At 39.7% G+C, this 1153433-nt stretch overlaps 7 protein-coding genes and 2 long non-coding RNA genes across 17 annotated transcripts; 6 read left to right on the forward strand and 3 right to left on the reverse strand.

Moving 5' to 3' along the window:
- The first annotated feature begins 1848 nt into the window (after nucleotides 1–1848).
- Nucleotides 1849–102824, forward strand: TMEM163 (transmembrane protein 163). 3 transcript variants are annotated; one of them, XM_065671327.1, is made up of 9 exons: nucleotides 1849–2393; nucleotides 7559–7678; nucleotides 61478–61521; nucleotides 62689–62780; nucleotides 81728–81829; nucleotides 82281–82329; nucleotides 96052–96163; nucleotides 100126–100267; nucleotides 101666–102824. In XM_065671327.1, the coding sequence occupies exons 1-9, from the start codon at nucleotides 2237–2239 to the stop codon at nucleotides 101724–101726; spliced, it is 879 nt and encodes a 292-aa protein (XP_065527399.1). In that variant the 5' UTR covers nucleotides 1849–2236; the 3' UTR covers nucleotides 101727–102824. The 3 variants fall into 3 exon arrangements, with proteins under 3 accessions (XP_065527399.1, XP_065527401.1, XP_065527400.1); XM_065671329.1 differs by lacking the exon at nucleotides 7559–7678 and having other exon boundaries at nucleotides 1851–2393; XM_065671328.1 differs by lacking the exon at nucleotides 82281–82329 and having other exon boundaries at nucleotides 1852–2393; nucleotides 81728–81824.
- Nucleotides 102825–109293: 6469 nt separating this feature from the next.
- MGAT5 (alpha-1,6-mannosylglycoprotein 6-beta-N-acetylglucosaminyltransferase) lies at nucleotides 109294–245110 on the reverse strand. Of its 3 annotated transcripts, XM_065671331.1 has the most exons (18): nucleotides 244939–245110; nucleotides 243941–244066; nucleotides 193301–193681; nucleotides 189763–189930; nucleotides 172204–172280; nucleotides 170577–170666; nucleotides 160417–160488; nucleotides 159011–159172; nucleotides 156612–156781; nucleotides 155586–155720; nucleotides 149205–149338; nucleotides 145336–145469; nucleotides 134796–134945; nucleotides 126943–127089; nucleotides 122899–123015; nucleotides 121986–122060; nucleotides 118381–118538; nucleotides 109294–116658 (listed from the first exon to the last, which is right to left on the reverse strand). In XM_065671331.1, exons 3-18 carry the CDS (start codon nucleotides 193536–193538, stop codon nucleotides 116460–116462), a joined length of 2226 nt encoding a protein of 741 aa, XP_065527403.1. In that variant the 5' UTR covers nucleotides 193539–193681; nucleotides 243941–244066; nucleotides 244939–245110; the 3' UTR covers nucleotides 109294–116459. The 3 variants fall into 3 exon arrangements, with proteins under 3 accessions (XP_065527403.1, XP_065527402.1, XP_065527404.1); XM_065671330.1 differs by lacking the exon at nucleotides 243941–244066; XM_065671332.1 differs by lacking the exons at nucleotides 243941–244066; nucleotides 244939–245110 and adding an exon at nucleotides 244346–244665.
- A 118890-nt stretch (nucleotides 245111–364000) lies between these two features.
- Nucleotides 364001–769798, forward strand: NCKAP5 (NCK associated protein 5). 2 transcript variants are annotated; one of them, XM_065671334.1, is made up of 20 exons: nucleotides 364001–364180; nucleotides 383615–383743; nucleotides 489506–489583; nucleotides 533235–533294; nucleotides 557135–557268; nucleotides 612063–612153; nucleotides 635926–636075; nucleotides 661130–661198; nucleotides 667220–667258; nucleotides 673454–673573; nucleotides 699153–699257; nucleotides 702676–702867; nucleotides 703369–707225; nucleotides 707928–708105; nucleotides 712329–712407; nucleotides 735164–735478; nucleotides 737626–737762; nucleotides 739587–739716; nucleotides 742369–742556; nucleotides 768190–769798. In XM_065671334.1, exons 2-20 carry the CDS (start codon nucleotides 383675–383677, stop codon nucleotides 768466–768468), a joined length of 6270 nt encoding a protein of 2089 aa, XP_065527406.1. In that variant the 5' UTR covers nucleotides 364001–364180; nucleotides 383615–383674; the 3' UTR covers nucleotides 768469–769798. The 2 variants fall into 2 exon arrangements, with proteins under 2 accessions (XP_065527406.1, XP_065527405.1); XM_065671333.1 differs by lacking the exons at nucleotides 364001–364180; nucleotides 383615–383743; nucleotides 489506–489583 and having other exon boundaries at nucleotides 707985–708105.
- Nucleotides 769799–770814: 1016 nt separating this feature from the next.
- On the forward strand, nucleotides 770815–791611 carry LYPD1 (LY6/PLAUR domain containing 1). 2 transcript variants are annotated; one of them, XR_010610840.1, is made up of 4 exons: nucleotides 770815–771167; nucleotides 772229–772366; nucleotides 788898–790099; nucleotides 790804–791611. XR_010610840.1 is itself a non-coding variant. In XM_065671337.1 (3 exons), the coding sequence occupies exons 1-3, from the start codon at nucleotides 771116–771118 to the stop codon at nucleotides 789131–789133; spliced, it is 426 nt and encodes a 141-aa protein (XP_065527409.1). In that variant the 5' UTR covers nucleotides 770815–771115; the 3' UTR covers nucleotides 789134–791611. The 2 variants fall into 2 exon arrangements, 1 of the variants encoding a protein (XP_065527409.1); XM_065671337.1 differs by having other exon boundaries at nucleotides 788898–791611.
- On the reverse strand, nucleotides 788191–876263 carry GPR39 (G protein-coupled receptor 39). 2 transcript variants are annotated; one of them, XM_065671335.1, is made up of 4 exons: nucleotides 876088–876263; nucleotides 874997–875964; nucleotides 842322–842378; nucleotides 788191–790007 (listed from the first exon to the last, which is right to left on the reverse strand). In XM_065671335.1, the coding sequence occupies exons 2-4, from the start codon at nucleotides 875862–875864 to the stop codon at nucleotides 789484–789486; spliced, it is 1449 nt and encodes a 482-aa protein (XP_065527407.1). In that variant the 5' UTR covers nucleotides 875865–875964; nucleotides 876088–876263; the 3' UTR covers nucleotides 788191–789483. The 2 variants fall into 2 exon arrangements, with proteins under 2 accessions (XP_065527407.1, XP_065527408.1); XM_065671336.1 differs by lacking the exon at nucleotides 842322–842378.
- Nucleotides 876264–915372: 39109 nt separating this feature from the next.
- SLC35F5 (solute carrier family 35 member F5) lies at nucleotides 915373–948285 on the reverse strand. Of its 2 annotated transcripts, XM_065671338.1 has the most exons (17): nucleotides 948158–948283; nucleotides 945313–945383; nucleotides 942988–943062; nucleotides 940312–940453; nucleotides 939050–939193; nucleotides 936496–936558; nucleotides 934377–934458; nucleotides 932782–932972; nucleotides 931110–931191; nucleotides 930237–930324; nucleotides 929593–929657; nucleotides 929119–929223; nucleotides 928472–928631; nucleotides 921989–922079; nucleotides 917872–918026; nucleotides 917311–917399; nucleotides 915373–916364 (listed from the first exon to the last, which is right to left on the reverse strand). In XM_065671338.1, the coding sequence occupies exons 4-16, from the start codon at nucleotides 940444–940446 to the stop codon at nucleotides 917318–917320; spliced, it is 1443 nt and encodes a 480-aa protein (XP_065527410.1). In that variant the 5' UTR covers nucleotides 940447–940453; nucleotides 942988–943062; nucleotides 945313–945383; nucleotides 948158–948283; the 3' UTR covers nucleotides 915373–916364; nucleotides 917311–917317. The 2 variants fall into 2 exon arrangements, 1 of the variants encoding a protein (XP_065527410.1); XR_010610841.1 differs by lacking the exons at nucleotides 915373–916364; nucleotides 917311–917399 and adding an exon at nucleotides 921702–921795 and having other exon boundaries at nucleotides 917944–918026; nucleotides 948158–948285.
- Nucleotides 948286–948408: 123 nt separating this feature from the next.
- LOC136010321 (uncharacterized) lies at nucleotides 948409–958646 on the forward strand. The gene is made up of 3 exons (XR_010610842.1): nucleotides 948409–948792; nucleotides 953433–953498; nucleotides 955065–958646. It is a non-coding gene; the product is annotated as an uncharacterized LOC136010321 (long non-coding RNA).
- Nucleotides 958647–961413: 2767 nt separating this feature from the next.
- On the forward strand, nucleotides 961414–995233 carry ACTR3 (actin related protein 3). Its single transcript, XM_065671339.1, has 12 exons — nucleotides 961414–961623; nucleotides 979398–979453; nucleotides 983698–983822; nucleotides 984374–984484; nucleotides 986008–986103; nucleotides 986678–986785; nucleotides 988911–989054; nucleotides 989774–989947; nucleotides 990664–990756; nucleotides 991236–991361; nucleotides 993851–993934; nucleotides 994313–995233. The coding sequence occupies exons 1-12, from the start codon at nucleotides 961580–961582 to the stop codon at nucleotides 994406–994408; spliced, it is 1257 nt and encodes a 418-aa protein (XP_065527411.1). The 5' UTR covers nucleotides 961414–961579; the 3' UTR covers nucleotides 994409–995233.
- A 134812-nt stretch (nucleotides 995234–1130045) lies between these two features.
- LOC136011208 (uncharacterized) lies at nucleotides 1130046–1151152 on the forward strand. The gene is made up of 4 exons (XR_010611286.1): nucleotides 1130046–1130084; nucleotides 1144429–1144572; nucleotides 1145381–1145506; nucleotides 1148003–1151152. It is a non-coding gene; the product is annotated as an uncharacterized LOC136011208 (long non-coding RNA).
- Nucleotides 1151153–1153433: the final 2281 nt, after the last annotated feature.

Here is a 1153433-nt window from a genome sequence, read left to right on the forward strand (position 1 = left end):
AGTCCCTTGTCTCTGACCAGGTTACAGAACTGGTTCTACTTATTTAAGGGTTTTCACTTCACAGACACATTTTATGTCATAGACATGGCAATCTATTACTTATGGCAAGCAACGAAGAGTATTTGCTACTTTTTACTTGTCTCTCACATGCATACACACACAGATCTTCTCTCATATCTTGCAGGTTCAAGTTCACAAGAGCTTAATAAACAGCCCATAAAGAAAATAACCATATCTGTTTTATGGAGTTACTAGTTTCCAACCCCTCCTAACTCAGCCCAAACCCCAAAACCCCAAGTGAATTCTCAAAAGAACTCACTTGTGTTAGTTTATGCACATAAGAACCTCTTTTGACATTAACATCAAATAGGCATGTTGGAATTTACTATCCATTTCATGAGGGAAAAAGAAAATACTTTTGGTGTTGCTTGTACTCATACTAATGCCAATCCAACCAGAAGAGCAAGAGCTCTGGGATCATTCAGCAGGGTAAGCTAGCTAAGGGTGAAGATGAAATTTAGGCGAGAGGCATGAAGACTTCAAAACCATTTCATATAGTATGTATGGCAGACTATACTCAAAGAAATCACTGGATTAGGTAAAGAGAAAATACGAATCCCTCAGGCCACAACAGCATCTCCATTCCACAGGGCTGCCAGAATGCAAATCAGTTTCTAAACTGATATTTTATGTCACTTATGTCAACATTTACTTATATTTAATTTTTCAAATAGTTAATGCCTTAAAATACAGCTAAAAGATTTTGAAGATTAGCATACAACATTAAGAAGCATAAATTAACATTTTGGTAGTAATGTTTCACTAATCATTCCCAAATAGGCATTACTAAAATACTGAAAAACTTTTAAGGCTGACATCAGCAAGATTCTGACAGTTTATATACTGGCATAAATATTAATTTCCTCCTGGCACACCCATACTCCCTAGATTTGCCAATTTCTCAAAAGAGAAATAGAACACGATCTTCATATAAGTTAAATGGGGATCATATCCATACATATCAGCTGAGGAGCTGGGCTACAAAATCTAATCGTCTTCTGTAATTTTCCTAGATTCAAGTCAGAATAAAATTTATTTGCACGCTAGTAAACAAGCAAATGGGAGACTGTGCTAGCACAGAAAATGCTTTCGTTTATTTGCACCTCTCTAGTCATTAGAAATCAGTGTAGAAGAAGAAAGCAGCTCTAGCACAGATCTATCTACAAAATTACTCATTTTTTTTTTCACATTTCTGTTCTCCTAACATTTTAATTGTTTCCTTGCTCTCTTCTGCAGCCCTAGGAGCAGCAGGTGAGCGAATCAAGAATAGCCCTGAACACCAGCAAGTCTCCAGCTCTAATCCTACGCTTCAGCTTGAGATGGCTGTATGTTGTAGGCCATTTTTAAAGGTAAACCCAACTGTCAGCATAACAAAAGGTCAGTGCTGGGGATTCTGAGGTGCATATGTGTGGCAGTTCAGCTCTGATCCTGAAAAGGGGCTACAGTGAATGGAGAACAAGCAAATCCCACAGCCCAGGGGAGCGCTGGGTCTTTACCTGTGAGCGGGGAGGTGAGGCTGACAGGGCCTTGTCCCACAGTGCCAGCACCCACAGCCCTTAGGAGCAGCGTTTACTTCTCACTCTGCTGCGCTGGGGCTCCATGTTTAGACAGTCACTGGACATCTCTTCCCCCTGAGGTACTTGGTGCGGGGAGGAGGGAGAGGAAGAAGCCAAAGCTCGCCATGGCGAACGAAGGCCTCCTGCTCCCTCGACCTACCCCGGCACGTACCTTAAAGCCCAAGGTCCTGCCGCGCCTTTGGCAGGTGACTGCGGGCTCTCGAGGGCGAGAAGCCCCTGAGAGCGCTTCGCCAGAGCCCTTCCCGCCCCCTCTCCCGCCCCACCGTTTCCTCGCACGCCGCCCCACACGGAGACAAACTGCCACCCGGCCCCCGCCCCACTGCGGAGCCGGCCGCCGCTCCCTGGGGCGGGGAGGGGACGGGCAGTACGGGGAGGCGGCACCGCTCTCCCACCTGCCCTCCCTCCGCCGCCGCCGAGGTTAGTGATGAGGCGGCTGGCGGGGAGCAGCCGGAGGAGTTTGTTTGCTGCCTGTCCTCGTCTCCCTGATGCTCTGAGGCGGAGCCTCCTCCTCTCCCCGGGCTCGCACCCGGGCTGGATGCTCCGCTCGCTCCCCGCTTCGCTGCCACAGTCGCCAGCCGCTTCCAGCCGCCCCGCAAAACATGGAGCCGTCCGCTGCGCCTCTAGACACCACTCCGGACCCCGCCATCGTGCAGCCCCCCGGGGTCAGCCCGCCAGTGCCCCCCAGGGAGCAGCACCAGCAGGAACAGCTGCGGATCGGGGACAGCGGGCAGTTTAGTGAGGGGCTAGAGGACAGAGGTGAGCACCTGCCTTCCTGCACGCTGCCCTCCGTGGCGTTACCTCCCCTCCCACCCGAGACGCCCAACACCCGACAGCTTTTCCTTCAGCCCTCTCCGCAGAACCCTGGCGCCTCGCTCCCCTAGAGGCGTACCCTCCTCCCCGTTCCCCCCCAGCAGCCGGTTTTGCCCCCTCTTCCTCAGCCCTGGCAGCTGCACACCGGCTCCTGCCCTCCTAACTGCTCCAGCTAGCCGCTCTGCGCTCGCAGCCCCCCGCCGTGCTCCTCAGCGCCCCGGTCTCCTCCAGACTCCCTTGCTGTTCCCCTCGACCCCAGCAGCCCCCTCCTCCCGCATCGTGAGGGCCTGCAGGCTCCGCTCTTGCCCTGACCTGCCGCCGGCTCAGCATCCCCCCGGCCGCCTCTCCCTCAGCCCGCAACGGGCGCTCGCTTAACATCCTCTCCCTCGCCGCCCTCGAAGCTTTCCCCCTTTTTAGCTCTGGTGAGAGAGAAGCCACCCCACGGTAGCTTTACAGTATTTTTATAAACTCTATTCGTGGCTGCTCCCACCTCGCCCGAAAACTTGGCTGCCTGGCGGGGAGCGGGTGCCGGCGGTGGCACATGGCGCCGCTCTCGCCCCACCTGCGATAGGAGAGCCTGGGCCGAGGGCGCAGGCAGCGGCGGGGGCCCGGGGAACGCCGGTGGGGGGGCAGGTAGTGCCCGCCAGCGTCAGGCGGTGCCGGAGGTCTGCTCGCCGCTGAGGTTACTTGCCCGCTGGGCTCGTGGCAGCCAGCTGCCGAGCTGGGGCATAACGGGGTGTTTCTGTGGTGGCCGCCGCAGCCAGGCTGGGTAGCAAAGTAAGGGTGCTTACCTTACTGCTTGTCTTCCTTCCGCTACAGTGTAATGCACTTCCACATAACTCATGGTTTTTTTGTTGTTTTTTTTTTTGTTTTATTTATTATTTGCCCAAATATCTGGCGAGGAATGGAAAGCTGCCCGCTTCCAAGCCGTGATACTCTTTAATGTGAAGCACACCTATTTCGGATATTTGTTAATAGCATGTGAGGTACTCACCTGCTGCCCATAAAGACAGCTGCCATTTTAACCCTCCCCATTGCCTTGTCCTCCACAACGCCTCCAGGCTTCTTTTCCATATAATTTGTCTCCATTTTTTTTTCACATACAGGCTTTGCTTAATCTCTCTGTTGCCTTTTATTTCTTTTTTTGTTTGCTTTCAGCATTCCTGAGTCTCTTGTGTTCTTGGTTTTCATCCCATCCTACATAATCTCTGTATTTCTTTTTCTTTCTGTGGTTTTCCAAATGCTTGTGCCTGCTCACAGATCTTAGACATTAAGTAGAGAAGTAAATGGGAAGAGCAGTCACTGTCTTCCCTGATAGCTTTCAGTCATGCCTGGGCTGGGGACAGCCCTTTCTCTGGGGGTAGCCTTGTTGTCACTGCTAATGGCAGAGGACAGACATTGTGACTGAGGGCAGTTCGAGTCTTCAATTCTGTTTAAATAATGGGAATCGGGAATTTCGATTATGGTTTAAACATGAGAGTTTGACTACAGAAATTTATAATTTGTGCTCAGTATAACAGAGCTAAAGATGAAAGCTAGCCCATGAGGTATTAAGGGTAATTCCAAAAGGAGACTGTGTCTGTCATACCTAACCTTATATCTCTTTCTAGGAGGGAATTGACACTAAAGCTGCTGACTTTATTTCCTTCTCTAACTTCGTGGTATTTCTATGGCCCTTGGAGTAGCTTTCTTTTAGCCTTTCCTATAGTCACCGATTCCACCTACCAGGATAATTCCCAGTCATTGTAAGGGAAAATCTGGTATGCTTTTTTGCAGGTTTTCCCTGTTGAAATTATTACAGTCTGTCCTTTTAGATTGTACTTTTCCTTATGATCCTTTCCAATGAATCATAGCAGATTCAATTATAGAGCTGATACTTCCGTGTTTGCTGAAAATAAAAACTAACCCTAAATTTTGGACCAAGATGTTTGCTCTTTAAGAGTCAGATTCAAAACCAGTGATAATTTTGTGAATGGGGTCCTTAAATTAACATCTTAGGTGAACAGTTTTTCTGTTAGCCTTATCCTTTCACAAATTATAACTTGACATTTTAAAATGATCCCTTAGTTAAATAGAAAAGTACTTCTGGTAAGTCAGCATATGGTAAAGAATATCCTAGAATCACTTCACAAATATGCCAAGCTTGTGTTCTGCAACTGTTAGGCAGGTTTTTTCTCCCTTCTGATTTTTTTATGGAAAGAAAATCTGTTAATATGTGGAGGTATTGAAAGATAAAGTAAAAATCCAGTGGCTTTAACCAGCTCATCATCTTTTCTTTACCTTAAGGATATCTATGTGTTAAATAAATTAATGGCAATAAAATTTCTCATTTGTTAGTTTCAGGGTGGAAAAATTTTATCAGTAAATACTACCTTTTTATTTTTGTAGCAACACAGGTCATACTGACAGATTATCTTTCAGTCTCCTGTGGGTGCTTAGAACTTGATTTCTTATGGTCAGTGGAAAAAATATGGAGGTTTACTTTGTGAATTGTGTTGTTGTGTGTAAATTAATGAGCTGTTGTTGCTTCTAAATAATTTTCATGCTATGGGCTTGGTAGTCATGTTAATGAGTTTGTGTTTTTGTGTGCCGTCCCCTAGGACACTCGTAAGAATAATATGGTCTTTCTCAGGGGTGAAACTTGGAATTACAGAAAAATTATTTGAATTATTCTAGGAAGGAAGGGATCACATCTCTGACAGCTAGAATATGCCAGCCATTTTGGGAGAGAAACACACATATCAGAAGTGGTTCAGTTTTATAAGGATTGCGGTCTGTGTCATACTGGACACGTGCTTGACATGTGAATAGTAATCAGCAGTGCTTCGCTAGCTGTGGGACTTATTATTCATTTCCCAATTTAATTAGGATATTATTTGATTTATAAGTGTCAACTGTGTATGTTGGACTTCCAAGATAATAGTGAGCTGTAGTCATGAATTACAGGATTTCTTTAAAGAAAGAAACAGGTGAGGATATCTGTCATTCTGATGTGTGTTTATTTGAGATTTGAAATACTGGGAACCAAAATTGGCTAAGAATACCTATTTCGTTTTACATTCCAACAAGATTTCAACTGTAATTTAAAATCCTTGATTTGGGGAGGGGGCAAGAGGGGTGAGGACACAAAATGTAAGATGTGTATTCTCTATGCTTATATGAGTAGAAGTATCTCCTATATTTCAAGATGTATTGTTAATTTCCTTATATCAGACAGCAATTAAACTTTGCGTCATTATGTGTAGTAGCAGAATTTAGGCCAGATATTGGGTAGAGAGAAAAAAAATATTCACACAAATGAAAGCGGGCTATGGGAGAAATAGCTGTGCAGTAGTATCAGTGAAAGACTCAAACCTTTCAGAATTGTCATCTGGTAGTTTTCATGCATTAAATAGGCAGAGAACGCACATAATAAGAAACGGACATTACTTCAGTATAGGGCCTAGTGCATGCAAGTTTGCAAATTCTTTTTCCATTCTTAAGGAGGGGAGTATGTAGTGCAAAAGTGAGGTAATACTTTAATTTTTCTAAAAACACAGTATAAGCGTGAAACTCCCACAGAAGTTTTCTGATCAGTCATAAAGAAACTTTCTCTGCTTTATTGTATTTGAGGTGAAAAAAGCATCAAGAATCTTTCCAAGTCAGTGTGAATCCCACCAATTATCCTAGGATCAAAATCTGTGGCAGAATAAAATCCAGTGGTTTGAATTGTTACCACCCCTGGATGCCTGCCCCTCTGCTGACACATTGCTGTCCCTGAGGCAGGGATGTCCAATTCCCTTCTGTATTGATTCCAAAACCATTGCACTTTTCAGCCAGTATATTGCAGTCAGTTGAAATTAATATCTATGAATATTAATGACCTTGGTTAAACATGTTGTAGGTTCAGAATTATACCAATAACTAGATCAGGTGTCCCTTCCTGAAAGTGGCAACAGCCCTCAGAGAGAAAACTGGGGAAGGTAAGGATGGTAACAGCTTCAGCTGTGTTTTAATCTGCTTCTGAGTCTGCCGGAGACCCTGTTCTCAACCCTTTGTGTGAGACCTTATACCAGCTGCTGAAAGGTTCTATTAAACCAGTGCCCTAGTTCTATGCATTCAGTGCAGACAAGTGCCTCTGAAAAGTGACCATCCTCTAAGAGGGATCACCCATGTTTTCTGAAGTAGTTCATTAAGAAAGTTAAAAGCCACCTTAAGTTAAAAGGTGTTCTCTTCAGTTAAGCAGATTTGAGCTGGAACTTGCTGATGAAAAAGAATGTATGTTTTAAATTAGATGAATATGTTAAGCACAAAAGAATCTGCATAGGATATATAGAGATCAACTGTAGTAAATTCTGGACGCATTTTAAAAGTGGCTTAAGACCTAGACTGAGGGGATGAAAACCAAACAGTGTTGTATTTTCTTTATTTTTAACCTGAATTCTTCTCTGTGGTTTAAGATGAGTGGACAAAAGACTTCCACAAATTGAAGGCATCAAAAATGAGAGAAAGCCATCCCATTCACTTGTGTTCAACAGATTGTAATAAGGGCAGAATTCGTTCTTCAGTTAGTTTTAGATGAGGATGTATTCCTACCTCACATGAAGGACGTTATGCTTCAAGAGGTTTTTTTTTGGCTGCGATAGCTTTGATTCTAAAGTATGCCCCTTTATACTTTGATGCTCAATATCTGCGGTATATTCCTTTAATTGGTAGGTTATTTTGCAGAGACTAGTGACCACAAGTTTTCCTTTTGTTAACTGTGTTCAGGATCCTGAAGTCCTGAAATGCATTTTGATCTGACTGTAGGACTGAGCCCTTTCTTGTGTAGATGTACAGATGGAAAAGTAAGCTGCGTGAATTTCTGTAACTGCCCTACAATTGTAGACTCTTTTCAAGTTGCTGATGTGTGGGTCTTCCTGTGTGAAATCAAAACACCTTGTGTGTGCTCTCCTTGCTTACTTGAATGTTTCTGGTAGTTTCATTCATTAATCTTCATAATGTGAGCAGAATTTGATTCTGTATTGATTTTATATGTAATATAAATATGTGATCTAGGTCTGAACTAACACAGCTGTGTTTTTAAAAGGAGCAATGTATTGTTCATACCCTCTTTGCTTATTGCTTATCAGGTTTACTAGAAAGCAGTACAAGGCTAAAACCTCATGAAGCTCAAAGCTACAGAAAGAAGGCATTGTGGGTTTCCTGGGTCTCCATTATTGTCACACTGGCTCTTGCAGTGGCTGCTTTCAGTGAGTATTGGGAATATTTTAAATATTCACACCTCTTCCTTTTTGTTTTTCTTTTGAGCTCTCAAAATTTCTCTTTGTGGAAGCTTTCTCATGTTTTTTCTTCACAACTGCTAAGGAGGTTTCTCTCTAGACTGCCTGTGCCTGTATGGTGCTTATAAATTAATAAAACTGTTATTTTTTTCTGCGGAGAGTAGGGTTGTTGAAGGTCGGAGAAAGAAACAGGAGATGTCTATTCCTGCTAGTATTTATGCATGTGGAACTGTTCATTTTAGAGTAGTGTAAAAAAATCATTCTACAGTGGATTGCTTTTAACCAAAGAGGTCAAATGTGACAAACTTCACTCTACCTGGGATTTGTAGTTGGAAAGCTATAATAAAGAATAGTGCATTGTAAGGGAGAAATATATAATTTAGCTGTATTGCATTGACAGATACCCTAATATAATGCTACTCTGGAGGAAAAATACCAGTTTCTTTTTAAGCCAGTGTTTGTCTTTAAGTTTCAAGACACTTACCTACTTTACCTTTACACAAAGAATTTGGGAAAAAACCCCAACCAAAAACCAACCAAAAAACCAAACAAACCCCAAACCTAAAACCAAACCACTTTTATATGGGAAAAATTACATATTTTTTATTTCAAAACAGGAAAAAATGCTGCACTGTGTAAATAAAGATATATTTCAGTTTCATACAAATTTGTAAAATACAGGCTTTCTATTTTGGTCAATTAAGTAACACTGTGTTACTGTAAGGACAAAAAGAAATGTGAAATCTGAAACAAAATCTTTGCAATGGCACATTTTTGGTTTAAAAGAATTAAACCCAGAAGTGACTGGATTTATGTCTTTAAATAACATGAAAGCTCTGTCTAGAAGACATCTGAGATGTTTCAAAACCTCATTTTTCAGCTTGATAAAGGCAGACTTACATAATTTTCTTTTTTTTTTGAAGCTGCAGCAGCATGTGTTTTATTATTCTAATCTGCAGTATATGACCTGCTGCTGGAAGTTGGTGTCAGCTCCCAGGAGACATTATTAGAATTTGACCAAATGGTCTCTGAAAACTAAATATATATTGCTCAGAGCAATTTATATATAAAGACAGGTACAATAACTTGATTCAAAAAGAGGAAAAAAGAGAAGGAACACTTAAAAGAAGAATCTAACACTGTAAAGAATTTGAATGTTAATGAGAAAGCTGGATGTCTTAAGTTTCCATTTTGATCTGCTTCATGAAAATAAAATAGTCTGCTACTGAAGCAATATAAAAGTAAATAATGTGTTACAAAATAACTTTATTACCTATTATAATTTTAGGGAATATTGAGAAATGGCAAGGCATATGTATAACATAGATAACTAAAACACTCCATTTTTGTAAAAAGAGTCTTTTAAAAGGTTTTGTAAGGTTAGGCTATCTGAAAACTTCTATTTTCTGTTTTCCTTATTTGTGGCACTGTGGTAGCGTTTAGAAACCCTGCCAAAACCCCCTGCTGATAAGGTAGTCCCTGCCTAGATACACTGTGACTGCATACTCAACTGGAGAGCATAGGTATTGAACTGCTGAAGTAACCTGTTAGTAGTAGACAATTACATGTTTTTGTAATATATCTTGTGGTTTGAAGAAGCTAAATTTATGAAGAATAAAAGAGGAATCAGCACATAGATACATATTAAATCTGTATGGAATCTCTTAATGGACAGTTGACAGTTAACTTGCATGCCACAAAAGTATTGCCAGGGCTTTTGATATACTAAGTATTAAAACTTTTTAATCTTTGAGGAAAATGCAGTGATTCTTCTAGAACCACTTTACTCCCCCATGCAATTTCAGCAGTTCTGCTCAGTTTATTGTCTTACATTGGCTGTTCTTTTCCTTTGTGCTGTACTCTTAGCAGTTTCCTCTAGCCAATCTATGAACTGGGAGTCATACCAGGTGACAAGATTTAACTGTATGTTTGGTAAAAATGACTAGTTGTCACTTTGGGGTGTTTGACGCTGCCAGTTCTTTGCAAACACCTGCTATTTAAAGAATCCTGTTTCAGTTTTACCTCTTGTCTGTAATGGTAAAGTGTTAGCAATACAGCCCTGCTGTGCTAATTGTTAAGCTGCTCTGGCTGTGTTCTCATTACTCTTTGAGATTCCCCTATAACTCTTCCTGTAAAATTCTGTTTTAGCCTGTTACAATACTTCCTTGCAAGTGTATCCTATGGTGCTGCTTTTGCAGGAGCACGTGATACAGTAAAGATACTAGGCTAGGAAACTGGCATTACTTCATAACTGTAGTTGAAGAAATGGAGGACATGGAAAGTAAGAAAAATACTAAGGGGAGTGACACCTGTGGTATGGTCTCTGTGGATAATGGGGAAGTGATTCATAACCCTCCTTTTCTAACCAAGTGTTTGTAACTAGTGTTTGTTTATTATGATCTGCCCAGTTCCTTGAGTGATGCAGCTTGAGCACCATCCTTCCTTTCAGTCTAGGTGCTGCCAATGCTGTATTTTTCCATCATTGGAGTAAATTTGAAGGGTTTACCTTGACTGGTATGAGATGTTTTCTTTTGGTGGGATTATAAGGATGCGCCAGCTGAACTCTTACGTTCTTTCACTTGGTAATTTTGAGAGAGATGGAAAAATCTTATGTTGATCTAAATATATAAAGCTTATCTTATTAGATAATGAGCTATGGCACATGAGGTGTGAGATCCATTGATCTGAACTCTATGTCTTAGACTTATTATTAAACCCCCCTGTGTATAGTGTATTATAAAGCTGTGTAAATCCAAATTATGGTAATACCCATACACATGTCATATATTAGTTCTGTAACAGGTGCATGGTATGTATTCTGTTTGGGTTGTTTTGTGGTCTGAAATACTGGAACACAGAAAATGAAATGCTGCTGAATGCATGCATCAAAAGATGTTTGGTCCCTTGGTTTGGAAAGCTAAACTAGGCTAGGCTGGATATGGAGGACTGGCTGCTTAAGGGAAAATGAAATTGTTAGCTTTCATTCACTAATATTGAGAAGCAGGACTTACACAGATCATAAAGTCAGGTTTTTCTTTTAGCTGAAAGAACAGATCTTAATTTTACAGAAATGCTGTAATTGTAAAAGACTGTTTGGGAGTTTCAGCTGCTGTCTTCAAATACAGATCCTGCACTGTGCGATAATCGTCGTGTTCATGTAGACTTTGACTGCTCTTGAAAATGTTGCTCCCCAGCATATAGTTGCACAAGGCATCAGTAAAATTCTTACAGGCTTAAATTTGTAAAATCACTGAGGTCAGTAGAGCCCTACAGTATTGTCTTTAGTGGCTGAAAGTTAAGTCTCTCTTAGAATCAGTTATATGTGTTCTGACATTTGTGGTTTTGTGCAATACTTTCATGGTCAGATACTGAACAATGCCTGATGAAGCTGCCCCATCCTTGGCAGTGTTCAAGGCCAGGTTGGATGGGACTTTGAGGAACTTGGTCTAGTGGAAGGTGTCCCTGCCCATGGCAGGGGGGCTGGAACCACATGATCTTTAAGGTCCCTTCCAACCCAAACTGTTCTATGAATAAGTTAATTTCCCTTTTTGTTTTGATGCTGCCTGAAATATGCATGCTTGTAGAATTTTCATCAGAAGTGGATTTCTATTTTTATAAGTATATAGTCATAAATGGAGACTGGATATGATAAAAATTACTAAAATGAACATTAATTTATTCCTTAGCACCCCAAGTAAGTACAATTGGTTCTTCTTTACAATAATATGTATGTGTATGTGTTGTATAAAGCTACAGTCTAAATCATTTCATAATAACTTTAACTTCCTTCTGTAGCTGCAGTATTGTAGGTTAATACTCAGCCTAATTTCAGAATCTTAATAGAGGACAAGGGCGTATTACAGGTGGAATAGAACTTTTGTGTTTTGAAACTCATTATTGTTAGTTTCTTGACATTTATGTTACCAAACATAACTTTGAAAAATATACAAATACAGCTTTTGTTGTGATAGTTTAATTTTTCCTCAAGCAGCTAGCCTCTGATAATATATTGTCAAAGCAGAAAACAAACTCTCATTCTATCTGGTATTTCTTGTCCAGTATAGACTTATGATTCACAGAAAGTAGCCTGTTCATTCATCTTCCTGATTTGATTAGCTAAAATTGTTTCACAGTGAATGGAGTAGTCATATCAATATATCAAAACAATCTATAGACCGAATTCTGCCCTAAAAGCTCCCTTTGTAGTTGGAGATTGAGTAAAGATTTAGAATGTATGCCTTTGTAAATGTAAGCTTTGTAAAGGGCTTTCATGAGGCAGCCATCGAGACAGGACTTGCAGACAGCCTGTCCCAGTGTGGTCAGAGCATGCCTGAATAGACCCTGCGTGCAAATGCATCACTGAAAGAATTGATGCTGGACTATTTGCGAAATGCTGGGGAAATTGTAGGCAGATTGTTAAATCCGTCCTCATGGTTGCTTTAGAGATCAGTTCTTTTAGATAATCACAGACGTATTTAATGGTTTATAGAAATAACTGAAACCTGGAGTGCAACAATAGGTGTGTGATTTGAGGTCCTGTCCTGGTAAGTGTTCAGTTTGGTGTACTAAATAGGCACTGTTATTTTGAGAAGGTGAATTCTATTAATCTATGTTGTATCTTATATGGAAACTTGATTGATACAATTCTGTAAATGGGAGTCTTTTACAGGATTAGCTGTTGGCCTAAGGATAACATAGTACAAGTAAATGCAAAGCCACTGATATTCTGATATTCTATACAAAATAATTTGTATTTCAGAATGAATTACTGAAAAATGGTTTATTAAAGTGAGCTTCCACATACTGGAATTAGAGAGGCATTTTGCATTGCAAATGGAGTTACATGGGACAAACATAGAGCAGTTGGAGGTGTTACCCTGTGGATGCTTGGATGTAGATGTTTTAATCTGTCAGTCCTTGTCTCAGGAATACTACTCAGACAACTGATTTGCATACTGATTATATTAATTTATTGATGAATATGTCATTTTCCCAGTGACCCATTCTTCTTTTTCTTGAAAAATTAAATATATGTGGACGTTCCCTTTTGTTTGAGCAGTTCTTAGTAGACCCTGAGCACAGCTGTGAATAATAATACTAATAAAAACCAGAGGTGAAGGTTCATAGTTCTGAGGCGCTTTAGTTTGGATATCCAATTCAGCATTTTTTAAAGGTCACTGAATTTCAGATAAATGATGGTCATTCAGAACTCAGGCTGGGTTTAGAGTGTCTCAGCTGGATACCTAACCAGAGTTCTCCAAGATCACCGACCACATGAAAAGTCCTGGTATTTGTGTTTCCTCTTCCAGGAGCTGTAGAGAATTGTGTTTCTCGCTCCTGAAGACCAGAGACGTGTTTTTTTGTTGGTTTTTTTTTTTTTTCCCAGTGGAGCACATTTATTCAAAAAGTTACATTTCAAACCACAGTACCATTCAGACACTTAAAACCAAGTAAAGGCTAAATGCAGAATAAAACTGCTGTGTGATAGTATGCAGATCCCTCATTTTGCATATTTCTCAGGGCATTTAATTACATCAGTTACATAAAGACAGATGCTTCAGGGCTGTAGTCTGACAGAAGTGCTAATGAAATATAGAACTTAAATTCCCAAGGTAGAGTTCTGATATTGGTGACACTTTTGCAATCCTATTGTTCTCCTTATAGTTGAATCACTACAGTCAAAACCAGAGTAGGATGCTAACCATCTTATACATTAAGACCTAAAGGACAAAAAATCCACTGCCTGTGCAAAAGAGCCTTTTGATTAGGTCAGCCTGTACTTAGTGACAGCAAAATGTAATTTCTATTCACTAAGTATGAAATGAGAGGCCAGTAAGGGCCTGTCTTTTTTTAGGAATACAAAACTCTTAAGTGACTTTCTTGGGGAGAAAATAGCATATGGATGTCAAGTTCAAGACTGATAGCTGTTGAACAGAAGTATAGGTCTAAAATCTGCAATGCTTCACACATCATGAAATCTTTTTTTTAGTTGGCAGGCAAAATGATGATGGAAGTCTGAGATCTAGAACAGGGTATATAATGATCTCTGTCTATATATTTGTCTATATAATTTGTTGCTGTGGTGGAAGTATATTAAAACAACGGTGTGTTTGCTTAAATGCTAACCTTTAAAACATACAAACCTGTTGTATTTTTGCATTGAAAAAATGCAGTTTAATTATTCTGTGTGCTAAGTACTGACTTGTTTCTCATGAGAGAAGATCATCATAAAGAATTTTGAAATTAAAACAGAATGCTGCTATTGATGTAAAACTAGCACTATAGCATCATTTCTTGAAGAACAGGGAACACACAAGAATGTTAAGTCTAGGCTGTTTAGTGTAAAAAGCATGATCTCAGTTCTTTCTTTTATTTTTATTTCTGAGATTGCGGGGTTCTTTTGTGCAGAAGTCTGAAATAAGCCTGTGTGATATCTAGACCAGTAAGAACAATAACATCTTTTTAATGACTTAACATTTATATTATGTAATTTATACAATATAAACATATTTATTTTATAGCAGGAGATTTTAGATACTCAAAATTTGGTCTTCAGTTTTACCATCAGATCTCTGCTAGGATTCCATTAAAGGCAACTTTGTGTTTGGTGATTCAGAGGTTCCGACTATGAGAATATGGGTATGTAGCAAAGTATGATAAACAAATAAGAAAGGTAAATAACCAGGCAGTGTGAAGTAATTGTGCAGGTGGTGTGGTGCTACTCATATCCCAGAGAGAATTATACTGTATTAGAGATAGAATGGGTAGAGGGTGAAATTTGCATATGGAAAAAGAAGAACTGAACACTTAATGGGGAGAGTTTTAGGCACACAACTTGGCGGTAAGTGGGAGGTGTGGTAATGATGTTTCCTACAGTCATCCCTAGCCTTTGGTGGATGCAAAATGTGTATGTTGGCTAAAAATAGCCAAAAATAGTTAGGAAATTGAGTAATAATTAGGTTTATTGCATGTCATCGGTATTAACTGTTGTCCATAAAAACGTATGTAGCTTTTTCATATGAAATTGAATTTAAATGATCCTCTAGTACAAGTCTCAATTGCTGCTCTTGCTTTTTCTGGTATATCACATAGGTAAGAGTTTCTACCTCTGCCCTTTGAAGGATCATCACTGCAGGCTTATAAGTAAAATGTATTTTCAATCAATAAGTAAAATGTATTTTCAATCAATCGCTGTTGTATCACTTCCACAGAATAGTACCTTAGCAGTTGCAGGCTTACTTCTTGTGCAAAGGCATGAATGTTAACAGATTTCTTTATGAAAGCCTGGTATACTAGTAGAATTTGTTTTTCATAGCTCATGAGATAATTTCTCTTCTCTCCCAATTTAAAAATGTGTTTCTTTGCTTACCAGCAAAGATTTACTTGTAATTCTTTGTATCTGGAGTTGAAAATCAAGATTAGTGGAAGAAAATGGATGTTTAGTATTAATTGTACAGTATCACTTTATTGTATGAAGTTTATAAGGTTGTAAAGCACTACTGAATTAAAATAAACTTCTTGGGCAGCAGTGAAAGTATTGAAAATTGAAACAGTTTTACTTTTCTTAGATTTTCTTTACTTCTGCCAGAATTTTTGTTTTAACTTAGTACACAATGAAATATGAGCAACAAAATGTAAACTTGTACCTGATTTAAGTTTGTTTTAATAACCTTTATAACTTTTGCTTTACTGAGGAGGTTGGTAATGATTAGTGTTTACTTCTTAGCATTTATTCTCCCTGATTTTTCAGCAAGTATTTCACTGAAAATCAAAGCTAGTTAGATTTTAATATTTTTTCAGTACATAATTTATTATTTGTGGATGACTCATCTTTTATTGGTATGCCTGCACTGTAGGAGACTTAGTAAAATAATCACATAAATAATACCTGCTTCTTTACAGAGCAATATAGCTCCCAGCGGTCAAACATATTGTTGGTTGGCTGACACATGTGCTTCCTTGATGCCCACTCTGTTGAAGCAATGGTAGTGCTAGGTGAGAAATGAGAGCATCTGAGAGACTGGGGGTATGTACAGAGTGACAGTGGAGGAAATTTGTTATAACTAAGGGTGATGTTGTTTGAATGGGTGGCACTGCCCCTTCTGAGTTTAATAACCCATTATTAAAAGAAAGATAGTTTTGTTGCTGAAAATACCACATGTGAGAACAAAAAACTCCTTTGTCTTTCATGCTGTGACACTTTTTGAGACAAGGTAGCTTAATAATGAACTTGTGAAAAATACAGTTGCATAAATTTATATACTACTACATTTGAAAAAATTAACATTTATCATTGTAGGTGATAAACTGCACTAGAACCCCATAATGCTCTGTTAAACAGCTGTGCTTGCCTGCTGCAGTGGTGCTGATGTGTGTGTTGTTTGATCAGTCTGTTATTGTACCTTACTGAAAATATTACATAAATATTATAAAATAAAAAGAGTAAAAATACTGTTGGGTGGTTCAGTGCTGTATTTTTTGTTGTGTGAAGGGACAATACTTGGATGGTAAGGGTCTACAGTTGTTTTGATTTCTTTTGCATTCGTAGATTTTGATACCCTGTCAAGCAACTATAGTGTCAGTTGTTCAAGTCTTTCAGGTTGAAAGATTAGTAAAATTTGATACATTGTATTAAGAGAGTAGTACAATCTGGTCAAATTAGTTTTGTTCAAATAAGGATAATTTTAAGTCTTTGTTAAAGATTGAAATAACAAGTTTGGAGATTGGGGAATCCAAGGTAACTTCTAATAGGTGTTAACCTTAATTGGCAAAACAGCTTTCTCTAGTAAAGCCATTAAGAGCTCCACAGTATCTCTTCTGATTTTTATGCAGGACTCATTACCATTCTTTTTTCTCTGGATGTGCAGAAAAAGGGACAAATAAATTTAGCTTCAGAATTAGAAGAATGAGATTAGTCAGTGCTTAGTCAAAGAAGAGTGACCAGAAATAACCAGCTGGTATTTTTGCTAGACAGAGAAACTGCAGAGGAAGGGGGGTAGTCTGACAAATACTGTAAAAATAGTTAGACAAGAGGCATCTGCCTTTCAGGAACTGCTGCAGACTTGCACTGCAAACTCTATCTTTCCGGAGAGATCTCTGGTCCATTTTCATGCTAGGTGTGATGCTGAGAACATGAGTAAGATCTACTGCAGAACAGAATCCTAAGCTGAATCCTAAATGAAGATTTCTCGTCAGATATGAAGACTATTTATCTTCTGCTAGTAAAGATTCTGCATCGAGGAGCCATTAAGTATAATGTATCTTTTCAATGTGTCAGGGTGAAGAAAATGCGCCTCTAAGTGCATTGTCTTCAGATCATGTTTTTTAATGAAAAATTTCAATGGCCAAAGAGTGACAGTTATTTCCTCAGGCTCTGAAAAGAAAAATCTAAAGTTTTAGAAGAAAGATTTATTATTGTTCAGTGGGAGATTTAATAGAATGGAAATGCAGCCTGCAGTGTCAGCTAGGATGTATAGCTGGGGAAAGAAAAGTATCTGCATGCATTCCCATTCTGGTAGGCCTGATAGATAACTTGATAGACAGGTTAAGGTGTACCTGAAATACCAAAGTCCAAATTAGAAAGGAGTTCCTTAAAAATAGTATTTTGTGGAAGCCACCTAACTTTGCCTCCATGAAAAGAATTATTTGTGATCCTTCCATGATAAGAACACTCCTTCAAAGCTACAAATGACTTCACATATTTAACAACAGGTTTGTGATGTTTGGAACAGTTAAATTCATGTTTAGTGTGAGTTGAGTTAATCCTGGAAAAACATTTCCCACAGTTCCTATGGAAAACATAGAGCAGAGCCAAGTCAGCAGTGTCAGACCTGGCTAGCATCATGGAAGCTAGTGATGAAACTGATAGTGATTGCAGTGGTGGAAGATCACTTCCTAACTACATGGCTAAGGACTTACGAGAACACTGCTAAACAGGGCAAGAAAAAGTAAGACAGCCGAAGCTATCTTTCTTTAGACTGATCAGTTTGTATGTGTGTGTGTGATGCTACAGATACAGAAAGTCAGATGAGAGCCATCAGTCTTAGCTTGTTTTGTAAAAGAGTGAATGAGGACTGTATGTATGCCTGAAGGATTATTGTCTATCTCCTGACTTGGTAGGCATCACTATTCTCTGACTTGCTTCAGCTAATGTATATCAGACTATAATGTCTAACTATGTGGAACTAATAGTACCCAAAAGAGCCAATTTGTTTGCTTGTCTTTGTGGCACATTAGAAACTAATAATAAACTCCGTCTCCTTTTTATTTAGCATGACTTGGTATTTCTGTGTGTAATTAGCTGTAACAAGAAAATGAGAGATTGCTTAACAGTTCTCTCTCTAGCCATGAAAAAATAGGTCAGCAAATTAATTTGTACAGATTGTTAGTTAAGAAGGTAAAATTCATAGCTATGTGCCTTTTACCATATGAGTTCTGATTGTGGGGAAACCTGTAGTTACTGCTTGTGCATGTGTTAAAAAAGAAACCAAACCCAAAACAACCCAACCAAGCCAAACCCCAAAACCAACAAACCCCAAACAAACAAAAAACTCAGTGCAAACCAAAACAACAACAACAACAAAATCTGACATTGATATGCGAGCAGCAAAATGATCTGATTTTGTTATTTTGAATTCTGCTGAACACTTGAGCAAACCCTACTTGAATGGAGATTTCCTGTTACACTCCCACTGAGAGATACTCGTTGCATTATTGTGTGTGCATCTCCCCGCTGAGAAGCATCTGGTGGATTAAAACAAACTTGTATTTAAGGGACAGTATTGCAAGTAATGTTTAATGGCTTATGGAATCTTTAGGCTTGAAATCTTCTAAATTCACTTGAAATTATTTATAGAGACAGATCTGCAGTTGGAGTACATAGATTTGTAGACTTGTGTGGTTTTATTTCAATTTGAAACAGATCAACATCTGGTCCTAAAGCTTATGACAGGGTGAACTTACACTAGGTGAAGTGTTTTCAGACTTAAATTTTCTTTTCAACATTTTCTTGAGTGGGGTTTTTTTGCTTGTTTGTTTTGTTTTTATATAGTAATTCTTGTTTTGTCTCTCATTTTTGTGAGCTATTTGCTCAAGGCAGCCTGTTTAAACTTTCACAAGTGTCCTTAAATGCTAAGGAAAAAAGGTGAATTAATGTTAACTCAGATCCTGGTAGGTTCACAGAGGCCAGGCCAAGAATTTGCTCCAGGGACTATTCTAATTCTAGGCATAGGCCAAGCTTTCTCTGTAGCCTTGGGAAAATTAATTTACTGCTGTAAGCTTGTTCTTCATCTGTACACATGAGGTTTTGATACCTGAAAAAATAACTCAATTTTCTGTCCCACAAAATGGAGTGTTTTGTTGTATAGTAAGTGTCATATTTATGTGTATACTAAGTCTTCTGTAGTGACAACATGCTCTGAATTTTCCTATGTACAGTTCTAGTCAGGTGTTGGAGGTTGCTTTGTCTTGGCACTAGACCTACTGATTTGTGGGATAATGTCTATGTCATTGCGGTTTACCTTGTGAAAACTATTTCAAAGGCACAGAATTTTTAAGGCTATAATGCTTGTGATTGAATGTATTTACATGTATTGACTTGTTGTCTAGGTAGTAGTAACTTTACAGTTGAGTGAGATGTTTTGGATTGGAGGGTTTTGAGGAACGTGGTGTTATTCTTTTTTGTACTTTGGTGATGCAGTTAGCCTACTGCTGCTGACCTAGAACAGAGTAAAGGTCCTGCTAAACAATTAGGGGGACAGGATTGTGCAGCTGTGTGTGGCCGTGGCTGTTGGTGGAATAGCTTCAAGTTGTGTTGTGCCTCTCAAGGTTCATGAAGTATTTATGGACTTGGATCTTTTTTTATTTTTTTTTATTCCCCTACCCCCACCCCCTTCATAGATGGTTAAAGTAAATACTATTAGCATTTTTTTTTTTTCAATACTGGGAAACTTGTGTTTCTTACAGGTTTTTTTTTGAGTAATCATTTTCATTGGTCAGACAGATGTTGGAAGGAACTTTTACTGCTTAAACCTGCTGTCAAATGAGTACCACTGAGAAATAAAAAAGACAGCATGCTAGGAAATAGTCTGCCTCAAATTCTAAGTGCATGAAGTTTTTGAGATCAAGGAAGAGATCCTTATGGAGAATGGAAGTTTAAAGAATTTTAAAGTATCTTTGAGCAGCAAGTAAGATGGTTTTAGCCACTGACAGTTGTCAGGAGCACATTAGGGAGGCCTTCAAGAAGGAACCTGTTTTTTAGCTGTATGTTTGACCTGATGTTCAGTGCAAATTTTCATGTCAGCGCAAGTCTGATGTTATTTTTGCAGGGCTATTCTAGGTTTGTTGCACATATTTTACTCTTTTTTGTGAAACACTGAGCCTGAGGTTTTGAAAATAGAAGGTTTTTGTAACAAAGCTCAGCAGTCTACAGTGCAAAAGTAAGGTTTAAAGCTGCATCAAAAGTGCAGTTGGATTCTATGAGGCTACCAAATGTTTTATGTTTTCTCTGTTATTCTTTTCAACTTTATTTTTTCTCTCCAGGAGATGAACAGGCATTTGGGGTTTGGCTGGTTCAGGTCAAAACTAGGCAAAACTAAGTAAAGTTAAAAAAAACCCAGGTGAGTTACGTCTTTCACAGAATACATATAGACATTAATCACAGCATTTGCTACTCTGTAAGAATCTGTTGGTAATTTGCAACTGAGCTGTGAATATTTTTCAGGGTGTGACACATGGAAGTGAAATGGAAGTCTAATGAGTCAGCTACAGCATGTATGTCCCTAAAGATTGCCATGGTGTTAGAGGATGTCTCCCTAATCCTTGTAGCTGAAAAACTAAGCAAAAATCCATTTATGAAGGCTAATGAAATCTACCAATGTGAACATTGATACTGTCAGCCAGAATGGTGTCCCTGACAGTTTTCTTAAGTGGCTGAAAGTTTGTATCCACCCATTTTAGTGTGGAGAAGACAGTCTTGCCAAGTTGTCTTAGAACCATGATAAGCAACTTTCTGCATATAAAGTTTTATTTTACATCTTTTCCTGGTGTGCTTTGAGTTCACTATGAAATAAGTGCTGCTTTGCAGTACCTGTTAGGCCTACTGGAGTTTAGTGAAGTTGGTAATTTGTTGCTCTTGCTGTGTACTATATGCATTTTCTGCACAGACTTCCTGCTGCAGTGCAGTTTCCTGGTGAGCAGAAAAAACCTTGCTGAATTTTGAGCTTGAAAAAAGCAAGCCAAAATAATATGCAGACTTCCATAGTGCAGGAAAAAAGGTTTGCTAACTATGGCACTGATTTAAACAAAACAATACCGTGTTAAGTTTGTTTAGTGATAAGCACTGTCTTAATTTCTAATGACATCAATTTTTTTGTGATCGAATTTTAATCCTTTATTGAGTGTACAGGGTACATGTTTCTGTGCTGATGTATTCTTTTTTGAGCCTGTTATGCTTGTTATTTCAATGCTTGGCATGGAGAGGTAGATGATTTCAGGAAGAGTTACAAAAGAACTGTTGTCTTGCTTAATCTTTACAGCTATTGCCGCCTCATATGGCATAGTCACCATTGGAGGATGTGAATGGGAGTTAGGGAAGACATACACAGGAGTTTTTAGGGATGGAAGCTTATGTGCTAACAGTGAATCTGCTGGGTCTATAGGTCAGTCGTGAGAAGGTTTCGGTGTTCTGTGTGTCACAAGTAGCAATTGTCAAGTCTTTGAAACAAACTTTGTTTACAGAGCTGCTTTCAGTCCTGGTATCTTCATTGTTCTCAAGTACACTGGCAATGGCTGGTGTCCCTGGCATGAGGAAGAGCCAAAGGCTTGCCTACTTTTCATATGGGCAGATGACTTCAGTGGTTTTAACTTGAGGTTTGGGTGTTTTTTTGTGTTGCTTTCCCCTTGTGTAGTCTTGCTTTTACTGTGATATCGTAGAGAGGTGAGTACAATCAGCCTTTCTCTAATGACAGTCTTAAGACATTAGAAAACCTGAGGATTTCCATGACTTCCACATAAGTCAAGAAAGCAGATATACTTCCAGTTGGAAAGGAGGGATGAAATACAGTAATGTCAGTGCTAAACACAGGTGGAAATGGATCATCCAGAGTAAAAAAAATCGAATTTGGTAGCACACCGCTTTATAAACAGGGAGGTGATATCCAGTAGAGGACACACAGGAAAACAGATTGCACATTTGTGTTGCAAGGAAGCTGCAGGACTAAGTAAATTGGTTTGGAAATCTAATATGAATGTATAAACATAAGCATGCAGATACTGTGATTTAAAGCAAGACAACAAACTGTAGTGTCTTGCTAAGTACTATGTAATAAGGAGTTACTTTGTGTGGATGTAGTGTTTCTAAAAAAACATTCTCAGTTTCAGATGAAGTAAGCTCTCGGGAGAGTTGGGGCAGCTAGGGAACAAGGGTTATAAAACGAAGCTTGCACTCTTGAGCAGTACACTCAATTCCCTTGCTGCTTGGCACAGTGAGCAAAGTTGCTTATGGCAGGTGATGGTATGAAACTGATTTAATTCAGAAGGAGAGTGTCCCAGATTGTCAGTTTTTGAAACAGTCAGAAATCTGCAGAGAAAATGTACTTTTGAAGGTAAAGAGCTGCTTTTGCTGATGCTCGTGTTCAGCTGTGTTTTTTGGTGTTTTTTTTTTTTGTTTTGTTTTTTAGAACTTCTAATGGAAACATAAGTACGTTATTCATCAAAAGTAGGACCTGACCTTTGCTTGTAATGAATCTATTTAACTGTCATTCAAATTATAGATTTTACAGTTAACTGTAGTTTGAGAAGTGATATTGCTTCTACAACACACAGGCAACTTCTTTACAGACAGTTTCTCTTACACAGCTGTTTTATTCCAAAAAGCAGCAGATTTATCTTCAGTTTGAATGTGTCCATCTCAGGGGTCCAATTAAAAGAGAATGCAAATGGTGTGCTTTTCCTTTCTGGTGGTTTAGGCTTCATGTTTACAGTGAGCTGGAACTGCAAAAAGTATTAGTTGCTACATGGTGCAAGAATACCTTTTAGACCTAAACATTTACAATCTTTTCTACATTACAACTTCTTGTATGTGTATACAATGATTTCACTGGAAGGTTAGGTGAGGTGCAGGAAAATTAATGAAATGTATCCCCTTAATGATGATGTATAGCTCTTCTATTCACAGTAATGTATCTGCCTTGATTTCACTTGTGTAACTTTAGTTAGAATTGATTTTTACATTCATGTGCTATAGTATGTGTCTTGCGATAGTGAAAAAAATTAGATAAGGAAGGTCAACATCCTGGGTCAGCAGAAGATGTTGATGAAAGAGTTCTGTTTGGGAGACAGTTGGTATTCATTATCGTCACTGCAATCAGTGGAAAATCCTTTGACATAGGGTGACATCCATAGCTGGGAAGATATGACTTTGCAAAAAAATTCAAAGAATACAAAGAATAAAATATATAAAAGAGTGAATTAGATTCTTTTCCAATTCACTGTTTCATAGTTCCAAAAAATAAAATGAAACCAATAAGCATGCAGGGTAAACTAAGCACTATGCCCACAGCACTGTAGCTGTTCGGAAACACCAGATGAATAAACCTGATAATCAGACTACTTTAAAGACAGACATTCCCATTATGAAGATACTTCCAGTGTACACTTGTTCATGCTTTAGAAGTGGGGTTTTCACTGAAGCAATCAAGGTCTATTAATTTTGCTACTGTGGTTTAAGAAGTTACCAGTAAATTGTCTTCAAATGTCTCCTCAGTCCCTTTGCCTCTAGATACTGTCCCTGTAACAGAGTTACATCTTGGAGGAGGTATACATGTAGTTGCATATGCTTTTGTTGAATTTCCTCATTTTAGCTTGCAATAGCATGTATTTAGCATGTATTAAAAAGTAATCAAGGTTGTTTAGAATTCTAATTCTGTAATTTTAGATCATCTTCAGACCTCCTACTGAGGTTGAGTGGGATGGGAGCAAAACTTCATGCTTCCGTATCACCCATAGGTATAACACTGTAGAATGCAATGTGAGGATGAGAACCCTGGCCCCAGGGAAGCTTTTATAGGATGTTTCCTCTTTCTGCAATACTTCCAGAATGTAATTTGCTAACAGTATTAAGAGCTGCAAGGAGTATTTGTTTTTCCCCACTAAAAACATTCTACTTAGCTTGTATGGTCTTTTTGGAATGTTTCCTGCCTTTGGTTGCTATGATGAAATCTATAATTTGAATATGGTTTTCTGTTCATGAATGATAGGTTACTTTTGCTGCATTCAGATTCAGTGTTCAACTCGAAGTGGAAGAACGAAACCTAACCCTTCATGTCCTACAATTGTATTTAACAGTATTTTATGTCTATGATGCCTCATCTGTTCCCATTCTAATTTTAGGAGAAATCTAATGGCTACTTAGAAAAACATTGCTTTTTTTGTTTCTTGCTGTGTCTGGAAGGACAAAACGTTAGAGCAGAGAAGGACTGTACATTAGTACAGTAATTTTGTTGTGTTACAGAGTCCGAAAGCTTTTTCAGGTTTTATAAAACTGAAAAAAAACCAAATTCAGATGCTGAAATTCAAGCGAATTTCTGTGGTTTATAATGGGTTGTGAATTTTGTGGAATATCTAAAAGTTAATATTTTTTTTCATGGAAATGCTAATGAACAGGCATGGAAGTGGCATGCTCCCTGTGAGGCATTGGGACTGGTAAAAAAAGTGATGACAAGAACAACCTTTGGTTTTAGGTTCTGGGATTTTAAGTGCAATTTTAGGTCTATTTTGAAAAGTTTGTTATCTTTTGAGATGTGATGATATTTGTTGAGATCCAGACAGGAAGCAGTAGCCACTGTTGAAATTTTAGCTCTTCAGTTTTCACTTTTTTTACATAGAGAATAATAAAACCAGGCCCCTTTTCTTTTTTTGTGAATAGTACAATTCACTTTCTTACTTACAGGAAGAAGCAACATGTTTCAGTTCTGTGTTGTGCAGTGGCATGCTATACTTTCTGGCCAAATTTTTACACCTTCTGTTGTCTTTTTCCAGTAGTAGATGGGAATAATAATAATGTTTTGTTTCTTTCAGAAGAGTGACTCACTAAACCCCATCAGCACTGCACAGTAAGAGAAATGCTTCAGATCACAGGTTAAGGGAGAAGGCTAAATTGCTCATTTCATCTTTGCTCCTGCGCCCATCACTACAGTCATTCGAGCAAATTACCTATAAAATAGTGTAAGGTGTTGTGGATCAGTGCATGTAAAATGCTGGAAGAAGAGCTAGCACAACCTAGACTGAAGTTACTGTTCAGATGACGTGTCTGAAACATTAGCTTTCTCTGAGGACTGTTCTGGGGGTCTGTGCTGAGAATTAAGCAGGTGGCCTCTTTTGCTGTGTATGCCTTAGTGTGTGGTACACGACTTTCCCTATCACAAATAATTTCCTTTTCCTGAGCAATAAAAGTTAAGACCCGTGTTTTCAAAGGTATCTCCATTCTGGAAAAAGTATGCCATCCTGAAATTCAGCTTCTTTTAAAAAGAAGTTAAATATAATATTATGGTTATTCTGATTAATCATAATAATAATAATACTGTCCTGATTATAGAGCATTCAGTATTTGCTAGTGACTTTCAGAGCTTTATTGGTTTGTGGTAGTACAAAATCTGACATATTAATACTATTTATTCTGTTTCCCATATGAAGATAGCTAGTTCAGAGTACAAGGGGTTTAAACATTCACATGAAGAAAATTGAAATGCTTTGCATTTACTAGTATGCAGTCTTACTTGCAGTACTCAGGAAGTATGCTGAACTTTATCGTCCCTGGATCAGTTTACATAGGCTGTTTGAAAATACTGCTGGATGCTGTGTTCAGTAGCTAACAACAATACAGAGGTGTGGCAAGCCTGATTTCCTTCTCTATGAGAGAGGCAAACTTTTATCTACTTGGCATATATAGACTACAAAGTTTTATCACTGACAGTTATTAATCTTCTCAATTTTTTGTTCACCTTGTTGGCAGTGGCAACTCTACTCTGTATTTTATTTCCTACAGGCTATGATCCTGAATCACACTTCAAAGCTCGTATATTGTGTCTGCCTCTAGTGCCCTGCCCACTTCCACAGATATCTGTGAAGGATCCAGAACATCATGTTACTTTTCTGTTTTGTGAAAGGATGATTAAATCTGGGCTGGTTTAGAAAATAACATAGTGATTCATAATGCTGCATGTAACGCATGCTGAATTTTGATGTTAGTAAAAATAGCAGGGGGTAGCTGCGTTGAACAGCTGTTAAGTTTGCGAGTCCAAAATTAATTGACAATTTCTTTTCTTTTTCCCCTGATTTGCTTGGATTATAGAAAGGCAGAATTTAGCTTTAAGGGACAGTGTGAAAGCAGCAGAACCTGAAGACACAAATTATGCATTTCCACTTTCATCTATCAGATGAAACCCTTTTTCAAATCAGAGGAGTTTCTTCACATTTTTTTTTAATGGAAATATTGATGATTTATCTAGCAGATGAAGAATATTAAACAACCTCCTCTCTTCTGTGCTCACTGTACAAGTAATGTGATATTTCTGATATTTCATGATACAATTCTGTTTTGCTGATGTAGTTCACACAGTTAATTGCCTTTATCTGAAGTGAGGTCAGCCTAGTAAATAATGGACTTCAAAGCAGTTGACATATATTTGGGTGGGTTTTAGCCTCTAACAACTGAATAGCTTGTCATCTTGAAAAATTAAATTAGGTTTTCAAAAAGTACTTGAGAAAGCAATTGTTCTGTAATTAAGGTTTAAAATTGAAAGGAAAGGTTGGAGAAGGAGAAGCAATCTTATTCTGGAAAAGAATGTTACCCTAAATACAGGTGTTTGAGCAAGATATTTGTTTGAGAGTCTTAAGAAAGACAGGAATTGCGTTTGCCTGTATTTCAACCTCTGGAGGAGTAAAAAAGTAGTGTGCTTCTGCTCTTCTCTCCCCAGCGGAGAGAATGAGAAAACAGATGAGGTCCAAATTCCAGTTTTCTGTTGTGGTGAGACTTATTTTTAAAGGAAGATGAATGCAAATTTGGTCAGGTGGTGTGCCCTGTTCGGATACAAATCAATGGATAATTTGTCTCCTCTGATCATTATTCTCTATTTATTTTTTCCGTGGGTATAAATCTTCTGAAAAATAGGGAAAAATCTTTCTTTCTCTTCTGAAGAAATAGCCTTAGAATAAAAATTCCACTAGGATTAAATTACAATCTTAATAATTTAAGATACTACTTTAGAAGTTATAAAACTTGAAAGGCAATATGCGGTTCTTTTTCTTCCACTCCCTTCCATATATTCCCTATCCTTGTTCTGTTGTTTCTCTTTTTCGTTTGTTTGTTTGGTTTTGTTTTTTTTTTTTCCCCAAGTGCCCATTGTTTTGGATTTCAAACTATGCTTTGTGCAAGTTCTTAAACAACACATTTTAAACCATTCTGGTCACTGAACACTGTATTTTTTTTATTGCATTTTTATCATTGTTAGGTCTGCTGTCTAGGTTATATATAAAGTGATCGCTGACTTCAGGGGTAAGGACCTTCTTATGCTGTTACCTGGCTTTAACGAAGGTTAGCATTGATAATCTTGCTGTGTGGGTTCAAGGACCTTTTAAGCAGGTCCTCTTTTCTTCTGTGGTTTCCCTGGACCTAATTCTGCTGTCTTCTTGATCTTGTCTCAAAGCTACACTTTCAGAATCTGAATCCATACTATGTTGCAGTGTGTGAATCGGATTGTATTTACTGTTCCATGCCACTGGGAAGGTTACATTGAATAAGAATCATTTGAATACTGATTTCAGAAGTCTAATTTGGACTCTTAGTATCTCAGATAATCTCTTTGGATGTTCTCCCAGTGGATAGTTTTGCATAACATGATATTTTTCTTAAGCTGTTTAAAAAGAGCTGCTATAGAAATATTGCAGCTTTTTTCCATACCTTCTTAATTTTAAGGTATTATTTTCTGTAGTATTTTCAAAATCATATTTATGTTTATTAATTCCAGAGGACTCATAGGCTAGAACACTGGTATTCTATTATGTTTGTTGTTTTCAAAATCTGACCCATTACATGCTGGGGATTAGTGACTCAGTATTTCAAAACAGTGAAGTTTAACATTGTCTTTGTCATGGAATGTCCTGTATTAACAGGAAGTCTTGGAAATTTATGAAGTCAGGTTTTGAAGTTTATGAAGTTTTGAAGTTTGAGTCACTGCTCAGTAAGTACTCAGAATCTGAGTAGGAAGCCTGTGAATGTTAATGAAAAGTTTGTTTGGTTTGTTTTTTTGTGAGGTATGTTTTACAGTAAGTATCTTGGGGAAACACAAAATGTTAGTTGAAGCACATTTCAGTCAAATCAAAACCGGAAAGCTTATTGTGTATCTGAGAAGTATATTAATGTGTTACTAGCAAATATATGTGTATAGTCAGCATCTGACTTGCACTTTGATTTGGGCATGTGTTGATTTTCCATGCGTAACAACGCAATAATTATTGGAAAGAAAGCAGAGGATGGTAATAGCCCTCATGGGTACTTACAATAATAAATGTAATTGAGTTCATTGAATAGTAGTTCTAAATGTGCATTGATTTTTGAAAAGAGGAAGAAATAACAAAATTATTTCCAGTGAAATATTTATCTTATTAGCACAAGGGTTCAGCAGAAGGAATCTTATAAATCTACAGCTCTGTTTTGAAGCAATCTACTGGGGGAAATTGTAATTTTAAAAATTGCACCATGAGTTAAATTTACACCAACTCAAAACACCAAGCTATTTTAACAAGCTGTGTGCTGTATAAATGAATAGATTAAAGCTACCACTGTGGAGTTCTACACCATCAGCTTTCACACGTGACATGTCAGCTGGGTAGGATGCATTGATATGAAACCAGCAAGACTATCAAAGGAAGTGCTTTTGAGGTGTCTGATCTTTTTAATCTGATAATTAAATGATAATTATGCAGTGAACCATTCATGTGAAAAGGTTTATTCAAGCCAGTGTTGGAAATGAAGAGCTTTTGTAGAAATAGAGACTTCTTTGGGGTCACTGTGTACTTCCTTGGGCCCTAAAATTGTGTAAGTTATTCATGGACCTAGAATAAGAAAGACCATGGAAAGAAATTGTGTAGAAATTTCCAAAGTGACATAAACCTCCAAGAGAAGATTACAGAGAAAGTTAAAACTGCTGTGCTGTCATCAGTGGTTCAAAAGTCTGACGTGGAACTTTCTGCTAGAAAAAATTTAAAAGACCTGTTCTTTAAAATATCTCATTGCATTAGGGAGGAAATGTTGTGGGTTTGGTTTTTTTTTTTGTTGTTGTTGTTGTTTAACTAAATCAGAAGCTTACTGTGGAGTTTTATACCACGTAAAGTGTGTGAAACATCTTTCCTGCAGAAATACCAGGCTTGGAGGATATAATGTGCAAGGGCTGAAAATCCTCCACATTGAAGAATATTTTATAATCTTGATACTGGCTGAATACTTCGTAAAAATCTGTGTATCCATGAATAGACCCTATTTCCTCTACTGCAATGTTTCTTTCTGTGAAGAATTCTGTTTTGTCTCCTAGGTGCCATATTTTTACTGGAAAATTTTAAGGTAGCCAAGTTTTTCATACAGTTGTTTCCCAATACTGACTTTTATTATCATATGTATAGTCTTTCAAGTCCAATTAAATACTTGTACCTGAAGGGAATGACTGGACTGTGTGCTTAGCTGCACTAGTGACTCCGTAATATGGGCTTTTCTAGTCTGATTTTGAAAGTCCCAAACATTTGGAGGAGCTTGAAAATCTCACTTTTATTTTTGGTAGCTAATATTTTGCCTAAGGGGAACAGTTCCTTCCAAGTTATGCAGTGATTATTTCTTATCCTGGAATAGTGCCTTCTGATGTCTTAGCATTTGGAAGTACAAGTGATACTTCATATAAATTATTCAGTGCTCTTGAAATATCATTTATAACATAGTACAGTATAGTCTTACTGCTAGCTGCAACATATACTTGGCCTGTGAGCTTTGTGCAGACCTGGACCAAAAGTACTAAAGAGGGCAATGAGACAGCATATGGCAATGTAAGTGGTGCTTCCTTGTGGCTCAGCTGCCTTGTAGTGATTCTCTGGTTTCCTGCTTATTTTGTCCCTTTGGATGTTCACCATTCACTCGTCTTATTAAAATAGTGGCCCTTCTCTCAGGTTAGTGGCTGCTGTAAGGTGCAGCAGCTGGACCAATCACCTTACCTGCAAAGGTCTGAAGCTTCATTGGAAAAAGAAACTTTCTCAGTGGATCTGTTTAGTTGATGACATGTTTTATTTAGGTTTATGAGCAAATGCATTTCAACTCTTTGACATGTTGTCCTGGGTTCAGCAGTAGCAGTCATTTTTTCTCCTTCTTAATAGCTAGTGCAGCGCTGTGTTTTTGACTTTTGGCCTGGGAATAAAGCTGGTAACACTGATGTTTTTAGTTGCCGCTCAAATGTTTTAGTCTGGCCAAGGACTTTGTGGGTCTCATGCTCTGCCAGGGAGGAGGGGAAGCCGGGAGGAAGCAGAGACAGGACACCTGACCCAAAATGACCAAAGAAGTATTCCATACCAAAGCACGTCATGCCCAGGATGTAACTGAGAGTTCCCCGGTGGGCTGGTGGGCTGCGGGGTTGGACTAGGTATCAGTGGGTGCTTAGTCAGGTGGGGTGGGGTGAGTTATCAGTCGGCTGGTGGTGAGGTGTTATATTCTCTTCTCTTGTTATTTCCTTCATTATTATTATTATTGGCGGTAGCAATATTGGTTTGTGTTATACCTTAGTTACTAAACTGTTCTTATCTCAACCTGTGGGAGTTGCATTCTTTTGATTCTCCTTCCCATCCCTCCAGGAGCAGGGGGAGGGCAAGAAGCGGGGGGAGTGAGTGAACAAGTTGCATGGCTGGGTTTTAACCATGACACATGTGCAGGTCTCTGTATACATACTCAGAAATAGGTGTTTGACTCATTTTGTGTAGTTTAGTTACAATCTCTGACTGTAGTTTAATTACAAGGGCCTGTTAGGACAACATTGGTTCTCCAGACCAGTGGACCAAACCCCAGAAATTAGTAAGTGAAAATATTTAAACTTCTTGTCTTTTATAGAATAATGTTCTGCTTTGAAGAAAGAAACTTATGTAAGATGTTGATCAGTGTGTGCACGATTTCTGGAGTAGTTATAAATTTAAACTTAGCCTGCGGACTTAGATATTCAATATCAATCAATCTGGCACGAAGAACCAGAGTACTTTTAATATTTACTCTTCTAATGCATTTAAATCCTTAAAAATCCAATAGAGTTGCATAGGCAGCCCTTAGATTGTCGTTACACTGTTTAAGAATCACAATCATCAGACATTTTTTGATAGCTGGGCTTTATATTTTTGCTAATGGGACAGTACTGGCTAATGCATGTATATCGAATTGCCCCATTACCATTAGTGGGCTCTGCAGAGGAACACAAAAGCCACAAATACAAAACACAAATACGTCAATGGAATCGTTTTAGTGAGGCTCATTTAACCTTATTTTGTATTAGAGGATCGCTTATAAAAGGTTATGGGGTATTTAATTTATGGTTAGGTGCTTTGACTGCTTTTCTTGGAAGAGGCTGCTCTTTGGATCATAAACTTTTTTTTTTTTTCTTTTAAAAATGTTTAAAGCTAAACAACAACCAGGTATTACCCTTAGCTAACATGGAATTGACAGAATATAGTAGAATATAGTAGAGAATTTTGCAGGGCTTTGCTGGTGCCTACTTGAACTGCATGCAACATGATTAACCATACTTAGGACCCCACAAAAATAGTAGCCTAGAGAATTTTCTCTTTCTTGTTTCCCTTCCCATCCTAATTTCAGCATCCTTGCAATAACTGAGTTTCCTGCCATAATTAAAATTCACTGGAGGACTTGCTAATGTACACCATCTACTGCTGTCTCCAAAGGGCAGAGAGTTTGAATGTCTTTCCTTGGTAGAAGATGGCTATTGTAGGACCCACTGCCTGTCCTCCCTTCTGCTAAGGATTTTCTTTTGCATCAGGGTGAGTCCCTGAGAACCATGTAGTATATACCTCATTTGCTCAGATTCATCAATGGTATAGCACAAAATGGCACATGGTTGACAGATTTCATGCTGCTTATTTGAAGCTTCCTTTTAGTTTTCGAATAGAAAGCTGTTTACGCTAACAGTATTTTAAAGGGTACACTTTTTAATGTGACACACCTGAGCATACAGTATCATTAAATTGCATTTTAGCGAAAAGCTGTTGAATGATTTATTCACAAGATGCAAAGCGTGGACAGGAGGTAATTGTCCTTCGCCTGTATAAAACTCACGTTCTAACCATTTAATCTAATGACAGTAAGAAATACCAAAATTTGCTGTTGTTGCTATTAATCTTTCTTAATGAATGCAAGGGGGTTTATACCTTAGTTATGTAAAAAACATTTTCTGATAGGAAGATTCTGAATTATTCATGTTGCAGTCATGCATCAACATGTATATGTGTCCCCTGAGAAACCAGTGCTGTGTATTCTACTGTTTGTTATTTTTGGTTTGCTTTGTCCACATTTTGTGGAGAGATTGCCAATTAGCAAACCAGATTAACTGAAAACTACTCTCATAATGGTAGACATGGAAAAGGGAAATATTGCGACCCATTGGAAAGGATTACGCTTAAAGTGTATGTGGAGTTTATTTTATTCTACAATTTCAATCTCCCTGCTAATTTAATTCTTTAAAATCAGTTTTAATAGGCTTATGGAGATACTGGAATACATTTCTGCAGACTGTGCGCATAATGGCTGTTGCTGTGCAAAGCAAGCTGTCTCAGACTTAAGAGATCCCAAAGATTCTTGGTGATACATTCTACTTAAAAAGCACTTTTCCCACTGTTGACTGCAACAAAGTTTAGTTTTCATTTATTAGGGTATGGGCACTCTCCCAACCACTGCAAAGCAGTCTATGAATAGAGCACAGAAATACAAAAGCCTTTAATAGTTTGCATGCATAATAACATAAAGCAATACAATGGTAGCCTGGATCTATGTGTGTAGTGTATCTAGAGAGCACTGCTATTCTGACTGGAAATGCTGTTTGCCACAGAGCTCTCCATGCATGTTGTGGCCCACCAAGGAATTTTTTATTTGGGGTCATCCAGGTAATTATCTAGGCAATAGTGACTTTTAGGTTTCTTCCTGCAGTGGCACTTGAATTCTGATTACAGGGACAAACTGCACAGTTAGCACAGATTAAATCAAAGAAGAATCAGAGTGGTTTACTGGTATATTAACAACATAATTAACTGGCAATCAATAAATTGTACATCAAGGAACAACAGCAGCAATGCAGTTGATAAACCATGATAGTAGACACCTAGACAATATTGATATGCAACAGCATATTTCTAAATGTTCTTTTATAACTAGCCCTAATCCCCACAAGGGTATATGTTCCCTCATTCCTGAAAGAAAGGGCTATGAGAACACGCCTTTTCTGGGCATGTGCTGGACCTGTCACACGCTCTTCTAGTGGGAGATGTGAATGTTCTTACTTTATGTATCCACTAACACACATCCTTGGGCACCCTGCAGGGTCATACACATGCAGGATGCCTACCTGTTGTACCCCACATTGTTGCCCCACAGCTTAGAGTGCTGGCTTCTGATGGGATCTGATGGGGAGGCTGCTCTGTAGCTCCTAGGCAGAGGAATGATTCTGGTGGGGTGACTTCTGGTAACGCCAGATCTGGTTTTGATTATGTTTCCCTGCTATTATAAGTAATGTTTTGTTGTTTCAAAAGTTTCTTCATACTTCCCCTTATATAATCTTCTTTGGCACAGTCAGATTTGGGCAGACACACTGTTTCTATCTATGGCCTCACCAAGCTGAGCCTGTAGCAGTGACTTGAATCCTGACATTTTGTTCTCTCAGACAAGGAGCGCTGAAGGTTTTTCCCCTTTCAAGCAGGTGTATCAAAGACAAATGCACGTTTCTTGTTCTGTTACGAATTCATAAAGGCAGGCCAAAACTTACTGAGCAGATTGGGTCCCACAGTGTTTGTTACATTTTGTACCATACTCTGAAGTCACAGAATTGGGCAAGAGCTGTAAATGGGACATCAGAGATCAGACTGCCAACTCCTGGCCTAAGCGATCGAGGCATCTTCACCTTCTTGCTTTGGGCTTCCTACCTACTTCAGTCTGCTTAAGTTTTTATGAAGTTCAAGCCATGCTAAGTCTTGATGTTCTGAATGTAATTGATACCACGTATGCATACATGTTTCTTATGTGCATTAAAGTTTCCAAGCAGTTTTTTCCTTTCAGTAATAGCATGATGTTTAATAGATTTCATGTGGATATCTATAGGATGAGGAACCTACAAAAATATGATCGTAAAAAGAGAATTGTTCTTGGGCTTTGGTTCTTTGTGTTGAAGAGTAAGAATTGCAGCCTTCAGCATTTCTGGGAGGTGTAAGCATTGGCCTAGCTAAATAGCTGAGTAATTCACTCAGAAAACAGTGAACAATCTGCATAGTGGTGGTTTGTTGGTTTGTTTTTTTTTTCTTTTTTCTTTTTTCTCCCCTTTGGGCTCTGCTTATGTATGTTACAGAAAAATGGCTAAATGAGGAAATTCATGCAGACATTTCCTCAATTCACACCTCCCACTCAACTGACAGTTCAAAAACTGAGTCACAAGGGCTAGGAATTGCTCAAAAGCACTGTTGGAATTTGGCATGGACTTCTGACCCGGGATTTCATCTTCAGTTTGTGGTATAATACCTATTGCTGTCATCAGCTGCCATAAGTCTTGACCAGTAAAGGATCTTCACTGAAGATTAATGGTTCTGAGTAATATATTTTTTTTCCCCTTCACTTCTTACTCAGATTTTTGATACTGGGAATCCTTTGAGGCTTTGTTTTGGCAGAGGAGTGGCAAACTGCTGTTGTGTTAAATTCAACTTCCTATGCTTGTTACATATTTTAATGGATTGTGTTTAACTGTACTGTCCATGGTGTCCTGGATTCATCTGTAACAGTTATTTTTTCTCCTTCCTTGTAATTGGTGAAGGGCTGACTTTAATCTGAGAGCAATGCTGATAACACACTGATGTTTAACTTGTTGCTAAGTAGCACTTATTCCAGTCAAGGACCTTTCAGTTTCTTAAGCTCTGACAGTGAGGAGGGGCACAGGAACCTGGGAGGAAGCAGAGACAGGACACCTGGCCCAACCTAGCCAAAGGGGTATTCCATACCACATCATGCCCCCAGTATATAAACTGGGGGGAATTACCTGGAAGAGCAGATCACTGCTTGGGTCTGGCTATGTATCGGTCAGCAGGTAGTGAGCAATTGTACTGTGCATCAATTGTGTTTATTGTTTTTTTTTTTTCTGTTCCCTTTTTAGTTTTATATTCTCTCCCCTTATTTCCCTTATTATTTTTTTTGTATTATACTTTAGTTATTAGTCTGTTCTTATCTCACCCTATGGGGTTTACATTCTTTCAATTCTCCTCCCCATCCTGCACAGAAGGAGGGTGGAAAGGTGGGGAGTGGATGAACAGTTGTGTGGTGCTGAGTAACTGGATGGGCTTAAACCACAACACCTGCCTATAGCCGTATAAAGAATTGAAATACTAGTGAATGGCCCAAGTAATAATAAAAACTTAATGCTACTACTGTGAGCACCAGGAGACAGTTTAAGTCTGGGGTTCAGGAGTTTTGTAGGCTGATGTTTGTATAACACCCCATTCTGGAGAATAAGATGCAAACGCTACCTGCTTGTCAAATTCAGAATTTCAGTAGCTGAAAATCAGACATAGAAGATCCTGAACTTTGAAGCACTCCAGGCAACTTTGGTTTACTGTAAAATTGAGAAATTGATACTTAGTTCTCATCTTAGGAATGGTTCTTTATTATGGCAGTTGTCAGTCCTGTAATTCATTAGACTGGTATGTCATAAAGGAGGTGCATATAAAAACCAAGTAAAGAAGAATACAGTTCATCAGATTCATATGGTGACCCTGAAAATTAGGTATAGTGGGGAGAAGAAAGGGAACCTTACTCATAACAGCCTTGGTGGTTATGGTTGATTTTTTTTTTTTTTTTGTGTTTTGTTTGTTTTTTTGACTACTCCACTGGTAAAGCCAAGATTTACTAGACTAGATTCTTAGTATATCAGAAAGATGGGATGAAGGGGAGGGATTGGGAGAAATGGAAATGTCAGAATAATTTTTATCTATATTATTTATTTACATTTATTTATTTGAATTTGTTTAAATTTGGAAACCATTTGGCATAAATGAGACTGCCTCATTGCATGTGCTGGAACTTGAAGTTGCTGTATGATTGAAATGTATTCTTATTTTCAGGTAATTGTGTTAGTGATCTTCAGAATGACTTTAGATTGCAAGTTGTTAATTGTATAAAGGTTTGCATGTGACTACTCAATAAAAAGTTGAAAAAGTAACTTTCTAGGAGCTTGGTGTGTGCAGAAACATTTTCAGCAGGAAAAGCGATATTACACTATACCAGAGCAGTATGATTTTTGTTCTAATATGGAAATTTTACTCTGGTCTTCTGTGAGTGTTTTCTGTTTTTTGGTTTTTTAATTTTTTAAATATAAAATAAAGTCTGATGTGTCTGAACATACATGGTAGGCTCTTCCTGCTTGCTGGCATCATGTGAGTGTAGAATTCAAAACTCTCTGTAACTTAGCTCTAATTTGAGCAGCCTCTTCCCATATATTGCAGTTGTCTTTTTTTTTTTTTTTTTTTTGGTGGGGAGGTGAGGGGGAGAACTGAATGATACTGTGCTTCTAAAACCAATAGAGTATCCAATATTTGTTGGGGAGATTGTAATGAGTCTTCCAAAAAAACCTTATTTATAGGATATTTGATATATTTTAGAAAATTACATGTTATAGTAGACTATAGTGGCATGGTTGGTGTCATTAAGTGCCTCTTTTGCCCACAGATAGTTATAAATACAAATTATGTTTGTTGTTGACCTTAATACTTGTGTTTTAAGGTCTGCATTTGCAGTAGAAAGTTTGCTGGGGAAAATGAAGAAGTCTGTTCCAGGGCTGCCTATTATACACATGAAAATTTGTACCTGTTGTTTTATTCTAGTTATTTTAAAAATAGAAATCAAATGGTGTGTGAGGATGAATATGCATATTTGGTCTGATGCAAGGCCTTTTAGACTGCAGGACAGACAATTGGAAAGAGAAAATAAAAATGCAAATGCTTCTGCTCTTTAAGTTTTAGCTCACTCTTTGTGTGGTAGAGCTAAGGAACTCAAAATGTTGTTAGTTTCATGCCAGTAGAAAGGCAATAGTTATATTTAGTTACACACTAGATGCAGTCCTTTACACTGTCCTGAAGTGAGTCTGGAGCATCACTAAATTTTTACTCTCAGCGAACAAGTATAAGTAGAACCAATTTTAGCAGCAAATATATATACTAGAGAATTTAAATTAAAACTGATTCTTATAATGGTAATCATAGAATAGTTAGTTAGGGTTGGAAAGGACCTCAAGATCATCTAGTTCCAACCCCCCTGCCATGGAGAGATTAGTAATGTATTCTCCTCCCCAGCCTTACCTCTACTAAAAGACAAGAATAGCTGAACCCTTAGTTGCACATTCATTAATGTGGGACATTGTTTTGCTTAAATATACTGTCCAGATGGCTTTATTTTGAATATCCTTTTTCCCAGTCACTTTGCTTGTTCTGGGAACTCTGTGAATATGACTGTCTGCTAACCACATCTGTAGCATCTGTAGAATACTCACCATATTTACTCACAGACCTTTCACGTATATGCCACAGACTGTAACAATTTCATATTATGGAGTATATTTTATCTTTTCATTTTCTGAACAAATGTGTCTTCCTTTGGAGGCATTAGATGAGTTGGACAAATAAGTTTGTGTTAGTGCCCTGCTTTCAGATTATATGCATGACAACATGGTTAGGTAAGTGTAAAATCATATACTGAAGAAGGAACAGTTGCCAAATTTTGAAGTAATATTAAATATAATAAAATATATGTGGTGGTGATTATTTTTCCTTTTTCAAAGACTGGACTTCTTACTATTTGGTGCATGTGAGTAATAGTATCTGTGATCAGAAGTCTTCAGTGCAGTATACTGACGATAATGGATTTAGAGTATCTTTCTGGCCACAAAATTGTAACAGTAACAAAGTATCCCTTAGATTTCTAAACATTATCACAAGGATTGACATGCTGAAAAAGCATTGATGAGTCTTTGGTGGTGGGTTTGGAAATAGTAGGTAATTTTAAAAACAAGACTTTGAAACACAACACGTTTTGACATATAACACATACTTCCTACATAATTTAAAGAACATAATACTGGAGTATCTTCCATTTAGTTATTTTAACTTTAGAACTTAGGTGCTTTCCTTTTTTACAAAAGCAGTCCCTCAGAGAAGTGTAGACAGTGCTGCTAGGTGCACATTTAATCCAGGTGTTCCTAAAGTGCTAAGCCATCTGAAGTGGTAAACCATCAGCTGTTGTTGAGCAGGTCATATATTTCCTTCTTTCCTTTCTGTCAAACTAAAAAATGCAGGAGAATGCTATATACAAGTCTTACAGGACAGTAACATTTATCTTTTTGAGTATACTCAATCTATATTAACTCAAGACATCAGACGTTGCACCAGAAATTTAGCATAAGAAGTATTTATGAATTTATTATAGGTAAAGATTCTTATCTTTCCTTTAAATCATCAAAAGAGGTAGATGTTTTTTCCCAGTATAGGCATATGTACACAACATTTTTGGTTTTGTTCTGATTTCTGATGTATATCCAAGGCACCCAGGTTATACAGCTGCATGAATAATGTTTGACTTTCTCTGAATAGCTGTCTTGACTTCAGTGACCAAATTTCACATTGTGTAAGTGCTAATGTGGAGGCTAATGAACTTAGATGATGTCTTTGTTAGGAATTTTGCAGCTCTAGAGTTGCTGACAGGATGCTTCCACACTGCTGGATCTTAAACACACTTGGCTGTGGCTGCTGCTGTCAAACATGCTGCAAATGCTTGACTCAGCAGGAAACAAGACTGTGAGCTGGAGCTGCCAGCATTGGTCCGTCATTTTTCTGGATTGGTGGATAGTTGTCTGAAGTGTCATTCTGTTTATCTCAGTTCCGTTAAGTCATGTGACTGCACATTGCTGCTCAGATTTTTGATGTGGGAGATTCTGGAACAAAACTGGTTTTGCTATGCCTTGAAAATTATGGAGAAGGATATGGCAGCAGTGAGTCAGAACAGTTAAGGCAGCAGCAGCCAAAACTCTGTGCCATGTTTTGGTTAGCTGGAAGGGGGTGAAGGAATATACTCAGCTACTGCTAGGATATGTCTGACAGTTCTCTCTTCCTGTTTCATCCTTTTTGGTTACAGATGTCTGATTTGTCAACTGAGTAGCAGTTTTGGGAGAGACTTACTGGTTACAGATGCAGTCTCTGTAGCATTTGTTGGCCATGTAGTAAATCAAACTGCAGAACTAGACAGTTTTTATGTCAGCAGGTTGCATGGATATCAGGCAACTATAGTTTAACTTTGTGAAGAGAAGTGAAGAACTGTGAAAGAGTCTGTGAAGTATGGATAGTTATAATTGCAAGGCTGAAAAGAAGGTTTCTTCAAGCACATGCTGTCTGATAGTTCTTGTTTATATCATGAGTTCAGCTCTAATGGAAGCAGCAGTTCAACATTTCTTGTTTAGGCCATTTGACCAGTATACTGAGTTGTCTTAATACCATTATTTACATGGTAATGCAAAAACCATGTAGGCAGCAAGAGCGTATAGCAACTCATGCCCTCCAAATGCTAGAAACTGTGTAAAGTTGTAACCGTGCCCAAAGGTATCAGAATCCTCACATTTGAATTCATCTGTCACAGATTCATCATAAGCAAATAGTAAGGTGCACTTCTTAGTGCCACTGATACTGTTGTGTAAGTAGTGATTCTCAAAATACATATTATGCACCAGAACATAAGCTGTTCTGGCAGAATTAATCATGTTTGTAGAATATGAATGTATTATTAGTAAACCACATGTTAATACTTTTTAGGTCTGGCAGAAAGGGCTGTATGTTTCAAAAGCACCATTGTATAGCTTAAAGTAAGACTACCACAAATAGCATTTCGTTATTAAGGAAGTTGCAAGTATTTCTTGATTGAATTTGCTGTCAGAATTAAACATGACAGGAAAAACAGAAATTAAGGAGTTTTTGCTAGGGAGGCTTAGAAGGAAAGATTCCTATCCAGGCAAGAATTTCTATCTGGGAAGAGACTGCTTGGAAAACTGTCTTCATGCAAGACTTGGTCCTTGGTCATTACTAGTACAAAAATCTCCCATCAGTCTTCAGCTCTGCTAGCAGCATGAAAAAGGAAATTCCCATAGCTAATAAATGGCATATAGCTATTAGATACCACACTTATTTTTGTATCTGTTCCCAAATCTGTCAGGTAGTTGCTTACACATGCTTTTTAGTAAAATAATCTCATTTTGAAGTCCTGTCTCATGTTGGATGATTTTGAAATGTAAGAAATCCTGAGTGCTGTGTTGCCCAGGAACAGTTAATATAACTAAGTTGTTCTATCTGCAGTGTTATGGTTGAAGGATCCCTGAGCATCTGTGGGTTATTTCCATACTGTGCTCTATATAATATGCCAAGTTTCTTAGAGAAGTCTCTCTTTGTGGGGTTGCCCCCTCCCTGCTGTTATTTTTTCATATGCTGAAATCCTACTGAGGATAATTAGCAAATAATCCTCTGAAAGATTATCTAATTAAGGGGAAATTGGAGTCATACAACTTGGTTCTAAAGATGAAAGGAACACAAGATGTTGTGTCTGTGTGCAACAATGGCCCTGTGTTATCTTTACTTAATGGATTTCAGGAATGTAAAGTGATAAGTCAGGAAGGCTCTAGATAATTTCATAGTTAACCTATAATCTACTAAAATATTGAGAGAGAGAGTTACGTATGAGAATTTGGGTAATCTTACAAGTTTAAATGAGATATTAAACATGGCTGAAATTGCCTGTTTCTGTGGGGGTTTACAGAATCAGGATTACTATTTGATACTTGATGATGACATTCATAAGGATCCTTTCTTTAATACATGTTATGCCTAAATGACTTACCTATCATTATTACTTTTTAAAGCAGCATGTCATTTCATGCCAGCAAATGCTATGCTCATGAGCTTGCTACTTTCAATTAAAATTAACTTAATCACAAAAAAGACTAATATTGTGAATCACCATTTTATTAATTTCTTAATGTCATTATTCCAGTGATAATAATTAACATGCTTATATAGAATAAGAGTTCTAGCAGAGTGAATTTCTGTTTGCTTCCCAATACCTGCTCCAGCCCTGCACATGCCTTCTTCTGTAATTTGCATGTTTGCATTAGGTACAGGTTTTCAGATGTAAATTAGATAATCCTCATTAGATGAAAATTGGGCATTGCAGTGCAGTTTTAGAATAACCCTATGACCTTTTCCCCTCAATCCAAATCATGTTATGGCGTAGAGAGAGACTGCCACACTATTCAAACAGTAGACAAGGGATAAATCTGATGCAGAGGCACATCCTTTTAATTCCAGAAGGGGCAAGTGTTGATTGAACACGTTTGCTGAATATCCCTTAAGCCATGTGTGTAGTACTTGCTTTTTCTTTAGAGAGAACTGATTAACTCTATTTAAATGCTACAGCAGCCATGAAAAGTGAGTCTAAAAGAAAAATGAGATGAAATATCTATCTTTGTGCCTGCCTCCTGAAAGAAAACATAAAAAAAATTATAGAGAACGATTAAAGATGAGTCTAAACTTATTTAATGCATTTCCTTATAGGCCTTTACAGCGTTGCTGTGTATTTGCAAAAAAAAAATACTCTGCTCCCCAGTGGCATCTTATTCTGGAGTATCCGTATATAAGTAATAGAATATCTGCATCTGTTATGGAGGTATTAGTAGAAGCCCCATATTCTCTGTATGGAAAGAAAGAATATAGGATAAAGGGCTTACATAAGAAGTTGATTTCTGTTGTGGGTAAAGGAATGGAAGGATATGGATTTACTAGGGTAGTTGAAACACACTGTCTCTAATGTTAACAGTTATCAGTGCCTGGTGCAGTATGTGCACTCCCAATCCCATGAGCTACGTTTAGTCCTAAATAAACTCATCCTTGTTTTGTGCCAATGCAGATGGAAATTATGAGCTCTGTCTGCAAAGACGTAAGTCCACCCCGTAGAAGATGAACCTCTTAAAACAACCAATCAGTATGAAAATCAGTGATGTAAAGCGATATCAGCATATGAATTGGGTGCCAAATTTACACTGTAAGACCTACGTAAATGTCTTCATAGGCCTTTGCAGTGGAAAAGTACTGGAGTTTTTTGTTTTTTTTTTTTTGTTTTTTTTTTTTAAGAGTTGACTTTTTTTTTTGTTCTCTTTGTTTATTTGTTCTTAAATGTCTTAAATCAAAAAGAAACCTATTATTCCTAGGTTTATCTGAAACACTTCTATGAATGTAGAATTGAAAATAATGGAATTGCTATTGCAGGTTTACATGTACATGGTAGTAGAAGCTGTACCCTGTCCATAAGGGGTTTTACTAATTCTCAGGTGCAGATATGCCTTGAAGCATGGCATTCTGTTTGTGCTTTGAAACTCAGCTAGAGAAAGGTGGGAATGTTGTTATCCTAAGAAATTTTTCAGTGTTTATGAATAATAGAAAAAAGTACAAAAAATTAAATAGCAAAAACTATTAATTGAAAATCCCTACAAATATTCACTTAAAATATTGAAGCATTATAAATTCTTTTACTTGAGCTTCATGGACAGTAAGTTTGTGGAAGTCTCATTTTTAACATGCATGAATTCTAGCAAATTTTCTATCCTGAAAAACTGTTCTTTCCTGTGCTGAGATGCTGAGAGCCTTTCTATGCTGCTTTTCATTAAAAATATTAACATTTTGCTGGGTTGGGCTGTTGAAATATTTCAGTGTTCAGTGAATAACAATATGACTGATCTGTGTAATATTTCTTCCTCTAATAAAACTGAGAAGGGGAATACTGCGCCCATTCCACAAACACTAACTGCATGAAAGATTTACGTTCATTTATACAATATTTAAACAAAGAGCACTTCCCAGCATGGGGAGATATCAGTGTTGTCATGGTAACAGATGAAGATGTGTCATAAATGGACGAAGCAAAAGTCTTAGGTTTACCCAAGCTGAGGCCAACACCTCGGCTATTGTTTTGAAGTAACCTAACCAGCTGAATGTTGCTTCTCTTGTTTTGCTTTGGCAGCATGTAGTAGATTAGATAGGAAGATTAGCTGGCTTCAGGTAGTTGAGTTTGAGGACTTTAAATCTGTATACAATTCCCTTTACTTTCCCCCATTTGAAGCGTTTCCTGATGATGACAGAAGGGTGGGACCTAAGGATCTGCTGGTGATGGATGTTGACAAGTGTGACTGTTCTTTTTTGATCTTTGACAGTCCAGGACAACTCTACTTCCTCTGTCTTATCCTACAGACAAGCTCAGTATTAGTGCCATTTTGTGTTTCTGCAAATAGAGTACATTGCCACATCTGTCAGCTCAGTTTTGTCTGCTTTCCCTCTTCCCAGTGTATTTGTGCCTACATATACATAGAAAAGACATGGAAGCATATTTCACTTTGCTAAACTGGTCCAATTCTTTAGTTGGAGGATGCGTACAAATGAATAATTTGCATTTGTTTTAATCTTACTTGAGTTATGCTTGTACTTGATTGCAGTATTTAGTATTCAGGAAAATGTAGGGGCTGAGGGATTGGTTTGGGTTGCTTTTGCTGGTTTTCATTACCTGAGCAACTTTGGGAATAGTGCTTGTTCTGCAGGAGTTACACATGCATGTATTCTTATTTTTGCTTCGATGTTTTTGGAAGTTTCATATTCTAATAATATATTTGTGTGTCACAAAAATGTGTGTCACATTGCAATAAAATCTATAATAAAGACAGGGTCTGCATCTTTAAGGTAACATAAAAAATATATAATTAATTGATCAAATTCTTCAGGAAATCACCCTGGAGAAGAGAAGGCTGCGTGGAGACCTCATAGCAGCCTTCCAGTACCTGAAGGGGGCCTATAAGGATGCTGGGGAGGGACTCTTTGTCAGGGGTAACGGGTTAAAACTTAAACAGGGGAAGTTTAGACTGGAGATAAGGAGGAAATTCTTTCCTGTTAGGGTGGTGAGGCACTGGAATAGGTTGCCCAGGGAGGTTATGGGTGCTCCATCCCTGGCAGTGTTCCAGGCCAGGTTGGATGAAGCCTTGTGTGGGATGGTTTAGTGTGAGGTGTCCCTGCCCGTGGCAGGGGGGTTGGAACTAGATGATCTTGAGGTCCTTTCCAACCCTAACTATTCTATGATTCTATCTTCTCTGCAGGACTTGCTATGCAGATATTTCTTTTGCTTTATAATATTTTTCATAATCTATACAAATCTGTAATAGCACTATATGGGGTTTTCATTTGATGCTGTTTCTACTTATTTTTATTTAGCAATATACCTGTTTGGTTGTAAAATAAAAGGTAGCTACATATTGTTCTTCAAGGTACATAGTGTTTCTGTAAGAAGGAAAGGACATTTTTATTATCCTTGCTGTCAGAAACTTTTAGGTGGATTCTGGAGTATTTCTTTCGGAGTTTAAGGGTGAACCAGTACCTTACTGATATGCTTTAGTTTGACAATTTTTTTTTGCCTATGGATCGGAATTTTTCTGGATTTAATTTTATAAGGAATTGAAAATATTCTCAAGTTTTCAAGTTGTGGAAAAACTAACAAAACATTGGTATTCAGACATAGGACTTAATCGACATTGAAAGAGTTTAAGTGCTTTCATTTTGTTAGATTAGATTAGCTTCAAAAATAAGACATTTTCTTTGAAGATCTTTAGAGCTTTGTAGTGAGCTGCCTTCAAGAGTGAATTAGGCCATTGATTCAATTTTAGTAGGTTTTAGTGCATTTTTAGAAAAGGTTAAGAAATCCACTTATGTAGGTATGCACAGTTATTATGTAGAAAATTGCCCCAAGATCCTTCTTGGATCTTTCATACAGTCTTGTGGCTAATACCTCAATATATGGTGTAGTACTGTGTGCCACAGCAAAGAAAGTGGACTGCTTGTAGTCTGCCTGGTGACTGATTTTGAACCATGACTCTTCTTTTTCTGTCATATAGTTATAAAAGATGCTAAGGAGGCCAGAAATAAATAATGATTTTCTTCAAAAATATGTACCTATAAACATATATATAGCATAAAAATTAGCTTCTGTGTCATAAGGGCTTTCTGGTATTAGGAGATTTTATTTGCCTTAACTTATTGCAAATTCATATTACAAATATAATTAGGGCTGACTGTCTATATGTACAGAATGATCACCTCTTGTGTACAGAGATTCATTCCTTGCTGCACAATGGATTTCAGAATTGTGCTAAAGCCCTTTTAAGACTTTGTGTGGCAGTGACTAATCTCATGGTTTCCATCTGAAGCAGAGGTGTCATTCCTACATCCTACCCCAGAGGAGCCTCATCTCTAGCTCTGAATCTTTTCTCCCTAACTGTCCCTTTCAATCGCTTTTTTCTTTATTTTATTGTTTAGTAGGATGCAGAAGTGTATGGTAGGCTAGTTTTTTAAAAAATAGTATGCAAAGGGAGTTACTTTAGTAAGATACTTGAGAAGCTTTTACAAATTCTTATTTGAAGGGTATTGTCTTTCCAGTGTTTAAATAATATATTTACAAAATAATGTTTTCAATTGTAAGTATTCTTTTATCCAGAAATATCATTGTTCATGTTATCTTGGTACTTATCATGGACAATTTTAGACTTCTTTATCACACTCTGTTCAAAATGGGAAATTTTTAAATTTAGGCTGTTACGAACACAGTCAATTGTATGAAGTCTTCAAGTGGTATAAATAAAGAAGCACATCTTAAGAGTCTAGTACACTGCAGTTTCAGATTGTGTAAATTTACAATATATTCTTATCTCCTATGTATGTAATCAAATTACCATGAAATGTACTGCCAGGTGAGTTTATAATATTCTAGAACTCACAGGAATTTGCTTTGCATAGTCAATAAAAAATAGCTTGTTCTTTCCACTTCCCAGAATTAAGCTACTTTTCTCATATGACATTATGTAGTAATATAGTCTACTTGTTTGAATGTCGCAGTAATATTTCCTGGTTTGACAGTTGACCTTCTTGGGGGTAGAGGAAAAAATATTTGTTAGACTCTTCTGTAACTCCACTACAAAGATAGCTAAATTCTATCCTTGTACTTATTAACTTCAGATAGTTTACATTAGTTTTACACTGCCAACTTGCGTCTCAATTTTCTCTTAAAGTGTCTGAGTAAACTTGCTGCAATTTCTTTTCTGTTTGCTGCATCTGAAGGGGGCCTATAGGGATGCTGGGGAGGGACTCTTCATCAGGGACTGTAGTGACAGGACAAGGGGTAATGGGTTAAAACTTAAACAGGGGAAGTTTAGACTGGATATAAGGAGGAAATTCTTTCCTGTTAGGGTGGTGAGGCACTGGAATGGGTTGCCCAGGGAGGCTGTGAGTGCTCCATCCCTGGCGGTGTTCAAGGCCAGGTTGGATGAAGCCTTGTGTGGGATGGTTTAGTGTGAGGTGTCCCTGCCCATGGCAAGGGAGTTGGAACTAGATGATCTTGAGGTCCTTTCCAACCCTAACTATTCTATGATTCTAAAACATACTTAACGTTGCAAATGACTCCGACCACTAGGCAGCTGGGAAGAAAAGTTGAGTAAGAGCAACACAGGGAAAACACTGCAATAACTTGTGAACTTAAAAGGGTGTCTTACATCTGAGTGAGGCTGAGAGGTCAGCAAAAGCAGTGAATAAGTTAACATAATTAGAGCTGTAATTGAATACAAATGCCTATTTTGGCTTGGAAGGTTTTGCAGCAGGAAATTCTTCAACAGGCAGCAGGCAACTGAAATCACTCACGGCAGGGTTGTTGTGTCATTAAGGTACATCAGGCCAAGAAAGTTCAAAGCTAAGGAAGGAAAGCAGTAAGGCTGGCATAGTGGGAACAGTGAGCAAGACATCTTTGGCCAATATGAAATGTTACCACAGTGTTAAAATTCTCAACCATTGCAAAACCTACCAGTTCTGGTAAGTTAATCTCATATTCAAGGATCAGGATTGGTGACTGCAAATTCAGACCACTGGATTCTTTTAAATACATGTCCAGTATTCTGGTGTTTGGAATTCCAGGTATCTGCTTTTACAAATAAATAAGTATTCTCAATGTGATTTACAAATGAAAAAAAAAAGATGCATCATTTCTTTATGCATGGAGCCAGAGAATAACTAGATGCTGGCTGAACTCTAAAAGCAGAGCAGATGAGGGTCTGAAAATGATGAAAATGTGTGCGGTTTTTTTTTTTTTGTTTTTTTTTGTTTTTTTTACTTTCAATAATTTGAAGCAATCTTTTCAAAAATACACCGTTGACATCAAAAATCTTTAAAACTCTCGGTGTCATGGTTGTAAAAGACATGTTAACCCTTTTAAATTTAGCTCCATTTTCAGAAGTGCTACTGGCAGAAAACATGAGACTGTATTTTTATGTTTATCATTTCAGAAAAATTAAGTCAGGATATTTTAGATGGCTCTAAGGATTGTTGGTACTTAGGGTCTTCTACTGACAAGTCATTTTGATTTGTAAGTCAGGTAAATGTTAGCTCTGCTGTAAACATTCCCTGTATATGGTAACATAGGCATTTTCTTAGATTTGAAGCTGTTTCATACTAATAATAAGTCTTTATAACAGAAGAAAACAAAAAATAAGCAACAGCAAAAGCCCTTTGTACATTGAAAGAACAGGTGTATTCTGCCTGACATAAAGGCTTTTATCCTGGGAATACATTTCTAACACTTGTCAAGAGTTTACTCCTTGGGGTAGTTGTGCATGGAACACAAACATAATTGATGTTAGTTTGAGTTTTATTGACATAGTTGCATGTTGTAAATAGCAATATACAGCTTAGTAATATCCTCCTGTCTTATCATCATATTGTTTGTGATGCTACCTGCACTATTTTTTGTCCAAATAAATAAAGCTCATTTCATAGAGAAAGGATTGCGAATTTTACTGTTGCTTTGATCAGAATTAGCAATAGATTTGTCAAGCCAATTACTCCAAAATTGGATAGAGGCAAAGTGGTGTGGTATGTCAATCATTTACTGTTTTTTCTTTCAGTTTTACAACTTGGTGTCCTTCAGGGAAGCTGTTACAGTCTTCATAGTCTTGTGAATTGCTGAGTATGATTTCCTATTGCTACCTGTTGCCAAGACAGTGGAACTGGAAGAAAAGTTTTAACAGTTTTAAAAAACAGAGCAAAGGAAATTTGCATTTCAGACTCACATTTCATTGTAATTTTGACTTAATGACTTGATAGCACACAGCTATCTTAATATATTGGGTTTGCTCTCAAATTGCTTTCTAAGCCTGACTGCAGTGCTGTTTTGTGTATACAGTGTGTCAGTGTCATCCTTGCCAGAACATCTCCGTATTACAGCACTGAAGTAGGACTGATGACAGGCTTCTTCATTGCGGCCTTTAGCAATAGATTAAGATTAGCACATTGTCCGAGGAAGCGATTTGTCTGAAGGGCTTGCAGTTCCTTCCTACAGTTAAATTTATCAGAGAGCTCTCAGGCAGTTGCTTCTCTCCCTGGAAGGTTTGTTTATATTTCAGCATCTTCTTGATGTTAAGAACTCAATGGTCAGTTAAATTTGTGTAAGAAGGGTGAATTTCCATTGTTTGGTTTTAAACGAGCATTAATAATCCAGCTCAGACTTTTAAGATTTTTTAAATTCCAGCAGTTGCGTGAGAAATAAAGTAAGAGTCTGCTATCTTTTAGGTTTGAGCTGAAATCCTAACAACAAAACATACAAAATACCGTTTTTGTTAAAGCATGGATAAAGCATGGCCAGCAAAGAAAGAATCTTTTGGACTTGCACACCTGAAAGTGTGTTTGAGAATAGGGAATAGTGAAATTGTTATACAAGAGTTAACCAACATGCCTTCCATTGAAGACAATGCTAAAATAAAACCAAGTGGATAGCTTTTGCAGAATAAGAGCTGTGCGGGTGCCTGTTTTAAATATTTATGCTTGTATGACTTCCTGTCTTCTCTTTTGGGCTTGCAAAATGGCCTTAATTTAGAAGCAGTCACCAAATGTCATTTGTTTTGTGCTTAGAGAACTCAAATAAATGGTCTTATACATATTAGATCGTAGTTTCATTATTTATTTTGTGAGCAAATGTCTTTTGTCCCTCAGAGCTCTGATTTGGGTGGAAGTCAGTATATTCATCAGTTTGCTTACACACAGTGAATAGCAATATACAAGCTTGCAATTTCCTTCCTCCTTTATCAATACTTGCAGTTACCTGGATTATTAGACTACTTTGTGCAAATAAAATAACCTTTCCTAACAGAGATAGGAATGTTAGTTAAATGTTGCTTTGATCAGAACCCGTCATACCTGTTTAACATCTTCACTGGTGACATGAACATTGAGATTGAGTGCACCTGCAGCAAGTTTGCTAATGACAAGCTGTATGGTGTGATCAACATGTTGGATGGAAGGGATGCCATAAGGAGTGACCTTGACAGACTTAAGAGGTGGGCCTTTGTGAACCTCAAGTTCAACAAGGCCAAGTGCAAGGTACTGCACATGGGTCAGGGCAATCCCATGCACAGATACAGGCTGAGTGGAGACTGGATGGAGAGCAGACCTAGGAAGGTGACTTGGAGGTGTTGATTGATGAGAAGCTCAACATGGCGCAGCAGTGTGTGCTTGCAGCCCAGAAAACAGCCATATGCTGGTGCTGGACGGCATCAAAAGAAGTGTGACCAGCTGGTCAAGGGAAGTGATTCTCCCCTTCCACTCTGCTTTTATTAGACATCGCTTGGAGTAGTGGTTCAGCTGCGGGATCCCCAACATAAGAACAAGGATCTGTTGGGGTGATTCCAGAGGAGACCATGAAGATGATCAGAGGGCTGAAGTACCTTCCTGTGAAGACAGGCTGAGAGAGCTGGGGTTGTTCAGCCTGGAGAAGAGAAGGCTCTGGGGAGACCGAACAGCCTTCCAGTGCCTAAAGGGGCCTACAAGAAAGCTGTAAAGGGAGAGCACATGTAGTGATAGGTCAATGGGTAGTGTCTTGAAACTGGAATAAGGAAGATTTAGATTAGATATTAGGAAGAAATTCTTTACTGTGAGGGTGGTGAGGCACTGGGATGGGTTGCCCAGAGAAACTGTAGCTGCCCCATCCCTGTCGGTGTTGGACGGGGCTTTGAGCAACCTGGTCTAGTGGAAGGTGTCCCTGCCTGTGGCAGGGGGGGTTGGAACTGGATAATCTTGAAGGTCTCTTCCAACCCAAACCATTCTATGATGCAACATGCTGAAATAGGCGATAAAATCTGCCAGTTGGTCTAATTGAATAAACAAGGTAACATTTTCAGTCCTGTCTTGCTTTCCAGTTATCTGACCATAGAAATGAGTTTATAGTTTAATTATATAGGTGATAAACTGCCAGAAACTGTCTGACAATAACATAAATGCAAATAAGTGTTGATAGTACTGAAAAAAAATTAAAGTACTTGCTGATTCAGAACTGCCATTGTTGTTTGGGCTTCTTTTAGGTTTATTAGCAAAATTAACCAGTAGAATTTGTTGTGTAAAATTGTGACAATTTTCCTAATTTACCCTTAGTTCCAGTATAATTCTTCCATGTTTGAATTTTTTTTAGTGCTTTTCAGATATATTACATACAGGAATTCTTGAACATGCAGACCAGTAATGGGTCTGCAAGTAATTTTGCGTTTTTAAAACTCCAGAATCTTAAGAGTGTGGAAGTGCTCCTGTGAGAATTTTGTAAGTTTAAGATGTTAAATTACAGGATTTGAACTCTTCACTCATTAAAATTGAAGATTAAATGGGAGGATTTAATGGGGTATGGAATAGCTTAATACCTGTCTGGTGTCCTTAGCATGATGCCATTTACTGAGGCCAGTTACCTCTGGCCTCCTTTGCATTCACCTTCAGGCTCCTACATACTAAAACAGGCTGCATGTATACAGCTGGACATGCCCTCTTCCATAGTCATTCAGGATAGCAAAAATTTTTCAAACCAAAAAGCAGCTTGAAATTGGAATTTGTTGGGTTTTTTTAAATGTGTATGTAAAGCCGTGTTTTAAAGTTTCTCCACTAAATTCACTAAGGTATCTGTTATGGTTTGCATTCTTTATCTCACTTTGTAAAAAGAAAGTCTCTGTAATATTGTGTTATATTCTGTCAGCCTGCTTAACTGTATTTGGCAGTTTGTTTTGGTTCTGGTGCAGCTCACTAGCTGTCTAATTAAAATAGGGAGTACTGTGATATGTGTCTTGTCTCTGAAACTGATAGGGATGATGAAAAAGGCTGCGAAGATGACTAATTATTTTTCAACGACCAAAGCTTGTCAGTTGAAATATTCTTTGGTTTTCATATTTCTGAAGTCATTAAAATGCTCAGAGAACAAACATTTAATATGAGACTAAATGTCATGCGTGTGAATTTCTTCTGGTCTAGTCTTTATGTACCATGTTCTGTTCTTTGCATATTGAGGAGAGCCATGCATAGAGAAATTAATATAATTCTCTAATTTTCTTTTTATTATTTTTTTATTATGATAAGGTGTCGTGGTTTAAACCCAACCACAAACCTCTTTTGCTCACTCCCCCCCCTTCTTGCCCTCCCCCTGCTTCTGGAGGGACGGAGAGGAGAATCAAAAAGAATGCAACTCCCACGGGTTGAGATAAGAACAGCCCAGTAACTAAGGTATAACACAAATCACTACTGCTGCCACTAATAATAATAGTGCTAAAGGAAATAACAAGAGGAAAGAATACAACACCTCAACACCAGCTGACCAATAACTCGCCCCACTCCCCCCAGCAGAGCACCGACCGATACGTCCTCCAACCCTGCAGTCCCTCTACCCCTTCCGGGTCACTCCAAGTTACATCCTGGGCATGACGTGCTGTGGTATGGAATACCTCTTTGGCTAGCTTGGGTCAGGTGTCCTGTCTCTCCTTCCTCCTGGCCTCCCCTCCTCCCTGGCAGAGCATGAGGCTCAGAAAGTCCTTGGCCAGACCAAACATTCGAGCAGCAACTGAAAACATCGGCGTTATCACCACTGTTCCAAGGCCAAAAGATCAAAACACAGCACTACTAGCTCCTAAGAAGGAGAAAAATGACTGCTGCTGCTCAAAACCAGGACATAAGGAAAGCCTGTCAAATCTTTAAACTATTATGCTCCTCTCTTGTGTTGTTCCCACTGATTATAGAGGGACTCAGTTGTGCCATTAGTCATTGGCTATTGTGGAAAGTTCTGGGGAAAGCATTGGTCCTTGTACACAGAAGAGTGGGCTCCAGAGAAGCAACTTGTGTTCTGCTGTGTGGGGCAGATCCTCATTGGATTATGGTCTCTGGCTTCCAGGTTAGAGTGGTCATTCCTTGTCCCAGGAGCCACTGAACCAGGCTCAGGTGTGGATGGGCCCCAGCTAAGGTAGAAGTCTTAGATTTCTAAATCATAAATGTGTATGTGCAGAGAATTTATTCTAATTTCGTGTATCCTTCTTAAGAACAGCACTGCAGGACTTAACCACCTGTTAGTTGAGGGAGGAACCAGACAAAAATACCCAGGGAAGAGCAAAGCAAGTATCTTATTTACTTTCATTACTTGTGACAGATTTCCTGTTGCTTTTGTGTGGGTTTTTTTTTTTGGGGGGGGGGGGGGGGGGAATAAAAAAGGTTATAAATTGTTACACTAGATTTTTGTTTGTTTGTTTGTTTGTTTTTTGTTAAGGCAGGTATCAGCCTGTCTGTATGTTTTCCTTTACATGATTTTGTAGTTTTTAATAGATCTTTCTTGTAATTATCTTGGGTGTCTTCATTATTGGGCATCTGACAGGTTTTGGTGGACTCAGTTTTAGAGGCTTCCAGATTCAGAGCCTTTCAAAGGTATCTAAAACAAAGGATGCTTAAAATAGTCTCCTTTGCATTCATGGGTCTCACTGCATTTGTGTTCTGGAGGTTTCAGCAGGACAAAAATGATCTTATAATAACCCATTGATGGGGGTGCACTGGTCATATCAGTTTCAATAATTATAATTATTTTATACTAATAACAAGTTAAAGGGCAATACAAAATTATTTTCAATATGAATGTTGGTTCTTTTTCAGCACTTGATGCACTTTTGGAGAACTGCTGTATTTCTGTATGAAAGGAAATCTGCTTTGATTTTCAGAAGTCTGTTGAAATACTTCTAGTATAAAAATAGAGTATCCTACAACTGTTAAGCTGTGGAATTGCCATAAATATCACGCAGATCATTTCTAATTGGGTTAACCGTTTTCTGTAAAGTTTGCATTTCTAAAAGTTAAGGCAGGGCTTTGAGAAAGTGAAATATCATAGAAGGCAGATCATAATACTAAACAGTTTATTCAAACAGATTTTCATGGTGCCTGCTGTCACTCTTTGCAGAATTACTGTGAAGATGCTTCCGTATGGTATAATGGTTTTCCCTGTGTAATAACATCCTGAAGAGTGGAAGTACTTACCTCACATTTTATAGATAGAAATCCTGAAAAAGGAAGGTTTAAGGGTTTTATTGAAGGTTACTTAGAAAGTATGTTGTGTGATACTGTGCAAGTCACCCAGACCTAGGTGGCATTTCAAACAGTTATACTCTCTCTCCAGAGTCCAGTTTTTCTGGCTATTAAACTTATTCTGGATCTCTGATTTTCGGATATCTCCTAAGATCCCTTATCAAGTTCTGTTTCCTTACCTGTTAAACAGGGAGACTACTGTAACTGTTTCATTTGATTTATTTTTTGGGATACTTGTAAATATAGTTGTATGTCTATAATGTCCTCAAAAGATACAACTCTCTCCACAGACATACTGAATGAAAGAGTTAAAATCCATCAAATCCAATAAAATAGATTCTAATTTATTTGGAAAAACTTTTAATTTGGTAAATAAAAAATTTTGCAATTCATTGCTACATCCATTGAGCTGCTTAAAATTTTGCTGAAATTCTAAGAAGAAAAAATACTTTGGGTCAAAATCTATATATTGAAGTTCAGCTCCAGTGAAAATATTATGTGGCAAATCTGTATTTGTTTATAACTAGAAAATTCATCTGTGTTGTATTGTGGATAGTAGATACTAAGTAAGGGTTCTTATAGGTAATGTGGAAAAATGAGAACTTAGCCAGTGCTTTTTGTGGAATTTTGTGGTTTTAAATGCTTACCGTGGCTAAAATGTGTTTCTTTTCTTGAAATCTAGAGAACATCATGAAGAATCCAACTTGAATAAGACTTAAATTACATTTTTTTTCTTATTATAGAACTATATTTAAGGTACAGGATAGATGGAATACTTCTAGAAAAACGTACAATATGTGGCAAAGCTAACTAAATCCTCTCTTGATCCAAATCCTCCATGTTGTACTTCCATCAGCCAATTTGTATGGAACAGAGGTTATACTGTGGTATGATTCAAGGTATTTAAAGCTGTGTTATATTTATCTTGAACCTGAAATATCAACCAATGAAATAGTGTTTTTATGCACCGTAAAGGCCTGTGGTTTGAATCTTTGTAGCATGCTGAGAAATAGGTTTTATGATGCTGGAGAATTATTTATGTTTCTTAGAAGTACTTTCAATCTGGACTTGCTTGTTTTTTTTTTTTAACAGCAGCATTGATGTTTTGTTTTAACCCCCTAGATACACCACAACTGTTGAAAACACAATTCACAATCAAGTTCATCTTGAAATAGTAGCATAAAAGTAGGGGGAAAATAACTTAAAAAAATGATCCTGAATTTGGAGGTTTGGCCTCTGGACTTTTCTGATGTGCTTCATTTAGTCTGAGTTTGGCAAACTTCAAGTTTAGCATCTTTTAAAAATGAAACCAATAGGCTTTGTATCCACAGTAATGGAGACAGCCTTGTGCTGGGCGGGGTGATGCACATCTCACTGGTTATGTTTTTTCATACGTGCTTAGGTTCTAAATAAAAGCTTATTAACAATACTTTTTTCACATAGATATCAATACCTAGCACAACCAATGCTATTCATGTATTTATTTTCGGTTGTGCTGCAGTTAGCCTGAATCCTTGCATGTAAATTCTATGTCATCTGTGTCATCTGAGCTTGTGTATGAGATCATTCTTTCTTTCTGTTTTTGAAAGGATCTCTCCATCTTTCTAACATGACTACTGGACAGGAATTTGCCAAAACTGAAAATAATTGCAGCATTTCAGCTCTTTTATTAACAATTCAAAACCTTCAGTGAGAGATAAAAGTGCTTAGTCAATGTCCAAGCTGTTACATGTTTGGGGATACATGTATAAAATAAGAAGCTTCCAAGAATCCTTTTAAGTCAGATAAGTATTTACAAACCTTCACCTCAGTCTTCTGACTTACTCTGTTAACTTCAGTAAAACCTTCTTTAAAGCAACTGGCTGAACTCCCAAGAATAAATTCTTTATGCTGTGTAGAACCTGAATACTTCTGTGGTAACTTTGCCTCTAGTCAGTAAAACACAGAAGATGAGAGAAATTTTGCCTTTTCAGAGTCTCCTGGGTCATTAAATCCAGATAATCTTCACTTGGATAGAATGAGTTAGAAATCTTTGCCACTGGGCTTTAGAAACAGCTGTTAAGTATGTGTGGTATCACTCAACATTTCTGGTCATTGGTGGCTTTTTTAGCCAAGGTGCTACTTATTCCTTGTCTATGTCCAGGGCCAAATGGCTTCCTTTGGTTTTGGAAACTAATTTCAGGCTCAAAATTGCGAAGCCTGTGGACTGTAGGTATATATAAGCTGCAAAATCTTCCCTGGTTAAGTGTGCAGTTACGGGTATTTGCAACATTCTGGACCCTTTCAGTTGTTATATTTGGAGTTGGGGCATTGATAATACATAGTTTCATTAAAAGACAGTGTCCTTTAATGTCATTGCACTGAGTTATTTGGGTGATTCAAGTTGACCCCATTTGAAATATAACAGATTAAGCTATGCACTGTGTTCAGTTACAGAGAGTTTGCATTGTGTACCTAGAAGGAAAACTAGTATGTTTTGTATAGACCTTCAAGTTTTATTATTCCTATTCTTAAATGCTAATGTATGCATTTAGTATCCTGATAAAGCTCAACTGCAGCTATGACATATGGGCCTTATTTTAGTTCCTGCCCCCAGGGAAGCCAAAACTCAACAAAAATACCACTTCTTCTTTATTTGGATTCATTTCCACTCTTTTTTTGAGATGATCTTGTTTGAAAACAGAAGGTTGGCACTTGAGGAAGGAAGCATGGTAGTGTGTGAAACAGTGGGATGCCGGACAGGAGTGGTCCTGCTTTCTCCCAGCACTGGCACTGCAGTGCACTGCTCTGTCTGTATGTGTCTATCATTCAGTGTTTGCTTGAGGTATTTCATATTACTAGTACATTACTGGAGACATGGTTTAGTGTGAGGTGTCCCTGCCCACGGCAGGGAGGTTGGAACTTGATGATCTTAAAGTCCTTTCCAACCCTAACTATTCTATGATTCTGTGATATGTACATTGTTATTAAATAATAGAGTCACTTGTTTATGTCAAAGATCTCAGTCCTTAAAAAAAAAAGTGAAGGGAAAGATGAAGTTGTTTAATGGTTTTGGTGGGGTTGCACTTCCTTTTTGAAGGAAGCGAGTTGTAAATCCTAGGCTCCTTAGCTGTGTTGCTTTTAGAAATCATTTACATTTAGCAATTAGAGGTTCCAGCCCTGCCTGTAGTCCAGGGGATATTAGAGACAGACTGGAAAATACAGTAACTGTTCTTTACACGTTGATGCAATTACAAACTGGGAAATGAGCTGAAGATTTTGTGTAGATAAGGTTGGTCCAATTTTGCCAATGACTTTGGGATAGAAATATGGAAATATGGCACTGATGGATAGCACTGGGTCTCCCCACGTAGATTAGGTGCCTGGCAGACTTGTGTCTGAGGCATTGGATATTGAGCAGCCATTTGTAGCTGCTGTGCTGAATGCAGAAGTTTTGAACATGTTTGTAAAAATCCTTAAATTTTGCTCTCCTAAATTTTTGGGGCAGGGAGGAGGTGCCTGGGGAAGTGCATGTGTACCTCTTGGTCCTGTTCAGTAGCTTTTTTAACAAGTATAAATGGTATTGGAGTCATGTCTGTTCTTTGCCTTCAGGAATTTTAGAAAGTATTACTCATTTGGTTTTCTCTTCTTGGAATGGATTTATTTTGAAATATTTGTTGTAACATTAAGTTTTGATGTTTTGTCAACACTGGGCAATGAAAACAGACTGTATTTCAGTTTCCCTTCTGATTCAGCACAATTTCCAGTTTCTCTTTCTTGTCATTCTGTAAAACCTGCAAGATATGCATGGTAATTTATGTAGAAATAAACACAACACTTTCACTGGTGTTCAGATTGCCTGCCTGATTTCTGCTAAATGCAGGTCATGTACTTTGAAGGTATGACATTTTATGTCCTGACATCCAGACGTGTCTTTCAAAAAGACTAGTTTCAAAGCAAACATGATGGAGTGATTGTCCCATCAAGCGGAGCTCCCTAAAAATAGTTCTCTCCTCTCTGAGTAGGTACAAGATTTTCATGACAGGTGGGGGAGCTGTTTGTATGTACCGTCTCTTGTTTATAGCCACACTTATCGCAAACAAATGGGAGACATGGAGGCAGAGTTTATTTCCTGTCCTGTTTCTTGCCTGCTATGTTTGTGCAGAAAGGTACCAGGGTGTTCTCTGAATCTCATCTCTGAAAGAGATGAGAGGCTCACAGTCACTGCAGGGTCTGTCTCTCCAGGAACACATTTTAGATGGATCAAAGCTGTTGCAGGCTGGTGGGAGGCTAGATGGCTGAAGAGTTAAACTGAAATGATTTTTTAGGGTTAGGGCCCTAGTTAAATGATTTTTTCTGAGGCATATGGAAACGAATAAAACCCTTAGTTTGTTGAGGGTAGAATGTTTGGAAAATGAGGTATTTTTCTTCATTTGGATTCAGTTTCAAAGGGGTGTAGGAATTATAGCAAAATCTGACCTATGGGTTGGCAGACTTCGCAGATTGATATTGCTGTGCTGGTTGAGGCAGTGGTAGATTTGCAGCTTACTGTGCTGGCTCTATTTTTAGTATTTGCTTGCAAGTTCCATTTACAAATGTCAGGAAAATGCATTAGGATTATCTGCTTCATTGTAGAGGTAATAAATGCTGTCCAATTTAGCCAATAAAATAGCTAAAAGCAGGCTCCCACTGTCATGGCAGTGTAACTGCTGAATGTGTACAGTGGCTCCACAGGATTTTCAAGGCGCCTGTTCTGTTCTTTACTCATTGCTTGTTTTCCGCCATTGTACTTAACTGTACTAATTCAATATGAAGATTAATGAAGATTAGTTTTTATTTGTGGGGTGGTTTTTTTTTGGTTTTGTATCTTTTTTTGTTGTGGGGTTTTTGTTTTTTGTTTTTTTTTTTTTTTGTTCTCGGGGCTCTTTTATTTTACATCAGAGGTTCGTCTGGGAATAACTGAAAATATGTGCTGAGAATAAGGAGGATGAGGGTTCGGCAAAAGCTCTGTGATCCATTTCCTGCAGTGCCATATATTGATATGTTGATCCTGGAGCACAGCAGTGGTTCTGGAGGCATAAGGACCACTGGTTATTCCTTTGCCCAGGGATCTCAAATGCTTGGATGCTAAGAAGGCCTTCCCTAAAAGTCCCTTCAGCTTCAGTGTCTAGAATGGAAGGCGGTCATCATCATTAGAGGATACAGTCAGTTGGTGTCAACCTGTATTGAGTGATACACCCTGTAAGCCAATAGAATCATAGAATGGTTTGGGTTGGAAGAGGCCTTGAAGATCATCTAGTTTCAACTTCCCTGCCATGGACAGGGACACCTTTCACTAAATCAGGTTGCTTAAAGCCCCATCCAACTTGTTGTTAACCACTGCCAGGGATAGGGCAGCCACAGCTTCTCAGGGCAACCTGTTCCAGTGTCTCATCTCACTACCTTCAGTGAAGAATTCCCAATACCTGGTCTAAATCACTCCTCTTCCAGTTTCAAGCCTTTTCTCCTTTCCCTAAAACTAATTGCCCTTGTAAAAAGTCCCTCTCCAGCTTTCTTCTAGGTCCTTTTAGGCACTGGAAGGCTGTTCTGAGGTCTCCCTGGAACCTTCTTCACCAGGCTGTCAGAAACAACCACATTCTTCATAGGAGGGGTGCTCCAACCCTCTGATCATCTTCATGGCCTCCTCTGGAATCAATCCAACGGGTCCATGTCCTTCTTATGTTGGGGGCCCTGCATTTTTACACAGAACTTCAGGGAGGATCTCATGAGAGCAGAGTGGAGGGGCAGGATCACGTCCCTTGACCTGATGGTCACGCTTCTTTTGATGCTGCCCAGTATACGTTTGGTTTCTGGGCTGCAAATGCACATTGCTCGGTCATGTTGAGATTCTCATCAACCAACACCCCCAAGTCAGTCTCCTCAGGGTATGTAAATAAATAATATAAAAATACTATTTTTCCAGTGCTAAAATGGTCATTACTATTTTTATTATGGCCTTATACCACTACAAGTTATTATTGTAGGGTACCAGGCCTTGGAAAGTCTTTCTTCCAGTTGTATTCACTAGCTAGCAAAAAGGTTTAAGCAGACTTGCAACACTGTTAGTTAATACTTCATTACTGTTTTAGATAGCTGAGGTGAAAGAGATTGTGTGTTAATGCTATGGATATTCACTGTGTCAGAATACATAAGAATAAAGACTGTTCTCTCATGTTAAAACCTTATGCTATAAAGTATGCCACTAGAGCACTCTTAAGGTGTGGCTGGCTGGCTGTACTTCATCACCCTTAGAAATTATATATTCATTTTTAAGGGAACCATAGAGTTAATTTGATTTAAGTTTAGATTAGAGTGGGGAGAAAAGCTGACAATTTAGTAAAATCTGAGGAGCTAATTCTGCTGCAGAGGCAGGCTAGAAGTAGGAGTATAAATGTGGCTTTGAACTGCAACATATGAAAGCAGTAATGACAGGAATATTGCAAGCATGTGTGTACCTGTGAATGCCCATACCTTTTTTTTTGATGCAGCTTCTGTAGGTTTTGAAACTGTATGGCTCTAAGGGGGCATGCAGTTTGGTAGGTAATATATTATTATGCAGTGAAGTGTTCAAATTTGTAGCTGGATCACTGGAAGCTAGTATCAGCTTGTCAAGTGTAGCTCTTGCCAGGCAAGTCTGGCCAAGAAATATAACTTCATTTTTCACCTAGGAGATGAAGTGTGGGAAATCGTGATTTAACAATGAGAGGGAGATGTAAATCCATACTGTTTCAGTACTCTTCAGCATTAAGCAAATGGGAATCTAGAAATGATCTTGACTTCCCTATGTGATTTTGCCAACTGTATTAATGAAGTCCAAATATTTGTGATGTCCAGCATACTTGTGGCCACAGTTAGGTCTTAGATCGGTAAGAAAAGGGTTATTTTTTCCAAGATTTAATTTCTGTTTATACAGATAAGTGCCACAGAACTGCAGCTTTCTGTTACCGAAAAGAACAATCAAACCATAGCAGCTCTGTTCTGCCAAGCTGTTCTAATGAATACTGGAATACTGAAAATTAGATATTGTGTTTGTCAGTCTGAGATTGACAAAGTCCTTAATGAGTATGGTCCTTTTTTTTAGTTCAAGTATTTTTCTTTTTACAAAAATGTATTTTTCTTAGTAAGTTAGTTAATATCTGTTCATAAAAGAGTAGTAAAATTAATCCTTTTGGGTTTATCCCAAGCCCTCTTAATGCTGGAACTGGAGTGCTGTGTGTTTTATTCAGGGAGCACAGGTTCAGTTAGTCCTGTTCTCACTGCACAGTCTGCAAAACACAGAAGGCTGGAGCTGCTCAGTGCTTGAGAGCTTGACACAGCCACAATGTTGCTTGTAGCCTGTGAGAGTTCCAGTTTGATGAAGTCCAGCAAGTGGTCTGTTCTGTTGCTGTCGGCTTCTCACCTGGTATTCCACTGGGCTACTGAAAGGTACCTGCCACAATACCTCCTAGACTTTGGAACTGTGAGATAGTAGAATTAGGTTGCATTGAGTAAAAGTGATGTTAGACCATTTTTAAAGTTTTTTTGCTTTTTTTTTTTTTTTTTTTTTTTGAGGCAGTATGCAGTCAAAATCAGAGCTGGGCAAATTGCTTTCCTGCTAATGATTTTGCCATTGGAAGTAATTACTCTGATGGGTTTTGAAGCAGTTTCTTGGGTCTGTGTGTATTGCCCTTGGGGTTTTTGTCAAAAAGGTGGCAGTCAGAAAGTCTGGATAGGCCTTCATACTTTTCTGTCAGCCTGCTCAGGTGGACTTTTGTGCTTAGCCGGAGCAGAGGGCACTTTGATAAATGTTTTCTGAGAGTTTGGAGTTATGGTTAGGTGATCCTGATGGGAACTGGGTGACACTAAGCCCATATGTTGAAAATAGTTTTGTAACTCGGATGAGAGAAGAAGAAGAAAGGGTACAAAAAAGATTTAAAGTGTTTCTAAATAATATTTCCTTTCCTTTAGCTGTCTCCGTAATGAGATACAGTGCTTCATCATTTGGATTTGCTGTAAGTAAAGATACAATTTAAATACCTTCTATCTTTCTTTCTTCCCCATCCACCCTCCCCCACTCACCACCCCCAACATAGAATACTATATTTTTCTTGTTAAAAGTTCACTACAAGTTGTGTGAAGTCAGTGATGGATTAGATAAAATATTGTTGAATTCACACCTTGTAAATGATAGTAAAGATGCTTTGGTTACACTTTTTCAGTTTCTGACTACTAAGTCTTATGTTGAAGTTAATACCAATGCTTACATCCTGTCATTGATAGATATTATTCACCAGATACATTTTTTATTTTTTTGTTCTACAAAATGAGCTTATTCAGTTCTGTTATTTAAGCTGAGCCCAGTTCTAAAGTTCCCTTCTGAACTCTGTGTATCCCTTTTCCGACTGAAGTCTACAGTAAAACTCTACTTGACTTTGGGATGACAGCTTTTATCTCCAGTAGCTGTCCTGACTTTCTTGATCAGTGATAAAGAATTCCTAATGTGAAGTAAAATGACTGGTGTAAAATAATTTGTCTTTTGCTTTCAAATTTGAAGGTTATGTTGACTCTGTAGAAAGTTTGACTTCAGAGCAAAAATTCTTACAATGGACAAGCCTGGTTTTTGGTGATACCTGCCATCATGTGTTCATTAATACAAACATGGCAATTTTTCCGGTGAACCAGAATAATACAAAATCTGGATACAGTGAGATTTTGAAAAAAAGTTAATATTTGCTTGGTTTGAAACAAAACCTTCTACTGCAGAAAGTTAATGACTTTGCCAGAAAAAAGAAATGCTTGCCAGGCATTTTCAAGCACTTGTTCTTTTTATTTTTAAAGAGTCTTTGCATAAGAATCATAGTAGCTTTATAACTCTCATGGTGTCACAATGGCAGACTGGTGGGGTTTTCTTTTTTTTTCTTAATTCCTCTGGAAGTGATGGATTACAAATAAAAATTTTTTTAATCCCTTGATTGACTTCCTGAGCTCTGAGGTGTATAATTGGGCAATAAAACATAGTGAAGCTGTGAAGATTAATTTAATAAATGTAAATTCTGCTTTCATTAGAATTGTTTATTTGAAGCCGCTTTCTGCCCGTGCAACAGGATAGTAAATGCATTACTACTAGTACAAGGCACATTTAATGGTCCACGAAACAATTGACTCTGTATCTCTTTCAGTTCGATGCTACACTGGATGTGTTGTCTTCAGCGATAGTTTTGTGGCGTTACAGCAACGCAGCTGCTGTGCATTCTGCGCACAGAGAGTACATGTAAGTACACTTAATTACATTTGGCTTTGGTAGAGGCCTGCAGAGCTTTTGCTGTCAAGCTGTGATGCTACATATTCCAGAGCTTTGACAAAAAACATTTTGTCATGTCAGCAAGTATTCGTTCCTTCTGCCAACTTACTGTTTGGTCCCAAGCATGCAGGCTTTCCTTAGGCAAACCCCCCTGTGACTGTGATTTTCAGGGTTTTTTGTTAGCCAAGATAGTAATTGCTAGGGATTCACAATTATTTTTTCCTTGCAGCATCTGTATCAATGAAATGTATTTACAATCTGTAATGGATTTTAATTTTTTTTTTCATCTTACTCCATTATTCTTACTAGGTTATGTTTTTAAAATTTATGCCTGTATATTTGTGCTTCCCTTAACAAGATTGGAATATGAACCCCTCCTTTTCTGAATGTAAATTGCTTCAATTGCTAGTGATATCAGAACTTGAGATTACAGAACATCTGTGAGGACTGAACCTGTATTAGTGGTAAGATAGTAGGGTAATGCAGTTTATTTTAACTGATGTACAGTGAGACACACCCTTTTTGTTACAGAAGTATCACTGTTTTGGTGTAAGAGTTTATCAGCATTTGTATATCTTATTTATGGAACAAAGTATATGCTTGCAAAATAAGCAAATTTAATGCTTGCTGTAGAGCTCCTATGCAAAAAAGTCTTTTAATTTGCAGTGCAGTATTGATCACGTTGGAAATTATATTCTGCTCCAGTGTTCATTGTGAAGCATTTCTATAGGCAGTGCATGTTGTAGCTTAGAAGATCAGGTGGAGACTGGCTCAAGAATTATTCAAGCTAGTGCACAGAGAAGATTCTGATCTCCTACTCAAATTTTGGGTACATCTAGGTGGAGAATTGCAGTACATTTATCTGCTTTGGTTTTGTTCTCTGCTGCCATTGCTAGCAGTATCCATCTGGCTTGTTTAAAGATAGTTCATCTGTCTCCTGGAATGGACTACTGTTTTGCAATAAAGAAGTCCCTTCTACAGGAAGGGAAGCCTGATGAAACTGAGCTACATAACGTGTAGGATCAAGTTAAAAAAAACCCCAAAACCGAAAACAACAACAAAAAAACCAAAAACAACAACAACAAAAAAACAACCAAAAGAAACCAACCAAAACAAAAATACCTCACAACAAAAAACCACACAAACCAAAAAAGAAAAACCCAAAGAAAAAAAAAAGCCACACAGAGTGTGTGAGATTATGTCTTCATAATCCTTCCCTAAAAACCAAGAAAACAGTTAGCAGTATTTTTACATGCATCATACATTAACTCAGGCTCATGAAGCAGCTTGTCAGTGCTGTGTATGCCTTTCTGGCAGGGCTCCATACATAACAGTTTGGAATAAAAGGCCAAAGAAGATTGATGTGACATTGATTCATAAAAATAAATCCAGAAATGTGTGATTAAAATTAGTCTTCGTGCACAATTTTGGAGATTTTAACAGATATTTCCTGAGTATTTTGCTTTTGTGGGCGTCCACAGAGATTCCTGTCAACATTCAATTAACATATTTTTGAAATCTCCTTCTGTTGAGCTTTTTCAAGTGAACCTTGTAAGGTACTTTATAGAGCAAATAAATCCCAATACAAAAGAAGCAGCACCATATCCCTACGGCTAAGCCAGTAAAGTGAACAAGCAAAGCAGCAGACATATTTTTCTGCTTTTTATGCTCATTTTTAATTTGCTTTCATATAAATCCCTCTGCTTTACATAAGGCTAAATTAAGTCAGTGAAGTAATTGCCATGCCCTCTAATTGAAGACATCTAAGGTTGCTCAATGAGATCAGTACTGCGTGAAAGTGTTACCATATGCTAGGAATATGAATCACTGGATAAGCAGTCTGGTTATCCCTCCGTTTCTAGAATCGACAGGAAAATCATCATAGTACCGACAAGTAAAGAGATGGTTGTGTCTCTTAAGGCAGTTCTTACTATGTCAGATTTTTTGAGAGAGGCACACTTCTAATTTCCTGTTGTGTTTAATCAACGTCTTGCTTGAAGGACTGAATGTAATTATTTTTCCTCTACGCTGGGAAAATGTTGCATGACTCCTCTTGGCTGCTTGCTTACCTTGAAATCTTTGTGCCTATAGCCACACCTCATCTTTCACATTCCTTGTTTTGTGCCAGTGCTTCAGTGGGGAACTCTGCTCTCAGACTCCTGGATGGTTTGGTGAAATTCGTGTACGTACTTAGGTCATGCTGTGCGTTATTCCCATTTCTGTGTGCCTAGCCATACTTTGCCTTAGTGCTGGAGCCTTAGTGCAAACCTTTAGGTTTCTGCAAAAGCATTACTACTGTTTACCAGAATAAGGTGTGCCAGAGTGACTTCAGTTTAGTTGTTTGCTTATAGGGCTATCTTTTATTGGTTTAAATATTACATTTGTCTGTGTATCCTAACATGTTTGCAAATAACGTGAGCTTCTTACAAAGGCCAAGTGGAATTGCCAGTTATGTATTGCAAGTTTATAAAACTTCCTGTTTCATAAACTTGACAACAAGAGATTGAGCCAAAATCTGTTGAAATTTGTGGGAAGCCTGTCATGGAGGGGCATCATTAGATCAAATCCTAACTGTTGGACATCGTTGAGAGAGAACGTAAATATAGAATGAAAAACAAAATGCCAGAAAAAGACATGGATAGTACAGTCTGACTCAGATTGTGCCATGAATTAAATACTTTCAATAAAATGCTAAGATGCAAAAGAACTGTGTAATCTTACTTAAGATGTAGCCATATGGAAGCTAGAGATGCAGTGTTTCATGGGCTGGTACTCAGAATGAACAGTACAAAACTGTTTGCTGTGCCAAGTCCTGCTAAGCTGAACCAATGCATTTCCATTTGACTTCAGGGGAATTGTAATGCTGAACCTATCATGAAAATTTGTTCTGCTGAATTTGACTGAGTTGAATGGGTTTCATTTTTACTAGATCATTTGATTTTTCCTTTTCGGGGGCAAGATGAGAAGGTACTCCTTTAGTGTAAATATGACCAGACTTGCACAGTGTACATCTTTGTTGATTCTCAAGTGGTTCATATGTAGTAATTGGGAAATATGTTTTAACTCTGCAATTTGCTCTTGAAAATTCTTTGCTACTGATGGCCTGAGAAGCTAAAGCTGGTAGGCTTTTCTTTTATTGTTGGGAATTTCTCTTAAGTCATCATGGAAAGATATATCTGGTTATGTTAAAGGTATGTCTTAAATTATGATAAAATTATGTCATTTTTTTGTGTTTTTTTAAATATATATATATACTTTGAAAATATAATGATTTTCAGCAGGATCAGGTATAAACCACTGTAAGATTGTAGGCCATGTGAGACTTTGCTTTATTCTGCCTAGCTGGCTCATTAATGAAAGGGTATGTAGGAGTAGGATGAATATTTGATGTGTTTTGGTACTTTTCAGATAGTTTTGCACTTCACCATCTTTTTATTTTGGCTGTCAAATAAAGAGGATAAAACCAGGTTAATACATACATTTTAATGTATTTTTAGTAGAGCTGTTGAAAGAATTGTAGGCCTTGAGGCAAGGCAAGAATTGGGAAGGACTACTGGTATCTAGGAAGGGAATCAAGAGTACATGGTTCACGAGCGCTTGATTTGCTCAGTGTGATCTGCCGCATTGCAAGTTAACATGCAGAAAGCTTTGAGGTGTTCAATTAATCTTCAACAAAGCAATGATCAAGAAATCCAAGAAAGGAGTGCTGAAATAACTTGAAAAATAATTTTGAATCTCCACAAAAGATGAAAACTTACAACAGAAATAAAATTTTTGCAATTCCCTTTTTTTCTTCATACGAGCAGAAACTAAGAGGAAGGAACATACTCTGATGTAACTGATAAACTAGAGAGTGTAAAAATGCAGTAGACATACTAGTTGTGCACTTCAGGCCAGGTACATTCTATTAGTTCACTGTAAGAGTTTTGTGCAGTGCTGTGCCATAGAACGGCTGGGCTTGGCAGGCACCTGTGGAGGTCACCAGTCCAATCCATGCTCAAAGCAGGATCGATTAAAGCAGGTTACCAGGTTAAAAGTGTGAATCCAGTCTTCTATTTTGTTTTGAACATTGATTTGTTCATTGAACAATGATTTGAACATTGAACAAACACTGAATCATTCAAGATGTGCAGAGAAATCTGAATGCTCCCCATAATCAGAGTACAAATACTCTTGAGTATTCTGTCATTTAGTAAATCTTTAGCAACATAATAGTTTATTGGACTGCTGAAGCAAATCTAAATTCTGTTGTAGAAAGAAATTTATTAAAACTGATGTGGTAACTGTCATATGTATAGATAAACCCAATAAATAGCAGTAGAAGTAATTTTTTAGTAGAAGACTGAAGCAATAGGGACCTGGAAAAACACCTCTCACAAGAGGTTGAACTAGTAACTAGCTGTACAAAGGGCAGCTCTTTGATCTGAGAAATTGAGGAGTGGAGGAATTAGATTGGAGTTCTGGAACTGTGTGTGAAGACAAAGTGAGAAATACCACTAAAAAAGGAAAGATTGAGAAAACAGAGTACAAGCTTCAGACACACAACCTTGTGAAAAATCTGGAAAAGACGGAGCTTTTTATAGGTGGTTGGAAGGATCTCAAAGCTGTGAATTTGATTCCTTCTGCTCAGGAAAGCAGGATTTTGCTCAGGTTAAGTTAATAGAATTAGTTGGCAGCCTTCTCAGGTAGATGAAGTAAGTGCACTGCTGCTACTTCCCAGGCTATAAAGCAGTATCACTCTTGCTACATTACAGAGCTACAGTCTTGTGTTTCTGTATCATGTAGCGCAGGACTAGTGCGCCACTGAGTTATTTACTTTTGCCTATAGGATCCCTTGGACCTAGGGTTTTTTTGGCAACTGGGATTGGTCTGAGCTTGTATGTTCAGTATTGCAAAAACGTAACTTTGTATGTCATATTTAACATAGTGATTCTTGGCAATTGATATTATTTTGTTGATGGTACCAGATTCCTAAGAACCAGTCTGCCAACATCTTTCTTTCCAGTCAACATTTTTCTTTCCAGTGCCAGCGTAAATGGGAAACCTTACTCACACTCTTAAGCCAAGACCAGAAAGCTCACATTTCTTTCAATCTTTGTTGGTTTTGGTGGTTTTGTTGTTGTTTTGTTTGTTTGTTTGGTGGTTATTGTTGTTGTTTTTATTGTCTATGTCAGGCTCCAGCTAGTCTTTCTTTTATTACTGTAATAAGAAAATTAAATTGTATCATGGGCAAATAATTTCTCATGAGCTCATAGTGCTCTATGTTGCCATGACATAATACATCATGAACGCAGATGTATTTTTTCCTTGTATTGGTGAAGCTGTCATCCAAAACTTTGGCAGCAATATTAAAACAAGAAGAACTAGATAGAATCTTCTGTGTGGCAGACAAAGGTGTGTGTATCTGTCATACCTCCACCTGCTGCTGAGAAAGCTTTTTGCTAGGAAAAAATAGTCATTCCTATCCTAAAATAGGAGAAAATAGCCATTCCAAATCCTAAAGGGGGCCTACAAGAACACTGGAGAGGGACTTTTTCTAAAAGCGTGTGATGGTAGGACAAGGGGAAATAGCTTTAAACTGAAAGAGGGTAGATTTAGATTAAAGGAAGAAGTTGTTTACTGTGAGGGTGGTGAGACACTGGAACAGGTTGCCCTCACAAACTGAGACTGCCCCATCCCTGAAGTGTTCAAGGCTAGGTTGGACAGGGCTTTGAGCAACCTGGTGCCCCTGCCCATGGTAGGGGGTTTGGAACTAGATGGTCTTCAAGGTCCTTTCTAACCCAAACCATTCTATGATTCCGTGACCCTTAGTAGGGCAGTGTCTGAATCTGGTATGCTGTTTCTTTGTAGGTAAGGTGACACTTTACCTGGAACAGTAGCTGGCTTCAGTTATTTCTGCTCACCTATTTGTTTTGCGTATCTTTTCTCACCTTATGCTAGGTTTAAGAACAGCAGGTTAAGAACTGGGAATGTCTTGCAGTCTTTGCAGCTTTGTAATTAGCCATTATCTAAAAGCTTCCTATGTGTCTATAACTTACTTTCATCTTCATACATTATACCTCTGCTGTGGCAGCTGGATTTGGTAGTCAGAATGATGAACCCATTGGCCAAGTGAAAAATGCCTTCCCTGAAGTTTTAATTCTTGAGAAATTCTTAAATTATGAGGAGAATGAACTGATATCAGTTTTGACATCCAAAGGAGCACAACTCTGAGAGCTTAATCCAAGAATTTCTAATTTAGTTTGAGCTAAAAGCAATCTCTAAAGAAGGTATTACTCTTGAGGGATGGAGTAAATCAGAAACCTGTCTTATAATTAGCATGTTGGATACAACAATTAGAAAATCTCTTGTCTCCTTTACTACCCTAACCTGATGTTTAATTAAGCTCAATGCTAAAGATGTACATCTTATTTCTAATCTATGTATGTATATATATATAGAGAGAGAGAGAGTATATAAGCACTCAGCATTATTGTGCCTTTTTTCTGTCTGATGAAAGAACCAGGCTGTGGTTCATTGGGGTTCTCAGTTGTTGAACAGCTCTAGGAATATACTATGTGGATATCTCTATATAAGGATTACCCATTACATAAGGATATGTAATGAAGAAAGAAAGGAAAGGAGGAAACAAGTGTATTCTGACCCTTTCCTAGGACTTCATGCACCAGTGAAGCTTTCAGCTATTTAACAGTATGACATGGGAATTAGGCTATTTAAAAACATTTTAGAAACCATATTAATGATATCATTATACAACTATATATATATATTATAATTTTATAGTACTCAATGACTATGACATTACCAGTGTACCAATACCTTTCCTTGGTTGCTTGATAGCCTCCTGGCTACATCTCTCAGTTATCTTTTCACAGACTATGCCCTGCTTTGAGTTTTTGATTGTAAGTAGTCCCTTCAGGTAAATGGGCAGTGCAGTAAACAGGCATATTACTGTTTCAAGTGCTGCCACATGGACATTTATCAAGAAGGGTACAGCTTTGAACAGTTTTTCTTTTATAACCTTACATCTTAGGCATGTGACCTTTGAAGAAGCCTAGACAGATGATTAGAAACCCTCACCAGTTGCTTAGTTACCTTCTTTCTGGAAGTTAGACTGAAGTAAACAGCAATAATAAAATCATCTGTACAACTCTGTGTATGGTAAGTACACACCATGCTGAATTGAATATGCCTGAAGGAACTGCCCTTTGCTGTGGTATTCCTGTTGTCTTGTGGATAAATATTCCTTTGACACCTTGTTCTTTCTTTACTTAGTGGCACGATTCATTTTTAGAAGACAGGGGAAATTGTTACGTACATGGTATCCTTCTTCAGTTGCTAGGGAAAAGTGCTGCACTGCTTCATGAATGATACCTTACTGCTTTGCAATATATTATCTCTTCAACCTGCAAATCTACTTTTGCTCTATAGTCTCTTGTCCAGTTACTTATGGTCTAATACATTGCACTCCAGGGGCTTTCATCTTGCCAGTGATTTTTGTTTCGAGTGTGTTGTGGTTTAAGCCCAGCCAGTAACTGAGAACCATGCAGGCGCTCACTCAATCCCCTCCTTTCTCCCCCCAATCCCGCAGGAATGGGGAGGAGAATCGAAAGAATGTAACTCCCACGGGCTGAGATAAGAACAGTCCAGCAACTAAGGTATAACACAAAAACACTATTGCTATCACCAATAATAATAATGATAAGGGGGATAACAAGGAAAGAGAATACAACTGCTCACATCCCGCCAATGGATACCCAGCTCAACCCGAGCAGTGATCTGGGCCTTCTGGGTAACTGCCTCCAGCTTATGTACTGGGCATGACATGGAATACCACTTTGGTTAGTTTGGGTCAGGTGTCCTGTCTCTGCTTCCTCCTGGCTTCCTGTGCCCCTCCTCACTGACAGAGCATGAGACTGAGAAGCCCTTGATCAGAGTAACCGTTACTTAGCAAGAACTGGAAACACTGGTGTGTTATCAGTGTTGTTCCCAGGCTGAAGGTCAAAACCACAGCACTGCACCAGCTACTCCGGAGAAAAAATGACTGCTATGCTGAACCCAGGACAGAAGCTAACCATTTGAACTGCCCTGTTACTGCCCTGTGTGAATTCTGTAAGGAGCCATCACCATTGCCACATCCTGCAGAGCCATGTCAGTGTGTCTACTGGACAAATGTGGGGAGTTAGTGGCTGCTGAGTTTGTGTAAGGGCTTTCTTCTTACTGAGAAAATGTGATGACAGGTGTGACCCTAGACAGAGTGAGCCCCTCCTTCCAAAGTAATAGTAACCCTTTTTTCTGTTTTGCTTATGTTCAGGTGACACCACTTGAGAATATTTACACCAGGGTTTAGTCATGGGCAGCCTCATGGAAGTTATATTGAATATATGTGTATTATATTTAGGCATACAATATGGGGATTGTGACATATCCTACTCTTGCACCCAAAGATTAAAAGAATTAGAAACCACCATTTACAGGAGGGAATGGCTGGCACACTACCAGATTGGGTCTGGCTCTTCTTTCTTTTACTCTGATTCAAATTAAGAGAGTGTACTGATCTGTATGGTTATGCAGAGTATATTCTCTCTTGGTTCGCAGTGTTAACCCTTCTCCCCAGATTTTCAGTATTAGTACTGTATTTAAATTTTCATCTGCAGATTGACTCTGCTGTACTGATTAGCCTGACTAAATGAGCATTGTCTGTTCAGGTAGGGTTGAATGAAAATAATCCTCTCAATTCAGACCCAACGTACCAGTTACATTGAAAAAACTGAATAATTTCATCTGTGCCATATGTAGGAAAGACACTTGAAGCACAGATGGCAAAATCCACGCCTACCCACAGTTCAGGGCAAACCTCTGTGGCTGGAGGAAAAACTCTTTTGTGATGAGTGAATGGAATAGCTAAGTGATCTGGAAAAATGTCAAATGCATGGAGTTAGCCTACAAACGGCAAATAGCTGAGAAATTAACTCTGCAGGTCTTGTTTAGTTCTCAGCTACCTGGAGTTGGTCTTCACGTGGCACATGCATGTCTCTCCTACCCAGTGGAGCACAGTGCAGAGTCTGCAAAATAAGTGTTCACCTGTGCTTGGATATCTGCTTTATAGAAGGAGAAATACAGTTTATTTTTAACCACACTGAAAATTTCATAGTCATTATTTCTTCTGAAGTATTTAGCTGAAATACTACATCCAAGTACAGAGCTGGATAGACATTTTAGTGGTGCTTTGTTAGGCTGGCTTACTAAAACTGCATCATTTCTCCATAAATCCATTATCCTGTATTCAGGCAAAAGTGAAGCAGTCATAAACTTTGCTCTTATTCAGGCAGACATGCATGTATGCGTATATTTATGCATGCACACACACAATATCCTCACACATAGAATTTATATTAAATATTAAATGTATATATTTATACATTCTAAAATCTGTTTCTAAATGTGTGGCATCTGTAGACTTGGCAATGATTTTACTGAAGCTAGGTCCAAAATCTATTTAATTTATGAAATCCTTTTCCTTCACTGATTATTGATTAGGCAGTATTTGTGTATATTGCATAGCATTTACACAACATGTCTATAAAAAAACAGGGTTATGGTGTTCTGTACTGGAATTTTATAATTGCCATAAAAATTAATATTACAGAAACTCTCAAAAGCCTTTAATTTCAAGCTTCAGGGGAATGATAGAATTTCTGATTACCTTCACAAGCCAGGAGGGTACTTAGATGTCAGGTGTACCATAAGTGAAACTGTACAGTCTATGCAGACCTGAAACTAGAAAACAGGATGTAAGAGTTTTCAAAATCTCCAAGTTGTAGAGATGTCTATTAGCTTTTATTGGCAGGTACTTAATACCTGGAGAATCAAATTATTTATGGAACTATTGCCCCAGTTCAGCTTCATGATTTGAAAGGATGTAAATACCCTGTTCTGCACTGACTAGTTGAACTCCTGAGGATAATACAAATTTTAGAAGGCCTGTAATGCTTTCAACACGAAGTGGATCCCTAGCATAGCTAGTGTGAGTCTCATATATAAATGGCATTTCCCATCCATGTCCTTTAGGAAGAGGTTAGACCATGTGATAACATAGAATATTTAATTTGGCCTGTTACTTTATTGCATAATCCGGTTGGGTTTTTCTTTTTGTTTTTATGGTGAGAAATAGGAGTAGCTCTAAAAGTGCTGATCTAGATTCTGGCAGTTGGAGGAGGATTATGGAACATGTACAATGAACAGTGAGCCCACTTCCTTCCTTTCAAATTGCATCTTAAAGTGACTCTTGCCTCTTCACCCAACAGCAAGCTGGTGCAAATACTCTGAACAACTGTGACTCTGTACAGTTTGGTTTCCAATACCTCTTCAGTAGCTAAACTTGATAACACATAAGCTATACTACAAACATAAACAAGCAATTTATCTGTCTAATTGGACACAAAGAAGTTTAAGATTAGCAGTAGAGCATGACAAAGGAGTAGGAATCTAAAGACTAAGGCTGGTGTGTATTTTTCCTGTGTATGACAGTAAAATGCCACAGTGGCTAGTAATTGTTCTTTTTAGAGTAGGCCCTTTGATGGGTTTAAGTGGCAAATTTTAGAGTCTTTATTTCTAAGAGTCTTCATTTTTAGAGTCTTTGTTTTCAGATTCTTTATTTTTAGAGTCTTCAATGTTTTAGAGTTTTTAGGAAAAGCTGTGCATCTTGGAAGGGCATGGATTGACTTGAGATGACGGGAAGAGAAAGCAAAGAGAGGCCCATATCTGCAGCATCCCTGGCTGTCCCTTGGTTGCCCAAACTGCAAACCAGAACCCAAACTGCAAACTGGTGACTGCAAACCAGAACTAACACTTTCAGCCACTCCTCTCCAAAACGTCCTCCAAGTTTTTCCTTTTCCATATTATTTGACCATTGACTTAATTTTTGATCCTCTTCTGTTTTCTCTACCATGTTCCACTTCATCCCCATAAGCCAGAACCCACTGGTTTGCCACCAGAAAATCATTTGTTGGTGACCAAAACCTGAGCTTTTTCATCCCAAGTTCTCAACCTTTGAGTATCAGCATTTTACAGTTGAGAAATCTTTGGCTGTCTCTGACTTTGGCTACTGTAATCAGACTAGAAGAGTTGCCATGATACAAATATTAAATAACAGTAGGCCTAGCTTTGTTTAAACAGGCTGACTGCCTTTCATCTAGAAGGAATGTGGTGCAGATTATTGCAAGCTCCAAGTTACTAATGAAGGAACATTCACAGAATGTAATTTGTATTTGGTTATGGGAAGAAAGAATGAAAACAGAGTACCAGCAAAGTGAAGAGATATAAAAGGATTCCTGTCATGTGGCTAGACACAGAAGACAATTGAGAGAAATGTATATAGAGAAACAGAATTAGAAAGTGAATGCCTACTGTGTGCTCGAAAATATTTTCCTAACTCCTGACACAGCAAAAAATTCTTGGGTGTTTGCCTTGCATTCTATGTGACTTTCCCTGAATGATTCCATACATGATACTCACTTTGTCATCCACTAATACCACTAAAATCCTTTCAGATCATATTGAAACAGGAATTAGCACATTAATAGTTTTTATTGATTAATATTATAATTAATTATTTTTCTTACTTCATCTCCAGAGGTTTCATTAGTGGATTTATTCAGAGATTAAATCTTGTATCCATCATAAACCCAATTTGCTCAGCTTTGCTGAAAAAGCTCACTTTACTTCTGGGCTTAGAGCTCATATTGCTCTTACTGGCCTGCAGCTGATTTTAATGCTAAGCTACAATTCCTTGCAAAGTAATAGTTTTAACACTACCTTTTCACTGCAACGGTGAAAACAGCTTGGAGAGTTTTTACCATCTCCTTTTCTGTGGGCTATTACGAGACATTAGTTCTGAAAGATCTTGACAGTCTCCAGAGAAAGATTTTGTGAATAAAATCCATAGGATCATAGGATGATTCAGGAATGGAAGGGGCCTCAGGAGGTCACCTGCCCAGGTTCTTGCCCAAAGCAGAGTCAGCTGTAGGATAAGAATAGGTTGCTCAGAAATTTATCCAGTCAGGTGTTGAAAAATTCCAAGGATGGAGACTCCGCAACCTCTCTGGGCAAATGTTTCGATTTTCTCATGATGGAAAACCTGTTTGTCTTAGAAAAATATATCGTGATAAGATTCTTAACAATCAAGAAAATACAGAATTAAAACGAAATAGAGTAAACCAGCTCTTGTAAGTTAACAGAATTGCATGTAGAAATTAGGAGTAGTATCTTTTATTTATAGTATCATAGCTGCCAGAGAATTGAGACAAAGATGAGGAACTGAAGTTTGTTTTGATGGCAGCTTTGCAAATATGAGAGAATGTAAGACTCTAGTTTCTGCCTTGAGAATATCTATATAAACTGTAATGGTTTATAATGACTTTTCTCACAGATCTCTTTATCACACTTATATCTGTAACCAACGAAATTATTAAAATGTTTTCCATGAAAAAGATAAATGGTGTTTTCAATGAATAAGGTAAGTGATCTTCATACAAGAAGTTTCTCACAATGAGAACAACCAACCACTGGAACAGCTTCCCCAGGGACATGGTAGAGTCCTCATCATGGGAGGTTTTCAAAAAAGCGAATGGACAGGGTACTAGATCATCTTATCAAGGCTCCCTTTCCCATGAAAGGTTGGACTAGGTGATTTTTTTGAGGTCCCTTCCAACCTGGGCTGTTCTATGGTTCTGTGAGGTTCTTTACACTGGTAAAAGTAGTGAGAAACCACAAATAACCCATGTAATCGAAAACGATCAAGTAATCTGAGATAACAGAAATGAATAAATAAGGTGGGAAACTAGTGCAGTATTTGACAAGAAGGTTAGTTTTTTAATATTGCCTTTTAGTCGTATCATATGTTAACAGAACTGGGAAGTAATTAGACTGCTTCTGACAATGCTGTTTTATTCCACATGGTTTCATCACATTTCAGGAACTATTTTAATGAACTTGAAGTGTTGTGGTAAAATAGGTTCCAGGATGTAACAGACATACTACCAAGTACATGAGATCTCTCTCTCTCTCCAGTGCCCCAAAACAACTGTCTCTGTGAGCTGCCAAAAGGAAGTTAACACATTTTTGCAGACTGTGTTCATATGCATGACTAATTTTTTCTGAATCCCTAATTCTGTTGCACCACCTTTGATGCACATGAGAGCAGATTGACTTGAGAGGAGTAATTACCATGAGCTTCATTACAAACCCTCATTGGTAGTGTGTTACTGAGTTCCATTTGCCAGAAAGATAGTAGGATGATAATTAAAAAGGGAAGCCTCTTGCAGTGGCTGTTTTATAGCAATCAGTTGATATAAGAAAAACTGTCATCACTCACCCTTGTGCAGTTTCTCCCAGATCTCTTTTGAGGTAGCATATAGCAGAGCTTGTCACTGGGGGTATATTTGTAACTTTATATCAATTATTTTTTACAAATGTTACAAAACAAGCAACCAGGGGTCTAAATCTGCAGTTTTAGTTGAGGCTGACTGCTGCTTACATCAAGAGCAGTCCCTTTGACTGGAATGGGTTGACTAATGTAAAGAGTATTCAGTGTGGCAAGAACTGTGCTAAAGCCGAAATTGCTTTATTACCTTGAAGGTTAATCAACGTAGAGATCTGAGTGAGGTTGATTGTTAGTTCTGTAGTGGAACTACGACAGAATTGAACTCTTATCACTATCTATAGGGAATTGTAACAAATAATTACAAATATAATATAGAATTACAGATAAATCCACAAATTAGAAAGCTGTTTTGCTATGTCTGCTAGATGCAAGTGAATTGAATACTTGGACTTTTTCTCCCTAGGAAATTTTGTGATAAGAAGTGGAAAAAAATGTTAACTTACTAATGGCATCTTGAAAATTGGCAGTTTGTGGAAATGGAGCCTTCTGAATCTCAGTACTTTTCATAGCTACTTGCTTAAAAACCATTAACTTATGCAAAGTAACAATATTTTGATTAAGGGAAAGACTATCGTCTGCTTACAGTGATAGATTTCATTTTCTGGTTTACTTACGAGTTGTGAGAATTTGTCATCTACATGAAGAATTGTGTCTATTGGAGCTCCATAGAGGGGATGTGTTACAGAAAAGATGAGGTGGCAGCTGTATGTCATGTAATAGAGTTGCATTCATTTTATTTTGATGAGTGCGAGTACAAATATCCAGGACTGGTGTAATACAAAATGGATATTTATAGGGTTGTCTAAATAGGTTGTATAAAGGTTGTAGTATTGCTTTTAGAAGATTGTCTTTTGGAGATTGTCAGGTTGTAGCACATCCAGAACCAACTTTCTGGCTGGTGACATGACTTAGTTCTTAGGATTTAGACATAATCATGTTTATGGATTCCACTAGAAGTGAACTAGCAGTAACTGAAGCTCAAAAGCTTAAGTCTTTGTCAGTTTCGAAACTCCAAATAATTTCATTCTCAGTGCTTGAGGCTGTGGTACAACTGATTTGAAGTATGTTTCATCTGGGACAAAGTTATTTTAAAAAGCTGACAAAATTGATGAGTTCATTTTTTAAGACAATGAATTATTCTTTAGATTAGCTTCTGGATTCTCAGATAGAAATACGGCATCAAAAATAGATAAAAAATATCTTTGGCAGATCGTGGTCAGCTATCAAGGCCTACAGCAAACTAAAGAAGACTTGGTGGTTTTACTGTTATAATACTAAACTCTCTGTACTGTCAACTTAGTGATATAGTTTTAATTACTCTTGCATTCCAAGTGCCATTGCTCTAAGGGAAAAAAAAAAAAAAAACAACCATGAAAAAACCAACCAACTTTCAAAGTTTGAGCTTTAGTTTGCCTAAAAGTTGGTTATTGCCTGAATATCAGAGAGATGTTCTTACCTTGTCCTTTCTGAATTTGTTTATTATTCTTTAAACTGTACTGCATTCTGAGAGATTCCAGAAAGTGTATTGTTTCTGAAACTCAAATAATGGTTTTCCATTACCTTTTAAAATGTTTCACTAAATTGTTTCTGTTCCACTTTCTTTTTAGAAGCAACACATTGCATGGAACTGAGGGAGGTTTCAGATCTATACATTCTTCATTAGGTCTTTTCTGTTGCCTGTCAAACCCGTAGTGACCAATGATTTTGCATTATAGATCTATTATACCTCTAATGATGTAGTAGATATATAGCGGGAAGCTCTTATACTAACTTGTGTAGAAATGGCTGTAAAAGAAGTACATGATCTTCAGTAGGTGCTGGAAGAGTAAGTAAGTGGTGCTTGTGGCATAAGATACGTGGAGGTCTATTCATCCTGGATGTCATTGGACAGAGTATCCTCATGTCTTAGCAGGAAGATACAAATGTTCCAGAATATGAGGACATAGGTGGACCACTAGTTACTCCAGAGTGTCTGAATCGTTGATCATGGGGGACCTGGATATTGAGGACCATTTATAACACTATCATGATTCCAAGTCAGAGGTATCTGTGAAATCTACACTAGGTTGTCTGTCAAACCTGACTTGTGTATTAACTCCTCTTTCATTCAATTTTATGGGCATTTCTGAGTTGACTTGAACTTCTTTAGAAATGGCAGTCTGATTTAATTGAATGTTATTAATGAAATTGCATTTGCCAACAACCTTGGCACTGGCATCCTTCATGTGAAGTTGGAAATACTATTTAGTTGCAAAGCGGTAACTGTTGGCAGATGGAAGTTAGCAGGCTTGTATGAAAGTTTTTGTTGTCTACTGGTTTGAAAATAAAGCAAGCTTACAATAGCCGATTACAATTTCTTTATTATGTACTGCAGTTAAAATTTCAGGTTAATATTTGTAGGTTTTTTTTGTAGTTGAATTTCATTTCTAGTTGAAGTTTGCATGATTTGCTTGCTAGATAGAAATTATTTTTCTGGCAAATGAGATTGAAAATAGTCACTATGCAGTATTTTGTTCTAGTGGTTTTGCAGATAAATTGGTACACCCAAGAAGACAAGAAACCTGTATTTTTGCACTGAAAGTGCTGTGCCAGTACTCATGAATTTTGCATGGCTATGGATTCCAAAGCCATCATATAAAGGAGAAACTAGGCTTGCTAAATATAATCACTGAATACTGATCAAGCCTCAGACTACATTTCTGTCTGCTGTTAATATCCTTGTCACTGACCTCTTCCTTTTTTCTTTCTACTTTTAACCATTTCTGGTTAAGTAGATGTATAGCAATTTTTCTGTAAAGAGAATTTCTTTTGGTAAATCTAATCTGGGGAATAAAAGAAACAACTCAGTATTGCTAAAGTCATTATTTACATGCTAGCTTAGGCAAAGATGCAAAATGTTTGCTGTTAAGCTTGGGTGATTGGGAAAATCACAGAGAGAACCCGAAACTCCCCAGCATACATGGGAACTGAATTCAGCCAGCAGTCAGGGCAAGCACTGGTTCCCTGGACAAATTAGACATGTGCCAGCAAGGCTCCTGTCAAGCCCTTAGGGAATGATTCTTTTTATTCCTCAGGAGATACGTGCAGGGAATAGAAGGTATGCTAAGAGGAAGTGATGATGGTGCGTTGTCTTCTCTTTCCCATATCCTTGGCATTCAAAAATATGTATTGTTACAAGGAAGTTTAATCTGTTTCCAGCTCACAGATTTGGGGCTGTGTTAATTTGAGCCTGCTGGGAATCATAGAAAAGCTTCTCTTTCAGTGTTGCTTTCAGATGAAATGTCATCATGTTGTTGCATGACATGTATGTATCTTATGTAAACCTGTCACTGGGTCAGCAAAAGCTATTAGGCAAGTCAGCTAAGTTTTGTGGGCCAATTCTGTGTTCAAGTTACCTAATGCCTGCATGTATCTTAGGTAAATGAGAAGAGCATTTAGTATATGTTTCTGTACATAAAAAAAAATGAAAATAATCATTGCAGCAGAAGATATTATGAAGGATTGTGCAGTATAAACTTCCTAGATTATGGCAGCACTAAATATTACAGAAGTAATACATAAAGGCGGTACTGAAAAATTTTGAGTTTGCCAAAAGAAGGTCAAGGAGCTCTGGACAGATCTCTGAGCAGCGATCCATTCAGATAGTGTGAAACTGCAAATCTCTAAAAATTTAATCTGTTGCAGAACAGGATGTTGCTTGCAAATATGCAATGAAAAACAGAACCCCCTCTTAATTTTTCAGTTTTACTCATTGCTGTTGGAAGATGAACTTGTCTCCCATCCATATTACCATTTAATGATCACCTCTTGCTGCAGGATTGTATAGAATCCTCTAAACTTCTTCCTCTATCACAGATTATGGACCAGATTTTTGTTCTTGTGTTTGAGTCTAGGAGAAGGACTCTAGGGCAATCAGACTATCTCAAGCCTTTTCTGCCTATCTTTTAAAATGGGTTATGTTTAACAAGATGAGGCCTGTGTTGCAATTTACTACAAAGGAGTTCAGCATCTGTCTTAAAATAGGTGTAGCAGAGTTTTGCCTGCCTGAGACGCGTACCTCATCTACAATGCCACTCTGTTGCTAGGGAGGATGCTAGCCTCTACATTGTCTGTTCTCCTCTGTAGAACAGCAGCCCCTTTACTGAGAACTTGTTTGTAGGATTATAAGGATTGTCCACAGCGTGGTTTAGTGTCGCTTGTGTTGGGAATAAAATGACCAGCTACTCACCTGTGCCACTGCTGCAGCTGCATCTTCAGACCTAGAAAGAGAAGTGCCAGTTCAGCCGCAGTCTCTAGATGGAGTTTGATGTGAACATTACATGTGCTGCCAACCACCAGATGGCCTGATGTCTGAGTTATTGAAAATAGTAGCATGCCACTGGAATAATTATAGCATCCATAAACTGAGCTAACAAATAGGTACCAAATGATGAATAGCAAACAATGGAAATACAACTTTTGAAGAAAGAAAGTTGTACATAGAGATATAAATTCTTAACTATTTCATGCTTTAAACATTAAAATGATTCTTACTGTACATCTCTCTAGAGTAGTAGTATTTTATATGAAGACATATTAGTGAAATATGGATAAAGAATGGGTATATCATTACTGTAACAGATGGACTATTAAAGTTTGTGGAGGAAATCAAAGTCTTATATCCTGTAGTATTTTGTGGCAAAAGGAACTCCATCTCAGGGTAGGATCAGTCTGTGTGTTTGAACAAAAGCAAGAGTTTTCTTTTTTACTGTGTAGCTTGTGTATGCATTATGTGCTTTTTGAGCCTCCTTGTGCCTGTGTCCTATACAAAACTTAATTATTTTCTGTTAGTTATTCTCTGTTACTTTATCTTCTGTTCATTAAGCCATTTGTTTGCTTTTTACAAGGCTGGGTTGTAAACTGTGCAGAGCAGGAATAGAGTCTAATTCTGCACAGCACCTAATCTGATGAGACTGATCCTTATGTAAGTATTGAGACCCTTTTGAACAGTCTACAATGTGATGCACCTAATGTGCTGATTTTTTTACTGTCCGCAGTTAAAATCTTTTTTCTTGGAGGTTTGGGGCAGAAACATGTTTTGGGTCCTATTATGCTACTGACCAGATTTAGCAAGCATCTGTCCTGCTTTGGTAAAGAGAGCTAAGTTCCCTTGATTATTTCAAATGCAAGATCCTAGCCAAACCAACAAAAAGACCTCTAGAGGACTCTATGATAAATCATCAAGAGCTGAAGAGGCATGTCTTTATCATCTGGTTTGCCCTGTCTTCTCACATATAATCCAGGTTTTAAGAACCGGAGAGGAACCGGACATTTCATTCTCCTCTTTAATTCAAGTCTCTGACTTTAGCTTCTAAATTTATTCTTTTTATTATCAGTATTCTGTTGTGTGTTACCCTTTAGCAGTGGGAAAGTTGACAACTCCAAATATGTTCTTAACGTTTCTTTTTATTCTTCTCTATTTTTTTTTTCCCAGAGCTTGTGTTATCTTGGGTGTCATATTCCTCCTGTCATCTATATGTATTGTGATCAAAGCCATCCACGATCTTGCGAAGAAAGTGCTTCCAGAAGTGGTAAGGTGATTCATGTTCTTTAAAATGTTCTCTTTATTCCCTACAGTCAGTGGCACTGAGAAAGGCCAGCAGCTCCTTTCAACAAGCCCCATTGAACTCAGCAAAGCTGTAGCAGGTGCATTTCTTGCCTGGCTGCACACTCTGGTCCTAGTCTTCGAACAGTATTTTGTCCTTATGTGTTGGAGTATAGTTGTTAATGGGTTTTTACAGACTTGATCCCATCTCTTCTTCTCCATGGTTATCTTTATGGACCAAATCTTTCTCAACATAATGACTTAAAGCTTTCATATGGAACTGTAGGAGTTAACTTACAGAGAGGAGGTCTCTCTGGGCTTAATGAAAGTAGTAGAATTTTATGAGGAGAATCTTTTCACAGTTCACTGCTCCAATGGCTTCAGTATTTTATTTTTAATGTACAAAAAAAGTATTTTTGGATTGTATTTTTTTGTTTTCCAGCTCTTGCCTCCAATTCCAGAGCCATGTACGAGTAGCAGGAATGAAACAGGTGAGGGGAGCATGCTGGGTGAAAGAGCTGGCTTTTTGACTGGCTCACCATGGAGCATCACAAAGGGCTTTTCTCCTCCTCTCTGCTTACTTTTGGTTATGAAAGCCAGCCCCTACCTGGCCTATAGAGCAGCTCTCCCTAGCAGCCTTTCTCTCAGCTCTTCTCTGTCCTGTCCTGCGTGCTTCCTTTCAGTGCTGGGTATTAACTTCTCTAAGCTCCCTAATCTCTACTCATCCAGAACAGCTACTCACTGGGAGAGCCATTTGGCAGTGGTTCTACTCCCAGAAAATTCTTCCGAATGTGCTCAAATAAAATGGGACTTCAGTTCATATGCAACCCGACTTGTACCTTTTAAATTCAGCCTTCATGAAGTTGAGTTTATTTGTAACCATGTGCAGGCTTTTGCATCTGGGCTTCACCCTGCCAAGTACCATTCTCAACACATCACTAGAGGGAAACATAAACTCCTCACTTTCAAGCATGAGATGGAGGCAGAGCTGGAAAAAAAAAAAAAAAGAAGCTAATTTGGAATTTCAACTTGTTACCCACTGTTAGCAGTGCAGATGACCCACTGGGTCCTGTGCTCTCATGGAAAATTCCAAGAAGCTGTGTCACTAAAGAAACTTTTTTTTCAGTAGCTTAGGGAAATTTGGGCAAAAATGCATAGCATATCAAAAGCCCATGAACTAAGGCACTACTGAATTGCAGCCAGGTGCATTGTTTAAGTGCAGCTGATTCATGTTCTCTTTGCACTTTTCCCTTTTTCCAGTCTTCATACTTTACTGCCCCCTCAGCTTTGCCAGCATAAGAGCACAAGTAGTTATTCACCAGCCTGGTTCTGTCAAAATGATCTAGGTTATCTTAAACACTTTTAACAGTCAGTTCTTAAACTCAACCAAAACATTTTGACAGAACTGGGTTAGTGAATGAGCATGGATGCTATTGCACCAGTAAGGCTGAAGGAGATCCTGAAAAGGATAAGGGGAGACCCTACAGTGATGGCCAGCTAAAGGACAGCCTTCTAACTTGGCTGCACCCAAACAGTGCATCTGGCTACAGTTTGACTCTTGTTTAGTAAGAAAATAAATATATAGTCTTGACTCTGTGGAGCAGAAAGAAGGGAGGCTGCAGAGATAATTAAAACACGTTTGGTGAATTTATGGCAGTGTAGGTCAGACTCATTTGATGTCTCAGTCTCACGCATTGTGGGCAAATGCCCTGGTAATTCCGGTAGTAAGAGCAAAGGTTTAAAAGGTGTGTCATCTATATTTTATTCTTCCATCATTACAGGTACTGTCTACAATTGAGGGCTCTGTTTCTTACACAGGAAGAAATGTCTCCTGTTTGCATTGTCAGAGTTATGTATGACTTCAGACATGTTGTACTTCTTAACTTCTAAATTTTGAAATGCATTTAGAGAAGGTAAAAAAAAAAAAAAAGTGAAATCAGACCTACAGGAAAGTATCCCTGATGGGAAGTCCCATTACATTTCAAGTGCCCTGTACGAATAATTTGTACAGATCTCTTTTGTCACAGACTGCCTCAGATTCAGACTTTCCTGGACTGAAACTGTGTCAAGTAGGTAAAAGTTAGGGTGGATACTGCATACATTGGACACAGTACCAGGATAAACAGATAATTTTGTTTCTGACATATGGTCCTCTGTTCTCACTCATTTAGGCAGGCAGGTACTCCCAGCACTTTGAAAGATATATCTGGCAGGGTATGGACTGTGGCTGACTAGTAGCAGGGTAAAAGCCTTATTGCGTACACATAAGAATTTTCATACCTTGCAATTCTGCCTGGGAAATAGGTTAGAACAAGGGACGAGAAAAGATGGTACTGTTCATTGTCTCTTAAATGACATGACAAGGATTCTTATTTCAAAGTCTTTCAGTACATCTCACTGTGGGAAACTGACTCAGTAAGGGTTGCATGACAGGTGAAATATCTGTGATTAAACTAAGAATAACACTGAAAAATGGGGAGACTGAGAGAACAACATTACTGCTGCAAGTCATGGCCAGTGAGGTATTATGCCTGACAGTTGGTACATTAAAAATAGATGGGGGGGAAAGGTTGTTTTTTAATAGAAACCTTTTCAGTGTCTCTAGCCATGCCTGGATCTGATGCTGGTTTTCTGTTTGCTTTAGCTGCTCTGTGTTGCAGCAGAAATAGTAATTCTTCTCAGTTGCTTGGGTCTTTGCTGATTATGTTCTCAGCTGATCTGCAGCTGCCCAGGCGATATTAGCAACTTAGCAGAGTTGAAATCTGCTCAAATTAAATCAGGAAGCAAGGAGAAGAAGTTTCTGCTCTACTCTTTTATATAGGGTGCTGTCTTCTACTTTGGACCACAACTGAACTAATCGCTAATGGTACTAATTTCTGTAATACCTTATCATGTAATTTAGCTATAATGTATAGACGTAAGGACATGGAGCTGTTGGAGCAAGTCCGGAGGAGGGCCACGAGGATGATAAGGGGGCTGGAGCACCTCCATATGCACAGGCTGAGAAAATTGGAGCTGTTCAGCCTGGAGAAGAGAAGGCTGCATGGAGACCTCATAGCAGCATTCCAGTATCTGAAGGGGGCCTACAAGGATGCCAGCAAGGGACTCTTCGTCAGAAACTAGCGATAGAACAAGGGGTAATGGGTTTAAACTTAAACAGGGGAAGTTCAGGTTAGATAAAAGGAAGAAGTTCTTTACTTTAAGGGTGATGAGACAATGGAATGGGTTGCCCAAAAAAGTGGTGAATGCTGCATCCATGAAGTGTTCAAGGTCAGGTTGGACAGAGCCTTGGGTGACATGGTTTAGTGTGAGGTGTCCCTGCCCATGGCAGGGGTGCTGGAACTAGATCATCTTAAGGTCCTTTCCAGCCCTAACTATTCTATGATTCTATGACATATATGGAAAAATAGTTAGAACAGCGGTTTCTGCAAATGTGAAGTAGCCAGTTCTGTGTCAAAACAGTGACTTGAATATGTTTTTATGGAGATTTTATTGGCTGTGTGGTTGCACTCAATGGCTTGAATGTCCAAATGGAGATCAGTGATGAGTGGTGTTCCTTAGGAGTCGGTATTTGGACCAGCACTGTTCAACACCTTTGTCAGCAATGTGGACAGTGGGATTGAGTGCACTCACAGCAAACTTGCCAACACCACCAAGCTGCATGATGTGGTTGACATGCTGGAGGGAAGGGATGCCATCTAGAGGGACCTTGGCAGGCTTGAGAAGTTCTCCGAGTTTGTTTTGAGTAAATTTTGGAGAAAATAGTATGATATGGACAAGTTTGAGAAATTAAGCAGATAAAGGAGTTAAGTATCTACTTGCTAATTGAAAAGTGCTGTGATTAAAACCATAGTCACTTCTAAATAATTCTGGATCATTTATACAAGTTACATTGGTTACATATGTGTCAGTTCTCACTATGCATGTAGCAAGAAAGATACTTCCTTGGAAAAAATGTGAGAACTTGAACACAGAGATTCTGCTGTCCTTGAAGGGCATCTCAGAAGAGTTGCTTTCATGAAAATACTACCATTAAGAAAGGATATAAAATTCACATGAGAAATAGTTTGAAAACCTTTATCAAATGTTTTGAACATAGATTTTCTTATGTGGACTTTCATCAACAGGAGTCTTTAGACTTGCCATCATGTGATGATTTCAGCCACAGGTCTGAAACCATCAGGTTTTGGAGGACCAAAAGGAGGGTGACAGGTTTACACGTTAAACCTGTCGAGCTGGCATTTCCAGCTGGACTACCCTGTCCTGTAAGGTACTTAAATGTTCATAGTTTCTTGTCAGACTGCAGAGAGCAGCTACTTAATTTACAGGACAGCTCAGGTTTAGCTCAGTCAGGCATTTTTCAGTCACCTGTTTGAATTCTCTTTTACTCCATGCTGAATGTAATTTTGTTGAAACACTGTGAATGACAGCACTCCTGATCTGCACTTGCATAGAAGAGAGGACAATCAGAGCTCCTGACTTTTTGCATTTCTTAATACTGCCTCTGCCTTTCTTTCTGCTTTTTGTTTGTTTTCTCTGTGTGAAGTAAAAATAAATAATAGGTAGTGTATGTCGCTACACATGCTTTCAGCACAGGCAGTGTTTTTTTCTGTTTCTTTTGAATGCTTCAAAACCTTGGGAAACGCAGCAATGGTGTATTTCCTCTTTTGGTTCCCTTGCTTGATATGCCAAGGAAAGTAGTTAACTTTGAAATAGCCTATAAGGCAGGATATGAATGACTAGGTAGATTAATTAGTTTAAAATGCAGACAAGGTTAATAAGTGTCTGGAATTTTGTTTCCTGGTAATGTGCGTTTTGTATATGGAACAGCAACTGTGGCCATACTGGCTCGGGTTAAAGGCCCGTCTTTGGTCATAACAGACTCTATTTGTACTTTTCTATTTAGTTTTTCCTCCATTTTCAGACGAGGAAGTCTGAAGAGCCCACAGAATTCAAGGTATAGCTCTCACCAGGGATTTATACAATATGCTAATTTCTGCAAATTACTGTTGAGCACTGAATTGATATTTTTACAGAATGTTCACTGTAGATTCCATCTCCTGCAGCTAACAGCAAGCTCAGGAATTGTCACTATTAGGTAAACTGAGGGTTTTCCCTGTGCACAGTACTTCATATTTATATTATAATTAACAAGAAGCCTGCCCTGAAAAATGACGTTCGTTGTTAGGAGAGTTGGCCAGTGAGTTAATTATACAGTTATTATATAATTCTGCATCTGTGTTAATTATACACTTCTTACTAACATGGGGAAAAGTTTCTTTTCAAGTAATTGATATATGTATTAATCCTCAGGGTACAAAATACAATCCCTTGTGTTAGCGTTTTCAGTATTTGCCATGTAGAGCAGTGTTTTCCATCAACTGATCCATAGAATTATATTGCTTATTGTGTTTTTAAATTAATTAATTGAGTTGTGAATTATAGGGATGATAATGAGGTAGATACAGGAGAAATATTGCAACTGAAGGGGTCTGTTTGTCCCCTAAGTCTGGAAACTGCCTATACTGAATATATGCAGCGTGAAGTGTAATGGATTTTATTTCTCCCACATTTTTGAGGCTTTGGACATTAGTTTTAATGAGCATCAGAAAATGTGTTATGGGTCTCTGATTTTTGGACAGAGGGGTGAGAATACAGCTTTCATGTCCATTCCAGAGAGGATCTGTCTGTTGCAACCTTTCCTTGAATTTGCAGGGATGCTTCATTTTCCTTTGGAGGCAGTTTTGTGTGGGGATGTGTGTGTAGACAGTTGTAAAAGTGTAAACACATTTGCACAAATCACTGCTTTTGTCAAGTTGTGACCTCCATTCTCATTTGCCTGAAAATAGTTTTAATTTAATCTTTCTTGGTTTATGGATTTAGAGATGTGATGATATTTTCCACTTGTCTTGGAGCATGTTGGTTTTGAAGGAAATCTTACTGTTTCTCTACTATTCTTATCATATAGCTAGGATGCTTAGATATTTGGGGAAGATGACCTGTAAAATGTAGGTGTACTTGTACTGTAGAGAGCCCATACAGTGCCTGAGCCCTTCCAGAATTTTTAAGTGACACTGGCTTACACTTTCTATGCATATGCTGCACAGTGGATCTGCCCAAACAATATGCATGTGTTTGCAGTGAGGAGTAGCTGTGAACATGGTATCGTACACTTGGAAATCTTGGGAAAAATATGGAAAGGTCACTAAATCCAAAGAATCTTTTTTTCTTTTATTTTAGCAGGAAAGAGAGATGTGGCATTAATGTGTGGGAACCTTACATCTACAAATTCCACTTCTTCCTGTGCTCTTCTCCTATTTATACAGTTATATAGCTGTGAATTTCTTATATAGCTGCGAATCGTTTTTCTTTGAGGGTCTGCTTCAGCATGACATGTTGCAGTTATTTCAGTCTCATGTCATTGACCCCTAAAGAAATAATTTTCACTGATCAGATCTTTCTCTTCCCTCCCCCCTTTTATTTTTCTTTGTTCCTAATGCACTTACTGGAAGTGTTAGAAGTAGGCCAGCTGGGGTGTTTGGAGTTAAGGTTTCTAATAATTTTAGCTGTTGTTCAATACCCCTGACTTAGAAAACTAAACAGTATTTGACATTTGAAATATAAAACCTTCATTCTGTTTACCCTTCCACTGAATATTAAATGAGTATTTCTCTGATCGTGTAATTTAAGGTTGTTGTTTTGTTTTTTCTCCCTACAGTGTTGAGTGTTGAACCTAAAGTAGAATCACTTCTTGTTGGCTCAAAAATGATTTACTGTTTTTCCCCCCCCTAGCTGTCAGATTCAGAATATTTCCCTATTGTTACTTGCAGCATTTGTTCTCCAACCTATGTTAGCTGTAATAAGATAATTCCCACCAGGAAAAGGAATTAGCATTTCTTTATTGATGTTTCAGAGAGCTATACCCATAGCCAGTACTGACCCTGTGGATTTGGTATGCATGCATTTCCTTACAAATAAGGAGGAATAGTGATATCGCACATTGTTGATGACATCGTGCTTGTATTTCTGCATAAATTTTACTGGGTTTGTGGTTTTTTTTTTTTAATGTTCTGTTAATATATGGAGAAAGGAGTTTGAAACTCAAGCATAGGTTTCAAGCATTGTTTTGTGTTTGCATTTCCTAGTGTTAATATTTGCCATGTTCATGGTAAAAATAATCTTTCATTTACCCTTTTACCTCCTTCATGTCAATTACTATATATTCTTGGATAGTATAAATAAAATTTAAGTGCAAATGATGTGTTTTATTTTGACTGTTGCCACAAGGCATTTTGCAAACTTTTTATTGTTTACTAAAGAAGGCTTAAAAGAGCCTGACCCAGCACACTGAGAATGACTGTTTTAATTTCACCTGGGGTTGTAAATCAATATCCATTTACTATTCAGTTGCTGCTTGCATTTCCCTGGGTAATAGTATAACACATGTAATATCAATGCAGTTTGGCATTTGTCCTCATTAGTATGGCAAAGGACACATTTTTGCAAGAGTAAGCAAGCATCATGCTGTATTTCTGACATTTCCTGCAGAACAAAGGAGAAAAAACGTAATCAGTTCATGTACAGAAGACATGCAGGACATCTGATGTGGCGCCTCCAATGCTCTTAGAAATTAAATCACTTGAAAGATTAGGCCACATGTAATTCTATCATATACTACTGATTGCAGTTGAAATTGGAAGCTAGGGGTGGCACAGTGTAGCTTTATGATTTCTAATTTATTTTCTAATTTAATAATTTATAATAATAGATCCTAAATATATTTAACAATGTCAGCAGTTGAATTATAGGTCAATCGCAATATAGCAAATAATACTTGTGACTATATACATGTAATACATGGCTAATATCTTTTATATATATATATATGTAATTTATTGCTCACAATTTCAAATCAAAGTGCCAGATACATTAATTATACATTAGAATCCTGTTTAATGATTGTTACCTATTATGTATGGTATGGTGGCTTGGTGTTTGGCCTTAAATAATTAATTTAACCCTCAAATACATGTGTTTCCTACGGGTTGGTGAGAATGTTGTGTATACTTGGGCTAGCTAGTAAGCCAGGATTAGGAAAAATTTATCAAGTAAACTTCACTCTTTGTTCAAGTGACTGGTGGAAAGTCTTGTCTTCAGACTTTACCACAGAGTGATAAGAAATAAAAATTGGCAACTACTAGCCACATGTTAGGTTCCGTGAAATGTACTGCTGATCTTAGAGTTGTGATCTTAAGAGTTTCAAACACACACTTTGCAGGAGTCCTAACATCACCTAAGATAGTTTTATAGAGTATATAGCTCGTTGGTTCCCAGCCCCAGTGCCTCTGCTGCGGCATTCGGTGCGCTGCTTGTTACCTGTTTCTTGAAGAAGTGTTCTGTGCTGTGGAATTGCTTTGTCACAGCACTTCAGCATCAAAGATACGAGTTTAAACATTCATAAGTTTGGGGATTTTATTTTTTTTTTTGGAACTAATAATAGCTCTTTATATCTCCATGTGAAGAGACTGCCTCCTGCTTGAGTCAGACACTGGGCTGTTGGGTTGTTTTCAGAAGTGCAATTAAAATTCTTATCCTTTTTGAAGTTCACTGGTGAGAGAGACCCTCCGGCTTCCCAGAAGCTCCCTGTAGACAGATTACATAAACTATTTATTATGTGGGAGAAAGTGGGAGAGATTTGGACTTTTTTTTTCCCTTTTTGTATTAAAAACATCTCTGTCATCTCTGTTACCATCTGTCTAAGCGGAATCCTTTACGGGAAGAGGAAGGAAGTTAGTCCTTTTTGGTTAAGTAACATGCTTTTAGGGATGCCATAGCTGGTGTGTGTGCAGATGATGTGAGAGCTGTTGGAGGACCCGGAGGAGTGGGAGGCTGTAGAAAGCATGTGAAGGTAGGGATGGGGAACAGGGTGGTAGCAGGCCCTGATGGCAGTGGGAAGGACTGTGAGTGACCAGTCATCTGGACTGGGGAAGGGTCGTCAGGAGACATTGTGTGAGACAGATGGTGAGTTGCTGAGATGGGTAAATGAATATTTAACAACACAGACTCAGCTCAGTCTAGGCTGGTTATGATACCGCTCTTGCCAACAGCATCTGTAGCATTCCAGAAATGTGTCCCTAACTTCTCAGCCAAGATGAGCAAGGCTCAGCAAAGAGGTGCAACACTATGAGACACTAGCTTCACTGGGAAGGGAAAAATGGCATGAAAAAGGCAGTACCAGCAATTCCCAGCTCATGTGGGAGTGGAAGGAGCCAGGCCCTTGGCTGGTTCACAGGGGAAGAAGGAGAAGGCAGAAGAGTGGAAAGAAACCTGCAGTTGTTGGGGATGGGAGAAGCAGCTTGTTTTGGTGTTGCACTAGAATGATCTACCAAGGAGGGCCAGAGGGGAAGATCACACATGGATTTTAATCATAACAGGGTGTGTGTTCTGACTGCTGTGGAGGAACACTGAAGATGCCTTCTTCCTCCTGCACAGTGAATATATTTTTATTCAGTACTGTACACTTCACATGAACCAAGAATACTTTTACATCCTACAAGTGGAATTTAGAGGAAGTGACTGTAATTAAAGGTTGAAGAGGAGTTGGCAGAAATAAGATATGAAATCAGGCCAAAGTTTTCACTTTGGCCTGATTTCATATCAGAATTAACGAGATGCATTCTAGGAAATGATTAGGCGCTCAAATCAGCTGAAATGTAGTTACTTGGCTTGAAATTGGGTTAAAATATCTCTTCCTAATAAGCCAAGCACTGAAGCGTTCCCTGTGGTTTTTGTTATTCATTTTTTTTTAGTTTCTACAGTAGATTGAGATTGAGATCAAAGTCACATCAGCATCAACAAATTTTCCTTAAGCCATAAGATTAGTGCTGCTTTTGGTGAAATCCTTGAAAGCAGGGACAGAACTGTTGCTGTGTTTTTGCAGATCCCTCTTCTCAGCTGCACTGGTGGGGTAAAGCAGAGGGAAGCTGCCTGCTGACTTGTATTACTCCTTTTTATTACTTTTCTAGGACTGAAAAAAGAACATCGTAGGAAAGCTTTTGGGAAACTGTCACATCTTAAAATCTTAAATAGGGATATTGTAGCTATTAGAGTGCTATGTAATGAGATGGCAGTCCAGGGTGGGCATCTCACTTTATGTACAGTACTATTTTATCGATGAAGTAATCTAATAAGATACATGTGTGTCCTTTAATTAAGGTCTAATGTACAGCGTAGTAGCAAGGACAGAATATGACGAAAAGGAATGGAAAAGGCAAGAGCTTAATTTACCACACTGAGAAGCCTTTATCGTATGGAAATGATCAGAATGTAAATTTTTAGCATCTGTCACAATTTGCTGCCGCTTTAATTGAAATAACAGCAAGGACGCATGCAGTGGGTCTGACTGGATGTGCTTCGTGCTCTTAATGACTGTCAGATGGGAAGGCAAGGGGTATGGAGAGGGCAGGACTGCGGGAAGATCTGGAGGGATATAGTGCCAGATGGCCAGGCTTATTTTATTAATTTAGATCTCCGTTATGGCTTCTTTTTTCTTCACTTCTCCAAAGGATGAGTTAGTATAATGGGAATCATTTCACAGCCACGGTATGATGTGTTTAACTCTTCAGAGCCCATGGCACTGTAGTGAAGGGCCTGCATCAGTCGTGGGTCCTGTCAGCTGGCCATCTCCGAGGCCCCAGCTCCAGCCCAGGCGCTAGGCCCTCGGCAGCCCTCCCTTAGGTAATTTGTTGAGTCCTGCTGTTCTGAACCAGCGCCAGCTTTTATCATTGCAACACAGTAACACCAAGGCAGCCTTTCCGGCTGCTTCTCTCGTCTTAACCACCTCACCGGCTCAGGCAGCGTGCTGCAGGGACTGCCCATGCTGCTGGCTTCGCCACGTGTTTTTGGCCAATCTCTTACATCTACAAAACCTTCTTCGCTCTTCTTCCAGCCCTTGGGTGCCTGGACACACAGGAAGCATAGCAAAGTACTGAGAAGTCCGATTTTGTTTTCTTGCATCTGGTGCTCAGTTACTGCGGTATCTGCTGCCTCCCCGTGGCTTTTGATAGAAGCTGCACACAACTGGAGGTGGTGATTTTAATTATTTAGGTTTGGAGATTAAAAAGAGAATATAGTCTTCTAAAAATCTGTTTGGCACAGTCTAAAGCAAGAAACTGCCCACGTGTTTGCATTAAGAGCAGGAGTTTTAAATTCCTTTCTGTGTCCACTGTGATAACAAAGGAGTTTTAATTTGTCAGGCCTTCTGCATCCTCAGTAGTTATTTGGTTAGTATTAGCAACAAACTGAACTTGGTTTCTGTGATTCAATGAACAAAGCAACCAGACTTATGAAGAATGTCTAGTTCCCAAAGCCTCTATAAAAAGCCTGTTTTTAAATTCATTTTGGGTTGATTCAGAAATCTGTATCACACTTCAGTCATTCTTGGATTCCAGTAAAGCGGCTAGGCTCATTTTGATCCCAGCTGTATCGCCAGAACCAATGACAAGATGCATTTCTATGTACTGTGAGTTTAGCAACACATGCAGGGGAAAAAAGTTTTGCCCCCAAAATCTGTGGTGCATACCATGAAAAGAAAAAACCAAACCAGCTCAAAATAATGATGAAGCCTCGTACTACAACACTCGGACTAAGGTATAACATTTTCAAGATTTTGACTTTGTAATTGCACTTTTGAACATCTGTTCCGATAATTTTGAAAATCTCTTGTATTGGAATTGTCAGGTTTTTTCTGTGTATTTGTAATTGCTTGCAAGTCCATCCCAAAGAATTTCATAGGTGTAGGAAAACTGCATTTGTCAGTCCAAGGCTGACAGTAACATAACTTTTGATAGCAAAGTAATTCATGCTGTCACCTGCACTGGTATACAACATTCAGTTCTGTGCTAATGACAAAGCTTGTGCTTTGCTGAGGATGATGATGAAGACAAGAGGTAGGGATGCCTGGGAGCCATCAGTAAGTATCTGGGGAGTCTGTGGTGATGAAGTAAGAGATCTCATATAGTCATTGACCATTAGCAAGTGAGACGCCAGTGAAACACAGTGTTGATTACTCCTTGAGCACTCGCCCAGCACGTCATCTGTGAAAAAGCTGGAGCTAGCCACTGGCTGAGAGCACACCATATCTGCACGCCCCTTTGCATTGCTCTTTTCCTCTGCTTCTCACCACCCTTTAGTGAGTTAGGGGCCTTCATGCTCTTGAGAGCATCACAAGCAGGTTTGCTTTCCATGCATACTATTACAAATGATTAAAGGAAAAAACAAACTTGTGCATCTGAGGGAAGCTCACATTCTGTATGGTAATATGGGAAGGGCACTCTGACTGCTAATGTGGCAGGTGGGGATAGAGATGACTAGGTTGATGGAACATGTCATTCTGCTTCATATTATTCTTGTAAGTCTTATACATATGCTGTATGTTAAATATTATATAAAACATCTAATAAAATATTTGGTGAGATTAGATTAAAATCTCAAGACCACTCAGAGTTTTTGAGGCTGTCAGAATTAAGTCTTTGGGCCTGGTAAATATACATTTTTGAAAAAGATGCATGAAATTTAGAGGCATGAATTTGGCAAGGATTTCAAATTTCAGGTGCTTTTTGTGGAGATTACTCAGGCTTTTGGAGCTTTGTTGTCATTTCAGGTCTTCTGAAAGCTCCCAACTCCCTTTGCTAGGCGGACAGCAACCAAATATTAGCAGTCCTTCTTTAGTCTTTCCCTAGCACTCCAAAATCGACGGACTGTATTTTCCAGTCATTTTCTAATAACAATTTTACAAATGCTTTTTATCCTACCTTTACCCTGCTTGAGTTTTGTGTTCTTATTGCTTCTATTTTATTCTCTTTCCCCTCAGTGCGTAATGTTCAGTGTCATACCAGGACTAGAGAGAACGAGCTCATGACTGAGAGTGAATGAAGTAGACCTCAAAAATTGTATGACATAAAAAATTGTATAAGAACATGCTGAATGATTTATTTAGGGATGTGAGTATGTTATACCAGTGATCGAATTCCCAGTATCTTCCTAAGCAGCTTTCAAAACCATTTTTTTTTTATTTCTTTGGGTTTTGAATTGCTGTTAAAATAATGAAAATGGATGAGGCTGATGATGAATCACCATGACAATGTTTACTAGCACCAGGGATTTTTGCCAGAGTGTTTTAATCACTAACAAGGTCCCAGTGGCACTGGCCCACTTAAGCCTGCAGATAAAAATAATATTCTTGCTATTTCTTTTATTTGTACTGGTGTTGTAACATCTTAAATTAAAGCTTCTCGTAAGAGCAATAAATTAATCTCTTTCAAAGCTCTGTGGTTAGATGGCAGGCAAGGATGCTAAGAGCTCGCTTGGGTTTTTCCATGTAGCTCATGGGCTGATGTACCTCGGGGGGGAGAAGGCACAGGGACTCACTTCATTTAGGCACCTTATTGCAATGCCAGTGCCCAGGAGTGCTTCCCAACCAAACAGAAAATAGTCAACAGAAACAGGTAGGTGCCTCCAGATGAGTTTTAGAGAATGCACTTTAAAGGATCTTTAGTTACTCTCAGTTGCCCTGCACAGACGTGCAGCTTTCTGGAGAGGGAGCCTGGAGAGAGCTGATGTGGTATGTTCAAATTAAGCAATGTGGATACTTCTGTAGTTGTGAAATGATAGTCCATGGAAAATTAGTTTTCTAGTGCTAAACCTTACTTTGCATGTCAGTATCAAAAGTCTTGTGGGTGTAGCTTGGACCAGACTTTACCTTAGAAGAAGCAAACTAAACAAAACCAAAGCAAGCACAGAATCAGAAACAACATTAAAGGATTATTTCGCATGCCAAAAATCAAAGGCCTGGTAAGTAGAATTATACTCTCAAGCATTTATCCTTCATGTGGGGACTTCACTACTGATTGAATTGGGGATTTGATTACTTGAATTAGTCAGCCCTGCAGGTATATAACCTCCTGATTCTGAGGAGTTTGGGTCAGTTCAAAATTTGTTAGTTTGGGACTGGCATTAACTCTGTTAGCAAAAGCAACTACAGATGGCGATATAAGCAAAATAAACACCAGCTGTCATGGAAGTCATAACTCAGGAAATCTTTTTCACAGGTTGTATACTTAAGTGGCAATCATAATTGCACAGTAACTAGTGCTATTTATCATTTACTATATGGGGCATGAAGACATACTAATATCTGACATCTTTTCTTTCAGGATGATTTTCTGTATAGTGTCTCTGTTTTAAGTGGAATCCTTTGCACTGTCTTGGCAGTAATCAAATTTATGCTGGGAAAGGTCCTTACAAGCAGAGCTCTGATAACCGATGGTGAGTGTTAAGTTGATGCTGCTGCATGTATAGACTCTTCCAGGTAATGTAGATGCAGAGGATCTGAGTGACCGCTGCATGATGACAGCTGTGAAACAGTATTGAAATAATTTCCACTGGGAAATGAAAATGCCCTGCAAAACCCTAGATAAGCCTGTGGTACCACTAGCCTCTTGCACACATACCTCAGCTGAAATGGGTACGTCTGGTGGAAGTCAAACAGTTACTGTGTGGATAGCTAGCAATAACAGCAAGTTAGAGGTAGAGTATATAACAAAAAGTGTGTATTAGAGGTTAGACTACAGAGGGGGGATATGACATAAGCTTATATAGCTTTGGTTAAGTCACATCTTTCCTCATGCCTATGCCTAGTAAACAATTTCATCCCTAGAATTAAAATGAAGCAAGTCTGTTGCAGAAAACGCCCACCCTGCCTTGAGCAGGAATCACAAACATCATTCGTACATATCCCCTGCATACATTATTTGCCACTGTAGTGCTTTTCTTTCCACTCAGTGGAGCTGGTGGAGCATGTGTAAAACAAAGCCTACTGCCCTACACTACTCTGGCCTGGCTGGAGTTTGGCACAAGGGGAGCCTTGTCCGCTGCATCCTTAGAAGACCTCCCTGCCACTACTCTGTTGAATCATGTGCATAGCACCTGACTGTTTCTGGCTTTAAAAGTATGTTTAAAGGCATGTTTTAAACATAGGTCCTGATACACCTCTTACTGGTAAGGCTTAAGGTTGTGAATCTTCAAAAAGCCGTGGGGCTCCATTCTGTTACCATCTATACACACAAGTGAGGCCACAGTGATGGTGCAGATTTCTCAGTGCCCTACAAACCCCTGCCAGTTTTTACCTGCAAGCACAGGATAGTTTGGAATACTCTGTAAACATACATGGTAAGGTGTTAACAATTCATGGATTGTGGTACATAAATTATTTTACTCTGCTAAAGGTTTCACTGTAAGGAAATAGAACTTTCAGCTTACTCTAGGGATACATACAATTGCTTTATTTTAAGTAACTTAAACATACTTAACATTTTTTTGGTGATGTGTGATAACACAAATTATGACTATTTATATTTTATGTTGTCCCATTTATATAAACCTTTCATGAGTATTCATATTTGAAATGCAAAATGAGCAAAAAAGGAATTGAACAGCAGTGCGGGGGTTACAGCTAAGCTGCTGCTTCCTTGCATTTGTGATTCTCTGTTCAGTGATCTTATTCTTTACTATGGACTCTGCCAGCCTAGGTGTTTTAAAACAAAAAGATCTCCAACCTGCAAAAAGGATTCTGGAAAGGATCCCGGGAATTACAGACCACTGAGTCTGACTTCCTTTGCTGTGTAAGTGGGACATGTTGACCATTTCAGATCTGTGTCTAGGTGGGCAAATGATTAACCCTCCCTTTAAAAAAGCAGCAGCTTGTTTTTGAAACAGAGCAGGGTTTTTTGCAGACAAAATATTAGGTGAAAAATTCCTGAATAGGTCTGAATGGGTCCCCTGTATGACACAGAAATCTCTTCCCCCATAATTACATCCTCATGCTAATTACATTGCTTATTCTTTGATTAAAAAAATGAGAGAGTAAAGTATACAATTACCTCAGTCTGTTTTTTATCTCCCTTTCCTCTACTTCAGAACTACTTTAGAAAATGTAGGGGGCTGATCTTACCATTTGTGGTTAAATATCTTCTTTCACAAGATATATTTACATATATACTTGATTTATTAACAATCAGGAGGAGACAATGTGATTCAGCAGCAGAGACAGATTTAGCACTCCCTTGCATATCTTTTTTTAGTGTTTTCTGTTTCCTGCTAATTTACCTCCTGCAATCACTGGCTGTAGACCAACAAATTATTTTGAGTAACACGAGCATACATTTTTCTTCCTGAAAACCAGCTTTATTTTCAAAACAGCAAATTCTCTCTGATACAGGTCAACCTCTGCAACACTTTTTTAAATGAATAATTTTTTTAGAGCAGACCTTGACAACAGTAGCTCTTTAAAACCCGAATGTATGAATCCTAATGAGGCAAAATGTTATTTGTACAATTTGTTCATGGCAAAAGCTCATGGGCTTTTGGATAATAAACCCCGCTAATTCCTATCTTGAATTTTGTAACATCTAGGAGGTGAAAGGCAGGTATGTGACAGGTGATGTCAGCTGGCTTTCATGTAGGTGTTAGGTACCTGTTTCCTTCCCACATTTAGCCACCTGCTTATTCCTGTGCAAGCCTTATGCACAGAACATGGTCTCTGGATTAATACCTGCAGCCATTATGTGCTTCCTGTCCCACCAGGAATGAAAGGTTCGACTGACAATTTCCTTTGTAAGCAGCTTGTAAATCATTTGGAACCATCAGCCAATGGTGGGAAAAAAATGTATTATTCCTGCCTTTTGCATATCATACTGATGGATTCTGACTTAAGCTGGAACATGGGAAGTAAATTTCATTTAAGTTTATAGTTATTTAATATTTAATAATTTATATTTAATATTCTTTATATATATACACTCAATATATATTTCATTGACATGTATTAGTAATGTAAGTTATATTTCCCAGGAATAAAAAAAAAAATCAGAGTACTTCTAGACTAGAGTGTTGGCAGAATAATTGTGTCTGTATTGGTTTAAGTTTACTGGTATAATTAATCCAATAACCAGGCATTTACATGCAATGCCTGGGATACCACTTGTAGAATGCACTGCAACAGTTCAGAAAAACCCCACCCCCCTTCTCTTTGCATGGCTCGAAACTTTAAACCTTTGTATGCCCTGTTCTGCCACAGACTTAGTAACATGTGCTTTTCTGTGCCAGGGTTTCCTTTGCTTTTAAGTACCTACTGAGAGGGACCTGGTGAATCTTAAGCAAAATACTAATGGTTTATACAAGCATTTCAGCTGTAGGGATACCTAGGAAAGGTCAATTTTCAGCTACGTCTTTCAGAAGGTCTTAATATGATTTAGCTAAGGCATGTAAGTAAATATATGGAATGGGCTAAGAAGCTCCAAGAAAAGGTCTTTGAAATATTACTGTACAAAACCATTTTCCTTTTCATGAGCTGGCATACTGGACTTGTTTGTTTGCCCCTTTTCAGAGAAAGTGTGAGCATTTGGGTACTTTACCAAGTGGCCTTTGGAGGTCTAACTGGGGATATTTGCCCATGCAGCAATAGTAATCAGTTAATTATGAAAATGTTCTTTGGAGGATGACATGGCTACAGCAGGCATACTCAGGGCTGCAGTCAGCCAGTCCCTCTGTCACAGCTCAAAGAGACGTCATTCATTACGATAAGTGAGATGTCTCTACAAGAGAGGTAAGCGCTTGACTGTCAGAGTCAACATGGAACAGGTCCAAAGTATTTTGAAGGAATATTGCTGTTTGGAAAATTAGCATCAAGAGGAGAAAGCATCTTGAAATAAACAGCAGCTAGAAATGAGATCTGTAACTAAACAGAGAATGAAGAAATTGGGACTAATGAAATCAAGATGGGCACTAACAGGTTTAACAGAATCAGAGAGGGGTTTAGGTTGGAAGGGTCCTTCTCGATCATCTAGTTCTAAGCCACTGCCGTGGGCAGGGACAGCTCCCACTAGATCAGGTTGCTCGAAGCCCCATCCAATTAATGTAAAGGTATTTATATCCACCAGAATAAGTGGTCTTAAACACTGGTCTGACACTGACTATTCTGTGTTTGATTTGTTGAAATGAAGGTGGCAGCAGAGACCTCTGGGTAACTGCATGTGAACGAATTGCACTGCTACCTTAATGTGGTGCAGAAGGTGCCACTGTGTAACCTCTCCCAAGGGTCTGTGCCCTTCTCTGGTGGCATGGGTATAATAATGCCTTGTCTCCCTACAGACTACTTTCACTTAGGTGAGATGGTTAAAGCAAATTTCTTGAGATTCGGTTCTTTAATTGTTTGTTTTTTCCCCTTCTAGGTTTCAACTCTCTTGTAGGTGGAATAATGGGATTTTCCATCCTTCTTAGTGCAGAAGTTTTTAAACATAATTCTTCTGTCTGGTATCTGGATGGCAGTATAGGAGTTTTAATTGGACTCACAATATTTGCCTATGGAATCAAGTGAGTATCTCCTGATAGCAGGTATTTCAGTATGTACAGCAGATGGGCTGTCTCTTTAGGGTGATTAGGCCATAGCTCTTAAAGGCTTATATAACTCCAGTAAAATCAGTTGCTGGAATTTGTTAGACTTGTGGCCAGTGCTGAAGCAAAGTGTATGAAAAGAGATGAAAGATTGTGTCTCACATTGGTTGGAAAAAAGCCAGGACTTAAAAAGGAATCTGAGTCATTTTAGAAGACTTTTGTATACCTGGATTTGGAAATACAAGGTTTGAAATATTTGAAAAATAACCATGAATCTTGGATTAAATCAATCCCTGTTGCTTTTATGGCACATTTCTAAGTGCTGTTTTTTTCCAGATACAGTTTAGATTAGAAGGAAGGTGCCCAAGTTTAAAGAATGATGTTGCTAGTGGTTTCCATCCTAGCCTTACCCTATAGTAACTTCTGAAGTGACTGTTAGCCAGTCGTGTTTCAAATGTTGTTTCCATTGAATTTTAAGGTGTTTTTTCTGATTCATGACACCAGAAATAGAATAAAATCAAATTAAACTCTGCTGTGTGCTTCATTGCTGCCACAATTGCCCTTGGCTGCACAGAATCTAACAAAGGGTTTTTTGCATTTTAACTCCCTTTCTGCCATAAGAAAAAGAGGGAGATGTAGCATCTTAGTTAATCGGAATTGTGCCTGTTGAGAAGCAGACCTTGGCCAGGCTGCAGGAAGCCGTCACCTGGAAGCTGTGTGGGCTTTTTTTAAATTTGGAAAATTAAATTAACATTTAATGGGGAATACCATTCTTGGAAAAATCCCTCGAATTACTATTTCCATTATAAAATTAACTGTACTGAAAAAATGTAGAGGCAAATCCAATATATATTTAAATATACCAAACAGCATCAGAAACATTGAAAGTCATGCTACACACATGCCATCAGTCTGCATGACAGCACACTCAGGCAGTGTGTCACCAAGACACAATGAATGCTGATGAAGGACTAAAGTGAATTCTGTTTATGAAACTACTGCAACTCTCCTCTTCTGTTAGACACCTTCCTCCCACAGCCTAGTGTGGTACAGGTTGCTATAACAGTCCCTGGCCCACTAATCCCGCCATGGCTTCTCCAGCCCCAAGTGACTGTAACAGTGCTTCCCATTTTTCAGGGCAACTCTGCAGCCAGGCTTCCCGAAGGAGAGCCCTGCTCCACACAGTTTGTTTTACACACCCTTTTGTGCAGAATTAATTGCAGAGTGGGATTAATTCTGATCAGGAGAAAGCAAGAGAAGGCTGTTAGAACATCTTTTAACTCATAACAGAAATTAGTATTTATAAGTAAAGAGAACACCTGTGTTCCAGGGCTTTCCCATGTCTCTGCATCAACACTCTTGTGCTTTCCTCTGCAGGCTGCTTATCGATATGGTACCCCGTGTAAGGCAAACACGCCATTATGAAATGTTTGAGTGAAGATGACACCCTCTCCTCTGTAAGGACTGTAGAACTACAGCATCATACATTTTGGCAAGTGGTGCCAATAGCATTTTACTAAATATGCAGTTTGTTTCCCGTGGTCTGGTTTTGTTGGAGTTTGTTTTAATGGGAAATCTCTCTGTAAAACTGGCGTATGTGCACACTGCTTGCAATTCAGCAAAACAGCAGCAGCATTATTTTTTTTTCAAGTATGCTCTTGATTCCTGTGACAATAGAAAACATTCTGTTTGCAGTTTTAACCCAGCTGCCATGTTGTATATTCTGGAGTGAAAGTGTTCTTAATGGTGTGATAAGCCTGTGGGTAAAGAAGTGCCAGTTTCAGATCTTGTTTTTTTGGGTTGTTCCCCGCCTCCCTCTGGCCTGTATTTTCCCAAACACATGCTGTAACAGAAGTACAATCCTTGCTAACCTCTTCAGCTAACAGAGTATCCTACATAGAGTCTGGACATCGAGAGCTGTGTTGCTTTAAACACTTAAGTAGCTACTTCCTCCCTCCCTTTCCAACAGATGCTCAGAAAGAGCAGGTACAAACCTTTCTGTGACCAGAGAGATACTACCGCATTTTAATCCTAAGTTAAGTGAAACTATACCTCTACAACTTAAATTGTTTTTTTTTCTTAACAAGACACTGTTCATAGCTTTGCATGGACCAAACAAGCACACACAGTATTACTGTACAGACCAAAGCCAAAAAGTCATGCAAAGAAGAGGAACTGCTTGAGAAATGGGATTTTTCACCTTCTATTACACTATATGCAGATGTACCAGCGTGTGTGACTTTGTGGTTGCTCTGTAGTCTGACGATGGCACACCAGTGGCTCAATCTTGTGGTGAGATACAGATCTACTTAATAGATTTAGATTATCCTGTAAAGTGTTGCTCACCTTCCATCACACATCTTATATATTACTTAATAGCAGGTTAAATTATTAAAGAATCTTGATGTATAATCAATAATACTGGTATCTATTTTATACAGTATCTGCAACTAACATTTGAAAACTATTTCCAGAATGTATCATAGAACAAAGTCTTCCTGTATAGCAGCCTATTAAAGTGGATTCTCTGGCTATATCTCTTTTCTCTTCATTTTGTGTATTCCAGGTTGGTTTTCACAACACAGAACCAGTATTGTTGCTTCTGTTTAGCACAGGTGGATAGAAAATAGTTTGAAAAGGACCATGGTAAGTAGCCAAGTAAGTAGCTAGAAATGAGCATTTCTAGCTACACAACAATGGACTACACAAACTAGAGTAAATGTACAATTAGAAGGTTCAGTGTCTGAAATACAGTGGGGACACTCATTACAATGCTGTTTTCACTGGTGCCTTGTGCTGCTTAATACGGTATTTCCCGTCATATGTCACTTAGTAAGTTCTCAGCCTGATACTTAAGGCTCTCTAGTAACAGCCAACTCTAAATGATGTGTGTAGGAAGGGACCACCCAAAGGTTTCCCTGACCTGGCAGCACCTCTGTGAGGTGCACAATATTGAAAGATGAGGCTCAGTTTCACTTGAAACAGAAAATTCCCAACAAAAGGGATTTTTTCTGCTGCTACAGTTTGTTTATACATATTTTAGATCAATTAAGTTTGTATAACTATTTGTATGCAAACTTTATAATGTTATCGCTGTCAGTACTGATGCTGCTTGCGCCTTGCTGTCGCAGGATGATGTTAGAGGTCATCAGGTCACTCAACAGTAAGATGAACATAAGCACGCCTGACAACACAAAGGAGCTACTTCATAAATGCATTCAGTGAGGCCTTCAGGAGGACTGTAAAGTATAGGAGTCATCGCTGTACAAATCACAGGTGGATTTTTAAAAGTAAAATACCACCCCGAGACCCTTTCTTCCTACACATGTTCCTAACTTGTTATGCTTTTGCTTAGTCCCGGTATTTTCCCGTTACACTTCCTCTCTAACTCATAGTTCCATGAAGTGAACTGTGGAGCAGGTATTTCCACACTGACTATCTAGCTTTTGTCAGGCATCATGTAGGGATAGCACAAAGGGGAAGCAACAGCTTCAAACTGAGAGCGTAGATTTAGATTAGGTATTAGGAAGAAATTATTTACTGTGAGGTAAACTGGCACAGGTTGCCCAGAGAAGTTGTGGCTGCCCCAACCCTGGAAGTGTTCAAGGTCAGATTTGATGTGGCCTGGAGCAACCTGGTCTAGTAGGTGTCCCTGCCCATGGCAGGTGGGTCGGAGCTAGATGATCTTGAATGTCCCTTCCAACCCAAACTATTCTATGATTCTATAACCTTCAGCCACAGAATCATAGAACCAGAGCCTGAATGTAGATGTATTAGACATGTTATGGTTTTGTTAGTACCATTTACCCTCTTCCACTGCTCCAGGGGCTTTACTACTTCCCCCGCCCCTTTGCTGGTTTGTGAGAATGACACTCGGGATCTACTAAAAGTGCTGCTTTGCAGGTACATGCACACCAGCAACCTGTTTGTGGCTGAGACTTCTGAAGGGAAGTGAGGAGGTGCACTTGGACATCACAAGATCCTTAACTCCTCATACAACCTTTGCCACACAGAAGTCCTAGGCCATTGGAAGTATGTATGACATTCAAACCAACACACAGCTCTAGCATTAAATAATTCCGTTAAAATGCTGAGTGTAAATAGGAGCACAGGACTTTGCAGATGTGTTCATACATGAAACAAAGCTAGGCACTGAGTAAATGACACTTTTTCCTGGAACTCTGGAATGCTCTTAGAGGCTGTAAGTACAAACACCAGCTGTGTAGCCTTTGAAAAGGAGATGTGGTTAAACAAGTTAATCATACTTTTTCTTGTCAGATAAATTTAAACCAATTGCAGAAGCTTTTCAGTTACCACAGGTGCCTCAAAGCATTTCTGATATTGGCAGGTAAATACAAGAAAATAACCAAAATACTTGTAAATACTTTAAAAAAAAAAAGACCCAGGAAATAATGGTACTCAGAAATGAAAGCAAATACATGCTGATAAAGCCAGCTGGCATCAAGGAGCTTTGTATGGGCCGTGACAATAGAAGAGAAAATAACTGCTCACCCGATTTACTGAGAGACTCTGCTCTAGCCAACCACCCTCAGTTTCTATATTAGTTTCCTTTATTAAACGTCTGAGCCAGTCAGTTTTTCTTATGGTGCTATAACAAGTGTGCTTCCAGCTAAGCTAAACAAGGGTGGACTTTTCAAAGGCTGGACTCCCTCAAAGCAGTCTGACTAATCACCTGAAACTTGCCACTGGCCCACATAATACTTTGTTTGGTGATCACAGGCCACCTGAGCTTGTCAGCACTGCCAGGCCCTCTTTGTTGTGCACAGGATACATGGAAGGAGCCCCAGTGTTCCTACAAGGACCAGCTCTGGCCAGGATAGAGCCTGCAAACTGACACTGTATTAAAGTCTGGCCAAACTCAGAATTGCAAATTAATCCCTGAAAGTGACTATAAATCTGAGCAGATGTTTTAAATTTGGCCATATTGTTCAGCAGAGGAAGCTATCAAAACCTCTCACAGTAAGGATTACACCAGCTGCAGTCTCGAATCCCAAGCCCTGCCCCACATGCAGGTTTTATTTTAGTAATGGCAAATGATAATATTCCACTTACAGCTAAAAGACCGATACTTTTGAACCCAGATTGTCATCCTGAAATCACCAGACTTAACATCCCTTGCAGATTTAGCCTCATTTTACCTGTAGCAGTAGTAGGCAAAATATTAAATAAGTATTATTCAACCATCCTGGAAAAATGGAGCCTCCAAAGTAGCTCCTTGCAGCAAATAGTCCATAAATTGATGTGAAGCAAAGACCCCAGATCAGAAGCTCCTCAGACGTGGGCAGATTCAGCTCTAGGTATACCTGCATCAGGGAGTATGCCCTAGGGAGCTCATCACTAGTAATGCCATCTGCATTTCTGCAACCCCAGCTGCCCAGGAATAAAGGGTCAACATTTCTGGTACTCTTATTTGTGGGCCAGCTCATGGAGATGCAGAGTCACTAGACTATTCTATTAATAGAATAGTTTGGGTTGGAAGGGACCTTTAAAGGTCATCTAGTCCGTCTATGAAGCCTTAATAATACACAAAGAAAGAATGTTTGTTCCTAACAAGGCATTTTTTCTCAAACTTATACTCAAGAAATAAATGTCTTTTCTACCAATTTTCTTTTGAAGTCTCTGAGTGTGGCGTATTACACAGAAAGCCACGATAGCAGCAAGCTGCCTCTGCAGCACCAGAGATAAGGAACCACTGAAGCAGCTTGACCAGAGATTATCCCTGGGGTGCAGGGACTTGTGTTGATGCTTCAGTCAGAGTCTGCACGTAGGAAAGTGTTCTGTTGTGCTCGCAGCACCCGTCATTTCTCACCACCGCTCCCAGGAGTCAGCTGTAGCCTGCTCTAGGTGCCTTGCCACCAAGTGGTGCTGTAACAAAGCCCATCACTGAGCCTGGGCTGTGTTTACAGTAACTAGGTAGGAGTAGCCCACAAAAACACATTCCTGTGGCCTGGCGTCGGGGTCCAGGTTACGCAATCGGAGAGCGTAATTAAATCAAATAGCAGACAACCCAGGGATATTTCCCTCTCCTGTTCCTCCCACGTTTGGGAGCTGATGTTTTCCTTTCAGCCACAAGACCAGTATTAGAGGCAGCCCTGAACAGTTCCTGAATGTCACCCGTTTACTGTGCAGTTACCCACCGCAGTGAGCTCGCCTAGAGTAGCTCAGGAGAAAACCCATGTGTGAGTCCTGTGCGGTCTGACACTGGCACCAACACAACCAACCATTTGGGTGCAGTGAGGCTGACAGCACGGTCCATCCAAAGCCTCTAAAGAAGGGATGCTCTTCCAAGTTACTGTGGCAAGTAAGTAGGAAGCATCCCATTTTGTCACCCAACACCACTGCCACCAACCCCAGTGTCCTGAACATGCCCCTTAATGACAAAGGTCTTACTGGATTGTTACCTGTCACCTCCCCGCACAGCAATGAGTGAAGGCAACAGCTTCACTGTCTGAGTGACAAGGAATGCCAATTTCCTTTTACATCAATCAGAATCCAGCCCTGCAGCGCAGCCTTGGCCAAATCACATTGATTCCTCCCTCCTGTGGAGGTGGGGAGGAAAGGAAAGCCAGTGGGGGTCTTTGGGGAGTTGGCAGCTTTCACTTCAAAGATCTACTGTGCTGTTACTTACACAGCCGTTGCTGAAACACTGGAGGCTCAAGCCTTGGTACCCATGCTTCTGAGGTAGTGTTACTGTTTCAGAGTGTTTGTCCAGTCCCTTTCTTGCTTTGAAGTTTCCCTTCTCATGGACACACACGAGGCCAGGGCTCCTCTGAGGGCTGCAGCGAGTCTCTTGGGAGGAAAGGCTGCCGAGCCAAGGGTCCACATGACAAAGCAGGACATACGCTGAAATTTAACAGCTGGTGTCTGTTGGGTGCAAACAACATGCCATTTCTTTGGCAACAACGATTTACCACCAGGATTTTAGTTAATGGGAATCTCCATAATCAGTAAAATAAAATGTGCAAGTCCTGACAAGCACAAATATCAATATGGGGCATCGCAGGGTGGTAAATGGGGCCGTGCCATCCCTTACACACTGACAAGGAAGCGTCAGTGCGAGGAGAGGCTTCTTAGAGCCACAGAAGCCAAGTCCCAGCAAAATGTTTCCATCTGTGGACTCTCTCCCAGATGGTGTTTGACTAAACCCAGTCGAAGTGTGTGAGAGTTGAAGTATTCAGTATTGAAGCTCTCCCAATGATCTTTCCAATACAGCTGCATGGTGTGTGTGGCTTTTTATTCCAAGTTCCAGTTTTTATACATTCTTTTTCCATTATGTGACTGCAGCACAGCCCACATCTGACTCTAGCTACTCACCATTTTACAGATGTTCATTGCTGACATTATAAGGAGACAACAATTAGGGAATGAAACAGGAAGGAAAACATTTCCAAAAATAACCAGAACGGGGGGCTGAAGGAGCAGTGTCCTGTAGGAAACATTTGGGAATTGGGGTGTGCTGAAGAGCAACACAGGACAACAAAACTTTCACCCATTTCAATCTGAGGTGAGGTATGCCACGGAAATACCCACAAAAAGGGGCGACTGGTGAAGGATATTCAGGTACTTTACCTCACTGAAACACCAGTACAAGGCTCTTGTAGAAGCAATATAGCAGAAAGCCACTGTGTGTAGCTACAGTGCTCTAAACTCCTGAATTCTGGCCAATGACCAGACCAGGCAGCTGAGTAGCCAAAGCCAAGTCAAAAACATCCTCCCAGCCTGCAGACACTTCGCCTTCCCGCTTCAGTCTGACCCTGTTATTTACACTATTACCTTACCAGTGTTGGGGTGTCATCCACTAGGGCAGGGAAAATAAAAAAGATCCCAAGTCGACAGTTACCAGCTTCTGTTCCCTTCGGATTTTACATGACTCAGTTATGTGGGGCCACACTTCAAAGAACAAACCTCCACACAACAGACTTGGGAAGAGGCATTGTAGGAAGCGAGCAGTCGCTTCTCTCCAGTGTAGTTTTAGAAGTACATAGTAACTGTGCTACAAATTGACATTTTGCAAACAGGCAAAAAAGAGCCAGTCTTCATTCTGGTTTTTGGCTGGTTTGGTTATTTTACTACTGCATACTGCTCCCACGTTAATTGTTCTGTTACCCCTCAAACCTCTGACCATTGCTAGCAGAAACTGACAACAGCAAACCCTTCCCTCAGGCTCAGCTGGGCTAGCAAAAACTAAGGCAGGAGAGCGAGCCTTTTGGCAGAATTGGCACGGTGAAGTAACCTGGCAGCGCCCTGTAAGGAGCTTCACTGGACGTTTCTATTGTACGTCTTTTCTGATAGTTGTGCTTGCAACCTCCAAGGTGATTTAAGGCAGCACTTTTCAAGTGCACTGAACACCCGCTCCACTCCCCCAGGCACAAGTTACCATCTCTCAGATGATGTTGGTGGACAGACCTTCCAGGGCCCCTCTCAGGTGGTGGCTCCAGCTGCCGAAACCTCAACCTGCCGCAGGAATGATGCCGACTGAAGGAAGGCAGGCACGGAGTCCCAAGTTTCATGCTTGAACTCGTGTCCCATATGCAAGTATTTCATAAGCCATCCAAGCCTTTTGCTTTTAAACTTGGATCTTGAAAGACAACACCCTCTAAAGATGTTGTTTTACCACAACATAGCTTTTATTTTTGAACTCCATGGTGTATCGTACCAGTTAATCTTGTATATCTGTGCGCCAATGGGTAATTCCACAGTTTTCCTTGGGTGCTGGAAATCTCTAGAAAACCAAGAATTGCTGTCTACTGCTGTGACAAATCTGCCCCCTACAAGGAAGGTTGAATAATATCCATTATCCCACGTGGGTTTAAAGCAAAAAGACAGTTACTTACCTGTAGTCCTTATGGCCAAGGTCACAAGCGTCAGCCACCAACACAGACGCCCGGCTGCAGAATTGAAAGGACAAGCCACACGAATGCAATTTTGGATCAACAGCAGCTAACGGACTTCCCATTTAAGCACAAAGCAATCATCAATCCAAATCACACAAGAAAAAGGTTTATTGAAAAATAAAGTTCTCCCTAGTTTTTTTTCTACAACAGTGAAAACAAAGCATTTTTCTATGCCATTAAAGTACAGACATTTACTCTTCTAGAAAAAAAAAGTAAATGAAAACCTTCCCATCCTATTGAACCCCGGGAACATGATGGTCTCTGAACCACTGTGTTCTGTTCTTTCTGAGTTAAACTGCTTGAACGTAATATACTGGAACACCACCATTTAAATAAAACACAGAATCAACCGTTCAGGAGAGAACTCAAACCAAACACACATAGCACCGGCCTGACCCTGAAGTTCTCATGTACGTATAAAAACTCTGTCTCCAGATCATCATGTGCAAAAAAGCAGCAATCTTTTATTTTTTACAGATTTCAGTAGTTTGGTTTTTTCCCTAATTTACAGTGCTGCAGAGATTACTCAGATTCTGACCCCTTCACCCATGGAGAAAGAAAGTTTCCTCCAGGGAATGATCCAGACCAGAAAGAGCTGCCCCAAACTGTCCTCTGCTGTCCTCTTTCCCTCTGCAGCCCTCAGCTGAGCAACCTCAGGGGGATCAACTTCTCCAGGCTCAAGTTAGCTTTGTAAATATTCCCTTCTATTTTTCTTTTAGCTCTCTTAGCATCTTCAGGGTAACTTTTCTGATTAAATTCACTCATTGTTTCCTTTGGTAAAACCTGCCACTTCCTCCTCCTCTGCCGTATTCCTTTGCAAAAAAGAAACAAACCCACAGCCTCTTGAAAATGGTCTTCACTGTCACTCTACTGCAACAGACTCATTAATGAATGTGACAAATTAGTTCTGGGTATAACCCTATTAAAATTAACTGCCTTCACACAGCAATTTAACTTGATGTATATTGTGTTCCTATTTGATACCTTGAACTACTTTGCAGCTGCTGGAATCCAAGCCAGGATGTGTTGCATGCCTTTTGCCAAATGCACGGATGGCTCCATAAACGCCATAGCCTTATTTACACGCTCTCCTTAAAGCCAAAGATTTTGCTGGCTCCTGCAAGACCAAGCTGGCCCTGACTGGAGCAGCACTGGCCAAGGGCTGGTATTTGCAGGCATGACAGCACGGTGCAATACAGATGGATTTTCCCATACAGAAGAGGCGCCGCATGTTATCATGCTGTAAAATGCGAGAACAGCAAGGTCTGCGGTGCTTCAGCTCTGTGAGTCCCTACACAAGATGACAAATTCTGCTCCCATACACTGTCCATGGAAGTTCAACGGCACCTGCCCCAGACCCCCCAGAGAGAAGGGTGTTACTTGAATTTTCCTAAAGCAGTTTCTGTGTGTGGAAGGTGGAGTTACTACTCATCTTACTGAAACTTTGAGGACCTGATTTTATTGACCCATTGACAATGGCTCAGTGCTGTTGAGAGAGGTCTGCTGAACTAGAACATGCTACCGTGTGGTCAGAACAATATGAATATGCGCAGGATTACACCTACAAGATACGTTGGCAACAATTGCACTTTGTTGTTTTTCCCTGGAAGAAAGATCATGAATGATGCTTCCCACCTGAGGCATTCTGGGGTTCAGCTGCTAGTCTTTTCAACACATTCCCACAGCAAACATTTCACACTGGATACATGGAGTCTGGTCTTTACACATTCCATTTAAATATAATTGGAAATTACAAACTCATTTTAAAAAACCCTCTACATCTGCTTAAAAATATGAAGATGGGATTTAAGTCACTGCCCATAAACTGGCATGTTTCGATGTTACATTTACACCAATATTATTAAAGCATATCTCAATGCAATCATGTCTGTCCCTTGCCTTTTCAGCCTGAACAAAAGCATATGCCTGTCAGGGGGTTACTCCCCTCGACTTTACAGCAATCTCAGAAACTGGGACCACAGGAAAACTACAAATAGAAAGAGATCACAATCAAAAAGTTGAAGGCATAGCAGCTGTAGCATGATCGTCCCAAAGAAATAGCCATGCCAAAATGTTTGCACCCCCAGAAAACAGCCTATGAAATTGGAAAGGCTCTTTAAAAATAAACGAATAACAAACCAACAAATACCACAAACAAACAGCAAACACCCACCCCCCAACTCCGAACTGCGCACTGAACAGCTATTTCACCAGGTTTTCACCTGATACTTTAACAATAAGTAACATCAACTTAGTCAGAAATGACACATGCTGCAACAGCAAACAAAGCTGGCTGCTGATATGCGCACAACAGAAACTGCAAGTATTTGGTCTTGTAAGATACACTGCTTTGTATTAAAAAGGGAGAGATGCTTTTTTAATTTGAAGAAAAATGAATGGAGGAGTTCTGCTCTCACTGAAGCCACCAGTGGGAGTCATGAAGTTAATTAGACCTGGATGAGATTCTATCCAGCCTGATCCATGCCATTTAATTTATTTTACTAGCAAAGTCTGGTCCTGAAATGCACCATGAGCAGAACAAACACCTGAGAAAGCAATTTGGATTTTGTTTACATGAGAAGCACTGCACACTCATAAATCATCTTTGTAATTTAGATGGGCCACTCACTTTTGCGAGGGAAGGGCATGTCTTTCCTGTGAAGGATAAACCAAGGACTCGACTAGCATTATAAAGGACGGTAGTACAGTGTTATTAAGTGAGGAGAGAAGCCATCAGCTAACAACATGATTTGTGGCTGATGCCAACAGAAACTCTCAGCAATTCTGAATGCTTGTCACTAAGCAAGATACAAAAGCTGGCACAGGCAGTTGAGAGCAAAGCTCGGTATGGAAGACACTGAGACCTGGGTCTCTCCACAGCCTCCTCAACTGAAACCTGAGCAGCAATTACTGTACAAAACACTCTTCTTGCAGAAAAGTAGTACTGTTAAAAAGAAAACCATCTGCAACAAGCGGAATATCCAGAGTTCCCTCTGCCCTAAGAGCTGTATCACAAAGCGACTGTATTCTGGTAGCACCAGGAATCACCCCATGCACTTCCATGTCTTTATCCAAAAACCCAATACCTCGAGCACTTTAATGCAGATCTTCAATTTTCCTTCTGATCAAATCAGATATGGCTGTTTCTAGATGTTTTCTGTTAGCAGTGTCTCCTCGGGGAATGTAATAGCTTTAGCTTGCTCTCTGGTCATTAAACAGACAACCCATCCCAGCAGGAGCTCTCATGTCAAATTACGTAGTAAAGGGACTTCTGCTTGCTGAAGCGACGTTTAGCAAGAATTAATAAAGTTATGCTATCTTTTATCTTATTCACCCTTACCTTATGCTTCTAGAACAGATTTCTCCACTACTTAAAAACATTCTGAATTCATACCATTAAGTTGTAAAGTCATCAAGCACTATTTTTACCTGTCATTAGTGTTCCATTATACTTGTTCAGACAGCATCCATATTCCAAACACTCATCCAAACCCCAAAGAAAGTAAAAGGCACATAAACATTAAATATTTGTAGGAGAAACATAATCTGACATAAACAAGCAAACGCACTGCAGCAACTATAAATTATAAAAAGAAACATAGAAACTAAGCAAAAAAATGCAAAAAGCAACTCTATTTATACATGTGCAAATCAACTTGCATATATGAAATAAATGAGGTTTTTATTGGCATTTTCAAACAGTGTGTATTTACCAACTTTACCTTTCAAAGGCAAGCCTTTTCTGTTAACTTTAATAAATATGTAAATGCTTCTCTCAAGTTTTCTAATCTCATAGGAACAAGATTTTTGAGAACAACTCAGGTCACATACAAAAATACAAAATTTTAAAACAAAGAATGTCTTGATATGAGAGATATGTTTAAAAGCTTGGAAAATGGTTTTAGATTCAACTTCTGACATTTTTTCCCCCTTAATCACTGATCAATATACTCAAATGCAAGTCATGCAAGAACCTGATTTCTGAGGAAAGGAAGCTGCAAGCTTTTCTGTCCAACTGAAAAACAGCAGCACAGTCCCATCTCTAATATCCTTAAGTACAAGAATTGGACTACACCTAATTCTTTAACTAGGAAGGAAAATAGTTACGGAACTCAGACAGGAGGCTGCCCTCTATCCCGAAATGTGGATATATATTATACAGTTTAGTAAATCATTCAAACTTTTATATAGTCTGACATGGATACGCCTGAGTGCTTATCAATGTGTGAACAAACACTGCGGTGTGTGATGGGGGAGTGCTGTATCAGGCTTAGCCAGTGCTGTTTACAAAGTTTATGTGCTTACACTTCTCATAGGATAGTCTCCTCTTACAGAAATTTAGACTGAAGCTGTCTTCAGAAAACTATCACTTTTTCTGAGAAGAGTTTAAAATTATTAATAGAGCCCTATCAAATTACAGGTCTTGATTCTTTTTTTTTAAGATTAATGAGTCTTCTCTATAGATTCCAATGGAAATAGGGTGAGACCCAACTGATTCTGAAACCAGTTTAGATACTCTGTCCATAGCTGAAATGCAAGAGGCGTTGATGCTTGCCATTTCCTTTTTGCCAGTACACAGTACTTCACTTTAGTAGACTAGAAACAGTGCTACAGCATGAAAAAACTAGCTTACAACAGACTCTCCCTGCTGTGGTAAAGGCAAATGTAGCACTGAGCAAAGCACTAGACCAGAAAATCTTAAAAACACACAAACCCTTTCATCTTTAAAGGTTTAGAGGCAGAACAAAATGCAGTAGGCCACATGGACCATACAGTGTATGTGTGTGGGAAACAAGCATATATGTATTTACAGCAAAGAATCACACTATAGCAAAAACTAAGGGCCTTGCATTCTGTAAGTGTGCACCTACAGCTCTTTGTTCCCGACGTACTTTGGTGCTCTCTCATTCCAAACTAAATTCCTGCCTGAAGAACCTCAGGCTGAACTGGTAAAGGCAAGTTCTGCTGTTGCCTTTACTTTCAGCACCAAGTATATATATACTGTGATACTCCGGATGTTCCAGTTGAGCAAATATGCACAGGTATGTGGGGAGTATTTTTTACAAACACAAACTGAATTGTTGCATGTGTTCAGACTGCTTTCCAATTCTCCTCCCCCAGCTTTACCAGGGTATTAAAACTGGTCCATATGACATTTGTGCTGACTGAAGCAAATGCCGAGCTATGGTAACAGTAAGGATTTCCGTACTTGTTTGTTTTCTTTTCATACAAAAAGTTTGCCGCCCATTATAGAACCAGCTGTTCTGTTTCTGGAAAATGACTCTAAAATACAGCAGATTTTATCATCATCACAACCCAGTCACAGGTGACCCTGCGCTTCACCGGCTCCCATGTATCTTTTTTGGACCCTCGACAGTCTCTCAGGATTAAGATACTGCGTAGTCCACAGCAATGTTACGGGGTGTAACAGGGAAATTGAGTGCTGACACACGAGAGAAAAAGCTTGGAAAGCTAATACGATGCTTTTAAATTGAAAATTTAAATACATATACTGTTCTGTTCTCTTGTCTGGAGAATTTATCCACAATGAACGAGCATTTCCCTTGCTTGGTCTTTGGTAGGTCAAGAGATACATTGATATTCACACACGGGTAATGAATGCTGGTTACAAGAAAAATCTGAACCAACCAGATACATCCAAGAAAGGAAAATTCAAAGTATCCATGCTTGTCATTATTACCTGGTTATGCTTGTTGATCTTTATGGAAAACCCCTCCACACTGATATGAAGATTTTTCCTGCATGGTCAAAGCATGTCCAAATTGTAAACCTGCAGACTATGACTGCTTTCAAAATACAAAGCAGGTTTGTTTCTAATCTTAGCATATAATTTCCTGACTACAAATGGTGCTGTTAAGCATGCCACCTTCTGCTGAAAGTAACAAAAATTACCTCTATGAACCATGACAGTTCAGAAGAGTTAACTTGCTGCTCTAAAACAAATGAAGTTTGATTTGAATTCCAAACTCTTGAATTGCTTTATTCTAAATTTGTAACTGGTGTGCCTGCTTAAAAAAAAAAAAAAAAAAAAAAAAAGGAAAAAAAACCCCAACAAACCAGAAACACCCCCCAAACCAGGAAAACAAAGAACCCATGAGACTGATCAATGCTTTTCTTAGCAGTTGTTTGTCTCCTCTTACTTGATCTTCAGAAAAGATTTCTCTTTAAAACCTAGCTAGTTATGAAGACATTTTACATTTCTACCGTACAATAATTATAGTTAGCTTAGTTTAACCTTTCTATGTCATTCAGCAACACTTTAACTACTGGAAGCCATAGCAGACTGAGGCTCTAACGATAATATTGTTCCAATGATGCTGAATACTTTTTGCTTCACACAGTATTTCTAGTAGACAGACTATAACAGAAGCATGGGCAAATTCCAAGGATTACTCTCTAAATGGGACCAGTAAACTGTGATGAGTCCATTCCCAAAATGGCAATATGTTTGTGTAGCTTTTCCACACTGAGGAATGCCACAACTGTAGTCAGTTGTCAAGTCACTGAGATGTGTCAGACGCTGGCAACTGCTTGTTTGCTCATTCATGATACTCTCGGGTTAGACTGCTCTGATGCAGCAGCTCTGATGTAGACAATGCCTTGTTGTGTACAAAGATTAAAACAAAGAAAAGGAAAAAAAAAAGAACTGGGCCCAGCTAACCCAAGAATAGGGTACAGAGTTATGAGTCTGAGTTCTTGTGAAGTAAACAACTTCACAGCTGTTCACACTAAAGCAGTACCCAAACCAGTGCACCTAGAATAAAACATCAGTCCTCCTGCCCCTGCACCCCTGCCGTCAAGCACACTTTTCTCAATTTTCTACTGGAATGAAGTTGAGATCCTTTAGCTAACCATGATGGGGGATGGCCTAACTCATTACAAAAATAGAAAACACTTCACCCGAACAACAACAACAAAAAAGAAGTTTGATGGGTCTGGGAATTTTCTACAAACTATTCTGTGCAGTCATCTTCAAATCACTGCAGAACATGAAACTCCTTTCTCTTCGCAGCCACATGAAGGAATCTGAAGAGTTGCACTGCAAATGTTCTTATAGGAAAAAAAGATCAGTTAGCTGTTTGTTATGAATCCCTCCTCTCTTAGTAGATGATTCTGCCCAGCAATGATAGCTCTGCCTGCAGTGAAAAACCTGGACAAAAGTGCAGGAAGTAATAAGTAGCTCCTCTCAAAACTACTTACATTTTGTCCTCAACTCAAAAGAAGCTCTGCTGCTGCTATAGGCAGTCTTTACAAAGCGCAACCTGCCCCTTAATATAGTCTCTGCATGGGCAGATTCTTCTGTGGGTGGGGTGGGATCCGGCACAGCTGAACAATAAGAGATCACCCTGGAAAACACAGTGCTTCCTTCTTCCATCAAAAGAGGGGACCAGAATATCATTTGCGGACTCCATGGTGAGACATTCGATATTATGCCTAAAAAGCAAAGCAAATGATCTAAATCACTGTGGAGTTTACAGGAGTTCAGTACAGTTTTCATCCTTCATTGCTAAAACAAAAATAAAATGCTATATTAAATCCTAAATCAAGTACACTTAGGAGTTGCAGATTTCCAGAACACAACTCATTTTTTTCTGCTTGCACGGATTCTCTCTGCAGAGGGCAGTACAGCCTTTGCTGCTTTTCTGAAGACTAATGAAACACATTAAAAAGGAAAAAAATGCTTTTGACTATTCCCCAGAGCACAGTACTTAAAATACACCGTGGATTTCTAGTAAGACAAAACCAAAGAGTATGAAATTAGGAGATACCCTCATTGATTTCAGCAGGGAAGTCCCGCAGGCGAGCCCCACCATGCTAGGCCGCCCTGGACAGCTGGAGGTGAGGTAGCTCAGCCAAACTATGAAGATGAGGCGATGCGGCTGTGCAGCAGAAGCTGGTCAGTGCGGGACCTGCTGCTCCAGGGAGCCAGCTAGTGCACGGCAGCTGAAAACCTTAAAATTCCAGTTGCTGTTTCTGACCACAAAGCTTAAGCACGAGGGTAGCACTTCCAGTGGGGGCTTGTTTTTCACTTATTCTTGAAACACTGGTAGCTTTCAGCATTTAACAGGGTTTTTTTCCACAGAATTGTAACGTTGTCTAGACAGCTAGAAAGGAAGCCTGACAAAACTTCTCTATGAGCTGCTTCTGAATTCCACTGGGAATTCCACTTTTTCATATAAAATACAAAAATAAAAACATTCTAGAGTTTAATTTAGCAAAAAAGTGGAGATAGAAAACTTAGAAAGCAGATTCCCTAACAGCCATTGGTTGGAGCCCAGCTTTGAGTGCTTTGTTTTCATTCTGAAAGGAACACAGGCATATTCCTAAAGAGGCAGCACCTGAAAGCAACATTAATTTCCTTAATGCACAGCTGGTAAGCTTCAGAAATTGACGCTACCTTTCATGTACAAGGGTTTACAATTCTTTATGTAGGACAATACCGACAAAAGGTTTTCAGAAACAGTAACTGCTAACTGCCAGTGAACATAGATGCTTCAATATGGATGTTAATCATGACCAAAGAGGAAGCTCAATAAAGAAAAGCAATGCTTTATAAGTGCTATATTTAAAATCATGTAAACCACTGACAAATCACACACTACGTACTGAGTTCTATTTACTGCAACAAAATGCATTTCACTTCTGACCCAGCTGACTGAGCACAACTAGGATTAGCGTTCAGAGTCATGCAAGTTCACAAACACTTAGAAGGATATGGCAAAAGCTGTAGCATAGTGCACCTGCTCAGCCAGGGCTGCACCAGGCCCACCCAAACCCAATTACAATCCTGGCATCTGGGATCCCCGCAGCACAAGCATCTTTACTCAGTGCAGAAAACCCAACATCAAAGGACACCACACAGTGCGCACACACAGAGATAAGGGAGAAGGAAGACATGTAAATTTTTGGCCTTGGTACTGTCTCACAGCAAAAACACATGTTGCGTGGAATGGCACTCGCAGCACAGCAGTAGCTTCTACCATCCGCTGCTATGAAGGACTGAGAGCTAACCTCACAGCTTGCTGTTGCCAGCCAGCCAGCACGCCTCTCCCCACATTCCCTTCTCACAGAATTTGTACACCAAACTTCATGTGTGGCAAAATCCAGTGCAATAAAACAAGACCAAGTAGTATGTTTGTGCTTTTCAGTACTTACCTAAGTAGAGCTTTGTCCTTGTTGAGATGCTGAAAGAAGGAAGGCTCACAGATGAGCTGGCTTTCCTGACAAACTTGTTTACAGGATTTTCCAGGTTCAGCAATTTTTACTTGAAGGGCACTTAATGGGGGCCACATCACTTGCCCATGACAAAAATCCTGCAGTGACAGATCATATTTTATTATGATGCATCCACCAGTCCCTTGCAAGTAATTTTTCCCATTAGTAAAATAAGTAGTTATTATCACCCAAACACTCCTTTTGCAGCTCTTGTGGTTGTATCAAAATCATTAATTTAAGCACATTTAAAAAGAACATTTTTTTTTAGCACGAGGGAATTGTCACCTTTTAAAGCTACTTGAAACGTGGCACTATCATTCTTACCAAAGAAGCTTCTTCCCTAGTCTCACCATTTTTAATTTATCATAAACAACTCTAGCTGGTCTCTATTTCCACACACCGAACCCAGTTTGGCTTTCTCAGTGATTCCTGTTTCACTAACTTGGTGCTAGCAGAACTATTTTCTTAGTTATATATTTTCTAGGTGATACTTAGCACAGGGATCAGGAGGAAGTTCGGGTAGGAGAATTCCAGAGGCCTGTTAGCTGCTAGGTGAGAAATGTCTCAAGTGGCCCATGTGGACAGCCATGCAGAAAGGATCAGTGGCCAAATCTGGAATCCACACAGGGCAATCTAAAAGTTATACCATATATCTAAAAGCACTGTTCGACCACTTCTTGAACACTGACAGGCCTGGGGCCACGACCACTTTCCTGGGGAGTTTGTTCCAGTGCTTGACCACCCTGTCAATAACAAACTTCTGAAGTCCCCCTAATGCAGCCCTAAGCCATTTCCTCATGCCATATTTAGGGAAAAAACCAAAATCATTTTAGGGTATATTTATGGCAGAATAATTTTAACAGCATCTGAAAAAACAGGTTAGTAATGGATAGCTGGAGGCACTTTTTAACGAGGTTGTTTCAAAAGGTCATTTTGCTGTTTGAACTTGAGTGCCCTGCTTATTCTGTCCTTTCATAAATCAGTATTAAAAATACTAGATGCAGGAAAGAATCTATATACTTTCAAAATCCAGTCCAGTACTGTAATATATATATAATACTGTAATATATAGTAATGTAATACGAACACTATAACACTGTACTATTGGATTGGATTCAGAGCTAATGCAGGCAGAAGACAAAGCTTTTCAAAGTGAATCACTTGTGAGGCTTCACCATTTGCTGAGGGTTTCAGCTTTAAACATCTCTTAGCTGAAAATTCTTCCCCCAAACTGGGCACAGGCTCCCCTTGCCAATCCTTAGCTTGGTGGGAAGCCTTCCCCTCAGCTTACACCACCTTGAAGCACATCTCACAGTGCATCACCTTCACAGGTACTAGCACACAGGGCTGTGCTTCAGTTTGCTGTCTCTGGTTAGTTTTGCTATCAGCCACCAAAACCAACCTGAGTTTGGTATCTTCACTCCAGTCCATCCTGCCACACAACCCCACATGCATAAGGATGAAATAAAGAAAAGATGGTATTTAAACCAGAAGGCTAAGCTTCACAAGAGACTGCGTTCATGCTTATTTTACCCATCACCACAACTTCAAGGTAAGACAGGCTTAGCACTGCCTTCAAAGGAGGTATTCTCCCTTTGACTTTTCTTGCTCTTGGAGTAATGTCCTTGCTCCACTCCCTCCGCCATGCTCCAGTGCTCAGCTGACCCTCTGCTGAGCCAAATCAATTTGCTAACCTAGTAGAGCCCTGCCAAAACCATTTTCTGCTGGGTTAACTAATACTCCACTTGACCACATCTTTCAAAGTCACCGTATCTGTTGCATCAGTCCAGCTTGCCTCATCAAGCAGCTCTCAGGTTTGCAACAAGTAATTCCACAGCTGCTTTGGCTGCAGTTGCTTGGCTGCTCCTTTGATGGCAGGGCCGACTTCAGCAGTCCCACCCTTTGGCTCCTACTCTATGCTGCCGCTTCGAAGAGCTGACACAACTGTTTGTACAGCCACAGGATCAAGGGATGGATTCAGCAGATAGCACAGATGCGCTTAACAACCACGCAGGGCCGCTGCCAAGGGCAGTGCACTGTCAGGAAGGAGTGGTGGCACTGCTAAACATGAAGCCACAGCTCATAGTAGTTCTCTTGCTTCAGACCCTAAAGACCTTCCGCTCAGCTGTCTGAAGACTTGGGGAATTCACTAAACCTTTCTTGTGAACACTGTCCTCCCTCCTGATCCTGAGCCAGGGCCCCAAAAGGGGAACTCCAGACAACTCCTTTGAATCCTAGAGTTTTATTGGCCCATATGGTGACTTGTGGGTGACTGTATCTGGCCCTGTCGTCTTCACATTCAAACATCCCAGAAGACCACAATCTTGTAGTTAATGTACTCCAGAATCTCTGAATTAGACCAATTCCATGCACCTTTGTTCTTGTTCCAAGCTTGTGCTGCTTCCTCTGTCCTGCCTCCTTCCCACCAAAAGCTCTTCAAAATAAGTTCTCAACCTTTGTTTTTGCTTCATGTGACATTGGTAATCAGGCACAGTGCTAACCACATGCAGCTAATGATGATGCTTGAGCATGCTGGGGGCTGTGAAACAGTAATGGCTTTTGACAATCAGTCAAAGCAATGAACAAAATTACAATGCTCTATTTATTTCTGAGAAGCACGCAGTACAGGCCAGGGCTCAGCCCTTGGAAGAGGTCCAGAAAGGAGAAACGGGTTTGCCCCACAAACACTATCTCTAGATTGTCTCCTTTTCTCCTTTACACTGAGCTCCACTTCTTCCTGTATTGACGAAACCTCTCAATTATAGCTAACTCGAGTAGAAGAATCAAAAGAATCAGAGACGCTTTTCAAGCTATGTCACCAATACAGCAGCGAAAAGCTTAAAGTGCTTATTATAAGGAAACTGGAAATAGCTATGTCATGTTAACTAAATTTCTGACCTGAATTCTTTATTACTGTATTTAATACCATCCGTTTTCAGAAATACAGATACAGAAGCATGTCCAGTGATTTCATTTTAAAGAAATCCTGGCAATTAATTGGCATATTAGAGATAAAGCTTGTTCCTATCTCTCTTCTGCAGCAGCCAGAACAAAAGGCAGAGCCAGCGCTGCAGCAGATATGGCCTTGGGCAGAAGTCCAAGCAAACACACAGTTTCTAGAAATCAGGATCCCATAGAAATCTATGCAGTTTATTACTATAACTCAGTGTCTTCTGCCGCTCTCAGCTGGTGGTAATGCACGGGGACCAAAAGTCCTTTAAGTAACTGGCTTCCAAACCATTTAAAACTTTATCAATTGAAACTAAATACTTGAAAAATCTGCCCAGAGGCTTTAGCCTAAGTGCAATTCTGCGACAAATGTATCTCTATAATTATGTGATATCTCATGATCGAAGATTTTTTCTGTGTGTACACAGTTAAAGAAGTCACATATACACTGCAAAATTAGTTTGCCTTTCTGCTTTGATTTAATGCCAAGGACTGCACAGCTACTATTTCTACTTGAATGGCACGAATGCTTTAAAATTGAGAGGGTTCTCCCTTTCCAACATAAAACGAAAGTCATCCACAATAAAAGTTCATACCTGTCTTTCAATAAATGCATTCATCCTCTGAAGCATTCCCTCACACGTAAATTCATAGGGCAAATAAGGGTCAATCTGTGGAAATACAGTGTGTTAAGGTTAGAGGTTTTTTCTTTAAATGAGCTTTGTGGTGCACCGTGTGGTAGCAGCTTGTATTCCAAATGCGACACTACAGCCTAAGCAGCAACAATAACACCAAATAAACTCATTAAAAAAAAATCACAATTCTGCAAAACCATCAGCAGTTTAAGCGGATCTTTTCTTGTTGTAAAGGCAATAAAAGTTGCTCAGTGATTATTTTAAGGAAACTCAAGGTATACTGCAAAGTAATACATACAAAACCAGCCTGAGACCCTAAGGGATTTCAGAGCTCCTGTTTTAACTAAGTTTCAGTTCTGGAGTTGAAGCAAAAAATGAAACATTAAGACAAAAAAAGGAATGTGATACCTTTGAAAATTACTTCAAACTTCCCCCTACACACACCCTGCCCTTGAAGCACCCTCATCGCAATTCCACACTGTAAGTGCACAAGTGCCTCAGTGGCAGCTATGTCAAGGCTACAAAATCAGCCAAAAGAGTTGAGCATGTATTTGGACAGCCTACAATGCCCTAAGAATCAGCAAGGAAACTTTCTCAATGAATGGACAGAAAACACAGATTGCTATATCATTTACATATGAAATTCACATTGCTATAAAATCCACTCGTACTCATTTTTTCAGGTAAAAACCTGACACACCCACTACTAAATCAAACCGTGATAATCACATACCACAGATACATAATAACATTTTTCCCTGCCCAATATCCTACCAAATTGCAGCACTCTGCTTTAATTAGACTAAGGAGCACTCTACATGCTATACACAATCACCCTTAAGTGGTGATGACAAACCGAGGATACATTTCTCACCTTTTGATTCAAAATTGATTTCACAGCTTTCTCAACTTCAGAGAGATCGTTGATGTCTACAGTCCACACATGGGGCTTCCCAATGTAAACTTCAGCATAGGGGTGCTGAGATGTCAACTGAAAGGAAGAAATGATACTGGTAAAAATCAGTGTGCCAAGATGACCTTCCCTCTCACTCTCTTCATCACACCTTTTGGATGAAATCTGCTAGGATAACACAAGTATTCAGCCAGAATCTAACAGCGCCATTCCTTCTGAGTTATCTTTCAGATTTTCTGCATTTAAATTTAGAGAGTGAATTTAGCTGGAAAACTGAAGATAACAAAGATCACAAGTAACATTTGTGCCCCTCTAATTTGTGGCTTTGATCCTCATAATGACCCGCATCACAGAAGAATTGATGCTTACTGAAATTACGCTTACAATGTGATCCTTTCTCCCCAGAGCTCATTCACAGAGCAACTGTTTTCATAACCCGTAATTGCTAGCAGTCCTAGTTAGACCTGCCTGACTGGCTTCAAGAGATGTCATCCTCACCCTGCCTCACCTTCAGACGATGTCCTCACCCTATCTCTTCTTCAAATTTCAACCATTTCTAAGATTCTGTGAGTAGCAGAGAATAAAGGATTCATTTCTATCACTTAGGATGAATTCTGACTTGTGCTGATGATAGTGCAAGAGTACTTTGACCTCAGTAAGAGTGTTAACTTGTAAATATTTTACTCACAACTCTGTGAGAAATCAAATTCATCAAATACCCAAGTAGATAACCAAGAAAAGTATCAGAGCTTGCTTTCAGAACTCGCAGGGTGGCACCAAATTTTTTGTGACAGGAGTGAGAACATGCAAATGAACACACTGAGAGGAAGCAAAAGCTGGAGACGAGAGGGGAGTATCACACAAGCCTCAGCAGGCAATTGCTCCCTAAAAAAAAAATAAACCCCTCACACCCTACGGGACAGATTATTCGTAGACAAGTTTTATACAGTTGCATCTTTATGCATGATATGAAGAAAAATCTAGACAGTGCAAAAGATCTGAAGTAGGAGACAGCCTTTTGGAAAGAACCCTCTCCTGCACTGGGCAGAGACAGTACTTGATCTCTTCCTCGAGTGAAGGTAAGGAAGAACTTTAAAAAAAATGTTGCCTATTGCAGTTTGCTTGCGGACAAGAGAAGCCAGTCTTAGAGTTCGATACGGGATCAGCTAGAAGAATTCTGTGCTCTGAGACCAATGCTCCGGGGGGCTCTGTGCAGGTTACACCTTTGGCTGCAGGGCAGTGTCATGGTGAGAGTCCATGGACTGGCTGGAAGACTGCAGGTACTGGGCAGGATGCTGCTGCACACAGACAGCTTCCATAGCTGCCCACATTCACTCGCAGCCCACTGCACCATGCTCCCATCGGCATATTTTAAATTCCTCCAGACAGTCCAAAGACCCAAAGCGTTTGGGTTACCAAGAGTTCCCAGGGCATTTATGTCTGGACTTCAGACGGCTGAAGCTACAGTCATATTGCTCTCAATAACAATAAAAACCTTCTACTGCACCTTCAAAAATATGAACATAAACCACTGTTTCAAATTCCACAAAGCTTTAGGAATTATGCCTTAGACCACTCTTTCTCTACCATTTCATACAAAGAGAGAGCAAAATTCAAGCCAGATCTGATCTGGAAGACAAACAACTGAGCTTCTCAGACTAGTAGCTGTTTTAAGTACTAAGAGTAACTAGTAACATTTTTATTGCACCAGTTATTCTGCATCTATACTTACAAAAAATATTATTTCCTAATGCTGAAATGCTTTAATTAGCCAAGGCTTAATGATTTAGATATTCCATAGATACTCCCTCTCTAACTAAAATCTCTAAGAATTCTTATAAAATAGATTTGGAATTAATTTCTAATTTCAGAATTTCAGATTTTTTTTTTCCTTCCTTCCTTCCTCAAAGCAGGAAATGAAAGAAATGACACCCACCAAGAACACATTTCAACTAGATTTATCATGTCTTTCATCAATGTTGTCTTTCTTTTGAGGAGAGTGAGTTGGAATGGAGAAGAAATACTGGTACAAATACTGGTACAAAAGAAGCTGCTTGAAGGTGACTTTTTCTTCTTTTTTCCCTGCCTTTTTCTTTCAGCAAAATCATGTCCTAAGACAAAACAACTCCTGATCTAAAATGCAAATTGCAATTTCCAGTTTTTGTACAGAGTCTTCACTACAGGACCTCATCTTGGGGGGAGAGGGGAAACAATTAACTCCCCAATGCCCAATAAAGTCTACCTAGAACAAGATGGAGGTAGTGACTTGCAGTGGTTACTTTATGAAAGTGCTAAACACAGACTTTATCTTCAAATTCATCTGGATAACCAACCTGCAGAACTACACATGCTTTTTTTTGTTCTCTTTTAACATTTGAAAAAAAAAATTGAGAGAAGGATTTAAGAACTTTCTTAATCCCCAAGAACCAGCAGATGGATTATTGGCAATCAGATCTAAATGCAGTTGTGAAAACCAGTTAAGAGAAAAGGTTACTCATAGCATAGGTCAGCAGACCATGTGAACGCAGCAGTATTTGTGATAAGTGTTCATTATACTATTTTCTACTTAAGCAGTCAATAGGGATTATTTTTCTGTGCAAGTCAGGTGCACAGCATTTCTGTTAGTGCTGACACATGCCAGAGGCATTTAGCACAGCATTCCAAGCACCAAAGCTCCTACTAAAGAGTTAGGTGGGTCCAGATTATTTACTGAGCCTCACATTATAGTGTCTGGGCACAGAACAACTGGAACTGAGACAAACAGTCAACCAACCATAGAAGAAAAGCTTTGAAAGGTGCCGTGCCCAAGGAGAAAATTTAAAGAGATATTTCCTCCCTTACTATTACTGCCTTTGTCAGTGATGCAAGCTGTGAGAATGAGTTTGAACTCATGTCCTGAACAAATAAGCTGAAAGACAATTACAGGTCTGGATCACAAAATCCTAAGAACCTTATGTTCCTATTTTAAAATATGAACTGTCTTTTGCTGATCAACTTTGGCACTGCTCAGTAAACAATTTATATAGCCCAAGTGTAACTAACTTGAATTGGGAAATATGGCTCTGTAAGGTTCTCACATAATCTAAGTGTTAACCTGAGAGCTTTCCCTTCAGATAATTATGTAAGGAAAATAAGCATATACATGTAGGTTGGACCAGATGATCCTTGAGGTCCCTTCCAACCTGGTATTCTATAATTCGACGGTATTCTGTGATACACCTATGAAGAAGCCATGGTCACAGACAAAAGTGCTGTCAGAACTGGCTACATGACTGTTAAATGCTTGCAAGTGGAAGAGGTTGAATTTTACCTACACTGAAGAAAAATATTCCAAAGTCAGTACCAGGATGACAGGCTCATTTACTTAGCCTCATTTTTTCTCTTGCTTGAGTCTAAACACACTTGCTGATTTGAACCTCAGAGGTTTGGTTTTCCTGTTCTCTTGAACAGTCAGTTCTCCAAATGTCTTCAGTGTTTAATCACAAACATGGTGGGGTGTGATCATTAATAGCTTAGCTCAACAGTGCCTTGAACAGGTCCTTTCTGAGAAAAAACATAATATCCCAAAACACACCACCACCCACAAATTTCATTTTTATAATTTTCTTAAACGCCTATTTACTTCCTGCACAGTACATGGTAATGTTTGTTTCTTCAACAAAATAAAACCACTTTCAAATGATACGTCATGTATCAGATGACACGACCTCTTCCTGGGCAGAAGATCAGGTTTTCAAGTGAAACTTCAGTTTATGAGCTATCAGTAATAAGAAGCAGAATGTATATATAGGCAAATCTAGAGATAAAATTTAACAGTATGTTAATGAAAAATTTTGATTATCTCATAAAAATAAGGACTGACAATCCCACTGATGGCAAAAGAAAACAACAGTTGCACACCTTTTGCCATAAACTGTGAACATTGATTTTTTCCTGCATTGTGTTACTAGAAAGAAATCCACAATCATTGTCAATATAGAAATTACCAAGATTGACAAAGCTTACCTCACGGAGTGTAGGTTTGCCTTTGAAAAATTCTGTGTTTTTGCTACTTTTTGGTGGGTTAAATCTTAAATTTAGAAAAGCACATCCGTTAGCAATAGCCTCCAAAGGAGCTGGCCCTTCATATGGAAACCCGAGACCAACGAACAGCTGAAAAATAGAAAACAAGAGCTGCCTTAATTTTTGTTCTTTACAAAACCTGACAGTTAAGAGCCAACTTAAAACAAACAACAATGCACTCTAAATGGACCAGCCTAAAAAAAAAAGTAACATTAAGAAGAAAATGGGAGGAATTCAGCAGCTCACCACCCACCTACCCAAGCAGTTACAGAATGTCCTGCAAAACACATTTGACAACAATCTTCTGTAGTGAGCTGAGGCGGTTTTTCGTGGAGCTGAGACAACAACAGACCCTTTCAGTTACTTTTGGGAAAAAACAGTCGTTTGGTGGTTTGACTGGTGTTGAAATGGAACTGCTGCGGCTCTCTTGCACGTCCAGGTTTTACTGCAGCAACCTCATGGAACAGCTACACTACTGTTTTCCCCCTCTCTCCCACATCAGTCAACCTGCTGGTTTTGCCAACATGAACATACTCCTGGCAAACTCATTAAGCCTTATAATTAAAACGGTAGATGGCAGCAAACATCAGTTGAAGACACTGTACCTCGGCAAGAGCTTGCATAGGATTAAGAGGGTTCAATGCCACCTCCAAGGTATCGAAGAAGGAAAAAGGCATCAATCACAAAGCTATTCTTGTATCAGTTGAGATTGCAGGTGCTCTAGACAAGGCAGTGCTTTACTCCAACCTAAAGAAATTTAGTATTTTTTCAGAATTGTCTGGCTTTTAGTTGGATCTTGACCCCTTTCCTGACCCAACATAATTAAACCCCCTGAATCAAATATAGGATTCATCATCTCTATTTCTATGTCTGTGTATAATGGGAGAATTACAAGCTCTGATTTATAACAGTGATTTCTCAGCACCACTACATGATTATACATATATATATATATATACACACTGCCTTTTTCTTTTCAAGAAAATAAACAGCAATCTTCATAACTATTAGGATCATGTATTTGGGATGCACGTATTCCAAGAGGTCAAATTATACTATTCTGCATTCAATTTTCTGCAATACAGAAGTGAATCCTAGTAACAAAAGATTCAAAACTGAAGGCCCTTTCTAAGAGCTGATCTTAACTTTGATGTATAAAACTGTAGTCAGTATTGTCGTGCACAGGCATTGCAGTATCAATCCTCTCTGACCCATGACAGCAACAGTACGAATTGTGAGTTGGCTCATTATAAAAGAAAGTTAATACTTTTTGGCATAGTTGAGGTCATACAATTTTCATGGTATGGAGCTGCATATTGTTAGTTTTCAACTGTCAGGTTAAAAAGGTCACCTACTTTCAAAAAGTTTCTCAGCTACCTCATGGATTTAAATCTTACAGTGGCTGACTGAAAAAGAGGCCTGGAAGACTATCTCCATCAAAGTCAGATTATCTAAATTTGGGTTTCATCTATAGCATAAGATATATTACCTTCCAATCAGCAAAGCCACATCTTAAATCTCACCTCAAAAGAGGCTTAAAGAAAAGTAATCTCTTGAAAATAATGAATTACAGACATCAAACCATTTCATGCAATCTGCACACATACTGTTTTTTATTTAAACTATGCCTTAGCCCAGGCAGAAAACCAGCTGAGAACCAGCAATTAAAACCATCTGAAGTATCAATTCTCCTATGATCCTGTGTTTGCCTGTTATGTGGAGAATGCTGGTTTGTTTGCTTAGTTTTTCACTTTTTTAACAAACCGCTGCTGTGCATTGCTGAACAGTTCTGTGTCTGACTGGTCTATTTATTTAGGAGGAAGCTCCATGGGGAAAGAAACATGGGCTTATGTTTTGTCAGCACAGAGCACACTGTCAGCACTTAATCTATAATAAATAGCTTACCACCTGTTTCACATTCATTTTCCAGCCTTACCTCTAAGCAGCACCATACCTTTGAAGAAAGAAAGATGCGTCTGATAGCTAGAATTGTGTATGTGTATGCGCTGCCTGTTGGCTTGAGGTTGCAGCCTGGCCCGCAGCGCCCACTTCTTTCAACCCTCCAAAACCTTCTATCACTCTCCATCATTCCATTGTCATCAGGTCAGCTGAAATTCCCCAACTGAATCTAGTCCCTGCTCCTGAAAATTCCCCTTGATTAACAGTCCTTGGTTAGGGAGCTAGTATTTTTGTACGGTACAAAGATCAAAACTGAGGAATATCTTAATTGCCTGAAGAAAGTCACATTCATTATGTTCAAAAAAACCCAAGCATTAGAGAACACAGGTCACTTCTGTAACTCATTCTTATGATGCTCTAATTTACTAATCCTTTGAATTACACACAGGTTGTTATTTCCAGAAAGGCTAAAACAATCTGTCAAGATACTTCCTGAAAGCATGCAACATAATGCTGTAAGGCACTAATTGAAAAAGAACTGGGAGAAAATAAAATAAAAGAAAAAAAAAAAAAGGAAAAAAAAAAAAAAAGAAGAAATAACAGGCAACAATTTTCAGGTGCCAGGGAAGCAAGCATCCATGTAGAGCTGAGGCTGTGTGGAAGGCAAATCTCTCTCCCACAAACTGGTAAAGATTTAGAACAGACTGTGTTTCCACGATTTTGTGATCTAAAATGTTGCCCCCACTACACAAGGTGCTGACTATGGTTTTTAGGGTACTCTCTTACTGGACACTATGTCTGGTAACACAGTCCACCATGGAGAGGCACCTTCCCCTCTGAAGGCTGAAGCTCTATAATGCAAAACCTACAACACAAAACTCCAAACTTGACAATGTTGGCAATATAACTGTGGGTACATATGGTTCAAAAATTTTAGCCCTGATCTTGCTTTGTTAGCTGCAGCAGAATTGCTATGCAGAGCAGAACTCCTTTACGCTTTAATGGTTGATTAGTGCTTTAAACCATTTCATTTTCTCTCTGTGAGCATTTTTCTCACTTTTCAAATGTTTCTGAAAACTAAAACCATTATTTTTCATACAGTGCTTTAAGTGGGCACATGACACAAATGGGCTCTGTATTGCTAATGCCCCATATAACAAGGTGATTACCAGGAGGAGTTTACGGTATAAAAGTCTGTCTAAAGCAGATAACAAATAAGTAGAGATGTAAAATCATCAAGGTAATGGCAACATGTTTTGTTTCTATTTGTTTAAACCATTTCCTTGTTTGCAAGGTCACTACCCAGGTGTGCCGATGCCTGTAGGTCTACATCAATCAGAAAATGGGTTTCACATCTGCAGTCTCACTTGCCCAACTTGAGCAAAGCAGGTGTTGAAACCCTTAAGCAGCAATTCTTTGGTTTTCATACAAAAGGCTCCTCAGGAACCTTTTCTGCCCTTGCAGAGAACCGAACCCCTGGTTTGGAATTTCAGGCTTTTGAGTTGGCCACCCAGCATCAGACCTGCCAAGACACCGCTCTTTCCCGATCATAATGTAAACAGTCCTTTCATGGTGTAGGAGCCAAGTGGAGACTTCTCTGACACAAAAAAGTGCTTCACAATAACTCCCATTAAAAAACAGTATAGTTTTATTTTTTGGAAACCACTTAGTTGACACTAAGCAATTAACTTGTGGAGTTTACGGCACCAGATCAGACTATTATTAAAAAGAGAATTTGAACAAACAGCCTTTCTAAATTATAGCCAAAAGGATAAAATAAGGAGTGAATGTTTTACTTCGCTGACTGTAATTCTGAGTAGCTGAATATTTAAAAGAACAATTTCATATTCCAGAGACTAAATGCTACAGATCCAGAAAGAAGGGTGTTTATCATCTCCACTCCAGTTTCTAACATTACTGCACTTTAGCTAATTTATTCTACTGGGTTGGTAGGTTTATCACCACTTTTGCATGCCTCCTGACTGAACTACATATTCTCTTCTGAACTACAGAAAGGGATGTGTAGCAAAGGTTAACTATCTTGATATATTTTTCTCGTTAATATAAAATAATTTCTGGAAAAGTCCTTTTGTGATTGAAACAATTTAGAAAAGAATTACTAGTTAAATGTCTTTTCAGATGATCTTGTGAAGTGTGTGGAAGTGAAAAATGCATTATTTCATAAAAGACAATATGAACCCAACCCTGCAATGGGGTTTTTCCCAAACTGTCTAAAGAGGGTTTTGCTTCCACTTAGTAAAAGAATTTGGATCCCCTCAAAAATTCACAGTGACTAGAAGTACAAAGTTGCATCTGAAACTGTCTCAAAAGGAGGAATATTCTCAAGAATTCAGCAGTGGTTCTTCCAAGAGAGTCTGGTCCAACTCTTCCAGCTGCCCACTTGGCAAGAAGCCACATAAGTTGGCAGGAAGGCTGCCAGCTCGCCTACCCTATTTTCCTCTGACGTGATGAATGGCTTTACATCTTCTTATTAGGAACTGTTGACATGTCGCAGTTTTGCCATGCACTACACAGCTGAACTAGTCATGATGAATCTCAAACAGCCCCCTCCTGCTTGGAAAACACACTTGGAAATGTGCTGCTTTATAATACACACCAAAACGAAATGGCAGCTGCATGCTTTTGAGAGTAACTGCATCCTATACTGCAGAGAGACCAAACACGTTCTGGGAATGCAAAGCTCTGATCAAGAATCATGACAGAGCCGTCACCTATGAGTATATCCCTGTCTAAGGGCAAAATGAAGCAGTGCAACTGACACTTCTGAGAACAACGAACTATGTAATTTTTAAAATCACTTTAAAATTATTCTGAAAACTAGATCATGTCAGCTGACCTAACAAACACTTGCTAACACAATGGCGAAATCACAAGCAATGAAAGACAATCCTTGCCCTTGCATCTCAAAACTTATGTTTAGATTAAGAAAAATCTGAAAGTTTCTGGAAGCTTAAAGACAAAGGCTGCTGCTTGGAGACAGCACACAGCAGGCCTAGATGGTTCAAATGAGCACTGTACCCACAGATGTTACCATCCTGGAGTTACGGCTCTGATTATTCGTGTACTTTCAGCACACTGATTGTCTAGTGACAAAACCCCATAACTAAATTCATTATGGGGTTCTGGTCACGTTGCCTAGCGATTAAAGTGATTATGATTAAAAAACGTCCTTAACCATCACTAGACACATGTGCACACATACATTAGGCTCCTCAGGGCACAAAGCTCCCATTCAAGTCAGCTTGATTTTTGTGAAAAACCTGCACTTCTTTTAGCAATTCAATCCATGATCCATTTGATATAAACACGACTGACCCACACAGGCAGCAGATGGCCAGTAGAGACAGGTGAGTGGTATTTTATGCTAATCTACATTAAGGTGTTGTCTCAGGATATCAAGATCTGCAACTTAAATGTACAGGCAACAAGAAGACTTAGAACAAGTGTGTCTGTTGATCAATACTGAGAGGCAACCATATGCTAAGGCAGAACAGCTGGTGTACCTAAGAGATACCAAGCATCAGCTAGCAAATAAAAACACCAACCCAAAAATCCACCTTCAATTGACAAAATCCAAACAAATTAGATGGTAAATTTCAGTTTCCACTTTCAATCTCAGGATGCTGCTGTTTTACTTCTTCTGTTAAACCAGATATATCAGAACAGTATTAGACAGAATAATTGAGGTTAATGCTGCAGTAGACCATATTAAATTTTATTTTGTTGCAACATCAGAAATACACTGTACTCCCATTTGCCTGACAATAGTCAGTATTAGGAGAAGCAGATGGACACTTAACTGCTTGTCATCAGGTCAAAGTTGTGCTAGCCTGGCTGTATCACAAATAAATTATTTCCTTAAAAGGAAAACAGCTTTTGTCATTTGCAAATCTGCTACCAAAGTTCTGAAAAGCCACCTGAAAATACTATTTGTGGACTTAATTAAAGAAAAAAGTTTATTACGAATTATTCTACCAAAAAGATAATGTGATAAAAACACCGGCTTCCTGATACAAGGGTCTGAAACACATTGATGTGTTTCTCAGTGCCATCTACTAGGAAATGCAACAAATTCTCAAAGGATTTCCCCCAGTGTTAGGAATCAAAAAAACAACACAACCCCAAAACGATGCACAAGAGCACAGAAAATCATTAAAATCTAAAGTGCTTGTAGGACTCTGGAAACAGCACAGTGTAAATCCAGGCTTTTCACAAAAACATAATTTGTGAAAAATAAGAACTCACTGAGCTCAGGAGAACTTCAAAATCACAAGACAGTATCTTCTATCTGATACTGCAATTAGAAGATGAAAACTGAGTGAAATTAGTCTGGCTACTTCCTATGTCACAAACCCCATATATCTGCACTGTGCTGATCTGCATAGTTTGTATGTATTGGCTGGAATCTGTCCTAAAATGACAGTGTTTTTATACTGCATCTTAGACCACAGAAAATATGACCAATAACAACTAGATATGCTACCTATTTGATATCGAAAATCAAGCTCTTTAGTGTAATTCATGTAAGATGACTGATAAAGAATTAGAGGAAGGCTCAGTCAAGTGTAACTGTTATAATGAACTTTATAAATTGTAAGGACTTCAGTAATTCTATAGGAAGTTCAGGAGCTTATTTTACTCTTCAGTGAATCAAACACTTTTTTTCTTTTTCTTTCCTCCAGAAGGAAGTCACTGTTTGTGCTTGGGGTTATTAAAATGTCAATATTCTTCCCACGTTAGTCCTATGATTAATACTGTGATTTCATGCTCTGCACAGGCAAGAGCTGTGTAATCTCAGTAGTATCTGTGACGAAAGTAAATGTTGACTTTTTAATCTGCAACAATGTGTATCTGTATGCATCAAGTACACACACACAGTGGTTGCCTTTAAAAAGTCATAATTCGCCAACAGCTGTCACTGTTGGCGAATTTGCCAAAAGAGATGTCAAATTACCATCATTTTCCCAAACATTTCAAAACGGAGATCTCTGCAGTCATGTGGGAAGACTGGGAGGTGCTGACTTTTTCCTTTTTTAATAGATTCTTCTGCAGAAGTGCACAGCAAGGAACTATCAACAATGGGGAGTAAGTGCTGCAGTTCCACACATTTTGCTAATTGTAAACACACAAATGAGTTCTTTCACCAACTGAAAGTTAAGCATCCTATTTAAATGTTATCTGCTAAAGTGTTTTAATGTTGTAAAGTGCCACAAAGATTATGGGAATGGCACAGAAAAACTCCACAAAGCATTCTAACTATGGGTACAAAAGTTGATTTATTTCAGTATATATAGTGTCCCTTATCTTGAATTCCCTTGACGATGGGGTCACGTGCAAAGTACACCACAAAAAGCACACTCTTTTGCTCGCTCTCTCTGCACCACTGCAGCAGAGGAAGGAACTGAATGACAAATGAAGTGCTTAGTTTTCTTCTTTTCTCCCCCAGAGAGTAGGGTCGCTCCAGGTTAAAGTCATTGGTAGGGCAGAGCAAGCATGCTTACTGTACAGCTGTCAGATATTACCTACTTTTCACATCAGGGATTGCAAAACAAAGCACATTCTCAGCTGATAATCTCCTTGAGCTGAATATCACATTTAAGAAAATGAAACACACATTTTCCAAGCTGGTTGTTAAATGTGTCTGTGACTGTATGTTGTCATCAAAATTTTCTAATAACAGCTGTCAATCCACAAGACATGGACACAAGGAAAAACATATTCTTAGAAGAAGACAACTTAAGCTCCTTTCCATTTGATAATTTATTTTTCTAATACTTTTAAATTAGGAGCTCAGTTGTAGGAGGTGAAAAGCATGCACTTCAGATACTGTCTGTCTGTAGCTATTTTTGCCACTACTCCCTCTTGACAAAACTTACTTTGGTTTCTCTCAGCAGAAACTGCAAATCCCGCCCACTGAGTATGCCATGGTTTTTTACATAGCCAGGAATATAAATGGTGCTTGTCCCATGAACAGTTCCATGGACTTCCATATAGGTGTGGATGATGTCCAAGTAAGCCTTCTTATCCTGTAAGAGCAACAATAAAATATGTTCAGTCTAATTTACGCTTTTCAAGCAGTACTGTTCAAACACAGCTGTCTTTTCATCTCCTGTACCACAAAAGCCAGAAAGAGAAGTTCAGCCATTCTTATATGATTTCTATCTTTCATTACATCATTAATTTTGTTTTATACTAGACAGGAAGAAAACCACATCTTTTTTATTCATAGTATAGGTATAAATAAGTACCAAGGTCCTATTAATTTCTCAGCGGACAAAGAGCAGGTCACCATTGAACGGCTGTAATCACAGCATGCCTAAACAATACTTGGCCTAAAAATACAAAAAACCTCATTCTGAGATATTAAATTTTCACTCTGTTTTTTCAGAGATGCAAAATAATTATTATCTTCTTTGTGAAGAAAAGGGTGAATCTCACCTTAGTAAGATACAGTCTTGCCAACTGAGTAACTGAATACACATCTTTATCTGAATACCTATCTTTATCTGAATACCTAGCAACTGAGTCCAATGAGACAAATATTCCATTTACCTGAAGTTTTAAAGGCATTTTGGAAAAGAACCAGAAAAAGGTTGCATTAAAAAAAAAAAAATCCAAACCAACAAAATCCATCCTAGTTTGCAAACAAGAATTACTTTAATTTTCAATGCCATATGTTTTTTTTTAGTTTTGAAGACTACTGGCATTCCAAAAACAATTAGCCGTAGTTTGTATTTACAGGCAGTATGCAACACAGATCAGAAAGTTTTTCCCTCAATATTTGCACATACTCTTAGTAATAGCTCTAAAATCAGGCAACAAGTTCCTGTACTTCTTGGAAGCAAGTGAGTTTTTGATAATTCTACTTTCAGTATTTTTTTGTCATGTAAATTCTGTACACTGTTCCTCCACAGCCCTGTATGAAAGCCGGCCAACAATTCTACTGAAGTTCATTCACAGGGCAAGCAGACCGGTGAAAATCCTGTCTTTTCAAACCTTGGAGGTACATTAAGGTACCAGCCCTAGATGAATGAACACTACCACTTCTTAAACTTCCTTGCTAAGTTAATTACCAGTCTGCATTCAAATACACAAGGTATTTAATGTCACATAACAACTGGCTTCTAGCTTTATCTTGCTCTACTGGTGATACAGTGTTTGTGATGAGGTAGACTGCCTGCCTCATTATTTAATCGCCCTTTTCTGGTAGCTATGCCAAGACTGCACCAGTTAGACAATGTCCGGGACTAAGTATTACATAAAACTGCCAACAAATGGAGACAAATGTGCTTTCTTATTTTGATGAAAGGCTGCTTTTATTGTTAATTAGCACAATCTATTAAAAAACAAAAACCAAAACCCTAAAAGCTTGCTACATTTTTTATTTTTCCTTTTACTTCAAATTTTAATAACCACAAAAGGTATGTTCCTCCCACTAAGTAGCATAAATAGAAACTGTTGAGAACCTCATATACTTTATTAAGAGAAATTCCATTGTAAAACCTTTTCTTTGCAAACGTGCAGGAGAAACTGTAGATTCTAGGTAGATTTAGATGAGATATAAGGAAGAAGTGCTTCCCTGTGAGGGTGGTAAGGCACTGGAACAGGTTGCCCATTCAAAGTATTCAAGGCCAGGTTGGATGGGTCTTTGAGCAACATGGCCTAGTGGAAGGTGTCCCTGCCTGTGGCAGGGGGGTTGGAATTAGATGGTCTTTAAAGGTCCCTTCAATCCAAAATATTCTATTATTCTATGAAAAATAAATGGAGTAGCCATTTATTTTTGTCTTGTTTTCAGAATTCAGCAGTAGTCTGTTACTAGAGGCATACCTTAAACCCGCCTGCCTGGCTTTTAATAGACACAGAGCCTATGAGATAGGTTTTAGCGCCTGAATGGGAAGAGAAGGCAATAAAGCACATGTACTGCTGACAGAATCTGCCTATAGGAAGAACACTAATGCACTTGTCTCAGATTTTACTGGCTGATGACACACAAACTGATGACATGAAAGCACTCCAACTCAAGAAAAATACAAGAAGCAAGCAGCTAGAAAGAACAAAACCAGGATCACCTAACACTGCACTTACTATAATGAGTTCAATGATAATTTCACAAATTTTTATTTACCTACTCTGAAATAAAATATTTGGCATGAAAATTATTCAGTCTTTACAATTCTAAGAGAATGAGAATGTACAATTCTACATTTCTGAGAAATGGCATTATTGGTTATAGGACTGTTGAAGATTTTATATAGGTTCAAAAAGCAGTTATGGAAGAAAAATCCATGAATCATTACTGAACAGAGACATACATTTTGGCCTAAGAAATCCATGAGCCACTTGTCTCTGGTGGCTGTGAAACACAACTGTGTTCACATTATCCCTTACATATCAAGTTTTGCCTATCTTTGGAATCAGAACACTGGACTACATAAGTATTTGATCTGAACTGACCTTGCTGCCATCTTATTTTTATTAGCTTATTTTCAAAGATGAATATATAATGGACCAAAAGGAATGTAACATTTTGACAGGGCTTCTGTTTACATGCGATGCCAATAAAAATCTAGTGGGATTCTGAGAAGCATCTGTGTTATTGTGAAGTTCATTGCCTAAATTCTGCTGAACACACTCTTTCATAAATACAACAGTCCTTGAATTAGCCCAAAGTATTCCCCAAATCATCTTGTAAATAACTGAATCTTCCTACTTTATCCATGTGTCCTCTATACAAATACCAGCAGTTGGGTGCTACAAAATTGGGAATACAGGATTTAAAAAAAGAAAAGGAGTACAAATAAAGACAGGATGAAAAGAACAGGCTTTCATGCTGTATTTACAGCAGTATTTTTCAGGGGCAGAAGGAGGGCTTTTGCTTAAACTCTTACAGTTACAAAAGTATGTTAGAAATATTACTATTAAATTAAAATTAATATAAATTAAATTTTATATTTAACATTAATATACAACTGATCAATACGATTTAGGAAAACAAAGCAAAAGCACGGATAAATTCGGCATGTTTTAAGCATCTCTGAAAGTGCAACCAAAACATTGAAATAACAATCCATAATCTTAATTGGGAACATTACTTAAGCATAAGACTGACTGCTTTCCTGATTCAGAGTCTAAAACCAGAGATAAAACATTCAGTATGCCAAAGAGCATCAATTTGTCCATCTATTAAGAAAATAATGGGCTTCTAAATGGTATTGCTAGGTTTCCACCTCAACAAGACTGGGTAACTACTATAGACTCTGTTATAGAGCATGTAGAAACAATTTTTTTCTCACAAACGAAACCTTACAGATAGATAGGCACAAGTACAGGGATCAATATGTTAAAAAAATAAAAAAAAAAATAAGTTTTCAAACCACAACAGTAAAAAGATGGAAAAAAAAAAGCCCACTGCACAAAAACTGAGAGAAATCTTTCATCCCAAAAAGGGCAACCCTCTTTCTTTTAATCAAATGAGATTTTTAAAGAATTGGAACTGAGAGCAGTATCTCCCCTTTGTTCCCTGTACATAAATTGTTCTAAAATTCTTTCTTACTGAAGGAAACCAGAAAAAGCATAACCAAAAATTCAGAAAGCACAATCCACAACACTCCTTTGTTCCCTTATACACCTTGAGTCAAAAGTAACTGGTTTTATAAAATATAAAGTACCGTAAAAATACCATTAGCAAAATACCTTATACCTTACACAAATCTCAGTAACATTTGCCTACTTTTGCATTTAAGAAGTCCTGAATTTCCACATTCCTTGTAGAAAACCGTTATTTGTGATCATGAAAGTATGTCTTGTAATAACCTACTTCACAAAAGTAACCAGGACACATAATTCAATTCTAAACATTAAAACTATTGAATTAGAAAATGAGAAAGCATAAATATGGCATTTATAAATAGAACGGCTACAAGTAAATAAATCAAGAAATGTGATTTGCAAAATACCAATGTTCCTTCAACTGTTAATCCACTTCCTTACCTGCTGGGGTGCAGATACAACTTTTATCTCAAATCATTGGATGTAAACTCCAGATTTTTACTTTCTCCAAAATGAATTCAAAAGAAAAAAGACCATGGGCTGCTGGCTAGTAATGCAAAATCCGCTTTCTCTGCAGAGTTTGTATCAGACTGTACTCTCCACCTCTATCTGTCTGCTACCCATGCTACAAATCTAGACTTCAAGTATGAATGACAACATAAAAAAACAATTTCTCCTCAGAATCAAAAAGGAAATGTAACAGTAACAGTTATACAAACCTTTTCTGAAACAATTTTTCAGTGGCTACAATAAACGTGCCACTCAGGAAAGTACTTTTTGTTGATCACTGACTGCAGAACTGTTATTACTCTTCGTCAGTTATTTCCACCTACTTTTAAAAGCATCGTGATAAGGTCTTTCTCATCAAAGAAATCAAATGACAACTGTCTGATAAGTCTTCCACTAGGACAATATTGACAAGATGACAACCTGAAGTGTTGAAATTTTTAAGTCTGGTGGGTGAAAAATTTAAGTATAAAAGCTACAAAAAAATACACTGTAGAAACATGATGCATTAAGATCTAAACTTTGTGTATATCCTAAATGCACACTGTTAAGTCTAGAAATCCTAACATCTTGGTGATTATTTGCTAAAGCGTCAAGTCCATGGTAAGCCAAAATCCAGTGTATATGCAATGTATGACAGCTGACATTGTCACACAAATCAGAAGATTGGAAAACCTCTTTTTCTCTTTCCAAGAACTGTCATACTCTCAAAGACTTTTCAAGACATCCTTGAATAATGAAAATCCCGTCCCACTGGGGAACTGGAAGAAAGCACAAATGCTGCAGAATTCAAGGTACAATATTAAGACACTTAAACAGGTACAGTGTTTAACTGTACCAGTTTTACAATGGTAAATCACAAGGAGTAGATGATTTTGGAGCTCAAATATGAAACTTTCAAACTGCTAACTGCAGAGTACTTAATGCAGAGTACTGAATTTATAAATGGATTTGGAAAAGATGCAGTGACTCGTGACTAGCAAGTATGAATTCCACACTGAAATTCTCTGAAACTTAAATAAAGTGTTAACTATATAAACATGTAGACCCAACAAAATTGCAATAGTCAATTCTTTCTGTACAAGAAAATCTTCTCTCACCAAATTGGTAGTGTTCTCTGAGGAAGCCAATCAACATGTAGAAACTATTCAAGTGTTCTTAAAGGAACTAAATCTCTTTGGGATAGAAGGGTATTACTCTTGTGAATTCATAGTGATAATGAGAAAGAGAACAGAGAAGCGATAAAGCATGTGGTCAATATATACTATTCACAATAGCAAACCTGAAACTAATTTTAAAATGTTGCAGAAAAACACAGCAACACCTGGGGTTGTAAAGCTTTCGAAAAAGCTGTCTCACTAATCTTAAGGGATGGAGTGACTAGGAAATACGACTGACAAAGTCAATACAAAGGGATGCACATGTTGAAAACCAGTCCTAGCTTCATGTTTGAATAATGGACCTCAGCTAACTGACATCACTCAGGAATGAAGACTTCGAATTAGGATAATATATGATTCTGGTCCATGAAAAAAATCAGTCTGAATGACAAGTGCTTTCAGTGAAGTCACCTCTTACTGAGATCTCAAAAGTGTGTCAAAAGTCAGTTTACCAATAGACAAACAGATTCAGAAAATACCCCGAGCTGAAAAAAGCTGGAAAGAGAGAATATGCAAAAGAAGTATTGAGTAACTTTGCCATGCTTTAGCTCTTCCCTGAATGTCCATTTATGGCTTCTCTGTTAAGCACCTACCACATATATCATTAAATACACACGACCACATACGTATATGTTATTTATTACAGATATAATCCTTGCACAAAGAATGAATAAAACATCTCAGTAAAGAACTGAGTCTTCAAGATCTGCCAGAAATTCTGCTTGTCATCTTTATCTATTTCATTCATAATTTCTTGCAGTTCTTAATCTGTTTGTTTGTTTGTTTGCTTACTTTTTACACTGAGGTTTTTTAAAGATTTGACAACTTCATTGCCATGTAATGGACATTAATGCCTAACAAGGAATTTCTTGTCCTTTGAGTAGAATTTGCCAGAACTAACAATAAGACACTCTCCTCTCCTTACCTTTCTTTCTTCATAATAAATTAAATTCTGATTTTCATAATAAATGTTGAAGAATAAGCCTACAAAATGTACATACATGTATACTTATTTACTGCACCTATAGCTTCTCGTTTGCTTTAATTTACTTGTTTTTATGATCCATACTTCTTTCAGAAGCAAATATTGCATTTCAGATATGCTGCTGAACTAAAGTGTCTGGCTGATTTCAATTTCTTATGTGGCATATAGCAAGACAGCGCTCCCAAAGCTTGGTGACAGCAGCTAGGGTAGGTTATGATCAGTAGGAAAGATTATGGTGCTGCTGCTAATTTGGAGTAAGACAAAACCACAAACTACCACAAGGCAAGTTCATAAGTGCACTGAGCACGTTGAAGAGAAAAGGTGAGAAGGATCTTTCCTCCCTTTCCTTATGTATCTTTTAGCTTAAAAAATTAAATTAAATGCTTAGCCAAAGTATGCTGCTAAATATGAAGCACAAAAAGCACTCAGAAGGAAGGTAAAAGGCAACACTACCAGCAACAAGACACTGATCTTTGCGTGTAAGAGAACTATTCCTAGAAGTGTAATTTCTCCTTTCTGACTTCTCTTCAGTTTCTTCCTCCTACTTCATGCAAGAGGGCATACGATGGGGAAATTACATATGTCATATGGAGCTACAAAGGGGAGATATTAAGAACAGCCTTAGTTATGTACTTTCCCGTTGAGAACAAGCTAAATTTCTTCATAGCTTGTTTTACAGACAGTGTACATTTAAGAAGAATGCCCATCTTGTCAAGGGCATTAGCAACAAACTCGCACATTATTTTCCCTTTAAATATATAAATATTTTAAAGACAACTCAAAGCAGTGATCATACAACTGTATGCTATGCACTGATGGCTATTTTCTGAAACAAGCAAAATTCTGACTTCCGCCACAGCACCCCACAAAAAAAAAAAAAAGCAAATACTATGAATCTTGACTCTTTTTATTTCAAGGCTTAAGGGTAGAAGTACTGGAATGGTATGACAGGAAGTTGCAGGGAGAAGAACAAAGAAAAAACTTAGACCACAACAGGAGCTAGAGATGACATGAAAGGCTTCAAACATTCCCTTTTAATTGAACTGTTCTCTAATTAAAGCCAATTTTGATAATGGAGAGCATTGTGGGTTTCACTCACATTTTATTCATTCCTTCTTTTTCACTTAGACAGAGATAAGACTCTCTTTATGCCTTAGTACTGCCAGAAATCCCAGACAAACCCCCAAACTTTTGATTACAACAAACACATCCACAACTTGGCAAATGTTACCCTTCGTAGGTTACCTTTAAGCATTACCTTTAGAAATATTGCTAAATTCTTTAGAGCCTCCTAATTGTAATCTTTAACCCACTTAAGACAGATTTAGTTATCAGAAGGAAGTAAACGAGATGTATCTTACAGTCTCAGCAGCTTACATGCTTCCTGACCTCCTGCAAGATGTACCCAGACTTGCCCACTGTAACAAGGAATGAATGGTGTCTCAGGCCACAGGCCGACATTTTTCGTGTGTCCAGAAATGCCAACAGAAGTCATCACTGTATTCCTCCTCCTGTTACTCATCACGTTCACATCAGACTTCAGCCCCACTGAGTGATGTAGGAAGACAGAGCATTGTCTCTAATCCATAATTCTCTAGCTACAATAACCTGGTTAGCGTATGCAGATTAGGCTGGTGGGCTGAGCTAGCATCACCAACTCTGCCTAGCCAGGCAGCAGAGCTGCAAACATGGGGATTTCTAGCAAAGATGAAATGGCAAGTAACTTAGATGGCAGTTAGCTATTCTAGTCCCACCTCCAGGGGGAAAAGAGGCTCCATGCAATTCCTTAGTTCCATTTCAACCTCCTCGGTTTAAAATTAAACAATTTCTTTGCAACTGCTATTCCCCAAAAGCATCTTAGCCTGGGGACAGGGACACGCTCCCACCCACACCGTGCTTCACTAATGACTGATCAGCTCCAGCAGTGACATGTGTATTCTGTGGAGATTACACTTTTCATTAATTAGCCATGTTCAATATAAGGAAAAGGAGCAAGATAAATAGATTAGTCTAGTTCTGTACAAGCCATGGTGGCAGATAAAAAGAGCTTTGTACAGGAAAAATGGAGGAGACACGAAATAAGCAAATTACACAGACAGAAGATTAGTTCAGGCTTTCTGTTGATCACAAGAATTGGATTTTATCACTCCAAGACATCCCACTCTGTCACTGATTCAAAGCCTGTCTATGGTGATTGCATGTTATGTACCAGTGCATATGGGTATGACTGCAGTTACAATCTGCAAGTTACAGTTTAAACATGCCTGATGTTACAAGCATACAGTGCGCATTTTAATACAGGCAGGTCATACATCTTGGAAGAAACAAGACAGGCAATACTGATAGAAACAGAGCAGTGACTTGATAAGCACCAGCTCTTTAAAAAGTTGAGAAGCTGTCCAAACACAATTCCTAATGGTGAAAAGGGGATATGCCTAACAATACATACATAATATTTCCTGTTTGATTTTGATGCTGATACGGCCCACATTCCCTTTGCTAGCATTCACATTTCCAGGGGAATGTGAATAATCTTTCGAAGGTTCAGACACATGAGAACACTTAAAGATGAGAAAGCACAAAGTTCTCAGTGGTTCAGCCTATACAGGCTTTTCAGGAGACAACTATGGGTTACTTTGAACTTAACCTATATATTCCTATAGGGAAACAGAACAGATACATCATAAATACAGCAGACAAAATCTACTGGATTTTGTCCAGTGACTGGAAATTACCATTTGGAAATCTGTACCAGACAAAAAACAAAGTCTTACGGGAGAAGGCAATTATTTGAGGATGTTATCAGAGGAAATAATGGGGTTTCCATTGTGTGCTATAAAACCAAGATTGGATGTTCTTTTCAAAAAAGCCATGTTTTTGTCTTAATCAGCCCATGAATATTCTGTGTGTCATACAGGATCTCAGACTAGGCAATCAAAAATCTCCCCTTTGGGCATACAGTTCTGAATTCATGCAGAAAGAATAAACTGAGAAAGACATATACGTCAGTAAAAAAACCCCTGGTGACTAAGGAACTATCTTGTTCCTTAAATCCAACTAGTATTCAACAGGTTGTTCTGCTGACATGCACTGCAAATCAGGTCAGGAAGTACAGATAATTATTACATGCAACTGTTCCTAAGAGACTGATAGGAGATCAGCAACTCCAAGTGTAACAGCTTCTGCCAGGAAAGACTTGAATGAAAGGACCTCAGCTCTGCTCCACCACTTTGCAGACAGAATAATCCAGATGGGGGCATACTATACCATAAGCCAAATAGAGTAACTGTCACATATTTACTATGATGCAAAGCAAAATACCCTTTCAAGACACAGATTACATGGCCTAGCGCAGTAAGCCCAAATACAAACCTGAGAGCTAATATACCTATTTTTCTCGGCACAGTGGTCAAAAAAGCATTCAGATCTATCTTTTTGCCATCAATGGCAACATTCCCCATTTCTTTTCAGTTTTTATTTTGTTTTGTCTCACAGATGGACCATTTACTTGTAGCTAACAGATTTCAAGAATTTATTCTGTATAATCACAGTAATCAGACTAAATGTTCTTTGGTTCAGAAAACTGTAAGATTTATAGTCTCATGCCAATGAAGAGAAAAGGAAAGAAAATGTGAGACATGGATGCTCTCACACTGTCATATTGCTTGGTCCTACGTATGGCACAGCATGTACTGATCAGCTCATTTTTCAGTTGACAAGCGGCTTAGAATAGAGTCTTAGGCTGAAGGGAAGGCATACAATGCATGTGGGCACACAGAGCTAGCAGTTACTTGGAAGAAAACCCATTATAAGTAAATAATCTCTTTTCTTTGGAAACTGCATGAGACACACACTTCTAGGTGTGGCAGCCTGGAAGAAGGAGATCCAGAAAAGGACAGTGGACAAAACCCAGAGGCCGCTGTGAGCTTAACAACACAATATACTTTAACTTGGTGAAAATATGATCAAACCTCATAGTTGTTATTCTGCAGCACTCTTCTGCGATGGGAGACAATACAGAAATTGCAATATTTAAGAAATAAAACTCCAATATTATTATGGGGAGATAAAATAAGATTGGACACTTCTAGTGTCTTTAGTGAAACACAATTTTCAGTTCAAAACGCAGCACATATTTAGTTCTAGAGTTATTAAGTTGCTTTATGATTTTGATCAAAATAAATTTGCTCAAGTATATGAGCATAGAAAACTCACCTTCCAGAAATTATCTACTTTGCCATAAACAAGAGATTGATTCTGCCTTTTGATGTCATTAATGTGTTTGATGTCACTGGAATTCAGATGCTGCTCCACCACAAATCCAAGGAAGCTGTTATCTGGAGTATGAGCTGTAAGAAACAGAGCGTATTCAAAACCTTTTAAAGTATCAGTTAATGTTACAAAACTGTGAATATTGTTAGAATATTGTTAGGTATAAGGAATATATTATTTAACAGATCACTTCGCATTCATAGAGAGAGATAAGTTTGCTTGCTTTATTATCAATAAAGTCCTTATTAAATCCTGCTACATATGTCTACTGAAGTAAGCAGTTACTTTCTGGCTCATTTCTGACAATAAAAATTCTGTATCTGGACTGAGGCCAATGACAACGATTTTTTGTACGCTGAGCTTTATTTTATTATTAGAGATAAGAGAACCAGAAGAAGTTCAGTTTAATAATCTCAGAGATTCAATACCAACAACTCAAAAAAACCCTGGGTTTATGCTTCTTAACAAAGCTGTATGTTGCTCACTGTCATAAATTATAATTCTAGTAAATTTCTTGGGTTTACCTCCCATATTGGAAGAGCTAACGCTGACCATCCCACTCACTGCATATTACCTATCCATGCTCATTACTAGCCTACAAATCACATTATGATGATAACAACACAAATTTCACTGCCTAATTCACTCAGCTCTATCTTGGCAAAACAGTTGTTAATCCAGCGCCCAGACAAAAAGTTCATAAAAAGCATAGACAACTTAGTCTTAAGTTTTCTATATTATTTGTAGCCTCTGTTAGCCTTTTTCCAGCAGTGACATCCAGCAATACTAGCCACTGTTCTCCTCTTATAAAGACACAGATCTATAGGCCCATTAAAACTAAGGTTTTTTTTGTTTTGTTTAAGCCTCTCTTTTAAATTCTGGCACACAAGCTGACAACTTCTTACTAAGCATATTTTGCAAAGTTATTAAAAAAGAACAAAAAAATCCAACAAACCCCAAACAAACAAAAAGAAAAAAAAAAACCCACCACAAAACCCATAAAATATATAAACCTCAACCCAAAGACAGGGCCCCAGGCACTCACGATACATGTAGTGCTAAACCTATAGCCAAGGTTATATATAAAATAAATTCTATTGCAATTATAGGGCTTTGCTTTTTGATTCCTGAAATTAGCCAGCTTGATAATGCTGAGAAAAAAAACAGAGAAACCATCCACAGTGTACGCTTCCTTCTGCCATTACATTTAGTCTTACAAATGACAATTACTCTTTTTCATAAGAAAATGCCTCAGCAACAGCTAAGCACTCAGACCCAAGGACTTTTTAGGATTTAGCATAGCAAATAGCACACTGCAAATATGCCTAACAAGGGGCATTTTTCTATCCTTTCATATTTTGCATAAGAGACTGCATTCAAAGGACAGGCAAGGCAGTTCACTCAGAAGAAAAATCAATTTTTGTTAAAGTTAGCACTTAGAACTGGTGGAATTCAGCACCTCAAACATCACTGACAGGAAGCACTCAAATTTTTAAGCAATATCATGTAGTTTTAAAAGTACCAGTGCTCTTAGTTTGCATAAAAGAAGTTAAAAACATACAAAGGGGTAAAATCCCCCCAAACCCTCATGCTTCTGGAAAGCTCAGAGAATAGTCAAGCATTTGGTAATATGCCACAGGTTTGAGTATGGCTTTCTTGTTGCTCAGTTATAATTTTCTGCCCTTAGAATCGGAGTTCTCAAAACATTGTAAGAGTCTGGGGATTTTGGGAAGCTGTCCAGGGTTCAAATCTGTCATAAAATCTTTACTGATGCGTAACATGCACTTTTAATCACAACCCCATAAAAATGGTGCTACCTCTGCAGCAGAGAAAAAACAAAACAAAAATAAACTTTAAACATCACAAAACATGCTGAATCTTCTACAGCAGTACAAAAAGCAGCAAAACCCTTCAATAATCTACAGCACTGGAATCACTCATGGCTTCAGAATGCATTCGCCTGCAATCCATTTACCACTTCTGTAAAGGAAAAGCTGCAGTCATTTCCAGTCGTAAAAATTGGAAATGGTTATTTACTGAAATTCTGATACAGTCGTACACTTCTGAAAATCCATTATATGAAGTGATTTGCTCTGAACAAGAGACTGTAACAGTAGTCTATGCTGTCATGACAGAGATCTCTATAGAGGAGATTTAGTTTCTTCTGCATTTCAAGAAGTGGGATTGAGGAGTGCCCACACACAGCTGTACCACAAGTATTCATTTAACTATTTTCCTCAAATGCCTCATCACCCTTACTGCTATCTTGACCAGGACCTCACATACAAATTTCCCAGCAGCTGGATCACTTAAATATTGAGCTTTCAGATCCTTTTCCATTTAGAACATAAACCAATAAATATAGCAAATCACATGGATAAGGCACAAGTTCTGCTTACTATGTCCAGACACAGATTCTGCAACCACTTCTAAGTCACATTTCCCCAATACACATTTTATTACTTGTTTCCAAACAACTGTGAATGCAGTCTTTTATCTTTTGAACAACCTTCACTTATATTTCTCTGGAAAAACTTGCACAGCAAATGCTGACGGACAAAATATCCCTCTCTCAAGAATTTTACAGGGCAACTGAAATCAAAAGCATGTCAACAAGACAGCAGCATGTATATTTCTGCTATGAAAAGCAGAAAAGTTTGAAAGACTTGACTATGAAGTCTGATGAGAGAGAATAGTGCATGCTCTGGCCTTAGTCTCAGACAGGGATCATCACCACACTTTGGCAGTCAAGCTGGTTACTGCCAAGTGTTTCCTTACAGACCTGGGCCGAGAAGTTCCTGCACACAAAAGCATAACCTTTCCTCTTTCCTAAGCTTCACTTAACATCAAGCTATCTGGCAGTAGTAAATCTTTCTACATATTGCAGAGATTACAAACTTGAACCACTTCCACAACATGCAAGAGAAAGATCCTTTGATTCTAGAACCCAGTGCCATAAAGTCAAAGAAATTAAGGATTGGGACTAGAGCAGGCCAGTATGGTTTAACAGTAATGATTTAATCTGATCCAATATATACAGGATTTACATAATTTTTTGTGTTCTTTTAAGATATTTAACAATGCTTCAAAGAGCTAAAGCAGTGCAGAAATCTACTACTTGTTTTCCAATAGCTTTGTACACTGCCAGCAAATAAAGGTGAATCAGTTCACCTCAGGATGAATGACCAGGATGAAAACAACCTATGTGAAAATTTTTGATAAATCCATGAAAACATAGAGACAAAAATATTTTTGATGAGTATTAGTCTATTAATCTAGAGTAAAAAGAAACAGCAAAGGAATTGTGCTGCTCAGTTGTTCAGAGGGAAAAAGCAGAAAGAAAGAAACATAGTTAACATAGTTACAAACTTCAGCTACAAACTTCAGTTTAACATCGTGAAATGTGAGATTTTTAGTTTATAAATGTAGAATTTTTTAGTTTATAAAAATGCAATCTAGCAAGTCTGTCAAAACCCTATTGCTCCACAGACAGGATTTGAGAAGGCAAAATTAACAAAAGCTAACTCACTGACACTTGAATATAAAGACAATCACCACTTCCCACAGGTACCCTGAGAATAAAGTTCTGTACCATTATTTATCTTAAGTTGATATTGTTTTTTTCCAACTGCTGCATGGAAGCACAACAGAGCTTCTGCATAGTCTACATACACTTACTGACACGATTCTGTCCATTTAGTAAGCTGCATTTTATTAAACCATGAACTTATCTTTCATAATACAGAAGTTCTTCTCGATGACAGTATTCCCTTTAAAAGCCCCAAATTATTTATAAACACAGGGATACTTACGGAACATTGTATAAAACTGCTGTGGATTAAGGTTCCACTTTCCCCATGGTGTCTTGTGGCCTTTAGACTGGGCATAATGGGCATGGTTAAACTCTGGTTCTGTTCCAAAGGAATCCAAAACTCTTAGCATACACCTAAAAGAGAACAATAATTTACTGTAGGTAAACATGTATATGTATATGAAAGCATATGTGTGTGTACAGTTATGATAATTAAAATGTGTTTTGTTTGCATTTTCAACTGTGGATGATGTATAAACTAAAGGTACATTTTAATTTCAAACATTTTTGTTCATATTACCTTCACAAAGACATTATGATCAGCAAATTCAAGGACATATCAGACATTCAAATAACAACCCTGAAGCTTGTTTTGGGATTCTTTGTTTTTACAGAACAAAGTTACGCTTTAACATCCAAGTAGAGCTTATGGGAATGCTACTGTGGTCACCTACATTCCTGGGGCTCTGAAGCAGAATTTAGGCAGAAGAAGAGAGGATTCTTCATCTATTTTCTAATATTCTCACCCATTACCACAAAATCAAATGCAACAGCTAAGGGCCGCATGCCAAGAAGATCAGAGTAGAACATTACTTTGTGTTTAGACAATTGTATTCAGCCTCCAGGTTCTGACTGACTTTTGGGTCAATTAGACCCACTAGAGAAGCACTGAAGACAGTTTAATTTGCTGAATATTTACAGTCAGACAGACTATTTGTTTATGAAACACTTTGTCACAGACTTCTGAAGAAACGATATTGAAAAATGTCCGCAAGAAACAGTACACAACTGAGAGAAACCTTGGCGCTGGACTACAAAGGGTCTGTAGTGAAAAGAATCACACCCAGTCCTTCATTTCACTCCTATGAATTCCTTGACAAAAAAAAGTATTACTTCACTTATGAGCAGCTCCTTTCAAAAAAGGGCCCATATTACATGAAAGGCAGAAAAAGTCTCAGTATGAAAAGGGCAGCACACATTCCAGCATATGGATTCTAGAAACTGTGTTTCTAAAATGCAGCCTGCCAAACCTTTATGCCAAACCTTATGGCCATCATACTGACCACTGGCTATACTGGAAATTAATTGGATTATATAGCTACAAAGCTGCTGACCCTACCATTCTTCAGCCCTCCTTAACAATTTTTGGAAAAAACCTGTATAGGATTTGTTCTTACACTATGTGCCACGATGTTATAAAGATATGAATTCTTATCACTGAACATTTTATCACTGGGCTTGTATGCGCCAAGGAAGAGACACAGCCTCATGGTGGCAGAGAACAGAGGAAGCTACAAAAGTTACTATTAAAAATGGCTATGCTTCCCAGTCTTCAACACTTCCCATGCTCCAAATCTATATATATTAAGTTCAGTAAAACTCCAGGATTTTGGCTTTAAAATGAGAAAAGATTTAGCCTCCAAAAGGTGAAAGGATTAGCTCCAGCCATCTTTCAGCTTTAAAAGATGAAAGAATGTAGTGCCTACAACACATGCACATATTTCTTATATGATTTCTTTTCTCCAAAGTGTCTATTAAAAAAGGAAGAAAAGCAAACTACCAACCAGCAACCTTTAAACTCTCATATGAAAATGACACCTTTGTCTTTGAAAGTACAAATAGAGAAAATTTACTTTTTTTTTTTAATCTTCACAGAGATCTTTCAAGTGGAAAGAAAGTCAAAATATACAATGCATTATGATTCACCAAACAACAAAGCTGACAGATCAGTTTCTGTGCAGTGTTTCATGTCAACTGATCTCAATGAAAATATTTTACAACAGTGGCAATTATCCCTGCATAGTACAAAATACTTCAGCAGGACCAAAACAACGTCTGCACTGATGAATCATTCAGTAATAAAAACCCTCTTATTTCTTGGCAGGCCTTAAAACAAAATTTTTATCAAGCATACAGCTTTCGGCCAGGTACTTGAGTAAGGGAGAATGAAAAAAGGGTGAAAGCTACTGAAAAATTGCTACATTATTGGAGTTTGTCAAATTCTGTATGTAAGGAGCAATACATCACATGTGATCATCTCAGAGTGCTTTGTTTTCTCTCTTTTTCCTGTATTCAGATGTAAGCTGCATAGTACTAATTGCTCACAAGGGTATGTGTAACTATGTCCAACACACACAGGATTTCTGAAACAGGGCAGGAAATGTGATGCAACAGAAACTAAGCTAAACCAGAAAACAGGGAAACCAAAAAAATATTTATATGATTCAGGCATAAAGTAAGTTGGAAAAGCGAAAAAGCTTACAGCAGAAAGTGCAAGTATGTGCAGAAATGGTACGAAATATCAAACGTTCAAGTAGTTAATCTAATCCCTGAAATGCATCAGAAAAGAACTAGTAAAGATTTTAAATTTAGAAATGAAGGCAATTAATGCCAGTTATGCTGAACTGGTATTTAAACATATGTAGGCACACCTCAATTGTCTACGCAAGTACCGTATTCTCCATTTGTGTCACTTAGTGGTTTAAACCTCTTTCAATTGAACTATTTTAAAACAAAAAGATTGTTTTTACATACAATGTGTTAGCACTTTTAAAGTGAAATATTTCATTTTGTAAATGGCAAAACATCATTTAAAAAAAAATCATGCATACATTTTGAATAATGTTAATTTAGCATGATTTTAACTTCAGTTTTCACCCACTTCACTCTTTCCTTCCTAAGATGTCAACTAGCTTTAGCAGTGAGGTTGCAGAGAATTATAGCATGGAACTGGTGTCAGACTGATTAGTCTATTCACTGACTAATTAAACAGAGGATTGGTGGGTATCAAACTCGTTACAGAAACATCCATATTAAAGTCATCTTTCTTGTTCTAGCATATTAGAAGTGATCATTTCAGGGCCTAATACAAAAAAAAACAAAAAGTGTAACTAGACAAAAGTAACTCAGAATTATCACCATTTTTGAAGTGAGTGTTTTTCAGAAATACTGGACGTAAGCACAGTCTTAATAGGGCTGTCTTCATGGAAACACATATCTTTCTCCCACCTGAGGTTATAATTTTTCTCTACTTACATATACTTCATCTTTGTTTACACAAGCAATGCTGTCCAGCAGCACCCATTGCTGTCAGCAACTAGTGCTTATGCCTGCACAAAGAGTTACAGCAAGGGGTACATACACGGCAGTGGATGCAGACATCTTCCTGGGAGCAAGCTGGTCAAAATCCACCCAGTTCTAGTTTGGAAGCTTGACAGGTGCATTGAGCTCAGGCACAGCAATGTGCCAGCACAGATACATGGACTCCAGACTCTGTCCAGCCAGCTCAGATCATGAGCAGCTCATATCTGCCTATACAAATCCTTGCAGACACACACATTCACTTTCAGGGCACTCAGTACTTGCATTTAAAACGTAAAAACTGAGTCAGAAAATAAGCCTCCTAAACTAAATGCATTCTAGAGAACATGCAAAAAGCAGGAATGTTGCTCTTTTTTTTAGGATAGCTGTCATGTTAATTTATTCCAAGAATAAAGCCAGTTGGATTTTTGGCTTTTGGGAATGAGTCATTGCTAGAGAGACTAGAAAAACGTGAAAAATAGAAAAAAATCTGACTTTTATGAGCTGTATGGAGGATGATGGTGCTAAGAAAGGCAATGTGCTGTACTCCTCAAACTATATTATGCTACTATATTTTTGTTGCTTCATTGCCCAGAAATTGCTCTCAAATATCCAGACTTCAGAAGTGAAAAACACAGCATGTCCAGGCATTTGTCTGCTTGAAAATAGTGACCTCAAAAATGAGATCTGTTTTGCTAGATTCATACTATTTACGGCACTAATTATAACTCAGATAAAGCGTGTACTAAAGAGAATCACTGGTGCTACCGATCTCAGATGTACAAAACAGCGTTTCAGTTGTTCAGAAATTCTCACCCCTCAGAACTGGAGGGTCATTCTTTTGAGCTAGCGATTCTAGAAACCTGATTTGCAATTACCAAGAAAATCCCCAGGGCTCTAGTTCACTCACAAAGATTGTATATAGCACTCTTATCAAGACACTGTTCTGCAGGCAGGGGTTTATTCTACCACTCTATTCCAATCTGAGAGTGAATAAACAAGTTTTAATTTATCTGTATTTGAGTCTGGTCTGCATAAATTAAACTGAGCTGATGCACACATTTCTCCTGAAAAACCATATGGCACAAAGCAAAACACTTCTTTCAAGACAAAGAATTATTCCTATTGACATTAAACACAATTGAGTGAGAAATCAAAGTTTGTAAAGAACAAAGGCTATAAGCCAGCTTTATTTGTGATCATGTTTATTTTACTGGAATGAATTAAACAAAATCATATAATTATGCTTTTATACTGTACTTACTAGTTTTAACTTATTATTTTGATGACAAAATTTATGAGGTAATTCAAGATGCTGAGAAAGAGAAAAATAATTGCAAGTGGATCCTCAAACAGGAGATAGCATGCATGAAGCTATGAATTAATTCTGCTCTAATCAATCCTTGGTCCCTGCTAAACTCTGGACCCTGTTTTGTACACTGAACTTGAGAAAAAGTATCAATTAATTAGAGAGATTTCTCTACTGAGAATTAGAGATGCAAAAAGTTTGATCAAAGGTCTGAAAAACCTGAACTGTAATTAATGATCAACCCCCCTAAATTTATTTTGAAGAAAAGCAAACTGAAGGAACAACAGCATAAAAGATAGTCTAGAGGTTGTGAGAGAGGGGACGGAAGCAATTTATTCCCCAGAACCACATCAGAATAAGCAGTTATGGGCACTTTACAAGAAACCAGACCAAGAAAAAACACTTCAAACAAAAGCTTAACAATATAAACAGTGTCTGGGACATCTTTTGCATTCAAGTCTCTTAAGAAGGAGAAACACATCCAACCTACTTTTCAGCAAGACTACGGACTAGACGAGGTCTTCCTCCACTTCAAGAAACCCAAGATTGCAGAAGAGAGGCATTAAGAATTTATTTTCTTCTTCAAAAGCGTAACAAAAACTCCTATACTACCAAAGGCATTTATTTAGTGTTAAATTTAATTCTACTCTCCTAAATGAGAAAGTGTCAGTCATTACCACAAATTAGGAACCGATGAAAACCAGACTGACAACTTGAGATTTAATGATTCATGAAATAAGCAAGAAAAATTGAAAAGTTAATCTAATATTCTCAGTATCATGGTGTATTTCCATATGTTCGTTACAGAACATACCAAATAGGAAATTCAAAACAAAAGGAGAGAAACATTTCAAATTTGTACGTATGGGTTTATATTCTGACCATAATGCTGTATATGATCACCTAGTGACAATTACATCTCGCAGACAACCAACTGTAGCTCAGTGGAAAACGGGATTATCTTTATTAGCAGGATCCTATAAAACAGAATAACCATTTACTCTTTTGCTTAAAAAAAAAAAAAAAAAAAAAAAAGAGATTAAGAGTAACCTAATCAGTAACACTGATCACAGGGCTCTCACTTAAAAATATGCTGAAAAGAACCAAAGCTCTAGAAAATCCTGAAGTTGAAAGAAAACAATTTTTCTGCCTGCAATGAACGCCTTTCAATACCTTCCTTCAAGTAGGATTTACTGGACTTTACAGATCATGAAACACAGCTAATTCAACTGCGTATAGAAAAATCAAAGTCAGTAATTTAGATTTGGTTTTATTTCATGCTGATATGTATTGGTACAGCACATGGGAGCTTACTGATTTAAAGTTATTGACAAAAAGAAATGTGGTTCTAAAACTTCAGAAGCTAAGAAGGCTGCACAAAGTAATTTCTTGTGACCACCATCTTCCATTTCTAATGGAAAAATGTTCACAGATTACAGAAACATAACTGCAGTTTATTATTTGGACCTATCCCTGAAGACAACTCTCTGCCCAGCATCTCAAGGGATGGAACAGAAAAAATTGCATTGCAGTTGGTGCCCAATACAACTAGCAAAGATAGATCTCCACAATCATCAATCCAGTACAGCTACAAACATGGACAAGCAAAACATGTCTTTGGTATTCCAAATGAACAACAGGAGCCAATAATCTCTCAGCTCATCTACTAATTTACAGAACAAAGTGGGTGGGGTGTAAAGAAGGGAGAGAAAGAAAGGCAAAGGTAATGCCTCAAAAAGATAATACAATTCATTCAGATTAAAAACGCTTGAATCCAAGAACCCCAAACTTGCTGGAGGGCATAAAGATGGTATGCAACAAACAGGTCCTAGCCCCTTTATTCCTAAGAATGAAAGTCAACAGAGAACCACATTTTCACTTTTAAATAAATTCAAATTTATGTGAATGTACTCACCTCAATATTTTGACATGTGTTACTCAAAAAAACTCTTTAACAAAGCAGTTAAGAGGTCAAATAAGTGTTATACTTACTGGTAATGTACCCATGATGGACCAAGTGTTTTCTTAAACTGTGTGAGTCCCACTATATCAATGTAAATGAGTTCTACAATTTTATCCCCCTGGGTAGGGCAGCCAGATCTGTTACCTACAACCTTCTTCATAATCCTAAACAAAGAAAGAAGGAATATGGAAAAGTATTACTTTCCAAATATGTTGAATAGATGCTGTAATACTGTTTATACCAATAATTTCCCTTTCTGAAAAAGCTTTACTCTTATTTTTTCCAAACCAGAAAACATGTAAGAACATTCAAATTGTAAAGATGTTCATCATTTATTAAGAAACATTTATACATCAGTAAAGCGCTAATTTGCACTAAAAACCCCATCTAGTTTAAACTAGAGTAATGTGGCTGTAATGTTTAAATAGTGTGCTTTGAAATTATTTTAAATAATTTCAGATTTCTATTGACAGCTTCATAGTGCAAGTGCTCTCTATAAAATGATGCTGTCATGTTTGTCATAAAAAAAACGAAGAGCTACGGAAAAAGTGTATGTGCTCAAGCTTAAAACAGATGTTTAATGCCTAATGCTGAACTAGTATGCAGAACAAGACAAAGATGAGCAACGTAGCAATTTGACCTAATATTAGCAATTAAATACACCAAAAGTAACGTGTTTAAAGGCTCTACACTTTTATTTTAAAATGAGATACTGCATGAAGAATAGCAGAAACTGAAGAAAAGGACACAGAATTAGGCTAGTCTGTAACTTTTCCTATTGCAGCTGGTTAAAGCACCTGCAATGTTAAAGATAAGCTGCTTAGTCTGAATTTTACAACATTCATTTATTAAGTCTTAGGAGCCTGAAGCCACAAAGGAACACATTATCCTTTAATAGTACATATATTCAGCTCATGAGAATAATCTATCATATGTTTAGTGAATTACCACTTTCATTTTATGCTTCAAGAAATTATATACTGTTAATAGAAGCTTTCAGAGTTTACAATTCCTTTTTTGTATTCCAGTTTCAAAAGTGAAAGTAATCTCCTTACTCCTTGAGCTCTGCCAGTGAAGCTGAAATCCTGATATCATGGCCCAGTAAGTAGAGAGATGTAATTAAATCACTCCACTGGACTAATTCACCAAGTGGGCCACCGCTAAACGCATTTTCTGCAATCTTGAATCCAGATTCTTTTGTCAAGAGCCCCAGATGAACAAGAATCTGGAAAGGAAAGTCATATGTTAAGAGTTATCAACATTGAATATGCAACCATTATACCTCACGGCATATTTTCTTCCTATTAAATTCCAGCTGTGGCCAAGATATCAACTCGAAAAAATCAAATACTCCCACCCTAATGACTTAATTCTGTAATGGATCTCCAAAACAATAATTATAAGAATGTTACCACATTGCTTTGCACTATTATCTGCCACCAGATCAGCAATTAAAAACATCCATCAGAATGGCATTATTCACAAAATAATCTATAATTCTGCACAGAAAGTTGTGGATCACATTATAGAATCATAGAATGGTTTAGGTTGGAAAGAACCTTAAGATCATCTTGTATCTACCCCCTCCGCCATGGGTAAGGACACCTCATACTGGGACCAGATTGGTCACGGCTCTCTCCAACCTGGATTTGAACACTGCCAGGGATGGAGCATTCACAACTTCCTTGGGCAACCCATTCCAGGGCCTCACCACTCTCAAAGTAAAGAATTTCTTCTTTACATCCAACCTAAATCTCCACTGTTTAAGACTGAACCCATTACCCCTTGTCCCTACAAGTCCACTACAGTCCCTGGTGAACAGTGCCTCTCAGGCAACATTGTAGGCCCCCTTCAGATACTGGAAGGCTGCTATGGGGTCTCCATGAACCATCTCTTCTCCAGGCTGAACAATTCTGATTTTCTTTGTCTTTGTGTGCGAGGTGCTCTAGCCCCCTTATCATCCTCATGGCCCTCTTCAGACTTGTTCCAACAGCTCCATGTCCTTCTTATGTTGGGGATACCAGAACTGCAAGTAGTACTCCAAATGGGGTCCCACAGAAGCAGAGGGGCAGCATCACCTCTTTTGACCTGCTGGTCACACTTCTTTTGATGTATCCCAGGATATGGTTGGCAAATTACTTTGATTTAATAACCACTTAGATTCCCAAGGAGGATACACTTGTTTAGGTAAGACAGTATAGCCAAGGATGGGACAAGCCAACAAGAACTTGAAAAGACTGCATAACAGTAGCAGGATGCTTTCCAAACCTCTCCTCTCCATTGCCACCAGAGGAGTTTTCTCTGTATTTCTCTGAAATTCCTGCCTGCGTTTCCAGCAAAGCACAGAAACTGAGTTCCAAACACTTTGCTAAATAGCTGGTTGTTGAGTGTGGGTACATACAGTGGCAAGCCTAAAACCTCATGAACACCACAAACCTTTGTAAAGATTTTATAAAGATCTGTCACTCTTTATAAAGAAGTACCATTCAAAAGACCATTTTATTCTAATCTCTTGCAGCTCCCAGAACTGAGCTGGACATATTAAAATGAAATCACCATTATTTTTTTAAAGCTCAACCTCAAAGGACTTTTAAAAGCAAAGAATAAACATTAACTAGAGCATCCCATCAAAACTGCCTGTGCAGGACAATACTGTTTCTGTTTATTCTTGAGTTTAGTATTCTCAGACGTTAGATGTCTTTAACAAAACAGGCTGGAGGACTGCTTGAAATAGATGGGCTGCTCCTTTACAAAGGGTGAGCCTATTCCAGGACTGTAGTAGGTGACAAATATTAAAGCTGCAACATGGTGCACAGACGTCATGCAAAGACTGAGACTCTCAAGCAAGGAGCTGCGCTGCAGCCAGTCAGGCCTAAAGAGAGGGTAGAAACATGACTATGCATGGCTTGCTGTCACTTAGGACTGGCTCCATTAAGAACAAAGCAGGAAGGGAAACACATTGTGTTTACGACTTTGAGCTCTATTTAACTAGTTGAGGTAATCAAACTTATCCAATCTAAAGCTGTTATCAACTTTAAGTCTATTCAAATCCAAAACAGAATTATGCTATTTAAAGTCTCAATTTTGGACAAAGAAGATGCACAATTGTTTTGCACCATTACATAAAACACTCAATTTTCAATAGCCTGCTGCAAATTCACAGTTTTTCCTTTTAGAATCTTCTACATAGTCTCTATTTTATCCAAAATCAAAGAGGTTAAAAACTTACTCAAAGAGTGACTCATGGAAAGTGTGTGAAACTATTTGTTAAAGCAAATACCCATTGTAACAGTAACTTCAAACAGCAAAATACTTCTTGAAAAGAGGCACACATATAAACATGAATCTTTCGGACATATTTTGTATTTCCACTCTGAAGTTACTTCTGGAATAAGAACCTTAAAAAGAGCCTATACAACTGAAAGTGGCAGGAATGAAAAATCTTTTTATTTACCTTTTTTCGTTTTCTCTTTTCCAAACTCTGTTTTTCTGCAAGTGATTTAATCGCTTCAATCCAGGTATCAGCCATTCGTCTGATGCGTAACATCATCCACCTGAATTCCTCATGCCTTGACATCATTTTGTAGAGATTATCAAAGTTGATACGAATTTCAGCCTTCAATTAAAACATTAAGAAAACCCCAAAACATTTGTTAGTCTTCAAACAGTGTAATTTCCAGAAGTGAAAAAACTTGCCAAATGTGAACTGCGTGCTCTCCATCTCTCATTCAAAAAGAAGATGGAAAAGAAGGAAAGTAAGATACACTCCTAACACTAAAGTCGAGATTTTAGTTCAAACACTAAGATAGCTTTAAACAGACATTTCTAAACCACATAAATTACTGTTATTTTTATTAGTAGTATTTGGTAGCCCAAGAGTATCATAGAATAGTTTGGGTTGGAAAGGACCTTAAAGATCATCTGGTTCCAGAGATTCTTCTGCTAGATCACATTGCCTAAAACCTCATTTAATCTGGCCTTAAATGAACTATGTTTGTAATGTTTCACAATGTATTTATTTCTGAAATATAAGATTTGGTTTTGTTCATGTCCTTCAAAATGAGGTTAAAGGATCTCTAAAACATAAAATCAGAACAGTATGCTGAAGATTCAGTAAAATGAAGATTGGTGTATATCTTGAATCATTTAAAAACTACGAGGAAGTGTCCTACTATACCATAAAGGAAGAAACTTTACTACATTACAAGTTTTAAAGGAAATACTCCTTTTATAGCTAGACTGATCTAAGAACAATTGGTTTTACAAAATGAGACAGCCTATATCTAAATTATGTAAGCAACATTCAAATGTAGCCCAGCAATTATCTTAAAATATCTATGTGCTACATAATTAGGCTATAGCATTCAGAAACAACCTGCATCCTGTAGAGTTTTTAAAGGAGAAAAAAAAAAAGGAGTAATGAAAATGTTACTACAGAAATGAAATGCATATATACCTCTTCCATTAAGGCATTTTTATATGTATTCTATATTATATTATATATATTCATAGGACCATAAAATTGGGCAGTTTCACACATGGTCACTTAACACTGTGAAGGGATTTGTTCATTTTTTGGAATTTTTCTCAGTATCTCAGATACATTATTTCACAAATTTAAACACTAAATTGTTTTTAATGGAAATCTACCACCAAGACTGCAGTGTGACACAATGACTGGAGAAAACACATGATGAGCTACATATATATAGCCAAAGATGTTCCCTTCAGTTTTGAGGAGCTGAGGAATAAAAATGGTAAATTTTAGTATCATCAGCATTTATGTTGCACAGGATTCCAGGATCTTTTGCATTAATCTCAATAACTGAATTATTTTCCATATTTTAACATTATCCTTACCACTGTTTTTTGATCAGTTTCTTCATTAGGATTTTTTGCTCTCCAAGGTAAACGAGGACACCAATTTTCAACCTGTAAAACAGTCACATGAAAATAAATAATTCTGTTCTGTTCCATTCCATTCCAGCTGGTCTACCAAAGCCTCTTACTGCCTTTATATTACATCTTTCTATGGCTTAAATAAGGTATCAGCTGATTAGTAAGTCCCTGCAAGTTAAAATTGCTTTTTGCAAGAAAAGCTTAAGATTTTTGCAATTCATTACCATTTTAACCTTGCAAATTTGCAACCAAAAGTCACGTTTAGATATTCATTCATGATAATGAATACAGGAGATAAAATGATTTCAAGACAGAGGTCAGCCATTAAATGCTCTAAATACACTTTCTCTGAGCAGTTACTAAATGTTTTTAAAAAGCACTAAGTTTTTTATACTTCTAGACCTTAAAAAACCCCTATGTAGTTTGGAACACATCCCACCTCCCCAGAATAGCTTTATGGAAAGCAAAGCCTGATGAAAACCAACGATCAAAGTTCTGCCTTGTAGAAATCTAGACAAAAAGTTGAAAGAAGAATAAAACCTAAACTACCTTATTTGAAAGGTATAAGTAACATAATTATAACTTACGTAACAATATCCACAAGTACTAATAGCTGTAATTATTAGAGAAACACAATCAGTGCAAAAGCAATACTTCTACTATTGTCTACTAGGAAAAAAAAAGAAAGTACAACAGCTAGTAGTTAGGGAAGAAACAGCAATGGGTGCGAGTCACTGAAAGCTCCCTAGGGATCTTGCTTGTCCTGTATAATCTTTATTATTCATGTAACCTAAGAAATTAGACTATTTCCTTTGGGGAAGAAGGAATCACACTCTTAGAGGCAAACCCACAAAAACAGAAACATAACTGGACTGCAAAAAGGGAGAAATGCAAAAATATTTAAAGGCCACCTAAGATTCATCACTACCAATTAAGTTTACAACTCCCAAAGAATTACAAGTCGAGTTGCCCTTTTGGCCCCTCCAGTCACAGACCTGTCAAAACGTAATTTTAGTTTAATCACGCTGCAGTAAGCCTGAAGTATTAGAGGTTAAAAGCTTAAGATCATACCATACAATTTCCTAGAAGACCAATCACGTGAAAATAAATTAATAAGCATCATAATCTCATTAAGAGAAGAAATGCATCAAGCTCAGGTTCCTCAGACAAATTATATAAAGTGTTAATTTGAATACTATGACTTATTCTACCCAATGTATTCAACATACCAGTTGAAAGCAGCAGCTTATCAAACTTATTTGAAATTATCTGATTCTTTGGTGGTCTCCACCCCTGGGAACATACTAGAAATTACAGTGATTAGCAAACATAGAATCATAGAATAGTTAGGGTTGGAAAGGACCTTAGGATCATCTAGTTCCAACTCCCCTAACTTTCTAATGTAAGCTGTGGAATCACTGGCAGAAGGTTGCAAGACCCATATTACAAATCACTCACAGTCCCAATCTCTCTCCCCTTTGTTTATTTATTTAACAGCACAAATAGTTTAGAATTATTTCTAGCATTAAAACAGATTTAAAGTAAGATATGACATTTCAAGGACTACTGTATGTGCCCCTTTTCTGGCTTCATGTATTTCACATTGCACCAGCACGCACCCTAAAGGAACTGAAGATTTTGCAGAGCTGACAAGGACAGTTAGTTGCATGCCTTACTAACTGAAAAACAAATACACTTCTTTTGTGGTTTTAGAAATATTCCCTCTAGTCTAAATTAAATTACAGTAATTCCTATCACATAAACACTTAAGGAGTAGACTCAAAGTAGTATCAGTGTACACAGTTGGTCTAGCACTCATTTTTCCTTACTTTTCCTCTTTTCATTGGAAAGACCAGCTTAACTCACCAGAGGATTTTTTAAATGCATATTCTTCAAAATTTGGCACTTCAGGACTGAAAAATACACTGGGAAGAATGCATAGGCATTCTCTTATGGAGAGAATTAGAAAGAGCACAAAGAAAGCAAAGATGAAGCAAACAAGCCTGACACAGCAGGCGAAGGGCAAAGAAATTAAAAAAACTCATTAATTTACTGCATTGACACAAGGGAAACTGAGGATGGAGAGGCAAAATACTTACTAACAAACTAGCCAAACTAGGATTACTTTAATAGCAAATTTCAGGTATTCTTGGGCAAAAAAGATCAGGCATATATGCCTCCAAGATGGAAACATTATGATAGGATAACCAGCTAAAATGCTAATACAATTTCTGCTGTTCAGAACATGAGTTAATTTTTCAGGCAAGTAAAGAACCAACTGGAATTAATGAGTCACAGTTCCAAAAGAAACTGAGAGGAGAATCAGAATATCACTTGATTGTTGGCAGAGGGCAGAACATGCAAGCACGTAACATTGAAGCTTATGCACCAGAAGACACTTTTAGATCATAGTAGATATTACCAGGTAGATAGAATCATAGAATGGTTAGGGTTGGAAAGGACCTTAAGGTCATTTGGTTCCAACCCCCCTGCCAATGGCAGGGACACCTCACACTAGACCATGTCACCCAAGGCTCTGTCCAATCTGGCCTTGAACACTGCCAGGCATGGAGTATTTACTACTTTGGGCAACTTGTTCCAGTGCCTCACCACCTTCATAGTAAAGATACAGAGTGAAGAAAGCAGAAGTGAAAAACTGCAGCAGAGAAGTCTACACAAGTCATTGCATCTGTGTTTAGAGGTGCCCAGTACTCAAGAAATATCACACTTCCAGTGAAAACAAGGTTTTCAAAGGGAATAGAGATTCACACTTCATCTCCAGTTCTTCCTTCCCTGTTCAGTAAAAGCACAGATAATCAACAGTCTACATACACTTGGTGAAAGGGAGAGCGGCGTCAACCTATGCAACTACACAGGCTACTGAAGACTTCAGAGACAGCCTTTCTAGAACTACTGGAAATGATAGCATTGATAGGCTTCTACTACAGGATTAAAAACCTGCTGATTTGATGTTACTTACACAAGATATCTAGCAGGTTCCTAAGTTTTATTGCAGCTTTCCCCAAAAACCACAGCAGTTACATTTTGATATGTATTAAAAGTAAAAAGATTCCAGTTAACTGTGCTTTTCCATTGCATTATGTAAAATTAAAGTCTACAGCAGTACAAAGCCTCAGTAAAGATGACTTAAAAATCCTGTACAGAAATAGTGATTAATATTTTGTGTCAGAATTAAAAGGAACAGTTTGCACTAACACAGATGAGTAGCAAAATGAACTTTGTGTTCCTCAATTTAGCGCCATGTAATGATACACAGTAGAACAGAATACATACTACTTCTGTTGCAAGTAATTCAAACAACCATGATATTGGCTTTTTTCAAGACAACCATTTTCTGCTCCTTCCTTGCTTTCATTCCTTGCCTTTTCTTTCCTCTCTTCCCCTGCCCAGCGGACCAGTATTCAATTCAAACTGAGCACTCAAACATTTCCTGTCCAGAACATGGAATTGCTCACTTTCAAGCCTAGGAACTACTTCTAACTACAGCTCTCGGCAGGACTTACATTTTCATGAGACCTCCATATGGTCTAGAAAGTGGGTGAGTGGGTTTTTTGGTTGGTTGGTTTTTAAAGAACCAAGTATTGCCACTTCAGCTAAAAGCTTCAGGATTTCAGGGGAGGGAAGCCTGCTTTGGTTGATAACTCATAACAAAAAAGTTTGCAGAAAATGCAACAGCATTAAAGCATAACTTGTTCCAGGTCAGAGATATTTGTCATAGTAAATAACATGTAGAATAGGGAAAAATGCATGTGTCTGCGTATATATATGTGTGTGTATAGATGTGATACATCTGATTATAAAGAAGATGATACAGCATGTGCTAAGGCTGCAGTATGCAGCTACAAATCTGGTATTGTTCCATTATTACACACCTTTTCTCTGTCACTGGCAATGATGACAGAAAGGATTATGATATCACCAAAGTGAGTCTAGATGAAATCTCCATCAGAAATACACAAATACCTCAGCTTTTGTGTTTTGGTACAGAATATCCATGTGCAATCAGCCCTAAGTCTGAGCAAGGTGAAGGAGGGCAGCAGTGTTCATTTGGATCCTGCTCTTCAACTTGTTTATATATTTCTTTTGATCACTGAAGACAAAACACAGAAGTTGTCTCCAGAGAAGGAACCAGGACTCCTTTTCTCCCTTTCCAGGGCCAACCTTCCTCTCACTGGGCTAGCATCAGTTCTTTCTCTAGCTTAATCTCTCCATAGCAACCAACTGTTACACAGTCACATGCATGATTTAATAGGAAGGATGTGAGATCAGACTACAGATTAGTAGTTAAGAAAGGCTGTTGGGAAGCAGTAACTGCAGATTTAAAGACTGACCATTTTTTGGATGAGTGATGTAAATGCTAAACCATTATTCAGAACACACTATATTTATCTCTGCTGTCATATTTTGAACAAGACCGGCTGTGCCTCCTGTACCTAATGTTGCATTCATTGCCAATCAAATTCATTAGGTAGTCTTTGATCATGCTCAAGAAATGAGGTCCTCCTGAGAAATTAAAAGTTCTCTGCTTGTTTTTTAATTGCAGTAGACAGAGTCCTGTCTAGAGTCCATAAGTTTAGGTTGCACGGTACTTTAGAAGTTCAAAATTGAAGTGCTACATGATTTCAGATATTAGTGAAAAGCTGGTGTTCTGAACTCCTTTGGGGTGTGAATGACTAGGTTTGGCTTAAACTGAACTCAAGAGTTTGTCTAATCCCTTATCATAGACAAGCCACTCTCACAGTGATTTCATGTAGCTTACTGGTGAGTTAACACAGAAAACCCAAGCCAAACAAACCTAAGAAATTTGAAGAGCATATTTGATAGAAGCTTTGCAGGTATCTCTTCCAGTAACTTCCCCAGAAACATGGAAACTGAAGGGAAGTCAAGATTGCAGCACTCAACTACATTACAAAGCAAGTACATCAAGCATACTTCTAAGAACCTGGCATGTTAAACGTGTACCACTAGGGTAGTTGAACGCCTTCCACACTGAATGGAAGTACAGTTTGTCAGGAGCTCCCTGCACCCAAAATTTCAGGAAGTCCTTTATGCTTTTAAAAAGTCACAGTGGGAATTTAATAAAGCAGAAAGTGAAAAGGCACTTTCTCTAAATATCTGGGATAATCTTCAGTTTGTACTCTTCCAAAGGGCAGGTGCAACACATCTGTGGAGAAACTAAAGCAACTTCCTTACCACATCAGGTGAACAGTGTTACTGCTCAGTGTACTTCTATCCATGGTGAAGTACTACTGCTAAACATCTTATGTTAGTCCCAGAGTGGGCAAGAAAAGAACAACAGGTACATGTTTGAATTTATTGAAAGAAGGTGCATGTTTGAATTTATTAGGCAGCATGAAGGCAGGCAGAGAACTTAAAATGTTCACCCAGAAAATCCATTTGAGAATTTGATGTGAAAGAACTGCTCCCAGGTGACTTTCTCAAATCCTCTGGAAACTGTATTATGTATATTTTGTTTAGCATTTCATCAGTAATAGGTAGTCATTTGAAGGTGCTACAAAATCTACGGTGTGCAAGATGACTGCCTGCCTGTTTAGTGAAATGGAGGAGTGTACAGGTAATTTTGGATTTGGTTGTTTCCAAAGGCAATCTCAAACATTGGGTGTTAGGTACCTGCAGTCTCAGTGACACCAGACTATGAAATTTTATAATCATCAATCAACATACAGTCTCTTATCTAACTACAGTGTGCACAAAAATTGATTCCTCTCTTACACTAGCATCTACGCCTTTTCCAAAAAGACAGACCAAACCCAGTTTAAAGTGACAGAAGTAGAAAAGATAACTAAGCCCAAATCACACAGATCAATACACTAATGGATGATCTGGGGACAAAATGCTGGCTATCATTAGCATTTAAATTTCTTAGAGACTTACACAAGATGACTGAAGAAGTTCAAGCTGTTGCTGCTTTACAGACAATACTATTTTTGTACATTTTCTAAGCAGAATTCAAAGAAGCTGGTTTAATAATACACTACACTGAAGAAATGCAAATCAACTCACCTCCATATCAGAAAATAGCTTACACAAGCAGCAAAAGTTGCGGAAAGGGGACTTCCACACAGATGTGAGCAAATGGTACTAAACCAGCAAACTCACAAGGATTTAGGGAATCTGTATAATTATGATTCCCAGGTGTTTTCACTAAAGTACGCCTCAGACTACAGCTTGCCTTCTAGGAACAAACCCACAATCAAAATCACCTTCAGTTTGTATTTTTCTGCTTGATCCCTAAAAGCAAAAGAAACAGCATAAAGAAAAATATTCCTGCAATGAAACCATGGATTCTGTTTCCATCAAGTCTAAAGGACTCAAAACAAGAATTCTCTCTAACGGCATACTAGCACACACTCAGAAGCTACAGGAGCTTTAGAGATTGGTCTTTGAAATTGTTTTAGTCTTTTGAAATGTTGGATCCGCTTCCAAGATGGATACCAAAAATTAACCTTGCACCTGAAAGGCAACTGGAGATACAAAGACTGGGATTTTAGTAAGATCTGCCCAGCTCCAGCAGGTAAACATCCATGCAGTGACCTCTGGGCAGTGGTAGCTTGCATCGCAGCTGCTGGCTGACCAGCAAGCACAGCAGTAGTTCCACTCCTGTGTGGCAGGCAGTGAAAGCCCTCAGAGAAAGCATATGTCTAGATACAGAAGAGAAGCAATAAGACCCCTACACTTTCTTTCTTTTTTTTCTTTTTCCTTAAGCTGGGAAACAGTGTGAAAAATTCATTTGCTGGAAGATATTTTTAAAAGCTTAATTCTTCAGCTGCAAACTGACATTTTGCATTGAAATATATTTTTGTACTGTCTAGAAATTAATTTTTTCACATTTCTCCCCAGAGGCAATGCCATCTGTGAAAATTATAACTGTGCCAGTGACATTACAGTGTTAAACAACTGTCTTTTTCATAACTAAATGCTGAGTTTATAGGAAGCAACTCTTTTCAATGGGCAAGTTTGTATCACAGTTAAACGCAAACAAGTCCCAGCTATCCAGAAACCTTAGCTTAACTTGCTTTTCAATTTTTGCTACTTCTAATTCCTGTCTTGCCCTGTTATTTAGAAGAATATAAGTCTGGTTTTACTATTCAGGCCATTTCTGTCTCCTCCAGTCTTCAAAGGTTCCAGCACAATTAGAGTTATGAGGACTGCACAGTTGCGTATCATGCACCAGGAGTGAGCCGGTGCCTTCAGCAAAACTTCAGGATGTAAGTGTGAAAATTCTTGCAGCTTTATCTGCAAGTTTGTAGAGGGGACAGCTTTAAATAAAAAAAATAAGCCTGAATTGCTGGATTTCTTCTCACTTTCCTTCTACTGCCACACTCGCCTCCCATTCTGCTCAAGCAGCCAAGACACAAGAGGAGAAGTGGAGAAGAGCTGTTCAGCTAGTTGTTCTTGCGTTCCTGTAGGAGTGCCATCCAAAGCAAACTAGAGGAGGCAGAACTGTTAACACTTGCACTTGTCCGGGCTCTTCAGAAGAGATTACTTGGGGCAGCATGGATTTCGACTGTGCTGTTCTATTGTGCAGACACACAGGGTGGAAACAAAACAGACACACAGCAGATACCCAAAGACTGGGTTTTATTTCTAAACCTTTGATTAAACTGTGGACAAGTTACTTTGTATCTCTGTGGTCCTGACCCATATTCCATACCAAGATGTATTATTTCAGGCTGCTTTGTTTACAAGTTTAAAATTGTATTACAAAGAGTGCTAGGTGAGTGTAACATAATACCCTAACTGAACTCCTTCTGAAGAAAAAAGTAGATCCCAAAAGAGTCTGAAAGAGTACAGGCACTTGTCACACTAGATCTTAGAGGCAGTTTCAAGAACAAAAGTAGACATACACACAATTTGATGCATATTCTGTCTTTTCAAACAGAAGTTGTGCATAATTTGATGTATATATTGCCTTTTCAAACAAAGCATGTGTACACAACCACCTTACTCCTACACTGTAACCTTAAAGTAGAAAAATCTTAACCATAATATCCTCCCAGCACCCTAATGCATTCTAATATTTTAAATCAGTGGTTTCGACTTGAGAGCTCTGTAGACACATTTATCATTCAGCTGAGCGACCATAGTATAAACTGTCAACTCTTCATCATTGTCCACTTTGACAAATTACTCTCTCAATAGCATTTCCAAGTTATCCTTAGCAGCCAACACACCTCATAAATCCACATCGTTGTAGTGTTATTAGAATTTCATTTCATGCTTGTATTCACAAACATTTAAGCTTTCAACCTCTGCTGCTGGGCATTAATCATAGGATTAAGAATGCCAAATTTAAATTCAAGGTTAATAACATGCTCACCCAATATTACTTTTACATTCTGTCATGGGAAAACACTTTAAAAAAGAAAAGTACAAGACTCTTGTTTGAAGTTCATAAATATACACATAGACTAATTGTTCTGTTGTTCCATCATGAAATGAGAATTTGCCCAAATTCAGTATTGCTGAAAGCATCTCTGCTTTTTTTAAATCCCTAGACTCTTTGAAAGAACCAATCATTTGGCCTCTATAAATCTGCTTCAATTTTGCCATGAGGATGAGCTAAACTGAGCATCAACTGAGTTTTCAAAACTGATGATCAGAGAAGATTGTTACAGAAGATGCTGTGATTTTAATACAAAAATACAAAATAACAGATGTCATTTAAGAATATTAGATTCTCACATTCAGCTGACATGTATCTTCATCTCTAAAATACATCTGTATTAAAAACACAAAGCACTTTCTGGCTGACAGAATACTAATGCACAAATGTAACTCCACTAATGCTAAAACATAACCTTTTAGCTGAAACTCAGGTCAACTTCAGGTTATTTCAAAACCATATCTCTCACTTTTATGGTAAATAACAGGATAAATAATATAGTCATACTGTATCTTTTTCTTCCCCAGCTTCATAGCCCATAAACAGATCAACACTTGGTACTAGCATTGGAGTGAATCAAATCGTGATTCAACCCAGCCTTTTTTATTTCTTCAGATACATGTTTTGGATATGCATTTAACTATTACTGCTGCTTCAAGCAGTGTCCCCAGAAAAGTTCATGACAGTCAGCTGAGTAAATTAACAGAAACTGCTTTCATTACAACAGAGTTACTTATCTAGTAGACCTATAGTTTTAATCTCAGATACGTAATTTAAAATCCCAGCCCCACCCCCCAATCCTGCAGAAACTGCAAAATTAGTATCAGTTTGCAATTCAGCAGCCATAATGGCTCCTGCAGTTCTTTACAAATAGTAAGCTACTAGGTATCAATACTACTTCCAAGATCAGCTGCCATAAGTTATTAAAATTTTAGTAATAAGAAATAAGAGGTCAAGTGATCAAATACACCTGAATTTCTGGCACAAACACTACAAGCCAGCAATGGAGCTCGTAATGACTGATTCATTTTTGGAAAAAAAGGGTTACGCAGGAAACAGAATCTGTACAAAAAACCACCAGGGAATGAACTTTACTCTGCTGTGTACATAACTGGGCTTTTGGTTCTGACAGGTACCAAAAGCTTCATCCAATATATGTGCTACTTCATTTAAAAATGTGACTTTCATGGGGTTTTTGTTTTCTGTTAACAGACTCTGCAATTCATGAACAGTCTCCAAGCAGGAAGTGGCCATGCTGCTTCGGAGAATGTTCTACTGTTCATTTAGTTCTAATTTCCAAATTTTACATTCCAAATGCCCCCCCCCCCAAAAAAAAAAAAATGCCTCCCCCTACTACTACCTTAGGAGCTGCACTGAAAGCAACAGAAAAAATGTGCAGAGGCAAGAATCTATGACTGAGCTTCATACTTAGGTTTAACAGGATACCCAGTGAGGACTCCCTGGAGAGTTGCTACTTATATCACTTCAGTTATAAACATTAGAATTCTCCAGGCTAGAACCCCCTGGAGGACTTATGATTAATAGCAAAACACTTCATAATAATTCTGTTTTAATAGCTTTTTGCTCCTTATATTTGTTTTTCTGAAGAAAGTTATGATTTCTTTTGAGAAAAGTTTGCAAACAGTTACCAAAAATATGATGTTTCCCTTCTGCAGATTAGTAGATTACTAACCTCACTGAGGTAAATAAAAAAGGAGCATGTGGACCCATCTACACCGTAACTTGCATAACAGGGATCCGATCGCCACATATCTTTCATCCACTGAAACAGAAACAAAACCACAGTCTGTTAGATTGAAGTACCACATAATAACTCTCTACTAGTTCACACTGAACTCAGAAATAATGGGGAAAGCTGCAAGCGACCATATCCATCTTGATGAAAAATACAAATAGCAAAAAAGGAATTTTATATTAACATTTTGCAGCATACTGCATCTCTGTATTCAGCTATGTTGGGAAAGTAACTGCATACCAGATGTGAGCACAGTTTATACAAACTGGTAATCAGGCAAGCAGAGACAAATATCAAAAGGAGAATATAATCAGGGTGCAGACATATGGGTGTGGCTGGAGTTGACAGCATTGTTTCCCCCACTCCATGTTACACTTGCTCTGGAATTTAACAGACCATTTCAGTTACTAAGATTGAAATCTGCCTGATTCTGCCAAGAATTTGTCATTTCTGCAGAAGGAAGTTATTAATTTAAATTCATATTTTAATATTCAAATAATGTATTACATAGTCACTATGCAGCCAGTCTGTCAAAACGGATCAAAACACAGACCAGAGATTTAAGACACAGTTTTGGGATTTTTAAATACTATTGCCTACAAATTTTATTTAGAGGAAAAAGGCAACATGATTTCACATATATTTTGGTAGTTATTTCTTTTCACTATCAGAAATAGATGTCATTATTAAGTAATACAATTTAAGTGTTCAGCCATTTTACGTTTGTGCCCTACTACTAGAACAGTGTCCTTACATTTGAAATGTATCTTTGTGAAAAAAACCCTCCAAACCCTGCATTTAGCAAGTCTGTTGTTTTGAATTTTTTTGTCTTGTTTGTTTTGTTTGGGCTTTATTAGTTTGGGGGGTGGAAGGAGAAAAAGGGAAGAAGTGTTTTGTTTTGCTTTTTTCCTTTCCAACTAAAGTTTCATGGCTTTCCATATTTTGCTTTTCAAACTGCATTATTAGTAAAATATAGGATTTATGTAGAATTAACTGTGAACCCCAAAGTTCTGGTTGCTTTAGCTTGTGATCAAGAAGAGGCAGAATGCTTTTCCTAATAAAGGGTAAGGGAGGAACCCAACAGCACTGTTGGCAAAGAGGGGAAAGAAGCATAAACAAATGTTTTCCTGAAACAGAAAAAGGGCTGGACAGAGGTACACACAGAATCCAAGTCCTGGGGTAGGAGAATGCCAAATGACTCATAATGAGGAAGAAAACAGGGTTTTCTGAATAACAAGACACCATACAAGTAATAAGGCCTTTTATTAAGTATCATAAATACACAAAACATAACACATAATAATAAATAATATAACATAAAGACATAATAATAATATACATTTAATATAACATGGCATTTTATTCCTGTCTTAATAGGATGCCACTTCTCTGAAACAGTAGTATCAGAGGCCTGAGGTAAGCAATACTGTAGCGATACTCCTAAACATTCCGTTTTTGACACGGTTGTTCTTGTTTCACACCATTGTCTGAGCACTGACCTCTTGCAACATAGGTTCAGATTTTAGAAGAACACACAGAGTAAGATTAAAACCAGTTCACTTACCTTTATTTTCCCTTCACAGTGAGGAAAACCATCCATAGGAGGCAATTCACACTGTTCTTGGGCTCCATTTATGAGATCTAAAGAGACACATAAACCATAACTGAATTTCATTTTACAGTTCTGAGAGGTGGCCTAATGAATCCTTCCTTTTATTTTCATGAATCCACAATCCAGACTGATTGAAGAGTCCTACTGTGTAGTATCTGCTATAACATTAAAACTCAGTGTGTCCTTTTTGACTACAGAAGAAAATGGTTGCATATATTTCAATTTTGACTTGCAGTAAAGGTGCTGATCTACAGAAACTTGTCTACAAAGACTTAAAAATCAAACTAATCTATACTAAGAATAATAAAAAGCAAAATATCTTCCTCATCAAAGTGTGCTTAAACCTACAAACTTGCAACAATTTGTTTCCGATTGTCAAGTGTTTTGAGACGTGTATTGCTTTTAAACATAAAAACTAGTTTTTCAAGTTCTGTTATCATTTTATCAAATACTACCCATGATCTGAAACTTGGCATGACATACATGACCCAATTAATAAATGTTGCAATATGATCTAACTTTACAACTAACACTATCATATTTAAGGAGAAATATTTCATATGGTCTTTCAAGATTTTTTTTTTCCTTTTTGCCTATTTTAGTATTTTATCATTCTAGATTTTTGCAACAAATTAGAGAATGTAATACAGAGTGTGGGGGAATGGCTTGTCAAAAAGGGTCACATAGATATGCTGCAGCTGGTGGAGCAGGAATGTGGTAAACACCACAATCAACAGGTTTAAGACCAGGAGGAGAACGGAGTAGCGAGTTATCACCAAGGACACAGCATCCTCGGAAAGTTACATTGTATCTAGCAGAATATGTATAACCTGATTAGAAACCATAAACAGCGTCCTTGTAAAGCTACATTGTATCTAACAAAATATGTGTGACCTAGTTAGAAACCATATAAATAGGTGTTAAGACTTGCAATAAACGAAGCTTGCTGTTAACTCATATTGAGTCATCCAAGTCTTCCTTTCACGACAACAGAGCAACATTTCTAGCCCGTAAGCCAAGGAAAAAGGAGCAGTGTTAAAGGATACTGCCACATCAACTCTAGTATGAGACCTTCTTCTAAGATAGACGAGCCCTCTGACACAGGCCTTGAATTCAAGAAAAATTAAGATGGTGGAGAGATTCTTGCTGAAGTCCATAAAGGATAAGGTTTTCAATTTAGGTAGTTCATCCCAGAGTTTTATCTAAATTACACCTACACCATTTCTGGCTTTTCCCACAGTCAAGAATCAAGATCATTAAAGCCAGCCAGCCATCAACCTTGGAACACTTCATGCTTTGGAAGTTACACTGCACGACTTCACCCAAAATATGCTAATTGGAGATCTCGGGGAGGCGGGAAGGAAGGTTGCAGTATTAGAACAGAGTAGTGACAAGATCACTAGATAAACATTAGAACATCGTATTATATACAAAACCAACCTGATCTGAGTATTTTCAAAATTTTTGCAAGTAGTTTCTTTTAAAGATAAAGCTTGAAATGTGAGTGAAGCATTGCAAATTGAAGCGGATGGGGAAAGAAGAATCATGGCAGAAAGAAGACACCGATTTGGCAGTCTCTGCAGCAGCAGAGTAATTTGACAAACTGAGTTGTACTGCCAGTGACAATAACACTGAAGCAAAGTAGTTTGTAACATGGCTTTATAATTTCAAATCAATAAGCACTTTTAAAATTATCTCCCTATCTTCTTATCCTTATATGATTCTTGCAGACTAGACCACTGACATCTACAGCTCTGACTGCTGCTCCAAGTAAGAAAATACATAGCAAGTAACAGTTTAGAAGCATGCTCCAAATTCAGTCAGTACAGCTAAATAGTAGTGGGACTTTTTGCTTTCTGGGACTGGAGTTCAGAAATTAGACCTTCCACTTTAATCACACTGAAGTCAGTGCTTGAGATCAAACAGTAATAAACCTATGTTAAACTGCAAAGAGGTTAAAATGATGGCAATTTTCAGGAATCAACATAATGCCATTAGAAAAGCTTTATGATCTAAACTGTGGCCTTTTTTTTTTTGTTTGTTTGTTTGGTTTTTTTAATTTGTTTTTGGTTTTGTTGGGGTTTTTTGTTTTCTTGTTTGTTTTGTTTGTTTGGGGTTTTTTGTTGTTGTTGGGTTGGGTTTCTTTCTTTGTTCATTATTTTGGCTGGGTTTTTTTTTTTGTTTGTTTGTTTGGTTGGTATTTTTTATACAAACTCATAAGCCTCACTACAAAACAAGTAGGGAGCTTTTCATGAGGCATGTCAAATTCAGACCTTCCTAAAACATAAAAGACATCTGAAATCTATGATAAAACATCAGAGATGCAGTTCAACCACAGGAAAAATCCAACTTCCAGCATCATACTGAACTTAGGGTTGAAAATCCTGAATGTCTGGCCAATTCTATTCAAACAAGTCTTCTTATCACTTTCAGCTGCATTTGAACAAGTTACACTTGTCATGCTCAAAGGTTTTTTTGGTCCTCCTCCCATGGCTGCCATATATAGACTCAAACATGGCTGCCATATATATATTCAAACAACTGTACTTAGCAATATTCAGAAAGGTAAGAGACAATTACTAAACCCTTAAAGTGAAGATATTATTACTGGTATTCAACATCCATTTCCATACACCTTTTCCTCCACAACAGTACTTTATTAAGGAGTATTCTTCCTCAATCACTATCCACCAATCACCATGCCAACACTACCACTCTCTTGACTCTTGGTTGGACCACTGATACGAAATCAGTTAGAAATAGTTCTTGCCCAAAAGTATTACTTGAAATCAAGCCCAATTTTTTGATTGGCACTACAGAGGAAGCAAAGTGGAGGTGGTAATGACAGTCCTTTGGGGGGTGCAGATGTAGGATACCTGTTTGCTTTTGTCATGCATAAACACAATTTCCGCATGCAAGTGTGTTTTTGTAGATGGGCAGTGACCTTTGCTACTGTTCACTGTTCACAAGGTTTTACAGGATCCTTGTATTTACAAGATCTGCTTCTTCCAACAGTAACACATTACACCAGCCATACACTTCAACAGCTTGCATAAGCTGTTGCAGGCCTGCATACAGGTATCTTCCAAGTGGAAAGGCAATCCTCCCAGCTTTCACTATTCCTGTCCATACCAAGAAGTTAAAAGCAAGAGCCAGACATTTATGTCAGCACAAGCTATAGATTTTCTCAGGCTTCTGGTCTCCCCTGTGGCCAGCTGCACTAGGGCTTTTCCAGAGAGGTCTCACTCTTGCTCATACATACAAACAGCATACTGATCTCTCTAGGATAATCTATATGGATAGGGAAAACAGAAAACTAACGCCCACTTTTATCACCTCTAACCATGTTGAAATGCTTGGTGTAGTATTAATGTCTCCAGCAGTATTTTCAAGAGTACCTGACATCTTTCTCCCTCCTTGCCAGCAACAGGACTTTGATCATCCATGTCAGCTAGAAGCTGGGTCTTCTTAAGCAGGAATCCAGAGGTGAACAAATCCTGCATATCTCATGGACAGGTGGGACCTACCTCAACCAGACACCAGCAATTTACAATTTTGAATGTATCACAAAGTCAGGGAGATGAAGCAGGTGGAACCCTGGGAATGCTGACCTACACATCTGGATTTTCCAAAATATGAAAAGCAAGTATTAAAAAACAAGTCCAGAGTTCAGTGTTTTCATCATTTGGAGGTGATGAAAAAACCCACACCCTAATATCTTCTGAAGATTCTGGTTAAAAAGGTCTGGATATAAGTTCTATGCTGTTAACAAAGTCACATTGGATAGCTCTTTCCTGAACAAATTAAGCCAGACATTAAAATTACTTTTGTTGCAAAATAGTATTTGAAAAACCACAAGGATTTTTATCCTTAATTAGGATTTATGTAATTTAAAATGCAAGTTCTAAGATCTTTTTTTCCATCCAAACCTTAGAACTTACAGCCAAACCTGTCAGAAACACAGCAACTGTCAAGTCAGTACAAAGCAACAGTAGTAAGTATACACATTTTTTTAATCTTCAGCTTTTTGTGAGCCATGATACTAATTTCTATTCTACAGGCACCTAAGTGGTTTTGAAGTCATGCACAGCTTATCTCCTCTTGACTGCTGTTATGCAAAGGCATAATTATTAAACATTTATCTCATACGTTGTTATATTAAAGGTCAATGCATTGACAAAATGAAAATATGAATCTGATCACATTATAAACCTAAGAGCCTACACTTATTATAGATTATCCTGGAAAAATATGGAAAATATTGATAAAACGCACACAAAGATCTAGATTTAAAAAACTTTTTAAATACATTGCTCTGTTTGTGACACCCTGGAACACTCAACATATAAGGACATTCAAAATATAACTAACAAACTCCATCCACGTGTTTAGAAAGGAGCCATATGTTCACTTTGCAAATGCCTGTGGCTGTTTAAAGATATATAGCTCTACATCAGAGATCATCGGTGCGCAGCAGGTGAAAGCAAACTTGTGAACAGTCATCAGTTATTTCAGTGCAAAGTCTGGCACGTTAGCACAAATGAGCAGATTTAGGCTAAGCCACCTAACCTTGCACTGGAAAAGATACTTCTCCCTTGTTGAGCAACTATACTGGCTAAAGACTCGGGCCTTTTACACCACTTTCTTTAAACACCAGTTCAGAGGTGCAGGACTTCATTGTCTCAATTAAACTCTGTGTCCACAGGTTTTGTTTGCTTTAGTGAAGGTCTTAAAACATCCAAGAGAGAATTATGTGTTTAAAAGCACACAGTCTGGGATACAGAATCCATTCTTTTTGCTTCCTAGTTACTTTTTAGCAAAATAGTAAAAATAAGCAAGAGTGAGTGCTACATACACATAATGTCCTTTTCCTGTATTGCACATCCTTCAGATAATATGCTTTGTAAAGGGCTAAAATGAATTTTCTCCACCAGACAATTAGGAAGTCTAGAAATAATCCACTAAGACAGTAAGCTGTGTAACAATTATAATTACTCAGCAGATTGTTGCTTGATAGCTGTTCTATTTGTCATACAAGTTTTAAAATAGTAATGTTGGTTAAAGCAAATTAAAAAGCTACAATACTGCTGAGACTGCAAACTGTTTACACCAGCAGCCTATCTAGTCTGCTAAGGATCAACTCTTCATTTTTCAGAGAATGGAAATATCTTGAGAATTTAACATGACACAAATTCTATATACTTGGAAACCTTGAGGCTAAACCCCAGATTTTTAGACTAGTGTGAAAAAAGCATATTAGAATTTCTTTTGATGACATATAGCACAGATAATAGCTCAACTCAAACTGTTTCCCATCAGCAGATCTCTCAAAATCAGGAACCTCCTTAGTCTTAAAAGGACAGAGTAATCATACCCAATCAAGTCTATTCATCAATTTTATCCCTATTTGCTTTCTTTCTGGTTTTGATAATTAAATAAAAGTACTATTCTTACTTAAATTCGTGGAACTCTTGTTTCTATTTCAGTTCAGAAATTTGGTATCTACAGTTAGACACAACACTGTAGTTAGGACTGGTTTCATTTGTGTAAGGTCTCCTTTCCCTTCTCCCACTAGTTAACACATTCTTAATTTAATTTACATTTTTAATCTCCAGCTGATAAGATTTATTTAAAGAGAGAATTTGCAATGTGAACTGAAAGCACTATCAACGTATTCAACGAAACAAGCTAAAGGTTTGAAGATTTTAAATGCAGAGCACAGAACACTTTCTATTAACATTTTAGAAACTTCAGTAGCAAAGCATTGGTATGATTTAAAGAATATTAACTTTTCTACTGCTAGTCCATTCTCACACCAGCTGTGCTTCTGTGTCCCATTAACACTACTGAAATCAATGCAGGGTTAGGAGAATTCAAGTAGTAGTCAAGTGGTTAATCAAAATGCAGCCCAGGGGACCACTAACAGCCCCCTTCAGCATTACTGATACAGCTTAGCACTGCAGCGGAAAATATTCACGTGTGGTCTTCTGCACAGTTATTACACTGTGTTGCAACAGCGAGGCTTGAAAAAACACAGTTCTCCCAAGCTCCATGCTACTGCCTTTGTGGGAGGAAAATGGACAGCAAAATGGGAAAAACTGCTTAATATTATATACAGTGTGGAAAAGTGATACAATGAATAAGGCACAATAAATATGACTCAAAGCAAAGCATCGCCCTGGGAAAACTGTAATCTTAGCTATTAAAACCAGTGCAGCCCACATCCTATTACATCCAGTACACACTGACATTCTGTTGGGACAACTAGTTTGTTTTTTAAGCATGATGTTGTGGTTTAACCACAGCTGGCAACTAAGTATCACGCATGCAATGGCTTGCTCATTCCTCCAGCCCCACAGGGAGAAGAATCAGTAAGAAAAGGTAAACCCCATCAGTTGAAATAAGAGGAGTTTAAAAATTGAAATTAAGTAAAATAATAACAACAACAGCAACAATAAGAGTAATAAAAGGGAGAGTGGCATAAACCAATCAAACAAAAAAACCCAAGTAATGCACAATACAACCACCCACTGACCAATACCCAGCCTGACCTGAGCAGTGATCTGCCCTTCTGGGTAACTCCCCCAAGTTTATATACTGGGCATGATGTGCTGTGGTACAGAATACCCCTTTGGCTAGTTTGGGTCATCTGTTCTGGCTGTGATCCTCCTCAGCTTCTTGTGGCCCTCCTCACTGGCAGAGCACAAGAAACTGAAAAGTCCTTGATTTAGAGTAAGTATTACTTAGCAACAACTAAAACATGCGTGTGTTTTCAACGTTATTCCCACACTAATGCCAAAAGACAGCCCTGTACCAGCTACTAGGAAGAAATGAGGATACATTACCATATGGAACATTTTACATACTAAGTTAACTAAAGAAAAGCCTACTGCAGTCCTCTTAAGACATGAAGACAGCTTTGGAAAGTCAAAATAATATGCACCATTTTAGCTTTTTTTAATCTAGTTTGTCTCTGCAAGCACAGAACTACAGGACAAACCATGGTTGCAGACTTTTAAAACTAATGAGGCTGTGTAACAAAGTTCATAAGGAAGATAGCCATGGAAGAAAACTGATCATGAAGTTACCTGAGTCTTCCTCCCCCCCTAAAAGGCTTCAGTATATCAGCCCCAAGTCTTTAAGAAGGAGGACATGGAAATACCATGACAAAGGTCCTTCTCACCATAGTAACGTTGAGAAGCCTGCTTGCAACACAGCTAAAGCTGACTTGTCAGCCTGCCTCACTACATGTTCACAGAGCATGCCAGATATCTGACAGGCATCCAAGCCATCATGTCTTGAATGACAAGTAAATACTGAAGTCTGCATCCTAATGAGTGACTTCAAAGATGTTAACACTAAAGTTGTTAAAAGAGAACTCAACAGCCAATACAGTAGAACAAGTTAATGCGTAAGGCAGAAAAGCTATAGAAACTTTGAACACATACACCAAAAATATTCTCCCTTGCTGAGCAGCGCTGCATACAGCTGACACTTAACTGTTCTTACTCTTAGAAAGAGTTCTCCAAGTACCAGCCACATATAAGGAGAGTGTGGAGGAGGATTTAAGGTGAGCCTTCACTTGCTCATTTTTATGGGATCAAAGAAACACAACTAAAATCTTCTGAAGTGCACTTTTCAAGGCAAAAGAACATTTGTTAAACAACCAGTCTGGCACAGTTCTGGTGCAATTACACCATCCGAGGTGTTACATAGTTACACATAGCAAAAACTTAGCTTCTCGCTGAACAAGCACAGTAGAGGGATGATAATGGCCTCAGAGCACCTTGGCCCTTTACTAAAAAATAAAATAAAATAAAATAATGTTTTTCAACATGCATATTTAGAATTAACACCACCATTATTCAAGCCTGAGAAATTGAAACAGCTTCTTTTAGTTTGCTTAAATCAAGTTTTTTCCATACTTGCCAGAAGAACATAGAGAGAGTTCACAATTTGGAAAAATCCCCACCCCCTAACAAAGCCCAAAGCAAACCTAACCCATGATACATAAACCCCACACCCCCTGCTTATATAAAAAATACCCAAACCAACCCCAAACCAAAATCACATGAAGAAAGAAAACAAAGGACTGATTCTTTGATCATGTTTGTGCAAGCAGTTTGCCCTATCTGATGGGCAACACTGTTCCACAAAATTAAGGATTTCTTCCATAGATATCTTAGAAAAGCACTGTTAAAAACCAAGTTGCTTAAACCAAGCTGATCTTGGGCATGTCACATGGAACCATGGATTCAGCTACATCAGAAGACAAGCTCTGCCTGAAAGTGCCATGGTTTCACATTTCCCCATTTCCATTTAATCACGTCCAAACCAGCAACATTAAATTTACCCAGTGTATTTGTGGTGGTGGCTCAAAGCTTCCTGTCCTAAAGGATGAAAAGTCTCAAGGCATCCAAGGTTTAGATTAATACTTTCTTGTGTGTACAGGAATACATTACTTCCCACAAATGCAGAAAGCATGACTACCAAATATCTTTAAAGCATTTCCAATACAAGTTGGATAAATAAACACAGAAGACAGAGTGGGGGAGAAAGAGAGGGAGGAAAGTGTGAAGGATGGAAGGAAGCAAGTAAGCAAACAAAGGAATACTTCATTGCTTCTGAAACCAATCAGATGAAGCCTTATAAGCATCACTACTAACAATTTACTCTTTCATAAATGAAATAGAGGTTCTGAAAAAGCAGTTGAAAATTGTCAGCATCAAAACCACCAGATTGTTCAAGATCTTTGAGGAGGGAAGAAGAAAAAGTATAGAATAGCAGAATAGTTAGGGATGGAAAGGATCTTAAGATCATCTAGTTCCAACACCCCTGCTTTCCAGGAGAATCTGCTCCAAGATTTTGCCAGGCACAGAGGTGAAACTGACTGCTCTGTAGTTCCCTGGGTCATCCATTTTCCTGTTTCTCCTGTGTTCAGCAGTAGCAGTCATTTTTCTCCTTCTTAATTAGCTGGTGCAGTGCTGCGTTTTTGACGTTCGGCCTGGAAACAGCGCTGATAACACTGATGTTTTTAGTTACTGCTTAGTAATGTTTACTCTGACCAAGGACTTTCTGAGTCTCATACTCTGCCAGGAGGAAGCAGAGACAGGACGCCTGACCCAAACTAGCCAAAGGGGTATTCCATACCACAGCACGTCATGCCCACAATATAAACTGGGGGCAGTTACCCGGAAGGGCTAGATCACTGCTCAGGTCAGGCTGGGTACCAGTCGGTGGGTGGTGAGCAGTTGTATTCTCTTCCCTTGTTATTTCCCTTACCATTATTATTATTGGTAGCAGTGGTGGTTTGTGTTATACCTTAGTTACTGAACTGTTCTTATCTCAACCCATGGGAATTACATTCTTTTGATTCTCCTCCCCATCCCTCCAGGAGCAGGGTGGGTGGGGGGAAGGGAAGGGGAGTGAGAGAGCAGCTGTGTGCTTCTGGGTTGCTGGCTGGGCTTAAACCATGACACTGTTCTTGAAAATGGGGGTTACACTTTTCTTTTTCCAGTCATCAGGAACTTCACCTGACTGCCATGATTTTTCAAATACGATGGCCAGTGGCTTAGCAACTTCATTCACCAGCTCCTTCAGGACCCATGGAGGGATTTCATCAGGTCCCATGGACTTGTGCTCATTCAGGTTCTTAAGATGATCTCGAACTTGATCCTCTCCTACAGTGGGCCTAGGGTCTTCATTCTCACAATACTTGTGATTTTACACATGGATGGATCTGAAGAGGGAAAAAAAAGCCCTAACACCTAACCTCCCACTCAAGTTACATAAGGTGCTCCACAGCTTTGCTTTTTAACGTAATTTCTGCAGCTTCGCTCACTAGCAGAAGTTCTTTTGGGATTAGTATCAAAGATATTTGTGATGCTAAGAGCTCATGCTCTATTATACTTTCAGTCAATCCAAAAGAGAATAGAAGCTGTTTTGGTCTTGGCCTTCCTTCAATAAAGGATTCTGCAAAATTAACTTCAGGTGCAGTATCACACCACCAACATTGCGCCTAAACACACTAACAATATGAAAACATAGCACAGTCTATGTGTACATTAATCATGCCAGTTGTCTGAAAGTGTGAAAAGAGAGATTTCTGGTCTCTAAATGGTAACTCAAAAATCAATCAAAAATTTGGTTCACTTCAGTGAATCAAAGTGCACCTACTTCACAGACAGCTGAATTACAGTCCTTGTTAAATCCTCAATATTTCCTCCTATCAACTGTTATCACCTTCTTATTATGAGCAAGCATAATCCACATGGACTTTCTTCAGAACCTTTTATCTGCCAAAAACTCTACACGTCACCACAAAGTAGTATTTTCCATTTCTGGTTTCATCACTGCCACCTCAGTTCTATACCATGCTTGTCAGCCAGAGGTGGAACAATTTAAAAACAACAAATCAAAAAACCCAAAAGAAATAAAAACCCCCATCAAAACCCATATCACCACTTTTACCCATCTCTTGCCAAATGAGGCACACAACCAATGAAGACACCTTTGTAAAGTGAGGAGTAACTTTATTTCCAGACAGCCCCTAAATTTTATGCACTGAGTCATGTTCTTAATATGTTTGAGTGTCTGCCTGAAGTACAAATATAAATCATGTTTTACTTACACTATATAATATACCAGCACTATCTCAGGTTTCGGTATGGTAGTGAAGAGGCTACTCTACTGAAAGTCATGCACTCTGTACCTATCACAAAAATTGCCTGTTCAGGCTACTGTGGTCAAAAGCACAGGCTAAAAATTGATCAAAACTGGTTTTAGGAAGCCACAAACACTTCTATTAGGCTACTACAAGAAATAAATAGCCACGATGGCTACTGTTTGGCCAGAGGTTATCCAGCTTCTGGCTGTACTAATACCCCTAAAGCAAAGATAGGTATTTTTTCCAAACTGCTAAATAGTTTGACCATTTCCTATGCCAGTGCCTCCTTTTCCGTTTGCAGTCAGGCTCTTTAAGAGGAGGTATTGCTTATTCCTTCATGCAGTGATTTATAATGGATTATCTCAGCATAATACTCCAAGTTATGACACTTCCCGATCCAATGCTTATCTGGACTATCTGACAATAGAAAGGGCTTCTTCAAATACATAGCAAATAAAACTAACACAAGAGGCAATACAGGCCCACTGCTGAACGAGGTGGGTGCCCTGGAGACAGAGGATATAAAGAAGGCAGAGGTGCTGAATGCCTTCTTTGCCTCTGTCTTTACTCCTGCAGACTCTCCCTGGGGGCCCTGGATTCCTACAGCCCCAGAAGGAGTCAGGACAAAGGAGGAGTTTGCTTTGGTAGATGAGGATTGGGTTAGGGATCAGCTATGCAATCTGGACATCTGTAAATCGATGGGTCCGGATGGAATGCACCCACGGGTGCTGAGGGAGCTGGCGGAGGTCATTGCTAGGCCACTTTCCATCATCTTTGGTAAGTCGTGGGAAATGGGCGAGGTGCCTGAGGATTGGCAGATGGCAAAGGTCACACCAGTCTATAAGAAGGGCAAGAAGGAGGACCCGGGTAATTATAGACCGGTCAGCCTTACCTCCATCCCTGGAAAGGTGATGGAACACCTTATTCTTGACTCCATCTCCAGGCATATCAAGGATGAGGGGGTCATTAAGAACAGCCAACACGGTTTTATGAGGGGGAAGTCATGTTTGACCAACCTTATAGCCTTCTATGAGGAAGTGACTAGGTGGAGGGATGATGGTAGAGCGGTAGATGTGGTTTTTCTTGATTTCAGTAAGGCATTTGATACTGTCTCTCACAGCATCGTCATAGATAAGCTAACGAAGTGTGGGCTTGACGATCAAGTAGTGAGATGGATCGAGAACTGGTTGAAAGGAAGAAGGCAGAGAGTTGTGGTCAATGGCGCAGAATCTAGCTGGAGGTCTGTGACTAGTGGAGTCCCTCAGGGGTCGGTGCTGGGACCGGTGCTGTTGAATATTTTCATCAATGACCTGGATGAGGGAACTGAGTGCACCCTCAGCAAGTTCGCTGATGACACAAAACTGGGAGGAGTGGCTGACACACCAGAGGACTGTGCTGCCATTCAGCGAGACCTGGACAGGCTGGAGAGTTGGGCGGGGAGAAACTTGATGAAATTTAACAAGGGCAAGTGTAGAGTCTTGCATCTGGGGAAGAACAACCCCATGTACCAGTACAGGTTGGGGGGTGACCTGCTGGAAAGTAGCGAAGGGGAAAGGGACCTGGGGGTCCTGGTGGATAGGAGGATGACCATGAGCCAGCAATGTGCTCTTGCGGCCAAGAAGGCAAATGGCATCTTAGGGTGCATTAGAAAGGGAGTGGTTAGTAGGTCAAGAGAGGTTCTCCTCCCCCTCTACTCAGCCTTGGTGAGGCCGCATCTAGAATATTGCGTCCAGTTCTGGGCCCCTCTGTTCAAGAAGGACAGGGAATTGCTTGAAGGAGTCCAGCGCAGAGCCACAGAGATGATTAAGGGAGTGGAACATCTCCCTTATGAGGAGAGGCTGAGGGAGCTGGGTCTCTTTAGCTTGGAGGAGACTGAGGGGTGACCTCATCAGTCTTTACAAATATGTAAAGGGTAGGTGTCAGGATGATGGAGCTAGGCTTTTTTCAGTGATATCCAGTGATAGGACAAGGGGCAATGGGTGTAAACTGGAGCATAGGAAGTTCCACGTTAACATCAGGAAGAACTTCTTTACTGTAAGAGTGACAGAGCACTGGAACAGGTTGCCCAGGGGGGTTGTGGAGTCTCCTACATTGGAGATATTCAAGGCCCGCCTGGACAAGTTCCTGTGTGATGTACTGTAGGTTACCCTGCTCTTGCAGAGGGGCTGGACTAGATGATCTTTTGAGGTCCCTTCCAACCCTTGGGATTCTGTGATTCTGTGACTTTGCGGCTCACACTGCCTAACACTTCACACAGTCAAGACTACATTCTGTTTTGTTGAACATATTTTTCGTTTTGTTGAACAAATGTTTGGTTGTTTTGGTTTTCTTTTGTTTTCTTGTTTGTTTTGTTATTACTGTTTGGTTGTGGATTTTTTGTTTGTTGGGGTTTTTTTGTTTGGTTGTTTTGGTGGGTTTTTTTTTTTAATATCTTTGATAGCCAGGTACTTCTTTAATGATTCTGCTTTTCCTGAAGAAACTGTCCTACTTCATCTTTCTGTTACTAATGCTGCCTACAGAAGTTCACAGAATCATGGAAGGGACCTTCAAGATCATGTAGTTCCAACCTCAGTGCCATGGGCCGAGGGACCTTCTGCTAGACCTGGTTATATATGCCTTTCACTAAAAAGGGAAAAATCCGTTAATATTAACATGCCAAGCCAGCAACAAAACCCTGGAAGGCACTGGAAGGCTGCTCTAAGGTCTCCCCAGAACCTTCTCTTCTCCAAGCTGAACAAGCCCAACTCTCTCAGTCTGTCACTTTTGCTGATCAAAGTTTTAGAAGGCATCTGGTAGCTCTCGTGATATCCTGACTAGAAACAGTAGTTACAGTTGTTTGAAAAGGAGCTACTAATATCATCATTATTAGGTCTTCTCTCATCCATACAGTTCAGAGGAAATTTTTCATCTGCTTTTACAACTGTAAGGCTGCAAAGGCTGTGTATCCCTTTATTAACACTATCACCGAGTTACAGGCATCTGCCCACAAGCAGATCTGTTCCTTAGGGGAACATGAACTACTCAAATTTATTTGCACAGGCAGCTGCAGTGACCACTCTCAAAATCTGAATAGCTACATCCCAAAAAAATAATGTAAAGAATATCAAAAAATACATAGAAGATTTTTTTTTTTCTTTTGAAAGATGGATGATAGATTCCATGTTGCAATACCAAGAGACTGTGGAAACTGAAGGTGAGTTTAGCTCGAGTGTAGTGCATTAGAAGTAACTTTGCAAGTTTATTAACTGTAAGAAAGAACTTTCCTGGACCAACAGACATTTTGTCATCAAGATGGCAAAGAGTGGGCAAAACCTAAATACTAAGAAGTGTCAGCATTTTAAACAAATTGACTTTTCAACCACTTTGCAATTGACAAATGTGTCTCAACATACAGTCTTTCACTGTTACCTGGATTACTTCTGCAGTAACATTCAAACTGGTATCTGAGCTAAGCTAAAACCAATGAATATCTGAACTGAAGAAAATATCCATACATTCTAATACTAAAAATACTCCCTTTTAATACTACTTATTCTAGTTGTCTATATAGAAAAGACGGACATGAATGGATTTTTTTCTGAAAATCCGTATCTGCTCCAATTGCCAGTATCCTTAATGTCACAGAAGAGAATTTTGCAATCCATAAATCTGACTTAGGGTCATATATCAGTTTTGTTTATTGAAGTTAGTTAAAACCAGAACCTGGACTGGTTTCAGTAACTTTACCCTGAACTAAATCAGGATTCTATGATTATCCCGATCCTCTACATGTAGTGTATGAATACTGTTCTTAGGACTACTTTCTGAATACAGCAATACACCTACTAAAAAGAAAATTCAAATTGCAGAGAGGCTTTGTGTGGACACTGCTGAACAATCATTATCATCCTGTTCTTCCTAGTTTGCAGATAAAAGAGTACTTTTTTTTTTCCCATGAAAACATTACTAATACTTAAAATACACAATAAAGAAAAGCTAATAGCACATTTGGATTGACAAGTCTAGCCTGCCACGGTAGTCAGTTTTAAGTTACAAGAAAAATATAATGCTTTGCTCTTGAGTTTGTCCAGTCATAAACAGCAGTGAGGACAAATATTTACAGTATAATCACTTTCCTGTCACTCTAATATGTCTTATTTTATGACTCTTATCTAGTCAGGTAGTAAATAACACGCAGTAAACTACTACACAAGGTCAGTGAGGACAAAATGCAGGTTTCAGGATGAGTAGTGGCTCCACTATTTACTACCAAGGTTTATGAGCAGTTTCAATAGATGCTAAAGTGCAGCTTAAGCCTGCATGAAGCTCCATTTATTTCAGAAAGGCTTTCCATAGATAAAGGAACATGGTTATATAGACCATAGAATCAGGTTTCTGTGTACTGTGACTGCTGAATCAAAAAATAATAAATGTTATGTAGTAGCTCCACTGGAAGCAGGTCTCTTCTAAGAACGTATGCTAATGACACCACTCTGTTGCACTGATCAATAAGGCTATAAAATGCTTAATTTAATTCAGAGTTTTAAGCAGCAGCTCCAAGTTAAAAAAGATTTGAAAAAAAAATAAACTCAAGAAGTCTTTACAAAAAAAAAAATACTAAAAGCATTAAACTTACTGTTGTTAGGACGCTCCATAAATACTAGAGTTGTACAGACAGAAAGACTGAAATTACTAACAACACCTAACATGAATCTGTCTAAAGTAAGCATTAAAATTTTACAGATGATGGAGAGGAACAATAATCTTAACATGTTTGTTCTCTGTGATCATTTCATAGCGTAATGGCTGAATGTAAAGAAAACCATGAAAACATCATGTGTATTTGTATACATACATATTTCAGCTCCAGTAAAATGACAAACTGTTGTGTAACAAAATGCCTTCTTCTACAACAATTTTCAGATTATCTCAATTGCTCTAGCACAATAAAAAATGATGTTGAAATATTACAGGCAAAACCAACACAGTGGATGGTACTGTAATCACAATATTTACTCACCTAGCTTATTTTCTGAACAATTCCTTCCTAACAGAGGAGATATTCATATTATATTACTAGAGTCATATGGCTTCCAGAGTTTACTGTCAGGAAACTGCTATGAAGACAGAAAGAGACATAAGCTTTCTCTTCTGCTTGTCTGCCTCTGACCAGATGAATACCCACCAAATGACTCAAATAGATGAATAGTTGGCACTTTAATACAAGGATTAGCTTCAAGCTCCATTTTACTATCCAGCCTGGAGATACCCAAAAAGGTAACGCTGTCCAGTCTACAGAATAACAGTAAAAAAACCTTAAGAAATTGTTTCTTAAAGTTTTCTGTTGTTGCTGCTTAATACAGTTACATCAGATATTTTAAAATAGTGTACCAAGAGTCAAAAGCAAAAAAGCTGAAGCTCTAATAACACCAACAGTGTTCTTTGCCACTATGCAAGCCCCAGGCAGCAAAAAGCTATGTAAACACTGCAAACTGAAAACTCCTACCAAGCTCCTTAAACGCTGCTCATGAATACTAAAATTGTGAGTCTAGAAAACTCCAAGAATAACAAAATTCAATTCACCCTAAGAACCGATGAAAAATGTTTCCAAATCAGAAAAGAACAATGACTTTTTGCCTATAAATGTATAAGCAACAGCATGCATTTCCTTCTTCCAATTATCTTCAAATCTATTGAAATCACAGCATCAAGTCTCTCTTTTGTCCAGCTACAGAAAGAAAATATACAGGGATGTTTTTCATTTTATAAAAAAAAAAAAAAAAAAAAACAAACACCCCAAAATCCAGACTGGGCAGAGACAGGATTGAGAGAAGCCCTGAGAAGAAGGAGTTGGTGGTGCTGACTGACAAGAAGCTCAATGTGACCCAGCAATCTGCACTTGCACCCCAGAAAGCTAACCATATGCTGGACTGCATCCAAAGGAGCACGACCAGCAGGTTGAAGGGGGTGTTTCTCCCCCTCTACTCCACTCTTGTGAGACCCTGACTGCAGTACTGCATTCATCTCTGGGGCCCCCAGAGAGATGTGGACCTGCACAAGCAAGTCCAGAGGACTTCCTATGTGTCAGGACATCCTGTATCTATTTAGACTGGTGGCAGAGCAAAATGCAGGGCAATAGACCAGGCAGCATAAACAACAAGACTCAGTGTACCAACCACATTCACAGCTGGCAACACTAAAGGAACTGAGATACGCAGGTGAAGAGGCAAGCAAATGCATTCTACCACTACAGGACAACTCAAATGTTTTGGAAAGTTGTAAGGGTAGCAAACAGTCCATTCACTGAAGAAACAAAACTAGTTACTTCAAATGATGTTTTAAAATATATATTTACTTAAACTGAAGTACCAGGAGGTCATTCTCTCTGTGTCAGATTGGAAGAGCTGTTAAGCAGAGTAGGGAAAGACATTTAAAATTATAACCATTAACAAACATACTAAATGTTTTCTTTCAGCTAATAACCAATAAATTGCATACAGTGGAAATGCAGTTCATACCAACCTGAGCAATCAGGCTTAGAGAGAAAATGCTTGCCTAGTTTCTTCATTCTAAAGTGCAACCCTTTAAAGCATGAAAGTGACTATGAACAAGGTAGACTATACCCCTTCAGCAGAGGATTTTATTTTCTTCAATGTGTTCAAGTTACCATAGAGCAAAGTTTTCCTCTCTGCTTGTAAACAACCACTAGACTTTAGATTGCCATTAACATAGGCTAGATTTTGACTTTGAATTTTGTTTACTGAGGCATTCCAAATATCTAACACTGAAAAATCATGCTATGGTGAAGACAGAAATATATACAGATTAAAAAGTCCATAAATATTTTAAACAACTGCTGTACCCACCTGCTACATTAAGCTTTTCAGCTGCTCCCAAGCTAGGAGCAGGAGTGGTAGTATTGTTGGTAGAATTTGCTCCTGTTCCATTAAGCACAAGGTTTTCCACCTTGGACTCTAGCTTCCCAATGCGCTGCAAGATATTATCCAACAAGACAGCAAGTGTCTTCTTCAAATCTACAAATGAAAATGAAAAGTTATATTGCTTAATAATGCCATACACACTGTCAGACAGAATCAAAAATAGATACAAGAATGAGATTGGAATATATAAAGACACTTCATCAGTGCAAACCTTTGTCATTAGCAGTTCTATGCACTAACATTCCCTACTTTGTTCAGTCTCGGGTACAAATTTCCTTAGATGTATTTTATAAAGCACACTGCAACTCATATATATATCCTACATTCAAGGTGAAGTGTGAGCTTTCGTGGGTACGCACATGGGAACAAAAAAAGTGCATGCTTTGTAATAGTTCAGGTAATAAGGAGCTGCTTAAATAATAATGACTCTGAATCTAAATCCATGTTCAAGCACTATTAGAGGAACAGTCTGTGCTCAGTCAGTTGGAAACAAAAATCCCCTTCCCAAGAGGGACAGCTTTGCGTCAGTACAAAAACCTTCACCTGCATCTCCTCCAGGACAGCCAGGCTCTGCACTGACAAAAAAACCCAAACAAACAAACAAAAACAAACAAACAAAAAACAGAAGGAAAAAAAAAGAGAAGAATAAAAGTGAAGTTGAACCTTTCTCATAGATACACAAAACACCACAAATCACGTGTTTCTTTTCTTCAGTCTGTTGGTGATTGCCTTTACCTATCTGTTTGGTCTGACACAGCCTTTCCTTCACATGGTAAGCAACAAACAATAGCAGAAGTTTGCTATCAAATGGCATCCCAGAAAAAATTCTCTAATAATTTTTCTTTCCCTTTTCTTTTGTTCGGATTTCTTGAAGTGACACAGACAGTTGGGCAAACTTACAGAACTGTGGCCAACAGGGGAAAAACGGACCAGTATCAGACTAAACTGTGTAATTATAGTGGCAACAAGCCAAAGAAGATGAAATAAAATTATTTTTTTTGCTTATTTACCCTCATCTAAGGACTAAGCAATTCAGTGTGATTAATATACATTATTTTCCCATTTAATTACATGATAATTACATGTGCACATGCTTAATATATTTTCTTCTTTCCACAACTTCAAAATCAAATAACTTTCTGATCTGTAACAGAAAATCTCTCCATACATCTGAAGATTCCTCTGCCCTAACACCAGCTGCATTTTTGCCACACCTACTTTGTGCTATCTCTTTTTTTCCTTATGACTAATCCAATTCTTGTGCAAATGAGACAGTAAATAAGAAAATGCTATTACTTTGAGAAAGCTTATGTTTCTTTTTTTCCAGATAAAAGGAGAGCTATGTTTACTCCATGGAGCTATGTACTGGATTTTTTTTCTTTATAGCCGTGTGTTTTCCTCTGACCTTTAAAGATCAGAAGATGCACTCTTAAGCACTAATAATGATCTGGAGAGCTTGAAAAGGGTCCAGAAGTCTCTTAATGGTATAATGTACAGAAGAAAAGGTATGAGAGACTGCTCACCACAACAAAAAAAGACAACCCCCCAAAAAATATACACCACAAAACCAAACAACTGAAGCCTTGTTTGAGAAGGGGAGGGCAAAAGCACAGATTCATAATAATTTTTGTAAAACTGTTTACTGCTACAGAAATATAATACTCTGTGTATATCTGGACTACAACTTTCAAAAGTAAAGTGTTAGATCCAACTGCCCGACAGGTCATTAAAGTAAAAGTGACAAAGTGAACAAGCTGTGCAATCACAATTAAGGAATAACTGAAAATCTTTTGGGTGGGTAAAAGCAGCCAAATCAAGCAAACTTACTGTTGAGCAAGGAAATCATGACTGTGCTCACTAATATCAATCAGAGGATAAGAATAAAAGCAATAAGGAGGCTAAGTAGCAACGGTATTAATTTTCATAGACTACTGAACCAACTTTACCAGTTATCATTAATATTAGTCATTAATGTGTTTAGTCATGAATAGTTAACCTGATCGTTTGCTATCAACAACTCATTTGATGCCAAACAGGACAGATTTTGTTACTTATTAAGTAATTATCTTGCTCAGTTTCATAAAGCATTATTTAATATGACGTTACTCACTCACCGTAGCATCTTTGCCTCTAACATTATAACTAAATACATTACCAATATTTTGCATCTTTCTAAACTCCTCATTTGAAAACACCTGTCCAAATTTATCCTTAAACCTAAAACCCTTCTTAGCCGTGGAAGTTGAAATTTCTACAAAAAAACTTACCTTTACTTTCACAGAAGAGTTACAAAGTTATTTCACCCATTTTCAAATGTTCTCTAACTTCTCCTAGGGAACCTGACCACTGTTTGTTGGCAATTCAACTTATTCCTCACTGGGATTTGAAACAGGGAATGAATAACACAGGCAACAAGCTGCAGGGGGAACTTAGTTTAAGTATATCCTCTACCCTTAGGCCTAGCTAGGACACATATTAATGTAGTTACCCTTCAATTTCTGGAGGCAACCTGGGGTTTTTTGTTCATTGTTTTGTTTATTTTCTTGAATTCCCCTACCATCAAGTACCCTTACAAGATATATGGCAGATAGGATTTTGTTTTAAGCCTACACACACAATTCTCTAGGGACCTCTACTTGTTTGGATGTCTTCAATCTAAAGACTGATTTGACTTATTCTAGTATTGACTGATCTAATATTGACTGGTATAGTAAACACTATTGAGTTTGTATTGCTCTGTAAGATTACAATACCAATATAGTTCAACAAATCAGAAGTAACAGAATAATAACAGCTTTGCTTAAGTAATAAATCAATATAATTGTTAGCTATCCTTAAGACGATAACCTCAGGCTTTAAGGCAAGCAGCTTCACACAAAAAAATCTTCTTTTAGGGGAAAAGATAAGCATTAAAACTTCCTGTCGAACAAGGCACTGAAACTCACAGAGAGTTCTCTACCCTGAGGTAAAAATAATATATTTGATCTTAATTTAAGATTATGCCAGATAAGCAAACTTAAATTTAAGTAAACTGACAAACTGACTGAACAAAGAAGTGAAAGGGCAAAGAAGAAGAAATAAACATAGATCTTTACCAGTAAGGCAAGTTCTTCCACAAGGAATTTCTCAGATCACTGATACACAAACTGTAAAGCCTCCCATGTTTTGCAAAAACAGCAAAAATGGTTTATTTTAGAGCAAGTTCTAACAAATAACCTGAAGCATACTAGATACAGCTACTAGACAGATGTAATAAAAATTAGCAGACAACTTCATTTCCAAGTGACTGGAAATGTAAAATTTCTCCCATTTCATATTTACAAGTGAAGGCTCTTTTCTCCATCTGTGCAGAAAATCCACAGTGTAAAGTACTGTCAATTGAGCAACATTCTGAAGTAAAATGTTTGGAGAATTTAGAAGAAACTTTAATCAGATCACCATGTAATCCAGAGCACACACTTACCATATGCTGTCACTGTCCCAACATAAGGCCCATCAACCACATTTTTATTTTCTTCAGCTAATGCTTTGATATATCTTTTGCTGAGATCCAAAATTTGCTCACGCAGGACTGAACTGCTTTCATGTTGTGTTTGCTGCTGAATAGTAAAATGCAGAAGCATCATTCCCCAAATGAAACCAAAAGTCACCAGAAAAAAGCCAAGTTTCTGAGAGGACAGCTTCCATGGAGAGAATGCCATGGTTCCCAACTGCTTCACACAGTTACTACAAAAGTTCCTAAAGCATGAGGCCGAACAGCAAGTTCATGGTCATGGTATCACAGAGCGGAACTCAGTCTTACTCCAACTCCTTAGTCAAAGTATATCCGTATTTCAGTTCCATCCTGTTGTAAAAGGAAAGAAAAGAAGCATTGTTACCTCAACATATTAGCAGGCTTTCCCAGCTCTTCACCCTCACTAATACAAAACAGGAATAGACAATATGCTTTTTCTTAATATGTTTAATTTGCCTGTATCAATATTGTACTGTACTAGCCAGAGCACAAAGAAGCTGAGAAAAGCATGGGAAAGACAATGAAGAGGGAGCGATGAGCCTGAGCAGGTACACAACACCTCTAAGTATACAGATAAAATTAAACGCTTGAAGTGGTTTCTAAGCTGAATTTCCAGGTAAGGCTGCTTTTACATGTTTTTTATGTGCATACACAAAACTTTGTGATGTTGCCAGTGTGACAACTTAAGACAATTCTCAGCATAATTCAGCTCTCAGAAAAAAAGTAATTTTAGCTGGCAGTGACGCTGCTCAGAGTACCTGGCAAGAGCTACAGCATATGGCTAGATAGGTGATCAGGAAATCAGACTCCCCCAGGGGTAAAGAAGAAAAAAGAAATCTACATTATTTAAGCCAATACACTCTCCTAGTTTACACTGCAAGCAGTCAGAGGGCTGAAATAATCTCCTCTTGATCCTGCGTGGCCTCTGCCATGCACAGTACTCCTTATTCATAAAACATAGTCCAATGAGTTTGCCCTTTACAATCAAATTCAAAGCACATACACCTAAACGCTACAAGTCTTTCGTACACAAAAATAATGTTCTCAGAGCTTTCGACACACTAGGGAAAAAAAAAAACAACTGTTATAATGGCTTTCAAGACACTGTAGGACCACCTTTTCATGGTAAACTCAAAAATAAAACCTGGCATAAAGAATCTAAAGGCAAGAACAGCTCTGTGATGAGGGCTGCAGGCAGGGTCCTTAGCACAAAGCCCAACAAGAAGAAAGGTAATTAAAAGGTAATTAAGTGTAACCTATCATGTTAAACACATGATTTGGTAAAATGTTATCCTTTTAGCTTCATAACGCTTCCAGACAGGATTAGAGAACATAATGTTCCCTTCCATTCTGCTCTGGTACAGATAATGCAGATGTTACTCTTTTTTTTAATAGGATAATTACACAGATGCCTGCTAGCAGTCTCTCTGTTTGTTAAAATTGCCTTTAGATTTTCTGCTTTGAGTTGAACCAGCAGTTCTGCAGAGGGACAGAAATACCTTTGGACCACTTATCTTTCAAAATGTCTTGTGTGTGAGTTTAGCATTATTGACTATTATCGATTGTAGAAGCGAACGTGCATTACATAGTACACTAACATCAGACAAGGCAGCAACTGTACCATGCATGAACATTGCTAACAGGACAATTTGTAACCATTGTTTGCTTAAGGAGGAATGGTGCAGAAAAACTAATTGCAAATACAGTGAAAAGGATTACAAAGCCCTCAAACTGACATTTTCCACACTTAAAATGTCTCAATAAAGAAAATTATTAGTATCAATAGAGAAAATGAAGTACTCTGTTTAATGCTGCTCTCCATAAAATTTAATTTTCTAAGAAATGGCAGAGGGAAGTTTTATTTCTCTGAGTTTATGTAACTATACCCTTGGGACACTCCTGGGCTGACTAAAAAGTAGAGTATTGTTATTTCATTAAGACCTGAATGTTTTAATATTCCTTGTAATATCTGGTCTGATAAAATACAGAAAAAAATCATAGTTTAAAACAATGTCACAAAAAGAAATTGGAAATTTTCTGTATAAAACCCTTCAGTGGCTTAATTTCAAGTAAGAATTGACAGCGTCCTCTACAGCAATAAGATTTGCAGTAATAACAGTCAATATTTCTTCCCCAACTATCAGTTGCTTGTGAAGTGGAAAACACTGAATAAAAAGTAAACCTATCACCAGCATGTTTGAGCAGACAAGTAGAAATAACTTTTTTTGACTAGGTGTTTAGGAAGAAAACCGACAGAACATAATAAACATTACAAACAGCAATAGAAAAATGCAAGTATTTCACAATTTTTTTTAAATTTCTAGAACAGAAACAAAGAGGATTACAAAACCCATGTATGTTTAACATATGAAAATGATCTACTTAAATACAAATGTTGACTTTGCCATTCTGTTTATCAACAGAAAAAAAAAAAAAAAAAGCCTCCAATTCCCTCAAAAACTGCAGCAAGGTAGACAGCAAATATTAATGTTTTGCCATTAGAAAGGATTAAAATTCAGTGGAAGAATAGCCCCCATTATTTCAAGCACTAAAAGCAATAAAAATATAACCCCAAACCCCACAAACCAGCTCCATTTTTACTGCCACTTAAGCAACTCCAGTGGCTAGCAACTTGATGAATACCCAACAACATATACGTAACTGATTATCTTTACAGCACTGCTGCTGGCCATGGAGGTTTGTAAAGTGTGCAAGGGAAGAATCTTTGTGTTTTCCACCACCTCTGTGGCTGGACACACACCCATAATGACTTCGGTATATGTTTAATCCTAAATTTGCAGATGTCACGGAGTGCAATACAACTATTGCCAGTTAATGATTACCACATATCTATAATGACTCATCATGTGGTATCTAAGTGGACAATGGTCAGAAGGTATCTAGGAGTTATGTGGAATGCATTATGACAGCAGCACAGAAATATCTCTGTATTTCTGTTTTAACAGGGAATTAATAACTCCAATGAGCAACACTTGAAGCAATAAACATACATTTTTTCTACTGCAATCAATCATGGACTTTTGTCATGCTTACTAACTAGTTATCCACAGTTATACTGATAGTATACGTCAGTTATGACTGCCAAGTAAGCCATTCCTAAATGTAAAGTGGTAGAATATTATCCTTCTTCTCCCCCTTCCCTTAAAAATGTTTGCAAAGGAGTTGATCCTGTTAACTATTAAGGCCTTTTCCTGGTCTAGTCTTCAAAATACACAATAGGAGTCATATCTAAAGAAGATATGGAAACAAGTATTTGCACATGCCTCTAAGGAATTACAGGCTTTTTTGTTCCGTTGGAGTTTGGGGTTTTTTTTTAAGCTCTGGAAAGAGGCTGTCTCACTCTAAGACAACACTTGAAATAATTCCAGCGCTCCTCTGTAAACTGGGTATGTCATACTTGTGAGGTTGTTCATAAAACCATTAAGAAGATAATTCCTCCTGATTTACTGAGAGTAGCTAACGTACCAAACCTGAAGCCAAGTCTGAAAAACAGGGTGAAAGTGAAAAGATATACAGGGCAAGAAAAACTTTAATAAACAGCTTTGTTATATTCTTCCTTAAATTTAATTCTAACCACCAAAAATCTCCCCACAGTTAAACCAATACACTCGTGTTTCGTTGTGATTTGTTATGTTTCAAACAGACAGGTTACACCCTTTGTGAAAAACAGCACGATTTAAAACAGAACTACCTCTACCCTTAACAAAAATGATTAGCACATTTTTTTGGAAAAGGCTAACTTTGTACCCATTTAAACAAGTGTAAGAATTCTGAAATACTAAAAGAACTAAGACTACTAAACAGCTTCATTAAAAACACATTTTTTCCCCATTCTGTATTTAATAAAATCCCGTTCAACAGCTAGTCAATTCCCTGGTTAAGCAGGATAACATTACCAGGTCTGTGTCACCAAACAAAAAACCCCTCATGCTGTTTAGAATCATATCTGGAAAGGACTCCAATGCTAAAGTGATCTGTACTTCAGGGATGCAAACCACAGTTCCCAGTATTTTAAGCCTTTATAATCTTTCCCTTTTTATTTTATTTTTTTTTTAACTGCTTAAAACAGAATACAATCTTCACGTGAACAGATTTTGGTGACACATAATCCATGTATTCATCTTCACAGTTAAAAAGGAGAATTAATCATCTTCAAGATATTAAATAATGTTTCTTTGTCATAGGACATACAAAAAGCCTGATGCTCTCTGTCTCATCTGTACCTATATAAGAAGTAGTACTTATTCAGGGTAACCTGCGAACAGCACTATCCTCAGGATAGTCAGGATTCAACTGTTCATCAGTTTAATGCAGTGCTGTTCATCACTACCGCCACAGTTATTACAACCTTAACTTTCTGTAGCCAAAGCAGACACTGTTCCACCCATAAAAGTAACTGGAGATTAAGTAGTATTTAATTATTTACTTGTTATGAACTCAAACACTAGTAAACTTACAGAGCATGACTAGTAAACGATGTATATGCAGTTATGTACCAAGCAGCTCAGCAAAAATAGTATTGCCACTGCTACAAACAGGCCTCAGGCCCTATGCTGTGTTCCTATTGCAAATGTGCAAGGCCCAAATTCTCTCCTCTTATGCTTGTGAAATTATTAGGAGAACTTGTTGTGTGAATCAGAACTAGAGCTGGGTACCAGGTGCCTCTTGTTACGGCATACAGCTTAGATATGAGATAACAAGACAGGCCTTGAAAATACGGGCATACGTTGAAACCAGAGGCCCCAGCAACTCAGTGAGGGTCAATTATTACTCACTGCTGAAGTGCAACCTTGAGATTTGGAAAAAAACCCTGCTTTTCTTTCAGTAGCAGCAAAGGCTGAAAAGGAGGAACAAAACTGCTAAGCAAGAAGAAAAGGCACCTGTGACAGCCTGGAACATCAAGGACCATAGCTATCTGCACTAAATACATGGCACCACCTCTGTGGTACTGTGTGCTCACAATTAATTGATACTGAGATTGTTACAGACTAATTACTTTGAATATGCAGTGGTACTGATTAGGAAGGAGTAAGAACTAGCCATTAGCAATGTATACTGCTAATGAGTATCAATCTAGTGAGGTTTTGTTATAAAATTTAAAGCTGGGTTAAACAACTGTTGTAGCAGCCTTCCAGACCTTCAGTCACAGGAATCTCTCATGCTCTTCTTACATATATATCCATACATAAACGACACAAAATCAGTTGCAGCACTGTACCACCATGGTTGATGCTGCATAATCACTGTACCACAATCAGCCCGAAGAGGCGCTCTTAAAATCCCCCACACCAGGATCCTAATGCAGATACTGATCTTTTTCCTAGATTCTTCTCTGAAGAGAGCACACTATACTTCTGTTTGCAACTGTTTAAATCTGCAGAACAACTTGCTACAGACCAGCAGAGGACATCTAGACATAATTTTCCTCTGTTCTTATGAAGGGTGTGTCAACCTAAAAAGCTAACAATAATTCAAGTCCCAGTCTGCCAACACACCCGATCTACAGCCAGAAAACACGGTGGTGAGTAAAAACACCTGCCATATCCTAGCACTTCTCTGCTAAGGGATGCCAGGAGTCATGCTTCATGCAGAAGCTGATGTAATGCATCTTAAAAGGGATAGGCAATCCTCTAAAACCTCCTTACTAGGAGCAATGAGTCCAAACTGGGACTGCTAGGTTTTAACAGTTTAAACAAGACATGCTTCAACATATACAAAAGCTGGAATTCCAGGCTGATGTTCACTGTCTCCTCCTGCAGCTGCACTGCCTAAACAGATGTGCACTATACCCCAGCTGAATGCAAGTTAATGCATTTCCTGGTACTGCTGTTCTTCATTCCTGCAGGAGTATCTCAGCAGATGTCCCATCCCAGCTGGCCAATCTGTGTTCTGAAATACTGCAATCCATGCTGAACCCACCCTGCCCCTTTTTTTACTTATTGCAAGATCTTGTCTTTCTTTAGCCTTTACAGAGGCTGAATATACCTTTCCTTCTTCCAAAATACAGCGTTAACAATGGGATAAGATGCAGCTTACTACTTAATACAGTCAAGAGAAATCAAAGAACAGTCCTATGCTGTGTCGGTACAAGAAAAGAAAGGATAAACTAGATCAAAGAAGAACAAAGATGCCCGATTCCTGCAAGTATACTTGCATTTCAAAATGATGTGTGCTCACACAGGCAGTCTCCATTCCCAGCACCTCAGGAAGAAAAGGTAGCTGAAAAACCACAGAACTACCCCAGGCTCGTGTTTATGCATGCTTTTGCTAACTGCATGTTTTATAATTTAAGTTCCTTAGCATATAAAATAAATGCATAAAACCACTCCCTCAGCTTCATGGAAAGTCTTAAGTCTTGCTTTTTCCTCTGCTGCTAAATTTTATTTTCAGCAATGCTTCTGCCAACCCATTCTTTTCTCCCAGCTGACAGATGTCACTACGTCTTCTCTCTCATCACTCATCTACAGTTAAAATGGCACCACATACTGCGCCTGAAGTGGCAGTTCGGGATGCAATCCCAGGAAGTGAGAAAAGCAGAACACTGGGTCACAACAGTAGAAGCAGGACAGATGGACTGAGGGAGAACAAGAGTATAAATACTCTGGGTTTGGGTTTTTTTTTAGGCTGAAGGGAAGATGATATGTTTGCTTCTGTGTGTGTACATGTAGTAGAAACTGGCAGGAGGGGGTGGGATGAAAGTTGAAGGAGAAAAAAGCAGCCTTGATAAGATGCCATGAAACAAAGTAATTTTTCAGCTTGAGCAAGCACCTTGCCTTCACATTCAAAAAATAACTCTCCACCTAGACACAGTTTGGGTGGCAACCCCACCTTAATTCCCCCATGTGGGTCTGTGGTTTCAGAGAGTACTCCAACACATTTCCAGTTTTCTGCCTAGCACGTAATTTTCTGTAGTTTAGTCCTACAGACATTAAATCATCACATGTTCTTCCTATCATGTTGTTTGCTTACTCTGGTATTTCAGGGAAGAAAGAGTGGAAAAAGGGAGGAAGGTTTACACAGAAGACAAAGGAAAAAAGATAACAGGAAAAATCCTTATGGGTTGAAATCCTTATGGTTCAGATAGTGTTAATCAATTAAAAACACTCCAGGCGATACTTGTAATATCATAATCACAAACTAATCTGATCTTTTAATGAAGTGCTTAGAGATTAAAACAACCTCCCCAAAACCCAAAAAACAAGACAAAACCTAACAAATTTTAGGAATAGGACATCTCTGAACCTCAGAAAACCAGAAATATTCCTGACCTTGAACAAATAAAATAAATTCACATTTTTGCGGTCATTTATTGGTGTCCTGGGTTCAGCAGTAGGACTCGTTTTTCTGCTTCTCAGTAGCTGGTGCAGTGCTGTGTTTTTGACTTTCAGCCTGGGAACAATGCTGATAACACCAATATTTTTAGTTGTTGCTCAGTAATGTTTACTCTGATCAAGGACTTTCTGAGTCTCATGCTCTGCCAGGCAAGAGGGGAAGCCGGGAGGAAGCTGAGACAGGACACCTGACCCAAACCAACCAAAGGGGCATTCCATACCACAGCACATCATGCTCAGTATATAAACTGCAGGGAGTTAGGTGGAAGGCCCAGGTCACTCCTTGGGTTGGGCTGGGTATCAGTCAGCGAGTGGCGGGCAATTGTCTTGTGCATCACTTGTGTTTACTGCTTTTTTCTCATTTTCTCCTTTTATTTTTATATACTCTCCCCTTGTTATTTCCCTTATTATTATTACTGGTGATAGCAGTAGTTTTGTGTTATACCTTAATTACTGGACTGTTCTTATCTCAACCCATGGGATTTACACTCTTTCAGTTCTCCTCCCCACCTCTCCGGGAGCAGGAGTGGAAGGAAGAGGGGCACAGCAAGCGGCTGTGTGGTTTTGAGTTACCAGCTGGGTTTAAACACGCCAATAGCCAAGGTATAGGATACAGTAATGACATTTATCTGGTTACTGCATTTAAACAAGATGCGCAAAGTAGCATTTTCCCACTAAAAAAGAACATTTTGGGATATCAGTATGCTGACCAAGAGATTAGGAAATAGGTTTAGGGTCTTTTCATGTTTTGTTTTGTTGCTGGTTTTTTGTTTGTTTTGGTTTGGATTTTTATTAAATTTCATTTTATTTTTCAAGAAAGTCTCTTACAGAGGCTTAGAGGAATAGTCATCATCTACAACATCCCTAAAACCAGTGAAAAAAGGATGCATGAGTCATGTTCTCATGCCTTCAAGAGGCTCATATAACTGAACAAACCAACCTTAAGTTAATTCATTAATTTTAATGTGTTTTAAAAATATGTCTCATGGCCAATAAGTTTTATCATATTTCCACTGTGGATACAAGTACATACCTTATTCGCTTCCCTTCTTCCCAACTACCCCCAGTCAAAGGCTATATGACATCCTGTTATATCATTCTTGCATTTACGTTTGGCATTTGTCCTCTGAAAGGGATAAATATGGCACCTACTGAGACGCATGGTCTCATACTTTTCAGATCACCCGGAAGTTCTCCAAAGTTATGAACAAAATTTCCTTGGTTCTTACAGAGCAGTCCCATGTGTGCAATTTGGTTTCTGGTAATTCTCTCCTCATCTCTTTAGGACACAGCATAACTGGTTTCAGGAGCTACAAGCATCGTTATGAACTTCTTCAGAAAACTTTATTTTTTAGTGAATAATAAAATTAACTTCAGCTTATAATCAAAGCAACCAAATTACTTAGCACTCCAAGAAAAAAGTAAGTTTATTATTTAGAAATTGGATCCATTAGCCCATTGGCATCAAGCAGATACTCCAGGATCCAGTCTCACACATTGCTATTAGCCACAAATCAGCCTGTTACATCACATCTTGCAGTCTCTCCAAAAGAAAAAAACAATAACTCTCAAGAGCAGCTCTGTCCAACTCACAAAGGAAAGTCAAAAAGTTCTTTGTATTCAGTAAGAAAGCCTTCGTCAATGTGGATGCCCAACTACCATCCCTTGTCAATTTGGTGGTCAACACACTAAACAGTTCGTGGCAATTATGTTGGACCCCAGACAGACAACTGAAAATAAAGTACAAGATTTAAGGAAAGATCCAAACATATTCATGATTAAAACACCCACAACATCTTACTGAAAAAAGTTTTCAATCTTAGAAGACAAAAACAGAAGTACATCTGTGTAAGAAAATTAACTTTCCTGAATTTCTTATAATTTGCTGGGGACAGTGGATAATCAAAAATAAATTCTCATTACATTGGGTTTAAATAAATTGTTGCTACAGGATTCCAAGTCCAAACTTTCTATTAAGGACAAATGCCAATAGAAAAATATAAAGGAGTCAACATAAAATACAGAAAAAGTAGAAATAAACACATATAAAAATAGTGTAATAGTGCATGCTATTATGAAAGCATATATCAGATCATAGGGAAGGAAAAAGCCAAACCAAAACAACAAAACAAACTGAACATTGAATAAGTCTTCAGAAATATTTATTTCTTGTTTCTTTAGAATGTCTTGAACCTGAGTCAAAGTATAACATTCCTTCCAACGGATTTGTTCTTGGCAAGCTTTCTGAACACAGTCCAGCTTATGTGGCTAGACAAATGGCTGAAAATACAAGCTGCACCTCCAAAGCACAAAACTTAATGGAATTAAAATTCCAACATAGTCACCTGTTTGGAACCAATAGTGCTGCTGATTACCCTATTGCTCTGGTTTCTGCATTTCAACTACTGAAAAGGATGAAATTGCAGTTTACTTCATATCTAATATTAAAGTTAGTAGAGCAGCAAAATATTCTAACCTATTTCCTGCATCACCTGTATATATCCTGTTGATCGACATTGGGATTTATCAACAGCTGATACCACCAAAGATTAAAAGAGCACTTTCACTGAAATGAAAGCTGTTAATGTTTATTATTTCTCTTTGTAAGTAGCAACAATTTGTCACAAAGAACTCAGCTTCACATAGCACAAAGAAAGTCTGTCTATCCCATCCTGACTGATGAGTGATTATAAGGTTACTGTGTCAACAGCACTAAAGCTACATAGCTCACTTTGTTGTTAAACTGTAATAATAACTTATCACAAACATAGTGTTTCCACTGTCAAAATGTTCAAAGGGACATGCATACAGTTCAGTACATAGAATCACAGAATGGATAGGGGTGGAAAGGACCTTAAGATCATCCAAGTTCCAAGCCCTCTGCCATATGCAGGGGCATCTCACCCTATACCATGTTGCCCGAGGCTCTGTCCAACCTGGCCTTGAGCACTGCCAGGAATGGAGCATTTACCACTTCTTTGGGCAACCTGTTCCAGTCTCCAGTGAAGCCCAGTCAGAAACCTACAGTCACACAAGTCATAACTTTAAAGCACTAGTAGGGCTTGAAAGTATTTTTTTTTTCCTCCAAAAGCACAGGACCAACTACCTTAATGGAAGGAAGCCACTACGCAACTCTTGGAGGGAGCATTAGACAAAAGTTTTGACACCTACAGCTCTGATCCAGCTACCCATAAACAAATAGCAGTAATAAGAGTCTTCACATAAAACCTCTCTGCACATGATCCACAAAATGTTGCTATGAATTTTATAGCTTTTCCATAAACTATGACACATACTGAACAGCTTGGCCACTGACACTACAGTATTTACAAAGGAGAGACAGCAACAGAACAAACATGACCACATTTGTTATAAGCTGTCACCTATGACATTATAACCACTATGCTGCTGAAAGGCCATCAGCTTTCTAGTTATCTGCAATATCTAATAAACTATAGAAGCTTTCTTTGCAAACATACGAACTGTACTTATCACAGGGCACAACTTATAAACTATTTTGAGTAGGTGAAAAACAGCCTCTACTCTTTTGCCATCCCTAAACAGCTGTAGAACAACTTGTACTCACATACTCTGAGGAATAGCTCTGTTTCAGCTGTAGCCATTACAAAGCTAAAGGGAGGAGAGGAGGGGGGGGGAAGGAAAGTGAATCAGTAATAGCACTTTGTAGTTTCCCTCTAGAGTACTGCTAGGCAGGATGGACACACAGAAAACCCACGCACAATTCAAGAAATAATATGAGAAAGTCCTAGCAAGCAACAAAGGCTTCTGACTTGATGTGCTGCCTAACATAATACTAAAGGATGGATGCAGAAACCTGGAAGTTCCCTTCACTGCTTATATCCCATCATTAACAACAGCATTTCTTTTCTTAGCATCTCTAAAGTTTTCAGGTCCTCTAGACACCTATAATCTATTACAGGAGAAAGCTATTTCATCTGCTTGTTCTGGTCCACAGTGCAAAATGGTTTGGATAATGAACTTTCTTTAATGCCTCAGTGCTTTTTATAAATTAGCCACACTACTGGGAAGGCCTCCTTTCCAAAGCACGTTCTGTTGAGGCTATTGTCAATACTCATTCAAGGTTTGTTAGCCAAAGTAGCTTCATTTTCAGTGCTGAAAGGAAACCTTCATTCCCGCTGTAGTGCGGTTCCAAAGTAAATGCAAATGTTAACATTTTAGCAAATTTAATTATTTACAATATTGAATGCTTGAGTGGTCATGGATTTCCTCTTCTTTCTCAAAGGTTCTAGTTAGAACTTACACAAAGTTATCCTTAAATAAATCAGGAAATGAAGCCTGAAGTCTGTCTTTAGTAGACATAAAATCACACCTTAGTACTTGAAATCTCTATCTATGTCAGCAAGTACCACAGCAATACAGGAGCATTACCTGCAAAACAAAATTACAGGTTTTCAGGACCTGACATTCATATTATCAGCATTCCAGCTCAGCAGTGCTGTGGATTGTATCTAGCCTGATCCTAAGGACTAAATACCAACAGTTCAAGGACATTACTTGCATTTCTGGAATATTTTCATTAGAGGAAATCACTTTGTGATCTCCAAGAGTACTCCAGCATATTCAGTATATTCAATTCACTTAAAAAGCATGTCTCATTCAAACCTATGTTCAAAAACATGCTCAACTACTCTGAACTACCAAACTTACTAGCATAGATACTCAACACTGAAACTGCCAAGGAAATAAACTCTCCTCAATAACCTGCAGTTACTCTGTCAAGTAACTTAACATGATTTGTAATGTTAATGGCCACAAAGGTATATAGAAAAAAATGTATCCCCCTCTCTTTACACATATTTTGGTTATAGACTGGCACATGATTGCAGATTTACAAAGACAGAACACATTTGGAAATCAGAGTTCAGCTTATGCTTGAATGAGCTGTAACTACATCAAAAAGGGGGCTTTGAGCCAGCTACTAATTTACAGAAAGCTAGCAGAAATTTCACTATTGGTTTGACTGAAATGCCTGTGGGAACTGGAAGTTATGAGGGTCAAAACCGGATGACTGAAAGAGCCTCATTTCATTGGGAAATTAGACCAGGAAAAAAAAAAAAAACAACCCAAAAGACCCAAACAAAAAAAAAAAAAAAAACAAAAAACCCAGACTCTTTGTATTCAAACACTTTGGGTGTAACAGATTACGAGTAAATAATATTAATAGGAAAACAAACCTTAGGTCTTACTTGCGAATTTTTCATAATTAAAAACGTTGTCAGCATTTCACTGACACAGTAATTGATACAGTTGCAGAGTAAGTAGGTATGAGAAGAAAGTTGTAGAGAAAAATCTGAGGGCTTGAGTGGAAATCTCTATAGGAATGACTAAAATATTAAGCTGGTTAAGAAACTGAAAGGTGAGGCAGGGAGAAGAATAACAAATGTCTTGAGTCCAGAGATGAGGTAGGAAAATATTTCAATGACAGTTTAAGAGAGAGCAAACAAAACAAATGTTAAGCTGATAGACAAGGGCTAAACAAACTGAATGGTTGAATATGAAACACCAAGGAAAAAGAACATTAAAAAAAATACTAAATCAACATTAGGAGTGCTATGCCAACAGACACAAAGGAGATTACAAATGCAACTGGTAGTGCATAACTACTAAGTTTCCACATACCAGTAGGACTGTAACTATTGATAAAGGAAACTGTTATAGGTATTTCCTGATACACTTAAGCTGTTAGAGCTTTCACCTTGAGCAAAGAATAGGTAGTTTTTCATTTAAGAGAAAGCCACAATCAGTGATTAGAACTTCCTATTTCAAGACCTTCCTTAAGAAAAGTATCCAAGATAACAAGAAACTCCTTCAGAATTACTATTTCTTAATATTATTAATTTTTATCAATGTATCAACTTCAGAAAAAAAAAATTCTCATAAGGTCAGACCTTTATGCAATTTATCTTCCAAACACCTGCAGTGATTTACTCTAAGGATTGGTCCTTACTGTGCATATGTGTAGTGGATTGGTCTTGACTTACATTCACAAGTGTAATCCTTTCTACAGCTCTCAGTAGTCAGCAGGGACAAAACATAGCGTTACCTTTGGATAAGACATTATGGGTCTATATTTAGGTTGCTACACAGCCAGTAAAAGGATGCTGCAGACAATAATAGGAAATAAAACTACACACACTGAAAGAACATATTCAAGATTTACATGCAAGATTATGAAAATATTTGGTATAAATTACATATTAAGCATTTACAGCTGAGGAACTCCGAGATCTAGGGTGACATTAATTACTTACATCAAATGGTGAACATTACGTACTTCAATGTGGTCAGTGACAATTTAGAGTTCATTAAAACTTAGTTTGTCAAAATTGCAAGTAATACTTTGATATGTTCCAAACCAGCCACCTTCTTCATTCTGTTTTACACATAAAGTCACATAGGCAGAGATACTTGGAAGCACTGTACGCCCACATATCTAACTTCTAACTACAGGTGACAGTAGAGACAGAACTAACCATCCTTTATAGACTTTGTCAAATTCCATTAGTGTCTTCATTTTTATTTTGAGAATAAATTCCCCTCAATGGTCTGACAACGCATAATTAATGATGTTTATTGATACTGAGTTTAGGCCACTAGTCAGGTGTTGGGTTTGTTAGGGTTTTTTTAAATGTTTTAAATTGTTATCTGAAGACAGTAAAAAAAAAAAAAAAAATAGAAAAGCTTTTAAGTCTACCCTTGTCCCCAGTTGTAGCTTAGAAAGTACAGAGTAAGTACAACAGAAAAGTTTTCTATAGAACCAGTCAGCTGACTGCTCAGCTCCTGTTACTAGCACAACATTATCTTCCAGCCTATGTACTACTTTCAAAGTTTATGCGCATTCACTTGATAAAGCTTTCAAATTCTACTTTCCTAGCAACAAAATCTGTTTTCTGAAGGTTAGTAAACATACTTCCTCACAAGCAGCAAAGCTTGTGATACCTCCCATATCTCATACTGGGAACCATCTATACTGTTATGTTTTAACAGGTGGCTGCGTAGTGAGTGTCAAGCAAAGAAACACTTGCATAACACCCTTTCTGCATTTTTATATAAGCACAAACCAAGAAGCACATACTGCTAGAGAACAGAATGATTTTGGTGCATATCAGATTTTTCAGATTGCATGATCAAGTACGATTTTAGTATCTCATCCATTCCCTCTTCCTTATATGCTTATACGCTTATATGTCATCTAAACTTCGAACTCCAAATCCAACAAAAGAACAGCCTACCAAATACTTGTTTTACAGACGCAACACATTTTGTGAGTTTGGCTGACAGCACGAGGTTCCAATTTGTCACATCTGCTACTTGTGAAGCCTCAACCAGAGCTCTGCTTTGGCTTGCAAAGCCAAAACCAGAGGAAGCTTCTATCAGCTTGACCAACAGAAAAGAGACCAGCCAAACATACCTGTGTCATTAAACAAAGGCTTTTTCCAGACACAGTCAGTGCTGTCTCCTGGCTTGCAACCTGCACAGTACTCAACGCACTGACTTCAGTAGCTCATTGTGACTGATGACTGCAAACCAGAGGTCACTAAAGTTAAGAAGGTATGGCTTGTTAGGCTCTACTGCAGGTAGTTTCATTTGCAATAGTTGTCCCAGTTGATGACAGAGCAACTGACTGCATGTGTACCCAAATAAATGGGTTTGTACCTAATTCTCAATCTAGGTAATGTAAAAAATGCAAAATGTCCATTACTAGCCTCACTCAGTTTGCGGTACAGCAGAAATATCTGGACTGGCAATTCTGATTGGCGTCTATTTCCCAGTACTAGAATGAAGACCATACGTGGTAGTTTTAAATGGCAAAAGAACACAATAGTCCTCAACTCCATTCAGGCTCCATTGCTAGGGAAAAAAAGCAGAAAAGCCTCCCTCAGCTTTTGTGGTGGAAGTGGGGGCAAAGTGCTCTTCCTTCCTCCATATCACAAATCTTCATATTACATGGTGCCACCACTGACCAGCATGTATCATCTGCATTTTCTTATCGTGCCCCCATGCCCTTCTCATGATCTCTTTCCTGCTGGTCCACAAGCAGGAAGTCCTCCGGTACTGGATCACCTTTCCACAATACACCCCCTTCCCACAGGAGGACAGTGCCACAAAAGGGATGGGGAAGCATGTAAAGCACTAAAAGTAAACATTACAAATAGAAACACTTGTCCCCTATGCTTTGATGTCTCCTCCTATGAATGTCCTCTAAGTACCAGTTAGTACACAGTACCCCTTCAAATATTTTACACTACTAAATGCACTATGCCTCCATCATATTATGGCCTTTGTTATTTTCTAATTCAAACAAGGTAAAAACTCACTTAAAAAAAAAAAAAAATTCTTCTCTGTCTGGAAATGAAAAGATAGATAGGTTATTTTCCCCACTTCAGTGACATTTTAGTCTTTTGAGGGGATAGAAAGAATTATTACTTGAGATTTTTTTACACTTTCTCTCAAACTAAAGGACAAAAAAAAACCTAATACAGCACCAGATCTAAAAAGAATAATGTAATTCTTTTGCTTTTGAGTACTATAATGAATTAGATGTAAAACTTCATAAAAAAACCCCGTTTCATTCTCCACTGAAGGCCAGCCATCTCTGAGGCAACCCTCAACAACCAAACAGGAATGCTTTCATCATGTTAGAGGAAATAGTTTAGGAGGGAGAAGAGCAAACATGCACAACGCAAGACAAGCAATTTGCACACGTGCATATAGAGATTTAAAAAAACGCCGACAACAGCCACCATGAATAAAAAACCAAACCCCAAACCAAAGAACAACATACAGTATGTTTTGTAAAATACGCTTCACAAAAATACAGGAGAAAACCAACTTTAAGACTGCATAATGGTGAAAAGATAACCTGGTAGACTGGCATTTTTCCCCACTTTAGTCAACATTTCAATCTTTTTAGGGGACAGGGAGAAAGGAGAAGTTTGAAGGACAAACTAGGACCACTAGCACTGGGAAAAGATAAATGCTAGAATGTTTCATGAGCAAAACTGAAGTGACCTTGCAAATACTGCAAGCACATAAACATGAAGAAAATAAAAAATGCAAACCAGCAAGCTTTAGAGAAATGTCAGCAAAACCACTAACAAAAACCTTTCCCACATTATAGCCAGCTCCAAGAAACCCATTTTCAAAGAAGAGTAGATCGTTTTTCCTTTTCAAATAGGGAAAGATGCCAAGACATCCCACAATTTCAATTTGAGAACCTTGAGAAGATTTCATTTGGAAACTTTTCATTGCATAACTACAAAAAGTAAGTCATCCACTGAATTCAATCTATTTAAAAATAAAAATATATTCACTAACATTTCCTATTCTTCCTCCTCACTAGTTTTTGGGTTTAGCTTTTTTTCTTTTTTTTTTTCTTTTTGGTGTGTGTTTGAGGGTTTGTTTTTTTGTTTGTTTGTTTGTTTGTTTTTCATTTCAACATAGCAAGAAATTTTCAGAAGATGAGGTTTGGAAAAACTATTAAATCAAATACCTGTTGCTGAATTTTTCACGAAAAGAATTTAAATGGCACTGGCTAAACCAAACCAAACCCAAAGCAAAAGAGTGAATTGAGGCAAGGGAGAAAAGCAGCCACGGCTAGGTTTCAACATATCGCATAATCTTATGTACTACCTACAACAGAAACAGAATTAAAAGAAATGGAAGGAATAATAAAATCTGTGAAATAGATAATCCATTTGTCTCCACGTAACCTAAGCTTCCAGTTAAAGCAGAAGGGGGGCAAAAGTACCTCATTTAACAGTATTGCTAAAGGCTAAATAGTCAAGAAGTTCTGAGTTGATATACAAGATGAAAGGACACAGCACAAAACTCAGGTAACATATCTATATTGAAGAAAAAAAAAGAAAAAAAAAAAGTGATTCCTGTGAATCACAACCCCCTCCCCCCAACCCTAATCACATTTTTCACAAGTCAAGTTGCAATTCTTATACATATTTTTCAGTCTTGAAAGTTAAATTTGGGTACCTAAAAGTATCACATTGTACAATACAGTACAGTCTGTAGAACACAGCGGGGGGTGGGTGCAGGGAAGAAAGAAAAAGAAAATATATTACCACAATTGGCATCTGCTAGCCCAGTAGTGGTTAGATTTCACTGGAGTACACAAGTAAACGTGTCATACTGTACACACTGGATTTTGAGTATTAGACCTACCCCTCCAGATTTGTATTTGCATTACAGTAAATCCTACACATAGATTAGGAGACTTTGGCTTGTTATCGGACAAGTACCAAGGACAAAGATACATCTTGTGCCCAGCAACAAAGCCATGCAAAAACAGGTGGTAAGAAGAAGTGGGTGGACTGGAAACACAAAGAAACATACCTCAGGAAGTAGTGCTAATGAGACTGGGAGTCTCATTTGCTTTTTTCTGTAGACATCACAGCAGAGTAGTTTTCAGAAGAGATATGAGGAGAACAGTGAAGCAGTTTTGCCAACATTAAAGGGAAAATACCTACCTGCTAGGGAGCAGCATGAGAGAAAGCAAAAAGACACTTTTTCCAGAGTCTCCACAGGACTGGAAAGACTAACATGGGCTGCACATGGCCCAGGTGGAGGTAGGAAGCATCCCTCACTGCTGAACAGGATGGGCAGAGTGTGGAAGTAAAGACAAAGAAATTATGTTTCAGGGGGGAGAACAGGAGTGGAAGGAAGGATGGGCAAGGGAAACACAGTCAATCTAGTATGTACAGGAAAATGCAGAATGTAAGAGAGCTGTCAGCAGAGCAAGGCCACACTTGTGAAAGCCAGAGAAAAATCATGTTACAAAGAGGTTAGAAAGGGGGGCGAGAGGTTTGCCTGTTAAGATATTTATGCTATACCACAGGATGAAAATGGCCATACACCACAGAAAGTAGGACAAAACTCCAAAAATGCAGGTTTCTTGGTTGGTTGTTGCTGGCTTTTTTTTTTTTTTATGTCTTAACATTCACATTTTGGAAGGAAAGGCTGATATTGAGGCTAGGAAGTGTGGACAGAGGTGAAAACAGTTTCAAGTGCATGAAGTTTGATTTACCACCTTAATGGAGGCTTATTGTGCAATACAGGTCTTACATGCAAGAATATGTCACTAAAAAAAAAAAAGAAAAAAACCAACCAAAAAATCTCATTTACAGTTTATTATTAAATAAAAGGTTATGTTACTATCCACATTTAATCACTATGACTATTAAGGAACAAGAACAAATTCTGAATCTCTGCCAACACTAACACTTTCCTTTACTACAGAAGTGTGCCTTAAATGGAAGTAGCACACAAAGAAAAATAAGGAGGTTTTTGTCAGTCTTGTCAGATGACTGCCAATAAAAGAACGCTCAGAATTTGTTAACAGATTCTGAATTATTTTTCTTCTAAGTTTTAAAGAATAGATGTCTTGGAGGTGTAACTATGAACTACGGAAGTGTTCATTTCTTAAAAAAAAAAGTTCATTTTTAATTTATTATTAAAAACTTTCAAAGCACAGGAGGTCCCTTTTCTTAATTTTAATGTTCGAAATAGGTTAAAAAACCCCACAGAAATCCTTCATGTTATGCAAAGCACTGCCCTTGAAAATTTTTGTTGTTTCTACCCTTTAGCCCACAACATTAGACTTTCTCATAATTAACTGAGAACTGTAAGGCAAGCCCTAAAAAAAACCCAACCCAAAGCCTTTAATTATGGCAACTGTGAACAGCACAGCAAAAATAAAGAATTTAAAAAAAATCCCAATGCAAAGAGGAGTCCAAGAGATCTGTGAGCATGCCCAAATATACAACTCCCACTGCACTTAATGAAACAATCCTGACTATAGGTGTCAGAACACCTTCTACAAATCAGACACTAACGATTTGTCAGAGCATACTTTGCACCTGCGGTCCTCATCAACATCAACTTGGTATTGTGGGCTTTCGGCACTTCTAAAAAAGCCTACACATTTAAGTCACTTCTGATTATCTCCATCTGTGCACATTTATTCTTGTCTATAAGTATCTCATCTCTGTTTACAGTTTAAACCACAAGCCTGGACCTTGGGCTCACACATGGAGACAGGAATACTAACAGCAACTTATAAGAGTAGGAGTGAGGTCTGAATTTTTCAACACCAGCTTTTTATTCCCCTTCCTCCCCCCTCCCCCCCCTTAATGGGCTAAAGGGGAAAAAAAATTCTGTAGGATTTGGAGTATTATACTTGCTACATTTGGAAAGTCAATTTAAATCACAGCTGTAAATCAAGAATTCATAAGGATAGGCAAACTTTTCTTGAGAGTTGAGAACTGTTACTGAAAGCTATTTTTTCAACTACTTCTCCTGCTTTGCTTAAACCCTGAAAAACTAAGGTGACCCCAATTTTAAGGTTTACATATTCCCAATTATCCTCAAAACAAGAAATCATATTTTACTGCTCTGCTTTTCATGTTGTACCTGATTTCTACCTGAATTTACGGTATTTCTACAGTCATATTTTATATGACTGTATGTTGAAAATATATAACGAATACATTCATTATATATAGTATATATATGAATACAAAAGAATGCAAAAATAGTTCTAATACAGACTAAGATCCCAAACAAATTAAGAAGAGTCTGAGAAGAAATATACATGTGATGAAAGTCACAGGAAGTCATTTTCCATCACTTGCCTTTTGAGAGGGCAGTTAAAAGCTGTTGAATTTTAGTATTTGGGAAAACTTCATCAGTTCAAGGACTATCTATTCCCCCAAATGTGTATATATTTAGTAAACTCTTCTTGGCATCATCTTGAGAACATTCATATTAACAGATGGAATAAAAATGTGGCTCATAGGTAGGACAGACTGACCTTTTAGGACAGGACTCATTTAACCTGTGGCAGATGGGACAGCATACTTTAGGAACACTGCAAATTTCCATCACAAGTTAGTTCAAAAAAAAGGTCATCTGAGTCGGTCACTCAAACCTGAAGACCTAACAGTGTTACAACTTCCTCAAGTTCTTCAGACTCTTAATATATTCAATAAAATATAGATATTGCAGCCAGGCCTTCTTCACCAAAATGCTAGGAATCTGCCCCTGCAGGAGAACTTCTTGTTATTTCTACAGTTAACGTTATTGAGAGACATAGCCTCCTTGAAAACAGGACAAGACTGATAAAGATCCTGCACAGGCTGCATCAGGCAGAGACTGGTGTGTTTTCTTGAAACTCATTAGCATTGCACAGCTTATGGCACAGGCACAATGACAGCCCAGTGGATCTGACACAGGTTGCAGTTAAGGTAAGAAGAAAAAGATTAGAAGATAAACTTTGAAAAAAGTTTTACCCTTTGCAAACTAAAGCAGATTTAATTAAGAGTAGAAGCAGGTGAATGGGTTCTCACCAAATGAGTTCTCAAGCACTGGAACAAGGTGCTCAGGAAAGTAGCTGAGTCACCACCTCAGAAGGATTTAAGAAGACCTGTGATGCTTAGAGATGTGATTTCATGGTGGACTTGGCAGTGCTAGGTTAATGGTTGGACTCGATGATCTTAAAGGTCTTTACCAACCTAAGCGATTCTGTGATTTTCCTGATGAGTTCTCTCACAAGTTGTCCCGATGACACAGGTCTAGTTCTGAGGTTTGAGTGCATGCTACAGCGAGCGTCAAATTAGCTTTCTTCAGGGATGCCAGGGAATTAGAAGTGAAGAAATGGCTTGACTACTTGCACGTCAGGTGAAGGAGGCTATTTTAATTCTGAAAAAGTTGCAAGAACTCCTAATTACTTCAAGAGAACACAGTGCTACCCACCCTGTTTAGATATGAATTCTAGTCTGTGTGCTCAGAGCACTAGCCAGCAATATGGTCTTGTAAGTAATCACAAAATACTATTACCCCTTACAGCCATCAGTCCTGATAAATATGGCAGTCACAGACTTAAAGCATGAGGAGTCGGAGCCCATGGGTGCTTTCTGTTGCGCTCCAACCAATAGATGCTGTGACCACAACAGGCCAGTCTTACTCTTCTGTTTCATGAATAGCAGACTGGCTTCCCGTAACTTACAAATACAACAGCTATCCTTAATGGCTTTGGTACATTCTATCAAATGATATAAAAATCAAACTAGAAAGCTACCCAGAAATGTAAAACATTATTTTGAAGGTTCACAGATTTATTGCTGGATTACTTACAAAGAACTATGTATATGCACAGTTAATTTCTGTAGCATGAAAAATTAATCTGTTCTTTTTCTAGTAATTTATTTGATCTTGAATCGGGAATTGTCAATGCTGGGAGCTCAGGGACAGGAAGAAAGAAAAAGAAGTACAGCCAGTACCAAGTAACAGATTCAGTCCAAATAGTTAGAAGCTGGTCTAAAGAAAAGTTATACACCATTTCTATATTAAAATAAAAAAATAAATCATCATGACTTGCAGCCATTTAAGAAGGAATAATCTTCATCATTCAGAAACCCACCTTAATGATCTACTTGATTTTAAAAAGTGCATTTGTCTACAGTACTGAGAAAATAAAGACTACTATACAAACCATCTCCACCCATGTTTTTGTTTCTTTATTTTGTTAAGTAATGAAGAGAGCAGAGAGTTTCATTTAGGAAACAAAACACAATACACTGAGTGATTACACTGATAACACTTGAGAAGAAGAATCCATTGCTGAATGCACTTCAGCCTCTTTTTATGAAAGATCGTTAGCAATGTACTACTTTGCAGCAGTAGAAGGAAAAGTATAACCCAAAAGCAGTGCCTGTCTCTCTTTACATTTAGGTTCTCAGCATTATGCCTGATGATCTCTCCATTATCCTTTAACTCCTCCTGCAATGCCTGATAATGACCCTTTGCTACAGCAAGGCTTTAAAGGTCTTTAAAAAAAAAGAAAAAATAGAAAAAAAAATTCACTCTCTTCAACTTGTTCAAAATTCATTTGCATGGCTGAACAGGAACAAAGTTTCTCACCACAAAAGCTGCTTGATTTCAAACACCTGTTAAGTGGTAATTTACATAAAAGCAAGATAAAACTTGACACTGCATGATTTCATATCCTGTTTTTAAAATGGCAGTTGGCCATTGTCTCCCCTTGCCCATTTTAAGTATAACTGCCTTAGTCTACTAATACACTGAACCACTTAAGTATCATTACGTAAGTCCCACTCAACACATTCATTACACCTAAGATTTCGTATTAAAATTGACAAGAAGTTTTATCTGTGTTCTGATTTTAGATTTAGATCACATGTTTTTCTCCACTCCTGTAAAGTTTTAATTTGGTTTTGTGAGGGATAATTCAATTATTTTTGAAACCTGTCAAACAATTCACATCAAGACTACAAAGTTCATGACTACTCACAGACTCAGACATGCTGGTATGTATTTGGAATACACAAAAGCCACTTAAGAGGACTAATGTTCTTTATGATAGCTTTTATCTTCAGATTAGTTCAAGGTATTTTAATGCTGATCACACTAATTTGAAGAATTATAGTTACTGCCATAAGCCTACATTTGCCCATCTCAGAAGCATTGCCTTTTTAAACACAATTGTAAAACCCACAGAACAGCATCAATATTAGTCTATATGTAACTGGACTTCACAGTAATACCAGCAGCAGTCAGTGTCAAGTAAGCAAGAATATGCACATTAAAGACACAGTTCAAGGTACCAAGCTCGCATATTTTAAGGACTTTTAAATGCTTACCAAAACTGAAAAGAATAAATAAGTTTCATGTTTCACATATCTGTTCCAAGCATCTTATTTAGTTTACACGTCGCTGGCTTTCATTAACAACCCATACAGACAAAGAGTTTTGGAGCCAATACCACAATTCTTGCAACCATTTACCAAAAAAGGGCCATTAAAACCTTGCAAACCCTTTTTATTAGTATTCTTTGCAAGCAACAAGCATCCCCTTCATCAACAGAATTTCTACTAAGCATCAAACACAAGTAAATGTATTTTGGCCACAAACCTTGGCTGCATTTAGCCAAATAAATGACACAAGTCTTATGAGATTGCTTTGAAAGAGCTGTATCTCCAGCATGAAAGAAAGGGTAGTTATAGACATTATTCCACTCAACAGCTTTCCATAATTACACTATTTTGTCAATGACATTTTATGCAGGTTACTACAAAGCCCATACAGTCCCAGAATACACTGCACAGTATCATTAAACAAGTGTATGAAAAGCATCTACATTCATCCTAAGCAATTACAGACAAGTTTGGTCAATTCTCATATTTAAGTTTAGGTGCACTGTATGCTGTTGTTGCCTTATTTCAGATCCCTTTCTAAACAGTAATCTTCCCACTGACTTTTTCCAATAGTACCTTCACCCCCAGAGATGGATTCCAGTTTTCCTGTGTTGCGCCTTGTGAATAAGACTTCAAAATTCTGCTTTAAAATGTTTGCTCCCCACGTGCTTTTCAGGAATATGCTGGAAATGAGTAGAACTTGACTAGCAGCTCTTAAAACACATAGAAGTCTACCCTAGTGCAACAAATGTGCTTAATTCCATGTATACACATACAATATAATGTAATATAATATAAACCATTCTCACAAACAGCCTCCTTTTCATGCCTCACAATCTGAGTTGTGTGATTACAAATAATATAAAACATCCAAACAGCTTGGGCATCGAGGCATTATAGCCTGTTTCCATGTGAATACTGTCAGCATATCTAAACCAGGTAAGCACAGAGTGGAAAACTGAAGCTCTATCTGATTTACGCAATATTCAGATCAGCTGCATACGGAAGTCTGATAAATTTCTATAGATTGAACGTTTTCAGATTTGGAAAAACTTTTACAAATTAATCAAGTTCTACAAATATTTGATATTTTTTATTTCTATATTTTCTGAGCAACCAGGGATCAGGTTAGAAAAGCTAATGCCCTGATAGAATTAAATCTGGCCAGGGACCTCAAGGACAAGAAGAAAAGCTTCTATAGGTACGCCAGTGATAAAAAAAAAAAGATGAGGGAAAACGTAGGCACCCCCTGGAAGGAAACAGGAGACCTGGTTACCCGGGACATGGGGAAGGCCAAGGTACTCAACATCTTCACCAGCAAGTTCTCGAGCCACACTGCCCAAACTGCAGATGACAGTCAGGGACTGGGAGAACGAAGAACAGCCCACTGTAGGAGACGATGAGGTTTGAGACCATCTAAGGAATGTGAAGGTGCACAATTCTATGGGACCTGATGAGATGCATCCGTGAGTCCTGAGGGAACTGGCAGATGCAGCGGCTGAGCCACTGGCCATCATATCTGGTAATTTATGGCAGTCAAGTGAAGTTCCACTGACTGGAAAAAGGGAAACATAACTCCCATTTTTAAAAAGGAAAAAATAAATAAATAAAATTACTTGGGGAACTACAGTCTGGTCAGTCTTGTATTGCTGCCTGGCAAGATCATAGAGCAGATTCTCCTGGAAACTGTGCTAAGGCACATGGAAAATAAGAATGTGGTTGGTGACAGTCAACATGGCTTCGCTAAGGGCAAATTGTGCCTGACATTTGGTGGCTTTATACACTTTTATACACTGGGGCTACAACACTGGTGGATAAGGGAAATGCAGCTCAGGTCATTTACCTGTGCACGTGCAAAGCACCTGACACTGTCCCACACATCATCCTTGTCTGTAAGCTAGAGAGCCATGGAATTGACAGATGGACAACTCGGGGGATAAAGAATTGGCTGGATGGTCACACTCAAAAGAGTTGTAGTCAACAGCTCAATGTCCAAGTGGAGACCCATGTCCTCACGGGTCAGCACTGGGACTGACACTGTTCAACATCTCTGTCAGAGACAAGGACAGAGGGATGGAATGTCGACAACATCAAACTGTGTGGGGTGGTTGACATGCAGGAGGGAAGGGATGCCATTCAGAGGGAACTTGACAGGCTGAAGAGGTGGGTTCAACTACACAAAGTGCAAAGTTTCTGCACTTAGGTCAGGGCAATCCCAAGCACAAATACAGGCTGGGCAAAGAATTGATTTAGCAGCCTTCAGGAGAAAGACTTGGGGGTGTTGGATGATGAGAAGCTCAATGTGACCCAGCAACGTGTGCTCGCAGCCCAGAAAGTCAACCATATGCTGGGCTGCATCAAAAGAAGTGTGACCAGCAGGTCGAAGGAGGTGATTCTCCCTCTCCGCTCTCCTGATACCCACCTGGAACACTGCATCCAGCTCTGGGACCCCAAACATAAGAAGGACATGGAACATCCTTCCCTAAGAAGTGAGTCCAGAGAAGGGCCATGAAGGTGATCAAAGAGCTGGAGTACCTCTCCTGTGAAGACAGGCTGAGAGAGCTGGGGTTGCTCAGCCTGGAGAACAGAAAGCTCCAGAGACTCCTCAGAGAAGCTTCCAGTACCAAAAGCAGCCAACAAGAAAGCTGGAGAGAACTTTTGACAAGTGCATATAAGGATGGCTTTAAATTGGAAGAGGGTAGATTTAGATGAGGTATAACGAATAAATTATTTACTGTGAGGGTGGTGAGACACTGGAACAGGTTGCCCAGAAAAACTGTGGCTCCCTTTCCCTGGAAGTGTTTAAGGCCAAGCTGGACAGGGCTTTGAGCAACCTGGTCTAGTGGAAGGTGTCCCTGCCCATGGCAGGGAGGTTGAGACTAGATGATCTTTAAGACCTCTTCCAACCCAAACCATTCTGTGATTCTATCATAAGGAGATAGACACGGATAGTTAAAGCAGTTCTGAAGGAGTCACAGAAAGCCTCAGTGAGAGATAATGCTCCATCTACCCCAGCAGCTGTATGATGAGTGGTAGCTGAATTAGCATCTTCCTTGAAAGCACCATAAATAACTCTCAAGAGTTGGTGTGGTAGGCAACAGGGAGGAAGAAAAAAAATAAAAAGGGGATAAAACCCACACTGATCTGCAGAACTGCAAAATTTGTCTTGACTTGTGTGGGAGATCTCTTGGGAGTTAGCTGCTCTGCTTCACTGTTAACACTGCCCACAGAACCGCAGCCTCTTATGCTTTCAGGAGACAAGAGCATGATTCTAACTCTGTGTGCTAGGATGCAGGGATGTCACATAAGGCATGACACCACCCATGTTAATGTGACATCCTCCTACTCCCCTCACTTTCACTTCAGCCCCACTTACCAATAAGATGAAGACGTCACCAAGCTGTCATGGGAATTTTCTGCGTAACGTCAATCGAAGAGGTTTCAGTATACAAACGTATCGCAAGGGCTCTTTTGAAGCAGTAAATTTTGGGGTAGGGAGGCGCAGTAATTTACATCAAGCTCAGTCCAATATTATAGAATCATATAATGTTTTGGGTTGGAGGGGACCTTTAAGTTCATCTAGTTCCAACCCCCTTGCCATGGGCAGGGGAACACCTTTCACTAGACCTGAGTATATATGCCTTTCACTAAAAAGGGAAAAACCTATTAATATTAGCATGCCAAACCAGCAACAAAACCCACACAGTCTGAGCAATATTTTCAATACAACATAGTATTACTCATACACACTACACTTTGGGTGCAAATTCTGATTTCTCCACTGCGTTTCAGCATCCCATCCCATCAAGGTATATAACAAAAAGGAAACTAAACAGCTGCAGGAGGTAAAATCCTACATACAACACTATAACATTCAAGCTGCAAGTAGCCTTTATTTTACTGCTTCTGTACACTTTTCATAAAGTTCAATGAAAATACACAAAGGTGACCTCATAAATAGCACTGGTAAGCATTTTGTACTCAATCTGTGGAAACAGGGACAAAGTGACAAAATGCTTACCTTCCAAATTAGCACACAAAGCAGACGGCAACCCCACACTAAGTGTGGAATTGAAGAACAAGGTTCTCTCTGCCATACATTACAAGCACATGAAAGCAACTGCTGACAAGAAGAAAACATCTGTAAGATAGTATTTCTATATGAACACAGTTGTTGAGTAAGGAAATGGAAGAGCAAATTTGCATCTGTTAGTTTATCTATAGTCTGGCTGCTTTTCAAACAGCTACAAGGCAACATGTGAAAAATCCAGAAGGAAAGGCTCAAAACTTTTTTGGGGCAATGTGTACACAATGTTTTTCCATATCGCTTTCAGAGTGTGTACAAAATTAACAACTTCAATGGAAGATTTTCCTTTTGTTTAAGCATTAAAGGAAAATAGCATGTTTTAGACCCATGCAGAAAATCATTATGTAGAAGAAAGCCAGAGCACAGTTTGAAATAAGCAGACAATTCTTTGTTTTTTCTGCACACTTTACAGTTGTCATTCTAAAGTGAAACAGGAAGAATTTAAAGGCCTGTCGGTTTTCAGATGAAAATGCTACTCCTAAACAGGATTAGCTGGTAACCCAAAAATATAAGCCAGTAATCTCCAGAAGTCATAAACTCATGTACCCCACAAAGTCCTATACCAATAACTAACTAAAAGAAATTAGGTCAGAATCCAAATCAGATCACAAATCTACAGTAGCATCAATCTTCTTACTTCAGAGCTGCCACATATCAAATCTTTCATACGGTTTCCACATAAATTATTAAAAACAGAGGAAATCTGTCTTTAAACAGAGACTAACCAAAAGTGACATTCCAGTTTGAAGTTAAAGTTTTAAAAAAAGACATGTTTCTCTTCAGTTGCTTATGACTTTTCTAAATGTACCCCCCTGTAAAGCAAACTAAAGCTATCTATAAGACTGCTTTAGAGGTTCCTTAAAATGATCTGGGATCAGGTGGCAATACTTCAATCCCTTTCTTGACCAGATTCCATGCCTAATTTCCAGTGGACCAATATACCCTGACACCATCAATCCCAATAAAACCAGAGAAACTGTTCCCATTTAAATTGTGCACATCTATAGTCTTGTCTCACAGATGAGCTGCATGCTAGACCTTTAGAGATGTATTATGTAACTCTGCCACTGGCCTATTTATCCCTGTACATTCCCATACTTGATTTACTATATATAAAACATATAGCATATATTAAAAAAATTAAAAGCATATAATACCCCCAAAATCTTTGAAATCAATTTATGTAAACCATACAAACATCATTGATGCCTCTAGGGCCATGGCAACTGCAGCTGACGCTACTGTAGTTATCGAAAGATTTGGATCCTGGATCTGTTAAAATAAATCAGTTTGAAGTTTTAGCCTCAGAGTTCTCCTGTTCAACTGGAATTTACCAAAACATATACCCTGTACAAAATCTTCTAGAGTCACTCACCATCAGATATTATCTGCTTTTCATTACAACTTGTTATTGTAAAGTCCTGAGACTTATTACTATATTACCAAGTGATAAAATCTTATTATAATATCAAGTGATAGTGATTGATCAAGTGGTCAAATGACTGATACAAATCACTTTCTGTACTATACTCTAGTTTCCTTTTTACAATGCCACCAGTCTTCTAAGAGGCAGACTCCAGAATCCTACCTCTATATACCTACTTTACTACATGTAAGGTATTTGAGATTATTACAGCAATTGGCATCTGGAAATCATCAGCTGCACTATTAAAGAGGTGGCTACTTCAAATCACACTGAGCTTACGCTACAGATCTTGACTGACTGCCATTTGGGCAAAGAACACAGAGATTTAATGAAAGCATCTTACTGGTACTGTGTTCCCAGAAGTGGTATCACTGACTTGTTGACAATTACCACCATTACATCTATTGCTTTTAAGCTTGGTACAGAGCGCAACTGACACTGTAGGAGAGGCAAGTAGCATCTACGGCCAGGAAAAAAGTTTCAGCTACAGCTTTAGATATAGGCTGTCTTTTTTCACATTGAGAAGCAGAATGCTTTCCAAGTCCTGCGACATCTTCAATTATAAAATTCACACTTTATCTATAAACTTGTCACCAAAACCAACCAAATGGGTAACTAATGACAGCAAGACACTTTAACACTCATTTTGACTAATTTTATGGTGACATTTACGAGTTGTAATGAGCTATATGAATCAGTGACATAAACCTACTTAACATATAATGAACTAGAGGGCAAAATAAGTGGTTTGACTGCTAATTAAACATTTTTTTTGCCATACAGAAAAAAATTCTTACTAAATAGCATCACTTTTGACTTGTTATATAATAAGTTTCTGTCTATCCCTGGCTGACTAACATTAACAATCTCAAGTACACAGACTGACAGTTCCTTTGGGAAGGAGCATTTATTGAGTGCAGTTTGAGAAAATACAGAAAATGACATAAGAAAAGCCAAACAAAATCTTCATTCCTCATATAGAACCAAAAAAGAACACCACCCCCACAAAAAGAACCACAACACCAAAATAAAACCCAAACAAAAAAAACACCCGACCCTACTCAATGATTTTAATCAGTGACTACCGCCTCATCTTTGCTAGCAGGCACAAGCTCTCTTCTCTCATATGCTCTGAGCCCATCAGAAAATAAAGCATTGTAAGCATAACCTGGAACATGAACAAATGCTCCTATATGGGTCAACATCAGCTGTGCAAATCACACTGAACCATTAAGGCTTTTGTTTGATTTTGTTATGGGTTTTTTTTTCCTCCCTTAGATCAATTTGCTTGCAACGGACCATCTCTGCTAAGGTCAGCTGCAGTCCTCAGTCATTCTGCATCAAGAGAAATCCAAATATCTTCTCATGAACCTACAATCACAGGCATATAACATCACACTGCTTAACTGTGAGCATGCTGACAGACCAATTTTCCATATCCTTGTTACAGGCAATGCACAGAAATCATAAGTTCTCTTCATAACACAACCTAGTAGTGATGCATAAAAACCTATCAAACACTGCAGTGAAGATACCATAATTAGATTCATGCTCCCTCATGACAGGATATTATAGATACAAGAGGATAAAGCAAATGGCAAAAACAGCCAACACAAACTCAGTTTGAATGCAAGACACCACAAAGAGCTGTGACCCAACTTACATAGGCTGTCATGGAAAACAGATGTGTGAAGCTGTTTTCCTAGAAAAATGGACTGACAAAAAGGTTTGCCAGGTCAGATAAATATTCTTGCTGTCAGAGCACCCTTGCTTGGCTTTTCACTTGTCTTACAACCTAGAGAAATTTCAGAGAAAGAGTTAAACTTATCTCTTTTCCTCTTCTCTCCCTACCTCCCTTGGGGCTACAAATTAATCATAAAAGCTTAGGAGACTATATAAGCCATCAACAAGAGACAGACAGTAGTACAATTAAATAAACCAGTAATGTAAAGCCTAAATTGCAGGCAGGCAACTGAACATGGTACCCCAGGGCTGATTTCAATATAAGCAAAGTTGCAAGAGCATCATGTTATAATCTAAGCCTTAAAAGAGAGTTAAACTATCCATTTTCTAATGCAGGAAAAGAAAGCAGTCTAAAGCTCCAGATGAAATATGAGTGTCCTAGCAATCATTTAACCTTTGCTCGCTGTTAAAAGCTTGACCCACATTGTTAATGTTTATAATGTTACAAAGCACTAGACCTTCGTACTTGTTCACTCCCTCATTTTGAAATGGATAAAGACTGATGTTTCTCTCCAAAGAAGAGAAAAAAATGCCTAAAATATCTTGTCAGCTCTACCCAAATAAATATTCTTCCAAAGGACTATGTAGCTCTTCCTTTAGGTTCCAGAACAGTACAGATCTTGTGATCCTTGAGCTACTACTTACAGATTTATCCTTGAGGGAAATAGTGACACAGCAACTGCGCAAGGATAACTCTAAAAACAACCCTAACATTTCTTGGTAGTTACATCATACTTACTACAAATCAAAACCATTTTTCGAATGCTAGCATCAGAATTATGTTTTGACACAAAATCCCCTCAAGTTTGTTACAGCAGCTGTGACGCATTAATTAGACCTTCACGGCTCTAACAGCTTTCTGATCAGCAATATTTAAACAAAAAAGTACTGCTTTTGCAAAGCACAGAAACTCCTTAATAAGAGGTTGAATGAGTCAACTCCTGAAGAGCAGCTAATCAAGTATGTGTCAATATACTGCGGAGACCCTATCCTGAAAATACATAATGGCCACATGCCAGCTCTACCTCAAAGAAAGCTACCGTGCAAGTCATAACTAAGTCTTTGTCCTAATCAAAAATACATGACTTCCTTAACTCTTGGAAATGTGTATTCAGAATTTGGGGTGGGGTGGAGAGGAGACACACACACACACACACAGAGAAGAAAAAAAAGCATGCATGACTATTTTCTGTCAAGGGCAAAAACATCAGGACTTCTAACAAGGACTGAGACGACTGAACATTTTAGAAGAGGATGTTCCAAGGCCTATTCAGCAAAAATCCACTAAGAACTCACAAGTCCAAGGGAGCTTCCACAACAGTGATAAATGCTCCATTTAAAAATAAAAATAAAATAAAATCAGTGCAACTGTAGAGGAAAAAGTGCATACACATAAGGAAATGGGATGGGACAGAAAAAATAGTTGGCAGAATATCAAAATCTTTAGATTTAAACTGTGAAATAGATTTCCTTCATTTTCCTCATTTCTCTTAAGCTATTAATAACCAGTAATGTATTTTGAAACTCTGTAGTACTACTCTTTCAGAACCAATGTTTAAATTAACTAGGATTTACCAAATGCTTCAAGTACCTAATCTAATCTTAGATACTTACTGCAAAATTGAGTTAGCGTTTCGTGGGTAGTTAAAATTAGTGGGTAGTTTTACTAGCCTCGTAATTCAGATGTGAAGAAACAAGGCTTTTTTGTAACTATAACAATAATGAGGTTTGCCTACATATTTCTTTGAAGGTCATCATAATGGGTCATAACAAGGGAATTTTGCTCACCTAGGTTAAAATCTGATGAATTTTAAATAAATATCACAACTGCTTATATTTGAGCTGAAGTACTTGTGCTTGAAAAAAGTATACACCCACCATCTGGTGCACAGTAATTACAGAAATTAAAAGTGCATTTCTGTGGCTTGCCTTGAACAATTTTTACTGATACAGTAATACTTGATCTTCTTAGGGAACATTATCTAAACTCATGCTGTTAAATGATCATGGGACCACCCAGTGTATGGCGTAAGCAGTTCATTAGGCTGGAATCTTTAAAAATGCTTGCTCCCTAGTAATAACGGAAACAGTTTCCGTAGTTTTACGTCACACTGTTAAATTTAATCCACAGTCAAGGCAAGTTAATTTCACACCTGCTGAGTGATATCCTGATGGATGGCACCACAGCAGGTCATTAATTTTCTTTCCTTTTGATTAATTTCACACCATACACTGGACACAGCCTTTTGAGTTATGATGTCTGAGGGCAATGCTTAATACCTGTAAAGGGCTAAATCCGTTTTTGACTGCTTGCCAAAATGTGAAGAACTCAGATGTGATACAAGTGACGAAGCTTTGCTAGGCTTGGCACTGAACTCTGACATTTCTACAGGTGTGGCAGGACACTCTCATTCTGCAGTATATTTCAAGTGTGTTCTTGAACATAGCCTTAGAGCAAAAATTCTGGGTACTCCCTACTTCTGAGGAATTGTTTATAAAAAAAAAATAAATTTGTGGTATTAGAAGTGCAGATAGCAGTGACACCACTGAAACAACTGAGAAGTTAGACTTGGCCTTTTTTTGACACAGAAACACTTCCATCATTTAGTCACTGACTTCATACTCAATAAGGTACAAAGATTTACTAAGACTACATCTCCTGTTTTCAAAAAAAAAAAAAAAAAAAAAAAAAAAAACAAAAAAAAAACCAAAACCCCCAAGATGACATGGGGGTGAAAGAAAGGGAAAAAGAAAGGTAAGGCTCAAATATGACAACAGCAGTCACTGTTGTCACCACAGCTGAAGGGGAAGTTACAGGTCACTTTGTCCCTCTGCAGGCAGTGAAGACAGCCTGGGGCCCTTGGAGGCCCCGAGACCCACATGAAAGGGTCCAGCTGGAAACCGGGCTAATCCCACTCCACACTTTACATCCTACTGCTTTAAGCCACTCAGACTCACACCCTCCTTTGCACTGCATGTGCCAAATCAACAGATCTCTCTATGAGCTGATTCAGATCATGAAAACAAAAGAAGCCTTTTTCTTACATTAGCTTTCTTCTTGTTTTGCAAACCAAGCTGTCTAACAGATGGGTCAGGTGCGTATTGGAGCTAGTGAAACTGAAAAGGAGAAATTGTATGTTTTGGCAGCAAGGACCCATGTGGCTTAGCTCTTCTTCCCCTTTTGTGGAGTGATTCAAAGCAGCAACCCCAAGAGCTTCACATCCTCTGTATTGACTATGGAAGGACCTGACTTTCCTAAGCTCAAATTAGTGTATGCTTTTCCCTTTCTCCACACTCTACAGTATTCTACAGCAAAGTTCAAAGCTACATCTTTTTCAACCCAGCAGTGCTTCCTAACATAATGAGAAAATTTTCAGTCTCTTCCTGATCACGAAGAATAATAATTTAGGGGGAAAAAAAAAAAAAAGTGCTTGTGCTTACCAGCAGCCATTTTTGGTAAGAGAAGCCATTGCAGTAGAGTCAAAATAGTGGAGAGTGTGAAGGGGAAATGGTTCTGTGATGTGATAAATGTAAATCATGCAGAACATGTGATTCAGTATGCATGGCTTAAATTTCTGAGTGTGACAGGCGGAGGTCAGGAAGACATGAGCTATTCTGGATCCACCTGTGCCAGACTTCTCCAACCAGAGCTCACTGCCTCCTCACATCTGCCCATGGAATTAATCCGAGTGTTCCATAGACACTTTTCCACCAAAGTTCTGTTGTCCTCTTCTGGTTCAGCATACTGACATCATGACTTATGATGAAGCACTTGATCAAAGGCTCCGCATAAAGCCTGAAAAGATGCTCATTTGATGTGTATTAAGATGGTTACCTGTTTATTTGCCAATATGCAGTTTTCAACATGAACTGAAAAATTTTACTGTCAACTACTATAAAGAATTTAAATACAGGATGAACTAGAAGCTGGCTTAATAGGACTTAGATGCTGAATAAAAGTCAAAGTAAATTATCTCAATCATCCGAAGTTGCAAGCTGGATTTTGGACACAACTCACATTGCTGGCAAACAATTATGCCAATTCCAACAGAGTCAAGAATATGAAAAGAGGAGCTACAGTTTGAACATTATTTACAGCAGTATGTACTTTTTACTCATCATGTGGTTCCCATTATGAATGGGCAAGTAAATATTTCAGTCCTTTCCCCAGTCATCTAAAACACAGTATAAGAAAAGTTTGTGAGATAACTGAGTTTATGTCAACATTTTCAGATGTCTAGAGGACACCTATGTGCACTTCCCCTCGTATCTCAGTTCTAAAGGGCTGCTAAAGAAGCCATTCCCTTCCTACTTAAAATCCCTCTGTAGCTTTTCTCTCTAGGGCCTCCTCCTCCTACAGAAGCATTCAATTGTTCTTCCCTTTCCTCTGATTCTTCTGGCTAGTGCTTCAGAAAAAACCCAAATGAACATCAACCAAAAATCCGTAACTAAGCCACACAGGTCATGGCTCTCAAACTCTACCAAATTTCACCTCCTTCCCTGAAAAGGGTAGTACATTCAAAGAAGAGAAACTTAACTTTCCTGTGTATCATCTGAAACTAGAAAACAAAACAACCACAACTCTCAAGCAGGATCTTAAGCTACTGCTTCCCCATCTCACACACATAATAAAGAATTAAGGCAAAATTTTCCCTAAGTGTGTAGATTAATGCTTACAAAATCTCTTCCATTGTTAACAGTAATTTGTAAACTAAAACCAAAGTGCAGTAAAGAATGAATTTTGAATTACTATATGTTTGCATACACTCGTTATGCATGTCACCATATGTCAGGCAGGATCTCTGAAGGTAAATCTCAAACAAGTGATTACCACTGAAGCAACGTAATGGAGAATAAAGACAAATGATATATTTAGCTTCATCTTTATCCCTAGAGGAAAGTGTTCCTTCTAGTGTGGGAAGGGGAGGAGAGAAAAATCCTTATTTGGTATGTTAAAAACAAAAAGAAAAAAAAATGCCTGGAAACGAAGGCATGTTTTTCCCCAACACTGATGACCCACTTTAAACAGTCTTACATAACTATAAACTAGATTATATTTGCCTTGCCATGGATTTAATCTTATGGGTTTTTTTCAGTTTGAACCATATCAGAGGGTTATTTACCTCAGCTGCCCATCATATTTTTCTGAACTTTCTCACTTGAAGTAATTCTGTCCGTCTTCTCAAACAATCTTAAAACAATTAAAAAAAAAAAAGGGGGTGTGTGGGGGAGACAAATCTGGTGGGGTAAATTAGCACTTGGCTAAACTGTACAAGATTATATGATCTGAAGCTGTGTAGCTATGTAATGCCCGTCACCCTCTAAAATTTTCACCTCTCCCAGAATTCCACCATGCATGCTCTTCAGCATGTTCTCAAGCATGCGTATTGAGCTTTCCTCCCTCCAGTGCTGGAAACACAACTCAGTTCTTACAAAACATGTATAAACTAAAGCAGTGTCATTAAGTAAAATGGTTTTCCAAACCAAGCAGAAGCTGATCTACTTCAGTAAGTATTCTCTAAAAGAGCATAGTTATTAGGCTGTTTCTCTAGTGTTTCAATAATAAAAATGCTTTATAAGCAATACAAATGTAAGCCTATCCTAAACTACAACCAACATCTACAAAAGGACACATCCTACTGCAAACCTCTTTAGCATTCTAAATCCAAATGGTTTCCAGTAACAGAAAGAAAATTCAATAGGCAATATTGTCCATCTCTAGAATGGTCACAGTGAAAAACTGTATTTTCAGCTAACAGAGAAAGTTATGAGACTTTTCAGGTCAAATACAGTGAAGTCTTGCATCAAAAGGAACTTCCATTAGCAGCAAGGCTGACATTCAGTTGCAGTATACTGCACGCTCTAGGTGGATGTTTATGTTTAATCGGATGAAACACTTTGCATCAAAGGTACAAACCCAGTGTCATTATTTCTATCTGCTGATTTTCTTCTGAACCTCCAGGCCAGGTTCAGCATCCATTCTCTGAGCTTGCACCAGGAAGTATCTTCCTAGAACCAAGTTAATGTTAGCAAGGTAAAAGCACAAGAATTGAAATAAAGCCACAACTCTAAGACACAAATAGTCATCTAAAATATGTACCAAAAAAAAGACACTGACTTTAAGATAATCCATTTGAAAATTATTACAACCCAGCAGTTAATGTAAATACACATAAGGCTGCCAAAAAGATCACTTAGAGCTTCGAGCAGAATTTAAATGTTCTTGAAACACTATTGTAATACTAGCAGAAAGAAAAAGAAAGACCACTATACTGATACTACCACAGCTGAATGGATTTCTTTACTGTTTAGTCATAGCTAATGAAGAGAAAAAGACAGTCAATGAGACAGAGGAACAGATTTTCTAATATTATGAAAATATTCATTCCTTTCTACTCGGAGAAGTTTTCTGGCAAACGCATCTTTAAAAGATAAGTCAGTATAAAAAGCCTTTCTCTTTTAAACTCTCTATCACTGGGCTATGTTTATTTATCTTTATAACAGCTAGGATTTGACAGATTACCTGCATATAACTATGTAAGGCATTAACTTAGAACATTTCAACACCCAGAGCAGTCCATTTGCTTTGTAAGCTCTGACAATGAAAATCCAACATCTACCACTGTACCATATTTTAGCCTACTGGCTTACACCTGTGCTCTACTGCAAAAAGTAGATAAATCTGTATGGGAGCCATGTGCATGCAAAGTATAACAGTACCTCTTAATAGAAGTGGGGAGGAGACAAAACCCAACCATAGTCAATCACTCAAGTTCATTAGATCTGGTCTTAAAGAGGAGAACTGTTTATGCTAATAACCTGACAAAAGAAAGAATGTATTTTTTTCAGCAGTTCCCTCTGTATTTCGAGGGATATGACATTTCTGTCTAAAGCTTTGTATCACTCAATAGCTTCCAGGCTTTACTTCAACTTAGGCTGCTGTTTTAATACTGAGAGAAGATGCATCTTACAGTTAGGACCTTACAGTTAGGACTCAACGCATGACTTGAGGTTTAAACCTTAAGACTACTTTGAAAATCACATATATGCTTTTATATTTTCCCACAAGACATCCTTGTCTCTAAATTGGAGAGACATCAATCTGATAGATGGACCACTCAGTGGATAAAGAATTGGCTAGATGGCCGCACGCAAAGAGTTGTGGTCAATGGCTCAATGTCCAGCTGGAGACCAGTAACGAGTGGTGTCCCTCAGGGATCAGTGTTGGGACCGGTCTTGTTCAACATCTTTGTTGGTGACATGGACAGTAGGACTGAGTGCACCCTCAGCAAGTTTGCCGCTGACACCAAGCTGTGCGGTTCGGTTGATAATGCTGGAGGGAAGGAATGCCATCCAGAGGGACCTTGACATGCTTGTGGGGTGGGCTGATGCCAACCTTATGAAGTTTAACCATGCCAAGTGCAAGATCCTCCACCTGGGTTGGAGCAATCCCAGTCATAACTACAGGTTGGGCAGAGAAGAGATTCAGAGCAGCCCTGTGGGGAAGGACTTGGTGGTGTTGGTCAATGAGAAACTGAACATGAGCTGGCTTCAGTGTGCACTCGCAGCCCAGAAAGCCAACCGTATCTTGGGCTGCATCAAAAGGAGCGTGAGCAGCAGGTCGAAGGAGGTGATCCTGCCCCTCTACTCTGCTCTCGTGAGACCTCACCTGGAGTATTGTATGCAGTTCTGGTGTCCTCAACATAAAAAGGACATAGAACTGTTGGCACAAGTCCAGAGGAGGGCCACAAGGATGATCAGGGGACTGGAGCACCTCCCATATGAAGACAGGCTGAGAAAGTTGGGGCTGTTCAGCCTGGAGAAGAGAAGGCTGCGTGGACACCTCATAGCAGCCTTCCCGTATCTGAAGGGGGCCTATAAGGATGCTGGGGAAAGACTCTTCCATTAGGGACTGTAGTGATAGGACAAGCGGTAACGGGGGAAGTTTAGATTGCATACAAGGAGGAATTTCTTTACTGTAAGGGTGGGTTGCCCAAGGAAGTTGGGAATTCTCCATCCCTGGTGGTGTTCAAGGCCAGGTTGGACAGAGCCTCTGGTGATATTGTTCAGCATGAGATGTCCCTGCCCATGGCAGAGGGTTTGGAACTAGATGATCTTAAGGTCCTTTCCAACCCTAACTATTCTATAATTCCATAATACCAGTTTAAATTCAAAATTATTATTGCATACAGTTATTTTGGCATTTGAGTGACTTTCATAATATTTTTTCAAACCTGAGAAAATACCTGATCCTCAAGACAGTTGAGCAACTAAGTTGCTTTTTATAAAGGTAAGGTTTCATTTAATTTCTAACCTCCCTCCCATTAACTGCATTGCTCTGGTTCTTCATACTCAAGTCTGCTTTACCTTGAAGAAAGCATTACCTGACCAGTTAATTTAATGACTCCTTAAGAACTTCACCACCACTACCACCAGATCTTCTTTCACCTATCATTCTGTGCGATTCTTTAGAATTGGAAGGATTTCTCTTTAACGTACTTAAAAAAAAAAAAAAAAAACCCAAAACAAAACAAACAAACAAAACCCCAAACAAAAACAAATCAATAAAGCCAACTACTGCTTCATGACTGTAAGGATCTAGGTTCTATGACATTCACAGTTTCATGTTAGACACTTAAAATCGGTATACAATGAAAATTCAAAGAGGGGCTCAAAAAAGTCAGCTCACAGAAGCAGCAGCTTAATTACGAAAAGACAATAGCTAGCATGGATTTACCAGAAATTTCAGAAGATAGTACTTAAAAAGTTGGCTAAATTCAGATTTATTTGATGCCCTGGTCTGCTCAGCTTTCCTGCATTCTAACAGACCACTGAGCAATTTAAAGTAGCAAACTTACATATTCTCCATAATATTTTCATTTGTTCATCCTGACTGGCTTTTTTTTTTTTTTTTTTTTTTTTGGGGGGGGGGTATAATGACAGCTTTTGGAGAGATTCCTATACAAAAATTGAGAATAACCAAGCCATATCTGCTACTGCAATAACATACTGAATATATTAGCAAAAATATGGAAGTCAATTCTGATGCAAATAACCTCCAGGGGAAAAAAATCTGCAGTTCCAGACAAACTACAGAACACTCAGCAATTACTCACCTCTTCAACATACTACTTTCATTTTCTGTAGATTCAAAGCTTTGGCAACATGGGCAAAGAGTCAGACCTTCAGTAAGAATGGCCTCAATCATAACAGTTGTTTGAGATCAGTTGAAAAAGCCATATAAAAGACGAAAAGAAGGATCTGTGTGAAAGAGTTACTGATGTGAAACAGAAAGATGCAAGATTAACTGAAGGCATGCAGTCTTTGCCTGAAATCATCTGTTTTGATAATTAGATGGTAAGCAATCCAAGAGTAAGGTTCTAGTTCATCTTGAGTCTATCACTAGCCGATTACAACAAAGACTTAGCATAACTGCACATATGCCATTAAGAAGCTTCATCAACTTCATCTTAATTGTACAGAAAAATCCATCCAGGTTTTCTGGGCGGGGCAGGATGAGGCGTTCTGGTTTAGTCGAGTTCTAGAAGTCAATGAGTTCTGTAAATAAAGATATTTCCTGAATTATTTAATACAGAAACAGGTTACATAAACATGAGAAAACTTCAGAAAGTACACTTTCAGAGATGGGAAAGAATGTATGAGGTAAAGTTTAAGTGTAACGTGTGTGAAAAAATTTCAAGCCATATGGTGAAATCTCATAACTGAAGACGAGATGTTTGGAGGAAAAAAGGCAGAAGCCATTCAGAAGACTGGATTAAAAAGGAGATTTTGCTTTTTTCCAAGCACAGCAGAGAACAGCCAGAACACTTCCCACAAATAACTGAAATTCAGCTTGACCAACCAAAAAAAAAAAAAAAAAATTGCCTAAAATAAGCCTACTTAGAATTGAGACATAGCTGAATTTTAATACATCTGCTGAATAAGATATTATATTCACTGAAATCTGCAGTCTAGTGGAATGCTGTTTCCAGTGCTGAGCAGAACAGAAAATGCATACGCTGCCTGCATAGCTCCTGAAGGCCAAATGAAAAGAGAGCACAACATGATTAGTCCTTCAGTCTTTTAGGATGTGGAACCGCAGACGCAGTGGTAATAGAAATAATTAAGTAGCTGCAACAAAGAAAACATGCTTCAGATTACACAGAATAGGGAAGGAAGGAGACAGGCACAAGCCAAGACAGAAAGAAAAGTATGACCAAGCCCCTGAAACCTGTGACACAGTATTCTCGAGAATTTTTAACACTTTTCTCTCTCTCTTTTTTTTTTTCTTTTTATATATACATTTTTTAATCAGTTTTACAACTCAAACACTGGTTTACTTTATGTGATATCACAAATAATTTTTATATAGAAATAAAGACCTTAACACTAATGAAATGGACAACAGTCAGCAGTGCACTTGGCACACAAGCCAAGAGACGACAAATAGCAAAAAAAAAAAAAAAAAAAATTTGACAGATTTCTTCCTCCATTTGTCAAACACAAGGATGACAGAGCTGGTCAGTACAAAATATGCAACAAGAATGTTTTAATCCTGCATTTCTGTGGCCTGAACAAATATTTTTATCCTGAGCAATAGGCTTGATGCCCATAGTACAGAGGTGGACATATTGAGCACTGTAAGGTTCCTAGAGCAATTTCTGCCGAACTACAATGCTGCAACAGCAACCTTTTTAATGGACCGTCAAATTTTAGTTATTTAAAGAATAAGTGGCTGACATATTCAAAAATACTCTGTAGCTTGTGAAAGGGCAAGAATAAACCTTAATCAAAAAACTCTTCATAATACAAAGGAAAAAATCGATAGTGTGAATTCAGAGTTGTAGATCAGAAAATCATACAGTGAGAAAGACATTTTCCCCCCAACTTGGATAAACAAACAAAATTATATATTGATAGTACTTACATAGAGTCTTTCAGGAAACAAACAGAACCAAACTTTAATTTGCTAGATAAAAGTGGGGCCATTTGGCCTACTGGATAGAGTATTAGAGTATTAACCCTCTGTTAACCTAACATTTTAAGAAGTAATAAGAACACAATCTTCTAGATTAGGCTGATGTTCAAACACCCAAGCCAGTACTGTCACTGAAAGCAGCATCTTTATCCCTCTCCAACCTCCCTGTCCAGCCTATACGGATAAAAGTTGAAGACGTGTAGGGAGCGTTGTCATGCTGAAACATGAACAGCCAAATGCCATAAAGCCATTTACAGCCACAGCACTACCAGAAAGCCAACCATATCCTGGGCTGCATCAAAAGGAGTGTGACCAGCAGGTCGAAGGAGGTGATCCTGCCCCTCTACTCTGCTCTCGTGAGACCTCACCTGGAGTATTGTGTGCAGTTCTGGTGTCCTCAACATGAAAACGACATGGAACTGTTGGCACAAGTCCAGAGGAGGGCTACAAGGATGATCAGGGGACTGGAGCACCTCCCATATGAAGACAGGCTGAGAAAGTTGGGGCTGTTCAGCCTGGAGAAGAGAAGGCTGCGTGGACACCTCATAGAAGCCTTCCCGTATCTGAAGGGAGCCTATAACGATGCTGGGGAAGGACTCTTCCATTAGGGACTGCAGTGACAGGACAAGGGGTAATGGATTAAAATTCAAACAGGGGAAGTTTAGATTGGATATAAGGAAGAAGTTTTTTACTGTATGGATGGTGAGGCACTGGAATGGGTTGCCCAAGGAAGTTGTGAATGCTTCATCCCTGGCAGTGTTCAAGGTTGGACAGAGCCTCTGGTGATATTGTTCACAGCATGAGATGTCCCTGCCCATGGCAGGGGTGTTGGAACTAGATGATCTTAAGTTCCTTTCCAACCCTATCTACTCTTATGATTCTACGACAAATTACAAAACCATGTTAGAAGACCACTTAAGTATGCAGAGTATTCTGAACACCATATCCTGAAGTACCAGATTATCAGTTGAGCAACAGAATTCAAGATTGCTATACCCAATGGGAACAACACTCAAGGGTACAGAACAAGACATGAGGCAAAAACAACAGTCAAAATAGAGATCAAGGCAATTCAAACAGAACAGTACTACAGGTAGATGGGGGAAAAAAAATAAAATCAATTGTTCAAGTACATGGGATGTAGAAAACTTGTGCTTCCAATGCAGGGAAAAAAGCCCCTGTTAATTTACTTTTTTTTAACCCCAAATAATGAGAAGTTGGATTCTTCAGATCTCCATCTAACCCCTCCTTTTTAGGTCTAACAAATGCAAAAATTTATGTAAAACAGTTTTCTCCGTGTACTTAAAATATAATACTATTTACCAAGTACAGCTTTATTAAAAGAATAATTTATTTTTTTTTTAAACTCACTGTTTTCTTTGCTCTAGATGTGGCCACATGCATACCAGTATCCCTGTATGTAAGAAACTGTTCTTAAACATGTTTTAAGTAGGTTAATCAATACTGATATTCTGTAACATTAGTGCACAAGCTACACAACTGATAGCTACAGAAACTACACCAGGAAATGAATCAAGGTGCAAGGACTTTATTAGAAGCTGAACAGAAGTTAAACCTGTTAGAAGCTTTTGCTCTGTATCAACCAGTACAGCTCTCAAAGGAAAGTTTAAGTGCACACTTGGGCTTCATTGGACTAGTTTCAATATGCAGAGCCAGAGACTTGAATAGCATCAAACTAAAAACAGCTTAAGTAAACTACAATATACGTTTTACACCAGTACAGAGCTTTACCCACTGCAGTTAAACTCTCATTACATCATGACAACAATCCACTCCTTTCAGTACAGACCTCTGGCACACTGAATCGCTGCTGGTAACATATCAACAGCATTGTGACCACTGCTCACACCCTGGACATTCAGCAGCCAGCATGAATCAGCTACTGAACTGAAATTCCAAACTTCCAGTGGGCAAGAACAGTTTTCATAGAACTTCCTCTCAGCTGCTAGTAAGCAGCAATTTGCAATAGACTCCGGCAAAGAGGCCAAATCCTTAATCATCTTCCAGCCTGAATTTTTTCCTTGCTCAAAATATTCTTTAATTTACCTTGGTGAAAATTCTGGTAACACAGGTTAGCTGAAAGTTACTGTAGCCTTTTCTTCAAAGGAATCATGTGTAGTCCTATAAGGTTATCAGTCCAAAACCAAAGGAGGATAGAGACATCACAGAGATTGACAACTGGGGCCATAAAGTGAAATTGATAAGCTTCCCCAGAAGCCTCAAACCACTGAGATCCAGATTCAGACATATGTGAAATTGCTTTGTCAAATCGCCTTGCCAAACACTCTTGCAACTCAGTTTCATTTCTCACATCATTAAAAAAGTCACAAGTTTTGATTTTAGTGACTATCCAATTTCTTGAACTTGACTGCCAAGCTACTGAAAAAATCTGTATTTCAACAAGATCTACAGATTATTATCTTATCTATAATGAGTATAGTTTATATTTCTCTTTCAAGAGAAGATATGAAATCAAAACAAAGAAAAATGCTGTTTTCTAGAACTGATTTATAGCTCAACTGGTATCTAAGAAAATATCTATTAGGAGTAGCAATCTACTATTTCATATTAAGATATAGCCATAGTCATTAACTTGACTACAGGCTCTTAAAATCAGACTAAATATTCGGAACTGGTTGACATTATCAATAGTAAAATAGCTGTTAGCTTGAGTAGAAAAACCACTGGAAGCGTTTGCAACATTCTCATCCTGCATGTTTTTTTCCAATCTAGTAAAAGAAAAGTAGCTGCATAACATGAAAGGATGTTAAGCGTAAACAGAATGATACTGCATTTCACCATGTTCTTGGAGGATCAATAGTACTGACTGAGAAACTGCATTTCATGGAGAGAAATACAGGGAAGAAAACTGTTCAATTTTACAAGAACTTACAAAAACAAATCAATGTGCTAAGGAACTGATTGTAATAATATAGCTTTAATAATCTGGTTACATATCCTGTGCAACCTAGGTTGAAGTCTGAGTGGTAAAGATGGAGAAATATCTGTGTCTTTTCTCTCCCGCCCCAGTGTTCCACATCCCTTTCCTGTTCTGTCAAATCAGGAAACACAAGTACTGAGTTCACTGACAAAATCCTTCTGAAATACAGGAGTGACAATTCTTAAATATAAGGAGAAAGAAAACCATTAGATATTCTAATTTGAATACATGTCTATTTAAATTTGAAGCTCGATTTCTAAATGTAGTTTGACTTCCAGTCAAACAGTTTGAGTTCTTCAAAAGCCTCTCTCAAACAATTCATTTTGTTCAGGCTTCCGATTTTTTTTCAGATTTTTTCCTGATCTCTCTGGAATCTTCATGATCTCTGCAATAGAGGTATGTATTTTAACATTTCCTACCTTAAATTCTATCAACACACTCCTCCTCACTGCTTGCAAGTATGCCTGTAAGATCTCCACAACCTGAGCATCAAATTGGTGCCTGAAACTGCTTTCCTGCTTGTGTTTTTAAGTATCTTATCACTACCCAAGAAATAGCCATTCATTTTGCAGTCTCTCATCCTGCCCAAATAGTCTCTGAATCCACCATATACAATCTATTAGTACATACAGAGAACAACATGGGCAAGCTTCTTCACAGCAGGTGTTTGCCAAACAGGTGTGAAAGCTTCCATGATAAGAATATTTCAGGTTTTTCCTAGACATGAAATACATCTGTCTGCTTAGTTTCTCTTCTTTTCAGTGTGAAAGCTCCTTTGCCAGGTGGCTCAGACTCTCCAGGTAAACAAAGACAGAGAGCAAGGTAATATTCCATACTCCCTTCAGAAAAAGGGAGCCCATTTTAATGTACAATTTATACCATAAGCAAAACAGAAAGAAAATTCATCCTGAGAATCTGAAGGTGATGGTGATCTGCTTGCCACTGTTTGCTGAATGCTTCTACACAGATCCTATGTTTTCTGTATTTATCACTATTTTAATTATTAAAACCAGCGAGCTTTAATTACATCCAGAGAGAAATGGGCAATTCAAGCCAACATCGGAAAGGCAAACTATTTCACGGTTCATGTTACTTGGAGTAGTATTTTAGAGGCATTAGTACTGGAAGCATTTTTTGTAGGCAGAAATAGCCTTCACACTACAGTGCACTGAAACAGTGCAGGACCTTCATTCTACAGTTAGGTCATGCAACCAGTTTAATTCAGCATTCAAAACAATCATGCTACAATGTCTTGGTATAGAATGGGTAAACAATGTCAAACCTGGATTACTACCATGTTAGAAACATTCCTCACACTCATTCTAGGTTTTAAGGGGCTTCGGGGTTTTTTTGCTGTTGGGGTTTGGGTTGGGGTTTTTGTTTTGGGTTTTTTTTTTTTTTTTTTTTTTTTTGAAAATCAAGCTTTTCAGAAAAAGTACTGATTTCTGACACAGAGGTCTAACAGTACAGCATGAAACTTTCTCAACAGCAACTTAAAGCTAGTGTTTTCACTGTTCTTAATCTACAAAATTATAAACTAAATTGCTGCACAAACTGTACTTGAACAGGACCTATCAAGAAAGTCACAGCGAAGTTACTCAAAAGCTTGTTAGGAGGTAGATGATTTGTTCAAAGATTTTTGCCATGAATACCATACCAGTGTTAAAATTCACTGTTTATTTTTCTTAACTCATTATCCTATGTACCTAGGTTTTATGTGACTAATGAAACATTTCAGATAGACCATCTTCAAACAAAACACATTTTACACCTCCTTGTACAAAAAAAAAAAAAAAAGAAAAAAAGAAAAAAGAAAAAAAAAAAGAAAAGTCATAATAGCAGAGAAAGTTTAGTTACATGGGTCCTTAATATTTGAAATTATCTTCCAGGTATATCACATGCATGCTATGGTGATGCTCTGCAGAGCTCAAGGGAAACTTCCAAAAATTGCATTTACACAGTAAATTGAACAGTATTAGTTCTCTGCAGAAAAGAAACAAACACAGATAGAGCACAAGGGAGGGGACCAAAAGAAGAATAAAAGAGGAGAGGGATATGACACAGCATTTTAAATCCAAGAGAACTACTGTCTCAGCGAATATATGAAGATACCTTTGTATTAACAATGACCTTCTGTAAGAATGCATTAATCCACTTTAGTCACACATATTGCAGACAAGAAGACAATCACATAATGTGGGAAAGTACAAAGGTTCAGTATCTTGAGATGCCACATATCCGAAAAACATCAAGATCCTAAAATATAACTTTAGTGAAGAACAGTAATTCACTGCAGCTTATACCTTTTATGACAACTTCAGATCATAGAATCATTTATGTTGAAAAAGACCTTTAAGATCTTTGATTCTTCCAAATACCTCCAGGGATGGTGACTCCACCACTTCCCTGGGCAACCTGTTCCAGTGCTCAACAACCCTTTTGGGGAAGAAATTTTTCCTAAGATGTAATCTATTACTTGACTAGTAGCTATCTCAAAATGCTTTGCCAGGACCTCAATACAGGTTATATAAAATGCTGTACCAGTCATGTATACTCACTGTTTCCTAGGGAAGGAAGGAACACAACCTTAACATGCAATGGAAAGGAAACAGCAATAAACTTCACTACCTAACTCTTAACAAAAGTGAAGAAAAGGTTTTAGTTACAAAACTATTCTAGGAAAATGTAACCAGAAGTAATACACAAACTACATGACCCAGTAGCAACAGACCCTAAAAGTAAAATCATGTTATGCCTGCTACTTGTAACTGACAAATACCCTTAAATCCTTTTGTCTAGAGGACAACAAGGTCAAAAGAGGTGGTTGATAGCTTTCAAAGGTTACAGGCTTTTATCAGGATATAAAAAATCAGTAAGACAAACACCAGTACATTAGACTAATAATCAAGGTTAAATAGTTTGAAATGCCTGTGGGATGTATGAAGAAATATAGTTAGCTAACAGGAATAAGAAGACCTTCTGAGACTCAAAGGGCCAGGATCTCAGGATTCTTAACTCTTACAAACCATAAATAATAAATCAAATGAACCACAGCACTGACTTAAGCTCTCCTCATGAAAAGGACTTTGTTGCTTATAGCACTCTAAGAGGGAATCCCTGTACCCCAAACTAATTTTCTCCTCTCTGTTCTTCCACTGCAATGCTTCCCTTCTACACAAGCTGCCACAGCCATACAAAAATGTCATTAATTTTAACAGAAGTTCCTCAAAGGAGCTACGCCCTGGCCTGAGTGCATGCATAGACCTTGGGCTTGCAGGATTCACCTGATTAAAGCAGACAAGAATTTTCCTTGTTGGACAGCATGAACAAAAGCCCACAAATTCATCTCTAGATAGATGAACTATTCCAGCTTGAACAGAAGAATAAGCCCATTCTCCTCAATAAAAGCTAGCACTGTCACAAAAACCTGCTGCCTCACCTCTGGGAAGCTGTTGTCAGCACTTCTGTTACCAATTCTCTACCACTGAGATGGCTCCTCCTCAAATAGCACCCAATTAAATAGAACCTATGTCAAAATCCAAAACCCTTTAACGAACTAATGTAAATTTGTATAAAACTCTAGTTACCTCCTCTTTGTAGCCATGAGTTATTGACTCACATAAACAAGAAGTATTGATAGAAGATGAGTCAGAAGTTTTGGAAATTAAACCACTATCAAAACATAATCTGAAAGAGACTTATTCCTCACAGAATTTACACTTCACTGCATTACAGGTCTGGGCTTTTCAAGAAATTAAAGTGAAACAGATAATTAAGCCTTTACAATTTCTATAATGTTTGCCAGCAACAGCAGGCTAAAGGGGAAAACAAGAGGGTTTGACACAGAGACAAATATAAAAATTCCACTTTTTATTCTCAAGTATGGAAGACAAAAGGGGTTTTAGGGTTATTTTAGTTTTTTTTGTTGTTGTTGTTTAAGTTCATGCGCATATGTGGTATATGAACCACAGAGATGCATAAATACTATCTCAGCAAAAGTAAAGTGGAATAAAGGACAACCTTATTCTAGTCCAATCAGCTAAGAATTTTTTAAACTGAAGATGCAGTAATAGCTAAACTGCCTGATTCCTCAAAGAGTTTCCACTCATCAGATTCACAGCTGATTAGCTCTGTGCAGCACGTTCATTTCCTTCAGCAGATGCTTCCGATGTTCATTACCAAGAGTTGCTGCTGGAGTAGTGCGCTGGTTCCAAACCAGGCTAAGCAAAAGAGTTTTGCAGACACTTTGGGAATAATGTGATATAAATGAAAACACTATCAGAACCTAGCTTTTCTGACATTTACCATATTGTATTTCTTTCCACCATCTATTTAAGAGACTAAACATACACGGAGTCAGACAATATGGTGGCAAATATTTGCCACCAAGTCCCCCTTATCACTTATCAATAAAACTGAACTAATTCTCCCATTCTCTGATTTTCATTCTTCTCTGAATCTCAGTCTGCTCAAAACATGAACATTGCATTCAAATAAACCTTCAAAACACCTACCACATAACTAATAATCAAGTTACAATATCAGTGAAGGGCTGTGAATGCCAAACGTTCTTGAATTTCTATTAAAATTTTAGAGCCAAGTTAAGGAAGAAAGCTGCATACTAAGCTATTTCATTAAACAGAAGCAAAAGCACAGTGAACTTGTTAGATAACAGTGGCATACAATGCCAAAACCACTGTGATCAAAACTGAAGAAAAAAAAATAAATAAAACTTGAAGGGAAATGAGTAGTGTTAGTAAAATCCTACATATTATCTCAAGCATAGAAGTTAATGGCATAAAGTTGGTTGGGTTTTTTAAGCAAGGGAGAAGAAAGGAATCTAGTTGGAAAGAGATGACTTCAAATTGGAGAGCAACTGTCTTTATTCATTTTAGGAATTCAGAATACTTCATTATTTTACCAGATTCTACTTCATGAAACAGATTAAAGGATTTTAGATGCTTTGCACCCAGTGCTGCTGGCTGCTTAGGCAGTTTAGTTTTGGGAGCTTAAAGAACCTGATCTTCTTATATTCAGTCACTTTGCCTTTTAGCGTCTTTTCAGTCCAGGCTGTATAAGCTGCCTTCTTCCTGGACAGCAAGATAAATTTGTCACCCAGAAAAGAGGAAGCATGTGTTCTTATTTAATCCTTATACAGCTTGTACAAAATAAATCCGTATTCTACATAAGAGCAACAGAAAAAAGCCTGTGCACATTGAATTATGAGAAACAGACATTCATTTTGCCAAAATACTGCTCCATGAGCCAATTTAGGAGTAAACTGTTCCCTACATCATCTTACAGAGGTAAAGAGCTGAAAGCAGTGATGAAAGTCACCTTATACGTAAGAAAACCACCAGGAAAGAAAAAAAAAGAAAAAGAAAAAAAAAAAGAAAGAAAAGAAAAAGTGAGGGGGTTTTCTTCCTACTATTAGGCTTGGTACAGCCACCAATAATTATGTCAACTGTGGGTGTTGCAGTAAACAGAATTTCTCATGAAGAACAGTCAAGTCATTACACAGAAATGAGGAAAAATGTAAATCACCCATTCAGCCTAAATTGGACTCAGTGTCCCTAGGCAAAATGGTTTCAATAATAAATAACAAGAACTAACTGGTTCCCCCTTTTCTGAAAGTTTTTCAGTCTTTTATGAAACAGCAAAAGTATTTTCAAAGAACTGGGATCACCTTGTTGATTTGGCAGTAAAGATATATATAACCCTATCCTGCAAACAACTCTGAATTCTGTCCTCCTGAGGACAAAGATTAACAGATACAGTACCAGACACTCCCACCTCCCTACTTGCATTTTCTACGCAAAGGCTGTTAGCTGAGATAAAGCACTTGCTCTGCACTAAATCAAAAATTCATTCCTGTATTTAGGATTATGAGTCATGCTGTTGAAAAACCTATCATACTATTTCATGGGGGCAAGGTGACAAAGATTTTTTTTTAGACAAATATACTAGAACAACATGAATCTCAAGAGTGTGCCTTCATTTAAAGAATATTCTATTATTGCTGTAGTTATCAAGAGACACTGATGTATCAAGACCTAATATAACAATTAAGAATTAATTATCTCAGGTTTACCGACCACAATAGCAGAAAGAAAAATATGCACTCAAAAGATGAGATTGGTATTATACTGGATCTGGAAAAAGATGGAACCTACACTCCCTATGTTAACAATAATGAAAACCTCCACCTAGATTCAGTCTCCCAAAACTGAGTGACATTTATTTTCTTCCTAGATATATTTAAAAGTAAGTTTACCTTAAATAGTTGCTAAAACTCGAGGGAGACAATGAAACAGGTCCCCAAAATTCCTCTTTAATGTAGGTCCACACACCTATGCAATTACATCAGATCAGTCACTGCTCTTCACAGAACGATAAATCCCTACGATAAACCACAAGATGATGTTGATATGCAAGAAATACTGACCCTGACAAATGAAGATCATTGTTTTTTCCAATCTAAAGCTCAACACACCTTTGGCAAAAAGAAAGTAGCAGACATGGCAGACCAAAGCACAACTGACACAGAGATGCCAGTTTTCAGGAACCTTTTTATGATTCACTTCCTAGACGCTTACAAAGTCTGAAGAGGAAACAAAACCAGCATCGGGTAGAACCGAAAGCTTGCAAATCGTATTGTAAGGGGAAGATCTCAACATACTTTCGCTGGAGATTCATCCTCCATCCACGGCAGCGCTTGCCACCCGCGCTTCCTTCAGAGGCTCGCCCGCCCTCTCAAGCTGCGGGCGGCCACCGCCGGGCTCCCGGGGCCGCGCCCCCTCCGCAGACGCCTCCCGGGCCCCTGCTCCCTTCGGGGGGCAGCCGCCCGCGGAGTCGCTCCCCACCATGCCGGGCGCGGAAGGTCGTTACGCAAGGTGACGGGGGCGGCCGGGCCGCGGCAAGCACGGGCCCGGCCGCACCGAAGCGGCTGCCTCGGCGACCCCCTTTCTGCCTCCCTCCCGTTCCGCACCCGCGCCCACAGCCGGCCCCGCCTCGCAGCTCCCCGCGGCGCCCGGGCAGGCGACTCCCCTGCTCCGGGCAGGTCCCCAGAGACAGCGGTGTGGCCGGGCGACGAGGGGCGACCCCCGCCTCACACAGATGCGGCAGACGCGACATGGGGCTCAGGAGACCGCTCTCCCTCACGGCCTGCGGAGCCGCAGCGGCCTGAGGGAGGGCAGCGGCATCTGCGACTCCCCACGGCTGGGCTGGGCACGGCACCGGTCCCCCACCACTCACAACCCCGCTCTGCCTCACCTTCTCCGGCGCCGCCCGTGCGCAGCACCCCGCGCCGGGAGAAGCGCACCGCCCATGGTCCTCGGCGGAGGCCGGCGCGGGCCGAGGGGCGGCCGCCGCGCCCGCTGTGGGGGCCGGGCCACCTGGAGGCGGGCGGGAGCAAGGGAGCGTCTTCAAACTGCCAGCCGCGAGCAGGGCCGCAGCACGGCGCAGCAGCACCCGCCCGGGCGCGGGCGGCGGCGGCTGGCAGCGGCGCGGAACGGGGAGCACGCGCGAGCAGCCAGCCCCGCCGGCCGCGCGGCCGGAAGCGCCGGTCACAGGTCGCGCGGAGCGAGGGAGCGTGTGCAAAGTGCCTGCCTAGCGTCCGAACGGGCGCGCGGGGCGGGGGGGGGCGGTGGCGGCGGCTCCCGCCGCCGTGGGTGTGAAGAGAATGCGGCCGCAAGCGGGCATGAGCGCAGGCGCTCATGCGCAGCCGCTGCGCGCTGTGGTAAGTGTGCGGAGCGAGCCGCTCAGGGCGCGCCTGGGGGCGATGTCTCGGCTTTCCTCAGCCACGGCCTCGCTCTCCAGCGAGCGAGACATTTTCCTCTTACGCTGGCCGGTGTCCGGTGAAGGGCCGGTGTTCCATCGGAGCGGTGGGCCCTGCTCAGGCCTTAAGGAGCTCGCTGAGGAGCGGCCGGGGAAGCCGGCGCTGCCGCCTCACGGTGCTGAGGGGCTTGTCAGGCAGAGACCAGGGAAGCAGAGCTAGATAGGTATGGCTTGAAGAGCGCTGGCCGACCTGAAGCAGGTTCCTGAGAGCTCTCTTCTGCCTTCCCCGGGCTTGCCCAGAGCCTCGACATTGCACAAGGCTAGGCGCGGAGCTTGTCTTTGGTAGCAGTTGTGGTTTTGGCTGCCCCGGGTGGACGCATTACATCAGCTAACATTTTCCTGAGTGTTAAAAGACAGGTATTTGTGCCGGGAGTTGTTGGGTGTTCATCTACTTCTTAGGTTGTCTCTAAAACAGACTCTATAAGCTACTAGAGCTTCAGTGTTTTGGAGCCATTAGAGCAGAGGAAGATAATATAGTTTTGTAACGTGATGACTGTATTTTTATAGTGGCGAGACAGTCTCTATTTAGCACAGCTTCTGGAGAATAGTGTTTTCCCAAGCCTGCGTACACAGATATGGAGGATGCTAATAGGAGATGGGTGACATCTGGTGGCCAATCCTATTCTGATGTTGATAGAGGCTTTTTTTGTCAAGAGTAGATCAAGATCAGAGTAAGAAAATAGGTTTCTGGTTACCTCTGCGACCAAATATAGGCTAAAGGAAGAACAGGTATAGCTTGTAATAAGCTGCAGGGCTCAGATCAATATCTGTTACAGTAGTTTTCACACACCATAAATCACTAGGAAGTGGTTACACAAAAACTCCGACCCAAAATAATGGATATAGTTTTGGCCACTATTCTCAAAAATATCTGCTAGTGTTCAGTGCTATTCATTTTGGATATCTCCAGACAGGTCAGAAAATGGTGATGGACACAATGCGTGCTGAAGGACGCTTGTACCCACAAGCATCTGCAGTAGTGCTGTGTAACTTAGAGTTTCACTTTTTACCCAGCACTGTGCTGTGTTTCCAGTTTGAAATGTTCACTGGCATTTAGTGAGAGGTTGGGGATTTGAAAATTTTACAAGGCACCGGAGGATCAAAGACCTGACATCTTTCTGTGTAAGATGGGTAACGGTTAAAAGTTCTAATATGATTTTTGGAACAGGCCATTGTCACAGAAAGGAAGGAGGTGAAGTAACAGTATCTACAGCACTTTCATCCCTTTCAATTTATTATAGTTTTAATTTAGGAAGCTGACATGCAAGAGCTGACCTAACATTGCAGTCACTTTTGAGTTTGATGTGTTCTGTTGTAGAAATTCTATATATCAGAAAACAACAACAGGGGTCTCCTAGCAAAGCTCTTACTTCAGGGGGCAGTAGACCTTATTAGCTAACGGTTTTCAAGCTGAACCATAGCAACTAGATTCTTCATTCAGGAAGTTACGCTACATGTTTTACAGTATGTATATCTGACATAGCTAAAGGAGAAAAGATGAGATGAGCAAACTGTGCATTAAGGAAGCAAGAGCTGCATAGTAGAGTGGGCTCCTTAAGGAAGGGTTGGGTTCTTGGAGTATAAGGAGCAAGAGACTGAAAGAAGGGAGAACATAAACCCTTGCAGCATGAAAGTATTAGAATCTGAGAGCAACCTGGCACTTACAGGTTGATTCCTCGTTTGAGTGTATAACAAGTAGGCCACCAGTTAATCAGATTTAGTTATGTCAGGCCTGTCTGACATTCAGCGTGAAGCTCACAGTTATAGCTTTACCTGTCTGTTTACTCATTCTGTGCTATGGGAAGAGATAGTGGGTGAAGGCCCAGGTGAGGCTGATTAGGACTAATGGTCCTGTTAATGCAATCAGGGTCCTGATGCTGGCATCTTATCTTGCCTGTTTGCATCCCAGAGCCCCAGGTTCTCTCCAGCTCTAGGACTCTGCGTACTGATCACCCTCAGGTACAGGGAGGAATGGCTGCAATTTAGCACTTTGTGTGTTTCCTGAGTGTCACCACATGTGTAGCCACGCTACATACGCATGTGAGGCAACATTCAACAGTTGTAGGTCTGTTGGATGTGTGAAAATACCTAAACCTTGTATAAGACTGTCCTGGATTCAGCAGTAGCAGTTGTTTTTCTCCTTAGTAGCTGGTGCAGTGCTGTGTTTTTGACTTTCAGCCTGGGAACAACGCTGATAACACCGATGTTTTTAGTTGCTGGTCAGAATGTTTCCTCTGACCAAGGACTTTCTGAGTCTCATGCTCTCCCAGGGAGGAGGGGAAGCCGGGGGAGGAAGCAGAGACAGGACACCTGACCCAAACTAGCCAAAGGGGTATTCCATATCACAGTATGTCGTGCCCACTATATAAATTGGGGGCAGTTACCCGGAAGTGCTAGATCGCTGCTTGGGTCGGGCTGGGTATCGGTCAGCAGATGGTGAACGGTTGTATGCTCTCCCTTTGTTATTTCCCTTATCATTATTATTATTTGTGGTAGCAGTAGTGGTTTGTGTTATACCTTAGTTACTGGGCTGTTCTTATCTCAACCTGTGAGAGTTACATTCTTTCGATTCTCCTTCCCATCCCCCCAGGAGCAGGGGAAGGAAGCGGGGGGTGGGGCAGGAAGTGAGCGAATGGCTACCTGGTTTTTCTGAATTACTGACTGGACTTTAACCATGACAAAGGCTAAGACTGAGGATCTTGGCTATACTTGTGGTTAATGGAAAATTTACTAACCGATTGGGTAGCAAAAGCTCCCATGTGTGATTGTGTGCCAGTCACAGCTTCAGATTAGTAGATAACTCAGCTAGGCTGGGTTAAGAAGTCTCATCTATAGTAACTTGTGCTTGCTTACTGTAAATTCAACATAAAAGGGCAGAAATAATCCTTAAAAGACACTGAATACAGTGTTTATGTTGCGAGACCAATTCTTTTGTGCTTCTTTGTACTGAGTTTTGGAGAATTCTGATTATGGACCAGCAGTGAACGGTCACCTAAAATGTAAGTGCGCAGAAGTCACCAATACTAACTTCAGAAGTGCTTAATGTCACTACTTTAAACGTACTTGTTGAACTTTCCATCTCTGTTCGAAGAATAAACTATTGTAGCATGGAGAAATGTGCTTAAAGCATAGAAGAATTTGGTGATAATTAACAGACAATACCTACATAAACCCTATGTGTAAGCTATATTCCCCTTTGACTTGTAATACTGTCTAGCAATTACAGCACACTTATAAAATCGCAAAATCTGTTTTCTATGAAATATATATTATTAGAGAATATAGGTATAGCAAATTATTTTAATATAGAAATATCTTTCTTCTGCACTTTATCCTGCATTTCTGCCTTTGTTCCAATTGGTAGCACCCTCTTGTCTCTTGTTAGATAGACATAGATAGATAGATTCTTGTCTCATGATAGATAGACATAGTAATACATTGAATTATACTTCTTGGATCACCACAGCAGTAAAGCACTTGAGGTAGGAACTAGAGGTCATCTGCATTATAACCTGCATCTCCTTCAAAGCCATATTGTTTGGTCTCTGGAAGATCTCCATCTCTCTGTGCAGGGTTTTTACCTTCTTTTATAAATGCCCTGGATTAAAGTGCTGTAGAAGCTGTTATTTCACCTCCTTCCTTTCTCTGTGAAAAGAGCCTGTTCCAAAAAGTTAGTTGTTAGCTTTGAGATACTAAGTGGACTCTTTAGTTGTAGGTTGAGTATTGTATTATGAATGTTGAACATGACTTCAGTAAAATGAAAAAGGAGAAGAAGAAAAAAGAAGAAAGAAAAAACTGAAATTTGAACCAGAGATATGATAAAAAAGACCTTCCTGAAAAGTATCTTCATTGTCTCTTCATTGCCAAACACAATAACTGCATCTTGAGGCTTCCAATGTATGCTTTTAAAGCTTTCTGTTTGATGTCTTCCTCAACTTCATTGATAGAAATTAGTTTATTGCAAAATGATAGCTGAATCCAACCTCTGTACTGAAGATCAGAAGAGTTACGCATTCTTGTTCAAGAATGTATCTTGCTTTTTTGTTTGATTCCTCTGATTTGTCAGGATCTCATCTATGTTTTTTGAACTACAGTAGAATATCATTTTGGAGAGCTATTGTATTCAACCCTAATAATATTCTGATCACAAAGTGAAATCTTTAAGAATCATCCTCTCCCTCTCTTTTGCTCCTTATTCACAATTCACAGTTGCTGTAGGATAGCCCTGGTTTAACTCTGATTAAATATCAGAAAAGTAGAAAAGAGAAAATGTTCTGTCCTTTCCCCCATATTCAGGTAACCCCCCTGTTTTCTAATGTAAGTCAGACTTTGCAGTTAGACTTTAACTGTATCCTTCCCACAAAATATTTCTGGATATAAAAAAGTCCCCTTTTAAAAAGGCATTTTAGACTGCCCAGTACAAAAGAGCAAATCTATAAATTGTTATTTGACTCTTGCCTTTGAAGGTTTTATTCTGTTCCCTGTTCATAGATGAAACAACTGGGCTATAAAATTTTTCAGCACCTGAAAACATTGCTCTGTATCCCAACAGATCACCCCATTACCACAGACATTGTAAACATAAATTGTACAAAAATTTCTATTAACTGGTACTAAGGAGCTCCCTATTTGCAGGAAATTATTTGAGAATTCTTTCTGGACATCACAGTAGCGTTTCAGTGCAAAATAGCATATAATTGTAAAATTTAATAGGCACAGTATGAATCTCATGGACCTCATTCTCCACTGTCTTCCTCCCTTTGTAGTAGTTAGTAAGGATGGTCATATTTTACATTCACCTTGCAAAGGTGTGAATTACTGTTCAAGGTGTAAGAGATACTCTGTGTTCTCATTTGAATGCAAATTGAAATCGCATCATGATTTATTTTAGAGATCTCATTGGACCTGGGGGAATTAAAGACTTTTCTGAGAAAACAAGTCACTAGCCACTCATGGAGATTTGCCAAAGAGACTGTGCAGCAGATAAATGATTAAGGTATAAAAGGAGGAAGACTAAAAACAGTAAGAACAGCAATAAGGGCATAGTAGAAAATCTGAATGGCTTATTGTATTAGTGAGGAAGTAGTGAACTTCCTCAGTGTTCACTACTGAGGAAGTAATTTTTGCAAGTTTCCCATCCAGTATAATCTTTATGGAGCTGTTGTCTCAAACTGAAGATGCAGTAGGCCAGATAAGACAGAGCTTTGAGCAGCCTGGTCTAGGGGAGGGTTCCCTGCCCATGGCAGGGGGGTTGGAATTGATGATCTCTAAGGTCCCTTCCAACCCAAACCATTCTGTGATTCTATGAGTAGAAGTTTTCAGATTGAATCAATAAAATTTATAGTACCCAGGTTTGATGATATTCATTCAAGAGTTTTAAAGGAACTTAGGTAGGAGTGGTTGTCTCTGCTACATCTGTCTAATCAGCCTCTTTCCATAACTATCAGAAGCACCAATTTCAGAATGGTCTGTAGTGGTGACTGTAAACATTGGAAATGGATGGCTAATCTGACTTCTGCCCCCATGACTCAGCAGGAAATATATATGCTTAGTATATATATATATATAGATAGCATATGTGTAATAGGTTAATATCTATACATGATTCTCTTCTGTAGAGGTAAACAATGAGCTGGTTTGTTATTTGATTCAGTAACCACCTCTCTGATCTGGACAGTAGTCTCTATTCAGATATCCGTAAACTTTTTCACAAATGCCTGAGCCAAACGCTTGATGTCATTAAAGAAATGAGATCGTTATGGGATATCCAATAAGACACTTGAAAGGTAGGCATAGGAATGGGGATATGGGATCATTTGTCACTGTGGAGGGAGTTTATCTTTGGAATCTCTCAGGACCTTGTTTTGCGATCTGCTTTTCAGCATACTTGAGGTGACAATTACGGATGATATAAAGTTGCTGAGGATAATACAATCTAAAACTGATTGCAGACTGTTGCAAAAGGTTACAGTGATACTACATGACAGGAAAATAAACCAGCAGATATAATTTCATGTTCATATTACTTTGCATGATAAATGCAAAGTTATATTAAAAATAAGAAGTGACTACCTATATAACCAAATGTACTTTTGATATTACTAATCAGGAATGAGATTGTGGAATTACTTTGTAGGATCTCTGAAAATATCAGCTCAATGTTCAACAGTGATCAAAACCCCAGAATTTTGGGGAATATTAAGAAAGGATTTGTGAACAAAAAAACCCAAAACATCCCTATGTCTGTAGAGATCCATGGTACACTCAGATTTGAATCTGGCAGTTCCCTTTTCCTACTTCAGAAAAGGTGTAGAAAAGCAATAAAGGATGAAAAGAGTGATTTGAGACTTTGAAGTACATCATATGAGAAGAGACAAAGCTGACTTGAAATTAGAGAAGAATTTGGGAAAGAGGTGATTAAGGCTGACTAAAACAAGATTACTGAAGTCACAGATTGCACAAATCAGATGAATAGGGCAGAATTGTTCAGTATTTATCACAGCAAAACAAATTGTGGCACACAATGAAGTTTTTGAATAGTGGATTTCAAACAAATAAGTAGTTGTAAAAATCTAAGTTAAATTGTAGAATCTGCAGGGTTTTCTTGGAGGCCAAAAATAGAAATGGATTAAAAAAAGAGTTACATAGTTCAAGGATAAGAGGTGCTTCAGTGGCTGTTAAATAGGGAACAACTTTAAAGAAGCTCCCAAGTCTACATATAAACCTCTGAGAATGTTAGAAAGCTGGGAAAATATTCCCTGGAAGGCATAATTCCTGTTTCTTGCACTGCTCACCAAAGTTTCTCTTCATATTCTTTCTTTGAGATACTGAGCAGCTGGCCCTTCGGCTGACTCGGTGAAGATGTTGTTATGTCCTTATTCCTTCCTTTTACGTGCTAACTCATCTGGGGATGTGCTTCTTTTCTAAGGTCCAGCTCCCTCATCCTAACAGATATTACCTGAACAGGACATAATGCTTTTCCTTTACAGTGCAATTCAACCTCTTCAAGGCATAAAATAGCTCCAATTCAACAAGGCTTGTAGATTCAGTTCCTCTTTTGGGATTTCATGGGTTTCCATGCAGCTTCTGGCATATTTTGAACAGTGAACTGGAATGATTTCAAAACAACAGTTTTAAAAAATATTTGGAAATCTTACTCTGCAGTGTCCCAGATGAACTCTTTATATGTCTGTATCTCCATGCCTCTTTGCACCCAGTATGGGCCCCATCATTTCCTGCTATTGTACTGCATCTCATAGAACTGTGTCCTGTGGACAAAATCTGGAAAATCTTGGTAATGAAGAATTAATTCCTAATTTTTAACTAATATGTGCCCTTACTGTTATAATGTGCTTCTGGCCAGTACAATAGAGTGATGATTTTGGAATAGAGAGTGCATCTCTGCTACATTATCGCTAATGTAACAAAGGACTCTGTGTCAATGCCAATGATAATTAATTCTTTTTCAGCCTTAATTAAATGTGTCTGTATTTCTGTTGTTATTTGATACCCCAAATAAACACTAGGAGCCAAATAATGTTTACTTTTAAATCTGGTTTTACAGTTTGATCTAGGATATTAATTGTGATTTCAGCATCAGGCCTACTGCTTTAAGCAACAGCACATCTGGGAAATACCTATTTCCTGTAAGTCTTCAGAATTTTTGACAGTCTTCACAATCTGGGTAGTACTGTTGTACATACTTGTAATTGTTCTTAAGTAACCCTGAATTGTATTTTTTTCTTTAAAATATTTTATTAACTTGTTTTCTTGAAACTCAAAAGGATATAAAGACTCAGAAATGTACTTTATCAAGCTTACTCTTCAGTAATACTAAATATATCATCAAACAAGGGTGAAGAAAACACATAATGCAGGCAGGCGCTGAAGTTGGTGTCTTGTCACCTGGCTACTTGAGAGGGAAATTTCACTTATGGGAACCATTAAACTAGGGTGTTAAAAACAGGTTTAGTTTACTTTCCATCTACTTAAAAGAGAGCTGTTCTCACTATTCTGGCAATTAAAGTTTGAAAGAGGGAGGCACTTGATTTATAGAAGACACTAAACTGGAGACTGCTTTATAAAGCTAAAAAGAACTGATTATAAAACTTGACAAAATAACAGACTGTTTTCAGCAATTGGTGAGCTGTGACAAAAGAGTCTCTTGCTTCAACAGCAGGTAGGTGAAGCTTGTGTTATTATTAGAGACAAACTCAAACTGAGCTCTAGATCATCAGCTTTAAACACGCTTTCCCCTCAGCCCCTCAAATGAAGAAAATTTTGTGGAGGATACTGGTTCACTGTACTGTACCCCATGTCTGAAACCCTAGAATATTTATGTCTATTATTTATGAGATAGGCAATAAAGACAAGGGTTTTGACTGTAGAATTGCCACACATATGAGTTTACTTGTAGGCTTTCTGCTTCTTAAGCAGATCTATTAGGTCCCCTTTGGTCTAATTTGAAAATCTAAAAGGTTGAGAGTCTTGTGGTTAATGGATTGCAGTCTGGTGTGTATTTATATAGTTATTCTGTTTATTAATAAATAAAAAAAAGGGTTGGCTAAGGTGTGAACAATACTGAGCATATGTCAGCATTGTTTGGTGGTGAATGAATGTTTTAGTGGAATTTTAGTTGCGAAATAATAACTGAATTTCGTAGATTACCCTAAATGGTGTCTCCTTTACAGTGATTTAAAGTGTCATCTGGAAAATTTTAGTCTGACTTTGGTGAGAATCTTTTAGGTGCTTGCAGTTGTCTGGAACTGCTGACATTTTGCAATCTGTATTCCCACCACGTTTATACAACAAAGACTATATGTGCAGTCTTTCAAGCACTGCAGAAGTCTTGGAGGAATGCTCATCCATCTGGAATTTCAGTGACCTCTAAGTTTTCTCATCTTGTTACTGGACACTTCTGGAAACAGAGTATTTGTGAATAGGATTGCTATTGGAAAAAGAAGAAAAGCACATTTACTTTTATGGAGGGTTTTTTTTTGGGGGGGTGTGCTTGTTTGTTTGTTTGTTTTATTTTGGTGCTTGACTATGCAAAGTATAGCCCAAAGTCAGTATTTACTTCACATATTTAGAATTAACAAAAAACTTTGAGTTCCTAAATTGACTCTTACTCAAATTTATCAAATGTTTTAATTACCTGCTAGAAAAATTATCACATCTTCTCTGTCCTACCATTGCCTTCCGTCTTCTACCTTTTCCTCCAAATCTGTTGTTATTTCAATATATTTTTACTCCATGGGGCTGCAGATCTTTTAACAAAGGACTGCTTCTTTTTCTTTTTTTTTTCTTTTTTTCTTTTTTTTTTTTTTTGTGGATATGTAATACAATAGGCTTTATGGAAATGGACTACACTGACTGTAAAGTATCTTAAACTTACCAAAGAGTCTGCTTTCTCCAAGATGCTTTTCTTGAACAGGGACATGTTATGCATGACAAAAAATATTTGAAAATCAATTCTTACAAGAATGGAAGAATTCTATACAAATCTCCTAAAATAATAAGCTACATAATGATAGATGCAGCCACTGGATATGTGCTGAGTCATTTGACCTTATATGTATGCCAGGCTACAATACTGGAGCAAAAAAGATGTAGTAGAAGCATTTACATATGCTATGAGAGAAGTCTTGACCTGGAAAGTCAGAAAGTGTAGGTTTCCTGAGGGAAAAATATTTCCTTTGCCAGACAACCCATTTAAATGGAAAGTAGGCTAACTGGAACATCGGGAAGTTTTTCCTTATTCAGAAATGTAGTCCTTTTATAAAATAAAAACCCCAACCTAAACCTGCAAATGTGAAAATAACAACACATCTTTATTGTATATTTTTTACTTTATTGTAAATTTTTACTATTTATTTGTGTATATTGAATACATCTTCACCCAAGTCTGCTCTCTGGCAATGTATAGACATTGTGAGATACAGATGAAAAGTCAAAGCTGAATCAGTTATATTTGCTTTCTGCAACTGTAAAATTCAAATTCTTCAGCAGTAAAGAGTGTGAATTACATATCTCTCTTATCAACTAAGTATTAACAGAAAAGGTCTCTGGGGAGTATCAATCAACACATGAATTCATGGAAGTTTTGATTTAAGTAATGAATACAGACTTCTTCATCCAAGAACTAGATTTAATATGAAAAAACCCATTATTTTTTCTAAAAGTTTTTTTTCTTTGCCTTTATTAGTAATTTCAAAAACTAAGTTTCTTTCTGTCTTCTGCCATCTCTGCAGCTGTTACTAGGATCTGCTATCTTTGGAATAGTTCTGTATTATGGATGGCAAATAAAACTAGTCATCAGTGGAAGATTCTACAGCGAAGCTTAAGGAAATCACTTTCTAATGTACTGAGATCCCAGGCTATCAAGGCTTTGCAAATGTGACAAAAGACAACTTGAACTGCAGCCAGAAAGGAGTTGAGACCAAATGTGAAACATGATGTGATGAACTTACAGCAGCTTGTACAGTTAATCAATGTTAGTTCTAGTAGAAAATGGGCAGATACCTTTTCTTCTGGAATTTAGGTGTTCTGTGGATTGTCCAAAGACTGAAATAAGGGTGTACCTTTTTTTTTTTTTTTGCCATTGTCACGAAAAACAAAACAAAACACCAAAACATGCATACAAACAAACAAAAAAGAACGATCTGAAGCAATATTCAAGAGGACAGTCTCTGAATGCAGTTCTCATGTCACTCCAGTCCCTGTGGATAGGAAGTATTATCCCTGGAGATACGTCCCATTGTTAAGCAGATGCAGTCAAACTTTTGAGTTTTCTAATACAACTGAGAGCCTGGAATTTTAATGTATTCCTAATTAGGTCCTTGGCTTCCAGTTACTTTTTTCCCTGATTCCCTTAGACATTCTGGAAAATATTTCTCATAGACAACTGTATATTCTTAGATATATATGCCAAACAAGTATGAGATACAAGGAAAGTTTGGATGGCTTCATTCAAATGTGTGGAAGTGAATAGTGACCGGCTTTATAGCTAAAATACTATTTCAGCATCAAACTTCTAAATACCTTTTTTTATTCATTGTTAGAGAAGGATCATTGGAGAAAAGCTTTTAATATGGATTCCATCAGCCTAGGTTAGAGAGGCGTGACTGATAGTTTCAAGTTATGACCCATTGACCCTTAGGAGCCTCACATTTCACATGATAGAGACCCTAGCAGGAATCATTTAGATCTTAGCAAGCTGGGAAATGTGTCTGTATAGGGATGGCAATGGATTACCATCAGTTTACTGTGTGTAATCACATGATACATTTTTAAGTTATCTCTGTAGTTTAGGAGAGTAGCAGGTGATTTAGGATGTAGCTGCAGTTTAAGTAAATTTGGCTAAATAGTATACAAGTTAGTGGTTTGAAGACCTGCTTTTTAAAAAAGTCATTAGTGGCTAGGGTTATTGGCAAGTGACAAAGGCAAATGTCAGTATTAAAAAAAAAACCTGTCATCTTTTTATATGTATTACAGGGATCTCATTGTAGATCAATGAGATACAGGGTGCTAGTAGGAAACAAGGTGTTTTTCATGTGCTGGCTAATTTACTGTTAGTCATTGCCTAAAAATACTGCAGGTTGAGTTACATCAGTCTGTCAGATCAGGTACATGGAATAATTACTTTAGTAAATCTAATCTTGCCCTTGTCTGCTGAAACTGGGGTTAAAAGGTAAGAGTGGTACCAATAGTGTAGTGATTACCAGACCCATCTATTCATCTCAGATAGGTGTAACTGCAGATGACTACAGAAGAAATAAAGTGAGGTTCAAACTGTTCTTCCTTCAGAAAGAACTTGTTAAGTGATTGCAGGTCTAGCCCATAGGCTTAGATGCTCTGTGATGGATCAGCGGGTCTTCAAAAATTTTCTGGAGAGTTCTAGATTGACCATTTACTGTAAAAAAAAAAAAAAAACGGAAAGGTCCCTTCTGAAAACATCCATGCAAATTTAGTTGTCTGTTTTATATCAACATTCCTAGATGTTCATCACTGAAAGCCTCCACCCACAACCCTTTCTTGTGACAATGTCCTGTATGAAAATAGCTGCTAAAATTGAGACTAATCTAACAGCAAACTGGACAAACAATGTTGGCTCCTGAACGCTTAGAAGCCTGTGGGCATTTGCCTTTTAGACAGCATATTTGGATAGAAATACATGTCTACTGCAGAGAACCCAATGCACACTGTATAAAAAATGTTTATTTTACATTTGCTTTCATGGAAATTAATAATGAATTTATTCATTTATGTGGACTTATTTAAAAAACTCAGGACCTTTTCTGTTTTCCAGCTGTTACTTACATGTACAGATTTACAACTGTTATAAATAGGAAAGACCAGTCAAGGCATGTCTATCCTGCTACAAATGTAGAATCCCCTTCTCTCAAACAGTGCATTTGCTAATGCTTTGTTTTATCTATTTTTAAGAATTTTCCAAATTCTTGCACTTAGCTTGACATACCATGTTTAACTGATATTCTGTAAACTAGCAGCTCACTCTTTGCTCATCTCTCATATCTCTCAATTACTTCATTTTCAGTTCAAGGTAACTACTTGCTGTTGTTCCCATTTAGAGAACTCAGAAAAATTCCACTCCTCTATTTTTTGATGTTTCAAATGTTTTGGGACATGTTTTAGCATAGAATACATAGCTAGTAGCCTTCAATAGGTTGCTGATTTGTCCCTGAAAACATGTTTCTTCTTGCTATTACAAATTTCTGTACAAATTGCTTGTTCCTAACTGTTGTGTGGATATTCCATTTTTCCACTTCTGCTGCTCTTTCTTCCCCCTGTAAAGTTCCAAACGCCAGCAGGGATTAATAGTTGACTCCCTTCAAGGGAAAAGATGACAGATTTTGGATAAAAGTAAGGGTTCAAAGAATGGAAATATGACTACCCATAAATAAAAAGGAAATCTGAACTCAGTCATCTGACAGCTCCATGGCATCACATGACTAGAGAGAGTCAGATGGTTTGCTGATCTCTGTGGGACATCCTGCGTAATCTGCTATAAATTATGGAAAATAATTACTAAGTAGACTGGAAATCACGTCAATTGAGTTATTTCAAGCTCAGCAGATTGTTGAGCTCTAGATCCAGGAATGCTAGCATCATAGGATAATAGGATTATAAACTTTGATTAATTTCAGTGAAACAACTTTGCTGCTCTTTTGGACAGTCCTTTTCAGGCGAGTCCACATGCAAAATACTACCAGGAAATATGAATAAAAGCAGTACCTTTATATGAGCAATTGTTGCCATTAAAGGCTAGTATTCCTAGAATTTCCCATAAGACAGCTGATAAGTCCAGGTCGTGGACTCCATGACTGTTCAAAATAGCTCTTAACATAAGATCCTAAAATCTGCTTTATCTTCTTCATTAGTCATGTGTGAATCTGAAAGCATTGGACAGCTTGCGCATAAAACAACAAAGTTAATGCCACAGAAACTAGCTTTTTCTCTACATTTCAGTCTTTGCTTTGAAGAACAGTTTTACTGCTAACCTTGCTTTTTAGTCTGGTTCTTCTTTGGCCAATTTAGATTTTGAGTCTATTAGCTGCAACAGCATCCTGTTCAATATCAATCATAAGGAAAAGGAGTCTGTCATGCACAGCATAGGAAACTATTTGAAGGATAATAGCCTTTTTTGCTTCTGGTTGTCAAAGTGGAAAAGAAATGTTGCCTTTATGGTTACTATTGCATAATTGCTTATCGCATTTTGAGGATTTGCCCCTTCCTCTGAGATACAATAAAGACAGACTACCAGGTTTGATGGACCAGTATGATCTGCCATGACAACTCTTTATGTTCTCATACATGTGGCCTGTCAGTATCTATAATAAAAAGATAAAAAATTAAGCTATTAGTGAGTGAAGACTAGGGCTTGTGGAATCAGTTGTCAGTATGCAGTGAACCACCATTGTGTAAATTGAGCAATACATGGCAGCAATCTACATAGAACAATTTAACATACTCACTAGAGTTCAATTACTGATTTTTAGGAACTTAGTTATATGAGAAAGCACTGTTATATGAAGTAAAGCCAAGGCAGCTCTTTTAGGGAAGCAGAACTTACACTGGGAAACTATTTGGGGTTGAAGTAATTCACATATTAGCTGCAGTTATGCAATTGGTAGAAATTTCTCAGTACTTTATAGGAAAATATTGAGAACCCAGAAGTAATTGTCAGCTCGGTAATAGTGCATTTCCTGAGGCAAATACATATAGGTACGTCTGGAAGTTGGTCATGTAGGTGGTGTCTGGTGGACATGGCTGATTTTCTCTATTTAAGAACTGTTAAGGGTCTTTGTAATTAGAATGTAATTCCATAAATGTATGCGTAGATGACTCACCTATTTGAAAAGCTCAGCTCTGTGAGATGTTGAGTGCTGTAAGGTCCTGTCAGCTAGTTTTACAAGGGCTCTAAATGTTAAAACAAAAGACATCACTGTTGTAGCGGATTTTGCTTTTGAAGTGATCCATTGTTTTTATAAATTGAACACAATAAATCCAGCATCAGTTACTGTATCAAATACCACATTCCTTAAAGACTGGCAGGTTCAGCTAAATACATGATTAGAGAAGGAATGAAGAAACAACAAAAATAAATTCCTGAAAAACATTGGAAATGTAAGGACTGATGAGCAGTGAATCTTATTTAGGGCATTGCTTTGCCATCCACTTTTCAGAGGCTCTAATTCATCACAGGAGGTTTCCATCAGATGCCTCCTGTTTGATGTGACCAGCTGCTATTTCCTTTTGCGCTGTAATTGCTTCAGTCAAACAGTTGATGTTATATCCTGTCCTGTTGTCCAACCAGGACTTCAGAGACTTCAGAAATGCAAGATGCATTTGCCTATTTTGGAAAGACTACGTACTGAAAATACTGCATAAGAAGAGAATTTGATTTTAATTTGTTCTGGCAGATATTTGGCCTGATTAAGGGGGGGGGGAAGATAGCTCTATCACAGAGAATATTTTCATGTTCCTTACAGGCGAGTACATTAAAAATGATAGTAAATGAGGTAGTTTTACAACATTTCTTTAAAAATGAATGGTTTTACACATTTTAAATGCTTTAGGTTCATAAATAATATGTAGCAGCTGCTGTTGGGGAATCTTACCTGATTGCTTTTATTCTCTCTAAATTTTTTACATCATTTAAATTAAGAAACATCTTTTCATGTGTTGTTAGAACTGTTTTTATCACTTTACAAAGATACAGTAAAACTGTTGTTGCAGAAGTAAATGTTCAGATCATGTTATTGCCTGGATTTGGCATAACGGGATTAATTATTTTGGGGTGGATACTGACATACCTTGGACTTTAGAATAATGGAATTCAGTGCTTAACTCTTTCACAGAAATAATGTATGTCACCTTTGTCAACTCAGTTTGTCCCTTGTCCAACAAAATAGTTAAACATTTATGCAATGCAACACTAGCATTTATATTCTTGAAGGTACATCAAGGTGTTAATTGCACTGTGCCTCTTTTTCTCTTCCTCTTAGTTTTTTGTAGTTTAGATAGTAAAAGTCCAAAAGACCTTTCAGCGTATATGAACTATATCTAGCACAACAGAGTTCCTGGTCTCTGCTGATTTCAAGCAAATGCTGTTACATATCCTGCTCACTGCACTCCCGTTGACCCTAATGGAAATGTTGGCATGAATAATTTGAGCTCTTTGTATATACTCACATAGAAAAATAGTGTTGCCTTGGGTAAAAGGACTGGGTCCTCCTTTCTTTGCCGGATACACCTTCTTCATTGTGGTACGTTTGATCTCTCAGTGTAGCTTTTTATTCTCTGACCTCAGTATCAAAAAGCTTCTTTTGTTGTTGGGTTTTCTTTAACTTGTTCCCAGATGCCTTATGCAATCAATGGCAATAAAAGAAGTGAAATAAAGACACAGGAACAATTCCCTGAGCTGTCCATTGGCATAAATAAGTATCTAATTGATTTGTCAAAAGACATACAATGGACTGTTTTAAAAGTAAAATCAGCTGCAGCACTGGTGTCTTTTTTGTTTGTTTTTCCTGCCTCATTATCTCAACAAATACATTGGTTTAGTGCTTTCTTGTATTATGGATGTATATGCACTTCAGACCTCTGTAAATCTTAAAGTGTAAGTTAGTAAAGAATGAGTGAATATGCTGTTTGAGAATGTACCATGAAATGGTGTAGATGTGCTATGAAATATTTTTATAAATATAAAACCAGAGAAAAATCAAGCAGTACAAACCAGCTTAAATCTCAGTTAAAATGAGGGGTGGTCCCAATTATCAATGAAATTTACAAAATTCACGTTTACAAATCTGAATTCTGTGAATGGTTTCTATATTTTTCAACTACTTATACTAAAAGCATCTAAGAACATGCCTGAGTTTGGTGCAGTCAGATTCTGTAGCGGGAGCTTACTCCAGTTAGAAGTGCTCTAGTAAAAATTGTTCATACACTTACAGACGTGCAACATCCTGAGCTTATAGAGATGCTATAAAATCACATTATTGTCATTAGGGTCTTTTAACTGAATAGCCTTCTTGGCCATTCAAAGAAAGGTATTCTTTGTCTTGTGAAAGATTCCCCCAAGTCACAATCAATCTAGGAAGTACTGCTGAATCTGCAGGGTAATGTTCCATGGGTGTTACTGGTTCAGTCAGGCCCTGCATTTATGGAGTACTGTGTCCCTGCTAGTCACTGTCTAGTTTTTAACCAAGCAGTGTCTCTTTCAAATACAGAATATTAAGTTTTGCTGACAGTCCAAATTTCTTTTGCTCTCTAGGTGTCTGAGGCTAATTTCTGAGCCTAATCCTGACCATTTTCAGAATGTCAAATTTTCCAAAGTGCACTCTTGTTTTATAAAAATCCTTCAATTAATTAAACCCTGACAACTTTCATGTTTTTCCTTGACATGCTGGCAGCATTGGCGTGCTGTCCTTGAAAACATACACAACATGTAAATTTGTATGACAACTCCTCTGAAAAACAAGATTCTTCTAATCAACCTATAGTGCATCTGGCTCCTGCTCTGTTTGCAGTTTGAAAGATTTGGCTGTGGCTTTGGAGGTGTTCTGGGTCTGCCTGAGGCAGAGTTAATTTTCTCCATAGCAGCCCATATGGTGCTGTGTTTTGGATCTTGGACTAAAACAGGGTTAGTAACACACCAGTGTCTAGCTATTGCTAGGCAGTGCTTGCACAGTGGCAAGGCTTTTTCTTTTTTCCACTGTGCTTCCTCAGTAAACAGGCTGGGGGTGGGCAAGAAGCTGGGAGGGGACACAACCTGGACAGCTGACTCAAAATGACCAGAGGGATATTTCTTGCCAGGGCTTTGAGGAGGTGGCTGTTGCTCAGAGACTGAATGGGCATTGGTGTATTTGAGGGAAGTGGTGAGTGATGGCCTCTGTAACACTTGTTTGGGTTTTTTTCTTCCAAATTCTTTCACTTATTAAACTGAGTTTATCTGGACCTGGGAGTTTTCTCACTTCTGCTCTTCTTAATCTGTTCACCAATGCTGCTGCTGGGGTGAGTGAGCAAGTGGCTGTGTGTTGCAGTTGCTGATTAGGACAAACCTGCTACAAAAAGGAATAGTGGAAATGGGGAAGAAAAGGATGGACTGGGGAAGAAAAGGAGGGCCTTCAATGTTAAAATACTTTAGTAGCCGTCTACTGTGTGGGAATATCTGGATAGTCTGCCATGACAAAGCATTAGAAGCTCTTGTTTCTAACCAGTTTTATTTCATTGTTTTGCTAAGAACTAAGGAATAAAATGATGCCCCAAAATGGAAAAGATTGAATTCCCCAAAGGGACTTGCAAATGCATGAGAAGAGCTAAAATACCTCGCTTATAGAAATGGCTTTCAATTTGGTGATATGAAATGCAAAGTCCTGATTTAGGTAGATAAAAAGAATATTTGCTATCAACTGGGAGGTTACCTGTTCAAAAAGGCAGTAGCAGTGATGACTCAAATATTAGTAACAATGCAACAGACCTGACTGCATGATGCAGCCATTAAAAAAATGTAATCTTTGATGGGTTGAATGGGTAGAGATGAGAAGGCATGGATCCATCCTCTAAGACCTAGATACAATACTACCTACTGTTCACACTATGTACAGGTGCTCCTGTTTGAGAAGGATTAATTAATACTGGAATATAAACCAGGAAAAGCCTACAAAGGCAAACAGGCAAAAAGGATGAAGTCTTTTTATCCTAAGAAAGGCTGAATAAGAGAACTTGGTTTGTTTAGCTTAACAAAGCAAAGGCTTAGAGGAAATGCAGTTGCGGCATACAGCCATTTACCCCAAAGGAAAATTTGACATAAGAACAAATTGGGTCATAATTACATTTAGGCAGGAAATCAGAAGTTTCTAAATGTCAGATGTTTGAGGTTCTGCAGTGGCCTTCCAGGAAAAGTAACAGGAGTAAAAAATCCCTCTCTCCCCAGCTAGCTTTGTGGATGTCCTTTAATCAGCTTGCGAAGGGGATTGTGTGACATAACTGTTTGATAGTGGGGGCTGAATTTGTTAATTTAGGACGTCCATTCTTGTATCTTGTCATATGTATTGATAGTTTCTTCTGGCTGCCAGAAGCAAGTAAGCACACTGTATTTGCTTTATGGAAGGTATTTATACTGTCTCACAGAGACCTGTCATGCTGTCAACATGATCTGTGATGAAACCAGTCATCACTTAGAAGACTCAGAGATGACAACTGTAATTGCTATAACTCAATATTCAATTTTCCGCTGTGGTGAGGTGTGCCTTATCTTTAGTACTTAGCATTTGGAAGCTTTTAGTCTAATCAACAGGCTTAAGTAAAGTGTCACTTCTTTTTCAGCTTTTCCATTTTTCTGCCCAATTGGCCATTTTGACTCCAAGAGTCTGAGAGACACAATGGGAGATGTGAAGCCCATATAACCAAGAAGACAGCTGAAGCTTTTCCATGTAGTGTTGTAGTGAGACTTTTCCATTTATTGTTCTAGTACAGTCCATCTTAGAAAATCCTAGATAATTGCATAATGGCTGAGGAACTTCTTCTTTTTTTCTCCTTTTTATGTAGTAAACTCTTCACTGCGGCATCACTGCTTTGGGAACATTACTAAGAAATATCCTCTCAAATACACAGAGGGGGATTCACCTAGAAATACCTGAAAATCCAAGGTGACTAAACGCAAATGCTCTTGACTTAGTCTATTACATCTGTTTACTAAATTTGGTTATTTTCACTGAATGCCTTTTAGAGGGCAGCTGAGAGAGAATGTTCTAGAGCTGACAGTATGTCTGTACTCAGGTAGCACTTTGAATATCCTTAGAAATTACCTTCACTTATGTAGAGGAATCAGGGAAAACTTATGAGTGGCAAATTGTGTTGTTTCAGTTCATTCTCCTCTCTGGAAAAAATTAGCAAGTGTCCTGGGTTCAGCAGTAGCAGTCATTTTTTTCTCCTTGGTGGCTGGTGCAGTGCTGTGTTTTTGATTTTTTGGCCTGGGAACAGTGCTGATAGCACCGATGTTTTTAGTTGCTGCTCAAATGTTTGGTCTGGCCAAGGACTTTGTGAGCCTCATGCTCTGCCAGGGAGGAGGGGAAGCTGGGAGGAAGCAGAGACAGGACACCTGACCCAAACTGACCAAAGAAGTATTCCATACAGATTTATAATAGAGCAGTTTTCTATTAAGATGATCTGAGTGGAAGCACGCTCCACTGTCTTCAAGAGGTTTATAAAAAGTGGAGCATGTATGTGAGGAATACAGAAAGTATTGTCTTTGTAGGTGCTTGCCATGAGAATCAATCATCTTTTTATCTGCCATTTTTGCCAATCCCCTGTGATCAGAGCAAATTCTTTTGCTCTTTATTTAAGCTGAACATTTGGATCTCTCATTCATTGGGGTAACTTGCTCATTAGGTTAAGTTGCTAATGGCAGCTTTTCTTGAGTCAAGGGAGAGAATTTATTTTTTAAATAAGTGATGTACTTTAGATAAGGGGATAAAGAATAATTAACAGACACATAGAGCAGGGAGATTATTTAAAATACAAGCTTTATTGTAAAGTAAGAAAATATTATCGGTGGCTGTAGTCAGGCAGCACCATGCTGAACAGACAGAAAAATTGACTTGTAAATAGGTCTTTAGGAGGTTATAACTCAAGTTACATATATTATTCATGTAGTAATAAAGTATGGAATCTCCATTTGGAGATAAATATTTCATTATGCAAGACACAGGTAAAATACAGTGGGGGGTGTCCTCTTTCCTACCCACCTTTCAATCTAGTGAGAAAATGTATGCAACAAGGAGACAATGGGGCTGTACCATAACTATGAGAGCATTGAAATCATAGTTTAAGGTATCTGAAGACATGATGCTAGTTTTGGAATTTTAGTTTCTACACTTTAACATTTCATATGTTCTGTTAGTTGTTTATGTTATAGGAACTAAACAATATGTACCTCAAAGGATGGGCAGGTGCAAGAATGATGGGAATTTTCAGGTAGGTCATCTGCAGAATTCCTGTTCCTTTTAGGTCAGATTTGTTAGGCAAAGTCCACATCTATTGGCTTTGATTTAATTCAGTATTTAGCATTCATTTAAGTGGGTTATCTTCTTTGTTTTTTTTTTTTTATGTCTTTCTAATGCCTGGGAGCAATTAATACAGTGAGTGTCTGATGTGCAGTGACCCTGCAGAGTCTGATTCACCCACTCATATCCTGCTTTCTCAATGATTTGCATAGATGTTCTGCTAAGAACAGCTACTGAAATAATCTGGCAGCCTTGTCATTCATTTTGTGACCTGCTGGATATTTAAATGGTGGGGAAAATAAGAATGAAAGGAGGTAAAAGCTGGTTTGGTTGCTTGATTTTATTCCTTTCAGCTGCTGTTACAAGTACCTTATTATTCAGCCTCAGCAGTAGGGACTTGTAATTTAGGGCACATGACAATAGCTGGTAGATAATCTAAGTAAGAATCACAGGGCATCAATGGGAGTACATTATATCTATACTAATTAGTACAGGAAAAAAATGCAAACAAGTGGACCACTATCTTGTCTTTACCTCAGGTATTTAACTGGAAAGGCGTGTCAATAACCTAATCTTCCACCCACCATCTCTTTCTGTTAGTGGACTTTAACAATAGCTTTGCATCATAATTTGAAAATACTAACACAACTAAATGACAGAAACTATATCCTCCCTTTCACCGACCTGTGGCCGTGGTTCAGTGAATTACTTAATTATTTACATTTGAGTAAGCAAGACTGCAATCCCTCTGCTCTCTGTTAGTAGTAGTGGAGGCTGGGGAAGAGTGAATGCAGTTTACAGTACAGCATAGCATTAATGCACTCCTTCTATTGAATGGTTTAGTATGCCAGGATTATTGGGCAGGAAAATGAACTCTTCTCTTGATCGCTGCACTTCCTTGTTTCTCTAGGGCACTTATTACACAAGAAAATGCAAACCATAATCCAAGAGATAGAAAGGTATAAATAAATCCGTGGAGAAAAGTTTTGCTGCTGTTGTCTGCAAATAGCGCTATTATCCATAAATGGAGGAAGGGAATGGATAATGTGTAGACGAAATACTTTGGCTTTTCAGTTTTAGTACCATGTATGCCTATCTATTGCAAATGTTTGATGTGATAATTGCAAGGAGTTACTGTGAATGAATCATCAATTGCTAGATATGACCGAATGTGGCTGGGGTAGGGACAAATGTTAAATACTGACCATTTGTCTACCAAGTGTTTGATGGCAGTATAAGACCATGGCACGAAAAAGGTGTGGCTTTTTTTTTCATTAAAATAAGATACAAAGGTAGTTGATAAAAGGGCATATTAATGACTCAAGTGATAGTTGAGTTCCTATAGTTCCTCTGTAAGTGCCCATTTAAAGAGCTCTCGCTTCAGCTTGTATGGTACATAGCTGGCAGTTATTAATCAACTTTGCAGATAAGAAGTTATTTTGTGCTTTTCACATTTTTTATTTTTTATTTTTTTGTAGGAAGAGGCATAGCCACATGGCTCCAAGAAGTTTATTTCGCTATGCTGATGGCTCACACAATGCTGCAAATTGTTCTGTTTACCAAAGCAGCTCTGGCCTTAGCATCTATGGGCTGCTGTCACTGACTGGCTGCCTGAAATATACTGGGGTGGTAAAATCAGACTTTCTTTTGTTGTTTCTAATTTGGCTCATGTGTACTCGCAAATGTCCTGTGACATTTACACTTAAACACACACACACACACACACAAAAAGAAAGTTGTTTTCAGCTATATCAGAAATGCTGGTTTAAGTATGTTTGGCATAAAGTTGCCTGCATATAGTCTTTTGAAACTACTTCCAGGGTTTTTACTGTAACAAAGAAAGAACACAGCAAGCAACCTCAAAGTGCTTTAAATGTAGCAAGACTGTCTGTTGACTTCAGAAATGAGCTTAGTAGCAGTAATGTCTTTTCTGCTATGTCCTGGAAACAGAGAATGCTTAAGTTGCATTTACTTTTTCTTTCTATTTTTTATTTTTTTAATTTTTTTATTTTTTATTTCAAGTGAATAGTAATATCTGTATTTTGTATTTGAGCACACTTCAAAGGGTACTTCTAACAGTCATTTTAGCTGTGTATAGAAGGGACATGAGTGATTGGAAAAGGGGATGTAGGGAGGGAAAGAGCAAGATTACAGTGTCACTATTCTGGTCTGTAGAAATCTCCGGTCACTGAGTATGTCTTGTCTGCTTCTCTCATGGTAAATGTCACTGTGCAGACATTGAGCAGACACTTAGAATGCCTCCTAGTTTATTTTGAGTTAATGGGCTGGTGGAAGTCTAAACTGTGCAATGTGATAAAACTATTTTTCTTTGCAGAAGCATCAATTGTGCACAACACAGTCATACCTTAGAAGAAGAGGAAGAGTAACGAACTCAATTTATGGGAAGCTGCTATACAGAGTTGCTAGGAACAAGAAGGGCAAGGAAAACAAGTACAACCCCTATTTGCAAAGTGAGTTTTGGCAGACCACCTGTGTCTCAATGACTGTAGCTCCATGCAACACCATACATTTGAACAGGAAATTGTAAAGGGTAGGCATACATTTTTTGGCCAAGTGTCCCAGAACACTGTTAATGAGAGACTTGGAAAAAAAACTCCTGTGTACGTCCCCTCATCCTGAAGGCAATGAAATGTCAATGAGGATAGTGCAGTGGAAACCATGGCTTGAGAAGAGAAAGAATCTTTCATTCAAAGCCTATAAGATCTCTTCGCTATTAAAATTCAGCATGCTTTCATAATACAGACTGAAGGAGGAATCAAATAGTTTTATGACTTCAGAACTTTAACAAGTCTCTTTAAAGCTCTCCATTATTATCCGCTCTTCAAAGACAGTCTGTGACATTACAGAATATCAAAGAAGCAGTCTGAAAATGCAAGCTTTGAGAACCAATTACTAGAAACTGATAGTACAAAACGCATTTTTCAGCTGGTTTATCAAGACTTTGTTATGAGGATTGATTCAGAGAGGTGCCGCATGCCTTCATGACATTCAGTGGTGATAAATCACCTGTCAGAAGTTCTTGGGGAAGATACATGTAACTAAAATTAGTACACACATCCTAGTACAGTCCACGCCTATGGGTGAAGTTGCCAGCAAACAGTGTGCTTACATGGCTACATCTTCAGAATAAATCCGGGTAAGTAATATTTAGCTGTATACCCTGGAGTTCCAAGTTGCCCCTAGATATTAATTTCTGAATAATATCTTGTTCTTTACCCAGCGCAAAAACTAAGAGGGCTGTATGATGTCTTCCAATTTGTTCCCTTTCTGGGGCCAAAGCTCTGCTTGAGACATTAATGTGACATATAATTTTACTTTCAGCTTTTAGTAATTTCATTTAGTGTCTGTGCCTTACTGCAATGTTCTAAGGTTTCCATTGAAAATGTATTTATTCCCTTTCCCCTCACTCGCTGCTTCATTGCCCATTGCTATAGATATGTGTCTGAGAAGCAGGGATTGGTGAGTATTGTGGGAGTTGTTCATGTCATGGGTGGACTTATTTAAAGGAAAGCTTGGCTTGCCATCTTCTTTAAGGATGCCTGGACTCTGAAATCCTCTAATCTCCTCTGCAGTATTCATAGCTAGGTCCTTCTGACTAACTCTGGTATACCCTTAGCTCTCATGTATGTCACCCTGGCTTCTGGAATCTGTATTATAGTCAGCCAAGTGTAACATCTTTAAAGGAAAGTTTTTAATAGAAGAAGGAGTAAGGTAAGAGTATGTATGCATGTGCATGTATGTGTCGTGGGAGATATGGATCAAAGGAATTGAGTGATATCCAGTCCCCTATCATGAAAAGCAAGCTCTGCATGACTCAGGAGCTACCTTCTATCATTCTCCATATTCCTAGTTTGAATGACAGCTTCATATTACAGTTCCTTTATGAAAACAAACATTGGCATAAGATCCTATTATTTTTTCTTTTTTCTTTTTTTTTTTTTTTTCCAGCACTGACACATTAACAGCAATCCTTGTAGCAGCTTCATCCAGGCTATGTATGAGTCTGTTGCAGGAGTTGGTATATGCAGTTTACTGTAATGACTAACAAACAGGTTAACTCAAGCAGGAAAAAATAGGCTGGGGAGAAAACATATGTGGCTTATACTTCTATGTCTACAAGCCATTAACATCTGCTGTTCTGGTGTATGCAGTGGGGCAGGGAAAGAAGGAACAAGATGAGATTGTCTCCAGCGTGTATTGGTAGCAAATCAAGGTGCTGGGCTGTGCGATATAAGCTCCCTGAGAAGTTTCATCCTTAATATCAGAGCTAAGGCTCTTGGAATGCTTCTAGGTGAGTGTGGGTCAGCTCGTGGCCTGTGCAATGCTTTCATCTGGTTTACTGCTGCTTCCTTAGAGTTGAGAGAGAGCAGCTGTTCAACACATGAAGGTAGCCCACATGGCTGAATCCACTCTCTGGTGCCTGCCACAGGGAGACTTGTTTTTGCTAAAGGTGGGCAAAGCTGGGCAGGAACAGGAAGGGTGCATTTGGCAATGGCTGCTAGGGGGTCTGGGAAGGTAGTGCATTGGATGTAGGAGTGAGTTTGGTGGAGCTCAGAGACTGAAACAGTAGGTAGGAAGAAGAGAGTCTTCCTCCCCGAAACCATAACCTGGCCACAACAGAGCTGAAAGCTGGTATGCACTCTGCAGTATTCTGCCAAATGTGCCTGAGAAGACAGTGTCATTTTCCTCCTCTTACTTCACATGGGCCTGCCAGACCAACAATCCTCACAAGTAAAAAGAAGCTCCAGGAGGTAAGTCTTGACTTCATATGACCACTGGTTAAGTAAAGGCAATAGTTGCTGCTTCTCTGTGCACAATCAATATGAAATCAGTGGGAATCAAGAATTTGATTTTCCATGCTTATTACTTCACTATAACGTGACTAGGCTAGAAGACTTGGCTGCCATAATGGTTTCTAGAAGGAGGAGCCTGCGCCACTTAATGACTTCTCTCCCTTGGTTTCTGAGTCATTTTTGTTCTGGTTTGCTCCTCTTGTACTTGCTAAATGCTAGACTGTAACTGAAATAGAAAGCTATTGCACTGAGATAGGAATTTGAGTGATTCATTGTGGATTTACTAAGAAGTTCTTGTAGAAGCTGTGCACATCCTGAAGCTATACTCTGAGGTAGATAATAACAGCTGTTGTTAATTAAAAATATGAATCCAAGACACAAATGAAAACTTCTCTACCATTTACAGTCTTGATAGGGAAACTAAAAATGCTGAAAAGGAGGACATATTCATTGTGTTCTACTTAACAACAGGATGAAATTATGCTGCTTTTTTTTTTAATGCAAGACTTGGCTATTTGACACATTTTGGTTTGTTTGTTTTCTTAATATTCCCCAGATATTTCTAAAGCTTTGAACAAAGGGTTTGATTGCAGGTAAGGTTCAATAATAGCCCTGCACATTATGAACAGCAACACTGAGCATTAGTTGAACAAAACCTACAAATTTCTCCATCTGTTTTAGACACAGTCTTATTTACATGGTGAGTTTTAATCCTTCACTGTGTATGCAGATGTACACGGATTGTATGATGTTTTATCTATCATCTAGCTCAGACCACTTGTAGCAACTTAAGTCTTTTTCCAAGTGTGTTATAAGGGATTGGAAAGGCCTGAACTTTAAACTGAGAAAGGAAGGAATTAAAATTATCTGTTGTTTCTCCCCTCTTTTTCCCGCTCTCTTATATCTGCCTCTTTCCAAGGATTTACATTCAGATTGAAACTACAAGTGGTTTCTTTCTGTCCTGAGATCACTGTGCTTTAGAAATACTGTGGTAACTCACAAAAGAATGAGATAAAGTGCTTGCATTCAAAGTGATATAAATTGGTGATACATTATGATAATAAAGGGATGTGAAAATGCATGTGTTAAAATACAGTAAAAAGTTCTTAGATCTAGTAAGAGCCATTGCCCTTGCACAACACCCACTTCCCTCTTTGAAAAACAATACAGCTAAGTCCTTTGCTTTGTAATTATTTTTTATATAAACTGAAATTGTTATAGTTGTTTATTTCATTAACAGCATATTTTATTCTGGTGCATGATTCATACCACTATCAAAGCAGACAACTATTAACTTTGTGATTATTCCCTACTTTATTAAATAATTCAGACTCATTTTATTAACTCTGTAAATTAAACAGTAATAGTGCCTTCTGCAAATAGCAGAATCTCTTTAAACTGCCTTTGGGAATATTTCCTAAAAGTTTATCAGTGCTTGTAATTCCATAACAAAAAGCGCTCTTTTACTTTTAACCAGCTGCCACATACTGAAAGCTTCTTCTAGTGTTTCCCAAGACTGTTTATGTACCAATGACTAAAAAGAAATCAATCCTTTTGTGTCTATGTCAAAAACATATTTTAGGTCATGTAGGATATAGATATATGTTACATAATAAAGATATACATGACTGTGTCACATTGTTCTAGGATCCAAAGATAGTCATCTCTCTCTCTTATTTTCAAAGGGAAAATTTTATCTGATGATTTAAATAGAAGTAATGTGTCTTCTTTTAAGATCTTGGTTGCCAAGGCATTACGAGTAAGCAGTTGTTCCCTGTAACTTTTATATGGCCAACAGACTAAATTCTTACAGAGTAAGACTTGAGTCTTACTGAATAATTTCACAGTGCCCATTTTCCTATGCATTAAACAATGCATGTAACACATATTTAAAGATAGCTGTTTGTCTCTTCTGCTGTTGCTGCAATATATGGCAAGATTTTTCATTCCACAAAACCAAAACAAATTTTACTGGAACACTGGCAGTGAAACCCAAATTTTCCAAGATCAGTAGCTCTAAAACAGACCTGCCAGCTAAATTCCTTCAGGCTTGGCAACCCTGAGAATCCAAGCAGGCAGTTTTTCCAGAGATCTCAGGATTTGCATTAGAAAGTTCAAGAGCCCAGTTCTAAGTAGCCGGTAGCATAATGCTGCTGGGGGCAGACAGCTTATTTAATATCTGAAATGTGGTTTATATCATTTCTGAAACAAAATTACTGTCATATTTCCATCCTTGGAGATTCTTTAATTGGGTTCCAGTGGACTGAAATCTTGTTGCAGGAACCAAACTCATCCTAAAACTTTGTGCATAACAGAAACTTTCCTTTTCAGCCTCCTCTGTTTCTGCTTTGGAAGAAAATACAGCTGTGTTGCTTAAGTCTAAAATTTGTCACTAAATCAGTTGCATCATCTAAGCCAGACATACATTTCTTTTTTCAGAGATTTTATTACATGCTTGCTGATTTTTTTTTTCAGTATCTTACAATGCTTACATTTAAACAATCTATTTAATTTAGTACCAGAGGGCTAAGTGACATCATGAAAGTGGTCACTTTATGATCCCTTTGTTTTAAAAACTGTAGCTTTCTTTTGCGAACAATTATAGAATCATAGAATCATAGAATAGTTAGGGTTGGAAAGGGCCTTAAGATCATCTAGTTCCAAGCCCCCTGCCATGGGCAGGGGCATCTCACACTAAACCATCTCACCCAAGGCTCTGTCCAACCCAGCCTTGACCACCACCAGGGATGGAGCATTCACAACTTCCCTGGGCAACTCATTCCAGTGCCTCACCATCCATACAGTAAAGAACTTCCTCCTTACATCCAAGCTAAACTTCCCCTGTTTAAGTTTTAACCTGTTACCCCTTGTCCTATCACTAGTCCCTAATGAAGAGTCCCTCCCCAGCATCCTTATAGGCCCCCTTCAGATACTGGAAGTTTGCTATGAGGTCTCCACGCAGCCTTCTCTTCTCCAGGCTGAACAGCCCCAACTTTCTCAGCCTGTCTTCATATGGGAGGTGCTCCAGTCCCCGATCATCCTCGTGGCCCTCCTCTGGACTTGGTCCAGCAGTTCCATGTCCTTTTTATGTTGAGGACACCAGAACTGCACATGATACTTCAGGTGAGGTCTCACGAAAGCAGAGGGGCAGGATCACCCCCTTTGACCTGCTGGTCACGCTCCTTTTGATGCAGCCCAGGATATGGCTGGCTTTCTGGGCTGCAAGCACACACTGAAGGTGGCTCATGTTCATTTTCTCATCGACCAACACCCCCAAGTCCTTCTCCACAGGGATGCTCTGAATCTCTTCGCTGCCCAACCTGTAGCTGTGCCTGGGATTGCTCCAACCCAGGTGGAGGATCTTGCACTTGGCATGGTCAAACTTCATAAGGTTGGCATCAGCCCACCTCACAAGCGTGTCAAGGCTCCTCTGGATGGCATTCCTTCCCTCCAGTGTATCAACCAAACCACACAGCTTGGTGTCATCAGCAAACTTACTGAGGATGCACTCAATCCCACTGTCCATGTCACCAACAAAGATGTTGAACAAGACCGGTCCCAACACTGATCCCTGAGGGACACCACTCGTTACTGATCTCCAGCTGGACATTGAGCCATTGACCACAACTCTTTGTGTGCGGCCATCCAGCCAGTTCTTTATCCACTGAATGGTCCATCCATCAGATTGATGTCTCTCCAGTTTAGAGACAAGGATGTTGTGTGGGACAGTGTCAAATGCTTTGCACAAGTCCAGGTAGATGACATCAACTGCTTTACCCCTGTCCACCAGTTCCATAGCCCCATCACAGAAGGCCACCAAATTGATCAGGCAGGATTTCCCCTTAGTGAAACCATGCTGGCTGTCACCAAGCACCTTGTTGTTTTCCATGTGCCTTAGCTTGCCTTCCAGGAGAATGTGCTCCAAGATTTTGCCAGGCCAGAGGTGAGACTGACTGCTCTGTAGTTCCCTGGATCATCCATTTTCCCCTTCTTGAAAATGGGGGTTATATTTCCCTTTTTCCAGTTGTCAGGAACTTCACCCAAGTGCCATGGTTTTTCAAATATGATGGCCAGTAGCTTAGCAACTTCATTTGCCAGCTCCTTCAGGACCCGCGGATGGATTTCACCATGTCCCGTGGACCTGTGTATGTTCAGGTTCTTAAGATGGTCTTGAACCAGATCCTCTCCTACAGTGGGCCTATGTCATCATTCTCACAGTCCCTGTGTCTGCCTTCCAAGACTTGGGTGGTGTGGTCAGAGCATTTGCCAGTGAAGACTGAGGCAAAGAAGTCATTAAGAACCTCAGCCCTCTCCAAATCCAGGGTAGCCAGTTCTCCCGATAGCTTCCGGAGAGGGCTCACGTTGCCCCTAGTCTGTCTTTTATTTGCTACATACCTATAGAATCCCTTCCTGTTCTCTTTCACATCCCTAGCCAAGTTTAATTCTAACTGGGCCTTAGCTTTCCTAACCTGGTCCCTAGCTTCCCGGACAACATCCCTGTATTCTTCCCAGGCCGCCTGTCCTTGCTTCCACCTTTTATAAGCCTCTTTTTTCCCCTCAAATTTCCCTCAGCAGCTCCTTATCCATCCAAGGATGTCTCCTGGCCCTCCTGCTGCACTTCCTTCTAGTTGGGATGCAGCACTCCTGAGCTTGGAGCAGGTGATCCTTGAATATCAACCAACAGTCTTGCCCCCCCCCCGCCCTCTAGGGCTATATCCCACGAAACCTTACTAAGCAGGTTCATGAAGAGGCCAAAGTCTGCTCTCTTGAAGTCCAGGGAAGTGAGCTTGCTACACGCTCTTCTCACTGTCCTGAGGATCTCAAATTTGACCATCTCGTGATCGCTGCAACAAAGGCTGCCCTGGAGCATCACATTTCCAACCAGCCCTTCCCTGTTGGTGAGCACGAGGTCAAACATAGCACCTCTCCTTGTCAACTCTTCTATTACTTGCAGAAGGAAGTTGTCTTCCACACAATCAAGAAACCTCCTGGATTGCTTGTGCCAGGCTGCACCTTCCCTCCAACAGATGTCAGGGTGGTTGAAGTCCCCCATGAGGACAAGGGCCTGCGAGCATGAGGCTGTTCCTATGTGTCTATAGAGCGCTCCATGCACAGAGTCCTCGTGATCAGGCGATCTGTAACAGATCCCTACAGTAATGTCTCCCATCGCTGATCTCTCTTTAACCCTGACTCTCAAACTCTCTGTTGACGGCTCACCTGTCCCCAGACAGAGTTCCATACTCTCCAGCCTATCCCTAACATAAATAGCAACTCCCCCTCCCCGTCTGCCGGGCCTGTCTTTTCTAAAGAGCCTGTAACCTTCCATTCCAACACTCCAGTCATAGGAGCCATCTCACCATGTTTCTGTGATATCAGTGATATCATATCCCCATAGACGTGCACACATCTCTAATTCCTCTTGTTTGTTCCCCATACTATGGGTGTTCATGTAGAGGCGTCTGAGCAGAGCTCCAAATGAAGCCGGCTCATTGGCTGGAGCGGCTGGAATATCTCTACATTGCTCCAAGCATTTATTATAGGTGCTGGCAACTGATGGGGTGTGTTGGGATGGAATGATGCTCCCTTCCCCCAGCGCATCTAGTTTAGAGCATCCTTGACCAGCCTGACAAGCGTCCTTCCAGAACTGCTCTTCTCCTTTATTAGTCCAGCTCCACCAGCCTCCAGTAGGCCTGGCCTCCTAACTTGGGTCCCATGTTCTAAATACCCAAACCCCTGACTATAGCACCACTGTTCTAACCATTTATTACCCTGGCCATTCCTCCTAGCCTTTTTAAGGTCCTCCCCTTTATCCTGGAGAATTGATGAAATTATATCTTTCTTTTCTACCCTCCTCCTTGACAATATGCAGTGCATACTCACCCTGGATCCAAACTGTCAGCCTGTTTGTTTGCTCCTAACTCATACATCATCAGTGATTCTACTGAAAATGTGTAACCCAAAACTGAATACAGGTTCTGCACTAGCCCTGAAGGTCTGGCAAAGATTGCTGGTAACAAGGGCAGGGTCTTTGCCTTAAAGCTGTCTGTTCACAGACTTCTGTGGAGGTACAACACTGCAAGGTGGAATTCTGTCTGCTTAATATACATGGCTGCAATGGGTGCTATGGCACATAGTTCAAAAGTGCAGCAAATGATTTAGTCTGCCAGTTTTCCTCAGCTCTCAGTCAGACTTTCCATACAATCTGTGGTGAGACAGTCCTGACACACAAAGAAAGCCAGCTAGCCATGGTGCTTAAATTAGGTACTCCATCAATCTTTTAGCTGAGCTCCCAACTTATGGTGACAAATATACTTCCCAGAGATTTTAATTGTGTTTTAGAGACTCTATCTCTTGATGCATATGAATTGCAAAGGCACAACCTGCTGAACTCAGTAGAAAGGTCTGCAATTCAGCTTATTTGTGAAGTCTTCTAAAATCTAGTTTTAAAGCATTTTTTGCATGTATATTACAGAGATAAGAACTAAGAAATACTCTGAATTGTCATTTAATTTTAATGTTCTGGGATCAGTCCTGAAACCCTCATGCAGGCATACTTCTAGCAGTTTTTGTTCATAGGTGGGAATTTGAGTTCACCAAAGGTCAAATGGTCCTACAGTATCAATTTAATTCACTTTCTTCTGGTGCTGTCTTTCCCACTGTTCTGCTTGGTGCAGCTGCTGCAAGCTCACATAACTTTTAATGGTACATTGAAGTAACTTAGGAAAGAGCAGGAAAAAGAATATTGAAATGTATATTAAAATTTAAAAGCCAATGAAAGTACTTCAAGTACAAATCATATCATGAAAAGGTGTATTTTAATTTATGTAGAGAATGATGATCTCTAATCATGGAAATAAATAGTGTGGGTTTTGTAACACCATGAGACCTCTTAAAAATACAGCCACAGAGCAGGAATCACAAAATCATTCATTCATCAAATCCATTATGAACAAGCTGCTAAATCACAGTTAACCCAAAATTAGAGTGGATGATTTTCTTTAATAATTTTGACAGATGAATCCAGAAATGGAAGCCGTACATCCATTCTTTTCTAATTGGTATAAGCCTGTAAAAAATCCTAATCGTCTTCAGATCAGTGGGAATTTTACTGTTGAATTCAGCAAGGTTATGGATTTATCCCTGATTCTTGCTGTTACGAAAGGAGTGTCAGTACTGGTGAGTCCAGATGCTGGAACTGCCTAGACAGTGGTGACTGTAGAGAAATGCTGGAAACTGAATAGTTGTATAAGCACTCAACAAGGAGGAAAGACAGGCATAGAAACTAGCAGCTGTGACACTGAGTAGGTAACATGCCTGAGATGGGATGGAGAAACAAATATATTTTCATAAGAACTGAGTCTCTTCCATTATAGGTAGGAAAATAGGAAGAACAGGTCTGTGAAAAAGAAGAACAAACAGTAATTCACAGGGGAGAAGTAAAAGCGTGGAGAGAGGACTAGAGGATGGGACAGTAAATTCATGGTGGGGGGTGGGTGGGGTGGATGGAGAGAAGAAAAGGAGCTCCAGTGTCCCATAGAGAGTGGTTAAATATTCTGCAGGGAACAGAGCTACAGAAGGCTGCATTTCTGTCATGTATTTACATCAGCAAGCCATCAAAGAATGTTTCATATAAAATGAGGAATGAAGATTTGCTCTTTCATTTATTAGGGAAAAAAAAAAACCCAAACAAACCAAACCTGCAAGAAGCTCCTTGTTTGGTTTATTGAAGCAAAAAAACCCACTATTACTTTATTTGCATCAGGCCCACAGAAATCAGCTGCTAGAAAGGGAGTAGCATGAGAATCACATTCTAAATCGAGAAACTAAAATTTCCAGGTAGTAATGCAGAGTACAAAGCATTATCTAGAACTGTAAACATGATGGCATTAAAAATTCGCTTTTGCAAGATGGCTGTCCAGAATGCTCTCTCAGACAGCAAAAAAGTTTTATTGCCTTAACTTCTTATGAAGTGCATGGGACCCAAATGGTTATGTTGTAGCTGCTACTGAGCAGTCCTTAGGAGAGTTTAATACTTTCAAAAGATCCAGTTTCAACAGTGGCCTTTGTGGTGCTTAGAATGAGATAACCTTAGCAGAAGGTGAGTGTAGCCATTTTACAGGTGTAGAATGAAACTCAAACGTCTTAGTACATTGTGTATAAGCCACCTTTGACTGACTGCTTTGTTTCCCATTAATGCTTGGCACTCAGAATGCTGAAATTCCAGTAAGTCTGAGATCTTCGTTCAGTGCCTGGGACATTCAATGTCCAAACTTTTTAATGGCTACCTGATACTGCACATTTTTTTAGCGTTTCAGCTAAGGCTTTGGGGTTGCCTGGTTCTTTAGGAAGAAGGCACTCTCGCAGCTGGGAGGTCCTGAGTGATGTTGACCACGCTGACAGGCATATTCTTTCCTCCTTTTTGTTGGACACATTTTACAGTGACATCTAGTGACTACTTTAGTAAAATGCAGGTATGTACTTCAGAATCGTTTCCGTCATTTTTAGCGTTTTTTACCATCAACTGTGGTAAAAATTCCGTAATCTGAAGCCAAGGCTTTGGCAAAGGCACTGTAGTTTCTTGACCTCTGGACTCTTTGTGACTTTTTCCTCCTTTCACTGTCCCAGCCGAATGCCTTGCAGAACAGATGTAGCAAATTGGGCTGGAGCTGCCTCAGGTTTTTCATAGTTTTTACTGCAGTCTCTGCGTTCACCGTGCATTACTTGTAGTACCTGTCTAGTGTAAATACGTGTAAGGAGCAGAGGAAATCCCTGAGCACCTGTAATAATCCTCCTGCTCACTTTTTGTTTATACTAGGATGTGTGGAAGTAGGAACCTGCTCATCTCTTGGTCTAGTAAGCATGACAGAGGCAACTCTTCCGAATTTTTAAACTGAAATTCAAATCTCATGAAAAGCATGAAGAAAATTAGAGTGAGTACAGCAAACAGTATTCCAACATTACTATTTGATAGACAGATGTTTCTTCTAGAAAGGCTTTTGACAGAACAAGAAGAATGGGGATCAACACACAGCTAGGTTATAAGCAACTGTCTCATTCAGTGAGGAGTGGACATACCAGACTGTTCAGAGCCTGTATGGGTTAGCTGCCTAGACCCCTCTCCTCCTTACTGCATCATCTTGCCTGTTCCTCAGGTAAGGGTGGGAGAGGAATCTTGCCTTTCTAGAAATGTAATCAATAAACTGCTCCACTCTGAAGAAGTGGAGCAGCATGTCCTTTGTAGCCTATTTTATGTTGTTTCTCATTTTATGAGGTGAAACAGTGCCAGAGATACAAGCCTGGACCACAGCATCAGATCCGAATGTTCCTGAGTTTGAAATTCAGGCTTAAACTGAGGCATTCCTAAAATTTTAGTTCATCCCAATATGAAGATGAGTTAATTTTTCAAGTCAAGATTTTAGTCCACATCTGTCCTTGTCAACTCATACTCTAGTTTGCAAACTTTAAATTTGATGTTACTTCTCACTTTTGCACTTTAACAGAGATAGTGCTGAGGGCCTAGACCCAGCAACTTTGTGTACATTTTGACTTTTCTAGAAGTAAATAAACAGTGGAGTGTTGCCCATGATCAGCCTTGGTGATCCCTGAAACTAACTGGTTTGGCACTGTGTTATTATCTTACCATTAACCATATGGATTTTGCTTTTTTCTTTCACTGGCACCTTCATGTATTAAGGCCCAGACTCCAACAACAAAATGCTTGCTTATGAATGCAGGCCTTTGTGTTGTTGAATTGCTTTCTGCCTTTGTGGTTCTATGCAATAGGGCTATAAAATTCTTTTTGCAAGTAGACTTGTTCTTAGTAATTGGCATTACCTTCCTACTTTGTGTTACCTGAAGCTTCAGTACCATGTACCTTCTTGGACTATCTTCTCCTTGGACCAATGGTTTTATTAAAATCCTAAGCAGAACTGGGACCGGTAATGATTTCAGAAAGACACCCCTTTTCTTCCCAGTACTATAAACAGTTGTAATCTCTTACCTACCTAATAGTTATTTTATAATCTCCACTTTTTCCTGCTTTAATAATTAATCTCCCTTGAGGCAGTGAAAGCAATTTGTGGTTTAAGTCTATAGAGATTAGTTCCAATGGATTGAATTTGCCTAAAAAAAAGCAGTTATCTTACTGAAGAGAGACACTGTAGACTGCCGCAGTCTAACTTGATAAAATCATGTGGCATTTTAAAACAGTTTTCATTTCTCTCTCTGTCCTCGATTTACTCATTCTATAGTAATGACACCACAGTCTTGCAAAATGTCAGTTCTATCTCCTTGCTTGCTCCTTTTAAAAATACACATAGCATGGGTTGGTTTTTGTTTTTGCTCTGTGTTATAGGGTATTGCTGTCAAATTATAGGAACAAATATCCTGTCTCCTGTGATTTTTTTTTTTCACCTTTGGATGGAGACTGTTTATCCCTTTATTTTCAGTTTCATTGTGATTGTCCAAATTTTGGTAATTGATAGGATGTGGTAAAAGCTTCACTCCCATTAGATGCCCTACTCCTGTTCTCATGAAGGAAATTAACCTCCCCTACTGAAAACAAAAGAAAAGCTGTATTTAATTGCCAAGCCAAATCTAAATTATGCTCTGACTCCACTGCACTGTGAGTGGATAACAGCATCACTTCTTCCCTGGTTCGCCCTCCCCGACTCATGAAAGTAAGAGCCAGGGTTCTGTTTCATTATTTACACATTTGAGTCACTCTAGACAATCTTGCTAACTGATTTTCTCAGTTTGCCAAAGTTTGCATGTCAGAGAAAAAATATGATAATAGATCTAACTTTTGGCTATATTGAAATGTAAAGATGAACTGAAGCAGCTCATGGTTGCTCCATTTTAAAGGAATATGGATTCTGTTCTGAAAACAGAACCATTGTCCTGGAAGTGCTTTACAATTTTGCTTTGACAATTCATTCCTTATCACAACTAGAGTTTAAAGTTTGGATATTCAGGTCAGGGGCAGCATACTTATCTGCTCAGGCCTCCTCCTGTTGGATATCATGCATTGTGGCTAATACAGCTCACAAGGGCTGGTTTACAAACTTTCAAAGCTATGGAAGCAGCATAGTAATCACAAGGCATACTGTTCAGGAGTGAGAAGTGTTAAGAAAGAAAATGGTAGTAGGGACAACGGCCAAAAATAAAAATGTAATTCAGAATGGTATCTCAGATGTGTGTTGAATGCAGAGACTTGAACTAGCCCATAGGAAATGCTAAGTGCTATCCATATCCGAGATCTTTCTCCTTGTTTAGGGAGATTATGGCATCTGAAGAGAGCTGCTGCTTCACGAGTTCACAACCTGCTCCCAGATTTAGCTGCCAGTGACTTGAATGGCTGTAATTTCCCATTTCTTTTTCACCAGAGTTTCTCAGCATTAGGCTACAAATGGAGGGAAAAATCTTATGCCCAGTCTGATTTTCTATATTTAAAAAGTGGGTCACTGTGCAGTATTCCTGGGGCCAAAACGAGATAAAATAGAAATGAAAATCATTGTGGTGTCCAGTGTTGAAGTGCTTGGCTGGAATGTGAAGCTTGTGTGAGCAGACTCTGTTCCCAGGCTTATTTGTGTTTTTATCTAAAGATTGTTTAACGTAAATTGTGTGGGCAGTATTGAGGGCTGAGACAAGAATCAAATGGAAGTTTCTTCCTTCTCTCTTGCTCTTTGTTCAGTCTGCAGGGTCAATGCTGAGATGCATAGGGCAGGTCTGTCCTGAACATTTGCTGTTTACAGAGCCCTGGACAGTCAACAAATTATTGCTTGAGAAAAAGGTATTTTGTGTTTCCAACTGTTGAGTAAGCTGTTGTCTATTGGAGCTTTTCATTTGAGCAGGTAAAATCCCTCTTTTCTAGACTAAAATCTCACCACTTGCTTTATTTTAGGTATATTTAAGTCCTATTCAGATTCTATACAATTACATTTCTAACCACCTAAATTTTTAACCACAATTTCAACCATCAGTAAAAATGGGATTTTTAACCACGGCAATTCAGTCCATATGCATCATGCCAAATCCATGTTTCTTTAGACAGCTATGTTTGTGAAACATAAAAGTACACAGCAAGCAAAAGAGAAGGATGTATTCACAACTCAGGCACCATCAAAACTTTATTTACTTACTATGGACTCTTCGCGGAAACCTTGAGGCATAAGACAAATAAAGATAATGCACTGTGGGCTTTGACAAATACAGAAGTTTCAAAATAATAAAGAATTTAAACTACTGATTAAAGAGTTTTGGAAACGCTGTATCAGCTTATGAACCATCTGCCCATTGGTCATAATATGCAGGCGACTTAAAAGTAAGCTGAAGGGTATTAATTAAAGCAGATTAAAAGAAAAATGCTACTTGTCATGCAGGAGAATGGAATGTGCTCATTGTTGAAGTGAACACTTTAATATGTATATAGGCTTATGATGTGTGTTTCACTCATAATTGTAATATGTGGAATCTGAAACAAGCAGAATGTGCTCCAGAATTGGCTATTTACAGGATTGAGATTCTTCTGTCAGCCACTGCTTTCTGAAGTAACCAGTCAAAAAACACCCAGGGATAAGCTGGACTTTCTAGATGAATTCTTTAGCTCTGCGTTTCGGAAAACAAAAGTTCTGTCTTTATCTGTAGTCTTTTAGGGAGATCTGTCTATAATGGTGGGGATATTTTGTTTCTATACAAGTTCTTTAATATTATTGTATTTGGAAGCTTTCTGTTTTATAATAGCAAAAACTGTTGTTTTGTGTCCAGGAGTAGAAAATCCTATACATTGTGGGCAAGTATCCATTGATTTTGGTGGTCAAAGAGACAAATGTTTGATCTCTTTGTTTCTGTTTTCCATTTTCTGAAGTGGGATGGTAGTATTTGGAGCATGTAGCAAATTGTTCTGAGTTTACAGGCTCCCTGTAATGCATGAATAAAAGGGCAACCTTCTGTTAAAGCAATTTTCATTAAAAATTGTTTATTTTTTTATGGGAAAGAAAATCTATTTTAGGAACCACTTGTGAGTGGGGGAAAGGAAGAAATGAGCGTGCTTGGGTACCCTTCGTTCTAACAGTGTTGCTGTAAAGTTTTCTTTCTGAGGAGAGAAAGACTCCTGTTTGCTTTCCATTCATATAGTTTAAAATGATTGGAAGAGTAAATTACCCCTTCTAAGAAAATCTGATACCTATTATGCCTGTATTTCAGTGCACCAGAATCAGACTCAGTCTTGGGTGAGTACATTAGATAACAAGAGGAGAAGATGTGATTTTCTACACAGTGTATGGCACTTTTGGACATCTTTTTTCAGCTGAAACATTGAAACCTGTATGCGCAGATAAGTGGTGGCAGATCAAGCCTTATAGCTTCAGTATGGTTGTGGCTGTGGCATTAGAACAATTGAAAAATCAATGAAGAAGAATGCCCTGGCTTCTCCTGACTAGTCTGCACTGGCATGTGGCAGAGCTGGAGTGTTTGGAGAGTTGGGTAGCAAACATGATTCAGAAATTGAAGCTAGTTTGACTGAGGCTATTGGTAACCCACTGCAGCAGACATGGCTGGCTTAAAAAATTCCTGTTTATTTCCCACTTACTATAGTATTAGACCAAAACAGTGCATGGGTATGAAAGCTAATGGAGGAGAACCATTTCTTTGCTAAACCAGATTAGCCTGCAGCTAGAGGGAGGTATGTTTGCAGACAGGGCTGGAAGCTGTTGCAGAGTGGATGAAGGGTGGGCTGCCAGGTCAGGGGTGCTTCTTTCACTGCCATGTGACTTACTTTACATGCAGTACTGGGAAGTGCTGGATGTGGTAGAAGGTTTTATCACTGATAAAATCTGAGAGGAAAAAAAGCAATTGTATTATGTAGAAGTGCATGTCAAAAAGTTATCACTCGTTGCATTGCATGTCCATCTCATCTATTTCTCTTCCAACATGCATATGTTCTGGGTACCTAAGCACCTCTTCTACCACAAGAGGAACATTTTCCAGAAAAGGAACCAAAGTGCTGGGAAACTGAGGGAATTGTACAAGGTCAGGCAAGAATCTGTGATTAAACAGCTAGTGGAGCCTAAATTTCTGGTGTTCTAACTGGTGCCCTGTGCTACCTCTGTAGAGGGAAAGTATCCTGTAGGTATCTCCTGTAATAGCTTCTGAGGAAGGAGCACCCAGAAGATTAGCACCTCTGTAACTGGTGCTGATTCAAATCAGAGAATTCATTTCCTCAAATCAGGCATTCCTTACAGAGTGTGAGCTGCTGGCAGTATACAGATTTGCACTGGAGGAGCACTGTTTTCTGGACTCCTGCAGCTCTTACCTGCAACAATCTATAGAGACAACAGAATACCTACAGGTTTTTCCATTTGTCTTTTTTTATGATAATAATGGGCTGAGAAGTACTGAGAATAAAAAGATTAGCTATGATCACACAGCTGTCACAGCGAGCTGTTCTTCATCCTGCTGCACGGGCATTGCTTTGCATTGGAAGAATGTGTTGTGATGTGCAGGGACACGTAGAGCATGTTGTTGCTTCAGAGTAAATGAATGCTAAGAAGGTTGCATATGCATAATATGGACATGTTTCCTGGATTGCCAAAGGTGGCAACAAACAAGTGATGAAGGAAAGCTTTTCAAAAACATTCATGGCAGCTTGGAGAATTCCTGTGCTGTAATGTTATTATAATTGCAGTGACCTAGAGCTGGTGGAACATTCATCTGGTTATAACGTTTTGTCACTGAAAATTGTTGATTATAATAGTCAAGGTATATCTCTGCTTATAAACTTGTCTGTGAAATTCTTTCGAGGTTACTCATTTTGGTAAGATTAGAAACATGCAAAAATTAAGTTCTTCAGCCATTTGAATACAGGTAATTTCTGTGGAACATTTGGAATTCTGAAAGTACTTGTCTCAACAAAACTAAAAGAAAACATTTAGCTCAGAATTCTGAAATTTTTGCTTAACTTGTGTGCGATGAAATTATATCCTGCCGTGTCAGTTGCATTTTCTCCACAGATGTTAAGTTCTGCACTGAGAGCCTCCCCTGAGATGATAATCACTCTGTCAACTGTCTAATAAGAAAATTATCATGGAGAATATCAGGTTTTTCCTATCCTACACCAGGCCTTGGTTGTGTGTAATGTTGATGTGTTGACAGGCTCCTCAGAGTTAGATCAAAGTTTTTGGATGTCAGGTTTGTTTTGCAGCAAGAAAGACCATTTTATCTCCTCTCACAGGACTCAACTGCCTATCTGGCTTCAGAGTAAGAGGATGTACATGACTCAAAATTCTGCACTGTTCAGGTTGTCCTGACATTTCCTCCCTCCAATCATGAAAAGCCTTCCGCTTTGGCACCCAGCTTTGATCTAGCTTCTCTGTATTCCAAATACATATTGTCAGTTTGCATTTCCTGTATTTAAAATCTGTAGCATAGCACTAGGGTATGCTGGCACGATTACACAAAAGGTGCAGTGACTGGAGGCTCTGTCACAAATACTTAGCAGCATGATGATAATGCGTATTACTCTGTCTGCAGTATTAGTCAGGAAGTGGTCTCAGATCAAGATCTGTGATTTCTTTAAATACTTTTCAGTTGCTTCTGCATCTATGAGCCACTCTGTTCTCTTCCAGTTCAAAGAAAAGCTGGTTGCTTTTAACCATTTGTACTAAAGAAGAAGAGAACACATGTTATACAAAGTCACTTGCTTGTGGCTATTAAAAATGGACAATTTTTGGATGGAAGCTGGTGGTTTAGAGCCATCTCACCAGTACAAGCATTCTCATTCAGTGCTCAGTACCTCTGTGCTTTCTAAAGAGTTTCTAACTATATTATCTGGAAAGCTGGAGCCCTTCTGAGTGCTAGTGCTGCTGCAAGTGCTGTCTGTTGCATTAGTCATGCCCTTCTTGCTGTCAGTTTGTGCCTCTCACCAACTGATTGTCTTCCTCTGTATAGTTCAGCTGTGAGAGCAAACAACAGGCTTTTGTGGGTGCCTTTCCCAATGAAATGTCAATCTAACTCCACCTAATTGCTGTAGTGATTCAATATAAATGTTACAAAGCCACATCAATACTAAACAGCTTTCCCCTCAGATGCTTTGCTGCTTTTGAAAAGTGTTTCCTTACTCTCAGGAGACTTCATCCAAGGTTAAGGAGTTTTTGGAGAAGCTTGAACTCGTTTGCTATCTAGCTTGAAAGAAGCATGTAAAAGAGCAGTGCCTCCTGTTCACTTGTGGACTGGGCTAGGCTTAATTAAAACTATGCTCCTTAGATTTGAATGTTTAATTATTAGCAGGATCAGCACTGGTCACTCCTCATTTAAAATAATGTGAGTCACCATTTAGCCTCTGAATGATGATTTTAGGGTTTCTTTAGTTATTCTGAAACCTTTTCTCATCATATCTTGTTTTCTTCTAGCTAAATGAAGTGTAAGGAGTGTCAATACTCCAGAGAGAAAATAGCTGGCTGAGGTTTCTTACCTAGAGAATAGGTTCTAAGATAGGTCTTTCTGCAATAACTCCACAGCAGAAAAACCTTGCTAGATGACACCATTCACACAGTTTTGCATTAAAAAAAAATGCATTTTGTTGCAGATCAGGCTGAGGTTCCCTTCCTTAACTGCAAACCCTTTTAGCACACATAGCTACAAGGCTTCCTTCCTGCCTTAGGCTCACCAGCCTGTCACAAGAAACCCTGTTGGCTCAGCAAAAGGGACTAGTCCCAGTACAGAAATGTTGCAGAAACAGGGGAACTCTTTTGGTTGACTAACTGATGCCCAGATCAAAACTTAAAGATAACTCTAATGGACTTAAATTTCATCTAAGATTTTTTCTCCAAGAAGCCATAAAGTAAAAATGAACAATGGATGGCCAGAGAGATTATAGAAACAAGTGCATCTTTTTGCAAGCTGTATGAAAGAACCAAAGCTGTCTAAGGCATCATGACAAAGATTGTTTCTGTGTGCTCCAGTGAGGGTGCGTGCATCTCTTAAAGGCTGTACTCTTCCAGTATGTAGAGAGCTGAGGTGCAGCAAGGGGCAGTATGGGCAAAGTAAGTAAAAAACAGATCAGTTAAGTCCAGAGGTCTTTCTACTTTCTGCTAACACATGGAATTGCATGATTAAAGGATGGTGATGAATGCTGTTCCTTACAGTGAATTACTGGGATCCTCTCAGCATGATCTGGCTCAGCTCTAGTTATTCGTATCAGATGAGGTTTCAGAAATTACCTAATATTTGACAAATCTGGCATTTGAAGCAATCGCCACTTCCTCTGGCAGGGAAATCAGCACGTAACTTCAGACTTTGCAGCTGGCTTTTCCGAATCTCTCGAGATTCACAGAACACTAACACGTGGAAGCTCACGTCCTCTTGAATGTGTCTCTGCTCTTAGCAGCTGTCTTGTACTTCTCTTTCAGCACTTCTGTATTGGGGTTGTGTTTTATTTTTTTTTTTATTTTGTTGTTGTTATTGTTTTTTATGTAAAGAGTTTTCCCAACAGTAAGAAGGGCACAAAATCTATGTGGCAGCAATAGTAGCTACAGTCCTAAAATGAGCAATACGCTTCATAGTGAAAGATGACCAGCTGCCCCAGCCATATGAGACTGGTGATTCTTCATAAGCTTGTTTTGATGAATTTTGAAGGTGTCTCTGATAAAGTGCCAAAAAATGATCAGAGACTTTACTACAAGAGAACTCTCTTCATCTTTTTGTTTCTTGGTTATAAAGCCACCTGAACTCAGACAAAGGTAGCTGTTTTCACCTCTGACTGGAAACCTCAGCTGAGCCATTTAATTGAGGTTGATTGTTGCCTTCTTGGGTAGTGATATGATGCCACCTTTCAGGTTGATTGACCACTTGCTCCACAGCAGAAGCACCTGTAAATAGTAGCTCTAGACAAAAGACTTACCTAACACTGCAGGTGCTATTAATGTCATCTGCAGAGAGCCCCTCTTTTGTTCTGGCATTGCTGTTTTGACACAAACCTTTTCTTTTGATGGAAAATGTCTTTTAAAAATCTTTCCAGAGAGTATTTACTTTGTTCCAGATGTCTTTTTCCCCAGTGAGATACATGGGAAAGAACCTCTTATTTTAACTCATTCTTGTTTCTGTAAAATGGATTTGAAAAACTTGAAACTCCTTGTTTGTCCCTTTTCTTTTGTGCACCTGCACAGCATTGGATTTTTCTTGAACGTGGTATGTTATAACATGTCTGGGATAATGTATAAATATGTAATATGTATTAGTAATATGTCTGGGGCCCCCAACATAGAAAGGACATGGACCTGCTGGAGTGAGTCCAGAGGAGGCCATGAACATGATCTAAGGGCTGGAGCACCTCTCCTGTTAAGACAGGCAGAGAGAGCTGGGGTTGTTCAGCCTGGAGGAGAGAAGGCTCTGGGGAGAACTTAGAGCAGCCTTCCAGTAACTAAATGGACCTACAGGAAAGCTGGAGAGGGACTTCTGACAAAGGCCAGGCAATGATAGGCCACTAAAAGGGTGCAATGGCTTTAAACCAGGAGAGGGTAGATTTAGATTAGCTATTAGGAAGAAATTCTTCCCTGTGAGGGTGGTGAGGCACTGGAACAGGTTGCCCAAAGAAGTTATGGCTGCCATATCCTTGAAAGTGTTCTAGGCCAGGTTGGATGAGGCTTCGAGCAACTTGGTCTAGTGGAAGGTGGCTGGAAATTTGGAACTTTATAAACTTTAACATCCTTTCCAGCCCAAACTATTCTACGATTCCATGATTCTATGGTGGGTTGGTTGGGTTTTTGTCCGTTCCCCCCCCCCCCCCCCCAGTTTTGAGTGTTGCAGAATGCTTTGTTTCACCCCTGCTCTGTGCCTTGCCTTAGCAAAAGTGCCATTAAGAACCAACTGCTGCCTTTTGGCCTAGTGGGTCAGTCTACAAAAAGTTAACAGATTACTATAATATCAAAGATGCCTTAGATGCGGGTGTCCGCCATAGCACTGTCAGGTTTGTGGGACACGAGTACATCTGCCAAGTGGCAGGACTGCAAGGCCAGACTGATCAGAGCTGTGGTCTGGTGTCACTTTCTGTATACCCATGTAATCTGGGGTTCCAGAAAGAGGGAGTAGATTTCTCTTCCACCAAACTCCCGGCTATTGTATGCAGGAGATTATTTTTTTTTTCTTCCCTCGGACAAACTAGGGGGAATTGCAGTTTTGTGGGAATCTGGCCTAGAGAGAAGGGAGAGAGGCTGAAGGGTACCAATCCTGGCGAGCAGGATACCAGTCATGGCACTTCTGGGGCAGCTCCCTGTGATGACCACCTAATCTGACACAACATAGTTAGGGATGATCTAGAAAAAAAAAAAGGGGGGGGGGGGGAAGGAAGATTTGGAGCAGTTTTGTTTTAATAAAATAAAAATCTCTTAGAAACCAGAAAGTTAGTCCAGTAGAACATTCTCAGTGTTTTCCTGGCATTATTAAGTAACTTGCCACCTTTTATTGCTTTCAGTTATTTTAACCCTTTCCCTACCAAACCCACAGTAGTAGATTATTACATTTCTTTCTTATTCTGTCATCATTTAGAATAATCCTTTACCTCTTTGGTTCAGTTTATACACTTAAAGATAACAGAAGAGGAACTCAAAACTCCTTTCACTTGCACTGGCAGTGTTGGAGCTGCTGTTTGCTTATGTGGGGCTCATAAAGAGGTGCATCAGTCAGCCGGGGCGGGGGGGGGGGGGGGGTGGGGGTGGGGGGGGTGGTGGTACTTGCTGCGTTATTCCTCCAAGTCGCTTCCTGAGTCACTTTTTGGAAAAGTGCTGCTATTTCTCATGCAGTAGCAAAAGACAGCAGAATGGAAAGCTAGGAAAGCAAAGTGTGATTAGTTTTAAAGGATAGCACGAACAATAAATGAAAACGATGACCGGTTGGGAACAGGAGAAGCATGAAGGACTGAGACGAATTTATACTCTTCTAGCTCCCTTTTAAATGAAAAATGAGTACCAAATCTCCTGTGTGCAGATTTGCATGCACGAGAAAAGAGGCTGACTGAGTGAGAAATAGCCTATAGTGCCAATCCTTCACTTGTTAAATAATCCAGACAAAGGCAAAAGAGAGAAATTCATTGTTGGCATAGTCGTACCCGAGCGATTTTGGTGCCAGTCTCCCAGCTTGATCAGGCCCTGCGGCTTCTCGACTGTAAGGTGCACCGTGCCCCCTCCCCACTCTGCTCACGGTCACACCGTTGGGCAGGCACGACAGGCCCGGGTTGAGGCCGCTGTGTCTCAGCCGTGACAGGAGCCCCCTCCTCAAGCACGGGGGCCGGCCATGGCGGCCGCTGCCCGCTAGATGGCAGCAAAGGGCTGGGAACGCCGCCGGCCCTGCGCCCGCTGCGGGAGTCGAGTCGCGGCCCGAGGCGGCCCGTGGGGCCCGTGAGGGGCCGGAGCCGGCGGGCAGCGGTGGGCCGCCCGTGTGGCGGAAACGGCCTTCTGACATCTTGGGCGGTCCGGAGGGCTCGCATGGGAGTGCAGGAGGCTGGTGTTCCGCAGGTGGGCTCTGGTTCTGAGGGAGGTGAGAAGGAACGCTCAGGCAGTGTGACACTGAATAATCGCAGTGGCATCAGTAACTGCAGTCTTTATTTAAAAAAAAAACCAACATGCCTTCAAACACATTTTGATATTCTACCGATCGGGAGTTAGTAAATTGCATTCCTGGGGTTCTACACCCCCTGTACACGAGCTCTTCCTCACAGTGTGAGAAATTCTGTAAAGTCTTTAAAGTGCCTACTTCATGTTTCTCTGCCTAGTAATTCCTAATGAAGTGTATGAATTCGTAATGCATATTGAGATAACATTAAGGTTTGTAGCCTCAAGCAGGGAAAAGTAGAATGGTGAATACTTTGCCGTTGCTGATAACTTGGTTGGTTGTAAAGGGAAAGTCAAAATTCATATGCTTGACAACGAATTTCTACCAACTGCCAGCTGCTTCCCAAGACCGCATGTCACTCTACTTACACGTGATTTTTATACTTCTACATTAAAGAATTTATGAGAGTTCTGAATCTCCCTCAGTTAACCATGGGTGAAGATGTGCTGTCTCACAGCCCTTTAATCCTTATATATCAGTCCATGCTTTTCAAAAGTCACATAGATAGCTATGTATTACCCTAAATATGATGAGAGCATTTCTGGAGGCTGGTCTGAAAATAAGAAGTTATTTGTTTTAAGAGGTTTTCTAACGTACACCTCAATCATTCTTTATAGATGGTGTTAAAATATACTTTTTTTTTCTTTTCCCCCTTACAAGGAAAGAAATAATGCCACTGTGTAGATATTAATCAAAACTGATGAAACTATTTTCAGAAATTGCTTAGGTGTCTGGAAAGCTCTTATTAGAAGACAAGGATGATGAATAACCACTATCCTGCATATCTATCTGCTTTTGTGCCATAGCACTTTTCATTCACAGGTCTCAAAATCCTTTCTTTTCAGCAACTCAGGCACTTTCATGATCCATCTCTTTTATAGACAGTAGTGTCAAATGAGTGACTTGTTACTAACTGGCAGAGCTAACAGGAAATCCTCCTCATAGAGTTTAGGAAGACAGATCTATCTCCTTTGAAATGAAATGCATCTTACCATTGTTCTTAATGGGACATTTCTTGTTTGAATATGTTCACTTATAGTCAATTAATTTCTTTTCAATAAACAGAGGGAGGAGACAGCTGCTTGCTCATTGACATAGCTAGAAACCTTTATTGGAGATCGTTGGATTAGGTTGTTCTAAGGCACACTATGCCTTAGTAGTGGCATGGGGTGGTTTTTCAGCCTGAAGTATTGTATGACAAACCCTGGGCCAGAAAAATGACTTCGGGATGCAGGTGAGCCAAGTGAGTGGGTCAGTCTTCACTATGGTGTTTGCTTGTTTGTTTTCAAGAGAGTGTTTCCCAGCCATGAATGTCCAAACCAGTGCTCTTTTATATTGTGTTATATTGTATTGTAACAAGTCTCTAAATATTTTAGTGAAGCGATAAATGGCAATGTTATATCGGATATGCCTATAAAATACATAAGAGTTGGATTGGGTTAGCACACCTACATTTCCCAGGCAGTCTCTGTGCAGAGTTACTGGGCAGGCGCCTGGAGCTGTGTGGCTGTGGGAGCACAGTGCTGATATTCTCAGCTGTGCTCATCAGCCTTAGCATGAACCAGCTTCAGATCTGGGTGTGTCAGCACTAGTTCGTTTAGGATTAGATCAGAGCTGGCTTGTGAAAGGCAGATATTCTGCTTACCATAACTAGAGTGATGGGGAAGAATCCAGCACAGTCTTGGGCCTTACAATGCATTGTTCTTCTCTTCCTGCTTGCCCAGTTATCTTTGTATATGGGTCAGTACGTCAAAGTGTCGTACACAGATGTGTGTCTCTAAACAGGAAGTTGTTTAGAGAGCTCCTCTGTGATTACTGCAGGTGAAAGCAGGCACCTGGGATAAATATAGAGCAGCTGATATGCTCCCCTTGTCCAGGTACACCTGCCCTCCCTGCAGCACTTGTTTACCATGGGGAACATGTCAGAAGTTGCTTTGATATTGAGATTTTACACTAAATTAGGGCAAAACCCCAATATGATCATCTTTATGTGAGCAACAGGAACACGACTGTAGTCTCCTCTTCCCCCGTCTAGCTTCCATATCTCTTCTACTTCAGTAGCATGCTAAAGCACAATCTCATTTGCATTTTATGCATATTTTTCAGTATTTTTTAAGAGCTCTGCTCATCAATGTTTTAATTCAAACAGAGAGTTACTACTTCAGCTGATCATTCTATTGATCTTTTCCAATAGATATTTTACCAGTGAAAATTGATTGAATGTAACTGAAGTGGCAGAAGATTTGGAAACAAGATGTAATGAGGGCTCAGCCTTTTTTCTCTCCCTTATTCTCCCCTCAGCCTTTTCTCCCCATATTTGCTTAAATCCTAATACCTTGAGTGTAAGTGAAACAAAGCAAGATGGATAGGAAAAGGCACTATCATTTTGTAGAATTGGGTTGAATTTCCTTCATATAGCATATGTGGGTGATCTTGGCATCCTGCTGTGTACATTTAGAGGATGGAGTACTCAAATAAGCTGAGCTTTTTCCCCTTCACATTGATCCAGGAGAATTCAACATAACCTGTTTCTTGGCCAAGAGCTCATTACTGTGTTAAGTGAGTTAGCTGATAAAAGCAGTTCTCCTGCTGAACATGCTGGTCCTATGAAGCTATAAGTGATTTTAAATCTTCTGTTTTAGTCAGAGAAATAAGGATTCATGTATCACTTCTGCAGGATCGTGTGTTTCCTAGGGTTCACACAAATCAGGTTACAAATGAAAGTGTAAGGGCAAGTCTGGCCTTCACTTCCCTGCTGAATCAGTCATGATACCTGTTTTTGTCAAGAGAGGATAAGAGAAACAAAACCAAATACTGTTTCAAGACCCCAGAGAAAAGGGGGAGTCTTAGTAGCAGGAGTACTATGAGGTGTGAATACAGAATTAAGCGGGAACAAGCGGACAATTAAATTGCCCTCAAAACAGCTTATGCCTGGCTCCGGCCACATCTGTCATTTGTAGTGTTTGGCCTCAGGGCAGCCCTCAGGAGAGGGTGGTCAAAACATTCAGGGACCTGTATGCCTGGGCACATCTGACATTATAGTAAGCATCTGGTGCATCTAGTTAGACTCCAGCACAGCTAGGCTTGTCTGGCAGCTCTGTATGCAGGCGGTTGCCTCGTAGGGCCAGCATGCCTACAGCTGTTCAGCAGTCTGCCTTGTGCAGTCCATCTCAGTTCTGTTCCTGTTGTGCTTCCAGGGCTATGTGCATCCCATCTTTGGGACTGCCTGTGAGCTGAGTAACTTGAAAGCAATGGGAAGTCAGCATTTTGTCTAAGCATAAAAGGTTGTGTAACTGACTTTTAAAGGGCTTCCCAGTGTTTCTGTCATAAGAATCAGATAATGCCTGATGATACATAAGTTTTCACAGGGTTTTGAGGTAGATATCACACTGCTCAGAGACAGACTGTTCTGATTACTTTTGTAGCGAATAATGTACATTTTAGCTATCCTTCCACCAAGTGGAAAACGTTCAGTGAAAAACTGCATAGAGAGTGACAAACTTGTGCCACTGAAAATTTGTAAGTCCTTGACAGGTATTCTGTGTAGGACGATGGTAATACACAGTCTTGCAGCTTCATGTGGTGGTTGCTAAAAATGAAACCTGACTATTCAATTAAAATTATGTTAAATGGTACTCTAAGGGAAATGCTTGTCCTATGCAAAATTGCAGCTAGGGGTCTCTGTGTACATGTTGGACGCCGCAAAATGGCAGGCTAAAATGAGTATCAAGAGTTCATGTCACTCTCAGAAGTTGTCTATTGAGAGAATTTTCTGATTCCAGACAGGTAAAATACAGACTTTCTGTTTCTATAGAATGTACACTTAGGCTTACTCCTGCTCACACCTTTCCTTTGTGAGGATATCCAGCACAGAAATGACTGACACAGGCATGTCTTTCATTGGCTTCTCTGGGATTTAAGGTGTCCATTCATGAGTAGCCTGGCAAGGAAGGACTGGGTATGGCTATATAATTGAGTTTGTTGTATGGCTGCCAACAACAGCTACTAGCTGCTGTTGCTACTTTGCCTAAGAGTGTTTTATCAGAAATTGTCGTTTAATGGAAGTCAAAGAGCTCAGATTTTAGCCCTCTTCTAGTGGTGTAAGCTCGCTCTTTCTTCAGGTCTTCATATCCTTCCCGCTGCAGAGCACTTGTGGGTGTTACAATGACAGCATATCTGTTTTTGGCTGAGGTAGTGACACTTCCTCTCAGAAAAGGAATTGTCTTAATAAAAAAAGTTTGGCTGATCATAGGCAGTATTACTAATTTGGGCCTTTTCAGCAATCAAATGTAGTGTAAAAGAAAGTTACGTGCTTGTGAGAAGAGTGAGGAACCAGTGCTGAAGTAATTTCCATGGATCCATGGCACAGCCAGAAACAGAATATCAATTTCTTAATGTGGAGGTCAGTGAGGGTTTAAGAGAAGTGGCCTTCCCTGTTAATGTCTTTTTCATATTAGCACCTGTGTTTTCCAGACTGAAATTAAAATTAATTGTTGAAAAGTGCCTGCAGTAGAGAATGTGATAAGCACCTGAGAGTGGACTGAGAAGCCGTGTAAATCTCCTGGATTGGTTCAGTCCCCAGTGGCTGAGATTTTCTGGATCAAAGGAATGGAAAAGAATATAGAGGTAGAAACATGACAGCTTCCCAAATGTAACTGCTCCAGGTTTCTTTTTTTGCAGGGGAGCTGACTCATAATGGAGGGAATATGTTTTTTCCTTTCATTGTTTCTGTAGTTTTGGATCTGAAGATTATTAGTTTTCTTTGAAGAGTTTACTTTTTAGCTTCATGAGGAGCTGCAGATGGCTTGTGGAATCAGGATGACTATATATCATTCATTATGACACTGTTTGCTGGCTAAAAGTGTCTTTTAAAAATCAATTGGGTGATTAATACACATTCCTGTTAATATTATTAATTCTCAGCCTACTTTGTACATGGAACTGACCTGGAAGAAACTTGCTCAAAAAAGCATCAAAAATTCCCTAGCAGCATAAAATGCAGTAACAGCTTTCTCTCTGCTGTGTACAATCAGTGCAAATGGGCCATAAAACTTAGTGGAACTGTGTATTTCTAATTCTAAAATTAACAATGTAGGTTTTACTGAACAAGGTATGTGAGGAATAAGCTTTTTATGTGTCATATGTGATCCAGCTTGTAATAACTACGGGAGAAGTTATCCCTTTTACTGATACAGAATGCATATGGGAAACTGCTGAAACAATAAGAGGAGACATGCCTGTCATAGCTGACCAGGTCTTGCAAAATGCTTGATACTTTCCTTTCTCACAGAAGTCCACAGGAGTTGAAGGCATGCTGCACTTTGCAATAGGCACTGAGCACGTCTAATCAAATCCCTTTTTAATGTGACTTTCACTTTGAAGCACCATGCTGTATATGAAAACCAGATACAGAAATGTGATGTAACTCATAATGTTTCTAAATGCAGTGAGGTCAGAAAGTACAAGGTCTTACAGCAACTACCTCCTTTGATTCGAGATTGATAGCTATAGAAGTTAGCACTATAGACAAAGTTGTTTCACAGTTTTCAGCATGTTAATGTTTGAAATATTGACATTTCCAGTTTCGAATACCAGGATGTCTTCCCCATTAGCAGAGAGTATACTTGACCCTTTCTGCACTGATTTAAAAATGCTTTTGTTCTTAACTTTGCTGGGGCAGTTTTGAACCTTGCACCTGATTTTTCTGAAAAATTGAAATCAAGGGATGTGTATTTATAGGGGAAGATTGTACATTTGGACCTCTCCTGTTCACACACCAGAGTACATTTGTATTTCATCTGTACTCAAAGTCAGTTCTCTCCTTCTCCATAGTTGGTATGTGTCAGTTACAAGTGCTCCGGATATTCTTGGTCATTTCCTCCTGCCTTTGGAAGGTATAGGGCCAAAGATGGACTTGTTACTGTGATTCAGTCTTGCTATTTGCTGTTTAAGAGATGCAAAGGTTGCACATGTATGGAGTGATACACTAGGGGTTTATAGTTCTTTGATATCTAGCTGGCATGGCTTTGTCCTGCAGAGCTCCCTGCCCACACATAGGTTGATTTCCCAGTCCTCTGCTTTGAAGAAAAAGGAAGAAGGAAGCTTAGGTAATTATGGAAGCTCTCATCCTTGCTTGGTTGCTCGTAACTCTTTGGGCATGCTGCTTCTTCCAGCCTTCTTTATTGGCTGAAAAAACAAAAATAAAATTGGGGCTTACCCTGCATGAACTACAGTAATCGTGATAATTCTTTGGTTTGCAAGTTGGTTCCACAGAAACAAAGAGGGCACATTTTCCTTTTCCACATCAAAGCACACTAAGCTTCTTGTCTGTGGCTCATCAAAGGGGTGATTTCAGCACATGAATTCCTTAGAAAATAACATGAACTAGGAAACAAAATTGGAATGAAGCATTAATTTGAAAGAACGCAAGCATCCTAATTGGAGATTTACTTTCACAGTTTTTCCCATGTCTGAAAAATGATGGCTGGGAGCCTAATCAGGCTTTTGGCAGGCGCTGTCTCTGAATTGTTCATAATAACTCTTAAATCCATTCACTGCAATTTTAAAATGAATTTAGAAGCTATCATCTGTATGGGTAATCTAATGGATCACATCTTGATACCTTGGTTAAGAAAGATGTATTCATTAAAACTGCTAAAACCAACAGGCATGTCAAGGTTATTGTGATATTCTTGTCATGAAATTACTGCAGTAGTCTGTACAGCACATACATAAATCATGTCTGGGCCAGCCAAGTTCCATTGACTCAGCTACCAGGGATGAAGTGGCATAAGGTATCAGTGCTATCTCTGAGAAACCAAATACAATGTGTCTCCAAACCATGCTCACCTCGCACACAAAACCATTGCAAAAGTGAACAACCAAAGTTCTCATCCCCTGGGCTTCGTGGTGGGTATAAAGACTGTTCCTTGCAGATGAGGAGCATGGACTGTCACAGTACAGCCAGCAAAGAGAATCTGCCTCTGTATCCTTTACAAAGAAAAGAGTTGTCTCATTAATATTAACAAAAAATACCCAGCTGCATGCGTTGGGTTCAGTTCAACAATGTATTGTAAATGTTTGCACATATTGCAGTTTACATGTGCGATGACATCCAGTGCTAATTCTTTCAGAATATCCTGATGATGGATTTTTGAAGATTTATAGGCAAGAGATTAGAAAAACCACGTCGAGAGTGACAAGGAGACAGACATGCAAACACAGCGGCTGGGATGGAGGAGCATTTATTAATAAAAAGGGATGTTCATACAGTGCTGAAGGCTAGCATGCACTCCCATGGAGTGGGTGTGAGTTTCCCATGGAATTAAATCAAGTTCCATTTAATCCTGTTTATTATTTAGTTAAAAGGCAGGGTAGTGGAAGACCTGCGTCTCTTGTGTTGGAGCCCTTCATTTTTTAGTGCTCAGCTTTGTCTCATGTGGTATGAGATAGAAAGCAGAGTCCTGGATTTCAGGACACAGTGACACTACTGTGTGTTTATTGAAAGGATGTATATTATTGCATCGTGTTGTTTCATGACTAATGCTCAGGAGGTGAAAATAAGGAAGGCAGAGAAAGGACTTTTCTCTGAATTGTCAGAAAGGTGGACAGACAATGTAATCAGAATGGTATTTGTCCTGGGGGCTGCTTTCAAATATCTCTGCTCTCATTTTCCTTTCCTAGGATTAGGCTGTGCCTTCATCCAGATTTACTGCCAGCACTAGATCTGAAATGATGGCTGCAGCAAGGCCTAAATTAAGCTCTTAATGATAAATGCATTAGGGAAAAAAAGAGGAATCTTTTAGGAAAAAGGTTATCTGGGCTCTGCAAGAGAAACAGGAGAACTTGACCTAGGCCTCTAAAGATTGACAATAGGTGATGGATGGCATGTGGCATGATAATGATGTTTTACATAAGCATTAAAAGTCAGGATGATTATTCTGAGACTTCATCAGTGTATTTTTGAATCTCTGAATTTTCTTACGGAAAATGTTGCAAAAAGTTATCATTCTTTGGTTGGGTTTCCGATTAAATTTAGTATCTGCAGCTTCATTTAAAGCAACTAAGGAGTTTGTCTATGAACTTTCCACTACTACTACAAGTGCTTTAGCAAGATAATCTTTGCATTAATATTTCGGGTGTTTGAGCTTAGAAAGTTAGCAGAAGGACTACCTTCTAGTTTAGTTCCTCAGTATGCAGGACAGCCTGTTATACTTTAGTGTGTGCACTGTGTGTGCATGAGAATTGTAGATAGATTGTAGACTACAGTGCTAGTCTGGTAGAATGGAGTTCTGGTTTGTGACTGGTGGTTTTAGGTACAAGCAGAATGCAAAGATTAATAGCAGGCTGCTACAATAGACAATGTGATATGTATCTGAACACTCAGGTTCAGCGATCCATAATGCTCCCTTCAATCACAGCACAATGATGCAGTCTTGGTGCTTTCTCAGCACCTGATTTAGGGGCCTGCCTAAAAGTAAGGTTTTCCAAAGACTGAGTCAGGCTAGACTGAGACAGCTCAACAGGAGGACAATGTAGTGGAAGGAACATATTTTTCCAGAGGAAATCTCCTTGGTTAATGAGGTTAGCAGCTTTGGAGGTACTTTCTGTTTGGGAGTGATGGGAGGGTGCAGACTCCTAAGGTAGAGATGGGTGCAGAGGCAACTAGAATAATTGATTTGAACGTTGTTATTTTGATGCAGACCATGTGATAGCTGCTTATGTTTTGTTTGATCTCAGTATTGAAGATATTCTGGGGGATCACTTTTAGTGTGGTGCATCTCTCTGCTTCCTCTACTGTGCTAGCTTTTCTGTTTCCAAACACAACGGAAAGTCATGACTAGTCAGCAAAGCTGAGGCTACCTTACAGGCTGTCTCTCCCTTTATTTACCCTCTTGAAAGAACATCTGGGACTCTTCTTCCAACAGTGCTTTGATTTTTAGCTCAGGAGGAATAGGAGCAGGATGTTTCTGTGAATCAGACCTAACCCCTGTTGGTCTGACAAAGCAAAACCCAAGTTTTTTGACCTTGTTGGCAAGTCTTTTCTGTTTATTCATGAATTTTACTGTGGTCAGGACATGGGAAAGATTTCGGCTTTACATGTTTGCACTGAAAAATGTGTCTGCTTTTGCTCATTCAAATGGAGAAAAGGTTTTTGTTCTTCATGTACTGCAAGTGGAAGAGGAAACTGCCTGTATTTCCATTGCTATTTTTCCATTGCCATGGGAACAGATTTGAAGTGCTGCATCCATTAAGTCACTTAATTGAAAAATGGCACAGTTTATCCATTCAAACTGCACTTTTGCAACTGTTCTGTGTAGGTCTACATGTCACAATGTAGTTTTTGAGCTAGCTTCGTCCCAAAAGAAATATAGCTGCAGTAACTGCAGTTGGGTACTGTGGTTTGGGTTCAGTTAAATAGGATAAGGCAGGGCATCGTGCTGACATAGATGCATTGCCAACTTAAGCTTATGTGAGATGATTCAGAGGTAGTGCAGGTATATACACTGATATAATGTGACATAATATAACACTGCATTTCATTACACAGAACTTTCTTAAGACTTCTCTTAACACTTTGCATTCAGTTACTATATACTGGTGAAAAATTTTAATGTCCTACCTACTTTTTCATTCATTTTGATATTGGTTTCTGTTTCTGAAATGCTAAATCAGACTTTGTGTTTCTAGAATAAAGCTTTCAAATGTAATTCTTCTGTAGTAAAGTAATTACTGCTTGTTAAGCATGGCAGAGTCAGGAGAGAGTGAGACACAAAATGAGGCAAAATGAGGCCTCCTGAAGAAACTGCAGTGCTTGTATTCTTGACTGCACAATACTTAATTGCTAAAGAATTTCTAAGCATATGTTAGTATGTTAAAATCTATCAAAACTCTATGAATTTATGTATTCTTACCTAGTAGCATTTCTTATTTTTCCTTTTCCATTTTAAAACATACCTCAGGAGTGAAGAATAGAGGAGTAATCTTTGAGTACATTCGTATTTCAAATGAGACCCAGTTGCTAGCCTTTTAACCTCACCTGCAGGAAGTGCTGGTACAAGCATTTTTTATGAGGAATAGCATTACTCTTTTGGGTTCTCCATTTGAACAGACACAGAATGTAGAATATTGACTATAGAAGTTTACAAAGGGAGTTGTAAGTACGTGATAAATGCTGTTAGCATTCCCCTACTTTGTGTGGTTTTTCATGCTTGGTGCTGTAGGTGCTTCAAATAAGATTGTTGGCTGGGTTCAAAAGGGCAGTGAATCTGTGACTGTTTTGGAGAAGATGGAATGTTAGCAAATTGTACTCAGGTCACCAAAGGAGTAAGGGGAGGAAGGAAGGAGGAGGAGGAAAAGAGTAGAATTTTCTTCCTTTTTTTCTATTAATTTTTTCCATGTTGTCATTACTATTGACAGCTCCCTCTTCAGTACTGCCAGCCTTTCCCTAACAGTCAGTAAAATGTTATGTCTGTTTATCTCTTGGACAAATATGTGTAGGCTAATTTCCAGATACCTGTCAATGATAAATAATTTAAAACTTTGCAGGGAATTTATGATATTTAAGAAACTATTTAAGCAGTTACTTATTTATGAAGAGGGAGCTGGGTACAAGCGAGAAGCCCTTTGGTAGTAGTTGAGTATTGGAAAAAATTGAGGGAAGTTCATAATGATCCTAGAAGGAAAGAACTTAAAAAAAGACTAACCCTGAAATGTGGTTGAAATACTTCTACAGTCCCTACAGGTCTGTGGTAGAAATCACTCATCAAACGGATTCTAGAGAATGTGGTGTGTTTCAAAGTGCCAGAAAGAGAATGGTTAAGTCTGAGCTTTGACCTTTTAACAACATGCAGATTAGAGTGACATGATGCACAGTGCAAATCTCATCAGGCTTTCTGCAGTGGATTCTGTGTGAGGAGAATTATATTTGGTAGCCAATGAACTGCTCTTCCTCTGGAAACTACTTGAATTGAGCTGATCCACAGTGTATATTTATCAGTAGCAAGAGAGCAAGCAAATGTTTTTTCAGGAAATGTCTCAAAGTTTTTTATGGATTTATGTGAGTCGTGTTATGCTTGCTTGGTGAGATGAGTTCTGAAAATTTTGCTCGAAAAAGGTATAAAAGATAATCAGGGGGTACTATGAATATATTAGGAATAAGGAAAAAAGAAAAAGCAGCAAAAGAGAGGAAGTAAAGGGTGAAGCAAGCAGGGCTGGAGTGGTCAATGCCCTTTTTGTTACATTCTTCAGCAAACAGTTAATTGTAATCACATGCTTAATGAAATTAATTTTAATAACAGGGTAGGTGTGCAGACCAATGTCAGGAAAGATTTAGTTTTGGATTTTCTAGTTAAAGGGTCCAGTGAGCATCAGGCTTGATCTATAGAGTACCTAGAGAAGTTTGCTGGAGTGGTTTCTCAACTGTTAGTGGGTATCGGTAAGATTTCATTAATTATATCCCACGAAAGAGGAGAAAAATGGGCACAGCAATTACCTTTACAGTGAAAAATGTGGAAGACCTAGTGGATACTAGAGCAGTCTGATCAAATACTAATTCCTTATGAATTCTAGGATAAGACAATCAAGACTTTTATCTTTACAAATAGTATAATTATGGTAGAATAACTGAACTACTGACAGGGTGGAAGCAGTATCTTTGATACATCTGAGAATTTTTAGGTACTTTTTAGGCAAAGATCTTTTTGACAGTCCCAAAAGCCATATCTCATAAGCCAGTTAGGTAAGGTGCCCTAGAGGCCATTGCCATGGATTTTTCAAACAACCTTAAAGCCAACTGTTCACCTGTCTTGAGTGGTGAACAGTGGCTTAGTATGGAACTGGAAGGCTTCTGGAGTTGGGGCAGATCAGATCTGATGTATACTCAGTTCTGGTCAGCATTTTCCTTTAACAACTTAGATAATGAAGCAGCGAATGCAGTTAAAAAATTTGTTATGGCTCAAAGTGAAGAAGAGGGGTATGGAACATTCTGAAGGATGGCATCAGAACAGAGGTTAAACTGGAAATATAGTTCTATTTTTGGAAATTAAATACATTACGTGCCACAAGGCTTCAGCTACTCAGCCGTGTGCCAACTACATGATGAAGTTATAAAAAGGCAAATACAATTCCAGAATGTTGTAGGCGGAGTGTCAGATGTAATTACTCTGCTCACCTCAGTGTTGGTGAAAGCTCAGCTGGAATCCTGCCTTGAGCTAGGAGCGCCACACTTCCAGAGAGTTAGCAAGAGCTGAGAGGAGAGTAATGAGAACAGCAGGTGGTATAGAAGACCTGAGATTGGAGATAAATGATGATTATTTCATCTCCCTCAAAGAAAAACAGAATCACTGGAGTTGAAACAAAGATTTGCACAGGATTTGAGGTTTCTAATTGGATTTCTAATTGCTGTCTGAGGAGAGAGGCATTTTTAGGCAGAAGCGAGGTGGTGGAAGCATAGCCACAGCCTCAATGCAGAAATGCTAAACCCCTCATGGAGTAATTTTCGACATGTTTTTGAGAAAATTATGATTGGTAGTTTGTCCAAATGCAGTGGGCTCAAGTTTCTGCAGCCCAGTCTGCTTTGTGAGTCATCCTGCAGTGTGGCTGAGGCAATCAGCTTGAAGGGCCTCACCTCCACATTTCCTGCTTCTGAGTGTAAGCCACGTGGAATGAGGCCTCCAGTGTTGGAATAGGATTATCTTGGTGTTATCCATGATATTCATGGATTATTATTCCAAGCTTTTCTGAGATTTTTTTTTTCGAAAGCGTTCTCAATTTTTTAAAATACACTTCTAATGCCATCTGACTCCACTAATACCTTTCTTTCCTCCAAAATTTTCAAGCTTTTTTGCTTGCTCTGGTTTTGCTGGCCATGCCACTGGCCTTTTCTTGCTGTTCAATTTCTCACAACCACAGGGCTTTCTCGTGGTGCTAGTGCAAAGGGTGTTGGGAAGACAGGAGCTGTTTTATCACAAATGATGACAAAATAATTGCTTAGACCTTCTAAGTCAACCACTTACATGCTGAAACAAAGTGTGAGATAGGTCAATTTAATTGCCTCTTTGGTGGAACTTTTAAATGACACAAAGCCTGTGCAAATTCCCTTGGTAAGATATAGTTATGTCTTTATTTTTTCCCATTCAAAGATCCTAGGCTTTTCTCAGGAAAGGTTTTTTCACCTAAATCATTCTGTACAGTGTAAAACAGATGTCCTTTTACTGTTTTTATTAAACATATAGGACTCATAATAGCTATACTTAGACAGTACCTAAATTCAAATTTATGTATTTAAACTGAAAAAGGACCTTGAAAGTATTTCTGTTACATCCATATTTTAGTCTCACTTACCTATCCCTCTAGGCTAGGTAGGCTGTTACTGTTATCTCAAGAGTTGCCATGGAAATGTTTAACACTCTCCTTCCTTTTCAGTCTGTTTCTGTCAGACAGTGTCTGTATTTTTAAAACTGTGGCCCTGCTAAAATGGAAGTAAAATGCTAATAATAAAGTACTAAGACTTACCTCACCAGGTGATATTGAGCAATAAATTTGTTGAAATCAGTGAAGCAGCGTTAAATGACAAAGTGAAAACCTGTCCCTGGATTTTCAACCCTTCCTCTCCTCTTTTTCTCCAAAATTAAACTGCTTTGGGGTCAAAGTCAGGTATTTGTATGCGAGAGGTTTTTTGAGCCATGAAAGGTCTCTTTTCAGCTGTTGTGGGTACATATTCTTCATCCAGTTGCTGTTCCTGGGTAATAGCAATGGTGTATGCAAACATAACTGACAGAGTTAATGATTTTAAATTTTGAAGAGTTTTCAATGAAGTCTTGCATAGGAAGATATTCCACTTGGATGGCATTTATGTACTAGCATATGTGCATGAACTCCACATGGCAACCAGCTATGAAGGTCACTCACTAAATTGAAAAAATGTGTCAGAAACGTGGGCTTAAAATTAGTAGACATCAAAGCAGTCATACAGAGCAAAACACATTGAGGGGGAAGTGGCTTGTCTCATCCTTAAAGCTCAGATTTCAATAGGGAAATGGGAGCTAAAATGAAAGAATCAAGAAAGCCTGTATTCATGCAATCTTTTATTTTGGAGGGAAACTTTTATCAGCATCTGATGAAAGAGGATCAGAAATACCCCAACAAAAGGTTAGGATTATATGTTTGCAAAGTGAACACCTAACTTGAAGGATTATTTGACAGAAAGGAACTGTAGTCAAGGTAACCAAACCAAAAATGACAGCCATTAGTTCAGTCTGTCCTCGGCCTCAGGAGGGCAGTTGCCATGTGTTTTCTGATCTGGCAGTGGTGGCAGTGCGTTTTTTGAATGCAATGGTGGCCCTGTTTGTTTCAAATGTATGTAATAGCAGCAGGTACTGTATCAGCATGACTCTAAAATAGTATTCTATGCAGCTACTACATGGCTTAACAGAAAGTAGAGACATCACAGGCAACCTCAACTGAATTCCCTTTTATTTCAGAAATAATTTTCTAGCACTCTTAAAGACGGGTGGCTGGTATAAATATATGCTTAGAGCACAGAACATGGTCTAGAGTATGTGTAGAACAAATCTGAAGCAAGAGTAGGGGGCAGAGCTGAAGGTCAGAAGGACTGATGAATGTGATGATGTAGGGGTTGTTGGGATAGACATAGGGCAGATGCCTTCAAGAGTCACCAGTTAGCACTGGAATAGCATTAAGGAAAGAATATGAATTGGCAGAGTCGAAAGAGATAGATTTATTGATAGGTCTGAAAGGGACATTGGACTTTTAGGGTTCTTGGGTTGTGGCATGCATTGCTGTAGGGGCAGGGATGGCATCTGGTCTGATTTTAGGGCTGTTTCTTGTTTGTCTGGACCACAGGTTTAGATTTGGGTTAGAAAGAATTACTGAGGTAGATAAAGGCAAAGCTTGGACTGCTTTTGGGCTTGGAGCTAGGGATGTTCCTATGTTCAGAAAGGCTGCTAGTCTGAGTTACAAATCTTTAGCTTGGGCAGTCTTTTATGTGGGCGTTATTTCCTGCAGACTAAATCATGGCATTTTGAGAGAGACTGAAGTTCAACTGATCGTTCATGTCCTTAGAGGTGTAATGTCATGATGTTGGAAAAAAAGATATAAAATACATCTCTGCCATCAGGTATTTATTTTTATTTCCTTTATGAATCCTTTAATTGCAATGTGACTGTTTCAGCTGCATGAACAGCTGAGCTGTCCTGAGGTCTATTGATTTCAACTTGAGTATCTCCAGTTCTATAGCTACAGCTGACTTAGTTTCTATAAAATTCATCCTGCCATACCAAATCATGTAGTGAGAGTGCATTAAAACAGCACTATGGTAAAGGCTGTTCCCACACTCCATACATAGTAATGAACTAAACATCTGTTGGATTTCAGCAGGTTTAGAGTTGTGTTTGGGTTAACACAATTTTTAAGGCAAGATGATACAAGTTTTGAGGCCATGCTGTGTATTCCTATAAAAGAGGGAATAAAAAATTACTAGCGCAATTTAAGCTTGTCAAGATAATTACAATAATGATAAGAAATATGAGAATTTATCTGCTTATGCATAATATAAATTGCAAGAATAGGTAAGAAAATAAGCAAATGCAAGAATTTTGAAAGTTAATACTCTAAAAAAATCAGGGGATCTGTCATTAAAGGAGGTTTCTTTCATCTTCTTCTGACTATGTCTATTCATTTAAACCTGTAATACAGTATACAAACTTCTTTGTATGATTTAGTTTATCTCAAGATTTTACTGCCCTGTCATAAAGCTTATCACAGGCTAAAAGTTTTCTTTTATTTCTCTTTTTGTGAAGCCTGCCAAGTTCTGTATAAGCTGTCACTCACTCTATCAGACTCGGTGGATGAATAGAAGTTTGTTCACAATGAAGTTGTCCCACATTTCTCAGGGTTTTGTTGGGTTTTTTTTCCAGACCAATTACAGTCTATCCTATGTTCCTAAAACCCCTACACAGAGCTTTTGAGTCAGAAATAATATCTCAGCACTGCACCAAAACCGTGCAATGGACCTGAGAAACTAGCAAGAACATGTCACTTAATAGGTATTTCTAGCAGTGGCTTCATTTTGATGTCTTTTATAAACATAATTTACAATCAAAATATATGGTGTGTTAATGGCTGAATATGGAAAAAACGATAAACCATTTTAAACTGTCAATATGAAATGATAGGGTTGCTACTAAGAGTGCCATCTCTTCAACCCAAGAAAAAAGCAAGAGCTAAGAAGTCAGTAATAATTTCTTATTCCTGGCATCCTGACATCACTATGGTGGTTACTCTTATAATACACATGTGAAACCTGGCACAGAGACATACCCCTCCACCTACAAAAGCCTAAATAGGTTACACAGTGTCAGTGATACATATGAGGGACACTGAAAAATGTCTGTAGTGTACCTGCACATAGATAAGTACCTTGCAGAAAACTCACGAGGTAATACATCTTTCTGGTGTCTTTAATTCTGAGGTAAATAACATTCAGTAATGAATGATGGGCTCTGAATACATAATGGAAGTATATTTGATACTGAATTGCATGAAGACATTAAGCATGAGTAACAATTGAGAGTATTCCTAGAGAATTTACATCAATATAAAAATATAAAAGATCAAGGGTAGTTGTTGCCAAAAGGCTCACAAAGGCTGCACATGTTTCTCTTCAACGACAATGGGATGCAAGTGCCTCAGCCCCATTGCCTTGTATGATGATGCAAGACCAGGCTTAACAAGAAAAAGTATTTCAGTGAGGGAACTTTTCAATCTGCAAAGGGGAGAATTTATAAAAAATGTCATCTGCATCTGTTCTATGCCCTCTGTTAAGGTGCGTGAGAACATAAGGAATTAAATGCTTAGGTGACTAAAAAGGATGAAGGGTCTTTCTCCTAATGTTACAGTAGTTTACTCCCTGTATCCTGAAATGTCTTTTCTTGAAGGCAAATCATGTCTTCAATCTTTTTAGGTTTTTATTTGAGTTTTATCTGGTTGTGCTTTGTTGAGTGCACGTATACCAGTGGTTGAAAATAATGCCCATCTTGTCTAATAAGTTAAGCCATTTACAGTATTTCTTTTAATTAGTTCTCCTTTCCCTGCATTATGCAGAACCATGGCAAAGAGCTGTTATTGGAATGTGTTTCGAGCTGGCTATGAATGAATGAATTGAAATGATTTGAAATGATTTTGACAAAGTGACATGAATGAAAAGGAATGCTGCAAAGATCCTTGTTAAAATTTTCTGAGGCTTTCCTGACATCCGCGTCTTGTCTGGATTGGGTATTTTGGTATGATTCATTCTGTTTTCATCTGGATCATAATAATTTTTAGTGCTGTAAATCAACTACTCTTAGTTGATTTTTTTTTTGGGTTGACCTTGACTTTGTGTCAGCATCTGAAGCTAAAATTCTGGCCATTCAGAAGTTAAAGGGGAGGTTTGGCACTGATGTCAGTGTATGCAAGGTGTTCACATGGTGGTTTATGACTGTCCTTTTCTCATTACACCTAAATGTCATGAGGCAGAGCCAGATCTCAGTGAAAAAGGTTTAGTTCTGCTGGAGTTTAGTAGCAGATTTTCAAATTGAGAAGGACGATAATGTTTCAGCTGTGAGGGTTCCCTATTTGTTTCCTCTACAAGGAAAGATGAGTATGGTGCCATGCATATGCTGCTGTATGCATACACACAGACAGCTTTACCACCTGTGTAAATTGTTAGTAAGGTCCCTGGGAGCTGGGATAATTCTTGTACCCTGAATGAGAAAACTGAAGAGCATAGAGCATTCATTAGCAAGTACTGCAGCAGACTGCAGAAATTCACTTGATGATTAAAGGACATACTAAATAAGCAAATGTTTATTTCTGCAGTTGCACTGCGAGACTGTAATCCCTGCTCTCAAGGGCATGCCACACTGAGCTACAGGAAACTACAGCAGCATTTGCAGAGAGTTTCACTTGTTGTGGTCAACTTTGAACGAATGTTCTCGGCAGAATTAACCTAGTTAAACAAACAAACAAAACCTCCCCAAACAATAAAACCAAAAAGCCAAAAGTAACATTTTCACACTTTTCTGAACAACAAAAAAATCTCACTGTTCAGATAAATGTCATTTTCTACTTTTGGTTTTAAATTCTTCAATGTCTTTTCTCTCTGGATTCCTAGTGGAGGAATTATTGGACAATTCATTATTGTTTCTGCATTATTTCCCTTGTGAAAATCAAATGCCTGGTCAGGGCCATAAACCAAAAGTGTCTTATTTTTAAAACCACCAGACATTTGCTTGGAAAAGAAAACTGGAAATCAGCTGCAGAGAGATCCCAATTCAGTCCTCAGCCCTGCAGGCCTTCAGTGAGGTACACAAAAGAATATATGGGGAACACACCTGCAAGGTATTAGAGCTGAACTGGGCAGCTGGGCTTTTAAGGTGTCCACATTAGACTGAAAGCCACGCCTTTAAACTCTACTGTGTGAGGGAGAGGTCAGCTCATGTACGTGAAGGCATATTAATTCTCTGAGCTCAGGGACTGGGGTTTACTTGGCTTCCCCAAGTGGGAAATCTGGGCTTAGTGCAGCCAGGGTTGTTGCTGTGTTGGAGCTGGAGTTATTTTCCACATGGGGCTCTGTGGTTCTGTGGGTGTAACTGTGTCCTGGTCTCTGTCTACAGAGAAAGTGCTGCTCGCACTCTGGATTTGGGTCCAGGGAGACCAGTGAAGACTAAGGAAAATAGATCTCTCTGATAATTTGATCTAAGGTAGTAAAAGTTTGTGAACTGAAAACGATGCAGACAAAATTCACAAACAGATCTATAACCATATGTGGTAGCATTCTACTAAATTGAGAATGTGTTATGCAGGGGGGATAGCTATCATCTATTCTCCCTCCCTGGAAGGGGACTCTTAATGATTTGGGTGAAAATTGTGTATCTTTCATCCAATAGCTAAAGATCTATATAAATGCAATTATTTTTATTTTACTTAATGATTATGATAAACGGGAAGTCTGTCTTGATAATTTTCTTTATGCTTTTATGCTTCTTGAATTACATTTCTAATAGCATTGAAGTATTTAGAGGAGGAGTGAAATGAGTTTCCATCAACGTATGAGTTGATAGGACTGAGAAAATATTTGAAGTCATGATTCTTTAGTGGGGGATAGGTTTTTTACAAGAAAGATGGTTTTGCTGAAATTGGTTGATCTTGTATATCTGTGACTTCATTCTAGTTTCTGAGCATGAAAAATATGCTTCTGTTACATTTCTGTAAATATTGTGAGTACAATTTTTAAAGTTTTGAATTTTTTACAGATTTTACATAGAATTTTACTTGGTTTTAGATCTCTTTTAAAGAAGCTTTACAAGAAAAGCTACAGAAAAAAAGCTTGTCAAAAAGTTAAAAATGTAATTATCTGGTTTGGAAGCCTGAAAAAAATGTTTTCACACTTCAAAACTCTTAGTGAAGGTAATTTTACCCTTTATGATATGCAGCCATTCTGCAAAAAGTTTTAAAGAGCAGCAGCATTACCTGTTTAGTAATAATCTGTATGATAGATGCGGCTCTCTTTGTCTTTGCAGACTTTACTAACCACTGTAATTCTAAAAGTAATTGCATTCACATAATGACAACAACAGCACAGAAAGAAACATTGTGAATCACATTAGGAATGATGGAAGAAGTTATCATTAAGTTTTGCCTTTCATTTGGGCCTCAAGAACACTGAATTTCATTAGTATTAATTACTTGCTAAAAATTAGGATAAAAGTGATTCTGCTCTTGATACTAGCAGTCTCAAGTTTCCATTTGACTGTGTAGAATGTAATCCTGTAAGATGTATTTCTGCATTATTTGGCTGCAGAAACACGCAGCCTTTGAGGAGTGCTGTGAATAGGTTTTCAATATAATGTATATTTTTGAAGCTCTAAGATGAGAAAGACATATCTCAAATTGATTAGAGAACATCTTTTACAGTTAGAGGTGCTGCATGACCACTGTGAGTTGTACATAAATCTTACTTCTTTTTGGCAATGATTTTTGTATGTGGTTTGATTTATATTCTGGGATGCCAAGAGACTAGCAACATAAATCAGGAAAATGAAGCAGCCTAATATGCAATAGCTGGTTACAAAATTCATACTTGGTATTTGATGAAATAAAGTGTAAATTCTCAGATGACAGAGAACCTTAATCTACAGAGTTAATCCAGCTCTGCGTGCAGAAATGAGACAAGATGACTGTGCTGGTTCATTTGGGCACTGGAACCCTTGGGCAAAGTCTTGTCTCTGATGTTAATGGCCACTTGGCTTGCCTGGTGTCAAGGTTTCACCTTGGATCATGATACTTCCCAAAGCACCTTTTAACAGAAGGAACAGAAAGATGTTTCAGAGCAACTGACCAGTGGAAAAAAGGGAGCAGAGCATTAGGAAGGAGGATTTGTACAAAGGATGTCTGTGGAGTAGACTTTTTATGTTGCATGGTACCATCAACCTGTAGCAGTCGGTTGTCAGTGGAGTCCTTCTCCAGGGTACATTACAAGAGACTTCTTTGCTGACAGGCTTGGCACCTCTTTTCTGCCGGTGGTCACAGATGAGGGGTCTGTGTGAGGGGGCTTCCAAACCACAACAGACTGTGTTCACTGGAAGTCCAGCAAGTAGTACAAGCCAGCAAATTCCTGTATATGAGAGTTTATATGAGCTTTTTAGTGCTTATATAGGTGAAGAGGGGCATCTCCCCCTCTTTTTCTGTTAAGGATAAGGAAGAAGGGGAGAGGAGGAAAGCAGCCTCACAAGCACAGACATGCTGTTTTTATTCCAAAACTATGCAAAGACTTGGATTTTGAAAGAAAACTATGTAATGACATGGAGGCAAACTTGAATTTGGAATAGCAGCAGAAGCAACTAGATTTTGTGTAACTGTGTATTGCCAGCAATGTTTTTATAAGGTGATCATTCATACTTACAGTTCTGCTACATCCATGCTGTTTCTAAATGTACTTGAGGTCTTTTAGTTCAAAGGATACAAGAATTAACAAATGTTGCATAGTTAACATTATTATTGTTGCACCATTACCTGGTCTTAGTCAATCGTAAAGGTGGCAACAACACCACCCTTACAGAAATACTCATTAGATATTAACATAAATCAAATTTGAATGTCTTAAGATTTGAACCTCAAAACCAACAGTAGGTTATCTCCAATATTAAGACTGTCTCAAATCTATACTGTGCAAATAATGTCTTCTGAATTCCTGCCAGCTCTCTTGTCACATCTTGCTCTATTCACTGTTTTGGCTCTTTTCAGGGCATAACCTGAAGACTAGTAGCAACTTGAAATACACCAGACACAAAAGACTATTTGTAAGACAGAGAGAGATTTTCTTTCAATGATGAGATTTCAAATGATAGGTGTGGGAAACATCTCTCCCTCTTTCTCTTTCCTCTTTTTATTTATAACTGTTCCATTCCCATTTCACCATTGGATTAGCAGGCTTTGTGCCAGTAGATCTATACTTTAGATATATACAATTGAAAATATCATGGGCACTGAATGAATGAAAAATACACTCTGACTTGTGAAGGGCTATACCCATGCTTTCTCTGGCTGACCTTGCTGACAAGACCTGTTAGTCAGCATGGGAGCCATTTGGAAGGGCAAGAGACAAACAATTACAGGTTTATGTGCCTAACCTTACTGGCAGGCAATATCCTGGAGACGGTAATGAGATGTGAGATCACAAAACATCTGGAGAAATAACACCTGACAAAAGGTAGCTATTTCTGATTCATAAGGAATAAATTGTGTCTGGCAACTCTGGAAATGGAGAAGAGCAGTAAAAAATGAGACAGTGGATTGGCAGTTCAAACAGACATGAAGAAGAATTGCAAGATCCATGTTCTGTGCAAAGACTTGCAATTACAGCTGGAGAAATTACTTTAATAGTCATGCTCAGATAAGATGACAGGCACTTGGTCTGGAGGTTTCTTTGTGCACAGTCTTTAATTAGCCTTTAATTAAATTAAGACTTTAATTCATCTTTAATCCACAGCTGATCTGTGCTCAGTGGGCTCTGATCACTTCACTTGAACTGTAATATTTCTAAGAAGAAAGTATAAGAAAATGTAACAAGTTGGGACAAAATGAAGACGGTATGATCTCAATTCTTTAGCTGAATACAGCCCTTCATGTATAGGGGCATTTTGTAACGACTTGAACTTCAGAACAGACCACTTTCCCCACCTGTGTTGGGATCCTAAAAAGTGCATATTGTTTGTGTCCCCAGTAATAACGAAATCCTATTGCGGCTGTATCTCAGAGGAAATGTAACCTCATGTAACCCACAAATGTCGAGCCAGAGGGGAGAAAGTTGTGTAGCTGAGGAGATTATTCTGCTCTTATACTATATACATATACTATTCTGCAACCTGGAAACAATTTCATATTGATGACTCACATATGTAGGTTTGCAACAGGGCTGAAATTAGTATTAAGATATAAATTAATTTGGATAAGTAGCTGATACTGTACTACAGGGAATTAACTCTAATCACTCACCTGTTATTTTGTCTTTCTGAAAGAGGCTGCAGGAGATTTTCTGCAGTGTCCAGGAACCTACAACACAGTTCACCATCTATTCTCTCTTCTTATCACATGCTGTAATTTATTAAATACCTTGATATCCACTGAGATTTAAACTTCTGTGCATGCAAATGAGTTAGTGTGATTTATTTCATCTTGTAGCTGTTTGTAGGGAATTTATTATGCTGTGTGCAAAGCACACATTATGCTGTGTGCAAAGCCTGTACAGAGTCCTTACATAGGAGCTACAGAAATTAAAGCAGTGAGAAAGCAGTGTCTTCCTGTAGGTTTTCACAGATGTGATGTGTTCATAATGTGGGTTCTCTGATTTTATACTAGTGACTTCTTGCTTTCCCCAGCTAGCACATGATTATGGGCAAGTAAACCTCGTCCCTAGCATAGAAACTGAATGGGAGCAGATGGGTATCTGCTGTCTAATTTCCCCATTGACAGGTATTTCAGAGCCTGAGCTGACGTCCCTCTTCCCTCCCAGCTGTAGTCCTAAATCAGTAAAGTACTTGAGCATATATTTAGCCTTAGGTAGGTGCCTCAGTCCTGATGATTTTCACAAATTCTAAGATTTAAACACATGTTTTAAACACATGTGTTCTAATTGCAGTTGCTTTCCTCAAGCAACTTTATAAATCCCAGAGTCTGAGCTTCAATTCCATTTCTGCTCCTGGAGGAGACCAGAGTTGCCAGTGTTATCTAGTGTTTGAGGGATGCCTCCCAGTGGAGGCATCTGAAAACAGAGTATAATGCTTTTTCTTTCTAGCTGTGAAAGATGAAGTCTTTTCTATAATGATAAAGTTTCTTCCATAAATTGTAGTAAACTTGTAAATCTCTTTTTTCCTTGTTTTTTCTCCCAGAGAAAGGGTTAGATTTTTTTTCTCCCAGAGAAAAAGCTTCTGCCTTTTGCAGATGGTTGGCATAGTTTTTGACACAGGAGAAAGCTTGTGATGATGCAATACAGAGATAGGAGGGCTGTGTGGTATAAAGCTACTTCTGTATTTCTCCTTAAGAAATCTTGCATGCATCAGTGTCGGGGAAAGCAATTTCCCTATGAGCCACAGAAGGATAGCGTTTGAGGATAAATCTATTTCCTCAAATGATTAAGAGCCAGTGTTTGCAAAGCACTTCGTTATCTTTGGATGGGCAAGAATGCAAATTTAAGAGCACTGGCAATGATTGCTCTGAAACAGTTACTCACAGCTATTGTATGCAAACAGCAAAAACCAGTGAGTGGGACTGTTGTTTAGGTACAAATGTAATTTGGGAAGATTTTTTTCAGACTATGTAGTTATTTAGCTCTCTTGGTGAAACCACTCACGGAAGGCTAAACAGATTTTGCATATTAAAGTTGTTTAGTAGGTGTCAGTTCTGACCATGTGAAGGCTAATTCCACAAACGATTGCTGTCGAACACAATACTTCCCAGTAACACTGGCTGGACTATGATGCCATAGTATGTCACTTGTATACTCAAACACAAGATTTAGTTTTAGTGACTTAAAAATCTGTGGCACAATACCTACTGTTTCAAAGCTCAGTCTTCCATTTTTGTTGGATTTATTCCTGGTTAAACTTAGGCTTCTCCTTTTGTTCTCTACTTCATTATCTTTTATCTTTTTATGAGGACACTGGATGTCATTTTGTGTCATCATTGCATCGCGGCAGAAATGTCTTTTCTTTATGCTGTGGAAAACCAACATAGTTATACAGATGCAGAGGCAAGATAATCATATGCTGATAAATAGAGACCTAAACTACCTCATGGACAAATAACTCCAATCAGAATTTTTTCTGCCAAATGGAAAATGTTCCAGCAGGTGAGGGTATGCAAAAATACTGTAATGAATTATAAATGTGAAGTGCTAGCAAACTGTTCAGCAATGTGCTATGATGTTAAATATATAAGATATTAACATACATTTTCTTTGAAAGTTATATGCCAGTGCCATGATTTTTAATAAGGAAACAGTAAGAAACCAATTGATTAGAATTTAAAGTATTTTATGACTTTTAAACAAAAATACAATGAAACATGTCTTCTCTCTGTTTTTGTGTTTTAAGACTTTTTTCTGTGGGCAATAATGCAAGACTTCTGCGTAAGCAGGTATATTAATGGGCTAGTGTAGGAACCATACCCAGAAACTCTTAACAGGCGAGTTCCTTTTGCTTTGCAGATATGTAATTAGCTCAGTGTGGTTCAGCATCAATCAAGATCTGTCTCCAAATTCCCTCATAGGCTCAGTACCCCTAGAACTTATATTCGCTTTATACATTCATCATGATACAGTTGCTAATGGACATAGTGTAAACTTTACAGGTTGGGTCCTAAATTACTAATACATTCAGTTTTGCACAAGCACATTCAGCTACCATTCAAATACATCCCAAAGAGGTGCAGATGCTGCATTCAGAGAGAGAGATTTGAGAAATACAAGCATGGATACTAGTACCAGAACAGGGGTGGCTCTTTACAAGGAAATATCACGTAGTCTTTCCATAGATATAAAAATATGGGATCTGCTAAATGGACCCTCCATTTCTTGATGATCAAGGGTGAAGGATGGCTTTCTGGAAGATGCTTGCTAACTAAACACATTTTGCTGACTGTATACAGAAGTGAGTGGGTAAAATCCTGGTTGTTACTTTTTTGTTGTTTTGTGGTGGTGTTTGTGTTTTTTATTTATTTATTTTTTAAACGCAGGTGTTAGATGAGATGATCTAATGGTCCCTTCTGACCCTAAGGCAAAGTGCAGCCTCTACTTGACAATATTCATTGAGCTCTCTCAAACCCTTTTTACCAGGCCTTTGGGGAAGGAGGTTCCTAATGGGGAAGAATTTTATAGAGCAGAAAAGCGTTTGCCAGCAGAAATATTTGCTGTTGGCAGTTGATTTTTTGGGGAGGAGGGGAGGTTTGCCAAGGTTTTCATTTGAAATGCCTTTTAAATCTTCATTAAGGGTGCCTGTGGCAATATTCAGGCATGTCTTTGTATATTTTGCCCTGAAAAAATAAATAGCTTTTTTTTTTTTTTTTTTTTCCACCCCAAGGCAGAGGAACAAGGGTTTGCCTTTTATTTCATGGCAGAGGTAAATGTAATCTCTTATTTGTGTGTCTTGGGGGGGAAAAAAAAGGGATATGACTAGCATCTGTCTCATGTCACCTTTCTTGGAAGCAATGCTTTCCAGCTTTGCTAAATTCATCCATCTCTTGAGCAAACTGACAGAGATTTAGAGAGCGAGAGCTGTATTTCTGTTAGAACTGTGCACTGCTCACTTTTGGAAATGATGGTCATTTTTAAAAAGCAGGTCTAGAAACTTTGATAAAAATAGCACAATATAATGGTGTGATTTGTAACCATGGATCAGTCATCAAATACACAGCCTGCCAGATAACCAGGTATTAGTCCATTGTACAGGTTCTGCACAATCGCCAGCTGGCTCTGTATCTTCAAAGCAATCTGGAAAACTTAGGATGGCTTTTGGGAAGGAACACTGACAAAATGTCTGCAAGCCTTTTGCACCGTTTTTCCATTCAGAATTTAGAAATGATGATAGCTTTTTGGAAAATACTTTGCTTATGACCTGCTCCATTCAGTATGATACTCTGAGCAGAAGACAGTGCAAAGAGTCATGCTGTGGTGCACAATCTGTCGCTGAACTGCATGAATAGTGCCTGTGTCAGCCTTTTGTCCCTGGCCACAACAGAGACAACTGGCTGTCCCACGATAGGTACTGCTGGGGTGGGTTGCCCTCTAAAGAGACAGATGTCATAAACGAATGATATACAGCAGGCAGTGTGGCTTGTAGGGCTCACAGTGGCTGCAACATCCAAAGGCCATATGTAGTGATCTCATTAGTTTCTTGATTGCCTCCTGCACAGGCTGTTGGAAATGTTTGAAAGTGCAAGTTCAAAAGGGAATGTAATGTATCATGTTTGGATTTTCCCCTTCAGTCATGCAAAGCAAACAGAGAACCTGCTGTGTTTGGAAGCTAGAATTTTTAGAGACAAGGGCATATTTTACTTGTCTCTTATATGACTTTGCTTCACACCATATTTCACCACTGCCTCCCACAGTCAGAGTCCAAAAAGATATTGAAGACATGCAAAGTCCTTTGGGTATTTTCAACCTGAGATATTTATCCACTTGGTTCTATTTCAGCCCCAGCAGATGTTTATTTTCTGCTAGGAATTTAAGGGAGACATCTGCAGAATTCCTGGGATGTTCAGTTTTAGATACGGCCATGAAGAAAAACACATGATGTTGGGAAATGTTTTATTGTATTCCTTTTTAGTGTTATTTCTCTGTCCTCATTTTCAACTGAGTATTAGAGGTACAGGCACATTCTGCATCTCAGTCTGGTTTACCTGTAGACTACTTTGATAACTCTGGGAAACCTTTTGATCTTGCTGCTCAACAGCACTTTGCATTGTCTTTACTCCCTGTTTTCATCAATGGGATGTTCCCTTCCAGTCCATTTTTTATATTATTTAACTACCGTTTCCTAGCTTCTCAGAAGAGCTTGTGTCTGCCTGAACCAGGCAGCCCTTTTACAGCAAACACCAAGTGGAAAAATTTTCCTGGGCAAGATTTTATACAGAGGCAACATCTTTGTTTTCAGCAGAATATATTCAATTGCAATTGGCAGCTTTGAAAGCGTGGTAGACCATTTAAATTTAGCTGTTAAACCTAACACAAACACAAGCTGTTATATTTCTTACCTACAACTGAGTATCTTTAAAAATGATGCAAAGTAAAAGCAAAAACATCTTTGATGTTTTGATAAATGAAAGCATCAGTAAAGGTCTTTTTAATCTTACCCTAACTCCATAATTTACAAACTCATTAGTGCAAATGCAAACTATTATTTAAAACGTGTGATTAGGTATTAATTATTTAGTGGTAATTACAGACAATAATTGGTGAGAATTGCAGTCTGGAAGGATTTTTCTGTTTTACCTTCATCGTCCTGCTCTCTCAGATGGGTTTCCTACTGGGTGTTAAAGGTAGTCTAAAAACTTTATTTTAGATTCGAAACTTAACTGTTCCTGGAGGAGAATGATATTTGAATTATTAATGGTTGATGTCCAGTTCATCTTTTTTCTGAGTTTTGCTGTCTTTGTGTTTCTGAGTTCAAAATCACCATGGTCCTTATTGCCTTGCATCTAAAATCTATCAGCATAGCCCTGAATTACTCTTTTTGTTCTCCACAGTCTTTCCAGAAGAGAACAATGATCCCCTTGACCCACTTTACAGTGCATTGCACTTCCTCTATCTCAAAATGAATTTAGTATTAGTATAGGAAAATAGTGAAATATAACAAACAGTTTTCTGCCCGACATATTAATTCGTCTTGTAAATGTTATATGCATGTATCTAAATTGTGGTTGCAGGCCACACTGGAGTGGCTTCTAAAACCACCCCAGTGGTGGGAACTGCTGAAGTTTTGTCTGGCTGGCGGAATGCAGCATAGTGTCCAAAACCAAGGGCTGGCACAGCCTTGTTTCTTCCAAGTGGTGGTAACTGAGGTTGGAGTCCCAGCCTTTATGTGTGTATGGATTTCTGGTGGGATATACCAGGGCAGCACATTAAAATTTGCTGCAGTATTAGTAATTCCCTGGCTGCTGTTTCCATTTAAAGAAGACACCATCTATGCCTGTGACATAAGAATAAATAATTTATGTAAATATTTTCCAAGTGGGATTATTCATTATTAACACAGTTCTGAAGACAAGTGCAAACAACATGTGTCAGCAAAAACATTATTATTAAGGAATTCAGACTTCAAATCACACCATGATTCATAGAGCACCTGACTGAATTTTTTTGCTGCTCAATTTCATTTTTCTTCTTCACTAAATATGAAAATGTCTTATGGGCATATTTCCTCTAATTATGGATCTGACTGCTATACCACAGGTTTACCTGAAGGCTTGTGTTCTTGTCTGGTAAATTGGAAACACAGGGAAGGATTCTTTGGGTAGCACATCTGCTCAAATGTTGTGTATGTGGAGGAGAAATGGAGCAGGTGACACTAGGTTAAGAGAAACTGAACAGAGCTACAACAGGTCCACCTAAAATAAAAATGTGGGGTGAGATGGGAAGGCAAGCAGCACCTTTTTCGCTATGAAGGAAGGGCTGCAAGGCTGGTCTTCGGTGGAACCTGACTGAAGCCTGTGCATTAGTAGCCTCAGCTTCTAGTGCGTCAGCTCAACGGCTTCTTGCATATGTGTAAGGCACTAGGAAGGTAGTGAAAGCTATGGTAAAATGAAGTAAATCGTTAAGTAAATTCTGAATTCTCCTCTAGTTTACCCCATTTTTCAGACTTTACTGTGGGAAGGCTAGGATTTTGGTGCAGGTCTCAGCATCAAATTGGCAGAGGAATAGAGCAGGACCTGCTGCTGTTTAGCTTCTGGCACTTTAGTCTCGCTGTGCTGCAAAAAGTACTTCTAAATTTTAAATTTTATTTTCTTCCTTAAAAATACTTTGTATTGATTCACATCAGTACAGTGATCAATTTTTATACTCCTCAGGATGAAAGGAGAGGATGAAAAGTATATAATTAATTGCAAATAATCTTGTCTATAATGTTTTATGTAACTAAATTTGGTCTAGTTTGTTGTTCCACACCCCCCCCTCCCACAACAAGTCTGCTATGCTCTGTGATACCTTCCTGCCTCACGTCTCTTAAATCACAACTGAATCTCTTTTATGAGGCCTAGGGGAAAGTCGAAGGTTATGTTCCTTGCTTTCTTTTGTAAATATGTTACAGTCGATTTCATCTAGAATCTGGCTTTTTTCATAGCTGTTTGTTGAGTCAGTTGTGTAGGCTCTACTGTGATTTAAATCACTTAATATCCTGACTTTTTTCTTTTTTTTTTTTTTTCTTTCTTTTTTGGTAATGTTTCTTTCTAAAATATGAAGAACACCAGTGTTCATGTAGATGTAGATTTTAAAAAGTACACTCTGGTTTCATTGGACATCTAAAGTTATATTTCCTCTATAGGTCTGGTACATGCAAAATGAAAAAAAAAATGCACCAGTCTAAGTAATACGTCAAATAATGTACCAGGTTTTATCAGATTTTTTTCCAACTCAAATAAAGCAGGAGGACAGGAAGGTATATTAAGATGAGCTACAGTTATTTCAGAGAAATATTTGACTGATGATACACTTCCCATTGTCTGAAGTTCTTCATGTTCTTATTTCTGTGAAGTGATTATCTTCTTTATGCTCCCTCAGTGCTAATCAGTAAATCAGCTATCAGACCTTATTTAAAAACCCATAAATAATGGCAGATTAATTTTATCATCTTGGCTTTGGTGCAAACTTCATGATTTGAGGAAGTCAGGAGTTTTGTTTTCTTACTTATGCTTTTCAATAAAAATCATTGTTTCCACAGATTTCACAGGCTCTGTCAATCTGAATATAACCATTTTGCTTACAGATCTGTATTACAGTGTGTTGTTTGAAATCAAGTTGGTAATGAAGTCAATAGAACAAAACAATATCCATCCATTTCATGGAAGAATACCCAATGGCACTTCTCTATGCATTTGGGGCTGCTTTACATACATCAGACATGCAGTGCAACACTTACTCTTGTCTCAGTTTGCAGTAACTTCTTTAAGGTCTTTGTCTCTTGGGCCAAGTTCACAGGTTTATGGAGACAACTGATTTTCCAGACACAAAAATAGAAATTTGATGGTTTTGCTATTTGCAAAACAGGAGAAAAAAGCACACTGACAAGCATCACGGTCTTATGTGTAAGGTATTTATTAGCATTTGTGGGAATGATCTAAACTTCACATGCTTTGCTGGTTTTATCTACCAAGCTTGAATCAGGATCCTTTTATCTACAGCTGAAGCTGACAGCTGGTGAAGGAGAATAAAAAACCTTTGGGGTTTTGGCCCATCATTAACTGCTTTATAGTGAAAACTTTTAAGTGTCTGAACTTAAAAATGCAATGTGCGTCCTCCAGCAGTACATGTTTGTTCTTGATTCTTACGTCTTTCATTTTCTTGCCAGAGGGGTAGGTGTATTTGCTGTGCTGGGGAAATATGACTAAACTTGGCTTGAAACTTAACAAATTGTACACTCTTTGCTTATACTTATTAAACCACAGATTAGCACATCTATCTTTAAATCTCCAGCGACCCTTAGACTCGGCTTTCTGCATGGGGATATGACGTGAGTAGGTGATGGAGCAGAGGAAGCAAAACTCTTTATGCAGCAATGAGGAGCCCATCCTCCCTCTTATTCATCTGTCAAAGGCCTAGGTTCCATTCAGGTCATTGTTTTTTTGTTATAATGGTCTTCCAGTGCTCCAAGATATTTCTGTATAAAATATTGCTTTTTTTTTCCCCTCTCCTCTCCCACATCAACTTTAATACTCTACGGCTTGGTCAGTTTTTCTGCATCTTTTTGTTCTGTGAAATGACACTGAGTCCCACAAATGTCCAGTGATTTCTTCTTGTACAATCAGAATAAATAGGAATTATGACAGTAACTCCATGGCAGATAGAATCCATCCCACAAAAACAGAATAGAAACAACTCAGACAATCTGGAGATCCTTGAAGACCACTATAGCTCCTGTGCTGCAGAGTGGTGGCATCACTTGTACAGGGATTCATAGTCCTGATCTTTGATGAAATGAATGTATCCTCCTATTATATTTTCCATCCAGTGTGTACCTTTACCATATCAAAAGGTTGCTGAATTCCTGTAAATTCCCCACTGTGCAGCTGCAGGCTGCTGTAGACAAAAGGTATTGCCATTTTCCTGGGTGAATGTAACTCTTTATTCCCCTACACTCCCCTACAACTTGACTTGTTGACAATATCAAGATAAATTCTCTCTTTTTTTTTTTTTTTAATGCTATCTGGCATGCCCAGTCAACATCCATCTGGAGATTTTTAATTGGGAAGTGGCAAGTCTTTCCTTTTAATTGCAACATGACAGTAGAATAAAAATAGGATATCAAATATGTTATATCTGCTATGGTTGTTAAGACTTATCATCTGGGTCTTAATTTGCAACTACTTTTTGTGCAATAAAAGGCAGAACTTGTACAATTTTATTTATTTATTTAAAGAAAAGTAATAATCAGATCATAACAATCATATTTCAGGAAAAAAGTAATGTGATGCCATTGAGGCCCATGCAGCCTAGTGCCCAGTTACTGTGGGGACTAAGTTCAGAGAACAGTGGCAAAAGAAGAGAACAATGAAGTGCTCCCCACGTGCTCACATGGTATAGACAAGTCAATCCATCATGAGTGCAAAGCTTAGCATCTGGGAGATCCAGATGATGCACACTGTAGTTTTCCTGTATCAGCAGTAGTGTCTCTATTGTTGCCTTTTAAAAGCACTTTTCTAGTGAGGCCTAGGGCATGATTGAAGTGCTTGTTATTGCAATTGCTCTGGCTCAATCAATCTTCATGCGTGATACAAGGCCAACCTCATCTTGGGCTCTTTATCTGCCCCTTCTGCTTGCAATTGTTAAGAATGTACTTGCTGACCTAAGAGCTAACAATTCCTTTTATGTGAACCATATGCATGTACTACTTAGTCAAGATGACACCTTTTAATTGTGATTCTAATTGCTCAACACAAAATATTTGTTGTACCTGACTAAATCCTAGTCAAGCCTCCATCTTGGTATGTTTATGACTGCTTTTTTATAACGTACATTCCTGTGGATTATTTTGCAAGCTGTCCCATGGGTGTGTTAAGCATACAAGCATCCTTGCAAAGAGTTACTACAGACCTATAGCTATAATTCAGGTGAATCATCCCTCCTCTTGTTGAGGTTTTACAGCAAAGTATTTGCCTGAATACAGATGGGAGGGGTCTATTTAGGGATCAGAATAAGAGCAACCTAGGTTTGTCATGCAAGGAAGAAAATTGCCTTAGACATGCAGTTCATTTGGATTTAATATGTCTACAGCTGAGCATTATATTTAAAAGTTAAGTGCTGTTCTACTGTCAAAATACTCAGGGCCTGATTCACCGTCAGTGTGTATCAACACAAGACCCTTGAATAGGATTTCTGGAGTAGAAAAAATAGTGTAAACAATCATTTGCAGGAACAGTGTGTTTAAATATCCTTTGCAAGTGGAGAAGGGTTAATGTGGCTTCAACATACATGGTCCTGACCTGGGTAGCTGGAGCATGTACTGACTCAGAGCATCACTGCTGAGGCTCTGGAAATTACAACTATAAACAAACCCCACATTTGTTCCTGCAGACATCCAGCTGTCCTTTCTCAGACCTGCACTATGAATATGCTTTAAAGTGCTTTGTCTTCAGGAGATGCTTTAAGTAATCCCTTACATTATTTTGAGCTTAGATAAAACCCATCTGTGGGCTGTGTGGTCAAGAAGGCACAGGGCAAAAACTGTCCTGGTACAAATCTCATTTGATCTAGTGAATGCTTATTTTCATCTTGGAAAAAGAACAGAAAATTCAGCTGCCCATACTGTACTACCTAAAGGCATCAGAAAATGGAGGAATGATGTGAAGAAAGAAAAAATTCCTTAAACCTGAATTTGCGGTATAGCAGATTGAAATACCAAACTTCTGCTTTTTCCTGGACTGTGGCTGTTTTATTTCCATACTTTCTGTCACCCCTTTTGCCTTTTTCTTTCTGTTGTTTGCTGGTTCATTGACCAAAATGCTCTTGTTCTGCTTGGAGTGTTTATGTATCATGTCCACTAATTTGAGTAATTGTAAATATTACTGTCCTACAGTGCTCTGTTTGTTCAGAATTCAACCATGTAATTACTTGGTGCAGGAGGATTGACCGTATCATTCTCTGCTGTGTTCAGAAAGCTTCAGTGGCTTTTGGAGGAGAAGTGAAGCAATTGGAAGATCTTACAAATAATATGTAGAGCTCTGTGTCCTATTTTGTGACATCAGATAGTTTGGATTTCTTTACTAGTCATGCTGTAACTCTGTCCCACTCTCTTTCCCATGCCCCTATGAACAAAGAAAATTCTGCTAAAATATCACCTGTTCTCAGGAAAATCTAGTTTAGCATTGTGACTGGAATAGATTTTTTAAGGAATGCTATTTCTCATGTAATAAAACAATGTTCAGCTTCTGTATCTGCTTCCAGCAGGGGACTTCATGGGTAAATTCCTTGTCTGTTGCTACTGCAGTCATTTGAGAAGGTTATCCCCTTTCTGCAGGGTGAGGAACTGAAAGAGGAGACAATAACAGTAAATCTGAGGCTGACTGGCAGATGTCAGTTCTCTTGTTTCTGCCTCATGGCTGTGATTCCTGGCCCAGCTCTGCCTTTCCAAGCTTTTTTTTTCTGCCTTTGCATCACCCTGGAACTCAACCCAACAGCGGCTGCTGAGAGCGTAAGTCTTTTGCACAAAGCTCCAGTCACCCAAATTTGTGCAATACCCATTACAGCCATTCAGACCTTTACAGCCAAACCTAAAGCCACCTGTAACTTCACTGTTTAAGTTCATATTTTAACATGTACAGGCTATTTTTCAAAAGGAGTTTTCCCACCTTGGTTTAGTACAGGGAAATAATGCCACAGTAGGCTTAAAGTGGATGTAAGCTAATCAGCTCTTCAGATTAATGCAGTCCAGCCTTCTTGGTTATATACCCTTGGTAAAGCCCATTACTGGCAGTCAGTTTTACCTTGTGAGGGCACTGAGCAGGCAGTCTGCCCTTCCATTGCCACCTGCAGTGGAGGGGAGGTTCTGCAGAATGAGGGTCTGTTCACCCCTTGCAGGGCTTCATCTTGGCAACTAGGCAGAAATTTAGTGTTCAAGAGGGACCTGTGGCTGAAGCACAGGCATCACTTTCATCAGAGCTAACCATAAGGGTCTCTGTGGTAGGCACCACACTGCTGGGGCAGGGGTCTGTTGCTGGCTTGCTGCTCGCATACAACCCTGAATCTGTGCTTCAGGTACAAGAGGGACTGAGGTTTAATATGTGACTTCATGTTAAAGTCCTGACTTCAGCACATGCTGCTGTTTTGGGTTTTTTTGTTTTTCTTTTCGGGCTCTCTCCATGCATCATACTGAGTACTAAGGCCAGACATCACCTCAGAGATCTCACTCCAAGCATAAAGTAACCAGCACTAAGTTTATAATGTTCAGTAATGTGGTGGCTGACACTCCCTTTTTGGGTGTACTTTCTCTACCTCCAGATAGTAAGTGGTGAGTACTGCCATAAAGAAACCAAGTTGTTAAACAACAAAGTTAAGTAACTTGCCCAAGGACACACTTTGAAGTGGCTGGTTCCAGATGGAGTTTTGTGGTGCACCACTGAAAGCAGTACAGTTCAGCACGAGCAGAATGGATCACCTATAGAATCTTTTAGCAGAGTGCTGCAAATTTAAGTTTTCTGTACTAAAGAGAATAGATCCTGCTGGCTTTGTTTCAAGGGATTAGAAATTAGTTCAGAGTGAAATGGGAACAGGTGGAAGCAAATCTTCTTCCCAACTGTTACTGTATTTCTCCTTTGCTGTGCTGAGAGTCTGAAGTTGTATAATTGTGAAGACAATTTTAGACTCCTTTGTACTCAAGAATACAGTAAGTTATGTTTTACCTGTCCGTTTCTGGAGAAGAAAAGCTTTAATTAAGTCTTACTTTAATTATGTCCCATCTATAGAGTACCTAAATGCATTATGAGAGTATGACATTTGCTATTTGCCTGCCTTCTGGGAAGGTTTGGATGCTGAATCCTCTCATGCTGTAGAAAGTTCCAAGTGCTATTATTAAAAGAACATGTGAAATAATATGCATTGTTATAGTAATTGCTAAGTAGTGGTGAAAACCTGAGTGATTAAAGTATGATCTGGAACTTTCTTCTGAAATACTAGAATTCTGTGTTCACACAGAAATTCCCCCACTGATGGTCCTGATGATCTGCTGGTATGGCTGGTGTCCTGGATCAGAGCATCATTTCACAGAAATCAGATTTTTACCAGTCTCTTTGGTAACACTGCATTACCATAATGTGCTGTGCCAATACATAGTTTAATTAAAAAAACCCAGTCTTTGCAGGTTGTCTTACCTTAATTAAGATAATGAGAATGTCGTAGTTTCTAATATTTATTGAAAATAATGTCCTTGAAATTGACTTTCAGGCATTATTTTATTACAAGCTCTGAGTGCTGATGGCCAAGAGATTGATATGAATGTACATAAACAAAGCATTCAGCTTTTTAAGGGGTCCTTAATCTCCTATGCTGCATATCCATTAGTCTTTCTCGACCTGTTTGCTTAATGGAAATTTAAGCTTTAAATGTAATAAGAATGAGTAGCCGCGGACTTCTCTGTGTCTTCCGTCTCAATTCTCAGTAAGAAGCCCTAGGATAGTGGTAGGTGTTTCAGATATTTTTAAACATCTGCACTGGGCTGTTGCATGTTATCTATGAGGGAAGAATATAAAAATTATATTTTTAAAATATATGTAGTTTTTCTATATTCCATTCCTTTCAAGTTGTCACAGCTTGACGTGTGAATCTACTTGGTTCTAAGGGAAGCCAGCATGCAGCAACTGAAAATATATTTGTCTTCATGCATCAAAGTAAATATTATTCACTTGAAGATGACACATCTCCCCAGGGCAGCAGACTGACTCCCCTGAAGGTGAATATGCATCCAGGCAGGGTGCATAATTTGGATAGTTTTTGCTCCACCCCTGTTTACTTTTGCCCTCCAGTCAGTTATGTTGTCCAGACCTGTTTGTAGTCTGCTGCATTATCCCACAGCCTTTGGTGTCTTCTGCACATGCCTGTCTTCTGCCTTGAAAACTTGAGCTCTCAGACCATGCCCTTGCACAGGAATGGTCTGAAGGTTTTTGTATCAATTGTATTTGGTCTTATTCTCCTCTTAATGAGCAGTTCTGCCTTGAAAACTTGAGCTCTCAGACCATGCCCTTGCACAGGAATGGTCTGAAGGTTTTTGTATCAATCGTATTTGGTCTTATTCTCCTCTTAATGAGCAGAGTGGTACCTTCTCTAACAGCAGTGATTTGCAGTGACACTAACAGCAGTGACTTGCAAGGCATATGTTTCCAGCAATTCTGGTACAAACTCATATTTAAAAATATCTTTTTCCCTTTTCAAGTGATATCAGGTAACAAAAAAGTGATAATGTTTTGCAGGGAAACATTGAGAGGTGATGGTAAGAAGTCCATGGACACTGATCTTACAATAAGCTTCCAAACTGATGTTAAATGCTGAGTAACATGATTTTGTGCCCAGCCAGGTTTGCACAGAGTATGAATTTTGCATTGCACACAAACTAATTTTTCTTTTTTCGGAAAATCTTTTCCATATTTAGCACTGTTTGGGACCTACTTAGAGGAATGTAATAGTGCTGCAAATAATACCTTGTTGCAGGGGTGTGCGTAGCAAATAATAGATCAACAACACTTCATCTCAGCTTCACAGAATTGATCTGTCAAAGGGTGTCTGTCATCTCACCTCTTGGTATTTCCGTAATATGCCCTGTGTTCCAGTATCAGAAATTTTGTTCCTTCAAAGGAGGTACAGACAGGTGACATTTGAACTCCCAGTGGACTGATGACATGGAAGCATTTCTCAGAATGCAAGGAGGATGTTGGTTTCTAACATCCCCAAGCCTCTTGCTGTTGCTCTCAAGAAGGTGGAGGTGTTAATGCACAAGGAAGGTGATTGTTTTCCTCACCCATTCCCCTACTGCACAGTGTCAAAATCTTATAATCAGGTTACTGCCATCAAAAAACAAAAAAAAACCCCAAAAAACCCTGTTATCTTTTGTATACTTTCTTCTGTTTACAAGGCCTCAACTACGCTATTCAGAAGCAAAAGACACATTAATAACTGGGCATCTTGCTTTTATTAAGCCCTGTTTCCACTGGGGATAGGTCAGCATGAGGAGTGGCATAGTGGAGTATAACTGTGCCAAGGACCTGGCACCCATGCTTGTGAGTCTTTTTTGTATGGTCCTCACGAAGATATGCCTTATATATATGTAGGGCTGAATTTGATGTAGTTCCTTCAAGGAAGAGAGCAAGGGATGCAGAACCAGATTTCAAAAGATTAGAGGATGAAATGTATTTTCATAACTATACATCCTTTCCCATACACCAGAGCATGATGGAGTTGTGTGTGCCATGGCACCTTTTGGGTGATGCTTAGGAAAATTTTATAGGCCTGTGGAGCTTAAGCACGCTGTTATCCTACACTCACCTGCCCAGATCTGGAAGTCTGGACATGTAGAGAAGGAATATGGGGAGGCAGAAAGTGATGGAAAATGTACAGAGGTAATCCTACTAGGTGAACACAAAGGCTGCAATTTGTCCTCTGCTATCCTTCTACCTGCCCACCTCAGTTAGGACCAGGGAGAGACTGATAATTTGATTACTTGCCTTCACAACATTTCACATGGGCAATCTCTGGATTAAAAGAAAGCAATTGAGTGTCCAGTGTTCTCACCTAGTTTTAAAAGTCTGCAATAAGCCTTATTTTAATACTTCCACCTCCTTCTTTCTGGCATACTGGCTAGATTACATATTGTTTCTAGTATCCTCTTCACAAACATAATTCTCTTGTCTTTTGTCATATGTTTACTAGGACTCTGCTGGGCTGTATTAATGGATTAATACAATTATTAATGTATTAATCCTACATTTATTAATGTAGGATTAATAAATCATACAGGCTTGCATTCTCATCCCTCTCACCTCCATTTTTAACCAGGTATCAGTTACACTAATAACCTTATAAATCTCCTGAAGGTGGTTCTTTTAGACTGGGAACTGGCTCATTGATGCATACCATTTACGTAAGAGAAAACCAGCTTTTCATTCGTTGTGTGGTTTCTCTTTTGCCATAGTTCGTTTTTGCTTGTGTGTACTACTGTAACATGTTTTTTTTTTTCTTGTCGTCCAGCTGAATGCCAACAGCAGTTAGGAAACGAAGGCAGCAAAGAATTTCCATTAGGCATGGTGGAAGCATTCTTTACTGCTTGATGTCTCTGCTTTTGAAGGATTATCTTTCCTTTGATAGCACCCATATTTCTCTCTCTGCCTTCTTCCTTTAATGGTTTCTGAAATTTCAAAGTAATGTTTTTCCGTCTCTCTATGCTTAGGGCTATTAACTGCCTTAATAGTAAATGTTTCATATGCTTAAGTTTTGTCAATGCAAGGGTTTTCTTGCAGAACTGCTACCAGAAAATCAGTTTAGTGTACAGCTTTTCTGAGGCTTATTGTTGTTGCGACTCACATCTCACATGAGGCTTGAAAATAAATCAGTCCCCTTCTTTTGAAAATCTTACCAGTACCATTTCTTTGGAAACACTTGCCAGTGTCTCACATTTAAATAATTGTGAAGATAGATATTGAAGCTAAATAATGGCCAGTTGTCTTCAGTGTCTGATAACAATCAATGGCACATCACGGCTTCATGGCTGTCATCACGCCCATGACAACGCAGGGGATTCCCAGAGTGACAGCATGAATAGAGTGTTGACCTTTCTCTTTCCAAAGCTGCTTGCTTCCTGGGAGAGGCAGGAGGACAGAGGCAGGCTGTCACACATGCTGCCATTTGCCTTCCTGTCTAGAGCTCCCCTTCGTCCACCACACAGTTCATATTGATATTTTACACTGCAGGACTTCTATCAGGAAGATTTTTAATTTTTTTAAACAAACACATAAAGTCATGTAGGTGAAAGTGTACAGTGTTCGATGATGCATGAGTGGGGATTGAAATATGACATATTTTGGTTACTTGTAATGATCTAGGATTTTCTTTTCATTTATTGCTAAGGTCACAAATAGTTCTGCAATTGTTCTTCTCTTCTTCTCCCATTTATATCACCTTTTGAACTTGGTGGGAGCTTGGTCATCTGTTTTGGTAGGTTGCAGATGAGATAAAGGTGAGCAGCTCTCTAATCTTCTGCTTCTGCTTTGATGAGGGTGAAAGGAGTCTGGATTTAAGCCCCCACCTTCCGTTTCCTTTGGCTTTCAAAGATCTAAGATGCTTCCTTGTGCTTTTGAGCCTTTAACCTGAGTCAGCTCTGATCTGGGTTGTAGCCACAAGTGTCTCTACGTGGGACAGTTAAAAATGCATGACCTAATAGAGGAAAGAAGTCATTGAGGATCTGGGTTCATGTCCCAGCTTGGTGTTGTGACTTCAAAAGGAGGAATTCAAGAGTATTGCTGTGTGTCATGACTATATCTGAAGGTGAAATACATTGAGTGTGATACACTGGGTTACCATAACAATTGTTTTTTGGTGTGGGGTTTGTTTTTTTTAAAGTGGTAAGTCCATTAAGTTCCCTTAAGCCCTCAGTACACTGAGGGTTTCCACTTTTTAGGAGTATAAGCCAGTTAACTATGGAAATTTCCAGAGCTGGTTGGAGTAAAATTATTAAAATATGCAGCTCTTCTATAGTATAATGGTCTCTCTCTGTGGCATTAATCCTTCTCCTTTTCATACAATGCACTTGAAACGCTGCTTTTCTCTGTAGGCGGCAAGTATTGTCATAACTTCACTTCAAGAACTATTCACCTTTTAAATGTAGAAAACAGTTCTCATTGTACTTCAGCTAGAGAATAATCCCTTTTCTTTCACTCCCTCATCCTCTGTTTTACACTGATGGTAAGTGAACTCTCAAGCAGTTACAATTTCACAGGAGCTTTCATGGATTGCAGAGCTCTGGGTTTTTCAGATACCATACGTTCAATCAGCGTCACATGGAATGTCTCTCTGTTTTTAAATCTGACTTGTTAATGTCGCTACATTCATCCTAAATACTGCATTTTGAAGTGTGAATTCTTGTGGTTCTTTCTTTAATGTCTTCTCATTCTTTTTTTTTTAAGCAGCTGTTGGTAGCTCTCCCTACTGCTGTCATCTCTTAAACCTCTGCATTATAAACTGCTGAGTAGGGTGAACTTACTACATTAAATTAAGGTTTTGTAAAGTTGGCTTACGTTATGCATTAGGAGCCCCAAAATAAAGAGAAATGGAAAACTGAGACATTCCTAATGTAATGTTCTAAACTTAGTTGATACTTTGATCCTTGAATAGCTAGCACGTTAGAAGCTTTTAAAATAATACTATATACAAAAATCCAGCTGGAAACATTCTTGATGTGCTGCATAGAAACAAGAATACCAGTGTTAGTGCCACACTGTTGTTTAGGTCAGATAGAGGAAGAGCACAAGAAAGGCCTCTCTCTGGCAGTGCAGTGAGGTTTGAAAACTAATGCTGAGCACTGTAAATCTGCAAAACACTCTGTCAATGTATCAGTTGGTAATACATTCTGCTCCCAGTATAAGCCAAAATGTAGCAGAGAATTATTAATTACATCACCACACCTATATAATAGAGTTCACTGTAGTTATGTAGGAGTCAATGGTATTCAAGCAGTTTCTTTTGATGAAGTAATCGGGCTGCTTCTGGGGTCCGTTTCAGCTGCTAGGGGCGTGCTTCAAATGTAAATGACTGCCAAATGGATTCCTTCTGAATTCCAGCCAATTAAAATACGTTTAAAGTGCAGCTGGTGGGGAGCAAAAGGCTTATAATTGCATAAGAAACGTTTGGGCATGAAACAAATCCCTGAAGTTTGGTGAATGGCGATTATTAAATACTGCATTTCTGTAGAAGTAAAGCAATCCAACAAAGAGCCTTCCGAAACCGCAGTCAGAAGCAAGGATGACACTTTTACACCACCTTAAAAGAGACAGAGTGGGGAGTGTGTTTGTTAGGGTGTCAGTTTTCTACCCTTGGCTCTTTAAACCATGCAAGTTTGGCAGCTTGCCCTATGTGGTGCTGCATACAAATAGTGACAGAACAGTGTGGTATTTGTTAACCCCCTTCTTGGGAAGTGAATGATTAAAACTCTGAAGGAAGATCTGAGAACCTCAGACATTATATTTTCTCTCAGTAAGACTATAATATTTACAGAATGAAACAGAAAATAGTGAATGGGGTGTAATGAATGACCTTCCTTTTCTGCTTTGCCTTGTAAGTAAGGACAGATTTTTTGTTTAATGCTTTAAATGTTATTATTAAAGAGGTTTACGGTTAGTAGCACTGAAAGATGCCATTAACACTTTTGATTTAACCTCATGTTTCAGGAAAAAGCTCAGCCAATATAACAGATCATGTGAAGAGGTAGAAGACATTAAGAAGTAGCTGTGTGCAGTCACTGTAAACTGTGTGTCTGATAGATTCACAAACCGTTACAGACTTTCTAAAACACAACTATATTTGACAGTTGGTACTTTCCAGCAATGTCACGGTCATGCCTGCATCTGCCTAAAAGTGAGATTTCAGATTTTTCTACTTTTTAACATGCCTTTGTAAAATGCAATCTTATTCTGTTTAGTAGATTATGTTGATTTTAGAAAAAGGAACAAATATTTTTATAGACAGTTCAGAGAGGTTTATCTGAGAATACTGTCTTTACCCATTTGGTATTAAACAAACAGTTGAAATTAGGTGAATGAAAAGTGTTTCCTATGTTGTCTAAAGTTTTTCTTAATTGTATCAGGAAGGAATAAATGAAATCCAAAAAATCTCTTCTAGAACTATCAAGTACTGGTTTCTACCTGTTGTGATATATTATCATATGAAATTCACATGAAATTATTTGAAATTCCTGTTTGCCTCCTATTCCAGCGTATCAGTCAGACTGTTTTGGCTTTACTTTTCGTTAACTGTGAGTAAAGACTACTGCAAATTTCATAGTGACAGATGATATTGCAGCAGTTGGGGTTCAGTTAAATGTGCCTTGTTAATTGTCTGTGTGTAAGTAGCACAGAGCATGTTGACAAAGGGAGGCTTTTACGAAAAAAGCTTATTGCCAAAATAGATGTCAATTAAATTATAAAATCAAGTTTTAAAGGCATTTGTCAAGAAACATAAACCTGAGTACACACATACAATGAAAACAGCTGTAGTGCAGTTAAGCCCAAGAAAATTCAAGAGAATCAACACAAATCTCTAAATTGAGGGGTTGTTTTCTTTTTCCAGTACCCTTATGTGTTAGCAATTATTCACAGCTTGTGTTCTATTGAGTAGATTGAAACTACTTTGTTTAGGTAAGACCTACTCATCACCAGCCACTGTTAGAAAATTAGGATCAATATGCATTTAATTGCAGTAAGTTTTGTGGAAACAGATATGTCTTTATATTTATGAAATGCATAGTATACATGAAATAATAAAATGTACATAAGTTTTAGCAGCCCCTGGTCTATAATAGCATTAAAGATTTGATACAAGCTCAAAGGCAGCAGCGGTACAGAAGGGTGCAAAGAATAGTTATCAGATCATAAGGAAGTGGAATAGACCCAAATAGTTAAGACTGCAATAGTTTGCTAATACTAATAGAAATTATTTTTTATGCTTTTGTATACTTTTAATAAACACTTTTAATAAACTGCTGATTTAGGGTGTTTTTGAGATCTGAAGATGAACAGTGCAATATAAGTAAATTTTTATTACAAGACACAGAATAACCCCTTTCTAAAGCTGGTAAATGAGGAAGCTGATAACAGTGTAGCCTCACCAAAAAATGGGTTCTTGGCCATCTTCTTTTGATGGAACCTCAGGGCTAACAATGACAAAATTTGTTTTAGACTATGTCTCTGTCTTAAACAGGCTTGACTCAGTATAAATCAAAAGATGAATCTAGGTCCTCTTGCAAAATAACATTTTTAATGTAATTTACTTTTCCTTTATGCATATGCGCAATGATGGGTGTATCCTCCAGGGCCAGTGATTCATCTAATATACTAGTTACCTTAAGGAAAGCAAGATTCATGCTTAGAGAGTATACAAGCAAACAGGTGAAGAGGATGTATTAGCATTTCTGCATTTCCTTCTTGATTTCGTTGTACCAGTGTTTGGCCAGGGTTTAGCTGTTTGCAAATCGGAGCCAACTTTGCTGCACAATTAAACAGTGAGCAATTGTCTCTTCAGGGAACTCACTGACCTGTAGGCTGTCTGGTCTCTGGAGCTTGGTGGAGCTTAAGCAGAGCTACGGATGAAACTTACCAAACTGCAATGCACTTCTGCACAGGTGCTGAGGAAATAATTTGAGAACACTTAAGAATGTTTAGATGTCCCTGAGGTTAAATATCCTTTGGAAAGCTACCTTTCTGGATTGTTTCCTTGGATATTAGCACTTAAATTCTGCCAAAACATGGGCAAGTTTCTATTGGGCTTTTCACCAGAATGACTTGCTGAAAAGTTGTACAACTTTGGTGTGTCTCCACAGGGAAAATTACATAAGTCCCTCTGATGGGTCGGCATAATTTATAATGGCAAACAGATAAGAACTTTCCTGGGGATTTCCCCTGGGTGATTTTACTCAGTGATTCTGCTACAATAAAAGCCACTACTACTTCATGTCTTTGGCAGGTCAAACTCTGAAATCTTTGGGTATCTGAACATACACCCTCCTTTATTAAGAGACTCGCACGGAATCTATAATGGTTATACTGCCCATAGGACTAGAGGATGGCTATTCTGCTCGTTTCCTGAAAAGCAAGGTGCTCTTTGGTTTCTACATTAAAACATCTATTAATTTTAGGTAGGATTTACTGTTTCTTCTATCATAATTTTACTGGTGCTCTGGAGAACTCTGGAGGACAGAGGGAAGTGGTACAGCAGCAGAGGGATGTCAAGCTAATCAGTGGATAAAGATGAAAGTCTCACTCAAGCTGAAGCCTAGCTAGTAGCACACCTCCTTCTTCCTGGCAGAAGGAAGACTTTTCCTAAGCGTGTAATATTTTCCAGCAACTATGAGGATAGAGGCCTCTGCTTTTAATGTTCTGCTGCCTTCAGATCCTTGACAATGACTCATGTATGATGTTTAGGTACAAGCAAAGGTGTTGCTGTAAGGGAGCTGTTGCCCTATATCAGTCCTGATAACTTTGATATTTGGCTTTGTGAAAAGAGCTGCATGGCCCATGCTTCCCCACCTCTGCTCTGTCTTCCATCATGGTCACTGAAGCTGGTCATGAGGTCCACAGTCCTCTTGGCACAGGGATACAGGGACAGAAAGAAGCTGTATATTGTGGGAGACTGTGGGGTGAGTATATTAATTTGGAGAATATGAAATGGTTTGGTTGGAAGGGACTTCTAAGATCATCTACTTCCAACTCCCCTGCCATGCAAAACCCTGTGTTGTTAGCAGTCTTCCCTAGGCAAGTGCTAGCTAGATAAATATCATTGCAGCAATGTGCAGCATAGTCTTGGAGACATCATTTGGGACTTGTGAGTTATGAATGAGTTGAGAGTGATGTTCACAGTGTGAGTAACTCGGAACAAAAAGCCAAAAGGATAGTGGTTGTTTTCCAGATTAAACGTGAAAATGGCTGATGCTAATTGCGAAGTAGCATTTGACATTTATACTAAAGTTGCGTCTGATAGTTTGCTCATAATAAGACCTGTGAACTGAAAACAGCTACTGCACTATGTATTTATGGAGAGATTGCTGGAAGAAACTAGAATAGTGCTCATACTTCTTAAGCATCATCAAACAGTAAATTTTGGTCCTCAGTGGGGTGATCGGTTCTTTCTTCATTCTTCTCTTAGCAGTTGTTTACTTGAAAAGGACAACAAAAGCACATTCCATGTCCCCTTCTGGTGGTATTGTGAAGCCACACTGTGGATTGCTGTTGCACTTTGGACATGCTTGCTCTCACAAGATAAAGCCTGTTGGGCATTCAGTTCTGGGATTTTTGGTTTTGTGGGATTTTTTAAAAATTATTTTTTCATTTTGTTTGGTCATTGATTTGTTTAATATTTTCTATGCATCACATGTAGGAAAGTTGGGGGACAAGTTCTTGGAGAACAGATAATTATTACCAAACATAGAAGTTGTGTAATATACGGAGGAAGAGAAGAAATACTTAAGTAGTATAAATGGTTACACTCTCTAACATGGTTAGTGGAAAACCTAATTGAAAGAATAATGTATACCAGGTGTGTATATCACAAGGAGTATAATTTTGGTAGGAATGATTTCCAGTAGGAAATAGTAGAAGGTAAGCAGGGCAAACCAGGATGTATTGCAGGAGAACTCCTTCTGGCAGAGCTTTGTAAGTTAGTGTTTGTGGATCTAGGTCTTTGGTAAACTTCTTTATTTTTCATGTCATGGTTTTATATAATAAGGGTAAGGGGGATGATCAATAGTCATTCACCAGTCAATGACAAGTCATCAACAGTCAATGTCAAAGCATAAGCTTAGAGATACCCTTTAATTAACCAAATTATGGGATTGTCAATACTGGTTCAGGTTGTCCCTCAAAATCTGGCAGCAGAGATAGCTCTGGCAGCCCTCTCTCTGCAGAACTTCACCACAGTGGTGAAACTTAATCTCTTAATCTATAGTCATTAAAGTGATCATTTCAAATCTCATACTATCCATCTGAGAGCCTATGGATAAACTGAGATTAACCTTCTCAAAGTTACTTACGCAGTTTGTTGGTAGCAGAACAACTCTCCGGCCTCTCACCTAAGCAATAAAATTATGCATACAGTGAAGCTGCTGACAATCATTTCCTCTCCAGAAAGCAATTCTAATGAAAACAGTATTTTAGTTATCCAGAGTTGCATAGTTCACTTTATCTTGTTGTGGTAACTGAAGTTTATGAATGAACACACTGCTCTTAAATGAGATTTTAAGGCCTTGGTGATCTGTGGTAGCTGTGGTTCATAAAATGGATCCTGAGCCTTAATGAAATTATTATTTCAGGCATACACTCTGCCTATAGGACCTAAGTAATTTTCCCATCCAGAGTCGAGGAGTTGTCTGTAAGCAGGAATTCAGGGTAATTTTTATATGACTTCTGTGGTAGCCCACATGAATGTTGTCTTTGTCACATCAACCCAGGAGAACTTCGCCTGCGTAGGCAGCCGGACTCGTTACTGTGAGCTTTGTTTCTGTAGGGCAGGCTGTGTCTCTAGACACCAATTTGTATAAATGTGATTGCTCCAAGCAAGGAACTGCCTTTATTTCCTTCATTTGTTGGAAGAAAAGTAATTTACTTCTATTTTCCAGCCTCTCACTCACATTGGTTCAGTTTTGTGGCTGGTCCTAAAGGAAAAACTTATTCTTTATTCTTTCCAAATCACCCTTCCAGAGAAAATAACAGTAGCTGTGTAGCTCCTACTCTTTCCACTCCATCCCCTCTATGCCCGTAGGGGATACATGCAGAGACACTATAAAGTAATACCTGTTCTTACAGTCTTCCTCTTTTTTTCAGTCTAGAAAGGCTATGTCCACCTAAAGAAGAAACTGACCCACTGTGTGGGGGACAAAATGTGTTCCTGGAACCATGTTCACATTCAAAGCAATGCTATACTTTGGCAACATTCTCCGACATTGCAACATGCAAGGAATAACTATTGCTGTGTTTGTTAGTGCAGGTTAATATTTAAAAATTATTTTATACCTCCTTCATGCTCCTGTGAAGGAAAACAGAGCCGATTTTCTTTTTTTTCATTTTGCCATTTTTGTTGCTGACTCCTTACTTTCAATATTGCAACATATATTTAGCTATTCACAAATACATGAATTGCTATGTACTCTTGTAACACAGGAATACATGTTACAAGGAATATTTAAGTATAAAATTTCATAGTTTACAAAGTCCTGCAGAGAATAATGGAATCCTGCTTTCTTTTGCAACCTAAATCCAGTTAAGCTGAGTAAGTACTTGACCAGGAGATTTGAAGCTTGGGCTGCATGGGTAACGGACACAATGATCAGACAATGCATGCCCCATAACTTAGTGCTCCAGGGTTATCTTTGTATGGGTGGGATGTGCATTTACAGCTGTTCTATAAATATTGTAAAGTGTTTTGTGGCTTGACACGCATGATGCAAGCATGGTGTATCACTATTGGCAGTAAAAACTGAAACAATTTTATTGACTAGCTCTCAATGACAGAGCTTTATGAGAACAGAAATCAAGTCCCCTGTACTGCTCTTGGTCCCCTCAGGAGGCTGTGACGGAGTGCCAGAACCCAGTAATTTTGAAACTAAATATCTGTAAATGGATTCTTTGTTCATTTAAAGGAGATAAAGGGAAGAGTGTGGAGGTTTCTCTGGGGAATGTCATGGCTTTGTTGTGCAACACAAAGACTGTGTTTAAATAAAGATGTAGGTACTTCTTACAAGATCTTTTCTAGCACCATAAGGCGTGCACTACAGTTTCTCTCGCACCCAATTTATAACCCCGAAGTTTGTATTAGCTCTTTGAGATTGCCTTCCATCTCTTCTGAGCTAATACTCTCCATCTTGGAAGGTCTGTTAATGGGATGTTTCTTTCATTCATTACTAGGAGTTTCACACAGGTTGTACTGTGAGCAAAGACATATTTTCTTTAATGGTAAAACTGTTGATATTTCTGCAAGGCAGCAGGCTGATCTATGTGCCAGGACATTTAATTACAGGGATTTTTTTCTGCTGCAGGGCTATTGGCTTCATACACTGGAAAAAGTAAGGGGGCGGGGGGAGGGGGCGAGAAGAAAGCAGAGCAAACATGAGGAAATGTTTTATTTTTTTCATCATTGGAATGGATCCTATGGTGGGATTTATTGTCACTGCCATGACTCAGTGCAGCTGTGACAATTGGTGTCATCCAAGAATATGCTTTATTGACAGACTGAAATGGCTTTAGAGGGTAACTTATTCTTCAGTATGATTTAAGACATCAGAATCTAGGTACAGCTTCATCTGGACTTTGTTAATACTGAGAGGATGCAGCTTCATGCAGCAGGTGCTGGACAGCACAAGAGCTCCTGTGGTGGTTCTCCAGGTGCTTGATTAATATCTTACTCCCCAGGGTATTTCATTCATCCCAGCCTTGCTGCTGCTCCTGGTGCTTCCTGCACCAAGATTTTGATGATCAGAATTAACAAAGTTGGAAAAAAGGCTGTTTCAAAATGAATGAGATACAGAGTAGGGCAGAAATGTAGACAGGTGGTTGGCCAAAACTCACACAGGTAACAGTGGCAAAGTTTAAGAAAAAAAGGGCAGACCCAAGTCATCTTAATTAAGTGCTTGTGCTATAACAACCACAGCAGCACCCGTCCTCTGATTATTAAGCTTTTAACTAATTTTATTCATAACAGTGACAGATCTTCACTGTCATAGTGAAGATCTATATCATAGGTCTTCTTTAAAAGATGAATACGGGCTTGCCTTTTGACTGTTACACAGGTTATTTTCTGAGAACTGTTACAATCTTTGCTTTGCAGACGAAGAACTTGCAGAAATTATTGCTGATTGCAGTGAGCTGCTGGTCTGGGCCTCCCATAGAGCAGCGGCTTGTGGAACATCTGCTGAAGTTTCGGTCAACAGCATAGTTTGTCTTATGTCAGGTGTTCTTTTTAACAAAGAAAAGGGAATAAAAAGTCACTTTGTGTGACATTGCTCAGTAGGCAGACAGCTGCATAACATTCTGCTGTGAAATCCTGCTGATACTCCACAGTGAGAATTTAGGTTATGCACTTGGTCTTAAGGGCCTAAAAATGAATCTCTGCGGTTAGATTAAATTCATCAAAGATTTAAGTGGGATTGATTTTAGATGATGACAATAAGGATGTCCAGCATGGGGGGAGAAATACTTCTGCTGACTTTCATAAAACCAGGATTCCACTACAAGCGAAAGACCAACATAATCTCAAAGGATGGCTGCACAAAATCAGATGAGTCCAGATGCTGGCCCAATTTCTACTCCTGATCCTTGGACCAAGTCCAGTGTGAGAGCTCCTGCTTTCAATATATGTAAGAAACACTACACCACGCTATGTATTTTGCAGAACAGAGATGCTAAGACATCTTGGAACTAGAAAAATAATTGACACAACAAATCTTTTGGAGTCATTCATAAGGGAGAGTACTCCATGCCGAAATTAATTCTGCAAACACAAAATACGAGGTATTATCAGTGGAAAAAAAATAAAGGGAAAACACTCTTGGATGAAACATCTGCATACAGTTAAGAAATAGAGGACAGATTATACTGGCATAAACTTTTGCAGTCCTCCTGTGTCAGGGGAGCCAATTAAGATGAAAAAGGAGATGGCACCTATATTACATATATATATATCTCCATTTTTTGTGGTTTTTTTTTTTTAAACACATGCTGAAGACAGTATACTTAATAGAAGTGGTTTAAAAATAAAACTATTTTTTTCACAATGAAATATATATGTTAAGAAACTCTTTGTGACCACAATTATCAAATGTGATTTTTCTTGGCCCGTGATAGGATTACATATCAAGAATATTTTCATTTCCTTATCTGTAAATGTAACTTCCTTCATGCAGAATGAGCAGTAGGAGTACAGAGCTACCCATTCTTCATATGAGTGTTTGTATTAAGAAAGGTTTTGTGATGCAGATGCCAATGATGGTAGCAATTAGTAGCAACTGGCGACAATGTGGCAATTCACAGTATCTCACCAATGTAAGACACAAGATTTTTATCCTTTTCCCACTGAAATGGCCAAAAGAAGTCTTGAACTGCTGAAGTTTGAATCAACAGGAGAGTCAATCTGTCAATTCAGAGTCATTTATATGAAAAGTTTAACCTGCAGAGTTGAAGATCATCCTTATTTCTGCATGGGAAGAAAAGTTACATAGAGTCTTACTCTGGGATAGACAATACATTCCATGTGTCTGATAGATCTTCAGCTTTATTTTAGAGCAAAGATTTGTTTGACAGATCAGAGGGTTTCAGTAGTGTTTCCCAAAGCATGTTAGATAGTGATGAAGGAGAGGACAGATTTACCATAAAATTCCACAGTCTTGGCTCTTTCTGGCCCCCTCCTCCCCCCACGGTATTTTGCTTATTACCTTGGGGAAGATCTTGTAAACTGTTTTCCTCTGCAGAACCCCAGTACTTGCTGCATAGTTTTCTGAACGACATTTCTGACCACTGAGGAGGATTGCTTGAACCAACATGTTCCAGGGATAGCTATCCTGAGAACAGTCTGCTGAGACCTCATGGGCAATTTTATTTTATTTACTGGAGGTGGAGGTTTCAAGCCCCTGGCAAATGCTGTCACAGATCTCAGTAGGGTCATTCTGCTGCTTTGATCAAGGGAAAACAATAAAATAATTATTCAGGAAAATATTTGAGAGCTTGAAAGACTTTTTATTTTTTTGTATACCAGACCCACAGCTTGGCAAACAATAAACAATGGGAAAGTTTGTCTCAGGAACACAACTTAGCAGAATAGAAAAGCTGGCATTCTTTCAACAAAGTATATTCTCTTCTTCTCAGATACTATGAAAACTGATGTCACTTGTAATTCCTCAGGAAAGAACCCCCCCCTCAGTTTGCAGTACATCAATGCAGTCGTTTTTTTCCCCTGACTAATCTATAAAAAGACATTGTATATGACTGTTATTTTCTCTGCCAGAAATGCATTCCTGGAACAAAATAAAGGCTCTTCTGTTGTTGTTCAGTAATTTGGATAATAGTTTCTCCATGAAATTTCATAACATTTATTTACTACAACAAATTATTAGACCAAGTGGTTTCAGCAGTCGAAACTGGAATCCCCTGCAGTAAGCTTTCTTACTGAATTAATTTTGTAAATATTATGTCTAAAATAATTTCAAATGACATATTCATATGAGTAACTTAACATGGATATGAAATAAATCTGCAGAGCTCTGTGTATAAGGCAGAAGAAATATTAATGGGAGAGGCTTCAGCTGTGTATATTCAGCTAAGCAAAACCTTCTCTTAGAATTATTGACAGCCTTGGATAGTTACAGGTATTTCCAGTTTGGATCAATTAGAGTGCAGTAGTTGTGGCCAAAGGCACTTTTTTGCTTTATATTTGTAGTGTCTCAAGAGTTTCTCTTCCCGCAGAATGAGGATTCATATTTCTGAAAAGTCTTCCTGGACTGCTTTGAGGCAAACCCACACCTGAATTTACCAGCCAAGAAGAAGCAGCAGGGCAGGCTGCCTTACACTTATCTAAAGAGATCATAAGAACAGCAGCTGTGTGAAATCTTCCTCTTTATGCATGGACTTGCACATCTTTTGGTGTTATAACTTGTGGTTATCCATGAGCATGGCTTCTGTGCAATGTCTCAGCTGCATACCAGGCATAGCTGGTGGGCAGTGCTGGCTGTAGGAGCTCCCAGAGCAGGAGGGAAATGGCATTTTCCTGTAGCCCCATGGTTAGTGCTATTAGTTAAGGCATAATGGAAGTGTATTTGAGTGGACTATTCCTCTCCTATGGTTTGGGAAGTGTGGGAAAGAGAGGGAGAGAAGCAGCTTGACTTATTGTGTAAAACGTATTGTGCTGTGTAACATGAAGCTGAAGGGTCTGATACTAGCAAGGCGACATCTTTTGAGTTGGAATCAGCAGTTACACAGCCAATCTTTGGGTGAAGCACATGTGACCCAGTTTGGGTGTATCTGCTGTAATTGCTGTTTACAAGGATACCTTAACTTGGCCTTACTAGTCCTCAGTTGTATATAACCCACTGGGAAGATGGTGGTATAATGGGTAATGCTATGCCCTTTTGTCTTTCACAGAATCACAGAATGGTTGAGGCTGGAAGGGACCAACCAAGGTAATCTAATCCAAGCCCCCTGCTCAAGCCAGGTCACCTACAGCACATTGTTTAGGATTGTGTCCAGACAGCTCCTCAGTATCTCCAGGGAAGAAGACTCCAGAGCCTCTCTGGGCAACCTATTCCAGTGCTCAGTCAGCCTCACAGTAAAGTTCTTCCTCATGTTCAGGTGGAACTTTCTGTGTTTTAGTTTATGCCTGTTGGCTCTTGTCCTATTGCCTGGCACCATTGAAAAGAGTCTGGCCCCATCTTCTTGATACCTTCCCTTCAGATACTTAGACACATTGATCAGATCCCCCCTGAGCCTTGTCTTCTTTAGGCTGAACAGGCCCAGCTCCCTCAGCCTTTCCTCACATGAAAGGTGCTCCAGACCCTTAATCACTCTAGTAGTCCTTTGCTGGACTTGCTTCAGGAGCTCCACATCTCTCCTGTACTGGGGAGCCCAGAACTGGATACAGGACTCCAGGTGAGGCCCCATGAGGGCTGAGTAGATAGCGAGGATCACTTCCCTTGACCTGCTGACGGTGAGCTTCCTAATGCACCCTGGGATACGGTCGGCCACAAGGGAAGGCACATTGCTGGGTCATGGGCAGCTTGCTGTCCACCAGGACCCTCACGTCCTTCTCCACAGAGATACTTTCCAGAAGGTCAGCCCCCAGCTTGTACTGATGCATGGGGTTATTCCTTCCAAGTTGCAGGACCTTGTGCTTTCTTTTGTTGAGTTCCAAAAGGTTCCTCTCTGTCCCTCTCTCCAGCCTGCCTAGATTCTTCTGAATCTCTCACAGCTCTCTGGGGTATGTATCAGCCACTCCTCCCAGTTTTGTACCGTCAGCAAACTTGCAGAGGAGACACTCTATCCCTCCATCCAAGACACTGATCAATCAAACAATGCTGGACCCAGTATTGACCCCTGGGGGACACCACTAGTTACTGGTGTCCGCTAGGTACCAGCGCCTCTAGTACTGATGTCCAACTGACACTGTGCCACTGACCACAACACAACCCTCTGAGATCTGCCATTCAGCCAGTTCTCAATCCACCTCATTGTCCACTCATCTAGCCTGTACTTCCTGAGCTTGCCTATGAGGATGTCATGGGAAACAGTGTCCAAAGCCTTGCAGAAGTACAGGTGGACATCATCCACTGCTGTCCCCTCATCTATCCAGCCAGTTGTCCATCATAGAAGGCGGTCAGGTTTGTTAAGTATGATTTCCTTTTGGCAAATCCATGCTGACTACTCCTGATGACCTTGTTATCCATGTGCAACTACTTCCACTTTACTCATATAATCACAAAGAAATGAGTCAGAGCTCATCCTATCTCTTACTCTAGTAAAGTTACTGGCTGGGCTTAAACCACAACAGTATCACTCAAGAAAAGTGCTGCTGCATGTCAGTCTAGCTGAAATTCTCCTTCCTTTCTGAATTACTTTGTTTCCTTGATGTCTTCACATACTGGTTGTGGTTTCCACTGCTGTCATTGCATGCAATAAGTAATAATTGCTGAAGGTGACCCAAACAGTATAAATTACAGCATTTAAATCAAAGAGGATGCCTGCCTATTTTGTTTTTTGGGATCTGTTGTATTCCACTATTTTCTAGTGGTGCTTATTTTGTCTGAAATATGAATCAAATGCTCATCGATTTAACAGTCTTATTTGTTTTCACAGAGGTGCTAAATTTCATCCTCCTTAATCAAATAAAGTTTGAAGTTTAAATTGGGTTCAGAAGGCCTGAAGTAAGTTGATGTCTTTAAAAAGTAGCTTATTAGATAGTCCTGGAGACTCTCTGTGTGAGACACATAAGAGGGAGGAGAAAACACCCACAACTTCTGCTGTCTGTGGGGGCATCATTAATGAGTTCAGTGGAGGGTGGGAGTCCCTGAATGGGTCAGAAGAGCTCTCTGCTCTGCCATAACTGCTTCAGATCTGTAATTCAGGTAATGAAGAGCAAGCTAGATTTAGTCTGACCCTGGTTTTCCAAGTATCTAATGCAACTTATAGCTAGAAATATTAAGAGTATCATCACGTATCTTTCACAATGACACTTTTTAGCTGGAAGCATATCTGATTTCAAAGTTATTGGAGGATGAATGTATTATTTCAAGTTTGTTTGGTTTTGTTAAGAAAGGATTTGCTTGATTCTCATCTAGGCATATTTGCCATAGTTCTTGTTTTTCTGTTAGTTCAATAATATTTTCCCCAAAAGAATTTACCTTTTTCCTTAAATCAGATCTTGATTTTCAGTAACTTCATGCAGGTGTTTCATTTCTATGAATGTCTTTTAGGCCTCAGCAGGCCCTGCGGGGCTGAGCAGAACCAGGTCCCTTTGCACTCACTCACATCTTCCCATTGACATCAGCAGCCATTGGTGCTTGAAACAGAATTTCTCCACTGAGTCCCAAAAGTAGGTTAGACTATTATTTTTCACAAACTTCCTTGGAGAGAGTTTCAGATGTGCAAATCCCGGTGAACTGTTATCGCAGTGAAATGTCATCGAGACATCAGACAGACAGAGATGACTCCCTTTGCTTCCACTTGGAAATTGGAAGACTATCTGTAGTGTCAGGAGCAGTCAGAGTGCATGTGCAAAGTGTGACTGTGCATCTTGCTTGGTACACTTCCTAGAGTTTCTGCTGGGACAAGATGTTCTTTTTACCTTGCCATTCCTAGGCAATTAGAATATGAAAAAAAAAAAAAAAGAATATTATCTAAATAGGCCCCCTTTGTAATTTTGCACGTAGTATTCTGCATAAAAAGAATGACGTATTGACCATACTTCTGCCACAGAGGGATGATAGTTTATAATCCTTCCCAGATCATGGCACCAGATACGAATCTGGCCTGAACAGGCAGCTGTATTGCTTTCAGCTTGCTGGTGGAGTATTTACTGAACAAATGCTTTTTATATATATTTAATATGAAGCAAGTTAAGATTTTAAGGAAAGAGGCACTATAACTAAGAAGTTTACTTCCACTTCTGTGAGATTTCTGTTAAATCAGGTCTGTAGTCTAATTGCAGTGTAAATCACTGGAAAACATTAGAGGTTTTTAAATGGGCTTTAGATCTCATCCTTGATATCCACGAAAGCCTCAGTCACTTAGGCCTACATCCTATTTTTGTGGTTGTACAGAATTTAGAGAAATAGTGGAGAAACAAACTTTTACATATGAATTGTGTAGTGCTTCATTTTGCACAGATAAAATGATGTAATGAAAGATCTCTTTTGTCAGTCATACAGAGCTGCAGCTTTTTAATTTCCAGAATTATTAGTCACCTGGCCTTGCAGAAACACTGTTTGGCTGTGTAAACCTGCTGGTCCAAATACCCTCACTGCAATGAAAATTCCCTTGTTGCAATGAAGGTACTTGTGCTGTGATGCCCCCTATTCCGTCAGTCTCATTTTTCCATAGCTTCAAAAGAATATTGTCCTCTAGGTACCCACTTGTAATTTCCTATCTATCTAACAAGTAAATGTCAGAGCCAGTGGGGGCTGCAGACCTGAAAAATAGTATTCAAAAGGAAGGCCCATGATGTTGCAATGTCTAGGGTCTTCCTTTTGCCGGTTACAATGGGCACATGAACACCTGGCAATAGAAAATCATTCTGTTTCACAGTTCTGCATATAATTGTAGTGGGGCATCAGTCTACTTTTATTTGCTGTTTTTTAAAATGATACATGGGTGTGATCAGTTAAACAGCATCCTCTCTGAACCCTTCTGCAACACAAAACCCAGAAAGCCCTTTAAAATAATTTTTTTGTAATTGAACCCCATCAGCTTTGATGCATTTTCCAACTGGCTGTAAAAACAGAGCACAAAATCATTATTAATACATTAAATGCTGACTGATTGTGCTGGGTGAAGGAGCAGTCAGCTGAAGGTTGCTCTAGCTGTTCTTACTGAGAGCTTTTGAGTAATGAGACCTTTGAAAAAAGATCTGATCTTTTCCTACAGGGTGCCTGAACCAGACACTGAGATGTTTCGTTAATCAGTCCTTTCACCTCCATCATAGACTCCTATGCGCTGTTCATACAATGTAACAAATAAGATATTTTTTCCTCCAGTGCCTTTAAAAATATATTTTGCTGCAGTTGGAGAAGTTATTTTGCAGTTTAATTTGCATAGTCAGAGGCTGTTCATTAGCACAGCTTCCTATGACATGAGTTTATTCTGCATCTAGTTCAGTTACAGTAAGGAAAATCACAGCAGTAAATATCTTACTAGGTGTACAGGTTTTTGTAATCAGTCCTTGACAACATCTGTCAAAACAATATGGGAAAATCCTGGCTTGCTTTGTCATTACAGAATGGGACTGTTTGTTTATTCAATAGAAGAAATAAAGCATATTGAGAGGAGGCCAGAAGAGTCAGACTGAGTCAGTTACTGGGACTTCCAGCTACAGGATATTTTGCTTCCATCATTTCCCATCAATAATAAACAATCTTTATGGGAACCATCGAATGATAAGAATGAGATCATGAATTGAGAGCATAGGCTATATATTTTTTGATCTGTTGTATGCTGTAGTTTACATTAGGGTCAATCTTGAGACTGGAAAGAGGCAGGCTGTGTATCACAGCACTGCAAATAAATGTTTGCCAGCTATGTGAGATACCATCAATAATTCATCAGTGTAGTTCTTCCAAGATGGTCTGTTGATGCAGACTGTCAGAGCACATGGAAATAATACGAGCATTTATGTGATTTACAGATCTACAAAATAGCAAATAACTAGAAATTTCTTCAACTGACAGTACTTGTAGGCTCTTGAATGTCAGAAATAGTGTGTGTGACAGTTGCAGCATGTATAAATCATGGTCATCTGTTTGAAGTGTTCTCTAAGTACATGCACTTAAAATGGTATCTTCATTGTCCATTTCCAATATCTGATTGACAGATTGTATTTTATGTAACTGTGCATTTTCTTTATTTTTATTAACTGTTTAATCCCTGGAGGTGCTCAGTTACAGTAGTATAACTTGATGAATAGAATTGCTAGACCTCAAAACACAAATGTTTCCCTGCCATGCAGTTTCGCTTGGGCCTATGGGTTCTTTTTAGTAAATTGGGTCTTTGGCAGCATACTGGAAATTGTGTTGCACAAAGTGGTTTGTAAAATTTTTGCTCGTGCTCTTGTTCAGTCAGAAACTTAGGAATCATAGAATCATAGAATGGTTGGGTTGGAAAGGACCTGAAGATCATCTGGTTCCAGTCGTCCTGCCACGGGCAGGGACACCTCACACTAAACCATGTCACCCAAGGCTCTCTCCAACCTGGCCTTGAACACCGCCAGGGCTGGAGCATTCACAACCTCCCTGGGCAACCCATTCCAGTGTCTCACTACTCTAACAGTAAAGAACTTCTTCCTTATATACAATCTAAACTTCCCCTGTTTAACTTTTAACCTGTTATCTGTTGTCCTATCACTACAGTCCCTGATGAAGAGTCCCTCCCCAGCATCCCTATAGGCCCCCTTCAGATACTGGAAGGCTGCTATGAGGTCTCCACACAGCCTTCTCTTCTCCAGGCTGAACAGCCCCAACTTTCTCAGCCTATCTTCATACGGGAGGTGCTCCAGTCCCCTGATCATCCTCGTGGCCCTCCTCTGGACTCACTCCAACAGCTCCATGTCCTTCTTATGGTGAGGATACCAAAACTGCACACAGTACTCCCAAGTACTCATATAAATGGTGACTCAGATGGCAATCTATTTTTGTGTCTTGAGAAAATTCAGGTGAGAGGCATTCTTTGATTGCAGCTACGTAAGTGCCAGTAGCAATGGGAAAAGCTTCCTCATGTTTCAGCTGAATTCCCATCTTTGTACCAGCCGCGGTCCCAGAGCTGCTTAGGTCTGTATGGTGCAACAAAGTAGTGCCCTAAAGCAAACTGAAGTTGTTCCCACTTCTCCAAAACTTTCACTTCTGTAAACTGATCTTTTAGCTGCATATATTAATCTTGAACCAGCTCAGTATATATGAGCCCCTGCATACACCTAGCCTATGAATGTGTGATTGGGAACTTAACGTATTCACACTGAAAGGAGTGAGAATCACTGGGGGATTTTTTGGTTTGTGTTTTTTTTTTTTTGCCTCTGGCATAGTGTGGAGGTAGAGATGAGCTTAATTCATCTTTCTAGCACCAGTACAGGCACCGAGTGCTATGGAGGCAAAGGGCCTATCCCTTGAACTGGAAACCTGTGTGTTACAAGGTCACTTGTAGGCTTGAATAATATACTTATCCTTATAAGGATACTTAGCACCTTGAAGCATTTTAAAAGTGCAGCATTTCTACAGTGAGGGAGGTTCCATTCTTCCTAGGAGTATGTCTGCTGGGTGCGATCATTCATACTTAAGCAGAAATGAAGAAAGAGAAATGGGAATAAGGGGCAATCTCTGGCATTCAGTTAAGGAAAGAGAGAGGATGATACATTGGGTTGCCCCGTGTTTTCCCCTCTTCTCCTATATAATCCCATGAAAGCACTTTTATAGTGGTTAGGATGCTGTAAGTATTGGATAGATCTGTGACTGTACACAGGTGTACAAGACTTTAAAGCACATCTGTGCAAAAGAATTGCCTACTATAACGCTCTTCGGTGGATATTGGTGGGGTTGTAATGCCAATGCACTTGGCCCAGTACAGAAGATAAACTTTGATTTTTGTATGGGAAAAGTTTAATAGCTTTACCTCTTTCATTGCAGTAGGGACTAAAAACAATAAAACTGGTATGGAAGAGTTTGGGGTGTTTTGTGCAAACACAGCACACCTCACTGTGCTGAATGATGCGCAGTGGAAGATCACACGGCAGCCTTTTTCCTGGTAACCTACCTGAATGTAACTTTGTTTTAATATAGGATAGCTGTGACTGAGTGTGCCAGTCCATCTCTACCCCTCCATTGCCCATGGGGTTCTCTTCCTCCTCTTCTTTTCACAGTGTTCTTTGACAGTGTGGCCACAGGGTGATTTCGCTCAGTGTAAGTAAGTGTAAGTGTATATATGTCTATAGAGAGATGGATTTTGTGTGCATGAGCAGCAGGGATGATTTCCGTCTGGGACCTGAGCTGAGTCACCCTTCAGCTGTGTGACAGGACACAGGAGAGGAGACAGGAGGGCTTAGGGAGAGAGACCATTGCTGCTGGCAGCTCCCTGTGCACCGTCAGGCCCAGGGTAGTGCAAAAGCGTGACATGAGTGACTGCGGATATGTGAAACCACTGCCATGCATCACTGTTGCTGTGGTTTTGTCCTGAAGCAAACCTGTGTTTCTATGCCCTCCATTTGTTTAGTGTGCCACAATTAAAATGTTTTCCTCCTGTTCCCTGGAAGCTGGGAGATTTGCCACCTGAGATGGGACTGCACCGTAGGGATCAGCCCCAAGCAGGGTGTGACTCACCCCTGTGGGTTTGGGCCTTGTTGAGGAATGCTCTGTGTGGAGCGCTCCTCCTTTGGCAGTGCTGGGCACAGTGCAGCTTGAGGTACAGGTGCCCAAATCCTGCAAAAGGTAACAGGTTCCCATTGACATCAATGGGCTTTGGATCAGGCTTTTAATCAGGGTGTTAAATATATAGGCATGAGACAGTTTCTGAATGGCTGTGGCACACATGATAATGGAGCAAGCTTTGTTGCCCCATAGAGCGACCTTGCCTAGCTGTGGTGTCTCATGGCATCTTCTGAAACTTTCAGTTGCAGCTCAAGTGTTTTTGAAAGGAGGGAGATTTCACCTAAGCAAATGTGCAAATACATGCCCCTAGGGAAGCTCTGCTAAATAAATCCGTTATTCTGTTTTTCAGTTAAATTTACTGCAGTCTGTTAATATCTTGTTTTTAAATATGTTTTAGACAGATAGATAGGAAAGAAGTATAGCTTTCCATTTGGGATTACTGAAGGGGAAGTAGCAGGGCTGAAGGCAAAAATCTTTTAGGCCACTTTGTTAAGAGTGGTAAAAACCCCCAAGAACTGCACTTTAATATTTCTTAAAAAGCTGGTGTTCTCAGTGAAGCTGCGTCTAGGAAATGCTGTTATTGCATTTCAGTGTTGTACTAAGAATAACAGAATTTCTGAGCTGTTGTCTCAAGCTTTATACAGGCTGAAGGTTTATGTTCTGCTTGATTTTTGTTAAATCTTCCTTCCAGGCATAAGGCGTAGAAAGTTTTAATTAAAGCTTAAATTCTAGAGCAAGGGGTAAGTGTTCTGGTAAGATGCAGACACTTGGTCATTGTGTAATTCCCAGGAAGGAAGGAAAGGTTGCCATAAAGTTGGTATGCAGCTGAGTGGCTGGTTAGACATTTTGAGCACTCACTTATACTCAGATGGAAGATATTCCCCGTGAACATCTGTCTCTGAGAAGTGCCTCTGCTGCTGCCTTCATCCCAGCACCTGAGTTATTTTCCTCAAATATATTTCTTGAATATGCCGTCTTGAGGGCAACTATTTTCCATAGGTATCCATAGAAAATCATAGAATCATAGAATGGTTTGAGTTGGAAGGGACCTTGAAAACGAATCCTTCATAGTTAGAAGAAGTGCCATTAAGCATTTCAAGGTGTCTTCTTGGCATTTTGCAGAGAAGCCAAGAGCTGCCTGCTACCCAGCCAGGACAGGAACTGTGGAATAGCAGGGGCAGGTGCAGGAGAGTTGGCATAGGAGCTGTGTTGTTTCTTCTCTCTTTTGGTGTTGTTTCAAGCAGATGGTTTTCTAGTTCATAGCACCAGACAACACTACTATTCCCCGCGGAAGCAGAGGCAGTCCTGTAATTACATAAGGTACAATCATACCCTTATTTTGAGTAAATTAATATTGTGCTGGCTTGAGCAGCTTGAGAGACAGGCCTTTGTTGTGGAGGGGTCACAAGTGCCTGATGTGAGACAGCCCCACTCCAGCATCCTGCCCTGCCTTACCCGCAGCCTCATGCAGCATGGGAGATCTCATCCCAAGCAGCTGCTTGTGTAACGAGCAGTTGTGGTTTCAGCTTCTGACACCAGGCATTACTGAATAAAACCAGCGCTGCAGGGATGATCTAGTGAAGCAGTGAGCTGAAGTCAGTTGATCTCCCCGTAAGTTTTGATTCTCCACTTAATTAAGGAGGAATTATGGCTGAGTCAGGGCTACAGGAATAGCTAAACTCAAAATTCTTCCTTCTCTTTCTTGAAAACTGATGATAGCATTTAGTGATTATTTTAGTAATTGTACTGAGAGCCTGAATATGCAGAATAATTTACGAGATGTGTATAAAATGTATGAAGCCTTCAAGGGACTTGATGGACACTGTCACTGGCTGAGTTTGTCATTCTAAGTGATAAAATCAAATGGCTGCTTATGTATTTAAAAAATTGTTGTGGCTGCAGGGAAAATATTGGAGCAATGAGGACATTCTCACTAACTTGGAGATTAGAGAAGCCTCTTTGGCAGGAAGAAAATGTAGTTCGCCTATAGCACCTGCATATACTTGCATGCCTGTGATCTAGTTTTTACAGCCTGTGGTGTCTATTCCCTCCTTGATATATTTGCAAAATTCTTATGATGTTCTTCTGGGAAGTTCTGATGGGTGGAGAAGAAATACAGTGCCTAGTACAAACAGTTCCTTCTGAATGCTGCATTCCTACAGTTATCTGTCATTTAGAAAAATGCAATTCAACAACCTATTTTTTAGTACACTTTCTGATAGTAGTAATTAAATATATTTAAAAAAATCATAACACGTAATATTAAACCAAATCCTGCCATCATACTTAAAATTTGTAGTGCATTGTCCCCATTAAGCTACAGTGGCATTTACTGTTTATCTTACCAACTACCTGGTCACTGGATCTTTCTGAAGAGAGGAGATAGGGAGAGGAGAAAAGACACCACACTCGCTTGCATTCATTTTCATTATATTTTAATAACAGTGGTTCAGCTTAGTCCTGGTTGTAAATACCTGTTTGGTAATGCATCTGGGTATTTTAACCCAGTCTGAACCTGTTCAGAGTGTGATGGCCAGGATTCTAAGTTTGGTGGAAACCTCCAGCTATGTTAGGTAGCAGCAAGAAACCACAGGTAGTGAACAGTCCTATTGGATCCAGTGAAGATGCCGACATTTAATTCAGGGGGTCCTTAGTGCTGCACATGGAGGGGGAAAAAAAAGTGAACTGTAAAGTTAAGAATTATCACTTTCCCAGAATTCTGAATAATCAGAGCAGACTTCTCATGAACAAGATAAAGTTCAGAAATCACTGTAGGCATTTCAAGCATTCATAAACTGACTTTTTTTCAGGGGAGAGTGGTAACCCTGGAGGTCTGGCTAGGTAAATAGCTATAATTAAGTTCTTAATCTGTAATGCTTTATAAATACTATTTTTCAGTAGTATCATTTTATGTAGAAGCTTCTGAAATGCATACCAGTAAATCAGTACAGAATAGTTATTCTACACCAGTTCTCTGTGCAGGTGTTTCTAATGCCCTCTGCATGGTGAGATTATGCAGTGACAACTGTGCTGTCCCATCTTTGCAGCAAAACTTTCATGAAGACTAGCCCAAAGGCTGTCTAGCTCAATAAAATTACTCTAATTTGGATCATTACACTAAAGTGTAATGCTGACCCTGCAATGAGAAAATGTCTTTTATAGTAGATAGGATTTTTAATACAATGGAATACATAAGTTTCCTATAGGATAAGAATGACTTTCATTGCTTATATTGATATTGGTTTAGGTAATTATAGTTAGATTATATCATGAAAGCGCACATCAGCATTACAGTTCTGGCTGAAATCCGGATATTTTGAAATCCTTTGAGTGGCAGAAAGTCCTAGGTATTAATTGGGCCTCACTGCAGAAACAAAAAGAGATCTTGGTAAGTCCTAAGGCTGCATAACAATAATTTCCATCTGTTTAAGGACATGTGCCAAAGTTAGAGCACTATAGAAATCACTCATGTCCAAGCTTCTGGAATGTTTGAAAGAGCTCTGAAGGGAAGTTGCTGATATTGCAGATGAGCAGAATGGGCCTTACTTAAGATTCTTAGAAAATATACATTTAGCTGTGCCATCGTGCAAACAATGCTAATAGTACCCACTCAGAGGGTAAGATACAGTTCTGCATTCTGGAAATTACTGTGTCTGTAACAGAGGGGTAAAAAAGCAGCAACAGGGCAGGGGAGACATCAGAGAAGCTGTTCCAGGTGTCTGCAATAGCTGACCTCTTGGTCAACGCACAAGACTTGATCCAAGTCGTTCAGCAAAGCAATTTGGAACATGAAGTAGGGCAAGAATATCTGGGTTAAAACTGTAAAGGTTTTATATTTTCAGGATGTACTAAATATACTAAGTGGTTCTGGCTAGTGACAGCTAATCCCTTTAATTAATACATATAACCATGACTGTATGAAAGCTAAGTGCATGGCACTCAGCCTTTGAAAGCATGTTGGAGTTGCTCATCTGAATGCTAAGATTGTGTTTGAAATCAAGGGAAGGTGGAGCAGCCCTAGCAGTGCTGGTTAGTATGCACTTAAGTTTCTTCATCTTTAGCAGGTATAAAAAGACAGTTAACTGGCCTGAGCCCTAGCCATTCATTTGATCAAGGAGCAAGGGTGAGTCTTGCTTCGTGTTACCACAGACCATTTAAAAGTTGGTGCTCAACCTCAGAGCTGCTTTTATTCTTTCAGCTAAGAATGGTGGTTTAGGATGAATCAATGAGTTCACACCATGACTGGAAAAGCCTTTTCAGTTTGGGACTTACACTGTGGAGATAAAGCATTTTCCTGCTTTCTCTTTCTGAAAGCAAAATAAACACTTCTGATACTTCTGGTGGTCATACAGCAGTGTTGTGCAGAGATAAGTGAGCTGACTGTGAACCTGCTTGCTGAGCTGGAGCAGGACTGTAACCACATTTGCACAGGGCTCTGCTTCAAGGTATTCCCTGTGTTGTGCTCCACACAGAGGAGCTAACATGGCCATGTTTCTTCCCAGAATGAAAGTAACTTATTCAAAGCTACTTCAAACATCCATGTAAGTTATTGCACCACACTGTGCACATCTCACCTAGAACCAGTCTTCTGCACTTCTTTGCACTTTCCATGGTCACATATGCTGGCACAAAGGGAATGGAAAATGCAGCTACATAGACTTGCTAGTATGCTACAGGATTTTATCACATTTAACTCCAGATGAATAAAAGTTTATCACAGTTCTGCTGTTCTCTGTATAGTAACATCACTAAGCAAAATTTGCAAGGATGTGTTGAAGGATTTGAGAAAAGTCCCATGCAAAATATGAGACCAAAAGTTGGACAGTTGTTTTCTGTAGATCTAATTCACATGGAAGTCAGCAGCATCTGATTGCATTTGTCTCTTGCAGTTGTTTCTCTTAGCCATAGATTCCCATTAAAACAGCTTTTTGACAACAAAATTATTCAGTCATTTTATTTTAATGTGTGGCGTTAAGTAAGCTGGGTGGCAAATTGTCTTCTTGAACAGATTGACTTGTTTTACCTGTGGGGAAGGAACAGCTGAACAGCTAGGAGAGAAATCTGCCAGTTCAGAAAATTTATTGTAACTTACATATCAGAGACAGAATTGTTTGGTTTTGAATGCTAGTTTGGTTTTCATGCTTTTAATCTAACAGAAGTCTTTATCATACCATTTGAAATTATCCTCAGGGGTTGAGGCTATCACTGAAACTTGCAAAATTAAGTGATACTTATTCTGTTGTTCACTGTGTTTATATGATTACAAGATGAGTTTTTCCTCTCTATAGCATGCAATAAAATCTTCAGTACTGTAGTAGAGAAGCGGTGTGATAAACCAGAATAGCCTTTCTTTGCTACACCTGCACTTTTCTATCCAGACAAACAGAACAGAGGGTTTTTTCCTTGCAGGAAGACTAAGAAAACTTTCTCCTCACAAAAATAGTTTTGGGCTGTTTCATCATCCTTTTTGCAAAGACACACTTTGGTCTCCTTCCCTGGAAGGTGTCTAGCTAGCTGTTATATTTCATGGCTTTAAAGTAATCATATTGTTGAAATCCTAGCATGTGTACAGTTTGTTACTGCTTTCTACAACAACCCAGGATTTTTCAAGAGGATAGCAGAGAGAGGCCTGAGGACTTGCACTGAGATGCTTTCAGCTGAGACTTCAATGGTATTGTCCAGGGCTTTGAGAGTATTGAGAGCAGTAATTCCTAGACTGTAATTTGTTGGCGGTAACCCATTTGGGCTTTAAGCTTACCCCCTGATTATTTAACCTGTGACATGGATCAACTTTCAGTGGACCTTAGGGGTGTTAAATAACCAGAACACTGGCAATGCATTTCAGATAGACTTCTGTTGATAACAGTCAGTAAAATGGGATGCTTTTATGAACTTGTATTGTATGTCACAATATGGAATTATATGGCATTAAAATGATGCATGTCGTTGCAGCTTTATTTAATAAGTCATTTGCTTGTTCCTCCCTGTCCTGCTTTGAAGATGGAATTGAAAGACTCAATGAGAACTTTAAATGATACTAAAATATCTCAAACAATTTTAGGATTGTTGTTGTCTTACAGCCTTTGGGATAGAGTGATGCTGAGTGCCAATTTTGGTCACTGATTGGCTACATATGGCCTGGTTGTAGTCAGCTGTATTGGTTTCACAGGTAGCATTTTGGCCAGAGACCAGAGCCACTTGTGGGTACTGATTAACTGCGCCTGTGTGTGCTTTGGCAAATAGAGTGGATGATGGGACTGATCAGGTTGTTACTAAGTCATCATCAAGGGATTAATAAAACATGTAAAGGTAAATAGTGGGGAAGGTTTGTTCTTTCCTCAAGATCTCTGAGGCAGGAAAAAGAATTGTCCTGTTTATGCATTTCCCTATTCTGGTGAAGGCAGAAATAGCAGTAGTGGTACCCCATGCAAAGAGCTTTGTACAGCAAGCATGGGAAAAGCAAGGAGTAAAAGTCTAGCAAGGGAGAATGTAACTTGCCTGAGTCAGTGCATTTTTTATTTTTTTCTCAATACATCAGGAAAAAGGAGGAAGGATCTCTATCACAGAGAGACAGATTATCATCTGGAGTGAAAAGGTGGGGATGGGCTTACAAATGGCTGAGAGCTAGATGGCAGCTTTTCATCTTTGTGGTATCCCTTTAATATTGTGTTATCACATTTGGTGTTAGGAGTGCTGTGTGCTCACTTGTTTGAGGGAACTGCTTGGAACTGCTTGTTATATTGTGGATTTGCATAATATGTTTAAAAGCAATTTAAATACAGTTTAATTCAGATTTATGTAATCTTCTCTGAAGAATTTTTTCTCTTAATAAGCTGATGCGCTGTTACCTCTGTGCCACACAGAGTAAGGCTAAAGCTTCCAGCCAGATTCTTATCTCCATCTGGTGCATACACATGGGAGGACAGTTTATAAAGCCATCTGAAATAAATAAGTTGCATTGGTTATTTGCTCTGTTTGATCTGATTGTTATCTCCTGTAACAATGCAGGAGCTAGGAAATACTATGAATGAGGGATGAAGAAAGCTATTTTAGTGCTTGCTCTCACTCTGGGAAGATGCCCCTTTGTTTGGTGTGTAAGGGTGGAGCAGGACAAGGTGAAGAATCAAGTCAAGAGTGCAAGGCTGTATTGATGGCTGTCTCTGGGCAAGAATTTCTGCTCCAACATGTACAAAAATGTAACTGATTGCTCTAATCCAAAGGCCAATTCATTGATTAAAAAGGAAAATGGGCTCTCATCCAGGAGGGCAGCAGAAAACAAACAGCTAGGCTAAAAAACAAGACTATTTAACCATCTGAAAGAGCATGGAGCCATCACAGCTGCTGCAGAACCTGTCACGACTTGGCTGCCAAGAAGCCAGATGCTTGCATCAGAGGAATGTGTGTTTCACAAGTCGATACCTCTGCTTTCTGACACACAGCAACATGTCCAAAAAGGCAGGAGGAGAGTGCAAATTAGTCATCCCTCCCATTAGGTGCTAACCTTGCCAGAACACTGACACCTGTAGAAATACATGTTTTTATCAGGAATAGGTTATGGAAATAACCTTCTCTTCTTAATAGAGACCACTTCCAATAACCAGCTGGGGACCACTGACCATATGTGAAGTTAAACACCGCATAACTGATTTAATGATTGGATCCATTGGAATCTAAATTTGCAGAGGCTTACCCATGTGATTAAGCATATACAAAAGCCCTTGAATGTACATTGGTTTTGGGCCTGCTCCAGAATCCACTAGTGCCATTGATTTCAATTAACTCTGGATAAGGTCACTAGTGGCTGAATCAATTGCTTGATTCCAGAAACAACAGGAAAGGCAAAGAAGGAATAATGGCTAAATCCATGGAATTGAGAGCCAGTTCTATGTACTTATATTTAGTAATCACATTTAAAATGTGTCTGAGTTCTCTTGTAAGTCAGAAACAGAGCTTCTGCCTACCTCTTCCAGTTTCAAGCGGCAACACTCAAAACAGACTTTGTATGATTTGCTTAATATTGTATTTTACAATGAGGCAATATGTAGTGAAAACCATTGTCCTTTAAAGACATCCCATCAATTTTCTCCAATGAATGCTTTTCATAAATGCTACTGAAGCAAAAATGATGGAACTGAAAAAGATTTACAAATAGAATGCAAATCACTGCTATGGCTGGAAAAATCATATATGTTCATTTTAGTTCTTAGTACATCTAAAAGGCTAGATACAGCATTTCATTTTAGCCATTCTTTTTCTTACATGTCAGGATAGGGTATCGAGACTTCATCCTCGTGCTTAAAGACAGGGTTTCCCGCAGTGTAGGATGTCAGTTAGAGTAAATATTTCTGTGTAAATGTCTTCTTTCAGGAGGTAGAATATAATCATTTTAGTGACAGGTACCAGAGAGAACACAGGTCATTACAGAAAGCTGCCCAGGAGGTCATGGAAGGGGGAGCATGGCAGTGCCAGGCATCAAGCATGACTCAGAAGGACAAACCAGACTGATAATAACCTATGACCCCGTATGTAGTGGAATGGCTGATTGGAACGCAGTTATTGTTGTTATGCATTATTTGCTGTTTTTTTCTGAAGTGTAAATTCTTAAATGTGTCAGAGGAAAGAGCTATTGTTTGTTCAAGCAGTAAAACCTGCCTTTGCAAAAGTCCTTTCCCCTATTCTTTACATACAGGGGAGGTAAAAAGCTTTGAAAAATCACCTAGTAAGGTTAAAAAATAGACTGTCTCCATGATCAAAAGCTTACCAGCCTGATCAAACCACTTCAACTAAGGCTCTTTTCGACAACGAGTACCTTAGGAGATTCATACACTGCCCCCATATGTTTCCTTCTATTTTCTCCACATATTTTAACTTGTATATCCTCTCTACCAGCTACCACAGTCTTAGGAGTTTGCTGTGCTAATTTGTGATTATCCCACATGCTTGTAGGTATTTGTTTTGTAAGACATACTTATCTGTGTTGGTAAAAATGAGAATAATAGTAATTTTCAAGTAGCATTTTGCTCTTTAGTACCCTGGTGTCATTCAGGAGAAATTTCTGTGATATTTTAGGAACCAGTTCAAGACTCCTAACCATGTGCAGCTCCAAGGAGAGTGAATTCTGCAGCCTATGATTTATTTTACTATTTTTTAAATTTACCCTTCACTGATCTGAGTATTTATTGTGGGCTACAGATACAACAGCTAAAGGTTCTATTCTACTCTGTGCTGTGCTATTCTTTTCAAATAAATATTTTTGTATTTTAATGTCCTATAATTTAGTCCCTCTAGACTAAACTGCTCTTCACCCTGCCAGCTTGTCTGTCCTTGTCCCAGGAGTAGTATCAGAGGGTAAAACAAAGCTTTTATGTGGCCTGCAGGTTCACCATCTAAAGCTGTACTGAATCACCCTGGCCTTGCAGAAGAATTAGACATTCCTCAGGGCAAATACTCTTACCCCTTACCACCTCCCTTTCAACTTGTCAGGCTGTGAGGCTGATCACCTTGTGCCACAGCTTTATGGGTCTGTAATGAGAGAGTGGACCCAGAGGGCCTTGGGTCTTGTACTGGGAAGAAGCTATCACATACATAGAGCATGTGTGACTGCAGGGACTTCTGCAGTGCTTCAGGAAAAGTTCTTTGCAGTATAGGTGACTTAATTCCATCCAGTTATGTGTTTTCTGAGAAGATCAGACCTTTGTTTTTGCTTCTTCAATGAGGAGGAACTTTCTAAGTTAATAATAAAGAAAAATCAAACATGGCCAGTGAACCTGAAGATAGTATGGATTTTGTGTTAGTATGAGATATGGGGTCTTTAATTGACCCTGGCTATACTGCAGTAGGTTAATTGACATGCTTTACTAATATCTTTCTGTACTTAGATCAGTTTGTTATGTCTCATCTTACCTGTCTTCCCATTGGAGAGGAAGCGGTATGAAGGTGAATTTATTTTTTAGGATGGGTAACTCAGGTCAGCCTACTGTGCATCAGTCTGGGAGCAACTACTGCAGCTCATGACTTGAACATCTTTATCTTTTCACTCGACCTATAGCTAGGCAATGACTGAATTCTGTTGTGAATTTTGCTCTAACAAAAGCTGTGACATTCCTTCCAGAAATAAGCTGTATCTGCAGAGCCAGTAGCTATATTGTATGGTGACTTAGAACAGAAATTAGATGGATAAATGCACTGACAGGGTGAGCTAATGGGCACTCCCTTAATAAGGGCTGTAATTTGAAGAATGCCAAATCTCTTTGCCTACCCTCATGGGAATTCTCCCCTTGGAAAGAATAACTTGCTGGTTAAACCTGCGAATCTCAATACTTATTTAATTGCATGTTTATTTCTACAAGATCCACCAGTTCTAAAAGGATCGAGGTAGAACTTGCTTAGATGGAAATTTGCAAAAAATTGCTTTTGACCAGTTGAAATCACTTCATCTACAGTGCTGCCTGACCAGAGAGATGTGAGCAGTGTGTCTGCTATCCTGCTCTTGCTCACCTAGGTGTGCTTAGCCTGGACATGCATTAACATTCTCTAGAAAGTTTAGAGTGCTAAATTTTACTGAATAATACAAATTCTTCCTGGGAACAGACAGCATTTTTCATAGAATCATTGTAGAATCATAGAACGGTTTGGGTTGAAAGGTATCTTAAAGATCATCCAGTTCTGAGCCCCTGCCATGGGCAGGGACACCTTCCACTAGACCAGGTTGCTCAAAGCCCTGTCCAACCTGGCCTTGAACACTTCCAGGGATGGGGCAGCCACAACCTGTCTGGGCAACCTGTTCCAACGCCTCACCACCCTCAAGCCTTAAGGCTTGTACTTTTTTGTTTCATTAAACATTTTGCTTTTTCACGTAAATCAGTTTTTGTCTTATTTTATGAATCTATACACTCTTGTTTCTTCTACCTGTGTGTCTGCATTACTGTCATGGAGAAAAACAGTTTTCAATAGAGCTGGAGTGTAACCTGTGTTTTGCAATTTTATAAATACTTCTAAAGGCGGGTAAAAAAATTAATCTTACCCTTGGTCTGAGGAAGCACACTGTAAATCAGCATCAGGTTTCAACAAAATCTGACTCTTCTGCAGATCTTATGTGTGGGCTTGTTCAGCTGGAACGAGCTGAAGCTTTATGGAGCTGTATGTGTGAGCACACAGCCTCTTTTGCGTTTGCTTAAATGGAGTATCTACACTATGGCACTTGCAAAGCTGGAGCGAAAGCTGTATGTTTGGAAATTCGTGTTATTGAATATGATGTGTTAGTACTTATTACTCCCATAGCCCAGTTCATCTTCAAAGTATTTTGAAGACTTCCTGGATCAAACTAGTAAGCTCTCCATGAGCAAGATATAAACCCTTGGTGGGTTTATATCTTGCAATGGAAGAGGAACACAAACCTGTATGTTTGAGTCAGGGTGATAAATATAACTTGTTGTTACACAGCGTGATGTTTCTTGTGTGCTACAAGCTGATTAGCCACAGGAATAAATGTAGGGGGATTTATAACAAATCTCCTTCAAAAGCACCAACTTATGTTTTAGAAGTAGCAAGCAGCAGAGGTAGTGATTGCCTATGTAAGCAGTTCCAGCAAGTTCAGGGACACTGTGTCAGCATGGTATTGCTGCCACTCAGGGCAAGCACCAGGAGAATCTGTCATTTAGGTCACACAGGTTTTTTAAATGGCACTGTTGCAGGCAAAAGTAAGATTTTAGTTGATGCTGACTGTTACTGTTCTGGTGTGTCATTGCATCTAGCTTGATTTACATCAGCTGAGGATCTGAACCAAAATTGATTTGCTGTCTATAAATACAGGCATTTATTGAGTGGGGGTCGTTGCTTCTATATGAAGCAATTAAATCATGGTAAAAACTTGGCTTCAGCTCATCACTGAGTTTTGGTTGTTCTGGTGTTTGTGGGACATGCAGTATTTGGATATGAGTAGCCAGGTGTTTCTCAATACTGAAGCTGTTCATGTGGAAGTGTGCACAGATAACAGAGCTCAACCTGTCCCAACTCTTAGTGGTGCCTCTACAGCATCTGAAGTTCTTATCTGAAAGGACTGACTTATGAGAAATCAAGGCACAGAGTCTCAGCCCCTCTCTTTCAGCAGGAATTCTCAGTGACTGATAGATTCAGATTAGTAGCTGGACTAGTTCTCAGGTGAGTACTCCGTGCCTGGCTGGGAACCAAATGCCTGTTTTGGCTCCAAAGCACTGCTTGGTCTTGGACCTCCATGCCCAAGAAGGAAAGGTCAGTAAATGCCCTTAGCACCTAGTGAATAACTATGTTTGATGCTGTTTCTTGCTGTCTTGTATTTTTATTTTTTGAAAGTAAGAGAATTTTCTTCAAAATGCATTGTAACTGAAGTAGAGCTGTCTTAAATCTTATAAATTTAAGTTACAAAAGTTTGTAATTCTGTAGGTTTTAAAATTAGGAATGAGTTGAAACTTTCTGTTTACCAAAGTTCTCTGTTCTATGCTTTAAAATCCATGCGGATTTGCACCCCTAGTTATGTGTATTTAAATGAACAGGCGAATGAGGAGAATTGAGGGGTAAATTTTGGAAAAGGCACTGATGCCATTTTTATTTTTTCTTTTTTTCCCTGTGCTCTTTCCATGTTGGAGCTGTTTAAGTTGTTCTTTTTCTGCTTTCCCTGCAAGCACTGTTTATTCATTCTAAGAAAACATCAGTTGGGTAAACAGAAGTATTTATGTGTGAAGCACTGAAACTCCTCCTAAGATGCAAATTGTGCTGCAGGGAAGATAGTTTGGGCTTTTCTTTCCTCTTTCCTTTTCTTTTTTGACAGTCGGTTAATAAAGACTCAACAATAAGCAGCTGCCTGTGATGTCATTTGGGACTTTGTCCACAGAGCTTGTATTTACAAGTACTGAGCAACTACATAGCAGCAGCAAACCCAACTATCAGCAAACTTCATGTCCGCTGTTACTGAAGGACTTCAGTAGTGCTGTGGATGGTGTAGAAAGCTAACTCTGTTCTTCTAACCACAGACTTTTAAAGCTTGTTAAATAAACACTGGATAAACTCAAGAGAATTTCTGGACTGCAAAGACTTCTTACGGTTCTGAATTCTCCAGAGCTGGCATGTTTTGACTGAACTGCTGCAAGTAAGACTTTTGCTGTTTTGGTGTTTTTATCATCTCTGTAAAGCTTATTTTCTCTAGGAGTGTGTCAGCATTGCTATTTGTAGTTTTGCTTTAATTAGAGCAGCAAGTATGTAGTTGTTAAGAGTAATTGCAGCCATGCATCTAAGTGTGGTTCAGCAACAGAGTAAAGGACAAATGAAAACTTAATTCTGGCTTTTGTTTGCATGAGGCTACACTGAAGGGGCTCTCTCTTAATTTAAATGATGAAACTCTTAAGATTCTTAAAAATCTCTTGAGCACTGTCATTAACTGAGCAAAAACTAGTCTGTCTTAAGATTGTTCTTTTATCATTTCATGGTATTTATCTGAATATTCAAAGTTAATTTGTATTTTTAATATAATTTCCTTCTTTGTTTTAGTACAGTTTTCATTAAAAATTGTTTTGCTCCTTAATGCAAGCATTGATTTAAAGCAAAATTTGACTATTTTTACTTTTAGCCCCCGTTCAAATTCTGGAGTTTAAAAGAGCAAATCATACAGTGCTTTGAAATCTGATGCGTTTTGGATAAAATGAGTTGTCAGTTATGTGAGAAACAGTATTTTTTTAGTTTGAGTGTTTGTTAGAAGTACAACACATTCTGAAACATCAGTGCAGAAACACTATTACACTGGTAAGTGCTGTGAAAAACTTTCTATACTGCCAGCTGCCTGTGGGACAGAACTATGTTTCTGACCACTGATTAACTAATTTTCAAGACAACTAGCTGTGATTGTCATGGACTTACTCCCATTTTACACAGGGGAAACAGGCCCATAGATTTGATTTATTTAAACTTCATTTACCCACCTTAAAAGCTGATAACAAACCCCATATCTCCTGCTTCTCATTTCAATCCTTCACCAGAAGCCCATTCTAAATTACTGCAATTTCAGTTGTGGTGACTTTTCCAGGGAGTAACCTGATCACAGTACTGTGTATGAGGAACTCTTTTATTACTGTTTACCTCTATTTAATGATCTGTCTTTGAGGAAATAAAGCGCATTTCTGAAGAATGAAATCAGAAAACTGATTGGCACTTATATGAGGGTAAGTCAGTATAAATCAATCAGATAGGAATTGGGGGATTCCTCTTGAGTTGTTAGCACTATTGATTTAGTTTTGCTTTTCTTGCTACTGACTTTGTTTACAAGGCCTCTCAGTCCTACACAGGAACGGATTTTTGGGGCTTCCTATTAAGGTTTGAGTGGCTACAACCATGGATGCCCCTCTCAAGTGACCCTGTTTCTGCAGGAGATCAAAACCTGTCTGTCTCTTCTTTTGATGCTCTAATGTAGCTTGGCATGCCAAGATATTGTGCAATTTGGGAGCTGTTGTTCTGTCTTTGGAATTAAAGCATATTATCCTGGGAAATAAAAAAAACAAAACAACCCTAAATTTAGCTCTGCATTAGTGCCATGCAAATGGCAAAGGTTTTAGGGTCTTAAATAAGAGCATAGAGCTTTATTCTTTAGTTGGTAATCCTTCTTCTTCAGAAATAATATAAACAAATATTTATGTTCTTTGAAAGACCTTTTTGTATCTTGGAAGCGTCCATTAAATACAAGAGGGAAGACCAGAGAACTGTGATGGAGCCTTGCCCTGAGGAGAAGGAATGGGTTTAAGGTTAGGTGGTTTCACCTCTTCCATGATGACTCCTGTGGGCCAGTCCTTCCTTTCCTCTGTCACCTTGTGGCAGTGAATTGATAAGGGTCTTTACACTTGCAAAATACTCAGGTATCATGTTGGCGAATACCTGAAAAATCATAAGTTAAAATTTAAAAAAAGCTCATGTCCCACTTTTCTTTCTTACTTGAATTAATTTTAAAGGCAAGTCCTAATCTTACAAATGTGAATTTGAGAAAACCTTATGAACTTCCCTGCTATTGTTCTTGTGCATGAGTTGTGTCTAAGTGTTTAGAAGCTTAGATTTAAACAATTAGAAATCCTGCCCCAGTAAATGTGAAGTACAATTCATTCCACTTCAGTCAAGAGCAAATCTTCAGCTAATTACCTCCAGAGCAGGCAGAAGCAGACTCTCAAAACCTTATGAGCCTGGGGGCATTTTTTTTTTCATTCATTTTCCTCTGTTATATTTCCCTTCTCACATTTACATTTTCTTCCATATATTCCAATGTAGCAAATTAGGATACAGAGTGAGCTCACTTTTCAGCAGAGGGATCCCCTGATTGGATTTTCCCTGGATCTGAGAAATCTGCCCTAGGATACCGCATATAATCTGATAACATTCTGGGATGGCATTAAAGGGGACAATTGCCAACAGAATGTCAATTCTTTTGGCTTTCTCACCATCTGAAAAGAAATGGAATAAGTGCAGACTCCAGCCTGTCAGCATCTGACAAGTGGGACTGAGGGTGGGATAAAAGCCCCCAAACAAAGGCGCCGAAGGGAAGCACAGTTGGCTGAGTAGCTTAGCATGTTTCAGCCAGGGCCAAATACGGTGTGATGCTCTGCAGCTCCTGTGTAGTTCCGCACGTGTTCAGCTGCTGGCAGGATTGGAGCTATGCTTAAGAACAATCTATGCCAAAGCTGCCAGAACACCGCCAGAAGTTGTAACATGTCATATACAGGTTTATTACTAAAATAGGATAAATGTACAATGTAAACACAACATGAACCATTAACACTTGTAATAGTTTGTTCTGTACTGTCTAATGATACCACTCATGTAGCATGCAGAAACCTGAATTACGTTAGGTATTCCCTGATGGTTACATAAATTAGTCATGATGTTTGGGGGATGGAAAATTAGATAGCTATTATGTGAAAAATACTCGGGAATTTTTTATGATTCCACTGACTTACATTCAGGTGAACCAGATAAACATGGTTTGTTCAGCAGCAATGGCTTCTGGAAGCTGGCAGTAACATTGTCTGTGGGCTATGAATGATGCAGACCCTGAAAAGCAGGTTGGATTGTAAAGGAATGGCTAAAAATTATGTTGCTGAAATATGGACTATTAGTAATGACACACAGCAAGAACAAATGCTACTATTAACCTGAATGTTTGATAAGCTTTCCCCAGGACAACACTTTTCCACAGCCAAACTAGCTTTGAATAGTGTGTGCACATAATGGGTCTGTGCAGAATCAAATGCATGTCACAATTTATTTCCTTTGACAGTGCTAATTGATTATTATAATTCATCGTTATCTAAATTGTTAAATTCAACAGTTTACCATATCCTTTTGTTTCTTTGTTGCTCGGACATAATACAAATAGGAAGAGTTAATTACTGCATGTAACAACAGAGTCGAATTTCATTGTCTGCTTCACTTGATTGAAGCTGTGTTGAATCACAGTTGTGGATTTTCAGTAATGGTGGAGAAAAGGAAGCAGGAATTCTTTTGCAATGAAGTTGCTTTTTGGTGGTAGTTAGCATTTTTATTTTCAATAGTATTCTTTTTTCAACTGGGCTGTATTGTGCTTGCTTTGCCTGTAGTATTACCTAATTGTGCAAACTAAAATCATGTGTGCATTGATCCTGCTGGGAATCAGTGTGTCACTCTTTTAGGAATGCAGCACAACTTGTACAAGTAAAAGGACTGCATTTGTGTCTAAAATGACTTACTCCACCAGATATGAGCACTTGGCTTTTTCCTTAGTGCTTTGGTGATGTTCAGATCTGCATCTGCTGGGTAAAAGGAAGTAGTGCTGTCAGCAAGGGAACTCCAGAGAGATTAAGTGGTGGCTTGATTTATTTAGATTCCTAAAGCTCTGATCTACACTGCTATCTTCTAAGATTTGGTGTAACTTTACTGTAAAATGTAGGATCTTTTCAGCTACTCTGAAATGATCTGACAAAATGGTTCATAGTGATAAGATTTTGGGGGGTTATTTTGCCAGTAGAGGGCTGTGTTAAACTGGATAAAATAACTCCTCCTTGTTCTCACATTTTCCCGGAGTAACAGCTGAAAGCATATGGTTGTTTTCAAGGACAAAATGAGTAAATTATTGGATTTTTTTTAGAAGCTACTAAATGATTGATTATTTAAAATCAGAATCGCATCACTTTTACAGTACAACACAGTTCTGTGTCAGTCTAATTAGACTGAATTCTGGTCTTTAAAATACATCACACCTACCTGTTTATTCTAAACTGTTCAAGGTTGATCGCTACAGCCCTAATAACTCATTAAACTGACGTGATACACAGCAACAGCATGTAGCTTTGCTATAATGAAACAAATGAGAAAAGAACTGTTTTTCAGAGGTACGATCATGTTTTGTTTTGTTGTGGCCTCTAAACTAGCAGTCATTATTCAGGCTCTGGTGCTGCAGGAGTTGACCTTTGGCAAAATATTTTGTTATCCTCAATCTTTTAAAGAGGCCTTTTGTGAACTCTGCACAGCTCTCATTTTGCTGATTGCATTTAAAGTCATTTATTGCACAGTGTTTGCCCTCCTAGCAGATGTTAAAGGATTCCCTGCCTCCCCCTTAAAGGCTACTCCTCCACAGCATCTAATTATAACCTACACAAAAGATTAACAGATGTTATAATTGTCTTAACTCATTGATTAAATAGTTTCTGCATGATTTGCTCTCTCTTCCCCTCATTGCTGATTTGTGAGGTCTTTTTGGATGAGTCTCCTGCATCTGCAAGTTGTTAACAGAGGCAGTCTTCAGGTTTTAACTTTTTGGTTTTGTGGTTCAGTTTGAGCAGGTTATAGATCTTCTTCTGGACAATGTGACAGAAAGTGTTAAAAATGGGTGTGTTAATTGTTGCTTTAATTCCACATATTCCTGTTTTTCCTCTTCCTTTTAACCATTCTATCTGAAATGTATGTAAAAAGCAGACTAATTTTAGTGCATGTAGGTTAGATACTGGAGGGGTAAATGCTGAGACTTATGTAGCAGTGATTTTTGTCCATATATTTCAGTTGTCCCTTGCAGAGGGAATTAGTGGCTGAGAAAACCAGTTTAAGAAGAAAATTCCTAGTAGAAGAGAATACCTAATAGTATTTTCCTAGTACGATCTGAAACAGCAATCAGAAGACTTTGGCTTTCCTTGGGGTTTTTCTTGATGTGGTTCTTTTTTTCACCTCATGAAATCAAGGTTACTTGATGTTTGAGCTAACTAAACTCTGTTGTGTTCCCACATGGAGATGAGGGCTCTTTTCTCAGGTGGATCCATAGTCGTCCTACAGCACAACAGTGCCAAGCTTAACTGTTGTTTTATGTTCTTATAAATCTTTTAGCATCTTGAACTAGGTCAGACAAAGTAATGTTTCTTTTCAGAGAGGTGAAACATCTTGCACATGTATTATCACTGCTCGGGATTTACTTAAATGTCCTCCCCTGTTGTTTGGATTCCGTATAACTTTTCTTCTTTCACTGACACAGATATGAGTAGTTGGCAAGTTCACAAAGATTTCCATGATAGTCTCTGAATGTCCCACAGTTCTACGAACCTGCATCTGTCATAGGGCTTCAGCCTGAAGTGCTCTGCCTTGCTTAGTTCAAAATTAGTACAAGAAGAAAGCAAAGTCAATGGAGAACATTTTCTCACACATTCTCCAAAAAAACCTCTGAATGGGTTAAAGAAGAGAAACTAATTAAAGGCTTGAGGCTTGAATTATGGGTTTGATTATTCAAAAGCCATTAAATATTGTGCTATTCCCCCTGCTCATCCCCCAAATCCTACTCAAACATAAAACTGTTGCCTGGATTCCTACTCAGAGAAACCACCTCATGTTGAGGTTGGGCATGCCTTCTATCAAAATCCTTTTTGTATTTTGTTGCCAAAAATACTTAAGTTTTGTGTGGATCTTTGGGAAATATTGTCTCAATTAATGCAAATTCATGGATATGTGGGACGTCCTGTGTGATTCTGCTTTGCTGATACTTTGTGGATATATATTCTCTGTACTGTGAAGACCATGCATAGTGCTGGCTGTGAGGGTTTACAGTATAACTTACAGGGCTCTAGGTTTTTTAATGTTGGTATTTCTCTTATTTGTGAGTTTTATTAGGATGAATAATTATCTTTGCAGTGCACAAAAGCATTTGTCTGGGAATTCAAAACTGCTCTAGAAACACAGGTACTTTGTTTGTGGAATTAACAAAGAGCACACTATCCTCCTGGTTTTTAAATGACATCTCAGTGCTCCTGAATAGTTTTCATTTATGAGCTGGGGGGGACTAGATTATAAATTTGTAGTAAGGAAATTCCAGGGTGCCAACTGTGCTTCTGAAGTGTATTTTAATTATATGGACACCTGTCCACTACCAACTTGTAATATTTCATAGAGGTCAATGAACAGGCAGCTGATGAAAATTACTTTTATTGAATACCAACCTGGCCTGAGTTTGAAACACTGATCCAGAGGTGAAAGGCTAAAATCCCAATTACTAATAATTAGATCTATCCAATCTCCGTATTATGCTAGTGGCAAAAGGCATAGGTCCTGTTTGCAGCTAAACATGAGAAACATTTAGAAATTACTAAAAAATTCAGCTAAATCATTAAGGATTCTTAACATCTGCTGGAATTGCAGGAAAGTATTAAAGTAAAACCTGGCCTATTTTTAATAAACAGCTCTGTTATGTGTTATATCACTGGCTGTTAGCCCTAACATTTGAAACTAAGAGCTTCATCTTTATTTTGAGGTTGCGCATTTAAATGAAAGACAGCACCAAATGAACAGAAGAGACAATGGTAGCACAATCTACAGAGTTTGGGTTGGCTGTTGTCTGCTTGAGAATCTGTACACTTGTATTTAATTATGTGCCTTTCCTAAAACTAGTAACTTCCTTCCATTAAGCTGCAATTCTGTCATAGTATTATTGATTGGGAATACATCACAGTGTTCATAGGAAACTAGTTCTGTCATTTCTATTTACAAATCTTTAAGTGAATTGCTTTTCTGCTCCTTCACTACAAAATTCCCCTGTCACAAGAAGACACTTTAAACAGACATTCATAAAAATTTATCAATGAGATGATAATTTTTGGCACAGCCCTGAGAAACGAATGGTCCCTGAGGTACACAGCCATGGGCAGCATGGCAATGCAGAGGCAGACATATACCACAAATACTAAGTAGTATTTTCCTTACTCGTGGCAGGCATTAATGGATCCTGTCTCCCTAGTAAAGCACTAACGTCTCACTTTCACCTACTGGTTATTGCCTCTTGTGGAAGCAAGTTATCCTTTACCTGTTTACTTATTCCTCTCTACCTGAACTCCAGGCTGGGATCCTGTGTGTTACAGGGGGAACTTGAGCTTGGATGCACAGTTCAAGAGCTTATAAGTCTGGGGAGCATATCTGAGACCTCCCTTGTCGAGGTGTCTAACTTAACCAGTAGCAGTGGGAGGCTACATCCCCCTAGCTGCTATCTTACTCAACTGAGATGGGGTGGCTTACCCCAGTGTGAGGCAAACCGAAGGTTAAGATTTAACTCAAAGGATCTTCACCCAAGACAACAGGAAGGATAAGGCACATTCTTGTGGCGTTAGGTCACACCCTTGGGCAAGAAGTCCCATGAAGACCCCACCTTGCTTTCCCCTTTTGTTCCTCTCTCCCTTCTCAGAGTCCCACTCAGAGGTTCTCTTGTCTCTAAGAGCTCCTGCTAACATCACAGTGAGCCAACAGGGAAAATCAAAGGTGAACGGAACCTTTCTGTTGGCTGCAGCCAGCATCCTGCTCAAGACCCCCACTATTACAGAAAAAAGGGTCCAGTTCTAAATAAAAAAACAAAGTGCTGCTTTAATGCTTCCTGCTTTGGCCTGCCGGGGAATGAGGTTTGGATCCGTGGAGGGAGTAGAAGATATCTGGCTCATTGCCCGTGTGCCTGCTTTTGGTTGGTTGTTGGCAGAATCGTCTCTGGCCCTTTGTTGGGTTTAATTCTGTTCTATTTGCATTTCCACAATCAGGTTAATCTTGACAGAATAGCAAAGAGGTGAATGAGAACTGAGCATCTTCTGCTGTACTGTGCAGAATTTGGAGAAAGAATCATGCCCCACTTTAGGTACATAGTGATGTACACATCCGGTAGATAGAGTAATGATAGAGCAGCAATGCTAATAGAAAGTTTCACTATTCAAGTCTTTGACAAAGAGAAATTATTCTGTAAATGGCACTTATATATACTATATATTATTACCTTCACAGTATAGTGGAGAAACTGAGACAGCAGAAGTTTGTGAATGAACCAAAACCGCCCACTCGGGAGCAGGGATTCAATTCAAAGTGTGGGAAAACACTTAAGGCTTATCTGAAATGAACCAAGTACATTCTTGCTTGCTTATGTCCGAAACTGTTCCCCCCTCCCACACACCCCCCATAAATCTTACGCAAACCAAAATACTTCAAAAGGCTATATTTAGTCTCAAAATGCACTTTTAAATTCTAAGAGGATACTTTAGGACACACACATGTATCACACTTTCCCTTTCCTCACTAAAAATTATTTCAGCTGAAATTCAAGCTGAACAGTAGTACTGGATAACTTTGGTTATTCCAAGATGGGAGGTGCATAAACTATAATCTTAAAAGTTTTACCTAAATCTGCATGGTATTACTTCCAAGAAATAATCTAGGGGGAAAAAAATCCTATTTAAGGTGCTAAGATGAACTCTGTAAGAAAAAGTAGATGAATAATCTTGTGCCAACCCAACTTACCTTTGCTTTCAGTAGACAGCAAAGCATCTCTGGTTTTAGTGGATGATGAACTTCTGAAAGGTCTGTATTTATTTTTTTTTTCTTTTGTGCCACTTCTGGTAGTTTAATGATTTTTCTTTGCATTTTAAATGCACGGATGTGAGGGAGAGAGACTGGAGAATTTTAATAGTATGCCCCTGTCTAATATTATCTGGACAGTGGTGTATCCATAATCCCAAAGTGTCAAATTATTATCTGTGATGGCAGACTATATGTTCTTTCCCATTTCACTTGGTAGAACTGAGTGCAGATGAGTTAGAGACTGGTAGAATGTCATAAAACATAGCAGAATTATGAACCTTTTAAGCAGGAAATTCGTGAATGTTTTTTAATTTACATTTTTATTATGTTTCTGGCAGATGGAAAAATTAGGAATCAGTGTGTGACAGTGAGTCTTCACTCTGCGAAAGGGGAGTAAGCACTGCTGGCAGCTGACTGCATGGGAGGAAGGACGGACTGGCTCTTCCCCCAGCCAAAGCAAAAAACTTCCACTCTTATTGTGTTTAATGTGAATCAACCACCACAATTTATAAAGAGGGACACTGAAAGGGAGAGAAGGGTCTTTTCCTCCCTATCAGTCTTCCAATAAGTCATCACTCACTTTCAGTGTATTTTACTGTACTTCATCCTGCCTAATTTTTTTATATGACAAGTGTCATATAAATCTGGGAATCAATCTGTATTGGATTTCACTTCAGGTAATTTCTTCAGATACTCAGCATCATTTCCCCTTCTTTATTTCTTTTCAGCCTGTTGTTGATAACCTAATCAGTTCTTCACTGTCCCTAGTGTTTGTATATGTCCCTCAAACTTGCATAGGTGGTCATTCCTTCTCATTTTAGTCTCCTCTTTGTCATTATTTGAAACTACTGTGGAGGGCCTTGTTAATCATTTCCCTCCAAGTGAATACTTTAATCATCTTTGCTGCTGTTGTCTGAATTCCATCAATTTTGTCTGTCCTTTTTGCCCACAACTGAATTCAGTATTTGAGATGAGCTCACTCTAGAATTGCAGAGGAAAAAGAGGTGAATGGCTGTTTGGTATGCTGACACTGTTCAGTGTTCTGTCACCATCTAAGGAAATATGGATGAAGACAGAACATCTTTCATTTTTAATGTTTTCATAATAGTTTTCTTGGCCATAAGATGAAGATGGAGTTTAATCTGTGTGTATCTGTTCCTGTTAATTTTACGGTCCTGATATCCCACAGTCCTACATGCTCTGTTGTGTCAGAATAAAGTGAATTTGTATTGGCTAGGGAAATCCCCTGAAATTTTAATTTATGTATACTTATTGGTATCCAGGGGATACATCTTAGTGAAACTGAAGGAGGTAGATCTCAATTGTACCCTGTCACCTTTCTGCTGTGAGCATGAAGGAGAGATGTTACTGAAGTGTGTTTGGGAACACTGAAGCTGAATTCTGTTGGGTGTCATCCTTGGCTGATGTTAGGTTGGTTGAAATTAGAGTAGACTTCTGACTTCTGCGAAGACTGGACAGGCAGAGACTAGCTGAAGGATTTCTGTGTCCACCCACAGGAGTAATAGTTAGTTGTTGTACCTCCAAATTCAGCTCTAGTACATCTCTTTTATGTGTCTTGTCTGTAGCAGTGGACAGCAGAGTCCAGAGAACTATAGCTGCAGTTATAGCTGGCCTGACTGTACAAGGACTCAGTGAAGGTACTTACAGATCAATGTAAGTGATATGTGAAGAATTTTTCAGATAAAAATATGCGCGGAGTCCTGTGCAGGTAGCACATGGAGCTGCACAGTCTAATGAGACTGCATGCTCTTGCTTTGTTTCCATGCTACAGTCTGTTCTTTCAAACCAGGGGCTCAGTTCTGGTTTAGCTGGCACTGGATGAGATCAGCACTGTCTTTCCCCTCTTGTTTCCCAGGGTAGAGTTTAGTCATGGTAGGGTGGAGGAGCTATTTTCAGATTTTGCAGATAGATGAAGTTGAACCCTTTCCCAGTTATCCTCTTCCCAGGTCATGGACAGATGACATGTATTTCACTGCACGTTATCTTCCTTTATTTTATTTTATTTTATTTTATTTTATTTTATTTTATTTTATTTATTTAATTTTCCATCAGACAGAAAGGGATTATGAGCTTGATTCAGTTTCTTGTCTGGGCTGTTCTTAAACTGACACCTTCATTATAAAGTTATTGCCTGTAATGGAAGGATAGGCCCTGACCCACTGGGAGTGTCTGTACAGCAAGGTGAAACTTGAGACACCGGGTTACAATCCACAAAGCCCCAGATTCATTAGAAAGAAATTCTGCAGCCCAGACATTGAAATATTCCCTCTAATGCAAATGGCTTTCTTTATAAGACAATGTGCATTGCTGATTGCTGAAGGTGTTACTGGTGGCAGAGGAAGTATTTTTACAGTACTTTGTCTTGAGAGTTTTCCTTTGAGCCACGTGAACATTTTGAAGTGTTACCAGTGCTCTGTGGAGTGAACCTAGATGTCTGAATGCTATCACTAAGTTAAGATGATTTTAATAATTCCTTATATCCATCAGCTGGAATACATCGGTAAATAAATGATCTTTCATTCCTTTCATCTATGATGCCAGGGAGGACCAAACGGAGTAGCATTCACTTGGGACACTTCATCTCACAAAACTGCTTTCATTCACCGAAATGTTCTGTTAGAAAATATTTCTAGCAAAATACTTCATTGTGCATAGACCGCAGAATGAGTGCATGAGAAACAAGAGAGGTGATTGTAATAAAAACCTCATAAGGATATTCATTCTCTGTGTCTGATGGGCTTGTGTTCAGATCACAGAGGCATCCTGTGAGTGTACAGCCATCATCCCTTTTAAAAGTGCAGGTGGAAGGGGTGGAGCATGCACAAAACCAATGATTTTTAGTGGTCCCTCTGGACTGTGATTAGGACAGATGGGCAAGCAGCAGAGATGCTGACTGAAATGCATTGGTCTCAGCGAGGAAGGGATCTTTAGGCACATTTCAGAAGCTCCTAGTTCTACTTTCAAAAATGGAGTTGGTGTTCCACCTTTGTTTACAGCAGAGTTCCTGATATAGGTCTTACACATAGGCTTGAAATTCTTTAACTTACTTGAACAGTGCCTTGATTTACACCAATAAGAGAAAAATAAAAAAAAAATCCCACAAATCAAATTGAGCAAAATGTAGGAAACTTGGTTGTGTATATTAAATTCTTCCCTCCAATTAGTTTTCTCTCAGACTTATTCAGATGTTGGATTTAATTGCGTGCATTTTTCTGAACATTGCAATGTATTAAATGAATACATATGAATTTGGTATGTTATCTTTATTGGCCTCTTAAACCAGATGCTGCTGCCTCTGATGAGGATTTGTAATTCAGTGTTTGAAACCTAATGAAATTCCAGTTTGGGTTTCTGCTGCCAGCTAGCTATTTTACCATGAGAAACAGCTAACTAATAATGATGTACTAGATTACAGAAGTTGCATGTAGTTGATGCCAGAGGTGTCTTTATTGGAATATAAATGGGAATTTGTTTTTGAACCTCAAAATCTCCACATAACCCTTTAGGTCTGTGTACAGTAACAGTGAAATTTCCTCAGGTCCTGGAGTTCAGCTTCTCCAGATGCTTGGAACTGCCTGTCACTGACCTAAGCTTGAGGGACAGAGATGTGTCCATCAGACATAGCTGATGCTGTTGCTGTGCTCAAAGCATACCTTTTGCTGATGAACAGCCTACGTAGCAAAACATTGCTGAAAGAGGCTTAGTGGCTAAGGGAACTCATCTTTACCATATAATAATCCATATCATGTAATTTATAATAGTATGTAGTAATAATATCTAATAAAAAGTGATTAGAAACTTACTCAACAAACAGGAGCTTTGGATCTAATGTTTTCTTCAGGCTGAATAACCTCAGTCTTGCCTTGCTGTGTGTTTCTTGGATATAGGTCTTAAAACATTCAGAAGGATTTGATTTCAGGGCAGGAACTAAGGACACACAAACACTATTGTCATAATCTATTTTTTATTGATGATAACATTGTAATATATCCTTTTCTTCCATGCTGTCCTGACAGCAGATTCATGCTTTCTGTCTGCTTGTCTTTCATCAACTTTTTTCTGAGTAATTTTATTGCATAATATGAATGCTTCATATGTCCCATAAAAGCAAACAGGGGAGAGTAATCCTTTGACCTTTCCAGCATTCTTTGGTGTAATTTACTGGTGATTCTTCTCCCTGTGGCATGGCCCTGGAACCCCATGATAAAAATGGACAGCCAATCCAAACAGAAAATGCTGAAAAGGTTAAAGCTTTGATTATGTTAGTCTATAAATGTTCGTAGTCTTTTCTTGGCCAGAAAGAAAATGAGAGCTGAAAATGGCAATGGATGAATCATGCTTATTACAGAATACGGAAATGATATCTGCTCAACCCTTTCTTGTTAGTGCTGAAAGAACGTAATCTTGTGCCCTCTCATTTTATGTCACTGCAACCCACCTCATCCTCTTAAATGAATGCATGCATCCATTTAATTAACCTGGTGAGATACTGAGATATAAATCTTTTAAATGCTTCTCATGCAATTCATCTTGACAGCTGTCATAGTAATAACATCTTTAATGCTATATTCTTTATTTTTTGATTTATTGAAATTCCTGGTATTATGTTGAGCACACTGATAGGTTTTCTAGAGTTAAGCCCTTAATCTTAAATTGTTTAAATCCTAGAAGCAATGCTATAGAAAGCTTTACTGGTTGTTTAGTTTGCTGAATAAATGGAAGATTACCTTGCATGAAGAAAGCATAAATGTGTTTTTGAAAACTGTGGTTGAAATAGGGTGGAAATTAGTAGCTGAGATGCTTTATTTTAAATGGTGTTTTTTTCCCAGAACATTTCACTGAGAGTCTGTTCTTTGCTGGCAAGTGATCACCAGTCAAAAACTGTATGAGACTGTCCTTCGTGCTCTATTGATTCTGTTTCAAGAGATGGAATAAGGGCAGGATAAATCCATAGCATTTGGCTCTCAAATTCGTCAACATTCAGTTTCTGTCGTGTGATATTGTCATTGTGCTTAATTTAAATCACAACAAGGATGTGTAGGTTCCCTGACTAGCTCTGGCCTTTCCCACTCTTCTTTGGGAGTGCTTTATCACGGCCTTGTGGATGGCTGCTTGACAGTTTTCAACCAGAACTAGAGGACTATTGGGTTAGGGAGTGGTTTGGATTACAAAATAATTTGCAGGGCATAACTGGCTCTGTGCACTGCCTCTACAGCTCCAATGTCCTTTTGAACATCTTTAGTGATAGTAAGAAATGTGGGGTGCATCAAAATTAATTATCCCACAGGAAAATGAAGAGAATTAGGAAAGAGTCTTCTATCTAGATATTTTCTGACTTGACATATTTTTTAGTATTTTCCAAAGCCATTCAGGATATCTAGATATGTAGGCAGAATGGGACAGCAGTTCTGTGTTTGCTGCCTTGTAATTCCCATCGTATTCTACTTATCTAAGCATTTTAGATTCCTGCACTGGAATTTTTCTAATTTCATTAACTCATTACTGCTGGCACATGGCACATTTTCCTTCCCTCTCTGCAAAAATGCAGCTTGCTTATCTAAATAGCAACCTAATCCAGTGGGTGTGGATGCACAACATATACACTAGTGCTGACAAACTGCCGATGAGCCTAAGCAAATACCTGAGAGTACTGGGCATTAGGCAGGCGGGCCCTGCTTATGGCATTGCTATGAAATACATTAAGGGCGAAACATTTAGCTAAGTTTCAGGTTGCAGAAATGCCAATGTCACTGTAGTTTTCTATTTCCCAGGTGGAAGGAATTATTTTTCCACTTTATCACTCCAAGTCGTGACCAGGCTAAACACCATGATGGGGAGAGATAGGGGTGTGGTAATGAAACCATTTTCATGGCTCACTTACAAGCACTAGGCAGAATTTTCTCATCTTTTGTGAAGGTGGGGCCTTCTGCTGTTACTGCTCTGGTGGTTTGAACACTCTACCATTAACAAAAAAACCAACCCCTCCCCCCGCCGAAAACCCAACCCAAACAAAACAAAACAAACACAACTCAAAGGAAACAGTGAAACGCTTAGTATGAAGCTAGCTGTCATTTTTGAATGGGAAGTTAAATGTAGTGATTTTATAGATCAGAACAATCTTTGATCTGTTGAATACACACCGACTCCTTAATTCTGGATTTTTTTTCTTCTAGTTCTAAAAAGGCCCATACAAACCGTACCCTACTTATTTACGCTTTTTCTTCTGTTTTTGTACGAAGACCACAAGAAAAGAAAATGCACATTGGCATTATGCAAAAGAAGCAGAGCCAGACAGAGACATTACATTTAATTTGGTTCTTGGGAAACAGAATCAATCCAGAGATTGCTAACGAGATATAAAATCTCTCACCTTTAGGTCACCTCTTCATTCTAACTAACATTTTCATCGATGACAATCTTTACTTTCTCATAGCTTCTTCCTGACCTATGCTAGTGATATTATTTTCCTTCTCCTTTCATTGCTGAGGAAAATACCAGTTCTTGTGACTCCCTTTCAGTGTTAAAGTATGGCTGTCAAACAAGCAGAACTATCAGAGTAGAAAAAAGTGCTTAAGTGTGATCACTGTATAATTTTGGCTTCATTCTGTTACCCAGCATTTTGATGTCCACATTACAAAATTTGTCCTCTCAATTAGCACCTCAGAAAGACAAGCAGACTGCTGAGAGGGAATGCCTTCCTGCCCTGCGGGTGTTTTGCCTTCTGGCAGTGTTAAGGTGTGCAAAGCAGAGGGTGGGGAGGCTACCCTACATCTATCCTGAATTTAAATGAAAGGACACTAGTTTACAGAGCAGTCATTTTTATGTGTTGTAACTTCTAAATTTATACTAATTTGTAAGGGAAAAATAAGTTCAGTGTATTTCCAGTTACCAAAGAGATATACTGTGTGCTAGTTCCCAGCTGGCATATGTTGGCATAGCTCTGTTGCAGTGTAACTGCAGTTTCAAACTGTCTGAAAATATGTTGGATGCTTATCTACAGAATATAATGTTATGAGTTTTCATCAGCTAAAGCAATATACATCAATTACCCTTTGTTACTACTAAAAATGAAGGTATTATAATCCAAGAATCTTCTTGCATAGATTTTAGAGAGTGCTTTTCTCTGTTAATCACACCGTTTCTCCAGGGCATAGTTTTGGAGCCATTTCCTCAAGTAATGAAGATTTTTGTATTGAGTGCTAAAAATACTGCACTTTAGGATGTATAATCAAGCTCTGGCTCTGCTTCTGGCTTGCTGGCTTTCTGAACAGTGAGGGTATACTGTATTGAAGCAAGATTCCACTTAGGTCTTCCCCTGAGAGTTTTTTCTATGTCCATATAAAACCCTCTTGCCTGAGCTCAATGAAAAACTAAGATACTAGGCAAACATCTGGGACCTGAATTCTCTTAGACTGATCCCCATACACTCCTTGAGGATACAAGGAGGATATGAGGATAACCGCCAAGTACTTCTAACTTCAGTGCCTTCCCCAACATGCTCAGCATAGATGAACTCTATAGTCCCTTAGAGAACAGTCCTACAGTGGAAAAATTTCCTGCAGCACAAAGAACAGTAAGATGTGCCCCCAAAGATTTTGCAAGGTACATGTATGAGTACAGTGTCAATGAAGACACCATAAATCAGAAGTGGCTTTGCAATAGTTCACAGTTCAGCCGAGCTAAATGGGACAGTCAAGGTCTGAATGTTGATCACTGGGGTCTCTGCTATAAAGATACTGACAAGCAAATTGCTCAGGGAAGGCGGATAAATTTCTACAGGCTGTTTTCTTGGCAATACAAATAGTATTTCTGATGACTGGGCAAAACTCATTCTGAGTGCTTTTACATTTCAGAACTGTTACATCTGGACGACTGTTCTCTGCTGAGCTTCCCAGTGGGTGCAGTACGGTATTCCAGGTTGTTGTTAGTCTCAGAGGAAGAGAGATTTACCTGGGAGGGTCATTTTTTGTCTGTGACAAGTAGTATGATGCATAAAAATTACCATTCCAAGATGAAAACTTGTTCTGGTTTTATGTACTTCACTCTGATGATCAGTTTTCTTTAAAGGCCTCCTGAGTTGGGTACTTTGAGGCACCAGCATATGTTAGTACAAATGATGTATTATCTTCTCTGACAATTACCTTTGATTCAAAACTTTAAGTGGGTTCAGCCCACGGTTGTTAACTCTTTAGGAGAGATTTGTGACTGCTAATGGTAACATGCCCAGAGATTTGTTTCCATGGTGTGTGTGTCGGGGAGAGGGAGTGGAGTGTGCAGGTCTGAGGCTGCTTCACCAGTACATGGGTAGGTTCATGTGCTGTGCCAGGTATGGGTTACAATAAATCCACCCCTTGAGGTGCCCAGGGCAGCGTAGCATGTAACCTATAGGAATAATTAATAGTAATGCTTGACCTTCTGCAGCAATAATGGGCTCCGACTGTAGCTCTCCAACTGGTTTGCTCCTGAGTGGTTGTGTGCTTGCTGATCAATGAAGACTCCCTTGGTGGAAGTCCTGCTCTCCAGGCATGATGGATGCAGAGAAGAATGATGCAAATATTGCATATGGGCTTTCTTTTGCCATTTTCTGGTGTGATCACAAAAACACTGTAATACGTTGCCTCTGTGTTTGTTCAAATCTGTTTTGGTATTTCTTTTGAGGCATGATTGCTAATCAGCAAACAATGGTAATTGTGTTAATGTGTACAGTAATTGTGTAAATTGTGTAAATGTGATAGCATACCACTGAGATTCCTTATAAGCTGAATGAAATAGTGTATGTAGCTTGAGGGTTGGTACTACTAAAAGGAAGCAAACTTACAGATAAACCTGGGAAAAAAACCACAAGGCAGGAATGAACACAGTGCAATAATTGGTTTCCCTATCATTGTGTGTACATGTTCTCGCCGCATGCATTCCTTAGATGAATGTGTATAGTGGGTAATTTATCCATTTTGGAGAAAATGGCTTGAATTCTGGTCTTGCGTAAGTGTAAACCAGAAGTAGGAAACAAGTGCTGTTTAATAGAAGGCTGAATTTCTTACTGGATGGCTTGGTACTAGACCAGTTGTGGCTTCCCCATGGGAAATATTTTACAAGAGCAGTCCCAGTTGTGGTGCCCACAGTGGACCTGATGATCCTGGGTTGCATGCCTCTGGGAGCCCTCCAAATTCCAGCTGGCTTTGGAGGCTTAGCTTGAGCATCCTGTTTTTCATGTAGGTGGCCTGTGCTTAACCCATAGTCAGACTCCTTTGTGCCCTCATGGCAGAGCATTTAGGGACAACTTGAGGAATGAGTTGTGGTGGTTTTATCTGCTTAGTATCCCCACAGTGACAGATGGGTGGTTGAGAAATCACATTTATCCATACCCATGCAAATATATCTGCAGGGCACATGCTTCTTTTGGGAATGCCAGCTGTGTTACCCTAAAGCCAAGCCCAGTGGTATTCGTGCATCACCTGGCTGTTTGTGACTGAAGGTTTTGTTCACAATAAGTAAAAAGGATCAGAAATGGACAGATATGTCTTTTGCTTAGTATTGTTTTTCAGGCAAATGTGGTGAATTTCTATAGGTTCAGCATTAAGCAGTGCTGTATGAATGTCTCAGTCTTACTAAAATTGTTTTTAAATAGGCTTTCATATTAGCTCTTGACTAAAAAAAAATGTGGACAAATTCTTGTAGTGAAAGCTCTTTGTATTTAATGGGAGTTAGCCCAGATTAAGAGAGATAGCATCTTGCCCTCTGACGCAGTAAATGTAGTCAGTATGAGATTCCTGTACTTGGTTCTGTATTTGTGAGCATATCTGTCTGCTTTAATTTAGGCTAGATTCTGACTTCTGTTGTTCTGCTCTTACTTTCTGAATCCTGAATAAATTCATTAGCTTTGCCCATGTTCGTGTATCACACACAATAAATATTACCTTAAAATGCAAGCTAAAACTTTCATAAACATATATTATCAGAAACAATTGGGAAAAGAGAGAGCTGTAGTTACTGGTAAACTGTAGCTTGGTTTTAGTAGAAACCACCATCCAGGAACAGCCAAATCCTATAAAACTGGAAAGACTCACTCCCTCTGTGATAGCTTCACAGGGTGAAGTTCCCCAGCCATTCTGTACAGGCAGTTGGGCTGTCTGATTAACAGAGCAGAATCTTTGACCTTAAAAACTTAAACATGCTAAGGGCATTTGTGTCTCATTAAGGATAATGGGAGTTGAAAGCTTTTAGAACTCTTCAGGATTAGGTCCAAAATATGTACATCATAGCAGCAGCACAGATGTGCCAACAAGCAGGGCTTACTGAGGAGTGCAATTAATGTGAAGCGAACTGTTTCCCTCCCTGCCTCCCACTCGCCAGCCCCAGGTAGTTTGTTGGCTCTGCAAATCCAGATCCCAGCCCAATTAAAAAGACTATGAAAACATGGGGTGTCTTGATAAGGACAGTAGTAGCAGATTATTTTTCTCCTTTGAGAAGTGACCCAAACATATTGCTAATATTTCTGTCTGGAGAGTTTAGCTTTTCTGGCACAGAAAATTTGTTCCTGGAACACAGCCTTCTATAGGCACAAAGTCATTAGCTGCTGGGTTATTACAAAGTTAATGATGAAAGACAGAAACTGTTAGCAGGATACTGAAATGTGCATTTAATTTTGGTGGGTTTTTTAAATTTTTTTTTATTATTATTTTTTTTTTAGTGATGCTGGAAACAGACTGACATTTCTAGCTGATCAAAAGGAAAACAAGTAACCTCAGCTATGGAGAGAAAGAGACAGCTCCAGAAAAGGGAATTCGGGAAAAGACTTTCTCTGGACAGCAGTCTTGTGGTAAGAATGAAAATTTACTGACTGTATCTTCTGTCATTAAAATATACTTGTGAAGAGGCAATACTCATAATGATGTATATTTTTAAAGATGTTTGTTCATCGCAGTATCACAACCTTTTGTGATTTTTAAGATTCTCCAGAGCAAAAGTGCAGGAGGAATTTTACTGCATCCTAAATAGAAACTTGTCATCATATAGAAACATGGCCCTGAATTCACTGGATTTACACAAGAAAGGAATCCAGACAAATATACCAAACTTGCAATTAAAATCCTACTCAGCCTCTGTGGGATCACTCTGTATTGCTTTATATTTAGCATATGAGAGCTGTAGGTAGCTGAGGTCATCTAATCAGAAATGCTTGTTTTGCTGTTGAGGATACTAGGAAAAACTTTCACTGTAGTGAATGTATGAATTGCTCTAATGTCACCTGAAAGAGAAATGTAAATGCCAAGTGCTGTAAAATAACTGGTTTGAATATACATAGGATTTGGATTCATTGAGATTGTATTCTGCATTTATTTTTAGTTAATATTTTCAAATGATGACTGAGATTAACAAGGACATTTCATAGCTGTACTATGGATACGTAACTGGAAAATGCTCATAGATGTTGGAACAGTTGTGTAAGAGGATAAATATGCCAATGTCAAGTATTCAGCATGCTAGTTTAACAAATACTGAAACAACAAAAGCTTGGAGAGTCTGGGAAACCGATGCCATCTTTGACGTTCATAAAGATTGTCTTTTGAGGGACAAGTTTGTTCCTGGTTGTTGATATTAGAGTTGCCTCTTTGAGTGTTCATATGGCTAGCACTGATGCTGGGAGGTGCTGGAAACAAATGGATTTGGCATTGGTAGCTGCAAAGGCTGGGTTTAGGTTCCAGGGGTCACTAATGAACACCAGTTTGGCTCCTTACACAAAAGCCACAAAATATTAAACTTTGCCCAATGCCACTCATAAATAACAAGTCAAATGATTCATGAAGCGATGCTTGATTAGAGGGAGAAAAGGACTGCAGCAAGGTAACAACACTAGACAATAAGCAAGCATTGCAGAATGTACCGACAGTCATTTGAAGTCCTCATTTCTGATGACTTCTTGAGCAGATATTTCTTTTCTCCTTAACATTACCGTACACACAGGTAGTGGGACCCCAGAGCCCCATTTGCCATATTACATGGGATAGCAAGGTCTCATCCATGTCTGTGATAGACCCAGTTACCTGAGCTGCCCATAGCCCACTCCAGCCAGCTGCTCCTGCCTCATCTGCACTGTGGCTTGCTGTTGAGATTTGCTTCACCAAAAAGGCTACGAAGACAACCTAGAAAATAGAAACTTCTGTCCCATCTCTTTGGTCTGACTTCTGTATCCCCATGCTGTAACGTGTTGCTTTAATTTGTGCTGACCATTTGTATCAGGCAAGTGTAAGATCACTAGTCTACCTTGAATTTCACACATTACAACTATGTAATTTATTTTATGCTATACTTGTAGGGTGGTTCTGGTTTTGTGTTTTGGTGTCCTGTCATGTCCCTCCCCCTCAAAGTGAAAATCCCACTGACATGCTTAAAACAGTGAATATGGACTGAGCAGGTTTGTCTATCTACTGATGCCTTTCATCTGCTTTGCTCCTTAGCAGGAGGCAGCAGAGTAGGCCCTCTCTCCCAGGTTTCTACTGCTCTGCAGATCCTTGAGGACTCTGCGCTTCTCCCTTAGGCCTTAGCTAAGGGATACACTGGGGTAGTGTTAGCTGGCCAGTGAAGAAATGTGCAGATCACGTTTCAAAAGGGGTCTGTCTTTTTCCTTAGCTTTGGAATGGCACTTATAATAATGAATGACATCTCTTTATTTTGAAAAATAAAAATATTTAGAGAGAAATAATAATAGTGAAGAGTAGCAAGTCCTCCCCCAGACTCTGAGCTGATCTTGGGTCCCTAATGAGATGTTGTCCAAGTTCCCTCCTGTTCAGACCATGCAGCTCTGTGGTCTAATAGTGAGAGGTAGCTGTTTTCAGGTTGTTCAGCCTGCAACAAAAACTGCCTTCTCAACTTTCACACACTCACCAGGCCATGCACTAGTAAAACTTTCAGTTGTCTTCTAGCTTGTGTGCAGACAAGGTAGGTTTAGTGTGAAATCACAATTTTATCTAACACACTGAGTCAAACAAAATCCAGCAGGTTTTGAATGCTCAGTTGTGTCTTTATTCCCAGGGCTATTAGTTCTAGGCATGCACACCACTGAAACAGACTCCAGCCTAAATCCTGCAGCTAAAATGGAGTGCTGTGTTCCAAACAATTTGCCATGAACTATCAATATTTATCTGGAGGAAAAAAGAATGCTCACAGAAACTGGGTGAGGGAAATGCTAGCAATTGTAACTTTTGCACAAACATATTGCTTAGTATTTAAAATCAGTACTGTTTTTCCCTAAATGTTTTCACTGATGCAGTGGACTAGATTAAGCCTTTACTTAATGCATTAAGATAGAAATTTTCTTTTCCCTGAAGTGACAACATGGTCTGCTGTGTGGATGGGAACGAAATGCTAAGTGTTTCTGGCTTCCAGTCCCACCTACTGCTACTTTGGACTTAATTTACAGCCGAGACAGTACACTATGCTTAATTTTTCCCCTGTGGGTGGGTAGCAGAGAGCAGTGTCGTAGGGAATACTGGGTGTGTGATGCTATCCAAAGTACTTTGTGTAATAATCGTACCTACATATTAAAATGCCCATGAGGACATAATTAGAGGAGCAATAGAAACCGGCTGTATGAGAAGGTGATGCTTTCTACCTGCTCTTCAGCAAGTGGTAAGTAGGGTGGGTTATTTTACGCAGCTGGAAAACAGTCTTCAGGCACTGGTTTGAAGTCAGTTTATGCTAGTATGTGCCAGTAGAAGCTCTGTGACTGATTAGCCAATATTGTTACAAAAGTTTTGAAGGAAACCTGTGAGGGTAAGAAATATTGCAGTATTTGGAACTAGATGATCTTTAGGTCCTTTCCAACCCTAACTATTCTATGATTCTATGATTTCAATATTTTGAACATATAAACCCACCATACCATCAGGCTGACACACTCAGTTCTAAAACAATGTCTTCTGCTGCACGTGGCATTTGCAGGTTATGCTTGCCTGTAGTGTTTCTTGGTGCATGAATCCTTTTTCAGTACTTGTATACTACAGGTCAGTGTGTATCGAAGCTTTATATTGAGTAGGATATGTGTAACTAGATTGTCATCCATAAATTTAATTAGAAACATATGAGCACCGATGTTGTTTGCTGCAAGCTATTATTTCACAACAAATTAGAAGAGATGTTTTGAGATTCAAGTGCCTTCAGCTGCCTATTAGTAAGTCACACCGGATGCCTTGCGATTCCATGAAATTCAACTGGACAGAACAAAGTACTTTGTATTCCTCTTATTTTCTCCAGATTCCTTTTCTATCATACCTTTTCTTAATTGATGCCTTCATATTATATATACATCTTCATTACACTTGTATCCATTCTGTTACCAAACTCTATCCGAGTGCAAAGTTTTAGGTGAGTCCCCTGCCTGTGCAAGTCCTTAATTCTTCCATCTCTTCCCAAGGGTTTTGTGTTTAACCTCTCAGGCATTCAGGGCTGGACACTCTGCTTGAAAAATTTGGCCTTGATTTGCTCAAGAGCACTTGTTGCTTGGTGGAGTCTTCCAGTGTTATCGTATCTCATAAAGAATTCTGATTTCTGTGTGTTTAAAAGAAACTGATTTCTACTTTTGTACACAAATAGGCGTTTCTGATAACATTCCTCACCCTGCCTGGCAGTGTTGCTTTTCCCATCTGCATCAGATTGTAGTCATCTTCTGGAATGTTTTTTTTTCCATGATTTAATCTACAAATATTGCATAGTGAAGTTTGAAACAAAATAAAACAAACACCAAAAAATACCAACAAACCAACCCCCCAGAAACCCCTCTCTTCCTTTCTCATCTCAGACTGTGAATATGTAGGGTACAATGACATTTGGTGGAAGAGGAAGAAAAGGAAAAAGTTGTTTCTGAAAGAAAAAAAAAAAGCATGGCTTCAAATTCCTTAGAATATGGATGTGGGCCTTAAAGACGTGAACATAAATTTCATCAGTGTTTTTTATTCAGGCCTATCCCATCAAACAATGAGATTCAGGCTTCAGATGAGGAGGATCCAGTTCAGAAACATCCTTCAAACAACATGCCAGTGAGAAATTTCGTAGTCATTAAAACACTCTTCCTTGCACCACAGACACAGTAACTACTTCATCAACTCAGCTAAAGAAAAGTTCAGTGTTCTTTCATGCACTACTGTATACCCTTCCAGCCAGTGGCTTGGGGGTATAAGCTGTACAATGAGGATAAATAAACCTTTTTAAAATTAAAAAAAATATAAATGCACAAATATATTCATAGAATGTGCTTCACAGGACATACTTTTTGAGTGATTATGGACCTTATGAATATGTGAATTAATGCTTTACTGGAAGTTAGTAGTTTAAAGCCACGCATTTTAACAAGATTCAGAATCCTACCATTGTTAAGAAATGCCAGATAATGCAACAGAGGAATCATTGCAAATGCTGTCCAGGTCAAAGAAGAGCCTTGCTGTTTGCTTAAATGAAATTAGATCCCCATCAGCTTTTAGTCATAATATCATAAGTATTATTCCAGAAATATCTGGTATAGCCAAGGGCTGTTGCTGCTCTCTAGATTTCCAATACTGGCAACTGGTTAGAGAGATATTTTACACTCAGATGCTCATTTACATTTGCAGGCAAAGCAGGCAAGTCTGCAGTGAAACAATTACAAAATACTAACTTCCTAACAGTTCCTACAGGTGATCGTATAAAATCAGTTAAAGAAAATGTTTTTGTAATTTCTGTCTGATACTTAAAACCCAAAACATTCCACCCAAGAAGGATATACTTTTTACAGTTTCAATGTAATTTTGTACTACCTTTATTGTTTTGTCTGTTGTACAAATGATGCTACTGTATTTTGGTTTTAGAAAGATTTCTTCTGCAAATTTATTACAGTCAGAACACCACAACTCTGAAAATCAAACTTGTTTGAGATAGAAGGACTAAAGAAGGTCCCTAATTCTTACTTGGTTCTAAATAACAGATATCTGTCCCATCATGTTATGATATTAGTAAAGATATTTTATAATATGTCTGGTTGTATGATGATAAGATAGACAACAGTTACAGAATGAAGTAGAATTCTGTGTCCTTCTGGATTGTTGCATAAGAAATCAAGACCAAAGTCATTGCTGTTATTGCCACAGTACCTCTATTTAGATTTAACATGCACTGCAAAATTTGTGATGTTAATGGGATACATTTATTTGGAATACATAGCTTAGTGGTCACATACCTCCATGTTAGATTGTTTTAGGTTTACACTGGAATATACGGCTATTAAGAAGAACAGATATTTCAGAGGAATATTCTGCCTTATCATTTGGGTGAAATCCTTTAGATTTTGTTAAAATGAACAGCTCTACAAAGTGAAATATTGTGAATATTTCATGATTGAAAATTTTTTCATGAATAGTTGTTTTATGTTAAATCTTTCAGCATATGTAGTTGAAAGCTGGTGAATGAAACTAGGTAAAAACAAGATGGAAAGGGATTTCTTTTTTTCTCTCTATGAAAATACATAGAAAAATAAAAATCGTACCTTAATAGAATTAAAGCCTATATTTCCTTATTATGGGTATAATGAAGATGTTTTTCATGTGATAAGGTTTCTTTGGTAATATTTGCAATTTATGATTTGGTATGTGGCAAAGCAGCTTACACAAGGAATGCTATTAAAGAAAGCTAATGAAAGGGTTGAATGTATTTCAGGTTTTCTCTAAAGAAGTTCTTTAACAAAAACGAAAATGGAAAACAGCAAACCCTAAACAGACCCAAAGCCAAGCTTTTAAGCAACTTGTGTGGGATGAGGAGGGTGTTAGAACCTATCACTGCCACCAGGACCATATTGGCTACTTTATTCACTGGAGTGCTCTTTGAAAATAATAAAAGCCCTATCCTTTGCCTGATCCAAAGTGTCCAGTTGTCTCCAAGGCCCTTTTGATCAGGAAAAAAGTCGATGTTTCAAGCTGTGCTCTTTGTTTGTGTGGATAATTCCCAACCTGCACATGTGGTTGGCCCTTACAGCTGTGGTGGCATTTAGCTGGGGAGATTTGAGAACAGAGTATCGTTTTGAAGCAGCCAGCATTTATCAAAGTAAAAGCTTTTTGTTTTATTTAAAACACAGCTTTTACTTCTGAAAGGAAGCTGTGGTAAAGTGCTGCTCTGGCTTATGAACTGTGCCCTGCTGCTTTCGTTCTGGTCACACACTCTTATGGGGTAGAATTAGCTTTAATGACACCACTTTGTTATAATAAGGGTAACAGTAATCTAATGAATTGTACTGCTGTGTGGGAGCAATACCTTCATCTAGTCTACCTGTGGTTGTGTTGGCATCATGTGCAAAACCGAGTTGAATTAGAGACCTTTGTTGGGAGACGTGCATGTGTTATCTGTGAGTAATGCATGGGGCTGGGAGACACATTTAGGGGTTAAGTCCAACATCTGTGACCTTCAATCAATTTCTAACTCAGTTTAATAATTTTCTAATTCAGTTTTCTCATCAACAAATTGCATATTATAATAATTTCTTACCTCATAAGTATTCTGAGAATGGTCTGTTATTAGCATGTGTCTGTAGCTTGCTTTGATAACTTCAGATGAAAGGTGCCACAGAGAAAGTGACATTATAGCAAAACTGTGAAGAGTGCTGTGCCAGCACGGTGGGAGGAGAACTCTTTGTATGCGGGAATTAAATTCAGTGAAGGGAATAGCCCTGATTTTTTGCTAGTTGACTGTGACATTCACAATGTGTCTAACATCAGTGTGTAACATCACATAATCCAGCATTTTGACTTGAAAGGTGGCATGAAACATACTGCCTAGTCAGATGTTGACTAATGTTCTAACTATTTTTTCCACCTAAAACTGCTGCCAAATTCCCTATGAATCTGCAAATATTTCCAGTCCTCTCAAAACTTGAATTCTTATTTTTGTGTATTTATAATTCAGAATTTTATTCAGATGGATACATATCAGAAGAAAAGTATGTGCCAACGGTGTAATCGAGCACTGCAAAAGCATGGCGAAGCCTGGAAAAGACATGTAGAATGTGAGCCTCAGTTTTCACAGTGTGTTGTACAGGCAAGCTAAAGCATCCATAACATTCAGTGCATACAGTAGGAGAATAAGTCAAGGAAAATGGTTTAATAAAGGTGACAAGTGTGTTGTTTGGAGGTAGAAGACCAAATACAGGAAAGAACAGCAATGGAGTATATGTAGGGGTTGCTAACTTAATAGTTTAAAGTTTGTATATTTGTAGGGAAAACCCTAACATATAGAATTGACATAAGGACTCAGTAAACTGAATTACCAAGGCAATATGAGAAAAGTCTCTTCCTTATGTCAATGTTAGTATTGCTTGCACTATTCTGCAAATCTCACAGTAAGGACATCTATTCCTTATTCACAGACTATGTGAATGAAATGGCATCATCTGTCTATATAATACACAGCCCTGAAATCTGCTTGAAACTTTGTGGAAAAAGGAAATTCCAGCGTGGGTAGAATCTAAACAGAACAACAACGGATTGTTTTGCATCTCCTGTGTCTTTAAACTCTAAGACTTTGCAAAAATGGATCTAAAATGTATTGCCAATAGCACATACATGTCTGTATTTGCATTTTTAATAAAGTGGAAATTGGACTAAGAGCTATGGTATGTCATCTCAAGGAGACACACAGGAAAACCCAACTGAATGGGTCAGTTCACAGCAGAAACTGGGGAGAGGTGATGAGAAAAATAGAGGTCACTGGTGTGGGGATAGCAGTTTTACTGATATTAGCATATCACTAATGCTAATAACGTGGGAAACACTGAGGTCTGAGTCAGTTTAAGGACATCATTTAGCAGCACAGCAGTATGCCTAGGGTACTAGATGTCGAATCTACATTAGCTTGGATAAAAAAGAGATTAAAGTCACCAGTCACCAAGTAAGATGGATGATGGCACTTCCATGTAGCTGTGGTGGAGATGTCTGGTTTGAATTTCATTTGCAGAAGAAAGATCTGAAAATAAAGTGTGTAAAGTGCTAGATGTCCTGGCAGCAGTCAGTTACTGTAAGTACTATTCCTGGACTCCAGAGCAGCCTCGTAAAAGCTAACATAATAACTAAAAAATACAGGGGTTATGAGTCCAAAAGGACTTGGTGAACCCAGGGAATTACATTAGAAGAAGTAGGTGTCAGGCCTAATGTGAAGAAATGGCTCTATTATGTACCATTGCCACAGAAAGAACTGAAATCCTTGCTTGGAGTGATACAGATAGTGACCTGCAGCTGAAAGCTGGTTTATACCTCTAGAAACCAGTGAGCCTTTTCAAGCATTGGAGATGTGGATAAACAGTTGCATAGCAAGCTAGAGAAGATACTGCTTGAAGAAAGAAGTAAAAAGCTCATATATAGTATTGAAAACAAGGATATATTACATAAAGCGTGTTGTTCCTGAGCAACAGTTGGAACAATATTCACGCTGGAAGATGCCTCAATGGTTTATTGATCAAAAGCACTGACAACAACACAGGCAGAAGTGCGTTCTGAGAGACGAATTATTTACCATTTGTTGCTGCACATCAGAAGTTACATCAATAGGTAGATATGGCAACATGGTGACAACTGAAACAGATCCCAGATCCCTAGAGAGCATGCTTTGACAAACTACTGGCGTTTGCTTTCTCATGTCTTTGGCACATAAAGTGACAAACACGAGACTTGAAGGTTAAAATAAATGTTTAGGAGAAATTTCTGTAGCTGATCTGCCTTGTTCATTGTCACAGTACTTGATGCAAAAGCAGAGGAAAGCTAAGAAGTACAGAGAATAGAAAAGATGATTTTACTGGTGCCTGAAAATTGTCTGGCAGATGGACTGAGAAAAAGAGGGCAATGATACTCTGGGGCCTTTAAAAAAAAAACCAGGAAAACCAGTCCGTGTTGCTACAGAATTTCAGCAAATTCCATGTCAGGCTTTCAACATGAAAATATTAAATCCCAAACAATTTCTTAAAAGCTTTTAAAGATGCTGATTTGACTGCAGAGGGGGAACTAAAAATAAAATTAAAGAAAGACAAATATCTGCATACATTTTTAAAGTGATTCAGGAAGGAAACCTCAGTGTGGTATGACAAAAAATTTGGGTGCAACAAAAATAAATGGCTGTCAAGTGTTCAAGTTGACAAATTCCAGAGACTGAACTACAAGAAGTTTGTGGTACTTTGCAGTTGCAGATAGCAAGGTCTAGAAGAACGCAGTTGTAGATTCATCTTAGTGCAGAGGAGATGACTGTGTGCTGAGAGCTGATTTTTATAGTTTTTCTTCAGTATTATCCAGTTAGGGAAACATTAAGGAGAAATCTTGCTGTGGAACTATTTGATAGTAGATACTTATTTTGGATTGAGCCTCAACATCAACATTCAGAGGGGTTTTGATGACTTGCAATGTGCATGCCAGGCTTTGTCCTTTAGGGCATTGGCAGTAGCTGGTGGATGCTAGCCATCTGGTCCATAGCCAGCTCAAAAGCTTTCTGCCACTCCTGCCCTCCTCACTAAGATGACAGCAAGAAGTAGACTGCGTGCTGAGGAGAATCGTACAATACCAGGTTGGAGGGGACCTCAAGGATCATCTGGTCCGACCTTTCTTGTCAAAGCATGACCTAGACTAGGTGTCCCATCACCCTATCTAGGTGAATCTTAAAAGTATCCAATGTTGGGGAATGTTGGCGGATTGTTTTCATTGTAAAAAATTTTACCCTTTTGTCCAGTTGGAATCTCCCCGGGAATAATTTGTGCCCACCACCCCTTGTCTTTTCCATGTGACTCCTTGTAAAAAGGGGTTCTCAGTCTTTTTTGTAGCCACCCTTTAAATACCAGACCATGGTGATAAGGTCTCCCCTGAGCCTTCTTTTCTCTAGGCTGAACACATCCAGCTCTCTCAGCCTTTCCTCACATAGCTCCCCAGCCCTTTGATCATCTTTGTGGCCCTTCTCTGAACCGCTTCCAGCCTGCCCACATCTCTTTTTGTAGTGAGGACCAAAGCTGAACACAATATTCCAGGTGTGGCCTGGAAAGCATCGAGTACAGTGAAGACAGTGGAAGAGATAGAGTGGTGCAAGTTTGAGGCTGGCTGCAATCTTGGGCTGCTCTCTCCCTTTCTTCGTGCCCCTTCACCAGCAATTACAAAGTGTAGCTGTGACATATGTAAATCCAGCCACAGAAAACGAAAGGTCATGGAAAGCTTTGGAATTAATGTGAATATACACACGCGCTCTGTGGCCTGGCACATGATTGTGTGCCTTGCTGCTACATGGGGCTGCGTATCATCGGACTAGCCAGAGATAAGCAGTTTCTAAGGGAATGAATATACCAGAGACCTTTATCTAGGTCTATTAAGCTACCAAATGCAGCAGTGTAATTGGAGGCTTTGCCTGGCCAGATGTTAGGAGCAGAAGGCTGCCTGTAACAAGAGATCTGAGGAGATTGGGGTTAACTAAATAGGGATTTTATTGACAAACCTTTTAAAATGCTTCATGCCTTCAGCAATTAAACATAGAACCCACCCTGAGAAGAACAGGTCTCCTCTGTCTCCCAGAATTGCTGATTCTTCTTGAATACAATCCTGGGCAGAAGAGAGAGAGAAATTATGTCCCGTGTTGGTTTATAGTGTTGATATAATTCTCTACCCTGCAAGACCAAGAATGAATTGTCAATCTGCCTCCTGATGGTTCACTCACAGCATCCTCTCAAATGTCCTATTTTGAATATTGTTGCATCCCTAGAAGAATATACATTTCTCTCATGGACTTCTGTGCATGTAACTGTACAAAGGGAAAAAATATCTTTGCAAAAAGGTATGTAGGCATATCCAGATAGATTTATTTTGCAAATAGATATGGTCATCTTTCCCTGGTGTTCTTCAGTTTTGCTTATTTTGTCCACTTACAAGTGGAATGTTGTCAAAGCTATAGCTTTGTCTGCAAATCAGAATTTCCAGCCTTTGTTAAAAAAATCTGAGATTTTGATATTTGGGTTAGTCCTAGCTGGAAAATCTTTTTTTTTTTTTTTTTTCCTAAATATATATATATATACTTTTGGCCCTCTTGCTCTATAGCTATAGTAGATAATGTACACTAAGAGATGATATACACTGTTCCACTCCATGAGTTTGCAATTTGATCTTTAGATAAAGTGTTTCTTACTGAAAATTTCTGTTAAATCACTATATATATTTTGCCTTCATAGAAAAAGTATTTTCTGGTTAAAAACCAAGCTGCCAAAGAACTGGCTAAATCTTTCACATGGAGAATACTTTGCTTCATGCTGTCAATAGAGCTAGGCAAAACTGCAATGTAAATATGTCATTTGCTCAGCACCCCTGGAGGCAGGGACATTCAAGGGTGGATATTCCAATACCAGTCATTTGTCTTTTCCAGGGAGTCTGTAAGTGCTTGTCGAGCTCTAATTGCTGTGAATAGCTCTGCTATCAGTTCCTTTCTACTTACTTCTGTTCTTGCACCTCTGAGCTTGCCTGTCTGGTTTTGCTTTTAGGGCATCACTTGACCCAGATAGGAAATGAGCTGGGATCATTGTGAAGCATTTAAAATAATTGGGTATCAACAGCTGGCTTTATGAGAAGCTAACAATGTAAATCCAGAGAGTTTTTATGATTTCAGTGGGTATTTTTCCTAGCATATAAAGTGGATCCAAGTAATTTTGGCTGGGAAACAGTTTCCCAACTTATTTCTTTAATAATACCTTAGAGTTTTTCATTATAGTGAAAGTCTCTAGCAGGTCTAAAGGGAAAAATTACCTCCACTGTTTCCAGACACCCAATATGTTTTCCCTTTGCTTGAATTTATGAGTCTTGGCAAAGATAACTCTCAATATGATCGTGTTTCTGGGTAGAGGTTTCTTGCACTGAATCCCAAACAAATGTGTAACTGTTCACAAGGCTCCTATGTGTCTTTGGTGATGTACACATATGGGACATGGCTCTTCAAGATCCTACCAATCTGTTTTTTGCCTCCAGTGAATTTATTCACTGCATAGTGTATTGAAACAGTTTTTTGAAGTACTGTTTACTTCCCAACTTTGTTCAAGGTTTTTGCAGCATAAATCTCAGCCCTAGACAAAAAGAGAAAGAGTCAAATCTTTGACTCTTAAAGGCAATTATTTTGTTTATATTACTTTCTAAGGAAATTCAAATATACCTGTTCATTAAAGAACTTTTCTGAAAGACAAATGCTTGAATCATGTGACTCAGCGAGGCAGAATTCCCCTCAGATGTAAGCATTAGACTGGGACAGAATGGCTATTTCCATCCTGAGAAATTAGATTCATTACTTTGACATCTTGTTTTCTGCTAAAACTATTTTTTTTTTTTTTTTACTTTGAAATGTTGAAAATATCTCTTTTTAAACTGAATTTACTTTCTTCCTGTTTTGCTGCAATGCCTTCAGAGAGGTATCATTTATTTGCCTTGCATTCCTCTGCTGCCCAGCTACCCATGGCACATATGGAGCACCAGGTGTCATCCTCTGAAGGGCTGTCTCTGGAGGGGAAGCTCTACCTGGTACGTGAGATAGAGGAGATGGCAGTGCTCAGCAGGTGAACTACGTGGCTCTTTGTGACCTTAAACACACAATGCTTGAGCATACAAACAAAAAGTGTCTGCCTCATAGTAGTAAGGGGTGTGTGAGTACATGTGTGTACATTAAATTTGTGTAAGTTGTCCCCAGAAAAGAAACACTTTCTGTTATCATAAAGGATTTTTTTTTTTTTTAAGAATCATATTGGCATTTTCCTTCAAAAAAATCTGATTTTTCTTGTGGAAACTGCAGTCTCCTCTAGACTAGTCATTAGAAAATTCCTGAACAGCTTTACTAAAGCTATACAGGATGCTGTTTTTACTTTTAGCCAATATAGCTATGGCCTTATTCCACTAAGTAGAAACTTCAGTGGTACTGGTTAGATAGTTAGACAGAAAAGTACATACTTCATAGAGGTTTTGGTGACAAAACCTGCCATTGCAAGTGTTTGCATCTTATTTGTGTCTTTTACATCCCTTAAACTCCAGGAACCTCAATGGACTTCTTCCTGATGTACATCTGTCCAAGTTAGACAAGAATCAAGCTAACATCCTCTGAACAGCTTCTGTTTATTCTATAGCTGTTTTTATTCAGACATTTTTTAGCTATCAACTAGTATCTCATGCCTAATTCTTCTCCTGTTACTGAGGGCTAGATAGGAGTTTTCTCTCATGTTATGTCTTTGTAAATTGGATCGTCTTGTAATACTGAATCATGCTGGTTGTCACCAGCTAAGCAGCATGTTCCTCCTAACCCTCTTCCACGTATGGTTCTGTTTGATGGAATTGTTATTTACTTTCCCACCACCTTGTAATCTCAGTTTCATCTGCGACTTCAAGCTTCCCTTTGAGTACCCCATCAACTACATTGTCAAGGCTTTTCTTTTTTTCCTCTTTCTTTTTTATCTGTGTAGGAACTGAGCAAAAGCTCAGGTCTCGCAGTCTCAGCAGGATGCGGAGGGTTTGATTTGTGTCTGGATAACAGCACAAGTTGAATTATTGCAGTAGCTGGTTCACAGCCACCCAGGCTGGCTTCTACAAGGTATTCTGAAGTTTGTGCAAAATTCACTGTATGTTGTAAAGGACATACAATTAAATCTGTACAGAAATCAGCACACCGCACCTATATGAGGCACTGAATTATCTTTAAATGTGGCATTGGTTTAAACCTAGAAAGTTTTAAATATGCTTCCCTCCCCACATGTCTGTGTCCTGGACTATCTGAGCATTTATATGACACATGAATGAATTTTATGAGCATAACATACAGCATTGAAGAGAATTGTCTCCCAGCCTTTGCTCAGTTACTGTCCTTGAGAGAGTCAGACACTGATGGTGTTGTGTTGCTGTTTCCCTCTGGGGCAGAAACTGTTTCCTTTCAGAGTCAGTCCTAAGTGATCTGGGAATCTCCTTTAATGGAGGCTATGTATGTTTTGAAAAAATAAAGTCATTTTTGCATTCAGCAGTTTTATGACTACTGCTTAGTAACTAAATTAAGCTTTTTGATTTATAATTGCCTAGTTCTGGTGACTGTCAATCAACTAGTGACTGCAGGTGTATTGCTTTGGGCATTCAACTTTGGGTACTTTTACAGAAATGTTGGAAATCTTGAAACACAGGTCTCACTAAGTGGGACACTGGAAACTTTCAGACACCTTTAGTCACTAGTTCCTTTGAAAATCTTAACCAGTGAGCCTTCACCTCTCCAGAAATTACATTTACAAAAACGTGTTTGACAGGCGGTTGCCAGCAGCAGAAATGCAAGCCTTACCTACCATGCTAAGGCAAAGGTATGTTATTATGCACAGATCAAATTGTTCTTCATCTGCCAAAATTGTGCTAATGTGGATTTGACAATTAAAACTACTTTATTATCTATGAAGAATAGTTTATATGGCACCAAAATTACAGCATCTACTCTTGAGTACAGAATTAACTTTCTGAAATGAGCAGTTATATTAGTTAATTCATTTATGCATTAAGATTAATTTAAAAATAAATCCTTTAAGTATCTCAGGGCTGTGAGATAATTGTTAAAATTATGTTAATAGAGGAACAGTACCAAGTCTTTAAACTTTCAAGAAAGTCAGGCTTACAGTAAGTACATTTAAATTTTTTTCAGACTGTTCTTCTTAGCTATAAGTTTCTTCTTCAGCAGAGATTCATGTGCGCTATCCTTCTTCCACCCAAATGGTAAATACTCCTTGTTCTGCCATTTGCATAAAGCAGAGGGCATAGGTGCTTTCTGGAAAAATACACTATTCAGAATAACTGTTACATCGTGTTGGGATGGGACGAGAAAGATGCTCGCTGTTCATTCAGGAGTGCTGTGTCTCTGCTACTTGCAGAGGATGGGCAAGGCAGAAAGGCAATTCCAGCTCTACCAGAGCTCACATTAGTTTAAGGGCAGATTGAGCTAAGGCATAAATGTACATAATGTTGGCCCATCTCATATGTAACAACATCAGGCCTTTCTTAGAAGGATGCTGTGACTGACTTCTCTGCCCACTATTGACTATATTCATTGATGTGTGTTGATATGTATGTGTGTTGCTGATATTTGGGCTGAGGACAGTGTCCCACACAACTCCATACTGCTGATCAGGACCAGTTATAAGCCATAGAAAGGGAAGTCCAGCACAGTCTGGACTGCAGCTTTCTTAGCCACCGTGTCCCCAGCAGCATTCATGGATGTGGGCTTCTGTTGAAAAGGGTTTTACCCCTTGGAGTCTGAATTCAAGATAGTCCTGAAGAAACCGTAATACCCTGTACTTTGATAAAGCAGTGCAGCCAAAGAAAAATAATGAAGTTTGAAAATTAACCAAATACAGAGCTGTAGACAGCAGTATTGCTAATCACAATTATATGCCAAATGCTTTTCATTACCAGAGCTAACCTCTATGCCTGAATTTTATACCCTCACATGCATATACCTCCTTAAATCTTTGATTCTACATTAGTAATGCTTGCTTTTCAAGATAATTAAAATGTGTTTGCAATGCTTTTGCCTCTAGCCTTCTGCTGGTGGTGTCAACTCTAGTTTTAGCCCTTCTGCACTGTCCATTTAGCACAGTTCTGTGGCTCCGTGCAGACATGATGTCAGGTCCTCACACAGAAAGCTCAGTTGATGCAGAGAGGGATGGAGATGGGGTGCCCTATAAACTGGGGGTCAATGTACTGATTTAATGTGCTTTTTGCGCTTAATTCAGTGAGGTGCATTTGAAATTCCTACCTGTTAGCTTCAATTTACCTTGCAGAGATACATGTATCCATAACAACGATAAATGTATCCAATCCTTTTGTAAAACTAGTCTCTGGTATTTAGTTCTGTGATGGTCTGCAGTCCTGAGGCTGTAAGTATAATCAGCTAAGGTTGATGATACTGTTTGGAGGGCTTTTAGTCAAATGTGCTCATGGTGCTTTACATGTACTCAGACAGATGCCTAAGAGAAAGAAATGAGATGCTTTCTGAAATGAAAGAACTACTGAGAATTAAAACTGTGTTGACCCAAATCCTTGGATCCAAACACTCCTTAGTATGTTTAGCTTAGGGCCCATCTCAGATAAAAAGCAATAACTAAGCCAATATATTGTCCCCCATTGCAATTGAAGATTGCTGGAGGTTGCTGAGGTAAATACTGTGGATGAACATTTAATAGTATTCAGTAATTTTCTGAGTTTGGATAATGGTGGTAATTGTAATTAGATCTCTTGCTACAGGGTATAACGTGGTCTTCTGTAAAGTCAGGAGAGAATTTATCCTTTTCTGGTACTTGCTGTTCACTAAGATCGGGTACTGCGGGTACCTAACTCAATAGGCAGCTGGTTGTATCTGTGTTTTCTCATGTGTGTACCTATAGCATTAAAAGATAAACTTAGTTCTATTTCATACACACTAAAGCACATGAATCTGTCTCTTGAATACTACAACCAACGTTAAGTTCCTTTTTCTCACATTAAGATTAAAACTAAGGATGTATTTTGCAAGATGTCTTAATACATAGAAGTTTGGAGATACAGATTTCTAATTTCAAAAGAGAGTTGTACCATATTTGAAAGTAGCAGAAAAAAAAATCCTATTTTGTTGCAAGTGAAGAAGAGGAAACCTTCTAACACTTGTTTACCTTGTTTTGACTGTTTGAGTTTGTAATTTCAGTCCTTTTCTTCCTTTAGGACTGGAGACTGATAGGTATTTTTATCATTGCCTGTAATGCTTATTGAAATACAAAGTCCTAAGCACTTGGTCTTTGAACTTACTCCTTTTTTTTCATTCATATACAATCATATATAAAATTTTAGGAAAGTATCAATCCCTATAGGCAGGATAGAGAATTATAAACATGTTTAGAGATAACCCTGGGGGTGGCGTGCCAGTGGTTGAGGGACAGTATGCTAGTGAGGTCCTTCAATCTGCCATCTCAGTGAGGTAGGGAATGGAGATCCATGGGGCAGTAAAGCTGCAAGGCTTATTGATGTGTTAGAAACCATGGAAGCACCTGAGAATGGTCCCTTTTCCAACCTGCATGATTCTGAGTTTATGTACAATATATATGTTTAAAATAACGTGATCTTGAAGCACCAAAAGCAATTTTGAGTTTAAATATACAAGCTAAACCAATTCTTGTTTATTTGAAGAGCAGGTTAAATTCTATAGTAGGTTATGACCAGCAGAAGGAGGTAGTTAAGCTGAATGCTAACTGTCACACTTTCTGCCTCACTAATCTACGTATTACAGAGAACTTTTTTCTTAATCTCCATTTCAAAATTAGGCTTGCAGCTTGAAGCTTCAATGTAAAGAAGAGGCAAGGCCTGATTTTACCCTGATAAGCTTCAGAGTAGTGCAAGAATCATATTAAGAAAGCCAGTGGACCAAACTGTTACGTGTTACAAATCGGCACTCACGATAATCAAGCTTTCAGTTTATACTAAGTTAGAATCAGCTGCAATTATGAGCTTAGCAGTCAAGCAAGTATGACTAAAATTAGGTCAACAGACTAGAAACCTGAAATATTTCCTTTTGCTAAAGCCACTTAGGAACAGGTTTGATACTGTTCTGTGAAGGGCAGGCTGGTGAAATTTCTACAGATTGATGCTGGTCTGAGTGAAGACAAGCCTGGCCCTGTAGCTCTGTGAAACTGCTTTCTTCCCTCAGTGGAGAATTCATCAGCATACTCTTGTCTATGGTTCTCATGGATGTCTGTCAGAGGAGAAGTGTCGATAGCTTAAGCACTTAAGCCTTTTCTGGTGTTTTGAACAGATTGCTTGGCTTGTATAGCAACTTCAGAATTCAAGTGTTCAGTATAAGTATCCTTCCAGTTATCCTAGGGATTCAGTCTGGGTAAACATGTCTTATAACCTGTGGGTATTATAAGTCTTCTCCTGTATCAGTCAACTGAGAGCCAGGAGTATTTTCACCCCTTGGCTACACAGTCTTTGTAACAATTTATGGTGGCTTATCTGAACATCCTTTGCTCAGTCTCTGATGTATGAGTCAGAAGGACAAGTGTCACACAGGATTTAAAATGTGTTGCATAAAATTTCCTTTTCCTTCATGGAAAACCTATAAAGAGTGAAAATTAGTAATTACCCATTTCCAATTCCTTTAACAACAGTAACAATTAGAAAGCTTAACTTTAATAAACCTGAAGAGATTACCTGCATTTTGTTGGAGGAAAGCATTTCTTTGTCATGGAGGGCATAAAATTTTCAAAGAGAAAAAAATTTGCACCTCTTTATAGGAGATGAATTCCAAGAAGGTGTGTTGCAGCCAGTGGGTTTGGCCATCCCAGAGCATCAGTGCCCTGTCCAGTTCAGAGCCATGGTGCTACTTGCTAGGTTGACACAGGAGAAAATAAAAGGTGTCAAGGTTAATGATGCTAAGTGTAATGGTATTTGCTATGTTGCTACCTGATACTTTGTGTTGGAAGGACACATACCGTGTGAGATACTGCTGTTTTATTTGACCATAAACTTGGCCTGACAAAATCTTGTTCACCTGCAGTTTGCTAGTAAGGCCTTCTCAGACTCCTGAGGGGGAAAAGAGGCAGCTCTGTAGCTCTTTCTCATCCCATGGACTCTGCAGCAGCTTGTCCTGTTTTGCTTGTCCAGAGAGCCTGGGAGTTCACAGGGTGGAGCTGGGAGCTAAAAGATAATGATGTTTTCACAAAATACCTGTTCTGCTTTGATGGGGGGGGGGGGGCCCTGTTCTGTGATTGTCAGAGGAATGATACCCTGTCTTTATGCTTTCCAAACTTCATTTCAGTAAGACTGAAAAGTAAAGACATAATGCAACAATGATATGGTTAACTTGAACAAGCTGTGTTGAATTGAGCAAGTCAAGGAACTGGTGGTGTTTTGTTGCTCAGTTGGAGTTAAATATTCCCAGCGTGCACGTGAGGTGTGTCAGAATCGTGTTGTAAGGAAAGCAATTAGTTGTGCAGAGAAGATAAGTGGTGAGCTGGTGCTCATTTTGTACACTTAAAGGATAGCAAGCTGATATAAGGTGTGCTACATTTCCACCTATAGTGCTTCTCAGACCCACTAATTTTTGTGTGTTTGGTCTGAAGATTTCTTTCAGAATCAAACTGACTTACAGGCGACCTGAAATTTTATACACTGCATTGGAGAGGAGGTTTGCACAGATTGAAACAACAAAGCACATTGCAATGCTGTTCCCACTGAGCACAAACATGCCTCAGTGAATAGCACTCCCTAAGCTTATTTAGCATTGTACACTGCAGAATATGCTAAACAGAGAACAAATTGCTGCTCTGAAGAGCTCACAGATGTAAGAACCTGAATCCATATGATACAGCGAATAATCTGTGCCAGATAAGCCTTCTAGCTAAAATGTTCAGAAGTTACTCTTAATTGGAAGGAGCAAGGGGATGTAAGTGGGAGTTATGTGTATATCATTAACAAGAGAACAAATGTCTTCAGCTTTAGCTAATGTTGACTACAATAAATTAAAATAAAAAAATAAGCTGACACTTGTTTTGAAGCTTGAGATAAGTGTTAATTTGAATTTTCTTGCCGCACCTGGCTTGTTTCATAGTCTCAGGATTACTTAATTGAGCTCCTTGTGCTTCAATTTTTATATTTTAAGAAATGTCAGGTTATTACAAATTCCAGAACAAAATAAAATAAAATACTAATAATTAAAAATTTCAAATCAGGTAATGTTAAAATTTGTTATTCTGTGACTTTGAATGTGAGTTTTGACTTACACCACCAAAACACCCCGGCTCAGCTTTGGCTTTTTTTCTACCTAAGCACTGCCTTCAGCTCTTCCTTCAAACTGCTGCTAGGTACCCTGTCCTGCCTTTGAGTACGTGGCTCTTTTTTGGGACCCTCCTGCTGCCACGGAAGTTCAACTTTTCAAAACACTGCAGAGTGGATGGAGGAGAGGATTTGGTAATCTGTAGCTTTTAAATGCAGGTGCTTGTCTGAGGAATTCACAAAGCACATTCATTTACTGGTGCTCATCTTTGATGGCGGGGGTTGGGAGAGGTAAGGAAGAATCCAGGGCAGGGAAAGTATATTTAAATTTGAGCCAAAAGCTTTGGCATTACAGTGGTTAGTGTAGCATTGCATTAGCATGCTTTGTTGATACTTCTCAAGAGTTTGTGTGGCAGTGCTGCTTAGGCAGTCATTAAAATCAGTTTTAAGGAATACCAGAGAAATTATAGGTGAATTATGTTCAGTTAAAGTACAAGGACAGACTATTCAGAGTGTGCTTTTTAATATTCCACTCAGGTAAGAAACTTCATTTCCTAGTGGGAAACAGAATTAACTTCTCTAAGACCTCTTGAAATCTCATGTTCATTTAAAGTTTGTATTGTATCTTCCCTGATTTAGTGCTCCCACAAGCTGCAGTTCTTCTCTTGCTGTAGGGAGGAGAAATGGTATTTAAGGTCAGACTGTAGACTGACTCTTAACTCTTCATGTTTGGGGAGTTTACAAGTTGAAATGCTCCCACATGTAGTACCCAGCATTTCTCATCTCATTCATTCCCCCTGCTGGAGCTGGTCTTATCTTTTCACCATAACATATATAACAATAATGGGTGGTTGTGGGTATAATAGGTCTCATGGCTGCTTTTTCCATAAGTAATCTGAGCAATTTGCCTATAAATAATGTCAAAAATGTGACCTTTGTCCCTAATCCTGCCATTTTGAAAAAGCATTTTGAGAGATATTTTTAAGTGCGACATAATCTATATCCTACAGCATTGTCAAATTTACAGTTCACTCCCTGCTTCTGTAACTTTAAAAGCAATAACATTGGTAGTTCAACCAAGCAGAGTTATTCAGTTCTGTGCAAATCCTGGGATACAATGAAATTATGATGTCAAGAAGATTCAAGCCCTGCTTTAGTCAACCAAAAATATTGTCAGAAAACAAATAAGATCCATTTTTTTTCTAGTGAACTCAAGCATCTTTTTGTTGTGAACCCAAGCATCCTTCTTGAATGGGATAATGTGAGTTAAGAAAATTGTTTTATCAGATACCATTCCAGCTGTAGAATTCCATATAATGCAATTCAAAACACCTTCAATATTTTGGTTTCTTGCAATTTTCTATGATGCCCTTTGTAGCAAATATTTCTAAGATAAACAAGCAATAAACCTGTCACTGAATGAATTCTGTTCAAAAATATAATGACTGTCCTTGCTACAAAAAAGCTGTATGTTCAGCTTCAGAAAAGAGGAAACTCCAGAAAGAGAAATCCCACTCATAATATGATTCTATAAGCACTTGTATTTTAAAGCTAAGTTTTGACAAAGCGTGTGTAACAAATACAATACTTTACAATTTTTTTTCTCTAATGATATAATAAATGAGCATAATTTAAAAATGTGAAACTTTTCTTAATTTATTTAATGTATTCATTTAACAGATTAATGTGTTATAGCTGAAACAATGGAATGCTTGATGGAAATTAGTCTTTGGATTCAAGGTGCCTATAAGTAAACCAGAACTGAGCAGGTTAGGAGACACTTCTGTCATGCTGTCAGTAAGAGCCACTGGAGTGCTACGTGGTTAAAATTGGGTCTAAATCCACCCAGTAGAGAAAACGGTGCTTATTTGCCAGTAGGTTCACTACAGTTTCATGACAGAAGACATATTGCAAATTTTGCCTGTCTTCTTAACAGTTTACAACATCTAAATAAAAGGGGGTTTATTTGGAGGGTGAGCTTTATTCTGGGTTTTTGTCTGGAGCTTTTGAGCACTGGAACTATTTTGCAAGTGAAGGAAGCCACAGAGGTGACAGGTTGCCACAAGCACCACTGACCAAAGCAGGCAATTACATGGACTCCTCACCTGGTATGCTTGGTTTGGGCTGAAGTGTGCAATAGTTTCATTTGATCAATCAACATGTCCTTACAGCTTCATGTGTGAAAGCAATCAGGAAAGAAAACAAAACATCCAGCATCTGTGTGTGGGCTTGCAAACAGCAAACAAATGGCTCATAGCCCATTGACCCAAACTGATTCCTGCCAAATGGGCATATAGAGAGTGCATCCAACATACTGGGATGAGAGGAAAGCCACTTTTGTGAAGCTGAAGCATTTCCATTCATATAAAGAAGGAAGTAACTGCAGTATTCTAAGTATCATTAAGTTGAAGTTTTACTGACAAGTACAAGCCTGTGAGTTACACAGGAAGCACATTTGGTATGGTTGAATGTAACATTTGTTCAAATCAGGGGGCCTGGGGCATAACCAGTTATCATCAAGGCCTCTCTGAAAAGAAGTGAAATTAGGTATTAGCAGGAACCCCCTGAAAAAGCAGGGATGTCAAAGGAACCACAACTATCATCACAAGCTGCTGCAGGAAGGTGGTGGTTATGGGATGCCTTGATATAGGTAGAGGCATGGGTTTTGCTGCCTTGGCAGAAACGGAAAGGTCGGAGTTGTGGGAGGGACTTGTGGATGTCCTTACTGCAGCCTTGGGACACATGGATTTTGGGAAACGAACTCTCCGGCTGTTCCTGTAGCCAGCAAATGGTCATGATGAAATGATTCAGAAGAAACTCTGCAAGTGGGAATTAGGAAAGCTTTGCAAGAGAGGTCTCATATTGTGTTTTTTTACTGTGATTTCTCTCCTGCAAATTTGATGTTATTAGTGTTCTCTTGTGTTTCATTCTGCTCATCCGCTATTGTTTTGTCCCTATAAAATAATGATGAACGTAATCCTCAAAGCAAGGTTTATACAGTGTTTTTCTAGGAAGATGGTTTTCCAGTAATCAAGATTCAAAAGTTTGCCAAGCTTCTTTCCAGAGTTTGTTTTCCTCCATTTTCTTTCCCCTCCCTACTGAGGTTTCTAGACAGTACAGAACTGGATAAGAGCAGTAAGAGAAGGCAGTGTGTGGTGCATCCCCAGAAATGTTTTGATCTTTTGCTCTTTCTGTAACTGTGAATAACACACAGTTTGGTTTTAGTTCATGAGAAACAAGCAACCTGTGCTACCCTGGAAAACAGACAGGTGTTGGGTCTAGCCTCAGAACTCTGGCTTTGATAAACACTCACGTTTAAGTTGCATTTTATGTTAGACATAGTGACAACATTAAATTTGAATGTAACTTTCAGACACCATTCTTGTGTGTTCTATCAGTCCCAAATTCCCGAACAATGTCTGGGGTTAAAGTAATTCATAATATAAAGCTAAATTCATAGGGTAGCTGGCCTTTGTCTCTGCACAAGGCTAACCCTGATTCAACATTACCAAACTGAGATGTTCCAAGTCATATTAGAGATGCCTTAACATCTCGAGTCAGACCTTGTAGACCAAAGCTGCTTACATGATTGTGGCCATCTGTGAATTGCTAACAGATGTATGTTTGTTCAGGCAAATATAAAATAGACCACAGCAAAATGTGTGTTAGGAGGTAGACAGTGAAAGGGATTACCTCATCTCCTTGGTGAAGGCTTCAGGATTGGGCTGGACTGTCGTTAGCTTTAAGCAAATCTGCTGTATAGCTGGCTAGTAACTCAGGGCTTCAGGGGGATGGTTCTGTCCTTGTAAATACAGCCTGGAAGAGTTGATAAATGAGTGGGTAATTGACAATAAAGGCTTTTTAAAAAAAACTGCCAATTTTTATGTTTAGACAGTACAGAGTTAACCCAGCTTTTATTGTCTTGAAGGGAGCACCCAACAGAAAACCTTACTCTCCTTTTAACCTTACTGCTACCTCAGTAGTCTCAAGAGCTGCTTCAGCAGGCAGAATCAAACATCTCTTATTAGTTCCCTCTACTGACTGAGTTACTAAATGAAATTCTGTGGCTTTCATTATGCAGGAGGTCAGATAATGATGGTCTTGCTGCCTATGAAATCCGGTAGTTCCGCAGTTCTAGAGGGTTAAGATCAGGAACTTGATTTCAGTGTCATGCCCTGGTATTACCTTTCTGTTATTTAGCTCGCTAATGCTGTGAAGCCACAATATCACTAGTGTGATTCTCAGAGGGAAAAAGATTTGCAGAGTTTATTATTCCTTATAAGCAAACAACCAGGGAAAGCAAGATCTGGCATAACTTTTCAAAGATGATGGGCAAAATGGTGAATAAGGTAAACTGTTAGTTAGCGGCTGCTCCCAATAATGGCTGTCCTTTTACTGTGCCTGATGCTGTGTCTCAGTTTCATCACCAGTAACTTGAGGCTTATAGTTTATACCTTTTCTAAAGTGCTTTGAAATCTTGTGAGAGTGCTCTGGAGGATGGGGTATCTGTATGATATGTCACTTCTATTTTATGGCTACCAATAATTTGACACATGGACATACTTTCATCATCCCCAGTGGAAGCAGCGCATGAAGAGTAGCTGGAAGCAGTGTATGAAAAGAGAAAAGTTGTTTGAAGGGAAGAAAGGGTAGTTAAGAGAAAAATCAAGGCAGAATTGTTTCACCATCTTACGCAGCAGCCAGTTGCTCTGAGCTCCTCTCCTTTGCCTGACTTTGGGGACAGACAAAACAGCCACTGTACTTTTAATAGAATGAACCAGCTTTACAATTCCTTTGACCTTTTGGTGATTTCTTTTTCACCAATGAGAGGGCTGTGTCAAAAAACAAAGATGCTTTTGTATTTATTTTGTGTTAAGCTGATGTGTAGAAAATCTATCTGTTCCTGTTGTCTCTGGGCTAATGCATCAGATTGTGACTTGTATTGTCTACTAGCATTGGTTTATGATAAATGTTATAACACAGTGTGACTCATCTGAGTTTTCTCATGCCTTCAGCACAGGACTGTCACAGTGAAACCTTAGAGAATGTGTGTCTTTTGATTCACTACTCTGTCAGCGCTGTGCTGATCCTCCAGCAATTTTTAGAGGTATTTGTTTTATCTTTGCCATGTATTGCATGTGCTTTGCTTTTGCTTTTGCTTTTAGAATCCCAATAAGATTTTCAAGCTGATCCATCAAAGACGAAGGTGGTTTGATATGAATAAAAGAGAAAAAGAAAAATTAAGAAGAAAAGAAATTAAAAATTAAGAAGAAAGAAATCCCAACTTGTTGTGTCATATTCTTCACATTAAGGACAAAAGTCAAGAGAGGAAGATGGGGAAAATCCACTGTTTGATTTTTAGCTATGGATTTTCCAATCCAGAGAATCATTCCAAAGACAACCAGCCCAAAAAAATGCAGCCCATGTGATGAATCTAAGACAGATGCCTTCATGACTTTGTTTTGTATCCAATAGAATAAGACGAATATAATTCTTTTTTTTTTTCTTTCTGTTGTAAAATAACAGTTTAAAATTGTGTGATTTCTTCTGAAATGCATCGGATTTTATTTATGTCTCTGTCATTTCCCAGTTCACCATAGGAAAATTCTAAAATGTTGTGTGCTGAGACATTTCTTGTCAAAGTCTGTGATATTTGCATCCACTGTGGGATATCTTAGGTTGTGCTATTGACACACCACTTGAAAAATTACCTTTTCCTAGAACTGGCATAAATGGTGTGAACATATGCTGAAATAGGAGATTTCTTCATAGAGTAGCTATAGGACATGTGTGGGGTGAGCACAGAAACACAAGTGAGGTGTTTTATTCTGACACTGACTTTCTAGCTAGTCTTTCCATATCATAAAAATAGTACTACTTAAACCACAAGAATTTGTGAATCATATTCAAATGAAATTAAAATGTATGAATATTGTGCCATATTTCTATTAGCTGTTTTGAAGTTACACATTTTTTATCATATGAAGTATGCTGAACTTGATCCAGATCTCCTGCTGGCCTGTTTCATTTTAAACAATGTTGACAGCTACAGCTGGTAGAAGCATTCTGAATTAAAATGAGAAGTCAGTGCAAAAATAAACCCTAACTTTTTCTGTAAAATAATTAGTTCATTTTATTGACGAACTCTATTTGCAATATACTCTTAAGCCTTGTTAAACAAAGATAACAATATAATAGATCTCCACTGCATTCCAACACCTAAGGCAGGCATTTCTTTATAAAATTCAAGGGCTACCCTGTCCTCTCAGTCTGCCCACTTTCTGTACGTACACACGTACACATAAATGACGCATCTTTTTCTGAGGGCAGAATTTGGTTCTGGGTTAGGTACAGTGTGTTTGTGGAGCTAATGTCTATAATATTTCTTTTGAAAAGCTATATTCTGTCTTCTGTTTCCTTTTTTTTTTTTTTTTTTTTTTTTTTTTTTTTTACCCTTTAGGTAAGCAAAACAATTTATAGTCAACTGGTATCAAGTGGTACCTGACTCTATTGATTGTATAAGGTTAGGAAAACCAAAAGCTGAAGTTAAAATCTTTAGATTAACCTCCAGTCAGCAGTCAGTGCATGTACTGTTGACAAAAGACAAAAGCACTCTGCAAAAGAAAAGGCATATATATTCATTGAAGGTCTTGTATACATACAAGGTATGAATTAAAGCAGCAAAGGACTTAATTTTACTATAAAAAAATCTTAGAATCATAGAATCAAAGACTGGTATAGGTTGGAAGCAGCCTTAAAGATCATCTAGTTCCAACCCCCCTGCCATGGACAGAGGCACCTTCCACTAGACCAGGTTGCTCAAAGCCCTGTCCAACCTGGCCTTGAACACTTCCAGGGATGGGGCAGCCACAACTTCTCTGGGAAACTTCTTCCAGTTCCTCACCATGCTCACAGTAGAGAATTTCTTCCTAATACCTAATCTAAAGTTTAAAGCCATTCCCCCTTTTCCTGTCACATGCCTGCGTAAAATGTCCCTCTCCAGCTTTCTTGTAGGCCCCTTTTAGGCACTGGAAGCTGCTCTAAGATGTCCTGAAGTCTTCTCCAGACTGAAAACCCCAACTCTCTCAGCTTGTCTCTGTAGGAGAGGTGCTCCAGCCCTCTGGTCATCTTCATGGCCCTTCTCTGGATATGCTCCAACAGATCCACATCCTTCTTATGCTGGGGACCTCAGAGCTGGACACAGTACAGCAGGTGGGGTCTCACAAGAGTGGAGCTGAAGGTGACAATCACCTCCTTTGACCTGCTGGTCACGCTTCTTTTGATGCAGACCAGCATACGGGTTGCTTTCTGGGCTGTGAGCACACACTGCTGGGTCATGTTGAACTTCCTATCACCAACACTCCCAAGTTCCTTCTCCTCAGGATTGCTCTCAATTAGTACAATAATAGTAACAGTAGTATAAAAATAGTAGTTTTGGCACCAAATCCTTGACGTATGATTTAAAGAGATCCTATTGCTCAAGAAGTATGTGTCAGACTGGTAATGCTTATATATGGTGTATTTAAGGGTGAAATGAGGATCAAATGAAAGTGCAGTATGGCAAGCCACTGTACAGATCTGTTCCTGTGTTTTAGAAGTGTGATACTCCACATACTGAAGAAAATATGCATCAATGTCATTTCTGGTATCCTTCATGCGCCATGTATTACAGTGTGCGGTAAAAGGTTTTAGAAATGACAGACTGGAAAATCCTCTTGCATTCCACAATCTCAGTGCTCTTGTAGGGATATCATCCCAAGACCATGGACATGTATGTGTGTGGATGATGCGTTACCCACATCCCTATGTGTTTCCCACTTTCAGCTGCAAGGATGGAAAAGATAGAGGATGGGGGATGGGAAGGAAACCAAAGGAAATCTTGGTCTCTCTGGGACTGGATAGCTTCAGCTGTCATCATCATGTGCTAGGTACAGTCTCAATGTTGTTTAGAGTACCCTGTCTGTGTTTGGGTGTGCTACCTTTTATCTTTGTGCAGGCTAGAACAGTGAGTCAAGAGCTGCTGGGACTCAGAAAAAGCCATTTTGGCATTAAGTAATCCTGTTTTGTTAAGTGGGATTCAACTCCCAGGTGGAGAGGATGCCAGGGACTTAGGGATGCTGTTCCCTGCATGCTTTTCTCTTCTGGATATGCTGTTTGCTCCAGATACCTCTGGAACTTACCAGCGTAGCTTTATGAAAGACAGGTGAAAGCACATACAAGAGTAGTGAAAAGTTCTTACTGTAGCCCTGGAATGGAGTGTGGAATCTTATGTGTTTATCTTGACCTGTCCTACTTATTTAACAGAATTTTAACAACTAATTTAACTTTACTTAGATCACTTAATATTTGTGTTGTAAATGTCTGCAATTGCATTTGATGTATTTATAGGATGTAAATCCATTGAAAACAGCAAAAAGTCTAGTTGAGAGAGATGAGTTTTGAATCAAACTTAAATCAGTCTGATTTCTTTTTCTTTATAATTACCTCCCACGGTTTCCTGAAGGTCTTTTAAAAAGCTTCCTGATGTGCATCCAATAATTCATAACTCCTGTAAAGATCCAATGTCCATTGCTTTGGAACAGAAGTCACTGAGTTAGCAGAAAAATGTAGGCTACCATCTGAGGCTGTACAACTGACAGCCTGATGCCAAGCCAATAACCTGGGAGTTAAAATCTGGACTAAATACTTCAAGGCCAAAAGAAATCTTGTTCATGCATGTGTGTGCTATGTACATGTTGTTGCAATGGTGTGCTGCCTTTCTCTCTGCGTAAGAAGTCATCTGAGTGATTCTCAAGCTTAGGGCAGGAGTCATGATGTTGAGTTGCGCTTTGACTGATAAATTCAGTCCCCCCAAACCCCACAGAAGTCCTTACCGAGGCTTGAAGGCTCTGCAGTGGGGCCTATCAGAACTCTTCAGTTTATTCTCTGTAGTTAAGTATCCCATAGTGGGGCACTGTTTTAATGAAAAGGAAATAAATGGAGCAAGGATGCTGTATGTTAAGAGTGAAGCTGCCCCTGCAACCCCAGCTCCTGTGGCATTTAATCTCTGTATTAATGAATATGGTGTCAGCACAGCACCCATCACACTGACTTCCACAAGACACAGCTCACCTTCACCATTCAAGTGATCCTAAGTCATTCCTCTCTTTTAGACTTGATTGCTTTTAGATCTTATTTTTTCAGGAAATAAATCAGCCTGAAGATTTTTTTGTCCTGTTCTATTGAAAGATCCTGCATTTCAGAACCAATTTGTGTCAATACTGTGTCTGGGGATGCTACTCCAAGCTGTGGCCAAGGCTCTTCACTGAATATGCTTCCCATGTTCCTGAGGAAGGCAGTTGTCCTGTTAACTTTTCTGTATCTGATATAATTTTTTATAATTTTTTGGTTTTTTTTTTCTACAGAACTGAAAGTTGCATGCAGTAAATCTACCTCTTACTGTCTCATTAGGAAATTAGGAAAAAGATCATTATTGCCCATGGAAAAATAATAATTATTTGGTTGGAAAGAGGCCTTTAAATTGCAGTTAAAAAGCTTCCAATTTAACATGTAGTTGAAAGCCCCTTAGTTTTTAAGAATTTGTTTTCAGTTCTGAATACAGATCCTAAGATCATTGCTCTGTTACAACACCATCTTTGCTTGGAAGATGTTAAGCAGTTGAAGATGTAAACTCCATATTGTATAGCTGTCTTTTTGGTGTTGATAAACAGCTATAAGAAAGCTAAATTTGTTTTCCAGACAGATTTTTCTCACTTAGATTTCTTTTCAATCAAGCCTACCATTTCATAATTTTATCACAAGAATACAATCTGCTGGTTCCTCTCTTTCCTGTGGAGTTTGCTTCTTATGAAATGTTATTTCTATTTAAATTTCTATTTAAATGGAGTATCATTTTTACAAAAGAATAAATTGTTTGTTGAATTAATGAAGCTTCGACTGTGAGAGCATACTGTTAAAGATACCATTCTATAGAAACCTCCCACTTTGAAAGATAATTGTCACAAAGCTTCCCTGTATAACTGGGTGATGTGCAGGTTTCATGGTATTCTCATGGTTCTAGAAATGCACAGTATCAAATGATAGAAAAATTGTTAGGTGTTGGTACTACCATGGTATTGTGATATCTGCATTGCGAGGTTTGCAGACCTAGTAATCCAGACCTGCACAGATGACCTTGTCCTCGAGACTGAGGGCTGCTGGCTGTGTGCCTGCTTCACCACAGAAAGGTTGTGCTTTTCTTTTTCCTCTTACACCCTGACACTGCAGCAAGGCAGCGCTCTGGCAGGGATGAGATTGGTCAGTTCTGGAAAATCACACAGGCTAGTGAACACAAACTTTGTCTTTGACTGCCTGCGTTCCTCTAAAGTCCAACTGATCCCTTCCCCCAGAATAACTAATGGTATTTCAATATTCAATAATATTATTATACTTTTGCTACTAAAGATTTCTTCTTCTGGAGCAACAGTTGTTTCGGTTTCCTTGAATCGCCCTTTAAATCTTGCCTGCTCACCCTCCTAAACATTAATTTGGCTAGCAGCCTAGAAACCAGGGGGATTTTCATGGTTTGTGAGGCTGTAGAATAGCCTGTGCTGAAAATTAGTAATCTTGGGCATGACTGGCCAGGTTGGATGGTGCTTTGAGCAACCTGGTCTAGTGGAAGGTGTCCCTGCCTGCAGCAGAGCTGGAACTGGATGATCTTTAAGGTCCCTTCCAACCCAAACAATTCCATGATTCTGTGTTTTCTTCCTGCTATGTGGAAGTGCAGGTTCTGTGGAGAATTACTTGAGGCCTCTGCAGCCCATTGCAGTGTTACATGCATATGGACAGTAACTGATGTTCTAACTTTGGAAGAGGCTATCAAAAAACCATTTTAAAGCTGTGTTACTCCCAGAGGTGGTGAATAGGACTTCAGCTAGAAGTCCAGAGCTGAGCTGAGCCATAGACTTAACCCTCCTGTGGCTTACAGTGAACTCCCACTGAGGTTTTCATCACCTTCTCATGTTTCTGCTGCCTGGGTGAGAGGAGAGGAAAAATATTGTTGTAGAATGATGCTCTGTAATTCTTCAAGGAGAAATGTTGCTTTAGGACAGGGCATGAGATAATCATTAGAGTTAATATTACAGTCTTCCAGATGATTTGCAGAGTTGCTGGGCTTGTGTTTGTAAATAAGCAAACAACTTGTGTGAGGAGGCCTGTTTGTTTGGGAACTGTATGTTTGAGGGGTAAGATGCAGAAAAGCTGGAAAGTCCTCTTTTTTTCCATTGTGTATGAGTTTCAGGATCAGCAGGTTTTACCCACATTAGTTACTTAAAAGAGAGGCAGTAATAATTTTATTTACAGCCCAAATGGATGAGTGTTGTAAATGCGGGGAGATTGGAGGCATGTAGTGAAATGTTTCATTCAGTTGGTGTTATGAAAAACAAATAGCTTATTAGCAGAAGTTGTTACAGGAGGCTACCTTTAAAAAGAAAACAAAATTGCAAAAGCTTAGAATATCTTTTCAGCTGAAGTGACTGCTGGTAGAATGAATCAAGCAATGGCCAGGAATTCACAGACGATGGCAGAAGCAATTTCAGAGTCAAGTTGCAAAAATACCAAAATTGCAATGCATATTAGTTTTATCCCTTTTATACAGGGAACAAATCTGTTACACTGACCTGCCAATACAATAGTTGCAAATGATGGGTTTTTTTCTGGTAAGCCATTTTCTCGGGGTATGGGCAGTAACCACGATATTTCTGTGGTTTATGAACTCTGAAGAGTCCTCTGCTGACATTATTGGGATCTGAGTTTCGCTCTAGTTTAGCAGGTTTTATTTCACATAAATTAAGTTGCTTTTAATCTTATGATCTACCCTTTTACTCCTCTGTTAGAAACCATGTGCAATAATTTCTTTGCAAATAGATTCAAAAAGGAAAGATGCTTTGGGAGCAACTCGAAGTATTGGTTTAGAAAACAGCCTGAGCCTGTGGTTCTGTGAGTGGCCATTGCTTAAAGACACTAGCACCAGTTGGGAAAGAGAATTTGTTTGTTGTTCCACCTGGTATTCTTAAAGTCATGGCAGTTTATTTCAGGATGCTGATAAGCTTGAAAGCCCAGTGTTAAAAGTGACCTTTCCCGTAAAACTCTATAGGAATGAAAAGAGCTGAATAATTTAATTTTTAATGGGATTTGTGAGTACAAAATGGTTGCAGGTTTACTGCTGTGAAGAACTTCACAAGAATCTTTGTCCAAATGAATAAATTATCACCTCCTGGCACATCATAATTATTAAAAAAAAAATAATTGGCAAGTTAAAAATTTTATGGTTCTATGGACTCTTCAAATTTGTGAGCATTGCAAACACCATTAATTTTCTCTGTGAACTCCTGGGACCTCAGCTGGTCTCTTGTCTGCAGGATTAGACTTCTAAATCTCACTGCTGCAAAACCAGGAAAACACAGTATTCTTCAGCCTTTCACCCCAATTCCAGATCAATGTCTCCTAAATGTTTGTGTGTTATGGTTTAAAATAATAATAAATAAGATTGATAATATAATTCTTGGACTCACTGCAGACTCTTCATCCCTTTAGTCATTAGGAAAATATTTTCTCTAACTGATCATGTTGTAAAATGTGTTATTTCAAACCAAAGATATTGACAATTATTATAAATCAAGCTGAACAGGGATAATTAAAATTTAATTTTAAGTTTGTCAAGGTCTTTGGAAGCATATCCTGAGGGCCAACTACGTCTAGGTTATGGCTTGTTTCCAGCTGACTTTGGGCCAAAAATTGAAGTTGTTGTTCAGCCCCCTTTCAAACACAATTCCCAGGCACTTCAGAGGGTGAATGCCTGTCAAGCTGAATAAGAATTGAATAGAGTTCTCCCTTAAATGTGGGTTGTGTGAAGAAATGGTTCTAAAAATTAAGATAATTTTAATCAATATTGCTCTCTAATTGCATATGATTTTCTTTCCTCTGCTGAGAAATTCCATGCCTTCATGCATCTTCTGACAGCTCAACTGAGACGATGGAACATCAAGGAAATAATATAACTCTCTAGGTTTTTTTTGATGTGTTTGACATGTGCATCAACTTGGTGGTCATGTGGGAAAAAGTGAGCCTGTATTTTGAGAGCAGGCTTGCATTCTTGAGTTTGCCATATACTTTTTCAGGGAGCTTGATGAATCTCTCAGTCACTTCTCTGAGACAACACTGCACTTCACTGCCTCCTCTTGTCCCACTGTTCAAATTGAATAGAGACAGCCCTTGTGTGAGTGTACGGCTTCAAACCTTACATGGTGTATGTGGGCAGTGGCATGTAGCTAACAAAGTAATGCAGTTATGCCATGAAGCTGTCACTGTAGCTTTTACAGGTTATTTCTGAGCAGTGTGGCTTACGAAGTGTCAAATGTTCTTGAAATGTCTTGAATGGACATTTATAGCAAATATCAAAAATCTGAGTTGAATACTGTTTCTATGTGCTCTCCTTCTACTTACTCTTACATGTGTTTCATTTCTTACTCATTGTGCCTTTTCTCACAGACATCCACTAGCCTATTAAAATCATTGAATGGTTAGGATTGGAAAGGACCTTAAGATGATCTGTTCCAACCACCCTGCTATGGACAGGGACACCTCACCCTAGACCATGTCACTCAAGGCTCTGTCCAACCTGGCCTTGAACACTGCCAGGGATGGAGCATTTACCACTTCCTTGGGCAGCCTGTTCCAGTGCCTCACTGCCCTAACAGTGAAGAACTTCTTCCTTAGCTCTAACCTGAACTTCCCCTGTTTAAGGTTAAACCCATTATCCCTTGTTCTATTGCTACAATGTATTTATTTGCAGTACATAAAGAAGCATGTGCTTCAGTCTACACGTTCAAGGCTTTACTGACTCCAGCATAGTTACACAGATAATATTCTGAACAGGACTGGCTCTAGGTCAAAGAATACACAAAGTAATTCATTGTAATCTAAGACCTAAACTGATGCAGCCCCAGGCTAGTGTGGGTGGATGCCTGTGTAGTTACTGAAGTAATTTATTTGTGAAAATAAAAAAACCCAAACCCTTGCCTGCTTTCAGCTTTATGTTTACTCTTGGTTAGATCAGGTGCTGATGTAAATTTTCAGCACAAGTTTGCTTAGCAACTCTTACAAGATATAAGTAAATTAGTATTATTATTCTTCTTTGTTTCAGTATGGTCACAATCCTGTTATTCTATCAGAAGAAATTCTTCAAGCAGAGCAGGGAGACAACAACCTGTAACTTTCAGTGGCTCATGAGCAACAGTCAGCAAGTCATGTCTTAATTTTTTGCTATAGGTATTGGTGATTAGGTAAAAGTATTTGATGCATTCCATATATTCTGATTGGAGCTAAGTACCACTGTTCACGAATGAGGCATTATAGTTACTATAGATAATTTCATGAAAATGTCAGTTCAATATTCGGTAGCAGTCAAGAAAGCAAATTGAAATTAGGACTTATTAGAGAAGAAATTGAGACCAGAACTGTCTGAAAGTGTCCGATGAATGTACAACAATATATTTGTCATCCTCTTACACTCTCCCTCTGCCATCATCTGCTGGCCACTTTCAAACTGACGCAGTTTGGTTGTCCTTTCCTTTGCTGATACTTGAAACTAGGACTGTGTTTTGTCATAAATCACATTGCTGTGAGGTGTTTTTATCGCATGGTATAAGTTTTCCTCTGATTCTTTTCTTCTTGATCTACAAAAAAAGAAAAAGATAAATCAAACAACGCTGAATGGTAGGAAGAAAGAGGATGCCTCTTGTTGAAAACTTATTCTTAAATATCCTGTAACAATTCTGGAAGAGAAAAAACACATCTGAACTAAAAGGTAATTTTACTTGTATGATCAGCCTGATGGACATCAATTCAACTTTTCCAGCATGTCATGTCTGACAGTTGCTTGGATATCTGCAGCTGCAAAGTAGCTTGTAGAATGCTTTCCAGTTATCCTAATAGATAGCAATATGTGCGGTTTAAATGAATGTGTGCAGTTTGTAGGCAGCATGCGTGATTTAAATGGAAAGTCATCTTGTAGTGATGAGAAATATTTATACCTTGCAGGTGGGCATTGGTACAATATGAAAGACACTCTAAGGCAGCTGCTGAATTGGTTTCTCATACCTTAACTCTCATCCTGCCCTCAGTCACAACCCATACAGCAGAATGTTTGAGAATGTATTTGGTAGGAGGGGGTCAAACAAATTACCCTTGGAAGATTAAAACCTTAATTATTTTGATTAAGAGATGATTATTAATTCTACCAGGTTTGCTGTTGTGTTTCATAACTGTGATAAAATATCATGCAGGATTATGAACCGTTGGCTACTTCCGGTTCTGAACAGAAATTAATGACTGAGTACATATTTGAAGATTAATTTCATTAATAAAATCTGTCACCAGTTAAGACATTAATAGGATAGGACAGTATCTGTGAAAACAGTGTGGTACAACATTACTTATTCTACATTGCTAACTGTGCTTGTCACCTAAGAACTTTGTCAGCAGAATTGGCAACTTTAATTACATTGGCATGGCCATTAGAGCATTTGAGTGTCAGATGATTAGAATTGATGAACCTTGGTTAATGAAAAGCCCTAAAGGTTAGTCAGTTGTATTTATATAGTTGAAGACAATCTCAATTAACTGATAAAGGCTCTTTTATTTTTTAAATTTTATTTTATTACTCAGTTAAAGATAAAAGTAAGATTTCACTTTGTGTTCCGTCCACTTAAGAGGTGTATTTAGGGATTAGTGAATTAGACAGTGGTTTTTCACTCCCTCAGTCATCCACTATAGGAAGTCTGATTATGTCCTTGTTTATGCCCTGCATCACCCCATGGACTTGTCTTGTTTCACACAATTGTAAATGAAGGAAGAATATGGCTTCATAATAAGAATGACAAATGCCATTATTCGTTCAGTAGCTAAACTGGTTGCTGAAGCACATGGGTGTTCCAGGCGTTTCACTGACTTAACTGCTGTTACAGAAGCAGCAGACGTGAAGACAGTAATTTTAGCAATTAAGATAGTCTGGATGTGAAGTGATTCATAATACACTTGTTTGTATCTCATCAAAGCAGATACTGGGTGTTATTATCTATGAATGCTAAATACAGTGATTAATTACACTGACATACAAGAAAGCAAGATAACTTGGATTTTTATGATAAGAAAGTGCTGATTCCCTTTGTCACTGTAATAAATGGTTCTGTCTTCTCTTGCTTGCCAGTTTAGATGTGTTGAGATAATACTAATTACTTTATAATTAGTTATGTGTACAAACTAATGTAGTCCAACAAATGCATACATTTCCAAGCATCTCTTTTCAGTCCACTGGGAGCAGGAATTTGGTGTTATTAATCTAGATTCATAGTGAAAGAATAGGGAACCTAATACTTTTCCTGCGGTGCCAGGACTCCTGGCACAAATTCTAAGTCCCTGAGTACTGGAAAATACTGTCAAGTTAGAGATAGTTCAGAAAAAATGTAGGCAACCTACAGTCTTTCATTAAGCTGCTTAGGAGTGTGAAGCTTTAGCCATGGAGAGTTGAATCTGAGATGCAGAGTCTAATAATACTGGATACTTGTGCCAGGCTGGCAGGAGGCCACTCCAAAGACCATCTGGGAAATCAGGGCCCATCAGGCTTCCCTGGAACTGCACTTTCACAACCAAAATTGTTTGTGGTATAGGTAAATCATGCTGACATTGTCCAAGGTTGTGCAAGTTCTGCAGAGCTGGCTGGGACATTTTGCACAGCTAAATTACATAGACAGGGAAAATTACTAACTTCTCCCTACTAAAGAGATTTTGCGCCTGGTTAAATTTTAACTCTGATAGTATGCAGGCCCTGGAAAGCATTATTTTATATCCCATTTCCCTACAGACACCTCTCAGACTGGCTGTTCAGACACCGGCAGCCTCTGCCCCGCGGTGGGAGAGGAGCAGCCTGGGCTGTGCCCACTGCGGTGCCACACAAAGCCTGCGCCGCACAGAAAGAGGTTTTTGCAGCTGCAGTTTTACATACTCATTAACCATGTAATCTTTAATTTTATCCACTGTCTAGTTTCTTTAATGGGAATATGTACTTGAGCTGGTCTTTGGAAAGAATGCGGTTAATGCTATTCTTACGCATAATTGTGTATATCCATGGGAAGCAATTTAGTTTATATTCTTGTGGCCAGATATGAGTTGGCTCGCTTTTTATCAGCACATTGTCTGTGGAGGCCCATGCTTCTTGGGAATGTGGACACTTCAGAATTTTATTGTCTATTTAAAAGTGAATGTCTCCAGATCTCACGCGCACCAGTCTGAAATATGTCTGAATCAATACCAATCTTAATAGGCCTGAAAACCTTAATTTTGGGTTTATATCTATGGAACTGAAGGGGAAAATGAAGCAGCACGATAAGCAGCAAATAGGCTATTTTGGCATGCACGTGATTGTGAGCATGTTCTGCAAACTATGACATGCCTCTACTGAAGACCATCTTTTTGCAAAATATTTGTATTAAAAGAAGGAAAAATATACAAATAAAGTCTATTGGCAAGGCAGATAGCTACAAAATGCATGCTAAGCATTTATATAAATTACATATATGTATAATTTACCATAATATACTTGCATTTGCAATAACAAATAAAGAAAAGGGCTTGGAAGATGACTGAAAATAGAACAATATGATTAGGGGAGTTAAACCCTGATTTTTAGATGCACTAAAAAATGTAGTGTATGCTCATTTATGTGCAAATGTAATGGAAAAAGGCTGCAGGTAAAGTGGCGAAAGCCTAAACAAAACAAACACTTAATTTTCTTTTATTGTACTTTGTGACTATTAATAATATTACGGTACTAGGGCAGAAACATTAAACTAAGCAGGGGAGCAATAAATGTTCCTAGACTGTGCAGTGCTGTTGATATTAGTAGCTAATAGCTCCAGAGTTCACATAAAATGCAGATTGAAGTACAAAGAAGATGTTTAGTGGAGTCAGCAGTGGCAGTGAACTGTTTACAGGTGAAACTAATAACCAGAGGGCAGACACAGCAGGGGCATTTTTTGAAAAAAAAAAAAAAAAAAAAAAAAAAAAATCTAAAAGGAACTTTTTTAAGCGCTTAACCACAGTATCTGTGTCTTCAGGGAAGAGATTTGGTAATCCCAATTTACATCTCTTTACAACTAGCTTCTAAAATCATTAATTATAATGTGCCGTGTTTCCATTTATAAATACCATGAAAAATGCAAGGACTATAGGGTATGTTGATATAAAAAAAGTCCACATTGATTTAAGAACATCAGGTTGAAGTTATGAGACATGACTTTATACCACACTGTTGGGTACATGAATAAGAAACTGGATTTGGGGTTAATGAACCGTAATTAAGTTCACTCACTGTGACATACAGAATAATAAAATACTTGACAGTAGTCATACTGTGTTTTGTCTTCCCTCGCAAATCTGGACACAAACCATTTCCCACATCTTGATCAAAAAGACCGTAAAGAAAAATACCAACCGCAAAAGAAATAAATAGCCATATATTTAAAGAAAGATATTCTCCTTATCTGTGCCCCCATCCTGAATGGCAGGGGGCAAAAAAATTACAAAACTGACATAGTGTTAAACAATACTCATCTTAACAGTGATGTACTTTACCAGTGTCAGTAGACTAACAAAAATGAAAATGTCTGTAAAATTATATTAATGTGGAAGATGATCATCCAAACCACAACATTAAAAGTTGTTGAAGGAAATATTTTTCTGAAGTGTTTTTATCCAAACCAGTATATCTTTTATATATATCTATATCTATCTATATATATATATTATGGAACAATATAATCTGTACTTATTGACCAAATTGAGCGACAAACTGTCATTCTTGTGCCTGACTGAGCAGGATTTGCATTTCCTTATTTCCGCCAGCCTTGGTTTGATTTGTGATTGGAATAGTAAGGTAGGTTACCTGACTCATTAAAGTATCTTATCAATGTCCACAGTTACAAAGTAGATATGTACTGATTAGTGCATCTTTCTAAATGTATGGTAATCCAAGACAAAGAATATAGTTTAGGGACTGGACTGACAGCAGTAATTAAAAACACAGTGAGGCAAACAAAATAAACTGTACAGATTATTTATGTTCCTACCCAGTTCTGCAATCAGCTGCCCTGCTGGGTTTCTCAGTGCAAAAAGGAAGCACAAGCTCAAACAGGGAATTTCTTCTGTGAACAAAGAGCTGGGGTGCAGTTATCCTTTTAAGTATCTCTGTTTTCATACACATATATCTAGGAAGAATAGGGAAAAGACAGCTGGTAGTACTTGGCATATCATTTAACTCAAGGACTAATTAACGTGGCTTTATCCAGAATTAGAAATAGAATTCTGTTAATAAATAAATTGGTTAATTTTTAAGATATTAAAAGATTTCAGGCCTTTACTTTCCGCTGTCACATTCAACCTTGTGTTAAGGCTGCATGGCTTGTCTGAAGAAGACAATATCAGTACTAGCTTGTCAACAATCTGACAGTCTCCCTTCCAACAGGAGCAGCCTCACTGGAAGTCATAGAATCATAGAGTCATAGAATAGTTAGGGTTGGAAAGGACCTCAAGATCATCTAGTTCCAACCCCCCTGCCATGGGCAGGGACACCTCACACTAAACCATCTCACCCAAGGCTTCGTCCAGCCTGGCCTTAAACACTGCCAGGGATGGAGCATTCACAACCTCCCCCGGCAACTGATTCCAGTGCCTCACCACTCTAACAGGAAAGAATTTCTTCCTGATATCCAATCTAAACTTCCCCTGTTTAAGTTTTAACCCATTACCCCTTGTCCTGTCACTACAGTCCCTGACGAAGAGTCTCTCCCCAGCATCCCTATAGGCCCCCTTCAGATACTGGAAGGCTGCTATGAGGTCTCCACGTAGCCTTCTCTTCTCCAGGCTGAACAGCCCCAACTTTCTCAGCCTATCTTCATACAGGAGGTGCTCCAGTCCCCTGATCATCCTCGTGGCTCTCCTCTGGACTTGTTCCAGCAGTTCCATGTCCTTTTTATGTTGAGGACACCAGAACTGCACACAATACTCCAGGTGAGGTCTCACAAGAGCAGAGTAGAGGGGCAGGATCACCCCCTTTGACCTGCTGGTCACGCTCCTTTTGATGCAGCCCAGGATACAGTTGGCCCTCTGGGCTGCAAGTGCACACTGCAGGTGAGCTTCCTGCCAGACCTGCCCCCAGCTGTGGTGCTTTAAAGGTCTCTCAGATATCTTATACCCTAATAGCACATTACAGTCCCTAAAATCTCTCTCCTAACGAGGGCAGCTTAGCTGACAATCTACCACCCAGAAGTCACAATGGTCCTGATGTGCAAGAACAGATTCTGGGGTGGAAACCTCAGAAGGAGGAATAAACAGTCAAAAGAATGCTGGGGGGGGGGGGAGGAAGGAGGGTGGCACAACCTGCAGAAAGGGACAGAAGAGGTTTTGTTCCAGGAGAGACACCATATCTGAGATATTCCTTCTGCCATCCCACTAAAACAGACACCTGACTTCACTTCACGGCTTCCCTGGGCCGTCATAGCAGACTGTTGGCATATATGATAATGGTAACCCCACCTGAGAGAGTGAAACAAGTGAACTTGACTGGAACACAGTTTTCTCTAAGCTAGTTGCAGAGTGCAATAGAGATCAACTTGTTTCTTCAGTAATCTATTATCATAGAATTACAGAATCTACTGGCCAGGTTAGAGGTAAACCCCACTGTTTTAAGTCCATCAAAGGGAGACACTCACTTTTCTATTGCTCATTTAGATCATCACTTTGTGGTTCTTCATTAGCTCAACTTTCCCTAAACGTATTTTAAGGAAATTCAACTCTCAAGGCCTCTTGTGAAGACTTGGCTCTCTGAACCACCACTACTGTAAGGCACAACTCCCCACTCTGCTTGGAGGGGTATTGAAAGGCATTCATACTGCTTTCCAGGTCTTCCTCATGCTTCAGAAAAATACTCCATCAATAGCCAAAAGGTATAGTAGATTAGACTAGACTAGTCTGGAATGGAATGGAATGGAATATAACAGAATGGAATATTTAGGATTGGAAAGCACCTTAAGATCATCTAGTTCAAACCCCCCCTGCCTTGGGCAGGGGCACCTCACACTAAACCATGTCGCCTGAGGCTCTGTTCAAACTGGCCTTGAACACTGCCAGCGGTGGAACAACATGTTCCAGTGCCTCACCATCCTCACAGTAAAGGACTTCTTCCTTATATCTAACTTCCCCTGTTTAAGTTTGAACCCATTACCCTTGTCCTATCACTACAGTTCCTGATGAAGAGACTCTCTCCAGCGTCCTTGTAGGCCCTCTTCAGATACTGGAAGGCTGCTATGTTGTCTCCACACAGCCTTCTCTTCTCCAGGCTGAACAGCCCCTACTTTCTCAGCCTATCTTCATATGGGTGGTGCTCCAGTCCCCAAATACTTCACTGCTCTCCCTCAAAAGTCTTTAAAACACATCTTTACTGCCCTATGAATTGAAAAAAAAAATGGTTAGGTAGGTTCCTATTCTAAAATTCCTGCTTAGTCTGTTGCTGAAATTCAGTTTACCCAGCATCAAAACAGTTCTGGATAGTAAATGGGTTTCCTAATTCCTAGGATATCATAAGGAATTAATGGCAATTTCACACAGCAGATATAGAAACACATTTCTTGATGGGGGTGGGGGGGGTGGGGGGGAAGGATTCCAACCGCTTTCAAGATCTGGATCATTTTCATCTGGAATGAAAATATATCCTGGTGATTAGTGTTTCCTCAGTGGCAGAAAATTCTCCTCCCTACCTTTCAGAAGTAGCCTGCCGTTGTTAGTTTACCTCATGGTATGTCTGCAGTCCATGAAGTTTTTACAGCAGGTTGGCAAATAGCATTTCAGAACTTTGTTACATGTTCTGGCAAAGTTCAGTTGCCTGGAAAATGCTTGTGAATTTGGGTCAAATTTTCCTTCCCATTTCAGGAAAAAAAAAAAAAAAAAAAAAGGCAAAACAGGAAAAAGCTTTGTTATCCAGAAGACGGAGATGATTTGTCCTGCTTTTATAAGGCTCAGTTCTCCCCATTGCCTCGAGAGCATCATAACGTCAGAGCGATCGGTCATTGTGTTGCACAGGGCATTCATATTCCCTTCTGTTGACTCTCTTCTACTTTGTATAAATAATTGACTGTCCACTGGTGCAGGAATGGGAATTTAAATCTCCCACCACAGAACAAGAAAATCTTTCTGGCTAATTAAGTATTCTGTGTAAAGTGGGGAAGCTTGAACACAAAGGGAGGGAAAAACTCATTCAAGAATCACCTCTCTTAGGCTTACTCAACTTATCAGTTCCAGTGGCATCTGCATCATTTTGTCCAAACCGCGCTTTGGTCCCAAGCATCGGATGTCTCCAGCATGCTGGGGCTTATGCTTTCTATTATTTTTTTCTTGGGGTATTGAAGGGCATTTCTGGCCTCACTGTACAGAGACATGAGCTGCTGACAGTGGTAGGCAGCTGCAATGCACTGTCCCACTGGTACAAAAAGATCGAGTAAAATGTAATATTCAGTGAATATTTAAGTGAAAAAGCAAGTTAGGCTTGTTCAGTGCTGTACTAAAAGACTGAACACACCTTTTCTGATCCCAGAACATGCTATATCTGAATAAACTGAGCACTGTTTGGCATGGTAGAGCTCAGGATTTCCAATGCCATGAGTCTTAAAGGATCCTGTGAGCTTTTAAAAGAGCAGAGTATTTACTGCTTCATACAAGCCATCTCTTTGTCTAGTTCATTCACACAGATTATTGAAATGTTACTGTCTGAGCAATGGCTTGACTTTATTTATGTTCTTAAGCCACAATCCATCTGGTATGCTCCATTTTATACCTTTGTTTTTTAAAATGTCTTCTTATCCTGGTTACATGATAGCAGTTGAATTGCAGGTTGTATTCATAGAAACAGGAAGCATTTCAAGAACATTGGCACTTAATACATTGCAGGTTACACATTTTGATTTTAAGCCAAACTGTTGCTGGTTTTGGCAAGTGTATTTTCCTCTGAACCTGATGCATTTGAAATATTGATGCAGAAGAATTAACTATGTGGCTCCAACTCAAAAGACTTACTCTGCTAGGTCACCTGCCTAAAAATGTTGTACTTCCTTTTTCATCTCATTAATGATACAGGACTTTCATGCACGGGTCAAGAGGTCACACTTTTATGCCCTTAGCAGTGCGTACTGAATTTGTATTGTATTGTCTCAAAATGTACAAATTGTAGAATCAAATGGGAGCTCCATGGCAGAATCTAGGTATTAATGCAGTATTCTGAAAATTACACAAACACTGCTGATTTTAATGCATCTGCTTGTGGAAATAAGATAGAGGTTCTTCTAGAGCTCATTGTGTCCTGGTACTCGGGTAAAGGATTCATATCTATTTCATCACCATTCTGAACTATCATTTTTCATCCTTTGACTACCAGCACAATAAATCTAATTTCAGAGCTGACAAATATATGTGTGTTTGCATCAGGGACAAATGCTACAGTTAAAAATTTTCCAGCAATTCTTTTGTTGGTGCTTGAAAGAGAACAGAGAGGAGTTCTTTCCTGCAGGATTGTTGGCTCAAGGGAAAAAAAAAAGTAATCAAATATGTTTTCCTCAATAACTTAGGCAAATTTGAGCTCAGGTTAAGTAACTGGATATGCATTTACCCTTACAGACATTCTGATTACAAACCTGCACTTCTTAGTCGAAACTTCTGTCCTAAACAACTTGCTACTGTATTCATTTCAAAAGTCCTCTTGAGGACAGAATCCTCAAAAAAATAATTGACCGATTGCAGAAAGAGAAAATTTGGTTATCTCTTTTATATAATATATAAAGCCCAGCGATGCAGAAGATTTGGAGTTGCGGTATACTGAACATGCTTCTTTTGCTTCTGCATTCATCTTGAGTGTTGTGGCATCTCTGATCCCACGTGCCTGGTGCAGCACTTAGGGTTTACAGGTACACAGCTGTGTTTGAAAGTTATCACAAGTGTGCTTCGTTATTTATTATTAGATATAGATTCTGTTGGATATATCTGAGAACTGAGAATAGGTAAGAATGGAGACCAAAGCTGTGAGATATGACTGTGGTGTTTAAGTGAAATTCATCCCATGGTGAAGATGAGAAGTACAGTGTCTGTGAACCACTTACACCCTGCTGATATTCAGGTCTGAGGACAGAAGGGAGAATTTAAACACTTTCCTGCTGGCTTTTGTTAACATTGAATTTCTCACAGCTGTGGACCCTACGCTGAACATGTTCATCGTTTGATTCACAGCTTCTGTTTCTACAGAGGTTCCTCATAATACCATGCTGCAAGGAAAAGAACAGAGGGTTAAGCATCAAAGCAGTGGAGTAGAGGAGGAGGAAAGAAGTCATGTTGGAAATTATAAATGTCTGGACTCTGGAAGAACAAAATGCAACAGATTATTTATAGTTATGTTAAACCGGAAGTCAAATACAGCCAGGAATCTGCTGTCATTGGCAAGGGAAATGGGAATCACATCCCAGTGATGGGATCCGTCACTGACTGAATTAATTCAAGTTGCTAGAATGAATGTGGGCTGGCTGCTAAGTCTTTTATAATTCTGCTCTTGGCTCTTCTGATGTCTTATGAGTCACAAGTCTTTTACTGGCCTGGTTTAACGGATCTGAGCACAAGGGAGTGACAGTGTTTACCTATCTCATACGGAAAATGTGAGGCTTAATTAATGTTTGTAAAGACCTGGTGGATCATCCACCAGAAACGTTACATCTGTGCTGTGTTATTATCCATTGCTTAAAGTTCTCCTTCAACCTTTGCTCACCTTCCAGTGACCTTTTAAAACTGAGCAAATATTATTGCAAATAGCTCAGGGTTCTATTTAATATGGATTATATATTTTTCCTTTCTGATGTAAGGACATATGTCCCTTATGGGCCCAATAAACTTGCATTGTGGTGCTTTCATAATAAGTACCATAAGTTGTCCAGTCCTGTACGAATTGCAGGACGGCACTTTGAGATGAGGTTGCAAGCTTCAGAAAGCACAAACCTGTGAATCTGGGCTCACAGTGTACAAGGTGAACTCTGAATGCTGTGAATGAGAAACTAAAGACATTTTTTCAATTCCTTATGCATCAAGGCTTAGAGTGTTTTTCCCAAAGCATAGCAGAAAACAGGAAATTCTCACTGATGGGAAGATATATGTCTAATTGACATTACTGATATCTTGTGGAATGACTTATTTATGATGTTAAAATCATTGTTTATACTGTACTCACAAAATGGAGGCAAGGAAGGAAATATGGAGAACAGTGCTCTGTATTAGACACAATTACCATCTATTTTTAGGGGTATTCTTAAAACTCAGAAACACAAGGTCTTTAATCTATATTTATATATCCATGTGTGTGGCTCAACGCACTAATTAGCAAACCTCAGGAAGTGGTGCCAGCAGAGATAGGGATAGAGGGAAGTGAGAGATGAATGTCTGACAAACCTAAAAATAGGGTGAGTTACTCTCCATACACTTGTTGGTACCATACAGAAAGGAGAATTGTGCATTTCTGCTGGACTTCAGTTGGGGATACACATTCAGGGTATTTGTGGCACCCACTCTTGTACCACAGTATTTTCTAAAATTCATGAAATATAATTTTCTAACCTCCAAATATCCCCCTTCCCCAGTGTGAAGTGTGTCGATTTTGGGTGTCACTGTGCTGGCTAAAGACTAATTAATCGGTGGACTGGAAGCTGGTGTTTGCCCACAGACCAGTGACCAGGACCTAATTACATTCAGTCTGTGCAAAGCGAGGCCAGTGCCAAGCCTGCATCACGTCAGCGCATCTGAAAATTGTATCTCTCTTGTATGCTGGAGTGTGAAATTCTTTTGTTACTAAGAAAAGCTGCCTAAACAAGCGGAGGGCAAGGGCTGGTTAAACTCAGCAGAGAAACCTTCAGACAGTGAAATTAAGCTCTTCTCAAGTGTTGTTTTTTGTTCTGGCCTTAGCAAGTCATTCCCCTTGACTGATCAGCTAAAACCACTGGATTTGTGATCTGCCTGTGTAAATGCTTGCATGACAGAAGTCAGTCCTGCTCTTTTTGTTGTTTTTATTTCCCTAAGTGAATGAGACCAGTGGGCCTCCTTTGACTGAACTTCTTATGGAATTACTGGGCTGTATTCTTTCAAGCTAGTTCATGAGCCTGTGAATTGCATCTCCATGCACTTGCATGTGGGGTACCTCATGTCCCCAGCCACATTTGGGTGGAGAGGGAAAGGTGGTGATGGCCATGTAAAGCTGCTCCTTCCGTACAGTGGTGGAGCACGGGCTCCCGGGCTGGAGGAACTGCAGGAAAGAGGAGCTGTGGGAAGGCAGTGGATTGGGACTGGGCTGCAGAGATTTTTCTTTTTAAGGGTCTGCCTGTCTGATCCCCTTTCTAACAAAGACTTCAGCCTTGTCTTGTAATGTGGATCTTCTCCAGGTATCTGTTGCCACTGTGTGTTTTTAATAGAGACCTTTAGCTGAATCCATGATAAACTATTACTGCTGCTTTATATAATTTACAGGAATGATAGAAAAAATAGGAAATACAGAAAAGGTGTCTCGTATTTACTGACTGGGGATCCTCACACACTTAGGAGGCTGAACAAGTGTACTGCTGTGGTGATAGAATTGCTTGGTTTACAGGGTTTTGGAGTAGGAATCAACTTATTTTGCCAAACTCTGAAAATAATGAGCATTATCACACATTCATAGATCATTTAAACAGATTCTGTCCTGATTTACAAACCTCTTAGAAAGTCCTGATAATTAATAAGGTTCCAAAAAGAAACTGGGGAAAGTATGTGCACTGTACATGGCAGTTTTCATTATCCTACTATTTCTTGGGATATAAAGGATGACTTATTTTCATTGAAGAGCCACCAGAGATAAATTCCATCCACCTCTACAAGAAAGAGCAGAGATTGTTAAACAGAGCTTTCTTTCCCCAGAATGGTAATACAGAGGTTTAAAAGCCAATCAAAGGCAATACATCTATTGCCCTTTATTGAAATCCTTGATAGCCTTCCAAAACAGATAAGATTTTCTTCTCTTCTTAATGATGTGCATTTTGCCCCATTTGTATGTAGGTAATTTCCCTCAGCACAAATGGCACTCAGCCGAGTGTGTCTACTGGTGATCTCCATTACACTGTGTCAGGAGGCTGTGCAGTGAATGGAGGATGGGCATGGGCTTGAAACCGTGAGTAACAAAAAGCATTTCCATTTTCTGTTGGAAAAAAATCCCAGCATATGTGGCAGCTGTCAAAGCTGGTCGTAATGTAGCTTTTGTTCCTTTTGGTGGGGTAACCTCCTTCGTAAATGGAGCTGGAATCTGCTGCACAAGAGCACTTAAGGCCAGAGTTAAGAAGTCAAGGAAAACAGCAACAATAAAAGGTTACAGATAAAAGGAGCTGATTTTCTTTTCGGAGCCCTGAGGACTTGTGATTCCGGTCTATACTCATTAGGATATGGCACAGTGTAAATTGTCAGTAAGGAACTAAGCTGAGAGAGGTTTTGAGGGCTTTTAAGTGAGGGAGTGGCATTACAGCTACCAATAACATACCTGTCTTCTTTCTGTAATCTTCCAATAAACCTTTAAGGAAGCAAATAATGAACTAAAACCTTTTACCTTGATTACAACAGTTACCAAGTGTGATGACAACAGAGAATGGTACTTTGAAGAGATCTGCTTCTGTGTATGAGAGAGCTTATCGCTGACAGCCTGTAAAAGAGCAGAGTCCAATCTAGAGAAGCAATTTATAGAAATTCAGAGCAAATGAACTCGGTATCAGAGGGTAAAAGGCTGTTGCTCAGGATGAGGATTCATTCTTTTTCCAAAATTTGCAGTATAGTTTGTATGCTGAGAATGGAGGACCAAGCTCAAGAGAGAACAAATGTCAAAGAAAAATCACATTTCTAGTAGCTGTAGAAATGAAAATGGGCTGAAGAAATGAAATTCTTAAGCAATGATAGGTACTCTGCTTGTGGTCCTGGGGTAAGACAGATCTTACTCATCTCATGCAAAAGCTGATAGTTGATGCCTTCTCCTTGGTTACAGAAAATCCTTTTATCGTTTTAATGTTTAAAAAATACAAATCTTTCAAATGCTGCCATATTTCTGAAAGAAATTGATAACTATTCAAATGGTTGTAATTTGCCTTTTTTTCCTAAGTTTCTATAGAACATACTGTGTTGGCCAAATAAAACACAAAGCTCTCAGTAGGGTGCAAGATAATTTCCAATTTGGACATTGCAGTGAAGATTGATTTTCTGAATCAGAGAGATCGCTTATTTTTTGAGGGGATAAATAATTCTTAAATATTTTGTCCAGCTTTAAGTATGACTACAGGGGCAGAATTTCTTTTTTTCTTGTGTTTGTGGAGAATACCTATGAGATTGTAGGTGCTGCAGCAAGCATATATAAAATCCAAATCTTAAAGCACCTGGAAAATCTTTTGACTGTATTCAGGAGCAAACTCAAATAGAGCTCTCAACTTTGATCACATGAAGGCTGAAGTGGAGGCTTTCAGTCTCTCCTTACCCATTGGTTCCCAAATCCGAGGTTGGGAAATGCCTCATGAAACTTCTTGTTTAGTTCGAGACCAAACACTGAGTCGATATTTAGACTAAAGGCTGGGTCCTCGACAGGCACAAATTCACATACTTCCTGTCATGTGAGCTGAAGCTGGACTGATTTTGCAGCCATTAGCTGTCACGGTTTTGTTACTTGTGTTGTCGTTTTTGCTTTCAGGTTTTTCTTTCATTCCCTGAAACCCAGACTTGGGGAACTACATGCAGTCTCCATATGTGTGACGATGAAGTGTGACTTAGTGTTTTGCCTTTCTGATGTTGGAAAGAGCCTTGAAAACAATAGGCTGGAAGCCCTTCAAGTATAAGACAAATAAAACAGACCCCAGGTTTATCATCTCAAATACTATGTTTATAAAGTGATGTCAAGATTTTTGCAAAAATAAATGTTTGCAAAAAGGCTAAAGATGCTCCAGTTTATCCCAGTGGAGAATCTGATCCTAAATATTAGTCAGGAGACAAAAATGAACTCTGTTTATTCAATATACATAACTTCCCTCCCTCTTTCTCATTCTTGAGTGTCTCTGAGTTGCCTGTTCCTATGGAGATTGCCAGTCTCTTCTACAAGCTCATCTTATATTCTTAGATGGCTACATACAGCTGAGGTCCACAGGATGCTGGCTCATTCCCATTTGCTTTGGAGACAGCAAATTTTGGCAGTAGAAGAGCTTCAAGTGCCAGTTGGCATAAGCCTAGACACAGCTGTAGTAGTGGGAGAAGAATTTACTTACAAACAAATCTCCCTGTGTTACCATCCTGACGAATTGTGAATGTACTGAAATGTTTTCGCTGAACTCAGAGGATGCTCCTGAAGCGAAGATTTGTATGACTGACAGTCCAGGAGGCAGCCAGTTAACTGAATCCCTGCTTCTCACTGCTTTTGAAATGCTCTGCTCAATTCCTGCTCCCTCACACAACCCCCTTCTAGCTTGTATGTGTTCAGCTACCTATAGTAAAAATAGGTATTTGCTCAAGGCAGTTCTGTGGACTCCCTGCTGGAGACCTGGGTGCTTCAGGAATCAACAGTTTGCTTCTGACCTCAGGTGCTATGTTTGCTTTTACATATGTATTAGTTACTGGTAGGACGCACTGGCAAAAATAATGCATTATCCAGCTTTGCCTTATGTAGCTGCGTTCTGCTATGTAACTTGATTGTTGCAAATGACCTTCTGTTTAAAACAGTGCAGAGGAGAAGTCAGTGTTTCTGCTTAGCTTCTGAGGCTGAAACATGGGAAGCAAAAAAAAAAAAAAAAAAAAAAAAAACCATGCATGAATGATCAACAAGAAAGCAAATATTTCTTATATTAAATTCATATTAATATTTAAGTTCATATTAAGCTTGCTGAGGGCATTCCAAAATAAATGCATACTTTGCTGATAACTGTTATAATGCCTGTATTTTCACTGCCATGGATTTACTTTTCTTCTGCTAGATTTTCTTCTAGACACAAGAGATTAAGAGAATACAGCCTCATTTAAAACCACCACTCAACGTGCCCTTTCTGCGTTTGTTTCCCATTGGTAAAAACACTCTGTAATCTGGTAAAGCAACAAGAGAGGCTGAACAAAAAACTTTCCTGTATAAAACAGTTTATTCCATCCTCAAAGCGTCTCTAACTCTCAGTCTTTTATTTACTTTCAAATCAGCCTTTTTCTTTACCTTTACAGAGCAATATTCCAACATTCATTTATTTACATGGTGGAAGCTGTCCAGCTGCAAGTGTTCTCTAGAGATTTGCAAAATATCAGAGTAGAGTCTTCCTGCAAGGGAAGAGGACGATAGAAGCTGAAGTAACTGAGAAAACAGGGTTCAAATTCAGCAGAATTAAATGGATTTATCAGTTTTCTACTCTGTATCTGCATGGTCGAAATGAGAAAAATCAATAGTTAACATTGCCATGCCAAAAACTGATATGCAAAACAGGAGAATGAAAACATATTTGAGATTTGTCGTGTTTGCCTTGTTGGCTCAGAGCTTTTGGTTTGTGCATGGATGCTTTCACATTTGCTGGGTACTGAGAGTCCCAGATGCTCACATGCCTCCTTAGGAATACAGAGAGCAGCTAACCCATGCTGCTCCAGCCCCGGGATGCAGACATTAAGGAAGAAGGCAGTTGTCACTAACCAACTCCAAGCTATGAATAATACTGTATCTGTAGCATCGGCTTAATGTGGTTTTAGAAAATAGTTTGGTTTCAAAGTCTTTGAAGAGTTCTGACTGGTCTTGATCTACACTGCTGTAGAAACAACAGTCTGTCAGCTAGAGTCATATTTATTTTTATATACAGGGTAGCCTAACTTAGAGACCTATCAAAAGTCTGTCTAATGGAGGTCTACCAGTTCCTCAAGTCCTGGGAAGTCCATTTAAACCCCCTTTTACAGCTTCTTGATTCTCTCCCTCCCAAGGGCATACTAATGGTGAATGTGAGGTATATCATAATGGATGTTTTCCCTCAAATTCTTCAGCTTCAGATCCTTTCTTTTTCTAATTCTAGTGTGAGTTCATCTCACACTTTCCCTTTTGTGCTATTATCAGCTGTCTATGGAGACCTAGATTTGATTTAGTAAGAAAGCCTGTGTGTCACAACAGATACTTTACACATCCTTAAGGCTTCTACTTGGCAATAAACAAATAAAGTCAGCATCAGAAAGACTTCCCAGATGAAGACCAGAATGATTTTGTTTTCCTTTTAACTTTACAAAAAAGACAAGGAAGATAATGCAATAGTTGTATGTTCATAAATATAAACTGCTGTAAGCATACTTAAATCAGCATTTATGTGAACATACTGAATTTGGTAATTTCACTGTAGAGGCTTGTTGCTTTTCAGACCTTTTCAGACATTCTGCCATCATATCCTGGGGCAGGTGTAATAGATGCTTCTCAGCTGGCCAGTTTGGAACTGTTACTGATCTTTCCTATTGTTTGGTAGCCACTAAGGAAAATAAATCCGTTCATAAAGTTTGAAAGAGTCACAAGATCAAACACCTCCCAGAGAAACTAATTTGTCCCCCAGGTACTTGAGTGCAGATCAACATTTCATTTTCTGTAGCTCTCATGGTGATGAGCAACTCTGACCAAAAGGGTCAGCTTCCCCAAGTTTGTTTCGCTAGCCTGAATTCTTATATGAACTTACTAGTTGAATGTTTATAAACTAGTTAAACATTTATAATATTTTATCTAACTATATATATGGAAAGCATACCTTGGTCATAGACATTTTCATTAAGGATTAAGTGTCTTTTTCTCCATTTGGTTTAAATCCAGCAAGTTTCTACTCAATCTAGCAGTGGAGGTAGAAAAGGCTGGCGTTTGTACTGCAAGCAAGCATAGTTTGATTCATACAGGAGATAGTGGTCAAATTAAGATCTATACTCAGAAGTTGTTCATGCTACAGGAACCTGATGTGTAGCACAGCTGACAGAACGTGCACTTAGCAAGGTCTCCTCCTTTTGCTTTGAGGAGCTCTGAATTGAAGTCTTGTAGAAGCAGCATTCAAATCCCCTCTTGCTCTGGTAAAAGGTGACTATTCACAGTCAGCAGGCAGCCATTTGGCAGTAAGTAGTTTCACATTTCTTGAACTCTGCTTACAAAAGCTGGCAAAGTATCCAGAGCACTCTAGAAAGTTTGGCCTATTTATAATGTTGCTGTGAGTGCTCCCTCCAGGCACTAAGAAAGTGATACCTATTGACACCAGTCACTTAAATGAACAAGGATTTTTGTTGTTGTTGTTCCTGATAATTCATAGTTTATTTCTACTTTCCTTGCACATATATATATATAATGTTCAGAAAATCCATTTTCTTTTTCTGGAACAAAATCTTTTTAAATCTGTGTGGTTTTCCTTCTAGGCCGCTGTACCTCCCACTGGTGAGTATCCGCCTTTCAGAGCAGAGTAAAGGAGAACTAAGGGACTTTCTTTAATGACCTTCAGATGACCAACATTTGATTTAAATTTTATGGGTATAACATGTTGTTAATTGCACAGCTATTTGCATTTATGGCCTGCAGCCATCCTTCCCTGGGCTGTGATCTCTTTCAGTCTTACATTAAGCCAAGTTTGGCTAGCCGGTATTTGGATGTTAGATTTCCAAGCATTTCAATATATGGACACCATGGATCTTTGTGGCTATTGGGTGACACACCTCAGATCTGCTACAGAGTCCCAGAATGAGCTAATACTCACTAGTAAGCGTGGGTAAAGTCCTTCCCAAATCTTCGTTTGCGAAGCCAAGCCTTCATCATCATCATCAGCTGTGGTACTATCTCTTGGATGAAATAAGAGAAAGTTTAGGATGTGTGGGGTGAGGCACTGAAGAGATAAGCTTTTACAAGCACTGCTATGAAAAAGGGAGACATGAGTGGAAACAGGGGGAAACAATCAGTTTCCTCATCATTCTTCCTTGGCATCCAGGAATACAGAAAAACTGAGAGGAGTGAGGTCAAAGGAGGATCTCTTCTGCCTTGAGAAAGTCATGGTGCTTTCTTGATGACAGGCAGTGAACGGCAAAGAGTAAAAGAAGTGTCCACTGCTCAGATAATAGTATGGGTCAGAAGGCAGCAGAAATTTGGAAGGGCTGTGGTAATGATGTGCAGAGAAGTTGGCAATGGAGGAAAGCAGTTTCCTTGTTTTCTCTGTTGGTTTAAAAAAAGCTCAGTGGCCTCCTTGTAGCAAATGTCCTTATACAGAAGAATGACCTTGAGGTCACTAAAAGCTGCACAGGCAGAGTGTTCCCACTCAGGCGAGGGAGCGCTGGACTGCAGGACCGATGACCTTCTCCACACTGTGTATGCCAGCAGTTTTGTTGACATTGCCACCTTCAAAAATAGTTAATATTTCAGAGACTTTTTTTTCCCCTAATTGCCAACTTCCAAAAAGATCAAAATAGAGGATATGGAGAAAGTATTATTTCTGGAAATGCTAAACTGCCTGCTGCATTCTGTGAAAGGCAGGTATTTATTTTTTAGGCCAAGGCCATAGCTGTGTGTGTAGGACAGCAGTGAGGGTCTTGAATTTCTTCATGCCTAAAAAAATGAACTATAGGTATCAGACAATGCTGTAAACAAGGTAGTGGGGTGGCTGGGCCTGCCATAAGAAACCCAGAATACTTAGTAGGTGCATAAGTGACATGTAGGAAGCAATATTTTATTTTCAGTTACATGTTTTTCAGCCATACATAATGAAAAGAAAACTTTAATAATTGATGAACATTTTTTTTGTTTCTCATGAAAAAGTCATGGTCAGTTTGTTGTGTGATGGGGCAGACATGGCAGTGTTAGAATGGCAGTTATGTCAGATGCAGCGTGATGTATGCTGTTCAAAATTTAATGAGCACATTCTAAGACAAAAACATTATGAGCTTATAAAAAAAGGACTCTTCTTGCTCAGCCTGTGGCACTGTATACAATTTATTTGACATTGAAAAACAATTGCACTTATTCAGTCTCTTCCAAAATTTACTGCAAAAGATGCATTGCCAATAGATTCTGATGGGAGTATAAGGTTTATAATAGTGCTCAGAAAGGTATGTTGTCCAATATGTAAAACCTGCATGCTTGGATTTTAAAATGCCTGATGTGAGTTTAAATCTGTTCCCACTGAGGTCAATGGAAGTTTAATCACTGACTGATTTCACTGGGAACAGAAGCCAAAATTAAGCACCTTTTAAAGTCCCACACAACAGTTTCTGGCACACAAATGTGGCAGCTACCAAGACAGTTCATTTTTCTCCCAAACACAGAGCACAGTCCAGGTTTTTTTCATTTCATTTTGGACAATTTTCCATTAAGGGCAAAGGAAGTTTGGCAGAATTAGCTCAGCAGTCACAGTAGGATGGTAAGGCCTCAATTGGTATGTCTAAGATGCAGAAGTGAATCTGTGAGTTATGTTTGCTGCAGTATGTACCACAAAATGTTGCCTCTATGCATGTGCAAAACCATTAACATGCATAAATCTGTTTAAGGAAAAGGATGAAAAAATCTTCAGTGAGATTGAAAGGTCAGAATTTACTCTTATTCCCCAGACAACACAGAATGTTGAACAACATGAATATAGCCTTCAAGGTCCCCATTTCACTTAAAATATTTTTTAAGACTGCAAAAATGGGGACTTGCAACGGAAGTAACTCATTGTAATGGGGAACTCTAACATGGATGCTGTGGCAATGGCAAGTTTTGGAGGCAATTGCCAAGAGCCATGAAACAGCACTGAAACAGCTGCCTTATACTAGGCTGAACTGCTCCACAGACCCATTTATTAAAGAGCTAATTCTGCTCTATGTGAAATTTTTGGTCTTCAGCTCTGAGTACCGTCAAGGGAGACATCAGTTGGCAGCAGCTGTGGAAAGCTATTCATGTTGGCAACCTGAACAGCTTGGCTGGGGAAGTTCGTGCAATACTTAAATAAATAAATAATAACAAAGGGGTCAGAATTGCAGTAAGTAAACAGAGATTTTCCCGTACCAGATCTGTAGTATTTTCTTCTGAGGTCCACAGTATATTGTATTATTTAGCATATTAGGTAGAATTTGACTATTTTCATATTTTCTGTGCTCCTCTTTTTGTTTGTAAACTTTGAATCCTATTATTTATTTGCAGAAAAGCAAGAAACACCCTAATTTCAACATGACCCTGGAAAATTTAGCAGTGTTTCAGCTTCATAGTAGCAAACCATTCTGGGCTCAAGATTGTAGTCTTTTCTAAAGACTTTTTGATGTCTAGCATTCTTGTTCAGATCTGCAGATTTCAGATATTAAGTGATTTTCACTAAAGTTACATTCAATTATAGTTTTTTGAAAATAGCAATTCAATTACACTGAACATGACCTCATGACAAATTGATGTATGTTATCTTGTAATCCCAGCAGCTAGGTGAATCATACAATATCCTTGTCACAACCTCCTCCCCCTCCCCAGTATCTGCTTCCTCCCTGTGACTGTATGTGCTGCTAGTGATAAGTCCACAACAGTTTCCCCAGTAAAAAAAAAAACATTTAATAAGACATAGAATCATAGAATGAACCAGGTTGGAAAAGACCTTTAAATCATCCCGTCCAACCCTTACCCCAGCACTGCCAAGGCCACCGCTAACCCATGGCACTGAGGGCTATAGCTGGACGTCTCTACTTTCCCCCTTTTTAAACAAATAAAAGATATAAAGAACTACGTTAAAATCTTCTGTCAAGTAAGCTCCAATGTACTTCTTCCTGTTGAGGCCACATGTGGTGATGAGAAGTTTTGCACTGGGATCTGGCTCACAACCCCCTGACAGCTGAGTGCTTCTAATGGTAGTGTCAAAGAAAACTTCCCCATTGCAGAGCTCCACAGGTTATGAAATATGGGTCAGCTGCTTTGGCTATGACTATTGCATGTTAGTTAATATTTATTGAAGACTAAAATATCTTGCTGCAAGAGAGTAGCATTTGTTCCACTGATTTCAGAGACCAATTGTGCATGCTTTGGATTTAGAACTACGGAATTGCTTTTGACTGAGGCTCACCATCTATTTCAGTGCAGGCTGTGTGTTTCAGAGAAGCACTGGGGAAGGGGGTGGGGAATTAAGTTGCTCAAGATATTACGTATAGGTTAAGAATCCCTTTATATCTAAAATAATCATTTGAATTGCATATACGATTTCACTGGCTGATAACTGTAACTTGAATGTTAGTGGCCATCTGTCTGAATGGCAGGTTTGAGCTTCTACCAGGTTTTGGTGGTCTGAAAACATATCATACTGGACAAGACTGCATCATACATACATCAACCCTGAACCACCTTGTGATGGTTTTGGACACACAGTTTGTCTCTTGGAGTCAGAGGCATGGGAATGGAAGTAAGGAACACTGGGTGACTCTGATATAGGTGTATGTGCAAAGCCTGGCCCAGCCCAGAGAATGAGCAAGAAAACTTCCATTTGCTTCAGCAGCCTTTGAGTCAGGCACAGTTATAATGATCTTGATTTGATAACTTGAGAACTCAGCATGTACATCCAGGTGTAGACAGACATTTTCAGATCTGATTTAGTTATTAATAATGACTAGATAACTTTAAATAACGTTACAGGGATATAAATGTTCTGTAGATTTTGAGAATTAAGCTGGGGAATATGACTAGGTAGACTGCACCTTCTTATTCCTTCCCTGCTCCTTGCAAGAAGTGTGAATCTCATGTCTCCCATTATTTGGTTCAACTAAGGTCTTTGGCTCAAATATCCCTTTTTTGTGAAGAAGCTTAGAGGGAGGACAGGGAAGAACTGTGTGGGGAATACTTGCATATATTATTCATATATATTATATATATATTAACCCATAGCCTTTTAGCATCCTAGCCCTTTCTGGAATAAGCAAAGTTTGTTGCTAAAAGTCAGTGTTTCCACCCCACTACCACTCCCCTAAAGAAAAAACCACCACCACCAAACTCCTCCCTCCCCCCCAAAAAAACCCAACCCTGAGACATTGTAACATTTCTTTAAAACACTGTTCTTTCTGAGACAAAATATTGCAGCGGGCTGGTAATAACAGATTATTATTTTTTTTAATGTGAAGTACTGTAGCTTGGAGCCCCACGTGGGCTTTGTCTCATTGTTTTTGCTGCCTGGTATCATTAGTACCTTTAAATTTGGAGAGCAAAATTTTGTTCCATTGAGGATGGTGTTGGCAAATTGCCTGTGCCTAAGAGACACACATAGCCTCCAAATAAATGTACATAAGTGGAACAAAACATGAATTCATACAAGTCTGTTCCTAGTAGTGTGTAGTTGCAGGCCAAACAGAAACGGTTTGATTGCACTCAGCAGAACAAGCTCTGCTCGTGGCAGGGTTGCTGCAGGGAGAGGGCAGCTGCAGGCCACATTTAAGGGTGGGACCAGCCCTGCAGAGGCGCTTCCTTCAGCCTCCTAAAAAAAAAAGTCTGAAAAAGCATGTTATTTTACACTAATCGGTTGAAAAGTATTAGTTTTTATGTAGTCTTCATGCATTCATTGTGGCAAATAATCCACAATCTAAAAATGCTGAAAATCCAACCGGGTCCTTGTTTTCTGTGCGTGTTGCAATGGAACACGGAAATCGTGGCTGTTTGTTTACCATGTTGGCTTCTCTGGTACAATGGTTTGGACACCATATCACCTATATATGATAACGCTCTCAGGAAGAAACCTTTCAGGTCAAACAAATGACTTTGATAAGCTATCGATATTTGCCTAAGAGGCTGCGTTGGAAGCACACCCACTTAGTTGGAATTAAAGGAGTAGGATTTAGGACAGGCGATATAATCCAACTTGACAAACTAGTTAAATATTGACAAGAAGAGGAAAGGCAGCAGCACTCAGGCTGAAGAGAAAAGCACAGTCTTTCTTTTCTGATTGAGCACATCCTGAATTTTCATAGCCAGAATGAATGGCTGCAGGAGCCTGAATGATCCAGCCCAGTACAATGACCTGTGTGGCTTATCATTTCTTCAGTTGTTAAAGGTAGGTCTGTCTGCTCTCCCAGAAAGGCAGCTCCTGTAGGCGCAGCATCTTGTGAGGAAGCTGGGTGGATAACTCACAGCTGGTTTAACTCCAAGGGGGTATTTTTATCATGGGTCACAAAGTTGCATGCAGGCTTATACTGTTCAAAATTTAATGACTGAAAAATAGGCAGTGAAACATAATGTTGTACATTTTCTACCTTGTAAATCAGAACGATTATGCACATGCGTTTGTGTTCATTTTAAAATGTTTATTTAGTTGGTAGAATTATTGTAAGACTGTGTTTAAAAGCGGCTATTAGCTAATGGAGAGACCTCGTTGTCAGAGGTATTAGGAGATTACGGGTTCATTTACCATAACGTGCAGAGATAGCCCAAGTGTTCTGCTTTTTGTTTATGTGTTTGTTTAAATTTATTCGCATACTTTAACCCATTCCTTAGCATTTTGTCTTTCAACAAAATCCTTCTATAATCAAAAGATTGCGCAGAGATGCTGCCCCATGTGATAACTGAAGAGCTATGTAAATAAAACCTGACATATTAACTGCCTTGGATTCCTGTAGTTTCGTATTTGGAAATACGAAAACGTCGTGTAGATATGGGAAACAGCCCCGTTTGCTTTTCCAACAGAGTAATTAGTCAACAGCTGGAACTTTTGAAACAAAATAACAGGAGCCAATCACCTTCTCCGTATTCCCACAGCAGCAGTGAAATTAGGGCACAGTGGAAAATAAAAAATGGGTTGGCGTTTTGGGTTATTAGCACAAATGATTTTATAAACAAATAATATATAAACCAAATTGTAACAAGCACACAAGAGAGCGAGCAATTAAATAGTCACTGTTTATTTTAACATGCAGTCTCCTTGGGAGACATTTCATAAACGTGTGATGATATACATGTCCAACAGTGGTTGTTATGTACCCCCATAACTCCAGCACTGTACTGTACAATTCCAGTGTGCCATATGGACTGAACATACCACACAATTCATTAGTGAACATATTACAGCCTTGTATAGCCTTGGAGAAATGTGGCAACGTGATGTAATGCTCATGGACAGTAGTTTTTTGGCTCATTTACCAGTGCTTTAAATAGAATGGTGCGGGGCACACTGAATTCAGTGGTTTTGCTTCTAAAGCTGGGAAATTCCCTGCACTCTTTTTGGCTAGCAGTCTCTCTGTATGAATAGTTACAGGAAAAGAAGAGAGTTATGGAAAGAGGAAAGCCTAATATATGTATGCACAAACTGATGCACAATCAGCATTGCCTGGTTCTGCAGACACTGGGTGCAACACAGAATCCCTGTTTTGTTCTTTGGCAGAAATCACAAGCTTTTTTCTTGATAAAAAAATTGAGCGTGTCCCATAGTGCCATAGCCAAGGTACGAAACTGAAAAGAAAGCCATATGAGACACTATTTGGTTACGGTTTAATATGGCGTGACTTCATCTAATCAGGAATATTTAATCAATTTTGCTGCCTTTAATATGATAACCTTTGGTATCTCAGAGTAACTTCAGGTCACTGCTGTGTGCAGATCACTAATATAAAAATCAGCTCTTTGTTTTTTTGCTTTGTGTGAGTTTTCTAGGTGTACACTGGCATACTGAATCCATGTTTAGCCGTGTAATGCAGCCAGCACTTGGTAAAAAATGAAAAGCATTTGATGATTACTCTTTGGACACATCCAGAGCCTTTCCACATGTAGAGCTGCCTGGGTGTGACTCACTGTTGTGTTACTGGAGTTTTCTGCTGTTACAGCTTTATTGAGATCAGGGGAGTTACTGCGGCTTAACCCAGAATTGCACAGTGGTGACATCAGCCTTGTTAATCCAGGAGGGAATTCTGCACATGGAAGGGCTTCCAAACTGAATATAGTTTTTCAGAAAGGAAAAATGGAGCTAGGAATTGAATCCAATGTATAGAACTCATATTATTATCTATAGCAAATACAATTCAAACAACCTGCTTCAAACAATGCTTAAGAATATAAAGGAGTACTAAAACAGAGAGACGCAACAATATACATGGGCGTGGGGCAGGGCAGACATTGATGAGTTCAAGTCACAATATTTTTGAGAACTCAAAAAGAGATCTTTTAAGAGTTTTTGAGACCTTTAATTTCTCATCTGCTTAAAGGAAAATGACATGCTATACAAAAAATATCATATAACTTTTGCATTTAAAGTGTCTGTTGTGATTGCATGGGTTGAATTTGATCCTTTTGGGCAAGTGTCTGACCGTGGGTTATATGTGCTCTATGCTGCTGGTGGTGACCTCATGTTCCTGCTTTCCTGGTGCTGATGCAGGAAATGCAACTATGATTTTCCAGCAGGGATCCTTAATATGGAAAGACTGCTTTTATGTGCCCTCAAGCTTTCGAAAGGACAGTGACTTTCTTTAAACAAAAACTTCATGTAGAAGAGCAAAGAAAAGAAATATCCCTCAAATCTGTGGTATGGGCAAAACTAGGACAGAAAGTCTGGACACAGGGATTGAAGCAGAAATGGGTGTTCTCAGGCTTGATCTTTGCCAGAGTACAAAACCAAAAGGCAGATAAGTAAATTACTGGGAGAAGTGTGGACATAGAGGACTTTCTGCTGGAAGAGATGTACTGAGCATATGTTCCCGTGCATCAAAGCTGTGCAAATACTTAGCAAATCTGGTTAAAAACCCCAGAGATTATCAGCCCGTTCCCCAGGGAAGAGTTGCAAAGGCCTAGCAGGACAGTCAGTACAATGAGCAGTTACATTTTATTTTGGCTGTTATTGAAGGAACAACCATTTCTTTTGCAAATGAAGCCCAGACATATCATGACTGTAAGATATCCTCCATTCATTTGGCAGTTCTTGCAAAATGTGCAATAAGCATTAACCAGGAGGAAGTACATACACAGGTGGACAAAATACAGTTTAAGATGAAGCTGGGGCAAGATTCAAGGCTTTATCATTTTTCATTGCTGTGAGTGGACAGTGTGCTCAGTTTTACCTCTTATATGAAAATAAAAGCTCAAGCAGCAGAGAGCTACTTGTCATGATACAAACTCCTTGCTTTGTGCTCAACTCCAAAACAAGCACAGCATTTAGCGACGTGCAGACAACTTGCAGTAGCACCTCTTCTCCTTAGTAACATCATTCCCTAAGAGAGCCTGATCATCTTCAGTGAATGGTTCAGATCTGCAGGACTGGGATAGCCATCCCTGGGTTTAAAACCAGGTGAATAAAGAGACAAAGGAATCAAAAGTTGCTCTGAGTTGGCTAGAAATGGAGAAAATATCAAGAGATATCTGTCAGAGTAGGAATCTTACAATAACCACTGCTAGGGACCTCATTCCATGCATACTTGAATGTTAGCTCTGATTTGGCTTTGAACCTGAATTCAGACTCTGTTCTCATGCTGAAGCCAGAGCCCACATATATTTTCTCTATCCCATTTATTTTCCCAGGCCTTGTTAATTAATAAGATCTGTGTGCATTCCAGTCCAAGCTCCAGATTTTGACATCCTATGGACTTCAGCTATTTAAAGCACAATTCCCATGAATAGCTCATAGTAAATAAGAGTCAGCAGGAAGTTATCATTTGTTGCTCAAAAAGTAGCGACTGCTAAATTAAATAAATACCATGTTTTTTTAATGTTCTGTCACACAGACTAAAATCAGATTGTTAAATCTGGCTCAGAGGTTACGAAATAAAATAAATATAATGAAGTTAATTTGATTCTTCTGTTTGTTTCACTGTTGTTGGAGAAAATGTTTTCTTAGGGAGGCATATGAAACATTTTGAACAAATCCAGAAATGCTTTTAATCTGCATCTCAGAAACTTGTAAGAAAGCATTGTAGTTTGGGGGAAACTTAATGTTGAATGATCATTAACGTTAATATAACAATTAACATACTATTTTTTAGGCAGTTGCCATTTAATGTCATACTCCTATTTAAGCAGTGAAAACCCTGGAGCTATTCTGTGCGACTGAACTAAACCAAATGTTCGGCAGGAAAATGGGGCTTTTCAAAATCAGAAGATGCTCCTTTTGGTGTCTGGTTTTGTTTAACTGTGGAAACAGAAGCTTACGAGGAACAAAATTTCACTTTATGATTAAATGAAACTAAAAATTGCATGTAAAGTCTCCTATACGAAGCAAGGAGTTTGAGGTTTCATGCTAGTTAGAAAAAGAATACAACATCTGTTTGGCAATGTTTTTCATGTTTGTTTTTTTTTTTTATCAATTTAAACAAAGCCAAGGAGAACAGCAAAATGTAAGAATTCTAAGCCAAGTTCACAAATTGGCTTTAAAAGTGATTAATAATCACTCAGCGTAAGCAGGCAATATAATGTAATCATATTTCGTGTAAGACACAACGGGTTTCAATAGGATGGCCCTGCGAATGCTACAGAAAACAGTTTTCTTTAGTTACATTTTGTGTTTCTGGTACAGTTTCCTTTAGCATCAAAAGGAATTTTGCCACGGAAAGAAACACGGATGTATCTGTTAATGCAGTATGTTATCCTCATGTAGGATCAGCCACCTTCATGTAAATAAACAGGGGTGCCTCTGATTCTGTGGCAATAATATAACACTGACCCAGTTCCTGCACTTTCTTGATATTCCAGTCATGTGTATGTAGTCCTTCCTAATAATAATATCTCTGTATAGGATATAGCTTCAACTCAGACTGAGTTTTGGGGCAAGAATTTTGTAATTTGTATTTTCTTTGGATTGTAGTTTGATCCTTGGCCCTGCCTAGGACAGAAATAAAATTGCATGGCAACTCCTCCCTGAGACTGGGGCTTTAAAATCCAATTTGAGGATTTTAGTTTGAAATGTGACTTGAATCCTTCTCAAACTTCTTCATTTACTGTGTTCATTTCTCCTGTGTAATCCGCTCCTCAGGCTCCAAAATATGACATAAAATGGTATTTTAAAAGATGTATTATATGGAATATGTTGAATATCTTCAAAGCTTAATAGGAAAATAAACTCATAAATAGCTATGTGTTTTTAGAAGCCAGAACAGAAATGCAGTGTGTCAGCAGTGTATAGTAAAAGAAATTTACTTACAAAAATAGAAGGGATGGAAGAGTTTATTTATTTGTAAATAAATCTTAACTTGTACTAAGTACTCCTTATGTCATATATAAAAGTAAAGTAAGGCTTTGTGAAGTCTGTTTTATGGAAAGCAATCAAGTAGCACCTTACAGGTGAAACTGCTGTCACAAATAGCAGGTGAAGCCTGTCAAACCCTTCAGTGTATTCACCCTAGACAGTGATGGTCCTTCATTACTGCAGTTTGCTTTGATTCCATATGGTCTATCTGCAGACTGCCAGACATACGGGAAAGGAAAAGCTTGTATTGCACATACAATGACAGGCCAGCTAAAGCCTTCAGATATTCTGCAGTAAGGTCCAGTTGGCTCAAAGGGTTTGTTTTTCTCTGTAATCACATTTGAATGTGCCGATTGTCAGGGGAGTCACTGCAGACATTTCTGGCCTTATGGACTAATTACTGCGTGTCTCCTATTTTTAATGAACAGGTATTCAAAAGATTATTTTACATGTTATTTACAAGTTATTTACAGTATGCAGTCACACGCACAGAAATCAATCTAGTTCCCCAATAATTTTAATCAAATAAACATCTGTTTGGCAAAATATTCACTATTCAATGCCCGTACCTAATCTGGCACATACAAGAAAACACTGAAGGAATTAAAGGAAAAATAGGATGAAAAGTGACACTCAGTGAATGCGACTGCTAAAAGGTGGATATTCCCTGTAACTGCTACTGACTGGGGACATCATTTTAGAAAGTTTTGGTGGCTAGCAAACATTAACTTAGCTTTGCTAGACTGCTGGTGGACTGCGCTGAATGAGATAGCAGGTGCTGGTGGAACTCAAGGACAGTGGTGCTCCACGCCCCCTCTATACTCAGCTTTACTTGCGTTAAGTATGTTACATCTCGTTTCTCCAAACTGAAATTTTGCTTCACATACTATGTGTACATGTGTTGGTGGAGATCAGTACTGGTACTATTAATTTTCTCATTCCATTTACCAGTAGCAGTGGTTTTCACTTGTGTATGTTGTAAACTGAAGTAGTGCAAGCTTGAAAGTCCTGAGGAAATGGGTCAGATAGAGAGACCTGATCTGGGCAGCGAAATCCCCCAATTTAAAACATTTTTTAGCTAGGAGTAAGAGTCTTTGCTGGCATGCTTGATGGAGCAATATGGAAAGTGAGACAAGTATAATGCAGACCGGGAAATCTCTCTTGTATTATTTTCCACTCCAGTCCTGACATATATCTAAATCCTGGATTTGTTTCTGTTTTATAAAATGTGTCTTCAAGAACTTTGTTATTTTTATGTTTTTTTTTTTTCCCCCTTGTGGTGTACATTTCGGAGTGTTGTCAATGCTAACAGTGTACATGCACACTGTGGGGTTCCTGGGTGTAGCTCCCAGCGCTGCACTTCCAGCTCATGCACAAGAGGCTCTGTGCAGGCACCTCTCCCTCTTTCATGCTTGGCATTTGTTATCATTTATCTCTTGTATGTTCTTCTGTAATCTTTCCTCTCTTATTACAGGTCTTGGCTGTGTTTCTGTGGGATCGTTTTTCAAATCTGACATCCTGAAATCACATTTCTGGCATCAGCCAAACCTCTTTGCCCCTCATCACTATACTCACTATTAGTCACCAACACAGACAGCTGTACTCCCAGTGTCAGTCCACCTCTTCCTTAACTTGTATCAATTTACATCAATTCTCTACATCACTGAGTTCAACTGTGGCTTGACATTTGACATCTATTTAGAAGCCACCAAAATACCTATGAATGACTTTTCTATGAAATAGTTTGTCATAGTAATCAGAACATCTTTGTCTTTTCAGGGAGGCACTAGCAAACCTAGCAGATCTGCCAACATCTGGATATTGCGTTGAAAAATGAGTTAATGCAAAGGCATTTCAAATGTAATGACCTAAATACTTTTTCAGCTGACTGTAAAGTAAACGGACAAATGAAGCATATTGTTGTTTATGCTTCATTGTATAATGCTTTAATAATCTGTCACATTTGGTGACAAGGACTTCAGCTTAACCCGTACTTTTAATTACTTCATTGAAAATCTAAATTCTAAGTTTATAATCCTGAGGAAAATCTATCAGGTAGCTGTTTTTTTCCCCCCCTAAGTTCCCTGAACTCACCAGCCCAGGTGAAAAGTGAAGTCTGTTGCTGTGCCATGCAGTGCTCCCCAGTGCATCTGCTGGGCCAGGATGAATCAAAGGCTGAGCTAGAGCCATACCTTTCATCTGGCCCTCAGGACTTAATATCATCTTTCTGCCACCATCCCAGGGATGGTATACAGATGCTTTCTCGGTTCCTGGACTCAAAACCTTACCCTCAAGCCTCGGTAAAGTCTCATGTCTTAGGTAGGGAAATACCTCCTTCAGCTCCTGTTGCTGTCTGAGCAGAGACTGCAGCAACAAGGATCAGCTCACATGGAGTTTCATGAGGGAAGGGGAAAATTCTGTTGTGTGAACTCTGCTGTTGTCCAAGAATGGCATTTAAGAATGGGGCCCGCAAAAGTCTGGGGTGTTGCTATGTCTGACCTCCATGCCATAAGTTGTGGAATGCTGCATTTCTGGTGCATATGAAGCCTTCACAGAATAAGGAGGGGAGCTGCCTCAAAGGGGGCTGGACAGCAGACAGTGGGCTGAGTGTAGAGATGCCTTGCTCTGCTCGCTGTTTGCTAGTGCCTGATTTAGAGGCTGCAGGCAAACACCATCCAGACCCTTACAATGAAGAGTCCAGAGCTGTCTCTGGACGGCTATTCCCCCTACAATAATAAACAAACATGTTTTGCAAAATATTTACTAAGCATTGCCAGTATGTAATAGATAGGTACATTCCCTTTCTGCTTTAGAAGTGGTTTTTTTTAATTCAGTGGTTATCTAAAGCAAAGAGTCTGCGTCATCCTTTGCAGCAGAGCATCCTCTAGCTTGGGTCCTGCCAAAAGGACCATGTTGCATAGCAAATTTTCTGTCATCTGACTGAAGCTTTCAAGATTGAGAGTTTATAGTTTTACCTCTAAGTTTTAACCCTGGCAAAGGCTTCATGGATTGTAGTGAGGGAGCAGTTAGTGTAAGAACTATAGAGTTGGGTTCCAGCGATAAAAATGTGTGTGAAGTACAGAACTTCAAGGATTGACACGCTAATGATATATATATATAGCTGTAGCTAATGCACAGCATTTATTGAAACATGCCTCAATAAATCTTCCTTTTATAGGATATATAACTACAAGGAAAAGGGAGAGTGGGAAAATTATAAGTGGAAAGTCTTTTAGTTGCCAAAGCTCTGTTTTAGACATCTTACACAGTCAGTTTTATACCGTACAAAGACAGACCAGGAATAGAAAATCTCACTTGCATCACTACTAGGGTTTTTTGTTCTTGCCTGACATTAATCTGTGCTTTCTTTACACTCCAGTTACCAGTTTTCAGTTACTTTCTGTGCTCCCAACTTGGAATTCAATGAGACAAACCATGTTTAAAAACCAGAATTCTTTCTGGCAGACAGATGCAGTGGTTACTCTTTCTGTGCTGTGCATGAAGGCATGTGATCTGCACAGAGGTACCTCCGGTGAGCAGAGCCAAAGCCACAAATGGATCTGTGAAGCTAAGGATGTGAAGTTGAAGATAACTGCCTGTTTAACACCAGAAATAACATGGGCTATTAATAACCCAGGTCTCAGATGTTATTAATAGTTTCCTTGGTTCCCTCTTAATTACACAAAACAGTCACACATCTTATGGTCCCCCACTCCGCAGAGTAATTTACAAGCACATGCTTCTTTAGACTCTTTCAAACTCTGCTGCATGACTAAATAAATGGTGGCAGCTTTATAAAACCCTTGACACTGTTCCAGCATTTAAAATCTCTGTTTATCCAGGATTCAGCAAAGACAGAAATTAGTTTCATGACAGAAATCTAGTATTCTCCCCACTACAGCTCGGCTCCTTGAGATACCATTCATTAGCTCTGAAATTTATGTCTACTGTGTAGTGGCTTCAGGCAGAATAGGGTGAGCACTTTTAATGAAGGAGAACTGGATTTTTCTCCTTGATCCATGTAAGTCAGCATCTGATGTTATCTTGGAGATAACTAACAAACATAGAGTTTTAAATAGATTGGGAACGAGCTGATCCCCCCAGCCAGGAAGCTCTCCAGAGCTTTCCAGTGTGCTGCTCTGCACCCAGGGGGTTACTCTTCGATGTGAACATAAATATATCCAGGGAGTTATAAAGAAGAGGAAGCTTAAATGTAAACAAAATAGTATAACCAGCACAAATAGCACAGTGAGTTACCAGGAAATAACAGTATTTATAAAGAGCATTGGGAGAGGAAGGAGATGGAGAGGGCACAGATGAGTGCAATGTGTCAGTAGACGCGAGTGTCCGTGGGGAGAAGAGTGAGGGTGGGATAGGAGCCCTGACTCTGACCCTTCTTCCCTGCCCACCCCAGTGCAGAGAAGCTCTGCATATGGAACAGTTCCAGAAGTCTGTGTCCCTGAATGCTTTAGAGAAAGTTGTTGTGTTTTTACCAAGAGAACCCTTCCATTTTAAAAGCATGTGAAATGAAACTCTAGTAGTATCAAGCTCACAAAGGATATCAGACTAAATGACAACTAAAAAATTATTTCTGATTTCAGTTTGCTGTTCCTCAGTTTGGATTCATCAGCCTCTTGAAGGTTAAGGAGAGGTTTTACCTTAGCTGTGGTCAAGGACCTTGCTGTGAGGACCTGTGTGTGCTTTCTTTGTAAACACAAAATATGATGAAATATGGCCATCTCCTAAGTCTTACCTAACAAAATTGTGATATCATGCCATGATGTGAGCTTTACTTACTTTACATATTTCTTATTTAATCTGAATAAATGTGACCAAGTATGCAGTTACACTGAATCTCATTTAATACTTTTTAAAATGCTCTGTACACATTTAGTCCGATTCATTTCCGTGTAAGATAGAGGAGGTATATTACTTTGGCTGTTCTTTAGCCAAAGCAGCTTTGGGAAAGCAGGTAGACAAGTCAGAAGTGTAACAGAGGTTTTGTGAGCTTTTTCCCAACTGATGTTTGGATTTTCACATGAACAAAAGTTTGTTTGGGTTGGGGTTTTAGTTATTTGTGACAACCAAAACTCAGATGCATTATCTTGCCTTCCGCGCCTGACTTTATAGGAATATTTGTGAGCTTGGCTCACCTTTGCTTTGAAATGAAGTGGAAAATCTCCAGCACTGAGAGTGGTTTTGGGTTTCATCACATAACTTTCAAGCTACCATAATCTACAATGAACTTTCACTAAAATAAGCTACATATTTCTTCAGAGTTAGTGAAAAGAGTAATAAAATGTGGATTAGATGCTAAAAACTCTTACAAAACCTTGTTTTCAGTATGTGAAAGGAAAAGAAAATTATTACTCTGTCTCCATGATGAAAAGAAGTAATTTTAGATTTGGCCTAGTCCTTTTGTCACTATCTCTAACATCCATGATACTCCATGCCCTTTGTACTAGTGTCAGATAGAGAATACTCATGAATGATGTACCTTTGTAGGCACAGCTGTGATAGCTTCAGCCCTACATGTCTCCTATGAAGGTTAAATAAATAAAACAAGTGGTCAGTAGCTAGTTCTTCAATTCCTGCTGAAAACCAAGATTTAACACCCTTTCAAGCAGTGTAAGCTTGAATTTATTACAACAGAACTCTGTGATAAAACCAACCAGCCAACCAAAACCAAACAAACAACCTTTTCTCTGAGCTACAGAAAATAAAATTCTCAGTTTCTCAACTTCTTGCATAGTTATTGCTGGTCTTCAGGAAGCAACGGGCAAGGTTCTGTATTTCAGCTCCTTCCAGTTTTTTAAAAGTTTGGGTGACTTATTGCACCTACCAGTTGGGGTGATGGTTGCCATATGGCTTTAAAATGAAGTAACTTCTCAAATTTGGACTATTTCCACTTTACAGATCAGGTGTCAGTCTACAGCCAGCAGCAGTTGAAGTGTCCTACTCAAGTCCTTGCTTTTTTTGCTAGAAGTTTTGTTTTGGTTTTGTTTTTTTTTTTTGGGGGGGGGGGGGATGTTTGTTTTCGTTGTCATAAAATCCCACAAAGCACTTCCTGGCAGTGGCAGCACAGTTATGTTGCATTTCTGTGAAACGTAAGAACAATATCACCAGACTTCTGCAAAATCTATCAAAATCTCCTCAGTACCCCTTTACACTCATTTTATCTCCTAATTCACTCGAAAGCATGAAATAATTGCAAGTTTCTGTGTGTCCTGATATTATAGGTCACTACAATTTCCTTTTTCTCTCCAGTGTGCCAGCTAGCCCTTCATCTTTGTTTGTGAGCAAATGTGACCATGGTTGAACTTATATCAAAAGGAGCATTCAACAAAACACTACTCGTTAGCCCTTAAAGTCGTGGTTTGTATGCTGACTTACATTCCTTCAGTCCAAGAAAACAGAGAAGCACACAGGGAGCCTTGGCAGGAATGAGGGGACTCTGCTGGAGGACTGATGAATGCACAATTGATGCTTTCTACAACAGCATGACGCCCTCTTCTTTTAATTGCACTCTACTGAGTGGAGCTGCTTTGTGCACTTGTGGGAAGTTCTCTCTGGCAGCTATTTTTTAAGCTTCACATGCAACCAGACGATAGGTTGAATCTAAAGCTGTTGGATGTACACCTGGCCAACACAATGTCCACATTCATGATCATACTGTTGGTTATTACAGAACATTTTATATAGGAATGAAGCCAAGTAGCTTGAAAAATCAGTAAGTGGAGTGCCAGTCCACACAGCAATTTATGTCATGGACATCACCCTGGTTCTCCATTCCCTGCGCAGACTCTTCGTTGAGTAGACAGATCAGTCCAAGGTCTCAACTTCTCATCTTGGAATGCCATCTACTGACTAGCTTCTGCTACCTTTGAGATCGCTTCTTCTTTCATGACTAGTATCTTCCTAACAGCTGCATCCCAAAAAGCAGAGAAGCTATTTCTTACTGTGGGAAATTCAAGACTGTAGGAAATTTTTTTGTAGAAGCAATCTAAACTAAAGATAGTATCAACTCTTCACAGAATTAAAGGTCAAATTTGTTTCTTCAGTTTTAGTTTTACCTCAGTAATTTCATCCCACATAGAGCCTACTCAAGCTGGCTCAGTTGAGTACACAAATGGACACACAGTAAATTAGTCTATTTCTCCTGTAGAATGAGAAGGGAACAATAAAGTGGGTTGTTTATTATTTCTCCTTTAGATGGCCTGCGTTTCTTGGATAAGTTGGTGGAGGGGACCATGCCAGTTGCAGCTTAGGGGAGACGTCTGAAATAGGCCAGAATAAGCTCCAGTTGCATCATTTTCCATTATTTCCAATTCCTACCTTCCTCCCTCCCTTCCTCCCTTTCTTGCTTTCTCTTTCTCTCTTTCATGCTTGCTTTATTTGAAGCTATCTGGGCTGTATCACTAAAGACAAAAGTATTATCTTACAAGTGAATAATAGATATAATCTATCAATTTGTCTTAATCAACCCAAGAGACTGAACTGTGGAAAGACTTTCTGTCCTGGTGACATTGATCTAAGAATGTCATTGCAGTCCTGATTAGCAAAGAATGTCGTGTTTAGTTAGAAAATATTTAACATGCTGTCCTCAGTGAGATCAGTCCCCTCAGATCCTCACATCCAGCAAGCACTAAGCAGCATCAGCAGTGCTGTCACCTCCAAAATAACAGCACTGCTTATCACCGAGTGCTTAGTGCCACGTTGCAGCTGGCATTTCAACATGAACCTTGCTTTGAAAATGTCAGTCCTACAGCTCTTCTGTTTTGGGATAAGGGGTAGTCAAAGATGGTCAGGGTGGCTGTTCACAGCGATCTTTCTATTTGGTATATATGTAGCTAATAAGGTAGGAACAAAAACCAGTGGTCTCAAAAGCCCAATATTGGTGCCTGCATAGGAGGCATGTGATGGGTTCAGCAGTGTTTGAATGTTCATTTTTGCTTTGCTGTGTTAGAACTTTGCATAATTTAGATCCAAATGGAGGTAGTGAATGCCTGCATTTTGAAAGTAGGGTGCATGTGTGGTGCAGGGTCCTGGCTGAGCTTGTGTGCCACATGCAAGGTTTTCTTTGCTGTCACTTTGATCTTGTAATTCTGAGGTTTGAAGGCTGATCTTGACAGAAGATGAGACATCCCAGAATGATTGTTTGATTGCTTGTAAGCAACCTAGAAGTTGCAACACGTTATTAAAGGCTGCGCTCTTTTCCAGGTCAACTTCAATGCATATGCAAAATGATAGCAAAAGCCTTTAGCTTCTCCTTATTGTGCTTAAAGCGCTGAGCTGTGAAATAATGCTTAGAATTGATCACAGACGCATAACAGAGTTCACCTAATGTGATAAAACTCCTTTTGGTATAAGGCAAAGTCACATAGAATCCAAATGCAAGCACGCAATGTATGTACTTTATAAATTGGATAATCAAATAAATGTTAATTGTTACATTCGGACTCTAGTGTTATTCACAAATGTCTATAGATCTTAATGTAATAAATGCAGTATCTGAAGGTGGAGAATACCAGAGCCTATTTTAACATAAATTGCTTGATTACTGGAACTTCCTTTTCAAATTTCCTGTAAAGCTCATTTATGGAAATAATTAGAAACAAACTCTTCAGATCCACTTTGCCAGATTAATCTTCTTTACAAATTGCGACTCTAAAGTAATTTCTGGCTCTCTTTTCTGAGAAATTTTATCACAAGGAAGAAATGCAATAATAGGTTTGAAAATTAACAGATGATAATCTCCTGATGAGTGTTGGACAGTGCGTAATGAGTTTATGCGTTAGCAAGCAACTGAGTGAGAATATACTGCTGAAATGAAGGAGGAGAATTGGGATGAGTCTGGATCCTTTTGAATTAAATTTCATATATAGAATTATAGAGGATAGATAGAACTCTAGCATCTGGTTTGCACTTACCAAAGGTAAATAGTGTGGTGATTTTCTGGAAGGGTATATTCAGATTTTAGGAAACTAGGGTTGAATAAAGATGGTCAGGAGTAGTTATTTTAGACTTTAAACAATACTTGAAATAGTGTGCTGCACCACAGCTCAGACTGAGGTAAGCATAGGGCCATAAGTCCAATGTAAACTCTTCTCTTCTGGCTGAACACCTCCCCAAATGTAGCTAATTGGAAGTGCTGGACACTGGAAGATAGACTTGAGATTTCTGGCTCCAGACAGAAATACAAAGGAGTGGCTAGTATCCAGCTGCAGTCAACTTCATAAGGCTCACTACTTCTTAGGTGCTCACTATTCTCTTACAGAAGGTTTCATGGTCAGGCTTTCTCTCCATTGGCCTCAAAGAGCAGGAAGTTGAAATATCTAATTTAAAAACAAATTTCATTGAAATATTTCTCAGCTATTCCCCTATAGTTCTTACTATCTTTGACGAAAATCACTTAAACCTAAAATGTTTACTCTGTCAGTTGTGTGATTGGACTGAACCCTATGCATAGCATGTTAGGTGTGTTGCTGCTTTCAGTGTATTGAGCACATAAAACAGGTTCTTCCTTTATTTTATTTACTTATTTTCATTAGTTTAGCTTGAACTATATATGCAGATGTAAGTAAACAGTGCTTACCTTAGATGGGATGCTCACCAGCAATTTCTCATCTCTTACATTTTCTTAAATACATTCTCATAACAGATAAATAATTACCATTTGCTGCATGGCAACAGAAGGAATGTAGTACACTTACTGGATGGAAAATGAAAATTTCAAAACATAACTGAGTATACCAGTTGAGGAGGAGAAAAGAGCAGCAAACAATATCACTGCACTGTGCTTTTAGAATACATATCTGTGAATTCTTTCCTTGTTAAAGTGTGGTTCTGTAATTGATGTCAGCTGGTAACATTGCTGTCAGTTACACTGCAACAGACATCACCAGTAGTTTTTAAATGTAATTTTGATCATGAAACCCAGTGCCTTACAAGATAACATGTTGCCCTCCTCTTTTGTCTCTGGCACTCTTCCAGTGTCGCTGTTACAAGTCTTTGGAAGTTCAAATTAATATTTCTTTTTTTCAGACCATAGCTTACTTAAGAAAAAAGTAAATAAAAGAATCGTGTGCCATATGCAAGAATTGTTTCAGATAAAAGTGCCCCAAATAAACTGTGCAAAACAAAAGTTACCTTCTGCAAATGTGCTGCCTGGTAAGGATGGCCCAGAAAACTTGAATCCCCCTGTTCAGAGATGAGGTGAAAACCTGATGTTGTAAATACATTGTAAATCCACTGTAAGTACCAGGATGATTAAAGGTGATGTGCAAGAACATTTCCCAGATGGACTCAACACTGCCTCCGTGCAAACACTTAATAAAAAGCCCACTTGAAATTGAAGTCATCCTCTAGTTTCTGACAGCCTGGATGTCAGCTGTAAACAACTGAGTTTAAAGAATTACTTACAGACAGCGGATAGACACAGAGCTACAGTGCAAATGGTGTCCTGCAAAGTCCTCACAGTCCCTAAGTGCGCATTGCCTACCTGCAGATTTCTGGTTTAGCCTGGAGCTGTCTGCCTTTCTGTCCTCACTAGATGTGGAACTAACATAGGAGCCTGGATTGCAGTTTAACTAGGTAAAGGGCGAGAATCTGCCTTTTCACTGTAATCTGGAAACTGCTTCACCAAATAAATTTTATAGGGAAATTTACAATCAGCCAAATAAACCCTGAGTGTGGAAGGTGAGGAAACAGTACATTGTGATCTTGCTGAGGGCAGTGAGAGCTTTAGCCATTGATCTATGCAGGGATTAAGATTTCATTGCAGACACTGCTGAGTACGTTAGCGCCAGTAGTTCATGGTTGCTGACTACAGAGGTAATCTCCACTGCTGGGGCAAAAGTGAATTTACCACAGCCAGTACCTGAAAATCACAACAGATGTTTTTTTTGGAGATGCTGATGCCAAACAACACATTTTTCTCACTTCTCCACCGCAGAACAGTAGGTGGAGGGTTTTGGTGGGGTTTTGTTTTGGTTTGTTTTGGTTTTGTTTTTAAATAACATGAAAGTAATAGGATCTGAATACTGGAAGCATCTTCTGGATGTTTCCAAAACTGGAATCTTCTACTGGACTTCCAAGGGTCATATGGACATTTATCTCAATTGTTACAGATGTAAATGATGGCTCTGTTCTTCTCCTAGGTTTGTTTATTTAAGGCACTGGTATTCTACAGGAAAGAAAGATTCACAATACAGTTCTAAAATCCTGCAGAAAATACAATTTTCCATTAACTTTCGTGTTCTTTTCAGAAGAGCTCCTTCCTTAAACGGAGGTGAGCAAGGGGAATAAATAGGGAAAAGGAGCATTAAGACCTCTGTAGAAAATTAAACTTCAAAACACCAAATACACATTACTAAAACTTAAAATTGTTTTCATTAACTTCATTAATAAGTTTCTCATTATTAATTCATGTAATTATTTACACTATTTTTTTTATAGCGATTTATTTATTTATTTATTTATGCTACTCCTTCACCACATTGATGGGACTCATTAAATGTAATGGCATTTGGCAATTTATCATAGAGATTAAAAGCCCTTTCCAGATCACCTCTACTCACCCTTTCTTTTGGAGAACATCTTTGGCATGTATCTGGGACACAGTGAATTGCACAATTTTCTTGTTTGCAGCATTTCAAAACCAGAAACCAGTGTGCCTGAGCTGTGTAAGGCATGCACGCAGTTGAGTGTTTAACCACCATTTCTCTCATTTATTCTTATTTTTAAAGAACTCTTTCAGACTTCTGTGTTAATTCCAACCGCAAAAAAAAAAAAAATGTACCTAAAAATGCATAGACTAGTATAATAGCTTTGTTCAAGTCAGTAATTGGTTTTACCTAACTGTATTTTATCAAGTACCTTCAGAAGGTGCTGTAGGAGAGCTTTTCAAATACTAAAAAGCTCTATTATTCAACACCCTTTTAACATTAGCAATATATGGAATAATGTATCCCCATTTGTGCATAATGAGGTTGTAAATTCCTTCAAGGATTCTGGCAACATTATGAACCACCAGAGCAAACTCCAATTTTCTTAATGTCACCAAAGTCAGGCGAATCAATTCATGCACCTTTTGAAGCAGACTACCCCTTCAGAGCATGGTAGGGCAGCAATCAAAGTATTGCAAACATCAGCCAGGCTGTATGGTAAGTGTGCAACATGGGGGATGGCAGATACAAAAGAATTATTTAAAGTCCTGTTGCTTCTGAAGTCTAAACCACTGAGTGTAAGGGTGTCATATGGATTTTTTTTTTTTTCGAAACACTTGGCTGTAGTAGTTGTATTTTTTATCAAAAGTCAGGTTTTAATTAAGGACTCTCTCAATTTCAGATGTGGTGCTGTGCTCACAGTCAGCAGTCCTTAGCAGTAGGTTAATATAAGATTATGTGGGGAAGACAGCAGTTGCTCTGCATAAAGATGCATCCACCTCAGGGTATGTTTGTCCTTCTGTTACAAGCTGCATCTTAATGTTGTTTTCTTTATGTTACTGGTGATTTAAGAAGTGCTTAGGCCGGCAAACATTCATCACTAATTGCATAAAAATAAAAATGACAAGGTGATCTGTAGGAAGGCAGTAAAATGATGAGGGTCACACACGGGGAATGAAAGAATGGCAGAAGATGATGAATGTTTTGAAGTTTTTCAAGATCTTATTATTTTTCTGCATCTATACTTTTTGCCCCTTCCCTTACATCCAGCATTACCAGGGTAGTAAAGTGTATCACACACCTGCACTACCTTAATGGCAACCGCGTGATGGTGACCTGAACTGCAGAGTTTGTGTTTGTCTGGGCTCCAGGTTTTACTTTGGAGTTGTCACATGAACAGGTTTTTAGTTTCGGTTTTTTTCTTTTTTCTTCTTCTTTTTAAACAGCTCTTTGAATTTTCCTTTCCTTATGAAGCCCTGTTTCTATAAGTACATTTCTTTGCTCCCACAAATTTGCTGTCTTTGTGCTCTACCTCCTCTGCCTGAAGTGGGAAGGATTTTCCTACCAGATCCCTGAGATTTCTTTAGTCGGATCTTTTGTGGTGGAAAAGTTTGGCATGTTTCTGTGTTCCTGTTCGCCTGCTATGCAAATGTGTATGCTTTCTGAGATAGTTGCAGCCTGAGGAAGGAGTGAAGTTGCTAGCTGGGGTGCGGAAGGACTAACCCATGACCTTGGCTGAAAGCTGTGTGTAAGCCTCTAGCTATTGTTCAGCCCAGGCTGGATGGTATGAATTGCTTGTGACTGATGTGCAGTAATCAATCACACTGTAAGCTTTCCCAGCTCTGAAAAAGATGCGGAGGAAGGGGAAAAAGGATGGGATGAAGAGGATAATGTTTCAAAGTACTGTTGACTACTTAATTTTCAAAGTTCTGTCCACTCAATTTTAGTTTGAATTTATACTGCACCATATCTTCTTCATGGGAAGTCATGAGCATTGGCTAAAGACATTTTCACCAAAATAAAAAATAAACTTTATGGACACTTTAAAAGTACCACTGATGCATTCTTCAAAAACATGGACATCAACATCTTGGAAAACCATCACCATCTTGGAAAACCAGTTCATATCCATCTGCTTAAAAGAAGTAAAATTCTTGTTGTCTGTGCAGGACACAAACTTTTCTGTTTGTAAAATCTGCTCAGCTTGTAGCTGTGAACATCTAGGCAGGTAGTTCCTCCTAATCCCTGGGGCGGGCAGAAGAAAGATTGGTTGGTCATTACCATGCGGAATTATCTCAAACACAATAGATTTTCCTCATGACAAATCACCCATAATCTCCATAGCAACCTCACATAATTATGCACAAGATTTCAATGTAGCAACAAAAATAAGCATGGCAGGAATTGTAAAGAATAGCTATATAGTGGGAGACAGATGTGGGAGTAGATGGTGTATAGAAGACTGAAACTTGACTGTTCTAAGATGTAAAAAATGAACAAAAGACAGAAAGATTGTCTGTTTTGTATTGCCGAGAGTGGTGATTAAGTCAGTACATTATCTGGAAATTGGAGATGATGGGCTGAAATATCTGCTCGTAATATAGAGGTTCCTGATGGTGCTGCAACAGCTTGAGGAATGCCAGCAGCAGTTTCACCCCACTTTCATAGGACTATTACAGCTATAAAAATCATCTCTGGGTTGTAATGTGGCATGCAAAATGTCAATGCAGCAAGGTTTCAGTTTTTTTTTTGTGTTGTTTTTTTTTTCTCTTTTGGTGGTGTGGTTTTTTATTGGTTTTTTGTTTTGTTTTGTTTTGGGTTTCATTTTGTTTTCTTGGGGGGGTCTGGTTTTGGTTTTGGTGGGTTTTTTTTTTTACTTTCGTTTCAGTCTCGACAGATTGATTAAGGGGAGCTTAAAATATTATGGGGAGTTTTGTCATCACCCTGATTTGTCTATCAATATCTATTTGTTTATTTATCTGTTCTTTGAATTCAAAGATTGCCGATACCTTCCAAATGAGCAGAGTGCTAGTGAGTGAAGGGCCCTTCCCAGTTTTTGTTTTCTGCACGCGGATTTAGGGAGAGGATGGGAGAACAAACTAAAATATGTTTGTATGCATACTGCAGTGTTTTTTCTGCAGTGGGTTTTTTTTCATTCTTACTATGCTCATGGTACTTTGCAGGGCATCCAAAATGAATAACCAACCCACTTGTGAACGTAATCATTCTGTATCATTAATGAACACATTAGCAGTGTAAATGTAACGTAGAGGTTATATATTCTGCTTATGTATTCCTGTGCTGATGAACCCGATGAACTCAATGATCCCATTGTTGGAGCAGGTCCCTCTCAGAAGTGGGAGCATCTCAGAGTCCCTAAATAGTTTCAGCTTCAACAGTATTTGGGGATTCCTAGCAGCAGATTAAATAAAGTTCATTCTTCAAGGGCAGTAATGCTGTGTCAAGACACATCTATGGTTAAAGCATTCCGATGGTGATTTTCTTTTCATTATCCTGGCCTGTTCCAGAGTTCTGCATCTGACTTGGCTCTGCTGAACTCAGTCACGTACTTTGACATTGACTTCCTCTGATTTTGAGTAATGCCATATAAAAATTTGTATAATCATTTTAATTAAACTTTTGGCTAAAAATATGGGAGAAGAAGATACACTAAACCAATCCATAAAATTTCATTCACCTATTTGCATTCAAGTAATGTTATATGCTTTATTAAAATTCAAGTATTTATTTCAATCCAGAGCAAATTTAAGCCATAAGAATGGATAACTTCTTATGTTTAATATTTTACGCAACAATGCAACTTCATTCCAAGCTTGTCTTCCTTGAAAAGCAGATCCCAGGGATAGCAGAGGTGCTTTTAGTATGTCACCCCATTAACACATTCGCAGTGCTTGTTTGTCTTATTGAAGACCCTCAGTTTTGTTCACAGATGGAAAAAGTTATACCAAGAACTGATTCTGATACTATAGGCAGATAGTGATGAAAGAGTTGAATCTCTGAAAGCTATCACCAGTTGTCTGTTGCCATGTAACCAGATAGTCAATCTTCGGACATGCAACTAGAGACTAAGGACAAAAGTCTGTGTTTTGTGTTTCCTTCTTCTCATGAATATCTAAACATTTGCATGACTGAAGTGTGCAGTGCTAAAGTGGAATAGCTCCAGCTGTCTAATGATGAGCTATGATAACTGTAAGTTTATTCCTGGTTTTTCTGGGTTTTGAATCTATTGACTTGCACTAATATGAATTATTTGCTTTGAATCCTCTTTTATAGAGCATTCAAGATTACATTAGCTTCTATTTTTAATTTATGTCACTTCTATCAAATAGGCTTACTAATATTAAGTATTAATGAGTTTTAGATATTTTTCTTGCATTTGATGTATCGCTTTTTCTTACTATTTAGTTAAAATCCCTTCCAGTGAAGCAAAGGTGACTAACAGAAAGTGATTGAAAGTTTGACTAAGATTTCCTAGAAACAAGGAAGCAAGTACTGCATCCCACTGAAGTCTATTAAAATTTAATACCACAAGATGTTCCATCTGCTAATATAAAACATAATAACATGATTTGTCAGTAGTTATATGCCGAACTTTTTATTCCACTCTCAGTCCATTTTATTTGCATATAAAGTGGCACATTTTCACTCAACAATAACTAGTCCTGAAGGAATGATATTTAAGAGGAGAATATAATTAATCTATTCAGGTCATAAACATTTTCTTCAGGGCAACGGGCAGCCATCAAAGGCAACCTTCATAATCATTCATGTACCTTACTAAAATACTTCAGAATGAACTGGCCAAGCTGAGGATAGACAAGATGTTGTCCTTTTGTACCAAGAAATATTGATGTTTGTATTATACAGCTTTTTGAGAATTACCTTAGCAAAAAATTCCTCTGTATTTTTTGTATTTGTATTGATGCTCCATTCCGTTCCATGGCGTGCTTAAATGATGTATGTGTTGTATTTCCCATCATTTTGTCAGAGCTCAAAATGCATACAGGAATTTTGCTATTTTTCCAATATTATGACCACCTAATATGGAAGCGAGTTACAAAGCTACTTAGCAGTTCTAATTATAATTGAAGATTTTCAGCAGGTCTGGAGAAATAATTAAAAAAGGGATTTTCTGAATACATTTTCATGGTACTTTGTGGGGGTCTTGACACAATTTTATAAACTTTAACTATTTCTGTATTTATTAACATTACATAGATTGAAGAGGAGGAGGAGGAGAGGAGGGAATTGGACAGTGTGTAAGGGAATACTGGTCTGCTGCAGTATTTCACCGCTTTGTAGCACCATGCAGGGTTCTCCTGTCCTCTTCAGTGAGTGTATTAGCTTCTGGCGCAAGGCCAGTTCAGACTGATTGCAAATTATGTACAGAGGGAATCCGTACGTAGAGCTAGATTTGCATAGACCATAGATCCAAATCTGTTTAGTTTTTCCCATACTCCAGTTGCCACATTTGCTCTGGAGAGCAGGGGTTTGCACTGCAATTTGATTTAAACCTTCTGGCCCATTTTGTAACTCCAGCCCCACACTTTTTAGTTATAAACCAATTCATATTCCAGGAAGAAAGGTCAGAATATCTGTAGTTCACCCAGTGCACTCGCTCTCTGAACTGGAAGTCAGCTCTCTCTCCCTTTGCAGGCTGAGCACATCCTCTCTCTTCTGCCTGAAGTTTCTAACAGACATGAGAACAAGGGTCCAACCGTGTGTTTTCACGAGGAGGTCTCCCAAAGTTCAGTACAGTCTGCTGCCACTCACTCTGCGTGATCTTTGGGAATTTCACAGATAAACCCTTACTGATCACAGTACAATGCAAACCTTTCATATGTTGATTAAATATAAATAATTATGTGAGTTTATCATCTTCATAATCTATTTTTGATATTTTGTGGATGTAGCTGAAGACAACAATGGCCCACATTCACCGGTCCAGAACCACTCAGTTATTTCAGGTGCAGCAAATAATTCATTCTGATCTTGAAATTTCAGATTTCCTTTAATCTCATGTTCCCAACAAATTCAGACTGCTCTCAGAGCAGCGTCAAAGGACTTGCCACAGCAGATGATCGATTTGTCATGCTCTTATTATCACCACACTTCAACTTGGAGGGAAGCACAGTGTGGTTGGAGCTTGGTAGACAGAGGAACTGATGGCTGTATATCTGTGTCATAAAGCAAATGGACTGGTGTTAGCGTGTGCATCTTGCTCTGTGTAAGGGAGAGAAAGTATATAGCCATTCTGTATAAATCATACCATTTTTCCTTGTGATTGGATTTTTAATAGCCAGACATCTAATTGGCCAAACAGATGGCTGCTCAGAGGAAAATGAGAAGGCTGCAGGGACAGAGCTGCCCTTCTGAAGGCTACATATCTATTTGGGACTTAAGCCTTCTCTGAAAATGTGTTTCTAATTTTGGCGTATCAGTGGGAAAGGAATTCTGAAGCTAAGTGGAATGAAATGTTTTACTTTTTATATATATATAGGATTCAGGATCTTGAGTTTTAGTGGCTTTTAAAAATGTAATCACATTTATCCTGTGAGCTCTTCAGGTTCTTTCACTCTTAATTTCCTACTGACACCTATCTTATACGGTACAGGGCGATGCACGCTCAGCGCCCCTGGGTGAGCAGGTATGCAGTTATGATATGGCCAATCTCCAGTCAGTGGAGGGACTCACACTGTCTCAATCCTCTCTCTGCTCTGTCCTCTGTGATGGGTTTTTCTCTTCCTGATGAAAAATCAAACCCTCAGTGGGAACACAGTGGGGTGGATTGCAGGAAGCAAATAGCAGAGCTAGCAAGGAGAAAGTAACAGGATTTTTCCGTTAGCTCCATTTCTGCAAATTTCCACTGGGATGAAGTGAGTTTCAGCCGCACTAAAATTCATTGCATCTGGACTGACCTCGTGGAAGGAGGCATTCTGTCTGTGGTATGACAGGAGAGGCATGGCCTAGAGAAAATCAATGATGAGGCAATTGAGAGCAGTGAGCTGTTCTGTAAAGTGCAGACTTATCAATCACCATTGTGGGCAGATAACAAGAATCGTTTCATTTACACTGTAGAAACTTGTTCAAGGCATCAGCAGAGGTATAATAATGGACTTTGCTTCTGGAACTGACAGCAGGGGTTGAGGTAATCCTCAAGCAAACACTGGTCCCCACATTTTTCCCCCTTGTTTTATGAAAGGTCATAAAACCATGAAACCTGAGGCCTTTTTGAGCTTGTTGAAAACATGACCCTTCAGTGAAAGGGCTACATGAACCTGTGCTCAGGAGTGCTGACACCTCCCACCTGAAGTCTAAACTCACTCCTACCCCACAGAAACAGGGCTTATAGAAGTGGTAGCTTAACAGAATGAGCTACTACTCTCTGCCAGCCTCAGTTCCCTTGATGACAGCAGAACTGGCAGATCCAGTTGCTGTAGTCCTAGTACGTGTATTACTGCTTGCTGTGTTCTTGTTCTGGTGGAAGGAGAGAGCAGTGCAGTACATACTGGTGACTTCTAATGAACAGAAATGTTTGACATGCTTGAACAAAAGATAAAATTCAGCTGGGTTCAGTGATACCTTTTAATTACCACAAGCACTGCAAGGAACTACTGAAAATGAAGGACCCAGACTTCTCCAGCTCTGTCTTCTCTTCAGCACAATCTCCTAGGCATTTTGGTTCAAAGAAATGGAAGCATAGTATTTAGGGAAATAGCACATAGTATTTAGGGAAAATAGGAAGATGGAAAGCTGTCAGGTTATTCCACTTGGAAGTCTGGAGACAGCCTGAGATTAAAAGCCTTTCAGAAGGGGTCAGTTTTGAAGGGTGTGCTCACTTACAATGGGGCTCTCTTGGGTAATTTAAAGTTCCTCCTGAGTTCTTAACGATCCGCCTTCAGTGGTTCTTTTTTCTGAATGCCTGCACTTCATTACCTCCTAGGAAGCTCCCAGGGCTCCCCGTGAAGTTTGTTGAACTGCTTGCAACCACCCCAACCCACCCGCCCATCCCCATGAAGTCATGCACAAAAATTGCAGGATGTCAAATGCCGTTGGCATTTCTTCATTGCCTCTGGAGTCCAGGATTCCTCTCCTAGCCCTGACCCAAGCCCGGGCTTATTTATGACTTACAACTAGAGCAATGTACTTTTATTAAGAAAAGCCCATGAGGCTAGTTTTAAAATGAAATAAACAAAAAATGCACAGGAGCCTAAATATCTGTCATTTTTGTAAAATACAAGACTCTCCGTCAAGTTATAATGCAAGTGGTACATTGCACAATTTATCCTACAAACTAATCATGTCAAGATGGCTAAAATATGCTGTTAATTCATTTACATCCTTTATTTAAAAAAGGAAACCACTTTTATTTAATCAAAACATTTTTGGTAAATTTTTGAAGTGTTTATGGTCCATCTGGATTGCATGACTATTGCTACTGTTCTGTTTCAACCACTTTACTGTTAGTGGTGTCAATAGCTAAATTTTCCTTTGAGCAAAACAGAAATTAGACACTTGAATTACTTTTTGTCAATTAAATTATTATTTATTGTAAGCGTAGTGGTTTATTGCACGTTAATATTTAACCTAACACTAACAGTCATCAGGATGAAATGAAATATTCACAGTACTCAGCTTTTGGCTAATGTGCTTCAGAACCTCACAAGAAGACTTGTATCTCTACTGTGAAATGAATGAAACCTGCTTAAAACAAAGAAGATCAGAAGTATATCCAAAACTGAAATACATAAAGTTTTAGGAAATCAAGCATTCCTTTAGAAAACTGTATTGAGAGTCCTGATCTTACAAATGATTGCACGTACTTGTGTTTCTGTTTCTGCAGTTTTCTGCCAGCATGGGACAAGAATCTGCCTACACAGACTAAAAATGCATCTCCAGTTGCTCTGGCCCCTAACTCCTTCCTCCTTATTCCATCATTGCTGTGAAAGAAATGAAGCTTTAATCTAAAGGAATCTTAAGTGACCATTCCATAATTCCAAAGTTTAAGTATCTGACTGGAGATCCCCTTATAAGCCCTAACTTTTGCAACATATAAAGGAAACAGAAAATAAGATTCATTTAAAATGTTCCAAGTTGCCATTCTCATACTGAAAACTTCAGTATCACTCATTGCTTATGCAAAATTCAGTTGTTGGCTTTTCTTCCTGCACAGTTTTGGGAGGTGCTGTAAAATTATAAGTGTGTATGAACAAATTCTTTGAGAGATGTAGACAAATTCAGGTATTTGCACATACTCAGCTGCATCACAGAATAACAAGGTCACTTACTATAATGTAAGGATTTCTGAAATCAGTTGTTTACGCTCCCAAAGCTGTTTTCCAAGTGATAAAAAAAAAAAAAAGGCAGCCAACCAAGCAACTAGCCATGGGTTTGTATTACATATTTGAATAACATAAATGATCTCACAGCTGTTCCCCAAGGACATATTGCTGTTTGCTGGAGGGCTGGTTGGTTGCTGTAGCAGTTTCCAACAAGTTTCCTAGCAAGCTGCTCCTAAGCAAATAAAAAAGGAATATGGAAGGAGATTAGGTAAGGAAGTGTCTTTGTGTTTGCCCCTCCAGTTTTCTTTTAACTCTTAGTAATAACACATGATAGCCGTGGCTGTCACCACCTGAAAGTTGTGGTATGACAACATACTAGCATCTGCATTCAACTCAAATTCTAAGTAGATTCACTTGGTTGAAAGGTTGTGTAACTGTAACTGCTGGAATCTTCTTGACTTCTGGACAGCCAATGACAAAAATTACACTTCAATGACATTATCATTTACAAATTAGCAGAAATGGTCTAAATAATACCCAACATAGTGTGAAAATTTGAGGTTAAGCATCCACTTATTTTAATAGGTTTATTTATTTCGTTCAACCCCTAGAAGCTGTTATTGACACTGGACCATTGCTTTTAATTGCCTCACTTAAATAGCACATTTTGAAGCCTGCAGTTCTTTATTGGTTTTATGATTGTTAAAACACTGGTTGTACAACTAATATCAAGAAATTATTTCTTTTTTTAAACTTGAATTTTCAGCCTGGCAAATGCTTGAACAATAAGTAACATTCAAGTGAGCTGTTCCATGGAAGATAAATTTTAATAGTCAGTTTTCTTATGCAGCAGCACTGAGGTAGAGAATAGCTGCAGTCACCTAGTATTTGGTGTGAGCTGGCAGGAGCACATCTGGTCCTGACTTGTGTCACAACATAGTCCCAGCAGCATATACTGAAGGCAGTCCTAGCAATTATGGTGGGCCAACAACCAAAAAAGGCATTGGCCCCTTTATGTGTCTGTTTGTGCATCTGTTTTTGGCAGGAAGGTGTGCTTAATTCCCTGCAGAAAGCACTAGGATTCTTTCATAAACATATTTCCATGTAATGCTGTCGTGGTCCAAACCGAGCCACACAGTTCGTCCACTCACTCCCTTCCCCTTTCCTCCCTCTTTATTTCCTTCCCCACCCCCCCACCCCCCCAAAACTCTGCTCCCGGAGGGATGGGGAGGAGAATCGAGAGAATGTAACTGCCACGGGTTGAGATAAGAACAGTCCAGTAACTAAGGTATAACACAAACCACTGCTGCTACCACCAATAATAATAATGATAAGAGAAAATAACAAGGGAAGAGAATACAATACCACCGCCAAACGAGTTCGACCCCCCTGAAGAGAGCCCTTCTGGGTAACTCCCAGTTACCTCCCTGGGCATGACGTGCTGTGGTATGCAATACCCCTTTGGCTAGCTTGGGTCAGGTGTCCTGTCTCTGCTTCCTCCCAGCCTCCCCTCCTCCCTGGCAGAGCATGAGACTCACAAAGTCCTTAGTCAGGGTAAACATTACTTAGCAACAACTGAAAACATTGGTGTTATCAGCTCTGTTCCGAGGCTGAAAGTCAAAACACAGCGCTGCACGAGCTACTAAGAAGGAGAAAAACTGACTGCTACTGCTGAACCCAGGACAAATGCTCTGTGGCATAGTGACCACTTCCAGGGTATCCCTGGAAACTAATCTATTCTCGTACAAATCTAGACATAAACTGTCTTCCATTTGTACACACCCCTATATTTATTTTGCTCTGCCTAGAGAAGTATAGGTTCTTTTAGATAAAAGTTGGTTTGCAGCATCTTGGATAAACTCTGTGCTTAAAACTTCTTACAATCATAGCAACATAGAAAACCAGGTTGGAAGGGACCTCAAGGATCATCTGGTCCAACCTTTCTTGGCAAATCATGACCTAAACTAAACCTCCCAGCACCTTGTACAGCTGAATCTTAGAAGTGTTCAGTGCTGGGGAATCCACCACTTCCCTAGTGAGATTATTCCAATGGCTGATTGTTCTCATTATAAAAAATTTTCCTCTTGTGTCTGGTTGGAATGTCCCTAAGAATAACTTGTGTCCATTACCTCTCATCTTTTCCATGTGACTCCTTGCAAAAAGGGAGTCTCCATCTTCCTTGTAGCCACCCTTTAAATACTGGGAAAAAAAAATACTTTGTTCTTCTTCTTTCTTATATACAAAATACTTCTTAACAAGACACACGGATGTGTATTTAATTTAATTTACTTGAAATCATGCAAAGGGAAAGTTCTTGACAGCCTGTGTCAGTCATAACATGCATCCAGTGCCTGTATCTGGCAAGGAACACTTGCATTGAATTACATGGACACTGAGTAACATTACATAAGGGTTCTGCTTAATTTTGTCCCCTTCTTATTACAAAGACATTCTGTCGACATCTATAGCTTTGTGATTTACTCACTGGAGTCCTAGTTTTGTTACTTACAGTCATTTTGTTGGGTAATTTAGCAGCTGCATAGAAAGAAAACTGGTGCAAGCTTTTTAAGTTGGTGAGGGTAGGAGGGGCATTGATTTGGAAGAATATTACCCTAAATCTGTTAACAAAAATCCACAGCAGGTTTTTAGCAAGCAGTATGGAGAGCCACAGTCGTGCAAGTTATCCATGACTAGTCTTCACCCTCAAAAGTTGGTTAAGTTAGCCTTAGATAGGACCACCATGCAGGGGAAGTTTGTTCTGACATTTGACCTGTACTGGGCAGTCAGGTAACACTAGGTGTGTTATACAATCCTTCAGTAAATTAATCTTCAGTGGCATAATGTTTTCCTACTCTTTCTCTCATTTCTCATCCCCTTTGTTAAATATTTAGTGGTTAGAGGCACCAAAGCATGAGTTTGGACAAGGTTTTACATTTCAGTCTTATGTCATAAATTCTCTTCTGCGTACATGGAAACAAGAAGGCTACAAAGAACACTGCGACACTTTTCTTTTTTTCCCTTCTGGTTAGACAGTATTCCTAGAAGGTAAGTTCTGGTAAGAAGTCTGACTTTTTGATAAACCAAGATTTATAAAGTAATATAGAGATGTAAAGAACTGTATAAATGCTAAGTGTTACTACTAGTGAGTAATCAACTGAACAATTAATATAAAGAAAGGCAGTCCTCTTACTTGCACTTTTGTTGTTAAATGAAGAGAGACCAGTAATACATAATGAGTGGTTATAAAACCAAATGAATTTCTGAATTTTGTTTGTAGATGAGTACATACATCAAACGGCCGTCTGCCCATATAGAAAGGATTAGTGGTCTGGTACCATTTTAATCCACAGCTGAGTAAAGATGAGAAATACAGTATTTCTCTTCTGTAGTCTTCAGTACATACCTCTTGTAGATATGATCATGATACTAGTTGTGTCTCGATATTAGAAAGCCATATGACATTAGAAAGCAGAGGATACAAAGTGCTATTTCAAGAGTCATAGGGAACCTCATGAACTTTCACAGGGCATACTGAGATTCCCTAATTAAAGTGGGTGAAATAAGAATATGGAATTAAAAGTTAGTTTTCCCAGAGTGTTTTAAGAAAAGAGAAACCGAGAAGAACTAAATGAAAGCTAAAAATTAAATAAAAATAAGAAATAAAATATCCATATGTTAGAGATCTTGGCAACTCATATACAAAGCGATTTGGAAAGGAAGCACCCAGCCTTGTGTTTATATGTTCACTGAATCTTTTGGTATGTCTCAGCAAAGACCACATGCTGTATTTATTCTCAGAGTCATAGTTTAGGAAAGATATTATAGGTCAAGTTGTTAAATATCGTTTTAGTCCATGGGCTGCAGTTTTGAACTGTTACCTATGCATATGCCAGAGTGTTTGAATTTAGCCAAATGCTAAAAACCCTTGTTTCTAGCCGATCATGTGAAGGAAAACATGAACTGTGGAGTGTACCCTCTGTTTTTTACTGATCTATTTCTAGGCATCTGAACAGCTGATCAGAAATTCTATAGAAAACGAGATAAGGATTGCCAAAGTTAGGCGAACAGAAAGTTGCTTTCAGCATGCAACTTTCCTCTCTCATTCCTAGTAGTAAACTGTATTAAAGCACAATATTTAATTTTGTGATAAAAAAGTATTTTGTGGTACAGAAAGAGAAAAGCTGGAGCAATATTGCAAATACTGTATTATGCGGTGTTCTTACTGTGTATGCTGTACACTGAGTAATTCATACCACCTGCAGCCTTCTGAATTAGCAAAAGATTCGAGCACTCCCTGGCCTTTCTGAATCCTGCCAAACACTATCAGCAAGTAAACAGTGTTTCTATCTCCACAGGCAATGGCATTTCAGCAGCAAAGTTAAGAGGTGAGCAGTTCTGAGTTGATGTTGAAGGATCAGCCTACGTAATGTACCTGAATTGGGGAAGGTGTTTAATTTATTATGTAAATACTCTTCTCTGAATCCCTTTATTCGGTGTTAGCTTCCATAGGGGTAAAATTTACCTAATGTGTATTCATTGAAAATTTGTATGTTTGATCTCAGCTGGCTTTATCCAAAATGTATAGAAATATGATAGAAAATATATAGTAAACACTATAGATTTTAATAATCTATCTGTGACATTACTTGCCACAGATTTCAGAAGCTATGTATATTTAGGATTTAGACATTCATATGTCTCTATGTATATCCACAGCTATGTAATATAAAATAGGCATTTTGAAGAATAAATAGCAAGCTGTATGTTTCTGAGCAGGAGCTGCCTTGCTGATGGGAAGCCAGGGGAGTGCATCTTGCACAGAGGTTCCTTACTGGTCCATTCTGGATATGCTGGAGCTGGTCCAGAGCTGCCTACTAAGATCACACAGCAGATGTAAAGGGTGAGAGAACTGGATTGTTCAGGAGTATGAAGAGAAGTCTAAGGAGAGATTTTGTTGTTGTCTACATCTACTTAAAGGAAAAGGGGAAGATGGAGCTAATCTCTTCTTGGAGGTGCACAGTGAGAGAATGAGCAATGGACAACAGTTGCTTTAAAGGAAATTGTGGTTTGATATTTCAGTGTTCAGTCACCCTGATGGTAAATGGATTGCCCAAAGTGGACTCTTAGAGACATTCAAAATTTGGCTGGATAAGAGGTTCTTTAACATGATCTAACATTGAAGTTGACCATCCACCAGATAACTCAGAAGTCCATTTCAACCTCAATTATTCTGTTTCCAAAATGATGCCCAATACTGAAGCTGCTGATCCTTTCCCTAGGCATGATTCTAGATACAATTCCCTAGATCCTAGGGCAGTGATCAATACTGTTAGAAACTTCCTTTCCTAATTAGTGTAAGATTATTTTTTCTTAAATTTAGTCATAGTTGTGCTCTTTCCTTTTCCAGTATTTGTGTGCATTTTCTTCAGTTTCATGGTAAAAAATAATTTCTAAATAGCAACACACCCATGAGAAACTAAGTTTGTGTATTAAAAACTACTGCCTTTTAGCATGCACCTCTACATCCTTTTGTGTGTGTGTACATATACACTTACATATGTACACAGACATGTTTATATACATATAAAAATACATGCATTTTGTGAGTTTGATTCTTCTACTGCTTCTGGCCAGCTGCAAATGTAAATGTCTAGTTGCTTTATTTCACATTTTGTTTAAAAGACTATTTCTGTTTGATAACAGGAGATTGCACAGAGAAATAGCATCTGACACTGTGCAAATAAAATACCTGCCCCTTTGTTAGACAGGTTTACAGTCACATAAAACTACACGAAGGGAGTGAAAACAACTCTAGAAATGCAGGGCAGACATAAATCTTGTTTGGGTAAAGCTGAAAAGTATACTCTGACTGCTGGAGTAAGGGAGGAGAGGAAGAATGTGGTATTTTGAGGTGTCCTGTGCAGGAACTAAGAGCACATCATTCACTTTTACTTACCACTGATTAGACACAATTACAGGAAAGGCACTCGGGTTTGGCATCTTTCCCTGTTCTTAACAGGCACTGAAGGTGACATCCAGGGGATCCCAGCTGGGGTTCCGCAGTGCCTAACCACTTACAGTGGCACAGAGTGGGATGTTTATATTTTTAAGCTTTCAAGCTCTACACAGAAAGGCTCAAGATTTAGTGAGGACGCAATAATTGCTTTCCTTTCAACAGCAGGTGACACATTTCCCACTGAGAAAAATATAATCCTTCTGGTTTTAGTCATAACAGGAGCAACAGGAGAAAAATAGTCAAGGAAGTGGGAAATGTCACCAGTTGTATCTTGGAAAAGCTGTTTGCAGGCATGAGCTGGGCTCCATGTCTGTCTCTCTGGGAGCTAATACATGCTGATGAAACTAACGTACATTGGTGGTAGAAATGGTGAAATCCAGCCTCGTACTGTACTCCTGTGTCACTGGAATTACAGTGCTCTCCACTGGAAAGCAGCCTGTTTTGCAAACTTTCCCAAAGGTTTGAGGGGATATGAATAATCATTGTGGAACTAATTAGTGTTTCCATTTAGGAAATACTTCTGGAGTTTGAAATCATGTTAAAGAATTTCCTGTTGGTAGATATTAGTATGTCTCCTGTCTTCTGTGTGCAAAACTATTTTCAGATAGATCAGTCGTAGCATAGCAGTGCTATAAATTAAAATCAGATGAGGAGGAAATCCTCAGATCTCCTGGGAGAATAGTACATCTCCACATTATTCCAACTCCAAGCTACATTTATGAGGTACTCTGTCTGTTAAGAGTTGAATGCTGTCTTCTTTAAAACAAAGGGTTTCCCCATGTAGCACTAATCATAGCTAAGTGAATAATTACTGATTTGTGGAAATCAGAAATCTCTGGCTTGATTAATAACTTGGTACTCAATTTGAAAGAGGAATATCTAATCTAGAGGATTTTAGGAGACAAATAATCTAAAGGCATTTTTAATCAAAATTTAAAAGATAAAACAAATCAATATGGCTTAATATCTATTAGCTGATACATATTTGCATAGGCAGTACAATCTCTTAAAGCAAAAAACCACTTGTCCCTAAGATGTCGCTAAGGCTGGCTGTGTAACTCTCTTTTGGAAAGAGCCTCTCCAGTTTTTGAGACCATAAGATTAAGTCACTGGATCCTAACTAAACACACACCTTCTGAAGTAGCTTTATTTTTGTACATGTGTGTGTATGTATAACACACACACATACTTGGTACGGTTTTGATGCCAGGTTATGGAGATGGGTGTAACCAGACTAAAGGACTGGAAGGACTGAGAACGCCTTCCTTTCCGCCATGGTCTTATCAGTATGACTTAGAGAACAGGACTTGTTCAGTGACTCAGTTTCCCCCAGCACAGAGATCAGCCAAATCATCACTGTGAAATTCTTTCCTCTTTTGGCATTTCAGGAGAGCCTGCAGTGTATGCAGCCTGAAGTGGCAGAGTCCTTTGCCTCATCTTAATCCTCCCCTTGCACCATATTTATTTTGTGGCTAGACAGAGACTCATATTCAGCATGTCCTTCCTGCCCCAGGCATCTGATGCATGAATGCAAAGTAATATAAGGGGGAATTCAGCTATCCACATAAATGATTGTGCCGTTCAAATATGTAGAGAGGAGGGTGGTTTTTTTATCTTACTCGGTATAACTGCAAGTATCAAAGGAAAGGAATTTATATGCTGGGCTTCCTTGCCCTCCCCCTCTCAGAAAGAGAAAAGCAAAGCTGTTGGATACATAGGAAGGAGTGGGGAGACAGACCTGGAAATTTACCAAAAGTCTAGAGGCATTTCAGAAATGTCCAAGGGAGCAGAATGAGCACATTCTCATTAAAATCTCATTAGGTGTTTATCTGCATCTTCAAATGTTTAAATACCCCATCTAACCCCGTGCTCTTTTGATTCCTTTGTGCTTTTTGCTTTTCCCTTCAACAACTGGAGTGACACAGGCACAAGTGACTGGATTCAGTCCCAGGCCATACTGAGCTCTGAGATGCACTCATTCAAGTAAGCACTGCTGGGCTGAGCATAATCTGAAATCCTACTCTGAGTGTCCTCACTGGGAAAGACAACAGCAGGAGGACTCGTTGGGATGCTAGGTCAAGGGCCTTTTCTGCAGTGAGGCTATTCAGCCACATCCCAGGTGCATGGAGAAGGCATTCTAAGGTCCTATTACTTCACTTTTGGTCAAACTTGTTTTTTTCACAAGACTCAGAATTCTAAAGGGTGCTTGGAAGAAGGGGAGGCAAGACAAGAGAATTGGTTTTCCTCACCAGCAAAACTTTTGAGAACTTCCCTACAAGTCTCTAACCATAAAGCATTGAGACATCTTCCTGCTAGGAGTGTTTGCTGTGCTTTCACAGCATACCACCATCTCCACACCCAAATAGTAAGTGTCTGAGACTTGAGTCGGTGACAAAATTTCCATCGAGTCCCATACAAGAGGACACTACTGTTGTGCAGTGAGAATGTTTGATATCCAAACAGAAGAAAGTTGGAAAGGAGAAGAAGAGGAAGGTTAATATTCCATGTAAGGGTTTTTTCTTAGGGGTTTTGCTGAAGTACGCAGATACGCGTTTATACAGAAGAAATTTGAAAGCTTTATACTGAATAGCTTGCTTTTGCTCTTGAAGCTTTTGTAGATGATTTATGGAAAGTGTTATTTCTATTATTCGGGCATATGAAAAGAAGCAAATTATCTTACTACATTTTGTGGACAGTCAACAGAGGAGTTAAATGGACCATATGACTTTCCCTTAAAACATTAATTTTCTTGTGTTGTCTCTAATTTCTTTGATAATGAAATGTTCACAATAGACACTTGGTATTACTGTATGAAAAATAAATTGGATCATTCCCATTAGATGTAAATCCTCTCTTAGACTTGTCATCAGGGTATGATCACTGTAAATTTCTTTATACATGTGAAATGTCAATCCCTGAAAACATTCCCTGTTGGAAAACAAGAGATTTTCAAAGTCTTTTAATTTAAATACTGCCAAGTTCATGGCTGTGGAAATGCTTCTTAAATGAATGACTAAGGACTGTATGTAGAGATTGAAAATTGCTTTTCCTCCCCTAAGTAAGTTGAATTCTGCAGTATCATGGAGCCTTGCATATGCGCAGCACTTTTCAGTGAAGCCACACAAGATTACATGAGTATGGCTGAGCGGTTACAATGGGTCAGTTTTATGGCTATTTTGATGTCTGTAACACCTTGAAAACATATTTATGTGGTAAGCTTCTCTTTATGTCAGAAGTGAGATCTGAGAAGCTCCTACCATTCCTGCAGACTTCCCATGCGAGCTGGACTCCTGCCCCACCACCACTGTGAATACTGCCACTACCTGAGCTGTGAGACAGGGCAAAGCCTTCTAGATGAATCAACCTTTTCCATAATCATACATATGAAATGCATGTCAGTGTAGGCAATCAAGATTTGAAAGGAAATGCATACCTTATTCTCTAGCACTTTCTGGCTTGGAATCTCCTTTTATTTTTAAAGTTTCTTAAAGTTGGTATTTTTTTTTCTCCTGTGATTTAATACAAACTCAGGATTTCTGATCTAGAGTATGCATGCAAATATCTTAAGGCTAAAAAGTAAATTGTCTGTGATTCATGCATGGAGCGCCTACACAGTTCAGATGCAGTATTTCAACCCTTCTGTTGTATATAAATTATTGCCACTAGTTTTGAACACTCCGAAACATGAGATGCTTAACAAGTGCCAGCTGACAGCAAGGGGTCAGAATGTATCAGAGTATTGATGTAAAATAATTAGTATCCCCAAATGACACTTTTTTTTTTTTTTTTTAACCAGTGGTTAAAAATCTTTCTATCCAATTACTCTAAAAATCACCCATTAAGAGTAGAGAGGAAAACCTCATTACTTTGTGTATCTCTTGGCTGTCTTTGGTTTGGACTGACATGCCCTCAGTTAATTCCCTCAAGGATGGCACGATTCCAGCTAAAGCTGACCTTACACACAGGAAATGGGACATCACCTTCATGTGAAAAAAATAAAATGCTTTTAGGCACAGGATTGATACATATTTGTGTCTCGGGTCAGTGAAAACCAAGGCTTCTGCAGGAAATTGTGTGTATTTCTTTGTTTCCTCAAGAAAGACACAGTGTCTAAACACCACAAAGTCAGTAGTAGAGCAGCAGGTACACTAACTGATGAGCAAGTTTCTCATCGCTTGCTGCAGTAGATTTTCCAGGTGGTGATGCCAAGATCTTTAAAACGCAATTCAGTTAAATACCGTAAAGAACTTTTCCAGTAAGCAACAGTTAATGGCAAAAAATTAGATTAGCAGAAATATAAAGGTTTCTCTTTATATTCTCACTGTTAATTCACATTAAGTTTCCTGTGGATTGAAAGATTCACGTTTAAGAAACACTGACAGCAAAGTTTATCACTTGCTACTTCAGACGTAAAATTAAGGGCATTTTTAACGTTATATTTTTGAATGCTAACTGGAAAGCTAGCATATAAAACAGAAAGCTATCATGTAATCTGAATTGTCACTATATATCCTGTGTAGCAGCCAACAATGAATATTAATCTACAAACAAGTATTTTCAAGCCTTTCACACTATAGTTTTTCAGTCTTATTTGAATAAACAGAATGTTTTGCAATAAGTGTGACTAATATCTCTAGGCACATAACACTTGAGATGGGTCTGCAATTGAGTGCAGCAATATTCAACTGCAGAAAAATTATTAGCGTTAACCAGGAGCTAAATTACAGCTTTGATTTCACTGGTACTGCATTATACCTGTGAATTCTAAAATGCTGAATGAAATTAAAGGTTCACTTTAATTTTTGTGAAAAGGAAATAGATTCTCTTTAAATTGAGTAGTGTCATTATATTTGTTTAGCACCTTCTGTATATGGCATAGTGAAGTTACCAGTGCTCAGAAGGCAAAACAGTAATGTGTTAGGCCACTTAATAAAAGCGCAAGATAATAATGATTATTAATACAATTGTTATATGCAGGAATTGAAGAGGGAGTTTTGCTTTGTTTGGAACATAAGAGAGGAGTTAAAACTACCCATTTCTACTTTCTGAAAACCTTTACGTTAGGCTCAGTTATTCCTACACATTGAACTCAACAATGTGCATCCATATTTACTGAACTGCATTTTCTCCGTGCTCCAGCTCTGACTACAGGTCAGTAAAGGCCATCCCCAAGATCCTTTCTTCATGTATTGCAGCTATTCTGGGAGCATGGCTCTAGCTTTCTGCTTTCCATCAAAGCAACTTTTTATACTCACCTTCCTTGGCTGGTGCACAGCTTGCTCTGCCTTCCAAAAGGACACAGAGGCTCCTGCATGGTCACTTGCAGTGTGCCTGTCACTGGATCAGATAAAAGCTGGAGCATCGCTCTCATGTAAAGCTCCGTGCCTGCAGAGAACTGCATCTGAGCAGCACTCTGCTGTGTCATTTTGTAGCCCATTTAGTCCCTGTATGCTCTAATCTTGCCAGTGCAGCTAATTGCCACTACTGTACCAGACTGATGTGTGTGTTTACCCATCTGTTTACAGCATCGGTGGGGGGATAGGGTTGGAGTTGCAGCCTAGCAAGAAATTGTGCTTTCAGTGCCTTTGTGCTATATCTTCCACCCTGAGTTTACTGAGAATTAGCGGATATAAGTAAAGGCACTGCTTTGGCTTAAATACTTAACAGGCCTACGCAACATAAATGCATGCTTGTATGCTGTTTGCTGACGCAAATGTTCCAGTTCTTATTCCCTTTCTGGGCCTTTACTGAACTTTCTGCTTATAGCTTACCATTACAGTGAAACATTTTCCTCCCACTAAATCTACTTTCACTAAAACCCTGATATACTTAAAGTCTATCTCCAACCATTATCACATGATGCTGTCTAGCCTATGCACCATTTAGGAAACGCCACACTTCTTATGATTAATCCGCTGACCCCAGAAAGTCAGGTTCCACAGTGCTGTTGCCTGTCCTGTACTGGGACTGTGAGTTCGTCTTGGAAGCAGTGATGGTGGTTGTGGGAGACCTGCAGCAGTTGGGATCAGAGCTCTGTATGGGAAACCTGCTTTGCAAAACTGCCAGGGAAGGTTAGCTTCCTCACACACATTGAATTCAATTGTTACCAGCAAGAAAATACATTGAAAGTTTTGGAGATTTTTTTTTTTTTCATTTGCACAAGCAGGGCTGATGCTGTTGCATTTATGAATGCTTTTATTTTCTTGAATATCCCATGGAAATAAGTGGGAATTTTGGTTGAAGAAAGAGTGTGATTTGGGTAACAGTTTATAACTGATTCATGTCTTAGACTCCACTGTGTCCTACAATCAGTCAGTATCCTAAGCTGAACCAGGTGCAAGCCCTGGCAATGGCAGCTGACATTAAATGTGCTTCAGGTAGAACACAAGCTGACAGCACTCCCTGGGATCACGACTGCTGCTTCATTTATAATAAAGCTATGAAAATGCATAGGTATATTCATGCATTAGCTTCTGCGTAATCATCTTTTCTTTATGCAAACACAGAGTGAAAAAGCAAACCCATGAGCAGGGGATGTTTAGGAGTATATCTGTTTGCATGTTCCATCAATTTTCTGTGTTACATGTTTGGGTAGCATATCGATGAGATGGATGGGTGTAAGTCAGAGTAGTTCCACTGACTTAAGCATTCCAGGAAGAGGCAGGGTGCTGAAAGCAGCTTCTGAGATTTCCTGAGCATTACTATATTTTTAACACTGAGATACATTTTTCTTGATTCTAGATATGTACGTATGAGGCACTGCAAGCAGAGCCCTCGACACAGCTGATTAATATTAAAATGTGCTATAACAAGTTCCCTCCTCTCCTTGAAAAAGTTTATGGCTAGAGCAGAGCATGGTAGCAGGAGGGCAGCAGAAAGCAAGCAGAACCTGTCTGGAATGGAAGTCAGCCTCTGGTGCTGCGCAGTGCCTTCTCTCTGCTCTTCTCCAGTTTCTCTGTTTTCCATCCTAGAGCTGATATTTGGGGTTTGCTAAACCCCAGGTTTTTAAAAGACTACTTTTCTTTTAAAAGACTACTGCCTTTTTATGTAGTTTGGTTTTTAGGTACAAATAAACCCACTACATGAAGATACACTTGGATTTCTTCGTTGTCAGAAGTAGCCAGAATAAATGTGAGGGCAAGTGGTAATGAAGCAGTGAAAGAAGACGGTAGAAAACTTCAGGTCTCTAGGTATTGTTAGGATGGATGACAGTGGTTATTCCAAGTGAGTTAACAGGTCTGATATGTTCTGAGAATTAAGTATCTTTATCTGTGAATCCCAAACATCAATAATCACCTTGGAATTTGATTTCCCCAACTGTGCAATAAATCCCATGAATGTTTTTCTATCCTTGCTATAACTCCTTGTCTTCTTTAGTCAGTGTGAGGCACATGCAAGTGCCATATGTCTACGTAAGCCAAATGACTCCAACGAGCAGTTCCTCTGTGTGTTGTGTTGATTTATATTCATAAAAACCATCCAAGAAATGATTCAGAAATTGTAATTACCTGGTAATGTCAGAAACTGATTAATTAAATGTTCCAGTGTTTACTCTGTATCTTTATGGCTGCTAACATTTCTGGGTGCTTTTTTATAGCATCAGTCTCTTTGCTTGGAGAAGTTTATTAATGTAAATTGGATTTGACATAAACAAGACTACAGCTAATTATTTCATGTAAATATACACACTGTGTAGCAGCAAACTCATAGAATCTGCACATCTGCACATCTTCTTGCCTTTATTTAATTTTTTAAGCTCTGAATATCTGTTTTAGCTCTACAGAAAATTCCTATTGCCCTAAATAACACTGATGCCTTTTCATTTGTGGAATTGCTGGGATATAAACATTTCTGACCCTCTGACACCTCCTTAACTTACACAAAGTCGTCAGTAAATTTGAACAACCAGGAACTCTCTCATGTACCATTATGCTAAGCTTTACTTTGTATGTTCGTTTTGTATTTCATTATATAGAGAGGTTTTACACTGACTGAGGACAAGAATGTTCCATATGCTGAGGTAACTGGGAGAGCAGCCCCAAACCTCCGCAGGAGACACAGTAAGGGTGCTGTGGTACAGCCTGCTCGTCCATATCCATTGTTCTTCCTGGCAAAAGGCAGGTTTTCCCCATTTCCCACTGAAATCCTTGGCTGCTGTAATGGCCTCGATTTTTTTTTTGGTAGTTTAGAAGCTCAGAGAGTTCTTGTACTTTTCCTTCCCTGGGACTAGTGCCGGTGAGCGCAGCCCATAATCTACACCATCACCTGCATGTGCTGCAGTTCCTGCTCACTGCCTGCTGCTCAGGGTCAGGCCCTGAAGTTCAGCCTGCTTGAACTTGATTCACAGTGAGCAATGCTCAGGATAGATGGGTACCCATGGACACATGGCCTTTATGCAGACTGGTTACAAAAGGATATTCTGATTTGGCCCCAAATACAAATCAAGGGCATTTACTTATTGATACTGTAGGGAACACTTTTTTATGACCTTGGATTTTCTTCCGGCAATAACAATATGTACCTCTGCTGTGCTATGCATTGAAGCCGCTAACTGGTGTTAAAAACTCCATGACCTAGAGGATGTCTAATAAATGGAAACTTTTCTGGTAAGATATCATCCTTTTCCATTTCAAGATAATTCTAGTAAATTCCAGGTAATGCTTTGTATTTGCTTTTACTGATTTATACTTCTTCCAATGAAAGGAAGTCAGCTAAAAATAGCATGGATTTGCCTGTTGGACAAAATGTCCAGTTTCCTTTACTTACACAGCCAAGCAGAATTATTTGCTCAGTATTTAGTAGAAATGACAAGACTTCCATATCCTGTTATTTGCATAAAGATATTTAGGCCAAAGAAATGCTAACTTTTTGGAGTAAAAGGTATTTTTACAAATAAATCTGTCAAGTTCTAGACATGTTCACTGTACTTACTCACTTTCGCTGTCCTTTCTGGTTTTAGTTCTAACTTTACTCAGCACTCTCTTACTTTATGTCCTATCTTAGTCTGAAAAATATTCCCGCCTGTCAAATAAGCACTTTTTTTTTAAAGGTATCCCAGTTTTAAATTGTCTGTCCAAGTGCCTATTTTCAGTGGGCAATATTGTATTACTGTGAATTTTGCAGCATCCAGTCCAGCTGAAAACTGCTCTGCTGTTTTTCTGCCTGAATCTGTCATGAAGCTTCCCTTTGGAAAGCTGGAACATATATTTTTGTCTTTTTAGTTTCACTCCTCAGAATCATGGGGGATCTGGAAAGCTCTGGGATTCTTTCCTTCATTCTCAGTACCAAGATACTTAATGGATGTACTTCAAATCTACTTTAATATAATTAACCTCAATTAAATGAACTTTTTAGCTTTTCCTCTTCCAGAATTTAAGTCTGGCATCATTGCTATCCTCCTGTCTGCTATGGTTTTGTTACCATATCAAGGCCCATGTAGGTTGTGTAACTCACATGTAAAACCACTGTAACCCTTAAAGGGTGAGCAAAGCAAGCAGCCAAGCATCTGGAGATCAGAATGGTGGCGGTGTTTTTTGCCAAATCTGTTCTTCATCTTCCAGCTGTGGTCTACTAAGACAGGGAAGAGCCCCCAGAGAATACGGGTTCATATGTATCTCCTGCACATGCCTGCCTGGGCTGTGAGATTTGCTTGTAGAGAATGTCTTGCTGGAAAACAAGTTTTTATAAGGTGGTAGAAGATAACATAAAACTGTTCTCCATGGCCCTCTGTGGGAAGAATGTGAAATCCGGTGTCAGTGAGTAGCAGAGTACCCATGTTATTATCCCAGAGCTTCTACTTCTTTGGGGACAAACTGGCAAAGGTTCAAATGCAGTGGGGGTCTGTATGCCAGCTGCGAGTCTGGATAGCACTCCTTTGCCAACTCTCTCTGCGTCCCTGCACTCAGCATGCACAGGGTGCAGAATCTGTCCTTTAGCTAATGAGCTTGTGCTGTTTCAGGCTTTATTAAACTCTGCTGTCGTCTGTGGATAGTGCCATTTAATAGGGTGCAAAGCAGAAGCCAAGCAGCAGCAGGAGGAAAACCCAGCTGATTTCTTATGAAAACAACTGGCTTCAGAGGAGTCAGTAAATCAGTTTTAATCACTGCAGCTGAGATGCAGTGTGAACTGTTCACTGAGGCTTACGTGGTTTTGAACAATTAAAAACTTTACCCAACGTATTTATTAAAATAATCATTACTGTTTTACCGTAATGGTGTAATGCGCACAAGGGCTCTTGCCAGCCTTCTGCTCCATCGTGGAGACTCTAAATGTACACTTTCATGCCAGTTGTTAATAAAACTGTCAATTAAAATAATGTTTTGCAATCAGGCAGGAAAAGAATAAATCAGCAATAATGGCAGTTTCAAAAGAACTTTTCTTAAGGCACATGGTTTAGGTTTTATTGGTATTTAGCACCAAAGGTAAGCAGTAGCCAGGTGTGGTATTGAAGTGAATGATGAAAATACCTAACCCAAAGAGGTTTTATCTTTTCTTTTTTTTTTATACTGGTTTATTTGTAGTATGCATCTGAGTAATGTTGTATAACATACAGCTCACCCAAATCCTTAATTATAACACTTTCAGACATTCCAAAAGCATTGTCCAGGCAAGAATACATACATATGTAAGTCCTCTTGGGCTGCTGGGAAACAGCCTATTTTCTATCAAAGGTTTGTGCAGCAGGATGATAACAAAAAAATATTTTATAAAAGTTATAATCTTCTCTAAAGCCACTCTCTCTAGATCTAAGGATTTCCCCTAGGGCACTCCTCCAAGATCCTTCAAAGATGACTTGTGTCTCCACACTTAGTGTAACAGCTTCAGTGTCCCCCTCGTTGCTTTGCCAACAGCATTTCCCAACTGCAACAGTCTGCTGTTTGGCTGCAGACAGCTTTGTTGTTGTTTGATTTCTAGTAACCTTTCCCTGTGAAAATACAACTTTCTGCATTGTAACAGTTGATTGTGTGCTCTCTACGCAGTTCCCTGTCTCCAGGGCTGGATGGCTTGAGATACCCGTGCGAACTTGTCTGTGTATTTATCAGCTTGTTCATTCTGTGTTTTTCTCCCCAGCGACAAACATCCTCCTCTGTGAAGCCCAAGAGCCTAAATCTGTGCTGATCTTTCCTGTCTGGTTTCAAATACAAGTATCAGTGGAGTCAAGGAGTAGGGTTGCAGAGGACTGCGTTAGGGCTGTCTGATGAACATCTGTTGCAACTGAACCATGAAAGGAGTTAGATGTGCCACAGGGACAATGGGAGGCTTTGGGCTCTGCAAGGCTGCATATGACTTTTACCTCACAGCTGGTCTGTAGGAAGATGCGTGCTGGCCTTGTCCCTATCCCAGTTTCTCTGATTTCTATACAACTAGGGCATTTCCACCGTCCAGGCAGGCACTGTGCTGGGAACTTGTTCAAGGGCAGGGAAGGCAGTGGCAGGCGGGGCAGCTGCCATGTCCCTGCATGCCTGGTTGAGGCAGGTGGGTTCAGGAGACTTGGGGCATCACTGCTGCGGGACGGCCCCATCACACCACAACGCCACCACCTCCGAGTGCCCACTGCGCAGTAAAAGCGCAGAAGCACATGCTTAACTTTTAGCACACGAGAAGCCCTATTGAATTAAGTACGCAATCAAGTGATTTGCTGGATCAACAACTGTACCCTTAATCCTTTCCACATATCGCTAAGCTCATTAAACTCTCTTTGATACCAAGCTGTGCAAGTTCCTTAAGAGAGGCAGAGACTGTGTGCTATGTTTTAGCTTAAGTTTATCACCTCCAGCTTCCAGCGAGGGACTCCTGTGCTATAAGCCTAAGGTTGCCCTAAGGGTTTGCTCTGTAACAATGGATGGGAAAATGTTCTGTGTGCTCTATAATTTTTGATACCCTGCCCAGGATAATAACATGGATATGCCAGAACAAATACCCACGTAACCAACCAAAATACCGAGCAGTGGATCCCAGGCCTCAGTGGAAGCACTTCATTTCCTTTCCCTTCCCCCCTTTTTTCTTTATCTGACAGCTGTCCAACTAACAAAGAAAAGAAAAATACAAAACGGCAAAGCAGGCATTGCAAAGCTAGATACTTAGTTCTGTCAGAAAACATACTTAGGTGTATTTGTAGGTTTGTGCCCAAACCAGTGACTATTTTGGTAAAGCAATTCTCTAATGCTCTCTAAATTAGATGAGCTGGTATGTGACATTTGCATACCAACTCCTCCTGGATGCCAGAATCAACGCAGCTGTTGTTAGAAATTTCTGTTACTGCATTTACACATATTACAGAAGGTTTTGTTCTTTAAACCAATGCAGTTATCTGCCATCACAGGAGCATAGGTGGAGGAGTAACGTCCTCCTGGCTGGAAGCTAACTGATTGCGAAGAAAGCGGACAGGTTTCAGCTATTATTCTGAAAAGGATTAAAAAATGCTTCCTCTTTTTTTGTTTTAATCATGGGCTCCTCAGTATTCCTGCAAGTTGAGAGGAATTGCTGGAGGTTGGAGTGGGACTTGAAGCAGAGCCAGTGCAGCTCAGGCTGCTGAGGTCTAGTTCAATAGTGAATAGCAGCATGGATGGCAATTCCACAATCAGCAGAGCTGCTAGATAATACTGTCAGCTTTATAAAAGTGCACTAATTTGGAGCCTGCAACTTAGATTAAAAATGCGTCATAATTTGGGAAATGTTGACGTGGCTTTACGCAGCCTTAGCCCCTCCTGCTTTGCAGGGGGTCAGTGTTTAGCCTTCTGCTAGTGGGAACAGGTAGAATTGTAAGCCACTTTGGAAATGTGGGGACTACTGTGCTTTCTCCCCTGTTTGATTGATCGTCTTACTAGTATCTAGTATAAGTATCAGTCTTGTCTACCTAAATGATTCTCACTCAGTTATTGGACCTTGTTTCTGTTTTCATCATTTTTTCTGACATATGTGTGAGTCACTTGGATCCTCCTTCCAATAATACAAACTCCCGAAGTCATACTTTTGCATTGTAAAATGACACTAATTTTTCAGTCTCAACAGTTACTCATACTACTCAAAGCCTACATGGTGCAAGCAATCGTATGACAGAGTTCCAAGGAAGCTGCAAAATATTTATATTGCTCCTTTCGATGTGATCTATTGGGTACTGATAAATGTCGGTACTTTACTGAATTGTACATACAGCCTTTGTGAATATAAAGTCACAGAATCATTTAAGTTGGAAAAGACCTTAAAGATTATTGAGTCCAGCCATAAATAAGCGTGATTACTGTGAGATTTTTTCTCACATTTTATGCTTTCACTGAATGGGCTATATTATTCAAAATCACAGAGCTGCTCCAAGTCTCAAATGACTGCTATTTCCTTCATGTTGACAAAATATTACTGGCTTCTGATCCAGGGTTTGGGGAATTTGTCTTGCTGTGATAGCGGGTAATAGACGAGAGCAGAAACCTGGGCTTGGGAACAGAGACCTTGTCTGAAGCAGATGGCTTGCTTTGGACATGGCTGGCACGTGAATGCGCCATAGCAGCATAGAAGGAAGGAGGTACTTCTAATCAAATCATGGTTGAGTTTTTCAAGTCACTTTGGCACACTGACAGATTACATAGAGAGCTGCAGGTCTTCAAGAGAAATACAGTAATATCTCTGATTTGGCACAGGGAAAACCTAACATTAAGGCAGCAGTCATACAGGATTAACACATTGCTTTCTTTTTCCCCACTGTCTTTATTTCTAGACAATATTTTTGAGAGAATTGCTTCAGAGTGAGGTTTTTTATATTATCATGGTAGAATTATGCAGAATAAAACTGCTGATCCTATCCTTGCCCTTAGGGCAAAGTGCACTGATGAATAAATCAGGAATATTGTTTAATATTACATTAAAAAGATGTAAAGGTATTAATACTAATTTATACCAGGTTCATTGTAGTAAAAAACAGTAAGTAAAAAAGGCAGCTTGTTTTAAAGAACTCGGTACTGCAACTAATCGTTATTATGCATTTGTACAGTTTATTTTTTTTAATACTGCAATATCTGTGTAATACAGAATACTTCACTTGCATTGCCTTAGAAGCAGCTTGCTGCTGATTGACGTACTGTACTCCAAGTGAAATTCAACTCAGTTGAGTAGCAAGGAGAGTAGGAGGGTTTAATCTGAACAGCACTGGTAAAACAGCTATATTAATGTGACTGAAGTTCATGGCATTTCTCAGGATTTGCGTTATTTAATGTTTTCTGAAAGTAACATCCGCAAGACACATCTACCTACAGCTGTTAGATTTAAATTTAAGGTTGGGGCAACCACAGAGTTTAATGGACAGTTTCACAATCCCGAAAGGTTTCCAAGCAATGCAGTTTGAACAGGACATGGCTGAGGTGCATTTGCACAGTCTCCTCGGGAGCAACATCTCACTCTTCCTCTCCATCTGTGCCAGGGACCATTTCCTTGTGTCACAACAGCCTTTAAGGAACCACTCTCTCTCTAAAGCAGAACAAGAAAATAATTACTGTGAGCAAAAAGATAGAACCACTTAGAATAATTCCAGTTCTGAAAAATAAAAAAGTACATTTATATATACATTATGATCATTAAAATCAGCTAACATTCATCTTCACCTTGAGAAGACATGGTGACGTGCTGTCCCTGTTGTAGGTATCTCATATTCCTGGCCATGAAGATAAATAGCTCAGAAGAACCAGCTACTTTGCAATGAAAATCTTTATTTGTACACCAAATTAGTAATAAGAGAGAAGAAACAATTCCTAATGCAAAGAAGAACCAACGTGATTAGTCCACAGGTAAAACAGTGGAGCTATAAAAATGGAGCTTTTGTCTCCAGGAAGTGAGGATAGATTCTTTTCCATATATTACTCCAATACTTGTTATTTCCTGAAGTATGAGGTTTGAAACATATTTTTGTTTTGGTGAGATATTTCAAGAGAGTTTTATTACTACTGATAGGCTTTCAGAATAATAGTAATGTGGCTGGTATAGAATAATAGTAAAGTGTTGGTACTGCAGTCATACAAATATATCATATTATATCGCACGTTATTGTGTAGGTATATTCTGAAATATTTTATATAAATAACACTGAAGTTGCCTTCCTCCTGGAAGTAAAGTGGTGTATTTCTATTGCCAATATATTTCGCTGCTGAGAAGAAACATCTCTTTGCACTGAGTTTAAAGAACAGTCTTCTATAAGCAAAAAATCCAAATTGTTCATCTGCAAATGATTATTTATCAGAAATTCTGTCCAAAATCAAATGCGTATAGCTGATACTGCAGGTTATGGCATCTGCAAAAGTTGAACTGGAAATTATACAGGAGCTGAGTTATAGTTTCATTTTCAAATAGGGTACAGGCTATAATATTTAAGTCAAATATTCCTTTCACTTTGATTTATACCTAAAATAAACAAAATGTGCACCAGAAGAGTGACTGCACTGTTGAGAAGTTATTTTTCAGTCTGGATTCAGGGAAGACAATTCTGGGCTTATAATACGGATATGCATTTATTTTTCTCTAATGTCTTTGTGCTGCTTGCATAGCCTCACCACCTTTTGTCTTCCCCTCAAATAATCTCCAAGAAGTGTATTGGGTTACTGCCCTGTTCACTTGGTATGCATCCAAATTTAGTTTTGATCTAAAATTTTACATCTCTGTGATGATTTCTGTGTACATAGGATAACCTTGGGTGCAAAATGAAAGTGCACTCCACAAACTGACTCTGACTGTCTTCACTCAAAATTTTACAAATGCTTTGAACATTGAAAAACCAACCTCTTCATCATCTTTTGTTTAGGAATATATGGACTCAAACAAGTACATCGAGCATTTAGTGACTCAGCTGGAAGAACAACGCTGGAATTTATGGAGGCAAGTACTGTGCAAACATGTTTTTATGTTGCTATTTTGGAAAACATACTGCAATCCTTACTTTCCATTCTTGAGTTCAAATGAATCATTGGGTATTCAGTTTCTCCATTGTTTAATTCTTTGAGGACTAGAAAATCTTACCTAAGTGGAATAAGTAGGGCATCACACACAGGTTGAATCTTGCCTTTGCTAATCAGGCAGTTACACGCATGCATCCTCATGTTGAATTTGCTAAGCAGTGGACGCTAATTCTACCTCAGATTCTTTTAACTGGACTCAATTTAAGAAATGGTCTTATATTCTTGAATGTGTTTTCACCAAATGGCACACAAATTAGCCAAAAAACCAGCATAGCAGCATGAGAAATTGAGAGTTTTGAGACTGAAATACACGTTTTTAAAATTTTGTAGTACTTTTGATGATCCAGATTTTCTGTTTCTCCTTTGGTTTTGTTGCTCAGTGCAGGCTGCCCAGTCTTAGCTCTGGTTTAAGCAAAGCAGTGATTTCCACATGCTCCTGTGCACCTCCTGGGCGTTTCTACTTGGCTGTACAGCAAATGTGGTAACTGCACGAGCACTTCCGAAGAGCTTCTCAAACAATAAAACTGCTGTAGGACCTTGCAAAACTCCATGCATTTGTCTGGTCTAGTAAATATCATCTACTCGCAGGGGGAGGTGGTCAGCTCTTGCACAAAGGTGCTCACTTCATTCCAGACAAAGTTTCCTCTTTACAATAACAAGTTTATTGCGTATTGTGCTTAAGTGGTTTTGCCATAAATTTCCAAAATTTATCTTTTTTCTTGTATTTCAGCGGTACTGATCTCCATCTGTTGTGTTAGAGCTGTTCTAATGTGAAATGGTAAAGGTAGTGATGGAATTACCTAATCTTTAGGAGGCTCAGAAGTGTCACACCCTTAATGAATTAATTATCTCTTGATAATTTCTACATTAACTCTTCCAGACTTTCCACTTGTATACAATTATTATTACCACAGCTGGTCTAAAAAGATCTGCATGACAGCACTTTGCAGTACTTGCTTGTACTTGGCATTTTCAAAGTATTCAGTATCTACTTACTATCACTATCTCATCTTTTTATAGTTACCAGCTAAATTCCTACCTGAGATACCATATAATATAATGGAAATGGACTAATACCAGTGCTGAAACTCATTGAACATTCACAGACATATATTTTTTCTAAATGCAATATTTAACTGGTTTTTTTTCTGAAGGCACATGAGCAGTGACAATCTTTATTAATATAGAGTCAAATGTAAAGTAATCTTCAGGGAATAATTTAATCTTCATAGATTGAAACCTATTTCACCTTAGTTCTGATCAAGGAAGAAATAATGATCTGTCCGATTTTTCAGCTGAACACATCTTATGTACAAAAAATGTAGCTTTGCACATGACAGTACTAGTTGGTATCCAGCTCAGAAACTTCTTGACCTATAGGATACAAAGTAATATCACAGCATTTACAGCATATGGCATTTATGATATGGACTCGGTCTTATTTACAGGCAAAATTCAGAAAGTTTGTGTTTAATCCCTGCTTTCTTTTAATGGTAGTCAGAATAATTGGCATAAGAAACTGAAGTTTACATCTAAGATTACAGAATTCAGGAAATTATTTTTGAAGGAATAAAGGTGATAACAGCATTGCATGTGGATGACACCACTGTGGTTAATTATAAATGAACAACCAAAAATTAAAATACGAAAAAGTCATTGAAAAGTAATAGGGGTAGTGAGTTTATTTCATTATGAACAGACATTCAGATGTGTTCTGAAAATTCATGGGTTTTGGAAAACTGAAGACTAATTTATTTTTAGTATTAACTTACATTTAATACTATTTTTATGGAGTATCAACATAAAAAATTAAGACTTACAATGAGCACTACAAGATAAACCCTTCTGGTTTCACCAGTCTTCTTTGAACACTATTTTTCTCTTTTAAATCTCAAAGATGTTTCATGATGGGGATTATGCTGATAGCTCTCACTACACAGGGGCAGTACTAGGCTGTCTATAGCCAGGCAGATGTCCTAATAAATCAGCATAGCCCTCTTCTCAGACTTCATTATGCTCTTGATTTGTGACTACCATGATTTTAACCCACTGGGTCACTGGGCGCTGAACCTGACATTGACCGATAACCCCTACTTTACTCTAGGTGAGCTAATAAAAAAAGACAGACACAAATTCTGACCATTTAGCTCCTTCACCATTACTTAAAGCTAGGACAGATTTATAGCTGCCTGGCTAAGGCAGAGGAGACTAAAGCCGATGTCATGGTGCGCATATCAATTTTACATTTCCTTTACATTTCCACACATACAATGGGACCCTAAAAGACATGTGGGGACAAAAATTTCTTTTCATTTTAGAGGAGGCCTGTTTATACTCGGCATTAGCATCTGCTGTGGAACATTTATTGCTTTAATTGCTGTCCCAGGAGAACTGGCTATGGTTAGGTCACGTTTTATAGCTTTCTACTAAAATAGACCTCTAGCCCAGCTTCAGTTGTTTTGTTCTTTAAAACCTTTACAACAAGTGAAGGTACCTTACTAGTATGTGGAGTTGCAGACTTTTTTTAACACAGATTTTCTTATGCTGAACACTTCTTTGCAATAATTATTTTCACATGAAGAATGACGAAAATGATAGCATATTTGACTTGTTCAAATGGTTCCCCCATTTCTCAAGTTTGAACAAAATAAATTTACCCAATGTGAGACAAACTTGACCCCCATCAATGTAAATCGCCAATATTTATTGCTGGAGATGATGCACAATAGTGATTGTTCATTCACTGTATCAGCTTGAACCAGAACACTGGGTTATTTTAGATCTCTCTGCCCTGCCCTGTCTGGAAATAACTTTAAATAGGACAGAATTGGTTGGGGTGATCCCCTGCAGTGTTGTTTCCCACAAAGTCATTTAATGCTCTGTCCAGTTCAGCTAATGTGGATTACTGTGTATAATTTTTATTGCAGAATCAAATGGACAATCAACATGAGAAGTAGAAATTTGCCCCTGCGGTCTTTGTTAATTGACCGTGACAGCAGATTGTAATTTTTAAGTCCTGACACATAGATCACTGAGAGCAATTACTAGTTCCCTTAATAGACGAAAGAATTCATATTTCAGCGTAGGATGCTTACCTAACTATGCAAAGGTCAGGCCCTGTTCTTAGACCTTTCAAGGGAATTTTATTATTAGTACTACTGAAAGCAGGACCAAACCTTTGCTCTGTCTTGCTGAAAGCATGAGGATATATGCATTTCAGACATGACCATCGTATACTAAATGAATGATCAGCAGCACCTTATTACCTTGCTACAGGAATGAAAAACACAGAGCGGGGAGGACCACAAATGTGCATGAGGACCGTGTGGCATTTCTCCAATGCTTTATTTTAAAACCAGTGTTTGTTAAATAGATTTGCTATACTTTCATCACCAGCATTAGCATACTTCTATGCTCCTGGATTTAATGCTTGTATACTAAAGAGGTGCCAAGTATTAAACAGGTTGGTTTTGCTGTAATCATGAACTTCCATTGGGAGACCATAATTGCTAACAAGCAAAATAGCTCTGCAAGAATTCTTAATGGTGAGCACAGATTAAAATAACAACTGTGATTAGCTTTAAACTGCTTGACTAGAAAAGGACTAATCTTAGGGGAATAAATTGCATGGCAAACAAATGAAAAACCCTATGTATGATATTACAGTAATGAAGGCTGTGAAAAAAAAACAAATGCTGCCTCAGCTAAATAAGGTCATGCTCTGCTCTAGTATCTTTTTCTTGTCAGGGGCTTAGTAACTTGGCCTGAGGGGAATTAAGGTCAAAGCAGCCAGGTCTTGTGGCTGAAACCCCATTTTAACCCTTTCTGATAACAAAAGTTGCCTTTGGTCTATGTTGCTAACATGAGTTACAGACTATATTTAGAATTAATTCTGTTCCAAAAGATGTAGCCCGTGATCAGCAGGCAGAGACTGGTTTGGTGTGGTTTGGTTGGTTTGGTTTGGTTGGTTTGGTTTGGTTAGGTTGGGTTTGTAACACCACAAGGTTTCTCCTTTTTTACTTCTTTATCCACGTGTCTTTTGTCACACCATCTGGCAATGGATAAAGCCAGAAGAAAAGGTGGTTTGTGCTATTAGCCATTAACGTGCTCCTCTTACCTTTTTCTCAGTGTTCTGTTTTGCTGTGGTTTTTGGTTGTTTGTTTGTTTGTTTTTTTGAGGTGATGGTGGTGCTTTTCTGGTTCCTGTTTGGGGTTTTTTTTGTTTGTTTGTTCGTTTTTTGTTGTTTTTGATTTTGGTTTTTGTTCACTAAACCTCTATAACATTGCTAGATATAGCAGTGGATGTATATGATAAATTTGTAAAAGCTGTGAAAACACTGGTGTATTCCTTTCAGTTTCCTTAGTGTTTCGAGGTGGGGCTGGCCGAGGCAGAGCAGAACTGAGTTTGACATTTAGGAACCATTCAGTCACCACAGGTACTCGGGTGTTTCCAGCGGACATTATAACATCACATATGTCTCTCTAAAGCTGAGGCTTCTGGTTTCTGACTTTATGTGCGAAAAAAATCCCATAAAAATGTAGATAAAACCTATATAAGGCTACCAAGTTGTATAACAGCATTCACAGCACTGCTTCAGATCTGCATTTCTACCAAGGATTAGTATTTGAATATGCGCATTAGGATACCAATTAAAAATGTATCTGATTTTTGGCCAAATGTGCTTTTCTTTTGCTGAGTGTAAATTTGGATGGTTCAGTGAGCAGTGCAGATGTAGTTACAGGCCACAAAAAGCACTGCCATTGTGTTACCTGTGAATAAAAACTGATTGCTTCCTTTGACTCCCCAGAACAATGCCTATCTCACACCACAGTTGCTAAAGATACTTTTTCATGACTTAACTGAGTGGAGGTAATGTGAGTAATGAGTATAGAGAAAAGCAAGTGTTTTACTGTTGGCCTTATAAATAATACTTTTAATAGGATCACAGAAAAGCAAGAGAAAGATTACAAATTAGCTGTATAGACTACGTAAGCCCACTATAAATACTAAACTTGCAACCAAGGTAAAACACTGGATAGCTGTCAGAGCACTTGTTGCAATTGCAGTAAAAGTGGTGCTTATTTAAGTGGGTGTAATTTATCTTAATGTTCAAATCAAGACTGATCACTGTCTTTCAAATAAATAAAAATAGATGCCTTACAGAACTTCGATTTTTTTATTGTCAGTTTCACTAATTATTCATATAAAATAGTTGTCTTCAACTGGTTAAAGTTGATTGATAGTCTTTGTGTAACTCTTTACCTTATCAATAAATAAATCTCCTTCAACAATGAGTCATTTTAACTCTCATAGTACATATTTCGTGCAGTATTTACTAAACTGACTTAAAATTAAGCTCAAATTGACGTGCTGTGGTAGATGAGAAATATGATCTGGAATGATTTTGCCATTATACATTCATAACAAATATTAATTTTAAAGAATATGACCCTCAGCCCATTTTCTTTAATTGGGGAAAACTCCCATTAATATTCCCCATCAGTACTACATGAGTCAGGATTGAAGTGTCAAGACTCAGATAGTGAAGTAATTACATAAAGGATTTGGAACTATCTGAACAGAAAATCATTTTGATACAAGCAAATCTCTGTATCAATGCTAAACTACCCAGATTTTAAAACTGCAGGCAAAATATGAAAAGGATGCTTAAGAAGTGACTTCATATACTCATGTGTATAAAAATAAATAAATTAACCTATGTTAAAATGTAAAAATGTTAATAGCATTCTGTAATTAATTAGGGATTGGGGTATTTTTGCACAGATGTATGCTTGTCATAATAGTAAGACTGCTACAGCTATGAATTGATTTCTCTTAAATGCAAAAATAGAAGGCCTTGAGCAAAATATATTCTTTAGATATATTTGGTAGAATAGGGATCACAAGTGTTCCCTACCAAGTTGAAAGGGAAAAAACTCCAGCAGGGAGGTATGTGGAAGGTCTATTTGACATATGGATGTTTGTTAAAAGCAAAATGCATGAACAGCCCAAAGTAAATTAGATCCTCATTTGTATGCTGGGAAATGAAATGTATAATCTTGGCATGCTCCTCCATTTGTTTTACATTTTTTATAAGAACAAATGCTTTTGTGTAGGCAGATGCATGTATTACTGTAGTGGCTATTTAGGGTTAGGAAGAAAATATGCTTTGAGCTCATTTTATCTGTGGCTAAGTGAAAGTGGCAGTTTTTTTGTCTGTGTCTCCTGAAGAGTATGCTTTGGTTCAGGTAGCAGGCTTTGGGCATAGCACAGACACACTGCACAACTGCATGGGGCAGCACAGGCCGAACAGAGAAGACCAGCTGTGTGAGGAAACGTTAGACCACCCATTCATCTGAAATGGTACCCCGGTTTTCTGTATGAAACCAAATAACAGAACAACGTAAGAATCTACAAGGAATGAATATGCACTCATCTGTTGTTGGTGCTCCCAGCCTATCTAGTCCTTTTTTAAAAAATCAAGCATTTCCAAATGGGAACCATCTGTAGTCTGTTTTTATTATTTGGTGTTGAATTTAGTCTTCCACTAATGCCTAGGCACAGCCATCCTTATTTATGTTGAATTATATTTCACTCCTCAGATAATTCCGATTATTTCACTGGAATTATTCACAGAGCAAAGAATAATTCCTATGAGTAATACTGACATTGCCCTGAAGTCTTCTCTAAGGCTGAACAGCCCTATCTTTACATGGAGCCTCTTCTTCCTAGTTGGCAGAGGAAAATCCATGGATTTACATCAAGGCAAGGAGAATTTGGGCTCTTGTAAAAAAAAAGAATGTCAAAATGTATCATAAAAATGATTAGGGTACAGGCACAGGCTGTCAGGCAAGGTTTTAGATGGGGTGTTGCATTTTAAGGAAGGAGAAATGGAGAATTTATGAATTTATGAAGTATTTTTAAAGGAATGGTATGTCACTGTTCTGTTTAACTAATGAAGTCCACAAGCACGGCAGTGCTGATGGCAGATGGGGAAGAGGCCAGTGGGAAAATGTGTGTGAAGCCACACATGTTGGGTTATCACTCTTCCCTGTAGATGAGTTTCACTCTTGAAAGATAAGTCAAGTAATCAAGTTTAGCATTTCTATTTCATTCTGTAATGCTCAACCATTTTTATTTTTTCTAAATTACATTAAAGTTAAGACATTTAAGACCCCAAGTGAGAACAGGGCCTCATTGTTCCACATAAAGTGAGAAACAGTTTTCATCTCCTCAGCCCCAAGGATGACACAAGAAATAACAGAATTCCCTTTTTACAGAGAAAAACAAAGTCATGAATTGGGGCTGGAACTAGATGATCTTTAAGGTCCCTTTCAACCCAACCCTTTCTATAATTCTATGAATATACTGAGTAATGGAGCTTATACAAGAGATCGGCGTCTAAGCCAGAGTTTTTCTGTGTTCCAGTTCAGTGTATCAATAATAAGGTTGTATTTCTCATGTCACAGCACTGTGTGTTGTCAGCCTGTTCACTCCAATCTGGGGGATGAAGTGCCCACATCACCACTTGAATCTTTAAAAGGTTTTATGGCTTAAAGCAAGCACGTTGACAGTCTTATCTTGTGCTTTGGACAGCAGAGTGTTTTCTTGTGTCTACACTTCACAGCATGATGAGGTGTGGAAGACGAAACCATCTTTGGAAGTGTTCTCTCCAAATCGTGTCCTTGGCCCTTGTCACTCCACAGTACAAAAGTCTGTGTAAATGATCTCGTCTGTTAGGAGATGGGTAGTGGCAAGGGGAGAAAAAGAGCTCTACCCTGTTCTCTCAAAGCAATTTTTTTTTTAAAAAGTATATTAGTCTTGCTGTGCTGGTGCAAATGTTTTTTAATATAGAGAAAACCATGGATGCAGATACCTGTGTCATCTGGCTGGGTGCATCACGGACAAATACTGCTTGAGTTGAAAGCAGGACACCTGTGCAACCAAAATACTGCTGTGATGTCACCTCTTCCTGCTATTTAATGCTAAGTGTGCACTGAGCCATCACTGCCACCCTCCTTCTTTCTACCGCAACAGACAGCATTTCTCTCCAGGCTTTGTGTACACTTGTCAGCTAAAGATCCAGATGTGCTAGGGTGTATTTTTGCAGAAGCAGAGTTTAGCTCTGTTGCCAGCATCATCTAGGAGGATCACCTGATCTCCTGCTTAGTGCTGACTGTAATCAGGCTGGAAGAGCTCAGGGAGGTACTTCACAGCTTCCTGAAAGTTTGCTTTAATTCTGTAGGATTTGGCTGGCTTCTTGTTTACACATGTTGCAGGAGATCCAGGGTGCACTTCCAATATAATTATACTGGAAAATTATATTGCTTTATTTGTTAATGAAGGGGCATAACTATGTCTATAGAAATCCATATTCTGGGATATAGACCATTCACACATTATTATTTTTTTTTTAATCAGGAGTAAATTCCAGCATAGTCTGCTACAGAGAAAATATTGTGCATTTATAGCATAAACCTGTATAAACATTATTGTAATGGGTTCCATGAGGGACTAGGTTTCAAATATAAGGCCAGCATTCATCAGATATGAAAGACCTGAGCATATTTTTTTCCCTATTTAAATCAGCATAGCTCAGAATTTGCAAACTCTTGCTTATGTAGATATTCCCCTGAGATTTTCAAAAATTAATAAACCCTGCAAAATACAGACCTCTTGGTTTTATTACCACCTGATTAGCTAAGCGGAGTCTAGAATGTGTAACTTACATAAGCAGAAAATAGAAAACTAGATTAATCTTCAGCAAATGCCTAGAAGGAAGGAGATACCAGCTTTTGCAGGATATTTAATTTGCTGTAATTTATGTAGCACCTTTAAAGACAGCAGAGGAATAAGCCTGTCTGCTTCCACATGCTGCCAAAATTGGCCCATACTTGTGCTGTTCAGCACCTGAGGTTTGATGCTACCTCTCAATTCTTCCCCATTCAATTCCTGATAATGCTTTAACAAATCCAGTATTGTTTTTCATTCAGCAGATTCTCAGTCCTCTACCAGGCAAGTCAAGAGCCTCTTAAGCCCTTTTGAGAGAAACAAGTACACATACAACGTGGTTCCTGTAAGGCTTCCTGTATTTTTATGATCTTCCATTCTTCCCAGCCGGGGAAGAAAGATCAAATGCAAAGGAAGTACCTATCTTCCTGCAGAGCCCTGGGAGAGATCGGTCCAGAAACACAGATCAAAAGTTGTAAGCACTCTCAATCCCTATTCTCCTTTTCTCTAGTAACACCATTATAAATGCTTGTAAAAATGGCCAAATGATGTTCTCCCACTAACAGTAATGTCAGGATTTCTTTTTTTTGCTGTTCAGCAATTTGGAAATGTGCAGACAGCAGCCCTTGACTGTATCTTCAGCTAGCCCCAAAGATACTCAGAATTCCTATAAAGGATCTAAATTCTGAATTTCCATTATCTTCCTGCAGTCCTGCTTACTGGTCTGTACTGGGAAATACCAACGTGCTTATTTGGGTCCAGTTTGTTCTGGAACCTCTCCTTGAGCAACTGATCTGTGTTTTTTTCTGCCAGTGCAGGGCACTCCACGAGTGCGCCCACCAGCTATTATTGTGCAGCTTTTTGTGTAATAGCCTGGCCTGGCAGTTTTCCCAGATGTGCAGGCAATTGTCCTGATACTTGAACTGAAGTCCCCTAAAGGAAAGTACTGCCTCAGGTCTCACTGGACAGTATCCTCAGTCAGGCTGAAAGAGCAAGTGTTCCTAAAATGATGTCAGTACATGCGATTTCTACCTTACTCATGTTTAACAGAGTTTTGGAACTCTGCTAGAGTTATGCGCTTTAGCTACAGTACCTCAAAATCTAGTATTGCATCACCTTTATGTAGCTACAGTCCTATGTAGGTAAATAAATCACTACTAAAATAAAGGACAAGAAGCGAAACTTAATAACTAAATTCTAAGGTTTTTTTCCACCCACATTTTAATCTATGAAGCTTTCCTGTGAAGCACAGATCCTCTTCAGGATTACATGGTTATTTCAGCATTATTGATTATTGTGCAAACCGATCATTTCCAACATGTCAATGTACCTGTTCTTTCCCAAGTATCTCCCATTTGAAAGAGCTGAAGAATGCAACAGTGAGCAGAGATGAATCACCTCCACAGGTACATTATGCCAGTGGAGAATCAGAAGTCAGTTTAAGAAGCATCTTGTCCCTTGAACAGTAGCTTGATGTCTCTGAGAAAACGACAATATTCCTGTAACTGGGCAATTATTGCATTTGTCAGTGCCATCTGTTAGGTTTCTGTATTTAAAGCTATGGCTACATGCAGCATTATCAAGCTAATGCTATCATACTTCATTTTAGTATTTTGAAGTATGAGCGTTGCATTTTTATTATGTTTCCAAAGCAATGGCCAGCAAAGTCACAAATTTTGTTTGAAGACTAGTGTATCATCTTGTGCATGTCTATGCTAGATAAAGTTGCACAAGCCTAGGGACAACGAATAATGGCTTGGAACATGTACTTATTGATGTGTATGAAACCGAGATAAAATTAAAGAGACACAGAAGAACAGTATCTCAGCTGTCAGGAACAGTACAGCTCAATATGCATAAAAAAGACTCAAGCTGTAATTACAGCTTTAAATTGTAGATAAATACTGGTTCTTTTTAATTCTAAATCACTTCTAGTTACAGAGTAGAAGACCACTTCCATTGCTCTTGATTTCAGAGGATGCAGGCTCAGGCCTGAAAATGATTAAAGAACTGGCAATAGTTTTTTTCATTTCTCTAGTCCTGGTTAATCTAGCGAAATCATTCAATGATTTCACCGGGAATTTGGGAAAGGGGAATTGCAGAAAGATAGATGTGGTCTTTAAATAAAAGCCTTTTATGCAGTAATTTATAGACTGATAGTCTGTACAGACTGGTATATAGACTTACTGTTGAGTAGACTAGAACAGCGCCTTAAGATCTGCAGTATCACAGCTAGGAAAGGATCATCCGTATGTCGGTGATTTTACTGCAGCTTGGAAACCAGTTGCAGTTCTGGTCCCCCATCTCAGAAAAGGTCTAACAGAACTGGAAGAATTCATTGGAGGGCAGGAAAGGGTAATCAGAAGCAGAGATGGTTTTCATTTTTGGAACAACTAAAACTCTTGAGTCTGAAAAAGCAGTAACTTATGCAGAGGAATGACAGAGCTAAAAACGTGAGTAGTGTGGAAAGGAGCTGACTGTCCACTACTGCTTTTAATGAAAGAAATACAGGGTATTGGATGAAACTAACACGTGGCACATCAAAAAACAAATGAAAGGAAGAGATTTTTCATGTAAGCAAGGTTCAGAGCATCTGCAACAGGGCATCACAGATTTCAGAAGCGCATTATGGGTTCAGCTGAAGACTGGACAAAGTCATGGAAGAAATCTAGTGAGATGGTGCAAGCTTGCCTCAGGATGTCTCTGAGCTCCCAGGGGTCTGGATAGTGGAAATGTGTTGTATCTTTATCTGGATATTTGGGCTTTGCCACTGAAAAGAGACAACACTGAGCTACACAGACCTTCTAGGGAGAGACAGTGCAGCCACTCGTATGTCACCCAAGTCTCAAAAAACATTCAGCCTTTGTAGTTTCCATCACTACTTATAAAGGAATCTGTACAGATGATTTAGCCTGACTGTGCAAGCAACAGGCATTATAATGTGATTACATTTTATTGGGATATTATTATTTCTATTTAAACAGAAAGTGAACATACTTTAAACTCGGTAATTTAAAATAGCTTTTAGGAGAGTTCTGAAGGTGCTTCCCTGCACAAAAACCCAACTAAATACATCAGTTGACATTACTTCAGTATTATGAGTTCTACAGGATCATGGTTTGAATGATGAGCCCTTGTTTGAACGGTGTGTAAGAATCCACCTGAGACCTCCGGATTTGGAGACTCTGAATGCCTAGGTCCCATCTCATGCTTCTTTGGAGCTTTCTTTAACAGAGTTTTATAATATTTAAGAACATTGCTGTATCATCTACTCTGGAGAGAGTTCTCTGTACTGCCACAGGAAGAAGTTCCTTCTGCATAATGCACTGTCTCCAGTCAATCTGTTAAGTAAAGTCTGAGCATTATTTCTGGTGCTATATTTAATTCCGATGTCTTTTTCCATTCTTGAGAGTGTATCATTCTCTGCTTAGAAACCTCTAAATTCAAAATCCAGGAAAACCCCTGCCACTTTCATTTTTGAATCTTTGTTTCTCCAGTACTCCTTGTCTCTGATTCTGAGATAGGGCTCAGCCCTCCACCTTACATAATCATGGAACAGTTTGGGTAGGAAGGGACCTTAAGGATCATCTAGTTCCAACCCCCCTGCCATGGGCAGGTATACCTTCCCTCAGACCAGGTCGCTCGAAGCCCAGTCCAACCTCGACTTGAATGTTTCCAGGGATGGGGAAGTGTCTTGTCTCAGTATCATAGAATCATAGAATAGTTAGGGTTGGAAAGGACCTCAAGATCATCTAGTTCCAAGCCCCCTGCCATGGGCAGGGACACCTCACACTAAACCCCTGCAATTCCTGGAGTTTCTTGACTACAGCATACCCAGCTCTATCATTTGCATCATGTCAGTTTTTCTCACTTTGTGTCCAAGACCTCCACCTCACACTTTCTCTGGTTAAACCCCAACATCTTGCTGGGGTTCCTTCTCACTCTACACGCAGGTTCTCTTAAATGTATTTTACCTGCAAAATAACCAGATCAGATACCAGTGTGATATATTGTAACAAGGCATTTTTTTTTCATTTGACATTTTTTTGACTACCAGATGAAACGCTTTCAGCAATTCCTTATTCTTTTCACACAACACAAGGTTTCCAAAGTGCGCCCTGCACACCTGCAGACGTCTGTCCACCTGAAGCCTTGTACCTCCGTGCTGCGCAGCCGGGCTCCGCACCCTTACCAGCAGGGACGCCCCTGGGCCACGCCACGGGCACTGCCGCCCCCAGGCCCTCCCTACGCCCCGAACTTCGAAGAGAGGCGTTGGGCCCGACCTCTCGCTCGGGCCCGTGCTCTGCTCTCCTGTGCGAGCCGCCGGCTCAGCCGGCCGCACGTGGGGATCACAGCCGCCCACAGGCGCGCAGGCGGGCGCTGCCCCGGTGCCGCCGGGACCATCGGGAGCGGCGCCCGGGCACCGAGTCCCCGGCCAGCTCCAGCCCGCCGCCGCCCCCCGCCCGGGGCACTCCGGGCCTCGCCGCCACGCACAATGGCCGCCCCCCCTCCCGCCCGGCCCGTTCACCCCCACCCCCCACCCCCCCGCCCCCGGTCACCGCGAGCCCCTGCTGCCGGAGCCATTCAGTTGCGCCCGACTGCGATCGCGGCAGATGGGCTGGATCTGACAGCTCCGCTCCTCCGCGGGGCCGGGTGCGGAGGGGCCCGGCCACCGCGCTCCCCGCCCCGCCGAAAGTGCCACCCCGGGCGCCCGCCCGCCCTCCCCAGGCACATGTTACGCGTCCCGCGGCTGCGGCGGGAGGGGGAGAAGCCGCTGCGGCGGAACAAAGCGGAAGAGGCGCGCGGCGGCGGGGCGGCCGGCCCGCAGGGCGGCAGCCGCTCTGCCCAGGCGGGGGCCGGCAGCGGGCTCAGCGGCCCGCAGGGACGCGCTGCCCCCGCCCGCCGCAGCATGCCCCACCGCCCAGCAGGTAAGAGCCGGCCGCGCAGCGCCTCCCCGCCCTCACCTGCCCGCCGCGCCACCGCCCCCCGCCCGCCCCGCCGCTACCGCCGTCTCCTCCCCTTCCCCGGCTGCCCCGCACCGGGCCGGGGGGCGCTGGGCTGCGCGGGGACGGGCGCGGCGCCGGGCGGGGGAGGCACCTGCCGCCGCTCCGTGCCGCCCGCCCGGCCTTCTCCCCGCCCCGCCGGCCGCAGCCGCCCCGCTGCAGCAGCGCGCGGGAGGCCGGGCTGGGTCCCGCGGCCGCGGGCCGAAGAAGCCCCGAAACCCCGCTGCTGCGGAGACCGGGCTGCCCGCGCCCTGCGGCCTCTGCCCGGCTGGGGGCCCCGCGCCGTGCCCGTGCGTGGCCGGCCCTGCCGCGGCGCTCTGCCCCTCCTTAGCCCGCGGGCAGCGTACAATACGCTTTTCCCCTTCTTTTTTCCTGCTGGAGCCGCAGGGGAGAAGCCGGCGGTGTCTGCGTCTGAGTGAGCCCTGTTGCTTCAGAAGCAGAGGGTTTTCTTGTTCTGTGACTGTGGCAGGAGCGTCCTGAGGAGCTTTATTTATTGTTTTTATTCCTGTCTGTTTAAAGATTGAGTCCTTCACACTGCATAAATCACTGGAAGGACATTTTACTGATGGAAGAAGCACATTAGGCAGAAAAGCGATGTTTCTGAAATACACAAAACAATAGTGTGTAAAGAGCAGATGCAGAGTGCTAAGTGACCCACTGCTGTCCGATGAGGCTTTCAGTTGTTGATTCTGTTTGCTTTAGCGAGCATCTTCTGAGGTGGGTTTACCTGGGAAGTGACTGAAATAAGGTAGAATAAACGTGAGTGGGCTTTGCGCTTTCCTGTAGGAAAAAAGCAGAGCCACGTAGGCACCATGTTGTTGCTAACTATTTTGTACATATGCAGTTCTTTTTCTCAATGTGAGAACGTCGAATTGGCTCCCTAATAGAAATGGGTTATGAATGTCCACTGTACATTCCTTAAAACCTGTTATTCCAGCTAACCCCCTTGTTTATCATTAAAAAGCTAGGAAAGTTTTTAACAAGTGAAGTAACATCAAATAGACAAGTGATTTACATCCGAGGGATTGACTGTATACATTACTGGATTGCAGATAAGCTATGTAAGTAAACAGAAGTGCAGTGCTCTGGTACTGTGCATGGCTATGGAGATATCATGGGACTTTTTTGCTAGTTAATAGCATAAGGCTGCATGGGAACTGTTTGATCTACAGGACTTTTGCTTGGAAGTAGTTTACTTAAGGTTATTACACTCTGTTTGGAGACTTGTGTTTGCTGGCCATTACTGCATTCTTACCTCCAGGCTTCACAGAGTTACAGGTTAGTAGGTCAATAAAAATTGCACTGAAATGCTGGAATGGGCAGGCTAGATTTTTAAATGTGGTTGGGGAATAACAAGGCAATAATCAGAATGCTGAACATTTTTTTCAGGGAATTTTGATGCTGGTCTTTGGTGGTGGACCAGAAATAATTCAATTTTTCTTTCCTCTTTGAATACCACAAATATTTTTCCATTTCTTGTTAAAAGATGAAATAAATCATATAAATATTCCCTTTTGGGATAAAGTGATTGGTACCCTTAGCTGAATTTCCCAAGACTTAGTCATTTTGGCTGGTGAATGCTGGGATTACTGCCACTGGTGTTAGATGAGGCTTGCTAGTAGTGAGAATAAAAACGTCATCAGGTCTCTTCTGCTGTCGATTTACGTGCTTCTTTTAAAACCTGAAATTTGGTGTGTTGTGCAGGGAAGCAGTATGAAAAAGTACATTGTTTAATTGCTAAAAGACTAAAAAGACTCTAATAAAATCTTGAGTCAATACAGGTTAGAGTGCTCCCAGAACCTGGTGTCACCCAGAGGATTTCAGATGTGCAGAACATGAGCCATCGCCTGACTGTGCTGGCCCTGCCTGGAGCCCTGCTTGTTCTTGGGGTAGCTGCAGTGCACAGCACAATCCCCATTCCAGCAAATCCTTGAAACTGGTGATTGACTGTGTACATGGAGCAGTTCCATTCATGTCACAGCGTACAATTTACGCGGTTAAAGTGAGCCATATGGTGTGTTCCCCACAGCACGGTGGTGTGCTGATCATTATGGATGAATTGGAGGTTCAGTGCAGAGCTCTGATAGAAAAATGAAAAAGATCAAAACTTCAGGATGGTTTCAGCATCTCTCATGTACTTTCCTCTTTCACTGAACATTGTGGGCAGGAGCATTATATCCTTTAGCTCAGAAATAGTATATGTGGTACGTTTTGGCTTTTCCAGTCTGGTCTTTCAGTACCTTGGTGGTTTGGAGTATTTCCTAAGAAAGTTATCAGCACTTCAGCTTTTTCACATCTGCATTTCTGCTGTTACTTGCATGTAGTACACACCTTTTTCTTGCTGGTGTGAAGTATGAATACATGGCTTCATAGGTATGTGGTGTCGCCTTTTTTCTTAAGCAAAGAATCCTTCTGTAATAATTATTACTGCTTAACATTCACACTTACATGCTATGTAGGGTTAATCACAACTGTTGTAGAACGTTACTGCTACACTACTGCTTGACTTTGCCAGATAAATCCCTACACAGATAAGCTCAGCAGCAGCAGCAGCCAGGTGTTGTGCATAAATCCACTTCTTACACTGATTAGTTTTCCATATAAGATCCTGATTTTGCAACCAGCTAGACACCTGCTTAACCTTAGAGTTACAGCATTGAAATAGATATGCTACTCTGCGTGAAAAGTTAGGCATGTATGTAGTTTTTCGCAGTATTAAAGCTTGCAAAAGAGGTGCTGAACAAAAAAAAAAGCCAAATCAAAACAACCTAAACTCCTTTTGCTTGTCTCCTATCCTCAAGAATTATGGTAGGTACCTGCTATTTGTTTGGTTGTTTAGTTAAAATGTAATTGCATAGTGTGATGGAGCTGGCTTGGGACTGGTATTTAAAATGTGGGAATTGTGTTTCTGCTTTCGGCTTATGTTTCCATCGAGGTTTGAGGCTTCTTTTTCCACCTGGAACTGAACAGTGGTGAAGTTGAGATTGCCAGAGCACTAACACAGAATTGCAGCTGCTGAGAAATCAGATGATGAAAAGGCAATTTTAATAGTATTTGTGAAAAACACCAACCCGAAGCCTGGTAGGTTTTGGATTTACATATTGCTTCCACACTGAAGGACTAGAGGGATTACTGTAGCAAAATTTATTGTTTCTAACTTTTTGACGTTTAGATCTTATTTTTGTTGTGTAAAGGAAGTTCCTAAGAAGGAGCAAAGAATTCATACTGTTAACATACTGGATGGTGGATACAGTTCTGAGCTAATTTGGCCGGCTCTTTTTTTTTTTTTTTTTAATGTATTCAAATGATTTAAGCATTAAGAGAAAGACTTCGGGTGTTCTGCCAGCAGGACTCATATATGCAGAATTCCTCTAAAAGTTAGAGACCCTGGAGTTCTCTAGTTCTTTAAGACTTTCTTTTCTTTCTATACTTATCCCTTGAAATGAAGATGGGAAGTTTTCAGAAGGAGAGAATGTTTAAAATACAGAAATTAATGGCTCATAAAGGAGAGTCAAGTACTTCTTACACTGTGGTGTGTGCATTGACACTTCACATCTGAAACAGAAATTATTCCTCAGAATAATCAGAATGCGAGTAAGATCAGGAAAAAAAACACCAAGACGTGGAAATAGAAGTTTGACATATCACAGAAACAAAGTTTTCAACACTGCTGTATGCTGTCAAAGAACAAAAAGAAACATTCCTCTTTTCCCCAACTTTCTTTCTTCGGATTTCTGTTAAATCTGTATGGTTCTGAGTATTTTAGAAACATTTACCAGTTGCTTTTCATGTATGTCTTTGTTACATCTTCTAATGACTTTTCTTGCATTGTGTATAAAGCCCTTTAAATAGACTCCTGGCTCCTGGGGACCTGTGTTGTTCTAAATAGACAATGCAGCTGCTCTCTCATTATGTTCACTTGAATCCTTCGGACTTTTCAGTTCTTCTCTGTGCCAAGATTATGCCTATGTTGTTCGTCTAGGCCGCTACAGGAAGCTAAGATCCTTATCCCACTGTATATTTGATGGTAACAAAGTTACTGAGTATACTGCTTCCTTATTCTGAGTGGTTCTTTATTTCCGAAGATGAGCTATATATGCTTTAAACCTTTAGAATTCTAATTATGGGTTTCGTTGCTGTTAAGTACAGTCATTTCTATGGCAGTAGATGTTGATCTTGTCCCAATGAGTAGGAAGTCAAGTAAGGGATCTAGGAGACCGGCGTGGTTAAACAAGGAGCTGCTGGGCAAACTCAAGTGGAAAAGGAGAATCTATGGATTATGGAAGGAGGGGCTGGCCGCTTGGGAGGAATATAGGACAGTTGTTAGAGGATGTAGGGAGGCAATTAGGACAGCTAAGGCCTCCTTGGAACTCAATCTTGCTAGTCGGGTTAAAGACAATAGAAAGGGCTTCTTCAAATACATAGCAAATAAAACTAAAACAAGAGGCAATATAGGCCCACTGCTGAACGAAGTGGGTACCCTGGAGACAGAGGATATAAAGAAGGCAGAGGTGCTGAATGCCTTCTTTGCCTCTGTCTTTACTCCTGCAGACTCTCCCCGAGGGCCCCGGATTTCTATAGCCCCAGAAGGAGTCAGGACAAAGGAGGAGTTTGCTTTGGTAGATGAGGATTGGGTTAGGGATCAGCTATGCAAACTGGACATCTGTAAATCGATGGGTCCGGATGGAATGCACCCACGGGTGCTGAGGGAGCTGGCGGAGGTCATTGCTAGGCCACTTTCCATCATCTTTGGTAAGTCGTGGGAAATGGGCGAGGTGCCTGAGGATTGGCGGATGGCAAAGGTCACACCAATCTATAAGAAGGGCAAGAAGGAGGACCCGGGTAATTATAGACCGGTCAGCCTTACCTCCATCCCTGGAAAGATGATGGAACAACTTATTCTTGACTCCATCACTAGGCATATCAAGGATGAGGGGGTCATTAAGAACAGCCAACACGGTTTTATGAGGGGGAAGTCATGTTTGACCAACCTTATAGCCTTCTATGAGGAAGTGACTAGGTGGAGGGATGATGGTAGAGCGGTAGATGTGGTTTTTCTTGATTTCAGTAAGGCATTTGATACTGTCTCCCACAGCATCCTCATAGATAAGCTGAGGAAGTGTGGGCTTGACGATCAAGTAGTGAGGTGGATCGAGAACTGGTTGAAAGGAAGAAGGCAGAGAGTTGTGGTCAATGGCGCAGAATCTAGCTGGAGGTCTGTGACTAGTGGAGTTCCTCAGGGGTCGGTGCTGGGACCGGTGCTGTTTAATATTTTCATCAATGACCTGGATGAGGGAACTGAGTGCACCCTCAGCAAGTTTGCTGATGACACAAAACTGGGAGGAGTGGCTGACACACCAGAGGACTGTGCTGCCATTCAGCGAGACCTGGACAGGCTGGAGAGTTGGGCGGGGAGAAACTTGATGAAATTTAACAAGGGCAAGTGTAGAGTCTTGCATCTGGGGAAGAATAACCCCATGTACCAGTACAGGTTGGGGGTTGACCTGCTGGAAAGTAGTGAAGGGGAAAGGGACCTGGGGGTCCTGGTGGATAGGAGGATGACCATGAGCCAGCAATGTGCTCTTGTGGCCAAGAAGGCAAATGGCATCTTAGGGTGCATTAGAAAGGGAGTGGTTAGTAGGTCAAGAGAGGTTCTCCTCCCCCTCTACTCAGCCTTGGTGAGGCCGCATCTGGAATATTGCGTCCAGTTCTGGGCCCCTCTGTTCAAGAAGGACAGGGAATTGCTTGAAGGAGTCCAGCGCAGAGCCACAAAGATGATTAAGGGAGTGGAACATCTCCCTTATGAGGAGAGGCTGAGGGAGCTGGGTCTCTTTAGCTTGCAAAAGAGGAGACTGAGGGGTGACCTCATCAATGTTTACAAATATGTGAAGGGTAGGTGTCAGGATGATGGAGCTAGGCTTTTTTCAGTGATATCCAGTGATAGGACAAGGGGCAATGGGTGTAAACTGGAACATAGGAAGTTCCACGTTAACATCAGGAAGAACTTCTTTACTGTAAGAGTGACAGAGCACTGGAACAGGCTGCCCAGGGGGGTTGTGGAGTCTCCTACACTGGAGATATTCAAGGCCCGCCTGGACAAGTTCCTGTGTGATGTACTGTAGGTTACCCTGCTCTTGCAGGGGGGTTGGACTAGATGATCTTTTTAGGTCCCTTCCAACCCTTGGGATTCTGTGATTCTGTGATTCTGTGATCTTTACAGAACTTTTCCTCTATTTCTTTCTCTTTCTTTGAATTAGTTGCATGTGTACCTCTTCTCCATGCCCACTGTGTATATGTGTTCCAGTGTATATTTCTGGTCTCAGATATAAAAGCCAGCTTGCAATTTGTGGTGATCCTGGTGACTTACTTCTGGGTCATGAATAAGAACATAGCTGCGTGAAATATCCGAACAGGAGAACGTAGGCCAAACCCAGGGCAATAAACAGATCTTTCTGTTGAGTCTGCGAGAAGCCCAAAGCTACTCAACGTGTGGTACATCTTGGCCTTCTTGATATCTGCAGTAAAGTGATTCTGGGTTGCTACCAAAACTGAGATTGAGTGATAAGCATTCCCATTGGTGCTAATGGGAATCTGACATGTCAACATTCAAGTATATAAAAATATTTTTTCATGCAAATAGCACATATGGTAGTGCAGGGCACTGCTGGGAGTGCTGCTGGTACCTGAGTTCTAGACCGGTGTTTGTTGTTCATGAAGAAGGAATAATTTGCTGTATGTTTTACCGCAGGGTTCTCTCCCATGTGATACTGACTTCACTACTGCTGCTTGAACTTGTATCTTGTAGATGAATAAGTTAGTATGCAGTCATCATTTTCAGAGTAACTTAATGTAAATGAATAATCACAGTACTGTAGTATGCTTCTATGGTTTGATTTTTAGTTTTTTAAATGTTCACCCTTGTTAGAACAAGTGTATTTACATTTGCACTGTCACTGTAGTAGTGGCCTATCTGAAGACTCAAATAGGTGCATTGGTATTGTCAGTTGACATGGCACAAATAAGAAAAGAATCGCTGGGATCCTTTGTGGGTCCAGGGCCACACCTTCACTTTGTCTCCCAGTTGGCCCAAGAGATTGCACCAGCTGCTGGTCCTGGGTACACACCAAGGAGCCAGCTGCTAGGGACCTTGCATGTACGTTGTATCTGGGGTACTCTGGTTGTCGTGGTGCACAACTGCAGGAGAGAATCTACAAGATCATGAATTGTGTGCTCGAGGCCTTAAATGTTGATGCCAGATAAGTTTTCACCTTTAAACTACCATCAGCACATTAAATTACTAGTGCAAATGCACTTAGTGAATTAAAATGTGATCAGAAGGAATGTCTGGCCCAAAACACGGTGTATGTGTGAAACAAAGGACAGCTGATGATCAGAGAAGTAGGCTACAGAGTACAAGGTAAAACGAGGAAACATTGGTCAGACAGCAGGAGTAATCAAGAATCAAGAGTTCTATTTGTTCGCAAAGTCTGACATTCTCACAGTATTAGATATCCGAGGAACTCCTTCACTGCTAAGACTATCCATGGCTGGCATTCTGTCTTACAGGTTTGTATCTGACTGCTAGGTAACAGGAGCATACAAACGCAGATGTCTTGTAACTTGTGAACATGGACTGCCCCAGACCAGACTCCATATCTGAAAATGAGAAAGTCCCAAAACATCCCAGGGTTTCCAGCTCTGGACTGCCTGTAAAGGAGCTCCTGGTTTGAGCTAAGATATCTGGGGAAGTTGGGTCCTGAAGAGTCCAGCCTCATAACGGGTTCTGGTATTTTGTTAGGAAAGACATGGGAAACAAAGGGCGAGGATGAGTGACAGTCCAGACCATGTTCAGTGATCCCAGAGAACAAAGTAGGACCAAGGGTAACTGTAGTCATTTTAAGCCAGGAAAGACTGTAAGAGGCATTCATGGCAAGGAACAGGAACCAGGGGCAGCAGAGCCCTAGAATAAGGGCTGACATGTATGGGTGAGAGGAGGGACTGGGAGATCGACACCGTCTTGGCAGGTGAGAAGGAAGAAACTGGCCTCATTGGATTTTGATTTACTTCCTTTTGGAAGAAAACAGCACGGTTGTGTTCGGGGAGAGAACTGCAGGTGTGCAGGAATTAACCAAAGGTAGAAAATACTTAACTGCAAAGGGATGTTCTGTTCTGTTTGAAAAGATGTGTTAGAAAAGTGTCAGAACTAAAGAAATAAAAAGTCCGCAGTGGATCAGGCTGTCAGCTCTTGGGATTTGTGATATAGGTGTTATGAAGTGTGAAAGCAGGAGTGGAGAAAGGTACTGGAATCTGCAACAGCATTTATCTCAGTGAGAGAGGAAACCAAAGCTATAAAACTGGAGGAGAGCAAGTGTGGTATTAACAGATGTTAGAAATCTTTTGCTTTACTGGGACTTGTTTTCTGGGGTGGAGATACGCTCGTCAAAGAAGGATCAAATTTTTCGTAGCTAGTTAAAAATATTTTTCGTAAAAGCTAATGCTGTAACTCATCGGTGTAGCATGCACTTAACATGAAGCAAATGATGACAGTGGTCCCTGATGGATTTACTTCATAGAGGAACGAAAACATGCTTGGGTATTTATTGTTCATTTTGTTGGCTGATTTTGGGTTTTGTTCTAGGGTGAAGGTTGGAAATGTTGGGATGTATCAGTATGTGAGTTTCTCTCTCCCTTGTCATTTAAAGGCTTTTGTACGAAGAGATTTATAGCAATACTTAAATAAATATTTTTAAAGTCTGGATTAATCTCCTTAACATCTTCACTTGGCAGTGGTGTACCCGTGAGTCTTAAGGACGGTAAGCAAGACAAAGTTTTCAGTCATGGGTGACTTTTGAGATTAACATGGGAAAAGAAGTCAGGCTTTTGGCACATGAACCCTATTGTCAGTTCTGTTAATCTCCTCTTTTTCATGATGGCAGCATGTTTTTGATTCAGATCCAAGTAGTTGAAACATAACCTGGTTTATTTCATAGTAGCTGGCACGTAATAAATAGTTCTGGTGTGTTTTGCTGCAATCTTACACTGATAAATCTAGGAAAAGGCAGCAGGTAAATTAACAGGAACTATTGTTAGAGCTAAAATAAAACCTTTAGTTCCAGTCAGGCATGGTTTTATTGATGCAGAAGGGGTTCTACGCATGGCGTCGCCCTCTTTCCTTCAGTCCCCCCAATCAATATTTCAGATGCAGAGCTCCTACATGACAGGATGAAATCACAGCTCTACAGCTGGCTGGCTGTGCCCTCTTCCCATTTGGATCAGTAGTGAATTTCTGTCAGCCTTCAGAAAAGTTGCCTCCTTTTATATTTTTTTATTTTTTATTTTTACAGTGATACTGCAAAATATCCCGTCAGTGAGGTCTGGGTAGGGAATGTGAGTGCTCCTTTCCCATATGGTGCATTCAGCCAGTAAAAAAATTTGGATTAAGTCTGCATTAAAGGTCTTAATTTACTTTGACTAATATGAGTGCAACTAAATACGTATTTTTGAGAGACTGCATCTGCTGCTTTGTAGAGAAAGCTGCTTGATGCAGTGCTAATTTATTAAAAAGAAAGAACAGACATTAATTGTTAGATCTTTAATAAATGCAGATCAAAGATCTTCCTTCCTCTAGTAAGAGAAAGAAGCTTCAATCTGTGGAAGTTCATATAGTGCCTGAAAGATTGATGAACATCCTGGCTAAGGTTATAGGGAGACAGACTGGGGATGGCCAGAAAACTCCATGTGGACTTTCCCTGGGGCTGACCCTGGAAAGCTGTGGCACCTCTCCCTGTCCTCCCCAAAGGGATGACTGTACTGCCCTGACGAGGGACCTGCAAAGGTCATAATTTTATCCTTAGTTGTGAGTGAGAAAAAATGCAGCAGAGAACGTGGTCTTGGCCTGCTTGATATTTATAATAATCCGTGTTGGTTTAATGGCCTCAAAATAGCATGCTTGCCTTCAATTTGAGTTGTCCAGTGTAGAAGTTGATTTAGAGAAGTGTTATCTCCAATAGGCAAAATGGAGCTACACCAACACTGCAAGTCCAGTCTGCCTACTTGTGCCTAAGCTCTTATGAGCAGAGCATCTTGAGGTAAGGAGGAGATAAAATATAACTTCTCAGTGGAAGTAGCAGGATGGAGATCTAGACTTCCGTGAGTAAAGGTGATTGTAATCTGCGATCTAAGTTAAATTTTACAGTTTTGTATGTATCCTGTATTTAGGCACATGCCCTGTTTTCTAGTTACGTTCTACCAATAGGCATAGACTTTTTTGAATGCAACAGTAACTGATTTGTGGCTGCTCAGTAGTTACCTGGATAATTGCCAGCCCAGTGCTTCTTTTGGTACATTACCCTGGGAATCATATACTGATGTTTGGTTTCTGCAGTGTGCTTTGAAATACTAATGTGTAAAGCCAGATCCTTTCAGATGTTGCATTTCCATAGCCCCAGTAGACCCACACCCAGCTATTGTCACGTGGCACTGGGGAAAAGTTGATTCTTGACTGAACATTAACCTGGTCAGTGTAATTGTGTCCTGCCTAGGTAGTCCCCATAAGCCGTTTATGTAAGAATTTCTGGTGTGGACAGAACAAGTTTTCCAGAAAAAAAGGAGAAAGGTATCAGAGTACCACAGTGTTGCAAAAATTGTACGCTTGGGTGAAATGCCAGCCTCTGCAGAGATGGAAATGTACATATATGTGAGGTATATGTGTGCTCCAGCTTCCTTCCTTATAGGTAGGTTTCTTAACAACTGAAATCCTTCACTTTGGAAAGATCTGAAATCTTTTTGAATACCATTCTGGATGAAATACGTATTTCTTCAAAAGTCTGAGAGCCTCATTAGTGACCCGTGATTGCTGTTCTTCAGGAACTTTTGTGTGGTTGGCAAAGGAAGTTGTCACATTTGCAGCAGTCGACCTCTGGCTCTTTTGTGTCTTACTTTTTGAGAGAAAACCCCCTCATAATCTCTCAGCATTCATAAAAAATGATGTCTTTTTCAGACTGTATTAGAAATCACAGCTTTTGTTCAGACTAACTATATGGGATAAAACCCTTCCAAAAGCATACAAGTTTCAGTTAGTGAAATATGACAGTTAAATAAGAACAGGGATTTCTTCTTTGGCTGCAAGTATGACTAAACTATTTCTATCTATGATTATTAGAATATTTTCTATGAAGAAAATGGGTTTGCACACTGGTATTTGAGATATCTGTCTAGTTTTACATTTTATATTTTCTTTGTTACAGATACCATAGTAATTATCAATATGAGTACAGTTCTTAAGACTCTGTATTACCTAAGTCTGTGATAGTACTGTGATGTCATATCAGCTTTGCTTCCAACAAAATCAGTGAATATTTTGCTCTAGCTAACATGCGCCAATGTTGTAGAGGTTACGACCGCTGCCACCGACTAACCCAGTGAAAGTAGCATTTTGATTTTTTTTTGTGTTGTACTGGGATGAAGGCCAGTTGGCCTCTAAAGATAGTTTCCATAGCTACTGTCCCACAGAGAAAGAAAATGCTGCCGCAGCGTTTTTCCTTTGGACCTTTATGGGTTTTATGCAAGCTGTCAAGACAATTAATTTTCGTCAGATGTATTGGTTATTAGCTGGTGAAAGCAGGGGGGCATGGGTGGGTCTCTATGATGAAAAAGAGCATTAAACTAAGTAAAACATCAAGAGATTCCTTTATGTATACAATATGAATGCATTTGAGATTTATAAAATCCCATTACTGCAGCATCTGATATGCTAGAATGCAATCTGTGCCTATAAGACAGGGTCCTGAAACTGCACAACTGTATTTCTGAGAATAAGGAAGCCTGGCATTGACTTTCAGTGTCGCTTCACACAGGATATTGTGATACAGATTTCTAATTCCTTTAAAAAATGAAAAAAATAAAAAATCCCTGTCAAAAAAGTTCTCAAACTTTCACTGGTTTACTATAAAAATGATTTTTTTTTTGTGCCTCTTTTGCATAGAAGAGCGTAAAAGGGCAGTAAATGCTACAGCAGTATGTTGTGTGTAAACAAGCATTGAGTATGAGATGATTTCTGGAGGCTGGCATGGGTAGTGTCCTCATTGCACTCTGCAGTAAGGTTTCACATCACGCCGTTTTGAAGGTGGGTCTGGTTCTGGGAGTCATTAACATGTGGTTGTATACCAGCCCAAACTGCACATTTCCTCTAGATTGCTGAGGCAGAAATAAGTATTTGAGTACTCAGATCATAATATTTGAGCAATTTGTGTGAATTTATGACAGCTTTTCTCATTCTCTCTATGTAAAATAATGGAAGGGGCTCTGTCTGCTCTGTGTAGTTACGGATCCAGCTCCTGTTACTGCACTCCCAGCCAGCTGCCATTCTCTAACCTCTTCACAGATTTTGATGTCAGCTCTCACTCCCCAGTTTTGTCCTCTTCTGTGATGTCAAGGGACAGCGTGCAGACATGACCAAGTGGCTTTGATCGTAGTCATTGACTTGGGGGATCAAACCAAGTTTGCTTAGGAGACCCATCACCAGAACACGTGTATTGGAATTGGTGAAAGCTTGTTGGCTTCGGCAGTGTAAAAATACCAGTGAAAAAGCAGTGTGCTTTGGTGAACTAGAGAAAGAAAGGATGTGGAGGAAATAAAACAGAGGTGTAGAGAGGATGGGAATTAGGGGGTACAGTTAAATAGGTAAAAACATGGCTCTGCCCCTTAGTGTGGCCATTTGATGGTTAACCAGTGAACTGGGAAATCCTCTGACCATCGAAGAAGGAGCAGACTTGCAGCCTCAAATTGAAAAACTCCAGCTTGAGTGTGATTGTGGCTGGAGGCCTCTACCTAAGATGAGATAAAACTCTGAAGGGTCAGAGGGGTATTTTGCTTTGTGGCGGTTGAGAGCAATTTCTTCCTCTGAGGTAAAACTCTATGTGTCTGATTTTCTGGCTGGCCAGCTAGGCATTTGCAAGTCATTGTGCGTGTCCGAGGCTACCTGCAGTATAGCTGCAAGGGTTACAGGCTCTCAGGAGGCATCAGAGTGTTGGGACAGGCATTAAGAGCCCAGCTGGAGGATTGTGGCTAAGGCTGCAGAAACGTCCTGCAGATCCCCTGCAGCTTCCAGTGGGTGCCCAAATGGTCCCAGGGGCATAGGAGGTGGGGCTGAGCCCTGCCACTGCCGATCTGCCAAGGGTTGGTCAACCCCAGCCTAAAGTAGTTTCTAAACCCTGCTATCTCTACCTGTAGCTATCCCACTCCATCACTGTCTTTCTCTTAAAAATCTGGGCGAGTTATTTGTCTGGGGTAACTCAGCTGGTTAAATACGTGTCAGTGGATATGGGCTGACTGAAACCAGCCATCTGTCTGCCTGTTTGAAGCAGTATATTACGGCCTGCTATGATGGGCATAATTTTCTAGTATTTTTTAAGTACTTTTCTTCATTCATATGTTTGATGGTCTGAGGTACTTGTTTACTTACTTTTTTTTTTTGTAAAAGGAAAGTTGACTGATGTTATTGCGGGAAATGCTTGAAAAGATACCACTGTTCTTTAAGAACATACTTCTTTGGGAAACCCTGCAGACCACGATCCTTATATTATGGGGGAAAATGGAAATTACTCAGTATCTATATAGAAAATAATTTTCTCTGTCACTTGCACTTCTGAGAGGTTGGAAGCTTTCTGTTTTTCAAGGAAAGGTTTAGTTTTTATAGGTGCATACTGAAGTACTGTCTGTCAGTAGGTAAAGTCTTTCATAATGTTTTCACAAGACAGTACTGAGGGAAGTACCTGTTGCTAGACCCTATGTACCTTGTGAGTTCATCTTTTCCTACATCTGAGATTGTGACAAAAGCATGAGCATGATAACTAAAATGATGCTAAATTTAGTAAGTAGCTGTGTAATCATCTAATGCACTAGGGCGTTGTATTGATGCCGAGTAGAGAACTTTATAGGCTGAATCCAGCAAGGAACTGCTAGTGCGAAGCCTTATCTTCATGGCCAGAGCCATTAGCAGGGCAAAACCAGACTTTGTGTCTTGGTCATGCGTTCTCACTGACAGAGTGAGATGAAGGGATGAATATGTGGGTATTTTGTACAGACTAAAATCCTAGCATTTCATTTCCATGTAAAATTAGATAACAGCTTTCAGTGTCAACTGTGAAAACTGTTTTTACATGATGTGCAGTAATGAGCAGGTACTGGTTTTATAGTAAGGAATAGTACACAATCCAGAAACATACGGGGTTTTTCTGCTTCACTGGAAAAAATCCTTAACATGTCTTCTAGGAAACCTCCAAATGACAGACAAAACTAATTAAGACAATGTCTTGTTAAGAAAAATATGTCAACATGGAAGTATCTTAGCGTATGAAAATACACTGGTTCTTGCAGCATGATGGAAAGGGAGAAGCTATGCTGTTCTGCTTTGGGGACTTTCAGAATGGAAAGTGAACAATGCAAACATCTCTTAGATGTTGATCCTCTGAGTCTGGAAAAGCTCTGAACACCTCTATAGCATTTTAGGCAATTAATAGCATATATTCTGTGCATAAAAGTACCTTGAGTTCTTTTTGCACTCTTGTAAAATGCTGTTAAGAGCCACCGTTACAGTTTTGCTAATGAGCCCTGGGTGTGGAGGAGCTTGCTTCTGTTGGTTTTGTCTAAAAAAGCTGTGAATTACTGGTGGATGCTTAAGTTGGTGCTTATTGCAGACCCATTCTGATCCTTTGACTTTAAGGTAAATATGTATCTTAGATTTAAGCAGCAAAAATTCAAAATGCCCATGTGTGTATTTTCTGTCAGCTGTTTTAATCTCGTAGGAACTAAAGTATGGCCATATAATGATACAGGAGATTTACCTACAAAGTTTATCACCAATTTTGGATATTGCCATTTGGGTACTTAAAGTATGGTTCTAATTTTATGATCTCTGATATCTAACTTAAAATCTGGATCACTTAATTGGCAAATGTGCTTTACTGGATTTCTTTTCTTGTTGCAGCTTTTGACTGGAATTAAATTTTGAAATAATCAATACCTTGATTTGAAAGGGACTTTTTCCTGATTCTGTAAATGAGGTGATACTTGTGGTGATGCTGCGTGAGCACTGTATGTGAGTTATATTTTGCTTCTTACCAAAGGTGATGTAGCTGACTCAACATCTATCAACAACTATCGTAAGTCATTTCAGAGCCAGTTCATTACCCAGATTCTGTGTGCTGTGAAAAATGGCAAGTGGCTTTATTCAAACATCAAATTGGATTCAAACCATGCCATTTCTTGTGGAAGCTGGAAAAATGCATGTTTGCCTAAGCATCTTGTTGAAATTCAAAATGCTGAAAATCTTTCTAATACTTCAAACAGTTAATATTTTAAGTATTTTTTAATATACATTTAATATGTTTGGAAATGCCTGAATGCCGACACATCATAATCCTTACTCAGCTGTATCTTTTAAATTACTTGGTTTGTTTGCTAAAGGTGAACTTCCATTGAAGCTGAAGCCATTTGAGCTTTGAGAAGCAGATCTGGCTGATGTCTTTCGGGAAAATAATCTAAAATGCGCCAAGAGGGTTTAGTTTGACTGAGGTTTCTTGAAGGTGTTTTTTCCTTGATTTAGGTTTTAAACAAAAAATAGTTGGTTTTTTTTAGATTGTGTTTACTTGTAAAAAGATGGAAGCACGCTTATTTGTATGGTTCTATGATAGGATTCTCAGTCACAGCACTAATAGTTGGAAAACTATTCAGCAACATTTCTGGCCCAGCTTTTTTGAGCTGTACTAGCTGTACCTAAGTTTCGTCTGATAAAATTTTTCCAGTTAATAGTCAGAGAGTGGGTTTTAAAGGTGTTGTACTGAAGCAAGTTTAAGTCACCACGTGAGGTTTTTTTCACCAAGATCAGTAAAACAACTTCAACAGCACAGGTGAATCTTGTGCCTATTGTTATTCAGTCTTCTGTGTTTCATTCCTAGGCAACCACTGAGGTTGTGATTTGACTGTATCTGAACTTAAATGGCTGCATAAATACACATGAAAAGTGTAATTCCTCCACTAATAGGTCTGATGTGCTCTGGATTACATTGTCAGTGCTGTTACGTGTTAGACTGGTATAATACATGGTAAAACTGTCATTGATAGCGTAGTTTCTCCATCTCTGCTTGAACGTGTTGGAAAACATTTTGCATGTATTACCATATGCACTGTCCGTTGTTTAAAGTGACAACTATAATTTCTGTATCAAAATTAATCTATGCATGCCAGCCATTGTTTGGTTCAGTACAAATAAGGCTCTGAGGAGCTCTCTCAGCCTGGGCTGCGGTCCCTGTAGATCTACGTCCTTTCAAAAGCAAGTATTTTCTTCTCTTTTAGGTCTGCTAAGACAAGGAAACTTGAGTTTGAGGTTCCAGTTAATCATCTAACTTGTCAAAACTTGTCATCAGCCAGAGGACACTGCTTTTGACTTTTTCTAGTCTTTTTTTTTTTGTAGATGGAGTGATAGAAGAAACGGTTCCATGTTAATGATAGAATTAATTCTATTGTTCCAGAGCTTCATGAGTATGAATTTGTGTGTTGAGTTACTGAAGGATACTTCAAACTGACTAACAAACAGGTTTTGTTTGGTTTGTTTTTATTCTTTCTTTCTGGCGTAGTGAGATGTGCTTAGAGAACATTATTTTGCTTAAGGCATACTGAAGCATGTTCCCTAGCATGGGGGAGGACTGAGGGAAGCCCAGGAAACATTTCCAAGGAAATTTATTGTGATACTACTTTAAATTAAATAAATAAATAATAAAAAAATCCTTGTTACTAGCCTTCCTCGTTTTTTCTCTTCACAAATCTAGTAGGTTACTGACGCTCACAAAGAGCTTTATAGAAAAGTCTGAGTTACCTTCTCTCTCCAAATCTTTGCAGTCAATGCTCAGGATCACCTTCCCGAATCTGAAAACCAAGCGGCAGTTCTTGCCAATCAGTACATCGAAAATACATTTTATGTAGACATTTGAGAAACGCTCTTGGGAAATAATTATTTCATTTATTTTTTCTGTCACTTGCTGGGAGTCCAATTGGAAGGCGCCTCCAGGGTCTGTACTGCTGGGAGTGGTGTGTTGTGCCAGTGGCTGTTTGCAGGTGGCCAAGAGCCAACTGTTGCACATCATTAAGTGACCTGTGGCTCATTAAAGTACAAATCATCTGTTTTACATTTATACCGAAAGCAGATAATTTTGCAAAAGGTGATCTTTGCAGTTTATCTCAAATGTCCTGTACTTTCAGAATTATGAAAATGGATGGATGTCTGAAATTGTTTTCATAATTGGTTTAATATTTTTCAGCACAACTATAAATTAAAATAATTGAATTGACGCACTAATGCTTTTAATAATAGAGATTATGGATATGCACATGTAAAATAGCTATGTTATAAATTTGGCAAATATTTAATGTCTTTCAGCATATATGCTCAGTATTAATTATTCAATCGTATGCTGCAAACCATATTTCTGACATTTTAGTAACATTTATTCCCACTCATATTGGTTTTTTTCAAAGTGCATTAAGAAAAATCTTACTTATCTTGTGTGCATTAATTTGGTTTTTAACTCCACTCTCTTTGCTATTTTCTTGTTGGGCACCCATAGCCATAGTGTGTGGCTTCTAAACCCTGTATCACAGATTGGAAATTTAGAAGTATAAATGCAGTAGCTATATGGTTTATATATGTGTGTTTTCTCTTTTACAGGAAACACATGTATATATACATATATATAGAGAGAGAATCATAGAATAGTTAGGATTGGAAAGGATTATAAACTAGTTTCACCTATACTTTGAACCATTCTGATGATTTCTTGAGTATGAAGTACTCTGCTTTACTGATCTATAATCCGAGTACCCAATGAATGCTCAGTCTCGAGGTACACAGGTAATACCAATGGAAATGAGTGCTGCTGTTCTGCTGTAACCCAAAGGTACATATAGGATTTCGCTGTTCAGTTTATTTGATTTCCCATAAAATGATGTGAAAAGAAATTCTCTCATCTCTCAGGTGAGCTGGCAGATCAAAACAAAGATGGGTTGGAACACAAAATGCTGCTTCAGGGACCTGATCCAGGTTTCATCTTCCTCTGGCCTTAAAATGGAGACAGTCCCCAGCGGAACAGTATTTCTGAGTCTTCATATATTAGTAGTATTCTTGAGGGTGCAAAATGAAATTACAAGAAACAACAACAGAAAAAGTTTAAGCAGTAAAGAAAAAGACTCTGAACAACTTTGATTCACTTCTGTATTTTCTGTTTGCATGGAAGATCATTGCAGATTTGCAGCGATTGTGCCAGGATAGGTACTGAACAATTGCATAAAATAGAAGAAAAATAAGGGAGAGAGTAGTCCAGGGAGTGAAACAGAATAAAATCAGTTTGACTTTGTTCCTTGTCTGCAAAAAAGAGATGCTTTCTCCGAGGTATTTTAATATTCAATTAGAGCAGGACATGAGTGACATCTGAAAGGTTACAGAGTGCACAGTTAACACAGCTTGGAGAGAAAAAAGATAGAGTAACTGCAGCCTGTTAAGAACGGAAGTCCTCATGCTGTGGTTTTACTGGATGGATAAAAACATATCACAGTGTGTAACATCCTATCCAAAACCTGAGATTACAAGTAATACCAGGAACGTGTCATGATGATCTGGGAACAGAGAGGTGGAAAACAGAGGTAAGAGATTAACCCGTAATGAAGCAAAATCAGGTATCTTCTTTGAACTGTAGGAGCAAAACTGAAAAGCTTTGTAGGAGGGAGAAAAATCTACCTATATATTGTCACAACCAGACAAGAGATGAGTATATCGGGCAGAGCAGAAGGAAAGCTAGTTGTAAAGAAAGCAGTGGGATCTAAGAGTTTGGTTGAGGTTAGTGTCCAAATTGTGTGGGGCTTAGTGTTTGGGTTTTGCGTTCATCCCATTTTAGTTGGATTGTACATTTGGTCTTTGTTTTTGTTTTCTGAAGAAGTCTGCCTTTTTATTTCCATAGAAATACAAGAGGTGGCTTAGTGGTGTGTTTCTGGGATTTCTGGTTCACAGACCCAATTGCCTATATCCTTCATCACTCTCTTGCATATTTGGGGAGTTCCAGAAGGTGGTAATTTTCTAACAGGATGTGGAATCAGCAGTTTGCATAAGTGTTACCCATGGAATTTAAGAGCAATTAGGATTAGGATTAAACAAAAACCTTCTGATACTGGTGGAAAGAATAAGCACTGTAAAAAGTAATAGCAGTACCAGTCTGCTGCCATTTCTTGCTGTTAGTTTATGTCTAAGTAATTTTGGTTATGAAAATATACTGGCGTGATTTTCAGCCTTACGTGAAACAAGGGTTCTGACTTAATTTTCATGGAGGACAATGATAAGAATTTCAACTGGTACCCTCTCAGACAGCCTCAGGGGATAAGATTGCAGGAGTGAGAATTCTTTTGTGCTTTGATGCATTGCTTGGGAAAGTTACACTCCTGTTAAGGGTGATGCATTTCATGTTAATAAACAAAGATCGTTAACTGAAGACTGAAGTGCTGCCAATCCTGAATCTTTCATAAGCAATAAATTCTCATTAAAAATCCTTTAGGGAAATGCATATCCTTTCAAAAGAATTTCCACAGCACATCATCTCCATGTGACAAATCTCCAGAGAAAAAATATATATGAGCTACCAGCGATTGGGGATTTGTTAGCTCAACTGCCAAGTCCTCTGCAAAAAGAAGACCTTGTTTGCTTATTTCTTCTTTTGTTTTTCATTTTCCAAGGTCATCTTAAGTCCAGGCTTAGTGAAAACAAAGGAAAAAAGAATTCACTTTTGCTAGAAATGGCTGGATGGGTTCAGGATTCACAGCTAGTTCTGTTTCGGTTACAATCCAGAGAATTCTTCATGTATCAGGAGATAGCTTCTGGATTCCAGCTATTTGTTTAAAAAACCCCCCAAAGCTAGCACAAGTAAAGAACGCAATAATAATAGTGTGGATCTGTACGCTGTAAGGATTTGGTACTTCAAACCATACAGAATACCCCAAACAGAAATGCAAGAACCGAGACTTCATCTACTCTAGATAACAGCTTGACCCAGTTTAGAAATAAACAGCGAAACACAAGTTTTTTAAGATGGCTATTTAGACAGAGCGGCTGTGTTCATCTCTGCTGTTGCTTTCAGGTTCACCAAGTCACAAATAAAAATCTGACTCTTTTGAAAGTGGCATCTGCTTTAGCAATGACTTCCGTGGGCTGGGACTGATGCATTGCTAGGCCCCTGTCAGCTCCGCTGAACAGCCAAATGTCTCTGTCTTTGGTACTTCCATCAATGAGAGGAGGTGTACTTGGGGGTGAGGACCAAAAAAAAGCATCCTGTGGGCATGCAAAATGAGGAGTGGTAGTTGTGTGTGTTGGAAATAAGAGGAGGTAAAAACTGTTGACTTAAACTGTTGTCTTTCTCCCATGGGCCAAACTGTCATGTAGCAATGATCCCGTGCCTCTCTCATTATCCACTTTGACGCCAGCTGTGCTTTCAAGCTAAACTGGGAGGCTTTTAGCAACATCTTACTGTCTTATTGTCCCATTTCAAGAAGTGTTGCTCCTGGATGATGTACTCTGGCCAGAGGATCATGTTAACTAGTGGTGTACAGGAAGTGAAAGGTGATAGTGTCACATTTGCTTTCCACACTCACCTGTACTGGAGAAGGTCAGAAGAGTGATGTTGCAGCTCTGAGGATGCTGTCAAAAAGCAGATAAACACTAATATTTTGGTTTGATTAGAAAAGTGCAACGTGTGGGCCTGGTACTGTGAAAGAGTTCTCAGAAATGAATTTGGTACCATTTTAGATCATTTAGGGCTTTCATTAAGCAGATTCTTTCATTTGTGTAAGATACCTTAAAGTAGCACCTGAAAAGAAGAGCAAACAGTCGTTCTCATAGTAAAGGATGGGCATCTGTTTGCAACATCTGTCTATGTTATATTTTAAAGCTTCTTTTACTGAATTAACATTCCAAATTGCCTTCTATTAGTCTTTTTTCTTCTATTTTTCTTGTTTGAACACTGAGATTTTCGATGATGATAAGTCTTTGAGAAGCTGGCAGCTTGCCTAATTGTAGAAATTCCCACTTGCTTATTGGCAGAAATAATGCAGCATTAAATACAAATATTACTGTTAAGGTAACATTGAAATGGATAACTCAGTCACTGACGTCAAGAATTTCCAAGCTACAACAGTGCGGATTTGTAAAATTGCTTTTGCTAGGTATTTTGTGGTGTGGGTTGCGGAACAGAGACAATGCGGTTTATGGTTAATGTACCACTTCTAATAATAACAAATTCTGTGAGATAGATCCTGTGTTCATTTATGTGTAGTAGTGCATTTTAGTAGTTTCTGGGATAGACTCAAAGGGTTTAAACAGGGGACAAATCTGCAGAATTTGGACCTTCTAAACCCTGAACTATGCTTTTTGATAAATACAAGCTTTCCATAATGCATGAACTCTTTAATTTATAATGCGAAAACCTGTACTGTAGGTGTATTTCTGAGTTCAGAACTACTCTGCTGTTTACTTGGTGGGTTTTGACACTTTGGTGTTTGTTATTTCCTACTTGATGTTGCATTGAAGTTGATAGCCAGGTGTAACTCCCTCGCCTCTTGCGGTTTACTGCTTTGTGTTTGGGCTGATTTTGAAAATAAATCTTTAAGTATCTGTCCCTACTCTCTGCAGACATTAGAAATTATTAGGAAAATGTTATTTTCTTCCCTCAGTTTTCTGTTTCATAAAAGAACCAACCTTTACCCCGTTCCCCCAGCCCCCCCTCAGTTTCTTCTTCCACCTGGAATCTCAGCCCAAAAGAAAGGCTTCAGAGGAGTATATCTGAAAAAAAAAAAATTGCAGCCAGATGCATTATCTCATGAATAATGGTGAGATGTTCCAGGAGATTTGTTAAATGATTGCTTGGTATAATTCATAATTATCCTGAGGATTTGGCATTGTGCCATACAGACATTAATCTTTTATCCTACAACTGAATGTGTGTGTTGTGGGGAAGAAGTCACTGTTTTGCCTGTTTTTTTGTCTTTATGAAGAAACTGCATTGATTGTGCTGCTTGGTGCTGTCTCTGTCTTGTCAAGGAACTGAAAGAGGAGTTGATGGCTCTATTTATTGTCATTCTAATCATTAGCAGTTTCCGATGAACACTATTTAAAGATCTCTATTTTAAAAGCTTTTGCTGTTCACTTGCTGGGTTTTCTACATTACCAAGGTTAAAAACCATCTCAAATCTCCAGAGAGTTCAAGAGACCAACATTTTAAACTTTGTGTCTGCACCTCCCTATGTGTGATGCTGTGAGCCCAGATATATAGAATCATAGAATCATAGAACAGTTAGGGTTGGAAAAGACCTCAAGATCATCCAGTTCCAACCCCCCTGCCATGGGCAGGGACACTTCACACTAAACCATCCCACCCAAGGCTTCATCCAGCCTGGCCTTCAACACTGCCAGGGATGGAGCACTCACAACCTCCCTGGGCAGCCCATTCCAGTGCCTCACCACCCTAACAGGAAAGAATTTCCTCCTTATATCCAATCTAAACTTCCCCTGTTTGAGTGGTAGGCTGTGTTGTGGAATCAACACTAATAGTGGAAGGAGGCTATTCCTTCCTTTTAATGTTGGGTTAACATAAAAAAAATAGCTACATTAAAAAAATAGATATATTTGAAATGTTGTCTGAAGTAACAGTAAATCCTTAAAATGTGCAGACTTGCAGCCATAATTTCAGTGTTGAAAACAGTAAATGTCAAGTAGGTAAAAAAGATTGCCAGTGTGAGAAAAGATGTTTTTGCATTGCCACCTGTCCCCATGCAGGCACTTATGGTAGGAAAGTTACTATGCTCAAGTGCTCAGCTGACTTCGGCTGCTGTGCTGGTGCTGAGAGTGATCTGTCACGAAAACAATCCTGTGATCATTGCCATGGACTCCTCATGGACAGCTTTCTTTTTCTAGTTTCTTTGCTATGGCTCTTCATTAGAGAAAGGCAGCTTTTTGCTTTTATAATGAAGGCTCTGCCTCCACTATGTTTCTCTTTTGGCCTCCTTTCTCACCAGGGTATGTGACTCAGCCCAGTGTTACCCTATGCTTTCTTCCATGGTATTTCTTTTATATTTGGTGTCTTGTTTGGATGCCTCTGGAAAGTAACTAGATGCTCTTTTTTGAACTTCTGCTTCAGATTACATATACATTAAAATCTATTGAAAATTGGTGAGGATCCTCTGGAGATTGCTCATACCTATTTTAGAGTATAGTTACAATTCTGTGGGTTTTTTTCCCTTACTGTTAGTGTCACCTAAGGAAAGCAGAGTTTAAGTAAGTTGCTACCTGTTCTGCTTGTCCTAATTTGAAAGTGTCATGTCTTATAGAGGTTTAATGTAAATTATGTTTTCTGTATGCTTATCTTTTATTACAAATAAATTAGCAATACATAGGAGCCTGTGCCTCACTGGTGGCTCATCCTGTCTATTCTGCTTCTGCTTTATAGCATTAGTATTTCCATTATAAGTAACTCCAGTCTTTGCAATTATTGTAAAAATAAATAAAGCTTGTACTTTGCTCAGCTTTAAATTTGGAATGAGTGTATTTTTGCAAGATGGCTCTTTTATTGCCAGATCTTAGTTAAACCATTTATAACGCACCAAATGCCTCTGTTGTGTGTGATCTTCAGTAGGAAGGAAGGTTACAGCATCACTGACCACTGCAATCACAGTAGGAGCTGGAGGAGGCAAATTAGTTCGTTGCAGCCATTCCACCCTTGGCTTTTCCCCTGTCAGTTCTCATAAGCTCGACAGGGTCAAGCCTGGTCAGCATTCGGATGGGAAACCTCCCTGGGAAACCAGGAGTTGAAGGAAGCCAAGCTTGTGTCTTTCCACACTGACTAGTGCCCTGCCCCTAGATCATTTGTTAGCACCATGCTATGTTTAATCCATGTTTAATGGCTTTCAGTGGTGTTTTTTCTGGTTCATTTGAAAAACAATGCCATGGCTACAAGTGATGGTATGGGCGGGGTGGGGAGTGGGGAAATGGAGAAGAGATAATTCTGGTAGGTAATAAATCGGGAGTGGTTCCAAGGCGCAGTGCTTAGGGACACTTTGCAAATTCACATTCTGAGTCTCTGTCATTTTTCTGTTTGCTTTTTCCATGTGCGAACAAAGTATTTATTCACCTGAATCTCACAGCAGCAGTGTAGAGTGGGAAGCGTAGTCTGAATTTCTCTGAACCCATTTATCAAAGAAAAGACAAGTGGAAAAACAAATTAGTAACTTGGGAGCTGTCATACCAGTTAAATGTTGTCCACATTCAGCCCTTGTGTAGGAAAGTAATAATTAACTTGGAAAAGGGAAACAGGAAAAGTTTGAAATTTTGTGTCAATGTTGAAAATGCAAGAGCTGTCAATGCACGCTGCCAGGTCGTGGGGCTGCTGTGTATGATCAGGAAAGGAAAGGGTAATGTCAGGGCTTGATAGACCCCTTGTGTTCCCTGTAGATCATGGGGATTAAGGTTCACTGGACCATTAAGTTTTGGATGATGTTACAAAGACATTTTCTGTTCTTTTCGAGTTTTGTTTCTGCTCTTCATTAAAACAATACAATTATTTTTCTTCATTGAAACTGTGAAATTATTATTTAATCCTGAAAATATATCCTGATTCTGTATGGCTGAGGGCTTGGCAAATGGATATAATTCAGGAATCTTTATTTCATAACTTTGTCCCCAAGCTATTTTAAGTAATATCTTTCTGTGTTAGGTGGAGAAGCAAAGGCCTGTATCTCAGAGCTTTGGAATCTTATAATCCAAAATAAAAATTACAATATTATTTCAAATATTGGGAAGTTGAAGTTTGCTGACAGTTTTTTGTTTTGTTGTTGTCATGGTTTAAACCCAGCCACACAGCTCGTCCACTCACTCCCCCCTCTTTCTCCCTCTTTCTTTCCTTCCACCCCACCCCTGCTCCCCACTCCTGGAGGGATGGGGAGGAGAACCAAGAGAATGTTAACTCCCACGGGTTGAGATAAGAACAGTCCAGTAACTAAGGTATAACACAAACCACTGCTGCTACCGCCAATGATAATAATGATAAGAGAAAATAGCAAGAGAATACGATACCACCTGCTGAAACGAGTCCAACCCCCAGAAGAGAGACCGTGCATTTCTGGGTAACTCCCAGTTACCTCCCTGGGCATGACGTGCTGTGGTATGGAATACCTCTTTGGCTAGCTTGGGTCAGGTGTCCTGTCTCTGCTTCCTCCCAGCCTCCCCTTGTCCCTGGCAGAGCATGAGACCCACAGAGTCCTTGGTCAGAGTAAACATTACTGAGCAACAACTAAAAACATTTGTTGTTATCAGCTCTGTTCCCAGGCTGAAAGTCAAAACACAGCGCTGCACCAGCTACTGAGAAGGAGAAAAACTGACTGCTGCTGCTGAACCCAAGACAGTTGTATTGATGTAAAATAACATTATGAAAATACGAACTAAGAAAAAGGGAGTCTTTTGCTCATCCAGTGTAGCTTTTATTGTGTTGTTTGATCTGAGGATATCTGTTACCAGACCAGGCACAGTACCAGCATTTGTTCAATATTATGTGGTAGGTGCAGGCTTGTGATTGCATCAACTTACCTACCTTTATCCCCATGGATTGAGACAAGTCCAAGTAGCACAGTTTCATAGTGAAGCCCTAAGCTGTGTGTGTTAGCTGTCACTGTCATATGATACAGGGTATTTTGTTGTGTGGTAGTTGAATGGGTCAAACTGATGGGGAGAATGAAGGATAAATTTTACTTCAAGGACAGTTCAGAAGTTGCAGCATTATTCAGCACACTTACGTTTTCCTTGGACTAAATGGGTTTTCCTCAAACTGTTGTTTTTTATAACAAGCTACTGCAAGATCTGCTGGTGATATTGAGACTTGAAATGTATCTTTCTTCCATCCACACAGTGACTACTTGTGTGCTCGGTTCCATCTGGAAAGGATATAATTGAATCCTTGTTTGGCTCCTTTAATTATCTCTTTGCAAAGTCCTTGGCTGGGAATTTTGCCGCTTACAATGCAAATATTCAAACTTAAGAGCATAAACTGTGCTTTCAAAGAGCGCTTTTGTAAATCTTTTATCATTTGGTGTTTTTTCAAAAGCGAACATGAGAACTCTTCAATGAACATGGTTTAATTTTTTAAATCCTCAGAGAAGAATTTGTTTTCTTGGAGGTTGTTGTTGCTAATTAACTTCGTTAATTAATCATGTTATAGGGATGAAACATGCTTGATTAAAAATAAAGCTGTATAGCAACAAAGTAATGCTACTGATTTTTCCTATTTAAAAGGAAAGATGAAAAAAACACGATTAACTTTGAAGCTGCATGTCAAATGTTCTTTGCATTCGAAACATCTGAAAGGCTAAAGCAGCTAAAAGCTTATTATTTTTGCAACTCAGTCATCGTAAAATGCTTATTCAGTTGTAACACCATATTAAAATCTGAGAGCTGAGAATAGTTGCTGAAGGTGCTATCTTAATCAAAACTGACTGAAATGGTGGATAGTAACCAACGGGTTTATTTGGTTGTGCTTAGACATGAAGGCGCTTGTTCTCTCTTGTCATGTATCTTATATGAAAACTTCCAACACTGTAAATTGGTGTTAAATGCTGTTGGCTCATAACAGGATCCCGACCACATTTCTCACCCATTATACCGGCATATGTTTGTATAGAGGTAGTGGGAATGGCTCACTGCTGGCGATGGGCCAAGTGCATCACAAATGAAGCTCCCTGGAATGGGCTCAGAGATGACTGTGGTCCATAGGCATGCTGAGCCTCTGGCCTGCATCCTGCCTAGATGAAGGTAGCCATCTGCACGGGTCTGGCTGTGAGTGCGCAGCTCCTTCACCTGGGGAATGGAGGCGGGAGGGAGGACACGTGCTGGGACCTATTTGAAGTGGGAGCACAGGGTTTGCTTGCCTCAAAGGTGACTTATTTTTAGACACTGTTGGAACAGATGGCTCTTCTGTATCCTCTATTGCAGATTTTTTTTTCTCCTGTGATAATCAGGTTTCTTTTTCATTTTCTGCTATTGAAAAGTGGTTCTTTTCCTAATAGCAGCAATGTCATAAGCACAGTATGCGAATCCCAGTTTTTGCTCTCCTTCACTTGGGGAAATTGCTAAGGAAGCCCTTTCTGAACGTCAGAAATCCTCCAGGATCCTCACCTGGAGAGGGAAGGCCTAGAGTTGTCAGGAGGAGCCCTCTGTGAGTGGAGCTCAAATGGGATTTACTCAGATAAAATTCCAGGATTCTAGAAATGTGGAACTGATTCCGTATTGGAGGTATCATGAAGAGAGGAAAGTAGGAGTATTCCTCATGTAGGAGGAATAACGAAACAATCTCCAGACCACTGGCAGGAAGTGCATGGAGGAGTGGTTTGCAGGGTTTATTTTTGTTTATTCCTCCCTCTCTCCTCCCCTTCATCTTTTCTCCTAAAATATGTTTAGGCATTTGTTTTGCAATTAAAAAGTCAAAACTCCCTCAAAGGGTATACTTGCTTTTTCCACTGAAACATATTAGGGCACTGAAGCGGTACAAAAATGCAATGGGCTATTTCAAGCAGATGAACTAAATCCTTAAAATAGGATTAACCAATTTTATAATTTGCCTGTGATAGTGTCTGAGCAGGGAAGGGGGAGAGCGGTACGTGTCTTTCAGAAGCTGTTTTAGGATACTTGGGTTAAGGCTGCATTAATGCCACTTCTCAATTTTCAGTAATTTTTCACATGTGCTAAAGAGGATCTTGATATAATGCTGGAGTAACACAAATACCCACTTCTACAGGGCTGTGGCTGTATTGTCTTTAGGTTTTGCCAGTATTGAGGTTTCATCACTGTGTATGTTTACAGGTCACAATGTTAGCAATGCCTGGTATTGTGTGATAACCGTATTTGCAGGGTGCCACCAGCCAGTTGCATGGGGAGTGTTGTGGGGGTGCACCAAGCATGTGAGGGCAGGTGACTGTTAAGGAGACTTAACTTAAATACCACATCTGCTACTGAAATGGAGGGGGAGGACTGATTTAGTGACCCAAGCATATGTTGAGCTGTGGCAGAGTGACATGAATGCTGTCATTCCTGCATGAATTAGTCAGATGTGCGCAGGAAGGGGTCCTGAGACATGATTTGAAGGCTACTTTTCTTCCAAGATCAGAAATAAACTATTTTAGAGCATTTAGCTTTTCACACTGGATGAGAGTAACCCAGTCAGTGACAGGAGTGGTTACAGAGCCTGAGGAAATCATTGGCCACCGGGTTGTCCCTCAGCCACAGCTGAGGACCTTTGTAGGTCTCTGGGGGCTGTGATTTTCCAGCCCCTTTTCTGCTGTAGGAGCTGGAAGATGTGTCTGTGCATTTTCAAGACTCTGTACATCCCTGCATTGCACAGCAGGAAGGGTTTTTTTCCTGATCTCACAATGTCTCAGGAAGGCCAGGTAGCATGGCCAGTGGAATCATGGCTGGAGCAATGGTGAGCAGTGCAGGGCTGGTCCTGCTGGCCATCAAACAGCACAGCTGCGAAAGGGCAGCCGGTGCTTGCCCACAGCCATGTCTCAGCAGGCCTGAGCCATTGGCATGCTTACATTTACCTTACACTGAGTAGTCACCGGTGCAAAGATTTTACATACCCCAGGTATGTGCCAGGATGCTGCGCTGGGATGGTTCAGGTCTTTCTTTCCAATAAGACCATGTAGAATTTCTGGGCAAAACACCAGTAAATGGAAAAATTCAAACTTGATAATGGATATATTCTGATTTAAAACCCCTTGTGTTGGAAGTTTTCAAAGCTGATCATCTGTAAATAATTTATTCATCTGCAGATTTATGTTTCATTGTGCACTGACAAATGCCTCTGATGTTTCTGCAGGGTGCTTTTCTTTCAAAAATACAAATTCTTCTTTAAAAATGGCCTGCTTGAAAAAGTATGTTTGTTTTTCTTAAATCCTTTCTAAATATGGTAGGTTGCTTAAGTCCTGCTTGTTCTATGACGTATTTTCTGCTTTGCTGAGCTTCCATAGCAAATTCCCTTCTTCCTGTACCCTTCCTGCAGTGATTGGTTCCTGCACCACCTTCCCCTGTCTGGGTCTTGCAGTTCACAGACTTGGTACTGCTACGTTTTCCCGCTCCATGCGCTGAAAATCTCTTTCCTTTAGCACACGTATTAAGCCCTACTTTCATTAATATCTTACAACTTTTCAGGCAAAAGTGTATTGTGATCATCAAATCCTTAATTAAGCAAGTTAATTGTGACTTAAATCAAGCCAAACATTTGGGTACAGATCTCTTATGAAAAAAGGCTAATTAAAGAAATAGTCATTGCAAAATGCAGCGCTGTGTTTGGGAATAGAATAGATTTCTTAAATTTCATTTTTATGCATACATTTATTGATGATCTACCAGCCTTCTAGCTGGTGTCAGTGTAGTCAAATAAAGCTGATGTGCAAGGCCGTAGGAAAGTAAATTACACAATCTGATTTGCGCAGTCTGTTTCCATATTGCCAGCGTGATGAGCTACTTTGTTTTTTGAATGGAGCAAATGATACTTGCGTCCAGTTGATTTATTGACAGTTCTGTCAAACTGCCGCAAAATGAAACAGTAACAGAGCAGCTAAATGTTGCAGAGAAACATGGCGAGGAGAGCAGGGTCTGCTGGGAGGGTTGCCTGAGTGATGTGCAGGAATGCCGCCCTGATAGGGATGTGGTGCGTTCTCTCTGCCAGTGAAAAATGAACTGCTATTCACATGCTTTTCTTTCCATAGGGAGAAGCTGTCTGTGGCTCGTCTGCAGCGAGAAGTTGCGCGAAGCAAGAGTGAAGGAGCAATGGTAAGCTGAAGCAGCTTGCTGCTTTGCAATTCTTAACTACTTCAGGCCTTAGGTATGTTTTGATTGCTGAAGGTGGTCACTGAGGCAGTAAGGCCGTCTTGGACACAGTGATGGGTTGCCATTGATGTGTTCATTAATCTGAGGAAACTCAAGGTTCTATCTTGGCTTCTTTGGAAAAGCCGCGGTAGGGGAAAGCTGTTTTCTTCTCCCTGCTGCTGGTGCTTACTCGAATTGAAAGCAAGGCAAGCACGGAAAGGCAATTTCAGATCAAAATGCAGTAGATTTAGTTGCCTGTTAAATCTTAGCCAGCCACGGAAAAAATGGAGGAATACAGGCACGGAAGCTTAAAAAATTCCTTCCATCTGATAAATTTGTAAATCATGTAATGCTCCTTATAGCCTCATTTTTCATGTAGCAATTTGTGAGATTAGGCATGTGAGCAAAAGTTGAAAAGGGAGATTTTTGGTTAACTGCAAGCCTTAATTTACAGAGTGCCTTATCTCTTCAGAACAATTTTTTTTTAGGAGCCAACATGTGCTGAGTGCACTTAATTACTTAATATGTAAGGAACTTTTCCCATCTGTTAAGGAGTTTGTTTGTCTCTGTCTTCAGATAAAATGTCTTAGGTTTCCAAAGGATAAAGCAGATGAGTTCACAAACCTTAAAACCCAAACCAGTCCCCTTGAACATACTCATGAAACTGCTACTCATTTGAGTGAGTTGCGTAGTTGGCTGTGAAAGAATCTGGTCCAAAGTTTGTTCGACTTGGTGGGAAGAAGCTGTAGAGGATCTCTGGGAAGAGGACACTGTTTGCTGCGTGTTGCAAGGTCCTTAAAAATCTCACCTGCCTGCAGTGAAAGCATTTTGTAGATCATTGTTAGCTATCAATAAAATGCAGTGAGATTTGGAGGGACCTGAGTGAGAGGTAGGAGCAATGAGCTCTGAAGCTATTGCTCCCACCATGGCTGCAGGTGACTCCAGCAGAGCTGGGGGTGTCTCCCAGAGGGCTTTTCTGGGACAGTGGCCTTTAGGCTCTGCATGCCTTGTAGAGAAAGGGAGGACATGAGAAGCGTGTGCCAGGCACATGAGTGTGTGATTTGCCCCGAGCCCCTGCTGCATGCCCAGCATAGCTGTGGGAGCTGCTGCCCTCTCCCATCCCAACACCACCACAGTGTGCATGCCCTTAGGTCTGCAGCATGGCTGGGCTGGCCGCAGGAAGACTTTTAGGTGGGGCTTAAGCAGTTGGGAAGACTGGCTACTGGGTAATGTGTGTGTGTTGAGGCAGAAGGCCTGGAGGAACTGAGAAACAAACTTTTATCAGGTTAAGTTACAAGAGTCTGTGACTGAGATAAAAATCTTGCTGCCTCCAGGAAGAATTTTGGTGAAGGAAGAAGAGCAGAGATCAGGCATTGGATTTGCAATTGCATTTTCGTTTTCAGTGTAAACAAATTTCAAAATCTGGGAAGAGCTGTTTATTTGAAATGTTTCCTTTTTTTTTTTTTTTTTTAAATTAGCTTTGCCTTGGAGGCATAGAAATAATATATTGAGTGTAAAATATATTTAGTGGGATAATCCAGGGCTTTATGAAATGAGCAATATTGATTAACCTTCCAGAGCTGGTAAGGCTTTTGGTATATGCGCCCTTCCTGAGATCTCATCCCGTGAGTGTCAGACACTTCTTGTACCTTTTCCTGTGCCACATTAATCCCCTAGCCCTGCTAACAGAGTGTAATTTTGCATAATTTGTTGAGAGGCTGATTGTTGTATCCCATTAGGAGCTGATAGGTAGCTCTCCAGGGGTGCAATCTTCCCCCAGGGTAAATACTAGGTAGTTTTCCCCCTCTCCCTGTGGGGTAATTTCCACAAGTATCCTGCTACTACAGCCAAGGATAAGTGCACCCATAGAGACAATTGCTTTGAAGCTGTTGATGTATGGAAACTTCTTTGTGTCTCAGAGCTCAGAACTGGTGATTTTAATATGAAACACAGCAGACATTAATTAACATTAATGAACTTGCTTGACTGTGAGCAGTAAGGGTCCAGGAGCTGGAGTGTTTGAACACAGGGGAGGCTGGGGATGAAGCAACTTCTTAGCCTGCATTCTCAGGATGTGCAGCAAGGAGCCTGCAGCATATACCAGATCCATAGTTTTGGAGCAAATACTTTAAAAAGATCCACAGCGAAATCTTGGTGAGGGCAAACAGTCCAGCTTGGCCTTTGTCAAAGAGAGAGGCTTCCTCTGTAGAGCGTACCTGCGGGGTACCAAACCCCATGTCTGCTCTTTCAGTGTCCCATGGAGAGCGTTTCTCATACCAGGCGTGAAGTGGGGCAGCAGGCAGGAGGAGCTGTGCTGCCCTGCTGCTGCCCTGCCTCCCAGGAACTGTGCAAAGCATCACACAAGCCTTTTGCAGGGCAGCAAATCTCATGTAATACCTGCTCTTGTTTCTTGCTTCTGAAATAAAAAGGAAGAAAATTATTTGGGCTTTGCAGTCAGAGATAGGTCATGAGGGTAAGAGTGACAACAGTATGTTAACCCAGGCTCATTTTAAGGGTGACCTGTCCCTGCATGTGCTGCCGTGCCACTGGCATGACACATGGTGTGGTGGGTTTGCCCTGACCTTCCTGGTTCCCATTTGACACCTGTGTGATCACAGTGTGAGAGAGCCATGGGTACTCTTCTCTATTACCTTCCCAGCACAAGTCAAGGGGAGAAGATATTTAGGATTTGCTTCCCTACATAGGAGGTCACATCAGTTAGCATTTGTAACCTGCAACCAGCTGTTGCCTTTTTGCAAGTGGTGCTTGGAAGCGATGGGTAGGAAAGGCTCTCAGTGCTCGGGTTCGCCCAGCATCTAGGGAACTGCTGCAGCAAGGTGGACACGTACGTAAAATCCACAACAACAAATAAATACAAAGCATGTGCTGTAGAAATTACTTACACTGTGGTATCTTTGCTGAAGAAATGGGTTTGTACATCTGTATAAATAATATATGTGAATGATGATGAAATGCATGTTTATGATGAGATGTTTTCTTGAGGAAACCTCAGCTGAGGTTGTAGATCAGGCACTATATGCTGTATGCAATACTAGTGTGTCTGCTCCATGTCAGTCCTCACAGGAAATGGGGTTTTTAGTATGTCCCACAGTTACCTTTCTCATGACTGATTTATTGTTGGAAGTAGCAAATTAGTGGAAGGTACTATAGAAGATAAAATGAAGATTCTTAATTTCAAAATAAATGTTTATCACCAAGAATACAAATTACCTGTGATATGTTTTTCCATATGATTGTATGGAAAATCTGCTACCTCCTATGTAGGATTGAGTGAGTATGAATTTATAATTACTTGAATTAGAACTGAACAAATTCAGGGTATGAATACCAGATAGTTGCTTTGGTTTCTTTATTTTATGAACCACCATCAGTAAATATCGATTATCCATTATCAAAATGCACAATTACTTACTGCCAATCCATGAATATTTCAGCAGCGTTGAGTCTAAATTGCCATTTGGCTCTTCCTGTCATTTACAGCCTTTAATTTCTTAATGGGCATGTTCACAATTTTCTCAGTCATTATTCTTTTGACTCATCAAGGATATTTTACCTTTTTGTAAAGGAAAAGAAGATGATCACTTCGTATGTGTACAGTTCTTACTGCATTTGATGGAGAGTGTGAAGGTGTCTGTGGTGACAGAGACTCCATTATTAAAATGAGCAGCTCTCAGAACAGATCACAGGTTTATTTCAAAACATAGCAAAGACTGAAAACTGCTTTATTCGTCAAAGTATTTTTTTTTTTTTTAAGTTCATTACTTTGGACCTTTAGGACCCAGAATGAGACTAGGAAAAGGGAAAAGTGTTCATTTTTGTGACATTGTCTTAACAGCGAGCAGTGCCAGGTTAGGAAAAATATGAGAGTAGAGCTCTTGTGGCAAGAATAAGTGTTGTTTTAGCAGAAACTAGATTAAAAGCCTAAAATGACCAGAAAGTATAAACAATTACGTGTTAATAACTTTGAATTCATTTAATAATACACAGAAAAATGTATTTTTTTTATTTGGTCCCTTTATTTACATATATGTTACACAGCTTTCTTTGTACGTCTGCATCCAAGCCCTTTAATTCTACTCTATTTTCCATTAGTTCAGTGGCCTGTAACCTGCACAAAAGAAATTGTACCACTCTGGCAATTTAGCTGTGAAGGTTAAAGTGAGATGATATTGCCTTCTATATCTACATGGGTTTTGCTTAGGTTGGGCCCTAGGCTCTGATTTACCATGTGTCCTGCTGCGTCTTTAAGTGATGCAAAGTGATTATCAGGGGCTCTTCCTGGTACCCGTCTATTCCACACCTGCACCCTTTTGTTAAAAACCCACCATGTTAAGTGAATGTGAGGTCCCCACTGAATAGGTTTCCACCCTCTGGTAATCCTTCTGCATTAGATTGATTTATGAATGTATCAGATTCTTTGTTAGCATGTAAACCACTAATTAATTTAAAGCTCTCTGTGGAAAAATTAAAGCCCTGGTTAAGGCTTTCAACAGGCTCAGATGGTGCTAATAATGGAAAAACAAGTTATATTAATGAGTTTTGATGCGATCAGCACAATTCTTGCCTTACAAACAGTTTTTGCTGTAAAACAGTAGAGACTGCAAGTTTTAAAATAAAGAGTGGAAGAACTAAAAAGGAAAGGCAGAAAAAAAATTGCAGCGTCAGTAAGATATCCCATTAGCACTAGGAACTGAGTCACTTCTGCTTGTTACAACTTTCTTAAATGTAATGTGTTTCGATATACGTAACAGCCTCTTAACCACGGAAAGTGCAAACCAGTCTTTTTTCCATGTTGAAACCAAAGTTGTACTGTAATCAGCTTTGAAAAGATCTGTGCCTCTTTTCCTCATCATGCGGTGCTGAACTGGAGCGTTCAAACGGAGATGGACATGTTGAAGTGCAGAAAAGGTCTCGATCGAAATCATATAAAAATTAGTCTGACCATATTATCTGTTTTCCCAATCTCCTGGGTGTTTTGTACGTAATTTTAGTTGTTTGCTCTTCCACTCAGATTTAGACTTTTCATGTGGGTGCTAGTTTTGTAGTGAGAAGAAAGAGATCAGACCCTGTCTTGACAATGTTTTGTTGAGCTGAGTGAAATGAAGTTGAAAATAGAAATCCTTATTTTATTTTATTTTTTTACTGCAGGAAGCTGAAAATGCATGGTTATAACGGCAGCCCATGATTGTAGGAAATTGTGCTTTTCCCGCACCTCTCCTGGCTCTCAGCACTGCCCGGGCACTCAGTTTCAGGCCACCATCCTGGCTCTGTGGTCAGCTCTGCAGCTGATGTTAATACTGCCCCATTAATCAGCTAGCAGGGAGCCCTCTGAAAGGAGCATGGTCAGCATGTTCAGAGACCCAGCTCCTAACATCTGCACTACGTGCATTGTTTTTACAGAGGAGGGGGAATCCTGAGGTTGCTCTTGGGCTGGGGTCTTACAGACGGCAGCACAATGTACTGCCGCTAGTGCGGAGGCGCTTTCTGTCACTGGCATGATGAATCTCTGCAATTGCCTCCAGCAGCTGGGAAGGCCGTTGTTGCAGAAGCACGCAGGTCACTCAAAAATGGATTATATTTAGTAATAAATGAAGTGTTAAAAGATGAGATACAAAAGGCTAAATTGTCTTTCCCAGCTTCTGTCTATGGAAACACCTATAGGTGCTTTAATTAGAAGCAGAGAGAGAGGTAAAGTAACTGTTCTAAAACGTTTCTTTGTATATTAAATGGCTTAAACTGGAATAGAAGCAATATGACCCTTGTGCTGTCTTCTCTGTGCAGCTGTATATTTATACACAGCTAGCAATGTTGTCTAGCTCCTTTTCCATAGAAACTTCATCATACAACCCTCACAGAAACTCAGTGACATTAGCAGTAGTTGGTATCAGTAATGATTATTGAAATTCTTTACAAGCCTAGTTTAATGCTCCTGGACCTCATCAACTGTTCATACTTCATTAGGCCAAATGTTCTCATTCACAATTTTGCAGTTTTATCTTCAGTGGTTTTAAAATAAAACCTTGTGTCCTAAGTATATTTTGTTGCTTGCTTCAAATTTGCAAACATGTAGGTATTTTCAGGTTTTGTGTTCTGAGGCTTTTATGAATCTGAGACGTTTTTATGACTTTAAATTTCTGGCACCTTTCAACAGGCGTTTTCCAGTTAAAAAAATCAGTGTGGTTGCTCACTCTTCCTGAAACAGAAGTACAGAGAGCCCGGTTGCCTCTGCTCAGAATTGTTTGCCTTTTCAAAGGCTGTGCTACTTTTTCCTGGTTAATTAATTCCAGAGTCCGGTTTATTCACCAAATTCCACAGTAAATTGTTAAAATCCATTTACTTGCATTACTCTGTTTAAAGCGTAGCAGAAATAGTGAGAGCGGGTGTGGGAAGGTGGTGGAGGCTGGTGGCCTCCCTAACTCTGGCTTTTCACCAGGAGAGGGAGCTGCAGCCATTGCAAAGAGCGCCCACCTCCACGTTCCTGGTGAAAAAAGAACCTGCGGCGTGCTGGAAGTGTAGGCTTTTCAGCCTTCATCGGCATTTAGGTTTGTGAAGCTGGAAGGCATTAGCTGCAGTATTCTAAATTACACGGGACTTTGAAGGGACTCTTGGTACTTGCCATTGCAGAGGCAGCAATAATCCATCCTCGGTTTTGTTGTTTACTTGCTCTGCTTTCCAAGGATGTTGTTGTTGGCACCAGCACTTTGAAGACCAGTACTGTATTCAGAGGAGCAGAAATAAGTTGTGCCCCTTAGCTGGAATGCACCAAAATGGTCTGTCTCTTCAGCAAGTTTCTGTGAGTATTTAGTTGACATAAAAATGAGTCAAATAGAATCATGTAAAATCACTGAACATGAAAAAAAAAAAAACAAAACCCACCAACCAACACATAAAAAATGCATTTAAGTAAGCTCTGAAAGTAAACCAGAGGCAAGCTGTAGAAAGTATGTCATATAAACTAAGTTACCCTTAAGTCGAAATTGCCATTTATACATTAGGTAACAAAGGCAGAGGATGTTTGAGTACAGCAAGGGCTCATAGCATCTAGGGGTGTATGTGATACCAGAGTGGCAGTTGGCTTCAGCATGAAGCAAATCCTGCTTTATGACTAGAAGCAGATGTATCCCGCTCTAGGCAGTACCTCATTGCCTGGTAGGAGTTATGCGCCCATGCACTAATAACAGTGAATTGCAGCCATTTTCATATGAAAGGTTAAGCTCTGCAATCTCCAGCTCCTCCAGGCAATGGCAGGAGTTGAGTTGAGGAAGCCACACACTCACTGGATTAATATTTTTGCAGGGATGACCTGAATAAAGCCAGGGATCTGCAGGCTGAAGAGGCAGGACATTTACAGTCAGGTTTTATCTCATGCAAGAAAGGGATCGCAGCTAGGACAGAATTAGTCACAACCCGTGAGTCTCCGAAGAGGAAATCAGTTGTGAATGTGTACACTGGGCCAACAATATGTATTTTATGCAACCAGAAAGGTAAACTGATAGAGATTAATACTGGTGAAACTGCTGTGATATATGTGGCATTGCAATTTTTTTCTTGTAATAGCTAGGGAAATCATCATATTACAAGTGATAGAAATCACCAGATTTTTGTGGTTTTTTGTTTTATTTGTTTGGTTGTTTTCTTTTTCTTTTCTTTCTTTGTGGCCAGCTGGACCAGGAGTAGGGTCTTTGGTTTCTTCATTGCTGTTGTCATCTAAAGGTGAACTTAGTTGTCATTCAGTGATTTTTAATTTTTTGTGATATGTGGCATTAGTCCCTTCACAAACCAAGGGGTTTTTGTCTGGGTTCAGAAGACTTCCTCTTTTCCCCCAAATGGGACAGAAGGGTTACTGGGAGGGAAAGAAAATTTCTGTGTAAGGAAAGACAAAATTTATGTACCAAGAGTTTCACTCAGTTGTGCTGCTTCCATTAAATGCCCATTTATTTAAATGAATACAGTGGTCGTAGAGCTTGTACCATGAAGTCAGTGCTGACCCTTGAAGCCAGTCAGCTCAAGCAGCACCTTAGATTGCCTTCTGTTAAAGCTCTTTACTGCAGCAAGTCTAAGGTCAGCATCGAGCACAGTGGAGCCCTGATCCATAATTACTTAACACACCAAGGTAGCGTGGTAAAGTGCTGTTGTCTTGTCCAGGTCCCTCTGGGTAGAGAGAAAACTTATATGTATGTATATATATATATATATATGTATATGTGTATATATACAGAAAGTAGTCTGTTGGAGGTGAGTATAAGAGAGACAGCACAAACCGTGAAAAAATGTTGGCTATTTTCAACCAATGAACACTTTGCAAATAGACATAAAAACTAGTCACAGCTTATCTGGGCAAGGTTTGAACTTGTCAGTATTCTTTGTACCATTAAGCTCCATTAGCTTTGCTGTTCTTTTGTCTTGGCAGAGGATAATCACCCCTCTCTGCAACTTCAGTTAAAGATTTAAAAGGAATATTAAAACATAGTGAGGAAATGTTTTCCTGTACTAAACTTGCATACCTTTGTGTAGATTCATATAGCTTGAGCTGGCAACTGTGAGTCTTCCTTTCTTTTCCCTCCCTGCTCCAGTTCATAAACTTTAATTCAGTTTTTGATTTGTCAGGAATTTTCTTTTACATACTTTGTTTGTTTTGGGTCTGTATCTATTGCATTGTGATAAGGCATCTTTTGATATTTTATGGGATCTTTCATAATGAAGATTTCATGACATAGTTTTCCAAGTCTGGAACTAGTGATCAGACTTGCTTGCGTGTCCTGCAAGAGGAGACTGTCTAGACTGTGGGAATGACTGTGATGTTTGGACAGTGTTATTTCCATACCACTTGGCATGATGCACTCTGTAGTTATGCTACAGGAAACTAATGAAAGTACCAGGCTTAATGCAGGACGTTACCTGGCTGGGAGTGGCTTGCTTTCATTCTCCAAACTGTGCTGATAAGTTGTGTTTTCTGCACAGTACCCTACTGTGTGACTGTAAATAACCTGGTGCTTAAAACTATTCTTTATTTCATTAAGGATCTTATTCTTTAACTTTGGCATCCTGTAAGTCCTATTGCAACCTTTGACACCTAAATAATTTAGAATTGTGGAAAATATTTAATTTCTGATCTAAATTGCTCATTTGTAAAGCAGTCTTTATTCTGACTGCTGTTCATCTTCTTGCCTGTGTAGGTATTGAACTCTTTGGGGAAGAGGTGGAGTCTTACTGCACGTCTAAATAGTGCTGATTGCCACTTGGAGCCTGGGGTGCTGATGTGCCATGAATAATTACAGCCCAGCAACTTGGGATGAATACCGAGAGGGGATTTGGCTCAGTGCGTGCAGTCCACTCAATAGTAATTTTGTAATTACATCTTTACGCTGCACATTTGTGATCAGCATCCATGGTGACAGTGCTTATTTAGAAATGTTATCTGAGTGTGGAGGAAAAATTATTATCTCTTGGGAACATCCTGTTCCTGGTAGTATCTATTAAAAAATACTCTGTGGCAGTGACTGGTGTGGTTTTGCATGTAAGAAACCTTTTCCATGGATGTTGCTAGAGGAGTGGGTCAGAATTCCTGGGTTGTTGTTGGAAATCTTGCATTATGTATGATTTCCCAATGCCATTGATAATAAACCATCCCAGAAGGGAAAACTTGTGATGTAGGAGATACTGTAAGGAAATACATGCACTAAATGAGAAGCTGGAAAATAATTTCACACTAAAACTAGACTTCAAGAGTTGTCGGCTGTGATAGTCTAAAGACAGGTTTCCAGCAGTCTTATCTTCCATCGGTTTATAAGGGAAACCTGTTCACAAACTGAAACATGGAGGAGGAGGCAAGGGGAAGCCAGGGTGTGAAGAATGCATGCAGTCTAACACTTTTCAAAGGGAAAAACTTTAGAAGGGGTATAAGCAAGTTAGCAGAAATATCCCAATGAACACGCAGGAAGCACAAGTATCAGCTTCTGGAAATGAGTTTAAACCAACAGATATAGGAAGGAGAAATTTTTCTTCGTTTTGCTCTTTTCATGTAGCTACTGACTTACTTGATGACAGCAGTTTGTGCCCCTAACCCTACAACAGCTGAAAAATTGAGCTAAATACCCTGAATCCCCCGAACCCAGCTCAGCTTGGCTTTGCTTGCATGGTCAGTGCTTCTTTTCAGCCCCATTTAGACAAATTAATTATTTATTATTAAATTAAACTAATTAATTTAATTAATTAGTCCTGTTTAACCAGTGAATAAATTAAAAACGACATGAAAACTTGTTACTTTATTTTTTTCAGATTCTCTCAGGTGCCTGCTTTGCAAACTCAGTCTGCCCCCTGAAAGCCAAGTCAGTTCTTCTGCATGTGTGCATTGTCAGCACTGATAAAGATCTTGCAGTGGCATCTCTGTTAAAAATGCCACTGAAGATGCATCAGCCAACAAAAAATCCACCACATTTCCCTGTTGCTTATAGTAGTGCCTGAAGTGCTAAAGGTGTGAATATGAAAAAAGGGGTACATTTGTCAGACAGCTAAAGTGATGAGACTCTGGAATACATGCAAGGAACAGCTGAGTAAATAAGCTATCTTTTTTACAGTTACTTACTGACCATTAAATGGACTCTACAAGTGAACACAGAAAAACCGTAATAAGACCTGACATGTTCATGAGCAATGCTATGAAGAGCCTGGGAAAAAAAAAATGCTGTATGGAAAGGTAGCTAGCAGCAAAGTAGTGATGCCGGAGGTGTTGAGTGTGACAGCTGAGAAAAGCAAATAGAAGCATGTGCATGAAAATTTAAAACATCGGTATATCCCAGATCTGTGGGGGTCTGGTGGCACTGCAAACTGTTCTGAGCCATTTCTCATGACTGGCATGGTGAGGTTCTACTCCTCCTATCCTTCCAATTTTTCTTTAGCCTTACATCTGTTTAGCTTCTTAATATCCTATTTATTAGGAGGAAATACAAATATATTCTTGAGAAGTCCAGAAAGTGAAGAAGCCCTAATTCTCCCCAGCATCAGGACAAAGAACACATGCTACTCCTAGTTTGTGAGTAAATCCCAGAGCTCCCTGGAGCAACAAAGTGGAATTCCACTGACTGATCCATTAAAGCCAAATAAAATTCTTAGAACAGTAAGTTTTTTTTCTAATGCTTATCCTATGTGTATCCTGCTGCGTAACTCCTATCTTACGAATACAGATCCAAGTGGGAAACGCTTTATTCAGCTGCATGCTCATTTGTTCTGTGCGCATTTTAAAGGAAACCATTTATATCATCTAAAGAACATGTTGGTCAGTTACAGAGGAGAAAACCCATTCTCTTTGCATGCAGGCACATCGGCATTGCAGATAAGCAGGAGTCATTTAAGATGTTATTGTCTCCCTGCTGGGGGTTACTGTTACCCCAGCAGAGTGGGTGGGGATTATGCCAGTGCTCCATCATTGCACAGCCTGCCAAGTTACTTCAAAGCGTGTCTGGTGATGAGTTCAGTTAAGTCCTTTGCCTTATACCCCATACTGAGCCTTAAGCAGTTCTCTGCTTACTTGAAAGGCTGGTGACCTCCAGCTAGTGATGAGGGGTGATCAGACTGAGGCAGTGACCTCTTCTACTGTTGTGGTGAGATCTGGAAGGAATGTGGTGGCTGGGCCCTCCTTGTTACTTGTGCTCTGGGACAGTGTCCCTTCATTGCACACTTCAGAGAGCATAGGAGTAAATGCTGCAGATACTGTATTGCTTTATATGAATTCCATAGGTCAAAATCAATACCAGATATAAACAGCGTAGCTTGAGTGACCTGTCACCTTTAATTGTCTTTTTACCTGTTCTTTGTCTTCTACCTTTTCTACAGACTGTTGTGTTGCAGGTGGGGCACTATTCCACTGTAGGAAGTCCCCTTAAATGGACAGCCGTCAATGTTTCAGAAATCAGTCTAGCATGACTACAAATTCATGGTTTCTTTCTCCCCACTCAGGGTAGACTTCATAGCCCTTTGCAGGTACGCCACAAATACTGTTTTCCAGTAATGTTTGTGCAGTGGCTTATCAAAATATTGTTACTTGCTCAAAAGGAACTTGAATAAATCTTCTGAGTCCGAACTGAGCACTGGCTGTCGTAGTTCATGTGACTATCTTTTATAGACTCTCCAAACAATGCAGACAAGATCTGGAAATTGCCCGCCTTTTAAAACACCCTTTGAAAAATCTTTCTTGCATTTTGAGAGTATCAGTTGTAGGACTACACTGGTTTACAGAGCTTAAGGTCTCCCTCCCCTCTTTCCTCTTCAGGTCTTTTCCTAGGCTGGAACTTCATCCAAACTGACAGCAGATGTCTATTGTTCAACTATAAAATAAGCCCATGACACATAACAAATTAAATGTAATCTCAGCAAGTGCAAATGTGGAAACCACCCTAAATCGTATGGCCTGCAGCTCATCTCATGCACCAGTACAGTATATGATTGTTTTGAAAGTGTTGTTGTAGGTCACAAAAAGTCCAAAGAACACGTCATGCACTTGAGAGTACTTCAGGCAAATCTTCTGGCCCTCACTTCAAGACTTCTCTTTTCATCTGAGAAGGAGTTTCTGATTACTAGATATAGGCAATGACCCTATGGGGAAGAACACTTTCTTGAACCTGGATCCTTTTCCAAATCACCTGAGTTCATTTATTCCTAGTCTTTGTTGTGAGTGGGGAGTTCAGTCCCATGCTCTGTTTATTTAAATAAATTGACTAGAGAATGACAAGAGACTTGCAGTCCATCGTCAGCAAAGCATTCAGCTCTGTGGATGTGGCGCTTGGAGCCTTAGGTGTACTTGCAGGCTGTAACTGTGTTGCTACCTAATGTTTTGGTGTCAGTTTTATTTATTCGGAGATGTAGTTTTGTTCTGATGAAACTGCAAAACCTGAGTTGTATTTCTGTAACTGGGAACTTTTGTTTTGCCAGCCAGCCTTACCGTCTGTGTTTTGTACATGTTTCATACATTGCTACACTGATACCCCTTTAGGAGGTGTTCAGGAATTGCAGATCTGACAAAAAATTATAAGTAAATCAAACAGTTGATGCTTTGCTGGCCCATGTAGGTTGGCTCCTGCAAGCTGTTGTGTACACACACTCTTCTGTGCTGTTTTATGGTTCAAACACCATTATTGTAAATTTTCTTGAATCAAACAAGTGGGAAACATAAACTAGCACAGACTGGGGATTTTTGCTTGTTTGCAACTGAATTAATAAAAACTCATTGTAAACAAGTGACAAAGCTTTGTTTCTACTACGAAAAGACTCTATATTCCTGGGGTAAAAACCAAACACCTTTATGCATGGTTGCACATCTTAAAAAAAATAAAATGTGTAAGCAAAGGGCTTAGAATTATAATTAGCCATTACAATGTAAGATATTTCAGGGAATTTAGTTTTGGTTTACACTATATTAGTTATTAATTCTGCTGTTTCTCTTTTTGGAATCGACGGAATTTTTCTCCCCACACTTGTGAATACTAGATACTCATATGAATTATGTTTGCCATAATATTGTTTACAAGTTGTTATTTGATCTTGAAAAACATTTCATTACACTTAATTTAGAGAAATGAGATTTCTTTAATTACTGTCTGTAGAAGCTATTAGAAGCTCAATTGCATTTGCAAGTTCATTTTTTAGAAGTGTTATCATTTTAAGATTAATAATTTTTAGAAGTCCATGATCTGACTATTTGGGGCTTTCAAATTCACTAAGAGTATTCTTTCTAGACTCCTCCCCTTAGAAGGAAATAGTGTCTAAAACGGAAATATTACCTCTGCTAAGAAATGCAGATCAATACAGATCTTTGAAATTGGGCTATCAATTGTGAATTTGTCTGAATAGAATTGTTTTATTAGGGAGAGAGAATTACCAAAATATGTATTGCTTGTCTTCATTCAACATTGAAAATACGATGCGGAGATGTCCTTTAAGGAGCTGAGGAGCTGGGGTTGCGAATGTTTCACCTGCATAAAGTACGCATTTCACTGTCACAGACTGTGTGTAACCACTGGATCTATCAGTGTGTCTCCAGGAAGGGTGCTAAGAGGTCCACTTCCACTTACTTGTTTCTGGAAGACTCTGAGTGGGATTTTTTGGTTGTTACTGTGTTGTTGGGTGTTTTTTAAAGGTATCTCCAATTTTGTGTGGCCTGTCATGGTGTGTTTCACAGAATTAAAGATCTGTTGGGCAGTAAGAGCTCCCTTTCAGAGGGCGGGCATGCACCGTAGCTGTTGAAAGTGATGGGAGAAATGGTGCTAGCTACATAGCTCTGTGCTGAAAGGGTTTATGAATTATTTAATTATTTTTTTCCGCCTGTGAAATAAATGTTGCCACAACTCCAACTATATATACAGTACTGCTCATGTAATAGCCTGCCTAATTCAGATTAATTGTAGGCTTGCAATGATAAAGGAGCTTCAGCACAGCAGTTATTCTGCCGTACAGATGCAATTAAAACTATATCAGTGCAGTATAAATAATGCTAAATTAAGTTGCTGTCCTTCCACATGGTGGCAATTTTGAGCTAGTGCACTATGAAAGCTAGCATCTTATTTTATTCATAAGGAGTAACTCCATCAAGAAAGAGTTTCTAATTTACTTGAATTGCTCTGGAGCAGTGTTATCACCCAAGAATATAAAGTGTGTAAACTACTGTCACTAAAATATCAGTAATAATAATAAACCTTTCCTATTTTGCTATTGATCTCAGAGCAAAGCAAAGCTTGAAGTTTTCATCTGACAGGCACAGGATACATGTGCTAGTGTGATATGAAGCCAAAGAGAGAGAGGTATTGACATGTGAAAAATTTCGTAGTGGAAAATAAATTATTTTCCTAAAAATATTTACTTTAGCTGTTTTCAAGGCAGTTTTAGAAAAGGCTAGTACAAATTAGTTAGTGTCAGTTAGGTTTTACTGGTTTGTTCGGGTAGTCTGTCATTTTGGAAGCAGGATCCTGTTCTAAAAATACATAGTTTTTTCTTACTGAAATGAAAAAGCTAGAAGATACCAGCCTAAAATTAGGATTGCTTTTTATACTATTTATATCTTGAAGTAGCAGAGCTTTAGCAGGAATAACTTTAGGAAAATGATTACATCATAAAATAATTGGGGAAAAAAGTAGAGGCCTTATATAAATTAAGGAAATGTCTTCCTTAGCCTTTGTAGTACAAATCTGTATCAGGTGAATGGGTAATTCATTTTGATTACAAAGCAGCCACACAACTTCACCTTTGACTTCTTTATTTTGAAGATACAGAAATAAAGGTACCTCTCCTTCCATGAACTCTCCAAGTGCTTAAGTTATTACTGTTTCTACCTTAATGTTTCTTTGTGCTTTAAATACACCTATAACTTTGTCCCTGGGGAAGCTGTGTTTAATGGTATTTGTCAGTATTCCCAGTATAGCTGGAAACAGTAGCAAGGGACAAAGGCATACTAACTGCCACTGTTGGAAAGCTCTGGTTTCAATAGCTGGCTAATTTAATAAAGTCTTGTTACAGTAAAATGATTCAGGTGTAAGCAGCCTGTAAAAACTGTAATAAGCACAATAAGCAATGCACTTCTCTTTTCCCCCCACTCTTTGGAGAAGTGTTTTTTCATGCTGGCAGAGTCCACCACAAGGAATGCTGCAATGTTCTGCAAAGTTGTTTGTCAGTGCCTTGGTTTATTTTTGCAGAGCAGTATTGATTACAGAATGAGAAACATTTGGTTTAACAGGGATCGATGAGGAGCAAACAAAGGACACTCTGAATTTTGACTCATTTGAATTTGAACAAATATACAGTACCTAGTGCAATTTATGATGAAATAAAAAATGATATCTGCTCTCTGTTCTTGTAATCACATTTCTGTCATCTGTGAGTGAAATATGATTAGACAGAGAGAGGGCTGTAGTCTCCTGTCTGCTGGTCCCCATGTTGCACAAGGGGAATTTGAAGGGGGAGGTCCTGCCTCATGTGGTACCCCTGGGCTTTGCAGCAGGGCATCAAGCAGGTGCCTTTGCCTCTGGAGGTGACCACATCAAGAGACTTCACCCACCTTCTGCATAAGACAGATGAGGGCAAACCACTTTGGACTCCTTGACCTGTTTTTTTGCAGGACCCAGACACGAGCTCTCATAAAATATCTGTAACAAAGAGAACTCTTGTACTTTTCTTTAACCAGCAGCTTAGGTTGTGGGCAACTGGGGCTTGCATGTATTCTGTGGCACTTGAACAAGTACCATTTGATCAACATGCATTATGTTGGGGGAATTAAATATTCATTGCATCAGAAAAAATTAGTTACTTTGTTAAAGTAACCAACTGGGACATCAAGTTGCAAATTACAGTTTCTATTTAATTAATATTTCATAATTAATTCTTGAAAATTAGAACTGTTTCACCATCCCTCTCTCATCCCTCATCCCAGGCTGCTTTGTGGCTCCTGCCTGCAGCAGTCTTTCAAAAGTGGCATACAGAGGTGATAAAATAGTGGGTTTGAGTACTTTGAGTATGCATATTTATTCGTAACATTATTGGGCATTGATTGCTTGAGAAACTGATTTTAACATGCTTCTGGTAGTTGCTGTTTATTTCCTTAATTCTGTTGCAATTGTTGTCTACTCTGGTGGTGCTCGTGTTGTCTACTTCTGTAGCCAGTTGGTTCTTTCTGGCTCATAGGATCTTGCGTTACAGAATAGGTGATGTTTCTACTAAATATGAGTTTTACGGTAAGCTGTCAGATGCATAGTGTCAGAAAATACATAAAAAATAAACATATAAATACTCAGGTTAGCAATGACTTAATGGTGCTTCAAACAAAAAAATTTGTATTCTTTTCTTCCCATCATTTAAATTCATTGCAAAGTATCTGTTTGAAATCAATATTAATTACACAGAAATTGTGACCCTCTTTAGCAAATGCTTTGAAATAGTTGTTAAAAAAATGTGAAGCTTATTAGCCTGATTTTGAGCAACATTAAGCCTATGTCAAATATTCTCAACTAGACTTTGCAAAATAGTGCTCTCATGTTAGCATAATTAGTAGTGCCATAGTAAAACCCTTCTGATGATGCACTGGGGAAGCAAAGAACATCTTCAAGAACACATTTTTGATATTTGAACTAATCATCCTAGTTATACCTCGCTCTTCTTAACAGTTGCTTGTCATAAGACTCAGACGTAAGCTAAACAGAAAAAGGAGGCACCAGTTCCTATGCAGCTGTTGGGTTGGCTCCCTTATGATAGAGCAACGCCCCATATAGAATGCACGGCATGTGTATACTGAATCCCTTTACTTTTTAACTTGCAGTTATCTATAGTTGAAATCTTGATGCACAGCCACATTTTTGTTTAATATACAGATAACATTATTGATCAAATGGATAGTATGATTTTTATGTGAAAGATAAATTAAAAGGCTAAAAATAAAACACTCTGGTGTGGTGTGTTGACTGCTGGGCACCCACCCGTCTGCTGTTTTGCTCCTCCTCCTCAAGATTACAGGGGGAGAAAATAAGATGAAAAAGCTTGTGGGTGAAGATAAAGACAGGGAGATTGCTTACCATTTACCCTTACAGGCAAAACAGGCGTCTTAGGGAAGATTAATATAATTTCTTGCCAATTAAAATAGATTTGGATAATGTAAAACAAAGACAAATTTAGAACAGCACTTTCCAAAGTGTAGTTTGTGGAGTTTGATTCCCCAGCTTCCCCCGCTGAGTGGCGCAGGGGAATGAGGATGAGGTCCATGACAGTCCCTCGCTGCTGGACCTTCCTCCTCACAGGTTTCCCCAGCTCCAGCACGGGCTCTCCGCAGGCTGCAGTCCTTCAGGAGATGTCCCATGTGGTCCCTCCATGGGCTGCAGGTAAATACCCACCCCAGCGACGGGAGCACCTCCTCACCAGGCCTGGGCACCCACTGGGTTGTTTCTCACACTGTTTACCTCACTCCTCAACAAGGAGTTTTGCTCTTTATTAAATACATTTCCCAGAGGTGCCACCGGCATCAGTGGAGGGCTCAGCTGTGCCCTGCGGTGGGGCCACGACTCAGCCAGCTGTAACTGGCTGGAACCGGCTGTGTCCAGCACAAGGCAGCCCTGGCTTCTCCTCACAGAGGAGCTCCCACAGCCCTTCACTGCCAACACATGGCCACAGCCACATCTGATCCACTGACATTAAGAAAAAGTAAGATTATTAGGGTGGCACATGGTTGGGGGGGGCAGTGGAAAATGGTTTTAGGTGGAAAGGAAGGAGGAATTAGCTGTCAGTTAACCAGCTTTAACATGGAGGACACAAGATCATCAGCACTGAGGAGGGGAGAGAAGCAAGACCAGCAAAAAGGGTGGGGTGGGGCTAGAGGGTTTTGAAGTAAGAAATCTGCTTGTGTTAGCCCTCATGGAGACAAGTCCCTGAGTACTTCTCTGAGAAGGTTTTGTCACGGAGTCGGTTGCGTCATTCAAACGAGACATCTGCTGATTTTATTTGCGATGACAGGTAAAGGAGTTAAACTGCACGTCCCTGACTTGGAAGGCTTGAGTGTCATCTGTGTCTAATTTTAGAGTTGACAGAAAAATAGCTCAGAAAGGAACAAGAGGTAAGAAGGCAGCCCCTCTGTTCAAAATCTTAAGATGCTGCATGTTCTCTCTGCATGCTAGGTGTCAAACTGTCCAGCAATGATGGGCCTATTGCACCATGCACTGCCATCTGCCTCCTGTGGCTGCTGCCCGCCACATCCACTTTCATGTTTTGTCACTTCTGCCTTTTCTGGTGGCTGTCACAGTGTCAGGGGTCACTTGAGAGGAGATGCTTGCAGTGTGGTAGAAGTGAAAGAACCAGGTGCTAACGTTTGCAACATCCCACGGGAATTAAGAGACAAAAATAGTTGAGCACTTCTTAAGAGACACTTATCACATGGCTGCTCTGGGTCAGTCCTTAGACTGAGAGCATGGCTATTAACGAGTAACTCTGAAAACAAGCATTTGTCTCTTGGTCTCTTCACGGAGTGCTGATGAGCGGTTTGGAATTTTCTGTCAAATATATGCACTATTTTCAGTCTAGCCATAAATAGTTTTCATGCGTTTTGTTTTGATCATGAATACCTCAAATTGGATTCCTTCCTTAACTTTGAGGAGACAAGTTAATGTGTGGTACATGTCCCTGACTAGATGAGAAATGAAACATTTTGACACGAACATTTCTACAGTTACACAAAAAGGAACTCGTTGAAGTGCAAACGCTGGCTCACAAGCATAATGAGCAGCTAGTGAAACTTGACTGCTGAAATGTTCATGAAGAAGTAATTGCAAACAGTATTTGTTCAAGTGTTAAAATATTCCAGTACTTGCACGAAAGTATTGGTGGAGTTTGCTAACCCTGTCTTTCATTCTAGTTTGTTCACACAAAATTTTTGCATAGTCGAAAAGTTATCAGAAATTTGACAGGGTGATGTGATGAAAGTCAGGCTATCTGGAGAGGCTGACAAAGGGAAGCAAGAGTGAAGTAAGGGTTATACTTGTAAGAGGAGAAGGTTATAGCTGTGCTGCAGAAGGCAAGGGGAGGAAGCATGGAAAAATAGTTTGAGCAGAGCTCATGTAGAGAAGGAGCTACAATTAAAGAGGAATTGGCAAGTGGGAACTTCATTGGAAGATGGCAGTGATTTTTCTGGTGTTAAAACATACTGATGCATTTCCCATACTTTCTTTTTTTGTTTAAACTTTTCTTCATATGGCATGCTAATAGTCTCTCTTTCCAGTAAGCTTATGTTCACTGTAAAACCTTGAACTGTTTCTGGCTAGTTCATGTCCTCACACACACCTTTATTTTGCACAGGAATAAACTGGGGTTAGCACAGAGGAGGTTGTAGAGGGGGTTATGACAATGCAGAATTTCTGGAGAATTCAGCAGTATGCTATCTGCTTCCAGGAGATTAAAAAAAACCCCAAACAACCCAAAACCTCTCTGTTTAATCCTGGCCTTTCTGTACATTAGGCTCACTTCTCTCTTCTGACACTTCATTACGGCTTTTCTGGGTTTGAATGAAAATTTAGTTATCTTCTCTTGTAGATATGATCACTAGTGCTGGGAGATACTTTCTGTGTGTAGTATACATGAGTGTTTTGTGTCCTGGAGTCTGAAAACTTTCTGAGTGTGGTCTCTTGCTTCTTTCCCCCCACCCTGTATTTAATTGTTTAATGTCTGTGATCTGGCTGAAAGCAGATCTTTCTGCCTGCAAGAAATGGCAGAAGTGCCTCAAACTTGCCAACAATTTCTTGTGAGAAGCACAAATTGAAGGCTGGTGGTGTTATTGCTGTGCAGCTGTCTCGTGGGCAGTCTTCTTTCCATTCATACAGGAAATTTTTCATTACTGGGAAGAGAACCCAGAATTTCAGGGCTATAGGTTAGTGCTTTTGTTTCTGGTCTCATAGCCTTGTGACCCGTTAATTGTTCATCCCTTATCCTGAAAGGAGCATAGCTTTTGTACAGCAACGATATGTGCCTATATAACTAATACTGGGTCATAGTGCTTGCCCGTGAGGTGGAACTGGACGTTTAACTAATTCCAGAAGTTCCTACTGTTTAGACATTTCATTCTTGTAGTGCTACTGTTCTTGAAATATGAATTTGTTTATGGGTTATGGTTACTTTTCTTAAGGTAATTCCTAGGTCCATCCTTCTTAAAAAAAACCAAAAACAACCTCCCCCTCCCAAGTGGATATGCTCATCTTTTTGTGTAGAACAGTAATACAGACATCCCCTCATAAATGGAAGGAGTAAATGGTTAGCAACAGCATTCTCTGACCTAGCAGCAAGAGGTAAATGAAACCTGGAAATAGCTTATGCAGCTCTTGTAGGAGACAGTTTGGATTTGTGAATCTCTGCTGTATATTCAGTGCTCTACTAGAAAATGTGGTTTTGTGATTAGCAGCACCATGGCAATGCATGTAGATACAGCACATTTGTTCTTCAGGAGAGTCGGTGGAGCTTTGTGCAACCTGCAAAATATCCTGTCAGTGAGATGGAGGACTGGATACTCATCTGTGCTCTGAAATGTCACGTTTTGTCTCTCCTCCCGTGGAGATCTGGCTTTGTACTTAATGTAGAAAGAAGGGTTATTTGAGGACCAGAGCATTGTCAGTGTAGCAGACATAAAGAGGTGCTGAATCAGAGTAAGATCATCGTGGCGGTAATGGCGCTGAATGAGCATCGAAGTCATGGCTTAGTCTCTAGTCTTCAGTTCATTATCATTAAGCTGTTAGTGCATCAGGTAGCTCAGGCACAGCCTGGTGCTTTGAGTCAACTTGGGCACTCAGGGGTTTATAGCAGTACCTGAATTTCCTCCAAGGTGGCTTATCAGTTTCCGTAGGGACAGTTACATATTCTGTTTTAAACCCAATTTCTGTAGACGTCAGTATCTTCTGAAAGCTTGTCTTAAGCCCTGGGTGGTAACTATATTTTTATTTTATGTAATTTTGCCTGCTACTCTGACTTTGGAAGCTCTAGTCTCTTTAGCAGCAGTGAAGTGCTTCTATAACAGAAGATGCCAACTGTATTCAGCAAGGGCCTCAGAAACAGTAAAATTTTGAAGCTAGTGTTGATGGGATCTAAGCTGGAGAAATGCTAACTGCTTTGAATATTCTTCCTGTATCATTATCCCAATTTACCCTTCATGAGCCGTTCTTTCTGTACGTCTGCTGTGCATCGTCTGCCGGGGTCTTGTTCATGTGGCAGAACATGGTTATGTAACAGCAAGCACAGTAATTAGGTAATTTAGTTAGAACAATACATTTATTTTCTAGTAACCTGTTTCTTGTTTTGCCGTTTTCCAGATATTACATATGACCAACTAGACAGAAGCCCTCTGCTCTCTGAGTCATTTGCCCTATTTTTTTCACAAGCATATATATATTTCATTTAAGCCTTTGCAGCCTTCCTTTGTGGCGTCTGCTTATTTATCACTGTCTCTAGAATCCCTTTTCCACTTGGTAATGTTCATATTTTTGGTCCCTTGGTTACCGCTATTGTAAATTATTATCCAGTAAGATTTATAGTGGTGAGACATGTACAGATGATCTGTCTCCCCCGTTTAATGGCTTAACAGTAAGATACCTTTGTTATTTTCTAATGAAACTGTATGTATAATTTTGAGATGAATTTTTTGCAGGTGTGTCATGAAAATTTAGGTCAGCAGTGGAACTACATCAGACTGTCTGACAGGCTACAAATCGTACTGCGCCATAGGCACAGATTTTTCAAATCATGTGGGTGTTGAACCCACTAACCCACTGTAGCTTTACAGTTACTTAACCATTTCTGAGACAATTGACATTGGAGCCTGTCCACTGATGGAGTATAATGTAGTACCACGTAAATTGCTTGGGGTGCATTATTGACTTGTTTTCTCATTTAAATGCACAAGGAAAAATTTAATATAATTTCATTTTCAGTCAGCAGGGGCACATGGAAAAGGCTGTATATACATTTTTTTAACTCCAGTATGTCGTGGTTTAAACTCAGTCCGCCATGCAGTCTCGCTTGCTCACTCCCCTCTTACTCCCCCCACTCCTGGAGGGATGGAGAGGAGAATCGAAAGAATGTAACTCCCACGGGTTGACATAAGAACAGTCCAGTAACTAAGGTATAACACAAATCACTGCTGCTACCACCAATAATAATAACGATAGGGGAAATAGCAAGGGAAGAGAACACAACACCTCACTGACTGATACCTAGCCCAACCCAGCAGGGCACTAGCCCTTCTGGGTAACTCTTAGTTTACATCCCTGGGCATGACGTGCTGTGGTATGGAATACCTCTTTGGCTAGTTTGGGTTAGGTGTCCTGCCTGCTTCCTCCTGGCTTCCCCTCCTCCCTGGCAGAGCACGAGGCTCAGAAAGTCCTTGGTCAGACAAAACATTTGAGCAGTAATTAAAAATGTTGGTGTTATCAGTGCTGTTCCCAGGCTGAAAGTCAAAACCACAGCGCTGCACCAGCTGCTAAGAAGAAGAAAAACTGACTGCTGCTGCTGAACCCAGGACACAGTAGCATTTTTTATAACTTTTCAGTTCATTCTCCTCCTCTTCTTAAATTGCATTTTGCTGTGACATGTGGTTTGTGCAGGTAGTGTTGTATATTGTGGCTTGGGTTTTTTGGTCCAATATTTTAAGAACTAGCAAAAACAGTATACTAATTTGCTTCTGAGAACTCTTAGTAAAATTAATGGCATTTTTATTTCTCTTATATTTGTTTGATTGGTATTCAGTTTTTAAAGATATATTCTTTGTCATAGTATTTCAGTAAACAGGTTCGAATGGATTCTGATAGGGATCCTCCTCTCAGCCAAACCAAGAAAACCTGTGGCTTCAGAGTCAGGTCCTGCTCTGCTTGTGAGCTTGAAACATTAAGGGGTGGGTAACAGGTTGTGCTCTTTGACTTGTTTCATGCTTCCCATGTCTGCATTCAAGCAAGACAGATCACAGATCTCAAATACCATGTTTTATATTTATTTTGAGTGGAAGAAAAAGAGTTTTGCAGGAGAGGGTGGGTGTTTATTTTTAGATATACTGATTTCAGTGAGTCTGAGCCAAGTAAGAGTAGCTCAGCCTGATGGGGATATTCTGAAGGGCTTTCCATCTCTAGCTTGTCACACTGTGTAACACTGCTATACAAAAAATGATGGGATTGGAGAGTTAGGGTAATTATTTTGATTGCTCGATGATTTTTTCCAAATTAGATCTTAACTTTTTGCAAAAAGTATGTTTCATGTGTACAATTAATAAATATGTTTTTATGGTCTTTCAGCGTGAGAAGCTGATACATGAGTTGGAGGAAGAAAGACATTTAAGACTTGAGAGTGAAAAAAGATTGCGGGAGGTGACACTGGAGTCGGAGCGCAGCAGAGCTCAGATGCGTGGGCTGCAAGAACAGTTTTCCAGGTATAAAAAGTAATGAGTAAACTATGTTCAAAATACTGGAGGAACATACTTTGGTACAAAAAGATCGATCAAACCTGTTGATAAAATGAAACTAAAGCGAAAACTGCTCTCCCTTTGAAATTCTGTAAACATGGCAGGCTTTGGCTAAATGATGGTCTGCATCATATAAAACTCAAAAGGCTTATAACATCATTCTATGTAATGGTGAAAATTTTCATTTATAGAGATTTTGTATTTTTGTTAAATTTTTGTTAGAATTCCCAATAATTTTTTAAGTACAGGTTGTCACTTCTCAAAAAGCGAATGTCATTGCTAAGTCAATGTTTGGTTGGTTGTTTCTGTTAACCAGCAAGAATAGGTTGGACCAATCTGAATAACGGATTAACTGATTCGTTTAGGCCCCAGAATCATTGAAAAGTTGAAGTTTAGTTTAATACGTTGAAAACAACTGTGGGGTGGGTTTTTCCTTTTGTTATTTTTGTTGGGGTTTTTTGGGTTTTCTGTCCTGGACACTTTTTGTGGGCTTTTTTCCTCAGTGTCTACCTTGCTGCTCCTCTGATCTGAAACTGGGTTACTAGGCAACACTGCAAAAGCCATTAATAGCAATAATAAAATTTGTTCTGATCTGTTACATTGTTTTTTGAAAATTTCCATTAACGCTCTTCAGATTTCAAAAAACAAAGTGTTCAGATAAGACTAAAATTCTTCCACTAAAAATGCTAAGGATTTTTCTTTTTTAGTTTTCTGCTGTTCTTGTTTTATGATCTTTGGTTTCAGTTTTTGCTTATTCTGATGAGACTCCCTGAGTAACATACAGAAAATAAATCCACTCTATTGTGAGTATTCTTGGTTAGAATATCTTGCTCTGTTAATCTTTGTTTATGGAATAATTTCCTGAGGTGCTGATTTTTGAACAGTATTATAGTTACACTAACTAGAAGCCTTTGAAATAAACTTTGAAGATGATGGAGCCATGATAAAAAAAAAAAGGGGTGAGGGAAGCCAGTCTCCAGAGTACGGTGCCTGTAACTTGGTAAAATTTGAACTGTTGCACATTTAGATCTTTTCAAGTTAAACTTTGATTACTCCTGTGAAATTGCAGTAGTCCAATTCACTTCTACAGTGTTTCTGAAAATAATAACTATTTTATTAGTTAGAATCCCTGAAGTCCACTATCTTCAAATTATTCCATTCTTTTTCTTCCATTACTATTTTTAGTTTAACTTGCTCTGATCTGTAATGAAGGAGAGGGGTGCAAGCTTGGGATTAAAGTTTTTTGTCTCTTTATTTTTGTACCTCTGATTTAGATAAAAGTGAATGCTGTCTAAATCAGTATTATGTTCTTTTTAAGTTCTGCCTTTATGATAGGTGTACCTTTTGAAGGCAAACTTAAAGATCACTTTTCATTAATGGCACTTTGGTTGGTCCTGTTATTGCCAGGGATGAAAACTGCCATTGGCTTCACTGGGCTATGATTTTATTTTAGTGTAGATCAGATGCGAGGAAGAGGAGTTATCGCTTAAATACTTCATTTGCTTTTAAAACCTTATGTTTGTTACAATGAATATTAAAGGTTATTTTTTCTTATGTTTAGTAGAATATTAAGATATTTGTTTGCACAGACTTTCTCACTAAATGAGTTTTACCCTGCTTGAGCAAATAATGAAACTGGCAACTGGATAATCTTGTGTTGCTTGTAGAGATTCTGTATTATTTGAAGGTTTTGTATTATTCTGTATTATTTGAAGGTTTTGAGACTTTTTTCTCAATTTGAGAACAACTACATGGGACAAGAGAGGTGTTGGTAGAAGGAGATGTTAAAATCAAGCAAAGAGGAAGTACTTTGAGCCCAAGTCTTCTGTCTTTCAAGTGTAGGTAGACTAAAGTAAGACTGTGTTACAGGATAAATCTTTTAAATTCATGTAATTCCCGAACTGAGTGGATTTCCATAGACATTCCTACATATACGTGCAGAGCAGCAGGTTAAACTGGGATTTGAATGATGTTTCTTTGCATGTCAGAATATTTTCTTTGCATCTTTGAAAGAATGAAACATAATAGTTTGTGGAAAGCTGTAAGCTGACCTTTGCAATCAGGGAGGAAAGCTGCCTATTCCTATCTGAAATTGTATGAAAACTTTAATCTGTCATATAAGCATATAGTTTGAGATTGAGGACTTCAGAAGGCAAGGGTTTATTTACTGATTGACATTTCTGTTCTTACCGACTAAGCAATATTCCAGGCTTGGAGTCTGAAATAAATCAAAGTTTTCTTTCTTAACATCTGTAAAAATCTGCCAGAGCCTTAAAGTGACACAGTGGTTAGTTTGATAAATATGTGACAGTTGCTGTAGAAGGAGAAAGATTTAAAAAAAAAAAAAAAATTCCAGAATTGTACAATGGTGTATCCAAGTAGTTTTAAATTTGTTTTCTAATTTTATTGGATGTGAATATATCTAAGGTGTGGTCTTCTTCAGGAAAACCATTTACTGGTAAAGCTACAGTTTTACAGTGAAGTTGGATGCAGTTACTTTTGGATTGCCTTCTTATAATCTCATCTTGAGTTGAAATCCTTGATATTTTCTTTCTCAAAGCATCTGAGATCTGTTGCTTTGCTGCAGGTGTGCTGTTAAATTCTATAGAGGCCCTATTTTCACCACCATTTATAGGTGAATGTCGCTCAAACACATGGAGACTAACCCTATAAATACTTACCAGCCCAGTTTCTTCCAAGACAGTGTCAAGCAGTTTGACTTGCCCATTTTGTTGGCAACTGTCATGACGGGTCACCATTTAGGTTAGTATTACGCCTACTGCCTCTGGAGGAAATTGTATTTTTTGGTTGGTTGGTTTTATTGTGGGGTTTTTTGTTTGTTTGTTTGTTTTTCCTTGATCACAGTGTAACATTAGTTCCTCCCTGAACTTCTATCTTGGACATCAGAGAAAAAAAATACACTGTGTCTGATGTACCTCCTAGTTCTTGGTTTCAGCTGTGTTTTTCCTACTTTCAGCATCTTCTGTTGTTACAGAAATGTAACAACCCTGCCTGAAGCAGTAGGTGTGATTTATAGGATCACTCTAAAAAGCACACTAATACACACAGTATGAATTGATTACATTTCTCTGCTGTACATAGTAAGAAAGAGAAGTTGTTGTCTGTTGAGTGCATATAGTACATACAATTCCAACCTGGGATTAAATGTTAAAGAAGTAAAAGATGTAGCTTTACTTAAGTTATTTTGATTACTGATTTGGTCTAAATGAAACATGTTCAATAAACACACTATTGTGGAATATAGCTGTAAACAGTAATTGAAGAGACTAGTATCAAACCTGAAAATCTCTTTTGGGTAAATTTTAAAAATTCTTTCAGTTAAGATGTTGTTTACAGGTATCAATGTCTGTGACTGGAAAACTGCCTCGGGCTTTTAAGAATGGATGTTATTGGAAAAGTAGGAAATGATCCTTGTTTGATCTGCGGGGATCCTTGTGAATGGGATGAGTGCAATTCTCATTAGATTGTATTTCAGCGTTCCCCTCACATTAATATTGACCGTAGGATTAAGCCTGTCACTTCTGACAAGGGGAAAAATGACTACTACAAATCTGCTAACTCTTCACATAAAAGTGTTGTGTAGCTGTTGGCTTAAGCACATCCTAGGTGTTCTCCAGTTACTGTTAATTCCCCTTGCTTCATTCTGGCTTGCCAGCAGGTGAGTAGAAATTGTAACTGTTTTCCTAGTAGCTGTGATACTGAGATTTTTTTGCATTACATCGGCATGTTGATGTTGCATCATAACATTGTAATTTCTAACACTATCACATATGCTTGATCTAGAGGTCACCACCTGCTTGCATTTCACTGGCCTTACTGCCATGACTGGTAATCCATGTACAACAGAGACCATGCCTGGAAAGTATAAACCAGTAGGAAACTTCAGTAGCCCCTTTGGTTGGTCAGTTTGTCTAAGTCCACTGACTGCCAATTTAAACCATTAACAGCATTTTAATCTAGTTTCTGGAGAGATTAAAATGCTCTCCTGGCAGCCATTGATGGTATTCCTTTGATTCTGTCACAGCAGGGATGAGTACAGTACTATGTGGGAATTCACTTCTTGTCTCAGATGAAGATTACAGAAGGAGCTGTCTGCAGTTCTGTGTAGTTCTGCAGTAATCTCCTATCATCCTCCCTACATAGCCTGTATGTAGGGTTATTGCGAGAGGCAGATTGTTACAAAGATACAGTTTATATCAAAGACTGACCTTGTCATCCTGCACTGCTTTTAGATACTACCAGATTTTATTAGATTTGACTGTGCGAAATGTTACAAAGAGAACTGGTGAACAAGCATAAACCACAACTTGCTGATTTGAAAGTGCTTCATGTGTTATGTGTATCTCACTTGTACACTTCCTGCATTGCTCCTGACTTCAAGATGTCCACTGTTAGACATGTTGTGTAGGTTGACTCGGCTGGCTAGCAGGTGCCCACCCAGCGAATCTTTCATTCATCCTCCTCAACAGGACTGGGAGAGAAAATAATAAGATAAAATCTTCATGGGTTGAGATAAGGACAGGGGAATCACTCATCAATTATCGTAAGGGGGATAGCAGACTCCACTAGGGGAAGATTAATGTATGGCCAATTAAAAATAGTGTAGGATAGTGAGAACAAAGCCAAACCAAGTAACACCTCCCACCCCTCCCTTCTTCCCAGACTCAACTTCATTACTTCTTTCCCAACTCTTCTACGTCCTCTCCTGAACAGCATGGTGGATGGCAGGGTTGGGGGCAGGCTGCTGCATTCAGTTCAAAACACTTCATCTTTACCACTTCTTCCTCCTCACGTTTTCTCTCTGCTCCAGTGTCGGGTCTTTGAGTGCTGGGTGGCCTATGTGGTGCATGGTGCAAGAGGATGGGACTGATATCTGCTTCACAGGCACCAGCTCTGGAGCTGCTGCTCTCAGTGTGCTGGGCAGAGTGCTTTCACTGGAGGACTGCTTAGCTCTTGGCTGGACTCACTGAGCCTCAGGACATGGTGTGAATACCATTCTACTAGGGCTTTGACCTAATGCTTTTGGTATTGATCTTGTCTTTTGATTAGAATTGACAGGGTAAAAGAATGGAGTTTATTTTAGATTAACACTGATGGGGTGAGTATATTAGTGTTCTTATTTATGGACATGTGTGGCACTCAGGTACATATTTCATCTGTTAAGTGTTGCTCAGAACTGTCAAGCACTATTTTAAGTAAGATCAAGGAGCTTTTGTGTGAATAGTTTTCATCTGGGAGAAAATAAAGGAATGGTTTTAGTAAACCCGTGAAATTATGACCAAAGAGGAGGTTGACCCAGGTTGTATGCAGAGTTTGGCACCACTCAGTTCACGGCCTACTTTAAACTAAACATGCTGGTTTTCTGTTGTTTGACCAACAGGAAGAAAAAAAAGGATTTTTATAACTTTTCATACTAGGCTCAATTGCTGTTCTGTCTATGAATACAGTGGTTTTGAAAGTCCATACACATGAGGAATATCTCAGTTTTCTTCAAAAACTACAGTTGTTATTCTCATGTTAAAAACCATCAGGTTAAAATACACATTTTCCTACAGAAGTTGAGAAAGAGCAAATGCAATGAGGTTAGAGTGACGGCAGAGGACTGAAGAACCAGCGTAAACTCAAAATGCAGAAGTCGCGCAAGGACCGGAAGTTAGAGTAGATGACGTTGCATGATGTATATTGACTTGAGTAACATGTTTAGAGAGCAATGGATTGCTTTGCTTCTGGCATCATTAAAGATGCACGTAGAGGTACATGCAGTTCCCAATTTTCTGTGGACTCTTCAAACACTGAAGTCGCATTAAGAGACAGCCCTATTTCAGTATCCTGATGGACTAGTAAATCATATGGTTGTGTTTTATGGCAGCTTTTAGTTGCTGAAAGCTTCTTTCAAGGGGTCCAGGCAAATAGATAATTTTTATCTTTCACAAACCAAAACACGGCTATCTCTCTGCTCAGAAAATCCTGGATTTGGTTTGTATTTATTTAGATGCTGACAGTATGTATCATACTTGTACGTCTGGAAGGTTGCATCTTTTGCCTGTACTGACTTATCAGAGCATGAAATGATACTCTGCTTCCTCTGTTCTAGCTAGCACTACAGTTTAATAGAATATAGTGGGGTTTTTCCCTTTGCATAATGTGATAGATTAGCACCAAAGTACTGCTAGGTTACAGTGTAATCCTTCGGTTTATCCTGTCTTTCAAAACATATAAGATGGAGATTAACATAAAAACAATCTATCAACGTTTTCGCCACAATTTAACAGTAGGTTACCAATGCCCATACACAGGTGCACACGCAGCATATATTCCCCTCTGTGCATTCATTTTTGCAGGAGAAAAGGTGGTTTGAATATTATCTGCACTCCCATACCATAATCCTGACCCAGCAGACCCCATCTATATTAGGTAGCATGGGGCATGTATCCCTCATTTCATTACATGGCTGTTTCATTCCCAAAGTGAGAAAACCCCACTGATATTGAAGAAAGCTCCTGGAATCAAGTACCAAGTATTATTGTGCTTAAGAGCAGGAGTTCCTGTGCAGACGTTTTACAGACTCTTTTATGTTGGAGGACAGTGAAAACCTCATTTTGGTGAGATTTCAGACTCCCTTGCTACTGCTATTTAAAGAGATTGAGGTTCATGTTTGATGTTTATGTACTGTGAAAATCTCTACCTATTGAAGTTCACAGCTCTGTGCATTTTATTTTGCACAATACTAGGCACATTTTTGCAGGTATTTCATGCTACAGGTATTCACCGTTGTAAAACATGTTTAGATTTATGAAAGGATGGTGTCAATGTAGGAGCTAAGTTCTGTTACTGAGTAAGCTGCTGCCTAAAAGCTGTGCAGTCATGCATGGTAAGATGTTTCCAACGTCGGTAACACCTGTGGTTATCAGGAGGATTTCTGTTACTTCTTGCTGGTTTGCTGTTCTTATAGATGTATTTTTAAAATTGCATTGGAACATGCAAAGCTAAAGTGCTTACTGAAATTGCCATAGTTTGGTTTCTTTTGAACCTGGGAAAGTGGGAAAGTCATAGATGTTTCATGTGCTATTCTGCAATTCCTTGATGCCATATGAGGTAAAGAGACTATTCGAAACCAACACATTCCTTCACATATTCAATAAATAGATTCCTTTGCTAGACATGATAGATACCTTAATTCTAAGGCCCAGCAGAAGGACAGAAAAAGGGGCTGCAAGGATGTGCAGAAAAGAATTTGTTTTCCTTTAGCTTATATTTTCTCTTAAGTCAAGCCATTTGATACTAATTATGGACAGTGGGATTGAGTGCACCCTCAGCATGTTTGCCGATGACACCAAGCTGTGTGGTTTGGTTGATACCAAGGAATGCCATCCAAAGGGACCTCGACACGCTTGTAAGGTGGGCTGATGCCAACCTTATGAAGTTTAACCACGACAAGTGCAAGGTCCTACACATGGGTTGGAGCAATCCCAGGCACAGCTACAGGCTGGGCAAAGAAGCGATTCAGAGCGGCCCTGCAGAGAAGGACTTGGGGGTGTTGGTTGATGAGAAACTGAACATGAGACAGCAGTGTGCGCTCGCAGCCCAGAAAGCCAACCGTATCCTGGGCTGCATCAAAAGGAGCGTGACCAGCAGGTTGAAGGAGGTGATCCTGCCCCTCTACTCTGCTCTTGTGAGACCTCACTTGGAGTATTGTGTGCAGTTCTGGTGTCCTCAACGTACACAGGACATGGAACTGCTGGAACAAGTCCAGAGGAGGACCACGAGGATGATCAGGGGACTGGAGCACCTCCCGTATGAAGACAGGCTGAGAGAGTTGGGGCTGTTCAGCCTGGAGAAGAGAAGGCTGCGTGGAGACCTCATAGCAGCCTTTCAGTATCTGAAGGGGGCCTATAGGGATGCTGAGGAGGGACTCTTCATCAGGGACTGTAGTGACAGGACAAGAGGTAACAGGTTAAAACTTAAACAGGGGAAGTTTAGATTGGATATAAGGAGGAAATTCTTTCCTGTTAAGGTGGTGAGGCACTGGAATGGGTTGCCCAGGGAGGTTGTGAATGCTCCATCCCTGCAGGGGTTGGAACTAGATGATCTTGAGGTCCTTTCCAACCCTAACTATTCTATGATTCTATGATTCTAATTATCTGTGGCCTAAAAGAACATATTTTTAAATGCTCTTTTTTAACATTATATCCTTAATTCTGAGTCATTTTTCTGGAAAGAACGTATCCTGATTGCATTGTAAGGCTGCTCTCACTTTCTTTCATAGGTTGCTGTGATTACCTGCCTTTGTGAAAGACCAAATTCCTTGATACTTAGGTCACCATTGATACAGGTGTACCCTGTCTGTTGCCAGCAGGCCTGGTGTAACTGACCCATGTAAACTGACCCATGATCAAAGAACCCCAAATTCTGCCAGTGACACAAGGCTTGGAGCCAGGTATTAATCTGTGGGCTCTTCCTGTTTCTTTCCTTATCATTCCCTGTGACTGGAACAATAGAGGAGAACACTACTTGTGCTTCTGATCCCTTAACCTGAGGGATCAGAAGCACTAGATCCCCTTGGATTATGGGGATTTCATTCTGCATGCTGTCCCTGTGTTCCAACTCAGGGGACTGTGTAGCCAGAGAACATCTGGTCTTGCTATTAAAGACTGAGGCAAAGCAGCCTTTTCGTCATCCTTTGTCACTGTGCTTCCCCCCACATCCAATAAGGGATGGAGATCCTCCTTAACCCTCCTTTTGTTGCTAATCTATTACAGAAACATCTTTCATTGTCTTAAAAAAAAACCCAAACCCAACCAAATTCTGTCAGGGACACCAGGCTGGAAGCCTGTTGTTTTAAAAAAGAAGGCCTTTCATATAACTAAATGCTTTTAAAAATTAGTAATGTTTTTCTGCCATGTTTCCTACTAAAACAAGTAAGAGAGAGTTTAATTTTGGTGAGATAGAAGTCTTCAAAGTTTAGTTTATTCATGTAGTAGCTAGATCCATCCTTCTGAACCTGAACATGGAAAAATTGCCTATTTCAGATGATATATGTATCTTTGTTTTTTTAAAAAAATTCTCTTCATTTCAGAATATCTGTATAACAAAAGAATATGGAGGAAATACCTGTGAGAAAAGGACAAGGTGGTATAAGATGTCTGGAATCCTCACTGTACAATATACTACAGAGTCACCTTTGAAACACCGTTGTCATTTACATTTTTAAACCCAGTATTTCAAAGAGATCTCTGTAAATGGAAATTAAGTCCCAGTAAATGCTTAAGGAAGTTAAACTAGGTAAGGAGAACAGGCAAGAAGAAAGCTGTCTAAGAACAGATGTTACCTGCGGGTCTATCATGGATGGTTGTTGTAAATTTAAAGACTTATTTTAAAAGCATCAATCTGTTAGAGCTACAGGGTTGTCTGCCAGGGTTGTTTTCTACACCAACACAATGACTCAGCCTCTCATTAAAGTCTTCTTTTTCCCTGTAGTGTTGCACAATGGCACCTTTTATTAATTATCCCTTCCTGGAAAAGGAGAGTGTATGGAATGACAATGACAGCTAGGTTTTGAAACCTCATTGTATGTGCCTTTCACAACTGGTATTTTTATGTATGCTCATGAGGCATACATGCGCTGTCCACACTTTAAGACATATGTCTTCAAAGTGAGCAGTTCTCTTGGAGAATGAAAAAGACATGTATTTTTAAAATCAGTATGTTTAATGTTAGTTAAGACTGATCCCCTGAGGCCATGATTAGATTTAAGTCACTACCCAGATAACATGGATTTATTTCATTTTAGTTTACTGATCCCATCACACTTGTGGTTCCTTTTGTCATAGGATTATAAACCTATACTTAAAAGCCACATCAGATTATAGAATGTTTCTCTTTACTAATGGATCAGAGAGAAATGTGAATTTATGATCATTATTTTTGTGGTTGTTTTTCTGTTAGATGCTTGAGGTGGCTTGTATTAATAATTTTCCTGTACTGTAAAGCTTATGTTATAAACTGTAAATGTATCATTAATGGGCAGTGGTGTGTATTCAGATTGATGGTCGTAGGTGCAGAGGAAATTAAACCATGAGGGAATACTATGATTATAAAGCTGACATAAAACCAAATGATCTTGATAGTGATACTTCTGGTTTATGAGCATGATTGGAATCTGCAAAGGCTCATTGGTTGACTGAGTCTAAGTTTTACCTTTACAATTTTACAGCAAACTAAAATGGGGAGACTACACTCACGTTCTAATTGCAGGCAGATAAAATCTGATCCAGAAAAGTGCTCAGCCTTTTAAAAATATTGTTGTGCCTTCTACTCTCATTAAGGGCAGAAGGAAAGGAGAGCTTCACGTACCTTTGAGGACTTCGGTGCATTAAATAGTACAGATGTACAAATTTGCAGTACAGTGGGTAGAGAACATGAAATTCTGAATGTTCTCTCTCTGAGTAGAATAAGAGGAAGAATCCTTTGTCTTACCTAGATTTGAAGCAAGGTTTTCTGTTTTTCATGTAGGTGTGAGGCAGGGAAGTAAAAAAGGCTTTCTCTGAAGTACTCTGAAGGAAATGGCACAGACAGCAATATAGGCAAACAGGCACAAAACTGCCCCTGACTTGGTATATCATCTGTTGTATCCAAAGGTGGGCCCTAAATATTGGGACATATGTTCTCATCAGTGAGAAAATATTGTAGAATCATATCTTTTCTCACAGTTTGCATAGCTGGCTTTCTAATGCTGGTGTGCAAGTAAAGAGCTGGTCTTTAAATGTGACCAGTGCATAATTTGTAAATATGATCAGTTTGTCATTCTGCTCTGTGTGACCTCTTAAGTACCTAGACTAACTAATGGGAATAGAAAAATTTATCTGCTTGACTTGAGGTAGTAATAATTTTTTTAAACCTAGTAGCAATTTATAGTCTGCATAGATTGGATTGTTTCATAGGAGAATTATTATAATAATTTTAATTTTATCTTAGAACTTATAATTATTCCTCAATAATGTAACAGGCCATGCAGCAGTTCATTTGTTTTTCAGTGCTCAGAATTGTACACGGCAACTTAAAAATTTAGTTTTAATCTTCTTCTTTCATCAAATTGTTTTGGGGGCATGTTTCCCTCTCTGAGCCCATTTCAAATATGATTATTAAAAGTTGCAGTGAGTAAATTTAAAGCTGAAAAAATATTCTATTAGGTGCAAACTGTTTTGGACTTTTGCTTCTCAGAATATATAATAAACATTAAGAGAGCAGGATGGGCTTTGTTTTTCTTGTACAGGCTTACGCACCCAGTCCTTCTAATTATTCATCCCTTGCTCTGATACTGCATTTTGCTAGATACTCTACAGGTGCGATCTCAGGGATTTATGCCCTGCAAGAAGTTTGTTTCAGTGGCATGGATGTTGCTTGTGCTTTGTCTTGATATATGTAATGGAACTTGCATAGAGGAAAAATGGGATTTAAAAAAAGAAAAAACGCTTGGGTTTAGTCCGTCAGTTTCAATAAAGACAGCTGTGAGGTCTTTCTTCACTCCTGCTTGAATGCAAGGCTTAGGTTTCTTACTGACTTTGGATCTAGACCTAGCAGAGAGAATGTTCTGGGAAGGAATGAGCCATTTCCCTTCTTAAGGATGAAAAAAGCATTGAAGGACAAACACTACAATTTTAGATTCTCTGACATGATTCAAACTATTCAAATAAACAAGGAATATTGGTGGGCCACATCCTCACCAGCTCCCGAAACATACTAGATGACTGCACTAAAAATGCAGCAATCATGAGTCGACTCTAGCTTATGGGAGGAATGGACCTAAATAATGACAGTGGGTTTTGCATGTAAGGTCCTTATTACTTAAAATCTTGATATTTTTTCAATATCATTAATCATGCTGAACTCATATGACTAATATGGTTGTAATTCCTAACTCCACAGGGGTTCTGTTAGAATTTAGTAACAATTACTGACAACTATTTCAGATAGCTTTTATTGTAAAGCATTTCCAAAAAATCTTCATGTGATTATATTTGGTCTTAATATGTGCTTTAGCTTGCAGATACTGTAAGAAAATGTAGATTGATTTGAATGATTGTTTCAGTGTAATATAGTTTTAATTCTATGTGTAGTGCCTACCTCATAATCTTGAATTTGGGGCATTGCTATCCTTCAGTGGAATTGTTCATTAAGTAACATTAATTAAATATGTATTTCAGAAAGTATCTATTAAGCATGCAGTATAATAACTATGGATAGGTTATTCTGAAAGCATTGTGTGAAGGATGTCAATAGAGTACTGTGCTGTATAACCCAATGCGCTCCTCTGGTGACAGTCAGATAACTTTGGATATGCTGCAGAAGGATGCAGAGAAACTACAAATCCTGTTCAGAACAAGTTACATAGGAGAGAACACTGAGTATTTTAGGGTGTTGATACAAATTCTTTGTTTACATACACCTTGGAGAAGATTTTTCTTTTGCATCATTCTGTTTCATGATAACTGAATCCCAGTTCAATTGCTTTCTTCAAGATAAGGGATTTTACTCTTGCATTTCACCACCATTCCAGATAGGAAGGAAGAAGTGCCATGCTGAGGAAGAGTTGCATTTGTTATGAGAAAAGTGATTAGGAGGAGATGTGAGACGATGAGGCTTAGTTCTGCAGGGGAAAAGAGATTTCTGTTAGTCTCTTGTTTTGGCACAGGAGGTTGTGCTGCATTTTAGAACTTGGCATACCTTTTTCAGCAAGCGTTGTTAATCCTCCTTTTTATTCCTCTATACTTGTGGGATTTAATTGTCCATTTTGTCATGCTAGTACATAGCAGAGAAAGTACGTCCTGCAGTACATTGTGCCTGCATTGGAAATCCAAGCAAACTGTGTCTTCTGAACAAAGTTTTCATTCTCTAGGAATACAGATTAGATCATTAAGCTGTAGTGCCCTTATCGGTGTTCACAAGCTGCAGAGTCTATTAATTGAATGAATGTGGCATGGGTTGATACACTGTCTCACCTGATCAGAAGGTAACCTTTCTCTGTCTTTAGCTATAGGTTTCATCCTTCATCCTCGAGCCTTTTCAGGGCACTGCGTTGATTGTGGGTTTATTGCTGTGTTCCATTTGTCTCCAGCTGGCAGATTCCTTCCAGCTTTTATCTACTAACCATAAGAAACCTAATCATGAATATATCATGTATAGATGATAAGCAAGTGAGAGTAAGCCTTTGTGTATGTTCCTTTTTACTGGAAAAATCAGTAAGAAACTGGAAAATTCTGACCACCTGTACGACTTTCTGAAAGGCAGGTAAGGCAGAGCAAGGTAATAAGTAGATTTAAAAGCCAGGGAGTTGACTGACTTCAGAATTAGTTAAAATTATGGTGTATTAAATTGGATCTGTGTTAAAGTGGTCTAAAGTGGAGATTCCTCCCATTGGCTTGCTGAAAGCAAGTGTATCTCAGAATCTGAATTCTGTTGAAGGCAAAGTATTTCTTAATCTTCTCAAGTACTTTAAATGTCTGCTGCTACTATGCTTGTGTTCTCAAACTGAAGAGATAAAAAAAAAAAAGCCCAAAACCAGTCTGTCAGTATCTTCCTTAAAAGGCAAATGTCTACCAAATCTTAGTCTCAACCCTTCACAGAGAGAAAAGCGTATTTTGTCTAAGTCTATGCAGTAATGAATAGTGGGAGAGTATGTTATATTGACATGAATTTACTATCAAGCCTGTTAAGGAATGAGGGACATTTTTTAAAAAGTATTTGAGTTTCACAGAGGCCATTTGGATACGTTTCTGAAATATTTGTTGAAGACAATTTTAGTGTATACATGGAAGAATAATTGCTCACTGGTTTCACTAGTTTCATACTTCAGTGAGCATTCTTGTACAAATACTTCCAGGATTCTGGGTTTCATTTAGCTTTTGTAGTCATTTACTGAATTGGTGAAATTTATAGCATTGCAAAATAACAATATTTTCCCATTCCAGGCTTGCCTGCACTTCATTGTGAGCCCTCCGTTGCATATTTTGTGACATATTTAGTGTTTATTGCAATGCTATATGTGTTTTCTCAATCAGTGTGTTTGTAATAAGACAATTATACTGGCAACTGCAACATAAAGCACATGCATCATGATTCATTGTAGTGCTGGCAGGAAGAGAAATGTCAATTTAGGTTGTTGTAAGAGGTTTCCTAATCCTGCTGAACTAAGGAGTAGGATTCTTTCTCAATCATTGCCATCTGGAGTATATAAAAATGTGAAATAACCTTTTATCATTAGGTTGGCACATGGTACTGGAGCAGTATTGGCATTGATGAAGTTCTAATGTAATGAAATACTAAGCAGTGAGAAAATCTCACTCTTTAGTATTTTGTCTAGGTTCTTCAGAGCCCTCTCTTCCAATTTATGAAGATTATTGAGCAGTTAATAATGTTTTAAATCTAAAATATACAGAGTCTATATTTGCAATAATCTGGTATTTTAATATGAGTATTAATCTCAAAGTAAATTTATAAATTCAAAACAACATGCACATGGTAGAGAATAATTTTTAATTCATACTATAGTCACGTAATTTAGCTCACTCTGTTTTCTTGACTTGCTCTACGTATTTGACAGGTATTTGTTGGCCATAAATTTTAGGTTCTAAAATTAGGCCAAGAGGCTTCATCCCCCACTTTGTCAGAAGCAATCATGGCACGTAATCCTTTGCTAATTTGATCTCGCCCACTGCAGAATAGTTGTTCTGTCCAACTTTTGCTATTGCATGCCTGTTCTGTACTGAACTGCTCTTATTTGCAGTACATACAGTACTGCTCAGTTTATGCATATTTGTTCTTACATCAGGTTAATTTTATAGATACATATTGATTAATCCTGTCCCCACTGAACCTTTGCTAAGGTTCTAAAACTAAACTTGCCCTTTTTTTTATTATTTTTTTTTTTAGCCTGACTCTTTCATGTGCCTTTTGCAATATAAGTTATTTTTTCTTAAAGGTAGGTGATCTAAATGTGTTTCAGATGGGTCTTACCAATATCACAGTACTTTATATCTACTACTGCCATCTTCTTAGAGCGGGTGCTTTTCTTCATGTTGAATCAGTTTCTCACTGGCGGTGGGAGGAGAATCCTGCCAAGAAATATAGCTTGCACCCAGTAGGATGCCTATAGGCATCTATGGAAGACTTGTTTGAGACTAACTGCACAGACTTACTTTAACAATGCCCTTACAGGTAGTGGAAACACAGACTAAGTTTCCAGCACCCTTGGTGTTCACACTGCCTCCATAGGTCTTAATCTGTTCCATGTCTTCTCTTGCTGTTGTTCTGAATACTTTCCTATCTATCTTCTCTTACCTGTTCTTCCTTCAGTCTCCGGATTCTCTTTGACTTGAAACACCAGCTCAGTTTCTGAATGACCATTATTACAATTATTGCATCCAGCAGAAACTGGTATTTGCTGTGTATTTACTGTTGTTTAGCAAAGTTTATATGGTAAGGCACATTTCTAGTTAGAATACTGAGTTGGATGTGGAGACTTAATAATTTTGATTCTTGAGCCTGTGCCTTATGTTCGTATTTTGAAGGGTCAATCATTGTGGAGTTCAGAGAACTAGATGACAGTCCTCTTTATTCTCCAGATTAAACAATATGAAGGCTGAGAGGTAGGGCTGGATTTAGAAGATGAAGGATTAGAACTGCAGATGTGATTTCATTCTATCTTGCTTAAATTGAAGTAGGCCAGTGATTTTGTGATCTCATAAATATAGTGGATGAGAATATATTTTCTTTTAAGCATCTTGTTTAATGTCCATATATTCTTATGCAATTCTAACAGAAATTTATGTCTGCAACATTGAGATTAATTTAATATTTTTAAAGTGCTAGCCAATCCTTATGCTAATTGTGTTTATTTCTGGTGCTTAGGAAAAACCAAAACATTGCTGATTTTTCTGTAAATGATATTGCTGTAAATTTCATAAATGCCTTGGGATTAAATAAAAAAGATGAGTGTCATATTCTCTACCTTTTATTGCTTATTGTTTTATAATAACAATTTTCACTAAAACCTTGAAATGCATCTGCTGTTGTGTGTTGTTTGTACGTACTATTGCTAAAGCTAGTAAGAATGCACAAGAGCAAATTTGGGGCATTCTGAGAGCATACTTGATTGACCTGCTCTGTTACGGTATTCAAATGTTGATTTTACAATTAACCTGTAAATAACCTGTAAAACTACAGAGACAAATTAAAAAGGAAAATAGCACTCCCTTCCACCAGAATATTTAGAGGTATGTCCAAATTGTGATGGTAGCTAACATGCAAGTATCTGAGCTAACATTCAGTGAGTAGCAGCAGCAGAAATTGTGCCTTTATCAGTATATTCTCTAAGTCTGCCTGTCCCTCAGATGAATATGCTGTTGACTGCCCTTCACTGAGCTGCTTGATGCAGTGCTATTGGTCAGGATCTAAGCCAGCTCATTTAAAGTTAGCTTGGTTATTGGAGCTGCAGCAATGGTTTTAATGAAGAGCATGCATCTCGTGCAGAAATAACATTCTGCAAATTATGTTAGGAAGATAAGCAGTGCTTTAGTGGAGAAATAATCACACTTTCAGAAATTTAAAATCTACATTTGAAAAATACATTAATTTAAAAAATAGTAGTAATAGTGTCATTGCCTTCCTGGTCCATGGAAATAGGAAAGATTTGTAGAGGTTGGTATCGTCTCTGGTTGCAGAAGCTAATGCAAGTCTAATAAACTATACAATCTCTTCCTAATAATTTAGTCTGTACTTAGCTTGAAATTTTATGTTTCTGTCCTGAAGAAACACTTGTATAAACATGTTTCGCTCTTTGTTTTTTTTCTGTATCTAAATCAGTTGCCTTTAGAAAAAGATTATGAAAATCATTCAAAGTCTCTTAGGATTTGTTTTCTTTGTTGGTGGCTAAAAGAAAATGACATTTTATAGCTAAGCAAGCAGAGAAATTCTAAACAATTTATTAACTAATATTGCTGTGAAATTACACATAGTATTACTTAAACAATGAAAGAAAACCTTCGTAACTGCAGATCTCATCCATCTACCTGGGGAAAAACTATACATGTGCAAATGAAATGACACAAATTAACAAAATGTCAAGTCTTTTACAGGCAAGTTGCATTTCATGGAAGCCATAGAAATGTTTCAAAGGGCTACCGACTCCGCTGTTTCTAACCCCATACTCAGTGGCAGGACATCAGACATCAAGATGGTTCTTGAAGATTTGGGGTGTTGAAAACAGGGGCATAAGAACTTCCCTAGGAGTTTTACAGTGGCAAAACTAAATTTTTTGGTGGGATGTGTGTAGAAAAGTTCTTAAAGCTAAGTCTCCTCTCCTTTGAGAAAATAACTTCATAAACAGGCTACACTTGCCACCTGATAAATTATGTGGGATTTTGGGGGAGGTGTGGGGCTGTGAGAGCAGAGATTTTTTTAGGAGTGGAGTGAAGGGTTGAGAAGGAAAAGTCTTGATTTCATTACAGCGTTTACCATGGGCCTCACTTGCATGGGTTTTTGATGCAGCAGGTTTGCATGAGGCATCATTGGGAGCTATTCAGGGTAGTACAGCTGTGGGAGTTGAGACAAATAACCCCGTAGATCTTTGAGATTGGGATTGATTCTGTGGAGACAGCAGAAGAAAATACTATTAAAAAAAAAAAAAAGGTTAAAGTTGCTTGCATACGTGTATATAAATTTTCATACATAGGATTTCTGATCTGTAGACTTTATAGCATTTTGCAAAGTAAATCTTTGTTTATTCAGTAAAACATCATACCTGAGACTTAAAATCCTAATCTTGAATCTGATGAACTTCATAAGGTACACAGTAGGACTGAGTTTTTCATCAGGCACTGAATGCTTACCTGAAAAGCGTAGTGAGGTAATAGTTGATCGAGCCTGTTAAGCAGCATTGAATTGATAAAAAAATTCTGAAAAGATTAAAACTGCACATGAAAAATGGGGTAAGTGGGAGAGAACAGCTTTGTGGTATGTCAGTAAACTGTTTTCCTATCTGAATTTCCAAGCTGCATGGTCTACCCACCAGTATGCTACTGATAATACAAGACCTTTTACAACCACATTTTCTAAAAACCCTAAATTGAGAAATACCCGATGCACATTTCCAAAGATGCTTGTCCAGTGTAATGAAGTTTTCAGTCAGAACCAGTCTCCTCACTAATTGAGAAGATGAAAACTGCAGTTACCTCGTGCTCTAAGTCTGTAGGTTCTCAAATCGGCTTAAGAAGAAAATCTTTGGAAAGAAAAAAATCCACTGTATAATTTGGGTTATCAAAATTCAGTGTGGCATAGATGATGGTATTTCAATAAACAAGTTGCAGGTCCAGTACAGAATATTACTTACTGTAAGCACATTCTGATTGAGTTCTGTTAAAGCTGATTTAAAAGGTTTATTGTATTAAAAAACTACAACAGAGATACCTAGCTTTCTGATAAACAGAGTACTGGCAGATCATATCTTTGTAATTTATGAACATAGTAGATATTACAAATGTCATTAATTCACTCTGATACAGTTTTGCAAAGAGAACAAAAGAATACAAAAAAGGAGTTGAGGAGCAAGAATATTAAATAAAAGGTGGGGGCAGGAATAATGCTTCTTGTCACATGCCTGGCTTTCCTGTTGGGGGTTTAAGAAAGTCTGGCTATTAGGATGTGGATTAGTGGAAGACTCATTCTTCTTCATGATGTAGGTCAAACACTAGCAAACATGTGGTGAAATAAAACACTCTTTTCCTCAGTAGCAAGTGAAAACAGTAGTAGCTCTGCAGATTTAGAGGACCAGACAGAATGATTAGCTTTGATGTCCTGTGTGCTATGCAACAGATCAGAAAAGTATGAGTAATGAAGGTTTCATGCACAAGAGCCTCTGACTGCACAGTGTGGGGCCACGTTAATGCTTTTTAAAAAAAAATAAACAGCTCAGTTCCTGAGCAGCCTTTTGTGAGAAGTCATTTGTCCAGGTCAGAAAGAGGAGCTGGCAATGTCCTGGAACATGCACACGAGGAGTGTCCCTGGAAGAGCCTATTCACGGGGGCCTGACTTTAATTTCATGCTAAGGGAGGCTGTTTGCAGGTACTGCATCTTTCTGGAGAAACTTTTCTTATTGATTGTGGCAAGTCTGAAAGAATTTAAGATGAATGATACAGTGAAATTCATAAAGTTGATTGTATATAATAGAGTTCACACTTCTGTGCAATTGATTTGAAGATGTCTTAAGCTCTCTTTTAGAGCACTTTACATGTTGGTCTGAAGAACTGTTTCTTCTTTCAGTGTTTTATGTGAAATTTCATAATTTTTCATTCCATGGGAAGCATATATCTCTCATGGGTAGCAATCTGTGATTTCTACAAGTCACAAATTTAAGCGTCATTTGCCCATGGTTTAGGTACTTTTATTATATTTATAATAGTTTCATAGTTTTATCATGGGCTAGTTCCACTGCAGCAAAAATGTTCCAGAGACTCTCTTTTTCTCATCTGCAAGTTGTGATAATGCTGTTGACTTAGAAATGAATTTCCTAATTTTAGTCGTCTTCTGTCTTCTCCTTCCTCTCTGTTTTTACTTTGAATTTTTAAATTCCTATTATTTAAAAACCTGTCATGACAGTGTCTTCTGAGAACTGACAGCACATAGACCAGCTAAGTCTCATTTGCATCTCTTTTAGATATTTCCACTCCTGCAGTTAACATTTAAACTGGTAAACCCAACACTAGGCATCTTTTTTATTTCTTGCTTCCACTGTCTGAAGTTGCTCAGTTTAGTCATCAAAGGAATAGAATAAAAATGGAGGATTGTTTTAATGCTGTAAAGTCTCTGAGATTTTAAGCTTTGACAGCAAGAAAGACCCTTGGTATCTAGGCACAGACCGTGCCGGGTTTTGTAAATTGCAAGGAAGGATTGCTAGAAAACGAGAAGTTCTTGATACAGTACTTTGCAGTCTTTGTCAGAAAGCAGAAAATCTGTCAGTTTGTAACTTGTTCATTTTTTCAAGTATCAGAAACTCACATTTCCAGCCCCAGTGTACTGGAAGCCTTAAATTTCAAAATGAAATTAACCATAGTCAGGATCTAATAAAGAAATCACCATTGCAGTTTTCTTATTTGACTTCTCTACTGTCTTTTGCATGGATGCCTCGTGAAAAAGACAGCAGTGGCTGAAGTTCAAACAGATGTAAAAATTAAGAGTAGTGAATTTTGTGTTGTCAGTTTGCTAATCAAATAAGTGGTGCCTTGATACTGTTGTATCTGTAGCTTAAACATTTTTGAAGACTTCTTGTGGGGCTTTTTTGCTGTAGAACATTGTGTCCATCAAGTATAATTGTTCTTATTTGGAGGTGATAAATCTTGCTAAGCCTGTGGGTGTTTTAGTGTGTTTTCATACCATATAGCTTGTAATGAGTCACTGGAAAATGTGTGCATACTCTAATGAAATTAGTCATACCCATACAGGTTAACTGAATATCTTTGTAACATATAAAAAGTAGGTTTTCTTCTTGTCAACTCTTCTTCTTGATACCTCACAAAATTACACTGGTCCATATTACTTTAGGGAAGTTCATTATGGACATTTTGGTAATGGGAATATCTATTATATGTTCCAAGCATGACACTTACGCATCTGTTTCATTTCTAAGGACAGATTATATCTAGCCCCTGCAAGGCATTTTAGTAACCAATCTGGGTGAATCAAATTCTTCTTGCTGGATGTAATTATTTTTTAGGCCAATCTAATGTTCTTTAGACCACTTGTGTGTTATAGATCAGCTTGATTGCAATGACCCTTGAACTGTGAAGTTTCTTTCAGGTTAGATAAGCAAGCTGAAGACACCTATCCATTTATAAACAGATGTATGTGTTTCATACATCAGAAGTCTGTTTTCCTAAGGTTTGTGAGAAAACACTGTCTCTTTATTCTCCTTTCAGTCTGTTGCCAGTACTCTGGAGGACAAGATTGATACCGAAGTTTGCAGTATTTCCTTTCTTTGTCTCCTTAGGATAGGTGCCTTTCTGAGAGAATTCTGTTAATAAAAATACTTCTTAAAAAACTGTGTCCATATGTAATATTGAAAATAGTCTAGGTCTTTTATCCACGGTATTACCCTATGCAAAAATATTTGAGGTGAGATGGTCAGAGGTTTGTTTAGACTACAAGCTCTTGCAGCTAGGATTTTCTTTTCTTTTGCTAGGAATATTTTTGATGTACAAAATATAATAAGAAAGATATCCTAATTCCAGGAATTATATTCTTCCCTTTCAGTCCTTTCAAGTTCAACTTCCTCAGTAGTACAAAGGGCAATTTTGGTCAAACAGCAGCTCTAACAGTGCTGCTTACACAGGTATGTTCCACCCGCTTAGTGTAATTCAGCAGTAAAATGGGAAAAATTATCTATAGGCATTTCTGTATGTCTCAGTGCTGCATAAAATCCTAGCAGAGGAATTCTGTGATAAGTGTGCAGCCTTTCTTTCTAACTGGTGAACTGTATTCTGGGGGATTGTTTCAGCTACAACACTGTCTTTTTTGGCAGGTGATGTTAATGCTTTCTGACAGGAATCACTATGGAGGCTTGTTTTTCTCAGTTTGAGCTCTCATGTGTTAAGCTTTCACATGTCGAGCTTACAAGAACTTATCTGTATTTACAACTCAGAGAATTATAAGTAGTACTGGTTTTGATAACGCCATTCTAAGATTATTTTATGAATTTTCTGTTCCTTGGTGATTTAAGTCTGCATTTCAGTTTTATCTGTCTTCTGAATCATAATTTAAGCCTGTGATAAAGGTATTCATTTGTTAAACCAAATTCTATCAATGATGAATTCTCGTGTACTGAAAATAGCATGAATATCTTTTGTTCTTGCAGCGATGTTACCTGGTATAAAATCTAGTGTTTAAGTGTTCCATACTGCAGTCCTGTGCTCAGGATATACTTCATTGACCATAAGCCCCTGTCAAAACATAACTGATAGTACTTGGCTCCAAAAATGAAGAGACTATATAGGGGAAATCCAAATTTATCCAATTAGTCATACGAATCTTTTCCATTTAATCAGGAAGTCTGCTTCTGTGTCTGTAAAGGACATAGCAAGTTGAGGCAATTTTAGAGAGCTATTTTAATTGACAGGGTAAAACCCACAAACCAAAAGAAAATTCCAGATATTTTTTCCATAGCCGGGTATATGACACCTGTAATTTGTAGTTGCTGAAATATACACATGAAGAATGGAAGAACATGACATCTTTTGTTCACATAATTCCCAACTTCCGCTTGCAGGTGAATAGAGTAAAAATACTTTATGTAATAACCAAGAAGTTTGTTCATTTTGTTGAATGTCTTAGAAATGTAGTAAAAAGCAAGAAAAAGTGTTTGCTGCAGTGTTCTGCAGATAAATATTCTAGTAGTGATTCTAAGCAGTGAGGTGTGGTATGGATGAGCAAGGTCCTAACATGCTTAGAGTTGGTGGAGATTATCAACACGTCCAAAGACAGATACATGGCTGCATCTGTTAGTAAAACTATATGAGTAGAAATGGAATTTGTTTTATTTAGATCTTTGAGAAATCATCTCAGTAGATGCAGAAGAAACACATAGGGAAGATACTTGATAAAGAAACTGAGCACCGCTGTGGCCATCTGGATAAAAATAAAGCAAGATACTTGTCGTGGTTTAAACCCAACCACAAACCTCGTCCACTCACTCCCCTCCCTTCTTCTTGCCCTCCCCCTGCTCCTGGAGGGACGGAGAGGAGAATCGAAAAGAATGCAACTCCCACGGGTTGAGATAAGAACAGTTTAGTAACTAAGGTATAACACAAATCACTACTGCTACCACCAATAATAATAATGCTAAAGGAAATAACAAGAGGAAAGAATACAACACCTCAACACCAGCCGACCAATAACTCGCCCCACTCCCCCCAGCCCAGCACCGACCGATACCTCGTCCAACCCTGCAGACCCCAACCCTTCCGGGTCACTCCAAGTTACATCCTGGGCATGACGTGCTGTGGTATGGAATACCTCTTTTGCTAGTTTGGGTCAGGTGTCCTGTCTCCGCTTCCTCCCGGCCTCCCCTCCTCCCTGGCAGAGCATGAGGCTCAGAAAGTCCTTGGCCAGACCAAACATTCGAGCAGCAACTGAAAACATCGGCGTTATCACCACTGTTCCAAGGCCAAAAGATCAAAACACAGCACTGTACTAGCTCCTAAGAAGGAGAAAAATGACTGCTGCTGCTCAAAACCAGGACATTATCCACCCCTTATTCCATACCATTCACGTCATGCTCAGATCCCACATCTTCAATATGCCATCACTCTTACATATATATATACATCTACATATACACAGAGAAAAACATCATTTCTTAGTGCATGGACCTATAAAGCTGCTGAGTCCATCTGGTCCATGATGTCAGGTTCCATCTCTTGCAACAGTCTCTCAGAGCAGGAGAGGCTGTGTGCCGTGTTCACACTCGTGAATAACCTGGGCAATAGTGTCCATTGCTGAGTCCACCCCTCGATCATGAGTCCATCTCTATGTTGCGTCTCTGCGCTGATGGCCTGAAGTGCCATGGGCCCACCAGGCTCAAAATAATTCACTGTCCCCTTCAGCAGTTTCTGCAGCTTGTTGCTGGGGACCCCATAGAGCCACCTTCCATCTCCAATGCTTCCAAAGCACTGGAGGGGCCCAGTGGACCAGATGCTCGGTCATACTGTCCCACACACCCTGCCACTCATGACTGTCCAGCCTTGGGGAAGATCTCCTGGTCCTCCTATATTGTTGTCTAACCCCAGACAAGAAGCAAACCTGACTCTGCTTAACTTCTGAGATCAGACAAAATGGCCGTGGGTAGAACACACTCTGTGTGTGTGCCAGCATGCTGATCCCCACCACAATCAGCAGGCAGGTCCCAAGGGTACCCAAAGGCCATTCAAACCCTTCAGAACTCTCAAATGGTGCTGCTGTGCTTGTTCCTGGGGCTGGTGGAGCTGCTGTGCTTGCCGGCTCTCCCACCACCAGCTTCTCTCTTCCTGGGTGCAGCTCTTCCTCCTCTGCCGTGCTGGGAAATGCTGTGTGCACTCCTGCATCCTCCTGCGGCTCTGCGGGCGGCTGCCGGGGGACGCTCTCTCCAGCTACCTGAAAGGAGGTTGTAGTGAGATGCATGTCTATCTTCTCCCAGGCAAGGAATAGAACAAGAAGAAATGGCCTCAATTTGCACCAGGGGAGGTTTAGATTGGCTATTAGGAAAAAGAATCTTTACCAAAGGGTTATCAAGCATTGGAACAGCTGCCCAGGGAAGTGGTTAAGCCACCACCCCTGGAGGCATTTAAAAGATGTGTAGGTGGCTGATAGGGACATGGCTTAGTGGTAGACTTGGCAGCACTAGGTTTATAGCTGAACTTGATCTTAAAAGTCTTTTCCAACCTAAATAACTTTATGATTCTATGTAATGTACTACATTCTGAAGCGCTGAGAGCAAGAGAAACACCTTTGAGAGCCAATAAATCAGCACTGTGACGACTATTAATCTGATCATCTCCGTCGTTATCTCAACCCTTCGTGCCCCACGTTGGGCGCCAAAAAGAACTGTCGTGGTTTAAACCCAACCACAAACCTCGTCCACTCACTCCCCTCCCTTCTTCTTGCCCTCCCCCTGCTCCTGGAGGGACGGAGAGGAGAATCGAAAAGAATGCAACTCCCACGGGTTGAGATAAGAACAGTTTAGTAACTAAGGTATAACACAAATCACTACTGCTACCACCAATAATAATAATGCTAAAGGAAATAACAAGAGGAAAGAATACAACACCTCAACACCAGCCGACCAATAACTCGCCCCACTCCCCCCAGCCCAGCACCGACCGATACCTCGTCCAACCCTGCAGACCCCAACCCTTCCGGGTCACTCCAAGTTACATCCTGGGCATGACGTGCTGTGGTATGGAATACCTCTTTTGCTAGTTTGGGTCAGGTGTCCTGTCTCCGCTTCCTCCCGGCCTCCCCTCCTCCCTGGCAGAGCATGAGGCTCAGAAAGTCCTTGGCCAGACCAAACATTCGAGCAGCAACTGAAAACATCGGCGTTATCACCACTGTTCCAAGGCCAAAAGATCAAAACACAGCACTGTACTAGCTCCTAAGAAGGAGAAAAATGACTGCTGCTGCTCAAAACCAGGACAATACTTAACCAGAAAGAACAAATACTGCTATGTCACATTTCACATAGAAGCTTTTTTTTTTTTTTTTGGTGTTTTCCTCTTCCTTAGTATGTAATATTATATGTAATTATTATGTATGTAATATTTACATGTAACTGATCTAGACTGAAAATCCCCCTATAGTGGAGTACAGATCTCTTCTGCCAACAGGTATGTAGAAGCAAAAAGACATGAAGCTACTTAGCAGCAGTCAAACCCTAAAAGTGCGTGAATTATGGTTGTCATCTTTTTACTGTGAAGACATACTGTTAGATATTATGTGTGTAGAGGTAACTAGGTATTCTATGAAATATTTTTTGGCCGTCCTTGCACTTATATAAATCATAGGCATACATTAACATGCCCATAAACCAGCCTTTCATAATACTTCAGAATCCTGTCTTTGTACTGAAATGTGTATGTCAGTATGGATTGTATCAATCCCTGTGGCTATTGGTGAAGAGAGGAAGTTGCAAGTGAGGAAGGTAAATGTCTTCCAGCTGAGGATGAATGTGGCAGCTGATGTTGGAGTAAGTTACGTGACTAAATGGTTAGCATTTCGTTTGCTACCCACTGTCATCTTTGTTTGAAGTCCTTAAGCAAAAGCTTTGTCATGTGCAAGGAAATCATATCTCAAATATTTCTTTTGAGTTTGCATATGAGCCTGATTATCTGTACTAAATTTCTGATAGTCTTACTAATTTTTTTTTTTCATATTGAGAAAATCTTCCCACTGATTTCAGCAGAACTTCGTATTTCCATGGTGCAGGTTCTTCCCAAGGCTAGTATACTTGTAACATAGATACTGTTATACTTAAAATCATTTTACTCAACTGAAATGCCTCATTGAGCTGCATGTTCTCTAAATTTTTAGTGGGTGTCCGATATCATTTACTTATGGAAACTTTTAATGGCTCCATACTGATTCTTAAAGCTAGTTTAAGGGAGTTGCAATCCCAATTCAAGGTCACTGCAAGAGCCTTATACCTGTTTCTCTTCCATTAGTATTTCACAGGCAGAAAAAGACAAGAAATGAAATGTGTTTCCTAGCTTATCAGAGCTATGAGGGAAGCTGCTATTAATTACTGCAACAGAGTGATAATATTAATATCCTTGCCTGGCTGCTCCTATATGCAGAGTATTAAATGGAATAAGAAAGCATTTGCTGTTTTTAAAAGAACACAGGCACGAATTAGTTCCACTTTCTCTGTGCTTTGTCTCCCTGTGGTATAGTTGGGATATAATTTGAAAAAGTAAAGGACTTTCAAATGAAATAAAAACATACCTGCAGAGGTAATATAAAAAAACCCAAAACTGAGTACTCACGTGCCTTTTATAATGCTTAGGGAAAGGTGCTTCTGAAGTCTTTATGCTGAGTGAGAGACCAGCTAGGGCTGGAAAGACTGTGTCCCTTCATAGAGCTCATGCACCTAAACCAGTACTTCAGGTGAATTGTTCAGAACTTGTGTTTAAACTGGTTGGAAGAAAAATAATGTCTCCAGAAATAGTAGTGTTTTCCAACCACTTAATAAAGGCAGCATCTGAGACAGAATTAGAAAACGTAGTATCTATGGATGGCTCAGACTGAGGGAGTCTACCTGGTTTGTCTTGCCTTTCAGGAGGGTGTCCTGTAACTGGCACATGAATGGCCTCCTCATGGAAATAATTTTCTCTTTTTCCCTAAAGCTGGGCTCCTTTTGGAATTATTTTAATTTTACATGGATCCATATAACTGTGCAGTCACTGGATAAAAATTGCCCATGTCTTCTCAGTGAGTGCCCCGACCATTAACTTAGAGACACTTCATGCCATTCTTCACACTGGCCATGGCCTGTTGTTGAATGTATATTCCAGCTCCAGAGCTGTAACTTAAAAGGCCAACATCACCTTTGTCTCCCCCCAAAATATGATTGTTGTGACTGTTTTAAGACAGTTTCAGTCCTTGGCATAAGTCATTGTCTGTACACTAAGTGTGTGCACTGCATCTCTTGCTCTTTGACGACTCTTGTGCTGCACTCTTCAATTCTGATTCTTCAAAACTCAACTCTGTCTCAAATGCACAAACTCACTTATCTATCCAGCTCCTAGTGATTTTAGTGATGAAGCCCTGAATTGTCCTTAGCATGGCTGGGCCTTTTTCTGTATGAGTTGAGTTTGTCCAAAGTAATCAAAATCTCCTATCTGCTTGATATTGTGCATTAACTTCATTCTGTCTTGACTGCTGATAGCAAGGAATATAATTTGTCAAGTATATAGTATTGCATTGATTTATGCATTCACTTGTAGCCATGTACTATGGAGACTAGTCTCAAAATACATTTAAACTACAAAAGGAAATAGTATTAAACAATTAGGAGGCAAGAGATCTGTAAGAGTATATTAAGCATTGCCAAAGTTAGGGTTTTAGAAAGTTAAACAAAGGTATAAGCAAAAGGACCTAAAACTTTATTTTAATACCCACCTTTAGGCAGGTTAGACAATGAAAATTAATCATTCATCCAGAGAGAGTTTAAATAGCAAAAAAAACCGAGGTAAGTTTTACCAGGCAATTGATGGTCATGGCCTGATGCCACACGGTCCTGGCAGAATGCACAATTAACCTTTTTGTTTTATTATGCCTGCTTCAGATACCTGCAAGGTTATAAACTTACCCTGGGAAAATGAATTTGAGTGACCTATGGCTATGTAATGACATGAATAGTAACAAGAGATGATAGGTGCAGTGAAGAAATAAGTATTCTTACTTAGCTACTGAGCCTTATTAACTGTATATGTTACAGTATATTTAGTTTAAGTACTTGGTTTGTTTATTTTCTAACAATTCATTACTGTGGGGTAATGTTAGTGCTTCGCAAAAATATTACCCAGTCACACTTAGTCATGAAACAAAATTAAAGCTATTCTGTACCTAATTTACAGTATGTTGCTTTCTAAAAATATTAAAAAATTTTCATCTGTAGCAGTGATGCAGATGGATGAACAGTTATTGAATTTACAGTCTGCTATTATTTGTCACAACTCCCATGTCATTGGGGAAGATGCAATGTTTGAATTTAGATATATAAGCATTGAAAAAATTTCTGTAGCTATTTTGCTTTTCTGAAATACTTTTTTTTTTTGTTCTTGTAGGTTGAAAAACATAGCCCCATATTATTTTTCTCTTCTTTTAAATAAAAGTTACAGCTATTGCAGGATACTTGCCTTGGTAGAAAATCTGTATCCCCCAAAAAATCAACCTTAATCTGGTTGCATTCCACTGAGCTCAGTCAGACCCTCCACAGCTTCTTCACCTGTTAGCAGCACCATTCCCATTCAGGACAGACACTCTTGCAGAAGCTAAATGTCCTCCCTGACACTTGGCAGGGTTTGGCGAAAAAAAAGAGCTTGTGTAATGGCTCCCAGCCAATGACTTATTAATACAAAGTGAAAATCGAGGACAGAAAACTTTGCTGAGAGCTTCCATACAAGAACTGGCCAAAATGAGATTTAGGAACTGAGCTATACAACTAATGACCAACTAATAAGAGTGAAGTGCTCTATGACTATTTTGTCTTAAAGCAATGTAAATTTTAATCTGAAATTAAAATAACTTTTTTTAAATGAAATGTCATTATAATTGGGGAAATTAATTATGAATATTTTTTTGGAAGTGTCTGTTGCAACTCTTAGTATCATAGAATCATAGAATAGTTAGGGTTGGAAAGGACCTCAAGATCATCTAGTTCCACCCCCCCCTTCCATGGGCAGGGACACCTCACACTAAACCATTTCACCCAAGGCTTCGTCCAACCTGGCCTTGGACCCTGCCAGGGATGGAGCATTCACAACCTCCCTGGGCAACTGATTCCAGTGTCTCACCACCCTAACAGGAAAGAATTTCCTCCTATATCCAATCTAAACTTCCCCTGTTTAAGTTTGAACCCATTACCCCTTGTCCTGTCACTACAGTCCCTGATGAAGAGTCCCTTCCCAGCACCCCTGTAGGCCCCCTTCAGGTACTGGAAGGCTGCTATGAGGTCTCCATGCAGCCTTCTCTTCTCCAGGCTGAACAGCCCCAACTTCCTCAGCCTGTCTTCATACGGGAGGTGCTCCAGTCCCCTCATCATCCTCGTGGCCCTCTTGTAGAAAAGCATAATACATTGGCAGTATGACTGGTGATACTTCTGAGAGAGGGGTTGCATGAAAAAGCTGGCTTTACTAACTGTGTGTTTTAAATAAGGATTTTAAACAAGGTTTTCAGATATTGCAGGTTTCTTTTTCAGTTGTTTACATGGACTGGAAAAGGCTATGTAGTGACCTAGCGCTGAACCCCAGGATTTAGCTCTGTGTGACTTCACTGGAGTGCTTTTGTACAATGGGCTCCTGTTCATGCCTGAAGTCTTGTTAAATTTGTTGTCTTCATCCAGCAGATTTAATATGCTAATGATTTTGATGTTACAAAAATATCCCAAGTAGTGGGAAAAGAAGTATATTTTCCATCTTCAGATGCCTAGATTAAAAGAAAAATCTATTTCATTGTTCAAATTTCCCTTAATCAATACTAACTTATTCTGCAGCAGTTTAATCTTGTGTTACAAGAGAGAAACAGAGTGTTTAAGATGAGGAGAGGGAAACACAGAAGGCAAGAAAAGGAAAAATGTAACAGCCATGCATGAAGGGTTTTTTTTCTGAACAACATTTGATTGTACTCTTGCTTAGGGCAAAATAGAAAGGCATTGCTGTTTAATGTATTACAGATAGGCAGTGTACCAAAATCAACCTATTGCTGTTGATGTTGAGGTCAGAATGTCTTTTTGTTTTTTATTGCAATACTCTGGATTCCTACCGGAATCCAATTTTTTATTTTTTTTTTTATTTTTTTTTTTTTTGGAGAACAGTGGAGATAGCATCCCCACAACATAATGTGGTATCCTAAATGAAAAGTAGGAGGCAGCGAGGGTAACAAAAATTTCCAGCAGTGTCTTTCTCTCCCTTGGAAGATCAGGTCTTCCTTACATGACTGGAGAACAATTTTCTTCATTATTACTTGCTGGTTTGAATTGACTGTAATAACTGATTATTCTGAACCATTAGAGTGAATGGATGGCTGTTGTGATGGATAATTGTAATGTTGACTTACCGGTCCCATCTGAAAACAAACTGGCTGAGCCATCTTAATGAGGTTTTCCTGGAGTGTGTGCACGTTTCAAATAATTAAAGATAAATTGAATATGAGTCCCATGTAATTACAACTGAATTTATTTGATTATATTCCCCACAAGGAGGGTAGATACAAAAGGTTTCAGTAATTTTAGAGCTTTTTGAAGTTTGTAGATGTTACGTCTCTATTAGTTGTCAGTTTTGAAAAATTAATGACATTTGAAGTATTTCTGGAGCACTTATGTCATCTTTTATCATCTTTAATCATAGTTTTCATCAATATCCACTTGATTCCATCTATCTTTTATTCTTTTCTGTTTTGTGCAGTGGACTTGGGGAAGGTTGTATGACCCTGTGACCACAGAAAGGGGGTGACCAAAAATGGGGCAGTGTTTTCCTCTTGCATTCAAGCTCTTAAAACATTTTTAGTAATTTTTTTCCTTAACATTCAAGTAATCAATACTTGCTTATGAAAGTGAAAGCTGAACATGTAAGAAAAGGTAGCAGCCTCCTAGAGAGTTTTTGTATTGGTGATCACTTCTGCGGTGCTCCTTAAGGGTAACATCTGAGTGTTTCTGTTCATAACAGAATGTATAGAACAAAAACAAGTCAGCAATAAAAGAAGGTTCTCTGTTTTAAAAGGAAAAAGCTGTAAATTACTGTGAATTGTTGGTTAAATTAGTGTGAATGTGTAAACTTTGAAAATTTGTACTCCACTGTTCGTTTGACTGGACCCATAATAATACATTGATTAACAAAGTGATAATCAAAGTAAATCTTTAGGATAATCTAGAATAGGCTGTCAGAGCATCTTCTGAATAAGGTGTTGATGTTTATGAATAGATTTTATTAAGTGTTCCTAAGTAAATTATGCATGTATTATCTAGTTCAGAAGTCAGAAAAATATTGCATTAAAATCCCCAAGCTTGCTTTTCATAGTGGTGGATATATTCAGTCAGTAAAAAGAAAGTACAATCATATATTCTTGTGAAAGTAAAGCTAATTCTCTGAGATACCATTTTCTTAACTTTCACATGGACTTCTTAAAACCCCAAACCTGAGCAGTCAAAATATTTAAGGAAAACTGTCTGGCTGAATTTTAAAAATTACATTCATGGGAATTACCTCTTCTTTGCCATTTTTTCCTTTAATTAAAAATTAAGTTCAGCTGAAAATTCAGCGTAACTTGGGATTTGAGTAAATTAAATCTGCCTTTCATGTCTGAAGCAGTACCAGGACTAGGCATTGTAATCTAGCACAGGGACTGAGCTTCTATAAGAGATTTAAAAATAGGCCACCAAGATGGAAGCCCAGGAGCCAGGTTGATAATGTGCACATGTGCCACACCGTATAGAGTGAGGCAGATCTTGAACACAGCAGATGCTGCATATAGGTGAATGTTGTCCTTTTTTTTGGTAGTCACTGTGTGAATCTAGCTGTTCAGTTGTCCAACTCTAGCGTTGAACAACTCCTCCCGGAAGAAAGCTGAGGACCTGTTTGAGGACCTATTTTGAGCTTACTTGTGTTCTAGGAGATGGCCTGAATTAGGCAACTGTTTTAAAAACATACATGAGTGGCTTCCTCTGTCTGTCATTCCAGTCACACTGTGAAGTACAAAGACCTAAATGCGGGCATGCTCACAAAAACCCCTCAAACAAACAAACAAAAAAGATCTATTTAGTGTGATTAAATACACTTCTAATGTGTGTGGGTTTTTATTAAAACAGTTTTTCTAAATGCATTTTCCTGTCAATATTTATGCATAGAATGTATGGCAGAATTGTGATAGACTGCTACAAGAAGGCATGCCTTCTCATGGTGGTAGGCACAGATGGTACCTCCTGAGAAAAGTGACAAAAATGGGCACCACTAGGGTAAAGAATTCTTGTTTGTATTGCTAGGTCATATTAAAAGTCTTTATACAAATGAGATTGAAAATCTATCAAAAGACCTTGGCTAAGAAGATGATTTCATGATTCTCTAGAGGATGGTACACTGTCAGCTGTAGCTGAAAGAAGCATTAGCTTTTGATGGTTTGGTGTTTTCAGAAGTCCATGTGAAAGTGATTTGCTGTGGTTTTTGTTTATTTTTTTAATAGGCAGCTTATATTCTCTGGTCATTGCATTTCTGGATGCAATTCACAGCGCTGTCCAAATGTCAAATTTATCTTGCAGAAGTGAAGCACTACTGACCTTGTGTTTATACTTCATAAAACTTTAGCTATCATTCATTTATATATATGGCAATTTATCTTAATTTTAGGCAATGTGTGGGCAGAAATATATAAATTTTATATGAGGTTACCATTCATTAGTACATATACTGGTGAGTTTTAATAAAACATAAGTGTTGTACTTCAGTATAATCTGTGCAGTCTACATGGCTTGAAAACCTCAAGCAAAATTTTGCATCACAAAATAAACACAAGTGAAAAAATAGACATTGATAAAATTTTTCCCATGCTATTTCAAAAGTAATTAATGTTTGAGGCTGGCTGTTCTCTAACAAGGTTCAAGTTCAGCTTCCATAACTTGACTAAAGGCCCATTTTAAAAATATTTTTCTTCAACATCAGCTTTTCACATTTTCAGTACTCTCACATTTACATACGACTACACATTCATATAGCACTGGTAATTTTTTTTTCAAATCCGGTTTTGTATATGAATTCCTAGTGTTTATGAATGTTTGGACTCTGAGTCTCATTCATCTCTCTGAATGAGACCTTTTCATTCTACTGGCAATACCCTTTTAATTGTTAAAAAAAATGAATTATTTTTTCCATATATTTAAGCAGACAGTGTTTTTAAGCCAATGCAGTATTATGTCATAAAATATTCAATATCCTAGATCTATACTGAATGTGTTTTCAAAACCCAGTTTAAAAAGATATGCTTCTTTTTTCACAAAACGATTGTAGACAGGGATTTGACATTAATTTATATGGATACTGTAGATGATGTTTTTTCTTCAGCAATACTAGAAGAGAGGCTTGCACACCCTGATTTACATTAGGTGAGCTGTTTCAGTTTTCCTTCCACTTCTGAAGTCTTTGAAAAATCATATTTAAGTGTGGTTAATCTAAGTAAGTTTGCCTCACTTCTCTAAATTGTCTGTTTCTATTAAGAAAGTACTTGGCATTCTGCCAGAATTTATATAAAAATCCTATCCAAGCAGGCTGCTACTATCAAAGCAAATTTCAAGTCAGGATTTCTCCTTGTTCTTCCTTAAGTACCTGTTGGAGAGGGGTGTGTAAGCTGTGGTTCTGGCTTTTTGAACAGAAAAGCCTTTTGGATTGCCTGTTATTGTATGTAGTAATCCTGTAAAATTTGAAATGAATTGAAACATTTTTTTCCCACCAGGTGCCGTGTAGGTCATCTATCACCTTATATCCTCACGAGCTTGAGGTTTTAATTTTTTATTTTAAAGCTCTGAAACAGGCTGTTTCACACCTTGCTGGGTAGAGTGGGCTTACTTACTCTCCACTGACCATAATCCATAAGCCTGCCTTATGGTTTTGACCTGCTGTAAATAGTGCAGCCTTTGAAAAATCCCTGTTCACCGAGGAGCCTGAACTCACAATGACAACTGCTGTCTTAATCCAGTTGTGAGTTGTAGGGATGGCACCAGGTGTATCTAAAGCATGTAAAGCCCAGTCACACTGCACTGGTGGTGACTATATCTGGCATTGCTGGGGAGTGCAGAGGGAAGGTGATTACACCACTGACATTACACATCCAGTGCTGGTGCATTGGACTGTAGTTTGCAGTAATCTAGCAGCAATGTAAAGACATGCACAAGTGTTAAGTGCTCTGAACTTATTTAAGTTAGATACCATGAGTAGCACAGTGTAAGGAATGATGCTATCTGTCTTAGTGTAAAAAGACAGGCAACCTTACAGGATACTACCTACCTGTCCTGGTTTTATATTGCTGTTCTTCATGGAATCTGAGTGCTTTCTCAACTGAAAACAAACTCTCAGGAGTAATATGCAGGCAGACATGTTAAATGCTGAGTATGACAAATGTAATAGGTCTGTGAATATTCTAGCAGTTAAATCTGTTGGTGCAGCTGGTATCCATCCATAGCTTTTTCGCCCTCTGTGTAATGACTGGCTGCTTGCTCTGACTGAGGTAAATCTTAGTCAACTTGGCAAATAGCCAGTCATGCATGCTTCTGACTTTATGAGGATTGTCACACTTACTTGGAAATACAATTGGCAAAAAAAAAAATAGTTCTCCAAACTTCAGAAGAAGCCTGTTGGGTTTTTTTGTTATAATGTCATTGCACTAAATCAGTACAAACAATTAACTCTTATTTATTTATTATTTTTGTTTCTGTTCAGTTCTGCAGGTACAGTTCATGTGTTAAGGAAGGTCACAAAAAAAAATGCTTAGACAAAATTACCTTATAATTCACCTTTACATTACTCATTAAATCCTGGGATTACAGAGCAAAGATGAAGCTAAACCATAGACTTCATATTTTGTCTACATAAAGGAGTGAGATGTAAATAGTGACCTCTGATAAATAATAAATAATCATAATAAAATGAGTGTATGATTGCTTACATTTTAAGTTAACAATAGCTTTTTTGTCTCTGTAATTTTTCATCAGCGATAGATTGAAAGATTTGCTCCCAAATGAGTTCAAAATCCAGAAGCTTTCCACTTGCTCAGAGGTGTGGATATAATCTACAAAAGCCAGATGTATTTGTTCAAACTTTAAAATATTTGTCTTCAGCAAATAGTGTTAGGAGTCAAACGCTGGAATTGATCACTCCGCCAGATACAGATTTGTCTCTTTTCCCTCCCACTAGACTATTTTTATTTGGCAATGCAGTAGTGTAAATGTCAAAACAAAAAAAAAGCCTCAGCTTAACGCAAGAATGTGGCCTTTGCTGTAAAATGAGTTACCATATTCCGTCAGCAGTTGCAGATATTGTTGGATTTATAATTTTTACATTTCCAAACAATACGTTCATTTTTTAGCAGGTTTGTTTACACTGTTTGCAGGCCAAATGATTTTTCAAAACACGTGATGTGCTTAGTGGCATGAACAGCAAATGAAGGTTTAAGATGATGAAGATTAAAGAAATCTATCACACTTCCTTTCAGTAGTCTGAAATTACTTTGAAATGAATCATTAGCAATGAGTTTAACAAAGGTATAAAAATATTGTGCTAACACTGTGCTAATAAAAAGACTGTCAGCATCTTTATTTTATAATAATCTAGAAATAAAAGTGCTCTTTAGAAGACACTAATAAAGGAGGCAAATATGAATAATTTACAAATTACCATTGTAGCAGTTATTTTAAAAAATAAAGTGAATGTGGATGATCTAAAACAATTCAGTTTCATTTCACAGTCACTGCCAGTATTGCATTTTCTTCAAGATTACATTGTTTGCATTTGCATCAAGTAGGATTGTGTTTGCTGTGAAGTACCAGATAGATTTCCTCTATAAGCACTGCACTGGTGGGCATGCAAAGCCAGTATTGGGTCAGATGCAATTTTTAGCAGGGTATGACTTTTCCTAGTTGCTTTATTCTTCCTTCTGCCTCCTATTGCTCATCATCTAGCTAAAGCTAACTAGGCTGGCAGGAACTGTGCTTTCCAAAATACTTGCAGCTCCATAGTGGGAGGTTTGGCTGGTTTCTTACAGCCAGAGTGCACTCTGCGTGCCTCTGCCCAGCTTGTCTGTGGCAGCAGGAGGGCACAGTGCTGACTTGGTCTTTGTGGGTCATATCTGTAATAAACATGATCTTTCTTACTTCTAACTACATTAAACACATTAAAACCTGAGTGAATTATTATAATTGTGTCATAAAACATAGCTTAACTTTGTAACCAAGCAAGCAGGGGTCTTGGATGTCTCTTATACCACAGGTTATATTTCCTTTGTGTATCTGTCTGAGAGTCTGCCTGCCTAGCAGTGGATATAAAAAGACCTGACTTGGGTTCTTATCGCAGTCATAGGATCCCCTGTCATGCACAAGATTTCCTGCCCTGTGTAGCATTTTTGCTCACGATGCAGGTAAACTGTCCTTCCTTTCTAAAGAACAAATGGAGTTCTTAAAGCTTTGGTGCTGTGAGATGCTGCTGTTCAGCACTACCCTGCATTCCCAGCATGTCCAGCCCAGCCTCTCTTTCATATATCATTCCAGTTGGTTTTTTTGTTGTTACTGCCCTTTTCCCCTCCTGGACATGGATATCTAAATTGGTTTTTCAGAAATCAGTCTCCTGCATTGTAATGGTGTATTATAAGATAATGATTGTTTTCTTTCAACTTCTTATAATATTTAATTAAGGATTCAAAAGGATCTTTTTCTTTGTGTTGATTCTTGCTTAGAGGGAAAAGAAGTCCCTCAGGAGAACTACTAAATTATTTTTTAGTAAGGCAAGCTTGTGAGGCTTTGTTTCCACCAGATTAGCTAAAATACATGCTGCCTGTTCACTTAAGTCGCAAAGGCCCTGATTGTATGAAATGAACTGTTAAATTCAGTGGAATGACTTCTGCCCAAAGTTACTCCATTTTGCAGTAATTCATGTGGGTACAGTTAGAACCTGTTAGAGTAGTTTCTGGAGTCTAATTCTTCTGCATTCCACTGACATAAATTCAGAATCTTGCAAAATGCTGAACTTCTCATGCTACAGGTATTTACCGAGGTTTTCATAGTAGACCTTTATGTCCATTACCTGTTCTGTAATTCAAAGAAAAAAAGTGCTTAACTGCTTCACAACTGAAGAATTTTATTTGCCAGCCCAATTTTCAGGTATCTTAATGTAAATGTATGTATTCCTAAGGCAATCTTCCTCTTTCATGGTAGTACAAAGTATCTGCATGGATAAAGTAACAGTTTACAATAAACTGGTGTTATTAGTATTACATCTAATGTTCATTTCTGAAACTAGACTCTGTATGTTATGTTTGCTGTTGTTTGGCTAAACTTTCACCTAATGAATGTACCGGCCTTCTGTTCTCTGCAGTAATGCTGCTCTGCTTTGCCCAAGTTGAAAAGGTTGAGAATCTATCCCCTGAAACTTTTCATGTAGCCAAGCCTATTTGGTTGATATTCTAAAGGATGATGGAATATAATCTACTGTTTGGGTGCATGAAAACTGATTAAAATTGCATCTTCATGGATTAATCTGAATCCTGCTTCTAAAAAGTGAAAGCACAGAAACTAAGGTCTTCTGTCAAGCATGGGTGGCAAGGATTTACATTTCCCTCTAATGTTACCTTAGGCCTCATCAAGGAAACAGCTTTCCTATTGAAGGGAGAGAGGGAGTTCATATTGGGGCATTTTTTCTGTATCTGCTGAATCTTTGATTAGTGCTTCACTGGTATTTATTATCATCATAAAGCTGTTATGAAATAGAAACTGTTAAGTCAATTTTCAGAGGAAAATCTGAAACAAAGGCACAAAAGTACCCTGTGACAGTGTGAAGTGTTGAAGAGTAGTTTCTTGGATCTTAGGCTGACATGTTAACTGCTGGATCTTCATTCTGATCAAATGTGGTTTGAGATGATTTTGTTCTCTGGTTTAAATATTATGGGAAAAAGAGTCCTACATATTCATCTTAATTATTTTTACAGATGAAAAAATATCCCTGTAGGAAACACTGATGAGCTTCCCAATAAGTAGTACTTTTATAAATTACCCAGCCTTTGTTTCATTTTTGTCATGTCCTATGAGGAGTAAACAGGGTAATGTTCAACTAGTGCATTATTTAGAGTTTTTGGAGCACATTTTGACAGCTCCATACAGAGCTCTGTCCGCAGGATTCCCATTAAACACAATGGGAGCCGCGTGGCTAAAATCCTGCAGAGTGATTTGAAAATGTATCCCGTGCTGTGCTGAAGATAGATGATTAAAGAATGAGTGCTTTAACAGGGAGGAGGGAGTGATGATTCTCCATTTAGGGCTGTTGTTAGACTAAATATGCTTCTTGAAACCCTGCTTAAGTGATCTTCTGCTGGAAGTCCTAGATAACAGCTCTTCTGTTTCTGCAAAAGGAATGCCGATACATTGCAAATAATTAACATTTGCACCTTAGAGATGTCTTGACGTCCTTTCACTTTACTTCTCTTTACTTTTACCTTTTTTATTGCTGTTCCACTTTTTTTTTTGTTTTCTTAAATCTGTCTTAGTTCATGTCTTTTTTTTTTTGTTCTCAGAGTTCTTTTATATCTATGTTACTGTTGCCTTTATTTATGATCTTCATTTCTTGTGCTGTTCTCTTCCTCTCCATTCTCTCCTTTCTCAAATTGCTTTTTCCTCTACTTCCCTTCTCTGTAAATATTTCCTTCTATCTTCCCCTCATCCAACTCTTAGTTTGTCCAGTTTCTGTACCTTGGTGGCCAAAATAATGGGGTATGCCTTTCCAGATCCCTTTACTCTTCCTTCTGTTCCTTTTATTTTACATGTTGATAGCTGGCCATCCCTCCAAAATGTCTTTTCCTCTTCTCACCATATTTCTGGCATCACACAACTTACCTTCTGAACCTGTGAGGTGAGATTTCAGACACTGCATCTGATAAAAGGGCAACATTCTGCATTACTTCAGCTAGGGGAAAATGGGAGCAGGCAGTAGTGGAAGCACATATAATGCAGCAAAGAGCCAGTTTTCAGTACAAATCTTACATACAGCAATATTCCCTTGCTTTTATGCAGTTAGTCTGCAGGATACTGCAATTTAAAGAGACGGACTTCAATAGTGACAAGTTTGGCATGTTAAATGTGTGTATTCTGGTGTGGTTCTTTCTTGCTGTTACTTCCTACAATAGATAATGGCTGTGATAGAGTAATGTGTTTGGAAAGAATTGGGGAATGCTGTACGATGCTTAACATAGAGGCATGAAAGTGTCCCTGCCTTATTCCTTTTCCTTTTTCCTTTTCCTTTTCTATTTCCTTTTCCTTTTCCATTCACATTTCCTTTTCCTTTTCCATTCACATTCCTTTTTCTTTTTCCTTGTTCCCTTTTCTTTTTCCTTTTCAAAGTGAATCTTCAGGTTGGGAACCGGCCTCATTGTTTCTCAGTGTTCTGTTGGTTCTTGCTGTTCTCTCTATTTGTGAACATGAGGTGACCCATTTTGGTGGGGTGGTGGGAAGGGGAAGAGGGGGAGGGGAGGAAGGAATCTAAGTTCAAAGTGGGAAACTTTCCTGTCATACTTGAACCTCGTGTAGTTAAGGTTTGCAGGAGTTTTGCCTTCAGGCCTTTACAGTTGGCTTTATAGTGTCAGGTAAGGGATGGTGCTGGCTTGTGAATTTGATTTTTGGTGTGAGATTTAGGTTATTGAATGAAACTAGGAGTGGTTTCTTGAATGTTTATTTAGAGTCCCACTAGCTCTATCAAGAGTTAGGTTTTTTAAAGCATTAAATTCACAAATAACATTTTAAAGGGGAAAAAATGCAAGAATTTAATAAACTTTACAGTCTTTGCTTCTGAAAATGTCAGGGCATGTTGAATGGTGTTCAGTATAATGAAACTTTTTTAATTTTAATGGTATGCTTACTCAGTAGACTGAATCAAAATAATTATATCTTGTCCTGTACAGCAATAATACACATGCTCACTAGCCACTTAGTCAGAAGAATTATATGTTTTGTTATGTGTGTGACTGAGGGTTCAGAAAGGTTAAAAACAGGAGAAAAAGGAGAAAAGAAAGTCCCTCCTCTTTTCAGCTTTCTTCCAGCTGCTGCCTGTACTCTTGACAGCACAGGTGACTGTCTACCACAGCACTTCGCAGTCTGAGCCTGAAAGCTTCACAGTGGGCTGTGTAGTGTGAAAATGTGTAAGAAAAGCTTGTTTGCATTGTGGAGGGTTCTGCAAATGCTTGTTGTTGACAGACTTCATTTTCATCTTGCATATCTCTTGTACCTTCTTCGACCCCACAAAAGGCGCCTTCCTCCACATAGCGTCTTTGGTATTCTTGGGAACACATAGAAATGTACGTAGCTATGTCAGGGTCGTCTTGGTACCACCTTGGAGCTGGGACTCAGGGTTGAATAAGAGCTTTTTAGTTTTGAGTCACTTTACATTCCCATAAGTAGCTTAAAGCAATCGTGGCTTGTCTGTATCAATGTGCATATATGTAGAATTAAATATCTGTATTTGTAGGAACTGGCAGATATATTTGTCCATTTTTATATATATTTGCAAATATGGAAATGCAAATATTTATTTTATACATGTAGAAAACATATATGTAGAAAACATATAACATAGAAAAAATCCCACATTATTTGAAATAGGAAATATTTGCATTCTTATTTTATAGTTGTCCATGATTTTTCTGATGCTGAAACACTGACTATTTCTACTGCCTCCAGCATGAATAGAGTTTGAATTTACAAGCATATGTTTAAGCTGACATGAGAATTAGCTTTCTGTACATGTCTGGATCTATCCACTTAAAGTTAATGAAAATATCTCCTTTCCTAAGGTCCCAAATACGTTACTGGGGAATTGCAGGAGGGACAGTCCTTCCGCTTGATAAATCCTTTCAATTGCCTGTGAGAAGCTTTTCTGTAAGGCTTAGTCTTTGAGTGTTTTTTGTTTAATCCTCCATGCCTATAACTTACAAAATCATATACAAGGCTGGTGATGGAAGTCACCTATACAGTCCATATGGCATTTGTCTATCTATCTGTCAGCACAGAAATAAACATTACCACTGGTTTCTATTGCAGTTCAGAAACTTTTTGCTGTACGTACAAGTTTGATGAGTGAAATCTGTATAGCTGAAAGAGACAATGGAAACATTTCCAACTTTTCCTGGCTCAGATGGCAGTTAGAGCGGTTTCAGAGAAATGTCAGGTCTGCCATTGCATGATAACAGAATTCAGACTTGTGTGGGAGCAGTGATATGCCAGTGCTGAGGTCTTTCAAAATCCTACCCTATTTATCTGAGGCTCAAGGCACATATTCACATTATTTTAATAGAAAATTTCCAGTGGGTTCAATGGTCAGTGGTTCAACTAAGTAAAGGTTGTGCTCAGTGTTTAAATTCTGTGTAATTTTCAAGTGATGGTATGGTCTAGTGGACAGAGCACCTGATTAGGTGCTCAAAAGAAGGATCCTTCTCCAGTCATGTCAATAGAGTTTGAGACCTGTTTCATTCCAGCACGGCCATGTGGTACTTGCCCTCATTGTGCACAAGATACTTTCTTTTATGTGCTACTCTTCCTTAGATAGCTTGCCCTTTGGGTAACAGTTTGAATATGCTTTGAGTATGTTTTTATAAGGAGTGTTTAGCATGAGTATGTGAAAGGAGCATGGCTTGGGCAGTGTGGATTTGCCGCGAGCAAATGCTACAGGCTTGAACTTGCTGCTTAGAGCCTGTATCGGGGAAAGGGTCATGATGGTGCTGCAGCAGGAGAATTTGCCTTGGTATTTATGCATTGATAAGCACCTGTACTGATGAACAGAAAGAATAAACATAAATTATACATTATATATGTGTCTTTCTGTTGCTGTTATAAAGGATATTATTACTTTATTTTCCAACTGAAATATTAAGGGTGGATATTGTGCCTTCTGTAGGGTTTACCAAGCACACTGCTGTAAGGCATATGCCAATGTCATCTCCTAATCAGAACTGAAAATGCAGAGGAAACCCCTTGGGGTTTAAAGCCTCAGCATTTCCCATCTGTCAGTTCTCTTTTAAGTTTATCACATACCTGTTTTCACTTCTTTCTTTGCTTTTTGTTTAATCCATTTTTAATATCTAAATTCTTTGGAGAAGCTTGTGTCTGTCTCCTGGATACCTACTCACCTGAAGCTATGGCCCAACAGTGTGCTGCAGGGTCTCCGCAGTAGGTGCCCTGAGAACAGTAGGCTTGGAGACAGCCCTGGGAAGGAGGGACCACTTTGTCCTGGACATCACCATGGCTCATGGTGGAGAGCAGCATATGTCGAGGATGTGTCTGTAGCTGGAGGTCACTGCACAGTCTGGAGATGAGCCTGCAGATCAGGGGAAGAGTTGAGGAGAGCAGGCATCCATGTCTAGAGCTAATGGAAGTCCTTGGGGCCAGAGGGGGTAAGTAGAGTCTGTGGTTCAGAGGGCCACTAACTTAACTGAAGTGAGGTAGAAGGAAAGACTCCTGCAAGGATGCAGTGAACAGGAACTGCTGTTTGATGTGAGGTTTTTGATTCTGTTTTGTCTTGTAAAGCCACTTTGACATTTTCCCTGTTTAAAAAAATCTGGTGCTTGATCTAAAATCTGGATTTTTTTTGCTTGTTTGGGAGGGAGAGTTGTGTGTGTTTGCTTACTTTGAAGCCTTTTGGTAGTTTTTGGAACTCACTGTAAGGAGAAAGTCTGACTCGATCCATTGCATAGCTTTGAATGGTGCAGTGAGGGAAGTCGGATACAGGTAACTCCAAATCTCAGGTTCAGAACTAAGTATGAGTAAGCAAACTAATCTCTGGGAGCTGAGTCAGAGGAGCTTTTTATCTGATTGGATTGTGGGTTTGAGAGACTGCTGGAAGCATTGGCAGGGGCACTGAAGTCTGCCACCAAAGCCAGATTGCAGTCCCCAGAGAGATAACTGAAGTCCAGCTGGTGAAAATATCAGCTAGTTCACAGGTGAACCGAGAGCTGAAGGAACTGAGATACCACATGGGGCCTGGTCCTTCATCTGTGATCAGGTGGTAGGGAAGGGTCAGACAGCTCAAGGAGCTGGTACCCAGGCCTCATCTCTAGGGAGTCTGTGGCTAAAAATGTAAGTCAAGAGACTTAAGCCAGACTGCCCAGGAGAGAGGCAGGTAGCTTCACTGTATGACAGATAGAAGCTGAAAGAAAAGACCCACCTCAGAATTCTAATAACACTGAAGTAAGTTAAGCTAAAGATGGAGAAAGATCTGTTACTAATACTTTTCTCTAAGACTTTGAAAAGAGTCCTGCACCTGCTGCCTGGCATGAGGAGAAGGAAAAAGCTGAAATACAAACATCAGCTGCTACAGAAGAAAGATCCTATAGAAAGCTTTGGAAACCTCTCTGTGACTGACTCTGTGAGTCAGTATCAAGTTGAAGGAATTCCTGTGACAGGCGTTTGAAATAACCACTGAATGCTGTCACCTCAACTTGAAGGTGATAAAAAGGGAAGGTGATAGCGTCTAGCAAAAGGTAGCTGCCAACCTGTGGAAATCTTGAAGGAAATAGGTCAAGGGAGAAGGGGTTGAATCTGTCATGCACCTTCTGGAGCTGGAACAGCTATGTGCTGCCTGTCCCTTGGAGGGAGAATTGTAAAAGGGCTGTGTGGGATGTGGCTAAGCAGAGCGTGGGCTATAGAGAGTATTTATTCCCTGTACTAGAAGAGGAATCAAAGATCAGGGTATATGGGAAGGATTTTTTTCAAGGAAGACTTGCTCTGTCAAGGAAAGATTTTACATCTGGGGAGATCAAAACCTTCTAAGGGATATGCTAGAAAGAACTGAAGCAGAGAATGGGTTTCCTCTGCAATGAGACAGGGCATAAAGGCATGTCCTATGCAGCAGAGAGGTTGGTCAGAGAAAATCCTCTTCACATGTGAAATTGCTGTGGCGAACTGTGAGAGACACCCCTCTCAAGGAAGGGAATCAATAAACCTAGGTGAGAGGTGCCTGAGACGCCTTTTTGGGAAGTGGGAATTATATGAAGGTTCTGCAGAGTTAGGTGGCTGAAAGAACTCTCGTGCTTCCTTAAGGTAGTGTGTTTGAGGGAAGATAATTCCTGTATGGCCTTAAAATCTGTGCTTGGGGGCGGGACCCCAACATAACAGAGTATTTCTTTGGTCCACTTGAAATGACAGAACCAGGAGAGGCACAAAGCAGGCAGGTTTCCTGATCATTTCCCAGCATTGTTGGGAGACTGCACAGAGGATGTGCCCATTTAGGAAGGTGATGGTGCTGAGAAAATTGCAAGTCAGGAATGTAACTGCCCAGCAGTCAAGCATCAACCTCAGCAGGGTCTGCCTTGCCTGGTCTGGTTGAAACTTCTCTGGTGCACACCCTGAGTTGCAGCAGTGAGGCCAGGCAGGAGATGAAGGCAGCAGAGCTATCAGAAATGTAACATCAAGAAGCTTTCACAGCAAGTCTCCAACAGCTCTGTAGATCCTTGCAGGCAGGTCTTGGTTCCAGGCAAGATTGGAGTTGCAGCAAAAACACAGAGGAAGCTTCCTTCTGCCATCTTGGATGCCTGAGCATCTGTGCCTGATGTTCTGCTCGCTGGGAAGGGAATGCTCTTTCCTCCTTTCCAGAGATTCCTCTGCCCCTGTTGCCCAGAAACACACACAGAAACAAAGCCAATATAAATAACTGTATGTTGCAGTTGGATTTGTTTCCTGGTATTCTCTCAACAGCACAGGACAAACTAATTTTTTTAATGTAGAAATTAGTGATTTTGTTTCAGGAGGAATAGCAGCAAGGACCCATGGGTCATAAATTCAAGTCCTCAGCTCTTGACCCTGATATGTAATTAATTTCATAAACTGTTCAACTCTGGTTTAAAATGTTTTAAGTTTCTCAGCCTGTTCTCCAATTGGCAGGCTGGTTCAGAGTCTCACTTTTTCAGTGATTAAAAATGTCCTAATTCCAGCTTAAACACGGTTGTAACCACTGTATTCCCATTTTGTTTTGTCAGTCTTTTGCCTTGGATTTGTGTAGTTTTCTTTCCCATTTTAATTTCTCTCACTGATCCTATTGGAGAAGTCATAGCTGTGTAAGTCCTTGGTGTCTTAAGTTTAGCAAGATAAGTTGTTCAGTCTCTTCTCTTCTCTTCTTGGGGGTTGGACTAGATGATCTTTTGAGGTCCCTTCCAACCCTTGGGATTCTGTGATTCTGTGATTCTCATGACTGTCATGGTTTAAGCCCAGCCGGTAACTCAGAACCAAGCAGCCACTCGCTCACTCCCCCTCTTCTTCCCCTCCCCCGCTCCTGGAGGGATGGGGAGGAGAATTGAAAAAATGTAAATTCCATGGGCTAAGAACAGTCCAGTAAGTAACTAAGGTATAACACAAACCACTGCTGCTGCCACCAATGATAATAATGGTAAGGGAAATAACAAGAGAAGAAAATACAACCGCTCACCACCCGCCAACTGATACCCAGCCCGACCTGATCAGTGCACTAGTCCTTCCGGGTAACTGCCCCCAGTTTATATACTGGGCATGACGTGCTGTAGTGTGGAATGCTCCTTTGGCTAGTTTGGGTCGGGTGTCCTGTCTCTGCTTCCTCCTGGCTTCCTGTGTCCCTCCTCACTGGCAGAGCATGAGACTGGAAAGTCCTTGGTCAGAGTAAACATTCCTTAGCAACAACTAAAAACTTAGGTGTTATTAGGGCTGTTCCCAGGCTGAAAGTCAAAAACATAGCACTGCACCAGCTACTAAGAATCACAGAATCATAGAATAGTTAGGGTTGGAAAGGACCTCAAGATCATCTAGTTCCAACCCCCTTGCCATGGGCAGGGACACCTCACACTAAACCATCCCACACAAGGCTTCATCCAGCCTGGCCTTGAACACCGCCAGGGATGGAGCATTCACAACTTCCCTGGGCAACCCATTCCAGTGCATCAGCCTTACAGTAAAGAATTTCTTCCTTATATCCAATCTAAACTTCCCCTGTTTAAGTTTTAACCCGTTACCCCTTGTCCTGTCACTACAGTCCCTGACAAAGAGTCCCTCCCCAGCATCCCTGTAGGCCCCCTTGAGGTACTGGAAGGCTGCTATGAGGTCTCCACGCAGCCTTCTCTTCTCCAGGCTGAGCAGCCCCAACTTTCTCAGCCTGTCTTCATACGGGAGGTGCTCCAGTCCCCTCATCATCCTCATGTTCCTCCTCTCGACTTGTTCCAACAGTTCCATGTCCTTTTTATGTTGAGGACACCAGAACTGTACACAATACTCCAACTGAGGTCTCACAAGAGCAGAGTAGAGGGGCAGGATCACCTACCCAGGACAGTATCCATCCCTTATTCCATACCATTCATGTCATGCTCAGATCCTATATTTTAAAATGTACTATTGCTTTTTGTCTCATATATATTTTTATATATATATATATATATATACACACACACATATATATACACCCGCACCCACACAAAAAGAGAGAGATATCATTCCTTAGTCTGTGGACCAATCCCTATAAAGTTGCTGAATTCATTCAGTCCATGATGTCAGGCTCCATTGCTTGTAACAGTCTTTCAGAGCTGGAGAGACGGTGTGCAGTGTTGAACTGTTGCCTGCTGATGACACCACAGAGCTCATCTGATCACTGCTGAACTCGTCTTGTTTCATCAAAGTTTATTCTTTGTTGGGGTGATGATCAGGGGGAAGTCAGGGTCAGGTGATGGTGACCTGAGGACAGTTCTGCTGCTGCTGGCTTTTCCCATGATTTTATTCTCTGCTGATGATCATGACAGCACAGATCTTCTTTTCAAAGCCCAGAGTAGTGGAGATGGGCATCTAGCTGATGTGTTATATAGTAGGAAACAGCATATAATTGAGTTCTTTGGCTGTTTTCCCCCAGACTTAAATCCCCTGAAGGTACACATTGGACTTCCCCATCCTCCAGCATTACCCACCAACTATATCTGGGTCCCTGATCAAAAGCAATCCCACGAGTGGGTCTGCCTTTACCTGAAGCAGGAATAACCCAGACTGTCTTCCCCAGCAAATTCTTTATGTGCACCACAGGAACTTTGTCCCCTTCTACAGTATGTAAAAGTTCTGACTGGGCTGGGCCAGCCCTGTTGGCAGATCCTCTGGTGTTGACCAAGCCGGTGGCTTTTGGTAAGTGTGTATCCCAATGTTTGAAAGTCCCACCACCCATTGCTCTCAGAGTAGTTTTTAACAGCCCATTGTACCGTTCGATTTTCCCAGACGCTGGTGCATGGTAGGGGATGTGATATACCCACTCAATGCCATGCTCTTTGGCCCAAGTGTCTATAAGGTTGTTCTGGAAATGAGCACCATTGTCTGACTCAATTCTCCCTGGGGTGCCTTGTCACCACAAAATCTGTTTCTCAAGGCCCAGGATAGTGTTCCGGGCAGTGGCGTGGGGCACAGCGTGTGTTTCCAGCCATCTGGTGGTTGCTTCCACCGTGGTAAGCACATGGCGCTTGCCTTGGCGGGTTGGTGGGAGTGTGATATAGTCAATCTGCCAGGCCACCCCATATGTGTACTTCACCCATCGTCCTCCATACCAGAGAGGCTTTAACCGCTTGGCTCGTTTAACTGCAGCACATGTTTCACAGTCGTGAATAACCTGGACAATAGTGTCCATTGTTAAGTCCACCCCTCCATCACGAGCCCATCTGCATGTTGCTTCTCTGCCTTGGTGGCCTGAGGTGTCATGGGCCCACCGGGCCAAAAATAATTCACCTTTATGTTGCCAATCTAAGTCCATCTGAACCACTTCAATCTTAGCAGCTTTATCCACTTGTTGGTTGCTCTGGTGTTCCTCAGTGGCCCGACTCTTGGGTACATGGGCATCTACATGGCGTACCTTCACCACCAGGTTCTGCACCCAGGCAGCGATATCTTGCCACAGTGCAGCAGCCCAGATGGGTTTACCTCTGCATTGCCAGTTGCTTCGCTTCCATTGCTGCAACCACCCCCACGGGGCATTTGCCACCATCCATGAGTCAGTGTAGAGATAAAGTACTGGCCACTTTTCTCATTCAGCAATGTCCAAGGCCAGCTGGATGGCTTTCAACTGACTTGATTCACCCTCTCCTTCAGCAGTTTCTGCAACTTGTCATCGAGGACTCCATACGGCTGCCTTCCATCTCCGACGCTTTCCCACAATATGGCAGGACCCATCAGTAAACAAGGCATATTGCTTTTCACTTTCTGACAGTTTATTATATGGTGGGGCCTCTTCAGCACGCATCACCTCCTCCTCTGGTGACATTCCAAAATCGTTGTCCTCTGGCCAGTCCATGATGACTTCTAAAATTCCCAGATGACTAGGATTTCCTATTCGAGCTCGCTAAAAACATCAGTGTGTTATCAGCACTGTTCTCAGTCTAAAGTTGAAAGCACAGAACTGCACCAGCTACTAAGAAGGAGAAAAATGACTGTTGCAGCTGAGCCCAGGACAATGAAACAGACTCTCAATTTCTCTAAATAACCTCAGAGCTGTCTCTTCACTGAATCCTCTCTGAATGAGCCACTCCTGAACACTGGTAATTGTAATTCCAGATAGTATTCCAGATGAAATCAGTGCTTTCATAGTAGCATTAATATTTTATATTCCTTTAACTTTTATATTCTATGAACAGATTCTGGTTTTAGAGTGCCTCACTTCTGTGTTATGCTGCAAGAAATTTATCCTTTGGTTAGGACTGGCAAAGGACTGTTTCCCTACTCTAAACTGATGTTTTGCCAGAAAACTTCAGAAGTTTCTATCAAACATGTGTTTCATTTATTTTTCCCTAAAAAAAAAAAAAAAAAAAATCCCTTTTTAAAAAAAACTTGAACTCTTCAGTTTTAAGAAAAATTTCATTTTCTATTCAAATAATAGATGTAACAAAAAAATGGTATTGATAAGCTTCAGATATAGTAAATAGACCACTAATGAAGGGGGAAAATAAATGTTCATAAATAGTGATTGAAGAGTGTAAACTCAGGAATGGTGAGCTTCGGAGATCGTTTCTGTAGGTTGTAACAGCTTGGTAGTTACATAAGATGATACACAGAATCTTTGGCAAAACAGTTTTTTTAACATAGTCCCCCAAGCAGGCAGAATGCATGTGTGGAGAACAGCTATTCTAGCTGTAATCAGCAAGTGCTTGCTGTTGGGGTGGATCCATCTAGTATATTAGAATAATGACCCAGAGAAGATACCCTTTCGTGGTTACCAGAAGGGGGTTATCAGAAGGGGGGAAAAAAAAGTCAGTGTGCAGAAATAGCCTTTCATTAAGTTCCTAATGTTTCCGGTTCACTTCCAAAATTTACACATCCTTTGGAAGCCTTGTTTGGGGAGCAGAACATGGGATTTCAAGTTAAATTTATAGAGGCTCAACTATTCCAAGGAGGAGGCTCAATGTTAATAATCTACAAATAGCTGCAGTGAGGGACAGCTTTCAGGCTAACCTTCAAACTAGGCTTGAAGACCATCTTATAGATTCCTCTCCTGAAGCACTTTGGCAACATATTAAAAATAGCACCCTGCAGTCCTCTGTAGAATCCATTGGGTTCTCCTTAAAGAAAAACAAAGACTGGTTTGACGATAGCAACATGGAGGTCCAAGAATTGCTGGCAAAGAAGAGATCTGCTCATCAAGCACACCTCGCTCAGCCACTTTGCCATGTAAGAAAAGCAGCCTTTTGTCTTGCATGTAGCAAACTCCAACAGAAACTTCGAGACATCCAGAACAAGTGGTGGCTCAACCTAGTAGAAAAGACTCAATTATGTGCAGATTTGGGTGACCACAGAGGATTCTCTGAGGCTCTAAAAGCAGTGTATGGACCCACATTTCAGGTTCAAAGCCCCTTACTTAGTGCAGATGGCCAAACACTTCTTACAGATAAAATCTCCATCCTGAATCATTGGTCTGAACTTTTCAAACACTCTTTAGTGCTAACCGTGTAATCCAAGGCGAAGGAATCCAGCACATTTTACAACATAAGGTGAAAAATGAATTGGATTTAGCCCCTACCGTGGGAAAGACTCAAGGCTATACAGCAGGTGAAAACTGGCAAGGCAGCTGGGGTGGATGGAATCCCACCTGAAATCTGGAAGCATGGAGGCCAAGCACTTCATGCTAAATTTCATGAGCTAATTGTACGCTGTTGGGAACAAGGTAAATTACCATCAGATTTTCGTGATGCAATCATCATCACTCTGTATAAGAAAAAAGGTGTAAAGTCAGACTGCTCAAGCTACCGAGGTATAACTCTGCTCTCCATTGCTGGAAAAATTCTTGCAAGAATACTATTGAACAGACTAGTACCCGCTATCGCAGAAGAACTTCTACCTGAAAGTCAGTGTGGTTTCAGAGCTAATAGAAGTACCACAGACCTGGTATTTGTTCTCAGACAACTGCCAGAAAAGTGTAGAGAGCAGAATAAGGGGCTCTATGTAACTTTCGTTGACCGCACCAAAGCTTTTGACACTGTGAGCAGAAAAGGCCTATGGCTGATCTTGGAACGATAAGGTTGTCCCCCCAGGTTCCTCCAAATGATTATTCTGTTACATGGGGATCAGCAAGGGCAAGTCAGATATGGCGATGCACTCTCTGAGCCCTTCCCAATAACCAGTGATGTGAAACAAGGTTGCATTCTCGCACCAACTTTATTCACAGTTTTCTTCAGCATGATGCTCCAAAGGGCTACGGTAGACCTGGACGAACAAAACAGCATTTATATTCAATATCGTACTGAAGGTAGCCTATTCAATCTAAGGCGACTGAAGGCCCACACTAAGACCCTAAATCATCTTGTCCGTGAACTGCTTTTTGCTGACGATGCCGCCCTTGTTGCCCACACAGAAGCAGCTCTGCAGCGTTTAACATCTTGCTTTGCGGAGGCGGCTGAGCTTTTTGGGCTGGAAGTCAGCTTAAAGAAGACAGTAGTTCTCTGCCAGCCTGCACCACAAGAAGATTATCATCATCCCCACATTACCATTAGCGAGTCAGAGTTTAAGTCAGTTCAGCTGTCTGGGAAGCATTATCTCCTCGGATGCCATGATCGAGAAAGAGATAGACAACAGAATAGCAAAGGCATATAGAGCCTTCGGAAAACTCCATAAAAGAGGCTGGTGCAATCAACACCTGAAGAAAAGTACAAAGATTAGTGTCTATAAAGCCATTGTACTGTCTACTCTTTTATATGGGTCTGAATCATGGGTTATCTACCGCCATCACCTGCGACTCCTCGAACGCTTTCATCAGCAATGCCTCCGTACAATTCTAAACATCCATTGGACTGACTATGTGTCAAATGTTACTGTCCTTGAACAGGCAGGGGTCACCAGTATGGAGGCTATATTGCTGAAATTGCAGCTGTGCTGGGCAGGGCACATCTCTAGAATGAAGGATCACCGCCTCCCTAAGATCGTGTTTTACGGTGAACTTGTCACCAGTTGCTGCAAGAGAAGTGCCCCAAAGAAGAGATATAAGGACTCCCTGAAACAATACCTTAGCTTTGGCCGTACTACCATCAGTGGTCCACCTTGACCTCCAGTTGGGAAACTTGGAGACACACCATACATAATGCCGTTGACTCCTTTGAGAACTCACGCAGAACTAGTCTCGAGGAGAAAAGACAACATAGAAAGAATCGCGCCCCGCCTACACCACCCAAGGAGACCTTTCGCTGTGCTTTTTGCAGCTGGATTTGCCTGTCTCACATTGGCCTTTTTCATCATCAGCGCACTTGTAGTAAGCGTGGGTAAAGCCCTTCCCAAATCTTCGTTCATGAAGTCAAGCCATGATGATGATGATGATGATGATTCTTGCATTCTTTAAAAGCATTTATACTAAATCCTTCTGGCATGTACTGTCACTGTGGAGAGTATTATAGATCCTAATATAACAATCACTTTTCAATTAAGGTGCCGTTAATTCATGCTTCAGAGATTCTAATTTATAAGAAACAAGCCTTGATTATTATCCTGCGCTGTGTTTGTTTAAGCAGTTCTTCCTGCAAATGGACAACTGGGGTGCTAGTGCAAAGCAGTTTATAAACTGCAAGGGCAGGGGCCGTCAGAGCTTTACAGTAAATTTGACTGTCGGCATATTTCACCTCCTTCTGTGACAGAAAATAGTTTTCTTTTTCCTCTTTCAGATATTCCATGGGTAACTAAGGCTTGTAAGATCCTCTCAGTGCTGGTTTCATAGTGACATGACTGCACAGTGTCTCTGTTGTGCCTGCGGTTCAGATTTATGGTTGTCACCTCTTACAAACGTTTTTATAATAGGTGCAAGCAAGAAAACAAGTCTCAACTGTGTTTAACTGAGCTCTTTGTCATGTTGTGAAGATTATTCTGTTGTATAGAAATAGAAGTGCTGATAGGAGGTATATCGAGTTGCCACATGACACTGTGTGCTTGCCAGTCCCTGTTTGACAAGCTTTTTGACTCTTTGGCTGGGCCTTTTGTCCGAAAGAGACCATCTAAATTTGACTGAAGATGAAATGACCTATTGAATTTAAGAATTCTTCATAACTTTTCTGAGCTGGTTTAACTAATGATACTAGTACACAACTAGACTGTATCTTCTCCTAATACTATTAGGCCTAAATTGAAAAACTCTTGCTTTTAGTGATAGTTGGATCTATTCCTTCTCCCGTTTTTCCTTGTTTATTAATTTGTAAGAACATTATGGAGGACTAGAGCTGGAACTGTGTATGCCTATATAAATACAGTAATGAAGAATCCTATTACATCGTTATTTAAAAAGGAAATTATGACCATGTTAAGAAATGAAATCTTTCAGTAAGGACTACACAGGAATTTATGTTATGAACTGAAAGGATTTGGTCTTTTGTGTAAAATGCATGTGATTAAGGTCAGCCTATGAGCAGAAATGGTTCCAATCTGCAACTGAAAAACTACACCACTGTCTGTGCTAGAGATTAGAGCTGGCTTGTTTTCATGCACATTTGGTCAACAGATGGTCCAAGTATTCTGTGGGCATTCTGGCAATGTAGAAGTCTGCACATCAATGACAAAAACCCATCATATGAATAAGTAAATGTCAGTGTTCATCTGATTAGAATGAATACCCAGTGTCAGCATCTCAAAAAGTAGTGTAGCTGGCTGACTTGAAAGGAGAAAAGCTAGCAAAACATCATATCATTGCTAAATTAGCCCATACTATTCATTCTGATAAGACTGAAAGAACAGAAAGACTATGAGGCTTGTATAAAAACTAGTGTTGCCTCTGGCCAGAGGAGTTTGCTAATATTTGCTGTCTTGCTGGATTGTTACCTTAGAAATAAAGCAAAACAAAAAAGAGATACACTGTGAATAATTCTTCTGCTCAATTGTGTTTGCTGTGAATGGTACACAGAAGTCATGTTTCCCTAAACACAGTAGAAATAAACAACAGCAGGCAGTTTCTGGCCTGATATGCCTAGGAATATTGGCTCTTTCTTTAGGGTCAGTTTTAATATACAGCGTATCTGTCAATATGGCTTAAGGTATCCCTCTCTCTCTCCCCTGCCTTCATGTCACCCACACACCTGTGCCACAGAAGTTCTCCCTTCTCAAGCCCCTGTTTCAGCTGGGCTGTTTTTCCAACTAGGGATTGAGATAGTTTAAAAGGAAAAGAACAGAGAACATGAAAGGGACAGTGAGGATAATTGCTGTGTCCATTGAAGAAGCTGTACAGGGGTCAGATTTCAGGTGAGGAGATGGGAAGTGGGGCAAAACATTGAGGACTTTTGCCTGGAATTGGCACATAGCACTTTTTGTTATGAAACGCAGCATCTTTGTTGCTGTGTTCATCACTGGTTCTCCAGTTTTTGATCCATTTCCTCCCCTTACCAGCTGAAACCAGAACCTTTAACTGTGGTCAGCCTCAGCTACATCTCCTAAAACCATGGGATTTAATTTCTGGTCCATCTTAAATGGGACCAGTGTTTTGTAGCTGGCTTCTGTTATTCTCAGCAGTCTTATTGTGTGAAGGAGCAAAACTCTATTCTCTTCAGCCTCCATTCAGGAGGGTTAGTGTTATTATCAGTTTTAACATGCTTGGTGAATGCGTGTAGATCAAAGACAACTTTTGATGGTGTCTATTAACACCTTGTAAAATGGTATGCAAACCTTCCTTTCACTGATGGAACAGAAGTTGATTATGTTTTCACGAGATGATAGTACCAGATTGTAGCCTACACTTGCTTTTTACATCCCTTTGAAAGGGCAGAGAAGGGTGAATGTTCAGCAGCTGTGCCTCTATAAACAAATGTACTGGTACACACTGCTGCACCTATATAACACAGAAAGTAAATACTGGTAATGTATTTGACAGTCTGTCTAAATTGCACAAACCAGACAATTGGCTAGAAATACAGCAGGTTGGGGGTTTTTTAATGTGACTGATTCTGTTCCTAACTGACAGTAATTTTATCATGGTGTTTGGATACACTGTTGACAAGGTGATGTCTTTTTCACACATTTGTTTTTAATTTTTGTTACTGAGCTCCAGTAGGATTTTAACAATGCAACTAATTGCTGTGCATATTCAAAAGATAAAAGAGTGCCCTTAATGTGTTATTCATAACATGGAGTATGAGAACATTATAAGGCCAGGATTGTCTTTAAATATTAATTTTGTGGTAGCCATGGGTGCATTAGGCTCTTGTGAAGAAGAAAACCACTGAACTCTTAAATTTTTTTTTCCACACAGTTGACTTTTATAAATATTTTCATTCTTTAGAATGGAGGAGACAGTGAGAAATCTGCTGCAGAGCCAAGGATCCCCAGGCCAGCACGGAGAGGGAACTGTCAATATCGTGAAGGTACATCAGGTATTAGTGACTTACTGCCTGTTTTCTTGTGATAGAAAAGTTCTTTAAAACAAAAATCGCACTGCTGAAATAAATGGGTCTGGCATTGCTTCCTCTTATTTGTTTATTAATTACGAATACTTGTAAGTGGTGGTTGGTACCATCTACATTTTCCCAGGTGTTCTCCAAGCAGAGTTTTGAGGGTTTTTTTCATTTTTATTGTCATTATGTTATCTACAGTTGTTGCTCCTCAGAGTTCACAAGGGACAGAGAAACTAGTTTTGCAAACTTCATTAAAGCACTTAGTATTTTAATTGATATATACCAGCATCTTTAGAAAACACAGATGCTTTTAACATCTTGACCTTCAGATTGTGATGTTTAAATTTATCCACTCATATTTTTATTGCCATGAGATTTCCATATCAAGCTTCATAGTTTCTTATTGCTGCTTTTGGCAGGTGTGTTTTATCAGCTTCACTTGGGGTAGAGAGAGAGTATCTCTGAACAGAATTTAAGAGAGCAAATATTTTAGAGGTTTTTCGGAGGGAATCAGAAAGGAAAGGTTTATGTTTTCCTAATGTACTGATGTATTCTGGAAGTGGTGAACCTGAAGTGGTGGAAAGCCTTGTTAAGTGTCTGGAAAAAGGAATGAGGTACATCCCAGTTAATCATATATTCTGCACATGAAAAAAAACACTTAATGAAGTAGTCCTATCCTGTATCTTTATAAACATAATAAGCATTCCTTATAAAGACATAAAATGCTGACATAATATAATAAAATCTATACTGGTTAGTGATCCTTCAGATAAAACACTTCCACAATTCTAGTTAAATCAGTCCATTCCTACAACTGATGACTCAAAAATACAGCAATATAGCTAAACAAAACTTATATTAAAGAGTATTTATGACTAATTAAATTTTCATTTTAAGCTTGGATTGAAGGGAGAATAGTCTTTTAGATTAACCTTCCAAAATAATCACTTTTTCTCTTAAAATGATACCCTGTAAAATTTAATTTCAGGACAAATTAAACTTTTAGAAACTGGTGATAAAGCATCTATATTCTACTCAATACCCTTTTGGGATTCAAAAATAAAACTCAGTTCCCTCCTCTTGGTTTGAACTTTAAATCCATACTTCCTGCACAGTGGGTCTTCTGAAATGGGCTCGGTATCGGTCTCTCCTTTGAGTGGATTACTTGTCTGTCTGTAACAGACAGCTGGAATGGTTTTATTACCTGCTTTTCTGTATGCTCTCTTACCATGGAAGCCACAGTAGGGTGGTACCATAATTACATTTTAGCTTCTTCGGGTTTGCACTCTCAACAAGTAAAGCAAAAAAGTACTTCAGTTTCTTTCCATCAAACTGAGGATTCATTCTTCTTTTGGGCACTAAACTGGAAAAAACATTAGCTATGTGGTCTTTTGAAACTTAAAATTGTGTGTGCGGCTTTCCTAGAGGGGAGATAAACTAGTCATTCTAATTTCGGTGCTTGTGTATTCGTCGTCTTTTATTTTTTTATTAATTCTTGAAAACAAAAGATAATTTGGTTAGGGTTTTGCTTTTGCCTCCTTTGGGACCATACTGATGTGGGCATTTGTTGCCTTTTGCCAGCCAGGAGAATGGGCACTGTGGTGTGTTTTGTGTAAAATCTCTTGGGCTTGTTTCCTGACCAACAAAACAAGGCAGTTCTGCCCAGCTAAATAATAGCAAGAACAATTCTTTGTTTTCCTTCAGCTTCAGCAAACAGCCTCCTCCACCTAACAAAGTGCTGTCTAGCCCCCTTTTTCCCCTTCTTCTGGACATGGGGTTTTGTTTGAATCTGCAAGGTGGTAGCTGGGATGATTCCCCGAACCTTAGCCTAGCTATGTTACAGAGTGAAGCCATCTCTCTCCCAGGAGCTTAAAGCACCCACATACCTGTTACTCTGGGATTATTTTAAATCTCCACATTGTATAACACCTTCCTTCTCTTCCTGTTCATGTTCTTGGGAACGTTTCCATTCATGATATCAAAGTCATCTTGGCTTTTAGCAATTTTCATTTCTTCCATACTGTCAGTATGCAATTTTATTTGCTTATGAATTTCTTTTCCCAGTTCATGACTCAGAAGCAATGGTTTTCCCTTTCCTGGAGGAATAGCTAAGCTACTGCATCATATTCATGCCATACATATATGGCATCATATATTAGTCTGTGATTAGTAAAATAAGTAAAATAATGCAGACCATTTCCATGAGCTACTTTTTTTTTTTTTTCCCCGAATGTCTCTGCCTTCTTCAGCCTCACATCCCTTTTGTTCACTTTTACAACAAACTTCTGAACAAGTAGGTTTTTTTCTGGGAATTTCAAGGAATGGCTCTATTCACATGCAAAACAGCACATTCCTGCCCTCATATGGCTATATGTAGGTAAGAAATGGGTTCACTGGGGGTGTGTTTGTTATTCAGTCAAGTGGTAAAAAGTATGCAGTGTGATTTAGGAAACAACTGCGTGTAATAAGAAAAGATAATACCTGAAAGGGTGTTCAAACAAATTGTTGGCAAAGAATCTGTGCTCTGAAAAGTTTACGAAGTATTTTAACATTGGAAAATGTACTAATAAAGCATTATATGAACCAACATGTTATTGAAACCAACTATGTGGAAATCATGGATGAACATATCTAAATATGTGATAAGTTTTCTTGCAAACATAGTGTCCAGGTTTGGCAAGAGGCATAAATATTGCAATAGAAGAATTTCATTTTTATCTTTCCAAGTGCATTCAGACAGTTTTTTGCTATATTTGTAAGAGTAATTCACAAATGGGAATAGTTTGAATGTAAAACCTAGGTAATGTTTCTTAGAAACACTGATGTAGTCAGGTTTTGGGAAACCTGATAACCATATTATTATCCTGTATTTGTAAATGAAGTACAGATGTGAGCTAGCATGCGCAAAAAAGATTTTTGTGATCTGAATTCCAAGTGACATACGTATATCTTCATACACAAAATTTACTACATGTATAAATAGTAACAGTATTTTGAAAGCCATCCCCTACGTTCAGGTATCTTATGGAACATATTCTGAATCACCTGTTCTCTGTGATAACTATGGTATGATCGGAACAATGTGATCAGTACTCAGTGCAATAGAGTATCAGTTTTTACTGCAGTTTCACAACCATACATTTCACAACAAATGAGGACATGACCTAGATGATCTCCAGTGTGACTTATCAACACATGTCCTATATTCTCTGACACCATGGTAAGTTAGTTTTAGTGTGCGAAGCCTGTTAATATCTGAATAGTCATAAAAGATACCTCTGTGCAATAAACACTTGATCTATTGACCGTTGTCTACATATTTGTTTTTTTACAAATCTAATTATTGTTCTGGGATGTATGAAATTGAGTTTTTATTATAATACCAATATGCCTGACTCCAGAATAAATATTCTTGCTAATGAACATTAAATGTTGCATAGTGATCACGTTAGAAGAATAATAATAAGATGGAGCTTAGACCATGCAGTGTTACTGCAATACTATGTTATGTCTTGCTGGGATTCTTACTTGAAGTAAAATATTCTAACCCTTTTCACAGAGCTAGTTGCCCTGTGGGAATTAAATTTGCTGGACTTACAGATGGATGATGTGATTAGGGTGAAAGAATTTAGAAGCAGGATTGTACATAAAATTCTCCTCTGTTACTACTTTACATAATCATAACTGAGGGAAGATAATGAATGGTTATGTAAATGTAGACAAGAATATGTGTGATTTGAATTGCCTTGAACCATAGTATTTCTTGCTTAAAAGTTTACTTGACCAAAAGGGTCTAGTAAGAGCTTTATGATGTTTCCAAGAGCATTGCTTATCTTAAAGTAAGACTATGAAAGGACAAACCAATGTCCCATACATTAATATTATTCTCATTCAAGACACAAGTACTTTAAGATGAAGAAATATCCCTAGAAATAATTGTGTGCAGTACTTGAACCCAAGATATTAAAACAAGCATCACACAGACTTCCCTTCCTAAATATGTCCTCATGATTTAGATATAAAAACTAGATTCTCTTTCCTGTTTGATCGCAATACTGGGTATCTAGGTAGAGTTTTACCTGATTACAGATCACTCAAAGACTTTAAAGTTTTGGGGTTTTTTTAATTTCATTTGACTTTATATCAGTGTACAGTGAGATAAATGGTGAAGAGCGTTTGTTGTAAGTTCACAGCTTGTTATAATTCTGGACTTGTCAACATGTGCAGTAAAGCTCAGGACAGACATGGTGCAGTCACATTGGAGAGGAAGGATGATTTGCTGTTTAAAGCCCTGCGTTTGGGAGACTAGATTTTAATTCTTTCATTTGCTACAAATCTCTAAATTTCCTTGGACAAATTCACATTATCTGTCCATCTTTAACCTTTGTCTGTATAAAGAGGCAACATCCATATCATTTAATCTCAAATATATTTAATATGTCATCATATGTATGAACTGCTACTTCTGTGGTAGCAGGAACTGTTAAAAGTACTGAGCTAGATAATGAAGAGATTAAAAAAAAAGAAAAAAGGCTTTTCATATTTCCTTGTAAACTTTGGAAAAAGCTTACTTCCCCTAAGGAGTTTGTTTAACATACAAATACTTCTAATACAAAAGGAATCAATTTCAAAGCGGAGCTTTGATGGTCTTCAAGCAGGGATAGCCTGTCTTGAATCACAAAATATAGAAGTGGGGTTTGCTGTTGGGAGATCAGGGATTTTGATACATGAATTGAAAACTTAGGGAAATAAAAATTTATGACTTGCAGGGGTTGTAACCTTTTCAGAACCCCACTGTGCTTCTTTGATATTTGCGCTCCAATACTGCTGTGGGGACCAGGCACATTTTTTTGATTAGCAGGAACTGTAATCCCGAGTTGTAGATAGCATGAAGCCACCCATGCAAAGTCACTGGCCCTGTCATCCCTCATCCTCTTTGCTAGTACATGGTGTCTTTGACCAGCTGATACAGTCTAGAGTACTAGAGGGGATTTTCTGCTGGCTAGTGTATGTCTTCAGAGAATGGCTACAGAAATTCAAGAGGGGAAGGATAGGAGTAATGGTCTAAGGGGCTGGTCATGGAGAATGATCCCTGTACTGAGGTCAGTACTGCTGAATCTATACCAAGAGAAGCCGGGCTTGAAGACCTGATGGGGATTATAGGTAGCCCTAATAACAGGGCACATGTTCAGGTTTCTTTGGCCCTTGTTGCAGAGGAGAACAGCTTGATTCCTTCTATTTCTTTCTGTAAGTGGTATGTCCCCTGTCTCATTTTTGCTCCACTTCTCATTTTGGCTCCCATGTGACTGCACTGATATCAAAGTGGCCGCAGACAGTTTGAGCAATTGAAGCCTAAGTATTTGGATGGGCTCTTCTCACTAAGAGCTGTGACACTGTTTCAGCTGTTTTATTTTCTCACTGCGGAGGGATGACAAGATTTTGAGAAGTAATGACTTCTGAAGAGATTTCTCAGGCTGTAGTGTGCACCATGAGAATAATGGCATACAGCTCCATGGGGGACATCTGTCACATTTTCAGGGCATCACCACCAGTGCAATCATTAACTCACACTGCAGCTTCACAGGAGGAGTGGCTTTGAATATAGGAAAGTTCAGTTCCGTTTTCTGCCCTCTTGCTGAATATAAAAATGCGTACATGTGCCTGCCTTATCCAAAGCTTAGAAACAGTATTTATCTATAAACAATACCAGTAGTTTCAGTAGAAATAATTCCAGCCCTACAAGACTTGCAGCTCTCAGTTATGTAGTCTGGAGGGTTTTGCCAGTTGCTTTCTAAAGCAGGTGTGACTGTGAGTGATACAGGCACATTTCAGGTGGCATTGTTGGACAGATCAACCCAACTTTTTGTCTGCATGCTTTTTGAGACTCAAGTGTGGAACAGTTGTTGTGACTGTCACTTCTAATTTGCACAGCAGTTGTTGTTAACAGCTCTTTCATGAGAAGAAAAATGGCATCTATTGGGAATATAATTTTATCTTAAAATTATACAAGCTTAATGTTCAGGACATTGATATGTAAGATTTTATGGATGGGGCATGGCCATGAATTATAAAAACAGCACTACTTGAATTCCCTAGCTGAAATTCACATAGGATTTTTAATGCTAACTTCTACTGCAGAAAGAGGAAATATATCCTTAAAATTAAACTTTTATCTCTGGACTGGAAGTGCCCACAGGATGCATCAACCATTTCCAAGCTGCTAAGGAGAATATTATTAGGCAACGCTTAACAGTTTTGCGTCTCCCAGAGAAAGCAGAAGAGGAGCCACCTGAACGCTTGGGAGCTCCATGGGAAATCTAAGGCTCTAAAGGAGAAAAGCATTTGCTGTTGGACTGCTTTTCTGTACAGAGAAATTCAGGGCTAGTTCAGTAACAACTAATTCCTTATGGCTTTTCTTCTGGTGGATTTCCACCACTGTGCAAAGATTCTGATAAATATTTGTTCTTACATTTAACTAAAATGAGGTTGGATTCTTGCCCCCAAAGGACAGTGATGGTGCTTCTCACTCACTGTTCTAAATGGCAGTCTTGTTGAAAGGAACATATGTGCAAATAGTTTTCCCTTTTTGTTTGTTTGGAATACAGTAACAAAGCAATGGCATTACATTTAACATTAAGTCTCATAACTGAAATGTGCCATTTGTGTGCCTGTTTCTCAGAAAACAAGCTATTCTTTTCTTCCCAGCATCCTCTATGTATCTAGAGTAACAAGAGGTGATTTGATTGGTACTGCTATGTATTATACTTATAGTAATTCTACATTTCCATTTTCCTTTACAATATAGTATTTCTGTGTTGTGCTGTATCTTCCTTCTAGTTCTTGTGGGATGAATCCACAAAAATCATCCCATATACATTGCCTGAAGCCTATACATATGAAACAGGCACAACAGAATTTCAGAGACAGTATTTGGAAAGCAATGTGATGATGTGGTTCACAGCCTGACTGACACAGGTCATCATAATGCATACAGGGGCTTCCCATTGCCACACAGCAGGTTGTCTGCAGCCTTAATCTTGCTCTTAATGGTGGCGTTCTGGTTGCCTTGTTTCTAATTCAGGAATGTATTTGAGAGAAATGAATATGGCTCTAACATGCCTCTGTTTCGTATTCCTAAGAGACTGGGATAACCTCCTGGAGTTTATAGCAAATACCAGTTTTAAAATATTCTGCCTGCTGCTTGGAGAGGTGTTGGTATATCTGCATGTGAAGGCCAACCTGGGGCTCTTTATGAGGATGTGTTTCTCAGACAGATCAAATCAGGTCTGCCAGCAGCAGCAGGGCTGTCCTGGCACACAGGCAGAAGGCAGCCCATTTTTTGGCTGTGTGAGAAAGCAGGTCTGCAGGGCTGCTATGGCACACTTGCTGTGGAGCCCAGCACCTCTTTAGGACCTGCTCTGTTTCCCAGTAGAGCAGAGAGATCACCAGGGAGTTGCCATGTGCCATCTGGCAACTGCTTTTAGTGCTCCCAGGTCTGTAGCATGTCTCCTGGCTCTTTAGCAAAAGAAAATTTTAAAAAGGGGGTCTTACCTATCCGTAGCCTATCCTGATCCATGTGAGGATCCAGAAGTGCTTTCTTGAGCTGACACAGCATTGCCCATCCTGGTTCAGGCTGGGCAGAAGGGTCAGGCAAGTAAGTAAGAAGTATTTTTAGCTATAGATTCCTTTGTGTTTTCTGATAATGAATAAGAAATAAGAAATAGAGACCATTTTATACAATCAGCTGTCTAGTGACAGAGGTGTTGGGACAGAAAAATTGAAAAAACAGTTTTTATTCCTTGGTATTCCAAGGTTGGGTCTTATGTGTGGCCAAATCACTTGCTCGCTCCCTGTTTCTACATCTCCGTAAAAGTTATTGTTCACTCTGCATTCTAAAGTGGGATTCAACCATCATAAAGAAGTGCTACTTTTTAAATATTGAAAGTTGAAAAAAAAAGGTACAACTTTATTTGCTGAGTACAAAAAAAGGAGATTATGCCATATTCACATTCTCTCTTTGAAAAATATTAAAAAAAAAAAAAAGGCTTCAAAGGGAAGGAAGGTCAGCTTCTTTTAGCAGTCTAAATCCAGAATACTCCTATTGCTTTAAATTGCTGTTACATAAAACTTACTGAATTAAATTTTCAGAATAGTTTGGCTTGTTTGTACTTCAGTCAAAGGTAGATACTTCAATAGCGTCACCGTAGCCAAGTGTAGTTACTTTAATACAAACTCCTTCAGGAAAGTTTAAATGATGCATATAGGTTTTTTGGTAGGAAAGGTGATTAAGTATGGTACTATAATGAACCAATTTATAAGACAATACCTTCATGAAAAATCACACTGCATGTTCTTCTCATGATACCATTGTCGCAGTTTAAACCCAGTCAGCCATAAATCACACAGTGTCTCTCTCACCCCCACCCCCTCCTTCCGACGGAGGCGAGGACAAGGGCCAGGATGGTGAAGAGCAGCGGGACGGCCAGGTACAAGTCCACGGCCATGTCCATCCCTCCCTGCTGCTGGAGTCTCCCCCTATTACAAGTCATTACCATAAAGTACAGTAAGACAGGAACCTTAGCCCAAGCCCCACACTTGATAAACACTAACACAGCAAATACCGGCTCTGAGTAAGGTACAACATTCTGAAACTGTGAGATCAAGAGAAACAACTTTGAGAGCCAATAAATCAGCATTGTGACGAGTGACTATTAATCTGGTCAGATCTGTCGTTATCTGAACCATTCGAGCCCCACGTTGGGCACCAAAAAGAACTGTTGTGGTTTAAACCCAGTCAGACATAAATCACGCAGTTGCACTCTCACACCCCCCGCCCCCCACCCCCCTTCTTGCCCTCCCCCTGCTCCTGGACGGAGAGGAGAATTGAAAAGAATGCAACTCCCACGGGTTGAGATAAGAACAGTTCAGTAACTAAGGTGTAACACAAATCACTGCTGCTACCACCAATGATAATAATGATAACAAGGGAAGAGAATACAACACCTCACCACCCACCGACCGATAACTCGCCCCACCCCAACCGAGCACCGACCGATACCTACTCCAGCCCCGCAGTGTACTAACCCTTCCGGGTCACTCCCAGTTACATCCCTGGGCATGATGTGCTGTGGTATGGAATATCCCTTTGGCTAGTTTGGGTCAGGTGTCCCGTCTCTGCTTCCTCCCGGCCTCCCCTCCTCCCTGGCAGAGCATGAGACTCACAAAGTCCTTGGCCAGACCAAACATTTGAGCATTATTCAGCTCTGTTCCCAGGCCGAAAGTCAAAAACACAACTCTGCACCAGCTACCGAGAAGGAGAAAAAATGACTGCTGAACCCAGGACAACCATATATACACATATGAAGAAGGAACAGCTTAGCTTCTAGAACAGGTTTTTTTTTTTACTGCTGACTTCACTGTTCAGTGTAGCTGAAGTCTTCCATTTTGAAAAGGAACAACAAACATGATGAAGTATCGCCACACTGCCCTGCCACCACTGTGCCTGAAACCTGGCTTGGAAGAGTCACCTCCAGAATGGGCAGTCTTTCATTTCACTTCTGATAGATGAAGTGTCAGAGGCCAGGGTGCTGTTGATAATGTGAATATCCATTTACTAAAGGCAGGATGGTGTCAACAGCAATATTTGGTTGCAAGGTTAGTGTAGTTTACTTTGACACTCAGGACTGACATTTGGCTGTGGACCTGAAGACAAGAAACTCCTATCTGCTCTTACTGATCTGATAAGTACACTGAAAAGTGAACTTCACTGGGAAGGTTTTCTTCTTTTACAGCCCTTTTAATCTGAACTTATTTTAGAAAAATAGATGTTTCTGATGCATGGAACAGCCAATAAAAGCATCACCAGGAAATTTATTAGTGTTACTGCAGACCTGTTCAATAGGGGTGATAGCTTGTGCTAGTGAGGAGTGTTTTGAGTGAAAAAGAATATGTAGTACATTTAGATTGATATGCCAGTGGTCGGAGACGCATAGCAAAAACATAAAGACAGTACTTTGTACTCTTGCCCGTCACATATACTTAATCTGCGGAATGTTATTGCTCACTCCATTCATTTTGTAAGTAAAATCCAGAGATGCGAAAGAAGAGTTTCATGTACTTTTCCTGACAACATTAATGTTAAACTGTGAACAATTTAGGGTGTTTATGTAAAATTTCTGTGACAGGTGAGTTCTTTTCTTTCAGTTCTGATCAGCTTGTTCTGAACAAAAGCTGTTAGCTAAACAAAAATATATTATTACTACACTTGCTGATGTGCTGTCTAAAACAAAGCTGTATTTTAGTCTGTCCTTCCAGTGGGAGAAAATAAAGCAAGAGAAAGCAGGAAAATACATAGATAGTACACAAGGTAAAAGTCATATTTTTGCAGCCTTATACTCAGAGATCATTTAGATTGCACTGTCTAGTTGCATGGAATTATTTTGGGTTTTGTACATTCTAACTTGCTCACTTTTTTTGAATCATTGTGTTTAATGGGATTCTCAATAGTAAATAAAAATTAAAGAAAGAATACTGTAAATGGAACAGACATATTCAGGTCACAGTGATATCAGTGACTACCCCTCTTGCAGGAATCACTCTGAATTCATCACTCTTACTTCACATTGTTTTCACTTAACATACAAGTGTCTTTTATACATCACAGGTTTCACTGCATGAAAGAAATTATAAAGCATATTAGAAGATACTGCAAATTTTCAAAGGGCATGTTCAAGAGGGATTGAGCCACAGTAAACAGTTGTTAATTATGATTAATTGTTAATTATGATTTGGGGCAATTGCTGAGGTGAGTAGCTCGAGAGAGCTGAGCCGGGGGAAGCTCAGCGTCCGGGAGCCTCAGCTCAGAGCGCCGACAGCCACGAGGGAGCCTCGAGCTGACGCGAGCAGGGACGCACAGGGGCGGGGCCAGGAGGAGCCGCACCAGCGCTGAGGGGGTGAAAACCTGTCCGGGGAGCGCGGCGAGCAGCGCGGGTCGAGGCGGTTTGCGCGGCGGCTCTGGCGGGCACTGAGCGCTCGCCGTATGGGCAGGGCCCGCTCGGGGAGCTCTGCTCTGGCTGCCCCGGCGGTGCCCAGCGTAGGCACCCAGACAGAGCCGATGGGAGGGGAGGCTGCAGCGCAGAGCTCGGGGTGTAGAGGGTGCCTGCACTGGGCTGGTGAGGGAAAGGAGCACGATGCCAGGGCTGCGCTCGGTGCGCCCTGGTGGAGGCCCTCCTGCAGCAGGGGCTGAGCTGCGGGATGCTGTCATTAGGCTCGAAGATGTCAGGGAAGCTGAGAGGGAGCTGGACTGCTTGCTCCAGGCCCAAACTGTGCAGGGGCATCGAGCGTCCCCTGTAGCTCATGGAGGAAAGAAGGAGGCCTCGAACCCAGCAGCTGGGAAACAGTAACAATAAAAAAAAAACAACAAAAAAAGGAGAAAGAAAATAATTAAAATCAAGGGGCTTCCTCCCAAATCTGTTGTCCCCACGCAGAACCGCTTTGCTGTCCTGCAGGGGGCTCATGAGGAAACACACACCATGAATAACTGGCTGATGAAGAAGATCCTTACTGGTGCTGCCAGGAAGTGGTGGGTCATAGTAGTAGGGGACTCTACTTTGAAAGGGACAGAAGCACCCATCTGTTGGCCTGACCCAGTCTCAAGGGAGGTGTGTTGCCTACCAGGGGCACAGATCAGGGATGTTGCACAGAGGCTGCCTGTTATAGTAAGTCCTGCTGACTATTACCCACTTCTAGTGATCCATATGGGTGCTGGTGATATAGATAGCAGTAGCCCGGAGAACATAAAGAAGGACTACAGAGCCCTGGAAGAGGTGGTTAGGGGCTCTGGAGCTCAGATTGTCTTTTTGTCAATTCTCCAGGATAAAGGGGAAGACCCTAAAAAGGCTAGGAGGATTGGCCAGGTTAATGAATGGTTAGAATGGTGATGTCATAGCCAGGGGTTTGGGTATCTGGAACATGGGACTCAATTTGGGAGGCCAGGTCTGCTGGGGGCTGGTGGAGCTGGTCTGACAAGGGGAAGAGTGGTTTTGATAGGAGGCTTGTCAGGCTGGTCAAGGATGCTCTAAACTAGATGTGTTGGGGGAGGGGAGCATCATTCCATCCCAACACACCCAGTCAGTTGCCAGCACCTATAATAAATCCTTAGAGCGATGTACAGATATTCCAGCCTCTTCAGCCAAACAGCTGGCTTCATTTGGAGCTTGGCTCAGATGCCTCTATACAAAACCCATAGCATGGGGAGCGAACAAGAGGAATTAGAGATATGTGCAAGTCTATGGGGATATGATATAGCAGGTGTCAGAGAAACATGGCTCCTATGACTGGAGTGTTGGAATGGAAGGTTACAGGCTCTTTAGAAAGGGCAGGCCCAGCAGGCGGGTCAGGGGAGTTGGTATTTATGTTAGGGATAGGCTGGAGAGTATGGAACTCTGGGGAGAGGTGATCAGTTAACAGAGAGTTTGTGGGTCAGGGTTAAAGGGAGATGAGCGATTGGAGTCATTACTGTGGGGATCTGTTACAGACCGCCTGATCAAGAAGAATCTGTGCATGAAGCGCTCTATAGACACATAGGAAAAGCCTCACGCTTGCAGGCCCTTGTTCTCATGGGGGACTTCAACCGCCCTGATATCTGTTGGAGGGATGGTACGGCCTGGCACAAGCAATCCAAGGAGGTTCCTAGAGGAGCTGACAAGGAGAGGTGCCATGGTTGACCTCGTGCTCACCAACAGGGAAGGGCTGGTTGGAAATGTGATGCTCCAGGGCAGCCTTGCTTGTAGTGATCATGAGATTGTCAAGTTCGAGATCCTCAGGACAGTGAGAAGAGTGTGCAGCAAGCTCACTGCCTGGACTGCAAGAGAGCAGACTTTGGCCTTTTCAGGAACCTGCTTAGTAAGGTCCCATGGGATATAGCCCTAGAGGGCAGGGGGGGCCCAAGACTGCTGGTTGATATTCAAGGGTCACCTGCTCCAAGCTCAGGAGTGCTGCATCCCAACCAGAAGGAAGTGCAGCAGGAGGGCCAGGAGACCTCCTTGGATGGATAAGGAGCTGCTGAGTAAAATTTGAGGGAAAAAAAGGCTTATAAAAGGAGGAAGCAGGGACAGGCGGCCTGGGTAGAGTACAGGGATGCTGCCCAGGAAGCTAGGGACCAAGTTAGGAAGGCTAAGGCTCAGTTAGAATTAAACTTGGCTAGGGATGTGAAAGATAACAGAAGGGATTCTATAGGTACATTGCAAATAAAAGACAGATGAGGGACAATGTGGGCCCTCTTGAGAAGCTTTCGGGAGAACTGGCTACCCAGGATTTGGAGAAGGCTGAGGTTCTAAATGACTTCATTGCTTCAGTGTTTACTGGCAAATGCTCTGACCACACCACCCAAGTCTTGGAAGGCAGACACAGGGACTGTGAGAATGAAGACCCTAGGTCCACTGTAGGAGAGGATCTGGTTCGAGACCATCTTAAGAACCTGAAAATACACAGCTCCATGGGACCTGATGAAATCCATCCATGGGTCCTGAAAGAGCTGGTGAGTGAAGATGCTAAGCCACTGGCCATCATATTTGAAAAATAATGGCAGTCAGGTGAAATTCCTGATGACTGGAAAACGGGAAATATAACCCCCATTTTCAAGAAGGAGAAAATGGAAGACCCAAGGAATGACAGACCAGTCAGTCTCACCTCTGTGCCTGGCAAAATCTTGGAGCACATTCTCCTGGAAGGCATGCTAAGGCACATGAAGAACAACAAGGTGCTTGGTGACAGCCAGCATGGCTTCACTAAGGGGAAATCCTGCCTGACCAATTTGGTGGCCTTCTACGATGGGGCTACGGAACTGATGTACAGGGGTAGAGCAGTTGATGTCATCTACCTGGACTTGTGCAAAGTGTTCGACACTGTCCCACACGACATCCTTGTCTCTAAATTGGAGAGACATCAATTTGATGGATGGACCACTCGGTGGATAAAGAACTGGCTGGATGGCCGCACGCAAAGAGTTGTGGTCAATGACTCAATGTCCAGCTGGAGACCGGTAACGAGTGGGGTCCCTCAGGGATCGGTGTTGGGACCGGTCTTGTTCAACATCTTTGTTGGTGACATGGACAGTGGGATTGAGTGCACCTTCAGCAAATTTGCCAATGACACCAAACTGTGTGGTTTAGTTGATATGCTGGAGGGAAGGGATGGCATCCAGAGGGACCTTGACACGCTTGTGAGGTGGGCTGATACCAACCTTATGAAGTTTAACTGTGCCAAGTGCAAGGTCCTACACCTGGGTTGGATCAATCCCAGGCACAGCTACAGGTTGGTCAGAGAAGAGATTCAGAGCAGCTGTGTGGAGAAGGACTTGGGGGTGCTGGTTGATGAGAAAATGAACATGAGCCGGCTTCAGTGTGTGCTTGCAGCCCAGAAAGCCAACCGTATCCTGGGCTGCATCAAGAGGAGCGTGACCAGCAGGTCAAAGGGGGTGATCCTGCCCCTCTGCTTTCGTGAGACCTCACCTGAAGTATTGTGTGCAGTTCTGGTGTCCTCAACATAAAAAGGACATGGAACTGCTGGAACAAGTCCAGAGGAGGGCCACAAGGATGCTCAGGGGACTGGAGCACCTCCCATATGAAGACAGGCTGAGAAAGTTGGGTCTGTTCAGCCTGGAGAAGAGAATGCTGCATGGAGACCTCATAGCAGCCTTCCAGTACCTGAAGGGGGCCTATAGGGATGCTGGGGAGGGACTCTTCATTAGGGACTGTAGTGATAGGACAAGGGGTAACGGGTTAAAACTTAAACACAGGAAGTTTAGATTAGATATGAGGAATAAGTTTTTTACTGTAGGGGTGGTGAAGCACTGGAATGGGTTGCCCAGGTTACCCTGGTTACTGGTTTTCCACCCGTTACAACGAAGGAGCAAAGCAGCTCCTGGTAAAACCAGGACACCAGGGAAGTTTTGAATGCTCCATCCCTGGTGGTGTTCGAGGCCAGGTTGGACAGAGCCTTGGTGACATGGTTTAGTGTGAGGTGTCCCTGCCCGTGGCAGGGGGGTTGGAACTAGATGATCTTAAGGTCCTTTCCAACTCTTAACAATTCTATGATTCTATGATTAAGGAAAAAAGTTCTTGGTGAGTGAGAAAGGGGAGCAAGTTGCCACTGGAAAACAATTTTAAACCTTGTTGGAATTGTAAGTCAATAGTTCTTGGGGCAATTGCTGCTTTTTTTCAGCTCGTGCGGTCAGGCTGAGCTACTTGTGCATAGCTTGCAGCTGTTTTTCCCCAGAAAGTACAAAGAAACCCTCACCTACAGTTTCTGTCTACATCAACAATCTGGACATTTTCGTTTTCATATCACTCGCTTGCAGTGAAGAATAGTGCTGAACACTAGGAGGTCTGCAATGAAAATAACAATGAAGCTACATCATCTAAGAATACATGAAGACTATAGAATGGCCTTGAAAAAAAAAAACACTCACTGTTTATTATTATGTTTTCATGGTTTAGCCCTACCCAGCAACTGAACACCACGCAGCCACTTGCTTACTCCCTACTCCAGCATGATGGGGGGAAGAGAACTGGAAGGGTAAAAGTAAGAAATCTCATGGGCTGAGATAGGAACAGTTTAATAAGTGAAATAAAATTAATGATGATAATAATAAGAAATTGTAATGAAAAGGAAAATAACAAGGACAGAGAAAAAAGCAAAGATAAGTGATGCAAATGAATTGCTTGTCACTAACTGACTGATGTCCAGCCAGTCCCTCAGCAGCAGGCCTGCACCAACTTTCAGCCTAGTTTCTTGCTGAGTATGATGCCGTGTGGTTTGGAATATCCCTTGGGTCAGTCAGGGTCAGCTATCCTGGCTGTGTCCCCTCCCAGCTTCTTGTGCACACCCAGCCTCCTTACTGGCAGGGTGAGAGGCAGAAAAGGCCTTGACCCTCTGTAAGCACTGCTCAGCAGTAGTTAAAACATCCCTGTGTTATCAACACTGCAGCATAAATACAGTGCATAGCCCCATAGCAGCTACCGTGAAGAAAATTAACTCTGTCCCAGCCAAAACCAGTGCATACATCAACAATTCTGCATTTAAATTTGTACATTGCAGTTTGGGTTTCGAGGTTAAGAGTGCCTATATTATAGCAGAAAAGAGTTACTTAGAAGAGTAGTGTAGTGTACCTGATTCACCAAATTCAGTCACTGAAATCTAAGATAGCTACTTAGTAAATATCTTAGAAAGTCCTGTGAATGCTTCTGAGATACCACAGAAAGTGCTAAATGTTTTGAGATGCTGAGATAACACTTAGCTTGGATTCCATATTCTTTGGATTCTGGGGTGGCAGGTAACAAAGCATTCCTGTTACCATTGTCTCTATGTACAATCTCTTAATAACTGCATGGTGAATAATTAAGTTGGTTTGGTTTTTCTTCAGGTAAATGCTTATGAGGAAGAAGTTCTTTCCTGTCAGGTTGGTGAGGCACTGGAATGGGTTGCCCAGGGAGGTTGTGAATGCTCCATCCCTGGCAGTGTTCAAGGCCAGGTTGCATGAAGCCTTGAGTGCTATGGTTTAGTGTGAGGTGTCCCTGCTCATGGCAGGGGGGGTGGAACTAGATGATCTTAAGGTCCTTTCCAACCCTAACTATTCTATGATTGTATGATTCTGTGACCAATCTTAACAACTATTTAGTTGTGTATCTTACATGTATTTTATTCTTGGGTTAAAAGTGTGATTAAAGTGTGTTCTTTGGAAAATTACAGGCATGACTCTCAGAAGGATTTGCAACCATTTAGAAGCATTTTCTCTAATAAACTTCAGAAGCTGAAGAATTTAAAGGAATTCAGAAAAAAATGCCAATATACTCAGGCATCACAATCTCACACCCGAAATTGAAATAGAGATCATTTGTATCTGAGGGATCTATAGCGCATTGCATCTGAAGCATTTTACATCTCTGAAGAACTTGTGTTTATCGCATGAAAATGATCTTTAGCTTCTGTAAGTAAAGATGTCATCTCTAATTAATACTTATCAGTTTTCAGACAAGCATTTAATGCTCACTGGGAAAATCAGCATTTCAAATATCTTGATTTTTTTTTTAATTCCTGTTTGGTACAATCAGAATTTTGTCACATGTCCTTGTGAAATGCTGCTGTTCAGAATCAGTACTGTATACTCCAGATCCAGTCATATTAGGATTAGATTATGCAATGTTTTATTATTATAGCCACTTGCCCAGTGGCTATATTACTGAACTTTGCAATATCTGTGTTTTGGGAACCTCCCTAGGTAACTTGTTCCAGCAACCATATGACCTCATGGGAGGTTGTGGGGAGGAAGAAAAACAAAGAAGTTTTTCTGTATCTAATTTCAATTTACCATGTTCCAAACTGTGTCCATTGTATCCTGTCATCTTTTCATCATGCCATTTCCAGGAAGAGTCTGGCTCCATCTCCTCTTTTGTCTGCATCAGACACCTTCCTATGCAGTTGCCTCCCAGTCTCTGCTGGCGCTGGGGGTTATTCCTGTCCCAGTGCAGGACTTTGGACTTCCCAATGCCGAGAACTGTGGCAGGTGCTGTGCTGCTGCTGGTTCTAGTTGACCTCCTCCTGTGGAGGGCCATATGCTGGTTGACAGTGTTCATGATTTGTTTTCCTAAAGGCCTCTTCCTTGATAGGTAGTTCCTGCGTTGTAAAATCTTAGATCAGGAACAATTGGAACATGAATTCCGTGGGGAACTCTATGATCATTTCATATCATGTATTTATCGTTACTACCGGAGAAGAGCTCTTATTCCAATTAGTGACTAATCATGGTTTTCACTATAAAAAAAAGAAAATCTGGAATAGGTATTTTCTGGCTTCCTTTCCTCCCCTCCCCTGTCCACCCCTTACATCATCTGACATTTACTCTTCTTGGTTTGAAATTTCATAGTTACAAATTGAAATATTTTAAAGTGAGCTGATTATTTTCTCATTTATTTTCTTTTCCTCTGTGTGTGTAGTGTAATTCCTAGAGAGCATCTTAAGAAAGAAGAAAGGGCAAAGAACAGACAACTGATGGTGCTAGCAATAAAACTTCAAAAGTACAATAGAATCATAGAATCATAGAATAGTTAGGGTTGGAAAGGACCTCAAGATCATCTAGTTCCAACCCCCCTGCCATGGGCAGGGACACCTCACACTAAACCATCCCAACCAAGGCTTCGTCCAACCTGGCCTTGAACACCGCCAGGGATGGAGCATTCACAGTCTCCCGGGGCAACCCATTCCAGTGCCTCACAACCCCTACAGTAAAGAATTTCTTCCTTATATCCAATCTAAACTTACCTGTTTAAGTTTTAACCCATTACCCCTTGTCCTGTCACTACAGCCCCTAATGAAGAGTCCCTCCCCAGCATCCCTATAGGCCCCCTTCAGGTACCGGAAGGCTGCTATGAGGTCTCCACGCAACCTTCTCTTCTCCAGGCTGAACAGCCCCAACTTTCTCAGCCTGTCTTCATACGGGAGGTGCTCCAGTCCCCTGAGCATCCTCGTGGTCCTCCTCTGGACTTGTTCCAGCAGTTCCATGTCCTTTTTATGTTGAGGACACCAGAACTGCACACAATACTCCAGGTGAGGTCTCACAAGAGCAGAGGGGCAGAATCACCCCCTTTGACCTGCTGGTCACGCTCCTTTTGATGCAGCCCAGGATACAGTTGACTTTCTGGGCTGCAAGCGCACACTGAAGCCGGCCCATGTTTATTTTCTCATCAACCAACACCCCCAAGTCCTTCTCCACACAGCTGCTCTGAATCTCTTCTCTGCCCAACCTGCAGCTGTGCCTGGGATTGCTCCGACCCAGGTGTAGGACCTTGCACTTGGCATGGTTAAACTTCATAAGGTTGGCATCAGCCCACCTCACAAGCATGTCAGGGTCCCTCTGGATGGCATTCCTTCCCTCCAGCGTATCAACCAAACCACACAGCTTGGTGTCATCGGCAAACTTGCTGAAGGCGCACTCAATCCCACTGTCCATGTCACCAACAAAGATGTTGAACAAGACCGGTCCCAACACCGATCCCTGAGGGACCCCACTCGTTACCGGTCTCCAGCTGGACATTGAGTCATTGACCACAACTCTTTGCGTGCGGCCATCCAGCCAGTTCTTTATCCACCAAGTGGTCCATCCATCAAATTGATGTCTCTCCAATTTAGAGACAAGGATGTCGTGTGGGACAGTGTCAAATGCTTTGCACAAGTCCAGGTAGATGACATCAACTGCTCTACCCTTGTACATCTGTTCCGTCGCCCCATCGTAGAAGGCCACCAAATTGGTCAGGCAGGATTTCCCCTTAGTGAAGCCATGCTGGCTGTCACCAAGCACCTTGTTGTTTTTCACGTGCCTTAGCATGCGTTCCAGGAGAATCTGCTCCAATATATGTGCTCCAATAATTTCTGAAATAAAAACAGTTAAGAAATAGCTGGATAGGTGTCCTGTTGACATTTGGCCATTCCTTGAAAAAGTGACAAGCCTTAGAGGAAAGGCATCCCAATGACTAATGCTGTGTCCAGAGGGCCAGCAGCCTTTTGCCTTTCTTGGAATGAAGGAGAAAGTAATTTCTGAAATAGGCAGTTTGGTCTCTTATATTTTGAAAGCTTCAATATGATCTTTTCTATCATTATAGTTACTCCTTTTGTTTATAAACAATGAAAGCACTTTCTTGTTCAGTACTCTGAAAGGTAGGTGAAAGGGTGAAGATTTGTTTTATATTCTGCATATTTATATTCTGCATATCTATTCTACAAATTCCAGTGTGCAGTTCTGGTGTCCTCAACATAAAAAGGACATGGAACTGCTGGAACAAGTCCAGAGGAGGGCCACGAGGATGATCAGGGGGCTGGAGCACCTCCCGTATGAAGACAGGCTGAGGAAGTTGGGGCTGTTCAGCCTGGATAAGAGAAGGCTGCATGGAGACCTAATAGCAGCCTTCCAGTACCCGAAGGGGCCTATAGGAATGCTGGGGAGGGTCTCTTAGTCAGAGACTGTAGTGACAGGACAAGGGGTAACGGGTTAAAACTTAAAACAGGGGAAGTTTAGATTGGATATAAGGAGGAAATTCTTTCCTGTTAGGGTGGTGAGGCACTGGAATGGGTTGCCCCGGGAGGTTGTGAGTGCTCTATCCCTGGCGGTGTTCAAGGCCAGGTTGGATGAAGCCTTGTGTGGGATGGTTTAGTATGAGGTGTCCCTGCCCATGGCAGGGGGGTTGGAACTAGATGATCTTGAGGTCCTTTCCAACCCTAACTCTTCTATGATTCTATGATTCTAGGTGAATTTCCTACACTCTTAATTTACTGTTCTTTATTAGTGGAAAGAGGGAGTATTATAATGCTTCTTCCTAAGTAACTGAAAAACAGCTTTCTGGTAACTCTCAGTCAGGTCTCTGCATTGTATAGCTTCATAGATCAATGTCTCTAGTGATACATATCTTCCCATTGATTCTAGAAACTTGCCATTTCCATACTGCAGGGTCTGTTTTCATCTCTTGTTTTCTACTAGCTATAGGGCCCATAGTGTTTGATCCAGAGGGTCAGCACCCATGTATTATTCTTTTCATGTATAGGACACACTGAATACTTTGAAATAATGGTCACGGCAGGATGTCATTTAAGATCTACAAAATACTGTTGGTTTCAGAAAAGCAGTGGCAGTTTAAAGCAGCTTGGGAAGCTTACACGATGTGGGAGTTGATTTTAAGTTTCTCATTAATTTCTGTGGGAACTGGTCTACAGTGTGCAGCATAATGCTAGTTTCCATCTAGTGAGATTTGAATGTTTAATATTTTTATTGTGTCTTTGTTCATACAGAACATTAGACGTGTAGATGAGATGTTACTGGGGAATTCTCATCAGGCTGCTGTACCTCCTGTGGTACAGGCATGTATCTTAAAATCTTACTGGTTCCGGGGAGACCAAGAGATGGGTTGTTACATGGGGGTTTTTTTGCCTCCATCTTACTTCCAGAGCACCATTTCCATCTGTTACCTTTTCACAGAAATTAAAGTGCATTGAGCAGCAGAATAGCACAAACTCTGCCGTTGCTGGACTTCTGACCTGGAGAGTATTTTGCTGTTCGTCTTGAAAACCCAGCCTGCCATTAATTGTGCAATACATGAGTCATACAACTGAAGACTGTTAAGAAGAGTCAAACAATGGTCTTTATTTGAGGTAACACAAGTTAAGGAATTAGAAGGAAAAAAGGAATAAGCTGCTGTATGCCGTCATTCGCTGCCTTCAGCAAGCTCATGCCAGAGCTTTCTGCAGGATTTGGTCAACATCATACAGGAGATACACATTTCCTCTTCCAAATCTCTCTCTGCTCCTTCCTGCCTCCCCCTAGCTGGCAGCTGCCTTTGATATTAGCATTTTAAGATGATTCTGTCATTCCAAAAGCCTTTGTCATCCTCCTCCTTACTTGACTTGACTTTAAGCAGAGAGAGTGTATAAGAAGCATCTGCTTGCTTTTTTGAGTGTGGATTTTTCACTCTGCCCCTAGTGTGTGTCACCCACATAGAACTGGTTAAAGTGACAGGGCAGTGCCCTCAGCAAATTGCATGCTTAAGCATGATTTTTAAGGTTAGTAATGTTTTCCTCTGTTTTGCAGCTTTTCTAGTTAAGGTAGGTGACATATCAGGGACTTTTTCCAGCCCATGCCTGAAACTCATGTATTATGACTGAGTAATAAAATAGTTTTGAAATTACGTGAACTTAAACACTGGAGCAGGGGTAACAGTAGTAAGTATCTTTGAGATATTATGTGCACTGTAATAAAACAGGATGTGTATTCTTGATTATGCCACTAGTGTGCAAAGTTCATCAAATTTTGTAACTAGAAGATGAATGGGTTACTTCTTTAGGTGACTGGGAGTTACTCTGTACGAAGTTGCATTACTCCCCTTTTTGTGATGAAATATCATAACCTATGCTTTCTTCCACCTTTCCGTTGAAATCGCTGCCCTTTAGTTTGAGTGGGAAGGGTGTCCCTGTGCAGATGTTTATGTTTTCTTCCATTGTTAGCCATATTGAATTCATGTCACATTCTTTTCAAAAAATGATTGCTCATGTTTAAATTATAACAAAGAGATACCTTTGTCAATTTTATTTTTTTTTTTCCCAGAGTTCATCAGTGTTTTATGTCAATACACTCATTGGGGCAGCTTGAAGGGAAAGTGGTTTAATGGGTCTTTTACAGGTGCTTGATCATTGACCCCAAGAGTAGCAAGCAAGACAAAAAAAAAAACCCAACTACTATATTTTTGATTCCTTTGTGATCAGGATAGCACTAATGCTGGAGACCTGATGGAATGACTCTTTGACGTCTGTATTTTGAGGCTCAGAATGAGATCTGTGCCTATGGTTTGTGTAAGAGTATTCCATGATGAAGCCCATTGCTTATAAAATTGATTCTTGATTAAATTTTTAACATAGTAATGGTCAATTTCTAAGCTAACTAATATTTAAAAAAGATATTATTAGAAATGTGATCCGTAGTGCTGATTTTTCATTCAGTTGTGTTTATGGGGTTTAGTTAGGAAAATGTCTTGCCCTTAACTCTTCAAGAGTTGTATTTGCTCAGTTATTCAAGCTGAGCCAGTTCTTCATGAAAATGTGTATTTTTATGCTTAGACAGAGTTTGTGTTCTGTAATAATTACGGGAAATTCATCTCACTTGCAGACTAACCCAGAGATCGTGAAAGTACGTGCTTTTGCTCATAAGACTCATCAAGAAGGCACATGAAGAAAGCTAAAAGCTCATTAAAGGACTTCTCCAGATTTGTGTTGGCACTCATTATTTCATGTTGATTTACCTCACATTTTCTATCCTTAATCTTCTCAATAGTTGTCACAGTGCATCTGCTTATGTAGTTAGAGGACATGGTTTACAAGGTAGAGACCATTCACTTTGTGTTGTACTCGGATGATATTTCACTCTGTACATCTGTGCGGTTCTCTTTTTTGCCCTGTGTGTTTGCATTGTTGTTTTGGGCAGTATTTTACACTGCCTGCTTGTAGTCTCAATGTTTTGCTTGCTCTATCTCATTCTCTCAGCACAAAACTTGGACACATAATTAATGGAGTCAGTAAGATTCACTGTTCAGTAGTATGATTTTTATAGACCTCTTGTAAAACTCAGCAGCCATAGTCCACTCAGCAGCAGCATCTAGTAATAACCCAATCTGACTGACTTGCAATAGACTAGGGCACTTCTGAAAATTTTACTGTCAGTTTGATTCTCTCCAGTTATATATTAGTGTGAATCTTAAATCAGTATGTGGTAGCTTGGTTCTCAGCCCATTATTTAGTAATTCAAATATTAGCTCTAGATGGAGAAAGGTGAAATACATTAGGCATGAACATATGTTAGCTTTTCCTCAATGAACCGCTTTATATCTCGGTGGCAAAAGGTTTTCATTGAAAGCTGATATGCTCAGTTTTCATCGCAACTTCTAAAGAAGAAAATGCAAGTTAATTTATTAAAAAGATGATGTGTTCCACTTTTAAAAAATCTTAAATAAATGTAGCAGTTAAGTTGTGCATACACTTTAGCAGAATTGGCACAGGAGCATGTTTCATAGACCCTTCATGACTCCACTTACTTAGTACTGTAATTGTAACTAGCAACTTGCTCTGTCTTTTTCTCCCTACAAGGGAGAATTGAAGCTGTTTGCATAGTTAACTTCATTTGCACCTATAAGTAATGACATTTAAAAAAAAACATTTCAGGAAAAGCTGTCAGAAGACAGTAGGAAATGTAAAGAAGGCATGGAAAAAAATCACACACCAGCAGATGAAGATTCAAGAAGTGAAAGCAGCAGCACTGAAGAGGAAAAAGAAAAGACTAAATTGCTATTGGAGCGTTTGAAAGCTTTGGAGGTAAGAAGTACAGCGGTTTTACACAGAAAAAACACACTGCCCCCCCTGCCTCATTTGCTTATTGGCACTGAATCACCCTGTAGTATAAATCTGGTCTTTCACAGTTCACCTGTAGTCATGTTATGGGGTGGGGTTTTTTAATGATTCATTTACCAAGTATGAACGAGAAGCTAAGTCTTAGAACTACTGAAAGGATCCCTCTCTAATGTTGAGTATCAGATATCTTTAAAAACAAATTAATACATTACTCTTCATTTAATTGGCACCATGTAATAATAATTTAGGTTTTTTTACTGATTATGCCTCGATTTCAAAGGGGTTTGCTTGAGTTGTCCAGATTATTAAATGTACTAGTACATTATCAGAAACTGAGTATGAAGTTACATATTCATGCTAATAAACAATTGGACTTGATGATCTTAAAGGTCTTTTCCAACCTAAAAGTTTCTGTGATTCTATAATTATTAATATTGTAAGACTGGTATGCATGGTTTAACAACTGTCATAAAACCAGTGTTGCTTCACTGTAGCTTATTGCTCAACTTTTAATTGTTAGATTGCTTGCTTGGGAGAGCTCAGATCTTTTTACTGCTGGATTGCGGGAAGTATATGTCCTTGTAGACTACATGGAGACTTGCACACTCTATGTTTTGAGTGCATTTCTGGAAAATTAAGATGCAAAATGGTGCACCTTACGGTAATTCTTAACTAGAGGAAAAGTTTTAAAGTTTTCTGAGGCAGCCACGGCCAAGGTGCAGGTAAGAATGTAGCCACTATATATATTGAACTTTTTTTGTGCTCCTTGATAGAAGCATGGGTTTTGGTGTGTTTGAAAAAATAAGACTATTCATATTTTAATATAATTTTGAACTAGTACAAAGGCATCTTTTTAACTTACCAAGTATTTCCTCCATTCTGTTCTGTTCAAGGGTCTATGTAGTGTTATAGATATGGATAAATAAATGCCTTACAATGATCTTATCTTGTAAAGAAAAACTTCATCACTTAGCCTCTATGTTTTTGCTTAAGTGGCTCTTTTGAATCATAATTTTATTTTGAATTATACTCTGTTCAAATGAGAACTCTGTATCTTTGTTCTTGAGGACTTTATTAGAAGTAAAATATGAACAGTTATAATCATGTTTGGATCTAAATAGTGAATCTAAAAGGCAGTCTCTGCAATTTTTCTTTCTTTTAAAATCTTAAGAGTGTAAACCAAACATATTTAATATTAACTCTGATTTTGACTTGGGAAAAAATACATGATACTTAATTTTTAAGGCCCATAAAACTCTGATAAATGTACCGTTTACTCTTTACTTGCTTTATCTGTTGACGGGGAATGATTGTAGTTTCCGTGTAGTCTTTTGTTTCCAAATACGCACTATTTGTGTTTGCTTTGCCTTAATTAGTCTGCTTGACAGTTGCAGTTCTTTATGTCCTCAGTTGATAGGAAGCTATTCAATAATGTCACAACCTTTATCAGTTGTGGCAAATTGCCCAGATATATAATGTAATGTTGTGGACAGACAGAGTCTAGTTGTGGAAGGTCAGTGCATAGGTTTCCTCACTGATGTCAGTGTTGTGCAGTGGCTTGTTCAAAAATACGTATTAGTGAATGCTAGTACCTCAAGAATTAATCTACATAAATAGTCTGAGGAGCCGTCAAAGAGAAAGATGAACTGCAGGGCCAACATTAATTGTGACCCAAGATAATTAAAACAAAGTGTTTCTAATTATGTGTTGTTTAATGTTACGTAGTCTTGCACTTGATTTTTTTTCTTGAAGAATGTAAATTGTAACGTCAAAGACTCTACGGTTTATTAATTAAGAGACATGCTTTTTTGGAGTTATATGAAATTAGCGGTTCGAATCCTTTCCTATTTGCAGAGTAATTATTCCAAATATTTATTAGTCTATATAAAAATGAATGAAAAACTGCTGTTTGTTAGTTCTCATGCTGTGGGTGTCAGTTTTAAATCGTACTTTACGTGATTAGATGTTACTGTATCATAAACAATTAATAAAATCAGCAAGGCTAATAAAATACTTATTAAAGTTGGTCCTCCATCTGTGCACTGTAAAATCTGAAGAGTGACTATAAATAAACCCTAGTAATAATAGGAATAGTCAAAACATGGGACTAAATCCATTAATGTCTAGTAGCGTCATTTCATGGGTATCAGCACGTTTAAGAAATCTTTTAGTATTTCTCTGTATTTGTTTGTTGCTCAAGTGTAGCTCCTGAAAAGATGTAGCTTAATCTGTTAGAGTACTGTGAAAGTATTTCATTCTCCCTATCTATATTCATTGTCCTATTGCTAGAGTGAGCTCCTCTTGAAATGAAAGACCATATGTAAGTGTGTATAAACGTGTATGTAAATGTATATAACAGTGTACTTCTAAGGAAAAATTGGATAAGTCCAAGCTAAGTTTCGAGTGAATGAAGTACCAAAAGAGAAAAGCTATCTACCAGCACAGGGATAAATGGGTAGTTTAGCTGGTACATATACAATATACTAGGTTATTTAGTTTCTTTTGAGTATGTATATGGAAACCAGTTTTATTTTCCATACATGAAATAAATTGTTTGTTCCTTTCCTGGAGTGTTACCATGGTGGATATGTGGTACATGGTGGTTTTCTTCAGGAATTTCAATGCAAGGAAAACTGTAGTCATCTTGGACTGTTGGATGTGGATCAGGAAATTGTCAAACCTAAGTGTGAAAAAGGGGTGAGGCTTCACTTTCACTAAAAATTCTTGAAATGACTTCGATATCAGAAGGATTGTGTTTAATTTTCTTTCCTTTGGTGCTGTCAAATTTATTGCCAAATAAATTTCTGTGATACCTGTCACGTACTATGAACTCCTGTTTAACCTAGAAATTTTCTCACTGAACAATACAAATCAGTATAACAAAGTATCTTTGTAGTCAGCCCAAGTGAAAGCTGTTACATACTTTGATAAGAAACCTATATGCCTATTCTCTCCTTGCTCCTTTTACATCCCTTATCATTTACAGCAAATTCTATTTCCACTCTACTGACTGATAAATACCATATGTTTCTAATCAAATGAAACAGATGACAAATAACAAATGGTTCATGCCATCTTATATCCCGTTTTATGCAGTTGAAATTAATTGCGATTTGCTGGATATCAAAAACACCTTTGTGCCTTCAGCATTTTTAGTTGGCAGCTCTTGAAATGCCACTTAATTTACTTCAACAGTTATGATCACATGCCTTCTAACTCTTACAAAGAAAAAAAATCTGTGATAACTTCTCTGTGTATTTGTAGTGCTGCAAAAAATGAAAGATTAGTGAAGTAGAGTGAATAACATAGCAATTCCTTGTTGGGATGTAATTTTTTTTTAATCTGCTTTCATCGCCTGAAGATTTTATTTTTTTTTTTAATGGCAGACAGAAATGTACAAAAAACATAATTTATTCTGGACATGCACCAACCCCCATGCAGCAATTTCATATATATGTGGGCATATATACACAGTTACAGTAAAACAATAATGTTATATTTCCAAAGTCATGTGCATGTAAGTTGGAAATTTTTCACAAAACCTTAATTTGCCCTTTTGGGTATGTTAGGTATTATATGGCCTCTCATAGCAAGATTGTATACTTTCAGCAACAGTTTAGCACAGAGGAAAGCTTTAAGAATATTTTATATTTTAAAATTGCTGTCTGTAAAGGCCTTAAAAGACTGTCCCAGACCTTTGTTACCCAATATGGAGTTATGGGCTCTCTGCCCCAATTTAGCCTTAAATGACTGAAATACAGGCTGCCCGAGCACCTGTGTAATTGCAAGTGAATTAAACTGACATACTGCGCTAGTGTCAGTCTTAATCTAAACATGTCTGTAAAAGTCATAGTTACTTTGATTTTTAAAATTTAATCAGTGATAAATACTGTGTCAGATTTGAAGGCTTATTAAAGTCTCTCATTTGCACAGACATTTATGCAGTGAGGATAATTCAGTATGAATTAACTTTGTCTAACTGTATGAAATGTTCTGGCTCTTCCAAACTTCCTTCTTTGCAACTACGGTAGTGCAACTTTCTTAGAAAGTTACTTGCTTTTGGTTGATTATGAAGAAAGTAAGCTGCCTAGGATTGCTTGAAACTAAATGGGTCAAGAGTACTTAATGGAGGTTGTTTTGGACAATGTTCTGCTTTGCCAGTAAAAAAGGGATCTGTAGGATACAGAAGTTTTGTTGGTGGTGTTAATGTACTGTCCAATATCTACTCACACTCCCCTTTCTTTTTGAGAAATTGAAAGGACACGCGGAGTGTGAGTGTGTCCATCTGTTACAGGATAAGTAGTGCCTGTGTTTAGGATAGGACATCATATTTTTGCTGACACGTGCTGTGTTTCATGGCTGAATGAGCATGCCTCATGCTCCTGTTAGATGAGCAGCTTACCCTCACCTTGTTATGGGGAATTAATAATTTTTGGTTATGTGGGAGCAGTCTCAGCTCTTCGAAAGAGATGATGTACCCACCTAAGCCTATGACTGGCACAGCTAATACCTTGCTAAAATCACAGTATTTATGTTCAAATTAAAATAAACATTGCTAACAAGGAAGTAGTTCCATGGTTTAGTGAGTGTCCCCCTTCCCTCCCAGAAGTTCTGCAATTTGCAGGAGTTCCATTGGCCTCAAAAAGTAACAATTCAAGGCGGCTCACAACCTTGTATTTTTCACCAAATAGCAAGTCACTGGGGTAGCATTAAATTGTAACCTTGAAGTTATCAAATGAAAAGCCTAATTCATGTGTGAAAATCTCATTGCTTGCGGGTGAGTGAGACTCAATGAAAGTTTCAGTAAACTAAGCTGCAGTAGAAGCAGTATCTGCTAGGGAAGAGTCATGAAACCACTCTAATTTTAATTATAGAATTTTGCCCTCTTGCCCTTTGCAGTTCATCATAGAAAGATGTGTTTTGTTTTAATAAATTGAGCTTTGGGAGAAAACTCACTCAGGATAATAAGCTAAATGTTCAAATATATTAGAGGGGTAATTTCCCTTGTATCATCACCATTAAACAAATGAGGAAGTATGTCAAGTATTTTCCAATATTATGTTTTTACTACCCTGCAGAGGAAGAAAGGCATGGTATCAATGAACTATAAGGAAGATAAAAAAGAAATATGAGAAGGGTACTTTTTTCCTTTGAGTGGATTGAGAAGATAACTTTGAGTGGGGTACTGGTGGTTTTTGTTTTGCTCTTACATAATTCTCCTTTTTTTTTTTTTTTTTTACCCCGCTCATTTTCCATGGGCTACAATGTAAAATGATAAAAAATTTCATAATTATATTATTTTCCATGGAAGGAATCATACCATATTCAGGGGCAAAGAGCCTGAGTTTCTGAAAATAACTGTGAGGAAAAACTTCTTGTTTATTGAATGTTACTTGCTTCACTTGGGTTTATAGGGAATTGGTATCACTTTACTGAGATGCACAGAAAAATCATGAAACTATTCAGTATTTTGTAGCAATGTTCTAAATATTTTGTAGCAACCAGTCTTGTTTTAAACAATCCATTTAATCTGATTCAGCCAGAAGCCTCTTCTTAGCCCAGTGCCTTGACCATCCACATAGCTAGATTCATTATGCTCATCAGTCACCAAAGGCCAACCTACTTAATCCTAATTATTGGATTATTTTACTTTTAAATCGTTTCAGTAGGAGATATTTATCATTACTTTTCTGAATTGTGTCTAAGAACTCTTTTATAGCCAGGGTTCAGACAGTGCAGCAGGGAAAGTCTTACTTCCAAACTCGTCCAATGGCTGACAAAGAATCAGCGCTCACCTGCATCACTGGTTTCAAAACCAGCACAGTTTATTCCAGCTCTTTGCTGGTGATCGTATTGGGAAACTGTTCTAGCTTCCCGATAACTGAGTAAATTTTAAATTAAAACCGAACAAGTACTATCAAGCTGAATGCGTTCTATAATCTGTTGATGCTTGAACTCTTCTACTGTAGGTCAGTGACTCTGTTGATCCTAGTCTTTGGGAAGCAAATTTCATGGCTGCTACCTTTCTCCTTATCTATGTGCCATGAGGTACTTTCCTTTTTGCCATCTGTTCTCACCCACTCATGCTGCAGTCTTTAAATGCATCTGCCTCCCAGATGTTTTACCCACCCTCCTCCCAGTGCATGCCCTACTTCTGTTCATATCTTTCGTTGAGGCTTTTCCATCCATCCTACGTGCTGCCCATGAGTGTATGGAGCTGCATTTACCATAGTCAGCAAAGAAGCTGAATAGCTTTCAGTGGTCAATGCACCTTACCAGTTGGGATGTTAATAGAAATATTATCTTCATATAGAAGCTGTAGACCAATAGAAACCTCTTCTGGGCAGGGCATTAAATACAGTTAGCATGTGAAGAGTTTTTAAGAGAAGAGAACGTGCTTGCAGACGTGTAAAATATTGAGGATCTAAAAGGACTTCCTTTTTTCTCTCTTCTTTTACACTTTTTTTTCCTAAACCGGTAGAAATTCTTGGCAATTTCTTTTTTGGCATGCAGAAATTAAGATGATCTAGCAGGGATACGAATTTACACAGGGATGTTGAAAATAGCTGTGCCCACTGAATGTAGGAAGAGCTGTTCAGATTTGCTCTGTTTTTTTATTGCTGTAACCATTTGCTTCTATCATTAGAGAGAGAATGCTGATCTACTGTTCCGCCAAAAACGTCCATCTCCTGAGATGGGAAAGTGCCTTAATATAAATAAGGCTGTACATTAAGAAAGTGCCTCCTTGACTAGTGAAGAGGCATGGAGGAGGCCATGCATATCTTCATTTTTCTGACTGTTCAGTTCATTGAAAGCTTAAAATACTTAGTTTCTAAAACCAACCATGGTGCCTCCTGGAAATTTTAGTTTGAACAGATGGTATTGTTTTCTTTTCTAACTAAGTCTGGGGAAAAAAGATACTGAATCTCATCTTCTATAAAGCACCACAGCAGTGGTTCAGCAGTTATATGTTTTGGGTCACAACACGCAGAGCTTCTGAATTTTTGTCACATGCTGAAAAGGTAAAAACTGACAGATTGCCTCCGCTTTCTAATATGAGGTACCCACGAAGCAGTAATCTGACAGAATTTGCTAATTCGATGAAGTTCTCAACAGAATATGCTCCAACTACTGTTCCTGTGCTGTTAAGATTAAAACTGCGTTTAATAGTTTTAAGTGTGACATCATGTCATACCCCATCAACTACTTACATAAAGGGAATTTTGCTGCGTATCACAATTTTTCTCCCTTAGCCTGCTCATGCAATCAATTTAGGTTTTAATAAAAGTTACTAGCTTTGTAGCATCAGATATTTCAGTGATCTTATCACACGCATCAGTCTATCCAAGTGAGGTGCAAGGCACATTGGGAAGGCAGAGTTAAGTAACTTAAACTGTTCTTGACTTGTAACGTCTCAAGTTAGAATGACATAAAGTATTCTTTTCCAGGGCAGTGAATCCAACATCTTCCACATGAAAGAAACATTCTTAAATACAATTTTTAATTCACATTAATATTTTAGTCAGGGTACTGTTAAGAAGATCCTTTAGTTTACCTATTGTGTTGATGCAGTTGTGACAATTACAGGTAAGCTATAGTGCTGTCAAGATAGTATATTAAGCTCTGTAATTTCCCCCCCTGCCAACAAAAAGGAGAACTTAAAGAAGCATCGAGCATTAATTTTAGCACAACAAAGTGTAATTGCATATATTTATTGTAAAAGCCGATTATAAATTCATTGTTTCTATGATAATCAAAATTCTAGCACAATGGCTCTTTTCTTACAGTTAAGTACTGGTACTTACTTGGCTGATACAACAAACACTCCTTAAATAGTTCAAAGTATTGAATACGGCTACAAGAATAATGATTTGGTGCCAGAAGGTGTGAGGAATAGGCATAATCAGGGAAGAAAAGGTAAGTCACAGAAGTCAAGGAAAATCTTCTTGGTTTTATTAAACCTGTCAGGTTTCCTCTATTGAAATTAATGTTAACTGTGTTCTGCAAAGAGTCCTTGCTAGGTTGCAGTGAAGGAGTCTGATATTTCAGTCCGACTTTTATAATTTAAATAATGATAGTTTTCAGTACCCTTCTCTCCATGTATAGTGCCTTCTTGCAAGTAATCAGTAGGTAATGTAACTTAACCTTTTTTAGCAATCGGGCATGTGGTACAATTGAAAATTCACTCTTGCTGCTGAATGAAACGAGATTTTCCAACACTGTGTTATAGATCTAGGTGACTGTGTTTATCCCAACACATCTATCATTTCAAAGAGTGAGACTCAGTAGTTTTTTTAAATAGTTTCTATCAGGTAAGCAGTCCGGGCCCAGTTCTCCACCAGCACTTTCTGTGAGCTTGCTTGTTGCTCATAGTGGCACCTCTTTCAGAGGAAAGATTCTGTGTGACAGAGATTGTAGAATCACGCCTTATATTTTTAATTTACATACTAATGCATGCAATTTGGCAGTAATGCCAGCTGTGTGGTTCATAAACTAAATAAATAGCTGCAGTTCATTTCAAACTAACATTATTAAGAAAACCCGGTATTCTGTGGACATTCTCTACTGGCTGCATAGAAAATCTCAATCAATTTACCTCGCCTGTTGGAGCTGAATCCCTTACAACTCTAGCAACTAGCAAAATAATTCTTTTTTTTTCATCTCTCTTTACTGGCCTTGAAAAATAATGAAACAGTAATGAGGTCTGCATGGTGATGCACTTTTTCTCAATTCAGTAGTTATATCCCTTTTGTTCGTCTTGTAGAAATACAGAATTGGAGATTATAGCTGGGATTCTAGGCAGGTATAGTTACACTGATATTACTAGAATTACTGGAGCTGTGCTGACTTCTAGCATATAAGGTTCTTAGCTCCTGTGTCAGCCATACATTTAACTATACATGTGAAATCTGTATGATTAACATAGTCCTGAGATTCGATATTCACTAGCTTTATTATGCAGCCACTTTAATAGTCCACAGCAGAAAATACTAAAATGATTATTTTTAAGTCTGTTTTATCTGTCATGATGACAAGCACAGATTTTAAGATTAGTTATAAATATATAAAGAGAACAGATAAATCAAATGTGGAATAGTCTGACCTCAGTCCCTTATGTTTGACTCTGATGGTTCTGTAGACATGTGATAACTCACTAATTCTCTAATTTCAGTGTATCACCAAAACAGCTACACATGGGTACAGTATAACCTCATATGCATGGACTTGGATACCTACATCACATACATACATGTTGTAATGAGCATTTGCCTGGTTAAGATCTGCATTACTATTAAATGCTAAGTAGAAGAAGAGGTTTGTTTTTTCATAAAGACAGTCTTTTTATATGTTTTCACATATTGCCCATTCCTGCCAATTGTAAGCTGCCTTTCCCCATATGGGGTGAGGAAGATCCTCCATTCTGTTTTGTCTCAAGCTGAGCACCCTTCCTCTGCTTCCCACATCAAACAGCTAAAACAGGGTCTCTGCCCCAGGACAGCCTCTGTTGTGCTGTTCAGCAGTGTGCAGCAGTCACCTTCCCCTGAGACTAAGAACTGCCTTCTGGTCTTTTTGACATGTGTGCCCGTGTTTCCTGTGCGGGTGGGGGAAGGATTAGACTGCCTGGCAGGGCTCTCCAGTTGCATCTGGGATATATAGGCACGTAATGCCATCTAGAGGGCAGAGTTTCTTCCCTTCCTACAGAAATACCTGTGGTAACTACTGGCTTTCCATCACACCTCGTGACAGTGCTCATTCATCTTTGTGATTCATGCATTTTCCTATTCCTCTTCTCATGAGTATGTTCTCATACAAAATCAAGACATGGAAATTATTTAGGAGAAGAGAAACACTCAGTAATTACAACTGTTTCCCTTTAATAAGCCTGCAGGTTTCCTTGTTGTCTTCAATCAGTCAAGTGGGCTGTTTCTCCAGAAAAAATCCTCTGATTTTGAATGCTCTGGGTCTTAATGCTTAAGTTCTTTAGGAAGAAGTCCTTTGAAAAAGAGGACGAAAGTAAGACCTAGGTTTGTTATTCAGCTTTTTGGTAAACTGTAAGAAAAAGAATACATACAAACTGGTTACTTTGCCAGACAAAGTCCTTTTTAAAGTTACTGCAGCAACAATTTCAGGTCAGCTGAAGAAATGGGTCTGAGGGTTGCACTTTATGTAAGTCTTTTGTGCATTTAGGCAGAAGAATTTAAATCTTCTTTTTATGTATTGCATCTTTTCCACTGAAATACTTGTTTAGCATTTCTCTGTTTACGGCAAGTTGGAAATAAGTGAAGACAGGCTTTTCAGTGAGGAGGTCATATGGCTGAAAGTTTCTTCTTAGGTGTCTCCTAATAGCTCCTTCTTTTTCTTCTTTTAAACCTTATGGAGTTTGCTTCTTTAGACCTTAGACATGCCAGAGAAAAGTCTGTTGCCTCCTCCTTGATAATATCCTCCAGTCCTGTATTACATTTGTTGTCATTATACTTCAGCTGCTAATACCAATAATGACAGTTGTAATTTTTTTTTTCTGAAATAAGCAATGGATTTTCTTTCTGTAACCTTAAATCTGATCTGTATTGTGACAAAACCAATTTTGTAAGACATCGTAGTGTCGCCCAGTGCCATGCAGAGATAGCTGTTACATAAATACATTTATTAATTTGATTAAATTAAGCTATGATGTGTGAAACAGAAAAAGAGGCTTTATTACAAGCTTTATAAACAATATAGTCTTTTTATATAGTGCCCTGCATGCAAGATAGTCCAGGTAGCAGAGGCAGTGTAGCTGGATGGCCTCGTTTTCATTTAAACTAATTGACTCTTCTTGAAAAACAGGGTATTAGCCCCAGTAGAATAATGTATTAGCAAATTGAGGCAGCTTTAGCAGATCTGCAGGGCTGCTTGGTGTAGTGGAGACATCACTGCTAAGGAAACAGCTTGTGTCTTCCTCTTGGTGTGGTAGAGTATATTTTTTTCTGTTCCAGTGGTGGTCTTCCTTGTACCTTTTTCATCAAATATTTTGTCCTTCACAGTGTCCATATGTTAACTATGCAAAATTTTACCTAGTTAGATGGGTAAAAACAGGTATTCTTAGTTTTTTTTGTAAAAAAGAACTTGCTAGTATTAGCCAAGAACTGTAATGTATTTAAATTGAATAGAAATAAAAGAGATTAGAACTTCTCATGGTTGTTCTTCCCCAGATGCAAGACTCTACACTTGCCCTTGTTAAATTTCATCAAGTTTCTCCCCGCCCAACTCTCCAGCCTGTCCAGGTCTCGCTGAATGGCAGCACAGTCCTCTGGTGTGTCAGCCACTCCTCCCAGTTTTGTGTCATCAGCGAACTTGCTGAGGGTGCACTCAGTTCCCTCATCCAGGTCATTGATGAAAATATTAAACAGCACCGGTCCCAGCACCGACCCCTGAGGGACTCCACTAGTCACAGACCTCCAGCTAGATTCTGCGCCATTGACCACAACTCTCTGCCTTCTTCCTTTCAACCAGTTCTCGATCCACCTCACTACTTGATCGTCAAGCCCACACTTCCTTAGCTTATCTATGAGGATGCTGTGGGAGACAGTATCAAATGCCTTACTGAAATCAAGAAAAACCCAGGTTGGGGGTTGACCTGCTGGAAAGTAGCGAAGGGGAAAGGGACCTGGGGGTCCTGGTGGATAGGAGGATGACCATGAGCCAGCAATGTGCTCTTGCGGCCAAGAAGGCAAATGGCATCTTAGGGTGCATTAGAAAGGGTGTGGTTAGTAGGTCAAGAGAGGTTCTCCTCCCCCTCTACTCAGCCTTGGTGAGGCCGCATCTGGAATATTGCGTCCAGTTCTGGGCCCCTCTGTTCAAGAAGGACAGGGAATTGCTGGAAGGAGTCCAGCGCAGAGCCACAAAGATGATTAAGGGAGTGGAACATCTCCCTTATGAGGAGAGGCTGAGGGAGCTGGGTCTCTTTAGCTTGGAGAAGAGGAGACTGAGGGGTGACCTCATCAATGTTTACAAATATGTAAAGGGATCAGGATGATGGAGCTAGGCTTTTTTCAGTGATACCCAGTGATAGGACAAGGGGCAATGGGTGTAAACTGGAGCATAGGAAGTTCCACGTTAACATCAGGAAGAACTTCTTTACTGTAAGAGTGACAGAGCACTGGAACAGGTTGCCCAGGGGGGTTGTGGAGTCTCCTACACTGGAGATATTCAAGGCCTGCCTGGACAAGTTCCTGTGTGATGTACTGTAGGTTACCCTGCTCTTGCAGGGGGGTTGGACTAGATGATCTTTTGAGGTCCCTTCCAACCCTTGGGATTCTGTGATTCTACGCAGCTGATTTACCCTGCTAGTGACCTCTGCCGGTCAGGAATATTTCCCAATTGCAGGCCAATCTGACAGAGCAGTGGTGTGGTCGATCCTAGGTATGTATTACATTGCATAGTATTTCATACCTTTATTTATTTTTGTTCTTTTCTCTGCATTTTCCCTTTAGGCCAATCGATTAATCACTGATTCTGCTTTTGAACAGCAGCTTGGAATAAGATAACAGCAACATTTTCTCATGTTTCATACTAGCCTTAATATATTTGGCTATCAAAATCGGACATGTGAAGGTGGGTGCAGTTCTGATGGCTGCACTTGGGTTGTGCTACCTTATGTGTGAGTCAAATTTGGCGTGTTACTACTGCTGTGCTTTTCATGCCTGAGCTTCTTACAGGAGCACCCCTGAATCATCAACTTCAACTTAATGTATGTTTCATATGGGATTGTTATTGTCATCCAAAGCCTGTTTTTTTAAGAACTACAGTTTGCTACTTTCTCAACAAGGTATAGTAGTCTAAGGCTTTTCTTGGACCTCATGCAGATGCAGTTTACCAACAAATTTAAATACAGAGAACAAAATCAGATAAATTTTATATGCTGAAGATCAAGTTTAGGTAAACAATTGGATTGTATTTAGTACTGCACAGTAACAATTAATTAATTATAATTAAAATAGAAGTTGCTTTCCATGTAGCTGGCTTTAATGTATATGTTTCTGTACAGTTTCATATTTTCTATTTTCAAAAGTACAGAGCTGTAAAACTATAAAAGTAAAAAATTCCTCTAGTACCTCTGTCATATGTAGGAAAAAGCCTTCCAAACAGGCCTATCTTTTGCTTTGGTGTTATGGGATATGCTCTTGATCTGGCAGTTGACTTCCTGAGGTCTATCACTGTTAATTTAGGACCTGAAGATAGCCTGTTATCATTATATGCCTACCTTAGCAAGCAGTGCAGTGTAATAGGAGCAGATCCTCAGAGACAAGGTGTTTGTGCTAAGGACCTGACATCTGTATTGTATACATTTGGGGGAATTCACTTTGGCTGAGCTATAGTTAAGGCCACCAGCAGTTTAGTCCCTATTCCAGTTTCATGTGAAAGTAGCTCAGTCTGTTGACTCTAAGACCACATTGTGGTGTCAGTTGTAGTCTGGTCAGTGCAGTAATCAGAAAAATCACTTGAGAAGAACACTAACTGCTCATCCAAACCAAAAAGCCAATGTAGATGTACCTTATGTCAGCAAGCAGCATAGAAGAAATTTCATATGGCTAGTTAGGATAACATTTAGGTGCTGCAACATCAGACTGTTTCTAAAGGATCCTCATCCCTCTACACCCGTCATCTCTGAAGTGAGCACAGTCTGCAGAGCAGAAAAAAACAGACGCAACTCCAAACTGTTGAAGCTTTTAAAACAGACAGCATTTGGGGTCTGGGTTGTTCTTTTGGACAAAATACAATTACTTTGCGAATTCACTATTCCACTCTAAAAGATGAAAATGAATCAGAAGTTTCAATTTAACAAATGTCAGTGCAGAAATCAACCTACTGTGTATTGCAGAGTGGAGTGAAGGGCATTGTTTGTCGATTTTACTTTGTCTGTAAAAACAAAAGAGAAAAATGTTCAAAGCTTTCAGCAAGGTGATGTTTGCAAAGAAAGTCTTATTTCAGTTAGCAAGAAATGAACAGTAATTTTGTGATTCAGTTTTTAGAAGTTAGCTATTGGCTACAAAACAATTGCTACGTGTTATATGGCATTTGATCCTATCTGTAATACAGTGCACCAATACCTGTTCTGCTTTGCTTTGCTTTGCAAATGCTTAGCCAGAAGGAAGAGAAATAACTGAAGCCATCAAACAAAGTTCATTTTGAAATACCTGGAGCAGTTGACTTATGGGTGACTTCTGATGAAGAAAGTGAAATCGCAGGGAACATTGCCTTCAGAAATAACTCGATGTTCCCATGTAGTTAAAGAAAGAGAGACTTGTTATGAATTTATGTTACGAATTGTGAAACAGCTGACATTAATAGGTTATTGTGGTGAAAACCTTTTAACTCCAAGTCTTTAAAGGAATAGAATAAAATTATTCATGATAGGAGAGGGAAAATAGCATGTTTTATATTTTAGAATGTTTAAAAATATTTTGTGACAATATAAATTATAACATCATGTAATACTTTAAATGCTATTGCATAGTACAGCACACTGAGTGTGACATTTAAGCATATGGGATCAGTGTTTTCCAGGCTGTCAGTATAAATCTCTTAATTTTATAATTTTTTTGTGTGTTAACTGAGTGAAAAAAACTTAGTGTACATAATTGGGAAAAATATTTCTTGATAGAAATTCAGCATCCACTTTCTCTTGAAGACAGAACAAAACATCTATTGTTTCACCTTCCAGTGAGGGCCAAAATAACTGATCATGGGAGACAGTTAATGGTGTTGTTGATTATACATTAAAAGACACAGGAAAAAAGCATGAATTTGCTTAGAGTTTTAATCTTCTCTTTCTCTCATTGACGCCAAGTGCACTCCATTGCTTAGTTTCCTGGGGGAGGCCAGTGGGTGAGTAGGGAGGAGGCTGGTGTTGGTGTTCCTTTAAGGTAGTGCCAAATTTAGCTCCAAATTTAAACTGTCTACTATTATTTAATAACAGCCCTTCAGTTCAGGAGCATGGAGCAGCACAGAAGTACCAGTTACAGCAGCGGGGCCATTTTCTGCATTGAACTATGAAATTATATTTCAAGTTCACTCCGATACATAAAAGCTGCTTTAAAGGAGAAGAGCTGCTCTTCATAGTTAGAATTTCTAGAAATTCAAAAATATATTTGCATATGTGTAATCCTTGGTTTCCTGGTATGTAATTTTAAGGTTTTCTGCCAATTTCATTTTTATTTTATCTTTGTTTTTAAAGAAAAATAAGTTACTTTTTTTTTTATTAATTAGACTAAAACTTATGTTCTATTCCTGAATTGAATATTTTAATGTGACCTTCACAATTAGAAAAGGTAAATTAAATTTGCTAAAAGCAATAGCTGAATTCTTGAATTTCCACTTTTGAAGAAAATGAGCTTAAGGCCTTTGTGGCTTTTTCCTATACTTAGGTATTGAGATGTTTTTGCAACTCTAAGCAAATTCATGCTTTTTTCCTGTGTCTTTTAATGTATAATCAACAACACCATTAACTGTCTCCCATGATCAGTTATTTTGGCTCTCACTGGAAGGTGAAACAATAGATGTTTTGTTCTGTCTTCAAGAGAAGTGAAGACAAACTGTCTCTTGGGCTTCTTTTTCCATACCTGCTTCCCATTGCCATCAATCAGTAGTAGTAGTGGCTGTATTTGCTATGAACATCTCAGGTAAGCAAGTAGGGAAAAAAAAAAGAAATGGGTTCCGTTGGAATAAAGTTGCCCAAAGATTAAGTTTCTTACATACATCTGCAATACCTTGTTCTTTTCAAACTCTACATTAGATTAACCTTGAAGTTGAGTATGCTACTCAGGAAGGTGTGGATAATGGAATCACGGAAAGTAGAAAACTGTCACTGTGTCAGTAACCTCGCAGTCAAAATTGCAAAGGTTTGAAGGATAACTCATTTAAAGTGAATTCTCAAGTTGCCTTTCTTATTGCTTGTAAAACTTTCCTGAAAGTATATGAGTTTTCCTCAAGACTGGAATTTAAAAAACAAAACAAACAAAAAAAGCCAAAACCCCTCACCCTTCTGTTTTGTGATTAGGCAAGTGAAGTTTTTAAAAAATGGCTACTGTATGGACCATTTCAGAAGGACCCAGAGCCCTGGAAATACTTGTACTGATTTCAGGCTCACTTTTAAATTTTATCAAAATCTTCTGCAAAATGTTTCCTTTGAGATCAAAGCAAATATTTTCTTTGAAAGTGGCTGCACTGGAAGTTTTGCTGAAGCTTCCACACTGGGTGTGTAGGTAGTCAATGGTTTTCAAAAAGTCTTTGCTAATTTAAAAGAAAATATTATTTCAGTTAGTATTTTCCATGAACAGTTTGGTCTTTTTGAAAGAAATATTGAAACAAATGCAACAGACCAAATGGGATATGATTAATTCATATATGAGTTTTCAATGCAAAGATGCCTATGTATGTGTTAAATACAAGTAGATATTAAACATAATAAGCCCTTTAAGATTAATCAGATACAGGCCGCTTGCCTTTATCTGCTTGCGTTAATTGTAAGAATCTTAGTTTCCCTTAGAATTTCAGGATCTCATACTTTTTTCATGGACCAGGGATTTTATTTTTAGTTCTTTGATAGGGGAAATAACTGCCTGTTAATATTACATGGGGAAGCACAGTAAGTCTGTCAGAGTGAAATGCTCTCAGTTCTTAATGGAGAACAGTTTCGTAATGGAACAAATCACTTAAAATGAGACGCGGGTGGGACGACAAATGACATGGAACATCTGCCTCTGGTTCACAGTTTGCAGGGGTAAGGATCACTGAGTGTAAATACTGGAAAATCAGAAAATAAATTTTGTGACATGCACACACTGTTTCTTGCATACAAATTCAGTCATATGTCTTACTTTTGTGTGATGGCATCATGGCCTGTAATGCAGTGCCCGGGTGCAGTGCTTCTAGGCAGACAGTCTGTGCTGTGAGAATAATGGCCATCTGAAGAAAGGTGAATTTCAGCATTCTTCCTTCCTGACTGCCCTGTCAGGGATGCTGGATGGCAAGATTGGCATCACATCGCTTCATGGGGCTGCCTGACTGTGAGTGGGAGGGCTTTCTCTGGTCTGGCATTTTACCTCTCATTAATAGCCGCTGCTAGGAACAGGGAATTCCTAGGAAGCCTAGCAATATTGTTTATGGAAGGTGAATGCCTTTGTCTCTGTGCAGAGCAGTGTGTAACACTGAGGCATGCAGTTCAGTATTTTATTCAGGGAATGAGTGATAAAAAGTAGCATGTGTCTTCAACTTAAGGAAATAGACAGAGCTGTGTACTCACCGTGTGTGCATCTCTTTTACTCCTCAGCCTCAAAACATGTTTTATATGTGATCATTTGGAAGACTTTTTTGGAAAAAAAAAAGCCATCCTTCATATTTTTAACCTCTTTGTTCAATGCTTGTATTGACATTGCTTTACCTGTTAGCGCGTTGCAAGTCTATTTTACTCTCTGTAAATAATGGTAGCATTTGCTGTTCTCTACAATTTGTGTGCAGGTAAACATACAAAGCTGTTATTGATATGTCTGTTAGTAGCCTATATATTTATTTGCTGGAAGATAAGCCTAGGCTTATAATGCAGTCTGTTTTGCTAGATCTATTCCTAACCTTCTCTTTAAAATGTCAACTCTAGACATTTCTGTCATGTCAGAAGGGAAAATGTTGAAGATTTTAAAGTCTCGTCATTCTTAACTACTTCAGAATTAACCAAAGTAAAAAAGAGAAATGTTCTTTAACCAGTTACAAAGTTCCAACCCCAGCCTCTGAAAAGTGTTTTTTTAAAAAAGGTAAAGGTACTTCACAGACTAATTCCCAGGAATATGATGTTTACTTTTAGTCCTTTTTAGGAGGCAGTCTCATCAGCAGTGTATGACTCTCATTTGGCTTTAATTTGTTTGATTTAACTCCTGAAGCTCATGTTTTTATCCAATAAAAGTAGATTTTAAGGATTAAATTCTAGTTATCCTCTTCTTTCAAAAGAAGGCTTGATTATTTAGGTTGAGCAATCATTTTTTCTTCTTGTGGAAACTGGGAAACAATCGGCATAGACAGGAAAAGTTGCTTTGTGGTTATGAGCCCTGGGTGAGGGTCCCTGCTTCAATCTGTTGGAAATCTGCAGGTAAATAATAAGTTCTGTTTTCTGATATCTGGCAGCATGAAATCCGTACAATTTTTAAAGTTGTTATATAATTTCCAGTGTAAATTCCTGTTTAAGTACATGAATCAGCTCATCAATAATGGGCAAAACATCATATGCAGCTGCGGAAACCTTGGGCTGCTTTTTGTTGAGAACATTTAAACTCAAGTTTTTATGTAATCACAAGTGGTTAGCTTTCAGATGTTGAATGAATATCTTCTGATTTCTAGCATACATTAGAAGAAGAAGGTTACACTGCTCTCTACAGTGTGACCTGTAAAATAGGCCACAAACCTATTTTGTTGGTAGTACAGCTATGGCATAGCATGGCCTGTGAGATTGCTTTTGAGATCACTTTGGTGGCTTGTTCTAATATCAGTGTGATTTTGTCATTAAAGAATTTAAAAATATATTATTGAAATTTTGAATTGCAAGAACAATCCCTAACAGTACAGCCCAGTAAGGTTTAATGTGCTTTTTATGGACAGAATTATAATTAATACCTTTATGGCAGTTCTCTATTTTATCATTTAACAACACATACATGCCATGTTTTACCTGAATGTGAACTGAACAGTGGCTGAGTATTTCAGATAAAATGTATCATATGTTTTAAGTGTCATTAAAGAGAAGAGGATAATTTATCATGCTAAAAAAATTGTAAAATGATGCTACTGAGAAGGCTAAGGACTTAACGTGTTTTGAAGCAAGGTTGAGAAGCCTAGCAGTCATCAGATCACTAATTTGTCCTTTTGGGGTTTTTTTTCCCCATCTCCATAAGCTGGAAGAAATAGTTAAGACTAAGATATTTGAAAAAGCATACCGTAATATTTTCTAATGTATTAGTCCGCTAAATTCACTGCTTATTTCATCAGTAGCTGGCATTCTCTGGTGTCAGTTTTGCCGTCCTGGCGATAGGGGGCTGGAGAGCGGAGTGGTAGCACATGGGCTGCAGTTCAGCAGGGAGACACTTCGCGTGTGCTCCAGTGTTGCTCTGTTACGGAAGGCGCAATCAGAAGGTGGAAACATCCAAATGTTGACATGCCAGGTCATGAGGTGCAGTTTCTGTTTTACCCCTAGCAAAGAGCTGTCTATAGCAATATAAAAGACCCTGGAAAGTGGCCAGTGGAAATGACTTCATAGTGCTAGAATTGTCTTTTTTTCCCCTAGAATTATGTTGGTTTAAAAACACAAATATAATTTTCAGTACTTCTAAGTGTTATAACTATGCTTTTAAAGTTTTCTCTGATAATTTATTGGGTTAGTCTTTCAGAGGACAAATTTTCTTTGTAACATGGCCAGAATAATACAAAGAGTTTCCGGTGACCAAAAATGTGTTTAAGTATTAAACTCTTCCTAGAGCAGCAGCTTAGAAAATAAATGCTTTAAGTTGAAAGAGTGCAACATTACTTTGTACTTTACCAACAATAGGCTTTGACCTCACATGTGTGCTGTGTGAAACTGTAACCACAAAAATATACAAAATGAGAGGCTGAAAGCAGGAAAAAATTGCTGAGCACATTTTAAGTGCTTGGACAGCTATTAATACACTGCACAGGGCATGACAAATGAGTGTCTGTGTAAATCAATAAAGCTTTCTATAAATGAACAAATAGTTTAGTATGAATAACAAAGCAGTGCACATGGTAACCAGTGTTGTAGCATTCTGTCAAGGATTTTAAAGTTCACTGTCATAACTTTGTTCCTCTTGACCTTTATTGATGATACCTTCAAAGCATGTTGAGCTGCTAACTTGACATACAACCTTTAGACCTTCATTTCCTGCCCATGCCAAGGGAGGGGTGGACTAAATGATCTTTAAAGGTCCCTTCTGATCCAAACTACTCTATGATTCCTTTATTGCAAAATACATACTGTTCTCTTTCTTCTCTCTTCCTTCTCCCATCCTTTTTTCTCAACTCTGCAATGGTTGAGTAAGGAAAACTGTCTTGTATGTGCTTCTCTTTTATTCATGCCTTCTAGTAAAAATTCAGGGATTTGATTCATCATGGTTATAAAAGTGTAGGGGATTGCCCTTGTTGAAGACTTTCTAATAGGTACATGAAATAATTCCTTATTTTTAATTCCAAGTATGTCCTAATTCATAAATCACGGGAACAGGCTAGCCAGATTTTTGTTCCTGTTCTCTTGACTTAAAAAAATCAAGGTACAGAAAGGTAAAGTTTAAACTTTTTGAAAAACACTTTAGGGACTTAAATCCAAATCTTATTTTCAAACATGATTTAAGCACTTCAGTTTGCTCTTTCAAGAAGCACACAGAAATGGCTTTGGAAGGATGTTAAATGAAAGATGTCCTCTCAGGTGCCAGTTGAGAGATGCAAATCTGGAGGAGAAATGAGTATCTCATGACATTCTCAGGCATGTGCTTGTTGATTCTGCCATATACAGGTAAATGTTGAACAAAGTATAGTTAGTAGACAATCCTTAACCTGTTGTAATAATCCTCTCTAAAGTCACTAAAAAGGAAGAGAATGAAGAAATCATCCTAAATGTCTGTATCAATGTAAGAATATATTTATTAAATGTGCATTCATTTTAGCTATATGTAGTCAGTCTGGTGCTCTTACTCAGCTTAAAGGTGCCATGATCTGTGACTGTAGATGAAGATTGTAGGTAAGACAGAAAACATCTCAGATTTGGCATAGTGAGACTGGTAGGAGAGCTTGCTTTCTGACCATGTAAACCCAGATGAAAAAGACCATGACTTGGAAAGGAGCAGAGCTTTATTTTTTTTTTTTTGCTCAGAGCCTACTGGTACTGAATACTTTTGGGGAGGCAAATACGACCGTGTTAAGGATATAATTGAGATGCATTTGAGAGTTCAGGTGAAGACTAATTTTCGCAAGAATTTAAAGTTCAGGTGGTTGTACTGCGTGAATGGATGCTTCCTGTGTTTCAGTGTAAGGGTATACACTGAAGTTAATTATAATGACTGTGTTAGAATTTTGTTTAGAATTGTCATTATTTAGCCTGCCTTTACTCACCAAGTCTAGAACACGTTTATAGAAACATGAAGAAGGCTAAGGCTGCTGTCTGTCTCCTTGTATCTGCTATAGCATAATGAACAACAAATCATTGTGAACCAAGGAGATTCCCCTTGCCCTGAAGAAATTTTAAGGAAACATTGTGTATTTTGGAACAAATGCGGTTTATTTCGTTGCACCTGACTTGTGTCTACATTCCTGGGAATTAAATTGCTAGCCTTGAATGAAACTGTGCAAACAGCTGCCCCAAAAGAGAAAATACAGTGGTGTTCTTCATCTGTGGAGAGAAAAAGCTTTTAGCTGACTGAAAGATGATTTTCATCAATACGAGGGCTAAGTTTTCCATCCTGACAAAGGGATTAATATCAGAGTTGGCAAATACTGTATCTTAACAATGGCAAACCTCTGTTTTACATAAAATAGTCTGAAGTTTTAATTTTCAAATTGATTTTCCATAAACTCAGTTTCATAATTCAGAACAAAGTCTCTAATTTAGGCAAGTATAAGTTGGTTAGCATTATCCAAATCATGAAATCTTTAAATTTTCCAATGTTTGGAGATACTTTTGTGCAAAATGCTTTCTTCCAAAAATGGAATTCAGAAGTACTTCTGTTTTGACATTTTCGGATCCTGAATATATAATGATCCAAAAGCAACATGTGTTTCTTGTAGTGTTAAGTTATGCCACAGAGTTACTTTTGGGTGACTGAATGATACTGTGCTCTGAGAGCTGACCCCTCAAGAAAAGACGTGCTTGCCTGTAGGCACTGGTGGCAGGGATTGAATGTTGCTTGGCTGCAGAACTTTGCTAGACTGCATCACTTTTAGTGTTTCTGGGGCTGAGGGACAGCGATGCTTCACTTTTGTGTAAAGTAAATATACATAAATTCCTAGAAGTCATCTATATCTAAAACTAGAAATCACCATAGAAATCAGTTGGTATCTCGGAGAGTTCTCTGTAAGCTAGTTTTCTCTTGCATGGTCCCCTGCTAGGTTATGTATGGGAAAAGTGACTGCATTAGGGGTCAGTACTTCTCTACCACTGCCTTTGGGTGCCTGCAAGTGTGCAATAGCTTTCAAGCTGTGAGAAGCATAGGCTTCTTACTGCGGCTTAGCTTTGTGTAAGTACGGCTTGAAACTAAAGATGAAAATCAAATGTAGTAGTGGTCTCCTCCGAGGAGACCTACTTTGCTTAGCTGGCAAAAGATTCCTAGAATATGCAGTACTGGAGGTAAGCAGATTCCTCTGAGCAAAAACTGAACAGACTTACAATGCCATCAAAACCCAGCGGTTTCTGTTAAATAAATGAAGGTTTGGATTAGGAGGCAGGGTTTTGAGACCACAGGTGCTATTACACATATTCCAAATTAATACTTTTGGGGATATGAGTATTATTATCAAGTATTCAGATGCAGTATAGAGTGATTTAGTATATCAAGTAGTGGTTTTCCCATGTTGTGGGAAGTGGCACAGGATCTTCAGCAAAGTCAGTCAAGTGTTCCCTTGTAGCGCAGTCCTTGTTACAAAAATGCCAAATAAATAGGCATAATTTGCTTGGCAATCAAGAAGCACAGAAGTCAAGCTAACATTGACTGCATTATATCCTTTTACTACACTTTTGAAGCCAGTGGTGCGAAAAAGGATTTTATTATACAGATGTTTCCACTGTGGCTTGATAAGAGGGGAAACGTTGCATTTATTTATAATGCTGTCAAGTTCAGATCTCCTAATTTTGGTAGCTTATTTGTAGAGGAATAGCTCACTGAAATCAGAGATGCAGCTAACAGATCCAAGAAGACTTAGCTTCCATTTTATAGCCTTACAGCGTTAAAACTAAAAAGAGAAATATGGGGAGCTCTCTGTGTATTTTGCATAGTACAACTATGTGTTGTAGTTCTTTTAGACATCACTATATGGCATCAGTCTGCCCTAACTATTTTAGGATAGAGTCATACAGATTATTTTTATGTTAGTGAAAATGAAAATTAAAAAATTAAACCCATAGGTTTACCAACACACATGAGTTAAAGTCTGTGCAGACTAATCCTTTAATGATTGCTTCAAAGCAGTAAGAAGAATTTATTTTGGATGGTATTTTAACTCCGAAATATATTTTTATGTAGCAATCATCTCTTTATTTTTTTCAATCAGTCTGCAAGAATGTGTCTGTAAAAGCAAACGGATAACTCTATATTATAGCTTCTTTGCTATGGAGGACTATTTACCCTCCAGCATCTGATTTCTTACTGCTGCTTTTGCTGCTTCTGCTTCTACTTTGCTACTTACTTCTGCATCTGTGCTTTTTGCTGCCTCATCTCATAGTGCTCTCTACAGGATCACCCATAGACATTTTATAGCCATATGTTGAATCCATTGGTAGGTGACATTGTGAAAGTATGATGCAGAACATTTTACCACCTTTGCTGGCTTTAATTGTACCCTGAAGGTAAAGCACTGATTCCCTACAGTTGTTTATTTAGACTTGTAAATAAGTAAGCTCTATATGTCCTTGTTTCTTACCACCTTTTTATTCTTTACTCTCTTCCTGTATGCTGGATAATGATGTATGTTTACTTTTTCTTCCTACTCTTGCTTTTAGGATTTAGCTGAATTTGAAATTGCTGTTAATGAATCAATTTATTGGACTTGGGACTTTCATTTTGTTGAATCACTGACAACAAGGAAGAGAACTGTGCATCTTTCCATAGAATCTTCCCATACAATACATTAAGTTTTTCTCTAAATTTACAAATGTTAACTATGTTTATGACTGTTGTTTTGTGTAACCACAATTCTTTTGAAACAGCATTTATTTAGCTTTTATGGATTGACAGAAGGTTAAGGTGAAGCAAGTAGCGTAAATTGTATAATAGCTGTAATTATGTGAATGCATTGATTTTGGTGTTATGGTTACGTGATGTGAAGTTATGCATGGGAGGCAGAGAGGTTTCTAGAGCCAGTTTTTAGCTCATAGATTTTTATATATTGTTTTAGTTTCTCAGTCTTTAAGAGACTAGTTGAAACTTGTCCTAATGCAACTGTATACAGCTCACTTTAGAGATTTTTCTTTTTCAGTACTGTAAGAACTCCTAAAGTCAAGTCATAATATGTAGAAGAATACGTTGATTTACTGAAATTTACATACCAGATTGTGCCATTTTGAGATTTGCACTATGCAAAAATGAGTGCAATGGAAATCAAAGATCGATGAAAGGCACTACTATACAGGAAACTATCATATTTAAACTGACGTATGTGACTGACTTTAAGATTGCATTTAGATGTAGTAAAATACCTCTCTCTTGAAATGATAGGAATAGCTTTTTAAGTAAAGATTAATGAATTTATCTGGTTTAGTTAAAGGATGTAATTTGCCAATTAGTTGTAGCATGAGCAGTGCCTCTGGAGTTACCAGCTGCGGAAACCAGGTTTATAAAGAGCTGACACATCTTTCATACTGCCTTTTGTTTCCTTTTGGTAGTAGCTGCCTCTCTTTCCAAGTGGCTTTCTCAGATATCAAGTTCACTTTAAACAGAAAGGGGGAGGGAGAAAAGACATACCAATAACTTTTTTAATGTTTCATTGCCAACTCTGTTGTACCTGGCAAGATGAGATTGTGGACATATGTGGAATATCTGTTCTGATATTGTTATAAATGGTAATGCATGGTGTGAATAATCCCATAAATGAATGTCACTTCTGTTTTCACTCAAAATACCAGCTTGTAGCAAACTGAATTGTATGGTGCTTTTTATTCTGCATCAGGAAAAAATACACAAAGTAAGCACCCTGAGAATTTTTATGTATTGTCACGTAGTACAAGACACCCTTTGATTAATTTATACATTTGTTTATTCATTCCATTTTACTGTAGGCAGAGAATTCAGCGCTGGCTCTGGAAAATGAAAATCAGAGAGAACAATATGAAAGATGTCTTGATGAGGTAAGGTAGATAAAAAGATTGTTCTTACCTGGTACTATAATTAAATTAATAGAAATGAATCTCACCCTCTCTTACAAGGTTGACATTGTTCTGCAATTGTCTATTATTACCTCATTCTAATTAATTCCAATCATGTGTGTCTGGCAGTTGTAGGCACTGTTCTCCATGACCTCTACTGTAAATCCTAGTTTGACCACACCTTCTCACTGGAAAGGTGAATCCCTGTGACCAATATTTGGAACTGGTTTGCTTTTATTAGGAGGAGAAAAAGTGAATTTGGCTACTAAGTGTTGTGTAGTCCTTTCCTGTAGAGTAGAAGACAAGTGGCATTGGCTGCTTCCGTTAAAATTCCCCCAGCTTTGCTATGTAATGTATTTTGTAAACAGGGAATTAAGTCTCTCAGCTCCCTGTGAGGGTTACATACACAGCTTTCTGTGTTGGGTTTGTTTGTTTTCTAGCCATTGGCTTATTTCTCCTACGAATCTCAGCTTCTCATCAGACCTTCCAGTTACAGCTACAATATAATTCACCCATCGGTTACTGTCCATGCACTCCAGCAATGCTTACAATTCCAGAAACGTCTAGTATCTCTTATTCCATGCAGCTTTCTCCATGTATAAATTGATGTTTACTTGTTCCTCCTGTTTATCCTGAAAAAGGCTCTTCAGCATATGCAAGATCTTAAGATAGTTTTAAAACTTTGAGTAGTTCAAAGAGTTGCTTAGTAGAAATCATTTACCCATTCCGTACTAAGAATGCATAGTAGCATAAGGAGTTAGCTAGCACACAAACCCCAAAACAACCACAAACAAAAAACTACACCATTTTCTCACCTGTACATTTGAGAAAAGAGTGCACGAGTGTGCAAACCACACATAGCAGATGACAGTTCATGTCTGCATACCAGCTTTCTAAATTTTTGATTAGCATTTGATGAAGTGCTACTGGCATGATGAGCAATACAGCCCTAGTATAAGAAGCCTTCAATTTAGTGCAGATTTTCGTCAGCAAATCTACACTTTTGCCACTATAACATACTTTTATGAGGGAGCTGGAGTAAAAGACTTGCAGATAGACTTGCCTATGAGGTTGTGCCCTGCGTCTTCTGTGGCATTGGGATGCCAGCAGAGCCTTGGTCTGCATTGGCATGAGTCACTGCATTCAGTGCATTCAGTGAATGGTATTTGGATATCTTGGTGATAGGGATAAAATTACCATATAATTGCTAACTTTAGTTTAAATTACAGAGTGTAACTTAAAATGATTTTCTGATTGTCTAGGACAAAATCTGCCTACATAATTAATTTTGGAAATTAGTAAAGAACTGTAAGTGTCCATTCAGCAAAACACATTATAAAGACAAAAAATATAGGGGGGAATTGTGTTTGCAGTAACATGCTGGATTTTTGAACCAGGGTTGTGTTAATTATTTTTTGCAAATAATTATATTGGACTATGCTCTGGGCTTTATTATCTTCACCATTAGGTTGGCTGTTTTCAGTTCTTCTGTATTATCACAGCTGTATCCATCTTCTGCTGTGTCAACTTGACAAAGTGCTTTGAATCACCTGTGGTTTTGTTCTTCCCTGCTTTATTTTTTGTTTACTTATTTTCTTCCTTTTTTTTTTTTTTTTTTTTTTGTCTTCCATCTGTTTTGCAGTGACCTCTCTTGTCCTTCCCCATGGCTTGGTATCACTTTTTTCTTCTGTTTCCCCTTTCAGCCCCCACAATGTGTTGGCAGTGGCACTGTAATCAAGATTGGTTTAGCTGACACAAACTTGAACCTAATCCTTTCTGATGACTGAGGTGTTGCCAGTGACTCAGGCAACAAAAACGTATTTGATAATTGCAAGTTCTGCAGGAGTCCCAGGTTAGGACCCATCTGAGCACCTTCCTTTGGTGGAACACTACAAGAAATCACACGTTCTCATCCTACTTCATTATACTAACAATAAGGAGAATAGGAGAGATGTAATTGGTGAATAACTCAGTCAGTGATTGTGAGAGCCTTCACTTTCAACCAGAGTCTTCTCAGGATAGACTGTGTATGACAAAGTCCTTTCCAAACCGGGGTTCTTACTGGAGATGTTAAGCAGATAAAATGCTTTCCATAAACATTTTCATGGAAGAAAAAGAAAAAAAAAAGCCGCTTAAAATTTTCTTTCCTTTAAGACTTTAAGTCTGATGCTTCCTCTGTTCATAAGTCACCTTACACAATCCCTACTTCTTGAAGGTGAAAACCTCTTCAGACCTTCTCTGGTTTGTGCTTCAGGACTTCAGCAGTTTTAGGAGCAGATGTGTTCTCTACAGCTATGTATCTGTTTGTGCTACAGCGCCATTTTGTCCCAGGGAGACCAGATGCATGTTAAGTGGAGGAACACAGATGTTACTGAGAACACAAGGCTCTGATCACACCCAAACCTGAGACAGCTAAGCCTGCCACCAGAAGATTACAATAATTATTTTAATTTTGCCTTTGAAGTCTTGGTTTTAAGTGCATTGAACTTCTTCCAGACTGATACACAAGGAGCTACAAAGCTCATGCCCAGCTGTTCCGGCTGGTTACATATTTGGGATGTTTGACAGACCCTTGAGGTAATGAAGGCTGGAAACATCATTTGATAACTGCTGAAAGAATGCTGCCATCTTTCACTCATCATTCAGCATCCTCAGATTGCAGCTGCTCTCCCCTAAGCACAGGCAAACTGTGCTCAGGGCATTGCAAGCATCATTTAACCTGGTCACCCTGCCAGTAAGTGATCCTGCTTGGTCCCTCAGGCCTCTACAGCAATGTGATAAGGACAGTTGCTATGCACAGTGTGCTTTCTGCTGAGGTGTTGGTGGACATTAAGCTATATATGAAGGAAGTATAAATAACCATCATGGTTTTTCTGTCTATGTGTGACGAAAAGATACCACAGCTGAGACTTTAAAGCTATGCCTGCCATTATTTTTTCCTATTTTTTTTATCACCAATTATTTTACATAGTTCTTTTCATTCCTATTATGTCCTACATTTAATATTGTATGAATGCTTGCACCTGTGACTTAAAAATGCATGCTCTGTAATCATTTTCTTGGTAAAATTCAATGAAATTCAACTGTTCATAGAGGTTAAATCTGAAAAGAATATGGGCCAAGCTGAAGTGAGTGCTTTATGAATTTTAATAAATATTCACTGATTTTTAAAGTAATTGTTCATCTCTGAGATGTACATATAAACAACTTCAGAGCAGTATCTGGAGGAAGGTGTCATTGAAATGTTCTAGTACTTGATAAATAAGAAAAGAGCTCATTTAATTTCAGAAGTACTTCATAAATGTATCTTTCTGTCTCTGAAAAATTTAATACAAACCCCAGGATCGTCTTCTTGTACATTTGGGGTTTCAGGTTAACATGCTTAATCCTAGTTTCCTACCCTGGAATTCAGCTGTGAGTTTACTGGTAAGTGGTAATACCATGTTTATTCACATCACTGTGCCAGCTGAGATTTCTGTCAAGCTTCACCATACTTACATGCAGGAAATTATGCCACTTAGGGTAGGTGATTTTTTTTTCTGATATTTTAAGAATTAGCTAATAAAAAAAATAAAGGCATTGTATTTCTAAGATTTGAGATTCGAATAAAATATAAAACATCATTTTAGTACACTTGAAATGTATTTGTGCATATGAAACCATACATTAAAGGCAGTTATGTAGAATGTCAATACTTGTTAAAGGTGTAATATATGATACACTAGGGTCTCTGATTCATTCTTCTATACCTTTGCTATTAAGACCACTTTATAACATACATATGTAAACATAGCTGTGTAAGGAAAAAGTGAAGGTGGTTCTTTTCTTTCATTGCAGTCCACAAAAGGAAACCTCACGTTAAGATCTTGGCTATTAGGAAAGAAAGGCAGGCAATGTGAAGGCAAGCGGTGCCATCTCCTACATAACAGCAGACTAAAGAAACAGCCATCTCTATCCTGTTTCCTGTTTTGCCTTAAGTGCATGAATCACAGGTCAAGTCGTTTTACAGCCTTCTTTTTACAAGGATTGAGCTACACTTCTGCCTTAGATCAGTGGGAGTTTCACATATTCTGCATCTCAGAACTCAGTCCCTCTGCCACCAGTGGTCTCAGTTCCCTCTGTTTTTGGTAGTTGTGACTATCAGTTTTGTAGTGCTGGTTTATGTTGTTCCCTCATATCTGCGGTGTCTCTTAATATGTGTAAGTAAAAATGAAGTAGATATTATTCCACTTTCTAACTGCTAAATTAATCTTAGTAACTACAGAACATTTCACTGAAGGCTTCCCACATCTGTTCCTGCTGAAAACCAAGAATACAGACCTGAAAATGTAGTTGAGTGGTTTCCGAAGTTGCTAGGCACTAGAATAAAATAACCTCATTTTATAAAGAAACTAGTTGCATACCTCTCCTATTGAGATCTATGGGAGCTACGGATCACTGGCATGTACTTCCATTTAGACATATAACTTCACACACTTAAAGCTGGAAAATTGGTCACATATGCATCGGCAAGTTCAGATTTTCCCATTTGGAAGATTATGCCATTTACACTCCTCTGTGCAATATATAAAGCTATAAGGAGTAATTTTGTAAGCTATTCTGTTGTGAGTGACTAGTACACACTTCAAAGAACCTTTTAGTTCTTCCTTGGTAAAGTAACTCCATGTCAGAAAGTAAAAAAAAATAATGTATTCAATATGGTCTGTTCAATTTTCAGGTAGAGCAAACAGACATTAAAAGTACATGCCAGAAGGAATACTGTCAGATGTAGATCCTGAAAGCCTATAGGGCAAGGCATATGGTTTTTCAAAACTGGAACATGTTTACTTCTGTTAGTTATTACTGTTCTAATATTAGTCTGTGTCTTCTGTTAAATCATGTATAGAGCTATTTTATGGGACCATTGTTCCACGGGCTGCCTTAAGTTAGGGACCAGTTTAGAGAAGAAAATTGATACCAGGCAATTTTATGAGAGTATGAATCAAATTTACTTTTGGGATCTAACAACATTGAATTATTTACAGAAATGAATTAGCTTCAGTTCTTTCCTCAGAACTCAGAACATCAGCGGTGTGGGTTTTTTCTTTAATTTGCCAAGAGTAAGAAGAATCAATGCAGGCTTGGTGACATCTACATATGCTTTAATTTCTGAAAGCCAAAACCAAACCATAAATCATAAATATTTTTGCACATAGTGAGAACTCTAGTGACTCTGCCTAAATGCAAGGTCATAAATATAAGCAAACATGTTGTCTGATAACATGCATATGTAGTTTTAAATTACTTTAGAAAGGTAACATACAAGTTAGACATCATCAACAGAAAATCTTTTCTCAGTCCGTTTCTGTCCCTCCTTCTTCCTCTTTCCTGTCCCCATGCTTGCTAGTAAATATAAATTAGAAAGGATGTATAAAATAAATAACTTCAGAATTCCCTGTTGAATATATAGTTGTACTAATCAATGGTATGTAATCTCATACAAGTCAATTATTCTATGTGGTGTGAATTCCTTCCAACCACATTCTGATGGCAGTAGGTACTTTAATTTTCAGTAGCACTTCGTGGTTTCTGCTTGTCATGGTAGATGTACCATTTTGTCAATATTGAATCAAGAAACAATTAAACTTCATGAAAACATTCAGAACTCCATCCTCAGCTGGTAAAAATCAGCTCTAGTGAATACAGTCAATCCATGCTGATGCACACCAGCTGCACATTCAACTGTGAAAGTCCAAAGGTGAGATAAGTTAACCAAATGTCCATCGTGTCATACTGCAATTGATACATGTTTGTTTATAATGAGGACTAGCACAGAAGTAGTTGATGTGTATTTCATGTATTCCTACTAGTATTATCTGATGAAAATACTAGTAAATAACAGTATGGTTTAGATAGTGATCGTGGTTGTAGATAGAAAGCGGAGTGTAAAGCCACAAAAGAAGGTATTGCTGTGCATAAACACACACAATAACATACTTAAACCATTTTATTTATTTATTTCAGGTAGCTAATCAGGTTGTTCAGGCTCTGCTTACTCAAAAGGTAAGTTGTGGTTTGGGTATTGTGGCATAACTTAAATCTCACAGATGTTCATTTTTCATTTGAGAGATATATTCTTGTATAGCATACGTTTTTTTAAACTATGTTCACACATTTAATTACCAAGGCTGCCACATGTCATACGCAAAGTAAAGTTTTTTGTAATCCAAGTGAATAAATACCCGTAAGACTGTATATCTTACAATCTTAGCTATTGTTTATCTGTATTGACACGATAGCATCTGAAAATTCTTCCTCCAGGTGGTGATTTTTCCATTCCTTATCCGTAATGAGTTACGTCATTCCCACAGTCCATTCCTGTGGAATGTCCAACAAACAAATTACAGTGCATGTCAACAGCTGGCGTTGCTCACTTACATTCAGTGGAAGGAAAGACTTCCCAGTGTGGGCATGTGCTTCCCTGAGTGAAAGAGAAGGCTCTGTGAGTAGAATGGGGATTCAGCTACTCTACTTGTGGGCCAGTGACCAGCAACAGAGAACGTGCATTTAGTTTTAGAAAACCTTTTGATGTCCTCCTGCTCCATTCTCCTGGCAAAACAAAGGAAGTACTACACAGGCAAAACTCTTGTAGGGTGATTGCAAACCTGGCAGAATGAAAAGATGCCACTCTGCCTTCTCTAAAGGTCTGTTCTGGATCAAGTCATGTCTGAAGTTTCCGTTCACACTCCACATGGTTGGATATGAAGTACAGTTGTTTCACCTAGAACCTATTGGGAGGAGTAAAATTAAAATTTAACTTCCTAAAATGAAGAAGTGATCTGGGAAAAAAAAAAAAAAAAAGATGAAATGAAACAGGGAGCAAAGCAAGTAAAACAAATGATCAGCTGCCCACAGAGGGGAGGGAGTGACTGGTAGGACAATTCTACAAAAAAGTGCTCTTTGAGTTGAACATGATTCCATGATTTCATTTGAGAGGAGGAGGTGGGGGAGACAAACAAAATCTCATAAAGATCTGTAATAATAAGCTATGAACCTTGCAATATTCATGAAATATCCTTTGTGAGATCTAGACCACTTGATGAATATGGCATTCTTAATAATGCTTTGGATCATTTAGCTTTAAAAAGACAAGTCTGAGAGAGACATAAATACAATCTTTTAGTACAGATAGTGCAAAGAAGAGTATAAATTGTTTTGTCTGCACTGAATGACAGGACAAGAAATAATGTTCTTAAAATGCAGCAAGAAACACCAAGTCAAAATAATAAAAGACATCTGCTATATGCCCAAAAGCCTTCTAGATGCAAATAGATTTTGAGGATGGGCTCAAAAGCCTCCACTGTAGACACCATTTAGAACAGAGGAGCATCATGCGGAATGCCCCCCACAAAAGGGACGAGCAGGGACTGAGGGTGACAGCAGGGGAGGCAGGAAGCTGAGCACCAACTGTCAGGGTCAGGCCTCAGTGCTGTGTATGCTGGGGAAGTCCATAGGGAGGAGGCAGGTCCACTGGGCAAAGCCAAGCCCAGGGATCAAGATGCAGCTCAGGATCAAGCAGACAGGAGGCTGGGTGCAAGTGTAGCTGTAAGGTGGCTGCTGATTGGCTCAGACCTGAACAAGATGACCTTGAACTCTGCCAACTAAACTCCTAAATTTGGGGAGTGTGCGCTGACAGCAGAATAGACAAACATCTGCATCTATAACCATCTGCACCTAAGTGAATGGTAAATAGGTGCAGAAGGTTGCATTAGGCCATCTACAAATCAGGGAGAAGGCCCTTCTAAAGCCCTTACTGGGCAGCTTTTTGTGAATCAATTTTCTGACATTCTGTATAGATTAAAAGATGCTCAGGGAGATGTTCTGGCCCTGTTAGGTCTGCTCTTAGGTATCCTGCCCTGAACACAGAGATGTCTAAGTAACCTGTAGGTGAGTGATGCAAGACTCTGGAGGATATAGTTGCCCATTATATAGATAATAAATTCCTATGGCCCAAGCTAGCATCAGGAATCCAGAAGTAATAATGTTCCCTAAATCTCTTCACGTGACAGCTGTGGCCACAAAACAGCCACACAGCTGCTAGCACAGGTCAGGGTTGAAAGTATAATTTTTTAATCCCATGGGTTTTTCTGCTGCACAACAAAGCCTTTTAGTCTAGAGAGGGGATATTGCCGTACAGGAATTGGAAGTACTGTAGCTTGGAGGTGATTTGTGCAAACCACAACACATGGGGAAGCTTTCACTGTTGCTGTCTGTGCTGTATTACTCTTCTGTACTCTGTATACACACATGCTGTATGGTCTCTGTATCATCAGAGGACTGCAGTCTGCAGAGCTATTGCTGTAATGCCTTTTAGAAACGTAACTTCAGCTATTTTTAAAAAACTCCTAGATCTGTGTTTCAGTTCAGCTTAAATGGAAGTGTTTTCTCATGTTAATACACATAAAAACCTCATCCTCATTTTGTAATATAAAACCATACATGATTAAATGTTTACCAGAGGGTTAATCTCTATATATTAATCTCTAGTTTGGGAATATTATGGTTGTTTTCCAAATGAAGGGAGCAGCTTCCTGAGTCCCTTCACAAAGGTGTCAGACATTTTGATGACTACATAGTTTCTCAGTAATGAATCCTCCCAAACCCATAGGAACCAGGGAGTTCATACGGATACAATAAAAACAGATTTGAATACATTTAATAAAGTGATTTACTTAGTATTGATGGGATTTAACAGCTGCTTACCCATTACTGAGTAATAACAGCTAATTTAATATCCATAGAAAGAGGAAAGAGGGTACTTTTCTAAATGCTAATGAATATTAACTGTTAGCATGCTCCTGACACCATTCGTACAAGTCCTTTTATAAGAAAAGACAGAAACACAATAGCATACAATGAAAAGGAAATTGGAGTCCTCAGACCAGTCCCAAATAGCTAGATACCAGAATCCAAGTAGTAAGTAGTAAACAGATAAATCTACCGTTGCACAGCTAAGCAGTAAGACAGAGCCAGTCATGCCACAGTGAGATAACACACCTCTGGGGCATAGTGAGACATGAAGAAAAGCTGAGAGCTTTCAGAAAATGGAGAAGAGTGATTTTGTACAGTAACGGGTACTGCGTAGGCTTTGCTGTGAATTTGAAATTGTCCCTCAAGGACTAGTTTTTGTTTAAATTAAGTAAATGCTGTAATGTAATGAATAAAGCCCTGTGTACTCGCCAGTATGTGGAAAGACTGTGATTCCACTGAGAGATTCTGGTGACACAAATTGAGTGAGCAAAGCTTGAGTGATTTATCAATGTCACTGAAACCTTGAAATGGAATTACATTCTTAAATGTGCACTCTTCAAGTATATAATTTGTTACAATATATATAAAATTTCTCCTATATGAGAGGCTTTTTTTTTTCTTTTTTTTTTTTTTTATTTTACTGTGGCTATGAAAAAACTGTATTTAATTGAGATTTGTGCTGAATTGGCCACACAGCAAAATTGCACAATTCTACATAACAAAACTGTATAGATTTTCTGCCACTTACTAATAGAAAATTTTATCTCTAGAAAGTTTAAGAAGTCAGAAACCCAATAAAATTATTTCAGGGAAACCTGCGTGCTCTGATACTTACTGGAAGTATCCATTCTTTCTCCTTCCACCCAAAGACTTCTTACATCATGAGATATTGGGAGTCCTGGAAACGAATTTTTAATTTCCTCTCTCCCCCCATGTAAGACCTGGATCAGCAGTTTGAAATTTGAGTTATTCCACTTAATGAATTTGTTTTGTGATCTGTGTATCTGTTCTTTGCATATTACCCTCCTCCACAGGAGTATATTCCAGAGAATACTTTCTTACTCTGGTTTCTGTATGAAAGTTATTTCTTCTTCATTTTCATTAATGAAATAAAAAAGACGTTAATTAAGTCTTAGAAGAAGCAACTTCAGAGGAAGAGCAGTGTGTTTCTGGAACCTCTAATGAGGGCATTGAATCGCGATTTGGAGAAAAGTGAGTCTCATACTCGAGAAAAAGGAAGCATAGAGAGATGCTCGAGTATTACTGTAGTGAGACCATAGGAATACCTTAGATATCTGGGAGATTACTATCTTAAATAGCTGGTTGTTTTGCCCACAGGGGAGGAATTCTATGCTTCAGGCATTTGGTAGTTGCATTAATTGGTAATTTTAGGACTTCAGAATTCTAAACTCAGAGTTTATGTTACCGGAATGCTGCTGCCTTTATGTCCCTTATTTCTCCTCTGGGCTATATGTGGCATTACCATTGGCACAGTTTATAGCATCTGGGTGGGTAATCTACTATCTTATGTTTCACTTTTTACAGAAAGTCTAAAGTTTGAAACATAGATCTTACGGTTCTAAAACTGCAAGATGGGAAAGTTTTGAGCAGAGGCATTGCTAAGATTTAATTTTTTTATACATTTTTAGTTTCTGTGAATAATTTTTCCTTCTCAGTGCTCTTGGTAGTGTTTAAATGTTAAACATGGTTGTAACAGCTAAGGCTCTGTTTTAAATTCCCTGATTATTTGTGAAAGGGAGATAATGCTGGGTCTTGATGCTTGCAGTTTCCTAATAGAGATTACCTTGTGCAAGGCCAGAGATAAGAGGTCTCAATGACAGACATCAAAGCTTTTGGGCTTTACAAAACATTAAACCCAAGTTTTTTGGGGGGTCATGTTGGAAGGCTCTAGCAATTTTACTTGAATAGCCACTTGGCTGCTACCTAAAACAAATATTAAGAAACTATCAAGAGAACATAACTGCATTCATCCAGTAGCATCATAAAATCTGATACATACTATATGCATAAAAAGATGTTTACAATTTTCTGAAAGTCTCAAGCTTATTTTGTTGTGTTTTCACCTCTTACAACCTCAGTGCTGGTTAGAGCAGAGACCAGAAGAACTGTAGGCAAGAATTTAAGCTGCATCTGACTATGATTTCCTCCTCTGAGTTGTTTTCTCTTAAAGCCAGGTCATAATGCTGATAGTAGTATTGACAGAACAGCACGTGGGGATCCAGAGGCTTGTTTCTCCACCTTCATGTGCTGGAAAGTATTACCAACTACGTAATACCAAAAGGCAGCAACTGTCCTAAATTTAAATTAATATGGGGAAGTATTTGGAAGATTTTTTTTAATTTTTTAATTTTTTTTTTCAATAAAGCTGGGTATGGCCACACCTTTTTTTTACTTTTGTATGTAAACTCTCTAAGGAGATTGCTTTTTCTGATTTGTGAAGCTCTCACACCTAAAAACGGACAACTACACAAACTGACTAAAATCCTCTCTCCAAAATCATCTTTCTGATAGAAGTGTGAATTCCTTCAACTGGCTAGGAAAAGCAGGTCTTACATTGAAGGTAGGCAGGTAGACAGGTAGACAGGTAGGTAGATGGATGGATGGATAGATAGATAGATAGATAGATAGATAGATAGATAGATAAATAGATAGATAGATAGATAGATAGATAGATAGATAGATAGATAGATAGATAGATAGATAGATAGATAGATAGATTTGCTGTACCCAGAAACCATTAGTGGCTTGCTCATGATGATGCTAAAAGACCTGCATCTTTCAGTTTTGAGAGTAATGTCCTGCACCTTAACACTCAGAGACTCTCTAATGGCCTATTTTAAGATTTTTTTGGTACCTCATGTTGGAAATCTCAGACAGGATCATATTGCCACACGTGTCTGGTGCGTAAACATCTTACTATGGCCTACAGTGTAGCTCTACTGTGACAAGTTACAGTGGGGAAGAAACAGACCATACACAATATGCCACCCAGCAATGCTGACTGTGTTATTCCAGGGGATCAGACTTCTGAAGAATACCTTGAAGGCACAGTATCACTTTGAACTTCTTCCTGGTTTGGTATAGTTTACACTTTTTTCCTTAGCTTGTGCTTTATTACAATATTCATATCTTAATTGCTGCTTTCTGCTTTGCGTTGGCTGCAAAATGAAACATATTGCTAGCAAAGTCACTTTTTATACTAACAGAAAACTCCAAATGGATGCGTCAGGTAACTACTGTTTCTCATTACAAGATTTTTTTAATCTTATCCCATGATGATCAAACGACCAGAGAAAATGAAGTAGGACATTTTTTCTGATTCATACTATTTTAAGTGTATTTCTGCTTAGCATCTGGCATTAGTTAGAGCTTTGTAAATGCTTCTGTTACCTGCTTTCTAAAATCCTATTTTCCCTTCTGCCACAGGATTTGAGGGAGGAATGTATAAAGCTGAAAATGAGAGTTTTTGATTTGGAACAACAGAATCAAACATTAAGTGTGCTTTTCCAGCAGAAAGTCAAACCAGCTTCTGACCTCCTTCTTCAGGTAGGAGATGGCAGTTTGCAGAAAGCAAGCTATGAGCTTTGTATTTCTTACAATTATAAAATATTTTTCTTCATTTTAAGGTTATGTCAGTAAGCAGGAAATGACAGTTGATAGATTTAATATTTTAGAAGAATATCTGTTATCTGTAATCTGATACCACTGAAACTGAAAGTGTACAACAGTAAGCTATGACTGCATATTAGATGCAAATGTGGAGAGGAGCACACCTGCAAAGTAACTTACTTTTTAGGTGTTTTTTCACTATGATAAATGGAATTATATGGGTTCATTATCCCTCTGTAGGGGAGAAGCTCTGATTCTTTAACATTCAGTTTGATGGTGAGCAGTGTAATTTCCTGTGAGAAGACAGCCCATTTATTTAACTTTTGCCATATGTATTACTTTCCTGGTTTCAGCTTACTTACAAGGACTTAAGTACATCTTCACAGACCCAGAGTGATTTTTTTTTTTCCCAAATGTTTTATGGAAGGATATAGCTGAGAAACCAATTGACCCATCTCCCACTCCTTTGCCATTCTGGAATAAGAGACGTTTCAGTATCTCTTTTCATTTGGCAAAGTCCATTATTGTGAATGCATCCATCACTTTGTCATCCTTTTGTAGAAGTAGAATTGCTTTGCAGAAGTTCCAACAAACCTGACCATGAGCTAAAACAATAAATGAGGATTTTTTAAAAAACTTTGTAAGTTTCTAACAATATGACAAATTCTGGGTTTAGCAATCTATGTTATTTCTTATTTAAAAAAACTAACAACAACAACCAAAAAACCCCAAAACATTCATTTTGGAGGAGTCAGATAGGTAAGTGATGTTAAATAAGTATGTATATCTTACCTAAATTCTCTGATGCCGTGCATGTGTATCTCAACATAAAATTTGACCCTTGCACTGTTGCTATACAGCTGAGGACTGTTAACTCTCATCAGCTCATGATGTTTATTGAGGAAACATGGTCTCCTTACCAACTGGTGCTTAAAGGCAAGGGAATCCTGGAGGTGGTGACCAGCTATACTTGCATACTGCAGAACTGAAGCTTGGGCAGAGTGCGGCCAGGTTACCATCACAGGGATCTGGGTTCTTTCTTGTGTTATGCTCAGGTTCTTGTTCTGTCTGTTTATTTTGTGTTGATTTAGGTATTGCTAGATCAGGACCTTCTCTCTTCTAATTGCTTCTGCCTTGCCCTAGCTGTTAAAACACTTCATATGTAATTAAAAAAAAGAAAAGAAAAAAAAGGAAAACAAAACAAAACCCCAAACCAAACAGACAAAAACCCAAACCAACAAAAACCAGACGAACAAAAAACTCCGATAAATTTGTGAGTTTTTAGAATCTTGTTTATCCTCTGACTGTACTCCAGACTTGAATAAATAGTATATAGCCTGTGATCTTGCAGTCTGAGATATAAAATCTGAAGAAGGGTGTTCCCTTAGGGCTGAAATTAAGCAAATACTGTCGTGTGCCTGCATAGGTTTGAAGCACTGTTTATATTATGTCTTTTTGGAAATGCATAGGTATCAGATTTAGAGCAATAGCTAAATACTTTTTTTAACCTGTTGCTCTACAGAAGAGTACTAAATATATGGTTAAGGACATTCCTGTTAAAGCATGACCCTAATCAAAGTGAATGGGCAAATACTGCTAACTGGGAGGAGGGACAGGCATGACACATGGTGTTAATTTCACCTTTCTGGTACTGTCTGATACAGTACTGTTCAATTTTATTTAATGCTGATCTCATCCTAGGAGTATTCACACTCAGTACAACTACAGATTTTGAAGAATGCTGTAGAAGAGGGTGAAAGCTAAAAAAAAAATTATAATACCAGTTGCTTTTTCTGCATATCGACTCCATGATTTGGTTGCCTGTTACCATCGAATTGTTCTGTCATTGACATTAGAAGACTTGTATTTTTTGTATATTTGATTTTGAGCAAATATGACACGATTCATTTGTCTTCTTAGGAATCAAATTATTCACACTTTTTTCAATGAAAAGATTGATACCAGTGTTTTGAATTTGACTGCAGGGTAATGGCCTGTGTACCAGACCAATATCACTGTGTTGTTTTAACTCATGCTTCTTACACAATTCAAAAGAAAAACGTATTACTACCAATTTAAAACCTAAAACGATAACAAAGAAAACACATGTGGTAAGGTGTTCATGACTGCTGCTGTGAAAATATTATTTAAAGTATTACATTTTCATGCATTTACAAGAACTTTAAGTACTTAGGAAATTGAAGAGTCTAATAGTGTTTTAAATGAAATATGTGTGTTTTCTTGAGACTTGTGATTATGTATATTGCTGTGGTTACATATATGGAAGAAGTTCTTCACTGTGAAGGTGGTGAGGCACTGGAACTGCTTCCCCAAAGTGATAAATGCTCCATCCCTGGCAGTGTCCAAGGCCAGGTTGGACAGAGCCTTGGGTGACACGGTTTAGTGTGAGGTGTCCCTGCCCATGGTAGGGGGGTTGGAAGCAGATGATCCTAAGGTCCTTTCCAACCCTAACTATTCTGTGATTCTATGTAAGTTCTTTACTACTAGAAATTTTGGTGCTCTTACTGCTTGTAGGGAGTGAAGCAGAGGATATGTCACTTCCGTCATGAAAAGATTAAGTAATACAGTCTCTGCAAAATGTAAGGTGGAGAAAGAGATAACTCGAGGTTTTTTTTTTGTCACCTCTTTAATACTGTAGACAATTTTAAGAGCTACCCTATCTTTCTGGGGACATTCTTTCTAGCTGAAGTGTGTGATTTACAGAGCCAGTATTAGGGTAGATAAATAAGGAACCTGATCACCTCTTTGTAAAAAAAAAAAAAAAAAAAAAAAATTCAGGCAGTCTTCTGTCTGAAGCAGCTTTCTTAAAAAGCTGAAGCCTAGGAAAAGTGTTTCTGTCTCAGCACCATCTGAAGAAGAGCAATAGTCTTAGTTAAAAGCTAGCACAGAAGAGTAGCTTCTGTCCAAGCAGCCTTCATTTTTGAATGTGGTTGCTAAAAATTGATTAAATTCTGCCTGTCATAGCAACAGGGGTTTGGGAAAGAAAACTGGGAGCTCCATTTCAGTGAGCCACCTTGTATTTCATCTGCAAGTAGGAGAAATAGTTGGGAGTAATAGACAGACAAAGATTTAAATTTGAGTATAGCAAAACCGATTGGAAGTAAAGAGAGAAATCTGTGGAGGTGATATACAGACGGTTGCTGAAGGGATAAGAAAATCCAAAGAGAAGATACAAGAGTAGGAGTAAGAAGTCTTAAATGAAACTTAGCACTTCTGCTTTGCCCATGTACAGCAGCTATGAATTATTTTTAAATGCAAATGTCAATATCACTTTATTTCTGTCTTTGCTTCATTTTTCCTAAATGATGAACTGTTTTCTTCAGGGAAACTTTACTGAAATCACCAAATTACAGTGCTCTTCCATTTCTTAGCTCTGGCATCTTGCAGACTTGTTTTGTTGTTGGGTATCGACTGCTCAGTCTTAAGACAGATCTTTTCACAGATCCTTCTCCTTGTTAGCCCTCTTTTTACTCATATTTGAAAATATAACTAATGACATTGAACCTGTTTCTGATGTTAAATATCCTCCTATTACATCAATGATGACTTGTAAAAAGTTACTAATGATAACAGGGGTCAGGGTTTGCCTTCTCATAGATATTACCATAATTTATGTTTTGTATCTCTGTTTACATAAATTCAACATGTTTGTTAGCTGAATTGTTCCCATGGATGATATCTTGATTAGACTTTTCACCCAGAAAGCCATTGTTGCAGACTTTCTATAAGGCATGTGAGGAACCGTTAGTGATAGGTGTTAAAAAGTGGTAAGTAAAGAAGACCTTAGGCCCGCTGTAGGAGAGGATCTGGTTCGAGACCATCTTAAGAACCTGAATGTACACAATTCCATGGGACCTGATGAAATCCATCCACAGGCCCTGAAGGAGCTGGCAAACGATGTTGCTAAGCCACTGGCCATTATATTTGAAAAATCATGGCAGTCAGGTGAAATTCCTGATGACTGGAAAAAGGGAAATATACGCCCCATTTTCAAGAAGGGGAAAATGGATGACCCAGGGAACTACAAAGCAGTCAGTCTCACCTCTGCGCCTGGCAAAATCCTGGAGCAGATTCTCCTGGATGGCATGCTAAGGCACATGAAAAACAACAAGGTGCTTGGTGACAGCCGGCATGGCTTCACTAAGGGGAAATCCTGCCTGACCAATTTGGTGGCCTTCTATGATGGGGCTACGGAACTGATGGACAGGGGTAGAGCAGTTGATGTCATCTACCTGGACTTGTGAAAAGCATTCGATTGTCCCACACAACATCCTTGTCTCTAAATTGGAGAGATATCAGTTTGATAGGTGGACCACTCAGTGGATAAAGAACTGGCTGGATGGCCACACGCAAATAGTTGTGGTCAGTGGCTCAATGTCCACTTGGAGACCAGTAATGAGTGGTGTTCCTCAGGGATCGGTATTGGGACCGGTCTTGTTCAACATCTTTGTCACTGATTTGGACAGTGGGATAGAGTGTGCCCTCAGCAAGTTTGCCAATGACACCAAGCTGTGTGGTTCGGTTGATATGCTGGAGGGAAGGAATGCCATCCAGAGGGATCTTGACATGCTTGTGAAGTGAGCTGATGCCAACCTTATGAAGTTTAACCATGCCAAGTGCAAGGTCCTACACTGGGTCAGATCAATCCCAGGCACAGCTGCAGGCTGGGCAGAGAAGAGATTCAGAGCAGCCCTGTGGAGAAGGACTTGGCGATGTTGGTCGATGAGAAAATGAACATGGGCCAGCTTCAGTGTGCGCTTGCAACCCAGAAAGCCAACCATATCCTGGGCTGCATTAAAAGCAGCATGACCAGCAGGTCGAAGGAGGTGATCCTGCCCCTCTACTCTGCTCTTGTGAGACCTCACCTGGAGTATTGTGTGCAGTTCTGGTGTCCTCAACATAAAAAGGACATGGATCTATTGGAACAAGTCCAGAGGAGGGCCACGAGGATGATCAGGGGACTGGAGCACCTCCCGTATGAAGATAGGCTGAGAAAGTTGGGGCTGTTCAGCCTGGAGAAGAGAAGGCTGCGTGGGGACCTAATAGCAGCCTTCCAGTTTCTGAAGGGGGCTTATAAGGGTGTTGGGGAGGGACTCTTCATTAGGGACTGTAGTGATAGGACAAGGGGTAATGGGTTCAAACTTAAACAGGGGAAGTTTAGATTGGATATAAGGAGAAAGTTTTTTATTGTAGGGGTGGTTGCCCCAGGAGGTTGTGAGTGCTCCATCCCTGTCGGTGTTCAAGGCCTGATTGGACAGAGCCTTTGGTGACATGGTTTAGTGTGACGTGTGTCTGCCCATGGCAGGGGGGTTGGAATTAGATGATCTTAAGGTCCTTTTGAGCTGTAACTATTCTATGATTCTATTATTCTAAGTAGCAACATTTATTGAGTTGATTTATTTAATTAAATAAGTAATCAAATTTTCCTAGTTGAGAAAGTATAAAATAGTATTTCTAGTCATAAGATTTACAATGCCTCTGATCCTAAACTATATTTTCATTGCCATTTTATTTCCATCGTAAAAATTCTACTTTATCAATCCAAGAGCAAAGCAGGTAGGACTCTTCAAGCATCTATTTTCTCGTGTGTTTCTCTGGCTAGATTAGTTTCATTTAGTGCTCATGGACCATCCACGTTGTTCAATTTTATGTCTAAAATTTTGCTAGAATGCTACAGCACAGTCCACTGAATTCTCAGGTCAATTTAAATAATAAGTACTTTGTTATGACTGCATTGATATTAGCTTTTTTAATAACCTGACAACTATGTCCTGACATACAAGACAGAGTACAGCTGTATGTACTTGGATGGAAATTGTTGTACAACTTAGCAGGAAGTAGTGAATTGCACCAGCGACATTATAATATATGGGAAGAAAAAGAAGGCAATTAATTGCCCTAAAATCTGATAAAAGGAGATGGAATATCTAGCCTCAGAGTCTGAGTCTGACCTCTGGTTCAGACGTCATTAGGCATGATGATGTCTGAATGCAGAGGTTAAAAGTGAAGTTGCATTTACAGCAATGAGATAGATTATATATTTAAGTATTTCAGAAGGTAGGTATTTGAGGGTTTGAAATTAAAGCTGAAGATCTTCACATACTATTAGAAAACAGTTTGTCAGCAGTCCAAAGTGTATTTCAATAACTGGATCATTATACGCTGAGCAGCAGTATAATTCCCATCTCACAGAAGCCAGCTACTACTCCTGCCTTGTGCCTCCAGGCTCTTCAGAGAGCAGGCAGACTTGAGACCAAGATCAGCAAATTGTATTTTAAGTTTTGAAACTCCTGCAGTTGACCTGCTTATTTTCTTACTTCACGTTTGTTCTTTTGTATCCATCAGATTGTCAGGGTACTCGCATCTGCAAAGCTTCTGAAAAGTTCCAGTTTCAGAACAAACTGTCTTTTCCTTCTCAGTAAACATATAAATCAGGTGTGGCAGTATCTGTAGTGATATTTACTTTCTCAGAAATCGGGGCTGGTGGCTTGAAGGAGAAATTAATCTCAGATCTGCTAATTGTTTCAGCTGTAGTGGAAAACTTCTTAAAAGCTACCTCTATCTCAAGGACTTTATCAACAGACAAAAAGGTAATCGCATAAATCTAAAGCAGGTTTGACATATATTAAGTTTAAACTAGTACATTAAACTTTATCCAAGAATTGCATTGCCAGTAGAACACCTACTAAGGAGTGAGGTTGTGGTTTTTACACCATTTTCAGTTCTCAAAATATTTCAGACCACAGCCCTGCTGCAGTGCTTTCTCTAGCTCAAGGTTACCAAAGGTGCACAACTGCTGTCATGAAGATCCTGTCCCAGGAAAGAGCATCCAGTCTTGTAGCAGCGTGAAATGATAAGAATACTTAGAATCATAGAATCATAGCATAGTTAGGGTTGGAAAAGGACCTCAAGATCATCTAGTTCCAACCCCCCTGCCATGGGCAGGGACAACACACACTAAACTATGTCACCCAAGGCTTTGTCCAGCCTGGCCTTGAACACCACAGGGATGGAGCATTCACAGCTTCTTTGGGCAACCCATCCCAGTGCCTCACCACCCTCACAGTAAAGAACTTCTTCCTTATATCTAACCTGAACTTTCCCTGTTTAAGTTTGAACCCATTACCCCTTGTCCTGTCACTACGGTCCCTTATGAAAAGTCCCTCCCCAGCATCCCTGTAGGCCCCCTTTGGATACTGGAAGGCTGCTCTGACGTCTCCGTCTCTCTTCTCTTCTCCAGGCTGAACAGCCTGAGTTTTCTCAATTTGTCTTCATACAGGAGGTGCTTGAGCTTCGTCATCATCCCTGTGGCCCTCCTCTGGACTCGTTCCAACAGTTCCATGTCCTTCCCATGTTGAGGACACCAGAACTGCTGTGTATCTCAGGAGATACACAGGGTTAGAGAGTGGCCCAGTAAAGAACACTTAAAGATTTTTCAAGAACAAATTAAAGGAATATTTCTTCATGTGAAGATGCTGTCATAATTTTCAGTCTTGCATTATCCCAGTAAACTGGTACCTGCTTTCTATTTCTGTCATGTCCTCACTCACCAATAATACCTGAGAAGACAGAAATACAAAGCTTTGAATCTGTACTTCATCTCAGTTTATATCATCAACATGTAATAATACATTATAAACCGTATTTCTTAATTGTTGTGTTTGCAGCTCCAGTTATGTGCTGAGAAAACAATCCAGAATTCAAGTATTCATGAAAACCTACTGATTAGATGCACGGGTGACCAAAGTCAGTGATGAGAGAAGGAAAGGAAACATCCCCCGTCCAAAGAAATTTCATCTAATCTCCCTAAGCCATATGACCTAGTTCTGAATGAACAGCAGCAACATAATACCTGGAGGAATTAGGCTGGATATCTGGTGCCCAGCCAGCTCTGGAAGGAGGACCTGAGATAGGCAGATGTTTGGAAGAGCACTGAGAATCATTGAATATCATCTGCCACAGTGTCTCTCTACAGGCCATCTCCAGTCACAGGGACTTACACTCATGTGTAAATCACAGCCATGGTGTGTAGATGCCCAAGAAGCTTTGTGAGATCCCTTGAGTGAAGTAGCTGAGATGGCTTTTCTTGTCCCTGAAGGACACCATTCTCTAACACAGCGAATCCAGGGATGCTCTTTTCTTACTAAGGAAAGTGTAAAACTTTCATTCTTAAAATAAAATATTTGCTAAGATTATTTGCTGGATCTAAACCTAATCCAGGCTGACAAAATAACATCACAAAAAATTTTCTTCTATACTGTGGTGTGATATATAAGAGGAGAGGTAGGGCAGTATCCTTCACAACATTTAAAACTAAAGAAAAACAAAGAACAGTTAGAACAGCTAGAGGTTCAGTGGAGAACAGTATTTTATTATGAGGGAGTTAGATCAGCTGACCTGATAGGTCTCCTTCATTTACAATTTGTGTTTTATTTTCTTTCTTGTCAGACTGTTGTCCCTTATTTCAGTACCTAAATTCCTACCAATTTTCTCTCAAACAAAAAGAAAACTAAAACTTACTGGAAATATAGATCTGATGAGAATGATAATGCTTTTAAGAGAAATTTGCTCCCAACTGCTAGAATTAATGTCCAAGTACTTCAACTAGTCTTGAGAGGTTCCCAAGACGAGCACTGAAAGGCTTTCCACATCAGAATCATAGAATTGTACAACGGTTTGTGTTGGAAGGGACCGTAGAAATCATTTAGTTCCAGCCCCCGTGACATGGACAGGGGTATCTCCCACTAGACCAGGTTGCTCAGAGCCCCTTTCAACCTGGCCTTGACCATTTTGTGATACAATTTAAATATATATATTTTTAGATAGCAAATTTAAGATGAGCTTTTTCCATTATCCCCATGATAAATTGCTAAAGTGATACCAAAAACAGTAAATCAAATGAGCAAATAATCTTTAGGAAAGCCACAAGTGATCTTTAGTGAAGCTTTTATGAATGATTTTGACTGAGGACAGCAGTAATTTTTTATTTTTAAGTTTTGAAGAAATATATATATTTTTTTTTTTCTGAAGAGCAAAAACAGGTTTTCAGAGTAAGCATGTGTCAAGGAAACCTTGAGGCTATACTGATGTGACAGGCCTTAACAACAAAAGTAAGAATTTACTGCCTTTTCGTTTTTAGACAAAGAAAAATATGCAGCTGACACTGGGTGAACCATAGATTTCTCTTTATTTTATGCATAGATTTTTATTTTCAGTGATGATACACATGATGGCAGGAATCCAATATGATATTTGAAGCCCTAAGCAAGTATAGGGGCAGAGTCATTAAGTACAAGAATGTTTTTCATGGGTTTTCCTATTATTGTGTACATTCAGTATCAGAATAAATGGAAGAAAAAAGGAAGGAATTCCACAATACAAAATAGTATTTGCTATATTCCTTTCCAAAATTGCCCTGTGCTTCAAACTTACAGTAAGTGTTAAAAAGATATGTTTTTTTATTCCATGAAGTTAAATTTAACCTATAAAAATGCTTAACCTGTTGGATGCTATTTCAGCCTGCTGTGTTTGTCTTTTATGACCGACAGATCCATTTTCTTGTCTGGTGTGTTTCTAGGTTTGAAGTTTAAAGATTTTTTATAGCTACATATATATTTGGTGTATTTAAGTGTCCCACATTCAGCTGTAAGTTATTTTTCTTCTTCTTAGTAGCTGGTGCAATGCTGTGTTTTTGACTCTAGTCAGAGAACAATGCTGTTAACATGCTGATGTTTTCAGTTGTTGCTAAATAATGCTCACCCCAATCAAAGATTTTTCAGACTCATGCTCTGCCAGTGAAAAGGGACACGGGAAGCCTGGAGGAAGTAGAGCCAGAACACCTAACCCAAACTAGCCAAAGGGGTATTCTGTACCACAGCACGTCAAGGGTCATTCATTGAGTTTTCCTTTCTAAATAAAAAAATCTTTCTCATTGACATTTGGATAGCGAAAATTAGCATGGATTTGTTCTAATGTTATCCAGTATGTGATGTGGTAAGTACAAGCCATGTGCTACATATAAAAGGTCAAGTTCATCTTATCAGGTCAACTTTTAAAGCCTTCCCAGTTTGGATTTCACAGTGGAATAAAATAGTAGTGACTGCATGCCCTGCTTAAATATAATATGCACAGACCACAGGTGTGCTAGATAATTGATTTCTCATCATGGTGCATATTTCACACTCTGTAACTCTCAAATGAAATACCAAAAAATGCATATAATTGAATGATTCAGAGATTTAGAGGACTGCTTCTTGTTGCAGTAAAGTGGGAATCTATTGAAATTCTGAAGCAGTGTAGAAATATAACCATTATTATTAAGGATATGTCATTTTCTTATTGGACTAATGGGGCTAAGGCTATAGTTAACTTTTGTTTTCTTAAGACTTTGAAACTGAAGTGAAAGATAACTATGCAAAAGTATGTATATGAAACAAAAATGGATAAAGGATTAATTTCATCTTTTATTGCATTCAATACATATAAGACTTCTTTTACATTTTACTTTATAACTGTGGGTTATACTGTTATTTTAGTGGCACTTCAAACATGAAGCAATATGGAATTACAGCTCTTTTACTTAAAATTGGTGTGCCAATAAGTACTCTGCTTGGTAACATTTAAGCTGTTCAGATTATATCACGTCAGTGTAATTTCCTGGTAATTTTAAATAACACATTCCATCAAATCAATCAAACTAACATTGTGCTAAGTGGGTTTTAGCACTTAAGATTACTCATTAGGTATTTTCTGTTATGAAAAAATTCATTTTCCTTTGATACACTTTATGTTTTGTATACTCCTATGGATACTGCACAAAGAAGAAGGGGGATGTAATTAGAATAAAATGGTATTCATAATGAATCATAAAACACCTACTGAACCGACCCCATCTTTTACTATTGAATTTTACTAATGCTCTCTTTTGTTTCCCAAATGACCTGTCTGCTTTAATGATGGTTTGGATACTGGTACGATTCAAATCCTCATCCAAAGGCCATGACACTATTGACTAGATCTCTGTTGACTTCGCTGAGAATGTGAAATACTGTATTGCAAGATAAAATCAGCACGTAGGTGCTCAGTGAAACTGAAGAGTCCATTAGTGCCTTAACTCTTGAATTACCTTCTGGGTATCTCTCTTGATAAGGACAAGCTAAAAGGAAAAGTTTCCCTTGTCATTAAATCTTTAACAATGTGATATTGACAGACTTGAGTCTCTTTGTATTTTTAGCATTTTTAGATTGCATTCATGCTCATTTTTTCCTGTGGATGTGAGCAAGCCATGTTTGATTACTCACTATCCGATGTCTGGGTGCAGGGAGGAGCAGTGATTTGTCTGTGTCCTGTGTGCATTACAAGGGCATCTTCAACATTAAGAATTAAACTCCATCTTACTGCATTAGAAGTATGGGAACCAGACTGCCAAAGTAATGGCATCTTGAATTAATATCAGTGCTTTAAAATTCTCAAATATATGCCACTCTTCATCTTTCTGGTATAGAGTTTCAGAGATGAACTACTTTATTTTGCAGTGTTTTGATCCTAATTTTTTTTATTCAGTCATATCTTAAAAGCAGAAATGCTCACTTTTTTCTTTTTTTTTTTTTTTTTAAGTTTCCATTACTTACTATTAACTCAAGTTTTTTACTCCAAACAAGCTTTGTATGCTTTTTCCTGTACAGTAGATACAGGCACAGGTCTAGGCTCAATTACTATGCATTATAGATATTTCACATGTGAACATGAATCTGAGATTAGCACTGTATTTTAGAGGCTCACTTACATTTATTCCCCTAAATGGTCCTTAGGAAATCTTGACAATAATTAGAAATATGGTTACTCTCAGCTCTACACCAATTCATGCTGGGGATGGACTATTCATTAGGGACTGTAGTGACAGGAAAGGGGTAACAGGTTCAAACTTAAACAGGGGAAGTTTAGATTGGATATAAGGAAGAAGTTCTTTACTGTTAGGGTGGTGAGGCACTGGAATTGGTTACCCAGGGAGGTTGTGAATGCTCCATCCCTGGTGGTGTTCAAGGCCAGGTTGGACGGAGCCTTTGGTGGCATGCTTTAGTGTGAGGTGTCCCTACCCATGGCAGCGGGGCTGGAACTAGATGATCTTAAGGTTCTTTCCAACCCTAACTGTTCTATGATTCTATAATAAGTGGAATTCACCTTTAATTTAGGTCTTTCGGTCCTTCATGTACATGGAACCAGACTTTCAGGTGTTCTTAAAATTTGACTACTTAGTTGGTGGCAAAATGGGAGCTGACCCCTTTTCAAATTCCTGCATAATACCTTCTAAGCCCTTCTTTTATCTACCATGAAAAAATGATCTATTCACAAGGGCACAGATTCCTAAACAAATATTGGCACAGCTTCTTCTGAGCACAAACAGCTGCGGAAAGGGTTTGCAGCAGCTATCACCCGTCTGTGCTAGAGGTAAACTCACAGCTGCTTTGAGACGGGGACGGCTGCAAGGTGGGAGAGGGGACTCTCTTCAATGTCACTGTTTGCCAGGGCCTACTGCTCCCATGAGCAGTCCAGGTTCCAAATGTTGCTAACTAAAAGACACTGTATCTTCCCTTGCCAGAGGGAAGATACCCTTCCCCTGGTCACCAACAGGGAAGGGCTGGTTGGAAATGTTATGCTCCAGCGCAGCCTTGCTTGTAGCGATCATGAGATTGTCAAGTTCGAGATCCTCAGGACAGTGAGAAGAGTGTGCAGCAAGCTGGACTTCAAGAGAGCAGACTTTGGCCTCTTCAGGAACCTGCTTAGTAAGGTCCCATGGGATATAGCCCTAGAGGGCAGGGGGGGCCCAAGACTGCTGGTTGATATTCAAGGGTCACCTCCTACAAGCTCAGGAGTGCTGCATCCCAACTAGAAGGAAGTGCAGCAGGAGGGCCAGGAGACATCCTTGGAGGGATAAGGAGCTGCTCAGGAAACTTCGAGGGAAAAAAGGAGGCTTACAAAAGGAGGAAGCAAGGACAGGCGGCCTGCGAAGAATACAGGGATGTTGTCCGGGAACATAGGGACCAGGTTAGGGAATCTAAGTCCAAGTTAGAATTAAACTTGGCTAGGGATGTTAAAGATAACAGGAAGGGATTCTATGGGTACATTGAGAATAAAAGACAGACTAGGGACAACATGGGCCCTCTCGAGAAGCTATCAGGAGAACTGGCTACCCTGGACTTGGAGAAGGCTGAGGTTCTTAATGACTTCATTGCTTCAGTGTCTACTGGCAAATGCTCTGACCACACCACCCTAGTCTTGGAAGGCAGACACAGGGAATGTGATAATGAAGACCTTGGGCCCACTGTAGGAAAGGATCTGGTTCGAGACCATCTTAAGAACCTGAACGTACACAAGTCCATGGGACCTGATGAAATCCATCCACGGGTCCTGAAGGAGCTGGCGAATAAAGTTGCTAAGCCACTGGCCATCATATTTGAAAAATCATGGCAGTTGGGTGAGGTTCCCAACAACTGGAAAACGGGAAATATAACCCCCATTTTCAAGAAGGGGAAAATGGATGACCCAGGGAATTACAGACCAGTCAGTCTCACCTCTGTGCCTGGCAAAATCTTGGAGCACATTCTCCTGGAAGGCATGCTAAGGCACATGAAGAACAACAAGGTGCTTGGTGACAGCCAGCATGGCTTCACTAAGGGGAAATCCTGCCTGACCAATTTGGTGGCCTTCTATGATGGGGCTACAGAACTGGTGGACAAGGGGTAGAGCAGTTGATGTCATCTACCTGGACTTGTGCAAAGCGTTTGACGCTGTCCCACACAACATCCTTGTCTCTAAATTGGAGAGACATCAATTTGATAGATGGACCACTCGGTGGATAAAGAACTGGCTGGATGGCCACACGCAAATAGTTGTGGTCAGTGGCTCAATGTCCACTTAGAGACCAGTAACGAGTGGTGTTCCTCAGCGATCGGTGTTGGGACCGGTCTTGTTTATCATCTTTGTTGCTGACATGGACAGTGGGATTGAGTGTGCCCTCAGCAAGTTTGCCAATGACACCAAGCTGTGTGGTCCGGTTGATAAGCTGGAGGGAAGGGATGCCATCCAGAGGGATCTTGACATGCTTGTGAAGTGAGCTGATGCCAACCTTATGAAGTTTAACCATGACAAGTGCAAGGTCCTACACTAGGTCAGAGCAGTCCCAGGCACAGCTGCAGGCTGGGCAGAGAAGAGATTCAGAGCAGCCCTGTGGAGAAGGACTTGGGGGTGTTGGTTGATGAGAAAATGAACATGAGTCGGCTTCAGTGTGCGCTCGCAGCCCAGAAAGCCAACCGTATCCTGGGCTGCATCAAAAGCAGCGTGACCAGCAAGTCGAAGGAGGTGATCCTGCCCCTCTACTCTGCTCTTGTGAGACCTCACCTGGAGTATTGTGTGCAGTTCTGGTGTCCTCAGCATAAAAAGGACATGGAACTGCTGGAACAAGTCCAGAGGAGGAACATGAGGATGCTCAGGGGACTGGAGCACCTCCCGTATGAAGATAGGCTGAGGAAGTTGGGTCTGTTCAGCCTGGAGAAGAGAAGGCTGCGTGGAGACCTCATAGCAGCCTTCCAGTACCTGAAGGGGGCCTATAAGGATGCTGGGGAGGGACTGTTCATCAGGGACTGTAGTGATAGGACAAGGGGTAACGGGTTAAAACTTAGACAGGGGAAGTTTAGATTGGATATAAGTAGGAAATTCTTTACTGTAAGGGTGGTGAGGCACTGGAATGGGTTGTCCAGGGGAGTTGTGAAATCTCCATTCCTGGCAGTGTTCAAGGCCATGTTGGACGGAGCCTTTGGTGGCATGGTTTAGTGTGAGGAGTCCCTGCCCATGGCAGGGGGGTTGGAACTAGATGATCTTGAGGTCCTTTCCAACCCTAACTATTCTATGGTTGTATGATTCTAAGAGCACAGTTTGGCCCAGGAGTAATGACTAGTATTTTTTGTTTTCCTGGCGTTTTCTGCCTGGCCACAGCAGTAGGAACAAGTTACAAATGAACATGGGGAGTGCAGGTCTGTATCTTCATATCATACAATATGGTGCATCCTCCTTGTTGGCACCAGCACTGGCTCTCCCACCTCACCCGTATTTCAGCTGTACTTGCATGGCCAGGCTGATTGCAAGTTCCTTCTGTGGTTTCTCACTCTAGAAAAGGTCAGTGGAATTACAGAGGACTGAAGCCGAGATTTGAGGTGCTGGTTCAGATCGTCAGGTCTACAGGGTCATAACTGTCCTGCACACAAGCCTTGTGATTTTTGTCTACGAGCATAAATGTTGCAGAACTTGGTCTGCCATTTGGAAATCTTGTAGTCAGATTTGAGACTTTCAAGAATGAAATACCACAACATATGTATACAGTGACCTTCTAGAAGCTTTATTTCTTAAAAGCGGCAAAAGTGAGGGAAGTCTATGGCACATTTCCTGAGCTGGCAAAAATTCTTTCGATTTCAGTGAAAGAAGTGAAGCCAGTAATTCTTACCAGCTGGGAATCTGCCCACTTACTCTTTCTAAACAATACCTCAGGTAAGTGCTTTGAAAAAAAAAATGGTAGAATAAAGTACCATGATCCAGGTATTAAAGGAAACCTTCCTAAAAAGTCATTCCTTATTTGAAATTATTCTGTTAGAGCCCAAACCAGTGCATTAAAGTAGGAGAGAAAAGCCTTAAATCAATGATAAAAGTATTTCTTTAAATCCTTGTACTTTTAAACTCCTTTCAGTCCATCTGATATTTAAACAATATTAAAAAAAAAAAAAAAAAGAAAAAGAACGTGAAGGGATTATGATGTTCTTTAAATGCATAATACTGAGGGAAGGAAAATATGGCTTATTCAACATTAACCTTGACAAATTCTTGCTCATGTCATTTAAATGAATGAACCTTTCCCATGTCTAGCTTGCTGGACCTTGGGAAACAGCAGTGAGGAAGGACTGTAAAAATGATGCTCATATTTCTTGTTCTTCTGAGTAAATGAATTATGTCAATGAAATCCAAATAAGGATGAATCTGTTCACTTGAATCACCTGTTCACAGCCAATAAACTTCCATGTGAAACAGTGCTTATCCTTCTCAGTTGCCGTGTATTGATCTAAAACATCTTCCCTGAGCTTTCTCTCTCCTTTTCCTCCTACAGGCAAAAGGTTAGAATTAGATAATAGTATTAATTTTCCAGACATCTGCACATGTTTTAATAGCCTTTAGAAGGTTTGAAATGGTTTCTGTTTGACCACCACAGGGCTAAAATGCCATTAAGACTTATATTGTAGCAATACATAACAATCATAGCCCCATAGTTCAACCTGGCAATAAAAGAGCTAATTTATTTTATCAGAGATTTAAATTTATGTGATGAGCTCCTCTCTCAGTAGGAGCTGAAATACCACTCCTAAAAATACCACAGCTCTTCATATTTTCAAAAACAGACAAAGTACTTGCAGTGACCCTTGGGTATGTATTTGTTCTGTGTGCTTGTTGAGTGTTGGCACATGTGTTTGTGTGTTCATATAATACCATTTACCATTCCTGAGACCTTTTTAGTTCTTCTGTTTCTTCATTCTTAGTCTCATTTTTTTTTCCATCATCTGACTCACAGGCTCTGCAGGAAGAAAGTTATTAGCAGATCCAAGGTAGTCTCCAGTGTTAGCGTTTTGTTTTTTTTTTTTTTTTACTACCCTGAGAACTGGAATTTTGTTGTGGGACAAAATTATTGCTGTTTACGTAAATTGTGTTTAAAATAGCGTTTAAAATAGACATATGCAGTTAATAAGGGTATTTTGAAAATCTGTGAAAGAAATATTTAGAGCTCAGACAGTTTTCATTTCCAACTATATGCTAGAGGAAAGCTTCAGCTTATCCCATTATAAAGTGATAAAGCAGCATTTGATGGCAGCACCTTCTGTGATAAAATGATCATGGCAGCACCGAGAACGAATCTAATAAGGGAATTGATCTGTAGATTCCAATTCTGTAAGAGACAACATCGATCAACATAAACGTCAATAACAAGATCGTACTGAGTTCTGCCTAATTCCTTTAGATGATTTTGGGGCATAGTCAGAAAGCGAATGTGAAAATGAATTTTAAACTGCAGGAATCACAAAGACAGACCAAAATTGTGTTGTGCTACCAGGATTATCACTGACTCTCTTAGCATCACCAATTTAGCAGCATGTTGAAATTAGTGAGTAGTATTTAAGCAGATAATGATTGATAATGCAATGTCTGTTGTATAAGCGAGACTGAAACATCAGTACTTTTCATCTGTGTTTTCATGTTAAAGCATTTCTTAAAACAGTGAAATAATAAAAAGCAGCCCACCTTTTTACTGCTAATGCATAGATAGCATGTGGAAGGCATGCCTTAGAAGATTAACAGTATAGTTCTTCCTTGTCACAGATGTTCAGTATAAAGTTGTTTCCTAAACTGATTCTGACCATGCTGAAATGTTTGTGAATACACTCTCTGATGTTCCCAATACTCCTAGCACCTGCATAATGTTAGAACTCATTTAGCAAAGTGGAATTAACCTATTAATTAGTATTAGATCAATCAAAAGGTGTTTACTAAAAGCATTTACTGGTTTAACCCAAATTATTAAGAAACAAAATACAAATATGTACTCAAGAAAAGGCTTAACTCTTCTACAATATTAGTCTCATAAAACTGTTGTTTTACCATACTCCAAGGAGTCTTCCATAGCAAGAACACTGAAAACATTTATTTCATTAATTATTTACATTCTGACTAGCTGATTACCGGATCATTGATGTAAACTGTTGACTTTACAGTAATTACAAACCACAGGGAACTTTATACAGACATTTTCCTAAGAAATTAAATTAGCTCATTTTATTATTACTGCAATATTTACAGACTCCTACCATAGTGTTATTAAAATGAGAACTAATGCTTTGGAGTCCCAGAGCTTGAAAACACTGATAGAGTTATAAAATGAAAAGTAGGATCAGGGAATATTACTTTATGTCTTTGAATGTAACTTTTATTTAAAGCAGTTTATAAAAATTAATAAAACTAAGATATTTGGAACAGGGATAATTTTAGGCTTACATTAATGTTGCCAGCTCTCAAGAATACAGAGAGATTATGTTATTTATGTTTATGCATCAAATGTCTGCTTAATGCCTCCCAGTTTATACGCTAGGATATAAGTTTCTAACCTTCTGAGTTACTATGGAATCTAATTCACTGGTTTTTTTTGCCATCTCTGCATGACTTGATAATAATGGAGAGCAGCAAGCCTGGAAAATCTGAGGCAGATGCAAATGAAACCTTTGTTTTATTTTTTTGTGCTGGATTTGCCTTGTTAACAGGATTTGTTTATGTAGTTTTTGCCCCCTAATCTTCTATACAAATGTTTGTATTATCATACCTGTGTACTTTGTCTTGGGTGTTGTCGGTTAAGTCTCAGTAAACTCTCCTGGAGCATTTGCAGTAGAACTTAGAATCATAGAATAGAATCATAGAATGGTTAGGGTTGGAAAGGACCTCAAGATCATCTAGTTCCAGCCCCCCTGCCATGGACAGGGACACCTCTCACTAAACCATCCAACACAAGGCTTCATCCAACCTGGCCTTGAACACTGCCAGGGATGGAGCACTCACAACCTCCCTGAGCAACCGATTCCAGTGCCTCACCACCCTAACAGGAAAGAATTTCCTCCTTATATCCAATCTAAACTTCCCCTGTTTAAGTTTTAACCCATTACCCCTTGTCCTGTCACTACAGTCCCTGACAAAGAGTCCCTCCCCAGCATCCCTATAGGCCCCCTTCAGGTACTGGAAGGCTGCTATGAGGTCTCCACGCAGCCTTCTCTTCTCCAGGCTGAAAAGCCCCAACTTCCTCAGCCTGTCTTCATACTTGATAAACCACTATTAATACTGGGTTTGAATTTGAAGTCTAGCATCTTCTCTATCACAAGGCTTCTAAGGTTTTTATCGAAGTCAGCCTAGTAGGAATGAAAACCAACAAAACCAAATGGAAAATATTAAAATGGAAGTTTCATGGAAGTATTTTATTAATTAATGGAAAATCAAAATCCGCTTGACTTGAAAATCCTTGAATAGCTGGAAACTTTCTTGGTTTTGACTAAGAACTGATTCAGCTTACTGAAATGTATTCTACAGTTAATCCTTTACTATTCATTTTATGCATAACTCTTCCTCCTTTACCACTGAGTAATACAGCATGTTTGAGATTGTTTCCTATATTTGACATAGCTGTAGGTAAGACCAATAAACAGCAGTCTCTAACTGCCTGCTTATACCACTGTAAGAGTTATCCTGGGGTTCACTTACTGTGTATTAACAAACTCATTCCACCAAAAATGGATACTGTAGCTGTTGTGGTAAATCTCCTGTGATACAGCTGTTGAGAACCCTAGCAGCAATATACAGCACAAATTAACTTTAGTTAACCTGTCAGACAAACCTTAGTATATAACCAGATTCTAAGTATAAAACACAACATGCATGTTGGTACTAAATACAGTGGTGTATAAAACTTCTGAGTTGTTTTGCCTGTTCCAGACTGAGGTGTATGACATTGCATGTTACACACTTTTGCCGAATATCAAGTATCTTTGTTAACTGCTTGGTCTGTAGCAACAGAGAAGTAGAAAAAAATAGCTTAGTGTGATGCTTTAGCTTTACAATCAGAAGTTACATGTTTTGCCTGCACAGAGGTATATTAGTAGCTTCTAGAGTACTAAGAAATGATGAGCATATATTTACTTTTGGTAAGGAAGGTGTGTTTTAAATGGTCTAAGGCTGTTAGTTCCTCGCTCAAATTTTAGCTCCAACAGTTGGAGAAAGGAGTTACCTAACAAGTAGACTGCACATTGCATGTTCTCCTGGAACAGATTGCCCAGGGAGGTTGTAAATGCTCCATCCCTGGCAGTGTTCAAGGCCAGGCTGGACGAAGCCTTGGGTGAGATGGTTTAGTGTGAGGTGTCCCTGCCCATGGCAGGGGGGTTGGAACTAGATGATCTTGAGGTCCTTTCCAACCCTAACTATTCTATGATTCTATGATTCTCATACTGAAGATCTTTATTCACTTTTTCTAGGGGATGTTCTGAAGCAACAGAACAGGGCAGGAAGAGAGCTGTAATGAACCTCTGTTTACTCCCATGCTTTATTGATACTTTGCCATTTTCTTTCCTTGGCTGCTTGATGCAATATTTTGGTGCTTAAGGAAATGCACTAGTACAGACTGATTGGTCATGGTTGCTCTGTGTGCAAGTGAAAATACAAGTCTAAATATTTGTTGCAGAATAATCTCAAATAGACAAGCCTGTAAACATGTAACATTTTATGAACAAAATATATAAATCCAGAAGAGTTGTTGAGTTGTCCTGTTACTACAAGGGAACCTGAACATGGACTCAGAATGCTACCCAAATGCTGAGGGCAAGAGAAGTTAGTATCTTAACTTAGTGTTTCTTCCTTTGAAAATGCTGAACTTCTCCCACCTTCCCCAGACTAACAGTTGTTTTCTGATTTCCTTATCCTTTAAAGCTTAGTCTATTTTTAGCACACTTGTGACAATGTAGAGACATAGACCTATTTGATGTTACTATGAAGCCTGTAAGGCCATATTTTATTCCCAGAACTGGCACCCAGAAAAATCACATTAACTGTTTACTTCTGTGCAGAAATGCAAAAATCATTTTTGTCTTAAAAACACTTAACTTTCTCCTTATGTCAGAGTATTTAGTGTATAAGAAGTTCTCATTTCATACTTTGAGCAGTGCATGTTCTTAATCTAGGTAAGTTCTGATGGAATAAGTGTTCTGTCACCTCCAGCTAAACATCCCTCTGCAATGTATCTAAGGACTAAAAAAAATCAAGATTTAGTTTCATGAAAGATTGTATTTCTGTGTAAACTAATACTACATAAATAGCATACCTAATAATATTTTTTCTTTTTTAGTCTGCTGTCTTCCATGATGTAATGGAAATGTAGTGCAGAGTACTATTTCTGTAAGACCTTTGAAACTACAGCTCATCGTGTATGTGATTAATTCATAGCTGCAGTGTGTTTCTGGTGGATATAAGAGTTAAAGATGAACAAGGGAACAGGAAAGTGAGACAGGTCAGATGACTGGCTAAAAAATGTTGGATTGTTGGATGAAGCCTTGTGTGGGATGGTTTAGTGTGAGGTGTCCCTGCCTATGGCAGGGGGGTTGGAACTAGATGATCTTGAGGTCCTTTCCAACCCTAACTATTCTATGATTCTATGATTCTGTGATTCTGTATATATTCAGTAACTCATTTGGTACAACAAGGGTGGAATTGGAGCAGCGGTGTTGCTGTTGTGGACTTTAGGGGAATCTTCTTTGTGCAGAGAATTATTAAAAAGGAGTGGTGTGAAGACTGCAGAAAAGGTATTCCCTGGTAGTCCAGTTGCAGTGGTCAGGTCATGTAGGAGAGCAGTCTGTACAGGTGTGTGATGCCTGAGATAACAGCAAAGATGGGAGGAGGTCACATGCAACAAACAAACATTTACAGCTCTGGCACAGAGCACTAGGATTAAAGTGTCTCCTTAGAATCGAGAGAGGATTTCTTCTTTGTGAATGATGGACTTTGGTTCATGTGAGAAAAGCAAAACCAATTGATTTAATAGCAATTAACTCATCCAATATTGGAGAGCCGTTACAGTTGGGCATAATTCATTGAAAATTGTTCTGGCAATGCTGCAGGCCATTAGATGTTTCAAAAAGGAGATGGGAACTGATAGATATTCTGCACGGATACAGTCGAGAGGCAGAATAGTTAGGGGAGTCTCTCTGTAATATTGCCTCATGCCAGCAGATAGTAGCCTTCTTTTATCTTCCTAGAAAGCCTTAATAAGGATGCCTCTGGGGGGAAGGGGAACTGACCTACTATTTGATGGATTGGTAATCTGCCTGCCAGATAATTGTATTTCCTATTGCACTTGATATAATAGTTTTCCACCTAAATTATCAGTTACTTTGGTTTTATTTTCTGTGTGGATTTCAGGAGTTAATCTTGACACTGAGCCATAAAAGGCATGGCTTTTTCTGCATCAGTGTCACAGGTAAAGGAGGAACTTTTTGCTGCTGGTCACCAGCAGCCAGAGAGGCCTGCTCTGCCCGGGCTTCTGTACCTCTCAGCACCCGCTTTCTGTAGAGGCATGGGTCCAGTCTAGCTAACATGCTAAGAATGTTTTAGTTCATGCCTGCCCTGGCAGTACTCAGTACAGGTTGATTTCCACTTAAGCTGGTCCAGGCATGCTGTATTAACTTCCATAATGTTTTTTGTTGTGCAGCCCAGTGCTTCCTGTGTTCAGAGAGGCCCAGATGTTCCCCCCCCAGGTAGAAATACTGCTCAGTTTCCTATTGTTATATAGGGCACAAAAAAATGGGGCAGATGGCTTGGATTTGTAGTTGTAACTCCTCGGTTTTATATATAAGTATTCATTTAAATTGATGTGATGTTTTCTGTGGAAGTCATTCTGTGCTGTTCTCCTATCATTGCATTGCATCTGATAGCATCAACAGTGGTTTTAATATTGTACAATTTTCAAGCTCCTTGATCTAGTTATGTGACTGTCATCTGAAAATAACCATAAAGGACAAAGTACATTTTGTATATCTGAGAAGAAATCAGAAACAAGATGCATAGTTAGCACAATCTGTTACTTCATTTTAAATGGATCATTAATGAGGTTTTTAACAAATAGTAGAGTTTTTCCCATTTTTTTAATTAGAAAATGGAGTGGGGGAAAGAAAAACAAAAATGAAGGAAAAACAATTTCTTATCATTTTTCTTTTGTAATTGGATGACTTGCTTCAGTGCTGTGTGACTATATTTAATTAATGATCTCAAACTTTCTTATGCTGTTTGTTAATGCTAGTCATTGTGCTGGCTGTGTCTGCTAGTTTATTTGCATATGTGTGTGTGGGAATATTCCCAATGTGATGATCTGCTGTGTGATACAGAAATGTAATCACATTATACATCTTGAGAATGCATTTTCCTTCTTTGTTAATCATTTTATTCTGCTGATTCACCTTTGTTATGACAGTTTTATAGAGTCATAGAGTTTAACACTGGTAGTGATTGGAAAACAGCATGACCCATGTGCATCCCATCCCTTTTGGTCACTGAGCCAGTGGGGGGGGACCCCCAGAATTCTGAGCCATTTACAGCCCACTTTGCTAGGCAACATCTTATCACTGGCCAAAAAGTTGTTTGTTTTCTGCCTGTTCCAGTTGAGCTGATCTCTGCTTTTATGTCTGATATGGGCAATAGCAGCATGCTAAATTCCATTGGATGGTGCTATAGGGGTGTATTTAATTTCCCATATTGAGATGCATATATGTTCCCATTTAAGTAATGAAGTATTTAAAGTGCCTTGCTGAAAAAATGAGAAGACAGTTTTACAGCTCTAAAACTCCTATGCCAGTATTTCTAGGATACTTTTTTTCTGGGAAAATAAATGTTGACGTATAAATGTTCATCCGTTTCACATGTCTGCAGTCATCATCTCTAATGCTCAGATTGGGCTATAGTAACTTCTGCTAAAATATCTCCGGAAGCAAAAATCAGGTGACTGGTTTGACTGGAGAAAGTTAATTCCTTTGCAAAGAGCATGTACACTGCTTGTTCAGAACATCAGTGAGTCTTGATACTGAAAACAGTGGAATTTTCTCGTGGTTCAGTGATGCAGTTGGAGTTATTGTCAAGAATAACACGTGTACTAAGTCAGTAAATCTGTGAGTTTGGGAAGGCATTTTACCTGGAGCTTTAATCTTAAACAAATACCTGACAGTAACTCTAGTAATAACACTTTAAAAGGTGCACACTGAATAACTAAGGGATAGACATCACTGATGTTATAAAACACAGGGCCTGAATATAGTAAATAGTATAATGAAAAGTATCTATCTTGGGTACTGAGTGCTTGTAGCATTTCAATCTATTCAACAATATATTGGACAACATATGTTTATACATACAGGATATTGATCATTGAAAATATTTTCCATAATCTGTGTGCAACAGGTAGTACCTCTGGATGAATATGGGAATATTGAGAAATCTCTCCCAAATTAAAAAAAAAAAAAGAAAAAGCTAATTTTCCTGAAATAGATGCATGAAGCACAGCGTGCAGATAACAGGCTGTAGGAATGGTGCCTGCTTTGTTCTCTAGCAAATAAATTTCTGCAGTGGGTACCAAGAGAGCAGGTTGGGGATTAGCTGGGCATAAGATTGTGTGTGATTGATGTTTCGGGGCTCTGCAAAGAAGTGTCTTCTTGTTACTGCTGCTGCACAGTGTGGAAGGGCTTTTGTGCTAAATTTCTTTTCCTTCTTTGACCAAGCCCTTTGGATGTATGGGGTGATGGACTGCTCATGCAGCCTCTACAAGTCTCCATGGTTTGCATCCTTCACAGGGCCCCCCTAGCAAAGCACCCTGGCCAGATCTGCTCCATTTGTTCCTCCAAATTGCGTGTCCTGGTGCTGTGGAGGGCATAGATGTAGTCTCTCATGTTGCAAGCCTGGAGAATTAATGGGGAAATGAAAAGAGCCTGATCCAAAGTCCTTTTGTTTGGTTGGGTTTTTTTAAGTCCTTTTTTATTGATTTCAGTGGGCTGTGAGTCAGATCCATGCTGCCTGTTACATGATATGTTGGTCTAATGACTGACAGGGCTGCAGATGCTTATTCCTTTGAAGTCATTGGCCAAGGCATTCACATAAACCATGGATTTTATTGAAACTGCAATTAAAGCAAATCAGGCTTAATGCACACTGAAAGCCTTAGTAATTAGTATACAGGTGAACATGGAGGAAAAGGCACAGCTTTCCATCCTTCCAAGCAAAACTGAAAAAAAGAACTGTGTTTATAATCAAACAGCATGTGAATATTAACGCACAAATTCCTCTGAGTCCCCTAGTTCCCCGATGCAATTATTTTCTACTCACATTAATTGTTCCTAACAGATGACAGTAATGACTTTGAGTTAAAATGTGTGCAAAGGAGGCCTTCAGCAGATCAATGCTGTTTAAAAATAGGGTCACTTCTGCAATCATTCACTCAAGGTGTAACAGCTCAAAAATAAAACAACATTAATGTGTTGATTGATTTATAAATGTTAATTTTGTAGTTCATTTTTATGCTTTTTTTCCTGAAACCTGTCAAACTCTATGGATAATGGTGGGTCTTGTATTCATTTGTCATTGTTGCATGTGAAGTAATGATAAGCTGCAAAACAGTGACTAGAAGAAAAAGTAGAGTTTCTTTTGGATAAAGAATGATCTGTTCTGTAGACAGGAAGTCTTGGACAGAGCAAAGTTTCAAATTAGAACAAATCCTCTTTTACCTTGGGGTCTTCTTTTCCCTTGAAATTTAACAGCAGAGTTTGGAATTTTAGAAATGCTGATCTGCTGCATATTTGACAAATGCTTATGTTTTGCTCATTCCTTTCTGCTCCCCCAGAAACTCCATTCACGCATCTTAGACCTCTCATCTGGGGATTTGCTTTCAGAAGTAGAACGAAACAGAAGCCTGATGCAGTCTCGAACTGCTGATGCTCAAATTCACGTGAGTTTTTGTGCTGTCCTTGTACCCCTTATTTGGGACCCTGCTTTTTGCCTCTAAAGTCTGCTGCCAGGGATGAACCATAAAGCAGAGCTCTGAATTGAAACACTGTTGAGGCAGATAACTGTACTTCTTCTTTCTTCTATTCTCTGAAATTCAATATTGTGTCCTCAGTTGATATAGTAAGCAGATAGTGTCACTCTGTGCAAAAAAAGCGTAAATCTTAGCAATGTCCCCAGTATACCTTTTTGGGTATTGATTACATCTCAGAATCTCTGAGAAATGGTCAAGGAGCTTTTTATTAAAGCCCATACACCGTATTATTCATCCCACTTTTATGATATATTATGTATGAACTTTTAAAAATTCATGGGCTCTGCATTTTTTTTTTCAGATGGGGTTAGCTTTGTGCTTATTTGGCAAAACGCTAGCCAGTGTGGCTTTCATGTTTCATTGTCAAAGAGAAAAGTAGCTTAAAAAACAAAAGTCACATAGCGGGAAAGAGGACAAGAACAGAGCATTGAACCTGTATATGACTTTGAAGTATAGTAGTGTCAACAAAAATGTAATGTCCTTTGTAATACATACTTTAATGAAAAGGCATTGTTTCAGAGGTTCGCAAAAATGCTAACCACCTTTGCTTGATATGTAATTAAGCCTTCAGGTTAGGTTTTTCTAACATAGTTTTTTGTCTAGCAGTCTAGTTCCATTTTCTGTGATTTCTAGTGAAAATGGTGTGTTTAAATTGTAATACTACATTCAGGCCTTTTTAATTTCATTAAAGGTAATGACTTAAGAGTCTTAATTACAAAAAGTTAAAATTTCACCATGTCAGTTATAGACATGTATGCTAATTAAATATATTTAATGAATGCATCATAAACATATTATTCAAAGTACTTTCTTGGATAATTACAAAAATAAAGGCAAATTGCATGGGAAAATTCCACCCTCAGTGATCTGAATGCAGTGTAGAAATCGGGTGGATATCCTACTTCAGCATATGTAATGGTGCGATACTTTTTGCACATCTTCTCCTTTCTTAAACAATACAGATGATTACAGTAATACACTGTTCTTTTGCTTTCCTTGGATATCTCCATTTTTCCCACTGCTAAAACTGTAGTACCAAAGGCCTTTCTCCTCTCTTTAGGTGAAAAGGAAACAGTGAGGGGATGGAAAGGCTCTCAGACTAGCTGAAGATGACAGGAGGGGCAGGCAATACTTGTCAGTACACTGTGATCTCCTCTTTTCTCTGACATGAGACTCTCATAGGAAAGGGTTTTACAGGCATCCTTCCCTTACACACTGTGATGACTGGGACATAGCCGAGTATAAAGGGCAGAAATTTGACATGATATGTTTTCCCAGTGCCATAGCTGAAAGGCAACAAAATAGCCAAAAGAAGCAGATGCTGCCAATGGCCTCTCTATAGTCAGCCTTACAGAGAATGACACCCTTGTAGCTGGGGAAGCTGATAAGAGAGGGTCTCCCATGTGAACCACGATGTCATAAATAAAGAGTAATTTGTCTCAACAAAGCAAGAAAGTCTGTTTCAGAGCCCAAAACATAGGCATCAGCCTGCCTCACACTGAAAGATGTATACTTCCCAGATCCATGGATTTAAAGACCACTCCTCTTGCATCCATTTGACTTCATAGGAGGACATGTAGCAATAATTCCCAGAGGTGAAATGTGTTCTTGCTACCTCTAAATGATTTTCCCTTTCATAGGGTTTGCCTGCGACAGAGAATAATGGTTTGCCCTGTAGTTACGTTTGTCAAAAACAGAACATTATTATGTCAGTTGAGCAATGAGCAGCTGTATTGATGAACTCCTCAGCAGTAAAAATTCTGCTCTCTCCCATTTAACTGAAAAAAGGTTCAACCCTTGTAGTAATAAATGGGAGGACATGGGAGAACAAATGGAAGAAATTAGCAGAAGGGCAACAAACACGTTAGTGTATGAAAAGCGCCTACAAACAGCATTTTTTTTTTAGATTAGCGTGAAGAAGCTGTGTCTAGTGCATACACGGTTTCAATAATTGTTTTGTGGATTCAATAACTTCATATTTCTTGTGTCTTCGTGAATATAAAGGTAAAATTTTTATCTAAGCAAAATTAGTTTGGGGTATATCTACATGCAAAATCGATAAATATTTTTTGAGCTTGCTTTAATGAAATCTGAAGCAAAGTTTTATGAAACAGAGTCATATAGAATCATATAGGTTGGAAAAAAACCTTAAAATCATCACGTCCAACTATTAACCTAATACTGCCATGTCCACCACTAAACCATATCACTAAGTGCCACCTGTATACATCTTTTAAATACTTCCAGGGATGGTGACTCCACCACTTCCCTGGGGAGCCTGTTCCAATGCTTAACAATCCTTTCAGTGAAGAAACTTTTCCTAACACCCAATGTAAACATCCTCTGGAACAACTTGAGGCTTGAGGCTGTTTCTTCTCATCCTATTTCTTGATATTTGGGAGAAGAGACCAACCCCTACCTCACTGCAACCTGCTTTCAGGTAGCCATGTCATTCTGTCTGGCATTCCTGGTAATTAAAAAGATGTCTGACTCTGTAAGGGAGCTGGAGAATAGCATAATAGAATGGTGCAGGCACTTAACATTAAAGAAGCTCTAACACTCTTAGGCACAAGAGTATTAGTTTGAAAACAAATTAAAGGCATCCTAGATACTCCTACAGAGGTTTAATATTTTACCTAAAGTGCTATCTGCTCTTCATTACTCTCTTCCTCAAAGCTGGCACTTAGTCACAGTCAGCTGAAATTGCATTTGGAGAAGGGCGATAACTACACAAGTACTAAAGGCAGCCATAAAGTGTCAATAAATTGCATAAGCAAGAGGCTTCAGCTGTCTGCAAGCGACACAAAGATGGATCGTCCTACGTCAGAGAGTTTCTTAGACAAAGCTTTGAACTAGATAGGAAACCAAAATTAGACTGTAATGGAGAGATTCCATTCTCAGTGGACATTCTGGCTGGGATACTAAATTAATTTACCTTGTCCAGGGTGCACAGCCTCATCAGTTACATTGTAGGGCTATAATGCGGTTGTCACGTTGTACTTGTATTCTTATAACTTTGTTTTCTGTATCTTACTCTGACACACTGCTTATATACAAAGCATAATTCAAATAGACTCAGAATAATCATTAGCAAAAGAATAGCAGAATATTGGTTTGAGAATAAAGAAGAAAATATGGAGGATTGTGGATTTTTGCCCTGACAAATTTTAGCAATTTGTAATTTAGTTCTCGGTATTAAATTCACCAGATGCTAATGGCATAACAGGAATGCATAAGTAGCTTACTTGCTTTTTCTTTGTCCTTCTTAATCAAGAGGAAGTTAAATGATCTTTTTCCACCCATATTTCTATTTCTTCTCATATTTTAGGAGCGCCAGCAGAATGTGAAATCCAGTATACCCGTTTTGAAATGCCAGAGTCAATTAAATATGACAGGTCCTAGCCACCTGTATCCCCGGAGCAGCTGCAGTAGCAGTGAACTCTCCCTCTCAAGTGCTTGCAGTGAATATTCCAGCGGTTCTTCCTACACGTGGAATGATGGAAAGACATGCAGCAAAAGGGTAAATGAAATTAATTTTCTTCATTTATTAGCGTAAATTAATCTGAAACAAGATAAATTGAAAAGCTGCCTATTTCAGAGATTTTTTTCATTTTCCTCTCTCTTTTATATTTAAAACAGTTGTCACTGAAATCAGTAAGGATTCTGTCCCAAATGTCTCCCTCCCTTTTACTCTCCCCTTTTTAATTCTTCAACAATTCCTTTATCACTCCACTTTGCTCAGTTTCCTCATTTATTCTGACATTTATTCTGTCTTTCACAGTCCAAATTGCTCTTCTTCTTTATCTTAATCCTTCCATTCATATTGTTCTTCCTACAGGTTTTAAATGCGCTGTAGCTTTCACACCACTATGAAATCCTTTATTAAAAAAGAACATTGCTATTAATAGCAATGGAGGAAATGTAATACCCTATGCAACTCCTATATCTGTTTTCTAAAATAGTAACACTTTTTATTAACAGCATGTGTGAGTAATATGTGAATTTTATTTTGGTTCAACAGTCATCTGTAAGCTGGGATAAAAGAGTAAGTGTTGGCTCTTCGCTCCCAAGCAACCTCTCAAGTCCTGCAGATGACCTACCTCCAACTCGTATCAAGGAAAACCATATCTTAGAAGGGCTGAAGAAATTACAGAAGAAAAAAATACTACTTGAATCACCTTCAGTAATATCAAAATGGGGTTACAAAGATTGCATGAACTCTAATGAAGGAATATATTCCCCTGGAGTTAAATGTGGTGGCCATAATGAACAGACTTACTGTAAGCCAACAGAAACAGGAAGTATTTGCATTGAACATAACAAAGCATTCTCTTATGATTCAGATTCACATGATGATGCAGATGATGACTCTTCATCCTTACTGTTGCTGCAGGAAGTACCAAGCAAAGACTGCAGGACTTATTGTAACAAATTAACTCACAGCATTTCTGACAGTCTCTTTGACTGGGATCCTAATAGGAAACACTTGCCAGAAAGAAGTTCATATTTTAATTCAAAGGAAAGACCTGAAAAATTGACTAGTTTTGTCAGTGGATTTCAGGCAGAAATAAAATCATGCACCAGAGCAAAGCTGCCTGAGTTACAGTTATATCAAAGCCATGCTAATATAGGCTGGAAGGACCTTCATTTTCAGCTTTCAGATACTGATGACAATGAAGTCTTGGATGAATTGCATATAGAAAGCAGTGATGAGAAAAGTCCATCAGATTTATTAGCAACTCCTTTTACTGAGAAGTACATGAAGACCTCTGACATGCTCAAAGACACAGAGAATTCTCAGTTTATATCTACTGACAAAGAGGAAAAAAAGATATCTGCTCCCTCAGACATTAGGCCAAAGACATGTAACTTCATTAAACAACAAAAAGTTATAAAAAAGACCTCTTCTGAAGAGTGCATTACAGTAATATTTGATGCTGAGGATGGTGAGCCTATTGAATTCAGCTCACATCAAACTGGAGTTGTCACTGTAACAAGAAATGAAATTTCAATCAACCAGCCACGAACTACATCCAGTGCAGAATATACTGAATTTATACCTCAGGGAATAACTGGTTTGCAGACAGGAACCAATGCTAGAAACTACACTTCTTTAGAAAGACCTGAAGATGAAACTGAGAAAAAGACTCTTGAAGATAATACAGGGAATAAAAACACAGTTGTCCCCATGACCTGCAATGAATCTTCACACTGTGGAAGAATGATGCTGCAAAATACTCCACGACAAAAACTAGCAAAGCCAGTGTACGATGCAACATACAAGGCCAATTCAAGCTCCACCGTGCATTCAGGAAACAATCAAAAGCCAAACTTGACTAAAATACCAAGCAGAGGTAAATTTTCTCCACAAAAAACTGTGATGACAGAGAATGGGGACACGCCTGTAGCTGAAGCAGTAGGCCCTACAGCCCTTGAAAAATCACCTTCTCTGCCACCTGCAAAGCTTTCAAGATTCAAAAAGGCACAAAGTCCACCTCATAGTTTTGACTCAAAGGTTGGCTTTCAGGTTCCAAAGACCCCTGTCCACCCTCTGCCTAGCTTGAGACATCCATGCAGAAGTGACCATTCAAAGTATCCAAAGAGTCAGAATCCAGCATCACCACTGTTGCCTCAGCACCTTATAGAGCCCAGTGACTACGGAGAACCTCCAACCAGAGACTTTCATTGTGATTTAGCAACTGTAGAAACCCAATCACCATCCCCACCCCTTCCTCCAGGCAGGTCAACATCCTTGTTGATTCGGCCTGATTATGCTCATTCACCACCTGTAGTGGTAAAGTTAGGAGGAGCTGGTCCCAGTGAAACAGCAAAAAATATACTGAAATCATCACCATCAAAAGGAACTGTGAACTCTGGCTTTCATAATCAATCTAGTAATGAATTGCGAACAGAAAATGCATCTTCTGGGGCCAAAATTGAGTTATCTTGCCTTCAAGAAAATGCAGAAGCAATTATGCAAAATAAGAGCATACCTCAGCAACCCCATAGTGCATGCCAAGAACTTCCCAATGTTTCCACAAAGCAAATCTGCCCAAAAAGCCCTAATCAGCTGGGTCTCCACAGGAATCGTGAATTTCCTAACACAGATTTTCAAACAGCCAGGTCCTTTTCTCTAGGTTTTCCATCACTGGAAACAACTTCTTCACAAGACACATATTCCAGCAAAAAAGGTATTTCCTGTGACAGTGGGGTAGATCAGACACAAAAGATGCCAAACATTCTCCCTGCAACTCCTCAATGTCATACCACAAGCACAAGTGAGCCTTTACTATCTCAGGTAAACAATTCCCCATTGTCAACACTATTTCATGGTAGTGAAACCGCACATGCTACCCAAAACTCTAATGGGAAAGGAATGAAAACCCGTCTCCCTGTAGGACTGAAATTATTTGTCAAATCTCCCCAGCTTCGCAAGAGTTCTACTGTACCAGGGAAACAGGAAAAAGACAATATAAATGCAGCTTCAAAAAGTAATGTGAGTTCAAGTAAGTACAAGCAAAATGAATCTATATGTGTAACCAGTGGAAGTACAACGGATGCTGAATTAAAAGACTCTAAGTCTGATGCTGAAGTAAAACACAGTTTTAGTGTGGGACTTGAAATGGATGCAGCATCACCTCATTCACATGAAAACTGCAACTTGGTGGTAGACAGAGTAGATGGATTAGAAAACAAATTAGTTAAGAGATCTGTTTCTTCTAGTAACAAGTCACACTTGAAGCCAGCTCTGGGCATGAATGGAGCTAAAGCTCGCAGTCAGAGTTTCAGCATTCATACAGCAGAAAAGCCTTCTGCCCCTGCAACAGAAGGTCTCGGAAAAGTACGGACTCAGATTATTACAAACACCTCTGATAGAGGAAATTCTCTAACAAGGCAGAACTCATCCATGGAAGGACTTCAAATCAAGCCCATTCCTGGGTCAGCAGTGACACCAGTGACTCTTTCATACACTCCAAAAACCACAGAAAATTCCTATTCTAGACAAGGCTCTCTTGGAAATACAACTAGTTGTAATAGCCAGCATGGAAGCCCAAGCAAACTGCCCTTCAGATCATCTCCAAAACTAGACCTGTTTTACAGCACTTCAAAATGCAATGGAAACAAACCATTTTCTCAGAAAGATGCACGCAGCCTGTCTGTCCAGAGTGAGAAAAGCACTGAAAGTTTTCAACATGAAGCTCATAGTAAAAAAAGTGTTCTACCAGCAGAACTGGAGCTAGAACTAGAAGCATCAGTTTCTGTATCTTCCAAACAATCTTCATCATTTCAAAGCTCAGATGGAATAAGGTGTTCTCAGAAACTGGAAGCAACAAAGTCACGAAAACAGCAAATGTGTTTACAGTTAGCAGAAGCCTCTGAGAAGGGTGCCAATATTTTGAGTTCCGCAGCTCTTCAACCTACAATAGAGGAAAAAGTCATGCTATGCATCCAAGAAAATGTGCAGAAGGGTCAGGGACAAACTAAATCTCCCACGACAGAGACTAAACAAAGGACTGGGTCCTCTATAGCTAGTTGGTTTGGCTTTCGAAAGAGTAAGCTCCCAGCACTGAGTAGCCGGAAGATTGATGATCCTAAAACAAAGGTAGAAAAAAAAGATGCAAGAATTTCAGGATTTGGAATTAAGCAGGCAAAATTGGAGAGAAAAAAAGAAAAAAAGAAAACTGAACATCACTGTGAAATAGAAAATGAAATTAACAGGAAAGCAGACAATGGTGATATTTTAGCTGATGCCATGGAGAGCAAAATTCTGAAACCTTTACAAGACACTCCTGGTGAGATTGAGTGTGAGCAAGGCAGAGGTTCCAGCACATCTGAATTCTCGCCAAAAGACAGTTTTATGAAAGAGCTGTTGAACAGGTAAAACTCTGGAACACAGTTTGGGATGTGGTGTTGTACACTGTAGCTTTACAGCTGATCATTTGCTAAGTTCAGTGTGTTTCTCCTAGGCTAAGAATGCATAGTAGTAATAGTAAGTGGACAATCAGGATGTTAATCTCTGCACAAAAAAAGACCCCCAAACCACTAATAATGAGATGATAATTTTGTTCATGTTACTTTGTTAACCAAACCAGTGGTCTTTGAAATTAAAGAATGGCAGATTACATCCAAGTTGATAGAAATTCAAATTATTCCAGAAATCAAGAATCTAAGCAGATGGTGTGTAAAGATTGAGAATATTTAGGTACATGTTTTAATGTATTCCATCTTCATGTATTGTAACCAGCAGACATATATTTGGTAACTAGTCAGAATTAATTACGTTTCGAGCTACCACAACCTTCACTCACAGAACTTAACAATTGCTATATTGTGTTTTCAAGTTTGCCCCACAGCAGTCCTAAATATAATATAAATCATTATATGTGAAAGGCTAAATTGATATACTACCTGAAATTGTAAGTGACAGGTTTGATCAAGGCTAGTTAGAAACATTTATCACTCAAAGGTTTAGAGACAGAAAGATACAGAGAGGTTACTTTAAACATTAAAGGAATGGGAAAGTAGAGTGATTGAAGAAGGGCAATGTAATTTATCAGAGGAATCACTCTCTACCTGCAGAGTTGATAAGAAAGCAGCTCAGCAGACAGAAAGTGGATCAAATAATGTTTCCTACAGGAGTGTGTCGAAGGGCAGCTCCCAGGGCTCCTCTCTTCACGGCAACTCTATTAGTTCTCAAGGAAACCACAAGAAAAACAGCAACACAAAAGCTGATATGGAAATGCAGAATCAGACCCTGGTAAGTGCTTTGGTATATGAAAACATTATTATGTTCTTTTTTAACTTCTGGAGGTGCTCCTGACTGTCAGTACAGACAAACAGGACAATAGCTGTTTATATATGATAGAAGGATTTTGTGTAGCTAGAGAACTGTGAATTAATACTAAAGTTGGCAGTTTAAATACAGGCCAGATTATACGGCTAGTCATGAAGATCCTACTGCTTCTGCTGGCAGTTCAATTCCAATGGAGATACATGCACAATGGTGCTATAATCATACTCTAGTAGAGTGAAATAATAGGACCTTTTTTTTTTTCATTTTTCCCCGTTCCCTGAAAATTGCATGCCAGTGTTAACTTCCTCTGAACATTATAGAAATCATTTGACCTAAAAAGCGCACTGCTGATGCAAAAGAGGCAAAGTATTTGACCATGTTTGAGAATATTTGTTACTTAAGAGGGAGTCCTTCAAAAGCAAAACCATACTTTCGACCCATGTCTCTGTACCATGGAAAATCTACATTTCATGCCCTGTAGTTAGTTTTATGTTTCAATAAGGTACTAAGTATATCTCATACACCAAATTACCCAGAAAGCAGGGATGATGCAATTTAGAAGAAAAACAAATTTGTTTTTTGTTAGCTACTAGATTCTGGTTCTTGAAAGGTTGTGTGAGTGGCTAACTTTTCTCCGTCAAGAAGTATGCATGCAGTCAAGCACTATAACCCAAAGTCAGACTGAATGGGTGTACTTCCTTGTAAACCTTCTGTTAACATAGAATTTAGTAAGCAATTTCTTGCCTAGAAGGGGCCTTTCCCATGGTGTTTTAAAGTCTAAGCACCAGGAAAACAGAGATGCTTTAACTTGGTGAGCATTATTTTCTCATTCCTGATAGCTGTCTTGACCACATTCTTATGGCGATTATTAACAATAATCACAATTTCCACCAAATAGACTGAAAACCTATGCCAAATACAATACTGATCATGAAGTAAGGCTGTCATTTTTGTTGTTCTGATAAAATTGAGTTACTGAAGTACAGCACATGCAACTATTTTATCTGAGAGAATTTGAAACACAAATTCTTTGGGATGTGTTTCAAGGGTAAAACAAATTTCAAAAAGCTTCATAATGGGAACTGGGAAAACTCGTAGCTTAGTACTGACATTTAAGATGCTTAAGGTTAAAATATCCCACGCATAGTTTCAACTTCAGGCAAGTGTTGTTTTACTTTAATGCTGATGTCTTTTCTAAGAACATCTGCAAGGTCATTTTAAAAACTTAACAGTGAACATATGCAGAATGAATGTGTTTGAAAACTTTTTCCTCCTGACTCCTGTGGTATCATCTCTTCTTTCAAAATGTAGATGTCTCCTGCATTATAAAACCACAAATTATAAGCATATCTAAGGCTGTCCTTGTAGTGTCACTGAAAGGAAACAGAGAGAATGAAAGTCTGGAAATGTGCAATATGCAGGAAATTCAATCCAACTGATCTAGAACTTTGATAGCAAAGCAGAGCCCCTTATCAGAGCCACTCAGTTTTAACTATGCCCCATTTAATATGGTCCTGACAGCTTAGGGTATATCTTCACTGTACAGAAGTACAAAAAACTCTGCATACTGCTTCTACAGTTTCTTTCTGACTCATTATTTTCTAATGCTGGAATAATTTGCTGTGCTTTTTGTCTGTCATTTTGTGAAGCCTCTCTAAACATAGCAATAATAGTCATTTAGAACTCTATGTTCAAGAAACATGCTTTGTTTTATCAGGTAACTACAAAGATTGTTCTTAATATACAAAAATAATGGAGAACTGCAAATTATACTATTTCATTATTAAGGGCATGTTAGTTACAGGGAAAAGACACTACCTGTCATGTACAATACACTCCTTTGTTCATGGGGAATCAGAGTATTTTTTGTGTTGTTTTTTAAGATTAAGTTACATAATATGCTTTATCTTTTTGAGTTTCATATTATATTTTTTGTGTCACTTAATTCCTGAAAGAAATACCTAGTGCCAAAAGACTGGAGACGTTTAGAATAACAGTACTACAACCATGCTTATTGTTCTTAATGCTAACCTGTGAAAGAAACATACCTTAAGATTCCACAGTATGTGATATTTCATCTTGTCCTCCAAACTTCTACAAGAAAAACAATGGAAGGTCTTTAAATTCAGAGTTCATGCATCTTATTACTATAATTTCCAGATATTCTTTGGTGTCTGCTTACTTTGAAGCAGATTTCAAAGGACTACGAGACAGCTGTGACTGAAAAGTCGCATGCAGTAGAATGGCCTGTTGTGCATTTTTTTTCTTGTAAAAAAGACAAAAATTCTTTCAGAGAAAACAGCATAAATCTTTTGAAAAGCCCTAAACTATGAAGATTTCTTTTTTGAACAATGCAAAGTGCATTCAACCACACAGGTTTAGCATCGAAGCTGCTGTATTTCAAAACTGCATACCATATATACTGCTTCTTTAAATCCTAGCCATAACATTTTTTAACATTAATTCCTAGCAAGTTTTTCCTTTAAAGCCTATTTAATTTTTGATTATTGAATCTCTTCCCTTATGATGTGCCAGGTAAAGACTTGGGGCCCTATAACGCTGTAACATATGCACCAATTACATCTGATTCTGTTCATGCAAGGAATGTTATTGCTTGACTGCCTCTGAATTTATGGAAAAAGCAATGTTCCACCAATGGCGGCCTTGTGCTTTCACCTTCAGAGGGATACACTTCCCGTTAGTGTTCATCAAAAAAGCACTTTGTTCTAAAGGCCAGCCAACAGAAATACATAATCCTTTAGCCCACACCAAGGATATTCCACATTCTCCAATACTTTTTCATGTCCTTGGCTGAAGCTTAAGGTGAGATACAATCATTTTTGTGCTGCACTGCTTCATTTCATCTATGTGATTTTATTACAGCCCAGTGTAATTTAGAAAAGCCATGGGCTTTACTTTGTGAGGTGGAAGTGTGGCACCAAAATCGAGACACCAGGAGCTTTGTGTAGCACTGTCTGTCTGCAGTCTGTGTGTTTGGGGAATACCCAGAGATCTATTCTAATACTGTGAAATGTCACATCAGCAGTAAGCCACAGACTGCCATGCAGTCTGCAAATGTGAGAAATTGTTCTACCCATTCTTTGCATGATCACATACTCTTGTCTTAATTTTCCATAGCCTGAAGAGCGTTACTTCGGAAGAAAAAAAGATGTAATCAGATCTCTGGGATTAGGAGATTATAAATGCACTTTATTTAGATGGAGAGCGACTCTTTCATGTCTTACTGAGGCTACTCACAGGAGGTCAATAAGGCTACTAGTGTAAGCCAAACAAGCAGAATATGGTCAAAGATATGGCATGCAAATGATGATAAATTCTATTGGTTTATATTGCAGAAGATATTTAATGTTATTGTGGATGTGCTGTAAGTAGTTTAAAACAGCAGAGGGGTTAATAAATAAGTTAAAATCTTTGAGACAGGTATTGAAAATAGTTTTTTTTCTGCAATGCTGGCTTTCCTCCTCTCATCACCCTGAAAGTGTCTTCATTCCTGTTTGATTTATGTATCATGGCAGAAAAATATGTCCCTGGATCTGAATTATGGCTGCTGATGGCATGTAATGGAAGGGGTTTTCACTGTATGCTAGGAAGATACCCAGATTATATATACACTTGGGAAATAGTGCAGAAGAACTGCAAAAAATATGCCTTCAGCTGAAAAATACAGTATCTAGGGGATTTGATTAACACATACTTGAATAAAGCATGCAGGCTCTTAGTGTGCCCTGCATTCTTAAATTAAGTTTTTCTCTCTGTTTAGCTCATTACTGCTTTTAAATAGGAGCGGAAACAAAAATTCCAAAGTTCTGTGTTTGCAAACTGAACTACAGAGATACCATATCATGTATTAAGTTCACTTCTTTTTGGCTTAGAATGTGAAACATGGTATTTCTAGAGAGAAGCAAAGAGGTCAGAACAACTGCAGAAAAGAGTTTTCCATTTGAGGAATTACATCTTCCAAGGGTATTTTTTGACTGCTGCATATTTTGACTTTGAATGAAGGTAAAGCTGTTATCCTCAGCTGCTGTTCATAGAATGAACTCTTCCACTCTTAGCTGCCCTGTATAACTTTATTCTGGTTTATTTCTGAAAAGATATTCTCTAGTTATCCTGAAGCAAGATAACTGAGTCACAGATTTTCTTCACTTTTGTTGTACTATGTACAGGCTAAAGTAGTCACAGAAAACCTGCAAGAAGAAGAGGAGGACACCATGACAAGGACTACATGTCAGAGTCATGTGATAGGTACAAAATTATGTTTTACGCTGGATTTTATTGCTGTCAGTTCCTAGGGAAAAAAACAAACCAGATATGTTTGATTCTCATTATTTATTTGCTTGCCCACCTAATGTTAGCTTTAGCATTCATTTAGCTCTGTTCCTGGATAACCTGATTTCACCAACTATATAAAAAAAATGGGTACATACCATTAGCAGTTGTGGGTCAGTTCAGTGCTGACAGAAGGGCTTTGGAATCTGGCCAAGAAAGATCATTTCAGCCTCCAAAACTAGTTGATTACATATAGTGGCTTAACTCAAGGGTAGTTGTGCATGATACTTTCAGTGGGAATATTACTGATATGCTGTAACTCTGTCATCTGGCCTTGAATTAATAAAATTCAGAATAAAATTCTGAATAGCAGAATAATTTCTGTAATAAACTAAACCAGAAGGAGTAGCAAAACAGGTGTCTGTTCAAAAGACCTTAAAGCTGTTCCCTTTGTAGGCAGAGACTGCAGCAATAGTTAGAATCTGATTTGGTGTTTTCAGGTCGCTGTAAGTGATTTGGCTAGCCAGAAGCTCTTTTATTTCACTAATATTGTCAACCTAGCAAGTGTGGCTGAACAGAGGTTTCATGTTGAAATGCATTTCTCTTTGAGGTAGTAAGAAAGACAATGTTTCCATACTGTATTGACTTCAACATCCTTTTTAGTGTCAAATTCAGCCAAATAAACTCTGGCTATCTTACTTGCCAAAAAGATCCCTAAAACTCTTCTCTCTATGGACCCAGCCATAACTTAGCTCCGTTCCAGCAGCCAAATTACAAGAACTTCAAACAATGCAGTGAAGGGATTCTGTGAGTGGGTAGGAACTAGTCCTGAAAAGAGAAGTACATACTCCTCACTGTTAGTTAAAGACTTACTTTCTGTTACTCAGAATTGTCCAAAGGAGAGTAACTCACTCGAGACTGTTCAGAATTATTTTCCTTCAGAATTATTTTGTCTCCATCCCAAAATTCTCAAAACTTCTACTTTGAATTGATGTGAAATGTTTGGGTTGAATGTTTTGATCCAGATACTGAACAATTGAAAACAGCTATTTGCAGAGCTTTTTTCTTTTCAGACACCAGTGCTCTGTTGGTGTTCATCAGTATAATCTGTGGTTGTGGCTGAGACCTAATTGCTATATATTTCAACGTATTACTTTGTTAGTACATCCTGTAATATGTCATGCAGGTGGCTTTTGAGAGTGTTAATGTTTTGCTTCTCCTACAGGCACCAAATCTGAGTCTCTGACAGGATATAGTGGTTCTGGAGCAGCTTGGTTGGCATTCCCCAAAGTCAGAGTTCAGTTGTGCCTTAGGTTCATGAGGCCCTCAGTTTGGAGAGGCTGTCTCTGTGGGTCCAGTCCTCCTGTGCACCAGAGTCCTTTTTTGCAAAGACAGGATCTTTTTCTTCACTTCTTTCAGGGCTGATGAAATCAATAAAGCGACAGGTAGGTCTGTGGCCCAGGTCTATCCAGGTCCACAGTAAGTAATGCTACAGAGCAGTGCTACAGGCAGTGCTGCTCTTGGGAAATTTCTATAACTTGTACAAAGACTTTTTCATCATCTGAATTATACTAATTGCAAAAGCATCTTCTTTTCCTTAGACAATGCCATCTCTTAAATGCTCAACACAGGATGCCAGCTATCCCTATTCTGCCTTGTCAAACCATCTAGAGTAACACAAGGAAATTGCTCTGAGGATCTAGCTGTTAATGTCTGGAAGTTCTGATGATAGGAGACATTATATGAAATAGGTTATATTGGCACAGTGAAAATAATACTAATCTAGGCAAATTTGGTAACATCAGCACAGTGAGTCCTAATGCAGGTTGTACCAGTGATCACTTACTTGATCAGGACAAGCCCAAGCCTGGGAAGTTAGAAGCATGGATTTAAGTGCACTTCCTGAATACTCCTATATCAGTATCATGCTGTGCTTTGGTCCTCTCTCATCAGGCAATATTTTATCTTATGTTTGTATTTTTTATGCTGCATGTTGCATTGCTCTTTGTGGATAGCAAGATTTCCTAGGTCTTACTCAGATTCTTTTACCAAATTCTTTGACAGAGGTTCTGGCCTTTTTCTAATACAGAGGACTTCATAGAAAGATACTGGGTTTTTTTTCAGGGCTGAAACTCTATTCAGCTTTAGGAAGCATTCATTTGGAACATTTGCCATGTCACCTTGCAGTTTTTAGTCAAAACCATACACAAGGAAGAACTTGTAAAGATTATAAAGAACTTATTGGTATGGAGAATTATCTGAGATGGGAGAGAGACAAATTTGGCTTGCTTTGCTATCAGCTCCTAGGCTTCTGGTTGTCAGAAGCAGAGGGGAATACTACAGGAAGGATGGCTCTGTAAATGCTGAGCCTTGCTGCCATCAAGCACATGAGCCAGGTCCTTAGCCTGGTCAAAGAGGGCCTGGAGGAGGCTTGTGGTCTGTCTTTTTTGTGGAACAGTTTCACTGGGGTGGGGGTGGGGGGTGTTAAGTGTGGTGTGTATGTCTTCCAGAACAAGAACATCTTTGAAATCTTGAAAATTTCAGTGGTCTGTAAGTTTCTTACTGCGTTCTTCACTATTGTAAGCACTAATTAAAAAAACACAAACAAAACCAAAGGCCACTGTGGTTTTGTAGCTGTACATTAATGAGTTTGTTCTACTGGCTTTGATCTAAACCATTAACAAAATATTGCTGAAAGTCTAGAAGATGTAGAAGGGCTATGATTAAGCAGGGAAGATATTCTCTAATAATAGGAAAAATATGTTGCTGTAGTTACCACTGTAAAATACCTAAATTTACATCAGTTCTGCCCAGTTAGCTAATAAACATATACACATAACTGAACAGTCTTCAAGCTTGATATCATGTAAGACAATGCTGGTTCATCACATTCTAATAATGAGATAACTCCTAGGTATGTTATATAAAAACTATGTAAAATGCCAGTTGCTAGGTTTTCAATTCATTGTTAGTTGTTATAAACAAATTCAAGTATTTAGCCGACTTTGGATTTGCTAAGTTGAAAGAATGGAGTGTGATATAAAATTTCTCTTCTGGTATACCTGTATCTCAGGAACGCATGATCATTTCCATATGAAGCAGTCTGTATTGTATTTAAACATAAACATTTTTTTTAATGTAAAACAAAAATATGTTACACCCTGGATGCTTTTGCTGTATTGTCAGTGTGAATACCAGATGTGGTCCTGGCAGCACAGATGCTACCTGTGCTGCCACTTCCCACAGACAGGAGACCTAAGAATCCCTGAGCATCACTTTCAGGCCCAGAGCTCCTTTCTCAAACCCATTGTAATAAAGTAGCTGGATTTTGAAAGGGTGATGAAGTGGTAAATCCTAAAGTACCGAGTATGAGGAAGGACATCATTACAAGGTTGATTTTCCCTTCATGTCCTGTGGGATTCCTCAGCTCAGACAGGTACAGCAGGGTCTCCAAATATTCTTGTAACTAAAATTCAGCTACTGTTTCAAGCTAGCAGCCACTCCTGGGAAAGTGTGAGTGCGTTAATTATAATGTATTAAACAGTTTTCAGTAATAAACAGTGTCCTGGGTTGGGCTGTAAGAATTATTTTTCTCCTTCTTAGTAGCTGGTGCAGTGCTGTGTTTTTGACTTCAATCTGAGAATAATGCTGATAACACACCAATGTTTTTAGTTGCTGCTAAGTCATGTTTACTCCAATCAAGGACTTTTCAGTCTCATGCTCTGCCAGGGAGGAGGGGCGTGGGAAGCCAGGAGGAAGCAGAGACAGGACAGCTGTCCCAAACTAGCCAAAGGGGCATTCCATACCACAGCACGTCATGTCCAATATATAAACTGGGGGCAGTTACCTGGAAGGCTCAGATCGCTGCTCAGGTCAGCATGCGTGTCGGTTGGCGGGTGGTAAGCAATTGTATTGTGCGTTGCTTGTGTTTATTGTTTTCCTTTTGTTACTTTCTCCTTTTAGTTTTATATTCTCTCCCCTTGTTATTTCCCTTATCATCGTTATTATTATTAGTGGTAGTAGTAGTGGTTTTGTATTGTACCTTAGTTACTGGACTGTTCTTACCTCAACCCCTGGGATTTATATTCCTTCAATTCTCCTCCGAGGAGAAGAAAGGAAGGGGAGTGAGTGAGCGGCTGCATGATTCTGAGTTACTGGCTCGGCCTAAACCATGACAAACAGCTTCAAGGGAAAAGCCAGAAATCCATGATGCAAGCAAACAAATGCTAATTACTGTAGAATTCACTCTGGCAGACAATTTCACACGAAAATACTATGTTATACAGTAGCAGTCATGCCAAAGATGATTATAATATTCATTTATTATGGCTAAAATACAGGTACCTTGAAGGAACAGAAGTATTATTGGCTATACAGGTGCCTACACAAAATAAAAGGTTCCTGACCTTGGGTGTTTTTTTTAGGAATATGTATCTGTAATGAAGAGGAAACTTAGTCATGATTAATCATATCATCCTTCAGTGTTGATGTAAACCTGTGCTGAGGCTGAAGAAGGAAAGTCTGTGTGCTGTTTTCTCAGACATCAATGCTTGGTGGTTTTCCAAACCCCATGTATGAAAGCTGTATGATTATAATTTCTCTGGGTCCAGTTTTCTTTTCTGTTTGTCATTCCAGATGGGTGACAAGTTTGCTAGAGAACTGAGTTAATATTGAATGTGCCTTTTGCTAATGATATGCTCCAGCTTCACACAAAATACATTCTCCGCATATATTCACCAGCCTACATAGGCTAATAAGAGGTGTCTGAGAAGGTCTCAAGTTCTGAAATTTATACTCAGGATTCAATAAAAAGAAAGAAGATTATTTTTTTATTTTTATTTTTTTAGTCACAGATATTTCTATGTGTGAATATGTTTATTCACCATAGTGGATTTGCAGTGATCATTCTATCCTTAGCAGTTCCTAAATTAATCAAACAAGTGCTTCTGGTCTAAAGCACAAAACTTCAGGGAGTACATGAAAGCATGGACAGTTCATATAAAGGAGTTATTTCATTGAACTGGAGAGTTTTTTGCTTTCAGATAGTATCTTTAATATGTCACATGAACTAAAGGGACAGATTCATTCTTTAATGAAAGCCTGTTGAACCTTGACGTCAGGGACCTCACTGTAGGTAGGCTTTCTCCTTGGAATGACATCACTGGTAAAAACAAAAGTAAAAAAATAATCTTAATATATCTGCATTTCACTTGAGCATTGTGGGTACTCTAGAGAGCAAATACTTGATAAGCAAGAATTGGCAATAGCAATCCAAAATATATCAGGGTGTTGTTGGTAATACCTGCTCTGTGGGAAGCACAAGATACTACCTACTAAAGTTGTATTGGGAGTTAATTCCCAGAGGCAGTCTGGGGCTGGAATCCACAGTAGAAAGATTCACAGTTATTGGAAAGAAATTAGCTGTGGCATTGACCCCTGTTGTTTGTTTGGAATATTCCAAGTCAAACTCAGAGCCAGGCGAAGCTTATGAAGATAAATATAGTCTGAATTTTTGAAACTTTGAAGAAACAATTTGGCCTAATTTTTGTCGAATTTTCATTAAAGGTCCAGGTCAGTTACTCGGAATTGATTCATCCAACATTAAATGGGAGCCTTGTAGATACTGCCATTTCTATAATACAGAGAAAATGCCTGCAGCTACTTAAAAGGGTTTTGAAAAGCTAGATAGAGGGTTGGGCTTACGCACTATCAAAGCAACATTAAAAGTGCATTGTAGACTTTGCTCCTTTGTGCTAGAACAAAAGCACACACTGAGGTCAAGGGATTCTTTTGTAGCTCTGCTGTAGCCCAGCGCTCAATTCCATTAAAGTTCTTGATAATCATCTGCTTTATAACAGGCTTTATCATCATTTTTTCTACTTCCCAAGAACAACCTTGCAGAAGGTTTTTGCAGTTTAATTTAAGGCAGTCTGGTCAGAAAAGGGAAGATCTGCCTTTTAAGCCACTTTTTGGAATTTGGCTTCTTTAGAGAGCATTTGGTCGAATCCCTTAGTTGCCTAATGTTCCAGAAAGAAAGCGTGGTTGGTACTTTATAATGTTGCATTGTGTTTTAAAGTCCACCCAGTTAAGCTTTACATGCAGCAAAGTGACCAAATTATGTTTTCAGTAGAAACCAGGAATGTCCTTCATACCAAGTTTTATAGATAAGTCGCTAGCAACTTGATAGCAATTTTATAGGTACACCAATAGCAAACAAAGGACATACATAGATCTGGGTGGGTTTGACTTAGAATGAAATGTCTGCATTATAATTTATTTGCATTGAGGTATCAATAATAAGGATCATAGCCTTATCTGTGTATTGTGATATCGTTTTAATAACCACACCATGAAACATATATGATAATTAAAAAGCACACTACATAAGCAGGCTTTTCTATGAGAAGGGCCTGCATTCTTTTGAGTAGTTCAGGTAAATTTGTTGCTCCCTGACTCCTGTTTTCATTCAAATTCTTCTGTATGGTTTTACCCATTTACTGCTGAGATATTCTTTTCTCACCTTTGCTGTCATACTTGTTCACCTACATTGTTTAAAACCAGTGGTCACTCTTTACTGCTTGTGAGGTGCCCCAGTATTGCTCATTATCTGACTCCCAAAAAATCTAGACCACAATACAGAACCTGCCGTGGTTTGGGGTTTTTGGTTTGTTTTTTTTTTTTTTTTGGTTTTTTCTTTTTCTGTATCGATTCCTATTCTGGATCTGATGAACACTGGAACTGAAAAAATATGTTTCAAAATCTGTTTCTGAATGTGCCGTTTAATTTACCTGTTCATAATGCTTAATTATGTAAGTTATCTACTGGCCTATTCCAAAGCCTGGTGAAAACAACAGCAGTTCATCTGTTTGTTTAATAATCATAGAATAATAAAATCATAGAATGGTTTGGGTTGGAAGGGACTTTAAAGATCATCTGTTTCCAACCCCCCTGTCATGGGCAGGAACACCTTCCACTAGAACAGGTTTGCCCATTACAACCTAGCCTTAGATCATTAGGCCCAGTTAGAATTAAACTTGGCTAGGGATGTGAAAGATAACAGGAAGGGATTCTGTAATTACATTGCAAATAAAAGACAGACTAGGGACAACGTGGGCCCTCTCTGGAACTTAGCAGGAGAACTGGGTACCCTGGATTTGGAGAAGACTACAGTTCTAAATGACTTCTTTGCCTCCGTCTTCACTGGCAAATGCTCCAACTACACCACCCAAGTCTTGGAAGCCCTGTCCATCATATTTGTAAAATCATGGCAGCTGGGTGAGGTTCCCGACGACTGGGAAAAGGGCAATATAACCCCCATTTTCAAGAAGGGGAAAATGGAAGACCCAGGGAACTACAGACCAGTCAGTCTCACCTCTGTGCCTGGCAAAATCCTGGAGCAGATTCTCCTGGAAGGCATGCTAAGGCACATGAAAAACAACAAGGTGCTTGGTGACAGCCAGCATGGCTTCACTAAGGGGAAATCCTGCCTGACCAGTTTGGTGGCCTTCTATGATGGGGCTATGGAACTGATAGACAGGGGTAGAGAAGTTGATGTCATCTACCTGGACTTGTGCAAAGTGTTCGACACTGTCCCACATGACATCCTTGTCTCTAACTTGGAGAGACATCAATTTGATGGATGGACCACTTGGTGTAGAAAGAACTGGCTGGATGGCCGCATGCAAAGAGTTGTGGTCAATGGCTCAATGTCCACTTGGAGACCAGTAACAAGTGGTATCCCTCAGGGATCGGTGTTGGGACCGGTCTTGTTTAACATCTTCATTGCTGACGTGGACAGTGGGATTGACTTCGCCCTCAGCAAGTTTGCCGATGACACCAAGCTGTGTGGTCCGGTTGATATGCTGGAGGGAAGGAATGCCATCCAGAGGGACCTTGACATGCTTGTGAAGTGGGCTGATGCCAGCCTTATGAAGCTTAACCATGCTAAGTGCAAGGTCCTACACCTGGGTCGGAGCAATCCCAGGCATAGCTCCAGGCTGGGCAGAGAAGAGATTCAGAGCAGCCCAGTGGAGAAGGACTTGGGGGTGTTGGTTGATGAGAAACTGAACGTGAGCCGGCTTCAGTGTGCGCTCGCAGCCCAGAAAGCCAACCGTATCCTGGGCTGCATCAAAAGGAGCATGACCAACAGGTCGAAGGAGGTGATCCTGCCCCTCTACTCTGCTCTTGTGAGACCTCACCTGGAGTATTGTGTGCAGTTCTGGTGTCCTCAACATGAAAAGGACATGGAACTGTTGGAACAAGTCCAGAGGAGGGCCACGAGGATGATCAGGGGACTGGAGCACCTCCCGTATGAAGACAGGCTGAGGAAGTTGGGGTGGAGACCTCATAGCAGCCTTCCGGTACCTGAAGGGGGCCTATAGAGATGCTGGGGAGGGACTCTTCATTAGGGACTATAGTGACAGGACAAGGGGTAATGGGTTAAAACTTAAACAGGGGAGGTTTAGATTGCATATAAGGAAGAAGTTGTTTATTGTAGGGGTGGTTAGGCACTGGAATGGGTTGCCCAGGGAGGTTGTGAATGCTCCATCCCTGGCAGTGTTCAAGGCCAGGTTGGACAAAGCCATGGGTGACATGGTTTAGTGTGAGGTGTCCCTGCCCACAGCAGGGGGGTTGGAACTAGATGATCTTAAGGTCGTTTTCAACCCTAAATATTCTATGATTTTCAAGGATGAGGCAGCAACAGCTTCTCTGGGCAACCTATTCCAATGTCTCACCACCCTCATATAAATACACTTGCACCAAGCTTCCAGTAAGACAAGAAAAAATACTTTTGCTAAACAAAGACTTGGATTTATCCACCATCATGTAAAATACTAGAACTTTATGTGTTTTTACTGGAGTACTAAGTACACAACTATGTAATTCATATTTTCTCTTTGCCGGGGAATGGGAAGGAAACAAGCCTGATTAATGTGGTAAATACATTGTCTGGCATGCATCATCCAAAACCATGTCCATTAAGCCTGACATATTTGAGCAAATACATTTATGTTAAAGAACCCTCAAAACCTGGAGACAGATTACATGAGGTCTGTAATGAATTGCTTAGGTAAATGTAACAGAATAAGTGACAGAGGAAGGACAGTGAACAAAATTATCTTTATTACAGGCTGTGTGTTCAGTGAAGTGAGGTGATGCACATCACTGTGGAGAAGTGAAATTATAATCCAGAAGTTGCTTAAATGTCAGGCAATTCCTTGGACACCTCTAATGTGTTTAATGAAGAACAATATTCGACTGATAATATGTATTTTGACCACAAAAGAAATCCTCTCTTGTCATGAAGTCTCAGTTCCTGAGAAAACAACTTATCACTGTCACTGTCAATTCCTTTCACCAGGCCATTGATAGAAGTTGAGAAGAACCATTTAGCATCATCTTATCACTGATATACCAGTTGAATCATTCAATTACACATGATCAAATAAAGGAAAACTGTTTGGCTTATCTTCCCCATCGCCACCCAGTAAAGCTGTGGAATACCTAGAAGTCTCTATATGTGAGGTTGCTGTCTGTAAAAGCCATCAAACAAAACCAGTTACGACCAAATCTGTTTCCAGCCTGGGTCTGTTCTCATTTTGAATCTGCATGCTCAAAAATGTTATGTTTTGATGCAAACTGTAGAAGGTATTCTATTTTTTGTTAATGCTTTGTACGTGAGTAGTGGTTCAAGTATACATGCAATTTGTACATCGGTACAAAGGCATTTTCTAAAGCCCTTTGTACATGTGGAATCTGACAGGTAGGTGCTAAATCTGTAGACTGTGTTGCTTTAGTATGTGTGTGCTTCCTGGAGCGGAGCTTTGAAATAGGGTTTAAGTGTAGCAGTCAACTTAACATGCTCACTTGCTGTATGTAACTAGCTTGGATGTTAATCCAAAGGACTAGGTTCCCAATTGATAGAACAATGATGAATTAATAAATACTGAAATAAGGTGCTTGATTGTAGCAGCATCAGGATCCAAGTTTCATTGAAAAAACCCAAACAGAAACAAACACACACACACACAAGAAAAAAAAAAAAAACCCATACCAAACAAACAAAGAAGCCTCAAACCCTAGTGCCATAAGGAATCTGAAAGATGTGGGAGAGACCCTCACATTTCCTTATCTATCATGGTCTCACTGTCCTCAGAATACTTCAGGTAGGAGGCATGTGTGAAAGCGCACAAACAAAGCTGAGCTTGGCTGGGTAAAAAGCAGTTAAATTTTTACTTTACGTTCCTCAAAGTTTATGCCATTTCATGCTTCCATCTAATGTCCAAAAGCATTTACATTTCAATGTAATTATCAAGCACTGTTCTTCCCTTTTTCTGATCTTCATTTTCTGATCCTTCAATACTACTGAAATTACATGTGTCTGTTATTAACTTACTTTTCTGAACCAGAGTAGCTAAAATGAGGCATCACTGAGGGGAAATCTTATTTAATAACCAGTAGGCATTGCAAAACCAACTGACAGTCTTGTGTGTAGAAATATACCCCTAGAAGCACATAGGTTGGAGGTCATCTTGCTCAGGGACTTCAACAGTTGGGTTTCGAATATCTTCAAAGATATTGTTCTAAATTTGTCCATGACCAATGCACCATTTCTTTGTTAGGCTTTACACAACACTTAGCATTCCTGTGTTCTTATGCCCTAATATTCATGTTACTGGAAATTTGCTGTGGTCATGCTGTTTAGTGGCCTTCAGCATGGTGTGGAGCAGCATTCAGCATTTACCATCCCAGGACTTGCTCATCAGATACAGCTCACACTGGTGCATACAGCTAATTAAATATCCTCCCCTTCTACTGTGTTGCTCTGCATCTTTTCAGTGGAATTTTATTAATGTGTGTTTTCTGTATGTATGAGAAGGTGAACAGGCTACTCTGCAGAATGGAGAGAGCTGTGAGAGAAGCAGCATTATGTGGGCTTGGGCCACTACAAATGGAGTGAGCTGCATCTTCAGTACGGTGCTCTTGACTCATTTGGCATTTGGTTATTTATGCAGGGAATAATTTTGAAATTATGATCTAAAGGAGCCTATGATAGTAGTGTGAAACTTTCTGTGTAATTTTCAAGCTATTGCTTACATTCCGTGATGATGATGGAGAACCTTGCCGATGTGAATAATAAGAGACTAGCATCTATTAGTGTCTTCCAATTTATGTCAGCTTACCTTCTTCACAGTCTGGCAAAGACAAATCATTTCTTTGTACTTTAAAAGATAGTACACATAGCACCTGTCTAATTGCCAGTTCTTCTGCAGCACCGCCGCAGCCTACTGTCTGGCTTGTCTTCCTTCTGTGAAGAGAATTAATATTTTGGATCAACACCTCCTTATTAGCCACAATGATTTGCTGTTAATTTCCTTCTTTATCATTACATTTATTCACCCAGAAATACCAAATTTTATCAGTAGAACAAGAATTGTGGCTTTTTATACATTATATATAAGATACAGTCTAATTATTATTCAAGATACTGAGAATCTGCTGGTCTCATTCAGGCTTAAAATGTCAATTAAACAGGATTGTTGGGTTCTTCAGCTCTGAAGTTAATGCTTCTATGTTGATTTACACTACTTTACAGTCTGGCCCAATCTATACTGGTTTTTATCACTGAATTCAACTCTGTGGCTGATTATCGTACTTATAGTACTTATAGTACATGCCAGTATTCTCTGGAGCAGTATAAGTCCTTCTGTTTGAAACTTTTCTACTTTGCATATTTTTTGCTTCTGGCTGAGACCATCTGTAGATGTGTGTATGTAGCTTCAGTCATGCATTTCCTATTAACTCTAATTCATATACCTGAAGTAAAACTGAGCAAACTGAAATGTGTTGAATTATTTTAAACATTTGTTTCAACTGTGTTCACATGGACTTTGTAGAATTTTTATGAAAAATATATTTTTACATGAATTATCAATTATATTTGAGCTGTATCAGCATCTGCCTTTCCAAATTCTCGCTCTAATGATAGTATGCCTTTTCCTAATTTTGCTCTTGTCTTTGCCAATTTTTAATTGAGTTTAAGGATCTTTGATTCATATCTTCAATCAAAGACCTGAATTGTTGACATTTGATTGTGCAATTAAACATAGCAGACCATAGAAAAACAGGCTTTTCAAAAAAAAGTAATCACTACAGTAGAGAAATAATACCTATAGAATTCATGCTTATTTTTATTACTAGGTGAACCTGAGAATTTCTAAGTGTTTGGACAATCCACCATTATGAAAAGAAAAAGAAATCAAATATATTTATAGTGAGTAATTTCCCTACTTCCTGTCTTTAACATGCAAAGAGGTCCAGTATATTGTTTCAGAATGGACATTCTAACAATTTTTGTAGCACCATATAACATTGCTTTTGGTGTTGTTTTTTCTTTCCTTGCAGAAGATAACACTTCCTGAGTAAAATCTCTGTTAATTCTTCTGGCTTTAAAATTGTGATGGTTTCTTATCAAATCCTGCTTGCATGCAGTTAGTTTTCACAGTGATTCAGGTGGTTTGGAGGAGTTGAATGTGAGTACCGAAATGAAAATATTAGAGTTCACCTAAAAGTTTCTCAAAGGTCTCTGTGCTCATTCTGTTAATGAGTTTTCACTTCATTAATTAAGAAATAAAATCAGTCTGTTTCAGGTGTGCATGTATATTTGTAACTGTTTATTAGTAGTGCCCTTATGTAAAGCCATCTGCAGGGCAGAACTAAAAATAAATTATTTAAAGCCTCATTTAATATTTATTTGGCTTTAATTTTGTACTAATAAACAAAAAGCAGTGATGTTACTAAAATAAATATAGTATGTTCTTCTGTGCATTTGCAAGACCCAGAACTTCCTATGCACTTTACTAATTGGTGTGTGTTTACCAGACAGCATTTATGCTTAAAGCACTATCCCTAGTCCTGTCTGATGGAAATAGAAAATAATATCTCAATGGGAGTGAAACCAAACTCCACTTTATAAAGAGAGTTGTTTAAGAGCAGTTAAATCAGCGGTTCCGTCCTGTTACCCTTCAGTGATTCAAACACACTAGTCCATGAACAGAAACCCTGAATGGAACACCCAGATTCCAGCAGCAAATGCTCCCATGGGCACTGTGTGCAGCCTGTGTATCTGAGATACTAAGTGTGACCTCTTCTCTTTTGTAGCTGTGGTCTAATGCAGTTATTCACAAACCAAAGTTAAACCAGCTACCTCTAATAATATTAGCAAAAATAACAATGCTTCTTACAAGTATTTTGCAGCCTGCTATTCATTCCTGAACAGCCTCCAAGGAAGCTAAAGTATTTCTCTACACAAGCATTATTCATTCAAGTGATTGCAGGTTGGTTAAATACTGGTTGCCAAACTCCTAGATTCTTTATCCCTATGCTATCACTGTAATGGGGAGGTGTGATTAGCTGTGTGTTTTAATATGAAGAACTGAGGCATAAAGAGAGAAAGAGATAGGCCTGTGGTTACATGGAAAAGGCATGGTTGAGGCAACCCTTAGCTGGCACCTGTGTAAATAGTAAACCGTCTTTTCTTCTGTTTTGCTGCTTACAGGTACAATTTCTCTAAGTTGGGATAGTGCTTTTTCTGTTAGAGAATAACAAATGAAGGGAAGCATCAATCCATGCTTTGAATGAGCAATCTCCAGTAAGATATTCCTTAGACACTGTGCAATTGTTGGCTCTCAACCTTTATATTCCAGGGTTCTAAGGGAAACAGAAGGCTATTTGCAGTGAAAAGGCCTGGAAAAGCCACATTTCTGCATTGCAACAGACCTGTTGCTTGCCTTGGATTCACACCTTGCATCAGATGTGAAGACTTTCTTTCTTCTCAGCTGTTACTCATCTGTAAGGATTTCTTAAAGATAGCTGTAGATCTGTAAGGCTGATTGGCAAGTGCAGGGGTAAAACCAAAGGAGGACATAGAGCCAAAAAAGAGCGATAGCTCCCCAAGGTATTTCTAGGCTGGCTTCATTGATAGCCAGGCTGCAGCTGGACTGCATCTGGTTACCTTTTACACAGAGCTTAAGATTGCTCTTCACAAGACTTTTAAGTCTCAGTATTTCTTTTCTAGTAGGACTAAAATTTTATCTATTTCTAATATCCTGTCTCCTGTAAGTAGATTTTTAGAAATTATAACAGTGTAATATGGAGAGATCAGTCCAGATGTCATCAGTTGTGGGACTTCTCTAACTGGAAGCTGCATGTAGATTTTAATAGACACTGAGAGACGTGAAGTAGAAAATTCTAAAAATTATTCAAGTTCTTTTTCTGGGTTAATACTGGATTAACAGTCACTCGTCACAATGCTGATTTATTGGCTCTCAAAGTTGTTTCTCTTGATCTCAGTTTCAGAATATTGTATGTTACTTAGAGCCGGTATTGCTGTGTTAGTGTTTATCAAGTGTGGGGCTTGGGCTAAGGTTCTTGTTTCACCTGTCCTGGGTTCAGCAGTAGCAGTCATTTTTCTCCTTCTTAGTAGCTGGTGCAGCGCTGTGTTTTGACTTTCGGCCTGGGAACAGAGCTGATAACACAAATGTTTCAGTCTGACCAAGGACTGTCTGAGTCTCATGCTCTGCCAGGAAGGAGGGGAAGCTGGGAGGAAGCAGAGACAGGACACCTGACACAAACTGACCAAAGAGGTATTCCATACCATAGCACGTCATGCCCAGGATGTAACGGAGAGTTACCCGGAAGGGCTAGGCACTGCAGTGTTGGACTAGGTATTGGTCAGTACTCGGTTGGGTGGGGTTGGGGCGAGTTACCAGTCGGCTGGTGGTGAGGTGTATTCTCTTCCTTTGTTATTTCCCTTATCATTATTATTATTGGTGGTAGCAGTAGTGATTTGTGTTATACCTGAGTTACTAAACTGTTCTTATCTCAACCTGCGGGAATTGCATTCTTTTCGATTCTCCTCTCTGTGCCCTCAGGAGTAGGTGCGGGGCAAAAAGGGGGGGAGTGAGAGAGAGACTGCGTGATTTATGGCTGACTTTGTTTAAACCACGACACCAACTCATTTAAAGTTCTGTTCTTTGTAACAACCCTGTTCCAAGTAGCTGGCCACCATTCTTTCCGAGCATGCAAAAAAGGAACCTGAATGCCTGGAGTGGGGGGAATGGGAAGCACTTATTGCAAGGAAAAAAAAAGTCATAGATAATTGCCAAATTGGAGTACAAGATAGTTAGTACTTGCTAATAATTAAAACTAATCTTTTGACTTACTAATAGAATTGTATTTTAAAGTGGGACTGGAATTAAAATGAAGTGGCAGTAAGATACGTTTCATAGATGGGATTTTGGTCATTGAAGACTGCAAAGACAACTGTCAATTTTTGGACAAATGACATTGATGTTGATGGGTTTTGCAAAAAGAAAAAAGCTTGACAAGGAAGAAGCAATAGAAAGAACACTGAGTCAGTTGGTAGAGTCTGCATTTAGTGTGTTGGTTATTATTATTGTTATTATAAATAAGCTTAAATTCTAGTCCAAGATTGATGCAGCCATGAATGAAGTTCACTTGTAGATCCATCGTTTGGAAATACACTGCACAGTCCTCCTCCCATTTACCCTTCCTTAGTATCCATTTGAAATAATCCCATTTCACCAGTGCAGTACTCATGAGAGTATCAGAGCTGTGAAAACTTGTGTCTTTTCTAGTTGTACCTAGGAATAGCCTTCAGGGGTTTTTAATTTTGCATACTGGTTGCACTTCAGATCTAGATAGAAAACAATAATGCATTCATCTTTGACTAATTGGATCAAGTAATGGTATAAACCCAGAAGGAATAATCTACTTAAAATTGACACTGACGTGGCAGAAATACATTCAATTTTTTGTGGTTGCTTTAGCATTGCAGATGAAGAGAAGGATGTGCAAATAAAGAGATCTGGTTTGCCATCTGTAGTTTAAGTTCTTCCTGCCAATGCCACATGTAGCTTAAAGATGTTTATTAAATGATAATGCAACTTTGCAGAGACCTATTTACATTTGAAATATTATTCTAAAAAAAAAAAAGAAGAAAAATTCATAATAATTTGGCATGTTTCAAAATACCAGAAAAATTATGCTGTCTTTGTGTTTCAGAAGAAAACGACTACATGTTCTCTGGTTCCCTGTGTCAGTTTAGTAGATTGTCTTGAACTTTCTAATGCAAAGAGAGGTAATCTGTTAGAATTTGTGTATTCTGTTACTGATGGGAATTATGCCGTTTCATCTTCAGTATCCTAGATACTTGCTGAAGAAAGCCCATTCAGTGTTACATATTTCTCAAATCCTTCTTTCAAGGCTTGAGTCCGTACTTCTGAAAACAGCTTGCTGGAAATTTCCCAGTGAAACTGTTCTTGATACAGAACTATTTTTGACTATTTTTTTTCCCTGAAAATGTCTGTTTTCTGTGGAAAATTCTGGTGGTTACTAAGGGTTTCAGCTGAAATTTGTGTCAATCATGTGCAGTTTTGTAGGCCAAAACTTGAAAATTTATGTGAGGAAGATCTCAAACCAGCTGTAGTGGTAAGCACAGGGGAGAATTCCACATTTTTCTTTAGATGGGATGCTTCTTTGAAAGAAAATATGTCCCTATGCTACTAGCATTTTACATAGAAAGCTTGATGTATGTTTTTGACCTAAAATATAGTTGTCCTCTTTGTTGCTGTTTAATGTTAAGATAGATTTGCCATCAAAGTAACATAAACACTTCTATAACTTCTCCATCTCCAAATAGAAACTGTTAGTTTGTGTCAGTCATTTGAAAATATAGATAATGTCTGCTTGTAGTAACTGCATCTGATATCCACCAGTATGTTTCATTAGCAATATTGTGGTTCTACCTGATGGGGAATGACAGAGGTTATTGGGCTGATTCTGGAAACCCTGAAACCCCTCAAGCAGCACTGAGAGGTATCTACCTTTTGTCAGTCATGGTAGAGAGTTGGTAGAGAGGCAAAAATTTACTTTCAACATAGTAGGGGCTATAGTTATTTCCTCTTAGGACCTGTGAGTCCTTCCCTGTGTGCTAACACCCAGAAATGTCTCCTCTTACAATGTTTAATTCAAAGTGGATGAATTGCCTGACCATTTTGAGTGACATTGTGTATGCCCGTAAGAAAATATACCTGCTTAATAGAATTGTTGATTGATGCCTGATTTTGTAGCTTTGTGGGTAAAACTTTTGATCTTGTAGTTTCCCTAAAGATTTGTGGATAATTTAAGCATAGAATCATAGAATAGTTAAGAGTTGGAAAGGACCTTAAGATCATCTAGTTCCAACCCCCCTGCCATGGGCAGGGACACCTCACACTAAACCATGTCACCCAAGGCTTCATCCTACCTGGCCTTGAACACTGCCAGAGGTGGAGCATTCACAAACCTCCCTGGGCAACCGATTCCAGTGCCTCACCACCCTAACAGGAAAGAATTTCTTCTTTATATCCAATCTAAATTTCCCCTGTTTAAGTTTTAACCCATTACCCCTTGTCCTGTCACTACAGTCCCTAATGAAGAGTCCCTCCCCAGCATCCCTGTAAGCCCCCTTCAGATACTGGAAGGCTGCTATTAGGTCTCCACGCAGCCTTCTCCAGGCTGAACAGCCCAAAATTTCTCAGCCTATCTTCATATGGAAGGTGCTCCAAATCACATACTGTTTCAACTAGATGATCAACATAGCTGTGATTGAATATGCACACTTCTTTAAAGTATAACAGTCCCTATGTAAAGAAAGACCTGGTATGTGATTTGTGAATAGGCTAAGCATCTGTGAAACACTAAGATACAACATTATAAGAATTTATTAGAATGTGAGTGTTTACCTCAGGAAACATTTTGAAACACTCTCCAGTTATTCAGTTAAAAGTTCATTTACAATAGCATGTGGCATTATATCCCCCTTAGTAAAACCATCTTTTCACATTGTTAAAGAAATGTGTATCAGTATCTCTGTTTAAAAGCTATGTCATCACATTATGGCTTCTACTATATAAAATTCATGAAATCTCTTGGATATGTGCTAGTAATAGTACTCGGCAGAGGTTTTCAGAAGTTCAACATCAGAAAGACTAACATGTACATAATCTAAAAGTGGGACACATTTTGCTCCATTGCTTGCTTTGAATAATACCCTATTTTGTAACCACCAGTGTAGAACTTAGACTGAGGAAGGCTGAACCCATGTTTCTTGTGTTGTGCTGGGAGCAATTCCCTTCATAGCAGCTGACCTGTGGGCTTTTTTCCCAGAAAATTTGATTTTTTTTTTTCATAAGCATTGTACAAAAAGAACAGAGAAGAGTGCCATATGACAACATAAAACAGCATGGTACCACCTCAGACTGGGAACTCTCAGAATGACCGATACCAGTGCCTCTGAAGAAGCACAAAAACAAGGTCAGCAGTCAGCTTTCCCGGGTATTCTCTCCCAGTCTCCAAAGATCTGTACCAAAAGTAGTTTCTGAGCTAGAGGTGGTCTGTTTGTGGTAGCTTTGTGGCAAACGGTTCAGAAGAAATAAAAGCTGAAAAATAATTAGGTTTAGCAATCTGTTGCTGGCATGCAAGGTGCATTTTTAAATGATCTATGGTCAGGAGAATGCCCTGAAAGACTTTAAAGAATTCTATGTTGTCAGTAGCCTCTGTTTACTTCTAACTCTAACATTGGATGTCAGAGGAAGATGTAAAAAACACCATATAAGGAGCTGCTATTGTAATTTTCGCCAGTGATCTCATTTTTAGAATTCCTTATACCTACCAGCCTGTGTGTATGTCACTTTTCTGTGCTCCTCTTGTCCATGCCCTCAGAATGGTGCACAATTTTCAAAGATACTTCTTATTTGCTCTAATTTGGGTGCTGTCTCCATGTTGAAGAGGTCTTTATGGTTTACTGAGACCAGAAAACTCTGGTAAAACACCAGGGATGTTGGAATGTGCCAGTGCTTGTCCAACTGTTCAAATTACCATGGTGTCCAGATGATGTAGGCCATGAGCTGCTTGATTATCTTACCTGTGAAAAATGTTAAACCTAAAAATTTTGGGAACCAGGGAGTTCAACAGACTTTCAGAAAACTCTATGCAGTGTTAACTCATTTTGTATATTGGCTGAGAAGCTTCTCAACATTAAAGGTCTTCCTCAAATTGTCCCTAAACCTCTTGCAACACCCTGTCACCAGAAGTTTCTTGTGCAGTCAGGAGTTTCTTGATCTGCAAGAAATTTCTCTAAATTCTTCCTTATTTTTGCTTTCAGTTTTGAGAAATGCTTCTCTACTGTAGGATTTGTAGGATCTTTGTTTTCTGCCCAAACTCAAATCCACATGACAGGAGGGAAAGAAGGGGTTATTTCAGTATTTCAGATCTTTTATTCTAGTCGATTGTTCAGTGAAATGGCAGATTGCGTGTCTATCTGTGTCCACTATAAAACCTAATACCATTGCTGAGCTGCTTTCTTCCCTGGCAGGGAAAGTGGGGACAAAACCCCCTGAATGAGGCAGAGAATTTAGCTTGTGTGCTAAGAAAAATTTGCGAGCAAAAGCAATTAAGCTCATATGTAACTCTTTTCAGACTTTAATGTTTTGCAGAATCATTTTTCATGTATTGAGCAGTACTGTCACAGCATTGGAGATTTAACTTTTACGTATTTTCATTATGTAGTCTTGTGCAGCTCTTGCTGATAACAGTCATTTGAAGTGTCAGTGCAACTGATGAAATCAGATGGGCCATGAACCATTGGGTTTGAAAGCTGTCACTGAGATGTATAACTATATTTTTATTTTGCAGTTGCTTCATGAAAGTTTAAAAACAACACAAAATAATGTATATTCATTAATTCAGTGATACAGATTGTTCCAAGATTGGTTTTTTATCTGTATAATATAGCTTGGGGGGGGAATTAGTTAATTTTGTTAGTGAAAAATTAGCATCAATAAAGAATTTTGTGGTGCACTGTCTGGATTTAAACTAGGTTTTTGAGGATTACTCAACATAGTTGAGACACAGCATTTTTCAGAAATGTCTTGTGTCGCAGTGGGAGCTGCTGAGCTTTGAGCATGCCCTTTTGTGCTTGTTCAGAATTTAAACTTAGTGACCTGTTTCAAACATCTGTTTTCCACCTGGTGCATTTACTTTAGCATGGGTAAAGTCTCTATGAAGGAAGACTATAATCGATTAAAACTCTTTTTTCCTTTCGATTAAAGTATGACATTGCTAGTCTGCTACTTCATCACTCTCCCAGCTGCTGGGAACATCATGAGACTATTTTCTTGCAAGTATGACCCTCAGCATTAATTTATCTTGATTTTATGCCATTGCTTCTGTGGACAATTCCTAGGCATACTCAAGGTAACAGTGGGCAAGACAAATCTTATGTCATTTTAAGAAACAGGACCTTAGAAGATAAAATAGGATTCATCTTCCAGTTATCCCTGAGCAAAAGATGTAGCTTTGCTGTTTGGTATACATTTTGAATCTACTTAATTTTCTTGGAACAATGAGGAGAGAGTAAGATTTTAGTTTCTTAGAGAGTGCTCAGAAAGGAAGTAACTCTACAAAGTCGTTCAGATTCCCTGTGGAACTGAGTTGCAAAATCAGATCCAATGTTAACTGTGTGGGCAGTAGAGGGGAGACTCTGGATTTTTATTTTCCGGATGTTCTTTTCTATGGTGCTTCCAGTTTGCTCCATGTCTCTGTTGAAGAGCTCTGCCTCTCCAACATAACTAGTGCTGCACTAGTCTTTCTTCTGGTCAAGAGGCAACTAATGGAAGTCCTTTCTTATTCTCTATTTTCCTTTATTTACTGTCACCGATGGTCATTAACTGAAGCATTACCTGTGCATGAGCTAACACACTGTTTAAGCTTGGTTATCTGCAGAATAAATGGCAAGGTCAGACACCTAGCATTTTAACTTATCTTTCTGCACTCTGTTATATCCTGAGAGGAACAGTTCACTATTCAAAAACAGAACAAAAATATCTTGAGGGATGAATTACTAGAGTAAGGGTTCAGTGCCTGGGATATCTCCCTTTGATGCAGCAGAGCCAAATTTAAATTCTCTTCTTTTTCACATTTCCTGGATAACCTTCAGCAACTTCTAAAACATTTATGGCACATCAGGTCGAAAATGTGATGGAAAAACGTAGTTGCTAGCTAGCCATGGCTTCCAACCTCATCTCCTCTTACCTGTGGAAAGAACTGGAATGCAGTAATTGTGTGAAGGAAATCAGAGCCACTTGTTGCCCTTTTACAAGATGGCTAGTTTGTTTTGCTGTTGCGAATATCCTTAGTATGACTTTAAATTTTTCTTTCATCCTGAGTGAGGAGAATAAGGTAATGATGACCATGTGAATATAGACTGCTTCTCTTTTGACAAGAGCCAGAAGATTTTTTAAATAGAGATTTAATTTATCTTTAATTTCCCATCAAATAAGGCCCATTGAGATTAAGATATTAATGGAAAATGACCACATTAATGTTCTTATTTCAAAAACAAATAGGCAAAACCTGTAGAGGAGAAATATTTCTGAATTTCTGAGGGTATTAGAAACACTGCAGAGGAAAAAAATAATGAAATTTATTTGACAGAGGACTGCTAACTACAACAGACTTAAACAACAAATAGGCATATCATAAAAAAAATCAATACTCAGGGACACAGAAGATAGAGATGGAAAAGATATATTAGGTCATATTCTGCATCTCCTGATAGAATGTAATTGTTCACTGCAGTATATCTTTTATCTAGTGTAGCCCTAAATTGCTTAAAGCAAAGGAAATTCCTCTATTTCCTTTGGGAGTGTCTGCCACAGACTGAAGATCTCACTGTCAAGGGATGTTTCCAGACATTTAACCTAAATTATGCTCATTTTCCACCCGTTAGTGCTGAAGTTCCCTCCTTGGTGCTTATACCTCTCAGAAGGACTTTGTCATCATAGTCTCTTTTATATTGTTTGCTAATTATGTGAACAAAAAGCAAGTCTCTGGAAATCAATAGATAATGACAGGGCAGGGTGGTGCTCTTAGATCCTAGTTGCTAGAATAGCAATGTGCACGTCTACACTTTCATCTTTCTCTGTTCCATGGTTAGTAGAGCACCTTTCTGGTAGGGTGAATGAGCTGGAGGGCTATGGGTGACCATACTGCTTCCAGACCAAGTATGTAATATATCACTGTCTGGCATTGTGTTAGGAAGTGTACCCTTAACCCAAATGGGATATGCAAAACGGAAGCGTAACAAGTCATGGCTGTTGCTAAGTTTTTCAGGACACTTTGAGAGACAGGTATCTCAGGTAGACCTTAATTTTGTGTAAGAATAAATGGTACATTTTGATAAACACCTTCTCACAAGAGAAACAATTAAGCAGAGGTATGGAGAGGTCAAGCTTTTGTGGAGTGTGGGTTTATGTAGGAAAAAATATGTTACATTACTCAGTGCCTCACACTGGTACCCTCCAGGCTTTCTGGGGGCCTTCAAAGTAAATAATTTAAACATTCCAGCTGTAATCGCTTTCTAAAACATGCCCTTCTTATTCATTATCACACCGTAACTCTGAACCAGGACAATTTCAGTATTCTGTCATCTCTTAGTTTAACACAAATGACAGGTAACAGCATACTCACAAAATGAAAATTGTTTTTTCATTGTTTCCTTGAAACCTTCTCTTGAAAATGCATTTTTTTTCCATAGACCCCTTCACTGTCTTTAAATACTGGTGACACCTTTAGCTCCACCCTGTCACACAATTTTCCTGTATCTTAGAGTCTTGCTGCCAGATGAGGACGCTGGACAGCGGGATTGGAACTTTCCCACTCCCTGACTCAGGGAACCGATCTACAGGGCGACATGTTTCTAAGCAAGATTCAACTTTGCAAATAGAAGTCCTTGCACAGTCTGAGCAAGTTCTTCTTTCAGCTCCTTCAGTAAAAGCCAAAACTCTTGAGCGAGAAGTGCCTTCAACAGCTAAGAGCCAGGAGTCTGCAGAAAGCATAATTAGTCACTCAACATCTGATCCGGCCATGGCTGCCAAAGGTATACGACCTTTTCAAAGTCGCCTTCCGAAACCAGCTTCCTCAGGTAAAATGTCAATTACACTGAAAATCACATTATTTCTGCCCTGATGTCTGTTTTGATTAGCAGAAGTCCTATAATAATGACAATTGATAACAGAAATGTTAAATGCAGAGCAGATGTTCTTTTTATGAATGCATAAGGTTAAGAAGTTTGTGACCTGAACTGTATAGAAATTTTGTTACACATGATGCTTATCAGAGAAAGAAAAATGTGTTAAGTACTTAAATCCTTTTCTCAAGAAACAGTACTTGAAGAAAAAACATATGGCAGCCTCGAAATTTGACTTTGGAAAGAATGCAGATGATCAGCAATATTCAGGATCAGACTCTGCAGCAAAGTACAAAGCATAGTCATGTTGTGACGTAGAAAAGATGCATTCATAGAGACTTGCTTTTGAAACCAGACTTGGTCTAAAAACTCATTTGGCCTCAATGCTAACAAATCTATGGTCTGGACCTCAAATAAGACTCACATTACTTTACTACATTATACAAATACATTTCTATAGACAAACATAAAATACCTTACTTTCACTGATCAGCTGCATGCAAACTTTATGTTTAAACTATAAAACAAAAACTGACAAAGGAATACAAGGTATCCAGGAAAGCACCAACAAATAACTTGGTATTACAGCAAATGGTTCCATTGAAATCTGCATCTTTTCATAAACACACACTGACCATTTATATATATTTTTTAAGGGTTTTGAATTATTGATATGTATGTCAATAATGATAGAAACCATTACATAAAGCGTTTAGAACAAGGAATTTTTCATAGTCAGCATGATAGCTATGGTACAAAAAGCAGTAAAAGTAATTGGTTTAATGGGGAAGAGTATTTTTTTATCTTGACCCAGTGCAATATCATGTATTTATTGGGGTTATGGTTGTTAGCACTTTGTCAGTGTATTTATTGCTTCTATAAAAGTTGTGTGTATTTAACTTGCGTAAATCTGCATCACTCTAAGAGAGTTTCCATGTAATTAGCATGTAAGGTTAAATATCAAGTTTAAGCTTAGTTTAAGGCCATCAAATATGTATTCTGCTAATGAGCGGATGTATACTGAGCCTAGGAGGAAAAAAACACTCTTTTGTGTGTTCACAAAATGCATAACAGAAGAATTCTAATTAAACATCTTAGAACTTAGTTGATTTAGCAATATTCTCAGTGTGGCATTGTAATGGTATAATAGACTGCAAACATGCATCATATGCTTCATCGCAGACTCCCCTACTTGTTTCAAATAAAATCTAAATAAAGTATATTTTAATGCTTAGGATTTTTAAATGTACTGTTAATTAATGGTACAGCTAAGACAGATTCAAAAGTGAAATCTTAGTTATAGATTATATGCTACATGCTTCAATAGCCACATGTGTGACCTCAATTCAGCAGTGTGCTATAGAGTCCATGATTAAACACTGTCATTATAACAAATTGAACAGAAACTGCAAGCGTTGAATTGCTTCTTAAGAAATCAGTAGCAGTAAGATTGTTCTGATCTCAATGCTAATATTCACTGCACCAACCTTGTAAGGTTTGTATCTTAATTAAATTGTCATGAAAAGATGTTAAAAAAAAGTAGTATACATCAGATGGTGGGGTCAGCTCATTCTTTACTAGAATATTTTCATTCGATTATTCTCTCCCTCACTTTCTCACCCAAATTACAATTACCACTTTATTTCATATGCACCATATATCTTCTCTGATGTTCTGATTTTGCATAGTGCAAATATAGCAAATAAAAAGGCTGGCTTTCTGCTAGGAAGGTACTTGTAGTTATAATTATGGTAAAGGACTCTTCTCTCTCTGAGAACATAAAATAGCAAAGCAGATCCTACAGTGCCTAGAAGTAGTTATTGAATGTTATTTCTTATTTGAAAGAGTATATATTTTAAAAGTAATAGAGGGATTTAAATTCATGCTTTCCTCTTCTCTTGGTAATAGGAAGAGGCTTTGGATCAAATTCTGCCATTGTACTTGTTAGAATTATTCCAGGATGTTAGTAAGTTGTTCCTTGGAGTAGTAAAATATTATTTGACATAATGGCTTGCCCTCAGTTTTTACTGAATTATAATTGGAACACTGTCAGGAAGATGCTGATGAGACCTACAATTTAGATAATGCCTCTCCTAATTTAGGAATAATTAATCTTGCAAAGCAAAGTGAACAAGAACCAAGTTCTATGACCTCTGCCTCATTAAAGCATGCTGAAGAAACTGTGGAAAATAGAAAAGTTCTTCCAGAGTGGACCACCAAGAAAACTACTAAAACAAAGGTATAAGTTAAGAAGTGTCATTTATCAAATGAGATACGTATTGTGCTATAAAGAAGCAGAAATAGTGAATGGTTTTAATATAGTGGGAAGAGTAACTAGCAATCATAACAGCTGCATTTACTTTCTTGCCCTTCATTTGCAATCCATTATTTATTAATAATAATAATACAGCCACTAAGGGTACTTTGCCATCATGGTTTACAAACATGTTTTAATTAAAATCCTCACAGGCATTTTATAGACAAAGAAATTGAGACCTTTTCCCGTTTTTCTCGTCAAGAAACTTGATTTCATTTGTTTTCTTTCCATGAGATTCATATCGCTTTTTTTTTTATCCATGTTGAGGTTTCCTTGTCTGTATGGCCATGTATATGAGTGTTTGAGCAGGTGTGCTATGACAGTATTTTGAACAGGAAAATTCTTACATGTTTCTGTGTGGTTTTGGTTAATCCCTGCAATGATCTCTCTGTCCTTCAATCCTGTCATGAAAACTGCAGGAAGAATAAATAGGCAAATACCTGTGTAAAAGCTACTTCTGATGCTTGTCAAGTTATTCATATTCAGGAACACCAGGCTGTCAAGCCCCATGAGAACTATAGGGTCAGCAGGTTAGCAAAGAGAAAAAAAATTATCCAGAAAGTGTGTGTTAAGCAAGGAAACTGTCAGACTGCTCGCTAGTAAGTCTTACATTACAAGAGACTAAAAATATTTTGTTGCAGAGCTTTTTTGCATGTCTGCTTTATCCATGTATTTACCAAGTGCGAGCCCTAGTTTCCTTCATACCCTCTCCTGAGGCAGTCTATGCCAAGGATGCACAGAACCTCTGGGCCAATCACAGTGGGGTGCTTTTCCCACTCGTCCCAAGTCAGGCTCATGTCAGCCTGTGATACAATTGGCTGTTAGGATCCCCCTGCCACTTAGAAATACAGAAATGGGTTCTGCCCTTTATAGCTTAATGGCATTAGGGTACACTGTGAACCTATCTACTACAGCCTTATACTCCTGTGGGTCTGATGTGCCTATATTTATATGACTCATGCTCAGAATATTTAGAACAGAAATGGGGAGATAAAATTGCTTGTATGTCATTGAGAAATTAGTGGTGAATACTCTGTAGTGCTGTAGTATTGGCCTCCAAGTAACAACCACATCAGTGTGGTCTTCACCATGAACCAGTCGTGAATGACCACTTCTAGTCCCAAAACCATCTTAACACAAAGCATGTTACTGCTAATTAGTCTGCCTAAGAGTGAGGTCAGTGTGCATATAGCTGGTATATGAATGTGTCTAAATGGCTTCAGAACTATAGCCAGGTAAATATTAGGCACAAGGGGTGTGAATTTAGGAAGAATTTAGGATTTACTGTGATAGAAAACATGAATATTGTCTACTGGCCCTCCTAATTGTCTCTAGAATTGATAACAGCAAACCATTTGTTGTGTGATAATTTTGCATGTTACAAATACACTCTATTAAACATATTTGAGAAGTTTAAAATTGAACTTGCTGGGTGAAATTATCTGAGCATGTTGGTAGATTTGAAAACATTGTTACAGTGAAAAAAAAGGTAAAAACTGGGCTGTTTCTGCCAAACTAACTGAGGAGACTTACCAGGACAAGAGTGTGTTATTTCCCTCATGTCAGATTGATGATTATTTACTTGAAGAAGTGGTTAGTTAAATGGGTATTGCAGACTTTTTTCCAGTTGAAATATCCATGTACACTGCATGATGAATATAAAATGTTCCACTCTTAATACCATCTTCAGCATTATTTTTATATATATGCATCATCTGAATAATTGCAATACCCTTATTTGTACAGGACAGAGCTCTCAGAGTGTGTACTTACTCTGCAAGCAGCAGTGACACTGAACTGGAGCCAGAGTATGAAACAAGTTATTTTAGAACTGCAGAGGAGACTCTTGTAGAGTTAACAAAGAACAACAAACAAGGTAATTGAAAATCTGTATGTAAAAATGTGTACCATCTCCACTCTGACTCAGCAGCCAATAGTGTCCTTCATTGAACTTTCTGTCTAGTTTTCACTTTCTACCCCCAGATCTTACTTCAGTCTAATTTTCCATTAGCTTTTTATTACTTTTTGCTTTTTATTATGTACATGTCTTTTTTTCCTTTCTTCCACATTTTTTGCTAGCAGGGGGTTATTTGTAGGCTTTTATGCATAAATCCCCGCAGTGTAAGTAAAAAGAAGTCTTCTGTTACATTATTACAAAATATAAAAGGTGACTATAAAGATAACTTCCTTTTTTTTCTTTTTAATTACATTACCCAGTTGAAATAAAGCAATGATCAAGGCTACAGTTGTCCAGTCTCTGTATCAAAGTGCCAAAGTGGAGTGTCTCCCATTGTCCTCCATGTAAATATTGCCATTTTCAAGTATCAAACCTTTTTGCAAGAATTTATGGCAATTTGAATTTACTGAATTCCAGTAGATAAAAACACATTAAGTGAAGTTCTTGAGATAATAGTTTTGTGTGCTTAATAACCCAAGAAATTGCTGTCGTCTTGACCACTGGCTTGCTGGGCTGCAAGCTTCCTTTCAAGGCAGATGTGAGCCATCTAAGAGGAGGAGGGTAGAGCTGGTATCCTTCCCTATACAGCCAATGGCTTCCCTGCAGGAGATAAATTCTGGCAAGTGCAAAGGCCAGTGCAGGGTCTCTCCACCACTGAAGCCCTCACAGCTTAACTTAAGTTGTGCTGAACTCTCGGCACAGCAGTGAGCTCAACCTAGCAGACATTAGCACCTATAGTAGATACCCCAGTGAAGAATGTATTAAAAATGCCATGAATGGCTAGATACTGTTGACAAACACACCATGCTGTTTACTGTCTGCTGGGAGGTGGATTTAAAACATTTGGCATTTTCAGAGCTAATTCATTTTTAGTGATTCCACCAGAGAGAGAGCAGAGTAGGAAGCCAGGACATTTATTTACATTACATTTTATTACATTACTCCTATAACTTTCTATTTTTAATCTGTATGAAATGTTGCAAAACATTTAAGTCAGCCCATAAACACTTCTTTTTACAGGTTTACACATCATGTTCTAATACAAGAAAGATGTGTTTTGTTAAAGGGATATACAGGCACTTTTTTCTGTATTGATCACATTTTGCAAAAAAAGGGGTTTATAGTGTGTAAGCAGCTGCATTAAATGGCAGCAGATTCCAAGTTTAATGACTTCTAAGGATGACTTGAAGTCACAATTTTACATAGAAAATCATTAATTTTGTGTGTATGCCTAATATTTTGGGCTACTAACAACTAAAAATCATAATTAAGACAAATAGAAAAGAAAATTATAAAGCATTATTGCAAAAGTATTCCTGCTGTGGTCATTCCTTATGGTCAGGATTTCTGTTCTATGCTCTATAAATGCAGTTCTCACATCATACTAAGAGCAATACTTATTCTGTGTTTAAAGATCTCAGCTTCCTTATGCCCAACTCAGAATATCCATGTGAGGCTGAGGCATAGGCTGCAGCAAACCAATTCATAAAGAATATTTTTATATGTATAGATAATTGTATATATTAGTTGAGTCCCCAAAATATTGATGAAATTTCATTGGTTGAACAATTATAATGTTGGAGTGATTTTAATTTTCCATTTATGAGCAGGGAACAGAAAGACTGAAAGTCCTGGTGTCCGATGCAAAGGCTATTAAAAGTCAGTGATAAGAGCTTCATTAATTTAGTGAGCTTTGGATGAGAGTCCCAGTACATTGCCCAGTGTTACAGAGAAGGTCAATAGAATAGCAGGGAGTAAGCCAAATATTCCAGGTTCTTCTATTTCAAGCATGAAAATGTTTTGCTTCAAATTTCATGAAGGTTTTATCCTGATGCAGTTCTGTTGGAGGCACTGGAGGCAGAGGTTCTTCTAATGCTGTAAGTTATAAGTAGAGTTTAAGTTTGTGCAACAAGTGTGAGGAAAGAAACTAATGATCATGTAAGCCTCTGTCTCCTGTGCATTTTTATGAAGCTGCCAAAAATTTCTTTGGTTTTGTTTTGATCTTCTGAATAGGTTTTCAGCCTTGGACTTTGAAAACTGAGGTTTTATTCCTAATATTCGTGTATGACAGTAGGATCTGTAACAGGGTAGGACCTGGTTTTTACCTTACCGGTGTATTTTTTATACTGTTGTATTCATTAGCTAAAAATGTAGTGAAAAGGATAGAATTATCAAATGTAGTAAAACTGAAAATCATGCTAGAGGAACTTAGCACATCTGCCATGTAAGACTATTAAGAGAGAAGAACAAAAACTTATGACAAATAAATAAGTGTAATGATCACCCCAAATTAACTGTCCCTTCTATAATTAAAAAAGAAAGAGAACTAATTCTGGCTGTTTCATGCCATCTCTTTCGCATTGAATATTAAATATGAACAGTAGTCCTGTTTATGTGTATTGATTTGAGAGTTAGGAGCCAGTATTTAAATGCTGTTATTACATTGAATCCCAGATACCTTAAAACGTTTTAAATGCAATTTAAAATTGTAACATTATATTATAATGTATATAGACTGCAGTTCAACAATTAAATATGCCATAATAGTACTATTTTTAACATCTCTTACAGCTGAGCAGAAAAAACAAAGTCAGAGAAAGTCATTTCTGGGGAACCCAATGTCAATCTTGGATTTATACCAACACAGTCTCTGTGGCCATTTTGGAGAGGATGGACCTGAACAATTAACACATTACAGTTTAATTGAGCAGCTGAGTGGAGCTTCCAGTAAAGACAGCAAGGCCAAGGAGAACCCAAGTGTGAGTTACTAGGATTTTTATATTACTTGTCCTTTTCTTAATGATATTTTTTTTGTCTCTTATTTTTTCCTCAGTGTGTTGATTGATAACAAAAACCAGCGTGACCTGCAGAAGAGTAAAGATAAAAATATTTTTAGAACAGTGTTACATTCTGATGTTCAACTGTCATAGAATCAGACTTCCAAAATTGACAAGTAGAGACAGGCTAGCACTAGCACTCTACCATTAGAGAGTTTAAATAAAAGGATAGCAAGAAAACAGAGGATTTATCTTTTAAGACTGCTCCATCATGTAGTTAGATAATCTGTATAGCAGAACATGTAGTAAATCATCTAAACATCTGAAGTAGTATCCTGAAAATTCAAATGAAATCATGCTATGGAAGTCAGCTATCTTCTGGTCTCTTTTGAAATAACTTGGTGTTAGCTCTGGAACTCCTGATTTGAGGGGTTTAAATGTTATTTTGAAGACCAGTTCTGATCTGATTGGTGGATCTTGATGGTTACTTCATGTGAATCCACTTACTATTTCTGTCTGTAAAAACATTGAACCTGACATCATGAGTATCAGCAGCCCTGAATGGCAAGTTCTCAACCTGCTCTTTTCCTCCTCTTTTCTCATGCCTTCTCCTCTCATCCTAACACTTTCTGACTTTTTCTCTTGTATACTCTAATAAGCCAATTTGTTTGAAAATGGAGCCACCCAGCCATGATCCAGTTTAAGCATTTTGCCTCCATGTTCAGTCTTTTTCCTCAGCTCTTCTTTTTAAATAGAAGCTTTTTTGTTTCTGTGTAGCACTCAGCACATTTTGGGTATGTTACATTATAAACAATGGTGGTAGCAGAAAATGATGAATGAGCTGCTGCTTTTGTAGCATACTGGTGTAGTTCATAAGTGAAAACGAATATTTATCTCTTCACAAATACCAGTTTACAGCTTCATAAAATCACTGTGCATTGTAACTTCAGAGGTGATTAACCAAAGTTAGGGGATTTCAAGAATCTGGGCCAAATGTGCAGAAGGAATATGTGGAACAAACTGGCAATGCCCAGTTTGCTCCAACTCTGCTGTCATTAAAGCCCACCTTAACTGAATATAAATTGACACACAAACTTCAAAAGAAAAATCCTGAAACTTGTCTGCCTCATTTCCTGACCAACCAAATTTCACTAGCCCTCAGGATATGATGCAATTTGAACATATTTGGGTCGTATTAGAAAGAGCAATTTTTAAAGAGTCTGGCTTCATAGCTAGGAAGAAGAGAACTTAGAAAAAAAAGGAAGGTAGCAGAAGAGTATTAAAAAGGATAGATGAAGGAAAATGCTTTGAACATACATTTAATTCCTCATCTTGAACATGTAGAAATTCACAGCTTAATTATGCAGATGAGATTAATTATATATGTATGTATGTATTTATATAAAAATATATAAAAATCAGTTCTGCCTTCTGTTACAATTAACAGAGCAGTTAAGATTTGGTTCCACTACAGAGAAGTGGCTCAGAGTTGCATCTACTTTTAATTAATTCTTCTCATGCAATTTTTGCATATGACATCTCTGCAATGTGCCCAATCAGCATCAAGACTTGAACAAAACTCATTAAATTAGCCTTAGGATCCTTATAAAAATCCACCATTAAACTAGAAGACAACAGGTAGAACTCAGCAATAGCATTTTTCATGCATTGTGTTGGAGGGCTTTTGAGATTACTCTTTGATGATATGAAGTAGCTCTCAGAACAGCATTGCCTCTCGGTGAACAGTGAAAGCTCAGTAAAGCACTAGAGATTTGCCTATTAGTATTAAACTTTTCAGAATGACAAATGAGAGCCAGCAACCATGAAAAACAGGTTGCCCTGAACTTCTTATTTGAACTAGCACAGCAGTTTTTTCTAAGCTGTAATTTGTCCAACCCAGGAAGATCCACAGTCTGTTTAAATTCGAACTGTGTGATCTGGAACATTACACCAGAAACTGAGGCACTTATGGCCAAGAACTGAAAAAAAAGAAAAACCCAACATAAACTGGGGGGGGGGGGGGGGGGGAATGAAGCTTTCATGCAGATTATTTGGCATTTTGAAAAAGGAAGCGCTGCGTGCTTTGAATTTCATTCCCAAACAGTGTGTGAAGCCTTTAAAAACTAAAAGAAAAAAAAATGTTGTGATGGGCAGAATGAGGATTTTACGCTGCTTGTCGAAAGAGCAGGCTGCTGTATCAGTTCCTCCGCTCAGCTAAATTGGACTGTACAGCACTGGTACAATAGTGGCTTCAGACTGGGGGCTCTAATGAGACATTCTGGTGGGAAGCTCTGTCTTATGAATTGTGTCCTCACTGAACATCTTCACCAGCATTGCCCCAAAGTATATACACAAGAAGTTTTATCAGCAAAGAAGTGTTGCATGGGAGGAGTTTCAGAAGGGAAACAACCAGTGGGCAATTGCTGTGATAAAGGGACACTGCATGGGCAGTTAGAGGAATCAAGAAAATCTTTTACACATTGAAAGGAGAAATATTTATTGTTCCAGTTTCTTATCTGCCAAGTCTTAAAAAGCATCCTGGTTAAATTCATTTGGCACTAACACCAATTTTATTTTGCATTTATTTTAACCTGGGAAACTTATTCTGAAATAATGTCATCATTTCAGTGCAGAATTTTGGACCAGAAAAAAAGAAAATACAGTTTCAAAGAAAGGAATAAGATGCATTGAATGCTGGGCATAAAACTTCCACTTAAATAGTCATGGTGTATTTGCCTCATGTAAGATTTTCAAAACAAGAAACAGTAATTTTTATATGTATCGAATTAATTTTAGTTGGACAGTAACTTCTCTGATTTAGTAAAACATACATAGCACCTCATCCAGAGTCCACTGCAGTCAGCCCATGGCGGACACCTGTCCAGTGCAACTTCAGTGAGGCCTGCATTAAACAGCTGTTCCTCTTCCTTGCAGCAGTAGTTGTGCCTTGAGCAGTTTGCTGACATCATGATTGCTACCATATTTTTGCAAGGAAGAAATTCTTTCACATTCCAGTGAGCTTACTGTTTAAACTTTAAAAGCTCAGTGGTTTATTTTTTCCTTATAAGAATCCAGAAAACAAGATAAATTTCCCTCACCCAGGCCCATTGTTCATGAACAATGAGAACTAATACAAGACTTCTTGTCATCTTCTTTATTCCTTGGAGAAGTAACTGAGATGGTCAAAGATTTTATTACTTAATCATCCTTATGATCCCAAAGCATCATGAAAAATATATTTTCTTCTCTATTCTTAACCAGCCGCCACATAATTATTTTTTGTAATAGAGCCCTTCTTGCTTTCCTTTGTCCCTATGTATTACTCAGTTTGTGTCACCATCAAGGCTTGCTTGTATTTCAAGGCATGACTTGAGCACTTTAAAGAAAAGAGCCTTTGTGGAAGAGGCTGGTGCCTATCACAGTTATCTAAATCCTCTTGTTTTCCCTCAGTTATGATAACATACACAACGAATGTGACATTTCTGGCACAGCTACAATGTTAACTGCATCAGCAATTTAACTAGGAGGCTCATTTAACAAAAGAGGTTGTATGTGCAATGTGAAGTTACGGTCTTATTCAACACAGCAGAGTTTGTATGTGTTGTAGAGATGATTCATGAAGGAGATCAAATGCTCAAATCACCGTGTCTTGCAATTCAAGTATATATTAGAACTCACTGGCAAATACAGGAAAAGGAAGAATTAGAGAAGTTGCTGCTGGTTTGGCTGCACTTAGAAATGGGACTGATGTGGCAGCATTCCCAGATAAACTCAAGGTTTTTTACAGTTGAGTAAGCTGATTGGGAGTTAATGCTATATGATTGACTCATTTTGCTCACAAGGCTTCTAATGCATTGTATTAACAGAAGGGAATATCCACAAAAGGACTAGAAGCAACAATGTTTGGTAATTGCACACCACTTGCCATCCTCAAGGATCCCAGAGCACTCAGCTGATTGTATAGAGGGTGTTCCAGCATTCCTGAATTACAGCAATAATTAAAACAGCCTAGACACCTCTATAGGCTACACTAAACAAGAATAAGGGGAAAACAAAAGGCAGGCATGAGCTGCTCCTGTGTCTCATTCTGTGTCTCATCTCTCACAGAGATCAGTAGGTCTTGAGCTAGGGTATGAATTAGCAGCACACTGGGCGCATTCAGCTATTTAGGAAGATCTTGCAAAACGTGCCAGCAAAGTTTATGTGCGTAATTTCGGTTCTCTGAGTCAGTTTCTGAAGGTGCCTTACTCTCTCTGAAAGACAGAAGCTCTTAGGGTCCTAAATAAAGCCCTCTTAAAAGACACTCTTAGGCTCTTAAAAATAGAGCCCCTCTTAAAAGACACTCTTCGTATTTAAATGTCTGAAGTAGTTCCAGGGAGACAGTGTACACTCTGCTTTCACAGAGGACTAATTTTTTTAACATTCTCAGATATGTTGAAGGAGGGATTCCACTTATCACGTATGAAAAACCTTAAGAGAATGAGCTTAGTCCAGCTAACAGTTGGAAGAGCTGCATCCTAAGAGTTCAAAGTGGGAAGGTGTATTGATGTATGGAACTACTTGCTTCCTTGCCTTGACCAGCAAAAGGGAGCCTATGCAGCTAGCTTGTACTGAATAGCAAACTTTCAACTCAAAGTTAGCAAGATTAACACTGCCCCAAGCTTTCCTCTGTGGGGAACTAGTAAAAAGTAGCTGTCGTAGCTACCATTTGTATTTTAGAGTGAAACTGCACCTCAGTGCGCCCTCAAGTGAGCACTAAATAATTACCTTGCTTATACTTTCATAATAATGAGAGTTCCTGCAGCTGGGGCAGCCCTGGGTATCAGGCTAGTTGCTTGGTCTCAGGATCTCAGTTTCACTGTCTGTAAACTCAGGACAGCAATACCTATCTCATGTTACAACCAGAAAGAAAACAGTAAATGCTCTAGGTGACCTGGGGCTTAGCTTGCCTTGTACAATGTGTGTGCTACTGCAAATACAGGATTTGAAGCAACTCCTACAAAATATTATACTAGAAAGTAGTAGAAGATACAAGGTGTCCCTTGTCAATAATAGAAAGTTTGTAGATAGGCTGGATCAAATCCAGGAATTAGTTGATTATGGATTTCTATGTAATTCAGTCTACTGTGTATCAAGCACAGAAACCTCACCTTCTCTTTGCTATTTGCCTTGCCTTGCTTAAGAGAGAGGAAAGTGATGAGTTGAGGAGGGAACCAGTTTTATTTCCTTTCCCAGACTTGATGAATGCAAGATATTAAGGAAGATACTACCATTGTACAACTTGTAGATGGGGAATAAGCCTGCAGACCCATTCACCTGTCTTTTGTGTTTTAAGATCAATGCTTTCCTTCTGTGTAAGGAATTAGCACGTCAAATCATTGCATATGTTTATGGAGGTGGTCTATTAACGTAAACATCAGTTGATGCCAGCCTAGAACCAGACATTCTAATACAGTCAGGATCTGATATCCTTTCATCCTCCCTGTCACAAAAACTGAAAATAACATTTACTGTATTTATGCTTTTGTATTCAATCTTCAAAACTCACATCATTAGCACAGGATGTGTATCAAAGATCCAGCAACAGTTTTGTAAGGGACAGTATTACAAAGGGAAGGTAAACTACCCAGCAGACTTGTATGTCTGTCTAGGAGTCAGCACCTCTATTTTGAAAGCAGAGCAAACTGCCTCTCCCAAAGAAAGGGATCATGCTCTGAGCACTGTGCTCAGATTGGTTAGCACCCAAGCCACAGGTGGTATAAAACCGCCACGGGTGGTGTAGAGCCACACAGACACAGCTGCTTGGTTGGGAGTGCACCCCAGTCATGGCAGACCTGAAGTGGCCCAGCTGGAGCTGGGCTGCCCCCAGGCTCTCTCGCTGCATCCATACATGCTTGCTCAGAGCTTTCCTAGACCTCTGCCTCCAGAGCTGGTGCTGCCGGCTGAGGTCAAGTCTTTCTGCGGCCACTGCGGGGAGGTCACCGAGAGCACACACAGGAGGCCTTACGGGGCACGGACTGGAGTAGTGAAACAGGCACTCTCTGCACCACACCCCACCACCCCCCCACACTCCATTCCCTAAATGTGGTATGTATGGGCATCTTTAAGCTACACGTTTCCATTTGTCAAATTGTCTCAATAGAATTTACCCACTGACAGGCCTGGGGCTGCGAGACTTCCTTCGTATTTAATCAAAGGGGTTTGATTCTCAGGTGAATGATGCAATACTTGTTCCATCATAGTAAAGACTGTCTGAGTAATTACCCAAGTTGATGTAAGATCCATTGTCAGGGGAATTTTATAGGAGTACTTGACAACATAAGTGACAAAAACCACAAGAGCATGCTCTGATGAGAAAACAGATTTTACCATACCACCCATGGGAGTAGTACAGAATTAAAAATATTTTTACTAGCCTCAAGTCTGATTCAACTCCTGTGGGGAAATGTGAAATTAGAAATAAGCTATGATTTCTGCAGACATCAACAAGCCCCACATCTCTGCATGGTTGTGTTTTTTCCCTGCATAGGGCAAGTTCACATTCTTAGACCTGCCTACTGAGCCTTATATTCCTAATCAGGTCTCATTGTTTCTAGTATCTTGCCATCAAAGTTGCCCTCAAAAGTAAAGTGAAGAGACAGCAAAACAAACAATTTGAAGACTGCTAGGCAGTCTCCTGGGACCAAAGTCTCACTTGACGTGTATCACTTAAAAGAAATGTTGTGTAGTGTGGAAGAACATTCTTACAGTTAGCCTGAGGAACTGGCTTGGCAACAATAAAAAGCTGCAGTTATACAGAGACTCATTTCTCTCCCTGTGCCTTCTAGGTGAAACAGCTGAGGCTTCTTACACTGCTGAGAGTTTTAGTAAAAAATCAGGCAGTGGAGAATGGCTCAGCAAGGAGGATGGTAACATTCTCTACAACTTTTTAAAGTTTTTAGAAGGCTGCGGCAAGGCAAAACAACATTTGGAAGGCAGAGTCCATCAGAGAAAGTAGCGCTGTTAATGTAATGCAAGGGATATTTTTAGGAAAAGCATGCCCTAAAAAAAACCTGGAAGCTGTTATCTGCTGATACGGTTCTGCCTCTAGCACTAATGGACTCGGTAGTTTTAGTATTGTGCACCAAATCCCATTCTAACTAGCCCTCCAGCTGGTGTAAAAGTTCTATTTTGTGTTCGGTTAGTGTATTTATGGGAATGGGTAGGTGGCGACATTTTAACTCAAATATCTTCTAACACAGAGTTTTAAAAGAGTATTTGGATATTGGTGAGGGACAGAAAGTCTTTGGCATAGTACAGCAAGCTGGGTGGCATTTAAAACACATGGTGTGCAAGGCTAGCAGGAGAATAGTTTGGATGCGAGTCTGAGAGAAGATGCGGAGGAAGTGAAAAGCTGCAGCAACAAGAGGAAAGTTAAGGGCTTGAAGCATCACTGGCATGTAGGTGCAGTTCTAGTGGCTATGGCACAGTGTCATATAATGCTAAATCCCCAGATAACTCACAGCACCAAGTGAAGTGTGCCCATGTAGTTTGTCGAGTGCCAAATGCAGGTATGTGAGCTTTTCTGATTTAAGGCAGCACACTGAACTGTCCTGTGACCACAGCTGGAGTGTTGTGCTCACTGAATATAACCCCTTTGGCGCTGGAAGGAAGGAAGAACTTGGCTCCTTTTGAGTTGGAAATCTTGCTCACTGGAGCAGAAACCCCATATCCCACCATCTCAGCAAGTAATTTCAAATTACAGAGAGAACCTTGTCTTTTCAGCATGTAGGAGCGGCATAACCACATTACCCACTGGCCCAGATGTCACAGAGTCATGCAGCTCATTTCCTGCAGTCCCCAGAGGAATGGTCCAAAACTGCTTACATACAAATGCCCAGAGCAACTTGGAGCTATACAGAGCTAATTTACAGTGAGCCTGCTTGGGCACAGTATTAGCACAGCTCCTTTATGGCCTGGTTACTCTGGGACATTTCTCAGCAGGGCTGAGTAGCTGCAATAAGCAGTGTTGATAAGACCCCACTGCATTTGGTCCCAGCCCACCCAGCTTGCTCACCGATACCTTCACATCACACTGCACTGTGCCTTGCAGATACACTCTGAGCACTATAGTGTCTATTGACTATATAACTGAAGATTACGTAAGGATTTAATAGCCACTGTGGATCCTAGCTGTAAGTAGGCAGATCTTTTAGTCTAATAAGAAACAAAAGTACGTACTGAATAGAAGTATCATTTGCTAGTGATTTCCCTGAGTGGAAAATGTTCTGAGCTTATTTTTCAAAGGTTTGACAGATGGAGCTGCTGTGATTTACAGCATGGCCCAAAGTACACTTAATGTTACTGCCATTTGTAACCAGACACTCTTCAGTCCTCCATCTTTGGAAATAAAACTTTCGGTTTTATTTCTCTCTGTGTTGAACTGGAACATGACAATAATACTGTAGGCCAAAATGGAATTCAAGGCACATTAACAGCAAAAAATGATAACTATTAGTAAGTTTGAGAGATACTGTAATTGTTGTAATGGTAGAAATTATATTAGTAATAAAAAAAAAGCTAAAAAATGAATTGGATACAGTAAACATTAGATTGACTCAATCAAGAGCAGTAGGGCAGAGAGGTACTCAGTAAGCTCTTTGCTTTCTGAAGCCGAAAAATATTTTTACTCCAAGAGGAGCATGTGATTTGCAGAGTTAAATGCGATGAATAATGCTGTGATTTTTATTTTTTCCAGCTGAAACTTGCCTTCCCTGTCTATAACAGTGATACGTTTTGCATAAAGCACTCAAACGTCATGCAGGGAAGGGTAGGAAATGACTGATCTTTTAGTATGAAAGTTCCGTTCTGAGCAAAATACATGAGAAGTTGCACAGCTGGTGCTACCAGGACTTGTGGCCATATACTGAAAATGTGTTACCAAACTCTTCCTTTTTTAAGACTCTGCTTTTTGGTTTCATATGTACACAGACAATAGTATCCTAATGAAAATAGTCTTTGAAAATAAGGCACATTTTATGGCAAATATCAGTAAAAATCACATTGAAATAATTTGCAGGTGCTTAGTTTTTGTTCCACAAGCTGTTTTCATCTCCAAAAAGCAATTCACCTTTTATTTAAACGAGAAGGACGGTATTTTCTGCAATATGACACACAGATTGTCTAAATCCTTAAGAAAAAATATCAGTTAAACATTTTTTAGGAACTGAAATACTCTATAGCAAGTCCCAAAGTGAAATATTTTATTTCTTACTATATTTTTAGGCCCTGGTACATGAATTCCAGGTCTTGTGCATAATTCATATTATTTTAATGGAAAGTAATATTTGTGTTTGGTGGAAGAAACAAATTTGGGATTTATCAGACTTATCAGCAAGAACTACCACAGGGAAGTTTGGGAAGTTTGTAAGATACAGCTATATAATTTAAATGTCTAATTACCTTTCACAAAGGCTAAGACAAGTGACATAAATTTTCATAGCACGTGTGGGAGTCCTCCCAGCTGGAACTGCCCGTCAATCCATCAATGACCAGGACACATCCTGATAGCCCCATTCCCATTAGTGCCACCTTCTCTGCATTACTCCATTCTTTGATCATTGATAGAGGTCACTAAGACTTTTACGTACTATAAAAAGCCTTAAGAACTTCCCTTAACTACTCTAGTGTTAGTCTCAGCAAATAAACCCCCAAGTGATTATTTGAATAATTATCTGAATAATTGCCAAATATTTAAAAGTTATTTTTCTGCTATCTTATTACTTATGCACAGATCCTATGGGTTATTGAATGAATGCTCTGTAAAGCCTACTGTAAAACGAGACCTCAGATGGATTTGGGTGGATGAAGAATAAAGCAGAAGTGGGTGGGAATGAAGAAATTAAATATGAATATATTATACTGATAAGCATTATGAAATTAAAATGTTAACCATGCAGTAATAGCCTATGATATGTCTTAGAACAGGAATGTCTAAACTTTACCAAGAGACTGTAAAAGTTACCAGATTGGGAAACTTGTTCTTAGCATATGTACTAAGATGCAGAGCGGGTTTGAAATGTAAGAGCTTTTCAGACAATGCCTGAAACTGAGGAATAGAAGTAGCTGATCAGGCGGCTTCCTGATCATGGTGGCAAGAATTATGTTGCCCTCCATAGCCTAACTGGGGAGTCTTGTTTGTGGCCCCTAATTACTAAAAATATAGGACAGGTTTTTTCAAGCTTCATTTCCTAATGGCTGTGCCTAAATTCATATTTAGACACTTCAGCTGCCCAGTTTTCAAAGGTGCTAGAAATCTGCAGCTTTTGCTGGTGTCTCCAACAGATACATATATTTGGATCCTGTGAAAATCATGGTATTTATATAGGTGCTCAAAAATTGGTTTAGATATTCTTCCTCTATCTGGCAGAATTTTGATCTGTAGCATCCCACTTCTGTTCATTGGCTCTGTGGGGAATGTCATGGAACATCAGCAGACATTTTCCCCTGACTTAAAAGGAAGGCCAAATAATGTGTATTTTTCCATCTGGTCCTACAACATGAAGATCATATAATAATAAAACTTTCTGTATTTTTAAACCCATTTCTTTATTGTATTTTTCATAACATTAGTGTATGAGCAACTAAAAAATGCTAAAACGTCCATCTGTATCATTTTACAGGGTATTTTTTATTATTACTCTTACTGGAACATCATATTTCTTTTCATGTTTCTGAGAACCAAGGTAGCCAGGGTACCAGGGAGTTCAGCATTTATAATATAGCATTTCCATAAATAAAATCCATTGTAAAATCATGGAATCTGTATTATGACATCATTAATATCACAGTGATGAAAACAGAGGCAGCAGAGCAAGCCAAAGAACAGCAGTCACCATCTAAAAACTGCATGAGATGGAGAGCTGTAGCCTTTCTGGTTAACTCCTGAAGACTAAATAGCCTTTAGAGGTCCTGTTTGCTCATGGTAGTTTCATCACTTGTAGTGGCAATACTAGAAGATGAAGTGCCTGGCTGTGCAGCAAATTTGGGTATGAAGACACCTTGTCATGTTTTACAAGGCAAATGCCGTTAGGTTTGTTCCTCACATTACATAAAAACTATTTGGTTGCTCAGTATGTTTTTTAAGTGGAAAGGGGTCTAATACTGATGTTATCTACTAGTATCACACACTGCATTTAGCTTAGCAGTGTCCTTCTGTCTCTGTGAAAGTGTTTGAGAACCCATATATTCTCCAGTACAGCCAAAAACTTCGATACCAAGTAGGGAATGCTCTGGACTTGGGATTTCAGGTATCTCCTGTCATTCCTGTGGGAGATAGAGCTTCTTTTGCCTCCATATCCTGTCTCTTTAGAAGGCAGTCAGTCATGGCATCTGGACGTCAAAAGACAGAATAATACAGATTTATGAATGCATCATTATATAGATAATTACCAATCAGATTTACTCAGGGTCAGAAACTACTCAGTGTCCGCCGGCCCTACAACACAGGGCATGAACAGATGCATCTCTATAGGCGCCATAGGCTCTGGATAGCACAAAACCCTTGAGCTTTTAAACAAGGCAGTCCAATAGAAATAAAATCATAGAGAACTCAAATTGATACATCAGAGTCTGGCTTGCTGTTGCTGGTGGCATTAGCATTTGCTAACCTGTGCTAAGCCAATTTTGTAAGGCAGTTGGGAGTTTAACAAACCTATGTCAGATTGCATTTTGGAAGAATCTCAAGCATGGGGGAAACTGGTCATGTTCTGCTCATTGCAGCAGATGGTATCCCATTTGGTGTTTGTTAGCTTTGTTTGCAGCTCAATATTTTGTTTCTAGGGGAACTCAGTAAGTTAAATAATTTATCTCTCTAATGCATCAGGAGTCTGATCCAAAGTCTACTGAAGTCAGTGCAAAACATTTGATTAACTACCACATACACTGGATAAATGCCATGTCCTGTATGTTGAAGAGCACTTCAAATGGTCTCTAGAGAGAGCAATACAGGCCTCTGTCATTCCGTGAAGAATTTTTTGCCTGCAAAGAAAAAAAAAGAAAAAAAGAATTTAAATAGTGACAAAAAGCTTAGCAGTTTGGGGTGCAGGGCTGGAGATCAGGATGAGGTTCTGGCTGACTGTCCAAATTGCTAAACCTCTTTTGCTATTAAATTCACCATTTTTAAGTAAAGTATATAAATAATACCTTCCAGCTGCATTTGGAATTCAATCCAGTACTGTTAGCAGGCTGCTTTGAGGGCTTTGAAGGCCCCACAGCAAAGCTAGGCAAATAATCCTTATCACTTAATATTCCCATCAAGTATTCTTACCCAAGATGGGATCTTGCATTACAAAGGCTAAAACCACAAACACATCGTCCCTTTGCTGAGGAATTTTCAGAATGTCAGAAGCAAATTCACACCTGGATCCTGCAAAGAGTTTTCCATAAGCAGAACTGTACCTACTGCCTTCAGCAGTCCCGCTGTCCGTGCAAGGCTCCTAACAGTATCTGTACACAGAGGAAATTTTTAATCCATACTTACAAGTATTTGAATCCTGAATAATGTAAAATAGCGAAGAAATCAACACTTCCAATATTTTAATTTTTTTTGTTTTCCAGTAAATGTCAAATGCCACTTCATTTTCAGCAACACCTGTCCAATTATTCATTTGCTAGTGGGGCCTGGGAATTGCTTTATTCTGTATTTTTATCCAGATATTCTGTTTGTATCACCTTTGGTCATTCAGAAAATGAGTGCATATTAGTTTTACATGAGTTTCATGTGTCTGTGTGAATTCCAGTTGTATTTTAGTCCTCCTAGTGGCCTATTATATTAATAATCTTATAATCTGTATTTTAGGCATAGGAACATGTTCTGTATTACTAGTATCTCACAAGAGTTTGCAGCATTAATACTTCAATAACACTTCTGTGTTGCTAAGGTCAATAAATCTTCTAAAGCCTTTGTCCACAAATCCATTCCTGTGGCTGTCTAGCACTGTCGTGAAAGGAAGACTTGAACGACTCAATATGAGTTACCAGCAAGCTTCGTTTGTTGGGCTTCTACCTTCGGTTAATATAACAGTGAATATGCAAATACTAGGCACTTGATTGGTTCTGGCACAAATAAGGCATTGTGTAAGCTCTATATTTTTGCAGCTACACCGTGCACCCCCCCCACCATCCTCCTTCTCATGCACTTATCGCTTAGTGGCCTTGGCTGTGATTGGTCATAGTATGTTGCTGTTTGCCGGTGTCCTTCATTTCCTCATTATCTGGCGTGAGAGGTTTGCACCATGTTCTACACAGATGTCTTGTTTCAGCTCGTTGATGGGAACGTGACCTTCTGACCTTTTTCGACAAGCCAATCCTCCACATAGCACTTCAGGTACACAGTATTTGTACCCAATTGTAGCAAAACCAGTACAAAAAATACTGCATTATTGTGTCACTGCAGGAATCCCCAGTGAGAATAGGAGCCTATCCTGGTTTCTCATACCAAATTCCTTCCTTGATCATTCCCAACAAAGGTTTTCTCCCAACCATATAGGCCCCAGAGAAATGGGGTTCCCAATATATATTTGCACTGTGTTTCCTTTCTCTGAAAAAGCCTCCAAAGCCTTGTCAAAGTAACACCTCATATTCAAAGCGGGTACTTTTATAGCCCAGGTGGACTCAGCACAAATGTTTATCAGCCTTTCAGATCTTGTTAGCTGCTTAAGCTCAACCTTGCTGGTTCCCAGAAAAGGCAAGGATGCAAAGTCTGTCCAGCACACTTGTCCTTAACCCCTTTCAGTTTCAAGGCTGTGACCCTTACGGAAAGTTTGCAACCACTAATGCCTCCTACCAGATCCAAGTGAGAGGTGTTCCATATGCCTGGCTGAACCACAAAGCAGAATAGAAGTTCTCATGACCAAGAACAGATGTATTTGTGTCTAAAAGATGAAGCAAACAAATCTAAACCTATAAATTAACTAAAATTTTCCTTGGATCACAGCCAAATGATATGTGTGTTAATCAGAATGTGATGTGTATCACTGATTGAATTTTGTGAGGAGGCAAGTTGAGCACTTCATAAATCTCCCAAGCTCTAGGAACTTCCATATGCACCTTCAGCAGTGGTCATCTTGGTGCCCAGCATTACTCTGCTTAATTCACAATGTTTCTTTTTGATCATCCCTTAGAGCTGGGCAAAGGACTATCATCTACAATCTGCATTTGTGATATGAATTGCCTATTCCCTGCATGTAACCCTGTCTCTCTTGTTTCCTTTTGAATTAATTCATATAGTTATGGAGCCAGCACTGTATTCTTGAGTTGCCTGGTAAACATGAGATCAGTTACAATATTCTTTATTTTTTTTAATTTTCATCAAGATATATTTTAGTCCACTGACTAAATTATTACATCCAATGTTGTCCTGTTTCTGTTCTTGGTATTGTCACCACTAGCACAGGCATAGTGCTTTTTCCTCATAATGGTGGCAGACACCCTGAAACCTGTGGATTCTCTGATAGCAGGTGTAATGCAGTATTTGAACATACATACACCAGGTACTCCATAATCCATAAATCAAATAAAAGGTCCTGTTCCTTGGCCCTGGTCTCTCATGAGACAAGTGAGAGGGCTGAGGGAGGAAGCAGACTTGTTACTATTATGCAAGTCTTGTTGCTGATGGATGCAGGCAGGATGGGTTACTTATTTTATATACATAAAGTACATATTTTAAGAGTGTGAATGGCTGGTCCCAGCAGTGGTAGTGGACAAAGAAAACTGCAGCAACTGGGAAGGTGAGACCAGGGATGGAATCAAAGAGGACATGAGGCCTGGCTCCACTGCTTTATTGATACCAGAAATATGGACAGTACAGGAGTAACATGTCAAAGGTGAAGCAGAAAAATCTTTGTAGCACAGGGGGACGGTCACTGCCCTGGCGCTGCTGCCACACTGGTGCTGATACAGTCTTTTCTCCTTTCTTGTTTCTGTCTATTCGCTTGTTCAGCAGATGTTTCTATGGTTCATGTTCAGCTTTTAGCAAGAGTACCTAGGGTGCAGCTGTAACACCTTCTTGCAGTGGACTTCTGTGAGAATAAACAGACTTGTGTCACAGAATGATCTTCCAAGCCAGCAGCACATCACACTGGGCTCATTCTTGTGGCCATGTGCACAAGAGGATTGCTAACACTCCTTTCCTCTTCAGCACCCTGAGTGGGGAAGCCACATAGGAAACACCTGCAGCTCCCCATGCTTCCACAGGGAATCCAGAAGCTCATGCCAGTGGGCCTGAGTTAATATGTCCTCAAGAACATCCAGAAGTCAGCCATGAATTTCTCAGCTTTTAAATCACATTTTTTAATTTATTATCTTCCAAGGGTTTGTTTTTTCTTATATTCTTCATTTATTTGGGGTTGGCTATTTAATACATTGTTTGGTTAACTAATTCATGTAGCTGTTTATAATTACTGCCTTACTGTAAAATCATCTTAATAGAAAGTTGGTTGGGTTTTGTTTGTTTGTTTTCTTTCCAGTAGAATAACAAGTTATTTTATTATTCAAGCAAGGCTTGCTTCCTGCTGTTTTCAATAAGATTTTTAATAAGTATGTAAATTTAAAAATTAATTTACTGCATACGTTTGGCAGCATGATTCTTGAACTGACAAAAATTTGATGGATTGTAAAATTATCCTCCATAAAAATCATCAGTCATAGTAAACAGAATTTATCAACCTCTGGTAATTTTACAGCTTTTTCTTCATCTTATCTTCTGTTAGGATTTCACTTAAAATTGATTATAATATAGTACGTTTCTAGAACCATAATTCATTCATAGATTAATTAGATTTTAGGTTACTGTCCCATCATGGTATAGGACATGAGCCAACAGTGTTTCCCAGTTGTTACAGAACCGCAGTAGAGAAACCTCGATTACTGTTCCCATGTGGCTTAACCACCAAGACTAATCACTAATCGAATTCAAAGGACATAAAATGGAACATCCTTCATAGCGTTTATTGTCAAGCTGACTTATACTATAGGCTGTTTATTGATACAACTTGGTGTACTGAAATGAACTAAAAATTGCGAGAGGATTTATCCTTCTGCTTTAATTTGGTTCTGCAGCCTGAAATTATCTGAAATTCCCGCTCAGATTCTTGTGCATGTTGTGCTTCTGTCCCTCAAAATATTCTCCCCTACTGCAGAGATAAATTGTTTGCATAAATTTAGAAAGTACATGTAAATAACTGTACTGTTACATAGGATTTGATGCAGATGAACTTACACAGAGGATTCCATTCTGCAATGCATGCTTTGTGTGAATCAGAACTGAGAACTGTGCAGATCATAATGTCAGCTGAAGAGGTGGCAAGTGCAGTCACGTAACCAGCGTCATTATTTGCATCTATCCTGTCCCAGTCTTCTCTGATTACAAAGGAGCTGTCATAGTCTCATTGCACAGAAATGTCAGAAAACAGTATGCACATAGTTCAGGCTGCAACAGGTTTACTGGGAAGGAAGCTTGGGCTACAGCCTCCTCCTCTACTGCTTCCAGGAGCCCTTACCAGTGCAATATGTGACGTGATTGTCCATCCACATCCCCACATCCATATCCAGAGTGGAAAGGAAAATTACTTCAGGCTCCTAAAATAAACTCTTCTTGGAGTGGGGTTTAAGATTGCTTATTCAGATTTTTTTTAAGAATAAAGAACTTGCTTCCAAATGTGAAAATTATCACCTCTGTGTTTCTGCTTGGTGAGAGCTTGGAAGAGGTATCATTCTGATGTGTGTGCACTGTGTATGCAAAACATGGAGGCTCCCTCCATAGCAGCTAAATGTGCAGTCACACAGAGGTGGACTGATGGGTCTGGAAAGATTCTTTGTCTCTTCCCAACTTTCCTCCTCAGAGGCTAAAAATGAGAACACCGTTTGCTGTGGAGCTTACTCTGATGTTTAAATTACCTCCATGAATCATCTTTAAAACTTGTAAGAAGGCACATTCCCTTTCTTCCTCTGCAAGTCTTCCAGCAAAGATTCATACTCTTCAAATGCCCCTGCAGACAGCCTTTGTGTCGCATGCACCAAGAGGGCTGCAGACAGCGCAGCCCTCTTAGTGCATACAACAAGCCAGTTTTCATAGGTCAGGGAGTTATTTCTACATGGTTTTTTCATACTGCTGATTTGCTCTTGGTGCAGCTACATAACGTTGCTCCTTGTATATCATCTCCTTCTGTCTTTTTGCCCTTAGGTCAGCTGATGTACCTTGGATAGTCACAGGTTAACCTGAAGTGATTCTAGTCTGGTACTCCAAAGAGAGGATTACTAGTGTGGAAAATCATTACCCACTACAAATTACCATTTGCAGTACACTCTTGAAGTGCAATTCCATTTTCCATCAGTATGCTGGGTGACTGACATACAGACATTACAGGCCAGGAACTGAGACATCACTAGAGAGTGAGAGGATAAGTGTCTTTGTAATTACCAAAATAAAAAAAGCCAAAGGTGGAAGATGAAGAGGGGTAAGAACATAGCTGATACTTAGGAACAGTAGTCTGGGAATAGTTCAGCCATACAGAAAATGACCCCGATTACTGCAAATGTCAGTGAGATTGTATGTTGTGTGAGTATGATCCTGCATTTACTGAGTTTGAGAGGAATTTTTGCTTCAGTCAAAATGTAGGATAAAATATACCTCTTTAAGGACTGTATTTTTTTTAGATATAAAAAATCTTTATTTTTTCCCCTTCTTGATGCAATTCTAAGTATACCAATTAAAAAAAAAAAAAAAAAGTCCTCTAAACCTCTAATCTAGGATAAAATTGTAGCCCCTTTTTTATAAAGCCTCTTCTTCATTGAAATTACCAGTCATACTTCCATCAAGGTAAGGACAACTACTTTCATTCAGCAGGACAAACCTCTGTATATTTAAATGCTGCATGGTGAAATACAGTCTGAGGAAGACCGAAATGGTGAAATTACTTAGGACTGCACAGTTCCAGTACCATTCAGTAGCTTACCGCTGGCATCGTAGCCTTCAACATAATTCTGTCAAGGAATAGTACTGAACTTCAGATGGTTAAGTCAAGTTCAGTAATTTTGTCAGCAGTCTTCTCTTTCAGTATAAGGGTTTTTTTTTCACTGTGATTTTTCTCCAGTCACTAGAAACAACTTTGTTATTTAACTCCCTCTACAAGTGAAGTTAAAAGGATCTCTGAAAAGTGTATCCTATGCATGTCTTGTTCATTTCGGTCTGTCAGGTTCTAAAAACTGAGTATCAACTTCCTTTCTCACCATGGACACTTCTTCCTTAATGCCTTCTGGTGAGCCTCTGATTGCAGTAAATGTGGCTTGTAGTGAGTAGATTCCCCCTGTGAGAAGCAAAACTGGTGATTCTGCCAATGCGAGGTGCTGCTTTACCTTCTGGGGAAAGTACTGGTGTTTAACTTCTTTTCTTTTCTTTTCTTTTCTTTTCAATAAATCCCCTCAACACACTTGATTGAGCATTGTGACCATTTTCCAAGATGTTGCCACTTAGAATTGTATTTTCTTACTCCATTTTAAATAAACTTTGTCCATGCACAGTTAATGCAGCCGATGGCCATTCTGAGGCCCTAGGAGAAAACAACCACATTTGTGGCATTCAGTTCGTAACTGAGCTGAAGGTAAAAAGCTACATTTGCCAAACCTTGAAACTAGGGCCTGAAAATGCTAGTTTATTTAATAAGGAAAACTTCTAAAAGGATTGGTATATATCTACTCGGGTCAAACAGTCTAGTCATATCAACAAAATAATCATATACTTTGTAAATAATGAGGATGATATTTTTGGCATTAGAATCCTGAATGTACCGAGTCATTTCATCATTTTATTAAAATTTTGCTTCTGAGAGCATAAGGCTTAATTCACTATACTATCTTTTATCTCTTAAACCACATAAGAATTCAAGGAATAGACAATATAAGTTTCAGTTGCTCAGTCACCTATTCATTAAGCAATGGTTGTTTTGTCCAGATCTGCAGCTATGAAGCATACATGGTTCATGCTAATCAGCTTTATTTCCTCTAAGGTAATTTACTTACAATTCAGGATCCTCAGAAATGCTGTCCTTGCAATACTAAAATATATCTGTAGATTGTTATACTCTTAAATGCAGTAGGCAAGCGTTGGTTCTGTTGTCATTACTGTATTACCCATAATGCAAGAAGTGGATGACATGTACCTAGGTAAATATGGCCTTCCTATAAACTGGTGAACAGACTAATGAACTTAAAAATAATTCATATCAATGTATTTTTTTCCCCCAAGAAACTGGCACTTACTGTTTATTTTGAAAAACTAGTGGTGCATCTTTGAGAATGTGATTGTCTGCTACAGCAAAATATTCATGGGATTTCTGCTCAAATAGAAAAAGGAAAAGGGGCTCATTATTTAAAAAATTATTTTACTGTCAGTCCAGAAAATAGATGAAAGCTTATGACAAGGGAGAGCAGCGCTTCTCTGATTATTTAAGGTTATGCTTTAAAGAGAAAGAAGTTCAAACATCACATTTTTAGCTCAGCTGTAATACAGCAAAGGTCACACAGTTACAGCTTTCACCTCTGTAGTTTCCTGGATGTGACTACAACTATTTTTACTGCAGAGTGTTACCTGTCCACCTGATGTTAAATGAGATCTAGAGAGTGCTCACTTTCCACTGAGAGTCCACCATTGCATTCCGTCCTGACTAGCTATTAGAAAGCTACTACCTTTGGTAGTTCAAAACCAACCCTTTTCATGTTACACCTTTCTGCTTGCAAACTGGTTGTGTAACACAACTGAATACAGTGAAAAGTTATTTCTGATTACGCTGGTATGTCTCTGATCAGAATACTGCTCTGTACCTATTTTACAAGAAGCTGTGAACATATTAAAAATGTTCTACTAAACGAGTTATATGTGAGCAACCTATAAAATGCTGCAACTGCATATCCCACTTAGACCCATTGTGTCATAAATACAAAGCAATTATAGGACTAGAGGATATCTAAATTGGAAAAACTCTGAATTTAAAATAAGAAACAGTGGCACTGTGGGATCAAGTTTCCCTTGAACATATGCAGACAAAGTACCGAATAGTTTTTAAAAAGGTAAAAATCTAGAAAATTGTTTTCCTTCACAGTAAAGTTTTAAATAATAACTACAAAAATAAAAAGTGCACATATGTTGTATCTCCTATTAGAGATCAGATCTGAAGTGAAAGACCTTGAGTTATACAATTAAGTATCGATTCTGTTGATCTATATTTAATTCTCATAGCAATTTAGTTGGGTTTATCCAATAGTGTTTTGCAGTTATACTTCACTTGAAGCAATGCCCTTCCTGCTTTTGTGTTAATCTAAAAACTAAATTGCCTAGTGCATGAGAGACATAAATAAAGTTCATTTTATTCTTGTGTGTAACTGATTCTGAGCCCTTTAAAGTGCTGGTTAACTAAACTTAGACAGCTGGAAAATACATTTATCCTGCAGAATGGTTCATTGCTAATTCTGGGCTCTGACATGCCTTATAAGCATAGCCTGACTTCCAGGCAATCAGGGGTTACCATACAGAAAAACTGGTCTTGCTGTTGCATCCCTTTCCGCATGTCAGCTGTGTGGTCCTCTGTACCGTGAACCAGCCCATCCTTCCCTGCTCCTTCCTATTAGACCTGCAGAGCCCTTCTGCCATTCACAACAGCTACAGTTGTCACTGGTCTTTGATCACACAGCGCTGAAAATGCATTCTACCCGCATGTAACCTCTCATTTTTAAAGTTTTTTTAAAAGTCTAATTTGATGTATTAATGTCGAAATAACACCTATTTATAATGTATCAGTGTAACTGCAGGCTAGTTTTGTTTTCATAATTTGCTGTGCTTGAAGTGACATGCCAGATTTTATTATATCACTAATGGGTTTTAGTTATTCCCTTTAGGATGTTGCCAACAACGAAACATTATTCTGATTCATGACTCATGGATTTATTTCAAAGTGATGTGACTTGTGATGAATGTCTATATTCTGTCAGATAGAGTTTCTCTTCTGACGAATAGTCCCCTCTCTCAGGTGGTATAAAGCACCCCATACTGACTAGATAAGAAACTCCAGTGGTGAGAAGCTCTCCACTTACAACAAAGTAGAACAACAAATGCTTCCTATACCCTAAGGCTATAACAGTACTTATTTTCTATACAAATATATAGTTAGTATAAGTAAAACAAGTTATTCATGGATCTGCTTTACAATGATGAGCCAATGCTTTTACAGAGGCACTGTGAAAATCACAGTCCTTTTTTGCACTATGCCTTTTTTCCTCCTTTAGACCAAAACCTGTGACATGTTTGTAGCATTTCCCTTAATATTGACCACACCGAACACAGCAAACATCTTCTTTATTCATAGAGCAGAAGCAGAATAATCAGCAGCAAAGTCAACACCTGAAATGGCTATGAGTATACTTCTAAGACGAATCCTGTCTGAGAGCAAGCACATACTGTTGTTTCCATCTTGGCTCTTCCACCAATGCTGAACAACATCACCAAGTCCTTTATTTTTTATTTTTCCCTGCGGTGATAAACCCACCTGTTTATTATGCAGAAAGTCACTACTAATACAGGAAAGATTAGACTGGAACCCACGACTTGGAGGTTAGGTGCACTCTACACTATTACCAAATCTCACCCAGTTCTCAAGCATATAAAACCCATCTGATCTGCTGCCAAATGTTCCTATCTGCAATAACAGCTACTGACTCACATTAGTGTGGCTCTCAAATGCATTAATGAACTAATTACTTTAAAAGGCACAATACTAACATCTTTGGGATAAACCCTTGTTCTTCGTTAGATCTGTGACTCTGCTGAAGTCAGTAACAAATGTACATCAACAAAACGAAAGGCATTACTTAACCACAGACACAATTTATCAAACAAATTCTAATAATAGTTTCTTTGGTTTTGTCTTTTGATTCATCTAACAGCTGTTGTGACTGCCATGAAAAATAAGACACTTAAGGATAAATTGAAATAAATAGTCTTTAGTAATTTTTTCTGAATTGTATCTAGAGTAAACAGAGAAAAAAGTCTTAAAGAATTCGGATAACATTTATCCTGACACATGAAGTTTAAAGAAATTATCAGTGACCTTTCAGTTCTAGGAAGGTGGAAGCAAATTATTTGTTGATTATGTAGATTCTTACATTAATTTCCCTGCTCGAAGTTTTCTTTACTTTCGCTCATGGAGCTCAGTCTGTGAATGAGTGTTCTGTGTGTCAAGATCTAGAGTATCACATTTTAACTTTCTAACCACAAATATATTTTTATTCCATACATGATATCGTAGAATAGTTAGATTTGGAAAGGACCTTAAGATCATATAGTTCCAATCCCCCCTGCCATGGGCAGGGACACCTCACACTAAACCATGTCACCCAAGGCTCTGTCCAACCCAGCCTTGAACACTGCCAGGGATGGAGCACTCACAACTTCCCTGGGCAACCCATTCCAGTGCCTCACCACCCTCACAGTAAAGAATTTCTTTCTTATATCCAATCTAAACTTCCCCTGCTTAAGTTTTAACCCGTTACACCCTGTCCTATCCCTACAGCCCCCAATGAAGAGTCCCTCCCCAGCATCCCTATAGGCCCCCTTCAGATACTGGAAGGCTGCTATGAGGTCTCCACGCAGCCTTCTCTTCTCCAGGCTGAGCAGCCCCGACTTTCTCAGCCTGTCTTCATACGGGAGGTGCTCCAGTCCCCTGATCATCCTTGTGGCCCTCCTCTGGACTTGTTCCAACAGATTTAAGTGCACCTCTACTAATAAAATCATGAGCTAAGATCATATTGTACATCTGATATCTGAGTACAGTTCTAGAATATTAATTCCCTACCAGAATTCCCATCCAGATGACCCCACATTCATAACTGACTATAAAATTAGCAATAAATGGCCTAAACCACTGTATTGTATTACAATACAGTTTGTATTGTATTATAAATTATACATTACACCTACATCAAATGAAAAAAACATAAAGTATTACTGTCCGTATCACATGAGCATTACTTTTGCATACTTGCATACTATTACAGTAATATGTTAAAGATGTATTATTTTTCACAAAAGGATGGAACTGGGCATTGAAGACATCTAAAAAGGACAACTGTATTTCAAAGAAATATCCATAACTTCTTTCTGGATTTTTTCTATTTCAGTAATAAATACTGCTGCAACAACTTTTAGAATTAGTTTTTTCTTTAATTCTTGATGTATCATAGATGTACTGTTCAATATTCTCTGTACCTTTTGCCAATGGGCTTCACTGACAGGTTTCTGTTCACTTCAGTTTCATTTGATTCAGTTCAATGATTTTCCTTAAAATTTGTAGAGAATACTTCTGTTCCCTGCAGTTTCCTAATATATTTTATAAACTTAGCCTTATATTAAATGAGAAACTAGGGTGTGATTAGAGTAGGATTGTAGTCTAGGTTGTACTTGTAAGGGTATAATAAATTACAGATACTACATATATGCAGAATATACTGCTGAATTCACTCCAGTCTGTCCACTGGCTTAAATCCATTCTTCAGCCAGCCAAAGATCCTGCTCATATTTTGATACTTCATCTGGACTGCTCTGTGCAGGAAATACTCTAGATGTCTCTGCTCCTCCTACCCAATATTTGAAATTGGCTCCATTTGAATCAATCAAAGTTTTATCCTAGACCTTACTAACACCAGTATTGACTTCTTGCAGACCCAAGTCTGTGCTAAGTAGCCATATTCAATTTATCTAAAAAAAACCCTGTGAAGTGGGGAAAATATACACAAAGAAAAATCGTTTAGTGTGTCATATAATAAAGTATTTCAGGTTTAATACTCTGAAGAGCAGAAAAGTGCTAATACGCATGGTATTGATGCCGTGTCTGAGAATTTTCTCATCTGGTCTACAGAGAAGTGAAACAACTGTTTCAGGAATACTGCATAGTATTTTAAATGAGGGCAAAGGGAGGAACATTCTAAGCTGAAATTGTGGAGAATTTCTATGAAAGGGTCCTAAATTTGTTTTGTTACCAAGTGTTTTCAGGAAACATTACAGATATTGAAGACCTCACCCGTCTTGAGTTTTGTCATCTAAAATCAGAATATAATGTAACATCTCCTAAAACCTTTAAGACAGAAGATTAATTAATGAGCAAACAGAAAATTTTCATTTATTAAGACTTTAGCATCTCCTGTTGCTTTGCTTAGTGCTTGAAACATTTGATAAAAATACTGACCTCATCCAGGCATTGTTAGGTGATGAAATATGACAAGATCACAACATAAACAGTCATCAGACTGGCATTTCGATTTTTATCTAACTAGCCATAAAAACAAGCAATCAAACTATGTAGCGATTTGTCTTCCTCTACTACAAGATTTCTGAGGATAAGCAGCACAGCATGCACAACATTGGACTTACCTGGAATTTGAATTCTTCCAAAAATTCTAACGACCCTTTATAACTGCACATGTAATGATCCACATCATCCATACATCTGGCTGCACTGTATTTTCAGTGTGCTTAAAGTACCATTTCATTTTCTATCTAAACCAAAATATTGTCTTGGATTGACAGCACTTTACTGATTCAGTCTTTGCTATCTGACGGTAATACCAAAAATGAGGAATGGCTTGCACTCTGACAGCATATCTCAGAATTCTTGACTCTTATCTCTCCGAGAGGTTGTTGAATGTTGAATGTAAAATGTTGAATGTTATCTCATACTTCAGTGATAATATTATCTGTAAGAGGAGTTAGTTAGGCAGACTTTGAAACACCCTGTGTATGAACAGCAGGTCATTTTTACTGAACTGCTCCCTGCGCAGTTCCCTAACTAATCCTTGGGCAGATCGCTGATTGAGAATACCAGTAGCTACCAAAGGGATAAAATTACTCTTGTATAATCCTACTGTGCATTTTTAATATAATGTGCTAATGCATCGTCCGGTGTTCCTGCAGAATTACAACACTTCTCCAAGTAGGCCTGGCTGGTATCTGATTGATTCTGGTCTGTGGGGATTGGCCCTGTTCAGTGTAATTTCCTGTCTTGTTTCTTTCTTGTCAGTTAGAGAGAGTTTGGGTCCGTGGAAATCAATAGGCTTGCTCCATGCAAAACGTGAGGTAGCGCTCTAGCACATTTCATTTGTGTCTGTAATTTATGAAAAATGCTTTTTTCCCCTCTGAACATGTCTATGCACCTTGGGTTTTTTAGCAGACTCCAAACTCAACTTAAACAAATACCCATTCAAACATGCCTCCCAAAGTATTTGTACGGAAGATGTAACTTACTGTGAAGATGCTGGAGACGCTTAACATCCACATACCCAGGATCTGCTACTTCAGACATTAATAGCACTTTAGTGTTGTGTAAATGGAGTCCTATTTGTCTCAGCAGAATCATTAAAGCTATGATTTCTCCTAAAATGGATGTTAACATCCTATTTAATTATAACAGATATTTAAGCATCTAACAATCTTTTTCCTTTAACCCTGTGAACTCGGGAAAGGCGGTAATTAATGGTGTACAGTAGGATAACTTTATAAGAAATATGTTTCTAATATTTCCCTCACTTATTACAGAAATTGAAGCAAACTGAAGAAACAGAAGATTCCCAGAATGGATTATCTAAAATTTCCCTGGAGTCTCTCAATAAATTTAACAGCAATAATGTACTTTTATTAGAAAAAGAGAAGAACTGTCTGAACAAGGTTGAAGGACAAAAGGAAGAAAATGGGAAGAAAGAAGAAGCTTCCTTAAATAGCTCGGGAAGGCACGATGTGGACAATTTAGAATCCTTGAGTGATTCTCTATATGATAGCTTCTCCTCTTGCACCAGCCAAGGCTCAAATGATGTCTAGAGACACTTCCCTGTGGGTTGTGGCTGCAGCACGTAACGCAGCTGAAGGCAAGTGGGGAGCGGAGGGTGGGGAGAAGAGTCAGCTGTTGAAGATTCTCCCTCCGAATCGCTGCGCTCTCGGCAGGGTGTTGCGACTTCCCACCACACAGCAATAAGAAAGGCAAGACAGCAGTCATCGTGGTGCACGAGACTCGACACTGAACACAGCAGTGACACAGAATAAAGTCTGAATTTTGCACTTTTGTGAATATTTGTACAGTTGTAAGTATTTTGGGAAAATATATTTGTAGGGGTAAATGACAGCAATAAATATTAAATCGGTGCTATGCTCCTGTAATGGCAGACTACTAACTTAAAGAAACTGATGTTAATATTAACAAGAAAAGTTGGTAGATTTTTTAAGAAAGATTTATAATTGTTCTAGTCTTTAAACTGTATGTAGAAACACTGCATTACCATAGACCTGAGTCTGCCAAATTGTCTGTAATGACCTTTCTTGGACTCCTTTTTACAAAATATGTTTTATTGTTTATTTTTAGTGCAATTCCATACAGGTGTTCTAGGGAAATGTGCATTCCGGTTATTACAATTTTACAACAGGTGTCTTATTTTGAGAGGATTTTGACTTCTGACGTGACAAGAAAATGAATAGATTAAAAGGCCTGATGCTGCTGGTATTGACTTCATCAATCATACACATAACTGAAAGACCAGGGTCAGACTAATTCACTGCTGACACACCGGGAGTCTTGTATGAAAGAGCTACATAAACCGCCCTTCGCTTCCGACTGCAACAGTTTCTCTGCTTCCACCTCCTGTGTACTCATCGCCCATCAAATGACGAATGTACCATACTGTGTGATGTTTTCTAGTCCCTGTTTGGTCGTAATTACATTGTATGTGTTAAAATTATTTTTAATATATGAAACCCAACTCCTGTTTGTGGCACACTTCAGAAAGATGTCGATGCTAACCCATACTAGTTTAAACATATCTAGGAGCAGGGGGATTGGCCTGTATCGGCTGCGTTTGGCTTTTTCTACAAAGGTTGTTTATATGTAAGGGAAAGTCTATTTCAAAGGTTCTGTGTATTTTTTCTAGATGTGAAGTATTTATAACTGCTTTTTGTACAGCAATCTGTAAACTAGACATATTTGGGATATTTCTAGACTCTACAGTTTCTTTAGCACATGCCTGTTATCTTTGAAGAGCTGTATGATCAGTGTTGATATTTTGTGCAATTTGTTGTATTTCAAGTCATTTCTGCCATAAACTTGCGTTGTCTTTTTCAACTTTTAAGAAATTTTGATCGGGGTGTCTTTCATAAATAAAATTTCTCTTGCATATGTGTGCCTGAAGAGCAGATTTTGGAAGGGGTTGGTGTGACTAGATGAAACACGATCTTTAAGGTCCTTTCCAACCCAAACCACTTCATGTTGCTGTGGTTAGGTGCAGGGGTATGTGCAGTCGGTACAGCTGAGAGGGGGTGCACTGGACGGGCATCAGCACCACAGTGAATCCGTACGGCACTGCGTGCAGACTGGTACCCCGTTCAGCTCAGCCAACCTCCCTGCTCCCAGACGACGTGCGTGCAGGTAGGATTCACTCGTGCGAATGAATTCAGAACTAAAAAGCAGTTTAATTCAGGCTCTTCACTGGCGGAACAGGCTGTGACACGAGGGCAGCGCGGTTAGCCGGCGAGGGGAGGCGAGGCCCCCCTCGGGATGGAGCAAAACGGGCCGGGACAGGCCGCTCCTGCACGGGTCCTGCACATGCCGGCCTGCCCCTGCGCTACCTCCCGTGCTGACCTCCCCTCAGCACGGGCGGCCTCAGCCGGGACCTGCCACCGCCCGCCGCCGCCTCATTGCGACCCGCCAACGGCTCCCCGCCGCTGGCGCCCGCCGCCGGAGAGGAGCCGACGCGCCCCGGTGCCAGCGGCCGCGGCGGCGCCCATGGGCAGCTTGAGGCGGGGAGCCGGTGCCGAGCGCCAGCCCGGGCGTATGTGCGCGGGGGAGGCAGCGGGGCTCGCACCCACACTACGCGGCCGGCGCGGCCGCCTCCATCTGCCTGCGGTTGAATCCCCTCTCGGGGGGCGGAAGGGAGAAAACGGCGCCGGTCGGAGCGAGGGTCGCGCGCTCCCTCAGCGCCTCCCGGGGACAGCAGGCTGCGCCTGCGGGCGGCAAGGGGCGCCCCGCGGCCGTGAGTCCCGCAGGGCTCCCTCCGGCCGCCACCTGCGTGCTTGGGGCGGCGGGGCGCCGCACGGGGCTGCGCCCGGGAGCTTCTCCGCCGCTGAACTTCGCCCGTCTCCGAGGCGCGCCCGGCGAGGCGAGGTGCGCGGCGGCTGTCGGGGATCCCCGCCCCGCTCCGCTGGCATCACATGGTGCTGGGGGAGGGGGGGGAGCCGCCCCCCGGCTCTCGCTTCTCGTACAGTTTCTTCCAGTCTCAGCGCTCAACTCCGGCGAGGCTGGAACGCGGCGCGGGGCTGAGCAGGGCGGGAGCCGGGCGGGCTCCGCCGCCTGCTCCCGGGGCGCCTTTCCGCAGCGGAGGCGGCGGGGAAGCGGCACAAGTGCGCGGCGCCTCCGCTGCCTCTCTCCTTCTGATGCCCCTTCGCGCCTGCACGCCAGCCCGGCGGCCGCAGCTCTGGGAGGATGCGGCTCTTCCTCCTTGCCGCAACTTTCTGGGGATTGTGCCTGGCTCCAGGTAAGGGGCTCCGCGCAGCTTCCCCTGGAGGCACCTGCGGCCAGCCCGCGCTGCCCGGCGCAGCGCCCGCTGGAAGGCTTCGTCCCCTCGACGGAACTGGCGCCGGGCGCTCAGCGGGAACGGGGCAGGGGAGCCCGGCGTCCTGCCCGCACCCCGTGGAGCTCCGTGCCGCGAGCGAGGGCACAGCCCGGCCCGGTGTCCCCGTCGCTGGCCACCCGCGGGGCGAGGCGGGGGTCTCTCGGCACGCAGCACCCGGTACCGCATTCCGCGGATGCCGCCTGCTGACCGCCGGTGCGGCGCACGCCTACCCCGGGCTGGCCGTCAGCCCCGGAGGGGAGCGGGATCGGTCCCGTCGCCGTCAGCTCCCGGCCGACGGGAGACGCGGGCGGGGGGTCCCATGCGCGGCGCAAGGCGCTGCTCCCCGACGGGGTTCTGGGAGTCGCCGCGCTGCGGCCTCAGCGGAGAGCTGAGAGGAATGGCTCCCGGAGAGCCGTACAGAGCACCTCGTTTGCATGATAAAGGAGGGAAGTGAAGGATGCTCCGCAGCTGTAATTGTGCATGGCAAAATAGTAATTAAATCATTTGTAATTAATTAGTAGCTAAGTAAACCCATCGGTACAGATAAGAGCCGAAGCACATCTATTAGCCGGGTTGCTGTCTCTCGAGCGCGGGCAGTTGGGCACCCGCCTCGCTGGGGGTGGCTGGGCAGGCGATGGGCAGCGGCTGCGCTGCGGGGACCCTGCCACTGCCCGTGCCCCGCCGCCTGCTGGCGGCAGCGCCCCAGCGCCGGTACCGCCGGGTGTCCCCCACGGAGCCCCTCGGAAGGGAGCCCGCTCCTAAACCCGGTGTCGAGCGCGTAAGGAGCAGCCTCAGCGGTGCGGACTACGCGTTTATCTTGAGTTGTGTGCGTGGAAGTCGCACTTCTGCTGGGCTGTTGGGTAGATAGGCATAGCGAAATGCGAAGACGGGAGGGTAAGGATTTGTGGCATGTGTTGATTTTTGTTTTGTTTTGTTGGGTTTTTTTTAATAGTATTATCCTAACCAAAGTCGATCTGTTCTAGGTTTGGGTTTGCAAATACAGTGCTACCAGTGTGAGGAGTTCCAGCTAAATAATGACTGCTCTGCTCCAGAGTTCATCGTGAATTGTACAGTGAATGTTCAAGATATGTGTCAGAAGGAAGTAATGGAAAAAAGCTTTGGTAAGGATTTAATAGTTATACCTTGTTTATGTTGGAGAGCAGTTGTGGCTTTTGGCTTCACCCATTCATAGTCTTCAGCTACAGAGAAATCTGGCATCCCTGCCTAAAGGGACCAGGTTCCATTTCTTATACTTCTAAGTGACTTTGCAACTCAATGAAGTTAATAATTTTCCTTTAAAACTGATGCAAACACTGAAGGATGCAAGCCAAATGTTGATAAAGCTGTTAATGCACAGTCTTATGGGTCTCAGATTTAGTTTCCCAGCACTGGGAAATTAATAACAACAAGTTAGTTTAATCTCATTACAGTTAATTACATGGGCTTTTTCCCCAGGAGATGGAACAGCATTAAATTAGTAATTCCCTCCTTTCTTTTATTTACTCTAGCAATTTATATACTCTGAAGGTTTATCTTAAGGGAAGGAAAGTGTAGTCATCTTAGCTTTTGTCCATAAAAGAAAACATCAAACAGAAGGGAGAGAGGGGAAAAGAGTTTGCTGAAGGAGGCACAAATGGTTATATTTGCCATACCAATTTTCTAAGTATAAGGGGGCTTTTCCCCTTACTATAATGAATATAAAAGTTAGCATAGTTGAAGATAAATGTGCTCAAGGGGAAGCTAGCTGTGATTCTGCATCTTGCCTCTATTGCCTTTTGATCAGTGTTATAAATTGCCTTTTTTTTTTTTAATTCAATGTCATGGAAGGCATTTGAGATTTAGAAGGAACAGTCTCATTTTTTAGCCCGCCACGTTGCTCTGTAGCCATCTATGTGAGTGGAAGACTACAGCTTGATCAGGGAATTCGGGGCTGGGAGACACAAAAGTGTGTTTGTGGGAGCTGGAGATGATGGAGCATCCTGCTCTTGCTGCAGACAGCCATTAAGATGCTTGGGTGTTAGAAAGGGCAAGCTAGCAGCAGCTCCCTTATGTCCCTCAGTGTGGATGTGACCTCTGTTCCAAATGTTTGGCAAAGGAGCAGAGGAAAGCCGGGGGCTTCAGAACCTTGATTTAAAGGGAAGCTGCTGTCTGGGACTGTGCATTTTACAAGTGAGGGCAATGCTGTAGAGCGTGGCGTTTACTGATCTGAAGGACTGTTCTGTTAACATAAATCACTCTGTAGTCTGTCCTTTCTCAGTGAGTCCTTCAGTACTAGCAGGATCCCCCTTTATCTAGCAAATGTGTGCAGCCACCCATCTTGAATGGTAACATTGGTTGTTTGCCTGAGGGGACTACTCATTAGTATTTTCAAAGTGCTTATCAATCAACTAGTTCCACTTGGGCTGATAGTATCAAAACATTGAGTTATGAATCACAGGTAAATAATCACAATTGTCGTTACCTGTCAAAAATAGCTGAACCACTGGCACTTTATTTCATCCTGGGTAGCACCATCCCTAGTGATTATATTTCTGTAAAACATATAGAAGCCTTCCAGTGTAGAGAGAAAAGCTCTATGTTTAAAGGAAGATCGGTCTCTTTCAAAATAGATACTATTGCAATATTTAATTTCAAGTTTACTTGGAAAGGGTGCTGGGGATGGGAGGTACTTATGGCTTACACAGTACTTTTAAAGTCCAAGCATCTCTCAGTGAATGTTTGAAGACATTGCTATCCGCATGCCACAGCTTTTAATAGGTTTCAGTGGAGGCTGTGGTGATTTGAAGGGCTGTAAGCATGGATGGTATGGAGACAGTTCTCACTGAAGTCTTAACATTGTTTGGTGTTTGCTGATTTGGGGAGTTTTTTGAGATATCTTTATTTCAGTACAACCTCAGGCTGTAGCAGCCTTCCAGAAACAGTCTGTGATCTGCTCTTCAGGTGAATGTTACAGAAGTGTTCTCGGGCCCTCGCAGGTTAAAGTGCAAGTCTCTGGATCAGTGGGCTTGCATGTATGTGTACACACACCCCCAGCTGTGTTCAGGGGCAGCCGCTCGTAGGCTGGGGTGAGGATGGGACAGTCAGACCTGTGTCTTGGCCCAGACTAGTAGGCAAGGCTGCATTCTGGCCAGGGTGACTGTTTCACACTGAAAATGTGAACTGGAACTGGTTTAGTAGGCTTTAGACATACACAAATGCATACCTTGTTCTTATTCCTATGAGTAAATTGGTTTGCAATACAGTAAATAAGGTGCTCTTAAAGGAAACTTCTGGGTGAGTTTTTTTCTGTGCAATTTTATTTTGTGTCTGAGCAGATCCTTGGATTTTCCCTTTAGGAGGTAACTAGCATGCTGTGCAATGGCAGGTACCACTGTTCTATTTTATGTAATTTCCTTCTATAAATGCAGTTCTTACTCATTTTAAGCTTAGAGATTGTGAATCTCAGCTAGTTAATGAATTTAATTTTTTTACCTAACTATTTCAATTTGAGTGAAATTTACATTGCAGTCTTGGTTTCCCTGTTGTTCTCAGTCAGTTATAGAGAGGATTGGTTGTAAAACAGATGATTCAGTTCACGATCCTTTATTGTTCGTTTTCCTAATTGATATTTAAATGTGTGTAATATAAATCTCTTTTTCCTCCCAAGGTTTATTTAATAATTCATTCTATTCCTATCAGTATATTTCATAACTTGATTCTTTTGGTTGTTGCTTATCATTGAAAGCTGAAATGTTTCAAATATTGATTTCAATTTATAATAGGCTTGCGTTTGAATTTTTAAACCAGAATATGGAAGACATGAATTTGCATTTATTTGACAGCACAGTCCCATAATTAAGACTTTTTCCTATTGACTAGATATAGTCAAATGAGTATAATTAAATTTTTGTAGACTAACCCATTTTAGTCCTTATAGCTGTGTCAGTGAGAAAAATGTTAGAAGTTCTCCGAAACATTGTTTAAAAGTTAAGGTGCAACATTTTGAGGTAAAGTTCATGGTCTGAGTTAGTAACCTCCTGATGTAGTCACCCTTTCTTTGCAGGATGTTAACCTGCACATTTGTTTTGCTGTCAAGGGTGTCACTGACTTAAATTCTGTGGTGTTTCTACGGTATAGTCCCCAGTGTGTAGGTTGTGTGTTTTTTAATAGAATCATAGAATGCGTTGGATTGGAAAGGACCTTAAGATCATCAAGTTCCAACCCTCTTCGATGGGCAGGCACGCCTCACACTAGATGGGTGTTGCCCAAGGCTCTGTACAACCTGGCCATTTTCCTTGCATCTTTGTTAGTTTTCACCAAGTTGTGGGATGACAGCTCTGTGGTTCAGCTTCATTTCTGCGTTAAAACTTTCTGTAAACAACGCTGCAGAGGGCTGCAACTCTGTGCAGCTTTTTTAATTTGTGTTGTAAAATAGTTCCTCATGTCTGATCACAGCTGAGTGATCCACTCCTCTTCGGCTGCTGTAACGTTAGGGTTAGTGCTTTAAATGTCACCGTGCACTCTCAGAACATTGTCTCAATTTCTGGAGAACCAATTCTAGAAGTACTTTTTGGCTTCAGATGAGAAATAACAGCAGCATAGGCATGTTCCTACCCCAGAGCTTAAAAAGTGGCTGTTGCTGTGACAGCTTCTGATGCGAGTAGCTAAGAAAGTAGGTATGATGTTTTGAATTAGATCAGCAGGCGTGTTATCTCAGCTGTTTGTAGCATCAGGTAGATGTTTGCTCCATTGCACAACCTAAAATGAATTGAGCAGCACTGATAAGTACACTCAATTCAATACATATGTATCTATCTGATTAAGTGATTATGTGGAACTAGTGTAACTCTGCCTCCCCTGCAAACATGCTCTTTGCTATGGCAGTTCACGTTTCAGCTGTACTTCAGGGATCTCTCAGTGCACAGAACTGAACACCTTGTCAATTAAGTGACATAGTATTTTTCTCATGTTAATCGAATAGTTTTAAAACTTACATTAGAACAAGTTTTACGCAGTTCCGTTAACACTCTGCTCCCATGGCAGATACAGAAAGACAAAGACAGTGTTTCACCTGGGATGCAAAATCTTGGCAGGGGAGGCAGGGTGAGGAAAGTGCTTTTCCCCTTTAGAGGAAACACTGGGGAGGGTGGGAAGTGGCACTGAAGACAACACGGAGTCATTTTTGTTCCACAGAAATTAACGTAGAGGATACATTTCTAGTGCATTCTTCAAATGGAGAAGCAGGTGTTTGAAAACTGTGCAAATGAAATGTTTGACAAAAGATCAAAGTTCTCGCTTACAGTAATTCCACTTGCGGATACTTTGTGGAAATACCCGTGGTAGATTCCCCTCTCCCACCTGCCTCCTCCTTCATATCTACAGACTTTTAACTTAGGAATGTCAGTGCTCCTTCATTTTTAGCATATATAGGGACAAAGAAATCCCACAGTATATTGGGATCAGATAAAACATCTTGATGATATGGAGATGAGTATGTAATATATATAGGCTTTTATACATGTATCATAGAAAACATACTGATAATTAAATTTGTCTTCTACTGAAGGCAAGAGCTATCTGAGTATAAAGGCTATTCTAAAACCTACTTAAGGCAAAATGAAACTTGCAATATGACTAGATCAGAAAGCAATAAAGCATGAAGGATGAGACAGCCCAGAAAGGTAGCCAGACTGAATTCCTCAGACTCTCTGTAAGGAAACCTGCCCATGTGCATGTTTTGAACAATATCCCTTGTGCTTTAATGTAGTTGTGAGCGTACGTGCATGAACCTTTACTTTCACAATTGGGGAAAAAAAAATCTGCAGTCGCAAGACTGATATTTTTAGATGTCTGCATCAAAATAAGACTATGAATTTTTCTTTGCAAGTCAGTTGGGAAACAACCTTATTATTTCTATTAATCTGCAATAAGAAACTCCTCTTACTTGTTTGGTTTACAACGGGCCCTTTGATGTATTTACATGATATATAATCCTGTAACCTAATTAAAGCAAAAGCAATGGTGATAACTTTGTACTTTAAAGTAGTGTATGGAACATCATAAACAGGATCATCATCTCCTTGTTGAATTTTAAGTTTGTTTATTTCTTTAAACTCTCCTCAGCCTTGGGTTTCCCTGTCATTTGTTTTATGAGGCAGACAAAAACACAGTTCAAGTTGTGTGTTGAGCTGACCTATGGTAAATTCTTTACCTGAGGTTACTTACTACTTTTATCTTGCTGTATTGCTGCCGTGATGAATTTGCTTCATGTATGGCTGTTAAGGATTACAGAAGCACATACTTTTCTCTGATCTCATGTATAGCATCCATTAGTACTAATACTAATTGCACACTTGTATCAAGGGGAAATTATACTCTGGTGTACATTTATTGACAAAATGATTAAAACAGCAAACATAGTTTAATGTCTTCAGAATCACTGTAGGCATTAAAATTTTATAGCAAATTGCTGCATCACCAGTATCCATTTAGAATCAGTAAGAAACATCCACTAAGCTGGTAGTAGATTTGTTTGTTTTTATTCTACACTCTTTTGGTCAAAGCATATCAACGTAACTCAAAAGAACTTCCGATGGTGTTTTAATCTAGGTAAAGCATAATATAATAAATCCTTACTGACAAGTTAATAAATAAGTAAGTGGCATGTGAGGGTTGTTGCCTGCACCATTGCCTCACACTACTAGGTGCCCAAAGAAATGAACACACAGTAACCAATATTGGAAACATGCAGTTCATTTTTGATGCTGAATAAAAGACTTTGAAGTAATGTTGTTAATTTGTGCTGTATGCAGAAAACTTGGAGCTGTGAGTGTATTACCATTTAGAAACACTTTTTCACAGGCCAAAGCTGTTTTCTTACTAATAAATTCATTCCAGTCTTTGGGCTTCTCAGAAAACTTGCAGCCATGTATGGAATGAACTGAACTAAAAGTGTGTCAGCTGAGGAGAAGTTACAGCCCTTACATAGTAAGTTGTTGTTCTGACTGTCTTTAAATATAGAAAAGCAGCAGTGGAGTTAACAGTGCAAGCAGTTCATGACTTGAAAGCCATGACCAAGATCCAAGTGCAGAGATTATGAAGGGCTCTATTATTTTAAGGAAGTTGTGGTATCTGGTCCAGTGAATTTCATTTTTCACAGGACACGGACAATAGCTTTTTATGTTACTTTACTTCTCAGACTTGTATAAAAGGTATACAAATGAATTTTGTGATGACACAGTGCCCATGGCCTGGTGTCTCTTACACCTCCTTCAAGAGCTTCCTATTGTATTTCACACACAAAAAAAGTCTATTTCCAAAACCTTGTTGCATGACCTTGTCATTGTTTAAGCCCAGCCGGTACCTCAGAACCACGTAGCACTCCCTTCCTTCCCTTCTTCCTCCCCCCACTCCTGAAGGGATGGAGAGGAGAATTGGAAGAATGTAACTCTCACAGACTGAGATAAGAACAGTCCAGTAACTAAGGTATAACACAAACCACTGCTGCTGCCACCAATGATAATAACGATAAGGGAAATAACAAGGGAAGAGAATACAGCTACTCACCACCTGCCGACCGATACCCAGGCTGACCCAAAGCAGCGATCTGGGTCTTCCACGTAACTGCCCCCAGTTTATACACTGGGCATGACGTGCTGTGGTATGGAATACCTCTTTGGCTAGTTTGGGTCAGGTGTCCTGTCTCTGCTTCCTCCCAGCTTCTCCTCCTCCCTGGCAGATCATGAGTCTCAGAGAGTCCTTGGTCAGAGTAAACATTACTGAGCAACAACTAAAAACATCGGTGTTATCAGCGTTGATCCCAGGCTGAAAGTCAAAACCACAGCACTGCACCAGCTACTGAGAAGGAGAAAAATGACTGCTACTGCTGAACCCAGGATTGACCTTAACTTACGTTAATTCGCAGTGACCTCATCAAAACATCAGCAACTGTGTTTTAATTAATCCAGACTGTTTTCATTTCCATTTTTCCTTTGTAGTCTAGTTGTTTTGGTTTTTTTTTTTTTTAAACGTACCATAACCCATTTTGCCAAAATTACCAATGAGTCTTTGGAAGCGATAATACAAAATCCAGGCAAATCCTGCTCTGAAACTGAACAGGCTGTAAAACTACAAGCGTGAAAATAGCTAAAGATCTAAAAGCTGAATGGATTTCAAAGGTGCTGGCATGCAAGTGTAAACCTGAGAGCCATTCCATTGAAACTGGTAGGGACATTAATGAGTGGGATGCAAAGCTATTCATGTGTAAAATTATTTATGGAACCTACTACAGGGATATAGCATTTTAGTGTTTGCAAAGGCACAAGGACTGTGCCTTCCCAGTTCATTTCATCAGACAAGGATTGTCAGGAAAAATGCTCGTACAGGATTCCAAAAATTAAGTTCACCTCTCTTGCTGGAAGATGAGGTATATTTAGGTCTTGATATTCCAAGGCCATTTAGCTCTTGATACCTTTGTATCAGAAAAACTCAGATGACAGAGTGCTTCGAGCCAGTTTTGTTTTAAAGATTGCTAGTGCTTGACCGTAAGTCCACATTAGTGAGCATAGAAATTAGTAAGAAGAGTAGAAAACAAAAGAATTAGTTATGCAGGTGAAAGTGAAGCCTTGACTTGTGGTTTGTAGCCTCCTGTGGCTTTAAAAAAAGTATTTCATAATACCACCGTTAGGAGCTGTACTTAACTTTATCAGCCTCTGCATTTTTAAGCAGTTTAAAGCCTTGCTTCTGCTACATGATACTGCAAGCATTGACAGAGACTACTTTGTGCTGTTATTTATGCTATTAACAATGCAGTTTTGAGTCATTTTCCCAGTACCAGAATTAGAAGGCATGACTTACAAAGGGCTTTCATCATAATCCAAACCCTTGTCCTCTGTCGGTCAACAATTGTCCACTTTTCTTCTGAGATGATTTAATTTCTGCAAGATGGCATGTCAGTCCATGTAAGCTGGGGTCAGAAGGAGAGTGGGGAGGCCAGTCTTTCGTTGTCAAAAGCCTCCTGTTATATTCTGCAAGAAAGTGCAACTTTTAGAAGTGCTGACTGTATGGAGGATTTGTGGTGATGCTGAATAAGTTTTCGTAGAAAATTATGATGAAAAGAGGCTAATTCAAACAGGTATGGTTTGGGGGGGGGGGGGATGTTTTATTTTGGTTTGTTTTTTTTTACAGTTGGGTACTCTGGAAGAGCCTAATGGCATGAATATGTTTTTATCTCTCCTACTGAATGCATCAAAGGGAGGGGTGGGGATGAAATAGCTGCAGTCCTAAAACACAGCATTAAAAATCTGGAAGTTTGTGACATAGTTTTGTAGTAGATTTCAAGTCTCTTGATTTCAGTGTCTTGTGTTTTTTCACCTGCAAAACACTGACCATGGCTGCTAACTGTATTTAATTAGCTCTTTGTAAGGTAGTGAGTAAATTGTATTATGAAACTTCTGATAAGGTTCAAATTATTTAAATCTCTTGTTTAAATAAAAAAGAGAAGGAGGATAGGAAAGGTTAGTGTAAAATGAAACATGGAGGGTATGGTTAGATGTAGTTATACTTTACACTGGCTTTAACTGTAGTTTTTAACAGTTTTTACAATCACAGATGAAGGGATTTGTGTTGGGGAAGCTTGATTCATATTTGAAACCAATAAATACATGATCTAACTAAAACAACCACTGGGGAAGCACAGTTTCAGAAGAATGATTGCTTTTCAGTATTCAGTCACCTTCTAGGATATATAGGACCTTTTCAGATAAAATATTTACAATCACTTTGTCTAGAAAACAGAGCAAATCTCAATAGGACCTTTTTCAGTCTCTGACTGTAAGATGTGTGTGAACAGGTACTAGCTAAGGAATAGACAATTACCACAACAAAACCACTGAAGCCATAAAAAGATGGGCACAAAACTCATATAAACTAAAAATCATAATTTAGAAACCTATTTGTGTGTAGTCTGAACCCAATTTTGAACATTACTGATATACTAAAATCCAGAAATGGTCACATGTGTATATTTTATATTTCTCAGAAATTGATATTAAATGTTTACATGTTGTTCTTGCACTAGTAGAAGTTCTCATTTTAGATTTCAGCAGACATCACAAAATAACTCCTCCTGGGTACTAAATTTCACTCAAGAGGAGGGTAAGCAAGTGACAGTTTAGGACAAGAAATAAAGGATGAATTATATAGTTGAAATCACAAAGCAAGCATGGATAGGCAGACAAGACATCAAGTCTAAGCACAACAAGAAGGAAAACTTGCAGGTTCACCGAGACCAGAAAGTTGAAAGTTTCAGTGAAATAAGAGAATTGGAGCAATTCAGAATACTAAAACAAAGTGTGAGTATTAGTGCATCAACACAGTTATTGGGCTTATCTTTATGGAGGGACTCTTCATTAGGGACTGTAGCGATAGGACAAGGGGAAACGAGTTAAAACTTAAACAAGGGAAGTTTAGATTGGATATAAGGAGGAAGTTCTTTACTGTAAAGTTGGTGAGGCACTGAAATGAGTTGTCCAGAGAAGCTGTGAATGCTCCATCCCTAGTGGTGTTCAAGGCCAGCTTGGGCAGAGCCTTGGGTGACATGGTTTAGTGTGAGGTGTCCCTGCCCATGGCAGGGGGGTTGGAACTTGATGATCTTAAGGTCCTTTCCAACTCTAAATATTCTATTATTCTAAGAGAATGCTTAACTCTAGAGCTAGGTCAACCTTTGCAGGCTTCCCAGGGATTGTGCGTGCCACAATGTGAATTTTCTACTGTTGCCCAGTTTTCTTGGCCTTTTGCTTGGAGACGATGGGCAAGCTTAAGCACCAAATCTAAAAGTGTTGAGTAGAGAAACTCTGCTGCCGCTGCAACAGCACACCTCAAAACTTATCTTGATCTGTCTGCTAGCTTTCTGCGTTACTTAAGATACAAAACTTTTCTATGTACCTGAAGCTAAGGCTGTGTGTACGCCTGTAACTCCTTGCCTAGTCTTGAAAAGGTGGTTTTGTGACTACTCAAGGATGCCTCATTCCTGGGCCCTAGTTGGGCACAGGCAGTTGTTTAATAATCTAAAAGATTGGATGGAGCACATCATACACTTCAGAGTATGTGCAGAATCTTTTGCTAAAGCAGTATTTGTGGGATGAGTTGCAGAAGAAAAATTTGGCTTTATGCATGCCTATGACATTGGATATGTACACAACACTGTAAGCAAAAGCTTTCTTGAAAAATGAAGAGTGTCGTTCTAGCCTATGGAATAGAGCACATGGCCTGGAAAAGTTAGTGTTGGACAAAGCAACATCGTCTACTTGACTAGAGTCAAACTTTCAGCTAAGAGTTCATGGCCATGGGGCCGTAAACTGTGCCAGGGTGAAGTAGATGGCGCGATTTCCTGCTGAGGTGTGCCACTGCAGATGGCAGTTTCACAGTAGTTGAGTCATAGGGTGGGAAGGTTACTGGTTTTCTTTAGAAATTAGGTCACTGATCTCTGGTGGTATTCTGCTTGCCAATTCTGGCTTCAGAGATTCTGTGTATTTTGCTGGAGGACAGTCTGGAGAGTACAGGTGCAAACTAAAGTTCCACACTGCTTGGATTACGGTTGGCTCTTAAGTTGGAGAGTCATGCTTACGTTTGCTCTGTTTTGTCTGTACCTGCTGTAACAGAAGAATTGAAGGTGCCTAATAAGATCCTTTTTGAGCAGTAAGAGAAAAAACTTGGATCTTCTGGTGCCTTCTGCATACACACAGTGTAAGAAGCAGGTGTGATGTCACCTTTTCTGGTTGTCCTAGTAACAAGTTAAGCTGTTATTCAATAGAACATGTACTGGGCTCTGCAGACTTGGTAGGTGGAAGAACTCTCACTTTTGAATTTGAATAAATTGTAGCAAGAATTGTTTGTTGCTATCTGAATTGAATGCATCTGCATGTGACCAAAACAGTGCCAGGCTGCAGATCCACAGGACTAGACTGCAGTGAAGGAGGGGGGGGCTTGAGCTTGGCAGTTGTGGGGAGGGGGTGTGTAGAACAGATGTACGTGAGAAAATCAGTATCACAAGCAGGAACTATAGAAAAGGCTTGAGATTTACACCATCTCTTCATTGCATAGTGTAAGGCAGAAATCCTGCAGAAATAGTAGTTTGGGCCTTAACACTGTCTACATATATGATCATGTGTGGGGCAGAGAGAGGTGTAACAATGGGCAAGTTGCTCAGACTTGGAGTAAATTTTCAATGCCTGATGTAAGCCCAAAGCTTAATTTTTTTAAAGCAGTTGTAGTAGGTGTATGTAGAAGGAGAGGGTGTGGAATACTACTGCATTATCAAACTAGCCTTGTGTGTTCCCCTCTCTTAAAAGTACTTTTACTTGAGCTATATCCTCAGCCAATCCTACAAACCTTAAAGCCAAAATGAAGGACAATCAATTGGCCAGTAGTAGTAGTAGTAGTAAAACATCATAGTACGTACACATATGCATAATTCACACTGCTGTTGGGGGGCTGCTGAATCCATGAAAAAGGACAAATTATTTGGTACTTATCCATCAAGAGATCAGGCAGTAAATATACTAATTGTATATTAGTAAATATACTAATTGAGCACTAGTGTGAACTGTTGAGGGTAGGTCACTGGGAATGACCCCATCCCAGTAAAAGCAGAGTGTAAAACGTGTAGTCCCCTTGCCCAGCCAGCAATGCAGAACAATCTGAGGTAGCATAAAACTCCCAGAAAGGTTTGCAATAATATTTCCAGGTGATGTGTTAATGAATGTATCAAGCTGATTGCTCAAGCAAGAATATCCAGTAATTAGCAGTTATGTCTGTGGTATGAGTCTTATGAGGCAGATAGATAACCACGTCAAAGAACTGTCTGCTGGTGGCAAATGGTTCAGGAAGATCTCAGAAATAGTTTCAGAGCTGGCTTAATGGTACAATAAGCCACTGCAAGAGAGGAGTTGAAGAAAAAATCTCTGGGGATAATCAGGAAAGGATGTTGTTGTCCCATCTAAACTCAGTGGGTGAACTAGGGTACATTAACCTGTCTGCTGGAGCAAGGACAGTAGTATCCCTGGCATCATACCAGGGAAGTCAGTTGTACTAATTTGTTTCCTACCGCAAACTGGAATTAGAATATGATAGAAAAAAAGGTTTAAGAGCAGTTTTCCTGCCTTTCTTTAATTCATACTATTCAAAGCGTCATTGCTTTTTTACACTCACGGTTAAAAAATAAGAGAAGTCATGGCCAAAGCATTTTTTAAATGTCACTCCTGTAGTGCTAACATTCTTCATTTTTCCATCGATCTTTATGCCTGTTTTCATTGTATCTTGCTATAAGGATGCTGCAAATTTAAAGAAAAGCACAGCTTTTCTATGGTGATCGAGTTTTGTTCATAGCTGATGCTTCGTAAAAAGCACAGTTACTGTATGATAGCAGCTGATTTGCGAGCTCGAAAGAATCTTATTGGTACTTAAGAAAAAAGCTTGGATGTGAAGGGCATGTCTTCAGGCAAGTAAGTATTGAAAAGCTGACAGAAGTGCTGACTTTTTTAATTATGTAAAGAATCTTGTTGCAATTCCGATTCCTAGAGCTGGGAAAGGGAATAAACAATCGTTTGGGAGTGGAATTGCCTGCTGTAAGACATATTTACAGAAGAGCCACTGGAGAGTTGTTACAGTGGGATTTTTACTCCTACTTAGATTCTTGTCTGTATTTAGGTGTGAACATGGTCCAGTGGTGCAGGAAACTTTGAGTTGTAAAATTTCAATCTGCGCTGGATTACTGTGTTTTGCCTTCAAAAGGAGCTCCGGATCGTTCTGTGGAATTTATCCTGGACAACAGAGCTGTTGTAAACACATGCAGTTAAGCTGCAGGACTTGATTTTCTTTTTTCGCAGAGGTTTATTCTAGAGTTGCCTGGTGAAACCCATGCCTCAGAGGGCATTATCTAATTGTTCACAGCACCGAACCATTCTAGTCTCCTTGTCTAAAAGGGAAAAGTGCAAAGTATATGATATTTCAGGGACCTAAACTAGTAAATCACTTGATAGCTTGAATTGAGAACAGGGCTTTGTGGGAATCCTGTGAAAAGGAAATGGCAGGAAGAGAGTGATCTATAAAACAACAGGAATAGGAAATTGCCAATGTCAAAAGCTTTTTAGAGGCTTGGTCTTGGGGAAAGTCGATTCACTGCTGTTCACATGGAAGACAGGAGCGGCTGAGTTTGTGCGGTGGTAGGTACAGGGAAGGAATGCCAGATGAGGAGATGCAGGATTAGAGATGTGAGAACAATCTCTGTGCATAGTTCCATTCCATACAGGATTCCTATCTCAAGAGGGAAGGGGAATGAAAAAAAGTAATCATAGCTATGGGAGGAGTCACAAGTGCCTCAGCTCCTGAAGACTGGAGGAGGAATACAGACAAAGCGCCAGGTCTTTGTGTGAAGCACCAGCTGAGATTTCAGTGTTGAAAACCAATTGGTGGCAGCATGGTTGAGGCTCATTGACAGAAATGGTTTGCCAACAGTGACACAGCTCCCTTCTTTCTGCAAACTGTAGTAAAAAAAGATTGTACCTCTCAATCTGTGTGCCTTTGTTGTTACAGCTAGAACAGCCTCTAGCTCCTCTTCCTTCTTGAGAAAAGGCTCTACCTGCTGCGTTGATTGATTGAAGTTCACTGGAGACAGAGAAAGATTTAACACTGACTTGAGGGCTTCTCTTCGTAAGTTTAACTAGATAGATAGACTTGAAACATGATTCAGAGTTTAGATTTGCAGAGGGAGAACAGAAATCAGGAAAACCCCTGCATTGTTGGGATGGCAGCAATGTGGTGACAGTATAAAAGAATTGCTTTAATTAAAATTCTCTGAAGACAGGAAATCCTTCTTCCTGAGCATAACCCAAACAAACCGTGTTTTGCTGCTACACACAGCACTCAGTAGCACAGTGGCAGTTGCTACTTCAGAGACCTCTACTGGACTGTGCAGTGCGGTAGTGCTTATTTCTGAAGTCCCCAGGGACTGAACCAGTATCTCTAGTTACTGTGAGTTCAGTACCTACAGGTCATATTTCTGCTTCACTCCTGCTAAAAAATGTCCCAGTCATTGTGCATTTAAAAACATTCTGGAACCATGCTACGAGATGCAGAGGCACCAGTCTCCAAGGGAATCCTGTTCGATGCTCTTCAGATGAATTAAGAGAATGGTTTGGGTTAGAAAGGACCTTACAGATCATCTAGTTCCAACCCGTCCTGCCAGAGGCAGGGTCACCTTCTACTAGACCAGGTTGCCTAAAGCCCCATCCAGCCTGCCCTTGAGCACTACCAGGGATGGAGTACCCACAGCTTCTCTGGGAAACCAGTTCCAGTGCCTCATCACCCTCACAGGTAGTAGGAAGAAGTTCTTTACTAATTCAAATCTCCCCTCCTTCAGTTCAGAGCCATTCACTCTTGTCCTATCCCTCCATGTCCTTGTAAAAAGTCTCTCTCTAGCTTTCTTGTCAGCTCTTTTAGGTACTGGAAGCTCCTCTATGGTATCCCTGGAGCTTTCTCTTCTCCAGGCTGAACAACCCCAACTCTCTCACCCTGTCTTCACAGCAGAGGTGCTCCAGCTCTCTGATCATCTTCATGGCCTCCTTTTGACTTGGTCCAACAGGTCCATGTCCTTCTTATGTTGGGGGCCCCAGAGCTGGACACAGAACTGCAGGTGCGATTTCATGAAAACAGAGTAGAGGGGGACAGTCACCTCCCTTGACCTGCTGGCCACGCTCCTTTTGATGCAGCCAACCAGCATTTGGTTGGCTTTCTCTGCTGCAAACACACACTGCTGGGTCATGTTGACCTTGTTGTTCAGCACCCCCAAGTTGTCTCATCAGAGCTGCTCTCGATCCAGTCTCCACGCAGCCTGTATTTGTGCTTGGGACTGCCCTGACCCAGGTGTAAAGACCTTGTACTTGGCTTTATTGACCTTCATGAGGTTTGCATGGGCCCACCTCTTGAGCCTGTGAAGGTCCCTCTGGACTGCATCCCTTCCGTCCTGCAGGTCGACTGCACCAAGGTTTGATGTCATTGGCAAGCTTGCTGAGGGTGCACTGTCCATGTCACTGACAAAGATGTTAAACAGTGGCAGTCCCAGTATCAACCCCTGAGAACACCACTCATCACTGGTCTCCTCTTGGACATTGAGCTGTTGGCCTCAATTCTTTGTGACCATACAGCCAATTCCTTATCCACCGAGTGGTCCATCTGTCAAATCCATGTCTCTCCAATTCAGAGGTAAGGATGATATGTGGGAACAGTGTCAAAAGCTTTGCACAAGTCCTGGTAGATGATGATAGTTGTTCTTCCCTTAGCTACCAGTGCTGTAACCCCATCGCAGAAGGCCACCAAATTCATCAGGCACTGTTTGCCCTTAGTGAAGCCATGTTGGCTGTCACCAACCACCTCCTTACGTCCATATACCTTACCATAGTTTCCAGCAGGATCTGCTCTATGGTCTTACCGGGCACAAAGGTGAGACTGACTGGCCTGTAGTTCCTTGGGTCTTTTTTTTCCCTTTTTAAAACTGTGGGTTATATTTCCCCTTTTCCAGTCAGTGGGAGCTTCACTGGACTGCCACAGCTTCTCAGGCATGATGGATAATGGCTTAGGGACATCATCCACCAGAAAAAAAAACTTTTGAGAATTGCGAATTCAAAAGAAATAGTGATTTTATTATCCTTAGAAATATTTACCTCTTTTTGTAACCACAAGGCAATATCAGCAAACCTCCATTATCTATTTATGTGTTATGTATATGTCTTTCCAACACACAATTTCTACTGTATCACTTGCAGGAAAATGTTAGAGCAATGAGATGTGGAACTGCCACAGCCATTTTCCAGTGTCAGGGGAAAATGCAACTACGTATTTTAAAACCTGTATGAACCATTTTAAAATAACAGCTATGTGCACCAGAATGTACTTTTTCAGGTAAAAACAATTTGATAGAATATAAATTTAATTAGATTATGAATTAAAATTAGATTAATTTAAATTACATTTTAAAGGGTAGACTTTCAACTCAAAAAAGCCATTTCTGTACAAAGGGAAATTTTTGTTGTTGAGGGTATTAAGCTTCAAAGACAGCAAGAACTGAGATTACCTCGAAAAGTATTTCTAGGTTTTCTTTAAAAGAATAAAAGGGGGTGAGGGTGTGAAGTTTTGCTGAGAGTCATTCTCCTTTTACTCTTGGTTACTTGTCTGTGCAAGGCAAAGGAACAAGAAAAGGAAAAAAAATGCTCAAAAGACAAGTTAACAGCATAGAAAACTGTAATTAGACACCTTAAACAACTCACATGTATTCAGCAACAGGAACAAAAGCCATTTTGAAACTAACTGCATTTCAGTTACAGCTATTCCAGCAGTTTATTCCAAAAGATGTGAATTCCGGTTATAAGAATGCATCATTTGAGTCTAATAGTTTTGGTTCCAACCGGAATCAAATAAAAGGAAAATCCGAAGCAGAGTGGCTGTGCTTCTCCTGCAGTGCAGAGCCATTAGCCGTGTCACAGCTGAGGGCTCTGGCTCAAATCACCAGCATGGCTTTAGAAATGTAAACAGGTTTTGCAACAGTTTTCAAGCATGAATCATGTTGTAAAGCAAAACCGTGCTCATATCAAACTAAGTAACCTTTACTCTGTGTCACAGGAATCATGTATCGCAAATCCTGCGCCTCTTCAGCAGCGTGTCTGATAGCCTCTGCTGGGTACCAGTCCTTTTGTTCTCCGGGGAAGGTGAACTCTGTTTGTATCAGCTGCTGTAACACTCCACTCTGCAATGGACCCCGGCCGAAGAAGAGGGGGAATTCTGGCGTGGTGCCGAGGGCACACATAATAACCACTGTTCTGCTTCTTACATTGGCTTTGTGCGTTTTGTATTGCTAAACTTCAAGCAAGTATTTTCTTGCCTTGACAAAGTTCATTCTGTCTCCTTTCTTCAAAGACGCTGCAATTACTTTCTGTTTGTTTCCAAATCCCTGTCAACAAAGAGAGAAATTCAGTGGTTGTGGGGAGAAAGGGGCTGATATTTTCGGCAGCTAATGAATTCAGTTAGCAGATTGAATTTCCAGGGTGCACTTAAAAATCCCATCAGCAGGATACAGAACTCTGCTTTTGTTGCATAACTGGAAACAAATCCACCTATGTTATTCCTTTTAAGATGTAGTTAATTCCTTGGTCATTTTGATTTCCATGTTTTTAAGTTCGTTGCTAATCATTAACTTTGCCTTACAAAGTCATACTTGATGTTCACAAAGGCCGTTTGGTGCTTCTGGGCTGGGCTCTGAGCTAGTCTCTAGGGGCACTACTTCCAAGCTGGACTGCTGTGGTTCGGGTCCTGGTTCCTGTAGGCTGCAGTCAGGCTTGGTCTCATTCTGAAAAGTACTTAAGAAGACTTTGTTATTGCTCCTCATAGAAGAATTGCGCCTAGAAGACATGAAGAGCAGTGGGCGCAGAGACCGGCTGCTCCTTGCTCTAGAGCTCTGGTTTGCTCTGAGAAACTTCTCCTTGTTGACATGCTGTATGGTCAGGCGGCAGCGAAGGACCTGCAGGAACACACTGCGGAACTGCTGGGAAGAGATGTTGTACAGGAGAGGGTTCACCACTGAGCTGAGGTAGAAGAAGATGTCAGCAATGGGAAGAAGAGTGATGTATGCTCTAAAGTAGGGGACGGTCCAGTCCTGCTTTGGTTTAGCAGCAGCCATGATCCTTCTAACCTGGTTTGGCATCCAGCATACGGCCAGAGTTGCAATAATCAGTCCTGCGAAGAGAAAGAGGAAGAGGTGTGCATATATGGAAAGAAAAAACCATAGAACACTAAGTATCAGTTCTGCGCTTGCTCGTTAGGAAATGGTACCAATTTCTCAATGTTTCGCTTGACAGCTTTTTCTACCAGTAGCATTTTTTTGTTTGTTGTTTTTAATAACTGTTACAAGGTCACTGCAGCACATGCTCTGACAGAAGAGTGCATACTGCTTGGCTGGTATTTCTTTGTACCTATGGCCATTTATTAGTGTTCTTTCACCGATACCTGTATCTTCAAAAAGAATGCATTTTTATTTTAGTTTGTGTTCTTACATTTCTTTTGTCTTTCCCTTTACTTTGAAAAACAAACAAAATAAATAGAAGCTATAGCCATATTAGATCAGGCAATACCCAGAAGAGATCAGATTCTTGTTTGTACTTTGGAAGAAAAAAAAAAAAAAAGAAAATGTATGCATAATAATATATTTCCTGTTATTTTTGGTAAATTTCCTCTTACAGAAGATATTTTTAAGCAAAATATGTATGGATCTTTTTATGGTAATTAAGATATGTTGGGCTTTCTTAAAATCAAATTCCAGTGGAATTAAATTATGAATGTAAATGAGAAAAACCCAAGCCTAGTCATGAGAGTGTAAGCAGTTTCAGATTATAAATTATGCTTTAAAATGTGGTATCTGACCATTCTGTATTTATATGTAAGTATAAATACATGTTGCTGCATCACTAATGGCATTAAAAAGGGGGTGACTAGATGTCTGAAAACTCTGCCTCTGTGGACTGGCTTTCACTAGGGCTCGGTGGTGGTGCTGTCTTCAGAAGAGCAGCCCTGAAGTAAGGTGTGGGTGACCTTGAGCAGGCTCTGTTCCCAGGCAGGAGACAAAGCAGGGGAAGGTACTCCAGTCCGCACTGGTATCCACTGCTTCTGGTGCATGTAAGCACTGGAAATCCTGACATCTTGCATAAAATAACAGGTAACAAAACAATTCCTCTCAGTGCTCCCCCACCAAGCATTACTTCTGAAATACCTTACACCACCAGATTACTGTTCCCACTTTGTTTTTCTCTTTGCAGGAAACGTGCCTTATATGAACACTGGGAGGGAGCAGAAATTGCAGGTTGGCTTCCCTACTGCAGAGGCGCAAAGTAGTAGAGAGTATCCTGATGGTGCACCATTGTCATTTCCAGTAGGCTTTGGTGGTATTGTTAATCTCCAACATCTAACTTCTTCTCCCAACAGAAGCACAGAAACACTTAATTCCTACCTATCTAGACTGTCAGGTTGCCTCCATCAAAGAGCTTGCTGTAGAATTGCACCATTGAACAGATCACTTTAGGAATACAATTTTGAAATAGTGCATGCTGATCTTCCAAGCCAGGAACATTATACTTCACAAGTGGGAAGACATGAACATAATGGGGAAGGGAGGCAGAAAAGAGAAGAAAGATTTTCCCTAACTTCAAAACTGCCAGGGCTTAAACAGGTATGTCCAAGTTCTCTCCTCCACCACCCCTGAGCAAAGAAAAGGTATGAAATGTCTTCTTTTTAATTAATTTTGTTAATGAAAGGTATAATTAACAAATGTATGATCTCACTGAATAAGCTACCAAATAAAAGTTGTCTTTTTGATCATCTGCTTCTGTAATCACTTCATGTCACAATAATTTTGGTAGGATGGGAAGTAGCATATCTTAGACTTACAGCATGAGGTAAGAGCCCTGGAAGGCTGTTCGCAGTAAGCAACTGGCAAATGTGTCTCCCTTTGGCATTTTCTGTTCCTTAACTACCATAACTCACCTTTGTTTCTATTCTCATTCCACTCCCATACAATCTCAGGCCCCTTTGCTTCCCTGCCCTACTCTTCTCTGCCTTCTTGCCTCACTTGTCAGTGCCTGTTGTGTCTCTGTCAAAAGCTGATCTGAATTTTATATTAGTCCTGCAAATTTCCTAGCCTTCAGTGCTTGTTTTTTAATCTGCTGTCAGCATAACCAATACGCGGATAGCAGTCCTGGTACAGACCAATAGAAAATAAGGAGCCCCAAGCTGTGACTTGTGGCAGGCCTTATTGAAAAGGCAGGAAAATGATGGTACTGGTTTGCTGTGGCTTTTTCTCCTGTGCAACTGAAACATAAAGCCCATAAACTGAGGTCTGCAGGATTCTTGGCAAATTTTACCAGATGATTTCTTTCAAGGGAAAAGAAAATAAGCTCTACAGTGTAACTTTTGGGTTCTTAGTAAGGAACAGGACACTTCATCACACTGTTTAATAGTTTTCTAAATTATGAATACTGCTGTGAAAAACCAAAAGCAAACAATGTATGCATTCAGTTTTAAACCTCAGATGTAGTGCTTCAAGATGGCTGACTTTTTGCTTGTATCTGAATTCTTTGCCATTGACTTTTCTGTCTAGTTCAGACTGCCAAAATTCTTAAGATTTCCCCTTACCTTCTTCAGTCACTTTTGTTCTGGGGAACTGTGTATTTGTTGTGTGAACAGAGAGTGAAAAATGAGCTGCTTGTGCCCGTTTGCAGTGCAGTGAGGTGAGTCTTCTGGGGGGTGGGAGAAGGCGGCAGCAAAACTTTGTTGTTTTCCAGGGATGAGTAATTGTTCATTTTTATGCTTGAAAAAAAATGCTTATGGATTCAAGGGAGATGCACCGTGTAAATAAACACACCGACACATTCACACCATTTTTTTCAACTGGTCACACTTGACCTGGAGGTATGAAGTAAACTGAAGTGCAGCGGAGCCCATCAGAAAAGCTTTCTGTTCAGACCTTAGCATACAAAATATTTTGACCAAATTACTGCTGCCTTCAATTTGAACTTGTACACAGGCCATGGAAGTTTGTGTTGTACTGTAAAGTGCTGAAGGTGTTTAAGCTACATTGTATTGGCTTGAAAGTAAACCAAACTGCCTCTTACACCAGGACTGGTGCATTTTTCCCATGAGCTTGCTGCCTGCTAGGAGCTAAACTCTCTCATGTTTCATCTCATATCCACCCTTCCCTTCCGCTAGTTCTTATTAAAGTGAAAAAAATCAGCAGCTTCATTTTTTTTTCCCATTTTCCTGACCACTGCACTGGAGTGACACACTAGATGAGAGCAAAGATTTATCTTCCATGAATACTGATGTTTATAAACAACATAATGCTGTGGTCCAGTGACCTCCATCACTGGTGCTTGAAATTTCCAACATACACTTGAATCTCTTGGTTTAATCATCAAAAGTGCATTAGCCCATACACCATAGCCTAGCTGACTATGTGTAAGTGAATATATCTCAACCAGTAAGTACGTGATTGAGCTTACAATTCATTTAACATTGATACAGGTATTTCAAGGTAACAAAAAAACAGACAGACATGAAAAGATCCTTGACTAAAACCACTTCAAAAAGCTAAGCCATAAACCAGCCACAAAATAGCTTACCCAGAATAGGAGCTACAACATTCAACTATAATCTGAAAAAAACCCCACCCTAAAACTCTTTAAAAACAAATCATACCAATTTAACAATGATTTGAATCTGGGGATTGTTACTGTAACTTCCCAGAAGTGTATCTTTCAGTATTAATTCTTACTATGTGACAAAGGATAGCTTATGTAGTAAAATAAACCTAGCATTTAAGCACCAATAATATAACTATGCATGTCTGGCACCAAATGGGAGTTTGGCAGTCATCTATCCCTTAGCAATACTTTTTTATTACTCAGAACATTCCTCTGGGCCATAGGGGACTGAATTAAATTCATTATGAACTTTACTGGGAGGGATTTTAAATACATGCAAAAGTCTGGCAGAGTAGAGATGGCTGCCTTCTCTACCCTTCCAGATATTACTTGTTCTACTCTTGAGTAGATTTTTGTCTTCCTTTCTGCACCTGAGCACTTAAATCTGTCTCCTTTTATAGTCCAACATCTCCCCTCGACCTTGGCCTCTGCCAGCCGTCCCACAAAACTTGGGATTGTCTACAAAATGATCATGGTTTCTAGGAAATGCCAACATGCTGTATTTGGCTGCCATAGCCCGTTAACTAAGGCTGTTGTAGCAACTCACGTACATGCTCATTTGTCCATGCAACTTAACCGCGGCACTATAAGGTCTGCTGTCTTCTGCTGCTCCTCTCATCATTGTTACCCTAAGCAGCCTTAAACCTCAAATTTTGCTTTTCTGTGATTTAATTAATGGCAAAAAGGCGGGTTCTCAACATCTGCTTGTAAACTGACATTTAAATGGCAATTGTCAGTGGAATATAAGCACATGGTTACTGAGTTATGAGTCAAGGGCAGGCAGTGATGCAGTTGGGTCAGAGGGAGACTTCTTAGCACACATTTCACATTTGCATACTCAGCCCAACTATTCTTAAAGGTATAATGTGATATTAATGCCCTGTGCCTAAATCACAAATTCTTCCAACCATGTGTCAAAGGCACTGGCTCCCAAAAGAGGAAAATACTGAGACCACCCCTCATTATCAAGTTTACTGTCCTAGAGCAATACTAATCACAAGGAAAGCACTTGTTCCTGATTTGATTCTGCTACAAATGGCTTTGAAGTCACATGCAAATACACCTTAGAGCTAATCAGGTTCTTGATGGTCAGAGTATCAGTCTCCACTAATTCAGCACAAGGAAGTAAACAAAGGCTCCAGGACTAATTAAGAGTGTTACTTTGAGGAGGTGAGGTTTTGGCATGTATTTATGCTATGTTTATTATTTTAACCAGGACTCAAAAATCTTGCTTTTGATTAGAAATAGGGACCTTAGGCATTAAGCTCTTGTCTTTCTAGCTTTTGAGAAAAACATCAGAAGTCACGCACCACAGTCTTCAGTCACTATGACCTTCCCAACTGCAGATCAATGCAGTGCTGGCTTCCAGCAGCTGCAGCTGCTCCGTGCCTCTGCTGCTGCAGTTGTCTGCAAGTGAGAAGTCAGCCACCATATGCTTATTGTCTACTGACAATTGTCATTGAAATGTCAGATTACAAACAGCTGTTACTTTCATTGCTGCAAGTCTGACTTGTAAGTGCATCAAGGAAACCAACTGAAGTGATAGCAAATGGCTGTTGGCACTGCTTGGCAATGCTGTCAAGCAGCAGGAGCCAGGCAGGCTTTGCTTCCTTGGTGTTCAACTGAGGAATACTGGAGCACCTCAAGGAGGGGACTGCCTTTGCTCTCCAGCCTCAAGGATTTCGTGCCACTGCTGCTGCTGGCAGGTAAGAGCTTGGAGAAGTTTCTCTGGTCTACCAGTAGCTGGGTAGAATTTCAGATCCAAACTTTCGGCTTTGAACAGCTTCTCGTGAATAGCTGGTGTTCAGCCACCACCCAGATCAACACAGGACTCAAACCCTCTCTGTCTCTGACCAACAGTAATTGGTTGTTGATGAACAAAAAGGTGCGCAGGGGGTAGGAGGGAGGAGCACACCTTTTACTACTGCTCCCAGACTACCCGAACAGCTCCCTTAGGTTTAAAAGCAAGGGGAACAATGGCATTCTTTAATGCTTCTGTGGAACTCACAATGGTTCCGTCTAACTGCCAGAGCTCATATCTGCACATAAATGGGTATCTATAGCATAAATCATGTGCTAAAAGGCTTTTGTAGATCCCAGACGGGTCTTGTGACATCCAGTGCTGCATGTCTGCATCCCTTTCGTACAGCCTGCCCTCATCATCCAGATAGGAAGTCTCTATCATCTGAGATCTAGAATTAGGATAAAAAGGCACTAGGACAGACCAGAATGATAATCCTTCAGACACAGTGAAGTGGCCACCCTCTTCGTGCCCGCACACACTTGCTTCTTGGAACAAATACAGGAAGCCCAAGTAGGCCACTGCATTCTCTGCGGTACAGAGTGCCCAATCAAGTTCTAGCTGGCATGCAGATGCAGAGTGCCACATGTGACACAGACATAAGGTAAGCTTGCCACAAGGCTCCTAACAAATCTGCAGCTGTCCTCCTGTTCCATATTAACAGCATCATTTTTTAGGCAGCAATTGACCACTGGATCTCAGAATCAAAGTCTCCTCAATCTGTGTCCTGCCCCCCGTGCTATGCTTCTGTGTCTGTGCACTGTTAAGTAGGTCCCTCTGTCTTGGTTACAGAGTTGCTGCAGGAAGTGCCACCAAGCAACTAGTGTATAAAACAGACATGGTGGGTTTGCTGCCCCTTCTGCTTGTGACAGTTAACTTCACATTTCCCAAAAATCAATCACTCAATCCTGTATTCAGCGCATAGGACATCACAACCATCAGTAATGGTTTTGTTTGAATGAGGGCTGCAGTGTGTTCCATGTGCAGGATAAAATGTTTGATGAAGTTTGAAACAGGAAAAGAATACTGATATAAACCGCCCTTTTCCCTCTCCACCACCTGCAAGTTTCTTCTGCTGAAGGACAAACATAATAATAATAATAAGCACATATTGATGAATGTTAAGGTGAATATAAAAATTTATTAACCTGGGAGATAAATATTGATATTGCTTTGTCTGTGTCAATATTTAGTTCAAGGGACAATAAATTTTTATATTCTCTGAAGTAAGTCAATATGTGCATTGCTACATACATTTTGTATAAGCTCAAATTACTCAGCAGCTCTGTTCCTTTTACCCTCAACTTTCAGAATCATAGATTTGCCTTTCAGAAATGCTTCTCTGGAAGAGGAGGGAATAAGTAAACTATCCCTACTACCCCTACTCAGGCAGTAGCTACAGGAAGAAGAGAAGAGATACGGCAAGTGTATACTTCGCAGTGATTTCTCCATCAGAGTTTTTCTAACCACCTGGGAGATCTACCAGCTCACTTTGGGATCTGACAGTGGATCTGGGCTGGCTGCTAGGTGTGCACCCTCCCCGGAGAACAGGGGTTCTTTCATCAGCGACTTGCTGCCTTTGCTGTGGAGTCACTTTGTGTATAGAGAGCACATGTAGGGGTGCCTCTAGCAAAGCAAACTGAGATAAAATCCAGCCCCTGCTCCTGCCTGGGCTGGCACTGCAGGGATAAAGGACAAAGGAGCTGTCGAGAAAACATTTTTGTCACCAGCACAAGCAGGCAAATCTCCAAGTGCTCACAGAGAGGCTCTGGCAAGCACATCATAGCCCTTCTCAGAATGGGTTTAAACTGAACAGAAGCCAGTAACAAACTAGTTATCTTTATAAATGCTGCTGAACAATTAAACATATGGCCTGGGACAAACAGTTGAAAACCAGCTCCATGTACATCTGATCCTGTCAACAGCTCCCAGCAAAAAACCAATGGACCTGCAATTCCCATAGCCCCCAGAGGAATCTGGGTCCTTCCAGTGATCATTATGTTCCTCCCAGCCTCAACGGCACTGTGCAGTGAGGCCATGTCTCATTAGCAAGCACAGTTGGGTGATAGGACAGTGCTGTCCCACAATATGGTGCAATAAATGAAAAGCATAGAGAAGAACCAAGCTGCCTGTTGATGCAGTAAATGATCCAAAATTGCAAGGCTTTAATCAATAAGTTGATGTTCTGTTGCACACTAAATCACATTTCTTCCAATTGAAGACACCATTAATGGTCTTGCTAAATCACAAATGCTAAAACCATGCATGTGTTCCTCCCGTAAATACCCACCCAAAGCAGCAATGTGTTCAAGTGCGGGGCAGTGGCAACACAGGGAATTATTTCTTTCCTTTTTAAAAGCTTCCATAGATAACTGGAGTTGTCAGGCACATTGAGAATAATTTCACATAAGCATTTGCCACCTTTGGAGTTAGAAAATCACCTGCAGCTGCTTTTGATACTTCATTTCACAGGTGACTAATTGCCACTGTAAATCATTACGAAGACCCAGGAGCTGTTAGCAGAATCAGAAGTGCATGTATGTCTTCTCGCTTACATTGGACTGCACTCTCCCCAACACAAGTGCCCTTAAGGGTGCTACAGGATCACTGAGACCAAACTGGCTTTCAGAGATTCTGGCTGCATATTGTGTCATTGGGCCAAAGCAATGACACAACAGAACAACAGCATGCACACAGCGCTCCAGATAAAATCCCTGCATTGCCCCACAGGTTGCTCAGTTCAGGTCCTCCCTGCTCTGCTGAACATATTTCTTCTTGACTGGCAACAAAGGGCTGCTCTAGGCTGGATGCAACACAGCAATATCACCTCAGCTACATGCTGGCTAAGGGTTAGGTGAATTTTGTGTTTCCAGCAATGTCATCTCTGATTGAAACTAATGCTGAAGGAACCTGCCCAGCAGAACCTGCACTTCCTTGCAAAGTGACGATGTTTCAGTCTCTTGTATTTCAGTGCTCTACAACTGATAAACAGCGTATTAGGTTGAGAAACACAAACATTCCCATCAAACAAGGAGAAGATTACAAGAGGCTTACATGGGGCTGAACCAAAGTTTCAAGTCTATGTACCATGGATCCGTCCAGCTGGGACTTACAGGACGCTACAGTAAAATCTTTCCTGACTCTGCAACACTGAAATGTAACAGCTTCCAGGGATCCCACCACACACTTCTCCACAAGCAATGCCAAAAAGAGTCCTTCAGAGGAGTAAGCTATTTTTGCTTTGCACTGTCACTGAACAGCCCTCATCTGTTAGGTAGAGTGATACTGGATGCATCAGAAGTTGTCAGGGGAGCATAGATATGCAGAATATAATTAGTGAGGACACGAGTGTTAACAGTTCTACTCCTTAGCAATTTAAAATATCTGACAATTATCTTCAGTTATTAGCAGGGTCAAGTTTTGCTTCTCAAATATTTTTAAATACTGCTGTTTCACAGTGCAAACACTAGAAAAAGCTAAAAATACTCAAGGAAGTTTCACGACAGAAGTATCGTTCCCAAACATGAGTAGTCTTTTTGCAAAACAGCGATTAAAGACATGATATGCTTTTAAAAGCCATACATGCTCACAAATTGCCCAAGGAAATCACGCCTGTTTTAGCAGTTTGTATGGGGTTTGCACAACAAGGTTTTGGTAGTCCGGGACTACAGAAGTGGGTTCCGTGAGAAGCTGCTAGAAGCTTCCCCCATGTCTGATGGAACAATGCCAGCCTGCTCCAAGCCAGACCCACCGCCGGCCAAGCCTAAGCCCCTCAGCAGCGGTGATAGTGCTTCTAGGGTAACACAGTTAAGAAGGGGAAAAAACTGTGCAACTGCAGCCAGAGAGAGGAGTGAGGACGTGAGAGAAACAACTCTGCGGAGACCAAGGCCAGTGCAGGAAGGAGGAGGTGCTCCCGGCACCAAAGCAGACATTCCCCTGCAGCCCCTGGTACAGACCCTGGTGAGGCAGCTGTCCTCCGCAGCGCACGGAGGTCCGTGGTGGAGCAGATCTGCACCTGCAGCCTCAGGAGGACCCAGTGCTGGAGCAGTTCATGAAGAACTGCAGCCTGTGGGAAGGACTCATGTTGGAGAAGTCCATGGAGGACTGTCTTCTGCGGGAGAGACCCCATGCTGGAGCAGGGGAAGAGTGTGAAGAGTCCTCCCCTGAGGAGGACGGAGCGGCAGAGACAAGGTGTGATGAACTGACCACAACCCCCATTCCCTGTCTCTCTGCACCACTGTGGGAGAGGAGGGGGAGAAAATCAGGAGTGAAGTTGAGCCCAGGAAGAAGGGAGGGGGTGGGGGGAAGGTGGTTTAAGGTTTGTTTTTTATTTCTCATGATCCTGCTCTGATTGGATTGGTAATAAATTAAATAATTTCCCCAAGCCAAGTCTGTTTCGCCTGTGATGGTAACTGGTGAGTGACCTCTCCCTGCCCTTACCCTGACCCATAGCCTTTCATTATATTTTCCCTCCCCTGTCCAGCTGAGGAGGAGAGTGGCTTTGGTGGGCACCTGGCATCCAGCCAGGGTCACCCCACCACATTCTATTATGGAGACGATAACACATTTATAGCCGCTGTGATGCAGCGACAACAGCATCTTTGAAAATCTTCCCCACACAAGTTCCTGCCTTTAATGGCCGTTTATTTCTTCTGTTCATTATGTTAAAAATTGTACTTCAAATATGAGGTTTTGTCGCTCTTCAGCTTTAACCTTCCAATCTCAAACTTCATCTTAGCACTCATCTACTATAATTCAGTCTCAAATGTGCACAACTGCACAGAGAAATGATGGACCAGTCTCTGATACTGTTACTGGATACTTAATTCTCAAACTGGAGTGCCAGGGCAGCATCCCCACAGCACGGTAAGCCCCACGTGCAGGTAAGCCTGCTGGGTCACTACACCAACACACCACAGTGCTCTTCTGGGGACCCCAACTCTGTGGATGAAGCAATCTGGTCACTGCACAGCTGAGGCTGCCACAAAACACAAAAGCTAATGGGAGAATTTCATACACTCCCTTGTGCTCTTTGGTGCTTTCCCTCACATAGGTGGGTAAACAGTCATGGAATCATTACGCCTTACAGTAAATGCCAACTTGGCATTTGAAGCATCAATCGATTGTTTCATTCAGGTGCCAATCACATGTGGCTTGTCAATAGATGCCACAAAATCCAGCATCTACTTTTGAATCGTTCATTTCCATTCACTACAACAATTCTCCAGTAAAAACATAGCTGAAATTTTAAACCAGAGCTACTTTGGGTAGAAAATCAAGCATATTGTGGAAATAGACTGAGCACGAGAAAACATACCAGGGTAAAATAAAGACATATTAACTGCTCATTTTTAGAAATTTTAACATTCCAGCTGTCAGAAAAGACTTGCTTATTCAAAATTGTTACTTCTGCATCGAGAAAGTGTATTTAAGAAACACTAATACGAGCACAACTATGTAGAAAGGAACAGGTTTACTTTTTATTGCTGCTTCTCCTCTGCAAAACAAATTCTTACCATGGTTGCTTTGATTTTCTTTTAGGAAGAGTGAAGACTTGTTTTCTTTCTGCATCGGCAAAACAGCAGGAAAAATACATCTTCCATATAAATCTCATTTAAATTCTGCATTCTAACTAGCAAACACAATTTGGAATTGAGAGGTTTTTTGTTTTTACATTACAAAATGAGCCATTGCAACATTAAACAGCTCATCTATTGCAATTCAGCAGGAGAAATCATTGAACAATCAACTGCAGAATACAAATACAGAAAGACAATATATTAGCTCAGCAGACACATAAGACACTTGTGAGCTCTGCCAGAAAGACAGGCTTTAGCTATATGTTACATGGATCTGATCATCACAGGGAATCGCAAAGCTCTTCCTAAACAAGAAAGATATTATCAATCTCCAAGTCAAATTTTTGTACCAAAAGCCCTGAGATGAAGAAAACTTGCTGTTTTGTAGTAAGTGAGAAGAAAATGCAAGTATTGATACACAAATGGTAGCAAGATTATGCTTGCCAGCTGCTTTAAACAAACAAATGCAATTGGCATTTATGCTTAGCAGCTTAAGTGAGAGGACAAACCAAAGCAAATTGCCATAAAAATGACATGCAGTTATCCAAATTTTACAACAAAACCTGCAACAAGAACCAGGATCCAGGCAGTGGAGGAGCAGAAATGCACCAAGGCAGGCTTGGCAGCAGTAGCATGAAGGCTGACAGTGGCTGTGCTTTGGGACTGATGGCCAATTTATTGCTCTCCTCTGTCCCTGAAGAAGGCGGCTGTGTCAGTCCAGTAGGATACTGACTGGTGCCTCAGCTTCCTTTCTTGGGAGGAAATGGTGTTGCATTGGATCAAATATCCCATTTCTTCTTCCACCCTAATTTACAATCTGGCCACAACAGTTACATGCACCACCTGAACTGTGTCTGGAGCTAAACCCTACTGCAAATAGCCTTTGCAAGTCTTACCGTAATGCAACATATTGTATATAGATATTGATATGGGTGAAGCTGTCTGTCTTCATCAGAAGGTACCTTTCTGTCCAAAAATGCTGCAGAGTGGTGTAAGAGGGCCATGGGGCTGCTGCAGCAAACTGGGTACAAAGAGGTCCCATCCCACACCAGCACATGGGAGCCACTAGTCCCCAGGAACTCATCCTTAAGTAAAATCATCGAGGAAGCAACCTACACAGGCCAAATATTTCTACTACAAATCTGGCATGGGCAGGTGACAGGCTGCCTGAAGGACTCACGTTCTAAATTCACTGGCAGCCTGCTCTTTCTGACAGCAGTGAGCCTTTTCCTGCTCGGAACAGATCCCTCTCAGTTTTGGAGGGAAGACAACATTCTTTTCTGGAAACATTGGCGTGAAAAATAAAATGAGGTATTTTGGGCCGTCAGACAGCTATCTTATGGAAAGGGTGGGAGAGGGGGAATCTCTGATTCAGCCATCTCCAGTAGAGTTATAGTGGTCATTCTAACACTGCAAGTAAATGAAGACCAAACTCCAGTCTGACTCCTTCAGTGTGTCCTGGCCATCATGTTAATGGGGGAAACATAAAGTAACTATTACACAAGGCAGTGTTATTCTTTAAGTTAGGCCTTACCTTTGATAATTTGGATCAAAGCCCTGAGTAGTGGTAAAGCTACTTAAAATTGCCATAAGAAAAATGTCCTGGCCGAACACTGCTTGTTTGCAGCTTCCCTCCGAGAAGGCTGTTCAGGGAGCATTAGTATTTCCACTGCAGCGAAGTCTCTTCAATGCTAACACCTGAATCTCCTTTTATTTACATTTTAGAGCTGTCCAGAAAGTTGTAATGAGTGCAAACACGTCAAAACCTCCTTTCTAAACCTTTTCAAGGAGTATATATACAAGATAAAGAGTATTCTTCCCCCTTGCCACAAGCTTGGCAGCAGTCTAATTCAAAGTCTATGAGACTCAAAGTCTCCCCATACCATGTGAGAAGGCTAATATGCTCTGCAAAATGGCATTCAAATAAATGCCTGAACATGGATTCGCTGAGCACTTGGGCACCGTTTGGTTTGGAGCCTTGTGTCTGGGGTGTGATATTTGCACTTTGCTTTCAGATAGCTGCTGGGGACTTCCAAAACCTCTCAGCTAGGCGGCAAGCAGCAATGGCTCGCAGCAAACATCAGGCAGCATTTCTTCCTCTCCTCCACACATGCAGGCTCAGTCTTGTATCTTAGTAAAAGATGTCACATCGTTTTGTTCTATATAATTTATTTGAAGCAAACCCCCTTATAATGACTCTTAACTTCAAAAATAACCCAGTGCATGTTCCTTTCTTTATACAGGCCATACAGGGTACATTTTTGCTAGCCTTTTAACTCTCTTTTATTTCCTTGAGGTGAATCCACAGCTAACGAGAGTATTCCAGGTGGGATTAAAGCATGCAGCTCACTCTATCTTTTGTAGCACCTTTCCAAGAAACACTAAGAACTATAAGATATTACTGCAGACCTGAGAAAACTAATTAAGCCAGAGCTGCAACTATCTGACAGCTTGCTCTCTCCCTCTCTCCTAGAAAATACAGGAACAAAACAGAGCTTCTTAGAGGAAATCTATAAACAAAGAAGAGGAAACAAGATGTGGCAATACGTTTGATTCAATTATGCCTTTTTTAACGTAAATTCTGGAATCTGGTGATAAATATGGTGTTTTCTGGAGCACAGTGAAGATACAGGAGATTTTAGCAAGGACTAAATCTACCCTACTATAAATTACAAAATACATTTTTTCTTCCGGACTCATGCAGCTGGCTCCAACTTTGGGCACACAGGACCACAGTAATGGAAAAAAAGACTTTTACAGTAACCCTTTCACATTTAATAAATATATGACTATGAAAGGGAGAAAGAAGATCACTAAATATCAGTATTTCCAGCAACTGAGAGGGCAATTATTAGGGAACTTTCCTATGCATTTATATAGCACCTTAAGTTCAACTGCTGGCCTTCAGTCTGACCTGTACCATGACAGAAATAGATAATCCTATTGCTTCTGACATTGCTATGCAATTAAGTAGCTGTTCTGCCCCCATTAACATAGCTATATCCACTATCCACTTTAATTTCTCATCCTCTTTCCAGAACAGCCTCTTACTTTGAAATAAGTTTTTCTAATCATTCCTATTGACTAAGACGTCTTGGGAAGAGACATTTTTAGATACCTTCTTCTTGAGCTTTGTAAGGTGTTCACCCACTCATGAGTGAAATTCTAACTCCCAAGAGCAAATAGAACTAATTTTTCTTAACATATTCAGGAGATTAAAACAGAAAGTCTAAATCATCTTCTCATGTGGCAATAAACTTCTTTAACCAGTAGGTAGTGTAGTAAAAGGCAGGCAGGTCTCTCCTAATTTACCTGAGCCAAAATGGATTCTTTTCTCCTTGAAGTCATAGAGCCAAGGGCCTAGACTTGGTGCGACAGCGAACCTCAGGCAGCTTTGCTATGGGCAGTAGGATGCCCCCACAAACCCTGCCTGTCACCTTTAATGTCAGGGAAAACAATTTTTAGACGCTGCACCGGTGAAGCCTATTAGAGCAAAACGTGGCAGGAGATCTGCTCTGAAACACTGGGGTCCTCGATCTCTTTACTGAGGCAGCTGGAACGTGCAAGATCGACTAATTTGCTGCCACACACTAAGCAAATACAGGTACCTCATTTGCTACAAGAATTTTCTATCTACAGAACCTCCCTAAATCCAGAGACAGCATCTTCAAAAAACAGATACTTCCTTCCTTCTGCTTTCCATTTACCCAAGTTAACTTTTTTTGGACAAAACCAGTCCTGCAGAGTGGAAACTAATTCAAGGTAAGCAAAAACGATTGTGTACACTGGTAAATAAGAATCAACCCAGAGGAAAAACGTACTTTAAAAGGCTGGTGAATAACACTGGGACTGCGCTTGCTCTGCTGCCCTACATCACCTCATCACCTCAGTGACTGCAGGCTTCCTGCTACACCCACTCGGAACATGGCAGTAGCATCCGATGCTGAATGCAGCAGAAGTCCCATATAATTAGTAGCTGATCACAAAGACCAAAATTTATTCATTTGTATTTTCTGATAACAGGAAAACTGTTTCAGACCTTACTGGTGCAGCCCTATTTCTGCAATATACTGTATTATTTTTTAAATTCTGTGTGCAGTCAATCATATTACCATGCCCTACAGGAGGTTTTTGCTAAGTACTTAAAAAAAACCCCAATGCACACAGTGCAGAAAAGCATCACAGCATACTATGAAGGCTTCTGCTCTATTTTGCATTCTTTATTTGCCCAAAATAGTTGTTGTTCTGCACTCAAACTCATATTTGTAATAAAAACCCTACTCAGCTGCTCATATACTAAAGAAACTATTCATGACTGAATAATGTACCAATTCAAAAGCAATCTCTCTAAGCTACAGGAAACCTCTTGAGTTGCAGTCTGAATAAAATGAAGCCTCAACAAAACGAACCACTTTGAAACTAAATGAAAATTTAGCAAATTGATCTGAACAACAAAATCTTATATACAATGCAATGTTTTTAGCAAGAACAGAAAAGCCTGTCAGAGATCATGTTTGGGGAAAAAAAGAATCACACCAATAAATCAAAAGATGGCGTTATTGTTTGTTTGCTCATTTTTCTTAAGCAGGATATTTCATTTTCTAATGGGATAGTGAGTTTATAAGTTTGTGTTTAAATAAAAACTGGCAAGCGCTGAGAGGAAAAAAAGCCAAGACCAAGCAATTGAACTGCTGGATGTTTTCTTGAAGGGGGTGTTCTCTCTTCCGGCTTTAATTTTTAATCCACATTTTGGTGCACATGGCACCTCACAAACCTCTCAGCTCCGAAGCTACTCTGAGATCAGTACACCAGTAGTCAGCCTGGTCTAAAAAGAAAACGAGTGTTTGGTTTGTGTGCTGCCATAAGCTAGTGGAGCAAAATGATTGCAGATCAAAGTTATGAAATTGCTGGAGCAATTTATACTGCCAAGATGAAGAGCTGAGGGAGGGACAGAAGCAAATGCTGGAGGTGCTGTCATCCAGCAGCACAGCAGGAATGTAAAAGGTAAGGGAAGAAGGGGAGACAGGACAGTAAGAGATGAGGCTTGAATGCAGTGATCATATCAAGAATCACTTATTTTTCTGACGCGGCATGCCACAAGGAAATGATACTCCCACTGAACCAGTAAATAATTCTGTTTTCCATGCAGATGTGGGGCTGGGACAGAAGAAGGTCTAGTCATGCAAAACACAGTTTGCACTTGGAAGCTGATTTTGAACAGGAGTCAGGTGAGAACACCTTTAGGGAAGACACATCGCTCAACCTCCTCCAGGACAATTAGGATGTAAAATGGCAGTTACACAATTAGCAAGCACAATGAGTAGGAAGTCAAGTAAGGGATCTAGGAGACCGGCGTGGTTAAACAAGGAGCTGCTGGGCAAACTCAAGTGGAAAAGGAGAATCTATGGATTATGGAAGGAGGGGCTGGCCGCTTGGGAGGAATATAGGACAGTTGTTAGAGGATGTAGGGAGGCAATTAGGACAGCTAAGGCCTCCTTGGAACTCAATCTTGCTAGTCGGGTTAAAGACAATAGAAAGGGCTTCTTCAAATACATAGCAAATAAAACTAAAACAAGAGGCAATATAGGCCCACTGCTGAACGAAGTGGGTACCCTGGAGACAGAGGATATAAAGAAGGCAGAGGTGCTGAATGCCTTCTTTGCCTCTGTCTTTACTCCTGCAGACTCTCCCCGAGGGCCCCGGATTTCTATAGCCCCAGAAGGAGTCAGGACAAAGGAGGAGTTTGCTTTGGTAGATGAGGATTGGGTTAGGGATCAGCTATGCAAACTGGACATCTGTAAATCGATGGGTCCGGATGGAATGCACCCACGGGTGCTGAGGGAGCTGGCGGAGGTCATTGCTAGGCCACTTTCCATCATCTTTGGTAAGTCGTGGGAAATGGGCGAGGTGCCTGAGGATTGGCGGATGGCAAAGGTCACACCAATCTATAAGAAGGGCAAGAAGGAGGACCCGGGTAATTATAGACCGGTCAGCCTTACCTCCATCCCTGGAAAGATGATGGAACAACTTATTCTTGACTCCATCACTAGGCATATCAAGGATGAGGGGGTCATTAAGAACAGCCAACATGGTTTTATGAGGGGGAAGTCATGTATGACCAACCTTATAGCCTTCTATGAGGAAGTGACTAGGTGGAGGGATGATGGTAGAGCGGTAGATGTAGTTTTTCTTGATTTCAGTAAGGCATTTGATACTGTCTCCCACAGCATCCTCATAGATAAGCTGAGGAAGTGTGGGCTTGACGATCAAGTAGTGAGGTGGATCGAGAACTGGTTGAAAGGAAGAAGGCAGAGAGTTGTGGTCAATGGCGCAGAATCTAGCTGGAGGTCTGTGACTAGTGGAGTTCCTCAGGGGTCGGTGCTGGGACCGGTGCTGTTTAATATTTTCATCAATGACCTGGATGAGGGAACTGAGTGCACCCTCAGCAAGTTTGCTGATGACACAAAACTGGGAGGAGTGGCTGACACACCAGAGGACTGTGCTGCCATTCAGCGAGACCTGGACAGGCTGGAGAGTTGGGCGGGGAGAAACTGGATGAAATTTAACAAGGGCAAGTGTAGAGTCTTGCATCTGGGGAAGAACAACCCCATGTACCAGTACAGGTTGGGGGGTGACCTGCTGGAAAGTAGTGAAGGGGAAAGGGACCTGGGGGTCCTGGTGGATAGGAGGATGACCATGAGCCAGCAATGTGCTCTTGTGGCCAAGAAGGCAAATGGCATCTTAGGGTGCATTAGAAAGGGAGTGGTTAGTAGGTCAAGAGAGGTTCTCCTCCCCCTCTACTCAGCCTTGGTGAGGCCGCATCTGGAATATTGCGTCCAGTTCTGGGCCCCTCTGTTCAAGAAGGACAGGGAATTGCTTGAAGGAGTCCAGCGCAGAGCCACAAAGATGATTAAGGGAGTGGAACATCTCCCTTATGAGGAGAGGCTGAGGGAGCTGGGTCTCTTTAGCTTGCAAAAGAGGAGACTGAGGGGTGACCTCATCAATGTTTACAAATATGTGAAGGGTAGGTGTCAGGATGATGGAGCTAGGCTTTTTTCAGTGATATCCAGTGATAGGACAAGGGGCAATGGGTGTAAACTGGAGCATAGGAAGTTCCACGTTAACATCAGGAAGAACTTCTTTACTGTAAGGCTTTTTTAATGAATAAATAAGTAAATACATGAGTAAGGTCAGCAGGCTCAGGACTGGATTAAGAGGTGTCAGTGCGGGTGTATGTGCCAGCTGCAGGCAGAGGGACTCCTTCCCAGATATAGATGCATACAGGGTTGGGCTTTCAAGAAAGCTACTTCCCTCTCTGGTCCCAGGGGCAAAATTAAAGGTCTGTTGTAACAAGATGAGAAGCAGCATTAGACATGTGGGACTGAAAAAGACATTTTACCCATCTGAAGCACTAAGAGAAAGGATTTGCATTGTACATTTGTATGGAACAAGGGATTTTTTCTTTTTCCTAATTAAGTGGTATTGAAATATGCAAACCATGCACTGTTCTCTCACTCTGCTTGAATTTGTGATTTACAATGACAGTTTACTTTTAATTCCACACCTGGAAAAAGGAGATAAATCAAGTGATAAGCAGCCGACAATGGTCTCAAAATGGAGAGCACTTTACCCAAGAGTTCCTTAGAGCTTGCTGAGCTGGCACTGCATTTTAGCAGATCCGGCAAGATTATCAATTAATGACAGGAGCCAAAGCCAGTTACGACACTGAAACGAACTCCACTGGTGCACACTCTGCCTCTATCTTTTTAAGGGAAAAGAAAGAAAAAGGCTACTGACTTCAGAAGGTGTTACAGGAACAAATGAACATCAGCAACCTGCTTCTCGTGAGCACTAAGCACGCCTTGAAGTAAAGAAAATCTCCTGCAAGCCTGAGAGCCTGCAAGCTGCAGGTACCTCTCAGACCTGAGACAAAGCCATGGAGAAGGGCAATGGGCTGGTGAGAACTGCAAGCAAGGCTCCAATCACTTCCCCAGGATGACAGGCTGCTGAGCCAAAGCAGTAGTCAAATGCTATGGGAACTGTCCCCAAAACCGGTGTGATGTGCAGAGAACAGCACACCTGGCTCCTGTTTGCTACCACAGGACTTATGGGCGTACAACACTGGCTGCCACTCTACTGTACCCACCTGTGCTACCTGAGAATAGGGTGAGGGACACCAAAATCTCTGCTAGAAAAAGGTTCATTTTCTCAGTCTGCATTTTTCCATTCAGAGGAGCAGCTTCCCTGCACCGCTGGCTGGTGAAGCTCAGTGAGGCTCCCCTCTCCCGCATCTCCTTGAGAAGTCCCCGGCCCCCCAGCCACCAGCACAGGGGCCTGGGGTCGCTCTCACAAGCCAGCAAACATTCATGCCATCTTACCAACGCCCTGGAGCAAAGAGGGGCATTGGAGTTGGGAGAAAAGGAAAACAGAAAAAATCCCTGAGGCCAGAAAAACGCCTCACGGGGCACAAACCAACCAGGCACAGCGGTGCAGATTGACTTCTGTCTCCTAGAAACTGTTTCAAGAAAATGCCACAGCTCGTTTATGCTCATCTACCCTGGGTTTTGCTTGCCCCCACCAGCCAAGTTGGCATCCTCCCTGACACTGCCCCATTGGTTTCCTGTGCAATGTGTCTAGGAAATCTAATTGTTTCAAGAAGCACTTTCTAGCCATAGAAATTCTGTAGAGCTGCCATGCTCTGTGGCAATCAAAGTGTCTAAATAAATATGCAGAAGTGTGCTCAAGCCAGGAAGCCTTCCAAGGAACCAAGAGATGTTTTTTTCCCTATTCAGCGCAGATCAAAGTAGTTCACGTTTGTTTTTGTCAATACCAGTCATGCACTAAGGCACATGTACCAGCACCGAAGGGTGCCACATATTACACTCTTGCAGTGTGACAATACAACAGGATTAACACCACGGATGTGAATGCAAGATACTACCAGCCAAGACAGACACACACATATGCACACAATTTAAGCCATTCTATCTTGAAGCTAATGGAAAACATCTCTTAATATTGCATGTAGAAATGTCTGATAGTTGTAAATAACTTTTTTGGTGTTCATATATAATGAAAGAGCAGTAAGCAAATGTGGTTCAGTGCTCAAAAGAAGAGGCTGCGAAGCAAATGCATCTTCAAGCCTGCATGCCAGAGCCACTTTCACTGTGCCACAGACTAATGGATTTCAGTGATAAAACACAAGTGTTACACCTTTAACTATTAGATATTTTATGCAGCTTTAAAAGCAAAGCAGTTGTTCCCACTTCCAAGCAGGAAAGTCCTATTCTCTCCAAGTGAAAAAGCACACTGTAAGTTCACTTTTGATTAGAAGAATGAGACCAGTAATAACACACAGCCATAACTGCACTTCATTATAAAAACCCAAAAACTTAAAGCCTTGAATCTAAAGGTCATGACTTCTCTTTCCATAGGCCTCCTTGGTGGAGGAGTTTAACGTTTCTTGTTATTTTGGTTACACTGTAAGCTAGTTTTGGTTTAAAGGACTCTACATCATGCTGAAGCTAACTGCCGTTCATGTCAGCCAACTCCCTGGCTTGGTGGAGCACCATGGCCCTTTAAGACACCAGTTCTTACCTCCTAATTCACATGCAGTTTAACCTGTCAGGACCAGGACATTGCACCAGGCTGGAGACTGCATCTGTCCCCAGGTGAACAAGTGTCTCAGACCCAAACATGTACAATTAGGCCTCCCTAGCTGTGGCACCAAGGACAATGAGCTGCTGGGTACAATACGGCCCCAGTGCAGAAAGGTGCCTGAATGCAGGAAAACAGATGGAAAGGGTAAAAGCCCAGGTAACCTTCAGAAGCCTGTGTGAGAGAATAAAATGGGTATTCTTTCTTGTTCTTTTTTTAATAGGTTGGAAATAGGAAGACACCACAGGTGGTAAGATTTTTCCTCAACATCACAGAGAAAGCACTATCCTGTGGCAGAGCATCAAACAGACTTGGATGTCCACATGAAGCCTTTCCTTCTCAGTTCTGGTGTCTTCCTGGACAAACTTGGCAGCCAGAGCACTGGGAAAGCATTACTGCAGCCCTTTCCCATGGACAACATAGTCTGACTATGCAGACAGGCCTCTTTTCAAACATCTTAAAAAAAAAAAAAAAAGAAGAAAAATCTTACTGTTTAAAGAAAAAAGAACCCCAAAATTCCATCATTTATAGAAGAATGCCTCCATGCTTGTTAGATGTTAAATGCTTTACCACAACAATAAAATGACTTGAAAACAAAACCAAGTGACAGGTATATTTTTTTCAAGATCACTAATCTTTTGACTAAGGGGAAAAAAATCCCAGCTTTAATTGCATGAAGCTGCATATCATACTTCCCTCTCCTGAGATATCATTATAGGCCTGAAACCAGAGAACTGCATTGCCAGCTCTTGCCTGCTCTTCCAGCTATTTCTGGTTTTTAATAATTATTCATTAATTGCACACTATGATAAGATCCTTGCTGTTTTGAAACATTTTCCCTCTGGCCCCCATACTATTAAAGATCCTGATTGCCTGCCAACAGCATAAAATTAAAAATCAAAGCACTACCTCTGAAAGGTTTAATATGTGCCACATTGAAAGAGTTTCTACAGCTTACAGCCATGTAATTGCATCACCGGCTAACTGCACAATCTCTCTCAGCGTTTGAAATGTTTTCCTTTGAAACATTAGCCAGCTGAGAGCAGAGGTTTTGTTTAACACCCTGATTTACTCCCTGTGCATGCCAGATTTTTGTACGTCTCCTGTGTCCTTCCCTGCTTCTTCTCTGCTCTGCCTAGGGCAGGTGAGAGGGAAAGGCTTAGCCACATGGCCACAAAGCACCCTGCTCCCGCTGGGGAGAGCAAGAAGGGAGAGAAAAGAAGAGCCATCAGTTCAAGCAGATTAGTAACAAAAGCATTTTATCAGCTGAACCTCCTCTCTACCCACCTCTCAAAAGCAGGTGCTTTTTTTCTGCCTGCTGAATCCTCCTCCCCTCCATTACAGACCCCTCTCCTTGCTGGTCTGCAGGGACCTGCTGCTCCCACCAACCCAGCAGCCCCTGAAACCTCTCCTCCTGCCCCAGGCTGCCAAACCCAACTGCACTGAGCCTGTACAGGAAACATTTCCATTCAACCAACAGTCTTTTGGGTTTGGCTCTCTTCTTGAAAAGGGGTAACATTTCCACATTTTGCCAGTGGTCACATTAAGGAGTGGGTGCCTTGTGACGCTGCCTGGAATAAACCCCTGTGGCTCCAGTAACAGGCAGCAATTCACGATTGTGTCCTTTCGCTGACTCCGCAGAGATCTAAGTGTTATTTCTTTATCTAAAAATCTCATTTCTAAATCTTATTTCTTCGTCATAAGGGTCATATGGATAAGGACAGGTCACCAGCAGCTAGCCTAGCATGCATATCTTTACCACTGAGGCATCCTGAAGAAATCTGTGCTATTGAGTTGATCAAAGCTGGTTTAGACAAAGAAAACCGTAGAGACGTAGGTTGCATTGATCGAAGTGTAGTCATGATGTGCCAAAGGGGAATAAAGATGCCCTTCAGTCAGTTTGGCTGCTTTAATAATTTCAATATTAACAGTGCTCTTTCCCAGAAAAAGGCAACTTTCTACATTTGGTTTTTTGGACCTTATGATTATCACATGTGCCAAAAACTGTTTAATGCTTATAAAAGCGTACCTTAGAAAGATATTCCTCTGCAAGCATGAAAATGAAGAGGCTTCGATTATTTGTATCTGCTTGTGCACCAATACACACTTTTCATTCAAAATCTTCATAGAATCATAGAATAGTTAGGGTTGGAAAGGACCTCAAGATCATCAAGTTCCAACCCCCCTGCCATGGGCAGGGACACCTCACACTAAACCATCCCACACAAGGCTTCATCCAACTTGGCCTTGAACACTGCCAGGGATGGAGCACTCACAACCTCCCTGGGCAACCCATTCCAGTGCCTTACCACCCTAACAGGAAAGAATTTCCCCCTTAGATCCAATTTAAACTTCCCCTGTTTAAGTTTTAACCCGTTACCCCTTGTCCTGTCACTACAGTCCCTGACAAAGAGTCCCTCCCCAGCATCCCTATAGGCTCCCTTCAGGTACTGTCTGCGTTATAATCTGTTTGTCTTTCCAGTTCATAGTTTCACTTGCACACTACTTCTGAAATCCAATTCTGCAGCTTCTGTAGAGCATCCCTGGAAAACTGTGTGGGTTTGCCCTGGTTACCTCCTAACCTACAGGTGGGTATTCTCCATTATTCCCATACAATTTCATAGCAATTAAAAACAGGGACACTGTAGATAAGATTAGGTATTTTGGTAAAACAAAGTCTCCTGTCATAGTAGCTTTAGGGAGCCAGAAAAGAAGCTGGCCTTCACTTTGATTTATAAATTGTGATTTAGAGGTTGTATAATAAAATATGCACTGTGTTTTGCAAAGGTTTTCTGTATTCAAGACTGTTCCCTGAAAAGGAGGGGGGCTGCTGGTATCTGGGCTTTTCAGCTGCTGACACCTGCATGTGGGGCAAGAAATTGCATTGGGTGAAGTCTGGAGGGGTAAATCTGTAAACACGGATTTAGGTTCATAACATCAGATACTGAGACCTTAGAGATCTTGGCCTGACTCAGTTCCAAATCTTGGGCTTCAGAGTCTAATTTAAAACAAAATTAATGGATATTATGTTTGGGTTTGGTTTGGGTTTTTTTTTTTTTACTGGAATTGTACAGATTTACGTTTGAAGGAAGTTTCTGGGGTAGAATGTCAAAATGCAGACACAAAGAACACATCCCTCACACACCCCAGATTTGTAAGGATTTTCATGCAAATTGGTGCTCCATAGGGCATGTAGGTTTGAAACTGGGAAATCATGAAGCAGAGATAAATGGTATCATGTTAAAGACAAAATCATTAAATAGGAAATCCTCCAATATATATAAAATAAAAAAGAACTTCCATTCAGGATCAGTCTGCGTTCCCAGAGGAAAGTCTCTGCGGCAACAGAACACAGGACAGGCTCTGTACCAAGAACTGCATTGCACAGGGACATCCATGGTACTCTGCTCTTGTGAGACCTCACCTGGAGTATTGTGTGCAGTTCTGGTGTCCTCAACATAAAAAGGACATGGAACTGTTGGAACAAGTGCAGAGGAGGGCCACGAGGATGATCAGGGGACTGGAGCACCTCCCGTATGAAGACAGGCTGAGGAAGTTGGGGCTGTTCAGCCTGGAGAAGAGAAGGCTGCGTGGGGACCTCATAGCAGCCTTCCAGTATCTGAAGGGGGCCTATAGGGATGCTGGGGAGGGACTCTTCGTAAGGGATTGTAGTGAGAGGACAAGGGGTAACGGGTTAAAACTTAAACAGGGGAAGTTTAGATTGGATATAAGGAGGAAATTCTTTCCTGTTAGGGTGGTGAGGCATTGGAATCGGTTGCCCAGGGAGGTTGTGAGTGCTCCACCCCTGGCGGTGTTCAAGGCCAGGTTGGATGAAGCCTTGGGTGGGATGGTTTAGTGTGAGGTGTCCCTGTCCATGGCAGGGGGGTTGGAACTAGATGATCTTGAGGTCCTTTCCAACCCTAACTATTCTATGATTCTATGATTCTATGGTGCAATGGGTCACCACTCTACTGGTAAAAGGCCATCCCCACACCATGTGGTAGGGGAGAATCAAGGGCCCTGAAAGGTAACGGAGTTGGTCACCAATTCTCCTGGGAGTGCTTCTGCTTCTCCACCTTCTCTGGCACGGCAGTCACACCGTTGCAAGATGCCAGCCACCCTGTGCACATGCTGCACTGCACCCAGTGTGCACGCACAGGGAATTTGCACCTCTTCCTTTCTGATCCCCCTTCAGATTTTGTGTCTGTACCTTCTGGACCTGCCTGGTATAATTTAGACATCTCTTGCCTCCTGGTTTGGCTCTGCTCGAGCAATGCAAGAAGGAATCTGGTGTGTGCAAATCTGTTTTCCACCTCTCCATCTTTTCTGGCACTCCAGTGTGAGCCTATAGCTGCCCCTTCTCCCTGAGCTCCTGGTCTTTGCATGCTGACCTCACTCCTCTACAGAGGAACAATGGAGATGACAAAACTCCATACTCCTGAGATGGTGCAGACATAAAATCCATTGTGCATGGGCTGTCAGACACAGAGATATTTTTTTTCTATCTAAAAGAACAGTACACAGACTTTTATCTTGCCTGTGCAAATGAGAGACATTGAGGGAAGACTGCTGCCTGTTTCCAAGCCTGAGGTTGTAAGGAGCAAGGCCACAGTGCTGCCCTGATCTCTCTTTGAGCTGGGGGGAGCAACACACGTAATGACAGATAAGGAATGCACCAGGTGCTCTGAGACCACAAGAAGATGGACCATTTGTGAAGCGAGATGACTTAAGCAGTTACAGCCATGATGTTCATGCAGCCACTGTGCAGCAACCTGCTATACCAATTTCATATAGCCACTTTATGCTGCAACCAATTAGATCGTTAAGGAAAGTGCCTATTAGGAAGATGAACCAGATCTACACAGGCTGGCTATTCCAGATGTCAAAATATTCTCCTGAGCAGCATACACAGGTTTTTTCTTTCTCTTTTTTCTTCTTTTCTTTTTTTCCAAATACAGAAAGATTGAGCTGTTCACTCGCTGGGTTTGGCACACACAGAACAGCTAATACACACCTGGGAATGTCGCATCTACCTTGTCCTGCAGCTTGTGTGTTAACTCCTCAGTCACTTTGCTTAGCAGCAAGTAGCAAAGGCCTGACCCCGTACTGGAGTATCTGGGCTGAATTATCTTCCCTTGCTTCTCCAGTCCCAGTATTTTATACAAATTAGTAGCTGGAATACAAAGCTGAAATGAAAGCAGAGAGAAGGCACTCAAAGTAACACTGAAATTACCCTAGGCACTGTAAAACAGATCAGGCCCTCAGCTCCCAGCTGATAGACGCTGTCATGTCAAAGGCAACGCATCCCTCTGGTATCTTTCCCTTTACTGACATCATCCTTATTCCCCTATTTCTGCATTTGGGATATGATAATCATTAACTCAAGGGTACTGCTGGAGCTGAAGGTGCTAACCTTATCTCTAAGAAGCAAGCCCCTTGTGTTGCAAAGGGAAGAAGGCTTTATTCCAAGTTGTAATGTCAACTTTTCTTTACTGCAATCTGGCACTGCTCACACAGACAAGCTGGAGATACAGCAACAAAGCCAAGGAGAGAAAACAGCTCCCAGCAGGATTCACAGAACAGGTTAAACTTTAAAAGGCAGATTTGTACCTGCAGGATAGGCTTAAGAAGTACCCAAGAATCCTGCACTTTCCACAAGAAGAGTAATTGCTTTCTGGGGCTATTTTAAACTAGGAACATTGGCCTTTCTTACACTCTCCTGCACTAAAGTAGCTGCCTTTTTTCTTCCCCTTTTCAAAAATCAACAGTGAAAAATCCCTTCTAACTTCCCAGTGTTGCAGCGCTGCAGCTGCCTTCCCCATCCCTGCCAGCCAGCACTATCAGACAGATCGCAGCGCCTTTTTTTCTTTTCTTTTTTTTTTTTTTTTTTACTCTCTTTTTTTTTTTTTTTAATTCTTTTTCAAGTCCACACAGGAAGGAATAAAGATTTGGCTTCTAAAACCTGGACTCATCCACCCCCCACTCTGGATGGACAAGCCAAGTCACATAACAATTGAGAGCAGAAAGTGCCTTGGGCTAATCTGCCTGCTTGCATCCCAGCACCAGTGCGCAGAGCTGCCTGTCTAAAAGCTGCTTATTGTTGCTGGTGATGTTACACGAGTAGGTTACCCCCCAGAGTGCTGAGGCTGAAGAGATGAATCCCTTTCAAGACCCCTTTATGTCTGCGCCAGTTCTTGCCTCCATGCACACAGCACTTCAATATGCCAAGCCATCAAGGAGAGAGTAGCACAAGGGGACACCCCAGCATAGCATGAGCTGCTCGTGCCAGGAAGGATCAGATTCCAACAAATTCCAACACCTGGAATAATCCTGGATTATTTCTTACCAAAGGCTCGCAGTGATCTGCACTTAGTCCACAAACCATTAAACTGCTTGATGTTTCTCATGTAGAAATGATCTGGGGCTTGGTAGCTACTCTACAAATAATCTCATTAATGAACAGGTCAATTTAGTTCTAGCTGCACGTTTCTGAATCACAGTAATGTCTAGTCCTACCCACAGATCCTGCAGCTGAAGTTAATGGAATGGCTCACTTGTTAAAAAGAAGTTAAACATCCCTTTTTGAAAATTATTGCCTAGGATGATGCTACAGATATAAGAGAAGAAAGGAAAGACTACACTATGTTTTTCCTTTACTAGTCACACGGGAACGATGTGCTTAATCACCTGAATAAAACATGTATAGCACACTGCCCCAACAACTCTGTGTACAAGTTCTTCTGTTGTACCTAAGATATCTTTAAAAATTAAAACTCTAAAACTTCACCAAAAAATAGGTTTCTGGCTCATGCAAATATTTCTGTTCAGTCTATAACCCAAGGAGCTACATTATTCTCTGGTCAAATCTCTGATTAATGCTAATGAGATTTTGATGAACCCAGAAAAATACCAACAGTTGTAACACGTCACAGATAGAATAGCACCCCTACTTTTTTTTTAATATGCTTGGAAATGAGTTTGAAAGATGTCACTATCTTAGCAGAAACCATCTAATGGGATGTGTACACTCAGGGAACCAAGTAGCACAGTTATAATTAAAGTTTCATTATCATTTCCATTAGAAAGTAGTTTCTAAGGGATTTGATTAGACAGTAAAAATTGGCTCCATGATGATACTTTGTATGCAAGGTCCCCATATGTGTCAGAAACAGTAGGCAATTCATAATATGTTGCAATCATGCTGGCTTTAATGGCAGTGCTATATGTGTAGGATGGGGCATTATAAAAGCCCCTGAGAACCAACTCCAGCTCTGCAGATAGATGCATGGCTCGCAGCAGGCACTGCAGTGACTTTCTGATGGATAGGAGTGGCTGTACCCAGCTTTGCAACCCTGACCTCCTATACAGGTCATTTTGACAGCAAAGGTAAGCGCACACAATATGCACCCAGAGCCCTATGCACTGCTCCAGGGGCACAGTGGGGGGTCCTGGCCCTTATTTTGGTAACCACAGAGCAAAGAAACAACAATTGAAAATACCAACCGTTTGTAAGAGAGATCCAACCACTGCAGCACACAGCCTGGGCTTGCAGGTACTGCATGAAGCCCGCTGCCCACAGCAGAATGATGAGGAAGATCAGAGCACTTTTCTTTGTAAAGTAAATAGGAAAATCCTCATAATTTTCATTAAACACAACTCATTCACCCCATACCAATAAAAGTGTATCCAGGTCACTGGGGAATCTGCTGTTGACTCAGTCAGAGTTGCCGCTGGCTAAGCCTTCCTCTGGCAGGTTATAACCAAAGCGATGCTCAGACTAGGCGTGAATTTATTAGAAGGGAGGAGCTGCAGCTTTCCACACCCCCTCACTCCAGTTCTCCTCACATACTGCAGCTCTACAGAGTACCTTGGATTTTGTCACCACACTGCAGCTTGAAGTGCGTCTTTCATTTACAGCAGTAAGAGTCTTTGTGGGTACAAACACAGTATGACTGTAATATCAATACAGCACTATAGTGCATTCAAATGTGGAATACAAAGATATGGAGGGGAAAAAAATTGCCCAGTGCTGGACCAAATACTTTTCAAGTCTGTAATCACAGAGTCACTCGGTTGTGCTGTACATCATCTCGGTGTGCAAAGCCTCAGCGGGTGAGCTGAAAGTAATGTTAGCAATGGAGATTGGGACTCCAGATAAAAGATCTGAAAACGCAGCTTGGAAGGGTGAATTGCTTATTAGCTCAAATAAAATTAGCTGAGAGCTTTATCAGATTAAAAAAATAATTGAAAATGCACCAGTATTTAACAGAGACTGTGAGGAGGAAAACGAACCCACAGTAAATAGCATGACAAATCCACAAGTTCAAGTGTACACTGAAGGCCAGAAGTGAAGATTTATCCCATGAGAATAAGAGGAGCCAGGTGGCAACACTGCAATCAGGTGAAGAGGACTGAAAACCCATTTTAGCTTTAAGCAGTTCATGCAAAATTAATGTTTCACTTATTTATGAGTCGAGGGATGCATATTACACAGCATCTCAGCCCTGGTGAGTGTCCAGAGGCACTCAGACCACCCAGAATTAAGTTATATTTGTAAGGCACCACATGCAAGATCTTTTTATTAGAAAGTCAACCCGGCTGTTTAAACTATTCATCACAGTTAATCCTGTCCTCTTCATAAGCATTTACTGTCGACAGAGCTGCCCCAAGGCACAATTTGCTAATGCAACATTGACACAATTTTAGTGAGTGGGAAACAGGAGTGGAGAAACCCTCCTGACACCAGCCAGCCATTACTGACCCACATGTCAACCTCCTAAAATCACAGGGAAAAAAGGACATATGTGAAGAAGCCTAGCACGTACAAATTTAAAAATATAAATGAACAAAACCTATCACCTTGGATCCCAGTTTCACCTTTCATAGTGGAAACACTGAAATACACAGCAAACTGGGCTCAAACAGGCCAAACGCACACCTGCAAATCTGGAAAGCCTACAATGCTACTGCAATAGGAGCAGGTCGCTTTTTCTGCCTAGGTTGGTCATTTCACTCAGCACAGCAAATGCACAGGGCTAGACCAAATAGTACTCAAATCTACAAATGCGGAGCCACACACGTGCGTTTTGGAGTGGAGCAACCTGGACCATTCCTCACTGGCTGCAGAGATGTTGCTAATTTGCTTGCCTCCTTGCAGGACCTCCATTGCCACCCGAAGGTGCAGCTGCACCTCCTTCATGCCACCACCACCAATGCACAGAGAGCAGGTTTACAGTGTCAACTGAGTTTACACTAACGGAGGTCTACTGAAGGTGCAAGGCTGGCAGGTCAGAGGTGGCAGATTCAGTTCAAGTTGCTGAAACATTAGTTTGCTTTCCTTGTCAGTGGAGCACTTTTACAATAGATCTTCCTGAATAATTCATTGAATGGGTCTTCATGTGTGCATTGTAGTGTTTGATTTTCCAACATACTGCACTAATCTATAAATACTGACTATAAACATTCCTAGCAGATAGCTTTATTTTATGTTGCACTGGTCTCTTTTTTTTTCTTTAGAAGTGTAGCAGGAGACAGTGCAGATATTTTACTGTCTCTCAGCAGCACCAAATGCTACAACGTTAGTGTTATTAACATATGCGCTCGCTCAAGCTGATCCACTCTCCCAGCTGCTGCTCGCAGCTCCCAGGGAGAGGCTGCGACAGTGAATCAGATACTGCTAATGAGCGTGTTAATGAAGTTCCCGCAGTTGAACGCTGAGCTCTGAGAGGGGCATTAAAAGCATACCCTGTAGTCCTGAAAACTGAAATGGTTCATGGCAGTTGATTTTATTTATTTATTTACTCGCTCACCATTCAGTGTAAAATTCCTGCTCAGGAGAAGAATCCAGCAAGAGAAATGCACATGACAGAGAAATGAGAAGACTGCAATCCAGTCTGGATTTAAAAGCGGAGAATTAAAGTTAATTAGGAAACATAGTCCAGCTGGACTTTTGCCAGCTCCACTCTGCCCTGTAGAGGGCTGCCAAACCTTTACTTGCTTTTCATTAGCTATCTTTCTGTTCACACTTCCCTCTGCTTTGTCCTCAATAAATTGTTTCTTTTACTTATTACTTTAATAACAGAGTTTGTTAGTACTGTAGCAGATACTGTTTGTGCAACTTTATTAAAGCTATGTTCCACAAGTCAATTGCTGCTACTTTTTATATAAATTTCTCTCACATATCAAAATATTTAAATAAAAAAAAAAAAAAAGAATGGAGGACCCAGGAGAAAGTTATTTAAAAAAACCCACAGTCTTCCAATTGGATCAGGAATTGTTTCCATGGCAGTCTGCAACTGCACATGGGAAATAGGAAAAGACAGTCCCTGAGCTAATGCTGCTGGGAGCCTCACATGTGTCTCTATAAAAGAGAACATAACAAGAGGTATAAAAAAATTAAGAGAGTGTAAATAAAACCAGCGTTTGGCATTGGTATAGCAAAAAACCCTGCAGCCTTTCAGCAATGCAACCATTGGGTTAATAATGACTGTTTTATCACTTTTCCGTATGCATGGTTCTTGCCACTGCTGAAGTGGCTGCTTTTCACAGATTTTCCTCTGCTCCCTCCCCAGTAAACCAAAGGATTGCAAGGTAATTTGGCAATGGTTTTGCTCCACTTCTGTTTGATTATATGGCAAACCGTGCTGGGTTTTGCGGCAAGGGAGGCCTAAGCACTCTAGAGCCCTTCCAACTGATCACAGCAGGATAGAAGAATAGGGTCAGAGGGGAAAATGCTAAACAAGTCTCTTACTTCTCATTGATTGACAGACTGATTTGCATGCAAGCATCTGGGTTTCTGTGAATTCCTTCTTCTAAGAAATAGCTTTGAAAAGATAATGATTCTCCCAAAGATGTCAGATTTGGCCTTAAAGTCCACTGCAATTTCTGGCTGCTTTTTGTCTCGATTGCTCCATCTTTGATGGAGCTTCTCACCCAGCATGTTTAGGGGACAGATTGTACTCAGCTCTTCCTCTGTGGTTTGTTGCACACCAAGGTATTGAAGTCAAAGGCAATTCTTAGTGCCAAAAAAGAGAGAGGCAGCAGCACCCATTTAATCCCTTACTAGGTCACTGCCACCACACACCTCCATTTGGGCATAGCTAATGAACTCACCAAGGCCACTGCCAGACCCATGCATTGCTCAAAGCAAAGCACCATGCTGCCTTCTCACCAGCAAGCCTTCTGCATTAATTGGCTGTAATAATACACAGCTATAGAAGGCTACTCAAAACAATTAAAGAAATCCAATGCGAAGCAGCACAAAAAGGTGCATACGAAGTCCTGGCCATCATTCCACTTACCAAATGTAACAGGGATCTGGGGGCACAGGCACGGGGAGAGATAACCTAAGGCAAGGCATGGCATGAGATTTTGAAGAGCTGCAAACACAACAATGTACCACTAAAAGACATGTCATGCTACTGAAGGGCGACAAATATACCTTCTGTCAGAGCAGGGGCATTTCTCTAGTTTTCAGATTACAGCTTTGAAAGGAGCATCCTGCCTGCTTGCCTACAGCTGCCACCATGCTATTTGCTCTGCCAGTACTCCTTGATCTTTGCTTTCCTGTTAATACATCTATCAGCTTTGATGTTTGACTACAGTACTCACAGTAGAGGGATGGCTGGGTGTTTTACCAGCCATGCTATTTTTCTCACTTTTCTAGCTCCCACTCTAATGAAAAGAAAATCTTCATTATTGCAAAGGCATAAAGAGCCCACCAAGCTTGCTGCGGGCACCACACAAGTGAGCTGAAGATAAACTATCAGAGCCGGTCCCAACAAATCAGTGTGTTGAAAACATTTGTTCTTCAGTTCTGTTTTGAAGTTTTGTCCACAGTACTTCTAGCTGTGCCATAATAGTGTTGCTGATGACAGGAAAGAGCTCTTTGGTTGTAGGGTGGATTTTCATGGTTAGGACACTCCTTTTGGATGCTGCGTCCTTGTAGCGAGTGTGAGGCTGTTGGTTATCTGGAGCATGCATTTCCAAAAAAAATGTTTAAAATGCAAAATTAATACTTCAATCTTACAGAGTTTTGCTAAATGGAATATGCTGCACATCCCCAAGAAGCTCAGCCTCTTTGATTTTTTTCCTGCTTCATTTAATCACCAGAACAACTAATTCCTCAGTCTCTTCCCTGTGGGATCACACAGACTGGTGCTGGGTCTTTCTCTGCTGCCAGCACAAATTCAGCTGCCATTTCCATGCTGACAACTCAGATCTGCCCCTCCATTACAGACTTGTCCCAATGTGTCACAGCAAGAGGCTCAGGCCCGTCTCCCTGAGGTACTCCTGGATGTCCAGCTGTCAGCTGTTCAGCAGAACCGGAAGTCCCCTCTCACCACCATCTCTTTTCCTGATCTTTTCCAGACCCTGCAGACTCACCGCTCATCTCCCTGTCCCACAGCTCAGCCTCTTGTCCTGTCTCCAGCAGACCCGGCCAACCTGGACCTCATCCTCATGGAATGCCTAGGACTGATGTGAGCTCTCAGCATACAGCACACACTGCTCATTTCTTTTTCAGTCTTAAAAAATGTTGCTCTACTTTGCTTGCATCCATTCAAAATGTTCAAAAGACCTTTTTCCAAGGCTGCTGAGGTGAATACCTCACTACTCTCCCTCCCACTTCTCCCTCATGTCAGGTAAGGGATGCCAACCTGGGACAGAGTTTGCAGCCTGTTCCTACTCAACACTGAATCACTTGCAGGTGAGACATTGGCGTCCACATCATCTCTGCCCATAGCATCAGGCTTTCTTCTACTCTTATTGGGTTTAATTAGCAATTTGTGCTTTGTCCCAGGCATCTCCCGAAACTGTGAGCATCTGCAAAACTGAACACAGCTTACTTCAGAAGCCTTTCAAATCCTATAGAAATTTCTGCATTATTTGGTTGCTTGCATTCATTTTTTCAATTCATCATTGCACCTACAACACAGCACCGGGTTACATGACCAAGGCTGCTATGAGGTTCAGTGGTGCATGTTTGTAATATTGCCATTCTTTACCATTGAAATGAAAACAGAACAAATACACTTCAAGGAAGTGGGGTTTAACTAAAGCAACAGCAACCCAGAGGACAGTGCCTACAAGGGCAGTGAACTTCACAGCATCTGCTGAAAATCCTTGAGCATTCATTCCCAGGGGTTTGTGCCCAGGTGAAATCTCAGCTCCTCCCTGCTCCTTCTCACTCTGAAAATCAAGCACCAAATTGAGCCTCAATCATTATTCATGATTTTCCAGGATGAACTCCTGGTTTAGGAATTTACATAGGTGGGGTAGAGCAGCTGACATGGTGGAAACTGTGGTCCCTGCAGTTCCCTCTCTCCATCCCCTCCTGAAGCAGTGCCTCTCTCATAGCACCATCAGAGCAACACTGCAAAACTCGCTCACTCCTTTTTACTAATAAGCCTCTGCCAGGGGACAGGGAAAACCCATTGCAGCAGGAGATTGCCCCGTGGAAGGTTAGTCCAACATCATGTTTTTCAGAAATAACTTCTTGTGTCAACATCCCTCAGCAGGGCTCTTACACAAGCTCAATTTACTGTTGCTGGATGGTCAGGTTACAAAGGGCATAGAGTAGATACTAAAGGACCCAAGAGTGTTACAAGCAACACCAGAAATGCTTAAAATACAGTATTTTGGTCTAGTAGCTAATTAAATTAATTTTACCTACATTAAAAAAAAATGTTTAAGGTTTGAGAGATTATTCAGAGACCTAAGCATGCATCAGGCCATATTTCCTTTATTCCCCTGAAGAAAATGAGATTAAAAAAGTATTTTATTCCTTATTTGCATATCATGCTCAACAAACAAATTTGAAGGAGTTGTTGGTAATGGTAAGGAGAAGGACTAATGGTTTTAAACTAAAAGAAGGGAGATTCAGGCTAACTCTTTACAATGAGGATGGTAAAATCCTGGCACAGGTTGCCCAGAGAGGGGGCAGCTGCATCATCCCTGGAGAAATTCAAGGCCAGGCTGCATGTGTTTCTGGGCAACCTGATCTAGTTGAACAAGTCTCTGCTCGTTGTAGGCGGGCTGGACTAGATGACCTTTGAAGGTCCCTTCTAACCCAAACTATTCTATGATTCTATAATTATATGATTCTATGATCCAGTTCAGAGAATAAGAGTATCAAATGGAAAGGCACTTCAAATATCAAGCCCTGCAAAACACTATTTAATAGGGGCTTTCCCTCCTAACACTTCCCCCTTGGCTAGAGGGAAAACTGACTCCAACATCAATAAATAATAATTTGATTAAAGTGACTAGAACATAAGGAAATCTTGGGCTAATCTCCAGTCATTGCAGGACCCCCCCCCCCCCCCCAACTCAATGTACTTTGACAGTAGATTACCATTTTCTCCCTAGTAGTTGAACTAATTCATAGTGCTCTGAGCAAGCATCTACCATAGATACAGCCAGAAACCAGCAATCTTTCTGCATATGCTGGAGGGAAGGGATGCCATCCAGAGGGACCTTGACACGCTTGTGAGGTGGGCTGATGCCAACCTTATGAAGTTCAACCATGCCAAGTGCAAGGTCCTACACCTGGGTCGGAGCAATCCCAGGCACAGCTACAGACTGGGCAAAGAAGAGATTCAGAGCGGCCCTGCAGAGAAGGACGTGGGGCTGTTGGTTGATGAGAAACTGAACATGAGGTGGCTTCAGTGTGCGCTCGCAGCCCAGAAAGCCAACCGTATCCTGGGCTGCATCAAAAGCAGTGTGACCAGCAGGTCGAAGGAGGTGATCCTGCCCCTCTACTCTGCTCTTGTGAGACCTCACCTGGAGTATTGTGTGCAGTTCTGGTGTCCTCAACATAAAAAGGACATGGAACTGCTGGAACAAGTCCAGAGGAGGGCCACGAGGATGATCAAGGGACTGGAGCACCTCCCGTATGAAGACAGGCTGAGAAAGTTGGGGCTGTTCAGCCTGGAGAAGAGAAGGCTGCATGCAGACTTCATAGCAGCCTTCCAGCATCTGAAGGAGGCATACAAGGATGCTGAGGAAGGATTCTTCATCAGGGACTGCAGTGATAGAACAATGAGTATTGAGTTTAAACTAAAACAGGGGAAGTTCAGGTCAGATATAAGGATGAAGTTCTTTCCTGCAATGGTAGTGAGGCACTGGAACAGGCTGCCCAAGAAGTGAATGCTCCATCCCTGGCAGTGTTGAAGGCCAGGTTGGACAGAGCCTTGGGCAGCATGGTCTAGAGTAGGGCATTTCTGCCTATTCAGAGGGGTTGGAACCAGATGAACTTAAGGTCCTTTCCAACCCTAACCATTCTATTATTCCATAAAACCTACGTTAAAAAAATTGCATTATATGATTGCACATCCTTTGTGCAGAGGATATTTTCTGGGCTTGTATGTGGTTGTATTTAGATTTCTTTCTTCTCTCACATTCTTTGATCTGCTTATTACACCTTTTTAAAATAAAAATGAGGTTTTGGGCCAGTATTAGATTCTGCTGACAGTCACAACTAGAGCATGTTGTTCAATGCAAAACACATTATTCCTTCAGACTAGTTGTTTATAATGTTTACACAGTAATCATTGCTGGGATTTCAGCAGTATGGTACATTCATCATGGTTTGACTTAATTTCTGAGATCTCTTGGCCTGGGAAGAACCAGGCTGTTGATTTGCTTTTTAGCATTTCAAAAAGCAGGCTCAGAATCTAGATATTTTTTCTGTTATTTAGCTATTGTTGTGAACTCTGAGCAATGATAAATGAACGGAAAAGAATAGCTTTTTGCAAAGTGTCTGTTTTTTCCCAGTTGGGAATGGAGGTCTTTCCTCTCCTCACTGTACCAGTGGCAGGTGCCAGTCACATTCAATTAGTCTCACAGGATTCATTTTAAAACTCACATTCCCAAGTACAACACTAGAGAGAGGGGTTTGGGCTATTTTTTAGCAGCCAACTGCTTTTTCCATTGCAACTGTCAATCAATTGATCAGAAGGGATGGACCTGAGAGTGATGGTTCTAGATGTTCAAAAGAAAAGGGGTAAAACAATTTCTAAGTAAGAAATTGCTTTGTCTATAGCTTGAAGTGTCTACCACTACGGGAAGAAGCAAGCAGTAGTGATTAGTTTCTGGTCTTTTTGTGGACAAGACTGTGCTAATGCCTAGTGTATGTGACAGCAGCTTGCTGTCCTTGATCATAGAGTAACCTTGAATATTATATATCCTCCAACACTTCCAATTCTAAACAGTCAATATTTTTGGAAGCACAAGTTTCAGAAATGAAATTAGTTATGGAGTGGGAGAGATATGGCCAATGTCCTCGGAATGACTAAAGCCATTTAGTCACCGGTTTTCATTTTAAAGTAGGTTAAATAAAAATGTGCCCAGCACCATCCTTATCCCTGTATATTTACACTTTGATATGCTTTTTGAAAAATAGCATTGTATCAGAATAATACAGCATTTCTGTGTGCTCAGTGCACTTCAGCAATTCAGAGAGAATTACTAAACATACTATGTAGGAACATAGCACTAAAGGGATTTATAGGTCAAGGAGCCCAGTCCCTCGATACTGGAGACAATCACATCACACGATCCCTTTAATACACTGATTAAGATCCATCTGCATACTAGTTAGGATTTTGCCCCCAAAATCCCAGTGAAAGGCTTTTCCAGAACCTCACCTTTTTACTGATTAAAAAGCTGCTTCTAATTTCCATCTGAAATTTATTCACAGCCAGTTTATTACCAATTTGTTCTTGTGCCAGCACTGTCCTCTAGCTGAACTAGCTCCTTTCTTTCCCTGGTGTTTACTTCTCTGATATATTTATAGACAGCAATTCACATCCCCTCTCTACTTTCATTATGCTGGGATAAATAAGGAGGCAACCAAATCACACCATCCCTGTGCTCATCCTGATATCATTTCTACTGAAGTCCCTTTCTTGAATGCCCCCAAAGTCCCCACCATATGCCGTGGAAAATACCACTGCCACAAAAAGTGCCCATTTCCCCAACTTCTCAGGACCACTCGTCTTGGATCACATCTGCCTCCTTGCTAAGAAACCTGAAGAAAACCCTTGTAGCTGTAGGTAGCTCATCTGCAGTTCTGCCCTCTACAGGTCAAGAGCTTACAGCGAACATACTTGTCATGTGAACCCCTCTATTTCTTGGTATGAGAACCAATCTATTTAAATTCATTTAAATCCATTATTTTAAATCCTGAAGTTTATGGCTGGCAGACTCTTGTGTAAAAATACCTAGGATAGGTGACAGTTATGAAGGCCTCTCAAGCTTGAACACTTGATGCCAGTGTCACGCAGCAGCTGTGAGGCCCCTGTATGCTCAGGTGCCCAAGCCTAGTTTGGTGGGCCATTATGGGATGTCACTGGCATGGGAGCACATGGGGCAACATGGGGTGTGCCTTGCCTCCCCAGTCTGAAATGAAGTGGGATCATATCCATGGACTCAGGCCCTTGAAAATCCAGGAAGGGGCATTTCCTTTCCCCAAAAATCCCCGAAGGAGGTGAATTCCAGAGGACACCTCACCTTTGCTGCCTCACAAATCATAGTGTCAGCTTTTTCCAAGCCTCCTTAAAGAGAAAGGCACTTCTTCTCTGAATAGTAGGGCAGGACTGGCTCAGGTACAAAATTCTCTCATGTAATTGTATGGTTTCCAGCTTTCATTACTGCCATGGGGGTACCAAACTTACATACCTATGAGCTCTTCTGAGCTAACAAGCCTCTGCACAAACCAGGCATCAGGCTGATGAGATCTGGTAGGGCAGAACACCTACAGGGAGGAGAAGGAGGATAGGCTCAGTCTTACAGCTCAAGGCCTCACCAAGATTCAGTCACAGCTTGCAGCTGCTGTTTCTGTATTATTAAACATAAAAGGATGTTGATTGTTATTAAACATCAAAGGATGCAGTACAAATCATCCCATTAAAGCCTCCAATCTGAACATCATTGTCATCTGTAATGCAATCTCTTGCAAACCACAGAGGTAGTTTTCAGTTAGGTCATGACTACCACCTATATTCACTTCTACACTGTTGTCATATGAGAGATCTCCATAGGTCTCCTCCAGAGAGCCCAGATTCCTGTAACTCTGCATGTGCTCTTTACTTGATGGAGGAATATGTTAAAACTTCAAGAACTCCATCTAATTTATCTCTTACTGCTTATTTACATCTGAGAGGAAAAGAAAAAAGAAAGAAACTGCTTTTTTGGATTTTACAGACCCTCAACAAGACCTTTGCATCCTGCCACTTTCCCCATTCTCTAAACTTCAAGTATCTGTAGCCTTTAACATTGCACTCTTCAAAAAAAAATTAAGGAAAACCCAAGTCAGATGAAATTATGTCAGACAGTGATCAAGACAAAAGGGTCATGCACAGTTTAAAAGGACTCTTAAGACTCTTTCCAGCACTTGTAACTGAAGAGGCCTTCAGTAGCCTTAAAAAAAATTAATGCTATAACCTCCAGGCCAGGCACTCCAAGAAAAAAACTGAGCTGAAAGATTTAATGGGTTTGGCATACATCCCTGCACACTGGGAAATATTTGCTATTCTGCACTTAAGGGGACTGTAACATCTATTGGAGGCCATGGAGGTGAAAGATTAGACTGTAGAAATTAGTATTGTGACAGCAGAGCAAGGTGCTTCTGTAAAGATTTCCTCAACTCCCTCTCTGACTCCTGTTATTAGTAATGTAGCGTCATAAATGTGAAGGGCACCAGAGCTCACCTGCACCTGAACGCTACAATTCGTGGGTGACAACTTTAAAATCACCACCATCTGAAATATTAACTGTTCCGCATACACTGTCTTCGAGGTGTTTTGTTGTGGGGTTTTTTTCTCCCGTTTCTCAGAGGTATTTCACATTCATAACCAACAGAGTAAGCAATAAAATAAATTGTTGAAAGTATAATAATAAAAATCACATTAAACAGGACCATATTTTCTGAAAATAACCTAGGTCCCACTGGGACTCCAGAGGATTCTCTACCCAGGGTTTGTTTTCTCCACTCCCAACCTTGAAAAACATTTGTATTAAACCCAAGTTTTTTATACAAATACATGTATAGTTTTAAAAAAAATTTCCCCAGAAAAAGATCATCCTGTCACAGGGGAAACTTCTGATGTAGCCACAGAGACACAGCCTCAAAATTGCCAATATGGAAGTTGAGACTATGTCATAGCCCTGGCTCTGCTGTTTGCCTTCAACTATACCCCTATCATCAAATTACTGGCACAAAAAGGTTTTCTTTTGAGGGAGTAAAGGATGAAAGGTGGAGGGAGTTCACCATAGTACAGAGGGGGAGAAAAGCACTGGTATTTTGAGATGGAGGGGAAAAAGGTTTTTAAGCTAGTTACACCTCTTGTTGCTGCCTACTTTATTAAGAGTCTTCGGTTTCTAAGCTTCAATCAAAGCATCCGCATCTGCAAAGAAATGTTTGCTATCTTCAAACAAAAAACGTGTATATAGGTTTTACCTGTCCCAGTTTGATGTCAGTTGTGGTGTACTATTCACAATCAAACATACCATAATGTCACACGTTCTACCAGAGCAATATGCAGAAGTGTCTATGTTCACTTTATTCTCAAGCACAGATGCCATAGCTGCATATTAATAGCACCAGATACATAAAATTCTCTTTTCTTTTGAATAAATTACTTTCCAATCCCTGTTTTTTTACTCCCTCCAATTTACTTCCTCTAGATAAAGATGAAAAAAACCCTTCTATTTCAGATCCCTTCTTACTTTGAATAAAAGTACTCAAAAGTAAGTATTCCAGCCTTAACATCCTGTTCTAAGAAACTCAGTACAGAAGCAATTTTGAGGCCATAATAGCTGATCCTTTGAACAGTTGGTTAAACTTCACAGGGCCTTCAGGAAATGCTACCTGTGAAGAAGGCCAAATATCAAAGTTTCAGGGAAAACATTAAAATATTCACCTTGCAGTCACTGACAACAAAGGCATTAGAATCATAGAACACTTATGGTTGGAAAGGACCTTAATATCATCAAGTTCCAACCCCCCCTGGCATGGGCAGGGACACCTCACACTAAACCATGTCACTCAAGGCTCTGTCCAACCCAGCCTTCAACACTGCCAGGGATGGAGCATTCACAACTTCCCTGGGCAATCCATTCCAGTGCCTCGCCACCCTCACAGTAAAGAATTTCTTTCTTATATCCAATCTAAACTTCCACTGCTTAAGTTTTAACCCATTACACCTGTTCCTACCCCTACAGCCCCCAATGAAGAGTCCCTCCCCAACATCCCTATAGGCCCCCTTCAGATACTGGAAGGCTGCTATGAGGTCTCCATGCAGCCTTCTCTTCTCCAGGCTGAACAGCCCCAACTTCCTCAGCCTGTCTTCATACGGGAGGTGCTCCAGTCCCCTGATCATCCTCGTGGCCCTCCTCTGCACTTGTTCCAACAGTTCCATGTCCTTTTTATGTTGAGGACACCAGAACTGCACACAATACTCCAGGTGAGGTCTCACGAGAGCAGAGTAGAGGGGGCAGGATCACCTCCTTCGACCTGCTGGTCATGCTGCTTTTGATGCAGCCCAGGATACGGTTGGCTCTCTGGGCTGCGAGCGCACACTGAAGCCACCTCATGTTCATTTTCTCATCAACCAACACCCCCAAGTCCTTCTCTGCAGGGCTGCTCTGAATCTCTTCTCTGCCCAACCTGTAACTGTGCCTGGGATTGAGCCAACCCAGGTGTAGGACCTTGCACTTGTGATGGTTAAACTTCATGAGGTTGGCATCAGCCCACCTCACAAGCGTGTCGAGGTCCCTCTGGATGGCATTCCTTCCCTCCAGCTTATCAACTGAACCACACAGCTTGGTGTCATTGGCAAACATGCTGAGGGTGCACTAAATCCCACTGTCCATGTCAGCAACAAAGATGTTGAACAAGACCGGTCCCAACACCGATCCCTGAGGGACACCACTCGTTACTGGTCTCCAGCTGGACATTGAGCCATTGACCACAATTCTTTGTGTGCGGCCATCCAGCCCGTGGTCCCTCTATCAAATTTATCCGCTGAGTGGTCCATCCCACAAATTTATGACCCTCCAGTTTAGAGACAAGTGTGTCATGCAGGACAGTGTCAAATGCTTTGCACAAGTCCAACTGCTCTACCATCAGTTCCTTAGCCTCATCATAGAAGGCCACCAAATTGGTCAGGCAGGATTTCCCCTTAGTGAAGCCATGCTGGCTGTCACCAAGCACCTTGTTGTTTTCCATGTGCCTTAGCATGCCATCCAGGAGAATGTGCTCCAGGATTTTGCCAGGCACAGAGGTGAGACTGATAGGTCTGTAGTTCCCTGGGTCATCCGTTTTCCCCTTCTTGGGGAAAGTATATACATTACAGTACTAGAGCCTGGCATTTCTCAATAATGAGGAAAACAGTCTGAAACACTCATGTCAGGACATGGACGTGAGCAACAGCTGTTTGGGGTAATGTGCCTGTCAGACTGTATTCAAGCCTCAGCATCATACTCCAAAGGAAAGTAAGGTTTTTAAGAGGGTGGATGGGGGTTGTATTTATATGAATTAAAAACAAGCAACACAACAATTTGAAAGGTTTGAGTTTTTGTCTTTTTATTATCTACTACCTTACAACTATCTCCAGGAGGCGCAGCCCATAAACCCTCTGAAACCAGAGAATGACTCCAAATTCTGGATGAGGACTTATAGATAGGCTACTGCTAGTCAAGAGGAGTAATTTCAGGCTCGATGTTTGCACACTAACACCTTTTGTAAGCACTAAAATAGTGCTTAAAATGGGTGCTTTACATGCACAAAGGCTTCAGCATAGGGAGGAACCTGCATGTGGAAATATCCAGTTGAGGTTTGTTTAGTTTTCTTACTAGCTATAACAACTTAAAGTAACTTTGATGCTTCAACAATGCATTTCCTAAACAATTCACTGGATATAAATTGGCAGCATTATATTACAAAGGAACGTACTGGTACTGATGTAGCTGATACAGTTTTTATGCATTTGGCTTTGTTAAAGCCTAACCCCCTCCATGAAGCAATTAAGACCATTTGTAAATGTATGAAGTTAATTTAGAAATTATAAAATTAAGGCTAATGGACTCAATTGTAATAAGTGCACAGGTCAGCAACTGTAGCAGTTTCTCAAACCTTTCTTTATTTCTAGGTTCAGCTTAATAACACATTCTATCTCACAGTGGTGACAGTGTGATAGGATCTGATCTTCAGAGTGGCTGAGAATGAGGGAGGAACGGAGCACGGCTGGAAGGGACCAGCTCCCTCTGCCTGGCAGGAGCCCACCTACAAGCCTCACTCCTCCATGGGTTCAAGATCCTCAGCAGGACCCCACACCCCTAACTGTGTGACTCCTCTTTGAGGGGAGATGGGTACCTGCATCTGTACAGCAGATAATTCAACTCCTCCCAGTGATGAAACATGTTGGTAGCGCACAGCTTTCACATAATTGACATGGAGCACTGGTGTGCCTACCTTCACACTGAGACTTTGAGGAAAAGCAACAGCCATCCCCTCACTGAGTCCTTCCCCAAGCGCATGTGGCACACAGCTAGGGCTCTTGAAAGCACACACAGAGCAGCACTTCCTCTACCTCCTCTGCTGCACTCCTCCTGGGTGTGCAGGCACTCACACAGCGCCTGCGCCATCTTCCAGGGGGGCTTGAGAAACCTAATTTTAGAGCACTTCCACTTAGGCTGACTAGGGTTTTTTCATTTCTCCTCTTGCCTGGAGTTTCTTTGTAGATCCAAAGACCTTGGTGATTTTATTTTCCTAAACACATCTGCTTTTTCCCAGACTGAAGTCCTCAAAATCCTTTTTACGATGTCACACTTGGTTACTGAGAGAGTGTTTTGAAGTGAGTAGAGGGTTTTAGCTTCAGAGACTGAACAGCAGGAGATGATTAACACTTAGGGAGCAAAGCTGTTTATTGTGTTTTAAATAGTGCAGAAGAGTTTGGTTTTTAAATTGCCTCTAATTAGTATAATGTACTTGTGCCTGTGCACACCTGATCTCTACTTCACAAGCACCAAGGTCCTTACCAGGCTACTGAACAGAAGCACCAAAATCCACAACATGAAAGAACAACTGCTTTTTTCTTCTACAAATACATGCTCGGGTGGTCTCCACAGGTGAAGAGGAGATAGATAGGGACTGAGATACCCTCACCAGTTCTCAACACACCTTCAGGCAAAGGGAAATACAAACAGCAGGTTAAATCTCCAGCGGGTGTGGGGAATAGCACAAAACATCAATCGAGCCTGGCTTGTCCCTCCTGCATTTCCCATTTGTTCCTGAGATGCTTTCCTCCAGGGATTCTGAAGCACTACTTGCCTCTTGCTGCTCTGAGTTAACAAGTGATGCAGCAAAAGAAATATTGGGAGTTTAGATGGTCCTCTCCTCTCCAGCTGTCTGCTACAAAAGACATTTCAGGAGGCAATCTGCTTGCAAAAGTTGTCCCTGGCTGAGGAGGCACGCAGGTGAGTGAAGCCAGCTGGGACACCCAATAGCACACTTGGTCCTTTCCGTTTCTTTAATTCTTACCTTGCTTACACCCAAATGTGACACCTTTTAGGAAGGGGTCCTCTCTCTGCGGCTTCACAGTTAAGATTACATACCACGAACATAAGGTTGGGGGCATTAGTCTGCACCACAAAGCGGCACACCAACATCTTGGCTGGGCAGGGCACATGGGAGCCTGAGAAGCCTGATCCTGACCCAGCAATCCCAACTGCTACTGTAGGGCACACGGCTTGTGTTCACACCTTCCTAACCATCGGGACGGCTTGGCATGCCTCTGGTTATTCAGCATCTATCCATGGCCACACTAAGGTGACTGAGGAAGGAACCCCCGTGTTAACCTACAGGCACTTACTTCATATGTTGTTTATCAGACTCCTTCCCTATATTTTACTGAAGTTTCTGGAAGGAGATTCAGAAGCAAAACCCTCATGCACAACAGCTGCAGGGTGTTTGTTAGCAACAACATCTCCAACCACATCTGTAATGAGAATACCTCAATATCTCACCAACAATAAGCCATGCAGCTTAAACAAGATCACTCCGTAAGCAGCAAACCATCAACTGTATCTATTAGCCCTACAGGTACCTGATAAGAAGCAAATTAAAATAGGGGAGATCAAAGAAATGGGAAATTATATTTAGCTGGCTCATATTAAAGTTTTTTACTCGGGCTCACTGGAGACTGATGCTAAAATTGCTACAAATGGAACTGCCATAAAGACAAAAGATGTTATTAAATCTTTGTGCCAATCATTCAGATATAGAACCAGAGCTTTGCATTTTGAAAGCATCTTTCAAGCAAGAGAGAGTGAGTGAAGGATAGGAACCAATCTAACATTAAGACTTAAAATACTTTTTGGTATCCATTCAAATAATCTGGAAATCTATTTCAGAAATGCTATCTAAAATGACAATCTTAAAATACACATTTGAGAGAAAGCAAAACCTAAACAGTGCAGTTTAGAATTATGTATTGTGACATGGCAAAGCAACCACGTTTCTCTACAAAAATAACAATAAAAACTCCCATTGAAAATGGTGTATTAAATCATCAAGACTCAGATTTATCCACAGATGTAACAACTGTCACCCAGCTTAAAGTCTCATTCGAAGTGTGACCATATTGTGGGGCCAGTTGTCCCAGGCCGGAAGTGTGGGTGTACGAGGTCCAGTCCTAGTGCCAGCTATCACAGATGGGAACAGTTACAGAGAGCCATCCTTTCCATTTACCAGAGTAAAATGTGACAGGTTAGACAGGTTCCTGTAACGCAGAATTGATGATCACAGGCTGAATAAGTGCAAGAGACAAAAAGGCAAGTTGGAATTCAGAGAGAAATAATAACTAGCAGGAGCGCCCTGTTTTATACCTGAGTCCAGATACTGGGAGGGGGTAATGGAGGGAGAGAAAAGTATCTTTACCAATTTTAAGAAGAAATCACTTTTTTACTGCAAAATACGGAAAGAAAATATATCCTGAGTTTACCATGATGAATCCCTCCAAGCTTCCTATATGCTACAGGAATAAAGTAGATATCACTGACAGGATTTGACATACGTTAAATTTCCTCCTTTGACAGAGACCTGCAGAATATAGAACATCTGTACAGCTTTATAGTGATATTATCCTATACTCTTAATGGCTTCTAATTATCCTAATGATCCAGTCCTCTCTGTAGATTGGAGATGCACTACATGATTAAGGTACGGCTGAAAAAGTAATCATACATTAAAATTAAGAACCAAAAATAATACAGTGTTATCTTGCGTTACTGTCAAACTATCCAGCACAATTACAAAGGCAGCTTTTAAATCTGGGCATCTTTACTGGGGAAATCCGCGCTCTGAACATTCATTTATTTTGGAGGTGACTTCTGTGAAAGAAAAGAGGTGTATAAAATCCTGATTAAGCCTTCTCCATCATTCTGATAGAGTTGATAACTGGCACTCTGGAAGCCCCTTGGTCTTCTCTCTCACCCTGCTGCACACCCTCTCAGACCAATCCTGGCTCAGCATCTCCCCAAGGTGGGAGCACCCCAATACTCACAGCAGGTATTACATACACATGTACCACAGGGGCACCTGTTGCTGCAAACATAGTAGCCTTTTTATTGCTCAAATACACACATATTTTTGAAAATAAGATCATGATGCCATACACAGTGCCACACATGCAGCTGCTGGGATGATGAGTACAGCAATTATTTACCCTATAGACCCTAAGTGATGTACAGAGCAGCAGAGTGCTTCATGCTGTGCAGCACTAATCATAAATCAGACTAAAATAAATTAGTGTTATCTTTTCAACTGTATCAAATGTCTAGCTATTCCTCTACAGATATATCACAGGTCTTTTATCCAGGGTAGTATCAAGGTTAAAATGATTAAGTAAGTAATTTCATTAACAGTGATAAATGTTAACGATGATAGAGAGGGATTTTGGATACACTTTCACAGAAGCGGATTATGCTGAAGGGCTACCAATATCCACTGTTATGTATAAGAGTCAAATACATCCACCAGGACTTAAAGAACTGTCTTTCCATGCCACAGCCTAACTCTCAGATTTCACATTAGGGATGCAGTACATTAATGTAGCACAAATTTGGATCACTCTCCTAGACAGGCAAAAACAGCCACTTGGGTTAAACGCTGCAGCATAAAGGTGTTTCCCCAGGGCTTGGGAGCAGGCGCCGGTGTGTGTGGACAGAGGCATACTGTACTGCCCAGCATCCACTGCATGCCCTCTGTGCCCCTCAAATCCTGAATCCCATCATTCCCAGCACTTGTCTTTTTTTTTTCATGTGGGTTTTCAACAGGTACCTCAAGCCTGACATTTCTTTCCTGTGCCAGCAGTGATCCTCCCCCCTTTTCTCATCTCTCCTGGGTGACTGCAGGAAGAGAAGGGGCAGGGGCAGGCATCAGGAGCTCCACTCTGTGCCTAAAGATGAGTAGTGAGGTGAGGAAGAGGAAGACCTTCCAAATCCTTTTCTTTCCTCCTCTCCAGTGAAAACAGATCTGAGGTGTGAATTATTTTGTGCAAGTAAAATTTTGTACTACCACCTGCTCGCACTTGAAGGCAGGCAGGGATCAGCTTAAACAGGAGAAAAAAAAACCATGCACAGACAAAAAAAAAAAAACAAACCCAAAACAAAAACCAAGGAACACCACCCCCACCCACTGAAAAAAAAAAAAAAAAAAAAAAAAGAACAACCAAAAGCAAAACCAACCCCCTCCAAAAAAAAAAAAAAAAACCAACAAACAAACAAAGAGAAATGCTAACATTCAAAAGGCTGTGGGCTGGAAGCCCAAGCACCCCAGCTGGAGAGAGGCAGGGCTGGTGCAAGGAGGCAGCAGCATCTGCACGGTGGCAGCACGGCCACAGGAGAAAAACCCAGAAAAGCTCTTTCTAAGCAAGTAGGCCAGGAACTGCTAAAAGGCTGGGTAACGACATTACAGTTAGGTTAATTTGCTTGTTACTTTTAGCCCTCCCAGAGTTAGCACCAGCCACAGATCTTGCTTTAGACAAGTATTATTAACAGTGAGTCCACTTCTTGAAGCAGAGCAAGTAACAAGGTCTGAACTCTGGCCAGGCTGCTGAGGCCATGGCTGTGACCCCAGGGACAAATGCAAGCCCAGTGAGTGGTACAAGGCTGGTACCTGCAGGGCCTCTCCAAGAGAATGCAGGCACAACGGGTGGTCCACATCAGGGCATTTAAAGCACTTATAGGTTACTGTATACCTGTTTGATACCGTGTGCTACAGAGCATATCATTTAGCAGCTGCCATAAACATTGTGGTAGAGGTCTTTGAATGAAATCCAATCATTCTGAAAGCTAAGTCTTTCCCATAGTTTGGGAACATTGCATTAGAAACACTAGGCTTGCACTATTCAAGATTTCCCACTGCATTTTAGTTTTCATACACGTTTATTTAGAAGGAAGGAACTTGTGCTACTTTCTGCACTCATGTGTGACCAAAGTGCTTTAGCAAAACAGCTTGAACAGAATGTAAGAGTCTCCTAGCAATGCATCCTTAAATGCTCAAAGCTGATTCAGGTTAAAAGCATTAGGGGGAGGAGAAAAAACCCAAACAAATCCCACCTAATGTGTGTACATGAAAACGCTGACTTGTAGTGCATTCAAAACTTAAAAACATGGAACCAATTTTCTCCAAAACTTGGAACTCCCCAGTGAGGGCTATAAACAAGCTAATTTGACATTGCCAGTTCCAGCCAGCTTAGACTTATGAGTGTGCACATATTTTATTCTGAAGATATGGGAAAAACATATTTTCCCCATGCTTGCATAAATCAAAAACAGCTGAACCAACTTTGCTTAAATTAGAAAGAGAGAGAGAAAGGAAAGAAGAAAGAGAAAGGGAAGAAAGGAAAGGCTAAATATAAAAACTTCTACCTATGGGAGGCAGGGGGAAGGGAAGAAATCCCCAACAATCAGGAAACACTCAAGGTGCACTCAACATTAGCGGTAAAACAATGCACTACTTTGTATCATTTTATTTTAGGATTAAAATCTCATAAAGTCATTGAAGATCTTCACATTACTTGAGCTAGTGCCTAATGTACTATACTAAATCTTCTGTTCTTGCATTTAGTTACCTCCTCTTCATTTACCCCACTTCTCCTCTCCAATTGGGCCTCTTTACTTCTCTAGAAGTTCTCTCCACCATGCCCCCTTGCCATCCATGCAATTATGTTCTCAGGACACAGATATAGATGTCAGCTCTCCCCCTGCCACTCGAGGCAGATTCACCCTCATCCATCCGCGGCACACTGGTCTCTGGCAGATTTTGAAGGTGCTGTCTGGGACCCTCTTGACTCAGAGTCTGCTGAGGACTTCACCATTGCTCATGCTTTGCAGCTACACTTCCTCCATTGCATAAACCTGATCTTCCTTTCTATGCTTTCAAGAGGCAGGAGCTGTAAGCCTTGGAGCACAGGAGAGGATGTTACAATGTAAGACAAGGAATAGAGGGAAAGCACACTGTACAAGGGAGAAATTATGGGGATCTAGTGCAGCCCTCTACAGCATGGGCTGGCTACAGGGTGGTGCTGCAGGCAGCTGAGTGCAGCATGTTATTCACTGAGTCCCATCCAGGGCATCCTACAGGCAAGGGCATCCCTCAGCCTCCACTGTGCTTTTGGGAATTATCCCTCACTGTGTGAATCATGCCCGTGTCCTCACTGAGCCCTTCCCACCTCCTTATTCCTTGCAGCACCGTGGCACCCAGTTTGCAGTCCCACAAAGCTCACAATCAAACAACACTACATAGTACCTGGAGGTGGTTTTCTTACTTTCATTTTAAACCAAATATCCAGTGAGTGCCATAACTCCATTGCTAGCTGGAAACCACCAGTAGGAAGAGGCTGAGCTTTCCAGAGGGAAGTGTCTACTGGTCAGTGCAGCAGCTGTGCCACCCAAACCACCCATTGCTGGCTGCAGGGATCTGAAGCATCAGGGACAGAAAGTCCTGTCAGGATTTTTAGTTTTCCTTCCCCTCCCCCTGATGTTCTATGCCCACTCCCACCTCAAGTTCACCCCTCAGGAAAGCCCTCTGCCCCCCAGCTCACCAATCGCAACCTCCTTCCCCTGTCAGAGCCACTGCAACCCTCAAAGCAGTAAACGTTGACAATGCAGAAAAACTCAGAACTCATGAGAAGTCTAAACATTATCAAGCCAGTGCCCTACCTCAGCACGGCCACTGCCATCAAACATTACAGCCAATTTCCAGTTTCCAAGACACTCCTTTTGTTGCGGTGCCCTCCTCAGTCCCAGTACAGCCTTCCCATAAAAGTCTGCAGTGCTGCTACACAGTCTGACTTCTAACCTTCCCTGAACCCCATTCCCAGCTTGCTGACGGCTGGGCAGTGGGTGCTGTGGGGATGCCACTTGCTGTAGCCTGGGTGTAGCACTGAGCACACTGCTGCCCTGCAGCACCTCTCACACTCTACAGCCTCATGCCCTGGAACAACTTCTGGCACGCTGAGTTCTGCTATGTGTACATGTCAGCCCCAACTATTATGGTCGTTTATAGTTGATGTCCATAACATCTGTTTAGCTAGTTTATTTATAAATAGATTTTGAACATCCAAATTGCAATAACCCACCCAGATTTTAAGGCATTTAATATGTGAAATGCAAATTGGAAAGTAAATGAAAAATTAAGTGACCGTGAGAATTATTTTTTGCCATGCAGAGCCACTTTCATAATAAAAATGAGAATCATAATCCTACTTTACATATCATTTTCTGCAGGGTTGTGTAATTTACAACTTATACAAAGCAACAGGAAGATTAAAGACATCTTTTGAATTAAAACTAAAGCCCTCAGTAGACTCCCTGCAGTAACAGTTTATTACACCCTATGCAGCTCTGAAGAAGCAAAAAAGTGGTTGTCCAGGGAGCTGAGGGTGGCATTTCCAAAGTGTTTCCTTGGAGAAGGCAGCAGGTATAAACCCATCTCACCATGGACACCTTCGAGGTAGCCGCTTGGTGAGCACTGAGGCCCTCTATGCTGCTGACTTCACAGAGCAGAGGTGGCAGTGTCCCTTGCAGGGTCTGTGCATTCTGTGATTTCTCACCTACCTCATGCTCAAGAAACTCACATGCTGGGCAGAAGGGCAGGATGTGGCACGCTGCTGGATGGAACTGTCCCGTGGCAGATGAGGACCTACCAATAGTCCTGCTCTCAAACAGCAGGTCTGAACAGAGCTCTCCTCCAGTACCTCACTTGCAGTTCTCACACACACTACCCTGTATGCTTATGCTGCTTTTAAGAGGAATGTTATTGCAAGAGCCACTTTTAGAAAGCTCCCACCCAACCTCTAAGTGTTTCTGAAGAAAGTACGACTATGTGAAATCACACAGGAGAGAGCAGACTTTCACTGGAGCCTGTGTATTTCTCTTAGATAACGGTATTTATTTTCATAAATATGTCAGCAGAACAAATACACAAAAATAAAGTGCTGCCAAGGTGGCAAACTCCTCTCACTTGTGTTAGAGGATGCCCCAGTTCTTTCTCCATCAATGCCTTTGAAAGGCTGGTAAACTTGAGTGAAGTCCAAATCTGGGCATATACCACACACACATTTATTTTTAGTAGTATTGTAACTACTTATAGCAAAAGCAAATTAAGCATTACATGATTAGTTAAGAACATAAATCCGTACAATGAGCATCCAGGGTCAAAGATACACATCACAGATATCCGCCGAACCAAGCAAAGTTGTCGAGGATGCACAGAGTCTCATAAATTTAAACCAGAGTAGATTGACTGATTTTTTTTACATGTCTCTTTAGTATATACATCAGTTTAAAGAGTGCAGGCGTCTTTGAGACAGACCTAAGACAGTGGTCTCATTTCAGAGAGCTGTTTGGTAGTTTCAAGGGAAGACTAATTTCTTTATCTTAGAAAATGTTTAGTGCTCCACAACTAGCTTCCTACTAAGCAATAAGTGGGACTACTTGCAAGAGCAAGCTTTATTCCAGTTTGTAAACACCCAGTATCTGTGAGTAAAAGAAACCAGTTGCCTGGGCTCCTAAATTATACTTAAGCTTTCAATATTTGTTCAGCACAAGAATTACCAAGAGCTTTGCTTTACAGTTCTCACATACATTACGTTTAGCAGCAAAATGCCCCCCGAATGACACAGTAACACTTTCTTCCAAACTTCAGCATGTTTGAGAAAAAGGCTCATGAAACAAGCTCACAGAATACCCTGGCTCATCGCAGATTTTCGTAACCACAAAATTTTGCATCCAAATACAGAATAAGCTACAGGTCAAACAAGTTGCAGCAGAGATCAGTAAGAAATACGTTTAATGTACAAGGTGCAGGTGTGCTTTGTTGACCGCACAATTAATCACAATAAAACACTCCTGAATGCCTTTTTCATTTTAAACACTTATTTGTGTGTCTACCATACACTGCAAGGCTCAACCTACCTTTGGAGTACAAGTGCCAAACGAGGGGACTGGGTTGATCAGATCTGTCTTATTTCCCAACACATCCAAGCTGCATCGAGCAGGTCTCTCTCCAATGCTCAGTGTGCCCTGGGGGCTGCCCTTTGACAGTGACAAGAATAAAAGCCCTGGGGTCTGTTTGGGCATCTGTGTCCCCTTTCAATCCTGCCCCAAAGCATGCCTTTGTGACACTGTTCTCTCACTAGGGCATAAGCAAGTGACACCCACCCCACAGCTGGTTTGCCTCTGCTCCCCCACATACCTGGGAGGACTTCTGCTGTCAGCTCCCAACTCTCTTCAGGCCCACGGACCCTGTGATCTGCACACAGAGATTTTAAGAGGTTTTAAAAGGAATACGGGAATACATATGAACAGGTAACCCTGGGATTCAGGGAGAGCTGAGCCAGACTGCAAAGCTGTGGGCTTCTCTCTAATGATCCCCCTTTGCTCACCCTCTCCCTTTCCTCCACTTGTGCTCTGTGGATCTTCAGCTCCTAAACAGCACAGTGAAGAGTCTCCCTAAAAGTATTTCTGTATTTCCCTTTTTCCTTGAACAAAATACATGCTTTAAACCTGAAGAAAGCTCTCCCAGGAGCACCTCCCAAAGAGGAGTTGGTTGGTCTAACACTGTTCATTATATGCCCAAATCAAATCAATATCCTATTTCTTCCATTGAACAACTTGGGTCCCACTCCCCATAGCTCTTTTATCTCGCCCATGACTTAATGAGTCCCCATAAAAAATGCATGGGTCTGTATGTGTATGTAAAAATTTGTTTCCAGTCTAATTCCTACTCTCAGTGAATTGCTCCAAGTCTTCCTACAAGTCCCTCTGTGATTACACAGCAAAAATTGCCCCTGATGCACCCTCATGGGCTGCAGCTGGCTCTCAGCATCAGCCCACACATGGGCTCTGCTGGGAGAGAGCATGCACTAATGAAAGGGGCCCTAAGTTGCCACATTTTATGGCAACTTTAAAGATCTCTGCTGGAGCAAAGCACTATAAATAAGAAGTCTTCCCCAGTGCATTTACAGGATGGGGGAATCACAGCACTGGCACAGAGGCATTGAGGTGTCCTGCACATACACTGCTCTCAGGAGAACACCCATTTTCTCTTCCTGTGTTTTACACTAATTTCTCACAGCAGGAAGCTTATAAGCCTGTGCCACATAAAGTTGTTTGCTGTTACTTCTTCAGGTTCAGAGTCCTTAATCCTTACTTTAAACCCACTGTCAATATTTTTGCTGTATTGCTATTCTGTAAGTCATTAATCACTGGGAATCATGGTCTGTTTCATGTAATAACATGTTCACAGACAGTTCTCTCAATGGCAGCTTACACCTCTGTTTTTTGTATGCAGGAGGTGGTATCTTGCAGCTCATGGCCTCAATGAGTCTGATGCAGGGCTGCTCACTCCCAGCTGCCCATGTGGGGCAGGCAGGACAGAGCAGGATCTGAATGACTGCAGCTTGCTCCTACTGCTCAGCCCCTCTTTCAGCTAGTGGATATGGTATTTCTCTGCCTCCCCTAACAGTGGAAGTGTTGTGTGAATACAGTGCAATAATACACTCATATTAGGATGCTTTCTGTGGGTGAGTTGTTCTGAGGATGAAAACCAAGCCAATTACCAGCAGTTTAGTCCCAGCACAAATCATAGTCCAGTAAAAAAGTTTTACTGGACACAGCAATTTAAAAACACAGCTTGGATACAGAGGGTGAAGGTACTGTTGCTAAGCCCTTATTTCCGTGGCCTGACAAAATCTTATGTCATTCTTCTCTGGGGTTGAGGAGGAGGGAAGACTAATAAATCCACTGAGACAGGCTGTTCAGAGGCTTGGTCTCCAGCCCCCATCATTTATTACACTTTTTTCCAGTCTGATTACTGAAGGCAATCTGTAGCTCAGGCAGAACACTTAAAAATATACCTAATCTATACCATGTACCTATTCTATTTTCCCCTGTCCCTTGCAAATATACTCCTTTCCTAAGAAAGCATATCTTAAAAGACAGGCCCAGTCTTTTATTAAAACACAGTGCAATTGCAACAGCTCTTTAGTGTTCATAATTATTTTTTAGGGAAAAAAAATAATTCTATTATAGATGTACACAGAAGAGTAAAACACGTAATATGAATTAGGACACAGCACATTAAAAATGTAAATTAAGAATTAAATAGCAAAACAATGGAGTTTTGCCAATGTTTTTATAACCATGCAAATTGCTCATCAGTATCCAGTGTCATGTTGGCAGATTTGTTCAATAGGGAACATGAAGCCAGAGAGAAGATGATAGACTCTGCTTCCTAAAGGATGTACTTTCAGTGCTGTCCGGGCTGTTACACATTCTTGTGCTTTGAAATAGCGAGGTGAACACATTTGGAGCATAAGTGATGTGTTACGGAAAAGAGAGGGTTTTTTTTCCCCCGTTGTGAAAAATTGGATTCCTCTACGCATATTTATATGTAAATGTTTTCTCATCAAGTCCATTACAAAGCCTCACAAAAAGCGCTATTATCAAAACATTAGTAGATGCTCAAAGTCCTTTTATTTCAAACCATCTGAAATGTAGTGAATGCAATATTTTTATGCCAGCACCATTTTCAAAGCACTTAAATTCCTAAACTAGAAGAGTTCACCAATATGATCTATATGTAACATATTCCTGTTTCCAGGTCTCCTCAAGAAACAATCTGATGCACAGGATTTTGATGCTTTGATCAAACACCAGAGTTTTCATTGAGACTGCAAGAGGAACATGAGCCCCACACGTCTTTCCTGGGAGGAAAGGCCAGCTCTCCTCCCCATCGCACTGGTACAAGCTATGACCACAGCTACATGTGGGGCAAGGCTGGGAAACCTCCACATGGCTCTTTCAAGGAAACAAAGAGTAGGAAAGGCAGCATTCAGTTCCAAAGATTCCTACTTATAAAGCAGGAATTGACTTCTTACCATGAAAACATCTGTCCCCACATCACTGGTATAACAGAAAACCCAGTCTCTTGGAAAGTGGAAAGCTGGCGTTTTCAGCTGTGTAACTGAAACCTCCATATCACCCGGCTTCACATGCACATAGTTATGAACAGCAGAAAACTGTTTAATAACCATGACACTTTCTCATCAGCACATCTTTTATACAGGTGTCAAGTGAACATCAGCTGACAGCTAAGGGCCATACGCATCCTTGCCATGTAAGTAATTCATCCTGATTACACTGCATAAAGTGTCTTTGTTTTAAAAAATTAAAATGTGAACTACAGCATATATCCAGGTGCTCAATACAGATTCATGGGTTTGGTACCAATTCTCACCAATTCACTGGGCAAATCATGTGTTCCTAACCACAGCAATGGCCACAGAAGGAAAGAAATGGGATGGATCCTGTTACTCCTGGAGCCTCTCTGTCCATCTGCCTTCAAAGTGTAACTCTACTTACGCAGCTGTTTTGCGGACATCCAGGAAAATAACTGCTTTCACCAGTGTCATGGTTCCTACCCTCTCCCTAACAGAAACTGGAGACAAATGCACATTAATGACAAAATCAGGGGTCAGCACAAGGTAAGACAGGGTTGCTAATGAGGAATGAAGAAGAACAGATCATCTCCTTGTTCATTCAAAGTCAAAGACCATGCTGGCAATCAGTGACAAGGTCTCTTGACAGTGGAGTCTTGCACCATGCCACAAAGCCAACAGGAATAATACATCTTAGAGATTTGATTTTCATAGCAGAGTGCTGAAGAAGGGGGAAGGCTAATTAGCCATGTTTACTCTTTGAAAGGTGCAAGTTACAGAGAACATGGCTTGTTCCCTGCCATAGAGTCAATTTCATGGCTGAAATTCAACTTGGGGCACAGAAATCATCATGTGAAAAACCCAGGAGAAGCATCACAAGCCAGTGTCGTACTGTAGGGTTGCCTGACCAGACCAGCATGCTGCAGAGCTGGAGCATTGGTCCCGCTGGGCCAACGCTGGCTCTGCTGCAGCCATGAAGGAAGGACATCTTGCCAGGTTGCCAGAAAGGATATCCCGTGACAAGGTGGTTGGCAGCAGCTGTGTAAGAAGGACAGCATACAGAGGCCTCACCCTGCCAGCAAAATGACCACCTATCCTTCCCTGGGGTCCCTGCTTTTCCCCTCCGTCTCCCACCATCCCCAGGACACCCTGACAGAAAAGGTTTGCATCCACCCAGCACATCTTGATTGATCAGTAAAAAGGAAAAACAAGGACGTTAGTAACACAACTGCTAAACAATTCTTAGAGATAAACACTGATGACATGTTAAACCCCAATGCAAACACTACATAATTCATGATACTCACTATATGAAAGCACACTGGAAAATGGATGTGTTACTTTTCTCTCAGGACCTTGAATTTCTATATTATTAAAACAGTTTGGGTGGTGGGAGGAGGAACCTGATAATTTAAGGTTTATATTTTTCTCCTAGTACATTGCCAGGAAGATAAAATATTTAGTGGCTTCATATTCCCTAACCATATTTTTGACAATATGCTTCATGCTCTATTTGCCACAAAAGTTGTGACACTGCAGTCAGTCTTCAAAGAATAACGTATGAGTTTTTCATGGCAAAAGATCAGAAAAATCACATCTTCTTATTACCCTGCCATTGGTTAAGTCAAGCTCTGATAATTAGGATATTGGATATTTATGAGGAGCTATTCTGCAGTTATTACTGCTTTAGGTGCCTGTTGACAGATGCAGCAAGACGATTTACATTGATGAGTGAATTTGCCAGTATTTCAGTAATAATATCCAAGTCTAAGTCTATTAGAAAAAGGGTCTGTATCTCACTCTTGGAATATATATTTTCAATTAATTCTGTTTTGTAGTATTTCCTCTGGCATGCTGTCATTGAGGTTTTCTATCATTTGTCTGTGCTCTGATCGAATAGTAGCTAAAATTAAAGTCCAGAGGGTGACTGGATAGAAGCAGCTTATTAAATTAGAAAGGCACGATAAACCACTATAATCTCCTAGTCTGAACTGGGCCATAGGACCCTCCCTTTGAATCAATCTCTGCTGCCATTGCAGCACAGAGGAAGGAGGGGAAAGCAACTCCTTCCCCACACCACACTGCAGTGTAAAGACTTGGTGACAGAGAGCAAGTTAGCAGAACCCAGGCAGATGAGGGGAGAAAGCGCAGATCTGTGGCGATCTCTTTTTCCTGTGTACCCCCCCCAGTGGTTCTTTTTTACTTCTGAAATTTCACTTAAGCCAGGTCTGAATCCTGCTTACAAATATTTGCTTCCACTTAGAGAATGCAGGCTGCCGAGCATCTCACACCATGCTCTGTCAAGCTGTCGCTGATCTCCTTGCAACTGCAAACAATTTTTTTTTTTATCCCAAAGAAATTTTCAGTCTTACTATTGATGTGATGTGATAAAAGCGCACTGATCCATTCCCAGTTAATCTATGTCTATTCTACAAGTAAATGGTTCAATACTTCCTCTAATGATCTGTACATTTCAGATTTACTTATGCCTGAAAAAGCTCCAGCAGAAGTTATGTGAGCAGAACCATGAAATCAAGCATGGAGCAATATATAATTGCAGTGAAATATATGCTTGAGACCACCGATTTAAGCAGAGCTGAGTAAAACCTTAATGCCTTCAATTACAGACATTTGAAATGTCCTGCCTGTCTCAAGCAGTTCCAGGGAGGAACAAGACAGAAGGAAAGCTGTATCATTACAGCCTTGGCATTTACTCACATCAGCATCATATACCTTTCCTGCCCTTTCCCAAGAACAGTTCAGTGACTTCTAGAAGTGTTATATCCCCAGAGACAGCAGGAAAATTTGACCCTCACAGCTGAGATGACTCAAGGCCCCCTGTCACACAAAAGAAGTCCAGGCACATGAAGAACAAAAAGCAGGCTCCCCTTCTGGCTGAGCCCTCAATGAGCCTCTGGGGGTTCCTTAGTGTTAAGGAGGAAAGGGTGCACAAAAGCAAGTGAAGAGCAGCAGTACTGACTTTTAAAGTGGGAAGTTCGGGGTTATTTATTCTAGCAACAGCCTCTCTCACCAGTTCTCCCCTTCCACTCACCATCTCACCACCAATCCACAAGGTCCTCCTTGCTCAAGATGATGGGGGAAAATGTTTTAAATCACACAACCTTTGCACAGCATGGGAAATTAGAGTTAACCACTCTAAATACAAGTGTTTTATTAATAGGATATTTATAGCACTTAATGATGCTTTGGCATTCTGTTGTAATGGTCAACCCTTTTTTTAACCCAGGAAGACTTTTAAATTAAGCCACATTTTTTTGTTTTGCTCTGGCTTCCACTTTAAACACTTTTCTGGGTCAGAGATACTTACAACATGGATGGTTAGAAAAGAGCTTAAAAGGAACAGGCGGGTGAAGAATAACACTGCTTCTAACTTGACCTTTAATAGGTTTTCAGAAGGTTTCAATACATTCTCCCAAGTCTGATAGTGACTGCACTCCTTTGGCTTCACTGGCGTGGTGCTTTATCAGTTTAGGTCGGTGTGAAGAGGAACATACCCAAGGAAAGCAAACAGCGGTGTTTAACCCTACCATACAAGTTATATTTGAATAAGTTTTCTTCAGCTCTCAAGCTCTGTCAGGTTCACAAAGATCCTCCAAGCAAGAGAAAGGACATACTGAGAATGTAGGAAATGAAGACGTATCAGGAAAAATCCCTAGTTCAAATAATTAGATTTATTTGTAATAGCCGGCCCTACCATGGCCACGCAAAGGACAATGCAAGGACTTTGTTATCACTGCTCCTCTGTAACACATTTACTTTGCATTAATTTGCCTGACCACATAAGTAATCATAACAAGAAAACAGATTTTGCTCTTGTGCTGTCTCTTCTCCTTTAACTGACAGGAGATAGGCAGGGAGGAAGCTACAGCCAATATTAAAAAATATACTTACACCTATGTATGTGCTTAACCATGCAAACATCACAAAATTAGTGACAAAAACTAGATTTTACGTGTGAGTTGTCAGAACTCAATAATATTGCAGCAAACGGATTTCAGAAATAAACAAAGAACAAATAAATGGAACACAAAGCATCACCACTAGGACCCAGCTTGCTTCTTCAAGTCTGAAGCATCCATTAGTTACAGGGCATCACGAATATGCCCAGTAATTTTTCAGTGAGTTACTACCTTGTGAGGTCCATGATATCACGTTAGGTACCCAAATAAAAGGAAGTACAGAATAAGATTAAAGCTATCAAGATTTAGCTTGACAAAGAAAGGAGGAAGAGCAGAAGAAACTAAATTGAATAGACCAGAAGTTATTTTCTATGAGTTTCTTACTTGCACAAGTATCTTTGTGAGGGTCTGCAGGCGTCTTCTACTTGGCAGACAGGATTTTTTCCTCGTATGAGAAAACCCAGTGTTTTCCCAGTATGAGAAATGACAGACATGTTTTTCAATCAGGTAATTGATTAAGGTTAGTTTGTTTTATATCTGATTAGACAAAAAAAAACCCCACTACATCTGGAAGAGGCTCAACAACACTCAGATTTCACTAGCACATCAATTTGCTGCATGTTACAGAGAAGAAGCTCAAGTTAACATAAAGACAACTTTTAAGTTCTGTGGACATAAACAGTGAGGAGCAGGGCTGCTAGGACATGGCTACAGGAGAGTAGTCCACAGGGACCGCATCACTGTACATGCAGCACACCTGAGACCCAGGGAGTCATGGGAGCATTATGCTCCGCTGAGGTGAAGCAGGCGCAGCACACATGCTTATCTTGCTGCTTTTGTGCAGGCGCAGATAATATGGCACTAATAGCTAGATTAGTATTGTTGCTCAGTATTTCAAGATTCCTGTCTTACAGCTCCCAGACCCAGCTTCCAGAGGGAAACTCACCCCACCATGAACTATGGCAGGAGCTGCAGAGCTGTGATCACAGTCCTCAGTATTCAGGCACAATTTCTTCTTATTCAGTGGTTACACCTTTTGTTGTAAAATCTTAACTTCTACTTGGACATCGTATTCTGCTGGTCAGTTTGTGAATATTCTGAGCCCATCTGATAGGAGTAAGTAGTAAGCTGAAAGCCCTGAATAGCTTGAACTTGGAGAATGCATGAGCCAGTGGTTGCCTCCTGCAGGCCTGCAGCCTCTGCTGAGAGAATAACAGGTTGGAAGGAACCTCAAGGATCATCTGGCCCAGCCTTTCTTTGCAAAGCATGACCTAGACTAAATGTCCCATCACTCTGTCCAGCTTAACTTTAGAACCGTACAGTACTGGGGAACCCACCCTGGGTAGATTATTCCAATGGCTGAGAGAGCTTCAGTTGTGATAGTGATGCATTGACAGATTCCATTACGAAAGCCAGTGTCTCCAAGGCAAGCTAAACATTCAACCATCCCTCTAAAAGACAATTCAAGATATGTAGTGATAAGATAAAGGATAATAGGTTTGAACTTAAACAGGGGAAGTTCAGGTTAGATAAAAAGGAAGAAATTCTTCACTGTGAGGGTGGTGAGGCACTGGAACAGGTTGCCCAAAGAAGCTGTGGCTGACTCATCCCTCTCAGTGTTCAAGGTCAGGTTGGATGGTGCTTTGGGCAATATTGTCTAATGGAAGGTGTCTCTATTTGTCCATGGCAGGGGGGTTGGAACTGGATGATCTTAAGGTCCTTTCCAAACCTAACCATTCTGTCATTCTATCTATCCTGCAAGGCACAGGGCAAAATCCACTTAATTCTGCAAAGAGACTCAATCATTATAGCTCAGGCCTGAGAGATGCCAATATTGAGGCTGATACAGGGAGCAGCCACAAGCTTCTGCACCACAGTAGTGGTCTGACTGCTGCTGAAGGCATGCAAGGGAGGAGCAGACAGTTTGAACCCCAGTGTAGGCTCTGCTTGGGATAATGTCAGCGTTTGTATTTAACCCCTTTCTGACCTCTGTGTAAAATGAAGGTGCCTGGGAGCAAAGCAGAAATAGTTATGAAACAGTTCATTGCTCAGTTCACAGTAAGCAAGGACATCAGAAACTTTCATTACAGAAACCAGCAGCTACAGTAAGATCAGTCTATTTGATGTTTGAATTAGAGGTTAAGGGCGGAGGAAAAGGAGAATTTCGCTGTTTGTGATAAAACTCATCCCTCTCTCTGGATACTGCTAAGCCATCCCTGGCAGGGATGGACTTTTATCCCTGGCTCAGACTTATGAAGAACAAATCTTTTTGCATTCTGAATGCACCAGATGGCATGCCTTTACAAAACTGGCCTCCAGGGAAGATACCTCTAAAATTCCTTCCTGCAAGGACTTCACTCCCTCTCCCCCCAAAATTACTCAGTTCAGGCACTACGTAATGCAGGACAGAAGCATATGCCTTTCCTTTGGCAATTGCATTGTGTTATGCTATTAAGAAATATGCCCAATCTGCCTTCTTTTCAGTTCAGTATATTGTACTTCTCCTAGATTGATGTATACCTCAGACCAAATAGTTCTGCATGGACTAGACTGGGGTAATTGGATTACGTTTATATGAAACCCAAAGTGCTAGACATTCTCAGGGGTGATTTTCTTTTTGAGACTGCCATTAGAGTCCCAAGGAAGCCAAGTACAAAAGCCTAAACTAATCTCACATTAAACAGGATTTTTTTTCGATCAAGTTGCACAGAGAGGTTGACTTTTAAAGGGAGTTGCACAGCTGAGAGACTAACACACAGGCAAAAAAATCCCCAACTCCTTAACCCAAGGGAAGAACTTCAAAACAAGAGAAATGAGGAAATCTGCATTAATGCCCACACATGTGCTCAAGCTCACCGCGCTCTGCCCACGGGTGCTGGTAGCTGGTAATTCATGCAGTGGCGAAAGCCAGGATAATTGGACTCTACTGTAGCAAATAAAACACATTTACAAAGGAGTCAGAAATCATTATCCCTACGGTGCAGAAGTGTCCAAGGTGCAAGGAGAGCTTACTGCTTGAACAAGGTCACTTAGGAGGACTGTAGCAGAGCTGGAGTCTCAGACTCCATAGCTAAGGAACAAACACGCTTATGGCTGATAGGTGCTGGGAAGACAAACTGACAACTTATGGGGAAATCTGCTGTTCTAACTTCGCTGTCACAGTGGAAGAAGAAAAACTCCACCATCTTGAACATAAAAAAAGAAGATACTTGTGGCACGTTTTGAGTGTCCGAGGTATTTGTGGAATGTTTCAAATGGCTACTGTGAAAGGCCCAAAGATGCATTTCCATGTGCCTGCTAGGAAACACAGAGAGCAATTAAAACTGCCCAGTGAGAAAGTGTACCTATCACCCTTCATTGCGAAGGGAGGGGCATTCTCACAGTGCCTGGACCTGTGCCCTCTGCCTGGCTCAGCACCAAGGTGATTTCTTTGAACTGTATGATTTCCAGACCAGAAATAACCATTTTGGACTGTGACAGGATTTTGTCGGATTTCCAAGGGAAAGGATATTCTTGCGTAGAAATACAATGCAGAAAACCCTTTCAAGACTACTTGGAAGCAGAGGGGAGAACATTCTTTCACAGACATGAGGGGTATTAACTGTTTTACATTATCTTACTAATTGCCTCATAACATCCCAGCAGCACTTATTTTTCTTAGTGCAATGCAACTGAATTACATCTGAATGGGGAGTAATTAAACTAGTTTGATATTTTTGTCTCCTTTGCAGACACAGGCTTAATTTGGGTTAATTTTGAAAGCTGTTGCCATAGTATGTGCTGTACTTGGAGATGAATGACAGGGAACATGGAAGAGTAGCTTAACCTGCAGCACAATTTGGGAAAAGAAACACATAGAAACCTGGTAAAATGGATTCAGAAAAGCTCCTCTGACTAGATTTATACATTTTTCTTCAGAACACAAGTCCTTCAGCGGGGCAACTAAGCATTCTGTCCCAAAAATCAGCTAATTTGCAGATTTTTACATGGGCTCATAACCCAAACCAGAAGCTATGAAGGAGCCTGCAAAGACAGGGATTGATCAGAAGAGGCAAATGAGCCCAGAAACAGATGCAGAACAGAAATGTCACCTGCAGCAGGCTTATAGCAGTGGGCAGATCCAATTCAATACTGCCAAACCATACAGCAGGTACCACACTGGCTGTTTGTACATGTAACATGCAATGTCCATACAAAAGCTTTTCTTTCAAGTCTACAAATACAAGTCAATTCGAAAACCAGGCCTTGCAAATCACTGCAGAGAAAGGTCACAATGCTTTTCAGAGTCAGGAGCTGAACAGCATGTGAAGGGAATAAGAGTTGTCCTTTGTCTCACATCTCATACAGGGGCATGTTTTAGGCGTCTCCCCCACCACCCACAGGAGAAGTCAACACGCAGTAACTGAGTTATATCTGCTAAACCATCCCATTCTCACATACCAAGCTTTCGGGGTGTGGCGGGGCCCTGTCAGCTCCCCAGGGCACCTGTATCAAGGCACTCCCAGTGCCCTCCCTGACTTGTCAGGGGCAAAGGAGGCCCATCTTTTAACCTGGATTTCTTTTTCCTGTTGGTATTAACTAGTCTGTCTTTCAAACAGGTTGATGTCATTCTTACGTTTGGAAAGGAAATTAGTCAGAGCTCAAGGATAACAGTAGTAATTTCTGGTACCATGGGAGGTGTACGCCTCTGGGCTTGTGCATGTGAGAAATGACATTAGTGTGTATTAGTGGGCGTTAGGAGGGGTCACCAGGGATGTGATACAACCTGGAGAGCACCAGACCAGGCTGTGCCCTTATTCTTTCTTCTCCCTAGGGGGGGTGGGAGGAACAGGGGACATGTCAACTGTTGATTTTGCAGATCATGGCAATGCCCTTTTGCTTTATCTTCTTGATACATTAGGGGCTTCATATTCCTAAGTGCTGAGCTTAAGAGACCAAAAACATTTATTTTAATCTCTGTGAGGGAAAAAAATAAATTAAACAACAAGATTTTTGTTCTAAATATCTCCAGTTTGATGAGAAAACCTCTGAGCTTCAGTTCTGAGACAAACGGCTGACCATTTCTCCCCACTGCCAGACCCCTTCTCCCTCCTTCCTTTCCCTCACACTCTATTCCTGCATGGTCACCCCACTCTCAGCCCCATTTCAGCTAATAACAGAGAGCAGAGAAACAGGAGAGGGAGGACAGGATAAGAACTAAAACACTGAAGAAATGGAGGAAGTTATTCCTTTCATCGGGAGATTTTCTAACAAAAGCACACAGAGGACTTTTCTCCCCTTTTTTTTTTTTTTTTTTTTTTTGTTTTAAGGTTTTAAAGGCAGCCCTAGAGCTCAATCAAGCCAGCTTCAAAATGGGAATCAAGGAGGGCTGGTTTTTCATCAACCTGTCAAAATTCATTCCAGAATAAGCTGCTAACATGGGCTGGACAAGTCATGTATAAATGGGAAGCAAGGAAAAATCTAGCACTGGAAGTCATAGAAAGCAAATTGTTCATCTGTGCATACCTGATTAAAAAACAGGATGTAGAAAGTAACTAGCCCAGTAAATTACTTTTGGTTTCAATATTGTGTTTCCAAATTTGCTCCAAACTGAACAAACCCTCGCTATTTAAAATTCTTCTTAAAATCGAGCAACCAAATAAACTCAGACTTTCATAGTAAAACTATTGAACTTGGTAGTTATCATTAAGAACATTTTCTGTAAGAAATACGGCAATAGGACATGGGGACTTACCATTGAGAAATCTACCTACAGATCTGTATTATGACAAGCATAAAAAAAAATATCTATCTACACTACAATACAGCTCTTCATAATAGGTTTTGATAGCTGGATGTGTAGAAGCTGTCATGAATACAAATGGAAGGAAACCCTTTTCCCAGCTATTCTGCAACACAAATACTTTTGTGTGTCATTAATTTCTGCTGCTTTTTAAAAGAAAAGAAAAAAATACCGGGAAGGTGGTTCTTCTTCCAGCTACACCATTTGAAGTCCTTGTCCAATCTTTCTGTAACCAAAACACAGATGACCTGGGGGCATAGTCCCTCAGTGTAATGGTTGCAAATTTAGCAAAGTACTGCTAGCAAACATGTTTATTTCAAAAGCTGTACAGACTGAAACTTCTTAAATAAAATCACTGTAGTGGTGCCATTAAGAAAGAAAAGCTTATGGTAGGGGCTGGCAGAATGAAATGAAATCTTATTAATGATTGATTTAGGGAAAGAAGGGAAGGACTGGGGAGAGAGTTTGCTACTACTGAACACTGAGAAAATTGCTGTTTGCTCCATAACTATGAAGGGGTAAAACTAGTTTCCAGTTTAGAACCCTAATTGCAAGCAGGTTAAATAATAAATAACCCTGCTCAGTATAGATGATACTTTGGTGTATGGTGCTGGGGCATGGAAAAGGTGATTTAAAAAGAAAAGCCTTAACTGGTTCTCTGAAAGAAAGAAAGGCAGCTGGGCAGTAGGATAAAAACCTGAAGCTGTAAAAACTTTAGTGGAAGTCAGAATCCTGACTTATGAAAGGAATGAAATCTTTAGTATGCTATGGATGGGCAATTTCACATATAGAAAATCTTCTGTCCAGTCCTTTCTGTTACTAAGAGTTGCTGCGTTTCAGATTAGCTTCATCTGTAACAGTTAACAAGTAATGTGGCTTTATGAAGCTGCCACCTCTTTCTCCAATAAGGGAATTAGAAAGTCTTCTTAGGTTAGGCTCTAAAACAAGAGAGCAGGCAATATTAGCTCTTCTTCAGACAACACATATATCCCTGGTCAACAGATTAGGTGCTTGTTTTCAGGCAACTGCCCTGCCCATTTAAAGAAAAGCACAAGGGCTGTAAAAAAAACCTTTATGGCTAGGATGTAAGAGGGAGCCATATATTTCATGAACATGAGACATTCCTGGCTTTAGGATTTTTTAACCTACAAATTTATCTTTGAAGCATAAAATGGTGAACACATTGCAATAATTTTTTGTCTTACAGACATTCAAGGGGAAAACATCCTGTGTCAAATTGGATTGGTTGTCAACTAGCTGATGAGCAGCTTAACAGGGTGGACGAGAAGCTCAACATGACCCGGCAATGTGCACTTGCAGCCCAGAAAGCCAACTGTATTCTGGGCTGCATCAGAAGTGTGATCAGCAGGTTGAAGGAGGTGATTCTCCCCTTCTACTCTGCTCTCATGAGATGCCACCTGGAGTACTGTACCCAGCCCTGGAGCCTCCAACATAAGAAGGACATGGATTTGTTGGAGCAAGTCCAGTGAAGGGCCATGAAGATGATCAAAGGGCTGAAGCACCTCTGCTACAGAGACAGGCTGAGAGGGTTGGCGTTGTTTAACCTGGAGAAGAGAAGGCTCAGGGGAGACCTTGGAGCATCCTTCAAGTACCTAAATGGGCCTACAAGAAAGCTGGAGAGGGACTTTCTACACGGGGCTGTAGGGATACGATGAGGGGAAATGGCTTTAAATTGAAAGAGGGGAGATTTAGATTACCTGTGAGGATGGTGAGTCACTGGAACAGGTTGCCCAGAGAAGTTGTGGCTGCCCCATCACTGTAAGTGTTCAAGGCCAGGTTGGGTTGTTTATGGGTTAGGTTGGAAGTGTTCAAGGCCAAGTTTGCGCAACCTGGTCTAGTGGAAGGTGGCTCTGTCCATGGCAGGGGGTTTTGGAACTAGATGATCTTTAAAGGTCCCTTCCAACCCAAACAATTCTATGATACTACGAAATTACAGCCTGTATAATCATATTTTCTACCTACAGACTACTGAATTAAAGGCAGGGAAGACACTCAGGAGATAAAGCTTCAAAACAATTTCTTTATTAGCTACAGGTACAAACCCACAGACAGTTGAGGAGAAAGGGATTGCAGGTAAGGCAAAAAGGATGATCAGTCTCCAAAAACTAGTTAAATGCTCATGTTTGGTCTCAAATCAAGTTCTAGTAGTAAACTGTGTGCATTTATCCCATTCAGAGATGCCACATGTTTGTTTATTGCTGACTGACTTGGAACTGGCATATTGGTGGAAGCTGTAGAAAAAGGGGAAAGGAAGGAGTGGTTTCAGCCTCATTTCTTAACATCTTGATATCATGGACTCAGAAAACCTGCACTATTAGCATCAGATGCTGGTCTTTTCAAATATCCAAACATTTGGTTGTGCAGCAAGCATTAAAGGGACACCCCCATCACTCACACAAATGGCTATTCCTGTGAAGTGATGTGTGCCTGAATTGAACAACACAGTTTCAATGCTCTCTTAATTTTTCTGTATTCTATATAATTCTTTTGCACATGAAACTGCATATCGGAAACTATAAGCCTACGCCCTATGTATCACAGGAAGCCTGCCATCTTAAATGCATAAAGCACAGACGTTTAATGCACCCATGTGTCTGAATGTGCAGGACCATGAACAAACAAGCCTGCAGGCTGTCCCTATGTTACTCCAAGACACAATCAGACAAAACAGACTCACCCAGGAGAGCTGTAATCAGTCAATTTGGAAATATGACTGCCCTTCAATGACAAACCAGAGACACTGTAAAGCAAATAGTTGGGCTATTGCACAGGCTCAGGATGAAAAAAAAGAAAACCCCTCCCAGTGCTCAAATGAGAGAGAAAGAGATTGTGTTCCTTATCTAAAAGAGATAAAAATGAAGACTGTTCAAATGCAGATCAGGGAGAGATGAGGTTTTCACTGCCAAGGGGGAAATACAAACAGGCTGCGTTTCAGAGCCTCAATGCAAGTTATATTAAGGAGTTTTCTTTAGAGAAGCAAAGCCTAGCATAATCTACAAATACACAGAAGTTATTTTTCCTCTGAGCAGCTACAAGCTGGTGCAAATAATCCTTTTCATCTTCCAACACCAGCGTCAGAGGTGGCTGACAATGAAAGTCTACTAGCAGCATTTCTTCCTGCTCAAATCTATCTCTCCTTGACAGCTGATTGCAGCCCATTTTCATCTACTGACACATGATGAGTATCTTAAAAAATGCAACACATGCTGGAGCTCCTGGTAATGATGAGCTCTTCAAAGAAAAAGAATTGTTTTTACAATGAATATTCTTCCATGTGCATTTTCAGGAAATGGAAAGTTCAATTACTTCAAACACGCTACATAGTTGTCACATAGCCCATAGTTCTTAAAAGTAGCTGAGCCACTTTTCTTCAGTAAATAAATATTTCTTATCTAGTTTCAAGTATTTAATACATGCACTTAATATGCATTAGCTGTGTTAATAAAAGCTAGAGAAGATCAACTGTACATGTCAAACTTCCTTGCTACCATTCTTTCTAGTTCTAACTATGTAGATTAAATATGTTTTGACAGAGATTCTTCTTGTCTGTACAGTGCACTTACAGTGTGCCCCTGGTCTCAGACTGGGCTGCAAAATACTACCATGCAATAGATAAATTACATCACTGAAGTACCTACATTTGTATAAATCAATACTACTTCTGCTAAGTCAGAACAGGCTGCTGTTTTCAGAAGTTGCCAATTCAAAATGAGCAGCATCCAGCTGCCTTGCTTTTTTTCCCCCCACTCGTTATGTTAACCGTAATAGGTTGCTTGCAGAATTACATTTTACTCATTAATTGTCTGCACATCTGCAGAATGTAGAAATGTAGATTTCTTTCAACTTGTCTTTTTACAACTGGTCCGAGGATGAAATGCAACTTTGCTATAAAGTTCACCAGCTGCAGAACTCTTTCTGTCCCATAACACTCCTTAGATGAGGTTTGAGTGCTTTCGCTGGGAAACTTCCAGAGCAGATTCCTTTTGATTTTTCCCCTACTTTTAAGTGGTGTATGTTTCTCTATGGGTACATACGCAGAACTTGCAAGTACTAATGAGGGCTATGCACATGTTTCTGTGGGAAGGCAGAGCTAACACTTAAACTCTCTACTCTCTTAACGGTACTCACGTCAACAGCTTCTTCTTTTATTGCTTAGAGATGCCCTTTATTTAGTCATTAATCCTGAAGCAGAATTTTCATTCTGAAGTGATAGTTAGTATAACATGGTGTTACCACATTTAAAATAATAATTTTGTATAAATCTCAGTGTTTCTTTTCCTTCACATACAGTTTTACATACACTTACAGACAATTACCAATCTTGAGGAATTAAAGTACTCCCAGCCCAAAGAAGACTCTGACAGTATCTCAAACTAGGCAAACTTAGAGAACAACTTTTAACTCAGTTAAAGGAATATCTGTTCAACAGCCACCTTAGGAAAGTCAACAGAAGAGACAACAAGGAACAAGTCTGCAAAATCGCCACAACTGCACAGCTCTTGCCCACCTCCAGCTGCAGCCAGTGTCTGCTCAATTCTCTGTCTTTCTCAGTCCTGAGGACGTATGGCTGGGGGGAAGGGAAGATGAAGTTTTAGCAAGGATGGATCTAGACCATGTAACTCAACCTGCTTGGTATAACTAAAAACATGGCAGAAGCTATGGCAGCCTCTACTAGCAAGCAGAGAATGAATTCTGAATAGAACAACATAACAGGAAAAGCCAACACATACAAGTTACTTTATGATGAAGTCTTTTGTTGGAAAATAACTGTCAGCCAAAGCACCCTGATCCACCCAGTGTCACAACAAAGCAGCTTCACCTGTTTTAAATTTTGTATGAAAAAATGTTCTGTTTTGCTGAAGCTATCAATTTCTAATGTAGTTATGCTGAATATTGAATTCTACTTGTGTAACCCCAAATTGTCAATACATTATTTCATTCCTAAGGATTTCAGGTCCTTTCCTGTAAAATAATCCATCACAGTTTATCGAATATCTATAGCATTGCCCAATTTTTCTTCCTGGCATGTGTATCAGAATAAGTTATTGTAAAGTACTCATTTTAAAACTCTGATGTTGACAAAGACATGCACCCAAGGTGATTTCAAGGATACACTTTAAAACAAAACCCCAAGCCCTCAATAATAAATAAGTTACATGTTCTCAGGATAGGAAGCAGAATAATTACGCAACTGCTTTAAATAAATTGTGGTACCTAATGTTAATCAGCTTTAGTAACCTCAAAAGAGGAAGTGAATGTACATTCATTTATATTCATTAACTAGGCAGATTTTCTATTTTAGGAAAGCAGAGGGGTTATCATGAGATTTTTGTTTCTATTCCTCCTACAGAACATCAGTCCTAGGATCAAAAGCATGATGTTCACTTTAAACAGATTTTTTCACACCTCAGTATTTTCACCTTAAAACCACATTGAGTAAAAATGATCAGAACCATCGATATTTTTAAAATTAAATAAAGAATATTTGAAGCTTAGGAGCACTGACTTTCTCAATGTTGCTTCAAGGGATAAAATATTAGAAAATGGTGATGTAAAGATGGCAAATATTCCTTACCTGAAATGACTTCAAAGTAGAGTTCAGTCGTTCAGATTTTTGTCACCCAAAGTCTGAAATGCTGCTCCTACTGAATTCAGTGTATTGATCTCCAGTGCACCCCAACAAGCATGGCATTTCCCTCAGTTTGTACTCCTGGGGCTTTTGCTCAATGAGGTCTTTCCAAAATGTGGCTGCTCAGGATGAGAGCTGGGACCCCCAGAGCTGAGCTGTCTTAAAGATTAAAACAAACAAACCATCAAACCAAAAACCCACCCCAAAACTGGAAAGAAACCTCCAAAAGTTCCAGATAGACAAAGAGGAAGCAATTGGTTCAAGCCCAATTATTTTGGGCTGCTTTTCTCGTAAAATGCAGTACTTTGACAATCAAGAAGGCTCTGGGCTGCTGTTAAGTCCAAAGTGTGAAGAAGCTGCTCACGCTTCCTCATGCCTTGAGATACAACAAATAGTTTGGTGTGAATGGCTACTCCTAATTAGTCAATACTGCTATATATGTATATACACATCTGTGGGTATATACTGATACAGACCGTTTCAGCATTTGTTGGTATCAAAAAATCACATTTTTTGGTATCACATGAAGCCCAAGAAAAGCAGAGACAGACTATATCCCAGTCTACTGCTTCTTTTGAGTGATAGCAGGTATTGGGCCTTGCATTCCCCACTGGTGCCCTAGGCAACTCAGAGGTTTGAAGGGGAAGTGCAAAATTTAACTAGATGAAGCAGTAAAGCCAGGCTGATCAAAAGCTCTTGGGAAACAGACTGATGAACTTTTAAAGTCATTTGTGAAAGGCAGCTGACATCTGGGGTGGCAACCAAAACACCAGAGCAATCTCATTGCTCGCTACTTGGTGTGCATCCTCACACCAGTACTTTCAGAGGTCAAAACCCACAATATGTATACACTTTAGGGAGGGTTTACTAATCAGTGCCAGTTGCAGAGTAAAATCATCCTTTGATACAAGAGGAAAACCCAGGACATCTTGGATTTTCTTGAGCCATTCAATGCAGCTGTCTTCCCACTGCTTCCTTCTACAGGCTAGAAGGCAGAAGAGGCAGAGAGCACACCATAAATTCACTTTGAGTGCTGAGAAAAAAACCCTCCCCAATCGCTACTTTGTGATCTAAGTCAAAGAGAACTGGAAATCTAAGTACCCAAAATTACAGAGAAAAATAGGTTTTTTCCCTTTTTTTTTGTTATTGCTGTTTTTAAAGCAGCTCTTCATTAGAATGTAGCAGAGTATCCTGCTTTCAATGAAAGCACTGGGAAATGTTTCAGAGAAGCACAGTGACACAGTGGCCAAGGGTCAGGGTATCATTTTCAACTAGTATAAGACAATCGAAGTGAAAAGTGATACAACTGAAAGACAGAAAATAAGATGCAGAGAGCAAACCAGATAGAAGAAGATGAATCAGAAAACAGCAAAGATACGTGGACAATTCTACATATCTGAGGAGAGTGAAATCCTGAGCACTGCTATGGACAGGAGTCCCAGCCATGGGCTCAGACTACATGGTGTGAGAAACTATTCCCTAAGGCAACTTGGACCATCAGTAGATACCTTTAATTCTCCATTGAGGGCTATAAAATTGCATTAATGCAGTAAAGTGCTCTCATTTCTCAAAAAAGCAAGGTGCAGGTGCCAGCTCCAAGAGAGGAGCATTTCTGTCCTGTTTTCATTTCCAACCAGAAACGTCAGTGCCTTGTGGAAGGCCTGCAAGAGCTGTTGTGGCTCTTTGACACTGCTCATGCTGTGTGGGAAAGCTGCCTTCCTTCAACATCGTAACAGACTTGGGAGCAATTCTTCACCTTGATTGTTAAAGACTAAACCCAAAACAACCATAATCAATTACAGCATTCAAGGCCCAGGAGAAAATTTGAAAACAAGCTTTCAATGTCAGGGTTTCAGTGGAAATAGATCCTTGATGACAATAGGCAGAGCTTCCCTGAGCTGACAGCTACATTTGCAGGAAAACTACATTGTGTGCATTTTCAGTGTGTTAGAGCAGTGAACAGGAACATATTCAGCTGGTTCACAGCACACAGAAGGGTTAACTTTAAATTTCATGACAGAAGTTAACCCAAATAAGGTCTGTGCTATTCAGCCTGAAGGGAACAGAAATCAATTCTGCTTCCTGTGGGTAGGATTGCACCACTTGATTAGAGAAAGAAATGAATCTTTAAAGTATACTTACAGGAAAGGTATTTGCCATTTGCATGAGAGATGGGAATGGCTGCATCCCAAGTTAATGAAATCAAGTCTCTGTGCCTGTTTGAGGATTTTATCTATTTGAATTATGCAAATATAAAATGTAACTTCATTGTATAAAACTTCAAAATGAGAATGCTATTCATACATGCAGGGAGGCTAAAAAATATCCCCACTCCCCAAACTTAACATTGTTTCATTGAAGGCCAACAAGAGGTTATGATTTGGTCCTACAGCGCTGTGTTCAAGTTGTGACAGTCAATTTAGAGGACAATCCTGCCTGTCAGCAAATAAACATTAAGCCGTTTTAAATTTCACCTCCATTTGATAAGGTTAAAGTAATTCTCTCTTGGAGATAGGGACTTGGAGGCAGACTTTTGAACACCAGTCATTTGGCACAGAGACTGATGGCCAAATAGGTTGTGAAGGAGGGTGTCAGGACAGGCTGGCAGAATGGATCTGCGGAAGCAAGAGGAGGAGCAGCACAGGTAGTATTTTGCCCTTGATTCAGAGACTAAAACATGCAGGGAATGCATCCTCCACTTACAGACCATGTGTGCACCAAGCTGCATGGTCCCAGGCCAGCCTTCTGAAAGTCTACTTTTGGCAACAGGAAATGTTCAGCATGGGTAAGCTTGCTGGACCTTCTTTACAAGTTCAGCACCCTCTCAAAGGAGGATACAGAGTCATAGAGTGCCACACCAAGGAGCAATAAACATAACCTCTTCCTTCCGATGCAGTAGAGGCCTGGGCTTTATGACCAGAGACACACCTTCACTCCCAGCACAGGCAACCACATCATGGACTTGCAGAAATTATGGCATTTGCTACCCCAGAAATTGAGCTCATTTGGTCCAGCTGTCCACTGGGAAGGCTGTCCCTGAACATGTCCTTCTCATGATTAGAAATTTTCTGATTTCTTTCTGTACTCATTCATGGCCCCTGTAGACCCATTAGCTCTTGTGCCAATGCCATCATTTAGATCAATACAGAGAACATGGCAATATTTTGTAATATCAGAGCATTTGCACTGCAGGACAATGTTTCCTGAATTGTCAATATGCTTTTTATAATAGAAAATAATGCATTTAAATGTTGGCTTGGACCGGAAGACAAAGAAAAAGGGGACATTTGAATTTCAAGTTGCTAACAAAAAGCTTTTTAGAATTCAGTAGATGTGCATATGAGCAGGAATAGAAAAAGGGAAGGGAATCAAGACAATGGAAAGTTTAAAACGCCACACATCAACTTTCAATAATGAACTGCTGAGGCTGCCTACAAGTACAGTAGATGGGGAAAATCCTTTAGGTCCTCAGCTCTACAACTGAAACAAAGGCAATTGCAAAGTCCTTTACATAAGGAGTGACAATTTATGGGCTGGGCTCCCTGGGCAGTTTCTAAAGATGCCAAGCAAGACTGCTAAGCTTAACTCATTGCACAAGGAGGTCAGAATGATTGTACCCAGATTCACTCTGCATATGGCTGTTACTGAACCAGTTTTGCAAGATTTTCAAATGAGGGTACAAACTAGATTTTATTCTTTCCTTGATACTCATTACCTCAATGTATGTAAAGACAACTCAAAGCAGATGTATTCTTCATTTTGCTACATGAAAAAACAAAACCTCATTTTAGCTTGTGTTAAAGTTTTTCCCTACATCTCTGATCATCTTTTTCTACAGCCTCAACAAGGGGAGTTAGACATTGCATTTTTCAAACGCTCAAGTTTAAAAAAAGATATCCTTTAACACACTATACTTCAGTAGCTAAGTTATCCTCCTAGAATCATTATCCAAGACTTTCAAAGGTATGTGTACTTTTGCAAGTACCAGAAAATGCTTCTACACATTTTGGCAGGAGTCGATATCATCATTACTACCACTAGAATTTAAGTGGCTTGGCTTTCAAGACAAAAAGATCACTTAAATGACATCTTCTGAATACCTGTGGCAGAACCCATTCCATCCATTTTAGATCTGCACCTCTTTCAATCAATCAGAAAGATTCCAAACAGATCAGAATCAGATCAGAAAAGCCACCAACATAAGAAGGATGTGGTCCTGCTGGAGCGAGTCTAGAGGAGGGCTATGAAGACGATCAGAAGGCTGGAGCACCTCTCCTATGGAGACAGGCTGAGAGAGCCGGGGTTGTTCAGCCTGGAGAATAGAAGGCTCTGAGGAGACCTTAACGCAGCTTCCAGTACCTAAAGGGGACAACAGGAAATCTGGAGAGGGACATTTTATAAGAACAAATAGTGACAGGACAAGGTGGAATGGCTTTAAACTGAAAAAGGGTAGATTTAGATTAGATATTAGGAAGAAATTCTTTACTGTGAGGGTGGTGAGACACTGGAACAGGTTACCCAGAGAAACTGTGGCTGCCCCATCCCTGTAAGTGTACAAGGCCACATTGAACAGGACTTTGAGAAACCTGGACTAGTGGAAGGTACCCCTGCCCATGGCCGGGGGGTTAGAACCATATGATCTTAAGGTCCTTTCCAACCCAAACCGTTCTATGATTTATTGAATAAACTTGCATCAGAAAGTCGTAAGGCTGTTAGCAATTTCACTGCCTGAAGGGCAAAGGCAAACAAATCATCATGCTTGCTCTTGACTTCTGTTTGTCCTTCACCAGAACACGTTAGTTCTTATCTAATGGTTAAAAACCTGACACATTACAGTCTTGTCCACAGTAAAAACTATTTGATTCTCTGTGTACCTTATTGATGTTGTACTGCAATGTTTAGGTACCTTAGAAGTTTAATTCTGATTGTTGGCTCAGTTATAGCAGTTTATGGAACTTCTCTTCTGTAGATATCTTTAAGCATTACTGAGACTCAGTTGGTGAGGACCTTCAGCCTTAACACATTTAAGGGACAAATTTAAGTTCAGTTTTATTTTCAAAATCAGGAAGCTAAGAAGTTGCCTTTATTGGCAAGACAATGACAGGCAAAAAAATTTAAAAACAAACAAAATCAACAAATACTGGAGCTTATCAAATGAGACATTTTGGTGCACACACACACAGAAATAAAATCACACCCAGTAATGAATACATTTTTCTCTTGTAAAGTTTATGTTTGGGAAGGCAGAGGGGTGTGGGGAAAAAATAGCCAAAACTTGAGGGAGAGCATTTTAATGTATTCTTTTTCTTGTTCACCATCTTGTTGTACCATCTTAAGAAGCCTCTGTTCCTCTACCTGGCTGAAGGCAGACTCCGATTACTTGCCTATTTTGGCATATACAGAAAATTTGAGATTGAGAGCGGATATACTGGGACTGACCTAGGACTCATTTCTCTATTCATTTCCCTCTGTGATGATCCCACACAGACATCTAAGGGAGAAAAAACACAGAGGATTTTTCTGTACTATTCATGCTATGCTTTTTGGCACTCAGCTATATCAGGACTTCCTAAGGTAGAAATTATATCTTAGTCTTGACAGCACTCTTTCAAGGTTACATTTAATCTCTTTTGAAGCCCACTTTTAGATTTGGCCTCCACAACATTGAGTTCCAGAATTTAAATTTTACACTTTATAGAAAGAATGCCAGAATAATTGTGGTTATTGCAGTTTACCAGAAGGGGAACATACATACTGAACTCCAGGGATTTATTTTTCTAGGAAGGATCAGGACAGTCTTCTAGTATTTCTTCAAATCAAAATCATCTTCAGCAGCATCATAGATATACCACTAATACAAAAGACTGAGTGCAAGGCAGCCCCTCTTCTAGCTGTATAAGACAATCACTACATTCAACAAAAAGCATGCTGGCAATATTATATGGAGAAGCAAAGAAGGGTGGATTTGCAGAAACACCATATGAACAGGGACAAAATATTTAGACTATCCTGCGAAAGGGGCTGTATCTGAGCTCTTTTGCAGGGCTCAGCTAGAGACTGGAGTAGAACAGCTTCTTGAATATCTGTACAGATGCTACCTAATAAAACATGAGAAAAGAAAGCCATTTATGCTGACTGAGGACACCTCTGTATCTGGGTTTCTTTAAAGTCAAGACTAAAGTTTAGCTTCCTGGTAATTATTATGTATCACGGTACACCTGTTAGCAGGTGGATGTCAACTGGTTTTTGAGTGCTCACAAGACTCTCTACATGTTTCCGTACAAGCATACACTTGCTGCAGAGCGATCACCAACTCCAACCCCCAAAGCTGCACTTTCAATCTAAATACCTTTTAAAAAAAATCGTAAGATCAAACACAGTAAGTGCTTTTAAGAGAGAATTAAATACAAGCACCACAGGCTTAAAACAACTTAAGGGGAAACAAGGAAAAGTTAGCTCGTAACAATACCAGACCTCTTTATCAGTTTCACCTTTCATTGTAAGTCACTATTTATACAATTAAGAGGTTCTTGGCAGACTCATTTAATCCATAATATTTTGACCTTTATATTACTCAGGCATCCACAACAGAGGTCAGAAAGATTTCTCAGTTAAGTATTGGGTTGGCATCTAACAGCATAAATATACTTATCATGACCTCAAGAAAGGATAAAAAGGTGCTACAGTACATTGTGCCAGATGTTAAGTTGAAATCTTAACTGTTTAGCGGAAAACATAATTTTAGAATGCCTTCTACTACAGGAAAAGCTACAGTTTTTCAAATGTACTACCTAGCCAGTAAAACTGAAGGTTTAGGAACTCGCAACAATGAAAGGGAAGAAAATAATCTTTAACCTGGTAGTTGGCAGTTGCTTAGTTCTAACACAAATGTTGCCTTCAGGAAACCAAGAAGTTACGCAGGACTAAATTGAAAGCTTCACATTACTAATAAATGTGCAGATATTAAAGCTCTCTTCCATTAAAATTCACAGGTTAGCAATTATTGCTTAAAGATAATGGTCGTAACACCAGCTAGGAAAACAAAAGATTTAATTTTGTGAAATGTAGTATAATTGCAATATGAAACAATAGAGGAATAGATAACGCATTTAGTTTTCACAGGTGAAGACTTCAATAAATCATCTGTGAACTTACTACAGATGAGTCATCTATCTACTATTCAAATGAGTCTATGATCTACTGAAACTGGGGAGTTGCAAGAGCAATCTGCATTTGAGATGGTGTCTTAAACAAGGTAATAAGCTCAGAAGAGGTAGCAAGAAAACAGAGAGAAATCTGAACACTAATGCTGAAGACAATAACCTCTTAATCAAAGAATTAAAAAGACAGCTTCCAAGGCTGTTTCTTGTAAGCATGTCCTGAAGAGGGTTTGCCATGATACAGAGCATGTTTTTCAGAAGCTGAGATGACACAGCCAGCCCTCAGCTCCCCAAAGGCAGCAGCTCCCTGCATGTTTCTTGGCTTATGCTACCAAGGCAAGGGATGTTAGTTACACTTCCCTCTTTCCTTCTCTTAATGTACCCTGGTGATGTCAGAAGAATAGAGGACCAACAGCGCTATTAAAGAGAGGGGGAAGGGGAGTGGGGAAGATTAATATCAAGTTTAAGGTCAAAACTGGTAACAGTCTTCAATTAAGCTTAAAGACTTTGGGTAGAGGCAAATACAGAGCAGAAATACCTAAGAAATCCTTTCCACCCACTTAGTCTCTGGACAACACAGATGGTAAAGTATAAAGAAGAGGAAAGATAGTTGTGCTGCATGTGCCACGGGAAAAGCTAGGCTGAAGCAGCACACCAGCACCTGTAGCTCACTAGTGGAGTAGGTGAAACACCAGTTTCCTTGTAGGCATTAGGTGAAAGACAGAAGCATGGCCATGATTTTCACTAAGTACCGGTAAAGCACTTACTGTCCTCATGAGCTTCTCGCACATGGAAGCAAAGACAGTGGTCGTATGTACACAGAACCTGTATCTGTCAGGATACCACATATGGAGAATTATGAGGATTGCACTAGTGGTGAATTTGGTTCTCTGACTACGGCATTTGCAGTTAGGTTGTCTTTAAAGCTGCAGGCTTTTCATGTTGAAGCAATTCTTAAGTACTCTAATGCAAAGTGTAATCACACATAGATTTTTCCATTAAAACTACAAAAGTCTTAAATACCCTGGGGGCGCTGGCCTCAATTAGTCCCTATTCTTCCATTCTTTTTCTCTCTGTACCACTGTGCCATCCCTTGGCGTAGGAGGAAAGGAAGACTGTCTTCTTAAGCCAAAAGCACAATCTTCTATTACACGAGTCCAGTTAAAGCAGAAGTAGATAAATTGCTTTCTGTACAATAGGGAGAAAAATTATGCTGGCTTCTGCTTATGTTCATATTTTAAATTACAGTGTGGGAAAACTGAACATAGAGATATCATCATTTTGGAAGTTTGCCCTGAGTCTATTTTACTGTGGCTACATTTTTGATTGTTGGTTTGGGTTTTTTTTTTAGCCCAGCAGAAGTCCCACAGTTCTTTGAAGGAGGCTGTTTGTACAAAATTGCAAGGAGAAGCTATGATCCCTGAACGCAGCCTTTCCATTGTCGTCTGTTGAACAGGTGAGCTTCGTTTTTGTGCTACCCACATTCAGTAGCATTGATCAGTTTTGCCATTGACACCAGGTTAATACTTTTGCAGAGAAAAGGAAAGCAAATGTTAGTGAACACCAGTAGGTAAATCTTCTGCTTTTATCTCTTTTCCAGGAAGCAGCACCTAAAAGCAAAAACTTACTAGACAGAGGGTAGGTGTCCCATCCAGCTGACGGCCAGACCCTAGTCTGTTTGTCTAAGCGTTTCATTTTACCTGCTCAGACCCTGCTACCCATTTCAGTACATTCAGTTTCCTACTTGTCTTGCATAATTTGAAGTCCTGCTCAGGGAAATATATGGATGGAGACACCATATAAAACACAGAGATTAAAATGATATCCAGCCTACAATGTATTTATCTTCAGGCACCTCTCCAAGAAAGTCTCTGAAGACAGGTGGCTGAGTGGAATGATTAAAGCAATGAACCAAGAGGAGTCAATGAAACCGAGTTTAAAGAACATGAGTTGGAGCTGTATTCTAGAATCTAATCAATTAGGTTATTCTTTCAATTTCTGTTCTGCCTCTAAGCTTTACCTTCTCCAGTGAGGAAAAAACCCAGCCAGTTTCCAGCCCATGAAGAAGCATCTAATTTTCCTGTAACACAAGTCCTACCATTGTCAACTTATACTGTGCCTGAGTCATCTGAGGATGACAACCACATATTTGTTCACAACTACTTGAAGTAATCTACCTCCTGAAAACCCATTTGCCAAGTGCCTTATGAAATACATTTCCTTAGTGATCTTTGGAAAGGCTATTTCTACACACAATACCTTTATTCTGAGCAAAACATTAATCTGCCAGCACTAGTATATAGGGGAAAAAATGGTACTCCATCTTAAGTTCTAAAATGTCTTTTTAATTTCCAACTCAAAATTTTATCAGAAGACAGGGCACTAACACAAGATTCAGCAGATGCATTTGTGACTCTCCACAGCATTTGTGGCCTTGGTCAGGTCTCTGACCTCTTTCTTTCTAGCTTTTCCAGCCCTTACTTTCTGCCCTTTTTATGTGGATTTAGAGGCAGGAACTCTCCTTCTATGGCACTTCCCAGAGTCTCAGTAAAGCCTCTAGTGGCTATTGTTCCCTAAAGCAGACCAGCCCTGAAGCTACACGTACCATACCACATCACATGAAACCATCACTGCTACTGTCTTCAGGCAGACTCTCAGTGTAATTGACATACTTAAGTGTTAGACCAAGGAAAAATAAAAGAAAAAACACCACTGTCTTTGTTAAGATGAAGGCAGTGCCATAGATTCTGATAAGCCCTTCCCTGCTCAATAAAGAAGTTGTAGGATATTTGCTGTCCAGGCATGCAGGTAAAATTAATCTTACATCAGAAGGTCCTACAGCAGAAAAGCTGCAGTACTGTAGTGATGGGAAAGAGACAGCAGGGAGAATTATCTGCCCTGTTTTGCATGGGGGAGCCAATGTGCTGGTATCAGCAGGTTCTCCAGTTATGCAAGTTCAGCTGCAACTCTGGCTCTCACCAACTGATGCAGTTACAGCAGTGCTTTAGTGCATCCACCTCAACACTTTCACAGCAGCCAGATTACTTTGATATTTCTCTTTCCTGGAAGGAACAGCTCAGGATGTATGGATGTTTCATCATGGCCAGGAGACAAAAAAGCGCTGACCAGGTGCCAGCTGGCAAACACCAAAGAACCCACAGTGCCCAGCAGCCCCATGGAGTGGGATTCCCCTGCTGTGCAAACAGAAGAGTATTGCTCCAAAGGGCAAACTGGAAGTGTATACAAAGAAAAGCAGAGGATGCAGCAACAATGAAGGACTTTTGTATTTCAACATATTTACTGTGGGGGGCTTGAGATTGTTTTATGGAAAATGATTAAGGCTCTTTAGTGGAAGAGCAAAGCTGAATCTGCCAAGGGGAATAACAGAAGCCTTAGAAGACATTTTTCAGTTGGGGTAGTCAAACCTCATTTCATTGTAGAGTACAAGTTCAGTTCAGTTAGGTCTGGTCTGATGACAAACCATACAACTGCTTTTGTGTAAGTGTTGCTTTATATAATTGACCAGATTAAGAAGGATGTAGCCATGGCCAGTGAGCAGCCGCTGCTGCCATGGAGCCACTTGTGCTGAGGCTCATCCCACCAGTAGCTTACGTGGAGGCTTGTCCCCTACTGCTCCCCTCTCCCAGTGACCAGGCCACCCGGTAATATTTCCTAAAGATTTTTAACTTACATAGTTTCAGCTATGAGAAGTGCCTTATTTTTGTAACATTTATGATTATTGCAATAGTTGGAGTTTGATATCTTTTACATAATCCTTCAATTACATTCTCCTTCTTTGTTTGCTATAACCCACTTATATATATTAATACATATAAATCTCCAAACTCACCTTTCTTAAAAGCTCATTTCTATGTTGGCAAAGGCCTCAGCTCAGCTGCTGGAGAAGTAAGAGGTCCCCAGTGGCACCTTGTGACCATTTAGGTAGCCCTCTGATCACTTCCCTGCCTATTACAGCCACAGGAGAAGGACAAGATCGAATAGCCACAAGGACTGAATCAATCCCTGTCAGGATGGACTGCACATTAGGAGATTTTAAATACCGTGAAAAGCTTGTGTTTCAAAGTGCCATCAGCCACATGTTTTCGTAAGCACTATAGCTATCCAGTTTCTGCTGCCGGGGGTGGGGAAACTTTTATTAACAAGTGCTGTTATGAACCACTCAAACACTTAAGTTCAGATAGATCTTTCCTGCTATTCATAGCAGGTCATACTCAGAGAGATCCACGTAGACCTTTACTAGAAGAAAGCTCTGCTATCCCAACATAAGTAAATCTACTTAACAACAAATATATAGGTAACCCACACAGTGTCAACCAGTCTGATGTATGCTGCTTGTGTGGATGGGCTGAGCCACTGGGAAAGTGGAGTTTTACCACATGACTCAGAAGGTGATTAAATAAATCTCACACACACCCAGATTGCAGGAATTATGCCCCAGTCTACCCAAAAGCACAAAAGGCCTCATTTCGGGAGCAGGACCATTAAGCAGACTTGCATGTACGATCATGTTTTTCTTGAAAGGAATGGCAAGTGGGAAGGAAGTTGGAAGGAACAGGACTGCACAGACTTTATAAAAACAGAACTGATTTTCTCCAAAACACTGAGACAAAGCTGCATTCCTAGACTGGAGCAAATCTACCAAAATTTGAACTGAACACCCCCAGGAAGTACCCTACCATCAGCACCAGGCATAGAGCTTTTAGTGCAGCCATTGGGCCAGACCCTCCTCTCTACTCAGTGTGTAGCAAGGTAGTCAGAAACAGAAGGAACTGACATCTCTACATCAATGACTTTAAATCCCCAAACAGACCCTCTGGGCTTTAAGCTGAAATACTTGAACCTTGCAGCTACCTTCCTTGGACATAAGCTCTTCCCCACATGGGCCTACACCAGCATAGCATGGTGGAGCTCTCTCCCTTGGCCCCTTGTCACCTTCCTCCATCATAGCAGTGGTGTCACCCCATCTGGAACCCATTCTGCAAGTGTACATACTACCTATGGTAAGTAGTCTTTCAACATTTACAATTCATATTTGTGATTATTTCAAGTGCCACACAGGACCGTGACACTAAAAAAACACCAGTTCCTTCTGTGTTTTCTACTTAGCTTTTTCTCATCGTCAGGAGATTTATGAATTTAATCTCCATTTTATAGAATTTAACAATTTTAACAGCGAGAAGAAGAAAATGCTAAATTGTTTTTATTGCTGTTAGATGTTCAAAGACATCCTGCTACATACTGACATTTACATTTCACATTAAAAGTGAAATACGTTGGGAATGTGCAAGTATTTGTTTTAATTTGACCCATCTGTTAAATGAAAAACAAAGCGGACTTCTAAATCACTATATATAAATTCAGCAATTTGTAACCAATCTATATGTTCATTTCTTCTGGGTTAAAACTTCCCTAAAGCATCACTTTTATGAAATCTCCAAATTAAATTGCTTTGCATTGTTCTTAAGGATGCAGGCCACAGTTTCTTCCTCCTCAGTTTATTATTTCCCAACCCAAGTAAATTAGCAAGACTTGTATTAAGAATCTTGCCACTGAAATGATTTTGGAGGATTCACGTAAGTATCTACTGGCTCCAGAAAGCTAGAGCACAGAGGAAGTGTCACATATTGACAGCAAATTCCCTTAAGATAAAGCACAAGCCAATTGCCTTCACTTAGCTTTTAACGCTCCTGCAAGCAGCACTAGGTCAGCTCTATTCCACGCTAAACCATCACCAAGCAAGAACAATAATCAAGAAGGGGAAGAAAAGCTAAGGCAATTTACCTTCACCTCTCAACCTAGCTAGAACTTGCTACAGGATTCGGATCTTAGACTGAGCTTTAATGCAGATCTGGATGACAATTTTACAAGGGGAGAGCGATCCACAGACATTTAAGGATCCTGCAGCAGCACTTAGAGCAGAGCCTTATCTCTTTTTTTCACTTTGTACAACATGCTGTATTTAGCATTTGCTGCTAAGCCTCTATCACAGAAAATCAGTACTTTCAGTGAAGTAAGGATAGCTAAAGCCCTTTTAATCACCCAGGTATGGGACCTACAATCCTACAGAGATGATTTCTTGCATTGCACAAGACAGTTTCTTCATTAGGTGTACATTCAGGTAATAAGGAAAAGGTCTGTACAGCTTGAAGCATCACATGTCCCATTTGAAACCTTTGTCAATAGCAGCTCCACCTTTTCCCCAAACCTTTAAGTCATATGCCTTGTCTGTATGACAAGTGTTCACCATGTTTCCCAGCTCTAGCACAGGTGGAGCAGAAAAGGAGCTAGGTGCAACCTGGGCTCATTAGTCTGCAGCTTCATATCACAGCCATGAAAAAGCAAGACTAGACAAGGAACCAAAGAATGCTCAAAAAAAGAGTCTTAAAATATCTTATCTACATAAAGCTAGAAGTGGACAGACCCACAAGTTTCAATTCTCTCTCCACAATATCAAGCAGAACACTAAAAAAGCATCACTGAAATACTAGGTCTACTCTGCATTCACACTCTAGATGGTTCATTTATTATATCCAGTATCATATTAAGCAACCCAACAAAACAAGAACTAGCAGTAATGCAGCCAGGGCATGATTAAGGGTGCTTCTAAGAGCATCAACAAATGCGGAGACTGCATGGATCACAGCCCAGAAAGATTCAAGTTGGTGAAATGACAGCTTGATTAGTTTTTGCCTGACAAATGTGGCAAGAGAGATCAGAATCAAACATAATTCCAAGGCCTTCAAATAAAACCAGGCAAAAAAAAATTCGAAGAGGGCAACAGCAATTTGCAAGACCAAATCAATTCTCCAGCCCAGTTTTCTTAATGCCTGGATGCAACACACACACAGCCACAATTGCTGAGACTATGTATGTACCCTCCAGGGAGCATAATGAATTAACAGGGACATGCCCTATGGGTGGGACAAACTTCAGATCTTGCAAGACAGTCTTCCCTCCTATCAAGAGCCTTTACTAAGTATGCACATATTTGTAATTTAATGGGAAAACATACAAGTAGAGCTACTTTATAGCCAGGCAACCATTGCCTATTGCTACCCCAAAGATCAAGCAGCAACACCCTGTTACCCATATTGGTGCATGTAGGTATGCAGGATAATCAAACAACATGAACAGCAGAGAGCAAATGGAATTTTCCTTTTTATTCCCTCCCACCTATTCTAACAGCAAAAAGAATGAGTCAAAAACACACAGGGAAACCAGTTTCTTAAAAACGTATCATTGAAAGCGAAGTATTTCTCTCCATCATTTTGCCCCAGTTTTAAAACATATATCCCCCATTTGGGGAACCTGGTGAGCTAAAATGAAGGCTTCTGGGCTTCCTTCCCATGTGGAAAGGGGGCAGAGGAGGGGAGGCAGAGTAACACGAAGCTCTTACCCAGGAATAAAATGATCTGTCTCCTGGAGCTCTTGCCCTCCGAGCTCTCACTTTTTCTTAGGTACTGATCCTGGTGGTTTAGTCCACCCTTCACTGCCACAGTTCCTTCCTTGTGGATCATCAGGGTCTTCATCATGCTGCGGCACATGAACATGACAGATCCCAGCACTATGATGTACACAGCAAAGGCACTGAAGATGCTGGCCTGAAAGACAGACCACTTGGAGGAGAGGCTGGTACAGATGGTCATATTGTGCTTCAGATCAGGAAGGTGGTGCCTGGACATAGGCTTGTCACAGGCAGTCACACCTTGGTAGCCCTCAATAGTTTCCAGGGGGTATTCTGTGCCCATGGCAAAGAGTAGAGGCAGAGCCACTATCACAGACATCCCCCAGACAAAAGAGATGAGCAGCTTCACCGTGCGGGGTCCAGAGACAGCCTTGAACTTAAAGGGGTGGCAGATAGCCACATACCTCTCAAAGCTGAGGGTGGCAACATGCAGCACAGTGGCATAACTGCAGGCTTCAAAGAGGAAGTAGTAGAGCTTGCAAGCCACATTGCCATTGGGAGTAGAGAAAGGGCTCCAGATGGCACTGAAGAACTCCATGGGCATACCCAGCAGGATGACCAGCAGATCAGAGCAGGCCAGGCTTACCATGTGGTCTGTGACCTCTTTCTGCAGGTAGCCCTTCTTCTGCAGGATCCTGGTGGCCTTGATGGTGATGCTGTTGCCCAGGATGCCCGCAACAAAGATGCAGACATACACGGAAGCCAAAGTGATCTTAATCCAAGGAGACACTTCAAACTCAGGGATGTGGCTGTGGTCAATGAGATCAGAACAGTCTGAAGAGTATGTCTGTCCTGCCATGAGAAGCCCCTTGGGGGGAAGAGGAGGGAGAAAAAGCCGCCTGCCCTCTCTGATGTTCAGATTCACAGCAAATGGATCCTTTCTTGCCTTGCCCCTCTCACTGCAATGCACAGGTTAGAGCAGTCAGGCACAACAAACCTGTCTCAACCAGCCACACCTACAGGTTTTGTTATCAACAGCCACTGAGTCAGTGAGCCGAGCATGAAAGTGTTTCAGATCTTACCTATCTCTATGGCAAACATCTCTCGCTCCTTTTGGATTTTTCTCCTTTCTCTACTAAGTGAAGCTGCCGCTCTCCAGCCCTCTGTGGTCTGAACTGCTCTTCTTTCAACATTTGCCTCTTCCTCTGCAAGCAAAGGCAGCTTTTGGTCCCTGCCCCAGGAGGAGGAAGTCAGAGTTTCTGCGTGGTTATAGCTTCTCTGTTAACCATTAACCTAAATCTTGGCACAAGCCACCCATGTTTGAAATGCACTTCCTGTAATAAGAGCTCCTTCTCAGGGATAGATTAGGTTGATGGGGTCAGGCTGAATATTAACTGAGCTTCAGACTTCCATGTGCCAACATGCTTCACTACTTAACCTCTCCTTTAATGAAGACCTCAGTATCTGCTGCAGCATTATTTGCTACACAGCTTGTGCAGCCACAAACTGATTTACATCATCAGGAGCTTTTGGTTTTCAGTTGCTGCTGATGAACTGGTAGCTTCTTAAAATAACTGGTTATATTCTAAAGAGACTTCTCTTTAAGTTATAAAATAAGATGAGCTTTAGATTTAGACACATCCATTGTCTCCCTTTAATTTTCTACCTTCTCGTGTTAGATAACAAAAATAATAAAGTTAGTAATCCCAATCATATTCCTGCTTTCAAGTAATTCAGAGTAGCAGGGGATGAACATGGACTTCCTGCTCATGTCTCACTCGAGGGAGAATGAATTTAATGCACTCTTTAGTTTTAGTTTCAAACCATAGCACTGAAGGCTCCCGAGGTACCCCCTGGAAACATTTAATTAGAAGGTGTGTATATGGATTCGTAAACCTTTACATTACAGTGCAAAACGGTAGAACAGCTTTTGCAGCTATAATCAAGAGAGAGGCCCATTACAGTGATCTGCTCCAATACCAAATCTAAGAACAGTGGGTTCACAAAGTGATTTCTATTAACTAGACAAGCACATGTGACACTTCCAGCTCATGATAAAAGAGAAACATTAGAAAGCTGTTATTAAGCAGTCTCCTCACATTCAGTGGTTATCACTGTACCTCAGCAGCCCAAGTATATAATGAACAAAAGATGCCCAAACCAGGATAATCAAACCTGTTTCTACGCATTATTTATACATTCCAGTTTCAGAAGAATCACCTCAAACCTCGCACAACTTCAAGCCTGTAGTCCCAGTCATTTTTTCCTTATGTTTGATAATTCACATTTGTTCTGCTCAGACAAGCTTTGTATTATTACCCAATTTCTTTCACTTAATTTTACTTTATAAAAGTGTGAACAAAGATTACATATGCATGACTGAATTGTGGAAATGAAGCTAATTAAAATTTGCTGCTTACTATCAAAAGGGAAAAAGGGAGAGAGAGAGAGCAAAAGAGAAAGAAGGCCCAGTAGGATTAGATTTCCCCCTTTTTTCCACACCAATTATAAAATGCAGAACACAATTTTACAGTTTTCAATATTATCTTTAGAATATACAGAAAGTTTATTAACTTTCTAATAAAGACCTGGTGCCACAAAGGGGATAGGAAGGAAAAAAGCAATTGTGGATACTCATAGACTGAGACCATTAAGAAGAAATTTTACATAAGTTACTGGACTACATAAACCAGCAGTGAGTATTCCAGAGATACATATAAAATCCCTATCATGGATGATCATAAAAAATACATATATCTTCCTGGAGGGAAACATTTCTTACCAACTAAATGGGGAAGAAATTGTTGATGCCCCATCCCTGTAAGTATCCAAGGACAGACTGGACAGGGCTTTGAGAAACCTGGCCTAATTGAAGATGTCCCTACCCATGGCAGTGGGATTGCAACTAGATGACCTTTAAGCCCCTTTCCAACTCAAAACCATTCTATGATTCTGTGATAAATGCGCTTAATGTGTCTTTGTGGCATGGAGGGGGAGAGCTCGTAGTCTGTACCCTGGTGGATGAGACCAGTTTATAAAATTATGATTTGTATCAAAGTCTAATTTTAGCAATTTTGTTAAGTTTTATTCAATATCTTGTAGCAGTACCACAAATTAATTCTTGTGTTGTTGCTTTTCCCTTAGCTGTTATGGAAGTGAATGTTGCTTGTGTGGTTATACCTGGGAGAACACTGCAGGGAGCCCCTCTAGATCCAATTTGTGGCCATTGTGCACCATGACTTCAGCCCCCAGCGCTGAAGAGAAGTCACAGAATCATAGAATAGTTAGGGTTGGAAAGGACCTTAAGATCATCAAGTTCCAATCCCCCTGCCATGGGCAGGGACGACTCACACTACACCATGTCACCCAAGGCTCTGTCCAACCCAGCCTTGAACACTTCCAGGGCTGGAGCATTCACAACTTCCTTGGGCAACCCATTCCAGTGCCTCACCACCCTTACAGTAAAGAACTTCTTCCTTATATCCAATCTAAACTTCTCCTGTTTAAATTTGAATCTGTTACCCCTTGTCTTATCATAGAATCATAGAATAGTTAGGGTTGGAAAGGACCTCAAGATCATCGAGTTCCAACCCCCCTGCCATGGGCAGGGACACCTCACACTAAACCATCTCACCCAAGGCCTCAAACGCAATTGTCAGAAGTGGGATTCAAGCCCACGCCTCCAGGAGGAGGCTGCGACCTGAACGCAGCGCCTTAGACCGCTCAGCCATACAGTCCCTAATGAAGAGTCCCTCCCCAGCATCCCTATAGCCCCCTTTCAGATACTGGAAGGCTGCTATTAGGTCCCCACACAGCCTTCTCTTCTCCAGGCTGAACAGCCCCAACTTCCTCAGCCTATCTTCATACAGGAGGTGCTCCAGTCCCCTGATCATCCTCGTGGCCCTCCTCTGGACTTGTTCCAACAGTTCCATGTCCTTTTTATGTTGAGGACACCAGAACTGCACACAATACTCCAAGTGAGGTCTCACAAGAGCAGAGTCAGCAGGATCACCTCCTTCGACCTGCTGGTCATGCTCCTTTTGATGCAGCCCAGGATACAGTTGGCTTTCTGGGCTGCAAACGCACACTGAAGCCACCTCATGTTCGTTTTCTCATCGACCAACACTCCCAAGTCCTTCTCCGCAGGGCTGCTCTGAATCTCTTCTCTGCCCAAAGTGTAGCTCTGCCTGGGAGTAGGACCTTGCACTTGTCATGGTTAAACTTCATCAGGTTGGCATCAGCCCACCTCACAAGCGTGTCGAGGTCCCTCTGGATGGCATTCCTTCCCTCCAACGTATCAACCAATCCACACAGCTTGGTGTCATCGGCACACTTGCTGAGGGCGTACTCAATCCTACTGTCCATGTCACCAACAAAGATGTTGAGTAAGACCGGTCCCAACACCGATCCCTGAGGGACACCACTCGTTACCGGTCTCCAGCCGGACATTGAGTCATTGTCCACAACTCTTTGCATGCAGACATCCAGCCAGTTCTTTATTCATTGAGTGGTCCATCCATCAAATTGATGTCTCTCCAATTTAGAGACAAGGATGTTGTGTGGGACAGTGTCAAACGCTTTGCATAAGTCCAGGCTGATGATGACAACTGCCCTACCCTTGTCCACCGGTTCTGTAGCCCCATCATAGAAGGCCACCAAATTGGTCAGGCAGGATTTCCCCTTAGTGAAGCCATGCTGGCTGTCACCAAGCACCTTGTTGTTTTTCATGTGCTTTAGCATGACTTCCAGGAGAATCTGCTCCAAGATTTTGCCGGGCACAGAGGTGAGACTGACTGGTCTGTAGTTCCCTGGGTCTTCCATTTTCCCCTTCTTGAAAATGGGGGTTATATTTCCCTTTTTCCAGTTGTCGGGAACTTCACCCAAGCGGCGTGATTTTTCAAATATGATGGCCAGTGGCTTAGCAACTTCATTCACCAGCTCCTTCAGGACCTGTGGATGGATTTCATCAGGTCCCATGGACTTGTGTGCATTCAGGTTTTTAAGATGTTCTCGTACCAGATCCTCTCCTACAGTGGGCCTAGGGTCATCATTCTCACAGTCCCTGCATCTGGCTTCCAAGTCAAGAGCACTAAGGATAGAGATCACTGTCTCTCTTTCTAAAATCAGCACACACAGATGCAACACATTGCCAATTACTTGTTAGCCACTTTCTAAGAAAACAGAGCATCCTGAAGATGGAGATTACATGGGCACAGCTGGCTCTGCATGCCACTTGCTCAGCCACAGTCATGCTCACCTGAACACTTGCAGAGATGCAGTTGTTGGTAAAAGATGACAAGTGGTGGTAGGCAGAGAAATGGTGAGAAGGAGCATGGATTGTTGTCACTGTAGTATATAAGATGATTTTTCAATTTCAGAGATAATAAAGCAGCTATGATCACCCGCCGCAGTCTGTTATCAGACAGAGTCTACAAGGTTTCCTGAAGGGCTTTATGCTTTCTTGCCTGCTCCATGGATAACACCTTAGTGAGAGGCCTGTTTGGACAGAAGAAAGCAGAGCTTTATCATACGTCCTTTAGACATTGTGCAAAGCTCACCTTCTGCACACACCTTGTGCAGTGAACCATCTAGCACCCCGCCATGCCTGTGTACCACTGGCTGAGCTGAAGGGCAGGAGGGTCTGCGAGGCACTCGGTGCTTGGCCAACTGCCATCTCATCAGAAGCCATGTCCCCCAAACTTCCGACAAGGCTGGCCCCCAGAACTGGCAGTTAGCACAAGTTGTAGCTGGAATGAATCTTGGAAGAACAAACACATTTGACAGATGTTGTTGAATTCTAGGTAAATAGACTGTAGATTAACCTCTTCCAGTGTGCAGAGGTATTGTATGGCTGCTGCCTTACAAATGCAGTCTCTTCCCCAGCTGTGTAGTGCTGGCACGTGGATTGGCTTGGGGCGCCCGATCTACAGAATCGCTCGATGGTTATTTCTCAATTACCATACAGCACAGATGCCATGGTGCCCTGATTGGCAGACAGGCATTGTCACACTTGCATTATCTCTGCAGAATTATTTCTCGATAACCGTGTTGTGAATATGCAAAACCACCCTAATTGGCTACGCTAATCACAATGCTCTGACTGGTTTCTGTTCTCAAACTGTTCAAGCTACTTGACAGGAACAAAGAAAACGCTTTGGTTTCTTGTTTCCTTTGGCTGAAAAACTTGAAAACTTAAATGAAAAAGGAGAGCTATCTCAAAAGCAAAGAAAATGAGGTTGTGAAAAGGATTAACTTTTTTTTTCAGATAAAAACACATTGACTTTTTTTCTTGCTAGTCTTTACCATTCTCCATCTCAACAAACCTCTTGCCCCTAGAATAGCTGTGATACCTTTGTCTTGCCAGTATTTGTTTAGAGAAAGTGAATCCTGGGCTTGTTCAATTCTCTTTGAAACACAAGGTAAACAAAATGAGATTGCTGTTCTGCAGAAGGCAGCTACTCTGATGTGCACACGCAGAGGGGAAAGTGCTGTGAGAATAAAAGGAAGAAACAACAGACAAAAGTGAAGTGTCCAAATGATTTTAAATGTTTTAAGAAATCAATTTGCGTGAGACAGCTCATGCTGGCTTTTAAAAATATTTTTCATTAACATTTAAATAATTCAAGACTGCATTCAGATAACAAGGTTCCTTTCTGTTTTTTTGAAATCTAAAAAGCCTCTTTACTGTTCAGAAGCCTTTGTATTCTTCTGTATTTTTCTTCTTTTGAAGATTATGATGATAGTTAATAATAAAATACCTACAAGTAATTTGTGAAATTTATTTCTTCTTAATTTCCCTAAGAGTTTGGTTTTGGGCAACAGAGCTTAACAACCACCGTGCTGTTAACTGCTTGGCTCCTTTTCTTCTGGCAATATGAGAGACTGGATTATGCAATCTGGGCAATGGATGTGCTGTGTAACCCACATATCCATAATGAATTCTAATTTAATTAGATTACCTCTAGAAAGGTGACATATGGAAAGCTGCCATCTTTTATTCAACGATGCGCAGTGTTACCTGCTGTAATGCCATCTTCCTGGAATATCATATTGTGAGTGTTTGCTTATCTGGCTGATAGAGAAGAGGGTTTCAAATGTGTTCCCAGGATACACAGAATAAAGTGATCTCTGCTCCAAATCATTACCTCTAAATAAATAGATAAAAGCACTTCACTACTTCCCAGTTTGTTTTGCAAATTGGCAAGCAACATGAAAAGAAGCTGGAGACAGTGAGACTAAATGGTTTATCCACGATAGAGACAATCTGTGCAACATCTGAGCCTCCTCACTGATATTCTGGATTTCAGCTAACTTTCTCATATGACCTGCAGCGTAGAGACTACAGAGCACGAAATGCATTTACACAGCTCCTCACTAGTTGCTCTGGTGGTTATAACTGATGTTAATTCATAATAATTAAAACACATTTACAGCATCAAAACACATAATTATTGTACTTAGTCATATCTGGAATTGTTGAATACACCACCTGCTTTCTGATCACCTTAGTAAATTAAAGACATTAAAACTGTTCAAAGCCTTCACTCAATTGCAGTAAACCAAATGCACTAGGAGGTCTGTGGGTTGCTGTGATTAGGTGGAGTGCACTTTGCCTGGCAAAAAAAGTGAAAGGGTTAACGTTCCACTCTTGGAGCAATGAAAGAGATGCACTTCTCTCTGTCCCTTGACATTTCAGTAGCTGTTAAGAGGGAAAAAAAAAAGTCCCCAAATGTAGAGAAGCTGATTAGACAGCTGGAAAAAGCAAGTAAAGCAGGTCCTGAAATAAGGCAGTCCTTTTTGCATCCTTTGAGAATGAGGCACCAAAGGAAATGAGCTTATTTATGTCCCAGGCCTGACAAACGAGCTATAACTTAAAACCAAAATGAGCACATACACTAAGCCCAGGTCTCAATAATCATAAGTCAATGGCATTGAACACATTTCCTGAAATACTCGGTCAGAGTTCCTTTTGTCCGAAGCACAGTGGCACCAAAGTGTAACATCTGGTTCAAGAAATCACCACTGTGAACCTCAGGGCATAATCCTAAACACAATGAATCAAATCTCATTTTTCTCTGTGTAATTTCTAAACTGACTTATCCGAATAGATGTTAACGGATTCAAAATACAGCTCAAAGCTTCTGTTTAAGAGCATACTTAGTTTACTGCATTTTAAAACTGTCAAGTGAAACTCTTCTATGCAGTGTACTTTTCCAACCCAGCTTTTAATAGAGGTTCATACTACTGGATGTTATGCCATCGCCCTAGAAAAAAATTCAGATTTCATTCTCTGAATATAGCCAGTTACCTAAAGTTACAAGATAGAAATAACTGTAACAATGCCTCTCGCAACCTGAATTCTCCGTCAGTTTTGTTATGAATCTGTGAAGTCAATAATCTATGGAAATGACTGTCACATGCAGGCAACAAAACACTGCAGTTCAGAGTACACACTCTTCTTTTGCTAACAAACCAACTTGGAATCTTTTAAAAAATGTTGATGGTTCACTCTTGCTCTTCTGAAAAAAATCTCTTTAAAGCAAAATCAAGCTTTACTGTTGCAACGAGAAGCAAAAAAATATTTCCTTGCTTCTTGCTTCTTTCTTGTGCTTGGCATCTCATCACCATCAGACCTTGCACTCATGTGCCCAGCTGAGCTGTTACAGAATCATTTTGCCTCTCTTCAGAACTCAGCTGATGGGGTTTAGCCTGAAGCAAGCTAATGACAGCTTTTTGACTTGCTTCTAAGGAGTCCTAGCAGTATGTCGCCACAGCAAGGGCACTTCTGTCACCCTGGTTTTTTGAATTTACAATACATACATGATGCCAAGACTCAAAATACCCAACTTCTCGCTTTAAGGAACTTGTATTTCAACATTATGTAGCTCCTCCCCTTGCAGTAACTTCACAAATTCAGTTTTAAATAGCTTGTAAAAAAAGGCAGAATTCTTCACCTGTTGTTGCAATGGTACAGCTACTTCCAGAGAAGAGCAGGACAACTAACATTACATAGTAATTTGAGGGTATACAGGATGCCACATTTGGGTTTCTAAGTAAAACATGTAAAATCTGTCTGAGCTGAAACTTGGCCAGAAGGCAGGGCTTCAGTTCTTGTTCTCAGGGAAAACACTAGGTGAATTTCAGGAGTTTTGGCTCCTGGATATGTCATCAACACAGGATCTATGAAGCACAGAACCTTTAGTCACTGTCCAACTGAACCACCAGTCTCCAATTACTGACTCAAGGTTTTCTCATCCCTGCTGTCTTCATGCTGGTGCATATCATCAGGAATTCTTCCGGCAGGTGTTCTGGGCTGCTGCATGCTAGGCTGTTCCTCCACCCCAGCACACAACAGCCAGGGAAAATTGAGAAAACTTTGGAGGACAATCTGTGCTGAAGAGCCTTGAACCACAGCCTGGAGAGATGGTTTGGAGATCTGGAGCAGCACTGGTAGGAAACACTGCCTGGGGAGTGACAAGCAGTTAAGGTTCATCAAAGCTCCCTGCTTCCTGTCTGGGCCCTGTGAGCACAGTGAAACTGCTCCCCACTAGTCCCCAGCAGCTCCACTTGTCGTCCTCCCTCCGATTATACTGGGCCACGAATTAAGCCTGTGGCAGTGGCATATTTGCCCACCAGCTCTGTATTAGCTCATGACAGGACTGCGTTTTCTCTTCATTTTAGATGTCATTTGCAGAGGCAAATACTAACAGTGTAATGGGAGTACTTGGCAATTTAGTACTATACTGGTAAATGTAAGTCAAGCAAAGAAAATCTAAAACAAACAAATGTGAAAGTGAGCTGGTCTAGATTTAGAGCATACACTTTACCTCGGAGTTAATGCTTGTGCTGCTTGTAGTGCTTTTTGCTGAAATGCCTGTACGGGGTGGGGAGGGTCAGCGAGGGGAGAGGTCCTCAGTTGCTTTGGGCATGCAGTTAGGCTTACGGTACCTGTGCAACTTCCTTTATTTCTGAAATTCTTCAACTGAACATAGGAAATTCTGGTCACTGTCTTACACATCCAAATCCTGAAACGGAACGTGGAAGTAAATAAGAAATGGGGTCCCAAACTGTTTTTTCAATAGTGTTTTCACCTGTGTTCATGTGGTACCATATTCTGTCCAAGTGGTTGTTAAAGTACAAACAGGACTACCTATCAGTACATATACATGATCAATAAATTGTTATGACTACCCATACTGGGTAAGTAGAGCTCTTCTGTTTTGGAAAAATACAGAAACTCCTTTGTCTGGAACAAACCAACAGCTATTATTTTGTTTTTGAAGCATGAATTATACAAAGTACATGAGAAAATATTTTAGTTATCACCTTTTTCTCTTTGCTCTCTGAATTTCTAATTCTCTCCCCCTCATTCCCTCCCTTCTTGACAATAGTTTCTCTTTGTTCCATGGCATACTATTCCTACTAAGGAAAAGTGTGCTTAAACAACTGTAAATGCTAACCTGCTGCCACAATGCCCATTCTGACATCTGTCACTGCTACCCCAGGATTGGCTCATGTCTGTGAAGATCTTCCTCAGTGGAACCAAGACCTGACTGATGTCATTCTAAAGAAGACATGTAAAATATGCCTGCAGCCCCAGGAATACCTACTTCTCTCTTGACAAAAAGGGCTCCTAGCACAAATAACAGCTGTAATATCTATGGTGTAGAGACAGCATGTAAAGGGAAGTGAGACAAATACAATCTTTGTATATGTACCAGCTGATAGATCCCACATGCTTTGTGAATATTACTTTGATTGCTCAGTTGTTGGGTTACTTTTCTTTGTTATTGTAGCTTCCAGTCTTAACTTTTCTTTGACTCAAGAGCTATCAGGAAGAATCATTGCACAGAGAAAAGAGCTAGCAATACAGGCTGCTCAAGAGTCAATAGCTTTACAGGACATCCATTTAAATAGATAGAAAGCTTGGCTTTACGCCAAAGAAAGTAAGTCTTCAAGGATTATCTTTGCCTGGTTTGCTCCTAAATAAACATTTGATAAGGAATAGATGTTATCTGGAGAAGCTGTCCTAGAAAGATCTCTCCAGGTATTACCTCCAGATGCTACCTGGAAAGAAGGAACTGGAATTTGTAAAAATACAAAGTTTTAACTCGGGCTGGTGTACTACATACAGGAAGAAAAGGCTGGCTAGGAAGAAAGGAACTGCAAAACATCAATCAAAATCCTAAAAGGATGCTAAGTCAGGAAGGTCTCCTAGGAAATGTTTTGTGTGTAGGTGGTTGCAAGTTTTCATCATTCTTGAGTTTTGTCTATGTGTAAATTAGGTTTAAAAATGCATGTGCAAAACCAGTGTGAGACTTGTATAGAAGTCTCCAAATGAATGATTGACTCGAGGACTCTGCAGCTACAGTGCAACTCTGGAAGCTGCTCAGGACTTACAAGAATCTGCACACCAATTTTCAGCCAACTCCAAAAGAAATGTTTGGTAGAGTGACCATCCCCAAGACTATGCTTAGAAAGGCAGAGCCAAAGACTGCTTTTTCACATAGAAAACCTGAAGTGGGTAGGGTAGTGCAGTTTCATGAACATTCTCTTCTCTTAGGTGAGGTATATGTACGCACAGTTTAGAAAAGGAAAGGAAATAAGAAGTGAGCAAATCAAAAGAGACAGGCTTGAGGCTTGGTGGGTGCCAAAGAATAATTGTTATCTTTCATTTAGACCAGGCTCAACAGACTTGCAATAAGAGACTCTTAGATGCTGAGATTTCTCCTCTGGTTTGGTCCTGAATGGCAGTCTTCTGTTACCAACACTGAGGTCAAGTATGACAACAGGAGTTGTAGGAAGCCCCAGACTGGAGGTCGCTGCTCTAGAAGTTACGTAGTGCTCCAGTAAAAATAAATGTCAGTATTAATAATAATTGCTTTATGTCTTTAACACCACTATGTAATGAATCCAGTGCGAAGGAGCTGAGGAAGCACTAAATATGGTCAAAACAGCCATTTCCTTTTGTTAACTGAAAATACAAGCCCTTTTATTTGCTCACTTTGCTGTTATTGACTGAGATAATATGCCTCCCACACTGAAACATTTTGGAATATGGTATCAAACCTGTACCCCTTCTGTGATTGTGCTGTGTAAAGCACCATTGTTTCATTTCCACTTTGATTGCAACATTGCTCATAAAGACTGCTGTTTCCAAGGCATTGTGTCTCTTAATTCTAAGCTGTGAGAAATGACAGCTCCAGCTTCTCAAACTGAGGTGAGGAACATCCTTCCCAGGGCACCCAGGATGTATCCATGAGAAATGGTCCTCCCCACAGTGCCTGCCAGAAACCATAAGAAGCAACTTCCAAGAGCAGAGAGATTTCTCTCTCTCCCTGAGCAGGTGGCCATAAAGCACTCCCCCCTTTCTGCTGGGATGTGTTATGGGGTGGACAGAGGGTCAGCTCTGTTTTTAAATGCTGAGATAAGAGGGGGGAAAAAAGCCCTGCCTCTGCAGTGCCACACTTACATGGCTGTATTATTTTTCATGGTGAATCTGGCTCAGCAAGTGCAAACTTGTAGGTTGCTCTTAAAAGCCTTCCTGTCTAATAAAGCCGTAAGCTGACCACAAGGGACAAATCCATTTGATACCAATTGGCACAGCTGAAGACACTACAGTCTTTGCAAGGCCTCTGTCTGAGAAGTGTTGCACTTCCTCCACAGCAAAGAGGTGCAACTGCATAAGATGACAATGTTTATCTTGGTAGAGAGGTTATAAAAAAACAGATGGATAATTTTCAAATATTCTAGCCTACTAAATTATTTCAAGTATTCTGACTTTTGGGAAACAAGTTATTATGGATTTTACAAATATGGGAGCTCTAACAAGTCACCAGTCTTTTTTTTTTTTCCTTTTTTTTCAGTCATAAGCTTTTTGAGACCATATATGTCTCTGCTGTGTTACAAATTGTTTAATAATTGTTTTCAACAGGTTAAACTTCTAGTGAGTATAAGAAAATAATCCCAAGATAGTGAGTTGAACAGTTCAGTGATTCTCTAACACATGATAATGCTGGAAAGCCTTATGGAACACAAAAGACAAGAACCCCATAGACCAAGGTTAGATATAACACAGGTGAAAAATTAAAATTATCCCTTAATCCTACAGCACCCATAGGAAAACAAAACTCTTGCAGAGAATTTTAAATCTGCAACATTAAAAAAACCCCACAAACCTGCACTAGAATGCCACGATTTATGTTGCTAGTCTATAGAAACACTAATTCCTTTTTATCTCCTATGAGATCCTTCCCATAAGGGTTTCTCTAAATTATACCTCCTGTCCTTCAATGTTGTGGATTAATAATGCCTCACTAATGAGGATTAAATAGCTCAAGAATTCTCTGATGTGTGCAAACAGCAACACTGTAAGGCAGGATTTGTATTCAGAACCAAGAACTTTGTTAGATTTTCAAAAACCTAGAATTATGTTGCAATCCTTCTCCAGGCAAAATTTAACTGTCTTCAATGAAAGCTCTGCTTTTTCATTCTTAGGCTCATTACATTTAAATCAGAAGTCAACAGGCTAGTCGCATCCCATGGCAATCAGCCAGTCCCTCTGCAGTGAGTACATTAACTTCTGTTTGGCTAAAATATCTATACCCTTCTTAACCTGAAGACCTCAAGAGATGAGGACACCAACATTTCTTTCTGTAGCTCCTTAAAAATGTCAGTACAGTTTCTCATTTGTACTTGTTTGATTTTTGTCTCCAGACACTAGTTCTTGTGATTCTAATTTAGGTTAAACAGCCCATGAAAAAGTACTTATAGTCTATTCCAGTTCACCTACGTGTGGTCTTTCTGGTTATTTCTTCTTTAAACAAAGGAGCTGCCCCTGACCCTGTAGTCATATTTGTTTGTTTTCTCCATGGAATCCAGCTTTTTACATCTTTTACATCAGCAGTGACCAGACGAGTTCCGCAGTGTCATCAGCAGGCAACAATCCAACACTGCACACTGTCTCTCCTGCTCTGAAAGACTGTTCCAAGAGATGGAGCGCTACACCGTGGACCAGATGAACTCAGCAGCTTTATAGGGATTGGTCCATGCACTAAGGAGTTATCTCTGTGTGTGTGTGTCTGTATGTATATATACATATAGGAGACAAAAGTTATGGTATATTGAAAAATATGGGATCTGAGCATGACGTGAATGGTAAATTTCACAGGGTTTCACATCAAAAAGCATTACTGCATTTAGTTTCACCAGGATGGTATACCTAGGAGACAACTTCTCAGTCCTATTAGCTGTTCCTCAGCTTGTCCTTTTTCTTCTCCCTCCTTCTCCTTTCTGCTACACTACCACGTTGTCAACTTGCATTGAATTTCACATGATCTCCTAAAACATCTTTAAAATTGCTGTTTTCCAGGAAATTCTCTCTTCTGCAGATGTGACCTTTATAGATTATTTTTTTGCATTGTTTGCTTGAGCTCAGGTTATCTAATAACTTCTACAACAAACTGGGATAACCCTACCCTCACCCTGAATACTGCCCCAACCTTTAATTCCTGTATTTGCAGCTGGATCACTGATGAAAATGTCCAGTAGTTTCAGAAGTAGTTTGAAATACATTAAAGTTTTTGTGATTCCTGGAGGGGATGCCTGGCTCCAACCCTTGATTAGGCCTAGCTGCTCAGCCTGTCACTGCCACATTTTCAGGTTGCCCGAACCAACCTCCCTAGAGCACTTTAAGAGTTCTGTAATAATTGCCAATGATATCTCATTTTTGAGATCTATCCATTAGCTCATTTTAAATGCATGTTTCACTAGAGCTGTGGAATGCAAAAATTTTCATCAGGAAAATACTATCAAAATCTACATAACCACCATTATCAATGCATTTATAATCTCATTCAGAATCAGGTTTGCTGCATAAGCTATATTTTCCAGAAAAACTGTGCTGATTAGCATTTATTATATTTCTGTCCTTTGAATCTCTATCATTTAAATCCCTTATTAACTTTTCCATTATTTTTCCCAGGACTGACATCAGGCTAAGTGTACAGTTTCTTACCCATGTCAAGTTTTTTAAGCCTCTGGAATATGCTATTACATTAGCTATTTTACCCCACATTTCATGATTTTAAGCCAAAGATGCCCTTTTAAAAATCTTCTTTTCAGTTTTACAGAGTGCAAGACATCCAAGACTGCTGATTTTAACTTGGTTTAGTCTTCCTTCCATGATACCGACCAAAAAACTTCATTGAACATGTCTGAATCATTACAAACAATTTTTCTGTCTTTACCTGGAGGCAGCCTAACACTTCAATAGGGTGTGAAGGATTTGGCTGTGATTTCATTAGAATATTCTATTGCATCACACAGCTGTATTTAATTTCTAAGCTCTTCTTTTCTCTACCTGCATAGTAACGGGCTGGATAGCACAGTCCTACTGCAATCAACTGCAATAATTCAACAGGTTTGGGTCCAACCCCAACTGAATTATGAATGAAAAAAAACTCTTGAAATCAACTCTTCTGCTCCCCCACATCTCCTTACTATTCCTGAAGTAGCAGAAGGAAGCCAGTATCTGGAAGAAATTAATCACTTCTATTTGCAATTTTAGCAAACTGGTGTATTAGCCTTGATGTAGGATTTCTGGTTCTTTGGGAGGTGTATCTGTGGGGTTTTACTGGGTTTTGGTGGGAATGCTAACAGAGAAATGCAGCCCATGGATGCCAAATTTCTACTTTATGTTACTACTATGTTTCTACTATGAACTACTCCAAGTTTGACATTTGTAAACAAACATATACTGAGGTATAAGTGTGTAACCTGCTACCTAAGAACTGCAGTGACTGTGGGGAAGTATTCTTGTCTGTGTTCTGTTATTCTGTTTCAGGCTGCTCATAAGGACAGTTGTTTGCACTTACTGTGATAAAGGATTTAGACTTTTGGGTTCTGCTGAAAAAAATTTGCAGTCTTTATGCTGTAGTTTCAGAGCACTTCATCAGAAGGACAGATATAGCAAAACACATAATAAACGTGTTATCAGTTTTACCTTATCTAAATAGTGAATAGCTAACATAAGCACACTGCTAGGAAAAGCCTGGCTGTTTCTAGTGTTACAAAGGCTGTGTTTTCTGCGCCAGTTTTGATCCTGAAGTACTCAAAGGACAGCGTGTAAGTTGTCAGTGTAAATCCTGAAGCAAAAATTGCAAAGCTGGATTTCATGCCCAACAATAGGTTTCCAAACAATCTACTTTGTCCTATGGTCATGTTTCAATGCTGAGTTATGTAACTTATCCTACAGATGTCATTGCACGCTCTCAGATTACTGTGAACTTCAGACATTGATATAAACATTTTATTAAGTTGTTCTAATACACAACTGCTATGATGAAGCTCTGGAAATAGAATAAAATAGGTCTGAATGTTTGAGTAAGATGTTTCACAACAACCTCAGGAGTATCTTCATAGTAAAAATACTGTGAAAAAGGAAACTTTCAAAAGCCTGACTTTAAAGGGAAAAGAAAGACGTCATTGCATGGAGAGCTTAAACTCAAAGTTTGTCAAGTAAGAACTGAAATCTGTTGCCACACTGGGAGTAGGGAACTGCATGACACAAGATTCTGGTCTCAGGGCAGCTCCCTGCATCGCAGCTCCTGCCCTGCTGCCAAACATCAGAGAGAGGCAAGAGCTAGAGGCAATCACTCTGAGGCAGAACTGCCCCTTGGACTCACTGAAGCAAGATGCACCAAAAGCTGCTCTTGCGCAAGATTCACAACAAAGCCAGCAAGAGAAGGAAGAGTCTTCGGGCAATCCTGCTGCATGAGCTTCTTGCTGCTAGGGCTGGCTCCATGCTGCCACAAATTTCTTTTAACTGCCATGAAAGTTGATTCCACCTTTGGCTGCACCAAAAACTTTTGAGATCCATAAAGATCCTGTTCCCCAGGCTCCAGGTCTAGCTGTGGCTTTCCTGCCTCCACCCATAGTCAGGACTGGGGTGCTTTACTTACATGGGATTACAACGAAAACCAACTGTGTCCTCTGACTGATTCCAGTTAGCACACGACAGTAATGAGCACATGTTTAAGTTTGGCTTACGTTGGACTAGATACTTAGAATAAGGTAGCTGCCTACACAGTAACTGAGCCATAGTCTTATAGATGGCTGAAAAACTGGCAGACCCATGACTAAATACTTTCTGAGGCACTCCACATTTCTTCCACCTCCATGAGTGAGTCTGTGCAATCCAAGGCATGGGGCTGCTTCTTCTAAGATCAAGGTAGCAGGAGAGGAAGGAAGAACAATCACTGTCCTCTGAAGACATTTGGCTGGCCATGCTAATGCTGCCAATTTTAATTACCCTTATCTTTTTTATCCCTCTCTTCCATACTACAGAAGCCCTAGCCAACTCAATGGAGAAGCAAAAGCAGACTGGGAGTAGCAACACACACCTGATTTTCCTTGAGGAGATGAAGAATAAGGTTTTAAACAGCAATATGACCTTAAGTAAAAATATGCAGATTCAATTTAATAACCAGCTAGGAAAAATATGCACTCTCTGTACTTGAAATTGGATCCATACAGCCGCTGAAGAGTTTAGCAAATTGCTTCTTTCACATTTGTGTGCGTGCATATCAGTGGTCAGCTCCATAGGCACTTGCTAAGACTACTGTTCGTTTCAGATAGTTCTTGCCATTTTGGCTCTGGAAAAATCTCACTTTTTGTACCTGTATGAAGCATTATTTAAAAGTCAAAGACTTCTGGTTACCTGGCAACCTATAAATAAAGCCTTTGGAAAAATAGCTTGGAAGGAGAAACTTACTGAATATCAGTCTTCTTTCTATGTTGTAAATGAAGCTACCTCGCAAGAGATGTCAAATATAAATGGGTCTTTCTACTCTGGGACTAGTTTATGGTTACAAGTATTAGCAAAACACAAAAAATATAAATACATTTATGTGAATAAATAAAGATGGTCAACTTTTCACTATCCTGACCCAGCCTGTAACTTCACCTGAGCTGCAAAAAAGCCTCAGCTCTTGTTGAAAGGCTGCATGTGTTTAATGAATTTGCCTACACTGGCTAAGAAAAGTTAGGGAAGTATATCTGAGAAACTGGTACAGCCAGGACATCGCAATTTTCTCCATTTCAAGCTACAGCCCTGCATGGAAAGACTACCCTGACCCATCCTATCAGGACCTCTGGCATCTGTGCAGCTAACAACATGTTGAAGAATCATTTTTATTTTAATTGCTCTTGTAATTCTGAGGCATAACCTGATGTGAGCTAGAGAACATTGTGAGTGTTAGAGAAAGCAGAATGGAAAGTGCAGGGTGAAATGCCAAACACACCTCTCTGAACTGGGTGGTGAGCCCAGACAGGAAGGCTGCTCTTTCCTCTTGCCATTTCTTCCTAAGCACATGAGGAAGCTCAGGCTGTTCTCTGCAGACACAGCAACAGCACACTCACAAGCAGCTGAGCACATCTAGCACACAGATGTCTGAACTGGTATTAATATTATTTCGGATGTACATTAGAGGGGCAGATGCATAATCTGGGACTACATCCAAATTGTCTTCTAAGGCAATAAGATAATCAGTAAGAGTTTCCTCCTTTTTACTGTTATTCACTCCTCCTCCTGTTCCTTAAAAAACTAAAGCAAGGGGAAAAGAAGGAAATAAATGCAACAAAACCAACCCCAAACCCAGACTGAAGTGTGACAGCTGATGCAGGTCTCTGACATATAATCAAAGACTTGATTATCTCTGGAAGTAAAGTGGCTCTTCAAGTAAATAAATGTTTGAACCTGCTATATTGCAAAATGATCTTATTTAACTGAGGATCAGACCCCACTTAACAGCTAATGTCTGTAAAGGAGAGAAGGGTCTTAAAATGTGTTTAAATGTTTCCTTTCACAGTTCCTATCAACAGTTACCTCTCACCCTCCCAGAGAGGTATCTGTTCTCTCTCCGCTTTTGGCTGAGAGCACCCTAGAAAGGCACGTGTCAGACAGGACTTTGGGTTTGTACAGTTACATCCCATTGATATAAGTAGTGAAGCAGAAATAATAAGAGCTAGAGACACTGTTCACCTCCCTGGTAAAATTCAGCAATTCAGAGTAGGGTGGGATGCTAGTGATCCTGCATTGTTCTTGAATGCGCATATTCTCAAGGGAAGAACTGTAAAGCTGTTAAAGAAATTTTCACATGTTCCTTTTGTATTATATAGACCTCCAGGTATAAGAGTAGGTAAATAGACTGGAAGGGGGGAAAAACGCCTGCCTGGCTTAACCCCACCTGTAACAGTATTCTTCAGAATGTCTTAGAATAACAGAATAGGTGATTAAAAATGGAAGGTTTTTCCTGCTACTTCATTTTTACTATACAAGCAGGAAGAACAAAAAAGGCTTTGCAGTGATGCAATCAAAATTCATTCTTCCTGGGGTTTGTTCTTTGAGACCACCTACAGAAGCTGCTATGCTGGAAGATGCTAACAAGAAAGAGGACTATTGTAAGATTTGTTATCTATGTTATAACAATGGCAAGTTCATCAATACAGATAGGAGAAAGATCTGGTAGAGCTACTGTGTTATACAGTACTTTTATCCCTGGCAGGAAAATAGAACTACAGAATCTTGTGGTAATTACAATAACATCAGACTCCATTTTTTCATCCCCCAAAAAACCAAAGCCCTGAACCCAAAGCTTTTTTTCCCCAGAAATGTCACATCCCATAAACATCATAAAGGTTTTTTGATGGCTGAAAGCTCTGATACTGAATTCCTGACAGCTACAGAGTACTGGCCTGGGTTCCAATATTGGTGAAAATATGGGAAACAAGCAGATAACTCATGACAACTTGAAAGCTTAGCAGGAGAAAAACCAAAGTACAACAGGATTTCACAAACCACTAGGTCCACAGTGATAAAAATGCTCTACTTACTCACAGAGGAGGAAATGAAGTTTTCCTAATCCTGAATCACAGGCTGTGATCTAGCTGGAAGCACTGGTCACATCCAGCAGATATAAAACACTCAGGAAAGAAAAATAATCAACTTGGAAACAGCTATAGATTACTGAAGTGACAAGATGAAAGTCCACCAAGTGTCATTTAGCCTTAAGAATGCACAGATTAATATAAAACCCCATGAACCTTATATTACTTAAAGTTACACCTCTAAACCTAAAGACCTTTTGTAATATTTTTCAGCTGAAATCAGAAATAAGACTCCAGTTAATTTTAGCAGATGGCCATAGGCAGACCATACAGCATAATTAGTCATCTGGAAGCTGGGAGAAAAAAGGAAAAAAAAAATTCTATTATAATTATTTTAATTTTTCCTACAACAAGAAAGCACAAGCAGATTAAACAAGCATATATCAAACACCATCAGGTACACTTCTTCACAGAGTTCAATAAAAAAATTTCAACATAATGCAGTTGAATGCCTACAATATAGTACTCTGCACCATGCAGTGCAGTAATTATGCACAATTAAAGCCTACTGTGCAATTTTGTTACCATAAAAGCTCACTGACTCACACCAATTGAAAAATCTAAAAGTACCTGCTACAAAATCACTTTCCACGATTAAATGCCAATTCACAATTTCACCTCTATCTAAAGTACATGTCCCAATTTGGTCTGATATTTTCACAGTTGTGTTTAAAGCTCAAGCTCTGAAAAAGTGAACAAGAATTAGCATTAAAATAGCTTAGAGAACACTTCCATGTTTCGTTTCTAGGAAATGCGCTCCTCTTTCCACTCTAAGAGGCTTATAATAGGTACTGAATAATTAAGACCATCATGAAGCTTTGTAAAAAATCCTAGACATACAGGAAAGCTGTGTTCACACTGTACAAGAATGAGCAGCGCGTATTCATTTATTTGTATGAAATCCACAGTGTTTAAGTGCATGCTTATGTTTGTTATTTGATGCCTGACAATTCATTTAGCCCACACATTTACTTGGAATAACGGTACTGTGGAGGCCAGCAGAATATGGCTCCTTTGCAGCATACATTACAGAAAATACCAAATTTAAGACTACTAAGGTTTAAATTGAAACTACTTTTAGGAGTCAGAAATTCACACAGATTCCAAAACTTACTAAAAGGCACTGTGATGGGAGTTGGAATGGGAGAAATCCCATGAGAATAACAGATACTGTAGCCTCATTTAATAGATAGTGCCTTAGATCTCAAGGTAATGTATAGAAAGAGACATAATATATGTACTTATATTTGTGGATATCCAGCATTTCACAGAACGGCGTTCTTTTAACCCCATCTTTGAAGAAGGTGCTTTACCACTGGCTTCAGTAAGATTGTAATTTCATTCTTTGTACATTTTCACAACAGCGATCCAAGTGATTATGAACATCACTGCTCTTGCATGGATAAAAGCTCATAAAGGGTCAGTTACCAGTGATGATGAATGTTGTCAAATTTTTAGCACAAAAAGATTCTTAGTTCTAAATTTATGCAAATAAATACTGCTAATAGTGCCAAGAACTGTTCTGAATTGTGAGTAGAAAGCAAAAGGAGAATGAGCTAGAAAATCAGTGGAACAAAGATGATATATCAAGATCAAAATAGATTCTTGCAAAAATATAGTGGTGGTAGTTAGTTATTTACCAGTCCCTTTGGGGAAGCTGTTAAAGTTTTTTGTTAGGCACCCATACAGGTGAACTCAAAACAATTTGCTGCTTCTCCTGACATGTCATCCTCAAGAGCCCTTGAGATAGTATGACACTATTCAGACCTCACCAACCTGATATTTGAAGAAATCCTAACCAGACACAGAAGATGAAATAATATCATATTATCTCCATCAACTTTAGCAACCCACATATAACCAGGTAAATGGATCCTTAATTCTGCTATTGTCCTCTTCCTGATGTGTATCCTTTTCCTTCTGTAAACTACTCTTCTTACTGTTAAACCTTTTCTCAAACGAGAATCTGGCTCAGGATGCTAAGCCTCTGTCTTTGCCAGCTGTGGGCCAGGAGAGAAGCTCTGAAAAGCAACAATTTAAAGCAGCCTGGCTCTCATGCAAACTTGCAGTCTCTGAGTGGCAATCTGCTGTCTGTAATTCTTCAGCTGTGAGGCTGCAAGCGAGAAGTACCTCTAGACAAGAAACTTTCATTTTGCTGTTCTGTATATTTATTTTCCCTAGTTTTCAAGAAAGACAATTTTTGGAGCAACAGCAACTCTGGCCATTTGAATTAATTTCCTTTTTATGCAGATCAGTTTGGACTACTGCTAATGCTACCTGAAAGACTATCATCTGTGATGGACATGCTCTTTCTTGGTAAAAAAAAAGACTACACAAAGATGCATGCTACTGCTACTTCATTTTGTATTTAATACTTTATTTTTTAGGTCCTTTAGCTCTCCCCTTTATATCTTTAAAAATCTTCATTAAAGTAAAAAGTTGCTGCATTTGGACAAAGAAACCAAGCTCTATTCCTCAGAAAATTATGATTCACAGATCGTGGACTCGTTCTGCTAGAGCCATTAGGTTTGTTTCACTTTCAGAGTCTCCTTATTCAATCAAAAATTACAAAACGTTATCATGTTCAGTCACCTCAGGCCTGCCTTACAAGACAACACAACGTCCTGCAAGAAAGGACGAGAATGAAGTTTTGAATTTTAAAACTCAATGCACATTTGTACATTAAATTTCAAATCAGTGAACATGGCAGACAAAAATACATTGTTTACTGTTATAAAAAGGCATGCTTTGAGACACTGAGCTCTACCCAGCCAGTCAGAGAACAGCAGGAGCAACTGTGCAGAGTGGAGAGAGATGCGTCATCCATTTGTCTCTGCTCGTTGAACCTCAGGCCGGATTGCTAGTGAGGGAATGAACAGGGCATACCTCATCCAGGCAATACCCTTCCTCTAACAGCCCTGCACAGGAGCTTAACCCAGTGAGGTGCTCTTGATTGAACTCACATTCAGACTTAGGAAGCAATGTACCTGCAAACTCTCAGCCTGAGCCTTAAAATCTTTCCAGCACAGGGCCAAGCTCAGCCCTGCCAGCAACCTGCTGCCCAGCAGCCATCTGAGCAAGCCAAGCCAACACATGCTGCCATCACCCGAGTAATAGGTGCTGGGGGTGAATGCTCAGACTTCTCAAAGAAAGCACATGCCTGCAAACTCCCCGGTGCAAGGAAACCATGCCAACCCAAAGGCACTGAGTGAATACAGAAGGAATATAGCACCTACTCTATGAAAGTCACAGCACACACACTAAAGTAAGCGAACTAGTGATTTCTGTTGTGTTTTTCTGAGCTTACTTACACAAGCACGTTGATGAACACAGCTGTGTGGGATGGTGCCCTGCTAAAGCCAGCAGTAAAATAAATTTAAGAAGCATTTATGTAGGCCACAGTATAATGTCCAGATGAAACAAAGACAATGTTAAAGCTAGTCTGCAGAGACCACGTAAGTAAATCAAAATGAAACAGCTCCCATATGAGCTTACGTTAGTAAGATTATGATTCCAAGACTGTATTTTGGCAGGTCCTTGAGAACCGCTTCATGTCATTTAGGCAAGAGGCAAAACACTTTATCCATGAGAACCCATGGGTGTATCGTAGTGACTACAAGGCTACTGAAGGACAAGGTTATGGAAAGACACAGGGAAGATGTTTCCTCACTGGGAAAGAACAAACTAACAGAGCCAGATACCGATGTGATGGCTTTGCCAGCTTCCTAATTCCAAACTGTAGTATAAACCCTCATACACACACGGGGGACTGACAGGAGCCTCTGCGGTTTACCTGGCCCTCCTGGCATCAGGAAGCTGTGGCACAGCAGCTGGGGCTCCCTCTGCAGAGCCGTCGACACCGGAATCCTCCATAAACGTACCAGAATCAAGAGCAGAGCCCAGAAACCCTGCTGCGCCGGGTGAGCTGTCCAGGAGCGGGCTGTGGGGTGGGAGCAGCTGAGCCTGGGCACAGCCGGTTCCAACCCACCCTAGCCTCACTGCGGCCACACCGGACCCCATCAGCACCGCTAGTGGCACCTCTGGGAAGTGTTGTTAATGGAGGGCAAAACACCACAGGGCAGTGGGGAAATGCCGTGAGGAGTAGTCCAGCGAGTGCCCAGGTCTGGGAAGGAGGAGGTGCTCATTGTCTAAGCAATGAATTAGATGGATTTTTCCAGAGATGAGCCTGTTTTGCCCGTGAGGGTGATTCGTAAATGAGCTCTACCTTGACCCGTGAGCTTTTCCCTCCTGTTTTGTCCCCTGGTCCTGTTGAGGAGGGGGAACAAGAGAGCTGGGTGGGACCCTGCCCTTCAGCCAAGTCCAAGCCCACCCCTGCCTCACGCTGCATGGAGGCACCTCTGGCGTTACACAAGGACAACGAATTTTCCCTTCATTAAGCATTTTAGAACAGTGGTTATGGACTCCCAGACACCTCTCCATCCGCACAGGTCATTGGCAATGAATTGCAGCTTCTCACTCATCTCCCTCTGATGTTTAAGCCCCGGAGGCTGAGCACAGCCTTTAGGATCTTGCTCCCTTCTCAACTCTGTGTAGAGCCCTGTGCAGCAGAGCTGGTTGCCAGTGTGTGCATGATGCCTGCAACCTCAGAGAACACAATAAAGAAGTCAGCCAGGATATAAAAATGGGACTAAGATACATTTATGCAAGTTTATCAAAACACTGCTCTGCGTAAGTGCTTGAAGGGATTAGAGAGGATGACAGGGTCTAACAGCTGAGGCTTTTCTTCTCATTTCTTGATGGAGATAACATTTGGTGGCACTACTTAGGCTCGCATGGGTCGACAAGAGTACCATGTTGTTAGTACTCCTGCCGGGGTGAGCTCACTTCGTGATGAACTCCAAAACCAGCACAGACTCTGAGGGCTGGAAACTCTGAGGGCTGTATGGAGTTCCTATACAAACATACATTCTTTGTCATGGTATTTGTGCTGAGTTTCTATTATGCCATGTAGAATTCCAAATTCTGTGCATTTGAGCCCTTCAATGTCAGTCAGCGTTACACGTGATTACTTTGCTATTGCACCTTACCTACCTGGTTCTGTTTCCTGAAGTGAATTTGAATTACATACTCCAGTGTGATGATCCATTAACAGGACACATGCATCTTGTCCCTTTTTCACTGGCCATGTCTTGGTATCTTTCTTGGTATCTATCTGTCTTGGCCAGGGAGGAATCTTGAGGTACTGTGTCAGCTACCCGGTTAAGCCTCCTGCATTTATCTTGTAACTGTCTGAATATTTTAATAATTGTGCATAATATGATACCACTATCTAGATAAATCAACTCCTACAGTGTATATTTGATAACATGATCTCTGGTTGATAACTAAACACCAAGAATGAATCAGCCTCCTAATTCTTGCAGCACACTTCACTACAAGGTGTCTTCACCTTTCACTTGGGACAAATGATAATTGAGCTGAGTGAATAAAGCTAGACTCTGAATACCAGCCCAGCCTGCTAGCCTGGAAAATTCTATACTGCCGTTAGAGCAAGATGGACACCTACAGGCTAACAAAAAGAGCCAAGGGGTTCAATTAGGTGGGTAACTTTTGCTCAAGGAACTACAGGTAAAGAAATTTTGCCAATCCTGGATTGAAAATAACAGATGACCATTAAAAGATCATAAATAACCATGAATATCCTCACAGGTTAGTTAAGAGTAGATAATTATTGCAGTGTACATAACTGATACTTAGAAGGACATTCTGTAGACAGAAAAGTTAAAATATCAGCAAGTACCTGCTTACTTTACAAAAGGATCAAGACTGGTGACACAAGTCCTTACATGAAAACCAATAATATTAACGGGGGTAAAGGACAATCTGCTCTTCTGTTCCCCCGGCATGTTTTGTTAAACCACGTACAAAAATTTGTAGCAAGCATGTAGCCATGAAATTACTAACACCAAGAAGCTATGCACTTTTGTTACTAAATAATTAGCAATAATGTCATTGTTGTTAACTCAAATATTCATAATACTAATTTTGGAAATAAAAGACAATTCCAAGTACACTGCCGGGAAGAACTGAGGCAGTAATTTAAATATAAATGGAAGATAAAATTTAAAACTCTGTATTACGTTTGGGGTGGTGGCAAGAACACGCTATTGTAAAAAATTCACGTGATCCACATTGCCTCGTGTAATCATCAAGGAAAAAGACAATCTCTGTTGCTCCTACTCTTTTACTTTTACTATAACAATGAGCTCCAGGTGTATCTCCCCCTTCCAGTCATATGAATTTCAATTTGCAGTAAAAAAAAATCTGCAGAAAAGTTACAAAAATCAAATTAACAGAAAATAAGTACTATAAGATACAGTTTTACCCACTGTAAGGATTAAGTGCAGATTATCCTTTAAAATCAGTGTTTTTAATTGATGTAAATTAGCACAGCTCCAGTCAAAGATAATGGGGCCATGCCTTTTTAGTCCCAATTCATCCAGCCAGTAACATTCTGGGAAGAAGTGGGATTTTGTTCACCTGAACAGAGGCTCAGTGGGATGCCTCTGAGCTCAAAGTTGTAAGTCAGTGTTCACAGCAAGCAGAGTTTCACACTACACCTGCTGAGATGTTTCAGCTATTCTGGATTCTCCAAAAAGAAGGTAAAAACCCCTCCCACTACAGCAGCACATTAAGAAGGGGGAAAGTGACACCCTATTTTTAAAGCCCATAAAACACAGAGAAATAGCAGCCCAGTGGGAAGGTGAGCATGTGGGCAAGGGGTAGTTTTTAGATATAACTTCAGAGAAGTACAATTTACATGTAATTATCTGTTCTGTAAAGACACTCATTTCAGACTTCCAGCTTTTGGAAGCTAGACTATCTCCACGGAGTGAGTTTGCACATACAAAGATGGGGAAAACAAAACCACAGTGGGTTTGTGGAAGTGCCATGTGATTATAAAACAGACAAAATCCGCACCAGGGTACCACTATAATCAGTGTGCTTATCAGTGGAGGAATTTTTCCTGCCTAACCTGAGCTTGGTGATTTGCAGAGTGCAGCAAAAGCATTTTTAGAGGTACGTGAACAGGTTTAGAGGCAATGAGGTGGCTCAGAGGAAGCAAACATTCAGTCTCAGTAGATTGTGGGTGGAGTGTGATGAAATGTTACTGCTACCGATACGCTTTCAAAATGCTTTTTACTATATGCAGATTTTTCTAAGACAGCAAAGTAAATATACAGACACCTCTTGGGTGTTTTGATGCTGCAAGGTGCATCTGGCCTAAGGGACACTAAATACAAAAATTATTTCACAGCTTTAAAAAGCAATACCTCATAGAATAATTAAACATGGAAAATGTTGTGTCTAGACTGGGCCTGGTTTTGTCATGTTCTCTGAGTTATCTCAGCAGCTAAGTAGATGGACTCATACTAGGATAAATCTGTTACGCGTCCTACATTGCAGCATTAAAGGTATAGCTGTGAAGAAGGGGATGCTGAGGTGACTGTCCAGAATGAGATGTATCTCTGCACACAGAGAAACCTAAAATCAAGAGCAACGTGTTCAACATGGTCCTACTGGCATTCTGGTGTTCAGCTAACTCCAGAACCTGATGATCAGGCACTGCTTTACTGCACTTTTATGGGGACTGCTGCTCAGCATACCACTGAGTGCCTTGACTTCATCTATACATGGCAACATGACTTGTTAGATTAGTGTGAATCTGGAATAAATGTTATAGTCTCTGTATGTATTGGTATCTCCAGGGATCACCTCATAAAGTTAATCTAGAGAGATGAAGAAGGTGTTTTCAGATTTGGGCTTGATCTGATCCATCTCTTCCAGCTTCAGGAGTTACTGATAAATACCTTAAGAAACAGTATCAAAGATGGACAGATGTAAAGGACTTGCACAAGCTACACTTGGCTTTTGTGCCACTCTATCTCCTCTCTCTCTCTCTCTCCTCCTTGGCTTACTCCTAGTCTCTTACAGGTGTATTATTTGAGACCTTAGGTCAGTTCCTCAAGCACTGTAAATCTCAGCCATAGTTTCCAGCTTTTCCACATCTCTGTTACTGTGGCACTGCTACACTCATCCCTTTGATACACCGCAGCAGCAGCTGTAGTAGCAGCAATCGAGATAAACTGACATTTGTTGCATTGAAGAAATAAGTCTCTTAGCTGTTCAGAACAATCCCTACTCTCTTTTTAAACAGCTAAAAGACTTCCTTTAAAAATCTTCCAAATAGCAGTTCATCTTCATTGGTGTCTCTCGCAGCATCTGTATTAAAGGTCTTGCCCCCACACTGGCAATAACACTGATCTGTCTATTAGTGCTGACATCTCTAGTGAGGACTGATTAAGGACTTTGGGAAGTGGACTGGGGGCCCAAGTAGCATAGGTTGGGCAGGGCAGTAGGAGTTAGGGAGATTTAAGAGAATAAGAGAGAAAAAATGGCAATGTTGCAGCAGGGCTTGGGCTGAAATCTGTAGTTATTATCTCCTGAAGTAAGGCATTCTTAAGGAAATATTAACTACAGCTTTCTGCCCAAGCCCCACAGCAGCCTTGCCAACCATGTTAGGATGTTTTTACCTCATGAAAGATAATGTTATAACCGCTACCATAACTTTAGGAAGAGGAAAACCCAAACCAGTGAAAGGTGAAGGGAGTTTCCCAAGTAATGATAAGGAAAGGGAAGAGGTAGTATTGTTTCCACTCCCAACATGCAAAGCATCGCATAAAAGACCCAGTCCTTGATAGAGATAAGATTCAAAAAGAACATTACAAGCTGACTGTAAGACTGTAAAGTTAGAATCCATTTTGTGGTGAGTCTACACACAGCAACCTTTACCCTGAAACCATTATCCTCTACTGAAAACAAAATGAAATAAAAAGTACAATGTTCTCCAAGTGTAGAATAGCAAGCTCTCAAGTATTACGTGGAGCAAGATGCTTTGTTAGGAGCTTTCTTGAAGATACATTTCAAGGCCAATGTATACTTCCAGATTTAAACAGACTGGTGTGTGAGGAGAAATATGCAAAGCCAGTATTCTCAACTCCTCTGTCCTTGTGCCTCTTCATTATGCTGCTAGGACACCTCTGTTGCCAATTCTGCAAACAATTTAGAATTGAACAGTCTTTTTTTTAGAAGGAAAAAAAAAAAAGGAAAGTGAAGAATTTATAAAGGGAGACATAAATGTGTCCATTTCAAAAATCATCTGTGAAGAGAGGAGGTAGATTGGCAGGTATAATGGCAGACCAGAGCCAGAGAGCAGAGACGCATGATTAAAAGCTTTAACAAGGTGTTTTGAGGAATTACTTTGACAGAGAGCCAACACAACATTAGTATTATTTCATGACAGACTCTGTGTCACCAAACCTTTATTATCAGTTAGACCCCTAAAAGCAAATTAGTGTTTTTCAAAATCATGTAACACTTCTACCATTAAAATTTTTGGCTGTTTTGAAACTTTTAATCCATGAAAATTTTGAAGCTTATTCATCCACTATACGCAGAACAGTTGAGATTCTCACAAAATTGTTCCGTCTTGAAACTTTACCAAGGGCTCCATCTCTTACCCTACCCTCAAGTACAAAAAGAACAGACACAGATAGAAATAATTTCAAATTCATCTGACTCCTTCCTCAAGAGCTCAGGTATACCTCACTTACCGGAAATCCATTATGCATCTCCTTATAGTTCTGAAGGGCAATTTGCTCCCTTACTGTGACTCTCCATCAGCTCCTGGTAGATCATTGCATTGTTCTTTTTCTTCTCTAGGTTAGGCTGGTCCTGATTGCCCCTTTGCATCTCAGAAAGGACACTGGCTTAGTCCATAACCTTTTCCTTGAGGAAAATACTTTGCTGAGACTTTTTTACCCTATTCGAGGAACACATTATTCCGGAGCTTCTCTTCCTACACTTGAAAGTGGCACTATGGCAAGCACACTCCTGTATGAAGAGTGATGAATCTAACTTCATTTTTAAGCACTTGCATACAAGAATGAGACACTTCAAATAAAAAGCACCAGTTACTTAAGACATATTTTCAATCACTGGTGGTTGATCATATACAAATTATGGGGAAAAAGTCACCTCCATAAGAGTGACAGATATATCAGCTTTTACCTATGAAGCTGATATAGCTTCACCAGTGATCAGTGAAGAGGGGAGGAAGAAGTCAGTGTCAGCAGTTTTGTCAAAATGTGTTTTTAACAAAAGACATTTGTTAAATAACTAACACACTTGCATAATGTTTTTAAATATTTATAATATGAACTAATGATATCCTCTCAATTATTGAAGAGTCTTCTGTATATTCCTTTGTAAGGAAATACATAAAGAGGCAAGGAGAACTCAAGAAAATTATATGTAAGACCAAACTGCATTCATCAGTGATCCTTACATCAGACTTCCTCTTCATCAACCTTTCCTTTCTGATCACCATACGCCCCATGAGCAGAAACCTCTCTTATGGCATTGCTTGCCTGTTCGCCTGCAACACCACAGCCACAAAAGCCATCTGCTTAAAATAGAATTTAAAAAAACACAGATAATTTTTCCTTCCATTGGGATAAAAGAAAAAAAAATATTTACTGGCAGATGAGCTTCTTTCTAAATGGGAAGAGGGAGACAGAATGCTCCTTTATGTTTATGAGGCTTCCTTCGCATTGTGTAAATGTGCACTTGCAGTGTAATCATGAGTTTTCCATCATTGTTAACAGCATGATCCTAGTAGTTAAAGAACCCTAGTAAATAACACAACACTGAAAGGTTCCCACAAAGAAAAACCTATTTAGATAATTAAGGAATGCTCATGGTACCAACATCTTCATGCCACAGCAAAATGTAAGATAGTAGATAACACTACCAAAACAGTCCTGAAAGCTTGCAAACCTGCAAACTAGAACTGGGTTTTCTTTCACATAAGCTTGCACTGGAGGTTGGGAATAGATGGGGTGGGAATAGGAGGAAGAAAGGTTCAAGAGTTCACATTGATGTAAAATCACAGAATGGTTTGGGTTGGAAGGGACCTTAAACATCACATAGTTCCAACCACCCTGCCAAGTGTAGGGACAACTTCAACTAGACCAGGATGCTCAAAGCCCTGTCCAACCTGGCCTTGAACACTTCCAGGGATGGGGCATCCATAGCATCTCTGGGCAACCTGTTCCAGTGCCTCACCACCCCCATAGTGAAGAACTTTTGAATAGGTAATCTAAATCTACTCTCTCAATTTAAAGCGTCTCCTTTTCCTATCCCTACCTGCCAGTGTAAAAAGTCCCTCTCCAGATTTCCTGTCAACCCCCTTTAGGTATTGGAAGCTGCTCCAAGGACTTCCTGGAGCCTTCTCTTCTCCAGGCTGAACAACACCAGCTCTCTCAGCCTGTCTCCATAGGAGAGGTGCTCCAGCACTTTGATCATCTTCATGGCCCTCCACTGGACTTGCTCCAACAGGGCCATGTCTTTCTTATGTTGGGGCCCTAGAGCTGAATGCAGTAATAAACCATGGGTGGTAATACACCATCACTTCTTTGGAAATCTTAAGTTTTGTCCAAGTTTGGTTGTGTTTTTTTTTTTGTTTGTTTGTTTGCTTTTGGTTGTTTGGGTGTTGTTTTTTTTTTTAATTTTAATCAATATCATGGGATATACTTGGGTTGCAGATTAAATAAAAACCAAGACTGTCTCCAACAAACATATTACTGATGGAAGAATAAAGATTGAAAACAAAATCTAAATCACCCTTCTCAGAAGCTTGAAACTTCACCAGTTTCATCTATGAAATCTGTCTTCTAAAACTGAAGAACAGAATAAGGATAAGATGGTCAACAAATCACATCACAGAGATTGAAAACAATCTAGTGAGCCTGCACTAGCTTATCCCATTGCATACAGAAAAGTACTAGGTGTCAAGATACCACAGAAAACACTTGAGATCTTGCTAGCCTAACAGAATAAAAATACATTGATTGATGTTTTGGATAATGAAGAAGAAACAAACCAACCCACCACCCCCAAACCAAAAAACCAAATCACAAACTTATCTCAGTTGTCTAGTCAGTAGCAACCCCACTCTTGGGGAAAGTGAAAAATGACAAACCATTGCCAACTTCCAGCATTCTTTTATGAGCCTGCACACATCTTCATCAGAACTTCCATGGAAAAGCCTACTTCATATGGTTTTGTGACCACCTTCCCTGTCCATTTATGCAGCCAGTTGTCCACTCAACACAATTTATGAAGTACTCAAATAGCCTAATAAAGTGATAAATTTTATGTTACATTTCTGCTTTAAGGACAGAACCTGCTAAAAATTATTCCACATTTTACTCATCTCTATGACTAAAAATGGAGGAAGCACACAGTGACTGAGATTCCAGCCACCAGTTAGAACCCTAGAAAATAGAACAGGCATGTTGTTGTCAAGTTGCTTTTACAAGTATATAGAATTTTTTTAAGCCAACTTACTTCAAATTCTTGAGTTCCAGAATTCCTGCGGCTTGTCAGGGAACACAAGGAGATGAACCCCATGTTAATTAGTTAAAACATCCCCACAAAACTGTAAGTACTGAAGTGCGCTACAGCCTTGACTAAGAATTTTTTTCCACATTAAATATCTCTCAAAGTTCCTTGCCAATTCAGATAGAACACAGACAATCCCATATTCAACAGAAGACACAATACTTGTCCATTTGGCATCAAGCATAAATTGTTGCATAAGCGACAATTTCAGTAGGTTTTTATAAACCCTTTTTAGAGTAGAAATGTTTTTCAAAGCAGTTAAGCAAGCAAGTTTCTTACTACAATTTATTTGTCTCCTAAAAAAGTCACAGGCCTATTATTCTTTAACAGTTCTTCCTGGTCTTGGAACATTCAAAAGACAGCACGGTCTCTCTTCCATGAAATAAGTGTTTTGATTACATCATGCTTGCTCTTTACAAGTTTTCATTTTAGACATTAGGACACAGCAGTAAACCCATGGCTCTTCTCAGTGGATTTCTGAAGGTGAAGACGGCTCAGAAAGGAATCCTCCCTGCTTTGCGTGATCCCAAGCCCTTAGCTAAATTGCCATCTGCTTCGCACATACTCACTTTCCTCCACATTGTGATTTATAGTTGGCATGATGTCTTTATGCCTATGCTTATAATTTTCTTCACAGAAACTCTGGTCTAAACCCCAGGATTCATCTATTTGGTACCTGCATTGTCAGTAACATCATACTGCATTTTTGCGTATCCTAGATATGGCACAGCAAATATTCCCTTGTTTTGGTGTAAAAAAAAAAAAAAAAATCTGCTTTTTGCTACAGCTGCGCAGCAGCATTGATTGTATCAGTAAACAGAATTCAGCTGTAGGTAATCCAGAAAACTCAGAAAAGCCAATGGCAGGAAAATAGTTTTTCTACTTTTTCAATTAAGTATTTAGGTAAATGCCTATCATCCCCAAAAGATTTTTAATTGTTAGAGACATTTAAAAGTTCAGCTCCATAAAGGAAGGTCCATATCTAGTCCTTGTTAACTCCAAGAGTTAAGGATGATAAACCAGCTAAGTTAATTGTCTTTTTAATGCTTAAATAATTTCTTATACTAGAGTTCTGGAATTCGACGGGTAGATGAATACTACAGTAGCTCCCCCTGCTGATGAAACAGTCTTCTTGTATATTCATGTATTGGGAAATACCACCTTCAGCCACAAAAATAGATGAAAAAATGGTATTTTACGACTTAAATTACCAATCTGAGATCAAATTAGAACCTTTTGGCATCTGAGCCAAAACCAAGACATCCCAAGACTCACTTTTTAGGGTGGAAGAAGGCAATTAAGTGGGTCAAGACCTTTTTACCATTATGTTATTCTCTCAAAGCAGCCCACCCCAACCATTCATTTTTTTCTTATCTGAAGGCATAAAATATTAACCCCAAACAAATATCAATTCCTGTTAAGAAAATAAGATTTATAATCTTTATTGTTTACTTACATATAATACAGAACAAAAATGTCACACTCATTGATTGTATTACACAGGCTGTTCATCAAAATACATTACATTTTCTTTACATTAGCCCTTTTGTAGGGTTTTGGTAATGGATATTAAGAATTTCAATTTCTAAACCAATCAAAACAAGAATGATCTTCCAATTTTCATCTTTACACACTTCAAATTTCACATATATACTGGTTTTGTTAGAAACACATAAGCACTGTTCAATATCTGCAATATAGGCCTGTAATTTCCATTCATTACATCTCTATTAATATAGAAAATTTAAAAATAATAGCTTAAATCTGATATTAATTAAAAATAATCATTCTATATTTCTCACTTAACTGAGACCACCATCACCACCACTCCCCTCTCTCCCCCTGACCCCGAAAATCAAGTGACAGGACAAAGACACTTTGGGCAAAAAAGCCCACGCTAATTTTTAAAAAACAAAGGTCAAAAGTTCTGGTACTTGCTTCATCTCTGTAATTCCGGCAAAAGGAAAGAACCAATTTCGTATACAGAGGGTTAAAAAACCAGAATGCATTTCTGAAGAGACATGCATCTTCATTTCAGACTTACTAGTGCCATCCTGCTGTTTTCTTGGCTTAAAATTGCTGCATCAAGCCATGATTATATGTCTTTCCTTGCATGAATATACTTATCATTAAACAGAAATTAGATAAAAATGCTACTTTTCCTTTTTTGTCAAAAATAGATCAAGGCTTAACACACTCCGAAATCTAGTATTTGAGTGCAAATGCAATAGACATCAGCAATTCACATCCTGGTCTAACTAAGGAAAACGGTTAAAACACTATGTTTAAAAGATGCTTCATAGAGAATACACACCTGGAACTAGCCGTGCTCTCAGAATATCTGAATTAACAGAAAACAGTACAGACTTCATGCAAACAAAAGTTTTCTTCAGTTGGAAGTTCTTTAGTTAAAGCAGCTTCTGCTTTAAAAGTGTTATTCAGAATTCACTGAAATGTCGTACAAAATGTAATGCCAAGACCACAATCAAAACTACTAACAACTGGTTTTGTGCATCTCTTAATGCACACTAGCTCTAGAAGTTTCATAAATCAAACTGCATAAGCAAATAAGGAAAGTTTCATGAACAACTGTTTTACTAATACCCACTCCAAAGAGAACTTATACAAATTTTAAATCATTACAAGGACCCCTTCAGCTGTACAGTGCTGACACTGCCTCACATGCTCATTGCATTTCCCTAATAAAGCTCAGATAACATAAACCTGAACAACTGGCTAAGCTTTCAATACAGTTTTGTGTGAGCGGCCTCTCACAATCTTCAGTTAACAGAGCACTCACCTGTAAGTGGATGGTATGTGGAGCTTTTACACACTTCACACAAAAAAAAAAAACCCTCAACCTAAAATCCCCAAAATACAGGCAAGAAACTCCTTAGTATGTACACCTGCCAAAGAGAACTTTTTTCCATGTGGTTTCCCCCTCTCCCCACAAATCACAGGACTTCATTTAAGCATTCCGCTTCAATATGAAATTACTTAAAAGGCCTACATTCTGTATTAGCTGACAAGCATTTCCTGTATGTAACTGGGCCAAGCAAGAAATTACCCCGATGATTTTACAGCTGATCCTATGTGCTGCCCAGTAAGATTCTTTATTCTCAATTAAGCTTTTTGTTTTTGTTTAATGTGTTGGGTTTGTTTTCTTCTCCCGCAGGTAAGGGATACTGGTTGGCTGGAAAGCCCCTGCTCTTCCCTCAGCAAGGGGAAAAAAGGGAGATCCTAAAAAAATTTTAGAAGTTACTCATTCAGGTAGAGGAACTCATTTAATTGGCATGCAGATTTAGGTAGGTCAGAAATAGGTCAGATTTAGGTAGAAGCATCACCTATAACACAGAAAAGGAAAAGATCTATCGGCTAGCAACATCAGTAATACATTGAAGGATATCCCTAACGAAAACACAGTGATTTGCACATAATAAAATTATTTCTATGCTAAATGGCCGATTTCCTCAGCTTGCTAAGTATGGAATTTGGTTTTGGCTGGTTTAAAAAAAAAAAAAAAAAAATTTTTCATAAAAACTTCAGGAACATGTGAGGAAGTACAGAAACATCCCTGAATTTTTATTTCTGAGGCCATTGCAGTATCCAGTTATATTTCTTCTATGGAACATACACAAAATCTGTGCACCTTCCCTGACAAAACACTCGAAAGTTTATTAAAAAAGAACATTGGATGCAACTTTATAAACTGTGATGCAGCTAAAGAACTCTGCACTTGTAGAACTAAATATTTGCTTTCTACAAAAATCCTCTGAGAAAAGGCTCTTGCGCTTTTTAAAAGCAGGATATGAAACCAGATGAAATTGTGGATGCGTTCCACATCACAGGAGGCATTCCAGAAAAAGTCTGGTAACCTACTAGTACTGGGAAGTAACAATGCAATACTTCAGAGGAGAGTGAGAACACAGGTAACCAAGTAGAGGCACATTTGCGTGTTTGATCTCTGTTTTATGTTAGATTTCTAACAATATAAAGAACTAGGGCAGTCAAATATAATTATAGTAGCTTTACACCAAGAGAGGTAAGGAAATGCCCCATTGCATGCTTTGCCAACTGAATGTAATGGAAATGTGAAATCAGAAATTATTAAGAGGAAGTTGATCCTCAAGGCTAATGACTATGACCAGATGTTCTGGTGACAAAAAGTTCTTCTAGAAGTATACAACTAAGTGGTTAACACTTCTTGTACAGCTGATTTAAAAGAAAAGTCATGTAGCAAAACAAATTTGCCTTCTAAATAATTTAGCTGTATGCTGGCTATAGGGAAATATTTTTGTGACCACTTACAGTAGTATGCTTGCCATTTTACCAGCATTAAAATCCCTCAAATTTATATTACAGAAGTCTTAAAGCAAACCACTCCAAATGTATTCTGCAGACAGAAATACTGCAAAGGCATAAAGATCAACCTGACTGCGGAGTTTGTTTTCGATAAAGTTTTACTTTATTAATGCTGTCTATGACTCTTGTGGGCTTTGGATCAAGTCCCAGTCTAGCCAAAGCAGCTTTACTGGAAAAACAAACAAAAATCCCCAAAGTGAACACTTCATTTATATCATTAAATTTTTACAAATACATTTGTGTCATAAGATTTATACTGGTACTTTACCCCAGAATCAGATTATGTATTAGTATTGCCTAACTTTGAAAGTTAATGTTCTGTCACTGTCATGTCATAAGTGCAGCTTCAAAATCAGGAGTGTAACTATTAATTTATATGGTGCATAGTACCATAAAGTAAAAACTACATGCAAATTGCAGTATCAGTTTAGAATGGATTTCTGTCCAAAAAAATAATGAAGGATTGGGCAGAATGTATTTTATTGTCACCTTTAAATGCTCTTAACATTCTCATCACACCTGGCAAGTGTAAAGGAATTCAACATGAAAGTTACACGATGGAAATGTTTGAGTGAAACATGAAAATGTTTGTAACAATGTTATAAGCAGGAGTTAGTTATCAGCTCTCAAAACACATGGCATCATCCATATTTCCCTGAGAAATCATGCCCTGCAATGATCACGTAAAACAACATACAGCATTAATGCAATCCTGGATTTTACAGAAAAATGACAAAAATACTAAGAATTAAAAAACCAAACCACCACCACCACCACCACCACCAAAAAACAAAACAAAACAAAACAAAACAAAAAAAAACCAAAAAAAAACCAAAAAACCCCACCAAACCAAAACCAACCAAACATGCATAACAACTGTTTGTGAACCAACACTTAAATGCTACTATTAAATTGTACACTCGACATATGACAGCCGTAACAGAAATGGTAACTAACTCAAAACTTATCCCAAATAAAGAAAATTGATTAAAAGTACCATTCTACAGTTCACCATATAACTGAACATTGTCATACCAATATTAGGCTTTGTTTCTTGATTTTTGAGTATGCCACTTCTTAGCTTCATTTAGAAACACAGAAACATACTTTGCCTTATTGAGGTTAATTTTCATATGAAATTTGAAAGTGTGTTCATAAACACATCTCATGTCTAAAGTTTAACTGTTTTTTTCCCCTCCTCTGATAGCCCGGCTTAGCTCATTCCCTAAGATAGGAGGTTTTGCTAATTTCCCTAAGATAGGATGATTTTTTAATAGGGAATAGGAATGATGACATTCAACACAAAGAGAGATGGAACCAAGAATTACAAAGAAGTCATTTTACAACCTTATTTAAAGCAATCATAGTTGTGAATAGCAGTACCTAGGCATAATGGGTTTTGTGAAAGAGAATGACAATTAAAACAGCACACATCAAGAAAAGTAGTTTGCAGGCTCTCCTATTTTTGCTAGTTCATTACAAGGAGGTATGTAATGCATATACCATCATACCAGATCAAGTATCACATGCAGTACCATGGTTTATCCTTCGAAGAATACCCCTGCTTAGCATCGTTATTTCCACAAAATACATTAGCAACACCACAGTGAGATAGCCAGACAGTGCCTTAGTCTCCCTGCTTCCGAGTTTCAGTGTGCAGTCTGCTACAGCCCAGCTCCAAAACCAGCCAAATCAGTCACATACTACAGCCCCCACCTTACATGGATTTCCATAGGCAAAAAGCCAACAAGCATGATGCAATGCATGCTGGGCAACAGAAACATAAGGCCCTCAGTGTCTTCAGTGGCATTCATGGGCCACATATTTTAAGTAATTGTCGAGTACTGATAATAACGTGTATTTCAGTTCTTTCCTGAACTAGTATTACACCTACAGCAGCACCTTGTAGTGAACACATTTTCAGCACTGACTGAAACCTGACAGAAAATGCCCAGAAAAACTGAAATCCTTTTTCCCCTTTGTTCTGGAGTACAGTACACAGCGTAAGTAACTATGCAAGATGCACCAGAACCCTAAAAGCGAAGGCATGCTATGTGGCATTTGTCAAATTATCATCATTTCCTCCATATATAAAACCCAAACAGTTCTAAAACCTCAATCACACACACAGAAGAAATTGTTGGTTGTCTCGTAAGATTACAGGAATTAGTTCAACTGTTTGACAAAGCAACACATGTAGTATTCATTTTCCATTTTGTAGGCATGGGAAATCACTGTTCCTTAAGCATCTAATGACATTCCAAGAAATGCTGGAGATAAAAATTCATTACTTTTTTTTAAACTGTATGTGCTTCCTACAAGAAATAAATCAGAATAAAGACACTGCCAAATTGAAACAGTAAGAGCAGTGATAATTTATGCAAGCACACAGAGATAAAGCATTTATAAGAGAGCTCCTTCACATTCCAGTTGTGTCATGAGAAAGAAAAACCCAGCATGTCTCCATTATGTCAGAGGTACCTGAGAATCAAAGCTAAATCTCTTGTGCATTTACCAAGCACCCATTAGAGAGCTACACAATTTACATTTCAAATTAGACATTATATTTCTAAAATATTCTTGTACTAAAAGTCACAAGATTTTTTAGAAAAAAACTCAGAACATTCTATTAAATGCAGGAATAAATGTTACATGTCATAGCTTCTGTAATTAAAACCGTAATACATTTCTTGTAACTACAGGGGCACCACTGTTTAAAAATCCTTTCTGGAAGGACAGTTTCCTTTGTTTCTTACTCTTTAAAGAACTGTATTTTAATTCAAAAGCTCAAGCTACCTTGTGCCATGATTCCATGATTAAAATACTGAATACCCTAAATAAATGTAAAAAAAACAAAACAACCCACATTTTTGTTAACAACAAAAAACAGTGGAAAGGCCCTAACTTTGAGTTTACTCAACATTCTTCAACCTACCTGGGCTCAGAGACAGACAAGTATTTTCTTAGTACTTACACTACTTATTACCTCTCAACTAATGGACATTGGAAGTTAACAGAACTCATATACATGGCAGACTGTGATGATCTTTAAGCCATGAACCTAAATTTTGATAAAGGTGCAATATTTTACCAGAGTAGTCTCCAGGTTCATTTTTCCTTCCCTCTCTATTTGCAGATTTTTACATTAAATTCTAGCTCCTGCTAATCAGTCCTTCTAAATCAAGCATTTCATCTCGTCTGGCAGTTGTATCATCAAACCACCAAAATTTCTTTTGGAACGATAATTTCCTAGTGTCAGAATATGAAAAGGCATTTGTTTTATATCATCCTTCTGTATTTGTGTGGAAGGACATTAGAGATACTCTGCATTATTAATAATCTTGCTACATGGAAGAGAATACTGCTAGCTGAAAATCCATCCTCCATCAATTATAAAAAAATTACATCCATCAAAAGCCAAAATTAACTTCTACATGTGTCTGATAGGCCAGAAGTAGGAAAATGGCATTGACTCATTTCAAATATTCCTGAATATAACTATTCATAAGTTTTCAGAATCAAATAGGACATAAGCACTGCAGTGGAAGGAAAATAACAGTTTATAAGGAAAATTATCAGGTTTAGAATAAATTTATTAATGCAACTGGGGGGGGAAGGGGGGGGGGGGGAAATCAATGCGGACACCATTATCTTCCAGATTGTTTAGCAAATTACTGTAGTGCCAACCCATCGACTGAAAACTTCCACAATTAATTTGGTCTCTTTTAGAACTTGGCAGCTATACGCATGAAAATGTTCAAGTTTAGTTTTCCATGTAAGGTAACTGGGAATAAGAATGGGTTACAGAATCTGTCTCTTTAAAACAAACACCGATTTTGAGAATGTATACCCAAATGTAGTATATGTTCTCTAATATTCTACCATTCACTAAAATTTCAAACATTCCAGACTGTTAGGTAGCAAAATATTTTTTAAACATCGGCACATATTGCCATCACAATTCTTCTGAAAATGGCATAATACAATACATACGTAGTGTTCCAGGACCGTACAAAGATCCTGCCTTAATAATTACAAGAATGAACTTAATAAATTATTTTTCCATTTTCTTCTATTAATATCCAAATAGTTTATACAACATAAAAAAGTTAACTTGTACTTACTACAGGTAACATCTCTATTTAGCTTTTCATCTGAAAGCTTGGTAAGACTTGATGACCTGCAGACTTATTTATATAACTCATTTGAAAGTATTTTTTTAAAATAACATTGTCCAGCATTTAACAAAATCATGAGTTAAAGAAAGAAAGAAAGAAATCACTTTAACAGCATTTGTTTTCTTGATTCTTGATTTTGTCAAGTAACTTCATTAGCTCTGTGTGATAAGGCAGGTTGGTTGCTCTGACAGACTATGGTGATAGGCATGTAGTAAACTTTTTCATTTATAAAACTAGGTGAAAGCAAGAAAGAGGGAAAGTTTAGAGTTCCAAAAGAACTGAAACTTCTTATTTTTACTACAAATTCAGAATAGGCACTGGAACATGATTCCTTAGGGAATTTTCCAGGAGATTGTCTTTTCGCTGGGCATCATTCCATTTTCAAACTAAAGAAATAAAAAAAAAAGAAAGAAAAAAATTATCAGGGCTACATAATTAAAGATCACCAAATAATGAATCTCCATGTGTATTTGTTTCAAACTTACTAATAAAAATAAGTAACTTGTGTGTCTTAAAACAACACAATTACTGTTTTGGTTATTTTTAATTTCTTTATCAGATTTAAGCAACATCGGAAAATGAAAATATACTCCTCATCATGTAATTCTGCATGTGTTATTTGAAAACTAAAACCCTGACGCATAGGGCTAAGAGAGTTCCCTAAACTATGTCTGCCTTTATGGTCCTAGACAGTATCAACAAAACACGTAATGTCCCTGTTAGAGGTTTGTGTAACTGCGTCAGAGAGGGGTATTTTGTGAACTCCCTAGCTATTCTAGTCTAGTTTCCCTATCCTTATCATGAGAAATAATTTTCCCTAACATTTAAATGCAATTTAACAGCTTAATTCTTGTCAACCACATACACAAAAAGACTCCTTTGCATCTTCTGGACCCATAATGATTAAGTCCAGCAATGTCTTCTAAACTTCCTTAAACATTGATGTTTTCAATCAACAGCAGTAGCCCAAGCTGAGACCTCAACAGCATTAAAGAGAGTGGAACAATTACTTCATAGATCCTCCATAAAAAATACCCATACAAAAAAGTTATATGCTTATTCTGGTTTGTCAATTCATGTCCAATTTTTGGTGAACACTGTAATACTCTTAAGTAAAAAACCCTACATTTCAAAACCATTGACCAAGAGCTACATCAAAGTGAGAATAATGCTTGGTGATAATAATAATTTTGATGATACCATTCAAAACTCTATCAATATGGCACAAGATTAACTGTGTGATCTCTAAAATGTGTGCTTATATAACACAAATGCGGTGATGAAAACCAGTCGTTACCTTTCTCTGCATTGTTTGTAGTTTATTAAACATACCTTTTGTCTATGAACAGCAACTGTCTCCATCTTGTGAGACACTATGCATAGGAATGAGACTTTCGCACTGCTCGTTTTCTTCTGGCATTCTTAAAAGAAATAAAAGTTATACAGTAATATTAAATTGGTTGTTATGAAACCAACAGAAGTACTAAGTATGCTATATGCTATACCATACAAAGACCCCTCAACTCCATAAAGTAGACTCAAGTTGCACAATTTTAACTGTTCTGGGTAAGACAGTTATCACAGAGGCTTTAAGGTAAAAAAAAAAAACAAAAAAACAAAAAAACAAAAAACAAAAAACCAAAAAAAACTGACAGCCACTAGGAAACTTCTTTTAAAATGTCAAGAAACTTCACCTCTTCCCATTTTTTCAGCATTACATAGGTTAATAAATGGATTGGCAACTACTACTATTAAGAAATTAGTACACCTGAATACACCCGAATATAAAATTAGATTAAAATAAATACCATATGAGTAATGTGGCTTAGAAAAGAGTATGACAAACTGGAAAGGCTAAAGAAGAGATAGGGTTATACTTTGTGACTGCCCTACCTCTGAATTCGATGTTTTCTACAAATAAAGGCAAAAATTCTTCTGATTCCCACCATCACTGGATCCCAGTTGTTGTAGTGACACAAGAGAGTTGCAATGAAAAAAGAAAAAAATACAGGTACTGCCCCTGCAAAAAATAACCAGGAAAACTGCACCTGGAATTAAAACACAAACATCATTCACTTAATAGTATTAAAATAAATACATAAATAAATAAATAAATCACATACTGTATATTTGGGATAATTATTATTGTGAGTTTGAGATGAAGTTCCAGTTAATTTAAATTGGGTGAGTTATTTGGCACAATTCCTATAGCCACTGCTACTTCTAGTAAATGAAAAACTTTTCTCTGCTAGTCCCTGCTTTATAGTGGAACATACTGCTTGCACTGTGACGTGGATGAAGACTGTCATTTCCAATTGTCTCAACTTGAGGTTTTAGCTGTCTGACTGGTACCAGTGAGAAAGTCCCTTAGACACTTCAAAAATTCTTTCACCTGAAGCATTTGTACATCTGTTTATTCACTATGAATATACAGTCACTAAGTGATAACTGCTGAAATCAATGCACACAGAAAAACTATGCTACTGGAAATTCTCTCTTTAAATTAAAAAAAAAAAAAAAGGTACAGCATATTATTTTCCCAATTTAAATTAAATTCTACTTGTAGCTATACTAGTATTTTATCTACTACTACACTCAGAAGTGATTATCTGGCACTGTTTAAAACTTAAAATTACAAAAAGGTAGAGGGTGATGAGGCACTGGCACAGGTTGCCCAGAAAAGCGGTGGCTGCTCCATCCCTAGCAGTGTCCAAAAACAGGTTGGACGGAGCTTGGAGCAACCTGATCTGGGGGAAGGTGTCTGCCCATGGGATGCCATGATCTTTAAGGTCCCTTCCAACGCAAACTATTCTGTGATTCTATGATTCTAAATCAAGGACACAAGACCAAGAACTAGCCTCTGAAACACCTCTGAGGCCAACTGAGCAATGAGCCATGAATATAGCTCCCCCTTGTGGGAAAAATCTGTAAAGTTGAAAACTGGAGAAAAAGGGTACAGATCTGATACCTAGCACTGATGCTCAGCCTCAAAAATCTAATAAACTGCAGCTTTAAGAGCTTTATATTATCCTTACCGATTTCTAATAGAAATTCATAAACACATAAGATACCAAAAGGAATATTTAAATATTTATTAAAAATTTGGATGTAATTTCTTTAGATTCTGATATATGTCAGACTATTACAGAATAACTAATACCCAGAAAGTTAATAATTACGCATATTGTAAGACACAGACATAGTTGCACAAATACACTTGTACAAACAACCTTAAATTCTACAGGAATTTGCCTTTAGAGGCACTCATTTGTGCTTTTATTACTAGCGATTTCTTCAAAAAAGTTTCCATTCCCATAAAGGTACACGCAGCAGCCACAAGCTAAAAGCATCCAACAGACAGGAAGCAGAAACTTGGACAGTAAGTACGTAACAGCCACAGGAAGAAGGAAGGGCAACAGAAATGTGAAATGCATATACGAATCAGAAAAGTAACAAAAAAGAAAAGGAATCCCCAACCCCTCCCTGATTGCTCTCCTGCATATGGCAAGATGTTGGAAGCATCATCAGCTAATGGCCATCTTCATAAAACCAGCCAGGCTCTGTATTTGTGCAGCGAAAAAGAATAAGCAGCCTTTTCAAACAAAGACAGAAAAATTAAAAGGAACAGAAGGGAGCAAGTACACAGAACACAAGATCCAGAAGGAACCAAGTGGCAGCAAAGAATCATGGATGAAATGGATCAGGCATGAAGATTCAGATCATGAAAGATGATGCAAGCACATAAAGTGGGACAACACAGGAAGTGGAAGATTTAAAACAAGAAATACGAAAAAAGCAAACATAAGGTGTACAGAAAGTTAGACTGACAGCTAGCTACATTTGTGCGGCTTTTTTGTTTGCTTATAAATATCAATAATATAAATAAAAATTGGACAGTGACAAACTATAAAAATGAGCTGATGTAACTTGCCCTTGTATTACCAATGCCCACTGAAAGTCATCCAGCAGAGCTTTAAAGATATTTCTGCTACTTAAAATGCCTCAATATTGCATGAGTACATGAAGAACAAATTAATTTTAAAAGATCTGGACTCTGTGCTTACGCAGATTAAATAGCCTAGGCATTAAGTTGTTTCCTGAGAATTAAAAAAGCATATTCAATTTTTCAATGTATTCCAGAAGAAAGTTTAATCACTTCAGAAGACAAGCTAAGCTTTTCATACATTGGTGTATGTATCCATATATACACACATCTCTAAAAATGTATTTGAACGCACAGAAGTATATACCTATAAAATATGTATTAATGCACACACATACATACACACACACACAAAATTCTCAGGTTTTGCTACCAACATTAGCTCACACCTAAACCTTATTCCACCTCACTAAAGTGAGTTTTTGGGGGAGCAGCCTACGAATCTTTTTTTTTTTTTGCCTTGTTTCCTTAGTGGCTACCATCAGGTATTTACTTTCCTATTTAATTTATGTTCCAAGTGTATATTGCAGATAAACAGCAACACAAACACAGTTATCTTGCCAACAAATGAAGTTGGGGCTGTTCAGCCTGGAGAAGAGAAGGCTGCGTGGAGACTTCATAGCAGCCTTCCAGTACCTGAAGGGGGCCTATAGGGATGCTGGGGAGGGACTGTTAGTCAGGGACTGTAGTGACAGGACAAGGGGCAATGGGTTCAAACTTAAACAGGGGAAGTTTAGATTGGATATAAGGAGGAAATTCTTTCCTATTAGGGTGGTGAGGCACTGGAATGGGCTGCCCAGGGAGGTTGTAAGTGCTCCATCCCTGGCAGTGTGCAAGGCCAGGTTGGATGAAGCCTTGTGCGGGATGGTTTAGTGTGAGGTGTCCCTGCCTATGGCAGGGTGGTTGGAACTAGATGATCTTGAGGTGCTTTCCAACCCTAACTATTCTATGATTCTATTCTATGATTCTATTACTGTTAGAATCACTGCAAGGTTTTGCTGTATTTCCATGTTGAATATTCAGCTACTACTAATATGAAACACAGTGTACCTCACGTGTTCATTACGCAAGTATTTATTCAGGGTCCGACTCTCCTTTTATTTTCTAATTTGACTTTCCTTTTTATATTTTTAACCTTTTATTTTTCAGATTTATTTTCTGAAATCCACATTGACATTAAGTAAATGACTCAATTTAAATGGGAAAAGACCCCCAAACAAATCCCCCAACCAACCAACCAAAAGAAGCAGCCAAAAAAATCCCAATCAAACAAAAAGACCCTAATAATTGCATGCTTAAAGTATATGCTAAATAATGACTATTCACATGAAATTAAGAATTTTATATTCCTTGCCACTTATTTAATATTAAATTCAAGTATTCAGAGTTGAAGTTCATAATTATATATTTCTAACTGAGAATTCTAGCCCACCGGCATGAAAACAAAAATATCTATACAGCTTGAGAAGTATTTTAAACTGACTTCATACTGTTTGTATTCTAAATTCATATTATCAAATTCTTTTCTTTTCTTTCTCTACATGCAAGGCTTTCCAGAGCTTTTACCTTAATGCCAGGGAAACTAGACTAACCTAAAGGAGGACAGTTACGTGGAAGCCTAACATCTGCATGAATCTAATAAAGTGCAATTAAACCTTGTAGCTGCTGCATTCCCTTGTGGTAAACCTGCATGTTTTTGGTTTTGTCACTAATTGAGTATCTTCAAGATAGGCAGTCTATAACAATTCTGTAATTGTAAAGGTATTAAGTGGTACTGTACTTGCAGTTGTTTATTTCTGAAAAGTGCCTGCTCAAGGTAAAACATTCGGCCAGCCACTGCTGATGACTCCGGGTACTTTTCATACAAGCTGCATCTTAAGCACATATATTTAAGTGTACAAGTGCATGTTTATAAATGCAAGATAACTGTAACTTTCAATATCAAGAGATTATTAAAAAGAAATGGAAGTAAACTATTGTTCATTGTATACACTGCTAAAAATAACACCACTATTTAATTCAAAGAAGTTCTGTTAATAATGCTCAGAACTTGGTTAAGTACATTACCTTTTGCATGCACATGTCAGCTATTATGGACAGAGGTATTGTAAGGCTTAGCGCAAGTGTGCCTATCAGTGATGAGGTAAGAAAGCATCCCCTAAAAGACAATTAAAAAATATATTAATAAAGGGGTCTTATTTAAAAGCTAAAATACAACTGAAGTAATACAAACTGCAGAAGACATTTATTCAAGCCTGTTACATATTGTTTGCTTTAATAAACAAAAATAAAGATACCCACACACCATCATAAATCTGTAAAACTGCTCAGAATTCTTAACTAGACTATTGATGTCTTCTGGAGTGAGGTTTGATTCCCCCACAAACTTTTTGAGATTATGAAAAATCCCCTACTTGACATGGAGTAACCCCACCTAGAAAAACCTGCACTTTGTTTCCAGTTTGAAATAGTTTAATACCAGCTTACAGCAATTAAATCTACTTTGCCCCTGTCTGGTTAATTAAAAAAAGAAAGGTTACTGATGTCTAGAAATCCTACCCAAAAAGGAAAACATTTTTAACAGCAGACAAATTCTTAACAAACTATGCTTTTCAAATCTCATTCTAAAATACAACCTTGAACCCATTCTTCAGAGTCTCAGTAAGACTTCTTTACGTTCTGCAAGTGGTCTTCTAATATCTCTCAAGCAGGAACAAAGTCTTTAGACTTCACTAAACCACTGAGCCACACAAAGCCATTACAATTTATTTAAATGACAGAACAACAAAACTACACGCATGACAAAGTAGTACTCAAACAGCCTCAGAATACTGACCCTTTTTCCCAAACTCCTTTGCAACTCTTGTTTAGTTTGCAAATGAGTGATCTACTGAAGGCTTTTTAAATTAGAAAAAAAAATAAAATTCCGAGCTTATGTAGGACAAAGTTCAGAGCACACATGAGCTCAGGATTTTTGGCATTTTGATATAAGCCTATAAATACAACATATATCATACAACATATATAATAAAAGCCTTATAAATATATAAGGCATTACAAATCCAACATGACCATTTAACAAGGGCAAGTGTAGAGTCTTGCATCTGGGGAAGAACAACCCCATGTACCAGTACAGGTTGGGGGGTGACCTGCTGGAAAGTAGTGAAGGGGAAAGGGACCTGGGGGTCCTGGTGGATAGGAGGATGACCATGAGCCAGCAATGTGCTCTTGTGGCCAAGAAGGCAAATGGCATCTTAGGGTGCATTAGAAAGGGAGTGGTTAGTAGGTCAAGAGAGGTTCTCCTCCCCCTCTACTCAGCCTTGGTGAGGCCGCATCTGGAATATTGCGTCCAGTTCTGGGCCCCTCTGTTCAAGAAGGACAGGGAATTGCTTGAAGGAGTCCAGCGCAGAGCCACAAAGATGATTAAGGGAGTGGAACATCTCCCTTACGAGGAGAGGCTGAGGGAGCTGGGTCTCTTTAGCTTGGAGAAGAGGAGACTGAGGGGTGACCTCAATGTTTACAAATATGTAAAGGGTAGGTGTCAGGATGATGGAGCTAGGCTTTTTTCAGTGATATCCAGTGATAGGACAAGGGGCAATGGGTGTAAACTGGAGCATAGGAAGTTCCACGTTAACATCAGGAAGAACTTCTTTACTGTAAGAGTGACAGAGCACTGGAACAGGTTGCCCAGGGGGGTTGTGGAGTCTCCTACACTGGAGATATTCAAGGCCCGCCTGGACAAGTTCCTGTATGATGTACTGTAGGTTACCCTACTCTTGCAGGGGGGTTGGACTAGATGATCTTTTTAGGTCCCTTCCAACCCTTGGGATTCTGTGATTCTGTGATTCTGTGAATACCAAGTGAAGAACATGCAACACAAAAAACCTGCAATTTCCATTTTATGGCCGACCAAGTCAAAAGTTACCAAGCATAATGAGGCTTGTTAGCAAATACTCCTCCATGAGACAGACTACCATATAAAGAAAATAAATACAAAGGGCTATCTACCCAATTCAAATCAGTAATGCCCACTACAGAGTCAGCCTCTTATTTCAAAGGCACCCAAAAATTATTTATTTAATTAGATAAAGGCAACCTTCATCTTTGGCAAGTACTGAAAACAGTACCATCTGTGCTTTCGTGTGGAACTGTAATCAGTCCTGAACACAGCGATTTTTGAAGAAGGAAAACTCTCATAGTTGCCGGTTTTGGCAGAATTCTGGAATTTGTTTTTTTACCTTCTCATTCTTTACTCTGATTACTGTAAAAATTAAATAGATGCAGCATCATAGCAGTGCTATTTTCATTCACCTCACAGAAGTCTGTTAATACCTTTTAAACACAAAGACTTAAACACAAATTTGGAAAAGGTTTTCTAGAACATGACTTCATGCATGTATTTCTCTAATTAAACTCTTCCAGTTTAATTAGAGAAATACATGCAAACCAAATCAGTAGGTCCTCTGTAACAGTGACTTTCAGGCAAGCAAAAAGTACCAGTTCAGGTATTTAAAAAATCACTTTGTATGTTCTGTGTCCTTAAAGCAAAGACAAATGTATGCAGATGAGAAAGCAACAGAACAGAAACAAATCAATTTAAATACTCCGCATTTTTGCAAATTTCCTTCCTAATATTCTAAGTCTCATTCTATACCATAATAGAGTATCTCTGCATTTCTGCACTGAATACTTCACAGTTAGAACCATCCTATCCATCAGCACACCATAAACAGTACAGAATCCAATGAAACTTATAAGTTAGTTTGGAGAAAAAATTATTAGTGTCACATCTACCATGAAGCTGTCAGTATGTCACCAGATGGAGTAAAGAAATAGATTAAATGATAATATTTACTTCGAAGGAAAGAGGACTATACTTAGAATCATAGAATCATAGAATAGTTAGGGTTGGAAAGGACCTCAAGATCATCTAGTTCCAACCACCCTGCCATAGGCAGGGACACCTCACACTAAACCATCCCGCACAAGGCTTCATCCAACCTGGCCTTGCACACTGCCAGGGATGGAGCACTTACAACCTCCCTGGGCAGCCCATTCCAGTGCCTCACCACCCTAATAGGAAAGAATTTCCTCCTTATATCCAATCTAAACTTCCCCTGTTTAAGTTTGAACCCATTACCCCTTGTCCTGTCACTACAGTCCCTGACTAACAGTCCCTCCCCAGCATCCCTATAGGCCCCCTTCAGGTACTGGAAGGCTGCTATGAAGTCTCCACGCAGCCTTCTCTTCTCCAGCCTGAACAGCCCCAACTTCCTCAGCCTGTCTTCATACAGGAGGTGCTCCAGTCCCCTGATCATCCTCATGGCCCTCCTCTGGACTTGTTCCAGCAGTTCCATGTCCTTTTTATGTTGAGGACACCAGAACTGCACACAATACTGCAGGTGAGGTCTCAGAAGAGCAGAGTAGAGGGGCATAATCACCTCCTTCGACCTGTTGGTCCCACTCCTTTTGACGCAACCCATGATACAGTTGGCTTTCTGGGCTGCGAGCGCACACTGCCGGCCCATGTTCATTTTCTCATCGACCAACACCCCCAAGTCCTTCTCTGCAGGGCGGCTCTGAATCTCTTCTTTGCCCAATCTGTAGCTGTGCCTGGGATTGCTCCGACCCAGGTGTAGGACCTCGCACTTGTCGTGGTTGAACTTCATAAGGTTGGCATCAGCCCACCTTACAAGCATGTCAAGGTCTCTCTGGATGGCATCCCTTCCCTCCAGCGTATCAACCGGACCACACAACTTGGTGTCATCAGCAAACTTGCTGAGGGCGCACTCAATCCCACTGTCCATGTCAGCGACGAAGATGTTAAACAAGACAGGTCCCAACACCGATCCCTGAGGGACACCACTCATTACTGGTCTCCAGCCGGACATTGAGCCATTGACCACAACTCTTTGTGTGCGGCCATCCAGCCAGTTTTTTATCCACCGAGTGGTCCATCCATCAAATTGATATCTCTCCAATTTAGAGAGAAGGATGTGGTGTGGGACAGTGTCAAACGCTTTGCACAACTCCAGGTAGATGACATCAGCTGCTTTACCCTTGTCCATCAGTTCTGTAGCCCCATCACAGAAGGCCACCAAATTGGTCAGGCAGGATTTCCCCTTAGTGAAGCCATGCTGGCTGTCACCAAGCACCTTGTTGTTTTTCATGTGCCTTAGCATGCCTTCCAGGAGAATGTGCTCCAAGATTTTGCCAGGCACAGAGGTGAGACTGACTGCTCTGTAATTCCCCGGGTCTTCTGTTTTCCCCTTCTTGAAAATGGGGGTTATATTTCCCTTTTTCCAGTCGTCAGGAACTTCACCTGACTGCCATAATTTTTCAAATATGATGGCCAGTGGCTTAGCAACTTCATTTGCCAGCTCCTTCAGAACCCGCAGATGGATTCCATCAGGTCCCACGGACTTGTGCGCGGTCTGATTTTTAAGATGGTCTCGAACCAGATCCTCTCCCACAGTGGGCTCAAGGTCTTCATTCTCACAGTCCCTGCATCTACCTCCTAAGACCTGGGTGGTGCAGTCAGAGCCTTTGTCAGTGAAGACCAGGGCAAAGAAGTCATTAAGAACCTCAGCCTTCTCCAAATCCTGTGTAGCCAGTTCTCCCGAAAGCTTCCTCAGGGGGCCTATGTTGTCCCTAGTCTGTTTTTTGTTTGCTACGTACCTGTAGAATCCCTTCCTGTTATCCTTAACATCCCTGGCTAGGTTTAATTCTAACTGGGCCTTAGCCTTCCTGACCTGGTCCCTAGCTTCCCGGACAACATCCCTGTACTCTACCCAGGCCATCTGTCCTTGCTTCCATTTTTTATAAGCCTCTTTTTTCCTTTGAATTTTCCTCAGCAGCTCCTTATCCATCCAAGGAGGTCTCCTGGCCCTTCTGCCGCACTTCCTTCTAGTTGGGATGCAACACTCCTGAGCTTATAGCAGGTGATCCTTGAATATCAACCAACAGTCTTGGGCTCCCCTGCCCTCGTGGCACAGTGGACAGCTAAAAGGGTGATTGACGTCAGCACAAACTCTGAAATTAGTCCTAGTCCAAAATTCTAGGGAAATGGAACTGGAAATAAAATTAGCTCTTTGATTGGATCATCATTCTAAGTAATTACACAAATGGCATGCATACAGAAAGTCACACCCATGCACACCCGTGTACTTAACCCTATGCTAATACTTGATTTTGGTTTACGAGCCAGGTCTGGGGGCTTGGGGAGTTTTAGGTTTTGGGGTTTTGTTTATTTGTTATTTTGCTTATGTTGAAATTAACTTTTTTACTAACTGATACTAAAGTGCAGTCTCATCTTACACAATGGCATTATCATCACAAAAATACTCTGTCAATAAAGAAATTAAATTACAAAGAACCATATGCTGCAATGCACTTACAACTAAGACTGGTTTAAAAGTTTGCAAATGAACAAAAAATGGCCTGATTAAATTTTCTAAACTTTAAGCTCATTCTGAAAACAAAACTAAACAAAACAAAAACAATGCACACACACAAAAAAACTTTTTATGGAACTTTCAAGGAACTCCACCTAGATCTTTTATTGCCGTAGTGTAACACAACTTAGGATCCTAGAACAGACATCTCCATAGAGTAGCTATCCCATGAGGTTTTCCAGTCTCTCTACCTCTGAGTTGAGAGCCCAAACACCAAGGGCTCTCAGGTGAAAACTCACAAACTGCCACACCTTTTCAAAACTAACACCAAAACTGACACTGTTCACTGAGTATGGCATTGGAAGCATGTCTCTTTTTGGAAACTCTTCCTCAGGGTTTCCAGAATAAAACAGGGCTTTACAACTTGTAGAATTTTCTGCTACACCCCTATTTTAACTTAATGCTGGCCTAGAAGAAACTCAGACTTCCTGAATTCTCTCAAGCTGAGAACCTGACTTACCGAACAGTTCTCTAGTGACCCTGTGCTTTTAAAAGCCATGCAGACGTTTAAGTCTGCTACAGCTTTTGAGCAGTTGATCTAGAAGTCTGATGTTTAATCCTCTGTTGATGATCTATCCAGACTATCATATAATTAAATTACTAAAGAAAAGCTAGGTTAATTTAAGAATTGCCATATCTTCATGATTAATATGTTCTGATGAGATTTTTCTCATTCAGTATCTGAAGATTCAAACAAATTTGTCAACTATAGAACACCGAATTCTAGGTCATGTATATATCCAACATGCATAAGGTCTTGGAAACGAAAGAATTCTCCCCACAGAAAATCATGTTGTCCCATTACTACTGCAACTCTGTAGCACAAAGTCTTTTTTTCTCAATATGCTAATTCTAGAATGAGCTGAGCAACATAGTATCTTAATAAACACTACAAGATCACATGGCCTGCTTTTAGAAGTCAAGCTGTTGCTCTTAAACAGGATGTTATGACATGGATGACATCCTGTAACTCAACATGGACAGAAGAAAAATTTTAAAAGGCAGAAAACCCTACCTAGACAATTTGACATCTCAACATTTGAGAACATAGGTACAACAATTTCTGTGAAACATACAGAAAGCATGTATTACGTACCACAGCCAGAGGAATTCTGACAGAACTGTTCCAATAAGGCCATTAATAACAATGCACATCCATATCAGCTTATTGGGAAACTCAAACGCTTCAAACCCGGTATAGTGAAGCAGGAAAAACCCTGGCCACAGCAGCAACAGATTGAACAGCCCTACAAAACCTGAGTATAAAGACAATATTAGATAAATCACAACACATATCCATAAATATAACTAAAACCTCAGCTAAATTACGCTATTTTGACAGCATACATACATAAAAGCAGCAACAAAGCATGATTTTAAATCAAAAGGAAATGAACGTAAGAAATGTAACCAGAAATTCTTAAACAATTACATCAGATATTTACAGGTTTGGGGAAAAAAAATTAAAAAAAAAAAAAAAAACCAAAAACTAAACACCACTGAATCAAAGGGACTGCTTGCATTCCTACTGATAGTATTATCTTTCATTGTTAAGACTGTAAAGAAGAAACAATTCACACAACCAGTCTCTGGAGTACTCATAACCATGCGAACAATAGGCTTTTTCCACCTCCTTGGCTTTTTTGAGCCCCTTTACCTCTCCTATACAATTCAGTGCCTGAAAGCAAACAATTTAATCACACACTGAATCAAAACTTTCAAAAGGGTTATTTTCAGTCTTACCAAAGAACATTGGTATGTCAAGTTTATCTTCTCTATCTACTTTCCTTTTGATCATTACTATGTACACAGCATACAGCATTGCTCCTACAAGAGACCAAAGGGAACCTGTAAAGTGAAAAAAACAGTCACTTCAGACATGCCAAACACATTACGCCCACTAAGATCAATTCTCCTAAACACACGCCTATTATAAAACTGTCAGAGGTAAATAATTTATTACAGAAGCTATTATATATGAAAAGCCTGGAAAACTGCAGAAAACTCAAAAATGTAAATACTTTCCCAATTAAGCTATATACGTATGGAAAAAAATAATCATAAATATCCAGTTCCAGAAGTTGAAACTAAAAATCCAGACTGTCAAATGTTATACAAGTAAGTAATTTATAGCTTGCTCTGTGACCTATTGAGTATTGTTAGAAGATGGTACTTATCACTGCATGTTCTAGGTTTAAAAAAAACCCAGGTAAATACCTATTGTATCTTTTCCAGCAGATTTCTCAGATCCAGAAAGGTTAACAAGCACCACACCACCAATGCTAGTAAAAAAGAAGGAACGTAAAACGTTACTTAAACCCAAGAAGTTTGTTTTTCAAAGAAAAAAAAAAAAAAAAAAGAAAAATATAATAATACAGTTCTCTCTTTAGGTATTTTTAGTTAATCAAAATCCACTTCTGGAAAAGCCAAAGGGAGTTCTGTTTTGCTAAGGCCTTATCATAAGCTAAAACCAAACACACCAACTCCACTTTTAACTTCCTTGAACAGTGCACCAGGCAGTTAATGAAACAGGCTGACAACACTGAATGTCAAACCTCTTCCTTTCCCCCCCAGCCCCACATCTACACGAAAATAAAGAAACCATAATTAAACAACGAGAAAGTAAGTCCACATATTTCCAAAGGAAACTTACTTAATCCAATTTCCTACAGGAGCATGAAATTCAATCATTGTTCATGATATGAAGTATTTAAACAGACTTAATTCACTTGTTCAGTTTATCTGTGAAACAGTTTTTAAAAAGTGAAGCATATCATACATTGACACAGATACCATAGGTACAGTAGTGCTCTCACGGTATCAGGGAGTTCTTGACCAAATGTTCCAGCCCATTGTCTTACCTTAAAATGACAGCTAGTAATTTGGAAAGGGTAAACCTATCTCCACTGTTACTGGGAAAGACTGCAGCTAAGATTAAAGTGAAAAGCCCTGCAAAAGAAATTAAGAAGATTTTATACAACCAAGTTTCATTCCTATTTAGTCCAGAAAAAAAAACACATTTTTCTTCTTCTTCTCTTTTACATATACCTGTCTTAACTACTTGATCTTAGCATCCCTAACTTTTATTGGAACTACTATGAAACTAACACCTTGTGATATGAATTCTCAGATGAGCAAATACAGGCTCAACTCTGAGAAAGGCTAGCCGTACTAACAAAATAAACTGCAATAGCCTGAAAACTCACTGAAAAAAAAATAAAAATCACAGAATTGTGCTTTTAAAACTGTTTTTTAAGCAGCAAAAGTAACTCCTCAAAACATGGACTGTCGCATAATTCAAATACTTTAGAGCTTGTATTAGGGCCTTGCATAAAACCTGTAAAGTAAGTGATATACACAGTATTTAGGTGGCTTAAGATCCTTACCCCTAAACCCATTTAAACAAACAAACAAATAATAATTAGCAAGAAGACTTTACTCTGAATTGTATCTATTTTAATAAAAAGTTACACCGCCCTTCCTTCAAACCTATTACACTTCCAATATATGCATTTAATACACAGACATAACCACAGAAATACACGCACAAACTTGAAAATCGTGGGAATCATGAGGATAGCCTAAAATTTTTAAATGCACATATTCGATGGCTTTAAGCCTTCCTATTCACCCAAAACAACAGGTAAATGATTACACAAGTCCATTGTAACCAAAGAGATTTTTATGTTATAAACAACCTTATAATGCACATCTGGTGGTGTAATAAAACTTACCAGAGGTTGACGACAGTATATTAACTATAGCAACCTGGGTATCTGACAGAGCTTCTTGGTAAGAGAAGTTTGCCAAGAACCACTGGAGGAAAAGGAATATTATTTTGTGATTATATGGACAGCAACAAGAGAGTTTAAGTTTCTCAGTGCAATAAAATCCTCCTTACAGAAAAAAAAAATTCAACTATTTATCCAAAAATAAAGTCAGAATGAGACTTTTACCTCAAAGAGATTTCTAAGTTCTATTAAAGTGGCAGGTACATTAGAAGAGAGAAGCAAAATTGGAACTGGCCCAAACCAGCCACATTCAACTACATGTTTTGCAATGAAATACCAAATTTAAGAACTTAAAAATAATTAAATGATTGAAATTACATTATACCAACTATCCTATAGTAACTAAAGATTCTTCTGAGGTGTTTTACAAGTGCTTCAAGATTGTAACTGCACATTTCAGAGATACACGGGACATTTCGTCAGCCTAATGAGATTTTTTTAAGAGTACTTAAAACTGGCACACACCTCCAACCTAAAAAGCAAGCAGAGTTTGCATTCAGTATCTGAAAAAATATTTTGGAAGGATTCATGACTGTCAATTCCTCCTTAAAGGAATAAATGGCAAGTGTTTAATCGTTTCTTGATTAAAATCTCATTAATAAGATCTCACATGCATCTTCAAGGAAGTTACCACTCTCTAAAGGCTTAGGTGGAAATATTTATACAGTCCAAGAAGAAATACATATATAGGTAGCAGCATCCACAAACTGCATAAACAGGATTTGTTTTGAACATGAGGACTGTACCCTAGAAATTCTACATATGGGTATACACATACATAGACACACAGAATTTTGAATAACTTTTTAAAAAGCTATTTCATCCATCCAAAAATCACTAATGAGTGGATTATTGTTTTCTTGCTGCTGTGTGCACATTCTTAATGTACATCACCATTTCCTAGTCCACAAATTATTATTATTATTATTATTATTATTTCAAACGTTTAAAGACCACTACTTCCTGGGGTAAAGTAGCGGTGGGTCTACATTACATATAACCTGTTCAGCAGCATCAGTTTAGCTACTTCTGGGAAAGCTGTAACTGATCTGCTCTCTACATTTTTACTGTCTCTCAAAAATCATGCTACCATTAGCTCTCTTTCCCCCTAGAACTCAGGCATGACGCAGAAACAGCAGCAGTCAATGGATGCGTAAGTAGATTTCCCAGCCCTCCGTAGAGCTAAAGGACAATAATCTTCTCTTCATGCTACTGGAGGGCACAATGCCACAGTGAGCCACGAGACGGTACTTTTTCTGTGACTGCCCAGAAAGAAGACACATTGACATCTACCCATTTCATGCAGTCTCACTGCAGCTACTAACAGTGTGCACACAATCCTAGTTTTTGCTGTACCAAACATACCCAACAGTGGACAACACAGCACAAAAGCATAACTGCCCTTACAGTTAACTGCACAATCAGGATCTGTTTCTACTACCCTCCCTTTAAGAAGATGCACCTTCATGTCCAGCATGAGGAAAGTTTTGATGCTTATAGTGCATTTATAAAATGAAGCATAAAGAATACAAGTTATCTCAATACTGTTTCACTATTATTATGCAAGTTTTAACTGCATCTATACTTAAGTCTTCTGAAAGAATGAAACACATACCACAAAACAAAAGAAAAAGCTGATTTTTGCTACTTGAGTTGCAGTAAGTTTTCCTACAGTTTTTAATATTGATTCCTGGTCCTTAACTGTTGGATATGACATGCGAGACAACTTTGCTTCCAATGCATGGCTTGATGGGAGTTGTCGAATCTCCATAATATTACTGAACCTTACACGAGGCTTTTTGGGAGCTTAGGAAGAAAAGAGAAGGGAAAAAAACAAACAAACCAATAAGCTGCATATTACTATTTCTTTTCAAGCCATAAGCAAATAAAACTACCATGTTCTAATACAGCACCGATTACAATACTTGACAAATAACAGGTTTATATACAAATAGAAGACACGCCATTATTTTTAGCTATTAAACTAGCATTTTGTTGTTTGATAGGCCAGTAGTAAGACAAAGCACAATTACCATTTTCGATCAGCACAGTTGTTTACCCAGAAAAACCATGCTGAAAAGCACCATCCCTTGTCACAGTCAAAAAAATCCATGCAAAGTAACAACACATTTTTAAATCGGAATTATTTTGTATTGATAAATATTACATATGAGATTGTATATAATTGTTTTAATAGCCAAACAGCCAAAAACTGCACACAAGTATACCTAACCTCAGGACAGTGTTTCATTCAAGAGGATGAGAGTGTCCAACAGACCTCAAAGCTTAGCAGAGATCATAAGGTCACTTGCTCAACTGAAATCCATCCTTTAACTAAGCTTGTAAACCGGGATCACATTTTATTTATAAGGGTATTTCAAGTATCACTATTTAAGTATCATTAAGTGTTTCAATATGAAACAATACCTAATATCCTAAAATAAATAAATAAATTAAAAAAAAATAACTAAAAGGAAAAGCTACAGCTCAAACAACCCTGAAGTGCATGTTAACACAGCATAGTAGAGCCTAAGAAAGCAGTTCTTAACACATCATCTAGAAATTAACAAAGAGACTTTCCCTTTTGTAAGCAGGGACTCTTTTGCCGAGGATCAGATAATTGGATTCTCTGACAGCCAGTTTATCTATAATTCTCTGGGACAGTTAGGCCTGTTTCAGGGACTATCACATGATAGTGAGGCTTAAATAAAATCAGAATGCACATAGACTGTTAAAATTCTTACTTTGACTGCTTTGCTCCTGCTCTAAAAAGGACAATGGCTTGTTTTTCCAGAGGCTGACTCACTGCTGCTGGTCATACAAGCCCAGAAGGAAAGAATCACAAGTACTGAACCCAGCTGGTCCCTTGAGATAAACATAGGCTGGATCTGTAGTGACCAAGAAAGGTAAACTGAACGATAGGCCTATGTTTTCTCTACCTGAAAGTAAATATATGAGACTGCAATTCAAGCAATAAGAGATTTAAGTAAGGAGAAAAAAAGGTAAAAAAAAAAAAAAACAAAAAAAAAACAAAAAAAAAAAAAAACACCAAAAAAGGCAGGGGTGAAGAGAAAAAGAAAAAAACAAACAAACAAAAAAAAAAAAAGCCAAAACGAAGTCCTGCAACATGACAGCATTTATACCAACAAAGAGGAAAGTAATTCTCTCACAAAGAACTGGCATTTCAGCACTCCGAAAGTCTTTACTCACTTTTCTCTGCATCACTATTATTACTGCCATTTTTTTCAGTTGGCAAATCATGAAACTTTACAGGAACATATAAAGGTTCACTCTGAAATGAATCAGTATAAGTAAAAATACAGTTAAGCAGGATATTTAAATTATAAGCAGTAGAATTAATTTAGCAAATTAGAAAACTAAATTAAAACTTTGTGAATATTATAAGAAATAAATTAAAGTAGTTTTGCACACAGTGGACAGGCTTGCCAGAAATGTTCATACATAAATTATATTTTATGTTAAAAATATTGGTAACATGTATTCAAAAATAACTTGCACTTTTTCGTATATCCTCATGAACAAAAACCTTATCTCCAGAATATAGCTTATCAAAATCATGGACATTTCATCAGATTCTGTCCAAATGATAAATGAGACCCATAAGAATTCACATACAAAAATGAATACATGCTCATTCTCCTCCCATGACCCTAAATGCTTATAAACTAAAAGCCAAAATACTTTAGAAAAGTAACTCAAAGCTTTAAAACTCCCTTATGAGTCAGAGGTCTTGAGCCCAGGTCTCATCACCAGCTTTCAGTGATGGTCCTCTCATTATGGCAAACTTGGGAAGGCTGTGAGCTCCGAGAGGCATCCCACCCAGAAGGGGATGCTGTTCATAGCCCGCTGCAGTCCAGGAAAGCTCAAAGGGCCTCCCTCTGGACCAGTATTTATCAAGTTGCAAGATGATTGGCTTTAGTCATTAGTAAGTTTCCACCCTGGCCACAACCTGAGTGAGTAATTACTAGAAACTTTTCAAATTTCCAGTGACCATGGTACTGTTCCATTCAGGGTACAATCAAGCAAAGGAATGTGCCAATGCTGCCAGGGAATGACTGATTATTCCCCACTCCTGCTTCCCACATTATCAAGGCAACAGGAGTCCCTGGTATGATCAGTGCCTCTGTTCTCAGCCATACAAGAGTTAAAGGGATGCTTCACTATCCAACTCATTACACAAAAGCCAAGGCCTGACAGGAATTCCTTAGACAGCAGAGTAGCCCAGGGGATGGGGGGTGGAGGGATGCACCAACATAGGCACTTAGCAGAAGTTTCATTTGCTTAAAATACTTGTAACAACACAAGTTTTAAGCTGCTTGTTTAAATAAAATTAACAAGCTCTAAGAGTCAAGTAATAAGAATGATCTGGTAGCTCCATTTTGGTTAGGTCCCTTCCTTGGGATCAGATTTTTCGTGAATGTTTAAATTAATGCAAAATTCTCCAAGGTTAATGATGAATCCTGCTTCTGGAGTCAGAGGATCTTAATGAATTGAGCAATCTCAGAAGATTTTACTCCTAAATGTCGATAAATTTGGGAGAGGGGGAGAATGAAATGAAGAATAACTCTGAAAAATCTCTCTTCAACTCCCTATTCGGCATAAAATACTTTAAGTAGTTTTGTCAATATGCCATTGCCTCCCCTTACTCTATTGCAGAGATAGTGCAAGTTCTGTGTTCTAGATGCTTTCCCAATTTGGCCTCCGATTTAGGCATGCGATTTAAAGAGCAATCTGTGATCTTATGTCACATGTCACCTACTGATGAGAAAAATTACCACAAAAATGCTATCTGGCAATGCAGCTTGTCAGCAGAATACCAGTAGTGACATCTGATTCAGTAAACAGTAATCGCTTCATCCACTGGAAGGAATCCACTGCTTTTCTCTTTCAAAATGCAATGCAGGTTCACATTATACAACACAACCAACCAACCAATTCATATGCAAGATACTCAACTAACTGATTTCATTGTGTATTTTGGTCTTGAAAACTGTTTGGCTGTACCACTGGCTCTCCACTTTTTGCTTTGTCAGCTACTGAGCTGAATATGTAAACGTTTCCTTAGCACGACAAATATTTAGTTCACAAACTAGTATAGAAACATTTAAGTGCTTTATTGAGCTGAAAACCTGTATTTCTCACAATAAGCAACACCATTATTTGCAACACTTATTAGTAACATCTAAGTTGGCAATTCCCTTTACCAAAAACTATTACATTTAAGACCGCCATATTTTAAAAACAGTAAGTTTGTATAATGGTGTCATGTTATGGCAAAGCATAGACCTTCACGAACTAAGGCACTTACCAGAGAACTGTTTACAGTGTTATCTGTTGTACAAGCAGCAAAATAACCTTCAGCATCTGCAAACTAATTACAGAACCTTAAATCAATAATGTATCAAGGCACAGTTATTAATAACTGTGGGGTTTTTTTAGAATAAGTATTTTAACGCCTTTTTCCACAGTTCTATTGCGATTTCTCCCTCTAGGCCTCCTCCCAAAAAAAACAAGAGGGTTTACAAGTCCAGTGAGTAGCTTCAGTAATTCTTTGTATCTCCCGAAAAACCCCATTCAATTCAACTACCCAGGTAGCAATGCAGGATCAGGCTGTTAGAATGACAAAACTGAGAAGTTTAATCTTAGCAAGACATGTTTCCTGGATTATTGTGCATGTGTTGACAACAAGCCTCCTGATTCTTCATTTTACTGAGGCAAAGATCCTTTGCATAAAAACCTGGGACTCTGCTTTATTTTTAACAAGGCTTAAACCAGGAAGGGGTCAAGTGTAATTTTTACTCTTCCTTTCTTGACATTAACAAGCACTACTACCCATGTTCCCCAATCTGTAGCTTGCTGTTCTACCATGCTGGTAAGAAATCTATTAAACAAATCCTCTAATGCAGAAGACAGCATAAAAGTAAGGTATGAGTGCTTAACTTAGAAATCATTACTGAAATAAGAAATCTGTAAATGTAGTATTTTTGTTCCATATTAATAAACACAAGACATTTCACAGGCACTTGTAGTAATTACACAGTTAAACATTTAACTAAACTCAGGAGGTAGGTGTGTGGATATAAATAAATAAAATCTACCTACACCCTACAGTCCTGTCTCTGCCTGTTCTTCTGAATTATGCTGACACCGAAAGTAATGGCTATTTCCTACAAATTATTTAAAAAATTGCTTTTTGTAGGGTTAGAAAGATAATGAGATCCCAGTTGCAGTGCCATGAGTGACACATACAAAACATGACCAACTGAGAACTCTTAGTCATGACTGTCCATATTATTTCCTTCTTTGACATAGCACTGCACAAGATTCAGTTGGTCAAGATAAGGACTACAATTCACACTAGGCAACAGCCCCTGCTCAGGTTAATAAATTTGGTCACTATAATTGTTCTGTTCAACTAATCATTCTATAGTGCCTTCATCACCATTATTGGTCATTAATGCCAGTAAAGAATCTGTAAATTCTGCTTATTTCCTGATTATCTTACCAAGACCCTGAATAGCATCAAGTCTAGCATCTGCCATACTGTACACAGACACTTCATGTTAAAGGCTGACTACCAAATCTTATTTCAAGATATCAGCCAACTCTAAATGTTCTGTATGTTTAACATGATTTTTTGCTTATTTTAACAAAAGGTTTAAGGGGCTTGTTTTTGGATTTTTTTCCTCTTAGCAGTGCTTTGCTGTTCTGGGGTGGGGTGCCTTTTTGTTTGTTTTTTTGGTTGGTGGTTTGTGAGGTTTTCTTGTTTGTTTGGTTGGGGTGTTTGTTTTTTTTGGGGGGGTTGCCTTGTTTGGTTTTTTTCAGGGGGGGGGGGGTGGTGTTACAATTTGGCTTAATGTCATATAACACTTCAACTGAAGTCTGCTACTCCTACAATTGTCACCCCCAGTGAAGTCTAATATATCCAGAACTGAAGTCAAATCTCCTTTCACACAAGCTATTTCCTATAAAGACATGTTGATTAACAGCATATTCTTGGATCACATTTTCTGTTATTTTAATGTGAGATTAGTATCAGGCCAAATGCCTCACTGCCTCCCGAGTCCTGCTGCTCAGCACTCTGAAACACTGGCACAGCATGTGTGCTCTTCTCAGCAACACTTTATTTCCTTGGAAAAGAGTATGTATTTCTGTAATATGACAGTAATTTTAAACTCTAACACAAATAATGCTTAGTTGTAGAATGAGCAACATAATGTCACTTGTGCATAAATGCTATAAAAATACAACATTAACAACAACAATAATTCTACCACTTTTCCTAAATGTAACTTTAAAAACCTCAAAACCTCTCATCAAACAGTTCATAGTTTTGCCAGAGACAACAACAATAATTCTACCACTTTTCCTAAATGTAACTTTAAAAACCTCAAAACCTCTCATCAAACAGTTCATAGTTTTGCCAGAGACAAAGAGTCAGTAATGAAAATCAACTGCAGAGTTCAAATACTGATTCCACTGGTTACAGATGCTGGAGGAATAAAAGGGAACCCACAGCTAACATGAGCTATGAGTGATGAGGCTCATAAGCTCTTTTTTTAAAGAATTAACCACTGCAACTGTCCAAGATAAAATACCAGGCTAGATGAACCAATGGTCTGGCCCAATGAAACATTTCTTAGGATTCCTGAAATGTTTCATATTCCTTTTTCCTTCCTTCTCTTCTTCTTACAAGACCATTATTATCATGTCTTCCTGTGCCATAATTCAGTTTATAATTGCTTTCCTTAAAGCACTATTTCACAAATATGTAAACTTCGGTTTTCTCTAGTCTCTATTTTATTAAGGTTTATTACAAACTCCAACAAATATCAAAACATTTACAGAGTTAAAATACTTACAAAAGCTGCATGCTTTCCACGAAATCCACGAGTACACTGTTGCCTCCATGGTTTCCAAACAATAAATCCCAAGAGGTACAGAACAAACATGGACGTTTTTGCAAATGTACTGAAAAAAGGCTTGTTGTACTTTGTAAAAACATACTGTGGAAAGAAAACAATTGCAGTATCCAAAATTAACAATTAGGTGAGAATTCACAAGATGAACGAACAGGTTTTAGACCAGAACAGTCTGATTCCCAAAATGTCAGTGCTGCAAGTATTGGCATGTGTGACCAAAAGACACAAGGGGCTGTACTTATTCTGGTATCGTCTCCCAAGCTATCATAAATGCCAACAAGAAGGCACTGAGCCATTTTGTAAGATACAATGCCACTGGAGAAAAGCTACTTATTACTTGTATCTAATCAAGCAACATATCTATCAATATGCCACTGAACTCAAATAGTACTGAAAATGCATTTACATACAAATATTCTCTAAATGAAAGACCACTTCTATTAGCAATAGCACAGTAAGCACAAATTAGAGATTACTTTGAGTAAGTAAATTTTCAGTATCAATAGTGATGACACCAGCTGACTGGAAAAAAATGTTTTATTAATATAATAGCATGTTAACCTCAAACATTTTTATATGCTTAGTTTAAAAACTGATATAGAACGTAAAAACTTAATGACCATTCAGAAACCCGAATGTGCAATAGTTTATTAAAAACTTGTTTTCCATTGCTAAAACTCCAAGTCCTAAAACTCAACATGAAGTAAATACCAGATTAATTTCAAGGCGGAATATATGAACTAGGTCATGACAAACTTGTCTGCAATTATAGGGTTTAAACTCTACAATCAGAGTCCTTTGGTCCTAGACTTCTGTATGTTCTGAACAATAATCTACCACGTCAGCTACCCTGCAGTATTACAGCTCTTTTACTATTTCTTGAGAAGCATGTGGGCGTTATTTTAATCAAACACGCAATAAACAAAATGAACTCCCTAATTACACAGTTATAAACTTATGCTGTTTAATTTTAAAATCATCAGTAACTCCTATCTTGAAAGTAACAGTCACAGAGTTAAGCTTGCCTGTACCTTTTAGTGAATGCAGCTTAGTTCACTAACCCAAAGGATATCATGTTCCTGGTACTGAAGAAGTAATTAAACATTATACTAGAAACACTGTCTGAGTGATCATGCTTCTGTTGCATCTTTTTCTTAAATAGGCTTTTACTTTCCTTTTAAGGTGCATGGAACAATACTTACAGAAGTGAGTTCTGAAGAGGCAACCCATATCACGTCAACAAGGAGAAGAATGACAATTCCTAGAGCCATTCGCCTACGTTGAGTGGATGAACTGCTCTGGGAGCTCATTCGATTCATGATAAAAACCCACACCATTTGTAACCTATTCAAGATTGATAAAGGAATAAACCCCAGAAGATCACAAACAGTGACTGAAAAAAAAAAACAAAAACCAACAAACCCACCCAAGAAACTCCAAAACAGCCCAAAAACAGTGGGGGGGCTATGTTTCACAGATATGAAATAGACCCACTATGCCAGGAAACACATTTGTATTTCTTAAAAAGCAGATCTTTCACAGACCTGGCATGACATTTTCAGAGACATTAGAGGCAATCAGAAAGTAAATCTCATCCTTTCAAGGATTTATCAGCTGTTCTACCACTGATGGAAGTAGGTAAAACATTCAATACCTTTTTGTAATTTCTGTGTTACAAACTCTACACTATTTGAGACCACTACATTTTTGTAAATCCTGATACTCTAAGCTGGCTAGAAATTAGTTTACTGTATTGTGTCAAATACAATTCAACTAAAGGTAGTCAGAAACATGTTTAAAGTTAAGCATTCAACAAACATTTCCAAAGACACAGCAACCCATTTGGGTAAATTATGATCCCTCAAAGAATAGTGATTCAAGAAGGAAAAAAAAAAGAAAAAAATCCAAATAATATTTAAAAGTAAACCAATTTATTATTTTTGCTACAGATTATATAACATACCTTCCTATTTATCATCCTGAACTCAAAACACTTGCTATCTTTGAGAGAACACAAGGAACTGAAATTCAATGCATCTTTACAGAGCAGCTCCTGACTCTCACAGTAAATAAAAGTGATCTGCTTTACTAATAAAGTTCAGTGAATTTAAATTACACTGTTTTTTCCATATGTCAACATATACAGTCTTTTCATTATTTACTAATTATTTATCACAGTGCCACAATGTCTTCAGTAAGGAAGCTACATTTCTTTTTTCCCAGACTAGCCTATTCTTCAGATTAATGATTTAAATGCCCACGCATGCACAAGTGCATTTGAGATCACTACACTGTTTCCAGCCTTGACTCATGTCTCTCCTTTGCAATACACTCTGCTATTTTCAAATTTTGACCTTTTTTCCTCCATTTTTCAAAGGGCTTCTTTCTAAAGAAAAAATCAACAGGCGGAGTTCCTGCAATATCATTATACCACTAGATCTATGCTGATATATTCCATGTGTGGGCATCAGTTCTAGATAATTACTCTGCTTTTCTGATAAAATGGTGGGATTGACAAAAGAAAGCGTAAGTCTGTAAGCAGGGAGGGGCAAAGTTATGAAAGACTCAGCAAGGTATTGCAGTTTTTATTTGATACGGAATAGACGAGAAAACATTTGTTCTCAAAGAGAGAATAAATAGGGATTTTATGTTAAACTTGAGTAAGCCAAAAGAAAGGTTTTCATGCTTGAAGGCTTATAAAGGTTTTTTTCAGTTTTTATGAATTGGTCTAGTAGATCCTACATATTACACTCTACAAACTTTGCCTTCATGTTATTATGACTAATAGCCTACAAGCCGTTACATTATACATAGCCTACAAATTGCTCATGTCTTTGAGTAAATGCATCAAAAATGGAAACTGGGCATAAAGAGTTCCAAATGAGCTAGAAAGAAGAAATCTTATTTCTTGTCAGGCTACAGCACAACACATTAACAGTGGTAAGGCATACCAGAAATAGAAATCATTGCAGCCTTCTACCAGTCCCATGCTGCAGGTAGGAGGGGGAGAGGTAGCTGGAGACAGGAAGGAATCACTGAAGCCTGATCAACTTGATGTCTCTGCATCAGATGCTTGTATCCCTAGCATTCTGTTCTCACCACAAACTGCTTCAAAGCATATAGCACGTATACACTGTGCTTAGAGGTCATGCACAGTTGCTTAATACTGTACTAAACTTGCTTACATTAGGCTCATACAAACCCCTTTCCTTAGCAGGATGACAGAATATCTAATACTTCTTAAATAAGAAGTTACATATAAAGTTATTCAGAGTATAAGTACACATTGCACCATTTCTTTTGTACCTATAAATAAATTTTAAAATTCTAATTAAAAAGCCCATATTTATGTCTTGCAGTCTTTTATATGCTACAGTAATAGCAGCTATTACTTTCTCATCTGAGTACAAAGTGCCTGTTTAACATTTCTGTGTGCTTAATATAGCCCTTCGTTTGGTTCTTCCATAACAAGTAAAAAAGCTTAACAAGAAAGGGTGACTACAAATTTGGTCTTCATGCAGCACGATGCATCCTGAAGCTAGTAGTCAACTTAAAAAAGGTTACTTAATCGGCAACACTAAAATGCCTATAATGTTCAGCAGAAAAACAAAATCCTGTTGGAAATTATACACTAAGTTTTAGTACAGAATTAAAACCTGTAAAACTCCACACAGAACATAAAGACAGATAGAAACTACTACTTTGAGAAGTTTTTAGACAGACACATTATCCGCACTCATTGACAAAATATCAGTATGCATGAATTTGTAATGAAATACGATTCCACATATCTCTTATTTGGCTTGTGCACTGATTGCAATATATGCTCTGACTAAAATGAACACAGAAAGAACAAGATTTACTTTTCTTATACATACCTTCCACAATAACTGTAAAAAAAAACAAAAAATGCTAACAGACTTCACACATCATGTCAAAGTGAAGATAGTCTCCTAAAAAGAAAAAAAGAAAAACAGGCAAAGCTTGAAAAATGGTGTGCATGTGTCTATGATACACTTATCCTTGCAAGATATCTTCTACAATTTCAAGCTGCACAAGTGCCTGATGCAGTTCAAGTCCTAAATGTTGGGGACAAACAGATACAGAACCTTAAAAACTGGGTCACATCAAAAATGCTGGCAGGACAGCACTGAATTGCAAGAGAACAGGATAATTTACTATTTTTGATATTTCAATGAATATGATCCCCTCTTTATTTACTGAAGTTCACATGAGAAACAAGAAACTGATAATGTTAAGGTCTAATTTTTTTAAGCTATGCACAGAAAGGCCCTATTTCTTAAGCCAACATTCCTAACCAAAGAATTTAAACATTAGAATTATTAAGGTAGTGGAAGAGCATATATGCTTTTTGGCTTTAAAATGATCTACAAAGACAAGACAGCTCCATGTTACTTCTTGTGGAAACCCAGTATCTTTTCTTAATTCAATACAGTATTATAACCATAGCAAAACAATCAAACAAACCCGCAACCAAAGCTCATCTAAAACTTTTTTTTTTTTTTTAACCCAGATCCTATACAGACATTTAATAAAATCCACTTTAAATTTGTTATGTAGGGAAAGGAACATTATATATAAGGGACTTCAGGAAAAAAATGTTACACTACACCAGTCAGAAGGCCATCTAATCTGCAACAATCTGAAAATCCAAATGCTGGCAAGTATATGGTACTCCAAGAGAAGGCACAACAAAACTGTAACTGGCAACCAGGAATACTAAAGCTGTAAATTTTACTGCCTGGAAGTGCTGGTTTGGTTTTTTTGTTTGTTTGTTTGTTTGTTGTCTGGTTTGTTTTGTTTTGCTTCATTTTGTTTTATTGTTCATGTGAAACCTTGCTGAACTCTGGCTTAGGGTTATCCTGTACCAACAGGAGTCATACCCTGTATCAACGAGTCACAAATCAATGCGCAGAACAGAGGTAGCAGTTGAGGGCAAAACTAAATGCTTACCCTAAATTTTGCCTTTGATTACCTGTCAAGCATGGTGGAAAGCTTACAATAGGAGGCAAAAGTTACATTCATGCTTTTCACCTACTGCAAATAAGATAAAGAGGTAGACTATAAAGATGGACCACACAAGCCTATGATTCAGCTCCCACTGAATTCAAGATTTACACACTGCTTAGCAACCAGCAGGTTCAAGCCCTTTACCACATAGTTTACCAAATGACCATAGCTGGTTTAAACAAATAAATAAATAAAAATGAAGATGTAGTTTTAAGACAGAGGCATGTGGTTATCTACCTTCTGTACCATAAAGCCTATGCTCACTGCAGATCCTGAATATCTGTGTAGTTCAGTGCCTTCACATCTAAAAAGTAGCTGCTGGTCATATTTTTCTTATGCTACCAACCTAATTAAAGTTTAAGATCAGTATCTCAGATAACTAAAATTTAAACCAGAAGACTTTTATCCATACAAAGCTCTAACAGTTTGTGCATGCCTAGATTATGCACATAAAAGAACTGAATATAAAAATAATAAAAATAAACAGAAACCAATAAAGATGCTTAAAAACTCTTCCTTTCATGCACACTAAACCAAATATCACTAAGAGAAAGAAACTTTTCAGTAGCTTACTTTTGACCCACACTTAATCTATATTTACTTAATCTGTACTTAATCTATACTTAATCTGTAACAAGGTACAGAACTTGTACTTAAATTCAGTTATTATGCAATACATACAGATTATCCTCTTATCAGCATGCAAGATCTGCTGTGGGCTGTAGTCCTAACTGGAGTTGGTCACACAGAACCCAGTTCAATACTTATTACCAAGAATTAACCCACTTCAGGATAAGGATAAAAAAATAGCATCTATAATATCTAACACCTAAAACAAGACATTTCTCTCTAAGAACATGGCTTTACCTTTACAAAACATTTAATTAATCAAGTTCACAGAGTTACAATAAATTTAAGCCACCAGAAGACATATAAGCTGAAATACAAAAGTTTAAAAGTAACTACAATATTCTACTCTATTCAATACAGTAGAAAATTCAGCATGTCTGCCTTCCATTTCCATTATTAGGAAATAAATACGCTTTCTACACGGTACAACTTTAAAATATCAGTTGATATTTGTCATTTGAAGGAATATTCATTTTAAGAACATTTCTTCGTATCTTTTTTTCAGCAAATGGCATGGAGATATTTTTAAATATTCTATTTACCATTTTAACATCGTTAAAGTTGATGCTGTCATCTTGCAGAACCATTTTTCAGCCAGTTACATCAAGACCTTCTGCAAAAAGAAAAAAGCAAAAAGAAATACTTCATTTCCCTTGTCATAACACTGTATTGTTTTTAAAATATTACAGTATCTTAGATCACTTAAGCTGAGTCACCATTTTAACTTACGATACACATACAAAAATTTAAAATGGTCTTGCTGTGTAATCTACTATATATGTTCACTTAGCTGATAACCCTGAAGCCAACAGGCTGTACAACTCTACTGTTCTAAACATCCAGTAAGTGACTTCCTAGGACAGGATGTATAACACCACCATTGATACTTAACATGAAATCTTATTTCTACAGCACTGAATGTTTCTTTGTGCAGATTACCAATTTTTCATATTCAAAGTTCCATCCCAAAAGAGAAAAAAAAAAAATCAAAGTAAATTCACAAAATATGAAATAGCTTTTACTGTATCAACAGTTAGGGAAAAGAACATTGTAAGTAAAAAAACTGCCAAATCATTGCAAAAAAGGAATACTGCTTATAGCTGTTCCATGAAGAACACACCCCACTAAAAGAAAAAAAAAAAAGTAAATAGTAACATAAGTCACAAGAGACCCAGAATAGCAGCTCAGTCACAAATCATGGTGAAATTCAACTTGAAATTCTTCCTCATGTTTACTCAAGATTATTTCATATACAATTTGAAAGACAACATACCAAGATAAGGTTTGCATGCAGAAGAAATGGTTTTAGTTTTTCCAGTTATACCAGCTGCTCCAACAATACAAGTTCCCTGATACATCCCCACCCCTCCCACCCCCACTTAACATATATGGTCATCAAGTGATTTTCATTTTATATTTGATTACTTTTGAGATAAGATAAACAGAGATACTGCTTTGAGTCTAACAAGAATAGAGCTGAAAGTAAACTGGCATTCTAAACCCATCTCCTAAATCTGAAAAGGTACAACATGCAACATAATTTTAACACAACTGACCTTCACCCAACTTTCGAGGGCATCACACAACAACAGCAAAGCAATAATCTTCAGAAAAGATGTAAACCCTATGCAACATGGCATTCACTACAGCCCTCTAATCTTTACTCAAGTAAAGTTTCCTGTAAAATCTGCAGAATATAGTGAAGCAATTGACCCCAAAAGAGAAAATGAAACCACGTTTTTCATGCCAGTACTGAGTACCACAAGTAGAGGTCATCATTCCTAGCTAAACAGAAAGTTATACAAGACTTAAGTTTGCACAAAAGACATGTAAAATTCAGTATCAAAATGAAAGAATTCAGCTTAATGTAACGAGACGTTTTAACATTCTGACAGTGCACAATGCAGCAGTCATACTACCAAACTGTTCCGGCACAGCAGGTCAAGGAACACTTGGAAAAGTTTACGTTCAGCACTTATTCAAAACTGATCAAAGTTACAAGTAAATTTTCTTATAAAAAGAATAGTAATGCAGAATATTAACCTACTGCATACTTGGGAGCCTTTACCACCTACCACACTATCTAACCATATACTTCTCAGATTCGTTCCTACAGCATCTCAGCATGACTACAACCCTGTTGGACATGAGCATCTATGACCACACTGCGTTCAAAACACACTAGTTTCAGGTTAGCAAAGTGAACATTTGCAAGTGGAACTGGCAGTGTTTTCCTTCTTATCCTCTTTCAATAACATTAGAAGAGGAAACTTAATGTCAAGCTGCTGAGGCCTCAAGTGTTACCATGCACAGAACAATTTCCTAGCTGGCTGTAGCTATACAGTCAATATTAGTTAAGACTTACAAGTGACATCCATTTCACACACTACCCATCTAATCTTGTGTAGTGCAAGATCTAAACTTATCATGCTTTGTCACATCATAAACAGTCACAGATCTCTGATAAGAGCAAGCACAGCAGATTTCAAAACTACACTTGCAGCTGAAAGCTGAACCTTCCAGGCATGCTAGAAACAGGCAAAAGCACCACATTCAGATAAGTGCTTTCAGAGTGAACGGGTCTTCTTCGTTCCTTCCTTCCTTCCTTCCTGCCGACAGATACCTTTGGCGAAAAAGCAGCAGGAACAAAGAAGGAAATGAGTAGATCTCCTTAACACACTCAGGAAAAAAGTGTATGCCTGAGGAGAAAGAAATACGGCGCAAGCTCTGGAAATCTGAGGAGGAAAAATGAGTATCCGTCCTGCGCTCGCACGTAACACAAACACAGGAAACCGCAGCGGGGGACGAGACACAGCGGAAGCAAGGGAAGCCCAAAGCTCCTCGCACCTCAGGCGAGGCATGACTGAGACATCTCGTCACCTGCCCGCTGCCGGGGACGCGGGATCTTTCCACACACCTCCTCCTTCCCCGGGCACGGCGGACACCCCCGCCTGACTGAGGCGAGGAAAGTGCTTCTCTAACGCCGCTGACAGACGAGAGCGGTACGGGGCCAAGATCTGGCAGCCGCAGGCGAGAGGGCGGCACACGCCGCCTCCGACCACAGCTGGAAGCCGGGACGGCCGGCGGGAGAAGGGGCACACACCCGGGCGCACGGCCGCGGCCCTCCCCAGCGCGGCCCGGCGCAGGCCGTCCATGAGAGACGTGAGGGGGCAAAGCTCCCCTCCCAAGGCGAGGCAGGGCCCGGTTTCGCCCCCATCAGCCCCGCGGGCCGGGGAGATCGAGGCCTCTTGCCCGCGACACCCCCGGCGACGACTGACAGGGACGGCACTGCTGAAACAGCAGCAGCCGCGGAACCTCGGCCCGCCTCCTGCCGCGCACAGCCGCTTGGGGCTCACCGCAGCCCCGTCCCAGCGACAGCGGAGGTACCTGAGGCCACGAAGGGGCCCAGAGCTGCGTCCTCCAACGGCACCACCCGCTCCGCTTCGCTGTCCTTCCCTCCCCGACTACACTGCCCGCCCTCTAAGATGGTGGCTTGCGCCAGCGGCCGAGAATCCATCTCCGAGGCCACGAGCGAGCTGCGGCCCCGCCCCGCCCGCAGGCCGGCCCCATCGAGCCGCTCGGCCAGCCGCTCGCCACCCCTGCCGGCTGCCGTCCCCCGAGCGGCCGGGAGGGAGTCCCCGCCCTGCGGCCTGGCTCGGGCAGGCGGTGTGAAGGGGCGTCCCTTCCCCATGCCGTCTGTCGGCTCAGACAGCGAGCTGCCAGCTGTCGCTGCGCGGAGGTCTGAGCTGCCGGCTGTCGTACTGCCGTGTAGCTGGTAACGGCCGCCGCCCCGTCTGTACCGGCAGGAGCCAGGGCCGCAAGGAGGCGGAACGGAGCTTTACTTCATGTCTTCCTTGAAAACGCTTACCGGTGCTGGGCTCGCCTCCGGAGGGGTGGCAGGAAAGGGGTCCGCTGGTCGTTGGTGGGGCCCTCCTGACCAGTGAGAACCGGGAGTCATGCTGCTCACAACGGCGGCAAGCCGCCACTGGGCTGCGTAAAAGTGTAGTGAACCCGGCATTTTGGTAAGAGCAGGTGTACGCAAGGGACTTCTTACAATACCAAGTACTGATAAGGCAAGGGGGGGATGGTTTTAAACTGAAATAAGGTAGATTTAGATTAGATATTAAGAAATCGTTCCCTGTGAGGGTTGTGAGGCACTGGAATAGGTTGCCCAGAGAAGTTGTGGGTGTCCCAACCCTGGAAGTGTCCAAGTCCAGGTTGGATGGGGCCCTGAGCAACCTGGTCTGGTGGAAGGTGTTTCTGCCCACAGCAGGGAAGTTTGAACTAGATGAGTTTTAAGGTCCCTTGCAGCCCAAACTGTTCTGTGATTCTATAATTTTGCTTGTTTCCTCAGAAGCAAGGCTGCAGCTGGGTCATTCTGCCTTGACACCTGTGGAGCAGCCCCTGCTGTGCCATCTACATTGATCATGTTTAATGAGAGAATGGATAGAATAGCTCTGAACCAAGAGAGCTTTCTTCAGCTAGATGAGCCATTATCTAGCATTTATACAGCCTTTTTCAAAGCAGTGAGATAAGGTCAAATAAATAAACAGGAACAGAGAAGACGGAGAGCACAAACTGCAGAACTAGAGGTGGAGAAGTGGGATGAAGCTTGAAACTAGTCTTTCAAAAAAAGGGAAGAAAGAAAAACCAAAGTGAGAAATGTCCTAAAATGCAGTGAGATGGTGGAATCTTTGTTTCATAGTTATCATTGTCTTTACTTGGTGATACAAAATCTCACAGGACTGGGAAGTAGTGGCAACTACTTAAATTCTCAGTCTGCTTCACTATCAACACACTTTTAATAGCATAAAAATGACATAGACATATACAATGAATGTTTTAAAAGCTATGTTTGTGAACAGGGAGAACAACTAAGACAACAGGGAAGACACACATTCCCAGCCTCTTCTGTCTCACCTGATCAAAAGTGATCAAAAAGCTCTGGAGAGGGGAAATTCACCTTTGAAAGGTGTTCCTGTCAACTGCTGTCTCACAGTGAGTGGTAGTAGCTGGTGCTAGGGATGGCAAAACATCTGGAGATGTACAGGTTTTGTATCTTTTTTTCCTTTAGTCTTTGACAGTGGAAAGCATATGAAATCTCAACTGTGAATTTAAACCATGTCTCTGAATGTAGCTTCACATCCTCCCTGTATGCTTGCATTTCTTCTTTATTTTTTATGAGGCTGTTCAGGCTGCATCTTAATGTGGCAACACAGCTAAATCTAACTTCTTAATGTTTTGATTCTAAACATTTTGACAGAGGCAGGCAAATAGGAGAAGACTGCAGCTGAGTGCCAAGCTTCTGTTCGCCACAGGATGAGGCACTTAACGCTGTGGTTTCTGAGGCATATGAAGAAAAATGGGTTGACATTGTCAGAAGCCCAGAAGTTTGTACTTTACACTTAGAAATATTGCAGGACTTACGTATTTTTAGTTCTAAAGTAATTTGCTTCCTATTGTAAAAGTTCACGTGATGATCTTGTGTCTTCTTTGAAAGAAACTATTACTACAATGATTTCTCCTCCCCCCTTTTTTTTATCACATGTAATAAAACTCTAGGTATCTTGCAAATATCACATATTGCATATTTATTTTTCTTGCTGTGAATATTTTGGTTACATAAATGCACTTTTATAGGCAAAACAAAATTAAATATCTACTTCTCAGCACTGTAATATTTTCATAAGAGAAAACACCCTCTATTTTACAGACCTGCTAAATTGCACTTTAAAATTTGCATTTAGTTTCTACTCATATACACTCTACTTATGAGAATGTAATGGCCGATTTAGATACAATAGATTAGATCCCAAGAAGGAAATTTAACACTCTGTAGATCTCATAAATAGACTTCAACAAAGGAATTAAATCAACTTATTTAAAAAAAAAAAAATGTTCCTTCAGAAGGATTTGGATCAGATCTTTGATGAACAATATGTCCATCTTAATGAACAAGACAAAGCAGCAGAAGAAACTGTATTAAAATATAAAGTGACAAAGTTGGTTTTGATCAATTTATGTGCTTCTTAGGAGAAGAATGTACTTTCAGTGTGCAGGACTAGACATGGCTTAGGATGCATGAAAGCAGAATTTTACCTTGTTCCGTTCAGTTAGACCAACTGTCTAACTCAGAATCATGTCTCCACAATGACTCGTAATGGATGCCTGGGAAAAGGGTACTGGAAACAAGACACTAAAGAGTAGTTGTTTCCATGGCATATCCTTGTAGTTTTTAGACATAAATGGTTTACAGCATCCTTACCTGGAAGTCCTTAATTCAGCCAATATATTTACTAGCTCTTGATGGACCGATGAACTTGGCTAATTCCTTCTGTGAACCGAGTTATACTATAAAACATTAGCTATATAGGATTTGTTTAGGTAGAGTCTTGTGTCATAGAAGAAAATGCTTTGGTTTCTTTTGGGTTTACGCCACTGGTTAATAATCTTATAATTTGCAATAGTTATTCCACTTCACCTTCTTTGCACCATTTTTAATGTGTCTTACAGTTGTCCTCAACTGCTCTCGCAACCTAGGTCCCACTTTGCATGAAGCCACTCATGGCAGAGAGAACAGTTCTAATTGCTGGATCATCTTCACTGCCTTCCCCTCCTCCTGATCTAATTCTTGACATGCTGAAATAAAAACCACAAATATTTTTGCAGTGTAGTTTTTTTATCAGCCAATACTTTCAATAGCTGTAGAAACTCAACTAGAATCAAGAGCTTTTTCTGCTTCCTGCTGAACATTATTTACAAATATTAGCTAGTACTAGGATTACAGACTAGTAAAACAACTCATTTGGGGAACTTGTCACCCCTTATTTCAGTCTCTTTACTCTGTTGATTTATATTAGTAAAGAAAACACAAATCTTAATTGGCAATGGTATTTCCCAGACTGAAAATTACTAAATTGCTATCAGTTATTTTCAGTAGAGGAATTGTAATCATAATTTCTTTTAAAAAGACAATTTTAAAAAGCATTTGGAAGCCTATCCAAGCAAAACAAAACGTAAATGGAAAGTAAACCTTTCAGAAGTGCTCTGAATTACAGAATTACCATGCCATTGAGAAAAATCATGTGCAAAAGGGGACTGCACGTGGAACCTTCACACATGCTGGACAACTAGAAAGTCATTTGAATATCATAGCTAGCAGAAATAATTTTGTGAGTATGGGTACCTGCTCTGTCTGGAGATGCAGTCCACAAAAACCCAGACCTTAACAGAGAGTCAAATGTGATTTTTACTTGCAGTGAATATTCCCCAAAAAGCAACTTCCTAAAGGTCAAGTTAGGCAGTTTTCCCAGAGCAAGGCTGAAATATTAGAACTGCATGTAATCTGGCCCTGCATGATCAGGAGAACACAGAACAGATTTTTATACTTGTGCTTTTGCACATTCCTGTATGAATAATCACAGTGATTCACTGAGGTTCATTGGAACAGAAGGTACTATTCAAAGTGAATTGCAGTATTGCCCAATATAGTAATAGTTAACTGATCCCTTGCTGGGCATGTATAATATTCCAGATAAGTCAGGTATTCTCATAAGAAGGGCCTAAAGCAAAGGAACAAACATCCAATATTGATTCTTAACAGAATTAGCATGGGAGACATGCTGTATATATATAGGTTCTATAGAGCACACCAGTGGCTTAAATGGGAAGTTATTCTGCAGGGAAATACAGGAGAGAAAGTTTCTGGTTTTCACATCTTGTAACGTTAACAAGTACCCACGGTCTTTTCAATGCAGAGGCTCTTAAACTGCACCAAAAATGCAATGAGATGTTGCACTGACAGAGCTACTGATGCCGGGCTTTGACTGCCTTGTTCTCAGGGAGTGAGGTTTCAAAATTTATTGTCCTTAAAGGTCAAGTTGGTTGGTTTGTTAGATGGCACACCAACTTGAAAAGGCATGTAGTACCCAACATAGGTATTTTAATGCCCCTATTCTTATGAAAGGGACTAACATAATCTGTCTATAAGGTTTTGTGAAATTTACAGGTTCCTGAGCATGGTTTGCTGCAGTTTCTGTTTCTAGTACAAATTTTCAAAGCAGTAGAGTCAGTGAATGATTTGGATACAATGTTTCTATTAGTTTTGGACCTGTTGGAGTCAGTCCCGAGGAAGTCCACCAAGCTGATCAAAGGGCTGGAGCACCTCTCTTAGGCAGACAGGCTGAGAGAGCTGGGCTTGTTCAGCCTGGAGAAGAGAAGGCTCCAGAGGACCTTTGAGCAGCTTCCAGTACCTAAAGGGGCCTACAGGAAAGCTGGAGGGGGGCTTTTAACAAAGGCAGGTAAGGATAGGGCAAGGGGAAATTGCTTTAAACTGGAAAAGGGTAGATTTAGCTATGAGGAAATAATTCTTTACTGTGAGAGTGGTGAGTCACTGGCACAGATTGCCCAGAGAATCTGTGGCTGCCCCATCCCTGGCAGTGTTCAAGGCCAGGTTGGATGGGGCTTGGAGCAACCTGGTCTAGTGGAAGGTGTCCCTGCCTGTGGCCGGGGCTTGGAGCTAGATGATGTTTAAGGTCCCTTCCAACCCAAACCATTCTATGATGCTATGATTCATCAAAGACATCCATATAATTCTTAAAGTGGCTGACACAGCACTGTCGAGTTGCAAATCACCTTTCATACTTTCTTATGATCCATTAAGGTATTTTTTCAGGAGGATTTCCTACAATCTTTCAGCAGGACAAGCAAGAAACTTTACAGAAATAAGGTAATGGTTTCTTTGTGTATATATTACCAAACAGTCTGAATAAACCTCATATGGAGGTACCCAGCATTTAGAAATAGTGCTTTAGAATTGTTTCAATTTTTTTTTATGTGTGCAGCACTGTCACCAGAATTTGATTGATTGATTGACTGACTGGTTGATTTAGGAATGCAGTGTTTCCACTGTTGACTAAGTTGATTATTATTGTTCACTATTTCTAAATAAATCACTGCATGAGCTGTATACTGCTATCCCCCAACTCTGTTGGAGAAACCGTTCTTTACTAGAGAGAACATTCCTTATCCTGCTAGAAAGAAAGCAGCCAAATTACTTATCAAAGAATATTTTTAGTTATATCCCCTTTTGTCTGGAGACAATTAGGGAGTGCTTATTTATGTTTCTGCCAAAAGAAGTGTGGATGCTAGAATACCCAGCTGACTGGAAAGGCTGGTACCATTTTCAAGCAGCAGACTGCTGCATCCAGAGAAGGACATCTGTCTATGCAAGTTTCCAGTTCTCCTCTGCTCCTCGCGTTATCTTGAAACAAGTACAATAAGAGTAACATGTCACAATGACCACAGTTGTGATGTAGTAGACTTTAACATCTATTGTCTTTTAAAAGCTATCTGAGGAGTCAACTGCTTGAATTAACTAAAGAGAATATATTGGTTTCAAAAATCACAACGAGGAAAACGCACAAAAAGGTAAAATACAAGTGTTTCTAAATAATCCTCTTGTGAAAAGCCCTCTCAAAAGCTGGTAAACAGTGGTTAAAGTCTGAACAAGTGTCTCAGAACAGAAATTGATTTTACCTGTCATACATTCAATTGCTTGCAGTTTCAAATGAATAGCTTAAAAATCCATGCTACCATCACATGCTCAATGACTCTTCATGCCACTGCTTTTGTGAAATGACTCACCTGGATGAGCTCGATCCTCTGTTCTAAGCATGGATGATCTGGCACTTTTCTTGTTCTTATAGATGCCACCTTTTTTAAGGCTTGGTTTTACTATGGTGAGCTTCTGTGCTCTACTAAAAGCCTCACTGGTTAAAAATACCTGCAATGGCTGCTAAACTGCAAACTAGTGATATGCCGATTTGATTTAGCACGGGGATGACATCTTTGAATAAAAAATGAACTATCACTACATTAAAAATAGTGGGTTTATAAATATTTGCAAGTTATAATGGCTGTTACTCAAATCAATGATTTATAACATGGTGAACATGAAAGTTGACACCTAAAGGAAAACCGCTAAAGCAGATCAGACACTTAGAGCTGTGATTGATTTAGGTTCTCGGTTCTGTTGAAGAGTATAATAAGTCATATTAAAAGGTAGCAATACACATTTGTTCCAGCCAAGAAAGTAAATAGGTACAACTGAGAACACATAATAATGTTTCTATTACATGAGAAAGCACAGATTTTCTCATCATGACCAAGCTATTATTTGGCTTCCAGGTGTGACTGTGTGGAGCCTGTGCAGTATAGGTGTAGCACAGAGGTTTGTATCCTGCTTTCCTGTTGTAGGAATCCTGCTGTCATAATTCTACTAATTCACTTACAGAAGCATTATAAAGGAACAAGACTTTGTTATAAGAAAGCACAAAGAGCAGCAGAAAGATAAATAATTCCTGCTTGACCAATCTGATAGCCTTCTATGATGACATGGCAGGATGGATCGATGAGGTGAGAGCAGTGGATGTTACCTCAACATCAGCAAGCCTTTTGACACTCTCTCCCATAACATGCTTGTAGGTAAGCTTAGGAAATCATGTCATGGCTTGACTTTGCAAACGAAGATTTGGGATGACGCTACAGGGCTTTGCAAGTGTGGGTAAACCCTTTGGGCCTGTGCAGAGGATTTTTTAGGTGAGGCACAGAGTGTGCAGAACTGGCCCCACCCTTTACACCTGAGGTTTATCTGCCAGGGCCTAGCGAGCTTGGACGGTGACAGCAAAGTCCTCAGGTCGTAGGCTTGATTAGAGTGTCCTCTTAGATGGATGGCCTTACAGGGCTATATGAGCTCTATCTGCCCAGGTTTGAAGTTAGAGTTGTCCTTCTCCTAGGATGGTTGCCTGAAGGCTAGTGAGCCCCTCCTGCCCATGGACACACTTTGTCTGACCCTTCAGTTGAGACCTGTCTGGCATGGGAGACCCTACCGGAGGCATAAGCCACCACCAGCATAGCTCCCAACCTCACAAGGGCACGCAAGCTCTTTCCCCACGACAAGGGGGTGTCCATGAAAGAGGTTTAGGAAATATGGGTTAAATAAATGGACAGTGAGGTGGATCAAGAAGTAGCTGCATGGCAAAGCTCAGAGGGTCATGATCAGTAGAGTAGAATCCAGTTGTAGGCCTGTAGCCAGTGGTGCTCTCCAAGGACCAGTACTGGATCTAGTCTTACTCAACTTGTTTATCAGTGACCTGGATGAACGGCTAGAGCATAATCTCAGCAAGTTTGCTGATGATAAAAAGCTGGGCTTTAAAAAAAAAAACAACCCAGGCTGATATACCTGAAGGCTGTGTTGCCATCCAGTGGGACCCGGATAGGCTGGAGAATTGGGCTGAGAGAAACCCAATGAGGTTCATTAAGGGCACATGTAGGGTACTGCACCTGGGGAGGAAGAACCCAAGTACCAGTACAGGTTGGGGACTCACCTACTAGAGAGCAGTTCAGCTGAGACCTGGGAATATTGGTAGATGATAAGTTGGCTATGAGCCAGCAGCCAGTAGTATCCTTGGGGTGCATCTGGAGGAGTGTGGCCAGCACGTCATGCAAAGTGATCCTCCTCCTCTACTCAGTCATAGTGAGGCCACACCTGGAGTACTGTGTCCAGTGCTGGACTCCTCAGCATGAGACAGACAAGGAGCTACTGGAAAGGGTCCAGCAGAGGGCCACAAAGATGATCAGGGGTCTGGAGCGTGTTTCTTATGAGGAGACAACGTGGAAGCAGGGCCTGTTTAGAGAAGACTGAGAGGGGATCTCATGAATGCATATAAATATCTCAAAGGTGGGTGCTAAGAGGAGGGTGCCAGACTCTCTTCACTGGTGCCCAACAACAGGACAAGGAGCAATGGCCGTAAAATAAAACAAAAGAGGTTCCACCTCAACATGGGGAAGAAGTTCTTTACGTTGAGGGTGACAGAGCACTGGAAGAGCTGCCCAGGGAGGATGTGGAGTCTCTGTCTCTGGAGATATTCAAAACCCGCCTGGGCATGTTTCCTGTGTAACCTGCTCTAGGAGTCCTGCCTTGGCAGGGGGGTTGGACAAGATAATCTCCAGAGGACCCTTCCAACCCTAACAATTCTCTGATTCTGTATATTTTGACTGGTGAAGCAAGCTGTAAATTCTAATGCAGTTATTCTATGGACAGCATGACTTTTGCAGATTTTGCCTCTGCCCAGAACATCAAGTTCCTATGTAAGTCATCACATTTTCAGTCAAATTCTTCCTCTATGTTTTCTAAGTTTATCTTCTGACACACATTTTGCTGTTATTCCTACCAAATATTCTAAGCAATAGTCCTAATATCATAATAGTCCAAGAATATAAACAAGCCCCAGTTTATGAGTTTCTCTCCTTACATACCTTGTTTCAGTGTACAATCATTGTTTTTTATTTCCATTTATTATTAAAAAAACCCAACATGATCACACTGATTATATTTTGAAAGTTAATGGTTTTAGTTGATCTAAGTCAGAAGTCTTGGAGAGTAGCCACATCAAATGAGATCCTGGTAATTTGCCATGACTTCGCCATGTGCAGCTCCACATGCCTCCCATATGGCTGTTGCTATAGCTATGCCAAAATCAACCAGTAACACTATAATTTTGCTTGTGGCCCTTCCAGGAAGAAATCTACATACATCTTGTATTGGGGTAGGTAAAATGTTTTCTTGTTTAGCTCGCTGTAGTATTCCACCAACTATTGGTAGAACTTACTTATGTTAAAATGCTTAGGTGATGTACTTTATAATAAATACAATAAAGTGAATATTGTTTAATGGATAACCTAAACCTAATTTTCCTTGGCTGTTTCTCTAGCTTTTATTGTCAGCTTTACCTGGGCTTAAAGTATGTCCAGTGGGATGTACTTGCCTTTTAAATTCAGCTTATAGCATTCTAAATGGCAACATGCTGATCTGGACAAGTTTAGATTCTCAGTCCTTCTGGGCATTTCCAAAACCCCTTCACCCCTGCAACTTTTACTGTCTTTTGTTTTCTCTTGTTCCTTGCACTTTACTGTGCTTCCCAGACCTTGACCAATATATGGATTCACGGAGCTATTCTGTCTGCATGCTCAAGAGCAGGCCGTTAACTGCATGAAAATGATCCAGAATAAGCAGGATGCTGAAAACCTCCCTATGTAGCTTTGCAAGTGATTTGTAATGCTTTTGTCTAGTTAAAGACTTGTGAAATTTTAATATGTAGTATTGACAGTGCTAGTAAATCATACCTGCATCATGGAAAAATTTGGAACCTCAAGACTTATTTATATAAAAATTGTAGAAAGTTGTCTGGAAGTTCCCTCCATCTAAACCAAACTGTTAGACTGCTCCTGAGTTTACTGTTTGACTAATAGAAATACTTTCCTTTTGAACTTTTATCTTCTAATTCCTTATGCATTTGTATTCATATGCATTCTCTCCTTTTATATTTATGTTGTAACCTGCTGGGAGGCAGACAGTAACAGAAGGAGGATGCTCTGCAATGGTAATTACTTCTGCTATCATGGATATTCAGGAAAAGATCACCTGCAATCCAATTGTGCTTATAAAAGCTGGACTGTGATGCATCACAGAATGAGGATATTGCTGGATTATGCGTGCTGTATAGCACGGAACCAGATAAAGGCCATTCAGGATTTTATTCACTACTATTCCATTGGGAAGATTGAGAATATACTAAACCACTGACTCTACACCTTTCTTACTGGACTGGTGCCTGGGTCCACAGCCACCTGAAGAACTGCATCTGGCAAGACTAATAGAGTGAAATGAGATATCATGGCCAGGGAATTCAGTCTTTCAACTCCTTTCCCTGCAAAACTGTGACTGACTTGGCACCTTAATATTGAGAGAAATCCTATGCTTCTTGGTCCTCAAATGTAAATTCCACTGTAATTAATAAAAACAAAATGAACCAGCCCTGCTCTCTTTCAATCTCATTTGTAATGCAGACTCAGGAAGAACACAAACTTACAGCACAAGATCACAATGGAGTTGCTCAACAGATTTGTTTCACTTTCCATATAAACTGCAGTTTGTTTGTTTTGTTTCTTTTTTTCCTCTCAGTGTCCTACCATTTTACAGAAAACATTTGTACTCACAAGGAGAAAACAGAAATAAATACAGCTATGGGATATTTTCTGTAGAGTGCACTACAGTAAGTGCTTGTGTGTGTGATTTAATGTTTTACAGTGAAATGATGGTTCTGTTAGAAACTCATCAGCTTACTTTTATAGCCAGTCTTCTATCTGTCTTTTGACTTTTCTATTAAAGTTTTTCTACACTAATCAGGAGCATTATTTGGAGATAATATGTAATAAAGTCAGCTATGATACACTGATGATTACACTGTTCAAAAATCCCTACAGCTGGGCATACTAACTTGGTGAATCTGATCCCCTCTCTGATGCCTCTATGAACCAGGACAAGACCTGCCAGCTCCACACTTTATGCATGCCACAGTTTTTGGGCCCTTGTCTCATGCTTCTGTGGGGGGTTACTTGAACTCCTGCAACTGGAGCACTAAGCTGCTTTCTCATTCCAGGATTCCATTAGCCAGATACAGCAGTTGAACCTGCCGCATATATAACCCTGAACATCAGGTAATAAAACCAAGAGGAAAGTGAAAAGTCCACGTTACTTTATATAATAACTCTATTTAATTTAGGTAAGTAAGTACCTATGCACACACAGATGCATGTGCATTAAAAACAGGGTTATTTTTACTTTCTCTGAAAAGATTTCAGAGATACTGATCTTTCATTTTCTAGCACAGCATAGTTCACAGGCTACACAATATCCTGCAGAAATCCCTTTCATTATCTGTAACTGCCTCATAATGTTCTATTCATAATTTGCCTTGACATTAAAGCAAAAATGTTAATATTCTCAGTATCTCCTTTCCTTGCTTATGTTCCTCAGGAAGATCTGGCAGCCCACAGAAGCCAGATGGTGGCTTGAGCTTCACAACTGAATTGTCTAGCTGCTCCCAGAAGAAGGGATGATTTTGCTCCCTCCTAACTCAACCTGAAAGGCATGTACCTAGCTTTTCTTTTTCTTTTTTTTTTTTTTTTTTTCAGTGGCACTGATTCTTGTCTGCTTTACAGTGAACTCAGGGAATGAGCTTATTTGAGATAGCTTAAACTGAGGAGGACTAATGCTTTAAGGAAGAAGCAAGAGCACCTTAAGGGCTAAGAGACACGGGGCCAGCTGCAGTAACACAACCAGCAAGGCTGCGGACTCACCAGCCTGAGCACATCCCATAGTACATGGCCAAGCAAGGTAGGCAGACCAAAAGATAGTGGCCAGATTCAACCAAGAGCCCAGATTGTCAGACAAGTTCATGGCTGTGAAACAGGTCCAAGGTGAAGCCAAGATGTCAGACTGCAGACCAGGACTAGGGCCAGTGATAGCAACCAGGGAGGCTCAAAGGGACAAGACAAGCCTAATATAAAACCAAAAAGCAAAACTAGGGCAATACACACCTACAGCATATTTCAGACAAAACCTGTGGGACCATGGCTGAGCTAAAATGGGCCTCCTGTGCTCTTGGGCAGGAAGTGTGGGGTGGAGGTCCCAGGTGAGGCTGATGAGAGCCATTAAGGCCCATCAGTGCATGCTGAGCCCTGCAATTGCTCCTTCTGAGGAACTACCAAGTTTCTCCTCAGGCTGACACTCCATTAAACCACTAAGCTCCCATCCCTACATCGCCCAGGTGGTAGCAGCAAGGAAAGGACTGGTAACCATGTGAAAGCCCCAACACCAGAACTGTTAAAGCATTCAAATACTTTTAAAAGAATAAAAAAAATAGTGTTTGGCCACAGTACACCCTGGGGCAAGAACCACGCCAGACTTGGCGGATACAGCTGTCTGCCCCTCAAAGCCTAGAAGGGCTGTGAAAGGTAAAAAGAGAGAGAAAAAGGGCAATCCCTTGAATGGATTTTTTTGTTTTGTTTTGTCCACCTGAACATCACAGCCTCAACAGTGTATGCCCTTGCCCCCCTTGGGACAAAAGTCCTTCAACAGGAGGACAGGGACCTATGGCTAAACTCAAGAAGCAGTAGACACCAACAATCCCATCAGCAGGGGTGCTGGGATGGCTGGTCAAGGCTGAGCCATGCTTGTTTGCTGCAGTTACATGGGAGCATGGCACACACATGGTGGCAATAGGTGAAAAGAGCTCAAGGGTCTCCTCTGAATACAAGTTTTTGATACAAGACTCAAGTTTTCACAGAGTCTTGTCTGACCTTCCTTGCAGGCTGGTGCTGTGGGGTATTTGGTACCTTCCTCAGCAGGTGTTTTACTCGTCAGCCCTGCTAGTGTATGGCAGTGCCAACAAGCACGATGACGAGCGTGACCTCCTCCATTTGCCCTTCACAAACAGTTTTTCTGCAGAGAGCTTTCAGCCCTTCAGTTGCAGGGCTTGCAATACGTGCTCCTCGTCATTGTCAGCACCCTTTTCACACCATACAACCCCTCGCCCCATCTTCTCTTGGGGTTTCAGCATCAAAACACTACTTCAACCGCCCTCGCCTACTCGGGCCCCCGACACTGCCACCAGACTGCCGGCGTTGAGCGAGAGCCCTCCCGCCCGCTCCACTCCGCACCGCCTCGCAGGGGCGAGGCCGCGAGATCGGACGTCACCGAGGACTAGGGTTGTCGCGCCCGCCCTCGCCGCCGCGCGCAGGGAGGGGCGGGTCAGCCATCTTGGGCTCGCTGGGCCGTGCCTGCGAGTGAGCGGGCGGGGGAGGGAGCGCCCGCCTTGCGGAAGTGTCCTCAGTCCCCGCCGCTGAGCCCCGCCGCAGCGCGCCCAGGGCTGCCCGCCGTCCCCAGCACCGCCGCTACCGAGGAGCATGGCAGGGCGGCTTCCGGCCTGTGTGGTGGACTGCGGCACGGGGTGAGCGACGGCTGGGCCGGCCGCTGACAGCTCGGTGCCGCCCGGGGCGGGGCTGGGTGGGTTCTGCTGCTGCAGATGGCGGCGGGGGTCGTGTTGCCTGTGGCGGGGCCGAGCCAGACCAAACCAAGCCGGGCCGGGCAGATGCGCCCGGGTCGCCGCGATGCCGGTAGCGGGAGCGCCGGGCCGAGTTGCGGGGAGCCGCCGGGTGCTTTCTTTTCTCCATCAGGTCCGCCGCCGGCGCCCGCGGGGAGGGGTGTCCCGGCGCGGCCCCGCTGCCCCGCCGTCAGTCAGCGCCCGCAGCAGTCGGCTCGCTCCGGGGCCGCGCACCTCCCGCTCGCTGTCCGGGAGCCCTCGGCTGTCCGGGGCCGGTTAGAGCAGCCGCTTGCGGCTCCGCGGCCGGTGCCCGCCGGGGAGCGGGGGACCCTGTACGATTGTCGGGGCCGGGGGTGGCGAGCGGCGTCCGCGGTCGTTCGACTGCCTTGAGCGGCTGCCTGCGAACTCCCGGAACGCCTCGCTTAGGGGAGTCACCGCTTGGTAGGGTGCCGTCTGCGGGGTTTTTGTGTAGTGAGTTATTAATCGTAATATGTGGATAATGTCATTTATTCTGTGGTACTTCTCTATGTGGAAGAAAAAAACCCCTCCCCCTCCACCGAGCAAGCGCATAGGAACTTCCTTAGTTTTGTCAAAGCCTCTTCCTGCTTTCGGGCTTTTATACCTTATAAGGCAGTTTTCAGTGTCAAACCTGAACCAGATATGTTTTAGAAATTCTTCTTCTTATTTAGCAGCTACCAGATGATGAAGAGAATGTGGTGCCAGTGATATATAGCAGAAAAAGTGATTCGGGAGAAGGCCCTTGGGATTCAGGCTCATTTCTGCCGTGGTATGGCTCCTAGAGGCTTATGGGCTAGGGAGCAAGCCCTCAGATGTGTCTGTAAGGAAGCCGACCTAGAAGGGTTACATAGTAGTGCTTGCAGGAGCGCACTCAGGAAGTGAAAACCGTGCTGTGACCTGCCGCTTGTGATGTGATTTTAAAGCTGTTATAAAGGAGTTATGCATCAGTTTTTCATTGGCAAGGAAAATACCGGTATATTTTCAAGGTTCTTGCTGTTTAGCTACCACTGATGGCATACTGATTCTTTAAACAGGTTTTGGGGTTTTTTTTTTTGTTTGTTTTTTGTTTTTTTCACTTCTCATTCATCCTGCTAAAACTGATCAAATTTCTCCATGCATATAGGCACAGATATTTACAATACTCTTTTGAAAGTGCCTGTTCTTTTGAAATCCAACTACTCGATTTTTGAACGCACATGCTCACCTTCCTTTCAAGAGAATGTGTTTGGTGTAGGACATCAATAAATTGGTCTGTTAGAATAGCAGGTACATGTGTGTGTGTAATGTATGCATGTTTAACAGCTGCATGAAGAAGTCATGCCTGTAGTTAGAGCAAGACCTAAAACCTTGAATTTTGTGGTGTGAAGGAAGGTTAGCATAGCAGGAATAAGAGTGTGTAGCCAAGTGTAATAGAAGTATGCAAGTTTAATGTGATGTGTATATGCACTGTTTATCTTTCAGAACAAAAGATCTGTAATGTACTCTGCCACATGCCAGTAGAGGCTTTTTCCCATCCCACATGTTTGTGCATTGCAGGTACTCCCATTAAAGTCAGTAATTATGTATTTGTGGGTTTGCAAAGTACAGGTTATGACCACTGGAGTAGAGAGATTCACTTAGAGCTTTCAGTGATGCCAAGAAGGAAAAGCATGCTAGCATATAGCTGCATCAGAAATTACTTTGTCTTTTTAATGTGAACGGTATACTGAGGGACAGTGTTAAAACAAATGTTCCCAGGGAAGATCTGCAAGTATTACATTAATTAACTTCAGTGCATGGGGTGTAGCCTCATGCATAGAATGTAACATTCTTTGTTACATTACTTTGTAATTTTACATTACATTACTTTGTAATCATTCATAATAGGATGTCAACCCAGTCTTGCTTCTGTTTTATTTATTTCCCCCCAGTCTTCAAAGATCTCGCTAAGATACTCTGTTACTGTGCGCCTCTCTCTCTCTTTCTGTATGTGTGTATATATATACACACAAAACATAATGCAGCCAAACCTATTCTGCTGTTCAGGCTTTTCCTTTCTGCTGTACTTCATAGTCGAAAGTTTTTCTTCGCTGAAGTTCTACTTCAGGAAACTGAGGGCAAAGATTTTTGGTGTTGGAAAAATTGCAGTGTTGGAATTCATTGATTACAGTAGACAAATATATGAAGTGGTGAGATTAAAAAGAAAAAATATAATACTTAGGATGAATAAGGAGCAGGTGGGTAGTAGTGCAGTGGGATGTGATAGTATAATCATGTTCATAGCTTTATTTATGTATTTATTTTTTAATTGGTGAAGCCCACCTGGCCCATCTCATTTCGTGTACATGAGAACATGACACGTAAGTTATATCAGCCTTGTGCCCTGTGCAGATTAGTTGGGGTCTCACCTAGGGCACTGTCTTGTCTACTAAAAATACAGCGAATTAAAGATGGCCCCTGAAAACAGGAAGAGAAAGAGGTTTCAAAAATACAACCAAAACAGGTTGAAAGGAGCTGCCTTGTTTAGAACAAGCAGGGCTTTAAAAGTGCACAGATGTTCCAATAAGTAGGCTTTTTCTAGAGGGAGAAGATGATAATTTACAGTCCAAGTAGAATTTACCTTAATCAGCAAAAGGGCAAACATAGGAGAGATATTAAGGGTATCTTCCCATATGTCTTGTGCCTGTAGCCAGAGGTTCGGTTTGTGTTGTATGAGGTGTGTTTGTTTGGGTTTGGTTTTGTGTGTGTGTATGTGTTAATTTTTTTGCTAGCTAAGACCGAGAAAACAGTGGATGAGAAAGGTGGCAGAATTATGCTTTCCTGCATTAGCCTGCTCAGATTAGACAAATTTTAAGAACCCCTTTCAAAGCATAGAGGTGAAAGCACAAAAAAGTTTTGGGAAATTGTCTGACTTTTGTTCTTGGACTCTTTAGCAGATTAGTTGAACTTTTTAGGGATCATCCAAATACACGTCATGCAGCTGGAACAGGCAAATGGGTAAAGTTAGTGATATGGCAATCAGATTATGAGTACAGCAAAAATTCTTCTGGTGTTAAATTCGTTGTCTTGAAATTTGCATTCTTCACTTAAGCAAACCTGATATCTAGAAAATAAGGTAATTGATACCTAGTAAGAGCAGGTAAATACTTAACTGTTGTTTTAAAAAGCTACCTGCCTGAAGCAGTGTCCCCTAATTATACAATAAAGGCATAGAAATGAAAAATCTGAAGACTGAAGTTAGTTAACACAGTTGTTTAAAACCAGGTTTATTTCTTTCTATAATTAATAGCATTGCCTGGTTTAGTTTTAAGTATATTGTTGTTTTGCTGGGAAACTTATAAAACAACATTGTGGACCTTATTGTCAGGAAGTACTTGTGTATGTCAGTGCTGAATTTGATTTCAGTCGGCTTCTGTAAGTCCTGTTCTTTCCATAAAATATGGGCACCGTGTCCCTCAACAATGAGGTATAAAGTGGGCTGTTCTCTTCATATCCTCCGTAGACTTCTATGATGTTCGCTAATTTGGTATGTATGCTGTGAAGGAGACTCACTTCGGCCTGTGGTCTATCTAAGGTTTACATGCATTTAAAAATAAAACTGACATGAAATTGCTTCCATAAAGTGTATGAACAACCCAACAAAGAAAGAAAAAGGCTTTTAGTAATTTTTTATAATCTCAGTAAGCTGCATTATTTTGCTCTGTGACTTTTGGGTATTTGAATAGTTCTTTGCTGCGTGTTCTACAGGCAAACAACACAGCCTGCAAGTCACGATTAAAAGCTCTTCCCACGCCTCTTCAGAATTTTGCTTGGTTAGGTTGACAATTAGATTGTGTCTTTCTGTGTGAATGTGTTTTGTTGTTTTTTTTTTTTTTTGTTTTTTTGTTTTTCCCCCTTGGTATAAACTTGTATAACATTGAATTAGCTCATTTGGGATGGCAGATGATTGCAGGTGTGCAAATTAATGCCTCTTCAGCTGAGCTGAAGTAAGTGGCTGTGTAGCCTACTGCAATTCCAGAATGAGAACTTAATGTTAGCAATGAAAGTGATTTAAAGAAAATAACTTGTATTTTATATACCAGTACTTTCTGTTTTCTATAGGCTTGTGTGCCTTTTCTCTGCAGCTGTCAAGCAGATCCATTAAATGCTTGAGTGTCATTGGTGACCATTTTCTCTAATGTACCCAAGACTCTCCTGTTGGGAGGGTCATATGTGTTGGTTAGCCTTCTCCTGAGTAAATTGGTCATGTGATTGATTGTGTGGGTGAAAAAAATAATCTGTTGTGTCACATCTTTCCTTCTTACATCTCCTCTCATATCCCAAGCTAGGCCCCTTTTTCCACTTCCCTTACACAGGTTACAAAAATGGGTGTGCTTGTGGTGGTTTTTTTTTTTTGTCATTTGTTTGTGTGGCTTGTTTGTTTGTTTGTTTGGTTGGTTGGTTTTGTTGTCGTTTCTCTTTCCTGACTACTAGGGGAGAATTAAAGGTTTAGGGTTGACTGGAAAGAGACTTGCTGTTCATGATGGGAGTACAAGAGTCTCTCAGTTCAAGGCAGTCTGGGTTTGCTCTGAGTTGGGAGCCTGGAAAACTGAGATGGCTCAGGATTTCCAAGCTTTCCTATTGTGAAGTTGCAAGCTGTTTTCTGGAATGAGTCACTTATATATCTGAGAGTTTCTTGGCTGTTTAATTTCTTTAGTCAGTTTTGTGGTAAATGAAGAAAGGAGAAACTTGGGTATCTGAAACCTCAGAGAAGCTGAAGTTGGGCGGTGTTGATAGGCACAGTGAAGCAGGCTTTCTGTTGGGGATCTTCTCTACAAACACTACTTCTCTAGTTAATCTTCATGCAACATCTCAACTCTAGTTAGGAGCTTTATGCTCCTAAGTAAACAAAGTATTTATGGGTTGGGTGTCTTCTGATGTGAGAAGTTATGAAAAGATTACATAGTTCTGTTTCTCTTCTGGATTTTGACCTGGTAGTGTGAATGAGTACAAGATCTATGAAAAGCTAATAGTCTTCAATAGATAGTAGAGATACATGAGAAGTCCAGTGCTATAAAAACAAGGTGAGAAATAATAGCCTGTATTGTTTGCTCTGTAAATTCTAGTATCTTGTACTGAGCCTTGAAATGATTTTTCTTTCCTAATGTTCCAGACCTGGGATATTTTCACAGATTTTCAGATCATCACTTCTATTTAGTATAAATATTTCAGCACTATGGTGTTCTTGTGGCTTATATTTCAACTGAGTATCTTGTCACGACCTTTTGTGTGCCGGCTATGTTCTCTTTTGGGATGAATTTTCTCTATGTTGTGTCATTCCAGAAGTAATTTTTCATTATGGAAAGCATGAATAAAATAATTCCTTAATGGAATATGGGAAAAGTACTCTTCCAGGATTTTAAAAGGGTGTTTTCTTTGCCAGTAGCTGAAGTGGTTGGGAGGGGAGAGCAAAAGTCTTCATCCTTAAAGTGGAAAAAGGAGTTGTGCTAGATTAAGAATTGTGGTTTAATAATTATTTTTTAAATAATTGCAAAGAGATTCTGAAGACCCATGATGACTTGTGTCTTTTAAATGATTCAAATACATCACAGTCTGTGTTGCAATACTAAATACACAGAGCATAATTAAGAATAATAGGAATTCAGATGAAAAAATATATATATTCCTATACACAAACACCATATATATATTGGGGGTTTTAATCCCATTGGAGGAATCAGTTTATATCGTATTTGACTGCATGTCAGAAGCCATCCAAGGTGCATGGCACCTTCCAGCCGTGTTCCTCAGAAAACTTTTGTTTCTGCTTTTCCTGTGTCCCACTGATACTGGAGATATTTATGCATACATATAAATAAAAGGGGGTGCTGCTGGTAGTGTTTCTGAGTAAAGGACAAACCCACTTGTGTCCATGGGCTGAATTTGTAAAGTTAATGATAAATGATCTATGTTCTCTATACAGCAGAGCTCCTAGTCATGCATGCACGGAAGCTTTTGAGCTGCTGAGACCAGAGTACAGGCCTTGTTGTGAGGAAAGATTTGAGGGAGGGTGTGGTTGTAGGTGTGTGTGGACGGGACAGGGCAGGTTCCCTTTTTGTTTCTTGGTTGTTCAGTACTTGGCTTGAGTGTTCTGCCCAGAAAGTATGTTGATTGCATGAATCTAATGGACATTTCTTGTCAGATTAGTTGAAAATACAGTTTCTAGGAGTTCAGAAAAATATTGTGCAAGTCCGTGACTAGTAACTATCCTCCTTTTATAGGCATATATAAGAAGCTTTGCAGTTGGTCTTTTAGTTCGTGCAGTTTATAAGTTTCAACATAATGTTTCAACATTGTTTCATCATTGTAGACTTTCTTTGGGAAATGCAAAAAGGCTTTGATAATTTTAATCAAACTTTTGTTTAATTTTGAACATTCTACATTTAAAGACTTTTAAGGAGACAACATTAAATTCAAAGATAAAATAAGTAAAACCATAGTTTAGCCCCAATAAAATTCATGAGTCCTCTCTTCTCTGCATAAGAAAAGGAATCTCTGTTGCTTTAATTTTTAATTTTTGGTTTGTTTTAATCACTGAGCTCACCTATATTCAGGCGTATAAACCTAACAAAAATAATTCTTGGGTAGATGATTAAAATGTGCAATTTGATTGCACAGTCATTAGCAGGATTAATCATCAGAATGAAGCAGCTGGCCTTTCTGCCTAATCAAAAAGTGATCAAAATCCTTCAGTTGTGAGGATTATATTTAAAGTTGAAAAAGTCATAATTTCATCCACTGACTTAATGTAGTCTATAACATTATTCAGTTTTATTTATTTTGCTGTGATCATGAATTTGTATTTTTAAAACTAGACACGGAAAAATCTCCAGATAACTTTAGATGCTTTTTTCTTGTTCTGGGATTTCCTTTTTCTCTTTATTATTCTCTTGTGGTCATTGCAAGTGTTTGCAGCTGTGCACAGGATGTGTTTTGGCATGCTCAGTCTGTAGAGAGCAAGATGCAGACAGGAGGTTGTCTGTTGATACTTTATTTTGATTGTGCTGCTGTCAGTGAATGAATCCAAATTTTAATTCTTCAATTGATGCAGTATCTTTTATCTATTTTTGCAGTGTTAGCATTTTATTTATCATGACTTGTCTTAGACTTATCCTTCTGGTTTATCATCTGCCAGAACTTCCACAATATGACTGCTTGCATATTTGCAATCAGACTTCAGAATCTTGGTGAGCTTATTAAATGAGACCTACTTTTTATTTTAAATAAAACTCAGTGGTATGTTTTTGTCCACAGCTTAGTGGGGCATGTTTTTTTTTTTTTCTGCAAGACAACTGCTTCTAATTGGAAGCTGTTTCTTATTATAAACATGGTGAAACATGATGAATATGTAAACTGGTGTTTTAATGCAAGCCTGTTCTTGATGGAAAACATTTGGTTACCTACCCAGATGCCGAAGTGGTACCTGGTGTACTGGGGGGATTGGAAGTGTGCTGGGACAGTCTCCTGTGCACTGGCTGTGTGCTGCTTCTCTCCTGTCCATGTTCCATCTCTCCATTTGGTTTCATTTTACCCTCTGCTCAGATTGATGTGATTGGGGCGATAGCATAGTAGCTGTTGGTTCAAAGCTGGAGCTCTCAGGTGCTGAAATTGTGCAAATAATGAGCACAAATGCTCAACAAATTTTTTTATTTTTATTTTTTCAAATGTAGAATAACTTTACAGTTTTAGCCACTGTATTGCGCTCGTTTCGAAAAACTTCCAAGGCAGGTTTATCTCAGTTATGGCTTTTGACTTAGATTTTACTCACTTAATTTCTTCAAGTGCAAGATTTTGTTTACTTGGCAATTATATATTTTTTTGGTTCAATTGATCCTTCCTTGTTTTATCTGTTGAAAAGTGTGAACATTTAATACATTCTCTTATTGGTTTTTTTCTTGATGATAAATGTCTGTGCAATGTTCAGCTTATTTTGGGCAAATGATATACAAACTTGCCAAATTAATCTCTTCCTTGTAAGTAATTTATGCTATTAAGTAATTAGTCTTGCAGACTGCCAATCTTTTGGAGCATTCTTTCCTCATCATTCTGAAATATCCCATGGAGTAGTGTGGAAAGTGCTCAGAAACCTTTCATTAAGTTAAATAAAAAAGGTACGAAAAACCCTATAGCTGTATAGGTTAGTATTGTGTTGGTGTGGTGTAACACAGAGGCACTGTTAAGATGCTTATTAGAATGAACTAGCCTAGAAGTCTCAAAGGAAGCACTAAGTAAAAAGAAGAGCATTCTGCTTTTGCCAACACAAACTACTTTTCATTATACAAAGATAATATCCAAAGCCGTTTAGTCCTCTTACTTTGAGGAAAATGTAGTGAAAGGAAAGCTAACTTCTGTGTTAAAGTACATGTCAGCATTAAATATTTAAAATGGATTTTACAAATATAAAATTGACTAGGATTAGAAATCGAGATGGTAGTATAATCAGAATGCCTGAACTTGTGTTTTGTTAGTATTGAACTCTTAAATATGGGCTGATTTTTTTTTTTTTATACTTTCCATGACTCAATCATAAACTAGAGTTTTCTTGGTAATAAATGCATTATTATAACCCTCCTGTTTGTTTTTAGGAGAAGAGAACCGTTCTAGAGTCAAGTTACCGATGCTGCTGGGGTTTTCTCTTTTTTTTAAGTTTTGCTGCTAGTAAGCATAGAATGAAAATTTAAAAGTTGATTCTGTTCTTCTCCATCCAAATGTTAGTAAAATCAGAAGCTGTGGTGGCATCCTCTGTTCTCCAGACTGGTGTAAATACCGTCACCTGGAGACTTACAAAGCACGTGAATTTATTCTGAATAGTGTGTAGCATGTGCTGCTTTTGCCTCTGTGTCCCTCTTAGTCGTTGCACCTGGAAGGTTCTGGTCTGGCCGTTTGTGGCTATGACTTCTTAGTTTCTGCTACCCATTTTAGCTAGATTGTACTAGCAAGCATTACAGTCATGTCTATGCTTTGAATTGTAGTGGCTGATAAAAAGCAGCTATGGATAAATATTCTAGACAAAAATATAGATACTTTAAGAGAAGTTAAATTGTTTTAGAGGTTTTTTTTTTTCCTATTTAGAAATAAATGTTAGAAGCATTTATCTTTCAGGCTGCTTTTGAGCTCACTTTTTGAATTGCAGACCACTTCAATCTGCTTATGGTTTGTTTTACTGGGACAGTTACAGTATGTGGCAAAGTAGTGTTTGTCAGGGTGAAAGCTGTCGTTCAAGTGGACTGGTGTTTTTCAGGGGAAATAATTTCAGGTACATAGGAATTCAATTAATGCCAAGGCCAGGGTTGCAGACTGCCAGATTTGTAATGTCTCTGATGTGTAGGGGTCCTGTATGTCACTGAAATACTACCAGTCACACTTTGTGTCTTGTCTACAGTGTAACAAGGTTTACTTCCTCAGAAAGCACTTCTAATCTTGTGTGTTTTTCCATTTATAGAGATAATTCTTTGGCTTTCACTATTGATTACTTAAGAACATTTTTTGATCAGCAAGTATTGACAGAAGTGATTGCCATTTAAAAATGCAAACTGGTTGTGTAAAAGGTAATATATGTATATTGGTTAAAGATATAAAAATATGTAAAGCATGACTCATTTCAAAGCCTTTTGCTATCTTGTGTTTTATCAAGGACATTTGAAAAGAGACAGTAAACTAATATATTAATACAAGTCCTATTTTCCTAATATAATCTGTTCCTTCAGGGACTTCTAATCTGCTGTTGCTTAACCAGTTCGTCCCTGATGATAGAGCTGGGGCCTTTTTTTTAAAGGGGCAAGATGGCTTTCCTTTTTCATCATCACCTGCTTACTACTTCTCTTTATGGGGATTTGAAAAGTAAACACTCCCTAGAGTTTTCAGTCTTATCTGGTGTACAAGAAGGATGATAAAAGCAACAAATAAAAGCATAAAGGCTTGTTCAGGCTTTTTAGTTGTGTGAGACTCTATGAATGAGGACTAGGGGGTCATCCGTGTTTGAGAAGTGTCCCACTTTTTAATGTAGCTTTGCTATTAAAAGACAATAAAGAACACTGTTTCTGTCTTACAAATTCTGTCTATAGAATTTACCCTGTTAAAATATGAGAGGCTATTAAGCCATTTTTGATGAAGTCTGTAATGGACAGACCATCTCTAAGGAGCTGGGAATTGAAGAGAAGAATCTTTCTGTTCTGTTTAAATGTTGGAGTTGTTGCTATTTATTTCAAGCCATTTTGAATATATTGCAATGCATGTGTAGTATGTGCTGCCTCCTTAGAATCTCCCCACTTTCTGAGCTTTTCTGTAGCAACTTCTACAACCTTGCTCACTTCATTACATTTTTCCTAGAGTTAAGGTAACTTAGCAATTAATTTTGCTGCTGTATGCACACCTGCAACAAGGATTTTTACAAGCTTCAGTGAACTCACATTGCACCTGTACTGTCTTGCATGCCTTCACGCAGTGGCCTCATGTGAAAGTATAAAATAGTGAAATGTAAAATAACTTGGTTTTTTTAATATTTTTGAGCCATTTGTAATAATGTTATGTACTTAATTTAGAGATATAAGGGGTGCTTGAAATGTCATAAATGGAAATATTAAAGTACTCTTGTCCAATCATATTAACTGTTTCTCTGTAAAATCTGTTATGCAGCAAAGTGTCAAGCTATGATGGTGGAAATCTGCATAAACAAAGTTTATTTTAGCAAGCAGCTTCATGTACAAACATAACGGTCCTTGCTGGTGTTCAAGTAGTATATATGGAGAATTTACTGCTGTGGTGTCTTCAGAGAAGTGAGGTTATGAGACTGGATTTAAATGGCAAGATGGTTTGCAGACCATGCTGATGAAGGTAATTGATGTGCAAAGGCAACAGACTTAAGAAGATTCTTCACTGTTCTGTGTTTTACATAATTGAAGCCTCTGTTTTCAGAGTTTCTCTTTCTTCTTGGTTGATCTGAAGAAATGGCATATGCAGTCTTTTTCTCTGTTAAATTCTTTGGAGTAGACCCACGAGATGCTCCAGAAAGCCGTGGAGTGAAATCTAGTTTGGCTCTTTAGCTGCTTAGTACTGGATTTGCATATGCCTTATCTCTAAATTGGAGAGACATCAGTTAGATAGGTCGACCACTCGGTGGATAAAGAGCTGGCTGGATGGCAGCACGCAAAGCGTTGTGGTCAATGGCTCCATGTTCAGCTGGAGACCAGTAATAAGTGGTGTCCCTCAGGGATCAGTGTTGGGACTGCTCTTGTTCAACATCTTTGTCGGTGACATGGACAGTGCGATTGAGTGCACCCTCAGCAAGTTTGCTGATGACACCAAGCTGTGTGGTTCGGTTGATACGCTGGAGCGAAGGAATGGCATCCAGAGGGACCTTGACACGCTTGTGAGGTGGGCTGATGCCAACCTTATGAAGTTTAACCATGACAAGTGCAAGGTCCTACATGTGGGTTGGAGCAATCCCAGGCACAGCTATGGGCTGGGTAGAGAAGAGATTCAAAGCAGCCCAGTGGAGAAAGACTTGGGGGTGTTGGTCAATGAGAAAATGAACATGAGCTGGCTTCAGTGTGTGCTCACAGCCCAGAGAGCCAACCATATCCTGGGCTGCATCAAAAGGAGCGTGACCAGCAGGTCAAAGGAGGTGATCCTGCCCCTCTACTCTGCTCTCGTGAGACCTCACCTGGAGTATTGTGTGCAGTTCTGGTGTCCTCAGCATAAAAAGGACATGGAACTGTTGGAACAAGTCCAGAGGAGGGCCAGGACGATGATCAGGGGACTGGAGCACCTCTCGTATGAAGATAGGCTGAGAAAAGTTGGGGCTGTTCAGGCTGGAGAAGAGAAGGCTGTGTGGAGACCTCATAGCGGCCTTCCAGTATCTGAAGGGGGGCTATAGGGATGCTGGGGAGGGACTGTTCATTAGGGACTGTAGTGATAGGAGAAGGGGTAATGGGTTAAAAGTTAAACAGGGAAGTTTAGATTGTATAGAAGGAAGAAGTTCTTTATTGTAGGGGGTGGTGAGGAATGGGTTGCCCAGGGAGGTTGTGAATGCTCCATCCCTGGCAGTGTTCAAGTCCAGGTTGGACAGAGCCTTGGGTGAGATGTTTTAGTGTGAGGTGTCCCTACCCATGCCAGGGGGGATTGGAACTAGATGATCTTGAGGTCCTTTCCAACCCTAACTATTCTGTGGTTCTATGGTAAGTAAGAATTGTCTAAGCAGGACAACAGACATGATGGGGTGCATTGAAAATTTCCGGATTCTGATTTCAAACTGTAGGAAAATAGCTTAAATAATGATTCCCAGGCCTGAAACTCCTGGGCTCTGGTATCTGTATTGCATTCAGAAATTAGCAGGGTTTACTTCTTTTAAACCACTCATCTGTTTCCATTTCTTCTAAATGTCTGGAATGCTGTTATGTGCAGCTGTTAACTTGTGGTGATAATTTTTGACTCCCATTGCATAATATCTCTTGGAAAACTCAAAATTTCTTCCAGGAAGCAGTACATAGCATGTCTGTAAGGTATCCATATCCATGCCTGTGGGATAAAATATTTAAGCCGTCTTTAGAGTAGGGGTCTAAATTGTACTTCTAGGATGTGTGTTCTGGTTACTGTGTAACCATCTTGTGTTTTGACTTCAGCCCTCATTTCTTGTAGCCTTTTCCACATGGTTCCAGGGAAGAAATGCAAATTGCTCTTGCCTCAGGAGAGCTTATATGCAAATTGCAAGAGGCTGTTATGGGAAATGGGAGATGGGCTTTAAACCCATTTGCATGGAAGAGGATATGGAGTACACATGTGCTGCCTAAGCCAAGTGTGGCACCTTGCAAGAGGCAGTGTCAGCTTACTTTTAAGAATAAATGCAGTTTAACTTTGCATAAAGCATCATCTTGTCAGTGAATATTACACTTGCTTAGAGCATGACCCCTTGGATGGGTTCTGTGTAGGACTTCACAGAGGTGTGTTTAGTTATAGAAGCCTTGCTGGGCTTGGTGCGCAGGCTATGGTATACACAGTAGCGGAATTTTAGGACTTACACAAGCTAACAGGTATGTTGTACAGGTTACAGCACTTGGGAAGCCCGTTGCACCTGCAGGGTAAGATACAAGCCAATGAAATGTGTTGCATTTTGAGTGGGAGCTTGCACAGAAGGGTTGCTGTGGCTCAGATTGTGGACAGTAATTTATTTCCAGAGAGTTGCAGATTTGTTACTTCCACTTCTGTTACTCCTCCCTCTTGGCAGAAAAGTGGTTGCTTGGTCTGTTTTTAAAAGTTGTGTCTTTTCAGTGGGGCCAGTGTTGGAGTTACAGCTTATTGCTGTTTGTCTGTGCGTTTAAAAAAAAAGTGTCATATATATGGAATTGCTTTTAGTTCAGGTCCTTAGGAGTAGCTGAGGGGTAGGTTGTAAGCTGGTTTTGCTGTACTGAAGGTGAAGATCAGGTGATGTGTTCTTTAGTGCTCTTTTCTGCTTGCGCTTGGCTAAGCTGTGTCTTTGCATGGGGCTTTTGGCAAAATGGTGCAAGGATACAACTCATGTTGGGCTACCCCATTTCTGTTGTATTTCTCAGAGCAGCTGAACAAAAGCATTGACCACAAAGCAGTTGTCCCCCTGTTCCCCACCCTTTTGTGAAAATTGCAGTTGGGCTATAACTAGGGTTTATAACTTGAGAGAATATATACAGAATGACATTTGTTGTGGACAGGAAAGAAGTGGAGCAAAGGTGCATGGTCATGGTTTGTTGTTTGTAGATGGAGGTTCTGTTAATGACATTCTCATTACAAGTTCTTACATTAAGTGCTGTTTCCTTTCTGTTTTAAAATTGTCTGCATGACTAATAATACATGTGTAACCTTCAAGTGATATTGGTTTCATATCATAGCTTCAGAAACATCCATTCTAGGTGAGAGAGCACATAGAAGAAATCCTATTAGTGCAGTTGAGAACATTGTGGAGAGCCTTTTGGCTGTCCTTCCAGAGAGATCGGAGGCAGATGACTACACAGCTACTTTGCAATTTCAGGGCATGAATTTGAGGTGGGTGTAACTCTAGAAATATTTCTCCTCTGATAATTGAGATGTGGATTAGTAGAGATAACTTAGCAACTAACGAAGGTTCCTTCTACCCTTGCCCCATTTGTGATATGAATGTGCCCTACAAAAAAAAAAAAAGAAACCAAACCCACCATATTTTGGTTGTCGTATCATTACATCTGCATAGGCCAGAGAATGGTGTGTGAGACGCCACTGCCTTTTGAAGACAATGTTGGAGAGAAGTTACTGGGGACTGTCAGCACCATATGTATGTATTTTGATAGGTGTGTGTGTATATGGTTCTCTATGTACCTATATGTATGTATATATCAAGACTTTGTGGACTGCTTTTGGATACTTTGTGGTTTATCTGCTAAAGTAGATCTGAAGGTTATGATTATCCAACAAAATTTTTTTGCCGTATTTGGCATATCTGTTTTTTTTTTTTTCCTCCCCTCTTTCTTTTCAACTTAAATGAGCAAATAGGCTTACAGAAACACTTTAGGCATCTGAACGTGCATAAATAAAGGAAAACATCTGAATGATCAAGATTGATTTCAGGTTTTCACTTTTGGGATTTTGTGTTAGAGATTTTAATAGAAATCTTCCTATACTTCTATACTCATGTGTGCAGTGCCTTGCTCTCTTATTGCTGAGTGCCCCAAATTCAGCGTGGGAAAGCTGAGTTCATGTCTCATTAAATGACATGTGTCTGCCTGTCTCTATGGAAGTCCCTCCTTCTACTCTTCGGTGCTATGTACCAGGCAAGACAAGCTGTGATTTACTGGAAAACTTTGATGCAGTATTGGTAATGTCTTATAGTATCTTTAATATCAGGATTTTTTTCTTCTGTATTCGCAGTGATTGCTGCTCTGATGAAGGCAGGGTGTGCCTCATTCCCCCATGAATCATACATTAGTCAGACATGCTTTGCCCTGTATGAACTGTTTGTGGAAACTGCATGTATACTTGTGCAGTCTAGCTTGTTCATGATATTCTTTCTTTCATGTGATTTAAAGATTTACTTCAGGTGACAGTGTTAGAATAGATCTGATCAGTCTGAATAAATCCTCATCTTTGCAAAAGTACCTTTAAAAAAACACCCTACTGTTGTGTATTTGGAGAACTGAAGATTTCTATCAACTTCTCTTCATTTTTTAGCTTGCCTTTTTTTGTCTTGCCTATCACATTTTTAAATGTAGATACAAGTTTAAGAGTCTCTGTGTTAGGAAAATCAAGTTTACTATTTATTATGTGTACTACTGTAGGCCCTGTCAGCCCTAGCTACTGTCCAGAGCCCCATAGTACCAGTCACCATACGACTGCTGCAAAAGGCTGGCAGTGCCTGCAAGCGTGGAGCTGGCAGACAGGTCTGAGGCGCAGGAGGGAGCAGCGGGTCCCTTCCCTGACCGATGGGCAAGCGTAAATCCTGGAAGTGGAAGGAGAGTGGGGCAACAAAGTCTTGGTACACTGGGGTTGTGAAGCATTGTGTTGGAGACTACATTAGAGACTTGCTGATATAATGCTTTAATATTCAGAGATCGGAAGGCATACAGATTTTTTCCTTAGTTTTTCCTTTTTGGGAAGCCTAAAAGTATGATTTTATTTTTTTTTATTATTATTATCATTTTTTTCTTTAAATGAGTCAGGAGACTTCTTGCTGAGTGGGCCGTAGTATTTTTAGTTACGCTGATTTTATGTGTGAATATGGTCTTTTTATGTAAAATGCATCTTTCATTTGACTGTTTTTCTTTCAGTCTGCTGGCTCTGTGTGTGCACTGGGCAGTCTCCCACACCACAAAGCAGCTAAGCAGCCTGTTACCTGCAACAGTTTAGCTTTTGTTTTCTTTGAAATACTGAGTTTAATAATCACATGGCTTTACATTTTAGCTTGTTAAGGCACTTCTAGTTGTAGGTTTATGTAGCCTTCAGGCTCCCAAGTTCCTGTGTAGATGTAGCTTTATTATCTGTGTGACACAGTTTGTAATTTGCAGGGGGAAAGGTAGAGGGAGTGAGTCAGTATTTGCTGGTTTTCTTACTAACATTCTTTTGGCACTGAAAGTCTCTTAAAACCATATAGATACAGTGAATAGTTTTATTCTGCATGATGGGTTATAGGAGCATCAGTTTGTGCAATTCTTAAGATTTATTTTTTTTTTAGGAACTAGAAATTTAAGAAGAAAATTAAAAATATCTTGTATCTGAAGTCTGCAAAATCAGAGTTGCTCGTCCAGAGTTTGAGCACATATACTGCATATTGCTGATCTCTTTGTAAGATGTGAATTCTTTCTGGTATTTCTTTCTTTTTTTTTCCATTATTTGCCTTACTTTGCTGGTGAAATTTTCTTTTTCAGTAAACATTTCTGTTGATCAATAAGAAGTCAAGTTTTTTTGCATGATTACTCTGGATTGTTAATAGTGTATGACAGACAATAACAGGTTTGCAGCTTTAAACCACTTTGTTATTCAGAGAGAAGTATACCTTCCTTCTGAGGATAGGTTTCTCTTGGCCCAGCAGTAATGTGTGCAATTAATGTCAGCAACAGAAATTGTGTAGGTGTTAGTGCACACGGGAGCAAGTTGTGAACTTGCATCAGTGGCATCACTGTAAGGCCTACTGCAGCAGCATTCCTCTTCTGGCTTTTAAGAACCAGCCTCTTGCTGTACTTTTTGCCAGGCGTTTTGCTGTGTTACTGAAATAAATGTATGGATTCTTGAAGTTAAAATTGCCTTATACTGCCTAAGGTCTTCCAGGTTTATGTCAGAATGCTGAAAACTGTAGAGGTGTTACTACAGTGTCTCATGCTTTTGCTGATGGTGCTAATTTAGTTAGTACAGCTGACTGTGTAAAGAAAATGAGAACTTTGTCATGTCTGTGTTGAAAACTTGTGCGTAGGCCGTGTTCTTGAATGTAGTATCCGTTTTGGTTTGCGTGTTTTAGAATTTGCCTATGCTGCTGTTAACTGTCTAGCAGCAGGATAGTTTTGGTACCTTGAGTCTGTGGTTATTTTTCATGATTGCAATGTAATCTCTTCATAACAATGAAAATATCTATCTGTAGCATATTCTGGATATCTGGTGGGTGGAGGTTTGTAGTTCTTTTCCTTTTTACTTTCGTTAGTCTTATTAGACACATTTTCAAGGCTGTTTTCCACTTCTTAAATGCAGTTTCTTTTGCTGCCACTGTCATTATCAGCTGTCCTACGATAGGACATCTTGGGAAATGCTTGTGAAGAATGATGGCCAACCCTGTCCTGTGCCCAGCTGGCAGTCTGTGGGCTATAGTTAGCACTTGCAAAAACACTTCCTCCATTGACACTTATTCTATGAAAATATTTCTATAGAAATGCTAACTACTGAGCAGGGAAGAACTACTTTGACTCTAAATTATTCTTCTAAACACTGATAAAATGAATTACATACTTTCTGTTCTGTAATGAAATTTTACTAGAGTAAAAGCATGGATGCTTAACTTGTGCTAGGGAGCATTGTTTTGCCTTTTAAAAAAGAAAAACAGGAAGTGTGAAAGTCTGGGTCTGGGAAGAGGAGTGTGTTTGTTAAGAAAGGAAGGTATTGAAGGTATCTTTGGTATTTGTTGTATTGAATAATAAACCTAACTTTTTTTGCCTCCATAGGTATACAAAGCTCGGATATGCCGGTAATACTGAACCCCAGTTCATTATTCCCTCATGTAAGTATTTGTTACTTGTGTATGAATGCTGAAGTTACACTTAGAGTTTCTGTGAGTTGCTATGTTAAAGAAAAAAAAGACAGTTAAAAATGAGCAACTTGAAAAGACCTCTTAGTAATGACACAGGGTGGTAGCATGGCTCTGTTCTGTTTTGCTATGGATACTCTGTTTAGAAAGATACATTCATTAAAATAGTATACATGACATGAAATAAATTTTTTGGAAACTGAAATAATATTAAAATACAGTAGCATGGCTATATTTACTTCTCTGAAGGCTCTTCCGCTGTTCATGGATTATCAGGTAGAAGTTCAGTTGATTATAACTAGAAAAAATATTTTTCAAATGTATAGTTTAATATCTTCAGGGTTTAGGATGTTATACTTGACAAAAATTTTTCAGTGTTCCAGCTCTGTTAGTTTACTGTTTTGCAAATAGAACAAGCGAACATTTCTCCCCACCCTGTAAAATTGCTTACTTATTTTCTCCCTGTTTTTTGAACTGTTTCTCCTGCTTGAAGTGATATGGCTCTACTCTAGAAAGTGGAACTCTATCAGCTTTGTTTAGAAAAGCTTCACCTTTTGGCCTCCTACACCATTTGGCATTTTGTCATTATTCGTCTGTGCCAAAGTAATCATATATTACATCCTGGTAAAAAGGAATAATTAGTACACCCAGTTTTCCTTGTAAATGCAGAAGGAAAAGAGCTAGAACTAATAGTACTTCAGTGTAGTCGCCGTGAAATAGAGCTTGGTAGTTGAGGATCTATGTTAATTTTTCTGGAAAACCTGCTTCAAAAAACGATTGTCATGGAAACTAAGGTTAATTCCCCTAATGTATTCTCTGATTTCATACAAATGGGAGAATTCTTTCAATCTCTTCCAAATTATCTTTTAATGTGTAGTTCTTAATTTGTTTCGGTTTCCAAATCAACTTCATTTGATTTATCTCAGTGGCGTAGCAAATATACTCTGCAGTTTTGTTTTTCATACAAAAACGAGTTTTAACATTAGATTAAAAAAGTTACTGAGCCATTGGAAAAAACCTTACATTGTTCCATAAACTTCATAGCAGTCTTTAAATTAAAAATGGACAGATTACGAAATTTCAGATAAATAGTTTCCATACTTTTTCCTGCATCTTCAAATTTGGTTTATTTAATTTGAAATCCCTTATTGCAAAAAAAGAAGAGATATGATGAGTCTTTAAACAAATTTTGGGAATAAAATGACCTGCTACATCATTAAGCAGAGAAATTTGTACAACAGGGATGCTATTGGAGTCCAAGAGAAAGGGGGTCAATGAGATTTTTGGACAGCTTTTTGATACAGTGTGGTGTACTTAAAAAAAAAAAGCTCTATGTTAGAGGATCCTGCAGCTGAAATGGTCCTTGACTGCAGTTCTCTTAATGAAAAAGACATTTTTCTCATTTGTACTGTAAAACAAGTTAGATAATTACACTAACTGCAAGAGTTTGCATTAATCTTCTTCCTCAAATGAAATATAATAGCTCTGGTATAATCCACACTGGAGAAATGAAAATGGAGGATAGCAGCACCTAGTTTCAAAGTAAAATTACAAAAAAAGAAAAATTGATCTCTTCGAATTGCTTTGGTGTCTTAAATTTCCTTAATATTATCCCCAGGAGAAACATGGTTTGGTTTCTCCTTTGACTTCCAGGAAAGGTGGTTGCATTTTAACAATTCGGTTCTTTAAAAAATGTTTTATGTTAAACAGGTTTGAGCAGCATTCCTTCAACTTTGTTCACTTGCTGCTTATCTCACTCCTGCTCTTGACAAATTCTTATCTCCTTATGTTGTGTTCATGATTTAATTCTGAATATGCTTCTGTGGTGATGATAAATGCTTGCTTGAAAAATGAAGTAAATGAGAATATTTTAGGCCAAGGTGGGTTTTTTTGAAGAAACTTGGGTTCACTGCTTTCTTCCTTTACTGCTTTTTAGATTGTAGCAGGTTATTAATCTTGCTCAATTTTTATTCACTTAATCCTTTTTTTCCTGCTGCATGTTAAAATAGAAGTCAACTTCTTTCCATTACCCTGTAGTTCTTTTGATCTGTCATCTATGTCAGTTTATCTGTGCTAGTTCACATGTTAGGTGGCCGTTTACCTTTAAAAGAAAAAAAAATGTACTTGAGTAGCGGTTAAACAACTGAAATTGATTTGAGGTAAGTAATCTTTTTTTTCTAAAAGCTCTTAAGTCTTGTGCCAAGCAAACCAAAGGCAGAGCTTCTGATACACCGCTGGAGTGCTGCCCACCTTCAGGCACTGCAGTAGCCTAGCTCTGATTTCAGTAATATTTATTTTTCTGTTTGTGTTTTCAGGATATGGTTCTTGATTCAAGTTGTTTCCTTCTCATTTCTGACTTTAAAAACTAGGACTGAACAGGCTAGTCTCAAGGTCAGAAGAATACTGAGAGCTCCCATCTTGTTTTAGTCTAGTAACAGGGTGAAACCACTTTGACTTGAAAGTTTCTATAATCCTGTGGTGAGAGATGGAATTTTACTTGAAATTTCTTGAAGATAACATGTATTTGGACTGAAAAAACTTCCCCAAAGCTTGCAAGCTCTGTAATGATGACCTGAAAAATATTTGACAAGATTCTTCTTTGGACTTGCAGCAAACACTAGCCTTGTGACATCTCCTTCCCCGCAATTTTAGTTTCTACTTCCTATCTACACCCTCCCTCCCTCCTCCCCCTTGGCCATGATATTCAGCTTCCTCCAGCCTTTTGCTTCCTCTCTGCTCTCCTGTAAGCTACTTCAGAAGTTACAGTATGATTCAGTTTTCTTCCTGAAGAGCTCAAAATAAGGTCTTCTGCTTTATCCTGTTCAGCCTTTCACAACTTTCAATGTTTTAGTTTCTCTGGCTGCACAGCTCTGCTTTTGTTGCTTTTTAGGGGAAGAGAAGGGGGACAGATGGGGAGCATCAGTAAACTAACAGTGCTTTACCCTAGCTGTGCTGCCCTGTGCCTGGTGGGCTTGAGGCTGCAGCAACTGTTTTCATAAAGTTTTTAAATTTGAGAGCAAATGAATTCCGGATGGAGGTGAGAATTGACAAAATAGTTCCACCTTTGAAAGAGCTTTTGGATCACAACCTTTGAATAATTGATAACAATATTAATGCTTCTTATATATACGAATTTCCTCGTTTGTGTGAAGGATTGTGTTTAAAGACAATTAGTAAGACTTTAAAAAATGGAGCAGATGTTGCTGGCACTGTAACCTTGGTAGCTAGGGGCTGATATAAAAATTGAGGAAAGGGAACATCTGTGTTCCTGTGGTATTTACTCACCAATTCATTTTTCCAGCATCCTGTGTTTAGCCTTAGCCAGTATTTTTTTGATAAATCCTTTATTCTTTATTTTTGATGAGTAATTACCCTGGAAGGAATAAATTGCCACAATACATGCTCTTAACTTTTGCCAGTTATTCCCTGAAGAGGAGGAGATAATCTGTCTTAAATGAAATTCTACATCCTATTCTTAATGATAAAAGTAGGATTTAAAGGGAGAAATTAAACATAGGCTTTATGAAAATCTGTTTCAAAGTACCTGAAGGTACATCAGGTAGCCATACAAGTTTCTGTTCTTTTAAAATACCCCTTTTATTTCTGCCCAATACTCGTTTTCTGTATGTCTTACATTTTTTTCCTGCTTCTTTCTTCCTGCCTTCTTTCGTACATCTTTTGCTTATTTAGTTGCTAGTCAGTCCCTTTTGTGTGCCATATCTCAGTTTCATAGTATGTCCAGAGATCAAATTGGTGCAAGTGAAGCAAAGCATCCATTTATATAATGGCAATATGTTTTCTTTCTTGCTGTTTGTACAACTTACACAAATTCATTCCTTTTTTTAAAAAAAAATTATCGTTAGCAGAGTGTGCAGAAGATTACCATATTTTTTGAATAAAATGAAATCTGTAGTGTTACTGTATCTTAGTAAGTTAGTAGTTAGACTTCTTTTCATGCAGTCAGGGGGATCATACACATTGAGTGTCTAACAATTAAATCTGTATTTAGGTCTGTAATTATTTTACTTTATAAATCCTAACTATATTTTCTTATGATTGGAATTCAAATTACCTGTGTTTACTTTAGCTTTTCTGTGCTTGTGCGTGAAACAAAGGATGAATACAGTTACAGTGTGTTCCTGTTTTTGAATGTTGAGGTTTTCTTTTTTTAGTGCAGGATATATGATCTCCAGTATTGTCTATGTTCTCTCTTAAAGGTATTGCTATCAAAGAATCAGCAAAAGTGGTCGACCAAGCACAAAGGAGGGTTTTGAAAGGTGTTGACGATTTAGACTTCTTTATCGGGGACGAAGCAATAGAAAAACCAACTTATGCAACCAAGGTATTAAGAGAAATGTTTAAAATTATTTTCCAATACTCTTTAGGAAGCAGCAGATACACTGTATGCAGCAGCTTAAGAATACTTTTGGTTAAATTTAATCTTACTTTCTTATTTATTCTGTTTTAATGGAAAGTAAGGCTTAGTATTAGTTTTGTTGACCTTCAGGAGCCTGTGGGAATTTGCAAAACAGTATGTGATTATCTTTTTCTTTTGAAGTGAAGGGAGCCTGGGAGAGTGTTAAGCGGAAATATCACATTCTTTCATGTTCCCTGGCATCTTCTGTCAGCAATGTCAAAGTCAGAATGCTGGGTTAGGGGGAATTTTTGGTTTATCCTAGTGCTTCCATTCTGTTGTACTTAGAGCTTGATTTATTGTCTCTCCTGTTCAAGGCTGGAATCTGAATTTCGAATAGGTGTCAGATTGGAACAGGGAAAACATAATGCAAGGTTTCTTGCATATGTAGATCATATGCTTCTACTGGAGTTGAAAACACTGTTTTTTATTCCTTTTCTCTTTTTTCCAAATTTTATTTTGATATTCTTCTGCAACAGTGGCCCATCCGCCATGGTATAGTTGAAGATTGGGACTTGATGGAGAGGTTTATGGAGCAAGTAATCTTTAAGTATCTAAGAGCAGAACCTGAGGATCATTATTTTCTTTTGGTAGGTAAAATTATGTGCTACTTATGACATTGCATATAACAAGTAATTTGTGCTGAATTATGTAATAATTCTTAAATACAGATATGTTTATCTTGAAAAGCAAAGTAAATATAAATTAGCTGGAACTTGCCTGACCTGGCTTATCCCATCCAGGTTCTTTAATTTTCTAAAGACGTCAGTGTCTGAACTGCAGACTTTTTCCTGTTCTCTGCTTCATCCCTTCTATCATTTATCCACTGAATTTAATGATTAAGTGTACATTTTTGAAGCAAAAAAGTACCCATGTGTTTTGACTTTACATGTAAATTGTAATTACTTTGGTTTTGTAATGTTGCCGCTTGGATGATGTCTTGAGAGTCAAATTTTGTGCTTTTTTTTTTTTTTTTTTCTTAAATCAGAAGGCTTGATTGTTGTGTTTGGGCAGATGAGATCTGAATTAATGTCAGCGTTATTCTGAAAAATCTGCTATTCCTCAGTATTATGTTTAAAGCCACTGAAATAGACAGTCTTAGTGTGATGTTTATAGAGCAAGTTTGGAATTAGAGGTGTTGACCATACTTGTTCAAGAACATCTAAGCAGCAGTCTTCTTGAAGCAGGTGTGAATAGGTCCAGCCAACCTTTGAATATTTCCAAGGATCAAGATGCCATAACAACTCTGGGGTGCCTTTTCCGGTATTTGACCACCCTCACATTACCTTTTTTCCTGCTAATTCCTATTTAAGATTTTGCACATTGCAGTTTGTCTGCATGTCCCCTTGTCCTATCACCTTTGTGAAGAGGCTGGCTACCTCCTCTTTTTACCCTCCTAGTTCATGTAATGGAAGAGCGATAACTTTTTTTTTCCTCAAATATTCAGTAGCACTATCCAAATTTCTCTTTCAGACAAGTGACTTAAGTATGTTTGCTACTTTAATGAAAATTACAGCATGCTATCACAGCATATTGTATGTTGTTGCTAGCTTTTCTCAGTTGAGTACGTTTCCACAGTTGATCATAGCAACTTGTTTTAGTGATTGCCTTCTGAAGAAAACCAGCTTTTCTTCTTTAATGAATCAGAGAAATTTTTAAAATAATTGCCATTCTTGAAATAAGCTAAACTGCATCCTTTGATATATTTAGATTGATAGTCCTTGATACTTTCAAGTGAAGTGAAAAGTCGTAATGAGCTAACCAACCCACAAAGGGGGCCTTCAATGTAGACTCCTAAGCAGTAATTACTATAATCTTCTTATTGCACTTCTGTTTTCCTGTTCTTGCTGAAATCATCACGTTTTTGGGATGTAATTTGCATAAATTCTGTTATTGTCAGAGGAGTTTCTAGATTGTCTTAATTGCACTATTTGCCTTTAAAAGCACCCTTTGCACATTACTATTTTTACATGCTATTGTTGTGGAATGATTCATCTTTCTTTCAAACTTAGGTTTTGGTGACTTTTTTTCTTTTTTTTTTTTTATTTAAAGTTGAGTGGTTTGAGTTGAATGTAAGTAAAACTTTTTTTTCTCTCTCTCTTTTCTCTCACAGACTGAGCCTCCATTAAATACTCCAGAAAACAGAGAATATACTGCTGAAATCATGTTTGAGTCTTTTAATGTTCCAGGGCTATATATTGCTGTTCAGGTAAGGGCAAGTCTATTGACAGTTAGAGCTACAGTATTTGTCTTCAAACTAAAGCTAATTTTGCTATGAAAACTGTATGAGTGGTATTTGGGATACTTTTATGTACTTTTAGTTAGCTGTTTTCACCACTACATGTGTGATGTGTTGATTCTGTGGTCTGTTAGCTAGGTACTGTTCTTTTGTTACCTATATAGAAGAAAGCGTCTTAAGTAGTGGAGTATAATATCTGTTGCATCATAAGTAAAAAAACACAAACCCAAACCAAAAAAAACCAACAAGCAACCCCAACACACCACATCATAATAATGGTATTAGGCCAAGATTTGAATCCCTTTCAGTATGAAGCATCAAAATAGATATTTGAACATGGCTAAAAATGTGTTAAACAGGAGTCAGAAACTATATGTATGTAGCCTTTGTTGTAAGCTATTGTGTACACATAATATTATTAAGTCAATTTCTATGCTGTAAATTGCCATGAGGGTGTCAGTCTGGGTATTGCTGGGAGGGGTAGTGATCTGTAATGCAGTTCTTTTAATAAGGTTCTTTTTTTGTGTGTGTGATCTATTACAAGGCTGTGCTTGCCTTAGCTGCATCTTGGACGTCAAGACAAGTAGGAGAACGAACATTGACAGGCACGGTTATAGACAGTGGTGATGGCGTCACTCATGTTATTCCTGTCGTAAGTATACATTAAAACCATAGAAAAATTCAGGGGGGAACAGTTTGTCCGTAACTTCTGAAGTTTACACCTACACAGAACGAAGTATAGCTAAGAATCTTCAGAAATGTAAGATGATTTCTAGGGGTGTGGGGTTTTGCTTATTTTGTAGTGCAGAAATTCTTGAAGAACTTCTCTGCACTCTGAGTCTGTCAGGCCATATTGTCTTTCAATTACTTAATATTAAGAAGTGATTTGCCAAGGTTGTGCTAAGTAATGAGATTGTATTGCTTCATCGTATTTCCAGTTTGTTTTGCTGGTAGGAGTGAATATGATCTTTAAGATAAGAGTTTGGAAACATTTTTTAGTTCAGCCAATTCGTATATAAATGAAAATAATACAAAAATCTGTGAGGGCAGTGTTGTTTACAGTTTTTCTCCATCTGTTGACCAGTGTTTAGTAGTATGCTGTCATGCATCAGCGATACAAACAAAAAGAAAAAAGTTCCTACCTGACTGGTTAAAACCCAGCCCCTAAGGTTAATTATTGAGTATCTGGTCCAGTGTATCAAGTTACTAAATGCAAAACCTAGTTAGATCAAATAATATTTTAGTAAATAATCAACATTTCCAGCTGCAGTTTCCTAACTCTAAAGTTATTGGTTTTGCTGTAGGTATGCATTTCCTTTTACAAAGCTACATACTTGAAATGGTATAATTATTTAATAGAGTTATGTATTTCAGTGGCTGGAAATATGTCTCTGCCCATCTTTCCTTGGGAAGTTAAATGGATAGGTACATACCAGATGCATCTTTCTTTTCAAAATGAATTAGATTACATTTTTCAGGATTAAAATCCGTACAAAGCTTTATAATGTCACAGTAACTTTGATTTTTTTTTTTTTTTAAAGGATTTATTATAGCAAATAGTGGCATTGGTGGTGATAGAACATTTGTTGTGATGTAGCAATTTCTTATTAATCTTGGTGGAATATAGTGGTTAAATCTTTGCTTAGATTGTTCATCCAGGATGACATATTTTTAATAAGATGTAGGAAACAATTGACATTTCAAACCTTGTGTATGTAAACTTTTTAAATTGGACTTATTTCAGATTACTGTTTAGAGCAGCTGAACTTCTGATTTGTGTCTGGGTTTGTGTCAATTGAAATAAGAGTAGGTATTCTGTATCACTTGAAGCATTAAGCGCCTTTGCAGAGTGACATTTACTTAATTTCTGGATTTTTTAAACATCTTGAACAAAATGACAGCAGTATATCACTTTTACAGTGAAATACGTAAGAGGAGCTAACAGACGCTTCTTTCTCTAGTGAAGCTGCAATAGTAGTACACTTTTTTGTGACATTATTTTTAAGTTAGAAAGAACTCTTGATATGGACTAGTTGGAACTAGATGATCTTTAAGGGCCTCTCCAGCCAAATCAGTCTGTGATTCTATGGATGCAAGATGTCTGTAGGAAACTTTGAGCATTTAATGTTGGTGTGATACCTGGATTCATCCGTTTGGACATCGCAGATTTGGCAAGGTTGAAGGCCAGTCTTGAACCCTTTTGGTTTCTCTATTTAGGTCAGATATTTTTAGTGCCTCAAAGCTGGTCCTCATGATGTGCATGACTTGCAAGTGTAGACTGATGGATGAGTATGGGCCAGTCTCAGTTAATATGCTGAAATGATGCATTTTCTCCCTGCTTTCAGAAAATTAATTTTGGTTCATGTGGATTGTAACGTCTTACATCAGTGGCTGTGACTACAGAGCCACATCATTTATTCTAAAATAATATTTCATGATACAAGGTTATATGACCTTTTTGGTAAGAGTAACCTCATTTTGAAGAAAAAATAAAGGCCAAGGAATAGTGAGTTTGCCTTATGTACTAGTGACCTTTCTGTTCCTCTTAACCTTGTAAGAGTTATGAACCAATACAAAGTGAAACATGTTAACGTGTAAAGTAATACTACTGAGGAACTGGATTTCTAGTAATTAAATGAACCAGTCTTAAAGGGCTTCAGTCTCAGCAATTGCAGGTAGTTAATAGGAGTTTAGACTTCATGTCTGTCTTTCTCTCTCCTAAGCTTTGTTGAAAGGAGTTCTTGTCAGTATCTTTCTCCCAATTATTTTATTTATAGGCTGAAGGATACGTGATTGGCAGCTGTATCAAACACATTCCAATTGCCGGGCGAGATATAACGTATTTCATCCAGCAGCTGCTGAGGGAGCGAGAAGTAGGAATTCCTCCTGAACAATCCTTGGAAACAGCTAAAGCAGTGAAGGTAATGTGAACATTGCAGACATTAAGGTTATATTAAATCAGAGCTTGATATCTATATTTAAGACACAATATTGTCTCAAAATCCTTGTCCATCCAAGTAATGGTGCTCTGTTTCTAAGTAATATAAAAATGTCTAATATAATAACCTGAAATGCTTTAAACTTGAGGTATATGGTTGGGTTATGATCAGTTTGGCCTAGAATTTCACTTTTCACTTGTAGTCTCTTTTCTCCTCCCCTCCTTTATTGTTACTGTACTATTCAGAAGGAAATGTTCTTAGTGGGATATCTAATGTAAGGAGCTTTAATTACTTTTTATTCTTTCTGAATGTTGATATGTTCTTTTTTGTAGTACAAAGCTATTCTGAAAGACATTCAGCTTAAAGTACACTTAAACCTTGTTTCTATGGCAATACTTCAATATACTTTAGAACTCATTTCTCTCCATCGTACAAGTGCAGAGGAAAAATAGAAGAAAAGTAATTTAGCCCATGTACTGCTTTTAGTTTTGCACAGAAATGATTTTTAGTACCAGAGCCATTATCTAACTGTATACAGTAAATGTCAGATCAGCCATTTTTAAGTCCTGTTCTATATCTGCCAGTTTCAAACTCTTGTTCCTAAAAGTTTAAATTACTACACTTTTTAAAAGTTCATGCAATCTTTTCTGCTGTACAAGAAGATGAGAAGATGCTTCTAACTATAAATTTTCAATTTTCAGGAACGCTTTAGTTATGTTTGTCCTGACTTAGTAAAAGAATTTAACAAGTATGACACAGATGGTACAAAGTGGATTAAACAGTATACTGGAATAAATGCTATCTCAAAGAAAGAATTTACCATTGATGTTGGCTATGAGAGATTCCTGGGGCCAGAGATTTTCTTCCATCCTGAGGTAAATTGCTTTTTGAATTGTTTGCTTTTTGTTTTAGGTGCATTTTAGATGAAAGCATATAAATAATATTTGCAAACTTGTGAAGAAATGGTTATCACTACTGATATTTCTCCTTACTTGTAAATAGATACCAGTTTTGTTGTAAGTCAATGTGTCTTTGATTCCTGATCACTATTAATCTTTATAAAAATTCAGGTTGATGTTCAAACAAAGCACTATATTTGAAACTTTTAACAAATCGATTATTATCTCCATACTTTCTTCTTGCAATTTTCAGTAGAATTCTGAGGTCTTACCACGTTGTACAGTTCCCTTATCCATCTGAAAAGTCAAGTTTCTAAATATTCTGTCATCTTGCCTTTATACCCTTGGTCTCTCTTCCAGTGTTGGGAAAAATTTAAGGGGAATAAAGCCTTTTCCTGTTGCCTTATTCCCTCTACATTCTCGTGTTACAGCTTTTTTTCATGTTACGCTATTTTGCTGGTTAGCAAAAGCTATCTGGAAAAATAGCTGGCAAAACAGATACTTTAGGTTTACTATTCTTTCAGACCTTTTATAAATGGCAGCAAAATTAGCCAGCATAACTATTTCCATTATTAGTTTTCATGACATATCTATTATAATAGGATGATTCTTCCCTTTTTCTCCTTACTCTCTTTCCTTTGCAATATGTGGTCCTACATACTGACTTGTCTTGATTGTATTCCTAATTGTAGTTTGCTAATCCTGACTTTACGCAACCAATCTCAGAAGTAGTAGATGAAGTTATTCAGAATTGTCCCATTGATGTTAGACGTCCTCTGTATAAGGTCAGTAGCTATAATGATTTTTTTTATACTCATTTTAGGAGGATTGTGCTTTATATTTAAAAATGTATTTTAAATTCTAGTTAAAAATCCCCAATAAATAAAATTAACATTTTTTTCTAGGAATTAGTCTAGAAATTAGATATGCAGAAGGCTTCATGTTGTCCACCCACACTTTTTCAGAATGTGATGTTTCGTTGCTCGAACTCTTACTTAAAAGAAATAAGGGAAACAAGACTGAGCGAAAGAAGTGAGGTGTATTAAAATACAAATGGATTTTAAAGCACAGCCAATTTTAATGTGACAAACACTTTGAGAATTCATATTCTGTTATGCTTAAGTGTTAGATAATTTATAACTTAAAAGCATACCTGCTAACTGTAGTTTTGAAAACTATATTTAGATATTGAGAATTTAAGAACTGGATAAAGTTGGAGCTTATGTTTTCAGAAGTGGTTAATAATTTTTGTTACTCAAAACAGAATATTGTCCTCTCCGGAGGCTCAACCATGTTCAGGGACTTTGGTCGTCGTTTACAGCGAGACTTGAAAAGGACTGTTGATGCCAGACTGAAGCTTAGTGAAGAACTTAGTGGTGGCAGACTGAAGGTTAGTTCTTGAAGCTAATGCTTTTTTTTTGCTTTTTTTTTTTTTTTTTTAACAAACATCTTTCTCTCCCTTGTTTCCATGGAAAATGAGACAATAGCATAATGCAATATTCTTGTTTGCTAAAATGTCTTTATTTTCATTTAAAGTTTTCACAGAAGCTTTTCAGAGATCAGATATTCTAGACTGCGATTGGAAGGTATTTCTATAAACCTTTAATTATAGGAAGCTACAGTACTTATTTCCCCAGGTATGAGGTTGTGCTGCTTGACCCTTATAGTTGAACTGAATCAATCACACATAATGGAGGGCTGGGTCTTATGACTGTTACGTAAAAGCAGTTGCTCACTCCCCAGCTTTTTTGTATGCTTGGAGACAACAGGTATAAATTGAAACAAAAGAGGTGCAGCTTGGATAAAAGGAAGAAAAAAATCATTGTGGGGTTGGAGCAATCCCAGGCACAGCTACAGACTGGGCAGAGAAGAGATTCAGAGCAGCCCTGCGGAGAAGGACTTGGGGGTGCTGGTCAATGAGAAACTGAACATGAGCTGGCTTCAGTGTTCACTTGCAGCCCAGAAAGTTAACCGTATCCTGGGCTGCATCAAAAGGAGCGTGACCAGCAGGTCGAAGGAGGTGATCCTGCCCCTCTACTCTGCTCTCGTGAGACCTCACCTGGAGTATTGTATGCAGTTTTGGTGTCCTCAACATAAAAAGGACATGGAACTGCTGGAACAAGTCCAGAGGAGGGCCACAAGGATGTTCAGGGGACTGGAGCACCTCCCGTATGAAGATAGGCTGAGAAAGTTGGGGCTGTTCAGGCTGGAGAAGAGAAGGCTGCGTGGGGACCTCATAGCGGCCTTCCAGTACCTGAAGGGGGCCTACAAGGATGCTGGGGAGGGGCTCTTCATTAGGGACTGTAGTGACAGGACAAGGGGCAATGGGTTAAAAGTTAAACAGGGGAAGTTTAGATTGGAAGAAGTTCTTTCCTGTTAGGGTGGTGAGGCACTGGAATCAGTTGCCCAGGGAGGTTGTGAGTGCTCCATCCCTGGCAGTGTTCAAGGCCAGGTTGGACGAAGCCTTGTGTGGGATGGTTTAGTGTGAGGTGTCCCTGCCCATGGCAGGGGGGTTGGAACTAGATGATCTTCAGGTCCTTTCCAGCCCTAACTATTCTATGATTCTATAATCTGGCATTGAAACATTCTGGCCAGAGAGTGCAGTCTCCATCCTTGGAGACTTTTGAGATTTGGCTGGATAGAGCTTGGAATAACTTCTTCTGACCTTGCAGCTGACCGTGCTTTGAGCAGAGACTGAACTAGACATAGGTCCCTTCCGCCCTAAATTGTTGTGTGAAATAACTTCATGTTTTCACTAAACTGAGTGATCCTTAATTTATGTTCTTTCTACTTCTGATCTCTGATCTATCTTACGAACGTTTTCTGCTTACATAAAAGATATTCAGAGATTATTTTGTGGTTTGGTTTTTTTTTTTTTTTTTTTTTTTTTTTTTCTGGTAGTCCTTTCTTTTAAGGCAAAGTTTAAATGATTTTCCTCATTTATTTTGTTTAGTAGTAATCTAGCTAGATGAGCCAAACAGTCCTTAAAACCCTCACTGTAGCTTCCTAATATACCATATAGACAACTCTGAAATTTCAGTTATGTACAGTTCGCTGGTTCAAGTCACGTAGGTTATTCTCATTTCTTCTAACTATACTTTTACCACTTAGTAGTAAGGAAGCAGGATATAAATGAGGAAAACTGTTGTGATTTTTCCTTCTTGAGAGTACTAGGCATTGCAGGTAATTGCTGTTCTTGAGTTTTGTAGGTGTACTACAAATGATTTTTAGATACTGTTTCAAATCACTCAGGTTTTGGCAGGTTTTAATGGAACAACCAAATTACTACTTTTTGAAACTTACATACACTGCCATTTTTTGATAAGCACAAGTAAAGAAGGTTTGTGTGGATATGGAGGGGAAGGGGTTAACTTCAGTGAGTGTTGTAGTTTTGAAAAGCATGACTTTGACAGTATTAGTCCTAGATAAACTTTCAATCTGTAACTAAAATAATGACATAAGCCTTAAAAATTAGCTTTCTAAAGTAGGGTTTTTTTGAAAGGGCTGAGTAGTATGGATCTGTTCTTACAATTGCATAAATAAACAGTCCCTCAAGAAATTCAGCAGAAAATACAATGTGGATAATTGGAAAGGAACACTGTAGTGGAGCTCTTGGGAAAAAATAATTGGTGTGAATGCAAGGATCTCTTAATGCCTGATGAAGTTAGTAAATTTATAAGCAAAAGCTATTTCTGGGTTGTGCAAGAGAAAATCTGATGCTATAATTGTAGTTTGCTTACCCAGCATTTAAGGAAATACTAATTTGGGAAAAGTAAACTTGGAATGTACACCTGTTTTAAAGGTGTAATTTTTACCAGCAGATTTTACTTTGTTCCTTTATTTGGGGTTTGTTTTTGTTTTTTTTTCCTTCTTTTATAGCCTAAGCCCATTGATGTACAAGTCATCACGCACCATATGCAAAGATACGCTGTTTGGTTTGGAGGATCAATGCTGGCTTCCACAGTAAGTTATAAAACCGAGCAAATGCTTTTGAAGTTCTCATCTCTTTCACTTTGTATGAAACGTAGCTGGGGGATTCTGATAGGCCTCAGGTAGCAAATATGCCCTCCCTGCACCTTTTGAAGTTTTTGCATTAAACAGTAAAGATTTGAAAGAGCACGTGAAAAGCTGCATTACAGCTTTGTGTGAGTTGTTAAATAGTGCATTTTAGTTTTGTGGTGAAGTACGGTGCTTGCGTTGGTGTTTAGCCACGCATGATGTAATATTAATTTCAGGACTTCCAAGTTATCTCTGGGAGGTTTGTTTTCCTGCATAGATGTTAATATTGTTAAATAAGGTGGATATACCATTGCTTAATTTCTTTTCTGCTTTCCTTTACAGCCTGAATTCTACCAAGTATGCCATACCAAAAAAGATTATGAAGAGATTGGTCCTAGCATTTGTCGTCACAACCCTGTGTTTGGAGTTATGTCTTAAAACTGACCTCAGAGGGGTCAGGGGTAGGGAGGTGGTGAGGAGGAAGAGTCTTTCTGATTACTTGTTTGTCTGATGGCTGGTATTAAAATAACAAACATGACTTGACAATAAGAAAAAGACCAAACACAATTAAGCAGGATTATTTTAATAAGTGTCTCAACATGCGGATGTAGTGGAAAGCCAAAATGATCATGTTTTTTCTTTAGATTGATTATTTGAACCTGTGCGTAACAAAAGAGAAAGTGGATTTTAGTTCTTTTTGTGCCCTGATATTTTGTATATTAATGAACTATCCAAGATTTGATGGGATTTGATGGTGTGTAGATAGTCAGCTCTCTAATGCTTCCATTGTACCCTTTCGTGGGTACAATGCAGGAGCTTGTTTATATTTCATACTTTTTTATACTTTAAGGAAAAATATGAATTAAACTGTAATATTTGAGGGAAAAAATTTACCAGTGACCAACTTGAAAGTAAATTAAAAGAAAAAAAAAAAAAAGAACAGAAAAGTCATGACTCATGCAAATAGTTCTTGCAAATCATGACCAGTCTAAATCCTGGGTTCCATGCAATGCGAGTGCTTTTGGAACTAAGAAGCTAGTATCTTGGATTAACCGATGCCTGCTAGTGCTTTCTGATTACTTGGTGCATTTTCATACTATTTCTTGCTTTAAAAAAAAAAAAAGAAAAAAGTAAAGACAAGACTTTTGGACCAGTATTGCAGTTCTGTAGTGTCATTTCTAATTCAACCAAATAATCAGGTTATCAAAATTGGTGTATTTAAAGCCTAACACCATTCCAATAAAGGCACAAAATTTCTTTTTATGTTTGTGTCAGACTTATTAATCTCATTATTTGGGAAGTGATGAGCGTGGGTTCCTACATATCCTGTATGGCTTTTGAAGAGTAAGATTGGTCTGTAAGGTAGAGATCATTATGTGCATTGTGTAAACTGAAGTGTGAGCATTTTGGAGCTGCAGTTTATATGTTCATCTAGATAGCACTTGCCTATATAAACCTAACATCTCCTCCATTGTTAGGTCTGTTCATCTACTTTGTTCTGTAACTTTTTCCCCCCACCACTTTCTTTTAAGGGGGGGTATACAGGAGACAGCGCTGCATTCTAAATCTGTGTGGTTTTTCTGCAAGAAAATACCATGTAGATAAAAATAAAGTGGAAAATATCTCCTTCTCATTCTTTCTAGGAAGAACTCTACATTTACTGAATGGAATTACTTACAATTTCTGATAATATTTGATGAAAGAAAACTCTTCTTTACAGGCTTCTGAACTCACAATGTGGTTAAGGTTGTTTATGCAGGAGACCACAAGGGGGGGATCTCTTGCCTTCTTCTGAGTTGCAAAGATGCCTCAGACCTCAGATCTTTTCTGGAGAAGCTTGTCACTTGCCAGAGCTTCTAGTCGCTTCAAAGCGTGATAAATGAAACTCCAAAATGAGGGTAAATACAGTAAAGTATTGCATGATAAAATTTCACATGCTGGAACTGAACACAACCTTGGCGCAAACCAGAAAATGTTAAATAATTGTATTACAAAACTCTATTAACATCTCCCTGGCAATGGTACTATTTTTTAGAGTTTTTCAGATAGTGACTTCTCGAGTTATAACTGCTGACTGATTCATGTGATAAGAAAGACTGATAGACAAACTTCTGTAAAATAAAGAAGTTAATTTAAGCGGTGCCTTTCCAGCATTCATCTGGTTCTGCAAGTGTATCATGCTCTAGAGACTGCATTTCTTGATACACTGCAGTGGCCAGAAAATAATGCAAGGTGGTGGTTTTCCCCTCTAGAAAGTAAAGTCTGAAAACTTAACTTGAAAAAACTCTTGATTCCTGACACATAGGTATATAGTGTAGTGAGGAAATGTAATGTAAAGGAGTGAATATGGGTTCCTGTCACACACAGGTACATGTAGATCTCTAGGATTATGTGCAAAGATGCATAGAATATGTAGGTATGAAGACAGAGTCTTAGCTGAGAGGCAGGCCTGGTTGTGTTTTAGCAGAAGGCTGTACTGCAGGTAGCCCTAGATGTGATTGGAGCTCTGTTTTGTAGAGCTTTTGGAACCCATCCCCCCAATTCCTTTTGCTGTTGTGTTCAGGCCACTGTTGCTGCATCTTGGAGGAGCTGAGGCAGTCAGCGAAGAGGCACCGGCAGAATTCAGTTGAGGTACAAGGAGCCCAAGGAGTGGGAGCTGGGTTGCAGGAGCCGAGTAAGTGGTCACAGGTGCTTTGGGGAAGCTCCAAGAGATGCTCTGAATGAGACTCTTTAAGCAAAGCTGGATTCATATGATCCTTTACAGGCTGTAGGTTGTTGAGATGGCCTGTTCTTGGCTGCTGGGTGGATCTGCTCTGTAAACAGGTGTCTGGATTGGAGAGTTGTGGCATACAAATGTTCAGAATTTGCCTGTTCTTGGTTAGGTGGACAATGAGAGACAGGCCATTCTCATGTACTGTTTCAGCAGTATGGCTTTTGCAGGAGAGGGCTGATTCAGGCACGTCTGTTAGGTTGGTATTTCATAGAAATACACACTGCCCAGTGGTGGGGAGTCATCTAGACCTGTACTACGTATCTGGTACAACCATAATTGGATTAGCAAAAGCAGTTGGTATGTCAAGGAAACTAGCCAGCTCTTTTATGAGCTCTTTGATGGGAGGAAGAGTTGACATTTGAGCGTGAAAGCTGTCAGGCAGAGAACAGGAGTTGCTGCCAAGTGTAAAATAAGATGTATTTAGCATTCCAGCTGTATTGAGTGGGGAAAGCACAGGTACTGGGGTTTTCATCATAAGTTTGCTATGCTCAGCAGTAAGGCCAGGAGGTTTTTCCCTAGGTTGAAGGATCCATGCTGCCAAAACTGAATAAAAGTAGCTAAGCAGCAGAGGATGGCTGTAGGCACCTTTTGCACAGAGCTCTTGATCCCGTGTGCAGAGCTAGAAATCTCATGCTCCAAAGAAAAGCTGTGTTGTTTCAGTGTTGCCTCACTGGTGGATGCTTGGCTCTTGGGAAAGGTGGCATATGTCCCTGAAGTGCTGCTGAGCTGGTCATGTGTGGTCTGACTTGCTCAGGTGAGACATGTACAGTTTATCTAGCTATCTGCACATTAATTTCAAAGTCAGGGATGTAGAAGCTTTAGTCCTTTGTTATGCTTGTTTGTTCCAATATGTGTTAAGTCTTCCCCAGACTCCACAAAAGTTGCTTTAAAGTTGTGTTAGTCATTTGTATAGAAGAGAAAGGAGGGCAAAGAACCTATGCCCTTACACCACAGTTGCTTTCTCGTAGCTGTAACCTAAAATGATGTTTTTTGTAGAATAAGTGGGAGTTTTTTTGCGTGGTGTTTTCTGGTTTTTAATTTTATTTATTTTTCTTTTATATGGAATAGAGATTATTTCAGAGGGAGGTATACAGCCATGGCTGATCTCTGGTGTGTTAGAGAAGTAGAAAACTCTATGAGCAGCTCCCACTAATGACCTGGACTGAATGGAGGTCATAAATACTTAGAAACACCAGATACAATGTGCAGTTACAGTCCTGTGCACTGGGAGTAATTCTTTGGGAATGGTTCGCATACGTGTTTTGCACCTGTAACACTGGATCTGAACCTGAGCTGCTGTTACTGGTAAGGTGGTAGAGGGACTGAGCAGCCTGTGGGTAGGTCATCCCAGGGGTCATGTAGAGCAGACGCTGTATACAGTGTGAATAAAAAGCAATTTCAGAAAAACCCTCTGCTCACCTTAAACTTGTACTTCCTATTGCTCTGTGCTGGTCTGGGTTTAACACATCTGAAAGGTTAATTGCAAAGGCATGTGCTTAAAGAAAAAAAAATCACATCTTTTCCTAAGGTTCATTTTTATTTAGCTATTTTTCTTTTCCTTTCCTGGTTTCAAAATCCTTCTCTGTTGGTAACTAACATCCCAAGAATACACAAAATTCTTTACCTAATTCTCTATGTTTCTGTGATACAACCTGGGCAGGGATGGATGCACCATGCATCTCTTAACTGCTGAACTGGGTGCAGCCACTGCAGAGCTGTGCCTGCGGGATGTAGTGAGTGGCTGAGCTGGAACCATCCAAACATGCATGTCGAAACATGAGGTGGCAAAAAAGCTGTCGGCATTTCTGCTTAATTATCAAAGGTACCACAAAGTCATATGCTTATCAGATAATGGAGCATTTAACAGGACTGATGTTACAAAGCCGCATTTGGCCTGTTAGGAGCCTGATTGACAATCCCTTGGGAGGCTGCCCTGAAGGGCAGAGGCATGCAGGAAGGCTGGATGTTCTTCAAAAAGGAAATATTAAAGGTGCAGGAGCAGGGTATCCCCATGTGCTGAAAGATGAGCCACCAGGGAAGACAACTGGCCTGGCTGAACAGAGAGCTTGGGCTGGAACTCAGGAAAGAGAGTTTATGACCTTTGGAAGAAGGGGCAGACAACTCGGGGAGGATGTGAGGTTATGCAGAGGTGAAATTAGAAGGACCAAAGCCCAACTAAAGCTTGATCTGGCTACTGCCAGAAAGACAAAAATGTTTCTCTAAATACATAAGCAACAGAAGGAGGGTTAAGGAGAATCTCCATCCTTCTTTGAATGTGAGGGAAACATATTAACAAAGGATGAGGAAAAGGCTGAGGTGCTTAAACCCTTCTTTGCCTCAGTTTTTAGTAGTAAGGCCAGTTGTTATCTGGGTATGTGACCCCCTGAGCCGGAATGCAGGGCTGGAGAGCAGAATGAAGGCCCCATAATCCAAGGGGAAATGGTCTGTGACATGCTGCACCATTTATTCATGCACAAGTCTATGGGGCCAGAGGGGATCCACCTGAGTAGCAAGGGAGCTGACAGCTCATGGCTTGGATGGGTGAGGTGAGTAGCTTGAGAGAGGGTGTACTGTTTGCTGGGTAAAACCTTGTCTGGATGGCTAGGCCCAAAGCATGGAGTTGAATGGAGTTATATCCAGGTGGCTGCCTGTCACAAGAGGTATTCCAAGAGGACTCAGTGTTAGGGCCAGTTCTGTTTAATATCTTTATCAACAACTTGGATGAGGGGATTGAGTGCACCCTCTCTCTGCTGGAGAGACCCAGAGAATACAACAGTGATGAGTTTGTAGAAACTGAAGATGTAGTGCTTGATACAGATACTGATGGTTGAGAAAATAAAAGGGGTTTTGTTTGTTGTTCTTTCAATGAATTAAAGAAAGGTCAGGAAAGGTGTACTGTTTGAGAGTCAGACCAGCACAGAAGAAGCCATTTTCACTTCTGCAAAGTCCAGAAGCTGCCCTGCTTTGTGGACATCCAGGACAAAACATTTTTTTAACATCTTGTTGAAGTTGTTCAGTTGTTTTCTAAACATTAACTGGAGCAGGGGCTTAAATGTATCTCTCCCAGCTAAATGCCTGGCTGCTAAGCTATATGGTAAATATTCTCCCTGGTCCTGTTGTTTATGTGACTAATCCTGGGAGAAAGCTTGCATCTCATGATTTGGAGCCCAGGTTTGCATCTCCTTTGTTTCTGAATTGGGTGGTCAATCCCTTTTCACCAGTGAACTGGGGGACTGGCTGTCCCTTCTGCCTTCCTTATCTGGCTGGGGTGAGCAGCTCCCTGCTTTGCATGATGCCTTTGGGGGCCTTAGCACAGCACTGCCAAAGGGAATGGATGAACATGGGCACAGCCTTGGGGACCCAAATTCCCCCACAGGGCAGAATCTAAAAGCTTGGGAGGGCAAGAGCAGTAACAACCCACGGCTGTGCCATTCACTGCTGCTGTCACTCCTCTGCTCAAGGAGTGAAATGCATGGATGGCAGGAGCAGCTCTGCAGCCGTTGCCTGCATCTGCCGCTGGTAGTTCAGCCTCAGCATGCATCCCTACATCTACATCTCTATGTAGACCTCCTCCTTGCACAGGTGGACCCTGCCCCTCCTGTGCCCCCCCAACTAACTGATGCATACTTGTCAGTTTTTGGTCGCATACACTGGATGCTGTTGTTCTCTGCTGTAAGGTGATGCTGGAAATACAGTTTTAGCAAGTCCTGGCAGCCTCAGAGTGAGGCTTTGCTGAACCCTCAGTTTGTCATTGTTAGGGCGGTTTAATGCATTTTACTTGTTGAAATGTTCTGAGCTTAGGTAGGCTTATGTTTTAAACAAATATAGAGGTCAGATTAAAATAATATGTCCTCTTGATCTTCTTTCAGATGGAAATCCCATAGACATGGGCTCGATACTTTGCAGCAGTGTAGTGGTATGATGTCATATGGGAGGTATTTTTGATGTACTGATGTCTAAAATGTAGTGATTCAAGGCAATGACAGTGGCTCTTCTGAAGATAATGTACTTCCTGAGCCACGCTTGGTGCCCAGGGAAGGAGGGATTTCTAAATTGGCTTCAGTTAGGAAGGCAAAATTGTGTCCATCTTTGTGTATCAAGGCAGGTGTACCAGGCGTCTCCCCATCAATCCCTTGGGGCACAGCCCCGAGGCTGGACACTGCTGCCCATGGTGTGGTCGGAGGTGTGTCAGCAGCAGCTCTGCTCTGAGATGAAAACCCCTGAACCTCCCCATTTGGCAAAGTGGTGCTTAGTTTTGGCTTTTGTTTTCTTCAACTTCCACAGTCTGGGAATTAGCCAGACCATGTTGATGGTGAAAAATTACAAAAGCTGTGCCACAGGGAATAATAACAACTAACAAATATGAAGCACCTGGTAAAATTTCAAGGAAGCCAGAAAATCAGGAAGACACAATAGCCTGTCATAACGTGGATTTCCTGCTGAAACACTGTGGAGATGGGAGGTGGGTAATTGATCTTCTTGCAGCACGACTGTGCTTATATCTGAATTTACTGGTCATATTACACTTGTCTCAGGATGCTTTGCCTGGTGCAAGTGTTCAGGCACGTTGCAGTGAGGGTTTCACACTTAGCCACAGGATGGCACTTTCCCACAAGAAATCCTCATCGCTGCAACCTGTAAAAACACTTGGCACAACCTGCATGGAAAAAAGCATCTAACTGAAAGGGAGGGGAATCAGCATATGGGGAGATGGTACATGCAGTACATGAAGCCACTCCAGGAGATAACCGTGAGGAGTTTTTTGTACTCTCATTGCAGTTAACTTCTGGATTAATTCAACCTTTCCTTGCACCTGGTCATTGGGAGTGCACAGGAGACAGCCTGGGGATGCTGTGGGCAATGCGAAGTCTTGTAAGACCTGATGCACCCGCAAGCAAAGATATAGCCAGGCAGAGCTCTGCCAGAGTCTTGCTAGATTGTTGTAACTGTGTGCCATTAGTGTGCTGTACTTGTCGTCCACAAAGTGTTGATAACAATCATGTCACCCAGATGTGATGATACTTACTGCACAGGTGTCACAGCAGCATTGTCAGTATAGCCTGTCCGGTGTTTCTGAGCAAAACATGCTTTTACCTGAGTTGGTTTGTAAGAGAGGAATGTTTTGGCAGAAGTTTACCATCAGCATGGTATTTTCATCAGGAAGGTTTTTCTGGTGCTCGATCCAATTTCCTGCCAGCATCCATCCCCAGCAGAGCTCCTGGCCTGGGGCTTGGGCACTCCTCAGCCTAGATCCTGACCCCATGCTCTTAATTCAGTCTGACCAGCAACAATGGGGAACCTGTCATTTCTGTTTCTGACTAAATATGTTCTCTAAATGCCCAAGAAGTTGTGTGGGGCAGCTGTGGGGCTTTCCGGCTTGCACATGCTGCAGAGAGCTTCACGTGGGGTGGGCAATGCCAGCCAGCCTGCCTGCTTGCACACTCATCCTGCAGGCAGGGTGGGTTGGTCAAACCCTAGGACAGGTGGGCAGTGGGGATGGGGCTGAGTCTTCCCTAAATGCAAACAGCATGGTGTGGCATAAATGCGTCCAGACCGTGCCTGCCTAAACCAGCTTAGCTATATGTGCTGAAACACCTGTGAGTTGGGTGGGTAGGTGTCTCCCTGCCCATTGCTTTTGAAACCCATTCTGTTCTCCTGCTGCTGTAGCTGCTGCAAAGACACAGCTAAGCCTCATGCTCCTGGAGCATGCAGGGAGGAGACCCAGTGTGTGGAAGCCGGTGCTGGTGGTCCTGCACAGCTGGGATGCAGGATGTGGTTGCACAAGCCTGGGAGCCAACGCAGAGCAAAGGCACCAGGGTCCCAGGGGAGGGCAGGAAGGTGAAAGGTCTACAAATAATAGAATAATTTTCTTTTGTCCTATCAATTGTTAGTGAGGAGAAAAGACTGGCCCCCAACCTCCTTTCAGGTAGTTGTGGGGAGCAATAGTATGTGCCCTGAATCTCCTTTTCTCCAGACTAAACAACCACAGTTCCCTCAGCCATTCCTCGTAAGACTCTCTCCAGACTATCCACTAGCTTTGTTGCCCTTCTCTGTACCTGCTCCATCACCTCAGTGTCTTTCTTGTAGTGAGAGGGCCAGAACATAGCACAGGATTCGAGGTGCAGCCTCACAAGTGCAGAGTACAGGGGGATGATCACTGCCCATGTCCTGCTGGCCACACTATTTCTTGTATCAGTCTGGATGCTCTCAGCCTTCTTAGCCATCTGGGCACACTGCTGGCTCATCCAACTGTCTGTTGACCATGTCCTTCTTAGCCAAACAGTTTTCTGGTCACTCTTCCCAAGCCTGAAGCATTGCGTGGGGTTATTGTGACTAAGTGCAGGACCTGGCACTTGCCTTGTTGAACCTCATACAATTGACCTTAGACCACTGATCCAGCCTGTCCAGGTCCCTTTAAAAAGCCCTTGTATCCTCCAGCATATTAGCTCTTCTGCCCAGTTCAGTGTTGTCTGCAAACTTACTGAGGGTGCATTCAATCCCCTCGTGCAGATTGTTGATAAAGACATTAAACAGAACTGGGACAAAATACATACAAAAATGTGCTAGGACTTGCTCAACAAGTAATGTGATGTTAAGGAGCTACATGTCAAGTCAGTCCTCATCCTGCAGCCCTCTTCTGGGGAGCTGAGCCATACCCAGGCTGATTTGGTGTCGTCACAGTGCTCATCCTGAGCAGAAGCCCATCCTGAGCTGGGCAGAAGCCATGTGCACCTCTCACCTTTTATGGACCTCTGAGTATTTTTAGAACTCCCCTAATTATTGCCTAATGCACTTTGGTTTTATCAGCTTTGTGACCTGACAACCTTCTGCTCCCCTCTCACCTCCATTAACTCATCTGACTTACAAAACGTCAAACATGGTTTATTTGCCAAACTGTGCAAGCTGACAGCGAGATCTGAAAGCGCAGAGTACACCTTTCTTCAGCTACGAGGTGCACTGAGGTGGGGGATGATTCTGCTATGTCTGTGCAATCACATCCAACCCATGGTCCTTCGCTCCTCTTTTCCCTGCTCACCCTGCAGGACCACAACTTGCTGCAGCACCCTAGAAGCTGCTGAAATCTGTTCAAGTCAGATGAAGAGTGACTTGTCTCTAAGGTGAAGGTGAAGGAGTGCCTGCTGTCTCAGGAGCTGAGCCAGAGGGGCTGAACGTGGGTTATGGAGCAGGAAAACAGGAGCTGCAGGGATGTGGTGCTGACAAGGCTGCATCCCACTGCACAGCCTGTGTGTTTCCCTGGGTGATATTGGGCATCTGGGGTGCTCACAGGGGTTTCTCTGGTAGACTCAGTAACTCAGTACTTCAGCTCCTTGCTGCACCAATGTGCAGCACCAGCAAAGGCAATCGAGCCTCTGTGTTGGGAAACTGTGGTAGCAGCAACTCTCTGCTGGCACAAATTACTGCCTGTTAAATATCTACAGTCCCTTGCTCCCTCTCCTTCTCCTGTTGTATTTAGAGAAAAGGTTTCTCATTTATCATCTTTGCCCTACAGAGCTAAATAGGTCAAAACTAATGATCGAAGGGAGACGATGCTCCACAAGCTGTGGGGTCGATGTCTCATTTTGCAGGACTCTGCAAATGCCTTTCTCTGTGGGGTTTTTTTTTTTCCTACTTTTTCCTGTGTGTCCATCAGTCTCCCAGTGAATGGTGTGGGTTTCCTCTGGCAACAGCACCAGAGCTGAGCAGCAGGCTAAGAAACCAGAGATGGTGCTGGGGACTGGAAGGCTTTGTGCCATTTATGGTGGGTTCAGGTCATGGTCACCAGTCTGGTGTGCTGACTGTGTGCAGCTTCCCCTTCACACTTGCTCCCCACCTCCTGTCGCAGCTGAAAAACCTACTGGATAGCAGGATGTTTAAATAGTTTCTCCAGGTAATGGCTGTCAGAGACCACATGCTATGAACCAGTCCAACACTAAAGAGAAATGCAGTAGAGGCTTTTCCAAACTCTAAAGGACAGAGAAACCAAGTGACACACTTCTTCCCAATGCCCTGAAAGTTTAAACATGTTGTAAATGTGTGCATTAGAAGGACAGACATAATACACCTAGAGCTTGTGCTGACAGAGGGGTTGGTATGCAGTGAAGTGGCAGCTGAGTCATCAGCCCCACAGCTGCACTGCTCCAGCGCTCTGTATACCAGCGTGTCAACTGGGATTTCCACAGCTTTCCCACCGCAGCCTGCGTGTGCAGCCTGGAGCCCTGGCTTTCACCTGGGAGACTGATTCTCCTTTAAATGAGAAAGCTGTTTGGCCCCAGCAGTCAGAGCGTAGTTAAGAAGTTACACAGAGTGCTTGCACAGGGCTGAATCCCGCAGATCCGTGCAGGCGGGTGCCCAGGGCCAGCCTGGGGAGAAGGGGAAGCTTTATTTGCTTACACCCCAGCCTGCCTGAGCATCTCACCTGAGCTTTCCTGACCAAATTTGTGCTTTCTGCAGTGTCTGCAGGCTGTTGGTCCTTGGGAGTGGAATTTAATTTCGTTTAATATATAGCCAAGTAACAACTGAGTAATTTTCAGGCAATTCTCAGTCTTTAGGATGGGCTGCTGCTAGGAACTCTCTTAAGCGAGTTAGAGTAGCTGAAATAAAAAGCTGAGGGAATATTCACTGGGGGGGGGGGGGGGGGGGGAAGAGAAAAACCTTCTTAAAATTTTAATTTAAAACACACTGGAAATGTGACATTTTATTGGTAGAAAACACTTGCCCCTGCCTCACTGTAGTGCAGGATTTTTCTCTCTCTACTGGGCAGTGCTGGCTGCTCCCAGCAGACTCAGCCCTGATGCAGACAAAGCTGATGCCTGCTGCTGCAGCAGGACCATAAACTATATGGCTCTTGCGAGTCCTCTGAGTCTCCCTTGTAAGCATGACCCATGCCTACCTGCTAGTGTGGCTGAAGTGAAGAAGTAATGAAAGTCACTTTGCTTATTTGTTTGCTCTCTTTTTCCTGAGGAAAAAATAATATCTTGTTTCCATACTTGGAAAACTTCAGGGGAATTAGTGAAAATGCAGGATTTATTTTCCTCCCTTTTGAAAACTTTTTGATTTAGGGATGGTTAATGTTTGAAATCAGGGAATTTCCTTCTCTGGGAGCAATGCTTATACGTGTGCATGCACCTGCACATATATATATATGGCTCTCAAAGGGTGGTGTCTGTGCAAACTGCAAAGGGCACTTACAAGCATTTTAAAGAAGCTAGCTGTGTAATCATCTCTGGTTTGGTAGGAGGGTTAGCAGCATGCAGCAGGAGCTGGAGATGCTCTGTAAGTGACTCAAACCCTGATCTGGGGAAGAGACAGCTCCTCTCTTTCAGAAAAGCATATGAGAGCTCCCAGGGTTGTCTCTCTTTGCCTTTAAGCCCTGATTCACACTGAATACTAGTTTTCAATTCGGTATTTTTGTTTGGTTTTTTTGTTGTTGGTGGTGGTGTTTTCTTGCTCAGCTCAGGGATAACTTCACTTATTCTGTGTGTGTGTGAGCAGCAGAGGAGAAAAGAGAGTGAGTGGGAATTCCCAGAGACGATCCTGAGACAGGGAGGAACAAATGCGCAGACATAAAGGAGGTAATTGCAGTATGGGGGCTCCTGCTCACCCAATTGGGATGGTAGATCAAGAATGGCACTCTTCCAATACCTGAGAAGTGATCAGATCAATACCTGCTGAGGAAGCAGAAGGTGGAGGCTGCATGGCCAGGAGATTCCTTGCTTCGAACTCCACACCTTGAGCTTTCAGACTTCACATTAATGTGGCACTACTGGCCCAGCCCTGTGACTTCCATCACCTCCCACCGTCTCGACAGCGCTTTGATAGCAAGATGCAGAGCCACCCTCTTGGGGCTTTTACTCTTTCTGGTGCAGTGTGGCTGTAATTGGTTAGTATTTCAGCAGAGGAAAGGTGCCCCCCCATTCACAAGGGGAATAAAAAAGGAGCGGAAGAGTATAAAATAAGAAGCACCTGCAAAGATATAAAAACTGTATTTTGTTTTCCTATAGTACTTGTATTCGTCCTGATAACAGCTTTGGCTTGCCTCTGGCTTAAGTGAGCATATAAAATGCACATATTAACTAGGTAAACAAAACTGACTTTTCCATGTTGTCTTTATATTGATATGAAACTAAAACTGTGTATAGGCAGTACTGAAGTAAAAGGAGATTTTACTCATTTGTGGCTGGATCATACACCATGAAGCTAATCATGTATATTAGACTTTAGCTAACAGTGATTCTAATAACTCTGTATCTGCCCTTTTAAGTTAAAACTACAGAGGTGACGGAAAAGACCATTTAACAGCCAGGGCTTTACACGATGAGTGCAAGTCTTCTGTTACTTGCTGCATAACATATATTTGTATGGTGCTCCTCTGTCATGATTTTTTAGGTATTACATACAAATAAGGTGATAATTAAAATCCAGTATGGTTTTTGATTAAGTCACACAATAGAGGACTCTTACTTACGGCACTAATGTGCCTGAGCTTTTACACACTATTAGGGATGCTAAACCCTGCAGAATGGATGGCTCTTAGCCACAGGTTCTGAAACATACGTGCCTGGGGGCTTTCCTCATGGGTGGCTGCATGCCTCCATTCTCCTCTCCTCACACACCAGCAGCTATAGCAGGGACTGCCAGAGGCCCTGATACATGTAGTAGAGGTGAGGAACAAGTTCTTCTACTGTTGAGGGTAGTGAGACACTGGTACAGGTTCAGGTTGCCCATAGAAGTTGTGAAATGCTTCATCCCTGGAAGGCTGGATGGGCTTTGAGCAATCTTGAAGGTGATCCTGCCCATGGCAGGAGGTTTGCAACCAGATGATTTATTTTTAAGGTCCTTTCCAACCCAAACCATTCTGTGATTCTATGACCTGCTGCTTCGCTGCCCCACATAGGACCTGTCAGTGGAAACACCCAGAGGGTGGATGGGAGCTTCATCTCACACAAGTGACAGTAGAGGCCTACTCCCTGCTTTGGCACTTGCCCTGATATTGAACAGTGCCTTGAGGTCTTTTGGGAGGAAATACTGAGAAAAGACAGCATTTTAGGAAAAGCTCAAACCAGGTCACCTGTTCTTCTGAGTTTTTCTGGTAGGATTTTGGTTGACATTTTTTGTCTGACTTGTGTTTTGAAAGTTCAGTGCAGGGGTTGGATAATGCCCATGTGTATCTCCAGGGGTCCTGAGAAATTCATATTTCTCTAATAACAGCAGCACATCTCCCTGCATCCCAGCAGCACTGCTGGAAATTTCTGTAATATCTCTTCTGCTGCATTGCAACCAGGTTTTAGATTTTCACAAAGCAGTTCTATCCAAGGAGAATGCATTGCTGGCACCAGCACTTCATCTGCTTTCACGTTGTTGCTTTTGACAAAATTTTTAGCTAAAAACCTGTGGAACATTGCCAGTGGTGTGTGCCAGTGATAAAGGAGAACTCCCTGTGCTTGCTGCTCATTGGTACCCCAAGTACCAAACGAGCCCAAGGTACTCCTGGGTCAGCTGAATTCAAGACGGAGTTCCAGCTCCACAGTAAAATTGTGAAGGCAACCAGGAGAAAGGAGGGGGGTGGAACTGGCTGTTGTTTTTAGTGGCTATAAAATAGTAACAGCAAATAGAAATTTAGATTAGATTAGATTGTTCCCCAAGATTATCACACAATAACTGGTCAAGGAGCCACATAATGAACAGAAACCTAATTTTTACATTTTATGTCTATAAAATATCAATTGATGCATCTTCTCTCTTATCATGCAGGGGCACAGACTATTTTATCTGTTAAACCTTATGTCAGAGACAAACACTAATACCACTTGGGTCAGTTAGCGTGTATGTGTTCATTGTGCAGCAGTGTTTTGGGGAAGACCACAAAGCTTTCAGAATACAATATACTGCAGCAGCAGAACTTCTTAGCCCTTCCTTGGCTCACCTGAGTTTAAAGTACAATCTGCTCTTAAAATAACCCTGTAGACAGCTGGGTGTAATTCAGCCCATGGCTTCTATGGCCATAATTCACAAAGATCAATTTACAGATCCAAGCCTACAGCTAACCTATTTCAGGCTGTGGCTTCCTGAGGTGGGGTGGGTGACAAACACAAGTGGCCTGAAACAAATCAAAGGAAAATGCCATGCCGCAGAACAATGTTGGTTGTCTTCTGTCTGCAGGTATCTAATACAGCTAATAAGCAGCTAATGTAACTGCCTGATTTTGGCAGGAATTATTACCTGCTGAATAACTTCATAGATTTTGAGTCCCCACGTGTATAATTTTCACTAGTCTCCGAAGGAAAGCTATATAATGTTTGCCATAGTTGTTTGTAGAATGTGATGCACCACAGGTGTACTTTGAACTTCATAAACTGCACTAGATTACATCCCATTATGCCTCTTGTGGGGCTGTAATTACCACGAGCTTTTCTGGGGCAGCGGCTGCTGCCAAAACAGGACTTCAAGCTGACTGGTCTCTCTTTGTCACTGCACTATTTGCCTTGATTAGTTGTAATGCATGGACATTGTTAAATCAGCCCAAATAACTCTTGGACAGCTTTGAAATATGTTTAGTGTTTTCATTCAGAGTTTTTTATGAGGGCTGTGCTTTTAAATAAAGCAGGATCTTGAAAAATGTTATAGAGCAGATGTGGACCTTTTCCAATAGCTTTTAAAAATAATAAATTTAAATAAACAACATGGTCACAGGTTTAATCATAAGGCAGCCTACCTTATAGGAAAATAATTCAGTATTTCAGATTTTAGTTCAAGAGGAAGAAATAAATTCTGGCAATTCTTAGATATAATAAATTAAATTCTGACAAGATGCTGTGTACATCTGTCCCTGTATTAAAGGGGGAATGGTGTGAGGTGGATGTGAAATGAAGAGATGGACCCAGCCATTGAACAAGAAGGGGTCCTGCTTGCATTCATTAATCAGAATGATTGCAGCAGCCAAATATTTGATTAAAAGGATGTATAAAAATAGCATTGAAGAAAATAAGCCTGCCTGGGTCTTTGGCTGTGGTGTACGGGAGTGCCATAACCCTGGAACTGCAGATTTCAAAGCCAGTGAAGACACTCTGAAGTGCCTAGCTAGGGGACCAGAGGAAATTAATGGCACAACAGAAAAGCTCTTTAAAGGTCAGCCAGAGTTAGACATGGAGGCTTGCATCTGAAAGTAGTTATTTAGCACAGGCCTGCTTATTGCAATTGTTTTCAGCAAAGGTTTTAATTACAGTAATACTTTGCTCATCAGATAGTGCTCTTTCTTTGAGGAGCCCAAGGAGCTCTCCACCAAAAGAAGCATTTCCGCTCACTGCCTGCTCAAGGTCAGTGCATTACCACTATTAACTGGTGGTTAAGTGAAGGCTGACTGACCTATGTAACCTAGTGCATAACGAAGGAGGGTACCAGTTACATCGGGGACAATATAATAGGGAGATTTTGTCTGCTCCAGTGTCATTCTCTACTGCAAGGCTGGGACACTGGGGTGCCCCATGCCAGCTCCCTTTGCAGTCAAGGGAGAGAAAGAAGGCAGAACTCTTCTGATCCTAAAGGAACCATTTTACACTGCACCTGCAAAGTGACTGTCAGGGAGGACAAGGGGCTTGGTTTGTGAGGCCGCAGCCCACCAAGGGCTGATGATGACACACATGAACCCTAGAACTTGCATCCAACTGCTCCAGCCTGTGATCTCTGTGACCCCAGACAGCTCTTGGGTACTGTAAAGTACTATACTTGTACAAAATGGATACTGCCCATGGTGTGGAAATGTTGCTTGTGAAATGTCTCTTTAAAAATATACCAATAGTCCTGAAAAATACTGCCTTGAAAAAACAAGCAAGTAAATACTTTGATGCTGTAAGGGCAGAACTGAGGAAAATCAAAAAAGCCGTAAAGGGCCTTTTAAAGCTCCATTTTTGTTACTACTTCATTATCATTGCTAGAGCTAGCTTACATAAAAATGCCCATGTCCAATGATTTTGCAAGTAGGAAATGTAATGAAAATCCAAACAACCATCTAACAGTGGTGACAATCCCTATCTCTTGTGAAGAAAAATGTGTTTTCGTGCTATGGACAAAACGTAGAAATGCCTAAAAGGAAGTCATTTCTGTGTTTTTCATACTGAAGGGTCGTCAAAACTGGGGAAAAAGGAAACAGGAATGTTTTCATTTTATCTTGATTTAAGTGGGAAACTGCTGGAGCCATGTTGCTTGCAGGGGTGGAAGGTTATCTCTGAGGCAGCTGCGCCAGGGCCGTGGCTGTGCCTGGGTACCAGTGCCCCCAAGGAGATCACTTGCACTGTTCCAAAACTGATGCACGTCCCAGTTTCAGCTGGGATAGAGTTATTTTGATTCCTAGTAATGGGTGCAGTGTTGAGTTTTGGCTTTAGTCTGAGAATAACACTGATAATACACCAATGTTTTCAGTTGCTGCTAAGTAGTGCTTACTCTGATCAAGGGCTTTTCAGTCTCTCATGCTCTGCCTGTGAGGAGGGGCACAGGAAGCCAGGAGGAAGCAGAGACAGGACACCTGAACCAAACTAGCCAACAGGGTATTCCATACCACAGCATGTCATGCACAGTATATAAACTGGAAGCAATTACCTGGAAGGGCTAGATCACTGCTTGAGTAGGGCTGGGTATTGGTTGGCAGGTGGTTGTATTGTGCATCACTTGGGTTTTCTGAATTTTTTCTTTTTATTTTTCTTAATAGTTCATTATTATTATTATCTTTATTGTTGGTATTATTTCTATTATCACTCTATTTTATTTTAGTTATTAAACTGTTCTTACCTCAACCCATGGGTTTTACATTCCTTTGATTCTCCTCCCCTGCCTGGGGAGGGGGAAAAGGGGGGGTGAGGGGGGGTGAGTGAGTGGCTATGTGGTGCTGAATTGCCATCTGGGTTTAAACCACAACAGTGAATGATGCTTCCATACTGCCTTTTGGAAGCCATAGGACTTCACAGACATCTGGCTGTCATGGAGGTTTTCCTGCTCTTCCAGCTGGCTATTTTTTATTCCCTTCACACACAGCTGTATTGAAACCTGCTTGCATGTCTTTGGATACTCCTATTTTGCAAAATCTTCAAGCGTGTAGCTGTCATGTCTCCTGCATAGCCCCTCCAAGGCCATTCTTGCTGCTCTCAGCAGTACTTGCCATCCTCCTCCCTGATCCTGCCAGTGTATCCAGCCAGTGCTCATACTGCCTGCCTGTATTCCTAGAGGGGCAGCAGAGCCTGTGGCTATTCCAGGGAACAGCCCCTAGGTATGGTTGTGTTTTGGTGACATCTGACAAGTTTTTCTTAGACTTACTTAATTTATTGTCCATTCTTGTTCTTGGACAGCTGTGTTTTTGTTTTCCAAGCTTCACTTTTGTTTTGAATAAAAGTCTCCCATTTTTTTATTGTATTTTCTGTATATACAAGGTGGCCTTTTTTCTCTCTAATTTAGCTGCTATCTGTGTAACTTCATTATCCTCTATGGATTTCTCAGCCTCTGAATTAGTCTTTTCTACAAATGTCATGAGTCTGCCACTAATACCCCCAACCACATGTCCAGGGAACTTATTAACAGCGCTGGTCCTAAGCAGTCACTTTGATGCCCTGCTAACACTTTAGCCAGTATTTCTGCATTAAATAAGAGGCAATGAAACAACCCAGGAATGCCTTGCTCTCCACAGGAACTTGGCAGGTGCTGGAGATGAGATGAGAGCAGCAACTGTTTTTTTGGGGGGACTGGGGAGACGAAGCAGTGTATTGATGTAGCTCATCCAGTCCTTTTCCTTTTTCTTAAATAGCTAACTGAGGCCTAAACCTACACTCTCCTCAGAGACCTGGATCAGGGTATGGGGGAGCCACTGAACTACGTATACAGCATTGCTTCATGAAACCCGGTGTGCAGTGTGCTGCCTCACAGCTCTGTCCCACTGCCAAGTGATTCTCTGTCTGAGCACTGTCGCCAGAATGGAATGGCAGTTCTTATTTGCATCTTGTGGTTTAAGCCCAGCTGGCAGCTAAGACCCACACATCCACTTGCCCAGTCCCCCCTGGGTGGGATAGGACAGAGAATTGGAAGAGTAAAAGTGAGAAAACTTGTAGATTGAGATAAAGACAGTTTAATAGTTAAAGCAAAAGATGTACATGCAAGCAAAGCAAAACAAGGAATTGATTCATCTCTTCCTATGAGCAGGCAGGTGTTCAAATATCCCCAGGAAAGATGGGCTCCATTACGTGCAACCGTTACTTGGGAACAGAAATGCCATCACTCTGAATGTTTCCCCCTTCCTGCTTCCTCCAGCTTTACATGCTGAGCATGATGCTGTATGGTGTGGAATATCCCTGGTCAGTTGGGGTCAGCTGTCCCAGCTCTGTCACCTCCCAGCTTCTTGTGCACCCTCAGCCTGCTCACTGATGAAGTGGGGTAAGAGGCACGAAAGGCCTTGACTCTGTGTGACCACTGCTCAGCAGTAATAAAAAAGTGTCTGTCATCAACACTGTTTGCAGCACAGATCCCCATACTAGCTACCATGGAAAACATTAACTCTATCCCAGCCAAAACCAGGACACATCTTTAACTTCTAGGTCATTGTTTCTTGCTTTTTTCTGACCATTTCTAAAGATGTTTTCATTTTTTCCAGGTGAAAACAATGAAAGCTCCTGAAGCTGCATTAATTCCTTTGGAGGAAAATGCCAAAATCTGTCCTGCCAGAGAGGAATGACGTGAAGGAGAGATTATAGTGTTAGGATGAGGTTAAGATATGGGATATCTGAGCTTCATGGGGGGTGGACACCTCTTCTCTGCATCTATTAATTGACTGCATTTCATATGCAATTGAGTTAGAGGAGAAGCCTTGAGTTTAAACAACAACAATAATAAAAATATAGTAATTCATCAAGGAATACAAATCATGGGAGCGTGAGGAAAATGTAAAGCCTTTTTGCTAGGTGGACTGCAGAGTCTCAGTGTATCCTGGAGAATTTCGAAAATCTAATGAAGCTTTCACACCTTCAGGGACAGTGCTTAAGCTGCCAGGCTTCCTATCCATCTCGGGATCAATAGTGCAGTTATGTAAAAATCACCTGCAAATAAAGAACACAGAGCGGGGAGTGCAGCTCATCTCTCACAGAGGAAACAGAATAATAATCGAAAAGCCCAAGCCAGTGATTTTCAAACTTGCATCTTCATCTGCTATGGTGCTTTTTCTGAGATGGCCCAACAGTAAATCAGGCAAATGATCATGGAGGTGCGGGTGACTTCATGTGTGGTAGGACCCTTTACTGATGTGAGAAAAAAGAGGTGTGAAGGTGTATATGAAACACAAAGGCCCTTTGCAAACTGCCCTCTTCTCCCCTCTTGCCTGATAGTTGCTGCAGCCTGTGATCCTGCAGTCCTCTCTGCGCAAGTAACTGCTTGCAGGGCTGCCTTGGAAACCAGCTCCTGAAACTGCTTAAATGAAGAGCAATCCTTGCTTTCTCATTTTGAGGAGATGAGGAGTCAGAGCTCTCCACCCCCATGGCCTTGCCCACCTGATGACCACTTGCTCTGGGAAGTCCAGAGCTTAGCTTAGGTTTAGGGATGGAATTTGTCCTGTTTACCCATTCCCAGGCATGCTTGCAAAAAGGCATTTAGCTTGCTACAGTGCATGGTGACTTGTCTAGCCCTGGCTTTCTGGTTCAGATGCTTTTCCTGGGGGCTGTGAGCCCTGTCCACCCACCTGCTTGGGCAGAGCTGGTAGATGCAGCCCCATCCCCAGAGGTGGAGGTTGTGAAGGTATCAGACCATGGAAACCCTCTGAGATGGGACATGGCAATAGAGAGATTGCAAGAGTTGTTTAGGGGCAAATTTCCTTCTGCTCATCCATCTCCCTGTTGGCACCTCAACTTTGGGGGCTATGGATTCAAGGCACTTGGTAAAGAGCAAGATCTTGACCAAGTCACTGAGCCTGGCAGCGCTGGTGGGGAAGTGAGAGACACGGGCTTGTGTTTGTTACTGGTGTAGGCGCTAGGTGTGACCCTTGATGGTGAAATGTCTGCAGTCACAGGCAACAAATCTGGGGTACATAAACATTAAGCTCTCACTGAGGTGGGACTCACCCTTTCATTCCAGCTCAAACACAAGAATAATTCAGATAAATTACCTAATGACTGGGGTACTTTACAGCACAAATTGTTGTATGTCCTGTGACTGTGGAATTGCTTTTCCTTCTTTCACACCATGCACTGTGGCCCTCACAGTGGGTAAGTGCTAACACAATGGAGTGGGAAGGGCCCTGATTTAGGAGAGCAAATTAAATTTTTGCTTTTGCCTTTGCAGGGGTGGGAGAGCTGTAAATTTACTCATCTCTGAGAGGTCATCACATAGCAGTGCTCTGCCTTCTGCTGAAAAGGAAAAATAAAAGTTATGTTCTAGAGGATGAAAAGTAAGGGAGCTGACTGGAGTGTTCAAATACATCATATATCCCTGGGTTATCTAGTTGATGTGAACCTGCATGATGCCCAGAAGTGAAATCAGAAGATCCTGGTAAGGGAGAAATCAGCAGAAAAAAGGTCAGCAAAGTAAAGGACAGGTCCTGAGGGTAGGCAGCTTCAGGGGGCAGGTAACCACTGGGAGAGCATCAGTGAGGATATGGGGGACTCCCTCTGGGCCACTTGTTTTTCCCCTCCAATCTGGCAGCCCCAGTGAAAGGGGATGTTACACTTCAACTTTGCTGGTGCCAGGAAAAAGGGAGGGAGAACTGATTGTCAGCCCACTCACACGGGCTTTTGGGGAAGCAGAGACATGCTGCAGGAATGTGAGACAGGGCCCTGTTAAAAGACCTTGGAGGTCTCATTCTTTCCTCTGCATGCTTTACACTTCAGAGGGAATGAATATCCTCATGCTTTTTGCCCAACTAATAATCTTGTGTTGCTTTAATCATCTCTCAGGTCCTGAATATCTGTAGAAAAAGAGTGAATGGGTAAAAAATCGGCCTTTTATGTTAACACTGGCTTTGTTTTAGTTTCCTAACTGCAAAACCTGTCCTTTATGCATTATGTCTACCTGAGCACAAGGCTGCATGTCTAAGGTTGTCAATGAAGTGGCTGGTCACAAAAGCAAAAAGTGAGGGCTTAGCCATCACTACTTCTGCCAGTCTGGGTCTGTCTGCAGGCAGGGTTTTATCTAAGACACATAGATTTAAAGATAACTTTTCCCCCCTCTATCTATTTATTTATTTATTTTTCTTTTGCTTTGGTTTTCAGTCTGGCACCAAAGTTAGAACATGTATGGCTTGTCACAACATACAGGGAAAGCTTGTAGAAGACTAATGACTGAAAAGCACAAGATCTGCTGGTAACTGCTTAATAACAGAGTGCTTTAAAATGCTTCTCTGACGCTTCCATCTTTCATTTATAGAATGCAGGGTACATGCAAACAGAGTGTCTTTGGGATTACATACAGAGCCCTGGGGCATTCACAGATCCCAGCTATAAATCCAGAACAAGGCAATACATACTGATTGTGATACTGTTACTGTTGTAATAAACATGATGTTTGCTCTTTTCATAGAATCACAGAATCATAGAAACAACTAGGTTGGAAAAGACCTTAAAGATCATCAAGGCCAACCTTTATCCCAGGACTGCCAAGGCCACCAATAAACCATGTCACTGAGGGCGTCATCTACATGGTTTTTGAGCATTTCCAGGGATGGTGATTCCACCAGTTCCCTGGGCAGCCTGTGCCACTGTCTGATTACCTTCTCAGTGAAGAAATATTTCCTAATATCCAATCTAAACTTCCCCTGGTGCAGCTCGAGGCTACTACCTCTTGTCCTATCACTTGTTACTTCAGAGAAGAGACCGACCTCCACCTTACTACAATCTCCTTGCAGAGGAGTTAGAGAGTGATAAGGTCCTCCCTGAGCTTTCTCTTCTCCAGGCTAAACAACCCCCACTCCCCCCGGGTTCCTCATAAGACTTATTCTCCAGACTAATAAAGAATAGTAGTTGCAGGGCTGTACCAGACAGAGTTTTCTGATGAAGTCCCTTACCCTGGCCCCAGGAAGGCACCAGACTTCCCTGTGCATCTGATCAGGCTGACATATGGGGCCCTCTGTTCCCTTAGGGTGGAGTCACCAGTCATAACCACTCCCTTTTTCTAGTGCAGCAGGTTGTAATGTGAGGTGTTCTGGGACTCTTCTGTGGGACTTCTGACCTGGATGATCCCTTATCATCATCTTGCTCGCTTTCCTGATCCTGAAGTACCAGTGCCTTGAATCTGTTGTGAAGGGGTACTTGGGAAGGTGACGTGAGCTGGGGGGGGGTGTTAATATGCTGTCTGCTCCAAGGAGTAACCTGTTTCCAGCCCCACTGTCTCCCAGGTCCCTTCCATCTGCCCGATTACAAGAAGCAGGTGATCCTGAAATTCTTTTGTTTCAGGCAGCTGGCTTGCTTCTCTCAGGGATGGTAGAGTGGAGGTCCACCCATCAGTCTCCTCCTCAGATTCCTTTATGCTCCTTAGCCATTCAGCCTCTTCCTGTAGCTCTGCCATCATGCAGAGCAAGTCATCAACTTGCTGACACTACACAGCCACTGTCTAACACCACCAGTAGGCTCTGGCACTCGCTACAGCCGGATGCGTGGACAGCTACATGCTTATGAGGAGCCTCTGTCAGGGTCGTGATGTCCTAAAGCCAGCAGAGAGACCTTAGTTTTCTTTGTTTTCCACTGAGAGGATGCCATCCTAGAGCACTGTCTTGTTGGCTGTGGGCCGAGTTCACCTCTGCAACCTGCTGGGCTACTGTGCCCTGCCCATGCAAACTGTCCCTCCTGCCCTGCCTCTGTGAGACTACTGCTGTGTCAGCAGAGCTGCCGGCTCCTGGGCAAGGCCTGACGAGGCTCTGGGGCTCCCTTGGTGGATCTGGCCATCGTGTTTTCCCCACGCTCTGGTGCTGAAGGTGTCATTATTTCTTCATTCAAGATACTACAGATTTCTAGAGCCCATCAAGTACAGGCATCCTTTGAAGACATCAGGGCTCCCAAATTGGCAGGATAGCCCCGAGCGGCCTGTTTCCCCTTAAAACTGGTGGAAAAGTTTTGAGTTCTCAAAGGTACGTAGTTATCTAACCCATATTAATAGCAAGTGGTGGCAGCAAGAATTCATTTTGTGAATTGACACCAAAACCTTGCCAGCAAAATAAATTAAGATGTTGAAAAACATAATAACTGAGGAAAGTAGAATGTGAAATGTAATTAGTGGGGTGATCATATAGCCAAATCAGGAGGATAATGTAAAGCAACAGGACTGACAGAAATGGCATCTTCCTGGAAATACAAAATAAATGGAGTGAAATAAAATGAGAGGATAGTATGAGAGAGATGTGTAGGATGGTGTAAAGCATGATGAAGTCCTGCCTAACAAACTTAAAGAGACAATAACATGTAGGCTGGTATAGACATGACAGAGAAGAGTGATGAGGGGAGATGTAAAGTGAGGATCTCTTTGGGCTGCAGTAATAATGAAGAGAGATGCTGTAGCAGACAGAAGGAGAGAAAGTATCTTATGCAGAAATATACAGGAAGTGGTCTATTATTCTGCCGTCTCCTAACCATGAAACAGACTCACTTTTCACACCTGATCACCTGCAGAATTTGGAAAAGTTGTCTCTGAATTCCCCTCTCTACAGCCAGCTGAAATAACTTCCTGAAAATAGCAAGAAGTAACTGTAGCATTTGATATCCCTGCTGTGGCATGGGATGACTCAGGTGCAGGTACCAGGAATGGCCAGTATGCTGCATTCTTAATAATTCCTCTTCTGTCTCCAGGTTTTTCTCTAAGCAGTTTCATTGGTCTTTCCTGCTTAATTGACAAGGTGATCTGGAAAGCAATGCATGAAGAGAAATCTTTGCTCAAGGAAGACCCAAATTATTTTCCTTTTCCATGTGTAAATACCTGTCCATGGCACCAATTAGTCAGAGGGTCCTGTGGCTCTCAGGCTTGTGGTTGGAGGCACACTTTGAAGCCAAGACTGTCCAGGTGATCATTCAGGGCGCCTCATTTGATTTCAGTCTGGAAATGCTCACCTGCTTAGAAATCTACAAGAACCCTAATCACAATCATGTATTTAATGACTAAACACAAGATAATATGCCCTATAGCCCATCCAAAATGTTCCATCTGAGTCAGTGACAATGTGGGGCTCAAGGGCAGCAAAACAGGAACATGAATGAAGAAGTTGCCATGACAAAGCTGACATGTTCCTACAGTCTGTGTGCTTCAGCTCAGCCCACTGGAAATACCAGATGTTTGGGCTTTGCTCATCTTTCCATCTGCAGACAAAATTAAATCAATGTCTTCCCATTTGAAGATGGACATAAAGGCATGGACATAGATAGTTCCTCTTCTAAGCTGCCTCTTGTAAACTTTCCAAACCACGATAACTTGTTTTTCTGTCTGAACCCCTATTTTAAGAGTTTTTTCTGCTTACTTCTATTTCTTTAAATTTCAGCGTGCTGTGTGAAAGAAATCAGTCTACTAATCTATAACCAAGGTTTACAGAGTGAATTAAATGTGCTGTCTACTGGTTGGTAATCTTGCTGAAAGAAAATGAAGAGAAGCATAGATGGGATAAAGAATGATCAGGCTTGGTATTTTAAACAATTAACATTTTGAGGCCCTTTAAAATGGAACAGAACATCTGTTAATAAAAGAAGAAAATGAGAAAACCAAACCCCCTAAAAACAATTATGTGAATCAGCAGCAAAGGCTCAGATCTGTCATGTGTTACTCTGAATTTTCTAGTAACTTTTAAAATCCTGAGTGTGGAACCACAAATAGATTTTTTTGCATCTAAAGCAATTTCCAAAATGTGAAAGGTGACCAGCATGCACAGAGGCAGTAGAATAAATAAGAGCTAGACAGGAGAAAGTATGCAGCATTTGGAGAGGCAGTGCTCTGGCCACATTCAAAAACAAAAAAGGGAGAAACTCCAAGTTCATCAGTTCAGCAAAACAGATGAAAAATAGAAATTTCCATCCCAAATGGAAATCAGAAAATTTTATAGAAAATCTCAATTGCATTAAAAAAAAAAACCCCAAAAAACCCAACAAAACCCCCACAAATAAAGTGGGGGTTTTATTGGAAAAGTGGAAAAGTAGAAAAGTGAAGTGGAACTACCTGCCTGAGCAAATCAAAGTATTGATATGATCATTGCATCTAAAAGGAAATCACAGCAAATCAGTGTCACTGCAATGTGGCTGTACATTTACAGACCTGTTTCACCCTCACTACAGCCATCTTCCCCCATCCCAGGTAGCTCCCTGAGTTTTGTTCTGATTGCCTACAAACAAAGAAGTTGCCCCAAAACAGGGCAGTGGGCACTGGTGCGCTCCCCAGGCTTTCTGCTAGGGCTTTGCTTAACACTACTTTTTTTTGCTTTTCTGCTGTTCAAGATGTGCATTTCTTGTAACTGCTGCTCTTCTGGGAGAAAAGAGATCTGATTTCTATAGCTTCAAAATGAAAAATGTGTTTGAAACTTGAGAAGGCAGAAATGTAATGGCTGCACCTCTCAAGATGATAGGATGACCTAGACGTGGAGTAATTTGAATTAAATATCAATTCCAGTAAGCACCAGACAGAAAAAAAGTCCTTGTCCAGGAAAAAGAATAAAACAAGAAAGAAGATTTCAAACTGTTAAAAAAATATGTGTTCAGTGTTACCTGAAAGACTAAAACTGTTCAGACTCACTGCAAAGTAATAGAGAAAAGGAAAGTAAATTATCTGTCTGCCCACATTTCTAATTGAAGACATCAAGTTCGCAGCACAGGTACCTTACAGAAAGACTGTCCTGACTTCCAGTGCTCCCCCATGCTGTTTCATGCACTCAGCATTCCAGGGGAGGCGCATTTCATCAGGCTTTAAAGCTGCTGCTCTTGGTTCCTTTGACTTCATTAGCAAACAAAATGGTAAAATTATTACACATGTGTAGCTGGAGGGGAAGGAAAAGAAAGAGAGTTAAAATGTGCTAATACTGTATGAATTCAGACCATCTGCTTTAAAACTGCTTGCTGCACTGAGGGTTGAGTTGGCTGTACTGTGTATCCTCTGGCACTCTACCAGTGCTTTCCCCTCATGGTGGGAGCCATGGACTCTGCACCCGCTGCAGTGCGCTGCATAGCAATCACACCAACCTGCGAAGAGGCAATGAAGAAAACTTGTCATTGGCCAGGGTTTCTCTGATATTAAATTTGCCTCCAAGAAAATAACTCCTAAAGGATTAACTACCTCCCTCCCAGAAGGTCAGGTGAGGCTCTTGTATTATTTTCAGTTATGAAAACATAAATACTAACTCAGGGTTTGCTTAGTGTCAACCCCTGTGCACTACAAAGGAGGATATGTGTGGCCAGAAACTGCCACACGCCACTGCCCATTTTCACACTAGCCGGTGTCTGTTTCTCTGCCAGCCACTTGGTTCTGCACACACACGATACTTTATTTGCTAAATTATAAGCTATGGCAGGTCCCTGAGTAATGGCTGACCTAACTTAACACGAGAAACAAGAAGCTGTAGAGAGCTTCCTACAGAGGCTGTTTCGCAGCTGATTTAAGTGATGGAAAGATGCTGTCCTGTTATTTCCCTGAGGAAAGCCAGCAGGCTCTGCATGGCACTCCCATTTACAGGAGCTGCCTTCTGCTTAGAATGGCAATAGTGTCTTTCTGGCTTTGTTTTACTTTTATTATTTATTTTGGCTCTGGTTTCTAATTCTGCAGCTGCAGATCCCATAAAACGTAGAAGCTAAATCACATTACTCACTCCTGACTCAAGGAATCCATAAAGGTGAATCCTGGGAGAAATTTCAGAAGGTACATTCTGAAAATACAAACAGATCTTTCATTGCAACCCCATTTTCCTTAATTCCCCCAGAGACAATTGAAACTGTATTGAATTAGAAATATAAACCACAGTGGGACTGTGTCTGAAGCCCTGGAGATATCAGGGCATGGAATACCATTTCCAATTTTACATAGCTGTTCAAAAGGACAAGCCTTGTAGCCATGACCATCACTGGGTCCGCAAAACCCTGGCTCCAGGTGCAGTGGAAGGGATTGCACGAGGTGGTGGGGGTGAAGGAGAGATAGCAGAGGCAGAGAGCGATGCTTTTGCTGCCACCCCTCTGCCATCCCTCAGCCTTTGTTTTCTTGGTGTTACCCTTGTGTTGTAAATAGCAGTTTTAGCTAAGCCATTAAAATTAATAAAGGGGCTATTTCTGGGCTTTTTATCTTGAATGATCTGGACACATGAACACTACTGAAAATTAAAAAGGATAAGGCACCAGTAGAAGTACTGTGAGGAAAAAATATGGTACCTTTGGTGGTCTATAAAAGGAGAACTCTAAAATGTTGAACAGCTGAAGTTGGGTCTCAGCTGTCCAATCGCTAATTCATCTCTCATCTCCTCATGGACAAAGTGGTATTGGTAAACAGCAATGGGAGCTCTGACTGCACCAAATACAAGACAACAAACACCCTGTGTTGTGTACCTTGTTTTATTTATGATGCTGTCTGCATAGAGAATACCTCAACAAACGTAGTGGAGTGTAAATGCCATTGTAAATACCATTGTACACCTAATGGCTCTCGTGAGACAGTAGGGATGGCTGGAGCTGATCCAGTAGGGTGCAAGGGCTGCAGTTTGCATGGCCCGCCCACTCTGCGGGATCAGGTACAACTCCAGGCACTCCCTCAGCTTACTATCACAGGAGGGATAGGTCACATATTCTCAGAATCAGGCTGGGTGTCATAGTTTAAGCCTTCCTGGCAGAGCATGAGACTAAAAAGTCCTTGATCAGAGTAAACATTACTTAGCAACAACTAAAAACATCGGTGTGTTATCAGCATTGTTCTCAGACTAAAGTCAAAACCACAGCACTGCACCAGCTACTAAAAGGAGAAAAATGACTGCTACTGCTGAACCCAGGACACTGGGGAAAAGGCAGACGTCACGCGGGATCTTATTAAGCATGCAGTGCTACCGAACTGCATGCAGAGCTGCCACCTGCCCCAGGTGCCTCTGGGATCAGCAGACAGGAACACTCCCAGCACTACGGCACTTCGTCAAAGCAAATATAACAACATGAAATATAATGTGACTCGTGCAAAGCGAGAGCTAACATGAGGAAGGGTAAATCTATTGAAGTCACGCAGATCACTTGGGAGGCAGGGTTTATTTGGGTAAAATGTATTTTAATCTGATTTTAATGAGGCTGATATTTTAAAAAGGATATTGAAGAACATTATTTGGGATACAGGAAAAAAAAAGCTGTACACAGAACTACAGGCTGCAGAATTGTTTAGGCTCCATCTGAAAATAGCACCCTTAAAGAGTTTAGATTGCTTAGATTATCAAAAGGAGGTGGAGGGGGAACTTGATTACAGTGGAAATCCACAAGGAAAAACTAATTGTTACTATAGAGTTAAGTAGCTCAGGATAAAAAAAAAAAAAGGTTTAAAAAGAAGGAATAGCTGAAAGCTGAAGCCAAATACATTCAAATGAGAAACCCAGCACAGTTTCAAGCAGTGAGGATGATTAAACACTGGAACAAATTACCAAGCGAAGCAGCTGATTCATAGTCTCTCAGTGTTTTCAAATCACAATCAGTTGTCTTAAACCCAGAGTGGACATCTTTGGTTAAACAAAAGTATTGGGCTTAATAGAGAAGTAACAGAGTGGTATTTAATTACCCACAGCATAAGTGGCCAGGCTGGACCTGCAGACTTTTGTAACCAGATGTGAGGCCACTCTTGCCTCCCTCCTTCCTCTCAGCATGGAAATCTCCATGCACCCAACCACACTGTTGACAGGGGAAAACGTGACCAGGCTGCCCTCCCTGTTGCTGCAAGGGATCCAGGGATGGGGGCTAGCACTGAGACCAACAGTACTGGAAGCAGGCGCAGAGGCTACCAAAACTCTCTTTAAACCTTATCTCTGCAGTTCTTGGCCCTGCCATGGCCCCATGCACCTACTTCAGCTGCCCTATGGCTCCCTGTGTCACCCCATCCTGCTGCATGTGTCCTCTGGTACAGCTCTTGAGAGCTGCCTGCTTCAACTAGCTGGGGCTTGTTTGGAAACAAGCCTGGTCTTTACCTCACTGTTGCATTGCTTGACACTTTTTGCTGGGTCTGTTAAACACAATTATGTTTTAAATATTACACATAAATTTGGACTGGAGCTCCCTGTGGTAAGAAACCCCCCCAAATGCACTGAAAAAGAGACTCCAGCAGCAAGGCAATAACTGACAACTTCCATCTTTCCTCAGCTGCAGTGCTACATTTATAACATTAGGTGAAACTATGCAGGGAAATAATTACCAGAGCCATCTTCCCACAGCCCAACAGAGAGTCCATTAAACAATCCCTTTTGGTTCTCTGGAGAACACTCAAAGCACAAGCACTAAGATGCTGCTTTTAGAAAGATAATAGATAAAGATGAAATCAGTTTTTCAGATGAGTCTTCCCTTTCCATAGGGGCCTTCTTTATGGTTTCAATGATGTAGAATATAAAGAAAGAGTATTCACTTCCTAATGAAATGAAAAATTTCATTAATTTTGGGATATTCATTCCTTTAAGAGCTTCATTCCTTGAGTTCATCAACTGTACGGATGTGGCTTGTGCTGATGCTGCCCTGAAATCCTTGCCAGGATCTGTTTTCTGTTCCCTGGTCTGGGCCAAGATGTAGACAGTTTGCCAACCCTCAATGTAATGCCTGTGGTTACCAAGCAGATACACAGAGATATTTCCTATTGAACGATGAGAGAAACATCCTCTATTCGATCTGGCTGACTTCTATAGCAATTACAAAGCTCATCCTGGTCCTGCAAACCCTTTAGAGCTTGGCAATTCATGAAAGTTTCAAGGAAAGTTGCGTAAGATCATTTGCCATGAACCATGTGAGATATGGCAGCTGTCCCAGCTGAGGGGCCGGAGAGGCCTGTGTGCAAGTGTTTTGCAGAGCTGGGAGCAGCTCTGTGAGGCTCCTGGAAAGTCTCAGTCATGCAGACCCCATTAGCAACACTGAGCATTGGCTTTTGGGTCATTTGATGTAAGTAGCCTTCAGTTGTGTAAGGTTTCAGCAATAGCATTAGGTTTTGAGAGTTTTTCTGTTTACAGCATCAGGAGTGGGATATAGGATGACCATACATACTTCACTTACAAAAAATGATTTATGAATCTGTTTTCTATGTAGTGGCATTGATGAATAAAAAACTGGTGAAGAAGAAGGTGTGTTACAGAGGCCTAAAAGTGAAATTCTGATTATCCCTTCCTTCCTTCCTTCCTCCCTTCCTCCCTCCCTCCCTCCCTCCCTTGCTCCCTCCCTCCCTTTTCTGTCCCATTTCCTTTAAAACATTTAGCATTCTTGGGGATGCATCATCCTTTCCTAATGTTAGTTAAACATTTGTTTTCCTATTTACCTTCAAGAGATAGATAAGAAATTTTCTGTGACAGACGTGTCCACCAGTAAGTTGATTAACATGTTTGAATAGCTATGCTCTGTGGAAATCCTCTTCACTGTAAAATTCTGCGGAAAAACAGTCTATAAAAGTCAAAACAAACAACATCTTGGACCTAAACCTGCTTTTCTACCCTAGCAAAAATTTGACTTCACTGAGTGGGTGTTCTACTGCTGCATGATAAGCAGCATTTGGTCTTTTGTATTCGAAGTAAGTGTCATGTAATATGCATGTGAAGTTTTGCAGTATTTTTGGATTATTTTTTAATACTAATAAATTATGAAAATGTGCTTCCAGGAAGATAGACTTTGATCTAAAGAAAGCCCATCTATAATAAAGCCAAAAGCCCATCTATAATAAAGCCACAAGAAAACGCACTAAAAAGAAGAGACTCTGCAGATGAACCATTTTTCTTATTTGTAACTCTCTTTGTATATACACATAAATCTTTCTACATACATATAGATAGATGTTTTCTGGTTTTATCCCATCAATGTTCAAAACCCAGGAATTATTAAAATATATTCTTCTGATTCCAAAACACTGTGATTACTTGCATCTCACTAATCAACACTTCTGTAAGAACCTGCCTCTTCCATCAAATATGTAGGGTAGAGTGATTCAGCCCATGGAAAAAAGGTGACGTGAAAATCAGATGGTCTAAAATCTAAATTTAAGTGTATTGGTTGTAAGACTGCTAACTAGTGAATGAGATTTGGGACTGACAAGCTGATCCTTGGACATAGACATGTGAGGAAGAGGGGTGGTGATGTGAATTTGCATAGTCAAGGATTGGGAAGGTTTTGGAATTTGCATAATCAGCATTGAGACGGACAAAAAAAACTCCAAACAGGTTCATTTTTACAAGTGCCTTAGATATATGCATACTATGGTGGATGAGGAATGAGGAGAAATCAAGGAAAGAGCTGTATAACTACTCTGAGGTCCAGAAAAGTAGGCAAAAAAGTAATTTAAAGTCCCTGGTTAAATGTGGAAGGAATGAAGGAAGGGTGTCAGTGGTAGGGGCCAAGGTAAGGACATCAGGTGGATAGGACCTCAGCAGCAACAAATAGCATCTTCTGAAGAAAAGACTGGGATTGACAAGGAACTTTATGAGAGGGAAAAGACTGCTCAGGGGCACAGATTGAGGTTCAAGAAATAAGATGCAGACAAGATTGGACAGAGAAGCAGAGAAAACAAGGAGCTTTGACCTGATCAGCCTAGGGGACCTACTGAGAATACAGTGGTGAAAGGCACTTTTGCAATGTGTTCTTGGGAAGGCAAAGAGGGATAATAAAGAAGGTGAATTAAAGACACTTTGGCATCCTCCAATAATTGGTAAGATTTCTGCATGGGAAAAAAGTCTACAGAGAAAAGGTACTCATGAGATTCGGCTGCTCCTTAAGGAGTTTGCAAGCAAAGTGTCCTGCTGTGGAGAAGGGGTAGGAAGTTGAACTCTAAGCTTTCTAGTGAAAATTTTAGAAGGAACTGCTACAGAAAATGGAAACCAGGTGACAAACTTTGGTTATAAAAAGGATCTTTGAGCCACACTGATGTACCCTCCGGCAATTCTGCTGTGTCAGGGAAATCATGAACGTCATACTCTTGCACCTCTACTCCCCCCTGCCCCAAATAAAAATTATTGCAATATGTAAAGAAGGAATATGGCTTTTAAGATATTTGAGATAGTGTGTACAGAGTGCTCTAGGAAGGTCCTACTGGTGTATGTGGTGCCGTCCTTAGTAATATGAAGTGGGTGTGTCCAAGGGAGTTCAGAGCTACTTAAAGTGAGATGTATGAGCAGACTGAGGTGCTGTGTTGGCATCCTGCAGAGGAGGGAGGATCAGTGGAAGATCTCTGGCCTGAAATATAGCTGAAGAAAATGTTGCAAAGAGGAAGAAACTTTTTCCAGGGATATGACAAGTAAAAGAAGAATTGCTGGACTTAAATTGCAGCAAGGGGGAACCTAGGTGTTAGGAAGACATTTGTACCGCTGGACTAGCATGAGGGCACTCTGATTCTATGAGGATGCTCAAAATACATCACGGTGTGCTACAATGTAGTCCACATCAGTGCTTTTCAGACTGGGGACTGGCTAGTCTGTAACTCTCCCTTGGTGAAGGGGCCATGGGCAAGGATTTTCTTCTTCCTCAATGTCTGTTTTTCATTTGAACCATAGTGAAAAAGTCTGTAGGATTTCCACTGCTGAGGTTTAAATGACAGATTAGGCAGAGATTTGCCAAGATTTTTTCTGTCTGTGTGGGTACAGTTTGATATATGTTTTCAATCCCAAGTGAAGAAAACCCGCAAACTTTTAAAATTTCCTACCAACTGGAAATTCTAGGGAAAAATACAAACACCCAAATGAAGGGAACTCCTTTCTGGCCTCAGTCCCACCTCTGCAGCAAGAGTTTGGAAGCCGTCAGAGCCCAACTGCATTCAGTACTCATAGGGCTTTCTAACTTGCAGAGCTGGAAGGCCATTTTCCTGAGTGTATAGCAGAAATAAAGAAGTCTTGGAAAGGATGACAGGACTTGGAGATAACATCCCTTTTCAGAAGTCTCCCCTGTGGCAGATCTGTTTTAGATCTAAGGATCCTGGCAAGGTCTGCCTGGAAATCAGCCTTGCTCTGGGAGCCAGGCTGAAGATTCGTCAAAAATCCACTGAGCTCAAGATGTTTAGAGAGAAATATTTCAGCCTCCATGGCCATAGCTATCTGCTGATGAATGCTTCTGATCAAATTTGACCAGTTTATGGTATGAGCTGTTTCTTGCCTCTGATCTTAGGAATGCATTATTTAACAGCATTGAATTCTCTAGAAATCTGATGGGGTTTTGATATGAGGAAAGATTTCTATCCCGAAGTATTGCAATGCACGTGCTCCTCAGAGGTCTGCTGTACAAGCACAGCCTGAGCTGGCTCCTGTCCATTTTGAGTTGTGCCAAAATTGCAGCCTAAAGTGCAGTGAATAAAGGCCTGCTGTAAAGACAGAAGGGACATTAACCATAAACAGTGCTTCTCTAATGGCAGGGAAGGGGGAAGTATGAACCAAACAGTGCTATAAACAATTCGTTCAATGAATTCCAGTGAGGCATCCATAATTTCAGCATGTTGGAGATGTACCTTGCACAAATATAAAGGTTTGCAGGGAATCCACAGAAGTTCCTCTCTGCCACTCTTTGCTCACCATGCTTTTCGTCTCCCCAGGGCGGACTCCCCACAGCCACAGCTCCTTCAGGGACTCCCCCTGCACTGGGGTGGTGTCCTCCATGGCCTGCAGTGTGTTTGCTCCCCATGGTCTCTCCATGCCCACCAATGCCTTCCCCTCTGCCTCCTCCCCAGACCTGGGCACTTGCTGAGCTCTTCCTCACACTTTTTTCCTCACTTCTCACTTCCCTTTTGTAAGGGCCACCAGCATCAGTGGTGGGTTCAGCTTGCCCTGCAGTGGGGCCATGGCTCAGCCAGCTGGAACCAGCTGTGTCCAGCGTATGGCAGCCCAGCTTCTCCTCACAGAGCCCCCACAGCCAGCCCCCAGCCATGAACACTTGCTACAAGGCTTGACTAAAACCACTCAAGCTTTCAGTCACAGGTGTAAAATGAAAGGGCTACAGTTGAGCAAGAGACAGCCAACAGGCTGGGTATTGCCAGGTGCAGGTCCCCACCACTCCATCTTCTGCTGTAGGTCAGTATTTATGGGGGATTTTTTCTTCTTGTTGTTTTTTATTTTGTGTGTGTGTTGTTTTTTCTTTCTTGGTTGGTTTTTCTTTTTTTCCTTCCTGTTTTTTTTTTTTTTGTTGTTGTTCTTTTGTTTGTTGTTGGTTATTTTTTTCTTTGATGATTCTTAAACCTCCCTTTTCTCTGGGGACTGAATTTAGGAAAGCAACACTTGTTTTGCAACCATGCCTGTGGCTGTGACTAGCTCAGGGCTCTTCTTCTCGGGTTATCCCTAAAGAGCTACTGCTCCTTAACACCCCTAATGGGTTACAGCCGCCCCTGAGGGCTGACCCCAGCTGGGTCATTACCCATCTCCAGCACCACTGGGGCTTGCCAGGGTAGCACAGGTGAGGGTACTTATGGCCCTCAGGCACCTTTGTGCAGTTTGGTTTTGGGATGTTGGCAGTAGGGTTGAGGCAAGCTTGGAAAGGCAGTGCTACCTCAAAATGGAGAGGTAGAAAAGATATGGAGAGGTAGAAAATATATGGAGTGATAAAGGTATGTGTGTGTACTTGGGTGCCTCTTCTCCCCCTGAAAAGCCTCTGAACAAACATTGAAACATATCACTCCTGAGGTTTCTGTTGGCAGTGGTCAGTGGCCTTCTGGTATTAGTAAGATTCTGCGGGAGAGATAAATCTGTAGCTGCCTGTGTTGTGGACAACTGCCAAATTCCTGTTCACAGCCACCAGTGTGGGATGGTGGCATGGGCATTGGAGCCAGCAGCACACCAGTGGCAACATGTGGCATGGTGGCTGGAGAAGCGTGGGGAGACTGGAGGTGGCTGGTCTTAGCAGGACCTGCATGCCCAGTAGTGATCTCTTTCATTTATACCCCTTCCTCCCTGTGGATCTCTGTATTATAGCAAAGGGAAAGAACTTGCAAGTTGTGGAAAAGGCATCCACTTCAACTTGTTTCAAACTTGTATGCACTGTAGTGTTTCTCACTGACGCTAGTGCTGTATTCTCAAAAAAAGTAGGCTACAGAATGATTAGAGAATATCTTTGTAAATCAGACATAATTGTTCACAATTCTAAAAGATACCCAGTTAAAATGACTGCAGAGCAAATATGGCTGAAAAGTAGCCACTAAGATGCTTAAACTTTAAATTTATATTAATTAATTCTCTTTGGAAAATTTGAACCTTAATTTATTTCATTAGCTGTACAGAACCAAAATTTTTCAGATGTTTCCTATTCTTTCTCGAGGGGAATGGTGTGCCATTGAATGGAAGGAGCCAGCATGATGTCACAGGTAATATAATTAAACTCGTCATTTCTTCTAATGTTGGATGTGGTCTAGCATACAAACCCACTGGTGTAACAATTTATCATAAGTGTAGGCATTTCCAGGAAAATAGCAAATCTAATAAACCATAATTACTTCTTGGCATTGTAACTGCTGTACTGAAACTCATTATAGTAGTCATTGATTTCTATCTTTTAAAAACTTGTAATATTTGTTTAAAAAGTTGAAACAGGGGAAAAACAATTTACCTGAAAAATGTTAGTTTTTTGGTTTTGCTTTTTGTTTTCCATGGTAGTGTGGCAATTACAGTACAACTTGTGGGTCTGAAGGCCAGCAGTGTGGCCCCAGCTCTGCATAGGCCAGGGAAGCAATTCATTTAATAAAAAAAAAAGGCATCCTGGAAAAGCAGGTTGCCATTCTGATAGAAAATACTCTAATGGGTAACAAATTTCTAGCTTTTCTTTTTTTTTTTTTTGTTTTCTTTAATTGGCTAACTTTATTCTTTCTTAAACGCTGTAATTCTTTAAGTGTTCTTACCATTGTCTAAAAAATGACTTTAGCTTTGATCAAGCATTTGCTTTAGCTTCAGTTGTGATCTTATGCAATGGGGTGGTAAGCAAGCAGTTTTAACAAAAAACAATGTGAAGGTACATAACAGTAAATTTAAGTTTTGGAATGCATGAATCTAGATGTGCAAGCTATAAATTATGATTTCCCTGGTTGAAGGGAAGCAGAGCTTTTATGTTCAAGGTATCAGAGCTCTGTTGGTTTGGTTTTTTTTTAATATGTTATCCTAAAATTAATAGTTATATGAAGGTCTGCTGCCATTTGAATGCCATTATACTGAGGACCTCAGTTCAGCAAACACCTCTACCTGCTACTGAGTACTGCAAGATTTAAGCACATACTAGTAGCTAGCTGTGTCTGGTACCTGCTGTGACCTTTAGCAGCCTGGGATTGCCTTTCTATCAGGAAGACGGTGATTAAATTACCCGTACCAAAATTCCCTCTTGACCATATCTTAACAGATAAATGTGAATTGTGTGCTAGCTGGGTACAATAGCAAAAGAGCTTCTTTCTGTAAGACTCTTCTTCCTTCAATGAAAACATTGTATTCATCCAAAAGCAGTTCTGGAGAGAAGAGCTCCTGAAATTTCCTCTCTGGGATTCCAGGGACTGCTGATAAATGTAGCTGTAAATGCTTTTATTTTGTGATTTTAATGAAAGTGATGACCCAGGTATCTATACTCTGACAAGCTCTGTAGGTCCTTCTGGCCGGTGAAGCAGTCACCGTTTCCCTGGTGGTGCAGCAGTCCTGGGAGGGCAGGACACTAACAGGATTGCAATGGCTCAGCAAAACACTTTTCCTTCTGAAATTATTCACAAAGTTCTGAAGCAAAGATTGAGAGGACCCCTCTTATCCAGTGGGGATCTGGGCAGCAGCTGCTGTATTTTCCAGTTGTGTGGGTGTGCTTTCTCATGTGGGTTGGCCTCTCAGTCTGGCTGGAAGCAGCAGTGAGGAGCACTGATCAGTTGAAGAGACTGCCACCGAATTTCTTTAATAATAGAAAGGGAGGGGGAGAAAAATATTGTTCCTAAGTGATTGCTTGGAATTACTTCTGGTAGGGGCCAGATTGCAATTACAGATGTGCTGAACGCAGTGTCAGCTCTCTTGACAAATTCAGTATTTGTGATGCTGTCCACAGTATCTGTTTCAGACAGCTTGAGCCATAAAGTGTTCTGCCTGTAAGATTGAGAGCATGAGCAGAGCTTGTGGATGCTGACAGAGCCTTGGATTTGTGCTCCTCTTGTACTTTCACACTGATTGCTCTAATGAGGGGACCAAGCAATTTTAAAACCAGGGCACCATCAAGTTGCACTTTTTTCCTGCAAGCTCTATGCCTTTCTGTAGACTGAGTAAAAACTGAAGCTTAAAACTTCACCTTTTTGCCGTGAGGCTGATCGGTCTATATATTCTGAAAGAGTAATACTGATCTGAGGACATTATTCTAATTTCAGTATTTTCTAACAGATTTTCTAAGCATGCAATTGTTCTATTAGATTTTTTTTTTTTTTTTTTTGAGCATTGCTCTGCCTCAAGCAGAGATTTTTACTGAGCTACTTTGGGAAATGCTTTGTGAATTTAGAGTTGTGTGACATGTACGGGTAGCTCTTGCAGTCTGCGTTGCTTGAATTGGTCACCACCGATACTTATCTGCCCTCTGTGAATAAAACGTGTATCTAAAAACCTGAAACCTAGCTTCCTAAAGCTGAATGATATTAATTGATTTTCAGGTATGTTAGGGATAAGGAAAGCTGATGCTGCATAAAACCCAGTTAGAGAATTTTAAGTAATCTTAACCCTGCTGACACCACAGCTTATTGCTTTCTGAGAACCTTGTCTTGCAATTGCAGTGGATCCATCCATGGCAGAAAGAAAATGGTGACTTCATGACACTTTGCATGTGGTACTTTTTTTTTTTTTTTCCTGAAAGCAGTTCAAAATCTTAATGTGCTTAGACCAGGAATTCTGTCTGACAGGTCCCTCAATACTGAGTGGGCTTTTCAAGCCTCCGAGACCGATTGCCCTAGCTGTTAACTGCTTTCCTATGAGACTTGGTCTGACCATTGCTTCATTTCCAAACATGAAGTAAACGAGAGCCAACATCCTCTGCCATGCAATAGTCCCCTTTCTGCACTGCTTTCTGTGTTACCCTTGAAATGGTTTATGCAGGCTGCATGACTAAAAGAGGATGAGACTGCATTTGGTGTCAGTCAATAGTAAATAACTCACCTGTTGTCAAGTGAGTTGTTGAGCAATAAGTAACAACACAGACCAAATGCAGCCTCAGCTGATTTGCAGTTTGAAAGACGAGTGATTGGAGGGGAATATTCATCAGAGGTCAAATACGTGTTTTGTCAAAACATTTGTTTTTGAATGCACTTGGAACCTCTAGATTGGCTGACACTGCCTCAGATGTGAAGGGAAAGATGTGAAATACGGAGGAGTGTTTTTCTGGGACAGGGAAAATCTTTCACCGCTTTGGGTTTCCTGGGTAAAAAATGCACCTTGGGTTAGTTCAGGGTCGGCGAGGGCTGCCTGTGCCTGAGGATACAGATTCAAGAGATGAGGAGGTGCAATGACTCCACACTAGCAGGAAGGAGGAGTTTAGCTTCTGGTTGTGTGCTTTCCCCACAGGCCTTGTACCTCCTCTGGTCCTCTCTGTGTCTCTTTCTGCAGAAAGGCAAATCCAACACAGGGAAGTGGGTTGTGGTCTCTTAAACTAGTTTGGGTGAAGCTCTGGAGCTGGCAAAGGGAGGCAGAGGAGGAATCTTCACAACTCTCATGCGGCAGATGCAGGGTGGAGAGCAATGTTCTCTGCTGCATTAGGGTCATAAATAGTTAAATGAGCTCTACTTCCTGTGAAACCTTTGCTAAGCACCTACTATGTGAGACAACAGGTCTGAATAACATGGAGGAGCAAGGAAAACATTCTTGTTTCCTTATTACCTTCTGCCATAGAATTGCAGAATACCAGGTTGGAAGGAATCTCAAGGATCACCTGTTCCAACCTTTCTAGGCAAGCATGACCTAGATTAGATGCCCCAGCACCCTGTCCTGCTGAATCTTGAAAGCATCCAATATTGGGGAATCCACCTAGGGGTTCCCCACTGCCCTGGGAGATTATTCCAATGGCTGATCGTTCTCATTGTGAAAATTTTAACTTGTGTCCCATTGGAATCTCCCCAGGAATAATGTGTGCCTATCGCCCCTTGTCTTTTCCATGTGACTCCTTGTAAAAAGGGAGTCTGTCTTCTTTGTAGCCACCCTTTAAATAGTGGAATAAAATATGTGGAAATTACTTATATTGACAAAGAATTAAAAAGCAATTCTAATTATAACTGTCTGTGAAGTTTATAACTGCAGAAATGGTTTGTTTGGGTTTTTTTTCCCCACCTGTTTTCCAAAGGAACATTTTCAATTTTCATTGCACTGTTATCCTCAGGTTTGTCATGGTTTACAGACTGGATTGAGTTGAAATTTCTTATGTGCTGGAGCTGAAATTTCTAAGTCCTTCCTGAAGTGTCTTACCTAATGAGATGTACCTTTAAAGTATCATATATATCAATATGCTTTGTTGTCCTGCAGCACTGACGATGCCATATTCCTGCTCCTTGCCTGCTCTTGGCTCTCCTCATATGAGTGAGAAACAGATACTAGATTTTTCTCAGAAGCTTTGTTTACACACTCATTTGTGTCTAAATATTCGAGTTATGGATACCTTTTAAATGTAAAATGCTGCTAGTTCTTCATACAGCATCTTATAATTTATGGGACCTTTGTTAAGAAAGCATTGAAATTGTGAAGAAATGCACAACTAACATACCAAGGCTCGATGCAATGTAGGTGCTTGTGAGAAACAAATCACAGTGTTGAAGCATAACATCTTAAAAAATGTTTATTATTTCCTCTAAGAAACCTAGCATGAATCATCTTCTCATTTATATTCTAATGGGCGTATAAGGTACAAATATCCTGATTAAATTAGAACAAGCATAATGACTTCAGTAATAGATACATTTTTGTTCTATTTAAATTAATCCATCAAAATGCTCAGTGAAATACTAGAAGGGCACTCACTTGTTGCAAAATAGATTAATTTCAAATTCTAATGGACAGGAATTGATCTCATCGTCACTCCAGGATTCTTGGAGAATTAAAACAGCTACTAAAACCCCTCAAAAGTCAAATGTTTTGCTTTCTGGACACTGATAGAGGTCAATAACTCCAAAATACACAGAAAAAATCTTTTCCCTTGCTCTGATTTTAAGATGTGTCTACATGTGAATTTTCTACTTGAAAAAAAGCCCACAACATTCTTCCTTATAATAAGGCTATGCCCTCCAGCCTGTAGAATATATATTTTTTTTCTAGTTAGATAAAAAAAAATCATAGAAACCATGTAATTTTCCAGTTGAAGCTAGAACAAGTATGAGACAGTGGCTTGTCTTGGATGAATGAAGGCAGGTTTGTGCTCTGAACCAGGGGTTGATCAGGGAACCCCTAGGACCTAAGTTTCAGTCTCTGAACCTGTGACTCTTGCTGAAGTACTCTATGAGTGGCAGGTCACTGGAAGATGTTTGTGAAAGTGAGGCCAGGAGAAGTGTCTGGATGTGGAGAAGCACCTCAAAATGTGCAGCAAATGTCATTATGGGCTGGGATTGTGGACACGGCTCCTCTGCTGGTGGCAAGCTGGAGGGTCAATGTACCTGTTAGGTTTCTTCTTAGTCCATATTCCTAAATTTCAGTGGTCTCCAGTGGTTTTCGCACTGTCTTCAACAGGGTGGCCTGATGCTATCCTACAGTAAGTGGGATCTTTTGGAAACCTCCTCCCTTTTCTACCCTGCCTTCTGGCCTGTCTCAACCTCCAGCTACCTCCTTCTGTTTCCCCAACTCAGATATATTTTGCGTTCTTGTAAAACTGGTCTTGGCTTCCTCAAACTCTTAGACTAGAATCATAGAATAGTTAGGGTTGGAAAGGACCTCAAGATCATCTAGTTCCAACCCCCCTGCCATGGGCAGGGACACCTCACACTAAACCATCCCACCCAAGGCTTCATCCAACCTGGCCTTGAACACCGCCAGGGATGGAGCACTCACAACCTCCCTGGGCAACCCATTCCAGTGCCTCACCACCCTAACAGGAAAGAATTTCCTCCTTATATCCAACCTAAACTTCCCCTGTTTAAGTTTTAACCCATTGCCCCTTGTCCTGTCACTACAGTCCCTGACGAAGAGTCCCTCCCCAGCATCCTTATAGGCCCCCTTCAGATACTGGAAGGCTGCTATGAGGTCTCCATGCAGCCTTCTCTTCTTCAGGCTGACCAGCCCCAATTTCCTCAGCCTGTCTTCATACGGGAGGTGCTCCAGTCCCCTGATCATCCTCGTGGCCCTCCTCTGGACTTGTTCCAACAGTTCCATGTCCTTTTTATGTTGAGGACACCAGAACTGCACACAATACTCCAGGTGAGGTCTCACAAGAGCAGAGTAGAGGGGCAGGATCACCTCTTTCGACCTGCTGGTCATGCTCCTTTTGATGTAGCCCAGGATACGGTTGGCTTTCTGGGCTGTGAGAGCACACTGAAGGTGGCTCATGTTCATTTTCTCATTGACCAACACCCCCAAGTCCTTCTCTGCAGGGCCGCTCTCAATCTCTTCTTTGCCCAGTCTGTAGCTGTGCCTGTGATTGCTCCGACCCAGGTGTAGGACCTTGCACTTGTCATGGTTGAACTTCATAAGGTTGGCATCAGCCCACCTCACAAGCATGTCAAGGTCCCTCTGGATGGCATCCCTTCCCTCCAGCATATCAACCGGACCACACAGCTTGGTGTCATCGGCAAACTTGCTGAGGGTACACTCAATCCCACTGTCCATGTCAGTGATGAAGATGTTAAACAAGACCTGTCCCAACACTGATCCCTGAGGGACACCACTCGTTACCTGTCTCCAGCCGGACATTGAGCCATTGACCACAACTCTTTGTGTGTGACCATCCAGCCAGTTCTTTATCCACCGAGTGGTCCATCTATCAAATTGATATCTCTCCAATTTAGAGACAAGGATGTGGTGTGGGACAGTGTCAAACGCTTTGTACAAGTCCAGGTAGATGACGTCAACTGCTTTACCCTTGTCCATCAGTTCTGTAGCCCCATCATAGAAGGCCACCAAATTGGTCAGGCAGGATTTCCCCTTAGTGAAGCCATGCTGGCTGTCACCAAGCACCTTGTTGTTTTTCATGTGCCTTAGCATGCTGTCTAGGAGAATCTGCTCCAAGATTTTGCCAGGCACAGAGGTGAGACTGACTGCTCTGTAATTCCCCGGGTCTTCCATTTTCCCTTTCTTGAAAATGGGGGTTATATTTCCCTTTTTCCAGTCACTGGGAACTTCACCTGACTGCCATGATTTTTCAAATACGATGGCCAGTGGCTTAGCAACTTCATTCGCCAGCTCCTTCAGGACCAGCGGATGGATTCCATCAGGTCCCACAGACTTGTGTGCGTTCAGATTTTGAAGATGGTCTCGAGCCAGATCCTCTCCTACAGTGGGCCCAAGGTCTTCATTCTCACAGTCCCTGCGTCTGCCTTCCAAGACCTGGGTGGTGTGGTCAGAGCCTTTGCCAGTGAAGACCGAGGCAAAGAAATCATTCAGAACCTCAGCCTTCTCCAAATCCTGTGTAGCCAGTTCTCCCGAAAGCTTCCTCAGGGGGCCTATGTTGTCCCTAGTCTGTTTTTTGTTTGCTACGTACCTGTAGAATCCCTTCCTGTTATCCTTAACATCCCTGGCTAGGTTTAATTCTAACTGGGCCTTAGCCTTCCTGACCTGGTCCCTAGCTTCCCGGACAACTTCCATGTACTCTACCCAGGCCATCTGTCCTTGCTTCCAATTTTTATAAGCCTCTTTTTTCCTTTGAATTTTCCTCAGCAGCTCCTTATCCATCCAAGGAGGTCTCCTGGCCCTCCTGCTGCACTTCCTTCTAGTTGGGATGCAACACTCCTGAGCTTGTAGCAGGTGATCCTTGAGTATCAACCAACAGTCTTGGCCCCCCCTGCCCTCCAGGGCTATATCCCAGGGAACCTTACAAAGCAGTCTCCTGAAGAGGCCAAAGTCTGCTCTTTTGAAGTCCAGGGCAGTGAGCTTGCTACACGCTCTTCTCACTGTCCTGGGGATCTCAAATTCGACCGTCTCGTGATCACTGCATCCAAGGCTGCCCTGGAGTACCACATTCTCAACAAGCCTTTCCCTGTTGGTGAGCGCAAGGTCAAGCATGTGTCTTTCCTCCCACCAACCAATTTCTTCCAGGGGAATTCTTGCACATTTACAAATGCTTTCTTATTGCCTATACTCCACTCTAAGCAGGGATCACACAAGCTGAAGATGCTACTAGGTCTTACCCACTCCTGGCAAAATGCTTCTAATCTGCCCAGGTAGAGGACTGCTGGTGGACCTGCCTTGTCATGCAGACAGGTTGCAGAGCAGCCTCCTGGTGAGCCAGGCCCTCTCTTGGGGAATGTCCAAGCTTGCCATGAACAAGGAAAGCTGGGGTGAAGAGGGTGATCTCTGGCATGCGTGTGCATGAAAAGCAGTGGAAAGGAAAACAGGCAGTCAGCAGTTGAATCAAAATTGTGTGAGGCTTCTTGTCGTTCCCTTCTCGCATCTGACAATGTCTCAAAATACCAGTGAACTTTATTCCCTTATGGAAATATTACATAGCAGTTAACAAAATCTGTTTGCATTTTTCAAGCTGCTCTTTTAAATGTTGCAGAGAACAGACAGCTGCTGTAAAGTCAGCATTGTCCACTCTGCTGCACTCTGGTAACTCTGCTTAGACATGGCATGGTTACATGTCCAGCAAAAGTTCCCATTTCTATCTCATAAATAAATGTATGAAGTTCGCTTGTGTAGTTGCAGGCTTTTACCCTTGCTTCTTTTATCTTGCACATCCCCCTCCCAACTTTGATGCTTGTTACACTCATTTGCAATTGCATTGCATAGAACTAGTAATTACTTTGCACAACTGATTGATATCTAACAGCTGCTGTACTTCTAATTTAAATAACCACCTTAAAATTATTCATAAGGACAGTATTTTTTTGATGCTTCTCTTAGGGGTAATCCTTCCTTTGGCTCTACAGGTAACAGTGCCTGGTTGTACATTTGTCTTTCCTTAGGACCATGCTTTCCATTGCTTATAATTTTGTCCATCTACCAGTCCTTTTGTGTGTCACAAGACATACTTTTCTTAAGAATGCTTCAACTAAAATTATTGAATCAGAACAAAGTTAAAGGAAAAAAAATCTTACTTTGTTCATACTAAATCTGTTCTTAAAACAATTTTTAGCAGAGCTAGTAGGCTTCTTGGTAATCTGCAGAGCACTGAAAGAATGAGCTTTTTATATGAAGAGCTTGAACTTCAGTCAGTAGCAGGGGAAATATTGAAACAAATCCCAGTGCAATGATAAACCTTCCCAGAATCTCAGTGAATTGATTTGTATGGTGTAGATAAGTGTTCTCTTACCTGAGTGTTTTTAGCTGACAGGGTCCCAGTCCACAGTACTGATCTCCCAGTTCTGCTCCTGCCCTTTCTCCTCCCCAGCTGTCAGGAAGAAAAGCTGTGGGATGCCTGCTCCCCTCCTGCTGTCCCAGTTGAAGGATTTATTTGTCAAGTTCTGAGCATTTATAAACATGTAACAAAAGAACCTGAAAGTGAAAATGTATTACTGTGTATTCCAACCAAAATAGTAAGAAACGTGTGTAATACTACTCTGTTCCCTTAACCAATGTTCTTCTGCCTCCCCTGAAAGTATGGAAACAGCAGAAGTTCTCAGATAAGCACAGAAAAATATTATATACCACTGAGGAAGAAATAATACATTTTTCCAGTCTTGCCAAGTGAGCCAAGAATAGCAGAGACTTAAATTTGGTTAAAAATAAATGCTTGTCACAAAAAATGTCAATCCAAGTGTCCAATTTGGCAAAATTTATGAATGAACAGGGTGGTGACATTACCTCTTGCAAAAAGTATATACATGCACACAAGGATGAAAGATCAGATGAAGGAACAGGGTAAGAGCTCTCTGAAATAGCGACATGGGAATTATTACAGTGAAGATATGTCAGTGTAAACAGGCAAGTTGTGCACCCTTTAAACATTTCAATATGTAAAAGAATTTTTCTACAGTAAAACATAATGTAGACAAAGATGTTTGGGAGACCTCCTAGAAAGCTTCTACAAATCTTCTACAAGTATCAACATCTTCCGCAAATCTGCTTCTCATTTTAGCAGGGAGTCCCTAAGGTGTTGCTCTCTGTATGATAGCTTTCAGTAGGTCAGTTCAAATGTTTCCATATGTAAGGCTTTATTTTTTCCTATGTATTTGCAACCACCTGTTTCTTCTAAAGATTAAATGCTTTGATGTATTAAAATGTCTAGATTCTGCAACTCACCAAATATACTTTGCAAATATCAAAGTTTTATTAACATACTTCACAAGGTGCCAATGCTCTAATCTCCTATAAAGCAAGTGTTAGTTCAGTGAATTTTGTATAGTAAGGGAGTATTCAGACTAGAGTAAAAGAATAACCCTAGTGGACATAATAACATCTGTAGGAAAGGTGATTTCTTGTGGGAGACCAAGCTGTTACTTGAAAATCTTGCTATCTCTGTAACTGTTGTATTACTAGCAGGAAAAAGATGATGCAACTTTGCCTATCTGAATGGATGCCTAAATTTTGAGGACAGCACAGTACGTTTCCTCCATGCTGATCTCCTTTTTGCTATTGTAAGCAAGTGTTCCAGCCACAGAGATGAATGTGTCAGATGCCCTTTGTCCTGTCCCTTCTAAGTGAACATGGCCTTTGTACTTGTGAATGCTACATCTGCTTAACATTGGTTCTGAAATATTAAATGCTTTACAGATTTAGCATTACTGAATAAGGAGAGTGAAGGCAAGAACAAACCAGATTAGAGCCCATCCTTAAGTAGACTATGATTTGAGCACTGATGCACTTGAAGATGCATTTATGTTAATTAAACCTCAGAAAAACTGTCATAGTGAGTTTTTTCATCTTTCTTCATACCAGATATAATTTCACAACATCCATCATCATTTCTGGATGTGATTTTGGATATGGTTGTATACAATAGAATTTTTCTTGTACGTGTAATAATTTGGAGTAAAACAAAGTGCTGTCACTTAAAATTTTTCAGTGCCCTTTTACTGAGCTTAGGCCATTTTAAATGACATTTCACAGGTAGCACAGGGACAAACCATCAGCAGGGCAGGCATGTTTAGCTGCTCATTAATGAAATCAGTGTTATGAAGCATGGATTGGCAAAATGAACAAAGCTAAAGCAATTACTAATCTCTCTGCAGAAATGTGTAGAAAACTGAAGGTCTCATTTAAATTGTTAACATCTTACCAGTACTTGATTTGAACTCAGAAACAATTAATTTGATCATCTGCCATATATATTAATTATAATGATGCTGAAACAAGTGTGAGGAGACTTATCTTCTCGTTTGGTGGGAAAAGGAGGTAGGAAAATAAGGTAATATGTAGTTGGTATGGCTGTTTTAACCTAGAAAAAAATGTATTAAATCACTTTCTGGAGCATCATTTTCCCCTCTTGGTGGGAGGCAGAGCACACCGAAGATGCCACTATGCTGTGCTTTGCTGCCTGTGCCTCAATTACTGTCACTAGTGCTGATCTCTGAGCAGCACGGCTTGCTTGTCACAGCTAGCTAATCGTCAGCAAAGTGCCTTCCACAGGTGTGGGAGCTGGATGCTCACCAGTTACTAATCCAAAGTCCCTTACAGGAGATTGGGGTAGGCATTACTAATTTCATACCATACCAGCCAAGTCATTAATTCTCTGATTAATAGCAGCTCTTACAAAAAGAGACTAAACTGTGCATTACTTTAAACATAAATCTATTGCAGTGGCACTAAATTGGATAGGAGCGAGCAAAACAGCCCAAATGAAGCCCATAGCTTGCTAACAGGCCAGTTAGGTAGACAGGCCATAACTTTTGAACAGCCTGGAACAAATCTTTAGTGTATATAGTTTCCAAAATGCCTACATTATCTATTGCTTAATCAGTAGTTGTGTAAGAAATCACTGTGGTTATCGGAGCATAGAAAACAGCTTTACTGCTTCCATTAAGAAGTACCATTATGCTATAGCAACACATTATCTTCATAAATCATTTGTACTGGGAATATATTTGTCAGGTTTCAAACAGATTGTGTAATTATCACATAATTTTATTTCAAGTGTTCATAACAGGGAATTAGATATGACATTTGCTAATATAAACAGTGCACTTGACTCTCATAGCAGTTAGCCATAAATGTTTAAAGAACTTGGCTCTAAAGGATTTTCATAATGCTGTTTGACAGCAGGTCCTTAGTATTCATATTGTACATATAACATTTATAAGAGCAGCTTGTGAGTCACTGGATCAGTGATGATATGTGCTGAGTGTTGTAAGGTGAGCACAAGTGCTTTACAGTGTGTCAGAGCTGCCAACAGGGTGTTCTCAGTGCTTCTGGTGGAAAAAGTTAAAAGGAAAAAAAGAAACCTAGGAAGGGTTAGAACTCTAAAACTTCCTACATTTGTCACAGAGAGACTTTAAATGTGGAAGATTCAGAAATATGAGAGGTAATGGATGAGTAGTGCAGTGGCACTGTTAATGATGTCTGTCAATGTCCTAATACCGCTTTGTATATTAAACATGTTGGCAAAACCACACAGACTGATTCAGCAAAAGAGCAAGGGATTTGTCAGGTTTAACTGTATATCACATGCTGCTGAAACTGCACAGTGTCCAGAATCCTTTTTCAGGTGAGCTTTAGGGCCTTTCATTTACTACACCCTCGGTATCTTAAGAAGCTCTAATATAGAATACCGGGTCTTGTAAGTTCACTTATTTGCTGAAGTGAAACAAAGCATCCTTTAGCAAGTTGCTTGATTTCATTGTTACTCAATCTGTTCTTCTGCAGAATGAATTTGAAATCTTTTCCCTGGTCTGGGTGTCCAGAGAAGTTAAACTAAGAGAGGTTTTCAGATAACTACAGTTCAAATGCAGTCTTGTTTTTACAATACAACAAGGGTATATGGCAAGTTGACAAAGGGAAAAGTTATGTCTGGAAACATAAAAAAAAAAACACTTTTCCTAGCTGCCAGGCCAACTATAAGGCTGGATGCACAGTTGTTATCAAGCACATCCTGCTTTCTGATTATCGCATTACATTGCTAAGTCTGAATGTATGATCCTTCCAAAGTAACAGTTTCCCTGTCTTATTCTCCTGGCAGCCCTTTAAATCTGTGATCCACAACCAGGAAGCTGGAAGCTCTGAAATGGCTGTGTTTTTCTGAAATGTTATGATGAATTGGTTTTCCTTTTAATAATCCTAAAGTAGGGATTGATATCAAAATGGGCATCTGCTGTTGGACTGCACCCACTGGAGTGACAGCAGGGTACAAATAAAAATGACAATTATTAAGCTTTTTTGTAGAAAAGTGTCGCGTGTAGATCCTGGCCTTCATTTAAATTGTTTATTTCTGCATTACAAGAACTAGATGTTTCATACTTCTCAGCATTTACAAATTAAACAGCATTGACTTCTATTGATGTCATACCTTTGAGTAATACAACTGAACAAGAAAGGCCTTTCCTCCTTTACATTTAGGTAGATGTTTTAATACCATAAGTTATGATAAAAGGATAGTGCATTGTGGAGATGAAGATACAGACTTTTGAGGAGAGGATGCTCTGGCAGTGGTGTTCTGGACAACTTGTTCTTCATATTGGTCCTCCTACCTGATCTTACCTGTTCTTAACTTGTAGGACAGAAGTGGTCTCCTGCTAGACAGTGCATCTGATACAATGTATCTTATGACACTGGAGCCTAATTGTGATACAAATAAGCAGTAAAACATTTTACTTTAAGGCAGGTGCACAGTTTTCCAGGTAATGTTCTTCACTGCTTACCTAGAATGTACACTGTAAGTGAGGGCAGCTCTTAAAGGGGTAGTCATGGATGACTTCTCCAGGCTAGCCATGTGTGCAGATACAGCCCATACTGTATATCCAGATACACACCAGAGTGGTGCAGTGGGACTTAGGGTCCATGCAATTTGGTATTTTAGGTCCTACCCACACAAACACAGTTATGCTGCTTTGGATTCAGCAGGCTGGGGGCAGTGCAGTCCAGGCAGGTAAGCCTGGCTTCACCCTGGTTACACCCAGGCTGTGCCAGCTTTGATGTTTTCAGCTCTGCTCCCCTTTTGCCAGCACGGAGGAGAGTTGCCCCCATCTCTGTGGTTTAGATTAACTTTGGGTTAACTGGGTCTTTGCACCCACAAGTTGTCAGTGGTGTGGCTGCAGGGAAGGCGTTTGCTGCAGTCACTCTGTGAGCAGCTTTGTTTTGGAGCTAGTGAATTCTTAGGTGTGGGGATCGGCATGGTCAACCCTGAGCTGATTTGGCTGAGTTTACTCTGTTTCTCACTCTACCTATATTCTAAGGCTTTTATTTCCCTGAGGTATCTCAGTCTCCTGTTGTTTTGGGTAAAATTACCAGCGGAATTTTATTGCTCAAGAAATACTGGGAAGTGTGCACATCTCTCACTGCCACTCAGCAGCACCTCTCACTGCAGCAGCATTTGTGCAGCTTTTGTTATTTCAAAAATGCAGATCATAGCTGGCTGCTGTTGAGGTTTTTGCTAGTTCATTGTTTACCCAAGGCAATTTAGTTTTACTTCTGTCACTGTCAATTACAGCAAAATCCATTATCCTCATGATTCACAAATTGGGCTTTATTTCCATCTAAAGGCTGTGGCAAGGAACTTGGGAGCTTAGCAAATTGGGTTGATTACAGGAGTGACACATGGGTGATGTCCTTGACACCAACGTGCAGATGGTGATACTGCCAAATTCTTTATATCTGACTAATTGAGCAAAGACCTTCTGAGAAACAGCATATCCTGAAGACACTACAACTTGCATCTTTAATATATTGTTCCAATCACCTTTCTGGAAAGAGGGTTAGTATTTTATTTCTAAAAAGGCAGGTAGTAGACAGCTCAATGGCAGAAGTTAGCTGCAAGCTAATGAGAAACAAGCTATGGCAGTGTCTGATTTTCCCTTATTACCAGCATAAGGACATCTAGCAGCCTGTCTGTGCCATAGAAAAGCTATAAAGGTAAGCAGGAGTGGGGGAAGCACTGGACCTCACTAGAGCCTTTACAGTATTCTTAATCAAAACCAGGGTATACTCAGCCTAATCTTAACTCATATTTACTTTGGTGCTTTCATTTGAAGGGATGATGAAAGAGATGTGCAGGAATATTTAGTTTGCAAAGAGGAGTGATTTGTGTTATAACAGCAATGACAGCATGGGACAATAGCAACAGAATAAAGACAACATATCATCTGAGTGGCAGAGAATGCTCTAGAGGAACAAAGGTTCCTGGTCTCTGACTGAAGGTGAATGCTTGAGCCTAAACTTGCTGAGCATCCAAACTATTTTCAGAAAATGCTGGAAGAAAAAAAACCACCTTGAGGTTGCACTTTGCACATTTGCAGCCTGCAGAAGACAGCATAGCTATGCTTGTTTCTGCCTGAGATGGCTGCTGTGCACTCTCAGCCTCTTGATGGGTGTAATGTGCAGTTAACATTGGACAGACAAGTTGGCCTGGACTATTTCTCCTCTCTCAATATGAACAGAAAGCAGCAGACCACTGCAGAATGTACAAGTTCCTGCATTACCCTTGTGTAAGCCAATGGGGAGGGGTAAAGGACAAGCTTTGGTGCTGCTGCTCCCTTTCTTTGGGTCTCCCCTCTCCCAGCCGCAGAGATGTAAAACTACTTCTCTCCTAACCCACCTTTTAAAGTAAGTAAAGCTATTGCAGGTAAGCTCCCATGAAGGCTCTGTCCACAAACATATGGGGAGTTAAAACGTATTCCACTTCCTCTGGGGAAAATTTAGTTCAAAATGAGCAGTAGTAAATAATTCCTGACTTCTCCCTGGTAAATATTAAAGGTGGCATTGAAGAACAAAGTTTTGTCAGACTGTGTAGGGTTGTACTGTCACACTATTTTTCAAGAAGATATTTCGTATGTAATTACAAGCTATCGTCTACCCCATTACTCCCATTTGTGTTTAAAAACACAAACTGGACCTGGGGCTTACTCATGTCCTTGGGACATGGGCTTGCTTATAAAAATAACATTTTTTGGCAAATTTTACTCTAATTTCGTTGTGGTCCTGGTGTTGGAGGAGTTTTTTAGCAGTGAGAAATTGGAGGAATAGGTTTCCCATTTCTTGTTGTACCTTCACCTAAGCACATGAAACATTCAGAGAACAAGGAGAATGTTACAGAAGCACTCTAACACATTAAAAGCTACTTCAATGCTTTGGTCTGGATACCTACTGCAGGACTTTGGACATTGAATGTAAATGTTGAAAATCTGAAATGTCTGTGGGCAACGACTCTCCCACTGAAGACCAGAAGGAGGAGAGCTTGGGGTGACTACACTGGCATCTCTGGGGTTTTAATTGGCTCTCTAACATTACATAAGCCTTTTCCACAATGACAAGAAATCTTCTCGGGTACAGTGTAGTAAAAGCAGTAATTGGTATCAAAGCCATCTGCATTATTTTTCTTAGTTTGGAAGGCAATACCACATAGCCATTACCTCTGGGAAACCTAAATGAGTTTATGGTAGCTGCTAATTCTGAACACTGATGGATTTTTCCCACCAATTTAGAGGAAAAGTGTTTCACAAATTTAGAGGCTGTTTCTTTGAACTAGAGATTAATTTTTGTATGTGAATTTATACTAAGACAATGAATAATATATTATCTGGTCATTCTAATTTTAGTTTTATGGTATCCTTCAAGTTAGTTGGAGGCGTTTTAGCTTAAAACCAGACTGCAGCATTTGCAGTGCCTGTAAAGGCATTATTTCATGCATTTCTATATGCAACGAATGGGGAGAAGCACATGCTTCATAATACACTAGGCATATTTCCATCCTTGGATTACATGTGAGAGAAGGAAAAAACCATAAAGTGTCTTAATTTTGCTGTTGGAGTGATCAGTGCTGGACATGTTAGAAAACTGTTCTCAATTTTAAAACTAGGCCTTAGTTTCCCCTAGTTTGCATACCCAATAACACACGTTTCAGTTATGTTTAATATAGTGATGTGCTGTGTATGCAACAGCTGTTTCTACATCTCAGAATCAGAGAACTGTTAGGGTTGGAAGGGTTTTCTGGAGAACATCTTGTCCAACCTCCCCTGGCAAGGCAGGGTTCCTAGAGCAGGTTACACAGGAACACGCCCAGGCGGGTTTTGAATGTCTCCAGAGACAGAGACTCCACATCCTCCCTGGGCAGCCTATTCCAGTGCTCTGCCACCATCAACGTAAATAATTTCTTCCTCAGGTTGAGGTAGAACCTCTTGTGTTTTAGTTTATGACCATTGCTCCTCGTCCTGTCGCTGGGCATCACTGAAGAGTCTGGAACCATCCTCTTGGCACCCACCATTTGAGATATTTATATGTATTCATGAGATTCCCTCTCAGTCTTCTCTTCCCTAGACTAAACAGACCCAGCTCCTGCAACATCTCCTCATAAGAAACATGCTCCAGACCCCTGATCATCTTTGTGGCCCTCTGCTGGACCCTTTCCAGTAGCTCCTTGCCTTTCTTGTACTGAGGAGTCCAGAACTGGACACAGTACTCCAGATATGGCCTCACCATGGTCAAGTAGAGGAGGAGGATCACCTTACTTGATGTGCCAGCTACACTCCTCCCAATACACCCCAGGATACTATTGGCCCTCCTGGCCACAATGGCACACCACTGGCTCATAGTCAACTTACAATCTATCGGTGCAGCTGAACTGCTCTCTAGTATGTCTTGCGCTGGTACTTGGTTCTTCATCCCAGGTGAAGTACCCTACACTTGCCCTTGTTGAACCTCATTAAGTTTCTCTCTGCTCAGTTCTCCAGCCTATTCAGGTCCAACTGAATCTCAAATAAAAGAAAATTTTTTGTGCAGAGTTTCAGTGCCATTTTTTTCCCTGAATTTGAAAACCACCTCCAAAATGGTTAAAATCTGACTGGGTGAGAGAAGAGTGATGGGGAGGAACAGTTACTATTAGGTTATGTGGAGCTGCCTGCTATGCCTTTTTCAGCACTCACTTTACCCTTGCTGAAGCTCTGTCCTGATACCATAGGCATGGGTGTCAGGCTTGCACCCAGCATGATAGGGGAAAGTGGGTGTTTCTGGGATAGGGGGGCTGCTGGTGGTAGTGATGCTGAAGAGCCCTAGTGTAATGAAGAAGAAGAGCTTTGCTTCATGGGGCATGACAGGGCTTTTAAAAGACAATATATACATGGACAATATTATGCCATATATCCAAACAAGACCATGTGAGCTGTCAGTTTGTAGGGGTTTTTCTTTTACATAATAATACATATTCAGAAGTGATTGTTTTAGTGAAGGTAGGAGAATATTGTTCAAATCTGTTTATGGAAATAAGCCATATAGATAAAAGTACCTTGAGTATTGCTTATAACTACAGTTACTCAAAAAATGTTTTTAAATGCATTTCACAGAATCACAGAATCACAGAATCCCAAGGGTTGGAAGGGACCTAAAAAGATCATCTAGTCCAACCCCCCTGCAAGAGCAGGGTAACCTACAGTACATCACACAGGAACTTGTCCAGGCGGGCCTTGAATATCTCCAGTGTAGGAGACTCCACAACCCCCCTGGGCAACCTGTTCCAGTGCTCTGTCACTCTTACAGTAAAGAAGTTCTTCCTGATGTTAACGTGGAACTTCCTATGTTCCAGTTTACACCCATTGCCCCTTGTCCTATCACTGGATATCACTGAAAAAAGCCTAGCTCCATCATCCTGACACCTACCCTTCACATATTTGTAAACATTGATGAGGTCACCCCTCAGTCTCCTCTTCTCCAAGCTAAAGAGACCCAGCTCCCTCAGCCTCTCCTCATAAGGGAGATGTTCCACTCCCTTAATCATCTTTGTGGCTCTGCGCTGGACTCCTTCAAGCAATTCCCTGTCCTTCTTGAACAGAGGGGCCCAGAACTGGACGCAATATTCCAGATGCGGCCTCACCAAGGCTGAGTAGAGGGGGAGGAGAACCTCTCTTGACCTACTAACCACTCCCTTTCTAATGCACCCTAAGATGCCATTTGCCTTCTTGGCCACAAGAGCACATTGCTGGCTCATGGTCATCCTCCTATCCACCAGGACCCCCAGGTCCCTTTCCCCTTCGCTACTTTCCAGCAGGTCAACCCCCAACCTGTACTGGTACATGGGGTTGTTCTTCCCCAGATGCAAGACTCTACACTTGCCCTTGTTAAATTTCATCAAGTTTCTCCCCGCCCAACTCTCCAGCCTGTCCAGGTCTCGCTGAATGGCAGCACAGTCCTCTGGTGTGTCAGCCACTCCTCCCAGTTTTGTGTCATCAGCAAACTTGCTGAGGGTGCACTCAGTTCCCTCATCCAGGTCATTGATGAAAATATTAAACAGCACCGGTCCCAGCACCGACCCCTGAGGAACTCCACTAGTCACAGACCTCCAGCTAGATTCTGCGCCATTGACCACAACTCTCTGCCTTCTTCCTTTCAACCAGTTCTCGATCCACCTCACTACTTGATCGTCAAGCCCACACTTCCTCAGCTTATCTATGAGGATGCTGTGGGAGACAGTATCAAATGCCTTACTGAAATCAAGAAAAACCACATTTCTTACAAAGTAGGTAGCACTGAACAGACTAAAAGCCTATATTTATCTTAGCCTATACATTGAGTTGCTACCCCCAAAAACTGACTGAACAGATTACTCAGGAACATAGAATACAATAGAATAAAGTGTAAAATACATCTCAAAAAGAGAGAGGAGCAAAGAAATAAAATTATGTGTGAAGATGAAACTTTAAATTATGACAAACTTTTATAAGAAGCATCTCATGCTGAATTTCCATTCTTCTAGTGCAGTCCTGGTAGATGGCAATAAATGCTGTCAAGATTTATTTGTAGCAAAATCACACCAAGAGAAGCTATTCAGAAATCTTTGAAAGTACTTTTCTTTGTCAGAATATGCCAATTTTTCATAAGGAAAATGTTCATGGAAACATGTTGAACTGGATTAATCTTTCGATGCAGCATGGGCTTTGTTGGAAACCCACCCAGTGTCCAGTCAGCATATGCACCAAGCTACTGCTCTGAGCCAGGACCTGGCAAGTGCCCTGAGCCAGCCTGGGCTGCACTTGGTAATGTATTATAGTTGGAAAGGTATTTGCTTGGGAATATATTTTCTTTCTTTGAAAAAATGCAATTTTCTTTCTGGAAATGCTTAATTATCGATGAATAAATTTTTGGGGACTTTACCTCAGTTTAATTTTCTAGAAAGTTCTAATAATGCTCCTTGGAGGAAATGGATTTTTGGGCATTAATTCAACTTGTTTGTCTTGACCCATGCAGCATATGGCCAGAAAGGCAGTCTCTGGATATAGATATTCTCACATTGGATTATTAGTTTTGTACTGCCTATAGTGTGGAGCAGTATTTACTATTGCTGGAAATCAAGCCCTCCCACAAACATAGGGAGGGGAAGAAACATAATGATGACATTCAGATGAATTATGCCAAAGAACTTATGGAAATATTCATTACATTTGGCAATGAATCAGGTTCGTCAGTGGTTGCATAACTATAGAACTTATTTTCTAAAATAATCCATAACATTTGGGTTTTTTGGCAAGATGGTGTTGGACAGCAGTTCTAGCTTTCAAAGTTGTATGTTTGATTCTGGCAACAGCATGTGTTTGCAACTGAAGAGAAAACATTAGTGCATTTATTCAGTCAAATGTTTCATCTGGTTAGTGATAATCAAGCCAGCAAGAGTGAATTAGTAAGATGTGGTTAAAAGGTTATAAAGTTTCATTTAGAATAAAATGTAGCCAGTGAATACATTAAAATAAATACCGAGATTTAATTTGGCAAATAGCTTGCAGCAAATAATTAATATTTTATGGTTACGGTTTTTTTCTCTTTCTATAATAGACAATCCTTGTCTCTGTCAGCTTACTGAATTAAGCTGTATTTTGGCAAATAAGTGCCATGTTATCTCTGCGTTCTGCTTGGTAGCTGCTCACAGACATGCTGGGGGGAAGGTTGTTTCTCGCCAGCCCGTGGCTGTCATCTGTTAGTCACCATATGTGCTGGTGACACTGCATATCTGATGCCACCTCATTCCAGTCAGCTCAGTAACACAAGAATATCAAAGAATACAAAATGCCACTCTCAGAATGATAGTTTGGCCCAACAAGTCATTATTTTGGCTTATCAGTTTAGCCATGTTTTCCCTTTTTTCCATGATGCAGAGAACAAAGGGGAGGCAGCTGTAAAGGGGCACCCACAGGGCATCCACCAGTGCTGCTGAAGGCGTCTGTCACCTGCCTGATCCCCGCAGCACATCTCAGCCTCAGATGTGCTGTGAAACTGCAAAATTCAGTCTTGCCTCCTCTTCCCTTTAAAACTGTGGAAACAGAAAGGTTAGCAAAAAATAGAAATGAAGGATTCAGTTTAGGTTTTTTAAATGCATGGAGTGATTCAGAAGCCACTTGCTGCCCCCCAGAAGTTTATGATTAGTTGTTTTTAGGAATGACGCCATGTGAAACTTTCAGAAACTTGCAGTGAGCAGAGCTTTGCCTTCAGGAGCCTTAGAATCATCTTGTCTCTGCATTTTGAGTTATGCCTCTCAATTGCCCAGGTGCCATGTGTGAACTATAAAATGATGGCAAGCCTGTGACACTGGAGATGTATCAATGTGATGTGTGATCAGTGTGCACACAGGTGCCATGGTGTTGCTTTGTAAGTGAAACTAAGATAGGGTGTCTCCAAACAGATTTATCTTTGTGGCTGACAGTCATGTCCCACAGAAAACGTGGAATGTGGTCCTACACGTTGAGGAAGTTTTCTAGGAGCATTCATCTGAGGATTGTACATGAGAGCAAAGGCTTTCAGAAAGTAGCTGTATCACTGGGACTTTTCTTCTGGCAAAGGCGTTCATTTGCCTTTTAGGCAGTTGCTTTCTGTGTCCGGGTGTATTGCAGATTTGTAAAAGTTAGGGGAGCTCCCTCTGTACTCACATACAGATTGACTCCTCTGTGAGCAGCTGCACTGCTGAATGCCTCAGTCTCTGAAAAGAGTGGATTGCTTGGTAAACATTTTTTAAATAACCTGGCAAAACGTGTAGACTAAGAGGTGAGTGAGGCATGTACTCTTTACTCCTGCAGAGAAACCAGCTGCTTATAGATTTAAGAAAGTGAGTTGTTGTGTTCTGTGGTTTAATCCTTGTTATTGCAGTGTAAAAGACTCCATGCAATTAAACTGTAATGTGTTGATTTTATTATGTGATGGCAGATTGTGCTTCTGCTCTAACAACCACTGGAGCTCACTAGAAAATAGGTGTGCTCAATGCATGATAATGCTTTGTTCAAACCAACGGTGCAAGTAAAATTACTTTCTCACTGTGCATATTGTGGGGAAGATCTTTAAAGCCTCTTCCTGTTATCTTGCCTGTGCTCATACTGCTGTCAGCAGGAGCTTTGCCATTGAATTTAAAGGGAGCAGGCAAAGCTCAATAGTAAATGGTTCTCAAAAGTGACATCTGTGTGACATCAAGTGGTTTGAGTAAGGATGGTTTTAATACCAAGGCCTTGTTGGCTTGGGGCTTGAGAAACTGTTGGCTCAGGTCTTTGCTCTGGGGAAGACTTCCCTTCTGGACCTTGCTCAGAGATAAATTCCCTGTCAAGTGGGGTTAAGGTTTTCTCATCTTGTTTGTTTGTCTCTAAACCAAGCTCTAAAGTGGTGTTACTGTGTCTGTGAGCTACTTGATACTTTCACCCGGTGACCGAGCCTTAGTTGTAACAACACACATTGCTCTTGAGCCCAACTAATCAAAGAATCTTCAGAAATTTCTAGAGTTAAAGATATCCAGATATTACTCTATGTCCCTATGGTGTACATTAAAATGTGAAGAGTCATGAAAGCTATTCCTAGATATATGTTTGAATAATGTATGAACATGTTACTTCCTGAATTTGACAACATGCACTGTGATTAGTCATATAATGAAGTTGCAAATGCAATTTATAAAAGTGAGTACTTGAAAGAAACTATTTTCTGCAGTTTAAAAGCAAATAGATTTTTCTGTTAATTTGCTTTGAAAGTAGCTCTTAAATATAGCATGTGAGTCCAAGTGGATACTTGCTCATCCAAATCTCTGCAACACTCCCTAGAACCAGATCAGAAACCTTAATATGTGTTAAAATTTCATCCAGTCACTTGAATGATGTTGCAAATATTTCCCAAATTCATCAGATATCTACATGAACTTGGAAGGGAATATCTTCAAAAGACCAGTTTCAAAGCTGGATTTTTTTCCCCTTTCTCTCACTAATCAATACACAAGCTTGCTCTAAAATCAGAACTAAAACCCCAGCAGAAGTTCAAAAGGAATAGCCCTGGTGTGTAGAAGTGTTCATCCCTGTGAGAGGCTGAAAGATTTGATGGGGACTGTGGGAACACTGCTGCAAAATACTACCTTTTCTCATGTTTGTTTAATACTGCTCCTGCTTCTTCACTGAGCAGGTCATTCCACTGGCAGGGTGCAGGCATTTTAAACTCTATTGGCGAGTAGCACAGTGGAATCTGAATATTAGGCAAAACTGGGTACTTTGAAGGCTTTCTGTTACGATGCTGGTTGGGAGCTCTGTCTGTCACTTGTGCTTGCCTTAAAGTCATCTCCAGTGCTTGTGGCTTTCTGTTATGGGAGAGTCTACTCTGAGTGAATTATTTTTATGGAATGTGTGTGCCAGTAAAGACCATGTAAACATGCTGACAGCTGATCGAGATGCTTGTTTAGCTCAGAGGCGGAACCCCTGTTTGCTGTGGGGCTGTGCCAGGTGTGAGTTAGCCTGGAATGGAAGGGGGCTACAATGAGGCCAGTGTCATCACCTGGGACCACGTGTGATCGATCTCTCTGTACCTCTGTGTGGCTGTTTTTCACAAAGCTTTTTAGAAATCTAGGCCACTGTCTTCCAGTGGGGCTGACAAAGACAAATGTTTAGCTTCCATTTGACTTTTAGACTTATTGCAGACTGATTTATGTGTGTTTCCTTGTGTAGGGAAGCAAGATTTTAGAAACTGTCTTCTCAGTGGTGTAACTGGTATTCACTAAGCTGGACAAATCTATAAATCTAGTTTTTAATTTAAATTTATGCCACTGTTTTCTGTAAAATAATTATTTTTTTTTTTTTTAATCCAGTCTTTGAAAAAGAGCTGCAAGATGTAAATGATCATAATTCCAATTCAAAACTGAAGTCTGAAGTTCATTTCTTACATATTCTGGTCCTAGGTGGTTTAATTAAGTAAACTTTCAGTATTTTACTTATTGTAATATTTGAATGGGAATTGTAAGGCATTACTTATGCATGACTTTGTTGTAAGTATGTGACTAGCAACTTATTAATATTTCTGAGTTTGAATGTACTTAATCGCTTGTGTTGTGTTATGAATCACCCTGTTTTTCCCTGGAAGTTTCCATGGCAGAGAGGGATGTTCAGGGACTACTACTAAGAGATGCAGAAAATCTTAGTACGAAGCAGTTCTTCAAATTTTGCACAGATTCACATGAAATATTCCCTATTCCTTCCAGGTCATTAGTTTAAAAGGTCCTTAAGTTAGGATAACTGTGTTAGTCAAGAGAAAGCTGTATTAAGCAACTTGAAAATTGAATTTGTTATCGGTTTTATGAAGATTGCTTCAAGGGTGCGGAATTTTTAATAACTTTCTTTTATGTTGAACTGCCTGCTGCAGCCTTCTTTGGGAAATAGAAGGAGCTGCAGATGAAATGAATGCTAACGTGTCTGCTTCCTGGCTTTACCTTAGCAATTGTATAACTGGCAAGAAACATAAAATCCCTTTTCTGCTGTAAATCAGCATCTTTGAAAAAAGCCCTGGGAGGGTACAATGCATTACAGTTATTCTGTACTGTACTAATGGAGAACAGAACACTAAGCTAATTGAAAGGGCAATCATACTGTATTTCTGAAAAGTCAAGATAAAATATTTTTTCATAATGGAAGAGGAAATAAGAAATGTTTCTGGCATTCGACACAGTCAAGTTTTTATCTAGGTTTCTGCTAATATTAATCTTTATGCACAGGCTGCTAAGGTTGAAATGTCTATCAATCAGGACTTACCCGCAGCCCTGCATTTCCCACAGAGGGTGGTTTCTGAGCTCAAAAGGGGCTTTGCTGGGAAGGAGCATATGGGAAACCTCTAAGGAAAGCAAGACTTTTGCTCATCAGCCTGGACTATTGCAGGTGCAATTGCAGGAGTCACTGAGGCTGTGCTGTAGCACAGTACAGGGCACAGGAAAGTGTGTGCTGCCCCAGACGTGCCCTGTAGCCAGCACCAAAACACATGGGCTGCATGACTGAAGGCTGATAATACCTGTGAAAGATTTCACATGTTATTATTTCTTACATGATAGAAAAATTTTATTTCTTGTTTCTGCCAAAATACATTGTTGGGTTTCAGCTATTGTGAGTTTTCTGTTTAATTCTTTCCCTGCTTTTCCTTTTTGTGCATGTTGGTTTCTCTCCATGTGACCTTAGCTTATGCAAAGTCTTAGAAATCAGTGCTCAAGGAGCTACTGTTCTCCTCTGTGCTGGCTTCGTATCACTAGTTTGAGAACTGGCATTGCAGGGTTTGCAGGGGTGATACAGTACAATATTTAATGGTTGCAGATCTATCACTGGTGCATTTTGAGGTATTTCTGCCTTAAATCCATCACGTTAAGGGCATTGAATAACAAAGTGGGGCAGGATTCATATACCATTTAGGAAGTAGTGATGCTGAATGTTTTCTTGGACTCAGAACAAAGCAAGCTCTCTTCCTTTCATGTTTGGCTCTTGCTAATTCTTCACTCTTGACACAACATCAGGTTCACTCTGAGAATGCTAAATACAGCTCAAAAAAAAGCTGTTTCTCAATTCTGACAGCTTTTCACATGAAGCACTTCTGTGTTACATACAGGCTTATGATGCCTGGCATAGCTGAAGTGTGTTCAGTGTTGTCAGAGTTTGCTTAATTAAATGTTGCAGTGTGAATGTTGAGAGAGAATCCAGACAGAAATAAAACTAATGGTGCTTTTTTTTTTTTTTTTTCTTAAAAAAAAGGGGAAAAAATACCAAAAAAATGAAAATGTTTGCTTAGTAGCTATGACTTAAAATTTTCAAGGCCGTTTGTGGGATTTGAACATTTTAACCATGTGCAGGCAGTTGCAAGCACAAATCTAAATCCTGTCTAGTTTCAAGAATCTCAGCTCTTTGGTTGTCACAGAGATGTGCCTCAAAGAAGAAAGGAGACTGAAAATGTGAGTTGATTTTTTTCTTTTTCTGATATTTAAAGAATGAAATGCTTGATTTTGCTGCTGACATCTGATAAATAGCTCATTATTAGGTTTCTTAATGAAAATATAGTTTAGGGTAAATCTTCATACATTCATGGGAGAACTGCTGTCAGCACCAAATGATAATGTACTCAGACTTCTTTGTGTGGAGAACAGGCTTCTTTTGCACTGTTTGAGGCAGCACAGTTGTCCATTACCATGAGGACTTGTGCCTGTCAGCTGCACCTGCTACCATTTTGTTTTCCTCTTCCAAGTTTAGTAGGGAAGCATCAAGAGCTAATTCATGTAAATATTTGAGGAAAACCACAATGAAGCCTTTGATGGCATGTATAGCCTAGGTTTTGTAGGCTGACTCTACTGGAAGACCTGTAACAGATTGAACAGCCGTACAACAAGCTCCAACATCACTTTGAAAATGGTTTTTAAGGTAGTATTAATGTTTGCTGGTGGCTTTAATGTTTTGCTGGTGAGTTTTCATTTGAGCTCATAAAACCTACTGCTTTCTTGGTGGATTTAACCCCTGATTTCGAGGACTTTCCTGCTTAACCCTGAGGAATTTTTTCATTCCTTCCTGAACAGAGGTTTCAAGAGCAGGAAGACAAGACAGATTCAAGCAAGAAAGTAAAGTACAAAACCTGCATGTATTTGAAAGGGGTTTTCTGTCATCTGTACAGATGAGCGTACATGCTGTATTTTTATATCTGGAACACATACATGTGTTTATACACACACTTGTGGGTGTGTTGCAGACAGAATGGGAGATGCATCTGGGACAAAGGTTTTAAGGAGACCCTCCCTTTCAGTCACGAGGTTCAGAAAGGATCTCTTTGCTTTCTAGATTTCTTAGAGAAAAGTTTAGGTGCAGCTGGATCTGGATTTAATCTCAGACTTGGTCAACTGTGTATGTCTAAAGAATTATATGTATAATCAAAATTTATAACCCTTCATCCCACTGGTTTAAAGGTGGCAAAGTATATGCATATATAAAATAAAAACTTTGTTATAATTGATAGTGGTAATGACAATAATGATTTATAATTCTAATACTATGATTGGGCTGAAGGACTTTGATAAGAATGTCTACTACACCATATAAATGCCTAATTACTATTTACTATAATTCAGAGCTAATTTAATAATTAAGTAGATATTATTGTTACTCACTGATACAGGTGACTGTGGCAACTCCTTTCCTTGGCCTCAAGGAGCACCCTTGATAAGTGTCCCCACTCGAGGAGGAATTTCCTACTGGGAGAGGGGTGTGTTAGAATACCTGGTACCAAAAGGTGCAACTAAGCTTTTATAGTAAGAAGTGATTAACTGTATGTCATTTGTTATCAGGTTAGATTTACTAGCTCAGTGAAACATGAATAGTAACAATAACTCATCCAAAGATTAACTATGTTTCACAAGATAAACCATTGTCACCTCTGTCAGGAAACATCAGTTTCAGATATTTCTTAGGTTTAATCTCATGGAGTTGTTGAGACAGGCTGGTCTTAGTATGTTTCAACACTAAAAACAGTGTCACCCCACTTCCTTATTGGTAATTTATGTAAGTAGGATGAAATTTGAGCTGTTTCAACCACAATTAGGCAGTTTCCTGCTACAAAATGTACAATACTAAACTGGGGCTTTGGAAATACAAATCTTTAAAAGCATAGTTATAGAAAAGCTACAGGTATCCAGCTATTCTGTTTCTGCAAATGGAATCTCTCTGAAGAGGCAGGTTTATACTGTTCTACTTTAATGTTACATATAATACACCCACATGCATACATATATGTTCAATCAGGTTGCTATATATGTAGTGCGTACTCACACCTGCAGGTTGGTAGATAAGAGACCTTCCTTGGGCTGGATTTCCACACCTGCCTCTGTGGTGCAGTTGCCAAGTCAGAATTTGCTTGCGAAAGTACAGTAAGTAAAACTGGTGACTGGAGACACAAACCCATTTCATAGCTTCAGAATTTTCTCAAGTTCTGTACTCTGCTTGCTCGTGTGACCTTCAATGATCTATGAGAGAAATGTCTGATGTCTGTTTATTTCACAATCCACAATACTTGTTAAATGCTCTTAACTTTCAGATTCAGGCTGAAGAAATTACCCCAGTACAGAAATCTGATAAGAGACTGCTGATCCATGAAGTCCATAATGCCAAAGGGCAGTATTTGATCACAGGTTTCTTCTTTTTGGTGGTTATTGGCTCACACTGAATAAATATTGTTCATGTGCAGTTTGCAGCTCAATGGTAAATTAATGTGCAGAGCAGTGAAAATTTAATGAGGAAAGAGAATTTTATCTCTCATTTTATAAGAGAGATTCCTCTGCTTGAGGATACAGTGAATGCAGCTTCACTATGGTTTTTAGATTTGAAAACCATAATATCTATCCACAAATCTCATCTAGTTTTACCACTTTAATAATTTAACCAGACTTTTCTACTTTTAGGTTGGAAAGCAGAAGAAGGGAAGTAAGAAGTCAGCAGTCTAGTTGCTAACATTAGAGAGAAAACATGGAAGTACAGAAGTTCTTGTGAGAAATCTGATCTTGGAGGGTTTACAGTTACTGCTTAAGTTTCAAAGGGTTTAGATAACAAGAGAAACATCATTCTTAGTGAATCAAGACTTGAACCTTTAATGTCTGTTTTGTACTATTGAGTGAGGAAACCAAATGGCATTTTTTTATTGCCTGACACCTAAGTTTAGGATATTAGTCAGAAAGAAAAGAGGTGGAAATTTTTTGATTAACTGAGAAAAGGTGCAGTTTTAACAAATCATTGAAAGCTGTATGCAGCTTTTCTATCCTCTGTTTAAGAGATCTTGCTGCTTTTCTAGTTTAAAAAGCATTGAAGTAATGGATTTGTAGTTCCTTCTTATCCAAAACCAGCTTATATTTTTAAGCCATTTGACATCAAATCAAAGGTTTTTGTGACTAATGAAAATAACTTTGTTGCATACTTTATAGTTTAGGCTTTGATACCTTTTGGTAAGGCTGTTGGATTTTTTTTTTTCTTCTTAGACTTCTCAGTCAAAGAAACAGAAAGCACCAAGAATGTGAAACAGCCTGGAAATATTTTCTCCTCCATCAAGAAACACAACATGTCCTTTCAGAGCTTAATTGAGCAGCACAGAGCTAATTAGCTGTCCGAAGACATGCCATTTAATTCACTACCCAGCATTAATTTGTTCTACAGACTGAGCTTATCTCATATATAAATGCCTTTGCCCTGTGGCTTTCCAAACAGCTGCAATATACAAAAAAGACTGATAACTCTGTCATTTAAATGTTGCTTGCTTCCTTCACTTCTGCATAAAATACTGAACTGCATGTGAATTGTAACGGGAAAGTTTTCATGGTCACAATGAAAAAATAATTTGTTTTTATTCTCTTTTAGCTGGAAATGATGTTATCACTCTGGGATTGAAAAGCCACCATTTGAGGTTTGCACTAGATTATAATTTGCAATTTGCTAATCTAATGTGGAATTTTGATAGTATGTTGAATGAATAGTTTCAAAGCTTTTTGAAGGCAGGTGGATAGTAAATAATTACTTTATCATTTTCTCTTTATTGTAAAAAGCCTAAGTATATTTGTTAAGCTATTATAGCACAGAAGAATTGTTGCAGTTAATATGAAAGAAATTTTATGCTGCTAATCTTTGAAGCATATAGTATTATTTTCAGAGACTAACAAATTCTGTACCTTCTCCATCTTCAGTAAGAACATCATGATTTTCTTAGGATATGTAATGAGTGAGTTCATGAAGTGTGACTTCTCATGCCCAAATTCTTAAGTTTATAATGTTACACTGGGTGTCTTGCTGAACTTGTTGTTCTAGCAAATGTTTGCAATTAATTTCTCTTACTCTTAGTACCAGTTGATGCCTTGTATATTACACTAATTATGTGAAGTCCCATAGGAATGAAGTTTGAAGCCTTTTTCTCTTTGCAGAGGAAAAATTACACACTTGGTCCTTAAAACATGTTTGCTGTAAGGTGTTTCTTCTTCCCTACAAATTTTTCTTTGAAGATCCATGTCAGAGAATTTGGAGATGTTTATGTGGGACTCTAGGCTTTCCCCATGCTCTGACACATTCTCAAGATCCAGCCTCCAGCAGAACTTAATTTTTGAGACACTAAAAGCTAAAGGGACAGAGCTGCTGCTTACGTGGGCTGCCAGAGACAAGGAACAGGGAAGGAGAATGTGAAAAAGGGGATGAATGGGATAAAAAAGAAATATTACAGAAAGGGCTGGAAGAGACAACTGTGTTAATAAGAGTACTTTTGGCAGTATAAAAGAACTATTGCTAGTGAACTGAGGTGCAACTTCCCAAAATTTATCCCTAATCCATAACAAGTAACTAAGGATAGGAAATATTTATCTCTCAACATTTTTTCTGCAATCCTGTCTCACAGATGGCTTGTTAAAATGGTCCATTATGGTCGGTGACCAAGGAGTGGATAAAATCTGCTGCCTGTGAGTATGCTACACTGCCATTGAGTGTCCTGTGTATCCTCACTGGCATACTCTTCGTCCCATGTCTTTATCTTCTACACTGAGAGTTCCTCATCTGCATCTTCCTAGGTGTTGAGTTGGTCAGCTCTGTGAGGAAATAAAAATAATGAAATAGCATTATTATTTGTTTATATAAATTGGTTTCCCAGTGGAAACTACTGGAGTGCCAGTGATCCAGTGATTTATAAAACTTATATATCAAGAAAAGAGATAATGGAAAGATATTTTCCATTTTTAAACCTTAAGTAAAAAAAAAAAAAAAAAAAGAAAAAAAAGAAAGGCATCCCTATGAATTTTACTGCTGGGTCATGCATGTTTCCTATAGTTAATGCAATTCTGTATTTAGGGAAGCCAGTATGGAATTTCAGGATTTATAGGAAGCTATGGGTACTATCCTCCCAACCTCAGATTCATGCATTGCAGATGCATGCCTGTATGAGGCTTCTGGGGCAGGCATCATTCATCCAGTAACTGATCCTCAGCATAATCTGGTCCTGCGCTCTGCTTCTTCCATTGCCTTACCCACCTAAGGTGAAGGCTGTGCTCCCCTCGCTGACCCTGTGCAAGCGAAGAACTGGATCCCTCTCTCCTGAAAGACAGAAGCGATAATCCAGTTGCCAGCTGCCCATTGTGTGAATGGAAAAGAGTATTTTTATCTAGCTGAAAGATAGAGGATGAACTGTCACTTTCCCAGCATGACAGGTGGTAAGACAATCAGTCTAACCACAGACAGTTTTCCTGGGAACATGATCTGCTCGCGCATGTTGATATTGTTGGCTTATTGAGCTGCTGATCACCTTTTTTTGCTGCATGGACTGTGACAGCTCTGAGTGTGAGGCACAGGGTGCATAGCTGGGAAAGAGCTTTCCTGCTGCTAGTATAAGTGCTTTGGGGCAGTTGTACACACTATGCACTTTGTCTTATGTCACAAAAAAGAAAAGTGGTGATAAAATGTAAAACATTTGTAGAATCCTGATATATTACTGTTTGTGGGTGAGCAGCTTGTAACTGCTTTGCAGGTGAAGCATTAAGAACATGCAGCCTTGATTTTGGGGTTTGTTTTTTTTTAATTTAGTTTGTGTTTCTGACTAATTTTTTTTCTTTGAAATACTTGGAGAATGAGTTAGAATTATTACTATTTATAACTACTTCTATTTCAGGAAAGTTTGGATTATCTATTTTATTGCAACTATATTAGTTCCTTTTTGTTGCCGAACTGTGTTATCTACATAAATAACTTCACTGCACATCCTGAGCTGCAGCAATCCTTCATTTTGGCACCAACTTTAATATAATTATTTATTCTTATCTATTACATTCAGTGTGAGATTAAGGAAAAGTTTATTTTTTTATTAAATGGCAATAGTTATTGCTGATGTGTGACAATTTACAACTCTGTTACCACTAAGGAAAAAATAAACCTTTTAGTTTTGTTATGTTTTTGGAACTGATTGCTGATATAAAATAAATAAAAAAAGTTGTACATCCAAAAAGGCTTATTGCATTATCAGGCAATACACCTGCCTAACTGATAAATAGGACTCAGCCTTACAGTTAATAAAAAGCTGGAGTTATTTCAGGCTGAAATATAATAGAGTAAAACAATGCAAATATTGTTCATGACAATTTCACCATCATAAGAGAATTGGAGGTCTTAGCTGTGAGTTGAAGTAAATCAGTGTTCTGCTCTAAGTCTAGGCTTTTGGCTTTTCAGATTAATCTTTTGCATTATTTTCTAAACATCAAAATGGCCACTTTATCTTTAAAATATGTTTAATTTGAACCTGAAAATGACCCCATGCTAATGAAAGTATTGCAAATAAATAAAATCCTATGAGTTTTCAATTATCTTTTTCTTAGAAAAGCAAACAAAGAAAATGTCAGGATATCAGACTTCAGTCATCCTAACAATAACTGATTAGCTATTAGAAAATTTTGCTCAGCAGTATTTTGCAGCCCACCATTACACTAATATCTTATGAAAATAAATAGCCAAGCAGAAGCAAACTGGGCTATTCCCCTTCCAGACCTCCACCTCTGCTGACAGCAGCAGCACTGTGAAATAGGCCACACAAATTCCAGAAATGAGAAGTAAGGACAGGGGAGCAGAATGAAGAGAGTCCATAAAGAAGAAAGCAGCTCAAACCAACCACCTCCCCCAGGGTCCAAAGCCTTTTTTCTCTCAGACAGAAATCATGCAGCTCCTTGTGATACCTGCTGATTTTACTGACCATCCGGCAAGACATCTTTGTCTTGGCCAGGACCTGAATTTTGCGGCTTGTCAGATCTCTAGGATGAGCTTTGGTGCTGCCGTTGCTTCCTTGCTGATTTCTTTGCCTTGCTCTTCTGTGACTAAAGGTAGGACTAGGCTCATGAGATGTGGTTTGAAATGATTCAAATGTCTGGTTTCATTTAGATTTTGAGGGAAGACCATGTGTGTAGCAGTGCATGTCCTATTATCAATGGGAAACACAAACCCGTTTGTTACGATACTCTACATGTATTTCATAAATGAAAATTCTCAGTTCATGGTTTCCATAATTGTTTGAATTAAATTTGGGGGAAGAGGTTGACATTACAATTTTTAGGTAGGAGAAATTTGTAAAGGTTTTTTTCTCCTTGTGTGCCTAGGGCAAGATTTATTGGATGATGTTGCAAAGGAGAGTTGGATTTGGCAGCTTACAAGTGCAGTGAAAGTGTCTCTTACTTTTTTGCCTCAGATACATTTACCTTCCAAATAAATTTTAAGTAATCTTTTGGGCTTTCCATGCCAATTATTCTGTTTCCTGCATGTAGAAAACCTTAAAAGTATTAAATTAACTGTTCATTCTTTTCCTCCATCTTGTCTTATTAGGTCTTATATGAAATTTCTATGGTTCCCATTGAACACTACATTCTGATACCTGCCCCCTTCAAATGGGTTGTAAACATACTTACTTTGTAAATAGATGCTTTTCTCATTTTAAGGAAATTCCAGTCTTTAAAGGTAAGAGCAAGCCAGCTCAGTGAAAGAACTGCAAGGTTACTTCTGAACATTCTAAAAGTGAACTCAAGAAATTATTGGGAAGTAACTGTCAGATTCAAAGGTATTTAGCTCCACATGGTATGTTTGCAGGTGTCTTAGAAGCTAATACAAATTGATGGTTATCAGAAAGAGCAAACTACATCTTAACTCCCATTTTCTCACATTGTTCTGCAACACTAACACACAAATAATTCTGCAAAACCATCCAGATTGACTGACATTCAGATTTGACAGAATAGGACACTAAAAATAAGGAAAGTCCAGATTTTCCTGATTCAGTATCAGAATGAGTAGCATCAACAAAATACTTGTTAAAATTTCTGCTGCTTCTACAAATTTTTCTCCTATTTCCATTTGGCTCCTCATGGTACTGAATGTTGATTTATTCTTGAGGTACTGGGATAAATTTTCCTTCATAGACAGAGATTTTCAGCATCTTCAGATGCTTCAAAAGAAACCCCAAAACAATGGCTTCTCCTAAGGCTCAGGATATCAAACAGAATAGGGAGGAATGTACTTGCTTGCAACACCTTTCCTCCTGAGAAGATAAAAGCAGTTGAATTTTTTTAATCACTAAACTGATGAGGAGGTTTCTCTTCGCTCATTTTGGAACTGTAAATTTTCTTTGATCACAGGAAAAGAGATTTCTTAAAATAAAAATAGCAGCTTTAATACTCACTAGTGTGACCATTCCTTGTTGCTTTATGGAATATATTTGTAAAAGAACGTACTAGAAAGGATTGTGTGTGCAAAACACTGCTTAGATAAAAATTTCACAGTACATTGAAAATGCTGGAATTGCAAACAAGTTATTTCATAAACTTTGGGACATTTCTGAGTGTCAACTTGTACTTGAGAGCAATCTTACAGTAATAAATGATTCACATGCACATAATAAACCACAAGAAATACTATATACATACTACTTTAGGCTAGGGAAGCAACTAACTTCCAGAGGGTTTTAGAAATAGGACCGGGAGAAAATGTTTTTAAAAATGAGGAAATACATAGCACCTTGACAGTGTCATTTAAAACCTAGCAGGAGAAAAGAAGCTGACTATATGTGTTATCAGTGAGTATTTCCCAAACAATTTAGTAAATGTACTGTTTTCTCATTTCAGTAAGCAGTCTCTAGCAAGGTAAAGTGCTACAGCTTTTTTTCAGGTGTGATATCATTTGGTTCTAATGCTCAGTCATGAGGCCATTTTAGTGTATGTAAGAGTTAATGTTCTGAGAATTGGAAATTCAAGTAATTAAATCAGAAATCAATTTCAGTAGCTTAATTGGATGAATGTTCTTTTCCAAGTATAGAAAATTATATGTGGTAGCTTTTTGTGAGATCTGTTTATTTACACAATTCTTCATGGAGTTGCATTTACTCATTCTTGTGGTCTCGTATCTGCAACAAGCTCTGTCTGAACTGCTAACATACTGCCTGTGTCTCCAGATAAATTTATGCAATTGATTACAGATCTCTTCTTCTCATAACTTAGTATTTCTCCTCATACAGTGTTTCAAATTTCCTTAAAAATTTTCAGCTGCTAAAGGAGAAAATTTCCTTCCAAGGAATTTATAATGTCTTTTACTGGCATAATGAGTTAAGGTTTACCAGTTCTCTGGACTTTGCTAGTTTGTCTGTACCAGATAAGATTTCATTGTGGGCCAAAATATTGTCTGCAAAAGATCTGGATTATTTTTTTAGCTTGGAACATTTCTGTGATGCTGTAATTCAGTAATGTGCTTCTCAGCATGGGAGCACTCCTACGAGACCCTCAAGGGGCTTGAATGTTTTATTGAACAAAATAAGGAGTGGATTTGTATTTTCCGTTCTAAAAATTGCTGTAAGTATACCTACTCACATTCCCGACTTACTGAACTAGAGTAAGCTTTACCCAGAGACACGAAACATACTGCTGTGAAGGGGTTACATTTTGTTGTGGTGGCTCTTGCTATGCAGCAACACACAACTCAGTGGCAAACTTGGCTGTTTGCTTAACGCTCCTGCTAAAAGGCGTTAATTCTCCATATGTTCTAGTAGTGTTTTCAATTTAACAATTTTTGACTGATTAGTTGGACTCTTCCTGTCTTTTATACAATGGTACTGTCATCAGCTCCTGAAGTTTTGTATTGCACATTTTAAAATGTTTTAGAAATTATGATTGTGCAAAGGGTCTTCATTTAGTGCGTTTAAAGTGGGCCTGGCCTGGATTTCAGATTTTGTTCACTTTCTATAGGATCTGAGCTATGTAGTAAGTTTTAAAGTCATTGCAAGTGTAAGGTAAAGCATATCAATTTAAAATCATCCATAAGCAAACCCAGTCTGTGAAGGGCAAAACTACATTTTGCATAGTGAGACCAAAGACAGCATTAAACATCTGGCAGCAATATAACCAGTGCAAGCAGGGGTCAGAAAAACATCCCAGGATTTAGTACAAGTTTTCCCAGCTGGCACCTGTGCTGTGGCAGGAGTATCAGCATCAGTACCTTACACAGTTATCTAGTGTAGAGAAGCCTATCTGAATTACAATCATATCTTCGACTGAACTAAATACAAGTTCTGAGCATTGAAGTCACCTTTGAAAATGAAATTTAGCCGAGTTTGAAAATTGGATTTCCCTAGTCTATTGACAGGTTCCTAAAGGACCAGCCAAGTGGGACGGAAAACAGGTTTATAAATGAAATATGTTATTTACTGGTGGAACATTAGGGATGCCACTGGCAAAGTGTTTTGAATAAGTCTCCCACTGAAATGGTTAGTGAGATGGATTCAGAAAAAAGTAATGACTTCATTAGTTGCTACGATACAAAATAAAGTAAAAATTCTCACACAGTTATTACTGCTGGTGTTGTAAAATAAAGTGCTCTGCATCTTATGGACAGTGCATGTTTAACCCATATGTGCAAAGCTTCCCAGAATATATAAACAACTATTCTGTTTTTCCACACCAGGTGCCCGGAAAGCTTATCACAGGCTGTTTCTGAGGCTTAGCAGATTCTCTATAGTACAGTGAATAAATCAGACAGGACACACCACAGAATATAAAAGGATCGAAAGGTAATGCTCTTCATTACCCTTAGTATGTGCTTTCACAAATGTAACAAATACCTGACTAGTACTGGAAATACATACAAAATGTCAGGCATCAGTAGGTTTCTGTGACTTTCACCACTGAAGTGTTTAAACTGAAGCGATTCTTTTGTACAAGAATATAGATCCATAAAGGTGTTAGTATTGTAATCTGAATGAGAAATTGTCACATGACTGGAGAAAGGCCTAGTGTCCTAAAAAGAAAAACAGCAACCACCGCATCTTCATGAAGAAAATCAACTTGTTATTTGCATGGCAAAGCCCTCAAGGCCTCATCTGAGATCAGCAGCCCCATTGCAGTAAGCTGTTTATAAGCAAAATTTTAGACATTTCCTTCTCACACTTGTATGTTCCTCTAAAAGGTGTTTTCTAGCTCAGACAGAATTTCTAGACAAGATACATGAGCCATTTCCTGAAGTTCTTCTTTGGGTTTTGAACCTGCCCTACCTTGAGCCAGGTGAAGATGACCTGGAGGAGGAAAACAGTAAAAGAAATCTTAGAAATGTACTGTGTTCCTCCTTCAGAGAACAAAGGATTATTTACTGCATTCATATTTTCACTTGAAATAGTTATCTTCCCTATTACATTCGTCTAAGATCGAGACATCCTTACATGAAAGAAAATGGCACCATACAAAGTGTGTTAGTCTGCAGAAGACCTTAGTGAAATTGCTTGTATTTTAGCTGTGTTTAGGAAACCAAAGACAATTTTTCAATGGATCTGCTGAGAAGGGCTTTGGAGAACTGCACAGGGAAAAAATAATTTATTTAGGTGTGCATTACACTCTGAATCATTCTCTTCACCATATTTCAGAGTGATAACCTTTGTTGAACGCTTTTTAAGAAGACTGGAAGCAAATATTTAGCTAACCTGAAAGGTAGAGGGAAAGGCAAACTCTTTAACATAGAGTGGACTTAGGTCTTTCTTAGCCTGGTACAGCGTCACAACAGATGTGTGAAGTCAGTGATATTATGATACCGGGTATGGTGATGCCTGGCTCAATGTATTAAATGTGGTACAACAAAATCAGCCTGTATTTGAAAGCAAGTAAATCTGCTGGTGCTTTCAAGACTTGAAAAGTATCATCCAAAGTCAGATTCACTTAACAACTGAAATCCTTGAAGACATGCATAGTTGAGAGAAAGTGGGTGAGGCCTAGACCACACCTGCTTTATAAACCCAAATTCACACTTCAGAAAATGTAATAGAACAGAGTGACTGTAGTACATGAAAAGTTTTCTCTCTACTCCTCTTCCTACCCTTATTTTCCAGACAGTGAATCTACAGAAAAAGTCAAAAAGTCATCAGTTTCCAGATGAATTAATGTTTTCCTAATTTACAGGTTGCTCACCTGCATGTTTTGTTTGATGTGTACTGGAGATGTAACATTTTCAAATGGTCTTACTGACTCATATTCCCCATGCTGTGCTGTGCCTGGGTGACAGGTTACTCAGGGTGATAATTTACTGGATTGTATTTGTTTCTCCTTTAACTAATCACTTGAAAAATGCTGAAAAGGAGTGTTTAGATGAATCACTCCCCTCTGAAGTGGCTGAAATCATCCTCAGCTTGGATGTCCCACAGCACTTCACTGAAGTCAACGATTTCTAGTCTGTTGGCCAATAAGTGGTTCAGTCTTTATTTTCACAGGATTTAATGCAGCTAGAGAGTAATTTCTGAAAACGAGTGGCATTTTGTAGCAGAAGCTCTTCCTCCCCAGGTTTGCTCCCTTAGTATTGGGGAGTAGGTTGACTTGTGCAGGGTAGGACAGGCTTTCTGGAAAACCTGTGGGATGGTAGCAGCATATCGTCCTGTTCCCATGTGTTTTCTTCCAAGATCTCTGGGGACGGAAAGGAGTGCAAAAGCGATACAGATTCTTTGTGCAGAAGGAAGGAAAACGTCCACTTGTGTGTGTGCTGGTGATGATCTTCACGTTATTTCAATGAGATGTCTCTTTGTATCTTGAAATGTGGATTCATATGAATTCTCTCAGAAATTACTCTTAAACAAAGTGTCAAGCCCTGTAATAGATTTGTGTGGCTATGGCAAATTACAGGAAGGAACAAAAACATCTTTTTCTTCTTACTAAAAAATAAGGCAATCTGAGACACTTTTCAACACGAGTAGTTCTAATTTAATGGCATCTCAGTAGTCAGATCTTTTCAGTGTATTCCATTACAGAACACACAACCATTTGCAGTGGCCTATGTGTTGTTAAAGAAATTGAACATATTTAGTCTTCCTGATGAATGCTCCTAAAATAATTTTTCACTGTTCCTAAGATTGCAACAATTTTCAAAGCAGTTACCTAGGATGTCATTTCAGAGAACTCTTAAATTCTCCACTGTTACTTCAATGTGTCCAAAGATTTCAGCAGTTTAAGGCCTTCTTCACAAATCTGTTCTCACAGAGAGATGCCGATAGAAGTGAAAACATAGTTTGAATGCAAAAAGCTGTTCAAACACTTTGGATGCTACCATCTAGTAGAAAATTACATTAAACCTGACATTCCAAAAGATATCAGGGGAGCAGCCTCTGGCTGCTGGACTGGAGCCAGCATATTGGGTTTTGTGCCGCTCTACCTGGAGAGCATCCATGATTTCTCCAGACTTCTGAACATCTTTAGACTGGAAGTACCTCTAACGGTGAGATGCCATGGCTGTTCCAAGTCCTTCTGGGAAGGTCGGTGCTGTTTAATATTTTCATCAATGACCTGGATGAGGGAACTGAGTGCACCCTCAGCAAGTTTGCTGATGACACAAAACTGGGAGGAGTGGCTGACACACCAGAGGACTGTGCTGCCATTCAGCGAGACCTGGACAGGCTGGAGAGTTGGGCGGGGAGAAACTTGATGAAATTTAACAAGGGCAAGTGTAGAGTCTTGCATCTGGGGAAGAACAACCCCATGTACCAGTACAGGTTGGGGGGTGACCTGCTGGAAAGTAGTGAAGGGGAAAGGGACCTGGGGGTCCTGGTGGATAGGAGGATGACCATGAGCCAGCAATGTGCTCTTGTGGCCAAGAAGGCAAATGGCATCTTAGGGTGCATTAGAAAGGGAGTGGTTAGTAGGTCAAGAGAGGTTCTCCTCCCCCTCTACTCAGCCTTGGTGAGGCCGCATCTGGAATATTGCATCCAGTTCTGGGCCCCTCTGTTCAAGAAGGACAGGGAATTGCTTGAAGGAGTCCAGCGCAGAGCCACAAAGATGATTAAGGGAGTGGAACATCTCCCTTATGAGGAGAGGCTGAGGGAGCTGGGTCTCTTTAGCTTGGAGAAGAGGAGACTGAGGGGTGACCTCATCAATGTTTACAAATACGTAAAGGGTGGGTGTCAGGATGATGGAGCTAGGCTTTTTTCAGTGATATCCAGTGATAGGACAAGGGGCAATGGGTGTAAACTGGACCATAGGAAGTTCCACGTTAACATCAGGAAGAACTTCTTTACTGTAAGAGTGACAGAGCACTGGAACAGGTTGCCCAGGGGGGTTGTGGAGTCTCCTACACTGGAGATATTCAAGGCCCGCCTGGACAAGTTCCTGTGTGATGTACTGTAGGTTACCCTGCTCTTGCAGGGGGGTTGGACTAGATGATCTTTTGAGGTCCCTTCCAACCCTTGGGATTCTGTGATTCTGTGATCTGAGAAATTGGATTTTGTAAGTGGTGTTAAGAGTACTGTTTTCATATATTACATGATCCAACACCTACGATTACTTATATCCTTGCATGACCTTTCTTCTGATCAGGATGGACAAGCGGAACCACTTCTGGCGTTGCTGAAGTCTACACATTTACGTTTGTCTTCTGTGTGGCAGTGTGTTGGGCAGGGGATGTGTGAATGCTGACATTTCTAATGGGGCATGACAGGAACAGAGGATCCAGGTAGTGTGAGCAGAGTCTGCTTGCCTGTGCTGTCAGCAACGAGGCTGAACCAGGGGGCAGGAGGCCTGAAAGACGTAGTGAATGCCTACAGGGTCACTCACAGGGAATGATGAGGATGTCTTGGATCTCTCATCAAAGAAGACAGCAAGAAGCAAGGACAAAACTGCCTTCATTTTCCTCTTTGCCTGCATCACTGGGAGAACCAGACTCTGGGAAAATCCATCATCCCTACGTGTCAGTCCCAGCCTATAGGCTATATGGGGCAAGTCCCGCCTCTGATGTGCACAAAATGGACTTTCCCCTCCTTACCACCCTGTTGACCTTAGCTCCAACGAATGTAGAGAATTGTTATTCAGCTATTGGCCAGCTGATATGTTGCAGAGAATATTAATTGGGTGAGGAAACACACATTTTTCCTGTGGATGAATAAATTTCTTCAGGTCTTTTCCTGCTACTGTCGGTACTTGTGGGAAAGCGTTGACAAAGAGCGAAGTATTTTTGGAGGAAATACTGATACTCAGGCTGGCTGATTAACCCGTTCCAGTGCAGGTGTGAGCCCATCTCAGGTTACAGGATCTTCCTCTGTTCAAACAGAGACTTTGACCTGACTCCAGTGAGGCCATTTGCTTTTTTTTTTTTTTTTTTTCTGAGGAGAAAGTGTATGACAAAGCTTTGCGGTTCATTTTGAGGAAATAGAGCGACCACAATCCAATTAAGTTAATTTAAAAATGAACAGATTTGCTGGAAAGGAAATTGCTGGTCTCAGATGAGCAGGTAATGGAAAATCATGAGGGTAAAAGAATACTAGTTTTGAGAATATATACATTCCCAGGCTAACGTATTAGTTTCCTGCTTCGTATTAGAAATACTTTTCTCCCACCTGCCAAAAGATATCACACAATGTTAAAAATTTCCCTCTTAGCATCTCAATGGATCTTTACATATTTGTTAAAAAGTTAATATGGCCACTCTCTCCAGTTTTAAATACTTTTCATGAAGGCTCCAACTAAAACATTCTAAACTTAAACAAGGAAGTATCAGATAGCACCCTCCAGTCGTTTATTCCTGAAAAAAATGGAATTCTTTGATATTGTTTCCTGGTTTGGGAAAGATAAGACTAAAGGATCAGTTTGTTCTGCTTTCTCTGTACTGCTTGTAAGCCTAAGCATGCCAGTGTCAAAGGATTTGAAAATATTCCCCTCTTGATTTTCAGTATATAGAAATAAAAAGCTAAAAGATCACTGAGGCAAGCTTTGACACATATATATTCTTACTAAAATTTGTCTTGACTACTAATTTGTTAGTACAGATTTGCTCCTGTATTGTTACTGAAATATTTTGCTTATCAGAAACATGAGAGAGAAAATGAGCCTTCTTTAAAAGAAAACACACAAAAAAAGAATTGGTAAATGGGTACATTATGAATTCTAAGAGCTTTCTTCTTAGACTTTTTTTTTTCTTTTCTTTTTTTTTTTTTTTTAACCACTAAACTTAAGTGAAAACTCTTAAATTCACATCATTAACTTCTGAAATCTCTTTGGTAAGCCTGGTTAGTTATTGGACCTGCCACTTATCTAGCCTGATTTAAAAAGGCTGTCACTGCCTTCAGCTCTTGTGACTTAAACAGGACTTGCAGATGCTCAGCAGTTTTAAATATCAAGCCAATATTTTTTTTTCAGCAATTTATTTTACCCTTCAGTTCTAGTCTTTTGTGAAATAGTATTTTGGCTGAAGATCTTCATTGTTGGCTTGTATTGCCTTTCCTTGTCATGGGGAAGAACTGGCTTTACAGCCAACTTCAGTTGTCTCATACAAAAGGTATATTTTAGTGCTAAGAATAAATTAATATAATCATCATAAGTAAGCACTCTATCATCAGTGCTCAGTTCATTATTCTATGAGTGTCATTCTTTTCTTCTTTAACTTTTTTCCTCTTATTTTCGTCAGAGTTCTTTTAGATTTTTTTTTTTTCCTTTTGGACAGTTTTTTTCTGCTACACAAAAGTGAGACTGGAAGATGTCCGGAAACCACACAATGTCAAATTTATTGCTGTATTTAGTGTGTGCCACTAGTTTATTTAATATCAAGGCTGTAGATTTTGGTACGCTAAAAAGGCTGATGAGTCCATAGTGGATTTTTGAACTCTAGTTATCTGCATCCCTATGCCTCTAAACAGTTACAAAATTATGACCGTTGAGTTGTAACTATTTACAGAAAATGACTGAAGTCGCTGGAGTCCTGTTTGTATCACATCAGGCAAGGAGCTGCCTTGAAGTGCGAAGGTTTGTAATTAGTGTGCGGCACGCTCAGATTTTTGTTTCTTAAAAGAAAATTTTTTGTCTCAGCCTGCTTGCTGGGTTTCCTTCTAGACAAGTACTGGGTGCCCCAAACTGTCTTTTGCTCCCTCTGCTTTGTCTTTTCCCATGAGTGGTGCAGATGTGCTCCTTGTTAGAGGAGTAAAAGCAACATTGCCTTTTACTTGCTCCTTGAAATACCCCAAGCAAGCTTCGTGTTTTCAAGACTTGATTTCTCTATAGCTCTCTACAGACTTTCTATACGCATGACAGACTTGCTTCCATGTCATGGCAGACATGTTTCTTATATCAGGTCTCTATCAATGGGGAGAGCTCGGATCTGCAAGCAAACATCACTATCAATTCACCCACAGTCTCTTCGCTGCTGTTTGGATTTTACTTTAACTTAGTCTTTTTTACTTTGCGTGCGGATTCTTAAATTCTCTCTTCTTACCCCCAAATTATTCAGCCTCCCAAGTGTACTATTGAAGTTTTGCAAAATGCTTGGGGGTACAGTTTTAGTGAAAGGTATATTAAAAGCTTTGTAAAATTATACAAATAACGATCTCCTTGAAGAGATATTCAATTCACTCTATGTCTACTTTGCTAATGATAGTCTGAGATACTGATAATTATGTCTGTGTCTGTTTAGTTTTTCAGCGGAAGAAGAAACTGGAAGAAGCTGACCTGAGAGAAAGAAAAGGCTAGGTGGTGACTTTAGGTTTGAGGTTTTTCAAAATGTATATAGGAAAAGGTCCTTACTTTGCCGGTCTGTAATGCAGACACAGACGTACCAAGAAATCTTCAGAAAAGCATTTAGTGGAATGTAACAAAAGGCTCAGTCAGAGGTCAGCAACTTCAGGCTATTAATAAACACCCAATTTTCCTTGCATGCGCATTCATGTAAATAATAGATACTTCTACGCATGCATGTAGCAGAAGGAGAGTGTATGAAGCATACGCTGAATACCCTCAATTCAAACATGATGGTGAAATGAAAAGTTGGAGATGAGAGAAATAATGAGGAAAAGTGAGGAGAGTCAAGAAAGAAAGATTGATTCAGGTATAGGTGTAAAGAGACAGAACTGGGAATAGGAATCTTACAGTGCAAGAAAGGTGGACAAGGAAAATAACACTAGAGGAAATGAAAGAAAGAAAAATTGCAATGAAAGTAGAAAGAAAATAATGGGAAAGAAGAAAAATAGGAGAAAATAGGGCATATTTGTGTTGCTGCCAAAAAGCCGTGCACTGGCACACTACAAAGATCTAAAAAAATCCTCTTTTCTTCTGCAGGGAATAACTTTGTAAAGCTGAGGCTGGGAAATGCTGTTCCAAACAGTGGTTCTGGGCACAGTGAAAATTTGGTTTTTGATTATTTGGCCCTAGAAATTTAGACCTGAGCAGGAGTGACACTGAAAGAGGCAGGTGGGAGATGGTGATCTTAGTAATGCAGTTGTTTCTCTAAGTAGCCATGTTACCTATAAATTAATTTAATTTATGAACAGATAAAGCACCAAACCCTTACTTAGTGTTGCACATGGAATTGAATGCCAATGCTTATATTTATCTATTCAGGATTTAGTTTCAGTTAGGCATCAGTTCCCTCTCTAGCACTTTTGTCAGTCCTTTTTGCACAATGTGGCAGAGCAAGCTTTTGGCAGGAGGCCCTTGTATAAAGCAGGTTCCAGCTCCAGAGCCAAAGTGCAGAAGATGGAGCCCATTTCTGTAAGAGAGCAACAGGAACCAGACACATTAGGCTGCAAGTGACACTTTCTATTTTGGGCTTCCAGGAAATACATGTTGGGACATATGAGGAAGATGCATTGTTTTTATAGCAATTCCTAATCAAGAGCAATCAGGTAATGGATTTGTGCTATCTTTGGTGACTGTTTTGATATTGGGATCAAAAATTACCTGATTTTGCCAGCTGTAGGTATTAATCTGATCAATCTTTCTGAGGTTTAGATAGCATCATATGCTCTAGTGGAAGGCTACCTCCATGAAAATGTCAAATATTTTATAATTTTTATCAAAATTATATTTGTCTTGGGTTTGTTTTGAAACTCACATATTTATGGTAGAATTTATTCTTTACTCCCTAACACATGCTAGAATTGGAAAGAACTGCTTCATTTATCTTTATTAAGGTATGGAAATCTACCTATGAGGGCTGGCATGTAAGCAGCCTGTCTGGAAAGGCATGTAGAAAAGGAGCATGTGAGGAGTTAACAAACTTAATAATCTCTATGGTTGTCAGAATAATTAATGCTTCTAATAAACATGCTAATTAGTTGACATGGAGAAAAATCTTCTGTGTACATGTTGGACTTTTTCATATTATCCTGAATGCAAGCACTACCTTATCATATCCTTACCTTTGAACACTACCTCTACATCATTTCCTGGGTTTAGACACTTGTTATTGACTATACAAAGAGAATCAAAAAGACTTAATAAAATCTGACAGCAGGCAGCTTTTCCTGCCTGGAAAGATTAAGTGCTTAGCACTTTGCATTTCAATTACCTAAAACTAATGGAAAAATATTTTGCATTTTAGCCCCTTATTTGGCAAATTGCTTGGAGGAATAAAAATATTTCTGATCTAGAATTGCGTTATTCTTTAAAAGTGGTTGAAAAGTGGATCAATCTATTGGCTACAATATATAACACTGCTTTTTTAATTAAGCAGATATTACACAAATTTTAATCAATGCTATTGTGAGTTTTCTTTTTGCTAATGCAGCCAAAGGCAGAATTTTAGCTTTCTTGATCTAAAAGTATATTTTAAAACTGCTTATGTAAATTGTTTCTTATAAGTCATGACTATTCTAATCGTCATAAATAAGCTAAAATAGTTTATCTTTACCAAAGCCCACAAATAAATGTAATCAGTAGAGATTTTTCTATTTGAATGGTCATTGTATGGAATAAAACACCGACTTGAATTCCAGTTTTTCATTTGTTCTGTTTAAACAGAGTTCTTCATGCAGAAAGATGGTTATTTAAAGCAGCACATACAAACAACTGGAGTCACACTGTTTACTGAATACCCTCTCCATAAATTATAATTATATCCTTCTTTTTCAGTATCACATAATTCAGTTTTAACAAGCGCAATGGATCTCTTGGCTTATGGATAAAGGACTTGCCAATTTCAATATCTGAAGTGTTCTCTTGCAGAGCAATCATGTATTTCCCTGCAGGTACATCATAGTTTAAATGTTGTTAGTAAGAGTAAAAATATAATTTTTTGATCATGAAATGAATGATGCAGAACATGGCTTGAAATTATGTATGAAGAATAATGTAATTTCAAAGGCAGAGACCTTGATGCTTTCAAGTTATTCATTCAGTCAAATGTTCCCGTTGTAGCTGACGATGGTTTCTCTTGAGCAATATTGTTCTTTTAGCCTGGGCAGTTGTCAGTGTTACTCTCATTTATTCTTATCTTTTGGGAAAAGAATTTATAATACGGGTCAAGCATTCCTTTGGAACAGCCATATTTATTAACACAAGTTATACAAAATTCTGTTATCTTTGAGTGCAGTGGAAATGGTCTGTTTTTAGAGATGCCACTGCAGCAAGTCCTACATGAGAGGGGAAAAGAAATCACTTTGCCCCATGCTTGCTGCTGCTTCTTTCTACTTTGCTTTTGGCATGTTCTCCCTGCAGAGGTCAGGTTATCTCACAAGAGGTGAGCAAAGGCTATGATATTTCGAACCCACTAGATAATTACTGAAACAACAGCCAGACAGAGATGTTGGAGTTTAAGCTGACTTTCTCACTGTATTAGGAGAAAACTGTTTTTTAAGAAACAGAAATTTGGGAGAATTGTATTATTTTGGAAGCATTTTTGCATGGGGCTGAAACTCTCCTTTACATGAAAAATAATTGAGACAAACATCCAGTCCAATGTATCTGTTATCTGTGTGATTATGGAGCTTGCAGAGGACGTGAGAAAAGGCTCCAAATACCCTCAGTTACCGGGTGAGAGTACTGCCTTCAGCTCGCCCTTGTACAGCTCTTGTGAGTCTGCAACACTGAGGATGCCTAGAGGGTCTCCCCCCATCTCTGTACAAAGTGCTTCACTTTGCATAGGTATGCTATTCACCAAGAAGATTTTCAGCTAAGATTTCTTTCAAAGATGATCTGTTCTTTATAAAAGAAAAAAAAAAATGGTGGTGTGCAGAGTCCTCCTTTCCAAGAAGAGAGACCGGCTCTAGTGCAACAGTGAAGATCCTGGTGACAGGGAAGATCTGGGAGTGCAGGATCACCAATCAGTTTCTTCTGCTCCCTGGTTTCCAAGTGCAAGGCATATTCAGCTGCCAGCAGTTCATGCTTTAAAACAAAACAAGAAGTTTCCTTTAAAAATTCCTGACTAGCTATTTTTAAAATATTCTGTAGAAAAACTTTGAAAGTATTTTTGTTGCAAGAATAAGGAAATGATGACACAAGGTAAAATAAGACAGTTTTGGTATGTTCTGGTTCTGTAGAAATCAGAGTCAAGACCTTCCCTCTGTGGAGCCAGCTTTGTATTAAACCTTCTTGAATCAGTTTTCAAATTAATGATACACAGTTTAAGTGATGTCTGATATCCCCACATTATTTAATGAAATAGAAAACTGACAATACGTAAACAGTAATAACGGAAGATTTTATAATCTGCCTCACAAGGATCCAAGGAGTAGTGTGCTAGATGACAAGGCACAATGGCTCAAGAATAGCTCTGTGTCTGGGAACTGGGTGATGGAACATCCAGTCACCAACTCCCTGAACTACTGGGTTATCTGCTACCACATGTATTTGAGTAATTTTCAATTAGGGAGCATGTAATCTGATGATCATGATTGTTGTGGAAAAAATATAGCATAGCACCAAATGAGAGATCCATCCCGGAGAGTCTCATTTCCTCATGGCACAGCTGAATACAGGTTTTGAACAATTGATGGCTAATTGGACTGCCACTGTATCAAGGAATCACTTAATATGTTGTAGCACTGGCTGAACAGAATCGTGAGAAAATTATAAAGAGGGATTTTGTCAGTGGAAAACTTCTAATTTCTGGTTATTTTGGATTTTTTATTTTTAAACTGGAGGTATACACTTATAGCTCGGTTGACTGTATGTCATATAAATGTTTTATACTGCTTGAACCTGGCTCTACCTCTTGTATTTCGCTGCACAATCTAACAGAAAATACTAATTTTCAACCCTAAGATTCTAATCAGAAAGGCAAAAGCATTTAATTAAAACTTCAGTAGATACATTATCTACTCTATCTAGGCATCACAGAAACATGGTGGGATGACTCCTATAACTGGAGTGCTGGAACTGAAGGTTACAGGCTCTTTAGAAAGGACAGGCCTGGCAGGCAGGGCAGGGGAGTTGCTATTTATGTTAGGGATAGGCTGGAGAGTATGGAACTCAGGGAACAAGTGAGCAGTCAACAGAGAGTTTGAGAGTCAGGGTTAAAGAGAGATCAGCGATGGGAGACATTACTGTAGGGATCTGTTACAGACCGCCTGATCAAGAGGACGCTGTGCATGGAGCGCTCTATAGAGAGATAGGAACAGCCTCATGCTCACAGGCCCTTGTCCTCATGGAGGACTTCAACCACCCTACTATCTGTCGGAGGGAAGGTGCAGCCTGGCACAAGCAATCCAGAAGGTTCCTCAATTGTGTGGAAGACAACTTCCTTCTGCAAGTAATAGAGGAGGCGACAAGGAGAGGTGGCATGGTTGACCTCGTGCTCACCAACAGGGAAGGGCTCCTTGGAAATGTGACTCTCCAGGGCAGCCTTGGGTGTAGCGATCATGAGATGATTGAATTCGAGATCCTCAGGACAGTGAGAAGAGCGTGCAGCAAGCTCACTGCTCTGGGCTTCAGGAGAACAGACTTTGGCCTCTTCAGGAGCCTGCTTAGTAAGGTTCCCTGGGATATAGTCCTAGAGAGCAGGGGGGCCCAAGACTGTTGGTTGATATTCAAGGATCACCTGCTACAAGCTCAGGAGTGCTGCATCCCAACTAGAAGGAAGTGCAGCAGGAGGGCCAGGAGACCTCCTTGGATGGATAAGGAGCTGCTGAGGAAAATTCAAAGGGAAAAAAGAGGCTTATAAAAGGTGGAAGCAAGGACAGGTGGCCTGGGAAGGATACAGGGATGTTGTCTGGGAAGCTAGGGACCAGGTTAGGAAAGCTAAGGCTCAGTTAAACTTGGTTAGGGATGTTAAGGATAACAGGAAGGGATTCTATAGGTACGTAGCGAATGAAAAACAGACTAGGGACAATGTAGGCCCTCTTGAGAAGCTATCAGGAGAACTGGCTACACAGGATTTGGAGAAGGCTGAGGTTCTGAATGACTTCTCTGCCTCGCTCTTCATTGGCAAAAGCTCTGACCGCACCACCCAAGTTTTGGAAGGCAGACACAGGGACTGTGAGAATGAAGACCCTAGGCCCACTGTAGGAGAGGATCTGGTTCGAGACCATCTTAAGAACCTGAACGTACACAAGTCCGTGGGACCTGATGAAATCCATCTGTGGGTCCTGAAGGAGCTGGCGAGTGAAGATGCTAAGCCACTGGCCATCATATTTGAAAAATCATGGCAGTCAGGTGAAGTTCCTGACAACTGGAAAAAGAGAAATATAACCCCCATTTTCAAGAAGCGTAAAATGGGTGACCCAGGGTATTACAGATCAGTCAGTCTCACCTCTGTGCCTGGCAAAATCTTGGAGGAGATTCTCCTGGAAGGCATGCTAAGGCACATGAAAAACAACAAGGTGCTTGGTGACAGCCAGCATGGCTTCACTAAGGGGAAATCCTGCCTGACCAATTTGGTGGTCTTCTATCATTGGGCTACGGAACTGATGGACACGGGTAGAGCAGTTGATCTCATCTATCTGGACTTGTGCAAAGCGTTCAACACTGTCCCACACGACATCCTTCTCTAAATTAGGGAGACATCAATTTGATAGGTGGACCGCTCAGTAGATAAAGAACTGGCTGGAAGCTGCACCCAAAGAGTTGTGGTCAATGGCTCAATGTCTGGCTGGAGGCCAATAACGAGTGGTGTCCCTCAGGGACCGGTCTTGTTTAACATCTTCATCGCTGACACGAACAGTGGGATTGAGTGCGCCCTCAGCAAGTTTGCCGATGACACTCAGCTGTGTGGTTCAGTTGATAAGCTGGAGGGAAGGAATGCCATCCAGAGGGACCTTGACACGCTTGTGAGGTGAGCTGATGCCAACCTTATGAAGTTCAACCATGACACATGCAAGGTCGGAGCAATCCCAGGCACAGCTACAGGTTGGGCAGAGAAGAGATTCAGAGCAGCCGTGTGGAGAAGGACTTGGGGGTGTTGGTCGATGAGAAAATGAACATGAGCCGGCTTCAGTGTGCACTCGCAGCCCAGAAAGCCAACCGTATCCTGGGCTGCATAAAAAGGAGTGTGACCAGCAGGTCGAAGGAGGTGATCCTGCCCCTCTACTCCGCTCTTGTGAGACCTCACCTGGAGTATTGTGTGCAGTTCTGGTGTCCTCAATATAAAAAGGACATGGAACTGTTGGAACAAGTTCAGAGGAGGGCCACGAGGATGATCAGGGGACTGGAGCACCTCCCGTATGAAGACAGGCTGAGAAAGTTGGGGCTGTTCAGGCTGGAGAAGAGAAGGCTGTGTGGGGACCTCATAGCAGCCTTCCAGTATCTGAAGGGGGCCTATAGGGATGCTGGAGAGAGACTCTTCATTAGGGACTGTAGTGATAGGAGAAGGGGTAATGGGTTAAAAGTTAAACAGGGGAAGTTTTGATTGGATATAAGGAAGACGTTCTTTACTGTTAAGGTGGTGAGGCACTGGAATGGGTTGCCCAGGGAAGTTGTGAATGCTCCATCCCTGGCAGTGTTCAAGGCCAGGTTGGACAGAGCCTTGGGTGGGATGGTTTAGTGTGAGGTGTCCCTGCCCATGGTAGGGGGGTTGGAACTTGATGATCTTAAGGTCCTTTCCAACCGTAACTATTCTTTGATTCTATGATTCTATTATTCTTCAGGGCAAATGGCTGTGTGCAAATTTGTTGTTCGGTGTTTGCTACACATTTCTCTCTTGCTCCATTGTATTTGCTTCAGAGTCTGCATAATAATCAATAGTTAGCAATCTGCAGCATGGAAAAGTTAATGGAGTGGATTGGGATTGCTGGTTTTGACAGGATCCCTTTCTGTTATCCTTTTTAAATATCTCTACTGAGATTGGCCTGGTGATACGGAAAAAGGGGTGCTCCTCAGGCAGAAGAGCTCTCTGCAAAAGCCCACCGATAATCTCCAGTATTGCATAAAGTGCTCTTATTACTGACAAACAAAATGAGCAAAGAGTATCGTGGAAGTGATTTACAGCTGCTGTCACCTACTTGTCATGGCAACATGCAAGCGTAACCCCTGAGACCACAGCCTTGAAGCAAATAGATAGTTTCAATTATCTAATTTTCACAATGAATGAGGCCTGTTTATTGGAAATCTATAGGTGGTTGGCAATGGCAAATGGTAACTGTGAATATATCCAGTTCAGTGCTAGTTAATTTACAACCCCTTCTGTACTATAAAGTAGCAATGTTATTTCTTGAAATTAACAGAGGCAGTATAAGTAGCCAGGGCAGAAAAAGCAAACTTTATCTTTCTTCTTAATGGCTTTAAGTTGCTTGAATTTGTGTTTATTTATAAATGAGCAGTGGCTGGAGATCCTCATCTGTTTTTCTGGGAGTTTGGTCAAAGTTTGTAGCAAAATGCCATATGTGAAAAACAAGCAAATAAGGGTGACATTTGCCTCAGTAACAGCTTAATAGAATCAAACAAATAAGCTGGCAGCAGCTCATGACAGCTTTACTATGAATTGTTCTCAAATATGCGGTGACATTTCACTATTAAACAGCTCATTGTTTTCTTAGGATTTGCATGTAATTTTGTGCTCTAATCCTGAAGTATTGTCCAGTATATTTTAGAATCATGTACACTAAAAGGACAGCCGAAACCTTATTCTTGGCCTCTATTTAACACAGAGGCTTTATGCCTTGCAATATCTTTCTTGAGTCAGTGGGGGACTGCTGCCCCTTGCCTGTGCAGCCCTTGTGACAAGGGATGTCTTCTCCCCTGCTAAACAGATTTTGACCACAACTTTAATCCTGAAGCTATGGGAAATCTCTGATTTATGTAAAGCCATTGATAACTTGAGGGTTAGGATGGGGACGCTTTCTGGGAAGCCATTGAAGACATCAAGAAGGACATCTAGAATGGCTCATCAGAGGCTATGTGATTGTGTCTTGCACTCCTCTCCTGGATATCCATAGCTCCATGTCCAGATAAATTGCCACGCAGTTGCACAGACAGGAACACATCTAACAAAGGTATGCAGATTGAATCTAGGACACTGTCTGATAAATTGAAATCTTCTAGTTTACGGAGATTTATATGAATACCTTTTGTGGATTTGTTTACTTTTCTGTCTATAAATGAACACCAAGTCAGCACGGTACTCTTGCAGGAGACTCTTGACTTCCCGTCCTTAAAGTAACTATTAATAAAGGCTGTTAAGGAATCTGTTTGAGCTTTGGTAAAAAATACAAAGGCAGTCAAATCCTTTGAGAAAAATACTAGAATGGCAGATGGATGAAATTCTGAGAAAGGTAGAATACCTAGTGTAGGAGCTACAAGAGTGAGGAAAAGGCTTTGCAGAGCCTATACAGGTAGCTGCATTTTTGTGAGCAGCAAACTCACACAGCGAGCACAAACCAGCTGCACACAGAAATTGTTTCCTGTATACAGCAAATAACCACCTGCATTTCTCATTGCCTTTGCAGAGGTGGCTAGAAGACTGCTTCTTTTGCCCTTTCTGGGGCCTTTTCTTCATGTCATCTGCACAGTTTAGATACGATGAATGCACGGCTAAAGCAAGTATGACTTTTTTTCTTTTCTGTTTATTTTAAATCTTCATGTCCACAACTCAGGGCATTCAAAGGAACTTCACAGGTAAATCAAACCCAAAACCAGAGATCAGACATGGGCAATGGCTGCTTCCGGTACACTGATGGTAAAGGGCAATTAGAAAAACTAGGGTTGCATATTTTGTTGAACAATTAAAAAAGAAGACCCTAGAAGCTGCATTTAATCTCCAGTTTCAGTTATGACATTCCATGTATTCGATTTCAGAAATATTGATCTAAAACTGATCATCTGCTTTTAATAGCAGATAATGACCATTATAGAACAGTGAGGAAAGTCATGTTTCTGCTAATGGCCAGCATACTATCCCTTACATAGGAGCTGTCTGCATTTATGCTAAGTGTAGGAAGTTTCTTACTGATGTTTTCTGTCATTTTAGATACAAAGATAATCAGTCTTCTTTCAATAAAATGGCAGTCTGATGTCCAAATCAATAACTGTGTCCCTCTCTGTTTGGTAGATAGAACAGATTCAACCTTTTGCTGATGTTTTGTTTACAGATATAGAAAATGCCATCCCAAAGAATTGCATCTGCCTGATTTTAAGTGAATACAGATCAAAGAAGATCTACCATTTGTTAACTGGGGAAATGGGCTTGAAAAGAAAGAGAAATGTAAATGTTGTGTTCAAGGCAATAGAAGGCTCACAAATTAATCAGTTAGCAGCAAGTGAATACCCTTCCTTTACTGGGGGCGCTGGTGGCACAGTTCCCTTCTGCACTTTCCTGGGTTCTGTTACCTATCCAGAGTGAGAGATGGGACATAGATCCTTTTTGCTTGAACAACCATCAATGTCCCCTGTATAACACTAAGCGTCTTCTACAAGCATTTGGATCATATAAAACTGTGTTCTCCCCTTGTGCCTGCAGCACAGAAAAGAGGAGACGTTGGAAATTATTTTTTCAAAGGCAAAATACGGGGGAAACCTTCTGTTCAGCAGCAGCTTGTCCATGGTAATGACCTCAGAAGGATATAGTGACTAATGTATTTTCACTAGGGATTAGCCCACGCTTTAATGCAGCAGTTGAGTTTCAAACTTTGCTGTGCTTGGATCTGGTGTTTCTAGCTTTGCCTTTTTTCTGCCATACACAGGCCACAGAATTTATTAAAATTTGATGTAATTGCATCTTTGACCCATGAAAATCTGCATGGATAATTTTAAAGCTGGCTGTGAATTATATCCTTGGTTATAAATTCTCATAGGATTGATGTATGATGGAAGGGTGTAGTCTGCCATAGCACAGCGTGAGATGTAGTCTGCCATAGCACAGTGTGAGATTTGCCACTCTTACTCAAATTTAGTAAGTACTATTACATTCAGAGGCTGATCGCTGAAATCAGAGACAGATGATGAAACATGGTCCTTTCCAAAAAGCATTCCAGAAAGATGCATAAATACTGTAAGACATTGGAAAATAGATGGGTGTAGGCAATGCTCAACAGTTGATGTTGAGTTCTGCCAAAAGACTGGATACTTTAAGATAACATAAGAGAAGAGAGGTCTGTGCTATTATGCATTTAATTTCATTTTTATGGCACAGTTTTTCATACTGTACATGATAATTGAATGCAGCAGCTGGATTAAAAACATTTATGTCCTGTTTCCTATGGAGGGAAATCAATCCTTTCCTTTCCTTGATGTATTTCCTATGGAAGAAAATCAATTTAATGTATTTTCTTTTATGCGAGTTGGCTAGTGATTGTAGGAGGGGGAAAATGCTATGCTTTATGTGAGTGTAATGAAAGCAAATTCTTGTGGCTGGCAATTAAAATAATTAAATTTAGAATGAAAACAAATATATTTTCAAGAAGGAATACAGTTTCTGTGAGGTCTGAAATGAGCTTCAGAGTGAGCCAGGACAGTCATGTGTCCATTGCCAGCATTAATTCAAGGAGACTACAAGGAAATGAGTTTTAGTGAAAGCCAGATTTCACAGGCGCCCAATGCCAGTTCAGCCTCTTGAAGATATTCCCCTGGTTCTAACTAAGAGATGTGAATAAAACCCAGTCTCACTGACAAGCATCCAGAATATCTTCATAAAAGAAGATGCTGTGGTCCCTGTAGCGTGATTGCCTCGTTTTCTTTTTCCCCAAAGAATGTATTATTGAAAACAGGGAAATAACTCACTGTGGTCCAGTTCAAGGCAAGAAGAGGGAATCATTCAGCAATGAAAAAATGTAATATAGAATAAAAAGAGCCTGATCAAAACTATCTTGATCTGTGATGAAAACAGAAACTCTGGCCCGTGCTGAAGGAAATGATGGCAGCTGCAGCCTCTCTCTCTTACCCTGTGCTGGTGAGTGTCCAGCTCTGGGTGTGCACATAAAAACCAAGAAGCTGCAGTGAGGTGCCTTCCTGTCGGGGACACTTAGCATAGTAAACTGTTTCATTCTGCAGCAAATTGCTTAGAAATAATACTGTCAATGGATCATAAACTGCAAAAAGAAATTTGTATCCATGATGATTTAATAAACAGAGCAGCAGAGGATAGTGACAGCTTCTGTGAGCAACCATTTCTTTCATAGGAAACTGTTTTCAAATGCAGACTTTCTGTTGAGAAACTATGTTTCTTCAGGAGAAGTTTATCAGGACAAATTCCAGCATTCTAGACCAACCAAATAAAGGGCCTTATGAGTATGTTCCTTTAAGGCAAAAGCAGACACACTCTCTTTGTCTGTGTTATTGGCATCACTGGTTTTTCAGGCATTCAGAGCCACATTGCTGCTTTTTCCACTGGTAATCATTCAGTTTTAAACAGCAAAATATTATTTATGTAGTGAGGTAATGTTCTTTAAAGTAGTTCTCATAAAGTGGCATTAAATTTTCTAGGTTAATATCTTTTAATTCCTTTGTAGCAAAACTGCTGAGCTTGTGAGTAAACATTTAAAACATTTTCTTTGCAAATCCACAAATCAAGATACATTCTGCCTGACAGCACCTCATTTGTAAAGATGTCAGTCAGATCTTGTCTTCAGCAACATCTGTCATAAAGTTGTCATTTTGTGGAGTTTTTAGTCAAGACAAGAAGATGCACTACCAAGAAAAGCTTGGAATTTGCATGGAGCTTATGGATGGCGATATAATGATATCAGGAGTGTTCAGCATTCATGACTGTGGTGTGTTAGCACCTCCTGTTAAGATAAGGCACGGTCACAGGTTTCCATTTACCCTCCTCCCCAACCCACCCCAGGTCTGAGGCTAGCCTTGGGTGGGCAGGGACAGGGGATGAGGGCACCCAGAGGAGTCTCACTTCCGGACAGGTCACACCTCACGGTTTGTCTCCAGGAGAAGGTCTCTCCCAGGCTTGTGCTCTGTAACCACTGCTTTCCGCTTCTCAGGGTGAAGCTGCAGATATCTCTGCTGTAGTGTTTCCCAAGGAGCTGGGAGCTGTGCTGGCCTTTGAGCGTCTGCTGCATGCTGCTTGCTCCAAGTGCATTGATGATACACTGCCCTCATCAGCTTAAATCTAAAATGCCAGCGTGACAGAGTCAGGAAGACTCAGTAGTCTTTGGCTCAAAGTTCACAAGAGAAAATAGCACTTATGGTGCTTTATAAGCCTTGGGGCAGTATTTAGCCAGGAAACCTCTGTCTTCTGAGCCTATCCATTCTATCTGCTGGAGAAAAACTACTGATGTTCATGTCTTCAAGTGCTGAAAAAGCCAACCAGCCTTTAAACAACCAGCTCTGAAAAAGCTTCAGAATTGAGGACAGGCAGTTCACAGGAGGTGTTTAGCAGATATGATGTTCAGGGCTGCCTTTTGGTCCTGCTTTGGGAAGTGTCTGCACTGTCCCCAGCATTGTGAGACCCAGGAGGAATCTGCTTTGCACCATCAGTAGATGGAGTTAAGTCTTGTGACTGCCGTGATCTCTTCCCTCCCAGTCAAGAGAGAGTATGGACAATAAGCAAAGCTTACCCATTACTTGATTTATAAGAAAAAAGTTATTAAAAGAGACAGTATAGAAAAGAGGAGATTATGTGATTTCCTTTACATTGTTTCCCGTGTGACTTGGTGCTTGTGCCTTCTGCAAAAAGCAGCCTACAGGACACAAAGTCCCGTAGATTTTTATAAAGAGAAGGAGGAAATGAAGAAAACACTGTGCTATCCATGAATTTAGTGGCAAAATTTTACTGCTCTCCTCTCTCAGACCTAGAGCAGATTTTGTCCTCAGTGTTTCCACTGGAAAGTTTTATTTTATCTGGGACTAATGTTTTGTATGGTGTATAGGAAATATTGTCAGCCTTTTTTTTTCTAGCTAGATTAAAAAAGGAGCTAACATTAAATAATTGTGTCAGGTCATATGGAAGTTTTGGTTTATGTCAAGGTTATTGTTTCTCTACAGTGTTAAACAAAATTAAACAACCTGCAGAATTCATGTTTTGGGAAAAAACTCATTCACACCTAACTTGTTATTAATGACATTGTTCAGATCATTGATTTTACGTCCCATATGGTTAGCCAATGATTACAGAAAGGCCTTCAAAGAATGTATATTAATGACATCAATTATTGCAAATGATAAACTTTATGGATTGTCATGAATATCAAGTGACACCTAGGATACGAGCAACAACAGCATGTGACGTGTGAAGTTATATGAAGCAATTAAGGTCACAAAAATTTAGCTTAGTACCTCTTTTAAAAACAGGTTATTCAATTATAATAATGGTCAATTCTCAGCAGACAAAAAAAAACATCCTTCATCTGGTTTCCTCCTGGGCATTTAGTAATGGAGCTCCCACCTGCTGTTTAACATTTTATCACATCATCACCAACGAAAACAATTTGCACTGGCAGCACTAATTAAATAGACACTTACGCACATCACTTTTACAGGAATAGGTACTCTGAGTTCTGCATGCAACCATGTTCGCTATCAAATTACTCACTTGTATCAGATTTTTTAAAAGTCTAATTTTACTTGTTTTTCAAAATGACCAGACCAAAACCCAGGGAACGGCTGATAAGGCAGTATGTGTTGCTGCACCATGGACCCATTGTTCTGGGCTGTGTGTTCTGCCCATTTTTGTTGTATTTGGCCCTGACACATCACTGTTGTGGTGGCCTGGCTGTGCTTGGAGGAGCTCAACTTTCACAGTATGTGTGTGCAACATCATTGTATAGGACAGTCATGCTGCATTTTGCAACAGTGGTGGGGTGAGAATTAGTGCTCCTGATTAATTATCCAATAACAAGCATTGTGGGGTAAACCCACAATTAGTCAAATTTCCCAGGTCCTAGTCATCTGCCTTTGGAGCTGCCTTATGACGTCCCTGCAGTGGTGACAGAAGGTGATTTGGTTGCCTTAAGGCTGAGGGCTGAGTAACTCGCTGCCCTCTTTGTTGGAGAGTGGTGGGGTTTGGTTTGCAAGAGGGCAATGGTGTGGAACACTGAGCTGGGCAAAGGGAGCTGCCACCTCTGGGGGCTGCTCGTTCTCTGGCTGCTGCTGCAGGCTCCTTTGCAGCAGTACAGGCTGCTTTCACTGGAGTGACCAGGATACCTGAGTTATCTTCACTGTGGCTTTGGATGGCCCACAGGTATTATGGTATTTCAGTGCAAAAAAAAGAAGTTAAAGCTTCAGCTTTTTTTTTAGCTGAGAAGATGAACCATAGGAGTTTTGCTCTTAGGAGGTTTATAAATGCTTATGAGCCCTGTGGATCTGTTTGATGCTCTGTTCCACTGCGGTTTCCCTTTGAAGTGAGGAATTTTTGATAAAAGTGATGTACTTTGTGCTTGCAGCAGGATTTACATTGCAGTAAGATGTGAAATGCCTTGGCCAAGGATATGGAGCTCATTGCACAAGTTCCTGTGAACAGACAGAATCAGGCTCTGTCCTGAGGAACTCCTAGGCTATGATTTTGTAGCAGGATTTTGACTTACATGTCTGCTTATGCGGGACAAGAGGAGCAATAAATGAAATTGTGCAAAGACAAAATCCAAATAACTTCAGACTCCACTGAGGCTTAAATAAAGCCATTGTAACACAGTCATTTTTCCTAGGGATATGTAATAACTTATAAAAAGTATTGTAATGGACAAATATAGATTTTAAGCCTCAATCAGCACTGCACCGCCTCCTTTCCTGTGTAATGATGCTATGAATTTTCACTTCAGGCTGCCAACCAATGATTCATCTTCACATCATCTCTTGCCATTAAACTCTAGGTGAGTTCAATTTTAGAGCAAAACTCTGAAGCAGGGGTTATAAAGGAGATGGACCTCTTGAATTTTGTATTTGAATTCTGGTTGTCCCACTTTACTTTTTATGTTTATTTCAACCACAGACTCTTTTTTGTGCCCTGTCATCCAGTATATCATCTTGGATTCAAATTAACAAAAATACTCAAGCCCTCTCTACCTCCCTGTCTTTGACATTTTGGCACTGCCTCCTTCCTCGTCTGAACTTGGTCTGTGGCTAAAAATTGTAGTGTCAGTGAAAAATAATTTGGCTCAAACAGATTTCCATCCCTTCAAGAATCAAAAGCATAATAGATGAAACCAGAGTAAGTTAGAGGGTCTGAGTGTTGATTTGGGACATGTCAGACTCGAATTACCTGCTTCTTTCTTAGAGTTAAAATGAAACACAAAAGATAAGCCAGGTGGAATCCAAAGTAAAATACCCATGCTGGCAGAAATCTTATGTCCTCTGATCCCTTCCCCTGAGCTTGTGCTGACAGTTATTTAATACTTTTAGAAATGCTTTCTTTTGTGTGCATGCAGCTGATGTGAACCCGCCTGTAAGTGAAATCTGGGTTTTCAAAGGTGTATGCTTTGACACAGCATGACAGTGCTCATGCAGAAAGCCATGAAGCAATTTAATGTTATTAGTTGCTAGCTGGCTGATTAGATTTATGAGAAATTTTCAAACCTTAAAACCCCAAATAATCATTTCTCATTGAAAAAAAAAAGAATTTATTATGCCATTAACTTTGTTCCTAGCAGGTTTTCCAAAGTAAAATCACTAACTGCTATAAAACTTTCATTGCACATTTTAATTTGTTTCTCCCTTCAGTTAGGAAAGGTCTCAAAGACTTATTTTGGTGTTCTATGCTGTCATTACTTTTCATATATAAAGAAAAATATTTGTCGCTATTTATTCCATCCGTTGTTATTTTGTCACTTTACTTTTTGTTCGTGGAAGGTCAGAGACAAGAAATTTCAATAAGGAGTTGACTGAATGGGAAGTACGAGATGTTTTCTGCATATCTGTGGCAATACCAAGGAAAAGGATGAACGTGAAGGTAAGATGGTAGTAATTCAGGACATTTTAGTGCTAAGACTATACTGAAGGAGTGTGGATTTACCTCACCTGAGGCATCCAGGCTAGGAAAGTAATTGCACTGGGATGTCTGCATAGTCAGTGGAGACACAGAGGTGCTTCCAGCGGAATGATCTTTTTCCGGGGATTACATTGGGTTATCAGCAACGACATTTCTACTCAAAGTGCCCAAAGCTGAGTAAATTCTTGGCGCTTGATAGTGTTATGATGGTAAATGCTCTCCTTAACTGATGCAGCTAAGATCTTAGGTGCTGGAGCCTGAACGCCCACTTTCAGGAATTCCACAGTATAAATTTTCACTGGGGTAAAAATTTTCCTGTGTGGTGAGAAACCATTCTGTGAGAAGTTCAGAGAGTGAAAATAAAGTACCAAGCTTGCTTCTTTACTGCTATGTGGATAACTATACAAGGGACCTGGGGGAAGGGTTTAAATACTACAGAGTGAGACCAAATGCTTTTTGACTTCAGCATAGGTTTAATATTCAGTAAGAGATATAGCAGTGGTGAATCAACTCCAGTGCAGAGGGGCTGTAAGCTATTGGAAGCCTAAATTTTCAATAAGGATGTGAAATTTCACTATCAAAAAAGCAGGCTGTGATACTTACAGGAGTAATGTAAAAGCTTTTGATGGAGAACTACATAAAGAGAGAGAGACCTGAGAGTGGTTTTTGGTTGTATAAATAATGAATATTTCCCAAGTTCTTAGTGAAGGGTTCTTATTTCCTCCAGTGTAAGGAGCATCTCTGTGGATAAAATATCTCAGGTTTGTCAAACCATTTGTTGTTTGCAATATTACTGTAAGATTTCCATCCAGTTGTAAATAGTAGTTGATGTAAGAGAATGCAAAAAGGATCAATATTAAAACCATCTTCATAGCTCAGAAAATCTAGTTGTGGAGTCAGCTTAATCTGAGCTTCAGAAATATAAAACCAGTGAAATACTGGCTGCCTCCCCGTGGATTTGGCAAATGGGCACTTCCACTCTGTGCTATTCAGGCTGCCAAACCCTTCAGACTTTTTCCCCAGCCATCTGAGTTTCCCAGCCCTGGCGCAACCGTCTCATGTGTCACTCTGGTCCTAGGCATGCAGGTGTTGCAGTGAGTGTGGCTGTGGCTGGTGCGGTGGGCATGCATGGGACTGCTGTGGTCAAAACAGTGGCATGACTCAGTCACATTTCACTATTTCTGCCTGAATGTTTCTGGCTTTCACTTTAGGCTCACTCATAGTCCTAAAACACAGGGACGTATGGCCAGTCATGTGCTTATTAGAGCTGTTATATGCTCTGGTTTTCTTCTGATAAGATATGATTTAGTGAGCTACAGGAACTGTTGCTGGAGCTAGGGACTTCTGTAAAGGGGCAAGCATCTTCGACAGCTGGTATTGTTAGACTTCAGCCTTGCTGAGGAGAGTTTATGGGATTGCCTTTGAAACTTACTGCATGGGTCAAATTCAGTCTGTTTTCTCTTTCATTCCTGTCAAAAACTGACTGACTGTGTTTTCCCTGCAGCTGATTGTCAGTACAAGATACCAAAATTGGAAGAGTACACTTTCATTATTTACGTGTCAGACAGAGGGATGGGTAGCAAAAGGAGATGATGGGAAGTATTAAATCCTTTGAGCAAGATGCTTAGGAAAGCATTAAGGCAGCTGAGTGCACCATCTCTGCTAATGTCCCTACACCCACACTGCAGGCAGAGGGTGTTTGTAAGAGAGGATAATGCACGTGTGGACATGGTGGTAAAAAGTGACACACCCTCTAAAATGTCATGTCTTTCGTTGCATGATGCATATGTAAAACACTGCTTCACAGAAGATAGCATCACACTGCATACCCAGTGTGCCCAGTCTGGGCCCATAATGCTCTACTGCTCCTCTGCTTTCGCTGCATTGGATCACGTCCAGCAATGCCACTGCACAGGGTCACTCTTGCTGTTGGGCTGGCAGTACTGAGTGGGACATGGGAGAAGGAGGAGGCAAGGTAGAAACTGCAGCTTTTACAGATAATGATCCTTCATTGTTGCATAATTTTCACTTTATGCATGTTAGTATAACATGAAATTAAAGCAAAGTGGTGGTTTGGGAGCTGTATAATATATAGCCCTTGTGAAGAAAAAAATTGCCCAAAGCTACCTTGTGCAAAGGTACACCTGCAGCTGCTGCACCCAAGTGATGCACAAACTGCACAGCAGGAGACAACTGCAAACAGATTAAAGACCTCAAACTGCCCTGCTTGCAGGTTTGATTTCTGTCTTTTCTTTTGTCCTCCTGACAGCAGAAATGGGCTGTGTGGATGGATGGAGAGATGATGGTGTACAGTCCCTGCATGTTGCATATGTAACATAGGTATATCCGGGGTTTTCTGAATGGCCTCTTGGGATGTTGGAAATATATCCAAATCTAGCTGGACTATAGGCTGCAGTCTGAGAGTATTTCTGGAGCCCAAGCCCAGAAGACCTCACTTTTGTACCCACACCTCGTGGTACGGTATGCTGGAGAAGAACTGAGATGCTGGCATGTACTCACACCTTTGCTACAGCCAAATATCGTTTTTGAGGGGACAGACACAGAGCATTCTGAGATGCCTGTGCACTGCAGCATGCCAGGTGCCACTTTATCCCTTCCTCTGATGTGTTCTTAAGGTTGCTTTTATAAGCAGATGAATTCTGAGTAGGTCTCAGTTGTCAAAAAGAAAAAATAAAGTGAAAAAGAAAAGCATGACATTGAAGAGCATGCCACTCATGGCATCCAGGAGTTATCTGGAAATTACTGGAAAATTATTTCCCACTCAGCCCACACAGACATCCTAATCTGGGTACTGTCAGCTGCTGCAGTGTTTTACATGACAGCACGTGCAGAAGAAAATCTTCCTGTTAGTTTATTTATTTTTTATACAGTTGCACAAGTAACAGTTTCAGCACTGAACCTGCAGCTCATGAGTATAAATGTTTAATGTGCAAACATGCAAATACTATGAATTCACTGAAAGCTAACATAATAACATGGTAGGAGCAATACATGTATTCTTTAGCAAGAATGAACACTTTTAATTTCCTCTCATCATGAGAGCTGTTTTTACTGCCGTTAATCCTTTTTTAAAGATGAAATGTTGACAACACTGTTATATTACTTGCTATAAAAATAAGTGAATATTGATTAATGTGGGTGACTTAATTTAAACTGAATTGTCGTGTCATGCCATTTAGATTTCTTCTGAATTATTTTTAAAGCAAGAGAAACTTCAATGTTACACAAATACATGGCTATTTACATTTACTTTAAATTATTTTTTGTAGCTGTCTTCTTCAAGCTTTCTTCATCTGCATGCAGGAACCTTTGAGCCTTGGTAAAGCTCCCATACTGTAGATGTTATGCAACTAAACTTGTCCTTAGTGTAGCAGTCAACCATGCCACTATAAGTATTCTTTTCTTTCAACATGTGTCCATATTTTAATCATTACATTAACCTTGGCCAGACACTATGGGGCTTTCTGTGGGTAGGGAGGTAAACGTTTAGTTAAATTTTAAAACTTCCATGGTTTTGGTGTGTTCAAATAATTTAAAAATTTGCATCTGTAATGCCTGTGTTAAAGTCATTATAATGCGATTCTCTCAATTGCTTCGTCATGAGTGTTTATGCAAATAAAAAAGTTCTCCATGCCATTTCTGAACATTTTCCTGTCTCTTCACATATATATGAAAGAAAATAATAACATGCTATTTCATTTAAAGAAAGAAATATCCTAAGGTATAGAGTCTGTGAAGTTAGTGTGAACCATTGTTTTGTTCGTGTTGTTTTGAATAAGTCCTTTGTGGTGACAGGTCATACTTGAAAAAGAGCATAAAAATGATGTGATATTTATTAGACTTTCTAGAAAACTGTTATAAATACTAGCACTGGGGAGAAAGTTCGGGTTATCTGCCAAAGATTAGAAGGGATGCTGTAGGAAATGTAGAATTTCTCCAATTCTAGGGCAAAACTGGCAAGAATGAGAGTATTAGCTGAATAAGAAATCTTAGTGTTGCTGTGTGATAGGTACAGACAGTGTCATGATGTTCTGTAAATTTGCCATGACAATGACTTGCTACTTTTTTGGTTACATTTTCCAGATCCCATATCAGCGAAGGAGTGTAATCACATACTAAGTCTGGTTTTATTCAAGATGTTCCTGAGAATGCTTATCTTTCAGCGTCTTCAGTGGGACTGAGCATATAGTCAAAGACAAGTACATATGTAAGTGCTTTCCCAAAGTTTTTTTTTTCTGAATCAGAGCAACGCAGTGAAACTGTTTGGAGAAGGATACAACTCCCTGCTATCTGCTTCTGCTTGGTCACATCCTTTTCGATATACGCTTTTTTGTCTGTACTTTTTAATGGACTGTTTTCCAAATGCACCTGAGAAATGTCACTTGCCACCTCTGAGGAGTGGTATGGGTTGCCACTGCAGGGAGAGCAATATTGCAGGAAACAGGAGGTCTGAGTGCCCCTGTGTAGCTATACCCTGGAGGCATTGTGTGGCTCAGTGTAACCCAGTTCCCTACACCTCTGATTCCTTTCCAAGCACTGTAACACCAGTAAATAATAATAACAGAGCTGGGGAAAAGAATGATTCTGGTATGGGTAAATTCACATCAGATTTGAGTGGGATGCTTGCAAACTTGAAAATTAGACTGGGGAGAACAAAGCAGAAGCCGTAAGCTTATTAGATTCACAGAGGAAATTTTGTGTGAGTTTTCTTAGCTTCCTGTGAGAAAAAATATTTTCAAAATGGGTTTGGTTGCTAATCTGATTATGGCAGCTCGGAAGTTAAATTGAAACATGAAATAAATGAAGGCTTTTGGAGTTATGAATTAATTACAAAACTAATTAGAACAGATAAAAGAAATGCAAGTCAGTGAATTGTTTTTCTTATCTCAGAGTAAGAACATTTAAATTGAAAAGATGATATTAAACAAAGCCCACAAACAACTGGAAACCATGTTAGTAGAAAGATAAGTACTAATGTGGGTTGTTTTTTTTCAGCATGATACAGCTTTTCAAGAATTATTTCTGAAGAAGGAACAGCAGTTTAGAGGAGCAGATGTCTCCAGGTTCTGGGACAGCTGGAAGAGAAATGCTGAATGCAGACTGAGTAGATGGAGAGATTGGGTTGGTGAGTCTCAGCAAGTGCTCCACTGCTTTCTGTTAAAGGAGAGCCTGCGGGCTGGCTGTGCTCTCGTGTGCTGGGATTTCAGAGCAGGAGCATTTCAGTGTGCATTGTGTGTTCCTGACCCTCATCTGGGTGGTTGGGCAAGCCCTGGCCCTGGGCCATCCTTGCACAGGATGCTGCAGGCACTCCAGCTGCCTCTTGCACCAAGAGAAACTGGGGAATGTTGTCAAAGTCACTAGGTTTGAAAAGTTGCCTTAAGACTTTTTGTCTTGGAGCAAGTTGTACCAGAATGTACCATGATTGCCTGAACCATCTGTGCGTAACACCTTTTGTATGAAAATGTTATTGGCTGTTTCATATATGGTAACACTGAATATAAACTGCAATGAATGATGAAATATCAGTGCACTGTGAGGAGAAATCAGAGATAACTGCTAAAAATCAGATAACAAGCTGATTCCTCTCAAGGAACAGACAGGATACAGCACACTGAAACCTCGGGGAGACCCATGGTCACTGAATCTCTCGTGCTGCTGCTGGCCCTGTTAGCATTGATAATAAATTATCAGGGAGGGTCACCTGTGAGCACCACAGGATGGGGCACCAGTGGGTACAGACAGGCTCTGGAGACCATCCCTGGCACAGCGCTGGGGTCAGCAAGGCAGTCATGCTGTGACACCCCACCTTGGGGTGCCCACCAGCTTGAAAAGTCCATGAGTGCCTTGCAGGCCCTAGAGGCACACCATATTTATGCTGCTTTAGAGATGTTACTAAATCCATTAATAATAGTCCCTTAAAATTCAAGGATTGTCACTGTAATACATTTTAAATCCAGAATGAGCTTTAAGCCCAAATGGCCTAACCAGTGAAAAAGAAGCCCTGCTCTGAAAAGCTGGAAGCAGGGCAAGTACTAAGGAAGTTTAAAGTGATCATTAACATTAATATATTTCTCTCATCACCCACATGAACATGAAAAGAGAACCATAGAGGTGATGTATAATATTCATATTGTTTAATGTGTTACAGGAAAGTGTTCAGACACTGCAGAGAACAGACAGATAAAAGGACTTGTACAAGAGGGTAAATGAATATGTCCCTGAAATGTGTTGCAGCATTGGGTGATCACTCAGACTGGAAGACAGAGGCTGCATGGCAGCTACCCATTTCTTATTTATTGAATTACCTGGCTAGTAGCTTGCAATTCCTTGTTGAATTATATGCTAGGAAGCAACTTTAGGAAAAAAAAAAAGAAAAGAAAAATAATTTCCTGAAATAGTTTCTCTCTAAGATCACAGTGAAGAGCTTACAAACAACATATTTAAGGAATTATGAAGAGCTCATAGATTATAGCTTCTAACATGTGAAATTTTTGCAGTGGTTTCTGAAAACAGATAACCTGTTTGTACGATGTATCAAGCATTTAAAAATGATTTAAGCCCAGGCCAGAAACTATGATTAGGGTGAGAGCTGGATGCTTAAATAGCTTTGAGAACTGGCACTTCAGCCTTTCAGCTAAGCTTGTGCATATAGCTAACCCAGAGCTGGGTTGGTACTTACCAGAATACAAACACATTTCTGCTGCAGGTTACCTGTGCAGAAAGGCAAATGCCACTTTCATCACGTGGATATTGCCAGAGAAGTGACAGAAACAGGCTGTGCTTAATTCATGTGAGAAAGCTTCCATTTGTTCATTATTTTTCTCAGTATTTGCCTGAACCTGCTGCATCTTGTATACTCTTGTATAAATAGCACTGACCAGTGGGAAGGGACTCCTCCAATGAGAGTAGAGAGTTAATAAGGTTTTTTTTGTCTAGCTGTGAGAAATAGCATGAATGCCTTGTTTTGTGAAGGGAAAAAGTCTGCCTGAGGAAAATCCCATATATCCCTGAAGAAGAAGATCATAGAGAAAACTCCTTCTTGCAGAGTTTTTATCAAATGGTGTTATTATATTACAGAGCCTTATGAAGCAGTCTACCTCTGTGACTATAGAATCATGGAATAGTTAGGAGTGGATCTAGGAATTTTAAGAAACCTGACAAACTCAGAGGAAAAATGTGAAAAGAAAAATTGCTATAATAAAATATACTGTAGGAAGCCTGAGAAGCTGAATCTTGGCTCAACTGACAAAAAGTTTCAGGGAATAAAGAACGTGGTTCAATAATTGATCTTCTCACATTTTAATATTTTAGTCCTAGTCAGATATTGCAGAAACTGAAGATAGTGTAATACGCTTTTTAAACCCTCTGTTTCTTTGAAGTTTATGATAGGTTGATAGTTATTGTTCAAAACATTTTGTCATCATTACAGTCAATGGAAAGTAACACAGCTTCATTTGTTGTTTTGTGTTTAATGGACACAGGCAGAATTCAGGTAATAGCAAAGCGGTAAGTTATGCATCATGTCTAAATGAAGTAAATCCCATGACTCCACAAAGATATTGCAGGAAAATGTGATCAGAAACTATCTAGATCAGTAGGGACAGTAATGACAGTCAATGTCAATTTTTCAATAATAAAAGTTCTGTTCAAGTTAAACTTGCTTACTTTTTGTAGAAGAATTCAAACACTGTGCAAATTGATTGGCTCAAACTGCTGTGGTTTAACCCCAGCCAGCAACTCAGTACCACACAGTCAGTGTGTGGAGAAGAATCAAAAAGGGTAGAACTAAAACTCGTGGTGTTGAAAAAAGAACTATTTAGTAACTGAAATAAAGTATAATAATAATCATAGTAATGACTAGGGAGACAACAAAAAGAGAAAAAGGAATAAAACCCAAGAAAGAGAAGTGAGGCACAATACAATTGCTCACTGTCCGCTGACTCAGACCCAGCCCATCCCTAAGCAGTGATCAGTCCCTCCTAGCTGACTCTCCCTCAGTTTCATGACATGTTGTGGTATGGAATATCACTTTGGTAAGTTCATATCAGCTGTCCTGGCTCTGCTCTCTCCTGGCTTCTTGTGCCCCTCTTCACTGGCAGAGTATGAGAGACTGAAAAGTCCTTGACTTAACGATAAGCACTACTTAGCACCAACTAAAATGGTGTATTACCAGAATTATTCTCAGATTAAAGCCAAAGCACAGCACTGTACCAGCTACTAAGAAAAAACCCAACTATTTCAGCTGAAACCAGGAGACAAGCAAAATGGGAAAAAGGAGAATTTCACTTCTGATTTTATAGTTTTAGTCCATGCAAACCAGCCTTTTCTGATCGTAATCTGCACAATAAATTCACCACTGACGAAACTTCAAGCTCAAAAGCATGTAGAAACACAGTATAAGGATTAGTCAGGTTTTTCTCAAATGCTAGTCTCCAAAAGGACTTCTTACATTGCATCCACTTATTTTTGTTTTTTAAAGTTAAAATCCTGAAATAGCAAAAGAAAGAGCATTTTTCTTAGATTTAGAGCTATTGCCTCCAGAACATTTTTTTTTCATTGGCTATGGAGTAGCTTATTTTATAACTCTTTTAGAGTATTTATACTATCTGGGTGACTGAGACATGTGACTGGAGTTATATGGGGTATTTTTAACAAGTATTATCAAAAATATTTAGGCCTTTTTCTTTTTGAACAAATTTATTGCCAGCAAAGCTAGGTGTGTTGTCTGATGAGGAGTAAAATGAGAACGGCTCTACCCAGAGCCTCTGATTTGCCTTCCTGCCTGACACTGCTCTCTTTATAGCAAAGACAGAATAATATTAAAGAAGCCTTAGAGTACTGTGTGTAGTAGGGCAATAATGCTACAGCCACAAATACAGTTTGGAAATAGTCTCAAATGCAACTAAGGATAATATAAATTACCTCTGTGCCCTGAAGGAGTTCACGAGTGTGTCTGGAAGAGCAGTATTGCTATATTATGGGAGTAATGCTGTATTAGGGGATACAGTTTTGCTGTATTAGAGGCATTGGGCAACACCAGCAAAGCCACTAGGCAGTTTGAGTGTACTCTTGAACTCAGAGAAGTGCCTTTGGTTGCCTTGTCTGAGCATGCGAAAAGAAACCAGGGCATAGACATGCTACATAAGCTCCTGCTCTGCAGAAGCACCACGTCAGATTCACAGCCGAAGGTCCAGGGTCCTGCTATAGGGCTACCTGAATGCTGGATGTATAATTAGCCAGAGCACAAGCTTCAAGGCTTGCTGTGTTTGTGCTGAGCAGGATGAGCAAATCCTTGCTGCACACAGCTTCCTACAGGTAGGAGTTAAACTGTGCTGTGGTGGTGCCTCTCCCACACCATGCATTCTGCGGGGGAAAGTACCTGCAGAGCAGCTAACCTGCATGCAGCGCAATTCATGCAGCATAATGATGCTTCAAACTGTATTTTGTTTAAAACATTTGAATTTTTCTCATTAATTTTAAATATTTTTTATATAACTATATTCTGCTTTTTTAATATCAACAGGGAGACTTGTCACCATTTTACGTGGAGATAGAAAAGGAGAAGGAAACTGCCTTTGAACCACTAGACTGTCACCTGCCATTTACACAGGCTTAACACATGATAAGATACAACCTTTGGATACAGTTTTGTGAAAGGGGTGCTGCATAGGTTCAGGCAAGCAATTTCAAATCGATTTCTTGAGACTGTAAAACTATAATACAAGAGATGGCCTTATTCAACCCTCATTTCATAGATCATTATGCCTAATGTGCATGTGTGTGTATATATAAACACAAACTGTTGGAATAAACATGCTATAAATCCATGCTAAATTTGCTTAGTATCAAAATAGCCAGAATAATAGTAAACCATCAGCAATTTTCATTCACTTACCTGATTTAATGCAATACCAAAAGACAGAAACAAACATTAATTGGACAGCAAACACGTTTCAAGTCTCTATGCTAAACTGCCACAAGCAGATAGCAAGAATTAAGTGTTACGCTCATTTGTGTTTCTGCATCACCCCCCAGCCTTTTAACTCTTAATCACTCAAGGCTCCTTAGAAGTTTTTCAGAAATAGGTTTCTGATTACTATGCAAGGATAAAATACAACAGATACGCACTGTTCTGGAGTGATTGACAAGCCAGATAATCTACCTCTCATAAAACTTTGAGAATCCAGAATGATCTTTTTCTGAAGCATAATTTAGCAAATCAGCACATGCCACCCTGGTAAGCAATGAATTTAATCACTTGTATTACAGATGATACTAACAAAACCTGTACAGGTTAATAAAACAGAATGGTTTTTTTACCTTTAAAAAGCGGAATGACTGGTAGTTAACAACTGCTTTACAGGAAGTGCTGTATAATGCTTCTGAATAAAATAGGACTCAGTTTAGGAGACTGTTGCCAACTTGAGAAGTGGTGATATTAGAGAAACAATATCTCCAAAGTGAAGAGCATTTTGTAGGGTTACATTTACTTTTCTTTCTGATAGTTCTATGCAATAGAGTACCGTGATGGATAGTGACATGGGGCCTTCCCTATGCTTATGTTATGTGTGTTATGTTCATTAAGTAATTTGAGAAAAGATGTCATACACTAAGATTAAAATACTGCAAACAGTATTATTTAGCCTGATATCTGTCTCGTGCCTTTTGCAGTTTACATTAGTGAGTGAGTAAAAAGATCAGGAGTATTAAGCTCAGCATGAGCCTGCAGTATGCACTTGCAGACCAGAAAGCCAACTGTATACTGGGCTGCGTCAAAGCAACATGACCAGCAAGTTAAGGAAGGTGATTCTCCCTCTTTACTCTCCTCTCGTGAGACCCCCACCTGCAGTACTGCAGCTGAGTTCTGGGACCTCCAGCATAAGAAGGATGTGGAACTGTTGGAATGAGTCCAGAGGAGGCCACAAAGATGATCAGATGGCTGAAGCACCTCTCCTGCGAAGACAGGCTCGAAGAGCTGGTTTTGTTCAGCCTGCAGAAGTGAAGGCTCTGGGGAAACCTTAGAGCAGCTTCCAGTACCTAAAAGGGCTGACAAGAAATCTGGAGAGAGACTTTTTGCAAGGGCCTGTAGGGACAGGACAAAGTGGAATGGCTTTAAACTGAAAGAGGGTAGATTTAGGTTAGATATTAGGAAGAAATTCCTTCCTGAGAGGGTGGTGAGACACACCAATGTAATAAAATACCTGTCAAAGAGTACCATGTGTGGTCCTAAGTTCAGCACAGTGCTCCTGAAAATCCTTGCTCAACTGATGCCTTGCAGTGGTGGCATCTATACTGCATGCAACCTTTCTCCTGGTTAGCTACACTGAATTCATCAGGAAATGTCATTAACAATCATAGAATCATAGAATACTAGAATCATAGAATGGTCTGGGTTGGAAGGGGTCTTCGAATGTCACCTAGTACAAGTTAGATGAGGTTGCTCAGAACCACATTCGGCCTCGCTTTATACCATATTTAAATGTTTAGAAAGTGTGAAAACGAGCAACCTCATAAAGTCTGTGCTCCTTTCCCAAGTGCTTTAAAAGCTACCCAGACATGTGAGAAGACCTGGGGTCTGAAATGGGTCAGCGGGATGGTACTGTATGAGTACAGCCACCTGTGGGAGGTCTGGGGTAAAATGTGCTGTGTGCTTTTTACCAGAAATCCCTCTGGAAAGCAAAAAATTCCCGTGGTAAACAAAAGCTGACATGTTGCAAGATAGGAATTAATTTCTACAGACCGTTTTTTTTTTTTGGTTTTTGTTTTTTTTTTTTTTCTGGATAGCTGTTTTTTTGGAAACTTTATGACCAGCTGCAACAGCAGTCGTTTAGCCTGTTTGGATGAGGTGCAAGGTCACTAACCCTGCATGGGCACTCAGGGGGAAATATATTTTCAAAAGCACATGCCATCCCTGTAACTGGAGGGGTAAGTATTGTACAGATGGACCTGACAACATCTTTCTAAGAGGAGGTCATCCATGCTGCTGTGATGTTTAGTAGTCTTTCTAATTACAGATGTTTCTGACAACAGCAGCACTTGTAGCTGGATTCTTCTCCGGAAATAAAACTGTATTAAGCAGTATGCAGAATTAAGCAGCAGATCACTTTGCAAATCACCATCTTTTTGTCATCTAGTTTGGGCATGATATTTGATAATGGGGTAAATGATTCATGCCTTACTTTTTGTTGCTGAAGTTTTGGTATTGAATTTTGAGTCTGAATCACAGAATCACAGAATCCCAAGGGTTGGAAGGGACCTCAAAAGATCATCTAGTCCAACCCCCCCGCAAGAGCAGGGTAACCTACAGTACATCACACAGGAACTTGTCCAGGCGGGCCTTGAGTATCTCCAGTGTAGGAGACTCCACAACTCCCCTGGGCAACCTGTTCCAGTGCTCTGTCACTCTTACAGTAAAGAAGTTCTTCCTGATGTTAACGTGGAACTTCCTATGCTCCAGTTTACACCCATTGCCCCTTGTCCTATCACTGGATATCACTGTGAAAAGCCTAGCTCCATCATCCTGACACCTACCCTTTACATGGCTGTGATTAAGTACCTAATTCATGAACATCTCACAGGCTCAGCCCATTCCCAGTGCTTGTGAGTCCTTCTTCAAGGATGCAGGCACTAAGGGAAAATGCAATAATAAAGGACAAGTTTCTGATGGTTTATTTTACATCCGTCCTTTTGTTGGCCTTTTGAAATGTAGTATTATGCCAGAACTTAATTGCAGTGCTCTTAATTGCATGCAGAGCCATAAACACTGAGTTAATATATTGCATGTGAATATGTGTGTATAAATGTCAATCACGGATTACTTAGCTACCTTTTTAGATATTAAATTGGTGAATATTTCTTAGGAAAGAAACCTTTGACAATATGAAGTCTTTCAAGCTACAGTGAGAACTGAGCCATGCAGAGAGCTTCCCCCACAGGAAAAAAATGGCTTGGAAAAGTTTAGCACATCAGTCACTGACAGATCATCTCTGGGTAAGATTCAAATATATATACCTGTCAAAATCAATAAGGAGTATTTTCATGGGTTAGCAGTAATATTTTAAGAATGCTGACAGAAATAATCTCACAGAAGTGTGCTGAGCTACTCCAAATCATGGCTAGATCTAAATATAGCATTCATAGATGTTTGCTTCTTCTGCAATTTTTACTTCTGTCATCTTTGTAATGTGTTAGTGTCATTCATTCAATGTGTTCATCTGATCATTGTGTTTTCAAATGTAACAGCGGTGTTGTACATTGCACTGCTCAGACCTGGTGGAGTTTCTAGAGAGCTGGTGTCCACATCCCGGGTACCAAACTGAATGTGCAATGCACAGGGCAGAGGGAAATTTGCTTCATCCTGTAGGTGTTGTAGGATTTTAAAAATTCATTTTTACTATGCATGAACCAGGCTGGGATGGGACAACTTTTTCTGTCAGAATTGTCTTTTACTGGCAAATTATTTTTTTAATTGGAGGAAATTTTTGAGATTTTTGTTTGTGAGAGAAGTGTGTGCAATCTGCTTATTTTGGTTCAAATCTAGAACTGAAATATAAAATATTGAAAATTAAAACTTTTAATTCAAAACCTGGACTATTTTTATGTAGAAATTTATGGAAGTAGCAGCACCACCAGTAACTGTCTGTTACTAGTTCTTGTTATTTTAGCACAGGTTGGTATTCAGTGGCTTCTGCTGCTCTTGACAGCAACGGCTTGCCTCTGTGCTGGCCTCTGGCCAGCTGGCAGTCTGCCTTCCTGGATTCCCCGTAAAGCAACTGCCTTGCTGCAACAGCGATTTGTGAGGGGTTCCCCTCCATTCCAGACCAGAAAGGGACTAGGTGTATAGTGAGCTCTCTCCTCAACTGTCATCTTTCAGCAGTGCTTTTTTTAGGGAGGTGCCTTCTAAATTATACATTATACACAGCTTTAACTACTTGTGTGCATAAAGATCACATGTATTTATGCATCTGGCTTTTCTCAAAACAAAATATCTCTTGGGATGGAATCAAATGCATTTCACTTCAAGTAATTTTTCAGAGAATTTCTCTTTCATGCAAAAGAGGGAGGCATTTTAATAGTCTTCCAATGAATTCAGATCATTCCCATCAAATATGGAGCCAAACCAGTACGACAAATCCCTGCTCTCAAATTTCTCAAACGTTCTCAAATATTTGTTCACAATTCACTTTGATAATTTTCATGGCTTATATTGGAGCATTCAAATTTTGTCTGGGAAGTGAATTCTAAAGTTGAAACTAAGAAACAAGACTTGATATTTGTGTATGCACATATTCTTAACTGTAAATCCTTATGCTTTTCTAATATGGGAGCAGAAATACAGAAAGGGAGCCAAAATACACCCAGTTACAAATTTCTTATTCATGGGAATTCATACTTCTAAAGCTGGTCTAAAACATGTAGTGAATGTAGTAAAATATGTAAGTAAGTGAAGTAGACATAAATAGAAATGTTTTTCTCAGGTTCATCATAATAAATTCATCTATTTATCTGACTATATAGTTTGCCAAGCAAAATCAGGGCTTATACAGCATCTTTAAGGCAACTGTTTGCCAAGTATTGGCATCTCCTGTATGGTCAGACATGGCCTGGACTTCAGAGGAAGAGAAATCATTCTTGCAGTCATAGGAAGCTGACAAGATGTCCATATGTAATGGTCAGCTGAAATATTTGAATAATTAATTGATCTATGTTTCAAGAAGCATATTTGTGGTGCAGGTTAGGAGAGAATTAGAGGCATGTGCAGCTGATGGAAGGCATCACAGTACTCTGTCTGCAGCCACCTGAGGCTGTAAACCATGCAGTAAAGGGATGCTGCAATACGTACCTGGTGGGTCAAATCCAGAAGGCACACCCGTGATTTGAACACACCATCCCTCCCATCCCTGCCTGGTGCCTTACAAAATGTCCCAAAGCAAAAACCAGCTGTGCTGGGGCAGTGCCGGAATGACAGCACAGGATGGTGCAGCTCTAAATGTGGGAATAATTTAGCATATAGATTAGATAATTTTGTTGGAACAGAATGGCAGTGCCAAGAAAGCTGCTGCTTTTTGGATGGTTCCGAGAGTTTCTTTTCTGACAGAAGTCCCATGGTATTTAGCTGCAGGGAATTATTATGGTGCTTGGAGAAAGGGGATTTTGACAAACACATCAATTATGCTTCATTTTGTGAGCAATTTCAGGAGCATAATAGGGATCAGAGAAGAGAGCAAGTCTTGTTCCATGGTATGTTTAGTATGGTGCGGCAGAAATATTTTCCTCTTTCCCTGCCCTTTCCTTATTTAAAACAAAAATGCCTCATTAAAATCCAGTAAGAGACACTGAATTTTTTAGGCACCCATAGATTTGCCATTTCTTTCTGATTTCCTTATGAGAGCTCAGACACCCTGTAATGATTCAAATCTGTTCTTTTTGTAACTCTTTTTTCTTCAGTTAAATTAAAACAGGGGGGAATTAGCCCCTTTGCTACTTCCCTTCCAAACCTGGTTGAAAGTGTTGTACATGTGGAAAATGAGGTTTTAAATGGAAGGAGAATGACTCACATTAATTTAAACCTCAAACTAGAGAGATAATTGCATATACTATAACTTCTGATATAATGAGGAGTTAGTCATAAGTGATTACATAAATTTTAGAGTTCAGATGATTGTTTTACATATTTAGGGTTAAAACCTATCCTGGCTGGAAGAGAAAATGCAGAGGCATCCTGCCTCTTTGGCAGTGATACTGCTGCTGGCCAGACTAAAATTTGTTGGGATGAGCTCAGGGATTTGCTGAGGAACATTTTGTTGTTTACCCCTGCCTGCTCACTTATCCAGCCAGTCTTGCTGGATTTTGGCCAATGTGGTATTTATTCCTTACTCCTTAGAGTTTCTTAGGCTTTGTGCTCAGATTTACCCTCTGAAAGCCAAAAAGCTTTCCTTATTATTTTCCTCCCTCCACCTTCTTTTTGACAAAAGGTTATCTATCTCTTAAAAAAAAAAACAACAAAAAAACCCCCAAAAAACCCCAACCCAACCCCCACAATTCCTAATATGGAATAGCAGTATTTGTTGTAAATACCTTTCTAGATGAACTGCAGAAGAGGTCCAGTTCGGTGGAGATGGTATAGGTTAGAAGGCACCTTAAAGTTCATCTAAATCCTTTTGCTCATTCAATTAGACTTACTGTATTGATTCAAATTACTGTGATAGGCTTAATTAGCAATAGCTTAAGGAAAAAACCCATTATGCTTAGTATCAGCAAGCCTATATTCCAAATGCCTTGCAAAAATATATAAGTGGCTAAACCATCATATGGTGATGAATCATGGAGATGGCTGGCAAAATCATGGCAATGCTACCCGCTGGTATTTATTTAGAAATGCTATATACATTGGAGTCTCATTTCATCTTCACACAAATCAGACTTGCCAGTACTGACGGACAAAGCCTTTTTTCAAATTTAATGGTTTTTTTGAATGCTTATACTTAGATCTTATCAGACTCCAAGTTTTTAAAATAAAACAACAAAGCAGCATCTCTCCTCAACCCAAAGCCTAATGGTTTTATGTACCAGAGTAATTTTGTTTTAAAAGTGGAGCTTGAATTTGAAAAGTCTTAGAAGAGGGGCAGTTTCTTTTACAGTCTTTACAAAGCTTAGTGTAACAGCAGCTCTGATATTTTCTTAGGTCTTACTTATAAGAAGTATTTCAGTGCTCTTTACTAACTTATCCTGTCTTCAGTTTTGGCTCTTCTTATTAGTGGCAGATACCTCAGGGAATGAAACAACTAAAAATGCTTCAGTAACTTAGACGGGCATGTTCCCATCATTTGGCATTTAAACCTTCCACTGACATAAGAAGGTATTTTGCTTTTAGATGATGGAGATGTCAGCGCAACAGCTCTTCCGAAACAAAACTGATGGGCTGCTGCTGTTGCATGATATTTTTTCCATAATAGAAAGATTCAGTTCAAGTAAGTGTGTCCTGCATGAAATCACATCGCTCAACTGGGTGTTAAGATGAGGACTCAATAGTTTTTCTAGTCAGGGACATCGTGATGCCATGTATGCCCTGTTTCCTTCCGAATAGGTGCAGAAGATCAACGGACAGCATGCTGATTAATGTAATCAGAAACTGACCTCTATTCACTTCAGAGCACTGCCTTTCATAGCTTCCAAGCTGGGTCACACGCTTCAGATTTACAATGATTAGTTTCTACACATAATGCAAAGACAGCTGATTGGTCCCTTCTTCAGCATCCGGGAGCTGTTTCCCTCCTGCAGAACTTCTGCATACGTGGCCACAACTTTGCCCTGAAGTAACCTGTGAACTAGGCCGTTAATCCTTACTACAAACTCTAACCAATGGCAAGAGTCTTGGATCGCTCACATGCCCATTGTTTGCTAAAGAGCCCTCATCAAATAGGGTCTTCTTTCTCCTGCAGTACCACGATGGGTGCCTTCAACCTCCTGGACCAGTGCAATGCTGAGCTGACCACCAGTCACTGGCACCTGTGCTCAGGAGGGGTCCCGAAACTCAGGAGCTCATTACTTTTTTTCCCAGTCTTTTCTAGGATCTGGGGCAAATGACAAATCTGTATTCTTTTTTTTTCTGGATTTTGTTTTCAGGAGGTGGGTTGGAAGCCTTGACATCCTGGGATGTGATGGATATACCAGTTTGTTTGACTGAGATGGGAAGTTCCTTGGAACTAATGAGTTGCGTCACCATGATCAAAAATGTGAAACACCCTGAGCTCTGATAGGAATGCTCTTATACAGTCGAATGCTAAACAGATACAGATATTCACCTCAGACATTTCTGTTTTCTGTTGCAATTTGTTATAAGCGAAATTGATTTTTCTTGCTTCTTTTTTTCTTGCAAATTCTCTTATGAAATTAAATAGTCTGAGAGGAATAGCCATTAAAAGCTCATCCCTTATTAATTAAGTGGTTTAAAATCTATGTCTTTGAACACTTCCTTAATTAATTGTGTAAAGCTGGATACAAAGTTAACAGGGAATGAAAGAGTATCACTTCAGAGAAGTGTTTTACAATAAATTAGCAAGATATCTACCAAATCCAAGGGACCTCATGGAATGCATCCGAGTTTCCTGAAGGAGCTGGTGAATGAAGTTGCTAAGCCACTGTCCATCATATTTGAAAAATCATGGCACTTCGGTGAAGATCCTGACAACTGGAAAAAGGGAAATATAACACCCATTTTCAAGAAGGGGAAAATGGGTGACCCAGGGAACTGCAGAGCAGTCAGTCTCACCTTTGTGCCTGGCAAAATCTTGGAGGAGATTCTCCTGGAAGGCATGCTAAGGCACATGAAAAACAACAAGGTGCTTGGTGACAGCCAGCATGGCTTCACTAAGGGGAAATCCTGTCTGACCAATTTGGTGGCCTTCTATCATGGGGCTACGGAACTGATGGACACGGGTAGAGCAGTTGATCTCATCTACCTGGACTTGTGCAAAGCGTTCGACATTGTCCCACACAACATCCTTGTCTCTAAATTGGAGAGACATCAATTTGATTGGTGGACCACTCAGTGGATAAAGAACTGGCTGAATGGCCGCACACAAAGAGTTGTGGTCAGTGGCTCAATGTCCGGCTGGAGGCCAGTAACGAGTGGTGTCCCTCAGGGATCGGTGTTGGGACCGGTCTTGTTTAACATCTTCATCGCTGACATGGACAGTGGGATTGAGTGCGCTCTCAGCAAGTTTGCCGATGACACCAAGCTCTGTGGTCCGGTTGGTACACTGGAGGGAAGGAATGCCATCCAGAGGGACCTGGACATTCTTGTGAGGTGGGCTGATGCCAACCTGATGAAATTTAACCATGCCAAGTGCAAGGTCCTACACCTGGGTCAGAGCAATCCCAGGCACAGCTACAGGTTGGGCAGAGAAGAGATTCAGAGCAGCCGTGTGGAGAAGGACTTGGGGGTGTTGGTCAATGAGAAACTGAACATGAGCCGGCTTCAGTGTGCACTCGCAGCCCAGAAAGCCAACCGTATCCTGGGCTGCATAAAAAGGAGTGTGACCAGCAGGTCGAAGGAGGTGATCCTGCCCCTCTACTCCGCTCTTGTGAGACCTCACCTGGAGTATTGTGTGCAGTTCTGGTGTCCTCAACATCAAAAGGACATGGAACTGTTGGAACAAGTCCAGAGGATGATCAGGGGACTGGAGCACCTCTTGTATGAAGATAGGCTGATAACGTTGGGGCTGTTCAGCCTGGAGAAGAGAAGGCTGCATGGAGACCTCATAGCAGCCTTCCAGTATCTGAAGGGGGCCTACAAGAATGCCAGTGAGGGACTGTTCGTGAGGGACTGTTCATTATGGACTGTAGTGATGGGACAAGGGGTAACGGGTTCAAACTTAAAGAGGGGAAGTTTAGATTGGATATAAGGAAGAAGTTCTTTACTGTTAAGGTGGTGAGGCACTGGAATGGGTTGCCCAGGGAAGCTGTGAATGCTCCACCCCAAGGCCAGGTTGGACAGAGCCTTGGGTGACATGGTTTAGTGTGAGGTGTCCCTGCCCATGGCGGGGGGTTGGAACTTGATGATCTTGAGGTCCTTTCCAACCCTAACTATTCTATGATTCTGTAATTCTATGAAATAGTGTAAAAGCTGTAAGATATTAGCATTCTTACAAGCTGGAGGCGAAGAAGTCTTTTTCCAACAGCAGCAGGGAGAGTAGTGAAAATTTTCACATCTGGTGTGAGAATGGTGTGAGCCATGACAGTGGCGAAACCTCTAATGTCCTCGTTATAAATCTATGTGATACCAGGTGAGCTCTGAGTTATTCAGTGCTGATAATATCTCCATGTCCATCACAGAACTCATGCCCTGTCCTGCCCTGTTCTGCCTTCACCCTCCTTTTCTTCCCCTCCCCTTCTCTAGCATTTTCAACAGCTCCTTTAAAAACATGAAAAACATCCCTCTTAGGCATTTTGGGTTCTGCTTCTCATGTAGCCAAATATTTGGGTTGACCTCTCATACCTTCTCAGTTGTGGATGTCCCATTTCGTTGCTTTTTTTCTATGATGAGTCTCTTTCTTTGCCAACCTGCCCAGCTATTCTCTTTTCCATCTTCTAAGAAACTTTAATGCTTGACATTTTGAAGTTGTAAAATCTGCATTACTCTGCCAATTGATTCACATAATCCAGCAGTTCCCAATATTATTGACTACCTCACTAGTTTTTATTGTTACTATGTGTTTTATTAATGATCACTTATATCTGCTTCTAAATGCAATGCAGCAGCACTGAACTAAGACAGATACATTTAAATTTATGCTTTAAGATCTATCAGTTCTATAATTTTAATCCACTTAGAATGAACTTTGTTGTGTAGTCTCATACTGCTCTTTTCAGATAGAGCATTTTCTAGAAGAAAATCAAATAAGAAGCAGAATTTTATTTCATCAGCACAGCTACTTTTACAGCCAAGTTTGTACTTTAATGGTAAGAGAACTTGAATTTTGTTTGTGAAGGCCTATTTTCCATACAGCCATGTACACTGTAAATTAATATATTCCTAAATCCTAATTCTTTACTGATTGTGTGTCAATGCATATTTTTTTGATACTGAGATGCTTCATCTTTCCTAAAGCTGTGGAGCCTCACATCTTCCACAGGCTGCTGTGACTGAGCATGGAAAGCACACAAACTGTCTCTCGAAGATCCCAATGGACAGGAGAGTAGCACAACCTCCAGGTCTGAGCACAGCACACTGGTCACAGATGTGTTTTCCTAGGTGAGTCTGCATCCATGCCACTTGCTAGGCACCACCTCATGCTGGGCAGTAAACACACCAAACCACTGAGGCAAAGGCAACTGCAATTATATCAGTATGTGAAAGGCTCAGGTCTGCGTTAGTTGTATATGAAGGATTCATTTTTTTTTCCGTTTTTAGCTGAGGTGAGAACTTGCATAGTTCTTACTATGAAATGAGGCAAGGAGAAAATGGTGCTTCTGAATTTTGAAGAATTTAGCTCCTTTTAAAGAATATTTTTTCTTAAGGAAACCTAATACAGTAGTGTCTGAGCTTAAGGATACTCCTTGGGCCTCTCTCTTTCCTCCTTCCCTCCTAAATGCTTTAATATCCTGATACTGCAAAAGACACTTCCATCAAGAGTATGCCAAGCACTCACTGAAAGTTTCTGTAACTAGAAATAAAACTACACGACATGAAATATCTTCTGACAGGACAAAGCAATCCATCAGTTTATAAAATAGATTTTATTACTTGGTCACCTCAGTAGCCAGGGACTGGACTGAATATCCCAGAATGTCTTTCCAGTCTAGTGTACTATAATTAGAAACATAGGAAACAGCAAATATGTACTCCCTGTTATCAGGTGTCTGCAATGATTCTTTATTGAACTCCAAAGTCAGTGCAAGACCTATTCCACTGATAATCAAAATTCTTGCTGTTTCCACACCAACTTCTCACAACAGCTGTGCACTGTGAGAGCAGTGAAACCACAGACGAAGATTCATGGGACCACTAGGGTCATCTAATACACTCCCTCGCAGTTACAAGCTCCATGTTATAAATCATTTTCATAAATATAGGAACAGAAAAGATAAAAATGAACTATGGAATTAACTCCTGCCTGCAGTAAAGGCAACAACAGAGCCTTACTTCTTCAGTCCAATTGTTTTTTTTGTTTGACCTTGCCTCCACTCACTTTCACAAATTCAGTTTTGAAGATTGTTCTGGCTTAGATGGTCCGGAGAGAACAGGAGAGAGAGAGACAGCATTACTGGTAACACTTGGGTAATACATTTCCAGATCCAGGCTAGTCCCTTGGCAGTTATATGTCAAGAAATGGGGATGAATGAAACAGATTAACACATGGTGAGATTCCCAGGTGGTATAAATTGGCATAGCTTCTATGGGTAGCTTTTCTACTAAATTGTTTTTCTCCTCTTGAAGATGTGAACCACAAACTGCAGCAGTATGAAGATTGAAAAATAAATAAACCCCATATATTTGCTGGTTTAGCTTCAGAGTTTAGCCTGAAACACTCTCATTATGAGGCCTTCTATTTATTCACCTTTTTTTTATTTCGCATTTGTTTCTTAACAGACAGCACTGAGTATTCGCAATTTCTAAGGACTCTAATTAAAGAAAGATATTAATTTTGCTGCCTCTTTGCCACTTAAAAAAGTAATAAGGAAAAGAAATATGTTGTAAGGCAATGCAATCAACCATCTCCAGCATCCCATTATGAAAACCGCTTGAATAATTCATTTGTCTTGAATGTCTTCAGCGGATCAGATGGCAGTGGATCAGGGATCGTGAGGAAGAGCAAAAAAATTCCCACCCAACCACTTCTCTTTCTGTACTTTCATAGAAAACTTCTGTTTCCTTGCTGAGAGATGCTGCAGCTGCCACCCAGGAGTGAAACAGAAATATGATGCCATGTGGGTAGCAAAAAATGGTAAGATTTCCCCAAATGTTATTTTATTTAAAATGACAAAAGAAAACACACACACACCAGTTAGCTTTTCCTCCTTCCTAAGCCAGTAACACCCCCAATAACAAGGATCTGGGCCAGTCCTTTTCTCTAATCAGATTGACTGCAGATGCATCAGCCATGCAGATCTGATGCTGCAGTCCTGTTGTATGTGCTATTCTTGTTCAAGCCATTAAAAGTCCTGTATAACCCTGACAGGCTTATCCACATGTTCTGGTAGAGAAATATGCTACAGCAGACTGAATAAGGGAAAAGAGTAAGTTTCCTACGCTTGAGACTGAAGTGTCCTGTGGCATCACAGTGTTTTGATTCAATTTCCCACTTCTAAAATAAGATAATAATACATTGCTTCCCCTAAAATGCTGGGGTTTGCAGTGATCTCTTTGGATCTGAAGACTGCCAGGGAGCTTTGCTGCTACTGGCATCTATAACTCACATTACAAAAGAAATTTTGTTTTCCCCAAATTTGCCCTTTTGGGATCATACAAAGATAATGCTTTCAAAGTTTGTGTGTTCACACTTTGAAAACTGAGGAAAACCTATACAAAATCTTTGTTTTATAATATAGAAAGAGCCATTAGCCTTTTCCTATGTGAAAATTGATGTAAGTGGATTACCAGTTAATTTTTAGAAATACATATCCAGTCAGTTCCCTGTGCTTCCTTTCATGCAGTGCTCCAGGTGTGTGGTTTGAGATTAGGGAACTAGCAACTATATCACAGCTATGTTTAAAGACTGATGTGTACCTCCATGGCCTGGTGCTATCAATTGTTGGGAGCCCAGCAAGCACCCATCGACTGTCTTTTAATTTGCTGAGCAGCTGGTAGGAAATAATGATATTTCAGAGCTAGAACAGAAGAAGTAAGTCTCTGACTGTAGGCCAGTGTTTACTCAGAGCCTGCATGGATCAGAAATATATTTTACAAAGAAAATGGGAAGTAAGCATAGAAATTGAGGCCCTTTTTCTCCTCAGAAGGATGTGTTAATCCTGGTAGTGCTTCAGATGAGCACCTCCTGAACCTGGGTAAGTCTGATGGGCAGTGTGGTATTATTAAGTTCTTTCTTAATTTCTCAAAATCATCAACTGAAACTGAAGAAAGGTTCAGAACTATTCCTAAATTTGGGACAGAAGGTTGTGATGGATTTGTTAAAACTGCTAGCAGGATAATGGATATGCAAATTCTTGGACTGCAGAGATCTGCATATTTCAGAGAATCCCTCAGTTTCCAAGTAGTTCCCTGGCATTATTCTTTTTCTATCAACCGCATCTATATTGTGTATAAATTGCTTTGGGATCCTTGGGGTGAAAGGCTTTAGATAAGTGTAAATTACTGTGTTGCCTGTAATTATTTTGAAGTGGTGATTGCTGGGCCATGCTTTTTATTTGTATTGTGGGGGATTATGATTCTAGTATAAAGATATGGCTGCTTTGGTATTGGAAAAGAAATATGTTCTAAGACTTTGATTTATGTTTTTCTATTCTGCTCTTTGAACATAAGTAGGAGGGCAAGAAGGAGAGCATGAACATTTAGTGAACGTGCTCCTGCAGTGTAATTCATCTTTGAGACTGAGGTTTATAAACTTGGTTAGGCAAGCTCCATTTTTTCTGCTCTTTTTCCTACAACTGCTGGAAACACTTTACACAAATCATGTACTTTAATAAAAACATATTTTCAAAATTATTTGGAAAATATACTGTAATCAAAATAATGGCTGGATTATGTGTTTGCAGCTAGTGTCCTTTTCTTATGTGTGCAGGATAGCTATGTTACATTTGTCTCAGAAGTTACAGGTAAATGTAATGAGCAGCGCTTGCCTACAGGTACTGCAGCTGTCAGTGAAGCCTGTATTTGAGGCCATCAGCATCCAAATAAGCATAAATTGTAGTATTTTACCTAAGATGAGAGCAGGATAATATAATTTCTGGAGTTAGTTGTTAGAAGATTGCACAATTGCTGTAGAACATGTAACTGCACAGGAGCCTCAGTTGTTCTTGATTCCTCCCAACATTTCGAGTCCCACAGGTCTTCAAGAGCTATCCAGGATTTACTAAAAGGCTCACAGCCCAGCAAAAAAAAAAAAAAAAAGAAACAATTCTAATCCCACATCTTCTTCCTTGGTTAATTTAAGCATTGCAACACTGAATGTAATTTCCATTGAAACAGTCTTTGTTCATTGCAAAATACAGAAGTGAATGATCCAGACTGTTTTTTGCTACAGTGTTCTACTTTTTTTATATCCGGAATATAAAAAGGATGATAAAGTATAAAGAAATTATTTCTATGCATGTTTAAGTTATATTGGAATGAGCAGCTGGCAGTAACATTGAGTCTCATTAACAAGGTAGTATTTCCTAACCAGTTGGATGTGATTCTTGATGTCACCAAAACTCACTGATGTATATGCATGAAGGTACATTGGTACGTGGCAATGAGATGCAAACATCTCATAATTCTAACAAAGGGAAGTAAAAACGTTCACAATGATTTTGGGCAGGCAAAACTTTCACAGCTTGTCAGCTGAAGTGAGGCAGCAATCATGTTGGCTGAGTAGCGTGGGCTTGTGACTGACACACTTGTGACTGAAAAGAGAGAGATAAGGGGGATTTCAGATGTTTTTTTATTGAAAAGGCATCAGAAATCTGAAGAGACTGAAAAAAGTTACACATGGAAGAAGAGGACTGTCTCCCAGGAACATGCTAAAGAACAGCATTTATGGCTGTAAGCAATAGCAGGCAAGCGCACAGCATGGACAAGTTTGGTCCTGGACTGCATCATCTTCATAGCCCGTTGGTACTGATAATACCTAACATGTGAGGGTCATTGCCTCTTTCATTACTGGTGCTTAGTTTACCAGGTAGGCTCACTCTTGGATGGCAACTAAGACAAAACAACTGCTAGCAGCTTGCATGAGGCTGCTGCTATTCTAAGGTTGCTTTCTCTTGCCCCAGAAGTGGGGAGACAAAGTAGGGTTCTCCTAATAGCCAGCTTGGAAATCTGAGCTGCAGTCCTTCTAACAGGATTGTTTGCTACCCCATCTTTCATTTTGCTAATTAAAATGATGGCTTTTGCCATGACAAAGAAACATGTACACAAACTATGCCCGGCCAATAAATTAATAGTGTAAGGAAAGAATAACCCAGAAGATTAATCACTCATCTGCTGTTTTATACATTTAGCGATGAGTTAGATCCTTCCTCAGCATCCCAGGAGCCTTGTAAAATCACTTTTAAAGCGGGGAGACAGGAATACGTTTCTTTGGATTGGCTTGAGGAGTAGAAAAAGCATCTTTTCACTTCTGATGGCAGCCATTTCTTGTTGCTCCTTGAACAAACCACTGTGCAGTGTTTTAGGGAAAGTACTCATTTGATTGTGAATTATCTTGCATTTGTAAAAACCTAATTATGTTATGTGCTATTAGATTTACACTGAGTGAAGTAAGGGAGAGTTTTGGTCTGTTATTCAGTAACACTGAACTGTAATGTTGGGAATAATTAGGGTTTCAGTATTAATCTTCTAAAGCTTTTTTTTTTTATTTCTCTTACACCCAGAGGTGCTAGCATGCCTCTAAAATTTTGCTTAGGTTTGTATTAATCCAGATAGATGAAGGAAAAGGGTCTACAGTACTCTGCTTTCTCCTTTTTTTTTTACTCTTGTCATTGAACTTTACTGTTTTGCGCAATCTGGAAAGCGTCTTTCTTTCCTGCAGCCTTTGAGATCTAACATAAACGCCCCACTCCCCTACTTCAGTTTCCATAGCTAGTAACTATTAATTCAAACTTCAAACCCTTCAAATATGAGAAATTTCCCCCCTTTTTTTTTTCTTCAGTCCAGCTTTACTGCCAACTGTAGGACTGTAGGATGCTAACTCTATATACAAAGAGCTTGAGGTAAAATTCCTCAGCCCAACACAATGGCTAAGAATGAATTTTGCTTGCATGTGATGTCTAGTACAGATAACCCAAATGCAGAAGGTGGTGTGGAGTAACTTCATGTTGAGGGGAAAAAGAAATTGGTCACATCAAGTTCTGCTGTAGTAAGCTTGGCAAAGCCTTGACAAGCTTGCAGAGCTACCTATTAGGTAGATAAATATTTGGAAAGCTGGGCTGACTCTCATTGTGGGAATTTTTATAATGTTTCAGAAGTTTAGCTATTAGCTGAAGTCTGATCTTTAAAAGAGGGAGGATGCTTCTGGGTATCTTGCTATGTATATTGAATACAAAATACCTTCTGTCTTGCTAGACATTTAGTTCAAGCTTGTGCTCTAATCTTGAGCCTTCAATAAAGCCCCTCTGGACTGTGGATTTTGGATATGGTCTCAAACTAGAAATATGATGTTCAGGCTTATCTTCAGCGTGCAAGAATGTTCCTGGAGGTTCAGCACTGGACAGGGCTCTGCTGATCCTGTAGCCCAAGTGTTCTGCATGGGGTTCAGCATCTTCCATGGCAAGAAAGATTTTAAGGCTCAAAGAAACATAAACTTGCACAGAAAGAAACTTCAAACTACTTTTGGCATGTCTGCAGTATTTTGTGGCAGTTTCAAAGTGTTGAGGAACAAGACTGAGAACAGGGCTACCCTTATAGGTGGGGAGATAGCTGTGCTCCTCTAAGTCTTCATGTGTACAAAAACATTACTCATCCCATAGCTCTCACATGGTAGAAATATTGAATCCTGTTAGCAGTGTGAGTAATAGTTATGCATGCAATTAAAACTACTTCTCAGATCAGTCAAGTTCACCTCTTTCTTTATATAATGCAGTAGCTTCTGCAGACAGAAGGCTAAATGAATGCAGTCAGGTGGAGTATAGGGCTCCTGGGATCTACTATGGACTTTGGATGAGATTGAAGAGAAAGAATTTGTTCTTCTTTCCTGAAGTTCCTCATATGTAAAGTATAAGTACCTGTATTTTTTTTTTCTATTATTTCCTATATTTTTGTGCATTTTCTGGCCAGTTTATAAATGCTGTGTGTCTGGTACATTCACATAGTATGGCTTTGGTCTCTGGCGCTTAACGAATGGCCACAATATTAACTAGGGAATCGAAAGGAAACACCTGTGAGGTGTGGATACTAGTGTGCTAAAGCAAGTTAATATAGTTTTGTAGCCATAAATATTTTTTCTGCTTTGTTTTTTTTTCTTAAATAGTATTGGCAATTACTTTGAAGCCTCATTTGAAGATGAAAAGGACCAAAGTTTGTTCTTTTCTCATTCCCTGTTTGAGTCTGGTAACAGGCATACACAAAACAGACTGAAGGGGTCCTAAAGACAGTCTTAGCTTTTGCCACTGCTTGTGATTCATCAGAATTCATTCAGCAGCCTGGAGACACCTGCTAAGAGGTGCACTACTAAGTGCCACTTGTAAAGTCATCTACTGTCTGTGCAGGTTTCTGCAGGTGACGTTCAGTTTGTTCAGACACAGACCATTTTCTCTCTGCTTACAGATTTTCATATCAAAAACCACTTGCTTGTCTTCCCTGGTAACAAGGCAGTTGCATGCATGCTGTTTTTCACTTCCTTCGTTTCTCACAACATACTCCCCATAATGAGTCAATGATATGTAGACATCACTGATCCTATTTTCATGGCATCCCATGTTTGCTGGCAAAATCTAGTCAGAATAATTCATTATTATAGTTTTTTTTATCTTCTTGCTGTAATTTACTACTATTCACCTTCACTTTAATAGAAAATTAATTGAAGGAAACATTATGCATATACCAGAATATTTTAATACACCTTTTGTTTATAAAAAGAGGTACAAATATTTAATCTAAACATTTTCTTAAAATGAATGTAGAGAATAAGATCAGAAAGTAATCATAACAAATGTATTTGTATATTTCTGCAGATATTGGCTTGTACAAATGAGGAAAATCTGTATTTGTTTCTTCATCAGTTCCATATACTGGACTTCATCAGTTCATATACTGGACTTCATCAGTTCATATACTGGACTGAATATTTTAAGTTTTAAGCATGTCTTTCACCAATGGTGTGAATTCTCCTTGGTTTGGTTCAAAATATCAATTACCTAAACACTGGTTTAGAAAACACCCTTTCAAAACCTGAAGACAGTAGGCACTGAGGGAATTTGGGGGTAGTAGAAGGAGTGGAAATAGGTACAGTGAGTAAGACAACACCTTGCAGGGATAATGCAGTGCTCTCACAATGAGAGAACTGTCCACTCAGAGGAATCCCTCATTCCAGTAATCAAACATTGACTTGTGGGTTAACAGCAGCAGCAGTTCGTGGCACTGCAGCCAGACTGAAGCCTGGCATCCTGCTGATTTATTGAATCTATCAGAAGTTATGCTTTTCTTGGGGGAATTCTCCTTCACATTCACCTTGTCAGCTGCAGCCAGATTGATGGCTGCAGGGCCCATGGGATTGTGCATGTATGTACATGTGTGTGCATATAGCTCCATTGCCCTCTTCCAGGAACGGCTTTTCCTGAGATTCCTTGAGGTGCATGTGAACTTGCTGTCCACAACCAGCAGTGTATGATAGCTGCTGGCTTTTCCATTGACAGCTGCTTGGGGTAAGAGGAAAGAAATAGAGGATTTTTGCACAGCTGACTGGAGGGAGGCTATGCCCTGTCTTTGTTTCATGTAAGCCCTGCACTGACACGCAGTGCAGCTCCTTGTAGTTAATAATTCTAAGGAAGCTGGCAGCCTAGTAGCAATCCCAAGTCAGCCTCCCTTGCAGTATTAAAACTACTTCATCCATAAACAGAGAAGTCTGTAATCTGATTATGAACTGGTGTGAATTAGAAATTGAGTTCTCTCATGTCAAATAGCTGACAATGTATGTAGAATCAGACCCTGGGCATGTGGAACAGCAGTAAGAGTAAAATATATGAACTTGCATAAAACAGAAATGAAAGCAAACAGCTACAGAAAAGCATGTTGTCATGAAGTATATATACCTACCAATTCACACTTTAATTTCTTATTTCTTAATATAGTGATTATGCAATGTAATTAATTAAATGTGACTTAAAAAAAATGAAGAAAGGATTGTGGGTTGTGGGGACTTTTTTAAAAGAACATAAGGCTTGGAAAGCAAGTGAGCAAGCAAGAGGCAGGAAAATGTGTGGCCGGGGAACTATATTGGGTGTTACTAACAGCAGGTTACTGCAGGACCTGAATAGTGATCAGGAACCTTTGGAAAAAGCTGTCTCCAGGAGCAGCTCCAACTGCCTACAGTCACTCACTGCATTTGGACAGTGGGGCAGGCAGAGTTTTTCTACCAGAAACAGTGATTTTCTTTTCACTTAAACTTCCCGCTTAATCAGTTTTCCTGGCTGATCATGTTGATTTCTTACTAATTTAAAGTATTTCAGGAAGGAGGCTCAGTGCGCTGAGGGGCTGCTCCAACACCAGCAGGTACAACCTGCTCTATTGAAATGTGTAACAGAGGCATCTGCTCACAGCTTTAATATTCTCCAGCATATTTTGATAATCACTCAGTTATTTAATTGCACCCTAAAGGCACTGACAATTTTGAAAACCTCCTTGCAGGTCTAATGTGGATACTCACATTAGCAGTCAACATCCAGGGTGAGCTGCATTTTGCTAAGCAGCCAGTTCCCACAGAAGGTTACACTTGACACAGGATTAATGGTTGCATTGAGGAACCAGAGGGATGGCAGTGAATGACATTACCAGAGAAGTAAGTAACAGAGTTGTGCTCTGGAGGATTTTAGTTGGCATGTTGCGGAATCCCACTCTATTGATCTAACTTGTTTCTGAGATATTTTATAATGACAAACGAGGCACTTACAGAGTCATTACAATTCCTGATCACCCTTGTCAGGTTCACACTCTAATTAGATTCCACCCTGTGAGAATGAGAGGTTAATCAGCAAAATTTTTACTTTCTAGGAATAGATACATTAAAATTTGTAGAAATCCATTTAAAAACAATAACAGCAAATTACCAATCTTCTGTCTTTGAAAGCTTTGTAACCAAAGCTCCTGCTTCTTTGTTATTATAAGAAAGAGATTCTTGTGTTAGCTTAAATCCATTTTTGGAACTTGCGTGGAAGGTCAGCTACTGTGAAGCGTAAAATCAAGCATCAAAACTTTATGCAAAGTCCTCATAGGAGCTTATAAAAATCCACAGATACTTAGTCCAACTAAAAATATTCCAAGTTCATTCTTTTGCCTTAAAGCAGTTCCTACTTGAGATTGTTAAACACAAATATATTTCAAGACGAAAAAGAAGGATGTCTTTGAATCTTGCAGGTTGCCTCTGCTTGCTTGAGTTGCTGCTGCCAATAACTCAAAGCCATCATTTTCTTTTCAGAACAAACATTTGAGCACAAGATATGATGAGTATGGTGAAAATGAGACTGTTAGCCCTTCTCCCAAACAGCCATTTACTTGTTCCCTCCTCTTCAATGCCAACCAGAGAACCTTCAAGTCAGGTTGTAAAAGTCTCAATTTTCTGTGAGTTTTTTTCTCATCTGTATCCATTAAGTTTCACTCCTGCCTGCATACAAGGGAGAGGGGTGAAAGAGCACTGCTGAGCCCCTGATATGCTTTCTAAATGTGTTTTTTATTGCTAAAAATCCAATAAATCCAATCAGGTGAAGGAGACTAATGTGAGCAAGCCCTGCAGGCTAAAGGCCAGGCTGGATGCCGCACTTGTGGTGCCCGGAGGTACCATGTCTAGGCTGGGAGGGACCCTCTTGCTGTGCCTTTCCCCTGCGTTTGGCGTCCATCAGAAATGACATTTTTCAGTGGAATAAGCACCGTCTGAGTGCTTCCCCCTCTCTGAAGGGGATGTTTGTACCCAGGGCCTTTTCCCATACAGGGCTTTCTTGGCAGCTTTCTGCAGACCAAGCAGAAGACCAGTCTTTTCCTCACCAGTTCAATCTCTTTTGCCAGCTGTTTGCAGTAGTACCTGCCTCTGAGTCTTAGTTGAGAAGGGCAAAATGAATTTTGACCTTGAAGATATCAGATTTGAGATGATTTGAAGCAGATTTTCTTCCAGTAAATTCAAATCTTCTGAAAATGAACCCCACTTAAAAGACCTCAGGCGGACATCTGAAGTCACAATGAGATTTACAAGCACAGCTCATGGTCCCTGTAGACCCCCTGGAACAGCTGCTGAGCTGTAAGCACAGCAAGCTCTCAGCCTTCTCCCTTTGCCTGTCCCTGTCCGGCAGAGTGAGACGGGCCTTCAGCTTGCACCTTCAGGCCTGAAAGCAGGAGCCTCTGGGCAGGTCCTTGGAGGAGGTGAGTGCCTGCCTGACGCTTCTTCACGCTGCTCTTGGCACAGCTTGAAGTTTTTAGCAAAACTGTTTCCTTGCATCCCTACCTTTTGGACACACGCTTTGTGCAGTTTCTCCAAACTATCAAAAAAACAAGAGGGTAGGGAGGAAAACCAAGAGCTAGAACTACAGAATGAGCTCAACCTCGGGCCTGAATTTTTAAAAACCATTTTATTTTTGAGCCATAGCTTCCTGTGCGGGGAGTGTAAGCTTTGATACAGTATCAAATACTGCTCAACAACCTCTCTCTTGAAAGAACAGATGCTTCAGAGATGCCTGAAGCTGGAGTCTCACACAGTGAGAGCCTCCAAATCAGCAATTTCTTTGGGATATATGTGCCATGGCTTCTGGCTCTAGTTTGTCCTTTTTCTTCTTTGCTTCCTCCTGAACTGACTTTACCTCCTTTGGCTGCAGTTCCACACACCCCCAAAGACGCCCCAGAACACCTTGCTGTCTGGCACCCTGTGTCTTGTTTTACTGAGAGGTTTCTCTGAAGTAAGAGATAATTTAGGAATGTTATGTATATACAAAATATTGCTTGCTCATTATCAGCCTGAGGTGTCACAATCTGCTCAGAGAGCTTATCAGCTTCCATCCTCAAATCCTCTGGCTTTGATATCAGCTCTGGGCTGAACCTGTGGAAAGAGCATTTTGCATGCTTCTGGCAAGTCCTGCTCCTCAGTCTCAGGGGGACAGTTTTTCAGACTACCTCAAGCAAACCCACAAAAAGTTATTTGGGTGAAAGTCTCAATCAGAAATGCATTTCTTTTGATCTATGGGGAAACGTGGATCTCTTGCAGTAGTTAAACCCCAGAGACTTCAGATATCCCCCGTGCCCTGGCAATGGATGCAAGGCTCATGCTTGCGTCTCGTACATGTGTTACAGAACAATGCCTGTATGTCGATACCGCAGAGAGCTGCAGTCGCTTTAGAACCTAAGGAATGGGCAGCAGATGGGAATAGAGGAAGAAAGTAGGGAAAAAAATGCCGGAGAACAAGAAGAAAGAAGCATCCAGCATAAACTTTCTGCTGCAATCCTGTTAATTTCAGCTAAGAGCACTGCGGAGTTTGCCTTTCTCAGAGAGACTGATCCCCCCCAGCTCTGCTGCCCAGCGCTGGGGCGAGAGCGCTGCGCCTTGGGCGCGACCCGGCCCCCGCTCAGCTCCGATCCCGGCGGGAGGCGCGGGGCGGTGCCGGGCGGAGCGGGCGGGCGGGCGGAGCTGTCGCGGCGCCCCTGGGTGCGGAGCCGCCGGAGCTGCAGCCGGAGCCGGACCCCCACCAGGCAGCTCGGAGGCGTCCGGACCGCGGGCGCCCTGTGCCCGCAGCGCCGCCGGAGCCCGCCGCGGCGGCAACATGAACCAAACGGCAACAGTGTCCCACCACGTCCAGTGCCAGTCCTCCCGAGCCGTCAAGGTAGGGCAGGCGCCCGGGAGCGGGGCGGGCGACAGCGGATTCGGGGCTCGCCCGGCCGCCTCTGCGCCCTCTCACCCACCGGGGTAGCGGAAGGAGCCGTGCCGGGCGCGGGGAAAGTTCGCTCCAGGGCAGGGAGAAGCGCCGCGCAGTGCACGGGGCGGGCGGCGGCTGCTGCTAGCCGCTTCGCCCGCTGGTTTCCCCGCGTGTGCCGGGGCTCCCGGCTGTGCCACCCCTTCGCCGACCCCTTCCGAAAGTTTGCGGTGGAGGAGGTGGCTGTTGGGCATGGAGCTGTTGTTGTCTCCCTCATCATTACTCTGTAGTAAGGGTATGGTTAAAGGCTGCGGTTGAGGAATTTAACATAAAATCTACTTGTTAGTCTTGATTTTGCCGTCGCCTGGTGGGAACGATCCAGGAAGATAGGAGGCAGAGTGTTTCCTGGTAGTTCTGTCCTCACGTCTGAGAGATGGGTGTGGGTACTGGGGCTTGACAGTGAGGATGATGATGGGGGAAGACCCCACGGCAACAGTGGGCTCTCTCCTTGCCTGCCTTCCTCCACAGCTTCTGACGCGATCCTGCCTTTGCATTGATCTAAACCTACTTTCTAGCCGAGTTACTGCTTTCTACAGTGATAGAATGAAATCCCCAAACAGATTGTATTCAGTAGGGAGTATCTGCAGAAATAAGTGTTCTGGTTCTTTTTTTTTTCCTGAAACGAAATAACAATGCAATCAGAGACAGTATTTGATTATTGATTCTTAGTTTTGAAAAAAATAGCATCAAGAAATTTTACACTAGCTATTTTGTTTCACTGAATGATGTGAGAGCCTGAAAAGTTCACTTTGCTGTTGTTCACTCAGGATCACCCAGTGTGAGGCAGTGCGCAAGTTTGTGTGGGGCGAGGATTGCTGCTAGGGGTTCGCTGCGTTTGCAGTCAGAGTTGGAGGCTTTGGAGTTTGTCTTCTCAGAAGGAGCAGCTGAACTGCATGTGGTGTTAGCAGATTGTCAGTTGGGCTTTATCTAGTTAGTGCTGGGAATGAAAATTGTGACTTAGAGCTGAGACAGGAGGGGATTAGAGGTATAAATCTTCTAATGGCACTGTTGGGTTTATATAGGCTGCATTACACTTTGCAGTGTATAATCAGTAACGCAGAATGTCTGTAAGGCTGGGGAAAGAGGTGGGAATTGACCTGTGGCTCTAATGACCTGTTGTGTAACGCATAGCTGTATTCATCACACCATAAATGGCTGGTTAGTTCATGTTCAAATGGGCAAGGTCATGGGAAGTGATGAATTACAATTGTCCTGGCCCACTTCAAAGAGTCAGCATATCTAATAATAAATTGCTTAAAATAATTTCATCCTCTCTAGGTCTGTCTCTGGAAGTACCAGAGAATGGAGAGCAGTGTGGTATTTGCTTTGGGAAGTATTTCCATCTTACACTGGAACAGCCAATGCTAATTTTTCACTGACAGCAACATTTATTAAACTCTTTTGACTGGATTTCTAAGCTAAAACAACAACAACCAATATCAATATGCCATTAAGGAAAAAAAAAAAAAAAGACCCAGACAAGTCAATAGTCTTCAAAAAGAGAAAACATGAATCAGAGCCTTCTAGACACAAGTCCATTTTACAACCAACATAGTAATACTGCTGCCATTAGAAAACTCTCTCACTTTTCTGCTCTTAATTCAATGTGTCAGGTGTAAAATGTGCTTTATAAATAGTTTCAAGTACTTCCACTCTAGGCAAATGGGTACGCCATGAGAAAGATTTGTAACCATAGACAAGCAGTAAGTGCGCTATGGTAATGAGGGCTTTGTATTGGAAATTACTTTAAAAATACATCGTTAGTGACCAGGCAAATATAAATTACATATTAATTGTAACTTGCAAAGAAACAGTGTTAGTTCTAGCAATTATGAAGATTTAAGAAGAAAGGTTAGAGGAAAACTTCATACCTACTGGAATGAGATCTATAAAACTGCTTTTCTCTCTTTTTGTTTCTCTCCAGCACACAAGCCCATGACATCTCAGCTCATCTCAGTGTTACAATCAATGTAATGTTACTTCTCAATGTTTATTGGATCAGCTACTCACTGTTCTGGAATGCAGCATAAACTGTCAAATCCACATAACAAAAAGTAGAACAAGCCACTGGTAAATTGAATCATGCAAACTTTATCTGTGACAATTCCTGCTCTGAACCAGCCTGGCATGGCAGGAGGGCTGGTGCCCAGACTTAAGGGCATCCCTTTGCTTTCTCATATCCTTCTTTCTTGAGCGAAGGGTACAACTCTGCATCCATGAGTACTGAGGACTGAGTGTACTGCATCCAAGTAGTTTTGGTTATGGAGAAAGAAGTTGACAGAGGAAATCTAATGTTAGGGAAGGAAAAAAAGCTCAAAGATACCAGACTCCTTGGATAACATACAAAATCTCCTAATAGAGCCGCCTTTTACCTGTAAGCCTTTTTACAGCTCTTCTGAAACGATTGCAGATCTTACCACCTTGCTGACACTAGTATGAATAATGACCTTTCGCTCTGAGATCTGTAACAAAAACTTATAGGGTCTAGCTGGGAATGCTAAACCCCTGCTTTATTTCTGTATCATTACAGCCTTGACTCTAGGAGCTCCTCCAGGGCAACGAACCTGGTTTTATTCTTCACACTCTTGGCTCATCTTGTCAACATGGCAAGTAAATTACCTCTTCCAGAGGAATCACTCTCTTGTTGTGCCCTTTCATGTTGCGCTGATGGGCAAATGATTTTTAAAATTTTTTAATTATTTTTTTCCCCGGCAGAGGACAAAGTCTGGTGAAACGTTGTTTGCCCTGCTTAGAGGAAAATAAAAATAAAATAATCAAACCCCAGATATAGAAAAGAATTATTCTCTTGGCTGGTTAGGGTCTGCTGTTATAAATTCTTTCAAACCAAATTGGCGTTTCAGAAGCACATAATTACTGTGTAATATAATATGTGTATTATACCTTTTTACTCTTCCTTCTTAGCTGCCTTCCTTTCACTTGTATTTATTCATTAGCTTTTAGACTATAAACTATAAAAGGCAAGAGCAGATATGTCCTTAGCAAAAATTCTGCAGCAAGTTTCCTCAGTATCTGGGGATAGTACCAGGAATTTTTACACTTCAGGTTTATTATAGTTGTGTTTTAACACTCACTAATTAATGAACAGTGGTTTGCTAATGCTTTCTGTTTGCAATTAGGTTGAGGAGCACATATATAAATGGGGTTTGTTGTATTCCCTATGGGCATGTATATGTGTTTACAGCAACAAAGATTTTTACACCAAACCTGCACCTTAGCAGGAAGCATCTGCCTGCTACTGGTAACTGCTACACATGCACCTCCTCCTACAGGTAGAGACATACCGTATAGCTGTTCCTGTTGATAAAGACTGCTCAGTGATACTTTTTAGGTTGAAACTTAAGGTACAAAGATCTTTAAATGCCCACAGGGTGTGCATAGAGCAAGCTTTGTGCAGGTATGAGAATCAGCCAAATCTACCAGTTGTTTAGGAAATCCCTTAAAATGATTTCAGCATTTCTGAAATCCATTACATCAAAAGCAAGTCACTAACAGATAATCTCAGTGAGTGTTCAATTATGAATTATCCAGGATAATATGTAACAAAGGGCACAAATATTACATGGCTGTGACATTGGTAGAAGACAGATTACAGCATCATAATAATGCAAAACACTCAAGAAAAAGTGATGCATTTAAAACTAGTGGGTTTGTGTACTATTTTGTTTAAGGCATTAGATGATTAGATGACCCTGGGCTGCATCAAATGCAGTGATTCTCCCCCTCTACTCAACTCTCATGAGACCCCACCTGGAGTACTGCATCCAGCTCTGAGGCCCGCAGCTAAGGATGGAACTGTTGAGTTAATCCAGAGGAGGGCCACCAAGATGCACGGAGGGCTGGAGCACCTCTCTTGTGGAGACAGGCTGAGAGACTTGGGTTTGTTCATCCTGGAGAAGAGAAGGCTCAGGGGAGACCTACAGCAGACCTAAAGGGGAGCTACAGGAAATCTGGAGAGGACTTTCTGCAAGGGCAAGTAGTGATAGGACAAGGAGGAATAGCTTAAAACTGAAAGAGGGTAGACTTAGATTTGATGCTAGGAAGAAATTCTTTAGTGTGAGGATGGTGAGGCACTGGCCCAGACTGCCCAGACAAGTTGTGGCTGTCCCATCCCTGGGAGTGTTCAAGGCCAGATTGGATGGGCTTTGAGCACCTTGGTCTAGTGGAAATGTCCCTGCCTGTGGAAGGACATTGGAACTAGAGGATCTTTAAGATTGCTTCCAAACCAAAGCATTCTATGTTTCTATGATCTGATTCTGTGATTAGGGTACTGCTGTGCCATGTAGGAACTTGTTAATATTGACACATGAGGAACCACAGCTCTGGGGAAGTGCAGTGTGGATGTGGCAGTGGAGGCTAGAAGCAGACTGACAATGGGGAGGGCAGATCGCTGTCACACCTCTGGATGTGGCCGTTTCAAAATGCATGGTTAGAACAAAGTAAATCTTTTTAGTTTCATAAGTGCTAAGCAGATGTACAATGCCCTTGTGTTTATCCTGTTACTGATACTCTGTCTGAAAGTGTGTAGGGACCTGTATTCTGCAAACCAAAAAGACATCCATGATGACACGGGTGTATGTACAGGGAAAACAAGCTGGAGGTCTCTAGATGGAAATTTGAAGAACTAATCACAACTTGTAAATCTTCTCATTTCCACTTACTACTGTTCTTGTACTTTTTTTTCTGTCTGCTCGCCAACATCTATACAACCAGAGAATAACCAGTGCCTTTTCCTTTTAAAAATAACCCTTCTTCTAGCATAAGAAGGTGCACAGCTACAAATAAAAAGATGCAGAAATGAGAAAAAAACCCCAAACATTTTGAACACTTCTATTTTCCCCTTCCAGTCTATGAAGAAACAATTGCTCTGTGCCAGAGGTAGCATCAAGAGTAGTTTATTTCAGTGACTTTCAATTGGTACCATTGGAACAAAATTAGAGCTAGGCAAAAATCTCCCATAGTACTCTTAAAAAAAATAAAAATGAGAGGGAAGAGGAAAGAGAAGGTATCTAACCCCAAGTTCATGCTGTAAGGAGCACCACAGTGTCAGCATAGATGTGACAGTGCTGTATCTCAGCAGCAATTGCCCAGCAGTGCTCACCAGGGTTGGAAGCAGTCGAGGCATTCCTTGAAGGGAATTCAGTTCCATTGCCTGCTGTGAACTCACTGCTGGGTTATATTTGTTGGCTTTTCTTTGCCTGTGCTCGTCAATATGCTTTCAAAACTTTCCATTCTTAATTCCCTTAATTTTCATAGAACTTAAAAGCAATTAGCAAAACATGTAAAAGTTGGATATTTCTATATGTTTAAATATATATAGCCTGATTCTGTGGCATAGATTTCATACATATAATATATATAGCTGTGCACACCAACACCTATAATACATAATACAATTTATAGCTTCCAATTTAATGACAATGCTAGTAATTCAAAAGGCTGTCGCTTTAATATACACAAATATATGTGAACATAATGATAAATTGTATTTCATAATAGGTTAGTATTTTCCTAGATTGTAATCATATAAAAATATTGCTACTGCAAATCATTACTTTAAGAAATAGGGCATTAAGTTTGATTCTCTTTGAAGGCACTTAAGATATGGGTCTGTGAGTGTTAGATAACACTTGCTTGAAAGGATATCATATCATGAGGAATTTAATCTTTCTCATTCTTTAATACAAAACTATTTTACTAAATGTGTAAAGGTACCGTTGTGCTTATTTTGATCAGTATTTTGTTCTTGCACTTAGCATGGTAAGACCTGCATGCTATCACCTGAACATGGTTTTGGAATTTATTTAGGACTTTTCATGTTTTTAATGTTTTCAGATTTTTATCTGAGGTCCTCAACTTGAATTAGAAATGTTAAATCATATAACATCAGGTTAGTGATTGTGTTTTGTTAATCATTTATCAGGCTTTTGGGTTGGTGTCTGACTTCTCTTGTGTTGACAACACCAATGTTACCAGCAGTATGTGGCAGAAGCAAAGAATCATCTTAGGCAAAATTAACTTACATGATTCATAAAAGTGAGGCACCTAATAGTGTCAGAATGCCTCAGTGACTTTTAGTTTCAAAGAAAGAGAATTAGACATGCAGGTTCATCACACTGTGAATGGAGTTAAGAGCAATTCACAGCAATATACGCCAACCCAAGGTACCTAAGGGAAAGCAGTACCTAGAATCAGGCTAATTAAAGACTTCACAGTCCTGAGCTGTGAAGTTAACACAACTGCTGCAGATGAGGGTGTGATTCATTTCATAGTAAATATAAACAGTAAAATAGTTTAAGGGAATTGTGCTTTAAAGTGCTACTTTCTCAGTGTTGATGGCAGAGGCAGCACCACCTAATTAGGTCAACAGTGGGCAGGTGCTGTGAGCATCTAATAGGGCTCATCCCCACATTAGGAGTGCTGGAAAGAGGGAGGATGCTGGTGCCATCCAGGAGCCTCAAGGTAAGTGGGATCAAGTCCAAGGATGTTTAAAGCTTACTGTTGATGATGCTGGTTTTAAGCTGCTGACCTCTTTCCTGAGGATATATCAGAAAAATAATGTGAAATTTTAGTTTGGAAAGAGGGAGAATGGAACTGAACCGATTTGTGATTCCACAACACCAGAGGCAGCTGTTCAGTTTGAGTTTGTGTGTGACCTTACTGAGGGAAAAGCGTGTGGAGGGCGAGCCCTGTGGAAGTTTTACAGGAAGTTGAGAAGGAAATTGAGATGATAGTGGAAGGACACCCTCAAGGCTGTGGCGGCAGCTTGGCAGAAGGCAGAGACACACGAGTCCCAAGAAGGTGGGATCTCAAGTGTGACTGGCTGTTAAAAGGCAGCTGCCAGCTCAAGAAAGATTGGAATGGAGTATTGTATTCTAGCTTCAGCTAAAAAAAACCTGCTACTAGGGATATTGGCTGTTAGATTAGATTACATTGCTAGATCTGCCCAGTCACACTAAAATTGTAACAGAAAGTCAGAGCCTTAAAAAGAAACCAGTAGACAGAGATATCCTACTTTTATTGAGCAGTGTCAGAGGTGGGGTTTGCAGTGTTATCTCAGCCTGGCTCCCTAGAAGCAAGATAGCATAGTGTCCACAAACATCATGCTGGGGAAGAAACCAATGTTTTGACCATATTAAATAGGCATTCTACACCCAGTTTTATTTGCTTTACGTGTGTGTGTATATGTTATATACTTATCTTTAGAAGGATTAGGCAATAGGGGGAATAAACCTAGAAAAATATAAACACAGGCTTAGTTATGATTAGGTCCCTTAATTTGTGTAGTAACAGAAACAGTAACAAAAAAAAAAAAAAAAAAAAAAAAAGCCAAACCGGTGAGTTTGTTGAAAAAGTTACAATTTTTTCCCTTTTTAAACAAAATGTTTTGGAAACATACAAAGATAATATTTTGGCAATCTTTAGCCAAATTTAGCTTCCTGTGCAATGATGGTTTAGCACCGTGGGAGTCAATGACAGTACATAGGTGTTAAATTATTAGCCTTTTCAAAATTGTAAGTTGTTTTACACTTACTCTGTAATGTTTTAATTGATGTTACTTATAAAGGTGAATATTCTGATAATAATAATAATAAGCCTATTAATTTTTGTAAAACTTGAGCTACCTTCCTAAGTAAGAGATGTTGAGTATAGTAATCCACTGATACTTACACTCACAGATTTCTAAGAATTTTTACATTAACACAGTTACGGAGAAATCACAGTTAAAGCTATTTGTGTATCAAAAGTGTGCAAGCTCCTGTGATTTACAGTAGTGAACATCAGAGGTGCTTAGTGGGTTGCTAAGCACAGAAAAAATTAATGGTATTATATTAAAGGACAACATTGTATTATATTAAAGGACAACATTTAGGTTTCTATTTTCCTGTAGCTTGAGAAATTTAAAACATAATGGCACTCACTATAACATTTGCTTTAATGTTTGCATCATTAAAAGCATGAACATTGTCTTCAAAGGTGGGCCTGTTCTTTAAGGTGGTAATCCTATTCCTCCTCCTGCTGCTGACTCTTGGGCAAGTGCTGTGTCTGACCCCTGTCAGTGATCCTAATTCTCTGTACTAACTGTGCTTTGCCAAAGGGGAGGTCCCTGGCTGTTGATGTGTCCTGTGGCTGTTCTTCAGAGAGCCCTGGTTTTCATCTGTAGGTGTGGTAGATAATGATTTTTCTCACCCTGTGGCTAAGTGAGATGCAGACATTTTCTGTGTGGATAAGACCTGCTGAAGGGTTTTCATGGGGGAAGGAGAAAGGGCAGGCAGATGCCTGTGCCCAGCAGTCACACCAAATGCCCCATTTGTGCTCCTGTGTAAGTGGGGAAGGTATTGGAGTTTTTCTCTGAGATCTCCAGTGCCATGCGATTCAATACGCCAAATTCCATTAAGCTTAAGGAAAGCTGATCTCCAAAACCATTACATGTCAGTGGTAAGGGCTGAGTGCCCCTCTGGGGACCCCATTTCCTCGGTACTTGCTGTTGTGGGAAATGTTCAGTTGGTGATCTGGCAACTTGGTGTGCTTGGTGCTAGATCACTATTCAGTGCAACAATTGAGGCACAAAGAAACCTTACTTAAGTAATATTGGTTTATTAGCCTTTTTTATGTATTTAAAGTTGTGGTTTCAGCAGTATAAAGGCAAGTGTCTCTTTTTTCGGCTTAGTTTTCCCTGGATGTCATAGAAGAATAGCAGGTTTACATATCGAAATAAACTTCTTTTCAAACAGTTGCTTAGGCAGGAGAATTTCTCACTTCCCAATTAAGCAATTTATCTAAAAGAAGTACTTTCCCCCACCCTTTCCTTTACAGGATTAAACACTTACTCAGCTTGAAAGCTGCATCAGTCTGCCTGTGTGGGATTAATGCCTCAAACATATTTGCTGCAGAGATGACCTGCAGACATGAGCATCATGTTAAAAAATAGCTTTTATAATTCCTTGTGCGTGATAACTGAGAGCCAAAATCTGTCTCTGTTTTCCCCCTCCCCGATGGCCCATCCATCCCCTCATCCAGCCCCTCTGTCTCCTTGGGCTTGGGTGGCTGCTGGCGTCGCTTTCTGGCTTCCGTGGGTTTGGCTCTGCCGTGTCCCCATCTCTGCATGCACCGTGGGAGCATCAGCACATGCGGTTCCCTCCACATTCAACTCGACGGGCTGTTCATGAGCACACACAACCTGGTGTCCGCACACATAACCTTGTGTCCTAAAACCTGGACTGAGGCTGGTCCTGCTGAACAGCAGAGGCGGCTTTGGGCTTAGTTCAGCTTTTTGGGTAAATCTAGGGAAGGGAGGAGACTTCCTATTTTTCTCTTTAAACTGTTGGTATAAATAAGTCTGGACATGTTCCAAGATTACCATCGCAGCTCCTAAACACTGAAAGGAATCAATCCTACAACGCTTTTGAGGTTTCCCATCACTCACGTTTTCTCCTGTACAAGCAAATCCAGTGTGTGTGGCGCTGAGCAGCATGATAGCCTATTTACTCAGTCTCTGTCCTAACCTTGCCCCTCTGTGAGGTTGGAAGGAAACTGCTGTGCTTCTGCACTGGCCCCTTCTGGGATGTATTAGTTTCTGCTGCTTGTAAGGATCCTTTCTGCCCCTCTCCTGCTAATCCAAATGTGTAAAAGTATTGTAAGAGGGCTGGAATGATTGACTAAAGGTTTTATTGCTATGACTTATACACATATCAGTAATTACTTACATGACCTTTTTTGTTTGTTTGTTTTGTATAGCACTTAATATCTAATGAATGGAGCTAAAAACGGGAAAGCTGGAGTTCAGGGTGGGGTCACAAGGTCTGTTACCTCTGGGGGTGATGATGTTCACCTGGGGAGAGATCCTGCATCTGCTGATTTATGTTGGGTATTTCCAACTACTTTTGTTTTGGAGGTGGGAGGAAACTGCTGATTTACCATGCTGACCCAGCTCCCCTGAAGGTTAGAGTAACCTTAGCACTGCAGTGAAGGGAGCTGAGGCCTCTCGCTTTGTTTTCCTTTGTGCTACAGAGAAGGGGTTGGTGACTTTGTGAGTATTTGTATGTTTGCACAGGAGAAGTATTTTCCACTAATTTTTCATGTAATATCTGAATTCTGGAAGTCAATATAACCAAAGATTTGTCTATTTAAAGACCAAATATATGCCACCCATGACTCTCTGCCTGTGATAATTTTTGAGCTGTGAATTGCCCACAGTGCCTTAAGTAAAAAGCTCATCCATGAGTACGTATTTTTTTTGTATAGATTTAGTCTGCAGTTTGAAAAAAAATAACAGTTTTATAATTCAACAGCTGTAATATGTTTGCTGGGAACATTAACGTCTCTGAAACTTGATTATGCAAATATTTGCAGAGGGCAAACAAAAGCTCATAAAAAGCAAATCCACAAAATAATTAAGGAAAGATTAGTGATTTTCTGGTTTGTGGTTGTTTATTTATTTATTTATTTATTTTTAACAGTGTTTGCTCCTCTCTAAACATTTCCGAGACTTTCTGGTTGCTTCTTCCCCTTGAGTTATTTAGAAGCTGGATGAGGTCACTGGAGAAACCCATCTGGCATCTGATGCCATTTAGAACCATAGAGTCATGGAATGGTTAGGGTTGGAAAGGACCTTAAGATCATCTAGTTCCAGCCCCCCTGCCATGGGCAGGGACACCTCACACTAAACCATCTCACGCAAGCCTCTGTCCAGCCTGGCATTGAACACTGCTAGGGATGGAGCATTCACCAGTTCTTTGGGCAACCTGTTCCAGTGCCTCACCACCTTCACAGTAAAGAACTTCTTCCTTATATATAACTTGAACTTCTAGGGATGGAGCATTCACCAGTTCTTTGGGCAACCTGTTCCAGTGCCTCACCACCTTCACAGTAAAGAACTTCTTCCTTATATATAACTTGAACTTCCCCTGTTTAAGTTTTAACCCATTACCCCTTGTCCTATCACTACAGCCCCTAATGAAGAGTCCCTCTCCAGCATCGTTATAAGCCCCCTTCAGATACTGGAAAGCTGCTATTAGGTCCCCACGCAGCCTTCTCTTCTCCAGGCTGAACAGCCCCAACTTTCTCAGCCTGTCTTCATATGGGAGGTGCCGCAGCCTTGTGGCCCTCCTCTGGACCTGCTTCAACAGTTTCAACCTGGCCTTGTGTTCCTTGCACAGCTCTGTGATTTTTCTACTGGATTAGAGCTGCATAAAATAAGTGTATTTATAGTCTCAGGCAGTGTTCAGAACGAGTGTTATGCATAAAATTGCTCGCTGAAGTAACTCTCATGATGCTGCATGAGAGCTGGGCCAATAGAGAATTTGGGTCACCATACCTAAGAAGATTTCTGTAATTAAAACAGCTTTTATAGAGCATATTTGCATTTTTACATGGAATAGTTGAAAAGGCTTTTAAGTTTCAACAAATCTATCCTCTTTCCTCCTGAAACATGTTTTTATAGCTCCAGATTGGAATCATTTAGCACCAAATTTTGATGAAGAAAAAAAAAATCATCATTGCATGATCTTAAAAACTTATTTCTCAGCTTGAGAAAGTTTTACAGACAGGGTTTTTTTTTTTTTTGCATGTGTCACCCTCTGAGTACATTCTGTACAAAGCCCTACAAAATAAAACTGTCATGGGTTACATGCCATGGAAATAGAATGAGTTTGAGCGAAACAAAACCTGCATTTGAGACTCAAGATTTTTATGTTTAATTTTTAAACTGTGATCAGAAAAGTACTGGATACTCTAATTTGATGTGTGCTGCACACACTGCAGGTAAAATGCATTCTGAGATCTTGGAAAGGTACCTGCAACTGATACAGCAGTTTTGGACAGAATTTTGTTTTTTATGGTACAACATTTTTAAGAACACTAACAATTCTAACTAACTAAATAAATAACACTAACAATTCTAACTAATTCTAACTAAATAAAACTGGACATCTGTAAATCGATGGGTCCGGATGGAATGCACCCACGGGTGCTGAGGGAGCTGGCGGAGGTCATTGCTAGGCCACTCTCCATCATCTTTGGTAAGTCGTGGGAAACGGGCGAGGTGCCTGAGGATTGGCGGATGGCAAAGGTCACACCAATCTATAAGAAGGGCAAGAAGGAGGACCCGGGTAATTATAGACTGGTCAGCCTTACCTCCATCCCTGGAAAGATGATGGAACAACTTATTCTTGACTCCATCACTAGGCATATCAAGGATGAGGGGGTCATTAAGAACAGCCAACATGGTTTTATGAGGGGGAAGTCATGTATGACCAACCTTATAGCCTTCTATGAGGAAGTGACTAGGTGGAGGGATGATGGTAGAGCGGTAGATGTAGTTTTTCTTGATTTCAGTAAGGCATTTGATACTGTCTCCCACAGCATCCTCATAGATAAGCTAAGGAAGTGTGGGCTTGACGATCAAGTAGTGAGGTGGATCGAGAACTGGTTGAAAGGAAGAAGGCAGAGAGTTGTGGTCAATGGCGCAGAATCTAGCTGGAGGTCTGTGACTAGTGGAGTTCCCCAGGGGTCGGTGCTGGGACCGGTGCTGTTTAATATTTTCATCAATGACCTGGATGAGGGAATTGAGTGCACCCTCAGCAAGTTTGCTGATGACACAAAACTGGGAGGAGTGGCTGACACACCAGAGGACTGTGCTGCCATTCAGCGAGACCTGGACAGGCTGGAGAGTTGGGCGGGGAGAAACTTGATGAAATTTAACAAGGGCAAGTGTAGAGTCTTGCATCTGGGGAAGAACAACCCCATGTACCAGTACAGGTTGGGGGTTGACCTGCTGGAAAGTAGTGAAGGGGAAAGGGACCTGGGGGTCCTGGTGGATAGGAGGATGACCATGAGCCAGCAATGTGCTCTTGTGGCCAAGAAGGCAAATGGCATCTTAGGGTGCATTAGAAAGGGTGTGGTTAGTAGGTCAAGAGAGGTTCTCCTCCCCCTCTACTCAGCCTTGGTGAGGCCGCATCTGGAATATTGCGTCCAGTTCTGGGCCCCTCTGTTCAAGAAGGACAGGGAATTGCTTGAAGGAGTCCAGCGCAGAGCCACAAAGATGATTAAGGGAGTGGAACATCTCCCTTATGAGGAGAGGCTGAGGGAGCTGGGTCTCTTTAGCTTGGAGAAGAGGAGACTGAGGGGTGACCTCATCAATGTTTACAAATATGTAAAGGGTAGGTGTCAGGATGATGGAGCTAGGCTTTTTTCAGTGATATCCAGTGATAGGACAAGGGGCAATGGGTGTAAACTGGAACATAGGAAGTTCCACGTTAACATCAGGAAGAACTTCTTTACTGTAAGAGTGACAGAGCACTGGAACAGGTTGCCCAGGGGGGTTGTGGAGTCTCCTACACTGGAGATATTCAAGGCCCGCCTGGACAAGTTCCTGTGTGATGTACTGTAGGTTACCCTGCTCTTGCAGGGGGGTTGGACTAGATGATCTTTTTAGGTCCCTTCCAACCCTTGGGATTCTGTGATTCTGTGATTCTGTAATTCTTAAGCTGCCTTAAGATGCTCAGATCAATTATTATTTCAAGAGCAATGCAGTGCTCGTTATTCTTCTATATTGTTACTGTGGAGAAAACAGTACGTATCTGAAACATCAGAGATCAGTCTTTAATAGTTTCTAGATATAAAGTGAAGGAATGAAATAACTAACATTACAGTTTACCACAAATTTTGGCTTCAATTTAATAAAGTTTAGCTTCTAATGATGACCTGTGTGATCATGCACACTTACACAATTAGGTTTTGTATTTTAACTTTTTAAATTAAAATGTTGGATACCTACAGGTAAAGAATATATCAAGTAGTATGCGATAGTGTAAGAGTTCTCCAGAATAATACTGTGAATGTTTGGGAAATTCTCATAATGTCAAAATATAAATTATCGAATAGCTACAATTCTACTACAGAAAGTGCAATGTAGATTAATAGACATAAAAGGAAACATGTTCCAGATGAAGTAGCTGAGTAAATATATCATCTAAATGGTTGATGTAGTAGCTAAATTACTGTAAACAAACAATAAAATATCTTAGAGGAAATATTTTGGAGAAGTAGCATATTGGAAGAGTGAAAAGATAAATGCAAATTGCAAATGTAAAAAGGGAAAAGGCTGGATGGCAGTTTTTCAATGTACTATGTAGGTTCTCTTGGTTATCTGTCTAATAAAGTTGGCTTTCTTGAACAGTAATGACTACTCCCTCTGACACGGAGTAATGCATAGCAGATGATGGTCGATACAAGATGGATACAATATATTTCTGCCGTTAAAAACTTATAATGGAAATATTTTTGGACATTGTAATATGAAAATGTTCAGTAAAAGGAAAATGCTGAGATTGTATACATCACTAATCAATTATGAGCCATCATAATGCATAACGGAGTGAGAAATCAGCGTCCCTAGATATTTGTTTTATTAGTGAGCCCAGTCCTGCAGAGTACCAATTCACTGTATACAATGATGATACCAATACAATACTGATACCAATTCAATGTATACAATGCAATCTTTTATTTATTTATTTATATTTAGTCATTATCTTTGATAGTTTCATTTTCCAAGAAAATATCCAGGCTGGAACTGATCACCCTTTACCTCTAAGGCTGAAGATGTCATATATATGGTTTTATGCCAAAACTGCTTGTGGAAGCATCAAAATTCTTGTCTCCCAAACAGTGGCTAACTGCCATCAGCAGCAGAGTCAGCTGCAAGTTTCAAGTTGTAGGTAAGGTAGAGTTACATAGTAAAATAGTTCTACTTCACAGAGTACACCTGGAGTACTGTGTCCAGCTCTGCAGCTCCCAGCGCAGGAAAGATGTGGGCCTGTTGGAGCAAGTCCAGGGAAGGCTATGAAGATGATCAGAGGGCTGGGGCACCTCTCCTATAAAGAGAGGCTGAGAGAGTTGGGCTTGTTCAGCCCAGAGAAGGGAAGGCTCTGGTGAGACCTTAGAGCAGCTTTGAGTACCTAAGAAAGCCTGCAAGAAATCTGGAGATGAACTTTTTACAAGGGCATGTAGAGATAGGACAAGGGGAATAGCTTAAAACTGAAAGAGGGTAGACTTAAATTTGATACTAAGAAGAAATTCTGTACTGTGAGGCTGGTGCAACACTGGCACAGATTGCCCGGTGAACCTGTGTCTGCCCCATCCCTGGAAGTTTTCAAGGTCATGTTGTATGGGGCTTTCAGCCATCTGCTCTAGTAGAAGGTGTACCTGCCTGTGGCAACTAGGTGACTTTTAAGGCCGCTTCCAACCCAAACCATTCTGTGATTATGTGAAAAAAAGTGAAAATTAAAAGTGCTAGCAATGGCAGCAGAGTTGTCCCCTCTCAGCTGATGAGAGGTAGCCTGGAAAAATGGAACAATTTGTCTCTTGTGGGATCATACCTTATTTTGTGCTAACTTTTTCTGTTTTTATTGTATTTTTCATCTTGCTTCCAGAGAACTGTCATGTAGATCAAAGGTAGTGGTAATAAGCTGAGCTGATGAAGCTTTCAGAAGAAAGGGGAGGAAAAGAGATAAAATACTCCTAACTGTTTTCCTTAAGGGTTTTTTCTTGAAAATACTAGATATCTGATTCTCAGTGTTTTCTCAAACTGACACTTCTAAAAAGATGATAAAAAGTTTCTAAGAAAACAAAGTATTAATACTGAAATTACAATGACAACTTCTAACTTCAGTATTATTTTACATTATTAATTATGATTTATGGAGAACATAAATATAGAAAAACTAGATAATAGACTTTTTAATCTTTTTAATAAGAGATCTAATCCCACAATCATTATTTAATCAAAGTTCTTCTTTTCATTTTTTTTTCATGTGTTTTCCTGAATCAGGCCTGTGATATTTAAAATTTCCCATTGGTGACAATTTACATTTAAAAAAATACACAAAGTAATGGTTGCATTCTTGCCACATGCCAACATGATGAACAATTAAGCTCTATTAATTCCCTTTTATGATGGGCATTGAGGCTAAAGAAACTTAAATGTTTTGTGCAAGGCTGCCGAAGAATTAGTGTTAAAGATGATGAGACCTTGAGGATTCCTATCTCTTTGCTATACCTAGCTGAAATATAACAATATTTGAGAGAAAAAGTACTGACACTACAGTTAGTAAAAACTCTAAAAAAAAAAAGAGAAATGAAAACTCAGCAAAATGAAGGAGCCGCACATTTCAACCCATCCTTTCCACCAAATGAGAATTTCCTGGTCAGCAGAGACTCATCAGATGTTTCATCAGGGTGGACAGCAGTTTAATCCTTAGCATAATTGCTCATTCATCCTAGTTGTCCATTGTGCATATTACGCAATAAAGAATGACTTTGTCCTCTTACACTGTGCATATCTGACTTACAGCCTTCTTGCTCACAATAAAAGTTGCCTGAACAATGTAATCCAGAGGGGGAGTATTGCACAATCTTCATATTAGCAGTCTCCAAAACCCAGTCTTGTTCCTTTGTAAGACAAAGCGTCTAAAGTTCCATTGATTCTTAAGAGGGCAGAGTCGCTTGATAGGTGAGTTCTGAATTCTCACATTAAAATACAATTACATTATTAAAGTAATGCAGCTGCCTCTAAGACAAATTGTACCTAAACTTGGAAGGACCAGTGGTGGGCAAAGTATTTAAAACCACTCAAAAGTCTGAACTTGAATGGCTTCTAAATCTTCAGCTAGAATTTATTATTTGCTGTCAAATTTTCCGGTATCTTGAGCTATAGATCAGCTGCAGGCTCTCAGGCAAGGTGTAGAATAATGCTGCTAAAGTATTTCTCCCTGTTGCTGTTTCCCACAGTATCACCATATACATCCATTTGCTGGTGGCACAGCACCCATGAGGGAAGAGTTGCTCCTGGCTCAGTTTCCTCCTCTTAGCATTCCTTAGTGAGAGCAGAGAGCTCTGCTTGGGCAGTGATGAAAGTGCAGTATTTGTGTATTGGAGAAGCTGGAAGAAATGCCCCTTGGGATCACATACTTTTCATTTCCTGCTGTGTCGAGAATTGCTTATAAACATTCCACTTTCAAATTACCACTTCCTTCTCATTTCTCACTTTATTTTTGGCCTTCATCAATAATGGTTTTGGCAATCCAGACTATTTTATTTACCTTGGGACTTTTTATGCCTTGCATTTTTAAAAAAAACAGCATCCCATTGAATAATGTTTAGCATTTATGCCTAGTTTTCTTGAAGATGAACAAAAAAAGTACTGTTTGCTTGTCTTTCAGCCAAGATTTATATTATTTGTATTCACCTTTCCTAAAGAGACAGAATGACATAAAATTTGGAGGAAGTATATTCTATAAATAAGGAATACTTGTGTGAATAATTTTTAACCATCTTCGTGTTGCCAAAGTAATGAACTGATGTAGTTATGATCTTCATTGTGTGTGTTAACAACAGAGTAAGGATTAAAAAAAATTTAGCAAGACATGTAATGAAAATCTTCCCTGTCCAACCACATTTGATCGATTTGCTTGTCTTTCAGCAAGAAATGCGATAGAGCTAGGAAATCTGTCTTGCTCTGGTCCTGCTGAAGGAGTTTGAGTTATGTTTCTTAATAATGTAGCTTTATATTTAGTGGCAACTTACAAAGATTTTGTCCTCCTTTCCCTGAAGGCAAGATATGATCCAAGTTGCCTGATCAAATGAAAGCTGGTTTAGTTGAGCGTAATCAACATGCATCAAATGATCTTATTAGACAACTTGATAGTACGACTTTCTTGAGGCTCACTCTAGGGCTTATTGGATACATCATTTCTCTGTAGAATACTGAGCATGCTGGAGGAATATACACCATGCATAATGCATGCTGTAGTAGCTTGCTGTTGAAATGTGGATGGAATCAAATAGTAAAACTAGAATAATTGTTGAAATCTGCTGCAGATGCTGAGTGTAATTGATAAATAACAAGTAATAGCCAGGGTAATAACAGTTTTGTTACGCATATGCTCAGAAGTTCATGTTTCAAAGGGAAGTTCAAGTATATCTGGATTTTTCTTGGGTTTCAGTCGCAAGGCTGCAGGTGCTTTGTTTTGCCTGTTTGCTGCACAGCAGCTCACAGAGCCGTACTGGGAAGGGGGACGTGCTTCAGAGCAACTTTTTTACCCTCTGGTGTACTCAGTTAAGCAGGGCTGGGTAGAAGGCACAGAACATTACACTGGCTCAGCTGACCTGATGACTGTCAGCTCCTGAAACAGGACTGCATCTAACTATGGGTTTGTAACCTTTGTTACTTGGTTTCAAAACAACTTGATCTGGAAACGTGTGGTCACAGTGTCAGTTTCTGCACTGAGGGCAACCTTAGATGGTCTCTACTGTGGCAGAAAGGCTAGAATGTTTGAGCACATTAAATTCACACAAAATAATGGGTGACTTCATGATTTAGTGTGATTACAGGCAACTCCCATTGATCTTCTCCTTAATCTGAGTAGGTGCTTCTTGGACAATTAAGACTAGTAGCTTGCCAATGATTATGTAAATTCTAATGCCAGCTTCTAAGTTTGATTACTGTGAGATTCACTTTAGGTTTCTGATCTAATAACGTTTTAGTAATCAGTGACCTAACAGACATACGGTACTGGAGCAGTCATTTTGATGAAGGTTTTATTGGTTAAAAGAAGATCAGGCACTTTTGCTGTAATTAAAAGTGACTATGAAAATGGAGGACCAGCACAGACATGGGAAGAGAGAAGATCTTGCTTCTCTAGATTTGTGGGTGCAACCAGGTCTGTCAGCCAGTGAGACAGGCAGCTAGTGAGGTGTCTAAGGAGAAGGGTAATCCCTATGAGTGATCAAGACCTTCAGCTCCTTAAAGAGCAGCTGATGAGATTTACCTATCCTCTGGAGATCTCCTAAGGCTGGAAAGGACCCAAGACAGGTCTTTTGAGAGAGTAGGAAAAAGCATTTATACCTGCAGCTAAAAGTGCAATGCTAGAAGCAGTGTTTGAATGAGCAGGGAATGATAAAGCTGGACCTATGCCATGGACTCTTGGACCCTGAGGATGTTTCTTACACAGCCAAAAAAGGCCGTGTGGGATACTGACGGGGCAGAGTTGAAGGTGTAGCCACAAGTTCTGGGAAGGACCCACTGGTTTTGCACATCAAAGCATCTGCTGCTAAACTAGAATTTTTCAGAAGCCTTTCTAAAACAGGTGTTTATGTCAAATCCCTCCATATCTGTAAGAATTAGGAAGTTGCTAGATTTAAACACAAAATCACAGAATTGTTAGGGGTGGAAGGGACCTCTAGAAATCATCTGGTTTGTTCCAGAGAAATTCCTTAGGGAGTAAAAAGAAGGAGCTTTTCTAATTTTTTTTATTAATACTTAAGTATTTATAAATAGAAGCTTCTGTGTGGTAGTTTGAAGCCAGACTGTTTCTTAGATACGTGTTAGTGTCCAAATCTGTCACTGTATCCTAAATCCTTTAATTAGGTTTGCCAGCTCATAAGCAAAATAAAGTTTCTACATCAGATGTTTCTTTGAGACACAGAAGATGTTTCCTTGATGTTTTGGGTTATTTAAATTTTCTGCAATGCTAATTCTAGACAGTCTTACAGAAGCCTAAATTAGCTTGAAAAACAGAGGTCATATCAAAGCTGGTATAGAGCTGTGGCTTATGTTTTTGGCTTTTTGTTGTTTCTGAATAAAATATCTTCAGAAATGAAAACTCGTTCAGCTCAAGAGGTCATACAGCAGAAACTGCTATGAGACTTCTCTCTAATGTGGCAATAGACTTTCTTTCTTTCTTTCTTTCTCCTTCAAAATTTTTACCCAGATGTTACAATATAAAATTCCCTATAAATTAACAATGTAAAAAATATACTTAATTGAAACAACTCTGTACATTTTCCAGAAGGAGCTGTAGCATTTTATAGCAAGACCATCTTTGTGGATGAAAAGCTTTTCAGATTCATGGTTGTTGGCTGTGCTATGAAAAAGCATAGCTAATGCGATGGAACAGTCAGAGTCAGCATGTGGCTTCCTTCTCCTGACAGGGCATATGCCAAAAAAATATAAAAATTTAAAAAGTTACGCAAGCTTTTACACTGCATGTGAGCAAGTATTATTCCACTGCATTCTACCATGCATGTTGTTCCAAAGAGCAACTCTTGAAAGAAAAAATGCTGGCTTGGCTCATCTGAGGCTCATGGTGGTCCAAAGAATACGAAGTATTTCTCAACTTATCTACATTTAAAGATATTTAGGGGAGAGAGAGGGCAGTTGAGGGGGGAAGGAGTTTAAGATAGATTTTAATGAAAAATATTGTTAGAGTATTTATATATTTTGCATTTAATGTTACCTTTAGAACTGCAAATTTTCTTTTTTTCTACAACACAAATGGATCTTTAACTAGAAGTACTTGTACTTTGTATAACCATATACCCTCATAATTTGCAAGCTCTGCATTGAACTGAGGTCAAATTTCACATGCTAATAATCATATTGAGGTTGTACAGTGAAGCTGATGACCAGTAACAGCTAGTTTTGGTAACCAATTGAAGACTTAAGAAAATTTTATTATTTCGGAATAATTTCAGGTCACATTTAAGAATAATTCAACCAATTCTTGTGAAAAAAGCTCCAACAGATGAAGAATTATTTGCTGAAGAATCCGTTAGTATAGAGTCTTATACATAGGAATTAAATGCAACAGAATTTGTCTGGAGTCTAGAACACTTTACATGACTCCACTGAAAGGTCCGATATTGCCTTCTATTCTAGTCTTTAAATTGATACAAGCTCAGGGAAGACTGATGAGCATTTACTTCATAAGTGATTCCCCGTGTGCTTCTCACTGCTATGTTCCAGAACAATGTGACTCCCAAAACTGAAACTTATCTATTGACCTGGAAGAAGGATAAAGTATGATGAAAATGTAGGTATGTGGAGAAAATCACATGGGAGAAAACCAGCATTTGTTTTGAACATGGATTATTCCAGTAAGACTTTAAGGTAAGGGTAGTCTGTAAACTTTACATTTTGACGGCTTAGAGATAAAAATACTGTAAAAATTAAACTTTTTCTCTATAAGAAATCTCAAAGCTGTTTTTTTGTAAGTCAAACTTAATAGTCTGCCCCCCAATTTAAAGCAGTGGGGGATATTGAGACATTTTAAGAGTAAACAAATAAATATTCATTCTCTTTCCATCCCTCTAATTTGTTACAGTTTGTAGGATTAAGCAGGTGAGTAGCAGAAGTCTTGCAGGCCTTTCCAGAAGAGGAGAAGGGCTGCAGGCAAAAAGCTCTCTGGAGCTTTGAAAATGCCAAGTACCTTTTAAAAAAAGACAGTCTTATTAAAGTTTCTTTTACTGGAAATGGTGATAAAATACCTAACATGCAGTGTGAGAAGCAGCTAGTTTTGACATTAAAGATGCAAAACAAATCAAAATACCATAGAATTGTAGTGCTTTACAAAGTGTTAGAATACTGATGTTTTCCTTCCTCTGTCTGGGACTGTCAAAAGTTTCTGAATCTGACTTCTAAAACTCTTGTGATTGCCTCACAGTGTTCTCAAATACAGTCATCTCATGGGGGCCTCTCTGAGGAGTTTTCTTGGAGAGAAAAATGTTTTCTTTAGGTTCAATCCCTTGGAAGCCCCGAAGATATTTTTGGCTAGTTTCTTGTCGGAAACGGGAGACTTAAAAAGCTAGAAACAACACTTAGAATTCCCTAAATGACCTAATTTCTCACCTCCACTGAGGGATTAACATCAGTATTGGATGAACTTGGTCTAATTCTTCCCTTCATCTGGCTACTCAAGATGGAACAAGTACGTTTATGACAGGAGGAGTTGCTGGTGTGCCTGCTCCAGCTGCATCAACTTCAGCCAGCCCACCACATCACGCTGCAACCCCATGCTGCCGTGTATTGTCTCGGTCAGTTTGGTGTAAGTTGAAGATTCTTGGTCTAATTTTTGGTGTACAGTAAATTAATTAGTTAATTTGGGAAGTAAAGGAAGTCTAAGAGAAACTGAAAAAAATGAGCACCGGTGCACTGATCAGGATTTCGCTTTTCTGTGGTAAGAAATTAATGTAGGTTAGTTTTGGAAAAAGAGGAACCCTCTCTCTTGCCAAGTACTGTATCAGTACATGCAGTGAAATGCAGATGGTGCAATATTCCATCACCAGTAGCAAAAATTATCAACAGCAACAGAGTTTGTGTAGAAGTGCCTAATATAGCCATGGCTGTAATGGGCATGGGTTTGGACAGTCCTATGTTATAGCTGTCCAGGGAGGCAAAATTGAAGGCACATTTCTTAAGCTGATTAAGAATGATGTATGCATAATCTTTAATAAGATATTAATTAGAAAGATGTCTGCATTTACAGCCTCAACAGATACTGCAAAACTGTGCTCAGTAATATCTGCTTATGCATGAGTAGCGTAGACAGGCTGAGCCAGCGGCACAGGGAAACTGTGAGCGCACAAATCCCCACAACATTTGAATATATGTAAATAATGCATTAGCTTTCCACAAAAAGTTTGTGGTGGAATTAGCATCTAGGTCACCAAATTGCATTTTTTTTGTCCCAGGCTGATATGCTCATGGAGAAGAGAGGTAGCTTGCACCATTGTCATCCTCATGCTGCTCTGTGGAAGGCTGTCATTAGTGATTATGTTTCATGTCTTTAATTACTGAGATACTTTAATTCAATCTGATATAAAATGAACTTAAGGCTCTGGATTCTTATTTGTGGTGGTTTGGTTTTTTTTTAAATAGGGTTTCATAACAGAGCCTCAAATTTAGTTCATTGTGAACGTTCTAGAAGTTGCCAACTGTCAGTGAGTTTGGGACCAGTTTTCACCATGACAATTTATTACTTTCTGGGGAACCACATGAAAATTTGAGGTTTTGGAGGAGTTCCCTCATATTTTTTCAGGCTAGTGTTATTTTTTAGCCCAAATCAGTAACTGCTTTTGTCCACAAGAGCCTTCCAAAATAGACAGTTGAATTTAGATGGTAAACAGCAAGGAAATTATACATATATAGAGGAAAGTGATTTATGAAGATTATATTGAAGAGCAATGGTGAGGCCAGAAATACTAGTGAGCTACAATACATTACTTTTTTTTTCCTTCTCTGTCTCCTCCAGTCCAAAACCTTCACTGAGCCTGGCTGTGTCTTGGCACAGATGGGTTAAGGAACGCTGATGTTTATTATATATCAATATGTATGTAATATAACAGCATTATACTGACAGCTGTCTTAATTTAAATATGACTTGCTGGTTAGTGTAGAAACACATGTACATGCCATTCAAGTTAGATACAGCTCTCCACAGTAACGTGCACATGAAGAAAGAAAGGTGTTCCCTGTTCCTGGAGAGCTGGCCATCAAAGATGGGGGATAGGACTGAGCTGCCTGGCCATGGGTATTCAGTGCCAGTTAAGATAGCACTGAGTAGCTAAAATAGCTCTTTGGATGGCATGTATGACATGGCATCTACAGGAGACCCAAGTCTTTCAGGGCATCAGCTGGAGGCCAGCTGTGAAACCCTGAAGCATATAAAATGACCCTACAGACATGTTTAAGCACCAGGTTTACTTCAGGGATGTCGTATGTATACACTCAGAGGGAGGTGTTTGCAAGAAAACAGATGTCATCTAAGTGCAGAAGTAGCTTAAATATTGTCTGTTAGTAGGATGTTACTCCAGAGTAAAATTTTAAAGAACAATGTGTCTTTACAACAGGGCTGTGTAAATGTTTATAGGGAGCTGTCTGTCGAGGGAGCCAGTACTAATTTATGTGCAGAGTCATAATGCATAAAAGCAAAAAAGATTTTCCTAAATGTGGTTGAATGGCATTATCATGTAGGCCAACTAATGCAGAATAACAATCTGATTATCTTCCTTTTGTCTCGCGGCATTCATTATTGATCTAACACAAAAGTAAGAGCTAGATAAAGAACAGCACCGAGTTAAGTGACTAGTATAACTCATCCTCTTAGTTAAGCATTTCAAGAAAGAAGAAAGTGCTTATCTGGAATCAAAGCTGCAATTGTCTTTAAATTGCTTAAAGAAATGCCTTTGGTGCAACCCTTAGAAGAATGTACTTAATTTTACTTAAAATATGGATGCTTTGCCTTGAAATGCAAAGAACATATCACATAGCATAAAAGTAATTTTACAGCAACATAATATTCTTGTGTTGCTGTAGTCAGCAATGATAGATATTATGCTCTGCATCCCTATTGCACCTGCCAGGCAAAATGGAGAAACAGCGATGGAGGGTTTGCTGAAAAATGTCAAGAAATCTGCTTTTCTTGGTTTTTTTTCAAAGACTTTTTTTTTTTTTCCAAAGAAATTTGTCAAGCGATTTGCTGAAAAATGTCAAGAAATGGATATATAAATTAATGAGGGTATTTCTGTCTGTGTCCTTCAAGGGTCCGTGCTTCAGGAGGAAATCTGGTCTTTCACAGGTACTTCAGAAGAATGAGAAATCAAAACTATGCTTGGAGTGAGAGAGTACCTTCAGCCAACTGATGCAATATATTAGGAAAAAAGCTTTTCCTTGAACTTTTGCCATCCCTTTGGAGCATGTGGGAAGAAGCATTCAATTGCCACCCAGGGACTGGAAGACCAGCCAGACCAGTGCTTTTTCTCAGCAAACAAGTTTTGAAGAGGAAACACCTATAACTTCATTTCACAGAGGCTGAAATCCTATTTTGTGGATGATGTGCCATTTTGGGTGTGCCATGTTGGGTGTGCTTCATTAAATGAGGACCATTCCCTGTGGTGTGGAGCAGCAGGGCTACATCTCTACCAAGCCCTGGGTTGCTCCTCAAACTGGTCTGTCTCTTTAGGCTTTCAGTTTGCCCCAATTAAGTCATTTTTATGCCTCTGAGGGCCCTCAGTGGCCAAAGTTGAACGCCTGAAGTAACACATAAGCACGTAACACATATGAGGAATAATTGTGTACCGCTGGTGACTACTGTTTCATGATAACTAACCAGGATTATCAATATACAAGATTTCTGACGTCTGCATTTATATGTCAGTAGGGAATAGTACAGCATTTTCTGAAACTAGAAAGTAAGAGAACTGGCTGGCACTGCATCTTTTTGTTTCTGTCAGTGGCAACAGCAGAGAAAGCAGGAGAGCATGGTCTGTGAGCCTTTTGAGGAGAGATGAAGTGAGAGAAGAGGCACCAAACCTCATGTGTAGATAAGGTATTCTACAAGGGTCATCTGACAGACCAGCACTACAACATACTGTAAAGCATTCCTGCCTATAAGTTAGCTACTGTTCTCAGCTGCTTCTGCTGAAAGCAAAAATTGCAGGTTACCATTTGCAAATGCTTAACAAGTTTTTCTGTAGAAATCGACATTTTCATTGCTTTCATCCTGCAATGGAGAAACAATATGGTACAACATAGTTTTATATTTTGAATCTTTTATGTGTTCTGGTATTATGCCAGAATCTGCTGGGAAAGGAAATATAAATCTCTATGCTCTAACATATAGTCAAATAGGATTCTGGAATGCATAAGTTGTAAATCTAGGTGGAATTGGAAGTTCATTAGGTCAGTTAAAGGTTGTTTTCAAGAAACATTTAATAGACTCTAACCACTAATCTTATCACTAGTTTGCACTTGCTACATCTATCAGTGAAATTCAGGAAGGTTGAATGAATGTGTCTTGAGTTGACAAAAGCACCACTGCACTGAAGAAGAGAAGATGCAGTTTATAAATAACCACTGCTTACAAGGCAGAGGAGAACATAACCTTAGTGTAGTAAACTCAAATCACTTGAAAACTTTTGAGGAAAGATGTGTCGTTTCTACAGCAGGTTGGCCAGTTTGCCTGTGTTACAAAGCATTTTCCATGCAGCCATTTCTGTTCCTTGCTGGGACAGATCAGCACTACCAGTGCTGGGAGGCTGATTTGCTGCCTCTCTGATCTGTGGCAACTATTTATATTTTCTGAGAAGGGATGAGTAAAACTACGCAACCTAAGTTTTATGCAACCTTCATTATTTTATCTGCTTTCACCTTTTCAAAACCAAGTATTCGCATTCTTAAGATTTTTTCTTAGGTAGTGTTGTATATTTTGTGCTTGGAGGCTCATCCAGTCCCAACTCCTATATATAGAAGGCTTTGAAATGTGTTTAATTACTTTTGTGTTTATCTACTAAGTTAGGTCAGGCTGAAGCACAAATGTTCTTGGGAGTGTAAATGTTGGGCTTGCTCTGTACCCACAGTGATGCAGGGACCCCCACGTGTCTGCCCCTCTGACATCCTATCAGTCAGCTGAAATTTTTGTCTGCTTTAGCCCACATGCTTCACCTGTCCAACTTCTGTCCACTCCTGTTGTTTTGGGTGGGAATGAGTGCATGTGGTGAAAAACAAAAGGCAAAAGAGTATATTGGAGCAGGCTGTTTGTTAACTAAGAGATAAAAATAGTACCTGGACTTTATGTCATCAAAAATTAAACTGTTCAACATCGCTGGACCAGGAAGTTTAATTTTATCTCCACTGTACAGTAATCATTGCCCTCCAAGACACATTAATACACCATAGAAGCTTTAATTTTGATGCCACCAGCCAGGCTTCTCTCCTAAGGGCTGAGTTCCTAGACCGTAAAGAGAAAGAGAGGGAGAAAGAAAGAGAGGTTTAAACCACTTTTTTTTTAGGACTGCTATCCTGTAAAACTTTAAGGGATTATAAACCATATCCATAGCTACTGAAATCTTAAGTCACGAGTATTTTTTACAGAAAATGTCAGAAAAAATCACATAATGTGCTAACTGTGGCTTTCTCTTACTGCATGATCCTGAGTGTACATGCAAGTGTTAAAATATGAGTACTTTAAAAGAGAAATTGGCAGCAGAACATCTAGCATTTTCAGGAGAAAAATGTGTATTTCTTTTGATGTAGATCATGTGTTAGCAAGGAAGCATAATCAGAAAGTATCATATACAATCAATGTCATATATATATTGTTCTATAAATAGTTTTAATCAGATATGGCTAATTTAACACACTTTGTTGGCATTACCTGTTGCTGGTGTGGGATATGCTTGCAGCTGTAATTTCAGGTCCTTAATGGTTATTCTGTTACCCTCTGTTTTGGCATTACTGAATCTTGCCTTGTTGTTTAAAAAATTCTCCAACATTTTTTATTCCCATATTCATACTGTTCCTGCTTTTGACAGTTTGTTAAAACCTCATATCATACTATATGTTAAATCATAAAGCATGTGTGGCTTTGATGAAAATTGTGCCAGTAATTGTGTCCAGTACTTAGAGCATAGATCCCTTGTCTAGTGGGAATGTGACCACAGTAGGGATATAAAAGCCTACTATCTTTATGTTAGAAGAGCTTTCAAAAGTCATTCAGGCAAAACACTTAGCAGAAAGTACAGCCCATTTACAGGTGAGCACTCCATAAAAGCACTCTCTGTAAGCTGAGACACTAAAGGAACACTCAAGAAAAATTTGAATTATTTATTTCCACATGTTATCCTCTAAAAGCACTCTAAAGATCACTCCAAAGACTCCTGTCAGAACATAGTAATCTCAGAAACAGGAGATGAAAGACATGCTACCTGGGAGAGGCTTTGGAGAATGGAAGTGCAGATAACAATAGCTTAAATGGGCTGGCACTGCCTTTCTCTAGTTCTTTAGACACTGTGATAGAACTGAAACATGCATTTTAGTTTTGCAAACAGCTTTGTCTTCAAAATCCCCAGGCCTTAATGATCAGCACATGACACTGCTCAGCTTTGATCCACACAGGGAACTTGTCTGTCCTCAAAGTGGGGCTGTGCTGTACAGTTAGCCCCAAACTTGCCTTCCTGATTGGACAAGCTAAGGACAAGTGGGTGTCCATGCCTCGAATGTGAAAGTGCATGCCCAGTTTCTTCTGAGAGAGGATGGACAGCATCACAGACCCTAAAGAGATGGAAGTTATTTCACTTCCTAGCACAAAGCTGTGGTGCAGGCAGACCCTCATTCGCTCATGCCATTTTCAGTTTGGCCTCCTTGCTGAGTAACTTCAAACAATTCTCTGAAAAATGTGAAAAGAAACCTGCAGTTTTATGCCCCTCTGGTGCTATGCAATGTTCTCTCTGAATCTGGCAATCAGGCTTGAAAAGGTAAGGAAACACTATGTTAAAGGAGATCCTGAAGGGTCATTCTTGCAGTTTGTTGTGTTGGTGGTCAAGATTCGTGGCAGCATTTAATGGCCTAAGTACAGAGTCCCTCACCTTGCTTTGGTGCTGCTAATGTGTGAGGGTGTACTCAGGTCTCTGTCACTGAACTGTCTTCACAGCTTCTTCATTCCTTTTCATCTGCTTTGTACTAACATTTATTTTCTTCCTTAAAAAGATAAAAGGAGTAGATCAGACAATTTATTCTTACCATACTTCTAGATTTTTACTGTGTGTCATTTTAAATAAAAAAGAAATGAAGAGGATGAAATGCTGGGAGAGTAAGTTGGGGGTAAATGTTTATTGCTGACAAGTGTGAAATTCTACAATTCCAGTTTACAATGATGCATTAACCCTAAGCTATGGGTTTGGCTTTTTGTTTTGGTTTCTTTTTTTTTTTTTTTAATTGGCTTTTTTGTAGTGCAGAAAGACTGCTGTCAAAACAATTATTTGTGTGGCGTTTCAAAGATGTGATTTATATTCTGTTGAAAATCAGTGGGATACTGATTTAAAGTACCGTTGTGCTTTTTAAAATCCCACCAAGGATGTGGGCTTCCAAGGATGTCAAAGTATGACTTCAGGTACTTTGAACAGTAACATCATTTTGAGGTGAGTATTTTGCTTGCTTTATGAGGAAACATGTAGATGGCTTCAGCATAGAATCATAGAATGTTTAGGGCTGGAAAGAATCTTAAGATCATCAAGTTCCAATCCCTGTGCCATGGGCAGGGACACCTCATGCTAAACCATGTTGCTGAAGGCATGTCCAACCTGGCCTTGAACAGTGCCAGGGATGGAGCGTTTACCACTTCTTTGGGCAACCTGTTCCAGTGCCTCCTCACCCTCACAGTAAAGAACTTCTTCCTTGTATCTAACCTAAACTTCCAAATCTGATCTGTGTTTGACAATCCCCACAGCATATCTGAAGGCATGACAGACTACTGCTTACACTTATGTCTGTCTGGTGTTGCAATGGAGTCTGAGGCTGTTTTGCCTTTTCTGTCAAGCATAGTTTTATGTTAGGTGATATGGCCAAGGTTGCTGGAGAGATACTGTGAAACTTGGGTAGCTTTGCCATTCCAGGAATGAAATTAAACAGCTGATAACATAATTTTACTTGCTTTTAACTGTTTATATTTTCTGTTAAAATCTAGAACATTTGGTGCTATTGAAAATCAGAGAAAATATTTGTAACAAGACTTTGTCATTGGAAAATACTGATTTGTCAAAATGGGAAAGATTTTTTTTTCCTGGTGTGTTCCCTTGCTCTTGAAATGGGAGAAAAAGACCTTTGAAATTCTGAAGATATTTTACTTAAACAATTTTGTGAAATAACCACAACATTAGTATCCTTATAATTAAATTTCATGATTTCCCGACAACTGGAAAAAGGGAAAATGCTGCAAGGACAGGCGGCCTGGGAAGAATACAGGGATGTTGTCCGGGAAGCTAGGGACCAGGTTAGGAAAACTAAGGCCCAGTTAGAATTAAACTTGGCTAGGGATGTTAAGGATAACAGGAAGGGATTCTATAGGTACGTAGCGAATAAAAGACAGAGTAGGGACAATGTAGGCCTGCTCCGGAAGCAATCAGGAGAACTGGCTGCCCTGGATTTGGAGAAGGGTGAGGTGCTTAATGACTTCTCTGCCTCCATCTTCACTGGCA

The sequence above is a fragment of the Lathamus discolor genome, chromosome 3 (genome assembly GCF_037157495.1).
Source record: "Lathamus discolor isolate bLatDis1 chromosome 3, bLatDis1.hap1, whole genome shotgun sequence".
Classification (NCBI taxonomy): Eukaryota; Metazoa; Chordata; class Aves; order Psittaciformes; family Psittacidae; genus Lathamus; species Lathamus discolor.

Coding starts and splice junctions, on each gene's coding strand:
- TMEM163 (XM_065671327.1), top strand. CDS start 2,237: ATGGAGCCGTCCGCTGCGCCTCTAGACACCACTCCGGACCCCGCCATC. Junction 61,522..62,688: donor CTTCATCATTTGGATTTGCT/GTAAGTAAAGAT, acceptor TATCTCTTTCAG/TTCGATGCTACACTGGATGT. Junction 96,164..100,125: donor CAGAGCTCTGATAACCGATG/GTGAGTGTTAAG, acceptor TTCCCCTTCTAG/GTTTCAACTCTCTTGTAGGT.
- MGAT5 (XM_065671330.1), bottom strand. CDS start 193,538: ATGGCATTCTCTCCATGGAAGCTGTCCTCTCAGAAACTTGGCTTTTTT. Junction 159,173..160,416: donor AAACTGATCAAAAAACAGTG/GTAAGGATAATG, acceptor TTTTAATTGAAG/GCTGAAATTCGTATCAACTT. Junction 127,090..134,795: donor TTCTGCTGAGAGAAACCAAA/GTAAGTTTTGTC, acceptor TCTATTTTTCAG/CTGTTCGTTGGTCTCGGGTT.
- NCKAP5 (XM_065671334.1), top strand. CDS start 383,675: ATGGAGAGAAAGAGACAGCTCCAGAAAAGGGAATTCGGGAAAAGACTT. Junction 702,868..703,368: donor GAAAGACATGCAGCAAAAGG/GTAAATGAAATT, acceptor TTGGTTCAACAG/TCATCTGTAAGCTGGGATAA. Junction 739,717..742,368: donor AACAAAGAACAACAAACAAG/GTAATTGAAAAT, acceptor CATCTCTTACAG/CTGAGCAGAAAAAACAAAGT.
- LYPD1 (XM_065671337.1), top strand. CDS start 771,116: ATGCGGCTCTTCCTCCTTGCCGCAACTTTCTGGGGATTGTGCCTGGCT. Junction 771,168..772,228: donor GGGATTGTGCCTGGCTCCAG/GTAAGGGGCTCC, acceptor GATCTGTTCTAG/GTTTGGGTTTGCAAATACAG. Junction 772,367..788,897: donor AGTAATGGAAAAAAGCTTTG/GTAAGGATTTAA, acceptor TCTGTGTCACAG/GAATCATGTATCGCAAATCC.
- GPR39 (XM_065671335.1), bottom strand. CDS start 875,864: ATGGCAGGACAGACATACTCTTCAGACTGTTCTGATCTCATTGACCAC. Junction 842,379..874,996: donor ACAGATCATTTTATTCCTGG/GTAAGAGCTTCG, acceptor CTCTGTGTGCAG/ATCACAGGGTCCGTGGGCCT. Junction 790,008..842,321: donor GACAGCAGAAGTCCTCCCAG/GTATGTGGGGGA, acceptor TTCTCTTCGCAG/GACTGATTATTGCAACTCTG.
- SLC35F5 (XM_065671338.1), bottom strand. CDS start 940,446: ATGGTGTGGGTTTTTATCATGAATCGAATGAGCTCCCAGAGCAGTTCA. Junction 939,194..940,311: donor CCTCTTCAGAACTCACTTCT/GTAAGTATTGTT, acceptor TTCTTTCCACAG/TATGTTTTTACAAAGTACAA. Junction 929,658..930,236: donor TTACTAGCTGTCATTTTAAG/GTAAGACAATGG, acceptor CTTTTTTACTAG/CATTGGTGGTGTGGTGCTTG.
- ACTR3 (XM_065671339.1), top strand. CDS start 961,580: ATGGCAGGGCGGCTTCCGGCCTGTGTGGTGGACTGCGGCACGGG. Junction 984,485..986,007: donor AGGATCATTATTTTCTTTTG/GTAGGTAAAATT, acceptor TTTCTCTCACAG/ACTGAGCCTCCATTAAATAC. Junction 990,757..991,235: donor TTAGACGTCCTCTGTATAAG/GTCAGTAGCTAT, acceptor TACTCAAAACAG/AATATTGTCCTCTCCGGAGG.